This window comes from Mustela erminea, chromosome 1 (assembly GCF_009829155.1).
Source record: "Mustela erminea isolate mMusErm1 chromosome 1, mMusErm1.Pri, whole genome shotgun sequence".
NCBI classification, from domain to species: Eukaryota; Metazoa; Chordata; class Mammalia; order Carnivora; family Mustelidae; genus Mustela; species Mustela erminea.
This window is the reverse complement of record NC_045614.1, coordinates 23125623-24279055: the sequence shown is the minus strand read 5'-3', so window position 1 is coordinate 24279055 and position 1153433 is coordinate 23125623. Positions and strand designations below refer to the sequence as shown.

Here is a 1153433-nt window from a genome sequence, read left to right as displayed (position 1 = left end):
AAGTATGTTTTAGTCAATGAATGAGAAAGCAGAGTTTTACTTACTAGGGTCAAGTTTACATGCATTAAAAAAAAAAAAATCCTCCCCGGAGACCTTAGCGATTTTTATAATTGTAGTATAGACGTTAAATGTTTTAGTTGACGGAAAAAAAAGTGAGTTGAGTTTTCCAGCTGTGTGTCTGCTCTGTTAGTCAGGGACGGTAGGAGAGGGGGTTGAGCGAAGTGCAAATCAGCAGTGTTATCTCTCAGGCCTGGGAAGCGTCTAGCGGCTGGTTGGGTGGTGGCGGTTACGCGTGATCTGTGGATGCAAGCGTCCGAAAAGGGGCAGCAGCATGTCAGTTTCCCTTCCCCCTGTGCCCTGGGAGTGTCTCCTGCGAAAGAAATGAATCTGAGACCAGGACCTGACAACAGGGGTGGGTGGAGAGGGGGATGAGAGGGTTTCATTTCACTATCTCCGAAATTGTCACCAGAAACCCAAACAGATGATCTCGGAGATTATCTTTTGTTTTGTTTTGTTTTCAAGCTGAAGTTCAGAATCGACTCCTGATCATTGGCTAGCTCTTCCTTCATGGGCTTTCAGGTCACTAGTCAGTGCAATCTAACAGCGTGATGGATTGCAAGGGTATCCTATATTATAATAATAAAAGATGTGTGACTGATACCGTAAGAGCTATTTTTATCTTGTTCTTCCCTTATTTTTCATCTGTATCAGTGTGGTTTATGTAAACCTGACACATTTGTGTATGTGAAACAGATGCAGGGTAAAACAGAGTTGTGTCTGTTCGAACCATATTTTTTTAATCATAGACATGATTTATGAAAATGTTCTTTGCATATGAGATTTTTCTTTCTCAAAAAAAAAAAACACAGTAATTATAAATCTCACATTCAATTTTTCTGGTACTTAAGAGAGATAGAAAAAGTTAAGTTTTTAAGTTGCTTTGCCTAATCTGTCTTCATTAGGTGTTGTAAGAGAAACAGTCTGTGACTTTTGGGCAGAGGCAGAGGAGAACTCACCATTCAAATGCATGATGTGGAAATGGCTCTTTCAACCATACTGAGCTGCAGCCCCTAAAACGCTCTCCTCCCCAAGGTCCTGACTCCTGCTTCCTCTGCGGTCTCACAGTGAATGGCAAAAAGAAAATTAGGCTCTTTCCATATAGATGAGCCTCCATCTCCCACGGAGTAACTCACAAAGTGAGTTTCTATGAAAGAAATGACGGAATCTGAGTTTTCTTTACCAGTGCAAATGGCCCCGTTGTCCATCAGATTTCTCAGACCTACAACCTAGTAGTTTTCTTGTTAACCCTCATGTTCAATCCATGACCATACGTTGGATGTGGTTAATCTCCTTAATGTTTTCATAACTGATCTACTTCTCTACACTACACCCTAGACCAAACCATCACCATCTCCCTCCTGGACTAATCTCCCCAAATCTGCTCATCCTTGAGCCCTGTGTCTTCTGTGGCTGGTCTGATCTGAAGGGTCAAGTAGAGGGGGCAGTTACCAGACCCCGGCAAGACCTGCAGGAAGGGACACATAATTCCAGGAGGGGTGGCCTTCAGTAGAATGAATGAATGCACAGTGAATAAATACCGTAACCTCTCTCTCCTTTTTCCATATCCTTCTGGCACCTTCCACTGACTGAACCCAGCTCAAATGTAGACAGCAGAAAGGCCCGGGGACAAATTCTGTAGAGGTCCCTCTCCAGGGGTACAGAACAAGATGGAGAGGAGGAGAGAGTGGTTCTGCAGGGCACACGGCACACAGAATATCCCCACGTGTACCTCCTCTGCTTAAAACCATTCCGATGGCATCCCACTGCACGCAGGCCTGATCCCTGCTATCCTGTCTCAGATAGTGGCAAGTCGAAGTGTTAGAATTAAAGAGAAAATACTTGGAGTTTTCTTGCTTTTTCCAGCTAGAGTAAAAGCTGATGCCAACACCTGCTTTCACGAGAAGATTTTCTGAGATTAGCACATTGTTCAAATGGATGATGTTGAATTAATGCAACTTGAGGAGCTTTTAGGTGGTCTCGGCAGTCTCGTTTATGTAGCTACTCCAACTTTACTTCCCCGCATCTCCTCCATCACGGCCTGTGCGGAATACCGATGTCACACCAGTGTGTCGGACTGATCACCCTTCTGAGTTCCTTCCGGTCAGCAGAGCTGTCCTGTCCCTGGGCTTCATGCAAAGACAGATCAGTGGGTTCACCCAAAAGCATTCGATGGTTTGTTCTAACCTGCCTTCTTACCCCTTCCCAAGGGCTGCGTATGTGTAATACTGCCTCTAAATGAATGTGTGCATTTCCCACACGGAGGCTGACATCACTTTGTTTATTTATTTATTTCATTCTCTCTCTCTTGCCTCTCTCCTCCCTTTCTTTCTTTGTTAGTTTCCTGCTTTCTCCCCGTTTTCTAGAATTTTTCCTCTTTTAATTTTACTTTCCTCTTTTATGATTTTCCTTTTGAAATTAATGTTTTAAAAATACAGAGAAACATAAGAAAAAATGTTATCCCTAGTGCCAGCCCCTGGAATGACACGGAGCATCGTTGCTTTTAGTCATTTTTTCTACAACACGGTGTTTTGAGAAATGTCTGTCTTACTCCGCGAAGAGCCCAGAAGTCTTTAATGCCTGTTGTCCTGGGGCCCCTGCAGACAATGGGCAAAGAGTTGCCTTTTAATATCTTATAATACTTAGGAAAAAAGTCTACCAAGTTGTCCATGTGGGACAGATGGATTGGGCAGGTGAGGATGGGTTTTGCAATCTTTAACCCCTCAGTGGAGGGTATAAAATTGGAGAAGCTGAGAGGGAAATTGGGGGGGAACATTCTTTGGAGAGGGTTTGAGCATGTTGTGATTCTTACCTACTCCCAGTCTCCACCCCTCGGTACGGGCAAGACAGGAGTGAGGTTGAAGACCACCACCCCATGGGTTTTCACAGCTCGTCTGGAGATTTTGGGGTATGGAGCCTGGACACCAGGGACCCGGGGAAGAGTGTGGAGCAGCCAGTGGGGAGACCTTGGCTTGTGTGAAGGAACTGGGGAAGAGAGTTCCAGCAATGGTGGGATCACCCAGCAAATCAGACCACCCAGTGGGGTCTGGCTTCCAACATCTGTCAAGGCCCGAGAAAACCAATGTCATATTGCGCTGATATCGATACAGAAGCGTCTTTCCTGCGTTTTCTCTCTCCTTATCGCCACCCAGGCTTGGAGGAGTCAAAAATCCAGCCACAGGGGGCACCTGGATGGCTCAATCGGTTAAAGCCTCTGCATTTGGCTCAGGTCATGATCCCAGGACCCTGGGATTGAGTCCCACGTTGGGCTCTTTGCTCAGCAGGAAGCCTGCTTCCTCCTCACTCTCTGCCTGCTTCTCTGCCTACTTGTGAACTCTGTCTGTCAAATAAATAAATAAACTCTTAAAAAAAAAAAAAAGAAAAAAGAAATCCAGCCAAGGGGGGACAGGAAGGTCTGAGCAGAACAAGGACATGAAGAATCTGCATGATTCTTCCCCCAGTAGAAGTCCAGCCTGAGGCCGCCTGAGCTCTAAGTGGAATTGTGAATGTACCATGGAACTGTACATTATTTATCTAAATGACACCATTTCTGAAACCGTAAGTGACAAGAGGACATTTTGGGCTCTCCAACCAGAAAACCGATGGGCCCATCTCTAGGCTTTTTCCAAGAGGTGGGAAAGAATTGACTCCACAACGTGGGTTTCAATGGGTAAATGGGGAAGAGAATAGGGTTGTGTGTTGGCATCTGAGCTGGAATTCTATCTGAATATAGGGATTTGTATCTATAGTACAGGTATGCATACCTTTGAAATATACAGAAAATATATATGAATCTGCTACCCCCACACAAAGTTAAAGCATTGTTCTTAAAGCCAAAGTCCCCTTTGATTCCTGCCACTGTCTTCAGCAGCCCAACCTATGCTCTAAGATTATACCTTAGATTCCTATAGGGAATTTACCTGTAAAGATTTTCTTCTTCTTCTTCTTTTTTTTCCCCCCTTTTCTCCTGTCTCCTATTATTTGATCCTTATGACAATTCCTTATAGTTATCAAGAGCAAAGTGTCTACAAATCCCATTTTATAGAGCATAAGGTGGAGGCTTATGGATGTTAAAGTTTTGTCCATGCACCTGCTTAGGGGCATCAAGGGCTCTTGCCTCGGGCCACATTGTCATCAGCATGGACTGGTTAAGCAGCCCATCCCCCCAAAACATCAAGGTTTGTCTTCTCTTTCTTCCACTCCTCCCTGTAATTCACCTTTCCCAAAGGAATCTTTGTTTGCTCCTTGGTATGCTGACTCTCTCTGCTGCCCCTGCATGCCTTCCCTGTTAATGGAAGGGCTGGCATCCATGCACCTTAGTCATACCCAATTCACTTTAGTGGACCAGGTCAGCCAAGCCAACATTTACTCAGGCCCAAAGCCATTGGGCAGAATCTTTTACAACATTAATAGCAGCAGCCAATAAGGAGCCTTATTTAGTTCAAGTTCATTGCCTTTTAGCATTGCTGCCCAAGGTCTTTGGGATGTGTCCATGGCATTCCTTTGTAAGGTACAATGACCAACCCTTGGACAGCTTGGGAATCCCACAGATTCAAACAAGGCCACTTGGTGTCATTTTATTTGGCACTTGAGGCTGGAAGTCCCTCCTGGGATTCTTATAGGATCTTCACCTTGTAGGTGAAGGATTTTGAATCTTCACCTTGTAGTTCAGAGTGGGAAATTCCTCATTAAACAACCAACTCCACCATGCTCTTCAGAGGAGAGAGGCATACAATAAACATTACGAAGATTCAGGAGAAATTTGTTCAGGTTGTTACCTTACCTTTCTTGCCTTTTAAAATTCAACTTAAAATTCTGACCAGTTGAGGAAATGTACTATCCAGAGTTAGAGCCACCATAAAATGTATCATCTAAACCAAACTATCTGGAGGAAAATCAGGGCAGAGCTCACCTCTTTTCTAGTGTACCATCCAGGCTACTCTTTAGCCGAATTCATTCATCTCTTCCATGCACCCAATTTATTAAAAAAAAAAAACAACAACTCAAAATTTGAATTTCCCCCACACTGAGTAACCAAGTTATTTAATTGATGGATTTGTGGTTGGGTATCCTAAGACTGTCAGAATGCTATTACCCTACCACCAAAGTTGTGGAATCAGATTTGAGTCCAAATTCTGGATTTGCCACTTACTCCAAGTGAAACCTTAGCCAAGATACTACTTACTTTTTCAGAAGAGGCAGTTGAGAGTAATGGTGAAGAGAAGGGGTTCTGGAAACAGAAGGGCTGGGTTGGAACCCTGGCTCCCTCACTTACTGGCTGTGTGACTTAGGCAGATTACTTAACCTCTTTGTGGTACAATTCCCCACTTATAAAATGGGGATGAAAATAGCACTTAATTTTAGCATAGTTAACACACAAACATCAATTGCACATCTGTACATTAACAGTGAACAATCTGAAAAGGGAATTAAGGAAACAGTCTATTTCTAATGGCATTGAAAATTACTTAAGGATAAACTTAATCAAGGAGGCCCAAGACAAACTTTATACTGAAAACTATAAAACACTGCTGAAAGAAATTAATACACAAGTAACTGGAAAGACATACTGTAACATGGATTAGGAGACTTACTATGTGTCAGATGTCAGTACTCCCTAAAGTGATCTATAGATTCGATGCGATCCTCATCAAAATCTCAATGATATTTTTTGAAAAATCAAAAAATCCATCCTAAAATTCAAATTGAATCTCAAGGGATTCCAAATAGCCAAAATAGTCTTTAAAAAAGAACAGAGTTAGAGGTCTCAGACTACCTGATTTCAAACCTTCCTACAAAGCTACAGTGATCGAAAGAGTATAGTACAGCATAAAGACATAAAGACTAACAGAATAGAATAGAGAGCCCCCCAATAAGCTCTTAGATATGGGTTTTCACAAGGTGCCAAGATCATTCAGTATGGGAAAGGATAGTTTTTCAACAAAAGATGTTGTGTACACTGGATCTCCATATGCAAAAGAATGGAGTTGGACACTTACTTTACATAAAACTTAAGACAACATGGATCAAAGACCCAAACTTGAAAACTAGAATTATAAAACTCTTTGAAGGGGCGCCTGTGTGGCTCAGTGGATTGGGCCACTGCCTTCAGCTCACTGCCATGATCTCAGGGTCCTGGGATGGAGCCCCGAGTTGGGCTTTCTGCTCAGCGGGGAGCCTGCTTCCCCCCCATCTCTGCCAGCCTCTCTGCCCTCTTGTGATCTCTCTCTCTGTCGAATAAAGAAATGAAATCTTTAAAAAGTCTCTTAACTATTACTAGGAGTACTGGGTAAATCATGGTGGTCATTAAAAAAAAAAAACTCTTTGAAGAAAAGCTTTATGATATTGGATTTGCTATGATTTCTTGGATATGAGACCAAAGCACAGGCAGTAGAAGAAAAAAAAATAGATAAATTGAATTTCATCAGAATAAAAAGCTCCTGTGCATCAAAGGACACAATCAACCAGTGAAAGGACAACTGATGGAATGGGGAAAATATCTGAAAATCAAACATCTGACAAAGAATTTATATCCAGAATATATAAAGAACTCCTACCACTCAACAACAAAAAATCATCAACCCAATTAATAAATGAATAATAGACTTGAACAAATTTTTCTCCAAAAAAGATATGCACATGGCCAATATGCACATGAAAAGATGTTCCTTACTGTGCATTAGGGAAATGTAAATCAGAACCACAATAGGATACCTATTAGGATGGCTATTGCTTTAAGCAAGTAAAAACAAAAAAACAATGAGTATTGTCAAGGCTTCGGAGAAATTGGAACACTTGTGCATCCCTGATGAGAGTGTGAAATGGTACTGCTGCTGTGGAAGACAGCATGGTGGTTCCTCATAAAATTACACATAGCATTATCATATGATCCAGCAATTCCACTTCTGGGTACAAACCCCAAAAAATCAAAAGCAGAGATTCAAACAGTTATTTGTACACCCAGGTTCAGAGCAGCTGTGTGAATGTTGAGAATACACAATAGCCAGAGGTGGAAATGACCCAGTGCCCATCAACAGATGAAGGGGTAAATGAAATGGGGTATACACATGATGGAACATTATTCAGCTGTAAAAAGGAATGAGATTAGGGCATGTACTACAACAGGGATAGATCTCCAAGACATACTAAGTAAAATAAACTAGGAGCAAAAAGATAAATACTGTAAGATTACACTTACAGGAAGCACCTGATATAGTCAAGATCACAGAGACAGAAAGTAGAGTGGTGGTTGCCATGGGCCTGGAGTGTGGGGGTGGAGGAAGTTATTGTTTAATGAGTCCAGAATTTCAATGTGGGAAGATGAAAAATGTTCTGGAGATGAGTGATGGTGATGGCTGCGTGTCAGTATAAATGTACTTAATGCCACTGAAATATACTCTTAAAAAGAGTTAAAATGGGGGATGCCTGGTGGCTCAGGGGGTTAAGTGTCTGACTCTTGGTTTTTGCTCAGGTCATGAGCTCAGGGTCCTGAGATCAAGTCTGGCATTGAGCTGTGTACTGGGTGTGGATCCTGCTTGGGATTCCCTCTCTCCCTCTGCCTCTGCCCCAACCCCCACCACCACTTGTGGATGCTCTCTCTCTCTCTCTTAAAAAGAAAAAAAAAAAGAGTTGAAATGGCAAATTTTATGTTACATGTATTTACCACAATAAAAAACCCAGCATTTATAGATAGTGTTGTCACAAGAATTAAGTAAGTTAATATATCTAGAGCCAGTTTAAACAAACTTCCCCTGTAAAGGGCCAGAGAGTAAATATGTTAGATTTTGTGGGATATGGTATCTGTTACAACTATTCAGTTCTATTTTGGCAGAAAAACACTCACGGACAATACGTAGACCAATGTGCATGGCTGTGTTCCAATAAAACTTTATTTATTAGAACAGATGATAGACCAGATTTGGTCCACAGGCAGCAGTTTGCTGACCCTGATCTAAAGCATTTAGAAGCATTTCCTGGCTTTAAATAGTGTTATTTAAATATTAGATATTACTGTTATTACTAGAGAGTGTTGCTGTGAGTAATTAAATAAAATAATGCATAAAAGTGCCTGCCACAAAGCATGTATGATTTAATTTATAGCTTTTAAATCAGGACATACTGGGAATATTTCCTGCCAAGTTTGAACCTTGAGATACAAACGAGCACCCGGGTATGATTAGCAGAAATGAGGCAGGGCACAAGAGGACCGAATGAAGTGTGAACTTCCTTTAGATGGAGTTGGTACCCCACAGCTTTGAGAGACCCTGCCTTTGAAACTGTGATGTTCTTTACATTGACTTCTGCCCCCTGCCCCCTGCAACACTTAGTGATGGATCACTGGACCCATCACTGGCCGCTGACCCAACCCAGCCTGCTGTCTCTGGAGTGATTCTCAGTGTCTCTTGGACCAGCAGCTTCAGCATTGCTGGGGAATTTGTCAGAAATGCAGCTTTCGGCACCCCCTTCCTCTATCCCTCCTGAAACAAAAATTCTGGGGGTGGGGGCACCAGCAGGTAGGAACAACCTCTGTCCCCTGCCCCTGAGACCTGTGTACCCAAGGGATGGTTTCCTCTTGCCTTGATAGGGTTAGAGTTTTTGGCTTGGCAAGGGGACAAGCTGCTTTTCCCAGCTCTGACCCGACACCTGTCCTTCAGCACCAGGCCCTGGGCAACTAAGATGTTAGAAACACATCCAAGGGTGAGCACTTAAAGGTGAAGGGTGGTTCATCCACATCTTTGATGTTGTTGCCTGGCAGATGCCTATATGAGTGATTGGGAGATAGTCCTTCTGGCTCCCCTGGAGCGTCCAATGGCATAAGGCAGCTGCTAAAACCATGCTGGGTGAGCTAGGCAAGGAGATTGCTGAGGTGGGGCCCCTGGAGGAACCCAGCAAACCTTCCAGTGGCACTGAAGTCTTAAACCACACCTGGCCATGGCATGAATTAGGCCGAAGCCTTTTGGGACCCTCACATGCACTGCTTATCTTGCCAGCATCTGGGGGAGGGCATCTTGCTCTCTGTGTTCTCTTTCTCTCTGAACCTGGACTGGTGGTGATATTGGCAGGGTCTTGTCAGTGTGGAGAATTCTTCAGTGGGCCACACTCCTCAATGAGTGTCAAACACATTGACAGACCCTTCTGTTCGCTGCAGTCCAGGAGCCCCTCAGGTGATGTGTCTAGTTCCTGTGTGCCACAGCCCTTTGCAGTCACGGGGTCGCCCCTACAGCCACCCTGAGCACAGGTCTCTCAGTTCTTTGCCAAGGCTTGTCCCTGCAGGGCCAAGGAGCCTGGAAACATCTGCTGAAATGAAGAGCACTCTGCTTTGAAGGAACTGGAACTGGGGCTCCAGGTGTATTGCAGAGGGAGAGCAAATATACACACATGTTACATACCCATGATAAAGTCAGGGGGTTTTCCTGATTTCTCCTCCTACTGAGTTTCTTGAACTTGGGTCTCACCTTGGTCTCTAATGGGTCTTCTAGATCTTTGCACTGGGATTCAATTGTGATTGTTTTTCATTTCTTATTATTAATAAGTTTGCTCTGGGCAGGGATGAATAATGTTGGTTATCTTTAAAAGAAAACTTACAAAGCAGGTATTGGTTCATTTCTGTCTTGGCTCAGGTCATCTCCAGTTCACTTTGGAGATTCTGGAAGGAAGGAGTGGGAGAGAGGAATGCAAATTTAAAAAAATAGATCCAAATAATTTGAGCCCCAATTTTGTGACATGTGAATGAGAAGGGAGTGGTTGCCGCTCTTAATGTTCCTAAATGCCAGTCACTTGTCCCACCCGCAGTAAGCAAGATGATGGTGATGGGATGGGGAGGGGGAAGTTGCTCAAAATGAATTCCATTAATAAGAGCTACCACTAGTCAAAAGGAGTGAGCACCCAACCCCCACCCGACCTACATTTAAGGACCTTCTGATTCACCAAATTTCCCTGTCTCTTGATGGTTGGTATTCCCAATGTATGGAGTGTGACATGATGCTTTTCATGTCAAAAAATAAATGAGACAAAGCTTTAACTACAAGAGAGACAATGTGACTAATAGCAATTCATACATAATTAACTAACAAAGCATCTTCTCCCCAGTGACTCTGGCTAATGGAGACCATACCAAGTCCTGACCACAAGACGAAGAGCATCAAGATGCTCAGAATTTTATTAGCACACTTTGGGCATTACTGACTTAACACTAGTCTCTGGGACTGATGTTAAATGCTCACCTCTGTGCTGAGTGTTCTCAGGGATTCAGGCTTAAATACACTATGGTCACTCTTTCCTTCTGGTCTTAACTTGCATAAAGTGTAGACTCAGAGGAAGCCTGGTGGATGTACATGCAAAGCACTGTGGGGCATTGGGATAGGAGGAAAAAGCCCTCCAGGAAGGGGCAATGTCTTGAGCAAAGGTTTGCTGTTGGGAGTGAGCTGGAGATGTTTCATGAGGGGAGGTGAGTCCCGTGTGGTTGGAGTGGGGATGTCAGAGGGCATCCTGTGGGGCAACATGGCAGGCTGGGGGCTGGGATTTTATTGCCTTTGAAATGGGGAGCCTTAGAAGTTTCAGAAGATGCTAAGGTGAGATGTGTGTTTTGGGAATGAAAAGCAATGTGACATGTGGAAGGTGGACTGGGAGAGGCTGGCAGCAAGCTGCGTATGCAGAGGAACAAATGTATTGACAGCATTGGAGGTGGGAGCATATTACGCAGGGTCTTTGTGGAGCAGGAGTTCTGGGTGGTGATAGGGAACAAGTGCTCATGGCCACACCATGGGTGAGAGCAGCTGGCTGTCCATCTCAAACCACGGTCTGTGAGGATGGACTCCAGAGGGCCGAGGGCCGTTAGAGCTCTAGAATATTCTCCCCATAACCTGCCCCGAGGGATGCGGACAGCTGAGACATCTGAGGAATGAGGCAGGATTGCACAATTGGGCTTTTCACCTGTGCCCAACCCAAGGTCTGGTACCTTCTGTGGGAGGGTCTAGATTCTCATTCCATCAAGGAGGAGATTTCTGAGCTGTTCTGGTTTATAGCTGGAGTCCTGGGGCCCTCCCAAAGGAGAATAGGCTACTTTGGTGGTATCCTGACCAAGCTGAGTTTTGATCAGGAATTAAAGGAGCTCCCTATCCATTGCTTTATTGAATCCTTGCTATGCTGTTTGCCCTTCATGGACATAATTTCCTTTCCTCTATGCTGTTTCATCACCAATTTACTGATGATGAAATTGGGCCACAGAGAGTTTCTGAAACCACTCAAAGTCACTGGTTTTACTTCCAGTTTTAGTAAAAGTAAATCCACGAGTATTCTATTCTATCAGTATTTGCCATTCGGTTTGCCTCTCTTTGTTAACATGAGCTGTCCATTTTTTTCTCTCTCTCTGACAGCTTTTAGGCCCTTCTCTTTATCTGAGTGTGAATGTTTCTTTCACTCAATGTTTTGGGCACTGGGTGACCCTTTCAATCTGGAAGCTCCTGCCATTCAATTCTGTCGACATCTCTTGTTTGTCTTCTATATCTTGTTCTCATGGTCCTGCAGGTTGGTGGCTGCTTGCATCCTTGATGGCCATTTTAGAAGGGTTCAGCTGGGAAGGAGGCCATGGAAATAAATGTGTGCATTCTCAGGCCCCTGTGTTAAACAGGATCTCCTTTGAGCTATTTTCAATATTTTTCCAAAACTCTATCAGAAATTGTTGGTTGTCCAAGGTAATGCCAACAAAGCTAATTAGAAGGCATCAGGTTTCAAACTGTGTAGTAAACCAACTCAAACTGGTTCAAGCCAAAAAGGGAGGATTTGCTGGCTCATATAACTAAAAAAGTACAGGAGTTTCTAGCTTCAGACTTTCAGGCATAGCTGGGTCCAAATGCTCGAAATATGTCTCTGAGATTCAAACTTTCCCTCAGCTCTGTTTTGCTCCGTGTTGATTTCATTCTCAGACAAGATGGCTGCCAGCAACTTCTGGCTACACCAAACTTTCTCACAGGCCCTGTGGAAACAATGCCTCTTTTCAACAATCCCCGTAGAAGTTTTAGAGTTGAACCTCTCATTGTCTCTGATGATCCCATTCCTAGGGCCTAGGGTTGCCAGTCTGGCCACATTAAATCATGTGAAACTGAAAGAAAAACCAAAGTAGTTTCCCCAAACACAATCAAAGCACTGAATCCGGAAGATGGGGAAGGGGATGCTGAGCAGTCAAAAAAAGAAAAGAAAGGTATCCCCACATGGGGCTCTGGGGAACCCCTTGAAAGGTTCTCAGAGATAGGGTGAAGCAGGATGGCAAGGATGCAGGGGAATCCAGGCACCCAAGTTAACCACTGAATCACACAACTTCCAGGGGGCACTCTTCATGTTGTGGAGTCTGTACAGACAGTCCACTCACCCAAACTCCATTTCAACTAGAGCAACTCAGTCCTTACCTGTTTCATGGGGGCCACCATGGGAAATCTGAATGCAGTCAAGTTTGAAAATCATTGTATTAATCAAAAGGGATTTCACGGGGAAGCATCAGGGATCCTGAGAAGTGGGCAGTGTGAGATCCATAAGCAATGGAAGAGAGCACCCGTCTTATGTCCCAAATGGTGGGTGGAGGGTAGAGGGTTTATACACAAAAGGCGAAGGGGCTGGGAGTGGTAGGGGAGGATCTGTATTGGAAGATAAGACAAAGCCGTGAATTGGACTCACCTGTGGTGCTAATCCTGGGTGTCACTAGCTGCTCGGGTGGGAATTCCTGCACAGGCCATGGGCTTCTTTTGTGGCTGTGTCAACATCAGGGTTTGTAAGGTCTGCATCACATAACGAGAGGCCTGCCATAGGGTCTTAGAGAAGTTATGTCTCCCCTCACCCCCTTGACAAAATAAAGAAAAGTAAAAGGATATCACTTGCCAAAGAAACACTAGGAGTGGTGTGAAGGGACCAGAAAGCATCACAGAAACATTTGGTGTCCTGTCTTGCCTTTACTCTGCCCCTTAATGAGCTCTTGAGCATCCGCTGAGCTCCTGGTCCTGTGGTCAGGGAAGAAAGGGGAAGACCTAAAACTACAGGAACATTTTCACTAGTAATGACCAAGGTAGCCTTTGCAGAACTAGCCCTTGGTCCAGTGCTGTGCTGGGAAATGTTTAACAACCAACTCTCTGGGGGTTAAGGGACGGTGTAGGGAGGGAGACCTGCTTTGTATCATTTGTTAATTTCTATGATATCAGTACCCTGACCACGGCTGATTTCAGGCTACCGGCAAGATATCACTGGACAGAGGGTTGGGAAAAGATGTTCAGTAGAATACTGATACGTGTACTTTCACTGTATAGATACCCCCAAACTGTTAAGAACCTCGAGTACGGATAATGGCAAAATGTAGTAAAATAACTAGGAAGTGATAGATCTTGAGTATTTATTATGTTTGTTTTAAATGTAAGTTGAGTATGTTTATAATTTAATTTTTAATCATTGAATGTGTTGACCCACTGGTTCACAGAATCCCAGAAAAGTTGATAATTGGTCCTTTTGGCCCAGCTCCAGCAAAAGACTGTCTCATTCTGTTAATTCTGGCAGGTCGCCGGGGTTCAGCCCATTTCTCTCTCATCTTGGAGAAGCCTCGCGCCTCGGCAGATGCATTGCCCAGACTAGTAAATGGTCAGTCTCTTGGCTGGGCCTTCCGTAACTAAGGTCGGAAGCTTTAGTTGTTCATCTCTGTCTCTGCAGGGTAATCCAGAAAGGCATATTGGACTTTTGATGAGTGAAGAAGTGAGTAGCAGCTGGATGCAGGGGGGTCGTGAAGGTTATGGAGGTGAGTCCTTGTGCCACACCTTCACTGCTCTGGATGCCTCTGAATCCTGGCAAGCATCACCTGTGTGACCATCTGTTTCATGGCTGTTTGCATGGCCGGACCATCCTTCCATGGGGACAGGGACTACGTGTGGTTTCTCACGGCTGCTCCCGTAATGTCGGGGGCATAACAAATGCCAATCAATACTTGTTCATTTTGGCTGACTCTACAAAGTTAATGATGCTTTTTTAAATTCCAAAAACAATACCCAAATGCGTACTGTTGGGGAAATACTCTAACGTTCCAGAAAAGGCTAAATAGCCATGTGAGCGGCCCTTAATCTAAAATAGGCTCGTTTTGGCAAAGTGACCACAGCAATCAGTATGATATATATCCTTTTAGTTTTTGGAGCATTTTTGTTGGTTTGTTTGTTTTCATTTGCTTCCAGATGTATCTATGGAAATATACGGTATTTTCTTGAGACTTCCCCCAGTTTTCTCCAGTGGGTACATCTGATGTAATTATACTACCATATCAAAACCAAGAAATTATGTTGGTAAAATGAGCGCGTATAGTTCTCTGCCATTTCATCACAGGTAGATGGGTGTAGCCACCACCCTAATCAAGATACAGAATTATTCCATCCATAAATTATTCTAATTGTTCCATCACCTCCCCATTTAAAGTCACACCTCCTCACCCTCTTCTGTTTCCTAATCCCTGCCAACCACTAAGCTTTTCTCCATCGCTATGATTCTGTCATTTGGAGAATGCTATATAAATAGAATCATGTAGTATTTGATCTTTTTAATGTATTTATTTATTTGACAAAGATCACAAGTAGGCAGAGAGAGAGGGAGAAGCAGGCTCCCTGCTGAGTAGAGAGCCTGATGCAGGGCTCGATCCCAGGACCCTGAGATCATGACCTGAGCCGAAGGCAGAGGTTTAACCCACTGGACCACCCAGGCGCCTGGTATTTGATCTTATTGATTTTGTTTTTTTCACTCAGCATATTGCCGTTGAAATTGAGGCTTTATGTTTTTGACATACGTGACACTGTGTTGCATGCGCTTTTCAACTGGGCAGTGTTCCCCTGACCTTCCCCTTTCAGGGTCTTCAGATGTATCCGACTCATGCTCACTCTCATCCCGCATGTCACAGACGAGTTTCCTCACACTGTCATTGTTTCCCTACTGATCGCTACCCCTGAGTTCTCTGGCTTCCCCTCAAGGCGCTGCTGGCGGGGCAAGACCTTTCCCCAGCCCCTTCGCACAGAGACCCTCAACCCTGAGTTGTTCTCAGTCATAGCCTGGAAGGTAGAAAGGAGGGTGTCAGGGAGAGGGTGGCCCACAGACTCTGTGGACGAGTCTCATATCTGTAAGAAAGTTCTCGTGGTTCTCAGGTCTCGCCTGCTTCAATCTTTTGCTAGGAGGTGACTTTTCCTACCATCCAGAAACATAAAGGAGCCAGAAGAGGAGGAGAAAGCTGGATGAGTGGATGAGTGTCTTTCCAATTGTTGCTCTTGTCAGTGGATAATTCCCATGGTGGTGATTTCTGCCTGGAGGGCTCCAGAAAGAAACCCCTTACACACACACACACACACACACACACACACACACGAGAGATGTGTGTCAGAATGCCAATATGCCTTCTTGAGCTGTCCCTGTAGGTAATAAGACCGTTTCCTGTGTGGCAAGTGGGTGGAGGCTTTGCACAAACACAAGGTGACGCGCTGACTTTCAGGGCCTTGGATATAAGGTAACAAGGGGAAAGTGAGACTCAGGGAACCCTCCTGTGAGCCCCACTGAGCCGACATGAGTTACCAGCTCTCAGCTCCGTCCTGAGAGAACCCTATCATGGTTTTCAGGCCAGAAAGCTTTGGCAAGCCTCAAGCCTCAAACTCCAGCACCCAGGCAAGCCTGATCTGTAGACTCCAGGCCTGGGCCTCCCACAAATTCCTTCTCTGCCTCCCCACCCTTCTCTTGCCACGCTCTGAGACTTTTGGACAAAATCTCGGGCCTTGTTATCCGTGTCTGGGAAGCTCAGAACTTTATTTAGAGTTTCCTTATTCTTTGGGAGAATAAAATGGAACTCATTTTAATAGACTAAACCAGGAATCTAAACTGAAAGCAGGGGCCACGTAAACAAAACCCTTTTATGTGGCGGCTCCAAATGAGTTTACTTTAACGAAAACAGGACAAGTAAATAAGTGAGGTTTACAAATATAAACTGCAAAGTTGCTGAAGTGTGAGATAAATTGTCTAAGGCCCTTCTGTTTAAATTCTATGGCCTGGCATTTCTCCTTTAGAGTTTCTATCAGAGGGAATCTGGGGAGGAGAGAATGTTCTGTACAAGAGAAAAGAATTTCCCGTTGTGGTCGGGCCAGCCAGTGCTCTGATCAGAGGACCTCCTGTAGGGGCCTGCCGGGATCAGCCCCTCCCCCTTCCCAGACTGTGGTGGGTGATATCACCTGAACGTCCCCACCCTGTGGAAGGGACTCCTAGAAACAGCCTGTTTGGAGATCCAGGAGAGTGCAGTGGCAGAGGAGGATAAGGAGTCGACCTTTAGAGGAACGATGAGAAAAATTCCATTAGGTATCATGGTTACTTGAGGGAAAATTGCCCTCCATGATCCACCAAGAAGCATAGGGCGTGCCCAGCAGGTGGAATTCATTACGAAGACACACATCCTTGCCAGTGGGATTGGTGACCTGGCACTCAACCACTCTCCAGGGAAAGACTCAAAACATGGCATAAGATTTCATCTGGGCGGTTCTGAGCCACTCAGTTACATCTGGAGGGGCAGGGATCAAACCAGTATAAGCACTGTGGGAGAAGGCGAAGGAAAGAGAAGCCATGGTAAGAGGACCAGCATGCAGTAGTGTGCTAGGAATCAGCCAACAACTGGCTTTTGGGGTCAGAGGGAGAGCCCTAATTTGTGACCTTACTGGATTTCCATGGCATCAGTACTTCCAACATGGGCAATTTTCAATGAGAGGTCACTGAGCTCACAAAATTAAAAAAAAAAAAAAATTAGCAGTGGGCTCTTCCTAGCTGGTATGAGCTGGCTGAACACACCAGTGTCTGTCCTCTAGGAAGGTGATCTTAAAAGATTGGGATGGGAGGCAGTGGGGGAAGAGAAATGTCTGAGTCATTTCCCCAGTAATTTATGGTGCCGCATGTTTCTCTTTTTGCGATACCTAGAATATTTGTCCAGTGTCTGTCTCCCCTTCTAGACTTGCTGGCAGGACAGTATCTCTCTGGGTTATTGATGCATTATAATACCTTCTGCAGTGCCTAGAACATCCAAGGGGCTCCACACATTTTTTGATTGGTTCAGAAGTCTGTTGAATGCTATAACTAATAATAAGAGCACCTACTGTGTGCAAAGCCCTGGACTGAGCCCTTGATAGGAAGCTTCTGATTCTCTCTTCACAGCCAGCTTCTAAAAATATGATAGTGCATCCCATGGAGGCTTGATTAAAGATAAGGTTATCTAGCTGTACCTCAGATCTTGCTCAGAAATCTTCTTTTAAATAAGCTTCCTGACGGGTTTTATACAAACTCAAATTTTAGAACCACTTCCTGATGGGGTAGGTCCTCTTTCTCCTATTTTTAGGTGAGGAAAGAGAGGGGGATATCAGTAATTTCAGTAACTTTCCCAAGGTTCTTCGTTAGATAACTGGCAGGACCAACACACCAAACTGGGTCTATCAGGTGCCAGAACTAACCGGTAGGCTAGATGCACTCCCGCAAAATAAGACTGAGTTACTGAATGGACGATGATGTGAATGAAAGATCTCTCCATCATGGAATTCAAGAGATGAGAGTAGAGGTAGGCAAAGCCAATAGGAGTCAATTATGTTAGGAGGCCAGGCTTAGAATGGAGATAGTAGACGTAGATCTTAGGACACTGTGGTGATAGCTGAATGTTTTACTGTGTGTCTGGTACTGTGTGAGTTTTATATCATAGTCTCATTTAATCAACAGGAGAGATGCCAACATCCATGTTTTACAAAGTGAGACTTGGGAAGAACAACTCACTGAGTTCACCATTAGGAAGCAGAACAGCTGAGGTTGAAACTCTAGTTTTTCTGAGTCTATGCTCCTTGGATCCTGATAAATCGGGATGCAAACCTATGCATTATAACTATAAATGGGAAGGTGAAAGCCATCTGGAGGTGGGGGTGGAGGCAAGTCATAGGTAGCAGGCCTCCTGCTGGTCCCCGTAAGGCGAGCTTTGGCAATGATTAGAAGAAACACATTGGAGGCCCACCAGTTGTCACAACCCTGGAAAACATAAGCCTATGTCTCTCTGGTTCCTGGAAAATGTCACTATGGTTAGGGCGTTCCCAGGGCTTGTGTGGATAGATAACTATCTGCTAGCAAAATCATTTTCTTATGGGTCTTCAGTAGCCCAGTTCCTGCCTATCTTCTCATGGCCATAAACAGGTCAAGTGAAGCTAGGAGCATCTCTTTTTGGAACTGAGACCATTTCGTTGGAGATAAAAGTTGTCAGCAGTGATTAAAACTTCAGAATGCAGAAGGAGGTGGCTTCTAAAGAATGTTGTCATCTTTCCCTCTTCTTCGTGTCATCTTCCCCACTCAGAGCTTTGCACAGAGCTAATGACAAAGCTATGAAAATAAATATCTTGCTGACTAGAAGAGGCAAACATTTGCTTGTTGGGGGGGATAAAGTTGGAGAGTCTGCATCCTGCCAGGAAGAGGGCCCTCCTGGGAATCATTCTTGACCTCAAGACTGGAAGCAACATGACACAATATAATTAGCAGACAGATTGGTGTCTGTGTAGAGGCTTTCTTTAGAGAAACGTCTGGAATTCTTTGGGTGGGAAGAAGGTAGGACATGAGGCTGAGGGTAAGGCATCAACTAAATGCCTTTGCCAAGTACATGCTTTTCATTGACCAGGTTTTTTGCTCTTCCTTTCTAAAGGATAGAAGTGTGGGGGAAATGGGTAGCTTTCCTGAATCACCTTTGGGGTTATAAATTACTATAATCTTTCTCAAGTTCATGTTGGTAAAATGTCACAATCTATGATTATTGACTCTTATAAACCACTAGCTCTTTGGAGTTGTTTGTTACTGCAGCATAATTTATACCCATCCTGACTAAAATGCTGGGTAGTAATTTACGTTGAGGTGAAAGTTACATGCATCCTACAATAAAACCTTATGCACCTCTAAAATGAGGAGATAGTTGCATCTTTCTTGATATACAAGCTCTCCAAAATATCTTCCTAGGTAGAAAAGATATGACACCAAAAAAGTAAGCATAGCACGATCCCAGTTTGGTAAAGCCAGACATGAAGATGTAAGGGGCCGTCTGCACCAAAACACTGGGCTGTGTCTTACTCATCTTTCCCTCTTGTGGTATTTCTAACAGATGCTGTCTCCATGGCAGTCCCAGGTGTCTGATTCTTAGGTGGACTGCATCATGATTTTAGCTTCTCAGCAGCTTCCATTTGTACAACACCATAAACAAGCGGGAAGCCAGCCTATAAAAGCCTGATATTTGCTCTTGTCTCATGACACACATCATCTGTGGATTCCCAGCACCATAAAGATCTCACCGGGTGCTGAGTTGTGTGAAAAGTACTTGTTGCTAACGCTTTTGGGAAGACACCTGCCCCCCACCCTGACCCCAAACCGCCAACTAACTCTCTGTGTGGCTCATTTTCACTCTGCCATTCATCACAATGCATGGTTGGCATGGGTGCATGAAGAGACATTTTCTGTGTTTGACTACTTCATACAACTCTGTTTCACGTTGTACTCTAATACTACCACTGCCAGACAGAAAGTGAAAACTTAACTCAGTCTTTGACAACCTCACTGCTTCCTACTGGTAGGGATTGCTGACATGACCGCCATGTGGTTTTTATGTGGCTTTCCCAGCTCTCAGGCAAAGTGTGGGATGGTTCACATCAGCATTTGCTTGTGCCGCCAAGCATCTGTTGGTAAGGTGGGTCTCCCTACACTTAGGAAGACCTGAATACTGACTTAGTACTAAAATGGTGACTGCTAATAATAGGAGCAGTGGTAGTTATCTGTCTCTTACTGAGTGTTGGCTGAGCCGGAATCCATGCTAAGCATTTCACGTGTGCTATCAAATTTGACCCTCGCCATAAATATCTCTTCGAGGTAGTGTGATGAGAAAATGCCCTTCACAGGTGGAGATGCTGAATTAAGATGGAGTCACTGGGCCAAGTTCACGGAGTTTGCAAGGGGTAACGCTGCCATGATAATCCAGATTTCCTGAACTCCAGAATTTGAGCTGGCATTTCTCACTCGTGGCCCAGGGCTTGGTAATGGTGCAACACGTGTTGAAGATGAACTTGCTCTTCACCATGACCTCCTACTGAGTTTTTAGCATCCCCATGCTGAGCCAGTGAAGGGAATGGGAGGGAAGAGATTGAGCCCATCCATGCACACACGACCCTCAGCATTGCTCCCTGTTGGTACCTTCCAAAGTGAGATCACACAGAGCCTGCCTGGATACTTCCATCACTCCATTGATTAAACCCATCTTCAGCGGTGCCATCCTGGTATGCCACGATATTATTGCACAGGACGGCTTCCACATGGAATGCCTGGGGGCCCATTCTTCCTCTCTAGCATAAGTGCTTTCCTTTTCCCAAGAGGCTGCCAAATGAGATGGGGTGGGGGAAATGCACATGACCTCACAGCCCTGCAGGCTATTAGTCTGGTTCTCTTTGGCTTGAAGTTTCCAGTGTGAAAAAAACAAAAAAAACCCCCATGATTTTAGCTAATTCCATCTTCCCTCTAGCTTTGCTACCTTCTCTAGGGGGCCACTTAGGCAGCCCCGTTGGAACATCTCTGGTCTCTAGCCCACCAGTGAAGTGAGAGAAGTAGTTTCCTTCTCTTAGGACCAGACCCAAACACCTTACAATAGCTGATGGGGTCCTTCGTGACATGGCCTGTGCATTCGTCTCTTATGATTGCTACTGCCTCCTAAGTATCATCCCCTCTGCTGAACCACTGTCCGTTCCATCAATATACCGTCTCCTTCCCAGCCTCTGAGCCTTTGGCTGTGCCATTTCCCTTCCACCCAGAACAGTTCCCTGCTGTGTCAAAACTGCACACAGACCCTCTTTACTGGGTAAACCGAACTTATCCTTTAGGACTAAGATGCAGCACACTTCCCTGGGAACCCTTGGCTGACTACTACCCTCTCCAACACACTTGCCTGGGAGACACACACTTCTATGCCATGTTCCCAGCTCTTCTGTACTTTTTGCTGAAATTAGAGGGCTTATCACACCATCTGACAATCTGACCCTTTTCTGATGCTCCCTGGCCTTTTGATTCTTCCAAGTATATCCATACAAATTTGAGAAAGGCGTCTCTACGTGCTAGGAATTCTCTTCTCTCATGCCTCCCGACTTGTTGACTACCTGACTTTTCTATGAGATCCCTGGATCACCGGCAAGCTCTGGCAGTTTTCCATTGTCTGTGGTATGTGAATGGAGGAATCCTATTAAATTATTTATTTATTTGGTGCAGGCTGATAGTGCAATGGAAGGCCTAACTTGGGATTCTGGACGGCAGTTTCCTTTTTTCTTGTTTTGCATCCCCTGAAATGTATATGGACTTCAGTAAAGCTTCCTCATTGTCGAGAGGGAGAGGGAAGGAGGGAGAGAAAGAAAGAGGAGAGAGAGGACAGATGACATGTCTATGGGATTCTCTGAGTATCGCCAGCACCTTCAGTGAGAAGCAAGTGATGGACAGCACGGTAAAAGGGAGGTGTTCGGGCATACGGGTAACTGAGCCGTCATCAACATTCACAGCCATTTCAGTTCAGCCATCTTATCTCTGCCACTTCCCTCGCCTGCAGGGGAGATTTCTGCCCCTACCAGCCACGGCAAAACCTCACATGCTGGTTATCACTAGGCTTGCATGTTCTGATACTGACTTTTCCTCCCCATTCCTGCTGATGAAAACTGTTTTGCTTTTCTTCTGAGTTTCCAGCCTCCCTACTCCCACACCAGTTCTGTCCACTCCCTGGCCCCCCGCCACTCCCCCATATCCTCTCTCCTGCCTCCGTTCCTGGTTCTATGTGAATGCATCACTTTTGGCAAAAGCAGTGCTCCTTCTGGCCATCCTCACGTTCCCCTCACGCTGAAGCTCCCCTTGCTGGTGTTAGACACAGAGTCATTGTACCCACCGCTGTCCTTGGCCCCCATCTTCCACAAGTCCAGGCCGCTGAGGAACTGGGGGACCACCCCCAAACCTTCTCGGACGGCCTCGCTGGCCCTGCTCTGCTGGGCAGGACGACACAAAGAAGGCATTATCCAGGCTTTGTCTGAGTGTATCGCTCCCGCCATATTGCCGCTGTTGCCATAAAGACCAGCTAAGAAATGTTTATATTAATTCAAATGCTCATTGGGGGTGGGTGTGCAAAACCAAACAACACATGCTGTGGAAAAGTTGCAGGTGTGCTGTGTGCAGAGGATTACCTCTGCTGTGTGCAGCCTTGTTTCTGTCGTGACCACATGCACTGCTCTCCTTGGAAACGCCTGGGTTGGATTTCATTTGCTGTGCTGGGTTTGTCCGAGTGTGGGCCACTTCTGGAAAGGTCAGTGTGGTGGGTGTCCATCCTTCAGTGTGGTTTCTCTGCCTCTGTCTCTCTCCCTCTCATTCTCTCTCTCTCTCTCTCTCTCTCTCTCTCTCACACACACACACACACACACACACACAGAGTTATTTCTAAAGACGGTTTCAGCCTCTTAGATAGACAGGAACTTAGAGCTCCCACAACGATGAAGGGGGCTGCCTCTGAAGAGGCCGGCTAGGCACCCCATGTTGTCCCAGGGGTTAACTGAATCCAAGTGGACACATATTTGAGCTCGATTATGGGCTGAGGCATTTTCACAGAGAAACTTGGAGAACTGGTGGCCTTCTTGTCGGTTGGTGCCTGGCAGCTGGAACGTGGTCACTGGGGAGCTGGGGACACCTCTGGGCAAATCTACTCCCTCGTTAGGTTGTGCTACCAGATGCCCAAACCATGGTGTGGTCTCTGCCGGGTGACCGGGCGCTCGCTCCAGCCCCCCAACAAGCATCCCGTCTCACTTACGAGTCTGCATGTCCCTGTCTTCTTGTCCTGGGTACAGGGGGCCTGGGTCACGAGATGTGCCCCTTGAGGGCAGGGTGCGTGGGTGTGCCTGGGGGTACGTGTCCACGTGTCAGTGAGGAGCTGAAGGGGCTCTGGCTGGACGAGCTCTACCATTTGTGAGTTCTGTCCTAGCCAAGGGTCAATGTTTGCCCTTGGCCAAAGCCACAAAATGTTTCTTCTTTAAACCCGGATGTTCCCTCCTCACTTGGTGAGACTGAGAGAAGGTGGAGGTGAGGGTCTGCGGGTCCTGCTTCTCCCACCACCCCCCAGCCCAGGGAGGGAACTGTCCACCCTTCAACCTCTTGCCTTCAAAGACCTGAGGACCTCATGATGCCTCATGTCTGTTCCCCAGTGTCCGCACACTGGAGCCTAACAGCCGCTGGCTGTGGCCCCTCCCCTGCAAGGACCCACTATTCTATCCAAAGCCCTCAGCAAGGCAAGCAGGAGCAGAGCAAAGACAGCCCTGCTGTAGGAAGATGAAAGCCCACTCCCTTGTCGCCCTGAGTGCACCTCCTGCCTTCACACTACGGGTCACATGGTGGAGGTTCATTCCTTTGATGCAGCCGGTGGCACAAAGAACATTGTATGGGGCTCCCAGAGGCCGATCCGGGGCCAAGACCCTTCTAGCGTGAGAGCCTGGGAACAGGAAAATGCTGGAAACTAGGAGGCCCTGTCAGTAGGTTGCCTCTCTCAAAGGAAGTCTTCAGGACCACAGAAAACATTTGGGCCTCTCCTCCTGAGAAATGGAGTTCTGCTCTTTCTCCCACACCATGATGGTGGCTGCCCTCGACTGTGGCCAGGGAGGATGAGGGGAGCAGGGGTAACCTTCAGAGCCCCTAGCCCTGTCTCCATTCTTCTGTCTCCTGCTCCCTGAAACTGAACTCTGCTGCGTGTATGTGACCTTAGTTCTGAGAAGTCGGTGTCTTTGGCCTTTCTCTCTGTCCACAGATCCTTCCCCACCATCATCCTGCCTTCTAGCTGTGAAGCAGGTCTCTGAGGAGAGTCTTTATCTAACCTTGTCATGCCCAGGTGAACGTCCATTAGCCTGTTGGGTAAATGGGTCCTTCCAGACCTCTCCAGAGGTACTCTTGTCCGTCATCTGATTTTTTTTTTTTAACACAATTCTGGTAACTTCCATCTCTTGGATTCTTAGGAACCACGGATTGTCTCTGTTCTAACCAACCCACCCAGAATCTGTTCCTTCTCAAAACCAGAGTGTCTTTAATGATCATCAACGGGGCTTTTGAAATGCAGGTTTCCAGGCTCCGCACACGGCAGGCCGTGATTCCACATGTCTGGCGGGGGCCTGGGAATCTCCGGTCCGTCAGGCCCTTCAGTGACTCTCTGTACGTGCTCACCAAATCCTGCTGGGGTTGGGGGGCGTGTCTCTTCTGCTGCTCCAAAGCCAGGAGGTCTGGGTTTGGAAATGTCATGCTGCTTATTACATGTGTGATCTCGGGAGAGGTACTCAAATTATCTCCAAGTCTGTTTTCCCTTCTAGAAGCATCTTGAAAATCACAATACCTCTCTTCAAGGATTGTCATCAGCATGACATCATTTGATGTGTATGAAATCTTTAGTGTGGTACCTAGCACCTAGTACCTAGTAAAGGCTAAACAGATGCCACAGGCTGCCATTATGGATATCACAGCGACTGCTTTGATGAGAAAATCCTTGGATTACTTCCTCTCAGCCCTAGATCACCCTAATTTGAAATCCTACTGCCTCTTGCTCTTAACATCTCTCTCTCTCTCTCTTTTTTTTTTCCTGCTTCCATCATGTCTCCTCCTTCCTAACATAGCTTTACGATCTCTTCTTTTCTAGAAAGTTCATTGTCAATCTCTCTGCTTCCTCTCTAACAGGTTTATCTTCATTGAGCCCTTTCTAGAACACAGTTTGGATTTTGCAGTAAAGTTTTCATTAGGGGCACAGATTGTGCCCCTAACACACACACAGAAATACGAGCCCAACACAGAAATATAAGTCTAACAACCCTTCAGCCTCCCTTACCTGAGGCCAGGCCCTTGACTCAAGCCATTTTCACATTTCCCTGTCGTCTACCACTTCACTCCAACCCCACCATGCAGTGTATGACCACCTGCATGGCAAAACCAATTTAGGAAGCAAACTGGAAGAGCTTAAGAGGTTTGAGGACGTCCCCAAATTCCAAAGCTTCCACATGGCAGCACCCTCCTGCTGGGATCTGTCCATCTGTTGGCTTCTAGGGGGAGGTATTGGTTTACCACCTTAGGAAGGTGCCCAATAGCTGCTGTGCCCACTGTCCAGGCCTACAGCTGGGAAGGTTGGGAAGGGCCCCCTCTCACCATCCAGCAGCTTCCACATGGGGGAGGCCAATGATGTAGACATTCACACCCACACACCCTCTCTCATTCAGTTCCTTAGTCCTTTGTTTTTTGGAAACTGAGCTCTTTCTCTCCTTCAACTAAAAAGCCAACATCAGTGCCTGGGTTTTAATCTTTTCCAATAAAATGTTATTTGTCCAACCAGAGCAGCCCTGTTTAGAGAAAGGGTGTTTTCCCCAGAGCTTGGACTAACTCCCTAGGAGTCTTTATTGAGTTTGGGGACCAAAGATTCCAGAAGGTAGGGTTGGTTCTCCTTGCTTTGCTCTCTGGGATTATATGTAACCCCCTCCCAACCCACCCCTGCCCCTCTTCATCCTTCTACCTATGCCTTTCATGTTCAATGCCAGTAATATCTTCATGGGCTTGTTACTTTCCTGTATGATTATAATCATTTATTTGTGTTCTCACTTCGTGTTTCTCTCCCCTCACAAAGCTCTGAGCTCAAGGGGAACTTTATCTCATCCGTTCTTAGTGTTTTGTTTTTTTGCTGCTATTTTGTTATGCGAATGGGGCGTGGCACATGGAAGGCAGTCATTAATTTCGAATAGTAAATGAATGAAGGAAGAAAGTGGGCAGGATTCGATGTCTGTCTTGACTTTCCTGCCCAAAACCATGTTTAATATCCTCACTAAGATCCTAACATCTGTTTCCTAAAGGGATTTTGTGCAAACAGCATCCCAGGATGAACTGAGAAGACCAGAGTCTTCCCAGCTCCATATACTAACTTCATCTTACAGGAAAAACAAACAAACAAAACCCCAAAACGGTATGTCCGGGGGCAGAGCATGTAGAATTGGAGGGACACCAAGAATATCTGCCCCTCCGGGTAGCTGCCTGACCTTTCTGGGGAGGGCAAGACTTTCAAGTCAGACTGAGAGACAACCTCATCGGGAAGAAACATCCACTGGCGTTTCTGCCGAGGGTCAAGACACAGAGAGAGGTTTGAGAGTGGGATGTCCTGGTGAGCCAGATTTTCAGAGCCGTGAATGGAAGAGGAGAGGGCAGTGTGTCACAGGGTGGAGGCTGAAAACGGCATATATGCCCCTGACATTTTCTTGCTGACGAATGTCTGAGTTCATATTCCAAGGCAAGAAAGGGGGCCTACAGCCCGACCCTGGCTTGGGTCCAGAAGCCAGTCGGGCCCAGGCTCTGACTGTGGGAAATGGGACAAAGGGGAATCCTGGACATGTCCCGGGGAACCGAGGGATGGTTCTGGAATAAGTTCCAGGGGTGGGGGAGAGCACAGGAACAACCCAGACCTGGGGGTCAGCTGGGGGGTGTGGGCTCCATCCTGTGAGAGATAGAGCCCGGGGCTTGGGGAAGGCAGGGAGGAGGCATTCCCTGAGGTCCTGGTTGGAAGGGTCAGTTTATGGGGCGCCTGTGGCTTCGCCTGTGGGTGGAGAGGGAGCTGTTAATGGCACTGAGCAGATCTGGACAAATAAAGATTCCTTTCTGAGGCTCCTTGTGTGTTCCTCCCCCTGGGTGAAACTCCTCCTTGCCCCATGGTGAACAAGGCATAATTCCAAGTACAGATAAAATTGGTGTGGAGATGGGCACCCCATGGGCCCTTTTTCAGATCTCTCCTCAGCCCCAGGGTCCACCCCATGACACGGTTCCCGGGCGCAGAGATAAGCCACCTGAAAACATTTAGCTGAGCACAGTGGTTGTGAAGAACTCCAAGGCGGTTTCAACATGGAAAGAGAGAGACACATTCGCTAGTGTGTGCAGCCCCGAGATCCGTGTTTTACAAGATAGCAGGGCAGTGCCGAGAGGGGCCTCCGTGTTTTTCATAGTTTGCCTCTCCCACACTCCTGGCCTGGTGGGCGGCTTTCACTTTAAAGTCAGAAAACATTCCAGCCCTCGCCCGTTAGTGTGACTCCTGATACGGCTCATAAACTATTCATAAAACAAAACGATTCCAGCCCGAGTTGCTTCCCCGTCTTCCTCCTCCTCCAGGTTTATTTTCCCCAGCCTGTTCTGGCCCCCTCCACCTTCCTGGTAAACCCTTGGGGGCCTCCCTAAACGAGGCATCGCGGGCTGATGTGGAGAATGTGGACAGTCCCCCACGCCTTCCCATGAAGCCTCAGACTTCCGCTTCACGTCAGTCACCTTGTCCCCCTGTGGAACAAGGGGGCCCTGCCCTCTGGTTCTTCAGCATCGGGGCCATTCAGAAGGCTTGTGAGCAAGGTGGCCCTCTGCTGTGCCCTCTTGCCTCCAACACACAGGTCCTGGGAGGGCCCGAGGAGGTAGTTGGCTGTGTTTCCATGGCCTGGCCCAGGTTCTTCTGCCCACGGACACGTGGTGTGACTTTTAGAGAAAGGCCGCTGGTGGTGACTCATGGGACTAGAGATGAAGATGGCGGCTGCTGCTTTCTCCCTTTACCCAGCTGTACACTTGGTGAACGGGAGACTTTGCAGCAGACTTCGGTTCCAAGTCTGGTTTTGCCACTTCCTTGCTGCTTGACCTCCCTAAGTTTTAGCTTCCTGTCTGTCTACTTACCCATCCATCCATCCATCCGTCTGGTAATTAATGAGTACCCACTTTATGCCAGGCCCTGTTTTAGACATTGAGGACTTAGAAGTCAAGGAGCTGATGTGTTTCTGTCCTCATGGAACTGACCTTCTCAGGAACCACGGATAGTAAGACAGTCTGGCTCATAGACAGAAGTACAAAATGTCCATTAGCTGGAGCTACAAAAAAATCACCCTTTTGGGGGAGTTCCTTTGTGTGAATTAAGTTGACAGTAAAGCACCTATCACAGAGTAGGTCCTCAAGGAAGGGGCAGGAAAAGAATGTCTCACGCCCACGAGTTTATGGGCTCCTCACTGAGGACAGAACTGTCTCACAAACGTCTAGTTCATTTGATGAAAAATGCAGTTGAAATCATGTATTATTTACAGCTCATGTTTTTTTATTAAGTGTTATGAGCCCATGAAGTCTTGCGAAGCAGCTGACAGGAAGTAGCTTGTTGAGTTTTACCCTGTGTTTTAATGCTCCCGTCCGCCAGACCGTATGACCGATATTTCAAAATATGCTGATCCTTTTCTTGAGTAAATCAGCAGAGCTTAAAACAGACTTTGCATTATTCAAAGCATCCGCAGGGGAAGAGCGGGTGAGGAGGAAGACCCTGTGTTAAACATTTATGTCTCACCGCTGAATCACAAACGCAACCCATCTTTACGAAAACCTCCCCAAATGGTTGAAATAAATTTCATACAATGAGTCTATTTTTCCCCCCTCCAGAAAATATACAAAAGCAGGTGTCTAGACTTCCTGGTGTGTTAAAAAATAAAAAATTTTGAAAAAACCTCAGTTTTTAATGTTTTCTTGTTTTCATGTGCAGTTAGGGTTGTTAAGAAAATATTGATGAAGCTTCCCAGGGATTCCCGTTGCGATGGGGTTTGGCTTTCCAGGACGCTCAGGCAGTCACCAACCCAACTGCTGCTCCCATGACTCAGCGGCTGAGAGCAAGGGTCTTACAACCAGAGGACCTGACTTTACATCTCGACTCTCATACTTTCTAGGAATATGACTGTGGGCAAGGGGTGGGGAAATAAGATTCTGGTTCTTTAGAGAAACTGCAAATTCTCAAGGCAAATACACATATAGGAAGAAGAATAAAATTAGAGATAGTGATAGATGAATCGACTATCTCACTTCAAGCTGGTTTCATCTTAGAAGGTCATTTTTGGCTTTTAGAGTTCATAAGACTAAGAGTAGTCTAACTTCAGTCATGAGTAGATGGGGTGCTCAAAGTGGGTAGTAATCCTTCATAACCCGTTGGTTCTGCTTTCCACTGTGTTGGTTTCTTTCTCAAGCTATGTATCCTCTTTGATGGCAAAGATGATCCCAGAAAGGTCTAGACTCATCCCCTGGCTTCACAACCCAGCATAAATCGTCCTAGGATGGGTCTCATTGGCGTGGCTTGGGCCCTGTGCCCATCTATGAATCAGTCACTGCAGTTTGGGGGCCAGAATGTTCTTACTGGCCAGATGTGTGCAGGTCCATGGAGAATGAGAAGGAAAGGGACAGACGGAGAGACCAGAGAAAATATGGCTTCCTCAAGGAGAAGTGGTGTGCTCTTCCCAGAAAGGGGGTAATAGATGCCAGGAATGGAATGATAGATTTCTGCTGCAGGATGGCTTTGGGAAGAAGTTATGAGTGTGTTCCATGCCAAGATGCTACAAGTGAGGAAACACAGAACTGAGAGCTGGCACGGGACCCGGGAAGCTCTGAATGAAGTTTTCGTCTGCAGTAGACAGTGGTAGATTCATGGTAAGCTAGAGTAAGAAAGGGAGGGAAGGAGTACAATGAAGGGAAAGGAAAACAAAAACAAGGAGAAGGAGAGATGAGAGAATGGGGAAGGGGAAAAATAGTAAAAGGAGAAAGCACACAAGAGACAGAAGAGATGGGGAGAGAGAGAGGGAGAGGGAGAGAGAGAGAGGGAGAGAGCATGAGAACATGGGAGCTGCATCTGAATTGTTTGTCGTGATATTTTGGTTCCCATCTTTTGGTTTCTCCAAGTCAGGACAGTTCCCATACCCTTGCCAGTCTTTCCAGCAGCTTCCACAACTCTCTAATAGGCACTAAAAGACCTGTTCTGTCTGTTACTTAGGGCTGCCATTTCAAATGATCTAAGAGACAGGAATGGCCCTTCAAAAGCATTACATGAGAATGAAGTGCGTGATGATTTGTGGGAGAGAGAACGCATCCAGGTAAGACCCCCGCCCCCAGCACTGTACCTCCAATGCGTGAGTCCTACCCTGCTTATAAAGGGGTTTCCTCGGAAGACATTAAAATTAGGCCTTAAAATAGCATACCTCCTAATTTTCTCCTCCTTTAGTAGTAGATAGGCTCTAGTCATGTGCCTAGAGGCGTAACTCCATGAAATTTTACTGATGTATACATTTTTTACACCTTCATGATGACATACAGAGCAAATACAGGACACTTCCAGCACCCCGGAGTTCCTCTGGGCCCATTCCCAGTCAGTACTATTCCTAGGAATGTGGTACCTCTTTTAGCTCTGTCACCATTGATCAGTTTTGCTTGATCTTGAACATCACACAAATGGAATCATGCAATATGTATTCTTTTGTGCTTAGTTTTTGCCAACACAGTGTCTAAGATTTACTGATGTTGTTGTGTGTACGAGAAGCATTCTTTTTTTTTTTTAATCACTATGGAGCATTCTATTATATGAATATAGGACTATTTATCCATTCTCCTCTTGATAAATATTTAAGCTGTCTCCAGTTTGGGACAATTACAAATAAAGCAGCTGTGAATATTCTTTTATATGTCCTTTGGTGTACATAAGTTTTTATTTCTCTTGCATGTATACCCAGGAGTGGAATTGTCAGGTCCTAGATTAGTTTTAGATTTAGTAGGACTAGCTAAATATTTTTTCTTCTAAAATAGGTTATCAGTTTATATTTTCTCAGCAAGGTATAAATTTTATTTTTCTGTATCATCACTAACACTTGGTATTTTCAGGCTTTTATCTTAAGCCATTCTTGTAGGTTGGTAATAATATCTCCTAGGGGTTTTATTTTGCAATTTCCTAAAGAGTAATGATGGTGAACTCCATAGTATGCTTATTGGCCATTTGGGTGTGCTTTTCTGTGAAGTCCCTGTTCAACTGAAGCCCCCCCCCTTTTTTTCTATTATGTTCATGGACTTCTTCTTATTGATTTGTAGGCATTATTTTTACATTCTAGATATAAGTCCTCTGTTAGGTTTCTCTATTTTGTATATATTTCCCAGGCTCTTCACTGTTTTGATGGTGTCTTTGGATAAACAAAAGTTCTTCATTTCAATGAAATCCAGATTATCAATGTTTTTACTTTATGGCTAGTGCTTTTTGGGACTAGCTTAAGAAATCTTGGCGTATTCTAACAATTCAATTCATAACTCGCTCTCTTGCTGCCTCCCAGCACCATCACAACTGGAATGAAAATAGTTTCCTTAAAATTGGTGGATTCTAAAAGGATTTTATTTATTTATTTGACAGACAGAGATCACAAGTAGGCAGAGGCAGGCAGAGAGAGAGGGGGAAGCAGGCTCCCTGCTGAGCAGAGAGCCTGATTCGGGGCTTGATCCCAGGACCCTGAGATCATGACCTGAGACGAAGGCAGAGGCTTAACCCTTTGAGCCACCCAGGCACCCGAAACTTGGTGGATTCTAATATAGGCCCAGGTACTCTGGGGGCTTCCAGGGGTTAATTACTAGAAAGAATTCCATTGAGAGAAGATGTGAGACAGGCATGCCCACTGGCAGAGTGGAAGAGGAGTCTATTGGTCCAGGCACAGGAGACTCGCTGCGAATGGACGTGAATGGAGCTAGCTGGCCTCAGAGATTCCTGGAGCCAAGGGCACTTGGAACTATGTGATTCCTTTTTTCCCCCACTCTGTGAGTTGACTTCCTCCTTCGGGCAATTTGGAAGAAGGAGGGATGGGAAGATATGGTGCTTATTTTCCTGTGTTAACATCTTAACAGGTCTATGAGCAGGGAGGAAATCCTAGGCAAGGTCTCTAGCCTGACTTGGATCATGTGGCTGGAATGGTGGTATCATATGATTGGCTCAGCCTGAGACATTGGCTCAGTCACGTGGCCAAGGAGGTGGGTTCTGCTACCAGAGGAACAGGTGCTGAAGGGCTGGTGGACCTGCTGAAGGGCTGGTGGACCTGCCAACAAAGGGAAGATCAGCTCAGCGACTGAAATAATGAGTTATCCCACTTTGTTCTCTCTCTCTCTCTCTCTCTCTTTTTTTTTTTTTTTAAGATTTTATTTGACAGAATGAGAAAAACAGAGGGAGTGGCAGGCAGAGAGAGAGGGAGAAGTAGACTCCCCGCTGAGCAGGGAGCCTGATGCTGGACTCCATCCCAGGACTGTGGGATCATGACCTGAACCAAAGGCAGACTTTGTTTTTAATTGATCAACGACTTGGGTTTCTGGGCAAAGTCTCAGGTTTTCCTTAGAATGACCTGTCCATCCCTTCGTCTGTCCTTTTACCCATATAGTTATACTCTGGTTGGTTCTTCAAATTATTTATGGCTTAAGCCATAAACACATACAAGGTGATAATGATAAAATTGAAGAAAAAATAGGGAATCAGGTCCAGGAATAATATAAAGAGACATGAATGGTGATGCTTAAGAGTACAGACAAAGAGTACTTTGTCCTCAAAGACAAAGAAGGTCTGTTTTCATTTCAGTTTTAATGTAGAGCTTGGTACCATGTGGAAACTGAGGCTTTATTTCCAAATGAAAAAAAAAATCAAAATAATAACAATCTAATGTCTCCTTTTCTCCAGGTACCTTGCATGTATTGTTTTTCTTCATATCGTTTCTAATATTTTATTGAGGGAAAGCTTCCAATGGACAGAAATATTGAAGTGAAAGTGTAGGAAAGCGACCATCACATGCTCAGCACCTTGGATCGACAGCGGCTAAGCGTGGCACATTTGATTCGCTGGGTTTCTATTACACACGTCGTTTAAAACCATTCCACTAACTTGTTATGGGGTACAGACTAGTATTCCCATTTTCATATAGAGACATAGAGACTCAGCAAGGAGTTCATGCTGCTGTAAGCAAATCTGGATTCCACCCCTGGCCAGTGGTCCTCTTGCCCTATCTGTCCCGTGGCTCCATCGGTCCCCTCCCTCATATGCCATGCTCGTCTTCTCAGAAGAGAGATCTGGGTCCTGGAATGTTCTAGAGTCCAGAAAAAGGTCACCACTTAAGCTAGCTTAAGCCCGGAGGCCAGTTTCCTGCTTCTCCTGGTGCCTCTCACTCAGAAGGTCCTGTGAAGGTTCATATTCTGGATTGTACAAATCTGGCCAGACTGGAACACTAGGGAGGTGAGGTGGAAGTCCATATTTGAATCCCCACTGCGTGTTTGTTGACCTCCTGCCATGTCTCAGGCTCCATGGTATGCACCCCATGGCCTGAATCTTCATTCAGGACTTGGTTATCTGTCACCTCCTTGAATGGCCCGCACTTCCCTCTCATCAGTCAGTTCTCTCACCTCTCCTTATTTTTGTCACAACTTGAAATATTACACATATATATACGTGCATGCACTGCAGAGTACATGTTGGAGGGGGAGCTTTACCCATCTACCCCAAATGCCTGGAGTAGTATCTAGAAAGAATAGGTGCTCAGTAAGTATTTGTTGAATGAGCAACTGAATTGCTCACACTTTTGTAAACCTGTAACATGGACCCAAGTCTTCTACTAAGCCATTTTATTTGCTAGGTACTAAGCATTTACTGTTTGCAATGTACTAAGTCAATGCAGGTAAATTTGGTCTGCTGCTCTGTATCTCGTGATACTATATGAAAGTAGGGTGAATTGGGGGAAATGAGGCACAGAGAGGATAAGTAATGTGGTTGGTTACACAGCTAGTAAAATAGCAGAGGTAGAGCTTAAAACCAGGCCTGGCTCCACAGGTACAAGCACTCTGGCCCCTGTTTTTGAAAGCCCTTGGTCTTGTGAGCCAGATGTGGTCAGCTGGCTACCAAGGGAGGTATTGCCCGGCTGATGGGTGCCTCCTTTCCAGAGGTCCATGGAGAAGAGGGTGAAAGAGGAACTCCCGCTTGTGATCCTTCTGAGATTTCCCTGCAGGAGGCTCAAACCACCGGGATGGAATGAAGGAGAGCAGAGGCAAGGGTGCTAAGAACTAAAGGAAGGCTTTCGGGGACCTTCCCAGGTAGCCCTTGGAAAAAGATCCTCGGGGGAGCTGGAGAGCTTGGGCTCGATGTTGCCCTTTTCTCCCTGGGACCTTGAAGCAGGATCCCCACCATCCAAGCTTTGGTTTCTCCATCCATAAAATGCAATGTAATAATTCCTGGTGCATACATAATAATCACTCCACATCAGATCTTATTTTCAATGTTAACACCTTGTTTTAGCTATTGCTGCCATGAATATTATAGCTACCCATGCTAGTCATGTGCATTGGGTAGGAGACAAACTTAGATTCCTGATCTTGGTTCCGTGACTCTCTGCTAATACTTACATTCTCTTAAGTTTCAGTGGGTTCTCCTGAACTCTGGGCTTCCTAGCACTTGCTCCTGTATGCTGTTGCAGGGCTCAGTGTTAGAAGGAGCAGATGGGGGTTTAGAGAGGGCAGAGAGGGTGGTACACATGGAAAAGTCTGTCGTTTCACTAAAGTTGGTATGAGAGGGGGAGAAGGCAAGAGAAGGCAGGGCCTGGAAGCCCTGGGCCATAGAAGACGTGCCCTTGGCCACATCAAGACCTACCAAGACCTGTAGCGGTTAGGAAGGTGTAGGTAATGGTCCCGTGCAGGAACATCCACGTGAGGGACGTGGCTTTCATTTTTTGATCATCGTAGAGCCAGCTGGTTCTGAGAGGCTGCCTGCCAGACATAGATTACTTGTGGTGTGGCGGGGCCCGGGCCCAGTTTGATAAGGCAAACGACCAATGAGCCTTTGGACAAATTCCGAAAGAGCTTCTCGTTGGGAAGATGCCATGGAGTACAGCCCACGCCAATGGTGTGGAATTTTTTCTGTAACGTCCAGTGTACCTCATGTTCAAAATAGTAATTGAAATGTATGCTGTTTATTACACTGACATATGTTTGTAATCAAGGTACAACTCTGGTGGATGAGAAGCAAAAAGCTGTAATTTGCTGCTTACCATCATAGCTGTCGTGCATTCATTTATATTGCTTTATTTATCTTCTTCCCCATACAGAACCTTCCATATTGCAAATTTATTGAATGGTTAATGGCCTAAAAGTATGGGGTTCATTACAGAGCGATGTATTTATTGCAGTGTTAATTAAATAAAAGCATTGTAATCTTTCCAAATTGAACAATTATGTTCATTTAAACATCTTAAACAGAAAAAATCTTTTATATACTAATTGAGTTGCATAATGAAAAGCATGTGTAATGGAAATTTAAATCAAAACAAATACTGAAATAATTTGAACAATTTTTTGAAAAAAGAATAGAAAATGCCTACCTCCGTCTTTATTGGAGATCCTCTTAACGGCCAGCTCACTCTCAGAACTCATGACCTCCGAGCGGAGCATATGGCTTCAGAGAACCCATCGGCCAGGCTCCCATACCAGCTGGCCAACCCTTAGACATCAAAGTTCTGGTTGGCTACCAGCCGCAGCCCCTGACACTCTGGCTGTTAGCCTAGATCCTGACAGGCTGGCTTGAGGCCTGTAGGCCGAGCTGACAGCCTTTTCTACAGAGTCTGATGAATGGTTTCTGGCAACGGATGGCTCTGCTCTGACTGCCTGTGAGGGCAGTACCCCGTCTGAAAAATGTACACTGTCTCTCCCAGTTTGCCTGGGGTTGGGGCTTCAGAAGTGCCTGGGGATGCTGATTTTTTACACCCAAGAGGGGTCTTTATTTGCTCTGGGAGTTCCCACTCCCTCCCCATCTCTGTCAGGCTTTGAGAGGCTGGCGACAAAAAGGGGGCCATCGTCAGCATTAAAGAGATTAGCTTTGTTGGGGCACTCCAGTAAAGACTTTTTTTGCTGCCTATATTTTGTGGCTCTAGCCCATGCTTCACTTATTTAGGGCTAAATCTTAAAGTAACATTAAGATGGTAGGAAGGGGTGAGGAGGGAGAAAAACAGGCACATTTTTCAACTAGATGCTCATTTCCTGGTTCCACAGAAGGATTTATGTGGGATCCTTAGTTTGCCCACGTCTTATTCTCCTGTTTTGAAATGGTCTTTAGTCTAGCTAGACCCTATGAAAGCTATGTCTTGGATACAGGGCAAAATGAGGGAGGGTTGCCTTCTGTTTTCTGACACCTAGAGGTTGCTGGGATTATCAAGAGGCTTAAGGATAAACCACCACACTAAAACCTTCAGTTATTAAAAGGTAGCAACAGTAAGTTGCTTTGGAAGCAAATTCCTGCCTGCCTTATCCTTAGGATGAAGACTTAGACACATGAATATCTAATAAAAATCCCCAAATTGACTAAATACATTAATAAAAAGGGCTTATGGTGGCATAAGCCAAAAAAAAAAAACCAAAAAACCAAACATATATACTCTGATTAGTCAGGTGATTCGGGCACAGTTTTCCTCTGTCTCATTCATGAAAACCTGACGAGTGTCACTCAAGCCAAAGGGATTTAAAGGGATCCCAAAAGAATGGAGAAAAACCTCATAAGGTCAACTCACCTTGTCCGAGATTATAGGGGTGAGGTTGGCTGAGGAGAGGTGAACGTACAACATGGAAAGTATATCTTTAGCTCAGTCAGAATTTGGATAAGAGAGTCTCAAGCCTCGTTTCTCTTTCTCAAGAGACTCCGGTCACTGGCCTTTACTTTCCAGAGAAAAAGGAAAAGGCCACTCAAAGGAGAGCCCCTCCAATCCAGATACATTTTCTCCCTTACACACTCAGTGTTTCCGTCTTGAAAATAGGAAGAGTAATTCCTGCTTCGTTTTAGTGTTGTGTGCAGTCTTTGTGTCCAGCAATGTGCCGGGTGTCAGAGATAAGAAGGCAAGAGCCTGCCTACTGGGACTGACAGATGTTGAGAAAATAATAAATAAATAGAGAGAAAATAATTATATGTTAAATCTATGGACAAGGGGTCAACAAACTTCCACCAAGAACTTTTACTGAACTTTTATCAAGAATTTTTACCAAACTTTTACCAAGAACTAGGTAGTAAGTATTTTTGGCTCACAGGCCCTGTGGTCTCTGTCACAGCTGCCCGGCTCTGTCATTGCGGCATGAAACCAGCCACAGACTCTGTGTAAAGGAATGTGTGGCTAGGTACCAAGAAAACTTTAAGAAAAAAGGTGGCCCACTAGATTGGACACTCAGGCCATCCTTGGATGACTGCTCTAGAAGATGACAGGGTTGGAACTACTCAAGAGGGTCTCCACAGAACTGTTCTCCGTGGAGGTTGACTTACCAATGTAGAGCTGAGAGAAGAGTCGGTTATGCAAAACAGCATGCCAGGCGGGGAACAGCAAACACAAAGAGGTCAAGGCGGGTAAAGAGAGTAAGGTCTGGGAAGTGGTAGAAGGCTGAGCGACAGGTATACCAGAGATGTCAGAGGAAGAGGCGTGTGAAGTCGGCTGAGGAGATATGCAAGGACCCAAGGACAAGGAGCCTTGTAGGTTCTACATCAAAGACAGAGGCCACTTGCTTGTCTACTTAAATTGGGATATGGGCTGTGAGCATTTCCTTCTAGAATAGGGCTCCCACTTGACTCAAAGAAGCCAATCTGTCCATGGTTGGAATGGGCATCTTCTCTCTCTCTCTCTCTCTCTCTCTTTTTGCGAGAGTGATGATGGGGAAGAATATGCCCAGGGCCAACTGACTGAAGCTGATTTCACCATTGGGGTTGCAAAACCCCTGTCAGTGTCTTGGCCTCGTTCCCTTTCCACGATGGCTGCTATTTCGAGCTGATAATTGAGCACAGCTATTATTACCCAGGATGGGCAAACCTCAGCAGTTCACAAGTTCAGCTCAGATAAGCAGTTTAAGATTTGGTTGCTTAACCTTCCTTCACGAGCCAACATAATACTCCTACCTTCCCATTTTCCCTACTGGCCAAGTCCTGAGCTGCAAATCCTCCAGCCTTTGGGTATGTATGCGGCCATCTGGTTTTACAGTGTAGCTACAGTATGTTTTCCACCACACTACTTACCTGGAGGATTTCTCTAAGACCCTCTCATGGTTGGGTCCTCCCCCTGCCACCTTCACACACAAGCCTCCCTCTGACCTTGCCCTTCTGCAGATAGCTTTATGCTGGTAGGGAAATATTTCTAATCACTGGATCACTGGGAGGAAGTTATCAGAGCAACACAAAAGGTTTGGGACCCTTTGTGAACTTTATTCTACGTCCCCCACCCCAACCACCACTGCCCCCAGGCACTCCTGGGATCTCACTTTCCTGCTCTTTATGGGATTTCAGGGGATACTGAAAATGTGCCCTGCAAAAATTTTCCAACCTCATGTGTCCCATGTTCGTGACATGTCTTCTGTTGCCTGGGTATATTTTTTCTGGATTGGGTGAAATTTTGAACAAAGACTCCTGCTTTGATTTCCGGAAATTTTGTGCGTCACTGTAAATCATATGTAATTATGTGTATAAGAACCAAAAAAAGAAATATTTGGGTTGGAACTCTGAAGCTTTGATTTGGCTACTTTAACCAGTTAGATCCAATTGAATGGAGTCATTTTCAATATCCCCCTAAAGGTAGTGAAGTAATAGTAATGGGGCTTTCCCAAGGGGATTGAGTGAGAAGGTCAGGTTCATTATGGAAAGAAACTAATTATCTCTAGTGAATAGATTGGCCCATGACAACACGATGTGAAAACCACATCTTTGACAAAACAGAAGTAGCCGGTGTGTGTGTGAGTTGGTGGGGTATTTTCGTTTGAGTCAACCTTTCAACTGTTTGCAAGGAGACACCCCACAAAATAGGCAAGCGATGTCGAGGGACAGCTAGATCCAGGCTGGCCTGTGGGCACGTTTACACGGAAAGTACCTCTCGTCACCTGCAGAAATTGTTTTTTGTGACTCACAAGACTAGTGAACTGCCTGATGTTCTTGCCTGCAGTGGTGGCAGCTGGTGTGTGGAACCAGAGCATGTACAGAACATTACTTCCTGAAGCACCTTCTTGGTTGGAAGTAATGGTTGCTAGCAATGGAAACAGATTTTGGTGCTTTGAAGCCTTGGGGAATTTATTAGGGAGTACTGGGGAGCTCACGGGGAGCGCGATGAGAAGCTGGAAAGGTGGACAGATGCCAAGGACTGGTGGAAGTGCCAGAAAGATAGGAGCAGGAAGGAAAGCAAAACCAGGTCAGCCTGATCAAACAGGGTTCTATTCCACTGTCTGACCTTTTGCCCTTGAGTTCTGAGGCCAAGTTTGAAGGTGTCAGGGGAGAACCTTGCCCTGTCTATGATGGATCTGTGAAAGGTGGGTCTGACTCTGGCTCTTTGACTTCCATTATGGATGGTGGAACCAGAATTACACTCCCTCTATGGCACCACAGTGGGGCCATGGGATGAAGTTATTTCCTGATAAGATAGTAGAATAATTAGGAAATTAGTAAGTTAGGGAGAAACTAGATGGTGAGGAAGTGGGCAGAGAGGAAGACAGAGAAAGTAGGACATTTAGTATAGGCTTTTCTCTTAAGAGAAAAACTCATAGGTAGATGATGTCTTGACTCAACATCTCCCATCTCTCTGTCAAGATAGATCCCTAATTCCAAGTTCCCTAATTCCTTTGTCATTCAGTGGTTTTCTATTCTATCTTTCCTTTCAATAGTGGCAGCTGGGATTAGGAGATTAGAAAGAGAGACTGGGGGACACAGATAAGAGTGGTTTGGTCTCATTAAAGCTTCAGGAGGTCATATGTTTTATGCTAATATAATCGATGTTTTCACACTTAAATTCATTTTTGCCATGGTTCCCTCTGGTCCATATACATAAATGGAACCATTCATTAATATTTTATTGGCTAAGAAAGACTTATTGAACACTGACTTTGTAAAAGGCCACCCTCTAATGGTCTTGGAAAAGGGGTCACTAAGGATCCATGAGCTCATCTAGATGGGATATCAGATCTCTAATTACCTATTATAAAAGATGGAGTGGAAGAAATGGCAAAAGGATAGAAGTAAAAGGAAGGAGAGATAGTGCCCAGTTGGAGAGAAGCAAGGAAGCCTGCCTTAAAGCTAGGGAGTACCAGACATAAGGTCTAGGCCTTAGGGATGGAGATGCAAGGTCATGGAGGTACACGTGAATGTGTGGGGACATATATACTTTAAGAGAGGGTGAGTCAAAACTTCAAACTGGTAGAGCAAGGCACCCTAGGCACTGACCAGTTGGAACTTCCACCGGCCAGGCCAGCACACCAGTGTGTAATGTATAAGCACCAGCCTTGCCTATGAAGCTATCAGAGGAATCTCTCCTATACATGCATCACTTAGTCGAATGAAACCACGCCCACCCAAATCAATTCTGGGGCTTGTCCCCTTCAGTTGGGCTATGCCTTAGGTGGGCATGAGTTAGGAAATAAGAATCTGATGTTTCCTTTTTCTGTCTTGGGTCCATAGTACACCTTTTCATGTAAGCATCAGCCTATGATGAGGGTAATTCTGCTACTTAAAAATCTATATTGTTGGAACAACATGGCCCTTAAATTCAAGCCAGCTACTTTCTGGGGTGCTTCAAGGAAGGGTCACAAACCGCTTTCCTTACTGGTGGATAAACTGGCCACGTTGCCCTCATCGACAGAGCTATCTCTGTGTTCTACTCCATGAACAGTTTGAAGGATGCACAGGGAGAGGTCAACTCTCTGTGAGTTTTGCTTTGCTGACTATAGAAACAAGTCCCCCCTAATGTAAGCTTTACTGTATACAGTATGACACAGGCATGCAGACAGAATAACAATAGGTCATAAGTATGTACACAGGGACAGTCTCCAACTTGTTCCCCAGTGAACTGTAGACATGGGGTGTGAGCTATGCTGGATTTTTGGCTACAGCTCAGTGGAATCACGTGGCATTTCCCTTTCATCTTCTCGCTCTTATCCTTTGGAACTACCCCTTGACTTCCAAGCAGACCCTCCTCCTTATGTGACTCTGCAACTCCTTGCTAGGCTGGTGCTAGACAAAGAAGAGAGGTTGACTTTCCATGGCTTTCCTTCATAGCCGAGTCCATCGCACCTTCTCACTCTCCTCACCCCTACACCTCATAGCTTTCTTCTCAGACTCCATGTCCCATCACCTGAATGGGGTATGCCCAGTCTTCCTGACTACATGTTCACATCAGTAAAAAATAAATAAATAAAACATTGGTCAATAACCCTCATATATGTATGTTTATTTGTAAATGTGCACGTTTTCTTTCCTCATCGCTAAGTAGAGTCAAGTGGTCAGAACTTGGACCAAGAGCTGAGATTTGAGTCCTGGTTCCAACATTTCCTGGCTTTGATCATAAACAGACTAGAAAAGCCCTCTCTGCACCCAGGTTCCCCAGTGGTAAAAGTTGGAGGGTCATAGCACTTACCTAATAGGATTGTTGTAAGGATGAGCTAACTCAATATGTGTCAAGTGCCTGGCACAAAGTCAGTACTAATCGTTAGCTCTTCTTTTTATTATTTTAATTCATGGTGGGGTTCATTGTCAATGACAGGGAAATGGGGGAGTTACTCACTCCAGAGGTGTGGGACAGTGTGTTTCTGGTGTTACCATGGCAAGAAGAGATTCACATCCAAAGGAGTCACGGTGAATTGTCTCATGGAGTTTTTGGGATATGCGGAGGTAAAGGACTAACACTCTTGACCCACTAGGCATTGTGGAGCTATAAACTGGGAACCTAAACAACCCTATTTCCTCTTAGAAAAATAAAAGTATTTTACACTCTGCCCAATGAGCCCCCCAAACAAAACATAGTGCAGCCTTAACTATGGTCTTAGCTGGGAAGGTGAGGCTAGAGACCCAAAGTTAGCAGAGCAAGTAAGACCCTCTGGACTAGTTGGCAATGGTCAGTTCTGGATTCTCAGTCCCCTCCACAGACTCTCTTTGAGGTACACATGACCTGGGCTTGAGGGATAAGATCCTCCAAGGACTGTTATTTGAATCAAGTGAGAGAGACTGTAAATGAAGGTGCAAAGTGCAGAGCTGGGGTGGGACCTGGACTCCATAACTCAGCTCAGTGTCCAGCACTGGCATCAGTGCCTGGTCCATGGATCCCTACTGGGAAAGCAAGTATCAGAAAAAACAGAGCTAGGGTGGTAATTTAACTCCATAGCCTTGTACTGTGTCTAGCACTGGGCTTTAAATAGTCCATAGATGGGGGTGCCTGGGTGGGTCAGTCGGGTAAGCAACCAACTCTTGATTTCAGCTCAGGTCACCATCTCAGGGTCATGGGATTGAGTGTGGAGCCTGCATAAGATTCTCTCTCTCCCTCTCCCTCAGCTCCCCCTCTTGTGCATACGCCTCTCTCTAAAACAAACATATAAAGTGGTCTATAGATGTAAGCAATTATTTGTATGTTTGGGTTGTGGCTCTCAAAAATGGTTAGGATCCATTGTTATGAAGAGCTGTGAAAATTTAAGGTCCGGCTGTCTTTCAAGGCATGCTTTTTTAAAAGACAGGGAATAAAATTGTTAATTTGTTTTTAAGTTGTTAAATAACCTTTGACTCTTCTTACCAAACAGTGGAATTTTAATCAAAACTTTAGCTTCAGGGTGCCTGGGTGGCTCAGTGGGTGAAAGCCTCTGCCTTCGACTCAGGTCATGATCCCAGGGTCCTGGGATGGAGCCCCGCATTGGGCTCTCTGCTCAGCGGGGAGCCTGCTTCCTCCTTTCTTTCTGCCTGCCTCTCTGCCTACTTGTGATTTCTGTCTATCAAATAAATAAATAAAATCTTAAAAAAAAATCCTATAGCTTCAAAGTAAAACAAGAAGAAATGTAATGTTCTAGAAATTAAATAGAGCATCATTCCAATATTGTTCAGGCTTTCATCTACCCCTCTCCAGTGTGTTTTTCTGTCATAAAAAAATGTTATGTGAGTTCCCATGTTGCAATTTCTTCTGGAATTCAGCTTTAAAAGACAAGCATTTATCTTATTGAACTATTAACACCATTTATCTCCAATTTATAAAATGTCTTCCTTTCTCTACCTCCCTTCGGCAGTCATAGCTATCCACCCCCCCACGAACACACACACATCACAGGCTGAACTGCTGAATAAACTTCTACCAAAAATGTCTGGGAGTCATAGAGTATTTTCTCTGAAAGCTTGCCCTGTTGCTTATTGAGCATTTTTTACTATCTGGTTATTATATTTAGCGGTCATTTTAAATGACAGATCACTAGAATTGTAGTAATTGCCTACACAAGAAAAGATCAGAAATCACTAGGAGGATTCAGATTTCATTTGTAGCCATGTAATTGAGTGAAGTCATACAAAAACAGGGACTAACTGTAAGTTCTTGGCCCCTCAGTATGGACACAGCTCTCATCTCCAAATAGAAATCTCTTGCTGCAGAAACCAGTGAACGGTTTGATCGATACTTGGTTCAGAAGCTCAGTTTGGACCTCAAGGGTTGGAGTGCACAGGATCATTTTGATCTATCCCAAAGGCCTCCAGGTCACCCCAGGGACAAGCCATGTCCCCTCCCAGGGACAGGCAGTGTCCTCTCCTGGGAAGCTGACCACCAGGCTTTCCAAGAGCGGCTCTCATTTCCCTTTGTGAAAAAATCTGGCTCGACTGTTTCCCAAATAGTATTCCCTTTCTGAAATGCAAATTCACACTCTCATTTCAAATCCAAGCAAATACTCAGCACGTCGAATCACTTGTTTCAAGGCCAGGCATAGAGTAGCGACCTATCAAGTGATGACATCTTGAGATGTATTGGGTCCTGAAAAGGTGTTTGAAACAAGAATCAAATTAAAAAATGAGTGGTTACATATGTGTAACTGACTCTGTTGCAAGCCATTAAAATGGAATGTGTTGAGGCCGCCATTTGCCTCCGTTCCAGGGACCCTTTTCTCTGCAAGTGCGGAGGGAGGCTGGGCCATTTTCTTGGCTGTTTGGGTAAGGGATTGCCCGTTCTGTTTGAATTGGGGGCAGGACTCAACTTGGGATCCTGGTCCAGGGTTCCCATTTGTGAGAAACATGATCGCAGAGGGAATTATTTTGCTGCTGAAATATTGCTTTTCAAACATGAGCCCTCCCTTTTTTTCTTGTTTGTCTTTCTTCCTTCCTTTTTTTCTTTCTTTCTTTCTTTGTTTCTTTCTTTCTTTCTTTCCTTTTTTCTTTCTTTCTTTCTTCTTCCTCTCCTCTCTCTCTCTCTCTTTCTTTCTCTCCTTCTTTCCTTCTTTCTTTCTTCTTTTTTTTTCTTGAACAAGGTCTGTATCTATTTTATCTAACCCAGCAGTAGTGCTAGCAGCCATCTCTCTTCTAAGGGAGAAACGAGCCATCAGTTTTTCTCAGGCTTGAGCATTCTCCCACCTGTCCTCAATTTAATGCACAAATGAAAGCACATAAATCTTTGTGACATTTTGGCATAAAGCGCCTACTTCAGATGACTCCTTTAGGAAACTCTGAACCCAGGTGTTTGGTTTTTGCATAAACTTTGCAAAATGAGAATTGTAACGCGACTGTGTGTACACACACACACACACACACACACACACACACACACACACACCTCCCCCCAAAAGGTGGTTGCATATGAAATGTGGGGAGCCAAAGGGATGTGGGCGGGTGTAGGGGAATAACATGTGTGCAACCTTAATATATCTTTTCCTCACCTTAGGTTGGACCCAGACAGTTAAATTATAATTACAGCCCCATCTGGAGGGGGAGAAAGTACAGCACTCGAGCACGCCAAGCCTTAGCTATGGGTACTTTGTCAGGTAAAATAAACACACATCCCATTTTCAGCCTGGGGTCAAACTCAACAAAAGCCATGAAAGACGGGACAGTCATCAAGGACCAGATTGTGAAATGGTCAGAATGACAGCAACAACAGGAAGAGAGAATAAAATGGTTGGTTACTTCTCTCAAGCCAGATGGCTCAGGAAGTCTGCTCCCGGCTTACCTGAAGGGGATATAAATCCTCAGCAAGATGCATGGTGGGTCGGTACTGCTGTTGAGTATGGTGGGTGGAATGGGAAGGAGGACTTGGTTCTTTTTTATTTTATTTTATTTTATTTTTTCGATTTTATTCATTTATTTGACAGAGATCACAAGTAGGCAGAGACGCAGGCAGAGAGAGAGGAGGAAGCAGGCTCCCCGCCAAGCAGAGATCCCGATGTGGGGCTCCATCCCAGGACCCTGGGATCATGACCTGAGCCGAAGGCAGAGGCTTTAACCCACTGAGCCACCCAGGTGCCCCAGGACTTGGTTCTGAGAAGGCTAATGACCCAGGCTGGGTCATGGTCATCCCCTTGGAGTGCTTGAGCCCGATCATCTCTGGTCACAAAATGGTGAGGCTAGGAAGCACTTGGTGACAGCGTTCCCTGCCCTGGGAAAGAAGGCGGTGTTGAGAAGGAAGGTGAGACACAGAGAAGCAGAGAGGGGAGGGAGACAGACAGGGTCCTGGCTGAATCGGGGTTCCTGGGTGCAGGCATCCTTGGGGCCAACTCATGCCACAGTTTCCATGATGTTCACAAACCAGTACATTCTCTCTTTTTGCCGAATCTAGCTCTGAGTTTCTATCCCCTGCTGTCCAAAGAGCTCAGTCTGATGCATCAATCAAAATGAGATTTATGCAAGGATCACTTTGGTTTGATCTAATAGTGTCAGCGCTCACCGTGACTACTAGCCTTTACTGAGGACTTGCTTTGTGCTGAGCCCTATCCTAAGATACATAGTTTCTCATTTAATCCTCGCAACCCCATGCGATAGAAACAATTATTATCTGTGTTTTCCAGGTAAGGACATGGAGGCACAAAAAGGCTAAGAGACGTCCCCAAGGTTTCACAACCAATAGGAGGAGGTGAATTTCAGGCCCCAGAGCCCACCCAGTCTTGCAACCACCCTCTGTTCTCCCCGTCTGCAGATCGTCAAGGTGGACCCCGCTGTCCCTCACACCAACTTGCTATTCAGATACGTGCTCTTGAGTGAGAGAGGGATGGAATTAATGCCAGAGAGATCGTGCCTAAATCCATACACAATTTTATCTATGCCATCCCCAAAATGGCACAGTTACTGATCTCCTATCAACAGAGACATCAAGGTACTGTACGCTTTTTTTTCCCCATGAACTTTTCCCTTTTGTTTCTTTGAAAACAGTGTCTTGGGGAAGGTGTTGTGTATGAATAGGAAGATAGGAAGGGACAACTTAAAGAAGTTAATGACTCTGGGGTCCCCAGTGGTTCTCTTAGTGGTCCTCAGACTTAAGGACGTGTCAGAAGCTTGTTAGAGCCCCGATGGCTGTGTTTCTGATTCGGTTTCTGATTTAATGGGTCCGAGCTGAGTTGGAGAATTTGTATTTTAATGAGCTCCCACATGATGCTTGTGTGGCTGATGGGGTACCATTGCCCTGTGGCCACCACAGCTGACGGGTTCATAAGCACGTATGAAACAGCTGGTCAAGTCAATAGACTAAATCTGCCAATTTGGTTATTTAAGGACACCGCTGAGAGTTTAGCCTGACTGGTTCACCCTCCAACATGGCCACATCAAGGGGAGCCTATTTCAGGGGTACCGAAAGTAATAAAATGGCATATGAAGATCTTCGGAATCTTTATAGGCAAGAAAACATTAAGCTATTATCTTTTCATCTACTAGTTTATTATACAGTAATGACTCGAGGTGGTTTGTTGCTCTATGTTGTCTAAGAAAAATCACAGCTCTTCCTCACTATGATTGGTGCCAAGTTTACAAAAGCCTTTCCTATGTGAGTACTTCCCGGTATGTGATTAGGTGCTTGTTTTCAAATGCAACTCATCAGAAACACACATGGGGGAGTGGGGGGGGTGAGCTCACCTTTAGCATCCTTTGCTAGCAGGTATCTGTCATGCAAATGAGTTTGGGTGAGCTGACCTGATGTCATTTTACTCTCTTAATTTGAATTGTTTTCTTTTTAAAAGGACCAAAAGATGGGTTTGATCTAGAAAGAAGAATTAGGATTCATTTTGTCCTAGGGACACAAATATATCTTTGGGGTTATCAGGTAAACTATAGGCACTTACTCTTTTTTTTTTTTTTAATTTATTTATTTGACACAGAGAGAGAGAGAGATCACAAGTAGGCAGAGAGGCAGGCAGAGAGAGAGAGGAGAAGCAGGCTCCCGGCTGAGCAGAGCGCCCCATATGGGGCTCGATCCCTGGACCCTGAGATCATGACCTGAGCCAAAGACAGAAGCTTAACCCACTGAGCCACCCAGGCGCTTTAGGCACCTACTTTTTTAATGCAAAACTCCAGTCTAAAGTGGTTCCTAGAGCCATCAAAGGTGTCTCAAATGTACTTACAAGTTAGTCTAACTGAACAAAAAAAATACATGAAACCAAGGAAGATGTTAAGAAAAATGTGCTTTTTAAAAGAAATTACTATTATTATTTGTTTATGAGAGAAATTGGTCTGTCCCTTTCTTTTGTAATGGCTTTGTCACGTCTTGGTGTCTGGGTTATGCTGACCTCATAAAATGAGTTTAAAAATGCTCCCTTTCTTGTAACTCTGAAAGGGTTTACACGAACTCGATATTATTTCTTCTTACGTGTTTGGAAGACTTCACCCATGCAAACATCTGAGCTGGGAGTTTTCTTCGTAGGACGGTTTTTAGTTAAAGCTTTGATTTCTTTAGCAGATTTCTTATTTCTTCTTGTGTTAGTTTCAATAAGTTGTTACAAGTGATTTATCCATTTCATTGCAGTTGTTTAATTGACTGGCATGATCTTTTAATGTCTGCATAATCTGCAGTAATGTGGCCTTTTAAAATCCTGGTATTGGTAATGTGTGTTTTTTTTCTCTTTTCTTTACTTGAGCAGTTTTGCCAGCGGAGCAAAGGCTTGTTTATCAAATTATCTTTTCAAAGGATACTGTTGGCTTTGTTAGTTTCCGTGTGTCTTTGTCTGTTTCTTTGTGTTCTGCTCTCCCTTGAATTGTTTCCTTTGAGTTTAAATTGTTAATATCTTTATTGAGTGGAAGCTTAGACAATCTATTTTCACTGTTCTTTTCCAATATATATTTCTGAGGCTACAAATTTGCTTCTACACACTTCTTGAGCTCTATCCCATACACTTTTGATATGTCATATTTCATTATTCAGTTCAAAATGTTTTCTAATTTTCATTTTAATTGCTTCCTCAACTCCGAGGTTGTACAGAATTGCATTGTTTAATTTCCAAGCATTTGGAGTTTTTCTAGCTATCTTTCCATTTTTTATTTCTGGTTTAATTTCACCAAGGTGGAAAACATACTCCTTTGAAATTTTTGGTCTGTTTTGGTGAATGTTCTATACATCCTTTAAAAGTATCTGTATTCAGTAGTTACGGACTGTATCATTTCTAGGTATATTCAATTAGTCAAGTCTGTAAGAAACTACTTCTTGAGAAAAAAAAAAATGAAGTTATTTCCCAAAGGTTAAGGGGTGAGAAAGCCATATTTGCTGAGTTTTTATTCCTGGAATTTTAACACTGAACCCGTCAGCAACAAATCATGGAGATTTCTCTCCCCTCTGTATGACTGCTCAGTGTCTCTATCTCGGCGTGTGAAGAGAATTTCAAATTCATATGTGCTAAAAGGAACTCCTGATTTCCTCTTCAGATCTCTCCTTTCCCCGGCTCCCCATCTCCATAAATGTACCCAGGTGCTCAGGCTGGAAACAACAGACATTGTCCCTGATAACTCTCTTTCCCTCACGCCCTTAGGTCTTTACTGGTAGGTTCTGTTCTCTCTGTTTTAAAAGAAATTTCAAAATCCCTAATGGGATTGCTCCTCATGACCCTCTAGTACTTCTCTGCCCTAAGTCCCTGATGTTTCTTTCAAGGGTACCAGAGCAGTAACTTCCTCATGGGTCACTCTGGGTTTTGTCTTTTCTCTTCTCTCGTCTCCCTTCTCCCTTCAGCATTCCTCTAGACCCTGCCACCTTCTGCAACAGGACACACAGAACACAGACTGTGTGTCTCCCGTAGTAAGAGAGGCATTTTCAAAAAGGAATTCTGATCAAATCCCTCCCTTATGAGAAAACAAAGAAACAAACATAGAAAATCCAAAGGTTTCCGCTCCTACTGAGAATCAATTATGAGATCCTTAGCATGACCTATGAGACCCTCAGGGACACGGTCCTGCCTCCCTCTTGAATCTCATTCCCCACCCTTTCCCCTTGCCCAGGGCTCCAGCCTCAACGGCTCTGTTGTACTTGGAAAATGTCTAGTTCGTTCTCTCCTCAGAGCCTTGGCTCTTGCTACTCCCTCTGCCCAGAATGAGCTTCCTCCAGATTTTTTTTTTTAAGATTTTATTTATTTATTTGACACAGAGAGATAGACGGAGAGAGGGAACAAAAGAAGCTGGGGAAGTGGGAGAGGGAGAAGCAGGTTTCCGTCTGAGCACAGAGCCGGATGCAGGTCTTGATCCCAGGATCCTGGGATCATGACCCAAGTCGAAGGCAGATCCTTAACAACTGAGCCACCTAGGTGCCCAGCTTCCTCCAGATCTTCCCTCATTCCCTTATAGCTCCTGGGCCTTGCCTCCCAGGGCAACAGGTCTATCCCAACCTACCTCCACTGGGCTTTCTCTTGTTCTCTCTTCTCCCGGATACGATTTCTTCATAACACTGATGAATACCTCAAATTGCTTGGAAATTTATTTCTTAATTGTGTTTATCTGTCTTCTGTGCTAGAACATTCTAGGCAGTCAGCAACGGAGAGATCTGGTTTATCACCAAAACCCAGCCATGTAAACCAGGGCCTGGCTAATGGCAAAACTTCAGGAAATACTGCTTGGTGGGATGGACATCGAGATGGACACATCGAGGATGAATGTTTTACTGAAAAAAACACTTGTTTTACACCCATTTATATGTGCTGATTAAGTGCATTCTCCTCTAGGTAGCATGAGGTTGGACTTGTTCTAATGATGAGCTTGGTGTATAAAAGGTTAAACTTCTTAAAATAACCTGTGGATGTTGATGTTATTAATTCAAGTTGGAATCAGTCTCCGGTTGGTTTGAGTTGGTTTTCTCTGACAATCCAGAAGCTCGACAGTGTCCAGAGGTTACGTGCACCGACGTTCATTTCTGAAATACAAGTAGAGAGGATATACCTAAAAGCAGCTGTACGATATACACCTAAGCCACAAGTAGACTGCATGGTGGGCGTCGTGTGGATGGATTAGGATTCAGAGGTTGTAATTTGGGGCAGGGTAAAGGAAATGTTCCTCAGGTGCTATTTCTGGGTTTTTAAGGGCAGTATTCTTGCTTTCCGATTTTCTGTATAATTTTGTGGGCATTGCTATCCGTCCACCACTACTAGCAGGATGGGCTAGGCCCTTATAAACAGGGCCACGACCCAACAAACCAAGCGTGGCTGTGCCCATTTTCCAAGTGTGCAGATTGGCTCATGAAATAATGGGGGAAGGCATGACTGGAAATTTACAGGATCACGGCTTTGCCTGTCATCTCTCTGCCCCGCCCAGTGTTGATGCTCTTCTCATTGAGACACCTAGTGTCTCTCTTTTTTATGTTGAGTATGAAAAATAACTCCAAAAATAATACTTAGGAGTTAAGGGTGGTAGAGACTTCCTGCAAATATATACTTGGGTCTCATGGAGTAACTTGTCCATCGCTTTTCATTATGACTAGGCAGGCACAGATCTGAGAATTTTCCTTACTTGTGTGTCCTCACACCCTTCCCTTTTCTGGGTACCTCACTAAATTTCTGCCAGCCTGGTGGAAGAAACAAGATGTTTCCAATTATTTTCAGCACTCAAGCATGGTTGCACAATGGACGGTTCTCATCTGATTGTCATTGTGTGATGCTGTCTCAGACCAAAAAGCCCTCTGGGATCTTGTCAGATGTCCGTGGCCCCTATTATCACATACCACATGCCTTTACTAAGTTCCAGAATTTGTTCAAATGCTCCCTTCCCAGAGAAGCCTTCCCTATCACCGGCACCTTTTCCTCATCTTACTGTGTTTTTCTTCATAGCTCCTGTCGCTTTCTGTTATACTCTTCAAAAAAGACTATCTTTGTCTTCTACAAGAAAGAAATAATTTCCGTGAGGGCAGGGACTTGATCTCATTCCCACTGTCTTCTCAGGGGCCAGGACAGAACCTGGAACACAGAAATGCCCTGAGAGACTATTTGTCAAATGAATGAACGATGCCTCCACCCTCTAAATACAAAGCTATGCCGAGCTCCATATGGAGACGGGGATGGATCATCTCTGGCTTTGGGACATTGCGTAACTATGTGGAATCACTTCATGGGATGCTTTCATTCTGTGTTTGGTCATTGACATGAATCAGTCAAGCTGGGGATCAGGTTTCCTAATCTGACCTGATAGATAAAATAACCCCATTCTTTTTTTTTTTTTTTTTAAATTTTCTAGAAATTTAAAAATTATTTTTTATTTTATTACATGATGTTAGTCATCATACAGTCCATCAGTTTCTGATATAGTGTTCCATGATTCATTCTTTGCATATAATACTCAGTGCTCCATACAGACTGTACCCCCCTTAATATCCATTACTGGGCTCACGCATCCCCTCATACCCCTCCCCTCTAAAACTCTCAGTTTGCTTCCCAGAGTCCATAGTCTCTCATGGTTCATTTCCCCCTCTGATCCCCCCCCTTCACTTCCCACTTCCTTCTCCTAATGTCCTCCATGCTATTCCTTATTTTCCACAAATAAAAATTTCTTTGTTTGACTTATTTCCTTTAGCATAATCTCTTCCAGTTCTATCCATGTTGATGCAAATATTGGGTATTCATCCTTTCTGATGGCTGAGAAATATTCCATTGTATATATGAACCACATCTTTTTTATCCATTCTTCTGTTGAAGGGCATCTTGGCTCCTTCTACAGTTTGATTCTTGTGGACATTGCTGCTATGAACATCAGGGCATATATGGCCCTTCTTTTCACTACATCTGTATCTTTGAGGTAAATACCCAGTAGGCAATTGCTGGATCATGGTAACTCTATTTAAACCACCAAGACTAAAACAGGAGGAAATTGACAACCTGAGGCTGCCTGGGTGGCTCAGTCATTAAGCATCTGTCTTCAGCTCAGGTCATGATCCCAGAGTTCTGGGATTGAGCCCTGCATTGGGCTCCCTGCTCAGCGAGAAGCCTGCTTCTTCCTCTCTAACTCCCCCTACTTGTGTTCCCTCTCTTGCCGTGTCTCTCTCTGTCAAATAAATATAATCTTAAAAAAAGAAAGAAAGAAAGAAAGAAAGAAAGAAAGAAAGAAAGAAAGAAAGAAATTGACAACCTGAATAGACCAAATAACCTCATTCTAAAAACCCATGTTCTTAGCAATGTCAGAGGCTGATGATTCTCAAACTTTGCTTCTACCAGCTGGTGTTCAATACAGGTGGGAATACCTAAGAAATTACCACCCCTAAATATTTTGTTGGTTGTCTTCTCACAATGCAGAGGAGAAGATGCAGAGAAATGATATTGCTAAATAGGCTTTTCTTAATTAGTGAACATTGTCCTCTCCCACAAGTTCCTCTTAAAATCTACGGAGCTATCTATCTCACCTACCAGTTCAATAGTAACAAATAAAATTCCTGAACAAACTCTGAAAGGAGTAGGTACCTACACAAATTTTGACCACATGGTATTTCTGAGGATGGTTGTTCAGGCTCTGGGCAGTCAGAAATAAATGAGATCAGGTCCCTGCCCTCATAGAGATCCTTTCAATCTTCTTGGAGAGAGAGTCAATTTTTTAAAAAAAGTTTAATATTTAGGGTTGAGTTGTTAAATTGCATATCCATAATGTAGCCATAGTTTAAGCTAGAAAGATCGTTCCTAGGTCATGTGCTAGACAAAATGGTATCGGTGTTTCCTGGGGTTCTCTAGAGAGATCATAACTTCCAGATGTTCTTTTCCTGAGCATTTTGTGGGGAGCACTCGTGTTAGAAAAGGGGTCACTTCATCCCTACACCCTCGTGTTCTAAGTCAGTTGGGTGGGATTCATGAGCTTGACCCCACTGTGGGTACTTTCGCTACAAATTCCACGAAGCCCCTGTTGCATATATGTCTTTACTCCGCCTGCAATAAAAAGCTTCATCTACAGAGATTTCATCTGAACACAAACAATCCCAGCCTTTAGAAGGCTCTCCAGCAAAGCTTTGGGAATGCGTGTGTATTTGGAGGTAATCATCTCCAGGCAACCCTGGTCGGTCCTAGAACTTGTCATTGCTGTCATCTTCCTGAGAAATTCTCCATCCTTTTGAATGCTCATAAATGGGCATTTTCATGCAGAGTACATCATTTTGAATTGGATTTCAGTGACTCTTCCAGTGGCCGCCTGCCAACCTGACAACGTCCGTCCTTGTGAAATGAACCTCAGTGAATCTGTTTGGAAGCATGTTGCCTTTGGTTTTAGCAACAGATGAGGCTGAGTCCAGAAAATATTTTGTGATATTTATTTTTGTAACATGAATGAGCAAAACATTCAAGAAAGTGCTGATGGGTCTTTAATTCTCAAAGTCCAGCTTAGAAAATATAAATTCAGATTCTCTATGTTACCTCCAGCCCCACCCCATTCTTCTTCTTCTTTTCTTCTTTTTTCTTTCCAATGGGGGCTGATCCTGCTGGCTTTGGCAGAAGTAGGGATGTGTTGAAATGCTCTAAATTACAGTTAATGTGATATGATTCTGTTTATCCTTGTCCAACACTGTTGAACCTACCAATTTTTCCCTTCTTGGCGTCCCGTGAATTAAGGCAACCAAAGAATAGCCAGTTGGAAGACTGGGCCATTTTCTTTTTCAGTCAGAGCAAAAGACAAGCACAACTGATGAATGCTGGCCCTAAAAAAAAGGATTTTTTGCTTTGACAAGCCGTGCAGAAAAAGCCCTATTTACTTCTGAAGGGAAAGGATTATGTTCTGGGATGTAAGGAACTGAAAGCATGATTTAATTTCCAAGAGGGGATTCACACCAATAAAGTTTAAATGGAAAACGTTGATGGCTTCATGACTGTGAACTGAATACTAAAGAGACAGCTGCTGTTTTTGAATTTCTCACTCAGAACTAGAAGGATCACTCTGAGCAGATAGTCACTGATGGCTTCTCATTGCCTTATGCTTGACTCATTAAGGAGCATTGTACTGTCAAGGACAAGCATCTTGGACATAAGTGACTCAGGCACTGGCTGTCATGGTGCTAAATGGCCAGTGTGACAAACTTGTTCTACTGCCAGCCACTGGGTTTGTTGGTGATACGTGGAGTTTATCAGATTTTTATTAAAAGTCGGAGAATTAATAGAGTTTTGTTTTCACGTACATCGAGGTTTTGAGAAGGGGCTTTACTTAACGCTGTAGAATTCTTTTCAGAGAAGGCAAAAAAAAAAAAAAAATCCACTTACGTGGTTGAAACTAATAATCATAAATAACTGGGAGGAAAAGGTCCAAACAGAGTTTTCAGATGTGATTTGCTTTGATTTGCTTTGAATGTCTCACAGTTCAATTTAGGTTTGATTAAATGAACAGGAGTGAATGGCAATGGCTTTATAGAACAGTAGGAAACCAGGAAAAATTCATTCTATCTCATTCTATCCTAAAATTCATTCTATCTTAAAAATGTGTAAGAGAAAATGTGACGTGAGTTTAAGAAAAGAGGTCAAGGGATGAGCGTTTTAGGGTTTTCTTAAACAGAGACATACACTGTCTTATGTGTAGAGAGAGAAAAGTTCCCTCCTCAAACTCCCCTTTTCTCCACACAACTTTTCTGTGCTGGGTCTGATAACTCAAAATCTTTGCATTTGGCTGGTGCCTTGTGTGTTCACATATATTCCATTAACAAGCAGAGAACTTAAAAATTTGCCAAATATTGTTCAAGTACTTTGCAGATATCAACACAGCAAAATCCTCACGACTAACCCATGAGTTGGGTGCTTGTAGTTTCATCTTTCCCCATGGGAAAATAGAAGCATCTGGAGGTTAAACAACTTCATTCATCTATTTAACCTCTCACAGACTCACCACACACTTAGGAAGCCCTTCCTAAGCATAGATGCTGAACCAGGGGCTGGAGACACAAGAGGACTATGAATCAGTCCCCACCTTTTAGGCATTTTGGAATGGAAGAAAAGAACAGACATTGAAACAGGAATTCGGGCTAGAAAATGATAAGACAACAGCTCTACGCACAGCCAACACTGAGTGTTTTTTGCATATGTGGCTCTGTGTTTCGGCTGTGCCACATGTTATTTCCTTTACATCAACCCAACGGGGTATTCATTCTGTCAACGGATACCCATTGAGTGTCAATCTGAAGCGAGGCACAGTGCCTGTGATTATGAGATTTGATTCTAGTCAGGGAGATGAACATTCATCAAAAAAATACCACAAAATATCAATGAGATGGGATAGCGGTGGTAAGTGCTGTGAAGAACGTGACACAGAGCTAGAAGAGTGCACCCACTGTGCGGGGTGGGGTGAGGTTTGACCTCTTGGAGAAGTCGAAGGAAGCGTCTCTGGTGATGTAACCATCTGAAGGGTGAAGAGAACGAAGCGGGTGAGATGGGGAGAGTATTCCTGCAGAAGGGAGCAGGAGCGAATGCAGAGAGCTGCATGAGATCACTGAAAGCAAGTCAGGAGAAGGTGGAATGCCATGAGCCAAGGGAGGTCCCCCCAGAAGGCCCTTGCGAGCTGTGTGAAGTGATTGGAATGTGTAGCAGCTGGAGGGGCACAGTGCCATTGGCTACATTGTAGAGAATGCATTATCCATTATAATGCATTATCCTAGAATCCATTATAATGCATTATCCTAGAATGCATTATAATGGGAGATTAAATACCAATGTAGATACTATTGAAAAGAAGTACTAGAATGGTGGCTGTGGAAATGTACAGAAGGACAAAGATCTGAGAGATACTTTAAAGGTCAAGCTGACAGGATTGCATATGGTGGATGTGGGAATGGTTCCAGGGTGACCCATTTTACAGATGGGAAAACAATGGACAGAGAGAAGCTGGTTAGCTCTCCTGAGGATATGGAGCTGTCAAAAGAATCCATTCTTCACTAGAGCCCTCTTGCTGCCAAGGGAGCACTTTTCTTCTCTGTTCTATGAGACCAAAGAAGTGGGAATGAGGAATCTTCACTGGGGAAACTGAACAAAATTCTAAGAAGAAAAGACTATTTGATCTGGGTTTTGCAGAAAGGACAAGGGAGAGACAATGGGGCATTTGGGACAGAGGAAATTGTGTAAAAGCACGCAAGACAGGGGACTTTGAGGAATAAAGGAAACTATATCTTGGTTTTGGTGGTAGGTATGAAAGTTCATACATTCATCACAGCTCACCAAACTGCACTTAAAATGGGTCTACTGTAATGAGTGTTCTTGGTACCCTGACCTTGGTCTCTAAGACCTTTGCCCACTCAAAGAAACCAGGGTTGTTCAAAGACATGGCTACTTCTGAGGCTGGAGCAGGTTTGTGCAAGATGAGCCTGGATCATTTTGTAGTGCTGGAAAGTAAAGGAACAACAACAACGAAGAAAAAAGGCAGGCATATTGCAAGGGGATCATTGCCAACTTGAAGGGGTTCCATTGGCCAAATCTGGGAAAATTTGGGCACTAAAATAATTAAGGACAGTAATGAATTATAAACCATTGAGAAAAACAGGAAACTGTGGGTCTGTACTACAAATAAATAAATAAATGGGGGAGGAGAGGAGATCTTATCTACAAAAGAAGGCTGAATGGGGGCTGGTGGGAGTTGGGAAACCATTACTTTGCATCCACTATAATAAAGTTTTGTTCATTCAAGAGCCATCAAAGGACACCACTAAATCTATAGGGATATTTTGATGAGGAGCAGGATATTTGAACGATCTCAAAGAATCTTCCCAAGAATTGCTTATGAGTTAGTCACAAGGGGCAGAGTAGTGACCATGCAGTGAAGACACCAGATTTGGGTGATTGGCACGAACATCCACAGTGAGGCAGATGTAACTGTGGGTCTCCAGATGTAATATTCATATCCCCAGTTCCAGTTGTTGAATTGAAATAGGATTAAAGCAAAGGATATCAAGATGTAAGTCTCAGAGGAAGGGGAAAACAATAGCCAATGAATTTATTAAAAAAAGATGCTCACCCTGACTAATAATAAGGAAAATGCAATCAAAGCAATGTAATACTGATTTTCTCGGACTGCTATTATTTAAACAATCAATGCTTTGTCAAGGGCATGCAGAGAAGTAGAGATGTTCATTCTGTTTGCTAAGTCTTTTTAGAAGCTAATTTAGTGCATTTGTCTGTGCTGGATATCTTTACCCTTGGAGCAACCTCAGGTCTAGGACTTGATCCTAGAATACGCCACTAATTATATACAGAACATTTGTTCTAGTATTGTTTGTGATAGAAGGCAATTAAAAACCGTGCCAATTATCTATCTCCGGATATAAAATTTAGAGGCTCAAAACAGCACACATTCAGTATCTCACTTTCTGTGGATCTGGAGTCCAGGCATCGCTTAGCTGGCCCTCCGCTCAGGGGTCTCTCACAGGCTGCAATTAAGGTATTGGCCGGTACTGGAGACTTATCTGTGACTCCAGTAAGGAAGCATGCGCTTCCAAACTCACATGGTTGTTGGCAGGGTTCTGTTACTTGAGGGCTGGTGGCCAGAGGCTGCCCTTAGTTCCTTGCCATGCAGGCCTCTCTATGAGCCAGCAAAAGAAAGAGTCTGCTAGCAAGAGTCAGCTGACAATCTCTTCTAATCACAGATGGGACATCGCTTCTCCTTTGCTTTATTCTATTGATTAGAAGCAAATCGATAGACCAGCCCACCGTCAAAGCAAGACAATTACAGAGGCATGAATACCAGATCACTGGGAACCACTTCAGAGTGCTTCCACCGTGATGACCCAAATGTCCAACAAGGAAGACAAGGTCTGATAATTCATGGTGGGGCCACACCACGGGAATGATGTTGTTACATGTGTGCACAGACTCGGAGAGATTTCCCCAACCTATTGTTGAGGGAATAAAGCAAACAAAGTTATTTTGCAAACAAATGTAACACCATTTGTATAGAAAGAAAATATTTTTCCAAAATGAAACGTGGTTATGTGCACCTAGACATGCCTCCAAATACAAAGGGAAGAGCTTGGGAGGAGACCAACCAACCCATCCATGGCGGTTACCGCTGAAAAGAGACGTGGGTTCGGAGTGGAGGTAGGGCACAATGAGCAAGTTTCTCATTTTATTCGTCATACTTATTTACTGTTTGAGGTTTTTCTCTTCTTTTACAGTGGCACTGGATTTGGGTATTGTCTATTTGTTTCTGAAAAAGAATTTGCACTGGGGAACCGGGGCTGGTGTCCTAGAGGATTAACTTTTGAAAAAGTCCTGGGCATACCTGTGGCCCAACAGTGCCTTTTAATGGCACACATTCGAAAGGTTTATTCGGTTTTCCATCACAGCTTTTTCTCAGATGTTGGTGACTCTGCTCAGAACAAGGAGGCTAGTAAGGGCTCTGTCGTCCCAGGCCCAGGAGCTGCTCTGGATGCACACAAGTCAGGGTGCGGTGAGCTGGCAGCTGGATCCCATCGAGCTCTCTTCTTTCCCAGACACAAAGGAAGAACCGCAGTAGCCACCCAGAGAGTAGCCTGGTGCTGTGGGGCACTGCTGGGAGGCCACAGGAAGGGATGTGGGACAAAGAGTCCCTTCTGTGGTTTGTCTTTTTGTCAGTTCCTTGACCCACGTTATCATCAGAAGAGGAGCCCAGGCTCCCGTGGTGGAGGCTGGCCGGTGACCTTGGGCCAGCTGCCTCCTTCCTTTGTACCCCGGTGACCTCATCTGTGAAATGCTGGTGGAGATCAGCCTGCCATCCTATATTTGCTGTGGGGGTGAAAGGGGCCGATGCAGCTGAGGCCCTTGGCTTGGTGCCCAGAATATGTTCGGCATCCCAGGAAGGTTGGCAGTTGCCTTTGCTGCCGTTGTTTGTTGTTGTCAACAAAACGTGGCCATTTGGGACGCCTGGGTGGCTCAGTTGGTTGGACGACTGCCTTCGGCTCAGGTCATGATCCTGGAGTCCCGGGATCGAGTCCCACATCGGACTCCCAGCTCCATGGGGAGTCTGCTTCTCTCTCTGACCTTCTCCTCGTTCATGCTCTCTCACTGTCTCTCTCTCAAGTAAATAAATAAAATCTTTAAAAAAAAACAAACAAACGTGGCCATTTACTAAAAACTTACTAGGTTCCTGTTCCAGGCTCAGTGCAAAGTGCTCTCCGTGCCTTATCCTCATGGATCCTCCCCAGCTTTCCAGAACAGAAGCCACTCTAATCTCCCCATTTTATAGACACAAACCTGAGGCTCAGGGAGGTGAAGGTAGCTCCCCATGTTTACAAACTGGGAAGCACTGATGCTAAGATTTGAACTCGGATTCGTGGGTCTTGGAAGCATCCCTTCACAGCGGTCCTCCATTGCTTCCCGAGACCCACGTTATTTCGCTCTCAGCATGTGAGGAAAGTCCAGAGAATGCACCAGAGCACTTAGGAGAGGGCTAGACAGGAATCTCTGCCGTGAAGATACGAGAGATACGTGAGGAGAAATGGATGAGTGAACACTTGGTGTGGGAAACGTTTCACCACGTCTTCAGAAACTAATCAGGGAGATCAAAAAGTGAAAAAGATCAATTGAATTTGATTTGTACATTGAACATGCTTAATGTATGTGTATCTGATATCTTTGTCCTCAACAGAGAACACCCATTCTTGTCATGCAGATGGAATATTTACCAAAATTAATCAAGATGTCTCCTTTCATCTGTTGATGGAGAGGCAAGACCACAAAACCATAAGACTTCAGGGAGAACCATTCAAAATGAACTTTCTCAAGTGCCTCCTGCACCCCATGTGAGCTTCTAGACGTGTTTACACATACATGTTTCTTTTCATTTTAATGAATAATGAAAACACCATCTTCATTTTATTACCATCTATGACCAAGGGTGGGACAATAATCTATCAAAGGCGTACCATTTGTAGATCTCAGTGCTGAGAAGGAAGTCATTGGAGCCATCTTTTTTTCCACGTTCCGTGCCTGCTCAAGAGTCAGCGGTACAGGGAGAGTTTTATGGGAAAAAAATGCCTGGTAATAATGAGTTTTCCAGACACCCTTACTTTCCTCAAACATTTCTGAAATAAAGCTTCAGATGAAGGATGCAAGGCTGCTCATTAAGAAGACAATGGAGACGGGTGCCTGGGTGGCTCAGTGGGTTAAGCCACTGCCTTCGGCTCAGGTCATGATCTCAGGGTCCTGGGATCGAGTCCCGCATCGGGCTCTCTGCTCAGCAGGGAGCCTGCTTCCTCTTCTCTCTCTCTGCCTGCCTCTCTGCCTACTTGTGATCTCTCTCTGTCAAATAAATAAATAAAATCTTTAAAAAAAAAAAAAGAAAAAGACAATGGAGAGTGTTGACAAGGATGTGCAGAGACCGAAGCCTTTTTACATTGCTGGTAGAAATGTAAAAGGTTGCCGCCATTTTGGAAAACAGGTTGGCAGTTCCCAAAAATGTTCAACATGAAGTTAGCCTGTGACCCAGAAATTCCACTCCTAGGTGTCTACACACGTCCATGTAAAAAAGTGTGCACATGAATGTTTCCAGCAGCATTATTCAGACAAGCCATAAAGGAAACAATCCAAATGTCCATCACCTGATGAATGGGTAAAAAAAAGGAGACATATTCATATAAAAGATTAAAAAGAGGTGCTGGTACATGTTACCAAATGGATGAACTTGAGATGAGAAGAAGCCCGTCACAAAAGATCAAGTATTACACAGGGATGCTTACATGGGACGTCCAGAACAGGCAAATCCATGGAGTTGAAAGTAGAGTAACTTGTTGCCGAGGGTTCTGGGGTGAGCAGATGGGCATGACGGCCAATGCATTCTGTCCTTGGGGTTTCTCTGTGGGGAAATGGGAAGCTTCAAAAATCAGCTGATGATAATGTTTGGACAACCGTGTATGCACCAAATCTACTGAATTGTTCTCTTAAAAAAGGCAGCTTTTATGGTATGCAAATTACATGCAATAAAACTGTTAATAACAACATGGAAAAGAACCCTAGCCTGACTTGCCAAGATGCCTTGCCTTCTGAAAACTGAATGAGTAGCATTTACAGTTTCTCGGGTGAAGAGGTGCACACCCCGGGGAGACATCAGCAAAGACCTGAGAATGGGCATTGGAGCCTGAAAGGGTGAGAGCCTCAAATGTGCCTTAAAGTATGAAATAGATGTGGGATATGCAAGAAGGATATTCTAAGTGAAAGGAATGTTGTGAGGGCGCCTGGATGGGTCAGTCAGTGAAGCGTCTTCCTTCTGCTCAGGTCATGATCCCGGGGTCCTGGGATCGAGCCCCGCGTTGGGCTCCCTGCTCAGCGGGGAGCCTGCTTCCCCCTCTCCTTCTGCCCCTCCTCTGCTTGTGCTCTCTCCCTCTCTCAAATAAATAAATAAAAATAAAATCTGTTTTTTAAAAAGGAAAGGAACGGTGTGAGCCAAGTTCCAGACGTGAAAAGGCAAGAACAGAAAACACTGACCTATGTCCTTTGAATTAAACAAAAGAAACACACAACAGTTTTTAACCATACCTACCAAGACAGAAATAACTGGCTGTTGGGTAACTTTTGTATTGGAAGTCAAAGACCAAAAAAAGCAAAAACTTAATTGAAGTTCACAACATAAGGTGTGTTGGTAGGCAACCTTTATTCTCCTAAGCAAAATGGACAGTGTCCTCCGTGAAGAAATTAAATATGGATCTGGAATTGCCACCTGCCAGCAGCTCTCTATGAAGCATTAACACTGAAAACAGTTTAAGCTAGTGGGTCTGTTTCCGGTAATCATCCGGAAGGCTGGATGGCTGGAAGGCTGACGCAGGCTGGTCACAAGCAAGCTGAAATCAGACTGGTGACATGTCTCGGAGCATTTCTTAGAACAGACACTTGCCCTCTCCAAGAGCCTTCACGGGCAGGTAGCCCGAGCAATGACTGTCTTCAAGCTTTCCGTGGAGATGATTCATTCCAAGCTCAGGGCAAACCAGGAACCCTTTCATAGAAAGATCCATTAAATAGCTTCGAGATCCCCTTTCCTCCATGGACAAGTTTCCGCAAGCTTAATATCCTACATGTTCTTCTACTTTTGATTCTCTGCTCAGAAATGCTGTGGTTCTCCATGTTGATCCCCTCAAGGCAGCGGTGAGGAACAGAACAGTCCTAGTTCTCACGAAAGTCCTGGCTTTATGCAAGACTGTAATCAAGCTCCTCATGGAAGGATGAGTCCTGCTGTCTCTCGAGACTGAATCCAGAGAGAGAACACTGGGATGGCCAGCAGTTAAGAGGAGGTCAGTAGGGAACTGAAGAGGTAACGAGTGAGGATGACCTTCTACCCTGCCATCCGTGAGGACTCGTGTATGTCCAAGGGCGCGTGGATGGTCCAGGCGGGCAGGCAAAGGTGGACTGAGGGTGGCGGAAAAGTCGACCAGGGCTGAGCACACGCACTATGGTTTCTTGCGATCAGACTTTGGGGGAGCAGAGGTTTGGCTTCCTCTTCCCAGCAGAGCAAGGCTCAGGATCCACATTCTGAAGGCTGACAGCAGGCGAGTGTTTCAGGAAGACGGTCTGGTGCAGACTAGGGAAGAGAAAGCCAGAGGTCATACCTAGTAGAGCCAGATGACCACCCCTCCCCTCCCCACGCGGCTATGCCCTGCTTTGAGCATCAGCAAAAGGGGGGCCACCCTGTCAGTGCCCCCTCTCCACAGAAGAAGCAGACAGACCACAGAGAGAGAAGGTCCATTTTTATGTTTCTCTAGAATTTTGACATCAGAAAATGATATTGAAATTTTGGCATAATATGGGCTTAGGGACTGAGTTTGTTTTGTATGATGTGTCTGTGTGTATGGGGGGGGTATGTGACCATAAGCGAGAAGAGGGCATGTGTGAGTGATGCACAGGGCTGGCGTGTGTATGCGCGTGTGTGTGCGCATGTGTGGATAGATGGGTGTGGCTATGAGGATGTACATGGGTGCGCGTGCGCACGCGTGCATGTGTGTGTAGGGGTCAACAGAATGCCTCATCTTTTTTAATTGCTTGGGGTTCCTGAAAGTCATTCCTGATCCGGCCTGAGATTCTGCCCCTGGTGCTTATCTGTGGCCAGCATCACGCTGCCGGCCGATCAGTGATAGATTCCACTTCCGAGGGCCCAACCAAGCCAGGCGCTTTTCACACATCGTTTCTGGACATCCTTACAAGCCACCAGATGACATAGGCCATAAAATCCCAATGCATGGCCCAAAGAACATGAGATCCGTGGTCCCGCTCAGCTGTGGGGCTGGAATTCACACCCGTGTTGCCAAACACTATAGCCCGGCTCTATCAAGGGCACCAGGACTGGCTGACAAAAGGGTTTACTGAGTTCTTTGATAGGAGAGAAGTGAGGAGGACTACCGGCGGGGAAGGCCGGATGTGGGGATATTGCACTGGGAGATGGGGGGTGGGGTGGGATGAAACAGCTTTGTTTCATTTCTTCCATCCTTGGGCCATTTGGTCAGGGAGTGAGTTCCTCCACAGTAGCTGAACTGCCCAGGGCACATGATAAGGAAAGTCCTCTTCAGTCTGGCCAATGAGAGAAATAGGGTTTTCTCTGACTCACCCAGACAGGTTCCTCGGGGCTATCTGGGGATGGAGCCTCCAGGCAGGCTGATTTGAAATGCTTCCAAATGGATATCATGCTTCAAAGAGTGGGCCCCTGTGGGGTAGAAGCAGAACCTGAGTGCGGCCAGGGGACAAGGGGGCTGGAATTCAGGCAGCCCTCCCCTCCCCCAGGCCTGGGAGGGTTTGTTTAACCCCTCAGGGGTGCTGTGTGCCTTCCTTGTCGAGGTGGTTTGTGGCTTAGTGGAGCGATATTTATAGAGTGCTCTGTGATTCTTGGGTGAACATTCGTTTTATAAATGAATGATCAAATTTATTAGCAATGAGTAACTAACCCGTCTACATTTATTTTGTTGATAATACAAATTTACAAGGTTTTAATTGCCAGTTTTAAAACCCCAAAAACCCATACATAAATACATGGGTCATAAAATATCTTCTCACTGTGCCCTTGACTTCTGTAGTTACATTAGGGCTCACGAGGAGGGTCTTGAAGGAGGTTTCACACGTGATTGCCAAACTTGTCTAAAAGGACGAAGGGCCAGAAACAGTCTCATTTAAACCTGGCTGGTGGAAGCTTCATGGGTTTTCACCCAACTGCCCCTTCTGATAATAATTCTGAATAATTGTCTTTGTAATGTTCATGAATGTTAATAATGATCTCCCTTTGGGTCTCTGGTTATCTCACCGAATGAGTTATGACATCGCTACCCTGAGTGTGGTCCTGGGACAGCAGCATATGCACGTATCCCCTGGGAGCTTGGTAGAAATACAGGATCTCAGGCGCTGTCCCAGACTCAGTGGGTCTGAACTCACCTCATAGCAAGATCTCCAGGTGACTTACGTGCACATCACAATTTGCTGTCTTGCATTCCGAGTAGTTCTAGCCTCTCCCATTTCACAGTGAAAGACACTGAGCTTCAGAGAAGTTCATTCCCACAGGCAAGCTTTGAATCCAGTCTGTTTTAGTCGACTCAGCCATAAGCCAGATGCTGCAGGTGTAAGGTGTCCGCACGAGAATCCAGCAGTGTGGACTTGTGAGGACAGTGATGACAGTCCTGGGCCCCCAAAGTAGTGACTTCACTGGGATCTGGTCCACGGGTTGTATACTCAGCTGTTTGAACCCTCATCCTTTTAGACCAGGCATGGGGATGCTTGTGATTTCCAATCTCTACACAGTGTGCCTCGGAGGGACCATGGGATATCTTGGGGTTGTGACCGAGGGTGGTCTCAAGCAACATTTCCCTTCAATGGCAGAAAGGAGGGTTATGATGGTTGATGTATTACTTAAAAAAAAAAAAAATCACCTATTTTAGAACAGTGATATGAATCCGAGAAAGTCAGAGGAAGTCCGAGGCCAAAGTGAGGTGGTAAATGGATCACATTCATTAATAGCAATTTAACAAATATTTTTGAGTGTTTACTCTATGTCAGGCAGTGTCCTGAATGCTGAAAATAAAGTAAGGGTACAATGAGGAAGGAAGTTAAACAAGTAAGCTTATTTGTACCTTCCCGATATCTCCCCACCAGACCCAAAGGGAAGTCAAATCAGTTCTCTGCCTTAAATACAGAACAGATCAATGCACTTGTCAATTAGAGGAGAATTCATGAAAATTATCCAAAGTACCTGAACTCACTATTTCCCTCTGTTATGGGGGCCTTCGCTTAATCGCCCCTCACTCTGAAATGCATCTAATTTATCTAAGACAAGAGGTCTCCATTTATTCAGACTGAGCACTTTTGATGTCATATTTTTTTTTCAAGATTTTATTTATTTATGAGAGGGAGAGAGAGCATGAATGCTTGGGGGTGGGGGAGCAGAGGGAGAGAGACAAGCAGACTCCAAGCTCAGGATGGAGACCCATGCAGGGCTTATTCTCAAGACCCCAAGATCATGACCTGAGCTGAAACCAAGAGTCAGACGCTTAACCTACTGAGCCACCAAGGTGCCCCAGTCAAGGTCATATTCTAAGTATGAAGAGATATTGGAGCCCATGGCCTGGGATATTGGGCACACCCCCCCACCAAGGTATTCTTCTAATACAGTGTTCAGCAACCAACAGACTCAGTCTGCCTACCTGTCAAGTGGGTAGGTAAATATCCTCTTTATTGATACAAAAAGAAATGTGACTTGGGGAACTGGAAAACATGTGGATAGTTTAGGAAATAAAATGGCCTCTATTCCTGCACAGACTTCTCCTTTCTGAACCCTCTGGTAGAACAGCTTTAAAACAACCTTTTCCTTCTGTACTTCAGTGAAATCACTCAGGATGCCTTCTGAGACCAGGGCCTTCTAAATTTATGACCTGTCATCTGGAACTTTCCCCTACGGGCAAAGTTCCTCTGCAAGGATCGCCCTCACTGAGTGCCATTTTCAAAGACTTCCATGGAGGCTGTGGGAGGAGAGTCTCACTTTTCCAATGGAACCACAAACAATGGGGCTTATGAGGGCCAAACCTCATCCAAAGCTCTGAAAACTACCCCTGGAGGCTCTCTGAGGAGGGGGTTGGACAGACAAAGACCCTTCACAATTGTTCTTTGTTTCTAATTTTATTAGAAATTATCTTAGGATTATTGAATGAATAGACATTTAGGGATTTAATTTCATCTTTCTGGGTGTCCCCTTATTAGATTCTGGGAGCCTAAACCAAACCCAGGCCACCCAATAAACAAAAGTTGGAGGTCTGGGTCACTACCTGGCTCTGTCCTTTCACAGATTCAAAACATAATTATGGAGCAGCCACTAGTGTCAGTTGCTAGATTTGAAAAGTTTCAAGTTCCAGGATGCTCTTTGCCCTCAAGGTATCTTGGGTAAGGCAGTTAATGGCAGATATCAAGCACAGATGTTGAACATGGACAGTGTCCCATGGTTCAGACTTGGAGATCTGGTCTACTCTTATGTTTGGGATGTCCATTCTGCATGTACGTGGATTTCCTGGGAAAGGTAGATGCCAAAAAGGGTGTCTATGAATATGGTTTAGAATTTATTACCACACAAAGCGAAGGGATATTTGGGGTGTGTGTGTGTGTGTGTGTGTGTGTGTGTGTGTGTGTGTGGTGTCTTGTTTTTCTCTAGCACTGACAAGGCAAACACTGTCCCCACTCTCAGGAGAACTTATTTCACATTAGTTTAGAGAAATGGCATAAAAACAAAAATAAAAGAACATTGTGAAATATGATAATTCCTAGGAAATTACTATAATACTGTTTTCATGGATGTTTCCTTTTTTTACCTAAAGTTGAAACTTCCATGTATATGAAACTCCACAGAAGTCCAAGTCTTCAGAGAAAGAGAAAGTTAGAGAACAGAGCATCAGGTTGACAGAAAAGGGGGTGGAGAGAGTAATACAGGAAGACCTCTCAAAGGAGGTAGCAGTTTGGTTGTGATCTGGAGAATCAGATTGATGGAGAAGTAAGGGAACATTAAAAGCTGTTGAAGTGTTGAGACCAAAAATGGCACAGGTCCATGATGATAGAGCTAACTGAACAGAAGCAATTCAAAATTGGCTTTAGGCATTAGAGTGCGTAGGATTGGTTGATTGAGTAGACACTGGTGGATTTTTAAGGATGCTACCAGGTTTTCAGTTCGGGTCTTGAGTGGATCAGTTCACTAAGATTAGCTAAGATTGTGGGAAGACCTATTTCAGAGACAGGCAAAGTACAAACAGAGGGTACATCATCCTGGACTCATGACTACGCAGAATGCAGAATGGCTGCCATGGTCGAGATGTTACTGTTGTTCTGTTTTGGTTCATCAGGAATAAGCCATTCTGAGTGATTATTGATGTCTGCCATGAACACAGGTGGGGAAGTATGGCACAGTGTTGGATATTTGCCATCCCTTCCTTATCAGATACAAGACAGCGTCCAGCTTGCAGGGCTTGGTCTGTTGGCCAATCTGTCTTGAAGCCTTTCTCTTGTCAGGCACTGTTCTAGACACTGTTGGAGTATATTGACTAGTTAACAAGAATCAAATATAATGTTTTCCTTCAAGTTTTAGTGCAAGAATCATCAGTGAAGCCAAAAAGCATTTTGTTCCTTTGAGAGTGGTAATGTGCACTATTCTTAGATGGTGTACAGTTGCCCGTGGCAGGGAAGGCTAAGACTTAGTCTAGAGTGTGGAGTTTTATACACGTGGCAACTTCTAGCTGAATTGGGCAGACAATGAAAATTTGCAACAACAGGATAAATATCCTATTCACAATTTTTTTTTTACCATTTTAATGCATGATGAAAAGAAATCTTGATTTTTACACTTTGAAAGTCTTAGCTGTGGACTACTAAGGGTAATACTCTTTGGATGGGAATAGGACCTCAATTCCCAGCTCATTTCAAATATCACTGGATCCAATGCCAAGTGCCTTGTGTCATTGGCCGGTCAAACCATACTGAGAATGCCCATTACAAAAAGATCTTTATTGCATTTTATCTTTTCAAAGCAGCAGCCCTTTTTGGCAGCTAGAGTTGCCTTCTCTGGATCCAGTTAGTGCCTATAAAGAAGGCTCAGGTTTCTGACAGCAATCAGAACACAGGTGGAGCTGGTCTGTTCACCCCCTGCCCCCATCCCAACAGCCTCCTGGCCTAGGCTAAATGGAAATTTAGTGGACCTCCTTGGGATTTGTCAGGAAAAAACAAACAACAAACAAACAAAAAACAATGCACATTTCAGGTGGGAAGAAAGTAAATCTGGAATCCAGGAAAGGAGAGGCAGCTTATATAATAATTGTCTTTTACCTCTGTACTGGCCTTTATATTTCACAAAATATATACGTTATTCTATTTGATTTCCCCTCCGAAGCATCCTGTGAGTAATATATTATTTTCCTCATTTTACAGATTTGGAGAGCAAGGCTTACAAAGAGAAAGTGACTTGACCAAATCCTCAGACTAAGAGATTGGACTTAAATTCAGATCTGACTTCATATCTAACCTTCAAGGGCAAACTTTATGGAAAGTAGAAAGGAACTAAAACTGATTGCATGCTACCTTGTGCCAGGAACAGTGACGTTCTGGGGTGGAGAAAATTAAATAGTGTTTACGACTTCATTTGTCATAACTGATACTACTCAAGGCATGATGTTTATTTATTCATTTTTTTAAGATTTTATTTATTTATTTGACAGAGCGAGAGATCACAAGTAGGCAGAAAGGCAGGCAGAGAGAGAGGGGGAAGCAGGCTCCCCACTGAGCAGAGAGCCCGAAGCGGGGCTTGATCCCAGGACCCTGAGATCATGACCTGAGCCGAAGGCAGAAGCTTTATTTAATCCACTGACCTACACAGGTGTCCCAGGGCACGATGTTTAAAATAAACAAATAAATATAAACCAATGACACGGGAATTGGAACCAGTACCGGCATTTACGTGTGGCCTATTTAGTGAAAGTGTAGGAATGATTTAGAGCAGGGGTCAGGAAGCTACAGCCCATGGGCCAAATCTGCATTTTTGTAAATCACAGCCAAGTGAAACATAACTGCTCCCATTCACTGTGTTGGTCTCATTGTGATGGCTTTTGTGCGGCTGAGACACTCCTGTGGAGCTGCAGCGGAGGTGCTTAGAGCCTAAAATCTTCACTACTGGCCCTTTACAGGAAAAAAAAAATTGCTGACCCCTGATTTAGAACACTCTTTTTCGTCTTGACTTCTCATCATGGACTCACTCCTGAAGGCCTTTTAAAAAATGAGAATTGTAGGGAAGGGTAGGTTGCCAACTGGCTAGAAATATCCATTTCTTACTTAGAGTCATTGGATCAGGTCTCACGTTCAGAGATGTCCTCTGGATGTGAGGTTAGGGATGTCTGGAGTGTGGCATAAAGGTTTGAGAATAGTACAAGAGAGGACTTATCCGCAGAGTTTCTTACTGTCACCTTCACGGATGGAACAATGGAGCAGAGGAGTTGTTAAAGACTGGATGTTTGTGCCCCTCCTCAAATTTATATGTTGAAATCCTAATTCCCAATGATGGTTTGGAGGTGGGGCCTTTGGGAGGTTAATAAAGCTTTATGAATGGGGGGGTTAGTGTACTTAAAAAAGAGACTCCCATGAGCTCCCTCATCTCTGTGCCAAGTGAGGGCAAAGCAAGAAGACCACCCGGTGAACCAGAAAGTGTGTTCTCATCAGACAGCAAATCTGCCAGCATCTTGATCTTGGATTCTCAGCCTCCAGAACTGTGAGAAATAAATGTTTGTTTCTTAAGCTACCCAGTCTCTGGTATTTTGTGACAGTAGCCCAGGCAGACTAAGACTGGGATGTATTGTTCAGGGCTGGCTAGGTAGAGGGCGACAACCCTCATATCTTGGTGCCCGACCTTTTTTTCTCACGTCCTAGTCCCACGTGAAGGGTCCCACATGCCTGTGCTCCACGCAGTCATTCAGGGACCCAGGGGCCTTCATGTGTGGCTCTACCACTTTCCAGGGCCTCGGAGACCTCCACTTGAGCCTTGGCCTGTAGCCAGTAGGAGAAAGGGAAGAACATACGAGGAACAGAGCAGGGGACGTTAGGGGCCATTCCTAGCAGTAATGTACGTCCCTTCTGCCCGCATTCTGTGGGGAATTAGCCGTGTGTTTTCATGTGAAATTGGGAAATGCAGTTTAGAAGCACGCCATAGATGAAGGAAATAGAGATGTTGGTGAAAAACCAATCAGATTCTGCCTCAGTGATCTGGAGGGATCAGATGAAGGGTTTTTGGTTTACAAGACTCTTACATGCTAAGGAGTCTCCTTCTTTCTTCCTTCCTTCTTTTTCCCTTGCTTCTTCTTTCCATTTCACTCCCTCCCTTCCTCCTTTCTTTCTTCCTTTCCTCCTTCCCCTTCTGTACCTCCTTCTGTTCCTTGTTCATAGTCTTATATATGTTCATAGTCTTATATAAGTCTGGTCCTTGGTCATGAAGACTATTAAAAAAAAACGCTAAGAACTAGTCCCTGTCCTGTGATCTGAGTTCCTAAGTTCATCTAAATTTATATAGAAAAAAATAGAAACAAATAAATGCAAGGATCCTAACCCCACCACAGCATTAGTGATGGAAAGCAGAGCTCGGACACCAGGCTGGAAGGGCAGAATGGATTGAGAACATTTGGCTTATGCATGTGTGAGTTTAAAGTGGTATTTAATTAAAAAGTTGCAAGCTCATGAAACAAAGGGTTTTGTTTGGCTCTCCCTTGTATAATCCCAGTTTCTAGGAAACAATAACTTGTGATTTATAGGGTTCCTTTTCACAGAAGTATGGAAGTTATATGTAGCTCATGTTTAAATAAGAAAACAAAATTCTCTGATGGTAACTCATTATCTGTCTGGCTAACAAAGGACAAAGGACAAATCCTGGAATATCTTTCTTTGCCATTTTGTATTTATGACACATCCTGTTGGTAAAACATTCTCAAGGCAAGTTCTGGAGTTTATTATTTTTTGTCTTCTCATTCTTCACGACTGCATCATTTTTTAGAAATGCCAGGCCAGATGGAAGCTTTCTTCCTTTTGGGTCAGGGGTGGAAAAGAGCCAGTGTGAAACCATGGGTAATGAATCCTACAGCGTGCGACCCACTTTTAAGAGGAGGATGGCCTCTCCTCTTCATAATTTATGGGCTTTGCATGGCCTTATTGGAGTTTATTCTAAGGAATGTTCTAGTTGGGGGTATAGATTGTTGTAGAGGTCCTCAGAGTTCCTCTGAAAGTCCCTTCTTATCTCTTTGAGGACATTGCACCATTTGAAATTATTTTAGTAACATTGGTCATTGTGTATTGTCTGTCTGTCTCCTATAATGCACTTATGAACCCTGAGAGGGCAGGAACCCGTTAAGGCTTATCCACTGTTGCCTCCCTGGTACCTGAAACAGGGCCTGGCCCACCCTGGGGGTCTGTAATATGAGGGGTGAGGGAGAAGGAGCAAATGAGTTAATGAGCGCATAGTGGCAGGGATAGTTGACAGACACTCTAGGTCCCCACACTGCTGCATCTAGAGGAGATGAGAGATGTACCCCAAGACTTTGTGCCTTTCCTGACCTGAGAGCAGTCATTGATTGGGGTTTATATAAACCCCATTGATTAGAGTTTATGGATTTGTCTTCCTTAATCACTCTGGAAAATTCCCACCGGAATATTAATGACAAAATCGTGTTCCATTGATTGAAACACTAATGAGGGGAAGCATCAGTAAATTCTTAATTTGTCCCTTAGGGAAAAAGTGCAGTGAATGTCTGTTTAGAAGCCTTAGTTACTACAATCCAACCCTAGCCTGAGGACATTTGGTCTGTTTCTTGGAGTGCTGCGGGGAAGGAAATGTTTTTAGGAAAATATTTGTTCTTCCAGATTTCCCTAATGAGAATCTTTTCTTAATGGGAACCAAGTCAATAAGTTGTCTGAGAATGAACAGTTCACTACCCTCCCAGCCACTTCTACGAATATGAGTCCACCCAGGCCCTGATTAAGTCCCTGGGAAGGATTCAGATGAAGAATGAAAAATCTTCCCTGTTCTCCTGAATTGGTAGGGCTCTACTTGGGCTCCCCATGGTCATTCCTAGAGGCAGTGAGATGTGGGTTACCAGTAGAGTAAGAATCATAGACCAAACACATACCAGCCATCAGAACTTGGGCAGGAGGCTTAACCTTTGGTGTCAGTTTTTCTCACCCAGAAAATGAGGATAATGGGAGCGTGAGCCTCATAGGTTGAGAGAGAATGGAGTAAGACAGTGCTCTGTGAAGGGTTTGGCATAGCATCAGGCACAAAGTAGAGGCTCTGCCCATGCTATTTGCTCTCGCTAGGGTTATTGTTATTCTAGCTCCTTGAGGAATGCCAGGGAGGGCTGAATTTTTAATAGCATGTTATAGAAGAAGCTGAAGTATCCCAGTGTAGATTGAGCTAGATGAAGTAGGGTATCTGCAAGTCACGGAGTGTGTCTTCTTGATTATCTCCCCCACTTTAGACAGGACTTCAGTCAAAATTATGCAATTTAAAAATTCCTCTTCCTAGCAAGTCTGAACATTCACGGCCTATTACATCTATTATACCTAATGGCATCACCGTAAATCTCAGCAATTATGGTGTCATCATGGTCTGAGGAGGACAATACTCGGCTGCATGGAAACTCATGCCGCATGTCCAAAGCACAGCGCAGACATTACTAATCGATCAGGGACTCTGTCTGCCAAGCCTAGACCCAGCCATGCATGAGAGCACATCACTCCAGAGTCTCTCTGCTTAATGAGATCATGACACATATTTCCTCCTAACTAAAGGAGGCCGTGCAAAGCTCAGGTTCCTGGTTCTGGTTGAACCACTAACCAGCTGTATGGCATTTAACTTTGTTTTTCTTCATTATAAAGCTTATATTTTATTAAAGCTCAAATAAACATCTCTCCAAGCTCTTCATGTGTATGCTGGGAGATTGACATGAGGGAAGATCTGATGTTAACTCCCATGGAAGTACCCTTTAAGTTCTAGAGAGAATTGGTTCAGAAGGTCGTGTCATGACTTATGGTCCATCTGCTCCTCAGAGCCCCCAAGATGGTTGTGACTACGGGATGGGGGTTGGAGTGGGGGTGGGGGCGGATCTCTTGTTCTCTACCCACATTTGTCTTGAAACTACTGCTTCTGTTTCACGTGATCTTGTGCACACTCTCTTCCATGGGGTACGTTCACTCAGCAGAGGATCCTTGCAAGGCTTTTTTCTAGATTAACAGCCTCCTTCCACAGCACACACCCTCTAGACGGTCTTTGTCAATGGACTAAGTTTGGGCAGAAGAAGGTGGGTTTGCACACTGGCCATCCCGTTTGACAAATCCGTCTAGCTATTTTACCACTGAGGTATTTTTTTTTCTCCCCATATCCTCCCCTTCTTCTTTTTCCTTCTGTTTTCTTTCTTAAAACTCACCACGCTACCTCTCAGAGGTCCCTGATCCCTTCACATAATCTTGGTGACTCCTCCCCCCCACACCTCTTTTTTGGACACAACAGCCAAAGTCAGAATCTTTCCATTGGAAATTCAGCCCGACTTAAGACTTGTCCCAGATCTTGCTTTATGGGTACCTAGAGGCACCGTAGTGGTGACAGACCCTTTCCTCAGAACAATGTCGATAACACTTATTATAATTATGCCTAGCTGGACTGGTACATGCAGGTATGTGCCCACATGTTGCCTCCGAATATTCTACCCATTCTCTCATTCTTCATTAATAGGGGTCCTGATTTTTAGTTGGCTTATTACCACCTGGTTAAAAAAAAACTGCTTCCTCTAGCTTACCTTGTATCTATAGGAGCCAAGTAACTAAGCTGGGATTTAGACAGAAGTACTGTGTGGGATTAGTGGGATGTCTCCGAAAAAGGGAGAGAAGAAGGTGTCCTATTCCTTCCTTTAATCTGCTGTCAGGAATGCTAATGAGATGGTTTGACCTCCAGCAGCCATCTTGTACCATGAAGAGAAGTGCTCATCCCTTATCTTCGGAAAAGCAATAATGTGACAAAGTGTCTGATGACTCTGCCAAGTTGTCTAGATGCTCTAGCTTCCAATTCTTATCTATTTGAAAATAAAACTTCTAGCTTGTTTAAGCTCCTTTTATTCAGGCTAAACTATTACATCAAAATGCAATTCATTATTTTTAAAACTTGCCTCCTCAAACTTCTCTCACGTTTTACTCCAAAGCACCTAAGAGATGTGCCCACCCCCGCCCCGCACACACTCATTTTTAAAACATTTTTTTTTTAATTTGACAGACAGAGATTACAAGTAGGCAAAGAGGCAGGCAGAGAGAGAGAGAGAGAGAGAGGAGGAAGCAAGCTCCCTGTGGAGCAGAGAGCCGGATGCGGGACTTGATCCCAGGACCCTGAGATTATGACCTGAGCCGAAGGCAGAGGCTTAACCCACTGAGTCACCCAGGCGCCCCACACTCATTTTTAATTCGAAAGTTGAATGAGGGAAGCTGTATTCTAACAGATAAGCTGAATGGTAGAACAGAGATGCTCGCGGGACCTAAGAACATGGGGGCCACTGACATCTTCTGTCCTGCTAAACCTCTGACCCAGGCCAAGAAGATTCAAATGGCTCCCGGAAGATAGTAGCATGCGGGACATTCCAACTCTAACATCAACCTTATAAAGAAGACGAATGAATGTGGTACTGAGGAAGGCAGCGAACCCCATTATTCCCACGATGGGCTCCTGGGGAAACCGCAGACAGTTTTGTGGTTCAGATGACAGACGTCACCCAAAAGTTGAGGAGTTCACATCCACTGAAGTGCACATTTAAGAACAATCAAAACATAAAACAGATGTCAATATCAAAATACCGAGTGTGTAGTCCCCAAATTGAAGTCAAACATTAAAAATAAATTGAACTTCAAGCATGCATTTTTTCCTTTTTCAAGTATTTGACTGCTTTTCCAAAGGGACAGAGGTTACAGAAATCGAAGGAAATTGTTCCTTTTTGCAGCGGACTTGCCTCCACCTGGAGCCACACGGGACTTAGCCATGGGCTCCTTCACCTTGCCTGGAGAAAGTCTGATCATGTGAGTCTTCAAAGGTCTTTAGTCAGTTGGTTTTTGCATTCATCTTTGGATGAGAGAGACTGAAAAGACTTCTAGATTTGCTTAATCCAGACACAAAATCTTGTGTGAGAGTCATTGTATGTTCCTAATGGGCAGGCCTAGTGCTCTCATTTTAAATTTGATAAACAGAGATAATATATTGATCATAATGGGAAATGCCCAGCGAAGTCTCAATAAATTCAAATTCTACCCTTATTTTCCAACACTACTCGAATGCCAAGTCCACCGTTACTCTCAACTGCAAGTGATTTCTGTACCTCTCAGAAAATAAATTTTGTTCCTGATTAAAATAATTGGATATGTGCATTTTAGAACTATCAAACAAGGGGCCCCTGGGTGGCTCCATCAGTTGAAATTCTAACTTCTGATTTCGGCTCAGGTCATGATCTCACGGGGCGTGGGATCGAGCTCCGTGTGGGGCTCCAGGCTCAGCATGGACTCTGCTGGATAGTCTCTACGTCTGAACCTCCACCCACCCATGCTCTCTCTCTCTCAAATAAATAAATAAATCTTAAAAACAAACAAATAAAAAACTATCAAACAATACAGAGACATGAAGAAGAAACTAGAAAATTACCCCAAATCCTCCTAGATAACTACTGTTCATATATGGTGACAATATGTGTCCCTCAGACACGTGTTCCATGATAGTGGGGCTTAGGCTTTTATTCCAATGTCTATGAGGGCAGGAACTTTCTCTGTCTTATTTATTGCTGCCCCCCCCCCCCCCCACGATGCCTGGATGGATGTCTGGCACATAGCAGGTATTCAAAGTATTTTTTCCCTGAATTTGTAATTTCACATTTTCATGATTTTTTTTTTTTTGCTTCACATATTGTAGACATCTTTCCAAGTTAATGAATGTCAATCTATGACACAATTTTTAAAAGGCACCTGCTTTAGTGGATACTAAATATTATGTTTTCCTGTTTGTGCTACACGTGGACATGTATGTGTTTGATGATCTTAAAACATATCCCTGTGAGTGAAGGTATTTAGTCAAAGGCCGGGGCATATGACGCCAAACTCTGCTGCATATTACCAAACTTCCCTCCAGAAGATTTGTATGCATTTTCGCCCTCACCAAGTTCAAAAACAGGCTTATTGTCCCCCATCCTATCTGGAGAGCGCCATATCCTTGCCAATCTCATGGCTACAAATGTTACCTTAATATTAGTTTGATTTGCACTGTGATTATTTGTGAGCATGAGTGTCTTTTCATGTCCTTATTGGTTCTTAATAGTTTCTTTGTGTTTCTTTTCTAGTTCCCATTCTTAGCTCTGAGTATTGAGAGGTCTGTCCCTTTTTTGGTTGCTGATTAAACTATCCACTGGTTTATCTGTTTCACTGGACTTTCAAAGGATCACTTCTTGCATTTTTCTACTTTACCAATTCTCTATTTGTACCTTTATGAATCTCTTCTTGTGCTTCCCTAATTATCTCTATTTTTGAGGAAACCCTCATCTTGCTGTTTCTACACTTTTGTTTTCACAAATGTGCACAAGGAGGGATCTTTACCTGATTAGCTTTTGCCGTTTCCTACAGAATTTTGGGTGAAACGTTCCCATTCTGTTTTCCATATGTTTTGCATTCGTGGTTTTGATGTTCTCTTTAACATTAGAGATGCTATGGAGGTTTTTTCTTTTATTTTTCATTTGTTGGGCAGGGGGTTTGTTGTTGGTAGTATTTGTCCTTCCGTGTATTTTGTGTTTCGTTGTGGGTGATTGAAGAGTGCAGCCTGTACTGTTTTTACTTTCTGGAATTTTTTTTTAAAGTAATTTGGAACACTTTTGTACATGCTGCCTGAGTTTCTAATAAATATTCTTGGTTGTGGGACATAAAGCAGATATTTATGTAACAGATCACACCATTGAAATCTACTCCTGCTTGTTAATTTGTTTCCTATTTGCCCTGGTGGGGACTAAAGATGTGTATTAAGTTGCCCAACCTCTTAAATTTCTAGAGGCTTCTCTTTGTATCTCCAGCAACCCTTACTCTGAGTATTCTGATGTACTGGAGTGATTTCTTTGGCTTCTGTATTTTGATAGATGGTCTGTCTCTTCATCACCTCTCTGAATTAAAAAAGTAGGCAGTGGATGATTTTCTTATACATGTGCAAATGAGGAAACCGAGAGCGAGAAATTTTGAGTAACTGGTTCAAGTGCAAGGTAGCACAGCAAATGAAGAGACAAGCCAGGTGTGTCTGCCTCTAAGCTCAGGGCCTTGACCTACCACTATCATTATTTCCTGGTGTCTCATTCTCTGAGACTTCTGCCTGGTCTCTTTTAATTTCTTAAGCGCCTTGCCTATTCTGCACAGATACCTATAGAATTCTCTCGATCACTGTAGTACGAGAATTTTACTGAATTTTTTTCTCAGCATTGTATGATGTGTATCAATTTTGCCAGGATAGGTCAACCCTTTCAGTGCATACAGGCAGTTCTTCCTCAAGTGAATATTTGTTTTATTCTAATAAAAAAATCACCAATTACTCATTTTTTGGATACACAAGTATATATCCTATATTGAATTAGTATAATGTTACTTAATATACAGAATATGTGTGTGTATATATGTTGTCTTTCCCTCTATAGCTGCTATTCTTCCTTTTAACATTTTGCATTTATTTGTCATTATTTGCTACGTTTCATGTGGTTTTTTTTTTTTTACAAGATTTTATTTATTTAACAGACAGAGATCACAAGTAGGCAGAGAGGCAGGCAGAGAGAGGAGGAAGCAGGCTCCCCGCTGAGCAGAGAGCTGGATGCGGGGCTCGATCCCAGGACCCTGGGATCATGACCTGAGCCGAAGGCAGAGGCTTTAACCCACTGAGCCACCCAGGCGCCCCTCATGTGTTTTCTGAGCCCCGTTTTCTGTGGGAGTGATTCTGCCGCTTGCTTTGAATGTGGGTTTATGTCCTATAAAAGCACTTTCCCTTCTTTCTTTCCTAAGTTTTGCTAAGCCCCTATTCATTATATCAGTGTATTTACTTGACCCCTGAAATGGATCAACTCTTCTCCTACAACATGAGATGAGGGCGAGATGTTGATATTCTGTCCATTTCTCGAGCAAGGCAGCCCCCCTGCCATTGTTAACTTTGCCTCAGTCTCATCAACTGCCGGTTTGGTTGAAATGCCGGCACAAGACACCACCTCACTCGAGAGGGCGGGGCTTCCATCCCAAGGACCGGGTATCATTCAGATTTCAGTTGTTGCCATCTGTGGTATGAGCTGGCTGGTTTGGTGTGGTGACAGGCATTTTCCTTCTTTTAATCAGACTGTTGGCTGTTGGGGCTTTGGTGGAAGCATTTGCTGCTGCAGTTTTGTTACTTACTTGCTTCTGCCATGTGACAGGCTAGCAAACTTAGCTAGCTGGTACTAAGTTTATCTGCCCCTCCAAGGCCAGCCCTGTGCAGTGGGGTGAAGAAAGGTGGCGCTTGTAGGCACGTTGAGTAACTTAGTCTCAGGGGGTCTTACCTAGTGCCCAGTCCCTATCCTTTTTCAGGCTGAGACCCTGATGGATATTTTTGAGAATTGCTTGTTTTCAACCAAATCTTTTCATTCCTTCCAGAAGGAAACTCTGATTGATTTCCAGAATCTTCTTTGCATGTGCTGCCAATGGTTTCATACCTAAATGATATTTCTGGATATTTAAACTGTCGCATTGGGACCATTTCTGCTATTAGCGTCAATAATAATTTCTTTGTTATTTTTATTTCTTTAAATTCTTTTTGTTTGGCCTTCAGAGCGAAATTGTGTAATTCCTAGGCTTCTTGCACCTTTGCACCCCTCTTTTCCAGAATTTTCCTCCCCTCCTGTGTACCATTGAACTATTTCAGCTTTTTAGGATATTTATTTTTTATCTGCCTTCTGTTTTAATCATGTATATATTTGACCCGTGTTGGTCAAACTGTCAATGATTAAGGACAGGTTGTTTTTATTGTTGTTGTTGTTATTGTTTTAAAGATTTTATTTATTTATTTGACAGAGATCACAGAGAGGCAGAGAGAGGGGAGGGGCAAGCAGGCTCCCCGTAGAGAGCTCAATGCGGGGGTGGGGGTGGGGGGGGGTGGGGGTGGGGGGGTGGGGGGTGGAGTGGAGGGGGTGCGGGGGGGGGGGGGAGTGTGGGGGGAGAGAGCTTGATTCCAGGACCCTGAGATCATGACCTGAGCTGAAGACAGAGGCTTAACCCACTGAGCCACCCAGGTGTCCCCCAGCTTGTTTTTTAGTTAACAATCCCTGAAGACCCTTACCTTTGTGAAATGCAGCAAATACGGAATTTGTAGCAATGAAAAAAAAAAAGACATAAAGTGAAAATTTGAATTTTTATTAGATTCAACAAACAACATTACCTGCTATACATTTTTCTCAATGCTTGCTCTTCTTTTCCCTTTCTTATGCATCACAAAGGGTCACCAACAACTCACAGGAGCCCTGCTGTGAGGGCCTTCATGGAAAGCCCTTCAGGAGCACGGTCAAGGTCTTGTTAACCCACATGTCCTCGTTAGTGCCCTCCGAGCACGATGCCCCAGTATAGCATCTGTTGAAAAATAACCATTGACTATGTAAGACAATAATACAAGTAGCAAGTGTCTCCCGAGGTCAAAACTCTCAAGTTCATTCCTGACCTTCACAACTTCCTTTTGCATTGGAAAGATGCAGGTGCTCTTCTTCAGATTTATGGCCAAGGCTCAGCAAAGAACGGGTCTACACCCAGGAGGCCTTTATATTCATGCTGTTTTATTCGAGCCACGGTCTTTTCCCTCGGATGCCGTTTCATGTCTCTGCGGGGAGTACAGAGCGTGGTGTGAAAGACGAAGCAGGATATTAGCCGGTCCAGGGCCTGGGCCAGGTGTGAGCATTCGGTCTTCTGTCCGTCACTTTATTTATCATCCTTCTCTTGAGGACTCTGTGAAGAGCCTCCGATTCCCGGTCACACAGACAGACTCTGTGCTTGAAGAGCGTGTTAGAATGAAACGCTTATTGCGCGTAATACTGTCCCCAAACGAAGAAAGAATGATCAAGCCTGTGTACTCCGGAATATACTGGAAGGCGTGGCTGAGGAACTCGCCGCCGTGAGGATGGCAGCTGAGTGGCAAGTCAGCCGTCACTGGTGGGGAAATCACAAGGACTAGGATGAGCAGAAGGATCAGCCGGTGCCCGGCTCTAGAACCTAGGGTCTGTGCAGCACAGAGAACCGAACTACCCCGGAGGCATGCAGGGATCCTCAAGGGCCTGCCCTTGACCGACGGAGAAGATCACCAGGAGAATTCCTGATAAGGTAAGGGCACAGCAGACTTGCACTTAAAGAGCTGGGGTGATGCAGCATGAGACGGTAATCTCCGGGGCAAAGGGCTGTGGTTCTGACACACTGCATCAGCCTAAATTGTAGGTGTGCGCTTGAAGTGTGTTGTCTGTGGACCTCTCTTGACTGGTTAGATCCTTCCTTTGCTGTGCCCCATGGCAATCTCAGTTTGCATGGAGTTTTCTCATTTGTCTCATGATTATAGATTCCTTGTCTGTGAAGCTGTCTAATGCTAACTTTTGGTCTGACGTGTCGCTTGTGTACGTGAAATGCATGGACACGAGCCTCTGACAGACCGTAGGCATTCAATCAATGGTTTGCACTTGCTTCTGGCTTCCTGGACCCGATATCTGGAGAAAGGCTGTCAGCTGTGATAACCTCAAAGCCTCGTGTTGTGTTCCTGTTAACAGAGAGATGAGAAAGGAAAGCCCTGAACAGGCAGACGAGTGACTGAGCCCAAGGATAATAAGTGACCACATTATCCAGAAACAGCACAGAAGAGCTGATTGTTGGCAGCTTAGAAATATTGTTAGTGTTTTTCTTTCCTTTGAGTCAGGAAAGGGACTTGACTTCATAAGCAGCTTCAGACGGATCTTTTCAGAACTTTATAATGTGGCATATTGTTTGATAAAAATCTGTTGGTTTAATGAAGGACTCGGAAGAAGCAATTCTCATGTATGTCAACATGAGAATGTCTTCCCCCAGGAAGACATTGGGTCCATTGAGTTCAATGAGTTGGGATAGTTTAGAATGACTTGGTGAGCAGGCACTGGGCTTAGGGAAAAATACAAGCAACTTGAAGCCTTGAACAAATAGCTAGATAGGGTGTCATCAGGGTCACTCAGACTGTATTTTGAGTGAGGTTTCAGCACTAGGTTTCGTTTTCTAGATGGACACGAGAGTTACCCCTCTCTAGCCCAGTGGTTCTTAGCTGAGCACATTTTTGCTCCGTGTGAAAGATTTGGTGATGTCTGAAGACAAACTTGACTGTCATTGCCGGGAGGAGGAGTGTGCTGCCATTGGCATGTCGTGGGTAGAAGCTGGGGATGTTGCCAAACATCCTACAATGCACAGAACAGCCCCATGACAAAGCTTTATCAAGCAGTTTAAGAAAGCTGGCTCTAGAGAGATTTTCTGATATAAGGGACAACTCTAGGGAAGTTATTCCTAAAGACTTCTCTCTGTAAGAGAACTTGACAATTATCAGCTCCAAGACCCTTTGTACTCAATCCCCTACGTGGTCAGATGACCCCTGGATCTTTGAAATACATCTCTGGGGCTGTGCTCACAGATATGCAGGCCTTAGATCGTAAGCTCCTCCTCCACATACAAAGCAGGTATAGGCCAAGTTCTTTACGCCCTCTGCCCTGGTGCTTCTAACTGTTACGCCGTTGCCAAGCCTTGCTGGCAAGGCTGTGTCTTTCCAACATAAAGCACTTGAGATTGATGCAATCATGGGGACTGTCATTTCATTGGTCCTTACTTTGGGAGCACGGAGGGCTGCAGGTAGGGGTAAGAGGAGCAGGGCACCTTCACTAACTGGTGGTGCCCATAGTCTCCCCCTTTGCTGCCTTTTGACACGTTAGTACCACACAGGGAGGGATTCTAGTGCACGACAGCTCCAGGCCACTCTAGTGCACAACACTTTCCAAGAGAGTTCTTGGCCTAGCAGATCAGGTGGACAAGGGCCCTTGGGGCTAGAAGGAGATTTTCTTAAGGTGACTTTGGTCTCCACAACCGCCTTTACTTCAGTTCTGCCCTGACTAAACCACTTCCCAACATGGCTTGCCAAAGAAGGCTTTTTAACATTCACTTGTGGCCATTCCGAACAACGACAGAGGTGTCACCAAGACAAATTTCATCAGGTCCGCTCGGGTGTCAGCTGCGTAGAACTTGGATGATGCAAGGTTCTCCCCAGGAGGAGTATCCTCTTCCATTTATACCCTGAGTCTGTGAGAGGTGGAGAACCTTCTAGAAGTCCAGTTTGGCAAACATGGATGCGACTTCCTCACAGATTCAACCTAGCAGGCAGAAGAAAGCATGGCAGAATGTGGATTGCACACAAGGGGAGCTCGACTCAGCCTGGGGTGGCAAGGCAGGGTGGAAAGAGTTGCCTGCAAAGAACCTGAGTGTGAGACTTGTGGGAGGAGAAGAGGGAAGACTCCGCTGGTCATAAAGGACAAGAACCATTCAGATGAGGAGGCATTTTGCCATTAACAGTAAAGAGTGAAAAGCCTCCATTTGCTCTTTCTTCCCTTGATCTTGAGTGCTAGTCCTTCCCCCACCCCACTCCTCTTTTGCTTTACTTTCTCATCTTCTTTCCTTTGGTTTCCTCTTCTTGGAATTATAAGAAGTGTCTGCCCTGGGCAGGCCCCATGCCTCCTCCTTCCTAATTCTCAGGCATGCAGTGCTGTGGACTTAAACCCTGGATTTTCGAGGTTATGGCACCTGTAAAACAACGAACTCACAAAGCAGTGAAATAATGGTCAATGAAACAGAACAGCTACTCCATTCGGGACTTTATAATCAAGCAGAGGGGAAGGACACGTCCATTACAATGATTATCAACATTACAGCGCAAAATGCCTACCATGGACCAGGCCCTAGAGGAGACATTGAATGGCCATTATCTCTCATTGTGACACCACTCTTCAAGATGGGCTTATTTCTGTTTTAACAATGAGGGGTAGGAAAAAACCCAAGAGACACGGGCCTGAAGTAATCTGGAATGCAATATTTGATTGGTAATAGAAATCCTTTTTTAAGATAAAAAATTTAATATATGTATTTGAAGCTTTGAGGGATATTGTCATAAAGTAAGAGAAAGTTTTGGTAATAGTTTGATAAAATTTTGGATAAGACATAATTACAGCCCCATAAATCACATATTTTACATGTGAATGCTTGGTATATCTCACCCATCTCATTGCTTCAAAAACTATATTATAGTTCATGAGGGGAAAGGAGATAAGAGATAAGAAAGAGTCATAAAGTGAAAGCTCCAAAAGCTGCAGGAGCTGTCACAGATCAATGAATTTCTAACTGTGGGATTTTCCAGTATAACCTTATTGGGTCTCCTAGCCAGTGTTTGCCCTTGACATTGGACTTGAAGGAGGTGGAAACGTCTTTGTTTTAATCTATATTTCTTTTAAATAAGGAAGCTAGGCTCAGAAAGTTATATAACATCCCCCAAATGACACAGTTAATAATAATTAATAAGAGGAATAATTCATAAAAATAGGAACAGCTGATAGACACTACACAAGATGTTTCCCTAAAGATACAAACGTAGTGATCCGAAGGGGCACGTGCACCCAAATGTTTATAGCAGCAATGTCTACAATAGCCAAACTATGGAAAGAACCTAGATGTCCATCAACAGATGAATGGATCAAGAAGATGTGGTATATATACACAATGGGATACTATGCAGCCATCAAAAGAAATGAAATCTTGCCATTTGCGACGATGTGGATGGAACTAGAGGGTATCATGCTTAGCAAAATAAGTCAAGCGGAGAAAGACAACTATCACATGATCTCCCTGATATGAGGAAGTGGAGATGCAACATGGGGGGTTAAGGGGGTAGGAGAAGAATAAATGAAACAAGATGGGATTGGGAGGGAGACAAACCATAAGTGACTCTTTTTTTTTAAAATTTTTAATTTTTTATAAACATATATTTTTATCCCCAGGGGTACAGGTCTGTGAATCACCAGGTTTACACACTTCACAGCACTCACCAAAGCCCATACCCTCCCCAATGTCCATAATCCCACCCCCTTCTCCCAACCCCCCTCCCCCCAGCAACCCTCAGTTTGTTTTGTGAAATTAAGAGTCACTTATGGTTTGTCTCCCTCCCAATCCCATCTTGTTTCATTGATTCTTCTTCTACCCACTTAAGCCCCCATGTTGCCTCACCACTTCCTCATATCAGGGAGATCATATGATAGTTGTCTTTCTCTGCTTGACTTATTTCGCTAAGTATGATACGCTCTAGTTCCATCCATGTTGTCGCAAATGGCAAGATTTCATTTCTTTTGATGGCTGCATAGTATTCCATTGTGTATATATACCACATCTTCTTGATCCATTCATCTGTTGATGGACATCTAGGTTCTTTCCATAGTTTGGCTACTGTGGACATTGCTGCTATAAACATTCGGGTGCACGTGCCCCTTCGGATCACTACGTTTGTATCTTTAGGGTAAATACCCAGTAGTGCAATTGCTGGGTCATAGGGCAGTACTATTTTCAACATTTTCAGGAACCTCCATGCTGTTTTCCAGAGTGGCTGCACCAGCTTGCATTCCCACCAACAGTGTAGGAGGGTTCCCCTTTCTCCACATCCTCGCCAGCATCTGTCATTTCCTGACTTGTTGATTTTAGCCATTCTGACTGGTGTGAGGTGATATCTCATTGTGGTTTTGATTTGTATTTCCCTGATGCCGAGTGATATGGAGCACTTATTCATGTGTCTGTTGGTCATCTGGATGTCTTCTTTGCAGAAATGTCTGTTCATGTCCTCTGCCCATTTCTTGATTGGATTATTTGTTCTTTGGGTGTTGAGTTTGCTAAGTTCTTTATAGATTCTGGACACTAGTCCTTTATCTGATATGTCGTTTGCAAATATCTTCTCCCATTCTGTCAGTTGTCTTTTGATTTTGTTAACTGTTTCCTTTGCTGTGCAAAAGCTTTTGATCTTGATGAAATCCCAATAGTTCATTTTTGCCCTTGCTTCCCTTGCCTTTGGCGTTGTTCCTAGGAAGATGTTGCTGCGGCTGAGGTCGAAGAGGTTGCTGCCTGTGTTCTCCTCAAGGATTTTGATGGATTCCTTTTGCACATTGAGGTCCTTCATCCATTTTGAGTCTATTTTTGTGTGTGGTGTAAGGAAATGGTCCAATTTCATTTTTCTGCATGTGGCTGTCCAATTTTCCCAGCACCATTTATTGAAGAGGCTATCTTTTTTCCATTGGACAGTCTTTCCTGCCTTGTCGAAGATTAGTTGACTGTAGAGTTGAGGGTCTATTTCTGGGCTCTCTATTCTGTTCCCTTGATCTATGTGTCTGTTTTTGTGCCAGTACCATGCTGTCTTGATGATGACAGCTTTGTAAAAGAGCTTGAAGTCCGGAATTGTGATGCCACCAACGTTGGCTTTCTTTTTCAATATCCCTTTGGCTATTCGAGGTCTTTTCTGGTTCCATATAAATTTTATCATTATTTGTTCCATTTCTTTGAAAAAGATGGATGGTACTTTGATAGGAATTGCATTAAATGTGTAGATTGCTTTAGGTAGCATAGACATTTTCACAATATTTATTCTTCCAATCCAGGAGCATGGAACATTTTTCCATTTCTTTGTGTCTTCCTCAATTTCTTTCATGAGTACTTTATAGTTTTCTGAGTATAGATTCTGTGCCTCTTTGGTTAGGTTTATTCCTAGGTATCTTATGGTTTTGGGTGCAATTGTAAATGGGATTGACTCCTTAATTTCTCTTTCTTCTGTCTTGTTGTTGGTGTAGAGAAATGCAACTGATTTCTGTGCATTGATTTTATATCCTGACACTTTACTGAATTCCTGTATAAGTTCTAGCAGTTTTGGAGTGGAGTCTTTTGGGTTTTCCACATATAGTATCATATCATCTGCAAAGAGTGATAATTTGACTTCTTCTTTGCCGATTTGGATGCCTTTAATTTCCTTTTGTTGTCTGATTGCTGAGGCTAGGACCTCTAGTACTATGTTGAATAGCAGTGGTGATAATGGACATCCCTGCCGTGTTCCTGACCTTAGCGGAAAAGCTTTCAGTTTTTCTCCATTGAGAATGATATTTGCGGTGGGTTTTTCATAGATGGCTTTGATGATATTGAGGTATGTGCCCTCTATCCCTACACTTTGAAGAGTTTTGATCAGGAAGGGATGCTGTACTTTGTCAAATGCTTTTTCAGCATCTATTGAGAGTATCATATGGTTTTTGTTCTTTCTTTTATTGATGTGTTGTATCACATTGACTGATTTGCGGATGTTGAACCAACCTTGCAGCCCTGGAATAAATCCCACTTGGTCGTGGTGAATAATCCTTTTAATGTACTGTTGAATCCTATTGGCTAGTATTTTGTTGAGTATTTTCGCATCTGTGTTCATCAAGGATATTGGTCTATAGCTCTCTTTTTTGATGGGATCCTTGCATAAGTGACTCTTAATGTCACAAAACAAACTAAGGGTTGCTGGGAGGAGGGGGGGGTTGGGAGAAGGGGGGTGGGGTTATGGACACTGGGGAAGGTATGTGCTATGGTGAGTGCTGTGAAGTGTGTAAACCTGGCGATTCACATACCTGTACCCCAGGGGATAAAAATATATTATATGTTTATAAAAAATAAAAAATTAAAAAAAACAAAGATGACCGTTTGCTTTGTCATAAAGACTAGCTATAAATGGACATAAAGATGCTTAGCACAGTGCCTGACATAGAGTCAGTTCTCAATAAGTGTAGGTATTATTATTGAAGTTTGCCTATTTATGGCTTGCCCAAGCCCAGAAAAATGTGTCTTCTCTCCATGCACTGGATTCTTCCATTTTTTTTTTCCCAGAAAGGTAAAAGTCATCCAAAGTTATATTTAGCTGTGGATTTAAGGCTGCCCAAGCAAATTCAAATAAATTCCTATATTTTATAAAAGCAATTATTCCTGTCATTAATACTGATGTCTGGGTGTCTACATCCCTACTTCATGTCCTTCCCACTCCCCCAGGTTTGTGCTGTTTTCTGAATATTAGCTTACAAAAATATTTTATTGCTGTTGTTTGTTTTCATGACGTGGAATCCTTCTTTTTTTTCAAATACAGTCATATGCAGAGGGCTAACATATAGAATAGACCAACGCTAATCTTCTCTCTTTGACATGGTGTGGGTGTTTGCTCTTATGCCCTCCCCATTTTGATATATTTCCTTCTGCATTCCAGGGACACCCTGAGGGGTTTCCAAAGGAACCTTAGGATTTCACTGAATGTGTCTTAAGAACCACCCATACAGTAGAAACCAGGCCTTGAAAAGATCATCTTGAATCTGAAGTGCTAATATTTGAGAAAGTGAAGTATTTGATATAGAAAAAAAAAAACCCAGAACCGTATGAATGTGATAACAGTATTCCTTCTGGGCTTCCCAGGAGGTCTGTGGAGACAGTCCTGGCATAACAGGGAGTGGGAAAGGGTGGGCTCCCTGAGGTCCCCCCAGTACCCATCCAACATGGATGAGATCGAGTTCCCTGCCCTGTATTAGGCTGTCCAGGACTCCAAGCATCTATGTGGAGCTGGAGCATATAATTCAGTCATCCATGCATCTCCAAATATTTTGATATTTTGGTAATGCGTCATCACCCCAGTGGTCCAGCCATCCAACCCACCTTACCAACTACAGAGCACAGTTTCCATCTCTGATATAACTCCCCCCTCCCCCCTGCCAAAGTCCTCTCCACAAGCTTCTCCTCAATTTCTGGGGCCAGAATTCACGTCTTTTGTGTGTTTGTTCATTTCTGCCAGCCCCCCATTCCTCTGTCTCCCTCACATTTGCATCTTGCCCGGGGCAGTGCTTTGCAGAAAACAGACAGGGAGATACTCCCTGAATCCAGCTGAGTGGATGCTGTGTGGATTAAGTCCTTGGTCAGCTACCTGCGTTTTTCATTTGGCATTGCTTAATTAGCACTCCCTACAAAGTCAAACCCAGGATGGATCATTTCCAAAGAAAAGCCAAAGCTTTTCTCTCTCTCTCTCTCTCTCTTTTTTTTTTTTTTTTTGGTTAAGATTTTATTTATTTATTTGGCGCAGAGATATTTATTTATTTGGCACAGAGAGAGTGAGCATGAGCAGGGGGAGCTGCAGAAGGAGAGGGAGAAGAAGATTCCCCGCTGAGCAAGGAGCCCGATGTGGGCCTCGATCTCAGGACCCTGGAATCATGACCTGAGCGGAAGGCGGATGCTTAACCGACTGAGCCACCCAGGCACCCCAAGCTTTTCATTTCTAATTCTCTTCCCTTTGGATGTCCAAAGGAGACGAGGCAAGATATAATCATCCAAGTTACTTCTTCAACATTCCGGTTTCATTCAGCTTGATCCTGAATGTCAGCTAGAAGCTGTGAAATTCCTTTTTTGAGTGAGACCATTTCCATCTTGGTTTTCAGTAAATATAACGAACTTTTGACCATCTGTTTGTTCCTTGAACGTTAAGCCAGCTAGTTGAGGTGACTCTTATCTGTTCATGGTTTGGCAGATCTTCTTAAGCCTGATACTTCCCATACAAAGACTTGCTTTTGGAGATTTCAGCACCTCTTGCCTGAGTGATTGCAGAACAGAGGGAGAACTGTTGTTTGAATCAAAGACAGTGCTCAGAGAAACTATTTCAGTGGGCTAAATTATATACACAGACATTTATTGGGAAATTTATTGCATACAACGCCAAGTATTAAGACAATTGCAAAAATAAATACCATATCCTAATGAGGGAGACAGAACCCCTGTCCTCGAGTAGCTAATCAAGTACAAGGCAAGAAATGCTGGCACGTGATTAACTAGAAACATTCTTTCGTTGTTTATATCCAGTTTTGCGTTAGGAATTTATGGCATCTTACAAAAAAAAAAAAAAAAAAAAAAAAAAAGCATACCAGGCTGGGGGGAGGGGGCAGAAAAAACCCAAAAACTTGAAAAAGAAAGATCAGGAAAGCAGAAAACAAAGTCAGCTAGAGCCAAAATTGAGGCCAGTTCATGAAATATACCCCCAGAAAACTATAGGAAAGCCAGATCCTTCTCTGACATGTCCACAAAGATATCCCCAGTGAATGACATGTAGTAGACATACAGTAAAAAAAGAGATGCAAAAGGCACTCTTCTGTTTTAGGTCTCTGTAGCATCTCTCTTAACGTCAACAGAACCACATTTGGAAGATTCAAAATTTGATGCCACCTTCGCTGGACTGGACTTTACCCAAAAACTGGAAGCCAGAGAACCTACTGCCATATTTTTCAACCTGAGATGAATGTGTTTTGTTGGAAGAAAGTTGTATTGTACTATTCTAGTGGCTATGACCTTTCTAAAGCATTTCTCTTGAATTGCATCATTCTTAACATTTTATCTTGATAGGGTTTTTCGCCCCTTGTTTCTAATTTCCATCTTTCCAACTGAAGGCACATAGAGAACAGGAAATTCTTCACAAAGATGCTTTCTATCTCTGTATATTTTCCTGTTTCCTGAGCATATAGTACAACATGTTGGGTGTAGTGAGTACCTAATAATGACTTCTAAAATTTTTATGTTATTGGACATCAACAAGTGCTAAGTCAGTGTGAGATGGGGCTCTTGTACAAACACAGATGATGTGTGGCAAAACTCGAGTTACATATTAACAGCCAGTAGAGTTTAGAAAGCCAGTGTGTGCATGTGTCTTATCACTCCATCAAAGTTCATTCTTTGGCAACATGATTCTAGACTTTTCTGATACCAAATTTGCAGGAGGGGTAGAAGAAATTAAGACATGAGGGTCAGGAGGGAAGGGGATATGATGTGAGAGGCAAGCCCTAAGGGCTCCAGGATGTGGGATGCAGCTTTTGATGGAGAGTATGGATTGAAGAGAGAAAGAAACTTTCTACTATCCAAAAAATAAGTAAAAAAGAAGAGAAGAAGAGAAGAAGCAGGGTCATTTTTAAAGGAATAGCATGGATTATAAATTAGATCTTTAAAAAATATTCCTGAAGGGAAACAAGCAAAATTAGATGTATGTTTTTGAAATTTTTATTAATTTTGCCTCCTGTAGCATGTTTGTTTGTTTATTTACTTATTTTTAAAATATTTTATTTATTTATTTGACACAGAGAGAGATCACAAATAGGCAGAGAGGTAGACAGAGGGAGAGGGAAGCAGGCTTCCTGCTGAGCAGAGAGCCTGATTCGGGGCTTGATCCTAGGACCCTGAGATCATGACCTGAGCTGAAGGCAGAGGCTTAACCCACTGAGTCATCAAGGCACCCCCTGTAGCATGTTTATTTAAACAAGTAATCAGACTAGAACTACAACCCAGGGGACAACTTGGGTCACAAAAAAGTGACATATTTTTACTTCAATACTTATATTCTTGGTTACACCAATCATAAGTACTCAGAGAATTAGGAAATCATGTGGCCAGGCAGGAGTAGGACAGAGCAAAACTCTTCATGCACTATTCTAATGTTTTTGAAAAAGTAACATGAAAGCCTAAAAGTAATAAATTTCATTAGTCAATTAATTCAAAGAGCAATGAGATAGTATTTTCATCTAGAAAATCAACAAATGCTTTGATAAGTATCTATATGTATGAAATGGATTCTGAGTTTTTAATGCCCAAACCCCAAACATTCAAAACCCATTATGTTTAAAAACCTGGGGAGATTATAAATTGAATCAGAGCTTCTAGAAAATAATATGGCATTAAAAATATTTGTACCTCTTGGTGGAATAATTATTCTAAAGCAGTAATTGAAAATGGAGTCAGAATATGGAATATTATATCCCCAGGTTTTAATGAATATGTAAAGAAAGTAGATACTCATGTATATAAAATTACCTCAATTTCTTAAAAAAAAATCTATGTACTTATACTCCTACATAGACAAAGGGCGGCTGTAAGTAAATTCTCCAAATGTCAGATTTTATTGGACATTTGGAATTATGGGTGAGAGTTTTCGTTTTGTTGTTTTTTGTGCTCTTAAAATCTATATGGATGAGTATGGCTTTAATAATGTGACAAAAATAAACATTTTTGGGGGAAAATAACTATTTCATAACCTAAGCCCGTCTCATTCACTTTGCCTAACAAAGGATTCTGTTAAAATTTCTACCAAAGAAACTTGACATGCAGACCTATCAAATAGATTTGTCACTGTCTCTTCAAAGAAGGAAACTCTGTTTCAAATTCATCTTTAGCCCAAAGCAGCTAATTTGATTTTATCAGTCATCAGCAAAGCCCTTACATTAAATAATTTATGCATTTTTTTTTTTTAGCCCCATCCCTACAGGGCAAGATTCAAAATTTAATGGAAACCATCACACCATTAGCCCGCTACAGCTCATCTAACATCCTGGCTTTGGGGAGCCTGAAGCCTGAAGTATTGAGCAGTCACCTCGAGCATGTTCATATGATCTGACAGCACCAGCGAGGAATGCAGAGGTAGGAGGAAGGAGGCAAGGAAATCACAGCGTGCACGTGTCTGCCCTGGGACAGGAGACCATGAGAAGAGACCCAAGGATGCCGGTGGCAAAAGCAGGTGCAAAGATGATCCTCCAATAGATGCCCGTGGATGGGCTATTTTCACAAAAAGTTAACTAAATTGTCAGCCCCAGAGTACCTCTCCTCGCTGCACGACGTTCCCAGCTCAGCCCCCTTCTCCCGGGCGCCTGCTGTGTATCTGCTTCTTGTTACCAGTCCAGCTCCTCTCCAGCCTTATCTCAAATCATACCTGTGCTCGTTTTCTGCGTCTCCTCACTTCCCTTTCTGGCTGTTGCTGGCGTGAGAACTGAATTTAATTTGTTCATCGTTAACGGTCTTTTCATCGCTCGTTTCCTTGGGAAGTTCTGACACTTGTTTATTCCCCTGACAAGTCCGTCTTGACCGTGGGTCGGACGTGGCTTGTCAGACGCTTTGAAAACAAATCTGCTGGCCGCCAGGGAATCCTGACGAAGGGTGTTCCCGGCTTTTGTTTCCGGACCCAGTTTTGGAGACAGGTAGCGAGAGGAGGAGCCACGTTATTTTTAGAAATATCATCTCTGTTTCACGTGTGCTGGCGAGAGGGATAGGAGGGATGCTTTTAGAAGGACTAAAGTAGTATTCAGGTCTGTGCTCTTTGTTAAGAGAGATTTGTGAGATGCTGGGATAAAATACAGATGCTAGAATAAAACCTTCCTACAGGAAGGGCAGAGAGGAAAGTTCTGTTAGACTCCTTAAGGAACCAGCTCTCTGTTTCCTCTCCAGTCTGCTTTTCCCCCCTTTCACCAAGGCGTATGAAATTAAAGAAGGTGAGGGTGCAAACTTCCATGTGGAAGCTGAGTACATTCTGGGGGTGTAATGCACAGTACTGTGATTATAGTTAGCCATAATGTATTATATACTTGAGACTTGGAAAGAGAGTAGATCTGAAAGGTACTCCACACTGAAAAGAACTGGTAATTATGTGACAGGATCAAGGGCTTAACTAAGAGGTTGGTGGTAATCATTTTGCATTGTTTAAGAGTACCAGCCCAACACACTGTGTATCTTAAGCTTACACAGTGTTATATGTCAAGGATATCTCAATAAAGCTGGAAAAAATTTTAAGCTGGAAAAGGTGAAATCCAATGTTCCATAGCTTTCATCTGGCAAGGAGAAGCAGAGATGGCAGGCGACACTCTCATGATACTAGTCATGCTCTATGCAGAGTAATTCGAATAAAAAAACACGCCCCACTTGCAGAGATTAAAAAAAAAAAACAAAACAAAACCAACAACAACAACAACAAAAAAACCCAAAAAAAACCACAGAACCTTTTTTTGTTATAGAAACTCCCAAATTTCAGGCATCTTTCAGGTGTTTCTCAAATCGACTGTCCATCCAGACTTCGCTTCGGCTTGGCACTGATGAAATAGGGCACGCCCCCAAATCCAGCTGTGGTCCAGCCGTGGAAGTTCAGCAACATGGGGGCTGTGCTTACCACCACTCTCTCCAGCTTCATCCGGGGAGACCGGCCCAGGGGCTTATGTTGTTAGCCTATACCACGTCTCATTCATTCATTTATTCATTTGCTTGTTTGTTTAGGATAGCATGAAGGGATGAGAGAGATCGCTTTATTCATGATCTTTATTTTTTACCATTTTACCCATGCCATAACCATGCCTGGCTTTGAGCCAGGTGAAGCTATGATTCAGGCTTCCCGGGGAACTAACCTTCTTGTCAGTCTTACCTAAGCCTATCCGGGAAGGTGGCTATTACCACCCCGTGAGTAGCACTCCCCTGGTTACATCTTAGCACAGAATCTTTCTCTAGCTTTAGAGTCCCCACCCCCCCACGTCAATGGCAGCTTGTTAATAACAGTTATTCTCAGGGGCTGCCCAGGGAGCTGGACTCCCAACGGCCTTCCCAGGTGATTCTGATGCAGGCATTCTCTTTCATTCACTCCAGTGTCGGCATGGTGGTTGGGAAAGCGGTTTTATTTATTTATTTTTAAAGATTTTATTTATTTGACAGACAGATCACAAGTAAGCAGAGAAGCAGGCAGAAAGAGAGGAGGAAGGAGGCTCCTTGTGGGGGCTTCTTGAGCCCCATGTAGGGCTCGATCCTAGGAGCCTGGGATCATAACCTGAGCCGAAGACAGAGGCTTAACCCACTGAGCCACCCAGGTGCCTCGCGAAAACAGTTTTAAAATGAAAGAACAGGAGGCTGATTTTCCACTCTTCTGGGTTTTATCCTGAGAGTATTTCTCACACTTGTGTCTTTGCTGCCTTTGTTGCCATGGTTCAGCTCCTCTCTCAGGGGCATCGGTCTGCAATCACTGGGCTCCTTATAGCCCCCAGGAAGAACGCATTCTCTCTCCTCCCACCTGACCGTGGGTAATTCTTAACTTCGTGCCCTGCTCTTCCTTCCTCCTATCACTGTAGCACCTGCAAAAACTCAGATGTGAGGACCCTGAGTTCAAAACCCACTTCTACTCTCAAGCTGCTCGAGGTGGGCAAGTTACAGAACCTCCTTCAGCCTCCCTGTCTGTGAAATGGAGAGTAACAACCCTGCTTACCTCGTAGGGATATGGCAAAAGAGAGAAGAGTCAGTGCGTGCCGACATTCGCTACATGGAGAAAACTTCAGCACAATGACAGCACATGTCAATGTCAGCACAATGTCAGCTCAATATGCTTGCGAATCATTCGCAGTGTTCTTGCATTTCATTGTATTTAATTCAGTAGGTGTGTATTCAGCTTATACTAGGCTTATTACTGCTTTTGAATCAACCATTAGGGCAATTTTCCCTTTTCTTCCCAGACAGAAGTGTTTTTAGCCCACATTAGCGTTTCCTCTTTGCCTTAATGTCTCCCTTTCGGATCACTGTGAGTTCTTCCCATCTTCTCTTACAGCTTTTCTTTCAAGCAAGGTTCCTAATATTCAACCCCGCTTTTTTTTTTCCCTTCCCATTCAGCACAGCCCGATTCTTGCCACAGGGGCTGGAAAGAGCGCAGCAACCCTTAGTCATCCAGCAACTGCGACAGGGACAAGGTGCACCCTTTCCTTTTAATTAAAAGGCACTCAGCGAGGGCCTCCTTCTAATAGGGAGGTAAATCAGCCACATTCCTGGGGGAGAAACAGTTTAACTTACATTTTACTTGCATTTTCACTCCCCCCAGGTTCCTATATGTTGCCTACCACTTTATTTGTTGTTATCTTGTGCTTAGGTAATCCCCCCCCCTTCCCCACTTTTACCCTTCCGTATTGATTTAAATTAAGCTTGGTTGGTATTTCTTTGAAAAGAAAACGCCAAGCTTGCTGGGTTGGAAGGTTTTTCCAAGGCCTCTCTGCTCTAGTAAAATCCTATATACGTAGGTCTTGTGAACCAACATTATTTTTGCTGTACAAACACCACGAACATGCGCTAAGCCATGAGTCCTCTGTGTAGGATCCTTTCACACATGCAGAAGCAGCTGACATGTCAGCACCTTCACGGAGCGAACACAAAAGAATCCTGGTTCAGAAAGGTCAGGGCTGCTTTACTGGGGCTGGTGCATGACTTACCCCGACCTGCATCCCCATCGTGAGCGGTATGATGGTGGGTATTCCAATTTTATTATTTCTTCTACATAGTCTGCAAAGACGTGCCTCAAGACTGGAATTCCTTCAACGGTACGAGTGTTCGTTTTCCGTCGATATGTCATGATATTACCACAAACTCAGTGGCTTCAAAGGACACGCATTTGTTATCTCACAGTCTCTCTGTGTTACGAGTTTAGGCGTGGCTTGGCTGGATCCCCTCTTAGAGCCTCGCCAGACTTCAAAGTTTTGGCTGGGGCTATGGTTTCATCTGGGTGAGAACTTGCTTCTAAACTCGCTTACCTTGTTGGCAAAATTCTGTTCCTTGCTATTGTTGGACCGAGGGCTTCTTGCTGGCTGTCAGCCAAGGATGTCATCAGCTCCTAGAAGCTGCCCACGGTTCATTGCCACATGGGCTTCCCCAATATGGCCTCTTAACTGCTCAAAGCGAGGGAGAGGGAAGGTGTGGAGAGGGGGAAGGGGGTGGGGAGAGAGGCAGAGAGGAAGAGAGAGAACAAATGAGCTTGATGGTAACAGAGCAGGAAGGACATCTCAGGGACCCCAAACAGGGTCATTTTCTCAAGTATCAGCCCAAGAGGAATTTCGAGGATTTAACACATACTATCCAATGTGTGTATCTTTACAAATTAAAATACAATAATATCTAGTTTACAGGGCTTTTGTGATAACTAAATTAATCAAGGGGCAGAAAGTCCTCTGTAAATTATGTAGATCATCTTAAGGAGACATGTTATTTCCATGTTTATAGACTCAAGGGAATAAAATGATTCTATTTTTTCAAGACTTCTATATAAAAGAAGGACTATTTTAAATTTCATAAGAATATAGCAATTCGGGACACCTGGGTGGCTCAGTGGGTTAAGCCTCTGCCTTCGGCTCAGGTCATGATCTCAGGGTTCAGGGATCGAGCCCCACATCGGGCTCTCTGCTCAGCGGGGAGTCTGCTTCCCCCCACCCCTCTCTACCTTCCTCTCTGCCTCCTTGTGATCTCTGTCTCTGTTAAATAAATAAATAAAATCTTAAAAAAAAAAAAGAACAATGCAATTCAACTTATCCTTTTTGTGAAATATTTATTCCGGAGAAGTTATAGTTCTCTTGATGACCATCTCCAGTCCTTCCCCTTCTGCAGAGGTAAACATTGTGGTCCATGAGTTGTATGTTTTTATTTACCTTTCAGAATTTTGTGAATTTATTTACAGAATACTGTAAATGTACTTAAAGAAACATTTCTAAAGGTCACATAAAAGAGTAAACTAGGTCGATATTTTTCCATGTTTTTTATTATTGAAGACTGAGTTAATTAAATTAATTAGCTTTTAGATTAAACTTTGTTTAATGCTAGGTCAGCATATTTTATCTACCAATAAAATACCGATTTAAGAATCCCTGTGAACTTCTGGGAGTCTGTCATAAGGAAATAGGTGAAGAGGGTCAAAAGGTATAAACTTTCATTTATAAAATAAATAAGTCCTGGGATATAAGGCACAGCATAGTAACTGATAGTTAATAATACTGTGTTGTGTATTTAGAAGTTGCAATAGACGAATCTTAAAAGTCCTCCACCCAAGGAAAAAAACTTGTTTTTTATAACAATGTGTGGTGATTGATGTTAACTGGAATTATTGTGGTGAACATTTCACAATATATATAAAAATATCAAATTATTCTGTTGTATATCTGAAACTAATATAGTGTTATATGTCAATTACACCTCAATCAAAAAAAAAGGATATTTAGAAAGTTAAAAAAATACCTATTTAAGAATCCCTGTTAATTTTTAGGCATGTATCCTGAGGAAGTAATTTCTAAAACAGCAACGGTATATGTATAAAGCTATCTATCACAACACTGTACATAATGATGAAAGATTGGAATAATGCAAACACCTAACAAAGAAATTAGTTGTTAAATAATCATATATCACATCTGCATACCCATGTTCACAGCAGCATTTTTGACAATACCCAAGATATGGAAATAATGAAACAACCTAAATGTCCTTTAGTTGATGGATGGATAAAGAAATATATGTATATATCATATATATGCTAGCTATTATATGTGTTGTATATAATTATATGTATGATATATCATATATGTAATAGAATATTATTCAGCCATAAAAAGGAGGAGATGCTGTCATTTGTGATAACATGAATGAATCTGGAGGGCATTATGCCAGTGAAATAAGTCAGAAGGAGAAAGGCAAATCCGATAAGGTATTACTTTTATGTAGACCCTTAAAAAAAATCAATTCATAGAAACAGAGAATAGAAGGATAGTTGTCAGGGGTTGGGAAGAGGGGTTTGTGAAGTGATGTTGATCAAAATGCACCAATTTTCAGTTATAAGAAGAATAAGTTCTGAGGATTTAATGTATAGTATGGTGACTACAGTTGATAACTCAAGTATCATATACTGGAAAGTTGATTGTAGAACTTAAGCATTCTCACCAAAAAACAAAGTTACCCACGTTAACTATGTGAGTGGTGGGGTTAACTATATGGTGTATTAATTACCTCGATCTTGGTAATCACTCTACAACATATGTGTATATCAAATTATTACCCGGTACACTTTAACATATACAGTTATATTTGTCAACTGCTCCTTGTTAACTTTTTTTTAAAAATCACATAACAACACAACTGAGGCATGCTGAAGCTCCCTGCACGGGTATTTACAAAATTGGTTTTGTTCTCATTATTGCTTTGAAAGCTGTCTCCTCTCAGTTCTATCATCAACAGGTCTTTAGGATTTTTTGCCTAAAAAATTGCATTTTCTAGGATTGGTTTGATGTGCTTTTGCTCGAACAGAAATACTACAGTGACAGTATTTTCTTTTTAAGGATTTTGTTTATTTATTGAGAGCGCGCATGTGCGTGCACAAGTGGGGGAGGGGCAAAGGAAGAGGGAGAAGCAGACTCCCTGCTGAGCAGGGAGCCGGGTGCGGGGCTCCATTCCAGGACCCTGGGATCATGACCTGAGCTGAAGGCGGAGGCTTAACACACTGAGCCACCCAGATGCCCCTGTACTGACTGTCCTTGGGTGTGCTTTCCCGTGCTCATTGGTAAATTTTTCCATATGGTAAATACTGTATAGTAAATACTGTGATACAAAGTAGAATGTCTACACCATAGGAAATGCATATTTTCAAAGTTCATGCAGAAAGTGTATATCTTCAGTCTGGGAAAAAAAAGAAGTATCCAACATAACTGCGTAATTTTGTTCGGTGCTGAATCACAACACATGCTCACGACTTCATTTTTGACAGCCTCTCCCAGCCCGTTTCTGACTCGCTTCTTTGGAGGAAAAAGCAGGCAGAGCTGGTCCATAATCCTAGCTCCACTGCCCCCAACCTGCAAGACTCTCTGCAAGACCCTGTCCGGGCTCACTTTCCAGGTGTGTAGAATGAGAATAAGACCTACAGCCGAGGGCTACTGGACAATTTGATGAGATATATCTAGCACAGTGCCTGGCACACAAAAGATACTCAAAAATTTAGCTTTCTACCCTTAATTACCAATTCTATGCCTTTGGAGATCGTGGAATTAGCACGTGTGGTCAGAGGTGCAATTTATTTATTTATTTATTTATTTATTTATTTATTTATTTGACAGATGGAGATCACAAGTAGGCAGAGAGAGAGGAGGAAGCAGACCCCTGCTGAGCAGAAAGCCTGATGTGGGGCTCGATCCCAGGACTCTGGGATCATGACCTTAGCCGAAAGCAGAGGCTTTAACCCACTGAGCCACCCAGGCGCCCCCAGAGGTGCAATTTAAATCCAGAGCATAACTGTAACTGGGAACTACGTGATCCCGACCAGACCAGAGTCCACGTGTCAAAATCGGGACATTCCTTTCAGGTCATTTAGGACCTCCTCCAAACTCCAATCTAAGAAATAAAGCCTGGTCAAGTTCCTTTACAGTGAACATGCCACTTTGCATTTCCTAGCATCTTCCTATCCCCTGGGGGTTTGAGACTGTTCCCTTTATACCCTGATGGAGCTCCGTGTATCTTAGATCCAGGGGCCCATGGTAAGGGAGAATGACTTCTATTCCATAATGGCTTTTCCTGTCTCATTATCCAATCTATTCCTATGAAGCTTCATGGCATAAAGTGACAATTAACTATGTGATTTGTGCTTATTTGATTGTATCACAACTCAGGTGACAATTATTTCTTGAGCACATGGTATTTCGCACTTGGCTTTGTACAGGTAAGTTCTTCTTCTTCTTTTTTTTTTTTTAAGATTTTTAATTTTTTATTTGGCAGACAGAGATCACAAGTAGGCAAAGAGGCAGGCGGCGGGGTGGGGTGGGGTGGGTGGGAAGCAGGCTCCCCGCTGAGCAGAGAGCCGGATGCGGGGCTCCATCTCAGGACCCTGGGATCATGACCTGAGCCGAAGGCAGAGGCTTTAACCCACTGAGCCACCGAGGCGCCCCTGTACAGGTAAGTTCTTCTTATGTCCCCTTCCCATCCCTTTCTTCCTGCCTTCCCCTCTTTGTGATATTGAATGGCCTGTAGCCCCTGCTTTGGCTCTAGCTCCCAGGCCCATGGCCCTGGCTGGGAGGTGCAGAGAGTATGGTGGCCGTTTGCCTGTTTACTGCTCATGTCTCTACATCTTTCCCTTGACCTTGTCACTCCCTAATGTTCGTATGGAGTCTGGAAAAGAGACCAGTTCCTTGCGTTACAAGTGCCATGACTGATTCTTCCTTACCCCCACCCTGAGGGGTCCCCTCTGACATACACAGACCAAACTGGGGCGGTTTCTGTAGGAGTTTTAGGCAAGATCGCAGATCAGAGTACATGGTGACGACTAGTGCATAGTGAAGATCTAGAATCCATATTCTGTATTCCAGATTGTCTGCTTGTCTATGTTTCTTGGCATAACAAGCCCAGTGGGATAACCTTACTACTTCTGTCAAGGGTTTTAGAAAGCAGTTGAAAAGGAGAGGAGAAGTGAATTGGGGGAAATTGGAGGGGGAGACGAACCATGAGCGACTGTGGACTCTGAGAAACAAACTGAGGGTTTTGGAGGGGAGGGGGGGAGGGGGATGGGTGAGCCTGGTGGTGGCTGTTATGGAGGGCACGTATTGCATGGAGCACTGGGTGTGGTGCATAAACAATGAATCTTGGAACACTGAAAAAATAAAATTAAATTAAAAAAGAAAAAGAAAAAGAACTCGGTAAATGGAACTGAGTCCCAACTCACCATAAACTGACAGACCTGGTCTATGTGATTTGTCACTTGGGAAAGATTTATTGAGTATCTACTATACATCAGGTAACTTCGTGTGGGGTTGGGAGACCCTCCTTGGTGGGTCATGATTCTGCAGTCATGCCTATTTCTGTTGCAGTGATAAAGATCTGTGTACTAGTTTATAAAATGGTACCAGTCCTCTTTTATTGAACATTGAGATCATCCTGAACACTATGACAAGTACTTTGCCTGTTTAACATACGTTATGTCTTTGGAGCCTCAATTAAACTCCCTGAGGTGGGTGCTTTCGAGGTCTCCAGGCGAAGAACCTGATGCAAAGAGATGGTTTGCAACTGCCCCTGGACACATAGGTAAGAAGTGTTAACACCAGGGCTGAGCTCCCAGGAAATCTGCCTTCAGTCTGTGCCTGGAATGACTGCCTGACTCCCTGCCTCAAATCACTGGCATTCCGGGATCTTCTTTCTCTTCAACACTGAAATGAGAAGGAGCCTACTTAATCTTAGGGCTTGTCATCTTTCTTCAGGTTCTGCCTAGGAGACCCATGTCTCCCACGGTCCCGATTGGGCTGTTTCATGTGACAACCTGCTTTTCCCAATATCTGTCTTGTCCCACCTGCTGCCTGCCAGCCCCCGCATGTGGGTCCAGTGCCATCTTCATTCCAAAGACAGACCATTGATTGAACAAGATTACTAAAGCCTTTGGAAAACAGAAGGGGATTAGATGCCCACAGCAGAATCCCTCTGAGACTTCCCACCGCACCTCCCTTGTTGACCTCCTGCAAGCCACCGTGCTGAAGGGGCCACCTTTCTTCACCTGTTGGGAGACCTCCAGAAGGCACCTCAGCCCTGGGCTCCCATCCTTCTAAAACCTAGGTCACACAAACCAACTGCAAGATCTTCCCCTAAAAGGAAGCGTGATCTATATTTCTGTCTCCATCCCTAAGGAAGGTTTTATTCTATTACGCAGAGCCCTGTGATGTGCAAACATCCATCTCAGTTTCTTTGCAGAACCGAAATGCCCTTTCAACAACCATCCGTGCTCTCTGTTGGCAAGTGCCCCACAAACGAAGATAAATTTGAGACTATCTCTGGACTCACAAGGATCCAGCTGGAAGCTTAAAAAAAAAAAAAAAATCCGCCCCCCCCCATTTCTAGCCATAAAGCTTTGAAAAAATAGGAGAGCTCAGTTTCATTCAGAATGCCCAGTTTTATATTCCTAAGGTATTTCTCAGTTGTGAAAAAACATTTCCCAGCTATTATCTCCTTGTACCTAGGAGATCTGGTTGTCATGCTTGGGGAGAACATTCCCCATCTTCTCATGTCCCCACACTAGATTGATACTAAGTTCATTGGAAGGTGGGAGCCTGACTGTGTTTGCCTGTTTTTCTAGGTTTTTGCTGGGTCCTTTTGCCATCTTGGAGTTATGCCTCCTCCACACTTCCTCTTAGCTAAGGCAGGATGTGTGACTGGATTTTGGTTAACTCATGGGGAATCTCATTCTTAATGAAAACCATGACGGTTCTGTATATAGGATTTCCAGGAACTGACGAACATTCTTCTGCTAATAAACTTCTTGACCACAACTGGTTCTGTGCAGGTGTGCATTTTTAAACAATGAACTGGCAGTTCAAAATGGGCTTAACGCAAATCCCACACAGAGAAGCATAGTTTTACACACCGAGATCATTCTGTTGTTTGTCCTCTCTGCATTGTGTGAAGCCAAAAGGCTTTGAGAACCTCAAGCCTGGGTGTTTCCATAAATCACCTCACACAAAGGGAATGCACTTAAAAATCACTCTGGTTCCTCTTCATCCTTTACCTGGCTTTCAGGGTAAAAGGGGTAGGGGGCAAAAGGAAAAAAAAAAAAAAGAAACCCAAACCATTATTGATTCATTGATATGTTTCAAGGCATCTAGGCAGAAAGGCTTGGCTTGTCTCTTTCTCATGTGTGGGACAGAATTAAATCTGAAGCCTATCTTTAATCTGATAAAACAGCACCTGTGAGGAAAACCGTATTCTATTGAGATAGGCTCCTAGAGGGTGCATAAATTCTCTCAGGTCAAAAGTACTAGAAAATATGTTACAAAGATCCCAGTTTTGCCCCTTTGTCCTTGGGTCTAGCCCAAAAGGAAACAAGAAAACAAACCAACAAACCAACAGCAACAGCAGGAAAAAACCCACAAAGTTCCCTTGCTAGCCTCTGCTCCGTTTATCTGTGGGATGGTTTGGGCAAGTTTTGCCTGGTTATTCACATGCAGGCTACTGTATTTATTATCTTCCTTTTGAATCCAGTTTTCATGCACTTGGCTATCTCCAAGGAGCCTGTTACTCTGTCTATGAGGCTTTGGGAGTCCCAGGTCCCAGGCGGTGTGGTTTCCAATCTTTGCTTCTCTTCCCATGGCATAGGAAGGACAGCTGGTCTTCGGGAACCAGCCTCCTAACAGAAAAATGTCCCAGAGAGAGAGAAAGAGAGAAAATGAATGAAAATGATTCTTTCCATCCAATAGCATAACATCTTGGTTTAATGTTACCCATGTAGGGAAACAGGAAAGAAATTAATGGATGAATTTATTATCACAGTTATTATCAGGTAACCACAAGCCCAGGTCTGGTTTCATGACCAGTGCTAAATCTGTACTTGGCAGGGTTTCATCACCAATGGGAAATCTGACAAGCAGGCAGAGAAACCAATAGGATTTTAAAATGTTTTTTGAATTATCCTTTTGATAGTCAAGAGGATATGTGTCTGTAAAACATAGCAAGTCTTATCTCCTGTGCAAACTTGTGCTCAAGACTTATTTCCCATACACGTGGTAAATTAGCAAAGCATGCTCTAAATTTGCTGACCTTTTATGAAGATAAATTCTCCAGAAGGATAAGAACGAGCCCTCCTTTTAAAATCCATTCCTGGGTTTCTCCTGGCCTGGAATGCAAACGAGGTGCCTCTCACGTGTATGTGTAATTGGACGCGAGGGCCTCTAATCAAGGAAACCCATCAAAGAAGGAAGTCTTATATCTCTATGGAGAGAGCCTTGAATTAGCATACCGCTTTACTATTTCTATACTGTTAGAGAAGGAAAACACATTTTCCCCAATTTTGTTCATTTTCATTATATATGTACATATACGTGCATATACATATACGTATACGTATACATATGTACTTCCCCGTAAAGTCTGGCTGAAAGATCTCCTTACACATTAAGTGAATCCAGTGGGGAATTAGTCTGGCTGGAATGCTTGCTGGGGTTTTGATAATGAAACCACGGCTGGGGCTGCATTTTGTGAGTTTCGTGTTGAGTCTTCAACCTTACGGCAAGCTAAGTCACCTCAAGAAATAAGCCCAGTGCTAGTACAGCTTAAAACCAAAGGGCCCCCCAAAGGACTCAGAACTTGAAATTTGCAGGATAGATGTGCCTTGGTTGTTTGTTTTGAGTTTCCTGTTGATTCTCTGATGTAGATGCCACAGGAATGGTTTTGCATGTTTTCCAAGGGAGGAAACTGTCTGAAAGCGTGCAAATTTCTTGCTCCAGACCAGCTCTGCCCGTGGTGACCGGATCCCAGTTAGACAGTTCAATTCTCGTCACCGATGTTGCAAATACACAGAGGAAGTGGGTGCTGCCACCCAGCAAGAAGGAACAACCATCTGTCTTATTATTTTGCTGTCCACTGCTTTCGGTCCGGAATGGGTGCTCAGGAAACAGTTGCTAGCTAGGCGGGAGCACTAGCAGATTGCAAAGGGGAGAGAAGAGCGGGCGTGACCCAAGCGCCCTGCACCCTGGGTCACCCTCCGTCTGCAACCGTTGGCGTGTGGCCGGCTTCAGGCAAGCACGGCCAGCCTGGTGTGTTGTGGACTTTGTCATAAGACACAGACCACTCCTAGGCTTTCTTCTGCGGCGTCCAACTCACAGGCTTCAGGCGTCTGCTCACTCTTGTACTGAATGTGAACCGACAGCGACATGGCCCAAGCTGGAGGCTGTAATACTCATTAGAAGTACTTCTGATACTGAATGCGTTTGCATCCAGCCAAACAAAAGTGCTAAAACACATTTGCGCCTAAGTGACTGTAGGTCCATCAGTTGAATATCAACAGGAAGTATCAGATGGGGATTAACGAATTATGAGCTCTAAACTCCAGATCAAGATCACTGGATTGCATGAGACTTTGCGATGGGAGAGACAATGGCTATGCCCTATTCTTATTTCTCGCTCAGCAATACATAACATGGGATGCCATTTCTTGAAAGGGATGCAGGTCAGACACTCCAGAAGCGGAACCGTGTGCAGTAGAGATATTATATTTTGCTGGAACTTTCACTATTAATATATTTCATGTGGCAGGATGGAAGTTTGAAGCTCTTTACCGGACACTGGTTCCATTTTCATTAGTAGTATATTGCTAAACCCATTACCTAAGGGTAATGCTATTAGGTAATGAACCATAAGGTAAAGGTGGGTTGTACAAATAAAGAAAGGTATCCTGGGATGAACTATTCTTACATTTAAATATGAGCTGAAACAATCCATTCCTTTTTTTAAACCTCTAGACCATAGTCAATTTTTTTTTTTAAAGTGACAGGTAACAAAGATTATTTTATACAAGCATGTCCTTGCTCAGTAGTCTAAAGCTTTTGCTGTACGACCCATGCACGCTCGTGCCCCAAATTCCAGGCATGAGCTAAGAATATATTATGTTATAACTCACATACGAACCTCTCTCTTGCCCACCATTAGAATTTTAAGTCCCAGGCTAAGACTAGGTCTCTAGCTGAGTACAGATTTCAGTGGGATTTGGAAAAATCCTTTAAATAGATTTTTATTGGTTTTTAAGAACAGGGTTATTTTGTGTTAATAATGGGCATACATTAGGCTTTAGATAATTGCTTTATGTAACTTAGAGTTTTGGCTTTCAGCTAAATAAACACTCTATGTGTTCACAGGTGTATTGTCCTCAAGGGCACTCGGCTTTTAAGGGTGATGGCTGTTGCCAAGGTGTTGCTGATACAGTTCTGTGTATAATTTATTGGAAACAGGTGCTGGCTCATGATGAAGATAGACAGGAAACTAAAGCAGACAACATGTTTAACCACCATTAAAAAAGTTCAGGTTCAGAGAGACAATGTGTCTGAGATGTTTGGGGGATGTTGCCAGCATCCCAGCACGAGTTTAAAAACTCCCGCAGATCAGCATAAGGAAGAAATTGTACATGAATTTCAAGCAGCCCAGCCTAATGAGTGCCTGATGCGATCCTGCCAGATTTAATTGATTACATGAAAATTTTTTAGTTTGTGTAAGGCTAGCAAAAAATTATAAAATACTTTCCTAAGCTAATTGTTAAAAATTGCTTTCAAATGAGGTAATAACTGTTAGTTTTCAATTATCTGGACAGTGGATTAAGCTACGATGTGTTTTCTTTACGCTCCAAAGTATTTGCTTTGGGTTCCGTCTGTGGATTCTTCAGTGCTGGGAAGAGCCCAGGATTAGCGTCGGCAGGGCATGGGTGCTGGTTAGGGCAATGAGGCAAGAGACAGGACCTGGCAAGATGAGGTCTGGATGTTCTCACCCTCTCCCTTTGGATATAACTGTGCTGCGGGGCTGGTTGGCGGGCTTGGGCATGGCTCTCATGTTCTGTGTCTCCTAGCCCCACGGAGGAGCGGAAATGGCCTGGAGTCTCCTCACTCCAGGCATGAGCCTTTAGAACCAGGCTTTGCCTCTGTTCTACCTCTTCCTCCCCAGTAAACAGTGAGGAGACATACCAGCTCCTGCTCTGGGAGACTGTCCCCGCTGTGAAGCGGCGTGTGTATATTTCCGCAACTAATCTCTAGTCTATCGGCATGCCACATAATACACATGTGCAATAAATATGCATTCTAAATACAGCTGAAAAAGAAGTTGTTAAGAGTGCGTGCACAGTGTTTCAACCTCAAAAATCTAAATATCTTAGCCATTTATTTACATGTTTTAAAAAAAAATACCCACAGGCATTAGACCACATTATGGACTAATGGCCTGCCAAATTTCGTTTTGGGGGAAAGAATCTGCATTTGAGTTACAACACACGAGTGTAAGAAAAAAAAAGAAAAAAAAAAGCAACTGAAACAACAAGATTTGGTTAAAAACATTTTTGGACCCCCAGGCTCATCACCTATGTGCCAAAAATGTTGACAAAACTTTATACCAACACCGGCGGGCACGAGCAGTTTAATATCTGCTTTCTGTGAAAAATCATTGACAATTTAATGCTTGCATTAATTTGAAAGAATTTTGTGCAGTAGGTAGAAACTTTTTACATTACCATTCCTAATCTCTACCAGGCTTCTTACTCCCTTCTCAGGGGGAAAGTGAGTGACAGGGCTGGAAAGAGCCAAATCTGCCGAGGGGTCTTGTGCAAATCTGCTTTTATCGCCCTTCCAACAGCCCCATCCCCGCCTGAAATGCAGGAATTTGGTTCGCATGGCACTGGAGCCTTCGACGGAGGTTTAGCCTAGGAAAGCAAATAGCTGATGTAAAAATAAACCTTTTATTAAAAAAAAAAACTTTATAAGGCCCCTTTATTTAGAAGGAGAGTCACTCAAATAAATACACCGTTAACAAACTTATGTAACGAATAATAATATATAGTGTAGCAAGTGACGACAAGGAATCCCACAAAACAAGTGCTGAAATCTGATGATTGATTATCAAACCTATAGGATAAATAAATCTCCTCCAATTAATAGCTAGTCTCGGGGATGGGTTTCTATGGAAATAGTCCACAGGATAAAGCACCCATCACAGAGGTTCAGGGAGAGCCCAGCCCTGAATTTAGCAGGACCGGGCTCCCATTCAGTGCTCTTTCCAGCACATGTCGGAGCCTGGAGGTCATTGTGGGATGAGTCCAAAACACCGAGAGAGAAATATGGTGTTCTCCATCGGAGCAAATGAATTATCTGAGCCGTTCGGGACCCACGTGTCCAAGTATCAGAAGAAGCTATTTTTAATGTATTAAAAGGGAATTGAGAACCAACCTGGTTTCCTTGAATGTGTTTCTTGCCAACAAACCAATGAAAGCACCCATTCAGGGATTTTTATTCTCTACTTTTTGGTTTCCTAGCTTTGCATCCTTATTCTTCTCTTGGAGTCCATGCGGATGGCTCTGTCACAAGCTTCTTATTGATTTTGGAAAGGAGCTGACTTCACGTTTGTAACTGGCAGGGCTCTGAGGTCTCAGTGGCAGACTTATGGGGGATAACGACCAGTGTGGAATCCCAGGTGGCTAGCACACGCCCACAGTTCTCCCTCCACATCATTTAGCAGGGTCCTCGTTTTGAAGCAGGAGAAGAAATGTCTATCCAGGGTCCCATGAATGCAGCTTTGTGTGAGTGTGCTTTACCCCTCATCTTGCAATAGGGAAGTTTCTACGGGAATGACCAAACATGTTGGACTAGTACTATGGTCAGCAGCGAGAATAAATTTTACAGATCTGTTGGTCCATCTGAACAGCTCTCGGTCCATCCATCCATCCTTCCATCTGTCCACCCATTCATCTTATCTGTGTCCTGTCTGCTCAGTTTCTTCCAATGAGAATACCCTTAAGTCTCTTTTCCTCTAGGGTAGGGCATTAATTGTGTCTTTTTATTTTGATGCTTTGATATGTTGGCACTTTGTTGACCCTGGAAGGGACTGCCCCTCCTAGGGTTAGCTAATTTTTAGAGCAAACAACCCACCAGGGCACATGCCTTTCACATGCAAACCAACCCATGGGAAGCCCAAACCTCAACCACCACATTGGGGCCACTCTCTTCCTGCCCTGATCACCCCAGGGAGGTGCCAGATAGCCAGGGAGAGCCCCCGTGCTTCAGAGGCCACCAAAATGAGGCAAATTAGCTAATCCCAAACCTGGTTAGCCTGCTTACCCTGCTTTGCCCATTCCTTCCCTCGAGAACACCAATACAAGTTCTTGGCCACATTCCTCCCTCCACCCTCTCTGCCTCCTAACTGACTGTGGCATGTCCCCTCCTCTCGGGAGCTGTCACAATGATCTTCTCAGTGACAGTTGTCTCCAGATCTGCTGGCCTCATTTTACCTGAATGATAATAAAGCCTGCATTTCAACCAGGTAGGATAAATAAATAAGCCTTCCCGCAGGGCCTCTATGTAGTTCCAGTAGCACACAAGTAGCCTTGACATCGTGGAATGAGAAATGTCTTCCTGGCTACACCATACGCCTAACTGGATGGTTCTGGCCAAGCCATCTGGCCTTACTAAGGTTCTGTTTCCACTTCCATTGACATAGACCATTCCCATTTGGCTGGATTTTTGTCACGGTCACATAGGTTCACATAAATAGGACTCAAGTATGTGATAGGAAGAGTTGAATCCCATACGAATTCCTCAGGTAACTTGTCTTTTCTTGCTTAAGTCTTATAAACCCCACCTAAGGACCCTCTCCCTGTGCATGATCCCCATTGTGCTGCTGGGAGCAGTGAGGAGGCCCATGTTCACCATCTGGGTCATAGAGCAGTAGGTAGTGGTTGAAACCACAGAAAGTGGAGTCCAATTTCTGGCGGGTGATGGCACCAATCATGGGCTGGGTGGTCATAAGAAAGTTAGCATTCTGTGCATTGTGGTTTCCTGATCTGTAAAATGGGTACAATTCCCAACTTCACTGGCCTGTTTGGAGGATAAATTGATCAACACACTTAGAAAACAGTAGGTGTCCTGTGAACATGAGCAGTCGGGATAGGAGAAGGCACGGGGTCATAATGGTACTACAGGTGCAGGTACCGGAGAGCTTTCTCATGACTACAGTCCTTGACGCTCCACCACAGTGCCCTCCTACCATCGCCAAATGCCCTTTCCCTGGCTCACTGCCTTCTAGAGAATGGGAATGCTAGGTTAGCCAGGCTACTTTGGACCTACACATGACACCTAAGCTAAACCTTATGTGAGAATTCAAATATTATGGGTTGATAGAACTCCAAACCCAAACAGTTACACTGTTATGAATGAGATCTTAAAATCCAATACCAAGTTCTGAAAGTTTATGAAACTTGCAGTTTTATAAACTGGAATGACTGAATAGATTGTAAACCTCCCAATGTTTGAGCTGATTTCAACGGAGCCCACTCTGAGGCTGAGCCGAGACTTAGGTATCCTTCGCCTTCGATGAGGTTGGGGCTTCTTCTCTCTTGCCCACTGCTTCTTCTTCTGCCCCTCGAGAAATGTGGTCCTGGTGGATATTTGCAAAGCTTGCTAGGCAATAATGACAAATAGTGTTCATGAATACTGGAATGATAACCAACAGGTAAATGATTAAGATGCTGTTAGAGGGGCGCCTGGGTGGCTCAGTGGGTTAAAGCCTCTCCTTTCAGCTCAGATCATGATCGCAGGGTCCTGGGATCGAGCCCTACGTCGGGTTCTTTGCTCAGCAGGGAGCCTGCTTCCTCCTCTCTCTCTGCCTGACTCTCTGCCTACTTGTGATCTGTCAAGTAAATAAAAAAAATCTTAAAAAAAAAAAAAAAGATACTGTTAGAGCAGGAGAGCATGGACTGCGGAGCCAATAGTAGCCGCCATTGAACGTAAACTCTAGGATTGTGCACGTATGTGCCTTCTCTGAGGTGAGGAATGAGAGTGGCAAATCTACCTTGCAGGGGTATAAACCCTGGTGATGCAGAAACAGCAATGGTGACAGTTAACACTTGTCAAGCATTTAACCACTACCCGGGCACTGTATTAATTCATTTAAATCCAAGCAACAACTCTCCAAAATGGTGGTCATTCTACTATTATCACAGTTCATAGATGAAGGCCTGGAGGCACAGGGAGGTATAAGGATAGTTGGAGAGGATCTGAACCGAGGAGACTGTCCTTAACACTCAGTTACGGGGTCTTTCTAGGAATATCTCTTGGGAGGGGTCAACACACAGTTTTCTTTGGGGTCTCCTGAGCAAGGACTGTCAAGACCCCTCCTATCTTATTCAGCCCTTCTCCACTCATGATCCCACTGAAACGTCTCTCCCCTCACCCTGCCTCACTGCCAAGTCTCTTCTGTTACCAGCTCATATCTCTGAAAATGCAATATTCCCTCAACTCCCAAATCCAGGCTTCAGGAGCTAGGGAAATGGAAGAGTCCAAAAGACCAGGGAGGGGGCCAGGCTGCCTAGAGAATGGGCCCAGGGAAACTTGGAAGCAAAGCTGGAATGAGTCAATCAGTCAGCAAGTATTTATTTAGTGCTAGGCAGCTTGGGGGATATGGAGAAATTATAAGACGCCATCCGGTCCCTGGCTGGATTTCTGGCTGGGTTCCCTGCATAAGAACCGGGCCTGGAGCTGGGGCCTGCCCAGCCCGTGGAAGGCTGCCATGGCTCGTGAGACCGGCTGCCTTGTGGGGCAGTGGATGGTGGGTAAGAGTGGGTTCTGGGGGTAGACGGGCCAAGTCCCTGTCTCAGCAATGTTGCCTGCCACAAAGGTGTCATGTCACTGCTCTGGACCTCAGTTTCCACAGCCATGAAATGGGAGCAACACCAGGACTTGCCCAGTCAGTGTGCAGCAAGGTATTGAGAAGTCGATTCATGGAAAGTGTTTAGCCCAGTGTTAGGCATATAGCCTGCTCAACAAATACGGGTTCTGATTAGGAGGTATTATGTTGCATTAGACAGTAAAAAGTGGTGTGTTCTGGAAGGCTTTTGTGTCCTGCCTCACATCCTTGTGACCCCCTTTTACTCCACTCATTGCTGTGGCAGCCACACAACCCAGGTTTACCTAGGAGCCCCTCTCTTATGTTCTGCCTTGGCGCTCCTCTGACAAGATGGTGGGGGAGTTCCCAGAAACACCCTCTATAGGTCTAGGAGTGGGAGAAACTTAACACCTTTGGGGGTCCTTGACCAGCAAGGGACAGAGCTGGTGGAGAAATACTTCCCCCTTTCATCTTTCAGGCAGACAATTCTGAGGTACCTTCTACATGGCTCCTCCAAAGGTCTGGCTAGATGGGACCAAGACCCAACACGGAGGCCACTCAGCTCACACTCTCATATTTGCTTTCCCTCTGTCCCTGTTACATCCTCCCCAGACCTCCCACCTCTTTTCTGGGACCACTCTCCAAAATGAACCACCTTGTCTCAGACTCTGCTTTGTGTAAGTGGGTGGGGAGCAGGGAGTAGAGGGGAATGGGGTGCAAACAGATAGGATAGCGTAATGGCCAATACTTGGGTCAGGCTTGGGTTGGAACCATGGATCTCCCTACAACTGCCTGCTTGAAGGAAACTAGATGTCTTTGATCCTGTGTATTACCATCAGTAAGATGGGTTCCTATGGTGCTGGCCTACACAGTTGTTGAAGATTGGAGAAAACAGCACATCATAAGGGCTTAGCCTGTGCCTGGTGCACAGAGCCTGGTTCTCCAGAAGCAGCCCCAGAGACCAGGATTCATGGGAACATGGTTTCTGGAGAGGCAATCCCAGGAGAAGATGTGGGAAAGGGGGTGGGGGTGGGGGAAGGAAACTAAGCAAGGATATCAGGCAAAGTTACACCAAGAATAAGATTCGCTGAATTCCCTGGGGAGCCCTGGAGACAACACGGACACATCCTGGGGGGAAGGGGTGGCTGAGTGTGATCAGGCGCATGGACTCCAGTAGGCTGAGGGCAGCTTCCCACAATGAGGCTCAGGTGCAGGCTGCTGGGAATGAGGGAGTCCTAGGAGCTGTGAGCAAGGGAGTGAACAGGCATCCGAGGAATATGGTGGGCTCTGACTGTGTCGGCCAAAGGATACTAGTGGTGCTGGTGTTTCAGTTATTATACTTTGTTTTTTTAATGCCTTCTGGAATTCTAGAAAAGCCAGGCTTTAGAGCATGCAATTTCCCCAAGTCCCTTGGGACTTTCCTACCCGGATCTCATCTTCATTGACGTTCACATGGTGAGAGCCTCTTGGAAGTACCAGCCTATTGCACAGACTAATGCCAGCTGTCAACAGCAGCTCAAGGGTTCCCAGGCCCCCAGGTCATCCGGAGGACTTCCTGGAGATGTCCCGGGGATGGAGGCAGTCATGCTTTCTCTTTCTGAAGCTCCACACCCTCAAGATCCTCTCCAGGTCTTTGGTGGAGACCCCATGGGAAGGGCAGGTGGGTGGCGGGCAGTTGGTACAGCAGGGAGTCTAAGCTGGACTTAGAGGTGGTTAGGTTCTTCCCGATGACAGGTGATGGTGTTATCAACATAGGTGTAGTGGGAGGAAGAGAGATACAGAGTGAATCCAAAAGTTATTAATGGATTGGTTGGCTCTAGGACATGAAGTAGACAGGAGGACTTGAGGAGGGTGCCAGGCGATTTCCACTTAGGCAAATGGGTAGATGGTGGCAACATTCAGTGGGACGGGAAACCAGCAGAGAAACAGGTTTCCTGGTGAAAAGCCATAGCTGTTTGGGTCCCTTTTTCGTTGAAATGTATGAGGGACAGGCAAATAAAACTGTTTCAAGGCAGATGGGTTTGCAGCTCGGGGAAGCCAGCTTGCTGGGGCTACAGACTGGGGGCTGAGCTAGGACCTCCCACCATGGAGGGGCAAGCCTGTGGCCTGGCCCACTGTGCAACATGTGGGGGGTGAGTACAAGACACCAGTGACTTGTATCTCTGCCCGAGTTTCATTCAATTTCAAACATATTGTTGACAGGTGTCCCTTTGGGAGAACATGCTCAGGGCAAGGAGCAGGGGCTACTGCTTGCTGTCTGATTTCCAACTCCCCCACCCCCACCCCCCACCATCCTGGTTTCCGATTGACACTACTGGTGAGAGTGGCTCCTCCTGGCTTTCAGTGGCAGAGATCTCTGATGCTGTCTCCCTACCACACCCTCCTGTAGTGAATTCCTTCCGAGTCTTCAAGCTCTCCCTCACTCCTAAGACCTGGTTAACTTCTTAGATTACGTTATTACCTTTCTCACAATCATCTACCTCAGCTCATAATTCTACTTTCCTTCAACTCATTATTTGGCCATCTTGCCTACTAATTTTTAAACTTTTTACTTTTGTTCACTATCCCATCCCCAGGACCTTGCTTGGAGCTTTCTGACACAGGATAACTTCAATCAATATTTATTGAATGAATGTGTCCCTCCTGGTCCCATCTCTACCTTTGAAAACTTGAGTCCCAAATGGCGAATGAAGATCCTCAACAATACGAGCCATCCTCCTTCCTGAACGCTCTTAATTAAAACCACATCCAAAGCATCTGTTTCTCTCCCAGTTCTCTGTTCTGTTGTATGTGTGTTCTTGGTTTCCAGTAGCTTCTGAAGTTCCCATTGGGCACCATTAAGATCTACCTCTCCTCAGGTAGCCTTGTGAAGCCCGGGGACCTTCTTGGTGACTTTGTATATGGAACCCCAAACCAAAGCACTACTCAGATGTCAGAGCCTGAGGAAACTAATTCCAGAAAGCATGGACATCATGGAAGACATTTCTAAGCTTTTCAAACTGTAGGTTCCATCTGGAAAATCTCAAAAATGTTGGCCACGTGGTGTAGTCCACATTACATAACCCATGCCCGGCTCCCCTGCTTATGTTCCCAGACGCTCTATCAAAAAATAAAATAAAAATAAAAATAAAAATAAATAAAAATAAGTGTTCAGGACATTTTTACCCCAAAGTATCTGGAGTCCTTACGGAAAACCTTCTCCAAGTGTTTGTGTCTATGCCCAAATTCAACATGTGAAACCCTTTCTTTGCTTTCCTCTTTGAACATTCGTGTGGGAATAGGATCTTAGGCTGTCTAAAGATTCCTTTAGTCATTGGCCTGCCCCATGTCAGGTGGTAATCACCACTTTAAAACACTGAGATTAGTGCAGTAAAAAAGATTTATGAATATTAATTCATTTTATAGCAGGTCATAATGTGAGCTGGAGAACAAACAGAGTATGGTTTCATTCCAATGCTTTAGTGCAAACAAGAATGGGGTTGCGTGTTGTGGAAAATATTAGTTGGAGATGCTGGTTTGAAAACCAATTTGTTTAGAAGGCTTTAGCTGTAACTCGCCAGACACCCTGAATTTGTGGGGAGTCTGTTCTGGAAAGTAAGGATCATGAATTTTATAGCTGTCATGTTTTTCATAATCGGCAGCATTATCCAAAAAAATTTTTTTAAAGTCATATTCTTAAAATGCAAACCACAAAACACTAAAGTGTCTGGTATTAAGAAGAGAGATGAGTCCTAAAACTTTCTAGAACTAGCAGTAGTTTAAAAGGTCGAACTGTCTTGCTGGCTAGTCACTACTGCACACGCATAGAAGGGGTCCCCACCTTCACCCTTCCCTGAAACAGTGCTTTCAGGGAGTCACTGGAGTATCAAATTCAATGGCCTCTTACCAACCTTGCAGCACTGGATGATCTTGATCCTTTCTCTTCTCTGACTTGCTTCCCTTGGCACAAAGGAAAAACCTGAAAGACTGTGTAACCACAATTAAAGGAACAGACTGGATTCAGCCAGTTATCAGGGTTCAAAGCCTACCTTTCCCTTTACCAACTGTGTGACTTTATGTAAGTTAATGAACCTCAGTGTTCCTCATCTGTAAAGTAGGGTAACAATAGTACTCAGAAAGAGTGAATAATTCAACGTATGTAAAGCACTTGGGATGGTGCCAGGACACATAGTAATTGCTCAATTAACTGTCATTGTTTAATAACATTGCAAGGTTAAGGGTAAGGTTGGCCTCTGTCTGAGAACTTGGTCTCTGGCATACTTTTGAGGGAAAAATCTTTCATTTTTGATAATGAGCCATTGATTTATCTGTTTAAGCTTCATATTTTAGGGCCTCATTAAGAAATCCTCTCCTATCCCAAGATCATGAAGATATTGTCTACATTGTCTTCATTAAGTCTATACTTTTCATTTTCACATTTTGTTCTTATTCCATATAGGGCTTATTTTTATTTGGTGTGAGATACCAATTTAAGTTTTCCATTGTGAGGCGATTTTCCCCACTCTACTTACCAAACAATCAGTCCTTTTCCCCAGTGATTTGTAATGCTGTCTTTATAATATGCCAAGTTCCCAGAGGTACCAGGAGTCCATGGGGTGCTCTAATTTGCTTCCTTTTTCTCCTGGCCTGCTTCTATTCCATTGCCGCACTGTCTTCATTATCTGCTTTTTAATGTGTCTCAAAACCTGGCAAGAAGAATCTCCCTACCTTTCTCTTTCAAATTGTTCTTTGCCATCCATGAACCATTATTCAGCCATATGTATTTTAGAATTAAAAGAATAAAATTAGTGTTTGAAATTTTTGTTGGAATTGCATGAATTTTCAACTAAATTTGGGGCATGCTGATTGATATCATTTCTATGGCAAATTGCCCCAACCTTGGGCAGAATATGCAAGCCTTCTTTCATGTCCTGGAATAAACCTTAAAATTATTCCATAAACATCCTGTGCAGCCTTTATTAAATTAGCAAACAGGTAATTCATAGTTTTAATTGCCATTATAAATTTTATTTTCTTATCACACTTTTTCTAATAGGAATTTGCTTTAGTAGGTGTGCACTACTTGTTACTATTACTGGCTTTTAGTACTTAATCTGGTTTGTGGCAAGCTTGCTGAACTCCTTTCAAGTTCTAATGTTTTTCTCCTAATTCCCATGGATTTCTCGGCAAAATATTTTATCTTCTCCTTTTCAATCCAATATTTTTGTCATTTATTTTCATTATATTATTCATTTTCCAAATATTTGGAATGACAGTTATTTTAGTGGTAAGTTTTGTCTCGTTCCTGACCTAAAAACAAAAAAAAAAATTATAAGATTTCTTTATGGGAATGATGTTTTCAATGGATTTTGGTAGATAAACTTTATCAGATTATTCCTAAGACTTTTTTTTTTTCCAGAAATGAAAAAAAGTCCTATATTTCTAGTTTCCTAAGAGTTTTGTTTTTCCAGAAATGGGTGTTAAACTTATAATCTGCTTCCTTTATTTCTATTGTGACATTGCAGTCTTTTTGTCTATTAAAAAAAAGGTGAATTATATTATTAGTTTTTCTTATGTTGAGTCATTCTTAAATCATTTTAACATACTTTTGGAAATAAATAGATAAATTTTTTATATTTTAAAGACTAAGTTCAGAAGTTAAATTCACTTACAGTATTATTTTTTTTGTCTTGAACACTTTTTTGGCCAGTTTAACTGTTAAAATTATACTAGCATCATGAAATGAGTTGCCCAGCTTTCCACATTTCCAACTTTCTGGGACAACATGTATACAGATAGTCATTATGTATTCCTTACCTCACCTCTAAAAGCCTTTCTTGTGGGCACCTGGGTGGCTCCGTGGGTTAAGCCTCTGCCTTTGGCTTAGTTCATGATGTCAGGGTCCTGGAATTGAGCCCCACATCAGGCTCTCTGCTCAGCAGGGAGCCTGTTTCCGCCCCCCTCTGCCTGCCTCTCTGCCTACTTGTGATCTCTGTCAAATAAATAAATAAAATCTCTAAAAAACAAAACAAAACAAAACACCTTTGTTTGTATGTTATTTATTTTCAAATTACCATATTTCTTGTTTCTTTGTATTTGCTCTGTTTTTCTTTTTCTACTGTCTTTAGATGACCACTTAGCTCATTTTTCAGTCTTCTTTATTTTCAGAATGTGTTCATAGCTATAAATTGCACTCTAGGAAGAGTGTTGGCCACATCCAGCAGATGTTGATGTGCACTTCTTTCATTATCATTAAGAATATCAATTTTCCCTTTTGCTTTGTATTTTGCTCAAGGTCTATTTGATAGTAGAATTTTTTGTTTTTTCTTGGTTTATAGATATGTGGATTTTTATTCTTGGCTAATTATTAAATTGACATTAGAGAACATTGCGTGATATTGAGCCTTAGAAATATATTGATACTCTTTTCTTGTCTCTAGTCTATAATTTCTTTTTATGACTGATCTATTTATTTTAGAAAAAAAAGGGTATATTCTGTGTTTGGGTGAAAATTATTATATAAATTTATATATTTATATTATATATATTATTTATAAATTCATATAAAATGACATATACATTACATATATATTACATAACTTCTTTATTATTTTATTAAAATCTTCTGCATTCTAGTTTATTTGTCTTGAATTTAGTATTTCAGTTTCTAACATCAGTGATTTTTAAATCTCCAATAGGATTTTACTTCTTTCTTTCTCTTGGTTCTGTCACCTGTTGCTTTATGTATTTGGTTCTAAATACAGAGGTATTATGAGTGCCTCTGGATTTTATGTATTTTTTCATCTGAATGCAACATCTCTTTTTATTCTCTATGATATGTTAAAATCTTACATGTATTAAATTTCCTTTTGATTCTTATTTATTTAGCACATTCTTTTTCTGTCCTTTATTTACTTCAATTCTCTGCTCTTATATCTGAACTTTATCTTTTTCAAACTTGTATAACTGGGTCTTATGTTCTTTTGTCTTTGTTTTAATTCAGTTTAAGAGTCTGTTTTTGGACCAATATGTTTAATTTACTCCATTGATATTTATTGTAATGTTAAATATGTTAAGCATTTTTACTATTTAACCTTATAATTTTTACTTAACATTTTTTAAAGATTTATTTATTTATTTACTTATTTGAGAGAAAGCACATGCATGTGAGAGGGGAGAGGGGTAGAGGAAGACAATCCTCAAACAGACCCCCTGCTGAGTGTGGAGCCCGATGTGGGTCTTGATCCTATGAGATTATGACCTGAACCCAAACCGAGAGTTAGAGTTCAACCAACTGAGCTACCCAGATGCCCCACTAAACATTTTTTGTTTCTACTTTTGAGGTTTTTTTGTACTTTTCAATACATACTTTCTTTTTTTAAAAAAAAGATTTTTTTTTTTTTTTGACAGAGAGTTAGAACTTGAAAGAGGGAACACAAGCAGGGGGAGTGGGAGAGGGAGAAGCAGGCTTCCTGCTGAGCAAGGAGCCCGATGTGGGGCTTGATCCCAAGACCCTGGGATCATTAGCTGAGTTGAAGGCAGACTCTTAATGACTGAGCCACCCAGGCACACTTAGACAGGGTTTTTGTTTTTGTTTTTGTTTTTTAATTACTAATTCTATTTTTATTTTTCTACTGGTTAGAACTAAACTTTTTAAGACTCATACATTTATTTCTTCTTAAAGCAATGCTTGAGGCTTATAAATATTTTTATATTCTCCTTTTATAAGTGGCTAGTCCCCTATCACCTACTTTAGACTTTCCCAAGTTCCATCTTTATATCACCCCTGTAGGGAGATGCAACTGAAGATTTTTTTTTTTTTGCAACTGAAGATTTTTATTAATTTTCAATTTATAAAGGACATGAGATTTCCCTTTAGATTCATCTAAGTCCATAGGAGAACTTTTCTCTTTAATTTTCCTTTATAGTTTAATCATATAATACATTTTATTAATAAAATGTTGTGAAAATAATGTAAGAAAATTTATATAAATTGTTTAAAGTATTCTCACAACTGTTTATCAGTCTTAAACAATATGTAAATGTTTTAAACCATATAATGATAGAACTCAAAGTTTCCTTAAAGAAAAAATAATAGAGGGCACCTGGGTGGCTCAGTGGGTTAAGCCTCTGCTTTCGGCTCAGGTCATGATCTCAGGGTCCTGGGATCAAGTCCTGCATAGGGCTCTCTGCTCAGCAGGGAGCCTGCTTCCCTTCCTCTCTCTCTGCCTGCCTTTCTGCCTACTTGTGATTTCTCTCTGTTAAATAAATAAAGTCTTTAAAAAATAAAAAAGAAGAACAAATAATAGAGATATTCCTAATGATCATCTACTCTGATCTTACAAATTACATGTAAAACTATGTGTATGAGTATGTGCTATAGATTTGGACATGTATGCAAATTTTTTTTGAGAAGCATGGTTTTTTATAATATTTTCCATGGATTTCATAACCCAAAGAAATATTCCAGTTAGCCCACCCTCAAGTTAAAGATCCCAACCTAAGAATAATAGAGGACAAAGTGATGTCTAAGATCTGACAGTGAGTTGTTGGAAGAGCTTAAAAGGGCACACTGCTACACATTGAGGTCCAGGAGAACAGTCCCTCTCTGGCCACTTCAAAGTCGAATCTCAAGAATGTAGCATAGAGCTGGTGCAAAGTAGGTACTCTATACATCCTGGATGAAGGAAGAATGTTTGAATGAAAGAACAGTGCCAGAATCAGGATGTGGCTGAGCCACTTAGATCCTAGGATGCAATTTTTATCTTGACACCGAAAACTGCCTTTTTAAATTGGGTATCAAAAGATGACAATATGGAGATGACAAAGATGTTAACATTCTCTGACAAAGATTTTAAAGCAGCCATGTTAAAAATGCTTTCAAAGAATAAGTACATTCTTTTTTTTTTTAAAGATTTTATTTATTTATTTGATAGAGATCACAAGTAGGCAGAGAGGCAGGTGGGGTTGGGAGGGAGCAGACTCCCCGCTGAGCAGAGAGCCCAATGCGGGGCTCTATCCCAGGATGCTGAGATCATGACCTGAGCTGAAAGCAGAGGCTTAACCCACTGAGCCACCCAGGCACCCCTACAAACACTCTTGAAATAAATTTTAAGAAATAAAATGATAAGTCTCAGGAAAGAAATAGAAAGTCTTGGAAAGTAAATAAAAGATATTTAAAAAAACCTAAATAATACTATACCTGTAATTTTAAAAAGAATTAAATGGATGGCTTCAATAGTTAAATGAAGAGTACAGAGGAAAGAATCAACAAACTTGAGGATAGAATACTAGAAATTATCCATTCTGGGCAACAGAGAAAAGTAGATTTAAGACAAATAAACAGGCCCTTAGAAACCTGTGGGACAATAACAAATGATCTAACATTCCTGACATCAGAGTCCCAGACAGAGAAGAGAGGAGGAAGGATGGACAAAGTACCTGGAGAAATAATGACTGATAACCTCCCAAATTTGGAAGAAGACATGAGCCTACAGATTCAAGAAACTGAAAGAATTCTAAACAGAATAAACTCAAAGGAATTTACAGCAAAACACATCAAACTTCTGAAAACGGAGATAAGAAAAAAATTGTGAAAGCAACAAGAGAGAAACAACACCTTACCCATACAGAGGGAAAACTGCTCAAATGACAGTGAATTTCTCATCAGCAACAACAGGCAAGAGGGCAGGCATCCTGGAAGAACAAATTGGCAGTTTCTGAAAACCAAAACCAAACCAAACCAAACAAAAAAACTAAACTAAACAATCAGCTGCCACGGGCCCAGCATTGCACTGCTGGGTTTTTATCCTAGAAAAATCAACATTTACGTTGATGCAAAAATTATACACAAAGTTTGCTAGCAACTCTATTCATGGTAGCCCCAAACTTGAGATAACCTAGACATCCCAATGGATGAAACGAACTGTGGTATATCCGTACCATGGAATACTGCTGTGCAATACAAAGGAAGGAACCACTACAACTTGAACGCATCTCCAGAAAATGATGCTGAGTGAAAAATGTCACTCTCAAAAGGCTGCAGACTGTGCTATCCCGTTTATATGACAATCTTAAAATGACAAAATTATAGAAATGGAGAAGAGATCAGTGGTTAAGAGAAGCTGAGGAAGGTGGGGGAGAGTGAAAAAGTGATGTGGCTCGAACACGGCAACACCAGTGATCTTCGAGGGACTGTGGTGTCGGCATCATGACTGTATCATTGTCAATCTCCTGGTCATGACACCGTGCCGTTGTTTGGCAACATACTGCCACTGGGGAAACTGAATAAAGGCCACAAGAGATCTCTTTGTATTATTTCTAACAACTACATGTGGGTCTACAATTTTTTTTCAAAGCGAAAAGTTAAGAACAGCAACAAAAACAACAAGAGCCATTTTTCATCAAATAAAATATAACTAAATTTTGCTTTGCTTTGTTTCACCAAATTAGTTTTACTAAATCATTTACCTGAACCAAACTGGTTAGTGCAGACATCTGGTTTGCCTTGACTTGCTCTATTTCCCTCATCTTCCACCCGGAGGACTGCCTGACCCAGTCCTCAGAGCCTTCCTTATTCCTGTTGTCATTTAGCACTGTCGGGCATTCTGGAAGAGACCACCACTCCGTAATGACTCAGTCTCACCCATTTGAATTAACGGCATTAAAAAAACAGACACAATCCAATTTCATTACTTGGAAATGGTGACGCTGTCATACCATCCTTAATAGTGATGAAACACAAGAAGTAGAGAAGAAACACTAGTTTGACCAACCAAGGAAATGAAAGACTCAAAAAATCAAGACAAAATGCCCCAACGGTAATGATCCATTAAAAGAAACCATGGTTTGGTGAAATACTGCTGCCTGGGACTTACCACGAGAGTGGAGAACCTTCAAGAACATTTATATAGAGCAGCCATATGTGACTGAGGAGCTGCACTGCATAAAAAGAGATCTATCTTCCTTGGGTCCCCAGCCTGCCTACCTCCTGAAGTCAGCCTAGTCATAAAGCCAGGGACCTCCTACCACTTCTTGATTATTTCAAACTCATTTTGTTACAAGTGTGAGACTCATTTCATGCAGGGTTTTTATTGAAATCTTGCTCCTAGGCAACTGGCCATTTATGGCATCCCCGAGTTTCCTGCCTTGACATACATGATCACATAGCACCTCTGGCATGAAAACAATTGGCTGTGAGATCTGGTGGGCAGATTTTCTCAACCACAGCATGACATTTTCGGGTGCCTGCAAAGTAAAAGTTGGCTTTGAAGGACTAGAAAGATCGATACAAGAGCTTTGATACATTCATATGTGACTATTTATAGTCAACATTTGGTTTATGAAACTTAAATAGGTTTCCCACAGCACCTACCTTTTTAACCCCACTCCATTAATAGAGGCTTAATTATTTAGGTTTGTCTAAAGTCTGATATTTAATTTCCATTTTCTTATTTAAATTCAATTAGCCAACATATAGTACATCATCAATTTTTGGTGTGTTTTCAATGATTCATTAGTTGCATATAGCACCCAGTGCTGATGTTTAATTTCAAAAAGGAATGTGTGTCTGTGTTTATAAAATAATATATTATATATATGTTATACATTGTATATGTTATATATGTTATAAATAAACACATACATGTAATTTGTTTATAAATTTGTATACTGTATCATACATATACGTAATATCTATTGATGATGATTCAATACATACACACTATTTATTGATCCAATGTCTGTATGTTCTTATAGAGCCAAACTGAGATGTAACTCATAATAAATGCTGTACCCTGACCTTGTTATCATTATAGTTTCTTTATTGTTAGAAAACTCCATATATCAAGGCACGTATGAGAAAAGGAGGGGAGAAGAGGTTGATTTATATTCTCTCCAACAAATCATAATCACATCTTTCCTTAGAGACCCCTTGACCTCTGCAAACCTATATGTTATCTGTCCCCTGTTCTCCAAGCATGTGGTCACTGGCTGTGTGCAGAGTCTACATTGGGGGTTTGTTTTGTTTAATGAAGATTTGGCTCAGATTCCATGTGGGACTTGGTAAGACTGAGCTTTGGGGTCTCTGAAACTATTGAGATGCAGGGAGATGGGTTTGGTGGGGAGAGATGGTGGGAGTGGAGAGAAGCGGTCATGAGTTCCAAGCAGCTTTCTACCTCTTGGTGGGAGCTGCTTATTCACAGTTGGCAAATTGTGTTTTCTGGAGGGTTTGGCTTAATGGAGATGGGATTGTTCCTGAATGCTGTGGATTTTTTGGAGTGCGCTGAATTGTCTTAGGAAAGAAGGAATGAAACAGAGGGGAAGGTGGTTAGGGAGAGTCCTTTTCCCTCACTGTCTCCAGAATCCAGCACCACTGGGAGGGGAGCGAGGACAGAGGGAACATTGGGAATAGCATCTCCTTCCTGGGCCTTGGTGACCTAATAACTAGGGGCATCCATGACACTGATAATAAAGTAGGAGAAAACAGGGCGGACACTGTTGACAGAGGATCACTCCTGGAGACCAACTCAGACCATTTTGTTTATGTATGGGAGACAGCAATTGGGGAGACTTAGAAGGGCAAATCTGGCACCCAGAGGTCACACCACTTGGACTCAAGATCACGGTCATTTGGGAGTAAAACACAAATATGACCATTTTATCATCACTGGCTGATGAGACTTTAAAATGTGGTATATGACTATGTTGACATTTACTAGTTTTTAGTAGCTACAATACTCCCAGTCACTATAATCCTTACAAAAGCCTTGCAGGGCGGATATTGTTCATATTTTACTTACGGGATTATCGCGGTTCAGAGTATTAAGTAGTTGGCATGCGGTCACTCAGCTGGTTAAATTGTAGGTCTATCTGTCTTCAAGGGCTGGGATGCATTTCCTCACTAGCTCTCTACCAGATGTCTAGTTCTGGGCTCGATTCCAAAGGACGTGGAAATCCTGTAGAATGATGGGCATGCAATACCTCGGACCCCACTTAGAAGCTCACTTGAGGGGTGGCTCTTGACTCAGACTAGCCAGTCATCATTCTTTGTCCTGTAGGGATGAGGGGAGAAGCATGTGTATGGAGTAGGGGAGGAGGAGTTTCCTAAAGACAGTGATGTTCTGGACACACAGATCCACACCTGTCCACTCTATCTTCCTATCGGAGAAGTGACATGTAAATTGGTGGTGGGGGGTGCGGGTGCATGTCAATGAGGAGGATTGCACTGTGACCAACGGAAGATTCTGGGGACTTGCCTAGAAGTGATTCATTGCAATTATCTCCAGAGCATGAACCTCTGGGATTGAGGTCATCATCTCCTTGACAAGACAGATAATGAACTTGTTTCTTCCCCGACCTGACACTTCAGACCAATCTCAGATGGACCACCCCTTCCTTCCTGCCCCTGCTCTGGGAAACCGTCCTCATTGATGAGGAATGAGATTGCCAATTCCAAGGACAAGGATTCCAATCTGCCTTGTCAGGTCAACTCAGACCAATTTCTTTGTGAAAGGGCTGCTCAGAAAATTTGATTTCTTCGAACAATTAGATAGCAAGTATTTGCCATTCCCTTCAAAAAATGATACAAGAACAGAAAAGATGTTAGGGGATGGGGATCAACACCATTTTTACTCCCTCCCTTGCAGGCAGTCCAGAGACAGAGATTAGGCTGGGGTGACGTGCAGTGTGTATTGCCCACATAGAAGTGGCAAAATTCATTTAGCTTGAAATAAACGGTTACCATTTATAATTAAACTTTCAAAGGGCTGTCCACTGATTGAAAAACATTATCCCCTGCTCTTGTTTCCAGCTGTATTTGGAGCTGATTGGCTAATTTAGGGGCAATATGCCTTTGATATTTGAGTCGTTGTTCACTTTAACTTGAAACAGACATGCTGGGAAGAGGAAGTTGGGCTGGTGATGTGCTAATTCTTGTTTGTGATTTACCCCCGAGGAACTATAAGAAACCTGCAACTTATTGTACATTAAGAACTGAAACTGGAGACGGCCACATCTGGTTTGTTGGATGCCTCCCCCACCCCTTTTTAAAAATAAAACAGCAACTCAAAATGCTTCAGCTAGATAGTTTGATTATAATGGTTAATTTATCAGGGATAAAAGTTTGGAGGTTAGAGTGCCCTGGAGAGAAGACGAGGAGTTTTGCAAGAGGGACTGGAAGCATCAGTAAGGAAAAGAAAAAATGAACTTAAGTGTATTATGGGATTTCTCAGAAACATAATGCACTGAGATAAAGCTTCTAAAATGTGTTCATGTCTTAAGTTGAAGGGCCAAGGGGCTCCGAACTGCTCTCAGGCACACGGTTTGGTATACTTGTGGTCTCTCGTGGGGCTTCAGGGTCCTGAGGGAAAAGTAGGGTGGGCTGGATGGTGGTAGGAAGTAATCAGTTAATAGTGGCCAAGTTATGATATTCATGGTCCCCTTTCTTCATTAAAAAATAATAAAATGATATTTTTTTACTATGTTGGTATAAAGGCAAATGTGTTAATATTATATATGATAACATTTTAATAAGCTCAGTAATCATAATGTTCTCACACAATATTTTTTAAAGAAAAAATCAAGATGAATTCGAAACATCCATGATGAACAAAATATCAACCTTTTTCATAAAGATCCGCTATACATTGAGGCTTCCAAAGCTTCTAGTTGTACCCTTGGGAATCCAGTGAACACACATAAGGCACGAGAGAGGCCGATGGTGCAAAGGGAAAAGTGTGCAGTGAGAACCCTGAGCTCTGGGTTCTAGTCCTGCCTCTTTCTTCCCCACTCAGAGGTGTTGGGTACGAGTCAACATTCTCTACTTCATGAACAGGGTATCTCTGGGCTGTGATGAAAAACAGTATTTTTACCAAAAGGAAAACACAAAGAAGTTTATTATGGCTGGTCAGAAAATTAATATTTTTATTTTATTTTACCATTTTGTACTTTTTAAAATGTGGTTAGTTTCATGAGGACAAGGGCAAGTAAAAAGAGAAAACAGAAGGTGAAAATAATTAGCTGATCGATATCTATTAACAAAATAGCTGTTAGAAATTCTCCAAGTGTTGTCCTAATGATTTTCAGGTAGGACCACCCAGGATGGGGCAGTGATTAAATCACACCTTTGGCGTCCTCCTCCAGCTCCACTGAGGGACATCATGCATGTTACTCACCTTGAGTAAGCCTCCGTGTCCTCATGAGTAAAAGGAGGTCCCGAGTGATTGTACCTACTTCATGGAGCTGTAAAAATGAAAGGAGATAAGTCCTCGAAGGCATGTGGCCCACACCTGGCACAGTGTAAGAACATAATCCCTGTGAGCTCTGTTGTTATTAACACACACTGGTGTCTGTATGATTAGATTTTGCTGTAGTGAACATGCCTTGCCCTTATAGGGAGAATCAGCAATAAACTTAATTTTTAATCCTTTTCCCCACCACTAAAAATTGAAACGCATACATGGTAAGTCAAGCAATGAGATAGATTAGAGAAATAGATTAGGAAGAACGTGGGCTTTGGAATCAGAAATGGTTGGGTCTTGGCCCCACCATTTGCTGGGGTTATGTCCTTAGAGGAGAAATGTAATATCCAGCTTCTGTGACCCATGGGGAAAGGAAGGGGAGTACCCATGCCTAAAGGAGAGCTGTGAATGTGGCTGATGGAAAATGATTTCACGTCATCAGACTGGGTTTGGCAAATCCAGATTTCCCTCTCTTCCTTGTCCTCCCCTCCCTCACCTTTCCCCTCCCCCACTCCTTCCCGCCCCCTGCCCTTCCTGCCCTCTTCCTCCTCCCCTCTCCCCTCTTCTTTCCCTCCCTTTCCTTGCTTTTAGGTTTTTTTTTTCTCTCCATGATATTCTACACAATTTCTTATTCTAGTCACTTCAGTGTCTTGCCTGCTCTGTTTTTTTCACTTGTCTTTGAGATGTGCCTTTGACTTTAATTAAACTCAGGAGCCTGGAAAATGTATTCAGTCCTATCTTAAAAAAAAAAAAAAAAAAAAAAAAAAAAAGCAAGTATAATTTCCAGGCCATTTTTTCTTTCTTTTTCAGCTTCTATACTCTTTTTAAGCTCTCAAAGACTATAACCTCTTATTTTATACACACTTTTTTTCCCCTGTAGTCAATCCACTTGGCCTCAAGTCAATTAAACATTGATTTTTTTTTTTTTTTTTTAATGCTAGGGATAAAGAGACTGAGCAGAATAAAAAGCATCCAGTGGCAATCAAAATGAATGGCCCCTCATTTTTAGCTTTTCTGAAAATGATTTTTCATTTAAGAGATACTTTTGACTCTCGTCCAGACCAAAACAAAGCAAGGTCAAAATTTCCTGAGAATCACAATGTGGTGAAGCCTGGGACTTATCAGAAAAATCTTTCATGATGAGATTTCCAGTTCCTATTTCCAGGTGTGGAAAGTGTTTTCCCAGAAGTTTAATGACAGAGCCAATGTTGTAGGTGCTCTGCCTGATTCAAACAGGTAAATAGATTTGTGGTTTCCTATCTATAACACATGGGTTTTATTGATTCTACTGTTGTTAGTGACATGGGATTAAAAAGATGTTGAAATGAACTCCCCAAGCATGGGTCCTAGAGAGAAAATCCACGACTCCCATGGATGAGTCGAAATGAGTGTCTCTGGCTGTGGGACTGTGCACCTCCCAGGAACTTTGGAGCTTGGAAAAAAAAGCAGTTCGTAAAGAATGTGGGCAAAACCATACAAAAACTGCAGCCATGATTTAAAAGCATATGAGAAGATGGTGAGGAAAGAATGAGAAACCAAGTGGAAATTGAAAAAAAAATTTTTTTTTTTTTCTGAGCCTCCACTGTGCACTGGGCACAACATCTCAATTCACAGTCACCAGAGGGCCACTAGGAAGACATTCCCTCTGGGCAACCCCCTACGGCAACCAGATGAGAAAATGAAGATAGACACTCTGGAGCGACTTGCCCAGGTTTTTCTCCTTGGTTAGTAGGTGGAGATGGTGGGGTTTGAGGTCAGCTTCTGTAGGTCAATAGATGTAACTTTCTATCAAATCTGCTGGACACATTGAAGAAAAAAGATGTTTTAAATTATTGGAGATTTTATTAAGGCGACAAGAAATAGAAAGAAGAAAAACAGAAGCTTATAATTCTACATATTATAAATGTGTATAAAATTGAAATATTTTTGACTCTAATTTGGGTGGAAATATGTCACAGTGGCCAAAAGAAGATGCTGTAGACTAATGCAGACCTTGGTTCGATCCCTGGCTGTGCTGCTCAGGAGCTCTGTGACTTTGGGTAAGACAGTTGACCTTCTTGCAGCTCAGTTTCCTTAGATATGGAAGGAGGTGCTGGTGACACCAACCTCACAGGCATTATGTGACAATACCTCCCGGAGGTCAAGAATGCGGGGTTTGGGGTGAGGTCTAGATCTAGACCTCCGCTTATACATCATGTGTATTCTGGAGCAGATCATTTCACTTCTCTGGTCTTAAATTTTCCTGGTAAACACAATGCAGATAATAGCACAATGCCTTTATGGCATTTAATCTTTACATCTAAAGATTAAATAAAGTCTGTTAGTGAGCCCAGTTCTTGGCATATAAGTGTGCTTGATAAATGGACACTAATAGCCTGATTTTTTTAAAAGACTTTATTTATTTATTTGAGAGAGAGAGAGACAGAGATAACGACTGAAAGCATAAACAGGGAGGAGAGGGAGAAGCGGGCTTCCTGCAGAGCAGGGAGCCTAGTGCATGGCTTAGTCTCAAGACCCTGGGATCATGACCTGAGCCAAAGGCAGACACTTAACCAACTGAGCCACTCAATATTCTGATACCCCCAATATTCTGATTTTAAATAAAGATTAGAAGAAAGCAAAGTCCTGTGACCCAGCTCTCATCTACACATGTGTACCTGAATTTTCTATGATTCTGGGGAGTGAGGATGCATCTTTGTCTGTAATAGTAGAAAAATCACATTTTCCGAGGGTGATTTTCTTTGGTGATTCTTTTGACCTCAAACAAAGTCATCTTCTACCTCCTCTACTCAATAGACTTAGGAGTAGAAGCCATTTTATATTAGGCCTCCCAGAAAATGAAAGTCAGCCTTTAGAGGAAAAATATTAGCATTTTGTTGGACGCTCCAAGGCTCCTGCGGGGGGTGGAGGGTAGGATGGGGGGTTGGAGAAGGCCATGTCACAGCGAGGAGCCTGCCCTCAGCAGTCCACACTGCACCTCATCCTTGCATCCTTCTGGGCTCAGTGTTACAACAGTCACAGCAAAATTCTTCAAGGTGACTTAATGTCATAAAGTTGAATTCCCTCATACCACTCCGTAAGTGAAAATAAACTGGTGGGGGATTATTAAATATTGCAATAGCACATATGTTGCGTCTAATGTAGAATTCACCGTAGACTAAAATCTCTGTTTACAAAAATACTGTCTGGGTGCCAGGTACTTTCAACAAGATTCCTTACGTGCAAGAAAAACACAATAAGCATGTTTTCTATTTGAATGCCAAACTTGGAGAGGTTGCCTTATTAAAAATCTCAGTTTCCTTGTTTATATAAATGCCAGGTGTTTATAAAATATCATAGTTCATAAATATCATTCCTCCTCAGATCATCTCCCGCTCATTCAATGTCTTCAACATGGTACCAAGAAAAGTGTCAGAACTTGCAAAATACTTTGAATATGAGAATAATGTGTGTTTTGTTTTTTAATCAATGCATGAACTCCCGAGAACAATGGAGACAAGCCAAAAAAATGGACTTGTCTTTTTAGAAGTTTCCAGTGAGGAGAAAAATCCTCCAGAGGGGTTCCCAACTGGGTGAAAAATGGTTGAAAATGAGACCAAAGTTTAATTGCTTCTCCAGGAGCCAAATCAGACCTGGAGGATAAATGGGAAATGGGCTCTGAATCAGAGCATCTATACCAAAGGATCCTCAAGAGGTATGGGCTAGTGGTGTTGGTGGGGTTTGAGGAATATATTTCCGCTCCTGGAATATATTTCCACTTCCTGTGTCTCCTGTCTCCCTAACCCCCACTCTAACACATCTGCAGGGTGGGGAAGGGGGTTTCCTTTCAGAGCCATGTTTTGGCCCCAAGAAGGAATTCACTTAAGACTAAGGTCATTCTGGAAATGTCTCATTATCGACCTGCAAATTAAGCTCCCCCATGGAGGGATATTTTGAACACCAACCTCGTTGAGTGGTTTCCAAAGTATGGTTTCTGGACCAGCATCATGGATATTTTCAGGAAGTTTGTTAGAACTACAAATTCTCAGGCTCCCCCTCAGACTTACTGAATCAGATACTCTTGGGTAAGACTCCATGATCTGTGTCGCAAGCAATAAAGTTTTCTGGTGATACTGATGCACCCAGAACTTCGTGAACCACTGGGCTGGTTCACTGGGCTCTTGTAATCCTCAGGGTCGTTTCTAAAGATCCTATGGTTCCACTTATCAACAGCTTACTACTCGTTACAAGTGGTATTTTGCTTAATCCTTCCTGTAGCTTTTGTGGTCAGTACTCATATTTTTGCCATCTTACAAATGAGGAAACTGACATTCACAGAGGTTGAAGAGCGCTGACTCACGATCACACAGTAAGTGGGAGAGTCAAGATGTAAATCCATATCTACCTCCTAACACTCTTTACATACATGATGATCCTCACCCAGAACCTCCAGTCCCATCAGAAATACCTGCCTTATAAAAGGGAACTGCAAAAATGAATGCCTAAGACAGAACGTCAGATTATAGACTTGGAAGAAAATTCAGAATTCACGCTCAACTGCTCTATAGCAGTTCCCCATGGCGAGTTCCATGCACTGCTGATTCAAAATAAAATTCTGGGGCCAGATAAGTTTGGGAAATGGTTTAAATTTTGCCAAACCAGTTTCTTAAGAGCAGGACTCTTCAGTGCTGTTAATGAATATGATCGGTCCAAGGTAACTCTCCAAGGGTAAGGCGTATATGGTGGATCTCCTCTCATTAACTAGAGAACTAATTTCTCACAGACCATTTCTTGGATCTAAAAGTCCACAGAGCAACATTTTGGAAGCCCTGCTCTAGTCTGTGCTTTGGAAAGCAGCATTCAGGCTACTGCCTGCTTGGATGTTCTTTATGTTGAGTGGAAACCTCTTTCTCAATAGCTTTTGGCCATTGATACTTACTCCTTCTTTGGCAAGACCGAAAGATTTATTCTTTCACATGCAAGCTCGTTGGATATATGAGGGCAAGTACTATTTCTCCTACTTAAGCTTATTCCCCCAGGTTTCAATTCCCAGGTCTTCCTGCCATTCAGTCTTCAGTGACCCCATCCATCTCCTGGATCCATCTCCTGGATCATTGCAGTAGCCTCCCCTCTTCTCATCTTGTGCCTCCTGTAATCCCCACAGCAACCAAAACAGAAAATAAGAAGGTATCCTATCTATCTGCTTAAAACACTTTGATGGTTCTCTGGTGGCTTGGATTGAAATACAACTGCCCCAAATGACCTAAATATCCTCCCTACTGGAAAATCGAACAATCCCTCTCATTCAGCAAGTTCCAACTACACCAGCCTCTCAGTTTCTTAAATGGTTCCTTCCCACCTCCAGACCTTTTCCCTTGCTGTTCCCTCTTCTTGAAATGCTCTTCCATTACTCGTTGAGAGACTGTCTCCCACTAACCTCTTGGGTCTCAGTTGAAGTGTCACTTTCTCAGAGGCCTTTTGAGAGTTGATTTCACTCAAGAATCCTGTTGTACTCTACCCCATCACTTTGTCCTTTCCCCTCATGGCACAGCCCATGCTTCCTAATTCTGTGCTAGTGCATTCATTAATTTAATGTCTATAGACCCCCTTCAAGAAACAAATCATCCTCATATCCAATAAAGACCCTTGGGCCTTGCATATGGTAGGCTTTTCACATTTTGGGGTGGATGCATAGTTGTTGATCTCTAGGACTCCCTCCCCTCCATTCTCCACCGTTATCTTCTCAGTCCTGGTGCACTTTGCCTGAAGTAGGTTAAATGGAATGATCACCTCCCATACCCTGGGTATCATACCTCAATTAATGTAACCAATGTAACCATTACTACAATGTAGTGTAGCTTTTCCAGTGGCTGTCTCCAACCTTGGACTCACATTAGACTTACATCAAGTCCTCAAACACATCCAGCATTCTCCATATGTGTTCTCCTATGGTATGTATGCTGCAAATCCTCAGGCTTCAACACAGACCCTGTCTCAACATCTATCTTCCACTTCTCTTTTGGCAAGGGGGAATTTTGTTTCACACTACCAGAGTCACTAGTAACCTGCACAGAGCTAGGCTGAGGAGTGGAGACCAGACCCTGTGGCTCAGAGCCCGAGAGGCCTCCCACTAGGTCAGCACCACCCTTTGATAGTAGTTCCTGTTTTAGCTGAGGGCTCCCGGTGGTACTTTGGGTGTCATGCCAACTGATGAAAGGAGAGCTATTTGGGCAGACCACCCACAGGGACTGACATGGGTGGGAGCCCAGTATGAGCGAGAAATAATGCGGCTCCATTCTCACTGGCATTTGATTCTACCCATTTTGGGGTTCCCAGCATTTTTTGCTACTTGTCTTGGGGCATATATCTTCGTCTCCATGTTCTGGACATTTCTGAGCTAAGTAGATTTTCTTCTTCTTCCTCACAGCGTTTTTTTTTTTTTGATGTGGTTGTTGTTGTTTGTTTGTTTGTTTGTTTAATTTAAATGCCTCTGCATGAAATTCAGTATTTACTGTAGGGATTGAATTAAACAGAAAGGAGAAATATGATGTCATGGTTATGAAATATGAAATACATGTGATGATTAATGATCAAAATTGTAAGCTTTAGATCCAGACAGAATTAGGTTAGAATTCTTGCTTCATCAACCATGAGGTATAACCTCAAAGAAGTTATTGAACTTCCTATCAGTCTCAGGATCCTCACACACAAAATGGACAGTTTGAAATGGACCATTCTAATGGGCACTGTGCTTGGCAAGAAAACAGGGACTTGAATTCTTGTTGCTTTTTCTTCTTACTACCATTCAGTCTCCACTATGTCTTTCTTCCACAGTTAATTACTGTCTGAGAGCAGTCAACAAACTTTTTCTTTGGAGGTCTAAATACTAAATGTTTTATTTTTTTTTTTATGATTTTTATTTATTTATTTGACAGACAGATCACAAGTAGGCAGAGAGGCAGGCAGAGAGAGAGGAGGAAGAAGGCTCCCCACTGAGAAGAGAGCCAGATATGGGGCTCGATCCCAGGACCCTGGGATCATGACCTGAGCCGAAGGCAGAGGCTTTAACCCACTGAGCTACCCAGGTGCCCCTAAATACTAAATGTTTTAGACTTTACAGGCCATACAGTCTCTGTTGAAACTACCCAATTCTGCCACTTGTAGCACAAAGACATCCAAAGACAGCATACAAACAAATGAGCATGTCTGTGTTTCAATAAAACTTTATTTGAAAAAGCAGGTCACGGGCTGAATTTTGCCTGCAAGTTGTAGTTTGCCATCCTGGTCATAGGACTTCACTTTTAATTGCCCATCTGATTGCTCTGGAAGCTCGACTCCTGGCTTCCAGACTGGGTCTGAAGGAAAGGCAGGGATCATTGTCACCATGACCATGCAGTTTTTAGTCTTATCAGATGAGTCTCTGTGCTATTTGTGGGCAAACATGTAGATAGTCTGAGAAGAATGATCCCAGTCAGAAAATATGCCTTTTTGGGAAACATCATGGAAGTGACACAACCAGTTTGTAGAAGGAGGACGGGAAACTTGTCCAGTTAGTTGGAATGGTAAAATTAAGGTCCTGCGGCAAATGCCAAATTAGAAGAGTTTCAAGGAGCAGTTTGTGAAGAGGAAAGAATAAAAAATAGCTTGCTAAGGGACACCTGGATGGCTTAGTCATCTTAGAGTATGTGACTCTTGATCTTGGGTTCAGGATTCAAGCCCTTGTTGGGGGTAGAGTTTACTTAATAAAATTTTTTTTTTTTTTTAAATCACATGTGTGTATCTTGCTGTGTTTCTCAGCTGGTTATTAATTTTCTCCATTAACTAGGATTGCATTTGGCTGCTTGGAGCTAAATCTGATTAGCATGGCTAAATCAAATAGATTTTATATTGATAACCTAAGGGGAAGTTTGCATACAGCAGCCTGCAAGGGGGGTCAGAGGGATTTGTAGCTGGTCAAGGTTTCAAAGATCTTGGCTCCTTCTAGCTTCCTATCCTGTGATTCTTAGAGTGTGTGGCTCCTGACTTCATGGTCACAAGATGGCTGCTGTGCCTCCAGGCAACAAGCACAAATTTCAGGCTAGAAAAAGTTCCTGTCCCAGGAACCATCTGGATGTGTCAACCCTTAGCTGCAAGGGAACCTGGATGTGTACACTGATGCCTCAGACAAATGTGGGGTTATCTTACTGAAGGGAAAAGAAGAGTGGATTTAGGAGAGACACTAGGAACTGTGTCTGTCATATTCTCCAAAACAGCAAGTCTGTGCTGCACAGGGTCTAAAAGTGGGCTCTACCTTCAGGTTGACTCAACCAGGTTTCCTCTTTCTGAAGGGGAACCATAATATTTCTCTCATAAAATTGTGCTTATGAGTTGACAAAATACTCCATGTCAAGTGTCAAACATTATTATTATTATTATTATTATTATTAAGCTACTGTCCCCCTTCTTCCTCAGAAATTGCATTTTTCTTTGAACCAACTTTGATTCAGTAGCAGCCCACCTGGGAACTTCCCTGAGATAACACTGACACCACCCAACCTCCTCGCTGTCTTTATGTTCAGTAGAGAACGAAGGAGAAGGATTGCAAGCACTGAATGATTCTGTGTGCAAAGGTCCCTAGAAGACACTTGAACCAGGTTCTGAAAATGAGTAAGAATTTGTCAGGCAGGAAACAGAAAACCAAAAAGGGCATTCCAGGAAAAGGGAACAGCATGTGCAAAGGGATGGCATCAAAAAAGAACATATTGCCTCATTCTGTCACCTGGGGGTGACCACTTCCAACTGCAGGGTGTCGGTGGTATTTCTCCAACTATCTCAAAGGCATGATGGGAGGAATATTAAGCAGCTGGGGTGTTGTTGCAAACAAAGATGAGCTCTTTGTGAAAGATGGATGTGGGTCAAGTGGAATTAACCTGAGATTTGGGGCTACCTGCTCAGAAGCATTTAGACTTCAATTTGGTCTTCACATGCTGTCTTGGAGTCAGTGCCTTACTTTCACTACCATGGGGCCTCATTCCAATAACTTCATGAAATCAGTGTTATTATAATCCCCATTTCACGGCCCAGGTTCACCAAAGCAAGAGGGTTTGAACCTCTACCTGTTCTCTCATCTGGGCACCTGCCATCTCTCCAGGCAAGCCACCACCTTCGATCATCATTTTTTGTAAGATTTTATTTATTTGGGAAAGAGAGCATGAATGGGGGAGGGGCAGAGGGCATGGGAGAAGCAGGCTCCCTGCAGAGCAAGGAGTCCAACACGGGGCTCCAATCCCAGGACCCCAGGATTATGGCCTGAGCTGAAGGCAGACACTTACACGACTGACCCACCCAGGTGCCCCCATCATCATTTTTATAACGTCTTTATGTGGGAGATGACAACTAACTTTCTCAAGATTTAGAATTTTAGCAATTTAGAAGAGCCTAGACCTACCCTGTCCAACAAGTTGGGCTCAAAGGGCTATGGAGCCTTTGAAATGTTTGTTTGGCTGGTGCAACTGATGAACCATGAATTTTATTTCATTCTAGAAAAGTTCAGTTTAAAAAAATGTATGCTTAACCCAGGTACTGGAAAACTTTTAAATACGTTTGGAATAACTTGGGTATGGAAATCTGCTTTTTTCCCTGATAAATATTATGGAATCTAAATTCAGATCAAATATGTTTGATGAACGTTCAGCATCTGAATTGAGATGTGCTATAAGATTAAGGCACACCCTGGTTTTTGAAGATGTAGTACAAAAGAAAGAATGGATAATATGACATTAATAAATTTTTATGTTGGTTCCATGTTGAGATGATAACATTTTAGATATATTAGATGAAGTGGAATATATCATCAAAACTAATTTCATCTACTTCTTACTTTTTCAAATGTGACTACTAGAAAATTTAAAATTACTCACATGACTCACGTTGAATTTCTACGAGCAGTCCTCTTACAGAGAACATGTCTCACTTTTCAGATAAGAAAAGTTGACTTTGGTCTGTCTCAAAGAGAACTTGACCACTGGACAGTGACAGATCCAATTCACACCTTCATTTCAGATGGCACAAGCTTGAGCAAGTTGCCACACTTCCACAGATCCACTTCAAAAACTGGGTAGCGTTCTCTTATACCCCAGGTTTCTCCGATCCCACTCAAGTCTTCAGAATTTCAAAGATATTAATCATTATAGGTCTCTATCCAGAGGAAACTTGGAGTTTAAGATATAATATAGAAAACTGTGTGGGAATAAGTTATTCTAGTATAGACTTGTTTCAAAAGCTAAATAAATTAGTTCTTATTGGATAATGTATTACATAATATGCAATTTTATAATTAATTTTATAATTTTAATATATATAAATATAATATCAGTATTATATATATAAATATATAAATATAATATATATAACCACAAACACACATACATGTATATATGTATTATAGGTACATATCTACGGCAGTATTCTTAGTTCCATATTTGGAAGAGGAAAATGGATTAAATAAATCGTCCATAGTCATTTAGCCTTAAGAGGTAGAGAAGGGAACTCAGCGTGTAGTATGCTTGATCCTGAAATCTACAGTCACACAGCCTTCCCTGTGAGGTCGGTGCTCAGAGATCTGATGCACCAAATGCCCCTTCAAAATGCTCTTTCCTTTTGGTAGTCAGCTGTATACACACGGGTAACAATTAAGTCTATGCTAAAACGAGAAAGAATTCAGCGTCTGGAGGCCTCGAAATCTGTACAATAAGGATCAGGAAGCTTTGAGCTGGGCGGTTATGAATTAGCCTCCCAGACCAAAGGGAGTGCCGCCCATCTGTTAATTTGATTTTGTTTAGGTTACCAAACCATGATTCATCCTTAATTGCTTTGTTTCAGATGACTAAATAGTCTAAGTATTAACCAACAGCTAAGTGGTTGCCCAGCCTCAGTTTAACTAGGACATCTTCAGCTTAGGAGTCATTAAAATCAAAACACTGCCGGCCCTCCGCTGGGTATTGGGTGATCCGCCAGCTGAATGATGGTCCTGGTGCCTGGGTTGTTGGGGGAGGGGGCAGCGTTCCAGCAGATGAGGAAGGCACCCCTTCTGTCGCTGCTGCCTGGGGTAGAATCTGGGATTCCCCCTCATCTACTGTTGAAGATTCCTGTGGATGGAATGCCAGAGGACCAATTGGTCTGAATCAGCAGATTGACCTTCCTTCTGACTGTGGACCTTTGCAATGTCCTCCACCAGAAGTATTTTGAAACGTGATAAAGCACAGCTAGACTTTTGGATTAAGGGTATGATTCTCAGAACATAGTCCTCCGAGTCTCAGATTCCTATTTATTGGGAGGTGAATAATAATGACAGATTTACTCTTAACTCCCGTAAGTACTTAAGCAGAGAAAAGGAGATGATCTCTTATAATGAATGTTGGAAAGATTCTTCAAACAGCTTATCAAAATGTAAAAGATTGGGTGCCTGGGTGGCTCAGTGGGTTAAAGCCTCTGCCTTCGGCTCAGGTCATGATTTCAGGGTCCTGGGATCGAGCCCCACGTGGGGCTCTCTGCTCAGTGGGGAGCCTGCTTCCCCCTCTCTCTCTCTGCCTGCCTCTCTGCCTGCTTGTGATCTCTGTCTGTCAAATAAATAAATAATTTTTTTTTACATGTAAAAGATTATTGGTTGAATATTAGTCATTTCTAGCATATTTCTAATCTTTGAACATCAAGCATATCTCTGCTAAGTCCCATGTCACCTTTCTAAACATGTATTTTGAAGTTAATAATTTGAGAATACCCCAACAACTTGTGAGAGACTATCGGGAGGTGAGAAAGGATGTGAACTCGGGCTCCACTGATGGTTAAGTTTCTAGAACACAAGGACTTACAGTGAAAGAGGTTGTCGTGTGAATGACAATGCCGGGGCAACAGGTAGACGTGGTTTTGACTCGGTCAGAAGGTACAGCACACCCCCTGCCCTACACTGGTGTTTCTCACACTTCAACACCCATAAAACCCACCTACAACAAGTGTTAAAACACAGATTCCTGGGCCCGGCTTCCAGGGACTAATTCAGTGGGTCTGGGATGGGGCTGGAAAAAGTCTGCTTATATCCCAGATCTTGTGGCTGCTGATACTGGTGACCCACGCGCGGTACTTTGGACAGGGCTGTCCCAGCTGAACCCTGGATATGGTCCTGGCCCCCACTGACCCTGCTAACCAATCTCAGATCATTCATCTACCTGGACAGCTGGCTCGTGCCCTCAAGGAACTTCCTGATCCTAGAAAGAGCCAGGCCCAAAGTGCCTCCCTTCCCATTCATCTGAGCGAGTGCCATTTCTCCTCAAGTGATCGCCCTGCTTCAGAATGCTCTTACGACCACACATAAATTTACTTAAAAATAAGTACAGGCGCGGACATGCAAGAATCCACTTACCATGAAGACTGACAGATTTCAGAATAATGTCCCTGTACTACAAACACCCCCACCCCAGGATGGATTGCCGAGGGCTTAGAAAGGAAAGCCTCGACGGATATTCACATCTGTGAGCAGGAAAGGAAGAAAGCCTCCGTCATTCTATCCCCCTCACCATCCTCAGCCTGCTTATTGTGACAAGGGGAGGTGGGCGGCGGATCTGGGAAAGGAGCCCTCTTGACCCCTTCCCCGGACTGAGCTCCTGAGTCAGGCTGGTGTGCTGCAGACACCGGAACATTCTGAAAGGCAGGACATCTGGAAGGGGCAAGAAAGAGATCGACCACATGTCCTGGGGGCCCCTGCCCCAGCTGTCTCAAAGGAATCAAGAGACTCCCTTCTGAAGCATCAGAGTAATCTGAGCATGTGGCAAATGGAGTTTTATTTGGAATTTGAATATAGGTAAAGTGTCCTTAATTTTGGGCAATAGCCTGAAGACTGGCCACCAAGGAACTATGACCATAAAAACGGGGGAGGAGGACGGTGACCAAGAGGAGACATTTGCAGTAAATTACAGCGATGTTAGGAATGTCGAGCTCATGGTTGGTGGCACCTTTGGCCATGGGCGGTTTTAATCCAACTAAATACTAATATGCATATCTGAGTTCATTCACTCTCCGGATTAGCACAGTTATCGTGTTAGCCTAATATAGCTTTAGCCTAATTTAATGCGGAAATATTAACTCAGGGAAATTCCTTTCATGACATGGTATTATTTCTATAGCAATTTAATATTTTATTGGTCTGAGACAATGCAGTGCCAATTTGCTTCCCTCCCAAAATAAACCCTAATAAATGTGGGATTCTTTGTTCTAGCTATGATTTTAGGGCAGCCATTGGACAAACAGAGGATAAAGTCTTGGTCCCCAGAGTCAAACATCTGTGTCTGCATCACCATGGCAGACTCCTGGTTCCGTTGATAGTCTGTTTGCATACCTCTCTCTTGCCCAAGGGGGAATCAGATGGGATGGTTAAGGACCTTCCCTACCCCCAGATTCTGGGATTGAAAACAGAGCTATAACGTGCCTGCTCTATCCCAAGATGGGAGATGACCTCACCCTTCCGGGCTCCCTGGAATCCCCATGAAACTGGGCTTCAGCCTCATTTAAGTGGAAAAGTACAAGCATGACTGAGAAGGAAAATGTCGGTTGGGGTCATGTCCATGTCAAGGCCCTAGAAAAATGCTGGAAGTTGCATGGTTTTCCCAGAGCAGAAGCTTGCTGACCCCTCTCCCCAGAGCAAGGCCCTGTCCTCCTGCCCACCCCCGCCCCTACCCCCCTGCAAACACGGTCTGAGTCTGAGACTCAGAGAGAGGCCTTGGCTGGCTTTGCACAGGAGAAATGGCTGTGACTGAAACATGGTTGCCTCCTATTAAATTTTATCTCCCAGAGCCTCCTGCACATGTCCTCCTTCTAGCCCCTGACCCTGACCTTCGTCATGCCCTCATTAACTCTTGCCCAGGCTTTTGAAGTTGCCTTTCATTTAGATGTCTCATCTCTAGTGCTTTTCCTTCCCATCCAGCTTCTGCCCTGCGGCACAATAATCATTTAATAATACAGTATGCGCAAGGCACCCCTCTACTCCAGAGTTTTCCATGGCTGCCCATTACCTATAGAACAAAATCCAAATCTTGATGGTTTTTAAGGTCCTGGCTATGTTTCTAGATCCCTCCTCCACTTCCGCCCTCCTTCCCTTCGAGACTCACACATTTTCTTCTGCTTCGGCAAACCAAGAGATCTCCACATGTACAATGACGTTCCCCATCTCTGGGCATTTGCTCCTCTTGGTTCCTGATGCTGAGACTACTGTCCATTGTGCTTTTTGGACCACTGTTCACTTTAAAGCCACGTTCAAATTCCATGCTCCTCAGAACATCTTCCCCATGCCTCCCATTTAGAATTAGTCAATTTGGGGCACTTATATTTCTCTTCATTTCTGTTTATTTTTGTCCCTGTCTAGCCTCCCCAGTAAACTCTGCAGTGTTAAGGAAAGAACCCTGTCTGGATCGTTTCTCGGTGAACCTGGCACATAAAATGCTCCCAGTAAATCTATGGGGACCCAAAGCCCTGTACCTGCTCCATGGAAATGATCTGTCTACGCCTGTCCATTCTCTACCTGACCAGATTACAATTACTTCCCGTGTTCTTCTGGACTTCAGCCATGTTGAATATTGAAATCGTTAATGTAGTCCCTGGTGGCTGTTTCTAGGTGTTCGACCAACCCCAGGCATAATCTCTGAGCTTGGGAAAAGAAGATTTCTCTATTGTGTAGAGAGAGCCTCTGGATAACTTCTAACTGGCAGGAGAAAGTCTTTGTGGCCAGCCCGTATAATTATTTATCATTAAAATGTGGACCTTTAACTCTGCATGAGACATGAGGGCAGGACGAGAGCAATGGAAAGCCTGCTTAACGCCCTGGCTCAGTTTGAATCACAACTTTGTCAGCACTTTCTAGCTCATAAATTGACCTTGATCAAGGTACTTGACTTCTAATGGCCTATTTTTTTCATTTCAAAAATGGGACCTTACTAGTACACGCCCCAGGGCTTTTCTGAGGAATAAATGATACCGTGTATCTATAAACACAGAAGAGGGTTTGGTACTTATGCTCAATAAAGGCTAGCTGTGGTTGCTGTCTTATTTATTATGACCACCACCAATATACAAGTATTTCCCTCATTCTAACTGTCGATCCATAAACATATGACTCTCTTAGCATGGGTAGCTATGCTACTCACACAGGCCATTTGCTAAATACCATGTCACTTAATTTATTTATAGCCTCTTATACCATGTAATTACCTATAATCTGTAGCCTTTTGAATCTTTATATCTTGGGGAAAAAATTGTTTCCAAATAAAGTTTTTGCCTACATAGACTCATAGTAAGTTTGAACTTGAGGTATGTCAGTGTCTTTCAGTGAAGGCAAGTAATTACATCTGGACACACATCCTTCTGTGTACCCAGGGCAGCACAGATGGTCAGTCATGGTGTCTTTTTCCACTGATCTCAGAGGCGACTTTCCAGTCCTTCTGACCCAGTGCCCTGGCGGGAGCCACCGATCAGTCAGAGTTGACATTCCTTTGTCATCTTCTCCAGTTCTCAGCCTTCCCTTTCCAGCTTCCTTCCCCATCTTCCCTCTGGCTGTCACTACACAGTACTTCTCTGGAAGCCTCTGGGGATGTTGCCCTAACTGAAGTTTTTGCTGTTCTTCGAGAAGCCCTCAGGTACTAGGTCAGTTGGAGTTTGGATAGAAGGTTGACATTCTTCTCTGGGGATGACCCACATGGCTCTCCTTTAACTAAAAAAAAAAAAAAAAAAAAAAATCCATCTCAAAATCTAATTCAGCCAATTTTCTGCATTGACAAGGCTAAAAGGCGATGATCTGCGCTCATTTTCAATTCTGTGAGATTAACTTAAGCCCTTAAATGCCACCCTTACTTAAAATCCTGGAGATGAGTCAGGATACTTTTCTCCTTGGATATGGAACTACCAGGTTTCTAATAAAGAAGGGAACCACATGTAGAAGAATTTTCCAAAATATTCTTTATCTTTTCTGAAAATTCTATCTCCACGTGTGGGAAAAGCCGGCGTTAGGAAGAAGTCACTGATACCTCACAAGTCAAGAGGACTGGACACACTCACTGGCGGGGGCCTCTGTGAGTCCCCCTGAAGCCAAGCTCTTTCACGTAACATGATATGATAACAACCAAAAAGAAGATATTCCGCCAAATAGCGATTTTTAAATACTTCATGTGGTACAGGGGATAGAAGATTCTAGAAATCACTTCACTTTGTTTTGGCGAACCTGACAACAGTGAATCATATTCGGACTGTACCCTATAGATAAACACTAACAGTTACACTATTGAGCCACTCAGAGCCAGACAAGGTTGTGTGTGCTGGAGTAATGGCAGCGATTTGCCCTCAGATAATTCCCCATCCGTGGGGAGCCTACCTCTACTCTGTGAATGCGTGTGTAAGTGACATTCACCTTCAGGATTTCCAGGAAAGGACAAAGAGGTATGAATCCTCATACCTCTGTAGCATTTTAGTTCCCATTAGTCCCCATCAGTTCCCATTGTAGACTTCCTCTACACACCCTGTGCTTGGCTCTAGTCCTTCTTTTCCCCTTGCTAACTCCTGCCATCTTGAAAAGTCGCTGCATTTCTCCCCATCCGCACATCGCCTCCCCTGTTACCTCCTGCCTCCCAGACCTGGAGAGTGAGCCCTCTCCACCTCTACCTCCAATTTCCAGACTCCATAGAAATACTCTGCTCTCCTGTAAAGCAACACGTGCCCTGGGAACTGTGGTTACTCCAGCAAACAGTACGCTTCTGGAGCATTGAAATGGTGTGAGAGATAGTTGTTGGCTGAACAATTTGAATGAAGCTATTTGGGAAAACTTTGAGTCTAGGAAAAAACACTGGCGGAGCCGCAGATCATCACTGGCGGAGAGCAGACCTACCGCTCTTTCCTTCTCCCTGCAGGACAAAGACAAAGAGCACAACACAGAGGGAAAAAATAAAAAAAGCAAAAAAAACCTCAGAAATACTTTATGTGAAGTTCTTCTGAAACTTTACAATATGAATCTGATTTTATCGTGGGTGGTCAGAATTACCCTTTGATTTTACTTCGTTTGTCCAGTCTTGTGTACCAGGTTGGGTGTCAAAGTCAGGGAGTAGGTACCTCATTTTACCCACAGCATCCTCTCAAGTAGAATTATCATGTGTCTTCTTGCTGCAGAGTTCTTACTGTTCTCTTTCCCTCTCCACACAAGGATCTCAGTTAAACAGTAAATAAGGGGCACCTGGGTGGCTCAGTGGATTAAAGCCTCTGCCTTTGGCTCAGGTCAAGATCTTAGGGTCCTGAGATCGAGCCCCGCATCGGGCTCTCTGCTCAGCAGGGAGCCTGCTTCCCTCTCTGTCTCTGCCTGCTGCTCTGCCTACTTGTGATCTCTCTCTCTGTCAATAAATAAAATCTTTAAAAACAATTTAAAAAGTAAATAGAATGTAAGCATTCAATCCTTTGGCTGGATCCATTGACTACGTGGTGCCAGGCAAATGACTTGGTGGTTTTTCAGTTTGGTTTTGTCTTTTGTTCTCTGAATTTAGCATCATGTGAAGACAGAGCATAGCCTAAAGGTGTACTTAAAATGTCGTCCTGTTCCTGAGCTTACTCAGACAGGCAATAGAATATGGCACCCATCGTAATTAATGCCCTGAAAGAAATTCAGCACAGGCAAGCAACTGTAAACAATAAGTTATTAGTCAGGGAACATGCTTTCAACATGAGCATGGAAATTCCCACGTGTCTTCAGAGGGCAAGAAAAGGAAGATGCAAGATTCTCTGGATAGTTTCATTATAATCCTTGCTTGATCATTTCATACAGAAGCAGACAGCCCATCAACATCATTCAGCCCCTCTGTTAGCTTGAATTCCTCTCAATTCATTTATAAAGCAAATTGAAGTGTTGATTACAACCTTAAAAGTAAGTCTGTATCTTTGCGTAAGTATAGACTCTATATAAACTATTTTAGCATTACTGAGGGTATATAGAAAAGAAATAAAAAGATTATTATCCTGTTAAAATGCCAATTAAAAACAGTTGTTTAAGTGTACACTTATATCATGGGAAGAGACTGTTTTTAAAAAGTTCAAACTCACAAAAATGTTTAAGAATGATGCCAGTACACCGCAGAAAGAAAAAGTCAAAACTGGTTGAATATTAGACATGAGTGATTGAAATATGGTTTAATTTTTTCCCTCCTACATCTCCCCCCACTCCCTGCACTTTGGAAACTGATAAAAGATTCTGTATTTTTTTTTAAGCAGTTGACCTCATTTTTAGTTTATTTTCTACAAGTAGAGATGTCTTTACATGTGTTTGAAAGTATGTCTGTCAAACCTTTGGAGGACTTTTCAGAACGAGGAAAACTACAATGCATATCTTACCAAATTGTTTGGGGATTTTCCACTTTTATGTGTTTGGGCATTTTTCCTTCCTAAGCATCAAAACCTAATAATCGTGGCGGAAGGTTAAATATTTTCCATACTTTGTTTCTGAAATTTGTTCCTTACAGAGAGCATATGGGGGAAAGAAATTTACACACCCAATCTATTACCAGTGGTTACCTCTGGGGTCAGGCAGTAGGATCTGAGGTTGGAGGCAGAGCAAGGGGACTCTCCCTTCTTTTTCCATTTAATTTACAATGAAAATATGCTGCTGGGCCACTTGTATAATTTTTGCAGCCACTTAATAAGGAAAAGACATCACATTTAGAGAAAACAATATCTATTTGGATAATTGTAGAATTTATTTAGTATCCCTGATTTGAACATTGTACATAGGGTTCCAACACAGAAGGTAGGGACCAATTACTATCCGCTCTGCTGGTAACGCCTACCCGCTAAAGCATTGCTATACAGAAAGTTTGAATAAAAGAATTTGGGGGCGGAGGAATGGGAGAGGGAGTGGGGGGAGGCAGAATGAAGAATCTGATATCCAGAATGGAAGGTTTCTATTGGAGAAAGCTTCAGGACTTAACACTTTGATAAGCTATATCAAGATCATATTGAATTCATTCTCCCTAATGCCGTTTTGCTTTAACTCAATATCCTTAGTAAAACAAAACAAAACTACACTTCAGGTTATCATCAGCCCATTTGGGGGAGCTTTAAAATAGAAACTTAAATTTACACGTAACTGCTACATTCCAGAGAGCACCTTATTTAAACTCCAAATTTCTTAGGGGCTGGGGCTGACATGTAATGCCAATGTAATTTACTAATGTGTTCTCTTTCCAGCAAAAGGGACTACCCTTGCCTGTGAGACCCTCCTCCACCCCACCCCCTTTCCCTTTTCATCAGGCTGTGACAGATTAAAAACTGATTTGAAGAGCAAAGTCATTTTGCGTCCCAGACCCTTGTCTCCAAACATCCAGGGTCATGAGATGTTTCATGAACACAGCAAGCCCGGCCCCTCCTTTTCCAAACAAGGGACATCGGGTTGAAGGTGGTGGAGCTTTTTTATTCTTCCAGGATTTGAAAACTGTGCATGAATACAGCAAACAGCTGGCACAAATCCTCTGTAAGAGTGCGTGTATGTGCATGTGCATGTGCGTGTGTGTGCGCGTGCCTGTGTGTGTATGTGAATGTTATGAGAAAGAGTTGAATCCAAAGAGTGGTTTCCTGTTCCGAGCAGGACACAGGTTTCATTCCATGAAAGGAAATATAATTGATTCCACTTCCATCAACACATCAAGAGGATGGCTGGTAACTCACTTCCTCCTGGCCCGGCTGGGGGACGATGCAGCCCAGGGGAAGGGACCCCTCACCAGGCCCCGGGATGGGCCCTGGATGGCCTGGGAAAGCACACACCCACACAGCCCCTTGCCCCTGGTGGTCCCCTGGAGTCTGTCAAACGTTTGAGTTCTGTCCTTTTTCCACACTTGAGAGGACACATGATGTCCCTCCAGGTCCTACAGTCTGGGTTTGATTAAATAATTATAAACTCCCAGCAGCAGATCTATCATTTATGTTCCGAAACATGCCAGCGTGTGTCTTTTGTGGCCATGCCAGCCAATCGTCAAGCTGCTCTTGTGATTGTCACTGAGAACACAGTGGTTCAATGTTTGTGCTAGTTCCTGGATTTTGGCGATAGAATGTTACCCAGCAGTACGCGGCCGGTGCCAACATGGCTACAGCATTTCATAATAAATCCTTTCTATATTTATTCAGTCTACCGCTCTGACACTGAAATTGCCTTTTATGAGCTTATGATGGGAGGCTCCCATTTTCCACTCCCAACTCTAGGTGATTATACATTCTAACAGCAAAGACATCAAGGCCTGTTGTCTGTATGGAGCGCGGCAAGGTGGCCGCTGGTGGGGACGGGGCGGACAGGGCAGCTCCGAGACCAGAAGTGTGTGAGAGCCGCCGCTGGTCCCGCACAAAGGAAGCACAGAGGCCATCCCTTTAATCTGTCGGGTTAACGTCCTTAAAATTTTCCACTTCCTTCATAGCTAAAGCCCAAAATAAAGTTGTCAAAATAAAGCAGGAATATTTCAGAGTAACATGTTATCTCCCACGAAAGTGCAACGGGAGGCAGGGGAACACCACCTCTTTGAGTTCTAGGAACATTCAAAGAGATATTTTTAGTTCTTGCCTTAATTGAACCACAGTGATCTCTAAATTGTCCCCATTTGAAGCATATAATATCAGCCATAACTTGGACAATAACCAGAATTCTGGAATGGGCAAGTCCCTACTTTCAGTGTACACAGAAAATTCTGCGAACAACAATGTACATGGCCAGAATTCTCTTCCTATCCCGGTTTTTCACTGATGGTAGCAGAAGAAGAAGCCTCTAAAAATCATGAGGAATGAAAACAACGAAACACAAGCTATGTTTTGTAAAGAGAACTCTGCGTCCTCTTTTGTTGGACATAGTTTTCTACCAAGGCGTTCAGGAAAAATGAGGACCCACAGCTTATGTGTATTTTTAATTTTGGAAAATGATCTAAGTCACTCATCTATTGAAAGAAGCATAATGGGGGTACCTGGGTGGCTCAGTGGGTTAAGCCTCTTCCTTCGGCTCAGGACACGATCCCAGGGTCCTGGGATTGAGCCCCACATCGGGCTCTATGCTCAGCAGGGAGCCTGCTTCCTCCTCTCTCTGCCTGCCTCTCTGCCTACTTGTGATCTCTGTCTGTCAAATAAATAAATAAAATCTTAAAAAAAAAAGAAAGAAGCATAATGAAATGAAATAATAAGGATTAGAGAAAGACATTGCATAAACTGATGGAAGGGTCCCAGGGTCACAAAATAACATTCATCAGTCACTTATTTCACGTCAGCATCTTTCACTTGTGTTTATGTTTACTAGAATGCTCCAGACTTGGATTAAGATGTAGATAAAACGTGAGTCTTGAAAGAATAGTTCCTTTATCCAAAGGTAGGGTCAGCTGAGGGTTGGGTGTTTTCTTTTTAGTGTTTCCTTTACAAGGATGAATGACTACAATATTTTTTTAATTTATTTTTTCAGTGTTCCAAGATTCATTGTTTATGCACCACACCCAGGGCTCCATGCAATACGTGCCCTCCACAATACCCACCACCAGGCTCACCCTTCCCCCTACCCCCCTCTCTGCCAAAACTCTGTTTGATGACTGCAATATTTCCATGTAATGCAGAAAATGCCATACTCCACCAGCTTGAGAATGGCTTCACATATGCCATTTTTTTTTTAAGAGAATGGGTTTTAGGAGAATAAACATTAATGAGAGATATTTTAAATGTGTACGGTTCAACATCATTTTTTCCAAAAAAATTGTAAATTGAGTTATTATTTTAAAGATTTGAGACAGAATTTCTTCCAGCATTACAATTCCTGGTGATACAGCGTTCAGTTGACACTGCTCAAGTGATGTTTTAATAATTTTGAAAACAAAGTCAATCCTCCTTTTAAATGAACTAAACTTCAAATATAAATAATTTCCAAATACATCAACTTAAAACCATGCCACTATTCTACTGAGGCTAACATAAGTTGGAGGAAAAGTGATAAATAAAAGTGATAAATAAAATATATTTGAACTAAACTTCAAATATAAATAATTTCCAAATACATCAACTTAAAACCATGCCACTATTCTACTGAGGCTAACATAAGTTGGAGGAAAAGTGATAAATAAAAGTGGTCCAGTGTGTAATGTGCAGTAATATATATTGGGTGAATGTTTCTGGGAGAAGGTTAGGAAAAAGCAAAATCTTTGACTAGACCAGTAGTCATGCCATAGAGAGAAACACGATTTTGTTCTCCCTTACTTTTATGTAGGATTATGTTTATAAACATAGAAAAGACAAAGAATTCTTTTTTCTTTTTTTAAGATTATTTATTTATTTGACAGAGATCACAAGTAGGCAGGCAGAGAGAGAGAAAGAGGAGGAAGCAGTCTCCCGCTGAGCAGAGAGCCCAATGTGGGGCTCGATCCCAGGACCCTGGGATCATGACCTGAGCCGAAGGCAGAGACTTTAACCCACTGAGCCACCCAGGCACCCCCATTATGCTTCTTTCAATAGATGAGTGACTTAGATCACTTTCCAAAATTAAAAATACACATAAGCTGTGGGTCCTCATATTTTTCCTGAACGCCTTTGTAGAGAACATGATCTGAGCTGAAGGCAGAGGCTTTAACCCACTGAACCACCCAGGCGCCCCAAGACGAAGAATTCTTAAAGGGGATTAATATTTTAAATGTTGAGGGTTTAGCCAGTTGTGAGTAAAGCTGAGTTTTTTTTAAGTGTTTCTGATTAATAGTGCCTACGTGGAAAATCATCCTGGTGTAGGGCTGTTTTTAGGGAAGGATTTGGGATGTGCTGATCAAGGAGAGAAGTCATCAGGAGTTGGCCACTAGGGGGCCTTCCGTCGGTCCTCTTCATAAAACAGGGAAAATAATTAATAGTAAAACCAATGGCAGAGATGTATCCCAATATTTTCTGCAATATGCTAAGAAACAGTTGGTTGAGAAGTGACCAAAATACCATCACCTGATTACTCAGATAATATGAAACTCTTGACTGTTTTTTTCCCTTCATTGAGCAGAACTTTTTTTAAAAAAGTATCAATTTATTTATTTATTTTATTTTTTAGCTCAAATAATGGTTGCTTTCTCTGCTTCGAATGTAATCTTCTTTTGCGGATCTACCCCAGAAGTTGAAGTTAGGAATTTAATATAATCCAACCTGTGCATCAATCCAGTCTGGAGGAAGAACCTGGGTCTGTTTAACGGAATGAGTCTTGCACGGTGGCCCAAGCCCATGTTAGTCTCCACCAGGGTCCACACTGCGTTGGCTCAAACCAGGGAGGCCACGATGTAAGGTTGATCTGGCAGACCTTGGAACACTTACTATATCCTGGGTGCTGTGCTTGGTAAAAAGGGAAAAAAACACCCACATGGGTGACTACCCTTTAGAAATGGGAAATACTGAGAAGTAGAAAAAACTGCTTTGAAAAACAAGAAAATAAGATACAAGGAGATAAGAGCCTGGAGAGAGGTGCTGGGCACTGGATGGTTTTGAGGAGGTTCCTTTTGTACAAGGGAGAAGGCTGTGGGAGGCGAGGGTCCAGCAGGTGGGGCAGAGGGTTTGTAAGTGGGAGCCCTGGAGGGCCGGTCCTGCCTCCCTGACTCAACCAGCCAAGCTTGGAAGGCTCTGGGTGGGTTCAGACTTCTCTGTCCTACTCATAAAATGTGGATTTTAACAGTGCTGGCTCCTACTCCCTCACCAGATTTTGGGAGGATCATATGAAGTGATTTACTTGAGAATGCTTTCTAAAGGGACATTCAAAAGTTACAAGATTGCTCAAAAGAACAATTTTTCTTATGGAGTGAGTTCTTGACCAGAGAGAGTACTTTGATCGACAGCGGCATTTTTGTCCCCAGGTTTAAAGATTAATTAGCATGAAAAACATTTCAGTTTTTGCCAAACTGTATCTTTTCTTTCTTTTTTTTTTTTGTAATATGTATACCTACATGCATAAGAGGGTTGGCAAAGATAGAATCCAAGCATGAGGCTGCTGGTTAAATTATGAGAATTTAAATTGCATTTCCATTTTACTTTCTGTAACTTCCGATTTTCTGCCGTGACCCTGAAATGTTTTATAATAAAAGAAGGTTATATTCATCAAACAAAATAAAATAGTCAAGAAAAAGAGATATTGATAGCCTCAATGGAAAAATTCCATTTTCAACCAAGATGAAATTTTTCCTCGTAAATATTTTGTTAAACACTGAATTGAGGAGACTTTCATCAAAACCCTGAGAAAATTTGTTCATCCTCACAAAACCACTAGTATCAAAATATTTAAAAGACTTCAATTGAATGTTCCTTTATAAATGAAATCTCTTTCACCTGTCTATTCATCCTCAAGGGGAAATTTATTAAAATAATAAGTTATTTTCAGTGTAAAAAGATACCTGTTTGTTGACTTCCATGTTCGAACATGTGCCTTTAAGATTCGTTTTTAAAATGGATAGCTCTTCCCAATGGCACTGCTTCCTAATTTGGTGCATATTAGGGTGACTTCTCATACATCACCCTCCAGGGTCCATCTGAGTAGCACGAGGCAGCTGAAAGTGCCCTCAACATTACCCTTTCCTCATCTCCGCCAACGCTTGATCTTGCTTAGAAGTGGTATTTTGTGAGTTCCCACCTTGCTTTTGTCAGCTGTCCAACTTTGAACTATCTATTTATTCTCTCTGTCTAAATTCCCTTGAAATGTGTTTGCCCTTCAACTTTTTTGGCTTATATTTATGAACACAAGTATTGAATAATAAAGTCTGTTTGTTAAAACACAAGCGTCTCGGTAAGGTCAAGTCCCTTTCCTCTGCTTTATTCTCTTCCTAGAGGTTGACACAGCAATTGGCGTGTTGTCTGGCCTCTCTGGGGCGGTGGTGGTGGCTTTTGTCTGCATTCGCATGTAGAAACAGATGCCTGAGGAAACAGATCATTTGGGGGTTGTTTTCTCTTTTAAACAACACAGGCAGAATCATAATAGTAACTCTTTTCTTTTCCTCAAGATTGTACCTTAAAGATCTTTGTGAGGATACATGCATCTACATCACTTTAAAAATACTCTTCTGACTTAAAGACTAAATTCTTAGCCCTTCTTGGGGATTCTCAGGTTTGTAAGGAACTTAATTATCAAGTGATCAAAATGTGGCCGTTTCAAATCAGTTCAGAATATATGGGAGCCTAGCGAAGTGCAGATCCTGAGAGAAACACGGTGTCCGGCCTGCCCTTGAGGGAAATGAAGGGTATTTCTTCAAAGGGATAAAGAGGTAGGACCATTAATTAATTAATTAATTAATGTCTGCTGTATCATACACTTAATAATAGAGAAAGAAGCAATTTAGTTTAAGGACAAAATAATTGAAAGTCCAGGATCAAAGACACGGAAGCTAAAAGGAACCTTAGAAGGTCACCTGGATTCATCCTCTACCTTTGGACAACTAAGTCAGGGTGGAAAATTAAGTCTCAGGGACCAGGAACACCCAGAAGGCGTCTGCTCTGTTGCCCCAGACTCTTATTCTCTTGCTACCATTTCTTTCCTCTTGAATTTTCTCCATGGTTTTGGTAAAGAAGAGTCTTCTTATGTTTTCAGAAAAAAAAATGCTTGCACCGTTTACCAACCCCTAACAGAGAGGTGGACAGCGAGTTTGTGGAAATACTGAGAAGAGCCGATGCCGTCCTCATTGAGAGGTGAGGCAGATGTGTGTGTGGTTCGGAGACCCGCCTCCCTCCGAGACAGCCCCGCGCCGCCAGTTCTAGGGACTTGACGTGGACCTCCCGCGCACCCCTTCATTTGAGCCGCTCCCTCATTCGGGTGTTCATGCTTCTCAGAACATGGGGCTTGTCTTTCTGAGAACTATCAAAAGCGATTAAACTTGTGGGTGTGTTCGGTGTGCCTCTGAATTGGTTTGGGAGTAACGTCGGGTTCCAGGTGAGGCAGAAATCTGAGTAGGATTCAACACCCGATAAGTAATCGTGATCAGCCTGTGAGCCGTAGGCAGCCCTACTGTGCTCAGTTAGGGCTCCGATGGCCCTGATGGATGGGTCTTTGGGCCACAGGAACAAGGCAAGGTGCAGTGCTCAGAAATCCCCCTCCTGCCTCCAACAAACACTGAGCTTCAGAAGAATTATTTTTGGAATTAAGGAGACTGTTTTCTCCCCGTGACAATGAAGGTGGTGGGTTTTTTTTTTTTTTAAGATTTTATTTATTTATTTGACAGACAGAGATCACAAGTAGGCAGATAGACAGGCAGAGAGAGAGCGGGAAGCAGGCTCCCCGCTGAGCAGAGAGCCCGATGCGGGGCTCGATCCCAAGACCCTGAGATCATGACCTGAGCCAAAGGCAGACGCTCAACGACTGAGCCAACCAGGTGCCCCTGAAGGCAGTTTTTAAAGAGCTCAAACTATCAAAGGCATCAAAGCAATAATATTTTATAAAACAATGGATCCAAAATATCTGAGGTACACGGGCTTAAGAAGGACTTTGTTGTTGTTGTTGTTGTTGTTGTTACTCAAGCTTTTTTTACATACAAGAAAATAAGTTTTTTTTTTTAAAGATACAACAGGAACTGATTATTAACATCACAGAAAGATCTCCCCATGGGTTGCCTCAAAATACAATATCCCATTGATGTCCTTATATTTCATTTAACTTTCTTAAAACCTGTACTTTTTTGTTGTTTTCAGGGAAAAAAAAAATTGCATTTAAGATCTTTGAATCATCAAATATTAGAGCTCCGTGTTCATGTAAGTGGATCTTTGAAGAGACATTACAGAACATCTTAAAAATGCTGGTAATTTAAGATACTTTGTTAAAACACATGTTAACTAATAAAATTGGGTAGAATCCATCTCTGGCTGAGGAAATTGTCTGTTAAATCATTTTTTGTTTTGCTTTAATTTGAACTTTCTATAAGCAAATAATATCTTGAGTCAGTGCAATATGACTTGTGTTCATAGTTCTATTTTCCTCCTACGCCAGAGATGCAGGAAATGCTAATAAAAACCATGCTTTGGAGCTTGCCGAAGCTCTCTTGCTTATTATAATAGGCCCTTCTTTCTTTCGTTCGTTCTTTTTTTAAAAGATTTTATTTATCTATCTGACAGACAGAGATCACAAGTAGGCAGAGAGGCAGTCAGAGAGAAAGGAGGAAGCAGGCAGCCTGCTGAGCAGAGAGCCCTATGTGGGACTTGATCCCAGGACCCTGGGATCATGACCTGAGCTGAAGCCCGAGGCTTTAACCCACTGAGCCACTCAGGCGCCCCAACCCTTATTTTTGAGTGCGAAAGTTCCACAGATTTTCCCAGCTCCCAGATTATTCATATATAATATGTTTTATCAAAATCAATTATTCTGATTTACTAACAATACTAGTTTTTATTTTAATTTATCAGCGGACGGTATTTATAAATTCGTTGTATGCAAATAGAATGTCACTGAAAATTTTTTCCTTTGATGGGAAGACAATTCTTTAAACCAGAAAACTTTGAGCAAAATCATGTCTGATAAATTTGTTGGAAAATAAGGTAATTCGGGCACCTGGGTGGCTCAGTGGCTTAAAGCCTCTGCCTTCGGCTCAGGTCGTGATCCCAGGGTTCTAGGATAGAGCCCCGCATCAGGCTCTCTGCTCAGCAGGGAGCCTGCTTCCCCCCTCTCTTTGCCTGCCTCTCTGCCTACTTGTGATCTCTGTCTGTCAAATAAATAAATAAAATCTTAAAAAAAAAAGAAAAGAAGGTAATTATTTTGACATTAAAAAAGTGAAAGAGGGCGCCTGGGTGGTTCAGTGGGTTAAAGCCTCTGCCTACGGCTCAGGTCGTGATCCCAGGATCCTGGGATCGAGCCCCCCATCGGGCTCTCTGCTCAGCAGGGAGCCTGCTTCCTCCCCTCTCTCTGCCTGCCTCTCTGCCTGCTTGTGATCTCTGTCTGTCAAAAAAAAAAAAAAAAAAAGTGAAAGATATATAAAAATGCCAGATTGATTTTTAGCATCTCTTGCTTACTATGGTATGATGAATTTGTTATTTATAAAACATGTTCTTGAAGTAGCTGAGAGTTTAAGCTTTATCACCTATAGGAGTAGAGAGGGAAAAGTTGGATGAATCTACTCCAAAAAATGCAAAATAGGGCTTCCTATAATTTGGGCTCAAATTACCTCTCTCAAACAGTAACCTGGATATACCTTTGCTCACACCAGCCACTCACTTTACCAACTGCACACACCCCTCCAGGCCTCAGTTTTCCAGACTTGACTTTCAAGGCGTTGGAGATTCCTTCGTTGGAAGAGAATGCCTGAGGGACCCTGTCTGGCAACGGTGGGCTGGAGACCACATGTGTTGAACCACAGGCCGTGCCAAGGCAGCCTTGACAGGGAGGGAGGGGCAACTGTAGGACTTTGAAAGCCAGGTAGAATAAAGAGTCTGGAAAAGGCTTTGGAAAATAGCACAGCAGCCTACAAAGATTTTAGTTCGATATGTTTTTAGGAAAGGCCATATATCAGATAGGATGTAATCTCACACTTAGATTTCATTCTGTTGAGGATCTGCAGATTTGGGAATATGCATCCAGGAGTGTCCAGGGTCCTTGCCAGCCGGCTGTACATAGGAGTGATACTCACTTAGGAAAGGACCGTCAAAACAATTTACTGTACTTCCACACTCTGGATCTCAGTGAAGATGTAGGGCAAGGTTTGCTCGATAAAAGGACACAAGGATGAGAGGCCAACCTAGCTTTACACCTTGTAACTACCTCTGATGAGCTGTGTGACCTTGGACAAGTGACTTAACCTCTCTGGTTCTCTGTTTTCCCATCTACAAAGTGGTGCTAATATTAATAATAACAGCTATATTTATGAAGCGTTTAATATATGCTAGGGATTGATCTAGAAAGACTCATTAGCTCAATTGTCACAGAAAGTTTTGAGGTTAAAATAGCTATTTCCCTCTTTGTCCTGTTGAGGAACTGAAATTGGAATGACTTAAGTGACTCTGAATCAGATAGCTAGAAAATGCACGGTCAGCCCTCAGATCAACCCGCCGGGGCCAGAGAAGGCACTCTGACCCAGAACACCATGAGAAACAGGCAAACAAAGTAAAGGCCTGGGTGGGTGGGCATCGGGTCTCCATCACTTCCAGGCTCTGCCACCTTGCCAAGGCGCTGGGCTTCTCTGTCTCACATTCCTCATGTACAAATTAGGGATAATAATGGGGTCTGCTGCGTGACATTTTGGGGGAGATTTTATGAGTTAAGGAGTGCTAAAAACTCACAACGGTGCTTGGTAAGGACTCTAAGTGTGTATGTGTCATTATTACCAACTGAGGTCTCATACTCTTCAATGATGTGGATTGGAGCCAGGATCAATTAATGTGTGTAAATTACTGCCTGGTAATGTGTGTAAACTACCATAATAACTACTCAATAAATGATTTCATCGGAGAGATTTTTGTGCCACATGATTTACTGCTGGAGAGATGGGGACCACAGGGTTCACACTGGCAGAAGGAGGTGGAGTTTTGCTTTTCCTACCTGTAGGTTTCGATCAGAAAGCTCTGTCTTTAAGCAGCTGACCACACGTGACTTCTCCCCTGCCTGTAATCATGGCTCACGGAATGGGAGAAGTGAACTGGGGGGTGCTCATAAGCCCCTTCTTCCCCAGCCCAGCGGGGAGAATCCCATGGGGAGGGCCTCCATTTCTTCTTCAACTGTGTAAGAGACAGGGTGGTTTAAAGGGTAGGAGAGGCTGGGACCATCTCCATAATAACACAGTCAGCGTACGGGGAAGAGGAGACCAGAGAGCTCCATTCTCGGGACATTGCTGGGCTGTGTGCATGTGCGCATGCTGGATGGATACAGTGTGTCCGTGTGTGTGTGTGTGTGTGTGTGTGTGTGTCTTTTGGAGCTGGGGTGTGTCCAGTGGAGCTGCAGGGTCTGCGGAAGACAGAAGACAAGAAATGGGATTGCAGTAAGGATCGTAAGGACCGGCACCTTCTTCTATCTAGCTTTCAAAATAAAAGAGTAAAGGAGCTCTGATCCTTTTTACTACTTTTGGCTCATTAACTGTGTTTGTGCAAACCAGGCTCCTTGGAGACCCAACAGCCATGTGGTTCTGTGGGGCCAAGAGCACCTGCCACTGGCTGGGAGCTTTAATAGGCCACTAGTTCAGAAGGGGCTGTCAATTCCTGCCTGTCCTTGGTCATACCCTGTAGCAAATGACCTCTCAGGACTGGCCTGAACTTGGAAGGGGGAGGGGGCACAGTCAGCAGCCAGCAAGACCGGCCGGAAAAGGAGACAGAGCCAGGGAGACAAGGGTTCAGAAGCCAGATGAGTTTTCCTCAAAACTTGGGCTTCCTCCCCACTGCCTTATAAAATCCCAGCAGGCTCACTCCCTGCCCATGGTTCTCCACTCACACACGAGCACACGGCCCCTTCTTCTTCTTTTTTTTTTTTATTTAATTTATTTGACAGAGAGAGATCACAAGTAGGCAGAGAGGCAAGCAGAGAGAGAGAGAGAGAGAGGAGGAGGAAGCAGGCTCCCTGCCGAGCAGAGAGCCCGATGCGGGACTTGATCCCAGAACCCTGAGATCATGACCTGAGCTGAAGACAGAGGCTTTAACCCACTGAGCCACCCAGGCGCCCCCACACGACCCCTTCTGATGGAGGTGTCCCTTGGAACTGAAGCAAGCCGGCTCCATGCGTGCAGATGAGCTTGCTAAGGATGGCGTTCTAACAGGGGAGGTAGAGGACTGGCAAGAAAGAGCAAGAGACTCAAGCAGAGACAGGAGCAAGCCTGAATGGGCTGCCTGGTCCAGAGGGAGCAAAGACAAATGGGGGAGGAGGAACGGGGGGCTTTGGCTGCCTCGTGAAGGCTCAGGTGCTTTCTGGTCTCCCCCTGCCCCTACACTGAGTGTGTTATTACAGAGATGGTCTCAGCCTCTCTCACCCTGCCCATACTCAAAGTCATGTACAACAGGAGATAAGCCCCACAGGGGTCCCCTAGAGTCCCCCCGTGATAGTAGTGGTCGCCGACTGACATGTCTGCTCAACCCCAAACAACACTCTTTCTAAGAACTGGGTCAACCTTGGCAGCCATATTTGTGCTCGGGGAGTCAGCCCCCCGATCAGACTTGATAGGGGTGCAGGTAGAGCTTTGGCCCAAAGCAAAGTCATCGGGTCCTTCCAACTATTTGCTGGGTGGCCTTTGTCTAATACGTGCATATGGTACAGGGAGAGTGAAATTGGACCAAGAAGGAGCCTGACGTTGATCTGTAGAATAAAACTCGAGATTATTCTGAAAATTTTCTCTGGGTTTCCAACAGCTATCCAGTGGTTCATTCTCGTTTCTCGTCTCACCCAGTGATTTTTGAGCCTCAGGGATCTACCGATATCCTGTGAGTAAATTCTCTGTTTTGCTGAAGTTCAAGTTGGCTCCTATTGCTTATCAAGCTAAAGACCTATGACTAAGTTGAGATATCAAAGTGGACCTTATTATTCTTCAGTGATAACCTCTCCCTCATCCATCCACCTGTCATCGACTAAAAGATTTTTCTCTGCTCCCTCTGGTGCCCTGTCATCCCTTTCATGCCCCCAGATGCTGGGGTACAAGAGCAAACAAGACTCAGGATTCCCACCCTCACCGCCTCACAAGCCATGGATGTATCAGGCATGAAGCAGAGTTACGGGTGGGATGTGCTGAGGATCGTTGAAAAGGAGCACACACCTGAACCCATGGAAGAGGCCTTCCAGGAAGGTTTCCTGGAGAAGGTGACCAAACCAAGATCCAAGAAGTGAGGAGGGAAGATTGTTCTAGGCACTGGGGTACAGCATGGACAGAGGGGACAGGAGCTTGGCAACTCTGAGAATCAGACAGCCTGATGTGTGTAAAGAGACCTTCCATGGAAACAGTCAGGAAGCTCATATTTTATGTGTCTGTCCCGCCAAAGCATTACCTTCTTGAAACTAGGGGCTGTGTGTTTTTATTGTGATTATGAACATCTAGCTTGGCCCTTAGGGATTTATTAATTAAAAATGGTGTGGGCATTTTATTGGCTTTTTGTTAACATAAATTAAAATGGACTCTTTTCCGTGTCTAGGGCAATGACTTCACAAATGCATACAGCTAGCCATGTAACTACCACCACTACTAAGACACAGAACAGAGTCCTCTCCAAACATGCCCCTCGCGCCGCTGTTCTGTGGTCAGACCCTCCTCTTGCCCTTGCTGGTAGTTATATACCTAGTATTTGGTTTCATCTACACATCACCTACAGAGTATTCTCTCTATTTGACAAATGAGGAAAGCAAAGAGTGATACAGTTTTCTTCTTTCTTTCTCTGGTTTCGTTCTGGAAATTGAGTGACTGGTGTGTCTGAGAAGATAAGGGACCCCATTTTCTCAGATCACCAGGTAAGACACTCAGATTTCTTAGGTCACACATAGGACATGACCAAGTCAAGTTCAGAAAAATCTGTTCCCCAAGCTCTGGGCTCTATGCTGGAAGGATATAAGGACAGAAAACCAGCATATCTCTGAGGCAGGTCTGCCTCTGTTGGCCTTTTGCTGAAGGGCTGAAGGCAGACATTTTCACAGAACCAATAAAATGCACCTTCTTGTTAAGAAATGTTAGGACAGCTGGCTTCCAGATCCTCTGGTTCCTACATCCTTTTCGAGAAGCATCCATTAATTATTCTTAATCATCTCTTGATTTTACCAAGAAGGTCATTACTTGTACGGGCAGTCCACTGATAAGTTGGGGAAAGTTTTCCTGTTGGTTTTTTCCTGTGGCATGGTGTGACTTTCTTTGTCATCCATACATACGTCAAAGCAGGCTAACCAGAGTATTTCCCAAGCCACGACATATGGTTGGGTCATGCAAACAACCATCGTAAATCCTCATTGACAATGGCCCAAAAATCATATCGTGACCTGGTGCCTTGGGAATCCAGATTTATGAAGATCTGAATGCGAGAACTGAGTGTTAGGAACACTTTTATTTATTTTTTTAAATGTGCCATGTGAATACGTCTGTCTCTTGATATGGCTACTTCCCTCCATATGTGGCAAGTGAATGAAAAATATGTGAACTATGTGAAAAATTCCCGAGGTGCCTCAGTAAGCTTGCCTAGGGTTCAGCACAGAGTAAACACCCAATAAATACTCATTGAGCCCGTGGTTGAAGGAAGGGAGGAATGAAGTGGAAGTCAAGTTACAGAGTCATCTCGTTTTTCCAGAAAGCGGCTCATATTAAGAAGGACAGTTGGTTGCTTTTTCAACACCTTCCTCTCTTTTCTATTTGGGAATGCATACCCAATTTTGGTTAAAAAAAAAACCTCTTCATCTTCAGCTCCAGGAGTAAATCTAATTTACTTTAAGCCAATCAGAATGTGGCATTTTTTTCATGGAATTGTGATTGGCCTTGGGATCGACATGTGACCTTCTTTGCAGCGTAGCGGAGATGAATTTACGTTTCTGGCACCAGGAGAAGTTTTCCATTCCTTCCGAAGGGAATGGACCAGGAAGCATGTGACTGTGTTTGCTGCTCCAGAGTTTTCCCTCCCGTGTAAAGAAAACTCTGCCTGGGCATCCCTACTTAACCAATGACTTCAAAAGAAATCCGATGTGGTTTGGGGCTGGTGCCACAAAACACAGTGGGAAGGAATCTCATCCTTGATAAACACTTGAGCTCCTTGAAGACCTTTCTGAAGAACGTCCAGATTCTGAACCACTTGGTATTTGAGAGAGTAATTTCCTCTGATTTCAGGCACCTTGAGCTGGGGTTTCTGTTACTCCCCCAGATAACAAAAATAATAAAAATAAATAAATAAAATAAAAGTGGAGAAGACAATAAGAAAAAAGAATGAGCTTGGTTATTTTGCACGCTTTAAATAAGTAATAACATCACCCTTTTTGCATGTACAGCACACGCAAATGTAAAGATCACTTTTAGGTCTTTATTACAAGTACCACAGGGATAAGTATTGTTAGCTGATTTCACGTGTGTCCTTTAGGTAAGACTTCCCCATCTGGAAGAGAAGTCCTCCTTCTTGGGGTGGCCTGGGTAGCTCCCTTGGTTAGGCATCTGACTCTTGATTTCAGCTCAGGTCATGATCTCAGGGTTGCAGGATCGAACCCCCATGGGGCTCCCCACTTAGCAAAGAGTCTGCTTGAGATATTCACTCTCCCTCTCCCTTTGGCCCTCCCCGCCCTGCATACACACTCTCTCCCTCAAATAAATAAAATCTTAAAAATAAGAAGAAGTCCTCCTCCTTGTCTAATTGGAGTGATTGAGTATTTTTCTTTCCCTTACTGGCTTTGTTCCATTCTTCTGACAACACAGAGAAAGAGATTTCTATCACCCCGGACACCCCAACCACCCCCTATGTTATCAGTCATTCACATAATTGTCCCTCTTTCTGGTCCATGACATTTAGAAAGCCCCTTGGCAAATATTCCTTTTGAAGTTAGTATAATCAGATGCCATCCCAGCTACACAAAGAAATATGAAATAACTCTCGCTGCAGAGGGCTTATCCTCCAGGTAGAGCAACAAGGCACGGCATTTTGGACAGTGCCAGAAGACCTGTGTAAAGAGAAATACAAAACTGCTAGTTGTCAAAAATAGTTTGTCACAAATTCTTGCACCAGAAGAAAAACAGTACTAGCTCTCTAATTTAAAGATGTTTCCGTCTCTTTCCTCATCACCAACCTTTGCCTGGAGGGCACAGTCGTTTCTAGATCTGCCCCCTTCGACCCTACGTGCCACCAGATCGGTTCTCCACACGGAACCCAGAGAGGTTGTGCAGAGAAGCAAAACAGACCCCGTCATTCCTCTGCTCTTCCTGCCTTGCCCTCAAGCCCAGGCTACCTTTGCGGTCCTGCCTCACACCACCACCATCTTATTCTTTTTCAGTGTCTGCCCCTCTGGCGGCTTTTGAGTCCCTCCCAGCAAAGGCCTTTGCCTATGTTGTTCCTTGAGCCTGGAACATACTTCCCTCTCATTTCCACACATCTACTCTCCTCCTTCCAAACTCAGCTCAAGCATCCTGTCCTTAGAAAAGTCTTTCCTGACCTTGGTACGTAGGACGAAGCTGCCACAGGTTCTCATGCACTAGGAAGCTTTCCCTTTGATTTGCTCAGTCGTTCGTATGGTCATTGGAAACATCTCCTGTAGGGTGCACACCCCTCTAGGTGTGCGAGGATTTTATCTGCATTTACTCACCGTTGGATCTCCAGAGGTTGACAAAGTGTCAGCATGTTGATAGATGCTCAATGAATATTTATTCAAAGAAAGAATGAGTATACAAACAAACAATTCCCATTCACTTTGAGCCAAGCACCAGGCTACAAGCTAACCACACGGTCATTTGCTCCTTGAAACCACCCTATGGGAGAAGTGCTGTTGTTGTCCCATTGTATAGCTAAATACACTGAGGCTTAGAGAAATAAAATAATGTGCCCAAGGTCATATGCCAAGTAAGCGACAGAGCTGGGATTCCAACAAGGCACATGGCTTGGCTTGCTTCAGATACTGAACTCATAACCACTGGCCTCCACCAGGTCACTACGGTGTCTCACAGATGAAAGGAAGCTCTGAGAGTTAAGAGGAGAGAAAGTTACTGAGTGCAAGGACTATGGGTTAGTCTCAGAAGATGAGATGGCTTTGTCAGGTGCATAGGAACACTGCTGGCATAAAGATCTCTTTGAGTGGGGCTTCCCTGCTGGGTATGTGAATCAGAAGAAGACAGCCCATCCTCTCTGCAGATGCCGCCCCTCCCAGGACACCCATGATAATGAGCCAAGCACTGGCTCAACATTGGACCCCCCTCAGCTGGGAACTTTTTTTTGCAGTGCACAAACCATACAGCTGTACGCAGCTCCCTGAGAGCATGAAAATTTAGAGACCAGGAAGCAAGAAGTGAAAAAAAAATCCATTTGGCTAGAGTAGAGGCCCTCTGGGGGAAATGCAAACTTCTAAGACTTGCACTGTCTAATATAGGAGCTGTTAGCCACATGTGGCTAGTTAAATTTAAATGAATTAAAATTAAAGGAAATTTAGCATTCTGTTCCTCAGTCACATTCCCGCCTTTACGGCTGCTTGTTAGCTACATGTAGCCAGTAGCTATCATACTGGACAGCAGAGTCAGAGAACAATTCCATTATTGCAGAAAGCCCGGATGCACAGCCCTGGTCTAGAAAGCAAGCTGGAGCCAGATCTTATAAAAGGAGCTTGGCCTTCCGGCCACGGGCCATGGGGAGGCCATGGGGAGGCATAAGGAGTTGCCAGCGGCCAAGTGGTGGGACTGAAGTGGTGGCTGGCCACAGTAGTAATTATCATGTATGGAAGGGGTATGATGGCTGGGCAGCATACAGAGGAGCTCGCAAACACCATCCCATTTCATCTTCGTGAGGGCTCTGTGTGCATGTAGTATTAGCCTCATTGCCTGGGTGGGAAACCAGGCCCAGGGAGGCTCCATAACTCACAGATAGGGGTCTGTCTGGCCCCAACAGGCTTTTCACCATGCCCCTAGCCTGTGCCAGATTAGCCAGAGCATGGGTCTGGATCATTCAACAAGGCAGAGAGGGAGCTCGGGGCAGCTCCGCAAATATTCTCGGCAAGAGATGAGACTGGTTTCAACTGGGGGTCATGAGCTTCCTTTGTAGAAAGTTTCAGATGTTCCCTGTTCTCCATTCCCGGCCTATAGTTTGCTATAATCTTCCTCCCTTCCTCCCTAGCCATTAATCTCAATGGGCTACATTTTCTTTGGAATCATCTTTGCTTATCCTTGTGCTCCTTGTGTTGGTGTTTTCAGAGAAAATTGTGTTTGCATTAGGTTTTAACCTAATAAATTTTTATTCCTGGGAGGATGCCTCCCGCCTCATCCTGCTGTTAGGCCTCCCCCCTGGAGATCCCAGGACACAGCTGGAGAGCTTGTGTGGGCCCCATTATGAGCCAAGCCCAGAAATCCCATCTGGAAATGTACGTGGCAGAAGCCTTCCTTCTATACCCGGTTTCCCCTGTAAATGGAAATGCACCAATAGATCCCACTTCCTGCTGGGACATGGGGTCTTTTTGCCTCTTTGGCCTCCGACATTGAAGGTAAAGTTTCACGTGGAGTGATCCGCTCCTCGTGGCAAGCTACAGCAGGCTTGAATTTGTAAGCGTTTCTGTTTTAGATGAGTTCTATCTGGAAATGGAGATGTGCTGGTCCTCCCTTAGTCTTGTAGAAAGAGCTGGTTCCGGTGTTTGGTTTCACGGATAATAGGCAAGGAGATTCCCATTAACTCCCCCCCTGCCCCACCCACCCCCAGGAAGTATGTGTGAGAAACCATTGCATACTGATCTATTTGTAACAGCTGGGGGAAACTGAGGCGTGAGGGGACGGAGCCAATTGCACATGCATGAGAATTAAAGAACTAGAAAGAAAACCGGGACATCCAGGTTGCCTGGTCAGGCTTAAACCGCAACCCACACTTGCCTATTTAGTTACAACAAACACAAAAGAGATAAACATAGATGTAAGTTAGTCTAAACACCAAATTATAGAAGTTTTTCCTCTGATGTCTAGTCAGCCATCCTGACCCTTATTGGAGGATAAACCAACTCACAACAGCTGTGGACAATTATTTACTGTAAGTCAGAGACTAAAGAACTTGGATAATGAAGTGAATGCAGCATTAGAAGGAGAGCGATGGGCTGGGTACCAGAAAGTTACCTTTTAAGTCGACTCTCGAAATCCAAGGATCAAGATACCGAGTTCACAATGGAGGAGGTGTGAGACAAGCCCAGGATGTGTGCAGCAGTGGGCTTTGCTCACGTGTGAGGGGTGTTACAAAAAGGCACAGCCACACCTGGACCTTCCTCGGCCTGGAATGGTCCGGGAAGACACTCCGAGCAGATGCTACCGAGATGATTCGTCCCTTGCCGTCCATAAAAGTGATCTACGGCCAGCGGTGGAGTTACCCAACCATCTTGGCTCTTCAGTAAGAACCAGATTTGGATTCCCTCACTCGGGCTGTCAGATTTTACAGCTGACTGGTGGTCTCCGGCAGTGTGGCCTCGAAGCAAGACTGCAGGGAAGGGGGGCTCAAAACATTTGGCATTTAAAAAAGGGACAAAAGCTTTGCATAGTTCAGGAGCGAGTTCAAAGCCAATAGCATTTACACTCCATGCCAGGGAAGCATTTCAAAGCCAAGGAGGTGCCTTTAAGCCAATAAGGTGTTATTACCTTTAAGCACATCCCTTTGGCCCTTTGATACTAAGCACTGTTTTCAAGTATTTGGAAAATACCATCCACAATTTAAAACAGGATATGTCACCTCTGTACTTGGAACTTCCAAGAGAAAAAGAAGCCTTGCTTGAAGCTCATGCTCCTTGTTACAGACAGATAATCAGACAGATACACACACACACACACACACACACACACACACACACACTCACTCCCTCACCTGTGCTACAAAATAATGGAATCTGGCCACCGTGCGTGTGGCAAGAGAAACCAGGAAACTCGTGAATTTACTCCCCAGGGGCCTCCCACTTACAGGCCAGCCCCCAGTACAAAGAAAAATGTGCTATAAACACTCTTCATCCTCTGAACAGGGCTCAGCCCCATGATGCCTTCCAAGGCGAGCTCTCGCCCTGAAGGAAGAGAAGCTGGGATTGTATGTTCTAGAATTTTAAACAGACCACAAAACCCACTTGCTCCTAAATCGAATCCTGTGTCTGAATTTGAGAGCTGCGGCCCTTCTAATACAAATGGCAACAAGCAAAGAATGTCATCATTGTCCTAGGCAAGATAGTGAGCACGATAGCATATAGACAGTATAAGGTGTAACAAAACAAAGCAAAACACCCCCAACACCCCCAGAACACCAAAGACTAAGAGCAGAGTCTAGAACTAGACGCTTAGGTTCAAATCCTGTTACTTGCTAATTTGGGCCCATAATTTAAGTGGTTCATGAATCCTTATAACCTGGAATCATGACTAAGAAATGCAAGGGAATTGGAGACTATCTTGCTCTACCATTACACCGGTAGTCTCACCCATGATGGTTCTTGGAGAGACTCCAAAGTAGCCAGTCCTCGGCCCTTTTCTCTGTTTCTGCCAGAAAAAACCATGCTGGTGTCCACGGTGGCAGAGGAAGGAAGAAGAAATGAGGGAAGTCTACTGTATCTCTTGCCAAATACATTGTCCTAAATTGGGAAATATCTGAGAATCACTGATATTTTGGGTGATTTTTTAAATTTCATTTTTTAAAGATTTTATTCATTTATTTGACACAGAGAGAGAGAGAGTTCACAAGCAGGCAGAACAGCAGGCAGAGAGAGAAGGAGAAGCAGGCTCCCTGCTGAGTAGAGAGCTCGATTCGGGGCTCGATCCCAGGACCCTGGGATCATGACCTGGGCTGAAGGCCGAGGCCTAACCCACTGAGCTGCCCAGGTGCCCCGAGCATCACTGATATTTTGAAGGTGGACAACAAAGTTTAAAGTTTAGGAACTTAATTGGTTAATTGGTTAACCAGTTAACCTATTAACCTATCCCTCTCCCTCCTTCCAGGATTCAGACTCCTTGTTTCTGGATTGAGTACTATGGTGCTACATTGCATTGCTTTCTGTATACAGCATGAAGTTTGCAATGGAGTACAAGGTACTTTTCCAACGGTTCTACCCTATTCATCGAGTCGTCAACCCCAACCTACATCTGTTCTCTGTCTGACCACACTGAGCATCTTCCATTGCCTGGCATGCCACACACATCCATGACTCCAGGAATTTCATGCTGTTCCTTCCACCTGCGATGCTCTTCCCCCTTTCCACATAGCAACCCCCTTCTCGTTATTCAAGATCAAGGCCAATTTTTAACTACTCTGTAAGGTTTTCCCAGACATTATCATTAGTTCTAATAATAGAAAAGTTGAGCACCATGCTGCGTGCTTTCCATGATTCTCTCCTCACTACCATTCTATGAAGGACAGACTATTATGATCCTATTTTAAGATGAGGAAACCAGAGTTCGTCTCACCAGAGTTAAAGAACTTGCCCAAGGTCCACGGTCACAGAGTTAGTTAAACGGCAGAGCGAGATTCAAGACCACATTTTTCTGCCTCTATAAAAAGTTCTTCCCTATCCGTCCATACTGATTCTGCCAATCAACTTTATTAGTGTTTTGGTCATATCATTTTCCTGGTTTAACTTTGGATCTTTTTCTCCCGTAGTATATTAAAACTCAGGTTGTGTGTTTATCTGTTTTGTATCTTTAATACTTAACTTGCTGCTTGTCCCACACCAGATGCTTCACATAAATGTGTTTAAATGTACAGAATGGAGAAAAGGACAGATGGATGAATGGAGGGAAAGAATGAATCAAGGAAGAAATATGCGGTTTCCTTAATAGGTACATATTCTGAACAAGCTAACCTCTTCCAAGTACACCAAACATTGTGTTCCATAAACAAGAACATTAATACCACCTGAAAAATGTACCTATATATTCAGTGTATGTTTTACATTGACTTTGGACCTTATTAATGGCAGGGAATTCAAAGGAAAGTCAAGTCTATAACACTTTATACACCTATGGCCATGGAAGAAGATCCTAAAAATGTTGGACAAAGCAGAAAACATCTGGACCAGGTCATAACCTTGAACAATGAAGATATATGCTCTCTGAGCTCAGTCTTTTAAGTTGAAAAAAAAAAATAGCCTTTATGTACATCTCATGACTTGAGTGCCTTGGATTTTGCTATGTCCTCCAAGGAGAAAAAATCTCATGCACAGATTTCAACGAAGTAAGCTTGCAGCTGCTATAGATTCAAGTGTTTAGAATATATCAACTTGCTTTTATTAAGGATTCATAAAAAAAATCTAGAGAGAATGAGAACAGATCTTTGCCTTGGGCGAAAACATATAAGACACCAAACAGACTCATGAGGGGAAGTTGGGAAGTCGGTACCTGTGGCTCAGGGTTCAAGTTGGCCCGGCCAGAATGCAAGCCTTCTCTCAGAGCATCTGAGACAGCGAGGTTTTCATCTGGTGTTTTCAAAACACCAAAACACGAGAGGCATATGTGAGTTTCCAGGTAGGAACAGAGGCAAAAATCAGAATTCTGAGTGATATGGTTAAATAGAAATCTCATGGTCTGCGAGGCCTGAATGCTTTGAAGCAGCATCACATTTAGAACTTCTGTGGGGTGGCCATGTCCGGCTATGAAGTAATTTCAGTTTGGCCTGTGAGAGGAAAGCACTCCAGGGCCTTGCCTTGATCGAGAGACTGACCCCTTGTCTGATTGGAGACAGATGGGAGGTTTGGAAGATGGATCAGGTAGAAGCTTTTTGCCATGTGTTTGGACCCCAAAGGGACAAGCTCAGACCACATTGTGCAAAGAAGTCAATGACTTAAGCTTTGTGACTCAGAAAAGACTTTGCCTCAGTTCTGAGCACACGTCTGTGTTTTGGGGGGATGCCCAAAGCTGCTATCTACCTTGATGTTCTCCAGTTTCATTTTGGAAAAAGAGGCTTTTATCAATTAAGCAAATGCCCTGTACATGCTTCCACATCCTAAATGTGAGAAATAATAATTGCTTCCAGTTACAGGGCTTTCATTAAGTGCAAGAGACTCTGTCAAGGGCGTGATATGATACTGACCCATTTAATCCTCACAAGCCCCTCTGGGAGAGAGGAGCGTGTCTGACTATCCTACGGACGAGGGAGATGAGACCTGCCTCGTCCTTCCACAGAAAACACAAGCCTCACACACGGGCTTGCTTTCACACCAGACTCCTCTTTGGCTCCCACCAGAAGGCAATACAACCCACATTTTCACACATTTATTCAGGTGTCCTCTAGGTTCTTGAGGATCAGGACCGTGCTTCACCCTCTTGTGGGCACCATGCAGGGCCATGACATCTAAGAGCTAAATAAGTTGATGAAACCATTTTGTTTTATTTTCTTATGAAAAAGACAGATATCAAGTTTTTCAGAAAGTGAATGCAACCTAGACACTGAGTCCAACAGGAACGGGTTAAGAGAGGGATTATGTCAACACATAAGTGGAAGACGCTTGGGTAGGACCACGACTGAGGCACCATTTTATATCAAGATATGGGGAACCTCAGAGCCAAACAAAGGGTATTTGTTGCTGGAGGATAAATGTTCTGTTCACTCAGGAACCAAAACCACTTCAAAGACCGTTTGTTGGCTCGGCGAGAAGCTGTTGCCAAGGTGAAGGGTCCCTGTGTCCCAACGGCCCATAAACATGTCTTCAAACAGCAGGAAGGAGCTGTACAAAATGGCTGTAGTAGCCAGAACAGGCAGCGGAGACTCAGGAAATGGATGCGTCTCCCTCGGTAGCACTGACTGAGCCAGGAAGGGTTCCACGTGCCGACTGGCCAAGACAAACACAGTCCAACGCTGACAGAGAGGCAGCCATTGGGGAACAGCTGAACCACCACAGTCATGCAGCCTCTCGAAAGATTGTTGCCGCAAGACTGAAACCAGGGCCTGTGGTTTCCCGCCGTCCTCTCTGGTACACAGCTCGGGCTTCCAATGACTCATGGCCAATGGTGTGCCAAGATTTCACATCCCATCGCTGATGGAGCCCAACCTGCTCGGAGCCACGGCTCTTCCCACTGCTTCCTCCTCCTGAGAAGCGTAATGAGGGGGTTAACGATGAGCAGGATGTGAGTGGATCTCTTCACACGAGCTGTCTGGGTGTAAGGCTGGCCGGGGAGGATGGAGTGGGGGGTCAGTAACCATCTGCTGTGCTGAGCCAAGGCTGCGATGTCTTAACTCTGCTGGTTGTGTGGGGAGGAGAAGAAACTAACGTTTATTAACTGCAGGCCTCTAGAGAGATGGTGCGGTTCATTGGTTAAGAGTGTGGGCGTCAGATGGTATCTGGCTTCACCACATACTCACTGAGTGATCCTGGGAAGTTACTTACCCTCCGAACCTCAATAGTCTCATCGAGGAAAAAAAAAAAAAAAGGAATAGTAGTATCAACCCCACCAGATAGTTCTGAGGATCAAATGGAGATGATGAACGTAAAGTTTGGTAAATGTTAGCTCTTATCACGGTCATTCTATGGCCCTTGATTAATCACGTTTGCTTGGTGCTGGAACTGAAGGACAGAAAGAATGATTTCCAAGGGAATTAATATCTGTTATTGAATAGAATGCTTTATGGAAGTTGAATACTGGACTCCAGTTATAAGTTGGAAGAGATCTTCGACCCCAGGACAGGACAGGGTATGCTCTGTGGACGCAAGAGCCTGCCATTCAATTCTACCACGACATATTGAAGGCTGGTCACATGGCAGGCACTGCACTAGGCACTGGCGTGGGGTGGGGGTAGGAAATATATCACAGAGGGGTAAAGCATAGCTCCTGTTTTTGAGATGTTTGTAGGAGAAATGGATACATATACACTCAACTAACATGAGGCAGGTCCAACAATGTTCCAGTGTTGAGACAAATCCAGCACAGAAAGACCTAAATTCTGTTCTTGGGAATATCAGCTCAGGTACTGGCACTGAAGTGAAGGTCAATCATGGCTCTTCGGGGTGTGCACGGGGTGACCTCCGGGCTCCTCACTGTCAAGTGGGGGTCTCACAGGGCTGTGGAGGTCCACAGGCTACTCAGCACAGTGCCTCAACCTAGTAGACCCTTGTTAAAAGTTGACTCTAGCTAGCTTTCATAGTCAGCAATCAAGAAGCTGTGATGATAGCTCAGGGAGAAATCATAAGGACTTGGACTAGGACAATGGGAAATGAAAGGAAAGGATGTAGGTACCCTTTCAGAGGCATGACAGGGAAATTAACAGCCTATGGGGTGTGAGAATTGAGAAAGGGGGGAGGGTGATCAATACTGTCTCAAGGAATCTAGCCTGGGAAATGAGGAGTTCAGGGTGTTGTTACCAAGGTAGGGTCATGGCAAAGGATCTCAACTTTGGACAGAGTGCATCAAAAGTGGCTGATAAGTCCTTCAGGTTGGTCTTTTCCAGAGGAATTTCAAATGTAAAGGTCTGAATTTCCTTAGAATGTTTAGGACAGATGACTTCGATTGGGAGATGCTTTATATAGACAGAAGGCAGCCTTTAGAATGAGAAGATGGTTGTGTGAGAGTCTTTAAGAGCAAGAAATTTCCCAGAAACTAAAGAAGGAACTGGGCAGTTACTTTGTTCCAGAAACAGAGATTTCTGGTTCAGAAAGAGGTTCCAGGTTCAGAGGCAAAAGGAATGTGGAAGAGGTTAACATCGATCTAGCACAAGGCAGGAGTAAGTTTTAGATGGAAATGATTGGAACGGTTTGTAGGAAATGTCCACTGGAGAGAAGCTGAAGATGCACAAGAGGTAAAAGTCTCTTGATGATTTAAGGAGAAGCAGGAAAGAAATGGTTTTGGGGGGCATGTTAGTTCTGGAGCAAACCAGGACCATGGAAGGAAAGGCTGTGTTTTAAGGCAAAAAAATTTAATTGGGTAGTTGGTAGAGTTCAGTTTGGTGTACCTTTATCTTCTAGTAAACTGCAGACTTATCTTTGATAATTTAATGAACTGTCATAAGTTAAACACACACACACACACACACACACACACACACTCCAACACAGAGTGTGATTTTGTTCCCTTACTTCTCTTGAAAGGCAGAGCAGGGGAGCAGAAATAACCAACCACAGGGGTTGACCTGAAATCAGAAGACCAGGCTAAGTCACCACCTTGTTAAATTTCAGTAAGCTGACCTCCAAAGGAAAAGACCTGCCAAAAGGAAACACTGGGGTTCCAGTGAGATAATATATGTGCCTGGCCTTATAAAATTGATCTGTAATTAACTAGAGTTTGTTACTTTTATTCGTAAGGCTTCTCACATTTTGTTCCTGAAGCTGATTTGAACTTGGCTTGTCACTTGGAGAACAATGTCGGCGACCCGCGCAGAATGGAAACATTGTGCTGTGCTGTGCTACGTTTGTGGCGTCAGCAGATAGTGTGTGGTACAGAGGAAAACGAGGACATCTTGAAGTCTGTCCTTGTCAAATTCTCTGAGAAATGTGCCACTCTAACCCCGGGGGGAGGAGAGGGGACTCCATGGACTTTCCACTAAGGAAAGCTGCTTCTCCCCCAACTTTTTCCAGCGATGTCTCCAACATGGTTTGGAATGACTCAAGCTTTGGGGCTCCTACCACTTCCCTTGTCATGCACGTTTGCCATTTCCCAGATTTCATCATTAGGGCATTTCCTGAAATACAACCCACTGTGTTCCTTTTTTTCTGATTTCAAAGAGGATTCTATTTCAAACCTCAGCTGTCAAATGGGGAACCCAACTGTGAACAGTAGCGAATTTGACTGTGACATCAGAGTTTCCAATGGGAACCCGACTTTCCATGCTGAGATCCAGTTCTCCCCTCGATTCAGGATTTTGAGAATAACGCACAGCCTTCCAGACCTCACCGAGAGGCCACTGGTGGAGCCAACAGCAGCGGGACCCCAAATTTCCTTTGAGGTTGGCAGCCTGCAAGGACTGACTGCCAAGAACCCCCTGCAACCTCATCACCTTTCCAAGACCCTATTTTTAAGCAGATCAAAGTGTTCTCCTCACACTGGTGGAAGCCAGAGGTCCAGGTCAAGGTGAATGAGTGTGGGATTCTGAAGAAAGCTGGAAGAACATCAAAGAAGGAATGGGTGGGCCTGAGTCCTTTCTCTGAAAACTCTTTTGCGTTGTTTCTCAGACTTTTTCAGTCTGACACTTCGTTGAACTTGCCTCTCTGCCCCCATTCTAGTCTTTACAGCCGCTATTCCACTGTCCATCAGATTAGTCACCTGAAGCTTGAATTCCTCAGGTGTTTACATGTTCTAAAACCCAACGAACGTACCTAGGTACTGACCTATACATATATAGAATAAATACTCATGTCCGCCCACACTCACTGTTGGGTCTTAAGCCCTGAACTCATAATTTAACTTTCTTCCCTTTTATTCTGAAAGTGCCATGCCTCGTAGTTGCCATAACACAGATACACAATGTATTTCTCCCCCGCTGGACTGTATATGCCGTGAGGGGTTCTAGATAGTTTCGCTGGAAGCATCTTTGCTTTAAGCATTTTCTGGGCAAACGTTGTCACTGCCTAACTAATTGGCCATAAGGCTCTTCTGTCAGGAGTCAGGGACAGGAAAGAAGGGAGGGAGGTTTCTGTGAGTCTAAAAGGGTAACACTAGGGATCCTTGTGCTGGAACTGTTCTATATCTTGACTGTGATGGAGGCCATACACATGCGATAAATTTTACAGAAAGGAAGAACGCACAATCACACACAAACCCGTGCAGGTAAAACTGGTGACATCTGTTTCCTGGTTAAGGTATTATATTACCATTAAGTAACAGGTCACCACTGGGGAGACTGGAGAGAAGCTATACGGGCTCTCTTTGTGTTATTTCTTACAACGGGGTGTGAATATACAATTACCTCACAATCAGAAATTAAGCAATGACAACAGGGGCTATTTCTCCCTCAGGCCACACATCCTGCTTGGTAAGACTGGGGATTCTAGTCCATGCGGGTGGCAGGGGATATCAGAGCTTCTGCCATCTGGGACATGACAAGTCACCTTGTCAGGGGAAGGGAAAACAGCAAGTCACTCTGTGGCTCTTACAGACTTCTGCCTGGACACAACACACTTCCATTTTATAGGCCAAAGCTGGTGCTTTGGCTCACCTAACCTCTAAGAAGAAGTTCAGTTTTGCCATACATCCGGAAAGAGGAGAATCAGAATATCAGTGACAGTACCAAAGATCCCAGCTGTTGTTCAAGATGACATTTTTTTTCATAAAATATTTTGTGTTTACCTCATCATCACGTGACCAGGGAGTGACTGCCACTCAATGATAAACCAGCTAGAGGGAAACCTGCCTATGAAGACCGCAATGGCCACTGCAGCTCAAATTTCGTATTGGGCCTGAGTTTCATTGTTTAGAGAGAGTAAAAGCTTTCTGGAGAAGACAATGAAAACGTTAACAAATATTTTTAAATGCATCTGTGTAACAAGATCTTTTCTTCCTGGCTTTCACTCTTACTTCCAAATGTATGTGAAAAACCCCCCGCCCTTTAAATGTCCGCACCAGTAGTGCTTGCAAATACCCTTCAGCTTTTCAATCTGAAGGCACAAATGGCCAGTTGAAGAAGGAGCTCAGATACGTGTGAAAGTTTCTACATGTCAACGGAGGCCGTGTGGAGGGGCATCCAGGAGGCGGGACACGGATGGATGGGAATGATAGATTTCAAAGGACGGAAGTGTGGGACATATACCGGCAAGGCCAGGAATTTGCTAAGAGGAGAAACGTGATAGCGTTCATCAACAAATAACCAGATGGCTCTAGCAATGACCAACTGAATGGTGTGGTTTTAACTGATTTAGGTTAAATCAGGTATTTTGCTATTTGTAGGTGTAGCTAAGCTATGGCCTTTCTCTAGTACTTTGACAGCAGATAATTATATCGATGAGAGTTGCTTAGGAATGGAGACAAAGGGAAACCTACCTAATGGGGCGCCCGTTCTGTGCTGGGCACTGTCTATGCCGACTACTTTTACCCTGCACCATGCCATTATCAGCACCTCACTTTACAAATACACAAAGAGAAAAGTGGACTTATGTGTCTCCAGCTGCCAGTGGCACCCAAGGCTGCCTGACCCATCCCTTACCCGTTCCCCGGGGGCAGGCCTAGGAGCAAGAGCACCAGGACCGTGTTCAGGCTCCTTTTCCAGACTTGGTTCAGTTGCTTCCTTCCCTGACCCCTAAGCTTCAACCACAGAACTCCTCTCCCAACTTCTCAAAGTTAACCTTGGAAGTGTGACCTCCGTGCCCTTGAGAATGCTCTTCCTTCTGTCTAGTCCTCATTCTGTACACCAAATCTTATTTATTCTGAGTCCTTGCTCGTGTGCTTCTCCTCCAAGTCTTCCTACATCATTGCCTTAAAATCTTATAAACACAAGGCAAGGAAGGAAGGAATGAGCAAGTGAATGAATGAATAACAGATGGAAGAATATTATCTTCCCATAAAATCAACGCCCCATCCATTCTTTCCACAGCAATATCTCTCCACCGGAGGAGAGTAGCTATTCCCGTTCCATTCAGAAAATACGGATCGAGTTCTTCCTATCGCAAAGCTCAGTGCCCAGCGGGTGGAGAACACAACAGTGGGTAAGACCTAGCCCAGCCTGAGTCCTCTAGGTGTTCACAATCACACAAACAGCAGAAAATTTTTGCAAAATGAGCTTGGATGCACTTGGGGGCTCCTGCCTGACTTTCCGCTCCTTGAAGGAGGAAGTACGTTTTGAGAGTGGGAGACTCAACTTCATGCCTTTTCTAAGAGAAGTCTGACTCACATCCACCCCCTTCATGAAGTGCAAAGCCCAGTGCAGAATGACCCCATTCCTAGCCAAGTAGGGACCCGCCAGGCTCTGGAACAGATGGCCTCATGGCCCAGGATCGCAAATAGCCTATTGCGGCTTCGGCTGGTCCAAAATGATAAGGTTAGAAAACCAGACAATATCGTTCTGAGTGTTCATAAATATAAGCAGAAATTACAGAACCCTTCACATTCTTAAGAGTTATCACTTATTATTATAACCTTGCTCGTTTCAAGAGTGATCCCAGAACATTTAAACAAATTATAATAAAATAAGATGGCAACATAATACTACTATTTAAAATAAAATCATAGATTAATACCAGAAAACTCCAGACTATTGCACTTAATTTCATGTAGGGGAGTCTTTGAAATTAGGTTAAGTGACTCCAGGCTTTTTATTTATAGAAGTAACTTGGACGTTGGTCTGAGAAGTGATATATCTAAGTTTTCAAATAAACGCAAGTCCCAGAGAATTGTAAATAATGAAGAGCCATGTGGATGAAAAACATATCTTATAAATACTCTATCTAATTGATAGGAAAAGCCCTTCACATTAGATAAATACCTAATAAAAAGAGTTAAAGACAGGATGCAAAAATTATATATACACACACACACACAAAACCTGTAGCACTGTTCTGTATATGGAGGGAGAAAAGAAGGTAAAAAGCAAACAGGAAAGAAAGTTGCACTGCTGTAATAATGTAAAAAAAAGAAAAAGCAAATCCCCTTTCCAAGAGGAAAGCAGCGCAGGGCACAGCCTGGCTCAGCGCCCACCCAGCTAGCCAGTCGTGTCCCTTTGTTTGGATTAGCAAAAGGCGCCCCCTCTGGGTGGATACAGCTCTTGGAACACATGACTTGGCATCTGAAGAGCGTTTATGCCCAGAAAAGGTATCTTGGCCTCTGGGGACTGCATTCTTATCCACGTGCTGAACATCAGCTCCCAGCCAGCCCCCCTGAAGTTCGGAGTAAATTTCACAACAGACCCCACCTGCCCAGCAGCGTTCTGCGTAAGGTGTCTGTAGAAAGGGGTGCCTGGTGGCTCAATGGGTTGGGGCCTCTGCCTTCGGCTCAGGTCATGATCCCAGGGTCCTGGGATCGAGCCCTGCATCGGGCTCTCTGCTCTGTGGGGAGCCTGCTTCCCGCCCACCCCCACCTGCCTCTCTGCCTACTTATGATCTCTGTCAAATGAATAAATAAAATCTTAAAAAAAAAAAAGATGTCTGGAGAAAGGCCTTGGGTTAGAGTTCTTACCCTGGATTTGGGGCTAACCTTCACCACTCTGAGCTCAGTTTCTTCCGCACAGCGAGGTGACGCCCACTGGGACCTGCTCCTAGGCGGGAGTCAAATGAGCTCACTGCTGCCTTTCGTGATGCACGAATATGCCTACATGCCTCATTAAGTAAGCCGTATCCCATTTACTTTCCAGGGAATAAAATGTTTTCCCTTTTCACCTCCTCATGCATTCTTATTTGACATTTTAAAGTGTATTCATTCTCATGTTTGTCTTCATTTTTGCTTCTTTCTTCAAGTAATTAATAATAATAATAATCATAACCCCAAACCCAAGAATGACTACCAGCGGCAGAGCACATTCCCATGCACCAGGCATTGGGCCAAGCACTTCCTACAGTGTTATGGTCTCATGAATCTTCCCAAGGTAGGAATGCCATTTCCTCCAATGCGCAGATACAAATACTGAGACCCAAAGGTTAAGTAACAAAAAATTAGCACAACGAGGGTTTCAATCTGCAACTTTGTGATTCAGAGCTTCTGCTAGATACACTCTAGATGTGTTCATTGTAGCAAATAAGGCAGGAGGGAAACAAAGAAGGAGACAACAACCATCTTTGCTCCGCTGTTTTCCAGTTACCGGCTTGGTGACATTGCTGTAACATTGCTGGAGGATTCCTTTGACTTAGGGCATCAATAAAATAGAAGAGGGGATTTTTTAACCAGTTGAGGGGGTAACTATTAATAGCTGGCTTCCACCACCCGTTTAGGAAGACGGAAGAAAGACTAATACCGTCTGCATGGTAATTGTTTTCCCTTAGCCTCCGCAAGTGCCATTATTGTAATTCCTAACATCATTCCCAGAATCATTTATTCTTGTTAATAGCTGCAGCAATAACCATTTAGAATCTCCTCCGCTTTGTCAAAGGCAGTCAAGGAAATATACATTGTATTTAATTAAGTCTCTATTAAGAGTAAGTGAAAGGTGCTTCATCATGTTCGTAAGCCTGAAACTGCTCTCCCTTATCAGAGACTCCCCTTGGGAGGCCTGTAGCTTCTTTAGCTGACAGGCTACAAATCATACCCTGGATGGCCCTGCTGCTGGCTTCGAGAACTATCACTGGTAACTTGTGCACACCATACCTTCCAATGTTGGGTTCTATGTATGGAACCCACCAAATACAGTTCATTCTGATTTTTTTTTAAATTTTCTTATTTTTATTATTATTGTTTTTTTAGATTTTATTTGTTTGTTTATTTGTCAGAGAAAGAGAGCACGCACAAGCAGGCAGAGTGGCAGGCAGAGGCAGAGAGAGAATCAGGCTCACTGCTGAGCAAGGAGCCCGATGTGGCACTCAATCCCAGGACCCTGGGATCATGACCTGAGCCAAAGGCAGTGGCTTAACCCACTGAGCCACCCGGCATCCCCAGTTCATCCTGATTTTAAAAAAACAAAACAAACAAACAAACAAAAAACAAAAGAAAATAAAACCTTCCCTGTAGCAGAACACAGACATCCTTCTTTGGTTCAAAATACCTGATTCCTTAGGTGTGAATCATGTCAAGAGTCACTTATTCAAAGCCCCAGTTGTTCCTCTATTGTTTTGGTTTGGGGATGACCAAGAAAATTTTTGAGAGATTACTATATATGCCAGGGAGTGGACTGCACATTTAAAGATCACCTCCTTTAATGCTCAGACCAATCCTTTGAAATAGTTAACACCCTTATAAACAGGAAAACAATCTTAGAGTGATTAAGGGTTCTATTTTTCCCAAGTACCCAAAAATTCTAGTCGACTTGGCACTAGCACTTTTTAAATATTAAATGACACCACTTCCCAGGTTGGTCATTAGCTCTGAAGAGAATAGGATGGCAGAGTCCTTCCTCTTCTTCTTCTTCTTTTTTTTTTTTTTAAAGATTTTATTTATTTATCTGACAGACAGAGATCACAAGTAGGCAGAGAGGCAGGCAGAGAGAGAGGAGGAAGCAGGCTCCCTGCTGAGCAGAGAGCCCCATGTGGGGCTTGATCCCAGGACCCTGAGATCATGACCTGAGCCAAAGGTAGAGGCTTAACCCACTGAGCCACCCCAGCACCCCGCAGAGTCCTTCTTCTACCACCCCTTCTCTCTTCAGTGGCCTTCCGGATCCAGTGAGTAAAAAAATAAAAGAGCACTCTCCAATCATGTTTTTTCACAGAACTAGAACAAACGATTCTAAAATCTGTATGGAACCACCAAAGACCTTGCATAGCCAAAGCAATCTTGAGGAAGCGGAAGGAAGCTGGAGGCATCACTCTTCCTGACTTCACACTATATTACAAGTTATCAGTAATCAAAACAGTATGGTACTGGCATAAAAACAGACACATAGATCAAAGGAACAGAATAGAAAGCCCAGAAATAAACCTATACATACATGAGCAATGAATTTATGATAATGGAGCCGAGAGTAATGGGGAAATAGTTTCTTCAATAAATGCTATTGAGAAAACTGGACAGCCAAATTCAAAAGAATAAAACTGGGCCCCTATGTTACACCATAGATAAAAATCAACTCAAAATGGAGTTAGACTTGAACGCAAGGTCTAAAGCCTTAAAACTCCTAGAAGAAAACATAAGAGGTAAGCTCTTTGGCATAAGTCTTGGTGGTGATTTTTTTTTTTTTTTTTGGATTTGACACCAAAAGCAAAGGCAACAAACCCCAAAATATACAAATGGGACTAAATAAAACCAAAAAGGCCTCTGTATAGCAAGGGAAACCATCCCCAAAATGAAAGGATAACCTACAGAATGGGAGAAAATATTTGATAATTGTATCTCTAAGAAGTTAATACCCAAAATATATAAAGAACTTATACAACCCAATAGGAAAAAAAAAAAAAAGACTTACAAATGGGCAGAGAAGCTGAATAGACATTTTTACAAAGAAGACCTAGAAATGGCCAACAGGTGCATGAAAAGATTCTAAACATCATTAGCCATCAGGGAAATGCAAATCAAAACCACAATGAGATATCATCTCACACCTGTCAGAATGGATATTAACAGAAAGATAAGAAATAACGAGTGTTGGTGAAGATGTGGAGAAAAGGGAACCCTTGTGCTCTGTTGGTGGGGACGCAAACTGGTGCTGCTGCTATGGAATCCAGGATGGAGGTGCCTCAGAAAATTAAAGATAGAACTACCATAGGAGTCAGCAATTCCACTTCTGGGCATTTATCTAAAGGAAGGGAAATTATTATCCCCAAAAGATCAGCAGCCTATGTTCATTACAGCATTATTTACAATAAGGAAGACATGGAAACAACTTAAGAGTTGATGGATAAATGGATAAAGAAAATATGATCATGGATATATCCTATACGTGTTATAGTTATACATATACAACACTTCATATATCACACATCGTGTGTGTGTGTGTGTGTGTGTAGGGAGAGAGAGAGATAAATATTATTCAATGAGATAAAAGAAGGAAATCCTGTTTTTTATGGCTGGAACTTGAGGGCACTATGCTAAGTGAAATAAGCCAACAGAGAAAGACAGATATTGTATGATATCACTTATATGTGGATTTTTTAAAAAACAACTAAATCTACAGATAGGTACAGAGAACAGATTGGTAGTTCTCAGAGGCAGGGTGAGGGGGGGAGACAAAATGGGGGAAGGTGACCAGAAGATACATGCTTCTAGTTATCAAATAAATAAGTTCTGGGATATAATATATACCCCTGGTGACTTCAGTTAAAAATACTATATTGTCTATTTGAAAACTGCTAAGAGAACTTAAAATTCTCATCACAAGACAAAAAGTGTGTATATGTAGTGATGGATGTTAACCACACTTATTTTGAAAATCGTTTCATAATATACATATCTATCAGATCATTATATTTCTATCAATAATATAATGCTATATGTCAATCATATTTTATCTAAAAGAGAGAGAAAGCACAAGACAGATCATTCTCTCTAATAGAATGGGAATTAGTCTATTGGTCAAGTCCATTATCTTCACACTTTACCATTCCAGATCTGAGCCATGATCCACTTCTCTATGCCACGACTGGGAAGTGTTCAGGAAGTAAGGGAAGATTCACATAGCAATTTCAATCGACCCAACATTGCTGTTGAACAATTAAAAGACCAGAAAGTTACAGTGTATTTACTCCCCTCTTCTGGAGTTAATATGTGGTTGAGGAACACCACCAGAGATTAGGTATGACTCTATCAGGGAAAAGTGGCCCTTGGCCCCATGTTCCAGCCAGATATATCAGGGTAAGCTTTCATTGCATCCGCCCTTGAGCTAGTCTCAACAACGGGGAGGGGGTGGGGGGGTGAGGGTTGATCACACCTGCCTGGGGTCGCAGCACTCCCAGAGGCCGGCAACACTTCGGTCCTTGTGGGAAATTCCAGAGCTCACTCTTCCAGCTGCGCAACCGACGTCATTCTTGCTGTGTCTCTGCTGGTGCGGGATGACTGAGAAAATGATGCACTTGTCATCTTTACTTTCAAGAGGGGGACAAAGTCTCTATTGCAGGGCTATCTATAGTTTTCCAATGTTTTCTTAAGAAGGAAAAAAAGGATGTGTTGAAAGACACGGCTGCCTGTGGAACTGCTGAATAAATTCTGGCCAGTTTAGCATAGTCATGAAGCTCCAAAAATATATGTTTTCCTGGTCCAAGGTTGAAGGAAGCAGCTCCACTACTCCACTAGAAATGTGTTGGGCTTGACAGACCAAGAGGAAACCTAGTTTTGCTGCTTTGCTCTAAAGTGTTTCCATAAGCCCAAATTTCTGGATGGTTACGAGTAATTTGCCTCAACTTAATTTCTCTCATTCAAAGGTATGGAAAAATGCCTGTCGTAGGCAATGGAAAATAATTAAGACATTAGCCTCGTGTTGGACGTCCAGAAGGCAAAGACCCATTAGCTTACACGTCAATGCTGAATTACAATATCCTCCAACTTACAGGAGTGACGGAGATCCTGGGAATGAGAGGACCACATGGGCCCCTGTGCTATTCCACTCTGTAAGCCCCTTGCTTTTCTGTGCTGGCCTTCCTCTTCTCCGGGATTCTGCTGCTATCTCTTGAGTGAGCTGACTTTGCCAACTCTGAGAATCCTCCTTAGTAATCTATTCAATATGTGCACTCCCTTTGGAAGAAATACAGTAGTCTGTGTGCATTTCCTATCTGCTCCTAATTTCCTATACTGTGAATTATGTCATCTAGTTTCTGTGCCGTTGCCAGTGGGAAAAGGCTGTCTAGATCAATCTGGTCAGACCGCCTCAAAGCCCAAGAAACACCAATTAGACCACCGCAAAGTTGACTCACGCCCAAGAAGACCAACCCCAATTTCCTCTAGTGCTCCTTGTTGTTTGAACACTGAACCCTATGGAAGCCTCTTGGATAAGTCATTTGACCCACGATGTTTCTTTCAAGATCTACCGCTAGGATGGGTCAGATTTGAACACATCTTGCAAAAGCAATGGAAATACGCCGAGATAGTAAATCTGGGAAGAGATTGATTCAGATTATGGAGGGTGGATTTTGATCCAGGAGGTAAAGGTTTTTGTTTTCAGGTTTTTGTTTTTGTTTGTTTGTTTATATGATTGATCAATTTCAAGTATAATTAACATACACTGTTATATTAGTTTCAAGCGTATAATATAATGATTCAGCAGGCCGTAGAGGTTTTGGATTCTCACACTTCTGAATTTAATCAGAGCAGCTGTAGAAGTGGAAAGCCCTGCGGCTCATAGACTTAAAGGTTAGAAGGTATGGGGCAATGTAATGTCCACATCCACACAATCAGTGAAGAGTAAAAGGACCTTTGGATCAAATTACCTGGATAATTGTTTCCATCATTTGATGCCCATGGGCAAAGCACAGAATTTGAAGTTTTTGAGAAGTATTTTAATCCAATCTCGTCCCCTGCAGAATCCAGTTAAGGGAACAGAAGATTAATCTCCAAGGGTCCCTCTGATCCTAAGATCCCAAGAAGTCACACCCACCGTTTGTCACCCCATCCAGGAAGTGAGAGCTTTTTTCCTACACCTCCCCAAATGCTTATTCCCAAATACAACCACATTTTTTCAATTTCTTGTGATTCCATTCAGAAGCATAAAAATACTCTATGTGTATCTGCTTTACAAAGATATGTTATTTATTATTTTTTGACTAACAAGAATGTACTCAACACAATATTTTTTTTACTTTTCTTTATTTATCTAATAACATATCTTAGAAATCTTTTTGAAAAAGTATATTCACCTTTTCATTGTTCTTTCAAAAATGGTCTGACATTCTATAATGTGACTATACTGATTTTCATTAAATAGTTATGAAAAATCAAATAATTTTCAAAGTATTACAGGCACATGGCTAAAGTTCATAGAATCACAGAAGGACACATAAGGACAATTTATACATTTCCCCACTTCTCCATTGCCCCTGAATTCCAATCCTCAGATCAAATACTTACCACCCTGATAGCAATTTCTTCTCTCTAGTTCTTAATTATATAATAACATAACTATACCTTGATGCTTCGACCTTGGATGTTTTCTCTTGAATTCCTGGGAACACAAAAACTTGGCTTTGGAGCACTAATCTTACGGCACAGAGCAACTTATCCCTTTCTCCGATGAGCTCCAATAAACTTTTCCAGGCTATCATCTAAACTTCATTTATGGCTGAGTATGAGATAGAATGAGATTGGATGTTAATAAAATGAGATCTGACCAAACAAACAAACAAAAAAAACAAAACACTGAGCTTGATTTGCAATTGCTGGATCATAATAAGAGCAGCACAGAATAAAAATAATCACCATCATGTTAAAAACATTTAATATCATGGAAAGAAAACCTTGGCCTCTGCTTGTGGCAGGTGAAATATCGGTCCCCTGAACAGTGGCCACACCCTCATCCATGGAACCTGCAGCTGTGTTACCTTGTATGGCCAAAAGGACTCTGAAGATACAAGTAACGTGATGGACCTGGAGAGAGGAAAATTATCCTGGATTCTCCAGGGGGACTCAGTCTAATCAAACTAGTCCTTAAAAGCAGGGAACCATTCCCAGCTTCAGGCAGAGAGCTGAAAAAAGGAGTTGTCCTGTTGCTGCTGGTGTTGACGTGGAGGAAGGAGACCACGAGTCAACACATTTGGAAGTCTCTAGAAGACAAGAATGGCTCTCAACTTACACCTAGCAGTAGTTCATACAACCTCAAGGTACTGAATTCCATCAACAACCCAAATAAGCAAGGAACGGATTCTTCCCGAGAGCTTCCAGAAAATAAGGTCACCTTGCTGACGTTAGCCCAGAGAGACCCATGCCAGACTTCTGACATACAGACTTGTAAGATAATAAGATCTGTATTGTTTTAAATTAGTAAGTGTGTAGCAATTTATTGAAACAGCAATGGAAAACGAATATACCAGTCTTTGTTGCTTACAGTCCAGAGAGGCGACAAGAAGGGCACCTTACACGGTACACATGATTTGGCCCTGGTTTCACACTCAAAGAGAGCCTCAAATCTAAATTTGACTTTGTTGCTAAATGACAATCCACATGCATATTCATTGTTTTGTGAGGACATCTGCCTGGTTTAAATAAACCAAGTTTTAAGTGTGAACAGTTATATAATGCCATTGTGTTAAACTTTTTGAAGCATTTTTTCACGTTTTGATTTATTGCAGATCTCAAAGACCTGATCCGAGCCTGTGTTCTGGCCTCCTGGTGTCCAGGGGGAAGGTGTGTCTCCTGCCTACCCTGAAGTGAGTGGGGAAACAGCAAGCAAGAAGACATCGGGAGGAGGAGGGCTGGCTGGAAGCAGGCTGGTGTGTTCCACTAGGTCTACTAGAAAGAAAGAACATGTGCAAAGGTCAGTGGTGAACACAGATGTCATGGGCGTACAGGGTCCCAGAGGAGGCCCCTGTCTCTGGGTCAGTGATGGGGCAGGGTGCACAGGTGATGCTGCAGAGGCAGGCAGGGACCACTGGTGTAGATCCTTAGGGGCTGTGCTTGCACTTTGGACATTCCCCCCCCCACCCCCCGCACCCGATCCCCTGCTAAGGGCAGTGGGGAGCCATGAAAGGCTTAAGCAGGGAGGGGAGGGCATGCGACAGAAGCCACACCCTTGTTTCCTCTGGGCATTACTCCCAGGTTGTAAATGGATCCTCCCCCTGGCTACTCCTACCTTCTCTACATCTTTCCCTCCTTCTGGGACGTGTTCTTATGTTTTTTCCTACTTTTGATGATATTTTATTTTTTAAAATGTCAAACAGAAAGGTAGAGCATGAGACAAGGAACACCCACAAACCCAAGCATTTAGCAATGCTAACATTTTGTCATTTGGAGTCCTTTTTTTTTTTTTTCTGATACTGAAGTAAATTACAGACACGGAGACATCTTGTCCAACAATAGCTCCGCATGCACCCGGAAGGATACTGCCACCCCATGCGCCCGAAGAAGGATGCTGTTTTACACAGCCCCTTATCACTATCTTGCCTAACATAACTGACAATGGCTTATTAGCTTTGGAGCCCAGTCTATGTTCCCGTTTCCCTCCTCTCTCCCAAATAGCTCTTCTAACTGTTTTGTTGTCCAAGATTCAATCAAAGTCAAGTATCTATTTAGGTTATTATTTCTCTTGAGTCCCTTCTAATCAGAACAGGTCCTCATCGGCACCCTTATCTTGTGTCTCCCAAGGCATTTAAACTCATTAAAGAGGTTTGGCCACTTGTCCCGTAGAATGTCCCACCTTCTAGATCTGTTTCATGGGTTCTTTGTCGTACTGATAAACCCGTAGCTCAGTCCCTTCTTCCTCATTTCATGTAACGTGGCTTTAGAACCCTTTAGCACGTTCGCCATGGATAGTTTGTTAGTGATGTTAGTACTTCCCACTGCCTTCCTTTAGGAACGCATTATGTCTGGCACCCCTGGCCATAACAAATGCTCAAGTCCATTTCTACTTAAGGCCACACGAGCGATCATTTTTCCACTCGTGAGCCGCAAGCTGGCATTGTGTGAATGTCTAGTTCTCCACCAGTGGCTCACCTAAAGAATTTTGCATCCATTCTTGATTTTTATTTGAATAGGGTTATTTGAATAGGGGTTGCAAAACAATTCTATGCTTTTCCATCTAGTGGCAGGCTACACCATGGGAGTAATCTAATTCTTTTGTTTGGAGGACCAGCTAATGTGGAGAATCTCTAGTGTTCCCCGCTTTCCTTTCTTATGGTTCTGCCTCTCAGACAGTTGTCTGGAAGAGGCACATTCAAGGTTGTTAGGTCTCATGTCCCTCCCTGCAGCCCATGCGTGCGTGCGAGCACACACACACACACACACACTCCTAAGCAACAACTGAGGTTGCCTTTCAATTATTGACAGAATTGCAGCCAGACAGCCAACTTCCAAGAGCAGAAGGTGTAAGAGGGGGCAGGAAGCCTGGGGTTCCCACAGGGGTTCACGCCTGGCCCTGTCACGAGATTGGTCAATTGCCCATCTCCTGTTTGTTTTATGGGGATCACCCAGCCGAGGAAGAATGGGGGAGTAAGAGATTCTTTCAGCTCTAAGTTTACAGCAAGGAAGGAGGTTCTAATTTGAGACCCCAGAGATTTCTCATGACAACTAGAAATATTTCCAGTGAAATGCAAAGGCAGCTGAGCTGACAGATGGTTCTTCTTCTTAATGGACTCCTCTCCCAGTCAATGTCTCTGCCTTCTCCTCCAAGACACAGGCACTTGGCAGAGAGCGTCCCGACACTTTTCTTGTGAATGGGGATTCTGTTCATTAAATACCACGGTGCTTCCGGAAGACATTTTCTAGGCAATTACTGATTCCAGTTCAACCCGGTGAAACCTTCTCTGTATTCTTGGGAGATCTCCCTGACATGGTAATCTTTCCCCCAGTCTTTTTTTTTTTTTCTTTCGTTACTATCTTTGAACATTCTTTGTACACTGAGAAATTATACAATCCTCTAATAAAACAAAAATGAAAATAATTGGGTTCCTCCATGGATTCAAATATTTGTTCATTTCCAAAAGTGGAGACATTTTATCATTTTAGCTGCTTTTATCCCCTCTGCAAATTTAGATTGTATACCTATTGGCTGTTATTTTCTTCAGTTCTCCAACCACTAAACAGTTAAAATACAGGGATGCCACTCAGGGGGCTTTCATGTGGCTCTTTTCTCTGGAAAACCACTGCCTTGGCATCCACTGGTTCAGCTTGTTGGTCTATTACTCTGTCTGCTAAGGTAACATTGTGGTTTAGCAAAGAGAAGGGGGGAAAAGCACAGGGGAAGTGGAATGCCACACTGGGGTGTAAAAGACTTGTTTTGAAAATCATTAAAGATGCCTCAAGGTTCAGGAGGTCTTTGATTTCAGAACCAAGAAAGGGGTGGGGGGGTCTGACAGCTCACAAATCCCTGGACTCATAAAGGCTATTTCGTGGGTCTTTGAACTTGTGCATTTTCCTGGGAAGTAGGGGCATGACTTTCTGCAGATCCTAAGAGGGGTTCACGATTCAACAGATGAATGCGATTTTCATTGCTCAAGAAGACACAGCAAAACACACTAAATGGGAAGGAACTAAAGAACAGAGCAAACCTGACCATATGACCTCCTGGGACAACAGCCCTGGTTTAGCTTGCTCTCTAAGTGTAATGAATAACACCTCCTTTCACTCTCAAAGAGTCCTCCTCTGGATGGCCTCCCTATTTATAACCCTACTCCCTACTCTATTGGTGTAAAATTCCCACCCCCCTCTACCAACACCATCCTTTTCCCAGTACATCTGTTTAATGGGACTTTCTACTAAACACAGATTATGTCTTTTCAGCTAAAACTATCCTAGAAATGGTGATAATGGTCCAGATTATCAGATCATAAAATCCTGCAGGGTAAGTCGTGCCAGTATGTAGGACACAGACCCCAGGCTATGGGAAGACTGTTCTATAACGTGGTTCTGCTCAGAAAGCACCTCGGGTGGAGTGCAAGTCAGGCCTATCATGGGGCAGGTGAGGGGCAGAGGAGGGGCAGAGAGAAATGAAACCTGCTTTTTACAAAGGATAGCACATCTAAGCCTTTTCCGCCATACCTGATACAACCTTGAGGCAGAAGGGGATGTAAGAGACCGGGAAAAATGTTTTTAGGTACCAAGACACATTGCCTTCATGTTGTTTTTTTAACATATAAGGATCTGAAAGCATGAAACCATCTTAGTCACTCTCAACCTCTAGAAAGGCCAAGACTCAAGATAACTATTCATTATTGTCTTATTATAATAATCATAAATATAATATAAATTATATATTTTATTATAAATGAAGTATAATTATAAATATAAATATATAAATATGAATATAAATAGAAAATATAAATATAGTTATAATCTTATCATCTTATTAATTATTCATTCATCCATTTAGATATTGAGCACCTACGATACGCCAGACACTGGGAATACATGGTGAGCAAAGCAGATGTGGATCCCTGCCCTCTCAGAACTCACAAATGGTACTTGTGTGGGGCACACAGAGCTGTTTTAGAGATGCCTCAGGTTGTCAAGCCCTTAGCACAGTGGAGGCATTCAGTAAAATGGTCTTTATTAATGCTACCTGTTTCTGGAATTCGTACAGGCTGGCTCTTTACTTTGAACAAACAGGTCAACATTATTTCTTTCATTTTTTATGACTAGTAAATAATTGCTATTTAATTGCTGATGTCCACTTGTAAAATGAGAATCATCAGAGAGCTATAAAGAATTGTCTTTGATGGGGCACCTGGGTGGCTCAGTGAATTAAGCCTCTGCCTTCGGCTCGGGTCATGATCTCAGGGTCTTGGGATTGAGCCCCACATCAGGATCTCTGCTCAGCGGGGAGCCTGCTTACCCCTTCCCCTCTGCCCCTCTCTGCCTACTTGTGATCTCTCTGTCAAATAAATAAAATCTTAAAAACAAAAAGAATTATCTTTGCGGTTGTTGTAGTAATACATTTAAGAGGGTTATTTCCATCCTATGAATGCTTAGACAGATAGATTAATAGATAGATTCTCCAAAAAGTCAACTACACACACACACACACACACACACATACACACTCACACAAATAAAACGATAGAAAAGAAGGAAGTAGATGCCCACACATCTTTTTCATAAAGGTTATTAAACAATGGAGGCTAGGTTATTTTTGTGTGCTTGTTTGCTGTTCTGTTTTGTTTTGTATTTTTAGAAAACATTCCAATTACTTAAAGAACTTGACTAATTACTCAGATCAGATAATTCAAGGATTCTCATTAGATGTTATTAGCAGTAACTGGGGCTTCATTAAGCCCTACCTTCAAAATCAGAGTGTCATTTTGAAGAATGTATGGACAAAGATTTTAAGAGGCCAACTCCCAGCAATTTCTCTCTCTCTCTTTGGAAATAGCCACTTCAAGAACAAGCCCGATCTGAAATGTGTTGTCTGCACTTGGTGAAAGCACTCTGGGGGGCACAGATTTCACAACTCTCTAATCTCCGGGAGCTGCAAGATGTTTCCCAGCCCAGGGCGATAAATCAAATTAATGTCTGCAATTACAGCCCAGGAAAACGGGAGACAATTGGTTCAGAATGAGCTGGCCCCTTTGCAAATCACGACCCTTTTATTTATTGTATATATCATGCTTGCCTCTTAGGCGTTTTTATTTGAGGTGTCTGTAATTAATGATATGGTTCATTAGTTGGAGAACAGTTCATGCATCTCAGCAACACAGTAGTTCAGGCGTCGTGGGATTTAACTGATTCCACATGGCCCCAAATATTTCCCTAATAATGCCCTAGTGGGAATATGTTCATGTGTACGCAGCAAATGACATATTTCCAACCAAGGGTACACGGTGGAGGTGGGGTATGCCCAACGGTGTTATTTTTGGCTGATACGTAATTAATATCACAAACTGCTTTCTTTTTCCCCTGTGACTTCTATCAACCTCGGGTGATAGCATTTTGGGCTACTGATTAGAATGCTCTAGTGCTTGAGTTATTGATAGTAAATGGAACACCTGCATCAGTGAGACGGGTTTAAGTGCATCGTGTCCCTTTGTACTAAATGCAGCCCAAACAGCAGGGAAAAAAGCCTAGCCCTGCCCCATGCTGCTAGAGGTCCACTTTGCTAAATGGATCCCAGCTCGGGGTTTCACAGGAGAATCACCTGCGGGGCATTCCAAAAACACACCATCTTGGAGAAGGTACGTCCCAGCATCAGCAATTTTTTTTTTTTTTTTTTAAAGTCTCACCCTGTGTCAAGAGCCTGTGATATATCTTAACACTGAAGCCGTCTTTTCAAAATGTGAGGTGAGTAAAGCCTTTCTTGGTGGCGTCCCACTACATTCACATGGCACGCGAGCCTCCAATGTCCTTGAGACCCTAAACAGGCCAGTCCCTGACCTCGTCTTCTACCCCATCCCTCTGCCCTGACTGTATATTTTTTTAAAGATTTTTTTTTTTTAAGATTTTATTTATTTGACAGAGAGGTGACAAGCAGGCAGAGAGGCAGATGGGGGTGGGGGGAGCAGGCTCCCTGCTGAGCAGAGAGCCCGATGCGGGTCTCGATCCCAGGACCCTGAGATCATAACCCCAGCCGAAGGCAGAGACTTAACCCACTGAGCTACCCAGGCCCCCCCTGACTGTACTTTTTATGTCACTACTTCAACTCACAGAATTCTAGTCCACCTTAGGCATCCCTTCATGCTATCCCTTCTGTTCCCTGTGCCTTCTGCTCTCCCCTTGTCAGACCCATGCACTGCTGGGGTCCCAGCCTGAATACCACCCAGAAGGTGCAACTTTGTGTCCCAATTTAAAGTATGCCCCCGTGATCTTCCTGGCAGCCAAGCCTCTCCTCGCCCTCAGGACCTGTCTGGGAGGCCTTCTGTAACATGCTGTCTCTTCCCAGAGCGCAGCCTCTGCAGAGCCAGGGACCTGCCCACGCACCAATCAGTGCTTCATGCGTGCAACAAGAGGAGATGCTCACAAGCACTGATGTGCGGACCGTCCCCGTGGACGCCTGGATGATGGCTACGTGACGTCCCCAAGCAATACAGAACCAGAGAGACGGAACCCACGCTGCAGAAAACCATACAGACTGCGTGTGAACAGTGATGACATGGTTTACATCATGACTCCTTTATAAACATCCTGCTTTTCTCCAATATCTACCCTCAGAGGGATGCTGGGGGGCTCTGTTGCTTAAGCATCCAACTCTTGATTTTGGCTCAGGTCGTGATCTGGGGGTGGTGAGATGGAGCCACCTGTGTTGAGCTCTGTGCTGGGCACGGAGCCTGCTGAAGGTCTTCCGTCTCTCTTTCTCTATTTCTGCCCTTCCCCCTCCATAAAAAAGAAAAAAAAGCTTCACATTCAGAAAGCCAAAAGGAAGGAAAGCTCTAACAGTTTAGAAAATCAATAGAATTTCAACCTCTTTGAGTTGGAAGAAATTTTAATACAGAGGTTAGCATGTCAGCATTTCAAGTCGGAGACACAGAAAAACAAAGGTCTGTGAGAATGTGTTTTGACTGTAGTTCTCTCTTGGAACTTGCTCCCAAGTCATAAAACATGAAAAATTAATTCAGAGCATTTAGGTGAGTAGTTATTTGTACCTCTCAGTCAGTGATATTTATAAGCATCTTAATTTCGTCCTTCATGGTCCTCTCTCCTCCAAAGGGAGTATAATAATACAGAGAACTGACTGGAGAATCAGAGGGTTAACTTAATATAACAATAAATTATCTTGGGCTCTGAAGTTCTGGTACTTCAACTGGGAATATGTGTGTGTTTGTCTTTGGTGATGAATGCCTGCAATGGTTGTAGGGCCCTTCACTGGAATTCTGGAGAAGACTGCCTAATTAGGGGGGACAAGGAGCGGAGGAACCTGCATTCTAATCTCAGATCTTCCCGTGAACAACTGTGCGACCCTTGACCAGGGCTGTTTGTCCCACGGCAGAGTCAAGACAGTGACTGTCAAACCCACTCCTGCATCAAACTTGGTATTATTCTTTGAGATAATTGGTCTCTCATGAGAAAAAAAAATGAAATTTCCGCTCTTCTGTTTCGAGTGAACATCAAGAATGGACCAGGATTAGAGTGAGGAGAGAGAGGCAGTTGCCCTAGAACCTGGAACCCTCCAAGAGTTAGGTTTAGCCCTTGGTTGGGAATAAACCTTCAAGGAAAAGTTGTCCAACGTCAGTAGGCGGCAAATGTTTTCAAGAGAGAGGCCCAGATTTCTTGTGTGTCCCAGTAAATCCAAAGGAAACTCTGGGATTATTTTGCTGAAGTCCAAACAGAACATTTCTCACACCGCAGGTCGTGCCTTTGAATGCCGTGCTTTCCCCACATACCTTCCCTGGACCAAATGTAACATACCTTTGAAATTTGGGGAAAATAAAATGATGAACCCCAGGTGATTTCAAATTTGATCCCTTATTATGACAGTTATTCAGATAACTGTCTTGATCTTCACACAGAGTATGAAAAGCCAGAGATGTACTCTTCTAATTTGTATTTGGGGAAAGCGAGATCGCAACTTCACAGTCACATTCACAGGAAGGCCAACCTCTCCAAGTACTACTCTTCATCCTCCCCAATGATTTTCCCTTTCAGACTGTGATTTTTCCTAAGTGGCATGTATTTGTTGTATACATTTCCTTACTTTTTCATCCATATCCCCTCTAGACCTGAGTCGTCCAACATGGTAGCCACCAGCCACATGTGGCTATTGAGCACTTGAGATGTGGATGTGGCTGGTCCAAATTGGGATATGCAATTAATGTTAAACGCTCTGCAGATTTCAAAGACTTAGGAGCAAAATACACCTAATGAAAATGTTCGTCCTTTGATTACATGTTGAAGTGGCATTATTTTGAAAATGTGGTATAAATAAAAGATAGTGTTGAAGTTAATTTCACCTAGTTCTTTTTATGCTTCACGTTACTATTAGAAAGTTCCAAGTTGCATATGGGGTTAGCCTCTGTGGCCTGCCAATTTAGAAAGCATGTTCTTTGGGCTCGGGGACCAAGTCTTACTGACACCGATCCTTGAACATCTGCTCTACACACTGTCCACTAGTTCTAAGCTCAGGACCGGATATACGTTTGATGCCCCTATGCACGCACCCCCCCCAACCCCCCACCAAATGCAGACACTGCTGGTTAAATAATGAAGCAGTAGCCACATCCAGTAGCTTTGTAGAAATTCCATATGGATTCAAATCTGCAAGATGTAAGCTGTTAATTAAAAATAGTTCATTAAAAAGCTTTTAACTGTTTATTTTGGAGTTTGCTTGGGGCTGCCTCTATCAGAGCACCACCTGCGTGATACTGACATGGTAGCTTGGATCACCCACGGTGATGCTTGGAGAACACAGACAGAAAACGGGTACCCTGTGCACTTCTCTGCATGTGTCCAAGAGTAGCCAGAAGAGACAGAGCAATTAAGGCTCTTGCTGTCCACTGCGACTCTGGCTTCAGAATCTTGGTGGGTTATTACTCTGTCAATTTCAGGAACCGTCAGCCAGGAAATCTAAAGTCTTTTACTAATTGTTGTTCCCTCTGGCTTGAGACTTTGGCCAACCATTGATCCTTGATGTTCCTGGTTTCCTCTTCCAGAAAGGACACATAACAATATTTGAGCTGGGTCCTATATTGGGTTGCGGTCAAGCTCCCTAGTGAAATGATGACAGGTATAAGAATGTTTAGAAATAAGCAGCATTTGGAATACATCAAGGAAAAGGCCCAGAAAATTAAGGTGCCTCATTTTGTCGATAGTAGCACAAATGCCTTTTGGCATTTGCAGAGGATATTCAGATGAAAGCAAAAGTGATTTCTTGAGGGGACTCACACTCACAGGCAGAGAGGTGGAGCCTAGACTAGGAAGGGCAGCAGGTGTCCCGAAAGGGGACGCCAGACTCCCGGGCCCATATGCGCATCAGGATAGCTCTGAAGCTTCAGCCAGTGGTCCCAGGCGGTGCTCTGTCCTGGTTTGTCCTGGATCAGCTGTGTATTTGGAAGCTGTTTTTGCAGCAGGCGACCCTCAGTTTGTGTGGATATTTGGAAATTTCTTTTCCTATGTCTCTGAGAAAATGTCTTCGATGTTAATAAACAAAACATTGAGGGTACTCCCAGGTAACTCTGACAGACACTAGCTGGGAAGTGAGTTAGCTAGTACTGATGTAGTCTCATCTGCCTGGAAAAACTATTCTTTCCAGCCTCATCACGCAACCATGACCCTGCTGGGGAAGCCACTTCAGTGATTTGACCCGTGGGTTCTTTACCTTCAGTCCATGATCTATATTTTAAATGTAATCCAGCACATTATAACAAATAAGACTGTTACTGCCTTGATGTTTGTTCTTTACAACTCACTTTAGACACACTGACAATGTAAGGAGGTGAGGAAATATTGGATATAGTTTTAAGCACCCAGATTTTTCAAATAAAATTGCAAACATGAAGACTGGTATGCTTTGCCTATGTGCACCTGTTAAATACGGCAATAGATCTTGTTTCCAAGATCTTCAGCATGTGTGGTAATTTTTCTAGTCCCAAAGTCAAATAAAAAATCAGGAAGAGGGGATAAATATGTATAAATTCTTCCCAATCATACACATATTTTTCGGCTTAAATTACTATTTGTTAATGAGGATCTAATACCTAGGTTCTTCCATGAAAGAAAATGCTTAATTTATATCCCTATAACTTTGAAGAAATATTTGTCCCTTACCCCCAGGTCTCTGTATATAGTCCCTAGTCCTACCTGAATATTCCAGCAAGAGTAGGAATTATTTTTCCCAAGAATCTGTGGCTTGCTTAGAAAGGTAATCCAAACATTTGTCCTTCCTGGATTTCAGATGTTCTGGCTGATAGGTTTGCTTTGGTGCAATTTCACCTGAAGTCCTTGAGGAACTCACAAAGTTATTGTGGTCAACCGATGATGTTAGAGAAACACTGATATTGTGTTCAATACCAACTGATACTGATTGATATCCCAGCCTTCATCTGGGGCAGCTAAAACATTAGACCATAATTCTTCTTAGGGTTTAAGATTTTGCCTGGACCCACGACTTCAGCAAACGTCTTCAAGACAACCAAAATGATTCTAATATACTTGATATAATTCAAAGGGTCCATTTCTAATCAGATGAGCAGTTATTGGATGAAACTGGGGGGTTCTCCACGTCTCGGTGGCAAAGAGATGGTGAATGAATATTTTATAATCCAAACACTGTTGCTTACCAAGTGGGTTGCTGGTAATGTGCACTAGACAAATACAACTGGAACGAACGTTTGGGGTAATAAGAAGCTCAAACAAAACTGACTTCTGCTTTTTGGTCCTTCATTTCTATAGCTGCCTTGTTCTTTATATAAATGAAAGACATGGTTTAATAAATATTTGTTCCATGGATGAAGATGGATAATGCATGACCCTTCCTCAGAGCTGGTACCCAGACCCCAGCACAACACTGATCTTCCACTAGATGTGTCCTGTTTTCTAGACACGTTTTGAAAAATTGTCGAGTAGGCCTTGGTCCTCTCTAGCTGGGAAGAGATGAGCATCCTTAATTTGTTGTTTTTTTGTTTTTCTTCTTCTTCTTCTTCTAAGCAGATGACTCAACCATTAGTTCTCATGTTATGTTTATTTTCCAGATTTGAAATCGAGATCACCCCTGACTCTTAGACTTTGCACAGTAAATAGGGTCATTTTCTTACACCTCCCCAGGATTTGTGATGTCCCCAGACCCGAATCTGAGTAGTGCTCTCTGTTTCAGGTTCCCCCTCAGCTCGTTTCCTGATCATTCCAGGGCTGTTTCTTCAGGCATTGTTCATGGCGATTAACCGCCATGGTCCCCTATGTCATTTTTGACCCATTGGCCCTCGCTGAGTCTCTCATTAATTCTGGACCCTCTCTTTTCAGAGAACAGTGTGGCCTCCATTGTCCCTTTGGGCATGGCTTTATAAACCTGTGAGAAAACTACTTTTCTCTTAACCTTTATTTTGGAGGCTTTCTCTTTGGGTGACGGTAATCCTATGATGAATCTCTTCCTTTTGCTGAAGGAAGCTGGCTTCTGGGCATGTGCCATTTGTCTCTGTTTCAAGGCCTCACACCCCTTTGCAGTAATCTTTTCCAACTGAATTGGCAGTGTTCTTATTGTCAATGAAAACAATAAAGATTAATCGTGGTTCCCTTCATGGCCTTTGGTAGATCATTAATCAACTGAGCTTCTGCATTGTGTAGCATCACTGGACCCAACCTACCTATTTCCATGGGACAAATCAATCATTACTGCTTAGTGAGTACACTCACTCTTCCCCAACGACATGACTCACATGGCACCATCTGCTCTGGGCCTGACTCTTATCTGAACGATTTATTTCATATGCACTTTTCCTTGCTACCTGATATGGGAAGAACATGGTCTAGGAATTAATCAATGAGACACCCTCTGTAGTGTCCAGCACCTGCTGATCCAATCTGGATTTGAATCTGGGTCTGTGTCATCTATGCTAAGGCCTTAAGTCTTCCTCACTTTTAGAACAATTCTATTATTTGCAATCATAAGAATAAAGAGAGCTTCTATTGAAGGAGGACTTGCGACTGGCCCGTTCTATATGTACACGGGCTACGCTCCCCTTTTGCTCATGCTTCACAACACCGCGAGGCGTGTACATTAATATTGTGCCATTTTGCAGATAAAGAAGTGAAAGTAAGGAAGAGGTAAGGTGATTTTCTCAAGATCAGAGTATTATTGGTGTTATCTTTGGGTGTTGTTTGCATAAGAGCAATTCAGAAGGCATTAACAGCTGAATCTGGGCCTTCCGTAGATTAACCTATGTGATTAAGGCCGCCATATTGTCCTCATACGTTCCTGACCTCCTGCCTTTCTCTCTTGCTGAAACTCAAAGAAATGGCTCTTTATTCTGCCCTTGTCTTGATGGCTATGACCTTTCTCAGCTAAAGATACTAAGCCAGCTGCCTTGGAGCCACATGCTCACAGAATTTTGTCTATTGCGTGGGCCAGAGAACTTAGACACAACCGTTTCTCAGGACTTCGGGTTTCATAAGATGTAATGATCTTCAAGGCCCATTCAGATCCAATCGTTCATGTACAAATCAACATTTGAAATGGGCCCTAGCCCGCGACTGCCAAAAAAGTCAAGAAGATGCTTGTGTGGGCTCCTTTAACCTTCTTCCAATAATAAAAGTTTTCATCTGTGATCAGTTGAATATTTTAAGGTTTTTCTTCCTTTTTTCAAAGTAAAACTGGTAATAAAAAGCAGAAATGTCATCCGGACAATAAACTCTGCCTGGTCTTCAGAATCACCCAGTAAGTTAAGGAAACAGTTAATGTACTAAACAGAATGTAGGAAGTGGACATAAATTAAGCTTCTGTGTTTTGTTTTAACTCGAAACGATATTATGAAAGCTGTGAGCACCCCGGAAAGAAAACAACCTGGCAGGGTAGGTTCCCCAGCCCCAGCCCCCAGACACCCTGCATTCCAGGAGAACTTAATTAAAGTCTCTTGTATTACTCTCACACTTGCCACCTCCACCCTGACTCTGTTGAAAGAAGTTCTGCCCCAATGATGGGTCAAGGCATGAGCAGGCATATATTAAATAGTAAGCCAGAAGCTCCGAGTCAGAATAGGGGACCTTGGCCCAGGCATGCCTTTCAAACCCCTGGGGATCCCGAGGTGGCCCCCGTGCCTCTCTTGCCCCTGGGGGCAGGGACAGGAGTCCCAGCGTGAGGAAAAGAAGAGCACGAGAAGTGATGTACAAATTTGGAGCCCATGGCACATGGCCTCTTCATGGGGGTGCCCGAGGGGATGGGTGTAAGAGGAGAGAGACGTCCTTTCTGATGATGTCTCTTGAAAGTTGGGGGCATTAATGAGTGGAAAGACAAAAGTACCCTCCCTCGTACAAGAGTCTCAGACATCCTGAAGCTCCCTTAGGAAACTGGCTGCACCCTACTCCAAAGGCTTGGTTTTGTTTTGTTTTGATTTAATACTTACTTTATTTCACAAATGATACACATTCATTGTTGAAACATTAGAAAACGCAAGTGAGCGAAAATTAAGTACATGAATACTGCCTGATGTCCTGCCCACCTTCCCATTCCATCCAAATGACTTCAGTCAGTGTTTTGCTGATGGCCTGTCACGTCTATTTACTTTTAGATGTGGGGGCGGGGAATACATCTCATACTCCTCTTCCCACACCAATAGGATCAAACGTTTAGACCCCTTTCCTCCTCTGAATATTGCTTAAAACATCTTTTCATGTCAATTGTTATGATATGCTCCTAATATCTGTTAAAATGAAATCGGGATAAGCAAGCTTTCCCTTAACATTTGTGGGTCTGCTGATGGTTCATCCAAGAGAGCAATTGAAGCCTCACGTATCTAAATATATTAACACTTATATGAAAGTTGTCTTGTTCTCCAATCTTAATAAGCTTGACTTTATAAAAGCCTGGAGTTCCATGTTCAAATTTAGACTCGTCCGGCCCTTTGAGTTCCATGCTGGAACACAGTGATGCCGGGTGAGCTGGCCCTGGTCCTGGCCCCCCACTTCCCAGCCCGAGGTCATCCTCTACAGTAAGTGGACTCTCACACCCCTATGGTCAAATTCTGTCTGCACTGCCTGTGGAGAGCCAACCATGAGGCTCAGAGATGGGCATATTAGTGGCCCAGGGTGCCCTCAGGCAATGGACCTGGGAGCTCAGAGTCCTTTTTGGGCCCTGTGCATCTGGCATGTGGTGTACGGGGGGGGAGCACAGGGTAGACCACCCTGTTGGTTTGGAGCTTTCTCCCCATGAAAGAAAGGTCAAGGCTGGCTGGAAGAGGGCCAGAAGAGGCCCCTACAGTAAAGGGCCTGTGACAGGAGGGAACTACTAGTCCACATCCTGGGGCGCTATTTGTACGCTTGTCCAATTATTCCCACAGGTGAAGACAGCATGAATCCTATCAAAATTATGACCATTTTAAGACTTTAAAGTGAAGTTTTCGAGACAGGTTTTCAACTATTTTAGGTAGAAAAAGATTTCTGGAAGGCTACCCCTGTAGTTAGCAATCTTGAGAAATTCATTCTAATAGTTTGTAGATTCTTTTGCATTCTATATATGTCTATTTATATTATCTGGGAATTATATTAGCATTTTCTTTCTTTCACTCATTGTACATTTTAATTATTTATCTTGCCTCTTTGCACAGACCATGACATGCAGGACAAGCAGAACAGAGTGGTACTAACTGGTATCACTGTCTATTTCCCCATCTCAGAAAAAAAGCTGTGAACACCTTGTCATCGAGGACAATATATCTTTTATGCCTTTTACAGAGACTGGGCTGTAATTTTTCTTTCTATAATTTCACCGTGTTAGGTGTTGATATCAAGTTATTCTGGCTTCATAAAAATGAGTTAGGGAACACCCCCTCTCTATTCTCTGGAGCAGTTTGCATTCCATTTTTCTGTCTCTCTGGGCATTATTCTGGTGATCTCACTGGGCTTATCTTCCACTTCACTTTTCATTTGTGTCTCATGTGCTGTGAACTATTCATTTCAGTTAACCTTCCATTTTAGTGCCCATTGGTTTTATTTCGTCATTTCCTGTTTGCCTGATGAAACTTCCAGTATTACTTTTTGAACAGATGCTTATCCTTGAGAATCCCATTATCTAAGGCTCTCTGGATTCATTTCATTTTTCTTTCTTTCTTTCTTTCCTTTTTTCTTTCTTTTTTTTTTTTTTTTTTTTTTTTGCTTGTTTGTTTTAATTCTATCGTCCTGGGAAAGAGAATCAGGTTAAGTCTTTTTTTTTTTTTTTAAGATTTTATTTATTTGACAGACAGAGATCACAAGTGGGCAGAGAGGCAGGCAGAGAGAGAGAGGGAAGCAGGCTCCCTGCCGAGCAGAGAACCCGATGTGGGGCTCGATTCCAAGGCCCTGGGATCATGACCTGAGCTGAAGGCAGAGGGTTTACCTCACTGAGCCACCCAGGTGCCCTCAGATTAAGTCTTAAGACCAGCCCAGATTCATGATGTGGAAAAAACAGAATCCTCTCCATGATGGGAAGGGCTACAGTCACATTGCACGAAGGACAAGGATCAGCAAAGGTGGAGTCCCTCTGCATTTTGAAGGATTAATTCATGATTCCTAGAATGAGTGGGGATTGATCTCCCTGGTTAATTCCCACTCACCTCTGAGTCCTATTGCCCTGTCACCCACACTCATGTGACCAGTTAACCCCTCCTTAGCCGCACTTACCGCTGTCATCAGTTGCAGGCTTATGTGGGAGTATCATGAATTAAGAGGCATCTTCAGCACCACCTTGCACATGTCTAATAAGCCACAAGGTGTAAGAAGGCAGCACCTGGACCGTGCTGCCCATTCTGTATCCCCTTCTAAGTCAGTGCGTGACATGTGCTAGGTGCACAAGAAACACCAAATGGAGTGAAAAATAAAAATGAGTCTGGAGCTTACCATGGGAGAAAGGTACCACTACACATTCCCATTTTTCAGATGATAAAACTGAGGCCTGGGGAGATTACAGAGTCCGTCTGATTAGAAAATCAGTGCTGTTGGCCACTGTACACACTGCTGCCACGACAGACCTCATGGGGGATCTGGTAACAAGAAAACTCCATTGTCTAGAGCAGTCATTAGCATATTAGGCTCGTTTGTGGACTGGAATCGAATCTTTATGAAAGATAAGAGATTTGAACCACTACTGGCCTGCCAATCATCACACCAACCATTTAAATGCTTCGTTTTGTTTTTAGGAGGTAATAGCAGCTGAGAGATACACTGAATTTATTACCTTTGTGGCACAGGGGGAAGAAAATGGCCAGTTTGTCATCTCTCTCTCTCTTTGACTCACAAATGATTGCATGTGGCAGAAGGCAGTTTACATTCAGAAATTTCCCTTTCACACCTGTCGGGTCAGTTTCTCAGGGTCATTAATCCCTGCTAAACCACAGCAGCACAAAGTTGGTTGCTCATTCAATCTGTTCTCAGGATAAAGTCAGTGGGGACGAGGTGAAGATGGTCACATTGTGGTCCAGATGGCCGGTCAGAAGTCTACAGAACAGCCGCCTGGCCCAGGCTTGATCCTTAATACTTTGACCTTGACCGAAATATTCTTTCACTGAGGTTTGGCACTGGAGTTAAAAGACCAAGTGTGAGTTGTGACCATGCCTTTTACCAGCTGGGAGAATTTCCAGAAAGTGACTGAACCTCTCTGAACCTCCTTTTCATCATCTGTAATAGGGGGATGGTTGATACCTCATCCATCAACCTGTGAGGGCTAATTTACAGAATCATAAAATATTAAGGTTCTTGGTCAAAATGGGTGTTATTTTAACCTGACCAGCATCACTTTCCTCTTCTCTAAGGAACAGTGCCCCATGTCTCCTTTGGAGGAACATTGTTCCTTAACAGTTGGGCCGTGGGGTTGGGGTTGATCTGCACACACGGCTCCAGGGATAGGACATGAAATTTGGGCCCAGCCAGTAAGGAAATTTTATCCCCCTGACCACCGTCCCAAGTGATGGCTTCAGAGACAGGCAAGTGACCAAACCCAATGAAAGGGAACCCTGACCTTGAGCCCAGAAGTAGACAGGTGGTGAGCTACTGTCTGACCTTGTCCATCCCATGGAGCCTGGACATGAAGCCAGCAGAGAAGACAGAGACTCTGAAATTGGCTCACAGCAGGTCCTGCTGATGTCATTTTGGTTCCCACATTAAGCCATACCTGAGGGCTGGACCTGGACTTGTCTATTAGTGAAGCCAAGCAAGGCCCATTCTCCATTAAGAGCTCACTGAACTCTTTTGAAGAAAAGAAGTGAGAGGGCCCTTCTTAGCATGGTCCCACTTCACAGAGGAAGAGAGAGGGGTTCAGAGATGAGCGGCAGCAACCTGTGTATCTAAGCACCTGGTAAAATGTGAACTGTCTATTCAATGACTTCCTATGTCACCACCAGGCCCTTCTCTCTTTTCGGCACCTGCCAGCATCTGGCCCCCTTCCTTGCTTTGCTTCCCTTCCCTCTAAATCAGTCCACCTGCCTTTCCAAGTGCATCTCAAGTCCTTTTCTCTCGGGACGTCCTCGCTGACCTTGCCTTGTGATGCGTCTCGTGCAGGCCAGCCCAGTCCACAAATGCAGAGCTTTCTCTCTGACCTGTTCCCCTATCTGAAATCTGGGCATCCTGAGAAGGTTGGCCAAGTTGCTCAGACACATTAAAGGGATCGGGACACTATAATTCATGGCTCCTATGTTCAGATTGGGCAACTTTTCCAGCTGATGGGTTGAAATGTATCGGTCACCAATGTTAAAGTGCTTTTTAGCAAAAAGAATTGATTACAACTTAACTCACGAAGAACACACAATCTTCGTGCAATAGGGAAGCTGTGTTCAGTCGGGTCTCTTCTCCATTACCTTCACGGTATTTTCTCTTCCTGCTGCCAGACAAAGAGAAGGTTAGACTTCCTCTTGCCTTTCTGGATGAGCAATTCTTTTTTTTTTTTTTTTTTTTTAAGATTTTATTTAGTTATTTGACACAGATCACAAGTAGGCAGACAGGCAGGCAGAGAGAGAGAAAGGGAAGCAGGCTCCCTGGTGAGCAGAGAGCCCAATGTGGGGCTCGATCCCAGGACCTGGAATCATGACCTGAGCAGAAAGCAGAGGCTTTAACCCACTGAGCCACCCAGGCGCCCCTTTGGATGAGCAATTCTATAGAATTTCAAAGTGTCCTGTTGTTCCTGCCCTTGAAAAAAATATGAGTGGCAAAAATAAGATCAAGGCAAACTGAAATATAAAAAGTAACTACAAAACAACAGGAATAAATAAAGGTAACCCTCTGACTTTGGGATGGAGAGGGCTTTCCTCAGCACAGAAATAAATATAGAAACCACGAAGAAGCATAAAGTTAAAAAGAGATTTGTATATACACTTGGTACCTAAGTAAAACCACTATAAGCAGAAGTAAATGACCATGACGACCATATGTGTCAGGTGAAGAGGACAACTTTTCAAGCAAGAAGTTCATTAACCAATAGAGAGGGAATAAAGGACTTTAAAAGGAAACTGATGCGGGGGTGCTATTGATGGCCAATCAACATAGTCAAAACACGTTCATCTTCATGTGGGCTCAGATAAGCCTTTCTATAATTGGCTGTAGTCATTTTTCTGTCTCTAAAATTGAGATAAATATGTTAAGAGGATACTTGTATGGGTCAGAATACAAAGGAACAAACTGGGAAGGGTGTTTGAACAGTAAATGTCAAGGTCGGAAATGGGCAGGCATTCCCTGTGATCCTGTAATCCTGTAGGAATTTATCCTACAGAAGAATCTGAAGAATCTGAAAACATGCCTGCACAAAAAGTTTATTTTTTAATCTCAACCCTTTATAATACTGAAAAATTGAAGATGACTTAAATGTCCACCAGTTATGGGGCACCTGGGTGGGTTGGTCAGTTAAGTGTCTGCCTTCAGCTCAGGTCATGATCCTGGGGTCCTGGGATCAAGCCCTGTGTGTCGGGCTCCCTGTTCAGTGCGGAGTCTGCTTCTCCCACCCCTCGGCCCTTTCTTCCCACGCATGCATGCTGGCTTGCTCGCTCTCAAATAAATGAATAAAATCTTTTTAAAGAAGTCCACCAGTTGCACGTTGCTTAATTATGATAAATGGTCCATCCACCTGGTAGATATGATTAATAAGGGTGAAGAAATAAATCTATAGTCACTGATGTAGACAGTTACGCCAAATATATTGACACATGAAAAAAGGAAAGCCACAAAATCTATAGGATCTCAAATTTTTTTTAAAAAAAGTGATTCTGTTAGATACTTAGAGCATCGTAGACACCAATATAACAAGGAGATAGTAGTGTTGATCTCTAGATTGCAAGATTATGGGTGATTTTTGCTTTGGTTTTTTTGCATTTTCCAAATTTCTGTAATAAACATGTTATTTTTAAAGATCAGAAATATTTTTTCAACGTCATGCCTTGACACTAATTTTCACCAGTGCATCTGGTGTGGTGTCTGCTAGCTAACATCTAATAAGGATTTATACGCGATTGAACTTGCATCACATGCCAGCATATGGACCCCTTGGACCTCCGCTTTTCACCAGGACTGGTATTGAGGGGCACAGAGCGAGATTTGTCCTACTCCATCCATGCACCAACTGGGCACAGACACCATAAACATTGTCATTTCCCAAATGGAAGAAGGTATGGCTTTGAAGATCGGAGCCTTTAATCAGACAAAACATCTCACTTTGCCCCCGTCATTAAACTGACTTCAGAGACAAAGGCCCAAGGCCTTCCATCTGTTCCGTTTGTATAAAGACAGTCAAGTGATGCTGAACGCTAGGGATACCGAGTGTTTATATTAGAAGTAATGAACTGAAAGCGTAGCATCTAATCCTTTCCCTAGCCAGGAGGTACTTCCAACATTTTAAAAGTCTTTTTTAAAGAGTAATAGAACTTTATAAGCATATTGGTCCTTTCATCTCCCAGAAAGTATACTCAAGGCATAATTCAGACCTTTACATTAGATCATATTAAGCCTAATTTGGTTCTTCAGCTCAACAAAGAGCCTGGGGGTCTTTAGGAAGTTGTAAGAGTCATAGAAGTTAAAGAACCTGACTTTTTAAACAAACATGCATCTTTCCCATATGATAATGAATGTGTTGAATGTACTGCCTGGGGGGTCTTGCCAACAGATTGAAGGGTGTGGGCAATTCCAGCAACAGAGGAAGGGGGGGGGTGGGGAGCATACCCAGCTGGTTTCTCCCACTGGATTTCCATTTTAGTAGGAGACCTCATTTCCCTCCTTTTAATTTGCTAGGCAGTGGTCATGCTGAGGCTGTTTTTGGCCAGCCAAGAGTATATGGCATCTTATGGGCCCCAAATTCCCAAGTGGCTTGCTCCAGGGACCTGACATTTTACTCTCAAACCAGGATGACTTTCATAATCTTGTTTTCCAGCCACATCTGAGATCTCAGAGGACAGTCATGGTCTGATTTTTTTTAAAAGAAGAATTTGAGGGCATAAACCTTGCTAACAGGTACATTTGCCACTCGTGGCATGGGCTCTGGTAATAGGTCCTGTGTTCAAATCCTAGCACTCCCCTTACCTAGCTGTGTGTTCTGGGACAAGCCGCTCAGCCTCTCTGAGCATCAATTTCCTAATTTCTGTGGGGAGAGGCATGGTGAAACTTGCCCCGGCCACCTCACAGAGTAGGAACAAATGAGCTCCTGAATGTGGAAATCTCTGTGAATTGTAAGAAGCTACGTATCACGACTATAATGCCAGTCTTGCTGTTTTGCCAACTTCTCATGTGATCCAGTGGTAAGTCTTGGGGACCGGAAGGACAGTCACCATCGAGCCACAGAGATATTCTGAGCTGAGCCCGGGAGCCCACAAGAAATGTCCGTAGGTATCCCACAAGCCCAAGTGCACCTGTTGCTGGGACAGCGGTCACTTTCCAAAGCAGCAAACCCCTAGGAGCCGTGCCTGCTTAATGACCTAGAGTTTTGTTGTAGTGACTCTTGCTCAAGTCCATGCAAGTTGGCCGCTCCTCTGAGACAGGGAAATCCTTCCAGAGAGGTTCTGTTAGCTAATGGGATCTTCTGAAGGGGACTTGGCCAGCAGCCACCCTCATCTGCCTCCCCTCCCCAGGCTAACTCTGCATCTGTTAGCATGAAAAATGGGGAAGCGATTGCACTTATATCATCCATAAGTTAGCTTAGCAGAACCGAGATCATTTGTCTAGTGCACACATTCCCGAGTCCGAGGGAGGGTTGCCATTCTCTTTCCCAGTGAGGTCATCCTTCCTGTCTGCAGCTTTGACATCCAGCTAACCAGGGCTCTCACCACAGGCTGTGTGTTAGCAGAGAGAACCCCCTTTCATCCCAGAGTGGCAGGCCAGCTTCGGGTGTCCTTCCCTTTTCCCTGTTCTGTCCCCCGGTGGTATATGATCTCTGCTCAGGCTGGGTCGATAAGACTCTAAAGCCGCAGACAGAGGCACCTCTCTTGGCCCTGAAACATTCTTCCCCAGGCAGGCTGGGGAACACATTTTCCTTTAGAACTCATTTTGAAGATTTGTTTTTCATGTGGTGTGGCTCGCCTAACATTTCCTTTCATGACGGGGCTGTTCGTGACTCTCAAAAACACAAGATTGGATCAAAAGGGGTGGTCAGCCATATAGCGTCTGGTGGCACTATATTCAGAAACCCAAATGTGCCCCAGCTAGACCCGTAAAGCTCATTCTACTGGGAACCTGAAAAGCTCCATGCTGATCTCACTGTTCCAGGTCCCAATATGGAGGGCAGACTTCTATTCTCTTCTTGTGTGCCAAGCCATGCCAATGTGCACCAGAACCTTCACAATAACCTTCTCCAATGAGTCCTCTCAGTCCTCTTCTGAGAGGCCCAGAGCCCAGAGAAGCAAACTAGTTTGCTTAAGGACACGCAGCTAGAAAGTCAAAACAAGATGGGTAGTGCCTTTGCTTTTTGCACTGTTCTCAAATGTTGTCTGGTCATTTATCCACTAAGCACACTTCTACATCCTGAGGGTAGAGCAGGGAACAAGAGACTGGGTTCCTGCTAAATGAGCAGACCAAGGACACACACAGACAATTTCCAATGTTGGTAGGGACGTCAAAGCCCCAGCAAGGAGGTGATTTGAAAGAAAAGAATATGGAGGTTGGAGAAGTACCTTCAGCCCCAGCGGTCAACACTGCTGTTAGCAGGGACAACACAGACCCCAGACGAAAGAGAAGTAAGCCGTGCCACCTTCTGGAGAAAAAGCCCAGCCATGCAGAGGCTCTGAGGATGGTAAAGGAGCAGAAAGAAGGTCTGAGAGCTGCCAGGCCATAGAGAGCAGGGCTGAATGGAGAGAGATATGTTTGGAAAGGAAAGGGGGGACCCAACAGTGGGCTAGCGGTCTGCGATCGGGCGTTTGTATTTTATTCTGGGTGCGAAAGGACACCAACTCAAGGGCTTTGGTAGAGGACTTATCTCATGTTCTAAAGAGATCACTGTAATCTCTGTAGGGATAATGGCTCTAGGCACACAAGAGGGGAATAAGGAGACCAGTGGGGATATGGAAAACCCGAGTGGCTGAAGATTTTATACCTCGTTGAATTAATTTCACATCTGTGAACAGCTTTTCCTGCAAACACATAGCTACCGAGTCTCTACTCTGGTGTAGTGTTTGAAGTCAGTATCCGCTACTTCGCTGAACACACAACGTATTGGAAAATGCAAACATCCCCCTTGGTGAAATCAACTGGGATCTGAGGGTTACATTAAAATGTCGTGATTTTGAGGGTTTTATCACAGATATGAAGAGAACATGCTTCACTGGGGGAAAAGCACTGCAGAGTGATGGTACATCAGGCAGGCAGCTTACTCTCAAATGACTCGGGGAGATAGTTCTTTGTACCCTACTCACAACTCTTTTGTTACTTGTGATTGTTACGACTTTTTTTTTTTTTTAATTTACATTTCCTCAGATCCAAAATCAAGCTGAATCTTAAATTCTGACAGACTGCAGTTTTAATTGTCTATTTTTCTTATTTGGAGGCTGTAGTTGTTTGATGGAAGAATCGTCCCTTTTGGAGTAACTGTCTGCTTTCTTTGATTTTTTGCTTTGTCCCATAAATGGAGTTCACTTTCCCTCCAAAATCAGCTAAGACTTTAAAAGAAATTCCATGTGAAGTTGGGATGAGGATTACATGGCAGGAATGAAGGCTAAGGAGTATATTATTAAATCTTAACATCACCAAATCTTCACACCTGGACAACTATCTCATGGAAATGAAAAGATATTGGCAACTCTTGGAGCTGATCATAGCTTCCTTCACGACTGTAGAATGAAGCCCCAGGAGAAATAGATCCTGATTTGGGGGCCATGTAGAGATTTCCTCTGTAAAGAAAAATACTCCTTTATTGTCTCAGGAAAATGCTACAGAAGTGAGAAGAATTAAATTGTCAATCTTTGGATAAGAATTTGAATAGTTACAAAGGGAAAACTTTTGACAGCATTTATGGGTTGGTTATACCTAATTGAAAATAAAACAAGCATAATTAACTTCTTTACAACTTAAATGAAAAAAACCAAAACAAAACATTTAGAAGTGTGTGTTTCTCTGACACTTTCATCGTTGGCATCCTGATAACTATTGTTAATTTTAACCACTTTACAAAGACTTTTAAAATTGTATTGAATCATGCTAAATGATTTACATTTATTGAATGCATATTCCTATAAAATGGGAGATTTATTGGATACATACAGTTGAATGTTCCCTTAAAAGGATTATTTGGTGCAGAGATCTTCAGAATTGGGGCTTTCGTGGGTGAGAAGCAATTCAATAATCTGAATTGGAGAGAAGCGCAGAAAGTTCATGATTTTTAATTTTGCCAACCGAGGACATAAAATGCAAATAAAAGAAACTACTCTCTTTACAGTTTTATCATCTCGCAGCAAAAGGTAGTCCTTTAAATGAAATACATTTAATTTTATAAAAACTTACAACAGTTTCCTTATTTTTCATTCAAAACTGGGTAACTGGTAGACGCATTTTCATTAGCAGCCTTGATTACCCAGACTCCTGGTCTGCGTCAGCTACTTGATTCTGCAGATGCTGGGTTCCGGGTGGGGCTGGGTTTGCCTGAAGTGAGGCTGCCACGTAAGGGAAGATCAGGATCTTGCACTCAGGTCCCCTGAGTCCTGAGCCAGCATGCTTGTCACTATGCCCAGGAGCTGGCTTTGCATAGGTCTATGAGTTAGATTTCCCTAGGCTACAATCAACAGAAACTAACCTAAATTGGATTAAACAATAATAAAGGAAATGTGTTGGCTCAGGTAATGGAAAAATCCAAAGGATAGTTTCAGGCAAGGCTTAATCCAGGATTTCACTTGCTTTATATTATCATTAGCCTTCCTAGCTGTTCCAGAGAGTTCACATGTGGCGACAGAAAATCCTGTTCTTATACCATCAAGTCCAGAGGAATGGAAACTGTCTCTTTGTGTAGTTCCCCCACATCCTGGAAGTCACTTTCTTAGATGGAACCACATGCTTCTCTTTAAGTCCATCATTGGTGCTACATGAGTGGGAGAGATGGATGGTTTAAGCCAATCAAGGCTTGTTCCTGGAATTTAGCATTGAGTCAACTCCCCATAAACTACCCAAATGACCATGGAAAAAGTGGCTCCAAAGGAGGAATCAGGATATTGTTTTATTTTTTTTAAAGTGAATGAACCCTAGAGAAGAAGATAAACACAGATGTCTGTTACATTGGGTTAGATGAAGACACTATTCTCAAGGAGTTTCTTGCATTAAAAAAATGCTTTTAGGTAAAAGGACATGGATCATATCCAGCTTGAGAATGGCTGTATCTCCAGCACCCAGAATGGTACCAGCACATGGACAGACTTCAATAAAAATGATGGGGAAAAAAAAAGAAACAGAAAAACTAGAAAAATACAAAAAAATTTTAATATAACAAAATGTGTTCATAATCCTACAATCCAAAGATAATGATAGTTAAAATGATGAGATAATGCCTTCTTTTTTTTCTTCCTTTGTAAATATATATAGAGTTACTCATACTTGGCAATTAACGTTTAATCACATTTTTATTTTTCTACTTAGGATTGTATCATATACATATCCCAAGTCATGAAAATCACTTGAAAATGCAACTTTTAACAAATATATAACATTCAATCATAAGGATTTACTGTGCCTTCTTCAAATAATTCTTGATCAAGAGATATGTAGTTTCTTATTTTTCACCATTGTAAATAATGCTGCAAAGAACGTACCTGTATATCTACTAAATCTTTGTGTGTCTTTTAAAAATTGTGAGTAATACTCATACTTTTTCATAGACACAGGATTTTTTCTGATCTTGCATTCTAAGCTTTTTGCTGTTTGACTTAATGTGCTGATGAGGATAAGGAATAAGTAGCTAGAAGAAGAAAAATGAGCTAAAATAATTTTTTAATTTAATAAGTTTAAATTTAATTTGCAAAAATTAATTCTTTAAAAAAAAGATGAGTGGGTCCTCAAGAGAGAAAATAAGGAAACATTGAGAGTTGCTGACCAGAAAATGGAAATACTGGTTTTTGGAGGGGTGATGCTTGAGACTCTAGAAGATCATTTCAGAGTTTTGCTGCATGTTGCATAGTACATTTCCCCCCCTTGCCATCTCTTCCAGGGGCTTCAAAAAAGCAACACATTATAATTCAGTGTTTTTAAAGTTGGACCTATTTTTCTTTTGAAAATCTGAATTTGATAGGAGATGAGAAAAAGGTGAGAATGGCACCCTCTGCCACCCCGGGTTTTTTTTTTTTTAATTATATATTTTTAAAATATCTTTTTAAATTAGATATTCAGAGGGAAATCAGCAGGAAGAGTGTAGAAATGTGTACTTCTGTTAGCAGAGAAGGCAAGTGTGTTGTGTGCTCTTTGGATAGAAGCTCTTAACTTTTGGGAAAAGCAAATGTTCATGTGAATTTCCTTCTGGGGATTTTTGTGTGGAGGATGAATTTTATTGACAGATGGCAAATTCTAAAGTGGGGCATCATATGTTTCTTGTAGGTCTTGCCCATCCTGGTTTGGGCCAAGATCAAGAAGGGATGCTGAGAACTTATGGCTTCCATAGTTGGGCTGAGCCTGGACTGCATCACCTTATACACTGGGATTCAACTATTTTTATTTCCTAGGGAAATTTTTCTTGGTTTTCCTGAGAAACACCACATCAAAGCAGCACTGGGGAGAGTTTTCCAAGAATATGGTGTGGATATGTTCTACCAACTGTTCCCACAGGAACATGGAGGAAGAAAGGGTCCACCTGTTCTTCCAAGAGGGCAGGAGCTTAAGCTCAGTGTGCTGGTGCTAAAAAATACGGCACATTCTCTGACACTAAAGGGAGCCCCAGAAGCACACTGATGGAGTTCACCTTGACCTGTTTTTCTGTCATTTCTATTGCCTGGTATCTAGGAAATCCCAACACATCCCAATAGGTCAATGAGACCCACATATTCTTCTATTTTTGGAAAAGGCCAAGCAAGACAATGTATTCCATTTTACTGCCTAGGACATTGAAGTCATTACATCTTTTCCCAAAGTAAAATCTTAGCTAATGTATATCCCCTTGAAATCTGAAACAACTTTGCCTCAAGGCTTCCATATTGAGACAAAATGCGTGGGTGTTCATGGATTCTTAACCAGGACTAGTCTTTCAGAGACTGTTTCTGAGCCTTGCTTGCCACTAAGTGCTTCTTGTAAGGTATAGTAAATATGGGGCTTGAAATGCTTTCTTTGGGGGAGGGAAGAAGAGAACGTTGTGCAAGATAGACAGCTGAGCCCACATAATGATTGCCATATGTCAAAGGATTTTGAGCCTTTAAAATGGACTTGGGCAGTACTTTGCTAAGTGTTCCCATAAAACAACTGCTTTTATAGGTTCCTGAGGTCTTAACAATGGAAAACATGGAGTCTTGATCTTTCTGTATCTTGTTTAGTTTTACCATTCCTTTGTTCCAAGGACTTGGGACTGTCTCCCTTCGGCACCAACCAGAGTCTCTGACCTGGATCACCCAATTGTGGCCCATGAATTACAATGAAACATTTTTCTCATGATATTCTCAATTTTTTTTTAGCTTTTAAAAGATCAGGAAAATTGCCTTTTAAGTAAACTCTAGAGCCCTTGGAGCAGAACTGATAAAGATCATGACCCAATGAACAGTTTATCTGGCTTTTTGTGCCCCTTTTTCCTTCTCAGTGGGAAAGTGAGGTGATTCATTTTATAATGAGGCAAAAAAATCCTTAGGTAGGAGAAATATACATAAATAACTTCTTTTGTATCTAATCCTCAATCCTGGAAAATTCCCTGCAAAGCACTCTACACAATCTAAAATGTCTAAGTTGGCTTCTGTATTTTAGAAGGAAGCAAAGATTCTTTTGATGTCCCAAGAAAGAGTTTTGATTAAATTCTTCAAGTCAGTGAAATTGAGTGCTCTGCCCCCAAGCTCTCTTCATTTACCTCTTTGCAATTTGTAAACCACAGCTTTCCACCTCACAAAGACTAAGAAAGGTTTTTTGTGTGTAAAGGAAAATTCAACAAAGTCCTTGTTCTCCTGAAACTTATGTCCTGGCCTCAGAGACAGAAATAAGAGAGTGAACACATAAGATCTCTATGTAGCCTATTAAGTGCTATGTAGCCAATAAGTGAGAGGGTGTGCAAAGGGAGATTACAAGGAAAGTTGCCTCTTGAGGTGGGGTGGTCCACAGAAGGCGCTCCAAGAAGCTGATATTTTACTGACACTTGAAGCATGTGAGCCATGGGAAAGGCATTTGAGATAGAAGGAACAAACAGGAAGACAGAAGTCCAGTGGCCAGAAAGGGTTTGGCAAGGAATAAAGAACACCAGTGTGGCTAGAGCCTTGTAAACAAGGCAGGAAAGCATGAGATAGGGATGAAGATGCAGAATGGAGGGGCTCTGTTTAGACCCTGCTGAGCCTTGTTGGCCATGGACATGAGTTTAAGCTCCAGAAAGCTCTAGGTAGCATTACAGCCTTCAAGAGAACCTGAGTCCAGACTGAATCTCTGTGCCTGGGACTTGGAAAGCCAAGTGCCAACAAAGGAAATCTGTACCACAAGAGGTACAAACATGACAAGTTGCACGGAGAAGCAAAGGCATAGCACCAAAACACCATTTACAATAGTCTAGTCACCTCACACAGTCCTGTGGGGTTTCACCAGCAGCTGCCCCAACCAACCTGGTCAATATCCCACTGGTCTGTCTTCTGTTGATTGTACAGTGTAGACACCAGAAAACACAAAGCACCTACAAGGCAAACTGAGCACTACATGAAATGGTAAGCTTTGCAAAGGATGAAAAATGTCTTGCATTCCTTGAAAGTTGAAGAATCAAGTTAGCCATATCCAAAGCCATGGACCGAGGAGGATCGGGATAAACCAAGAGAGAAAATCCACCACACTGAGGATTATAACTGGAACTTTAAAAGAGAATGATTTGAATATCAAAGATTAAGAGAGACCCCTCAGGAAAATCTGTGAAATCCTTGAGTAATTTTGAAAAAAAAGAGGAAGAGACTTTGTAAAAATGTTGCAAAATTTCAAGGCTGAGTTGACTTTTGCTATTCTACCACTTTGTCAGAACAACAGGAAAAATCCCCACCCAATTCATATTGTGTATTTTCTAAGAGGCCGGAGTTTTCATCTGGTCCTGTTTTGATCCATTTTGTTAAATAGTAGATAAAGTAAGCTTGTTTCCATAATTGCTAGCTTTGTTTTTCAAGTTGAAGTCCCATGTAAGGTTTTTTTACAGTTTATTTTGAAAATTCAGTCCTTATTTTTGATGGATGCATGTTAAGTAACATTTTCCCAACATCAACTCTCTCTGGGTAATGAAGACCTCCTGTGCACACAGTGAAGAATGCGCTGTCTCCACAGACTAAGATGGCTGCCCTGAGTCACTCACCCATGCCCAAGTGTTCATCCTCTCCCTGGTCCTTCACCATGTGTGAGACACTGTCTGGGAAAGGAAGAAACCTGGCTCTGAGACTCACTGGCTTCAGCCAAGTGTATCAATTGGTCAGAGTCCAGCCAGCAAAGGAAGACACTTACTCTGAAGGAGACATATTTTTGCTTAGCAAGAGCTTTCAGAAACTACATTAAAAATTTCCTTGTCTCAGGTATTTTCAGATTTGTGGAGAACAATGCAAAGACTTCCCACAAGGAAGATCTATTCAGGAATTACAAATATGAAGTAAGTTCTTGAAATTCCTTCCCACACTGCTTTTGAGAACATCTTTCAGAGGACACCTCTTCTGAAGGTTCTGAGGCAGGGCCAAGGACAGCTTAGGACATTGTGTCCGAAAGATTCAGAATCGTATCCAGGTTTCTCTAATTCTTAATTGGATAATAGATGTGCCTTCTCATTTATCATAACTCTGAAGCTGGACATTGCAATACTAACGCTTTTACAAGGCAGTTAGGGAAAGGCAAATCAAAACCAGTGAGATACTACTTCACACCCACTAGGATGGCTCTAAAGAAAAGGACAGAGAACAGCAAGTATTGACAAGGATATGGTGAAAATGGAATATTCATAAAAGGCAGGTGGGAATGTGAAATAGTACAGTCACTTTGGAAAAATTTCACAGTTTCTCATAATACTAAATATGGTGTTACCATATGACCCAGCAATTCCGCTCCTAAGCATCTATCCAAGAGAAATGAAAATATGTATCCACACAAAACTGATACATGAACGTTCATAGCAGTATTGTTCATAATAGCCAAAATAGAAACAACACAAGAGTCCACAAACTTATGAGTAAATAGATAAGGCGTGGCATATTCATATAATGAAATATTATTCATGAATAAAAAGGAAAGAAGTACTGGCACGTGCGACAGCCTGGATAAACCTTGGAAGGATTCTGGCACGTGAGAGGAGCCAGTCAGAAAGGACCACATGTTTTATGCTTCCATCTATATGAAATGTTCAGACAGAACAAATAGAAATAGAAAGACAGAAAACAGATTTGTGGGTCCTAGATATGGGGGCAAGAGAGATGGGGAAGAGGGAGTGACTGCTCATGGGGATGGGGTTTCTTTTTAGGCTAGTGGAATTATTCTAAAATTATATTTTAGTGATGGCTGCACAACTGGGTGAATACACAAAAAACTATTTAACTATATACTTTAAATGGGTGAACTTATGGTGTGTGAATTGTATCTCAATAAAGCATTTTATAAAAATCAATCAGGTACAACAATACAACTAATTCAGCAAGTCTACATCTATAACTGGATCACGGTGTTTAGACTTAGAACTTGAATTGACACATCAAAGGCAAATCTTACTTCATCTTTTTTTTTCTTTCTCTATTATTACTTACCATCATTGCTTTCATGATGGATACACTGAATTCTACCTTGTATATCTCCCAAAGGAATTCTTTAAAAGACTCATGAATGATATATATGATTATAGAATAAGTCCCACCTTTCAGACATTTTTGGCAACTCAGCAAGCAATGAGTCAAATTAATTTTAAACTAGCCATCTCAAGTATTTACAAAGTCTGTCCTTTAATGTCCATCGTGTTTGAAAGTGGTGTTCTGAAGGACTTACTGAGTCATGCTTGCATAATGGATCCAAGTTACTGGTAACTGGAAAGAACTCAATGCTAGTTAATTCTAAACCCATAGTCTTATGAGTTTACAAACAAAGGTTGCACTTGAATTCTGTCAAGGTTAGAAATTTTCTTCCCAAAGACTTATCCTTTCAAGAACAGCGGCACCTCTCACCTTCCTCACACCAGCTGCTTATTTATCATAAGATCTTAGAATAATTTCATTCTTTCAAAAACCACAGAACAGTCCTCGTTCCAAACTGCAATTCATTAGGAGAGGTCCCGTGGCATTTGTTAGACCTCGTGCTGCACGCTTTCACAAAAATGGGGCAATGGTCTGCATTCACTTAAGATGACTACCATGTGGTTGAGATTTTACTCATTTGAGATTTGGACAGGGAGTAATGTGACATTCGGACACGGACCTCTGCTCAGACTTGTGTCCATGGAGGTGCAGAAAGGAAGCACAAGACCTGGTTATGATACGAATCCTGGGGGAGTAAGGAGAGTCAGAGCGTGATTCCAAGTTAACGTCTTGGAGCTTTACTTCAGGAAGCCCTCTGAGGTTTTTGAACAGAAAAGTGGAATCAACCAAGATGGTTGTTAGCAAAAATTATTTCAATGGTATAAGATCTATATCATGGTTTTGAATAATGGATGTTCATCAGTGTCTTCCTGTGTGCCGGGCACCGTCTTTACACATCACTCCCTGTACCTGTCCTGTGCGGGGACCTTTTATTATCTCTGTTTACAGGTGAGGAGAATCCATGTCAGACAGGTTAAGAAATTGAATCAAGCTACTCAGTTTACTCTAAACTGCAAAGCCAGGATTCAAATTCTCATCCAACAAATTCAGTGGTTTACTTTATACAGCCTTCCTGCCCCAGGGAATGGTACTGAGGCAACAGGGCCAGGAGGTTGTCCTTTCAGGGAGACATGATAAAGGCTTGAAGAAGACAGAGGTAGAGTGGGCAGTAAAGGAGATGCCAGGTGTGGGAGACAGGGTGGAAAAGGGATGGATGGGGCTGGGTGATTGGCCAAAGGGATCTTAAGATCTTTCTCTTTGTTCCAGCCACTGGGTCAGCAACAGGAATGCAGAACCAAATTCCTCCCCTCCCCTCAAGCAGCTTCCTTTCTAGTTCTGGGATATTCAGAGAATATCAGGGCTGGGTTCAGTGTATGGTAAACTGACATGGCTGGCAGAGAGGTAAAGCTGGAAGGGTTGGTAAGAGTTCCTCCTGGTATAGGAGGTGGGTAAGATGTCTCTTGTCGATAGAAGGTCTTAGGGACTGAATGTGTGTGCTCCCCCTGCCCCAAATTCATATGTTAGAGCCATGCCCCACCCCCATTATGATGGCATTGGAGACCGGGCCTTTAAGGAGAGGACTGCTAAATTAGACCATAGGATGGGCAGGCACTGATGTGATAGAGCTGTGGTCCTTATAAAGAAGAAGAGATACTAGAGATTGCCTTTTCTCCACCATGTGAGGACAAAGTGGGAAGGTGGCCATCAGTAAGCAAGCAAGAGAGGTCTCACAGGAAAGTGGACCTTGACCTGGGACTTCCAGCTTCCAGAGCCCTATGGGATTTTGTTATCATGGCATGAGCAGACCAGTGCAGAAGTTTCCCTTGATGCCTGTCCCAGGAATGCTCCATCTTCATGGGATGGACCATCAAATAAGGAAACAGAGGCATGTGGCTAGGCTGTGTACATGATACACTGGCACTGCATGAAAATATTTTCTGAGTAGTCTTTAATATATGTTAATTAGGTCTGCATTATTGTGTTCATCAGAACCTATCTACTCTTACTTAAGTTTTATCCACTCTGCAGTCATATTCTCAGAGAGGTCAGTTAAAGTCATTCTGCTATAATCTTTATTGCCCATTTACTCCCTGCAGTTCTGCTTTAGATATTTTTATGGTTTCATTTGCTAAAGAACTTTGTCCATTTTTAACTTGATGCTTTTGCCTTGAATTCAACCTTGTGTATTTTAACATGATATCAGCCTTCTTCTTTTTTAAAAAAAAAGATCTTTTAAGCTATTTTTTCCTATCTGTGAATGAGTGGAATATGTGCTTTTTGTCATAGCTACTTTCAGTTGAGGGTTATCATCATGTAATCTCAAGCATGTCCTTTATGCCCTATGGAACATACGTGGCTCAAGGAGGCATCTTCACTCACCAGTTGTGCAGTCTTCTCAAATTATTAAACCCTTTGAATCCTGCTTCTTCTTCTTCTTTTTTTTTTTTTTTTTTTTTTGTTCTGTATCTGTGAAATGGAGTGATTTCAGTATCACAAGTCCATTGTGTGACCTCATGTAACCACAGATACAGAACGTAAGTTTGGTGATCGGTGGTTGGTATTAAGTGGTCTTGAGAAAAGATCTGTCCATATGGCAAGCACAGTATCCCTTCCATTTCTATAAATAGTGCTTTAATTAATTCATTCACCCATATGTATCAGTTTGATCTTTTTGTCCATCATCAACGAAAACAAGAAAATATGGAAAAGTTGAAATCGTATGTCAAATTTGGGGTACTTAGGATAAAGAAGAAACTGTATTTTAAGAATTCTGCATTTATTAAAGGAAAACAGGAAAGAGAGTCTGTCGAGCTTCTATTTTGTCATGAATTAACTGAGGGCTTTGTAAGTCAAGTTACTTTCTTCCTCATGCCCCACCAGCCTTCTGTATTCTACCTTCCACCTCCTACCCCCACAATTCTTATTCCACTGGACCATTACTAAACCCAAGGACAGGTTTCACTGCTTGCATTTCTGATCTGATGACCCAATTGACCCTTCTTTTTTTCTTAAATTAATATATAATGTATTATTTGCTTCAAGGGTATGGGTCTGTGAATCATCAGTCTTACACAATTGACAGCACTCACCATAGCACATACCCTCCCCAATGTCCATCACCCAGCCACCCTATCCCTACCTCCCCCACCTCCCAGCAACCCTCAGTTTGTTTCCTGAGATTAAGAGTCTCTTAGGATTTGTCTCCCACCCAATCCCATCTAGAACAAATAATCCAATCAAGAAATGGGCAGAAGACATTTCTGCAAAGAAGACATCCAAATGGCCAACAGACATATGAAAAAGTGCTCAACATCACTTGACATCATGGAAATATAAATCAAAAACCACAGTGAGAATGACACCAGTCAGAATGGCTAAAATTAACAAGTCAGGAAATGACAGATGTTGGCGAGGATTCAGAGAAAGGGTAACCCCCCTATGCTTTTGGTAGAAATGCAAGCTGGTGCAGTCACTCTGGAAAACAGTATGGAGTTTCCTCAAAAAGCTGGAAATAGAGATATTCTATTTACCCTAAAGATACAAATGTAGTGATCTGAAGGGGCACGTGCACCCCAATGTCTATGGCAGCCATGTTCACAATAGCCAAACTATGGAAAGAACCTAGATGTCTGTCAAGAGATGAATGGATAAAGAAGATGTGGTATATACATACAATGGAATACTATGCAACTATCAAAAGAAATGAAATCCTGCCATTTGCAATGATGTGGATGGAACTGGAGGGTATCATGCTTAGCGAAATAAGTCAATCAGAGAAAGACAATGATCATATGATCTCCCTGATATGAGGAATTTGAGAGGCAAAGTGGGGGGTTGGGTTGTAGGGAAGGAAAAAATGAAGCAAGATGGGATCGGGAGGGAGACAAACCATAAAAGACTCTTCATCTCACTAAACAAACTGAGGGTTGCTGAGGGTAGGGGATAGGGAGATGGTGGTGGGGTTATGGATATTGGGGAGGTTATGTGCTATGGTGAGTGCTCTGAAGTGTATAAGCCTGATGATTCAAAGACCTTACCCCTGGGGCAAATAATACATTATATGTTAATAATAAATAAATAAATAAATCTTTAAAAAAAAAAGTCTTCCCCTAACTACATTTTAGATGTGTCCATTTATATCTGTGCCCACTGCTGGGTTATTGCAATACCTAATAACTGTTTATTTTTCTTTTATTCTTTGCCCCTCTGATCCTTTTACAATATCTTCCACAATGTCCTCATATCTAACGAAGTCACTTCCAGAACTGTCTTGAAACACTGACCATTGACCCATTTGGTCAAAATCTGAACTTTGTTTTCCTCGTACATATACCTCCTTCAGGCTCTGTAAAAGTTTGTTTCCCTTCTTAAAACTAAAGTCAGATCTGTACACAGGCTTCAGTGATATGAACGTGGGATCAGAATTGAGAAGTACTCTGAGTGTACACTTCCCAATAAGAGGTCAGTTTGGTAAAGACTGGTATCACGTTAACATGATCCAGCTCAAGTACGTAACTAAACTTTGACATCTTAGCTTGGAATCCAGCAACATAGGGACCGCATGGGCAATTCTGGAGACTCACTAAATTATCAGATGTTTAAATGGTGAGGATTAAGTGTGGAAGACCATTAAGTGCTTAAGACAGCCGTTTGACAAAACTAAAATGAACTGAGCTCCATTGGGACTTGAGAGAACTAAGATATTTCAAGATATGTAAGGCCATCTCATCATTACGTGGCAGAGTAAAGAATAGCATTGAACTTTTTTTTTGTTACAAAATTAGCAATACAAAGAAATACTATTACTGAATTATACACAGAACAGCAACTATCCCCAACTGGTATGACTGCTAACAGGCGGCTAGCCTACCAATAGTGCCGTTGCGCAATATTGGCTGGCAATGACTTGCCACTACTGAGTTAATTTAGCTATAGGTAGAAGGTATAGAATGTCACAGCATGAAAGTTAACAGAATGGAATGTTATGTCACCGAATGGGCAGTATAGTGGCTTACAGTATAGCCTCTTTATTACTATCACAAGGGAGATCAGGACAGTCCTCTCTGGTGATGTTGTGCTATTATCGCTATTGTAATTCTAGGTAGCACAGCATGGAACAAGTATGGTGTAACACATCCAAGAGTAGATCTCAGTGTGAGGCTGTTCTGATTAAATGTATACATTGTATGTTGTAGACATTGCGTGAGCAGTAGTAGGAGATACAATTATCATAGCTATTCTGTTAGAGGTAACTTATGTTATGGACTGCCAATGTGCAGGATGGAATATTGTTACTGTCACCAGGCCCATGTGGGATACAGCATGGGTTAGAATAGGATGTGGCATAGTAGAGGTATGTCAGTGCTACTATTCAGCACTAAATTTAAATTAAAATAAAACAGGCTATAGGATATGCTGTATAAATACTATTTTTTTTTTTGCCAGTTTAACAGCCAACATTAAATGTCCAAGTCACAAACAACCCAGGAAGAGCAGTAATGTCTGCATACAGGCATCATTGGAGGTTTGGTCCAATTTCAGATGGAATAGCTTAAAGCATGGGCAAAAGAAAAGAGCTAAAAGTACCATTAACTGCATCAAAGCAGAAGAAAGTAGAGGTCAACACAGCCAAGAACAATATGCTGCTTCGCTTTTACAAAACGGGTTCAAGAAATCCATAGCATATTATCACTGGTAGGAATATCATTGCTAAGTAGCCTAGCAGTATTAAAATTACCAGAATGAGTATAAGGTATTACTAGCTAAGACAATTAATACAGTAGCGGCTTCTAATTTTGGAAATCGCCATGTCCTAGGCAATCGGAAAAATTCCTCCTTTAGATAGAGAGTCTCATTTAAAGTACAGGAAATAAATAAATAAATAAAGCAAGCACAGAAGAACACTGGGACATTGGTCCTGTAATTAGGGCATCACACAGATTGCAAATTTTGGGCTAAAACTATCAGTTTTTGAGTGAAATCATCACACAAGAAGCAGAAAGGGAAGCTGTCGCTTGAGCCTAAGTTTGACTACATCCAACTTCAAAGACCTTGTGTTATATAATATTCACTCTATTCCCTTTGGTGGTGTAAGAGTGGGATGTAAAATGTGGCATAGCGTAGTGATAGCAACACTCGGGCTGAAAGTAATACTAATAAAAACTGAAATGATACTCAATTTATGGTAGGCTGGTACTCAACTGTTACTGTTACAAGTTAAGACATGGTGTCTGTTATATTTTGGTACATGTTATCCAGTAACAAACTGATGGCCACGAATTGTACAATTGCCCCATTGACTGTAAGTATGGCTCCCCATTTTGGGAGTAGCGATTTATTATGGTATCAGTTGTTTCTGGATTTATAGAAATAAAAGAAAACGTGGTATAGACAACTATTCACCCTGATATTATAGGAAGGACCTGTTACTAGAACTTTATGATATCCCTGAGTGATGACGTAAAACAATGTGATCTCTCATCAGGACACACTGTTCATATCTTGCTGAACTGTATTTCTATGCACTATATCTGATTGCACTGTGTCTATTACATGCAGTGTATCTATTAGAGGATAATATCATGACTGTAAATACAGTCAGCATAGTATATGTACCCATATAAAACCATAAAGGACTAACATGGGGACACTCATAATATGTGTGGTCAATCAGAAGCCTGTCTTATCACCGTACTAAACCAAAATGCATCCTGGTACATCAATTTCGGAGATAATTTGAATAGTGGGTCTTATCAGGGAATACTTGCTATTAAGCGTTAAGAAAGTTGTATTAGTATTTTTGCTAAAATTATAGCTATCACACACTAGTTATTATTGAGACAGAATTGCTTCCAGCTTGGAAGGATGACATGGCTCGGCAGAAATATCTTCACAAATTATAAGACCACTGGATACAGATGTGCAGCAAAGGTATTGCTTTCAGCATCTGAGATGCCATGGAACCCAAGTGAGGGCTGAGAATGTCAGGTACTTTGCAAGGGAGTAGTGATGCAAAGACAAGGCTGTCACACCCCCCAGTCCTGCTTTGAGACAGAGCAATGCATGGTTAACTAGTTCACTGCAAACTTGAAACTAAACTGTTGGGTTTCCAGACACGGGGTACAGGAGAGTGTAGACCCTGAGGCTCCGTGAACGCAATTTTGTTGTTGTTGCTAAAACTAGAGGCCACATTAGTATAGTAGTTGTATGGTTCCATATGGAGAAGGAAGGAAGGAAGGATTTTGTACGGGGGAGGGGCAGTGTTATTGTTATGAGAAGTATAAAGAATGTCACTGTGCTGTTCCTACTGAAATTGAGGACAGTGGCATTGACTCACCCTATTGTGGAATCATGATACATCAATCTTTCTGTTAAAAGAGTATAACAGAATGACACAGGATTCATGCTGGGTCAGCATTACAGACAACACAATGCCGCGGGGCTTTGGAATTGTTCCTTACTGAGCCTCGATGGCACGTGGCATGAAAAAGAGCCATGTGATGAAAGTTCGCTTGGTGGCAAAGTGAGCAGAACACATGCTCTCGGGTCCAGGAAGCTGCCTTCAAATTCTGGCTTTGTCCAGAGCTGCCCATGTGACTCAGTCAAGTTGTGTAATCCCTGAACTTCAGATCTTTGGTCTTTGAGGTGCATCTGTTTGTGGCGTGCAGCCACTCATAGTGTAAGGGACGGTTTGAGCAGTGCTCACCAGGGAGCACTGTCTATGGAGAGCACGCCATGCCTGCCCCATCCCTACCCAGAGCTCATTGCTCTCATGTGAAGGTTATAAGGAAGCATAACTGAAAAGCACAGTCAAGGACAATGAGAGGTATTAATAAATACAAGGGCAGTGTAACTGCAATGAGTCCTTGTCTTGATGCTACAGTCAGCAATGGCTTGTCACGCCATAGGGACAGTATCTTATTACAAAGCTACACTCAAGTATTTCTCTCTCACAACTCACTACTGTTAACCATTTGGAGCTGGGATGATTACAACTTGGTGTTGTTTGGCGTCGGGTTCTGTGGTAGGTTTTTCGTTAACAAGATTCTTGGTGGCCTACCACACAGGCTGTCCTGGCACAGAACACACAATCTTAGAGATTAGGGCTGCACGACTCAGCCTGGCTGAGGGGAGGTACCCCCCTGCTGACAGCCCCGACGGCAGGGCGATGTTGATTTTACGCTTCACTTTACTACACGTAATTGTGGGGACAGAGACAAGAATACGCTGTGGTGAGCTGCATTATGTCGGCCCCTAACCTTCGCCTTAAATTCAGGTCGCAGGTTTGCCCGTACACTGTGGTGAGCTGTGCCCTTTATATTTGCGGTTACGGGAGTATGAAGACATTGGATTATACTCAGATTCTTACGGGGCTTGAAACAGGGCTAGTTTGCATGATGTTAAAGTAAAAATCATGCGGCCATCTGTGTCCCATCGTTGACTCCAATATATTTTTAAAGATTTTATTTGTTTGAGAAAGAAAGAGAGCAAGCAGGGGGAGTGGTAGGGGCAGAGGGTCAAGCAGGTTCTCCACTGAGCAGGGAGAGGAACACGGGGCTCGATCCCAGGACCCTGCGATCATGACCTGAGCTGAAGGCAGACACTTAATGGATTGAGCCACCCAGAGGCCCGGTAGTTCCAATACCGATAGCCCCCACGTCTCTCTACACAGAGGTCTGCGAGTTGCAAGGGCAGTTCTAATTCATCGTACTGTGATAGTTTGGGAGAAGGGGGTGGGATTATGGACACTGGGGAGGGTATGTGCTTTGGTGAGTGCTGTGAAGTGTGTAAAAACCTGGTGATTCACAGACCTGTACCCCTGGGGATAAAAATATATGTTTATAAAAAATAAAAAATTAAAAAAAATTAAAAAAAAAAGAAAAAAAAATCGACATCAGCAGCACTGTCAGTTGGGGTTGGCAAACCATGGCCCACGTGTTAAATCTGGCCTTGCCCCTGTTTTGCACAGCTTGTGGGCTAGGAGCGGTGGTTATACTTCCCAATGTTTGGAAAAAAACTCAAAAAAAGACTAATATTTTGTGGCACGTGAAAATTTATGAAATTCAAATATCAGTGTCCTTAAAGAAGGTTCTGTTGAAATTTCAGTGCCCATTGGCTCCTGTGGCAGAGGTAAAGGGCGGAGCCAGAGTCCACATGGCGTGCAAAGCCTCCGGTATTTACTTGGGCCCTCTGCAGGAAAAGCTTGCAGGCCCCTGGTTTAAAGCATCCTGCATTACCCGAAGTATGCGTGGGAGTAGAAAGTACTGTACTTTGAGTGTAGAAAAAGGGGAGCCATGGTGTCTTATTACAATATGCTGTTTGTAATCGTAGTTAACAAAGGACCCTTCTAATCTGCAATTGCACATAGCCTCTATGGGTCCAAACGTTGCTGAATTATAGTCTCCCAAAGTAGAAAACATTGCCGTCTTGACTAAATACCTCCCTGCGTTGCCTGGGGTTTGCTGCAGGGGAGACCTATGGTACATGGTATTGGTGTCTATGTATATGGTGCACGGTATGGCAAAGGTGAAAGGTCAAAGGTGCGGAGTAAGAAGACCCTGCCTCCTCCTTTAAATAACTCACTTATGGAGCCTTGGCCTCCTCATCGGGAGATGGGGATAATAGCAGGTGCATGAAACGGTGATGTCAAGGGCTCCGCATGGTACCTTGTAAATAGAAGGCTTTGGTAGATATGGGGTGGCTCGTGTATGCATCCAGCAGATACTTCTGGGGATCACTGAGGTTGAGGAGTAACTCCAAGTATTGGGAATACTGCTGGGAACAGGACAGGCCTCGTTCCCGGCGTGTGGGAGGCAGGGAACTGACAGCAAGAATGTGTCTGCTCTCACGAGCACCAATGAACGAGCTGGTGAGTGGACAGAGAGACGTTGCTGGGTGGTCAGTGGAAGGCTGCTGGGGTCTGGACGGCAAAGAGGAGGCTGCACCTGAACATTTCAGGAGGTGACCTAGCTGGCCGTCTGCTGAACTGAATCCACAGCACAGGATCTCCCACTGTGTAAGGATTCCTGACATGGGTGGGGCCAACATCCATATTGATGCCACGCAGGGATCCAGAAGGGCAATGACATCTTCTAATCTGTAAAAACAAAACCTCATAACTGCTACAAGATCAGAGTGGGACTTCTCAACTTGAGCACTACCGAAATCCTTGGTCAAACAATTCTTTGTCATGGAAGCTCTCCTGGGCTGGGTGGAATCTTTAAAAGCCTCCTTAGCTCTCTCCACATGACGCCAGCAACACCTCCTCTCGCCCTAAACCATGACGACCAAGAAATGTCTCCAAACACTGACAAATGTCCCCAGGGCCGAGGGGGTGGGGCAAAGTTGCCCAAGGTTCATCACCACTGGCTTAGGGAAAATGATGCTTGCCATGCCCCCAGCAGAAGGATGGTCGCCACAAGCCAGATGTATGTGGTCGCCATTCATGGGAAATGTCCTCTTCTGTATCTCCCGCACATACACACCGATCAGGAGCTCCCAAACTACAGACAGTCATACACCCCTCGAGTGTTAGTTAAATTATTACCACCTCCAATATTGATAGTAATAAAATTGTGCTCTTCTGCCCATAATTTTAATATTTTATTGTAATCTCTTATGACAGAAATAATATTCTCCTCCGTAGTGCCATACTGTTCATAATGGAAATAATAATACCACATTTCCTGAGCTTAAACGATTTTACGTATTAAGCCATAGTTTTTACCACCACCATAACTATCTTATTTCAGGGGACCTGATTGTCCTAATACTGTGTTTTTATCTGTGTTGTGTTTCATTTTTTTTTATTTTTTAAGGAACATTTTATTTATTTATTTGACAAAGAGTGGGAGAGTGAGAAAGAGCACAGCATGGGGAGCAGCAGGCAGAGGAAGGAGAAGCAGGCGTCCCGCTGAGCAGGGAGCCCGAAACCTGATGTGGGGCCTCGAACCCAATACCCGAAATCATGACCTGAGCCAAAGGCAGATGCCTAACTGACTGAGCCACCCACGCACCCCAAGTTTTATTACTATTCTACCCTCAATATTGTAATACTTCTATATTTTTATTAATTTTACCTATTCTATATATTCTATACATACATACATATATAATTATATATGGATATCCATGTATATATATGTGAAACTTTCTATCTCTTTAGAAGAATATTGCTGCAATGTTACCCTGTAATGAGTCATGGGCACCTCTGGGTTGTTACCAATTACAGGGGACCCCTGAACAACATGGGATTGAACCCCAAGGTCCCTTTACACACTGATTTTTTTTTTAATATATATACAACATGTAACTGTGAATGTATTTTCTTTTCTTCATGATTTTCTAATAACATTTTCTTTTCTCAAGTTTACTTTATTGTAAGAATACAGTTTATGATACATAAAACACACAAAATATGTGTTAGTTGACTGTTTATGTTTCCTGTAAGGCTTCCGGTCAATAGTAGGCTATCATTGGTAGTTAAGGTTTTGGCAAGTCAAGAGCTGTACACAGAATTTCAACTGCGCAGGTGGTGGGGACACCCCCAAGCCCCATGCTGTTTGAGGGTCAAGTGTATACTGAATGTCCCTGCCAAAATTTCAGTAACTAGGTGAGCTTTGCACTGTATTTGGAATAGCTTTATTATTTTTTTTATTTCTCCTACTCTCTTGTAGCTCTTGAGGGCAAGGACTTCTCTGCTATCATCTGTGGCTTTGTGTCCAGCTCCTAGAACAGTGTTTGGCATATAATAGAAACAAAAGCACCAAGAACTATCACAAACCTAGAGGACCCAGTGGTGAATGTTTCCTGAGATCTCACTCTCTGCCTGGGGCTCTTTAAATCTTTTTTTTTTTTTTAAAGATTTTATTTATTTGACAGAGATCACAAGTAGGCAGAGAGGCCGACTCGGGACTCGATCCCAGGACCCTGAGATCATGACCTGAGTGGAAGGCAAAGGCTTAACCCACTGAGCCACCCAGGCACACCCTGGGGCTCTTTAAAAATACCTTCCCTGTTTACTGAACCGATGTGACCCTCACATCCAACCCAGGGAGTAAATGGGATTACCCTCTCTTTTATGGAAGAAGAAACAAAGACATGAGGAGGACCATCTCTTTACCCAAGGCCCTAATACCACATAGCCCCATTATTGTTGAAACGAGAGTCTCTGAGTGACGGGCTGAGAAGGAAGGAGCAGACAAGACGGTGTCCAAGGAGTTTGATCTGAGAAGCTGAGTCGGGTAGAAGGAAAGAGTTTGGTGGAGGGGGAATCAATTTCTCCTCCGGACACATTAGGTTGGAGAAAACGATTAGATATCCAAACAGATAAATGGAATGGCCAGTTGTTTGGAGTCCCTGAGGGAACAGAGACTCTGAGGTGCTGCGTGGGTGGGTGGGGGGTCATTCACCTGAAGGTGATGCCTGAGGACATCACAAAGCAACAGGGTGACTCAGTTATGCCGTCTTCATGACACAAGGTACTGAAAATGATGCCACACCTCTGCTTAGAGCAGGGAGTCCATTTATAGGTAATGAAGAGTGACTAGAGAGACAGCAAAATTGTAAATATGTATCAGACACATAGTTTGTATCATTAGTATTCAGTTATGGGTGTTATTATATATTTGACCTATTCTTGCCAGTTCTCCAGAAATATAAAGGAGAATCATAGGTCACATAATGTTATTTTTTATTAAAAAATTATGGCTATTTAGTGTTAATATAATGCATTTTTGGTACTTGTGTAGGCTACAAATGATTTCATTCATTTCCTTAGTGCAGAGAAGAGAATAATACCAATGACCACCGTGGTTTCAATACTATATAGCCCCAACCTTGTTGGAATTTTGACGACTTGACATGTTACAGTATTGCTATATTGTTAACATCACTGGAGGCATTAGAATTTTAAGAAAGAGAGCAATGCAGTATTGTTATTCTTATAAATACTGGCATCACTTTAGGATACGGCAGTATGATTCCATCGGTTTTTCTAAAATATCAACAGCATAATGTATTTGTTTTTGTTTTGTTTTGTTTTCAATTTCAGTGGCATTCTCCCCATGACTTTCAGATGTCTGTCTTATAAAATAAGACATTCTCGATTCTACTGAGGCATGGAAATTATTCCACTTTATTTGGTAACTATGATCCAGTGGAATCTGTTTTCTTTGGGTCAGGATCCAGTGTTTCAGGAATGCTTACATGTCTGGGTAGTTTCACATCTTGTAATATTTGAGATCTGATTTCATCCCTTGTTTATGGGGAAGCCAGAAGCCAAATGCTCAAGCAATAAGCTTGAGGGTCATTTGTAGTCATTGTTCTTTTCCTCTGTCAAGTCTTTTCAGAATGAATTCCTAGGATTTACTGCTTTATTTTCTACTCCCAAACAGTTCGACACTTGAGTGTTACTGGAGCTTGTGTTCTCATCCAAATTATGATTTCTATTGAAGCTTAGTTCAAAAATATTCAGGGTTCTTTGTCATAAACTCTTCCCATACAGATGATATTTTGATTTGCTTCTGTAAATATTTTTATAACAGAGAGTGTAGCACCTAAACAATTGTGAAATATTTGTCTAGAATCTGCTTTAGAACAAAGTCTCTGCCAACAACCATCCCTTCCCGGAATCTGGAGCGGGCGACTTTTCCATGCAATATTCAGTCTGTAGTCTGAGCAATAAAGCAAAAATCAAAAGGTGATGATTTTAACATACTTTATTTAAAAAGTACACAGTTTTAAATTGGTTTCAATGGGTTTCAAGCAGAAGGGACACTGCCCACTCACAGTCCCATTTCTGATGAAGGGTGATTATGTAGCAAACTCACATTTGCATGACTGGCAAAGTAAAAAGATAACTTTTTTGTCAACATATCTTTAAGAGTTTATATCACGCACAGTTTAGAATCATGAGATGCTGATGGTTGGACTATATTTCATGTCCCCTATGTCGCACCATATTTTGGTTCACAGTTTATCCATAATTTAGCATGCCAAGAGAACATCTCAGTCAATGTCACCTTGAGAAGAGCATCAAGAGCAGAGGGAAGAGGACAAGGACCATCTTGGCCTGCAGACTTGGCGCCCCTCCACACTCCCTTGCATTCTCCTACAGGGAAACACAGGAGCCATTAGAGCCAGATTCCAAGACGCCTTCAATTTTCCGAGCTGTGTTGCATCCCCAGACCCTTCCCTCCTCCCTCCAACGTAGGAATCAAGTCTTTTGGAACCTAGATAGTGCAAGGAAATGGACTTGTCTAAATTTCTTCGAGTTCATGATGAGAATCTCTGATTTTAGTTGTCAGCGCATAAAATGTTCCGAATTACTCTGTACACAGAACGCTCAAGAGGTAAAGGCTGTTGGTAGAGATGTCTGCTGCGATCAAATGAGAACAGCAGAATATTGGCCGTCTAATGTTCTCCTGTCAGAATGTAAGTAAAAGTTGACATCTAAGGGGCCTGATCATTGCAGAAACAGTTATAGAAGGTTTTGGGTGTGTCTTCCTTCTTTTTATCTGGGGTAAGAGGGCTGTTTTATTAAAATGAGACCATATTATGTAATCCTTTCTGCAGCATGCTTTTTATCCACTGGTTGGTGGAAATTCTTCCAACTCCATATTTCTAGCTCTATTGTATTAGCTATGGGAAAGATTTTCTTCTCTGTTCTTTGCTGCTATGGAGAGTGCTGAGGGCAAGTCATTTACCAGTCCACGATACTCGCCTGTGCACCTGACTGTGGTGGGGATGCCCAGGAGTGGGAGTGTAGGGTGTTTTGGCTTTTGATGGTTATAGCTGGAGATATCCTCATTACCTGTAGGTCCTGCTCACCCAGGGACTTATATGGTCCCTGCCCTTGGTTTACCAATTGTAAAAAGCTCTTCATGATTTGGTTTATCAATAATTTTTCGAATTTGTATAAATCGGTTATTGACTTTAAGTAATCTTTTTCCATAAAAAATTGTAATTTTTTATAAAGAAATTCTGGTTTTCTTTCATAGCTATCTGATCTTGGATAGGAAGATTTCTCCAATCCCTAACATTTCTTGTGAGACTATTATTTCACCATTTAAATCTAATCCGTATTTTCTCCTTTGAACTGAACCTTTGTCGTATCTAAGAATTTAGATTGGAAGCAATGGAAGGCCAACAGGGCTCATCTTTAGCCCCTTAGCACCTTCGTGTGCAGAATAAGACCATGACCTCATCTTACTAAATCTAGAAACTTACAGAAAAAAGTTTCTTACAGAAAAAAAATCCTAATTTTTGAATGTTGATCTTCTATTTACCTAAGTAAATTATTTTATTAACTTCAGAAGATTCTTCCTCTAGTGACTTTAGTTGTCTACATAGGTATTCTGGTTTTAACTGAAGTGATTTTTGTGTTTGGGACTATTATTTGTATTTGAATTTTACACAAAGAATTTTTTATTTGAATTTTATCACTGAATTTGATCAAAGACCTTTCCAGCATATATTTGCATAATATGTTGTTACTGAACACTTCTTTGAACATGGAAGCAAACATTCTCAATAAATTCCAAGTTTTTACTGGTACTCTGTTGACTTTAACATCTTCTCTAGGACTTGGAGAGTTTCACATTAAAGTTATTTGTTATTTAAAGGTGGGATTTAAAGTCAGTCAGTTGGAGTTGGTGGCATTTTTAAAAAATAGAGACCTTCCCAGGCTCCCCATAATAATAATTGGTCTAGATAAGCTTTGTGTTTTTCAAAGTGAGGGAGAGTTAATTTTTACATTTCCATTCTTTTTGCTGGAATAAAAAGGCTTTTTTACCTATGGTACTTTGGGGGTATTCATCTTTCTCAGTGCTAAGTTTAATTTTTTTTTTTTTTTTTGGATCCTCACTTCTGGTGTGAATGGAGTGCCTTTATAGTTGTGGCTTCAGGTGGTGACGGGAGGCTTATCATTCCACTTATATAAACTATCACTCCTTTTATTTTTAATATTTTAAAATATTTAAGGTCTGGGGACAGAGATCACAAGTAGGCAGAGAGGCAGGAAGGGAGGCAGGCACCCCGTTGAGCAGAGAGCCCAATGCAGGGCTCCATCACAGGACCCTGGGATCATGACCTGAGCCGAAGGCAGAGGCTTAACCCACTGAGCCACCCAGGAGCCCCTAAACTGTCACTCTTGATCTGATACCAATATTACCCACTTCTACTTTGCATGGACTTCTTGTAAATAAAAGGCTGTCGAAAAGTCAGCTGGGAACCATCATCTGAACTACAATTTGAAATAAGGAAATCAAGACAGCCAGAGCCACAGTGTATGTAATAAGGTAAAGTAATAAAACTACAGCACAACATAAGAGGGAAGGAAGATAGGAAAGAAGCTTTAACCACAGACACAGATAGAATAAGACCATGAAGCACAGACTGAACACGAAGGCGCTGAGGGGCTAAAGGCGAGCCCTGTTGGCCTTCCATTGGCTTCCAATGATCTGCCGGCAAGGAATTGTTTTCTCACTAGTAAACTTCTGAGCTACAGTTCTTTGACCATTATGAGACTCTCAGGGTGAATCTGATGGAAAAAGAGAACAGGAAGGGTTCGCAGACTTACCTCAGGATGGAAGCCATGACAAGACTCCGGACGCCTTCTGATCTTCTGGGCCTTTAAACGTTCACACTTAAGGGATTCGTTATGTTGACTGTAGTTAAGGCACATTTTGCCCAGATGTCACTTTCCCTTACTCCGCATGTTGGAGCTCAAACCTTGGTCCTGAACTCCCTTAATGACTCTTCTCTCTCCAGTTGTGGAAAGGCTGTCATTGCCCCCTCTCTAGTCTCTCTCCCCTAGGTTTCCTTACTGTCCATTCCCCTCACCGGCTTCAGCAGCAGTGCTGGACCTACGCACAAAAGGATATACCTGATTTCGATGGGTGCCATGGTGATGGGGGTCATGGACTCACAGAGGCAGCTGCTGTCCACCACCACCATGAACAGATTGCTGCTTGGAATTTGCTGGATGACAAAGGACCTGTTGGAATATGAAGGACAGAGACAGTGAGTGGTCATTTACCATCTGTCAAGTCAAGAATCCTGAGGAAAACTTCTCCCCTGGGGAGTGAACTCCTTTGGTATTTTGGGAAACAGCTTTTAAAGACTGCCTTACTACGAAAGGTACCTCCTCCGTGAGGCTTTTCATTTTTAAATACCAAGTTTCACTGAAAAGAAAACAGTCTATAACCTATGGCTGCGGCTACACATAGCTCATAAAACTCACCTTGGGGAGACTGGAATGTTATGCGTACAAACCAGGAGAGTCAGATTGGCTAAATGAGCCCAATTTCCAAGGATACAGGGTCAGCTTTCCCAAGCCTCACTTCCTCTTCCTAGTTTACATTCAAAGTTCTTTGTTTCTCTCCTCCCAAAATGATGACGTTTCTAGACACTTCCCTCTACTACTCTGCACAATGTCTGGCCAAAAGAGAGGTTCAATGTTTGCATGAGATTAATGCATGAGACAGTGTTGGGGCTGCGTGTGCCAGGGCTCAGGCTGTGCGGCTGTGCTGACAGCCAGGTCCATCAGGACAGTCCAACAGAGGTAAACCTAATGGGCACCTGCTCTCTCGTCACCCGAAGCAGTGAAATGACAAAGTCAAAACACTCCTGGAGCAAGAAATACTACTGATTCTTTGGAGGAACAAATTACAAAACAAAATCCCATATTCTTCCAGAGCAAACAGATCAGCCCCATGTTTAGCCCCAAACCTGGAATCCCTGTCATATAATTTTTCAGGACATTTCACTAAATTCTGTTCAGTCGGATGAGGTAGACTGTGACAGAACAAAGAGGTCCATTTCTCCATAAGTGGAACCTTCATTCATCCTTCTCTCCACAAATTTGTTTTTATTCTCTGAAGTGTATCACCACAGCTTGCCAAGATGCCATGAAGAAGGACCCTTCTGTGTAGTGGGAAATTATAAAGAGAAGAAAGGACTTCCTTTTTATTTTTATTAATTAACACCTCTTATGTTGAGCTATCCAAAATGGCTCAGAGATTATAACACAACTGGTTTCTTGTCTACAAATGCCTGATGCCAGTCATCTAATATCCTACAATTATCTCCTTCTCCTTCTCCTTCTTCTTCTTTTTTAAGCCCTCGCAGGGGACAAGGAAGGCATGCCTTTGCTCAGAGATGCTTCTTCAATGCTCCACCACCATCCATACTCTGGAACATGGACTCTGCCCTCCCATCCTTCTCCACAACTCTACTTGGCTTGAGAAAAAATTTCAAACTTGCTGTCTCACTAAGACTTTAACATTGTTGGCTCTACCTCCCCCTTTCTGCACGTGTAACCTCTCTCCTCTGCAATGACACTGCTCTAGCGGGTGGCTTTTTTGGAATGGATTATGCCTATCGGAATGAAAATAAGATGGCGCTCATCAGAGATCCAATGGTTTCCATGGTGAAGCCACGTTCGCAGAGTCTCAAAGACAAATGCGAAACCAAGATCATACAACTCTTTAAAGAACAAGTGACTGCAAATATCTTCTCCCATTCTGTCAGTTGTCTTTTGGTTTTGCTAACTGTTTCCTTTGCTATGCAAAAGCTTTTGATCTTGATGAAGTCCCAATAGTTCATTTGCGATGACGTGGATGGAACTAGAGGGTATTATCCTTAGCGAAATAAGTCAATCGGAGAAAGACAACTATCCTATGATCTCCCTGATTGAGGAAGTGGAGATGCAATGTTGGGGGGGTTTGGGGGTAGGAGAAGAATAAATGAAACAAGATGGGATCGGGAGGGAGGGAAACCATAAGAGACTCTTAATGTCACAAAATAAACTGAGGGTTGCTGGGGGGAGGGGAGTAGGGAGAGGGTGGGTTATGGACATTGGGGAGGGTATGTGCTATGGTAAGTGCTGTGAAGTGTGTAAACCTGGTGATTCATAGACCTGTACCCATGGGGCTAATAATACATTATATGTTTATTTAAAAATTTAAAAATTAAAAAAAAGAACAAGTGATTGATTAGAATATTATGCCAAATGAATCTACCAGATGGCCAATAAAGGAATAAGAGATGTAAATATAAAATAGAAGCTCCAAAGGGAAAGAATATTTTCCAATTGAAGAAAAATTTGACTTTTTTTTTTTTTTTCACTAAAAGGGCCCATTCATGCACGAGTGAAACTTCAGATCATCAAAGATACATACCAATCCTAAAAGCTTCTCTAGAAACAAATTACGTTAAGAAGAATGAGAATGACACAAACTTCTCAATGGGGGACTTAAGATGAAGAAAACGGAGCAACATCTTTAAAGTTTTGAGGGAATGGAAAAAAGGAAATAAACGGTATGACAGAATCCAGAGGAAAATAGATTCTAACTAGCTGGAGATATAGGTAGAAATTTTGCTTTAAAATTTAGGGGTAGTTATTGAAAATAAACTGAAGGATGAAAATCTGATTAATCCAAGAGAGCATGGTAAATTACACACATGTGCATGCGCGTACGCACACAACTACCAGAATAAGATAAAATTATTACCAATCACAATTAATGTCTGTTGGTTAGATTCACATATAAAAGGCAGAAATTCAAAAAAGGAATTAATTCAAATAAAAGGCAGAGATTCTTAAATTGGGTTGATAAAAACATTGCCATAATGTCATTTGCAAAGAGATACCTCTAAAAAAGAATGACAGGAGAGGACGAAAAGACATCAGAAAATGCTAAAGACAAAAAAAGAAGGACAGGTTTAGTGGTATTCTTCTACAAATATTCACAGGGAAAATCATTAAAATGTAATAAAGAAAACAGTTCGTACTGAAAAATGGTATAGTAGTAAACAAGCTATGATACGAACATTTACGATCAGAGTGTAAAACTGATAGAAATGCCACAAGTGATTGATGAACACACGATCTATTTTAAAACAGAGTGGAAATTCTTCATATCTAAACAACAGAATATGAGCTATTTTCAAACCCAGGGACCTGCAACACATTCCAAAGAGCCGAAAGCATCAGTGATATGTTCTTTTAGGGTAGGGTATAATTAGAAATTAATAGCAAAAGATATATAAACAGTGGAAATTAAAAAATTAAAAAAAAAAACACATATTCAAGTAATCCTTGACAATTTAAGAACAGCCCAGACTCCAATCTGTGCGGTATGGCCTTAAACGTGTTTATTGGGGAAAAACAGTTTGCCAATAAATGAACTAAGTTTTTGGATGGAGAAGTTGGAAAAAATAAGAACACAGGCCTGCACCTGTGCCCCTATCCTTGGTCTTCCCTCTGGTACTCTGGGTTGGGTATTGATGGCTCTCTCCACCAGCTCTCAGGCTTCTCCAACAACGGGGCTGATGGAAGGGACGGGAAGTGACCATCGCAGAGCTGCCCTCAGTTCACAAACAAACAAAACTCTCCCTTGACCTCGCTTCCAGCTAGTGCCTTACTTCTCGGTCCTCTCTCATAGCACGAATCCTAAAAGAATTCTCCACAATCTGCCCACTTCCCCACGCTCCCCCTTTCTTCACAAGTCCACTGCAATTCTTCTGTAGTCCTTTCCATGTCACTGAATCAGTCCTGTCAAGGACCCAGGGACCCGACTACCTTTCCTCTTGGCCTCCGCTCCCTCCTTAATTGCTTCCGGCCCACCCTTGTCCACAGACTGCGCTTTCTGTGGAAGGAAGGCTACGTCTGTCCGGCCCCAGCAATCTGCTATCCCCAGCACCTAAAGGTGTGCCTCGGACTGAGCAGGTTCTCAGCAAATATTTGTTGACTCAGTGACGAATGGAATTTATAAAGATAAAAGCAAAAGAATAAATGCAAATAAAACTGTGAAGGTAATTGAAAGAACCCAACTCTGGTTTAAAAAAACATTGACATAAATCAGCCTTCGGCACAGAAGAAAGAAATCACAAAATCACATTAAAACCCAAAAGATCCAGAGGCATTTAAGCATTTTAAGTGATTATGAATACCATGGCAAACAATTTGAAAAGCTAGAGCAAACACACCTTTGGGGATAAAGTATAAATTATCAACACTTGACCAAGCTGTAAAAACACAAGCAGACCAATTGCTGTGGGGGGAAAAAAAAAAAAAACCCTGAAATGCTCATTGATAATCTACCCACAAGTGAATACGACCGAGTCACCCGAAGAACAGATCTTAGTGTGTTCATTGAAAACCCGTGTGAACCCACTGACCAACTACTAGAATAAAAGAAGTCAGCAAGATGACCAGTTACATAATCAGCATCTGAAACCACAGCCTCTCCCTGGACACAGGCAATAACCAATGAAAAAAAATATTTATGAGATAAAGAACCATTGAGAGCATCAATGATGACTATGAAATGCCTAAGAATAAATCTAGTAAAAGACTTCTTTATGAGGAAAATGACCAAATTTTACTGAATATAAAAGACAAACTAAGAATTGGGGGGAAGTACAATTGGATGGAAGGGAGCACTTCTTTTTTTTTTTTCTTTTTTAAGATTATTTATTTATTTATTTGACAGAGATCACAGGTAGGCAGAGAGGCAGGCAGAGAGAGAGGGGGTAGCAGGCTCCCCGCCGAGCAGAGAACCTGATGCGGAGCTCGATCCCAGGACCCGGAGATCATGACCTGAGCCGAAGGCAGAGGCTTAACCCACTGAGCCACCCAGGCGCCCCAAAGGGAGCACTTCTTTGCAAAAGATGTCATTCCTCTTTGAATGGACCTTTTAATTCAAGCAAAGGAATTCAAAGGGATTCTTTTTTTTTTTTTTAAAGATTATTTATTTATTTATTTATTTGACAGAGAGAGAGAGAGAACAAGTAGGCAGAGAGGCAGGCAGAGAGAATGAGAGGAGGAAGCAGACTCCCCACCGAGCAGAGAGCCCGATGTGGAACTCGATCCCAGGACCCTGAGATCATGACCTGAGCCAAAGGCAGCGACTTAAACCATGAGCCACCTAGGTGTCCCCAAAGGGATTCTTATTGGGATTTTTGATGGAATTTGAGGTAATGGTCCTAAGATTCATTCAGAAGAGTAGGAAAGGGAAGCAAAGTGAAGGTGAGTGCCTCATCAGTATCAAAATCCATAAGAGGGAAAAAAAAAAAAATCCACAAGAGGACTTACAGAAGAGGAAACACAGATGGACACCTGATACAGTAAAAGGGGTTCAATCCCACTAAAGGTTAGAGAAAAGATACATTAAAATGAGACTAAAGTAATGAAATGCACTTTTTACTAGCAGATTGGCCAAAATTTAATCTATGGTAACGTCCAATGATGGCATCCAATGATGGAAAAATCGAACATTATTCTGCACTGCTGGTGGGAAAGTGAATATGACCACAATGAGAACAATCTGTCATTACTCCAGAGGAAATCATTAGTGATCCTATTTTTTTCAGCAGTCTTACTTCTCAATAAGATATACTCCTGTTCAGGAACCTAAGAAGTCATGTGTAAAGATGCTCCTGGTAACACTGTTCATTTAGGGGAGAAAAAAAAAAGGAAACCCATCTCAAAGTCCATCAAAAAAAGAAGGATTAAGTAAGCAACAGTGTGTCCATTCTGTGGTCTCCTTGGCACCAGATGTATGGGGAAAGGGAATTGTTTATTGCTGTCAAAGCATACCCCCAAACACAGTAAGTGGGAAAACAATGTTGCAAAACCATAATAAAGTATGAATATTTAAGAATATGTAGAAATATTCATCTAAGGGTATTTAATTCTGCTACAGAGAACAAGAAGAATAAGTGGGATGGATGAGGTGTATCAGATGTGTTCGGGATGGCAAATCAGTAAGCCACACATGCATCATGACTCCTGTTAGTCACAGCAAGAATGAATGGACTAAACAACAGCAGGACCACATGTGAGCTGAACACAAAAGGCAGAACATAGGAAGGGTCTTCTTAGCAATAAGAAGAAATGAAAGTACTACATGAAATGAAATATTTATAAGGCAGAGACTATGTCATCTCCAAATTGAGAGCTCTCACTTACGTCATCCTTAAATCAACCACTGGCAACTCCTATTCTCTGCCTGAGACACATGGAAAAAGTCACGGCTGCCCAGCAGGTGGACACTTGCTCTCTCGCCCATGAAGCAGGCAGGTATTGGCCCAAGGAACTCTCTGCCTGCTGAGCCCCCAACCTTACCCTCAAGTCTGCTCCTTCTACCATGTCATCGGGGGAAAGAGAGCCAGGGAGCAGATCAGCGGAGGGGAGGAAGGGAGGAAACTGACCAGGAGGGTAATTGTCAAAACAAATGAGCTGAATCTGTAACATTGAAGTTCTTTAGAAGAAGGTGTTCCAGTATTCCTCAAATATTTATAAAATGGGGTGTTATGCTAAGGGGCAAGTACTGACTTCCTCCTTCTGCAAAAGAGAAAACTGGGACTCAGAGTGGGTAAGTAAACTCTTACGGAAGCTACACGAATAAGACACGCTTGTGCCCATTTCAGAGACCGGGAAACAAGAGGCTGGGTGACTTCCTGGAGCGACAGGGGCAGAAGACAAGCCTGTGGGGTCCAGCCCATTGTGGGTCCATGACCACAGCAGGCAGCAGAGGTGCTGTCTTGCATGGCACTTATTAGTGCTCAAGTTCCTTGAGGGCGGACCCAGAGTGATTCCTCACTTAAGGAGAAGGGCAACATATTATTGCTTTCCATTTTATTATTATTAATTATTTATTAATATTTCAATTTCTTCTCTTAGTAGAGGCTCTCCAAGTGAAGCCCCACAGCAATCTTCTCTCCCCCACCCCCCAAATCCTAGGAGATGAAAAGCCTTGCATGTAGCTATCCTGAAGCATAGGAAAACACCCCCTACAAAGGATTTGCCAGCGGAAAGATTAACTACTTTTCCATATTTTAAAGACTTACTGTCTGCTTATTAACATGGTGCTTCGGAGGGGTCTGGGCAATGTTAGCTGTACATTTATGTGCACAACGTGTATTTATGGCCCGGGGTGCAGGGTTGAACTTCATAAAACACACCTCCATCCAGCTGGGCCCAGCAGCCAGACTGACATCATTGTGCAGGGGAACTGTGGCCTGGGTTTGCCTGGGGGCCAAAAAAGGCAGCAGGGAAATGCCTCAACACAGAATCACAGCGGCGGTTTCTAAGCAGGGATAGGTCAAAATGCGTGAAATAAATTAGGTCCTCCAGGGAAAGAGGAGGGAAGAGGGAGGCAATTTTGATGTGTCCGTTGCCGGAACTGAAATAACCCAGTCCTCCCTTTTCCACTGGATCTAGACTGAGAAAGACTAGCAGGGGGGGAGGAAATGATGTGATTTCAAGACGGCCTCCCCTGACAAGAGAGACTATTAGCTGCATGCTATCCACTAAGAGGGGCTTTACCGGCCACATGAGGGAAGAGATCATGCCGCTCCCTGGACAAACACACGTGAGGCGGAGGACTCAGGGATAAGATACCCAGAGGCCCGGTGACGCACGTATGGAGAAGTTGGTTGGCTTGTCTTTTATGAACTGCGTACAAAACGGTGGCTTAACAAATAATCAGGGCAGGATGGACTAAAAAACACTTTGAAGTCTTTGCCTCTTTACAGATTTTCACCATTTATAAAATTTCCAGATTTCCCTAACATCATCTAAAAGACAATGAGTAAGTCACAGGGGATTTGAATTCAGCACCGAGCCTGTCCTTTGCAGTACTGTTCTCCAGAGGGGCTGGGTATGTAACCATGGCTCTCCAATGGGATCTTACTGTCTTTAGGAAGAAGGCTGTCCTCCCCCACCATGCCCCCGAAGGCCTACAGTGACCCAGGCCCATAATTTGGGGGGAGCAAACATGTGGGGACTATTTAAATTCAAGCTAGGAATGAACTATTGATGGTGTGTTCTAGCGTAATTCCACAGCCATGCTGTCAGACAGCGTGGGGAAGGTGCCTGGCCCTACTCATGCTCAGCCCAAAGAAAGTCAAAGAATAAATACTGGGGCCTTACCTGCTCACCCCCAAAACATGTCAGGGCTTAGTAGAAGCATGAAACAATTCCTTCCCTTCTTCCTTTCTTGACTCTGTCCTCAGCCCACTATGCAGAGCTCCTGCTTCCACATCTCTACATGGTACCTTGTATGGGTTCCCTAACTTTCTGACAACTTTAGGTTAGTACCCTTAGGCTAGGCTAGCTGGAGACTCTGATTTTGCATCTAGTTCAAAGCTCTACATGATTTTACCTTCAAGCTTCTAGGTTGTAGCCTCTTCAAGCAGTTATCAGGCTGCCCTTCTCACTGTGCTTTGTCTACTTACAACACAGCTTGGCCTCTGGTGCCTTTGGTGCTGCCCAGCACCTGCATGGGGCTCTCTTGTGAGGTTCTAATGGAGTCTTCAGAGGAGCCACGGCTCTTCAACACGCCCCAACTGGTCCACCCACATAGCAACTGCCATCAGCTGCTACGGCAAGCTTCTTGCCCTCGTGTGGACCTCATCCAAGAGCAGCCATCTTGTTGGGTTTAAGCGAGATGACCGCTCTCTTCCACACTGCTCACCTGACTCTTGGGAAACACAGATCTTTGCTGGTTTGACATAGGCCACTTCAGTGTTATCCCTTCTCCAACCTTCGCTCTTTCCCACCAGGTCTCTTTGTCCTTTTCAGATAGGTACGCGGACATATTAGTATGTCTGCTGTTTACAGACATTTGACCAGTGCTGGACTCACCCTTCTTCAGGCACCCCCATTCCCCACCCAAATATAGAAGAGTCTCCTGGAGCATTGTTGCTCATCAAGCGCCCAGCAGGAAACAGTGCCCCCTGGAGGCAAGAACCTTGTTTCACAAACTCCAGTCTCTCTTCTGTTGGGCCCCTCATCAAGGCTCACAGGGCAAAGGAAAAATGGGCCAATTGTCTATCCTCAAGTGGGTTTGGGGGTGGGGAGTGGAGGAAGGATTTTCACCTCTAGTGACGCTCAAAGACTGTTCTTCTTAGAACTAGTGCCACTCTGTCCTCACCTCAACCCCAGACTACAAGGAAACCCCCACCTGACATCCTGCTCAAATTGTCCCATGAGTGTATTCATGTGAGGCATCCTGTATGGAGTTGGAAGAGAACTAGTGCTGGGGGTGTGTTCTGTAGGTGCCTAGAAGACATTTAATGAATGTCTTACTCCTGAAAACAATCTTTAAGAGAACAGAAATAGGCACTTGATTGCGAAACAAATTTAGCATCGGCTTCAGGACAACTGGCTCAGAGTTGTCTAATGAGACTCAGAAGATGGCATAGGGGCTCACTGTCCCCTCCGCTATTCATTCTTGTTCTGACAGTGCCAGCCCACAAAATTAAACCAGAGACAAGAGGGATGATTAAATGTCGGAACAAGGAAAGTATTCACAGGTACCTAAAAGTCGCCCCTGCCCCCAATCCCAATAATCAATGCCTCTGTTTCCCCGGATCTCTTAACAGTACCAGTGTGTATAGATCCCACAAGCCAGAGGTCTTTCCGTGATTCTCAGTGTGGTCCTCTTTGAGGGTCACTACACATTGATTTGGCCATCTGCTTGATACCTCTCGAGCCCACCCGCCCATTGGCCACGACTCAGGGCCAGCCTTATGGGCAAGCCCCAGTGTAGTCACAGGGGCCTATGCTCAGAAGCTCTTGTCACTGAGGGTGTACTATTCTGCATGTCTGTCTTGAAATGTTTAAAGTTATCATTAAATTTGCTTTCTTCAGCTATTTCTCCAAGTAGGACATGGCACATCCGTCCAGCGATTCGTGGAAGGGAGCGCCCAGCGGCCAGCGGGCTGCACAGCCTGGAGTCATGGGGGGAGAACCTGGGAATGCCTCTGAGGGTCTGTACTCACCCAGTCCGAGTCCCTGTGTCTGAGGGAGCCCAAGATTAAAAAGCACCTAAAAAGTAGCATGACAGGTCAAGAGAGCCCACAGAAAGAAGGAAAATTTTTACTGTTTAGGGACCTCGAATGACACTTTCCTTCCACTTTTCAAAGACACAGCCCATATTTTCATTTTGTACCGGGCCCTGTACATTACGTGGCTGACCCTCCCAGCCTGTCTCACTTCTAGCACACCTTTCAGCTGGCTTGCCTGCCTGAAGCCCTTCTCCACTCCCAAGGTGGCCTAATACCTCCCAAATGCAAGGCTGACGGCTCCATCCCCCTCTTTATGCCCTTCCCTGGGTCCCTTCGCATCTGCGCAATGGTGTGCCCATGAGGGAAGCAAAAAGAGCCTGGGTGATCCCGCTGGCTGTCCCTCCATCCTGATGTGTTCACCTGCCCCAACCCCGGGCCACCTTCCTTCCCACCACGCAGCCATGCTCACTGCCGTGGGCTCCTGAGTGCATCCTGCTTCTTCTCCCTCAGTGCTGAGACCCAGACGGAGCTCATTAGAATTGCCCACGGAGCTTCCTGTTTTGTTGGTTTTCAATGGATGCCTAGGCCACACCAAAAACAAATTATATTAGAATCCTGGAGGTTGGGCCAAGGCAGTTGTATTTTTTTTTTTTTAAGCTACTCTAGTGATTCCACTGCGCTGCCCAGGCTGAGACCCTACTGATCTGAAGGAGCGCGCCTCAAACCTAGCATCTTGTTAAAATGGATGGTGGACTCCTGCGTCTGGAGTGGGGTCAATGATTCTGCCTCTCTCACCTGCTCCCAGGTAGTGCACATGCTACTGGCTCAGGAACCAGCAAGGCTCTGACGCTTGCAGCCACCTCGTCCCCACCCTTGAAGAACCCCGTCGCAGTTCTAGAGAGCTCTCTCTCTCTCTCTCAGGGAAGCGTGTTCTCCATTCTCCCATGACATATCATAGGCACCAGCATCATCCACATAAGACACACACACTTCTATGTACACATGGAACCATGTTACTACCCTTGTACCACCAACCAGAAAAGGATGGAAGCGTAAGATACTTTCCTCTAGGCAGTATTTGGAATGGCCTGAAAACTGTAAGCTATGGAACCTGTAGAAAGTTTTCTTTTGGGGGGCGCCAGGGTGGCTCAGTGGGTTAAGCCTCTGCCTTCGGCTCAGGTCATGATCTCACAGTCCTGGGATCGAGCCCTGCATCGGGCTTTCTGCTCAGCAGGGGGCCTGCTTCCTCCCCACCCCCTGCCTGCCGCTCTGCCTACTTGTGATTTTTCTCTCTGCCAAATAAACAAATAAAATTAAAAAAAAAAAAAAAAAAGAAAGAAAGTTCTCTTTTGGGAACCCAGGGAAATACATGGACGTTAGCCTCTAGAGCAACTAAAAACTGAGTTTCAAGAGGCTCCTGTTGGTGTCTGATAGGGCGCAGAGGACACACACATTAAGAAGCTATGAATAAACAAAGTAAAAGTATTTGCCAAAAGGAGCTAAAATCAAAAGTCACAAAGGCAGATGTTTCAAATTTTAGGACTTGACTGGCCACCTAGCTATTACCCCCTCATGGGTCCCTTAATGTAGCTTATTCTAGGGCTGGTGGCAGGAGGGACAGATTTACTCAATGATACAGGACTACAAGTAAGCCAGCAAGTGTCTCTTCTTCCTTTCTTCCTTTTCTTCCTATTCCCTTCCCCTCTAGCTCCTTCCCTTTCTCATCCCCTTCCTCTGTCCCTCTAGATAACCAGACAATTACATTATTTTTTAATTCAGGTGGTTTTGTCTCCTGTTAGACCTCCGAGAACAAGACACAGACCTTTATTTTGTTTTCTATGCATTGGCTAAGCACTAAAGCTCACTGAAGGATGATGAAAAAAATAGTCAAAGGTTAAAAAAAAAAAAAAAACTCAGAGCAACACAAGTTCCTTGGCAAATGAGTTTTCATACTATACAGAGTATAGTACAAGGTTTCAGCAGCCCAGAGTGGGTAATTCCAAGGACTCTGCAAGATCCACGCCTCCTTGCTCCTGGTGGATTTCAGGGGAAAAAAAAAAAAAAAAAAAAAAAAAAGGGCCCTGCCCAAGTGCTCTAAAGCAGTTTTCTTTGATATCTAATCTCCCTCCTTTTGATACCAGTATCCTACTCTGCTCAAGAATCCACCCTTCCTCCAGGCAGCCCAGGTGCTTCTGTAGAGCTAGTCCTGCCCAGGCATATTACCTGAGCCTAAGCTGATTGGTACAATTCCTTCTGAAGAAAGCGACTGGTTCAGAGATGGGCATTGGACCTAAGTTATTCCAATCAGACTCTATCTCTACTCCCAAACCCAGAACTCTATCTCTACTCCCAACACTGGGGAGCAAGGAAGCTTTTAGCCTTAGGAGTCACTGGCAGCTCTCCTGTGCTCATGAATGGAAGTGTTTGCTGGAAAATGCAAAGAGAAAACCTAAGTCTTGGTGACAAGACTGCGAAACCAGAGCAAGCCATTCCTGAAGCCTGCATCTCAACTTTTCACTTTATTCTTTAAGCTTGCTTGAGAGGAGCTGGAGCCTCTTTTATTTGTAAGGAAAGAATACTAGAGTTCTTATGATAGTCAACATGTTGCCTACTTGAATCGTTGTTGGAAAATTTGGGCTTTAAGGAGCTGAGCCCAGAAGCCATCAGCTTTGTTCCCACGAAGTGTATCTTGGATGGCCCACCAGGAACCAGACTGGTGTAGGCGTCTCCTGCTCTATTTCACTAGTGTAAGAAATATGCTATGTTTTCAAAGTTAGGAGCTGAGATTAGATTAACCATCATATTATCTTTGTTATACTGATTTATTCAAAAATATATACAATGGGCACATTATGGCATTCCATTTGGGACTTGCTGATGAGAAAGCACACAAAAAGCTCAAGGCATGCTTTGTGCAAGGGACAGTGTCCTGTGGTGCCAGTATTTACCATATTGCTGATGGAATGAGTCAGAAAGAGCCACAGCAATGCCTTCCACTCCTCAGTCCCATCAGTGATTTTTTGAGATTTTTGGTGTCAACCCAGAGCCAAAAAACAACTTCGGCAGGAAGTCCTTTAGCATTAACAGCACAAAGCAGATAGCAAGGAATGGTATTCTGGTTTGAAATATAGGTGGGGGAGCCCCATGGAGTCAAAAGCAAGAGGCACCCAGTTTGCTTTTCTCATTCTAGAAGAAAAGAATCTCAAAAAAGCTAACAACAAGAGCTCTTTTCCAATCTTGTTTGTTTGTTTGTTTGTTTGTTTTTGTGTGTGTGTGTGTGTTTGTGGGGTTTTTTTGTTTTTTGTTTTGTTTTGTTTTTTGGTACTAGGGTCTTCAGAAAATCCTCTTAATTATGACAGGAACCAATTTCTTCCAATCCCCTAAGAAGAGTAAGGAATTTATTAAATATTTTCACTGGAACTAGCAGTGTCTTTTGTTATAAATAATGAGAGTAAGAGCTAACCTGTTTACAAGGTTTGCCTTGTGCCAAGTACTCTCTCAATGCAGTCCCCTTCAATCCTAACACCAGCTCAGAGAGTTACCTTCCTCACTGATGCAAGCTCTGAGATGTTAAACAATGTTTCCAAGTACTAAAAGCCATCAAGTATCAAAGCCTCAAAGCTTTATGTCCACTATCACACTGTAACTGATCACCAGCACCATCATCCTTAACTGCCCTCCCAGTCATCAGCATCTGCCCCTTACTGAGCACTTACGCTATGCAGGGAGTGAAGGTCTTTTACTGAAATTGGCACAACTCCCATGAGCTAGTTAACGCTATTCCTAAATTATCAAAGAGGCACTTGAGGCTTAAGGAATTTAAGTAATCTGGACCCATCTTGGTCTAAGATAGAACACGTAATAGGTGTCAGAGCCACAGTCTGGATTTAAGCTGCCAGATTTTATAGACTGCCATCTTATCCATCGAATAACAAAATCTCCTGCATAGAAGTGTTGAGACAGTAGGCATGCCACAACTCACTGATAAACCGAGAGCAGAGACTCTGTCCCATTTCTTCAGGGGTCATATGAACATTACCTTGGGCTTACAGTTATAATTTCCCACTCCCTAAGCCTTACACTGTCTTCCACTATCCCCATGTGAATCATCTCATTCATTTAGCAAAACAGACCAGCATCATAATGAACCGCCAGGAGACCTATATAGACTCAAAAGTATAAGGAATTCACTGGGGGGTTAAATATCTGATTCTAAGTGATCTGGCAAAGTCAGACTCTGACCATCAATATTTGCTTTCTAAAAGATTGGACGTCTTGCATTAATTGAAAAAGGCATTTTGTCCAGCATACAAAGTTAAGGGCAAGAAAAAAATTAAGCTAAGTATGGGGCTAATTTTGCAGAGAAAAAGAGAGAGGGAGAGAGAGAGACTGGAAGGAAATATAGCACAATTTAAATATTTCTCCTTACTCCCAGTTTACAGATGAGGAAACCAGGTAACTTCCCAGAGGTTATTAGGCTAATCAGACATGGAGCTGATTCAAATCCAGGCCATCTGGCTTTAGAGTTTAAGCATGTTACTTCTCTGCCTCAGTTCTGAATGGTAAGACTGAACGGTTTTACTTTTTTCTTCCTATGTTTCCCTCTTGTTCAGTTCTCTACAATGAGTAGGAATTACATTTTCAAAAAAAATTTTTTGCGTATTTGAGAAAGAGGAAGGGAACAGAAGGAGAGTGAAAAGGGGAAGCAGACCCCCTGCTGAGAAGAGAGCTCGACACGGGACTTGATCCCAGGACCCCAAGATCACCACTTGAGCCAAAGGCAGATGCCTAACTGACTGAGCCACCCAGGCACCCCAGGAACTGCATTTTAATAAGAACCAATAACTGCAGAATAATAACTTTCTATGTTTTAGACTACAGACACACCTATTTAGAAAACTAAATCTCAGTGACCAGCATTTTGCTCTATAATCTCACTTGCTAACTACTAGAAATGATAAAATCAGAGCAGTATTTCTCCAAAACCCTTAATTGAAAGAACATGGAAATACCTCCTTAGTTTAGTAGCCTCGCTGTTCTCTTCCACATGCCCAATGTGACTGTATATCCTTAGGGATAGTGACATTAAGGAAGCCTTTCTGAATCCTTCTATCATATCAGCTTTAAAACTGCTTGGGCTACAGGTGAAGATCAATACATTTTCACTGATTGAAATAGAGGCCGAATCCATATCTTCCTATTCTGACTCTAAGCTTTCCAAATTCTGTATCTTGTAGCTTTGAATCAGTGTCCCAGGGAGAGAGTCAGACAAATTATGTACTGTGCTGTATTTTCTGATCTAACTTCTGAAGCCAATGCTTCTAATAATTCCCAGGCCTATTCAACACTCTCTTATCACAACACAGCGAGATTTTTCATTTTGAAGAGAACAAGTACTGAGGTGGAGACCTACAGCCATGGGGAAATTTCAAGAGAGACAGATGTATTCCAGAAACACGGTATGAAAGGCAATGTTCTCAATTTTAAACATTGGTGTTCACACAAATTTTTGTGATGATTGGTGATATACTCCAACACAGAGGGGGAGAAAAAAGTCTCCCAGAACAAAAATCAGAACTAATCTCCCATATCCACACAGAGAATAGCAAGATGAAATACAGGGGAGGAATAAAATGGAGGAGATGGGGGATAATGGGAAGCTGGCTGGCTCAAAAGTCAGTAGGAATTGAATCAAGTTCCCCACGTGAAACTAGTAGGCAAACCATGTATTTGTCACCTATTGTGCCCTTCCTTCTCTCAGCCTTAGTTTTTTTTTTTTTTTTTTAAGATTTTATTATTTTTTGACAGACAGATCACAAGTAGGCCGAGAGGCAGGCAGAGAGAGAGAGGGGGGGGGAAGCAGGCTCCCCGCTGAGCAGAGAGCCCGATGTGGGGCTCGATCCCAGCACCCTGGGATCATGACCTAAGCCGAAGGCAGAGGCTTAGCCCACTGAGCCACCCAGGCGCCTCAGCCTTAGTTTTCTTATCTCAGAAGTGATCTCCCTTCCCAAACTAACATTCTAAAATCGCATCATTGTTTCCACCTTGTATGAAACTCTTTAATTTCTCCAGCCTGAGATAACAGACTTGGGTCATTTGTAACGACCATCTTCTTTCTCCTTTAGCTTCTTCCACTGCCAACTCTACAGGGAAGAGGATATTTCTTGTAAAAGGAAAAAGAGTTGTTTAGACTCAAGAAGTTAACACTTAAAAATTCTTTTTAAAAAGATTTTATTTATAAGACATAGAGAGAGGAAGAGAGATGAGCAGACCCAACACTGAGTGTGGAGCCTGATGTGGGGCCCTATCCCAGGACCCCAAGATCATAACCTGAGCCAAAACCAAGAGCCAGATGCTTAACTGACTGAGCCACCCAGGCACCCCAGAATTTTAAAATTCTGAATGTTAGGTTAACCTAGGGTGACACCTGTATACCGTTTTTTAACTAGCATGGTCAAACTCTATAGATAACCAAGGCAAGGAGTGTTAAAGCAGTAAACACTATATACCAGGGCTAGGGGCAAAAATGAAATAGAGTCACCCAAGAAAGTCTAAAACCAAAGCATCAAAAGAGCAAGGTGATCCACTGCTAATGTAAGCACACAGTACAGTAAAATAACATTTCCTGGAAAAAGATAACGAAACCCAGGGCACCCATAATGCATTCCACACAATAGCCAGTGTGCAAATTTGCTATACATGTGAAGAAGCAGTAAAATATAACAAAAAGGTAAAAAAAAAATCAGTCACTAAATACAAACCAACATATGACACATGTATTAGACACTACAAACATGTATAAGTATATGTAACAGGTACTTATATGTTAATAAGCCTTCCATGGATATATTGAGCAAAGAGATGGAGGAATTTCAGTAGAAACATAGAAACTACGTGAATGAACCAGATACAAATCCTAAAATCGAAAGAATAAAATATCTGAAATGAATGGAACCTAAATAAGTGATGACATAGTATCAAGAAGTCTAACAAACATGTATTTGGAATCCTGGAGTCAAATAAAGAGGGAATGGGTCAGAAAATATACGAAGAAATAGTGACTGGCTTACAATAGGAGAGGGGAATTGGGAGTAGATTATTATAATGCATGGACACTATACATGAAATCATTTAATATTATTTGAAGGCAGTCCCTGAGAAACTGAAGAAGAAAGTTGTAAAGTTTACTACAACTATTAGAAATCCAAAAAAGGTGTAAATAATAAGGTAGTAGTAGGAAAAAATTGGACTCATAAAATAATATAAAAGAAGGTAGAATAGAAAAGAGGAAGAAAAAACAAAGAGGAACAAACAGAAAACAACCAGGAAGATGGCCTATTTTAAGCAAAACTATCAATAGCTCCATTAAAAATAAATAACCTAAATAAAAAGCTTCTGTGTAGTGAAGGAAACAATCAACAAAACTAAAAGACAACCTATGGAGTAGGAGAAGATACTTGTAAATGACAGATATGATAAAGGGTTAATATCTAAAATATATAAAGAATTTATAAAATGTAACACCCAAAAAATGAATTATTCCATTAAGAAATGGGCAGCAGACATGAACAGACCTTTGAAGGTTTGAAGAAGACATACAGACACATGAAAAGATGCTGTGGCCATCAGACATGTGAAAAGATGTTCAACATCACTCGTTATTAGGAAAATGCAAATCAAAACCATAGGAGATATCACCTCACCCCTGGTAGAATGGCTAAAATAACACAAGAAACAACAAGTGTTGGCAAGGATCTGGAGAAAAAGGAACCCTCATGCACTGTTGGTGGGAATGCAAACTGGTGCGTACTTTGGGGAAACAGTATGGAGTTTCCTCAAAAAGATTAAAAAAAAAGAAGAAGAAAGAAAAAACTACCTTATGATCTAGCAATTGCACTACTGGGTATTTACCCAAAGAATACAAGGATACTAATTCAAAGGAATACATGTACCCCTATGTTTATAGTAGCATTATTTACAATGGCCAAGATATGGAAGCAGCCCAAGTGTCCATGAGTTGATGAATGGATAAGGAAGGTATAGTAGTTACATACAATGGAGTATTACTCAGCCATAAAAAATAATGAAATCTTGCCATTTGCAATGACATGGATGGAGCTAGAGAGTAAAATGCTAAGTGAAATCAGTCAGAGAAAGACAAATATTATATGATTTCACTCAGGTGGAATTTAAGAAATAAAACCACCAATCTTGGGGGGGAAAAGAGGCAAAACAAGAAATAGACTTTCAACTATAGAGAACAAACTGATGGTTACTGGGGGGGGGGTGTGCCTTAAGGAGGGCACTTGTCATGATGAGCCCAAGGTGATATGTGTAACTGTTGAACCACTATATTGTACACCTGAAACTAAGAAAACACTCTGTTAACTAACTGGAATGAAAATTAAAAATGTTAAATAAATAAATAAATAAATAAATCACCGAAACACACCAGTTAAAAAATAGAGACTGACATACTGGATAAAAATGTAGGATCCAACTATACCCCATCTACAAGAAACTCATTTTAATTGTAAACACGCAGATAAGCTCAAAGTGAAGAAATTTAAAAAGATAGACTGCGAAACTACCGAGGAAAAGGAAGATGGGATAGTTATATTAACATCAGACAAAGTATACTTCAGTGCAAGGAATATTCCAGGCTTAAAGAGGGATATCATAAAATGATAGAAGTCAATTCACCAGAAGTCACTGCAATCCTATATGTGTATGTACCTAACAACCAAATATGTCAAAATAAATGAAGCAAAATCTAATGTACATTGAAAAGAAAAAAATGCTAGTCTTAATTATAGTTGGAGACTGCAATATTCTTCTCTTCACAGCAATAGAGTAAGAGGACAGAAATCCAATAAGGGTAGAGAAAATAGCTTTACCTAACTGACATATATAGGACACTCCAATCAACAACATCCATATATATATATATATATTTATTTTCAAATGCATATGGAACATACACCAAATTAGATCATGTTATGGGTCAAAAAGCAAATCTCAGCAAATTTAAAAGAATCCAAATTATACAAAGAATGTTCCCAAACCATAATGAAATTAAATCCAAAATCAATGACAGAAACATTTCTGGAAAATCCCCACATATTCTGAAATTGAATAACACACTTCTAAATAACTCTAAGTTCAGAAGGGAAGCTGCAGGGAAAATAAGAAAATATTTTGAATTTAATGAAAAATAAAATAACAACACATAAATATTTATCACAAGTAAATATCTGTGGGATCCAGTTACACAAGTGCTTCAAGGAAGATTTCTAGTAGTAAATGCCTATTTTATAAAAGAAAAATGTTCTTACATCAATAATCTAATTTTTTTGTCATAAGAAACTGTCTAGGAAAAGAAGAGAAATTTCAAAACAAGGAGGACAAAGTAAGTAAGAAAACTAGAAGAACAATAAAACTGAAAACCAAACCAAAAGAGAAACAATAAAACTGAAACTTGGTTCTTTAAAATGGTCTACAAAACTAATCAATCTCTAGTCTTTTTTTCCTAGTATCAAGTGAAAAAGAGAGAAGACACAAACTAAAACTATTAGCTATGAAAAAGGAGATCTTATACATGTTAAAAGGGTAATAAGAGAATACCAAAAATAATAGCATGGCCCTAAATGCGACAATGTAGATGAACCAGACAAAATCCTTGATTAAGATGCAAATTACCAAAGTTCATGTGAAAAGAAGTAGATAATTCCAGGAATGCTACATTGATTAAATAAATTGAATTTGCAGTTAAAATTTTCCTACAAAGAAATCTCCATGCCTAGGAGTCTTCACTGGGAAGTTCTACCGAACATTTAAAGAAAAAATAATCAGACTCTACCAAGATCTTCTAAAACATGAAAGAGAGAATATCTCACACATCATTTTCTAAGGCCAGAATTATTCTGATACCAAAGCCAGACAACAATATTATGAGAAAAGGACGTGACAAGACAGTAGACCATATTCACATAGAGAAAAAAAATGCCTCTACATAATATTAGCAAATTGAATCCAGCAATATATGAAAAGAATAATACACTTTGAGTAAGTACAGTTTACCCCAGGAATGCAAGGCTGGTTGAAGATTCAAAAATTAATGTAATATACTATACTAAAAGACTAAACTAGAAACACTGTATGACTGATTAGATAAAAGGATGACAAATTTTTTATATAAATCTTTGCATCCTTTCATAATAATAAATTAGGAATAAAATGGAACTTCTTTAACCTAACAAAGGGTAACTAATGAAGCTAATAACTAACACCAGACCTAATAATAAAATTCTAAACGCTTTTCTTCTGTGATATGACATGACAAGTTGGTCTGCTCATACTTTCCTTTTCAACATCGCTCTGGAAGACCTGATCAGGACAACAGGGCAAGAAAAGAAATAAAAAGTATACACATACAATTGTCTCTGTGCACTTATGACGTCCTTGTTTGCACAGAAAATTCTAAAGAAGGGGCATCTGGGTGGCTCAGTCATTAAGCGTCTGCCTTTGGCTCAGGTCATGATCCCAGAGTCTTGGGATCGAGCCCCACATCGGGCTCCCTGTTCGGCGGGAAGCCTGCTTCTTCCTCTCCCACCCCCCCGCTTGTGTTCCCTCTCTCTCTTGCTGTGTCTCTCTCAAATAAATAAATAAAAACCTTAAAAAAAAAATTCTAAAGAAGCCACAGAAAGAGTAAGTAGAGGTTAACAAATTAGTTTACCAATGGGACAGGATGTAAGCTCAATCTGAAAAACCAATCATATTTCTATATACTAACAATGAAGAGTTAGGAATTGAAATGAAAAAAAGTCTCACCTAACACTGCAGCAAAATGGGAAATATTTTGATATTATTATCACAAAATATTTAAAAGATCTGTAAGCTAAAAACTATAAACCACTGATGAAAGAAATCAAAGAAGACCTAAATAATTGGGAAGATACACAATGTCTATGGTTTAGAAGCATAAATAGGGTAATGATGTTAATTCTTCTCAAACTGGGTTATATAGTCAATCCAATTTCAAACAAAATCCCAGCAGGATTTTCTAGTAGAAACTGACAAGTTTACTTCAAAATTTACATGGGATGTAAATGTACTAGAATGTACAGAATGGACATAGATATTTTGAAAAAGTTTAAAAAAAAAGGTGAAAGATTCTTGTTACCTGATTTCAAGATTTAATATACTGTCAAAATAATCAAAACAGCTGTAGATTATAGAAAAGACAGACACATACATCAATGAAATAACACAGAGTCCAAGCATAGACACACAAAGAGTCATTTCATTTCTAAAAATGTACAAAGGCAATTCGAGGGAGTGAGGATTCTTCTCAACAAGTGAGAATGAAATAATTGGATATGCAAAAAAAAAAAAAAAAAAAAGAAGAAGAACTTTACTCTGTACCTCTCATCATGTAATCATGTGTGAAATAATTCAGAATGGATTACAGACCTAAATGTTAAGCTGAAGATCATAACAAGTTTAGAGGAAAGTTTAGGAGAAAAATCTTTGTAATCCTGGGTTAGGCAAAGATTTCTTAGGGGGGGGGGAAGCACAGTCCATTTTTAAAAATCAACTAGTGGGATTTCAACAAAATCAAGTGGTTTCTCTTGTGTGAAAGACATCGCTAAGAAAATGAAAAGACAAACCACAGGCTAGAAGAAAATACTTTCAAATCACATATTTCTACAAAAGACTTGTAGCTAGACTATGCAAAAAATTCTTAGCATTTGAAACACTCCGTTAAAAAAGAAAACAACCCCATTTTGTTAAATGGGCAAAATACTGGAACACACATTTCCTTGCACATGTGGATAGCAGGTCAGCACATGTCAGAGAACCTAAAGTCATTATTCATTAGGGAAATGTTAAACCACAATGAGATGCAACCATGCTCTTCTTAGAATGGCTAAAATAAAGATAAATCAATATTAATGACAAAATCAAGAGCTTGCAGGGACGGGGAGCGACTGGAACACCCACACACCATACACTGCTGGCAAGAGGGCAACGTGGCATGGCCACCTCACAAAACAGTTCGGTTATTTATAATAAAATTAAACATATGCTTACCATCCAATCCAGCAACCCGACTGCTGGGTATTCATTCAAATGAAATGACAACTATGTCCGTAGAAACACCTATATGTGAATGTTTATAGTGGTTTTATTTATAATCTCTAAAAATCCCAAGCTGCCCAAATGTTCCTGGACTGGAAAATGGATAAACAAATATGGTACACCCTGATCTACCATGGCATCTTGTTCAGTGATAAAGAGGTGCTCCCGACACAAGCAATAACCTGAACAGGTCTCAATTACTTTAAGCTAAGTGAAAGAAATCAGACTGAAGAAGCTATAATGATTTCACTTATATGACATTCTGGAAAAGGCCAAATTATAGGGATAGACAACACATCCCTGTTAGCCAGGAGCTATGCATGGGGGATGGGTTGACCACAAAGGGGCACCTCAGAAGAATCTTCTGTAATGATGAACTGTTATATATTTGACTGTGATGGTAGATATACAACTGCAGTTATTAGTAAAAACTCAAATTTTATCATATGTAAATTAAAAATGTGAATAAAAAATACAATAAAACATACTATAGACATCAACAACAAAAGAACTAAAAAGCAAGACCAAAATGTATGTAGTTTCCAAGTGATGCATTTAAATAAAAAGTCACTTGAAAGTAAGAAGATGGTCAAAGATACAATGGGCAAATACTAAGTAGAAGAAAGCTGGTTTGGATATATTAACAGCAGACAAAGACAGGGAATATCACGAGCAATAAAGATGGCCATTTCCAATTAGTGAAAATAACAAAGTTCATCAAAAAGGCACAAAAAGGGGCACCAGAGTGGCTCAGTGGGTTAAGCCTCTGCCTTTGGCTCAGGTTATGATCCCAGGGTCCTGGGATCGAGCCTCTTTCTCTCTGTCTGCCTCTCTGCCTACTTGTGGTCTCTGTCAAAAAAAAAAAAAAAAAAAAGAGAGAGAGAGAGAGAGAAAGAAAAAAAGAAAAGCACAAAATATCTTAAGTGCATACAGCTGATAATAGAATCTCAAAATAACAAAAAAACAATTTGCAGAATGAAGGGAGAATACTGCAGACCCAAATTGCCAAACACACATTCTTTTTAAGTACTTGCAAACTAGTCACCAACATGGCAATACACCAGGCCATAAAATAAGTCTTCATAAGCTTAAAAGGGGTGAAATCATACAATATATTATCTTTAACTGCAACAGAACTTAAGTAGGAATCAAATATTAAGAAATCTAAAAACTCTCCATATATCTGCAAAATTAAGGAGGCTATTTCTAGATAACCTACAAGGCAAAAAAAAAAAAATTATAACATGGACTAGAAGATATTTTTAACTAGAAGGCAGTAAAAAGGCAACATTTCAAAATCTGTCTACTATTATCATTCTTAGAGGGAAATTTATAGACTTAAATATTTATATTAGAAAAGAAAACAGAGATAACGATCTAGGCTTTTACCTTGAGAAATCACACACCAAAGAGCAAATAAAACCAGAGAAAATAAAAGTAAATATAAAGATGAAAATAATAATTGATGAAATAGAAAATGAACAATAAAAATCTCCAAGAAATTAAAAAAAAATGGTTCCTTAAAAAAGGCAAAAGACAAACCTTGGAACATTATTTGCAACATATTTTACTACAAATAATAGTTCCTTATTATTATTATTTTTTAAAGATTTTATCTATTTATTTGACGGAGATCACAGGTAGGCAGAGAGGCAGGCAGAGAGAGAGGAGGAAGTAGGCTCCCTGCTGAGCAGACAGCCCGATTCGGGGCTTGATCCCAGGATCCTGGGATCACGACCTGAGCCAAAGGCAGAGGCTTTCACCCACTGAGCCACCCAGGCACCCCAAAATTTCTTTTTTTAAATATTGTATTTATTTTAGAGAGAGAGAAACAGCATGAGTAGGGACAGGGGCAGAGAGAGGCAGAAAGAATCTTAAGCAGACTCCACACTGAGCTTGGAGTTCCATCACATTGACCTCAATGTCAGGACCCGGAACTATTAATCGGAGCCGAGATCACCGTAGCTGTGCCACCCAGGCACCCCTACAAATAATATTTCTAATACATGTAAAAATCTGCAAATCTCACATCTAGTAAGAGAAATTAAAATTAAGACTCTAATAAAAACACTTCTCACGCGGATTGAGAAGCATATCTAAGAGTGTGACAGTACTCTCACGGGCAAGGCTAAAAAGTAAGAGGTAATCACTCTCAGATTTTGCTGGAAGAAATGGACAAAGGTCCCACCTCTGTGAGAATTTGGCCATATCTAAGGAAAATTACAGCTGCATTTATACTTTCACCCACCAATGCCACTTCTATGAGTTCAATCCCAAGTATTCTGCAAAAAAAAAGTTAAGTTATATAAGGGTTCTGCTACTTACTGCAAGATTACGCATAATTAGAAAAGACTGGAAACCACCCAGATGTCAATCAACAGAAGATTGAATAAACTTGTGTATTTCTGTATCCACACAACGGGGTCTTCCTAAGCAGCTGTGTGAAAGAATGAGGAAGATCTCACTCCCCAAACTGATGAAGAAGTGACATAAAATATAAACAATTAGGGGCCGAAGAGCATATACACTATGTTGTTCTTTTGTGAAAGAAAGAAGAAAACCTGACGTTTCTTTCTTTTCTTTTTTTTTTTTCCTTATCTTAAAAAATGAAAAACAACAGTGGAAAGCTCAACCAAGAGCTAATGAAAATGATTCCCAATCAGGACAGGGAGAAAATAGAGAATCAGGGATGGAAGGGATGTGCCTCTGAATTACATCATCTCATGGCTGTGACCTTGACCTTCTGAGCACATTTTGCATAACTAAAATAAAAAAATACATAAATAAAAACAAAAGCAATCTTCTTCAAATGAAAAACAAAATCCCTTACTGTGTATGAAACTGTTGGCATTGCTGCAGAAAGAAAAGAAGTATTTCCACTGACTTTAAAACACAGAATTTTCATACTAATTCCATCTTGGGATCTAGCCTAAAAACAAACAAACAAAAAGACCGCAAAGAATTCTTAAACAACACACAGTCATGCTATTGTTAGCAATAATATCGGTATTGCTATTTCAAAGTAATTTTATGTATATTGTAGCTTAAGCAAATGATTAATATGTTAATGTGGCTAGGGACGGAGATTTTCAATGTAAGAGTAAGTCAAAGTAGCTAATTAAAAATCACGCAATTTTGAATTGGAATCAGAATAATTGGTAGGAGCCCTGGATTTATTTCCTCTTTCAAAACAGATAGATATTTCCTGGCTCTTACTCCTGAAAAGACTTAGAAGACTTGGGCAAAGCCACGGGAATGAATGGTTGCGCCTAGACTGTGGTCTCTACATAATATCACCCAATAAACAGAACCAAGCCTCCCTGGAAAAGCTGATTCCAGATCTGAGGCATAAAATGTACAAAATAAGCCCAGAATATCTTGTTATGCAGAATCCGAGGAAACTATCAAAGACAGAGGAGGTCTTGTCACAAACAACACTGGGATCAAACCGAAGGGGCTCCCATGGGCTACAGGTGAAAAAGCTGCCTATTGAAATGACTTTAAGTCCCCAAAGGATTATAACACATAAAGACGTCTACGTCCTTAAGTTTGTCATATGTTACTTTAAAAGCCAAGTTGTTCGTCACTGAAAGTTGCTAAGGCACCACGTCATTATTCTAGAAAATTGATACTGAGAAAGGGTCAAGCATGATCTGTTAAGGCAACCAAATCATTAACCATTCAGAGAAGATGGCGGAATCACCATTTTCTAGTTATTTTCCAGTTTTCTGGAGCAATAAGATCCAGGAATGGATCATCACTGGGTATAAAAGCACCTGGTGGAGACTGAGGGCAACTTGACAGGGCCAGGCTGCCAGGAGTCAAGGATCAGCCTCCCTCAGCATCACTAGTGTGAGGGCGCCGTGGCCCGGTGTGCCTCCCGATACCATGTAATAGGAAGTACACGGCACTGTCTATAAAATATTCTCACTGAAAAAACTTGATCAGAGTCTAATCAGTGTCAACATCTAACCACCAGTTTATAGAAACTACCAGGAAAAGAGAACCTGGTTAACACCCCAGGAAGCAACTGGTCAAGTCCAAAATATAGGGCATCCTATAAGGCAAATGACCTCACAACCCAATGTGTGCAATTCATTTGGTCTTGCTTCAAACAAAGAAAAAAAAAAGCTTTTATACTTTTTTAACTTTTATACTTACATGAAAATAACATATTACACTTTGAAACAACTGGTGAATCTTGAATACAGACGGGATAGAGATAGTATGTAAGAATTACTCTTAATTTTATAGGGTGTGATAATGGCATTGTGGTTACAAAGTCTTTTCAAAGTCCTTTTATATAAGAGATGTACTCTTAACACTCTGAAGTATTTACAGATGAAAAAATGTGGTATCAGGGATTCTCTTTGAAACACTCTAGCAAAATACGAAATAATCATAATATTAATGATTTAATAATCATAATATTAAATTATGATTTAATAATCATAACCATTTAACCTGTAGGTTGGGTTAAATGGACCAAGATTGGTAAAACATTGGTAATTGTTGAGGCTGCGTCCTAGGTACATAGAGTTCATTATATCATAATTCCTCATTTTGCATGTCTATGACATTGCCATTGAAAAGGCTTAAAAATTGGGGCACCTGGGTGGCTCAGTGGGTTAAAGCCTCTGCCTTTGGCTCGGGTCATGGTCCCAGGGTCCTGGAATCAAGCCCCGCATCGAGCTCTCTGCTCAGCAGGGAACCTGCTTTCTCCTCTCTGCCTGCCTCTCTGCTTACTTGTGATCCCTGTCTGTCAAATAAATAAATAAAATCTTAAAAAAAAAATAAGGAAAAAAAAAAAAAAGAAAAGGCTTAAAAATTAGTCTTTACCAGTGAGCATTAATAGGCCAAAAAAAGGGCACCTGGGTGGCTCAGTTGGTTAAGCAATTGGCTTAGGCTCAGGTCATGGTCCTGGAGTCCCTGCTGAGTAGGGAGCCTGCTTGTCCCTTTGACCCTCCCTCTACTCATGCTCTCTCTCTCATTCTCTCTCAAATAAAATAAAACCTTAAAAAAAAAAGAGTTCAAAATAATTTATGTATCAACTTTTTTCTGAGCTCTGGCACTTTTTACATGTTTTCCCTTTAGTCAATCTGCAAACTATCACTTACGAAGAATAAAAAGAAAGTCACGGTGGTCTGCACTGGGGCATTTTCTTAAGACGAACATGGTCGAGAAAGCGCTGGGCCTGGCCCTCACTGTTCTTTGAATTCTAAGGGTGGAGTGATGAATGCTTATGCCTCTTTTAAGTTTTCCTATGGTCCTACTTTCAAGAAATGTATTTTGGGAAGGTGCTAGAAGAATCTTTCAGTGTAGCCAACATGTCCCTCTTCTCTGTTCTTTTTAACTAAACAGCCAAGAATAGCACTTCTACTTTACAAACCCGGTCGGACAGCAGCCGACTCCCTCCTCTTTGACACATGGCTCTAGGCTAGTTCATCCCACAAAACCTCCTGGCTTCATAACTGCACCCATATATTAATATTTACATATTCGATGTATATATGCGGCACCCCAACTATTTCTTATCTTACCGTTATGTCCACGTCATCATCTTATAAATATCTCAAGCGTCATGACAGACTTCTAGCTCACCCGGTCTGTAATGGAAATTAGCCTAACAGAGTGGCTCTCAAGATGGGTTTTATGAGATCGTTTTGCCAAATACTGAAGAATGTTTGGTAGATTCCTGGTTAAAAGGAGCTAACAGCTTTGTTCACTGTAGGATTTCTCAGAGCATTTATTTTGCTTTATTTTTTAAAAGATTTTATTTATTTATTTATTTGTTTATTTATTTATTTATTTATTTGACACGCAGAGAGAGAGAGAGAGAGCCCAAGTAGACAGAGAGGCAGGCAGAGAGAGAGAGGGAAGCAGGCTCCCTGCTGAGCAGAGAGTCCGATGCAGGGCTCGATCCCAGGACCCTGAGATCTTGACCTGAGCTGAAGAGAGAGGCTTTAACCCACTGAGCCACCCAGGTGCCTCTCTCAGAGCATTTAAAAGGCTATAATGAATTCTAACTTAAAAAAAAAAAAAACAGAATATTTTATTTATTTATGAGAGACAGAGAGAGAGTGGCAGAGACAGAGGGGGAAACAGGATCCCTGAAGAACAGGGAGCCCGTGGGAGACTTGATTCTAGGCCCCTGGGATCATGACCTGAGCTGAAGGCAGATGCTTAACAACTGAGCAACTCAGGCACCTGAATTCTAACTATCTAAGAGGAATAAGGGGGCACCTGGGTGGCTCAGGTTAAGGATCTGACTTGATTTCAGCTCAGGTCATGATCTCTGGGTTGTGAGATCAAGCCCCGCATCAGGCTCCATATTGGGCATGGAGCCTGCTTAAGATTCTCTCTCTCCTTCTCTCTAAAAAATGAAAAAAAAAAAAAAAGAGGAATAAGGAATAATGGTATTTCATACTTGTGAGTGCATATTAATATATGCATATGCTACATTTCATATCTCTAAATACTCCTATATGCATACACATCACTTAATTTCATGCTTGTAGGTATGTATTCATATGTCCATATGTCCATACATATTTTTATTTTATTGGATGCCTGTAGATTAATTTTATTGAATGCCTGTAGATGAATACTTACATGTGTATATGCAGCACTTCATATCATACATGTGAATACATACTCATACATGGATATATAGTACTTCTCAAACTCATTGGACAAACATGGCCTCAAGAAGCCCAAGCATGAAAAAAACTGTAGGTTCAAAAATGGCAACTGGCATGATTCCCTTAATAACTTAAGGTATGGGGCATAGGGATAAAAGGTTTAAAAGGAAATGGACACATTCATAGACTTTAGTATGGATTTTATTCTGATTCTTCTAAGTACCATGACCAAATTGTTCAACTGTACCAGAGTTTGATTGCTTGAGGTTTCCATGTCTATTTGGACAAAAGAGCCCAACTTTTAGAAGCAACTACTTTGTTACAGATGTTGGTGAGAGGGAAAGTCTTCAAAATTACGCAAAATGAACTCTTACATGGATGCAAAAACTTCTTGGGAGGGTCACTCAACTAGATTACAAGTTCAAGGGCAAAGAGCCCAATTGACCTGATTTTTTTTTGTTTAGATTTTTTTTTTTTTATTTGACACACAGATCACAAGTAGGCAGAGAGGGAGGCAGAGAGAGAGGAGGAAGCAGGCTCCCTGCTGAGCAGAGAGCCTGATGTGTGCCTCCATCCCAGGACCCTGAGATCATGACCTGAGCCGAAGGCAGAAGCTTTAACACACTGAGCCACCCAGGCGCCCCGCAACTGACCTGATTTTAAATCCCGGGCCCTCACCACAGTGTCCATCACCACGTATGTGCACAGGGAACAAATTATTACATAAACGAATGCATTTAATAAAATATATTTACTTTAATCTAAAAGCAGCAGGGCTGTACTTCTTTTGCTTTAAAAAAATATGTAAGTTTAATACTAGAGGGGAAAAAAGATGACTTCAGAGGAGGAAAGTGACATCATGGAAGAAAATTTAGGAAAAGAAATAAAACATACACTAAAACAAGAGGGGAAACGTCTGCCATGAGACACTAAGCAGTTAATTTTCTCATCCTTTAAAAATCACTGTGGCGGTAATCTGGAGAAATCCATTCCTGTTTACTTTCTTCTCTTTCTAAATTGATGGCAATGACTGACTTCCTGCATCCTGGCTTCTGTTTATAGTTGGACACACCCTCTTGCAGGGAGGTATTACCTGCAAGTTCTAAAATTCCTCCTCCCGAGGATGCCAGTGATGTCTGGGTGGATTCTTTCTCGGAGCCCAGTTGGGGGAGAACACCTCTGAGATGCTGGTTGGGCATCCCTGCAAACCACCTCTGAATCTTCTGGGAGGGTGAAATGCAAATGAAACTTTTGGTGTTACTCCACCCCTGGTTTCATCCTCTTTTTCTCTTAGTTATGTCTGGCCCCTTCTTAGTGTATGCCAAGAAGAAAAAGAGAGAGCGAGCCAAGCTTTTGGCAATGAAGTCCTATTGTATTTATCCTAGGAGATGCTCAGGAAGCCTCCCAGCCTGACTGCGCGTCAGCCTCGTCTGGAGAACCTAGCCAAACTACAGATTCTCTGACCCACCTCCTGGAGACTGGGAATCATTGGGTCAGGGGGAGCCCCAAGAACATATGTTCCCACAAGTTACCCCCCAGATGATTTGACAAGCCTTGTCCTCTGTTTGTATTCCAAAAGGAGAAAAAAAAAAAAAAAAAAGCGGGGGATGCTTGGGTGGCTCAGTTGGTTAAGCATCTGCCTTCAAATCAGGTCATGATCTCAGGGTCCTGGGATCGAGCCCCGCATTGGGCTCTCTGCTCAGCAGGGAGACTGCTTCCCTCTCTCTGTCTGCCTCTCTGCCTACTTGTGATCTCTGTGTGTCAAGTAAATAAAATCTTAAAAATAAAAACAAAAACAAAAAACAAACTATTGCTAAGTATTCCAAAGGAGAAAAAAAAGGGGGGTGGTGCTTGGGTGGCTCAGTTTGTTAAGCATCTGCCTTTGAGTCAGGTCATGATCCCAGAGTCCTGGGATTGAGTCCCACATCGGGCTCCTTGCTCAGCAAGGAGTCTGCTTCTCCCTCTGCCTGCTGCTCCCCCTGCTTGTGTGCTCTCTCTCTCTCTCTGGCAAATAAATAAATAAGATCTTCCAAAAATAATCATATGGTACATTCTAATAATATAAAATGGAGATAATCACAATAAGGCTTTCTGCTTGTTATGCGGTTATTAGCCTAAGTTAAAGGCTTAATGACAGTGCTCACGAGTCCTAGTGCCCCTTGAAGAACAGCCATCATTACCTTGTCCAATTTTACTTTAAAACCAACGTCACACCACTGTTTGGAAAGCCCCTGATGAAACTGATGTTACATCTTCACAATGAAGTTAGTGGAGAATTCGAGCTCATATGCCTTGATGATCTCTATCCCTGGTCTGCTCCATCACTGGGGCAAACATGGTTTGACTTCTCTCCTAGCCCATGAACTACAAGACAGTCACCTGCACTCACTGCCTCCCATAATATGTAGAGACGTCACTGAGAGCATTTTCAGATTGATCCTAGATACCCTGACCATTCCACTCTTCCTTTCCTGGCAAGCAGCTTTCAATGATAAGAAACAAGGTTATATGCTATTTGTTTGGTCTCCTTTCTTAAAAGCCAAATTAAATTTCCCAAGCTTGATAGGCACGCATTGAGGCTATGTGAAGACACAAGAAGAGATGAAAAGCCCAGTCAGGACGTGGTTAGGATCAATAGCATTAGCATAATTTATTGGAGACATAGACTATAGGCTGAAATCAGCATTCTGGAGCACACTGCCCTGCTCCGAGAACTCTGTGACTTTCAACACCCTGAGCGCTTTATCCTGTTTTCATCAGGGCTCATTAATCTCAACAATTTTTCATGTTGCTTTAATGTTCCCAATTAGTTGGACTTACAGCCATGCTCACACATTCGGAAAGTGTTTCTGAGGCTCATTTCTCTGTGACCCCCTCCACGAGGCTGTGTAATGTCATTTCAGTGTTGCTTATTATTAAGTTGAAATAATTAACTTGGCACCCCACTAGAAGTTGATACCTTTGTGAAATGACTTTAAAAAATCATCTAAGGAGGTTTATAAATGATTACTAACAAAAGCATTAAATGTATAAACCTGTCTATCACTACTGTACTTTCTGTTTTTCTTATGTCTTAGGCTAAATTGCAAACAGGCTTCTCCTCTATCACCTTATTATGAGAAATAAAAGCTTACAACAAACTGCGTTTCCACTGTCAGCAGGCACCATGTCTTCCTGGAGAAGGTTTTTTCGAAAATAACTTGTACCTATTATCTGTTCTTTGTAAAAGTTACATTGTTTCCCCGGAAACAAGCAACAGAAAAGGGAAGCAAAAGAAAAACAAACATGTATATCTGTATTATGTAACTAACTGTTATCAAGACATCTTAACAAAGAATGGTTCCCGACTCTTTTACTTCTAGAAATTGATACTAAACGTATCATTACATGGGTACATAGAGTTTTAAGAGGAAAGACATTGACTTACGATGTCATTGTTTATATAGCAAATATTAGAAATAGTGTAAATGGGATTGGTTAAGGAAATTAGTAAACCTACACACTGTGTGGTTATTTTTAAAAAGTTATGCTGCACAATTACTAAGGGCAAGGAACTATGCTCATGGCATTTCAAGTAAAAAAAAGCATGTCATAAAATAATATTTATAATATTGTGCCATTTTTGGAAAGCAAAACAAACAGAATAATTTACAGAGAACTCCAATGAAAGCAAATACACCAAAATTCTATCAGTTGTTTTACTCCGGAGGGGTAAGCCTATAGATACTTCTCTACCATTTCCGTAAGGCCATGTATTACTTTTGTAATGAGAAAATAATTATAATAAGCTCTGTTTTTCACAAAATGCATGGGATAAATAGTTGATTTTGTTACTATGTAAGTTTAATATAAAAGTCTAACACTTTTGGGGCCTGGGTGGCTCAGCAGGTTAAGCTTCTGCCTTGGGCTCGGGTCATGGTCTCAGGGTCCTGGGATCGAGCCCTGCATCAGGCTCTCTGCTCGGCAGGGAGCCTGCTTCCCCCTCTCTCTCTGCCCACTTCTCTGCCTACTTGTGATCTCTCTTTCTATCAAATAAATAAATAAAATCTTTTAAAAAATAGTCTAACACTTTAAAAGAAGAGAACAACAATAAGAGGAAAACAACTAGAAAGGACCTAGTTAGAGAACACATGGAAAGAAAAATAAAAATGGCTTGAAGATGTAGAAAATATGTTCAGCCTCAGTCATGCATAGAAGAGTTAAGACAACAGTAATACTTTACTTTTCATCTGCCAGACTGGCAAAGGACACAGCATTTTGATAACACACTGCATTGGTAAGAGTATAACTAAGGTAAAGCCTCAGAAATTAATAGAAATGCAAAGTGGTTTAACTTTTCCAGGGTGTGTTTCTGCAGGAGATATCAAAATTATTAATATGCACACCCTTTGACCCATCAATTCTTCTAATCACTTATCATACAAATAAATAAATTACATATTCTACGAGAATATTCCTCTCTACTCTGCTTCAAGTAGCCAATGTTTTGGGTCCAGTTTGGGTTAAATGAAAATATTCCCCGAAATGGAATCTCATGTGATTATTTTTAATAAAAAGACAAATCTAGGTAATGATGTGAAGACAGTTTCAGCAAGCAGAAAAGAAAAGGTGAAGTTCAGTCCGCACAGGCCATTCTCATTCCTGTAATAAATGAGCAGTGCAGTGCTGAACACGCCTGTGTGTTTGTATTTGCAGAAGGCATCCTTGGAGGGATGCACAAGGACCCAGAAGCACCGGTTATCCTTTAGACAGGTTACAGGGGGTCACACAGGTGGTAGGAGATTTCATTCTCATTGCATATCCTTATGCTGTTTGAATTATTTACTGTATTTGTGTATCATAATTTGTACCATCACTTATTTATGTGTTCAGTTAATAGTTATTACAAAAATTATCAGCTATGGGGGTGGGGAAGATTTCATTCTCATTGCATATCCTCATGTACTATTTGAATTATTTACTATATTCATGTAGCATATTTTGTATAACCGTTTATTTATGCATTCAGTTAGTGAGATAATAGTTATTTTAAAAATTATCAGCAGGCACCTGGGTGGCTCAGTGGGTTAAGCCTCTGCCTTCAGCTTGGGTCATGGTCTCAGGGTCCTGGGATTGAGCCCTGCATCGGGCTCTCTGTTCGGCTGCTTCCCCCTCTCTGCCTGCCTCTCTGCCTACTTGTGATCTCTGTCTGTCAAATAAATAAATAAAATCTTAAAAAAAAAATTATCAGCTATGGGGAAGGAACAATGTGACAGAGAAAGATACTTTTTTTTTTTTTTAAAGATTTTATTTATTTATTTGACAGAGATCACAAGTAGACAGAGAGGCAGGCGGGGGTGGGCGGGGGGAGAAGACTCCCTGCCGAGCAGAGAGCCCAATGCGGGGCTCGATCCCAGGACCCTGGGAGCATGACCTGAGCCAAAGGCAGAGGCCTTAACCCACCATGCCACCCAGGAGCCCCCAGAGAAAGATTCCTAAACAAGGTGCCCACTGGGGTTTGTATGGGAATCAGCTGCTCTCCCTGCGGACCTTAGACGAGCCCTTTCTCTCGACCATCTTCCCTCTTCCTGAGGAAAGTCAAAAAATTCTCTTTCCACTCTAGGGAATCTGACCTTCTAGTTGTTTTCAAAACACATACATACTTGTTTTCAAACATCACACAAAATAACAGGTGTCTCAGCTACTAGAATTACACATACTCTCTCCCCTGTTGCTCACTTACACATTTATTCTCTTGGGAAAGTTTGCCTCAATCAGCAGTTTTCTGAGCACCACTTTATATGCAAAGCTGTAAGAATACGGGATTGAACAGGATGTTGCATCTATAGTGAATTCAGTAGAAGACTTCCCAGACATTGAACACCAACTAAATGCCAGGTGTTGGATGAAGCTCTTTTTCCTTTTAACTGCACCTTGTAATGTTACATCAAGCCAAACCCCTGCAGGCTCTATTAGCATCGTCCTTTTTAGAAATGAACAAGTGGCAACTGAGATGGGTAATTAATTCATTGGCTGGCAAAGATCACCCTATTAGGAAGGAATGGCCTTGAGAATTCAAACCCAGGTTTGCATGATATCAAGCCTGAACTACTTTTTACCATGGTTCCAGCCTATTTCACCTGATTTGGTGGGGGAAGAGAGACAAATAAACAGATGCTTAAACAGCTATGCCCTAGATGCTGTGAGAAAACCTCCAAGAAGATCCAATGGAGATTTGCATGAAACTGGCATGCAGGAAGTGCACGGCTCTTGTCAAATTGGATGTTTCTAATTTCTTCACATAAGTCAAATGAAGAGTGCAGTTGTCAGTTTCCAAAGCAAACGTTCATGGTGAGATGAACTCATTCTGACATAGTGACTTGGTACCATGACAGTGAGGCATTCACCCAGATGCCACTGGAATTTACTATCAGGCTTCAGGGTCAGGGTCAGGCAGATGCCGACCTAATTGAAATTAAGAACTTAGCAGCTCTGTAGCACTGGTCAGGGTCTACCCACCTCTGAGCCTCAAGTTCCTCCTTGGAACTTGAATGAAAAAATGGCGAGAATGATACACATGGAAATAGATATGAAGCTCTCAGCAAAAAGCAGACATTCAGCAAACAGCAATCGTATATAAATTCTCAGATAGGCTTGGATGTACAGAAATAATGCAAGACAGCAGGGGCAATCTACTTCAACAGAAATGGAATCATTTGTGAAATGTGCACAGTGTTTTCCAAAAGTCAGTGTAGCAGTGCATTGTTTGTGAAACATCTGATACAATGATCCTAGCTGAGAATTTCTCCCACTTCCTTTTGACTGATCAGTTACTCCTCCAGTTACAGGGATCACGGGTGATTCTGACTGTCATCTTGTAACCTCTCCACCCATCATGAAGAACCTTGGTTATGAGCCAGTGGCTGGGGTGTTTGTTAAGGATCTTGGGCTCTATCTTCCTAGGCATGAAGATGGTACTGAGATTATTGCCTGCCTCCCCTAGGTTGCCAACGGGTTTTCCTGTCAAAATCATGAGCAATCCTAAAAAGGCGGAACTGGAGTTCACCTGAAAAAAAGAGGGAGAGAGAGAGAGAAATGCCAATCCTGAAGAAAAGCTGATCATTATAAAATGAATTCCCTTAAGTATACAAAATGTCCCGTGAAAAACTGGTTTGTGTCTAGAAATTTTATGTCTATATTCAATATGCTGCATTTCAAGCAGCATTTCTACTTTGATCCTTTGAGCTCCTTTAATACATCAGATGGGTTTTTAATACCCATAGGAATATATAAACTCTTTCCAAGCTAAACAAATGGAGGGCAAGCTGGAGAGTTAATAAACACACATCTATAGGGTTTTGGCAACTTGCTAAGCCACTTCAGGTGCAGCACCGGGCAGCCCAAGGGAGGAACACAGACTACTCTTTGAGGCAGAGATGGTGGGCGTCACAGCACAAACAGCCATCGGGATGGAGACAATGCACCGCAGAAATGCAGCGCGAAAACGTCAATAGTGTGGATACAGCTCTGCGCTCCTCCGTTCCCCATGCAAATAAACATTCTAAAAATATTCCTTGGCTATGCTGGTCTCCTACCCTCCGGCATGGAAGAGGAAAGCCTCCCTGTGTTGTGAGCCCAGCCAAACTTACATGTGCTCCCACCCTGCTTTCCCACACATTAAGAAACGCACAAATGGGAAATTGTGAGACTAATTCATGTCAGGTAAAGACCTGCCCAGTCATTATAGACATGCGCCCCTCTCATTTTGCATCACGGACTCACGAGGGAAAACAGTAATTTACAACATTTCCTGTACTAAAACCTCTCCAAACACTGATTATCAAAGGGCAAGTAAAGATAGCAACACCTACACAACCCCCGTTCTATCTGAAACCTCAAAATCGTAATCATCCTTGCACTTGGAATAGGGTGCCTTCTTCCTGGGAGTATCTGAGGAAGAGAATCAGCAAACTCCTGTCTCTGGTAAAACACCTCATTGAACTGAGATCCAAAGAACTGGTAGGAAAATCAACCAGAGGTTTTAATCCCCATTATTCTAATGCCTCTGGGACATGTTTTCATCTTCTGGCACGATTTCAACAATTCAAAAGACAGCTCCCAAGATAAAGCACTGACCTCCCCTTCCCTCTTCTTTAAAGTTTCAAGCCAAGATGTTTTTAGCAACCACACACATACAGCACTAACTAGGTTGTTGATTGTCAGAGCTAGTACTGAATTATTCAAACCTGGCACCATACCCATAGTATGAAAAGAAGGTAGCCGTTTGGGGAGGGACGAGCCGCACGTTCTCAACAGGAAGTGACCAAGTGTTGGGAAACTTTCGGATGGGATCATCATGTTTTAAGTTTTCCCTGATGGAAAGAAATCACTTTTGGGATCCAGAAGTTATTTCTAGCACCTTTCTGAGAGGCGGAATAGGAAGCAAGAACTTAGCGAGGAGGAGGAGCCTGGCTTTCCTCCGCGGCAGTGTGGGTGTGACACTGTAAAATTCAAAAGGACAGGAACTGTGTGGATTTGGGTGATGTACAGCCCTGCACATTGGCAGCCAACATGGCGAGGTATAAGTGAGTAAATGACACCAAGGGAAAACGTGGAGGAAAGTGAGTTGTGCAGCCCTGGATCTCCAAAGGGAAGAATTTGACCTTTGGTGTTCATCTCATTGTAGAGTAGAAAGTTGTCTTGTTTAGAAGTGAACTAAGCCCACTGGAAAGGGCCAATGACTATTTCATGGGAAATTGAATCACATTTATTTACACATTTTAAACAAGATTGAGTACAGTAGTTTGGCAAGAATCTATAGAGCAGGAGATACAAAAATATTTCAACAAATTAGTGCACGCTTGCAAATTAAGTGGTTGAAACTGCTACATTTTAACGCCTACAAATTACATTATTCATGACATTAATGTACTCCCACTGGCAAAGTCTGTGTCCAATTTGTGTAATGAAGTATCTGATCACTATAGAGTATGTGCAGTTCCTAATTCATATTTCCAATTTTTTAAATTTTTTTTTTTTTTTAATGAACCAAGCACTCAAGGGGATCCAGGAAGTGGCAAAACTCCAAGGTCTACTTTATCTAGGACAGTCTTGTTGGAGCAAAAACCTCACCAACTACTTTTCACGATTGAAACCAGTAGTTTTACCTTCCAGTCTAAGAAGAAATCTGGAAGAGGAGGCTGATTGGAGTTCTGTGGTTTTCCTACATCTCTGTCAACACAGATGGGTTTGTGGATTGTGCTCTATAAAAACATCACCCATCCACACAGCATTTACTCTGTGCTGGGTACTGGGCTAAGTATGTGTGTTATACTTTTTGTTTTGTTTTGTTTTGTTTTTTAACCCACGTACAGAGCCTATAAGGCAGGTATTATGCCCTTTGGGCAGGTAAGCAGAGCAGAACCCAGACGTTTAAATAAACCGGTCAGACTCTTTACATGATTAAGGGTGGTAGCGCAGACTCTAGTCCAGCTGCCCTAGTCCAGCTTCTCAGCCTTGACTCAGGAAGACGCCATGTCCCTGATGTGCCATGGATCCATTTTACAGGTCGTTTCCGGAAGGCCCACTGGTAAGAACACCTGCAGGGCATTCGCTGGGAACAGTCTGAAGACTTGTGGTAAAACGCCCACCCAGTGTGAGACCTCAACAGGAAATTGGAGTAGTTTGTAGGAAAATGGAATCCCTGAACTATGGTTCTCTGAACCGTAGCCCACGAAACATGTCAACACAGCTTCGAGACCAATTACTTTCTTTCAGCTTAGCGGACAAATGAAAGGCGCATGGGGAGAAGTGATGAGAGAAGCAAAGTGTAGCCACAGCTTTTGGGGGCTTCCAAGAAGATGAGCAAAGCTTGTGTTCTGATCCCAAAGTGAAACTGATGGCAACATAATTTTTATGAAAAGTGATGAGTGATACTAACCCCCCCAAAATGATATCTGCACACATTTACACGCGCACACACACAACCAACAAAAAAGTCTAATTTGCCTTACAAATGAATATCTTGCCAGCATTGAAATGTGACAAGATTTTTAAAGCTCTGGCATCGACCATGGTACACATGTTTCCCTTTATTCTTGATTAATTATTTTTCTTAATGGGCTCAAAGTAGTTAACATCGGGATTGGTTTTCCTTCCGAGTGGATCCCTGTCTCAGCAAAGGTTGAGAGGGTATCAGGAAGGAAAAAAAAACGTATTGGAAAATCATAAAACACTGCATTCTTTTTAGATATCCAATTTTGTTAAACTTGTTGACAGTCACAAATGCCCAGAAAATATGGGCTGAGTTTTTTTCGATTGCTGTTTGAATAACAGATTAATTTAATAATCAGTGGGATATTGAATGACGAAAATTATTGGTTAAAGCAGCCAAACCACCAACCCTAATGACATTCTTATGTAAATTCTTATTTTCTTTTAGGCTCCTGCATTCTTAATAAACCCTATATTTTTGAAAATCCTTTTTTAAACACTGCATACTGTCCCTCGGCTATATTATATCTGTCGATGATATATAAATGTCCACTTTTAGAATTGCCAATTTGAAGGTTTCTACTTAGAGCAACTGAGTCACCTCTTGATGTCTTTTCCATATAAAACCATCAAGCGATGCTGGAAACAGGACATAAAAAGGAAGTGAGGAGCAGCCAGTTTTCAAAGATCACTGGAGACCAGAAAGACTTTACTATGTGGCCAGAACAACCTGACTTGGTTTCCTGAGTTCTAGCAAAATGGTTAGGCACCGAGGACATCCGCTTTCGTCTAAGAGATGGGCAGATCGTTAATGACAGTCCCCAGCAAACTACAGCATGAAGCATGTTCCCGTGGGAAGCGCACATTTGCTCTATGGTTTGCAGTTGCTTGTGGAGGAAAGTAATCGCTGCCTTCAGAATGGTTTGTAACGGACACAGCTTTGTATGTTCCATTGCGGGAGGCGAGATGTTTTTCTTTGAAAAAGATCTTAGTGCGTAATTTCTGAAATGCTATAATTTCCACCAAACTCAGTTTCCAACTCGCTCCTGGCCAAACGCTGTAGGATTGTGTTATTTTTGAATGTCACTGCCCCTGACCTGAAGTTACCTACAAAGCGGGTTGAAAATTACTAATTGTCTTAGAGAACCAGTCCTGCAAAATCTCACTCTTTCCAAGCAAAGGTTGACAAATTCCTACACAAATTAGATAAGAAGCAGACGTGTGAATTCGGCTTCCTGGTTGCCACCAAACGTGTTGGGAATAGTACTGCAAAATCTACCAGTCGGCAACAAGGAAAGAGGACGAAAGTCAAACAGCATTATTTTTCTCCTTAACATACTTTGTTCCAAGAATCCAAAGATCGTATGAAATTCTAATTGTTATCATAATAAATACTTCAAAAAATACCCAGATGTATCTTCTAATAAACTTCATTTCATAAAATGGCTTAAGAAAAGAGAGAAAGGGATATGAAAGAGATACCAAAAGGTTCAGGCCTTCACACAGCATCTGAGACTAAGGTCATGAGCCTATTTTGTTATGATACGAGCATGGTACAATGATTTTATAACAAAGCCTCAGAAGGATTTTCAGATTAGGAAAAAAAAAAAGTCATGAATTGATTTCTCATTCAACTAGTTACCCTAGCTGATCTGTCAATATCTAGCCCTTAAAAAGAGGAGGAGATGGCGGAGGAGAAACAAATGGGTTTTTCGCTCTATTAGGACCTGGGATCGAGCCCCGCATTGGGCTCTCTGCTTAGCAGGGAGCCTGCTTCCCTTCCTCTCTCTCTGCCTGCCTCTCTGCCTACTTGTGATCTCTGTCAAATAAATAAAATCTTTAAAAAAAAAGATTTTATTTATTTGACAGACAGAGATCACAGTAGGCAGAGAGGCAGGCAGAGAGATGGGGGGAAGCAGGCTTCCCACTGAGCAGAGAGCCCGATATGGGGCTTGATCCTGCAACCCTGGGATCATGACCTGAGCGGAAGGCAGAAACAGAAAGAAACTTTCTGTTTTAAGAGACCATTACCATCACTCTGATTGCTCTGTTCATTTCTCCCATCATCTGGAATCTGATCATTTTTTTCTCCCTTCTTTACAAGTTTTCTGTTGTGCCATCCTGGAGCTGGGGTAGGCAGCAGGACTAGTTCTCTTTGATAGGGGAATCGGAGGAGAAGCGGGATTCAGCCTTACTCATTTGTTGCCCGTTCTCCCATCCCTCCCTCCCCCCAGCTCTGGGTTCCAGCTTCCCTGAACTTCAAAAAATCTGTTGAACAAACCACAATTCCTCTTGCCTACATGGGGCTCTTCCCTCTGCCTGGATACTCTTACCTGTTAAGTCCTTCATATCCTGGTGGTCGGACATTAAATGTCACTTCTTCCAGGAAGCTTTTCTTGAATACCTCAAACCTCTCTTCTGGGCTTCTATGTGGCGTTTACTCTATAATCCTGACCCTACACATGGAGTGTTGACAAGATCCAGGTATCTCTCTGTAAACTCCATGAAGACAGGAACCATGTGTGCCTTCTGGTCCCCAATAGTGTGGCCCAGTGTCTAGGCCACTTGATAGGACAGATAATCAAGAAATGTACACCGAAGCCCTGAGCTGTTTTTTTAATGTTTTTTCTCTAAGGCCTTTTTGTTGTTGTTGTTGTTGTTCTCTAAGCTGATTCCTTAGAAACTTCCCTCAAGGTCATTAACACATCAGCCCTCATATCTTATGAGCTAATTGCCATCTCACAAGTTAGACATTAGAAACAAGAAAAACCAATTACTGATGTTAGAACTCGAGAGGGTTGTCCTATGGTTAGTGGGGCCAGGAAGGAGGCTTCCAAGGGGCTAGCAATGGTCATTCATTCACTTCTCAACCTGAGTCCTGTGTATACGGATATGCCCACTTCCTGAAAATTAATCACACTGCACACATATGGTTCGTACATTTTCTTGTACGTGCTACACCTCCCTAAAACCTTTACTGAAAAAGAAAGAAAAAGCACAAGTCTCCATTCCTCTCCCTACTCACACCCTTGGGCCTTTATTATTTTGCTTCTGTTGCATATGACTGTTACCAGGTGGTGGTTTTGAAGCTTTGAAATAAAAATCCTCCAAAGCCTGCACTGTCTTTTCAGTGTTGCCGGCAAATGGGATAAGGCCCACTGAACTTCCCAGCCTCCTGTGAGTCTGGAACCCAGTGTGGAAGTCAAGGCCCAAAGCAGACTCGTCAGAGAGGACACAAGGACCTTGAGTGTCAACTTCATGTCTCATCCAGCCTTGGATTTCCCAATGCACCTGAAATTCCTGGGCCATAACAGGAATGTGGTTACCCTCCATGGAATGAAAAGTAGTCTCTCTTTAGCTCGAAATCATAGTTTACTTATTTTAATCAAACTGCATTCATATTTTTGGCTTCAGATTGCAAGTCAACAAGGAAAAATATTGCTGGCCTTAGCAATCATCTGTCTTGGTTCTGTTTGTTTTCTCATTCAGAATGAAATAAGAAACCTAATTTACTCCACTAAATCTGATTACCTATTATGCAGTAAGAGATAGTGACTACCTTAGGAAATCTGTAGTTATGATACTGAGGATATGATATCCCTCTGCTCAAAAAGGTTCGCAGTCTTTATAAAATCAATGAGTCCACTTCACATAGCCACAGAGCCATGAACTGTCAACGATCCTCCTGTTACATGAACTTCAGCCATCAAAAATACATAGATGTTGCACCTTTTCCTTCAGGAATTCTACAGTAGCAAAGGGATGTGAAACTATCAAAAGGAAAATGCACATTTTAACAGAATGGTTAATGAGGGCTATCATCTTTACATATGAAGTTGGTAGGGCATTATGCTAGTATGACATGGGGCCATTTATTGGGAACTTACTCTGTTCCAGGCATCGTGCTAAATCCACAACATAAATTTTCTCACTTAATTCGTACAACCAGCCTATGATGTACTCAGTATTATTATTCCCCCAAAATTACCCGGAAAGAGCTGAGTTTCAGAGAGTTTAGGTTTTTGCTCAAAGTCACACAGCTAGCAGTTACTGGAGTTGGGGCTTACACACTCTGAACTCCCTGATGCCACAGCTCCTGAGCTAAGCCACTCTGCTCCAGTGCTTTCTTGTGGGGAGTCTAGAAAGTCCTTAGTCTGAAGTGCAAATACAGCATGGCGGATTAAGCCAATATGGAAGCCATTCTGCTCTAAACACTTAGACATGCTGGATGAAACAGTAGAACAGTTTGAAAACAAAAGAACTTACAGGACAAGACACTAAAAGCCAATGTGTACATTTATAGCTAAGTGTAAGAAGCAGATAATCTGGTGCTGTCTGGGGTCTGAACGGGCAAAACAATATTAGCATGAAAAATCAGACTTTAAGACGAAACTACATGCCACTTAGGAAAAATATTTACTGTAATTTATATGATGCAGAAACTCCTAAATATAAAAACTTACATAACAAGAGTTCCCCGGCAGTCAATACAAACAGGATACATGATTGAAACCCAACTGTAAATCTACTGTGAAGAAAAACTCAAGCTCTGTTCTGTTCCCACAGAAATAATAATTAACAGTAAAAATCAGTTTATGGCAAAAAATGACAGAACACATGAGCCAATTATCTCCCAGGAAAGAAACCAGGCAAAAGAGATGAGGAAATTGGTACCCATCCCCCCAAAATTTAAACTACTGAAACAGCCTTAAAAGGCTTTATAATTAAGTATAGAAAATTTAAGAATAAGAATCTATACAAAGGAGGGCACCTGCGTGGCTCAGTGGGTTAAAGCTTCTGTCTTCGGCTCAGGTCATGATCTCAGGGTCCTGGGATCGAGCCCTGCATCGGGCTCTCTGCTCAGCGGGGAGCCTGCTTCCTCCTCTCTCTCTGCCTGCCTCTCTGCCTACTTGTGATCTCTCTGTCTGTCAAATCAATAAATAAAATCTTAAAAAAAAAAAAGAATCTCTACAAAGGAGACACAGATTTTTTTTTAAATCTACTTTCTTAGCAACTTTAAAGTATCCAAGAATGCACGGATTTTAAAAGAAGACAATAATACACCTAAAAATAAATAGAAAGACAGCTACATTAAAAATTCAATGGGCTCCAAGCATCAGACTAGACACAACCAGAAGGAAATTAATGAACTTGAGTTTAGGGAAATTACCCAGAAGAAAGCATATAAACACAGAGAAGTAAATTCATATCTAGACACGTGTCATTGAAACCAGAATATCAAAAAAAAGCCATTTAAAGGACCCTAGAGAAGGGGCGGGGGGGGTTGGGCAGGGGGGGGCAGACCCACCTACAGAGGTGCAAACCTAAAATTCAGAGACATGGAACAGTATCTTCACAATACTTCAATTTAGGTAGCGTGGAGCTAAATGATCACTGCAGAGTACATAGTAAATAAAACATTTCAGACAAAGAATGAGATCATTTACCACTCCTAGATCATTCCTGAAAAAAAACCAAACCAAAACAAACTTCTAAAATATGGTAAAAAAAAGAAGCAATGGTTTAAAAAAAAAAACTGTGTAAACAAACTGGTAAACACCTCATTTACTACAGGCAGCAACAGCAATAATAACATATTTGGTGGGTTAAAAACACAGCAGAGCTAAAATGTCAGGAAATATCACATGAAAGAGATGGGAGGTAACCCAAGTCAGAGGTTGTAAGGGTTTGCTCTGGAGGAGGGAAGAGATCCTGAAACATGTACAAGGTTAAGGGTAAATATTTCAAGAAAAGAGTGCATACCTTACGTACTAGGAAGGGAGAAAACAGGAACAGAGAAAACTCAGTAGATCCAACTGGAGGAAAAGACAGGAAGGAAGTGAGGTAGGGAGGGAAGGAAGGAAGGAAGAGCACGGGGACAGACAGCCCAGAAAATGATGGTAAAAATAATTCTAAGCACAGTAAATTATAAAAGATTAAATCTCCAATAATGGAGATAATAAAAATGCCAAAGCCAGCTGCATTCTATTTATAAGATAAAATCCTTTATTTATAAGATAAAAAAAGAAAGTTGAAAATGGAGGGAAGGGGGAAAACAGGCCTAGGATATGTCACCAAAGAAATGCTGCATCTGTGCTGTTAGCAAACAAAATAGACATTAAAGCATAAAGCGCTTTCCCAGGGAGGGCTATCCAGTTGATCAGAGGAGTGATTTATCAGGATGCTCTACCAATCTTGAATGGGGATATCTATGGTAGCATAGCTTCCAAATATAAAAAGCAAAGTAAAATGAATGACATGAAGGAGTGGAAAGATCTATAAGTCTGGTGAATGCCTGATATCTAAAACAGAACAATAGCGACAAAAGTTTAGAACACAATGGACACACTTGATCCAATGGATACACATTAAAATCCCAGTACTCAGCTATTAGAGAATGAAACCTGCTTTCAAAAAGATGTGGGCAGGGGCGCCTGGGTGGCTCAGTGGGTTAAGCCGCTGCCTTCGGCTCAGGTCATGATCTCAGATTCATGGGATCGAGTCCCACATCGGGCTCTCTGCTCAGCAGGGAGCCTGCTTCCCTCTCTCTCTCTGCCTGCCTCTCTGTCTACTTGTGATTTCTGTCAAATAAATAAATAAAATCTTTAAAAAAAAAAAAAAAAGATGTGGGCAGGTACCAGAATACAGAACAAGTCTCTGCACAGACCATGTGGTATGCAGACTGCAATGTCATTTAACCAGCAGTCAATAAGGGAAAAAAAAATAGTCTCAAAGCCCACATATTTTAGATAATCTTAAAACAGTATTTAAAAAGTTACCAGTTAAAAATACGGTGAAAATTAGAAGATTATCACAGCTGAATAATAATGAAAATGCTATATAAACTGAAATGCAGAGAAAAATTACACATATATATAAAATATATTTATATATATATATATGAATGAAGTTACAAAAGCTAAGCATCAAACATGAAATGTTAGACCATAATAAAGAGTAAAGCCTGAAAACACAGAAGAAAGGTAATAATACCGATAAGAAGCAAAATAAATGAAATAGAACATCAAAGAAACCGCAGAGAAAATCTAACCAACTCAATGATGGTTCTCTGAAAAGGAAAAGAAAACCACATCTCTGTTAGTACTGAGAGGGGGGGAAGGAAGGAGGAAACAATGGAAGGAGGGAGTCAGGGAAGGAGAGAGAGAGGGAGGAGGAGGAGGGAACAGGGAGCGGGAAGGAGAAGTGGGGAGCAAGGGGGGACGGAAGAGGTAGGGAGAGAAAGAAGGAGGGAGAGTGAGAGGGTGGCGGAGGGGGAGGGGGAGGGAGAGAGCGAGCAGGAAGGGGCGGGAACACGGGAAAGAAAGAGGGAGCGAGTGCGAGAGAGGGACAGGAAGAGAAAGGGAGCCGAGGGAAAGAGGGGGAGAGGGAGGGTGGGGGAGGGGAGAGAGGGTGAGAAGAGAAGCTACGTAGCGGGGGGAAATGCGAGGGGAAGGCAGAGAAAATCGCACATACGGCAGCATTTTTAATCCAAAGAGAACACTATTGGAGCGCCTGGGTGGCTCAGTGGGTTAAGCCGCTGCCTTCGGCTCAGATCATGATCTCAGGGTCCTGGAATCCAGTCCCGCATCGGGCTCCCTGCTCAGCAGGGAGCCTGCTTCCTCCTCTCTCTCTCTCTGCTTGCCTCTCTGCCTACTTGTGATCTCTCTGTGTCAAATAAATAAATAAAATCTTTAAAAAAAAAAAAAAAAAAAGAGAACACTATTAACAAATGCCCGCAATAAACATGGAAAGCGGGATGAAAGAGGCAGTTTTCTAAGAAATATAATTACCAAAATCATTTCAAAAAGAAATAGACACACCAAAGATATCTAACCATTGAAGGAATTAATTTAGTAGTTGAAAATTTACTCGCACAGGAATAAATAAATAAATAAATAAATAAATAACGTATCGCTTGTTTATTGTTTTAGGGGTAAGTTTTCCCAAACCTAAAAGAAGCAGATAATTTAATCTCATACAAAATGTATAAGACCCAGGAAATTTAATGGCAATAAAATGACCTTAATAACAAAGCCAAATGACAGTCCATGAAAGGAAAAGCAAAGCCCACTCTTCCTTTTTTTAAACATCCATTTATTGATTTATGAAGGGGAGAGGGCAGAAGGAGAGGGAGAGAGAACCTTTGGCAGACTCTCCGCGGAGTGCAGAGCCAGATGCAGGGTTTGATCCCAGGACCCTGAGATTATGAGCTGAGCTGAGATCAAGAATCATGCTTAGCCAATTGAGCACCAAAGATGCCCCTAACCCACTCTTCTTTTTGAGAACAGATAGCAACTTCGATATAACACGAACAAATGGACCTAGAAAGATGGTTTTCATTTTTGTCTTTTGTAATCATGGCAATGAAGGACCATCCTGAGAAAAAAAAAGCATGTTTTCACATTAGAGAATCCATCTATCATTAAAGATAAAGTATATATGATATATTTCATGATTTAAGTTTTTAAAAAAAATTTACCAATGTAACTCAACATAATAACAAATTAAAATTATTTTCATAATTAATGTACAAAAGATGTTTTGATAAAATTCAACATCCATTCAAATTCCAAACAATAGCAACAAGAGCAACAAATACTCCTGTAGAGGTTTTCTTTAGCCTAATAAATAGTTAACTATCAAAAATCTAAGGCAACTCGGGAAATGGATACCAGTTGCGGTTATGCAACATTGCTAATCTACTTAATGCTCCTGAACTGTACACTTAAAAATAGTCACAATGGGGGTGGTCTGGCTGGCTCAGTTAGGAAAGCAAGTAACTCTTGATCTTGGAGTGGTGAGTTCCAGCCCCACTTAGAGAGTATATAAACAAACAAATAAACTTAAAAAGAAAATCACTGTCAAAATGTCCTTAAAAATAGTAACAAAGGTAAATTTCACATAATTAATATTTTACTATAATTTAGAAAACAGATGAATGAAACTCGACCATTCTCTTACACCATACATAAAGATAAACTCTAAATGTATGAAACATTTCAACATGAGACAAGAATTCATCAAAATCCTAGAGGAGAACATAGGCAGTAACCTCTTCAATATCCGCCACAGCAACTTCTTTCAAGACTCATCTCCAAAGACAAAGGAAACAAAAGCAAAAATGAACCTTTGGGACTTCAGCAAGATAAAAAGCTTCCGCACAGCAAAGGAAACAGTTAACAAAGCTAAGAGGTAACCCACAGAATGGGAGAAGATATTTGCAAATGACACTATGGATAAAGGGCTGGTACCCAAGATCTATAAAGAACTTCTCAAACTCAACACCCAAAAAACAAATAATCGAGTCAAAAAACAAGCAGAAAACATGAACCTACACTTCTCCACAGAAGACCTATGAATGACTAACAGACACATGAAAAAATGTTCAACTACATTAGCCATCAGAGAAATTAAAATCAAAACCACATTGAGATACCACCTTACACCAGTAAGAATGGCAAAAATTAACAAGGCAGAAATAGCAAATGTTGGAAAGAGTATGAAGAAAGGGGAACCCTCTTACACTGGTAGTTAAGAATGCCAGTTGATGCAGCCACTTAGGAAAATAATATGGAGATTCCTCAGAAAGTGAAAAATAGAGCTACTCTGTGACTCAGTAACTGTGCTACTGGGTATTTACCCCAAAGATATAGTGAAAAGAAGGGCCACATGCACCCCAATGTTCATAACAGGAATGTCCACAATAGCCGAACTGTGGAAGAGGTGAGATGCCCTTCAACAGATGAATGGATAAAGAAAATGTGCTCTGTACATACAATGGAATATTACTCAGTCATCAGAAAGGATGAATACCCACCATTTTCACCAACGTGGTTGAAACTGGAGGGGATTATATTGAGTGAAATAAGTCAAGGAGAGAAAGACAGTTATCATATGGTTTCATTTGTATGTGGAACATAAGGAATAGCATTAGGAGAAGGACATTAGGAGAAGGAAGGGAAAAATGAAGAGGAGGGAATCAGAAGATGACATGAACCATGAGAGACTATGGACCCAGGGAAACAAACTAAAGGTTTCAGAGGGAATGGAAGTTGGGGGGATGGGTTAGCCCAATTATGGGTATTAAGGAGGGCATGGATTACATGGAGCACTGGGTGTTATATGCAAACAATGAATCATGGAACACTACATCAAAAACTAATGATGTACTGTATGGTGACTAACGTAACATAATACAATGCAATACAATACAATATAAGATAATACTACAGAAAACCCAATAGCATACCACATGATTTTACGTACATGGAGAAACTAAAAAATAAATCAACAAAACAAAACAAAACTCACATTTATAGATGGAGAGAAAAAAAAAGTTGGTGGTTGCCTGAGGGGAGGGGAAGGGTGGATGAAATGGATGCAGGGGATCAAGAATTATAAACTTTCAGCAATAAAATAAATAAATCATGGGGATTTAATAAATCATAGAGTCACTGACATTGTATTAACTTCATAAGTTGACAGATGGGAGTTAGATTGATTGTGGTGACCATTTCATAATGTCTACATATGTCGAATCGCTATGCTGTATAACAGAAACTAATATGATATTGTATGTGAATTATACTTCAATAAAAAAAAATCCTATAGCAAACATCATAGTTAACATGGAATTATTAGAAGAAATTCCTTTAAATTAGGAACAAGATACGGTTGTCTACTCTCACTGCTTCTAGTCAACAATCCAGGTTACTTTTATGCAACAAAGTAAGTACGGAGGATATAAAGGAAAATTTTCACAAATGGTGTTACAGTGTGTGAAAAAAGTCTGAGAGAAGAGGAGAGTCAAGATGGCGGAGGAGTAGCAGACTGAGAGGACATCAGGTTACAGGAGTTCAGCTAGATAGTTACCAAACCATTCTGAACACCTACAAACCCAACAGGAGATTGAAGAGAAGAAAAGCAGCAATTCTAGGAACAGAAAATCGACTACTTTCTGAAAGGTAGGACATGAAAAAGAAGAGAATCCGAAGCAACAGGTAGATAGACTGTGGGGCGGGAGGGGCCAGCTCCCGGCCAGTGGCAGAGCAACGGAGCACAAAATCCGAACATTAGAAGTCTTCTCCACTGAGGGACATCACTCCAGAAGCTAAGTGGGGGTGGAGCCCTTGAGGGGACAGTGTGGTCTCAGGTCCCACAGGGTCACGGAAGGATCAGGAGTGGCTGAGTGTAGCTGAGTTTGCAGGTATCAGAACGGGGAAGCCAGCTACAGAGATGGAGCTGAGGAGGGGCTCTCAGCTTGGGATTACCTTAAACTGTGATCTGCAGCACAGTCGGGCCACTGCTCTTTGAGCAGGGACTGCAAAAGTGGCAGATCTGAGGAGATCCCCTCCTTCCTCCTCTGGGAAGAGCAGTGTGGGAGCACAGTGCAGGAATCTGCTGGGTTTGGAGACTCCAAACAGGGCCGTGCAACACAGACAGAAATGCTCGGTCACAGGCCGGGTGAGCTTAGAGCACGGCCGGAGACCAGGGACACGGGGGGGATTCACTGCTTTTCTCTGAGGGTGCACTGAGAAGTGGGGGCCCAAAGCTTTCTGCTCCTCCAGCCAGAGAGTGGGAGGCCGCTATTTTCATTCCCGTCCTCCAGAGCTCTATGGAAAGCGTTCAGGGAACAAAAACTCCCAGAGGGAACCTGAACAGATACTTAGCCTGGCCCCTGGCAAGGGCAGGGCAATTCTGCTTTGGGCAAAGACAGTTGAGAATCATTGCAATAGGCCCCTCCCCCAGAAGATCAGCAGGAATATCCAGCCAAGACCAAACTCACTGATCAAGGAGAACAGCAGAATTTCAGAGGAGGGAAAAGCAAAGCATGGAATACATGGCTTTCTCCCCATGATTCCTTAGTGTTGCAAAGTTAATTAATTTTTTTTAATTTTATTTTTTTCTTATTCTAATTTTTTAACCTTTCCTCTTTCCTCTTTTAACGTTTTTTAACTAGTGTATATTAACAATACCTTTCTAAAAAAAAATCTTTTTAAATCTTCATTATTATAGTCATATTTTATCATTCATTGTATCTAACTTTATTTTGTGTATACATATAGGGTTTTTTCTTCTAAAAAATTTCGGGATACAAAAGTAGATTGAAAGATACCCTATCTAGCCCAGGGCTTTGTTCTATCTCTAGCTAAGCAAATTCTCTCCACTTTCTTTTTCTTTCTTTTTCCAACCAACATATCTTATCAATTCCTTTTTTAGAATTTTTTTTTTAATTTTCATCTTTACATTCATATTCCATCCCTTTATCATGTTTACCCTTATTTTATATATATATAAGTTTTTCTTTCTTTAAAATGTTGGGAGGTAGTTTCTTCTAAGAGACCAAAATCAAGTGGGTGGTTCTATTCTATATAGAATATAGACTATATTGAATATATATGAATATATATATATATATATGACTGGTGAATAGATATCTGATATCTGGGTCACAAAGCAGGTCTCAACCAGTACCAAAAATTTAGGATCATTCCCTGCATATTTTCAGACCATAATGCTCTGAAACTAGAACTCAATCACAAGAGGAAAGTTGGAAAGAATCCAAATACATGGAGGCTAAAGAGCATCGTACTAAAGAATGAATGGGTCAGCCAGGAAATTAAAGAATTGAAAAAATTCATGGAAACAAATGATAATGAAAACACAACTGTCCAAAATCTATGGGACATAGCAAAGGCAGTCCTGAGAGGAAAGTATATAGCGATACAAGCCTTTCTCAAGAAACAAGAAAGGTCTCAAATACACAACCTAACCCTTTACCAAAAGGAGCTGGAGAAAGAACAGCAAATAAAGCCTAAACCCAGTAGAAGAGAAATCACAAAGATCAGAGTAGAAATCAATGAAATAGAAACCAAAACAATAATAGAACAAATCAATGAAACTAGGAGCTGTTTCTTTGAAAGAATTTATAAGATTGATAAACCCTGGCCAGGTCCTTTCTAGAGAAAGGACCCAAATAAATAAAATCATGAATGAAAGAGGAGAGATCACAACCAACACCAAAGAAATACAAACAATTATAAGAACATATTATGAGCAAATATACACCAGGAAATTTGACTATCTGGAAGAAATGGATGCATTCCTAGAGCCATATAAACTACCAAAACTGAACCAGGAAGAAATAGGAAACCTGAACAGACCCAAAACCAATAAGGAGATTGAAGCAGTCATCAAAAATCTCCCAACAAACAAGAGCCCAGGGCCAGACAGCTTCCCAGGGGAATTCTACCAAACACTTAAAGAAGAATTAATACCTATTATCCTGAAACTGTTTCAAAAAATAGAAATGGAAGGAAAACTTCCAAACTCATTTTATGAGGCCAGCATTACCTTGATGCCAAAACCAGACAAAGACCCCCTTAAAAAAGAGAATTACAGACCAATATTCTTGATGAACACAGATGCGAAAATTCTCACCAAAATACTAGCCAACAAGATCCAGCAGTACATTAAAAGATTATTCACCACAACCAAGTGGGATTTATTCCAGGGCTGCAAGGTTGGTTCAACATCTGCAAATCAATCAATGTGATACAATACATTAATAAAAGAAAGGACAAGAACCATATGATACTCTCAATAGATGCTAAAAAAGCATTTCACAAAGTACAGCATCCTTTCTTGATTGAAACTCTTTAAAGTGTAGGAATAGAGGGTACATACCTCAATATCATCAAAGCCGTCTATTAAAAACCCACAGCGAATATCATTCTCAATGGAGAAAAAGTGAGAGCTTTTCTGCTAAGGTCAGGAACACAGCAGGGATGTCCATTATCACCACTGCTATTCAACATAGTACTAGAAGTCCTAGCATCAGCAATCAAACAACAAAAAAAAAATTAAAGGCATCTGAATTGGCAAAGAAGAAGTCAAACTATCACTCTTTGCAGATGATATGATACTTTATGTGGAAAACCCAAAGGACTCCATTCCAAAACTGTAAGAACTCACACAGGAATTCAGGTAAGTGTCAGGATATAAAATCAATGCACAAAAATCAGTTGCATTTCTATACACCAACATTAACATAGAAGAAAGAAAAATTAAGGAGTTGATCCTATTTACAATTGCAACCAAAACCATAAGACATCTAGGAATAAACCTAATCAAAGAGGCAAAGAATCTATACTCAGAAAACTATAAAGTACTCATGAAAGAAATTGAGGAAGACACAAAGAAATGGAAAAACGTTCCATGCTCATGGATTGGAAGGACAAATATTGTGAAAATGTCTATGTTACCTAAAGCAATCTACATGTTTAATGCAATCCCTATCAAAATACCATCAATTTTTTTCCCAAGAAATGAACAAATAACCCTAAAATTTATATGGAACCAGAAAAGGCCTCAAACAGCCAGAAAAATGTTGAAAAAGAAAGCCAAAGTTGGTGGCATCACAATTCCAGACTTCGAGCTTTTTTACAAAGCTGTCGTTGTCAAGACAGTATGGTACTGGCACAAAAACAGACACCCAGATCAATGGAACAGAATAGAGAGCCCAGAAATAGACCCTCAACTCTATGGTCAACTAATCTTTGACAAAGCAGGAAGGAATGTCCAATGGAAAAAAGACAGTCTCTTCAACAAACGGTGTTGGGAAAATTGGACAGCTACATGCAGAAGAATGAAACTGGACCATTTCCTTATACCACACACGAAAATAGACTCAAAATGAATGAAAGATTGCAATGTGAGAAAGGAATCCATCAAAATCCTTGAGGAGAACACAGACAGCGACCTCTTCGACCTCAGCCGCAGCAATTTCTTCCTAAAACATCATCAAAAGCAAGGGAAACAAAGGAAAAAATGAACTATTGGGCCTTCATCAAGATCAAAAGTTTTTGCACAGCAGAGGAAAGAGTCAGCAAAACCAAAAGACAACTGACAAAATGGGAGAGGATATTTGCAAACGACATATCAGATAAAGGGCTAGCATCTAAGGAACTTAACAAACTCAACACCCAAAGAACAAATAATCCAATCAAGGAATAGGCAGAGGACATGAATAGACATTTCTGCAAAGAAGACATCCAGATGGCCAACAGACACATGAAAAAGTGTTCCACATCACTCGGGATCAGGGAAATACAAATCAAAACTACAATGAGATACCACCTCACACCAGTCAGAATGGCTCAAATTAACAAGTCAGGAAACAACAGATGCTGGCAAGGATGTGGAGAAAGAGGAACCCTCCTACACTGTTGGTGGGAATGCAGGTTGGTGTAGCCACTCTGGAAAAGAGCATGGAGGTTCCTCAGAAAGTTGAAAATAGAGCTACCTTATGACCTAACAAGCACCCTACTGAGTATTTACCCTAAAGATACAAATGTAGTGATCTGAAGAGGCACATGCACCAATGTCTATAGCAGCAATGTCCACAACAGCCAAACTATGGAAAGAACCTAGATGTCCATCAACAGATGAATGGACAAAGAAGATGTGGTATATACATACAATGGAATACTATGCAGCCATCAAAAGAAATGAAATCTTGCTATTTGCAACGATGTGGATGGAACTAGAGGGTATTATGCTGAGTGAAGTAAGTGAACCATAAAGATAATTATCATATGATCTCCCTGATATGAGGAATCTGAGAGGCAGGGTAGAAGGTTTGGGGGGTAGGGAAGGAAAAACTGAAACAAGATGGGATTGGGAGGGAGACAAACCATAAGAGACTCTTAATCTCACAAAACAAAGTGAGGGTTGCCAGGGGGAGGAGGGTAGGGAGAGGGTGGCTGGGTTATGGATATTGGGGAGGGTATGTGATATGGTGAGTGCTGTGAATTGTGTAAGACTGACAATTCACAGACCTGTACCCCTGGGGCAAATAATACATTATATATTAATTTTAAAAAATTCGAGAGAAGCGATACACAAACTATTAAATCTAAAAGAATATTTAGCAACTGGATACAAGATATTCAATATACAGAGTTGTTCTCATATTCTAACAATTATCAAATAGAAAATGCAGTTTTAAATGTATGCCATTTCTGATAGCAGGAAAAACTATATGTTTTCAAGGTATTAATCTAACATAAAATTATAAAACTCTATGAAAAGACATGTAAATAAAGAGACATACTAAGTTTATAAATGTAAAGTTCCAGTATTATACAAGATAGCAATTATCTTCAAATTAATCTATAACTTACAGCAATTTTAATCAAAACTGTGCCATAATTCTTGGAAATTAACAAGCTGATTATAGAATTAATATCAAAGAGGAGAGAAAAAATAGCCATGGCAACTTAGAAGAATATGGAAAAGATATTTGTTCTCCTAAATATAAAATCATATTATAAAGCTCTAATAACTAAAGAGCTATGGTATTGACATCAGTACTGACAAACCATAAAACCTGGAAACAGACCTGCATACAGATGGGAACTCACCCTATATGACACAGGTGCCACAATAAATCAACTGGAACAACAAAAAAAAGACCATTGAATAAGCAGTGCTGGTTGACAGGGAACTATATTGAAAAAGATGAAATTAGATGCTACCTTATGGCACACACAAATAAATTCAAGAGAGATTCAAGTCTTGAAGGTGAAAGTCAACACTGGAAGTATTTGGAATAAAACGATTTGAGAATACCATTATGACAAGAGGGCACAAACTAATTTCTTAAAGCACAAATGCACAAATCATAGAACAGACGAAAAAATTAGACTACATTAAAATAAAGGCAAAGGAAAATTTATGCATCTACATACATTACAAAAGATGAGGAGTCAGATGAAGGTCTAGGAAGACATATATGTAAAGCATACAACTGGAAAGAAATTGCACCCCAAAACTAGAACACCAAACCAGTAAGAGTGGATTCATCACCCAACAGGCAACTGCCAACAGAAATGAAGGGTAAAGAAACCCAAATGATCAATAAAACCATTTTAAAAAAAGCCCAATGTCATTAGGAATCAGGGAAATGCCTAGTAAGTGACCAAGACTCATTCCCCAGATGTCAGACTCCAGTGTCTCCTAAAGATTTGATGCCTCCAAGAAAGATACAGAAGGATTTTTCCCAACAGATGGTTGAAATGGCCAACCACCAACTGGGAAAACACGAATTAGGACTTTTTCCAACCAGCAATAAACTCAGCTAAAAACCTTGTCTATTCTAGGATGCATTCTCAAGCATTTTGAACCTTTCCCAAGTTCTAAATGATCTAACAAATCCAAGTGATGTTTCTTCCAAGCCAGTAGAAACACCTCCTCATACAAGAAGGCCACCATGTTTCCATCTCTCACTGTGATCGTGAGCACGCGGACACATTGGGAGTTCTACAATGAGCAGAAAGGAGCGGGGAGGCTTACTTGGAGCAGTCTTCACAAGCAATGTTCCCTGAAGTCTCCTTGATGGTGCGTTCAGAGACAAATGCTGGATATTCAGTATCACAAGGCTCCAGGGTCTGTTTCAATTTCTGGGCTGTAGGGATAGGAAAAAAAAAAAAAAAAAAGTAAAAAAGATAAAGAACAAAGGCACAGGCTTTCTTGTGACTGGCAGCCCACAGAAACTCAGAACACAGTTCTCCTCCCGCCGTGCTGTGATTTTTCTAGGCATAGCATAATGCATTATTTTCTAATTAGTCAAGTGATTTCATCTGCCAAGCAACTCTATAAGCTATAATTCCTCAAGCCGTTGTGTTGGCTTCATCCACTATCATTTATGCATCACAAGAATACTTTCTGGGACAACATCAGTCAACGGGTCTCTGACTTCAGACTTACTTGAACTCAGCAATAACACATATGTGTATTGGAATAAATGTATAAAATAGAAGTTACACCATATTATTTAGGGTGAGACAAAGGTCATGATACAATTGCATGGTTTTATGACAGAAACAAAATTGAAGTATGGAATAGTAAAATACGTAATGTCTTTGAACCACAGCCATATAACTGATCTTACTCTTATGAAGTTCCTTGTCCACGAATGCAGCTAGATAACCCCTGTACATGGTTGGGTACCTAGTAGGCACTTGGTAATGTTTCGGCGGTTGATAAAATAATGTAAACGAGTTATGTCCAGTGGTCAAGTTCCGAAACTCTTTAAGTTTCCATTTTTTTCAATGTCTAAATTGGGGCTAATCCAGTCCCTCTAACAGAGGGTGATTTGAGAAGTAAATGAAACATTATATGTTGAGTACTTAGTAGAGTACTTGGAACATAATGAGTGCTGCATGAATGTCAGTTTATAATAATAATAAATGGTAACAACAGTAACCAATAACAATAAGAACATTAGCATTCTAATGACGCCATTTTAATACTGAAATGATGATGATGGTAGATACTGTAACACAGTGGCTAAGGGTGAAGACTAAAAGAGAAGTTTGGAGTATAAATCCCCTCCCCTGCTCCATTGCTTCTGGCTAATCCTCAGTATTCTCATCTGCAAAATGGAAATGGCAAGAGTATGGGTCCTTGTCACAGGACTGGTCACTCATTAATCTCTTACCAGTAGGGGGCGCCTGGGTGGCTTAGTTGGTTAAGGATCCGACTCTTGATTTCCGCTCAGGTCATGAACTCAGTCCACTGTTTTGAGACGGAGCCCTGCGTTGGGCTCCACACTGGATGGGAGCCCGTTCACGATCCTCTCTCACCCTCCCCTTCTGTCCCTCCCACTCCTCTAAAAAAAAGAGAGATCTTACCAGTAGAATGTTCATAGGTTTCCAACACCCAAACTTTGTACAAAGTTTTTGGCTGATATTTTATATGGAAATATAAACACCTACTTATAAATATAGAATATATAATTTACATTTTCAACTCCAAAACTTGGTAGGATTTTAACAAAATGCTGTTTTGACAAAATCTCAAGTTCTATTCCCAATGCAGTTGGTTGGATGTCAGAAGCTCGGCGACATTTCATTTCATTAATTCATCAGAAGCCCGACAAAACATGTCACGTTTTGTGAAATGGCCGTGGGGAGGCTGCCGGCACTAAGTGGGCCAGCACAGGATTGCTAAGTGCAAAAGGAGCCCCTGGCAACCACCAGATATTTGTTGGCTGATTAGGAAGCCATGTTCCAAGCATGTATATTCTAACATGACTTTTTTATTTTTAAATAGAATTTTCCCTAAGCGTTAATTATTTTGAGGAAATTGATTGGGGGTTTGTTTGGGGTTAAAGCATAATGCATTGTCATTTTTCTCCTCTCAAAGGAGAAGAAGGAAGTGGATTCAATCAGCTTTTTTTTTTAAATGTATGACCTGTGCTTTTTCAGAAATTGGTCACTGACATGAAAGGCACGATGCCCACACCAAGGCACGGACTTGTTCTGAGTAATGAACCGACCAAGGCAGGCACGGCTCTTCACCAAGGGCCGCGTGTACTCACTTCCACATACATGCAGGTGCAGACATGCAAAACAGCCTTCACCAGACGCTAGCTCTGGAGCATGTCACCACCCATGCGCCAGGAGCTGGACTAATCACTTAGCAGCGAAGGGCACAAACTAAGGGGCACAAATCTTGGCACCGCTGTGGGACAGCCGGTGAGTTCAATCTCGTGACGCCTCCGTGTTCTCCTCGGTAAAATGGGAATAAGACGGAATAACCTCATGTGGTTGTGTGAGAATCAGACGAATTCATGCCTGGCAAGAGGTGGGTGCGCTGTGAGGGGCTCTTCCTGCCACATGAATGCGTGTTATTACGCCGAATCGTCAGAAACGGCGGGCCTTTCTGAAGCATCACTTTTTGGTTAGAAAAGACCAGTGACTACCTCCCAGAGTCCTCAGAGTCCTGGCTTCACTGCAGGAACAGCATGGGCGAGCCTCATGCTCCCAACAGCCAGGGTCCCCCACCCTGCCTGCCCCCCCCCGCCTCCCCCATGCCCTGAGGTGCTGGTTTTAGGAAGCCCAGGGCTAAACAGCCCCAGCACAGAGCGGGGGCACCTAGTGGAAACATCTTTCCCTTCCACTTTTCTCCACTGCCTCTGATTTTGTCAGGAGGACAGCTTTGTCGGATGCTAGGGAGTTTTTCCCACCTTTCTTTCTTTTTCATTATTCTTTCATTGGCTCTCCCCCACCCCACCCCCGCCTTTTTTTTTTTTTTTTTTCATTTGGGGAGGCCACCCATAAAGCTCAGAGCATCTGGCTACAATTTGGTCACACTTTTTATTTTCATGGTTCTTGTGTTCGCAATTGACTCCTTTGAGTAGCAAGTGAGAGCGACTTTCCACTGGGGAAACTTCCTTTTAATATTTAAATTATTTGAATTTCAAAAAAAGTGAGTCCCTTAAAATGAAATAAAGATCAAGTAAAAAAACAAAACCAAACCCAAACAATGCGGATTATAAGTGGATACGACTCTCGTATGCAGATGGCACATATAAGCTCATGTTGGTAACGGCCTCGTTTATTAAGAAATCGCTACGTGCCAGATGCTGTTCTGCTTTACATGTATTAATTTATTTAACAGTAAAACATGACAAAATGAAAAAGAAGAATAAACTATAAGGTGGGAATCTTTTTTTTTTTTTTTTTTTTTTTTTGCAGGTTAGTGAATGGAGGAGACCACTGAATGAATTGCCCAAATTCATCCAGTGAGTATGTGGCAGAGCCAAAATTTGCACTTGGGCCTTCTGGCTCCAGCACACATATATTTAACTTCTCTGTGAAGTTCGGCCAATGAAAGGAAGGAAGGAAGGTCTTTGGGCCGGGCTGAGATAGGCAGTGTGCACGATTTAAACGGGCCCGATAATTGCACCATCTCTAATTGTAATTGTCTGGGCCCAGTTACTACGGAACGAGTCCAGTGCTCTCAATGGTGAGGCTCATTTGGCTCGGATCCTTCCCGGAGATGAAATTTGTGTTCCCTTCGCAAGGCACCCATACTGATGGGGCGATAAACCCTCGTCAACTCTGTCCGCAACACGACGATAGACTGGCTGCCAGTCGTCCGCTGGGCTTTTGGGCCACATACGAATTATCGTATAAAACCATGGCCACATTTAATCGAAATAACATGGTTTACGATGACGACCTTTCTTTGTCTGGAGCGCTATGGATACCGCATATATTTGCGGGTCGGTCCTTACTGCTCATCTATGCCATTCTGAACTGCTCTGGCTGCCAGGGATCTCCTGAGCGCTGTTTTAGCCACTGGGCATTTACATCACATTATCTTATAAAGGTGGAGGTACTAGAGGTCATGAAGTTCAGCTGGGCTGATTCCTTGTTGTAGGGAAAATGGGGTTCAGAAAGCAGACATGGCCTGCCAGAAGTCCCCCAGAGAGAGACTCACCATGACCATCATCTACTTAAACACCAAAACCACCTTCACAGCCCGTCCCCGCGAAGCCCTCACCCCACGCCAAACACGCCGCTAGGCCCTTTGCCTGGAAGGAGTCCTCCCAGTCCTCACCGCCAGGCAGTGAGGAAGGCCTGCCGCTCTTCTGTCTTCACAGATGGACAAACTGCAGCCCAGAGAAATTAAGTGACACTGCCCGCCCCAAGTCACGTTGCCGTGAGCTCGGGAGCCCAGACCCGCTTGTGCACGGTCACATCGTGGGGCCGCCGTTCTGCACTGTTCCACCGCTCTACCTCCCGTCCCCATGAGGCCGGCGGCCCCAGGCCGAAGCCGTGACCTACCACTCACTCACAATGAAGCACCCAATGGAGCAGCCACACAATTGAATTTCTTTAATTTTCCCTTAGCAACAAATGTCCCTGATGAGAATAACGGACTGGGGTTCACAGTAATTATGGGCAGACAACCGGGAATGAATAGAGTTGCCGTTTGAAAAGCTTTCCTCTTCTTTTGTCTCTGTGAACGCACCCCCCATTCATACTCCGTGCCAGCAAGCTCCGTTCTTTGTGCAACTTTGCCAAAATGATACCTTTGTGATAATCAAGCAGAAATGGGCTTCCACAGTCCCCTTCATTAAGGAAATGAAGCAGATAAACAGTGTAATTATGGATTCCATTTTTAGCTAAACAAAGATGTATGTCTCAGCCCAGGGTCTTTATCTAGCGAGGGAATGGTAAAATTAGAATGAAGAAACCTTGCAAGTCAATAGCGCTGTGAAACTTTTCTCTCCTTATGCTCTGGGTCTGAGAATTTACATTTTCCTTTAACAAAGATCCCCAGCTGATAGCAGCCCCAGCCCCGCCAGCCCAAGGACAGCTCCCCCATTCCATTCTTTTCTCCATCTGTGAAATGGAAAAAGGCAGCTCTGGCCAGCCGAGGCCTACAGGGCGGAATGAAACAATCCGCATACAGCAGCCAGAACCACACAGGGTCCAAGAAGGCAGGCTGTCTTGCTCATTGGCATCTAGCTGAGCTCTTGGCTCACATCTGAGCCCCTCATCTAGTAGCTGTCTGACTCATGCAGCTCAGAAGGGGTTAGTGACAAATTCCAGCAGTCCCTACCTCTCAGGGATGATGAAGGGATCTGAAGATGGTCAAGGGCCCGCACTCCGGAAATGGGAAAGCACTCACTGTATGTTAGCACTTGGTGTGGTGACGACACAATCGTCTGACAAGGTCTGTCTCCAGTCTGGGAGCAGGCCTCACATTGTGGCAAAAAGGCAACACGACTTGGAATTATCTATTAAGGAACTTTTAAGAAAGCTTCTAAAACATAACACAGAGAGCTTACGGATCACACGATTGCTCTTAGCTGAAACTCTGCCTGCTGTTGGTCCTGGTACAGGGGCTTGGGGGGTTGGGATGTGAAACTTCAGAATAGGGACCTTCATACATTTCTGTAAGCATCATGAATGCAAAGACCATATCCTTCTTCTTCTTCTTCTTTTTAAGGTTATTTATTTGTTTCAGAGTGAGAGGAAAAGCACAAGAAGAGGGGAGGGTCAGAGGGAGAAGCAGGCTCCCCACAGAGCAGGAAGTGCAACTGTCTGTGGGACTCAATCCTGGGACTCCGGGGTCATGACCTGAGCTGAAAGCACACGCTTAACAGACTGAGCCACCCAGGTGCCCCTATATCCTTCTTCTTTATTCTGCATCCCCTACCCCATCCTCTTTGGTCTTATACCAGGGTTTCCCAAGAGTGGCACTACTGACAGTTTGAGTAGGCTCATTCTTTGTGATGTGGGGCTCTGTGTCCTAGGATGTTTAGCTGCACCCCTGGCTTCCACCCACTGGTTGTCAGTAGCACCACCCCCCACCCCGTCCCCCCCAAGTTGTGACGACCAAAAATGTCTCCAAACATGGCAATGACTCCTGGGAGAAAAAAAAATCCGCCCCGCCTCCTCCAATCCCCCTGTTGAAAACCACGGATCTGAGCAAAGATCACAGGGACTGCAAAGTCACATCAACAAAAACTTTTAAACTGACTGTCATGGGCAGATGCCTGCGGCAACAGGTTATGGGGAAAGGAAGCAGGGCAGGAGGAGAATGGGGGGGAATGGAGATGCGGGCTGGCATGAGAAGATGGGCCATCCTCACGCTTACCACAGAAGCTCCACAGCCAAAGGAGGGCAGGCATTCGGTTCGGAAGAGGAATGCCAAAATGATCAGCCTGCTGCCCTCCGCGCTGAATACACTCCTTCCACAGAGCCAGGATCTCAGCCACAAAAGCCACCGAGGCCCAAAGGTAAGCACCGCCCACCGCGTGGGGTGCGCTGCCTCCGGGCCTCGTCTGCGCATGTGCTGTGTGTGCACCGCCTAACCCATCTCTCACACCGGTTGGGTTCGTGGTAACCTCTGTGGACTAACTGGGAAACCAGAGCCCAGGGAGATCAAGAGACTTGCCCAGGAGGGCGCAGCTAGCAAGCAGCAGAAGAAGGCTGCCTGGAGAGCGCAAAGCTAGTTTGGAAGTCGAGGGGACTTGTCCCCAGACACTTCGGGCTGCGGTGAGAGCAGCCCTATGACCAGCTTGTAGTTCATTCTCTTGTCCTCTATTGATCTTCCTTCTTCCATCCCTCCCTTTTCATCTCATCTAAACATTTTCATCCCTAATAGTAAAACTGTGCAGAAGCCTGTGGAATAAGAAAAGCAAACAGAAGAAGGAAGCAAGCACTCATTTGGTAGAACCCTTCTCAGCTCTCACTTTCAAATCATGTGCAGTTTTCAAACAAAGTAGGTTTGTGTTATAGGTAGAATTTTCTTGGGGGACATAATAGTCTTCCCTTCCTAATTCATACTTTGTTCTCTGCTTATTGACTCCCCGCTGGCCATACTGATTGCTGACCCTAATTAAATCCATAACCCCTACTCCCCCATCACTGGATGCTTTTCTGGGGGTATATACAGTTCTGTATATTGTTTATCTTGCTCTATTACTTAATTTCATGAACATTTTTGATCCCGTTGAAAAGATCTATTTTCAGAAACAGAATCTTGTTAAAAGGTTTTCTCTGCCTCTCTGTGGATTGGTTGTCATTTATTTTGAATTGTCTCTATTATTCAGCATTTAAAGAGTTACCAGTATTTGCAGTCATCTGTTCCTTAGTGACAATAATCCTGTCCTAGACCCCTTGGCTCTGACCCCAGTTTATTTTCCTAGGCTAGATTTTCTCGAAGTGGGGTTGTGGACCTTCAAAGCAGGTCCTAACCCAACAGGAAGGGGCAAGCATGGAGCTCACACACTGAGGGTCACCAGGACTGTGTGTGTGTGTGTGTGATTGAGAGAGAACAGGACACAGAGATGCTGTTCCGCTGGGTTCTCAGCTTTTCAGGGTTGGGCCAACCCCAAACACTCTTGGATTCGGTTCACTGTAATCAGAGTCCATCCGGTGCAGCTGTGTGCCTGAGAACACCTCTCTGTAGGTGTCCCTCCGTGTCATCCTCTAACAAGAAATGAGGGAGTTCCTGAATTTAGGCAACAGAGGCCTATTTGTAAGTTATAAAGCCTTGATGACAGTGGCAATACTGGTCATACCCGACGTAAGAACAGTTAAGTTATTCAGTAAGCAAACACTGTGCACCTGCTATGTGCTGAGCAACATTAGGTACTAAGGGATAACAGTGGCTATAAAGCATAGCTCCGGCCATCAAGAAACTCTCATGTGAAGCCAACAAAGTGAGACAATGGTGGCGCAGAAGAGCTAGAGACATAAATAGGTGAGCTGATTGGAATAGGAGTAAGAAGGACATGCTTGCTAACTCTTCCTGGGAGAATCGAGGGAATCCTCCCCAACCAGGATCTTAAGGGATGGGAGAGGAAATGTCAGATTGAAATATATCCAGCACCTGGGGAAGGCTGAGACAATTTTCATCTACCTCTTTGAAAAAGATAATTTAAAAATAATCGTAATAAAAATGGTAGCCGTCTGGTCTACTGCCGGTTCCCGTCATCCCAGGTACGCAAATGAGCATGCATGCACACATGCAGAAAAGAAAGAGCAGAGCGTTCTCTGAGAAACAGCGTGGGATGGAGCAGGTGGGGCAGACGGCCGTGAGACGGCCCTCATTAAAGAGCCCCGGTTTTGTAGGGCATGGGGACTTGACTCGTCGGTCAATGCTGTCAGTGCTGGTATCCTAAGTTAATTACAGCTGTCATTTGTTGAGGGCTAATTATGTTCCAGTCACCATGCTCAGCATAGAGTATGATTTATCGTTAAACACACACATGACAGGAGGTAAATATTATGTGCTGTGCCTCCCATTTTGCTTACTATGGGGAAACTGAGTCTTGAAGAGATAAGCTAACTTGCCAAAGGCAAACCTGGGAACCAGCACTGAAATCCCTACTGATCCACCTCTGCAACTCATACCTCTAAGAGTTTCTACTAATTACTGCTCAAATCACTGAAGGCTTTTGAGCAGGGAGAGTAATAGGATTGGATTTCTATTTTACGAGGATAATCATGCAAAATGATCAAACAAACAAAAAACCAGAGTGGTTATCCATTCACTCCTCCTGAAACAGGCCACGTATCTCCCTTCTATTTTAAGCACTGCCCAAGAGCTTTTTGAAGAATTCACCTGTGCAATATTATGACCTCAAAGTCTTAGTTAAGGAAACAGGTCAAAGCGTAAGTTCCACGCGGGCAGAATGAAAGTTGGAATTTTTGTGAGACTGGACGGTGCTGCCGAATCGGCGCAGAGGATGCCTTTCACTGACAGAGCAGAAAAATCATCACTTTGTCCTGCGTAGTTGTATGTGAGCTCAGCCTGGATGAACAGGAGCCAGGGAACTCGAGCTTTATCACTCTGAGCTGAGAAAGAGGAATTGGTGGCTGCTTACCTTTGGCCGTCATATCTGAGTGCCACCAACTGCAGAGGTTAAATTCCACCAGGAACCTAAACAGGGGATGCAAAAGCCCAGGGTTATTTGGTCATCTGCCCTCCTGGACGGAACAGCGACATTCTGTTCTTCTCAGCATTGCTCACTGCTTTTGGAACAATAACACCCTGATCAGAAGGTACCCAGTAGGGTTGGTTCTGGGACCACTGAATTTTCGCTGGGCTTTATCTTACTTGTGAAAGGTTATTTGATCATCAATGCCAGCCAAACCCTGAAACTAGGTTTCTTCTAGACTCAAGGACTCTGTTGAGAAATACCCTGTTTGTCAGCAGAAATGGTTTTCCAGCTATAGTCTGAGTCTATTTCCAAAGTCAATTTCCAAAGTGTTTCTTCTGCCTGGATGCTAAGATACAAATAGCATATTCTTTACCTGGACTATGATCTGCAGTAATAAAGGATGCTTCCCAGATTTATACTGCAATGCAACAGCCCTGTGTGTGTGTGTGGGGGGGGGCACAGATGGAACAAATTTCTCTTGATGAACTTTAGCCACAATGCAATTTCAAAAAAAAAAAAAAATCAGGATTTCTCCATTGCTGGTAAAAAATGCAAAAGTAATATAAATCATCCTCCAAATGAATAGTGATAGATCAAAATCCCATCATTTCTCTTTTAGGCTACTACCTCAAGCAGCTCACTGTCAATCAAAATCTCACCATTGTCTGTTACTGTATTTTCTGCCTCTTATGTATATAAGAGAAATGAATTTCAATTTATAATGTTGTGAAATTAATATAGGTTACATGAAAGCAATAAAGAAGACAATGGCTCTTCGTCAAATGGGAAGAGATCTGCCTCTAGCCCTCAGAATTGGAGCCGCAGTGGGCAAAATCAGAACCTGAGAATTTGGCGTAGGTTAAACAATTTGGTTTTCATGCTCGTCTATGGAATTCCTCTCTTTCACAGAATACAGTGTTTCTGTCGTGTGTCCAGTATCTTTTCTGGGAGTCAAGCCTTTTATCTTTGTCCCATTTCAATCTGACCTAAGTCACACACATGCATCCAGCACCCTTCAAATAGGACCATAGCTTGACAAGGTAAACAGTTAATTCACACCTGAGAAAAGTCCCCAGTCCCTGACCCATGAAATACACAAGCTCCCGGCTCCTGCACAAGGCCTCCCCTCCCCCCACCCCTTGCACATGCCAACACATCCGAAGGAACACACTGGGCAGCACTGGCAATTTGTTCTTCTGACCACAGCCCACCCAGGCTGCATTAAAAACAGCCAGACATCTATGTTAAATTTAACACTAACCACAATAAATAAATTTGGTTTGTATATTGCATGCTCTTATTCTGCTAAGCAATGACATAAGGGCATACGCAGTGACCATGAATAACTGAAAGATAATTTTCTGGTCTCAGCTTTCAATATTTCGAGATGTTCAGTGAGGTTATCTCAGAGCAGTCTGAATCTAATGGTTGTTCAAAACATGAAACACAGTCTTCCGATTCACTGTATAATACAAAAGAAAAGCAATATTTAAAAATGTGGCCAATTGTACTTACAAGACAAGTTCTGTCATTATCCATTTTACTGCAGCGAGGAAGGCATTATATGGCTGAAGAGAAGAATTCAGTTCATTGAAAACAATGCATCACACATGAAATTTGTAGTTTAACTTAAGGCTTTACATAAAGACAATGTTATTCTTCAAGAGAGATTGATATCACGTTAAAAAACATTGAAGCTCTAGCTAAAAGAAGACATGGTTGGATACTGTATCCTAAAACTAACACTTTAAAACTTTGAACTCCCCTGTAGTGAGATGTGATTTACAAGTAAAATAAACATGATCTAATACAGGGGTTATCTCTGGGAGGAAAAAGGAAGTTCAGCAAACGATGTTTAAACCTTTACCCTCCAGGGGCTAATATTTTGCAGCCTAATGCTGAGGGGCTAAAATCATATAACTAATTTCAAATGGTAATTCACAGATCCGCCTCTCAGAAAGGTGATTCCCTGTTCTCCATCACTGCATGTCTTTCACTGAAATAAGCACAAGTTGCATATACTTGATTTTAATGTTGCCCATGAGTTATGGAGGATTTAAGCTGCCTTTTCTCCCGCAGACATATTTAGATTTGGGGGGGATGGGTTGGGGAAAGAAAGACAACCATAAAAACATGTGATTTTATCCTTGCAGAAAATCCCCTTCAACTCTATAAAAGAAGGCATTGACAGCCTAATCTTTATTTTAGAATATTTTAATTTAAAAAAGCAGCTGGATTGTTTATTCTATGATCCTTTCTATGTGGATAATTCAATTTCCTGAATTCTGGGAAAATAGCAGGTCTCCCCCTCCGTTGGTTCTTTGAATCTACATATGCCAGATACTCTAGTAGAAGGTGCACTTGAGAGAGGCACTGACTTTGGCAAAGCCCTCCCCCAGATGGCAGGTCCAGAAAAATCTCAGAACCTCTTGTGGTTGCCTTTAGGTTATCAGAGAACTGAAATGCCAAAGCCTGGTCTCCAAAGTTATGGGTATTTAATCCTACCTTCTGAGCATTTTGATGATAAAGATGAGAACCAGGAATGGGGGGATGATCCCGTTTTAAATAAAACAAAACTAATTTATATACCTCTAACTATTCTCGACATTTCCCTTTTCAAGTCAGTAACTCCATGAACAAAACAACAGTAATAACAGTCTACTGGGGTTATTCTCCGCCCACACAGATTTCAGACTGGTTCTCTGGCTCTGATTTAATTGAGTGTGTCAACATCATGGCCTGAATCACAGAGCCCTCGGGATTAGATTCAGATAAGGATGTGAATTATTAACTATTTCCTAAAACCTAACCCGACCCGCCGTCCTGGGGTTCTGCCATTCTATTTCTTATTGCTTGGAAAAGAACTATCTTTCTTTCAAAAAGACCCTGGTGGTCAGATCCTGGGACTGTTCTGTGCCTTTGTACCTGCCAGGATGGGTGTAGTGACATTTCAGGAGTCCTGGGTAGTGTGGGTCCCTGGGAGGAGGGAATGAATAGAGAGATTAGGGCAGCTCTGGAGGTGGGGAGGGGCAGGCACCCGGGCAGCTCCCTTGGGGCCAAGGGGGTAGGTGGGGGTGGGAGGGAAGGGCACTCAAGCATTCTGTGCCAGACACTGACTCAATGTATGGGTATACAAAGGGATTATGTAAATACAGGATTAAAAATTTAAATGCACATTATCATTCAGAAGAGTAAAGCCATTGAGCTCTTAAGCCTGATGATGAAAACATATCTTGGGAACATTTTAAGTCTAGAAATATTCACGCTAAGTCTAGGGAAGTTGGATTTGGGAAGGCATGTTGATTCTCACTAAAAAGCGGTATTTTTCAAAAACATACAACTTTCACTTCCTAGCTGCCTTTCAGAGATTTTCCAGCTCCAAATCATTTCTTGCCCCCTCAGTGGAGGAGAACCACGTTAAATATTTGGATTTTAAATAATCTCCCCTAAAGATCTTACATCTGCAAATGAGAAGGTGTGTGTTTATATTTTAAAAGCCAAAATAGCTCATAAATTTTGTGTTTCAAACCAGATTTCAGGTTAATTTTTGGAATTTCCAAAACGATAACACGCAAAGATTTTATTTATTATACACACATGCAGGGTTACGTCGAAGTATACTGTAACTGTTTTTCCTGGGTTTTCAGGTGACGGATGGCCACACTTACATTGCTTATACATTGTAAATTATATTTTTTTAACTGGCGGTAAATTATAACAGTTAATTTCCGGCAGTCTGAAAGCCTGTTTCTAATGATATGATATCTATGTTGATATGACATCATCGTGACATCACTGATAGAACCAGCTCCAGCGAAAATGACCCACCAAAGCTCAGCAGAACCCTGAATAGGATAGAGAATCTAGGATCCACATGTGAATTTGTTCTCAGACTAATCAGTTTCTTACAAACCAAAGGGAAGACTTCTGATGAGCCAACCCAAATTCTCTTTTATATGAGAATCAGAGAATCGCCAAAACATGTCCCCTTTTCTGTCCATCAGAAGGGGGCACATCTGTCCATCAAAGATATAAGTAAGACCCACTTACCATTCATATAATCAGTGGATTTGGGTTTGAATGGAAGTGGTTTTTGTTAACCAGTAAAATCAGGAGCACTTTAAAACATTAATGGTTTAAACATTGGGTTAAACATTGGTTAAAACATTCATGGTTTTGAGAAAGATACACTTGATTACTCCAAAGGTAAAAAGCATGCTCATACTGAGAGGCAGATAGAAACGTGTCCCTGTCTTTTTGGGTGACTGCACCATACTTACATCCAGTAGCCTGCTGGCGCCATCACTGCTGTCCTTGTTGGCCCTGCACATGGCTTGATAGTCATAAAGGGTAATTCTATAGGAAAGAATAGAAAGGAGGATCACTCAATGGGAAGCTACGGGTGAACCAGCATGGTGAACGGTCACCACACCACCACCAAGTACAGCAGTGACAAACACAAACAAACGCAGGTCTAACAAAGATGACAAATGAGGAACATGCAAAGTCTAGGACTGGAGACACGGCCACGTCACACTTGGAACCTGCAGAGCCAAGGGAGTAAAGTTATTGGGATTAGGTAAGGAGAGAGGGATGGAAGCCCACCAGCTTGATGAAACAATCATTTTGGCTTAAACAAGGTTGATGTGCATTGATGAGTATACTCCAGAGGGATGTTGCTGTTCTGAACTGGATTCTGGGCCCTGGAGGGAGTTTGCTTGGGCCATGTCTCCAGGATGTAGGAGAGCTGGGAAGGGCCATTTTGAGTTTGGAATTGGCAGGATCCACTCTCTCTCAAGCACGAGGAAACAATCCTACACCAAGATCAGCCCGGCACTTTGACAATTTTTTGGAAATCAGTTGGCTTATCGGTTGTAATCCCCACTCCCAGCTACCACCACCATCACGGTGACTATATTTCGCTTTTGAAAAGAGTGCCACTTATGAAACAAGAAAATGGATATTTTTTTTTTTCTCCACCAAGGATGAAAGTAGAGCTCTCATTTCCAATTACAACCTTTACTCAATGGCCAAGACATTTCACTTTATAATTGTTGCAGATATTTTAATACTCATCACCAGTTTTACAGAGAATGGAGAATGGTAGCCAGTTGAAGGTTCTAGAAGGAGCAAACACCTTATCCCAGAGGCAGCATGCCTTCCATCCTCCCACCAGCTCCCCTTCCCATTACTCTGGCACCCCAAAGAAGAGGCACTTGAAGTCTGGTCTGAATTACGTAACTACCAGATGACGTGTTAATACTGAGATACATGAACTCCTAAATGATTGCAAGGAATTCTCTCTGAAGGAGTTCCTTTCTAGAATAATACAGTGCTTAGCAAAGTTCAATGGAGCAGGACTGGTGTTGGACCCTGCGCATTAGCCCAACACCCAGCATGAAGAAAGCATTCGGCTGCCAAAAGTTGAAAGCATGAATAATTGCCTGATTGCCTGAGTCTTGACAGGAAGATGTCACAACTAGACAGAAGAGGTTAAATTCAAATAAGGGGTGAAGACCTCCTCTGGACAATAAGCTAGAGGCATCACACAAATGGATTGAACAAAGAACCATCTACGGACCAAGTAGAAAACTAACCATGCTTGACCAGGTCAAGATGGAAACCAGCTCCTAACCAGAACCATATAGGTGACTTCGGCAGCAGAGCCCAGGAGGGCTCCAGTGGTCACACGATCTCCCAGCAAATCCCCAAAGCCTCTCCCTCATCAGAACATTTCTTCTGGTCTCATTCCCTGTCCTCTGGCTTTTTCCTTCCTGGCAGATGCCAGGAGAATCTGAGTTTATTGAGACAGAAACGTAGCCCATAAACCAGCCAAGCATCTGGCTCAGGGAAGTCCCCAAACAAATTTCCACTGAAATGCTCATCACTGGCACAGCCCTGCTGCTACCCCAGCCATGGAACCAACTGCAGACCGCACAGGACAACTCTCTTTGGTCCTTGATTGCCCCACCACACCAGTCTCCACCTCATCCAGGGGATATCTGTTTGTGCCCCTGGAAGGGCTTTCTAGGACTTGACAAGAATTGTGATTGGCTCCGTCCTTTTCATACTGCTCAACTCTGTCTCCACAGTGGAAATGTGGGCCAGAGCGTGGTGAGAGGCGGCATGGGCTGAGTGGAACGTGCCTGTGCTTAGAGTCGTGCAGACGTGGATATGGCCTTGGTTTGGATGGTTATTATCTAGGGTGCATTTTTTTTTTTTTTTAAGATTTTACTTACTTACTTATTTATTTATTTGGGAGAGAGAACATGCGCAAGCAGGGGGAGGGCAGAAGCAGAGGAAGAAGGAGTCCGGTGCCCGACTCGGGATCGATCCCAGGTCCCTGAGATCGTGACCTGAGATGAAATAGAATGCTTAACCGACTGAACCACCCAGGCATCCCTCTAGGGTACAATCTTGAGCAAGATGCTAACCCTCTTCTGAAATTTCATTTTCTCCCTTGTAAAATGACTCACAAAGATGTCCTAAGATTTAAATAATCAGACGTGGAAATACACTGAAATACACTACTTAGCATGCTGGCTAAATATGATTCTTATAACAGAAAGCCTCATTTTGTTCTTTGTTGGAGTTTGGAATCTCCAAGCTACCCCATTCCCAAGGCCTCAACTGACTGGTCCTGTGGCCTCGACAGCAGCAGCTTCGAGGCCAGTTAGAAGCCAGTTAGAAGCTCCATCCTAACCCGTCCACTTAATACCGTTGTTTTGTTTGTTTTGTTTTACTCTTTGGACACCCCAATTTCCTCTGTCATATGGTGAGAAAAATGGCTACGTTATGGGTTGGTTGTGGGATTACCAGAGGTTACATACGTATCGCATTTAGCACAGGATCTGGTCCAGAGGAAGCTTTCAACAGAAGGCAGGGCTGCCGTGGCTGTTAGAATTTATTAGTCTGGTTTTCATTGTCATTATTAATTAATGGGGGTCGTGTTTAATGCAATGGAACTGACTCAGCTTTCCCCAGCTGGCTGGAGGATGGACAGGCCTCCTGATTTTCTTAGCTCATTGGCACAAAGGATGCAGCGTAAAATTCACGTCTGTTACTGCGGTACAAGACACCTTCAGGAGTCGCACTGGGGTTACGGAGACGTGACATGGGAACTTCTATCCGTGGGTTTCAGAGCTGAGGACCGTGATAACAAGGGCTCATGTCTTCTGAGCGCTCTTTAGCAACCGTGAGCAAGGGACTCCAGGAAGCCAAGCCCTACAAGATAGAATTCTAATCATCCCCATTTCACAGAGGGCTAAACTGAGTCTTAGCCAGCTTCAGCAGTGCGTCTGAGTTCACACTCCTCACCAACGGCAGAGCCAGAATTCCAGGAATCCCCCTCACTCTGCCTTCTGCCCACGAGCCGGCTCTGACAGATTCTGGGACGTGCTTAGAATCCCGCCCCGTGCCCCCTGCCAGTCTCACTGGAATGTCACAGAAAAGGCTGCCTAACATAAGGTCTCATAGCCCAAGTCCTGAATCAGCTTTCAAGTCTGTGGTCAGTGGGCCAGGAGGGACCAGCTGGCTGGGCCAGCGAGAGCCCCTCAACAGCTACCCTCCCAGGAAAGTGCAGGGTTCTCCTGGGACCATCTTCAAAGGCTGGAGTTTACACAGTGAGGCCAGACTCAAGGGCTGTGGGGCAGCCTCCGGGCCAGGGATCCCGCCTTTCCTTTCCCAATGAAGCTTTCCTATCCCATTGCCATCGAGGAGGTTAGAGAACAAGCCTTCCCTGTCTTCTCCACGCTTAGACAGCTTTAACTAGATGTTGCAGAAAGAGAGACTTCCAGATTATTACCCTTTTTGAAGTGATTTTGTTACTGTTTTAAATAACTCCATTTTGTGGCTACCTGTATCCTGTTTGGCTGATTATAGTTAAAGAACATGATAATTGCCTGCTTTCATTCGGCTCTAAAATAAGCCCTGAGCCACATGCCCGGCCCAAGACTGGTGCAGCACGGCTGCCCTCAGCAGTGGGAGTTTATCCTTATTACAGATAACATGGCTTAATCCCCATGACATCCCCACCAGGCCACTCCAGCCGCAGGCTGCCGCTGAGACCTTATCATTAACATCTCCGCGCTCCCCAGACGGGTCTCTTTGAAACTGACGGAAGGCAGATACAGTGAGGAGAAACTCAAAAAGTGCTGAAAAGAAAACCTAGACAGCCCTGTGTGCCCCGCGGACGACAGGCCCAGGGCACTGGGACTTGCGGAAAGCGATTTTACTGCGCTTTTCCAACGAGACAAAAATCATGACCAAGAAAAATATTTCTGCTAAGAATTAGAAGGTTCAATTTCAAAGGCATGAGCTCAGCTTGTTTCGACTTGTGAGTAACGGCGGGGACCAGCATTTATTAAACACCTACTGTGTGCCCGCAAGGCCAGGTCCTTTCCCTACAATGACTCACTGGATGAGGGCTGCTTAAGCAATTTGCCCCAAACCCAATCTTGAAACCGCGTAATGTTTGTAAATACAGTCCTAAAAACGGGACAGGGAGGCATCTGACGCAGAAACTCACCATGGGACCTATTTAAGCGTTTTTGAATCTGCAAGTACGAGAAGTAAAGTGACTCCCTAGGGTAGCAGGTAAAAATACGTATTCTTTGGTCGAGCCATAAAATGTACTCTCTGGGGCAGCTTTCAACTTGCAAGGGATAGGACAGGGCCCGGGAACACAGAAAATTCTTAACAAAGCCACTGTCACGATGGGAAGCCTTACTCGTTCTTACATCTCAGAAAACCAAGAGAGGGGAGAAGCTCCATCTGTTGATCTGAGTGTTAACAGGAAGTCCAATAGGTGCTATCCGTTTTCTCCCATTTCTCCTTCTCACACTGGTGGCCGTGTCATCCCAGAGCAACTTCTCACAGAGACGGTACCGCTTTTCAGGGTCAGCCCAGCACAAGGAATACAGCAGAGATGCGGAATTTACATGATCCTGGCCCTGCCCCCTTTGAGGCCCTGCCTGGGAATCCCTGGCACAAATATAGTGAATGAGCATCCTTCCTTAGCAGAGAAGAAGCTGTGCCATGTGGCCACACACAAGGTCCTGGGGCTACCGGGGGTCTAGCGAAGAACCCTGAGGAGCGAGCCATGGGAAAACGCCTCCCTCACCGTATACTTGGAGCAGCAAATGCTCTTCATCAGCAGGTGCTGATAATATAAAACAAAGCAAAGCTTCAGAGAGTGGTCATGTCAGCATCGCACCCTGGTAATAAAAGCAATAACAATAATAACCAATTACTTTCTGCCAGCATGCAGGCATTAGCTCTTGTGTCCGGGGCACGGTGACATGTTATAGGAAAAGAAACAGGCTCAGAAGGTGAAATCACTGCTCCAAGGTTATTACAGCCCTGAGTGGACCGGCTGCTTGGATCCAAAGGCTAAGGATAATATGCATGCATGGGGGTAAGAGCACCTAGTCGGCAGTCTGTCTGTCCGTTCACCTGCCCCTTCCGCAAAAATGAGCTTAACTGAAAGGGAAAATGGAATCTTGATTAATGCCACATAGAAAAGATTAAATTTCTTTTGCCTCTTTGTTTGAGTAAGAAATAGAAGGAAACGGTGGAATTCTGCTTGGAGAATGAGTTCATGTAAAACCAACTTGAGGCAAGAAACCTGGATGCTGGGGGAGCTTCCTTGGGCTCTGCCAAGTTCATGTCTACATTTCACAGCACTGCACCACCACGATGCCTGTGCAGGGCTCAACACAGTGCACGGCATGTAACTGAGGCTCAGCGTGCCAGTACTTAGGGACGCTGGTGTTGCTGGTGCCATTATTGCTATTGGTCACCGCCACGGGTGTTACTGAGTGTTCCTGCTTGTGCTGCTTAGGGTCCAGCATCGTGGACAGATGAGTTAGTCAGTGCCCATGATCATTTGTGTTCAGGACTGCAATGGGTAGGTGGGGTGTGGGGGTAACTGGGTGTTGTGAACACAGCCCCATCTCTAGAAGTTTTTCCAAGTGCATATCACAGGAAATCAGATTCAGTATTTAGAGGACAAGTGTGTTCCGAAGCCAGCAGGCAGGATGCATGTGGCAGAGATTATTATAGTCTCCCAAAGTCCATTTTCCTCTTCTGCCAAGCAAAACCCTGACTTTTTGGTATGCACATTTCCCAGGTTCCTTTGTAGCTAGGAGAGGCTGTGTGATGAAACAGAAATATTGTATGGGACTAAACACTTGAATAAATAAACCTTAATTTACTTTAATAAATCAATAAAATTACTTGTTAAAATAAATTACAATCAAGAAATTTTAATTGGACTTTTTTGGACCTCCCTGGATCCTCCTCCTTCTGCCAGCCTAGACAGCAGATGTGATGGCTGGAACTAAGCAGCTATCTTGGACCATGAAGTAACCTTGAGTTTAAATGCCGACAGAAGAAGGTAGAGGGAAAAAAAGATGTGGTTGTGAGTCCATGACAACAACAAATTGGTATTTTTAGACTTCCTTCATATAAAAGAGAAAAAAAAAAACTGCTATGTTCTTTAGCCCCTTGTTATTCTGGAATTTCCTATTATTTTTAGAAAAACTAACTGGTATATTGGACTCAATGTTGGATTGAGAAACTTTCTTTCTCTATCTCCTAAAGCCAAATGAGCATAAATGTGAACAAATTTCTCTAAAAGAAATACTTCAATCTACTCCGACTAGGGGAAAAGATGAGGGAGGATTGGATCAATATGGTCTGCAATTCAGAATCTGAGAGACATCAGTGCAAATTCCATCTCCCCCACTCACTGCTGTGGGTGAACTCAGACAAGGCCCTCAGATGCTCAGAGCCTCCACGTCAAAGGTCCTCCTTTGTCAAATGGAAATAATGGTGGTAGTTATGTCTCGGAATTGTTATGGGGATGCGTGAAGGTTATACACGTAAACTACCTGGAATGATGTCAGGCCTCGGTACCTGGTATTTAGTAAATGAGGCATGCTGCTACTTCGATGAAGAGGAGGGCCGCGATTCTTACTGCTGTCATGGGGGATGCTCAAGCAGCAGCTTTAGGATTTTAAAGTGCAGGGCCCTGGAATCTTCACGTCTCCACATTCCAGAAAGTTTGGCTCAGAAACACACTTGTTCAAGCCGATCTGTCTTCTTGTTCCTTTCAGTGCCACCTCTGACGAAGCATACTTCTGTGGAAACGGTCGGGTCAACAGGAAGCCGAGAAGCCATTACACTCACGACATGAGTGTTGAGTACTAGACACTGGGGGAGCAGTCGGCAGGAGAGAGCAGCCCTCAGACGTAACCGACTTCTCCTTTGACACTCTCGAGACTCCAAGGCCAAGGCATTGGCCGAAATGTGATGTGATGACCAAGGACAGGGAGAGCTCCCCTCACTGGCCATGGAACCTAAATAGAGCCTTGTATAGTTCCATCCCGCAGAGATAGGAGAAGAAATGGTCCAAGCCCCGAATTCTGCCTGATGTGTCACCTTTCTAGAAAGGCAATTTCAAGGGCAGAAGGAGCCACTGCAGGGAATTCTACACAAGTCAGCTATGTTAATGAATGTGTGGGGCGAGGTGCGGAAGACATTCACCAGGCCCCATGGGGAAAACACGGTCGTGAAGGGGTGAGAGCTCAGGCATGTGGCACCAAGTGCATAAAATAAACAAAACCGAAAAAAGCAAAAAACACATAGTCCAGACAGAGAGGAACTATCAGTAGCTCCCAAAGCAAAAACAGATTATTAGCAGGCAGACCGTTTCTCCGCAAGCCAAAGGCCAGGTGTGCCCAGTTGGTCTTTGCTCCTCAAGCTTAATCAGATCCACAAAGAACAAGGGAAGACCTTTTGGCAGAATCCACCAGGACGTTTGGTATAAGCATGCGTTATTCCATTTAACCCCCACCAGCAGGTATGTGAATAATCCTTTCAGGTCTGTTTTGCTGCTGAGAAAACTGCAATTTAGTGAGTTAACGTGGCCCAACATCAGACTGCTCCAAAGTGGACCGCATCTAGACCGGTACCCTGGTGCTCTTGACTTAATATTCCTCGACTCTGACTGTGCACGAGAAGCACGTGGATGCTCTCAACAAAGCATAAAAACCCCAGCCGGATTTCCCATGAATCTCCTGGGGTTGCCGCCTGAGCACAGGCATGTTTTAAAAGCTCTCCAGGGATGCTGGTTGAGCCCAGGCCCCCGGGCCCACCCCCAAGGCTGTGCTGTGGAGGTAACTGTTGCTAAGGAACCACTTTCGGGGGACCTTAGGGATTAAAATAAAGAGAAGAAGAAAATGAAAAAAAAAAAAAAAGATCTCCGACATTTGGAGCTCTTATCCAAGAGCTAATCTCACCTTCTAATTGCACTAACTTTGCCATGTGCAGAGCAGTTCCCTATACTTTGTTTTAGCTAATTCTCACAAAATCCTGCGGTCCATATTTGGGTGAGGAAGAAAAGGAGGCTGGGAGAGATGGGAAGTCTGGGCAAAGCCACATAGTACGATTCTGGTGCCCAACCCGGAGTGCCCATAGCTTAAGCCCAGTGTATCAAGGAGACCCTCTCAGGAACCGTGGATACTCTCCTGTGACTGGCTACACACACACACACGTTTTTCACTTTATATATATTAAAACATACATACATAGATTTTCACTTTTCCTGGATATTTGACATTGAATTTGAATCACTAGGGACAAGCAAGGGAGGGGGGAGATAAATGAATTCTAAGAAATTGCTCTTACAAGAACTCTAAGAAAAATATTTTGAAACTCGATGTTCTCTTAGTAATCATGAGAGGGGTGATGTCACTGCCAATGACAGCAGAGAGAACCCGTGAGTGTGGATTTTGAGAAATATGAAAACAAGACTCTTCCGGGATGTGAATGCGAGTGAGAAAGAAAAATAGCTAAACTGAAAAACCCTAAATGAGTCACCACCCAGGGAGTCCACTTAACTCTCGTTGTAAGAATGAAGAAGCACTTGGAGCTCTCGGTTTGAGAAACCCAGAAAGCTGACCGGGCGGACGGAATCTCATGAGAAATCACAGGGAGCCTGGGAACGCGGCTTGGTTCAAAGAGGTATCAGCTTCAGCTGGAGGAAATCTGGGCGATGTTATCGCATGGTTGGCCTCCCCTCCCGCAAGTTCTGCTCGCCCAGATAAGACCCTGCTGAGCCATCATCTTCCTCAGCTACCTTTCCCTTCTCAAACAGAACTGGAAGAAGCCCCAAGCACAGCACAGTGCTATCGTGCACTGAACCAGGTGAAGGGCAGAGCTAGACATTCTCTCTGTGCTCAGAGTACAGCTCTCTTACACAGAGACTTAGGGCAAGTTCTTAACCTTTCCAAGCCTCATCACTACCATCTATAAAATGGGTATATTTACACCCAGGGCCAGGGTCACGGGTATACAGCCTGTGTAATTTCACAGAACCTCATACTTGGTGGAAGGCTCTGCTGTCACTGTCTTGAAATTCTTAAAACGTTCTGAACAAGGGACCCTAGATTTTCAGTTTGCACTGGGCCTTGCAAGTTATGCAGCAGGTCCTGTTTATACCTGTCCCACGGAGTTGCTGGAAAGTACGGCAAGAGGTTAAGATGTGTCAGGGGCAGCCCAGGCCTGGTGTGGGGTAGGTGGCTCAGGGAAGGAGCCATTGGGATCATTGCTTTCACACTGCTGAAGCTATTGGTATGTTATTTGGACCCTGGATACTAATGTCACAGGTAAGCAGGGTAAACACAGTCAAGTCGAAGACTGAGCTAAAGTCACCAAGAGAGACCATCTTGTCTCTTAGATTGTTTGCACACACTGCAGCAGAACTTTCTCAAAGGTCCCTCAAGTTGGTGATTGGCACAAGGCTTTGGCTTCCCTCTCTTCCCCATGGCACTATAGACCTAGAAGTGGCTATTCTGTCCCTCCCTCCCTTGCTAAGTAAAATGACCATCAGGTCACTAAGTAAGTGACCAGCCAATCCAGGAAAGGGTCCACTGCCATGTAAACAAGCACCATCTTGCTTTAGAGAGAGAGGCAGCAAATCTGGACCACCGGAGAGGGAGAAAGGAAAAAGGACAAACAGAGATGCTGTTCTCTGTGAGCTCTTTCTGGAGAAGATGGTTTGGAGGGTTCTTATCTCCAAAAACTCATTCTTGAAGACTGGATATAAGCAGATCAAATTAAGAAACCTGGTGCCATTCCAGCAGTGTCCAAGACAGTGGGAGGAGAGATGAGGGCACTGCAGGGAACCAGTCCTGAGCTTTCCCTGGGCTCACCCATGTCCCGAGAGCAACTCGGCCTCCAGGCATCCTGTGTTCTGGGGATGGCTTCCATCCCAGTGCACCGCCAGGTACTTTTGGCTACCTCCTGTCAGTGCTTCTGAAATACAGGTCTTCTCTGAATGAAAGGACTGTCACCCTTGGGCTCTGAGGCTGCACCGCAGGGTCCCAACACTGGAGGCCCCCTGGCCAGATGTCCCTCCTGGGAAGCCTGCTGGGAGGTATGGGAATGCAGAAGGAGCACCACCTGGTGCTAGGCAGACAGCAAAGCCAAGCCCGAGTGAAGACCTCCAACAATGTGAATCACAGCAAGCAGCTAGCAATCATTGAGTCCTTAATATAAGCCAGGCACTGTGTACGAACTTTCTGCTCATTATTATCTCATTAACTCCGACGGCAGCCCGTGGAAGCAACTGTAATTATCACCTTCATTTTCCACGTAAGGAAACCGAAGCTCGGAGAGGTCACTTGACTCATTCTCAGGCACGAAGCTAGCAATTGTCGGAGTCTGAATTTGAATCCAAACCATCTGACTCCAAAACGTAAACCCTCATTGTTCTCGTGGCCCCAGCGATGGCCCCCTTCGAAGAGGCCCATGAGCGTTGTCGGCCAATTCCCACAACGACAACAGATGTTTTTAAACTTGAGTCAAGTCCCCGGTCCTTCCCTTTCCTCAAATATGTTACCTATTCTCAGAGTCAAAGAAAGTTCTAGAAAGTTCTAGATTCATGCCAGCCACACTTCGCTCACATCAAGGAGAAGACTGGCAATCTAAAATCCCACTACAACCTTCCTCCTTCTCCCACCAAGCTGTTTGAAAGGACTGTCCGAGAGGGAAAAGAAAAGAAAAAAAAACACAAAACCCCCGGCTGATTTTGTTAAAGAAGTTGGAAAATACGCTTTCGAATGAGAAACACGTGTGTGATTCTTCTCGTCTTTTGTCTCCCCCCACCACTGAGTCGAAAACAAGCGAACGAGGTACAAAGGCACACAACCATGTATAGATAGGAACGGCCAGGGGAGCCCCGGACGGCAGACAATCCAGAAGCTGCCCTGGGAAGCCTAAAGAGGTCGTGGAAAACTCCATAGCAACCCCATCCCAGCTCCAAGCTGAGTTTTCAAGCACGTGTCCAATGACTCCTGGCGGAAAAAAAAAAAAAAAGACAAAACTGCACTTGAATTTTAAAAAGGGAATTGCACACACTGCTGCAGGCGGGCTGGGGGGTAGGCGAGTGTGTCAGAGATTGCAGAACGGCTGGAGTGAGGCCAAGTTTTTTTAATATCATTTCTTTTTTTTTCCCCCCTCCTTCTGGCACAAACAAGCTATGGAATCTCAAAAATTGGGTCATCATTTTTGAATTCCCTGCTTTCAGCACGGCCCTCAGTGGGTCTTGTTCACTGGCTTAAAAGTCCGATTTCCTGAGCTAACACTTCCTGGCCATTGAGCCGTGAGGGGCCTGCCATTCCCACCAGCAGCAGCGGTTCTCACAGGCGAGCCCGGTCCATAGTCGTGCCTGCTATTATGTACGGAACAGCATCAAATATGTCCACTGAAGCAGCACTTCAAAGGCTGCTGTTTCCTGGGAGGCTAGGGAAGGGGAGACATGTTGACTCCTGGGGGGGACATAACTGACATCCCGATCTCATGGGGAGACGGCTTCCCCCACAGGCTTTGGTGTCCCCAGGCGCACGGCTGGCCTACCTGGGAGAGGCGTGGGGCCACGAAGAAGCAATCACACATAAGCCTCCATCTCCTGGCCCAGGTGTGGAGTATCTACTTCCAGTGGCATCTGGCACCATCTGGGTTTTCTTCTAGCGGCAATTTAAACTCCATCTGGGAGCAGGCTTGGGGACCTTTCACTTGATTTTCTAAAATTATTTCGCCAGGTCTCTACATGTCACTTTTCGTCCTCGATTTGCAGATTCCTAGCAAGCTTCCCCCAGTTTGCCAATATGAGACAAAATACACTCCTCGTTTTTAGCCAGGGGAAAACATTTCCTACTTCTTTGCAATCACTTGCTCAAGACTGTTATAGTCGCGTCCCAGGGCAGGCTCTGACTTCAATATTGGCCTCCAATAAACCCTGTGCTGGGCGAACAGGAAACTCATTGTGAGCTGAGTTTCTGTGACTCTTAACACTCCTGCAAGAGGCATCGAATTTCAGCAAGATCTTCTGGAGCAGGGACCCAAGTACAAACCAGCCACGGGGTCAAGTCTGGGCTTGCTTTATTTGACCTTGGTTTGTTTTATTTTATTTAGGCAAATGTTTTCAGGGGGCGCGGGGGACCATAAAATCCTTACCTTTTAAAGGAGCCCATTGTTAACAGTTTGTTCATCACCGCTCCCTCGACCTCACCAAAAAAGTCTCCAGTCTGCGGGGAAGAAAAGAAGAACCCAGGAGGAAGCAGAGATCAACAATGCGCTCAAATACCAGAGGAAAATCAGAAACGGACGCCGTCTGTATTCTGGAGCTGACGGAGGCAAAGGGCCGGTGTTCAGGCTACATAAAAAGTGGAAAATGTCTTGATAGTCAGGAGAGGTTATGGGATTACAGAGCAGACTAATAAGCAGATGAGAATGTTCCACAGGACATGGCAGGGGCAGAGGGGCAGAGGGGCATTGAGTAACAGAGGCCGAGCGTTGGAATTGGACACCCGTGCATGCGTGTGCACAGACACACACACACACAGACACACACACAGACGCTTCCGTGGAGTAAGCATTAATCCTCACTCAATCCCCTGTGATTAAAACACTACTTCATAGACAGGAACGGGCGGAGAAAGGGCTTCCTAAGCAGTAATAAAGAGGATTGTTTATAATTCCTGGGTGACCTGTTTAGGGAAATACAGCAGTCCTCTTCATCGGCCCTATAAATCTCCTGCTGTTGAGGATATAGATCCTTTCTCCCAATCGCTTTCTGAGGATCATTCGCAATTTTGTCCCTGGCAGTGTCTATGTTGACAAACAAGGCAGTCCAGAGTCTGGCCCTGGAGGAGACAGCACAGCCAGGCCAGGCAGAGTGCTAGTGGCTCACCCTCACGGTGGGGCCGTCTGCAGGGCATCTGGGACTGAGCAGTCCCTTCCCCACAACCTGGCTGATGTTTGGGCCTTAGACTAGGTCTTGATGCCTCTGAGATTTGCAGACTCTGAATAGTGGGAGGAAGGATTAACATCCTGGTCGATCCCTCTAGTCTCTTGGAACCGCTAGCATCTGGGTCTCATGGGGGAGGGTGTAGCCCTGCAGTAGCACGGAACTTGGGGCAACGGCCTTCCTCAGCCAATATCCCGGACTAAGCCAGTGTAGACTAGGAGGAAGCCCCCCATGACTGCTGTGGGTGCACTAAGGATTTATAGCTCACGTGTGGTTGGGTGGAGGACATCCTTCTAAGAGGCTGAATTAGTAAATTCCGTAGGCTTTGTGTTCGCTAAATCCTGATTCAGATTACCACGGAGTGACCTCGACCACGCTCCTGGGAATTTTCAAGCAGAAGGGCATATAAAGACTTTGCCAAAAAGTCAAGAAAGTGAGGAGGAAGAAGGAGATGACATTTCACTGACTGAACGTGGAGCACTGCCGGTCTCATTCCGGGGGCCATTTGAGTCTTTCGCAAACCCCGTGGGTGTGTGCTGGTGCTAGGAGCTAGGACGTTTGTATCTCGTGTGTGTAAATATGCCAGGGTCAATGGAACTGGTTGTTAGACGAAGGAGAATTATCCTAATTGGGGTGCAGGAAACCAGACAACATCAAACAAGCTGGGGCAGAGCTGGCGGACAGGCTCCCTGGGCCAGGCTGTGGGGTCTGCACCCTGGAGAGACACAGCCGGGAGCAGAGCCTGCATGCATGTCCCTCCGGGTCCGAGCACTTTACACTGTTGGCTAGATGAGGACTGACCGTGGAAGATACCCATCATGCCCTTCCCCACCCCGGCATGGGACCAGGTTCCCATCTCCCTGCTCCACCTTCATGGCGGGAGGTCAGGGCTCCTCCTCACAGGTGGTTAATTTGGGTTCCCCCTCCATGGACTCCTGGATGTCTGGGGGTGTCTTCTCCCAGCCGAACAGACACATTACCATGGACCTCTGGGCTCACTGCTGTCTCATCTTTACCAACGGTCTCGTGTCCAGTGATGGTCAGCATCCGAGGAGACAGGGTGGGGCAAGTGTGATTTCTGACCCTGTATGTTTTCCACCCACCGCAAGTGCATTTAAAAATTCCACAAGCTCTTCCTGGGTAAGAAGGAAAACTGAAGCATGATTCCACACGTGACCCGGAGCCAGCATCGATCAATTAACAAGGCATTAAGCTCAGACTCCTTAGGGACTTAAGGACAATTAACTAATTTATTTGGCATTAATAGGGCCTATCATACTGTTGACTGCTAAAGAATTTCAAATGATTTATTTTTTTTAAGACTTTATTTATTTATTTGAGAGAGAGCGAGCGAGAGAGCGAGAGAGAGAGAGAGAGTGCGTGTGCACAAGCAGGGGGAGCAGCAGGCAGAGGGAGAAGCAGGCTCCCCGCCGAGCAGGGAACCCGACATGGGGCTCGATCTCAGGACTCCAGGATCAAGACCTGAGCTGAAGGCAGACGCTTATCTGACTGAGCCCCTGAGGTGCCCCTCAAATGATTTAAATGGGACTTCATTATAAAATGGTCCTCCACCCCTACTTTTACAGAGCCCGCCAGGAGGCTTGGGCAGGTCACGTGATATGCACCCCCTCCCCAAACTAGGCAAGTAAGAGAATGACCACCAGAGACCACGTGCTCCTTCTCTAGTGCTAGTTCATCACGTCATACTACTAAGCACGCCTGTATTTTACCTTCTTTGAATATGCTCATTTTAATTTGTAATTCCAGACAAGGTTTCTATGCACAAAGTTTTACAGGAGAAACCTGTTTTCTCTAGGACAATGCTATTGGTTTGAACTCCTATTTTGGTTTCCAAACACAGTAGAGATTTCTGTGCTTGGCCCCGTGGCTTGGTTTCCTCCCATTTCTTTCCCTCCTGCCCCACACTGTGCACACAGCTCAAAGGAAGGAAGGACATTCTTTGCCTATTTCTGGATCCTTGTCCCTCAGTGTGAGAGCCCAAGTTAATCCCTGAACTCAGATAACTGATTTTTAAAAGGCAAAAACCAGAAAGAAGCCATAAAGAATAATTATGTTGTAATACATATGTATGTGTGTGTCTGTGACTGTGTGTTTGTATACGTGTGTGTGTGTGAGATATATGGAAAAATATCTAAATATCAAAAGAAGGAAACCTCCTTAAAACTGCCCAAACTCTTTGAGGCACCTCTACCCTTGAGGCAAAGAGTTCCTATAAATTGAACATTTTATGAGTGAGAAAGCAGACCCTGGGCTCTGCCCCCACCTCCCCACCCCCCAACTGGGAGGTAAAAACTCTTTGGGGCCTGCTGAGAAGTAGGCTATGACATTTTTAGAGGGATAGAAATCAGGTTTTATAATCTCCTACTATTACCTCTTAAATATAGATCATTGACTCAAAGTTTTAACACTGTCCTTTGCCCACCCCCACTCTTTACTCAGAGCCGGTAGAAATTTCTCACTCACCTGTGTATAGTCTTCAGACACCAGAATAAACCCATTATTGTCTATGAGGTAACAGTTCACAGTCTAGAAAATAAAAAAAGACCACAGTTTCAACTTCGGATCCTCAGACCACTTTTACGCAAGATGACGTACTTCCAACCTGAGAGAAACCTCTTTGAGGTTGTTTTGGGGGGAACTGGAAATGCTTGTTGGCTCTAGGAGTTCGGGCCATGGCTAAGCTAACCCCAGTGTCTACTTTGTTAAAATAACAAACAAAAATCAAACACGAAGCAAGCCTTGAACATCCCAGATTAGGATAAAGAGAACACACATTAAAACATTAATTACATTTAGTCTTCCTTGTTTCTTTTTTTGGTTTGTTTGTTTGTTTTGTTTTCCCCTTTCTAGGACCAGAAGACTATTTCCCAGGAACAAAGTGTTCACAGGCCCCGAGCCTGTATTCCTGGTCATTGAAGTACAGGCTGTTTTGAAAGCAAAACGCCAGCACAATATCATTACCCTAATGATGTATTAATGAAAACACTGTGTCAGCTCAGAAGACCATCAGGGGACCAGGTAATATTTTTTAATTTGTTCATAGACTTAGGCAGGGGGGAAGGGGCAGACTTCTGTTAAAAGGGCCCCTCAGGTCCCCTAAAGGTTTTCAAACTGTGTTTTTAATTGGGAGCTGGATTTGGAGGCAGGGCTGTTAGCTTTTGGTAGCTCAGACTTATAAATTGTAGAAAGCAAGGTAAACCCAAACCTCTGCTTCCCCACACTACTTTAATCTCAAGTGAATGATTTGCTACAGGCTAAGTTTTAATTATAGTGCTGTGGAGTTTAAACTTCAGGTTTAATTCTATCCTTGATGTAACTCAGTTTCTATTTATTGCAGCTTTACATACTGACTGCAACATTTAATGTGTACCATATCTTTACCCAGAGCTACGTTCCCCCTAGGTCCGGGCCACCGCAGCACTGTTTGCTACCTATCCAAGGAGTTTGTTTTAGTTGGGGACGAAAGTCCAGCAGTGAGTTGGTCCAAAAGATTCACCCTTTATTACTAGATTGTAGTGAAGAATCATCAGAAGAGTAAAAAGTCCCACTGTCACCTTTTATAAAGGAATTGGCTGCTCTGGTGAGCCACAGGGTTTTTCTCGGTTATCCGGAGGAGCCGGAGTGAATAACTTAAGTAAACTGGTTCCACCCCTGCTATCTGAAGAAGCTCTTAGCTGTATGGACACTACTCAGGTCCTACTGGGTGGGAACCTTGACACACCCTCCCCATTTTTAGGAGACAGCATGATGAACGTGATCCCCCAGCGCTGGGCAGTCCAACGTGGCAGCCGCCAGCCACGTGCAGATTTAAATTCAATTTTATGTGAATTAAAACTCAATAGCATTAAAAATCTAGTTCTTTGGGTGCACAGTCACATTTCAAGTGCTCTGCTCTACCTTGGCTGGTGATTATCTTTGTGGACATTTCCATTGCTCTAGAAAGTTCTCTTGGACGGGACAGCAATCTTTTAGGTTATACTAGTATTCCTGCACGTTTTAATCCAGCCCACACTGGGTCGTGTTAGACAAATCCGTATCTTTGCTTATTTGAAGGTCATGATCCTCGTTTTGCAGGTACAGACTCTGAAGCAAAAGGAGGTTAACCTCCACTCAGTCAATAAATGCACAAGGACAGGAGTGACCTCCACATTTGCATATTGACTAAATCCTCCCAGTTGTTTAGAGAATCAAAGTCATCATACCACCTCCTTCCCAAATTATAAAATTAGTCCCTAAACAAACATGCCTGGTCAGTTAGTACTCTGGCTAGACCTCTACATATTTGGTCACTATCTCTCCATCTAATGTTGTAAATACTGGATAATACAAAGCAGGTACAAGGCAAATCGATTAAAAAGTCAACTGAAAATCTTGAGAAAGAGGGAAGATGCCATGAAGTCCATGAGAATTATGTTGGAGATCAGCTCTGATCACAGGGGGAAGACACAGGCACATCGTGTGTGCACATGGGACCTCCGTCTCGTGGAGCTCTGCTGGGCTGTAGTTTAAACATATACTAGCGATCCACTCGTGTGGGTCAGATTAGGCTACATCGTACCAGAAATGATGGGAAGAGGAAGCAAAGGGCCAGCCAAGGCTCCATTATATGCCTAGGCTTCCACTTTCTCCAAAAATGCTTCAGATTTTGCTCTATAAACCGGCATGGTCTCCTGGGTAAGGACTAAGGAATCTAGCTTTGGTTTCTTCTATACTGAGTACCGGTTGACATTTACTTTTTGGGCTACGCTTCCACTTAACTTTTTTTAAATTCACTTCTCCGTCCCCTACTCCCCCTTAAATTAGGATTCCACAACAAAAACCTGGTGGCAGAGAAGAGGCACAGTGCTGTACCAGGCTTATTTATGGGTAGCTTGGAATTTCAAGTTTACACTGATCATAAAGCGACATGGTTGCCTATTAAGCAAGAAGTAGATGACTGCTGATATCATGATTTACACATCACTGTGAAAACCAAGGTCAAATTCAGGATGCTGTGTCATTGATGGACACCTGGATCACTGAATCTGAAATGTGTCATTTGGTTTTCATGACAGGCCATGCTGTTGTGTTAGGTCAATTTAGAGACCATGATGATTTCCTGAATGGACCTCCCTGCCAACAAGTGCTTCAATTAAATGATTACTGGCAAGAGCAGTGGAGTTGAGAAAGCCCGTGGCAAGAGGTGAGCACAGTTCCAGGTTATCGAATGGTCAGGACAGAATTGCCAGATTCCAGGCTGACCAGCTGTTTCCTCTGTGTCTCTTTACAATAAATTACATTCAGTGTGGTCTTTTCCATATTCTACCCCACCCACCCCCAATAAAAGAAAATAGAGGAGATTTTTCAGTTCCCTTCCTATGCTATCTACCCCGACCCCCGCCCAATGAAACCAAGCATCTTGGAAGGGGCCCACTTCCCGCCCTGTCCCAGGGGAGGGCAGATAGGCAGAGGGGCTTGGAGGAGCTCTCAAACTGATAGGTATTGCAAGTGTCTAGTCCACAGCCACCTTTGATAAAACATGTAGGGGTGAGGTTGCTTGGGGAAAAAGAAATGCAAAGACAGAGGAAAAAAGAGACAGAGAGAACTTGATTTTTTTTTAAAAAAAGAAGTCTTTCTTCAACTACTGGATAGCTCAAGACTGCTCCGAGAAGTCTGATTCTTGCCCCAAAGGCAGATCAGGTAGAGACCTGGGTTAGAGCCTATAGTTAGGCCATGGGAACCGGGCAGCCCCGGGTGGTAATGAAAGCCACTGAGGAAGGGCACTTGGGAGCAAGAAACACAGCACCACACTTATGTTACCTGGAAGGTGGTTTTAGCCCTGAAGCTGCTGACATTCCTGGCTTGGAATCAGAGACTCTGACAATTGCTATCAGTGTGACCTTGAGCGAAGTCTTTTAGTACTGTCTCAGTTTTCTTAACTGAAAGATGGAGGTAGGAACAACTCTTTCATGGGGTTGTTGGGAGGATTAAACGGAATGATAAGTGTAGAGGACTGAGCACGGTGTAAGATGCACAGGGCATAGTAAGCTGAGAACCTGTGGTCATTGATCGGCTACTACGTGCCATCTTTGTAAGTATCCTCCTGCTACAGATTCAGAGTTTCTCAGAAAGGGAAGCTGTTCCACAGTTCATTGCAAGAGGTTGTACAGGCAAGGCTGGCTGAACTCTGTTGCTTTCTGTTTTGCCTTTTCTTTTGGGGGGATGCCTTCTGCTGGCTTTGACTGGTGCAGGCTGAGCAATGATTTGAAACAGCTCCCTTAGAAGCTCAGTATCATTCTTTTGTGAGGAGTGAGGGAAAGACAGAGATAGAGCAGGGGAGGGCTCATTCTTCCACCTGAGCGTGGGGTCTGGGTCTCTGCCTTATAGAGGCCCACGAACGTGCCACTCCTTCTGACTTTTCTCCAGGTCTCACACTTTCAGCCCTGATATTTGACTGTGGAACAGACTGACCCTAACTTCATACCACATGATGGTCCTATTCATCGTCGGTCAACTAGGCTATCAAGATACTGTCTTTAAAAAACTTTGTTGCAAATCTGTTATTTTGGAAAGAAGTACTTGGTAGGATCTTTTGTGCCTTTGCCCTCAAGAGCTACTGCACTGATACTCAAACCCCCTCCACACTGGGCTGAATGGTTCCAGAGCTAGAGGCACCTGGTTGCTAGGATTTAGCCCTTCTCCAGCCTATCCTCCTTCGAGGAGGTCCTTCAGATTCCAGAGGAAATGCCTGTGAGGCCTTACGAAGTCAAGGCATGATTATTACACTCGATTCCTTTGGGACAAGCACGGGTGGAAGCTACATTTGAATATGAAGTTTTAGATCCACTCGCTGCCCTCAACAGCTCCTCCAAACGTCCCAGTAGAAGAGAACTTTCTCATCTTCCAGTCTCCCTGCAAAATTCTGGTGCTCTCCTCAGAAGATGGTGCCTGTTGGAAAGGTGAGTGGGAGAAGGAAAGGAGAGGCAGAGACAGTAGTACCCCAGGTCAGACTGAGATGAGAGGTGGGCACCGCTTTCTTTCTCCGCTTCCATCCGAATGCCAACCACGTGTCCATAGACGGCAGTAACCTTGGCTGCCTCTGTGCCTTATACGTGGTGTTCTCTGCCCGTGAAGCTCTTCTCATGCTTGAGGCACTGTTTTCAATGCCATCTTCTCCTTCTCCCTCTTCAGTTGACTTACAAGTTATCTCTTCAGGGAAGTCTTCCCCCACTGCCCCATGTTTGTTTCATGGATTAATTCACAGTAGATAATCACCTACACTTATCTCCCCTGCTAACCAGTTCCGGTAGGAAAGGAGCCACTTCTGACTCTACTTTGACTGAATCCCCAGGGGTCCGCCGGCTAGCAGGCCCAGGCGGGCTCAGTAAACATGCTTTGAGGGAATGAGTGAGTCTCTGAAGTTGACATTCGCCCTGGATGGAACGGAGCTCCTTCAAAGCCTTCAGTCAGGCCCACTGCCAAGCTCTCCAAGGCACATGGCTCAGGTCCTGCCTGGATCAACCCAAGATGTATACTCTTCAAGATGGGAAGCCATCTGGCCACAGTGACTCCACCCAGCAGCCTACGGCACTCCAGTCAAGGGCCAGGGAGTCCACTGATGGGGGAGACAGAGGGGCTGGGATGGGTCCAATGCAGAGCATGTCTGATAAGTCCAAGGGAGTTGGGCTAGCTCTTCAGCATAGTGGAGAATCCAGAGCATGTGAACTTAATGAGCCCCCACAGCTGTTTTTAATGGGGCCCTGATCACTTGAGGGAAGTTGGGAGAGAAGGAGGGACACGGTCTCAAAGGCTTAATTAAAAGTCCTGAAAGTGGAATGACACATGAAAAGAGTCTGCTGAAAGGGTGGGAAGGGGCTTCGGTGGGAAGGCAGGACTGGCATTCCCATTTTGAACTATGTCCAACTGGTTGCCTGAAGCCAAACTTAAGAGCCAAAATGGGAGATGGATGAGTTTTGCAAGTGCAAAATGAGGACATTTGAGCATCAGATCAAGTTCAGAAATCAGAGCAAACTCAATGCTTCATTTCCCAAGTGTGTGAACATTTCCAGGACCATTTGTATGTGGGCTTATCCCAACACCTACTGACGAAGATCATTAGTAGTGGGGAAGGTGTGCGTCTTGTGCTCACTATGCCTGGTGGAGACTACAAAATGCCTAGTGCGTATATGCCATTGCTGTCTGAGTTTCAGACTCAGGGGAACCACTAACTGTCAGGGAAGAAAGAGTCTGCAGACATGTTTGGTTACAGCTGACCCTTACTGAGTGCTTACCATTTGCTAGGAACTATGCCATGCATTTTTTTTTTTTTAATTTGACAGGCAGAGATCACAAGTAGGCAGAGAGGCAGGCAGGGGTGCGGGGAGGGAAGCAGGTTCCCAGCCGAGCAGAGAGCCCGATGGAGGGCTCGATCCCAGGACCCTGAGATCATGACCTGAGCTGAAGGCAGAGGCTTTAACCCACTGAGCCACCTAGGTGCCCCCATGAATTTTTAAAATATATTATTTCATTCATTCCTCACCATTGCCCTGTGAGATGGATATTCCTTTCTCCACAGAGAGGTTCAGATGCTTGCCCAGGGTCTCAAGGCTGTCAGATTCACACTTTGAAGCTAGTTACTCTAACTCCATCGCCTGCCCCTTTGAACCTCCATGCTGTATCATCTGCGAAATCAGCCACTGAACAACAAATATATACTGGGTGTTTCTAACTCTAAGTGGCACCCGTTCCCATTTACTTTTATATGTGTGTATGGATATAGGAAAATTACCCTCTCTGGTTTTATTCATCAACTTGTTTAACCTAGTCTTCAGTTTTCATCTCTCTATCCATATCCATATCCACTATCCAACCACCTAGTCACCGATCAACCAATCAGCTCTCCAAAACACTGTCCATCCCATCAGCCAACCAACCATCCACACAGTCACCAACTAACCAATAAACTATCCTTCCTTCTCTTGCCGTGAACTGGGATCAGTCACCGTGCCTCCTGTACAAGGGCAGGGCTTAACGCAGGGCCTTGTGACATTGATTAATGAATACTACCACTGAGCTGTGTTGTCTTGAGCTGAGTGCTCCAGTAGGATAATAAATGTCTTGAAAGGGGGAGGAGAGGTTTGAGGCTGCCTGACTGTCGTAGGAATGGCATTCTCGAACTTAATGAAAGGGTATTGATCACAAAATAGCACAGGATCCTCTTTCCCAAGGGAACATTATATTTGATCTGATGGCCAGAGAAAATTGGGCTTCTGTTGAAAAGCGAGTTGGCTTTTCCTCTTTGGATAATGATTCATACAATTATGATCTGTGGGGACCGAGCATTTCATGTTTTAACTCCATTCTGGACTCCCTTTTATATTTCTCTCCTTTTTTTTTCCTACTTTTTTGAAATAGATTTCTCATTTATGCCTTCTTTTTAAAAAAGATTTATTTATTTATTTTAGAGAGAGAGAGAGAGAGAGAAAGAGAAAGAGAGCACATGCACACAAGTGAGGGGAGGGGCACAAGCAGAGGGACAGAATCTCGAGCAGACTCTGTGCTGAGTGAGGAGTTTGATGTGGGGCTCGATCTCAGGACCCTGAGATCATGACTGACCTGAGCCAATATCAAGAGTCGACCACTTAACCAACTGAGCCATCCAGATGCCCCTCTAATTTATGATTTCTATGTTGAAATGAAATTTGGTTAGGATTTCTTGAATCCCTACGGTAACCAGAAGAGATACAAATACAATTATTTGTAAGTTCCAGTTTATGTACTAATGTTTTAGCTGATGTAGAGAAAGAAAGACTACCTGAGCCACGATGAAAGGCCACGACCCACCTGCTTGCTCTAAATCTCAGGGCAGAGGGCATATGAGATTGAATGCTGTAAAAACATAAATCGGATGGGTAGACCTATGACAAGGGTACATTTTTTTCTTCTATTTCTCAAGTGTGGGATTTGAATTCATCTTCCCAAAGAGTGTCAGAGAGGGAGAGAGATTAAAAAAAAGAAAGGGAGGGAAGGAAAGAGTTGTGGGAGGGAACATTATGCTAGAATACAAAATGCTGAGTTTTCAACTCCTTAGATTTTCAGCCCATTTGTTACATGAAATTAAGCAAGTCATTTCATTTCTCTCATCTTCCATTTCCCCCTCTGCCAAATGGGATGATCATTCCTCCCCATTTCCTTGGGTTGTTATCAGGATGAGAAGAGATAACATACGGGCAAAAAGCTTTGAGAACGAATGTGAGCTTCAAATGGCAATGAGTTCTATTATTTCTTTAAAAGTGCCCAAATTCCAATAGTGCTGTCCATGGGACATTTATGATTTATTTACGTATTTATTTTTAATTTTTTGACAGAGAGAGAGTGTGGGTGGATAGGGAGTGCATAAGAGAAGGGGGAACAGCAGAGAGAGAGAGAGAGAGAGAAGCTCCAGCAGGCTCCCTGCTGAGCGTGGAGCCTGATGCAGGGCTCAATCCTAGGACCCTGAGATCATGACCTGAGCCCAAATCACGAATCAGATGCTTAACCAACGGAGCCACCCAAGCACCCCTCAGAGGGACATTTAAAGCACGTTTTCTCAGCTCTCATAAACCAGCTGGGGAAGGGAAGGGAAGAGAAGGGAGGGGGAGGGAGAGAGAGGAAAAAAGGAAGGAAGGAAGGGGGGAAGGAAGGAATGAAAGAAAGAAGAGGAAGAGAGAAAGAAAATGCCCTTATGTGTTCTGGAGCTTGGAGCTTGATCAAAGACAGTCTGTCAGACCTGGCTGCATTTATAGCAGCATACCCTCTGTAAGAGGGTGCCCTGTGTCACCTCCCCTTGACCAGGTCAGAAACAGGGCCAAGGGGCTATCTTACCTCATCATCACAGCTGATGGAGCATTTGCCATCCAAAGCAGCACACTGTGGGGTGGGGAGGAAGCAAGGGGAAACGTGTTACTTGGACATTCCAGCGTCTGCTATGGCTGCCACTTAATTATTGAAGGACAAGTTATAAGCAGTTCTTGCCCTTTATGCAAATACCAATTTTCATCCAAAGGGAATGCTCCAAGATGTGTCTCGTCTACCTTCCCCCGGATCAACACCAACTCCAAAGAGTAATAAAGAAGACAATTTTGGGGGTAACTGGCTCTTTTTCATTTTAATTTATGTTGTCTACTTTAATTTACATGGACATGCCATATTGATATCTTCTTAAGATCTCAAATCTTTAAATAATAAGAAGTATAATTGTGACATTATTTAATTTTAAATTAATCCCAATGGCTTAAAAAAAACAAAAGTCCTGTGTTCTTAGTCTATAGTTTCTTAAAGTGTTTAAGAAATAATATATCATTCCAACAACTAGAATCAGGCAAAATTGCCATCTCTGCTGAATTACTAAGCAGAGAATACAGTGCAAGGAAAGAAGGTTCCCAGATTCTCCAAAGCAGAGAAGCCCTCTGGTCAAAGAGGGCGGATGCATGCTTAGTCAGATCCAGTTATGCAAAGGCCTTCCAAAGTGCAATAAAGAAATCACAAATAAATTACCAGGCGTCACAAGATTAGAAAAAAAGTCGCTATGGAAATTCACAAAAGTCCCCAATAGATAAAGGGGAAACTTCTCCTTTCGAAGGTCACTATCTCGATGTCACAATCAAAACTGTTTGTAGGAGCAAACTGCCTGCTTTCCCGGCATGGGGTGTCTAATGTGCTGACAGCCTTTTATTTCGCAGTGAAATGAAAGGTAATCTGAGCAGCCAGCGGTTCATCTGACAAACATTCATCGGAAATTGGGCACTTTCAGGCTCTGGGTACCCAAACGCGAACACCTGTGTAATAACAGTCCCACTAATGCTTCAATACGCTGATTATACCTTACCTGTCTGCTGGCGGTCCAGAACTTCCTCTGGAAAAATTCAAGTTTCATCTGAATGCCTACAGCTGGGACACATTATAAATAAAACAAGGCATTAGAGATTCCTTCACACAATTATTTAAGATTATCATGGAAAGTTATCTGTCCTGGCAAGAAACTAATGCGAGCCTATCAGATAAGAACACTTAAAAACTAAATTTACAGTGAAGCCTACAAACGAAGACATTTCATGTTTCAGGTAAGGAATTCTCAAGGTTAATTACACTCGCAGAGCTTTTGACACAGAACGAACTGAACACAGTGCCGATGACTCTTTGGAGACACGTTATCTGTGTGTTTCTCAAATCCATACACTTGGGATCACTCCCCTCCCCAACCCAGGCTAGAGACAGGAACAACAACAACAACAAAGCGTATTTAGAAAACCACTGCTTCTTCGGAGTTCCTGTTCTAGTTATTAATCTATGAACCCGCATGTCTAAAATGTATATTATGCATGTGTTTTTGAGATAGAACGTTTGGAAAGCACTTGTCATGAGGCTGGTGTTTGGAAGTGAGTCACTTTGCTACGATGTGACTTTTAGTTAGTTAAACTGGCCCCCAGTATCCACATCTCGATGAAGATGATTTTCCCTCCCCAGGAACTTTGGGGGAATTTTGCAATTCTGTTTGACCATGAAGGGCTCCCTCGAGCAACCGTGCATGTTAGTTCCAGTGAGAAAAATGTACAGAAAGAAGAAGTTGAGAAAGTGACTTGAAACTTTGGGAAGAGGCATTTGGTGGAGCCTTAGAGCTGGGACATGGACAAGCTCACAGTGCTTCTCTCGACGAAGCCAAAATGAGGTAACTCTTGAAACCATTTCGGAAAGTGCTCAAGGCAGAGCACAAAGCTCATCAGATGGTGAGAAGATGTTAGAGGAGTCTGGAAAGACAGAGTGAGACTCTGGGCTGGAAACACTGGACCTCACACGGGACACCACTTATCCCAGAGCCATTTTGCAAACTTCAGTCCGTTGCACACAACCTCTCCAGTCCTTGTCACATCTGCACACCACCAGTATTGTTATTTATCTTTGCAACACTTTTTTCTTTTACTAAAATACCTAAAGTAGCTTCAACATAAATAATAGTTCCTACTGAAGGAAATACACAATTATGAAAGGAAAAAGTTCACTCAAGATGCTTAAAATCTTACATGCTGCCATGTTTGATCCCCCCACCCCCACCCACTTAGGTAACCATTGTCATGCCGACGTCAGGAAGCTGCAGATTCATAAAGTGTTGGGCTTCAGTTTTTTAACTATCAAGTGCATTTCTACTTCTTGGAATTGTTGAAGCAAGCCCTGAGACTTAAGGTTGACTGGAGTATGCACATTTGGAAGGACTCATCTTCTACCTTTGTACTTTGCATATCAAACTCTAGGATAAGGTTAGAGCCAACCATGGCTGCCATATGCAGAATGGGAAGTCTCTAAAATGCACAATTTCAGCACTCTGGATTCATCCCGCTTTGCTCAAAGTGTCCTCCACCCTCTGGACCATAAGCTCTCCAAGGGCAGCCCCTGTTCTTGCTCCCCACTGGATCCCTGCTTTCAGCAGGATGCTGAGAATACAGATGTCCATTTGGAGGGACTCATCTTCTGCCTTTGGACTTAGCATGTCAAACTCTGGGATAAGGCCTTAGTCAACTGGCTGTCGAGGACCTGCCACAACGTGGCCCACTTTGTCAGATGACGACACAAGTTGCTCTTTCTAGCCCTGAAGAAAATCTCAGAGAATAACCTGAAGGAACCTGATTCTGGAGGCTGACGGCTGCTTACTGTGGTTTCAAATAAATCGTGTCTTCCAAAACTCCTGATAGGCCGTATCCTTGTTGGGGATGAGCCAACAGAGGAAGCTGTGGACCAGGCTACAGGCTGGGTTTTGCTCAGATCCCCCAGTGGGCAGAGGTGAGAGCCTGCCCTTAAGAAGGGCTTGCAAGGAGTATCTCTGGTTCCTCCAAAGGCAGGGAAGGATGGCAGAAAGCTGACTTCAGGACGGATGGCCTCCAATTATTGTGACATCCACTCCCTGGTATCAAGGAGGAGGGTGGAGATGAGCTTCTCTCTCAATGTTCGCGTGTTTTCTCCGTGCAGCTTACCCCCTGCAGGGCTCCCCAGCCAACTCTTCCCAGCCCGGCAGTCAGAGTAATTCTCAGGTCACTTCTGAGGGTTATGGTCAACAGCCATAGCAGGCTTTCAGACACTAAAGCAGAAAGCAGAGGGTTTCTTAAAAGCGTCATCCTACAGTGGCCTTTCCATGGTGTTTCTTGTTCCAGCAGCCCGGAGGTGCCCCTGGCCCACCCATCATCAGTGGAGTTCCCCATCAGCAGCCCATGCCCTTTCTGAGAACCCCTTCCATTCTTGGATGGAGCCTTCTGCATCCCCCGCCCCCCAATTTTCACCTCCCTAATGAAGCTCGCTGCTCCCTCCTGGGTGTTTATCCATCTCACATTCCTGAAGCCTGCTATCATCTGTCCCTTCCAGCCTGTACCCCAGCTCCTCAGAGCGCTTTAATCTTTCCTTTCCTCCTGAGTCAGCCCCTCCGTCCCATTAATCATGCAGGCTGCTTCTCTCTGATCCCCCTCCAGCGGGCTGCGTCCCCTCCCTGCGCCCGATGCCCTAAACGAGACACGGCTTTCCTCGCTCCTCGCTCACCCCCATCTGGGCGGGGAGGTCGATGCCACAAGGGCTTCCTCACAGTCCCGACGGCCTCTTCTGCTTGGCTTTACCCCGGCTGTGTTTTTGCTGGCTGACCCCGCTGCCCCTCCCAGCCACTCTGGCCCCTGGCTCCCTGTGGCACATCTGGATGTGTAGCCTTTCCACCTCCAAGCTGACATGCTTCTCCATGATGGAGAGAGAATCACGAGCCCAGGGGCAAGTCAGCTTCATGGCCGTTTGCTCAGCGGCCTTCCCGGTGCGGGACTCTCAGCTGGGTGCTAAGGGGAATGAGAGCCCATGCTCGCGTGGTGTCTAGCTGGGGAGTAGCCACGTGCTAAATGCAATGTCAGAGGCTCCCCCCCCCCCCAGAGGAATCTGGGGCACAGAGGGTGGAGGGGGTGAGCTGGCAGGCGCTTCAGGTAAGGTTACACCTGGAGACCCCGCTGGCAGGAAAAGGAAGAACAGAGGAAAGATGGTACTCCAAGTCCAGACACAGCACAGACAAAAGGATGCAGCTTTTAAAAGACCCTAGTGCCGGGGCGCTTGGGTGGCTCAGTGGGTTAGGGCCTCTGCCTTCAGCTCAGGTCATGGTCCCAGGGTCCTGGGATTGAGCCTTGCATTGGGCTCTCTGCTCAGCAGGGAGCCTGCTTCCTCCTCTCTCTCTCTCTCTCTCTCTCTCTCGATGCCTGCCTCTCCCCCTACTTGAGATCTCTGTCTGTCAAATAAATAAATAAAATTTTAAAAAAGTAAAATAAAAAAAAAATGAAAGACCATAGTGCCTTCTGAAGGAATGGGGCCAGGGGACATCATGGTACAGACTGAGGTCAAACGGCTAAAGGACTTGAATGTCGGGCCAACACGTCTTAAGAGTATCCCATAGGCCCTTGGGCCAGATCCAGCTTCCTTTTAAAATAAAGTTTTATTTGAACACAGCCACACTCATTTGTTTCTATACTGTCTATGGCATAACAGCAGAGTTGAGTTTTTGCAACAGCACCTGAAAGGCCCACAAAGCCTAAAAATACTATTTGCCCCTTTTCAGAAAAAGTGTGTTGAGACTGCTACAGGATCTAAAGAGCCACTTAGGGTTGACCCTAAGTGGACATTTCAGAAGGTCCACGATGGAAGCCTTGAAGAGGAAGTACGAGGGAAATGGCCCAGATGGGGGGAGACCAGAACCTGAGGGGTTAAGCAGCCACAGCCCCTTGTTGCATTTGGCTAATGCATTTGGCTAATAATCTCTTAAGCATGAAAATGATTTAAAGTGAGAAAAACACACCAAAAAAAAAAAAAATGGAATTAAAATCCTCCCACCACCACCACCGCCAAACAAACAAAAAATGCCTAAGAGCATCCTCTGGACAGTTCTATTCAAGAAAACAAACATGAGCTTCCACAAACAGAAATTTAGATTCCTTTCATTATTTTCCTCTTTTCAAGTTTTATCAGAAGAAAACTCATCTATTCCTTCAGTCCGACTCTCTTCCCGACCCCCACATATCCCAAATGGAACCTGAGATATTTGTCATGCCTGTCTATTTTGTTCTTTCAACAACATTTTAAGCCATAACAGTGTATTCTGATTCAAGTCAATCTTGCTAATTTAATAAGGAAAACAAGGATAGAAAATGCTTTAGTGAAACCCAAGTCCCAAAGAGAATGCAGAAAATAAAAACACCATTCCTGGGGTTTGAAATTTTTTAGACAGTCCAGAAAATCATCAACATTTTTCTCCTGGAGTTCACAGTGCTTCTTACTTCCATTTGATTACAAATGCTCTCAGAGTCCCTGCTAAGGGCTTTTACTTTGAGGATGGAGCAAGAGCTCCATTTCCAACCCAGCATCTTACTCACCTTCCAGGAGTGGAGTAGACCCAGAAAAATACAACCCTCTCAATGGGCCGGTACCGTGTGAGCCTCTAGGACCGTGACCCTGAGATACTAGGGTGGTCTTTGGAAACCAGCAAAACAACAAACTGATTGTTATGAGAATTCCCATCCCAAAGAGTCCCATAGAGACTACTCAGGCTCCTGGAGCACTGACATCACTTTTGGTTTGAATTGTTCAGGTTACTGTTCCTGGAATTCTCCTCAATACTCAAGGAGGGCCTCAGTACAGATTTTTAGCTCAGCAATGCAGACCACGTAACTTCAATGAAGTATGTGCCTGGTTTTTTCTTTCCTCAACTCTCTAACTTCCTTATAATCTCCCCCCCACCATCTTCCTCCTCCATGTTTAGCAGAAACCTGGTATGTGCGAGGTAGTGGGTATACTGAGATGACGACGTGACAGCCAGGCATGGGGACCTGCAGAGGGCAGTCGGATCACTGAAAACAGATCCGACAGCTCTTCAGGATTCCCAGAGCAGACAGCGATAAGCACAGAGCCTCACCCACCTAACCACGTAGTCATCTCATGCACAGAATGTCCATGACTATTGTTGCTTGGATAGAAACAGACAGCCGACCTCAAATGTTCCAGTCCCATGCCTTCCAAGTTAGTGACTATTTAAATTCAAATAGAATGAAATTAATAATTTAGTTCCACAGTTGTACTAGTCACATTTTCAATGCTCAGTAGCCACATGGGGCTACTGGCTACTGTACTGGATCATGAAGATCTAGAACATTCTCATCATCACAGAGAGTTCTATTGGACAGGGAGCAGTGGTAACAGGAGCAACCACAGAGAGAAACTGGGTATTGGCACTCCTTAAGGATCAACAGTAAAGTTCTCCACAGACCTGTCCATGCTACCTACTCCCCAGAAGTGCAAAAAAATGAGGATGACTTAGGTACAGAGGATTTAGATCAGATAGAACTGCCAGTGTGAGAAGACCTGGATTTGCAAGGGGAAGTTGGTAATTAGTTTGAGAGAGACCCAAAGAAATCAATGCAATATGCTCAATGTGGCTACCACCCTCAAGATTTATTTATTTTGCTTTATAAAATTTGAGAATACAAATTACATTTCCAGTGCTATTATATTCAAATACATTCAAGATGAAATCATGCATGCATCTCATATCAGGTTAATAGACATGCATTCAAGTGTAATCCGAGACTCGCCAAAGAACAATGTTACATGTAAAATTAGAAATAAAATAACTTTTTCATATTGTATTCATTTAGAAATAATTTTCTGTGGGCTTGGCCTCAACTTGCAACATACCCCTAGGAGCACAAATCCGGTTTGTAAAATAGTGCGCACCATGCCTGGCACGCAAGCTTGCACAAACACCCCTGCTTCCATTTGCCCACTCCTCTAGCCGTACACTATATTCCCATACACCCTAAGAGCTCATCCAGGAGACAGAATAACAATCCAGCCACCATCAGAGAATCATAACCAGGAACATTCTTACCAAGAGAACAGGATTTGAACCCTGTTTCTAAGATGGCTAAGGATGTGTGCGAAGGATACATCACTTCCCCTCCCTGTCCCTGCAAAGAGAGTCATACTAGCTTTAGATTCTGAACAGAACTGTTGTGGGCTGGGGACACATGACACAAAATAAAATGGTGGGCCTTAGGGCACTCTAAAGGCTTGATAGTGTTGTCAACATTCCCGCTATGATGATTTCTTCCTAGAGTTTTTAGCCTTTATTCTTGGATTTCACCACCACATACAATCTTTTGTGCCAAGATACTGAGGCTGAACAAAAAATGTATCCATGATGAATCCATACTCTTCACTGCTAGTGATGTATATGGTACAATATTGGTGGATCAATGCCCAACTAAATGATGGCACCAAAGGGGGATGGAGGCCATACAAGCACTAGCAAGATGAAGCAGAGAATAGAAGGTGATGATTCTCTTTCACTTGAGCCAAATTTCAGAATGGATTTTTTTCCCCCTTAGAATTAAGGAAAGTGGCGCCCTACCATTCAAACACCATCACGTGCCCCTTCTGAAACCGTGATCAGTTACCCACCCTCGGGACAAGGTTAGATAAGCACACATACAGAATCCAAGAAGGTTATTGTCCCCAGTACTGACATCCCCAGTTCCATGCCCTCACCAGCCAACGTCCCTATCAAAGCTTCTCAGCGGACTAGTCACTGTGGGCTGCATGTGACCATTATTTCAGCCCAGTGGTTGGGCCCAGAAAGGTTCCAGAGTGACCCTGAACCAGGGTGGCCCACAAACAGCGTTTTCTAATAGATTCCAATCCATGGGATGTGGTAGAAAACGGCATCTTTATTAGAGAAAATGAAACTCTAATTAAAGTTAATACATAAAATATCTGCTAAGAATATCCCATGTAATTCATCACTTAAGAGGGGGACAAGTTTTCTTAAAACCTAAATTCTACAAATAAATGCTGGCCATACGTGAGTTATCTCACCCAGAAAATGAGCTCCTACGGGTCATATTTCTCAAGCTGAGTAGTGGCTCTTTTTACTGAGCTTTATTGGCTTAATATCTCCCATCCTGTCCTCAGCCCCCCTTTGACAGAGCCCCTGAATTTTCGTTCCTTTGTGTACAATGGCAATGATTCTCAGCGGTGATAGTAACAAGGCCTGGCACATTTGAATTCCAACTTGGCCTAATTAACGGTCAACTGTAAAAGCTGTGAGCCAGGCCACATTTGTTTAAATGTTTTCCTCTGTTTGTTTTCAACAGAGTTAATTGCAAGTTGAACTAACAATGGGTCTGAATGTCACTTTTCGGGGAATATTTCATGATCAACCGGGGGTTTGGAGTCAGGCCACTGTTCTGGGGTGTTGAGGAAAAGAATCCTAACCTTCCTCACATCAAATAGAAGCCCATTCCAGAGGTCTGCTAATGTCCAGGATAAATGACTTACCACATGAATAACAACTGAAAACCGTAATGTGAATTATGACATAACTCATCTGTTAAATATTTCATGTGAAGATTTTAATGAATTGCATGATGGAATGTTGGACAAAAAAGACAACTGAAATCCTGGGACTAATTTGGGTGAAACCGAGAACAGAGCTATCCTCACGATGAGGGGAAGGAAAGGCAGCTGCACTCATGTCCCCCTGGGTGTCAGACTGGCAAGTCCAAAGGCTTTCTTAAAAGATTACAGGGGAGAGAGAGCGATCAGCAACCACCGTTCGAAAAATATTCAGATCAAAGCAAAATTCGTTTATTGTAATCTTGGTAAAGCCTGAACATTAATCTCTGAGGTATGATATTATTTCAGAAATGGCAGGGGGGGGACATCTTCACAACAGCAGACACACCTTGTATTTTTGTCTACACCAAGTGAAGAAATACAACAATAAAAGGGGAGTAGGTGTTTTAAATACCTCCCCCCCACAACTGGGGCATATTTCACTTGTGAAGTATTCCCTGTGGTACATGGTGGGGGAGGGGCGGATAGTGTGGACTGTCTTATACAGGCTTTCAAGTGACAAAGGCCACACCACGGATGTCTGTGGTGAGAGAGGGAGGGGAAACAGGACTCATTATCTCTCGACTGACACCACAAGAGCGAAAGATGTTCTTTGAAGACTCCTAGCTGTGGGGGGGTCTTCTAATCCACAATTATCCCCACCCAGCCTGTGACTGGCTTCTAGAAATGTGTGAGGAAGGCCCCATAGTCGGCCTGCGTTGAGTTTTCTCTAGTAATCGCTTTGTTTTTGTCCTGCTGGAGCTTCTCGGGAGCAGTCACCTCTGGTAGAGTGTAATAAGTGACAATTATGAATGTTTCCTCCATTTGGATTCTAATTACTTGACAGAATCAACGCTGAAGAGAATTAGCGAGGCCGTGGGATGGAATAATAATTTTCTTTCCACTCCTGAGGTAATCTGGAAGCGTTTTTCCAGTCTTCATCTGAAGAAACCTATATTCCCTCAGCTTCCCGAGGCCATGGGAGCTGGCATCGAATAGTTTTTGTCACATCGTTTTAGGCTCACAAAACTCTTCAAATAATATTATTTCAATAAAGTTTTTGAGCCAATACATTTCTAGAGTCCACTCCCATCTTTTCAGCCTTTCAGAATAAAACATTTAAGCCTCAGGCCTCATTGTATTTTAATCAGGGTTACACAAATCAATGTCCATTAAGAAAATTATAAGCTTCCAAATTATAGCTCCCCAGTTAATAATTTCTTATTAGGTCACCACCTAATAACAGTTACCGAAGAGATTATAACAAAATCAGGGGTCGGATTTCCAAACATTTCAAAACCCATAATCGAATGGTCACATTTATTTGCCAAACACCTCTGAGCTGGAAGTTTGTGAGTGTACTTAATGCAAAGCAGCACTGTAACATCCGAGTGGGTGGCTCACAGGGCTTGGCTGGGGGTGGGTGTGGGGAACCGGCCGGGATGCACCCAGTTCCTCTTATTCTTTAGCTCATGTTCCAAGGCAGAGAGAGGGAAGGGGACTCATGCAAGCACACCCAGCTCATTCAAGGGAGCCCAAGTCCATTCCAGAGTCCGCCATCTCAGATCTTTCCAGGACTGGGTGGGAACCACAGGGAATAAGAAACCGCCCTGCATGGGCATCAGGGTTGCTGCTAGGCTCAGTGGACGCCTTGTGGGAATGGGGTCTGGAGGCTGCCCATCATTCTGATGCACGCAGGAGAAGCTGAAAAAATCTAGATTTCATATGCAGACGATTCACTGAAAAATTCACAGCACTCCCGTAGGGTTGCCAGATAAAATACTTCTGATTTGTTAAATCTGGCAACCCTCTCCCAAGGGTCACATGGCAGCACAGTCCAGGCAAGGACCTGGGGTGACCTCTGTGGCACGAGGAGCTCTGAGAACCCTGAGGTAGCTTGGGTCTTGCAGCAAAATATCAGGACTGGGAACCAAGGCTGCCTCCATCAACATGACTTTTGTGACTTTGCTATTTATTCCAGAAAATTCTTGCCCAGAAATACAAGGCTGTCAACGAGTAAAAGTACCTCATGATTTACTTGGGAAACTTCTCCCAAAGCCATTTATCTGAACAGCAGGCTGCTTAGGACAATAGGGGAAAATGCTCATTTATCAAACCAAGATTTGAGAGGTCCACCATTCTTAAAGAAGCCCAATCCCAGTCAGATCCCCATGCTGAGAGATCCACTAGACCCCAGAACCCCACCAGTATCTGCTGACCTTCCCCTGCGGGGACATACTAGGACCCTGGCAGGGTGGTGTTCCCCTTCACTCCAAGAAGAAACAATCATGACCTTGCTTGGTCTAATGGTTTTCTTAACAACAGTCACACCTGCTTTATTTTTCTTCAAAGCGTTTATCAATAGTTGGCATTGCATGATATTACGTATTATTGATGGTGTTTCATTCCCATCAGACTGGGGGTCAGCCTGCTGAGGGCAGAGGATGTTAACATCTATATTCCCTTGTAACTAGAACAAGTGCCCAGCTTGGGCAGGCACGTGAATGAAAGATGGACAGCTTGACGTGGGGCTGATGGTGATGTCAGCTGTTCCCAGATCATTTCTCTCTGGGGACCCGCCCTGGCTTTCGGGTGGTTGCCCACCATCCTCAGGGAAACGGAGAGCCGCAGAAAAGTTTCTCAGCAAGGTACAGGTGTGACACATGAACAAATCTGGCAAATATGTGGAGGAGAAGGTGGGGGACTGCATGGTTTGTGTGAGAAGGTGAGGGATGATGCACTTTCACTGCGTAAGGGGCACCGGGGAGGGAGAGGAGAGGAGAGGTGTAGTCTTGGTCTCGCTGCTCTGACCGAGTGAAGCCTAGAACCCAAGTTCTGCCATCAGTACATTTATTCTCAGCAACACGTTGCCAGATACCACCACCCCTGCACCTCGAGGCTCTGTCCTTTTTGCTTAGTAAATTTCAGCATGCTCTGACTTGGTTTCCATGTGAATTATTTCATGAACCACGTCTCCCTGCTCACCAGACATGTCTTGGAATCATATACAACATATTCCACGATGGGAACTATTTTATAAATTGGATCACAGGAATCATATCACATAGTCATAGTAACATTAATATCAGTAATTAATACTGTTTATTAAGACTCCTACTATGTGCCAGGTACACCTTGGAAGCTTTAGATACTATCCAGACATTCCTCCCAACACTGTGCGAGGTGGGCAGTATTCCTAGCCACCCTCTATGTGTAAGAAGACCAAGGACCAGAGACATAAGTTATAAGCCTAAGGTCTCCCTGTCAGGAACCAATCTTCACCCTTGTTTTCATCTCCGAGAGCAAAGGCGAAGAGGTTTCCACCATCATGAGTTCTAGCATACTCTCTGTGGGTTTTCTGGCAGATAAAATGCAGACTGGAGGTTTTAAGATAAGCTAGACATCATTCTCTGTTTAAATAATCCAGACTGTCGGCACCAGTTATCGGCATACGCCAGTTGGTTCTGTCTTTTCCAGAAATGGATGACTGGTTTGTTGAGGTGATTGGCCCATCACCTTAAATGACAGCTCTGAGAACACATTGTCTGCTCTGCAGGTAGTTGGTGAAGGATGCAGGAAAGAGGCCGGCCCCGAGGATGGGCAGAAATTGATGAGGACCTCACGATCAGGTGAAGACGGAGCATGGAGAGAGCACTTTAGGCCACCTGCAAGATCCCCGGCGGAGTCCGAGAGCTCCAAGAGACCACCTGCATGGCCAGCGCAAGCCAAGAAGCTGAACATCCCTAGCCTTTACGAGACAACCACCAGGACTCAAAGAGGAAGTCCAAACCAAGGCTGTGATTATTCTGGGAATAGCTCCTCACAAGCACAACTGCCCTCTTTGTGGTCGGCCAACAAGACCATCCTTCTCAGCCTGTATCCAGTGTCTCCACCTCATCTGACACGAGAAGGACATTAACGGAAGCAGTCAAAGGAAGACCACGTGCTAATGGGGGCGCTCCTGCCGCAAGGCAGCCTGGGAAAGCGAGTCCAGCAGGCGGCTGGGCCCGAGTCCCTCCGACCGTGTAGGTGCTGATGCCACAGTCAGACACCTGGGCAGCAGCTGTGCCTGGAGCTATCAGACTTGGCCCAAGGCAGACATGCTTGCGGAACAGCTGCATGCAAGGTGGTGATACAGGGAAGGAGAAGAGAACCAGGACTCGGGCGGTACTCTGGAGTAACGAAGCCCTTCTGGCTCTCCAGCCTCTTGGAATGTCAGGATCTTGGAATGTTTGGAAATCAGTCTTGCCCTGAAGGAGACCCGTTATCTTCCACCAGTTAATCAGGTGGAGGCTGAGGATGGAAAAGCTATCTTCCGTCATGAAGTGATTGCCTCCAAATGTGTGGCCTGGCTACACCTTGAGTCTCCTCCCTGGGCTCCCGGACAGGCTTTCACAACAGGCTGCGCTGGTCCGATCCCTGTACATGGCACGGGTGAGCTGGAGAGGCTGGGGGTGAGGGTAGGTACCCCCTTTTCTGACTTGGGAGAGAAGTGCAAATCCTTCTCCGCAGGGCCCACACCCCGAAGCCTTCTGTGTAGACGGAGGCCTCTGTGGCACGCCCGGCCTGTCTGGCCCACCGTCCCCTCAACACAGACCTTATCCACGCTGCAAAGGTTCTGTGGGGCCTTGTAAGCTTTCGGTCGGGAAGCGGAATGATCAATGAATGAGTGAGCGAGCAAATACATGGTATCTCCGGGCACTAGGCAGTTAATCAGTTGCCTTTCATGCTTTCTTGGAGGGCTAACAGTTTGAAACACAGTTGTTACCAACATTCTTCCCAGTTTCCTGGCACCCCCTGGCTCTTCTTGTTCCCTCAGCTAAAGCATTCCATGCGTAGGGCCTCAGGGAAGGGAGGGCACGGATGAACTCAGAGAACAAAGGAGTAAATTCTGGATTTGGAGTTTCAAAAATGGAGGCCTCAGGGAATCCCAGGGCGGGAGGGACGACTAGGAACTGCCTGGGCTGGTGCTTCTCCTTTCCACCCTGCCTCCAGCCCCCTAAACAGAACTCTCCGGAAAGATGCCTCGACTGGAAAGGGAGGAGAATCCAAGGTCCTGGCGGCCTGAGGGAAAGGCTGGCACCATCGTGTCCCTGCAGGTGTCTGCCTTCCCTTCCCCCGCCCTGGTCCTAAAGCCAAGGGGGCTCCCCGCGACGAGGTGGGTACTCCCCAGCACATGCTCCTGAATTGAGCATGGGAAGTGGCAGGACATAGGAGCCTGGCCTGCTCCATCCCTGCTGCTGCTGGGAACCGGAGGTCCTGACAGAGGCCTTGGACAGCCCAGCCCGAGGCTCCCTGGAGGTCCCCGCAGGGCTCAGGGAGCTGCCGGACTCCAGGGTGACCCTCGAGATAAACAAGGCGGGGCCGTGGCACTAACCCGTGCACAAGCCCGTGACAGAGGACCCAAGAGGAAACGCCTGCAGGATTCAAGGAGTACGTGTGTCCCCCAGATTTCCGCCTCGGGTGAGCCCTGGCGGAGAGCGGTGAGAGACCACATCCTGTGGGGTATCTGAGGCTTCTGTCCAGATAAAGCTGCCCCGCTGGCCCACCTGGAATGCACTGGCTGACTTTCCCATCCCTTCCTTGTTCACCACTCAAGAGCCCAGACAACATAACAAAAGCAGGGTGTCCTCAGGAGTGCAATCAGATGCGGGTGGGAGGTCTTTCCCCCACGCCTGTGCAGGGCAGGGCCTGGCCCCCTCTCACACACCCCTGCACCTGCGATGCTGGCAGGGGCAGGTGTCCGCGCTACCCTGAACTTCCCAGCAGCTTTTTCCACAGGCAAGGGGAGCGAGGGACACAGCCCTGTCATCCCTGCCTCTGCCCTGCTCAGTGGAAACTGGACCTTCTGATACAGATGAAAAGTCTTCCCCTGAAAGGATTACGGATGTGCCGCTCACAACAAGTGACATTGGGAGAAGGCGGCCCTCTGGGGGCCCCCGCTGTAATGACCAGCTCCTTTTCTCTCCCCGCACTGTGGGCCCCCAGCCTACCTTGGGCTGTGGACTCAGCACCGCCCGGTGGTCCGGGCCCCCTCCCATCGGTATTAGGGTTGAGGTAGCTCATGAATCCCACCTCTGTAGGAGAGAAGCCTCTGTCTTGGGAATAGGCCCCACAGTTCTGGTGTTTTCTTAGTTGCCATCTGTGTCTGTTTCCTTATACTTGCTTCCAGATTGGGAAATGTCAGAAGAACTTGGGTCTGAGTCCTGCCTGTCTCCTGTTCAAGCAGGATGCCCTCCCAGTCCGGTTCCTTGTCTGCACAATGGGACTGGAGTCGTGCACGCTTCATAGGATGGAAGTAAGACTTAAATGGGCTCACGCAGGTCATGAGCCTGGTACAGTGCCAGGCACACAGTAACTATTCAGTAAAAGTCACAGACAGACACACATACAGTAACAGCGATCCACAGACGCACTGTTTCATATGGTATGTATCCCGTTTTCCTCCCCTAGAGCTCCGTCTCCACACAGTTTTTCCAGGACCGACACACTGCCGTCATTCAGCACTGTCTGTCAAGGAGCCCAGATCCCTCCAGCAGAGGCCCCGGATTCATCCCATTTGCTGGCCTAGGCCTGCAAATTCCTTGTTGCCTACAGCAACACTGAGTTTCAAACCACCATGTAATGTTTTGTCTCTCTTGCTAAGACTGAGCAAGTTGGACCCGGTATGATCACAACTACCCAGAATATTCTCAGCTCTGCTGTGAGTTTATAACATCTGTGGATCTGATTATAATCCTCCTGGGTAGATACTGTCCTTATCATCACCTCCGGTTTATAGCTGAGGGCGTGGTGGTTTCTGAGTAACCACGCTGGAGAACTCATGATAGAAATTTCCGATTTGGAAGCTGGGAGGGATTCGGGGGAACTAGGATTTGAACTCGGATCTTTGTGATTTCAACGTAGGAAACAAATATCTAAAATAAACGAACCAGGGCGCCTGGGTGGCTCAGTGGGTTAAGCCTCTGCCTTCCGCTCAGGTCATGATCCCAGGATCCTGGGATTGAGTCCCACATCGGGCTCTCTGCTCAGCAGGGAGCCTGCTTCTTCCTCTCTCTCTCTCAGCCTGCCTCTCTGCCTACTTGTGATCTCTGTCTGTCAAATAAATAAATAAAATCTTTAAACAATAAAATAAAATAAATGAACCAGGGAGAATGGCCTGAAATGACTTAAAACTCCATTAACATCATCCTCCTTAACTTTCCCAGCAATCTCATAAGGGAGGGGATGTTCTGTCCCTTTTAAAGACAAGATGCTAGCAGGGAAGTGATTTAAGCAGGCCCACACAGCTGCTGGGAGGACTTGGTGGACCCAAGATGGGAGCTCACACACCTGACCCAGAAACCTGCAGTCCTTTCCTCTTGGTTCTCAACAGGATTGCATCACCCCCTAGGGGGCTGTTTTGGAAGTTTGCAGTTTGTCACCAATAATGGAAGGCCCACAGTTCATGGCTCAGTCCCCCAGTGCTTTCAAGTGCTCTGCTGTGATTGATGTGCTCAGAAAGCATGATCCATATCTGGGCCTTGAACTGGATTCTGTTATACATCTAAATACAAGCTATGTCTTCCGCATGGAATTTTCTAGAAATGTAGCTACAGACCTGTGAAAGAGAGAGATGAATGTACTTTGCTTTGCCAGCTGCTTCACTAGAGACCCCAGCCAGGTTTGGTTTGGGGCTGAGGTGTCCATACGGCAGAGATGCCACGCCAGCTTCTGGCTAGTTCATTCCGTCTCCTCTTGGCATTGTGCCCAAACATTCACATCCCAAGATATATATTATCCTTCTATAAACGACCCTTCTTTCTTTGCTGGATATGGGAGTTGGGGCATTCTTTTCATTTTTGTTTGTTTGACACCATAGAGGGAAACAGGTTCTATTTTCTAGGGATCTACTTTTGGGATAGTATAGAGAATATTACAAATTATTATTAAAAGAGGGCCTTGGATAGACCAAAGAGGCCAGAAATGAGAGCTGGTTTTAGTTTCCCTTCTGCCACCGGGTCTGGTGAGCATTCCCCCTTTTCTCTCCCTCACCCCAGGCCCCTGTGACCATTTTGTCTTATAGCTCCCCTCTGCTCCCCTTGCCTTGAAAGCATAGATTTGGCTGGTCCAAACCTCACTTGTAGCCATGGTTTCCTCTGCGTCTCCCTTCCTGTTTATTTTGGCCTCCATCAAGGTGCAAGACATTGGTATCTGAGGTTTAACTCAAGGGATGGATTTCCCATCGCCGAGGTGAGCGGCGAAGGGACAGCTCCTCTCCGTGCTTCGAGCATCCGGGTCCTAGATAAGGCAAAGCTTGTCTTGGGGCTGCTTATGCTTGAGTGGGGAGCTAGGCAAGTCAGTTCTGTCGCTGGTGCCTTCTCTTACTATCAAGCAGCATTGTCTCTGCATCCCAGGGGCCGGCTATGAAAAGCACCAGAGCCTTGCAGGCTACTTTTTCTTAATTACCATGATTGTCAGCACTTTAGTCACTGTCTTAGGAGATGAAGTGGGGGCAGGGGGATCCTTTGCAATTTCACAGCGTACACCAGGACCCTAGCATGGGGTGGGGAGAGCAGAGGGAAAAAGCAAGGAAAAGAACCCCCAGTAGATTAAAAGGGGCCTTTGTAGTGGCTACAACTGTACATTAAAATAAATCTCTCTTAGCACTAAAATAACATCTACATTCATTTGGGCCGGTGCCACGCTCAGCATTTAAGAAATTTGACAAAACATTGCTTCAGCATGTTGAAGTTCGCCAGCTCACAACAAAACAAGAAAGCTACTAGCCTTGGCTGCGTGGAAATGCGTCTGCTGGTTCCCTACTTTCACTTATGACTCCCATTTTCCGGCCGCACTTAAAAGAAAAAGACGGCCCTTTTGTCGGGTGCCAACCACTTAACATGGCCCTGAAATGGGCAGCAAATTGCCGCGGGAGGTGGTAAACTTCAAGAGGGATCTTTTTCTTCTTCCCTGAAGGAAACTGCTAGAGACTCTGCGTGCCTGATAAAGCCTTTAATAGCTAGAGAAGCATTATTTGGGGTGGCCCTCAGGTAGACGAGACGTGAATAATGCCTCGTAAACATAATTACTTCTACCCAGAGCACAGCACAGCAGATGGGTTTGGCGGAGGCCCCGTTGCCAAGAGAACTGCGGGCAGAAGGAATCTTCCATGGAGGATCCAACAAGGTGTTCTTGCTGCGGTGGAGACCATGGTCCCTTCTGGGGAGCGTGCCTCTCCGGAATCAGTTCTTCATTTTTCCGAGACCCTGATGGACAGGGCTGGGTGGTTCTTCAGGCTGCTTTTTGTTGCCTTCCAGCACAATTAGTCTTGAGATAAGTAACTGACCCACTTGCTGAGCCTGTCGCTGAGGGACCCCAGTGCGGTCCATCTGTTTGCGGATGATGGGTAGATCTGTGCAAGTTGAGAGCTGGCGTGGTGGCATGAACCATTGAACCCAACCTGCTTATTACGCAGATGAGTAACCAGAGGTCCAAAGGAGTTAGCAACTTGCCTCAGATGATTCAGAGATGGCTCAGACTGATACTAACTCCAGTTGCGCTCGAATAACAGCTGTTGCTTTTGTCAGCTGGGCATGCGTGTCCCCTTTTTCGGCTGGCAGAGACCTCCCCTTCCCCCCCAATCACACCATTTTCTGGAGGCAGCTGTCCTGCCCCCAATTTCCGACCATGTGCTTTTTGTAGGTTTGCCCCCTACCCCACAGGCATAGGAACGCATCCGCCCTTCATCTTCCATAGCGATGGGCACCGATCCCAGCTTTGGGAATGAGAGCCAGCCTCTAGGACTTTGGAGACCTTCAGGAAAAAGGAGGCTTCTTTCCATGGAGTTTGCCAAGCTGGGGCACTATCTGATGAGCGTCTGCTTGAGAACAGGGCAGACGCAAAGACAAAATAAGAGACTGGGAATCCCGGTGAGTTCAGCTGAGCCCTAGATCCAACTGTACCTGAAACCAGAAAGAGCTCTTAGACATTTGAGTTATGAGACAATGAATTTCCACCGATCCAAACCAACCAAATCATTAACTTCCTTTAATTAGCCTCTTTTGCGTAAGCCTCTTGGAGTTTGGTATCTGTCGCTTGCCGTGGATGGCATCCTGACAAATTTAGCTACTATCCAGGTTGGCGGCTCCTTCTGAGAGGAGATGGGCAGCTCATCTTCCTGTGTGGAGATCGATCCCAGAAGCCGCTCCACGCAGACGACAGCAGCAGATGGCATCCCGGGGGAGGAGGGCAAATCTGCATCATGCCGGCTGCCCTTCCTGACTTCATGTCAGGCATCCGTCGTGAAGCCTGGTCCTCCTTCCTAGGGATGCTCACAGTCCAGCCCGGACAGCTCCCGAGGCAACTGTGGCCACCATTCGGCATGACCAACACTGCTGCTTGTGACAGAAGCTTGTGGGAAACGTGGTCAGGCAGACACACCTAAGCCCTTTATCTGCTCTTAGTAAACATTCCGTGGACCACCAAGAAGGCAGACGGATGTGTCTCCATGAAGGCCCTGGTGGCTAACTTTTGCAGAGTATTTTCATTTCTTCCCAATGACAAGTATCAAGAATCCTGCAGTTTTTCCCAAGGCACCGTGGTAAAACGAGCAAGCCGCTTAGCGCGATGGGCTTTCAGGAAGTCACCTGGAAGGGACCTCAGCCTCGCACCACACCGAAACTCTCCCATGTAAAAAGGTTTCCTCTCTCACCCCCCGACTGAGACGGCGAGGGAAAGGGGGGAGCAGGGGGTGGCAAAGAGGTTGACAGCGTAACAACGGCCTAGGAAATTCCAGGGCACGGACGGTTGATTCTCAACCGGACATTACCAACTCCTCCTCAGCGGACCCATCCTGTATCGAAGAAGAGAAGCTAGAAGTGCCTTTGCTGAACCTCCCCCAGGCGCGGTGCCGGCTGAGAGTTTGCCCATAAGAGCTGCGGAGCTGGATGCGGGAGGGAGCAACGAGACAGCAACCGGGGGGTTCTGGAGGCAGGTGCAGGCAGAGGTACCATCTGAAGCAGCTCCCAAAGGGGCTCTTAAATGGCCAGGATCAGTGCTTCATGACCCCCGCTCCCCGCCCTTCGGTGACGGTGAAGTCTTCTGCTTCCCTGTATTCAAGCCCTTAATAGTTGGGATACGTAGAGTAGCCCGCGTTCCCAGGACCGCGTCCGGACTGATAGAGTCAGGACGACCTACTTTCACGGGACATAGCCAGTGCTCACTCTGCTACGTGTCTGCTGCCTCCATGCTGTCGGTAGGGCCCTTCCCCAGTGTACGGGGAGCCACCCAACACTCAGGACACTTTGGATCCATGCGACCTTCCCACAGACTCAATGGTCTCCTGCAGGTCTTTGGGGGAAACCCTCTAGTGACTCCTGTCAGATTCCATCCCGCCCTGGAATCCCAGCCTGACTCTGGGAATCCTTTCTTTCCTCTCTGTCCAGCGAGTCCTAGCTAGAGTCTCTCATGCCCATTGTCTTCTGAATCTCCTAGGTCTGCTTTAGCAATGCTTGGGAGATGACTCCACCCATTTGCTGTTTCTTAGTCTACTGGAAAGTCGAGAGGCTGCAGGGAGTAATGGTAGACTCAGGATTAGAACCCAGCACCCAGGCTCTCTGGGCTGGCCCGTGAACGCTGTGCTGTCACGTTAGATCTAGCACAGCACCTGTGCACAGTGAGAATGCAGTAATTGCTACCTCGGGTATTATAACATTTCCCTAGAATAGAAGACCATTTTCCTTAAGGGGTTCCAGGAAGGATTAATTATGACCCTTCTGTCACCCAGAGTCAGCAATTTACTGTCCCCTCCTGAGCAACAGGCTCTCAGACCCACAGACTCCCCTTGGAGATGACTCACTATCTCACCTCTCTCTCACCAGCGGCTCCTGGAACAGAAAAGTGAAATCCTCCTTGAATTGGTGCTGCTTAGAGCCAGCAACAGCAGAGAGCAGCCGACTCTCTGCCTGAGGCTCCCTGGGTAACTCTAATCATCGTAAAAGCACTATGGTCACAGGCAGATTAATTTCTCACAATGCTTAACTATTTTTATCAACAGAGTATTACAATTACAGCTCAAGATCATGCACGCTAGAGCTCTGTGCCTTAACAGTAATCTCAGCTGGGGACCCAATGGTCCCAGGGATTGTTTTTACAAACAGCGTCTGCTTCCAAAGTTGCATTTCTAACCTTTTATCTCTTTGTTTCACGTGTTTCAGAAACAACTGGGCTCTTTTCAGTCGGTGGAGAAGAGGCAGAGCAAAGTGTTTTTTTCCAGTGCTGGGCAGAATGCTTGCTCCCCTCTAAGTCTGGAGCGGGTTCTCATGAAGGTCCGTGGCCCCTGTCATTATTTGGGATTCTGGAACAAGGCATCTGTGCAGGTGAACCTGCTTTGAAGGCTTCATCTTCCCCGCTCTTAATAGTTGCTCACATCGGCTCTACCTTACACTTTCTTCCCCTCCTCTGTTTCTTTTCGTTTGATAGATACTCACAGAGCATCACCTGTGCTGGGGGATGAAATGAAGGGCGGGACTTGTACAGCCCTTGTGTTCTCAGGGCTGAACATGTCGAACACTGTATAGATAATACACACTTAGCGACCATTGTGAGTGATTCCAAAGACATTTACAGGGTGACTCAGGAGGGTCCAAGGGGGCACCCAAGTGAGTCCCTGGGGGTTCCCAGGAGAGAAGAGTTTCAGTCTGCTGCCTGCAGCCTGGGTGGGAGGTAAAGCATTCACACGCAAAGGGAAATGAAGGGGAGCATTTGAGGCAAAGATCCCGGGGGGAGGCTTGAAGAAGCACGAGGCTTTCCGCACATACTCATCCATGTGTGTTGCTTTTTACGTGTTGGGAAGTTCCCCCTTCTATTCATGGCAACTAGAATCAAGGAAGTGCGATCATGGGGGCAGGGTACAAATCTTCCTGCTACTTGGAAAGAGCTGGTGAATGGCCGTGGGGAAGGACTTCTGTGGGGAGGATGAGCTGGAGCAGGGAGTCTGGCCCCTGCTTCATGCCAGTAAGGAGGACCACCCACCAAGGACAGCCCAGCCTTGCTGCAGTGCCCACTGGCTGCTGAGGGGTAACTTCTGTCCATGCCGCAAACCCCACCTGGTCCCCGTCGGATTCCTGACATCCTCGTAATGCTCCAGGACACCTATTATCTTAAGAGAAGGGAAGAGTGGCTCTAGACCCCTAATGAAGCAGTGATAAGGAAGCATTTGACACCTATCCTGGCAGGGGAGGCAGTGGTCAACCTGGATACACTTGACTGAGAACCCTGGGCTGGGGGACGAGTTAGGGACACCAGAGATTGCAGCGGATAAATAAACGGCCCCAGGTTGTGGTACTGATGAACAGGAGAACACAGAGTGGGACTCTGTTCTCTGTCACTGTATACCCATAAGTCATTGTCTATGTTCTATAGACGTTCACAGGCTCCTAGGAGAAAGAGATAGACGTCCTAACTGTATACAGACAGAGGGGTCCGAAAAAGTGGTGGCGTCTGAGCATGGGTAACTGGTCCCAATCGGTCACTTTCAAGGCCAAGACTGTGGAATAATACTCAGAGAACCAGATCTCCTAGCAATTTTTCTTTTCTTCTTTTTTTCTTTCTTTCTTTCCTTCTTTCTTTCTTTCTTTCTTTCTTTCTTTCTTTCTTTTTTTTTTAAAGAGAGAGAGAGAGCCTTCAGGCAGGGGTAGAGAGGCAGAGGGAGAGAGAGGATCTCGAGCAAACTCCCCATAGAGCACAGCCCGATGTGGGGCTCTATCTCACGACCCTGAGAACATGACCTGAGCCAAGGTCAAGAGTTGGACACTTACCCGACTGAGCCACTGAGTGGCTTCAACCCCCTAGCAATGTTCATCACTGCCATGGATAGGCTGGAGGGCCCAGAACGAGCCGTTACCACCAGAACTATTCTGCTCACATATCACAAGCATTGTCTTACAGTCCCTGAAAAATGCAAATGTCCAGATGAGGTCGGGGTGAGGAGCTGAACCAGAAGAATGAAAATGCACCTGCTGTCAATGAGACTCTCCCCCTGTGCTGCTCTTAGCTGCCAACAACCAGGCCTTAGAGTTACTAACATTTCCACAAAACCTCCACCCCCCAGCTGGCTGGGCTCCCACTGATTCACCCAACAGTAAAGCCCATTTGTGGGGAAATTTCCAAACAACATTTTAGACTTAGATTTTAAGAGCCTTACTTTTAAATAAGAATTAAGACACACAACAGCCTGAGGGGACTTCGGCACAAAAAAGAAAGACAAAAGCTGACCAAAAAAAATAAATAAATAATAATAATAATAAATAAATAAATGACTTGGGATTAGCAGCTGGCACAGCAAGGAAAAGAAAGTATGATAACTTTTAACATCAGTCAACATATTCACAGAGACCAAAGACCAAAGCCCACCTTATATCCTTAGAATAAGAACAGGCTGCTGTAGAAAGGAACTGTTGGAAATTGAAGATAAAAGCATCAAAATCAACACATACGCTGAAGAACAGAGATAACTTAGAAAAAGAAAATCTTCTGGAAAACAAAATAAAAACACTTGGGAAAACAACTGGGGAACATTTCCTAGAGCTGAGGTTTACGCATTTCTAATTCAAGAGTCAGTAAAATGCCCAGCATAATTAATGAGGAAGATTCACAGCATCAAGGAATCTCAGGACCCTAGAGACAGAACATACATTCTGAAAGCTTCTGGGATGGAGGCTGGGCAAACCTGATCATAACAAAGGGTCTGGAATTAGGCATCAGACTTTTTAACAAGTTCACACAGGAAGGCGGGAGACCAGGGAGCCATGCTTTCCCAATTCTGAGAGGAAATGATCTCCAGCCCCGAATGAATTCTCTATCCAGCCCAGGAATCGTTACGTGTAAGGGCAGAGTTAAGGCATTTCCAGAGCTATGAGGACTGAAAACATTTTTACCTCCCCTTTCCGGAAAATGAGCTGCGAAGATAAGCAAAATGCGGACCGAAGTCAGGGAAAAGGAAGGCATGGGTCTGGCAGAAAGAAAGAGGACGATGAATAGAGGAACGTGGAGAGGAGACCTTGGAGCCCAGCGGCAGCGGGACCAACCGTCCGGCTGGGCACAGGACGGCCACGGGTGCCGGGAGTGAGGTCTTTGCAAATACCAGAGACCTCTACAGCAAGGTCTCTGCTTCCTAGCAGTCATAACAGGCATCTGAGATGGTTGGTGAAATACCTGGGAAAAGAAAAAAAATCCCTAGAGAGAAGGAAAACAAAGCAAATAAAAAGAGGCAGGGAATTTTCGGTCCAGGGAAAAGAAACCATGAAAAAGAAAAACTCACAGTAACATCCTATTTAACACAGTGGCGGATATACACAGATAGTCCTAATGACGTCATTGCTGTCTAATTAACACGAAGCCATGGGATAGGTGTGCAGCTGTAGAACATGGACAAGGCAAGATGGGCTGATATAAAAAGTCCAAAGGGCCACGTATTCAAGGAAGTAAGCAAGTGACGTCTGAAATTCAACAAAACCCAGCAAACTCCACTTGCTAACGAAAAATACAGCTACCAAGAGAGGCGGAAGTTTTTGCCCCTGGGAAGTGGGATGAGAGCAGGGGGTGGTGGTGGGTCAGGGGCCTCCTTTTATCTTTGTAAACTTTTTTAAAAATACTATTTAATTTTTAAAATCTGTATTCGTAGATGACTTTGCTATAAAACCAAGTTAATTAGAAAGTGAGGCCTTAAGGGGAATAAATAATCAGCAGATTCAAGCTCCTGGAGCCAGACTCAGGCTTCAGCCCATGTCTCTCGTGTGCATTCTTCTCTGTGCCCAGATAAAAATGGAACACCCAGATGCTCTGGAAGGTGGTTGGAAGAATGCAGGGAGAAGTCCACTCTTGCTCCCTGAATTAGGTTCTGAATCTTTGAGCTTTGTCTGACTCTCTGTAGCACAGCTGGGTCCAGACAGTGAGTCTCAGACACACTGTGACCTTAGGACCCATAGGCCCCCCACTCTGGGGAACCAGGCTGGCAGAAGATGTGTGGAGGCACCTGTGCAGGGTCCATTCGCAGAAGTCCTTCTGCAAATGCTCTGGGATGCCATGGCTAAGATGCAAGGAATTGCCAGACTCTTGCTAACTAACAATCACGCGGCAAATCCTATCTGATCTTCGTACGTGACTGAAGACATATTTTTGCAAGAGGGAAACTGATTCCACGAACAGCACCTGTGATCTTCTCTGGATGGAAGGGTTTCCAAAGAAATCAAGTAAGATTGCTGAAAGACAGCTGCCTTCGCCATTCCACCAGGCTGAAGTGTATCCTACGGTGAGCGGTTTCCATTTTTGCTACAGCCCAGGCAGGTGCAAGGGTAAGCCACAGGGCTGTGTGGTGGGGAAGCCAGTGCACGGCCTTGAAGCTTCTGCCCCGGGTCCCAGGGGCACTCAAACCAGCCTCGGCATTGTGCCCTTTCCTCTAGAGGTCAAGGACATCCATTGGAAACCGCATAGTTAGAATTCTACCAAGATCCTATTAGCAGGGAGAAATTATTACCTTAATAAAACTTAATCTTGTAACGTCCCACAAACCATTAAATATTACGGGTTACCTTCTCTTGTCACAAAAGACAATGAAAACAATATGGGGTGTTGTGTGGGGAGCAGTGATCTATATTGAAAAATCCAAATGTCATCAAGACTTTATTTACTGCTCACCCACATAATCCCGGCATTATAAAAACGACGAACAATGAATGGAGTGGGGGGAAACAGACGGACAAAACCCAAGTCTTAAAGCTCCATCCCTGTGCCAATAAGTAGTTTGAAAACGGTGTCCGTCAGGATCCATATGTTTTCTGCATGTATAAGAATACTCTCACACAGGGGGCTTACTTCATAACTGAGATTCTTTTTCATTTAATTCAGTCATATTAGATTATGGGGCTGATTATGATCATATCCACAAATCAGTATTTTAACAGAGTTTCCATGGAAACACTATATGCCCCTGTTTTTTAACTTTTTGGACAAGGCTTTGCCTGTTTAACAACTTGAACAAGTTTGACGAGGGCAACATGTTTTGTTTAAGTTTCATTAACTGGGGCCAATATTTCCTAATTGCATTACCAGGAGAAACATTCACGGCATTACTCGTACCATGGAGAACCTCCCCTCATCCAGCGTTTGAATTGCTTTAATCACGGGAGAACAGGAAACATACCAGGATTGCCTTGTCTTATCAAGTTTTAAATGTGTTAACTGGTTTTAAATCTATGAAATAATCTCCCTTATTAAATGACAAAGTTAGTCTTGCTAAGGGGATCGTCATTTACGGCTATATCCATTTGTTTCTCAAAATGCAAACCTACAGGTACCTTTGGCTCCCTGCTAGAGAGGTGAACTCATGGGGTGTAAACGCAGACCCTTTTCTGCATATGGATTTTGGGAAATATTCCACACGCCCCCACAAATCCTCCCTCTCCCCCACCCCCACAATGGTGGGAAAAAAAATAATCAAGCTTAGAATAAATGCAAAAATGATGTCCAGGAAATAAGAACTTCTCATAAAACAACTCATTTCCTTTCTTTTTATTTATTTTTGTTGTTGTTGTTGTCTTTTTAAGCATTAACACCCACACGACCAGAGATATTTACTCGCAACAGTCCACAGTTTGGAAATGGCCTGCATGAATGTTTTTGAAAATCCTGCACTATACAGACATGGGGGGAAGGGGACTCCGCGGGCTGAAGTCAGAGTTCACCATGACAGCATATAAAACATATGGCCCGAAGCTCCGTGAGATGTCTGAGTCTGAAATGCTGGTGAGGCTTAATAAAATATCAGCAAGGAATAGTTTAATTTTACAGCATTAGGCACCGAGGCAGTAATTTGAGTGGGGCGAGCTGTATTTCAATACATCAAAGTATACTAGACTACAGGGAAGCCGAATATATTTTTAAGAGACATACATTCTCTACTCAGAATTACTTGACTCAAAAACTTTGCTTTCTGAAGGAGGGTAAGTAGAAAACAGTTATGTTCTCCCCAGAGCTACCTGTCTTACTTTTTTCAACTCCTTAGATCTCAAAAGCTAGCTGATCTGTCTCCAGGCTGATGCCTTTTGCTCCCGGAGTGTGGTTTCAGATGGAATAGAAACCCGCACGGTGAGTGTGGGGTTTCTTCCTGACCACGGGCGTCCGGCCATCCTGCGGGAGTGCCGTTGGGCTGGTCCCATCCTCCCTGTCTTCTGCCCTCTTGCTGGGCTGCTTATCCCAGTCCGAGCATCCTCTCCTGGGCACCAGGACCTAGAATTTCTCAGTGTGAAGCGGGCTGCCGTTCCCGGGCAGTTCCAGGGCAGATGTTCTGTCCTGAGTCTGGCTGTTCTCAAAGCGAGCATGGCCAAGGGGCTTTGTTCGCGTGGCTGTCCACACACTCAGTCGGGTAGAGGGGAAGGAGCAGGTCTGCCAACGGCCATGCTTCTCCGGCTACCGGTCTCCAGATCAAAGGGAGCTCTCCCCTTCCTGCACAGCCACGAAGGGAGGGTGGGCTTGCGGGGGCAGCTTCTGGGCAGGGGAACAGCCATGACAAATATGTCCGAGATCTGACCGATAGCAGCGTGCTGGGGATGGACCAGATTAGTGCTAACTCCATGCACCAAGTGCCCCGCTTTCTTCACTGCTGGCCCAGAGATGTCTTTCCTGCCCGCAGCCCTGGCAGACAGGCGGCAGGCTCTCCCCTTCTCTTGGTGGCCCTCAGCCTTGAGAAGTAGCAGGCACTGGGGACCTCCAGGGGAGTAAATCTTCCCAGGCGGGGTGGATGCATTCTTTCCACCCAGCCTGTTTTGTGGGGGCTATCTCTTTTGGGGGTCCTTCTTTGGCTTCTCCCCTGATGAAGGGAGGGGTAAAGGACACAGGACTTGAAAGGCTTTGAAATCAGGCAGCCGGGGGTTCAAGTCCCAGCTCAGCTCCTTAGAAACTGATTTCTGGAAAGTGACCTGCTCTTCCCAAGACTCGAGTTTTTCCAAAATCAGACGTAGAAAATAACATTGCCACTCCATCATTGCCACTGCTGGTGGAAGAACCTGTGATCATCTCCAGGTAAGCACCCTGAGTCTGGGGCTTGCCGTGTGTTCTGTGGGCTTGGAGGTTTCCTTTCAGCCCTGGGAATTTAGGGACTTCTGCTGTCAAGTTAGGGCACTCAGACTTCCAGACAGAGAAAGAACTAAACAAAGAAATCAGCTGCTCACTCACAGTGCCTGTCACTGCAAACGGGATGGAAGCAGGAGAACAAAATGGGGAACCAGAGTCAGTCTCCCCTGCAGACGGACTTCCTCTGGACCCGGCGTCACTGTCTTAAGCCAGCGGACAGGCTCTAGAAGAGTATCTCGTAGCACAACAGGCACAAGGCTCCATACTGGCCTGCTGCTCCCAGCAAACCCTCGACAATCACAGAGAGGTCCACCCGGGGGTCGCCCACGTGTCCAAATGTGGGAACACGAAATGTCCCTGCCATTAACCCCACCCCCTCACCCCGCCATCTTTTCTGAAATCCTATTTCTAGTGCAAGCCATCGTTTGTCTGTGCAAATGTACAGGCCACAGCTTAGCCCCTGCCCACTATGTCCTAAAATCGTGTTTCTCTTTTTAGAAAGGCATTATTAGGAAATAAAGAACTTATTTTTATCAATGGAGAAAAAGTACCATTCTTCCGAGGACAAGGAGAAAACAGAAAGTTTACATCAAGACTTAGAAGTCCGGGTGGGGGCAGAGGGATGGGGTGCAGCAGTGGGTGGTAGGGGGCTCAGTCAGTAACTCCCCAGGTCATGATTCCAACTCTCCCTTCAGCAAAATGGTGCTTGGCTTTGAATGCCAGACATGGTCAAATTTGCAAACAGCAAGCATCTACTTCGGGAGCAGCAACTAGGATTGTTCAGCACGATGCCACCCACTGTCTGTGGTTGTCTGCCTTGAACCCTGGGCTGAAAAGGATTCTGAGGCCGTGAGGCCAGGATGGGCCCCATGGGGTTGCTGGTGGGGCCACTTGGCCCTACAAAGCACTTATGGACCACTCCTGGTGTGCCGCGTATTACGTCCCACATACCCTCGAACGCTCAGGAGGGAAAGTTCTGTTGCACCGATGTAGCCTATGAGTGTCAGCAGGGCTGGCTCGCCCCCAACCACACCGGACCCAGCACCTGGGGGGTGGGAGATGGCCATTCCATTCTGCTGCCTCTCAGGCACGTGTGGAATGGGTTTGCCACAACCCCACACTGGAAGTAACAGCTCAGCATGTGAGGAACACGTACTATTTCGTAACATTTGCAAACTCACAGTCCTTCCACCTCCTCCAGGAAGCATTCTGAGGATGGCAAGATGCATCTCTCTAGTTATGTGGGGAGCTGGCACAGGACCTGCCTGTGAGGTGACAGCACCTCCCAAAGGACTTTACACGGCAGTTCTCTGATCCCGCCCCCAACGCCAGGCAGCAGCATTCTTGCAGAGGGCTGTGTGTCCGAGACACAGCTTTTCAATAGTAACAAAACACTCACAGTGGAAGATGGGGGTATGGCAGCTCCACAACGGGCTCCTTCACCTGTCTTCCAGCATCTGCTTGCCGGAGTCCCCCTCCCCGCCTCTGTGCTGTAGCCACACTGGCTCCCGGTAGCTCCGCAGGCACCATGCCATCTCTCTGGTCTCTCAGCCTCTCCCTGGATTGTCTTTCCCAGGAATGGCCCTTGTGCCTTCCCTTCTCTGCAGTAAACTCTGGTCCATTCTTCACACTGCAGCTTAGTTACAACAACCCTAGGGTGACTGCCAATGGTTCCCCATCAGATTCCCTGACTGTCATCTAGGACAGCACCATGCACTTCCTATTCTTAGCACTTTGCTGGGCTGTGTTTTTGCCGAGGGTTGTGTGGCTGTATCATGTGTGTCTATCTCCTCATGAGATGAAAGGGGCCATGTGGATTACAGGTCCACTGAGTTTTCTATGTATTATTTCCATGCTCATAACATCCCCCAATGCAGAGCTGAAAAGGTAAGGAGCACTCAACAGATGGCTCCTTAAGAAAGAAAGAATACACAACGGAATCTACAGCAGACTTTCAGAGACGCAATGAGACGGCAATCAAGAATGAGAGTCCCTCCAATACACCCTGTTCTTCTCTAAGAGTGTTTTCACCTTTAGGAGACATTTAAAGCATCAAATAAGAGCAGAAATTCTAGTCTCTAAGGGGTAAGCCTTACCCATTCTCAAGACTGCCTTGGTCGATTCAATCATCTGACCTCTGGGTCACACCCAGCAGTGACACACTGCTGCATTTCCAAATGCCTTTCTGGTAGGAGCACATTGAGGCCACGGATAGAAACTTACAGACATCAGCGGTAGTAGCGGAGAGCAGTATGCTGAGTTTATTTTCTTCTTGGCCCTCATTACAATCACAAATGAAATGTTGACAACACATGAAGGAGCCTGCTTGTCGAACACAAATGTTTCCACTCCTATCAACCTCGAAACCCCATGAGTCGTACTTCCTGATGAAAGCGGACCAGCTCTGGGGAGCTGATGACATGCTTTCTCTAATTATGCAAGGTTGAGGAAAGGGGCCTCCTACCAGGGATGTGCAGGCTAGAGGAAAGAGTCGTGGGGAAACCTTGAAGAAGCAACAGCACAAGCACATAGTAGGTGGCCCAATGGGCTTCTCAGATGAAGCGAAAGGAACAGAACATGACTCTTGCACCAGAATGGGCAGCTGCCATTATGGATGAGGATGGAAGCTGTGTCCATGCCAACACAGGACCTTTATCTTGCAAACGAATGTCCCATGTGAAGGTGGGGTTACATGACACCAACAGCCAACTTTCTTTTGTCTGGGCAACTATTTGGATGACAATCAGATGGGTTGAGCATGAATTCACTTAGATAGAACTGATTCTGCCAGATCACACCTACATGCACCTGCTTTATAGTCCCAAAAGATGGTGAACTCTGTCACATGGGCAAAATGCTCCCTTGCTTTAACTTGCTCATTTTTGTTCCTGGTTAGTATTAAGTACATGCAGCCTAGGTGCTTAGCTGACACAAGCCGTATGGATAGAATGATGGAGAAGATCCTAGCTCATGCATATTGCCATGTGCAAAGACAGGTTTTTGTTTTGTTTTCTGCTCAGACTCTAGATAAAAATATTATTTAACCCACCCTGCAAACCTACCCATTGGGTTCCTTTGTACAGATGACAAAACTGAAGATCAGAAAGGTTAAATAATGTCTTTAAGTTCTCAGAGCCAGTAAATGTTGGAGGCAGCCTTTGAACTTAGATGGGTTCAGCCCATTTTCCATGCTTTTAACAGGGACACTGTTCTAGAATGAAATGGTGGGACAGAGGAAGTCTGGAATAATGAAAAGGAATTCTCAGCTGTCTTGGATCTGTAACTGGTGGGTTAAAATGTAAGTCCTGCCCGAGACAGTTGTGTTTTCTACGACATTTCCAAGCTACATGTATCAAACAGCTCACATAGAGCAAATTTGAAGGAGGAAAAGGCAAAACATAGATTCACTAGTGCATCACAAGGCACACATACTAAACTGTAACTTGAAAATATGAAAACACATCGTCATCTATTACAGAAACCGGACCATCATGTTATCATAAAAGCACAAACGCAAATATATATTCACCACGAAGAGCTGCACAAAACACTCAATTTATGTGTAACATGAGTCAACAATCAACCATGAATGTAAATTTGATTCCAGTTTCTATTCCTGGGGCAAAGACCAAAGCAGCCAATCAAAAGATCTAAGTAAAACAGTGTGTCAGTGTGAGGCCTTGGCCAAGCTTCCTAAGCTGCCATGTTTCTCAATCTTTTTGTTTCATTGTTAGCTTTATATCAACCAACATCTGTCTATGTTTATTCCAGCAGGCACATGAGCTCACTGATTACCTCTAATCATACTTATCTCCAACGCATCTTTATCTTTACATACATCTTCTATGCAGGGAAACCAAGTGCTGGAAGGCTGAGGTTGGGAAGATACTGGGATATGAAGTCTGTACTTCCTCTAACCTTGACAATGCAGAGTGGGTGGATTAAACAAACAAACCAACCAACAAACAAAAAATAAACCCCATAAAAACAAATAAAAGACAAACAAACAGAAAAACAAATAAAAAACCAAAAACCAATCTAGATCTGTCTCCTCTACTAGCCAAAGGATTTCTGAGACTTGGCTCCTGGAGAGCCGGGCAGTGTTAGTGTCCAACAAAGTCATGTGCAATCTTCTCATGGGTAGCAGATTCAAGGTGATGAGATGATCCGCATTGACTCTGATATAATAAATAAAGATTGCTAAGTAGCACCCGGCAGACATATACGTTCTTGGAAGGCCAAGGGCCAGTGTTCTATGTCTTTTCTAGTTCCCACAGCACCTAGTTCAGACTTGGGCTCCATAGACAAGTGGGGACTGGGAAGCAGTCACATACACTTAGGCCATTGAATTTCTTAGTTTCAGAGAGGTTGAAGGCACACATTTCCTATCCACTACTCCACTAATTTTATCAGATATCTTGAGGCCATGTCAAGGGAGTTCAAATTCTCTAGATAGTCATATAAACTGAATGACCCTAGGTAGCCCTAGGTAGGAATTTTTACTTTACCAAAAAGGCAAGACAGAATGAGGAGAGGTACATCTCCTTCCCACCTTCTCATTACAGAAATCCTATGACAGCCTTGATTTTCCACTGAGTGGCTCAAAAGGAAACTGTGTTTCTATCTTCTGAGTTAGGGAGAGCAACCAGATAATTAAATTTGTAGCTTCCTGTCAGAATGGACTGTATGAAAAAATAACTTAAGACATGAAATACATAGAACTATAAGTTCCCTGAATATTGTCCTTAATGTGGGGACTCACGATGCACATATTTGCAATAAATAGGCTGGACACCTTAGGCAAGTTACTTTAACTTTTCTGGGCTTCAGATCTGTCATTCATGTATTCCTTCAACATTCAACATTTATTCAATGGCTGTTCTACATGGTATTATGGAAACCATGAGAAGAAATAAAAGAAACCATCTTAAGCTTATAGGCCAGAGAGCTGTTGTCAGCTTTAAGTGAGATAATGTAAATAAAGGGTAGAGGCAGAGATTGCTAATATTCTAGAACTCCATTCTTCCAAGGCACACAGTCAGACTACATTTCCCAGCTTCCCTTGCTGTTAGATATGGTCATGTGATTTCATCTTGGCCAATGGAATGTAAGCCCAGTGATAAGTACCATTTCCATCTTTTTCCATCTACAGCTGATGGAGAGGATACTATGAACTAGGAGGAAAGGACAGGGGCAAGATGGAGGGACCCTGAACAACTGGATGAAGACTGGCCCCCTGTCAACCTCAACTAGACTGTGATAAGAGCAAAAAATTGGAAATTTACTCATTATAGTAGCGACATTAAGGATTTGTATCTAACCAATACAAATCCTCAGCAACATCTGGCCCATTGTAAGCACTAAATACATAATACTATGGCCACTGGAAAATATATTCCTAGCTCACTCACTGTATGTTTTATAAGACCAAAGAGAAAAAGAAAAAAAAAAAACAAAAGAAACAAGGAAGGAAGGAAAAATATTGAGGACTTTTAAATAGCTCTGTATAAACTTTATGCTCGAGTGCCATTTGGTCATCTACAACCCTGGGGAAATATTTCCAAATGCCAAATTTCCTCCACCACCAAATGAAATTTCTGCATGGATTTACGATGCCAAGGTCTTTCTCTGAGCTATACTGGGCAGCAGCTGTCACTTGGCCTGGCGTCCCCCGCGTCCGATCACTACAGCACCTGCTTTGGATGGGGGCCCGCTGGTAGGGATGGGGGAGTCATTTACCACGATTTTACCAACGCAGTTATTAAAACTGGGAGAAATATTCCACGCGGTATGAGGTCTGTTCACATGTGGCGATCACTTGGCAGAGAAAGACGTGTGTCACTTTGGGGACTAATCCTCATGGAGTGAGACAACGGCAACTCCAGGACACCATACGGACACATAAAACTCAGCTAGTTACTCAGAAGCCGTCATCTCCAATATTCCAGGAAAGGAAATGCCCCTCTTTCTACTTAACAGAAGTTAACTCTTCTCCTCCTTTGTATTTTTGAAATTACAGCTATAACGTTTGTTGTAGTAGGTCGAATATGCAGAGATGTAAACAAAAGAAGTTACTTTCGGGGCACCTGGGTGGCTCAGTGGGTTAAGCCGCTGCCTTACAGCTTAGGTCATGATCTCAGGGTCCTGGGATCGAGCCCTGCCTTGGGCTCTCTGCTCAGCAGGGAGCCTGCTTCCCTCTCTCTCTCTCTCTCTCTGTCTGCCTGTCTGCCTACTTGTGATCTCTCTCAAATAAATAAATAAAATCTTAAAGAAAAGAAAAAAAGAAGTTACTTTTCCTCTCTTCTTAAATTAACCCTGTCTTCTGGGCAATCAGTATTTTTGGTGTCTGCCCTTCCCCACTTCTTCCATCTTCAGACCAACCAACACACATTTTTAGAGTTAACCCTTCCAGCTCTGCACCTCTGACTTTTTAATTTTTCTTTTCTTTTTTTTTTTTGGCAGTATAAATAAGATTACACAATGTATATTTCTATTCAAATTGCTTTATCTAACCTAACAATTTATTATGAATGCCCTCCCAGGTCAGTGTATTTAACTTTTTTTTTTTTTTTTAAATAGTTGCATTTACCTGTGTATTACCTGCTAACACACATTTGCTGGATTTCAAAACATCGTCACTTTTAAATGTTAATAGTTGTTGACGATTTTTTTGAGGAAGGTGAAATGTTAAAGAGACCCATTTATATTAGGAAACGTTTTGACTTAAGCAAGCTCCTGCATGAGACACTGGGCTCTTGACCAGGTCTCAGTGCTAGGAGCCTTCACAGCAGAGCCTTCTCTCCTCTACAGCGCCTTGGCCTGACCTGACATTTGGCATCTCTGTTTCCCTCCTGCATGCACAGTTGTCTTACCACTTCTCAGATCTGGCTCACCAAGGGAAGGAGAGAGAGAAGGCACCGCAGGCATTAGCAAACTGCCTTTGTTCTCTGGGCTGAGGTCAGATGGAATAAATCAATTAGCCTCCACAACCAAGTCCTTCCACATCCAGGAGGTGTCTCCCCCAGGCGTGCACTGCCCATCTTTTCATCGCCTGTTAGAGTCAGCAGGAGCAAAACAGAACCAAAAAGCCCCTTTGGGTAGTAAGGCTCGTCTCCTAGGAAACCCTCAGCTGTGTGGGTTCTCTGCGTGTTCCCAGGTTATCCATGTTTTAGGTGAGAAAAGCCAGTCCAGACTCTTTGGGGCTAATAGGAGATGTCAGTTGTGATCATTTGCTCAGTCAAAACTGGGCTGTGCACTTAACATACAGCCCTTGATCCTTCTTGGGTCGTATGAGGTAGCTACTATCTGCATTCTACGGAGGAGGAAGCTGAGGCTTAGAGAGAGCCTGTGGTTTGCCCAAGGTCACCCAGCTTCCGAGTATATGTGGCAGGAAAGTGGGCTTCCTCAGTTAGCCTCACGACCTGGCTCTACCTGCAGGTGTCATAACTGTCTACACTTTCTCTGTCCTGGCCTCCTGCACTCAGCCATGCTGTCAATGGATTCATCTTTCCCAGACCTCTGGAGTCCATGATACTGGGACCTTGGGTGGATCCTGTAACATCTGCTCTGAGGCAACCCAAAGAGACAGTCTTTGCCTAAGGTCCCATAAAGTCTATAAGACTCTTTCAAGTCCACTCAAGCATTCTAATGAGAATGACAAGGCTTTAAGAATACCCTCCTTTCCAGCCCTCTCAGTTTGTAGATAAGGAGATAGGCTGGTGGGTATGTCTAGCTGATGGGGTGACCAGTGGTGGTGGAGGAGAATGACCGCATGGCTAGGGAATGGGATGGAGAAAGCTATGGCCAGCTATGGCCTGTGGACTGACCCAGTCCTCCATCTGTTTTTATAAATAAAGTTTTATTGGTGCACAGGCCCATCCATTGTTTATGGATTGACTATGGCTGGCTCTGCACTACAACATCAGGGTTGAGCAGTTGTGACAGAAAGCATATGGCCCTCAGAGTCTAAAATATGCACGATCTGGCCCTTTACACAAAAACGTTTGCCAACCCCATGGAAAGACAGAGACTCACAGGTTGGTATACATTGTTGATAACTTTCTAGTTCTTAGAGCGAGGGTCAGGTTCATAGGTGTTTGCTATATATGATGCATGAATGACCGAAGGCTATGAATGGGTTATCACTGGTCACGTATCACCAAGGAATGATTTCGATTAAGTTCTGTGCACTGGCAGATGGAGAGAAAGGAGGGGAGGGAGGAAGGAGTCATTTAGCCGCTATAAAGACTTAAATGGCCTTCTGTCACCTGTACCAGCCTTTTCTCCACGGTATCACCAATACTCAAAGAATGCTGGAGAAGAGGACAAAATGTAGAAGACTGGGTAAAGCAGACTTTTCAGAAAGGGGGCAGGATGGGTTCCATGAGGTTGGAAGGGGCATGGCCAAAGGACATAAGGGATTCCAAAGAGCAGGCTCTGAAGGAGAGTCACCATCCAGTTCTTCAGCTTCATTCATAAGGGTCTGGTACCACCCGAGTGGCATGAGGGGCCGGGTGTCCCAGGCTTTTGCCAGGATCTTGCTCCTACCTGTCGAGTCAAGGCTGCCCTTCAAATGCTAGCAGCTCGGGAGTCATGGGCGGCATTCTCATGGGTAACTGTGAACATTTATGAAGACAATCCTGGACCGTGGCATGTATGGCTTGCTTTAATTTAATCCTGGTTAACAATCCCGTGAAGCAAAAATATACCACCATCTACGTGTTAGACACGGGCTATGAGGATCCTAGGGAGTGAGCTGCTCACCCGGAGACATCAAGCTGGTGACTGGGGAAACTGAATTCAAATCCAGGCCCATCTGACTCCAAATCCCACACTCCCCTGCTCCACTGCACTGCCTGGGGCCAGGGATGCCCCTTCCCAAGCTGCCTCAATAAAATCCAGGTTTTTGCCTTCCTTGAGGTGGCCCTGGGTCCAGGAGCATAGGGACATTTCAAGGCGCAGCTTGGGGCACTGACAACCCACCACAGCAGACGACGGGGGATTTGCACATTCAAAGAAATGTTCCAGTCCCTGCTAGAAACGTCCCCAGCAGCTTTAATTAGGCAACAGTTGCAGTCCATCGATGCCTGATGCTCACTGGGCAGGCTTACTGTTTTATATGTGGAAAACGAGGAAAGGGTCGGAACTTCCGCATCAGGGAAACGATGAAAGACTGAGAGCATTTCCAAAGTCACGTGAACCCAAAGGTCAATGCGGGGCGTGGGGGGGGGCAGGTGGGAAGGCGGGGGGTAAGCAAAGAAGCAGCTGAGAAGTATTTGTGGCATTGGCGAGAAGAGCCTGCAATGTCCACTGAAGGAAACCATGACTATGAATTTCAGGGCATCAAGACCCTGTCAACACAGCTAATCCCTACGGATGCTGACTGAATGCGCCTTCGATGACCAAACAAGTGCCCTGTGCAAACCGTGTCAGCCTCCAGCAGGCCAATTTGTCCTCACATTACACACTCTGCTGGCCCTGTTGCTAGACACCCTGATTGAGAATCTACGGCAAGTGTCCCCCAACCCGGCGAGGGCTAACACAGCATGGTTAATAAGTCAACAGAATTCAGAAACCACCACCGGATTAGGAAGGCAGGTTTTTTTTTTTTTTTTGGTGCCCTGGACTCCAAGCAGATTAAATAATCAGAAAGGCCGAGCCATCGGGGTCACGTTTGAATGCTACAGCTGTTCACGGAGGTTTGACAAACATTCTTTCTGGGGCTCGTCGTCTGAATGGGAAAGGCCAGGATGATCCTGGGGAGGCTGACACTTTAAGAAAGAAGAGGGGACACTGTCAAAAGGCCCTCTTATGGAAAACAATCCCAGCCAGATGGAGACAGGGGCGGGATTGCTTAAATACGTGGTCCCTGAAAGCGACAACAGCGTTCAGCGTGACAGCAAAGCTTGTGCTGGAATGACAAGCTGGGCTCTGAGCTCGCCATGCCCTCCGCGTGTGGATCTGCAGATTAAGAGAGGTGGGCTACGCCTTCCATGAGAAAGCCTGTGGAGACTCAGCCATGAAAGGTGAGCCATGATTAGTCCCCTCACGCCTTAGAAAAGTTCTCTGTCCCTGAGAGGAATTGGGGGGGTGCAGAATGGGGTGCCCTCAACAAGGTATCTGTGGGAAACTTAACCGTGAGGTTTTCTTTCTCTAAAACCCAAACATATTAAAAATGTCTCTAGTGGGGGTATTTATGTTTGTGCCATGTTGGGTCAGAAGAAGGGTGTGGGGACAAATATCCCCAGCCACGATGGGATACGCAGTTGGCATGTCATGGGCCATTTCATAGAAAATCCAGAGCTTCAAGTTGGAGTTCATATATCATCCCGTTGGTCAGGCCGGGGGAGTGGAACTAAAGGAAGAATGAGCAAACTAGCCCCAGGTTACAAAGACAAAACCTGTCATTAATAGATTAGTGAATTCTGTGGAAAACTAGTTCTCTGGTTAAGATTTGATTTCGTGCAGATAACTGATGCTTGAGACCCACAGCCAGGAAGGTGCACTGGCTCTGAAAGCCGTTTAGGTTATTTGCAAAATTATAGAAAGGAAAACAAGGACTTTGCTCCTTTGTATTTTGGAACGGGGAAGGGGACTATGATGTTCCGCATCCCTTGAGCTAAACTAAACAGAGCAGAATCTTCAGAAGGCTCTCCAGGTATCTTCTCTGTTGCCTTCAGTGCCATTTCCCACCCGTAGAGAATTAAACGGTCTAGGGCATTGGATGGCCACCTTATCTATTTCCCTCATTAAGACCAAAACCGCACAAACAACCTCTTCCGAGCGCTTTCTTCATGAGTAGATAACTATCTTGAGTTTTAATTATTATTGCATGGCCTTGTGAATTCTTCTACTAATTTCACAAAATGTTCTTGACAGATATTTGCCACATTTTGAAATTCAAATCCCAGGAAAAAAAGCAGGAGGTCATGTAGCTACTCCGGAGAATGATCTAGAAGTATCTAAAAAAAAAAAAAAAAAAGGTCAACTCAGCGTCCTCTCTGAGCCCTGCCAGGAGGCTCCTGTTGACGCTGGAGACCCTCTTTGTAATTTCTGCATGGACAAGTTGTCCTGGGCGAGGATGTCCTCTGCAGCATCGCTTGTAGTGAAGGAAAATGGCAGCAACTCAAACGTCCATCAGTAAGGGGGCTAAATATTAAATCTGGCATGGTGTGACCAGGGAGTGGCCTCTAGTATTTAAAAGGAATAAATGAATTCTCTCTGGATCTAGGTGGATAGATCAGTTTGAGTGAACAGAATACATGGCAAAATGAGACATGCTAGTGACTATATGTGTGTCGAGTTTTAAAAGCCACTACATGAAACATTATGTACTCTGCTTGTGTGTGTAAAAGTTTGATGGGTAGTAAAGCACAGCCTGAAAGGATCCTGACAGACTCTGGAAGCTGAATGGGTTCAAATCAGGATTCTACTATTCACCACCTATACGACCTTGGGCAAGTGGTTTAGCTTCTCTGTGCCTCAGTTCCCTCACCTTTATAATGCAGACATAATGGAACCAGATTTACAAGGTTATGAGGATTAAATTAATATACATAATATAACATTATATATAATTATAATAAATGTATTAACTGCTATTATAATATATAATAAATAGTGGTATATAATTATATATTTTAAATATATATTACAATATATAATACAGTAATATTATATCATTATAAATAATATATAATTATATATAATATTAATTAGTTACATATATATAAGTAATATAACATTATAATGCCCTTATAATGGTGCCTGGTTCAAAACCCTTGCTACATGACTATCTGCTATTGCTGTTATTATTATTAATTTTTAAGATTTTATTTATTTATTTGACAGAGAGAGAGCACGAGTAGGCAGAGAGGCAGGCAGAGAGAGGGGGGAAGCAGGCTCCCTGCTGAGCAGAGAGCTGGAGGTGGGGCTCAATCCCAGGACCCTGAGATCATAACCTGAGCTGAAGGCTGAGGCTTAACCCACTGAACCACCCAGGCGTCCCTATTGCTGTTATTAAGCATTGTTGCTTTTTTCTAATAGGCCTAGAGGGATAGGTCAGTAATGGTGGGGGGAGGGGACTTCGTATTGGAAAACATAACTTGGGAGCTAATCAAAGGGATTGCAACTGTATCAGGAATGCTTCGTTTCTTTGAGTTAAAAGAAAAAAAGATGAAAAATATGCCAACCTATGAATGACTGACAGAACTGTGTTATGGGAATACGGGTGTTTATTACATGCTTTTCTGCGCTTTAAAAATTTTTTTTTCTTTTTTTGCCTTTTTAAAATCTCTTGAATAAAAAGGGAGACGGTCACTATTCACAGAATTATCAAACCTGCGAAGACGCAGGTCAACTCGCCCAATCCGTTCTCTGCTCGGCAGGGAGCCTGTTTCCCGCTTCCCCCTGCCCCTGCCTGCCTCTCTGCCTACTTGTGATCTCTGTCAAATAAATTAAAAAAAAAAAAAAATCTTCAAACCTGCCCAATGCAAGATGGCAACCATTAGCACCATGTAGCGAATTTAAATTTAAAATTAATTAAAATTAAATGCAAATACAAATTCAGTTCTTTGATTGCAGTAGTCACATTTCAAGAGCTCGGTCGCCACACGTAGCTAACGACCGCCATCCTGGACAGCAGATGAAGTCATTTCCATCCCCACAGCAGGTTCTACTGGACAGCACTGATCTGGAGCTTCCTTTTCCAGAAATGTGACTCTCCGATGGGCCTATCATTTTTCCAAACCCCTGGCCTCAAATAACTCTGCCGCACCCTACAACAGGCAAGGCCCCCCCCCACCAAGATATTTTTCATCTTTCTCTGTGTTATTGACCCCATGGGGATGTACCCTGGACAGCCCGACTTTTTTAAGGATGGGAATGAAAGAAGCTCTCCTACAGGTTGTAGAAGGTGTTCGCCGTCCCAGAGTCACCTTACTTGTGATTTTAAAGGGGAACACACATGCAGACACCGCTTACAAACTGGCTTCACATCTCCGTTCCTTTTTGTCGGTCGTAGGTGAACTGCTTCTGCTTTGGGGCACGTTGGCCCTGCTCCGGCTGGCAGGCAGCTGCCCAGAGAAGTGCCGCTGCCGCTCCTCCTCACGATCCGTAGACTGCAGCCGGCAGGGGCTGGCTGAGGTCCCTCAGGATTTGCCTCCGCAGACTCAAACGCTGCTCTTGCAAGACAACCAGATAGGCCAGCTTCCTGCATTTGCGTTTAGGTCAGTGCCACAGCTCACGACCCTGAACTTGGGCAACAATTCTCTTTCGCATCTGGCCGCCGGGGTTTTCCATGGACTCCAGCACTTGCAAGTCTTGAACCTGACCCAGAACTCCCTGCATTTTCTGGAAAGCAGGCTTTTCCACTCCCTCCCACAGCTGAGGGAGCTTGATTTGTCATCAAACGACATCAGGCACCTTCCCACATCCCCCGGGAAGCCTTGGCAGAACCTGACCGTATTTGCAGTTCAACAAAACCAGCTTCAGCACCTTGATCGAGCGCTCCTGGAATCCATGCCCAGAGTGAGGCTTTTACTTCTCAAGGACAACCTCTGGAAATGCAATTGCCACTTGCTCAGTCTTAAACTCTGGCTGGAGAAATTTATCTATAAAGGTCAGTCACGTCCATTTGGAACCCTCCATCTGTGTGTTACCAGCCTAGGATGAACCTCATCTCTTGTCAGCATTAGAAGGGATGTTGAGGAGTGTGCGAGGGGCCCATGTAAGCTTTTCCACACTGAGGTCATTTCAGGGGATGGCAAGAGAGGCAGTGAGTCATTAGAGGGTGTTTAAATTCATAATTCATCTACAAATACGGTTCACGGAGACAACTTTCCACTTAGTGATTAACCACATTATTTATCTGAGAGTCACAGGCCCTTAAGAAGGAGGGAAATTCACTCCTTGAATAATTGCTTGGCTCCAAAGGGACACAAAATTCTAACGTTCAGGTGTGATCCAGCATGGTCTCTCTCCTTGGGATTTCTCCCCCTGTGTATGCTTCTACCAATTTGATAGCTACAAATCTTCCCTGAGATTATCCCTTCTGCTTTAGCCTATACCACTGTTACTGAAATTGGCTGCCCTCTCTAAAGTCGCTTACTATTTTTTAATCAGATGATAAAAATCAAAGCAAAAGAATCTAGAGTATTAAAGATGAGGGTTCTGGAAATCACACAGGAGTCACCAAACTACAACCCAAGAACCCAATCCAGCCCATTTCCTGTTTTTGCAAATATTTATCAGAACACATCTACGCTGACTTATATCATGTATTGTCACCAGGGCAAAGCTGAATGGTTGTGTATGGTAAAGCTTAAAATATTAACTACTTGGCTCTTTATAGAAAAGTCTTCCAACCCCTTCTAACTCAATGCTAGTCTATAACCAATGGGAAATGGAAGCCCAGAGATGATCAGTGACTTCCTCAGGATGGCAGAATAGAAGCACAGACAAGAACAGAATGACTGTTGGATCTGGGCCCCACATTCTTCCCTGTACATCAAAGTGCTTCTTTCCTCTTAATTTTCAAGCATCATTCATTCATTCCTGTGCTTGAATGCTGCTTATGAGCCAGGTGCTTTTCTAGACAACGAGAAAAGGTGAACAAGAAAATCTCTACCAACATGAAGGTGACGCCTGGTAGCAGAAAAAGGCATTAAATAAGATAGCCAATTGATACCCAAGTTCGGACAGCGCTTGGTGCTAAGGGTACGAGGAGGCAGAGTGAGGGGAGAGACAGCGGCGGGACGGGAGTTTGGTTTCAGATAGGAAGGGAAGGGAAGACTTCTCCGAGGAGATAACATGGGTGAGCAGCCCCTGAACAATGCGGAGAAATGAGCCGTGAGATAATGGGGGGAAAGGACAGAAATTGCAAAGGGCCTGACCGGCGACTAAGCTTGGCTTGACTGAGGGACAGAAAGAGGCACGCGAAGGGGTGAGAAGAAAAGGGACAGAACGAGCGGGCAGAGAGGAGGCAGCACAGGTCCACGTAGGCATGTGCAGAGCAGGGGGAGTCATTCGGGTCTTATCTTAGATGAAATGGAAATCTCTTGAAGAATTTTAGTCCAGGGAGCACGATCTAATTACATTTCAGAAGGTGACTCTGGCGACTCGAGGGAGAGCAGACGACAGGCTGCAGGAGAAGCAGCAAGGGGATAAGGGGAGAAACGGATCTCAGTCACCCGGGGAAGACAAAATGGCAGCTCAGATCAGGGTCATGAGAAATGATCATCTTTGTGGATGTATCTGGAATACTGAGCGGATAGCAATTGTGAATGGCTTGGAATGGGAAATGAAGGAAAAAAGAAAAGAGTCTATCATGGGAAACTGGTCCTGCAAGGATTAACCACATAGTGATGTCAGGAGCTGAGCAGCGGCGGACTGGGAGGCGGGGTCTTGGTCCTGCATTCTCTGGCAAGTGGGCAAGTGCATGGGGGAGATGGTAAACCGAGAGTTGAATCTGGGGCAAGTTAAGTTCGGGGTGCCCTTTCCTTTTCCAAGGGGTGCTGCTAAGTTGCTGGCTGTATGTTTGAGCCTGTAACTCGGGAAGATCTCAGAGCTAACGACATGAATTAGGGAGTCATTAGAGACTGGACGGTTGCAGCAGTTACACAGAAGGAAGGGGAAGAGAGCACAATGTGAGCTCAGATATTCAATATATTTTTTAAAGATTTTATTTATTTATTTGACACACAGACAGAGATCACAAGTAGGCAGAGAGGCAGGCAGAGGGGGCGGAGAAGCAGGCTCCCCGCTGAACAGAGAGCCCGATGCAGGACTCAATCCCAGGACCCTGAGATCACGACCTGAGCTGAAGGCAGGGGCTTAACCCACTGAGCCACCCAGGGGCTCCAGATACTCAATATTGAGTTAAGAGTCCCTCTCAACAAAATAATAGCAAATAGCCTATCCCTAGCCAACTAATCTTCAAGCTGACCTACAAAGGGGGTGCATAGACTGTGGCAAAAATCATTCTTGTAGGGCATTGCCAATAAAACTTTTCCCACCTAGAGGTGGAGTGGGTTTAGCTGTTGTGTTCTGACTAAATGCTAAGCATAAGTCAAACCATTGCAGAAAGAGCTTTCACAGAGGAACATTTCTTTACAAAAGACCGTTTCCAGGTCCAGGACACTAGAAGCAACATGAGCTAGAAGATAGGAAATCGTTCCCCTACTCTGCCACAAACTCACTGATGACCTTCAGACAAATTAATGCTTCCTCCTACCACCCAGCTCTCAGCGTCCCAGGTGGAAGGTGACAAGGGGAAGCTAGAGAGATCCGAGGCCCATTCTGGTTCTCAGACTCCCTGAGGAATAATATATTCCGCGTAAGGCAAAAATAGGAATTGGTCAAGACCTTGTTCTTTTAAAGTTTAGATCCATAAATACAAATAGTAACAGCATTAGTCAAGACAGGCTGGCTGATATGACACCCGTATCGGTGTCACAATAAAAATGTCTGTTGCTCACTCGTGTTAGACCCAAGGGAAACCGAGGATTAGGGCTGGGTCCCACGCAGTCGTTCAAGGACATAAGCCCCTTCCAGCTTCTGATGCTGCCCCTTTACCACATGGCCTCTAAGGTCACCACCAAGTGGGCACAGATCACATGGAGGATGAAGCAAGGGGCATTCTGTGGTCTGAAAGTGGCATTCCTCGGTTCCAGGGGCCACGGCTCCGTCTCCAACCTGACTACAGAGAGTGGGGAAATCTTGCCTTCCTGTGGGCCCAACAGCCAAAACACATGCTCTGATGCATACCCACTAAATGACTCCTTTACAAAAGCATGCATAGAGATCTTGTGATAAGTATTGCTCTCTCTCCATTCAAGAGTAAACAAATCCTCTTCATGTCAAAGCCGACGTTGAGCTAGTCCTTGTGCTGAGTACCTGACCTGCTTCACCTAGCTGAACCTCAGGGTGATCTCGTGAGATGATTTTTCATTATCACCCCCCTCTCCCACTTTCCAGATGGGAAGCAGAGGCCAAGGATGGTCAAGTATCTTGCTTAGGGTTACAAAGCTAAGTAAGAGACTCCAGATTTGAATCCAGTTTCTGCCAAGACGCTGGTAAAGAGCTACCAGTGGCCAGATGGGGGATAACGAGGTCTCGACAAGTTGGGACTTCTTTCATTATCAGCTTCCATGGTTCTAGAAGGGAGGGGGACCCACAAGCTGGGGTCATGGTTGAGGAGATGGTGGTGCAAGGCTGAGAGATGAATCCTGAGGTGAATCCACAGGTGGTCATGGAGCTCTTGGTGGCTACAGCCCCTGACTTCCAGCTGTGCCCCAGGCTCTAGTCTGTGTACTTCGTCGGCACTGTGGGTCCCAAGGCCACGTCTCCCACCCTAATACTGATCAGCAGGAGGCTTGAAACTGGAGAAGATAGTGCTTAAGCCCGGAGTGATTGGGTGAACCAGCCCAACTAGGAATGAATCAATGGCAGAAATGCTGGTCCCATAGCACACAGCCTTTCTTCCCCTTGGGGGAGTCTCTGTGTTCTCTGGCCATGTTGAATATTGTCACTTCTTCTCAAAGCCCCACACTCCATTTCAGTTTCTCTGGTCTTCTGCCTTACAACAGGTTCCTGGGCAGACGCATGAAATGGTCCCTGAGGAAGGGATCCTTAGTCTCAGCCTAGCCTGACGACACCTAGGGCCACCCCACATCTCTGGCCTCCTGCATGTCAGCTCAGGAAAGGAGAGAACTCCTCAGTTACGTTTTTGCTTTTGAGTGGGAGCTCCTGCCTTAAGGAAATCATTGAAAAAACTAGAAGGGGCCTAAGTGATTCTAACAGTAGGTGATTCAGTTCCAAGCAGTGGGGACAAAAAGGTGTGGGTTAAATATCGCCAAGCCGCTAATCCTGGAGGGACCTGGACCATGATAATGAAGGTACTACAAAGTGGCCCCATCTAGTCAGAGGACCTCAGCTTAGGAGGCTCAGATGATAGACAGAAGGCATTCCACAAACTGAAGAGCTGTGCAAAGGAAGGTTATAGTAACTGCTGTGACCGTCTCCCCCATGGGCCTTTCTGGTATAATTTCATAATCCACCTGTGGTGTGGACAAAGGCCTCCAATCTGACTTGGCTAAAAGCGGTTCCAGGCTTCACAGTCCTCCTGGAGAAGGAGTTCATGGCCACCAGGGGAGCTGAGCCACAGGTCATGCAGGCTGGGTTCTGCCCAGTCAAAGGGCTACACTGAGGGTCCTTGTGTTAACTCTGCTGACCTCAAGAGGCTCCAGGGGGGAGGGGGAAAGGAGAAGAAGGTAGGAGAGGCAGTGAGCACAGTGGGAAAACTGGGATGGGGTTGGGTTTGAGTGCTGAAAAGGGCATGGGTTGGGTTTGAGTGCTGATCTGCCCACTAATGACCTACCTGGGTGACCCTGGACAATAATTACCCATTAGAGCAGAGCTGTGAGGACTTATCAAACAGCGCTCTGTAAACTCTCAAGTCAGATACAAACATAGTGTTTTTATGGCCAAAAAAAATGTAGTCAGAGAAGTTAATTTGCCTGAGATAGTAAATCAGTGGTCCTATGTGGCCAGAACAAACTCTGTTAGTTCAGTGCTCTTTCTAGAAAACAACTACTAAGCACCCAAATCCACCCTTGAACAGCACAAGTCTACACACCTGAGGAAATCAATCACCTTACAGACAGTGGAAACTACTCCAATAACGTGTTGGAAAGTTCGGAGCTCAAATTACTGAACGTTCCAAGGCCTGAGGAGACATGTTAATTGTACTTAATCCCACAAACTAAACTAATATTACCGTCAAAGATACACACACACTCAAAAGGCCACTGACCTCCCCACCTGGCATCACCCAAGAATATTGGTAGACACACAGGGTCCTCGTGATGAGGGCACAACATCACAACAGAGGACATCTGCCATACTTATTTGCTTTTGTTTTTTAAAGGGGGAGTAACAGACAGTGTCATCTGTGCGTCACCAGACACCTGGAAGGGAGAGGATCTCCTGAAGATCCCTCATGAGCTGTACCAGCCCTGTCCTTTCCCTTCTCCGGACATAGGCTCCTCCAGGGGGCAGCAGCTGGGTTCTGCCCACCGGCCTGTTCCCGCGTCTCCCGAGAGCCACAGTTTGGGGGAGCGAGACCCCTCAGAGTGTGAGCTCAAACCCAAGCCGAAGCCGGCCAGCCTGCGTCACGCGGTGGCCACCGTCATCATCACAGGGGTTGTGTGCGGGATCGTATGTCTCATGATGTTGGCTGCAGCCATCTACGGCTGCACCTATGCGGCCATCACAGCCCAGTACCACGGGGGACGCTTGGCTCAGACCAACGAGCCTGTGAAGACGGAAGGAAAAGAGCTGTATGCCAGCTCACCAGCCTGAGGACCTCCGTCTCAGAAAGAAAGCATCATCTCCTGCCAGAGAATGAGTCTGAGTAGGGCTGATGCTAAGATCTCATCTTGTTTTTCTCAAAAGAAAAAAAGAAAAAAAAAAAAAAAAAAAGACCTGTCCGCATAAATATTCCCCGGGGAAAAAAAATTATATCGTGATTTTTAAAATACCGCATTTGAAATAGAGATGACACTTGTGCTCTGAGTCTGAGAAGTCACTGCAATTACTCTATGTGCGGGAAGGCAGGACGGGGGGAGGGGGGAGGGGAGATCCCCCTCTCCCGTACTCTCCCCTGCATTAAGCTGCTTTAAAAGAACAACAGAAACACAAACACACGTGCTAGTCGGCATTCCTGGGAGCTTTATGGTCTTTTGGAAAAGTGCCCAATTTTGAGTGCCTGGGAAGAAGCTGGCAATCTTACCCGAGGGGCACTGAATGCTTCTATAATTCAAATTCATGTGAGATTGGTGATACTTTTAGATGTTGTGTATGTTATATATTTAATGGGAGAGTCTGTTGGTTGGGAATTGCAAAGCTTGCCACAAGAGTCAGATTATATTTAATTTTCTAAATCAGAAAACCATTTGGGGCTTTCTAGGCCACAGAGGAAGAGGAGGGTCCCATGTCTGGATAATGGGACTCAGGCCCAGGGTCTGGGGAAGTTTTCTGATGCAAGGGTAAATAACATATAAACAAACACAAAGAGGACGGGGAGTTGGAATCCGGGGCACATGTTCTGAAAGGCTGTATCCACCGGGCTATTGGAACCTTCCATTTATAACTCTTACAGCAGGAATGAATTTAGGTTGGGCTGAGAGCAAGATAATGGCTTGTGTGTATCTCTATCTACACACACAGGGCACGGAGTGCACAGACTTGTACAGCCGCACCCACACATAAACATACTGGGAGCAATCAGTTTACCCACTAATGAAATGCAGCCGTGGGCACGGTGGACGCCGGCGCTGTTGACCACCACCCAGACTGTCTACTCAACACTCCGGGAGAGGAAGTAGGAAGGAAGTCTGCAGAGAGTGGAAATTATCAAGAGACTCAGGATAGGTGGCAGCAGGCATCCTGAACATTATTTAGGTTGAGGTTTAAAAAAAAAATCAGGTGTGGCTTGCTTTTCTCCACAGGCGCAGTCCTGAAGAGTTGCATGAGAAGTGAATTTTTGTAAATTAAATCATCATTTTAATGCAGTAGGGGAGCTCGCTATTTAAAGGAGCCTTTCATGGAATCTTTCTGTAATGGCAATAATTGGCTCCAGATTTCTGCATTTTGTAAATGTGCATTTTCTCATGCTAGGTTTTCTTAAAATGTCATCTACCTGCTCTCTTTCATGATGCCCTGTCTCATGCTTAGAGTCACCTGTTAGTATTAAAATCGTTTCACAGAGAGGAGTTAAGGACACGTCAAAAGCAAAGAATGGCAAATATAGGGTCAGCGGTCCCTCCAGAGGCCTTGACAGACATCGCTAATCAATCCCAGCACTCCTCCCAGCTGAGCCCTGATGCAACACAGATGCCTTCTTAAGACAGCACTATAGGCAACCAGAACGAATCAATTGGAATCGGTTCAAAGGATGAAACACATTTGCCATTCAGGGTGCTGGCTCTACATTCACTCCTTCAGGCCATGTAAAAATCAGTTTGGATCCTAAATTAGTAGTCCATTCCCTAACCTGGAATGCAAATGGGAGGTCCCCACAAGCAGCATTTTCTCCCTGTCGGATGAAGCCAGAGCCTCAGCCAATAATATAAAGAGGCTGTGGGAAACACTGAGGAACTCACCATAGCCTACCCCACGGGACACACACAGATGCGCCCCTAAATATCAGACAGGCCATCTACACCTGTCCACAGGGCCTCACATCTAGTGTGGGCACTGCACACTGCAAGCTAAAGATAGCAATTTTGCTACATGGTTTGGGGGGTGGGGGTGGAATGGGCAGTATCAACATTGTTGTTCGTTTTTTTCTGAATGTTAAAATAAACTTCGATACGTTGAGGAGTAGATTGAAAAAATTAGCATGTTTTCAGATCAAGCCCAGACCCCAGAGAATATAGTCCCAAGCACTGGTGCCTCCTTTCTGCTCTGTGTTGGGTGGCTCTTCTGTAAGTATGGCTGAACATCCAGTCTCAGGACAGAATGACTGCTTTCCAGATGGGGGAAAAAAAAAAAATCATTCTTTCCTTTGCCCCGGACTGGAAGTCCTTGGGCAAGAAGGCAACATGACAAAGGAAATTTAGAAGATCTTTTTATATGTCATCCCCATGTCCTCAATTCACCAAATGTTTCTAGATCTCATGCTAGGTTCCAGGCATGGTGAGAGGTGTTCCCGTGAGCGTTTGTCATGTAATCCTGGCAACTAGCACTAAGATCCTTGACCAGGTATTACGTAAACTGGGAGCTACCAAGGCCAATAACACATGTTCCCTTTTGCTACTGAGACTTCAGATGGTGAGTGCATAGGGCTCTGCCAGAGGTCTGTTGATACCGCAGGTCAACCCCCTCCCTCTGCCCACAGTGGGTATATGAGAGACCTTCCAGTACACCGCAGAAAACCTGGAGTGAGACTAGACTCCTTGCTCATGAACACCCATGTCCTGTTAGGTTTCTAAGTACAGATGATAACTCAGGCAAACAGATTCCTGTTTTAGGATGAGTCTTTACGGAAAATGATTTAAAACAATGCCCAAGTATATTCAGATTTCTATCTTTTGCCTACAGTCACCACAAACAGCAGTTGGCAATGAAAATAATTACGTACCCTGAAATGTCAACAGCCTCTCGGCACAGAAAAATAGAAATCAAATTGTTTAGACGAACAAATGCAGAGTTATCACTTGTTAATATGAGAAATGAAATGTTTTAACTATAAAAAACATTGCAGATGAAAGACCCAATTTGCAGGGTATTCTGTGAGAACCGCAAATTATCTTTCACAAGGACTACAGCTCATGAGGGGTAATTTGAAAACGTCTCATGGATTATTTTCAGCTGCTTATCGCTGCTGTCATATTCATAAATTCCCCTCGACAAATGCCCTTCTACTATAGAGCCTTGCTGAGCGATCGCTGTGAACAAAATTCGTGAAGAGTATTGATAGTTTCTGAAAAAACCATCTAAAATACTGTTTGTTTTTTTTTAAATCATATTTAGTAGAACAGCATGACTATAGACTAGTGATTTTTGTTTTGCCAGAGATCACAAACTCACAACAGCCGGACACAACAGATGTTGTAACTGTTTGAAGTGAGGCATATAAAAAGGAAGTATGAAGAACATACCCTGCCACAGAAATTGTAGAGAAAGTGTCAAATCAATACCTGAAAAGTGTTTTTTTTTTTAAGATTTTATTTATTTATTTGACAGAGATCACAAGTAGGCAGAGAGGCAGGCAAAGAGAGAGAGGGAAGCAGGCTCCCCGCTGAGCAGAGCCCAATGCAGGGCTTGATCCCAGGACCCTGGGATCATGACCTGAGCCGAAGGCAGAGGCTTTAACCCACTGAGCCACCCAGGTGCCCCCAAAGCTTTTAAAACTAAGGTGAGTATCCCTGACTTGCAAGAAGAATGCTGTGCTTAAGATGTATAGAACATCAACAGACAACTTGGGTGTTTAATTTTTCCTTGCAAAAATGCAAGACTGAGAAGTGATTCACATGATTTCCTCCTGGAGGTTCATAAAAATCGAATCTCATTACCTGTGTTAACCAAGTTACCCCAGAAATAAGACACTATTGTCTTAGATCCTAAATGTCAAAGGAAGTGGACAAATCAGTTTCTAAAATAATCTGTCTGCAGCACACATTAATATGATCATACAACTGTTAGAAACCTATAACTTTCAATTGGAAATCAGGAAATAACTGTTTCTGGTTTGGTCAAACCCACCAATGCTATATCCATTGCTAAATGTTATTGGACAGAAATCTACCAGCAAATGATATTCCAAACTCTACATGGCATCACTGGGATGTGGTTTATATGCATAACTTTAGGGAACTATTTTGTTTTCTGTTTTGATGAAAATGCTTGCCTTTCTTTCTTTCTTTAATTGCAATGAAGTCTCAAAACCTCATTCCATTTGGAGAACCAGCTTCATGGTCTACTACTCTCCTTTCAGATTCTTTTTTTTTTTTTTTAAGATTATATTTATTTATTTGAGAGAGACAGAGAGAGCACAAGCGGGAGAGGCAGAGGGAGAGGGAATCTCAAGCAGACTTCCCTCTGAGTGTGGAGCCTGTTGTGGGGCTCGATGCCAGGACCCTGGGATCATGACCTGAGCCCAAACCAGAAGTCGGATACTGAACAAACTGTGCCACCCACATGCCCCTTTCAGATTCTTAACTGGAATACCCACACATACTTTTGACTCCACTGATACTAAATATTCATTTAGATGGACAGGACGTCACTGAATTACAAAGGTCCATCAAGAAGACCCAGACGATTGGGCACTGAGAAAATCCCTCAAGAGCATTTAGTCCAGGCTTGGCAAATGTGGGACAATGTGAGAACCAGCCTCCCTACCCATGTTAGACATTGCTAATAGGTTATGGCAAATTGATCTTCTGAGCCCCACTATGGCCTCAAAATCATTTCAGTTCTGTTTTCTGGGTTCCCAGTACCAACCAACTGGAGTTAACAATAAAGATTAAAACTATCTCTTACTCTGATATATTTCTATGTTTATTTTACAAAGAGAAGCATGGAAATGGAACAGGACTTTTCCAAAGTCATACAGGTAATTGGGTATAGGCTTGACAAGTGCAGCTTCAGGATAATACAAGAATAATACAACCCCCTCCACCATTCTTCATGCATTCTGTGTGAACCACAGTCTCAGGATTATGGCATTATTATATTAATTGTAATAACACATTCAATGTTTATTAAACACCCAATTTTGTGTCAGTTTTTCCCCAAGTGTAATATTTTCATTTTTTCTAAGCCTCGTATTAACCAAATCATGTAGGTATTTCATGGCTACATTACAGAAGAAAGACAATCACTGGATTTGGGTTATGTGTTCAAGGCTGTAACACTAGTAAGTAGTGGAGTAGGAATTTGGATGTGGGTCTTTCTAAGGCCAACACCCAATAACAATTTATGGGATGTGACAGGTTTGAAGAAGTCAGAGTTGGGATCCTTTCCTAGCACTGCCAACACCTACCTTAAAATATGGCAGAGAAAAGAAACCCAACCACCAGGCAGTGTGTCACTGTCAGGACTCTGGTCTCACCAAGACCCAGGAAACCAGATGAAAAGCCAAGAAAAATGAAGGTTCTTATATCAACCATGACCCTACTGAGCTGGTGAAGATGTTCTTAGAATGGGAAGAGTAGAAATTCAGCTGTACTCTCCTGCAGCTACTTGAGAAAATGATGAAATTGAGTACTGCCTATTAAGTAGTGTTTCTCATGAGTACAAAGAAGAAGAAAAGTTATGAGGGTCTAGAAATTGGGAATGTTGCTCATGATATCCAAGTCTCCAGGAGGGATGCCCACTAGCCAAAGAAGAGATATGACCATGAGATAGATGAGAGGAATGCAAAGGAAGAAAGTCTACACCACCCAGTCTTACTCTGGAGTCTTTCCTCTGAGACAGGGGACTCACAAACCAGAGGGAAACCATTTCCTCTCATGGAAGAAGTCTGCGGACATTTAACTCGTACAATATCTGCCATGAAGATCTTGCTGTATTCCTCCATGAGAGAGGAAGAATCTCAACAATAATAGCATATAATAGGATGATACAAGCAAGGGAGGACAGTAAGATAAGCATAGTTTAGAGGCTACAGTTTTTATCTACTGTTTCTTACAAGGAATGAAAACAACAGATAACTTTGGTTCACCTGAGTAGTCAGATCACATGGGATCTCTTACCCATCCTGCAATGCCACTCTAGATGGAAGACATTTAGACACTGGATGTTTGTTTAGAGGCTGTGCATATCAAGATAGTTTTCTATCTTAGCCTCCAAAGAGTAATCTGAAGTCAACGATAAGGGACACTTAAGGGGAAGTCATTCATCTTGTTCAGTGGCAACCATCCCACATTGTAATGGTGGTGAAAATTAAGAAAGAAACCTAAATAGACCCTCCTAAAAGATATTAAAAGAGAGAGAGAGAGAGAGAGAGAACAAAGGCAGCACTGCCCACAAGATGCAGAAGAAGCATGAAATATCTATTTTAAAAACATACCCTAGTAAAATTTTTAAGTTTCTGATTAGATTTGGTGTCATTATACCCACTCACATTCCATTGGCAACAACAAGCATCTGACTAAGTTCAGAGTTTAAGGAAGCACAGAAGCATACAGCTCCAAAAGGAAGGCACAGTGATTGACATGGCAATGGGCAAGGATATTAGGTCCCTTTATAAGAAAAAAGGGGTAAATAATTGCAAACAATCATAAAATATTAATGAATAATAAAATACTAATGATGAATAATAGTAAATAATAAATAAAAATAAATACATAACTAAGTAGTAAATGAATAAAATAGACCACGGCCACCATCAGAGGTACAAAGGAAACATTGTAACATATTGAATCAGTGATACAGAATACCTAATAGAGAATATTAACTCCAGGAATATGGGAAGAAAGAAACCGAGCTGAAAGCAGTAGATGATGATAGAAATGAAGGAGCAAATGTGAAGCACTAACATATGGATAATTAGTTTTCCTGATAAATAGATTAGAATTTATCAGAGAAGGAAAGAAAGTCTGAGGAGGTATCTTTTCTGAGCTAAAGAAAAACTCCAATTATATAGATAAAGAAAAGCTTCCTATAAGAGAGATTGATGAAAAAATCTTATAAGTTAATCTAGCTTAGTGCTTGGTACATGAAAGTCTCAATCAGTGTATATTAGAAAAAAAAAACATATAAACAAAATAAATAGATCCTGGTAAAAAATTTTCAAGTTTTAAGGAACAAATTAAAAATTCTGGAATCCAGAAAGCAACCAAACAAATAAAAAATAAATGAAACTTAACAAGGAACAAAACTAAGACTGCAGTTCTCAAATACATAATGGTTCAGGGAGCGTGCCACCTACCCATGGCTTTTGAAGAAAAATGACTCAAGAGCTACTTTAATTGATTGAAGGACAAATTATGAAAAGCAAGAGGAAAGGGGAGAATGAGAAGGAGAGCAAGAAGATCTTAAAAACATGCCATTCAAGTGCCAGTGAGAAGCACTAAAGTCAGTTAAAGTCAGAGTTAAGTCTGAGTGATTTCGCTAATATGATTACAAAACAATGCAAAGTCAATAATTTGACACATTTCTAAGCACCTTCTGCATGCCAGTCAATTTTCTAAGTATCAGAGATGAAGAATATAATAACAAATATAAAGTATATGCTCCATGGAACCTAACATCTCACAGAAGGAGAAGATAAAGACATATAAAATATATATCAGGTGGTGGAAAAGCAGGTGTATGGGGCACAGAGTACTGGAGATAATGGGAGAAGAAGAGTTTCTACTTGATACGTGGTGATCAGGAAATCCCTCTCATTAAACAGTTGAGCAGAAACTTGAAGGAAAAGATAGTCAGTGGTGAAGATATCTAGAGGAAAACTGTCCCAGGGAGAAGGCACATCAGGTGCAAAGGCCCTGACATACAAGTTTAATGCGCTTGAAGAACAAAAAAGGGCAGTGTGGCTGAGTGAGTAAAGGCGGAAGTAGAAAGAGCTGAGGTTACAGGGTAATGAGAAGTCGAATGATGTAGGACCCTGTGCATTGTGAGTTGACCTGTGGAGACAGCCACATGGCAAGGAAGTAAAGGAATCTGCTGACCAACAACCGTGAGGACTGAATGCTGCTCTGCCTCTCAGGAGTGAAAGTGGAAGCATTTCCTCTGTTTGTTGAGCCTTCAGATGAGACCACAGCTCCAACAACATTTTCACTACAGCCCCATGAGAGACCCTGGCACAGTACTTGGATTGTAGCCTTTGTGAGGGACCCTGAATCTGAGGACTTATCTAAACTTGACCCAGATCCCTGACTCACAGAAACTGTGAGATAATGAATATTTGCAGTTTGGATTCCATAATGTAGAAGTTATAGGTAGCATCAAAGAGAAGCACTTCACGGTGGATGAAACCTGTCTGGGGTGGGTTCTGGAGAGAATATGGGGTCGGGGTGGGGGGTGTGGGATGATCCTACAGGACAATAGAGCAAGAAATGCATGAGGCAAATAAAATAATTCAATAACAAAATAATTTTGGCTTTAAATCCTGACTGTATCAGTACAAATCTGGGAGTTGGTAGGAGTAAGTTAGTGGATCAAAAGCATAAAAAAGGACCATAAACTACAGATTCATTCCAAAATTTCTTTTCTTTCTTTTTTTCGTTTTTTTGTTTTTTTTTTTTGTTTAAAGACCATCGTATACTCCCATCTGCCTCAGCCTGTTCACATATAATTTGGTCTCGAAGTAGGAATGACAAGCTGGTCTCATGCAGAACTTTTTATCCAGAATAGAACCCAGGAGCTCAAGGTGGGCACAGACTTTGGGAGGCCATGGGAATTCCAAGTCTTTGACCAGCACTGTCCCTTGCCCACCATCAACTGGCCAAAGCATTTTTCATGAATAGGAGAATTCTCAGACTGACTGTCAGAGTATTTATACTCCCGCTGAGGACTCTGCTGATGCCTGTCCCTCTCTTCCGGGGAGGGGAGTTTCACATCAGCTCATTTATCCTCTGTGGGCACATCACTTAGCATGAGTCACATATATTCTAGTCTTAAACAAGATCAAAATCCCAACAAGGTCACTAGGAGATTTGCCTGGATAAAGGCATCTAAATAAATCCCCAAATCTCTCATGAGCCATGCTGGGAAAAAAACAATCCCATAAACTGTTTTCCACCAAAGCATGTGAGGGCACCTCCAATGCTCTACCAAGCATTATGCTGATTACACTGTTCAGAGGTTTATAAACTAGAGCAAAGATTAAGTAAATCACTATCTTGACTGACAACGAAAGCATATATTTTTAGAAGGCTTGGGATCTTTGATTGGGATTTCTGTGTAACCGCATATCCAAAAACATTAGGCACAACAGATAGGCACCTTCTGATAACATGAATCTCTGTCTTCAACATTTAGTTACATAGCCTCTGATTTAAATATCCACTTCATTTTGATAAGATAAAAAGATGGTGAAATAAGTGAGTCAACAAATTAGTGTTTTATGTTTTGTTTTGTTTTTTAAATAGATTATGGCATATTTTCATCAAAGCAGAAGTTGGCAACCTTTTCCTATAAGGGTCCAGGTAGTCAACATTCCTGGCGTTGTAGTCTGAATGTTTTCTATCCAATTACCGACCTCTGCCATTTTAACAGGAAAGAGTACAAAGACAGTAAGGGCATAATTGTATTTCAATAAAATGTTGTTTACAAAAACAGCTGGTAGATATCAGAAAACTACTTATATCCAGAATATGTAAAGAACTCGTATCTCAACAATAAAAAGACACATAACATAATTGAAATATGGGTAAAGGATCTAAAAAGACATCTTCCAAAGAACAAATCCAAGTAGCACAGGAAAAATGCTCAGCATAACTAGTTATTAGGGAAATGCAAATCACTTCATACCCACTAGGATGGCTAAAATCAAGAAGACAGATAACAGCAAGTACTGCTGAAGGTGTGGAAAAATTGGAACCCTTATACATTGCTGATGGGACTGTAAGATGATGTAGCTACTTTGGAAAACAGCTTGGTAGTTCTAGAAAATATCAAATACAGAGTTACCACATGACATCAAAATGCCACTCTTCGATGTCTACTACCCAAGAGAAATGGAAATAGATAGCAACACATAAACATGCATATGAATGTTCATATCAACATTGGTAATAATAGCTAAAAAATGGGAACCCAAATGTCCATCAGCTGGTGAATGGATAAACAAAATGGCGTATGTACACATGATGGAATACCATTTGGCAGTAAAGAAACAAAGTATTGACATATACTATAATATGGACTGACCTTGAAAGCATTAAGCTAAGTGAAAGAAGCTAATCACATAAGGCCATGGCCTGTGTGTTTCCCTATATCTGCGAAGTCCACAATAGGCAAATCCATAAAGACAGAAAGTAAATTTGTGGTATACTGTGGCTGGGATAGGGAATAGGATATCAAGAATGAGAGTGTGTATGTACAAGGGGTTCTTTCTGGAATGTTGAAATTATTCTAAATTCATTTATTTATTTATTTATTTATTTGAGAGACAGAGACAGCACAGCAGGGGTTGAAGCAGAGGGAGAGGGAGAGAGAGGCAGACTCTGCACTGACCATGGAGCCCAATGCAAGGGTCCATCTCCCAATGGTGAGATCATAACCTGAGCTGAAACCAAGCGTCAGAGGCTTAACCAACTGAGCCCTCCAGGCACCCTGAAATTGTTCTAAAATTAGATTGTGGTGATGGTTGCACAACTCTGTGAATACACTAAAGTCCAATAAACTGTATCCTTTACATGGGTGAATTTTATAGTGGGAAATATATCTCAATAAAACTATAAAAAAACAAAGCAAAATTGGCTGCAGCCCAGATGTGGTCCCATGGGCTATAGTTGGCCATCCTCTGCTCTGAGGCACAGGTACCTGAAAATGCATGTCTCAAAGTTTTGTGAAACATGTCAAGATAACGGAACGGCATTTTCTGTGCAAGTTTTCACAGAGAACAGCACGTGGCTGTAAGCATGGGCGGGTGAGTAGTGGTGGGTGTAGCCAGCAGTACAACAGAAGCAATGATAATTTAGCTGCTACTCATTGTCAAGCCCTGTATCTATATTTATAGCAAATTTATTTCTCTTGACAGGAATCCCCTTGACAGGGTCCCCTAAAACCAGATAGAACCTGGGTGTAAGTTATTCCCCATTATTGGTAAATCTCTTCCCTTGTCTGTGATGATAAAACTAATCTCCCTCTTCAAAAACGAGGTTGCTTTAGAAACCCAACTGAAGCCCCCATAAACCTCATTTTATAAGAGAGGTGAAAAGGCCCTGGGCTCACTTCCAAAGCCTTGGTTCACGTTGGCTTTAATGCCCAACTCACACCCTGACCTCGAAGAGAGGAGTCTCAACTTGCCGATTCAGAATGCACAAGCCGGGCATGAGGACCTGTTATCTGAAAATTCTGCCACTGATTTTTGGGTGGAGGATACGCTGGAGCTTTTGATAAGGTTTATAAAAGGACAGCGACTCCTGGCAGTGAGTATCCTGGGGAGTTAGCACACCGGGATCCGGTTTCTCAAAACTCTGGGCTATTTTTACTCCTGGAACAGGAATCCTTACCGTGCCCCCCCTCCCTGCCTACGGTGGTATGCGGAGCAGCTGTTCTATGTGGCGACTTGAAATACAGCACAATTGGCAGCCCCGCCATTAACCCATTTCTGTGATGTTTGCTATTGTCAGTCATACTGGCTTAGACCTCTTTGTGCCCTTGCATTGTTGCTATTTGTCAGCTTAAAAAAAAAAGAGCAGAAAACCAAATACCAAACACATAAAAAGCCTCACCTCGTAGCTGACATTTAGAACACAGACCTGCCTTGGGTGCCCCACCTCTCCCTGGGTCATCTGCCAACCTGCCTGTTGGTCCTGCTTCAAGATTGCACTAAATACCCCTGACACCTGAGATGCTCGTCTGTGTCTCACAGCACCCACCTGGAACGTGGCTACAACATGCAGGAGAGATCTCACTCAAGATTCTTGAAGTGGTTCCGTCTGCCTGGAATGCCCTTCCCGCGGATCTGGGCATGGTGGCTGCATCTCGCCCCCTGCAACGCGCTGCTCAGGTCAGGCCTTCCCTGACCTGCCCCAACCTTCAGGCTGGAGAGGCACAGCTCCGCCACACAGCCAAACAGACATGGGTGAAGTAGAGCACGCATCTCTGCCTTTGACACAGCCAGCATCACCTCCTCTCTTTACCCTGCTCTGTTTTCTTTTTTAAGATTTTAAAAATTTACTTACTCATTTGCGCGTGCCAGAGAGAGAGAGAGAGAGAGAGAGCGCGCGAGCGAGCGAGCGAGCGCGAGCGCGCATGCGCATGCGTAGGGGGGAGGGGCTGAGGGCGAAGCGGACTCCCCTGCTGAGCAGGGAGCCTGATGGGGGACTCCATCCCATGACTCCGAGATCATGATTGGAGCAGAAGGCAGAAGCTTCACTGGTTGAGCCATTAGGCGCCCTAACACGGTCAATTTTTTAAAGTATTTACCACTCTGGGGCCCTTCTTCTCGCCCCCCTCCTCCCATTTCTCCCATCCCTGCAATACGTGTCTGTTTCTGTGCATCCCACACAAACGGAGCTCTCCATTGGCAGCAGCTGGGTCTTTCTCAGTGTTTTCGGGGAGTGCTGTGGCCTTTGGGTGGAAGGATTCTTCACTGGGCAGCTGTCACCCCAGCCTCCAGGTGCGACGCCATGCCAACAGCGCCCTGCTAGTGTTATCAGCCAACAACCCTCCAGACACTCGGCAATGACCTCGAGGGTGCTTGTTCCCAGTGATGTCCCCAGCACTAGGTCCACAGTACGTGCTAGATTTACATGTATTGAAAGATTTAATTACAGAATGAAGAAATGGAACAAGATTTTTTTTTTTTTAATAAATGGGCCTATAAGGGAAAACATTTTGAATCTGAATTTTTTTTTTTTAAAGATTTTATTTGTTTATTTGACAGACAAAGATCACAAGTAGGCAGAGGCAGACTGGGGGGGCGGGGGGGGGGGTAGGGGGCAGCAGGCTCCCTGCTGAGCAGAGAGCCCAATATGGGGCTCCATCCCAAAACCCTGAGATAATGACCTGAGCTGAATGCAGAGGCTTTAACCCACTGAGCTAACTCCTTGAATTTGAATTTGAATTTGAAAGTGCTAAAAGTTGGAGTTTGCCTGTCGTTTTCTCAATTTCTCCCCTACTGACATTTTGGGCCAGATAATTCTTCATGTTTTCAGGGTCTGTCCTGTGTCTTATAGGATGTTTAACAGAATCCCCGACCTCTAGCCACTAGATGCCAGTAGCATCCCCTCTTACCCAGTTGGAACAAAAATGTTGCCCCGGGCTACCGAATGTCCCCTGGGTGGGATGGAATTGCCCCTGGTGGAGAACTACTGGTTTAATGAGTAAGTATTCATTTCTGCCAAGATGAAATACTCCTATTGCTCAGATCTGACAAACTAGAAGCTTAGCAACGCAGATTAACAAGTATGCAGTAATTCCTGCCATACTAGTTAGCTAGTATGCCCCAAATACGTGAAATGCCACCAAAGGAATATTGTTAATCTGATGACTTGCCTACAACATCTTGCCAACCATTATTCACCCATTTCTAATGAAAGGTTCATATTAAGCAGTAGACTCAGTTTAAATATCACATACCTGATAATAGCTAGTGGCCCACAGTGTTCATCTGTTCCCTAATTAGCTGGTTAAAGTGAGATCTGTCCTAACATCAAGCATTCCCCTTCACTGAACTGCCTAGAATTATGCAAATGAGGCCACATCACCCCATTTTCAAATTCCCCCCAATGAATGGATTTAATGTCTTTCTTTTTATTTTTTTAAATATTTTTTACATTTTTTAATATTTTTATGTTTCTTTTTATTTTTTTAGCATGTTTCTTTTGAAGAAACAGACTGGCATATCACAGCTCCCCCAAATTTACAAAAAATAATTGAATTTTACACTTTAAGTAGGTGAATTTTTGGTGTGTAAATCACATCTCAAAAAAATCTGCTTAAAAAAAATTGCTTCTGTAGGAAAACAATGCCACTAGGGTCTCTCATATGCTTTTTTCTTTTTTTTTTTTCCCGCTGCTGATGAGATTAGCATCCCTTCAACACTCAGACCTCAGAAAAGACATTTACTGATGCAGAGATAACTACTGGGCCAGCACAGCTGCCATTAGGTTAGGGTTCTTCTATTCCTTAAAATATCCATAGTGGTCTGTGTCCGATTACTAGGGCATGGATTGGAGTTGTAGCTGCTGACTGTGCCTCTTAGAGTTTTTGTCAAATACTGTGTTCCCCTTGTCTGGACAGTACAATTTGCACTTACGTACCTATACAGGACAGAAGAAAATGAAGCCCATCTCCTGTGAGTTATTTATTCTGCCACAATCTTTGACAATTTTGTCACATATCAATCTTTGTGCTTAGTACTGGGAATACAAAGATAATCACGACTGCCCTTGCCTTTGGAGAGTTTTTAAATTTTATTTAAGAAATCCACCTGGAACACTTGTAGAAGAGGTTCTAGATTCTGATATGCTAAAATTTACATTGTAAAGCAAATGCAAAAAAAATCGAAATTTATTATCTGTTATTTAAAAAATCCTGAAATCTGAACTTCATTAGGGAAAACCGAGATGCTGTATTGTGTATTTGTCAGAGTGAGTCCAGAAGGAGAACGGGGGGTGGGGGGTGGACAAATGATCCAAGGAGGGGAGAAGTTCCCCGCACAGTTCCACCTTCCCTGGGGACTCAGGTCTTCCCTCTGTGCATCTCTTTTTCTCTCCATGTCATTTCTGTCCTCTCGTGGTAGAAGCAGTCTTTGGTCCATAGGGCCCAGTCTCCCCATTAAGAGCACGGTAGAGAATTAACACATGATCTACGTGACTTATGGAACTCAAGTCAATAATAACTAAGTGAGGGCAGAACAGGTTTCTACAAGTTCAATTCATTTTATAAAATTCTTATTGAAGATCACACCACCGTGCCTCAGGCACTCTATAGGGCTCTGTTTTGAGTGACGGGAGAGGAAAAGAGCGAAGTCTTTGACTTCCGCGACCTCTGGATAATTGTCCAGCTTTTCTATTCACCTGCCCTTTGTGGACATGGCTTTAAAAATAACTGCTATTTTACAGGTCTCTAGGGGAGGAAGGGAATGGCATTGTGGAGCCTGGTTCTTGAACTTGAGTATATCTAGAGCTCCTGGTAAAAGAAGGGGATCAGGAAATAGTGATAAATGAGTCAATGAATATGCTGCCTACTTGAAGATAAAAATAGGTCACTCCAAATCCTAGCATTTTTGTACTTTTTCATATTCTAATTTTTTTTTTCATTTTATCCCCAAATCAAGCCAGAGTAAGGTGAGGGAGGCAATGATCCTGATCTTATTTTAGATAGACCTTCAGAGACCCCAGACCACACATTTAGCTGGTGACAGAGGGAGAGACAAACCTATGTGGACTTTATAGTCTGAAGTTTGTGTTCCTAGTAACAACATAAAAATGAATGAGGGGCCTGACACTCATAGAAAGTTCCAGGGCTCTGGAGAGATTTGGTAGGCCAAAGAGAAAGTCCTACCACCTCTTCCATTGCAGTGGGAAAGCCATTAAGAAAATCCAGCACACTAGTGGCAGCTGGAAAGCTGGCAGGTCCCTCAAGAGAAGGACTGTAAGCAACGTCCTCGGCCAAGAAGATGGATGGGGCCCATTTATGCACCAAAGGCTGACGCACAGATGGCATCCTGCCCAGTTGGACTGCCCTTTCTTCAAAGATGTCATTGACAGATGAGTATCTACATGTTTTTGTTTAAAAAAAGACAACAAGAAAAAACGAGAGAAAGAAAGGAAAAAAAAGAATAAAGCAGAAACAAAACAAAACAAGCAACTCTTTCAGTCCCAAACACACACACACAGAACCAATGAACGCGAGAATGCCAGATCAGGCCTGAGAGAAGCACGGGCCTTTCAAAGTCATCCTTGATACCTGTTTGCAAAGTTGTACACCTTTCCTTCCAGAGACATTTCAATTTAACACAAGGATTTCATTGAAACCCCAAATTACTGCCAGTTGGCTATTTTCCCTCTGCTGTGGGAGGCACACTGGTGGGGGCAAGCCTGCTCACATATTCAGCTTCCCTTGCCAAAACAAGGCTTCTTCCCCAATTAAAATGACCTTTTTTTTTATTTTAGAGGAGTAAACAATGTCTACTTAACTTGAGGAAAATACACAGAAGAAAGTTACTGAACCTAATCACACAGTGACATGATGGGTGAGTCAGAGTCAACAGCATCTGCGGGGAGAGCTGGAGAGGCCACTCTGCTCTTGGAGACGGAAGGGTCCTCCTCAGGTCATTGCCTTCATGGTGCCGCATCCTCAGCGGCCTTCAAGAGCAGACCGATCAAATCTGTTTTACTTACGTCTACCAAACACACTCTTCAAAAGAAGGTTAATCACCACCAGTTTTGAAAGCTAAGTATTAAACACAGTTCCTTGGGTAACCTTGCTTCTTTGTCTTGCTCTATAATTATCTTCTGAAGATGGGGACCGGTTGATGCACACTGAGTAGCAGTAAACAGCAGGATCTCTCTTCCACCCACTCACGGTTGGCCAAAGCATGTCTCAGGACCTGCCTGTGGTCTCTGGGCAGCCATATCACTCCACAGTAGACCAGTTTAGATCAGCAAACCATCTGGAAAACTCATGTTCTCCTCCACACTACATGCACAGTACCAGGCCGAGTTCCCATTTCACCCATACTCAGCCAGACATTTATGAAATAATAGGTGTTTGGAAACATTTGAGCTGGGTTTGCCAGCCTGGACTGGGGTGGCTGGGCTGGGCACGGTGATCTTACGGCCCACACAGAACATTCTTCACGATGACTGAATCAGAAATCTAACGAAAATGTTTTCAGAAAATTCCAAACATACGCATAGTCACTTTGGTCAGACCATGTCTTTGACAGCTGCTGCGGGAGTGGCCCCAATCCAAGGAGATAACGAGCCGCCAGAACTAGCTGGAAGGGTCACCCTAGGGGTAAGCAAGGCTCACCTCCTTTGAGCAAAAGTAAACCCTACTGAGTTAAATGATCCTGTCTCCTACTTTCTTCTTCAAGGAGATGCTAGGTGACAAAATTTGAAGACCGCTGCCATGAATCCCCAGAGTCCTTACCTCCTGGCTGATTAGTTACAGGTCTGTCTAGTTCAAGAGGCTTTACAAGTCAGATACGTAAGACCGTCTTCCTTCCCCTATCCAACAAGCCAGGAATAACCAGGGCACCTGCCCCCAGCTCTTTCAATACCTACTAATACAATTAGGATGCGTAGGCTAAGTCAGAAATAAAGTGGGGAAAGGAGCCCAGTGTTTCCCAGCCAGAGAACAACCACTTCAAACATGTCTGCTCCATTCGTAGTCCTTCCCACAAATATTCACAGTGTGCAAAGACACAATATCTGATGTACAATGTCCCCCTACAGTACAGCTCATTCAGGGAGGCTGCCCAGAAATGGAACAACTCCCTTTGGTAAATTGAACCAGCATCACGATGGTGCTTGGAGGGTCTTGCTCATCCTGCCCACCAACCAATGGCTCCACCAATGTCAGAAATAGACGAGGTGCCGGACAGACTTACAGACTCCATTTTTGTCATCAGCTGTCCTCCAAGGAACACTTGGGGGCAGTTGCAGACCCTAGGTCAGTCAGTCAGACCCTAGGTCCGACTTTTGGTCAGGCCAAAAGGTCAGCAACGAAAGCCCCCAGCCACCACAGACATCTACTGCCACCCTTGAGAGTGAAAGAGATGGCAAAAGCCAGAGACAGGATTTCTTTGACAACTCAAGACTACCTCATGAAACATTTCAGCTTTCTCCTGGTCCCAAACCTGGCCCTTGAATATACATCTAACTCCAATTCCTTAGCAGGAGGAGAGGGGTGAAAATCTCGGGCTCTCCACAGAAGGCACATTTCAGCTCTGGAGCTTACTTTAAACGAGCATGCTGCCTACGTCCAAAAAATTCTCCTCTGTGTGTACCAACAGTTTCTTACTGGCTCAGAGTTTAAGGGGAAGGGTGCTGGGAAAGATCCCCGTGGTTCCATCCAACACAGTCAGCTGTCAGAACCTGGAATTGTAATGATGACACCAAGCTAAGGAAGAAATAATTTTTCATTTTTGTTTCCTTTCAAAACTTACTCTGTGAAGAACGGACACACCGCGTAGAAGCAGTTGATTGGCCAGATTGAATGGAGGCCATGCTTATTATTATATGTGCTGCCGAAGCGAGCACGAGGCCATGCTTATTAAATTAATTGACTAAAATCCATCCTTTACCTGCCACCACAGGGGATTTCCGTTCATCCAGGAGCTGGATGGAGGTACTCGCTGTCACCACGTTGCTTTTGTTGACGATTCCTGAAAGAAGAGAAACCAACACGACAAAACTAGAGAGAGTCGCGTGCACAGGTTAAGAGGATAATCCTATTGGCCTATGGTCACCAACTCAGCAGAGGGTACTGGTGCTTGGTTCCCAGAACCCAGACTAGACCAACTCTGTGAGGCCACAGGTGCTGCGGAGACAGTCTTTTCAGTTAGGGGAATTAGTGTACCGAGTTCTGACCACTGCAGTGGGTGGGGATGTCCAGCCTCTTCACATCAAAATTATTACTCACCCTTGGAGGGAACACATCTTTTTATGATTTGTGGTTCCTAATTACAGTGTTTACTCTTGTCAGTGACATATTTACACTGCCTCTCTGAATACAGCCGCGGAGGGCTACATGAGATAAGGTTTTGAAATGGTTCCACGCGTCGGGAACTTCAGCTCTCATTTGTTGGTTATGACTTTACTGACTTATAAAATTCTAATTTCAAGCTCAGTTTTTCTTAGGAAAACCCATTCCAATCAGAGATAGACTCAGAATGGCATCCCCATTTCAAACTTTTATTAATGTGGTAATAATATGACATTACTACTAAGAGATTTTCATTTACTAACAATGATTCTAATACCCATAAATTAAAAGACACTGAGCAGAAATCTCGAACCCTCTGGGTTAATCATTGCTAGTACAATGCTTGCCTTATAAAAGGTTTTGAGGAATGGGATCCAGTTGAATTGGGAAACAGGGAGAAGGCAGACCTGAATCTGAATATACTTATGACCAAAGCAATTGAGAATTTTCTCCTGGCTCAAGTCTAAGCAGTAATAAAGACTAGTTTCTTTTCCAGTGCATACAGGTAATCAACACACAGTAGAAAATCTCTTTAAAAAATGAGGAGGAGCCCCACCACAACACTTGAACTTAATGTTTAGCATCCTTTCCAAATCCAAAGGAAGAATGAAATCTCCTAAGGTAAGTCATCCTTAACTTTACCATGAACAAGGTAAAGTCCTCTTGATTATAGGATTTCATTGAAAGTTCAATGAAAATCCCACTTGCCGAAAACCAACTCTACACCAGTCCCAATTAACCAGAATTTGTTTTACTCAGATGTAAGTTTCTATAGGGAAAATGGTGAAAAGTAACAAAGCAAATATACACAGGAGCTGATTGCTCATAGCTCTGATTTCCCAAGGCTCCTTCTCCCTGTCCAGCTTGGAGCAAAACCCATCCTGTGAGAAAAAAGGATAACTTGGTGATTCCAACCCAATTCTAGCAAGCCAAGTTCTATTTTTTTCTTAGAAGACCAAGAAAGAGAAAGCATCATGACATTACATGGTAAAAGAAGACCTGGATAGGTCTGCAGCAGAATGAGAAAGTTCACTGTCTCCCAGTTGATATTTTTTACAATAAAGCATCATACAAACAAACACAAAGAAAGAGCTTTAGTCACCTGGACATTTGTCTATGAGAACACACACGTGTGTGGGTGTGGATACAAAGGAGTAGACTCCAAGAATCTCGATCCTGGAAAGAATCCAAGATAATCGCTTCTAAAATTACACCTGCTCAGGGAATTTCTACAGTAACATTTAGCCTTTCCTTGACCAGCTTCATTAATGACCCTCTTCCTAATGAGTCTATTCACCTAATTATTTGAGAACTCTTGTCAACATGTCTTCTGCAAACTTTTTGAAAGTGCTCTTTCTGAAGATGTGTTCATTCATGGAAATGAGCGACATTAAGAATCAGGGAGGGGACTTGGACACGAAGCACTAGAGAACCCCCATTAGGGTTGATTTAGGAATGTTTGCAGAAGACTAAGTTGAGAGGCTCTAAGATAAAACATAAGTATAGTTTGAACAGTCCAAGCAATCCAAGCTTATAGAATTAGGTCTTATCCACCTCCAAAGTTAACTACAAAGCATAGTCAGAGTCTTAAAGAAAATGGGCACCAAAAAGTATCAGCTATGAGAGATAAGAAAAAGCCAAGGGCAATTAAAAACTATTTTCAGTTTGTTTTGCTTCTAAACCTGGTTGAAATAAGATGGTGTTCAGTTCTTTTTTGGAGGGAGGCAACCTTAATTTTTTTTTTAATATTATAAAATCTCAGGACTAGAAAAATCACTGGCTATGTGCTTTTCCTTGGTCGTAACCCTCTGTCAGGAGAGCACAAGGCTACACACACAATCTCTAAGCCTTCCCTTCTGCATGTGGATCCGAATCAATTTATTTTCTGATGGGGGAATTGTGGGCCTCCAAAGTAGTGTGACTCACTGAAGGTTCTGGCAAAGGATGTTATGCCTCCTTGAATCTTCTCTAAGTGGGGCCATGACAACATTAAAAAAAATCTACTGAGATGTCTGTACTCCAATTCCACACAGTAAAAAAATACCCGTCCTACTTCCTGAAACACTCTTTGCACACTCTAGTTAAGCAAAAGCTCCATTTTACTTGGGGTCGTTATACTTATGGGACAGGTCGATGGTTCACTGCTTGGCCAATATTCAGCATTCACTGTCAAGACAGAACTTGCCTCGCTCCAGCATTCAGACAGCTCCCCTACACCCTGCATGCAATGCCTGGGTCAGCAGGACCAGACAGACAGACCCCCCACCTCCAACAAGGACACCCACCTGTGCTGAATGGGATGGAGTAGACGAAACTCCCAGGAATTTGCTCAGCAGCTCTTCGGTACCAGAGAGGGAAATGGTCTGCATTAAAAATATTCTCCTTGTCTCCAGCTTTCAGGAAGTCCCTTGAAATGGAAAGGAATAAGAACACATCAAAAAGCCACAGATAACCCAATTTAAAGATGAGCAATGTACCTGCATAAACAATTTTCCCAAAAAGACATACCAGTGGCCAACAGATACACAAAAAGATGCTCAACACCACTGGTCATTAGGGAAATGTAAATCAAAAGCACAGTGAGATATCACCTCCCACCGGTTTGGACGCTGTCATCAAAAAATAAGGGACAGCAAGTGTTGGCAAAGGCAAGAGAAAAGGGAACCCTTGTGCACTGTTGGTGGGAATGGAAACTGGAGCAGCTACTGTGGAGAATAGTATGGAGGATCCTCAAAAACTTAAAAATAAGACTACCGTCGGACCCAGCCATTCTGCTGCTGGGAATACGTGCAAAGGAAACGAGAACACTTACTCAAAATGATATTTGCTGCTTACTGCAGCATTATTTACAACAGCCAAGATAGGGAAACAGTCTAAGTGTCCATCGATGGATGAATGGAAAGAGAAATGGTGGTACAAATACACTCAATGGAATATTACTCAGCCATAAAAAATGATAGAGTTCTACCATGTGCAACAACACGGATGGAACTTGAAAGTATGACGTGAAATAATCAGACACACAAAGACAAATCCTGTATGAGCTCACTTATACGTGGAAATGGAACACAAAGAAACACAAACAAACAAACAAACAATACCCCCCCCCAACCAAACTCAGAAAAAGAGATCAGAGTTGTGGTCACCAGAGGCAGGGAGTGGGGGCAAGGGGAATTAGAGGATGGTGGTGAGAAGGTCCAAACGTCCAGGGATAATGCAGGTGGGTCCTTAAGGCTGTCATGGCACAAGGAGACTACAGCTAACATGGCAGCAGGACCCACAGTCAAGGTGTGAAGAGACTAAATCCTAAGAGTTCTCATCACAAGGGGGATTTTTCTCCTGTTTGTTAATTTATCTTCATGAGATATGTTAAATCAACCTACTGGGGTAATCATTTTACCATATACATAACCCAAACCATCATGCTGTACATCTGAAGGTTTTACAGTTGTGTTTGCCAATTATTTCTCAATAAAACTGGAAGAGAGGAAAGGGAAGGGGAGGTGGAGGAGGAGGAGGAGGAGGAGGAGTTGGGGTGAGGATCCTGGCATCACTCAACAAGGAAAAGCCAGATGCCAACGCGTCCCAGTCACCTTTTTTGGGTAAAAATGGTGTAGGCTTCCAGAACCCCAGCCTGCTTTCCCAGCGCAGAGGGAACCTAACACCATGCACCCCAAATTACCCAAATACCTTGTAGAACTCCAGCAATCAGACTGCCAGCGGGGGAAATGATTTTTCCTAGTATATCTAGTGAATGGACTATCTTAGCGTCTAAAACAAGCAAACAATCAAAGCCTCCAGAAATCATATCCAAAGATAAAGGAATTCAGAAAGCTCTGTCTTGCCTTAAAATTCACACGTGATCACATATCCTTGGGAAGAGCAACTTCTTAAGTAGATTTTTACTTTTCTTAGAAAAAGTGTAACAGAGGTAGGAGTTGGCCGTGTAGAGATCCTTGCCCTCTTCCTTCCTCCCTGACCTACTCTCCAGACACACATACCGTAGGACTCAGGGGAGGAAGGTCTGCCTGGCTAGCCCACAGTCTGCAGAGGGCTTGCAGGAAGGGAGAACAATCAGGGGACAGTGTGTGTGCAGGGAAGAGACCACTCATGAAATCAGAAATGGCACTACTTTCTATCTAGCATTTCGCAGTGCGGAGTTGGATCCCACAGACAAGGGAGACAAATACTCAACTATTCTACATTGTTACAGCATGGCTGAATTTATATGCTAACTTACAATTATTTGGTTCTTGGAAACTATTTGAATTGGCTTCTAATTCAGGAAAGCTTTCTGTAGTTTTAGGGTATGGCCAACGAGTGGTCCCTTGATCTTTTCCTAAGATGCAAAGCTCACTCCCAGAGGAAACCCATACCATTGGAGGCCACCCTTAAAGTTCTTAGCATGGACGTATGCCTCGTTTTAACTTGCACTACAATGTCCTAATTCCTCTCTAAGGATAGAGACCTTATTTTTCTTGACATTGCCAGGGCCTGGCACTCATCAGACCCTCATAGTATGCTTAATGATCACATGATAAGTCAAATCTCATATTCTTTTTTTTTTTTTAAAGATTTTTTATTTATTTATTTGACAGAGAGAGATCACAAGTAGGCAAAGAGGCAGGCAGAGAGAGGAGAGGAGGAAGCAGGCTCCCTGCTGAGCAGAGAGCCCGACGAGGGATGGGATCATGACCCGAGCTGAAGGCAGCGGCTTAACCCACTGAGCCACCCAGGCGCCCCAAATCTCATATTCTGATACGATCTCCTCAAGTATTCAAAGTGGTCCGCAACATCTTTTCTAAACAGGATTTCTCAATTCTTTCAAATTTCCTCGTCCGTATGGCCATGTTCCCATGTAAAGGTTCTCTGCTGTCATTCAGAAGACCATCTGTGGAGTTGTGAGCAGGGCTGAGATGGTGCACAGACCTGAATTATTCTGACTGTGGGGCATGGGAAGTCCCAGGACTGAGGTTATAGACCAGCTCCCCCTGGCACGGATCCATTCAGTGGTAATGCTTTCTGATCCTAAAAGCCATAAGACTCACAAACCCTGAAATGTAAGCTTTTGCATTTTTTTTTTCTTTACACGTGAGATTCTTCCTAAACCTGACTTGGACAGGTGTGTGAAGGAGGTTCTACTGCCCAGCCCCGGGAAGAAGGGACAGCCGCCTCCCACACCGCACCATGCATTTTCACTTGCGATGGTCCTGTTCAATGACGGGATGCATACAACCGCGGGGAGGAAGACAATCTTCTCATTCAGCAGTTAACGGTGCTACAGGGAGCCCTTTTCCAGGCCCGGAAGGTGGGAAAATAGCTTAGACTGATGGGCACATTTGAGGACAGGAGGTGATAGGCTTAGAACACTGCATAATGAGGGCCCAGTGCTTGCTGCCCACGACCAGCCCCTGCTGGCACCCAGGGAGGCTGGGAGTCTGCACTGCTCCATCTCCATTGGCTTTGGTGTTAACAGCAGAGGGTCTGGTTGCCAGGAAACCTTGCGGGTTCCTGACAAGTACCAAGCAGTGATTCCTCTGGGGAGGAGAAAAGCCTACTTCTGGATACTTGGGGTTCTTGTGGTGGTGTGTGAGACAGGCTGAGTCTCTGAGCCCCATTTCCTCATGTACAAGTTGGGAAGAAAAAATACACTTACCACGATTCTATCAGAGTTACGGAACACAGGCTAGAACTGAAAATGGCTCCCACAAGTATACGGGATTCTCAGAGCTCAGGAGCTTCTTGCATTCTCTGTGGTTCACAAGGAAGGTAGGAAGCAGTCATCTCTTAGACTCAGAACTCTGGGAGGAGCAGAGCCACCCTGCGGAGGCTGACATGGCTGCGTCTACATGTGTCCTACACGTGCTCTAAGAGGCCAGGTTGAAGGCGCAAGATTCACTCCTGACATGGGGCCATGAACTCAAGTCCGGGGGCCATGAGCGAGAATCAATGTGCTTCTAAAAGCAGGTGGTGATGCTGGGAGATGGAACCGCCGTGTAAGGGACGGATGCTAGGACCAATTAGTCCTGGCGCGGGGCTTCAGAGTCTCTAGTCCTCCCCCTGTCACTTTGCACTCTTTTCTGTATGCCTTTTTTGAAAACACAGAACATCTAAAAGCCTTCTAGCCCTGGCTAAGAGTGTATCTGAATGGTTGGGTCTTAACGAATGCCATTTGCCACTGGGGTGGCACAGTTGGTTAAGGGTCCAACTCTTGATTTTGGCTCAGGGTTGTGAGATCAAGCCCCGCGTCGGGCTCTGCGCTCAGTGGGGAATCCCCTTGTGATTCTCTCTCCCTCTCCCACTGCCCCACTCTCCCCTCCCCCATGCTGGCTCTCTCTCTCTCTCTCTCTCTCAAATAAATAAATCTAAATTTTTAAAAAAATGCCATTTACTTGAATGAGGTAGATAGGTACAAGACCCTAAGACAACAGAACTGGATTCCATTGTGCCTCTATATAAATATATATGGACACAGAGAGGCACAATATGCCACAAGATGCCTGCATATGAACCAATGGTATCAGTTCCTTGAAGACGGAAAATGATCTCATCCATCCAGATATCCAATGACTACTCACTCCGGGTCACAGTAGTAATGTCACAGGGAGCAGAGCTAACCTGTACCTGCAGGTATTTTTAGCTTCTCAACATGGCTCTACGTCTATAGTTTTTTTGATGCTCACAAGAACCCAGGGAGATCACTACTGCCATTTCTTAGGGGCAAACCAGTGGGCCGAGCCAGGTGCTCTCCGCCAACAGTCCTGAGTGTGATCTACAGGTCAGACCAGCAAGGTGTTCTATTTTGTTGTGATGGTGGTTCCTCTGGTTTGTCTGTTTTTAATCTCAAGACAAACAACAGCCTTTCTCCTGAGCATGAGAAAGTCAGTTTCTGTGTTTCCTTCTGTCTCTCTAGGTCCCAAAAGGAGAAGGTGATGTGTGTCTCGACACTTCTAGTCCTTCTAAGAACTTGCCCTCTGGAAAAACAATTGGGCGGAGCTAAAGGGCTAGAGAGGGCTTGGAAAAAATCGGGTCACGACTGCAGCCAACCTCCTAAATGACAAATCTGAGATGCTAAGAAAGAGCAGGAATTGAAAGCCAGGTCACAAGCCATCTCCAGATCTACTGATACATTGTTTACCAGACTTGGTTTATAATCTCATGTGGTTGCAATCGGGGTCTCGGCTAAGAGCACTGCTGAACAGGCCTTGCCGGGGCAGGAGCACCTCCTGCTCAGGTGTCCGTGGGGCCAGCCCCTTTAAGATCGGTGGCTGGCCTGTGGCTTCATTATTCACCCCCAGGTATCCCTAGGTCAGGGTGTGTGAGGTCCTATGGCGATGTCTGAACCCTCCCATCCATACTTGGCAAACTTTCTGAATTTTGGACTAGATTTGTCCCTAGCCTAAAACTGCCTCTTATTTCAGAGAAACAAAACAACACAAAGAAACTGAGAAACATTAATAGGTCAGAAAAGACTTCCCAAGCTCCCTCCAGCTCCGCTCCAACACCAGTTTGAAGTGGTAAGACCCTGATGTTCGATGTAGACACAGAGGCTGAGCAGTGGTTTCCAAGGGCATCTGGGTCCTGGACTCGGGGAAGCCCGGCCCGCTGTCCATCTGGGTCTCTTTGGAAGCACAAGGAAACGCTGTCCAACCCAAGTCCCACCAGACTGCCCACTCCCGGGTGTGGGGCTCCTCGGCCCTCAGGCCCACGCAGAGGCTCTGAGGTTTATGAAAGCATATACACAAACAAATAAACAACAGACTTGAAATCCTGATTCTCGGACAGGCAGGAATTCCTCCGCAGAACCGCGGAGCAGCTGAATGCCCTGGAGCCGTTCGTCAGGAGTCCTCCTCCTGGCTGCTGCCCCAGCCGCCCCACCATCGCCAGATCCTGCAATGACTCACCAGTGCGGGAGAGGACTCCAGGACGGTGGACAGAAGCCAGCGAGCGTGTAGAACAAAGGGTTGTGGAAAGGCCAACAGGCAGGTGAACACACACACTGGGGCCCCCGTGGTAGAACAGAGGGGGAACAATGTCAGCAGGCCCGGGGCGGCCTGAATTTTATTTCTACAGTGGAATCCAGAAACACAAGCATCCCTTTGAATTTCCCATTTCAGCGGCTCCCGGGGCCCCTGCGGAGGAGCCTTCCTACTTACTGATTGGTGAGCTGCTCAGCCCCGACGAACAGGTTGATCCTCGAGAGGCCGGTCCGAGTGCCGAGGAAGGCCACCTCCACGCCCTTGTCAGAATTTCTGAAACACAGCAGCAGACAACGGGTTGGGGGAGAGGGGATGCTTCCAGACAGTGCGCAGATAATGGCTTTTGCATTTTAAGACTCATGGAATGTTGGATGAAATAGCAGTTTTGAAACCTGAACTTTTAAAAGAAATTATAGAAACACACCCACACAGATGTGCACATGCACCAAGGACAGAAGGCAAACTCACCCCCCACAGAAGTTCTGTGGTAATTCTTGCACAAAAACTAAGAGCTCCTTTGGGGCATCTGGGTGGCTCAGTGGGTTAAAGCCTCTGCCTTCGGCTCAGGTCATGATCCTGGGGTTCTGGGATCGAGCCCTGCATCGGGCTCTCTGCTCAGCAGGGAGTCTGCTTCTCCCTCTCTCCCTTTGCCTGCCTCTTTGCCTACTTGTGATCTCTATCAAATAAATAAGTAAAATCTTAAACAACAACAACAACAAAAACCCAAGAACACCAAAGCACCGTGAGAGAATGCATGCCCAGACTAAATAAACACACTATCTGAGGGTTCTGGGTGCAACCTCAGGACAGTAGGCTAGAATGGGAAAAACTTAAAGGAGAGGATGAAAATGCTTAGAGGAAGCTTTTTGCATTGACCGAATAAATCGAATCTTATTAGTGGAATCCGTCATTAGTGACCATAGCAACTGAGCCACGGAATCCAGTCTGCAGGTTCTACAGCCTAGAAATGTCTAGGACCTGAATTCTACACCATTTCAGGTCACCACCTTATACCTTCTACCAGCGCATAGACTTAGTCTTACCACCACCCCCAAAGAGATGAGTAAAAAATGGTTTCTTAAATGGCTGTAGGATACAGCCTGTAGGATACCATGCACAGGACCCCTAAGGATGGCCTTCTCAAAGAAAACTTATTTTAAAATTAAAAAAAAAAAAGTGGAAGATATTTTCTTCCACTTTCAAGGCAAAATGTGTATGTTTGAGCAAGTTCAGGATGTTCACAATGCCCGCCACTTCTTTGCTTTTTCGCAAAAAAGCAAATGGTCCTTGTCCACACATACAAAATTTCATTCTACGATGAAAGTATGGAGAGAATACTGTTTCTTGACTTTGCCTCCCTTCCCTAAATGCTAGTAGCAATTTCACTCGAAGCACTATCCATGTCATCTTTAATATAAGATAATTTGGTTTCTTGATCTTTGATGGGAGTCAAAGTGGCCAATACTACCTTTTAGTGTTTAAGGGGTGAATAAAAACCAACACTATGCATTTGTTTCTGTTTGCAGTCTACCCAAATTGGAAAGCCAGGCTGTCCAATCAGTTACAGATGTGGACTACAAAGTAAGCTACCATTTTGGAAATCTTTAGCATGTGTTAGGAGTGAATCAGCAATCTTTGCACAGGATTCTGAGTTTCATGAGCGCTTAAAAGAAACATTTCCACATCCATTGCAGGAAAGATTCTGATTCTTCCCCAACCTACCCAGGGAATAAGAACCACATAGGTAAGCAGTCCAAGGACACCCCCGAGTATAATAAGAATGGTAATCTCTCTTTGGGGTTTCAGACTCCTGGAGTAAACTGCCTGTCTTACATCTCTACTTGGGAGGTTTGAGCTTACAATGTCCAGAAAAGAGCTCTGGACATGCCTGAATATCCCAAACCTAGTCTTCTTTCATTGTCTCCTGTCCTAGGAAATGGAACCACTATCTAGATAGGTGTTCGTGTTGTAAACCCGAGAATGATCCTTGACAGCTCAGCCTTCCTCCCCTCACTCAGCAGACCCATCATCAAATCGGGGTTGGGGGGCTCAGGGTGGGGAGTCTCATTTCTGAAGCATGCCACAAGAAGATCTTTCCTCTCTGTTCCACTGCCTTGGTCCAATTGGAAAATCCCTTGAAATGCTGTAGGAGACTTTATTACTGTTCTTACGCCACTACACTCTATTCTTCGCATAGCAGTAGAGGGATATTCTTTAATGATGCAATAATGATCATATCCTTCTTAAAATCTTAAAACGTCTTTCTTAAAACCATTCAATGACTTTACAAAACTCATAGCATAGAATCCAGAATCCCTCACCTGACTCCCGAGGGCCTGAGACATCTGGCCCTTCTACGACCTCATCTCCCTACATCTTTCAGTTTACCTTCTATATTTTAATTCCGTTGGCCTTCTTTAAATTCCTCAAATGTGTCAAATACTATTGTACCTCAGGACCTTTGCACATGCTGCTCCGTTTTCCTTAGAATGCTCCCCAACCCTTGAACTGGTTTCGGCCCCGAAAAACCTTTTTGTCTTTCATCTCCACTCTAGGCCTTGTCATACTCTACATGTTCCTATACTTCTTTCAAGGTAGTTATCACAATTCTTAACAATCTGGCATACTACACACCACAGACACCACGATGGCAAGGATTATGTTTGATTGCGTTAGCTCCATTTCACCAACATCTAGTCCAGTGCCTGGCTCGCAAACAGACACTCAATCAGTCTCTGATGAGTGAGTGAATGAATGAATGGATGAACATGAATGAATGAATGAGAACAGAATGAATGATAGATACGATAGAAGAGAATAGACAAAAGGGAAAGTAAAGAAAGGAATGGAGCCCAAAGCCTTTGATAACAATGACCATTGCCCAGCCCCCTCTCCCCACATCCTCCGCTTCAACACTAAAACCACAGGGTTATATCTTGACACCCTCATGAATCAGAGCTCCTACTTTCTCATCCTACTTACAACCCAGCCTGGCCCCGATCCCAAGTCCCCTCCAGACTGTGAAGCAGCAGGAGCCACGGCAGGCAAGAAGCTAACTGCTCCTTCTGCCTCCTGCTCCCTGGGAAGCAACCCCCCACCTCAGCACACCAAATTTCATGTAACGCTAAAACTCAAATTATATGTCAAACCCAGGAGCTTGCCACCCAAGCCCGAGCCGCTAATCTGCTCGAGCTCTTGTGGTTTGGAGCTTTGGGGAAAATTAAAGCACTTTAACACCAAGTTCCTAAAACAGTTTAGTTCTTTAAACCATAACCATATTTCGGACGGCTTGTGGGGAAATGACCATGAAAGGGGGACACGTGCAAACACTTACTCAGATTTGTTGAGGGCGAGACTGGTCCAATAGGCTTCAATGGGAGCGCTCACCACAGCATCGAACAGGACCTCTTGTATCAATTCTTTATCACCTGTTGGGAGGGGCAGACTTGAGAAGATGGCTGTGGCTGGGGTCCCCGTGGGGGGCACACGAGGGGCTCGCCTCGCTCACTTCATAGGAACTGCAGGCGGCTTTCTCCCACTTAATGCATTTACCTCCCGCCAGCTGAAAATACGGAACAGTTCTGACACCTGATAGGCCAGCACCACGGGGGCCCCCAAAGCGTTCGAGGGAGATGACGGTAAATGGATAGTCTCATCGATGCAGTAGTTCGCGCCGCAGACCAGCTTGCCTTAGAAATTCGCTCTGTTTGTCCCCATTTCTGTCTGTCATAATCTGCAATTCTTCCAGGGCCCTGCTCCCATCATTTGTAAGAAGAGGAAGGGATGTGATAATGAAACACTCCTATTTTGTGATTCCTTCCATTTAGAAGGTTCTTGTTGGGACACCTGGGTGGCTCACTCAGCAGAGCGTCTGCCTTCAACTCAGGTCACGATCCCAGGGTCCTGGGGTCGAGCCCCGCATCGGGCTCCCTGCTCAGCGGGGAGCCTGCTTCTCCCTCTCCCTCTCTCCCTGGCTTGTGCTCTCTTGCTCCCTCTCTCTCTCTAATAAATAAAACGTTTTGTTTTTGTGGTTTTTCCCCACCCCAATCTAAAGTGGGGAATCTGACCCTATCCAAAAGGACTCTTGCCGGCGATGCTAAGGAGTCTGGGAGATATCAGACCAGGGACCAACTAATTATCACTTCCTCCCCTCGGCTGGTGTCCCAAGGAAGTGGCATTTTGCTGTAAAAGCAAACACTGAAAACAACTCATCATCAGAAAGACAATGGATAGACTGAAATAGTGTTTTGTAGTGGGATACAGGAAAGTAATCCAAATAAATGCATCAGAGGTAAATGAGCAGCACATAAATCTCAAAATGCCATGAGTGAAACACAACTTGTAGAGCAATACATATATACCATAGGTAATACAAATAGTATACCATATATAAATGTTAATATGCAAAATAATGAAAATAATGGTACATCCTGTTTAGAGATAGCTATAGAGAGAAAGTAACAGTATAGATCCGTGGGAGGTAAGAGACCAGTTCGGGGTGGGGGTGATTCTCTTTGGGAGGCAAATGGAACTGTACTCGGGGGCTTTAATATTATCTGTAATGTTTCATTCCTTTAAAAGTACCCAAAGGAAATATGGCAAAATATAAAGATTTCATAAAGCTGAATGGTAAAGGCAAATTTTTAATATTATCTCTATACCTTTGTTTTCTATTTATTTTTTATTTTTTAAACTTTTTTAAAAAGATTTTATTTATTTATCTGACAGAGAAGGAGAGAGAGAGGGCAAGCACTAGCAGGGGGAGCAGCAGAGGGAGAGGGAGAAGCAGGCTTCCCGCTGAGCAGGGAGCCTGACACAGGGCTCGAGCCCAGCACCCTGGGATCATGACCTGAGCTTAAGGCAGATGCTTAACAGACTGAGCCACCCAGACACCCCGTACCTTTGTTTTTTAAATATGCCATTCAGACAGTCCAAGAAAATGAAAAATGAGGCTTATGTGATGTTCATCTGATCTTTTCTCTTCTGGAGCCTGTGCCAAAAAGTCAATCCATTCCACAGAGCTGTAGTTTAGAAGCTAGATGAACCTCCCTGCATCTCTCACAGGGCTGCTGTGGGGATTCTGTGAGGTAATACCCATAAAGAACTGCACCCATCACTAAGGAAGTGGTACCGGCTAGGGGTAAGAGCAGCTGCTGGGCTCACTGGTGGCCAATCTCTCCTTGACCAGATTAGCTGCTGGAAGTCATCTGTCTGTCCAGGGGCTGCTCGCGCACTCGATGAGTGTCAGGATGGCTGCTCTCTCCCTGACCCTTCTGCACCAGCCACGGGCCATTCCTGACTTAGTGAGCGCCCTCAAGGGCCTTTGGTAGGAGCACAGGCAGCAGCCTATATGCCTTGGGAGGCAACACCTCAACGTGGTGATCCCGCTCCAGAGAGAACCAGACCTAGAGTATGGCCCAAGAGGAGTCCTATTTCCTGCCCGCATCTCTCATTTGTAAAATAATGGAGCACATATTCACAGTTCCTTCCCAGTGATAACATTTCCATGCTACTCAGATGCTCGACTAAAATGGCCCAGTAGAGGGACAAATCCAATGCGAAGGGTTGGACTAGGATTGGGGGTTCTGCGTAACTTTCGGGAGCCCTCACTCTTCCTCCTATTCCTATAGGAAGCGGACATTCGGGTGGCTCTGATGGGGCTGATAATCCCAGCCAAAGCAAAGCTTCCCCTGAAAGCTGAGGGAAAGTGTGGTTTTGAGCACCGCCCTCCTACTACGGCTGCATACCCAGACAGGACGTGTTAAAAGCACACTCACATTGGAGCAGAGGTTCTTTGCCTTTGAGGTAGAGCTTAATAGCTTCTAATTGAGACAGATGACGGTGTTCCGGGTGTAGGTCAGTGTTGCAGTAGGACCTAAGGCCGTGACAGGGGCCAAAACAAGAACACAGGAGGATTTGCTGCATCACCTTCCTTTGCCTTGGAGCCAGGAGGGTTTGGAAGGGGGTACAGAGGACTCGAAATCAAAGACGGCAAGCAGCACCCGTGCTGATGAAGGATGGTTTAGTTCTTACCATTCATCTGCCAAGGACACGTCAGGGTGTTCTAAGTCATGCAGGCCTGGAGGTCAAGGAGAAAGGGTTAATGAGTAAGGACCACCTGCATGGGTCACCAACAGCCCTTATCTTCTCTTGTGCTTCAAGTGTTTGAGGGACGGGCCGCCGAGCAGTGACGAGTAGGCATCAACCCCAAAGAGATCCGGCTCTGCAGGCGGGACTCCAAACAAAGGAACGGACGCGGAACTCTCCCCGCTTCTATCTCCCTCGCCCACGACCTGGAGCCTTCCCAGGCGGAGTAACCCAGGAAAGGCTGAACTCCGTGAACGCACAATACACCAGCGAGTCCAGGAGACGAGCTTAGTATGATGGTGCAAACACTGATGCTGGAGCCCCGCCCAGCCCGTGCAGGGAGCTGGGCTGGGCTGCTTAACTCAGGCGTGAGGTCAGCGGGTTACTTTGTTGTTCCGCATGTCAGTTTCTTCATGTGCAAAACAGGAATAATCAAAGTCCCTAACTGCTGGGTGGTTGTGAGGGCAAAACGATAGGTTGAACGATAGGAAATTGCCAAGACTCAACTGGTTTTGACCAGGAAACATTGCTAGTTGTTACAGGATCCTAAGTAAAAATGAGCCATGGGTCCACAAAGGTAGCTGGGACCACTGGGGTTTGCAGGGAATTGGGGAGTTTTTAACAGAACATTCTAGACCACTCTAACTCTGTGGAATCACTATCTTTCATTATAGGTTCACGTGAAATCACTTTGAAGGTTCGGCAGACACACACTTCTGAGTAATGACTGTGGGAACTTGGATGGTGCTTACAGCCTGTTGGAGGGGGTCAGGGTTTCCCAAATGGCCCACGGTATCATACTGGACTCAGGATGCCAATTTCCTCCTCAAATACAAATGTATAACATAAATAGCAAAACACTAGACCTAAGATTGCACACTCCTGCTTGATTTTATAGGAAGTAGGGAGCACATTGGACAGAATATCATCATATGGGAGCCAAGTGTCATTTCCTGGCTCCAACACCCCCTGGCTGAATGATTTTGGGGGTGTCATTTCAACTCTTTCAGTTCGATTAGTCAGAAGTTGTGGATTATAGAGCCTAATCCATGGACTCCGTGAGAGGGTTAAGTGGGACAGTGATGAGTCCCCAGAGTAATCTACGCAGCCATCCTTGCCTGCCTCTGTCCATCCTTTCTTCCCTTTCTTCCTGCCTGCTCCCTTTCCTGCCTTCCCTCCCGGCATCAAATGTATGCTGGATGCTATTCTAGGCCCTGAGACTACAGCCGTGAACACAACAAAATCACCACCCTCATGGTATTTGTCTTCTAGTGGTGGGAAGAGATACACAAATAAGATTAAAATACATAGCGTATCAGTTAGTGATGGGAGCTGTGAAGGAAAAGAGCCAAGCCAGAGATAGGAAATAAAGGAGAAAGAATTTCCCTTTTAAGTAGGGTAGTCAGGGAAGGCTTCAGTGAGAAACGGACTTTTAAGCAAAGACCTGAAGGAGGTGAGAGACAGAGCCATACAGATAACTGGGAGGGAGAGCTCTACAGAAGGAATAACCAGTGCAAAGGCCCTGAGGTCTTACCTTCCTAGAATATTGGGTTAATGATGTCAACTCTATGAATTTCTCTAGTATCTGTTCTCATCCACAAAGCCCTCTCTGGCTCTGTTTCATAGGTCCTACAGATGAATCCCCAGAAGGGAGATCTTTCTGATTGTTTCCTCTCTGAGTTCCCAGGGAACCGAGGAAATGGAATTTTTCTTTAAGCCGCTCACCTCTGATTTTGGTTCTCCGGACACGACATCTACTGAGGACTGATAATGCAGACAATAATGACATAATCTCTAATTCACTGAACTACTATGCTCTCTCTCTCTCTATATATATAATGATATATATATGTATATACATATGTAACAGTGTATATACATATATACACACACATATATATACACAAACACATATCATATATATATACACCATATATATACACCTATGTATACCATTACACATATATACATATATATATGTACATATATATGACACAAAGTGTCAAGGAGATTCGGAAGAGAAACAATTTCAGCAAGTAGACTGCAACCCATACCTTCAGCTTTAGTAGCAACTCCTTACACTGTCAGCAATCTGACTGCTTGTTGACCATCTCTGTAGTACATACGATGGCAAACCATGCTGAGAATGCCCACATTCTGTAGGGTACTGTTCCTTACAGAAGATCCTACAGAAGTGTGGCTGCCATCCCCAGGAAAGCCTAACTTTTCCCAGAACAGAGCAGACCAATGACCGTGCTGTGGCCCTCACGAGAACAAGAGCCTCGACCAGGTAGTCCAAGGGGAAGCTGCTTTCTCAGGTCCAGCTCCTCCAGGTTGTCAGGACTGAGTGAGGAACGACAGAGGAAGATCTGACCTCGCTGGTATGGAAAACCAGATACTCTTGTCCTTGCTGGGATTCAAACCAATTTCTAACATGGTGACTACAGTGAGTTCTGAAATTCTCTCTGTGACCTCTCAGGATAACAGCTATGGAACAATGTAAAAGACAGTGAATGAAGAATGACTCAAACGACAGTATGAAACAATGTGTGTGGCGGTGAGGCGGGGAGAGACAGAGAGAGAGGCAGGCCCATGTATTGAGGATTGGCTAAGGGAATGGATGCATGAGAAGCCAAGAGTCCACTAGTAATCTCCCTTTCTATTGTTTTGACCATGAGCTGTTTCCTCAGCTTGACCTCAGATAGCTCAGACGTGAATTTTCTGGCCACATGGGCAGTGATATCTGCAGAGCTACACATGGCTCACATGAGCTACACACAGCTCGTTCATCCAGAAAATTCTAGAAGTTAAAAAAAAAAAAAAGATTTCTGAGAACACATCTTGTTGAGTATCTTGCCCAGGTAACAAATCTACCTGCTCCCTCTTTCTAGTCTCTGGGAAGAGATACCACGTGATGGATTAGTGGGCACACCAAAACCTTTCAATCTCCTTCCTTGTCCTTAAGACCTTATGATTATTTGGGAGACAAAAACTAACACCTGTAAAACAATGCACACTGGTTGGCAGTACCCCAGAAAGCTGGCTGTGGAACTTGGCATCTCAGGGAGTGCCAATCTCTTCATTCTCCACTACATCATCAGAGTAAGCCCCGAGAGGGTCTAGCTTCTGGAAGTTCACCCCATGCACTTGTAACCAGGTCTAACTAATTAAAACTGGCTCATAACCGACCTTCCTGCTCTTGGCCATACTTTCTGGGGACACTCAGGAAGAGCCCTGGTCTGGTCTTGCTCCTCTTCGTGGAGATATAAAATCTAACACCCACACTGGGTGAGTGACTTACCGGGGCCACTCGGGGAGCAGAGACTTTCAGAGGTCAGCTTCACCCTCCCCGTGAGCCAGTGATACCAGGGAAGGTCCCTTCTCTGAGGCACTGAGTTACTGGCTTGTGGCAAAGGACACTGCGGGCATGACAGTGGTTTTAAAGTTTAAAATACTAGAACAACAGCTACCACTTGTTGGGAGTTTAGATGTGCCTGAGCTTTATGAAGACAAGAGGATTTGGGAATCTCAAAATGTTCTTTATTCCTTCGGACTTGTGTATATCATCCAAATGATCCTATTTCCCCTTGGACTTGAACTGCTTGAAGCAGAAACAAGATTTGTGGCTCAGCCGTGTAGGAGACTAAGGCTTGCATACCTTTGTTTCCATGCTATTCTCCCTGGGCTTGAATTTTTACACTATTTTGTATTTTTCTTGAGAGCGATTTTTATGCCTAGGAAGAATATAGTCGGTGGATAATACCCTGGGTTGGTTCAGCAGTTTTGTGAATTGAAGCAGAAGAGAAAGAAATGAAATCATCAGGAAGGCCACCACGAGTTGGGGGGTTGGGGTGTCCCACCATCTGGAAGGCAAGCTCCCATCAAGCGGACAGTTAGTTGAGTGAAATGGCCAGGACGGAAGGATAAGACAGGTCAAGACGGCATCTTACCTTCTTCAATGGTCACATTCCCTCGGAAGAAGTATTTCCCGTGACCTCTGGAGAGCGCCACACCTAAGCTGTGCAGAGAGACAAAACAGACCTTGAAACCCATGGCATTGACTGGAACAGACTTGCGATTTCACTTTTTATTTTCCATGTTCACATTTCCCTCTCACGTTCTGCCAACAACTGTCCCAACAGTTTACTTTCAAAACCCCACTGGTTATCATTGGTGTTGGTTTTTCTGAGGTTCAATCAGCTGCTTCAAAGCCATGTCTTCCTGGACGCGCCGGCAGCCCTTGGCTGCCCACATGCATTTTCAGAGATGCGACTAACTGCTCGCCCTTCTCTCAGATGCCCTTGGGAGAGCCAAGTGCCCTACTCTTCACCACTACCTTATGCGCTCCTGCCTCCCAGTCAGCCTCACATGGGGCTTTCCAGACCCTAGAGTTTACGACTGGGGAAAATGAATCCCCTCCCTAGGACGAAATGAAAACTTTCCCAACACTAGGGTGTGGCCACATTATCGTGTTCAGGGCTTCTAGTCTAATAGATGCTCCCCTGACCCTTCTCTTGGGCTTGATTTAAGCTCCTTTCTAAAGGAAGAGAATGTATTTTGGAAACATAGTCTCTTCGTGTGACAAACCCACTTAGCGGTCATGGGTTCCCTCGACTACTCTGCTTCCAAATGGAATCAAACTCAGGATCCCTGGCAGTCTACGACAACACAATGCCCTAATTTATTTTTCTGATTCATCGAGAGTCAGGAAATTCTTTCTCTCCTCAGCTCTGTGAGGCATCGGTTCGGGAGTGAAGCAGCCCCACAGAAATAACTTCTTAAATAAGTGTTACAGGACAGGACTAAGGGCATCATAGCAGGAGCCTTTAGGAGGCCACATGCATGTCTGAAAGCAGGCAATGAGGCCAAGCCATCTTTCAGGACAGTCACAGAGCAGTAACAGGATCCAGAGGTAGACAGGCACAGAAGGACAGTTTGGAGAAATTAAAATGGACGCACAACATGGAGGGATGGGTATGCTACCTCCTCGTGCACAGGCTTGCTTGCTTGATCATGGAAATAAAAGGTGAAATGGAGCTCACTGGTCAGCAAGTGAGCCAGATGGTTTAAGGACCTGGCAACCCTCTGAACGCCCCCACTCCGCCCTTAGCTGGAACCCCCAAAGCTGACTTGCTTGATAATGAGATGCAAAAGCCATGACCAATCGAGTGAGTTCTCCTAGGTGAGCCTGAACCGTCTTCCCCCTTCTGGAAAAAGAAACAAAAGCAGCCTGGGAAAAGCCCCTTCCTCACTCTTTCCAGCCTTTCGGCAGGGTGTTTGGTTATCTTCAGATGATGAGCTCTGAGAGCGTCAGCAGGTTTTGTACAAACACAACTGATGGATCTGATGGAATGTCCATGTATTATGGTCAGCTCTACCTGAAAGGAGTACCCTTGATGTCTGTATAATAGTAGTCATTTGTCATCACCAAAACCCGTTTCTAGATTGAAAAAAAAAAAAAAAAAGTCGTAGAGAGAAGAAAATACGGTTAGTCTGCGAGGTGAAGCTTTCAGAAAAAAATAAAAACAAATGGACACACTATGATCAGGTTAACAGTACTACATGAATCTCATTTGAGATAAGTAAAGACAAGAGAAAAATGATCTCAGCGAAAGATATTTATTCCAGATAGAGCTTTCAAAGCTCATTTTTCACAGTGGGTTGTTTTAAATTAAGAGGCAAGAAGGTTTGAGAAAAAAAAAAAATGTACCCCTTTGTCCACTGTCTTCTTCACCTCCATGGAGAACTTCCCAGTCTTCCGGTTTACCATGGCATTTCTTAACTAAAATGATCAAAGAAAGTTCGGTATTAGCTCTTCCCCCGGTTGCATGTTATCTGGACATCTTGTGTCCTCCAGCTCGGGAGACACTTGGTGGTTTGTGCAAAACAGAGCTATGACAGGGCTGGGTTGTGTCTCCACCAAAGGGTGGGCACAATGGCTCCAAGTCAGCGTGCTGGGCTCGGTCCTCTGAAACATGGTTCCTGCAGAATAAACATCCAGCTGCCCTGCCGGGGGAGAGAGGCTAACAACAATAAATGACTGTCAACTTCCATTTGGGGGTGCTCCTGGGAACCTCAGGGCAGCGCCCATGATGTGGATGAAGCCTGAGGGTCCGGGAACCGAGCCCCCCCCCCCCCCACCCCAGCGTGAAAACACTCTAGAAGCAAGAACGTCTCTGGGACAAGTCACATTTTCCAAAAAGGGTATTCATTTGTCATGAAGAAATCATTTTTCAAAACAGTACCAAGTCAAAGGTGTTTTCCTACACAGTAAGTTTTTCTTTTCTCTTCTTTGCTTTCTTAAAGACCAACCCCCTGGAAGACAGGGACTCGCTTTCTATAGCACGAAGCATCTTCAGATGCTCCTGGAGAAACCCGGTGAGGTTAACAGTCTTGCTTGCTTTACAGCCACAGGCAGCCGAGGGGGGCGGGGGACCCGGTAACTGAGTTTTGGAGGTTCCATCTAGGGACACCAAGCCTCGTGCCCTCCCCTCTTCCCTGGCTGACCTCTTCCAATTACATGCGGCCCTTCTGTGGGCTTCAGAGATGGACCGCAGACGCCGTGATGAGAGATGGGCCGTCGTGGGCACCAATGGGAGACGAGGGGGATGCCAGTGAGTGGAGGAGGAGCAAATGCTGACAGGCCACAGCCTGTCGGGAAAGGCTCTTTCCCAGCCCCATGGCTTTCCCTGCCCCCCCCCCAAATCCATTTCCCTCTCCTCTTCTCTCCTCTGAGGAGCTTGACTAAGATCTGGCCGATAGAAAACTGCAAAGCTTGCAAGCAACCTAAATTTGATTCGGGGCCGTCTAGATTTGGGTTCACATTCCCATCTTCTGTGAGAGAGGGAGAGAGAGAGTAAAAAAGCATAATTTTTAGCTGGAGGCATGTATAAAATAAAACATATATTTTACTCTAGATATTTTTTAACAACACATAATGGGCATTTCTGGAAATATTTTCCCATTTTAACTTTTGTGGTTTTGGATGGGGAGAGCTGGTCCTAATTAAGTCTACTTTCTAACTTTTAAGAACGGCTCGATTTATCTTGAACATGGTTTTCATTTTTCCTCTTTCTGGTGCCTGCCTAAAGCCATTTGGGACCTTCCCCTCTCACATTCCCCAGGCGGGTCGGAGATTAGGTAAGCTTCTCGGAGAGTCCGTACCACCCCGCCCCCAACTCCCAGTAGCACCAAACCAGCAGCATGGGGGGAGGTGAGGGCTGGTGGCGGGGGAGGGGGGGTGAGGGCTGGGCGGCTCCAAGGCCAGGGTCACTGACGAGTCCAGTCTTTCTCTTTTGGACTACACTTACTAACCACCTACATGTGGGGCAGGACAGTGCTGTAGTGAAGGACTCTGCAGCCAGAGCTTATGAAAGAATCACTTACTCTCTCTATGCCTCAGTTTCCTTCTCTGCAAAATGGAACTACTGACAGCACGGGTGTCACAAGAGCTGCTGTGAGAAGTAGATGAGCTGATATTTAGAAGAGCGCCTCATCCACCCTAAGCACTCAGTAGATGTTAGCTGTCCCCACCATCGTCCCCACCACCCTCATCGTCACTACCGCCCTCCCCCACTTTAAATGCCAGACCAGGATTCAAGCTCGAGTTTGCTTGACACGGAGGCCCATGCTCTAAACCAACACTCTTCAAACTTCGACTATGAGGCACATGAGAAATAGATCTTCCTCTGTGATGCTCTCCGCTGTCTCCTCTTTCAATAGATTTCATTGCTTGTAAGTGCTGCTCATGGACCAGTCATGGACTTTGTGACTTCCCCCCAACTCCTGCATTAAAACTGCTGCTCTTCACCCTCTGCGGGTGGGCACAGACCAAAAAAGAGGCAGGCCACCAAAGAGAAATAACCCAGGGTGTCAAGACCCAAGTCTTACCCATGACACCCTTGTTCCGTGACCACTCCTGGCTCCATTTCCTCCTTTTCATTCATTCCATCAAAAGTATCCTGAGCAAGGACTCCCAGACCCCAGGGATCGTGTCAGGTGCTATGTAACTGTGTTGATCGGTCTTATAAAGCCCAGATAATATGGACAGATACCATCTTTTGAGCTTTTACAATGTGCCAGACACAGGTTTTAAAACCCTCAAAATAAGGCATCATTTTCCTTATTTTACAAGTGGAGAAACTGAGGCACAGAGTTAAGAAACCTGCCTATAGTCACACAGGCTCTCTGCCCCTGAAGCCCGTGCTGTTAGTTTTGCTTCCCAAATCAGGAGAGAAAGCATTTAGACAAACTTAAAGCATCAATATAATAATGGTACAGCATGAATACAAAAAGAATGTATTGTTATTTCTGGATTTTTTTTTTTTTTTAATGAAAGAAAAGGTTTTAAATTTGACCAGGCAACAGTCTTAGGTTTTAACTTTCCTACAAGTTCTGGGTTTTGCGAACTGGGGCTGAGAGGAATGTGGTTTCTGACCTCGTGATCACGGGAGGAAAGGGGGATTTTGTGCCTTTTCAACAGACTGTGTGGTGAGAATACAGCACCATGAGACCAGAACAATCTAGAAATGTCACTTTTCCATTGGAGGAAACTGAGGTTTGAGAAGGGGAGCAACTTGCCCCAAACACTATGGTCAGTCAGTGGCAACACTGCCCCAGGGGTCAGTTTATAAGACAAGATGGCGGAGGGACCCAGAGCAGAGACCAGAATAGGGAAGGAGTCTTGAAGCTCGCGGTCCCCACCAGGCCAGGAAGGGCAAAGACCGATGGTGCTCTTCAGAACTAGCCAAATGGCCCTCGAATTTCCACGACCTGGATTACAGCAGTGAGTACCTGGAGAAATGAAAATGGCCTGGCGGAGGAATATTCCCAAGCAAGTGTGGGTGTGCCCCAATGTTAGCATATTACATAGTCAGTAAAAAATCACCTGTGCCAATGTTCAACTTCACAGCGCCAAAGGAGAGCAAAGTAAAACATCAACAATACGCCTCTATTTCTCCCCATCTGATGCAAGCGTGATAATGCAGTGAACATTAAAGCAGCTCTCGCCACAGTGGGGTTGATAAAAGAAAGATTTATTTAACCTCTTTGGTTAGAAATAGTTTTCTGGGGATGGTGATCCGCTCCCCGGCCTCTCTGGGAACACCCTCCTTCTCCTGGGTCCTGCGTTATCCAGATCGGACGCGTTTCCGCGGAGCCCCCAATGAGACTGTCTCTCTCTCGCCCACACCCCAGAGCTGCAACAGCCTCGAGGACCATTCAGAGCACCCCCATGACAAGCTGCTGGTCACGCTTCTGGTTCCATTACAGCCTCCGGCTCTTCCTCCTGTGCTCGAGCTCATTAAGGAAGCTCTCCCCCAGAGGTTCACTGGCCGCCTTCGGTTTTACGCATAAGTGTGTAATGATCTCTGGTTCTGCTGACAGTGGTTTGCTCTCCACATCAGAACATGAGCCTCACCTTTCCTGGGGCACAGGTGGCACCCACTTCCAGGCCCCCAAGACCAAGCTATGTGGGTCAAGCCAAGACATGAAAGGGGAAGTGAGAAGCAGGAGATAAACAGGTCTGTCATTTCCAAGCAAGCGTTTAACCAGGATATGAAAACAGACTCGGGCACAGAGTATCCGTACAACAAAATCAAAATCCTCTCTCTCTCTTTCTCTCTCTCTCTCTGTTAGGGGCAGGGGGTGGGGGGGAGCTGCACTTGGTCTGGCCACCCAGGGCTCAAGCATGAGCTGCAGAGACACTGGAGTGGGTGTGAAGAACAGACTACTGGGGCAAGTTCCCATCAATTTTCCCCAGGAGAAGAGGTTTATGGAGCTTTAGAAAGAAAAGACTCGAAGGAAATTTTCCACAGAATCATCACGGGGAAGGCAAAATGTGAGTTGACTGGAGAGCTGCAGAAAAGGCTCACAGGGCAGCAGAAGGGGTTTCAGGGGGCCGAGGCCAACTCTGGCGGGTGTTTACAGCGCCACCCCATGGCGAGCATTTGCTCAGCAGCTGGTTGCAAGGACTCCCCATTTCTGCTGCACCCCTCAGGGGAGGGTGCTGTGGGAATGCTGTGAGGGCACTGACACAGAGTCTTTAAGGACTCCTGGACTCAATGGCATAACAAAGTTGATCAAGAGCTTTGGAGCCAGGCGGCCTGGGTTGGAATCCACACGCCATGCCCGTGGACCAATCCATTCTCTGCCTCAGTTTCCTTACAGCAAGATGAGGACAGCAGTAACACTGACTTTGTAAAACTGCTGTGTAGACTCGGCAAGTTCCTCCACACATAGCACCAGGAACAGTGCTGGAATATAGGAAGGACTCGCTACATCAGTTATGATTATCTACATTTGTGGGGTTTTTCTGTGTTGTTGTTTTTTTTTTTTTTCACAGAAATAATCATGTTCACAGTGGAAAGTTTTAGGAATGACTAAAAGGTAAAAGAAGGAAGAAAGATGCCATCCTTAAGTCCTTCAACCATCTGTAGGAATTTATAACCAAAGGATAAACTCCATTTTAAAAGATTTTTTTCCTTCCCAGAGGTGACCAACACTGGTGATTCAGGTCAGGCTATGGGTGTCTCGGGTTCCCTTCCTGGCTTCTGGGTTTCCAAAGAGCCTCCTTACTCATTGTATTTTGATGTGATGCCTAAGTCGCCTGGAGACTGGCCCAGATGTCCTGTTCATACACCTCTAAACGGCTTCTAATTTTTCTCCCTCTTTTTAAGATTCTAATTTTAGCCAGTCTATTTTGCACATGTTTTAATAGTATTTGTGACCTCACATCTTTTTTGGAAGGACACAGGGTCTATGTTATAAATACCATCATTACATTCAACAAGAGCCGGGCTGCCAAGAGAAGTAGGAAGCTCCTTCCAAGGAGTTCTCTGCAGCTGGGCAGACTCTGCTTCACGGTCTTTCCTAGATCTTGACCCAAAGCCCGCCTTCTGTCACTTATATGCCAACCCCAGTGGTGCACACATGGGCATGTGGGATGACATGTCAATGTTACAAAGCTTCTCTGTGTAGGTTCCAGTATTCTCCAGTCAAGCGAGTGCAAATCTCTAGGAGAGAAATGGCGACCTTCCCCCGATGTGTTGGAGGTGAAGGAGTTCACACGTGGAGTGTACCATGTTCCTCAAGGAAGTAAGACAAGAGACCCAAACCAGAGAGACCACGAGAGACCAGCTGGAGTGGAGCAAGAGCAGTGAACTTGCAGGAGATGTGGGAACTCTGCAGGTGGACGCGGAAAACCCAGTGCTGGGAGTCGGATGGAGGGGAAGAACATGTAAGAGGCTGGGAATCCGATGCTCGCAGCTCCGATGAGAAAAGAGGTTAGAGCAAGGAAGCCACCATTAATAAAAGGAGATACTAGCTCCTCGAAAATGCACTGGCGTGCCGGCAATGGCTAGAGTGAGCCAAGCCATAAATCTCTTCCAGCAACATGATGTGAGGGCTCCGACGTGAGAACGAGCGTAACGCGGTTTTCCTCCCCTATTGATCCAAATGGATGGGATGAAGGGAGGGAGCCATGCTGACGACAAGGTTCCAGCCTTCTGGGAAAGGAAACCGAAAGGTCCAGTGGAGTCAAAATAAAGCAACTGATAAAGTGAAGATGGAAGAGAAAGGAAAACAGTGGAACACCCCCTTCAGACACTCACGAGACAATTTAGCAGCTGCAAAACCATGGGGAGCATTCATTCATGAACGGGTTACCCGAGGATGAACGCTGATGAGAATAGTACAGAGACCGGCCACGGTCACAGACACTCCCCATGTCCACACTGTGGTGGACAGGCATTTTCATCTTTCAGCATGTTAACACATTTAAGAGTCACAACAGGTCCGATGTACGTAGGATCATCATCATCCTCACTTTACTGGGAAAAGAAGGACCAAAACCAAAATTGGGGCCCAGAGAGAATAACTGTGTGCTTGAGACCAACAGGCAGCTGATCGCCATCATGGGATTGGAACCCAGGCAGGCGAATGCCCCGGCAGCGCCCCTCCCAGCTGCGCCAGCCTGCTTCTCGGTCAGAGCAGGGGAAAAGGGGAGAGCATGGACATGGGGCGTGGCACAACCGAAAGACCCTGATGACCCTGTTTAAGGAACAAGATGTAAAAACCCTCCCAGGTCATTGAGCTGACCCGACGTCAGGCCACCAGCAGGTGGGGGAAAGAGGGCAGGTGAGGGAGTTGTTTTTTTACCAAACAGTAGTTATTTTGTCTGAACTTGAGTTCCAAGAGTCCTAGTACAGATGAAGGAAATCAGCTACACTTCTCAGATATGCTTCTTGCCTTTCACAGGGCAGAAAGAAACGCCAAGATTTACGCTAGCTGAGACGTCCAGGGAGCACAGGACCCAAAGAGAAGAGAATGAGAGTAAGAGAACCCAGCTGGGGAGTCTAAATGGTTCCCCTCAACAACTCTTTGGAAAGCAGGACAGACTGAGCGAAAGACCCCCGGCTCTCTCCGCGGTCAAACTGAAGAAAGGACCCCCAGGACAAGTCAGGGAGGATGCGGGCAGAGGGCTGTGGTCCTGGCATGGGCAGACCACAGAGAAAGTCAAGAGCAAGGATCCAGGCAGGAACTCACGGGAAGTGACCATTTAATTAAGGACAGTCTGCCTACATTCACGCAAAGTCAGCCATGTCGAACAAAGCTGATTTATTGAGGAAATAACAAGGAGACAGATGGGGTTAAGTCATGGGCAGGAGGAAGGCTTTTGATACGGTGCCGAAGGCTGAGTCTGGGTGGGGAAGGAGCGAGTGTGCCCTCGCAGTGTGGCCGGAAGGGGGACAGCCCAGGACACAGACCGCCATCCATGCAGAGGGGTCCTGAGTGACTCTCTGAAAGCAAGGGTTGTGCCCATGGCATCCTGGCAAGTTCATCTGGCCCTGACTGGATGGTGGGCACAGCCTTCTGCTGCCCAGCCAGTCTAGGGCCAGGCTCCCCTGAGGTGGCAGATTCCTTAAACTGCACTGAGGAAGGGTCTGGATGAACCCACAGCAGAAGGGACCAGAACCCGGCAGGAATGGTGTCAGCCGACGGCGCAAAGCAGGCAGGTGGCTGGCTGAGCCATAACCGTCCCAGCCAGCAGGAGACTTATAAACTCCCAATGCCATGAGAAGAGCCCATTGTCTTCACATCCCGCTGGGGGCCAGGTGTCCTCTGGGGCGGGGGGCGGGGGGCTCGGCCAGCTGCTCAGGTGGCCGCCAGGTATAGAAGTGGGTCCCCCGGAGCGCTCCCGCCTCACCGGGCTCGGAAATCAAGTCACTTACCACATCGTCCCGGTCTTCCCACTCCACCTCAGAGAGGTCAACGCTACTGTAGTTAGGTTTCCTTCGCTTTTTTCCTTCTTCGTACTGGCAGCAAGAGAAGATAAAGAAAAAGAAAAAAAAGAAAAGAAAAAAAAAATTTCCATGAATCATCGGCCAGGACAGCCTGTACCTCCCCAAGCCCTGGTTCTTAGTTGGGGACTGAGTGGAGGGACACTGGAGAGAACCCAGCGGGGTACAATCCGACGGACTGTAAAAGCAGCAAAGCCCAGGCCAGTTGGCCCGAGCTGGGGAGGATAACGAGCTGATGTTCCTGGATGTGAATTTACCTACTGGACTCGTTGCCTTCGAATCCACCAGAAGCAAAGCGAAGATTTCCCCTGCCTGGATGGCACCTTTGTGGAATAGGGGAGCTCCTCCTCTGCCCCGAAGTTTTACAAGCCATCCCTCTGTGACCCAGGAAAGGGCTTTTCACAGTTCACCAAAAATGTCGTGCTATCCCTTTGCCCCCCCCCCCCCATCCAGTCTCAAACCCATGCCGTACCCTTCGGCAAGGAAACAAAAAGCACTGGTCTCCGCAGTTGGGCTCAACATCCTGGCGACATTTTGTAGACACACGGAGCCTACTACTTGCTATCACACAGGCCGCAGCAGGACTGAACTGAGTACGGCCTCTGTGCCCAGAGTGGATGTGGGTGCTGGGAGTCACTGCCAGATTTAAGGGCCATGAGGGCATTTCTCTAGAAAAGCTCATAAGTGTCTTAAGAACTGGGAGAGTGGTTTTTCTTTTTTCACCCTAAATCACTGGTGTTAGTCACCCCACAAGACTACCATTTTATCTGCGGGACGGGTGTATGTTTGGACGTTCCTGGGTCTCAGGGCCTTTAATGCTGGTGGTTGGGATGTTTATAATGTAGGAAAGTCTGCCCTCTACTGCGGGCTGAAGATAAGCAGCCCCTTTTAAGTTCATAAGCTACGGCCAATGGCATATTGGAAAAAATACCTATGTATGTACAGTTTTTTTTCTTTTTCGGTCCCTAAGTTGGTCATCTTTGGATTGAATTGGTAAGATTTGAGAAGGGACAGTGTCATTGTGTTTTCAAACCCCCAAAGCACAGGTTACTATTTTGGACGCTGCTTGGCTGCTGTGGACACAGGTGCTAAAGGCACATTGTCGTGAAGGAGAAGGTCACTGCCGAGATGCTGAACCACACAGATCTGAATGGGCCCCCAGTAGGACCAAGGGGACAGAGGCCAGACAGGGTAGATCTTGGCCACTGTGGGGCCAAACAGGGTCTAGTGGTTTTCCCGCCCTCTTATTCTTCTTGTCAAGTGCATTTCGGGAGACCTGGGACGCCTCTGGCGTGTGCCCACTCCACCCCGCCCCCACCCAGGAAGGCTGCAGTGTCCCTGAAGGGCAATGGGCTCGGGTCACCTGGGTCAGCCACCTGGCCACTCCCTTCTCTCAGGTTTTCCAACTCACAGATGTTCAAGGTCAGTTTTAGGACATCGGATCCGTCGCAGACAAAGAGGAGGGGAAGTGGCTGCCTGAGAGGCCGCCGTAAATGACAGCAGATTTGCAGTTGGATCCCATTATGGAAACTTTGTGTGTTCATGGAAGCTCCAGCCCTTGCGAGAGCCAGGCGGGGGCTGAGTGGAAGGAACAGAAGGAGGCGAGTGGAGCTGTCACCCATGTCTCACAGGGAGGAGGTGCGATGGGGAAGGGGCCACATGATGCTAAAAGACTTGCCACATCCCTTCAAGAAGGCAGAGTCAGATGCTCTCGGACCTCTGTTAACTGCCTAACAGCCTCCAAGCTCCATTATGGTAAGAGCCTTCCTGAGAGCTGCTAGTTGCCCCCAGAAGCCCACACACCCCAGCTTCTGGGCATTAAAGGCAGAGCTTTCGTGGGTGGCACAATGCAAGGTCTAAAATGGTTTTTGTTGTTGTTCGATTTTTTTTGTTTTGTTTTGTTTTGTTTTTTGGTGAGAAGTACTTCCTTTGGTTATTTCAAAATGCTCCTTTATTAATTTATTCAAATACATTTATCAGATACCTAGAAAGGACCCAGTACTATAAATAAAGCCAATGAAGCAGTCTGTCTTTCTTCTCCAAGGACCTGCTTGCAGGTTATCACCCTTAATTTTGCCTTTTCAAGGTCAGTTTATTGCCCACCATGCATACAGGAAAAGAGGCGGTCACAAGCTAAATAATGGGTAAAAGGACACTTTAGATAAGATCCCACAGCCAGCGTGGGGCAGGACATACCCCACCCATCACCAGCCCCTGACCCAAGTTTCATGGCTGAACCTCACGTTATTTCAAACACTCCTAAAGAAATTTAAAAAGACTCCCGAGGTCCCAAGCACCCAATGTTCCCTTAGCCTCAGAAAATGTCCATTTGCCTTTATGAGAGTAGTTTTGCCACTTAGTGGGCCTGTGATCCTGAGCAGGGCGCCACGTTCCTCCACAGTTCCCTTTTCTCAGTTGCAAAATAGGAAAAGCAAGAGTACCTCCCGGGCAATGGTAGGTTGAGAGATTAACTAGATACTGTATGCAAATGGACAAAGCCATTCCTGGCACAGAATCAAGCCTTAATAGATAGCTAGCATGACTCCTGAGAGCCGTGAGCTTGCTGGCCAAGACACAGGCTCATCCTATACAGTTGGCTAAGAGGTCATTTCCTTAAAATGCAGGTGACCCATTCAGTGATTCAAAGAAGCCACATCTCTTATGCATGAAGACTTGTGGACTATAGTTCAGCTGGGACTCGAGACTGTCCCAGCAGAAAAACTCATACCTGTGCTACAAAGCCCCAAGTCCTTTCAGATGGTACTTGGCAATTCTGTAATCCACAGATCTGTAAGTGAACCCTTGACTTCTGACCACTCTTGGATGTCCTTCTTCATTTCTTTTCTTATAACTATGGAAGGAATTCAGTACTTTGCACTTTTGATATTCAGGAAACCTGGAGATGAAGAGGCATTCACAGTGGGCTGGTCCACAAGCCAGTGAGTCTAAGTAATTTCATTTCACGGAAGGAAACAGGCACGGCTGGGGATACCCGTTCTAGAACGCCATTGTGGGAATGGCCCTCTACAATGTCTGCTTAACCGGGTTTGGGAGACCAGTCTAAAACGCTTCCCATGGGGGTCTTTATTAATGGGTGAGCTCCTTCAGAATGCAAGCAGTAATGTAGCAGAGTGATTATTTTGAATGAGAGAAGGAAAAATCAGTGGCTTGTTGCATAAAATAAGACAGGTTGAGGGTGATGAGTAAACTCCAGCATAATGACCTGAGGTCCATCTTTATCTTCTCTCCCTTTAGGAGAGCGTATGGGAAGGCTAGAGATGAGACCTCCACAAGGAAGACACTTGAGCTGTGCATGGCCTCCAGCCGTGGAGGAGTGCACATCTGCTAGAACCATTAAGGTGGTAGGATGTGAACTTGAGCTCCTCATAACTATCTCTGCTTCTGCTTGGAGAGAGCCTTCCTGAGAATGAAGCCAGCGCAGAGCAAGCAGAGAAAAAAATAGGAGAGAGTCCTGAAAACATGGTGTGTGTGTGCCTGGATCAAGCTGCACCTGAAAGCTTTATGCCCTTGGATGTTTCAGGTACCAAATATATGCTCTCCACATTACCTCTTTTCCTTCTTAAAGATTTTTTTTTTTTTTTTTTAAACTGGCTTGGGTTTTAAGCATAAGGAACTTTAGAGTTCTGACTTGGATATATTTAATGCCTTTAACATTTTCCCTTGTAAATGAACCACTTTTAAAGTACATTTTAAGTGAAGTGTTCCTAACAGTGTTTTAGGAGCATGTGACCTGAAAAATATCTATCTCACTGTCACTGTAGATAGACTACTGTGTTTGAGTACGGCTGATCCTCTCTCTCGACTCTCCCCACGAGAGAAGAGATGTGAGGCCACAGAGTAAGAGTGACAGAAACAGAAGTAAACCTCAGCCTCCTGGGCCAGCTCTCCCCTGTCCCTCCGGATTTAGCCTCTGACACATCCTGGATCCACCAGCTCCACTCCCTCTCTCCCTGCGTGAGGATCTCGTTACTGGGGCTGAGGCATCGGATATGGCATTTGTTAGTGTATCTATAAACTGTAACTTCCTTTGAAAATGTGATTAACGAATTGCGAACGGTTTCCAAAGGTTTATAAACAGATACTTTGAGAGCCACGGGTAGGTTTGTAGTTTTTGGTGCCTGTTTTATGAAAAAAATATGTGGGGGAGAATTTAATAAGGAAAGATATTCTGTGCTATGAAATACTTTGAGGTGGGGTTTCAAATAAAGGCCAGATGTGGTGAACACACAAACCAGCCTGTGGCCCGGGAGGACGGGACAGGATGGGCACCCATCTGAGGGGCCAGCTGGAGCCATCGGGGGGCACGCCTTCCGTGCCTGAACCCGCCAGGTGGTGTTTTCCCGGATTCCGTGAGTGTGCTCGCTGGGGTTACCTACAGACCGACTTCCGGAAGCACAACAGGATGGGCTAAGGTGATGGTCACGTTCATGTTCATTCGAAAAAACCAAAAACGCCTTTGCTTTCCCTGAGCGTTTTTTGGAAGGGCCAGAGAAAATCATCTACATACAGCCATACAGCCTCCGTGAGACGCATATTGTGTATGCTAATAATTGATAAATTGTACGTGCCGCTCCACGCTGCCAACCGGAAGGAAGGAGATGGGGCTGGGAGGCCCACAACTGGAGAGGAAGAGAACTTGCCCAGAGCTAATGCCATCTGGTGCAGGGGTGTGGCCAAGGGCGGGGAGCCAGCCACCGTCTGGGCAGATGTTCTCTCCCAAGGCTGGCAAGGCCCTCGGCTGGTGAACACCTTTGCCACTTCCCCAAGGCCTGAGTCTCCTCTCGTCCCAGGGACTGAAGTGTCCTTTCAGGAGAAGGAAAGGAGGCACATCTTCTCTCCTCTGCGCACAAGACAGCATGGCCTAATGGCTCCTGGGCACCTCATTCCTTCCCTCCTGCCTCCATCCAGTCCCTTATTTTCTCCTATACTCACCTACATCCCCCCCAAATACACTTATCAGGCACTGAGCCAGGCCTGGGGGAGCCTCAGCAAAGCATGGAGAAGCTGTCTGAGCAGGGTCATCTCCTGCACTCAGGGTGTAGGTCATGACCCACTGCTTGCCCATCAGGGCGGTTGGAAGAGCAGGTAGCAGCCTGGATCTCTGAATCACACACGGGCTGCATGTTCCGTGGTGGGCGTGCATTTCTCTGAGCCCCCTGCTGCTCGTCTGCAGGGTGGGGTAAGAGCATTCAGCTCACAGGGCTGGCGTGGGAAGCAAATGGGCACAAATGTGGCACCGCACAGGGTATGTTCTAACAAACAGTCTCGAGAAACACCCACTAGTCCAACACCAGTAAATGCTAACGTCATTACCGATTCAGGGATGTGGCAGCCCCTGCCTCCACCCAGTGCCAAAGCTCATGGGATACAATGTTTCTTTATAGTGTGGCTGTTTAATCATATTTCTAGACTTTGAAAGTGGCAGTTCAACCTGGTGTTGCAGTCCATTCTCAAGGTCAAAGGGAAGGGTCGCAAACAGGATGTGGCCCCAAGGCCATGTGGCCAGGTAGGCCTGAGACAGGGCTATAGCTTTGTCCCCTAGAGCTTGCAAGTCAAGTTCTCTGGCTGTCATGCAAGATCCAGCCTCAGAGGGGGTGGCCCCAGTCAGCGGAGACTCAGTAGAAGCAGAGTATCAGACACTGCTCTCCCAGCGAGAGTCCACGTTTAGTTTAAGCTTTTGCTGTTTTTTAAGTACCCCCTACCCCGATCCCCGATTTTCCATGTAAAAACTGCTCACTGTAGAAAATTTGGAAAATACCAAAAAGGGCAAGAATGGAAAACAAAACATTGCCCTTGCTATCATAAAACGGATAACAAGGGCATCGCCACCCACTATTCGGCTAGCTGGCCCAAAGGTAAGTCCTTGGAAGCAGTTACTGCTTCCAGCTCTCTAAGTTCATTGTTTCTCCCACGAGGAATTTATAAAATGTAGCAACCGATCTGTTCTGCTTTCCAAGTGACTGCCTTTAGCAAAAAAAAAAAAAAAGAGAGAGAGAGAGAGAGAGAGAGACAGTTTTCTGCCAGCCAGCTTCTCCCGCCCCTCCTATCATTGCTCAGGAAGAGTGAATGCTCTCTTTCCAGGCACGGTGCTAAACGCAGCGTGTACCTCCTTGGAGGGTTGATCGCCCCCACATACAGGCAAATGCGGAGTCCAGGGATGCAGACCATGTGGCGGCGGCACAGCTGATTGACGTTAGGACTGAGAGATTCAGCCCCACCTCTGCTCGGTAGCTGAGCCTTGGGTCCTCACCACCGTCCGCACTGCCTCCCTGGAGGGGGTCTCAGCTCCGACGGCGACCACCCACAGCGCCGCACACAGCCGGCATGGTAAGCGGGTGCAGAACCATGGCCGAAGCCCACGCAAGAGTCAGTTTCAGATTGAGAACAAGTAAGGACGCACTGAAGGCATACACAGAGCTGGCATCGGGCCACATATACAGGACAGGTAACGCCAGGCCCATTAGCCAGTATCTGACTCAGAGTCTCAGACAAGCCTGGTAGCATCCGAGGGCACCGTGGTAGCTGGGATCTCCATCAGAATGGTGCTGGCCCTCTAGTGGTGTGCCGCAATGGGGCTCAGACCTTGCTAAGTAAGCTAGATGACAGGATGGCAGGGACAAGCACCGCGATGTCCCGATTAGTCTGTATATGGAGATAAAATCCTTCCTGCGCATGGGAAGATGAGAAGCCCAGATACGCAGGAGGGAAGCCCGGCGGGTGTGTCCTAAAGCAGCCGGAAGGTGGGAGAAACACAACTGGGCATGTCCAGACAACAAGGCTTTTCCTTTTTCCACCAGGTACCGTGCTCTTACTAATTAATGTTTTTAAGCGTCTCAAAGATGAAAAGTTCCCCGTGCTCTCTTAGTGTGATTACCAAATCCTTTTGATAGTTGTAAAACTCAAACAGCTTTGGTATTTTTTTAAAAAACAACAATTAACAGGCTGCTTTGAAAACCCAAATGACCTTTATCTTCATCGGTGTCCTCCAAGTCGCCATGAGTCACCCACATGGTGTGTGGGGAGGAAGCGGCCCAGCTCTGCCAGCGGTTTTGACCTTCAGTGTGGCTTCTCCATGGTGGCTGGGCTGAAATTCCCATTCCCAGGAAGCCGGTCTGTCTTGTCATAGCCGGCGAGTCATAAAAATGAAAATCGGGCTGAGCGGCGGGGGCGGGAGGAGTTTTTGTGCCAGCAACGGGCCTGGGAAGCAGGGATGCTGACCCGGAGAAGGGAGTGCAGGACCTGAGTCAGGGGAAGGGCCCATTTGGGGGGGTGGGGGTATAGCAGCCTGTAGCAGAGAAGGCAGAAACCGAATGCCACTAGCAAAGGAAAGACGCCCGTGGGTGCTTGGAAGGCAGCCCCTCTGATAGGTTGGAACACTTTGGACAAAACCCACACTATGGCTTTCTGGGCAAAGCTTAGATGAGATCAGCCTTCAAAATGAATTTCAGGGGCGTCTGTCTGGCTCTACTTTTCAGTGTCTGACTTGATTTCAGTTCAGGTCATGATCTCAGGGTCGTGAGATGGAGCCCTGAGTGGGGATTGTGCTGGGTGTGGAGTCTGCCTGGGATTCATTCCCTCCCTCTCCCTTTGCCCATCCCACAAGCCCCCACTGCTTGCTCACCCTCCACTGCTCTAAAAACAAAAAGAAGAAAGAAAGAAAGAAAGAGAAGAAAAGAATGAATTTCAAAGTTCCAAACACAGTTGCACCAGGATCTTAAGCACCCAGTGCCATATCCCAAAGCTGATTTCATACAAAGGTTGGAGATACCTGAGTCATTAGGAAATAACATCTAGGATAACAAGAGGACCTCTATAAGTTGAAAGTATATGACATTTGCCAAGGCAAGTTTTCTGCGCACTTACAGAACTTTAGTTGGCATTATTCCCTCGAGCAAGAGACCCTTGGGAATTGAAATGTGTCAGGCTATTTTGAACATGCACTATAATTGGGCACCACAAGGAGACTCCAATTTTGGAACTGCCAAGACAATGAATTTTCTTATTCACTCAGGTGAGATCAGAAAAGCGCATCACCCGACAGTGCGATGAGACACGTTTCCTCTCCAGGGGTGCTGTAGCTGAGCGTCCACACAGACCGAGCTCTCTTCTGGGCGTTTCCTCCTGTGGCCAGCACCTCTCCACGCCTTCCTCACCTGCCACCCCCCCGTTCCCAGTGCCTCTCCTGGCTCAGCTCCCGGGAGAAGTCTCCAGTCTTACTGGTTCCCCTCCGAGGGACGGTGCTCGGAACGGAGAGACTTCTCGCCATGTTCAGGTTTCTGTGCTAACTGGCATGACAGCAAGAAGTGGGCAATGAATTTGCAAGTGAAGGAAAGAAAGAGAGGAAGGAAAGAGGGAAAGGAATCCCTTCTTCCAAGCCAGCTATCACTCCCCCGGACTCTGGTTTATGCCTGTGATGGGATCAACCTATATCAGAAAGCTGAGCCTTCCTCAAACCTATATGAATGTGTGTGTGTGTCTGTGTGTGCGCACACGCATGCACGTGGTTTTATCTAGCGGAATGCTTGGCATGATGTCTTCATTTTGTTTCTCTTTTTCTGCTTAAAGTTTTCAAGATATTTGTGAAGGAAGAGAAGACATAAAGAGATCAATCCTTCTCTATGCCCACATCTTCCAAGGATGTTTCTCGGATCCTTTGCTAGAGTCAATCTCCCGTCTCCCCTGGGGTGGCCCTTGCTCTGCACCTTCCCAAGGACACACAGTATTGTAGCATCAATATACCTACGATCATCTTTCCCACCCACCGGCTCTCTGCCCTGGCCACATCTTGACCACCAAACTGAGTAGACTCTCATCTGTCCCTGCTCTGTCCAGCCCACTGGACTGGTGACCCAGCAAAATATTTAGGTTTGATTCTTTTTTTTTTTTTTTTTAAGGTGATTCTGAAATACACTGATCTATCTTAAAAAAAAAAAATCTGGATGCATGCTGGTCTGAATATGCCCAAAAGACTTCTAATGTCGCCCATGACTCATAGGAAAACCAAAGATCCCCTGCAAGGCTGACTCAGTCCTCTGAGTCTTACGTTTGTCTGTGATCATGAAGATGTTGGGCAGAGGCTGGAGAGGCGACTAGTCAGAGAAAGAGGCCAGTGGGCCAGGCAAGGCAACCAGGGCTTATCAAAACACCATGTCCATTGCTTTTATGTTCAATGTGTATCTTGAAATTGAGTCACATCTCTCCATCCTTCTCGCTACCAACTTGGTTTCAGCTACCACAATATCCTCGCTCCCCTCGACGAGGGTGAGCATCTCCTAAGCCCCCCTGCATGTTCTGTGCCCCTGCCATCCACTGTTCAGGGTCCAGCCAAGGGGGTTCTTCTGCAACCAAAACCACCACTTGGCTTGGAATCCTCACAGCTCCACTCCCCATGCCCTCTAGGATGATGTCCAGTGTTCCAGAATGCCACAGTCCTCATCAGGACTCTGCCTCTGCCTATGGCTCGGACCTCCCTCTCACCACTTCCCAACTCCCTCTGTACTGCTCTCCAGCTAGATCCAGCCAGCTGCTAACAATGTTATCACCATCCTTGCCTTCAGGCCCCGCCTCCCTCCGCCACTCCAGCTGTTCCCAGCACTCTTCACCCCAGCTCAAAGTCCAGTGTCTCCCAGGACCCAGAGGAGGCAGCAGCTCCTCTGGGACATCTGCTGCCCAGTGCGCAGTTGGTTCAGGTCCTTCCTGTGCTCTCCTAAGCCTCCTGCGGTCTCTCCATCTCCACACCCAACACAGCATACTGCAAGTTTGTTGCTTACTTGCCTATGTCCCCCACTAGGTCCCAAGATCTTCCAGAAAGAGGCTGCTTCTCCTTTGGCATCAAACCTGCCAGTGCCAGGAGAGTACCTGGCAGAAGGTTCACCACGAATAGTTGAATAGTCGAATGAGTAAACAGAGTAAGCGAACACATTGGGACCTATATTCATTTCATGAGCACGTGTATAACACACATTACGTGCCTGGCCAGTTCCAGACCTTATGGGAACATGAGCTCATTTTATCCTCAGAACAATCCCCTCCAGAGGCCCTTTTTTGCATTCATTTTTCAGCACAGGAAACTGAGGTCAGGGAGGTTGAGTGACTTGTCCAAGTTCACACAGCTGACCAGGGAGGCTGAAGCAGAGACTGACCCTAACCTCAGAGACTGCTCTGGTTCATGGACTGACATATCCTGGTGGCCCTGAGGCTGCCCTCAGTGGACAGGTGCTTGCCTGTGATGTGTCCTGCGAGGGCACAGGAAGGGATGACCACGAGGTGACCTGGGATCACAGTCAGCCACCTCCCTGCCATTCCACACTGAGCAGAGGTCAACCTCGATGATTACACTCTCAAAGGTCTCTTTCCACTAACTGTACAGGAAGGTACTGTTTATATTTGTACCTGAGCCTGGATGAAGCAGGCTCCATTTCCCGACACGGGCGTTCCAGTCATAGGACCCCCAATCCTGCTGCAATGGTAGGAGTCCGGGAATCCCCTTCACCTGTCCCAGTTCCCCCCAAACCCTCTTCCCGGAATGTAGCTAGAAACTGAGATGCCCCAGGAGAGGCTTTCTGGGAGACGCAAGCAGGCATTTGGGTCCTTGGGCTTTTGATTCAATTTGGGGTGTGTGTGTGTGTGTGTGTGTGTGTGGTGTGTCTTCCTTCTAGATGATGCTCTAGACTTGTCTCTGGCAACGTGCAACCACAGGGCTGCCTAGGGTAAATGGTGTGCTTTTGTCAGACTTTGGTTTTGTAGTCATTGGGTCCAATAGGGAGCAGCCACTGCGGCTATGATAAGGATCTCCCTGACTTGCTCCTCAAGGGGGTCTCTGTCCTTCCGAAGAGAGACACACCCAAAATGTAAGTGTAAATGGGATCCGGGAGCCTCCTGGGTAGAGGCCGGCAGGTCAGCCAGTCATTTGGGATTTCTGACCCTGGCCCTCTGCGTGAGTGCTCCTCCCTGAGAAATTCCCAGCCACAGCCCAGAGAAATGCCAGCTGCTGGGTGGCCTTCTACCAGGCCATCACCTCTAGGAGGGGCTCAGTGGCACAACAGGGGAAGACCCCATCCCGAGGAGAAAGGGGCAGGGAGGCCGAGGAGGACTTGCAGCCAAAGCCCCATCTGGCTGAGTCAAACTACTTTCTTGTCTCCATATTCCGAGCATATCAGGGCTCCCCTCTGCCCTGCAAACACCCACAGAGAATGCAGAAGTGGCACCTGGGGAGCCCGTTCAGAAATACACGTGCCCACCACTTGGTTTTAAAAGTCAACCGAGGATCAGAAAGGTTCAGGCACCCTCTCAGCAAAGTGCAGTGGTCAGCCCGGCAGCGTGGTGGGCATAATTAAATTAAGGTGCCCAAGAGCCCATGGTGTCAACCTTTCTGCTTGCATTCTTTGGGTCTTATCATTTAGGATTATGTAAAAATGACAGCTGCTTATAATTATTTGGAGGTTGGATTGCAATAATTAAAACCATCTGCCTTTATCTTACCGCTACCAAACTTAACCCCGAGAGGTTGGGTCTACTGAACTTCAAAGAGGGAAGCAAGAAATAAAAGAAAAACTCCGCACATTACTAACAAATTTCTCGTGATTCATTTAAATGTATAACCAGTTATTCCAACAGCCTTCAAACCTTTAATTATCTTTTAAATATATATAATTTGGGACTGCTAATTAGATAGCAATTTAATGCCCTCATGGGGATTCAGATGCACTATCTTTCTAAAATGTAAACTCCGAGAGGAATAATCATCGGCATTCAAATGATTGAATTCTTCAGTTATTCAAATGAGTGTGGGCATTTTCACTGTTGGAATCATCTGAATAGTCTGCTGTCAGCCCCAGCTGTAGGGTTTACAGGGCTCCTCAAGCAAGCAGGGGTAAGGCTCGGCTTTCTCCCTGTCCAAGACCAGCCCCTGGAGAGAAACCAGCCGGGCTCCTGGGGAAAGCCTAGCAACACTCGCACAGCTCAGTTAAGTCTCCTCTGAGACACAGATGGTTCTGTTTTCCTATTTTAAGGAGGAGCAAACTTTCCTGGAATTTACAGTTATGAAAGCTTTAAGGCTTGCTTTGCAGGCCTTCTCCATGCTGGTCTGCCCGCTATTGTCGGGGCAGTTAACATTTTAATTAACAACTCTCTCCCTGCGACAGGCTGCTGCAGATGGAGGAGGTGAGGGCTTCCACTTCCTGTGTATTCCTACCCCCGTGGAGATGGTCCTTTAAATCATATAAAGATGTGCATCCCATGCAGAAAAGCAATTGATCAACGGATGACACTGGGCAATGATGGAAGCCAGCTCTCCCATCTCAGACCCTCCATAGGGCCAGGGTTTGCATTCCTGAGCTGGGGCTAGTAGCAAGCAGCTGAGGCTCATTTCCCCCAGGAGGGGAAGGAGGTGCAGACAAATCTATAGGAATTTTTAAGAGATCATTATTCAACACATTGCATGTAATTACATTTTGATGAGCTTTTTATTGCTAATTCATCATCCAAGATGGGACACTCTAGATATGAAATTAATCTAGTAAAACAAAGGTCAGAGTGCGTCCAGTGTAAAGAAAGGCTTTGTCCTCATCACATCTTTTCGCCAAACAATAAAGCAGCAGAGGATGTTATCTCTAAACCAGATTTCCTTAAAATGCCTGCCCTTGATTATTAACGGCACAAAGCCCATGCTCCCTGGTACTTCTGAGCACAAATGAGGATTCTCCAAGTAGGCTGGTGTGATGTGAGTTCACGCGCAGGGGTCTGAAAGGAACGGAAAATGTGGCGGATGGCATCACGTTAATGTCAAGGGTGGAGTGGGGGCACACAAAAGTGTATCTGACGCTCTAGGCTACCGCAAACCAGTTTTTGCAGAGAAACACGGGTCCGCTAGGGTTGCGAATTGAGTTTTCCCTCTGAAGCAGCCCCCAGAGACCAGGATGCAAGAGCAAGGTATTCACTTGGGAGAGATTCCAGGGAAATGCCTGTGGGGACATGGCCAAGGGACTCAGACACCAAGGGAGACAGGCAGCGGACACTAGGGGCATCGTCAAGCCCCCTAGCGCTGTGGGTAGCTGCATCGCAGTCCCACCGCAGGGCTCCAGGGGGCGCTGCCAAAGAGGCACCTGGAGATCGCGGGCTTGGGAGGTGGGAGTGCTCGCCCGTCTTCTAATTCCCTGGCACCTCTGGCCTGCTGTGTGCCTCAGAGGAGCGCGCTCCAGAAGCTGGGGGAAGTCTTCAGCGGGGTGCTGGCAGCTGCAAGTCAGGCTGGTGTGTGTGGAAAATGGCAGGGACTGAAGGGACAAGGGCAGAGTGTCTAGGCTTCCTCCCAAGTAGGACCCTATCAAAAGAACCTCCAGTCACCTCCCCTGGTGCATTAGAAGTCTGTCCTAGATGTACCAACAGGTTCCAGACACAGGACATCTTGAACATCCCAAGCCTCAGTGTCTTTGTTTACACTGTTCCTTCAGCCTCAGTGAGTCTCCGAACAGCTTTGCATGGTGATTATTTTCCCCCCTCCCTCAAGGCTGAGCTAAACATGCCATTCCCAGGAAGGGCTCTCCCTGACCATCCAGCTAAGGGAGGGGCCTCTCCCTACATTTTTGTTTTCTCAGATCCTTGTTTCTTTTGGAGAGTTGATCCAAAATGTGTAGTGCTTTTTTTATTTGTTTGTTTACTTAGGAGCTTTAAAAAAATCTGCAGGAGATTGTAAACAGGAAATGAAGGGGAATTATGTCTGTCTTGTCTTACGGCCAGATCTTCCAGCATCTGATAGAGCACGTGAGATGTGCCCAGTGAATACATGTCAGGTGAGGGAGGGATCGTGGGTGGGTGGGAGGTGGGGAGGGCAGGCTCACGGCATCAGCAGTGGCAGAAGGAGCTGGTTATGCATCTGGCGTCTGAAGGGCCCTTTGCTGCTCCCAGCTGTGCTGGCCTGGATTGCAGACGGTGACCTCAAGCTTCTAGGCTGCACACCAGCTCCCCGAGGCCTCCTCCAGCCACCCCTTCCATAGCAAGACACCAAGTCCTTTTACAAAGTCTACTTCTTATCGGTATTTCCACCCCGGTGCTTAAGAATACAGCCTGTCATCAGTTTCCTAGATGTGAGTCTTGTCTCCCCACCGACTCACCACTCTCTCTCTTCCGCTGGGTGGTACCTCACCAGGCCATGGATATACACGGGGGAGCAGAACACAATCCGATCCGCATTCAGGTGGCTTGCCCTGCCGTCAGGGGCAGATGCGTCAGGATATTTCTATAATGTAGTGCAGAGGCCAAACTCGAAGTCCTATGCAAGAAGCCTGGTTGGATGGGGGAGAAACCTCTCTGGGGAGGGAGGTGGGTGGCGGGTGGAAGGGGCGCAGACTGGGGTCCCTGAGAGCTGGGGTCAGAACCACACCCAGCAGAGGCTCCCAGACTTGGGGATGTCAGGGCTGTATCGGCTAGGCTGCTGGGGTGGTAAGCAACAGGTCTCAGTTTCTTAATCCCTCGAGCAAAGGGGAAATTTCCTGGAAGGGTGTATGGAAGCTCTCTGCTCCCACTGCTCTGAGAGATAACTACCTACATGAATAATCAAGGCACTAATGGGGCGTCTCTTCCTCTTCCTTCCTTTCCTTCTTCTCTCCTCCTTCCCACTGCTTTCCTGCCATCCTTGCATCCTGCCTTCTTGCTTTCTTTTTTGGCAGAGTCAGAGCTTAAGAAAAGCAAACCTTCGGTCTACTCTTACCTTTGTATCAGTCAGGCCCCCAGCAGGAAGCACATGGCGTAGTCACGCTGGCTAATTAAGGAAGGTTTAATAAAGAGGCTATTGTAGCAGGCAGTGTGGGCAGGCTGAGGGAGACGAGAAGAAACGGTGCCCTCTGCTCCCCAGGAGCAGTGGGGCCCTTCCAGCATTCTGCCTGAAGGGACAGAGCCCCCAGAGAAGAGAGAGAGAGAGAGAGCTACAGAGACGGCCAGGCTGATGTGGCTTTAGACTGGGTGCAGCCAGTTCCGGGGGCACAGGGCTGAATGTGTACCCCACCCCACCGGCCTTTCTCTCCCTCTTGTAGGGGGAGGGGCCCACTCGCCAAACCCCACCCAGTGCCCAGCATAGAGGATCCGCTGCTGAGTGCCGTCCGGACCAGTGTGCCGGGGCAGAGAGCAGAGCAGAAGGGGAAAAGTGTCTGCAGGAGCTAAGGGAGGCTCTCCAGCCCAAACTGCACGCTGCCAAAGAACCTTATAACCCTGCTTCCTAATTAAGGACCTCCTTTCAATGGAATGGATTTAACTTTCTGAAAAATGACCAGATGTCATTGTCTATCATCATCCTTTTTTTTTTCCCTTTCCCCAGAAAACGGGCCCAAATTTGCTTTCTGACCGATAGTTTTGGCCAAGGCATGAGCTACTCCCTCTAGGGTGGGCACCAGCCCGCAGGACACTTAAGAAGATAAAACACACACAGATGCTCTCCTGGAGTCTGAGAGTGGACCCGCTAGGTAACCCCATGCCCTTGCTGCCAGTTCCCCCACCTGCTCAACTCCGTCTACGTCTTGAGTGCCCAAGCACACGCCCAGCACAGAACGTGGGGACCCGGCAGCTATTTCCAGGACACAGGGTAGCTTCTGGCCACCAGATCCTGGCACACCATGACCTTGCCTCCTTCCGGGGCTCTCAAGGTGAGAACGCTTCCTGCTCGGGGCTGCTCCTGGCACCCAAGTGTCCAGACCAGGGCCGCGCAAACAGTGCCTTCAGCAATTTCCTCCAGAGGAAGGCATGCAAGGCTCTGTCTTCTCCTTTGCCAAATGATGGATTTAAAAAGGAACAGGCTTGCTACACGGGGGTCCCGCAGCCTTGTTTATTTTTTCTCAGAGAACACACTCCTCTGAGCAGATACACTTACTGGGCATCTCTTAATTCTTTCTCTGAAACGAAACGGAATGGATTCAGACCAGGCCTGAGCTGGCGTCGCCTGGGTTTCGTTCTGAGAATGTGCCCCGGCAGGGACACCATCTGCGCGGGGACATGGCCCACGGCGGTGCCCGGGCGCCACCTACTGGGGAGTCTTCTTCAGTTCCTCAGCAGCCTGAGAGGAGGGCGAGAGGGAATTTTACCTAGACCGTGAGAGAAAGGTTTGGAAGGGACGTGAAACCCCTGACAGGCTCCTGCATGGTTCTGAGACCAGAGCAAGAAGTTGTGTGTGTGTGTGTGTGTTGGGGGGGGGGGTGCTGGGTGGCTCCCTGGGTTAAAGCCTCTGCCTTTGGCTCGGGTCATGATCCCAGGGTCCTGGATGGAGCCCCGCATCGTGCTCTCTGCTCTGCGGGGAGCCTGCTTCCTCCTCCCTCTCTGCCTGCCTCTCTGCCTACTTGTGATCTCTGTCTGTCAAAAAAATAAATAAAATCTTTAAAAAAAGTAAAGAAGTCAGGGCTGAGGACAGCCATCCTGAGGAGAGCGTGGGGACTCTCCTGAGCGGGAGGGGTAGGGAGGGATATCCTCTAGGGGATAGGTGGATGCAGTTGGTGTGCATGCCACCTCCTCTGGGAAGCCCTCCTGCATTTCAAGGCACCTTTCCTCAAGAGAAACATTTAACTTAGCATTTAACTGCCACTGTGAGCCTGTAGCTCCTCTTGGCCTTTCTCTTGCTGTCAGAGAACTCTTGCTTTGGGCAGTGAGCTTCTGTGGGGAGAGACACCCTTCTACCTACTTCTACCTCCCGATGAAGTAGCCCAGTGCTGGACTCTAGGAGCATCTGATGAACCGTTGCAGGCCGGCGGGAGGGCAGAGGGAGAGGCAGAAAGAGGAGGGACTGGCCAATCATGTGTCATTCAGTTTCTGTACCTGATAGGGCAAGCACTCAATACACGGTTGATGAGTGAATGTGGGGCACCTGCACTTCTCATGTATTGTGGGAAATTGGTACCCAGACATGTAGTCATCAACATCATTCAAACATCATCAAAATCATTCAACAAATATCTACTGACTCTCTTCTGTACAGTAGCAAAATCCCAGGAACCCACAAGCGACAGGAGGGGAAAATTTGAACACATCCACATTTCCCAGGGGTGATTAATGATCCAAGGAAACGAGAGCAAGGGATATGATGGGGGGTGAGAGGGAAGGGGGTGGCTCACAGCCAGGAGTTTGGGTTTCACACTAAATGGCAGTCAGGGGCCCTGCCATCTGATTGTCAGATTGCCATCTGACCTGCAGAGTGAATAATGCCAGGGCGGGGGGAGGGGGCGGGGCAAAGCCAGGTGTCCAGAGAGGAGCAGAAAGGGGACTGCAGCCATCTGGGAGACACAGAAGAAGGGTCCCCCTGGCCAGGGTGTAGAGACAGGAGAGGTGGGAGGGCTCTGGGCACATTCTGCAGCCAGATCCAATCGAACGTGGCAGCGGGGGGGATGGGGATGGGCATGGGGATGGGGGTGGCCACGCCCACACCTGCTGACCAAGAAAGAACCCTTGCCATTTGCCCTGAGTGGGTGTGGATGAGGGGAAGAAACGAAGGACCATGAACCGAGGTGTTTCCAGAGCAGGGATGACCAAAGCAATAAAACCATGAAATGTGTGTGGGCGGGGGGGAGTCGGCCCCTGCATAACCCAAAGATCTACCCAGATGTGATGAAGATCGCATCTCAGCCCCACATCAACAGTTCTGGCGATGATACAAAGGCTCTTCACGTGGTCCACTGCCTCAGCTAAGTCAGTCGGATCTGGACAAGGATTCTACCAGTGCCCCCAACTTCTAAGTTCCTATTTAAACGGTGTTTGATATGTACAGTCTCCCTTGCATTTAACATACATTTACATGCGCTGATGGGAATGTCCACTTAATTCCACAGGAGAGGAATCCAGCATAAGAATGTATTTATCAGCACGGCCACGTGTTAACTCACATGTTCTATGATCTTCTGCGACAGCCCATCTAGAACCCATGGGCACTAGCAGAAGGACAAAGACAAATGACCCTCCCAGAGGTCCACAAGAACAAAGTGGCAGAATGAGTGGGACAGTCAAGGAGTACCCCAAGGGAAAGGCTGGTGAGGTCAGACAGAACACAGGCTTGGACAGCCAGGGGCTGGCATGGCAATGCTGCAACCCAGAGGGCCTGGAAAGAGTCTGTCATCGGTGGGAAGACGGCACACGTACTGCACCCCTGGGGCTCCTGCAAGAGTGGACGTGAGTTTGGTAGAGAACTACAGACATGGCTGGGGGGTCTGAGTATTCTGATTTTAGAAAACCCAACAGCTCGGGCTCCCTCTAGGCGGCTAAGGCTTCCCACCTGCTGGCCGGGGCCGTGCAGCTTGGTGGGGGAAGGCTGCGTGGCTTAGGAGTGAACTCACATGGCTGAAACCGCCAGAGCCGCTTGACTAAAGCCAGGAGCCCATCTGCTCCGGCCGTTGACCTTCTGCTCCTGAATTCCGAACAACTCCCAGCTTCCACCCCGCAGCCTGTGAGGGTGGGACGGAGGCCACAAGGGAGGGACTAACTAATCACCCACCACTTGCACAGACTACCAGGATGGAATGGCAACAGGAGCCACTGCTGGTGGTGGAGTTGGTTCCAGCCCACTTTAAGGAAAGGGTCCAAAATGTCTTGATCACACTCTTGACCTGCACTGTCCTATCTGCTAGCATCGAACCACCTGTGGCTCTGGAACACCTGAAATGTGGCTAGGTCTAAATGAGATGTGAAAGCATGAAAGACACCCGATTTCAAAGGTTAGTGAAGAAAATAACGGAAAATAGTGCATGAGTAATTTTTTATCGGTTTTATGTTGAAACTCTGTGATTCTGGATATACGGGGTAGCCAAAATATATTCTTAAATTGCATTCCACCTGTTTCTCTTTTGCTTTTTTTCCGATGTGGCCGCCAGAAAATTCTAAATGACAGAGCAGCTCATGTTTGTGGCTGACGTTATATCTTTACTGGATGGTGCTAGTCTAGACAGATCCTAAATGCCATCGTCCAATGAGGACCCTGTTGTTCATGTGGCTGCAGAGACCGGGCCTCACTCTGCCTCCTACCTCCTGAAGATTACCAGCCAGCAGAGCTGAACTCAGCGCATGGCACTTGCTCTGGGTTAGGGCTCTTGGTTCTGAAACTTCCTAGTCACCTTATCCCTTTATCCCTTTATCACTGGGGGATAGCTGCCTTCCCCACAGAGATCTGTACCTCCTCGGCCTGGCATGCACATCAGTTTACAGTCTGACTGCAGAATGCCTTCTCCACACACCTTCTGCCCAGGCCTGAACGCACAGGTGCCCTTCCTTTGAGCCTCCGGGCCCTTGCACAGCACCGACTGCTAGGTTTCCTATTATATTAGTTAATGATTGAAAGTTTTCACGCATGCAGAACAGCTAGCACCACGCCTGTCATAGCAGTAGTCATCAACGGATGTAAGAGCACGCTAAAAGCAACAACGGGATTAACAAACACATAGAAATGCACCCTCCCTAGTAATGTCTACAGTTCCGTATGCACCCAAAGTGCAAAATCTTATCCATCCTTTTATTTTTTTTATTATTTTTTTAAGATTTTATTTATTTATTCGACAGACAGAGATCATAAGTAGGCAGAGAGGCAGGCAGAGAGAGAGAGGGAAACAGGCTCCCTGCAGAGCAGAAAGCCGGTCACAGGGCTCGATCCCAGGACCCTGGGATCATGACCTGAGCTGACGGCAGAGGCTTAACCCATTGAGCCACCCAGGCACCCCTTATCCATCCTTTTAGATGTTGAGTTCTTTGAGGCCGGGCACATCTCTGCAACCACCTCGAGCACTTTGCTGGGTCTAGAACTCAGTGGGCGCCCTGCAAACACCGAAGGAATGAATGGAGTTTTCTCTCCTTCCTCCCCACCTCCCGTCTCATCCACCCACAGCACCCAGCAGCTGATGCGACTGGCAAATTTTCGTCCAGAATAGAAAACCTCCAGCATCCTTCCCCATCTCCCCCGCTTGCAGACACAGAGCAAGCAGCTTCTGGCAGATGTCAATGCGGTCTCCGTGGAAATGAGTCCTGCCTCAGGCTTCTCGATGGAGCCCTGCCTGTGTTGTGGCTCCCGGGAAGGAGACTGATTTGTGTTCTTTTGGTGGTTTGACCAGGTCCACATTCCGGGCCTCCTTGGGGAAGGAAATCAACTCAGATGACCCTCCCTTCTAAGAAGCAGGGGCAGATGGATCACTACGCTTCCAACAAAAATCAGATCATGCTAACGGGGGCGCCTTCCCAGTTTTATTTCCCTCAATGCCCTGTTGGGCAAGAGAAAAAGAGATACAGTCAGGGCTCCATATTTTAAGAAAAAATAAAATCCATAGATATTTGGAAGACATGGGGGAAAATAAAGTATGAGAAAACGAAATCTAACAGTAACTATACTCTGAAATATTTTTAACCTGAATGCTCGCAAGTGGTATGGGTCTAGAAGAGAACTTCCAGATGTCTAAGAACTACCCGAACAGCATTCCTCAAGGTCTAATTTGAGTCCCTCTTGCTGTGATGTTGCCCTACTCCCCCACTCCCCAACTCCGAGGACTGGCGATGTGTCCCCCAGGCCAGCACGGGACCCAGCATACCTGGACCCAGGTAAAGGTGTGCTGCGTGAACGCCAGTCTTCCAGAAGTCACAAGGTGCTAGCAAGGATAGAGAGGTCGAGAGACACTCGGAGAAAGACTACGGAGAGCCCGGCTATCAACAGAAAAGTATTATTTTAGCAGTTTTGCCAATGAAACCAAAGCAAGTCTGCTGAGTGAGAGTGCCTGTGTCTGAGTTGTTTTTGGAGACGCCTCGTGATTCACACCCAAGTCACCCAAGATTAAAGAAAATACTGGATAAAATCAAGCCAAACATGAAGTTCAAGGGAAAGATTTTATTGGACAAATTAGAAAAATATTGGTATTGTGCTTCAGAGAAACCCACTTCAGAGAAACAGCCCCAGTGGTGGAGAGAGAGGGAATCGGAGTTATCCGACGCGAGCGTGCACCCTTGCCCCATGCTGCCCAGAACCCCACACTCATCCCCGCTGTGCAACTCTGGCACACCTGGCCAGAACCACGGGGAACATCCATTGATCATCAGGACTCGATGATACAGCTGGGTGTGGGAGAGGCGAGTCGGGCTGGAAGGAGGGTCCCCTGCCCCCAGGGAGTCAGGGAGCACGGCTGGCTGTCCCTGGAGGTGCAGGAGGGGCCTGGGCAGGGGAGACTGATGTGCGGAGCAGATACCAGGTTTCCAGGGCAAGCCCACAAGTTACGTTTTCCAGAAGGACCATAAATGAGTGGAAATGAACAGTGGCTTTGGAGGGCCCCTTCTTCGGCTCTACTCCTGAGTCCCTGCTGAGTGCAGAGGGAGCTGGTGCTTAGAGGGAAAGAGAGGGACAAACATCCTGCCCTTGTTGTCGAGGTAAGCAAAACTGAGATGAACTAACACTCGTGCACGTCAGTGCCAGAAGTGGTCCATCCACGTGGACGGACGCGCAGCTACCATTTTTATCACTATTACCTATCACTCTCCTGTTACCACAATTCCTTCTCTCACTTTTACTGATAGTTTAAAAGCAGACAAACAGCAACAACGAACTTCAGTTTCCTCACATGGCACGGCTGCCAGAGAACCTCTTGTAGAGTTGTCATCTACCTGTCTTCCAGACCCCAGTTGGCCTAGAAAACCGACACCTTGTGTGTGTGTGTGTGTGTGTGTGTACAATCCCTCACCAATGTTTATCATGGGAATCAAAGCAACCGAATCATTAAAAAAGATCCTTTGGATCCTCCTAAGCTGCCACCACCACCACATTCTCCAACCTTTATAGAAGCTGAGCAGAGATCGACAGAGCCAACAGAACAGAAACAGGAGGCGGGGATAACCCCCTCGGGCCCCATGACGTCCTGGGGCCTGCTTTGTCACACAAGGCTTTTTGCATGCATGACCCCATTTACTCTGACCACAAAGCTATGGTCTCTGCATGAGGGCCACGGCAGGATGCAAGAGAACATGAAGCTCAGAGAGGCTACCTTACCCCGGGTCTCACAGCTAGGACGTGGCAGGATGAGAGTCAAGGGCCAGTTGTGTGTTGCCGAAACTGAGTTCCTCCCGCTTCGCCACTGTCTTTTGCCCAAGAGGAAAACATCAGACTCAAGGCAGAGTCCACACCACTTACGGACCACACTCAGGTGGATGCGTTCACATAACCCTCAACAGCTGGCATCACGCCAAGTAAGTACGGCACGAAGTCAGGGTCACGGATAGATAAACGGCCCGGTCATTCCTTATGTTTTTTTTTTTTTTTTTTTTAAGATTTATTTTATATTTTAGAGAGAGAGAGAGAGAGAGAGAGAGCATGTGCATGAGAGAGTGAGGGGAGGAGCCGAGGGAGAGGATCCTCAAGCAGAGTCCCCACCGAGCCTGGAGCCTGATGTGGGGTTACATCTCACGACCCAGGAGATCATCCCCTGAGCAGAAACCGAGAGTCGGAGGCTCAACTGACTGAGCCCCCCGGGTGGAACCTGTATGTTCTTACCATAGATCAGCTGCAAAATGATACATCTGGTTTGGATTTGCACAGGTGAGATGCTGGGGCCCTGGCCTGGGCCGTCCCATTTATGGGAACTTGACCGTGGCCATCACTTCTGGTGAAACCATCCATAACTGTATGAAGAACAGAAAGGACTTGTATTCGTGAGCACTTGTGCTATCATGGGATGGTGGGTTCTCGTTGCTTGCCCTGCTTTTCTAGAAGCCTTCCGTCCACCCTCTCAGTCGCCACATCTCTGGAAAGTGCATCGAATGGACTATTTGCAAACAAACCATCTGCTGCATGACCAGGACACGTAACAGACCCGGAAGGCACTGTCAGTCCGCTGTGCAGAGAGGAGCTACTCATGTCCACTGCTGCAGAGAAAAGTTACCTTGGTGACTTCCGATGCCTGGTTCCATTTCATTCCCTTTTAAAAAGCTGATAAATAGGAAGGAAATTCATAGGAAGGATCCAGGCTTGATTGTTTTACTGACTCTGATCCATTCCAACTTGGAATGAATAAGCACTAGGAGCCCATACTCCCCCACAGACACATAACTCCTCCCACCCCCAACAGACAAGCCTCACCAAGTGGCTTGGACATGGGGAACAGGCAGAGCTTTTTAGACTTAAATATATTTTTAGACCTAAACATCCTCCAGAAATTAGTAGCCTTTTCCATTCAAACTTTTCAATAATTCTGAGTTACATTACAGTTCTAGAGTTCGCTGAGCAGTTAACCCAAGCCCTTTCTGATAAAAAGATTGGCAAAATCAAATATTATCCTAAGTCCCATCTGAAAACATGCACGTGGGATCCACATGGTGTGGCCAGGACTCTGATGGCAGCGGGGCAATTAGAGCAAAGTTGGATGATGACGCCCTCTGAGGATGAGCTCTTTCTAGACAACGATCCCAGCGAGAAGCAAACCGGTCCTCGCGACGCCACACCAGCTGACATTTGCCCGGCAGACCCCGAGCCACTATTTTCTGCCCACAAAGAGAGAAACAAGGATGTGTGGGGCAGGAGAGTGCGAGCAAACACGGGTGTGGGTGGCTATAGAAAACCACCGACACTTTCTTAACTCGCAAAAGCAAAGCGTACGATAATTGTTTTTTATGATTTTTTATCTTCTGTAAAATTAGCTAAACACACTCAAACCCAAAGGGGTGTCCTTCTTTCCACACGTTGCCACTCGTGCATAGACAACAGACACGCTCCCTGCCAGTGCCCCTCTGGAGTCCGTAGGGGAGACCATCAGCAGCCCGGTGCCTCCCACACACCGAGCCGTCCTGCCCCTCGGATTCCTCTGAATGCTCCGGGTAGGCTCTCCCCAGGGGGCAGGGTGGACAAGGACACCGTGGCCTGTCCTAGATCCGCCCGACTCACTTCAGAAGGAAAACGGTTTACACATCAGGTCATCAAACAATGCTATTGGATATGGCTTAGGCAGGGAGTGGAGAAAATTGCCACGGTTCAAATTAAACAAAAAAAGGTATTGTTGAATATCTTCGACACAGGAGGCACAGAGCTTAGGCCATGGAATTCAAGGGCAAATCCCACCGTAATGAATTACCAGGGATCCTGGGTCTAATTTGTTGTGTCCAATGTAACTTGTAATAAGTGGGTCTCGTTGGAGGGTGAGGGATCATTTGTTACATAAAGATACCCATTATGATGGGCTTAAACGTCTGCAGTTAAAATATTTTTTGCATGTGTTGGCAGATGTGAAATAAATAAATAAAGGCACATAGATATATATTGATTTCTGTATCAGAGAATGATAGTAAATATATTTATCCTCCATCACTTATGCGTTACGTGTCAAAATAATATAAATTGAACCTTCAAGGCAAACGCTGCTGCAAAGTGTCTTCTCTGTAGAACCGAAGAAAATCTCTTAAAATCATCAAAGGAGAAACATAGAAATAGGCATTTCTCTTACCAGTGGTCTGAGTTCTGGATGCGTCAGGATATATCCATTATTTGTGATTGCAAAGGCATAACCGTGAATCCCTAACTGTAAGAAGAAGTGAGAAAGGAACCTTCATTAGCTGGCTCCCCGGTGAATTCACAAAGCATAAAGCAGCCCGACATTCAGTAATTTACAGCTTAAACTTGGCATTCATAACCCTTATCAGCACAATATTTCATTAAAATGAATGCAAGGCGCTGATCCTTGACATTTGGTAGAAATGAAGACCTGTCCCGGGATAAGCTCAGCAAATAGCACAATTTAAAATGTCACATCCCCGTGTTGGTATCCAAGGGCCTTCCTTTGATTTATTTAAAACAAAAACAATTCTTTTTTTTTTTTTTTTTTAAGAAAGTAGCTGACATTTCTGGTCATACCCTCTGTCGACGCGAACAGAGTCTTATCCATCTCCCTGTGTCTTCCATCTCCCCGTGATAAGGAAAGCAAAGAGGAAGCCTCCTTCGATTCACATCTAGACTTCCTACAAGTCCACACCCGTAGGGACCATCTTGAGTATGCACGAGACAGTCATTTTTCCATAATTCTTCATGGATAAAAGTGTCCCCACCAGCCCAGACAGGAGCCTGCCAACCCCTTTTTATATTCTTTCGTCTTTAACTTTGGAGGCTGCCAAGCTTTTCCATGCCTGCTTCCATCGACACAAAGCCTGGGTCATTTTCTATGCAGAGCCTCACTTAATTTATGTTTTCTGACTAAATGGGACTATGGGAAATAGTTTGAGAGCAATGAAATGTTTTATTAGCTTTAAAAAGTATGTAATCAAATTTAACACTGCACTTATTTAAATAATAATCCCGGCTTTTTGACAATATTTCTATTACACAGTTGACTGCACCCATTGGCTACAATAAATTTACCTACAAATCATTCATGTATTCAAATGGCCCCTGGCATAAAACCCATACTGATCTCTCTCTCACTGAAGAAAGAAAATGTAACCCACTTTGCCAGAGTCGTGACAGGAGGGGGGGGCACTCTATTTTTTCTGACAAGTTATTTCATAGTTCTGAGCCTTCAGAGTTCTTTTTCTTTCAAATTCTTTGCCACTCACATTCTTGCATATGATACTATTAAATGATCCAGACAACAGAGTTTACAAACCAAGAATGACCCTGTCTGCTTGTTAGCTTAACGTCAAGGTGATGTGGAATTAACTTCAGAGAATTTAACACCGACAATTAAAAGTTTCCCTTGCATTACATAAGGCAAATATGCACGTGGTCGTCAAGGGCGACAGACATTTTCTCCTGGAGTTACCTTGCCCAGCAAGTCTTAATAAGATTCTACAAGACTCTAATGATAAAGTGTATTTCATTATGCTGTGAAAGATAAACCAGAGATTTCCTATCCTTTGAGATGTATATCGTCTCTTTCATCTTGTCTCTTGGAAAAATGTCAGACACAGTCAACACTGCATTAATTACCATTATTATGTCCCAGTTTAATACAGACTCGCGGGGTCAAAAAGGACTCCGAGAGACTGACTTTTTTCCATTAAAGGCAAGAGTGGTATTTGATTGGAAATGCAAACTCAAAATTCAACCAAACAAGTAATATTTTATAGTTGCTAATACATGCAGGGCCTTCGAACGCATTTTACTTCAGTTCTTGGTTTGCTTGTAGGAAGTAATACTCAGAAGAAGGTAGAACTCCTTGCATATGCTCTCTTTAAACTCTCTAATTTTCTTGCATGGTACGAATCAAAATGATGACTCTTCTTTGTGAGGTTGATGATAAGGAATCAAGATATCCATCAAGCAAGGCCTTTGCTTATTTCATGCCTGCCCCTCCACCCAAGTAGAAGGTTCCATGATGGCCAAGGTCATACCATGTGGTCAAACTGGCGGTTGGGATGGAAGGACACGGAGCAGGGACGGGACAAAGTGGAAAAGCAGGAAATGGGAAGCAATGAAGGGAATGGACTCAAGCACAGATCCCACACAGCTGACCGAAACCCCGCTTCCTCCCCTGGAATGCAAAGGCTGAGCTGACTTCCCCCCAGTGTCCTCTGCTCACTGTGGAACCACTATCCCCGCCTCCCCGCTGCCCACTGGTGCCCCTTCCGGAATCTGCCTTTGCTGTGCCCCTGCCCCCAACCAAGATGCCACCAGAACAGAACTCCCTTCTCTACTGTGGCCACCTGATGGCTGGCCATGCCCTACAGAAAGCTCTCTTGAATCTTCCCAGTTTTATTGGCCAACTACCCTCCCTCCCTACACTCTCGATTTCCTCAGCTTCCAGGCCCCATACACCCAGGTATCTTCCTTTTCATAGGATCCCCATCCTCTGCCCACCCTCAAGCACTCTTTCTCCCCAAGCTTCTATCCCCAGGACCCATCATCTGCTTTGGCTCTCTCCCCCAGTACACCTCAGCAAGCACCCGGATGCTGTTGATTCCGGGTCAGGGCTCCAGCCATAGCCTCTCCCCTCATTGGCAGGTCCAAGTGTCCAACAGTGTGTTGGGCATCTCTACCTGGACATCCCCCAGGTGCCTCAGACTTACCCAGCCCAACATGGTGGGTGCTGCTCCTTCTGCTCCTCTCTGTGGGAGAACCACCCATCCACCCAGACTCCCAAGTTAGAAGCCAGAGCATCAGCCTCAGACTTCTTCCTTTCTTTCATCCCCAACTTCTTAATCCAAGTAATCGCTACTTTTTCTTGCAGAAATTACTCAGTTTCGTTGCTGCTTCCCAACCCCATCATCCACGTCAATTCAAGGTAATAGATTTCCACAATGGTCCTAAATGCCCTTCATGTCTCAAACAGAGGCCCCAACAAAGCCATCCTCCAGATTGATCAAGGTCAAAAACAACTGTGACCCCGTAGCTCCCCTGTATAAAAGCCACTAAAGATCTCTTTCACATGCAAGATGAAATCCACAGGGCTATCCGTCAGGTGTCCTGGTCCTGGTCCCGACCCAAGTACCCTTCTCTATCTCCTTCCACGCTTTACATCTTAGGGCACACGGCCGTGACAACAACCCCCTTGCAGTTTTCTCTCCCACCGACACCTTTACTCATAAACACCAGCTGTCTAGAGCACCCCTCCTTCCCATCTCCCCCAGCTAATTCTCGCCCACGCTCAGCATCAGGACCATGCCCTATATATATAAAGCCTCTCCTGACTCTTCCCACCGCTCCCTCCTTTCCATACTATGTTTCCATAAAAGCCTGAGCATTTTCCCACTACTATCTTCACCCTAATGCGTGAAAACGGGACACCTACTTCTCTGCCTCTCAGCCCCAGCTGGTTCTTTCTCTCCTCTGCCTTGTTCTCCATGAGGCAGTACCGGCCCCATCGAAACGGGCTCTTTGTAGGCATGGAGCATCTCACTCATCTTTGACTTCTACAGTCCTTCGCCTAACACCTGGCACGTGGCAGGTGCTCCGGGAAGGATCGTGAGTATTTAAGACATTCGTTGCTTTACCCAAATATTGTCTAGTCTATCTTTAAAGCTTGAACTAAAGTAAGTACTACAAATGAGCCGAAAAGGGGAGCCATGGCAGGTGTACAGTGGGCCCTCGGGAAAGGCTGGACCTGACAAAGTCATCCTGACATTCAGAAACTATCTGGCTGAAGTCTTCCCCAGGAGAACAAAACATCACAATGTTGTGTTGCTTGGTTGGTGGCCCATGGACATAACCTAATGGAGACGTAAGAAGAGAAATCCCAAGTAAGCCTCAAAACACGCTCTGGGGATGAACCTTTCGGAAAACCAAAAGCTTACAGTAAGACAATGCCCAACCTTTGTTGTTGGCCACACATCAGTATCACGATGAAATCTCTCATTTTTGTTTCATTTGAACTAGAACCAATCTTCCTGTCCATTCTACTGTGCAATCCCACATAGGAACAAATCAGACACAAGGCCTTCCAGCACTGGGGTTTGCCAAAAGGGCCCTCGTCCTGAAGCATGTTCTCCTGGAGGCCGGGAGCCTCGTGGTCCAACACCCCAGGAAAGGAGGTGCTTCCCTTCCAAGTGCAGAGCCTTTGGCCTAATGAAGTGACTCCAATTATAGAATGGCTCATTATGTTAACAGAGGCTGTGGTGTCTGGAAGTTATTGCTGGGGTGTCTGGAATTCTTAATAAAAATTACAGGAAGTCTGATTGCTTGTGGGAAAATCTATGAAGCTAAGGGAAAAGAAAGAATTCTATCTTCTGGGAAAACCCCAAGAGCCAAGAGCTGACTCATCTTTACAAGGTGTTAATCAAGAGGAAAAGGTGTGATCCACACTCCGCTCCCTGGAGCCCTCTTCTGTTGGATGAGAGAAGCGTGCTCCGCCACGGCTGTCCCTGGCTGACGTGCACCCCCCTTTCCCAAGCCTCTCTGTGGGAACCTAGGAGGGCCGACTCGGGCTCAGGTAGGTCATACCTGCGTCTCCACTTCCCAGCCCGACCCATGGGAAAGCACGCGGCAGAAATGCCTCTAAATCAGGCACTGGCTGGTGAATTTTCTGTGGCCCATTGTCCTCTGCTCTGTGGTTAGACTTTATTCCACTCATCTTGGATCAGCTGAGTTATGTCGAGAAAGTCATTTTTAAGGATCCTCAACTAAGACTAGAGCCGGGTAACACCCACTTCAGGGGAGCGTAGTATGATTCAACGGGAATGGGCCCTTTAAAGCCCTTTTACCATACCAAACACACAGTAAAAAGGTCATTGAATGTTTTATTGCCTTATTTGATTCTAACTCTTGTATTATTTTTAGTATTTTAACTATCATTTCAACTGCTACTATTATTACTGCCCTTTATTGTTCCTAATGGCTTCAGGGTAATAGTGGTTGAAATCCTACATTGCTAGTTGTGAGACTTGGCATGCTATTTAAGCTTTGGGTGCCTCAGTTTCCTTAGCTATACACGGGGGTGATGCCAGCGTTCACCTATGGTTAAGGGAGATGATGCTGTAAAGAGCTTGGCACGTTGACCGGTAGAGGAAACTCTGAGGACAGACAGACGCATGGAGTCATCAGTATCATTTCCCTATCATGTTCCTACTGGCTGGCGTGTCGGGCACGTATCCAGGGGTGGCTCTGTACTTGGGTTTCTACATCTTCTCATAGGAAATAAGAGGCTGAGGAGATGTTTGGAAACATTCTCTAAAGATGGGCTGCCCTTCCTTCAACACTGAGCCAGGAGCCCTGGGCATCTGGGTTCGGGCATTTCAATACAAGTAAGGTCCGCTATCTTGAGATCCCTCGCTCATTCCTGGGGCTTTTCGCCCCCGGGGGAGCTACATAGTTTCCAACACTTGACTATGTGGGTTAGGGTCAGCCAGCTGTCCTATCGTGCCTCTGGAACTTAACTCCCAACTGTAGAAGCCTTGTGGGTAGATGACACGGGTTGTCAGAGGCCCAGGGCAGCAGGAGGACAGAGGGCCTTTGTCATCTCAGTGAACCCAAACAGGAATGTTCTTTTGCTAAAGAGACCACCTTTTGGGAGCCTAGACACCTGATTTTAGCTTAGAGTTCACGTTCTCTTGTTATGAAGTTGGCCTTCTAATCTGATCAGCTACGTGGCATGGGCATATGGGAATAGACAAGACTTGCTTGTTCTAAGATGTTTCTTTTCCTACGGGTGGAGCAGGTGCTAAGGGCCAGACAGAAAGTGCTGGGAAGAATCAGACTCTACGGACTCTGAGATGCCTGGGCCATTATGTAGGGGTGGCCCTGATCTTCTGGATGGTGGCCATGGTGCTGGGAGGAGCCCCAGAAGGCAGAGGCGCCCATCACCCCAGGCTGAACCATCCCATGGTCCTCACTCTAGTAGTCCATCATCTTCTCGTGCACTGTTTAGCTTTCTTAAAAAAAAAATAAAAACAAAAACAAAAAACAAAAACAAAAAAAAACAGACCCAAAACAAAACCAGCAAAGATGATTTTCAGTGGCACGTGGTATTGAATGCATCAGCCAGGATCCCTAGCGAGAGCCAGCTCTTTTTAAATTTCTTCCGTCCTTCCAATTATATAAAAAAGAAAAGTTTCCACTTTGTCTATCTTTCACACTTGCCTTTTATATTACCTTAAAAATGAGAGAACAGACCTCACGTTCAGAACCTTAGATTATAAAACAATGACTTATAAAACTCTTCCCTTATTTTTAAATTTATATATATACTTTTATATACTTTATATACTTATTTTTTAAATTTATATATATATACTTTTACAATTCTTCTAGAGTGGCTGAGGACCCTGGCTTTCCTTTGAAAATGGTGATAGGGCATTTCCCATTAAAATTTAGTTAAGTGGAGAAAGTTTCAAGTTGATTTGCAAATGGACTGTTATGTAAATGACAGTAGGGATGGCACAGAAGCCCGACAACAAATCATGCAGCCTTGTGTGAATGGCTTAGATCGTCCTTAAGCTCGTGGGTCTAGGAGTTACACAGACCTGGCTCGAATCACACTCAGCACTTCCTACTGATGTGGCCCCAAGCTCGGTGGACAGAAGCCACAGGAACCAGAGTTTCCTTAGGAGTAGGATGGATACAACAGCACCGAACTTGCCTAAGGGACACCTGGTACCATGATGTGGGTCACGCACTTTGCACAGCGCCAGGTCCTGGCAAATGCTATCTGCTAATCCTACAGCACAAGACACAGTGTGTGTCTTTTGTAAACAGCCATTTTATGCATCTCTCACTTTGCCTCCAACCAGCTGAGAGGAGACCTGATTTGGCCGCTGCTGTCTGCTCAGCTGAGTTGCTCAGATGAGAGTTTGCTGGGATGCCTGGTGATGGGCTGAGCCATTGGCTTCCTCTTGTCCTGACCCTCTGTCCAAAGGTAAGCCTGTCCTTGTTGTCAACAGCCTACCACATACACCTTGTATTATAAGCCTTTCCTCATGTCTTTCAAAATTCTTGGAAAACCCCAATTTTAAAAGTGGCAGAAGATCCCAGAATGGGGTCAGCTAGTCATTCGATTCACAGATTGGTTGGTTGGGCCTTCTATTTTAGCGAGGGTTCAGCGGACGTGAAGCCCACGGGTGCCCGGGCTTGGCATGGGGAAGATATTATCAGCTCTCTGCTGGCAGCATCCCACACGGAAGAGGGCCCGAGGCTGTGAGTCATACCCATCCCCTTGGCCAGTGTGTCGCCATCATTCCCAGTTAATGATAATGGCAATGGTCAATTCTTCCTGCCTGTCTGTGAGCAGGTTGGACTGTTGTCACCACTGGACGGAAGAACTAAGGATTTGAGAGACTTGTCCACTCAGAGCTTCTCAGGGATGGAGCTGGGATCCCAGTGTTATCTGTTTCCAGAGCACTAACCCTTGTCTTCCTCCTGCCGAGGCCCAAGAAGGTCCCTGACCCCTCCACAACTGTGGCGAATCAGGCTCGGCACGTCAGGGAGGGAGGTGGTAAGGAAGGGGGCCCTGTTAGCCAGTCAGCAATCTCAGATTCCTGGCCCAAAGGAGCTCGCCTGCCTCCAGTTGGGGTCAAAGGAAGTGCTTGTCCATCCGAGAGTGGGCCAAAGAAGACATGAGCAGGCCCGTTTGCCGGGTGCTGGGGGAAGAGGGCACGGGTGTGGTTTCAACCCTTGTGGGTTGGGATGGCCCACAAGAGCCGCCTCTGTCCCCAAATGCAAAACTAAAAGAACTGAAAAAACAGTGCTGGGAACAGAGTACCAGGAATGCAGCGTAGGCTGGATAAAGGGGCAAGTGTGGCCTCCCTCTCTCCCCGATGCAGGGCTGGCCTTGCATGCAGAGCAGGGTTCTGGCATTTCCATTCTGTTTCCGAGTTCCTTCCTTCTGTGCTCTTTCTCCTTGCAACCCTCTTGTGCTGGTCTAGGCTCCCAAAGCAGTGGTCCACTAGAGCTTACTGCGTGCTCCCAAAGCAGTGGTCCACTAGAGCTTACTGCGTCCTCTTTCTTACAAAATTACCTACTCCACCCCCTTGATTTCCCCCAGAGTTAAAAAAAGAAACTTACGATTTTCTTAGTGGATTTTAATTTAGAATTAGGAAAAGTGTATTAATTTGCATGTACATCATTACCTTCCAAGTTAGAGGGAATGTGCAAGCAACAGAGTCAGAGACCATTTCTCTTTGTGCCTCGTTGGGTTCCAACGTTAAGAAGTAACATATTTTAGGGGCTCCTCAGATTGGGGTGAGTTAGGACTGGTATAGAGGACCATCAGAGATATAGGACCTGTGTAGACCCACATAAGCATATAGACACGGACCCATTAAAACTTGGGCACGTGTAGACCTACTCAGATCTGCCTGAACTATTAACTATTCTTTAAAAAAAAAAAAAAAAGCAGCTCCTGCCAGAAAGAGAGTAAAGGGGCCTCTTTAATTCTTGTTTTCATTACCACTGTGTCAGGTTGTGAAAGTATCTTAGACACCTGGCCCTTGACTGTTAGGTGATGCATTACCTTGTATTTGGGAATGGTCTTCAGAAGCTCTTTCACTGGGACATCCGTGCCGACCACACCCAGAAGAATGCCCTTTGATCTCTGTTGAAAAACAAACAGTAAGTAACAATGACAATCATGAGTTACTTTGGGGGAAGGAATAGAATTGAGTGAGAAACCAGCACACCACGGGTCACCCTCTAGTGTCTTTTCGAAGCATCTAGAGATTGAGGTTAACCCAGGTTCCACAAGGAATTCTAGAGATTAACCCAGGTTTCCACGAGGCCTCTCTTCTAGCTCCCAGCGCCGCCCCCCCCCCCCAAATAATGCTAGACAAGAATGGTAGCTTCTCAGGCCAAACATGCACCACAGTACCTTTCCACACACACACACCCTCATACAAAGATGCCCAAACAGACATCTCTTCTCCCTTCTGAAAATTCAAAATTAATGTGAAGAAACACAAAAGTTTTAGCAGCTAAAGGCTATGAGCATTAACCAGTTAATTTTAGGGAAGCTTTCTCCAGGAAAGACCTAGCATAACTGCTCTCTCAACTTAACACTGCCACCTGGTGCCCAGGGGAAAAATGGAATAACCCTCACACCTGTGTTGGAACTAACACCCAAGGAGAAGGAATAGGCCTCCACGGAGGGTCCCAGTTTCCAAAGTCTACATGATGTGCTGAAGCTGTCAGGGTCAGAGAGACCTCCCAGAAGAAGACACAAATTGCTACTGTCCATTGTTTCCCTCCAGTTCAAATCTGCCCTGAACCTTGGAAGGTGACCCTTTTTAGAAACAGCGTGTAATCACTTTGAGGCCAAACCATCTTGGATTAAGGATGGGCCCTGGATCCAACAACTGGCGTCCTTATAAGAGGACAGAGAAACCCACAAGAGGAGAAGGCCACGTGGAGATGGAGGCAGAGCTGCCACAGACCGAGGAACATCTGGGCACTGGGAGGATATTCTAGATCCTTCTGAGGAAGCATGGTCCTGCCAACATCATGATTTGGGGCTTCTAGACTCCAGAATTGTGATAATAAATTTCTACTGTTTTAAGCCACCCCATTTGTGATCCTCTATTGCCACAGCCCAAGGAAACAAACACAAGGCTGGTCACTAAACATCGGCGAGGGGTCATCCCACCATACATGAGGATTCTTTCTGGGTTTTGCCTTCCTCTGGTCACTTCACACCTAATTTTGGGAAAGTGCTTCACACTGTCACGTGACACCTGTCGGAAGTCCTCTCATCTGTTCTTGCTGTCGTCATCCTAACAACAGAATTAAAAGTGAGGACAAGTGATAGAGCCCCTAACCTTACTTAACACAAACACAGAAAGGTCACCAGAGCTTGAGTCAGAGAGTGTCTGAGATGGCAACCCTCCTAACACCACGCAGGAACACAGCTGCTGTACTCACGGTTTCGTTCTGCTTACTAAACACAGGCATGGCAACCGTGGTCATCAGGACGAGGCCCTGATCATCGGCAAGCTGGATGGAGAGAGAAGTCAGTTACCCGGGAATGATCTGGAAACCACAGATGGCTGGTGGCCATGGCCCTTGACCATCTCATCCTTTCCTGACCAGGACCATTGGGAATGGACCGCTGCCCACTCAGGCTAGTAGCCTAGGAAGAGTACAATGTCCCTCTACTCTGACTAGCAGATAAGGGTCCCATCCATGGCTGGGGAAACAAAGTCAGTCACCATCAGTCAGAGAAAGCCTGGTTTGCAGCTTAGTGATTCACTCCATTTTACGATCACAGATTGATTTTATCCTTTTGCTTTGCAGACATTTATGTGCAGTACGAATGCTTCTCCTTAATCTGAAAATTGAGGATCAGAAAATATGAGCCTAAGGGGTTTTACGAGTTGCCCCTGCTGGAAACAATGGAATCTGGAATCATTTATTCTCCCCAAGGTAGCTGAGTCAAGGTCTTCTGGTACCTCTACACATCTCTGTGCGCCAGTCCCAGACAGGAAACAAAAGAAAAACAAAACACAACAAATAACTTTATCATCTGATCCCAAAATCACTGCTAAGAAGCTAAACATTTCTCCTGGAACAACAGCCCTTGAAGGAGGGCAAACGATATCCTTCTGGGACCATCTGAATTGCATACAAATGTATTGAGACCCAGAGTCACATCTGCTTTTCACACAGGGTTCAGAGACAGGCAGGAACTCTACTCTGCCCCAATAACAAAAGGGGAAACAGAGTCCTGCACCACAGTAGGCTTGGGTCCAAAACAATCCTGGTTTTAATTCTCAGCTTTGAACCTTTATTAACTGTATTTGTTAAGCCTCCATATCCTCATAGGAAATAATGCCAATTATTCCCCAGCATTGTTGCCATGAAGATAAAATGTGACACTGCCCAGCACGGTGTCTGGCATGAGGACGTGCTCAAAGGATGTTGGCTTCTTTTCCATGCCTGCAAGGTCATGTGGCTAGTAAGTAACAGAGTCCAGAGTGAGACCAAGGCATGTGACACTTCCCACGGGACCAAAATTACCATGGCAAGTCTGGTGGGGGAGAGAGTCTTTCTAGTTTCGTGGCCCATTCTGGCCTCACTTGAAGCAATCTGTGAATGAGACTTCACTATGTCCGGTGTACAGTATATTCTGATGTCTGAGTACTTCATACCTTTAGACTTCAGGTACTTCATACCATACCTTTAGACTAGAAAAATCAGGTATTGTTCCCTCAATCTTCTTGGGAAGAGACATTTTAAAGAGAAGATTCTAAAACCCAAGGGTCCCCATCAACTTAGATGTCCGTGGACTGGCTGCCCTTTAGAAAAAAGGTCATAGAACTCAAGCCATCTTCCACCCATTTGTTCTTTCAACAAATTCTTCGAGCTGTAGAGTATAATATGGCTCACAGAACAGCGGCATGGCTGCATTAGAAATGAACAATCCTGAGCTCCACTCTAGACCCTCCGATCTGAATGTTTTAATAATTAGTATGCATATTAAAATTCAAGGAGCGTTATTATAGGGCATCAATACTCATGAGAGCTAAAGAGAAGCTTGTAGGTGTAGGGAAGGGCTCCTACCAGAGACAGATGGGGCCATGATTTAGCCATCTCCGTCAAGGTGGGCCTGTATTCCTCCGTGACTAACAAGATGAGGCAAGATTCACATGTTCACCCAAGGGCTGGGAGTTTATGGTGGTGATGGTTAATTTTTATGTATCAACTTGGCCATCATGCCCAATGTTTTGATCAAACACCTGTCTAAATGTTGCCCTGAATGTATCTTTCTAGATGTGACTCACATTTAAATAAGCAACCTTTGATTAAGCAGATGACCCTCTATAACGTGAGTATGCCTCCTCCAATCAGTTCAAGGCTTTAGGAGGAAAAAACAGGTCCCTGAAGGAAGAAGGAATTCCACTTCCTGACTACCTCATCCCCTCCTGCTGGACCTTCCAGTCTGCCAATCCACCCTACAGATTTCTGATGTGCCAGCCCCCACGACTGTGCGAGGCAATTCCTTACAGTCAATCTCTCTCTCTCCCCCATTGCATATATATGATGTATATCCTACAGAGAGAAAAATGTATCTATCCCCTATGCTTCTCTTTCTCTGGAGAGCCCTGACTGATACACATGGTAATCATGTAATCCATTATCTGGGCCAGCTAATTTGGGTCTGAGAATAAGACAACAAACTTACTACTACATCATACTATTAATAACTAAATAAAATTAACCATGAGATGATAATGATAGTTTGTGAAGACATGGTTCCAACATCTTGCTAAAAGTACTTTAAGTATCCTATGGCCACTGTTGGGGGTAAGGAGGGCCATTTTCAAAGGCAGAACCAACCCACAGTAAACACCTCTCTTAGGATCGGAGATCTCCCCATATTCCGACTCCTTGATTAATCCTCAATGCTATACAGAAAACTGATTTGAGCTGATCCAGAATCCTGGGCAACTTCCACTTCGCAATCAAAATTTCAAGCGATGCCAACATGTATCATGGATGAAATCAAAACGTACCACTGACAGTAATGAGAAATGAAGCTTTTTCCTGCAACCAGTAAGAATCAGTTATAACTCACTGGTAATTGTTCTGGCACAGGTTCAAGATCACGGGAAACTGACTTCCAAATATTAAGCCAGCATACAGTATCAGCTTTACTCAGAAGCTAATTCTATAAGTAATTATGGCTCGTCATTACCTTACCAAAAAAAAAAAAAAATCCCCATTATGTTACACATGTACTTAAACCACTCATCTTTTAACCAGGCTCCGGAAAACAAAGGAACTGCCATGAGCTCGGTCTAGCCACTGTGCTGGGAGGACATGTGCTCTCTCCCAGGGCAGTTCTGGCCCCGATCTGGACTGGCTTGGCCAGAACCTGAACCCTGAGCCTTCTCGATGTATACAGCTCACCAGCATGGCCATGAGGGCTGGAGGGGCCTGGGAATATTAGTGTGTGACATTAAGATGTTCTTCTGCACCCACGAGCTCCATCTCTTCCAGTCTCCGCAGATCTGGGTTCTGCGAAGCTTGAACAGTCCATGGAGGAGAAACATGAACTTGGACGTTAATGTGCACTGTGAACACTTTACGATCGAAACGCATTCTGCACTCCTGCCACAGGCAACAGCAGTCAGCGGCCAAGGTGCTGTGTCCAGACCACCAAGCAGGAGTTACAGAGCCAGCCGCAGCCAGACACCCTCTGTCCCCACACGCTAGGGGGTCCCTGCTTTTCTGTGCCCCCCAACCTGTAGTGGCTGCTGAGGCAAGAGCTGCTTATGATTCATGCACGTGGCTTCCAAGAAAAACGCAGACACAGAGTCAACATTCATGTTCCAGAGGGTAGCAATGGGGGAGGGAGGTCACCATGGTCCATCTGGGAAAAATCCTATTAACTTAAGTCCAAGTGGGAATCCTAAAATGAACTGCCATTCAATGGCATTTGCCCAGGCTCTGAGCAGGCCTCCGAAATGCTTGGTGGTGCTGCTCTGTTGGATAATACTGTATGTTCCTCCATATCCTTCATTTCCTCTGCTACATAATGGGGGCCGTTCTGGTATCAAAGGAAATGAGGAATAATAATACCAAACATCTGGTTTATAAAGCACAAACTTGCTCGACAGACTGACTGCTTCCTCTCAGCTTCCCAAGTTAATCATGCATGTGGGCTTGTATGAATATGCATTTGGAGTCATGTGTGAGGTATATGCGGTGGGGCTGGGGCTCCTTCTACTCCTGATGCTCGATTCGTTTCCTGCCGACTGCCCAGGTTGACCGCCCCGACCGCCCTCCAGTGTGGGCCCAGACGGGAGGACCACCAGAGCTGTGGTCCGTCCGTGTTGCCGTACTTCTGGTCATGACCTTTCATGGATTCCCTTGGGAAATGTTCCTTGGGCACCAGCTTCTGTGCCAAGCTCCATGCCACGTTCTGGAAGATACCCAGGCAGGAGACATAGGTCTTACCCACCAGAAACCCCAAGCCCCCCAGAGGAGACCGAAAAGAGAGAGAAATGCTGGCCTGGCGGGGGTGGGGGTGCACTGGCTCTAGTCACGTGACCAGGGGAGCGCTCTTCTTCAGGACTAGCCGGGACTAAAGTAAAAACATCCAGGAGCTACTGACATCTGTTGGGGTTTTTATGACAGATTCAGAATGCTTCCTGGAAACAGGGACAGCAGGGACAAGTTCCCTGTGAGAGAGCTGTTCATCCATTTGATACATAACTTAAGAATATGTATCAATGGAACAATGAAGGGGGAGATATCTATCTATCTATATATTTGGTGTTCATACTGTTTTACTTTTTAAATTTTATTTATTTATTTTTTATTTTTTAAAACTGCCCAGTACTTCCCCCTCCTTTTTTTTTTTTGAAATATTACTCCCTTTCTTTAGAGAAATCCTCTTTATCTCTTTCTTCCACAAGGTTCTCTTGGCAACTAACCTCTCCCATCCTGCATGTTACTGGGCATCACACCCAGGCTGAGCCAGCCAGGGCACTAGACACACACACACACACACACACACACTCACCCTGCCCAGGCCACCCTTTTTTTTTTCTTTTTTCCCATCCAGACTTAACAGGAAAAACTTTCTCCTTCCCTTTGCAGGTAATTAGAAGAAGGTAAGCCTGACAACCAAGTCCTTTCCCCATAGAAAAGGGACTGGGAAATAAAGTCAACCCAGAGACAGGAGGAGAAATGTGTGTGTGTGTGTGTGTGTGTGTGTGTGTGTGTGTGTGTGATGGGAGAGAAGGAGGGGTGAGGAGGGAGGGAGAGGGAGTGAGGTAGGAGGGGCAGGGAGGGAGAGAACCAGTCCCTGGATGCCTTCATCCCTAAGCTCAACTCCACCATGCTGTTTTCCATTATTGGGTTCCTTGTAGCCATGTTTTTTTGTTTTTTGTTTTCCCTTTTTGCCCAAATGAGCACGGATTGAATTTGTAACTCTTATAACAGAAGAATCCTAACTCGCACAAGTGCCCATCTTGACCATAAATGACACAAGTAGCTCTAGATTCCCACTGATCTGGTCCCAGGTACCTTGTACAACCCACACAGGGAGACACTGCTGAAGCCAGAGAGGCCAAAGGGAAGATGGTCCCAACAACCTCAAGATGTGTGGTTGTGTGTCGTTTCCACAACGGAGGAAATTCCTACTGAATAGCAATGGGCAGTATTCTGGGGGAAACGAGGACTCTTTATAACAAGAAAACTATTGTCATTACGTCTTTGTGTAAAACTTTCATAACGAATAGACGTTTGCCTGCTTTGAGTACTTGAGTGAGGAGTTGCAAAGCCCGAGTCTGCTCCAGCAGGGATGCTAGAACCTGCCAGGAAAGAGCACAGGAATGGAGGCAGGTTGCAGCCACTGCTGGGTCCCTGGCAGGGCCCTTTCCATTGGGACCAGCTGTGGCTTCAGGGATGCCCATGAGGGATCTCCACTCACAGGAAGCTTGCCAGGACCAGTGGCAGGACCTGAGTCCCCCGCAGCTGGAGGCCTCTGGGAATGAGGGCCAAGCTCTAGAGAAAGGAGGTGAGCTGGAGCCAGGCCCTCAGAAGGGATTTGAACGAGGTAGGGGCAGCGTGACTGATGGCCCATTTGAGGGCTGAAAGTGGTTTTCAGCAGAGCTTCCTGCCATCACTGCTCAGCCCTGGAGGCTTGGGCTCAAAGAGAAGTTTGTGCAGAAATGGGGAACTCAGCTCAGGAAGAGAATGGCTCCAAGCCAAGGACAAAGGCCAACTCACCAACTCTTCTCAAAGATTATATTTCTTCTCTATGTTACCCCTTTTATATGTTTTTATTTCTTATTAAAGTCAATCAACATATTGACTATGTTAATGGAGTACATCATATAAATGTATACCATAATACTTAAATATTTGATACATGTGTACATAATTTGTGAGTACACAGCTGGGTTTCTGCTGTGTCTTCCTTCCAACACCTGGTATGAACTGCAACCTGCACTCCATGAAAAGACACTGCCGCCATCTAGTGACACTTCCTATGAATTGCAGGCACAAGGTCCTGGAAGATGAGCCTTTTCCAGAGGATAGCCTTAGTTAGCAATAAAAATATACTTAAAAGGCAGGTGATGTCACTTAGTTCCCCACCCAAAGGGAGAAAAGACAGGCTATATAAACTCATGGTTCTGTTAATAACCTGTAGCTTGACAGAGAAAAAAAAAATAGGACCAAGAGGTGAAAAAACACAGCTGCGTACATCTTTAAATAGAAGTTAATTCTTCAAGGTGTGCAGGTTCTGAGAATGTGACAAGGGAGTGCAGGAAGGGGGAGGTTTTCTCTTTGCTCTCTCCATGAGTTTAAGTTCACCAATGATCTGGGAATCCCCGAGACCTTTCTTTCGGTAGCATATGATGAGGGGCAAAGGGAACAAGATGGGAACAGATGGCAGCCAGGTCCTTCAGTTTTCACACTGTGGCAAGGGGAAGGCCAACAGTAGAAAGCAACCAGAATAAAACTTCAGATTAGTGAGAGCACCAGGGAGGGCAATAGGGAAGCAGAGACCTGGAAGAGGGCATATGAGCAGAGTATGTGGCTATGAAAAGACCCTCCACAGGAACAAATCCCTGGACCTTCCCTCCTATTCCCAGACCAAAAAGTGCTTTATACCTATCCTTTTGATGCCCACCTACAGTCCCTCCCACAATTTTCCCACTCCTTCCCTCATCCCAACATCCCTTATCTTCAATATTGAACAGAGACCAGGGAAAGTAATCTAGTAACAGCCATACTCAAAGAAGGGTGTTGATTTTCTGTCCTGGAGACACCTGCTGGAGAAGCAGACATGCTCCAGAGGAAGAACAAGTGAAAGCCACTGAAATGTACAAACTAAACCCTGTTGGTGCACGTTATGCTTGAAAAGTATCTGTGCACTGTATCAGCATTATCTGCTTGGCTGATGTTAACATCATCTGACTCTGAACTTTACTCTCATTTAGATCTCCACAGTTGTTAGCAATAATCATGAAGTTTACTAGCTGTTTCAATAGTGGTCAGTTTTAAGTGACAGGCTTTACACAACTATGCATATTTAAAAATACATTTGCTTAATAACCTAAAAAACCACTTTGAAATGAGAAGAGAAAGAAAGAATAACTTGTTCCAGTGATAAAGCCAAAAGATTTCTAAATCATCTTTGGTAGTCTATCTCTGTATCTTTGATTTTTTTTTTCTTTAATCTCCTTTCTGTATGGTTGAAAATTTTAACAGAAAGAACATCCCCATTAATTTTCATCTACAGACAGCATTTTATAAATAAAATCACCCAACAGCATATGTTTGCAATGAATATTAATGCCTTAGAATAAATAGTAATAGTAATCCTATTCAAACAAAACTTTTTGCATAAAGATCAAAATACTTCTTTAAACAAACTATGTTAATACTTTGACATGAAAATGCTAGGAGGATAAAGTTTTTATATTCTGAGCTATAAACATATTTTTGGTTATCAGCATTTTAGGTGTTCTTTATAGTAAGAGGTTTAAAAAAGCAGGCATTACTATTTTTTAAAAAAGATTTTATGTATTTATTTGACAGAGAGATCACAAGTAGGCAGAAAGGCAGGCAGAGAGTGAGGGAAGCAGGCTCCCCACTGAGCAGAGAGCCTGATGCAGGGCTCGATCCCAGGACACTGAGATCATGACCTGAGCTGAAGGCAGAGGTTAACCCACTGAGCCACCCAGGTGCCCCCAGGCATTACTATTTTTAATTGAAGATCTGGTTCTTTCAATGTAAGCAATGTGGATTATCTTTTATGGTGCCACTCAGATTAACTGTGACCCTTTAAAATCTAGACAATTTGAGAACACCAACCATTGTTTAGATTCTCATTTGCACTGGCATCTTTCAACATTTGTGGAAGACGCCTGGATTCTAAATAATATAAGGCATTACAAAGTAGAAAGTAGAAGAATAAGAAGAAAGTGGAAAATTAGAAGAAACAAGAATACGCGACTCTTCCAAGTAATATTTCCCCCTCACTTTGCATTTGATTGTCTTGGTAAAGGTCAGTCCTCAGTCCTTGAGGATGCTCATAAATGATATTTTGCTTTTAGCCAAGACATATTCGTTTCTTACTGAATCATTATTATTACTCACATCTGAGATTTGGAGACCCTAAATTCTTATGAGATTTACTGTATTTTAAGTTGTCTCAATTCAAAAGCAAACAGATTTCCCTCTTTGAACTTTGTATCCTGTGTGAACTCAATTGTTTGTCCTCTCTTTCTCTTCTTAACAACCTGAAGACAGCTTTGTGAGTGATAGTGTTGGATAATGTTGGAACATCCGTATGAGAATCTCAGAATGAATTTTTTCTAATAAAGTTGTTACTATTCGGGAAAGATTTTATGTTGTTTCCTCTCTTCCCAGCGTTTCTGAGATATGTCATTGAGCAGGGAGTACATTTTATTTAGGAAACATTTAGACAGAGGGGAGATGCGGTCTTTGGCCATGGTCACATTATGTAAGGAAACTCATGGGCAAGATAATATTACAGATCGACATATCTGAAAGTTGTTTTAGGAGACTGCTTTGTTTGGTGATTAGGGTACAACATGCTTATTTCAAGACCGTCCCAGAATAATGACAATACAAATTACTATAGGGCACTGGATTTTGGCTAATATTCATGATGGGCTACGACACATGACTGGCCCCCACCCCTCAGTATAGCAGAGCTTTTATATTTTCACAAATGTGGTTTAGACACCTCCCAAATAGATGCTTGAACATACAGTCAACTCTTGGAGCTCTAAGGCCCCGGAATAAAACCTTCCCCCTGTTTAAAGACCCCCTGAAACGTCGCTTCCTCCATAAAACCTTCCCTAACGAAGTGGAAATGGGAACCAGATGTTCTCAAACTTTACTACAAAGATAATCATATTTACTCTACAACCTAAGATACCATCTAGGACCGAATTTGTGCAAACTGTTAATACAGCAGTCACTGAACACCATCGCTGGAAGAAAAACTGAAAATTCTGGAGGGCTTGTAAACTATAAGGGCAGAAGCGGGATATGATCCTTCTTTTTATCCACAGCATTTAGCATGGATCTGGTACCTAGGAAGCCCCCAGCGAATGATCCTGGAAAGAACGGGTTCCGACCCTGCCCTTTTATTTATTTTATAATTGAGGCCCAAGGAGGAAAAGGAGTCACAGCGATTTGGTACCAGGATTTAGGCAAGCCTGTCCTTTTCTGTCCTGGGGCCTCTGCTCATTCCTCCCTCCCTCGCTCAGTATCTGAGTGTGTGGGGCCTGCCCCTGCATGGTGAGACCGTAAGGAGTCTCTGAGCAGCTGGTGCTTACATGCCACTGCCGCTGGTAGGGACAGAGGCTCATGTAACAGCTTAGTTGAACACTATGACTTCTCTGGAAAACAGCACAGGGAGGAGAATCAGCTATAGAAGCATCTGGAATTAAATCCCAGTGCAGGTTACCCAAACTTATTGAGTCATTTTTATTTATGCATCCTTCTCTCCATCCATCCTTCTGTCTGTCCATCCATCCATCCACCCACCCATCCATCTGTATCTACTCCCAAGCACAACCTGCTAGGACTAAATACCGCTTTAAATGTTTTTATAGTTTTGTAGTCTCAGATTTAACCCTGACATAGACCTTGCAAAGTGTCCATGAGCATCTGGTGGGTGAAGAAATAAAGGCACAAAGGATCTGGCACCCGTTCAGAGAGCATCAGGGTGGGGATTTAGGCCTTGGACCATCTGATGCTAGAGGCCCTGTCCCAATCACTGGGCCCTCAACCTCCTTTCTGTGAAGGACAAAGATGAGCATTTTATCCATAGCATTTAGCATAGGTCTGGTACCTAGGAAGCCCTCAGCGAACGATCCTGGAAAGAATGGATTCTGGTCCTGCCCTTTTATTTATTTTATAATTTTCCAAGGAGGAAAAGGAGTCACATCGATGTGGTACCAGGATTTGGGCAAGCCTGTCCTTTTCTCTCCTGGGGCCTCTTTTTTGCCTTAAGGATCGTGGAGTGCAGTGAACCACGCTAATCATTGCTAAAGTAGGACTATCGTCCACAGTTCTTGGGAGGATTAAGTAGAATTATAGATATAAAGCCTCCACTACAGTTCCTGGCACATCCCACAAGGACAGAGGCTCTCATCAGGACCATTCTAGGGGAGGGGGAGGAGCCGATGAGCTCCTCTGGAAATCACCCCCTACTCTACCAAATTAGAACACTCCATCCATCTCTCCATTTGAACTGCATAAACAAAATAGAAAAATATGATTCCTTTATCCCATGATAGAACATCGTGGCTTTCCTAGGCCAACAAAAGGCCTTAGGAAGCAGCTGGGGTGGGGCGTGGGCTGGTTACTGTAACTGTGAAATGGAAGGAGGTTAGGAAGGAAGCAGAATAGGAAGGGAATTGCGGGGAGGAAGGGGCTGGGAAAGAAGGGACAGAGGCTGCAGACGCACCCAGCCTGCAGATGAGTTACTGCCTCCCAGGCCTGGGCCAACATGGATGGGGCCAATCCAAGCACACAAGGGCTCCTGACTCAGCAAGTGGTTCCGTCCTGTGAGTCATTTCTGGAAAAAGAAAGTCCATACCATGGCATTCGTCCTTCGCCTGACATTTTTCTACCTCATGAAACTAGGCTGGGTTTTCCAAAATCCTTCCAGTTAATTTGAAGGGATAAACATCTAGCTTTCCGTTTTTGAACTTGTTAGTCGTGTGGCTGTGCAGGATTGCACAACTGCTCCGGCTTAACCCCAGAGGGTCATTTTAGTCGAACCCTCCGGCGTGAGTTGTCTGGAAGCTCGAACAGAGCCATCCCTGCAGTTGTCCAGGAACCTGGCTACATTAGGATTTGTAATGACTATAGAGCCATTAATTGGGGGTCTGACCAGTGAATAACATGACTGGGAAAAGGATCGGGCAGCTGAACTATGACCAGCCCAACAAATACAGGACTCGTTTCGAAAAAAAAAACAAAAACAAAAAACTGTAAAGGCAGTTGCTTCATTAACATTAAAATCTCATTGCAATGGAAAGAAATGATAAGGTAGATAAATTCTGCCAGCAAAAACGAGAATAGCGCGTATGAAAATATTATGCTAAAAAAAAAAAAACTTGAGAAAGGCAAGGCTCTGCCTATGAGTATATGGTGCGCGCGCGCGCAAGCGCGTGTGTGTCTGTGTGTTTGTCTGTGTGTGTGTATGTTCTCTTGAGTAATTCATGGCATTTTCATACCACACCTGCCACACAGGAAATCTCTACCAATGAGGACACATAAAGTCAGGTTAATATCATTGATGGTGATTTGGCATTGATTTCATATAGACTTAGCATAGTTTACATTTTGACATAGATTTGGTTTCCGGATGAGTCAATGAACGCACTGAGTTTCATTAGCCCTGTGTCAAAATGAATGGCGTTCTTTATGGTGCATACCTTCTCCCTTCTTCTCTCTTACAGAACTCACAGAAACATAGTAATGCAATCACAAAACAAATGCTTTCCTCATGGAACCCCACACTTTCTGGGTTCTCTGATTCTTTTCTTCATGAATAGATTCCATGCAGGTATCCCTTAAATCATACTCTCTCTTCCAGGGTCTTGACCAATAAGGGGTAGATTCATGGGCTGCTTTGAGGAAACACATCTTAGTGTGTCACATGATAGATACAGTTGTTCTAAATCTATCCATAAATACAGAGGAACTCTCAAAATAGCAATCCTTTGAGCTCATGATCACCCTTGGGTCAATAAGCAAGCCTTGGGGAATGGCATCTAGAAACAAGGAAATCAGAACATCAGGTGTCCTCTGATGTCCTCTTCAACAGTCTCTAAGCTTGACATAAGTCATGCTGACATTAATGCCACCACAGACAAATTCATTGGCTTTGTGAAACAGCTCTCCTCAATCCTCTGCCTTCCTTTCTGTGTAGAAGAAAAAAGGGTGTATATATTTATTGGGGGGAGCTAAGAAAATGGCAATGAAAAACAATTTCTTCAAATTTCATTGTTTTTACTCAGATGTTTCTTCGACTTTCAAAAGAAAAGGCAGTTTCATTTTAGTAATGTTATGAGAAGGGTTTGACTTGTTTTAACACCTCAAGACAGCCATATTTTATAGTTATGTTTGATTTAAAGAAATAGTAGAAAACATTCACATATCTTAAATCCATGAGAATTTTTTAAAGACTTTGAATTCCTAAGACATTAAACATTAAGTCTGGGACAAGAAAGCATTGAGATACAAGGGATCTTTAAGTCAATTCTTGGTTTTTGGCTTTAACAAAAATACCTACTTTTTTTTTTTTTGAGAACATCAGATTACCTCAGTGTTTCAAAACCATTCCTAATTTATTTATGTCAAATTTGTTTCTATTAAACAAAATATACTACTAGTATGATGAGTAGCATTGCTCCTTCCATGACCGGCTTCCCCTCCAGTTGGCCACTCAGTATGGATGGTCCTGGCAAGCACTGTTCATGTGCTTCTCAGGAGAGTTGTGTGAAGGGGATGTTACAACAAGGAGAAAACCAAGGCTCAGGGGGTTGGCGTGCTGTGCCCAAGTCTGCCAGGCAGGGCTGGCAGGGTGGGGCCTCCACTCCACCTCCCGCCAACCTTATAGTTGGTCCTTAGACAACTGGGCTCTCTTCCTTCTGCCCTAAAAGTGGGACAGCCCCATTCTGTTACTCGTGCACACCACAAAGGGCTGGACTGTGTGGGAACAGTACTTTCCAAATAGCAGCCAGGCAAAGGTCACTCGTCTGCTCCCTTCTTCCCATTTGAAAGCCACTGTAGCCTTTCCTTCCGACCAGCCCTGCACTGACCCATGAGTAGGACAGGTGACACCTCCAAATGAGGTGTTTGTAGTAGGGTAGGTAGCCCCCGGGTTCGACCGTGCCCCTGCACTTCTGTGGACCACCCAGGTTAGGTCCATGTTGCTCTAAGGATCTCATGTGGACTGGGACTTTGACTAAAGATCACAGATGATTTCTCTGTTAGAAAATGAAGAGTTTTGATAAACAAAGGTGCTTTTAGATTTGTCACATGTAAGACAGCATATCTTCTGTTCAGAGCTATCTGTACCAAGAATCTATGTAATTGTATGTGTTTTTAAAACTGAGTTTGGATTTTTCCAGTTTTTCATTTGTTTTTTATGTGAGTTAGGCTCAGCAAACAATTATTAGGCTAAGCCTTATTTGTGCATTTATGAGTAATATATTTAATTCACTATGAGAAATAGGCTTAGTTCACTCTTATTATAAAAATAACTAGTTACTTATAAAAATACATGTTCCCCACCCAGGATATGAAAAGTACAGAACTCTCTTAAGAATAAAGCAAAATAGGGATGCCTGGGTGGCTCAGTTGGTTAAGCAACTGCCTTCAGCTCAGATCATGATCCTGGAGCCCTGGGATTGAGTCCTGCATTGGGCTCCCTGTTCAGCAGGGAGTCTGCTTCTCCCTCTGACCCTCCTACTTCTCAGGCTCTCTCTCTCCCTCTCATTCTCTCTCTCTCAAATAAATAAAAAAAACCTTAAAAAATATTAAAAAAAAGAATAAAGCAAAATACTTGTTCTCCTCTCAGAAGGGAATAGCTACTATGAGGCACGCCTATGTATTTCTTTCCACTATTGTTTTATACAACTATATGCATACACACACACACACACGCACAAAGAACATATTGTTCATAAAATGTTATATTCTGATTTTAAAACTATGTTCTTACATTATTCAATTTCATCTTGACCACAATTTTATAATAGCTTCCCATCCTTTGGAACTTGGGTGACTTTTGCCACCACTTTATTATTGCTGGATATGTTGGTTCTTCTTTTCCTCATGATAGGTAAAATTGCAAGTCACTGATCTGTTTAGGTTACATTCTTTCTATGAAGGAAGATTACTGGATTAAAACATGCAAGTATGTAAGTTCTTCATATGTACTAGCAATGTATTCTTGGAAGTTTTTCATTTTGTTTTGGTTTTGTTTTGTGTGTTTTTTTAAACCAATTTTCATGTCTAACAGTGTAAAAACTAAAAACTAAACTAAATATATATATATATATATATATATATATATATATCTCCATCTTTTCATAATTGGATTCTGGTTCTTACCTTGCTTTTATCCTTGTTATAAAATCTTATGAAAGTTTCAATTTATATGAAAATGTGATGAAACTTGAACATTTTTTCCAGATATACAAGTAAACACACATTATGAGTTTAAAATTAACCAATTAACTTTTTCAAACAAGAAAGGTGAATCTGCTTCTGCATGGAACTCCATGGTCCCCCACCAATCCATAAGGGTTTGCAGTCCTTCCGTGCTGTTCTGCCAGCCCTCCTGCCACTGGGAGCCATGCCCTTTGAATCTGAGGGTCTTGCATGCCTATACTAATGGTCTCAAACACAGTGTTGGAGAGGGCCATGGGTGAGGGTTTGGCCAAGACTCACATGGATATGAAACAGGCAAACTACACCTTCTTTGTCAGCTGATCTGGACTGCCACCAATCTTCCCACACAGAACTACAGTGGGGAATAAAGTATGGGGCTCTGTGATCATCATTCTGGTTCAGCAACATGCTGTGACTCTGGTCTCCAGAGTTCTAGCACACAGGTCATGGGAGAGCTGTAGTGGCTAGACTCGTTCTGGTTTCTTCCTCCCTGGCCTTATTCACAGAGAGGATCTCCTAATTTGAGTGTCAGCTACCATCTTACAGACTTGGTGTAGGCAATCACAACAGCCCCAGCTCAGGGATGCCTATAAGAGATGCCTGTACATGTTCCTATAAAACAGTAAATGATAAGGGGGGGAAACGGGGTTATCAAAACAAGATATAATAATTCACACACAGAGCAAGTAAAGGTAAAAGCAAATGAGTCATACACCAGAACCAAATGTAAATAGTTACCACCTCTCAGTTTCACACTTGATTTGCACAGATTTTGCTGGTTATATAACTGTAATGGAACAGGAAAATCACTAGACCTAGAGTCCTATGAAAACAGCAGCTTTGCAAACTTTCAATTTTCTATTTTCAATGACAGTTAATTCAACATTTCAAAGTGCAGAAGTTAAATGAGGCGAAGAATGATAAATGATGCCCCACAATTGCTGAAATCTGATTACCCAGAGATAAGAACGGGCCAGATTCTACTTGCACAAGTTTGGACCTAAGGCATGAGACCAATGAAAGAAAGAAGGGGAGGGGGGAAAAAAAAAAAAAAGCAAAAAGGGAAGAAAAACTTTAGGGAAATGAATGCTTCCATTTATTCCTCCTAAATATAATATAAACAAGGACACAAAGAATATGCAAATGGATTCCGGATCCCATGGACACTCGGGGGGGATATTAATAAGCCAGTTCCATCCTGAAAGAAAACCCCCAAATCAACCTCCATTTAAGAAGCTAATTTATGCACTCCTGGGTCCTCATACAAGTTAAGCAGCCCAGAGTATCACAGCAGGCATAGAACAACAGACCTGAGCCCTGCTGTGTTTGTTCAAGGAGGCAAGTTAGCTATTCCTAACAGGAAACAAAACATGTCGTCGGGCTATTAAACAGGGGTGTTTTGCCATACTGTGCAGCCCTGAATGCATCAATTGCTGTCCCAAACAGGATTAGAGATGTGGTTTTCTTTAACTACGGTTTTGAGAAAAATGCTTATGCTGCTCAGAATTCTCAGACTGATATTAACTAATCTAGTGCCGGGCCAGACAGCGCACTCTCGAAACCTCCACGGAACGGTCTCAGACATACTCCAAAAGTTGTGGGAAGGCAGCACAACAGAAAGGAGAGGGGGTCCCGACGGGGGTGGGAGAGGAAGTTAACGCCTATACACAGCGAAATTTGGAATTCCCCCAAGAGTATTTTTGCCTTTAAGTATTCAAGGTCCCACTCCACAGTGATTAACTGTGTGGTGAAAAACCCAGGTTTCATTCCCATAGACAAAACCCATCTGAATGAATATGCAGTTTGAAAAAATGGATTATTTGTGCCAAGAATGGCAACTGAATGTAGGCTTGTAAATGGCTTTGGGTAATTCTGCTGTGTCATTATCATAAAATGGGATCTCCCAGATATTTCTGTAGAAGCCAAGAAGTTCCATGTGAGGGGAAAAAAAAAAAAGGCAAACCTATCTTACATATGGACCTTTCTTCATGGTTCAATGTATGACAATCAACCCCCTGGAAAAAGTGGGTCAATTTCCACTATAAAGAACAGACTCGTGATGGCTTGAGGGCAACAAGTCTGTATTGCTACGTGGTTTTTTTAACCAAAACTTCAGGACACTTCGCTGCATTTGGTGAAAATATTTAATACCGATGAGGCATATCACCAGTTAGTGTTATCCCAAGGTGATAGCAAGGGTTGAAATTTATAGACTCTAGAAAGGAATCACAGCAAAAACAAAATGGAATTCTTTTTGCAAACCATTGTTCTAGAAAGTAGTCATACGTTAGGAGATAAGTTTTGAAAGACCCTCAAAATATCAGAATTATGAAAGCCATAACTTCTAGCCAACCATCATTAATGACTACCATACACATGAGGGATAACCAAATGGGACATTTTTAGAGATAGATCAGCTAAGAGATTAAAGTAAGCATGTTTACAGAGACATAACTATTTAAAATATTTATGGAGAAAACAGTTGCAGATGATACTAAGAGAGATTCCAACAAAAACACAGCACAAATGCAGACACCATATGGTCCAATGTATGCACCCATGACCTCATGTGAAAAGCAGGCCAAAGACATAACAGCTGGAGGTGCCTCCCTTTTATCCCCGGAACAACAACTCTTGGGTTTGGAAGGGGCTCATCATAATCATGTCCATGGCTGGGTGAAATCTATGAGTAACGTCAAAGGCTTTGGGAAGAAAGTTCTCAAAACAGTTGTCCCTGGAAGCCTTCACTTTGTTGGGGTTTCAAGCCCAATCTGCATTTCCCTTTGACACCACGTAAAAGGTGAAGTCAGGTAACGCAGAGTTTTTTGTGAACCAGAGAAGCATCACGTATCTTCCCAGCACTTTTGTTGTCTCCTGATTATTCATTAGGCCTGAGTCAGGACCACAAATCACTGCAGACCCCCCAGACTACCACATCCCATGGGATCTGCTCATATGTTCCCTTGATTGCTGCTCGAAAGCATCAGAAGCCAAGACACGAAAATAGCCGTGGAAACTCTTAAGTTTTATGAGTGTTTAGCATATGGCCAGTTCTAGTCTCATAACACAACTGGAAAACTAGTCTATTGTTCCTGTTAAATAAAGAGAATCCTGAAGATTCAAGAAGTCCATTAACTTGCCCATGGTCACAAATGGATGGCGCTGGGATGCCACCCGCCATGTTCTTTGCTGGTCAACCAGCAGGACAATGAGTTTGAGGCGGCAGGGGCGGTGGGGGTGGGGGCAGGTGCTGATGCTTGTAGGAACCTATCTTTCCAGAAGAGTGTTCTGCAACTGTCACTGAAGTAACATTGGGGATGGAGAAGGGAAGGGTGTGAGAGGCACATACTCTCATCCACCAGCCACTGAGACTAGCTGTCCTGAGGTGAGGTGCCTTCCACCTGCACTGAGACCCTCCTCAGCTGCCCACCATCTTCCAGCCCAGAGCCCCGAGGTTTATTATATTTAAACTCCTTCTCCAAAGAGCTGAATTGCCCAGAAATGACTCCAGGGAGTTCTGAGACCATTTCATGCAGGGCTCTTAATAATTTTTAAGTTAAGTACCTTTCTCTGTTTTAATAAAAAGACAGTTTGTATCCCTGGTGAGGAATTGCGAGGGGTGGAGAGCAGAGCTACTCCTTGTGACAGAGGGCTGCACAGCAAGTCCTTGAATAGTTCAACGTCTTTTGCAAAGGCACTGGGGCATCCTCCTCAATTGCAAACTTTCTACATGTATGGCATGTGATGTGAGTGACAAGAGGGAAGAGAGCAGGGAACCAGGTGCTACTGAAGAACCGTATGTCCCAGCAACCTTTGTTCTTACCATATTCCTGTGTTGGTTTGTTTTGAACCTTGTTTTAAAAAACCCATGGCTGACAGCACCTCAAATTCATGAGGAATCTTCTACGACAGAGTGCTTCTGTATATGGATCAGTGGAAACTTGATGAATAAATGCCAGTACATTGAGGCCGGTCCAGTTTTAGGCACTGACTTCGTTAAGTCTCTTTACAAAGGAATTTCAAATGTGGGCAATTAAGAAAGCATGACCTATTAAAGATGCCGATCCTTCCAGATAATGCGGAATTCTGACCATATATTTACTCTGGAAGCTGTTGTTCTCCTCAAATCCTTTAACTTTTCATGAAGTGTTCAGTCTTTTTGTGATGCCACTGAAGTGTAATCAAACATTACCACAAGCCAAGTCACACACCAGCATGTCTCGCCTTGTTTAAATATCTCAAATATATTTGAGTAATTGTGTAATGATTTCTAGGCCTCTGGTTGTCCATATGGTCTGAACAGACTGTCTTTTGTAGAGCAGTTGTGCTATCTCTCTCAACGGGAAGGAATCAAATCATCTTTGCTCCAAACTGGAAAGCTTGGGAGGTACTGCTTACATTTCCGGGAGGTGCCTTACCTCAACTCTTGAAACCAAACCAACCCACATCTGGCCCCCAGAAATCACTGTGTCTTCTGGAAATCTTGCTTGTGTTTGTGAAATATCCCAGAACAAGTCAGCAGGCATCATGTGTCATGTTTTCTTCTGTAACTATCCTTAGGATACAATGACATGCCATGGGGACGACACGGCAAAGCCAGCAGGGCAATCACATGGACTCTTACTAGACAGAGAACATTCTACGTGGTGAAACCAGATCATCTCAGACAGACAATGAGGACCAGTGAAAGGGTCTGGCTTTGGCAAGAACTTTGCTCTAATGCTCTCCAGGTGGTACAGGCAATGAGACAAGCAAAGGACCTATTGAGTTTGCAATTAATGAAGCCCACACGAGTCTTCAGAGATTTGACTCAACAGCCCAGCATCTAAACTTAGTCACCGGGTCTCACAAATTATTCACATTAGCTGTATCCCTAGGGAAGAACCTCAGGGAAGACCTGGAATGCTGTGTTTGAAGGAATGTGCTGAACTTACTCTTGACCTATTATTTGAAAATTCTTAGCAAAATGTTTGGGTGCAGAGTTGTCCCCAAACTACTGGCCACGAGAGGGTTCTTTGATGGGACTTGGCACTTGGCAGGGAGACAGTGGACAGATGAGTCTGGTGGCCTTTCTGCTCCTGCCCAACCTCAAGCTTTTGAAATCTTAAGAGGAAAACCATTTCACTGGTCACGAACAGCACTGAATGCACAAAATCATGGAGACATGCACAGTTTGCCAGTTCCGGGGGTGACTGTAATGTGACAGAAAACAGTTTACCTTTTGTGCCTGAGGGAGCTGAAAAACAACAGGAAAACAAGACAAAAAGAAAAGAAAAAGGCAATCATTACATTAAAGTCAAGATTAACTGTAAAACTTCATTTGATCACCATTGGCAAATGGAAAAACCAAAACTGGGAGAAAAACAAGGGAAATAAAACTAAAGCTGGGTCATTTCCCCGAAATTATGCTGTGGGACTGATTATTCAACCTGCTTTCTGTATCCGTAATCTCAACACACAATCCGTGAGCACATGTTTTAGGAATCACCACGCCCAGGCCAGCAGTTGGCAACTTCCCGCCATGCTCGACCTGAGGCTCTTCTGTTCAGGGGCCCCAAACACTCATTTCCAAAACCCAGTTCCTCCTTCTTGCACACCAGTGGTTTCCTAGTGGAGGCGGATGGCCTGGAGACACCTGCAGGTGTCACAACTGGTGAGGGGAGGGAGCGAGAGCTATTGGCTTCTAGTGGGTAAAGACCAGGGTTGCTTCTACACCTTACAACGCAGGGGACAGTCCCCGGGGGAAAGAATTACTCAGTCCACATGCCGATTGTGCCAACGCTGAGAAACCCTTCTGTACATAAAGGTAAGACCATCCAAAGAATGTTCTGTTTTTAAAGTCATTTTTTCTTGCTTTGTCGCACATTAACTGTTCTTTTTATTGGTGCTTAAGAAAGCATGCACAAGGGTTTGTGCATTTGAAATAAAGCCAATATTCGAAGAACAATGAAAAGGCAGTCAGTTAATCCATAAAATAAGACATAATGGCTTTCCCAATGGTAGAGGCAAGAAACTGAAATTATAGGTATGTGGTGTGGGAAAAGATGAACATTTATGAGACATACTTGTCTATTTTTCAACCTTGAGACTATTAGGCTGTGGTTTAATGCCACTGTATTTGTGCCTGCCATGAGAGCATACATTGTTTTGAAAAGCATTTTTCTAATCTGAAATGGAAATTCCATTATCCATGTGTTAAGTACCAAGTCTAGGAGTTGCATCATTTTCAAGACTGACTTCTCATCGTGGAGACTAACATTTATTGTGTGTGAACTCGTCACCAGGCACCGTTTAAAGCCTTTCGTTTGCATTACCCCAGCAAATCCAAGCAACTCGATAGAGGTGCCTTCATTATCTTCATTTTATAGATGAAAAATAAAATGGAACTTAGAGGGTTTAGTGATTATATAATGTTCCACAGATAATAAGTTGTAGAGCTGGGATGCCTTAGAAGGTGCAAATTCGACCAGACTCACATAGTAAAGGCCACGAGCACTAGGAAATTAGCAGACTTTTCTGTCTCTCTGGAGTTTATAACATTGGAAGTGCTGGAAGATGCAAGATAACTAAACCCGATACTTTGGGGGCCCGTTTGAACCTTTTGCCTTTCCCATTCATTTAGCCCTGGGAAGAATGTTCTTTCTTCATATGCACTAAGTAAGCCCAGGGCTTCCTAAGGCCCTGAACCTGTGGACAGAATCCAGCAAAGGGCAGAAGGGATAGACCCAAGCCAACAAAATGCCTTGATTCTCAGAGACAACTCCAGAATAATTTGGAGGATGTCCATGAAGGGCAGACCCAACCTCTCCAACACTCGTTTTTCAAGCAATTTTATCCCAAAAGGTCTCCCAATTTAAGGAAACAGGAATAGTACAAGCATGCTTTTCTGATTCTTTCATTCTAGTCAAGGTTATGGTGACCACTACTCAAAAAGGAAGCCTGTGAGTGCCTCCAGTGCTTCTTTTTTAAAAAGATTTTATTTATTTATTTGACAGAGAGAGATCACAAGTAGGCAGAGAGGCAGGCAGAGAGAGGGGGAAGCAGGCTCCCCGCTGAGCAGAGAGCCCGATGCGGTGCTCGATCCCAGGACCCTGAGATCATGACCTGAGCCGAAGGCAGAGGCTTTAACCCACTGAGCCACCCAGGCGCCCTTCCTCTAGTGCTTATCTTAAGAGTTCAGAAAATATGTATCAAGAGGTGAGAAATCCAGCCTAAAAGGAGGGATCACTTCAAGATCTCTTAAATAGTAAACATTTTTTTCATACGACAGAAAAGAAATGTTAGAGACACGAACATTAAGGGAATGATAAATGCACGTTTCCTTAGGAAAGCATTTGTGTTGAATCACAGCTTGTCATCTGAAATGTGGGGCGGTGGGGGGCTGAGAATTACAAATGTTTGATGAACTGTAAAATAAATACTAAAGGTTCAGTCCTGCACAAACTGCCGGACTTGACAAGCCCCTGAAAGGAAAGCTACCCTTTCTCTCTCTTTCTGGAAGCTTCATCTCCGTCAAGCCGGAAACACCTCTTTTTGACTCACCCATTTAAGCCCATGAGAAGGAAAATGAGAGACTAGGCCTTTGTGGTGATGTCCTTGTCCTCAGACTCTCCACAAAACATATATTTTCCTCAAGAAATAACTCATGAGAACAAAGAATCACTTTCCTATCGGAGCTCTGAAGGAACAGAAATTACAGCTTGCAGTGCCCTCAACAGGTTGGACCTCTGAGAAGGAGCTTCAGAATAGAACACAGCAAATTTAGATCAGATCGCTAGCAGCCACAAGACGCTACTGCTTGGGGGCCGGCTCTCCTGATGACACACCATCCACCCAATGGCCACCAACGGTGTCCACGAGCCTGAGCTGGGAACCTGACCGGCTGGACACTTGGGGGCCTCTGGCTGGAGTCTTGAGCCATGTGCCTTCCAGCCTTTGGCCAGATGCTTGTCTGTAAAAAAGGATGGTAGAGGGAGGGCTGGGAAATGGGCCAAATCTTGAATGGCCAATGGATTTTGTCTTGAGAGCCAAGTCTGACTGATTAGTAATGGCTGTCTGGAGGGCCGTGTTGAGAAGGATTCTGAAGTTATGTCTGAGTTTTGTTGGAAAGAATGTGAGAGCCACATAGCAATGTCCTTTGTGGGCTAAAAACCAAGGAATGGCAGACCCTATCGCTGGACATGATGATCTCTCAAGGTCTTCCTGTACTTTTTCTTTGTAGTTCTGAGCACATCTATGATTTCTATGTCATTTATTTGTTTCATGTCTCTCCCCTGCTAGGTCACAAGTTCCATGAGGGCAGGAGGGTATTTCCGTTGCAAGTCTATGAAGTTCTCTAAGCTGTGCCTGTAACTGGTGTTTGCCTCGCTGAAGAAGGTACCTTGTTACTAGGGCATGCCCATGTTAGGGAAAGAGAATTGGGCGAACCACCTTGAATCCACACACCTCCACAAACATACCATGTCGAGAACCCAAGCTGACAGCTGTCAAGAGAAAAAGAAATGTCTCTGACCGAAGGATGGACGTGAACTCTCAGATTCCCACGTCTGACATGGATGTCTATATATGAGCAGACCATCTCACGGACCCAGGGATGCACATAAAACCAGCCTGGGAACTTCTCTAAGCTGAGGCAATGTCTCTTTCACAAAAGCCACCTTGGCATGGTGAGCCAGGCTTCCTGTCTCTGGACCTGTTTCTTCACACTATAGAAGGGTCTGCATGGGCAGCTTCAGGTTCCTTCCAGGCTGCATAGCCCCAAGTTGCACTATTCTCTATCCAAGTGCACACCCTCCAGTAACTTTTTAAAAGGAAGGGTAAAGGAAGAAAGAAGTAGTGGTAGGCTCTGGACTCCCACATTCCCGAAGAAAAGCTGGGCGCTGGATGCCTCCGTGAGATACCTAACACTTGAATGTGGAAAAACTGAGAAAATGTCAATTGGAAGAGAACGGAGAGGGGAGGTGATGAAGATGAAGACGACATAAAAACAGCACAAGCTGCTCTTCAGTGGACACTCTCAACGGACCAGGGACTTGGCTAAGCACTTTTCATCTTGAGGGATGCTGGTCCTCACAGCAGACCTCCAGGTTAGACAATAGTATCATCCCATTTATAGATGAGGAAAAGATAATAGTTAAAATAGCTAAGTACCTTGCCAAGGTCACTGAGGCAGGAAATGCTTGAGCTGAGGGTCAAAGTCAAGCCTCTCAGCAGCCCCACCTCTCCTCTAACCATCAGGCTCAAGGTGCCGCTCCTCCTGCAGACCAAGGGTACTAGCACCAACCCAAGCTCTTGAAGGACTTGGGGACTTCTCAGGCCTTTCCATCTGGGCATCTCCCATAATGGAAAGGGGAATGAGAAATTCCAGCACCACCCCTCGTGGGAGAGTCTGGATGGAGACAGAAAATCCAGCTTACCACAGTTCTCAGCATGTGGTGCATGATGTAACCATGTAGCATAAATATTTACCATGCCTTCTCCTGTTGCAGACATTTGCACTTACTCTCTCCTCATCCTGGGACTCTCCCTCATACCCCTCCCTGCTTGCCTAGCAAATGCCTACTTCTCTGGTCAGTTATCATTGCCTCAGAAAAGCCTTGTCTGACCTCTTGTATCATATGCCCTCATCACATGCCCTCATAATACCACATGCCTCCCATTCATGGTCTAGTGACTCCTACTTGTGGTAACTGCCATTCTGCCCTTCTTTTTTTGGTAACAGGAACCAAACTTTTAGCCAGGATAGCTATATGACCCTGTTAGAGTTTGGTGTGGCTAAGTGGTTCAGCTGTGGTCAGTGAGATATTCATGGATATGGCTTTTCCAGATAGTGTCCTTAAAAGGATTCCTTCCATCCTGCTGCCAGTAAGGCACCTGTGATGGCTGGTGCTCCAGCAGTCATTCTAGGCTATGAGGTTACCTTGAGGATGAAAACCACACACTAGGATGGTGAGGACAGCAGTAATGACAGGTAATTATAACAGCTACAGCCAGCTATCCACCATTCTAACTGCTTCACCTATGTTAATTTATTGAAAACTCACAGGAACCTTATTAGGTAAGTTCTATCATTACCTCAGTTTTATAGATGATGGAACTACAACATCATATGGCCAGAAAACAGCAAAGATAGGATTTAAAAAGGGAGACCAGTAGGAAGGGCAGTGAATAATCCAGATGAGAAATAATGGAGAACCGAATCAAGGTGCTGGTGGTGGAGGTGATGGGCAGTGGTCTGACCTTAGATCTATTTCAGAGTAGACTCAATAGAGAGTGATATGGTAATACGAAAGGAGAGACATCAAGAGTGCATCCACGGGTTTCTGTCCATGCGAATGCAAAAATGGAACAGCCATTTACTGAAAAGAGGAAGACAAAGCGGGGAGAATATTTGAGGGAAGTTCTCCAGAGTTGGGTTTTGTCTACAACTGACAATTTTGGGATGTCTTTTAGACTTGCAGGCAGAAGCGTAGGGTGGGGAGCATGATCACCATCAGTATTCTGATGAGGTCATTCAGGGAGTGCACACAGATAGAGGAGAGCTTGTGTCAGGGACAGAACAGGAACATCCCACCAGGTAGAGGTCTGGAAGCTGAAGGGAGCCAGTGAAAAAAGCGGTGAGGAGCCATGGGGGAAGTGGGAGATCGGAGAGCCCTGTGTCCCTGACGCTCAATAAAAGTGCTTCTAAGTGAGACAGTGCCTCCACCAAGGGAAGGGCGTGCTTTTGTTTTAACTATCCTTGTTCACTCCATTTCTATCTCAGAGTTCTGCTCAGAGTCATGGGGGCAACGGAGGGGACATCCAGCCATCATTCTCGCTCAATGAAGTTCCAGAGTTGAATGGACTCCTTTTCAAAAATAAAACTCCCATTAAAGAACTATTGATCAAAACAACACATTCCACTGTGAAATATGTAAAGACCAAATGGGAAACAAAGTCTTTTCCTGCCATGTGTAAATAAAAAAAAAAAAAGAAAGAAAGAAAGAAAAGAAAAGAAAAAAAAGGCAAAAAACCCCAAAAGCCTGGTCTACATATGTTTATTCCATTTGTAAAACTGGCCCTTTGCCTCAGGCCTTATGAATGAGCGATAAATCCCGGCTTGCTGCAACGTTTCCTTGTGTTCATTTATTTTTCTTGTGCGTGTTTGCATTTACAATCTTCCATTCTTCTTCATTAAGCAATGTGGGTAAAGATCCCTATTCCTCGTATGTATCAGAGGAAGTTCTGCTAATTGGCTCAAACTCAAAAACCTGCACACCAAGGACGGAAGGGCTCTGATGAGCTGAGGTCTGGCTGGGTGGTTTCTGTCCCACATCTAGCCGCTTCTGCCACCCATGCCAAGCCACTGCCGTGGCTCTCCCGTCCCTTCGCTCCGACTCCTCCCCCCAGCCCCATCTTTATACTACATCCAGAATAATCTAAACATATAAACCTGGTACTCTGTCAGCCCTCGCTTGCCTCAGAGGCTGTGTGTGGCTATTTTCTCTGGTGACCTAATAATGCTCTGTCCCTGGGCCATGCCAATTCCCTGACACCCCCAACAAGCCTGGCCTCACCAATTCTTACCCATCTGTCCGACGGCAGCTCTGGTGGCCGCTCCCCTGACTGAAGGCCCTGTCTCAACCAAGCATCTTTCTATGACTTCATCTTGTTGATTCCTGCCTTAGCATGTATCACCTTCTGGAATCTTCCTGTTGACATTTTAATTACCTCTCCACAGAAGATTTTAAGATTTATCCAGGACCCACATCTACTGTATTCATGGTTTGATCACCGCAGACTACACCTGTAGGGTAACTGGCCCTTGTTAATCACTTAGTCCCTATTTGTTGGAGGGACAGCAGAAGGAGAGAAGGAAGGAAAGAAAGAAAGAAGGAAGGGAGGCTGGAAGGGGGAGAGGAAAAGGGAGAGAAGGAAAGGGAGTGGGAAGGAAGGGGTGAAGCGGGGAGAGCCTTAGAGTCTGGTAGGACAGGTATCAAATCCTCCCTCTACCATTTCCTAGCTGTGAGGACTTGGGCAATAATATATTATCTTAGGGCTCTGGATTTCTCATCTGTGAGACTGTAATGGTAACACTACTACAAGGAATTCATAGGAGGATTACATGAAATAAATACCTGTTGAGAACCTACAACAGCCACTGGCCCATAATGTTACTCTTTTTACCCCTTGACCTTGACCTTGTAACCTCTGTGGTTTTCAGAGTGGGCCCCAATCTTACAGTATATTACACTAATAACCAAGTACCTCATGGTCCATGAACGAGCCCACGGACCTGGAGTCACAGTCTTCCCCCACTGGGCCATCGCTTTTTCACTGGAGGAGGTGTCTTACGCAGTATGTAACTCTTACAATGGATTGCGTCTCTTTGCTCTCAACATAAGCCCCTTCTTTTTGTAGTAGTTCCCACATTTTGGGTAAGGCTCTGTTCCAAGCTCCTTGATGTAGACAGTGCCAAGACCTAAGCCAACCAACTTATTGCTCTCCCCTGGCTACAGCAAATGGCTAAGAGTGGACATATGACATAAACTGATCTAGTGAGGACTTTTATAGGAGTAATCAATAATTATATCCCTCTTCCCATGTCTCTCCTCTTCCCTCTCCTCTCTCAGCTAGAGTCTGAGGGGATGCACCTCTGGGAACAGTGCACCAAATGGGACCAGAGAGTAAGGCCAACAGTATGAAAGGTGGGAGTTACAGAGGCAGAACTCAGGGCCCATGGCATCATTTGAGCCCCATGTCTATCCAGGGGACTTAGCTTCTAGTGGCTTCCAGCTTAGTAGAAGCCATTGGGACAACCTAAGAGACCGGGGTTCCCATTATTCCCATAGATACATGTAGCTGGTCATCTCTAGGATACACCACGGCTGCTCACGACTAGATTTTACTTGCACAAATCAAGGGATTCCTCAGAAAGTTCTGTATTTTTGCTCAACTTCAATAATTCTCAGAAGTAACTGCCTCAAAAGATTTCCAATGGCATATGTGAAAGATCCTCACAAAAACACAGCATCATGTTTTGATCTTTATGACAATGTTAGATGAGTCAGGAGACAAAATGGTGTCTCTTTGTGTCATTGTCCTGCTCCTCAGAGTCTCTTCCACCCCTGGCTTTCAGTTCATCTACTTCCTCTACTTCTTACATTTTTTTATGGTCTTACTTCCTCTACTTCTCTTCCAACTGAAATGTAGGCACCCTTCTGCTCATTCTACAATCCCCTCAGTGAGGCCACCCCTCTCCGGGCTCATGGCTTCAACTCATGGTGGTGCTCCCCTGCTCATGGTGGTGATGAGAGGGGAGAGGGTGGGAAGGATGACAGTGGTAGACGTAGACAACCCTGCAGACTGAAGACAGGAATAAAAAGAGGGTCAATAAGAAAATAAACATAACCGATTTTCCTATTCAAGTTCCCATTGGAATTTTTGCTTCACATCCTGGAAGTCCTTTAAGTCCTGTTAGAACGACTCACAGGGAGAATGATTATCTCCGTAATCCAAATTTTGTTGCTTTTGTCAGTTTGAGTGTTCTTTGATCTGACCACATACAATTTATTAATGATTTCTAAATATCTAGTTTGGGGTACAAATAGAATTTTAACTTGTTTTTCCAGTAGTGCATTTAAAAGCAAAAAAAAAAAAAAAAAAAAAAAAGTATGGATAGAAAGACCTTTCTTTGCAACACACTTGCTTTTCAAAATGTTTCTTTAAAACAAAAATCATATCAGTAATGCATGTTCCCTGGAGAAAATCAGATGTAGAAGGGAGGCAAAAGGAGAATTTAAGGCCACCTCTGACACTAGCATCCATTCGTCCTCCTGACATCCACTGTTGTCCTCAGTTAATATTATGTTAAATGACTACACAGTATTCCAGTATTAGAATATATGATAAATGACTTATGAGCGATGTATGCTGTATTCTCCTTGTCACTAAAGTAAATGATTGCAATAAACATCCTTGTAGTGGACACATGTTTGTAATAAACATCTTTGTAGTAAAACTGTTGCACACACTCTCAACTTTCCAAGAAGCTGAATTATTAGTTAAGAGGCATTGCATATTTCAGTCCATGTGCTTTCTAGAATGCTGTCCTAATTTACACTCTGAGCAGGATTCTCTTTTTCCAATGTTCACTTCGCCACCCCTAAGCCAGAGCTATGAATTATCATCTTAAAAAATCTTCCGGTAATTTTTAAAGGTTAGATTATATGGATGAACTTTTTCCATAATTCAAATGAGTTAGAGAGAGAGAGAGAGAGGATAATCTACTTCAAAATCCCCAAATGGCCAAAGGGTTCACTCTGTTGTGGGCCTCCAAATAGCAGTGCGTTGCTTACTATAGACTCGCACCTCCAGGTTATTTAGTGGAAAAGAAGTAGATTGATAACTAAAGGTCAGATTTTTCAAACTTAATTTTGGATTAAAAAAAAAAAAACAAACCCACCGTGTTTTTGTTCCAGCAGTAGAGCCCTGCCTAGATGAAAAGCAATCCTGCATAAATTATTCACTTGATGGCAGACATTTTTGGGGATGCTGGGAAATGTGGATTATTAATGGGCAGACCAGAACAATTCTCACATTACATATAGCTAAGGACTATCAGCTGGGGGAAAGCCCCAGACATTTTGCTTGTTATAATGTTCTAAAAATTCTCACAATAAGAAGTCATTTCTCATCAGGCTCTAACTCTGCATTGTATCGGAAAAATAAGTTTCCAATTAAAATTGTCATTCTTCAAGCTTTATTTTGTGTGGTCATCTTGCTGAAAAATTATCTGGAGTTCTGGCAATGTGAGGGAGTCCAAAGTCCTGCCGGTTTCCTGTGAGAACATGCATTGGTAGAATCTAAAGTGGATTTGGCGAAGTCCAGATAAAACCACCACCATGATGCATTTGTCTTTGCTGTTTGAAAACCACGTTGATCCACAAGGCAGTCCAGGGATCAGTGCAGATTTAGGAGGATCTGATAGGGAAGGAAGCTCTTTTCTGCAGGATTCATTTTGGAACTATCTGAACAGGATGCAAACCCACTCAGACCTTCTCCTGAACTCCCACCCTACCAGTGTCACTTTTCAACATTGTGACTGCTTCCAGTTGGATGCTCTAAGCTGCTGGTTTTAATTAAAACTTAATTTGCAAAAATGTTTCATAATTTATGCATGTCATATAATTCCTCTGAGACTGTGAACTTGGAGCCAACTCAGGGCCTTATAAGGAGACACTGTACTGAGAAGTTTGGGGGAGAAAGGGATGTAGGAGAAGAAGTACCAACAGGGGTGCAACACAGGAAGGTAATGATGCTTTCTTTCAGCTTTCCATCACCTGGATCTGCAGCCACCTGGGAGAGATATGGGCCTTGATGTTTGGAAGCGGAGAGCCCATATGGCAGGTCACAGACTCAGAGAACCAGAAGGGTCAGTGGTGGCTAGAATGGTCCTCCAAGGAAGGTCTTACCAGAGGAGATGATGAGCCAAAGAACTTGAAACCCTCCAAAAGAAATGAATGGGTTCCCACTCTCCCCACAAAAGGAGACACTGAAAACCCACAGAGGAAAATTAATGAAAACTCAAGAGTTTGCAATGAAACCATTACTTCACTCAACAGATGTCTTCCAAGAGAGAGTTTGCAGGGATTTGCCAAACTGTTGAACCACAAAGAAGTCTGTGTAGCAACTTAACTAGAAATATTAGGCCTCTAAGAAAGATGACCAGTTGAACCCTCCCCTCAATACACATCCTTTGTTAATTATAAAGTGAATGAATCTCCAGTCACCCTCCATGTCTCCAGTGGGAAAAGATCTATACAGACAGAATTTTACACAGAAAAAAATCAAAGAGGCCAGGAGAGAAAGTGCACACATATTCTGCATACTCACAAAGGATGGCCACCGTGTCAATGCCATAGTCTTTAGTGGCCAACCTGGTATGTTATACGTTTACTGACAGATGATCTCTATCTCGGTATCTACAGCTTAAAGGTCCTTCCCTTTCCTGCTGCCTATGAAAACCATTATAACCTATTAAGTAAAAGTCAGAGACTATGTAGTTTATCTGTCAAGCTTGTACCTCACAGAAGTGAACACGTTAAATAAACATTTGCGGGTCAAGGTATGGGCTGTGGGTAACAGATAATCAGTCCTCTGTTGATGTTCTCAGTTAGGAGATCCTTCGGGAAACTTCCCACCCTGTGATTCTTATCTGTAATTCCAGTTCATGAGTTCTTTTCTAGGAAAAAGCTATGAGTATTTCCTTCTATTTGATGTTGTTTTCACCTTGGTCCATCAATGAATATATTTTATGTTCCCCTGGAAAGAGAAAGAACTGGCAAAGCCATGAGTTGAATGATACTAGTTCTCTTGGTGCATCTGAGCCCTTTGCAAGTCAAGAGTGGTTGCTGTTTACTAACAATGAGAACTTGCACATACTGAGGCCTTACTCTAAGCCAGGCCAGGAGTTAAGGCCTCTGAACACATCCTCCCTCATGAGAAATTCTCACATAACTCCAGGGACCAGATACAATCACTTACATCCCAAATATGGGGAAAGTAAGACTGACTCTAGACCATATCTTCTGACCCAAGGGGATAAACAAGTCATACAATCCAATTAGTCTTTTTTCTAAAAACAAAACAAAACAAAACAAAAAAACAGGAACTTAGAATAACCTATGAATGGTTAATGAAGGGAATCCAATATAAAACTAAAATTTAAGTGGTTTACTTGGCAGTAGAATAGAAGAGAGCTCTGTACTTCCCTCAAGCCCGCTGACACACTGACTACCACACTACTTCAGGCTTGTTTTGGTCATACCTAGAAAGAAGGAGACCTATTAATATGCGAGAACTGCTGATCTCTCAAAATACATTTTGCTCCCCACCCCCCAAATCTGGTGGTTGGCAATCTTTAGGCACATTTTGCCAAACACATGTTCCTAAAATTTTGAAGTCCATGTGTATTTACAGTGGAATTTTCTCATGGTCTTGATTAGTTTATAATTAAGTCATAAAACTAGAGTAACTCTTAACAAATATTTTTATTTCCTAGTTCTTTTTTTGTTATTACAGGATTTTCTTTCTCTTAGTTAAAAAAGTCCGATCTTACCAGTGACACTTGGGCCCAAACCTCAAAGAGCTAATGCTTCGGAAGTTCACTTTAAAACATATACTTCAACGGAGTCCAAATGCCAAAACCCGAGCTACAAAATACTGTCATTTATATTGATTTCATAAGTTAGGGAACATGATCAAGGAACAAAAAAAGAAGCATAGGGACGCCTGGGTGGCTCAGTTGGTTGGACGACTGCCTTCGGCTCAGGTCATGATCCTGGAGTCCCAGGATCAAGTCCCTCATCGGGCTCCCAGCTCCATGGGGAGTCTGCTTCTCTCTCTGACCTTTTCCCCTCTCATGCTCTCTCTCACTGTCTCTCTCTCAAGTAAATAAATAAAATCTTTAAAAAAAAAAAGAAGCATAAATAGGGTTATCTTGTAAATAAACTAAGTATAGTATTACATTTAAATAAAAATTGTTTCAGTATCATATCTAGTAAACTGTCACTGTCTCAAAAAGTTAAAAAAAGAGAGATTAGCATTATTCTTTGGTGCAGTAATCTTTAAACCCAATATGTTTGTTAATTTTGAATATGAATAAATAAGTGAAAAATGTAATTAAATAATCTTGAAGATCAAACAAACTAATCAACTAATCATCATCATCTTTTATTTCTAAATTTCTACTGTGGTCACAATAGAATAACTAGTATTGGATTAGCCCTCTTGACAGAAACAAGGAAATAAGTGGACAGAACACACACCAAAAAGTCCTTTCATATTGGTCAACAATCAATACAGACTTCACTTCCTAGAAGGCACAAAAGTGAGGTGAGATTCATGATAGTCTGCCCAGAGGCAGTTACAAGACCCTAGTGTAGGGAGCCTGAGCCCATGCAAAGCCCTAGTAGCTATGTTGAATTGAGGAGGAATTGATCAGAATTTATGGAGGCTAAGGTGACTGAAATTTTTCAAGGAGAGCACTGGAGAGAGAAAGCTCTAGAGAGAAAGGGCTCCAGAAATTCAGAGGGAGGACTTCTTGAGTCTTTGGTGTAATACTAAAATGATTATGCATAGGGTGAGAGTCCACAAGACTGGGAAAAGCACAATTATAGGGACCGGGGTGGGGGGTGGGCAGAGAACTTCAATAAAGCTGTAATCTAAAAAAAATCCATTGGGCTCCAACTATGGCTGGGAATTTACAAGTTCCAACCAGTCAGAAAAGAGTTCTCTGTAAAACACCTGGAGCATTTGGTAGGAACCCCAGGAGGGTTATTCCTAGGACAACCTAGTTAGGAACCTAGTTCCTAGTTACAACTAAACTAGCTGTTAGACTGAAAGATACACCATACCTGCCTAACCAAAGCTTGAAACCAAGCATTTAAAGGGCCAAGCTCATACATAAGTAAATTAACCAGCCACCAGAACAGAACTCAATACTCTTTAAAGGAAGAGAGCAAATTTAGACACTTACCACAATGCCCACAATCATGAAATCATTATGGCCAACACTTAGTAGAAAAAAATTACTAGATGTAGAAACATGAAAACGTGACTCTTAAGAAGGGAGAATAACCAATCAGTAGAAATATACCCAGAAATGATGCAACTGGAAACCATGACTTTAAATTGATTATTAAAGATATAGTCAATAATTTAAAGGAAACGTTAACATTATGAAGACAGGACTAACAACTAAAAACAAATGCCAAAACTGAGTAAAAAATCAAAACCAAATAAAACCCACAGGGTTGAAAATTATTATTTAAAAATTTAAAAAGGGGGGGGGCACAGGATGGATGGGTTTGGCTCAGTTGCAATTTAGACATTCCAGAAGGAAAGATCAGTGAACCTAAAGATATAGTAATGGAAATCATTGAAATCGAAAGAGAGAAAAAAGAGGGGTGGGGGGAGAGAAAGGAGCTTTGAAAGAGAATTTTAGTAACCAGTAGGAAAATATCGAGCAGGTTAATATATGTGCAACTGAAATTCCAGAATCATGTGCAGTAGGGAAGAAACTGAAAAGAAATGAAAACATAGTGGCTACATATCTCAAATTTGATAAAATTTATAAACACGTCAATCTAAGAAGCTTAATAAACCACAAGCAAGAACCACACGCCAAAATCCAATACCAAGGCGCAGTACAATAAAATTGCTGAAAATCAATCAAAACAACAAAATCTTAAAAGCAAGCAATAAAAGTACATATATACAGTACAAAAGTAAGAATTATCAAAGACTTCCCACCAGAAACAATGCAAGCCAGATGATAATAGAACTACTGGTTTAAAGTACTGTAATTAAGAAAAAAAAAAAGGTACATTTAAAATTCTATATCCAGTGAAAATATCCTTCCAAAGAAGGGGAAATAAAACATTTCAGACACACACACACACACACACACACACACACACACACACATCTGAGAGAATTCACTGTCAGCAGAGTTGCACTTTAGAAAAGATTTTTTAAAAAGTTCTTCAAGCTGAAGGAAAATGATTCCAGATGCAAGCTTCATTCTATACAAAAGAATAAATGGGGCCAGAAATGGAAACTATGTGGGTAAACATGAGATTTTTTTTTCCTCACTGTTTAATTAACTATTTTAAGCTAAATAAAAAAACAATGTATTGTGTGGGGTTTATAGTATACGTAGGAGTAAAGAGCATGATAATAGTAGCACAGAGGACGGAAGGAGAGCATGGGAGTCTACTGTTGTAAGTTTCTTCCCTTATGACAGAGGGAGTTGTGAAAAGTTGAAGATGCAAATTGTTACACTATAGCAACCACTGGAAGGATGCAACTAAGAGGTACAAATTTGCTACTAAGTTAATAGTGGAAACACAGTGGTTAGGGGCACCAACTCCCAGGCAATCAGAAATCCATATGTAACTTTTGACTACCAAGAAACCTAAATACAAATTGTCAACTGTTGACTGGAAGCCTTATCAGTCACATAAACAGTTGATTAACACATATTTTGTATGTTGTACGCATTATATTCTGGATTCTTACAATAAGGCAAGCTAGAGAAAAGAAAATGTTATTAAGAAAATCATAAGAAAGGTATTTTCCTTTCCTTACAGTATTATGGTACTGTAATGTATTTATTGGGAAAAAGTCTGCATAGAAGTGGACCTGTGCAGTTCAAACCCATGTTGTTCAAGGGCTAAATACATACATATGTGTGTATATTTATGTGTAAATATATATGCATATATATACACAAATACATATAATGCGTAACTTTTTAATGAACCTATGGTAGAGTTAAATAAAAAGAAAAATAAGAGATTAGATAGCTATTTCTAATAATATAACAAACTTAAACCCAAACAATAGATAATTACTTTTTTTAAAAAAGATTTTTATTTGTTTACTTGACAGAGAGAGAGATTACAAGCGGGGGGGAGGGGTGGCAAGCAGAGGGAGAGAGGGAAGCAGAGTCCCGACTGAGCAAGAAGCCCAAGGTGGGACTCGAACCAGGACCCAGGATCATTACCTGAGCAGGCAGATGCTTAATGGACTGAGCCACTCAGGTGCCCTGAGATAATTACTTTAAATGTAAATGGATAAGGGGCATCTGGGTGGCTCAGTCCATTAAGCATCCAACTCTTGATTTCACCTCAGATCATGATCTCAGGGTCCGGAGATGAAGAGCCATGTTGTTCTCCATGCTCAGTGGGGAATCTGACTGAGATTCTCTCTCTCTCTCTGCCTCTGCCCCTATTCCTGTGTGCTCTCTCTCTAAAGTAAATAAATGGATCTTAAAAAAAAAAGTAAGTGGATTAAATACACCATTTAAAAAGTAGAAACTGTCAGACTGGATAGAAAGAAAAAGAGATCCAAATATTTTGCCTACCAAAATACCTTTTATGTAAAAAGAAATGTAGGTAAAGAAAAAAAGGGAAATATATACCACAATATAAACAAAACAGAACAATATCATATGAAGTTAGGTGGCTATATTAATATCAAACAAAATAGACTTCAAGACAAGAAATGTTATGAGATTAAAAATAGCTCATAATAATAAAATGTCTTATCAAGAAGACATAATGTGTGCTCCTAATAATAAGGCTTCAAAATAAACACTGCAAAACTGGCAGAATCAAAAACTGAAACAGATAAATTTAGAATTTTCACTGGTGGTTTCAACAATCCTTTCAGTAATTGATAAAACAACGAGACAGAAAGTTAGTAAAATTATAAAAGACATGAACAGCATTATCAAATGATTTCACCCAATTGATATTTAGAACAAGGGGCATAATAACTACAGAATGCACATTCTTTTCAAGGACGAATATGAAATAGTCACCATAGTCCATATGCTGGGCTATAAAATAAGTGTCAAGAAGGAAAATTATTGAATAATAGGGTAGATTCTCTGAACACAACAGAATCAAGTTAGAAATCAGTAACAATAATGTATCTAATAAAATCTGGAGGTATTTAGAAAATAACACACTTCTAAATAACCAACGTATCACAAAATCCCCTCATCATCACAAGCAATATTAGAAAATATTTTGAACTGAACAAAAATGAACGTCTAAATATCAAAAGTTGTGATAGGTGGCTCAAATAGTTCTTAGATACACACATCTTTAGATGTAATATGAAAAGTATACTATTAATAGTCAAAGCTTTACCTTAAGAAAGAAAAAGAACAAATTGAACACAATATAATCAGAGGGAAATTTTTTTAAAAATTGAAAAAGAAGAGCAAAATACAATGCAACAGAAAATGAACAAACAGAAGAGTAAAATTGGTGAAACCAAAAGCTGGTTCTTTAAAAATAGCCCCCCAAAGTTGAAAAATGTAGAGCTAGACTGATTACAGATTGCTAATATCGGGAATGAAGAGGGGATAGTACCATAGATCCTAAATCCATTAAAGGGATAAGAGAATATTATGAAAATCCTTATGCTAATAAATTCAGCAACCCAGATGAAGTAGACAGGTTCCTTAAAAAGCAAATGAGCAAAATTAACATAAGAAATATAAAACCTAAAAAGCTATAGTTCTGTAAAAGAAAATGAATTTGGAATGAAAAACTTACTGGAGTGCCTGGGTGGCTCAGTGGGTTAAGCCTCTGCCTTCAGCTCAGGTCATGGTCTCAGGGTCCTGAGATAGAGACCTGCATTGGATTCTCTGCTCACCTGCTCCCCCCCACCCCCGCCCACCTCTTTGCCTGGTTGTGATCTCTCTCTTTGCCAAATAAATAAATAAAATCTTTAAAAAAACTAAATAAATAAACTTCCCCACAAAGAAAGGTCCGGGCCCAAGTGGTTTCATTAGTGAATGCTAACAGTATTCAAGGCCAAATAGAGCAATCTTACACAAACTTTTCCATAAGATAAAGAAGGAAATAGCTCTTAAATCATTTTATTAGGTGGTCATTATTAAAACTTGACAAATTATAAAAATAAAAACCACCACCACCACCACCAAACTATAGACTGATATCCTTTGTGAACACAAAAGCAAAGATCCAGCAACATACAAAAAGGAAAAAAACATCTTGGCCAATAGTGTTTATTACAGGAAGACAAAGTTACTATGATATTCTCACAACTTATATCAATCGGTATAATTTGTCGTATGGAAGACTACATTTTCCAAAGTGTACCATAACTATACTTCCCACACCATACTTATGGTGTAATGTTGACACTCCTCCTATAAAGTCCGCGTCTCCACCCCTTTGTGATTGCCTCAATAGAGAATACGGGGAAAATGGTACCAGTGACTTCCAGGGACAGATTATAAACATAACATTGGCACTTCTGCCTTGCTCTGGAAACCCAGCCTCCATGTGGTGAGGAAGTTCAAAGCAACTCATGCAAGGCAACCACATGGGAAGTCAGTGTAGGTGTGGCCAGTATAGGTATCCTGCAGACAGCACACCCAAAGTCCTAGCCAACAGCCAGTATGAACCACCTGACATGTGAATACAGGTATTTCCGGGTGATCTAGTCCCTAGCCACTGAGCTACCCTTGTGGTTGAGTCTTCATAGTGAGGACCCTTAATTTGTTGTGGAGTATAGCCAATTAAGACTGGTCGTTTTTATAAATAAATCTTAATCGGATGTCAGCCATGCTTGCCTATGACATCTGTTCCAACTGCCACCACATGCCTACGCCAGAGTTGGGAGGCTTCCATAAATTGCTTGGGCTATGAAAGCCGAATAGATTTGCTGGTTGACCACTTACAGAAGAAGTTTTCCGACCCCTGTGCTAGGGTATGTTTTTAGAAAAGGAATTGCCTGATCATAGAGTGCACACATCACATCACATTAACTTTCTATCACAGATAGCCCCAAGTTGCTCTGCAGGGAGCCTTAGGGTCTCGTGCGTGGGATGACCGCACGGGAAAGACTACTCCAAGTCTTCTTCCCACGGCCATGAGCAGCTCCACAGCTCCCTGTTGCACATGGTTGGTCTTCCCAACAAAGACCTCCAAAGTCTAACTGTAATGTCTTGAGATAAGTCTGAATAATTAAAAAACCTAACATTGGCAGAACTCTTAAAAGGTGAGAAATTAGGGTGCCGGGGTGGCTCAGTGGGTTAAGCCTCTGCCTTCGGCTCAGGTCATGATCTCAGGGTCCTGGGATCGAGTCCCGCATCGGGCTCTCTGCTTAGCAGGGAGCCTGCTTCCTCCTCTCTCTCTGCCTGCCTCTCTGCCTACTTGTGATCTCCATCTGTCAAATAAATAAAATCTTTAAAAACAACAAACAAACAAAAAAGACCAGGCTTAATTTGTTGTGGAGTATAGAGGCAAGTCAGCCCTGATGTTCCACGTCCCGATTCCTGCCACAGCACTTGTGAACATAGGAAAGTGGTTTCACACCATTATGTTCGAGGGTGTTCGGTACACAACAGTAGTAACTGCAAGTAAATATCATAATACCTGTTTTACAAAAGTGGAAACCACACCTCATGAGGGGGACCGGGACAAGTTAGTGTGGGTGGTGAGTGGCCAAGCTGGGGTGTCAACCCACCTTTCCCTGCAAAGACGGCACATGCACTGACCTAGACAAAAGGCATCCTGAATGTGGTACCAGGCCATTTACCAGAGTTCTAGCAGTGGGCTGGAATATCTAAGGAGGCTCTGCTGCCATCTTCACAAAATGATGACCTATCCCCAGTGAGTCTGCTTCTCTCGGGAAGACATCTGAGGTGAGGGTTTGGTATGTACAGGTCACACAGCCAAAGCCATCTCACTATGAAATCTTTTGCAAAGATATATCCCCAATGTCTACATTTGCAAAGCTCAAGTAGCTCAATCAGCCATGAATTCTGGGCATTTATACAAGAGTTGGTTGAAACACGAGCTTCAGGAACTCTTGCCAAACAGCTGCAAAGAGTGCAGGAAGTAGAGGACTAAAACCTGTTACAACCTTGGCTCCCACTCCAGTGCAGCTCAGGAGATATGGCGGGGGGCGGAGGGGGGGGACCAGCAAATATTTATGATAACAGAACAAATGTAATTGACTCATTTCCTTCCTAGAAAGATGACTACACTCAGAATGGTTAAGATCGGTTGGTGTTTTCTATTTTCTGTTGTCTTCTCCTCTGTTCCTGCCCAGCCCCACTAGTCCTCTTCCCCTTTGTGCAAGCACTGGTTTATTCTCTGCAGAGCTACAAGTCCTCTATCACCAGGACCTGAACAAAATTTCCATAGATGAAGAAGAAAGGAGCACAGACTCTTAGATCTAGAAGGGAGCTAGATAGACTAGAGGCTTCTTCCCTGAACAAAAGCTCTCCCTTCTTTCAGTAACAGCAATTTGATTTGCCTAGGAGACAAAAACCATCTCCTATGCTCAGGTCTTGTGGAGGGCTGACTCCACCCTCCTGCCCCCCCATCCAATGTGACTCACACCTGGCCAATCAGAACATTCCATCCTGTTGACCACTGTGAATGATTCAGGGAGCGATAAGTACACACCTGAAGCCCTGAGAGTCAGCTCCCAAGCCTTAGCTAGAACCACTGAGAGATTTCTTTCTTCTGGGGACAAGGGACTCCACCAGTAGGATAAAAATCTGGAGCTGTTGTGGACTGTCTTGACATCAGAAGGGAATGTCTCACCTGAGAATAAAGCCCCACAGAGGAAAACAGAGCCCACAGATGGTGAGAGGCAGGTTTCTGACAGCAGCTGGGCACCTAGATCCAGTCATGCCTGAAGACATTACACATCAACACTTCAGTTTTATGATCAAATAGATTCTCCTTAATCATGTAAGTCTGGCTGGGCTGAGACCTGATTCACAGCCAAAGAAACCTGATTCACTAAGTCAGTGTATTATCAACTATCTATACCAGTGGTTTATGAACTCAGGTGTGTGGAGCCCCAAAATTCCAATCGACAGGGGTTTCTCACCCTAAGTCAGAACTGCTCTATATTTTATAGGTAACAGCTGTGTTGGGATTTCATTTAAATGAAAGAGTTTTGCTAATTAAAAAAAAGAAGAAAATAAAAGATAGCTATTCAATTCAACTACCTTACATTAGAGGTCCAGAAGACCCAAAGGACTTTGACAAAGCAAGTCTGTGACAGAAGCTCGCCTGGGCCACCCAGTGCACTCCCCGTGGTCCCCCAATGCCAAGGCGGTTGACACTGTATCAGCTTTACATATTGCTTCTGGGATCCGTCCAGATCTGTGGCTTCTAAGCACTTCATCCCAACATGTAGGAGGGACCTGTGGCATTAACATACACATCCTTGAGTCACCGCTCCATACTTGTCATGCTCTGGGCAGAGAGCACAGGTGGCATGTTTCTCAGAGTGTATCATGGATCACAGACTTTGAGGAAACTAACCAGTCACATCCTGGAATCGTGGTAGGCTTCACGGGATGAGCCCCTTTAACTACAGCAAAGAGTGTCGCCTAAGAAAGCATCAAGCAGGTGCAATGGTTTTGTATTTTTAAAGATCACCATATGGGAGACCTTTGACCTTTGACCTTCTTTGCCTTGGGCCAGGCTTGGGAGGAAGTCATGCCATTGGCCAGGGAACAAACTTATTTCCGTACCCACTGCCTGTCAGAATAAAGGGTAGAACTTCTTTTCAGTGTTCTAAAATAGTGGTTTGGTTTTTGAAAAGGCTTTTGGAATCTATCATCTTGAAAATTAAAAAAAAATAAATAAAAAGCAAAATCTGGTCACTTTTGAGACAAGTTAATTAAGTCCCATCTGTCTCCATGTGGCTGCCCTCTATTTTGAAGTGGGGAAAAAAAAAAAAAAAACAGAGAGAGAGAGAATCCAAACTGGCAATAATGTCCTTTTAATTGAATAAACCAACAGTTTTCTCATTCTAATGAGCATAAACTGCTTACAGAAAAGATTTTATTTAAATTACCCAGAGTGATTACTTTAAATGCACAGTTTGGTTAAAAGCTACAGTCATAAATAATTAATTTTTCTTTTTAAAAGATTTATGCAAATCTAAGCCACGAAGCTAAAAATGGAAAGTGTCTAATCACGTGTGAATTGAACTTGGATTTCTCTTCCTTGCTTCTTCGTCACCATGTTTCTGTCTTCCCACCTGCTCTGAGCAGAAACAGTGCCTGTCGTCCCTCACCATGGTCTCAGTGGTTCTTACATCCTCTGCTAATTCCTCATACTCTTATTAAACACTGAGCGAGACCAAGAAATGGGTGAGAACAGCTTCGTGCCGTGCCCTACTCATGCCACGTCTGGATGAACATTAGCCAATATTTGGTGATGGAGACTGAGCAGAATCAAGAGCCTGGAACATGTTCCCCGAGCATCTACTGTGTGCAGGCACGCTGCTGAGTGAGTAGAGCTGAGAGGAGACAATAAAATCTTCCAGGGCCCAGAGGCAGCGACCAAGGGGAAACACCACAGAAGCTAGGATCCTAGGCTTCAGGCGAGGGTTTTCAGGTGAGACAGCCCGAGATTCCACAATCCCTTTTTACTGTGTCTGACACTGCCCAGAAGCATACACCCCGGAGCATGGCCAAGAGAGGGAAGCCCCTTCTAGATGATGCTCTGTGGCCACAGGACTGCAGGCCACACAGCGCAGTGTCAGCTCTCCACGGCAGTGAGAGATGTAGGGGCAAGCACGGGGGGACACGAAGGGAGAGCCCTCGGTGTAGAGACTGAGATGCTTCTCTAGCTGCTGGAGTCCTTGTGCACAGGAAGCTTCTAAAGCTTCCCAGGGGCTTCTAAAATGTGAAGATCGAAGTGGATTCTGGAGGTCAGGAGAAGGGCCAAGCAAAATTGGAAATGGTGTATCAGGCAAAAGACATTTCTAGCCTCTCACAGATTATTCCTGTAGTTTCCTTTGGCCATTAGCTACTTTTACAGTGTGGAAATGCCAGCCTTTAGGTGGTGCATACATGCTCTAGGTCACTACCATGCCCTGACCCCAACCACTCTTTTTTTTATACCCAGCGTCCTCCACGCTTGCTTCCCCAGCTGAGCCCCTCCACACACTGACATCGCGTCCCTGGATGATAAGCAGCACGTGCATGCTACATCCTTGGCTTGCACTAGGAGCTCTGCTTCGGCGGCCAGGAAACCAGCCGGTGAGTGGAGGAGGCAGGTCCCTAAGGGAGGACGCCCCATCAGCTACCCCTACAATATCCCAGTGGCACAGAATCCTTCTTGATCCCTTTCATACATGATGAAACTAGAAACACAGAAGGAAGGGTTAAGCCAACAGTCCCAGATGACACATCTTACGTGGCCTGGGGTGTTCCAAGCCAGGCCCACTGGCTCCAGGGCTGCGTCCGTAACCAGGAGAAGACACTTACCTCTGTAAGTGGCACAAACACCTTATTAGGAAGGAAAGAGCACCAATTTCTCATTATACAAGAAGTTGGACTCTTTCTCCAGAAACTCCATATTGTAATTTTCTTTTCTTTCTTTCTTTCTTTTTTTTTTTTTTTTTTTGAGAACAAAGTGGGGGGCATCAAAATGCAGAGGAACAGGCGCCGCCTATGCCCAACACAGCCGGCGCGCCTTCGCTTACTCAGCCTCACGGAACTCACAAGCCCGGGCTCCATTCACTTTGAAAGTAACTCAGACTGGCCTCGCCGAACGTGGCCATAATCCGCTTTTGGTTTAGAGGAGCTTTAGGGAAAGCTCTAACAGCTCATATAGCTAGAACTAAACAGCAACTTAATGAGTAATGAGTAAATGAACCAGGGGCACAGATTAAATTTCCATCCAAATAACCATAGGTTTCTCAATTAAGAGGGGAGAAAGCGTGCTTGGCCGAACAGTTTGACTTTGGCCATTGCCATGAGGATTTTCACAGCCTGCTCACTGAATACGGCAGTGCACCCATGTCCAGGAGAACCCTTGGATGGGCTCACAAACTTCCTTCAGGACCAAGCCCAGGGTAACTTCACGGTGTCAGGAGTCTCCACGTGGTGATGATAAAGGAATTCCAATATCACACCGCTCTTCTAGGCAGAGCAACCCAAGGATGTTCGGGCTCAAGGCGAGAGTCTTAATGCTCAAATAACTCACTGGTTTTTATCTTAAAACATTCTCGTTCTACCTGAGAAAGGACAGTAGTTTGTTGGCTTGTGTTAAAGATCTCTAGTGGATATTTGGAAAAGTTATCCTATGTTTTGGTGTCCTGTTCCCCCATCTGCAAACGGAGGTTCACAGTAGCACCTATCTTGTAAGACTGTTCTATATTTAAACCTAATGAAAGATTTAATTTTATATTTAAATACAATATTAATATCACATTATTTAGAGATAGTTTGACACAGAGTTATATGTCCAGCTTTTGAACTGTGCCTGGTCAACAGTTAAGCAGCCAATAAATATAGATGCAATTATTAGCCGTATTTTGTGTTGTTTAATCAGTATTGATGGATCGAGGCAACGGTGGTGTTCTTCTTCACTCCACAAAGCTCATTCCACAGTCTCCTACACAAGAGAAACTGGGAATTGATGGAGAAAGTTTTTAGCACTAAATATCTGGACATACTAGGGGTAAAATCAGTGCACTGCGTCATGACTGCAATGCTATTTTAATGTGAATATTTTCAATATCCATAGCATCACCATGCTAACTTTTATTACATATTATAGTTTATATAGCATCTGGCCCTACCAAGTAGGGAAACTGAGGTCCAGAAGAGGAAAGTGATTTACATTGGGTACATGGCCAAGAAGGGGTCAAGCAGAGACTCGACCTCAGCCTTCAGTGACTCAGTGGTTCCTTCCCCAGTGTCCCTTCCGTTGTCAAAAGCCACAGCAATTCTGAGGGGTCAGTGATAACACAGTGTTGAGAAGGACATAGGTCAGTTTCTCCATATCCCCACACTTCCCATTCCTTCTCATTTGAGGAATTTCAAAAGTGAGTTTTTGAGACACTGCTGACTGGTTCCCCCAACAGATACTAAGAATAAGGCAGTTGGTTGGGGTACCTGGGTGGCTCAGTGGGTTAAAACCCCTGGCCCCAGCTCAGGTCATATCCCAAGGTCCTGGGATTGAGCCCCACATTGGGCTCTCTGCTCTGCAGAGAAGCAGAGAGCCCAATGTGGGGCTCAATCCCAGGACCTTGGGATTCCCCCTCCCCCTCTGCCCGCCTCTCTGCCTACTTGTGATCTCTCTGTCTGTCACATAAATAAATAAATAAAATACTAAAAAAAAAGAAGAAGAAGAATAAGGCAGTTGGTACAGAGACATCTGGGAGTCTTGAGGGCACTCGTGTCTAGGCACCACATCAGTTGTCCCCCCACACTTGGACACTGAGTATTTGAGGAGCGGGGGAGCTTCCTGGACAATCAGGGAAGGAATACCCTGGGTAAAGCCCATATGGAGAACCAGCCAAACACAGTCACCTCAACAGATGGAGAAGCGGTAGACATGATTCACTATGTCAAGTAGCAGACTTCCTCACGATCCTAAAAGTCCAGCCCTAGGACAAAATAAAATAAAAGGATTCTCAAAGCCCTTCTGATCCACAGCTATGTCATGACTGACACGTGAGATCAGATGGTTAAAGGAAGACGGAAAATATGGAGTCAGAGAATATCACAGAGTTCCCGTAATGAGGAAGTTCAGGCGACGGCAATAAGAGTGTTGGGGACAGAGCAGTCTACAGTGGTTGCCACTGGAAGCCCATAGTGAAGAGTAGGGAACGGCTAAGTACAAGGAAGACCATCAACAGCTGCCTTCCAGTTTCATAGACAGAAATCAGTTGTGTTTCTGGCCCGAATTTTTTTTTTTTTTTCTAGAATTGCTGTTCTTTTCGATCTCCCGTTGGATTTGTAGGTGTTTGCAATCTTTAGATAAGCTATCTAGCTGTTCTCCCGCTACCTGAAGTAGTCTCAGCCTGCTACTTCTCCGCCATCTTGACTCCTCCCCTGGCCCGAATTTTTTAAGAGAAAAGGAAAGATTCACGGTGATTTAGATTTCTTAAAAATATCTAATGGTGCCCTCAATTAATTAATAAGAGGGGCTTAAAAGATTTCATGAAGCAATGGATTTGAGCTGATAAGGTAGTTTAACCCAAGAGATTCAGCTCATATTGTTACCTTGATAGTGTGTCAGTCATAACTAATCCCAGTGAGCTATCTCCGAACTCAGCTGCTCTGAAGTGCAAGGCGACTGTCATGAAAGGTGCTGTGAGTTTTGCACACTCATTCAGCTATGTGTGTGCAAGAAACACCCACCATAAGAGAAGGGCTCAGAGACAAGTGGGAATGGTAAGATTTGGGTGTTTTCACCTTTCTTCCCATTAACTGAAATGAATGAATACAACCTATATTTCTCTCAAATAACAATGGCTTCTGCATCTCCATATGTGGAAATCTGAAAATATAATAAAAGGTAGCATGATTAAGTCATATATTGAGGAACTCATCTGCTCAAGCACACAATGAGTATCCACAGGGATACTGGGTATGCAGACCACATGCAAAGATAAATGAGATTCAGGCTCCTTGGGGTATCACCCACCGTATGTGGCCCCAGTGTTAATATTTGCATGTAAAATCAGGTGCATGTGTGCGTGTGTGTGTGTGTGTGTGTTTAACCATGCATGGGTCATATGAATATGAACTTGCAAACAGTTTATCCCCAATGTTAAAACTGAGTCATAAAGTCACCACCTTCACATCTTTTTAGTTTTAAGCCGATGCAGTTCTTTGCTTTTTATTTACTTACTAAATATTCACTAAGCATCAGCCCCTGAGCCAAGGAAGAATACTGGGCATACTTCTTACTCTGTCTTAGGTGGAACAAATCGGGAAGACATGAAGGTAAATCAAAGATAATCGTACTGTGTTAAGTGGGCCATGAAGCCAGAGCAGGGACAGGTCTCCGAGGAGGCAGTGCTTAGAAAGAGATTTGGCAGATGAATGCGTGTTAGGCAAACAGCTTCAACTATAACAAGAATCAAATCGTGTTACCCCAGGTAGAGATTATTTTACCAGAAGGTTATTAGAACATGCCACCCCAAAGTATGCCCCTTTGGTAATTTTTATTTTGGGCTGAAGTCACTTGAGAAAGAGCAGATGCAGGAAGAGCTCCACCTTCCCCCTTTCTGCCTAAACGTAGGGTATAAATTTCCCTCTCCGAAGGTACCCTCCTTTCTTCTCCCATACCAGTAACAGCAGAGTGACTCTTAATCATGGGAGATGCTCTCATCACTCCAGAGACTGCATAAGCTTGAGTCTGCAAAACAAGCTTTACTAAAATAACCCAAACTTCCATTTGTTCCCCAATATATTTACCTTTCCACAATTTACCACCTGTAGCAGCCCAAAGTCATCTTCCTCTGTCTTATCACTTCTCCACAAATGTATCGCTCATTGTTAAGGTAGTGTGTAAGTCCTATCTCCGTCTTCCCACCCCTGGGCCTCACTGCCTCTGAGTCTTCATTTCTTCGGTTTGGAGGCCTCCATATGGGCACAGAATGAACCTTTCTTCCTACTGGTTTATCTTTTGTCAGTTTAATTTGCAGGGTCCATGTCATTAAACCTAAGAGTACAGTGTAGAAAGTAGTTTTCCTCTCCTCTCTACCATTGTGTAGATACCAAATAGTGTATCCCTCCTACTATTTGTATGGTAACATGTTGGATATTGGGAATATAATGGTATTATGTTGGATATTGGGAATATAATTGACAAAAAAAAAATCAGGTCATTACCATGCCTAATTTAAAGTTGTCTTTTTTTTTTTTTAAGATTTTATTTATTTATTTGACAGAGATCACAAGTAGGCAGAGAGGCAGGCAGAGAGAGAGAGAGGAGGAAGCCGGCTCCCCAATGAGCAGTGAGCCCGATGTGGGGCTCGATCCCAGGACCCCGGAATCATGACCTGAGCCAAAGGCAGAGGTTTTAACCCACTGAGCCACTCAGGCGCCCCTACCATGCATAATTTAGAGGAAGCCTGAGAGAGACGTAATTTTAAAAATAGCCCGAGCGATATGTAGTAATAAGCTGTGTGCAATACTATTGAGAACAAGAACAGATTTTATGAGAGACTAGTAGGTGGTCCTTCTCTATTTGGCGGTTGAGTCAGGGAAGGAATCTGTAATTTAAGACCCAAAGATGAAGTGGGAGTCAGCCAGGAAAAAAGTGAGGGCTCTAATGGTGGGAGGTGGTGGGTGCTCACCTCCAAGGAACTGAGACAAAGGCAGGAAGGGAGCCTAGAGGTGTAAGAGTAGAGCCAGAAGACCAGCTGGAACTCAACAGGCATGGTCGACGCAGGAGAGATGCACACTGCAAATGGCAAGAAGAGAAATTCGAGATGTATTTTGGGAGCAGAATCAGTAAGACTTGCATCTCAAACCCAATGACCCAGGTGCTGCCTCATTTGCCAAGAAGAAGATGGCAAGGTTTGCTGGATTTCGGGGTCACTATTCTTTGGCATCAGTCACGGCTGTGTCCAGTGGGCCCATTTCTCTCCTAAACCAATGACGTCTTCGTATATTATGACGTGCAAAGCAGAATCTGTGTTTGGGCTTGTTGGCTTCTGAACGTTCCCACAACAAATGATTAATGTATTTTGCTTGCCATTTAAGTGGAGTGAGGCAGTTTACAACAAAACATAACAAAAACAGGCCCATATAGCTTGACCAGACCTTAGAGATCTATTCTAGTGGTTCTCAACAGTGGTGGGGAACGATGGAAAATTGTTCCTGTTCATGTACACATTTCTATGGGAGGGATCACACACTGCCCGAAATTCACACGCGGCTAGATGTCAGATTTTGAGATCCCTCCGTTTTAGACCCGTCCTCCCATATTTCAATAGGAGAAACTCAGGAGTGAATGTTCTGTAACATTGCAAAAGAGAGCAGCCCAGAAGTGTTATCGCCTGATCCTTTCTCTGAATTTTGTAATCGATGAAGCTTCTGGCAGAAACACACATTTCAGTCAAGATATTCAGACAGCAGGACGTAGAGATACCTGACCCAGACTGATCCCTTTGTAGGGGAAGCCCCCCGGTTCTGTTGGAGGCAGCTGGGATCTTAGGGAAGGATGGGACCTCCAGGTCTCCAGCCACCAGTGGTTCTCATCTTCTGCTCCTGCTGAGCTCATTCCATTGCAGACGACCCCATCACCCTATATGCACACCCCCTCCGTCCCCTTCCAAGAACGTAGACGTGTAAAAAACTGGAACTTTCCCACAGTTTGCCCTCCAACGCTACTCCTCTGAGGCCTTTGAGCATATGTGATGGGCAGCAGAATAGAAAATAACATCAAATGCAGTAAAAGCTAGCCCTGCCATTGCAAAGGTCTTCAGTTGCTTTGTGCCACTGGGGTCAGGCCCCTGACCTCTTACTAATAAGCTTGATGTTCCCTGTCTTCTCTTAGGAAGCAAGTCTGCTTTTTTTTTTTTTTTTTTTTTTTTTTTTTTTTGCATTTGTCCTTTTTTCTTACACAGGACAATTTTGTTCTGTCCCTCCATGCCAGGCACTGACCGGGGGCTGTTCTTTCACATCCTCATGGCCCAACCCTTTCCTGAGGAATTCTGATTTGGAGGTGAACATTTGGCAGTGATTGAGCATGGAGGGAAGAGGTTAAATCTGACTCTCTATTCTTAAAAAAGATAAACACTGAAGTTGGTTATTTGTGGGAAGAAAAAGCAGAGTTCATAAATGAAATGCCTGGGGACGTCACCACTTTCCCTTCGGGCCCTATCCAAAGCAGAATGGGAGCAAATGTTTGGACACAGGCAAGGTCTCTGAATCCCAAGGTTAATTGCACCACCTCTTGGAAGGCCTCCAGCAGGAGCCACAGGTCCTGCTGCTCCCGGCAGTGCAGGGGCTCCCAGATCGCTCAGCTTCCTTGGGATCCACACATAGAGCTCTCTGAGGTGGCTTGCCCTGGGGACGCGTTGGCTTGTTCAATTTCGTGTTTGAGGTTTAGATCTTCTTATTAACCCACTGCTTGACTCACCTGACTACCCATCAAGGTGGCCAGACTTTCCATACAAAGTTATCAAGGAGTTTGATTCAGGACCCTTAATTTCCTTCAGGAGAGAAGCTGTGTGCCAATCAGCAACAGCATATTATGATTTTTGACAGCAGGCAGTTGGAGTGATATAAATTATAGGATGTGATTACAGTGTTTGCTGTGATAACACTATGGAAATCCTTTTGTGATGCGTAACACATTTAAAATGTAAATTCCAGGGTATTTAAAAGCCCATCAAATAGAATTGTTAGGACTCATTTTAAGCCCAGGAATGCTGTTTCTTCTTCTTCTTCTTTTTTTTTTTTTATAAGTAGGATGAGCTGGGTTTTTCCTTCTGTCACTTAATAGAGCACAGAGAAGTGGCCACGTGAGACAGACATGTCGCAAAATTTCAAGTTTCCTATCTCATGCTGCCAGTGCTATGAAACACGATTCAGGACAAGTCAGGCTCTGGTTCTTTGTATCTCAAAGCAAGTACCATGAGCTTTTCAAAATTCAGGCTGACGGCAATGGAAAGGCCATTTCTAATCTCACATCAAGCACTTTAAAGACTCGGGCCCTCTGTAAGACACCCCGGTGGGTGTGCGCCCATCATCAGAGCACATACGTATACGCAAGACACCTGCCCGCACCCCATCGAGAGCACAGGCATCCCGCCCAGGCAGGCACATGAGGGTTGAAGCCCTTTTGTTCCACTGATTATCCCAACTCTTCAGGCAAATTCTTCCCAACCTCCCTAAGCCTTGCCTTCCTCCTTTGGAGAATGAGGCAATAAGACTCGCTGGTCGGGGATGCAAAAGCACTTGGCACAATGTGGGGTGCATGGGGACTGCCCCACACCAGTGGCTCTGGCACCCATTATCCTCACTGTGCTGCAAGGGAGGCCTGGCCTACCGCACAGCAGAGGCACTGAAAAGGATGCTTCCGAAGATCTCCAGGAGCTTTCACGGCTCAGCCATTCCTCCCAGGCTTCTTGGCTCACACCTGCTGGCCACAGCACAAGAACGGGACCGCGGCTGACTCCAGCCCCGGAATTACGCTCACCCTGGTTGCTGCTCTAGGACGCAGCCAGAGACACATCTGCGACAGTGATGGCCAAGGGCATCTGTGGACTTTTTTTTTTTTTCCCCCTTTCTCATTCCCGAGCATGGAATGGAGCTTCCAAACAGGATACGTGGATCTACCACTTAGAGCAGAAAGTGTGGTTGCAAAGAATGGGAGCCACTCGGGGACATCCCTCTGCTGGGAAGGGACAGATGTGCGTGACCTTCTCTATCCCCTTTCTTTGGGAGAGTGTCAGAATTTGGCAAGTCTAACAGAAAAAGGTGGCCGAATTCATTCCACAAGCCCCTGTGTCTGGAAGAATAAATAATGCTCTTCTGAGTGTCTAGATAAGACGGATGAGCGTTTACGTGAAGCACTTGATATGTACCTGACATGATGTTAAGCAGCATCATCTGTTTTGTTTTTTCATCTTCACAGTCTCTGAGATCAGCACCATTATTATTCCCGTTTCACAAGGAAGAAACCTTGATTGAACAGTGGATGCTTGAACAATACGGATTTGTGCTACGTGGGTCCACTGATACATGGAAATTTTTGATAAATACAGTAGAGTACAATAAATGTATCTTTTCTTCCTTTTTTTTTTTTAAAAAAATCGTTTTTTGTCAGAAAGAGAGAGAGAGCACAAGCAGGGTGAGCAGCAGAGGCAGTGAGAGAAGCAGGCTCCCCGCTGAGCAGGGAGCCCGATATGGGACTCGATCCCAGGACCCTGGAATCATGACCTGAACTGGAGGCAGACACCTAACCCACTGAGTCACCTAGGTGTCCTGTATCTTCTCTTTCTCATGATTTTCTTATTAATATTTTCTTTTCTTTAGTTTATTGTATTGTGAGAATATAGTACAAAATACATACAACACAAAAAAATACATGTTAACTAAGTTGTAAGTAGGGCTTCTGGTCAACAGCAGGCCAGTAGTCCTTAGAGTTTTGCGGAGTCAAAAGTTACACGTGGATTCATGGCGGCACAGGGGTCGGTGCCTCTAACCCCACATTGTTCAAGGGTCACCGATATACAACGCTATTAGTGGTAGGCAGTTTACTGTAAACGACTTCAGCATAGACGATAGGATATAAAAGTCTACGCTGATTTTAATCTATGTCTAAGAGGCAGTCAGCTGCCTTAATCAGCAGTGCAGGCTCTGGCTAGTATGAAGCAAAAGGCAATGTGTGCTACACGCATGTATCTCTGAACAACATCAGAGGGTTTGTCAGTTACAGTAACAACAACTGGTTGTTACTGTAACTGACAAACCAGTAACAACTGGTTGTTACTGTAACTGACAAACCAGTAACAACTGGTTGTTACTGTAACTGACAAACCCTCTGGTGTTGCTCAGAGATAGAAAGGATTTTTCAGTGGTGAGTGGGTGTCCACTCTAAGAGGATGGGTTCAGCAGACCGCAGAGCCCCACGGAGGGCTTTGGGAACTCAGCAGCCTCCATCCTGAGAAATCCCGCACCAGGCCTCGCGGCTCAGCAGGCTTCTGAGTCACCTGAGTCCAAAGAGAAGGTTAACTGACCCCTTCAAATAATGTTTGTTCTGATGCAAGATGCCATCGGAACGTCTGAAAGGATAGAGAGCCGCGGTTTCCTTGGGCTTTCAGAATGCTTAGCTGACTTTGGGCAGGCTGCGAATAAACGTTTGCATGGATGGCAGAATTTGTCTAAGACTTGTTTTCACCGTGACCTGCTAATAAGATCCTGAGAAAGGCAGCATACGGCCCTTCCTGCTCAAGGTGGGAAGCTACCGATAGCTATTAAAAAACAAACAAACAAACAAATCCTAATAATTTGAAATGACCTCATTGGCTTGGATTGTTCACATCAGGGACTTAAACCGTATTTCCTGAAAATGATACCCTGTTACCTAGCATAGACACTGACCCTCAGCTTAGGGATTCGGTAAATGAACTAGATAACCGTACATCTGGCTTCAGAAGCTTCCCAAAGCACTGATGGCCAGAGAATAGACTCTCTTACTTACTGACACTACAGAGAAGGAGCCATCCAGCTGGGTCCCAGGGCCACGAAGCCCACACACCCTCAGTGCTCCCAATTCAGCCCTAGGTTGGATTATCCTCGCAAGAGAAATGCGAAATTGACAAACTTGATCTAGATTCCATGAAGTCTGGGGAAATCAGCAGACCTTACAAAAATGTATGGTTCTGCCAATATAGCAAAGGGCCGCTGCGAACCTACTCACTGTGGCCAAGACACAGCTCTCTGTGCGTCTCTGCATTCCCAGCCACCCATTTATTTTCTTTTCCAAGTTTGTCCTTGTTTGCCTTCAGCTGTGCTTGGTTGAAAATCTGTTCCTAATAATATTAATAGTTAAAATTAAGATTATTTTAACCTTTAAATAACTTACGCTTAACAAAACCACATTATTTTCCAAGTAAGAAGACCCACACATGTTAATAACAAAACGAAGAGTCAGAGGATCTCGCTTTAAAAGGTGAGCTTTTTCAACACAATCGGGTTTTGTTATGTATGTATTGTCATGCAGTGATCAATATTTCTTAACTTGAGAATTCCATGCTTTTACATAACAGAAAACTAAATAAGAAGCAGATTGTCAAGTGCTATGATGGTGAACAGCTGCGAAAAATCTACGATTTCCTTCCCCCACTCTCATTCCCTTAGTATTCTGTTGCAAAAGTTATACTGAAAGAGTAATCCATTAAGAATTTCTCAGCATCTTCTTCAGAAAACACACTACCATTCTATCATATCAGACTTTCTGGGAAGTTTCCTTTCCAGTCTGGCCCAGAGTAATTAACTTGGCCTGAAGAAGCACGGTAATTAAAAGCAGACAGCATTTGTATTTTGATGAAGAATTCAATGCTAACGTTAAAGAAGCTCCACGGGCCTCTTTTTCCCAGCCTCTCCCAATATCAAATTTCTCTGGAGTCCACCTAAATTACGATGATGCCCTACCAAAAAAATCACATTCCACTCTTCATCCATAGACCGTATCTTTAGCAAGAAAACCACCGTTAGGAACTTTTCCATCAGACCTAAGTAATGTAGTATAAACAGTGTGCCTTAAGCAATCAACCCTTTTCCCAAACTATTGCTTTTAACAACACGCATAGAAAGGGAACATTGCGGAAATCTGCTTCACTCTCGAAAGTTCCCTGTTCCTCCATCTAAAAATCAGTGACTGTCCCTGAATAAATAAGGCGGGCATTCGTAAAAACCAGCTGATTCAGACCTGAACTTGACAAATATGACAGCTGTATTTGGGGGACAGTATTTTAAACTCTCCTCGGCACCACCATCCACTTTGTAGCTAATATTCTGGACTGTTTCTTCCCTAATTCTTGGTGTCTCATTGTACATTTTTTAGGAGAAATATAGTGTAGAGAGGGAGAAACAAGCTCTAGAGCATAGTCATAAGACTGGTGCGATGAGGAACAAGACACTTCATGTCTCGGAGCTAATACTGAGTGTGTGGAACTATGTGCCAGGCACAGGACTAGGATGTAAGGCTGCAAGACAGACTTTGCGCCAGTCCTTATGCTATTTCTGGGAAGGCAGTCTAAGAAGAATATTTAAAGAGGGGGAAAATCTCAGAGTGCCTAACTGAAATAATTGTAATAGTTACAAACGATCATAATTTCTATGAAGGAAGGCAATAGAGATAAAAGCCAACGTGTACAGGGGAGGTGACATTTTGGCAGAGACACAGAGAGTGGGAAAGAGCCTCTCCCTCAGTAAAGGAGCAGAGAGGAAGGCCAGTTCAGAAGGAGAAGCATGTTCAAGAGACCCAGGGAGGGAGAAAGTTTGGTGATGTTCAAGCAACAAAAGGGTAAGCAGCATGGCTGGTGTGTCGAGACAGAGGGAGAGTGGCCAGCAATGGTGGGGCTCTGTTGCACATGGTAAGATACTTAGAGGCAATATTAGGAAAGCACACTGAAAGCCAGGAAATGAAAAACAAATGTAAAGGATTCCTTTTAAGGATTTCAGGAATGCCCATTACATGCCCAGCAACCAGATAGGATTCTGACAGTGCCAAAGCCTTTTAAAAAACTTCCCTTGATTTTAAGAGTAAGGTGAGTTCTGTGGCAAAGAAATGTATATAGCAAACCTATGATAGATTTTATCTTAACAACACGGTGGCTGATATTAAACCAGCTTTCCATTTCAGAATGTCGTCACCCTAGCTCCCCAAAGCATGGACACACGACTTCAGACCTCTTTGATGTATGTGGTGAATGGTTCCTTGGGTTGGTGGTGTTGAGTACCTGAATGAGAATCCCAGTCATACGGTGAAGGTGAATCCACTTATCATTTATATAACAAACACGGCCTTGAGCAAGTGTGAAGCATACTCAATGAAATGTTGGAGATGATGCCGTTCTTACCTAACATCTAGAAAGCAAAGAATTGTCAGATGCTTTCCAGCTTTGAGAGGTCTGATTCTATGGGACTCATACAGCTGAATCTTTCTTGAGCACCTACTATGTCCCCAGTGCTGTACTGAGGATATCAAAGAACAAATATCATCTATTTCCTCAAGGAGTTTATAGTTCAGTGAGATGAAAAAAATGCAATTTTTTTAAATGGAATTTTTGATATAGCACAAGATTCTAGGATTGTGCTAAATGCTTTAAGAGCATATCACGAGAGCCTGGTTCAAGACTGGGGGATGGATCTAAGGAGATCAGGGGGCGCTTTGCAGAGGAGACAGTCATGGAACTGAAGGCAAAGGATAAGCCCAGAGGCTCCAAGATGCGGTGGGAGGAAGAGGCTGCTTCTTGTGGAGGGAGTATGTGCAGTGGTTAAGTATGATAAAAATCTTTAAGACTATGAATTTGTGGGTCACATGAGTCTGGACTGAATGGAAAAAAGCCAGGTTGAAAGGGAAGACTGAGAGGTGAACAGGGGTCAGGTTATCAAATGGTCCTGTAAGGTGTGAGGCCAGTCCTGTCCCTGGGTCCCTTCTTAGAATGCCACTGGAGGTGAACGGATGAACAAGCAGTTTATTTGACTCCGTCCTCAGAGGAAGGATCTTTCACAACTGGAAACCAATGCCCCATACCAGTGTGCTAAGTGAGAACGAGAGAGATGAACACCTGTGCCTGTTCCCTCTTAGGTCACTGTCAGTCTCATCACCTCACAGGAGAAATCACAAGACTTACAAGAGTGTTTAATCGTTTCCATCAACCAGCAAAAACGTTGATGTTCCAGATTTTTTGAGTAAACATAATGGAAATTGATTTGAAAACATGTTCCTTTTGCCCGAATAAACCATGTCTTTGATTTTCCTTTATTTGTTCAGAACAAGAGAGAATTTCCCTCAAGGCACTGAGCACCCTGCTTGGTCTGGATAGTTAACAGTAGTGCATACCATCAGCAGAATCATGATGAAGGAGCCTCCGGTTGTTATATGACTCACAGCAGGTGTGAAAAACCAGGAAGGAATGATCTTTGAAAGCCAAGCGGAGGCAAAAGAATGGTCCTCTGCCATGTTTCAATGGAAGCAGCTGAAGAGCCCAGTTAGGTGAAACACTCTCATCTATGGTATCTTTGAGCCATGGTCTCACGGACCATCCATTTATAGTTGGCACAGCAATCCTCATGGAATCAGAGTAGGAGAATTACATCTTTTACATGGAGAAAATTCTGTGTACAGCAAGAGAAGAGAAACTGGCAGCTGATATCAAACCACAGGCTGATTTTTTGGGATTATTTTAATTGTTCTTCATGCTGGTAATAAGAGGAATGCATTCATTTTAGTTTAAACCAGGTCAGAGCATGAGAAATCAGCTCTGAGAATCTAAGTTGCCCAAATATCTGGGCCATTAAGGGAGGAAAAAAACCCAGCACAGATTTAGTTGTGGTGGCCAAAATACCTCCCTCCGCTCTCTGAAGGCACAAGGGAGAGGAATTCCTATCTCCTGTGTAGCAGATGGGTGGATGAAGAAAGGGCAATGTCAAGATGTAGGAGGCAGGGAGAGGACTGGGGGATACTTGTTGGAGCAGCTGCAGTGAACAGGAAGCCATGGTCCAAAGAGTTATTATTAGAAGCTAGCTAGGGATGCAATTTATAGAAGCCTTGGATAGAGAGACAGAGGTCTAGAAACGTCACCTCCTCTAGACTCCGGTCATTGCCTCCTGCTCATACCTCTTTCTTACTGAATCTGTGATCCACAGCCCTGGCTAACTTGTCCCCATCACACGACCCTTCCCCAGCCACAGCTGATTGGCTAAGTGGTATACATCTAACCTCAGTGGGATGGTGGGCTAGAGTAAATTATGAACTTTGCTCAGAACTGAACTCAGATTCACAGACACTGAGTTCATCTCTGTTGGCTTTGAATTGGGACACCATGTTAAGCAGGACTTGGAGGAGACCATGTTTCAGGAATGAGGGTTGCCAAGAAAACTGGTCTCCAGAGAATATAAAAAGTACAGATATTGGAGGGTAAAAGCACATGCAATTTGGCTTTCTAATACAATCATGGACACAACCTCCCAATCCCTGTAACCATCTTTCCTAAATGGACCCAACCCATTACCTTGCTATAAATGTAAGGGCATAGCAGATAACCCAGAACCGAAAAACCCATTTTACCATTCTCAGAGGTTAATTCACTGTTTACTGAGAATATTATCTAAGCTCCTCTACAATGCCAAGGGGAAGCAAAAAAGTGCTGCAGAGCTTCCCTATTCATTCTGGAGGTGACCAAGCGACCGGGGCTCCATGCCCCCACTCCCCACATCCATCAGAGTAGCTCTGCTTCTGTATGCTTCATACACCAAGTGTCCATGGAAACATTTCACTAGATAAAGAGCGCTATTGCTTAAAAACATGGTACCATAATGAATACTATACTGATGGAATACATAGTCTTGGGCATGGATTAGTTCTGGGTTCTGTAAACAAGCTCTATGGAGGGCTCTGTGACCTTGCAGCCCTCCCATTATCAATGACCTTTGGAACGGGTTTCTTCCCTGCTCTGTGAGATTCCAGCCATCAATTAGCTCTGCCTCACCTCTCAGTACGGGGCTGCAAGCCTAACAGGACTACTATGGATTTGATACAGGTGCTAGAAGAGAAAGGGAGAAATCAAGGGTCTAAAGCAATAAAAGCGGGTGGGTGGTTGAGGTCATGTTTGCCACGCTACAGAGTGGGAACCCGCCTGCCTGGGAACAGAAGCCAAGAAATCAAGGAACTCATAGGATTAATTGGAAGTTGATAACATGGGAGTGATTCCCGAAGCTAGTCATGCCTCAACCAGAACTACATAGATATTCTGACCTTTACTACTCTGAACTGAGTGCTGTCACTTGTAAACAAAGAATCCTGAATAATCCATTATGCTAAATGATTATTCAGGATTCTTAATGTTCTTATCCATTTCTATAAGGTCTTATCTATTTCTAGAGGCTTTTTTCTTTCATTAGAGACAGTTACAAATGATTACACCATAATAGCAGAAACCACCATAAATCTAAAAATCTAAAACAACAACAACAACAACAACAAAAAACCTGGAATCTAATTTTTTTTTCATTTTCAGCCCTAAGTTTTTCTATTAGCTGACAGTCATCCGTAATGTATTAGAATATCTCTCCTGAAGATACTTTAATACTTTCAATTCATAGTTTTACAACATGAACTCAAAGGAAAAAAAAAAAAGTTGAGCTAAAAAAAAACCCATATTTAATAGAGAATCTAGAATCAAATAGAAAAGGAAAATATTTGGATAAATGTAAGTGGTGCCAGAAATCAGGAATATATTCTCTTTAATGTCAATCTCCTGGCAAAAAAAAAAAAAAATATATATATATATATATATATACACACACATATATATAATTATAATAGTAATCTGTTTCAATGGAAATAAAGTACTATAATATTTATAGTCTGTGCCAGAGTTATAATGACTGTAGGGGCAGAAGTGAAGTGTCACAGCATGCTCCACATGTTTTTAACACGGTTTCTAAAGGCTCTGGAGGCTATTAAATTTAATGAACCCATCTGCTATGAAATAGAGGTCCCAACGTAATCAGTTTCCTCCATGCCATGTAATGCAGATGGCATTCTCTGTTCCACGACCCAGCAGGATGGTTTGTTTCTCTATACGTGTGTCTTTTGTTTTGACGATTTGAACGTCTTTGATATGCAGCGGTGTCTTGGGAAAAATACTGTAAATTCAGCTTCCAAGCCCGGACAACTTCCTTATGATGGCTTCGACCCCCTGAGTAATTGCTTCTAGGCAGTAAGATGTTGTAGCTTAAAGCAATCACCCAAAGGACTCCTAAACGACCTAGGTACCATTCCTAGGTGGGAAACCGAAACAAATGTGCAATTCATCAGATGCAAAGCATTTTCTCCAAGTTGGACTTGGTGGGGGGTGAGGAGGAAGGATACATGTCCAATTTGCAAATGCAACTAAATTGGTTTGAAAGTTCCTGCAAATTGCATTCCGAATTGCATTACCAGCAACAGGGAGGGGCAGGGGGCTTGGTAATGAATTCTCATTATTTTAAATGGTCACATTCCCACTGTTTCTAAAAGACTTCTTTGCTTCCCTTCTGCGTGTCCCCATGGTCTGTGTAAACCCCCCCTGGAGGAGCTGATCAGGGATGCTGATGCTTCCTTGGTTTAATACAGGTTCTACCCTGCACAGCAAGCTGGGTAGCATTCCAGAGATGATTAAATCCCAACTGGAAAGCACAAGCCATTTGCTTACAAAATGGAACAAATTCCATTGTTAATGATTTTTTGCTCTGCACCTAAGAGATAATGACTGTGCACAACTTGTATTCAGATAAGAAGCCCATGAATTTCAGAATTCTGGTGTTTGCTGTTTTGTCAATTAATACATGAGATCTTATTAGATTAAACATAATTAACGTTGTTAACATTAATTCATTTATTTGGGCTTCACCAGGAAAGCAAATTGAATAGAACAGCCAGGCAGGAAGCAGAATATTTAATGAGACTGGTAGTAATAGGCAGGGAGGATGGGCCCTGAAAGGAAAATTTTGTCAGTCCCAAGTCTAGATCAGGCTTAGTGAAATGCAATCTTTGACTCACGTGCCAGACTCTGTATTTGGCCTTTACAAACTTTTATCTTGAGCTTGCCCAGACCCAGAAACGTATGAATCAATATGTAATTCATAAAAAGGGAAAGTACCATACTCAGGGTCATTTCAAGCTATTCATTTAAGTATTAAATCAATTATATAATTGTATTTGTTGCTGCTGGATCTTCAGCCATAATGACTGATGAGTCAAGCAAACAGGAATTCCTTTCGCCTTAACCACCAGATAATTAAAAAGAAAGAAGGCTTCTCAGACCATGTTAAGCCCGCTTGTGGAATCAAGCCTCTACATTTACTAGATAACTGATGAATACCTAATCCCTTAGCAGTTGGTAGAAACGACTTACACCAGCAGGGTCACAAGTCTTCTGATTCCCAGAAATAAAGCCACTTTCAGACTACAATGTCACAAATAGAAGCAGGCTCCTAGAGACACCAGCGGTAAGCAGCAGTGTTATGCTGAACAGGAATGGCTGCCCTGAGACTTGCTCTCAAGGGAGAGTTGGCAAGGAGCAGGAGGTGGTGCTTGTGTTCCCTTCTGGCATTATCTTTCCCTCTCAGACCACAGCGCACGGACAGAAGCTGTGGATTCTAAAAGGGCTCCCAAGATGTCTGCCTCAGTAGGTACATGACCCTTACACTCCCCTCCCCTTGACTATGAGTAGCATGGGATATCACTAGCATGATTAGGTTACTATCACTTAACTGAGTTAATTAAAAGAGAGAATATCTCGGATGGGCCTGACCTAATCAGAAGCTTTCAAAAGCAGGCAAAGCTTTAGAGGGATGCACTCTTGCTGGTCTGGAAGAAAGCAAGCAGTCCTGCATGACTGCCTGTCATTGGCCATGTGGCAGGAACTTTCCGTTCTAGGAGCTGAGAGCAATCCCTAGGTGATAGCACACAAGAAAATGGGGACTTCAGTCCTACAATTACAAGGGACTGAATTCTACCAACAATCTGAAGGAGCCTGGAAAAGGTCCCTGAGCTGCAGAGAACTGCAGTGTGGCCTTGCAAGGCTCTGAGCTGAGGGTCTTTTGGTAAGGTCATTGTCCACAGAGCTCCCAGCTCCCGGAGGCCACCAAGAGGCAATAAGACAAGAAGCAGATACTAAGCCAGCCACCAGAATTCCCCATCAACCTAAGATGGAACAAACAAATCTAGGTAAACCACCCTTACCAAAAAGAAAGGAAGGAAGGAAGGAAGGAAGGCAGGCAGGTAAAATATAAATTTCTTCTGAATGCATGGAAAGCTGTGCTCCCCAGCCTTACAGATGCTTTGCCCATAGTTAAGATACTGGTAAATTTTTAGCAATTTTCTTTAGAGTTTTCCCAATGCATTCATTTACATATCCCCAGAAGTAACAGCTTTCTTTTAACACTCCTAAGTTATTGGTTTCAATAATATTTAATTAATTATACAATTATGATAAAATCACAACGGGCATCAACAGGCTTGGGAAGTCTAAGTATGAAGACAACTAACTTTGAGTAAGTTCACACCTCAACCTGGCACAGTACGTGAACATCAACTCGTGGTACCAGCATGGCCTTCCGGATCCAGCCTCCAGGGTGCTTTGGGCAATCGGCACGAACTGTGTCAAGGCAAAGGGAGGGCACCAAGTCCTTCACATGGCAGGTAGTTAAGAGGGCTCCTACCATGTATGCCTTGCCTTGGGCAGTCTGTGAGGCTACGGGAGCTCTGCCTGGATGGTGCAGCCGTCCTTCTTGGGGACACTAGGTACCAGCCCCAGACTTTAGTGCCCCGCCCACAACAGGTGATTACCGCAAAATGGATTCCAAAGGACTAAAGCGCATCTCTAGACAACTAGTGAGTGCTTCCAAGGTACTCATTATACCTAAGTGCCAGATTCTAGTATCAAAGTGGTATAAGCCATGGTGTAGTCACCGTGCGAAATCCAGCCCAAAAAAGGAGAAGATTCCCAAAACTCCCATAGCCAAGGAGAAAACTTCCCACCGACTTCCTGAGGGTTGGGAAGGGTGACAGGCATTATTTACTGTGCTCTCACCATGCAGACATTTAATCCTTAATGTCAACCCTGGAAGGCAGGTTTTATCTCTGTTTTGTAAATGCAGAAAAGAACACTCAGAGAAGTTAAGTGACTTGCTTATGGTCACATAGCTAGTAGGGCGTAGACATGGAATTCAAACGGAAGCGGCCCTAACTCTAAATTCAATGCTATCAGTTAATAAACTAAGGTAGGTTATAAATGCTTCAATAATAATAATAAAAAAATCCAAAGCTGACATCGCTAAGCCAAGACATTATGAAAATGGGGTCACCAGTCCCAATGTCAAATGCTTCTAAATTTGGTCTCTTTCATTATTTCAAGGTGGAACACATTAGGGCAATGCTGGCTTGGGACTTTCCAGAATGCGTCAAGATGGTCATAAATTTGCAATTGCTGATCCCTTTCCCCATTCATGCTGTGGGGGGCTTCCAATGTTGGTGGGCATACAAATCCTATTTTAAGCCCACAGAAACAACAGAGGGCTTTTGTCCTTGACCTGGCAGAATCCAGGCCCAGGTAAATGCATACATACATACATACATACATACATACATACATTTATTTATTTATAGATAAAGACTTTGGAAAGATTCTTGCTTCCTGGCCAGAGAAGGATCTGTTGGAGCAGCAACTGCCTGTCCTCACTGAACAGACCTAGAAAGAAGATGGAGGGAAACCCCAGAGAAACCAGCAGGTTTCTCAGGACCACCAAGAGGAGAAGGAGCTCTCAGAACATTCTACTAGGGGATTTATTTATCAGGGCTATTTGCAAAGATACAACAGAAGCTGGAAATGAGGTGCTGAGTGATCATTTATTTCAGGAACAGATTCTGGGGGGCTAGTTTTATGTCAAAGGATTTCTATCAAAGGATTCTCAAAGAGGTGGAATAAATGAGCTCTGTTATCTTGGCATACCCTTTTACTCAATTACGAACCACTTAAAAGCATTATTTCATTTTAAAGTAAGGAAAGATGATTATGGAACAGAAGGTAAACTTCATAAAGTATTGAAGATAAAGCACAAGGCTGTTCAAAGACATTTTCCCTAAAACTTCATGTCCAGAGCTGCTCCCAGACCTCTATGTTGCCTCTGCTGCTGAGAATTCTTTAGTGGAAAAGCTGGAGTAGGGATGGGAGCCCCTTAGCTCTAAACGTCCCTCCAAATGTAAACATGCATACGTACATACATGTGCATGTGTGTATGTAATTTAGTAAATCTAAAACAATCGATTCAAGTGATTAACGTTATCTAAGGCAAGACAACCTATTAATACCAAGCTTTATCCTCTTCCATGACCGTCCTTCACCATGACCTTCAGGTGACGCATCCCAGCCAGAACCCTCTGTAAGTCGGCCACGTCCTTCTCCAAAAGCATACCATGCCCATCTGCTTCCCATCCGTGACACTGATTTTGAGGACCCACTCTAGATTTTGTCTGGATTCTTCCACTGGGGAGTCACTACTTTTTCCCCTGAGAACTAGTCAGAGATCTTTGGGGAAGATCTCTGAGACCATGAAAATACCCTGTACCAAATCTCCCTGTTAGTTGAGCATCTACTAATGACCTTTGTCCTAACCAGTCTTTCCCAAACTGCTTAAAAAGTGGTGATTTTTCCATTTCCATGACTCTCCTCACATTGACTCGTCAGCAGCCTGCTGTCCACTGCAACCCTGCCCGCCCATCTCATCATCTCTTTAGTTCATCTCTTTGACATGTGTTGATCTGCTCACTATTGGCAAGAACACATGGATTTCTGTTTTATTCTATAGGCTGTAACCCATTACTGTCCCAGAGTTGACCAGTAAGGGCCCCTTCATACTGAATCCTGTGTCCTTTGGTATGACCTCATTGTTGTTTTTGGCACTTCTTAGTTTCTGGCATAAAATATTCCAGGTTTTTGGGTGCTTGGGTGGCTCAGTGGGTTAAAATATTCCAGGTTTTTGGGTTTTTTTGGGGGGGGCAGAGAAGGGGCACCTTCCCAGCCCAAGCCCTGGAATTAGCAATTTCTCTAAGGAACCCTGGTTTCTGTTGGTGGGGAATGTTTTTAGAAGCTGGGCTCTGGGTTCTAGATGTGCTCATTGTTACTGGGGCACCACTGCTTCTGGGCCCTTTCAAAGGACCTAGTTGGGGTTTCATTCTGACACCTCCGACCTAGTCTGATCCCATGGGTGTCGGCCTTGTCTTCCTCATTTATGCCTTTGCTCAATTCTACCATGCTCGCAAAACTGATTCAGAATGGCTGGACCCATAGAACTCCAAATGACACCAAAAGGAGTTTAAAATTATTTCCCATCCTTTCTCCCACCTAGACTAAGATAGTCAAAGAACTATGTTTGAGCTTTAATATAGTGCATCATGGTTATATTCAAGATATACACTGTTTTTTCTCCCTTTCTTGATAATTTTTATAGTTCATCTGAAATGCCATCAGATTCATTTTGTTCTGTTTGCATTCACTATGGGTTTTGCCCCCTGTTCTTAGTGATTTTAATTTTTGCATGCATAGAACATGAAGCTGCTTTCAAAAAGTCCAAACTATCCAAAAAGGTCTACCCAGAGACGTCCCATGTCCTTCACTATCTCCTCCTCCGTTCTTCCTCCTACTTCTCATAGGTAAGGGATTCTGTTGGTTTCCGGGGTCTCCTGGCTGTGTTCCTTTTCGTAAAAAGAAGCAGGTACGTGCATATCTTGAGTTCCTCTTCTTTCTTACACAAAAAGTGGCATTCTATTAATACTCTTCCATTTTGTTCCCCCTCCTTAGCAATACATCCTGGAAATCACTCTCTATCAACCAGTATAATATGTCATCCTCATTCCTTCTTTTACATTAAGATCCGTGATGGGTGTGTACCACAGTTTTATCATGATCTCTCTGTTATGTTTGTGTATTTAGGTAACTTTCAGTATTTTGAAAGGACATGCGTTTCCGTAATGAGCAGACCTATTGTATTATCTGTATTTTCCAACTGTCGGAGATTCATCTTCAGAGTTCATCCCTATGGGGGTAGCTCAGTGGTAGAGCATTTGACTGCAGAGTTCATCCCTACATGTGGAGTTGCTGGATCAAAGCGTACATGCAAACTGCCCTTCATAGAGATTGTCTCATTCTGTCTTCCCACACGTGTCTATGGGTGTTCTTTTCCCCATAGCCTTACCAACAGAGTATCTAGTGTGTATGGATAGGCTTCTAATTTTTGCCACTCTGATAGGTGTGAAATCGTATTTTACTAGAGTATAATTTTCATTTTTCTTCTCTTTCTACGAGTGAAGCTATACATCTTTCATTTGTCAAAAGCCATTTTTATTATTTTTGTGAATGGTCTGCTCATGTCTTTTGCTTTTTCTACAGGAATTCTAAGGTTTTGCCCTCAATTTTGAAAAGGTCTTTATGTATTAAGATTATTAATGGTTTCTGTGTGCTCTGCATTGCCAATATTTCCTCCCACGTTACCCTGTGCCTTTGACTTTGCTTATCGTGGATTTTGACTGATAAAGTTGGTTTTCATTTTGTTTTGCCTTTACGTAGTCAAACTTATTAGTCTTTTCATTGCATCTGGATTTTAGAGTCGTTGTTGGAAAGGTTTTCTCTGAATCCAGGTCATAGAGGTTTTTGTTCTAGTGCTTCCAAGGTTTCATTTTTTACAGATCCACTCGGATTTCTTTCTTGGTTATGGTCCGATGACTAGAACTAATTTTATTTTTTTCTAAATGGCTACCTAATTTTCTCAAAAGGATCTGTTACGAAGACCACGCTAACCCCACAGACCGGAGAAGCCACCGTTATCTCTACTGAATTTCTCGATGCAGTTGGATCCTTTTTCTTGGACCTCGTAGTTGAGGGACCTGTCTGTCTCTCCAGGTGTGTTTTTATCACAGACGCTCTGTTTTATAGGTTTTAAATTGACGAAACAAATAGAACGCTTGATCAAAGCAGTCGTTTAGGGTTTGCACACAAACCACTGGGTGACAGGCTCGCTTCGTTCTTAGCCCCAGTCCTGCTGCTCCTCTTCCTACCTGCCTTTCCTGCCTTACTTACCCACACACAGGAAGAGGGGAACCCACCCATGCCGAGGCTATGGCTGTGACTGGTAGCTGATGCCCACAGGAATTATGGTTATTTTGTTGTCCTGCTTCTAAACAAGCCCGGGGACAGACTGTGAAAACGACGAGAGCCCCAGGTCTCCCTGGCAACCAGAGAGGGTTTTTCAGCTTAACATCCACCTCTATGCAGGGTGACTGACCAGTTCCTATTTCCGGAGTCCCACCATGTCCTTTATTTAGGCCAAGGTGGGGCAGGCGGCCGCGGTGGCCTCCAAGATGGGCTCCCATATGCTGTTCCTGCCCTGCATTTGCCTGCAGCTGCCAGAACTGCAGCCAGAGTGAGAAAGCCCAGCAAGAGAAAAGCCGGCCCACCGCAGCCATTGAGATCACTCCGGAGGACAGCTGTGTCTGGGTTACAGTGATTAATGTGATGTTAATCCCAACAAAAACGATGGGAGAGAGGCCCCGTGAGAACATTTACAATCAATAAATGAAAAACGCCACTCCCATCAGACTCATTATCACTATGAAAAATCACCCTGAAATCACACAAGAAACCCGGCCATTGAGCCATCGCAGGATGATTGGCAAAGCGACTTCTACGCTAATTCAGCAATAGATTTTTTTGCTTGGAAGTCGGAGTTAGAATGAGCCCATGGCCAGGCTTCCAACAGCAGTGCCGGGCGGATATCACCACTGCGGGAGTACACTCTCGCTTGTCTGTGGGAAGAAAGTGCACCTGCCGGCCTTTACCGTGGCTCCCGCTCGCTGCAGGAGCCGAGCTTTGGTTACCCTCCCAAAAGCGGAGCCCCCAAGATTCACCACCAGGAGCGGGCATCCCAGAGGGTGAGGACGGACTCTAACGTGACCACAATCATGACTTGTGTCCCGGCAGAACCTGGACACAAGGAGGAAAGCAAAGTAACCAGAGAAGACGCGGTAAAAGAGGGACTTTCCTCTGCCCACCGAACTCCTTCCAGAAGTGCCAGCTACATTCTGATACTGTGATTTGTCACCCAACTTGCTTGTCGAGAAGACCAACACAAACGGCACCACAAAGGGAAAATGTCATTGGGCCCTATCATGGAAGAAGAGTGACAGAAATGCCACTGGAAAAATCAGGAAAGGGAAACCTCACTAAAGTGAAGGCCAGAAGGGAGGCCGGTGGGCAGCTCTGTCAAGTACAGACCCAATGCAAGAATGTTCAACGGGAAAGAAGCATCAGTTACAGGCCCCAACAGGAAAAGATGTACATTGCAGCTTCTACAAGAAATCAAGCACCCTTGCAACTCAGCCCACAGGAAACCATCATCATCTTGAACTCTTGAACCGGGTTTTTGTTCAAAACAGCCCCTTCCAACTTTCTCCGTCTTCTCCATAAAATATTCCTCTCTTTCGTTTGTTGGATTTGCCTATGGTTTTGCTGTAGCTTGCCTGTCCTGGATTGCAATTCTCTGCTATTCCTGAATAAACCCATTTTTGCTAAGGAAAAATAACTGACAGTTTTGTTTTTAGGGTTAACACTGTCTTCTGGAATGAACACAGGACAGCCCTCAGGCCACCCCCAGCGACCCCTGAGGACTCACAGTGCTGTCGATGTAAGCTTCAGTCCATACCACGTCGTGCTCCTGGTCGATGACTTTGGGCCGGCTGAGGACGTGTAGGTACTCCATGACATTTTCCTGCACGTCGGCCAAGGTGGAGATCTGAGTGAAAAATCCTGCCAAGGGAGAACCAAGCTTAGTAACAGAAAGACGGGCAACGGCAGAGCGTGCATATGCCACGCCTTCTTGGCCTCTGCTTAACTTCTTTTGTTTCTTTCCCTATCCTTTTTAAACATTGTATCTCCTCTTTACCATCACCCACTGCATGAGTCACCCGTTCACGTTTACGGCACTGAAAATATAATCAGGCAAAAGGAATCATAGTAAGGTCAACCAGAAAGCCACCTCTCCGTGGAATCCCCTTGCTAACCCTTTAGAGAACGTCCTCCCAAATTTGTTTCAATACATACATGTGGACACATACACTTACACATACATCTACACCTTTTCTGGCAGAAACGGCGGGGGGCTCCTCTTTACATGCCATCCTGGAACTTTTTTTTTTTTTTTTTTACTTCAGTGTGTTTATTTCCAATAGGAAAACTATGAACCACAAAATGTAAAGGCCACCTCTCCCTCTCTCTCTTTTTTAATACCTAACAATAGCTATGATTAACTTGAAGGGGCACAAAATCTGCTGAACAGTGGATACGCTTCGTCCCATTTGTTCTTGAGAACACGAGGAAGCAGATACGATGCCCACTTGCACGGTAAGATGCCGGAGGCAGATGAGAGACGGGTTTCGCCCACGTTCTCGCAGGTATCAGGCAGCAAACAGCGAAGGTCACCCACGCGTAGGGGTCTCTTCAACTGCGCCTTTTGCTCCCCCGGAATTTTTTTGCCCTTTGTGTGTTTGAGGTGGAAACTCCAGCTCACACCCCTCATGTGGTTACCAGACCTGCCTTTCCAATATGCTGGGTTGACATGGTTTCTCAGTAACATTAAAAGTCCTAAACATGCTATCATCTCCCGGATGGGGACACCGTTTTGATCTTGAGTTCCTCTTTCGTGCGGGGTCCCGTTGGCTTCGCCCTGGGTTAAGAGCTGTGAGAAGGGAAGGCATGCATTGAGCAAGGTCTGGATCCCTGGTGGGGTAGCGAGGGGCTTTCATTCACTTATGGAAGGGTTTCCTGGGGCCCAGCACTGGAGAAGCAGGGATTAACAAGGTAAGCACTGCGCCTGCCTCCGGGGGCCTGGCAGGTCTGAGTAAACAGACTACTGCAAAGTAGCACAATGAATATGATGCTGAAAATCACAGCAGGGACAGCCTATACAACCCAGCTACCCTGAGGAAGGGTCAGGGCAGTTGACCCCTAAGGGATGAGGGCCAGGTAGCTAGAGGAGCTATGTATCCCACAAAGTGGGAGTAAAGGCCCATGGTGAGAGTCTGGCTTCCTCTAGAAGCTGAAAAGAGCTCGGAATGGCTGGAGGAAGCTGGGGGAGAGGGGCTGGAAATCAGATGCTATAAACCAGAGATGAGCAGCCTGTCCCACAAGACCTTGGGAAGCAGTTTAGACTTTAACCTCCTTTATCAGGCAGGGAGCTTTGGGAGGATTTTAATAAGGGGAACACTGGATGGACAAAATTCATGTTTCCTCCCTATGCCTTCACATAAGGACCCTTATAACTAAGCTCATGGCGTGTCCTACTTGCCAACAAACTAGAGAAGGGTACGTGTGCCCCTGAAGCCAGATACCACACAGCACTTGCTACAGTGTTTGTGAAACCTTCTGTCTAAAAGCATGCTCTGGGTAAGGAAATGCCAGCCCTTCTGTTGTCCAGAAAAGGGGCAGGGCCCTCCCAGGGCATTTCCAAACAAAGGCCAGCTGGTTTGAATTTGCTGTGCCAACCCCAAACCAGGTTGGGACCATGTGGCTTCTGGCTTCCTGATGACAGCTCTGCACAGTGCTAATTAACATGCATTGTCACTCCTGTCCAGGGCCAGGGCCTCACCCATCTCAGGGGAAATGGGGCCCCAAAGGAGCAGGCTCTGAGTGCCTGTTCTAGCTTATAGCCTGGGAGGGGGCCCATCTCCCTGAAGCCAGGCATCCCAGTGAGGGACACCCATCTGGAACAGGGCTCTCCCAAGGCTTCCAGGAGACCCCTTTCTGGGAGGCAAGGGAGGGGAGGCAAGTTGCAAGAGCACTGCTGGGTGATGGGAACCATCCGTAGTTATCATCCTTCCTTCATGGCATCTACAGTCAGTGTGTGAATCAGCAAGAAAACATTCCATTACTTCTCTAGTAGGCAAATCTAGGCTCTGGAGGAAGGGTCTTAGAGCCACAGCCAAGGCATAAAGGACAAGCCAAGACAGGGGCTGCCATGTTGAGCGGAGAAGGAGAGAGCTGAAAGTTCTGGACCATCGGGGTACGTGGGTGAACCATTCACAGTGTAGAGCAACCCCAATGGAGGATCCTGTACCAAAGGGGCACTGAAGACGGTGGGAATTTTCTTGCTTGTCTGCATTTTTATTCTCATGCTCAAAGCCAACAGTAAAAATCCCTGACTTGGGTTTCCTAACACGGGGCCAAGAGAAGAAAGGGAATGAATGTAAGGAGGTTGGGAGAGATGGATCATTACATGGCGGGGGTGGAGGGGAGTAGTAAGGAAACACAATCATGCATTTGGAAGGAGATTGAACTGGGACACTACCCTCACTTGGCCTTGCTTATCATGTTCAGAGCTCTGAAAAGCTGGCTTCTCCCCAGAGCTACAAACCCACAGCCAACTGTATACCGGACACCTCCAATGGGGATGAGTAACGGGATTCTCAGACTCAACTTGTCCAAAGCCAACTCCCAGTTTCCCTGTCCAAACCCATTCCTTCCCCGGTGGGTCTTCCTCATCTTAATAAATGGCGCCCCTGCCTAGTTAGGCCAAAAACTTAAGAATTATCTTTGATAGTCATCATTTCCTCACCCCACCCCATAGCTAATCCAATGGCATGTCCCTCTGGCCCTACCTCTATGATACATTGAAAATCCTCTCTCCCATCTCCATGGCTCCCAGCTAACCCAAGACTCCACCATCTTTTCCCCAGAGCTTCCGTGCCCCTCTCCCTCCTTGTTATCTAGGCTCCTCTGGGCAGTCAGACGGATCATCTGAAAGTAGAAAGCAGATCACCACCTCCCTGCTTAAAACCCTAAAACACCTTCTGTTCAGAGTTAGAATAAAATCCAAACTTCTAACCCTGACCGCCAAGAATCTCCCTCAACCGGCCCCTCCCCACCTGCATGACGGAATCCCCTTCTGTACTCCCACGCCTGCTCACTGCCCCAGCTCCCTGGCCTTTTGTTTCCTCTCACAGGCCATGCTCATCCCCTACCCCCAACCCCAGGCCTTAGCACTTGCTGCCCCCTTGGCCCTGCACACCTTCTATCCAGCGTGGCTGGCTTCTGCTATCGTTCAGAGATCAGCTGTCGGAACTCATTCCCCTCACGGCACCCCACCACCACGTTCTTTGTTTACTCTGCTCTCTTTCCCTGGAGTATTAGCTCCATGACATCTACAAAAAGCTGGTGCCCATCTTGTCCAGAGTGCCATTTTCAGAACCAGGCCCAGAGGTCCGGGGGAGCCTACAGGAATGCAAGAACAGTCATGAGGTCTGACTGTGATTCAACTTGCCTCTCTGAACCGGGGCCACGCAAGAGCCCAACTTGTGTGCTCACTGTATAGACAGGAAAGTAACCACAGTAATTTAACCTGGATCGATTCAAATCTAAGTTCATCAGATTCCAAAGCCTCTGCTCTGAACCACCGGAGACATTTATTGGGAAGGGTCAGGCATGGCTGTTTGGAGGTCCTGTCCCAGGAGGGCACCCCTCATGGGCTGTTTGTGTCTGGGTAACTGAGAAGGTTGAGGATGGGGTTGGGAAATGTGGGGCTCTCTGAGGTTCCTGGGAAATGCTTAGTAATTAGCACCAAAGATCTACTGAAAATCCAGATCGCAGTTCTGAGTTTTATCTCAGAGATGCAGATGTATTAAAAAAAGAAGCTAAAGTTACAAAAATGCCATGAGTACTGTACACTGCAAATTTATCATCTAGCCCCAATCCATTAAAACCTAAAACCTTTTGGAAAGGCTCTTTTTTGTGTTTCAATATTTTCATAGAAGTTTTAGTTAACAAATGTACCTTTTGATGGATAACAGGAAGTCCCTGAGGGCTGGACGCCTTGGCTGCAAGTGTAGGTGTTTCCCTTATTTTCCCTCTGCACTCTCCGGACTGGCCACCTTCCCTCCTCCCGCCCCTCACTTTTATTTCTTTTAAATTCTAGCTCTTGAATGTTTATTCTCTTCTTTAATGTGCCTTTTTGGACTTCATAGATCATGCAAGAAAACAGAATCAGCAATCATTTGGTAATTACCAAGGACTAATTAATGCTGAAATTAGCCATTTATTACAAGTGGTCTGCTCATTTTTCTACCTAACATCGATTTATTTACCTTATTCCCTCGCAGAGCCTTTCTGTGAACTCTGGGTTACCACTCTTCAGTGAGATCAACCACGTGCAGCCTGGTGTTTCGTGTTTCTGAGATTTTACCGCCCTCAGTTCGAGATGTCCTAAGGGCCCTTGTCTAAAAGAGGCCTCAGCAGACGATGACCCCTAGCACATCATTTGATACTCAGCTCTGCAGCGGGGCCGGAGCTGAGGGCCTCTCGAGGCCGCTCCTCGGTGGGAGTCTCTGGCTGGGCGCCTCAACTCACAGGCCAAGGTCCTCTTTCCACCTTGGGTGTGATGGACACTGTTCCTGGTGAGTCTTCCCAAAGGCTTTTGCCCTCTTAAAGAAGACCCGCCGGAAACAAGCAAGCCGGTACCCAGATTTCAGTCTTGCCGGGGCAATGGGGTGGGCCGGGGCGGGGGGGGGCGGATTTGCATTTGCTAAGGGAGCAGCAGTGTGCTTGGAAGACCCTCGCAGTCCTCCCAATTCCTCCTCCCTGTCAACAGCATGCACTACTAAAAAAGCACTTATTTCTGTAGAGAAATGCACAGCTTGCAAACAGGTTTCTGTCTCTACGATTCTTGGTCATTTCACAGAGACTGAGGAAAAGGTCCACGAGCCCTGAGAGCTGAGGGGTGTATGTTTGGTGAGTTGGAAAGAACCCACTGGGGGAGGATGTCCCCCCACCCCAGGGCAGGGCATCCAACTGCCTCTGCGGGCATCTCTCCTGAGCATGAAGCTATCAGAATCAGCCCCAAACCTCCCCCTTAGGGGCAAACCTTTTTCTTGGTGAATAAGAGGACACTTTTAATTTCAAATGGCATGCTAGAAAAAATAATTTGAAGGATCAGGCGGTGGAGCTAGGAATGCTGGCCTGTGTGCAGCTCTGTCGCTGAGCCAAATGCCCCTACCTCGTCTCCTCTCAGAGCCCGAGTGTCCCCATTTGTAAAATGTCAGCAACTGGACCACAGGCCTACACAGGCGGGGGCATGACCACTTGTGGGTCACATCGGCTGGGTGTAAATCCTCGTCCAGCCTTTATTAGCTATGGCATATTAAAATCCTGCCTCAATCTCTAAATTTCATGTTCTAGATTCCCTCCTATTATGGGACGCATGCAAAAGTCTTCCTTGAAACCGGTCTTTCTTCCTCCCAGAGAGAGGTGACCTCAGAGCCTGGTGAGGAGCTAAGCTTAGGCTTCGGATCTGTTGGGCCTGAATCCTGGTTCTGCCATCCGTGGGCTGTTAACCTGGGGCAAGGTGCCAGTTGCTCCAGGTCTGTTCCCTGCTCATGCCCCTCCAAAAGCATTAAGAGGTAAAAAGAGATAATATACAGACGTCCTTGGCACTCTAGCTATCACTGAGCATGCCTAGCTGTGACTAACAACACACCCCCGTCTTCAGCTTCATCACCATCATCTTCTCCACTCCAATCCTCGTGTTATACAGAATGTACCCCCTGGAGTATTACGCAGCCATGAGAAAGAAGGAAGTCCTGCCATTGGGACAACACGGATGGACACTGAGGCCACCATGTTAAATGAGATAAGTCAGACAAAGAAATATTAATACTATATGATATCACTTATATGTGAACTCTACATGGAATCAAAAAAATCCAAATGTGGTGTAGAACCAGAGAGTAGAATGGGGTTACCAGGGGTGAAAGGGAGGGGAGTTTTTGAGGGAATTACGGAGATATTAGTCAAAAGGTACAAAAATTTTTAAAAAGCATTACACAAATATATCGGAATGGCATTTTTGCCTTCTCCCACCTGTTCCAAAATGGCAAAACGTTTTAATCTCCACTTTTCACTCAACCCTACCTACATCCATTCTGGCCTCATAAATTTAGTGAGGCAACAAGACAGCTGGAAAGGTAGAGTATAGTTCATAATTTTTTGATAGAGAAAGAATGTGGGTCTGAACTTCTGAGGAGGGCTCAGTCCACCAGAGCTCTTTCAAATGAGAAAATGACCATTAACCCATCAAGAAGGGACAAGCTGAGCAGACAACCAAGAGAGACTCATGTGGTGTTTCCATTTGACCTAACGATGACGGATTGGTTGAGAACCCAAACACAGAGGCCCTTCTTTATTTGCACAGCTGGAAAACACTCCCTTTACCATGATTTCTGAAGGAGAATCAGGCAGTGCTTATTTAAAATCTTGGCACACTGAACGTTAGAGAAGGTCATCATGGCTTTATGGAATATCTGGGCTAGTCAGCCCCTCTCTTCTGCTTCCCCAGTTCACTTGTTTATCCAATAGTGTGAAAGCAGAGCTTTAAATTCCACGAGCCATTCTACAGTGGCAATGATTGTTTTAATGTATTTAAAATGGCTTGCTGCTTTGCTTCATTAGGGCTGGCTCCCTCATGATAGGACCTAGTTATGCATAAAATGAAACAAACCGATGAGCTCCAGGCCTCTCTGGTTTTTGCTAGGAGATTGGACAAGGCAGAGAACCCCTGCCACGGGTGTGGGAGTCCCCAGGAATCCGTTTCCAGGGGACAGTGTCTGAGGCGCACTGGCTGAGAACTGTGTCCTTGGCTACCAGACTTCCCAGCGAGAGGACCTGTACCGATCGTGGGTTCTCAGCCACCGAACCAGGAAAAAGGTCGGTGCTGGTCCTGTGACTCCTGAGTCACTCTGGCCGGTGAGCCAGCAGGCTTCTCTTTGGGCTCCCCTGGGCTCTCCCTGGGTCTGTTTTGGTCCCCAAATGCTAATGCTTCATTTCACTGAAGAACTTGGCTGACTCAGGGAGAAAATATGTAAGCGGGGGAGCCCCCTCTGGACCTCATGTCACTTGAGATGAAAAATGTTATGCTGCCTCTATACTATAACAATCCGAGACTATAAACAATGATTTAATTAATGACCATAGAAGAATACTTGCTCACCGATGTTACGTGGTCCAAAACCCCATAACTGACGCAACGTGAAGCCAATGTTTATATGGGCACAGATGACTGGAACCTAACATTTTGATGGCAACTGTTAACTTTGAAGAGTGGCAAACAATGACATTTTATTCCCAAGGCCCTTCGGAAAAGAAGCAGAGTGAGGAAGGCGACCTCTTCAGAGAGACTTGCTTTGGCAGGGAAGGCGATGACCGGATTTATACAGGAAGAGAAGGAGGATCACTATGGAATCCAATGGCCTGGCCAGCTAAGCATCTACTATTACCTCCTTGGGTTTTCCAAGCTGCTGCACTCAGACTTTCTAAATCTAAAGGGCTCCGTTCTATAGCCAGGCCCTGGAATACTCAGAGTTGACCAAATTGTCTTCAAAAGGATGCTTCGAAGATTCTTATAAACAATGACTAAAACTAAATTATGGTGTAATATTAGTTGATTAAGACAAGACTTCAATTTGAGTAATTTTCATCAGCTGGACACAGACAGTGGTAAAAACAAGAACCCATGACTAAAGGCGTACTAGCTGGTGGGGAAGGATGGCAAATCTGATGTGGCAGGAATAACAGCAACATTTTTAAAAATTTGAAAATGGAAAGGAACTCCTTCTTTTCAAGACCACAAAATAAAGGAAAAAATGGGGAGAAGTGTATAGCTTGCTCAAGGTTTTTAAATGTCAACAAAGTTCCAAAACTTATTTCAACAATGGACTCTTCACTCAGAGGAAATCTGGGATCCGCACAGCCCCCATATCTTGATGCCTATGTTTCCCCTGTACTTTGGCCTGAAGTGAAGCCAGATGCATTATTCTGAGTCGATCCAAATTGCTGATACCTTTTGGTGAGGCCAGCCAGCCAATAAACTGAAATCATCGTAAAAGGTGTTATGTTAGCCCTTCAAGGAAACGTTAAGACCTCCCATGCAGCTGTCTACTTTTTAGATGGAGGGAACTGACACTAGCCTAAAAGATGGTTCCAAGTAGAAGCAGATAATTCAAAACAATGTCGAGCAAAGGGAAGGGTGAGCAATGTTCATTTGCTTGGCCACGTATGTTTTCACGACTCGCTTCCCATGTCCACCCAACCAGGGTGCTGAGACCCTGTCAGGATGCATCTGTTTTTTTCCATGGGCTTACCTCTGCCCACACCCAGTTCAGCAGTGGGGAGTCCTACCCCAAGCTTGGGGGCAGGGGTCATCATCTTTTCTGGGAGAAGGAAGGGACTTGAAATCGAATTTAAAGTGCTGAACTTTTGGGACTTCATCAAAATCAAAAGCTTCTGCACAGCAAAGAAAACAGTCAAGAAAACAAAGAGGCAACCCACGGAATGGGAGAAGATATTTGCAAATGAGAGTACAGACAAAAGGTTGATATCCAGGATCTATAATGAACTCCTCAAACTCAACACACACAAAACAGGCAATCATATCAAAAAATGGGCAGAAGATATGAACAGAGACTTCTCCAATGAAGACATACAAATGGCTATCAGACACATGAAAAAATGTTCATCATCACTAGCCAACATGTGTTAGAGGGGATGTGGAGAAAGGGGAACCCTCTTACACTGTTGGTGGGAATGCAAGTTGGTGCAGCCTCTTTGGAGAACAGTGTGGAGATTCCTCAAGAAATTAAAAATAGAACTTCCCTATGACCCTGCAATTGCACTCCTGGGTATTTACCCCAAAGATACAGATGTAGTGAAAAGAAGGGCCCTCTGTACCCCAATGTTTATAGCAGCAATGGCCACGGTCGCCAAACTATGGAAAGAACCAAGATGCCCTTCAACGGATGAATGGATAAGGAAAATGTGGTCCATATACACTATGGAGTATTATGCCTCCATCAAAAAAGGATGAATACCCAACTTTTGTAGCAACATGGACGGGACTGGAAGAGATTATGCTGAGTGAAATAAGTCAAGCAGAGAGAGTCAATTATCATATGGTTTCACTTATTTGTGGAGCATAACAAATAGCATGGAGGACATGGGGAGTTAGAGAGGAGAAGGGAGTTGGGGGAAATTGGAAGAGGAGGTGAATCATGAGAGACTATGGACTCTGAAAAACAATCTGAGGGGTTTGAAGTGGTGGGGGGTGGGAGGTTAGGGTACCAGGTGGTGGGTATTATAGAGGGCACAGATTGCATGGAGCACTGGGTGTGGTGAAAAAATAATGAATACTGTTATGCTGAAAATAAATAAATTAATTAAAAAAATAAATTTTAAAAAATTTAAAAAATAAAATTAAAATTAAAAAAATAATAAAGTGCTGATCAGTCTCAAGTGGAGAAGATACAAACTCTTTGTCCTAATACCATGTCCTGCCCACAATGTGTTGTGTGGACAGATGAGTGTGCATGGCATGGGGTGGTCATTTCTAGATTGTACCATGCGGTGGGGGGTCTGTCTACAGAGAGGAAGAATGCCAAAGAGCAATGAAAGAAATCAAAGAGGAAAAGAACTGAAACTCAGCTCCCTGGTTCCTCATGAGATGTGAGCTTCTCTTCCCACTCTGGGCTCTGAGTCACTTCTTTTCCTCTCCAAAAACACTCCTCTTTTTAATTTCAGAGAGCAACTTTGCTTGCTTGCAACTAAAATAACTTTTTCTTAAGAGCTGGGATGTGCAAACTTTTCATGGAATCCTCTTTCCTCCACAGAGGCACAAACTCTGGAACTTTTAAAAATAATGGATGGCTTAGGAGACAATATTAAAAAAAAGACCACCTATGTCCATCACGACCAGTGTACCTTGCGATAGGACATGTCTTCCTTTATTAGTGTTTACAGAAATTTACTCATTTTTCAAACATTAAATGAGCACTCATTCTGAGTCAGACAGGAGGCTGGGCGCTCCTCTGGTGCTCATGATGTAATCAGGGCTAAAGGCTACTCTCATGCAGCATGTAGCCTCTGAAGGAGAAAGAGGACATGCTTGCAGATCAAAATGGCACCAGGAAATAATGCGGCATTCATGTGCCAGGCACTGTGCTCCCAGCTTGACCTGCACAGCCTCATTTCAGGCTAACAACAGCTGGGGCACGTGTCATCGCTACCCCTCTTCTGTAGGTGACACAACTCAGATACAGAGAGGTTTGGTAACTTGTACATGGGTGATGGATGGTGGAGGCTGGATTTGAACTCCAGAAGTCTGGGTCAAGACTCCAGTAGCCTGGACTCTACCACCTATTTGCCGCCTATGCTTTGCCTTCTTGGTCATGTGTAGCAAGAAAGGAAAGAAGCCCTTCATAAACGAGAGAGCCCTATTCTTTCCCTCCCTCTGCCTTCCCCAAACCGTTGTTTCCAACACACAACAGGGGATTCTTAATCAATAGACTCCAGAATATACAAAAGGCAATGGTTACTGAGCACTTACCATGTCCCAGCACTGAACCAGGCACCTAATCTACACTATTTCATTAATCTTGATATTTAGTAGGAATCAAAGGGAGAAGTATTCTCAACATCCTGATTTCAAAGATCAGAACATTGAGGCTGTTTAAAGTTAATTAATTTAATCAGGTTAAGTAGGCTAAGTTACGCTATGGGAACGTATCAAACTGGAAATCTCAGTGGCTTAGCGCAAAGGGTTATTGATTACACATATATATCCGTGTGGGCTGGCAGGAGGAGTAGAAGGGCACCAGTCCCTGGTGGTCACTCAGGGAGCCAAGCTGATGAAGTCATTCCATGACTACTCCATCTGGAACACGGAGTTTTTAGTGTTCACAAGAGCAGGAGAACAGAGTATGGACACTATCACACCAGTTCCGAAAAGCTTTAGCCCGGAAATGACCCAGCTCAGTTTTGCTCACGGCCTACTGGCCAGAACCTGTCTTGAGGCTCCACCTAACTGCAAGGGGACGGAGAATGGGGAGTGAGCACATAGATATATTTTATGGACAGTTAATTGCTGATGGACAGTAATTCTCCCAAGCTCACCCAGCTACTACGCGGCAGAGTGCAGAGGCTTAACCACTCCACTTGACAATGTCCTCAAAATCTGTCAACGTATTTTGGGAGAAGTTGTTCCAAGTCTATCACATACCACTTAGAAATACCCAAATCTTATCTTAGAACTCATAGCCTCGTCTAAGAACTTACTGCTTTCTCTTGACTATCCCATCTTTGGTGCACTCAAGGGGAAGTTCTCGGGAGTCCAGCACATGAGAACCTACCTTTATTGGCACAAGCCATCCACTTGAGATTGTCTGCAAAAGCAGCCTCTCGCCCAATGAGGTAGGTGAAGATGCGGACCTGGGAGGAAGAGGAGCACAGGCATCAGCGATATGCACCTTTCACCGCGCTGCCCAGACCACATGCGGGGCTCCCGCACATGTGCTTTTCCTCTTTAATGCCCCAGGCTTCCCATCTGTAGGAACATATTTAAGACATTTGAAGCACAGTCAGCTAGAAATATATTCAAAACTGGAGGCTTTGATCTTTTCAACCATATGGCACTGGCCGTGGTTGTTTTTCGGTGTGCAACTCACGACAGAGGAGAGCGACTTGAAATAGGAAATGGGCAGCAGCGTGGGCCCGGGGGAGGGGTGGGGTGCACACATATGGACAAGGACCATCTCGGTCTGGACCGAATCCGTAATCATTTTCCTCATCCACACAGGAAACGCGCAGTGTGCTCTTCTTGGGAATACAAACGCCACCAAAAGACCCTCAACGTTCCCCCCCAATGGTGAGGACAAGCTGCAGACACTCTTCCCATCTGTGGTGTCTGGCACGATTTTAGGAGGTAATTAACTGGGTCCAGAGGCACAGCCTGTAGCCAGGAGACCAATGGGGACTCTTTCTAGCCTTCTTAAGCTTTTGGCTCCCGAAGAGCAGAGAGCACGTGTAAAACCTTGGCTCTCTCATTTTCTATTGCTTTCTCAACTCTCTCTCATGAGGCCAGAATCCTTTGAAACAAAGCACCATCCCTCTCCCAAAGTAGTACTTGAGGGTTAGATGGAAGAAAGATAGGGGATTAAAAGGGGTGCAGCCCTTGAATTCAAAGTTAAAACTGTATGTGGGTCAACAGTACCCAGTCCAAGCAAAACTCTGCTGGAGGCCACGCACAGCCCCATGACTACCTCCCTGTGGCCAAATTAAAGGAAGACATGCCATCAGATGAAGATGCTAAGCATGTGACCCCAGCTGATGTCCAGCCCACCGAGACTGGTTCAGGGCCTTTACTATAGTTGTTGTGAAGGAGCCACTGCTCCTTCAGGGCCTTTACTATAGTTGTTGTGAAGTAGTATCTTGTGCAGTTACATCTGTGAGGTTGATCTCCACAGACTGTGCCCCTGACCCAGGGAAGAGTGGGATGTCTCTTTCTCCTGGCTGTGTCCTAATGGAGAACAGTGCTTGGAACGTTAAAACTCAATACATGAATGGGTACAAATACATGAATGCTCCTAGCTGAGTATAAAAAAGGCAGGTTTTGCTTTAGTGAATGAATGAATGAATGAATGAATGAATATTTTTAAAAGTAGGCTCCATGGAGCACCTAGGTGGCTCAGTGGGTTAAAGCCTCTGCCTTCGGCTCAGGTCATGGTCCCAGGGTCCTGGGATTGAGCCCCACATTGGCTTCTCTGCTCATCAGGGAGCCTGTTTCCTCTTCTCTCTCTCTGCCTGCCTCTCTGCCTGCTTGTGATCTCTGTCAAATAAATAAATAAAATCTTAAAAAAAAAAAAGTAGGCTCCACACTCAATGTGGGGCTTGAACTCACAACCCCAAGTTCAAGATCTGTGTGTTCTACTGACTGAGCTGGCCAGGTGCCCCCGATTTTAACTATAAATCTTCTCTTATCTGGGCATCGTAACTTGGGAGCTAGCTTAGAGAGAAATGTTGAAATACACATTGTCATGATGTCACCTTGGCCAGTTCTCATTTGTGTGCACCAAAGCAGCCCTTCCATCCATCACAGCTCCTAGGGGACTTCCTGGGTCGCTGAGCAGGCAAAGAGAACTTTGCTTCTCTTTATTCCCTTCACTCTTTTCCACACTATTCCCAATGGAGTCACACTGACAGAGAAAGGATATGTTATTTATTTATTTTCTATTATTATTATTATTTTTAATTGGGAGATTCTGGTTTCTTTCAGGGAAAAAAAGAGAGAGAGAGAGAGAGAGAGAGAGAGAGAGAAAAGAGGCAGCCTTATTTGGCCAAAGGTAGTTCTCACTGACCTCCCCACCACCCAAAAAAAGTCACTTCCCTACTCACTTTTCCTGCCCTGCCACTGTTGGCATTTAGCTGAAGATGTCTGATTAAGGGTGAAACTGAGGTTCAGTTAAATAAAATGATTTGCTTAATTTCATCAAGTCCCGATTCAATGGGAAAGGTCTTTAGTGACCTCAGGATAACACTGCGGCCTCCTCTCAATCTCCTGAAGATGCTGTGTCTATCCATTTAGAAAACCCCAACCAGCCCCATGCTCTGCCCCATGGTCCAGAGCATGCATGCAAAGTGGTCTGGGTCTTTTGAGTCTCAAAGGTCTCAAAAGACCTTTGGTCTTTTGGTCTCAAAAGACCCAGACCACTGTTTTTTTCATACATCTTCACCTTTCTTTCAAATTTAAGCTATTTAATAAAGGGAAAACACAAAACCTATCAAATCTTGCATCTCCACTGGTTCTTAACAAAGCAGACGGCTTAAAGGACAGCTATTAGCAGATGAAGCCAGGAGTCTACCTTTGTGGGCAAAGAGGAAAAGATCTGGCACAGAGCAGCCCACTGGTTTTCAAGGAAAGCTACCTACACATACCAAATCTCCCCTGCCATCCAGAAGAAGCAGCTCAGGATGAACTGAGTTCTCTCTCAGCAGTATAGTTAAAACTCCAGAACAGTGCTGGGAATCATTGGCCAAACATCTATAATTCCTCACTTAAATAGATGGCAACCCGTTTGGAAAACCAGTAGGATTGTGCCAAACTTCCGACCAGACATGACTACTCAAGAATAATTGTGCTAACACTAACCACAATAACGGAAACCAGCATCCCTGCCCCCACACCCCCACCATGTTCCTACACCACTGCCCTGGCTCCCTACAGCTAGCACCATCCCCCGGGGTCAGGTGCATGCTAAGGGATTTATACGCATCGTATTTATTTTGTTGGTTTGCATTTTACTGTATTGCTTATGAAAGAGAATCAGAATCACGTTCAATATTTCCATTTATGCGGTGCCCTTGGCTCCCAGCGGACTGGCCTCCTTATCTGAGTTGAAACGGCAGGGAAAGGACTTGTCACATCTCTGCCTATAAAATAAACATCATCAAATGATACTCGGTTCACGCCCTGGATTTCTCACAATGATGCCTTTCAACTGGCAACAAAAGAGAAGGCATTTTACTCCAAAATAAATATTTTGGAGAGCAATTTAACAATATCCAAAGCAATTTATATTTGTAATTTTTTCAGGCCCAGTAATTCTACCTCTAGGCATTTATCTTATAACCCAGATACCAAATAAAATGTCTGGAGGGGCCGAGTGGGTATCAAAGATGACAGGAAGTAGTAGGCATATGGAAAAAATAATAGAGTTGCACAGCTTCTTAAAACCCTGTAATTTCATTTTATACATTTTCACAAATACACAGAAAAAGAATGCTCCTCCTCGTGATCTGTAATAGTCGAAAAGTGTTAGAGCTTGAGTGTCTCTTGACAGCTGATTGGCTAAAAAGGTTATAGTGTATTCACGGAGTGGAATACCATGTAGCCATATACTTATGTAGAAAGGCATCCATTATCAATTAGTAAGGGGAGAAAAGAAAGTTGTAGGATATTGGAGAGCATAAAACCCTATTTTTCTTCAAAGGGATTTAGACTTTTTGTGTCACTTTTTACCTCTTCAGTGTTTTTACAAGTGAACAAGTATTAGATGTTACTTTTTTACTTTTTTTATTAAAGATTTTATTTATCTTAAAGAGATAGAGAAAACACAAGTAGGCAGAATGGCAGGCAGAGAGAGAGGGGGAAGCAGGCCCCCTGTTGAGCAGAGAGCCCTATGCAGGGCTTGATCCCAGGACCCTGAGACCATGACCTGAGCCGAAGGCACTGAGTTCTAAGTCAGTAAGCCTAACTTACTGAGCCACCCAGGTGCCCCTAAAATGTTTTTTAAAAAGATTTTATTTATTTGACAGAGAGAGAGAGAGATCACAGGTATGCAGAGAGGCAGGCAGAGAGAGAGGGGGAAGCAGGCTTCCTGATGAGCAGAGAACCTGATGCGGGTCTCGATCCCAGAACCCTGAGATCATGACCTGAGCCAAAGGCAGATGCTCAACCCACTGAGCCACCCAGGCGTCCCTGAAAGATCATTTTAAATGAGGAGAAAGTAGTCACACTGCAACTTCCTCAACTATTCTGTAAGGATCTAGGAAGAATCACCATAATGGTGAAAATGTCACACTGGAAGAGACATTACTACCCAGCCCTGCATCTTCCCTGGTGGGCGGCCATGCTCTACGACTCAATTAACTGAGTGCAAAACCTTCAGGAGTAACATAATCAAATTGCTCCTCACTTCTATCACTAGCAGATTCTGTAACCTGATAGATTTTATTTCCAACAATCAGAGATTTCTTCCCCAAGAAGCACCGCTAAAGACATAGTCACAAGTCCGCCTCGAGCCCAAATACTTCTCAGGTCAGAGGTCATTCCGGAAGCCAAGTTCACAGCACTGAATATCAAGAACAGAATTGTGGCACGGTTCGGACCACAGCAGGAACAGGACACACCAAAGCTCCCCAGAAAGTCAGTCCTTTGTGCCCATTTTCTGTAGGCATGAAGGCACCACTTTTGTTAAAGCAGCACAAAGGCAGGGGGAAAAAAGTCTGCATCAACCTATTAGTTCATTTTGATCTCCCATTTAATTTTGTATGGTCTTTAAATGTTCTGTAAACCCAATTAAGCTTAATAAAATGTTAGAATGTGGACATTTCAAAGTTCAAAGTCACTTAATTTAATCTACTTAGTATAAAATTTCCCAAGTGAAACAAACAAAAAACTCAATCCTGTTTTTCCAAAAAAACAAATTATGCTCTGACTCATGTAGATGCCGTTCTCACCAGAAATGTGAGGGGTACCATTCCTCTCAACTTGGGTGAATATAGGTAGTTTGAGTTTTTAATAATGAACCAAATTTATTCTTTCTATAGTCATTAAAGTAGAGGAAGGAGAGTGCCTGCCAACAGAGCTATCATGGGCACAGCACAACCAGAAAGCAGACTGCCACCCCCCACACACGTTCTTTTTGGTAATGAACGGGGTATCACTGACGACCATGCTTTCGAGACAGTCCAAGAGTAGTAAGTCATCACCCATCTGTCACAAGTAGCTCCTGAGCACCTACTATGAACCAGGGAGCATTCTTGGTTTTATTCTAGAAGCCACTGTGCTCATAATGGGGTTTGGTGTTGGGAATAAAATGGATAAACAAAACAAACTCTCTGTCTTCAGGGAGTTTACATTTTCATGAAGGTGAGACAGATAATTAATGGAAAATTTGTATCTAACATTTATTTGTAAGATTTAATGCTTATGAAGAGAATAAAGCAGGGTAAGGCAATGGAGCGGGATGGAAGCTGCTACTTTAGGAAGAGAGGAAGGAACCCCCTCCCTGATAAGGTGACTTGTGATTAAGGATCTGAACAAAACAGGGGCAGGGGGTGGGGTGGAACAAGACACATGGCTATTGAGGAAGAATGTTCCAGGTGAAGGGAACAGAAGGTCTGAAACCCTTGAGATAGGCATGCTCAAGGGATATTGAAGAAACCAATGGAAATGGAGTGTAGTCAACCAGGACAAGTCGTGGAGAATGAATGTGGACAGGCAATAAGGCCCTTGCAACCACTGTTAGAGAACAGAACCACAGAAGAGACTGCCTAGAAGCCTGACGTGAGTCACACATGATCTTGTAAAAGGATAAGTCTGTCTACAATGTGGAGAACAAGTCATGCTCAACTTGGCTGCCCATTTGATTTTCCTGTGATGTTCTTACAATTCTGAATGCCCAGGTCTCATCCAAGTGTAAATAAATCAGATCCTCGGGAGCAGAGGGTCTCTTAATCTCCCTTGGTTCCAGTGTGCAACCAAGTTTGAAGACCACAGGCAGAGAGAGACAGGGTAGAAGCAGAGACACTGAAGTAGGAGGCCACTGATGTGTTCCAGGTGAGAGATGACAGAGGCTCTGGCCAGGGTCGGGAGAGCTCGTAGACTTCACTGGACATCAAAACTGCCAGGGACCTTGAATCATACATTACTCCAACACCCCCTTCCAGAGACTTAGACTAAGTAGGTCACGGATCTACATTTTTACAAAGCACCCATGGTGGATCTGGCATAGGTAAGACTGATGCCAACATGTTATAAAAAAACACTGAGAAGATGAGGGCTCAGCAAAGGCAAATGGAACCAGGAATTAAGAAACCATTAAAGCCATTTCAAACAAGCATGTTTCTATAGATTGCTAAGGATCGAGGCTAAACTTCCAGGAATTTATAATCCTACATGTGGTTAAAAAAAAAAAAAAAAAAAAAAGAAGTGATGGATCAAAAGGACATTTTTTTCTTTTTTAAAGTTTAGGCACAAACTTTTTTTTTTCCAATTAGGCACGAACATCACACACCAACCAGACTGGGTAAGCAGGGTCTGCCACCTGCCCTTCTTTGTCCCTCTATGGAAGGGCAGATCTGTAACCACATGTCTGCAGCTAGAGCCGAGTCTACATACCCAAAGCTGCTCCCTGAAGTGACAATTACCCCACTCTTGCTCCCACATACCGAGGAAAGGGCTGAGGACAGACCACTTAGAAGCCTCCAAATATATAGTCTTTACATTTATTAAAAAAAAAAAAACCTTTCTTTTAAAAAATAACGTTTAACTATAAATCTAATACTTACACCTTATTAAACATGCAATTTAAATGGATTATACATATAAATGGGACTTGTTAAAATAATGGCCTAGAACCTCTGAGGACCCACACCCATGGGTCCCAAATTTTCATTCAGCCGACAGGCAGCCTCTTTAAATAAGCATGTGACTCACCTACATGTTCTCCCACCTGCTCATGGCCCTTCAGACTCACTGCCCAACTCAATTATTCCCTAAAACACCTCCAGGATTTCTCAAAAACGGTGTGCAACGTCGACTTTAGAAATACGTCCCCTGATGTCTTTATGTCTTAAAGACCAATTTACTATTACTGAGAACTACTATGTTCTTAATCTGTGTCTTCACAAAAGATATTCCTAACCTACTTTTCCTATTTGCTCATTTCAATGAATTCTGGTGCACAGAAGCACCCCTGAATAAAATCGTTAAACTCAAAGTGGAAGACCAGGGCTGGAACTTGATTATTGCCCCAATGCTCCATCAATTACTGCCATTAACGTCTTCACAAAAGCACTGCAAGGGCAGAGGTAGCCCCAAAGAAGGTTGATGCCAATGGAAACAGTTATATTGAGCAGGCCGTTTTAATCTAGAAGCCATCATGCTCAAAATAAAAGAAGAAACAACCTTATCCAAATGATGAGGAGAGGCACATAAGGGAACACTGCCCTGAGCCACAGTAAGATGGGATAAATTGAATTAGATTACAAAAGTAATAAAATCTCAACAAATGAATATCATAGATCATTATGATAAATGGACTGTCATTGGGGGGGGGATGCTCTACGAGTCTGTATAATCTCTTTCCTCTCCAGCACAGTGCCTGATACTTCATGCGTGGTATTGAAAATAGCCCAATTCAGAAAAAAACGCCATGTGTGATCTTCTGAGCAGGAAGACTCAAGTCCAGCGTCATGCCCACGCATTTTGTCAAGGTGAAGGAGAAGGTGTCTCTGAGTTGCTCAGAGACGTGACCTGAGTTCGCGTGGGAGAACACAGGCTATGACACTGTTTCACGGAGCAGCGAGGAGCCAAGTGACAAACATCCTCAAAGGGAGTGACACAATTCACTCAACTGTCTAGCCCCATGGACTTCATCCAAGAAGCAAAGCCAGAATATTAATTATGTCTTTTTAGGTTCTGTATTTTTGAGGCTCTGACACCTGGGACCTTGCTGCCTTGGAGGAAGTACCTCTCCGAAGGTTCGCTAATTCCTATAGGTAACAAATGACTTGCCGGTGAGCGCATCTGTGAATGCAAACAAACCAAAGCCAACTCCTCTTTTTACCAGCTGTTTACATTCTCACCCTTTAGCCGCCTACCCTAATTGCTCCATGGCCTGGTACCAGACAGCAAGGGACAGCCCCAGTGCTCTGATGCCCACCAGTATTATTAACCCTAAGCCTGCTTACCCTGCTTTGCCTCTTTCTTCCCATGGAAATCACGACAAGCCTTCAGCCCTCTAGTTCCCTCTCCCTCTCTCTCTTTGCCCACTCACCTTGCCTTGGTCCTTCCCCTTGGTGCAGTTCCATGGGGTAAGGCATGCCCCTCGCTTCTAGGGGACTACCAGGATAACAAATTTCCTTCACATCAGGCATTTCTACGTCTGTGCGCCTTACCATGTCTGATTCAAATAAATACGGAGTACCCTCAAAACAGCTGGGAATCAGGAACCTGGGCTCCAGGTGTGGCCAGCACCACACTTACTGGCTTGGTGAACTTGAGCAAGTTAGTTAAACCCTCAGGCTGTACTACCCTTGTGTGTGGCTAGCATGTGGATCATTTGCCCACTCCTGGTGGGTGAGAGCAAACCTGGTAATGGTTGCAAGCGCAGGTCAGAAGCAGTGAATTCCAGGCAGAGAGTTGGATCTAAGTGTATTTGAGACAATTTGCTGCAGTAAAACTCAACAAAGTGAGCTGAGGAAAGCCAAATTTCCCATCCACAGACATCTCCCACCCAACCCTGCCCAGAGGTCTGGTTAAAGAGGAAATGCACTATTGTGGGTGAAGAAGAGGATCCCTCCTAGGGGAGGGTGTTAAGGAGTCATCACTGATATCTGCCGTTACCAAGGATAATGGGACTGACAGTCCCTAATAGTAGAATCACAGTGATGACAACTTCTATTAACCTTGGCAGAGTTGTAAGAGCCATTGAGACTTTGGCAAAGGCTGTGGACTTTACCCCTACAAAAAATGCCTAAAGTTGTACATTCACTATTTCAGATAAGAGTCATGAGATATGGGGCATCTCCTCTACCAAAGACCCAGATTCCCGAGGCACCTTTGGATCCCAGGTCAAGAACCTCTGTTTTATATACTTCTTGTATTCTGTACTCACAATTTCTCAAAAGCAAACTGTGTTCTTTGGACAATCAAAATGGGCTGTTCATCTTCAGTGCTTGCCAATTGAGAGAGAAGTTCATTTGTTCATTTATACGCCCCTTCTCCAATGATTGGTGAGCCCCAGATATTGGTCATCCATGACCAGATCCAGAGTTCACATTGGGAATGAGTCCTCAATATGTAAGAACAAGGTGGACATGCCAAGAAGAGGCACCACTACAGACCCCGAGTTTGCACATTACATCATGGGGCCTTTGAATGACCACATCTAAAGGAGGAGGGATATAATAGACAGATAGAACCCCCATCTCATTCATTTTTTAATCCATAGAATCCAGTGCAGTGTTTGGCATGGAGCTAGCACTCAAACATTATGTTGACTGGCCATACCATAAAAATCCTTTTCTGCTGATATGAGGCTCTTAAAACAAATTCATTGCCAAGGTTCAGACTGCTGACCACCTTAGGGCCTACAGATCTGTAGGGCTGGGAGGTCCCTGCCTGCTTCCCTTGCCTTCTCAGACCTAGAGAAATTGAGCAGTGACGGTGATTTGTTCACAGGCATGCCCCTTCTTCCAAGAAAACTTACACATTCAACACCATGAACAAAAATACAAACCGATGTGTGCAAAGCCATTAAATTTAGTGGAACAGATCAGAAGATCTACTTATGTAAAAGGGATACTAATTACACATTGGCATACTGATAGTTACATTCGTGAAACATCTTGGGATCATGTCATTCCCTACCTTGGAACCCTCTGATGTCTTTCCATTGCACTTGGAAAATATTCCCAATCCCTGATCACAGCTAAGATGCCCAGAAGACTCAGAAACATGACAACCTCATTCTGCTTTAAATCTATCAATCATCTATCTGTCCCACTGCCTGGAATGTTCTTCACTCTCTCATTTTCTATAGCTAACTCCCTCTCATCCCATTTGTCTCCTTCATGATACTTGGTACATTTTGTAGTTATCTTAATGACTTGTTTATTTTCTTGAATTACATTGACTTCTCCCTCCCAACAGAAATGAGGATGTTGTGGGGGCAGAATGAGGCAAACTGTACCCAACTCGGCACCTGGGATGTAGCAGATTTTCAGAAAGTATCAGTCACCCACTTTCTCTCCTTCTGTTTTCACAAATTTTACAGGTCAAAATAAGCCAGCATGGGACACACGTTAATTTATCAGGGTTAGAGCTCTTTCCTTCATTGCCAACTTCATTTTAAATGCTTTCCTATTTTCCCAGACTGATCTGCTATCAACCAACTGAAATTTCACCTTCCCCTATGAATTTTTTTTTACACTGAAGCTCACTGATAAATAGTAATAAATGGGGAGGGGGTGATTTGAAAAGCTCTGGTATTTGTTATTACCATCTCATCTTCAGGAGCCAGAAAATGGTGTCTTAGTTGAGGCCTTGCCTGCATAGATCATCAGTTTTATAGTATGGTTTTTTCCCTAGGTGCCGCCCTTTCATTCCAGATGGAAGCCATGCAAAGCCTGAAGTCATTTGTATTTTATTTAAAAAAATTTATTTAATTATTTATTTATTTGACAGAGATCAGAAGCAGGCAGAGAGGCAGTCAGAAAGAGAGAGAGGGAAGCAGGTTCCCTGCTGAGCAGAAAGCCCAATGTAGGGATTGATACCAGGACCCTGGGATCATGACCTGAGCCGAAGGCAGAGGCTTTAACCCACTAAGCCACCCAGGTGCCCCGTCATTTGTATTTTAAATAACTGTTTGGTTAAGGTATTACCTCACAGGGAAAAGATGACATCTCACAATGGTAATGGGAAGTTTGCTATTCAAGCAACTCTCAGTGAAGTTTCTCCTTCCCCTCATGCCTTAGAACAGTTTGAACAGATGGCAGTTTCATGAAAAACAGGAATGGCTAGGTGGACAGGTGAGCAGAACCAGTAGATGTAAGGCAGGGTTGAGAACTGGACACACCCAGTTTTAGAATCTGGGTCTTCCCAAAGGGAACTAGGTAACCTGGGGTGAGTTGCTTGATCTCTCTGAGCCTTATTTTCCTGACCTGCAAGACACTATGGTTAACGTAATCATACCCATATGCTCTTAAATGGAACGAAGATGGTAGGGGTTGGAGCAGGGTTTGTGCTACTAAAGAGTGTATATGTGGGGGGTCCTTTCTAAGAGGAGATCTCCAGTGGGGCATCTTGCCTGGACCCTAAAGAGAAAATGTGCAGGTAAAGGCCCAGAGGTGTGAAGCTTGAAGGCACGACTTGGCCTGCTGGTCTGGACATTAGAGAAAAGCTCCTTTTCCCTTAGTGTTCCCCCCAAATTTGTGTTTGCCTTCCAGATCAGGGTACAGGACCGAGACTCACTTGGTCTTGGGCACAAATGTGGTCCTCATGTGGGATGTGAGCCAAAGCCCCACAGTAAGAAGCAGCATGCGTTTTAATAGAACACTCCCTCTACAGACCACCCTAGTGAATCAGCACCAGGCAGGTTATAGGTCGAGGATTTAGGAGTTTGGAATTCTGCCCAAATCATTCTCAAACTCATTAAAACCAACAGCTGTTGTGAATTCTGAGCTACTACAGTTCTTGTCACTTCTATTTTCCCAACCAATCCTCCCTGTCACTAAGAATTAGTCTAAAATAGCAGTTTCTGCTGTCAAATCACCTGCCACCTTCTGGGGTTTACTGTCAGGAAGAAAAGTCAAGGACTAAGTCAATATCCTCAACAAGGATACTGTTGAGGACAGTGTTCATTCCAGTTTACCTGTGGTTCTCCAAGAGGCAGACGGGTAGGGACAGGACTCTGGGGGTGGGGGAGTGTGTGTGTGGGGTGGGTGGTGGTGAATCAGAATCACCTGTGGGGTTTTGGCAATCAATATATGCTCATTACCTATACCCCGACCTCTGCTCCCTACAGGGATTCCAGTGCTCCCAAGACTCCAAATGCTCACCATGGGATCATGCCCCCAGCTGAAGACCGTACTGTTGAGAGCCACTGTTTTGGGGCAGGAAAGGGAGTTAGACTTTCAGAGGGCAACTAGGGGCACATCGCTTCTTTCTGAAAAACCCCAGAAGAAGATTTATTTCTTTTCTTCAATCAGTAGGAGTTGTATTTATCTTAAGAATTGTTATGTTTTAATCTTACAGACTGTAAGCCTTACAGCTGTCCGGGGTTCCTTCTTGGCATTGGCCGCCCTCAAGCCAGGGGCTCAAACACCTCCAACAGAGAGTAAGTGTTTTTTTGGCTCTGCTTTTATTATTATTGGCTCTATTATGATTAGGTCATAAAGTTTTTCAGTGCTTTTATCATGAAAGGGGGTTAAATTTTGTCAAATGCTTGTAACTATAAAGTCCTTATATTCCTTCTTGTAGCTTTGTGCACTGGTTGGAGGGATATTTGAGCCAAAAGAATCCTTCTTGATTTTCCCCCCAACTCTTTGCTCCTGGAAATGAACCCTTGGGCATTTCCCACATTTTTTTTCCTCCCAAGTTTTACGTGTTAGAGAAAAAGAACTGAAAGTTAGTATTGGTCATGCAAATAAGTTGGTGTAAAAAGTATTGTGACCAAGAAGCACTCAGGAAGGAGAGGTCATGTGGGCTGAGAGACCACCTCTGTCTTGCAGGAGCTTTCTTGTGGTGGGGAGAAGCCAGAAACCCAGAAGAATCACCATGGGATGCATGGGAATGGTGGGAAAAGGTGGCCTGGGAAGCATCGGACAGCTTAGGGAAATGTCAACCAGGAAGAGCGATGGGTTTTAATTCAACAAAATACATAAAGTCACACAAAGTTGGTAGGCCTGAGAGCTAGAACCTGTTTGAGTTCCTCACCATCATGGTTTTATTTTTTGTTGGTTTGTTGTTTTTCTGAGGTGAGGACTTTTCATGGGGGGGATCAAGGGAAGAGAACGACAGACCCTATATCCTAGAGCTGAGTTGTTTGTTTTTCCAAAATATGTGTATCCCACTTGGGATCCTCAAGATTGGTCAAAGCTGCTGGCTCTAATGTCAGCATGGAAATTCTCCAGTCTTCCGTCTTAAACATCACCTTCCGGGAGATTAGGGCTTTTCCTGGAGGATCAAGTTTGAGGACATGAGGCTGCATAAGAGGAAGGGGCCAGAGTATCTGCTGCAGCCTGGAAACCCACTCTTCCAGAGTGCTGGTGACTCCTAGTGACTTCAGTGTTAAAAGATCCTAATGAATGGCATGGGATGGGGAAATAATTTCTTTGGAAGTTTCTTGCTAAATACAATCCTAGTGATTTTCATCTCCTCTGTCAACACTTAGTCCAAGCCACTAATACCTCTCAACTGGATAACCCACCAGCCATCTTATCTGAGCTTTTCCATTGCTCTCTGGTCCCAGGGAAAGCTTCTTGCAGTAAGAATCAGAGCGTGTCCCTCCTTTGCTGGAAGTTCTTCAAGGGCATTCCTTTCATCTAGAATAAGAACGAAAGGCCATCCCCAACCTGTGCTCTGGCCCCTGCCTTGTTCCACAATCCCACTTTAGGTTGACCCTACCATTGCCAAATTCCCACCCACCTACTTCCTCTCAGGATGACTTTTTTCCAATTCATTCAACACCTGAAGTTTTTTCCTGCTACAGGGCCTTTGCACATGCTGCTGTCACAACATTGAAATATTCTAGTATTGCTATCTCCTACCCATCCTTCTGATCTTATCACCAACTTTCCACCTTCCAAAGTCCCTCCCTCATCCTGTTATCTATATCCTTTTATGGCTGGTCTCAGCCTCTATTGTTTTTCTGCATGTAATCAGTGCAAGTTACAGTTGGTTTATTTGTCTGTCACTTGGTGATGTTCTATTTCACACACACACACACAAACACACACACACACACACCCCTGTAATCTTCATGGTGGTAATCAGTTTTGTTCACTATTGTTTAACTCCTAATCCAGAACCTGACCCATGGCCATTGCCCCCAAATATTTGTCAAATAAATGAATAAATGTGGTTATTGCAAGCAATTATAAGGTACAAACAAGCTAAGTAGGGATAGTCCATCATGATGGAGGCAGTCGGAAGATGCTAAGAAAAATAATGGAGTAGGACAGAACTAAAACTATGTTGAGCACTGGTTCATTGCCATTTATCATACATGGCAGGATTGCCATAAGACAGGCATTAGCATTATTCTCATTTAACAGATGAGCAAACTGAGGTTTGGAAAAGGTAGGAATCTGTCTTAGGTCATACAGCTGGTAAGTGACAGCTGTCAAACCCTTTTGAGGCCTATGGGATTCCAAAGCTCTTTTTTTTTTTTTTTAAGATTTTATTTATTTATTTGACAGAGAGAGGGAACACAGCAGGGGAAGTGGGAGAGGGAGAAGCAGGCTTCCCGCAGAGCAGGGAGCCCCATATGGGGCTTGATCCCAGGACCCCAGGATCATGACCAGAGCCAAAGGCAGATGCTTAATGACGGAGCCACCCAGGTGCCCCCAAAGCTCATTTTCTTAATTGCAACACTTTACATGAGAGCAAAATAATGGACCAAAGTTCAGGAACTGCTGGATCATAGAAGAGAAAGAGATACTCATGGCAACACCAACCAACAAACAAACAGAAACTCCAGAGAATGGAATGTTCTTTAAAGGACAATTTCAAATACAAATACAATTAGGAATTTGGGGTATTTATGGTTTTTTTGCTAGGGAATTAAAAATGACTTGTTAATGACAATGAGACTATTGGGAAATAGCCTTTCTACCGTTGGGAATATAAATTGGCATAAGCTTTCTGATAATAACTTGGCCAAATCTTTCAAACATTTAAAATGCATATAACCTTTGAAATGGCAATCTACTTCTAGGAAATCACCCCTAAATACTTTTTTTTTTTAACCAGCAAGTTGAAATTTTTCATTTTGCTAAAATATACAAATCAAATTAATATAATAGTCCACATTCTACAGTTTCTAAACGTTTATCCATTGATGATTTCCATAAGATGCTGTTGCCCCCCATTGTTCAGAGCAAGTTCAGATCTCTGATAGTCTGCCTTTCTTTCTACCCACCAAAGTAATTTGTCTTTTCAAAAGTCTTGATGGATGTTTTCTTTGACTCTCCATGTTGCCCAAGGAAACCAACATTCAGTGAAATGATTTAACACAAAGGATATATGTTTCAATGCCATTTGTATTAGAGAAAAATTACAACCATCTAAATGTACCCACAGAAAGGGGACTAAATTATAGTGCATTCATTCAATTAACTTTCATGAAGCCATTACAAATAATGATAAAGTTGATCACTTAATGATTTGGAAAGATCCTACTAAAAGAACAAAATGGGCTCCAAAACGCCATGTATAGTCTTATCCAATCTAATATATATACATATATATGTATGTATATATACATATATAAAATATACACATACGTAATATATACATAATAATGTATATTATGGCATTAGATACTTTTTGCATATATCTTTCCATTATATGCAGAAAGTACCTAATCTCTGGTGGTTGGCTAGCAGATGATACTTTTTTCTTTCTCGTTATCTGTTTTTTGAAAAATTTTCTCCAATGGACGTGAAACACTTTGGTTGTAGGAAAATATTTTTCAAAAAGAGACCATAAGAAATTTCTATTCAGTTCCACTCAGCTGATATTTACAGAGCATCCATTACACGTCAGGGTCTGTGCAAGGCAGGAAGGATGCAATATTGCTCCAATACCCAGCTCCATGCAGAAAAGATTCAGGTAGGAAAATGCAGGTTAGGACTTCAGGGTTGTGGAAATGACTAAACAAGTCTCATAGGGACATTCCATGGGAAATTAAAATGGGTCCTGTTCTCCAGGTCTTCAAGAATGGACCAGGCCAGGAGCTATGTGAAGGATCACCAAGAATTGTTGAGAACTGGCAAGCCACGCTTTGTCTGTATGTTTGCAGCTGAAATCTTATTTCTACGGGTATTAAATCATCCTTTCATGTCATGCTTCTCCCCTTTGGAAAACATCTGATGTCTTGAGCCCAGTGTGAATCAAGCAAACAGGTGCCTACAGCATGGCCATGCCCTCTAAAAGTCTTCCATCCCCATTTTGTCCAAAGGGAACTAGAGAACAAAATCTTGACTTCCGAAAAGTGGTGGGAGGATCCACCAATTCCATGATGATAGCTTCCTGCCCAAAGAGGTAGGTCTGTCATCAAGAAATCAGGAAATGAAGAAGTCCATTTCAATGCAGATTTGTAGCTCACTATAATCAATACAGCATAATTTGATTTTCTTTGGAGGTAGAAGGCCAGCAGAATGGCTGGTATGATTCTTGTCCATGTCCATGCTAGGAAGGATGGACTAGCAGCTAGTGGCTTCAGAGTTCCAAACAACGACATCTTGCATCCCCAGGCCTGAGGCCAGCCTCCTGCCTCAGCAGATAATGAGTCTGGCAATCTCTGATCGTCTTTTCTGGACACTAATCCCCATCACAGAACTTCTATAATGCGTGATATAATTTAACACACCTGGCAGACTCACCACCAGTTCATTCTTTCGTTATGTAATAGCCCAAAGTGAAGTCGAGGGTGGTTAATGCTTTGACAACCAGCTATTATCCCCAATAACAGGCGATTTTCAAAGGATTATTGCCGTCAGAAACTATTTTATAATAACTGGCAACTGGAAGCCAATGTAGCAAAAAGTAAGATGGTCTTTGGAAAGTGCCATTTATTTTGCACGAATCTGCAAAGATACTTCAAGCAGCCCCTAAATGAGATGAATAGAGTTGTGGTAGGTTTCCTAGGGCAACCCCCTCCCCAGGCCTTACAGTTACTCTTTGAAACCTGTGTATTTTGTAATCCCCTTTGACCTTTTGTAATATTCTGGTGTCCTTAAATGCCTGATTTCGGGAAGGTTACAGAAGTCCTGAGAGCTTTCGTGGGAACTTTCACCCCTGGGTCCGGCCCCGGAGGGTCCTGGAGGGCAGACCAGTCATGGCCTTGATCCTGAGGGGTTTCTTTCTGATCTGCATGCTCTGACTTAACTGAATGCCACGTTAGGAAGGTAATTAGGGTCAGGTTATGACAAGAGAAGAATAACACTGTCGTCTGCCTGCAGGAGTTAGGGTATTAGTCAATGGCCAAGTCAGACGCGACTGCTACCCCTTACCAAGGGGACCCTGCCTCTCGGAGCATTTCCTTTCAGAGAGTAGTTTTGTTACACTGAGTCCCCACTTCAAAGAAACGCTGGTGAATGATACATCTCCCTAGGATAGTTCCCCAAAACGCACTCATATCCAAACTCCAAACCCAAATTCTGAAACATCAAGAAGGTGGGTTTTTTTTTTTTTTTTTTTAATGTCGCTTCTGTGATAAAAATCATGGAGTCCTTTGTACTTGATACAGATTGCATAAATCCCAGCTGTTTGAACTTGGGAAATGTGTTCAGTGATGAAATTAAATCGACATCATCTTCCTTTATCTTGACAGTTCAGACGACGGGAAGCAATTGCTGCGCTGGCTGTTGGGTTAGGATAGTCAGTACGAAAATTATTATACTGCCTTTAAGTTTATCTTTGATTAAAAATTAAATTTAACTTCCCTTTATCATTTTCCATACTCCAAAAACACGCATGTGTTCTCCAAGTTCAATCAGGATGGACTAAATATTTAATACCCTGTACTAATTAGCTACAACTGTTACCTGATTTCTCTCTGTAAATGAATGTGAAAGGGCCCGGGAGGCCTACCGTTAACCTTCATCCGCTCTCGTTCTAGGAGAGAAATTACAGGCTCTAATTAGATGCTTCAAATTGCAAAGAAATAGAATTTTCATAACCAGCTTATTAAAATCCTAGGGCCCCATTGGGATAGGGCAAATTGCTTCTATTCTGATCTGCTTATCCTGGTACAACACCATACAGAAGACTCGTGCTGTCTGCTATACACAGCTCATATTTTTCCCAAATTAATGAGTACTCAAATTATTCCAGCTGCCCTCTTGGCACAAGAAAAAATTGAAAATCTATGGCTGCCAAGTGATGTGGATTACTCAGCTGCTAAATAAAATATGCTTAAGGGGACACAGCTGCTGGGGTGCCTATTTACATTAAATTTACTAAATCCATGAACACAGAACAAATGTCCCAAGACAGCTAAACAGTGTTTGATACTTGGGTTAACCCTTTTATTTGTCCAGGACCCTCAAGGTGCAAGTGTCTTCACATAGTGGGGCAGAAATACAAAGTTTTTTACCATGATTTCTGAGCACCCCCACTACCCCCTACCCCAGGACAGATCCCTAAGTATTTACATGGGGAGAACAGTTTGTCTCCAGTTCGGAAAGTTCTAATCAGTTTTACTTCTTTTGGTGTCTTCCTACAAGCCAGTCAGAGCTTTTATGTGTACCAAAATTAAATGTAAATCTTACATGTGTTAAATGTTGATGTTTTGTAAATCTTCAGCAAGATTCTCTCTTCGGTGCTCTGACCTCTTAATTGTTTAAAAGGCCCAATACACTTCAGATGACTAAAACATGGAGGTCTAAAGAAATGATGTCCCAAGAGTCAGCAGTCAATGGATTGCATCTCAAATGGAAGTTTTCACCATTCGGTGGGGGTTTGCAAAGAGAACCCTGAATAACCAATTCAGACGAAAAGAATGAGACAGTGTGGGACTTCTTCCCTTACTGTCTCAAAATTCCAGATGAGAGAGGATTTAATTCAATTGCCTCCAAAATCTTTGATCATTGATATTATCAGTGACCTAATCCAGATCAAAAAATTTAACCCAGAGTTCAAAGGCTGAACCTCAAGCATTTAGACAACCCCTCAAAGTCAGTCTTGGGCCACCAAAGGATGGATCAGAGGGGACCATCTGTTCCCATGGGATTTGTAGGTGGATTTTTTTTTGTTGTTGTTAAAGAATCACAGGCTATAGCCTGATTCCTCTGGCTAATTATAAAAACATGTCCTGTTTGCCAGCCTGAATATTCTACCCCGTGCACTTTGCATTGTCCAAATCATGTAAAATTATAGAGTGATGTCATCAGATAGATCAGGCTCAGGGGAAACAGATGAAGATTCTATAAACACTTTTCGCCCTTAAACACGTAGCCTAAACAGAATGCTTCCTCTCTCTACAAATGGCAACAAATGAGATTTAAAAAACAGAATGGGGACATGTGAACATCAACTCACAAACATTTGAAGATGATTAAGGAAACACAGACATAAATGAAGATAAGAGGGAAAATGCTGTTCTCGAAAAGAAGAAGAAGAAAAAAAAAGAGGGCCTTGACACTGAAGGAGCCCAATACAAAGTCAGTTTCAATTACATGGTGATGCTTTTGATCCATGCCATTGCCATACACACTTTTGCTTGTACTGAAATGTTTGCCTAAATACCCGAGCGTCTCCAAAGAAGGCACTATCTGCCTTTAAACAGTCCTGCCTCATTTAGAGTCTGAGGACTCAAAACATTTTAACTCATAGTCACAGAGTCCTGGGTCCTGATAAAAATAAAAAATTTTTGAGATGTGGGCTTTGTAGTTATGCTCCTAGGATGAGTGGCATACTCCTCCCCCCAAATACAGAATTCTCCAAAATCCTTCACTACCACGGACCCTTCTGACTCTTCTAGGTCCACTACGGGCCCTGGACATGTTCTGTATCAAAGGCAAAATCAGCACACATAGTTTGACCTTAAAGAAAGAGTAGATGTAAATGACCATGACCTGAAAAAAACACATTTACATGTCATCTTGTCATCTTGCCTTTATCACACTACATTATAAACACAAAAGTGGTCCTCAACAACTTTTGGGTTTATATAGAGTGTCCAAAAATAGCTCTGATGAATAAAGTCCATTGAACCCATTAAGTGAGGACGATAAAATCAAGTTTCAATTATCGACGCTGGTAATAGTTGACACTGCCATGGGTAGTAGTATAAAATGTCATAGGTTCTAAGTGTTCATTTATTTCAGAAGGCAGTATGATTGTGCAGAAAGGCATACCTTTCTTAATTATCTAAGAGAAATATCAGTCCAGGAATATGAAAAAAATGTACAAACAGGTATATGGATATGGCTATGTACACAGTCATTTAAATACATAGCTACATCAAATCACAAGACAGATTTACATGCAATCATTGACTCTCTAGATTTTTCTATTTTTTGCCACGTTGACTCTTTTAGGATAATTGCCAACCAAGTTCTGTATGGTAGATCAAATGGACTGATAGTTTTAAAGCATAGTACTCTATCTTTCAATGCAATGACACTGGTATTTGATCTCTTGACAGTTTCAATTTAGAAAATCAAACCAAATGATGGGTTTGAAGAGAATTTAAATTAATTTTGTTTCAGTAATGCAGCAATAGTTGTTGAAAAGTGTGACAATGCATAGCCAAGAGTCAGACTCACTGTAGTAAGTAAAATATTCTGTTTCAATCTGATATATTCCCAAGAGGAAGCAAAACACTCCAAAATGACCATTTCCATTAGACACTCTTTCATATCTACATGCTCTAGCTAGCCTCTTAAAAATAGAGTCAGTGACCGCTGGGAGCAGAAATAAGGCCCAAGAGTTGTCCATAGAGGCTAATCCAACTCAGTGTTTCACAAATGTGTCTTCTGTACATGGTCCTGGTGTCCCTAGTGTGGATTACACAGGAAATTTCAGTCCCCTCAAAGGATTTTTTCTGTCTTGTTCATTACTATACTCTCAACATTTAGAACAGCAAAACTGAATGCATTAGTATGGAAAATGCTGTCTATGCCTTTAATATGCTAATACTATAGAGTGTATATTTTTTCAAATAAGAAGTAGGTCTTTCTAAGCTTCCTAAGCTGCCCACACATAGTCAGTAAAAAATTTTTAAAAGCTTCTATGAACATTAATTTTTAAAATGTAGAGCACCTTGAAAAATTGGCATTTATAGACTTTTGTATACTAGAATGAACTACCTCTTGGTCATGCTGAGGTAAAGGCAGTACTCCTATCGACAATCCCCAAATGGAAGAAGCTGGCATCTCTGTGCTAAGCATTTCATCAACAGAGCTGCATCTGATACTCAGCACTACTTGGTGACTCTGTACACAATCAAACAGCATCAACAGATTGAGTCCAGCTTCCTGAGAGAACAACTTTCATAACCAAATTAAAAAGCATAACTAGAGAAAAATCTACTGATAGCTACGATAGACTAGATATGGTCAGATGAAACCTAACACCAAGAACATCCATTAAGATTGGGTAAACTGTAACCACAAACACCTGCATGGAGGAATCAGAGAACATCTATGGCAACCAGAACTAGATGGTTCCAGATCCTAGAGGGAAGGGAATTACATGGAGCAAAGTCCTACATTTACTGTCCTTTCCCTCACTGTGTTATTTACCAATTCCTGGACCAGGACAGGAAAGCCAAACAGAAAACAGTAAACTAGAGTTAGTGGAAGGCTCACTGGGATACAAAACTGGTTTCAGTGCCAGAGAGAAAGCCGTAACATGAGGGAAAAGATCCCACATAAAATGGAACCCTATAGAAGTAATTCCATACGATGCAGGCAATATCTCCTTGAGGCATTTGCTAACCCCTAAGTTGGACATGTATGAGACAAGACTTCATGAAACCAAGCAAAGAACAGCTGATTAGAGTTTGAAATATTAAGCAGAGAATTTGGCAGTTGCCAAATGCTAGGAAATCAAAAATTGAAGTTAAGTGTTCACCAAAAAAGAGGGGCACAGGTAGAAAACACAGGCTTTCATGTGAAACCCCTAAAAGGGCTATGCCTTTAAAGTAAGGACAAATCATAAATGAGCTAGTCATAATTGGACCTAGGTACTCTATATTCTGCCTGCCTACCATAGTATTTACTCCTTTTAAGAGGAAGGTAAATATATCTAAACCCTCAACAATGGTCAGGCATGCCAAGAAATAGTCAAATAACTGAAAATCAAGAGAGAAAAAAATGACTTAAAGGTGATACAGATTTTAATCAGGCATGAACTATAAAATATCTATGATTAGAATATCAAAGAAAACAAATGAAAAGATGAAGTGTAAAAAAGAAAAAATGGGATTCTAGAACTGAAAACTGAAATTAAGAATTCCACATATGGGTTTAATAGAAGATTAGACACTCTGCAAGAGAAGATTAATGAACTGAAGAATAACTCAGTAGAAAATATCCAGACTGAATGGCAGAGAGGGAAAAATGATGGAAAATAAAGAGAGAGCAAAAAAGCAAGTATGTGATCTGGTTCAACATTCTGAGATGTAATTGGAATTCCAACGGAAGTAAGAGAAATAATGGGACAAAGGAAATATTTGTAGAAAATGGGCCAAAACTTTACATAACTGATGATAAACATACAGCTATAGATTCAAGAAGATATACACACTCCAAGTAGAATGAGTAAAAATGAAAATATATTTATACATAACATTATTAAAATTCTAAAAACTCGAGATAAAAATCTCCAACCCAGCTAAAGAAAACAGAACTCTCTACAGAGCAATAATAAGACACAATGGGCTTCTCAACAGAAACAAAGAAGGGTAGAGAGAAACAGCACATGTATTTAAAGGACTAAAGAGTCTAAGTCTCAAACAAGAATTATATAGTCAGTAAAAGCATCCTTTAAAATGAAAGCAAAAATTTGAACATCTTCATACAACTTGTTATCAGCAGAATTCAAATGCTTCAAGCAGAAAGAAAAATGATCCCAGTAGTTAGCATGATAATGTAGGAAGCAATTAATAACACAGAAATGTTGGGGGAACTATATGAGTAAATCTAAGTAATTAAAATGACAATAACCATGATTTTGTGGTTAAATAGCATCATGAAGGGCAGGAGGGGTAAAATAGAGTTAAACTACTCTTAGGTAGGTACATTATCTGGAAAATGGTAGCAATAATCATTTAAGTTAGAGTCTAATAAATTAAGAATCAGTGTTACAATATTTAGGATAACAGCAAAATAAATATACAGTAATGCATTACTAGCAAGCTAATAGAGAAGAAAGCAGAAAAATAACACATTTTTGCCTTCTTTCAGATTAATTAACTAAAGAAGAAAAAAGAAGCTAAGCATAGATTGGACAAATAAGCCAGATGGTACATTAAGCTCACATATATCAATAGTTACATTGAATGTTAACTATCTTTTAGTATATCATGCATCATGTTTTTACTTTCAAGCCTTGTAATCCAATGTGATTATAAATAACAATAACTATTTTTTAATAAATGTAATAATAAAAGGATTGATTCAACAGGAAAATACAACAATCCTACATTTATATACTGAGAATAATTGAGACTTAGTAATGTATTAAACAAAAACTGAATGAAAGGGAGAAATAGAGAAAGATGTCAAAATGGGGGACTTTAAAACACTTCTCTGTGACTGACAGAATAAGCAACCAAAGCAATCCATAGAAACACGGAAGATCTGAATATCACCGTTAGCCAATTGGACCCAAATTGACATATAGAGAACAATATATCCAACAACTGCAGATTGCATTTTCTTTTTACAAGTTCTCAAGTTCATTAACCAAAATACATTATATGCTTGTCTCTAAAGCAAGTATAAATGTATTTGAAAGGATGAAAATCATACGGAAGCTATTCCATATTTCAGTGGAATAAGCTAAAAATCATAAAATATTAACTAGAAAATTTGGAATCCAAATAGCTTTAAAATTAAGTAATATGCTTTAAATAGCCCATGGAACTTAAAAAAAGTTCACAATGAAAATTAGAAAATAGTTTTAGTTCAAAGATAATGGAAATGTGGTATCTAAAAACATGCAGGAGATTGCTAAAGCAACTAAAGGATAGCTCTATATGCATATGATAAAAAGACAAAAGGCTGAAAATCAATGATCTAAGATTCCATTTCAACAAGTGTCAAACTGAACCCAAAGAAAGTGGGAAGGAAACAAAAAATAAGAATAGAGTCAATGACACAGGAAACAGATGTACAATACCAAAAGTTGCTTCTTGAAAATCCAATAATTAATGAATCCTTTAAAAGACAGGTTAAGAAAAAATGAGTGAAAACACAAGCTAACCACACTAAGAATGGAAAAAGGAAAGTTCTATAGATCTTTTATATTTTTTTAAAAATGAAGGGACTTTATAAACAACCTTAGGTCAATAAATAAGAGAATTTGAGAGAAATGGACACATTCCTTCAAAAGTACAAGTTACCAAAACCGATTAAAGAAGAAATTTAAAAATTGGAATAGCCTTACATCTATTAAAGTGATTGAATCTATAATGAAAAATCTTCCCTCAAAGTAAACTACAGCCCCTTGTGGTCTCAACATTGAATTCTTCCATACAATTAAGGAAGAAAGAATAATCTTATACAAATCCTTCCAGAGAACAGAAAAAGAAGAAACACTGCCCAGCTCAATTTGAGGCCAGGATACTCTAATCAAAAATCTAAAAAAGCTTTACAAAAAAGAAAATTTCAGACCAGTATCTTTCCTGAAGATAGATACAAAGTTCTTAAAATGACAGCAAATCTAATTCAGTGAAAGATAAAAGCTTAATATGACCAACTTGGTTTTATGCCACAAATGCAAGGTTAGTTTAACATTTGAAAACAATGTAATCCAAGGCATTAAAAGATTAAGGAGAAAAAAATAATATGGTAATTTCAATAGATGCCAAAGAAGTACTAGATAAAATTCAACAGCTATAAAACTGAATTCTTACCAAGTTAGGAATAGAATAATACTTCCAACCTCAAAAAGATGTACAAAAATAAACAGCAATATACTATTTAATGATGAAAACATGACCATTAATGTTCACCCCACTCATCTGCTAATCCCTGTCCTGGCAGCATTGTGCTGGTGCTCCTAGCCAGGCAAAAAGGCAAGGCAACGAAATAAAGGTATATTAATTGAAAAGGAGGACATAAAACAGACATTGTTCAAAATAAAATGGCTATGCACCCAGAAAATCAAAAAGGATACAGAGATCATAACAATTAGAGTTAGTAAATGAACTTAATGAAGTCCTGGGACACAAAGTCAATAGAAAATATCTTTAAACTATATTGTTTATAGTTACAGCAATATTCCTCAAATACTTGGTAATAAACCTAAAAAAAGAAAAAAGAAAAGATGTGTAAGAACTGTTAACACAAGAAACTACAAAATATCGCAGAAATAAAATAGTAAAGGGATGGACCCAATCCACAGATTAGAAGACTCAATACTGTAAAAATGTGTCAGTTTTTAAGTTGATTTTCACACTCAACTCGATCTCAAAGTCCCAGCAGGATATTTTATACAAATCAATAGATTGATTCCAAAATTTGTATAGGAATGCATTCTATCCATCTGGAGAAAAATTAACCTTAACTAATTCCAGATGACTCCTACTAGCAAACTTTGATAATAAGCTTAATAATAAAGCTTCTAGAAGATAGTATGGGGAAAATCATCCACCTTTGGGGTGGGGAAATATCTTAAATTGCACATAAAAAAGTTCATTTCCGTAGGTATCCATAAAGGGAAAGAATGGTACATTGAACTTCATCAAAATTTAAAACTTTGTTTATCAAAAGATAGCATTATAATAGAGAAGAAGCCACAGAGTGGGAGAAGATATCTGCAGTATGCATATGTAATAAATAACCAATGTCTATAGCATATAAAGAAGCCATTATAAAACAACAAAAAGTAAAAAAATAAATTTTTAAGTGGGCAAGAAACCTGAACAGAAACTTCACAAAAGCTTTCAAATAGCTAATGAACATATGTAAAGCTGATAAATATGAGTCATCACAGAAAAGCGAAACAAAATGACCCTTAGTTACTAAAACACAGACACACCAGAATGCCTAAAATTAAAAACACTGGGGATATTAGGTGTTGGCAGAGAAGAACTAGAACCCTCATTGTTGCAATCACTCTTGAAAACTCTTTGGCAGTATCTACTAATGCCTAACATATGCCTACCTGATGAGCCAGCAATTCCACTCTTAGGGACATCCCCAACATAAACATGTGCCCAAGTGTGCAATAAAGGCGAGTGGAATAATTTTTATAGGAGCATCACTGGAAATAGCCAAAATTGGAAATAATCTGTATATCCATCTACACTAGAAGATATAAGTAAATCATGGTCTATCCATACAACAGAGTACAACACCATGATGTTAAGAACCAACTAGTGGGGGCGCCTGAGTGGCTCAGTGGGTTAAGTAAGCCTCTGCCTTCAGCTAGGTCATGATCTCAGGGTCCTGGGATCGAGCCTCGCATAGGGCTTTCTGCTCAGCAGGGAGCCTGCTCCCCCCGCCCCGCCCCACCTGCCTCTCTGCCTGCTTATGATCCCTCTCTCTCTCTCTCTCTGTCAAAAAAAGAAAAAAAAAAAGAACCAACCATAGCAACCTGGATGAAACTCACAGCAAAATACTGATCAAAAGAAGCCAAACACATAAGAGTATATATGGGAGTAGATACCAGCTAAACACAGAAGAGTATATTTACACCAGTATATATCAGTAATAGGTAAAACATCCAGGGTGACAGACTTCAGAAAAGTAATTATGTTCAGGGCACAGAATGACTGCAAGGATGTGTGATGAGGGAAGATTTAGAGGTGCCGGTAGGTTATCTTGATGTCTGTGATGTTTACATGAGAGTGGTCACTTGGTTTAAAAAAAGAAGTCAGGGGCACCTGGGTGACTCAGTGGGTTAAAGCCTCTGCTTTCAGCTCAGGTCATGATCCCAGGGTCCTGGGATCCAGCCCCGCATCCAGCTCTCTGCTCAGCGGGGAGCCTGCTTCAACCTCTCTCTCTCTCTCTGCCTGCCTCTCTGCCTACTTGTAATCTCTGCCTGTCAAATAAATAAATAAAATCTTAAAAATAAATAAATAAAAATAAATTTAAAAAAGAAAAAAAGAAATCATAAGAGTTGTACACTTAAGCTTTTCATGTCTTATCACACGTATTTTTGAAACTTTGAGTACATAAGGTCATTCAAAAGTTAATTAACTGTGCTTATGTAAGATTATATCACTGGAGGAAGTTAGGGGAAGGGTACATGGGAGCACTTTGAACTACTCCTAGTAAAAAGTTTTCCTAAGTTCAGGTGTTGTGGTTTTTCGTTTTGTTTTTTTTACTCTTAATTGTCTGTGTGATAACACAGCACTGCCGTCATCCACGTGATGATAAGTGTTAAGTGCTCTAGAGCTAAGACACTGGCCTAGTGGCCTATGGTTGCAGTATTTTTGCCAAGAGTGTGGACATCTGGGACCTGGACAATTGGGGCTGAATCACAGTAGTTCTAGGTGAGACTCATTGACCTTCCTGGTTTCCACTTTCTAAGCATAGTCATTGCTCTTGCTGTTCAAGATCTAAAGAATCTTGGGGTCCATCAAGCCTGACAGAAGCTAAGAGGCAGGCAAGGGTGGCTTCTACAGTTTGTCCTCTGGGCAAGCCATCCAGTGAAGACAGCTCACTTGGAAGGATCCTTGGCCACGGTGTACTCAGCCACCCCCCCTCCACTCCAGAGCCAGAGCCAGTACAATGTGCTCCTTAAATGAAAGAGCTCTACCTTTGTTAACTCTCCTTTTGAACAACAACCTTGAACAAATTAATGCCATCGCTAATCTCACACCGATGAATAAAGACTGTGTGCAAACAACAGCACTCTTGTTTCCTGGCCTGGTGATATTAAATATCATCTTCTCTTTCATCATCTTTGTTTTTATCTTCACTCACTCCTGCCATGGGATGAAAACAGCCCAAGATATTACTCCTGCTGAGTCCAGGTCCTACAACGTTATTTCTTTCCAGCCAAGAAATTGGGGCTCTCTGCTCTCTGTCCCTTTGGCCCATTTGTCATAATCCACCGTAACCAACAAATCCATCCACCTCCCCACAAAGAAGATTCAAAAACTATCATCACCTGCAAAAAAAAAAAAAAAAAAAAAAACTTGAACAATGGTTACTTTCATTCTCCAGACAACATTTTCATCTCATAATTACATATGATGCAATCTGGGGAGGAACGTTTAATGGAATAAACATTCACTCTGAGATTTAACTACATGGGAATAGGATTTTGAAAATGATGCTCAGAATCCTGCTAGCTTGGCCCCAGACTAGCAGAACAGCTCTTTCAATTCTAATTATTTTCAACAAGGTCCGGAGTACTTACAAAACATCCCAGATCTATCCCTGATTTAGCACTTACTGCCAGGCCCTCCTTGGGCCAAATACTTCAGCTGTGTTAGTCTTCATCTCATGTTAAGGTAGGTATTATTTTTATTCACATAAAATAAATGGGGAAACTAAGGCTTGAGGTCACTCAACTAGTGAGAAGAGAAGGGATTCCAACTCAAGAGTCCATTATCTTAACCACACCCTGGACTCCGGCTCCCACATGGGCTAATAACATCCTGGAGTGCATGGCTCCTTGCCTTTCCACTGGCTATTTTTCTTTGAGGATCATGCTATCTACTTGGACCTAACCCCATTTGTTTCATTTTTGTTATTCATAAAATTCCCTTTCCCCAAACCATACGTTTTCTTTGGAGAATCATACAATTTCAAAGGGATTTCAGGCTTTAAGTTTTGGCTTTGGAAAGCAGAGCACAGGCCTTAAGGAGGAACTGACTCTTTTTCCTATCTATACCCTTTTATCATCACTTCTACCAGTAAGAGGGAGGAAGCATGGGATTCTTCCTCAAGACCCAACTGCCAGAAGCTTGCCCCTCTGCAAAACAACTTCATGAAAAGGTACCACATAATGGGGTTATGTCTGGCATTTATGGAGCATGTACTTACATGACTGGCTCTGTTCTAAGCCATTACAGAAGCAATCTTATTTAACTGTCACAACATTCCCATGATACTGTGATAGGCAGAGTAATGCCACTCCTTCCCCTACCCCCAATAAGGTGTCTATATCCTAACCCCTGGAATTTATGATTATTGTTATGTTACATGATAAAGGGGAATTAAAGGGGTATGTGAAATTAAAATTGTTAATCCGATGGTCTTAAAATAAAGAAATCATTCTGAATTATCCTGCTGAATCAATGGAACCCCAGCGGTCCCTTGAAGCGGAAGAGGGCATCAAAGTCAGTGCTATCACGTGAGGAAGACTGAACTGGCCACTCTGGCTTTTCAGATGGAAGAAGGTCATGAGTTAAGAAAGAAAGCAACTTCTAGAAACTGGGAAAGACAAGAGAACAAATTATGTTTTAGAGCCTCCAGAAAGGAATACAGCCATGCTAATCCTTTGAATTTAGCCCAATGAGACCCATGTCAGATTTCTGACCTATAGAAATGTGAGTTGTTTAAGCCACTGCATTTGTGGTAATCTATTACAACAGAAGTGTAAAACTAATACAGGTAGGTTTATTATGATCATAATCTCTATTTTACAGATGAAGAAACTGAGGCACTGACCATTTTAGAGTACTGCCCACAGCCATCCAACTGGCAAGTAACAGAGTCAGAATTTGAACCATGCTGATGAGAGCCCACACACTTACTACATTTTACCTTCCTGCCAAAGCCACCCCCTCCTATTATCAAAATCATCCCCATTATTTCTTTCATTAAAACAGAGGTTTTATTTAACAAGTTTAATACTTATTGTGTGGAAGGAGGAAGAAAGAAACAATCTTTATCCACTTTTCAGCATGCAAGTCTTCCATCACCTCAGTTAAGTTTATTCCTAAGTACTTTATTCGCTTTTATGTTATTATAAATGGGGTTGCTTATTTCTCTTTCACAAAGTTTGTTTTCAACGTATAAAAACATAACTTATTTTTGTATTTTGATTCTGTCTCCTGCAACCTTGTTGAACTCACTTATTAGTTCTAAGAGGATTTGGAGGGGGGGAAGGGGTAGAGAGTCTTAAGAAGGGTTTTCTGCATAAGGCTATGTCTTCTACACACAGATAATTTTACTTCTTCCATTCTAATTTGAATGCCTTTCATTTCTTTTTCCTGCGTAGTTTCTCTGGCTAGGGCTTCTAGCAGAGAATACAACGGCTGAGAATTCACATTCTTTCTTTGTTCCTGATTCCTGAAAAAAAATGACATTAATTTTTCTTTAAATGTTTGATAGAATTTGCTAGTGAAGTTCTCTGACCTTGGGTGTTTCTTTGCAGGGAAGCTTTGGATGACTGATTCAATCTCTTTACCAATTATTGGTTTATTCAGACTTTTTAGTCATGATTCAGTCTTGGTAGTTGTATGCTTTTCAGAATGCATTAATTTCATCTCAGCTATACACTTTGATAAAGGATCACTGTTCATAGGAACATCTTAGAGCCCTTCTCCCCCCCCACCCCGCCCATGACATCAATTACGTCTCCTTTTTTCATTTCTGATCTTAATTCTCTCTTTTCTCTCTCTTAATTCTTTTTTCTTTTTAAATCTTTTTTTTTCTTTTTAAATATCTCTTAATTCTCTTTTTTTCCTTAGTCATTTCAATTTTATCTTTTCCAAAAATCAACTCCTAGTCTCATTGGTTTTTTCCATTATCTCTCATTTCTGCTTGAATCTTTATTATTTCTTTCCTTTTGCTAACTTTTAGCTTAGTTCTTTTTTTTTTCTAGTTGCTTGAGGTGTCGTTAGGTAATTTGAAATCTTCTTTTTTGATGTAAATATCTATCGCCGTAAAATTCCTGCTTAATACTGCTTTTGCTATATCCCATAGGTTTTGGTGGGTTGTATTTTCATTTTCATTTGTCTCAAGATATTTTTTTTTAAGATTTTATTTGTTTATTTGACAGACAGAGATCACAAGTAGACAGAGAGAGAGGGAAGCAGGCTCCCTGCTGAGCAGAGAGCCCGATGCGGGCCTCGATACCAGGACCCTGAGATCATGACCTGAGCCGAAGGCAGTGGCTTAACCCACTGAGCCACCCAGGCACCCTAAAGATATTTTCTAATTTATTTTTTGATTTCTTCTTTGACCCACTATTCAAAGTATAGTTTAGTTGTTCAAAGTATGTTTAGTTTCCACACATTTGTGAATTTTCTAGTTTTCCTTCAGCTGTTGATTCCTACTATCATTCCATTATGGTTGGAAAGATCCTTGTTATGATTTCAGTCAAATGCTCCTTGTTATGATTTCAATCTTCTTAAATTTGTTAAGACTTATTCTGTGACCTGTCATGTGATTTATCCTGGAGAATGTTCCATGTGCACTTGAGAAAAATGTACATTCTGCTAATGTGGCTATATTTAATATTCTAATTACTGGTGAAAAATTATTTGCATACAGATCTTCCGGAGCTTCTAGTCTGAATGAAGTCTTCCATTTGAATAAAGATGCTCACCATTTCCATTTCTTCTTTCTGGGCACTCAGGAGGACTGTGATTTCCAGTCTCACTCAAAGGTAAGTTGGGTCCATGTGGTTAGGTTCTGGCCAATGTAATACAAGCAGAAATGATATACTCTCTTCCTAGCTGGCCAAAACCATGCCTATTTAATACTCCTCAATCTTTTTCTCTCGACACAATTATGGAAACCACATGTTGAAGTCAATGGTATCAATAATGGAAGATGGAGAGACACTTCCTCCCAAAAGAACTAACCAATCTTATCACTTGGGATGTGGGAAGAAATAAAACTGGTTGTGTGTGTGTGTTTTAAGCCATTTGAATGTAGTACACATAGCTATTGCAACACAGTCCAGCCTAACTTTATTAACACAAATCTTTCATCAAGACATTTGTTTTTTCTTCTTCACGCTTACCACATTTGTTATGAAATATATCACTTGGAGCTTGCTTATTTCTTGACTCCTTGGTAACCACTGGTCACCTGTGTTATAATTAGCCAGGTGGTAATTCGGTGTCTGATACACAATAGATACTCGACAAGTATTTGTTCAATGCATGAATAAATGGATGTTTAGCAAATGAATAAACCTACTCTATGATTTTTGTCTCTCACAAAAGAGAGACAGATTTTGCCCTTTTTCTTAGTAAAAAAGCAAAGGCATATTGGAAGATAGCACCTGTACCAGGTGCTAAGCATTGGATTTTTTTTTTTTTTCCTCGATAAAATTTTAAGCAGTCTGTAACTGGAGCTTAAAAATGAGGATGGGGCAGGATGAGATTTTAGGTTTTGATGCATAGATGTAAACAATAGTTAAGATTGGTCTAATTTCATCATACTAGACATAGTGAGAAAAAAAAAAAAACATGTTTTTTCAACTGATGAAGTTACACAGAAGGGGAAATATTAAGATCCAAGATTTTAGTCAAAACCAAATTGGGTTAGGAGAAAGAAAATCTGTTAACTAAACTCAAGGTAAGCTTGTCAGGATCTCACTCCTCCACCAAGAACTGAGGAGTTGGAGGAAATTGTTGGGCCTCTTGGGATGTGGGCTCTTAAATTATGGCTTAATTTACATGTTTGCATTTAAAAGCATTCTTTAAAAGAGATAGCTACCTGTCTCTTTCCCAAATAGTCCCTGCTCTCTGCCTTTGGCATATTTGGGCCAAGGGTATGGGTATCCAAGTTAGGATCCCATATTTCATGCATCTTGCTCAGTTAACATGTACCTATTATAAACAACCCAAAGTCCAATTTGGCAGTAATCCCAAGGTCTCCAATCAAAAGGATCTTATTCAATTCCATCCTTTGGAAGAAGTGTTCATTTGGGTTATTTTTCTGTCACTTTGTCTTGGGTAGCCCTACAGAGTAAGCCAAATGACTAATAACCTAAACCTTAAAACTAACCTCATCGCATTGAAATTTCTACTTTTTATTAGAATATGCACGTTGAACCGTGGTAGCCTGCTATCAAATTAGATAACACCTTTGTATATAAAATATGATACTATCCGTCCACTTCTTATTCTCAGAGATAATAGATCAGTGAGTTGAAACAAATTACTCAGTTGCAAGCCCAGAAAAGTTTCACTTGATGGTTTTATAGGTCCTTCAACTGAATCAAGACAAAGAATATAAGGCCCCTGGGCTCCTTAAATTGACTCCCACATCCCTGACTTTTGGCTTCATATAAATAATTACCTTTTCAGACCTTAATCCTTCTCCATTTTTCAACATGAGTAGTATTTCAAAGCTTTAAACAATGCATACCCAAAGCTTCTGTGTGGATACAGGTGGACTGAAGTCACACACCCAACCTTTGATTATTATAGCTGGGATCTGATTCCAATTGGAAAAAGGTAATGAAAACAGGATTTAAGGTGCCTTTCCATCAGATGAATGTCTCCCCTGATAGACAAATAGAACACACTACTCAGTATTCTCACCTCACCTCCCTGCTGAAGTCAGATAAGCAAACAAAAACTCGGGCTACAGTATGCCCCAGAACTCCCCCCCACACACACACATTCTGTCTACCTCACACAGTGAAATTCTGGCCAAGGAAATTCAACAGTTTTGCAAGAATCCTAGGGAAAGCTGCCCTCACTCACAGGCTTTTTCATAATACAGCTTCCAGGTAAGCTTTGGAAACACTAGCCATACCTACTATTGAGACTGCAAAGAAAATTCCACAGATGAAAGACAGAGTCAGGGTTCTTTTCCAGCCACAAACCCAATGTCAATCTTAAGTCATAACGTAGGGTCTCTTTCCTAAACTCTAGGTTGCTCTATGAAGGCTTTTCATATATTGGCACAAAGGTGTAGGTATCTTTTGCATTGAGGTATTAGACTGATGGCATAAAAGCCAGGGTTGACCAATTTATATTAACTTTGCCCAGAAATTAAGAGGCAACGGGCACACCCAATAAACGTAATGAATAAACTTAAATATAGCATGTGGGAAACACACATGACAAGTTTCAAATCAAATCTCCCCTCTAACCTCCAAAATGCCAAGAATGTCCCCCTTAGAACCGGACTGGACCATGGCCAATTAGGTCTGAATTCACTACATATGTTTTGGGGGGTGGGGCTTTTGTCTGGGCTCACTCTAATGAATCGTTGGGCCTTCATGGAAATGCTCTAACGACAACAATTTTCAGGAAGTTGCTGGTTCTTGCCTTCTTTCACTTGTTACCCCTTCCTACACCTTCTATGCATTACTTAGATTAAGGACTTTGTAAAGGAGGTCTTTGTAAGAGAAATAACCCAGGCAACAGTGCAGCAGAGCATGAAATCCCAATCTGGATGGTTGGCTGCTTCGTAAAATGTGACCAGGAATGGAGAAGCCAAAAACGGAGGTAGGGAACAGAGTGATGGAGCTCACAGTAGCTGATGGAAAGCTTCCCAACCATATCATGACAGTTGGCCTGTGCAGGGTTCTGAATGAAATCCATTATGTTGCCCACAGAGCATGGGATTCTGGCACAGTCCGCACAAAAATGCTTCCCTGTGTGTGCTGTAAAAGTTATCAAAGCCTCCCACTGCTCTTCACCCTGAGAATGAAGGTCTAAAGCTGGAGAACTTCAGTTCTCACAGTGCCCCCAACGAACAGTTACAAGATCATTTTTAAAGGCAAACAGTCGCACAGCAGTTCAGGTAAAGGTACAGTCTCCAGAGGCATTGCCCCTCAAGGGCGGTTATTCTCAGCGTCAACCTGCTGTGGGTCAGGGGTGATCAGTAGCTAATGGAAGTCCAAGAACCTAAGTCTGAGAATGGATAATATTTTAAATAAGTACAGATTCTAGTCCTACTATGAATAATGTCACTATACTCACTTGTATTCTAAAGGATGTTCCTGAGTGGGAGGGAAAGAAGGGACTGCCTCACGCCAGGCAGGCACTGGTACGTGTCAAACATGGAAACATCACGCACTATTTATTTCCTGATGAACAAGGTTGTTGAGCCCTGCCAATACTTTGAGAAGAAAATGTAGCTTTAGGGGGTGAGGCACCCTATGCCAACCATCTGTTGAAATGTCAGTGTCAGGAACAGAACCAGTGCGTGGCGTGACTCAAACTCCAGTCCGGCTAAAAACAATGGAGGATGCTATCTCCTTGTGTCAAAAGTTAGCTTTACTGGATATAATGAAACAAGGCCTTGCTGGATCTTCCTGGGCATGCTACTAGTCAAGGAGATGCTGGATCGTGAAAGAACTGGACTTAAAGGAGGAATAAGGATCTAGGTCACTTGACTTTAGAGTATGGGAACAGGAGGTTGCCTTGCTTGTGGGACTGAGCTACAGGTGCTCAAGAGAGGCAGAGTACAGAGCAGATCAGTCTATTCTTGCATGAGGATTACGGACTGGGAAAAGAGGCCATGGTCCATCATTGAAAATGAACGCCCAGTACCACTCAAGCGCTTGTTCAGGACACTGTCCATTTTCGGGTATGAACAAAGCTATGGCCTTCAGGCAAAGTTCGTCACACCAGATCACAAACACATTAAGTAAGGGCCCGCTCGTCATTTGGAGCAACCTATATTCTTCTAACCAGGAAGATGCCTTCTTATTTTACAAATTGTATCAGATCATCCAAAAAGGGTTAATGCAAAGGTTTTAGTTACAGAGACATCTTTGGGGGAGACTCAAACTGTGCTAAAACACCCAGTATGGATACTGGTCATCTGTGAGAAGAGAGGCTGTCCATGTGTTCTCTGAAACTCTTGAGATCATCAATTTTTTTTTTTTTAAAATTCTGCAGCCATCCACTCCCTCAGAACACACACACACAAAGAAACAATGGCAACAAAAACCTTGTGAGAACTCCCTGCAGCGCTAACCGTCATCAGAGGGAGAAAAAGATGAAGTGATTGTGCTCGGGTAACTTGGGATCTCGAGGGACCTTCCAGAGAAGCTACCTTGTAAGTCTGATTCAACAGCAGAATTCCTAAGACACCGATCAGACAGTAACATTTGGCCCCACGAAGAGCTAACCCTGCCTAGGGGAAAGGAAACGACTTGACTCCTGGAGAAGGAGAAAGGAAGGGCTTAAAATAAGGCCAAAGGGTTGAAATAAAAAATGGTCGTGTGAATATTTGCTAGTTTCAGTGACTATTCAGTATATTTGAAATACTAAGTTCAATTAAAACCACAAGCTCAATCTTTCGGAGACAGAGCCACCTTTAGAAATGGGAAGAGGTCCCCATGAGGGTGGCCGATCAGGAGCTGTGCCTGAGACACTCAAAGGGTCCGTGGTAGCCCTGAGCCCAGCAGGGGGCGGGACTCAGGGGGCCTCCCCTCCCCCTCAGGAATGTCCCATGCTTTGACTCCAACTCATCCTCCACACTCCACAGAGATCTTTCCCCTGGAAATGGTCTTCCAGTGGTTCAAAGAAATAAAAGTTGCTGGGGTGGGGCTGGTGGGGAGGACTGCCATGCACTTCAACAACAAGTGGGTTTGGATCATCTCTTTCCAGGTTTTAAACAATGGGAAGGGAGTCCCACATTTGGGTCCCTGCCTTACATTAGGTGAGTTATGTTTGTGTCTCTTGGCCTAAACGCCTCTCTCGTTAAAAGGATTCCACCCCAGTACGACTATGTGCTATTTCTGATCACCAACATCTGGGCAATCAGAAAGACTGTTTCTACTAAGTCAAAAAAGGAAACGACTAGCTCAACAAATTTTTATCAAGACACACAGCCCACAGAGATCACCGAGCCTGCAGGAAGCAACAGGGGGGGAAAGGCGAAAACCCATTTGCCAGGTATCAAAAATTAGGCAACACTAAAGAAATGGAAACCATTTACAGACAGGGGATCCGGCCTCTCCGCACCCTTCCCCCACCCCCATTAGAAGATTTTAGCTGTCCTTACAAGTCAGTTAAAAATGTTGAAGGAACGTACTTGGACTGCAATATTTCTAATGCGGCTGTCACACTACATTTAATGCAGAAAAGATGTATTTTTAAATGATCCGGTTACTCCGAGGGCTTTGGCTTATAAAAAGCCCTTTTTATTGAGATTCTAAATTCCAGTCTGAATAACCTTTCAATTTGTTCCAGTAATTTTTTCCCCTCCTGCATTTGCATTGGCAATACAGCTGGAGTCATTTCAAAGCCCAGGCCCTGAGCACTGAGCCTTTTGTACCCAGGCTCCCCCCTTCAGCACAGACTGTGGGTGCCAGATTTGACATTTCTATGAAGCTGTTTGCACAAGAAAAACCATTTACTTTTCAAAGATCAAGATTAAAGCGAGCTTAGGAAAAAGAGAGAGAGAATGTAGTATTTTTCATTGCTCTGGTGATTACCTGGGGGCTGAGGTAGGGATTTGGATAACGAATTAAGTCACTTCAAGATTCCTGAAGTAGTTAAAAATGCTGCAAACACACGTGGCCCTCGGTTAATAACTTTGTCTATACCCCAAAGCCTCTGTTTCTTTATCTCTAGCCATCGCTTCCCTTTGGGCTCTGTTTTGAGTCTCCGACTGGCACGTTTTCCAACCTGGAGCATGAGGGACACTCGGGATGAAACTTTGGTGTGAAGATAGGTACACACTGTGAACCCGACCACCTTTTACATGACATCTCCTTCCTAAATATCAAGGAGAAAAAGAGACCCTTGCAGAAATGGGAACATGGTACAGGGATTCAGTTTTGTCCCAGTTTTTCTTTTTTTTTTTTTTTTTTAAATCTAAACAAGAAGCCACCATTCCAATTGTAGGGACACTAGGTATTTTGAAGAAAACATAATAGTACTCATGAATCTGGAAACTACTTGTACATGTATTTTCCTGGAACTGAGTTGGTACTATAAGATTCTTTTTTTTTTTTTTTTAAAGATTTTATTTATTTATTTGACAGACAGAGATCGCAAGTGGGCAGAGAAGCAGGCAGAGAAAGAAGAAGGGATGCAGGCTCCCTGCTGAGCAGAGAGCCTGATATAGGGCTCGATCCCAGGACCCCGGGATCATGACCTGAGCTGAAGGCAGAGGCTTTAACCCACTGAGCCACCCAGGCACCCCCGGTCCTATAAGATTCTTAAAGGTAAATTCTAGCCCCCAAAGGCTAAAATGAATTCTGTGTAGGTGGCTTTGAATAAGGCAAACTCCATGGTACTTGTCCAACCTAAAACTTTTAAATGACCTTTTACACAGAGTGAACCTCTGCAAGATGTATTCACATCTTTTAAGCACATGCTCTGAACAGGAGCTAGTTGTGCTGGGTACAGAGAGAATGGGGAACGAAGCCCAGGAGAATTCCCATACTTTTTTGCAAACAACTCTCAGCTTCTTGCAGTCAGGGGGGCTCATTTTCTTGTCCTTAAGATCACTAGTTTTTAAAACCTTGATGACATACCAGTTTCTCATATAATTTGTTTCTGACCCATTCTTTTTAGTGGTCACTAACACTTACAGAATATTCTTATGTGTGATTGGTATGAATTATTTTATTAAATACACCCAATGATCTATAAGGTACATAGTATAGCTATTCCCATTCTACAGATGAAGGTTAGAGCAGCTAATTCATGCAAGGTCATAGAAGTAGCTAAGGGGTGCAGTCAATATTTAAAGACTGATTCTCAAAATGTGTTCTTACTCAATTTGTCTCTCTGCCCATCTATACACTGAATGCTTTCTTTCTTTCTTTTTTTTTTTTTTTTTTAGCTTTTAGCACTGTTGCACTACTTTTGCATTTTTTGATTTAAAAAAGTTACTATTGAAACATAATTGTCATACAGTGATATATTAGTTTCAGGTATACAACATACCGATTTGACAATTCTGCACATGAGTCAGTGATCACCATGATAAGTGTAATCACCATACAACATTATTACAATATTACTGCCTATATTTCCTACATTGTCCTTTTCATCTCCGTGATTTATTTATAATGGAGCTTTGTACCTCTTCATTCTCTTTATCTCTGATCCACTTTTGACTATCAGATGATCTTTTTCTGATGGACTGTTGGTAGAAATAAAGCCAATGTATAGGACCAGAGATGACTTTTTTAAAGGCCTAGAGAAAAACTTCAGTTCAGTGGCCAAAAGGGCCCTATGAAAAGATTCTGACTTCTTTGCCCCATCGTGGCCCAGTTCTGCTTAAATTCAGAACAGAGAATCCTGCTGCCTCCACCTTTAGAATTGAGAGCTCATACTTTCGAGAACTTGTGGTGACTTTGTGGGAGGCAATGCAGCAGCTAAAGGCAAGTGCCCTATTGTCCCCTGGGTTGGTGTTAGGCTCATAGGCTTCCACTGACCAGTTCTGAGACCTCAGAACAGTTACTTTCCAACCCTATTTTATTTTTTAAAATTTTTTAATTTTTAAAAAAAATTTTTTAAATTTATTTTCAGCATAACAGTATTCATTGTTTTTGCACTACACCCAGTGCTCCATGCAATCCGTGCCCTCTCCAATACCCACCACCAAAAATTTTATTTATTTATTTGACAGAGAGAGAGAGAGAGTGAGAGAGGGAACACAAGCAGGGGAAATGGGAGAGGGAAGAGCAGACTTCCCGCTGAGCAGGGAGCCTGATGTGGGGCTCGATCCCAGGACCCAGAGATCATGAGAGCTGAAGGCAGATGCTTAACGACTGAGCCACCCAGGCGCCCCTCCAATGCTATATTAAAGAGGTTGTTGACAGTGCCTACCTCACTGGGCTGCTACAAGAATTAAGTAAGACAACTCACAGAAAGCACTCTTCACAAAACCCAAAAAGCACTATAAAGTCCATTAAACCAAAATGTAATCTTATAACTACTGCCGTTCTTCTACACGCTGGTTAGTCAATGTCTTACACGTTACAAAACACTAAGGCTAAAACCATGTGTATCAGAAAAAAAAATTAAAAATAAAAAAAATAAAACTCTGCATCTTGACTGGTATTTATTTGAGGCGTTCTGTGGAGCAGTGCTGGCCAAGAGACCTTTCTGTAGTGAGGAAAACATTATATATCTGGGATGACATGATGGCCATGAACTCAATGGAACTGCTAAACATTTGAAATGTGGCCACTGTGACTGAGGAACTAAACTTTGAATTTTATTTAATTCTCATTAACTTAAGTGTCAATTTGAGTAGGTGTACATGGCTCCCAGCCACCCAACTGGACAGCACAGTCAGCCCTGGAGTGAGAGAAAACAGGCTGAAGACCACAAATCAACAAAGAAATAAGCATCAGTGGGAAAAGCCATGTTTAGATGAGAATGATTACTTAGCACTCACCTGACAAATATTTGAGGGGTCACATGGGGTTAGGCAGCGGGTGGGCGGGTGTGTGTCCAAACACTGGATCCGCTACTTATAGGCTGTGTGAGTCAGGGTGAATCTATGAGCTTCCTTGATTGCCCCTTTCCTTGGTTGCCCCTGGCTGTGTGATTAGATGGTGAGGAACATCATAAAGACTAGGGATGGGTTCTCTCCTTAAGGACCATACCTGTCTGTGCACACAGGCATCCCCGTAAACACCCAATTTAACATCATGGCTAATGTGATGGTTTGGGTTGGCGTATTTCTGATCATTCATTCAACTAGGGCATGAGAGGTCTCATTAAGCAGAATTCTGTGGGGTGGGGGGACTTACGGGGATAGAGGAATAGCTAAATTATCATGACTTAACACAAGCTAAGTACAGTTCATACATCTCCTCCTTTAATCTCCTGGCGACCCGGGAGGAAAGCTGTATGGCAATAAACTGACTATAAACTGAGGCCCAGAGTGGATGGTTAGAGAGCTCACCCAAAGGCACAGGACAGGCAGGGGCTCAAATCCAGCCTGGTAGAAAGTCTCCCTTCCAAAGAAGCGCTGCTGAGAACCACACCTATAAGGAGTATGACTTAGAACAGGATGCTTCTCGCCTAACCGGGAAGGTACGCTGGACCTAAGACAAGGTCAAAAGTTGTACAAATGATGTCATGGGGAGAAGAGAAGAGACCACAAGGAAATGTTGGCTTCTGGACAGTGTGGATGCGGAGCGAGTGGCTAAGTGAGTAAGCGAGTCATTTTCCAGAGGAGGGGAAGGCTTTGATTCATCATGACAAGACGAGGACACTCTCTATCCCATGGACCTTCATGTCTCAGCCGCTCTCCCCCTCACTCCTCCAGCATCTGGACCGGTCCTCCCCCTGCTTCTGGTCCTCTCCTGCCTGCTGCTTCTCCCCGGCACCCCATCCACTGTCTGGCGCTCTCAGAGACCGGCTGGTCTGGGGTCCATAAGAAGGTACAAAACTTTAAAAACTGGAAACCAAATACCATCAACTACTTAGGACTTGTTCCAGTTCCTTTTTTACATCCTTGGGTTTTGTGCTTCCTTGATGCCTTTGTCTTACTTTTATCTTAAGTCTTTTGAGGAAGTTCGAGGTCTTCTGTTGTTGCTAGGAAGCGTGCTGTCAGTATTCAGTAACTGTTAAATAATAACAGTAAGTACACCCTTCTTACCCAAATGCTTCCTATGGTTTCAATAATCTTCGCTATCAGTCTGCAGCCCTGGCTGAGCTGTCTGCATTTACGTGGATGTTAGTGATTTGCGCAAGCTCTCACCGCCCCCCACCCCACCCCGTACATCCTCGCTCTGGTCTAAACGGCTCTATTTTGGTGGTGGTGGGGGGGAACCACAGGGTTGGGGAAGAATATATGCAGGCCACTGGCTGTGTTTCAACGTATAAAATGCATCCTAAGAGATGAAAAGTCTTAGGCAAATGTATTTAGCATCTCTCCGCCGTGAACATTTTCCCCAGTCACATTGCATCTCCCTCCCCAAGTGTTCTAATCATGTTTTATTCTGACTGTAGGAATTCTGCTCACTTGAATGTTTTCATGTCTTCAAAGACAAAGGCAAGCAGGGAGCAGAGATTCCGTTTTAATCCTTTGCTTGCCCTCCCGCATGTCAAGTATCTGTGTTCAGCATTTTCAAAATCAATGGGGACCGAAAACGTATCAGAATGAGTATCAGATCGTTCGGAGCGGAATATTAAACATGTCTTAATGTTTTTCTACGGCAACTTTTAAGCACAGGACGGGCCACAAAGCAAGCTGAAAGTTTATGAAAACAGACAGTGCTCGCCGTCTTCTATTTCCCTTTGTCTGGAAGCCAGTTCTTTTGAAGGAGTTCAAAGAAAAACCGGACCGTGATTCATCTTCTAAACAAACAACATCATCTCTGTCTGTCAATAAGTTAACCTTTCCCCCAGCTCCTGGTGTCCAAACCTCTGCCCCCCAACCCCTCATTTGCCACTTGCATTCCTGAGCCTGCTCCTTGGTTACAAATCCGCTATTGTTGGCATTTAATTCTACATCCCTGGGGCAGTTTCCCGGGAAGCACTGCAAGGAATCAATTGTCGCTATGCTCCTAACAATAGCTTGAAAATATTGTTATTTGGATTGTCTGCAGTTGGTTGTTTTCAATGGAGGGAAGGAGCGAGCAGCGGCAGCGACAGCAGAGTTAAAAAGGGGCAATGCACATTATTTTCTGTTTGTGGAAAGGGTTGCTAAGATAACATGTTGGGCGTAATTTAGAAAATAAGAATGAACAGGCCAACAACACAGATCCCCATGCCCATCAGTGAAATGAGACTCTGGAAGGAAAAAACTACGTCTGGCTAAGGGAAAAAGGAATTAGCTGTTCCATCTTAAAGATATTTAGCAAACACCCTTCCCGCTCCCCTCCCCCACTCCCTTCTCAGCCGTGGCTCTGGCATCCCTTAAAACGGTGATTTGAATTCATGGAAGGTAGTTAGGAAAGGACCAAAAGTATCTTGCCTACAGCACTCTTGCTCTGACTCCCTCTCTCTGGAATGCATGAAAAATAAGTTAAGTGTGCGCACTGCTCCACTCCCTTCCAGGCCATAGGAGGGAGTTGGGGATGGGGGGCACCTCGCAGCCAGGGAGGGAAGGAGCAGGAGAGAGGAGAGGCCAGCAAGGGTAGCAGACACGCGGGACTGCGAGCTGGGTTTCCATGCAAACGGGTCAGAGAGGGACTTTTCTCCACATACTCGGACTCCTTCCTTGCCCCTCAACCGGGAGAGATTAGGAATTGCTGCCGCTGCTGTTACCAAGAGCCCGCCTTTGAACGCCAGGCTGTTCGAAGGTCTACTTCGAGGAAATTCGGCAGAGCTTAAGAATCTTCTGGAGGCACACAGATTCTTATTCCTCTTCTGAGTCTCAGCGGGGATTCACGGAGGAGGTCATGGGATTAGGCTCTCACAGGAGGCCCCTCCGTCCTCCAAAATCAGACAAGATCAGAGGCTCTCTCTCCTGTGAGGCTGTCTATCCCCCCAAGTCCATGGCCTACGCCCCGTCCTGAGGAATGTGTGAGAAAGGGATTGCACTGGCCAATACGGCTGAACCACTTCGTCACCGTGCCCAAGAGGTGGTCCCCTGACCTTCTTCTAGGGTTCCACGTACTTGTAAATGCAGAAAGGAAGCATGAGAAGAGCCACATGACCTGAGAAGCGTTGTGCCACCCAGCTGCCCTCCCAGAGTGCGCTCTGACCCTCTGCAAGTCCTCATGCCCTGCCTGCCTTCCCCGAGACAGCAGGGACACAGACGGGGGTTTGAGGGGACTTCTCTGAAGCAGAGGGTCTCATGCTTCATTGTGGATAATTATCACCATGGGTACCTGTTCAAGTGCAGAGAGCTGGGACTGAGGAGGGAGAAGCTTAGGGGATGGGACCTGGAATCTGACTTCTGTCAAGAGACTCGGGGAAACCCCACGGTCAGGAGGCCTCAAGTCACACGGGCAGGAATGCTGCTTCTCCTCAGCTTCTCCCAAGCAGAAGAACTCTGCATACACTCTTGGGCCTGTAGGAAACAGGCCGAGAGACAACGGAAGTAAGAAAGGATGACTTTTTTTTTTTTTGAAGATTTTATTTATTTATTTGACAGAGAGAGATCACAAGTAGGCAGAGAGGCAGGCAGAGAGAGAGAGAGAGGAAGCAGGCTCCCTGCTGAGCAGAGAGCCTGATGCGGGACTCGATCCCAGGACCCTGAGATCATGACCTGAGCCGAAGGCAGCGGCTTAACCCACTGAGCCACCCAGGCGCCCAGAAGGGATGACTTTAAACATAATACTGCCAGCTTATTGAAGAGACCACACTCATTTTAGCATCCTTTGAAATGTCCTCTGGAAGGACACCTGGGTGGCTCCAGTCGGTTCAGAGACCGCGTTCGGCTCAGATCATGATCCCAGGGTCCTGGGCTCCCTGTTCAGGAGGGAGACTGCTTCTCCTTCTGCCGGCCGCTCCTCCTGTTTCTGCGGTCTCTTTCTCTCTCTCAAATAAATCAATAAGATCTTTAAAAAATGTCATCTGGAGTCTAGTCATGGGCAGAGAACTGGGGTCTTCCGTGAGACGGAAGAACAGGAAGACACGGTCTGCCCAGTGACGTGATGACAGTAAGTGCTCGTCGTGCCACAGGCAGGATGAATCCCACCAGAGAAACAAAACCCTTCTCCCAAGGAAACAACCTACAACAAGAAAAAGCAAACAACGTGAATTACAAAATCAACTGATGAAAGAAGACAAATGCATTTCTATGCTTTGCTGATAGCATCGAGCCTCGGAGCCTTTGGGAAAGAGTTTCCTCATGTCTGTGCAGCCAAAACGGACTCTTCCCTGACCACAAGGGACATCACTGCTTCCAGGACGGGGACCCTCTCACCAACCACCTCAGTAGTAGCCGTCTGTTGACATGGGGAGGGACTAGCCCAGAATGACTCCAGTCATTATTAACTTCCAGCTGTCAACAGCTGTCATTGATGCTACTAAGAAATCTTCATCCGATGATGATGATGGAGTTACTAGAAGCCAGACCACAAGATTTGAGAAGAAGCAAATCCCAAAATAGTATAGGAGTCAAACCAGACAGAAAAATAAGAAGCAGGAACCCCCCTGCCACGCCAACATTGACCATGGCTCCCACTTCTCTCCCCAGCCCCTCGAACCACTTAGGAACACAAGTGAAGAGGGAGAAGAGAAGACGGGGCAATAAGAAGAGGAAAGAGGAAAGCAAAGTTGTCCTTTTCAGGAGCATTAGCCAAAGCAGAAGCCGTAAAGGAAATTAATCGATCACCTGACTTAACACAAGTTTTAAACATGGACATAGCAGAAGCAACCATGAAGATCAGAGGCAAATCAAGAAGCGAGAAGAATATTTGTGGATGATGGCAAAATTTAATAAACTTATATAAAAAGATCTCTTACAAACCAATAAGGAGAACGCTGAATTCCTTGATTTGAAATAAAAGAAAGCCCGGGCCCTGGTAAGTCGTTCACAGAGAAGGGAATACAAATGACTATATGAAATCTTATTATTAATAAAAGAATTACAACATAAGAGGCAGTTCCACTTACTCTGCAATGGATTGGCTAAGGCATTTTATTTTTTATTTTTAAAAAAGATTTTATTTATTTATGTGAGAGAGAGAGCAGAAGAGCAAGCTCAGGAGATGGGGGGTGGGGGAGGCAGAGGATAGAAGCCGACTTCCCGCTGACCAGGGAGCCCATCGTCAGGCTCCATTCCAGGACCCTGAGATCATGACCTGAGTCGAAGGCAGATGTTTAACCCACTGAGCCCCGCAGGCGCACTAAGGTGTTTTATTTTTAATAGCTTTCCTGAGGTATTGCTGATATTCAGAGAGCTGCCTATATTTCACACGTACAATTTGGTGAGTTTGGACCTTTGCAAACACCCAAGATACTATCAGCATCATCAAGGTAACCGACAAGTCCGACGGCTCATCTCTAGCCACGGCTGGCGGGCGGTGGGAGAGCGACACCAGCATTGAGCAAGTGGACACGTGCACTGCTTGGACTCCCTTTGAGGGCCAGCTAGAAGCAGGGAATCACAGCTTGAAAGGGCTCTGAACCCTGGATCCACTCGCGGCACTACGATGTATCCTAAAAACAACTTGGTTGGCACCAAGATTACAGTTTTTGCTTTGGGAAAAAAAAAAAAAAAAGCAAAGAGAAAAAGGAAAAATCTGAACTTGAATCCTCCTCCTTCATTGAAATTACATTTTTATAAACCACTGCATCACATGACAAAGTGGTAATGATGCAAGAGAAAGGAAAGGGGTCCAAATGCAAAATGACTGGAAAGATGGCAGGCTCTTCGTTCTGTGTGAAAACTACATCAGAAATTTGGCCATGTTTTCTCTAGGGGGTATACTTGCCCCCTAGGAAAAAAAATTTGTTTTTCTCTTATTATTTTTCTGTTTTTCTTTGAACAAAAATAATATGGCAAAGGTATGAAGCTACAGCAAGAAATAGAAGGAAGTGGCATCAGCACGCAGAGGCCGAGTAGCGGGTGGGCAGAATGGATCCTCAAAGGGAAGGGACCCCAACTCAGCTAACAGAGTCTCGGATTCTTTCTCACAGTAGCTGGTTGAGGCTGTGAATTGTGGCATTTTGAGTGTGTGGACCACAAAGCATCCCCCAGCTGTCCTGTCACAGGACCTGAGCTGTGGACCCACTGAATCCTTTCATTAACAGGTCCTGGTGTCACCAGATGCTGGTAGGTAGAGGAGCCCCTCTCCGAGAACCCATTACTACCAGGTTCCAGCAAAATAGTAAGTGTGCACACTTTTCCATAAAGTTAAATGCATTCTGTTCAGAGGATGATCTTTCATTCTGAGATAATGTCCTGCCTATCATTTAGTATTAAAATGTCCATTCTTGGGCACCTGGGTGGCTCAGTCTTGAAGCATTCACCTTTGGCTCAGGTCATGATTCCAGGGTCCTGGGATTGAACTCTGTGTCCAGCTTCCTGCTCAGCAGAAGTCTGCTTCTCCTTCTCCCTCTGCTGCTCCCCCTGCTTGTGCTTGCGCGCTCTCTCTCTCTCTCAGATAAATAAATAAAATCTTAAAAAAATAAAAATGTCCATTCTTCTATGAGATGATAAACACTAGAAAATAGTTGTCCCATGTTGTTTTTCTTCACATCCTGACCAAGCACAACATCCACGTGCCAACAACCTCGTGCTACCGCATATTTTTGCCTTCTGCCATTTTATTGGTCCATGAAATCCAGATATCCAGCAGCCAACTTCCCAACTTATAAGCCCTAATTAAAAAGATTTGCCAATTTCATTCATGGGAACAAAACCCACATGGCTTTTTTCTTCAGGCCCTTGCTGGATACAGTCTCAGCCGAGGATGGGAGATAGCCATGTCAGAGTATCACGGTTTGGCTGGGCAGAGACACAGGTAAAATAAGAGTGACTCTTTCCAGAAAAGGCTTCTAGAGGCACGCAAAGCTGCCTGCAGAATGACAGGAAGGGTTGACTGGACTGCAGCCCATCCTGGCCATTGGCAAGTTGAAACTGTTCACTGGGCTGGAGTACATCCTGCGTGTCTGTGGGTTGTACTCAGAGAGCTGACGGCTAGGAGTTTCTAAGAAATTTTGGGAGGTTCCATTGTGAAGATGGAAGTTTACTTCTTCTTCTTCATTTTTTTTTTTTTTTTTAGAGACTTTATTTGTGACAGAGAGAGAGAGATCTAGCATAAAGTGGGGAGGGGCGGAGGGCAGAGGGAGAAGCAGACTCCCCACTGAGAAGGGAGCCCTGCCTGATACCCGACAGACACAGGGCTCCATCCCACCACCCAGGGATCACGACCTGAGATGAAGACAGACACTTCACCAACTGAGCACCCCCACCCCCACCCCACCGGCTTCCTGATGGAAGCTTACTTCCTTGCAATTACTGTCCATAAGAGTCACCTGACTGAGCAGGGAAGCAAGAAAGCAGGGAGCCTGGGAGTCTTGGCGCCCAGATCTGCCCCTGGGACCCTGCTCACTCTGCAGGCAGGGGGCCTGGCACTGCTTGGGGACCTGGGACAGGGAATGTGTGAGCTGGCCTTCTCCCAGAATGTGCTTCTCAGGAGACAGCATGGCTGGAAAAGGATTCTTAGTGGGGGGGTGCGGGGGGAGTGGGGAGAACAAGTTTGTGTACAGCCTCCACAGAAATGAGTCTTACTAACCTAACTAGCTATCAGCTGTGCGTGATGAATGACGTCATGGTAGCTTGTGGGATGTTCACAGAGTCAAAAGTAAAAGATACAGAGAGATTGCTGGAGGCCTCCACTGCATTCTTACTTTAAAGTTAGCTCCTGAAGCTTAACCAAAAAAAACAAAACAAAACCAAAAACCAAAACAAAACAAAAAACAAGAACAAAACCCAAAAATTATTGCCAATGTGAACACCTTACTAAGCACATTGTAAATAAATTAAAACTATGTCCTTCAGGCAAAGGCAGCCACACCCCCACTCGCACAGAGCCTGGGGCTGGCTCTTCTCCATACCACTGAAGTCTGAAGGAATTCAGCATTTGCTCATTTTCATGTTAATAAACTAAGGACTTCGAGCTAGAGATTACTATAATTACTTTTCTTTCTGAGCTGTCTGCTGGGAATACGCATCCAGCACCTTCTTCTGGCGTTCTGATAACTTCTTCCCAGCAAGGCGATCTAATGTGGCCAGGCCTCCCTCCCACAGCAGCCCCCTGGCCCCGCTTCTTGCTGAACACCACCACCATTTTGTGACTGGAAGGTAAGCAACTGAATCTTCCACAGTATGTTCCTGATTATACACACTGGGCTATTTATATGGCCTGCAGGAGCCTATGGGAAGTCCCCTGGTAGCCAAGTGACCAGCTGCTGTGGAAATCTGGACAGGATACCCAAGCGAGAGGGCAGGAGAGTCAGTCCAGAGAGGGACCCCACTTTGAGCTGACAGGGAGACTATTTCTGTGGCCTGCAATGGCTATTTCAAACACATGTACAACTCTGTCAGGGGACAGCTTCACTTTCCTTCATGTAGGGGTCAGCCACACAGGGCTGGAGAGGGCTCTGGATGGCTGGCACCCAGGTCTCTCTTCTCCAAGAATGACAGAGCCCAGCCCAGTAGAGTCGAGGGCTACGATATGTATAGAGTCATCTTCAAACACACCAAGCAAACAAAATAGAGAAAAGCTTCATCGACAAACTTCATACTTTCTCGCCATTTGTAGGCCATACAATACCATCAAATATCATCAGTCATTGGGGAGCAGGAAGGGCGACCTCTCACCTGAGTGAGACTTTGCTGCCTTACCCCTAGAAGGTAACCTTCTCCAGGAGACTAGCCCAAATCCTTCCAGAGCCAGTTTCAGTTTTCCCCCTTAATCTAGACACAACGGAAATGAAAAAGCAAGACAAAGAAATCAAACAATACAAAATCTATTCATCACGCCCTAACAAATGGTACCTATGAAGTCATGTTTTCCTAATTTTCCATACAATTTCTCATCATTCACGTTTGTTCCTCAATCAGCTCTAATTTTGCTATCAAATCACAAGCTGCCTGAAGGAAACATATACCAGGTCTAATTAGCTGTTCATAAAACAATGACTATTCAGTCCTAATACCACTGGGCAGGGCACCCGCTCCACGGAATGTGTGGCCCAAGTGAGCTGTCGGCACAGATGCAATGATAAGAGGGATGGTGGTGACGGGGATTGCTTCAGCAAGTCTGTATCCAATGTTTACTATGTGCTGGGCCCTGGCGGGAGCGCATGCATTCTGAATGATTAAGCTACAAAGTCCTTCATTCCTATGATGCTAACATTCTAATGGGACAGGAATAAACAATAAACCCTACAAATAGTAAATAAATGGTGTAGTATGTGAGACGGTAATATGTCAAATGCTAGAGAGAAAAAAAAAACAAAACAAAACCCTAAAGCAAACTAAGAAGTACTGAAGCAGAGTTAGTGGGGAGATGCAATTTTAAACAGGCTTTCTGGAGGTAGGGACATCTGAGCCAAGACTTCAAGGAGGTGAAATAGTTCGCTGGGCACATATCCGAAGGAAATGTGTCCCAGCAGAGAGAGCAGCCGGTGTAAAGTTTCTGAGGCAGGAAAGAGTATCTGCCTTGTCTCATAGTAGTACTAAGGAGGCCAGCTGGGCTGGAAGCACAGGAATTAAGAGGCGAATGGGAGAAGACAGAGAGCTACCAGCTGGGCAGGTAGAGCGGGGCAAGTAGAGATGGGTTTTTTTGTTTTGTTTTGTTTTTTAATAAGTAATTGGTTTTCTCTCCTAGAGAATGGGAACCACCAGAGGATTGGAAAGGAGAAGAAATGTGAGCTAACATACATTTTCAAAGACTCGCTTTGGCTGCTGTGTTGAGAATACATGATGGTGCCAAGGAAGCCGGGAGGCAGGCATGGAGGTGGGATGTGTGTGCGTGTGTGTGTCGGAGTCTGGGTATAATGGAAGCAGAGCCAATAGGATGTAGGGATTAGCTGGATAAGAGGTGTGAGAGAAAGGGGGGCATCAGTGGTGACTCCGAGCTTCTGGTCTGTGCAACCAGAAGGACAGCATTACTGTCTGACATGAGGGCGGTGCCTGAGAGAGGGCAGCAGGCTGGTGAGGAGTGGAGCTGTGGGCAGGCAGGATCCAAGATGCCCAGGAGACATCTAAGTGGGGAGGCGGGGCAATGGCTGGACAAATAGGTCTGAGTCTCAGAAGAGGTGTACCCCTGGGCACAAAGGTTTGGGAGCTGTTAACATGTATGCAGAATCGAACAAAACACACAGCGGGGGAGATCCCCACCCCGGGAAGTGCATGTAGACAGAGGAGAAACCAGCATCAAGCATGCACCTGGAACATTCAGGGTCAAAGGATATGGATATGGATATGATATAGAACCAGAAAGGACATCAAGAAGGAAAGGCTTGGGGGAGAAGCTTGGTGGAAACCAAGATACCTGAGCTTCCCGGCAGCCCAGTGAAGAAAACATCCAAGGGGGCGAGATCAACTGTCTCAAATGCTGCCACTAAGGAAGCAAGGGAAAGGCTACAAACGACAAGATTTAACAAGGATCACCAAATTACTAGCACTGCCAAGAGCAGCTATGACTGTGCAGCTCCTTCTCTTTGTCAGGGTGTAGGTCAAGTGCTTTGTGGATATTACCTCCGTTAGTCCTTACAACCATCCACAGAGCCCACCTTACTGACATCATGACACAGGCTGAAAACTGAGGTCTGGAGGAGGGAAGCGTGTGCAGCCAAGGCAGAGAGAGCAGATGTCAGGGCACACCTCGTGCCATCTACCATGGGTGTTCTTAGCAGCTGTGAAGCCTCCATCCTCCCTCTCCTCCCTGTCCTTCCAATGTTCACAGGAAAGGAGACAGGAGGAAAGAAGAAAAAGAAAAGTTAAAAAGGTAGCAAATAAAAAATGAGTATGGAGAAGAGGGAGAAAAGAAGGAAATAAATGAAAGTCTCTTTATGGATACAAATGGTGTCTATTTGGATTAACATCAGCAGGTAATTTGGAAGACACAGAATATTTATAATGAGTAGTTGGCCAGTTAATAGAAAGTAAGGAATAAGAGTTCCATGCTCTTAGAGACAAAGACCCATTTTTGCCATTAATTAAAGATTTATCGGCTAATCCTTTTCTTCGGTTTTTAAAGGCCAGCGTGTTTCTAGTAAACAATAAGAAAATATGAAACATAAGAAGTTGCCTATATGACACGGAAGATAATAAAACTGAGAAGGAACTCAATGTGTATCACGGAGGGAGAACATTCTGGTTAATGGCTGTGCAAAACAAAAATCCACAGTGTTTCTCATGGGTTACAAAGTATCTGTTGGGCAAGGTGTTGAGACAAAGGGTATCTGTGGAGGTCTGTTTATAGAAGAATCATTCTCAATAATGAAGGTCTTCTAGCAATTGCATGAACCTAACACCAGTGTGATTTCTCTTGCGAAAGCACTGCACTCAACGTTCCCTTTGAAAATCCAATGCAGCTGAATGGGGAACAGACTCACAACATTTAGAAGCCAAATTGCTTTGTCAAAATGATTCCTACAAAGACTCCTGCAAGCACCTGCCTTTCTGTTTGCCTGGGTGGCTCAGTGGGTTAAGCCACTGCCTTCGGCTCAGGTCATGATCTCAGGATCCTGGGATCGAGTCCTGCATCGGCTCTCTGCTCAGCAGGGAGCCTGCTTCCTCCTCTCTCTCTCTCTGCCTGCCTCTCTGCCTACTTGTGATCTCTCTCTGTCAAATAAATAAATAAAATCTTTTAAGAGTACCCATTAAAGTATTATTTATTAAAGAAGCTGAACCCAAGTGATTCCTTTCGGTTTAGATACTTCGGGATACATTATACTTCGGGATATATTAACCAGTAAGTTTTAAGATGATCAATTTCCTGTTTTCCCTTCTCCCAGCGTGTTTTATAGCCTTCGTTTTCCCAAGAAAAAGAAAAAGTCCCACTTGAATATCAAAATATATTGAGTGCTTCTTCTTGATACTCAGATACCTACTTGTAAAGAACACAGATCAGAGTGCCAAAACTTCCTTGATTTACAATAACTCCAGGCCAAAATATCTAATAGTCCTGTTCAGAACCTCTGTCCTAGTAACTCAACTGCCATTTGAAAGAAGAGTATTTTATATCATTCCTAAACAAGGATATTTATGCCTGATAGACCAGGCACACATTCTCAAGCCCTGAAGCCATCACCCTGGATAGTAACACACTCATTTCCTGTTCCATCCTGATTTTCACATGGTACTTGCTTTTTTAATCACAGCAACTGCCAAATCCCATCCTCACAAAGATGTGACATCACCAAGAGGGAGCTGCATGATCTACTGAAGCTAGTGGTTCACGCAACATGTCCGTGTTGAAGGTTACTGGGCTTACCCTGGAAATTTGAAATCTCCTGTAGGTCTCCTGGGATTTTGCTGCCATGCCCTGGGGTGCCTGGGACATAATTTGGGAACCGCAGCCATGTACTATGCTTAAATTTTAGCATATCTGAAACCCGATATGATGTAAATTGGGAAGACATCTAAACTTAATCCTGTAATTGAAACTTCCTTCTGTTGGTTTGTAGATTCAATCTTAATATTACTTGAACACTTGACCACGAGTCTTAAAATAGGCAAACAACACTCTATCTCTGCACACACAGTCTGAAGTTGTAGATCAAAACCACCTGCAGTTTAAAGACAAATGTTAGGGTACTGATGAAGAGTAAGCCGGGAGTCAACAAGCTTTTTTGTTCTCTGTTGCAACAACTCAACTCAGTAGCATGGTGAAAAAAGCAGCCATAGATAATATGTGAATGAATGAGCATCGCTGTGTTCCAAAAAGACTTTACTTACAAAGAACATGTGGGGGGCCAGATTTGGCCCATCAGTTGTATTCAGGTCAACCCCGGTCTAGCTAGATGAGGAGATGGCACTTTCCTGATTTGAATTAATACAGTGGTGCTTATGAGAAATAGGACAATTGAAAATGTCACAATAAAAAGCATTTCTGTACTCAACAGGTACTCCACAAGCATTTGCTTATCACTATTTGAGGCAGGTACTGGAGTGGGATACAGAGACATGAGGGCACTCCTTGCCCTCCCTAATCTCACAGACTACTATGTTGCACAAGTACTAAAAGCACATAAGGGTGTGATGATTTTGGCCTGCTGAGGCACTGGAAGGAATCATGTGACAGCAACTGAAAAAACAAAAACAAAACAACTCACAAAACACAAAATGACCATCCAGGGTGGATTTTATGTCCAAGAAGTCTTTCTAGGCTTATTTGTAGTAATAGCTTAACACAAACTATTACTGAGTAGTTATTATGGGCCAGCAACCATACTAAGCACTTTCTATGTATTATATCATTTTCCCAGAGGAAAAAACAAAAGGTCATGGTTACTTTGCAAGTCAATGGCAACAGCAGGATATGAACCCAGGTGTTGTTCCTCTAGAATCTGACTCTTCATCACTGCCCTACATAGCTTCAAGAGAAAGGAAGGAAATGAGCTCCTAAAATATTGAATATAGGAAAGAGCTTCTAGAAATCAGAAGCAAAATAATCAGACTGAGTCATTCCAGGATTTGGCAATCTAGGGCTGATGTGCCAAATCTGGCCCCCTCCCTGTTTTTGCAAATAAAGTTTTATTGGAACACTACCATGTCCCTTTATTTACATATGGTCTGTGGCTGCTCTCCTGGGACAGTAGTAGAGTTGATAAGCACAACAGAAACTGTCGTGGCCTATGAAGCCTAAAACATCTATTCTCTGGTACTTTGCATAAAAATACTCAAGACCCCTGATTCATTCACTCAATTAAAGGTTTCTGTTTGCTTCCTTGTTTTGTTCTGTTTGCTTGTTTGCTTTAGTTGTTTCTGTTCTTTCGCATATTTCAGAGCCAGTCCATACGTTCTCGGCTTCCCGGGGTCTGTCCCTCTGCACTTCCAGCTGTGGAGCCGTTCTCTGAGATCCACTCCACCTGCCTCTGTTCCCCGGGAATGCTGTCATTCTCCACATTTGGCCCAGCTGCCATGATGCACATGCAGAAGCTGATAGATGGTGAGGTGACATTGAATCAAAGTCAGGGCTTTCCAGTCTTGCTAAATTTGAAGTAAACAGATGTCTCTGCTGATTCCTATGCTCCAAGCAGGTGGGAAGCATGCGTCAAGCGAACAGAAGGGCTTGAAGGGTGAGGCAACTTTGTAGACCCTTCTCTTATATGGCTGAGTTTCCTACCATTCCTCCAATACCCACCCTTATCAGACAGGACCCACGGGGCTGCTTGCACGGTTCTGTGATCCGCTAAGAGCTTTTCAATGCAGAGATTTTTTTTCTGAACATGACAAACATTTAATAATGGTTTTCAATTTTGTATGCTGTGTCCTGGGCCTCACAGGAAATGAGGAAGGTAAGAGTATCTCCTGCCATTTTATTAAACATCTACAATATCTACTCAAGCCAGGAAATGCATCAGGGGAACACAAGACACAACAAGTCCCATGAAGCAGTTGCTGAACAAATGTTAGTGCCAATAGCAAGGCCCACTCGTGGGTGAAGAAAAGATACCACAGCTGGCAAAGCAGGTGACTTTACAGATGTACCTGATCTAGGACAAAGTCAGGGCTTCCTTAGTTCTAAAATAAAGATAGTATTTGTTGTGGGCTGAATTCTATATCCCAAAAAGGTATGTCAAAGTCCTAAGCCCTGGTATCTGCGGCTGTGGCCTTTGTTGGAAACAGTATCTTTGCAATGCAATCAAGCTAAGGTGAGGTCATACTGGATAAGGTGGGCTAATCCCGTCATCTTCTAAGAAGAGAGGAATTTGGGCCCGAAGAAAAGACAGCCTTGTAAAGACAGAGGTAGAGATTGGAATTATGCTGGCCCAGGCCCATTAGCACCAAGGACTGACAGCAACCACCCGAAGCTAGTGTGGAGGCATGGAAGAGATTCCTCTCCAGAGCCTCCAGAAACAGCAGACCCTGCCAACACCTTGATTTCAGACTCATAGCCTCCAGAACCATGAGAGAATACATTTTTGGTGTCTTAGACCATCTAGTCTGTGGAATTTTGTGACAGCAGCCCAAGCAACTACACATGGTAATGTGTATGGAGGAGAGGGAGAAAGGCAGTGAACATACAGAGACAGATTTCCACGCCCCAAGTACCACGCTAGCTAGGTTGTGTACATGATCATAAACCTTACCAGTTTTGAGATAAGCATTGGTCATTTCCATGTTACAGTTGAAGAAACTCCTGGAGAGCTTGTCCACAGTCTCAGGGCTAGAGAGTAGCAAGGTCTGGATTCGAACATCGGTCGCTGGACACCAAAACCACTACTTCATACTGCTGCCCATGCCCACATGGAAGGTTTTTGTGTGTCTGTCTTTGTGTTTTCATTTGGGGACCTAGCAAGCTGGTGCACATGGTGAAGCTGGCTCCAGGAGCCCGCTCCCAGGAGGACACAAGACTCAGAACTCTTAAGCAATGGAAGACTCTACCTCACATGCAAACTCCCAGGAATGAAGCCGGAGAAGGCGGGGGGGGGGGGGGGGGGCACCTGTGAAACTCGTGTCGAAATCGAATGCGCAGTGTTTCATCTCAGAAATGAACTTCCGGTTCTATTTCCTTTTCATTCCTGTCAGTGAGAAACTTTGGGAAGAGAGTGCAAATGGAGAAGATACCATCTCTATTGGTTTGTTTATAGGGACCTTTATCTAGTTGCCTTTGCAAGATAACCAGGATTCAATTTTCATTTTTCATACTTTCACGGCACTGTGTTGTCACACAATTTAATCAGCTCAGAAGTTAAAATTAATAACTCCGCTTCAGAGATGCCGTCAGGCCCGGCCCCGCGGTGAGGCAGGCAGCACATCTTGGGGTGGTAAGAACACAGTTAGTTCCCAGTCAGTGTCCCCAGGCAGTGGGAGCCCAGCCCAGCCCAACACCTCTGGCTGCTCCTGGTGTCCACTGCTTTGGCATCAGTATTGATGACCTTGTGAGAAAATAAATATGCATTTTCAGGTTTCCAGGCATGTTTATGAAAAGGGGTATATTTTAAGACCATTCTCTGAGCATGAACATTCGCCTTCCGAACTTAAAATTCTTTAATTCTGGGGTGCCTGGGTGGCTTAGGGGGTTAAAGCCTCTGCCTTTGGCTCAGGTCATGATCCCAGGGTCCTGGGATCGAGCCCCCATCAGGCTCTCTGCTCAGCAGGGAGCCTGCTACCACTTCTCTCTCTCTGCCTACTTGTGATCTCTGTCTGTCAAATAAATAATAAAATCTTTAAAAAAATTCTTTAATTCTACTCCTTGCTGATTTCATTCCCCATGCACTAGCAGTATAAAATAGAAGAGATTTGGGTCCACACACATAATTATGCTCCTCCATTATCTTCTCATCTCTCTATGGAAATACTTTTCTTTGTTATCTTACATTACTAGGGTTTTGGGAAGCGGGTATGTGTGTATAGTGTTTTTCTGTTGTTTTGTGTAAACGAGACCGACAAGGAAGCAGCACAGCACAGTGGCCACATAACACTTCATAATTACACCCACATGGATTCAAATTCTGAGCCCCTGCATATTATCTGCAGCCTTGGGCAAATTACTTATTTTCTCTGCCCCTAAATTGTTCATGAGTTAGAAACTTGGATCATACAAGCATTTAAATGTTAACTCACCTTCTCCTGCCCATTCAACCTGCCTCCTTCTTCTCTATTTGCTCCTGTTTCATATCATAACCATCCTTTTCTTTTTTTTTTTTTTTTAAGATTTTATTTATTTATTTGACAGAGACAGATCACAAGTAGATGGAGAGGCAGGCAGAGAGAGAGAGAGAGGGAAGCAGGCTCCCTGCTGAGCAGAGAGCCTGATGCGGGACTCAATCCCAGGACCCTGAGATCATGACCTGAGCCGAAGGCAGTGGCTTAACCCACTGAGCCACCCAGGCACCCCGTAACCATCCTTTTCTATCTGTATACATGATCACATAGTGTCATAGACATAACAGATATGGTCAGGAGTAATCGGGGCTCTTGTCTTTATTTTCCCTCTCACCCTCTTATATACTAGAATAGAAAGGGAGATGTCCAAAAATAAGGACTTGATACAGCTATAGGGTTTGAGGGGGCAAAAAGCCATTAGCTAATAACCAAACAAATAACCCAAATATGTTCTCTCTTGACAGCAGAGCTCTCTCACTTAGAAGTAACATTCCATAAACCAAGGCATCTACAATTCCCCTGAGCTGTTGCCCCATGCCCCCCGTGGCCACATAGGGAGTGAGTGCTCACCACATGCTTGGGAGTTAACAGACTCCCAGGACGGGCTCTCTTACCTCTACCCCCTGTTGAACATAACCCCACTTAAAAAATGTAACAACAAAGCTATCATTTCCCAAACCTCCCAAACATTCAAAGGTCTTGGCTGCACTCTGAAAATCAATGCTCTTCTCTGTGGATAATGTGTTAGTGGATACTCACTAAGGACCACCTTGGCTGGGTCAGTTTTTGCCATGCGAGGGGAAAACCATCACAAGTGAATCCACCATCTTGTGGTCCTGACACTAAGCTTACGGGCGCCATTTTTCCTTTTTCACGTATTTTAATTACAGTAGCCTGTGGAGGCAAAGATCAGGGAAACCCTGGGGAACCCCGAGGATACTAAGACAGTAGAATGAGTTTCTTCAGACAAGACCCAAACTGGGGGGTACAGAGCAAGCTGAAGAAGCTTACGCTTATTTTTACTATCTGAAAGCAGCTATATATAAATTCAATAAAAACTCCATTCATCAGCACAGCCTCAGAAACTTGCAAACATATAAACACACCCGGAAAAATTAAAAACATCTGTGTAGCCAACAGAACAAAACCTTAAAATAAAAAGGAAATGTGGTTGAGCTGGGTAAGATTATCAGCTTCTCCTTCTCCACAATTATGTGAGGCATATCTTTAGAAGTATCGATACATTTGATCCTGGGGCATAGTGGGAGACTCCCCCCACCTCCCAACCCCCTACCCCACCCCCCCCACCCCTGTAAACAATTTTTTTTTTTAGCCACTAAGTGAATTGGGAGGCTATTTTACAATCCCAGCCTTCCCTAGCCATGCCCTACACCCACCCTTACAAAGGTGATTTGCATGAGAAAATTATCTTTTGTCCTTACGTGAAAGATGAATTAAAGTATCTCTTTCTACTGCTATCAATGTTCATGGAGTATAGGTTTTAGAATTTAGATTCACAGCAAGAAAAAGCTTCTCTCGGATCTATCATACCGGTTCGGGGTCAGAGAGGCAATAAAAGATTGGATTCTGCATCTTAGAAGTTTCAAAATTTGAATGGATTTAAAAATTTGGCAATTCCCAAAAAGGTACTTTTATTCACTAGAGGAAATATTTAGCTGTGATTTGCCATTTTATTTCAAAATAAGAAATGGGTTCTCTTTTGAATCTAATTCACCTTCTTGATGCTCTGGGTCTCATTTTGTTGACCTTAAACCCACCATGAATGGTGGGTCTGCAGGGACTCCTGGATACATTTAAGTCAGCAACGACCAGCAATGAGGGCAATTCTGAACAGGGTCTTTTTTTTTTTTTTTAAAGATTTTTATTTACTTATTTGACAGACAGAGATCACGAGTAGGCAGAGAGAGAGGAGGAAGCAGGCTGAGCAGAGAGCCCGATGTGGCGCTCGATCCCAGGACCCTGGGATCATGACCTGAACCGAAGGCAGAGGCTTTAACCCACTGAGCCACCCAGGCGCCCCTGAACAGGGTCTTGAAAGATGAGGCGGAATGTGACAGACAGATAAGGAGCCATCCTCCGCGAGGGTTCAGCATTGATCAAACGTATGGAGGTATACCACATTTTGGGAAACCACAAAGCACTTGGGCAAGCCTTGGCTCTCTTGCTGCTCCAACTCCTTGGGGGGTTGATGCATCTTGAGAAGCTCCTAGCTCTGGGTTTGGAGTTGCTGGTCTCTGTCTCGATGGTCAGAGGTAGATAGGACCATTGGATGGTCCTATCCCTTCAACCTCTTTCCTTGGCATTTGTCTAAGGCAGGGTAAGAAAAGTGTAATTTGAGAAGACCTAGGAAGAGCCAAGCCTCTTTGAATATAATAATACCCAAAAATACGAGCCTTGAAGGTCTTATTATTTTGTAGTTGTCACAACCTTGGGATTCAAAGGGCCCCAAGATCCCTTCCCTTCTGGTGTGGAGCCCAAGGGAGTCTTAGGAAGGCCAAGGAAAAGGACTGATGGGCTCTAATGGAAAGGGACCCAGAGAAAGAGGGATTTGGTTCCTCTGTGAGCCTGAAGGTATTCTCTACAGATTATGGTCAACAGGTAAGTCTTGAGCCTTTTTTATCCATCTTCTGGACTCTGTGTACTGGGCTAGCCAAATATAAGGGTCTTTAATCATCATTTGTACCATCCTGCAATGGATTCTTAACACCTGTGTATGAAAGAACCAGTTTCCTTGGGATTCCCATGCAGCCCCTTACTGAGCTGCCACTGTGTATTTTTCCCATCTGATCATAAAGCCAGTGTTTTTGCCAGCAGTTCTCTGACAACTGCAGGAAATGTCATCATTTATATTTTTAAATTTAAGAAAAAAGCAAATTTTCCTGAACAAAGATATATTTACACAATTAATAGACTTGTTGATCTATTTTTTTTTTAATTTGCTCTTTGCCCTCATGTGTGATTGGTTTTCTGGGATTTCCTATATGTCCCTCCTTTCCTACTAAAATCTCTCTTGAATTCTTTTACTGGAAGTCTCCCTTCTTGCTTCATTATTCTACATGGGCAGCAAATTTGAAATCATACAGACACCAAAAGATTTCAACTCTTGCCATGGGCAGAGCATGTCACTATTGGAGACCTCTAGCCAAGTTAGAAAGACCCACCTAAAATAGGAAGCAAGGCTACTGTCCTAGGATTCTCTCAGATCCCACCACCGCCACAGATCTAAGCCCCTCAAACTTTTCTTAAATTCCTCAGATTTAGATTATTATATGCAATGGCAGTCTTCAAAAACAAGGTCCATCTAGAGCTACCTTCTCTATCCCTTGAGTCTTTTTTAGAATTCTGTGAATTTCTAGGAACATAACTTTCCCTTTTAAATACTGTGGACTATTGCCCTCCCCTTGTCTCTGATGAGATCTATTTTTTTAGACTAAAATTCCTTCTCCCTGGCATCCCCGTAGCTTAAACAACTAAACTCGACCTCTATGGCCACGACGACATGATTCCAATATTCTCTTTGGTTCAGAGATTTGACTTTTTTCCCACCCAAATAAGGAATCAACTGGGGTAGAAATGTTAATATTTCACAATAATAAAACATAGTTTATAACATATCCCTGGGACAGAAGAGTAAAAGAGAAAGTACTTTGGCTACATAAGGCAATTCTTCAAATACCACTAAGTTGTCTCAAACTGTTCATTGAATTTTCATCCAGTCACTCTATACAGTTCATAATTAATGCCTGGCTTTTGAAGGTATGTTAAACCATGATGTGTATTTGAAGAGAATTTAAATCTATGTGTCTTGAAATAGGCCAATGAGGCCAATTCTTTTTACTAAAGATTACCATTTGTTAGCTCAGGTGATGAGAGCTAATTTTTTCCTTAGTTCAAATATCATATCAATCTTGCCATTTACAGCTCTTGGCCATGAAATAAGAGAAACTTGGAAGATACTGCATACAATGAGGTCTGCCTTTTCTTTTCATTTTTTACCCCCTGTAGAACTACCAAAATTAGGCTTCTTTGTATCAAAAAAGCCAGATGAATTTCTAACAACTGCCTAGAAGGCTCATGGTACCAATGCTTCTACAATTTCCCATTCAAGAATAACGAACATTACAATGGTTTTAAGTTTAGTACATAAAGTTATTTTGGGGTACTACAAAAGAAAACCCAAGCTTCTAAAGTAGATTGGATAAGTTTCATCCAGGGACAATATCTATTTATGTGGTTGGGGGCTATGCTCAAGGGCCAAAATATAACGGCTCCTTTCTGGTTCTCAAATACCACACATTTGAGTTTAAAAAGAAAAAAAAAAAAGGCTGTAACTACCACCTCCTTGAATGTGCTGAGCCGGAACTAAGAGGGTGTGGATGTCAGATCACCTACCTGTGCCAAAAACAATTCCTCTTCTTTAGTCATTTTAGGGGGGTCAAAGTTAAATGCAAAGGAGACAGTCTCAAAATTCTTAGTTCTGGACAATCCATCTTCCCTCCACCTACAAGCGTAATTCCAGTCAAGGTTTATTTTTAGTTTTAATTAATCCACTCTGCCCTCTCTTTGGCAGACAGCTGGCAACACTCCTCTGACCTTCTCCAGTTAACAGAACATCAGGAAGACTCCTTGGAAAAAGTGGGTTGGGTCTCTGCTCATTGGAATTCTTGCCAGCTCCGTAGGAAGGACAGTCTAATGATTGAGATATCAGGATAAAACAAAAGGTCATTTCCTCAGATTCCATCCACCTGGCTCATTTATCTGAACCCTTCTGTCCCACAAACAGTTCAACATGTAGGACCCAACATGCACCTGTGTTCTCTGCCTCACAGAATACACTCTGCTGCAGGAGGGATGGGGCAGCCCAGCAACGCCCAGGGCAGAGTCAGCGTCCACCAAGGTCCTAGCAAGACACCGGGATGATGAAATCAATGTGCCTATTCCAAGCCCCCATTTACCAACCCCTCAATCATTGTTGTTATGTGTGAAAAGCATGACTTCTTTAATAGACAGAATTTGTGGCTCAAGTTCCAATATCAAGATCACCCAGAAGCTGCTGGTGTGGGGGGTAGTAAGGAAGGGGATGCTCATTTACTGAGGACGGGCTATATGCCAAGCCTTGAGTCAAGGCTTTTACATGTGTTCACTCACAATTGCCCCAACCACTCTGCACATGGTCCATGTTACCAAAGGTGAGACACTAGAGGCTCAAGAAAATAAGTGATGGGCGGCTTGTGGTTGTACTGGGATTCAAAGCCGGCACCTTCAGAAGCATGACCCAGAGAAGGCTACCTCTCCAGATTATCAATGAGCGTTCTGTGGAAGAAAGAAAACCTGATCCAAAAATCTAGGCAACAACCACAGAAGCAGGTGGTTGAAGTGGGTAGAAGACACCACCTTTGGGAGGGACGGTGTTAAGCAATTCAGAAACCGGGATGTCAGATGACCCATCTGTTTGGATGTTCATGCCACCAAGAATGACAACAGGAAGATGGTGAGGACAGAGGCAGTGAGCCCACTGCTGAAGTATTCATGAGTGATCAGGAGATCATGGGAGCAACAAGAGGGCGCCTGGATGGTCTAGGCTGATGGAAAGTCATTATCACTGTCCATACTTTATTACTGCCAATACTGTGTTACCTCCAAAATCTCCATTTTTCCTCTACTCAGTTATCAGGCCACCAGCTCACTTCCCTCCATGGGGACCTCAGCGTAGTAGACCCATTCTCCATCACCTGCCTCTTAGTGTCGCTTCCTTCCTGACCCACTTTGGATTCCAGGCTCATTTCATTCCCGTTGAGTGAAATCTCAATTCCATTAAACTCTCCCTCCATCCAGCTCGCACCCCATCCCTGATTATATCCGACTTTTCACCTCCTCTGGCCCGAACCAAAGCAGCTAAATACAGCTGGAGAAAAACACACCAAAGTGTTGACCAGTCCCACTTTAAACTGATAATTAAAGGGGTGCCTGGGTGGCTCAGTCGGTTAGGCGTCCAAATCTTGGTTTCAGCTCAGGTCATGATCTCAGGGTTCTGAGACAGAGTCCAGCATAGGGCTCCATGCTCAGCAGAGAGTCTGTTTGTTCCTCTCCTTCCCCTTCCGCCCCTCCCCCCACTCATGCCTGGCACACATGCTCTCTCTCTCTCTCTAAAATGAAGAAATAAAGTCTTTAAAAATAAATAAATAAATTGATAATTAAAAATCTCAAGTGGGTCCTCCTTCTAGTTTACCACTGGTCTAGTCTCTGCCCAAGTCTCCTGAAACAACTATTTCCCCTCTTCCCTGCCCCACTCTCCATCCTCCTCCCCCTTTTCACTCTTGACCTCCAACACTCCCCACCAGCAGCCACCCGCCCCGCCTCTCTCACTCATGAATGAGTAAGTGAATGAATGCACTGCAGGAACCCTTCAGGGAAATAATGCTCTGTGCTGCCCAGCAGAAGAAAAGAACACTGGGGACCATATCTACAGTCTAACGTTCTCAGGTTTTGCTTGCTGATTACGCAAAATTACAGCACAGCATTATTGATACCAAGAAAATAATTTCAACCACCTTTGGAGATGATACAAAAGAGAACGTTATTTATTGATGACAAATAAGAAATCAACACAAACCCTTAAATTTCTGGTGCCTTCAGGGCACATCCTTGTTATTCCTCCCCTGCAGTGGAAAACACACTGACCAAAGCAAGAGTAAAAGACAGACTGGGGCTTTCCTTTGCCTCTTAGATAGCGCAGACAGGATGACGAGATGACAGGGGTCTAAGGTGGAGAGAGGAGAGGGTGCCGTGTCTCACCCCACAGGTCCTCAGTATAGACCAGCCCAAAGAAGAAAGTCAAGGGGCACCTGGGTGGCTCAGTGGGTTAAGCCTCTGCCTTTGGCTCGGGTCATGATCTCAGGGTCCTGGGATCAAGTCCCACATTGGGTTCTCTGCTCAGCAGGGAGGCTGCTTCCCCCCATCTCTGCCTGCCCCTCTGCCTACTTGTGATCTCTCTCTTTCTGTCAAATAACTAAATAAAATCTTTAAAAAAAAAAAAAAGAGGAAAGTCAAATACTGAGAAAGAAGTCAAAGAGTGAACCAAACCCTTCAGAATGACCTCTACCTGAAGTGGAGATTCAGAACGAAGTGTTTGTAAATGTTAAGGCTTAGTGTTTTCCTAAGTATCACCTTTGGTATTTTTCAAAGGTGTTCCAAGACAATGGAGAATCATCATTTAAATGTGGCTTTTAAGAAAGAGTTGCATATTTTATAAGATATGAAAAACTCATGGTGGGGAGAGGCAGTCAGTAAATTATCTGAGATTTTGAGACTTAACAGCTTTCCTGACTTTGTAGAGCAAGAATGGACCTCAGGGATTATCTCATTTGGCTTATGTGTGCACACAAGCCTCACCACTTGCTACTGTTATGAAAACAAATGTGTTCATGAGCAGGTAAGTTTGGGAAGCATGTACCCTCTTGGAATTTTTGGCACATTAAAGGTTCTGAGAAGTCCTGCAATAAGGAGACCTACCTTGACTTATTAAATTATCCATAGCATTTCTAAAACCTACCCAAAGAAGATTTTCTACACCTGCTCCCACCCTCTTCTAACATCCAGCTGAACACTTCCAGGAAAACCGATCTGGCCCAGCCTCCCCATTCTATGTATGGGTTAAAAAAATGATTCCAAGAGAGGTAGATGTACCCTGGATCACACAGCTATTGAGGGCTGTAATGAAACATTAAAGAGACAGTAAATTCACAGAGTGTGTCACCCACCTTGGTTCCACCTCTAAAGGCAAACATCCCTAACTGATTTCTCACTGAGCCCAGAAGCAGGCTCAGCATCTTGCTCAACACAGTCATCCCCCCAGTAGACACTGGCATGTGGAATGAAATCCATTGTTCATCTCTAAACTAGCTGCCAGGTCTTCAGGCTGTGGGTGTCCAAGGTAACAACATCACCATCCTTGTTGTTGCCCCATCATCGTCACCACAACTGTCACCTCTTGAGTACTGACTTTGTGCTAGCACCATGCTATGGCTTTACACAGCTGTCTGCTTCAATCCTTACAACAACCTTGAAAGAGTTCACATGACAATCTCTATTCACACATCTGAGCTGAGGCAAGGATACCTTTCGCATCTCGCACAAGGTCACCCAGTTTGGAAGTGGCTTATCTGGCATCTTAGCTACACCCCCAGGGTACTGCCTCAGTCCTGTCTAAGTCATAAATGTGATACTGACTTAAACAACCAAGATGTTCGGCTCTGGGACAGCAGACTATTCCCAACAAACACTTTTTCTCTATAATTTTTATTCTGGAAACAACCACCTCATAGTCTCCATCAGCAGATTTTAGAGAAGAGAAATGCGATATATGAACAAGTTCTGGGGTCTGCCCAGATCTCAGGGGAAGGAAAAGGCCTAAGTGGGGTTAGAACATGGCCCTAGGGGCAGGGTGTTGAATCAAGACTCTTTGGCTATTTTCTCATCTTGGTTTCATCCCTTGGGACATGCCAGCATGCCCAGCCCACTCTGGCATGCTCTCTCTCTCTCTCTCTCTCTCCTTCTCTCTTGACTCTCTTACCAAGAACTCCATTAGGAAACCCCAACCAACACCAGTACCATTTGCTCCAACAGCAAAGGTGCTGGTCACCTGCTAGAGCTCAGCCAGTTTCAAATAGAAACCTTAAACAAAAGCAGCTGTGTGGGTTCAACATCCTGCAGATGAAGTCTCCTGACACATGCTCAGTCCTAGAGTGAAGTCCCAAAGTCCTTCACTTGGTGCTGGGAGCTTGATGAAGCAGGACAATGAGGACGCTTTCATTCCAACTGGAGAATCCCTTTGGAGGGTCGACCACTCTTCCCCTCGGCCAGAGCGTGATCATCTTGGTCAAAACATTAACGTCCCTCTGTGACCCCATCAAGTCTTGCTAACCTTCCCATTACAGCAGAGCAGATGGGCAGACCCACTGACAGTCAATTGCTTTCTCTCCCAGGATTTGGCTTTTTCCCTGAGTCCTGGGGGACCAGGCCTCAGCCACCTCCTAATTTGCAAAGCGGCACTTGGCTTTGACTATCTATTTCCAGGGCTTCTTCAACTAGGGAGTGACTTTGTCTCCTCCCTCCCTCCATGGACCGTTGCATAATTCTGCTGAGCGAGAGCTCGAAATATCCCCTGTGCGTGCTCCGGGGCAGCTGTATTTCCGTGCAGAGTCTGTGAACCTTACCTGGCCATCTGCTGGGGAAAACACTGGAAGGAAGGTGTTATGTAAATATGAGGGTAGCTGAGGCTGATGGAGGAGCTCTGTTCTCCTTGTCACTTTTGATAAATCGTGCACTCCCTCACTTGCTACTCCTCTGCCTTCCCAGATGCACCAGGCGAGCCTTTATGGAATAGAATAGGTGTTGCTGGATACAGTCTGCTCTCTGACGGCCCCCAGAAGCCTCTCTACAAACACAGACAAGAAGCCCAGGCACCTTTAGAGCTCCTCCACAGCCCGGCGAAGGGCAGGAGCATGGAGCACATGAAAATGCAGGAAAAACAAAATGGTCGCCTTGATGTAACTAGATGTAACTTTTTCCTCCCATGAATGAGACCTCAGCTACTAGGTTCGAAGGAAATGATTGATCTTTGTTTACTTCCCAAATGGGTGACGGATTCCTATGTGAAAATGCCTAAGTATCAAAAAACAAATTTCTCACTTATTTCTAGGCACTGCTGTTAGTATGATTCATACATATGTACATACATAGATTTAGTTCTTTATTCATCTATTCATTATTCATTCATCTATTTATTTATTGTACATCTGGTAAACCTCCACCAGAGATAAGTTGATCTCCCAGCCAGAATAACGTATTTCTGTCCATCACTACATAATTAGCAATAATTTCCACAGTTACTTGGCTCTCCACAAACATCTCTTTGCACTGGTGAGGGAAGGCACAGAGAGAGAAGATGACCCCCACCGCCACCCCCCAGCTCGGCAACCATTCCCGGTTAGCGGAGAGCACACCTTATTAAGATAATGGAACGTAAATCAAAATGAGTTGGCCCACATGTCATGCTGAGGGTGTGTGTTGTCTTGCACTGCTTGTAAGACAGCAAACAGGTCTGGAAATTAAATGTGAAAAATCAGGGAAGACCCGAGGCCCATCACAGGAAGGGAGAACAGGGCTCTGACAGTTCAGCTAATGCCTATAATCGCAGTGATAAAGGCTTGTAAACGGCTTCATTCCACCCTGTCAGTCCCAGCCTAGGCTGCCGCCCCCCCGCTCCTGCTACCTGCAATGACCTTTGTCATGCTTGAGAAAACTGCTCCCACTGTGAGTTCTCTCTTACAGAGTGGCCAGATGGGGCGGTTTTGCTCCATTATTTGCGCCTGTAAAGGGAAAATGCCAGCAGAAAGATTCATTACCGTCCAGCCCATCTCTGGAAAGCGTCTCTGATTTATTAGGGCATAAACTGCTGTACGGGCTGTAATGAGACATAAATGTTCTGGAAGGCCTATGAACTCCGGGAGGAAACGCCTTGCCATCACACTTCTGTGCACCTAATTTATTAACAGCGTGTGCCGGCACAGCCTGGAAAATCCTGCCAACTCCACAGTCTGTGGCAGTCACCTTTGGGGTAGGCAAGGGGGAAACCGGGAAATGCGTCCGGCCCAGACAATTGACAGAGAATGTGTGGACACGCTGCTTAACACGGGGAAGGCTTGCATTTTTTTCCCCGACTCCTCGGCCGACTTTTGGCCAAGCTTACCTACCGTGCACGAGAGCAAAGTTTCCCAGCTGGGTGATGGGAAGATCAAACTGGACATTTTGTTATTTCAGTGTTTCCTTGGCCCTCCATGAGCACCGGGGAAAGTGCTTGTATCTGCTTCCGAGGAGCCCCAGCCACTGTCTCAACGTCCTCTGTCATGTGAAGGATACGGTCTCCAATGTAGTGCTGGCCCCAGCTTACCACAGCACCCTTTGGAAGACAATTAGCATTTCTGCTCTCTGAACAGCACCCTTTCCGTTCTAAATTTAGAACAAAAACGAACAACACATCAGCCCAGTTTTAATACTTCCTATGGTTGACAACCCGTTTTTGTTCTTAGATTATAATATGCGTGTCTCTTTAATTCAGTTTTGGTTGTGTGCGCCAGACTTTATGAAAAGAATAAGAGTAGGTAGTGAGCTGCCAGGAAAATATATAACATCCTGACTTGAAATTAGGTATCAGGCCTTGTCTACTTCATGCGCTAATGAGTAGAGATCATCTTTTGTCAATGAAACATTCATTTACAAAATACTTCTTGAATGAATGGGGCACCTGGGTGGCTCAGTGGGTTAAGCCTCTGCCTTCGGCTCAGGTCATGATCTCAGGGTCCTGGGATCAAGCCCCGCATCAGGCTCTCTGCTCAGCGGGGAGCCTGCTTACCCCCCTCTCTCTCTCTGCCTGCCTCTCTGCCTACTTGTGATCTCTCTGTCAAATAAATAAAGAAAATCTTTAAAAAAAAAATACTTCTTGAATGTACACCATGGGTTGGAGATCCGAGAGAAATAGATACAGCCCAACCCAGGACTGACAACATGATTCGTGGGGCCTAATGCAAAATGAAATTATAGGTCCCTGGTTCGAAATGTGTGAAGGAGTTCAGGACAGCAAGAGCAGAGCATCAGGACGAGCCCAGGGCCCTTCTAAACATGGAGTTCTGAGCGATGATGCTGTAGCACGCCCAGGCAGACGGCCCTGACTCTACCGTGCAGAGTATAGCTTAATGAGGAAGGGAAACAGTAAGACAACACCTCTGATGAGGGGAAAAGAGGCAGACACTGGTGCTCAGAGGGAAAGGAATGCCGTGTCCCACGTGAAGGCTTGACGACCGGAGGTGTGCGGGCTATTGAGTCAGGAAACAGGAAGGGCAGCACGGCAAGGAATGGGGCGGCATATGCAAATGCACTCTGGGGGAGGGTGCAGAAAAAGCCCAGGTTTGGGGTCAAGCCCAAAGCTGAGCAGATGCCTGCCCTCTGCAGGTCCCTGCAGGCCAGTCTTGAAGGCACGCTGGCGGTGAGCCCACAGTCGACTGGTTCTCTCTCATTCACATGGCCCAGGGTCCTGTCCCCCACTTCAGGTGACTGGAATGATTTACCCCTAGAGCAATCTGGGTGTGCTCGATGATGGTATTTGTTTTCACAACCCCAGAAGGAACGAGTGATTCTGTTTCTAATTCAAAAGACGAGCAGGGGAGCCTGCGTGGCTCAGCCGGTTAAGCATCCAACTCGGTGATATTTTGTTTGTTCGTTTGTTTGAAGATTTTATTTAATTATTTGAGAGAGAACGGATGAGAGAGCACAAGCAAGGGGGAAGGGGCAGAGGGACAAGCAGACTCCCTGCTGAGCAGGGAGCCCCGCCTAGAGTCTCAATCCTAGGACCCCGGGATCATGACCTGAGCTGAAGGGAGAGGCTTCACTGACTGAACCACCCAGGCGCTCAAGCGTCTGATTCTTGATTTCAGTCCAAATCCTGGCTTCCTGGACTCTGCCAGGCTTGATTAAATGTTAGTAGGAGAAGGGAGAACAAAGGCTAGGGTCTTCTGCCTCTCAGCCACATAGTAGTCACTCAACTTGGAAAAAGAGTAGGCACTAAAGGGGTATATGTTGGATTGACCCACTTTTTTTCATATAGGACCTAATTTATTACTAATATATAAAGCATCTCCTCCCACACTCAGAGGGTTTGCTGTTTTTGAGACCTACTAATGATATTTGTTCTTAAAATAAAGTTGTGTTTAAATATGGTGTAATAGTTATAAGAAATCAACAGCCCTTTGAATGTTTGAATAAGAAATGCTTTTTTCATGCCAAATCTGCATTTTTTCTTTGCCCTCTGAAGTCGGTTAGAAAAGTCAAAATGAATAATGCCCATTTTGACTCTTAATACAGGGTCCAAATATTTAGCACAATTGTTCAAAAACCTAGACTGTATCTCTCCCTAGAACTCAGCACAAAGTGGTCTGTTGGTAACAGGCAGTGCATCAATTATCGGGGCTCAACACCTTGGCTTGGTTGAGAGTGTGGCTGCTGTCTCTGAAGGAACAGAGATTAAATGGAAATCTGTTCATGGAATCAATGCACACACATGCATCCAGGACAAATGCCGCCTGACCTATTACTGCTTCTTTCAGCCTCTGCCTTCGTGATGATGCTCAATCGTGGTTACTGATTATATGTCCAACTGGCACAAAACAAAACTGTAAATGTCATGTTTTAGTCTTCAGGACCAATTCCTATCTTTCATTACATCAAATGAGGTCCTAGCGTTCCTGAGGTTCTAGGATCCCAATGTTATATCTGAAAGAATAGTTCAAGGAAAGGTCCTTTCGTGTGACTATCTCATGAAAGGACCCCATGCAGGGTTTTGGGGTTTTTTTTTGTTTTTAAAGATTTTTATTTATTTATTTGAGAGAGAGAGATCACAAGTAGGCAGAGAGAGAAGGGGAAGCAGGTTTCCCGCTGAGGAGAGAGCCCGATGCGGGGCTGAATCCCAGGACCATGGGATCATGATCTGAGCCAAAGGCAGAGGCTTAACCCACTGAGCCACCCAGGCACCCCCCCCCCCACACACACACACAACCCATGCAGGGTTTTTAAAACAATGTTCATGGAGCTACAGTGTTGTGCCAGTTGGAACACAGATGAGTGAGTAACACAATGGGACTTGATCTTTGGGAATTTAAGACAAGGTGAGTTGCTTCTGCTGAAAACATGAAAGAACAAATGCTTTGGGCAGCGGAGAGTTCATGGATGGTGCATTGGATGGGAAGAGAATCCAACCCTAGAGCAGAAGAAGAGCCCACAAGTGCTCCACAGGCATTCAGCCACCAAGCACGCAGACAGGGTCTGGGAGGGATTCCTCTCTCTTGCCCCAGGTGCTAGGCTGGATGGAAGGCATTTGATGGCACAAAGTATTTCCCAGTGTACCACAGAGAACGTAAGCCTAGGTTGTCCTCTCACTGCTAGGTAATTCCCTAGTGACCCTGAATCACATGTCATAACCCAAGACATCTTTTGTCTTAGGAAAACCTGGTCTAACACCTTTCCAGTGCTTTCTTGCTACATGTTTTTTGTTTTGTTTTGTTTTTAAGGCATATTTGGAAAGGGGGTGACTTCACAGCAAATAGCAAAAATGCCTTTGGTGCTTATGTCCATCAGAAGAGATTCATGACTGCTTAAATTGGGGGAGGAAAACCAGTGGGCATCCCTGCACTTTCTCTAGGGCTGGGTCAACAATAGCATTGGACAGGGCATCCTCATTATTAAATGTAAAAATTGAGGCAGAAACACTCCATAAATGTCACTCTGAATGGCTCCTTCTTGGCTTGGGTTTCATTCACTAATGTGATTTGGAACAGTCTACTTTCCAGTGAAATTTAAGCAGAGCTTTGTTCTAATTTTGGCTATGAATGACTTATTTATAGAGAATAAATTTGTATCTGATATTTTCTGCTCTTGGAACGTAATACTCTCTCTCACCTGGTTTGTTTCAGAGACGTTTCTTTTACGTCCCTCCCAAGCCAACTTTCCCTACATCGTTGCTGTCACCTTTCAGAGCTGTCTGCTGCACAATTAAAAGAATTCTGAGCTCTCCTTTTACCGATAAGAAATTATTAGAAAAAAAAATGCCCTCTCCCTCTTCATAATTTTCTCTAACAATCAAGTTCGCAATAACATATGCAAAGGTGGATTTTTGTGCACTAGCTCTGTCCCATCTACATCCCTTCCTGATTAAAAATTCATCCATCTGTTCGAATAGACATCTGCCCTCCCGTTTCACCATCCACTTGCTTCTTCACCCGCCCACCCACCCACCCATGTATTTAACTCTTTTCCCAAGGACTAATGTTACAGATAATACAATTCAGAGTCAAAGCAGTCATTCCCTTTGGCCCTGTCATTATTCTCTTCCTATCTCTGGCAGTTTTTCTGGTATTACGAATCTTAGCGATGCATTTCGGGCTGTGTGTGGGGGAATCTTTATGTTTGGGGATTAGTACCGCTATTTTACACAAGGCCATTTATGTAGTCTATGGAGCTAAGGAAAACTGATTTCCTAAGAAGGAATAAAGAAAGAAGTACATAACCAAATAACTTTGTATTTCATTTCCAAGTTCTGTGGCTGTAAATAAAGCTTTGCTCTCAGAGCGAGAAGGCGAGCCCCAGAGGACTGACTCGGAGCTCAGTGCTAAGCAACAGACAGCTTGCCAGAGAGATGAATGCATTTCATTATCTGGAGCTGATTCCATAGGCATAATTAGAACTCCTTTGAGAAGTCAACTCATTATGTAATATCCAACAAAATATGTGAGGATTTCATTTTGGCCTTAAGCAGAATCTATCAAACTCTGTTTTAATTTATGATTTCCTATTAGAAGGGAACCGAACAGGACAAGTCGTTTCCACGGCAATGGTTTCTGATTAGTACCAGTGGATAACATAAAGGTAGAGTATCTATCTTCCCCTTGGGTCATTGCTGGAGAAAAGGCAGCTTAGATCAGCCCGATATATTATTAGATGTCCCCGTTGTCCTACAGAAACACGGCTGCAGGTATATTATTTCTGGCTGGGACAATGGTAATGTGAAGTATCAGCAGAGACATCAAATGAACAACCTTTACTAGCTGGCTCGTTTCTCCTTTCTATACTTAGTCTGTACGGAGCAGGGAGATCTGGCCCAGAGGCCAAGGTTCCATCTGGAGTCCCATGTCCCCGCCCACAGCCGGCGTCTCTCCATCTTCAGCCATTGGCTGTGACGAGGGCCTTCAGCCATCTCGCTGACCTCTGGACTGTCCTGTTCTGCCTTTTCATCTCCAGGGGACTCTCACCCCCTAGTCTAGGCCCAGGAAATGGCTTGGGCACTTTTTTTTTTCCCCCCCAGAAAGCAAGTTGAGGACAATAATGTTGCAGAACTCTTTAAACTGCATTCCTGAGAGTTTCTCAAGTTCGTGTAATAAAAGGCAAAAATGGAGTAACAAAGACATTTTTCAACAAGAGGAAAATGAGAGGCAAAACCAGGCAGTTTCATTTGCAGGTAACTTATAAAACGAATGTGATTTTTCCCCCCCAAAGCCCAAGTTACTCCTGGATAAATTAGCTTCAGATGATGCTTAAAAAAAAAAAAAAAAAAAAAAAAAAATGGTGGAGAAGTAAGTAATCCAGCTGCTATGTGACTGCCAAGCAGCCAAAAAGAGATTTTTGAAAATTTCTAGTGACAGAATTTTTTGGAACATGTAGATTTAGCTTCCCAGGTTCAGAAAGGCAAGGCTTGGCCTTCAGGAGGCAGAGAGACCATGGAGTTGAGGAAGGGCAGATGCATGGTCCCAGGGCTTCCACCGGCCTTCTCGTGGGCAGACACTGCCCTCTGGCCATGGCCCTGTCCCCTCCCAGCCAGATGGGCCCCTGCACCCCTTCCCAAGCCAGCGCTCCAGGGAGCCCCTCCCCAGGCCTGGGGCTGACCCTCCAGAAGAAAGCTCTCTGCTGTCTCCCAATGGGTGCAAAACAGCTGGAGTTGATGAAAGAGTTAATGTAATTTTCCACTCTCCCTGCTTGCTTTGAGGGACTCTGGTGAGAACTGGCCTGATCGAATCACCTTTAGGGAATGGAAAAATCTAACTCCCCACACATGAAGGCAAGCACAGAAAGGAATGCTGGAGATGAGACAAGGCCAGCCAGCATGGAACTGCATGGGCAGGCCGCAAGGGAGGCGCACAGGGACCGGAGGGAGAGGGAAAGGTGGCAGGCGAGACAGCCATCTTCCTGACTGCATAGAGCCGGCCCCGCTCCCATGCCCCAGTTCCACCCGTAGGGTACGGGTTGCAGGCCTGGTGTGCACATGGCATGGGGCAGGCTCGGCCCCCAACCCCTTCTGCATCTCACAGATGCGGCAGCTGGTGTGAGTTAGCCGGGCAGTGACCACATTTTGGGGAGAAATCACCCATTGATTTATCACAGGGGCATAAATCATAAATGCATTTAGTTGTCTTCATTGCCTTTCCTGTTATCCTGCCCCTCTGAAGTGAAATGAAGAGGCAGATGTATTATCTGGGATCAATTCCAGATCCCCTGTCTGTTAAAAAAAAAAAAAAAGAAGAAGAAGAAGAAGAAGAAGAAAGAAAGAAAGAAAGAAAACCAGGAAGGGTTTCACACAAACCTTCTGCCACAGGTTGATCAAAGTCTGTGTGTCCTAAAGACCAAGTCATCACACCGATAGCTCAGAGAGAAGCCCAGGCTTCACGTGAGGCGTGGACATGTTAACCCACACTCGCTCCTTGTACTGAGATGGGGAAAAGGATGACAGGGGACCCGCAATGTCCCTAATCGCAAGCCAACACCCTCTCGAGCTCATAGACGTCGAGGCCCGCAGAGCCCCATGCCCGCGATAAAGTAGGCAAGGTTGCAGAGGTAACAGAGCAGATAGTGGTCACTCCCAGCCTCAAAGCCTAGAATTCAGTCAGTGAAAACAGGGGCCACAGCAAGGGCAGAGAGCAATCCTCCCAGAAAGGTCTAGAGGACTCCTCTTAAGCGTTGTTGCATTCTCAAGATCTCAGGTTCTGTCTAGGTCTCTTCAAGGATCCTGTCTCATTCACTTTGTTCCCCTTCTTCAAGAATTCTGTCCCATGTCCCTCACTGGGTCTGTGAACCAGAAGCTACTGCCAGGTGCTTTTTCTCATGGTGTTTGCAAGAAAACTGGAAAGGAGCTACTACTGGTAAGGCCATTTTACAAATTAGAAGCTCGCAGCATTTCACACCTTTCCTCCGATGGCGGGGGACCAGCTGTCCATCCCTAACCCAAGACAACTCTTCACTGGATGTTGTCTTTTAAAGCAGGCTCCGATTGTTTTTAATAAGACGAGCTCATAACGGATCATTTCCTAAGTCCAGAGGAAGAGAAAGGATCCGGATTTTTAGCAGGGTTCAGATAATTATTCTGTGCGAAGAAAATACATTTCAGTAAGTATCTTTCTTTCGCTTACACAGAGATCCTTTCATTTGGAGTCTGAGCACTCTTCTTTGAAATTCTAAAACCATAATTTTTCTGTCCCATGGAGGCACAGAAACAAAACAGGTGAAAGCAAAATGAAAATGATCCAAATACTGAAAGTCTTAACGTTTCTACAAGTTTGAAGCATCTAGTTCATGGACCCAAGGATTGGGAAATGCCAAAAAATCAGGCTCCTGATCCAAAAGGCACCAGAATCTTGGCCCCAACTAGATTCACCCTCTCCACATCAGAGGGTACCGTGGAAATCTGTTGCAGGGCCTGAGATGGCCCCAGGAGCCTGCGGGGCTGGTTAGCTAAACCTCCCTGTACACCACACCTTCCTAGACTGGGCTTCTTGCTTTATAATAAGGCAGCAGGCTTCCCACTGGGCAGTGAGCATGCAGTCCATACCAGTCTACCCTGGAGAGGCCCCACTGGTCACCCCCATGTGGGTAAGAGTCCTTGGGGGGTGAAAAGTATCCCTCAGAACTATGATTAGATTATGGACCAGTGAACAATGAAGCAAGGCCAACTTCGCTACAATGTGAAAAGGGAGGGAAGAGGCCTCTTGGGAGGCTGGGAGCTGAGAGCAGGGATGGAACATGTTCAGTAAGCTCTATCCATCTCCTCCCTTCATATTTTTTATGGGAATGATTAACATAAGGCTGGCCAGGCGGATACCAGGTCGACAGCCAGAACCGTTTGGCACTGGGAGCCTCAGGTTTTATCCCCAGATGTTCGAAGAGGGCATACAAGGGTCAGCCTACAAAGAATACTGGATTTCCTGAAATCTACTGGAAAAAGGAATTTCATTTATGAGGAATAAAGGTGATTTCAGGGGTTTCTCTACCAGTAAAGTTAGCTAAAAAAGCGAAGTGCTCATCTATGAGGAAGATCCCACAACGTGAAAACAAGCAAGAGATACCAAGGGGTGCAAGGCTCAGGGTCAGGTTGGAGCTGGGGAGCCTTTCTGTTGGGCTGTTGGGATCAAGTTCAAAGGGCAAGTCAGACCTCTGTGGGCACGACATTCGAAACTCAAAGCAGGTGAGGATTCACAAGGGGATGCAGAAATCCCATCTTGACCTAAATCTAGTTGTTCTTCCCTCCCCTCCCCAGCTGTTTAATGAGCACCTAGTACATATCCATCATGGCGTCAAGTACTAAGCTGCAGGAGAGAATGAAACAGGAGCCAGTCTGGCCTCTACTGGAAAGATGACCATTGCAGAGATAATGACACCATCATCATCGACCAGCTCAGGACGAAATGCTGCCCAAATGTTCAAGGCGCTAGAAACTGCATTACCTGGAGGAGGCTTTTCACCAGGTCCCAGAGACCCTCCCCTGGAAGTACTCAGGAGGCTTCTATGCTCTGCTACCCCATGGCCTCAGACCAGAAGGGGGTGCTGGCGAGCAGGTTAAAGCTAGGACCTTGCAGCCCAGTTACTTAACCTGCTGTCAAGTCCGTTTCCCCACCTATAAAAGGGATGTTCTATAAATATCCATACATAAAGGTGCTGCCAGGGTCAAATGAGATGATTCTTGGAAAGTGCTCAGCAAAGTGCCTCGCTTGCACAGGATCGTTCCTGCTGGGAAGGTTCCCTGAGCACACACGGTGTGCTGGCCACTGCTCCGGTCACTGGGGGCACACTGACGGCCAAACCAGACATAGCACCCGCTCTGTTTCATATGTACGGTCATGTTTCTAATGGAAATTAGAAAAATTCCACAATTTGGGGGGATTTGGGGGGCACAATTCCTTGGGGGTGGTTACCTAGTTATGTTATAGACCAGACCCCAAATGCTGCCGTTAAGAGGGAAGCAGTACCTAAGATGGCTGGGGGTCAGGGCCGGGGATAACTTTAAATCAGAGAGTCAGAGTAGGTCTCATTGAAAAGCTGATGTCTGGACAAGGACATGAAGAAAGTGAGGGCTGAGCCACCTAGAAATCTGGAGGCAGAGTGCCCCAGTCAGAGAAAACAGCCTGTGCTCATGCCCTAAGGTGACGGTGCACCAGGCATAGTTGAGAGCCACGGGCTGTATGGAGGGCAGGAGGTCACAGCAGTGGAGAGGAGTCTGGGATGACTGGGCACCCATCGGGCCAGGCCCTGTGGACCTCTCTTGGGACTTCAGCTGAGACAGCACAGCGCAGGGAGTCGGTCACGTTTGCGGGGAGTTCACGGGCACAACCAGCCTCTGGTTTGCAATGTGCTTGACTGCCTGTGGAGGGCGCCCCGAGGAAGCCGATCGATCTGAAGCCCGGGATGAAATGTGCTTTGATTGAAATTTACGTGCAGGTGTGAGAACAACCGAGGCTGGGGGAGTACAGGTGGTTTCTAGACCTGGAGGCTCCTGACCCCCGCCCCCCGGGGCACATTGCTAGATAGTAGACGTGTGCTCTGCCCTCCTCTCAGTCCTGCTAAGCACCCCTTCCAGCCCATCCGAGGACAGACGTGCAGCGAAGTGGGCAAGAGCTCACCTGACGAAGTGGCGAACCTGCAAGACGGGCTGAGTGTGAGCAGGGCTCTCCCAGACGGCCTCCGGACAGCTTCCGTTAGCAGAGCCCCGGAGCCTCTGCTGGGGGCTCCTCTGTTGACTTGGTCTGACCAGCTCGCAAGCCAAGGTCCCCCACAAGCACCTGCTTGTGAGGCTTCCCACCAAACCGTCTATGGGGGGAGTTTTTTGGAGGGAGCCAATGACGAAAGGAGATGATCCAAGGCCGCTTACGAGAACCAGGCACTTGCAAACCCACATGCGTTCCCAAACCTGCCACCTTCACAAACCCGCCGTGCCAAGCCTGCATCCTCTTCTGCTTCCTGGCAGAGCTGGCCGTCCGAGGACGCGCCCGTGGGACCTGGCCCGGAATCCTGCAGACGGCTGTCTCTTCTCCAGTGCTGACGTTTGCCAAGAATTTGCTGCCCCCTCCCCACCGCCCAGGACCTGAGACACCTGCCCTGCACCCCATGACAGCCCTGCCCAAAGAGCGTACTGCCCCCTCCTATCCCCTAGATGAGGATACTAAGCACGAGAGCGTCAATCACTTGCCCAAAATTCACCCCACTGAGACAGTGAAGCCTGGAGCCTTAACCACCACTCAAGAGAAGAGAGAACTCATATAAAAGCAGCACTACTTTGCAAATCTCCTTTTCATGTTTCACTAATACAGATAAGCTGCTTGTCTGAATTGAGGTATATTAGCTGTGATGTAGACTAATTAATCAATGATAGTGAATGACCAAACAGATCTCAGTGTATTTTACAGAGTGTCAGAAGTTTACTTCTCTGTGTATGTTTATTCATGAGACAGGTAAAAGGAAAGGCTTAAAAATGCTTTTAAAATGCCTCTGAATACTTTAATCTTCTTATAAGTCAACCAAGACACTGCATAAGATTAATCCATATTCAGGGATAAAAATGTACTTTCTATTTTCCACATCTGAAAAACTATTGCTTCCCCATCTTGAATTCAGCCAGTACCACTGCATTCTAACTATAACAAGATTTTAACAATACCGGTGCTTGTCAGTCACGGTGACAATGATGAGAATATAGCATCACGTTCCCCGCCTCCTCTGTGCCCAGCACTGATCTTGCCAGCACATCATCTCATTTCATTCTGAACAACGCTGCAAGGTGTGTATAATTAACCCCGATAGACACATGTGGGGGACAGAATTGTCAGCGTCCAGACACCACCCTCTTTCCATTAGACAATGCTACTTCCCTACCTTGCCCACCTACCAAGAGTCCTACTCAGTAGACCAAGAGGCGGGCGCCTGGGTGGCTCAGTGGGTTAAAGCCTCTACCTTCAGCTCAGGTCATGATCTCAGGGTCCTGGGATGGAGTCCCGCCTTAGGTTCTCTGCTCAGCGGGGAGCCTGCTTCCCTCTCTCTCTGCCTGCCTTTCTGCCTACTTGTAATCTGTCAAATAAATAAATAAAATCTTTAAAAAAAAATAGACCAAGAGGAATAAACCCAGGAAATAAGACCTTGATGTGTCCTTACCCTGAAAACAAGGCTGAACTCATTCAAGAAGCTTCTAGCTCTTCCTGGGGGTGACGGTTAACAAGCTAGAGTTGCCCCAGCCCCAAATCCACCTGGCTTTATGAGGCCGAGGCTTGGGCTCTGCAAACCACCTTTCCACTTTGCCAGCTGTTTCTGGCAAGGTTCCGCCCCAGAAGGGTCACTGGAGGGTGGGGAGGTGTACAAGGATGGAGGAGGGACATGGCACTCGCTCCCTCCTGTTCAGCTCCTGCGGGCTTCTGGTTCCCAGTGTCATCTCTCCATCAAGTCTCCTTGCCCCGGCCAGGGACAGTTCATCCCCACAGCAGCAAATAAAGTTAGTTTATAGTTTTTCCAACACTCATGGAATCACGTCTATTCCCTCCAAAGACCGCAGCATCCCTCCCCAAAAGCCTGCCCGCCTTCCCAACCAGTGTGCCCTTCTCAGAGGTCTGGGTCCCAGCTCCCGAGGCCTCTCCCCCCAGCTTCAGGTTTTACTAATGACCCCTCCTCCTCCCTTCCTCTCTCCTGCCTGCCCCCACCAGCCAAGGGGTAGTAAAGCTGCTACTTCCATGACACCTTATACCTCTCCTTTTGCCCTCTCTGGTCAACAGCTCTTAACATTAAATTCCCTCTGATAAATAACTTTAGGGTTTCTGCCCCTGAGCGGACCCTGCCTGATCCATTGGGAACACTACTGTGCCGTGTGACATCCCTCAGCAGGCTCCAGCGTGGATGGTCTTCACCCTGCCGGGCCACGGAGGGGGCACAAAGACCCTCCTAACTCACAACATGTGGTCCCTGAGCCACTGACCGAAATGTCAATCCCAGGGCTGCACCTGCAGAGAACAGGACTTAGGAAACATTTTTTTTTTTTTTTTTTTTTTTGCAAGTGCCCCCAACCACCAACCCCTTCGTTTGGATGCACAGGTATAGAGACAGTCTGATGTGAGTCAGGATCAAGGACCCCCAGTTTCATAGCTGTGCGCTCTGGACAAGTAAGTAGATCTCCCTGAGCCTGAGCTCCCTCCCCTGTGCGGTAAGGATGGCACTAGGAGAGTCTACCCACAACGCGGAGCTAAGAATGAAAGGCACAGAGAAAGCATTTGACTCTGGGCCTAGCATGGAGACGGTGGGGGTAGAGCAGGACAGGAAGAAACGCACACTGTCGCCCACCTGTCTCCTGAGGACAGTGGCACCCAGGTGGAGGCCAAAGCCCCAAGGCAGAGCTTGCGAAGAGAAGCAGCACTTGCTGCCGCAGGAAAAGTCTGAGTCGCTGACGTGGAGTGATTTTCAATGGGCGGCAGCAGGCATGCATCAGTGGGTCTCCTTCCTGACTTGTCTCCTCATGTTCTTCTTGCTGGAGTCTCAAGATGTCTAACACCAGCAGAAGTAATTAAAAATAAACCGGGAGACCGTGAACCATTTCAACCCCCCCTTTTACAGCAAGGAGGGCCTGCGTGAGCTCTCCCCACAGTGACGGAAAATGCCTTTCCCTGTCCTACCGTTGACTGACCACGAGAAATGAATGTTCCTGCTATTTTCCTGAGACAGCTGTAGGATTGATCACCCTTGAAAAAAATACAGCAACGACACCCACCGACCTGAATCTTTCGGACCGAAATATGACTGCTGTCAGGGAAGGGGCAAGAAAGGGAGGGAGGTAGGAGGTCGGGGGGAAGACAGAGAGATGTAACCACCCTACTGAGCCCTGAAACCAAACAGCCGAGGGACACGGGGGCGTCTCGGAGCATTCGAAGGAAGCTTAAAAGAAAAAAAAAAAAAAAGGAAAAGAAAAAAAAAAAAACAAGAACAAGAAAAAGAAAACTCTACTTCCTACCTATTACCTACTCCGGAGTCTTACTGCCATTTGGTTTGCTTTTCCCTTCAGCTTGTCCGGACCCTGGTTCAGGGGACAGCCTCCTTGTTTGATGCTGGCCTGCCAGTTCAGCTCCAAACGCTAGTCGCAAAAGCCCTGACTCAATTACGTGGCTTCAGTCTCCTCCTTTGTATAAAGGGGATAGAGAAGAGCTCACCTCCTGGGGTTCCGTGCAAATTAAATGTATGTGTACCATTGACCATGGCACCTTGGCATTTGATAAGGATGAGCTCTCCTGAGTTCTGTATATAGATTTCTGCACAAGAAAGCAGTTGGAGGCATTCTCTCGATGAGGGAGACTCAGGCTCAGGGAAGTGTAGGGAGCATCTTGGTGCTGCCTGTGCTGCTTATCACAGATCCATGTGAAGGACAGATTGTGCAGGGACGTCTAATGGGCACAGAAGGGTCGCTATCCACGCTGCACGCTCAAGCAAGTTTCCACCGCTTTACCGGCGGCAGAAGCAAGTGGAGATTCCTCCGTGTGTTGTGCGGCGGCTGCAGCCCTGTCTCACTCCCCGGGGTATCAACACAGCAGAGGGAGTGATGAGCCCCTGGGCAGGTGGATTCTGACAGGCATCCTGGGGATCCTGTTGTCCTTGGATTCAAGGAGTCTCTGGCTTCCTGGGTCTCAGCAAAGAGGGAATGTGATTCTCTCTGGGGTGTTCCCTTTGTTACTCAGGTGATACGAAAACTGTGACACTGCCACATGCTCCCATCACCACCAAAATAGGATTCAAGGGGCAGTCAAGCCTGATGGTTAGGGAGACTCTCTGTGCTGGGCACTGGGTCCAGCCCCAGGCTGGGGCCCCGCAGCACAGCCCCTTCCTGAACTGCCCCAGGATCAGTCCTGTATCTTGGCCCTGGTGGCAGCGCTGATGGTAAAGGAGGAAAAAAACAAAACTACTCAGGCCAGGAGAGCAGAAAGCACTGCTCCAAACGTGGGAGAGACCCCAAGGCACAGAGAAAGGGATTTCCCATCAAGATTCCCACCCCTTGGGGCACCTGGGTGGCTCAGTGGGTTAAGCCGCTGCCTTTGGCTCAGGTCATGATCCCAGGGTCCTGGGATCGAGTCCCGCATCGGGCTCTCTGCTCAGCAGGGAGCCTGCTTCCCTCTCTCTCTCTGCCTGCCTCTCCATCTACTTGTGATTTCTCTCTGTCAAATAAATACATAAAATCTTTAAAATGCAAACTATTAAAAAAAGAAAAAAAGATTCCCACCCCTCAGCCACTGGTTATATGGCTAGTATAGTTCATTCAAGTGGAAAAAAGGAGTGGAAAGGAGGTGGAAAAACCACCAAGAATTCTGTTGAATTCAGCAAATGCATGGATTTCCAAGGGCATCTCAATAACTTTTAACAACCCACTGATTGATTCCTTTAAATCAGGGGTTGACAAACTTGCTAAAAGGCTAGATTCCTTAAATCACTTTCCCACCATTTCCTTACCTATCCACTCTCCCCTCCGTCTTATGCAACAGGGAAGGTAATGATAAATCATTCCATGACCTTCTTCTTCTTCTTCTTCCTTTTTTTTTTTTTTTTTTTTTTTTTTTTTTTTTAGTTCACTTGGAAGAGCAACTATATAGGTGGCAGGAATGACCATTTTTCTAACTTAAATGCAGGCAGTTTTATTTCTTGAGCAGATCGTGGAATGAGTCCCTTCCATGGAGAGAAGTTCATATTTTATTCCAAGTATGTAAGAGCGGCTGTTAAGCCGCTAACCAATGGATATTAAGCAAAAGTAAATGGCATCCAATAAATGAATAAATAGCTCCTCATTTCTGCCCTCAGAAAGAAAATGCTGGCAAGGGACACATTGCATGGCAATCATGATGCCGTCTTTGGACTCACAGTTAAATCATCAATAATGGATTCCTTCTTCCAACTCGTTCTAAAATGTTTTATTAAGCAGGTGCCTTGAATGAGGCCCTGGTTAGGTGAGAGGCAGCTTTAAAAAAATGACACCCACAAGTGCCCTTCTGGCCTGCTCCCCACTTCCTTCTGCTTTCCCCCTTTGGCACCCCACTGCCATACTGCAGGCAAGTCCAGGCTACTGCACTGAGGGGAGAGGCCTCCCAGTGTGGCTCCGGAGGGTGAGACATCACATAGGCAGGTCTTCGGGAGGAGAACCCAGACAGCCCAGCCAAGCTCCCAACCTCATGCTGCTTCATCAGGGACTTGACCTGACACCACATGGAGCACAATCACCACCCAGTTAACCCACAGATTTGCAAGAGACGATAAAGTGTTCTCTTAAGCCATTCAGTTTGGGGATGTTTGACTGGATTGTTATGATGAATGATTTCCTCTTTCTCCCCTTCTCCTCGTCTCTCCTATTAGTTTCCTATTGTTGCTTCACAAGTTATCACAAATGTCGTGGCTTAAATAAGCACACATTTGCAACTCCCCAGTTTCCCTGGGTCAGGAGTCTGGGCACAGCTTAGCTTAGCCTTCTGTCTGGGATCTCACGAAGCTGCCATCAAGGTAGGGACTGGGCTGCACTTTCTTCTGGGGGCTCATCTGGGGAAGAACCTGCCTCCCAGACCATTCAAATCGTTGGCAGGATTCCTTTCCTTGTGGCTGCAAGACTGAGGGCTCAGCTTTTTGCTGGCTATTAGCTGGAGGATGTCCTCGGTCCCAAAAGATGCCCCCAGTTCCTTGCCCATGGGCTTCTCCAAAAGCTGCTTACTTCATCTAACTGGAAAGGAGAACCTCTCTGCCTTCAGGAAGGGTGCAGGCCCCTTTTTTAAAGATCTTCTAAGTAAGACTCCCCCAGGATATCCTTTTTGATGAACACAAACCAACTAACTTGAGACCTTAATGATATCTACAAAATCCCCTGACCTTATATTCTATTGGTTAGAATCAAGTCACAAGGTCCACTCATACTCAAAGTGAGGAGATTATACAGGGGGTAAATACCTAGAGGCAGGTGTCTCTATGCCACATTTCTCAGCAGCGCTGGGATATGCTGCGTGGTAGAGATACTGTTCAGAGATACAGAATCTGTCCCCAAGAACTCACCAAACCAGTGAAGATGAAAGACAGGCCTAGAAGTATTTACAGTGCTGAGCAGAACACAGGGCCTGGCTGGGGTTCTGGGCATGGCTGAGTATAAGGTGCCGGGGGGCTGTGAACTTCAAACCCAGACTAGGGAACTAGGCTGGTGGGGTTGGTGTGGCAGTAGGCAGTAGGGCAGTGGGAGGGAGGAGGAGAGGAGAGAAGAGGGGGAAGACAGAATGGTGAGGTCATGGTCAAAAGCAGCATACACTTGCCATCTCAGGGGGCAGCCATATCTCAGCTCCAGGCTTTTTTTTTTTTTTTTTCCCAATATAAGAATGTTAGCTCCCAAGTGCCAAGTATACCCATTTATGAGAGAAACTAAAACAAAAATTTTATATACTCTCTCCAGATTTTTAAATGACAATCAGTAACTAGAAATTTTTAAAACAAAGTATGAGCCAGGAAACACAAAGTTGTGTGCTGCATTTGACTAAGGGAATAGGTTCTTACAAAGTAAACAGAGGGAACAAAAGTAGCCAAACCCACAGAGGAACCAAACGCTGTTCCTTGGGTTGCTTCTTACTTACAGGAGTCGTTCCCCAAGTGTGTGGCACCCACATCACCTGGGAACTTGTGAGAAATGCACATTCTCAGGCCCCAGCCCTACTGGATCAGAAACTCCTAGTGTGGGGTAAGCAGTTGGTGTTGGAACAAGTCCTCCAGATGATTCTGATGCTTGCTCAAGCTTGAGAACCATGGTCTTAATGGGAATCACTTTTCAGCCTTAAGACCATTTTCCTTTCTTCTGAGTCTACTTCCTGTTTCTATAATCTTGAAGATTGCCAGATATAGCATGACATAACCCTCTACCAAATACCTAATGTGTAGAATCAACACATGGGGATCCATGCAGACTCACGACCTGCATTTCCACAGAGAAGTCATCAAGAAGAATGTGTATGTGTATGTATATGAACACCATAGAACTCTCCAGAATGGAGCAGGAGGGACGGGATCCTGCTATGAATTTCCAATCATAGAAGATTTTCTTGCTACAAAAAGCAAATATGCTTTGACTTGATACTACTTTGTAAGTAGATGAAGCTCCTTGATGTAATGTTGAAATCTCCAAGATCTGGTTCCAATTAATCCAAGAAAGCACCAGGCCTAAAATCAATATTGTACTTTTGGCAAGATATGTTTAAATTTGTCTTTTATCGACAGTCTTTTCAATAAATGGTGCTGGGAAAACTGGACAGCTATACGTAGAAGAATGAAACTAGACCATTCTCTTACACCATACATAAAGATAAACTTGAAATGGATAAAAGACCTCAACGTGAGACAGGAATCCATCAGAATCCTAGAGGAGAACATAGGTAGTAACCTCTTTGATATCAGTCACAGCAAATTCTTTCAAGATATGTCTCCAAAGGGAAAGGAAACAAAAGCGAAAATGAACTTTTGGGACTTCATCAAGATCAAAAGCTTCTGCACAGCAAAGGAAACAGTCAACAAAACAAAGAGGCAACCCACGGAATGGGAGAAGATATTTGCAAATGACAGTACAGACAAAAGGCTGATATCCAGGATCTATAAAGAACTTCTCAAACTCAACACACACAAAACAGACAATCATATCAAAAAATAGGCAGAAGATATGAACAGACACTTCTCCAATGAAGACATACAAATGGCTATCAGACACATGAAAAAATGTTCATCATCACTAGCCATAGGAGATTCAAATTAAAACCACTTTGAGATGTCACCTTACACCAGTTAGAATGGCCAAAATTAGCAAGACAGGAAACAACGTGTGTTGAAGAGGATGTGGAGAAAGGGGAACCCTCTTACACTGTTGGTGGGAATGCAAGTTGGTGCAGCCACTTTGGAGAACAGTGTGGCGATTCCTCAAAAAATTAAAAATAGCTTCCCTATGACCCTGCAATTGCACTCTTGGGTATTTACCCCAAAGATACAGATGTCGTGTTTATAGCAGCAATGTCCACAGTCACCAAACTGTGGAAAGAACCAAGATGCCCTTCAACGGACGAATGGATAAGAAAGATGTGGTCCATATACACTATGGAGTATTATGCCTCCATCAGAAAAGATGAATACCCAACTTTTGCAGCAACATGGACGAGACTGGAAGAGATTATGCTGAGTGAAAGAAGTCAAGCAGAGAGAGTCAATTATCATATGGTTTCACTTATTTGTGGAGCATAACAAATAGCATGGAGGATATGGGGAGTTAGAGAGGAGAAGGGAGTTGGGGTAAATTGGAAGGGGAGGTGAACCATGAGAGACTAAGGACTCTGAAAAACAACCTGAGGGTTTTGAAGGGGCAGGGGGTGGGAGGTTGGGGGAGCCAGGTGGTGGGTATTAAGGAGGGCACGTATTGCATGGAGCACTGGGTGTGGTGCAAAAACAATAAATACTGTAAAACCGAAAAGAAATTTTTTTTAAAATTTGTCTTTTATTTGAAGCCCTTGTCCTCTGCCTCTTCCCGCAGGTAAGGACTGGATGTTTAAATACCAGTATTACTGGGCAACTGCTCTCCACCAAGTATCACCATGTGGGAAGAAGTCATAGAGTTCAGTATGGGAGGACTTGTCTGATAATTTATTTGGCCTTAATGGAGCTGTTTATAAAAAGCCCCCTTCACTTTCTTCTTTTTATGTCAGATGGTCCTAAATAATTCAAAATACCCTCCCACATGCTATGCAATGTCATGGCATCTGCAAACATTCTACATGACCACAAAATGTCAATGGCCCTACCCATGCTTACTAGTGCTGTGGCCTCCCACCCCACCGGGCCTCTCCGTCATTCAGCCACACCTTAGGATTGTGCCTTAGGCACTGGTCATGAGCCTAGCACTGTGACATATGATCCACAGGGTCCACACATATCCAGCATGTTCCTCCCTCCACATTGTTGGGGTCGATTCCACGTTAAAACATGTTAACCCCCTGGGCCTGCCTGGGCCTACTTAGCCATAGTGACTCCATGTTGCCTAGGTAGATATTTTGTTGTCTAGAAAAGTTACTGCTCTCGGTTCCAGGTAACTGTTACTAAAACACAACACCTAAAACAAGGTAACTGTTACTAAAACACACACCTAAAACAAGGCCAGTTCCAGGTAACTATTACTAAAACACATACCTAAAACAAGGCCATTGTTGACGGTTACTAAAACACACAGGTAGGAGACATCCAATCAGCCAAAGCCACAAATGGTCAACAAATGCAGATGTCTGCGATTGTGCCCTATAAAAACTAGCCTGTAAGACCAAGGGGCGTCACTCTCTTCGGAGGCGGCCCTGGCCGGTCAGTCTGACTTCTAATGCTTGGCATAGAATAAAGCTTTACATAACTTTCACTTTGTCTCAGCCTCATTTCCCTGGCCGGTCAGCCTAACTTCTAATGCTTGGCATAGAATAAGGCTTTGCGTAACTTTGTCTCAGTCTTGTTCTTTTGATAACAGACCCAACAGCATGACATATGTCCATCCAAGAATTAAGTCCCCGGAAATCATCACCTGAAATCCCACATCTAAAATACCTTGTCTAACAGTGAATTCCCATCTTATTCAAGGGTTGGGTTCTAAAAGCAGTGCTTATCGTGGGAGCCGCCATCAGCCAGATTTATTTCTGGACATCACTTAGGCAGGTGCCATGGCAGAGTCCCACATTGTCTTAGGAAGCCTGGCATGACTAACTTTTTCTCTAGCTTCAGCAGTGATGGCTGGGCACCAGAGCAAGAATTAGGCATCCCTTTAGGGACCATGTTGTACAAAACGGATGTGTCTTTAAAAAGCAGACGTACACTTGATGAGGTGAGATGTCAGTGTTAGCGGAGAAAATGCAGGGACCACGAATGACTAAGGGAACTTGGAATGACATATCAGGTTCCCTCAAGGGTATGTACTCTTTGGATACAGCTGAGGACACAGCTGTCATTTGTCTTCTCTTTCTTTTTGCCAAGTATGTATGGTTAGTTCAGTTCCGAAAAATTAAATACACAAAGTAGGAAAAGTAGGACAGACTTGGTTTGAAGGGTCTTACAGACACAGAATAATGCCCTGGCTCATGGGACATGAGAGAGCCTTTGTGATGTCCCTGAGATAGTACCCTCTCTGACTGACCTTTTTCCTGTGAAAATTCCACCATTCAGGGGATGATGGTGGATTCATTCAGGGGATGAGAAGGGGATGATGGACTGCTAATCTACTAATTGGTGCCCACCAGAGGAATTTATTAAAAACATGGATTACTACCCCACATCCTTAGACATTTTGATTCTGTAGGTATGGGATAGAGTACAAGTATCCATAATCTAAAAATCTCCCCAGAGAATCCAAACTAGCTAACAGCTTGAGGAACATCTGGGTTTAGGCAGTCAGATACACCAAAAATGTTAATATTCATCACTGATATCCTAACATATGGATTCATCAGGTAAATAAATGTCAACCTGGAGATCAAAGAAGGAATTAGAATAGAGAACAAGCTTTGACAGGGTGGGGAACAGTCCTGGGGGACAGAGAGAAGCTTCCGGGTGATCATGAGGGTACAGAAGGAGGAACCACAGAAGTCAAGAAGCATCCAGGAGATGACTGTGTGGCCACCATGGCTGACTTCACCATCTACAGATGCTGGACTCACCGAGCAGCTCTTGCTCCATGGAAAACCAACGTGCTGCCCAATATGGACAAAGCACTTTTCTCAATGAAACATTCCACTGAACACATTTACCATGTCTTTATGGGTTTCTTCTCTACCTCCAAAAGATTTCATTTTGAAACAAAGAAAGTCGTCAGATTCGGTTTGGTCAACCAGAAGACACAAGACTGAAAAACCATAGGTCATTGTGAGATGGAGTCTAGATGGGGCACCTAACCCTGGACAACTTGGGGATCACAGCACAACACAGGTTCTCTGTCAACGGTGCTTCACGGCAGCACAGGTACCTTACCTTGCGATCCGGCCAGTTGTATTTGGCAAAGATGGTATCATAGGTGTCTACTGCCCCGTCGGTGATGAGCATGATGGCCTGGCTGCAGATGCTTCCTTGTCCTGTGTGGTTGAACTGGGAGAAGAAACAAGTTCAAATTAAAAAACACACCAGAGACGTCTGTACTTCCACAAGACTTCAGAGACATGGGACTCAGGAAGCCTCCCCAAACAAGAGCTCGTTCTGCAAAACAGAACCTATACCTTATATAAGCTCTTCCCTATGCATTCACCCAATTTGCTTTGACAAACTGGAACTAAACACTGGCCATGGAGGGGATTTCTGAAAAACACACGCAAGATGGGAAGTAAGACTCTAGGACAAATAACCTCTCTTTCCTTCAGGCACAGATAGTGCCTCAGAATGTAAGCCCCTAAAGCATTGGCACAGTCACCCTTTAGGGACACATGAGCCGCAGAATAAGAGGCAGGCAACGTCTCTTTCAAAATCTAAAGGAGTCTGGTTTGATGTGATATAGGATACAATCAGTGAGGTATTGGACACATGGAGAATAGAGTCAGGAAAGTGTCAATTCAGACTAGAAGCCTAAGCACTCTTTTTGTGGGGTTTGTTTTAAATATATATTTGTTAGCATGTAACATTACATATTAGTTTATATGGCTTATAAGGGATAGCAGACTGAAATTCTAAGACTGTGCCCACGGGTGTGCAAGACCCTAAATATCTTCAACTTTCAGTTTTATGTGGCATTGTAAAAGTTCCCAGGCTTTGTGAGTGGTAGACCAGGTTAGACTGGTCACCAGAAGTCGGTGTCCATCCCTTGAATCAGGGGTGAAGAATTCGCTTAATGAATACTATCAATGCTACAATTCAAAGCAACACGAGGTCCTTTAAAAACCCTACAATTGGAGCACATGGTGGTTCAGTCAGTAAAGTGTCTGCTTTTAGCTCAGAGTCCTGGGATAGAGTCCCACATCGGGCTCCCTGCTCAGTGGGGAGTCTGCTTCTCCTACTCCCTCTTCTCTCCCCTCTACTCATACTCTCTCTCTTTTTCAAATAAATAAAATCTTAAATAAATTGAATAAATAAATAATCAAAATCGAACCCCCCACAATTAACATGACAATGCCAAGGCATGAAAGCATACAAGAAGTCTTTAACGTTCAGCAGTGAAAACTCCCACCATTTTAAGTGGTGACATTTCTTTATTAATTCTAACATTATTTACTAAATGCCCACACAGAGCTGGAGCTGAAACATGCAAAAATCCCTTCCCTCCTGTAGTTTATAATTCTATGTGAGGAGATATACAGAACAAAGAAAATAAGTCAATTTTGTTGCATGTGTGGTAACAGTGATGGTAAGGAACCAAAAAAAAGAAGAAGAAGAAGAAGAAGAAGCAAGAAAAAAGAGCAGGGGGATAAGAAACGGGAGAGAGCAACTTTAGAAAAAACCAGAGAAGACCTCCCTGAGAAGGTGACGTATGAGTGACACCTGCAGGAGTTGAGGGTCTGGGGGAGGGACGTCCCAGACAGGGCCAAGAGCACACGCAAAGGCAGTGAGTGGGCACATTCGATCTGTTGACCAAGACCCTGGGGAAGGATGGAGACCATTCTTGGATTTGCTGCTGATGCTGCTGAAGCGGAGAGGTAGTAAAGCATTCAAGTTGAGATTTAATGCCTCGTCTCTGCGTACTTAGAATTCGGATGTTAGAGATTGATTTCAACTCAAGAGAGAAAACTGCAACTAACCACATGAATGGATGGAGAGAAGGATGGATGTTAGGGAGGGAAGCTTTGCTCTGCCCCCATATGGCCCTGAGCAATTCCTTCCTCCCTTCCTCCCTGTTTTCCTTTCTTCCTTCCTTCCCCTCCCCTCTGAAAGACCCACCTTCACTAAGCTTCATAGTCTCAATAAATGGCATTGTCCCTTCCACTCTGAGACGCTGCTAAGATTCTATCGTCATAGTGTATTTTCTTCCTTGCTGCGGTAGAAAGAAACATACCCCGTGGTCCTGTCCTATCAACAAGTTGTTCTGGCAATGTTTTGGGGGGAGCCTACGTTCAACACATCTTCAGATCATTGACTAAACCCAGCAGTGCACCACTGAATAAAGGTGATCTCTGCTTCAGTTTGCAAAGGCTAAAGAAAGCGGGGCGGGGGGGGGGGTGGATCAAGACACCTTGCAACTGTTGTGCATGCAACTTATTGGAAAGCATGCTGGCAACATTCTTCCAAATGAAAGGCAAGAAAGAAAGGGAAATGAAGATATCTGAATAATGCAGAGTGGAAGAAGGGGCTGCCCTGAGCTGTTTATTTAAAAACATCACTTTCCTCTCTGGCTGAGTCCCTGGTATTCTCTGCGGCAATCTGCAGTTGGAGAATTTTGAAGAATGCAATTAAATTCAAATGCTTTGATGAGTAATATCTCTTCTCTTCATATTTGTCTAGAACTTTTTTTTTTGAATAGCGGGAGTGATGAAAGTGTTTTCCATAATAATAACAATGACAAGGGCCTGATGATGAACTACAATTAGCTCAGTGATTCATCAGTTAGCAGCGAAAATTTCAATGCATCCTGACATTTAGAGCATTTGGTTGTGATTAACAGTCTTTGAAATGTCACCGAATTTTATTTAATTGGCTAAGAAAAATTTTTAAAAGGTAATCACCGCAAAGATCATATTCATCGCCAAAAAAGATAATTGCGGCTGTCACATGACAAGGTAGATGCTAACTACTGTAGCAGACTGGCTCTGTGTTCTTACAGAAACTAATGAATGCAGCAGAGATCAAGAGCTAGAAGGGTCTTAGAAGTTTATTCGAATGCTCCTTTCAAAGCCGTTTGTACAACAACTGTAAGCCTTTAAGTCATTGGAGCAAATACTGACACTGAAATGCAGGTAATTGCAAAATCAAATTTGCTTGATTCAGTTAGAGTAACCTCTGAACCATTCTGAGCCCCAGCCACAATCACACTTGCGATTATGTGTGTGTGTGTGTGTGTGTGTGTGTGTGAGAAAGAGAGAGAGAAAGACACACACACACACACACACACACACGGAGAAGGTATGCTTGTGTGGTTGGGAAGTAACTATTCATATTGGCTTCCAAGGGCAGGCTTAATACACAGAAGAGAATTATACCACTTAAAGGTCATATTGATGAAGTGGAAAATAGCTAAAGCTTCATTTTCATGGGAGATTAACCATCTCTGTGTTTGTCAGAATGTTTGGCTATTTAAAAGCCCAGTGGCAAGTGATGAGATGGAAATGTTTCTCTCTATGAAATAAACGAGCACTGAAAATAGGGTGCCACCCACCAACCAACCTCCATCAAAGATATTCTGTAACATTTGTGCTCCTTCCATTTCTTGCTATCTGGAATTTACATTGGATCCACTGGGTTTTCTGATTGGCCAGACCCCAGAGGGATTTTATAGGCAAAGGCAGAGCAGGGAGGCATATGGAAGGTTTCCCTGGTTCAAAACTATTTTTGTCACCAGGATTTAAGGAAAGACATCTGCCACGTGTTGGTGATTTCTCTGGATCTGAGAGGTGCTGGGAGGTTAGTATCTTGGAGCCTACAAACATATTATGCCTGAAGGTGGACTTGGTGAGCTGTGACTTCTACAAGAGTCTAACTGTGAGGTTCTGATATGATATAAAGAGTTCTTGAGCCAATGTGTTTGGGTACCGGCATAAATACATCTTGAACAGGTCTGTTATGCACAGACGCACTGTGAGTCTCCGGGAGAGGAGGATGGCATCTCGCCACCGTGACAACACTTATGCTGGACTACCTCGGCAGACCAGCATGAGCTGGGCATGGGATGGGAAACACTGGCTTGGAAGGGTCTGGGAACAAAACCAATAAGTGGACAGGATGGGCAGAGAGAAGGTCAGAGGGCAAGGAAAAAGAGAGAGGGGACAATGAAGGCAAGCAGATGATCCTGAGGACGGGGCAGGAAGTAAGACCAAAGCATCAGGAGCTCGAGTTGCTTCTAGAAGCCAAAGGCAGCCTGGCTAGAGTGGAGGTTGCCCAGTGTCTCCATGGTCACAGAGATGGCTCTCCCCACCCACACCAGCCCTGCTGAAAGGGACGCAGGTATGGCTTCATTGTGTTGAATCCTCAACCCTGGTCTACCAGGGCCAGGTTCATGGGCATGTGATGCTGTACGGGACCCCTCACTCCATTTAACGCTTTGCTGCCTTTCTCTTAAGAGGCTTAATGACTTTTGGACAAGGGACCTGCATCTTCATTTTGCCCTGGACTTCACCAATTATGTGGCCAATGCTCTGTCTATTCCTGTTCCCATTTTACAGAAGAGGAAAATAAAGGTGAGGCTAAGCAGAGTTTTCTCAAGGTCACGCAGCAAGCTCTGACCAAGTCAGGCTTCTCAGCCCAACCTGCCTAACTCCAGAGTCCACAGACTTCACATGACAAGCATCCCCCAAACTTGCTCCTTCCCTGCTTCTGCCAAAAAGCCAGGAAACAGAAATTTGCTGCAGGGCAGCTCTCCACACAAGAGACTCACCAGCTCAGAGTAGCCTCCCCCTGCTGTAGACAAGAGGCTCTTGAGGTGAAAAAACAGAATCAATTTTATCATTGTGACAAGTCCTTCCAATACGACCCTCTGGAAAGAGACTGTGAAGATGCAGAGCTTGGTATCTCCAAGCCCGGAGAAGGTTCCAAGCCCTATCCAGAGTTCAACTCAGAATTTAAAAGTGCAGCTTGGTCCCTTGCCCTATTCAGCTATGTTGATACATTATTCATAAGCTGTTAACAGGGATGGGCTGTCCCAAACACTGAACCTCACCTACGTGTGAATTCTCTGCAGCCAGCAGCCCCGGGGCAGCAAAGTAGGAGGCAAGAGCTATGGGTTTAACTTGAGTTTAATTCAAGATGCTGATGTGGCACCTTACCTCCTGATTTTTCCCTCCCCTACCCTCTGGACACTGGCTCAGGACCGAAACCTAAACGGCCTTCTGTGTGCCCATAGATATTAATGGTAAAAGGGAGTCGAGAATCAGGGCTTACCCTCGGCTGGAGAGGCCAGCGTCGCTGAGTAACTAAGGCTCGAGATTTGGAGTTGGACACAATTGACCGCCGGGATGAGCCATGTGACGGTGGGTGGGAGTTCTCCCGCACACTAACATGTGGGGCCCCCCACAGCAGCCTGGAGACTGAGTGCCGTGAGGCCGCTGAGCCTCTAGGGGCTCTCCCAAGTCCCACAACACCTCAACGGGACTGTGGCTCCGTTTAGTGCCTGTTTGCACTCAGTTCTACCCCATGCCTCTCCCCAGGATGCCACAGTCTCCAGCCTCCCCAGGAGTTTTGACCAGGTTCACCCAAAGGAGAATACTAGCGGGTAAAAGGGAGAAGCCAAGGCTTTCCTCAGCTAAGTCTCTCTTTTTCGGATCGGGGGCGTGGGTGCTTTCTGGCAATGGCTGCATCTTTTCCAAGACACCAGCTTCCACAGGGCAGGCCTTCCCCCTATGACCCAGCTCTCGCTAGGCAGCCCCTCCACGGTTCGATTCCATCTGGATGGTCATGGGGCAGAGGCTCCAACGGAGTTCCTCCCTCCTGTTGGTGCTAATTCCAAGATGGTTTCATTCTCTGTTTGGTTTCTGACCTTTTCCATTCCTTATGCAGACAAAGCCCTGAAATAAACCCATGCTGTTGGATACACCTAGAGCAATTTCTATTTCTTTTTTTTTTTTTTTAACTTCTTAATATGCTAACCTTCCTCCCCAGTCCAAGACATCAGTACGTGTCACCCAGATAATGTCAAGGCCTCCCTGTGGTTGTCTTTGTTTCTCAGTATAACAGTCAGAGAAATCCTGCTAAAACTCAAGTTGGTCACATCATTCCCTGCTCAGACTCCAGGGACTGTCCATCCCACACAGAGCAAGAGCCCAAGTCCCCACAGGAGTCATGAGGTCTGGTCCCTGCTCCCTCCCTGATCTCATTCCCTAGCCTTCTCTCCCCAACTTGGCTCCTAACACTGCTTTCCTCGCTGTATGGCACATATGCCAAACAGCTCTGCTTCAGGGCCTTTGTACCTGTTCCTCTTGCTGGAAACTTCTTCCCCAAAATGAAATCGCTGCTCCCTCACTTCTTTAAGGTCTCTACTCCAGCCAAGGGCACCTAGGAGAGCTCTTTTGTGACTGCGCTGTATAAAGCAGCAAGTTCTTATTAAGCTAGAACAATGGGGCTGTTGTTCTCCAGAAGACGACACACTTCATCTGCCTCTTCCCATTAGATCTGAGGTCAGTAAACTTCCTCTGTAAAGGGCCACACGGTAACTATTTTAGGTTTTACAGACCATATGGTCTCTGTCGGAACTAATCAACTCCGCCCTTGTAATGCAAAAGCAGCCAAAGAGGATAGGTAACCAGGTGGACATGCATGCAGTCCCATAAAACAATTTTTACAAAAACAAGATGCAGGCTGGATTTGGCTCATGGGCCATACTTTTCAAGCCTTTGCCCTGGAACATGAGATCCATTAAGGCAAACACTTTGTCTAGTCTGTTCTCTGATGTGTTCTCAGTGTTTGGCATTAAATGATACAGAACCTGCATTAATAAAGAGAGTCATTGTGTTCCTAATACTCTGCCAGACTAAAAAGAACACAAAAGTCACACATGCACATTCTTTTAGCTTAACACATTTGGATTCAAAGGGCAGAGTCCCCAGCCCAGGACCCCCAGAGGTTTTCATGGAACGTTAACAGGTGCTACTTGAAAAACAGATTCTTGTTCTAAGAGGTGTAAGGAATAGTCGGTTGAGCAGCATTCCTTCCTGTTGTGCTTCCTGGAAATTTGATTATGTTACTGCGTATTGTGAATCTGCCAGGGGCTAGAAGAGAGAGAAGGATGGGTAGGGTGCTCCCTAAGCCTACGGCACAGAGAAAGCCCTTCTGCTAAACATTGCCACAGGCAGGGATCCGGTGTGAAACACAAGGAGAATGAGTCCACACTATGAAGAAGCTGAAAGTTTCTGAGATGAGATCTGCATTGGAAGGTATTCAAGTGGGGGTGGTCCCAGAGTCCACAAGCATGTCGGGGGAAAGCCCCAGTCAGAGGGCATGACTGGCTCTGTGTGGGGTGGGGGGGTTGGTTTGGCCTCACTGGCTGGATCTGGTTCCCCCGATGACTTAAATGGCCAGCCTCGCCCTCCCATCTGGTGCCTAGAGATAGATATCACTCAGTGACAGCCAGGGTCAATAGTAGTGCTGGTCCACAATAAATAAATAATAAATAAATAAATAATTAAAATAAACTTAATAAAATAAAATAAAATTCCATCTCTTCTCCCAGACGTAAGAAAAGCAAATTAAAGAGGAGCTTACATCACTGAGAATGTTGAAGGCCTCGTTCAGAGCTATATCCAGCATTCCAATTCCTTTGGCAAAAAGTTTGTCCAGATGCTCCCGGAAATGCTGGAACAACAGAGTGGAGAATACATTAGCATCCAAATTGTTACATGAAATGCCATTCTCTAACGAACAGGTGCACACTAAGACCAACGAGTCTTGCACCAAAATGGTCATAATATGTTTTTATCCTTCATCATTCAAAACATAACCTAGTCAATATAAAATTTACCTTCCATATGCATTTTTAGCTTTGATTACATTCTAGAAAATTCTGGTAGAAAGTACTATATTTATCTGAAGTTCCTACTTTTCTTTCTAGTTTCAGCTTTCATGACCCACACTATCCCCTTTGACCCTCGAGTTTCCTGCTCCTGATCACACCTGGGACTCTACACATGCTCTCCTCTACTGGGAACCCCCTCTCCATACATTTCCTAGCTCTCCTGCCACATTTTCCTCCCACCTACCTTTGGGACCTCAGTTTGGACATCACCCCCTTCTGGCCTAGGGGAACCTCCCAGACCCCTATCTCTGAGACCACCTCAGAATGCTTCCTTAGAACCCCATGATGCATCCCATGCACTTAGTACTTTGCATACAGAACTGCCAGTTAGATTCTGCCCCCATCCAAGACTATGACATTCCAGAGACTAGGCATGTCCAGTGGCCTACTCTCCCTTGATGACCACACATCTGATACACAAAAGTTTTCCAAAGAGCAAGAATAAAGACTGAATCACAAGGGAGCAAGATGGCAGAGAAGTAGACCTAAATTTCATCCAGTCCCAGGAATTCAGCTAGATAGTTATCAAACCATTCTGAACACCTACAAACTCAACAGGAGATTGAAGAGAAGAGCAGCAATTCCAGGAACAGAAAAGCAACCACATTCTGGAAGGTAGGATGTGCAGAGAAGTAAATCCAAGGCAATATTTGGAAAGATAGACCACAGGGGGAGGGAGCCTCTGCCAGCTGGCTCCCAGCAAGTGAGAGGGCAATGGAGCACAAAATCGGAACTTTTATAAGTCTGCTCCACTGAGGGACATCACTCCAGTGGCTAAATGGGGGGTGGAACCCTTGCTGGGACAGTGTGGTCTCAGGTCCCGCGGTGGGGGGGGGGACTTTTTTTTTTTTTTTTTACTATTTTTCTTTGTTTTCTCAACTTATCAATTTGTTTTTTAAAAATATTTTCTACTTTTCATCTTTACAGCAAGACTGGGGGTGTCTGTGGCAGAGCTACCAGGTATCAGAGCAGGGAAGCCTGCAGCAGAGACTGAGCCGAGCAGTGGGCTCTTAGCTTGGTGTTACCTTAAACTATGATCCAAGGCACAGTTGGACCATTGCTCTTTGAGCAGGGACCCCACAAGTGGCAGGTCCAGGGAGACCTCTCCTTCCTCCTCTGGAAGGAGTGGTGCAGGAGCATGCAGCAGGAATCAGCTGGAGACTCCAAACAGGGCTGTGCACCAGAGATGGGAAAGCCCAGTCACAGGCCAAGTGAGCTCGGAGTGCGGCCGGAGACCAGGGAGACAGGAGGGATTGACTGCTTTTCTCCAAGGGTGCTCTGAGGAGTGGGGCCCCGAGCTCTGGCTCCTCCGGGTGGGAGATTAGGAGGCCGCCATTTTCATTCCTGTCCTCCAGAGCTAGAGTTCAGGGAATAAAAACTCCTGAGAACAAACCTGAGCAGATTACTTAGCCCAGCCTCCAGCAAGGGCGGCACAATTCTATCTCGGGCAAAGACATTTGAGAATCACGGCAATAGGCCCCTCCCACAGAAGATCAGCAAGAACATCCAGCCAAGACCAAGTTTACTGATCAACGAGAACTGCAAAACTGCAGAGCTACAGGAATATAGCACATAGAATATATGGCTTTTTTCCTCATGATTCTATAGCCTTTCAAAGTTAAAATTTTTTAATTTTATTTTTTCTTATTCTAGTTTAAAAAATTTTTCCCTCTTTCCTATTTTAACCATCTTATCAATATCATTTTAAAAATATTTTCTAATTTTTTATAGTCATATTCTATCCCTTCATTTTATTTAAACTTATTATTTATATACATATAAGTTTTTCTTTCTTTAAAATTTTGGGATACAGGTTCTTCTATCAGACCAAAATACACCCTAAATCTAGTATATGGCTTGGTTCTGGTCTCCTGGTCTCCTGCCTGATCACATTCTCTCCTTTTTTTCTTTTCTTTTCTTTTCTTTCTTCTTCTTCTTCTTTTTTTTTTCCTATTTTTCTTTGTTTTTTTTCAACTTATCAATTTGTTTTTTAAAAATCTTTTCTACTTTTCATCTTTATAATCATGTTCTATCCTTTCATCATATTTACCCATTTTTTTGGTGTATATGTATTTTTTTGGTATATATGTGTGTGTGTGTGTGTGTGTGCATGCACACGTGCATGCATTTTTCTTTCTTGAAACTTTTGAGAAGCAGTTACTTCTAACAGACCAAAATACACCCAAAATCAAGTGTTTGTCTCTGTTCTGTTCAATAGCCTGATCATATATTTTTTTTCTTTTTCTACTCTTTTTTCCCCAGTTTAGGGTCTCTTCTGATTTGTTTAGTGTATATTTTTCTGGGGTTGTTGTTACCCTTTTAGCATTTTGTTCTCTCATTCATCTATTCTTCTCTGGACAAAATGACAAGGCATAAAAACTCACCTCAAAAAAAAAAGAAAGAAAGAAAGAAAGAAAGAACGAACGAACGTACAAGAGGTAGTACCCTAGGGACATAATCTGTATGGACATTAGTAAGATGTTGGAAGTAGAGTTCAGAATGACGATTATAAAGATACTAGCTGGGCTTGAAAAAAGCATAGAAAATGCTAAAGGATCCTTTCTGGGGAAATAAAAGAACTAAAATCTAACCAAGTTGAAATTTTAAAAAGCTACTAATGAGGTGCAATAAAAAGTGGAGGCTCTTACTGCTAGGATAAATGAGGCAAAAGACAGAATTAGTGATACAGATCACTAAGTGATGGAGAATAAAGAAGCTGAGAAAATGAAATAAACAACTACTGAATCAAGAGGGGAGAATTCAAGAAATAAGTAATAGCATAAGACAAAACAATATTAGAATGATTGGGATCCCAGAAGAAGATGAAAGAGAGAGAGAGGGGCGATGGTATATTGGGGCAAGTTATAAATAAGAACTTCCCTAATTCGGGGAAGGAAACAGTTATCAAAATCCAGCAGGCACAGAGAATCTCCCTCAAAATCAATAAAAATAGGTCAACACCCTGTCATCTAATAGTAAAACTTACAAGTCTCAGAGACAAAGTGAAAATCCTGGAGGCAGCTCAGGACAAGAAGTCTGTAACCTACAATGGTAGAAATATTAGATTGGCAGCAGATCTATCCACAGAGACCTGGAAGGCCAGAAAGGACTGCATGATATATTCAGAGCACTAAATGAGAAAAATATGCAGCCAAGAATATTATATCCAGATAGGCTGTCATTGAAAATAGAAGGAGAAATAAAAAGCTACCAGGAAAAACAAAGACTAAAAGAATTTGCAAACATCCCATAGGAAATATTGAAAGGGGTTCTCTAAGCAAAAAGAGAGCTTAAAAGTAACATAGACCGGAAATGAACAGAGAAAATATACAGTAACAGTCACCATACAGGCACTACAATGGCACTAATTTCATATCTTTCAATAGTTACCCTGAATGTAAATGGGCTGAATGCCCCAATCAAAAGACACAGGATATCAGAATGGATAAAAAATCAAGACCCATCGATATGCTGTCTGCAAGAAACTCATTTTACACCTAAAGACACCTCCAGATTTAAGGCGAGGGGTGGAAAACAATTTACCATGCTAATGGACATCAAAAGAAAGCTGGGGTGGCAATCCTTATATCAGACAAACTAGATTTTAAGCCAAAGACTACAATAAGAGATGAGGAAAGACACTATCATACTCAAAGGCTCTGTCCAACAAGAAGATCTAACAATTTTAAATATCTATGCCCCTAACATGGGAGCAGCCAACTATATAAACCAATTAATAACAGAATCAAAAAAACACAATGACAATAATACAATAATTGTAGGGGACGTTAACACCCCCTTTACTGAAATGGGACAGATCATCTAAGAAAAATATCAACAAGGAAATAAAGGCTTTAAATGACACACTGGACCAGATGGACATCACAGATATATTCAGAACATTCCATCCCAAAGCAACAGAATACACATTCTTCTCTAGAGCACATGGAACATTCTCCAGAATTGATCACATCCTGGGTCACAAGTCAGATCTCAACTGGTACCAAAAGATTGGGATCATTCCATGCATGTTTTCAGACCACAATGCTTTGAAACTAGAACTCAACCACAAGAGGAAAGTTGGAAAGAATACATGGAAGCTAAAGAGCATCCTACTAAAGAATGAGTGGGTCAACCAGGAAATTAAATAAGAATTTTAAAAAATTCATGAAGACAAATGAAAATGAAAACACAACTGTTCAAAATCTTTGGGATGCAGCAAAGGTGGTCCTAAAGCAAAGTATATAGCAATATGAGACTTTCTCAAGAAACAAGAAAGTTCTCAAATATACAACCTAACCCTACGCCTAAAGGAACTGGAGAAAATACAGCAAACAAAGCCTAAACCTATAAGAAGAAGAGAAATAATAAAGATCAGAGCACAAATCAATGAAATAGAAACCAAAAGAGCATAACATATCAAGGAAACTAGGAGCTGGTTCTTTGAAAGAATAAGATTGATAAACCCCTGGCCAGACTTATCAAAAAGAAAAGAGAAAGGACTCAAAGCAATAAACTCAGGAATGAAAGAGGAGAGATCACAACCCACACCAAAGAAATACAAACAATTATAATGACATATTATGAGCAACTATATGCCAGCAAATTAGACAATCTGGAAGAAATAGATGCATTCCTCAAAACATATAAACAACCAAAACTGAACCAGGAAGAAATAGGAAACCTGAACAGACCCATAACCAGTAAGGAGATTGAAGCAGTCATAAAAAATCTCTCAACAAAAAAGAGCCCAGGGCCAGATAGCTTCTACCAAACATTTAAAAAAGAATTCATATCTATTTTCTTGAAACTGTTCCAAAAAATAGAAATGGAAGGAAAACTTCCAAACTCATTTTATGAGGCCAGCATTACCTTGATCCCAAAGCCAGACAAAGACCCCATCAAAAAGGAGAACTACAGACTAATATCCCTGATGAACATGGATGCAAAAATGCTCAACAAAATACTAGCCAATAGGATCCAACAGTATATTAAAGGATTATTCACCATGACCAAGTGGGATTTATTCCTGGACTGCAAGGTTGGTTCGACATCCGCAAATCAATTAATGTGATACAATATATTATTAAAGGAAGAACAAACGTGTATGATATTCTCAATAGATGCTGAAAAAGCATTTGACAAAGTACAGCATCTTTTCTTGATCAAAACTCTTCACAGTATTGAGATAGAGGGTACATACCTCAATATGATCAAAGCCATCTGTGTAAAACCTGCAGCGAATATCATTCTCAATGGAGAAAAGTTGAAAGCTTCTCCCCTAAGGTCAGGAACACCGCAGGGATGTCCATTATCACCACTGCTATTCAATGTAGTACTAGACACTCTAGCCTTAGCAATCAGGCAACAAAAAGAAATAAAATGTGTCCAAAGCAAAGAAGAAGTCAAACTCTTACTCTTTATAGATTATATGAAACTTTATGTGGAAAACCCAAAAGACTGCACCCCAAAACTGCAAGAACTCATACAGGAATTCAGTAAAGTACCAGGATATAAAATCAACGCACACAAATCAGTTGCATTTCTACACACCAACAATAAGACAGAAGAAAGAAAAATTAATGAGTTGATCCCATTTACAATTTCACCCAAATCCATAAGATACCTAGGAATAAATCTAACCAAAGAGGCAAAGAACCTATACTCAGAAAACTATAAAATACTCATGAAAGAAACTGAGGAAGACACAATGAAATGGAAAAATGTTCCATGCTCATGGATTAAAAGAACAAATATTGTGAAAATGTCCATGCTACCTAGAGCAATCTACACATGTAATGCAATCCTTATCAAAACACCATCAACTTTTTTCAAAGAAATGGAACAAATAATCCTAAAACTTATATGGAACCAGAAAATACCCTGAATAGCCAGAGGAGTGTTGAAAAGGAAAACCAAAGCTGGGATCATCACAATTCCAGACTTCAAGCTCTATTACAAAGCTGTAATCAAGACAGTATGGTACTGGCACAAAAACAGACACATAGATCAATGGAACAGAACAGACAGCCCAGAAATGGCCCCTCAACTCTATGGTCAACTAATCTTCAACAAAGCAGGAAAGAATGTCCAATGGAAGAAAGACAGTCTCTTCAACAAGTGGTGTGGGAAAATTGGACAGCCAGAAGAATGCAGAAGAATGAAGCTGGACCATTTCCTTATACCACAAAAATAGACTCAAAATGGAAGAAAGACCTCAGTGTGAGAAAGGAATCCATCAAAATCCTTGAGTAGAATATAGGCAGTAACCTCTTTGACCTCAGCTGCAGCAACTTCTCCCTAGAAACATCACCAGAGGCAAGGGAAGCAAGGGCAAAAATGAACTATTGGGACTTCATCAAGATCAAAAGCTTTTGCACAGCAAAGGAAACACTCAACAGAACCAAAAGACAACCCACAGAATGGGAGAAGATATTTGCAAATGACATATCAGATAAAGGTATCCAAAATCTATAAAGAATTTACCAAACTCAACACCCAAAGAACAAAGAATCCAATCAAGAAATGGGCAGAAGAGGTGAACAGATATTTCTGCAAAGAAGACATCCAAATGGCCAAAAGACACATGAAAAAGTGTTCCACATCACTTGGCATCAGGGAAATACAAATCAAAACCACAGTGAGATATCACTTCACACCACTCAGAATGTCTAAAATTAACAAGTAAGGAAACGACAGGTGTTGGAGAGGATGTGGAGAAAGGAAATCCTCCTACACTGTTGGTGAGAATGCCATCTGGTGCAGCCACTCAGAAAACAGTACAGAGGTTCCTCAAAAGGTTGAAAATAGAGCTACCCTATGACCCAGCAATTGTGCTACTGGGTATTTGCCCTAAAGATATAAATGTAGTGATCTGAAGGGGCACGTGCACCCAAATGTCTATGGCAGCAATGTCCGCAATAGCCAAACTACAGAAAGAACCTAAATGTCCATCAACAGATGAATGAATGAAGAAGATGTGGTGTAAGGGGGTGGGGTTATGGACATTGGGGAGGGTATGTGCTTTGGTGAGTGCTGTTAAGTGTGCAAACCTGGAGATTCACAGACCTGTACCCCTGGGGATAAAAATATATGTTTATAAAAAATAAAAAATTAAAAATTAAAAAAAAGATGTGGGGTGTGTGTGTGTGTGTGTGTGTGTGTGTGTGTGTGTATACATACATACAGTGGAATATTATGCAGCCATCAAAGAAACCCCAAATCTTGCCTTTTGTAATGAGGTGGATGGAACTAGAGGGTATTATGCTAAGTGAAAGAAGTCAATCAGAGAAAGACAATTATCACACGATCTCACTGATAAGAGAAATTGAGAAACAAGACAGAGGATCATAGGGGAAAGGAAGGAAAAATGAAACAAGATGAAACCAGAGAGGGAGACAAACCATAAGAGACTCTTAATCTCAGGAAACAAACTGAGGACTGCTGGAGGGGAGGGGAATGGGAGGGATGGGGTGGCTGGGTGATGGACTTGGGGAGGGTATGTGCTATGGTAAGTGCTGTGAATTGTGTGAGACTGATGAGTCACAGACCTGTACCCCAGAAACAAATAATGCATTATATGTTAATTTAAAAAATTGGATCACAAGGTAAGACTTGTGATTATGGCAAGGGGGACACAGGCTAGAACTCAGAAGAGCTTCATGTGATCTGCAAAATGGAAACAAGTCTCTTCAGAGACATCTCCCAGGGCCATCTGCCTAGTTGGTTCCACAGAAGCCCGGCATGAGTTGGAGAGTAAAGGCAGCAAAGGGAAGTAGCTGTGGAGCCCATTACATTTCTGCTTCTCAGCAAAGAGGCAAGAGTGGTCTAGGCATGTGCCCAGGGACATATGAGCCAGTGGGATGTCCACTGACCCAAAGCTCATGTCCACAGTGGCACAGCTGCTTGGCATTACTTTCCAACTGCCCTATTCCGAAACCACTTCTCTTCTGCGGAAATGAATTTCTCTCTCCTCAAAGGCATCCACGCCCTTGTCTGCTGGAGAAACTGGACAGAGGAGTCACGAGGAAGGAGAGGGGCAGGAAGGGTGTGCTCATGGAAAATGTTGGCTGGTGATTTCCTGGCTGTGGAATGGCTTTCTCTCTCTTCCATGCCCTGGGGCCCATCAACACCCCAAACAGTCTATCAACATGGTGACATCCACTTATGATGTGTCTGCCTTAGAACCCCAAAACGGACTGTGCAGTAAGAATAGAGAGATCAATCCTTGGACATGGCCAATGGTTCTAAGATGCTTCTCTCCCAGGCTCTCCTTAGGGAGCAGCAGGAACCACACCGGTCATGGGGGTGGGTGGGCTGCAGGTTTGCTGGCAAACTGGACTGGAAAGTTTTGGTGGGCTCCTCACAGTGATTCAGCTTTAATGACAACCAGACCTAACATGAATCAAGACGGGATTTGAAGTTGGCTGCTCACACTGGGAATATTCATGTCACCCACAAGACCCCTTCCTGGGCCCACCCATCCCTCATAGCGATCATGCCCTCATGCTCACCAGAGCAGCCATGGTTATGGAAACCTGCTTCAAGTTAGGTCCCTAGCAAATATCATGCAATTGTGTCCTCACAACAACCTTGTAAGGTTCCATCAACCCACTTTGCAGATGGGAAGAGTGAGGCTCAGCCCTGCACCTCAGTTCACACATCTCCTAGCTGCCTGGCCCAGGTTCCACCCCAGGTCTGCTTCACCCATTCTAATGCCTCCTTCTTTCTCCTATACGCCTGCTATTTTTTTGTTTGTTTGTTTGTTTGTTTTTTAGTACTTTGTAAGCCAGGCACTGGCCAGAAGCTCTTCATCTCTACACCTGGACCACAGCAGAGTCTACAGGTGACTATCTGAGTCAGTAGGCTTGAACCATGGGGGAGAAAAATATCAATGGCCAGGGACCCAGGCAAACCACACAGCTGGGAACCAAGCCTTACACTCCTCTGCTCTTCCTACTGGATGTCCAAGCCCCAACAGGATGCTGAGCACATGGCATGTCCTTCATGAGCACTTGGTGAACAAATCCAGACATTAATTAACTCTGAGGATGCCCAGGTGTCCTGGCTGCAGGTGGGTGGGAGAGGATCAAACCAGATCAGTCTGCCTGCTCCACGAATCTCCACCTTCGGAGACCTGACTAATGGGCGAGTAACCACCACCAGGAAGGCTCTGCAGGCACCTCGGGGCCAATCCCACACACCCCACAGGACATTGTGACATGCCCATCACACAGACTGCGGGAAGGCTGGACTTTAAAGGGCCCCAGGTTCACATTGCTATGGCCAGACCCTGCCTTGACAAAGTTCATTCTATTCATCTGATGTCATTTCTGTCAACTGCATTTAATTGTGATCAGCCACACAAGTTTACACAGTATTGTTTTTTATTAATAACATAGCAACCCCATTTAATTTGTCTTTTAATCCATGTGTCATGTGCAGAAAGAAGGCTTCGGGCAATGGTTGCTTTTATTGCCGGACACTTAGAGGAAAACGCAATAACGTGCCATGGAGTTCCCCTCGACTCAGTTTTATAACAAAGTCAGTTCTGATTTTATTTCTTCCTGGGACAAATCTGGTCTCTAGAGTACATGGGAAAAATATGTCCCCAGGTTAAGGGGTTCCAAATGCCATCACAGATGAAGGACACACACTCTCTCTTTCTTTCCCTTTCCTCTCCCTCATGTCCAGACTCCGTTTTCTCCTCCACCACACCTGGACCAAATCTGCTCCATCACCTTGGTCTTCCAGGCTGTGTTTAACCTTTGGCCCACCTCTTGTCTTACACAAAACCAGGGTCTTGGCTTCGGGGAACTATCTCCAGAGATGTGGTTCCACCAAGAGCTGCCCTGTCCCCTATGGCAGCCATGAGCTAAACGTAGCCATCCACATTTTACATATAATGTAAAAAGTTGCTTCATCCCTCAGCCACATTTCAAGTGCTCAGTAGCCCCATGTCTGGTGGCTACTGCACTGGAGAGTGAAGATCAGAGATGTTCTCCATCATCAAATCAAGTTCTAATGGACAGAACTCACCTGCAGAGACTCAGGCTAGAGGCGTCCTTCCTTCTCCCCAAGCCACTGACCAAGGATGAGTCGGAGGAAACTCTAAGGCTTGTACACAGTGGCTATGTGTGATTTTTGTCTGTTTAACACCCATTTCCCTTTTTCTGATTTTCCTTCTCCTCCAGCACCTCATCATTCCTACGGTTTGGGTGAGGCTAACAACTCTCTTCCTCCTTCCCAGATCAAGGGGCGAGCCCATTTATCAGGCTTGACCAATTTGTGAATTCCATCCCAACTTCTACAAGGCACCATCAGGTATGGGCATATGAATCAGTCTCTCTACCAAAATGTGGAGAAGAAAACTCTCTCTCCCCTGAGATTCTCTATGAGAGGTGGGGAAGAAGTCTGGGGCTGCCAACAGCCATCAAGCCACTCGGCAGGAAGAGCTCCCCTGAATAAAGGTAATGGCCAAGGTAACAGAGAACATAATGGAGGGGGCAAGACAGTATCACGACAGCATGGTTGGAGCTCCTAGAACCAAGCATGCCCAGCTTTTTCAGGTAAGTGAGCCAATATATTTGCTCCTTTGCCTGCCCAGATCTAGCTGGATTTGGGCCACTTAACTGAAAGGAAAGGACCTTGATGACTACAACCATCCCAAGGACCCTGGCCAGGACAATGCCTCCAAAGCCCCCGCCCTGGATTACAAGGATCCTCGACATCCCCATCCCCCCATCCCTTTCTAATCACTGCACCACATCAAGTGGTTTACTGTCCTGTGCTCCTGCCAACAGAGTAAAGCATTTCGCCGCATGCATTGAACACCCCCTGCATTCACTGTTCATGACACGGAGTTATCTGCCAAGGAGGAACCCTAAGGATGTGCACTCCAAGGGTAGAGTCTGGAAGAGAAGGAAGGGGCCTGGCCCACCGCTCTGCAGCCTCTCCATCAATACATTCTTCTGCTTCTCTGCTCTCAGTTGTGGTGGCTCTGAGGTTCAAAATGTGTCCTATCTGATGCCAGCACATTGTAATTGTTGTACGTAAGCTATTGCTACTATACTCCATGGACTCTGGAAGGAAAAAAAAAAAAAAAATTGAAGTAGGAGACTGAGACTGAGTCCTAGTTTCTGGTTATGCTATTTACCAGCTATGAGAACCTGAGGCAAGTAGCTTTGGCTCTCCGGCCTCAGTTTCTCTCCCGGTGACATGGCGGGAGAGAATAGTGACATGGTGACATCGGAACGTGGCTGCACAGTGGTGGGAGAGTGAGGACGTCGCAGACCGCGGAGCAGCAGACAGAAGCCAACAAGCCTGAGTTCCAGGGCTGCCTCCCACCCTCTCTCAACACCTGAGTAAGACGCTGCCTTCACGTGGGGCCTTGATCTCTCTTCTAACGCAAGGCATATTGGGCTGACCTCTTGCTGAGAGGACGGGAAAGAACAGGGATGCAGAGAAATGGGAGACTGCGTCAATTTCATATTCACTAAAATAAATATGTGGGAAAAAACCCTACAAAACTTTATACCTCCAATACATTCTAAGCCAAATTCCTGCTTTGCAGCTTTACAGTCTAACACAGGCCTTGGAAAATGACTTCTATTGCCCTGTGAGGGCCAGATTTTATTATACGGAGGAAGACGCGTGGTTGATTTCATGACACCGAGACCCGAGTGCCTTCCAGAGCCTGCTCCAGAGAACCGAAGGTTCAAAACAGCTCGAGCCAGGAAGACGTACCCCAACCATGTGCCAGAAGGTGGCCCGTTTCCATTATTTTTTCCTAAATTAAAATAAACAATTTATTGGAAATGGGGACAGTTCCATTTTATTATTAAACCTCAGTAAAGGAGGAGGAGGGTGGCTTTTTATCTCTGCTTCATGCACTCAGGCAGCGTATGCTGCTGCCCAGGAAGAGGCCTGGCTTCCAAAGCAATTAGCACGGCTTAATGTCTGGGGAGATAACGGGGAGCGCCCGAGTGCCAGCAGCCCCAGTGCGGCTGCTTATCTCCGCGCAACAGTCACAACGTCCAGGCCAGCAGAAGGGCCTGGAGAAATAACCCTCTCCCTCCACCAGCATTTGATTTGGTTGAGTCCACTCTGATAGCGCTCTCTGTGATAACAGCAATCATGTTTTCTCCTGTCGACATAATTATAACGAATGCTTGAGTCCTCCCAATAAGAAGCAGGGGACTGAAGGGAAAAGTGGACATCAGGAGACAAAACCATCCCCCATCCGCAGAGCTGGCGGTCCTGGCTTGGAGGCTGTCGGGGGGTGGGGGGGGTGGCCAGGCTAACGTCCCCCGCCCCCGTCCACGATCCTCAACCTGGTCACTGGCATTCAGCAGACCTGAATTTTACACCCACTAGGTGTGGAGGACGGTCACAGCAGCATCTCAGCTATGGGAAGGCTTTCAGAAATTCTCACCCAAGTCCTCCAACGGTGGCCAACACTGGCCAAAGGACAACTGCATGCCGGGCGCTGTGGGCCTTTCGTGCATCACCTCGCCTGGTCCTCCTAACATCCTTAAAAAGTACTATTGGGATCCTGTTTGATGTAAGGGCCAATGGAGTCTCCGAAAGGTGTTATGTTTGCCCAAGGTGGGTGAGGAAGTATGAGGAGAGGGAGTCTCCAAATGCTGAACCTCATCCCTGGACCCCTGTGCCACACAGTCCTTCTGAACACTCAGAGCACAGCTCTCCACATCCCGGACACAGTCCAGCCTGCGGGGGTGCATCTAGAGTCTGGGGGGCAAAGTTGCAATCCCATTCAGGGCTGTCTGCCTGGGCGTGTGGCCTGTACGGTCGCCCAGGGCCCCGCGCTCAGGAGGGCCCCGGGCTTGGCTTCATGCTTCACTATCCCTGGCTTGAGATTTGTAGTAATTTTACTTTTGAATGTGTAACTAGCAAACGCAGTCCCCTGGAACAAGGTCATGCATGTGAGCGGAGCAGGTACAGGGGGCTCTACATGCCCCCCGTGTGTCTCCCTGCGTGTTCACACCCAGCACCCCTCTACCCCCTGGGGCCGGGAGCCCAGAATCCTGGGCAAGAGCGACAGTGCAGGCCTTCATCAGACATGCTTGACTTTATAGCTACTTAGCACCGTGCTGTCCAGTGGCTTAAGGGACATGTTTACTAACAAACTAAACTTGAGAAGAAATGGAACTACTTAGCACCGTGCTGTCCAATGGCTTAAGGGACATGTTTACTGACAAACTAGGGTCACGTGTACCTGGCTCAACCTGCCCAGGGGCTAGAGCCAAGGCTGCCAGATAAAAACTAAACAAACTAAACAAGCCCTGTAGAGGCCCTCCCACTGCCAGCTCTATTAGTAATAGACACGCTCCCACTTGCCTTCTCAAATAGGGAAATGGCCTGTGTCAATGAAGTGAGCCCAAACAGACAAGTGTCTGTCTCATTCTGATGGCAGAGAGCCCTGTGGTCCCCTTTGCAAACACAAAGTGCAAAGGCCCGTTGGCCAGAGACCCAGAGGGCGTCCATACCTTCTTCTGACCCAACTAGGGTAGAAACTAGGGCACGTGATGATTAGTGTAAACACGGATGTCATTCCTCCTGACCACACCCCGGCAACGCCAACCCTGGGATTCTCCTCCCAGGCTCCCCCGGCTGAACCTGACTGTGTCCTTGGGGGTTAGACACACACACACACACACACACACACACACCAGTGACCTAGGGCAGTGCCCAGTCAACACAGTTTACAGGAAGGGCACACGCTTCATGGTCCAGGGTCTGGGGCTTCAGTCTGGCATTTGATTCCAGTGGGGGAAGGAGACAGTGACGTGGTCTTTCTCAAACATGACAACAGAATGGCCCAAGAGGCTGGTGGTATTAACGAGCAGGCCCAGATGTTTGCAGTTTGGGGGAGAAAGTACAGACAGGGAGAGAACTTTGTCTGGGCCAGGCCCGCTTTCTCCTCCGTGCCGTCTGTAACACACTGAAGTGTCTGAAGGCAGCAGCTGTTTCATGCTGACGCCAAATTGGAGACCGGGATGATCTCCTGGATGTGAACAACCAACACTGTTTCACACCAGGTGGTTACGTTCATAACGACGTCGTTTTGATGGCAAAGGCGCTACTTACACCAGGTGAGACAGCGGCAATGAGCCAGAGCTGGCGGGTCTCTAGGATGGGAAAGTACCTCCAGTGGGACAGGTGCCTCCACCAAAGCCGTCCATGGTGGGGGGGGCCAAGGCTGTATCCCAGAAGACTCACAGCTAGAGCCTGTGAGATCACTGTCCTCTCTGTCGGGTGTTGGAGGGAACATGCTCTGGGCCCCTCTGAGAGACAGAGAGAAGCCACAGCCCAAATGCTACCAGGACAGATATGTCCACTTTGTGTCTCAACTCTGCAACAGTATGTGTCTCAACAGTAGGCCCTACCCTTCATTCCCATCTTTTTTGGACATTTCTGAAGGTCCAAGTTCATCCTCTATAAACTATAGGAAGACCTTGGTTTGATTCAAATCTGCTTCTTGGAGGAAGAATGCTTTCATCAGTTCAGTGACAAGAGCAGACAGAAGTCACCGTTTCGGTTCATGCCGAGCCCCGTGCCAAGCTCTGTGGAAGCTTTGACTCTGAAGACATGTGTATATAGAGCCTGCATCCAGGGGGAACGGAATGCAGAGGCAGCCCTGGGGAGGCGGAGGGCTCTTCTCCATCAAGCCATCCCCTCACAGTCCGGGTCAGGAGGACACAGATGCAAAGCTACAGCCCGGACTGGAAGGTGGTAGATGCCAGGAACACACATCTGGAGTCATGGTCCGGGGGGTGGGGGAAGAGGTGAAGAATGTTCCCTGACCCAACCCCTGCTCGTCCACTCAGTGACAGCAACACTCATTTCTGGGACAGCCTGGCAAAGATGCGGGACCCCAGGGACGACTAAATGAGAACTTTCTTGGCATAATCACTTGGAAGATTTTCATAGTTTTATAAAACTTGTACTCAATTAAAACATATCTGTTTCAGTGACCTCTATTTTGCCAAATTAATTACATATGGATATCAAATTTAATTGTCTGAATGGAAGAATCCATTCTCATTCGAGTCAGCGAATAAACAAATACTCTGCATGGCCCTGTGATTTTTTTTTTTTAAGGGATGTATCAACATTTGACCAGTCCCCTACTGATGAAAGTTTAATTTTTTACTGTCTTATTGTTTCAGACATTACTACGGTCAAAATATTTGTACATTTGTACACACATTATAGCGTCACAATGCATATGCTTATAGTAATACCAGCATAGCGACTTCACAGAAAGTTCCTAGGTCAATAATTTCTGCATTTATACCATGCAGGGTTACAATGAGAATTTAATGAGATAATGTAGACCAAGGGCTTAGAACAGCCCAGCACACATATCAAGCAGTCAATAAAGGCTAGGTGTTAACCACTAGGACACTGACGGCACTGTTATTTTTGAGGCTATTCAAGTACCCAAACTGAAATTCTGAGAACAAAAACAGAAAACCACTAAAAGTCTATATGACTTATTTCACTCAGCATAATCTCCTCCAGTCCCGTCCATGTTGCTACAAAAGTTGGGTATTCATCCTTTCTGATGGAGGCATAATACTCCATAGTGTATATGGACCACATCTTCCTTACCCATTCGTCTGTTAAAGGGCATCTTGGTTCTTTCCACAGTTTGGCAACCATGGCCATTGCTGCTATAAACATTGGGTACAGATGGCCCTTCTTTTCACTACATCTGTATCTTTGGGGTAAATACCCAGTAGTGCATATGGTTTCATTTATTTGTGGAGCATAACAAATAGCATGGAGGACATGGGGAGTTAGAGAGGAGAAGGGAGTTCGAGGAAATTGGAAGGGGAGGTGAACCATGAGAGACTATAGACTCTGAAAAACAATCTGAGGGTTTTGAAGGGGCGGGGGGGTGGGAGTTTGGGGGAACCAGGTGGTGGGTATTAGAGAGGGCACGGATTGCATGGAGCACTGGGTGTGGTGCAAAAATAATGAATACTGTTATGCTGAAAATAAATAAAAAATAAATTTAAAAAAAAAGTCTATCTGTAGGGAAAGCAAAGTCATTGGCTCCTATTAGGGGACAACTGGGAACAATGGCTCAGTGACGCATTCCAGGCTGGATCTCTGTGTGTCTCTCGCCTGGAATCACTTGGCTTTATTCTGCCAGTGGGCTCTTGACCACACAGCTGCCTACATCAGTAGTGGCACGTGTACCTGGCTCAGCCTGCCCAGTGGCCAGAGCCAAGGCTGCCAGATAAAATCAGAATGCCCAATCAACTTTGAATTTCAGATAAGCCATCATGTTGGAAATGTATCCAATGTTTATCTGAGATTCGAAGTTAAGTGGGTGCCCTGTTTGTTATTTGTTTTGCTAAATCTGGCACCTCTACACCAGACCAATTTCCACAATATTTCTATCAGAAGAGCCTCCAGAAACACTCTGATTAGCCCAGCCTCGGTATGTGGTTGGGCCTGTGCTCATCGGGTGACCAGAGAATGGGACCGTTGGCATACCCAGGTCTGGATCATGTGCCCATGTGCCCGTTTTCTGAACTTGAGGTTGTAGTGGCTATATCTGGGGAAAGTCCCACCCGAACTCTACCAAAGAGTTTTGGTACAGACAGAGGAATTTCGCTGAGAGGAGGAAGGAGGGGGATTCAGGACAGAGAAGAACTGATGTATAAGCAGCTTGTGGGCGAGGTGTAGCCCTTCACTGGCTTAGTTCACAATTCTCAATGTGGTGACACAGCGGGGGAAGCAAAGATGTGTCCAAATACACACACACACACACACACACACACACACTCTTCCACAGTGAGCAAGGGCTTTACTCTGCAGCATACTGACAGGCAAACACATGTAGAGAGGAGATAAGAAACAAATGGCAGCTTTCCCCAGAGAAAATCACAATGGGTCTCTAAAAAGTGAGAGTAAAGGATTTCTAGAAAATAGGTGGTCCTGTGAATGGTTTGAGGTCTAGTGGAAAGAATGCCTGCGACAGAAGAAAAGATAACACTGCCGATAACTAGTATTTATTGGGCGCTTTCTGTGTACCAGCCTTGGCTTGAGCACTCACAAGTGGTGTGTCCTTCAAGCCTTACAACAAGCCCCAAAGACAGAGCATTTTCATTACCCTCCTTTCATAAATGGAGAAACAGTTTCAGATGGTTCACATCACTTGACAAGATCTCCCAGCTAATGAATGGCAGGGCTGAGATTTAAATCCAAGCATCCTGTCTTTAAAATATATATTGTCACCAACCCCCTCCCCCCAAAAATCTTTTCGTTATAGAAAACTTCAGTTACCAACTCATGGTGAATCTTATTTTATCAATATCCCACTGCTACTCTCTTCCATCTCCCTTATGGGAGCCAGCCTCCAAGATGGCCTCCAACGGTCCTCCCCTCCTGATATTTACACCCTTGTGTGGGGCCCACCCAGGGTTGTGGCTCTGTGATCCAGAGTTAGTCTCTATGACCAAGAGAATACAGCAGTGATCATAAGCCACTTGTAAGGTGAGGTTGCAAATGACACTATGGATTCTGTTATGGTTGACTTCCCAATCCCTATTGGATAATTCACTCTAGGGAGAGCAACGGCTTTGATGGGAACAGCCCGATGGAGTTGCCCACATGGTAAGACACGGAATCTTCCAACCATATAGCTATCAAGGAACTGAGATCTCTTCCCAACAGCCACATAAATGAGTTTACAAGTAGATCTTCCATCCTGGTCAAGCCTTCAGATGACTGCGGCCCTTAGCCAGGATCCTGCATGCAACCTTATGAGAGACTCTGACCCAGGACCATCCAGCTGGGCCACTCTCAGGTTCCTGACCCTCAGAAAATGTGTGAAATAACAAACATTTCTTGTCTTAAGCTGTTACATTTTGGGGTAATTCATTTTACAACAACAGATAACTAACACACTTTCATCCAGATTATTTTGAAGCCTATCCCAGACATCACATTATTTCATCTGTGATCATGTCAATACAATACGTGTCTCTGAAAGAAAAAGACTTTTAAAACCAAAAGCATAATAGTCATCCTACATTATGTCAGTCATGGTCACAGTCACAGTTTGAATCAGGATTCAAATAAAGTCCCCATGTTGTGCTTTGTTGAAAGGGGGCGTCTTAAATCTCTCATTCCAGAGTTTTCTTTTCACTATTCTTCTCACAATTTTTTATTGAAGAAACCAAGTTGCTTCATGAAGAGTGTCTCAGAATCCAAATTTTACTGAGTGCTATTCTGAGGTGTCACTTAACATGTTCCTCTGTCCCCTACATATTAGTAAACTGATAGTTAGATTTAGGGCTTGATCAGCTTCAGGGATGACTACTAATGGATGGACAGATATATTTACTTCCTTTATGCTATTGTCACTTCCCTCAGACAAATGTCTGGTAGTTGTCTTGTGATGCTGACAGCCATTGATGCTCAATGCTTAGCTTCACTAATTTATTAGGGCATCATACTTTAATTCTATCAGTACTCACCATTTATTAAATTAAAAGTTTCTAGAAATTTCTAGAAAGAGAAGCTTCCCTTCTTGCACTACTGAGCTGCCTGAGGAACCATTTGTAGAGAAGATTTGGATAAATGCTTGCTGTTCTTCATTCGCTTACTGGTTTTCAAAATAAAGATTTGTCTAAAGGTGACTTATAAGGAGTTCCCTCCCTCTTTTTTGAGTAGCATTATGAACTTGTGGTTTTACTGCCTCATATTTTTATCATCAGCATGGATTGTAACATACATCACGCATTTCAATCTGTTGATAACTTTTTAGGGAGAGATGCTCAATTTGCCTCATCTTTGGCCAGTAGGAGCTTCTTCCCTTTAGGGTTACAACCAAGTCCTTTTATAGGAGTTGGTATTTTCAGGCTCATCCTGTTCATTTCCTATCCTGACCTAGAATGGGCCATTTTTCCAAGGAGCCCAATAAAAACCCCGTTCTTAACCACTCACACTCTACAGCCTTTGTTTTTCTTGGGTAACACCTGGAAAATGAGAGGGAAGGAGAAACAGTTGAAAAAGCCAAAATGGTCTGACTGAAGACTCTGAGAAAAGTCACCGGAGAAGCCCATGAAGGGCATAAAATGTGGTGGGCAAAGGACAAGGAAATAAGGTGGGGAAGTACTTCCTAGACACAGGTCAGGAATTTACTCCAGGTATAGAAGGTGAGAAAATTTTTATAAAAAGTGGAGCCAGAAGACAAATTTTATGAAAGAGGTAGGATCTGCATGCTTAACTAGAGTGGGCTCTGTGCTTGGCCAGGACCACAGTGAGACCCCAAATTCCACTACCTCAGGATGGAAGTGGCCTCCACGGGCATCCATTTGATATAACCCCCATCTGTACTGCGTAAGTGAAGTCTGACTATATTGACCTCACATCTTTCTTATTACAGACTCTTCTTCCCTTTGCCTATGATACACATTTTATCTCAATTATTCTTAGCCTTCTTCTGGCTCATATCCATTCAATAAGTCACCAAATACTGATGAAGAATCCATGAAATATCACATACTCTACCTGATCGATTAAGAAAGAGTGGATCTGGAGTATAGACTGTAATCAATGAGTATCCAGGTATCTGCAAGACTTATAAGAGCCATCAAGGAAATGCTCATGGTGGTTTGATAGTACAGCATCAGAGGACTGAGGGAGTGTGCAAGTAGATCAAGCAGGGAGATCAAGTGGGCAAAGACAAGGAGAGTAGGACATGAGAGCTGTAGGTAGAGAAACAGCGTGTGCCAAGGTCCTGTGGGAGGAAGAAACAGCACACATAAATGACTGTAATAAGGTCACTGAGCATAGAGAGAGGAAGGAAACACAGGCCTGGAGAGATAGGAAGGAAAGAGATGTGGTAGGAACTTGCAGGCAACATTCAGGACTATTTTCAATGTTATTAATTGTAGGTTGTTAAGGCTCAAGAGGCTTTAAGACTCAGAGCTAACACAGAATGACATAATACTCAACAAGAAGCCTTTTGCAGGGACTCCTAGATCAGCAGCAGGAGGGCCATGAGAGTCAACCAGAGCACAGACTTCACCAAACTGGGGACAGAGGCCCAGAGCCATCCACACCCTGCAAAGCAAACCTGCAGTAATCGACAGGGATGGACGCACGGATCCTCAATCACAGGACATGAAGTCAACAGAAAGCTTCACAGACCACAGGCATGCTCTCATTCCAGACAATTTAAGATTCAGTCACTAGCAAGGTACACAACATAGCAGAAGAAATCTCTCCAACAAAGAATTGTCCGACAGGGGAATAAAGGAATTATTTTTGATTCACTGTCATTGTTAAGATTAAAGATATAACCCCTATAAATATCCCAGTTGTTTTTCCGAAGGAAAATGCCTCTTTGCAAATGCGCAGTCTACCTGACAAGTACAAGTGCACATCCATAAGCATGTACATTATAAGAAACCCCATGTCTCCAAGTCATAGATCAACCGAACATCAACTGTGCTAAGTCCTGCTGGTTTGACCTACTGACAGGGGACAGTCTCATAAGGTTCCTTATTTGTATCCACCTGTGCAGGTCACCGGCGCTGCTCATCTTCACGTCCAGCCACCAAGGCAGTGTACGTTCACAGCAATTCACTTCGACACCCACCCCCCCACAACCGCCCCCGGCGTCTGCCAGCCCCAGGGAGGATGCAGGGGCCCTGCTTCAGCACGGAGACTGCCGGTCTGAGGAAGGCAAGGGTTGCTCCCACGTCCTGGCCACTGCTAGGGTGCCAGTCATTTCAGCTGGCCCCCAAACCAGGTTTTTTCATGCTGATCAGCCACTCGGCGTCCTCCAATGGGTTAGCTGACCTGATCCTTTCCCGCAGTCAGTTGGCCTCCCCAGTTGTCAGGGCATCTTCCAGTGCCCTGGAGGCTATCTGCTCCTTCGCCTGGTAGGCAGTAGGTGGATGCATTTAGATTCATCTCTGCTCACCTCTCACTGAAATTAAAGGGACTTTAGGAAGAACATCATTATTTCCTTCAGGTGGAGAAAAACAGCCAAATAGTCATCTGACTTCTGGATAATGCTCTTCACAAATCTAATAAAGGCAGGAGCAGGGTAGGTCCGTTATTTGGGGTTCAAGCCCTCTCTGGGCCGCCCCTGACTTCACCCACACAAAGTCGATCTGTCCTCTTCCTCTGTTGGTGCCAGGTCTCTGGGCTGCTTCTGTTTCCAGGTGAGCTACAGTGACACATCACCAGGACGGTGATTAAAGTGTTGGCAGTCCAGGGGAGGGTCTCTGGGATCCATCTGGAGAAGCGCCCTGCAGTCCGCCTGTGTAACGGGTGTCCCAGTCAGGACAGGTTCAGGCATTAAAGAAAAACAGAGACTCTCCCCCAACAGGGAGCAGTGCTTTGTGAAGTTACTCTAGGAGCTCCACAGGTGGTCAGGCTCTGAGCCTGCCTCCCTCCCTGAAGAGAGCAGAGGAAGGAGAAGGCAGCCCGCTGGGAGAGGGAGCAGGCTGCTGGAGTGATCTCAACAACAGGGCAAGACCGTGAGGACACCAGCACGCTTTCTTTAAGCCTGTCCTTTTAATGTGCTCCTCCCGGGAATATGTTACAGCACTAGGAGTAAGTTAATACAATGCCTGATCTTCTAAAAAGAGATAAAACACAAACACTCCTCTAACATTCTGTGTGCTGAAATTCATTTATTTCAAAAAGAAAATGCCACACGACTCGCATATGGAATTCTGCAATAGGCACTGATTTTTTTTTTTTTTTTTTTTTGGACTCTTCTCCTTCCTCTCCCTGCCAGAATCTGAATGTCATTTTCAGGGTAGCACCATGTATTAAATACAACCTTCCCTAAGACGGTGATTCTGGTCCAAGTCTGCAAAGATTCTTGAGGATTCCATCCCTTGTCTGGTACCAAGTTAGAGAAAAGAATGATGGCCGTGTGTCCCAGTCTTCATCTTCCACATTCCTCGTTTCGTGGAAACCTCTCCTTGGAGCACAGGAGCAGGCATACCAACTGAGTAAAATAACCTCTTCTGGTCAGCACGTTAGATGGAAACTAACTTCACTGCTGAATGTTTGGGGGTCAAAGTAGCATCCTGAGGATCTTGAGGACAAAGACAGAAGACCACCCCGCTAAGTGTCGAGAATTTAGAGAGAGTCATTTCAAAGCTGCTTAACAATGAGCTTTCAAATCACTTCCTAAAGCAGAAATAGAGTCTGAGAAACGGTCAACAGTTAGAAATGTCACAAGACTCAAAACCCCAGCTCAGCTCCATGTAACTCCCACACAAGAAACACCACGCACAGAGCACAATTTTAACATGTTTTTCGGTCCAGCCTGGTTGCGTCCATACTTTGCCCAGGCCCAGGAGACTTGGAGGGAAAGCTCTCCAAGGTTATTGCTGCAAGAGGCTTGGCCAAGACGTGGGATCAGTCCCCCAGATGCAACCCTCCCTACACGTCCCTCCTTGGGTTCGAGGATGAGACTGGGACATCTCATGTGTCACGACCACATACTTGCAAAGAGGGCACCATGACTTTTTGGTCAAGGGGAAACTACGAAACTGAGGTATTAGAGGTATTTAAAAAGAAGATCTAAATGTGGGCCCTGGAAAAGTCTAGAACACAGAAGCCAGACAGTCACATCTAGTCTCTCAAACGCAGCAGCTTTCAAACGAGCCTGTGTTAAAGTCTTTCGGCCACCTGCACTGGATCGGAATCTTGAGGTGGGCAGGGAGTGGAAAGAGACTTTCTAAGTGTACGTGTGATTATTCTATGCACAGCTGATTAAAATCTTCTGTTTTAGGGATGCCTGGGTGGCTCAGGAGGTTGAGTCTCCGACTCCTGATTTTGACTCAGGTCATGATCTAGGGGGTTGTGAGATCGAGCCCCCCACGGCTCCATGCTCAGCAGGAGAGTCTGCTTGAGACTGTCTCCCTCCTTCTCCCTCTAACACCCCACCCTGCCCCACACTCACTCATTCTCTCTCTAAAGTAAATGAATCTTTAAAGATCCCTGGGCAGTCCTACAGCAATATATTTATTTAAATATATTGAATCTGCCATTACTAAGCTTTATTTGATCACAAAACCTCTTCCCCCTGTTAGCCATCAGCACATCTATTCATGTCTCATCCTGAAACTACTGTTTCTTCAAATATATTTTTAAGAAACACTGGTTTGGACAATTAAAAAAGGCTGGGGGGGGGGGGTGGTGTGGCAGTGTGGTCCAGACTTGCTACAAACAACAACCAGATATAGATTTCCAGGCCACCTGCCTGCCTGATAGGCAATCAGCACTTAAGACTTTCCTAACACTTTCAGATCCTATCTGAGTTATCCTCTGTATTTGTTTGCTAGGGCTGTGTGATATTGTGACTTATAGTAAGAAATACATATTTGATCTTCATTCATCACCTTTTTTGGCATAGATCTCCTAAAGCCCTTGGGATTTCCTAAGTGATAAGAGCTACAAAGTAAAAGGAGCATCCTTTTATTCTCCATGGCAAGCCCCTTTCAACCACACCTGAGAGTCTACGTTAACATGGTATCTTTTGGAAAGCCCCAAAAGATGGGGGCTGGTTGTCAGAGAAACCAGATGGTTGGCACTTCAGCCCTCCACCCCCAAGACCTCCAGTTCAATCACCCAACAGCCAGTGATTTAATCTAGTGTACCTAATAATGAATCCTCCATAAAAGCACAAAAGGACAAGACTTGGAGAGCTTTTGAGTTGGTGATCTCGTTGGTGTCCCCAGAGAGAGGGGGAGCATGGAAGTTCTGTGCCCCTTTCCACATACTTGGCCCTGTGGATCTCTTCCATCTGGCTATTCCTGAGTGGTATCCTTTCTCAGAACCAGTAACACCATAAAGAAGCTGTTTCTCTGAGTTCTGTGAACCGCTCTAAAAATTAAATGAATCCAAGGTAGATGTCTTGGGAAACTTGTCTTTCTGGCCAGTCGGTCAGAAGCACAGGTCCAGCCTGGACGTGCAAATGGGTGTCTGAACAGGATGGCGTGGGGGCGGGGTGGGCGGTCTTATGGGACTGAGCTTTAACCTAGCGGATCTGAGGCTATCTCTGGATAGACAATGTGATAACAGAGTGAAATCTGTGGGTCACCCAGTCAGTGTCCACTGAGAACTGGAGCGCCGCTTGGTGCTGATGGGAAAATACAGGTCAGGGGTGGCTGTGACAAAGGAGCACAGATTGGGCGGTTTCAGTAACAAAAATGTATTTTTGCACAATTGTAGGTGTGCAGTTTGGAAGTCCTAGATCAATGTGTGAGCGAGGCTGGATTCTCCTGGGGACCACTCTCACTGACTTGCGGCTGGTGCCTTCTTGCTGTGTCCTCACATGGCCTTTTCCCTGTGCAGCGTCCCTGTGTCTTTTCCTCCTTATACAAAAACAGCCCTCGCAGCAGATTATGGCCCCACTCGCCTGACTTCATTTAAATACTTTAATTACCTCTTTAAAAGCCCCATCTGAAAATACAGTTAGACTGGGGGTTAGGGCTTCATACATATGGAGTTTGGGGAAACACAATTCAGTCTGTTCCCCTCTTCCAGCTGCTCAGTCAGGGGGCATAGATCTCTGTTTTGCAGGTAAGAAAACAGAGCAGAGAGGTTAAGTAAGTTGCTCATGGTCACCAGCAAGTATCAGAGCCTAGATTGCAACTCAACAGCCTCAAACTCAAGGTCTCCTTTCCCTTCTCTCCACCGCTTAGCCCCCTACTCCCAGCAAGCTACTTCCAGACACACATGGAAATTGCAAAAATTAGGAACAAAGAATTTCCACAGCCTCCCCCAATGATAATATCTGTCCCATATGATTATCAAAACCAGAAAATGGACAAGAGGGATAATACTATTAAACAAAACCACAGACTATTTGGGGTTCATCACTTTTTACGCCCATTATTTTAATTGTGTGTATAGCTTTAAGGAACTTTATCACACGAGCAAACTCCTGTCACCACCCCTCTAATCAGAGTACAGAGCTGTCCCAGCCCCGCAAACAAACTCCCTTTAACTTCACATCCTTTCCGCTCTCCTAACCTCTGGCAGCCACTGATGGTTTTCTATCACTGTAATTTTATTTTGAGAATGTCATACAAAGGAAATCATGCAGTATGTAACCTTTTAAGACTGCTTCTTTTCAGCAACATCATCACCTTACTATTCATCTATCCAAGTGGTCAGATGTATCTACAGGTCTTCCTTTTCACCCCACTGCATGGCTGGACGAGGCCTTGTTTATTCCTTTGTCTGCTGAAGGACATTTGGGTTGTTCCCAATTATAACAACCCAGTTTGGGTTGTTGGCAATTATAATGAAAACTCTTATGAACATTCACGAGCAGGTTTTTCTGGACATACGTTTTCACTTCCCTGGGCCGCATTCCCATAAGTGGGCTTGCTGGGTCCTACGGTAAAGGGTCTGTTCGAACTGGTACGAACGGCAGAGGCTGGCACTAAATGAGATTAGAAGGCGCGTCCACACGGGGACAAGGTACGTGGTGAAGAGGTTGAACGTTCCAGTCACTGTCAGGAGCTTCAGCCAGTGACAGCGGTTGAATGGTGGCCCTCAAAAGATATATGTTGAAGTCCTAACCCCACTACCTCAGAACCTTAAGCACAAGGGTCATTGCAGATGTAATTAGTTAGGATATGGTCATAGTGGAGTCGGGTGGCCCCCAATCTGATATGACTGGTATCTTTATGCTATAGACGGAATGCCTGTATCTCCCCTAAATCCGCATATTGGAACAATCCCCAATGGGAGATATGTGGAGGCAGGACCTTGGGGAGGTGTTTAAAAGCCTTGTGAAGGAGGCCACCGAGAGCTCCCTTAGCCCTTCCACCATCTGTGAACCGGGAAGAGGGCTCTCAACCAGACTCAGTCTGCCCACACTTTGACCTTGGACTCCTGGCCTCCAGAGCTGTGAGTAATACACGTTGGTTCCTGAAGTCACTCAGTCTATGGTATTCATTAGAGCAGCCCAGAGGAAGACCCCTCACGTGAACACGGAAACATCGCGAGAGCATCCCGTAAGGACAGGAAGGAAGGGATGTTGCTGTAGAGACTGCTGGTGAGGCAGTGGCCATGAGGACAGAGTCCCCTCCAGATGTCAGGGGAAGCATGGCCCTATAGATGCTCTGGGTTTTGTTTTGTTTTTGTTTTTGTTTTTTCCTTCCTAGACTTCTAGCCTCGGCCGCTGTGACACCATCCATCCCCACTGTCACAAGCCACCCAGTCTGTGGTGCTTCGTCAAGTGGCCCTAGCAGACCACCATGCAGCGTGGCTCAGGCTGCATGATTTTCAAGGTCTCCAAGAAATTCAAATTCCATGAACTCTGCCGACAAACGCCACTAGCTTATATTTCTCCGATGCCTTGAAAGTCACACAGCTTGAGACATCTAGTTATATTCTGTATGTGTCAGCAGTCATCTTATAGGTTTTACCTGGGAGAAGCCCAAGTCACACATCTTCATGAGCCACACTCGTGCCCATGCTAAGGCACACACGCAGGGACCTGGAGCCCACCCCACTCCCGTCTACATGACACTTGTGATAACAGTACATACACTCAAACATACTAACACACTTACTTGCTGATGCACCAGCATTCTATGGTTGCAAGCAACAGAAATGAACTCGGTCCAGCTTGTGTCAGATAGCTTTTGGAATCTCCGGGAAGAGTCAGGGTATTGGCCATGGTCAGCTGCTTCCAACGGCTCTTCCCTGTCCTGACTTCTCAGAGTCCTGAACAGAAATCTCATCAACCGCTATGAGGGGGAGCACACCTGGATTTATCAATTTATCCTGCCAAGGTTTTAAACTCAGTGTGCTACAAAGAAGGATCACGCATGCAGAACAGCCCAACACCCCCAGAGGAGCAGAACGTAGTTTGTAAAGGAGCACGGGCCAGGGCTTGCAGGGTCCTCTGGCTGGCTCCCTACTCAACAGACCTTAGGAATGCTCATTCCTCAAGTCAAAAACTCAACGAAGTATAAAGCATCCCTAAAATTTTCCTCTCGTGAGCAACCACCATAGCTCCATTACACATCTGTTACATCACATGTCTTCTATTCTTCTGCATGAATGTTACAGGGCATTCTTTTTGGGGATTCCCCTTATTTTTAAAAAATAGTCCTCTGAATCTCTTTTCAAGCGTGTAACTCCTTGAAGCCTGCTTCCCAGTGGATGTAAGGACCTTCCTTCCCTGCATATTTTAACGGATTCCTGGGAGCAGCTGGGCAGCTCAGCTCATCTACATGTATTAAGGAGAACCTGGAGATTGTATGTCAAGGTCAGAGGTAGGGTGGTCCTAGCCACTTGCCAGTGAGCCTCTCGTTTCTTCCCACATAAGGATCTGTAATGAATGGGAACATTTTTTTTTCAAATCTTCAAGTCAGTGAACTTTTTTCCACAACACTGGTGATCACTTTTCTAGAAACCTACAGAGATTTTCAGAAGTCATTGCTAGCTTGTTACAAATGAGCATGGTTGTTCTAATTAATAGTACTGCAGTTCACACATACAACAAATTGAGAGATTTTTTCAACTGTTTTCGTCAATAAAAATGAATCTTATTCTGACTTAGCAGGGTAAAATTTAAATGTTTGATGTATCATAGCTGTTTCTGAAATCCCTTCTACAAACCCAAATTGAGTTGCAATCATGGCAATAGATATTTCAGTGCTGGAAGCTGTCTCTCATGGAGAAGCACAAGTAGTGAAATCACCACCATTGATTACTTCCAACAAGGTATGTCCCGCCCCCAAAATTGCAAAAGCAGTGATTTGCGTTGAGTATAGTTCTTTATGATTTAGAATATCCTTTCACACATCTGGTCCTTTCAAGATCCCTCTGTGACACTTTGTGTCCCTCAAAGAACCAGATATTATTATTATTATTATTATCTTATTAACTCGTTACTCCTTTCCTTCAATATTTTCCTCCTTCTTTCATTTTCTATTTACATAGAAAAAGAGTTATATTACTTGCTAAACCCATATTACTTGCTAAACCCTTTTCTCTTCACAGAAAACTTTGGGAGTGCTGCAATCTATCTGGATGGGTCCTCTTCTCCCTGGAATGATGCTAACATGAACTCCTCAGAACAATTCAAACCCCTCTGGGGAAGAAACAGGAGAATCTCACTCAGTCCATCCAACTTTATAACCGGGCTAATCTAGTTTGACATTCCTTTGTATGTCGTCACATAGTGCACTGTAGATACAGTATTTCATAAAGAATATGGATACTGTGCAATATATGTTCATATAATATACATGAATAGTCAACCTCACTCGGTCCTGGGCACCCCTACTGTATGACCACCGAAATTAGTACTGTCCCCTTGAAGAGTATCTAATTTCTTTCCATCATTGACCTCATTCAATCCAATTCTATTTCCAGAATATGCTTCAAACCCATTCACTTTTTGCTCCCTCCAAGGCACCCCTCTCCTGCACTGACACTTGGAGAAAAACCCTCTGCTTTTCTATACGATATGACCATTCTCCTCAGCACTCAGAGTTGTTTTTCTGTTTGTTTGTTTGTTTGTTGGTTTGTTTTAATGTACATCACATCATGCCATTCCCCTATGTAATGCATTCCATTGGCTTCCAGAAGCTTTGTATGCAGAACGTGACCTCCTCAGAACTGCCACGACATGGCTTCAGCCAGCCTCTGACAAGGCAGCGGGATGCAGCCTTCTCTCGTGCTGATCCCCTTCCAACGGGCAGCTCCTCCGAGAGGCCCTCCCTGACTGCCAACCCATCCCCACCCAGTTGCTCTCCACCACCTTATTCCGCTAACTTCTTTTACAACACTCAGCTCTTTATTTCTGTGCTTGTTTGATCACTTCAACAGACATATATTAGTACCTGTTATGAGCCAGGCCATCATGGAATTTGTACTCGAATATATGAGGTAGACACTCAGTGACCCAGTGTAAGACAGAATTCCTAGGGTAAGGGCCCTAGATGATGGTGACATGGGGAAAGAGGATGACAAAAAGGCAGGGAAGGTGGCTCTGGGGAGACAGCTCTTGACCAGAGACAGGCAATGAGGGAGCTTGTCACATGACTATATGGGCACGTCCCTTCAAGCACAAGGAACATAAGTGCCAAGACCCCCAGGATGGCAGCACGTTCTGTGGGTCCAAGGAACAGCATGGAGGCCAGGGTGGCTGGAGCTGGGTGAGCGGAAGGTAACGAAGAGATGAAGTCTCAGACAGATGGGTGACCAGTAACGGAGGTCCTCATAGCTGTTAGTCTAAGACCCTGAGCCACTTCAGGATGTTACCTACACAAGAGGCATGACTTAACCTTTGTTTTCGAAAGATAAAGCACCACTCTGCTGGTTGAGGAAGAATGGACTATACATGAGGAGTTGCAGGGGGGTGGAGAACAGTGTCGGCAGGGAGACCAGTCAGGAGACCGCTGCCACACTTCAGGGAACAGCATGGTGGCTCGGCCAGGGCGCCATGAAGGAAGACATGAGATAAAGCAGATTCTGGTTCTGAGGAAGACAGAGGTGACAGAACTTGCTGGAGGCGGGAGGAAGGAGAAAACACAAGGAGGATGGCAGGTTTGGAGGCCTGACTCTTGAGAATCCGGGGCTGTCATATGCTGAGATTAGGAAGATGCGGCAAGGAAGGTGGGTTTGGATGCCAGAAACCTGAGACTCCTGGCAGATGTTCCAAAGGCGGGGCTGAGATCACTGCTAGCGGTGTGAATGCTGCTATTACTGGGGTCTACAGCTCTGGTTTAATAATCACTTTAGTTATTATCAGTCTCCTCACACCAGAACGTAACATCTCCACAGAAGGGACTTCATGAGTCTTGCCCACGGTACACCCCAATGCCCTAATGGGGCCCAGCCCAAGGCAGACACTCAAATATTTGTTGAACAAACTCATTTATATAAAAAGCCTTACATGTATGCGGAAGTTAAATATTATTTGACCCAATTTCAATTCTATAAATTTATTCTAAGGAATTAATTAAGCAAATACTCCAATGTTCATATATAGATTTAAATATAAATATCTATATCATAGCACTGTTTAAAATAGCAAAAAAAAAAAAAAAGAAAGAAAGGAAAAAGAAAGCAAGCTATATTTTTCAACAATGGGGGAGGCTGGGATGCTGCGTGGCCATCTACAATTTTGAGGAAGCCCATTTCTGGGTCTGAAGGGTTATCACAACTTACTGTTAATTTTTTTAAAGATTTTGTTTATTATTTATTTGACAGACAGAGATCACAAGTAGGCAGAGAGGCAGGCAGGGAGAGAGGGGGAAGCAGGCTCCCTGCTGAGCAGAGAGCCCGATGCGGGGCTGGATCCCAGGACCCTGGGATCATGATCTGAGCCAAAAGCAGAGGCTTTAACCCACTGAGCCATCCAGGTGCCCCGCTTACTGTTAATTTTAAAAGGCACTCAAAGAACCAAGAATCTACCTTTTTATTTTAAGCACATACACTTGATAGGATGACCTTCAGGATAAACACAAAAATATTACAGGTTTGGGGCGCCTGGGTGGCTCAGTGGGTTAAGCCGCTGCCTTGGGCTCAGGTCATGATCTCAGGGTCCTGGGATAGAGTCCCGCATTGGGCTCTCTGCTCAGCAGGGAGCCTGCTTCCCTCTCACTCTGTCTGTCTGTCTCTCTGCCTACTTGTGATCTCTGTCAAATAAATAAATAAAATCTTTTTAAAAAAAATTACAAGTTTGTTTTGTTTTGTTTTTATAACAGGACTATAATGTGACTTTGAAATTTTTTTCTTTTGCTTATCCATGTTCTTGATTATTTTGTATACTGATCAGTGATAAAAATAATTAACAAATACTGTGAAGGCATCATTATACAGCAAAGTCTCATGGCTGTGGGTGACCCTCTCTTCTCAGCCTGTCTGTATTTGCGGAACAATGCCGTATTTTGGAATCTTGGGCTCAAAGCCTCCTTCCAAGTGGCCAGCGACACCAGCTTGCCCCTTGGGATGATAAGCATGCTATCAATGGCCCGCTTGGTGTCCATATGACCCTGGGCCTGGAGCAGTGGGGACAGTGAAAGAAAAGACTGTGCCTGCCTCTGAGGGAGCCAGGAAGACCTCCAGGGCTAACCTGGGAGGGGCAGGCCCTTGAGTGAAAGGGAGACTGGACAGAGGAATGGGAGGAATTCTCAGATAATAAAAGAAAACCAGCAGCCTTGGAGCCTTGTTTAGGAGGGAGCAGAGACAACACCTCTTTCTTGGGGGAGGAGCCACCGGCGGGAGCTCTGTGGGCCTGGCAGGCTGCGGGGCCAGCTCCTTAATTCATTCTGCCTGTGCTGCAAATGGGGCTGACTCGCCCATTAAGGCAGAGCTGACTGAAGCTTGCCCGCATCCCCTGGTGATTTCTTCCCTGCACACGTCTGTCGCTAGTGACAGGGAACAGAGGGGGACCACCCACCAACACTTTCAACTTCAGACAACAGCAATATGTAAACAACCCCAGACACTGCACTGCTTCAACTCCCCAATTATGGGGCTGGTGCTATAAAGGGTCCCAATCCAGAACCCCTCCTGGGCGGGGGTAGGAGAGTTGTCTCCTCTGGTGGCCTGATGAACTTTCACAGCACGGCAAGCGAAGTGGAAACAAATATTACACTGCCTAAAATCATAATACAGACACAACCCTAAAACTCAGTCTACCTACTTCAGAAATCTCCAGGGTAACTCAAGACTCTTCTCTTATTTTTGACATAAATGCTCTTTCAAAGGCGTCTTAGGAACAGGTAGGGAAAAGGAACTGTTGATTTTCAGAGCGAATACATTTGAGATGAATCCCAGGGTTGGTCTTAACAGATGAACCCATCTGCAGAGGAATCCCATTCTTGGTTTAATGCTCTGTTGTCACCATCCTGAAATTTTTAATGTTTGAACAAGGGGCCCTGCATTTTCTTTTTACCAGGGCTGCAAATTATGTAGCCAGTCCTGATGACAGCTGTGGCTTGGGCAGACAGAGGGACAGAAGCCTGACATTATGTTAGAAGACTGTCTCCATTCAAGGAATTTCTGTCCTGTATAAAGGCCACCCATGTGCACCAACGCCTGGGTTTATTTTGCAATGTCCTGAGAGGCTAAAATAAGAGTACAGCATTTTTTCCTTAACTGGGAACTGCTCACAGAGTCCTTCATGACTGTAAGTTTGATGTGCTGACCATTAACGTTAACTGATGTTGAACACCAGTAAAAAAGGAAGATATTTAGAAAGCAAGTCATAGCCATGGAATTTCACATTTAACATTTTAACTCCAAAACTAGTCATACATTTAAATAAGGCTCCAAAACTTGGATCGGCAATGGCAGTGAGAGATCAGAAGGTGTGTGTGTGCTCATGAGGTTCTTATACTCAAACAGATCCAAGTAGACTTGCTGATTTCTGTAGAGTGACCCAAGCAAGCAATTTGGGCTCATACCAGATTGCAACTATATCTAATGGTAGGCTTGTGGACTGACTATAACAGAATTCCCTGGAAACTTGTTTTTTTTTTTTCCCCCCAGTTTTTATTTATTACTATTAATTTGAGAGAGAGAGAGAGAAAACGAGTTGGGGGAGGGACTAGGGGAGAGGGAGAAGCAGGCTCCCTACTGAGCAAGGAGCCCGATGAAGGACTCGATCCCAGGACTCCAGGATCATGACCTGAGCCGAAGGCAGATGCTTAACCAACTGAGTTACCCAGGTGACCCTGGATCCTCTTTTTAGAAACATCCTGGGACTCCAGGCTGAAAGGCTCTACTCTAGAAGATTCAGGGTGCCTCAGAAATCCATGCATGAGATTCTTAGGCCCAGCTGCCAAGTTCTGATCATCCACTACCTCCAAGACCAGAATGGGAATTTAGAAAATATCTAAGTCAACGTGCTTTTAGCCAAATGTAACCAATCTCATGCGGCAGGACGTGTTTAGGATGCACATACGGTGAGTGTGTGGAGTTGATTAGCCACTCTGGATCACACAATTCTAAGTGCCAGACTTTGGGCATGTGACCTGAAAGTCACCAAAAACAAAGAGACACCCTTTGGATTATCAATGGCATCAGAAGTTGGAAAACCCAGGGGCAGGAAGATCATGTGCAGCACCCCAGAGTGTGATGACAGGGAAGGCTCCCGATGGCGGGTCTGGGCTGGACTAAGTGAGCTACTCGTTCTAAGACCTGCAGCCTCCAAGCCTGGCTCATCAGATGGACGCACAGTGAAGCCTTCATGGGGAGGCTCCGAGAGCTGGTGAGCAAGGAAAGCCGGAAACAAGTGCAGCGGGAGGTTCCGTTTACGAGGTGTCCCCCTGGACGGTTCACAGCACACTCCTTGGGTGCCTGGCCATCTGCACTTTCACAAACCTGGCCTTGAGGAAAAGCCAGGCACGTGGCTTCTGACCCCACCCCGTGGAAGGATCATGAAAACTCAGCTCCCACCGGGGCCCGCTGATCTGTGCTGGATGCACCCCTGGGGGGACCCAGCTAGCTGCTAGATGAGGTCAGTCCAGCGCAACCCAGCAAGAGCTCACAGCAAACACCCAAGGAAGCTGCTGGACTGAAGGCAGGCCTTGTAAGTTACATCTTCTCTCCGTAAAGATAAGGAAGAGGCAGTGGCCCAGGGGGACATACCTCCTGCTTGGTGCAGCGAGTGTGTTTCATGGGGAAGAGACAGCGGCTGGAGTAGCCACAGGACCCAAGGAGGGAAGCTCAGCGGGCTCAGGCCAGAGGGAGCTAGGCGGGAGGAGGTTCCTTCCCTTCTCTGTAGGCCCTCTATCCAAGCGTGCCATTTGATTGCATCACTCCTCCTCTCCCGGGAGATGACAGGCTGCATCCCCCAAAGGCTTGGAAATGCAGAGCTGGCAAGGTTCAGGTGAGACAGCAGCTTCTGCTCTGGGAAATGTATTCAGCTCCACCTGACCCTCAACTGTTTGGGGCGACTAAAAACCACAAAGCCTGGGGCTGTGCAGAGCCCATGCCCGCTGACCAACACCTCCTCCAGGGCCCTCGGAGGATGGAGCAGAGGGTCTGGGCCTGGCATCGGGGTCTTCCCCAGGCTCAGTGGTTGTGCTCTTGGCTCAGCCAAGGACCCTGACAGCCAGTCCCTCCCCAGGCTGGTTAGCGGGCAGTATAGTTAATGCTCACACTGCATCCAGACCCAGACCTCAGGAACAAGCACAGGGTACAGTCCTGTGGCATCAAAACCCTCAGTGATTTCTCATAGCTCACTTTAACGAGGTTTGGCAAAAACAACAGTTTGATCCCCACCCCAGAAAGCACTGACGATAGAGGGCAGACCTCTCGATCTTCCCCATACCAATGGGGCAATCTTCCCATGAAAGCCCTTCATTTTGCCTGCCAGGTTGGCTTTTCAAATTATTAATGAATTTTTTTATGTCCTTGTAGACTCCTGCACAGTTCATTAATACAACTAATAGTGATATTAATGGAATCGGCAATACAACCAAATTGGGAGCACACGGGCTAATGGGTGACATCTGAGGTCACCTCCAATTAACAAGGACGGGCCACAGTCATATGTAAGAGAAACACTGAACTATTGACTGCACTCCCAGGAAATGTCTAACATTTGAACATGTTTTGATTTACAAAAAGAGCAATGTAAGATGGTTCCTCCTACTGGCTTTTTATTCTGAGCAAGGCTCCCAGGATTCATTTCATACAATTAAAAAAAAAATGAGGGGGACGCCTGGGTGGCTCAGGTGGTTGGGCAGCTGCCTTCGGCTCGGGTCATGATCCCAGCATCCTGGGATCGAGTCCCACATCGGGCTCTTGCTCGGTGGGGAGCCTGCTTCTCCCTCTGCCTCTGCCTGCCCTGCCATACTGTCTGCCTGTGCTCGCTCTCTCTCCCTCTCTCTCTCTGACAAATAAATTAAAAAAAAAAAAAATGAGGGTGCCTGGGTGGCTCAGTGGGTTAAAGCCTCTGCCTTTGGCTCAGGTCATGATCCCAGGGTCCTGGGATCCAGCCCCAAGTTGGGCTCTCCACTCAGCGGGGAGCCTGCTTCCTCCCCTCTCTCTCTGCCTTCCTCTCTGCCTACTTGTGATCTCTGTCTGTCAAATAAATAAATAAAATCTTAAAAAAAAAAAAAACGAGATCGCAGGGCATGATCTCCTCTTCCACAGAGTCAGCGATGTCCAAATAAAAGAAGAGATAAGACAAGGCTTTTGTGAGTCAGGAGTCATAACCCAAGCATGAAGGAGGCGTGCCTGCCTTCCCATTATCTTGACCACACTCGCAATGTTCTAGCCAGTTAGCAAGACAGGAGCCAAGCTGGCTGTACCATTGAGCCACTCGGTAGGGCAGGGTTTTAAAATGCACAGTGGGACCTCTTGCCTGTCGCACTTTTCTTCCTATCTTCCTGTCCACCTGTCATAAAAAAATCACATGGATGCTCATGTAAGACAGGAGTTTCTCAGACATTTGATGCTGATCAAAACTCCAGCCTCTTGACCACAGTCCCCCATGATTATTATTTGAACACATCTCAGGAGGGGTCTACGGTGTGGGCTAGATGCCCTGGGACATTCGATCACATTTTACTCAAAGATGGTTACATTTACTGAAGACCAAAAGCTTGTGTGCCTCCAAGGGTCAGCCTATTTCTGTGTCACATTCTAAGGCAAAATTCCCATCGTGATTAACTGAATATTTGTGAAATCATGGACAGCACACTCTAGCTTAGTGGATGCTCCCATTAGAGATGTGAAAGGGTGGGTGGCTTGGAGGTCACTTATGCATGTGAGAACCTGATGCAGAAGGCTGGTTCCTCTAGGAGTGATGCTCCAGAAAGTGGCTTATTGTGGAAAGTTCAGTTTATCCTTCATAGACTCCGTCTTTCTGTATGTCAACCATTTGGGGTGACAGGTGTAAGAAGGGAGGATACCACTGATGCTGTGACTGGGAAAGAGTGACTTTCAGAGGTGACACCCTGTCCCACAGCGGGCCCCGTGGCCAGGACCCACAGCCACGTTTGCCTAGTTCTTACCCACCATGCATTAAAGCTACCTCCTCTCTCTGAAACAGAGACGACTGAGGATAATTTGAATTCATCCCAGTGACTCAAATTGCCAGGCCACCCAGTAACACTACTGGATATATATACATTGCTGTCAATTTCCCCCAAATTCCAGACACCCCAAGTTTCTGCCTATGTGCTCCTGCCATTATACCTGAGTGGCTTTTTGTTCCCGCCCCTCCGCCCTGCCCACAAATATCAGGCTGTCAGCTCCCATTTTCGAACGTCGGTTTGCCTACTTTTAGCTTTTCCTTTTACTAAAGACTGAAGGCTTTTATAAATTTTATTTTATTTTACTTTTTTATTTTTAAAGATGTAATTATTTCAGAAGGAGAGGGAGGGGCCAAGGGAGAGAAAGTCCCAAGCAGACTCCATGCAGAGTGTGGAGCCCGATATGGGGCTCATTCCCAGGACCCCAAGATCATGACCTGAGCCAAAACCAAGAGTCAGACACTTTACCAAATGCACCACCCAGGTGCCCCTTGAGGCTCCATTTTAAACTACAGCAGATAAGAAAACCTGTATTCCTTTATCCCTTTACTCACATCCTTGGGACCGAGATCCTCCTAAGAGATGCAGCTCTTAAGTAAAATGCAGAGCGTCAGAGGCTACAGAGTAGACTCTCAGGTTGTGGTAGAGGCAGGTAAGAGACAGGCATATGAACAAGTAAAGAAAAGAGAAAGAAACACCTCTCACGAGAGCTGCCAAGAGTGGGAGCAGAGAAGCACGAATGAGGGGGTCAGGGAAGGTGGCCTTTGCATGGAGATCTAGCAGAAATGAAGGAGCACATCTCCTTCTTCCAGGCAGAAGAGCTGCTGGGAAGGGGGCCGAGATGGAGGGCAGGCAAAGAAAGGGACAGGAGGCCCTGTGTGTCCAGAGGACACGGGAGCACAGACCAGCAGGGCGGGATCCCCCAAGGCTGCACCATGAAAGGGTTCTGACTCAGAGACTGACTTGATCTGGTCTGCTCCTTCCTTCCTTCAGTGCCCTTTCAGGGCTGGCCTGTTGCTGCACTGGACGAGCTGGGAACAGGGACAACAGGACATCATCGAGGAGGCCCCAGCCAGTGGGGAGGGCAGAGAGAAGCCAGGTCACCACACAGCCTCGTGGGGAAACCACAGGGGCACCGAGCCCTCCTGTGGGTGGAAAGGAAGGGGTTCTAGAGGCAATGGTATTTTATCTGGGATCAGAGGATGAAAACCAGTTCACTGGGCAAAGGCGGTATGTGAGGGGGAGAGAAGCAGTATGTCTCAGTGGGGGAAACAGAACCTGTGTAAAGGCCTGGTTCTAAGAGGGTGCACAATGGCCTCACGATGAGAGGGATTTCAGCATGGCTGGATCAGGAAAGAAAGGGAAAGAAGGAGGGAGAGAAAGGGACACAACCGAGGATAGGGATTGGGGGGAAAATGCCGTAACAGCAAGAGAGGAGAACACATAGACAGACAGACAGATAAATCTCATAATGCAATCATCCAAGTTGGGATATTTCTTACCAATTAAACCTTGAGAGTAAGCACACAAGGGGATGGCCCCAGTGGGGCAGATATTACTATCTGGCCCTTAATACTAAGGGGAAGTATGCCTCCCAGGTATTAACAGGGAGTTTACACTTATTCCATGAGCAACAGGGAGGCAATGAAGCAAGATATGCAGGGAAGGCACAGAGCAGCTTCGCCAGGACCCTCTGCCTCCAGCGCAGAAGCAGATGGGCTGTGGGGCAGGACCTCAGGCAGGGAATTCTGTAGGGAGGCCTTTGGTGGGAGGCAGGGGAAGTTGGCACCAATGGGGCGCAGGACCAGGAGAGGGGAACCTGGAGCAGAGGTGTGAGAGAGCCTGGAGACTTTGAAGAGGAAGAATCAGTGGGGTTTGGAGACTGAGGAAGGGACCCAGTGAGACTTGGAGGTTTACATTTTGGGCATCTGGATAAACATGGGAACCATGCCCAGGATGGAGAATGCTGAGAGGAAAAAAGTATCTCCAGATAGTTCTGCCTGCCCTGTCCTCCTTACCCAGTTTCTTTCCCTTCAGTGTCAGCTAATACACAATTTGCTTAAAACTGTGTGTCAGGTAAGAGTCAACAGTCTCTGAGAGTTGAAGGGGCCCCACAGAGGTTAAGTAGCTTTTCTCCCCCACTGGAGTCTAAGTAGTGATTGGATCTGTGTTCTCTGGGTGAATGACGTGTGAACATTTATGATAAGATATCTGAGTGCATCTGGGAAACTACCTCCTGTGGTCTCTGGGTTTGATCATTGTTTATCTCTGTCACCTCAAAGCCCCATGGAACCTGAGACATCAAGACAGGGCACTAGAGAGGAAGCTCTAGTCTCAGGAGGAGGGTCATCTGAGTGTTCGATGGGATGCTGAGATGAAACACAGGCAAGGCTACCAGGCCTGAACAGCTGTCACCCGGCAAATCAAGGCACGGGCTCTAGAGGACAGAGTTTATAAAAGGGAGTCTCCATAGTGTTTCCTGGCTAGGCACTGGGGAAAATGGCAGGAGCACAACCATCATCTGCCCACCACCAAGCAACCACAGGACAGCATTCTGCTTTGATAGTCATCTTGTTAGCTGAATGGTAGAACCAAGACGACCACACACACACACACACACACACACGGCTTGCAGCAGACCTTCCATGTGCAGCCACAGCAAAGTTCAAGATAAAGAACTCAATGAACTCCCACGCAGAGAGAGAAAAATGGACAAATGTCTGGGTTATCGTTCACAGGCACGTGGTTCAGCCCTTTCTATTAGGGAGGACACTGCTGCTGAGTAAGGGTATCTCATCACATAGACATCCCCAACACATCGTACTCAATGGCTTTCTCTTAACATCCTATATCTGAATGAGGCTTTCTCTCTACGGTAAGACTGTAGTAGAAGGAAGTAGGGATGAGCCGTGTGAGGAAGTGACCTTACTTGCTCAGAGAGTGAGGGGAATGGGAGGATAGCATCTGGAACCCAAGATGGGTACTAGTGATGGGATTCTGCATACACCGATTGCGTCCACCTGCCCAAATCCTTCACGCTACTCTGCATCTCCGTCCCTCAGTCCTCTACCCACTCAGCTGACTGTAAGCATCTGGGCCCAGGACTCCAGATGTGCAAGTTGGGAATAACAATGGAAATAACCAGGAGAATCAAATGAGAAGTAGTTTCTGAATTTTAAAATGCTGTATTATGGATGGTACTATTTTTTTACCCACCACGATTCACAACATACAGCCACACCTTCTTGCCCTTAAGTAGTTCTCCGCTCACACAGAATTAGAAAATCAGTAATCAGTAAACTGGCTAGTCTATTCAAAGTAAAAAAAATCAGTCTAAGGTTCAGATCTGCCCAAACCTTCACCGGCCATAAAAGTTAAATGAGAAGAGTAAAGGAATATGACACACTCTACTCTAGCTCTCAAATACAAATTTCAGTGTGGCCACTCCAGAAAAATTTTAACCTGACTATAATGTATGTTCTTTATTTAATAATGGATTTCTCCTTCTAGTCTTGGCCACAGTCTAGACCCGTGATCAGCAAACTATAGCCCATTGTCCGTATGAACCTGTGCCAATTTTTGTAAATAAAGCTTTATTGGAACAGAGCCTTGCCCTCTTTATTGATGTATTGCCTATGGCTACTTTTGCTTCACAGTGTCAAAGCTGAGTAGTTACAGCAGGTCCCCCATGACCCACAATGCCTAAAATATTTACTATCTGGCCCCGAACAAAAAATGTTTGCTGACCCCTGATCTAGACTCATATAAGGAACTCACCATCAGCACACTATACTACAGTGGAGATTAACAAAAATATGTTTGTACTATATTAATGGTTTTAGCCCAAACTATGTAGTAGTAGTTTGACTATTTTCAAACAAGTGAATTTTACCAAATAACATAAATGTGTAATAAGATATAAAGGGGGAAATAGTTGAGCACTATTTCTAGGACACATTTCCTCTAGAAACAGTCCCTAGATCCTCATTTTGATAACTTTAACTCTACAAGGCTACTACATAAGGAAAATGGAAAATTAGTGACAGTATTCTAATTCATGTAAACCCACAAGGTGATATGGAATTAAAATATGGCTGTATCTCTTCCCCTTGATAAGCAGAAATCAGTTCATTTTCTTCTTCTTCTTCTTCTTTTTTTTTTTTTTTTTGGCAGAAAAACCTATCTGGAAATTAGCAGGAGACATTCTTACAACCACAGGGAAACAATTGGGTTAGTATTCAGAAACCTACAGAAATATTTTTTTTTTGTAAAACATCTGCATTAATTTCAAGAATAAGAAAGTAATTATTAAAAAATTTTATTTCTGATTGCATAAGGGGCTCAGTGTAGACATTTGCTATTCAATGGGTATAAAGTTTCAGTTACACAAGATGAATAAGGTCTAGAAATCCGCTGTAGAACGGCACGTTTATAACTAATCTAATTACATACCCCTATTACTCTTTCATGGTAACATACATAAACATACCTTATTCTTGTTTAACGTTGCAAGCAGTGAAGTTTTATTGGATCTAGAAGAATTTATTTACATTAAGTTGTTCCAAATTTTTCTCTATGTGAGTTATTTCTAAAGTACTCATGACATCTTAAAAGCAATGCAATTCTCACTACCTTTTGTTAGTATTGAGTTGAATAAAAGTGGGTTGGTGTCTGTTCTCTCTTGGCGCGTGGGCAGCCAACACTCAGTGATGGGCGGAGGGCTACTTCCTGCTTCAGTTCATCACATATCTCTTACCTCTGTATCAATGGCATGTACACTAGATGCCCGTAAAGCCATGGGTGGCAAGTCTTAGAATGTAGGGTGCCTCTTTTGACAGAACTCAGGGTAGAAAAAAGCAGGACTGTGAAAAACCCATAAACTTGGATGTGTACTTTTGTCAATCCACAGAGGTTCAATGTCTCTTGATTCCACAGGAAAAGATCAAAACTGCCAAGGAAGTTGAGAGTTACGTGGATTGCTAAGATTGGTTGATTTTGCAACAAATATTCACACAAGAATCTTAAACAGAGCCATGAAATTCAGTGAATTTCAGAACAGCTTCATTATAAAACCGGGGAAAAACCATAGCACCCTCCTTTAAAACCATAGCACTCTCTCCTCCGCCCCCCACAGAGAGACCACAGAAGTTCATTTTTAGGTCTGATGAATGGTTCAGAAGGTCTGAAGTAGATTAGGATGAGAGTTTACTCATTTGAATTCTATATTTGAGTTCCAGGCTCACTCAATTTGTCTCGGTTCTTTTCTTCTTAAAGAAAAAAAAAAAAAAGTCGGTTATCTGGTACATAAAGCAACAAAGTAAAATTCTCTCCCGACAGTAAACAATACCCTTAAAAGACAAAAACAAAAATTTAGAACCTGGAGATCACTTGTTCAGGGATGATGTGTCATAGGCTATTTCAAGCAAAATCACAGGAAATCTTTGAACCAGGACCATTTAGTCTGACAGAGGCCAGCATCTTTACCCTAACCTTTTCTTCTAGTTCACAACACAATGAGCTGCCCCTACTCCTGTTTTCAAGTTTTTAAAATGAATTTTAACAAATACTGTTTTACCTAAAATTACCTAGCTCTGATTTTTCAGGGGGTCTCCAGAATATTATAAAACCAGAGCACGATACCATTGAACTAAAGGTACATGACATCATAATCCCCTGTGTCACTTTCCAGAAGCCCTTTCATTAACTGGAAGTAACATTATGGCAGCCACCAGGGAAACCGTCACAAGATGAACAGGGACAGGTAGGAAAGGATCTTGGTTATTTGGCTGTCAGGAGAGCTTGTCAGGATACACACGGACAATTCTGAGCGAAGGATGAAGGCTCCCACAGGATCGGGCATACTGCAGTCAGAATTACTGAGCACAGAGGAAGGAAGGCTAGCGTCACCGCGCACTCCGCCAGTTCCGGACAGGCTTATACAGAAGGCTACAATTCCCCGTCCCCCATTTCACAGACAACACAAGAAAATGGCTTCCAAGCTGCCATTCCGGGGATGTGACCTTCACTCACGAGGACAACCAAGGCCAGAATCCGATCATTTCACCCACAGACTAATTCAGAGTGTGCTAGTTATATTGAAACGTATTGAATGGAGCCCTGGGTGTGATGCATAAGCAATGAATTTTGGAACACTGAAAATAAAATAAAATAAAATCTAAAAAAAAAAAAAAGGAATGAGCTTCATGCTTTGTTTTTAATGTTTTGTGGATCTTCTGTTGAAACAAACGAAATGGAAAAATTTGATTTGCAACCAGAAGCCTCCCCCAGGTGGCCCATAGACTCCTTCCTTCATGCATGAATGCTTCCCCAGAGCATCTCCCTCCTAGGTCCTGGCCTGGGTACGCAGAGTTCTTTCCTTCGGGAATACCAAGCAGCTCTTCCAACACAGGCCTGCCTTCTGGCCACAGTTACAGACACCTGGCCCAGGCTGCTAGCTGGGCTGCTCTACACTCTGGAGACGCGGTTATGGGTCCAGAATGGGCATCTGGCCTCGCAGAACCCATCAGAGTCCGCAGAAGGCACATAGGGGAGGCAGCTGGGGAGAGGGGGGTGACCCTCGACATCATGTGTAAGGTGTGACGGATACAGTCTTTCCACCCAAGGACTTTGCAGTTAGGTGAGTTGATGTAAATTCTCATTTTGTTTTATATGAACACACTAGTCTTTGTTACATGACACTGAGTCCTAAATATACATTGCCTTAACATCAATTTGATGATGACCTGGAAATTGGTTCAAAATAGCCAGAGGAGGGGCACCTGGGTAGCTCAGTTGGTTAAACATCTCCCTTCAGCTCAGGTCATGATCCCAGCGTCCTGGGATCGAGTCCCACATTGGACCACCTGCTGAGCAGGGAGCTTGCCCCTCTCTCTCTCTCTACCTACCCCCCATTCTCCCCCACCTGGCTTATGCAAACTCTTTCTCTCTCTCAAATAAATAAATAAAATCTTAAAAAAATAATAGCCAAAGGAGCACACCTTGGTTTTTAAAATGTCCCAATGGAAAATAAATGTTTGTCTTCTGAGATTTCTTCCAAATTAAAAGGCCCATAAGGGGCACCTGGATGGCTTAGTTGGTAAAGTGTCCAACACTTGGTTTAGACCCAGGTTATGATCTTGGGGTCCTGAGATCAGACTCTATGTGGTCTCAGTGCTCAGCATGGAGTCTGCTTGTCCCTCTCCCTCTGCAACTCCCCCTGCTTTCTTTCTCTCTCTCCAGTAAGTAAATAAAATCTTAAAAAAAAAAAAGGGGGGCCCACAAGGTAAGACATGAAACTCTCTTGCTATCAGAAACTGCACTACAGTTAGTACTTTTTAAGAGATAACCAAAGCAACCTAAATTGATTCACACTGATTTGATAAAGTCCCTTTTAAATATTTCCACATAGATTTCAGATTATTTTTAATTCAACTCTCATTTTAAGGTAATCAGAGATCCATAGCCATTGTCAGAATAACAGAGAGACACCACAAACCCTTCACCCAGCATTCTCCAATTACATCTTGCAAAACAACAGCACGACGGGGATGTGGGCACTGACACAGTCAAGTGACAGAATGCTTCTCCCACCGGAAGGATCCCTCCAGCTGCCCTTCTATTAGCCTCTCACCCCTTCCCGTTCCCACGCCTCACCCCTGACCACAACTAATCTACTCTCCATTTCTACAATTTTGTCATTTCAAGAACAGTATATGAATGAAATCATGCAGTATATATTATTTGGGAATTGGCTTTTTTTTTTTTTTTTTCTCAAGATAATTCCCCAAAGATTCAAAGACTCATTCTGCGGGAGGGAAATACCACTTTGTTTAACCAATCACCTCCTGAAGGATATCGGGGTGGTTTCCAGTCGGGGGCTACAATGAATCAAAGCTGCTATGAACATGTGCATACAGGTTTTTGTGTGAACATTAAGTTTTCATTTCTCTGAGATAAATGCCCCAGAGTGTGATTGCTGAAAACACAAAATAACTACATGTATGGTTTTCTGAGAAACTACCAAATGTTTTCTAGAATGGCCATACCGTTTTGCTTTCCTATCAGCCTGGTTTCTCCATGTCCTTATCAACATTTGGTGTTCTTTTATTCTTTTATTCCTTTTTTTGTCCTAGCCTTTCTGATATCTCATTGGGGTTTTAACTGGCATTTTCCTAGCTGAGGAGGTTGAATATCTTTTCATGTACCTACCTGCCATCTGTTTACCCTATCCAGTAAAGTGTATCTTCATGTCTTTGGACCATTTTCTAATCAGGTTATTTGTCTTTGCTGTTGAGTTTGAGTTATTTATATTCCCTATATGCTCATTCTTTTTTAGATATGTAGCTTGCAAATGTAACTTGGGAGAAGATATTTGCAAGCCACATATCTATTCATTCTTCCATCAGGGTCTTTCACACGGCAGAAGGTTTTTGGTTTTATCTTTTTTTCCCTGATATTAATGAGATTTATTTTATCACATTTCCCTTTTATGGATTGTGCTTTCACTATCAAGCCTAAGAACTCTATTTAGGCCCAGATTCTAAAGATTTTTTCCTATGTTTTTTAAAGAGTGTCGAAGTTGTCCACTTCTGTTTAAATCTTTGACCCATCTCAGGTAAATTTTGTTGAAGTGGGGAGGTTTGGGTCAAGGTAGTTTTTTGTTTGTTTTTTGTTTATGGATGTTCAATTGCTCCAGCACCATTTTTTAGAAAATGGTATTTTTTCCTCCAATGAATTGCTTTTGCACCTGTGTCAAAAATCAGTTGGGCATATTTGTGTGGGTATATTTCTACATTCTTTTCTTCTATTCCACTGATCTATATGCTTACTCCTCCATCAACAGCACACTGTCTTGATTACTCTAACTATATAATGGGCCTTAACATAGGGTAAATTGATTCCTCCTACTTTTATTCTTTGTTTTCATGTAGTTTTTCTATTCTAGGTCCTGTGCCTATATAAATTTTAGTCTGCCCTTATCTATGTCTACAAAAACCTTGCTGGAATGATAGGAATTGCATTACAGTTATAGATCAATTAGACAAGAATGAACCTCTTGACTATACTGAGTCTTTCTATCCATGAACATGGTAAGTCCTTCCATTTAATTAGGCCTCCTTTGCTTTCATCACATAGAAGCTACATGTTTCATTAAGTTTATTTCTTTGGCGCAATTGTAAATGGTATTGGTTTTTATAAATTTCTATTTCCATGTGTTCATTGTTAGTATATAGGAATGTGGCTGGTTTTTGTGTGTTGATCTTGTATATGTGATTTTGCCTAACTCAGTTATTAGTTCAGGTTTTGCTTTCGGTAGAGTCTTGGGAATTTTCTACACATATAATCATATCATCTGAAAATAGGGAGAGTTTAATTTCTTCTTTCCAGAACTGTATGCTATGTATTTCTTTTTCTAACTTTATTGTACTGACTAGAAATTATAATGCTATGTTGAAGAAGAGTGGTGAGTGTGGACAGGCTTACAGGTTCCCGACCATAATACAAAAGTTTTTTAAACCTTTACTGTTAAGTTGGATATTAGCTGTAGGTTTTTGTAGATGGTCTTTACCAATTTGAGGAAGTTACCTCTGTTCCTATTTTGCTGAGTTGTTTTTTTGTTTTTTTTTTTAAACCATGACTGTGTGTTGGATTTTATCAAATTTTTTCTGAGTTAATTGCTATGATCATATGATTTTTCATCTTTAGCCTGTTGATATGGTGAATTACATGAATTGATTTGACACCAGGGTCAAGCCAGTCTTGCATATTTGGAATAAATCCTACTTTGTGGTGTTGTATTATTCTGTAGAAATAGATAAATATTGTTAGATTTGATGTGCTAAAATCTTGTTGAGGACTCTTGCTGTAAGGTTCCTCATGAGGACCTTCATGAGGGTTATAGCTGAGAGGTATCTTTTTCTCATCATGGTTATCTCCCCTGCCAGGAAAGTATAGGTTTCTTCTTTTGTACTATTTTTGTATGGTTTATTGGGGAACCACTAGCCTCATAAAATTAGTTGGAGGGATTTCCCTCCTCTTCTATTTTTCTGGAAGAGATTCTGTAAAATTCATATTAATTCTTCTTTAAATGTTCAGTAGAGTTGTCCAGTGAAACCATCTGGAACTTGAGTATATTTTTGGAACTTTTAAATTATGAATTCAATGTCTTTAATATTTATAGGACTATTCAGGTTATCTATTTCATCTTGGTTGGATTTTGGTAGCTTATAGTTTTTAAGAATTTGGTTCATTTCTTCTAAGTTATCAAATTTATGAGTGTAAAGTTATTTGTAATATTCCCTTATTATCCTTTTAATGACCTCAGTTTTATAGTAATAATCTGTTTCATGCCTATTGTTGATGACTTGTGATTTCTCTCCTTTTATGTCAGTCTCTCTGGAGATTTATTAGTTTTATTAATAAATTTTTTGGAAGGACCAAGTTTTGGTGCTATTGATTTTTCTCTGTGGTTTTCCTGCTTCAATTTAACTGATTTCTGCTCTTTATTATTTCCTTCCTTCTGCTTGCTATGGGTTTTCCTCTCCTTTTTCTAATGTCTTGTGGTAGGAAGTTAGATTATGAATTTGAGGGTTTCCTCTTTTTAATATAAGCATTTAGTGCTATAACTTTCCACCTCAACACTGTGATGGCTTTGTCCCACATATTTTGATATATTAGGTTTTCATTTTCATTCAGTTTTATATTTTTAAAATTTCCTTCAAGACTTCCTCTTAGCCCATGCGTTATTTAGTATTATACTTAATTTCTAAGTGTTTGGAGATTGTTCTGTTGTCTTTCTGTTATTGATTTCTCATTTGATTCCGTTATCAACAGAAAACATGCTCTGTATGATTTCACAACTCTGGGTAATTTATTAAGGTTTGTATTTTGACCCCAAATATTTTTTTTAAATATTTTATTTATTTACTTGACAGAGAGAAATCACAAGTAGACGGAGAGGCAGGCAGAGAGAGAGAGAGGGAAGCAGGCTCCCCGCCGAGCAGAGAGCCCAATGCAGGACTCGATCCCAGGACCCTGAGATCATGACCTGAGCCAAAGGCAGCGGCTTAACCCACTGAGCCACCCAGGTGCCCCGACCCCAAATATTCTTTATCCTGGTTAATGTTCCACAAGTGCTTGAAAAGAATGTGTATTCTGTTGTTGTTGGGTAGAGTGTCCTATAAATGTTATTTAGATCTTATCGGTTGATGATGTGGTTCAGTTCTTCTATAACCTTGCTGACTTTCTTTTTAGTTACTGTCTGTGAAGCATCCAAGTCCCCAACTATAATAGTAGGTTTATCTATTTCGGCTCTCAGTTCTATTAGTTTTTGTTTCATGTATTTTGAAGCTCTGTAGTTTGGTCCAAACACATTTAGCTTTGTTATGTCTTCCTGATGGATGGGTTCTTTTATTCTTATGTAGTGTCCTTCTTTGTCTCTAGTGATAGTAATTTTCTTTGCTCTGAAGTTGACTTTATCTGATATTGATATAGCCAATCCTGATTTAAAAAAAAAAAAAAAAGTTTGCATAGTATTTCTTTTCCCATCCTTTTACTTTTGACATACCTGTGTCATTGTATTTTAAGTGAAATTCTAGTAGTCAGCATATGGTTAGACTTCTTTTTTTAAATCCACTTGCCAATCTCTGTCTTTTAATTGCTGTGCTCAGACCATTTACATTTAAGATAATTAGTCACATATTAGGGCTTAAGACTGCCAATTTATCTTTTTTTTCCTATTCATTTTCTCTGTGTCTTATTTCTTACATTCTCATGAATTACTTGTTAAGTACATTTCCCCCGCTATCTGAAAGTAGAACATTCCTATGGAACTTATCATAAACTGAAATGGCATAAAGCAAAGAAGCAATTACCAGTAATTCATATGGAAAAATGGTTGTGCATTCCTGGACCCAAAAATAATCTCTCTTAGGCTTTTCTGATACCTTAGGACACATCTTGCTAAGTGACGCAGAAAATAAATGGAGATAAAGCACAGATGCTCACAGACATAGTTCAAAGCTATGGAGGCTTCATTCTATGTTGCAGAGTGTGGTTCCTGGGGAAGGAGCTTGGCAGGGACACTGTCACTGCTCAGGGTGCATCCTGCCTCGATAATGGCTCACTGCAAAAAAAATGCTGGATGCTATTTTTGCTTTTTGCCTTTTTTCCATAAAAGTGAAAATCCTATTCAGCTATCTTTCAGTTAGCAAAAACAGGTGCTAATGTATGTCTTTTGTAAAAGCAAGGTGGTATAAAGTGAACTTTCAAAAACTGAGAGATACCCATATGCATCCTCTCACTATTTCCTTAATGGTTGCTCTGGGTGTCATACTGTAAATATGGAATTTATCACAGTCTACTGGTATCAGCATTTACCACTTCCAGTAAGAGGTGGAAATATTATTTCTAATTAGGTCTTTTTACCCTCCATACTTTTAAAATATAATTGGCTTGTTTCCTCAGCAACCGTGGGCTCTACATCAAACAATGCTACAATTTTTGCTTCAAATATCCAATAGGACTTAATAATGTGATAATTAGGATACTCTATTATACTTACTCCTATTTTTACCCAGTCTGATATTCTTTCCTTTTTGAAGTTTCAAGCCTTTTTCTGTTTTTTCCTTTCTATTTAGGGAACTCCTCTAGCCATTTTTTACAAGTAGATTTGCTGGTAAGAAATTTGTATAGTTTTTCTTCATCTGAATATGTCTTTATATCCCCTTTATTTATTAAGGACGTTTACACTGAATATACAGTTGTTTTCTTTCAATACTTAAAAAAAAAAATGCTCTGCCACTTCCTTCTGGCCACCATGATTTCATAGGAGAAGTCTGCTGTCATTCAAATATGTAGTCTAAGCAATGTGCCCTTCTTTCTCTGTTGCTATCAAGTTACTTTTCCCCCTTGCCTAATTATGTTTGTGATGTGCCCTGCCATGGAGTGACTCACGTTTACCTATTTGAAATTTGTTCAGCTCTTGAATATATATGTTTATGACTTTCACCAATTTTAGGAAGTAGGAAGTTTCGGCTAATACATCTTCAAATATATATCTAGTCCTGATCTTCCTCTCCTCTCCCAGGACTTTTGTGATATGAATGTTAGCTCTTCTGTTATCATCCCACATGTGCCTGAGACCCTGTTCATTTTGTTTCAGTCTATTTTCTCTCTGCTGTTCAATTGGGTAATTTCTATTGATCTGTCTTGGAGTTCACTGATTTTATCTTCTGTCATCTCCACTCTACTATTGAGCTGGTCCAGTGAGCTTTCTATTTTGGTGACTGTATTTTCCAGTTCTATAATTTCCACTTGTCTCTGTTTAACAACTTCTATTTCTTTTTTGAGATTTTCTATTTTTTTTTTCATTTGTTTCAAGAGAATTCCTAATTGCTTGTTGAAGCAATTTTGTAATTTCAACATCTGATTCATGTCAATATTGGCTTCTGTTGATTGTCTTTTCTCATTCATGTTGTGATTTTTCTGGTTTGGGGGAATGACAAGGGGTTTTCTATTGCATTCTGGGCATTTTGGGTTTTACATTGTCAGACTCCAGATCCTAAACAATCTTGTTCTTAGCCATTGGTCTCTGTGTTGAGCTGAGGGTCAAGTGGGTGGGGTGGGCTGGAAGGTCAATTTATCATTCAGCCCTGCTGAAACTGTGGAGGACTGCTCTATATTTGTTCCACTGGTATCCGTCTGGAGTAGGAAAGGTACTGTCACAAAGGTTTTCTGTTATGAGGTTACCCCTTCCCTGGTTGTTTGGCTAGAATGGACAGGCTTTTATTCAATTTTTTTTTAATTATTATTTTTGGTCTCTGCCTATTGTAGGTACAGGAAGGAGGCTTCTGGAGTGCTCCATTCGGACATATGGTGGGAATCAACAAGAGACCCAAGGAACCCAGCTCTATGACTTTAGGTCAAGACAGCTCACCTTGCAGCCTTCCTATAATTGGTTGTAGGCTTCAATCCAGGGTGTTTTAGTTGTAAGGGGGAGAATCAGATTGGAATGTGGCTACTCCCCATTGGCAGAATCAGATGGCCAGGTAAATTTTTATATTCAAAAGCCCTCCAGTCTTTAATAGCCATACATTTTCAAAGACAATTTTAAATAAATGTTCATTTCACTTTCCCTAACACTTTTTTTTCCCTTCATAAGACCTCAGATATCTAATTGTCACACTGCTCCCTGTTTATCTGGGATGCAACCTAAAGGGAGGTTTTGATCATTTAAAGCATCTTTTCTATCTCATGTTGCAGACACTATCACTAAACACCTATCTGAGGCTTTGGAGGATATTTCAAGGCTACACTATGGGGAAGGGGGTGGAATACATACCCAGGCAATGATCAAACAAGGGGGAGGTCCCTAGAAAAATTCGGTGATAAATTTTAAACAATTTAAATTATTTAAAAAGATAAATGGAGGTCTAAGTCATTCTTTTCTACCTTACCCCACAAAATGACCATGAATAAACATTCTCTAGATACACTTGTTCTTTGAACTACCATGTACTTCTTTCTCCCTCCAAACATAAAGCTTATTATGGTATTTCTATGGTATTTTCCCCTTGAACTGAAGCTTGGATATTAACTCTGGTATAATTTTTCTTTCTCACTTTGTATTCTAGCTGGAAGAAATTTCTCTCAATCCTCTGCTGGTCACTCCCTCAGAGATGCCCAACCCAAGCAAATGCTCCTACCATTTGCACCTAAGATAGTACCAATGCCACTCCCTGCCCCTTTGAGCCAACAGGATCTCCTCAGCACAGGCACAGTGCCTCACAAGAATCTGCCTTGCCATTGCCCTCAGCCACCTCATGGGAGCATGCTCTTCAGGGGGAGGAGCAGCCCTGCATGGCAAATATAACAAAGCAAAATGATACAGAGTGGCAGCTCTGTGTCTCAGGAGGTGTGATATTGTTGCTGCCACAGCCACACCTTCGACCTAAATCGTTACCCAGCCCTGTAAGGGGTGGTATGGTGGTAGCTGAGGTGTTTTGCACTGATAAGTTTAAAGATGGCTAAGGGGAGGGGGCACCCAGGTGGCTCAGTCAGTTAAGTGTCTGACTTTTGATCTCAGCTCAGGTCATGATCTCAGGGTTGTGACATTGAGCCCCACATCAGGCTCTGCCCTGAGCAAGGAGTCTGCTTAAGGTTCTCTCTCTCTCTCTCCCTCTGCCCTTCCCCTCATACTTGTGTGCTCTCTCTCTCTCTCTCTCTTGCTTTCTCTCTCTAAAAAAAGATAAATAAAAATAAACAATGAATATGGCTAAGGGGAAACAGATTTTATTTGTTTTATCTGTTCAGTGAATTTTCCTAGAATGCTCCAACTAGAAGGACAATTTCTACCCCGCTTCCTAAGGTCCTCCTTTAATACATCTTCATTTTGTTTCAAAATATTTATATAGCAGGCAATGCTTCAGAGCCTTGGATATACAGCAGGGAGCAGATATAATCCTTATCCTCATAAAGCTTACCTTCCAACCAGGAGACAAGTTACCTCAATAGCTACCTTAAAGATTATTTAATCAATTATAGTAAGAGCAACAAGAGATTTAGCAAGTAGGTTCAATTTTCTTTGAAATCTCAGCAAAAGCCATACTCTTTCAATGGTGTCAACACAGGTATCAGGTGTAACACAGGATGTGCACAGAGCAAAGAAAAAAGTAAACAATACAAGTATTTCAGAACTATGGAGCTTCTGCCCTCAATGTCATTATTTTATTGCAAGGATTTTATTTATGCCTCTTCATAACTGTCCTATGCACTAGGGTTCCAAGGCCCTCAACAAAAGGCCAATACTTTGATGAGTTTCTAAAAACTAGAGTGGAATTACTGTCAGCCAGCACTGTGAGGGGGACGAGACCATGCCCCCACCCCTGATTCACCTGCCTGGTGGCAGGCCCTACCTCCTTGTTTGTCCTGTCAGCTTGTACCAACGTCCCATTCAGGCAAGGTTCCACGTAGTGAAGCTCCTCATTATACTGCAAAGAGATGAAACAGCCAAGAGGACACACATAATTAATCACTTGAGGTCTACTAGGCAATTGAAGGACACATGCAAACAAACAGAAAAGCAACAGAACTATGGGCTCAGTTCATTCTCTTAGATGGCTTTCTCATTGGTGCCCTTATATAAGATTGTGCTGAAGCACCCGATAGTCTTCTCTTGTTTGAGGGAGAAAGTTCTAGAGCGTGTGCTGGTAGATAGCAGTGTTAAGGGCAAACACAGTTAACTAACAATCCTTTAGGTGTGACTCCAAACTCTGGGGCTCTGTGGCCATGCTGGACAGTGCGTGACCCAGGTGGAACCTACAGAGCATCCCAGACTTGGGCGAACACAGTTGCAGCCTCTGTCTTTGGTTTTCTGGAGCACAAGGACCTGTGCGTGGGTTGCACATGAGTGACCAAAGAACGGAGGAAAGGAGAAGCCTTGGTGTTCCCCCATCATTCTGGGAGGCTCTGTGGCTTTTGGTGAGAGCACTACCCACGAGCCACCTTCCACACAGGCCAGTGCCAGCCTTCCCATTACTTTTTATCCAAGAATACCCAGAATATGACCATTTGTTTTTGTCCAAAGCTAACAACAAGGAAGTGAAAATTTAAGTATGATTCTCTGCACTGGAGCTAGGCTAGGTCCTTCTAAAATGCCAATCAGGTCATGCCGCTTCCTGCCAACCCATCACACTTTCCACTGTTCTGCAGATAAACCTTCTCAGGGTGTGGCAGGGTTCTGAACACTTGACCCTATTGACCTTTCCAAATTCACTCACTCATTAGTTCTCCCCAGAAACTTAGCACCAGCCAGCCCTGATTCCCTTCCTGTCCTCTGGGCTATCCCATCTTCTCCTCCCACACAGGACCCTCTGTCTGGAGTCTTGCTCTGGCATTTTCAAGCTGACTCTTACCATCCTCCAGGCAAGCTCATTCCTGCCTCTTGTCAGAAGATGCCTCTAGTGTAGCTGAGGCTCCTTTCCTGTAAACTCCCAAATTCTGACAGCCTGGTGCCTGGATCCCTTACCATAGGTGGGCCCACACTGTCAGGGTCCATACTTGGTTCCTCCATGTGCTGCCTGTGACAAGCACAGGGCTGGGCCTGCAGTCAGTGCCCAAGAACAATGTGTTCAAAGCATGTCATCACATGTCATCCACTCCAGCTATCAAAAGCCCAGCCCAGAGCTCCAGAGAAAAGGAACCAGAACCAACTCTCAAAGCTCCAGCTCTCCAGCGAAGTCTGGCTAAGAAGTTCAGACTTAAAAGTGTGTGTACCAGGAGGACCACAGAGGGCTGTGCACAGGGAAGTGAGTGACTAACGGGATGAGCGTAGGCCCACTGCTCTGGGCACACTGCAGGGACAGACTGAAGGGGGCCAGACACGCAGCTGCTTGAAGAGTGACAGAGACACAGCCTGTTTCGGTGCTAAGGCGCTGGCTAAGCAGGCCGGAGCAGGGATAATCATGACCTCAGCTCACTGTTACTGAGCACTCACTTCATCTAGGCACAGGCTATATTTCATTCACGGCATACCTTAACCTCACGTAGCAAGCCCTTCCAACCACACCCCCTTTACAGAGGCGCAAACCAAAGCAGAGCAAGGATGATCACCTTGCCCCACACCACTGGGGAGTCCACAAGGGGTGGAGTCCAGATACAAACCCAGGCAGTCTGACCTCACAGCCAATGACCTCAGGACCTCAAAGCCCCCAATTTGTCCTCTCTGGCCCCCAAAGCCTCTGTGCTGCTCATCAGTCTGACTTTGGCTCCCTCATTAGTCTTTGTTCTTGGTCACACAGAGCATTTGAAAAAATTACAACTCCATGATCATATAGCTTGGATCTCCTCTGAAGAGGCATGGAGGAAAAACACGTTTATGTGATTCTGGAAATTAGCAATTGACAAACGAGAGCATGACTTCCAGTCAACAAATGGGACACCATCTGAGGGTTCAGGAAGCACGTCACAGTCCAATCTGAAGAAGAACTTCTCCAGGGTTCTCGGTCCGTATGGGGCTGACGCTGGAAGTTGCTGGAGAAAAAGACATCCATTCCCCTGTGCTCCACCTCCCTTGCTGACTGAGCTGGTCAAAGGTGACAAGATGCCCATTCCTAAAGCCGGAAGCAGAAGCGGACTGAGCCAATCACAGCCACTCCCTCCTCTGCTGGCTGCATGCTTACACCCTGCCTTGAAGCTAGGGGTGGTCATGCGACCCATTCCCAGCCAACAAAAGATAAGGGGTGGTTTTCTGGGCAGTTTCAGGGAATTTTTTTTTCTTGCCATTAGAGGAAAACTCTTCTCTACCCACTGCCTTCCTCTCCCATTTGGGACACATCTCACAGTTCAGCAGCCATTTTGCAACCATGAGGTGACAAGGTTAAGCATGGAGAGCAACACACAGAAAGACCGAGCTGCTGAAGCATCAAACCAAACCTGCAGCGGCCCTGCTCCCATTCATGACATCATGGAACACCTGGTCGCTCTATACCCTGCCCTCCCAAACTTCCCAATTCCATTTGCCAGGAATATTTTAAATTTTATCTACATTCTGCCTAATATACACTATCAATATTGATTCCTGGGGTTGCGGAATCTGAGTTGAGAGTCAGGACCCTCAGGTCCACATTCTGCCTCTGCCACGTACTCTCTGTGTGGCCTTGGGAAAGCCACTGTACCTCAAGTCCTGCTTTCTTCTCCAACAGAAGGTGCTAAATGATCTTCTGTTTACCCTCCAGGGACTCCTGCGAGGGTCCCACGAGGCAACAGACTAGAAATTGCTTTGCTAGTACGAAGGCCTGTACACGTGGGGGGACTGCCGCGGGGGCTGGAAAGGAAAGAGGACCAAGATGTTCTTGCCCTCATCAGGGAGGAACATGTGCAGTAATCAAAACCATGCTCCCCATCACTGTGTGAGCCGTGGCCACAGTGGAGGAATCTGCTCTTCTGAACCCCCGCCAGCTTGTTAGTGGCATCATCCAAGCTTGCAGTTGACTAATTTCCCTTGACTGCATCAGGATAAAGCTATGCTGAGCAATCTGGTCTGGATCACCGGAGGGAGTTGGGCTCAGCCGTCCCTGCGAGGGAGCGGTGCACACAGGGAGGCTGTGCCAAGAAGGCCCATCAGCTGTGCGTGCTCACCACGCTACCCTGTGCTCCTCCCTAGGGGAGCACCAAAGGCACCCTGGACATGAAACTGTTTCCAAGCTCCCAGAAGCTCTCCATTTGGAAACCTTCCAGTCTCTACATTTTAATGGATGTTCTCTAGATTTCTACTTTGTGAAACAATGATGCGGGATGGCCATATCAATTCAGAGCTGACGATCTGATCTCCTCCAGCCCTAAGATACAGTAGCCCGATAATCAGCTCTCCTTCATCCCTAGGTCAACAATCAGATATCAGTTGTCTAAAAAAGGAAAGGATGCAGTGCACACCATCCTCACTGTCCAGGTGGGATTTTCTTCCACCATCTGCTTTTGCTCCATCTCACTACCAAGAATGAACCCTAGAGAGGGACTCAGTCATCTCCGTCTCCACCCTGAAGTGGGTGGTCCTTCCTACAAATTTCTGGGAAATGGGAAGAGTCTCCTCCCAGGACAGGAGAGGGCTCAGGCATCCCCAGAGATGGTCCAGCCAGCCCACCAACCACTTGGTAAGAAGATGGGCAAAGAACTTTCACCCCTTCAAGAGCTAGAACTGCCACGTGGTCAAGGTCTGTCTCCTTCTCCCTTTCTTCTTTCTGGGCTGGCTCTCCTCTTCTAATCCACACAAAGGTAGAGCAGTGAACCTAAAGCAATGGAGGCAGAAAGGCCTGGGTTCAAATCCTGGCTCTGTCATACACCACCTGCGTGACCTTGGCCAAGGCCTCTCTCCTGAGTCTCAGGCTTCATGTTGAGGACTGCTGGACTTTGTGTTGAAACTGTAACTGAGCTTCTATTGTGAAGTCACCATGAGAATGAAACAAGGTAATTTGGTGAAGTGTCAACACAGAGCTCGGCATGTAAGAAAGAGAAAGAAGGCATCTGGATGCATATGCACAAGGAAGAAAGAAAATATATATGCGAATGTCATGTGTGCTAGCTAGAGAGAAAGACCAGCAAACACGCCCTCCACCTGGAGCTGGCATTTACTAAGTAGGAAGGGGCTGGTGAGGACAGGGGTCATCTGCCCCTGACCACCTCTGGAGAGTACAGACTCTGTCTTCACTGGATGGAAGTGATACACCACGGGGGAATGGAAGTGATACACCACGGGATGGAAGTGATAAGCACGGGGGACTGTCTAAATATCCAAGACAGAAACCACCCGTGTACGTGGCTGTCCACTGTCCCACTCTATGCCACACTCTGAACCCTCTCAGTGATCAGGTCTTCAGCAGACCTAGAGTCAAGACAGTGCATCCCGCTCAATACCAAATCCCTCCCAGGAAGGATCCGCCATGGAGCTCTTTGGTCCTTAGTTTGTCTACTGAGTATCAACGAAGCACCACTATGTTCAGGGACATAAAACACTGGCTAAACTGGCACATGACTTTCACTGGGGAATGACCATGAACCACTGTCTCCTACATTTCTCCATAGAAGAATAGGCTCATTACATCTAAAGATAATGACTGTTTTTTCCTTTTCATGATAAAAAGTGCTCATCTAGGAGGCTACCATGGTCCATCTGAAAAACAAAAGCAGAATTGAGGTAAACTCACGATCTTCAGGGATTAGATTACGTCCCACCCGTCTCCTCTCTCAGGAATTATCCCTCTCTCTCTCCCACGCCAACCACACAACTCTGCACTCTGACAGCAAGGACACGTCATCATCTGCCTTTTCCTTCCTTCTGTGAAATCCTTGTAACCATTCCCTACATCTACCGTTTTAAGGACACGCCAAAATCCTCAATAGGAATTTTAATGATAATCTAAAATAGGAAAGCCAAGCTTCAAGTTTCATTCAATGAATGGCCAGAGCATGTTGGAGAAGGCTCTACACACAAAGAATAAATGGGCTGGGCTCACCCATCAAGGCTCTCACAAGCCTTGGCATTGGTGTAGTATTGTGTCACATGCTGGTTCACGTAAATCAAAGTCTAAAGGCCAAGAGTGAAAACCAGCTGACTCTGGGCTCTGGGTGATGGTGAGAACTCAGCCCCACTTCAGGTTGGAAGCAGTGGAGTTTTCAGACCCAACAAGAAGACCATTAGTTGCCTAAGAAAGAGAATGAGGGGAGACCTAATAAGGGAGAAACTTTAGGGGGACATCCCCACAGATCACCCTGCAACTGACCCCTCCATGTCTCCCCCTGTCTGTAGATGAAGTCCCAATTGTTCCATGTGGCTGACCAGACTTGCTGGGTCTAGCCCGCCTCCCTCAGTCTAACCCTTCCTTTTATCATCAACCACCTCCACATCTACTCCATCTCCCCCATTCACCCCTAACTCCAGACAATGAACACCTTTCAGTCAATCCAACCAGGCTTGTACTTCCGGGGGTGGGTGGAGAGGAGTGACTACCACCGGCACATAGCCCCTTCCTTCTGTAGATGCCCCCAGCCTCCCAGCTGGTTACTTGCCCTCCCTGCCCCCTCCAAGACAGCATGGCCCCACTCTGCGGTGAGCACCAGCTTCTCACTTGTTCCCACACCCAACACTCACACACACAAAACCTCAAGTTCCACGAAGGGAGAGGGGGGACAACCTGTCTTCCTTATTTACAGAGGCAGCCCTAGTATAATACGCAATTCTTGGCATTGAACAGAATTTGTTAATGAATAATCAGAACAAAGAAATGAAAAGAAAAGTTATAGAGAAGATTTCAGATGGAAAAGAAGAGAAACAAAGCCTAGACACACAAACACACACACACACACACACACACACACACACACACACACAAATTGACACAGAGGAAAAAAGAAAAAAGAGAGACTCTCCACCCCCTTCAAAAAACAGATAAACAAAAAGTAAATGAAGTAAGTGGGGATGTTATAGAGAATCCTAAGTTCAAAAAAAAAAAAAAACCCAAAAAAACAAAACAAAACAAAAAGCGCCTAGAATTAAAGTGCTGGCATGCTCATGCAATGCTGGAAAGTGATGTAGAATTACTGGAACCCCATTAAATATTTATATGGTTTTATCGGTGCGCTTTTGATTAAACAACCTTTAGAATGAAAATGTGTAGGGCTTATGTAACGAAGCAGATGAACCCACAATATTTTCACCAACACAGGCATCCCAGGGATCTTCTGCATTACAAAAGCTTCTTGTGTAATTTGAAACACGACTGGACATAATTAGTAGTACAGAACAAATGAGCACTGCAAGAAAATACCATCCTCATACTTTTAATACGGAATCGATTACTTTAAAAAGCAAATCCATAGCAGACAAAGCACTGTAGAAACGGTTCTAAAGAAAATCCTGCAAATTAAAACCAGGGCACCAGAAAGTTCTGGGTTGAACTAACAAATGATGCTCTTCTCTATTCAGCTCTGCACAAACACAGGCTGTAGGAGGCATTTAAATTGATTTAACAATATCGGTCCAGTTAATACTGTGTTCATTTAATGCATGGCTTAGGCTTCCGTAAAATCATTTTTCAAATTTCAGCATCGGACAGAATTAGCACCCTCATTTTTATGATAATATTGTTAATTTAATGCATGGCTTGTAGTTAGACTTCAAAGCAAATCAGAAAAATATGCCTTTTCTCTTGTCAGTGACATCTCTCTTCATGCACCAGTGGTTTGACCTTAAATTTTAACTTCGGCTGCACAAAATCACTCTCATATTTCTTCTATTCTTCTATAATTCGATCATTTAGTTCATCAGTCTTAGACTTTGCAATACCCTGCCCATGAAAGCTAAAACAGTTTTTAACATTATCGTTTCATGTTTATTCTCTGGAAAGACCTGAATTGGAAGCTTTTCAGTATAATATATATAAGATGCATTTAGTCAATGAGCTTCACACAAACATGCAAACATGCAAAAATGACTGAAATGGCCAAGGAAAGGCTTTTTTACTATTTACCCCCCTCTTCCCTTCTCTATTATGGCCCTGAAAACCAAGAGGCAATGATGAAGTACGTTTGTATAAACAAATACCTACAACGCACAAGGGGCTTCTGCCATGGAAAAACAAGAATGTATTCTTTACTTTCTTCCTAAAACTCTGAAATGTCTCCTCACACATCTACCCAGCCAGCAGGAGAAAGCTGACGGTGTAATGAAGGGTGAAATGATAATGTCCTCTCCCGTAAATGGAATCCAGCCGACAAGAACAATGCCCCTCAAACAGATTTCCAGGGCATTCTGGACGGAGCTTCAGACCGCCCATCCCCCTGCCCTTATAAGAGACTCCAGTGGGGTATCCCTCTAGACGGAGGCAAGTAACCATTTAAATAGGCAGAAAAACCTACATACACCATATTACCAGAGCAATGTTGCCAGTGTAGAAATATAAAGTAGTGGCAAAAACAAACCAACCAACCAACCACCATGATGTGGCAAGGTATCACTGGTGAAACATACTTAGCTTTGAGAAGAGACAATTCCAGGGAATACACATGGAGATCTCCCAATTATCAACCCACTATCTAGAATCGTCAATTGATGTAATGGACTGCTTGTGTCCACCCCTCCCCCCAACTTCATGTTGAAGCCTTATCCCATGGTGTGGTGATATTTGGAGATGGGGCCTTTTGCAGGTGATTAGGGCTAGCTGCGGTCACGAAGGTCCAGGCCTCATGATGGGATTAGCACTCGTAGGAGAGACATTACCAAGCTTACTCCCTCTCTCTGTGAGAAGGGGGCTGTCTACAAGTCAGGAAGGGAATCCTCACAGGAAACAAACCCTACTGGACCTTGATCTTGGACCTTCCAGCCTCTACAACTGTAAGAAAATACATTTCTGTGTGTCAGCCACCCAGTTTATGATATTTTGTTACAGCAGGTGGAGCTGATTAATACAGGGATACATTGTTTCATTGTGCTTCCGATACTGTGATTTTTTACAAGGTTACTTTTTTAAAGGTTGTGGCAACTTTCTGCAGAGCAAGGCTATTGGCAACATTTTTTCAACAGTGATTACTGACTTTGTGTCTCTCTGTCACATTTTGGTAATTCTCAAATATTTCAACGTTTTCATTATTATATTTGTGATGGTGCTCTGGGATCAGCACTGAAAGCTCAGATCATGGTTAGCATTTTTAAGCAATAAAGTATTTTAAAATTCAGGTGCATACATTGTTTTTAGGCATAATGCTACTGCACACATACAGATTACAGAATAGTGTAAACATAACTTTTATACGCACTGGAAACAAAAAACTTCATTTGTCTTACTTTATCAGAATACCCACTAAATTTTGGTGGGCTGGTTCCAAAGCTGCCATATCTCCAAGGTATGCCTGTATGCTTTCTGAGTGTGTAAGCATTACACCAGCCTATTTAAGGGACATCCTCGTAATACCTAAGTATGTGCATACCCTTTGGGGCAGCAATGCCACTTCTGGATTTTATTCAGTAGAAGCATACCCAACACTACAAAAACACATGCCCAAGTTCATTCTCTGTAGCACTCTCAAGTGGAAAACAGACCCATAACAGCAGGATACCCAGCAAAGGAGGACTGGTTAAATAACAAACATCAACTAGAGGTGATGAAATGCCCTGTTCTCGGGGCACCTGGGTGGCTCAGAGGGTTATGCTTCTGTCTTCAGCTCAGGTCATGGTCTCAGGGTCCTGGGATCAAGCTCCACATCAGGCTCTCTGCTCAGCAGGAAGCCTGCTTCCTTCTCCCTCTCTGCCTGCCTCTCTGCCTAGTTGTGATCTCTCTCTCTGTGTCAAATAAATAAATAAAATCTTAAAAAAAAAAAAAAAGAAATGCTCTGTTCTTCAAATATACTTGCTTATGATATGAGTATAGAAGCAAGTTGCTGAATATCCCAGAAAATAGGATTCTATTGCTGTGGAAAAATTACGTATGTTCTTATACATGTTAGAACTTGGAACAATGGCAAACAGCAAAGGAAGGGAAACTTTTCAGAGTTGTTTAAAATTTTTGCATACGTTGCCTATAATAAAACAATCAATGTGTAAACGTTACTGTTAATTAGTGGTGCTTTTTACCACCTAGGCCTTTAAATACAAATTCATGAACAAACTTGATCCATTCTTTTACCCATTAGGGGGACAGAGTTCATGGATTTTACTCTAGAGGCTTAAAATTTAAAAAGTTCAGAGTATCTTCCTATTCATCAAAATAATTATGTAAATAGTCGCGAAGCTGATCATTTATGTTGAAAACTAACAAGCAGATGTACGGTGAGGGTTAATGGGACCTCTAATGGGTTTCTTTATATAAGGGGACAATTTGGAGCAAAAAAAAAAAAAAATACTTTTTTTTCCCTTAACTATTCTAAAATAACTAGCATGTCTACTTTCAATTATCTTAATCACTCTGTCTTCATTATGGAGTTGACACTGTTTGTATATCTTAATGAACTTACAGAGATTATTTCAATCGATTGGTTTTGTTAACAGAACAATAAATCCTGACTGATAAAGGACCCACGATGTAATTAGTTAGCACTTCTTACTATGCTAATTTCTGATACTTCTGTAATGAGTAATTAAAGATTAATAAGAAAGATAGTCCCAAATTAGCTGCTGCTTATCTGGAAATGCTTCAGGATATGTGGGGGATCAAGCTACATTTGCATATTCACAAGGAGACTGGTAACTAGAGCAACTTGGCTTGATTTAGAAACCTGAAGTTCTGTCTGAACAGTCCCGTTTCCCACCCCCCCCCCCCCAAGGAATGGTGCCCTGGGGTCATCCAGGTTCAGGGCGAGCCCGCGTCTTCACTTCTGCTCATGAAGCAGAATAAGGGAAAGCCAGGCAGGTTCTGAGTTCTTCCTGGGCCACTTCTAGCTGTGTGACCTCAAGCTGGTGGCTTCTGCCTCGTGGTGTCTCCGCCTCCACTCCACGGGGCACGGAGCTGAGGGGAAGCCCCCACGAGATCATCCACATCGGATGCTAAGGAGGAGTAGGCAAGGCGGCTGTAGAGATGATTCTTTTAACACATATTTGAACCCTCACTCATGGCCAGGCACTGGCCCAGGCACTGGGTCTAGCTGAATAAATAAACAATAAATAAACTAACCCCTGCTCCCACGGAATTTCTTCTTCTGTCTCTCCTCCTTTTCTTCTTTAGGGTGTTTTTTTTTTTTAATTGAGAGTTATAAATCATGGGCAGTCTGCAGCTGTGCCTTCTTGCTCAGTCTGATCAGAAGCACGCAGGCGGGACACTAAATCAAGCAATCTCAATGCAATAGAAATCCAATGTCCTTTAAACCCCTGTGCCCTTCCCTTTGCAAACTCTGCCCCGCAAGTAAAAGCAGCTATTGTGCCCATGCAGAGACCTTGCAGAGAGAGGGTATCGTGATGATGCACTCTGCTCAGGAGCCTGGGGAAGCCACACGGACCACATGCTTGGAGCCCGTCTGCCTGGCTCTTCAAATAACACCCCTTCCTTCATATCCTGCTCTCAGTGTGGGGCCTCCTGTGCCCGGGCTCAGGTAATCTGGCAGCAACTGTGTGGGCAAGGGGAGTACTCAAACTTCAGGGGGTGGGCTGATGGCTCAGATGCATGTGGTTTGCCCCAAGATGTGCTGCTAGCTATATGTGGCAGAACTAGGGTTCAAACTAAGTCCTGACCCCAAAGCCCAAGTGCCGTCCCCTTGTGCGCTGCCTCGGCTACCTGCTGCAGCCCATCAGCGTCCTTGGTAGAGGTGATGGGCAAAGTGCAGCTGACCACCAGACACGAGAACCTGGTGAAGCACCCAGGGAAAAGAAGCAGGCTCATTGTGACTCTAATCTTTGGGAAAAGAGTGGGAAAGACTTCATACCACAGAACTGGGGAGAAGAGGAAAAAGAACCGGAGATGAAAACCAGAAATCGATTCTCCTTTTCAGGAAGCAAACTGCTGCCCTGCTTGGCTCTGGGTCTCCCACATCCCTGCTCTAGGACTTCAGGCAAGACACTGACCCTCTCAACCCCAGCAGCTGCATCTGAGAAAATGCCAAAAACCACCTCCTGCCTCTGAGAGCTGCTGTGAGGAGCAAAGAAATGCAAATAGCATTCAGTAGGTGCTTAATAAATGACCCTTCTGTTTCCAAAGCTGAGATCAAGTGTTCGGGGAGCCTTAGACAACTCAGTTTACTTGCTTCAGCCTCATGATTATTATTACTATCACTGTCATCAGACTCATCTAGCTAAAAGTTAATTTCCACTAGCCATTTAAGGACCATCTTGCAAGGTCTAATTCCCCAAGGTTCCAAAAAGGTTGGCCCCCAAGGAAAACCAAATCTGGTGCTACTCTTCCAGACGGCAGTGCCTGAGTGCCAGGTACAGAGAGGAAATGGTGCTCCACTGCTCTCCTAGGCTCTGAAAGCCATTCCAACTTCCTGATTCAGTGAACCCCCACGGGACTAACCGGCCCTCATCTTGGGTGGGACATCCAATGCTGTGCGTACAAAAGCAGTAAGAATGGGAACCGGTTTCTGCTAAAAGAGTGGATGAACCCAGAGTACAGAAAAGCACAAAACAGCTGCACTCACAGCAATTATGTTGAAAAAGTCATCATCTCCCAGCGTATCCAGAATAGATGAGACGGTCTGCTTTGCAATAGTGAGACGGAGGCCTTTCATGCTGCCACTGACGTCCACTAAAATGACCACATCTTTCGGCGAAGTCGCCGCCTGGATGTACCTAGGTCAGGGGAAAATTAAGTGTAAATGACGTAAAAATAAGCCTCTCCATGAGCTCTCTCTTTAAAATGTTAACTAATAAGAGTGACCATTCCCTACCATTTTCGGTTCCTGCAGTCAAAGGCAATGACTCCATTCTCATCTGGTTCCCATTTAATCCCTAGAAGAAAAATGGAGTTATGAGAAACCCAGAAACTTCAAATATTTATTCATAGCATTTCAAGGCTGCTCTGCTTTGCTGATTGAACAGACAGGGTGAAAAATCACAAGCAACAACCAGCGTTAGAGCTCATCGCATACTCCATCGCCAGCTCTGGGAAGGTGTTTTCGGGCGGAACAGTACTGCAAACATGGCCTTAGCCCATTTGCTCCAAGACCTGAAGGAGAGTGGGCACATCTTCAGTAACGTGCTGTCTGTCAACAAAGGACGTGACTCCAGCCTCTTCCTGTGGCCAGTGGTCTTTCTCACTGTCCAGTAAATTGCTAGACCTGGCAGCATCGTTCATAGACTTCTGGGTAGAATCAGGCCACGTCCCTGTGTCTGGACAAAGCAATGTGTGCCGCATGGTGGGTAGAAAGCCTCGCTACATTTCCATCCCAGAATTTACGTAGGTCTGTTCTCCCCTCGCTCCTGTATTTATAATCAGGAATACTGGCCTGGCTTTCCAGACTGAGACGGAGAAAAAAATGACCCTAATTATGCTGCAGAAGCTTGAATTTCAGGCTTTGAATCCTGGGGAGTTTTCCCCTTGTGTAAGATGGGATCCCATATCCTTCGTCTTGTGGTTTGCAGATTGGTCAGGATAGGTCCAAGGTTGACATTCTCTATTTACAACCCGGCTGTTAAGAATAAAATTTCATTTAAAAAGAAAAGGAGCTGCTGCCTGGAAAATAAGATAGCGAATCATTGTTTTCAACCGTCGGTGCTGCCAGGGATGGAGGATCTAAAATACAGACTTTAGAGTGAAGAAAAGAAAAACAGAAAAATGATTTTCACAGGAGGAAATCCTGACTCAGATGGTAACACTGGGAGTCTTCCATCCAATTACTGATGACCAACTTTTGGACCATGTTGAAATAATATGTGCTTGAGATGTCACCCCCAAATTAGTATTCAGAAAACTATGAGATGGCAGTTTGCTACCCAGAGAATTATTTTATTCTGTCCTCCTTGTACCTACATGCCTCACCTACAAATGGGCCTAATTTACAGAGTTTCCTATAGCAAATCAGAAACCAGAAGTAAGAGAATTGAGAGTCATTTGGCAATGAAGACAAAATAAACCTGACATGATTTTGTATACTAAGGGACAAGAATACAGTTTATTTAAAAATAACAAATACACTGCTTTGTATAAAAGCCAAGTATAGTTAGGGTAGCAAGGTCTTAACACATAATAAAATTATACCCATGGTGAGGCTAGGTAATGTTCCAATTTCACAAAGCACTGGTTTGAACCCCAATAAAGGGAATTCTTTTTTAATGTGTTGACCCATGGTGAACCTTCAGTGGATGTTCGTTTCTTGAATTGTGGTAAGTGTTCTTAGACCAGGACTGTACCCGATCCTGCTCCACCCTCCCCACTGGGCCATCCTTCCTCCCCATCACAGCCCCATCCCTGTGTGCTGCACTGGGACAAGAAAAGGTGCAGTTCTGGGGCGCCTGGGTGGCTCAGTGGGTTAAGCCTCTGCCTTTGGCTCAGGTCGTGGTCTCAGGGTCCTGGGATCAAGCGCGGCATTGGAGGGGGGTGGTCTCTGCTCAGCAGGGAGCCTGCTTCCCCCTCTCTCTCTGCCTGCCTCTCTGCCTACTTGTGATCTCTCTCTTTCTGTCTAATAAATAAATAAAATCTTAAAAAAATAAAAATAAAACGAAGGAAAGGTGCAATTCTTTCTTATAGCCCCAGCATTTAGCCTAGGGCCTGGAGGGAAGGGATTAATGACATTCAACACTCTTCTTCTGGACTGAGATCATTCCCCTGCAACTGGGCTTGCAACTCCTCCCAGGCACTGCTGTACTTGGCGCTTTTTGAAAAGCCGACGGGAAATTTGTCTGTTGGGAAAACTGGGAAAGGATGCAATTCCAGAGGAAAGTGGAGCAGATGGGACAACCCCAGAGCCTTTCGCCTAGTCATCACAATGTTCATCAAACTCCAGTACTCTGCCAGGCGATGGACTGAGAAACACAGGCCTGGCCCCTGCCTGCCCTCAGGAGGCCTCATGCCAAGCAGGCCAGCTGGCATATGAAGAGAAATCACATGCACCAGAGATGTCACAAAGGAGAAGTGCCTGAGGCTACGGTAGGATGCAAAAGGTGATCCCAATCTCTAACGGGAAGAAGGATCTTCTTTCAAATGAGAGCAGAAGGAAGGTGTATCAGTTTTCTAGAGCCGATATAACAAAAGTCCTACAAATTGGGTGGCTTACCAGGAAAGAACTCTTTCATAGTTCTGGAGAAAAGAAGTCTAAAATCAAGGTCTTGGCAGGGCCACACTCCCTCTAAAGCTCTAGAGAAGAACACTTCCTCACTTCTTCTCAGCTTCTGCTGGTTCCTAGCAATCCTTGGTGCTTCTTGACTTGTAGCTGCCTCACCTCAGTCTCTGTCTTCCTTCTGTGTCTCTCCTCTCCTCTTATAAGGACACCATTCATACTGTATTGAGGGCCCACCCTAATTCACTGTGATCTCATCCCAACGTACCACCCCTATTTCCAAGTTAGGTCATATTCTGAGGCTCCAGGTGGACATAAATTTGGGGGGAGACACTTCTCAACCTACTGCAGATAGGTAGTGCTTATAAAACAAAAATAAATGGTGGCCACAGGGTGAATAAGAATACCCCAGGCATAGAGAATGACATGTGCAAAGGTCCTGAGGTTGAGAGATCATATCAAGTTCAAGGAATAGAGTAATTCTGGTATGGCTGTGCATAGAGAATGTCTATGCCAGAGGAAAGGCTGCAGGGTGGGTGCAGGAACCATGAGACCCAGGCCCTTCCTGGTGAGGATTTGAGGTATACATTGAGTGAGGATGAAGACAGCACCTTGAGACATTTTTAGGCATAGCTGCCTAAGGTGGCAAAGGTCACACACCTTGACTGAAGTCAGGACTGGATGGGCCCTGAAAGGCCATCTTGCCCAAACCTGACTCTTGGGTCAAAATCTTCAACACACAGCAGGGATTCTAGGCTCTCAGAGTTCAAAAGATTTTCCTGAGATTCCCAGTTGTGACTAGGACTTGTCTCCCAAGTCCCCACCCACCGTGCTTTTCCTTATATAGGCATTTCCATGAAGTGGTCCCATGAGAAGTTCTCTGGGTGTTAGCGTGAGTTACATGAATAAAAAAACTGGTTTCTATGCCCTGCATGGGAAGATACCTAAGGGCCTTTAATCTGTTGACATCACCTTGAATCTCTGCAACTGGCTCCACAGAGGCAGCACTGAACAAGCTAAGTGGCCACTGAGCCCTTCCTTTTCCAATCTCATAACAAAATGTTTCAGGAGACAGACTTCAGGAAACCCTGTCCCAGGTGGTACTATCTCCCCTAGGGTATATCAACTTTCCAGTATATAACTTTTTGTAAACACAGATATTTTGAATGTGTCCAAGTAACTTCAAATCCCAGAGAAATAATAGTTGGCTCATCCCAAATCTTTCAGAACCAGGAAATCAATACTTAACCAGGAAGCACCTGCATGAGCTATATAATTTCTAGAATTGACAATATGCCTTTTTGGGATGCCACCAAGTTGGCTGGGGCATGAATCTCAAAATAAAAGGCATGATGCAGCCATTGGCTTGGAAGACATGGAGAAAAGGGAGCAGTAGAGAAAAGAAAGGAACCACAGCTCTATACTGTGTTTACGCCAGTTCCCCCCTTGGTCACTGAGTCCCACCAGACAGTAGCCAGTGATCAGCTTCCCAGAGGAGCAGTGGCTCTACCATATCTGCGAAGGCTGGGCTGCTGTACCAGTGACAGGTCAATAGATCTGGTAAACTTTGATCTACTGAGTGATTCATTCATTCAACAAATACATACAAATATGTGGGCTTGAAGATGGTAACAGAGTGATAGCCGTATAACACTCTCCTGGGGCAGATATTCTAGCAAAGGACATGGGATTGAAAGCCTGATGGCTCAGGATTACCGGGAAGAGTTCCTATTTTATAGAGTAAGAACTGCCATGAGAACAAAGCATGGAAGAAGTGGTGAAAATATTAACACCATCACCAACTCCCTCCCATCCCGCTGGTATGACTTGGTCGGTCAGTTAACCTCTTGGTCTGTTTCTTCATTGGTAAAATGCAGATTATAATAACTCTAGCTCACAGGATCATCGTGAGGATTAAACCAGACAATGCTTGTGTAAGCACCCAGCACAGGGCTTAATAAATGGGGGCCACTATCAACTATTATCAGCACAAGTATTAATATGACATTAATACTGTCAGCACCAGCAAAGACTCCCAAGGATGACACGCAAATAAACAGAGCTTTGATAAGGACTGCGTAACCAATCCTGTAGAGCTCACAGGCCCTTTACTAGTATTTTGTTGCTGTGGTGGTTGCTGGTGTTCAGAAGAGCCTCCCCGAAGTTTCCTCTCTGGTGAGACCTTTCAGTAACATAGGTACTGAAAGGTAGACCAGTACCTCAGAAACTGGGTATCAGACCCACAATAGTCTCTTCCCATAAGTTACACTGTTCAATGGGATAGCTACAAGCCACATGTGGTAATTTAATTTTAGATTTAAATTAATTCAAGTTCAATAAAATTCTCACTTTAGTTTCTCAGTCTCATCAGGCACATCTCACATGCTCATGACTATATCAGGTATTGTAGACATAGAACACGACATCATCCAAAAGGCAGCACATGGAGGTGTTGCCACATGCCCCTAGAACCTACGGTGAGTTTGTGGAGGCCTAGGTAAATCTATACAGAAAGACAAATCATCATGACAGGTATGCCACTAGGCTGATGTTTACTAGAATTCCCCTTCCAGGAACTCCATCTTCCTACCTCCAGAAACTGAGACTGTGCTGCTCCTTAATGATCACCTAGCATCTTCTATTTCCCCAATCTTAGCATGAAACACACTGTATCATCATGACCTGCTCACCTATCTCTGTCTCCCTGGTGGTCCTTGTTCCTTCCTTTAGGATCCCCTCCAGGCAAGGCCATAGTAATCCCGACCATTCCCCATGGTTTCAGATGGCTAAGCTTCCCACTGCCCAGGCTCCCTCACTTGAGGAGGTGGGGGCATGGGACCCAGACCAGACTAATCCCAGGACTTTCATCTGAGACACTGGGTCAGATACTCTCTCTTCCTCTGCGACCATAATTGAAAACTATTCCTGCAAACACACACAGCCATGTTCGCCATCACTAGGAGATCACCTGCCAGTGAAACATGGTCAGAATAGAGAATGATGGAGATGAAAGGGGGAAGGAAATATTCACAATCCAAATGACAATGCTGAATACTGGGACCCAGCTGTGTCTCAAAACAACACATTTCCTAGATTTCAAGTTACATGGGCCAATAAATGCATTCCTTGCCAGAGCTAGCTGGAATGGGAAGGAATGCATTTCCCCACGAGCGGGAGCTACATGAGGGCAGAGATCTTAGCTGTTCAGTTTCACCATTTTCTCCTCTGGACCTCACATAGTGTTTGGAACAAAATAAGAACTCGGGACATTCTTATGTAAGAATGAAGAACTATCCCTTCTGTTTAAGGACATGCACCCTTACCATTGATTCACAATATTATACCACTCTAAACATGGAAAGAAGTATCCTGAAAATAAGAAATCCAAGCAAAAAATGTCCATGGATCAAGCCTGGGAGGCTCGGTTGGTTGAGCAGCTGCCTTCGGCTCAGGTCATGGTCCTGGCGTCCTGGGATCGAGTCCCACATCGGGCTCCTTGCTCAGTGGGGAGCCTGCTTCTCCCTCTGCCTCTGCCTGCCATTCTGTCTGCCTGTGCTCGCTCTCTCCCCTATTCTCTCTCTGATAAATGAATAAAATCTTTTAAAAAAAATGTCCATGGATCACTTTTCTAATGATCATTTTATGTCCAAGAGACACGAGGTCTGTTCTCTGTTCAGAATCAAGCACCCGGATGAGTACAAGGCATTATTAGGGTAGTGAAATCCCTTAGGAGGGCAGTGACTCATGTCCTTATTAACATAGAAAAGATGCAAGAATTTTATAAAGTGAAAATTCTGCTACAAATATCATAAAAATGGGAAGCATTTCTCAGTCTACTGTTCCGACTGATAAAAACCTTCTATATAAATTAAATTAGTCTCCCCTGTTACATACAACCTTCATGAGGATTCCTTTTGGTTATGGAGAGAAGTTTGTCACACACACCCCCACCCCACCTCACCCCAAAATTCATAGGTTGAAGACTAACATTACCCTGTTTGGTGGTGTGAAGAGGTGGGGCCTTTTGGGAGATAATTAGGTTTAGATGAGCTTATGAAGATGGAGCCCCCATGGTAGGATTAGAGCCCTCCTACAAAGAGTAAGAAATACCCGAGCTTCTACTCTCTACCATGTGGGGAGACGGGGAGAAGGTGGTCATCTGCAAGCCAGAAAGAGGGCTCTCACCAAGAACCAAATCTGCCAGCACCTTGATCTTAGACTTAGCAGCCCCCGGAACTATGACAGATGAATGTCTATTGTTTAAACCATCCAGTCTCTGGTATTTTATTATGGCAGTCTGAGATGACTAATGCACCTCCTTATTTTCATTTTTTTTTTTTTTTCAAATTTCCTCATGACCATAGTTTGAGGACTTCCTGCTAATGGAGACAACGGATGATCTGTGGTTTCTTCTTATCAGTTCCTCCTCGATCCAAACGCCCCATGGTAGGATAGTAAGAGTTCCCTGTGGCTTCCTCAATGGGTCAGCCCCCTACCACACTTGATTTTCAGCAACATCAGCATTGAATTTACTCTCTTGAGGGTATCAAAGCAGACTGCAATTTGGTGACACTGAAACTTTAATAGAGCACTGTTTATTATAACATTATCTTTACTAGGATGCTTATCGTTTAAATTTCCGTGAGCTCCAGGAGGAACCACGCATGCCCTGCTGAACAAGGCTCTTGGGAAATGTTGAGTAATCTGGCAAAGCAGACACTTGGCAGGCAAGTCTTGGGGGACAGATGCTGTGTGCAGGGCAAACAGCTCCTCGAGGCGGAGGCTGACGGTCTCTGTGCCTCAAAGTGGGAAGACATCAGGTGCCTAGTCTTACTTAATGAAAACATAAAAGACTCCACTTAATTGCTCCAAGATTATGCAGGGCGTCTTTTCCTTCTTTTAGGTTGAGCTTGTTAATTTCTGCAGCTGTGATGCTGGCACGATTGTAGCCTCGAGTCCTGTTTTCACAACTTGTGAGCAAAATTAAAACTTCCTCTCTTAATTAAAATTCAAACCAAGCCAGAATTAAATTCTTATTGCAAAGCAGAGGCCTGGGGAGGCCTCCGAAGGAACACCTGCTCCAAAGGTATGAGGGACAAACTGACAGACAAACCCATCTGAAGGTGCGACTGGTGGTCCCAAGGATGAGTCGCTGACCCCAGCGGTGCTTTGGTCATCACAAGGTCTTCCTCCGAGGGCGGTCAGCTCTGGAGTGGGGAAACCCAAGTTCAAATTTTCCATTTCTTACACCTTGGGTTAGAATTTAATTCAGCCCAATGATGACTTGTTCTTTTCCACAAGAACGACGATGACGATAAGAGGAATTTGTAGTAGTTTCATAGTAATAAAAGCAAACTCTCGTCCAGAAAGATCAAATATGGTGCGTTTCACGCTCTAATGCCTCATTTTTAGTGGCAGCTCTATAAACGGCTCTATTGAGAAAGATGTGAAAACCATATGCAGAGCTAAATGCCTGTGTGTGTGCGCGTGCGCGGGGCATGGCGCGTGTGCGCGTGCGCACTCTCCTGTGCATGTACACGCATGCGCGTGCAGATGCCATGTTCCCATGCATATCTGCACCCTAACAAGAGATTTAATTGATTAGAATTTAATCTTTCATTTTCTCTTAACGGGAGGGAAAGACATTTAACCCTGAGCACGAAAAAAAACTATCACAACATCATTAATCTCCATCATAAGTCTCAAGGCAGGGATACTCACCTGGATACTGCCTGAAGAAGCCCTTTGCACTTCCAAAGTACTGCCATATGAGGGATGGGTCACGATCAAAGTTATCCACGAAAACTTTGTTTAGGGATTCCGACCAATAAACCCCGTTGACGATTGCTGGGTCTGAAAAAGAAAGGGAAGACAAATGTTACAAACCAGAGCGAAGGAGAACCCGGCCAGCATCTGTCAGAGCTGGCCTATACCAGCGTAAGGTTCATCTCACAGAAATCTGTGAAGAAGGATGTAGCTTCCCCAATGTTCAGCTCCTGGGAATTCCATACATTGGCACTTCCTTATCCTGCCCAAGCCCCCACCGCCACCCGGAGCCTTTAGTCGTGACTCCTTACTTGGAACACCCGTCCCTACCGTTTGTAACTTTCAACCTTGCAGGGCACAGAGTTCTTGAGAAAGCAAAGAGAGGCCTTCTCAGCATTATTTTCCACCTTTTCTTCTCCTGAGTCAGAACCCAGCATTAAAAACTGGAAAAATGTGTCTTCTCTCACTGCGATGACCTCAGCCAATACTGTCCCGGTTCCAATTCTCTCCACCTCTGACTTAAACGTTTTCTTTTAAAAAAATTAAATAAGTAAGTAAATTGGAATTACATAACTACATCTCTCTACTTCTTTTGTTCAACAGATGGTGAGCTCCAGGAGGGCAGGAACCAGTTCCCTCGGTCTTCTCCTGTACCCCTTTGACCAGTACGTGGCAGAGATTGCAAACATTGATGGATGCATGAAGAGATGGATGGATGGATGGATGGATGGATGGATGGATGGATGAAAACAAAGGTTGTTCTCCAGATTCCAGACAAATGTCTATTCTTCTACTCTTGTGATCCCCTGAACAAATCTTTCCTCACCCTTGGTAGCTGAAAGAGAACCCCTTGCCTTCTGCCCATTGATAAGAACAAAGGGCAAAGACAAAGAAGGAAAATAAGCCTGTACTGTACTGTTTGCATACTGGTTGAATGGATCACTAAGGACGCTTTATGATCATCCACATTTTTTTTTTTTCAAACTACTGGAGATCCTATTTGAAAATGATGCCACATAAAGCAACATTCCTTTAAGAGGGGAGATCATTACCCAGTCCCAGCATGATGAGGGTAAAAATGACAAGGTGAGCATGTTAATGATGAGGAAGAGGAGCAGAAACTTTTACTGAGTCCTTCCTGTGGTGCAAGCACTGTGTTTAGCTCGCCTCCTGTCACCCCTACCACAGCCCTCCAAGACAGGTTCCACTGCTGTCCTCCATACGTCACAGGTGGAAACAGAGTGTCAGGAGGTTAGTTTCTTTCCTAAAAGCACCCACTGATCAATGACAAAGCTTCTGATCTGTGATTTGTAAAATAGGATAATAATACCCATCTTAAAGGGCTGTTTGGAAGGTTAAGCACATCTACAGAAGAGGACAAATGGCAAAAGGCCTTCACAGAGTCATCTGTGTAGCAATTCCATTCACCTGGATTCCAGTGCCCTCACCAGAATTCCCTGTGGGTTTCCACATCATAGCAATCCCACCACAGCATCTTTATTCCAAAGATTCCCCTATTCTACACGGGGGTGGGAGAGGAGGAGATGAAGACAGATTTGGTCACTCTCCTCCTCAAGTGACATAGTAAATCAATGAGCAAAATAATGCTGGAAATGTTCAAGTGCATTGAGTATAGTAACAGGAAAACTCACTGTTGGCCAGTGTACCCCATCCCTCTTCCACAGTGGCCTGCCCATTGCCAGCCTACTGCCCCACGATGCTCATCAGAAGTTGTATGAGACAGAGTCCACAAAATGGTGCCTGACCCAGTGGAGAGACATGATGTCTTGTATTGTATTACCTCTAACCTGACTATTCTTTTAGATCACTTACCCGGATTCCATAGACAAGTGGGATTCTGACTCTTATCTCAAAGGTAAGTGCTCAAACTCTTATAAACTATAATAAACCACATCTTTGGCTGGGAGAGTGAAAATAACCAATTCAACCCTTGACCACAAAGTAATTTTGAGAAAGATTTTATCCTCACAATCCTGGAAAATGGAACCCTTTATTGTTCCTGTGCAAGCTTGACAATAATTATTATGACTCACTCGTTGCTTCAAAATCCACTTAAATTAATCCACAAAGAGGTAAATACAGTAATGACACTGAAAACTCCATGGTTCTTGCCTCCTCCATCAATGGCCTCAATTATGTTGCCATCATATAAAAACTTTCCACAATTAGAAGCAAAAATTCCATTTCACTCACTCACTGTCTCGACATGTTAAGGAGTCAAACAGTTTCTAGTTAAAGCATTTATTTTCTTGACTGTGGTTTCTTTGGGGGGTAGTAGAAGGCTACCCATGCCCTCAGATGGTCCTAGAAACCTAAGACTGCCCCTTGGGGGACTGTGAGCTCCTTCAGAAATGCAAAAGGAATGGTAATGGTCAGAGGATTGTTTCACCAATCATTTGGACGCTAAATCTCCCTCTGAAATTATGCCTTTTAAGGAAAAGGGGGCTTTGATCTTCCCAGGGCATGGTGAACAAAGGAAGTAGAACACTAAAAATATACGGTCTAGTTAAAATGAGGGCTGTGTGACACACACCTATTTGATCAGTTATTTGAGATAACATGTCCTCTGGCTCGTGAGGTAATCACAGTGTGTTCATTTCACAATTTTGCTTAGCAAGCCATTTTAATAAAATGGAAAATCCTGAATTCCTATTGATTATTAGTCCTCTAAGAGATGAAAAAAAGAGGAGCACCGAGGTGGCTCACTCAGTGGAGTGGCTGACTCCTCAGTTCGGCTCAGATCATGATCCCAGGGTCCTGAGACAGAGTCCCTCTGGAAGGCTCTGTGCTCAGCCAGGAGTCTGCTTGAGATTCTCTCTCCCTCTCCCTCTGCTCCTCTCCCTGCTCACTTATTCTCGCTCTTGCTCTAAAATAAATAAACCTTTTTTTTTTTAAAGATTTTATTTATCCATTTGACACAGAGAGATCACAAGTAGGCAGAGAGGCAGACAGAGAGAGAGAGAGAGAGGAGGAATCAGGCTCCCCGCTGAGCAGAGAGCGACGCGGGACTCGATCCCAGGACCCTGAGATCATGACCTGAGCCGAAGGCAGCGGCTTAATCCACTGAGCCACCCAGGCGCCCCAAAAATAAATAAACCTTTTAAAAAGAGAGAGAGAGAGAGATGAAAAAGAGAAACAGGAAAATGCTAATGCCATAAAATGAGGACTTCACCTAAATATCTGGGTTTTTAAAGAAGTTAAAAATCATTTTCCCAACATGGTTGAGAGAAAGCAAAAATGACATAGTCCAAAGGCTCAGTGCCTCATATCACACCACATGTGGCCAGGTCCCCAGTTCCTTCCACTCTCTACTGTGGGGAAGGTGAACATGACATTGGACCAGCACCCTGGCTGCACGATCCCTCTACGGCTGCTGAGCAGATGTGCTTTCTTAAGGTCACTTGCAAAAACATCAGCATCCTCCTAAACAGCAAGTTTGCCTTTTTCCTTGGTTGTATTTTGTGTCAAACTTTGTTTAAAATGCCCTGCTCCCCGCTGCCTCATTTAGGGTTTTTCAGGAGTCTTAGACTAATCCGAGCTTGGGTCCACTTCCACTGCTAATCTGCTTAGGGGGTCAATGTACTGTATGAGCTTCCTATGGCTGCTGTAACAAATTACCACATGCTTGGTGACTCAAAACAACAGAAATTTATTTGGAGACCAGAAGTTCAAAATCAAGGTATTGGCAGGATAGGTTCCTTTTGCAGCTCTGAAGGAGATTCTGTTCCAAGCCTCTCTCCTGGCCTCTGGTGGTCACCAGCAGCCATTAGTTTTTCTTGCTTTGGAGAAATCACTCCAGTTTCTTCCTCCATCTACACGTGGCCTTCCCTCTGTGTACCTCTGTGTCATATCTTCTTTTCTTTAAAGAAATCGGTCACTGGATTTAGGGTTCACCCTAAATCCAAGATGATCTCATCTCAAAATCTTTAACTTCGTTATATCTGCGAGACACCATGTCCAAATAAAGTCACATCTGCAGGATGAACTGGAGGTTAGGGGTTGGGCATATCTTCTGGGGCCACCATTAGACCCACTCCATGGTCCATACTCCCTTAATTATGCTACATAACTATATACCCATATTTTGTAGTTTGTATGTATTCTTTTTAAAATCTGAGTTTAATAGACTGTATGCCTTTTTCTTAGTGAAGGATGTTTAAAAGCCTTTTAATGGAAACAATTTGGATTCTCATGTCTGCATTATAATTCTATGAGCTTACCATTCTCCCCAGTCTCTGTCAATGGCTCCTACCTTCAATGCTCTCACGTGGGTTAAAATCATTTCCCTGAATGGCCAGTGTATGTCAATGCCCAGTGTTCTCTGCTCAGTAAAGTGAACTCCAAGTCAGTTGGCCATTTCCTCCAACGTCTCTGTCCCTTCAGTACCAACTTATTATTCATGGTGGTCAAATGAGGTTCAGGAATAGCACTTCTGCTTTCTGCTTCCTCTACCTTCTGAGACATTAAATTACCTCTGACGCCAGTCAGAGATTTATCAGATGTTCAGCTTTTAGTAGAACAGACGACTAGCAGATGTTTAGAGACCAAAGTCCCACACCACCTTTGTGATCAATTTGTAATTTGTATCTGAAAAGTAGCTCACATGTGCCTGCTTTGTCTTTACGATGTATCCTACAACCCACCCCCAAATCACACTTATATTTCCCTTCTTTTATTTCCACCCGAAGAACTGCTCTCACCTGTGCTTCCCCATCCCCCAACAAGTTTGCATTTGCTACATGGGGGTTGCCTGATGTTACAGAAGGCTGATGTTCTCTCTGCACACTCCCCTGCACACTCACATACCTTTCCATTTCAGTTCTGTATTTTCGGATGAGCAGCCCCTTTTGTCATCCGAAGGTCCACCCTCCTGAGTCAATCAGCTCTTTGGGTTGAAGCAAATTAATGGATGTAAAGCACTTAGCACTGCAATTGACACATCCAAAAATTGTCCATAAACATGGCCATTACTTATGCCATGCACAAGGAAATAAATAAATAAAGTCCCAAGAAGAGCTCCCCACTTCTTCCATCCCTGTTCTCTGCAGCAAGAATCCCTGGGCAGCACCCTGGTCGTGCAGAACACCAGTCTGAAATGCAGGCTTTGGAGTTGGGAGTCTGGGATATGAGACCTCGCTTGGCACGTGTTAGTCAGTCGCCCTGAGCTTGTGACTTACCTTCCACAAGCCCCAGTGTCTTTATTGGCAGAAGGGGAATCGGAGAAGCTCTTGCTCAAAGGCTTCTGAGACAAGGCACAGAGGGTACTCAGCTGCGGGAGGACTCCATTACCGTCAGCAGGAACACCAGCTCTGGGGTGAGTCTCCAACTCCCCACCCAAGGCAGTTCAGCTGCCCCAGGGCTATCCAGGTGAGACTTAAACCTATGCCACTTTGTCCCTTTCTCCAATTATCATGTTCATTCAACGACCATACACTGAGCACCTCCTACATCAGGCATCCAGCAGTGAGCCAGACAGAGCATGACGCTGACATTTCCATCTGAGGAGGGTGACAGTGGACAAATAACTGAGGACTCCAGATAGAAATGAGTATGGATGAAGAAAATGAAAAGATACAGGAGGCTGAAAGTCACTACGTGTGGGAAGGAGAAGAGGAATTACTCTAATCGGGTGGTCCAAGATGACCACTTTGAGAACAGACCCAAATGCTGAGAAGGTGTCAGTTCCAAAACACATGCAAGTGCACTGAACGTGCAGTTCAAAAAGCAAGTGCAAAGGCCCTGAGGCAGGAAGAAACCTGGGTCCTGGGGACCAGCAAGGCAGTGAGTGCCCCTGGAGTCCCATAAGCAAGGGGACAACATTCCAGGTGGAGCTGGCAAGGTGAGCAGGCCATGGTGAAAGTCAGCAGATAGTTTCCGGTCAGGCATATGTTTTCCAGCCATAATCTGTGCTCTGCCAATGTCAAGGCCCACCACATTTTTATTCATGGTTCAAAAATCAAATTTCTTATCTTCTGAAATCTACAGCCATCATAGCCTACTTCCTTCAAGCAGTCAGGATCTTTATGGATGCCTTGGCACTTGAGTTTCTCCTCCAGACCTTAGTCCCCAGATACGCATGCCATCTTTATTCTCGGTATCATTTATTCTCCAGGAATGAGCAGCACTGCATTAATTTATACTTGACATTTTCTATCACAAAATACAGATCCTTTCTAGTGAATTTGAGTGTCCGTGAATAATTACAGGCAAATATAGAATTATAAACTACCGTTCACCCCAAAACCATTGTTTGAAGGGTCTGAATTCACGTTCAACGAGGTTTCTAAAGTTGGCCCTTGTAAAAAGGGTTATTTCCTGCCTAGAGCAAGCTTGGAGGAAGGGTCTGAGGCTTTCCTAAAGGTCTTTAAAGATGTGTGTCTCCTGGATGTGACATCACAACAGGCACAGGGAGGGCTGGGTGTACGGAGCCCACACAGGAGCCTTGCTCAGTGCTGCACATCGGACCCCGTACAAGAGGAGAATGTCTGCAGAGTCTTCATGTCTCCCATTTCAGCAAGTAAGTGACATCTCTCTCATTCATTCTAAATAGATCATAGATTAAATAATGACTATTTTTGATGCTAATTATCAAGCACTTATATGTATTGGAAAATAGCCATTAAAGTGTGTTGAATTATAAAATAGATTTATTTGCCAAACATTTCCCCTTCCTCTAAACTTAGTGATGTGCTAGATATTAAATGCAGGGTGCCCTTCACAAAGCTGGAGCCAACTGCTGGCAATTCCAAAACCAAAGGGATGAGAGGGATTGATGGTCCAATGCTGAGCCACTCTGCATGGATCTGGAAAGCTAAAGGAAAGGAAAACACACCTACCACTTTGGCAAAAGCCAGAAGGTGCTCTAGACTCCCTCAGACTGTCGTCTCCATGTGCTAGATATCAGTATTAATTCTCCACAGGGATTTCACATCAGTGACTCCACTTGTTTTTTTTATTTTGCTTGTTTTGCCTTAAATCTATCCACTTTAGCCTTTCTCTTCTAACATATTTTAGTTTTTTAAAATTATATCTTTTGTGAGCTACTGGAGGAAGGTGGTACTGGAGAAGACATATTTTTAATAGTAAATGACTGCCTTAATAACATTGCTATGTGAAATAATTGTCTAAAGATTTTGTTTATTTGACGGAGAGAGAGATCACAAGGAGGCAGAGAGGCAGGCAGAGAGAGAGGGGGGGAAGCAGGCTCCCCGCTGAGCAGAGAGCCCAATGTGGGGCTCCATCCCAGGACCTGGGATCATGACCTGAGCTGAAGGCAGAGGCTTAACCCTCTGAGCCACCCAAGTGCTCCTTAACATATTTTAAATTTTGTAGCAAAACTCGCCTTTCTTCCTCCTTGTTACTTCTTATCCTTCTGGAATAAACCATTCCCATGTCTTTGTTGGAGATGGTAAGAAGAGGAAAATTATATGATAGAAATCCAAGTATCACGATGATGACAACAGCAGCAGAGGTTGCCATTTCCGGAACATTTGCAATGTGCCGTGTCCCAGGCAGGACAGCCACAAATTACTCTTCCTACCCCATTTTCTACCTGTGGAAACCGACTGACCCTCAGAGCACCAGATTTCATTTCCCCAGTACATCGTCTTTTCCAAGGGAGAGATTAGCTAAGTTCCTTGTCTAAACTGTTAAGTGAAGGTTGACTTGCACAGAGGCCTTGAACTTCATTTACTGCCTCCCAGACAGTGGTAGAGGGTGGGAGAAAGGGGAAGCATGGAACTCCTGCTCTAGACACCAGGTAATATGTGGCTTGCCAGGTATTACCTGTCCCCAGAGGTCAGCAAATGAATGCAGTGGGTGGTCTCTGGAGAAAGTGGCTGGGATCAGGGTGTCTTCCTGCCCAGACTTAGCGTCTTTGCACCTCATGCTCAGGACCTGTGCGTGAGCTGAAGAGGACATGGTGAATGTAAGAAGGTGGTGCTGGGGGCCAATTTGGAGCCCTCTACAAGAGCCCCCTAACCATCCACCTTGGGTTCTCTGTTGCCCAGCCACCAGGTAAGGTCTTTGGACCATCAACATTTGGATTTGGGGTCTGCTCACAGAGGAGGCACTTACAAGACATAAAATCTTGGATAAGACACTGTAGAGTGAAGATAAGCACATCTCAAGGGACTTCTGATTTTAAAGCAGCATTTTCTTATAGATCGCAGTTAAGCTGGTGTTGACTAATTCAAAACCCCTACTTTGATGGGAGTGTCAGAGATTATTTTCCCACCAACCGAGTCTCCCGTCAGGTCTCTAACAAAAAGCTGAAGAACCAGAGCCTGGTTCCTTCCTGACGATTTGCTCTGGTTGGAAAGGGAACAAGCTCATGGCTGACAGGTTCAGAGATGGGGTCAGCACAGAGTTACCCTTTTTCCATCAGAACGTACTAGAACAACACCAGCCTTGCAAGACCCTCACAGCAGCTCTCCGGAACTCAGCATCTCGCTCAAAAATCTGTGCCGCAGAACACGGCCCGACCACTCAGCCTGCTTTAGAAGCATCGGCAGTTACTGCTATTCCATCACACAGAGACTGCACCCCACTGCCTGGTGCCCCACGACGCTCTGTTCTGGCCCAGGATCCCTTTTCAAATCCACTTCCTGTCCAGCCTCCAGCATCCACCAACATCCACATCCTGGTCAAGCTCACTGAGGCTTCTCCTTTCTTCTCTTTTAATTATTCCACTTGTAGTAGCTAGTTCTACTACCACTGGACAAGCTGGCTAAAGGGCAGAAATCATGCACTAAGTATAGCATGGCTGCATTCATTCATTCAGAAAATATTTGCTGACTGCCGAGGCATTATGCTAGGATTTGGGGATATAGCAGTGGGCAAAACCAGTCATGGCCTTTAACCCAATGAAGCATACAGACCAGTGTGGGAAGCAGAGAACCCAATAATTATCTCATTATGGATGAAATTATAGTCATGATTAGTATAGGAAGGGGCAAAGCACCATGTTAGGAAACGTGCTCTTAGGGAAGGTCCTGGTAGCACCAAGCTGGCAAAGCTGGAATCTTCAGAATGAATAGGCATTCAGAGGGGGAGAGACAAGGTGATGCTGGGATTGTCAGCTGCAAGTTTAAATACCCACAATGGGTGGGAGGAGTCAGGGCTAGGGGACCCAGCAGGGTCTTGAAGACCCCCGTCTGCAGTCTGCTGTGGATCTCAAGAACAGTGATGATCCCTGGAGGGTTTGAAGAGAGGGTGGTAACACCTCGCCTTCTGGAGACCGACCAAGCAGGGGCAAGTGAGCAAGGGTGGAATGGGTGTGTCGAGGCTCCTGCTGTCCTTCAAGGGGGCCATAATGGGGCCTGCACTAGGATGGCCGTGAGAGAAACCCAGTGGTATGGACCGAGAACAGGCTCAGCAAACATGGGAGGGCCAGGTTTTGAGCCCGGACAGCCAAGCCAGGAACCCTCTTCTTCCCTGTCCCAGGGACCCCTGCGGGGCGTGGCCAACAGCAGAGCACCCCGACAACAGTTCTCCTGAGCTCCACGGCAGGAGGGAGCGCCCCCCCCCCCCCCTGAGGAGCTGGCATGCTCCTCAGATCGCGCACAAACGGGAGACTCTATTGACGGCAACAGAGAAAAGTGTGTCCCCAAATAACCAGCCTGCCACAGATTTGCTAACACTGAAGAGTCCTCAGCACGTACATCCCTGCCAGCCATCCTTGCAGGACGCCTCTCACTGATAGAAGTTATTCATAAGCGGCATGAAAGAATAGCAACCGTCAGAACAGGAAATCCTCGCCCCCACCTCTGGGTATGACACACCCTCGGCAAGGCTTTCCCTCTGGGTGCCGCTAAGCGTCCACAGGGGCCAGCTGCCCTACGGCCTCATCCTCCAGCACATTCACAGCTCCTGGGACTGCCTGTGCTCCTTCCAAAAGATGAGCCGACACGTCTAGTGATGGGAGGCCACACAACCCTGAGGGACTAACATGTTCGTAGGGGAGGGCAGGGCAAGGGATGTGGGACTCAGAGCCACCCAGCCCTGGACCTCCGCCCCAAACACACTCCTCTTCAAAGCAAAGCCAAATGAAATCTCACCCGTTTTGTCAATAAGCCCTTAACGATATTTAGGGTATGTGACGCCTTGTCCTATGTTCCAGGGAGGGCAAGGGGGACAGAAAGAATTAATTCTGGAGAAAACTGATATTATGGCAGGTCACACGCAATAAAGGACAAGACCCAGGTAGCGATGAGAGAGCCATCATCATTCAGTAAGAACCGGTCCCTGATAGCCACTCAGAAAGTCTCTCATTTTAACCTTTTAGAAGAGAGAACAAAATTTAAACATTCCTTCCTTCCATCTTCTGGACAGGCCTGGCTCCCAGGAAAATATGATTTTGTGAGCCTGCCATCTACACTGATGCTATCTGCTTTTTATTGATATTTAATATAAACAGAAGCCCGAGGCCAGCAGGTACCCTGACAGGGTCTGAAATATAATTGCCAGGGAACCACACAAATGCGTGTAGCAATTAAGGAGCTGTCAGGGATACTGCTGGGGCAGACACAGAGCTGCAGGCCGGAGAAAGTGGGGGGTGCGTGTGAGCAGGGAAGCAGAGGGAACAGAGGCTGCGGGAAGGCAGTGGGGCGGCAGGCTCGCACACCCCTCCTGCAGAGAGCCCAGAAATCCCACACAGGGAGATAAGGGGATTATGGACATTTACAAGCAGAAATGCAGCTGAGCTGCACTTGGGTGTTTGTTTTCAACACGTGGAGACCAAGCAAGAGTAGGCTCTTCCGTCTCTGCTGTGAGCTATATATTAAAGACACAGCACGTGGCCTTGAGTCTGGCTTGGGTCCTAGGGGGGCACCAGGGCAGGGCATGGGAAGGAATCTGTATTCTGCTCTGCACTGCTTTTAAGGGCTGCCACAGTGGTAGGAGCCTGAAAAACTGGCTGTGGTTAAGAAAGATGGGGTGCATAGGGATGAAAGGTGAGTTGTGAGTGAGGAAGAAGGAAAGACGGGTCAGCTGGAGGGCTGGGGTCAGCAGAAGGGGGATCCGAGGTGAGCCTTGAGAAGGACCAAGGAAGGACTGTGTGTTAGTTCCCGTTGCTGTTACTGATTTCACAGGCAACCCCCCGTGGTGGGATGGGGGTGGTCATGGGGAAGGAGGTACAGACACAATCTCTAGTCATCTTTTGAGATGCCCTGGGGGTCTTGGTTTGTAACCAGAAGACCTGGGGTGAGGAAGGGGGTGGTGTCTAATGAATGGCCTGGGTTTGGGGATCCGAAGGCCCAGGTTTAGTAATAGAATCATTTGTGTCATCATTTGCTTTTAAATTCTGATGAGAGAACACCTTTTCAAATGGAACGCTCCTGCCAGAGATCTGGGTGTGCTCTCTTCTTTCCGGAACCACGGTTGAAAAGGGGTTCATGCCTTGCCCACACTCCCTCCCAACACAAACGTGTACACACACACACACACACACACACACACATACCCCACAACCCATTCTAGGCAAGGGCTTTCAGGTAGAACACGAAGAAACTTATAAAGACTTTAGCAGTTCTATATTTCATGATATTAGAGAATTCCAATCAACACATGGAACAATGGGTTACTCAGATCATTGCTCAGAAGGAGGCTATTTTCATTTAGGTAGAAATAAGAGTCGTTTTAAAGGAAAGCATGAAGGCAACATACAGGTGTTGGGCAGAATCAGGTGACATCACGAGTGTGGCCTGTGAGCTACAGAGGCTGGGAAAATGCATCCCAGTGGCTCGTATAGCAATGTCCGCGCCATCCCCCCCCCCCACACACACACACACACAGCTTCCCATGCAGGAAACTCACCTCCAAGTCTTGACAGTGTGTGGGACGACAGGGAACAAACACATCCATTCCTTATACAAAGAAAATTGTGTTTTTTCTTCAATAAAATATACATACATCCTCTATGTATCCCTGCTCTGAAACTGACCAATTCCTGAAGCTACTCAGACCCAAGAACATAAAAAGGTAAATGTGGTCACATCACAAAGGGCATTTCTAGGTCTGCGCCCTGAGAGCACCTAAGCCGCACTTAGAAGTCACCTGAGAAAGTGCAAGAAGAAGTCCCAAGAAGCAGATCATGTTCTCCGCTAGTCAAGGGCAGGAAGATCTGCGAGCCCCTAGGAAGAAGCCAATGTCATGCCAAGGTGGTTGTGACAGATATGACACCGGGGGGCTGGGTTCACAGGACCAGAACATTATAGGAATTTGCTTCTGATGCCCAATTCCATGTGAAGATCTGTAGGTCGTAACCTCCCCTGGACTCTACTACTGGAAGTTCACGCTACTTCTGAAAAGCATGACGCACCCTGAGAAGGATGCCAGATGCCAGTCACGCTGACCAAGCACTATTAGCAATAAGCTTCCAGCTGTCTTTCCACGAGGTCACGCTCATCCTGCAAATACTTCCATCAACTATTTTTTGCTGAACAACAGCACTGAGACCCAATTAATTGAGACCAAATGATTGAGTGTACGGACCTTCAGTAGCCAGTGCTCACTGACACCCAAGCACCATGCCCTCCTCTTGCCATGAAAAATCACAGGGTGTAGGTTTAATTCCATTATGTGACTTTTAATGAGGACGACCATATAACTCATCATCCAAACCAGGTCACTTTGAGAAGGGGGTCCTTTTTAATTAATCTATAGAGATAAGCAGTATAGAGATTAGCAAACCAAAATAGATAAGCACCCCATTTATAACTCAGCCCATTCCACACGGAATGCAGCTCAATGATTGTGTGTGTATATGCTTGTGTGTGCACGCTTTAGTCTCTGACATGATCATGACGTGCAGTTGGCTGGTTCAGCAAAAAGGGTTAGACACAAGAAATCATTTCTAAAATAATATATCGAACACCTACTTTTAACACTTGGCCAGTCATCGCGTGTACGATCATGGCCTTTTGAGCACTGGGGCAGTTTGCTAGCTGTGGGCATTCAGCACACTCTCGACACCAGCCAAAGTGTTTAACCGACAGGAGCAGAAATGAAGAATATTAATTAACCCACTACATTGCTTAACTGGAGATTAGTTAAGCGTGTTCACTACAATTGATTCAAAGCAGCCTCTACTACTTCAAGTTGGAAATCTTTTCAATTTGAAGAACCAAACATCCTACTCAAAATACCTGAAAAGTTAAGGGTCTATAGAACTAAAAAGATGAGGGGTAGGGATGGTTAAGGAGAAGCTTGATCCCAAGATTGCCAATGGTTGCACCAAGGACTGGGGTACTAGCTTTCTTTCTATCTGGCAACCTGCTAAGTTAGCTGTATCCTCAGACCCTCTCTTTCACACACCTGGCCTTTCCCCCAACAGCCTCTGTGCCAGCATCTCTAGCTGTTCCTCTTACAGGGTCACAAGACTGCTGCAGCATTTGGAGCCACGAATCTTTTCCCCACTCTACTCAGGGGTAGGATGTGCGATATCCAAATGTTTCCATGCTTTTATTGACTTTGACCGTTGTAAACCCATCTCTGAGCTAGTCAGCAAAGGATGGGGATGGGGCAGGCTGACCAACCCGTGTAAACCTACTGAGCCCTGGGTCCGATTTCAAGCCTAGCATCCATAAAGAATGGGTCCCTACGGACGCCTGGGTGGCTCAGTTGGTTAAGCAGCTGCCTTCGGCTCAGGTCATGATTCCAGCGTCCTGGGATCGAGTCCCACATCGGGCTCCTTGCTCGGCAGGGAGCCTGCTTCTCCCTCTGCCTCTGCCTGCCATTCTGTCTGCCTGTGCTTGCTCTCTGCCCCCGCCCCCGATAAATAAATAAAATCTTAAAAAAAAAAAAAAAAAAGAATGGGTCCCTAAAAGAAATCCAGGGTGCCACTGGCAAGAAGAAGAAGGTAAACGTGCCAAACCATAAACACGTCCTCCAAGTTTCCAATATGGTCACAAACACCCAAAATATCATCTCAGAGGCCACAAAACCCATATGACTATTTCCCCAAGCACTAATTCACTTAAAGAATTTGGATTTGGCAGGACCATTCCCCAAGTGAAGCATTTCCACACCACACCTATGCACAAGAGGTCTGGTGAGCATTCTATAACTGCATGGCAGACTGAAGGAACTTTATCAAGGGAAGTTTAGTGCAAAAAGGATAGATCTCTTGGGATGCAAAGAAAAAAAAAAAACAAAGAAGAGAGAAAGAAGTATTTCATGGGAAAAAATGCTACAAATCTAGCAGATTACACGCTACAAATAACAATGAAAAAGAAGAAAATATTGCTACTAAGATAAGACCAAAAAGACCAGACATATTTAACAGTAACTGCACCAAAAGAGGAAGAAGTCAGTGGCTACAAAAATGATGTATGACAAGGACAAACCTTCAGAAATGGAGGTTGAGCTCTAAAACCTTCAAGGACAGAGCTACTTACAGATGTTTAGCTGGAATTGTTTTCATAAAAGCATACTTTTAAGTCAAAGTCTGAAAAATCTTTTAGAATTTTTAGTAGTCCAGGGGCTCCTGGGTGGCTCAGTGGGTTGAGCCTCTGCCTTTGGCTCAGGTCATGATCTCAGGGTCCTGGGATGGAGCCCAGCATAGGGCTCTCTGCTCAGCAGGAAGCCTGCTTGTCCCCCACCCCCTCTGCCTGCCTCTCTGCCTGCTTGTGATCTCTGTTTGTCAAATAAATAAATAAAATCTTTAAAAGTTTTAGTAGTCCAAACTTCATTATTTTCCTATTTGTAGAAATACTTGTTTGGAAGAATCTTCTAGTAGTAAAGATGTAACTGGTTTGATTAAACAGTTTGGAACATCGTTTAGACTGCCAGAAGTACAGAGCAAATCGAAACTCCAATAACATTTCGGAGTCCTAACACATTTGATGACTGATTTTATTACAGAAGTTCCCTAGAAATAAGACAAGCCATCTCTGCAGCTAGAATCCAATTCCACTTTCTTATTTTATCCACCATGATTTTCACCCTTTGGTCTGTTTGATTCTCTTTAAATAGCTTGGTTCTATTTTGTATGTGAGCTAGAGGACATGTAAATTTAAAGGTGTTGCTATTCCAATATGTTCCCATGATTAACATATAGCAAAGTGTTGGTCAGAACAAAAAGCTGTGTCACTCATAGAGTGTCCCAAAGCAAGTAAGGATATCCATGATGTCAGGTCAGAGTTTACCAGGTCAAAATAAAGAAGGCCAGCTTGGTCACTGTGTGGCCCCGGGATGGGTAAAATCATTACCAACAACAACAAGAGATGTGAAGAGAGGATGGTAAAGCTTGTTCCACAATAACAGCCCATCATAAAAGATAGAAATATTTAAGAAAAAAACACTTTACTTAAAACATATTCAATTTTTAAATTGTTCAACATTTGTTCTTTAAGATATATTACATAACTTACCACATATATGTGGAGATCTTATCTCTCACAATTGAGTTAGGGATAAGACATAGTTAATTAGCATATGGGATCAGTACAGATTCATACCAGAGGGCCAATCCAATCCTTTTGAAGAACACAAAGTCTATTTAAGGAGCCAGGGAGGAATGGCAAGGAAAAATGGGCCCTTTCGTCTTGAAAGTAGCTGACTACAGTGCACTGAGGAGTACAAAAAAATTAATAACTTTCTGGGCCCTTAACTTTCTCCAGACATTGTCTTTAAAGCAAGGGGGGGGGGGGAGAGGTTCAAATGTTTAAAATCTCTCCAAAACTATTAGCAAAAACAATATGGAAATATAGAACAGATGCACAAAGGCATCTTGGGATGAATATATTAAGGACCCACAACTGCAAATTCTAAAGTCTATTTAATTGTGCCAAAAAGAAAGACCTTTTGATAAACAAAATGCAGACAGTGTTTCAAAAAGAAAAAATGAGAAGAAAAGTCTTGAGGTCTTGAGCCAAGCCTATTCCTCAGCTGGATATTTCAGACTCTAACAGACCACCAAAACAGACTGTGCTGTCGTGTGGGCCACCTCTGAGAACAGCGACAGAGCCCCAGCCTCAGTCTTACGTGGGGAGAGAGTGGAATAATAAATGTATTCCGCAAGAAGTATCCACTTAGGGCTTTTTATCTTAGACCAAACATAGAATTCTTTTTTAGGGGGAAGAGACTAAAAATAGTCTTATTTTTTTCCTGAAAAAAAAAAAATAGCTTCATACTTAATGAACCAAAAAACCCCCACATGACCAAAAGAAAATGAAATTCACCCCAGTTCTGTTGATATCCTGACAGGAGGCCACGTACTGCCCCGTCCCTATGTTCTAGCTATATAACACAGGATTGTGCGGTATGCACCCCTTTCCACCCGAAACCCTCCCTCTCTGTTACACATATGGGTTTCCTGGGCCACACACATTACACTCTTCTGGAATAGCAGCATAGCATCCCATTTCAAGTGAGGAGACAGACCCAAAGGGGTCTGTTTTCATGGGTGACATTCTTCGCACCCAGAGTATTTTGAGGGACTTGCTTTAAAATGAATAAATAGGCCTTCCTCACAAGGGTAACAAGAAAAGTGTGAGCGTACTGAGAAACAATGGCTGCGTCTTCCCGACAGAAATGCGCACGGGAGCCAGCTCACAGTCCTGCCTGTGTCCCAAATCATCCCTGCTCCTATACATGGTACCCCTGTTAGAAATTTTCATTATGAAATACTTTGACTTTAAAGCCGTTGCAAAAATGAAAAACAAACAAAAAAACCCAACCATATACCCTTCACCCAGCTTCCCCAAATGTTAAGCTCTTACTTAACCGTAGTCCAATAGCCAAAACCACAACAGGCACGCCGACAATACCAGCACTCAACCACAGATCTGAGTTAAACTGTATCAACAGCCCCACCGCTGTCCTTTGTCTGGGCCTGGAACCGATCCAGGATCACACACGACGTTCGCTGTGTGGTCCCTTCAGTCTCTAATTCAGCAGGGTTCCTCAGCCTTCCTTTCTCTTTCCTGACCCTGATGCCTTCCACTTCCCCAGGCAGCCTCACTTCCACCCCTGGGGTCCAGAAGGGCCCTGGCTGGTGAGCTACTTTCCTAGTCCTGCCTCTCACACTTCTGGAGGCCGGAGGTCTAAAATTAGGCATCAGAGGGCTGGTTCCTTCTGAATTCTCTAAGGAAGAAACTGACTCATGGTCTTGTCCTACCTTCATGGCATCCATTGTTGTGTCTACACAAGCGTCCAATCTCAACTTCTCTCTCTATGTGGCTTTCCTCTCTGTGTGCTTCTGTGTGCCTTCCTCTTCTTATAGGGACACCTGCCACTGGATTTAGGGTCTACCCTAAACTCCAATATGACCTCCAGATCCTTAACAAATTGCATCTGCCAAGACCCCATTTCCAAATAAGGTCACAGGCTAAGGTTCCAAGTGGATATGAATTTTTGAGAGGAGTCCTATTCAGCCTCTCCAGGCTCTTCAAATCAGTTGTTTTAAAATATTTTTGGACAATAAGTAGGCTTAGTCCTGTTCAACAATTTCTCATATCACCTAAATATAAGACAGCAGGAGCTGGTGAGAGGATTATTTTATTTCTTAGACTAGTTTCATACAAAGTCAAAACACCCACAGTATCTCGGGGAGGATAATGGCAAATTATATTTAGTTTTGCATTTGGCATTTCAATTACCGCTACAACTCAGCAGCGGGCTCCCAGTTCACTACTGTTTCTTATTCTAGCTGAAAATGGACCAGCAATCAGTCTGTTGATGAGAGGAGAAACGTAAACACTTTTGTCTACGGAGGCAACAGGAGTTTGAAGCTGCTTCTGAATTGGGTGTTCTTGTAGGAGGTCATTATTTCCAAGAACTGCCAAGACTCTACCTCTGCCTCACGGGCCAAGCAAAAAGGACAATTGGGACAATCATCATGCTCAATAGCCCGGTTGCCACTTGATTAGGGAAGGGGATGAGGCTGGCTTGGCAGGGTCTGTTCCCTGCAGAAATTCATGAAGGGAGAGACAGCAGCTTGTCCTTTCCAAGATGACTGCAAATTGAGTTGGCGGTAATTTCGCTACTACGTGTAGGCTTTCAAGGCTCACCTCTTTTTCTCTGTCTGAGTAAAATGGACCATGGTTCCTCTTCTCCAGCAAGGCAGCAGAGCCTGCTCCTTGCCAGGTCTGCACACCTGGTCCTGAGGTGCCCGGCCACAAGCTGGCTGACCTTACAGATGCTCTCCGGCACATCTCGCTAGTCTCACAGTTGAACATATTTCTTCCTTGGCAATTTCCTTATTCAAGAAGAGGAGAACCCTCAGGCTCCCATTGTGCAAGCCACAGCCTCAGGCTCAAGTATCCCAATTTCAAAAAGAGAAAGCTTTGGAGAGAGAGAAGAATATTCATAGCATACACGCACACACTAAACCCGCACAAGCACCGTTGTCCACGTGGCCCCAGGGAGGTGAATTCCGGTTGGGATGTCCTTGGTCGGGCAAGGCAAAGAGACACGAACCTTACCATGGGAACTGGGTGCACAACCACACACAAAGCCATGCAGAAGAAAAGCCAGGAAGACACACCTACGTCACACACGCACACGCACAAAATACAAGGGAATATGAGCGGTACTGGTGGTCCTGGAAAGGGTACTAATAACTGTTCACTAGGCTTTGTTTGAATAAGAATGAACACAGGAAAAGGGAAAAGTGGGTTTAATTTCAAAAACAGATCACACTAAAAGTAATGACGGACGACGGCCATGTATGTACACCTTGCATGTGTCTAAGCACTTTTCAGGCTTCGGTCTACTTCATTCTGTCTATTCTAGGCCCTGTGTGCACATTCGCAAACAAGGAGGCTGGGGCAATAGAGAACTGAAGTCATTTAACCCCCAGAGGCACCTTTAAAAGGTGGTGGAAAATCCACACAGTCGACAACTCCTAACCTTCAGGATGAGCCAGGAATTATCCGAAGACATTTAACATTTAATTCTCCAAACGACAGTTAGGTAGGTACCCCTGTAATTCCCACTTGACCTATGGGGAAACTGAGCATAAGCTGCTGAATACCACACCCAAGGCTGCACAGCTCGGAGCAAAGCCCTGTAGGTAGGTCTCCTGGACCACGTTTTATCGGCAGACACCAATGCAAAGAGAATAAGAAAATTCCAGAGGTCACATTTCCACGAGCTCAAAACAACCTACGCACACAGAACGGGGGTCCCTCTGGTCCTGCTGCACAGATAAAGCGCCAGCCTCAGCAGAGGTGGGCCTGGGGTCTCCCACGCACCTGGGGGTGCCTCGAGCAGAAGCAGATGGAGGACCCTGAGACTTCCGTGCATCTCTGTACCACGGCCAGGGGGAATGAGAACAAAGCCACATGGGATGACAGCAAATTCCCCAGAACACGCGTGCTCCGATCGAGCCGATCTTCCCTGGAGGGAGCAGTGATGAACGCCCAGAAACTTGCCTGCTCCCCTGAATGCACAAATCCCCTACTCATTGTCAGAAGGGGATCGGAGCCATGACAGGGTGTCCTGATGACAGAGGACTCCTCCCGGGGAGCTAAAAGGAAGCAGAGGGAAGAGGGACAGAGGAACTAAAGGAAAAGGAAGACTGCGGTGTGCCTTGGAATGTGTACGCAGCACGTCCATGCTCAGTGCATCAGGGGATGAGCTGAGATCCGTGTCCACGTTATTTAACTTTCCTGTTGTCGCTCCAAGTCAAGCCTCTTGGAGCGCCACAGGGTAGACCCAGGGGAGGACAGAGAGAGAGGGCTGGCAGGTCCTGAATTATCTGAAAGGCCCGGGAGGTGATGGACCTGTCCAGAGCCAGTTCTCAGCAACTCGGAGACCAGAGTCCAGACCTCCTCCTGGGTTCAAGTCCACAAGAGATGGACAGAGACTGGATGGGACATGTGTGGGTGTGAAGGATGTATGCAAGAAGAGCACGGCCACGGTCACGGGCGTGGGTCACAGAAAGGAACTAGGGCCACCCACTGCACACCTCTGCACCAGAGGACCAGAGCAGGGGGTCGCCACACTGCTTCTCAGCAAAGGGAGGCCACAGCGGCTCTAGACCCAGCCACAGCACAAGGCAGAGGCCCTGCTTTCCTAGGGACACAGACCAGAGCTCAACTCTGCCACCAGCACAGTCCCCATGAGCTCTGTCTCTGTCTGCCTAGTCCCTAACCACAAGAAGCAGGGACCTCACGTATCTGAGAAGAAATCTCCACTTGATTCTGGTGTGAGCCTCTGAATCCCTGCCCAACAGAGCACCTCGTGTCTTCCTCCCACCATGACCACGAGCATCAGGGACGCCGCGGGAAAGGGCTCAGCTCAGAACCCAGCCCAGAGCAGGCACTCAGAACGTCGTCTGCTATTAATCTCTGGCTTCTGAGGTGGGGCCCAAGGGGCTGTCTACCCTCCCTGTGGGAATAATTGCCACATGCTGAGCTTCCCGGTGGGAGGCGCAAGGAGAGGGCAGAGCTGTCTGCTCAGGGCCAAGGTTGCAGAGCAGACCCGAGGGAAGACAGAAGATGCTGACTGGGATGGAGGATGCTTGGCTGTGTGGCACCGGCTGTAACCTTCCCCAGAGCAAATCAGGAAAGGCTCCCTCCCAAGGAGCTCTTGTTCAGGCCGAGCGGAAGGCCCGACACTGGCCTTCAGGCACACAAACCCACCTGCTGGAACCTGGTGCCGTCTGCTCACAGTCTTAGGGCCATCGGGAAAGCGAGACAGCCCAGATGCCAGGCCGCACGGCGTCAGGCATCTCTGGTCCACACGCTCGGGACACAGTGCAAAGCCCAAAGGAGCCCCTTTGGAAAAAACCCTTCACATGAAGGGTGCTCTAGACCATGTTTTGAAATTCCAGAACCAGGGCTGGCAAAAGGGCTAGGGGAGCAGGTGAGGGGAGTCGAAGGATCCCTCTGCTGAGTGCCTGCACACAACGGGACTTGCTTTCCACACACCACCTCGCCAAGCACCTGCCTCATTTGGGACTTAGGCACTTCTGTGTGTGTTTACTTGTTTGTCTTCCATCCTCCCTGTGAGGCTGGAAATGCCCGGAAAGCAGAGAAGCATGGCCACTATATTTGCCAGCACAGTCCAGCTCCACACACAGACACAACAGGTCAAAGCCAGGGCCTGCTGGACCCCAAAGGAGGAGATATGAAGAGACACTTTCAGATCTGGGCGATGTGTGGATTCCCTAGACAGAGAAAGGAAGGAAGCCACCGCGCCAGCTGGGTGCCTGTGCTTCTTGTCCCCCGCAATGACAGGGACCCCATGAAATAAAAGGGCTGGAGAACTGCAGTGTGAGTGATGGGACAGCCCATTGCCGGGGAGCCCAAGGGAGGCCGTAGCCCAGGGGCTTTGTATCTTGCAGCTCTGTTCTGGGCGGGCAGGGCCGAGAGCCCTTATCTTCACTGGAACCCAGGGGGAGGGGCAACTCTCACAGGACAGCCTTCCGGGGAAGAATGCAGCCCTCTTAAGCCCTCCCAGGCCTCTCGGGTTCCAGCAGGATCCCCAAGGCATCCGCCAAGCTTCAGACTCAGAGTGGTTCAAGGATCCGCTAATGTGGTCTGTTCAGATAACAAATGAAGTCACCAGGACTCTCCGGTGGGGCTTTTCCCCTGAATGTGCAGGGCACATAGTAAGGGTTCGATAAACAGTGTTAACTAGGTGAATCCTCTGAAATGGTATTATTAACACCCCATTTGTCAGGGGGCAGGTGAGGGACAGCGCCCGGGACGTCATCTCCCAAGGTCAGACGACATGGGAATGAGAGAGTGAGAATGACCCAGTTTCTTCCCTACCACGCGTGGGCGTGCCCAGACAAGGTCCCCCTCACCACCCGTGTGGCCAATCCAGGAACTCCCCACACGTGCTGAGCCACACGCGGGCATCCCTGTCTCTCCATCGCTCTCTGCCCATCTGTCCCTTCCTCCTCCCATCTCTCTCTCTGCCTCAAGTTCCTCATCTGTAAAACCAGGAGAACAATGCATAGCTGGTAGGATTGGAGAGAGAGGACCGTTGTTAACAAGAGCCCTATCCGTCTGTTGAACCTCTGCTAACGCACACCAGCGTCTTCGGTGCCAGCGCTCTGTCTCCGTGGCCGACAGCCCCATTTCACAGGTGAGTGACCGTACGTGCTTCTCCAGAGTCAGCTCCTGCACAGTCACCCGCAAACACTCCATGTGTCACAGTTGCTCTTATAATATTAATAAATAAAATAAAATAATAATAATCATGGCAGAATAGACTTTAACTATTCTACCACGTGAGAGAAAGGGAAACAGGAAGATCCTTCTCAGAAATGCCCAGGGTCCTCATCTTATGGTCTGTTCTTGGCCAGGATCTCCGCCTCCAGGACGCGGCCTCTGCCCCGGCCACCTACCCTAAGCCGGTCACGGAGCCGCAGCAACGTGCGCCCTGGAAACACACGATATCAGGACAAACGGCCACCCTGTGCAAAACACACTTGCTTACTGCTGGTCTGCAGACACAGACGGTTTCTGGAGTGGTTTCATTCAGGGGATCTCGGATGATCCCTGGTGGGGAGGGTCCAAACGGTCCTTATGATTACCCAGCTCGCTCTTTGAATATCTCGGTTTATGTACCAATGGGAAGTGGCCCAGCCTACCCAACTAATTTTCCAAAAAACACTCACAAGATCTTTAAATGAGGCTCACTGTATGATTTCACTCATATGAGAAATTTAAGAATCAAAACAAACAAGCAAAGGAGACGGGGGGAGGGGGAGAGAGAGAGAGAGAGAGAGACCGAGATATAATTGCCTCTTAACTATAGAAAACAAACTGATCAGAGGGGAGGGGGGAAGGGTGATGGGAAAAAATAGATGATAGGGATTAAGGAATGCACCTGTCATGATGTATGGAAGGGCTGAAACACTATATTATACACCTGGAAGTAATGCAACACTGTATGTTAACTAACTGGAATTAAAATTTTTATAAATGTTCACTGTAGAAAATCCAGAAAGACACAGAGAACAGAAAAAAAAACAACCAAAAAAGGCAACCCACAATCTGGTGACCCACAATGATTGTTGGTAACACTGGGAAATGCCCATCTATCCCACCGCCCACCCTGTCCCACACATAGAACAGTACCAGCAACAGCCTGGCAATTCTTCATTAGCTCTCTACCATAGGCTAGAGATGGAGGCTGAAAATTAGATGCCTTAATAACTCTTTTCTGCTCTGGGGTAGTTCAAGTGGAAAGTCCACATTTTTAGATGGATTACTTAAGTGTGATCGTGAATACTTGTGTATAAATAGCTCTTAGCAGTAAAATCTCTCAGAGATTCTCTTAAGGTTGAAACTTCCCATTTTTCAACAAATCACCTTTTAGTCCCTTTTCTTTGGGCTGTTCTACTTGGTGGCCACCTCATCTATTCTCTAGACAAGAAAGAATTCAGAGCTGACAATGACAAATTGACTGGCAGAGGTTCTGGTCATACCAGACATTACTCAGCATCCCGACAGGTGACCTGTCCACCTCGAAACTTCGACTTTGAGCTGAGCGATGAGGCCTGATAGGAATCCTGACTTGGGCCATTCACTGGCTCAGGACACAGTCTGTCATCCTATATCCTTTCAACAAACATTTGGTAGCACAAACTGCTATTCCTATATTTATTGTATAATTTGGAGCTCTCTGTATTGTTTCCCCCAATAGCAACCATTATCAGAAATGTAAATCAAGAAATAAATTAACAGCTTAGCATCAACATAATACAAAGGAGGCAAAAAGAGGGACAGAGAGAATAAATACAGAAGTCCTATTTTAACCTTGAGTCCTCACAAAGCCAAAGTTGAAACATTAACATTTTTATGATGAAAAACTTAGGCTTTTCATTAGACTAGCATTTTAAGGTTCCAAATCAAGAAGGTAACAGGAAGCGGACATTGTGACACATACAGGCCCCAAATGCTTGTCTATTCATTTGAATATTTGGGGGACTCCTGGGTGGCTCAATCGGTTAAGTAAACAACTCCTGGTTTGGGTTCAGATCATAATCTCGGGGTCATGGGATCAAGACCCACATCGGGCTCCGCATTCGGCACGGAGTCTGCTTGAGATTCTCTCTCCCTCTGCCCCTCCCCTACTCGTGTAGGCACGTGCCCCTGTACGCACACGTGTGTCCATGCTTTCTCTCAAATAAAATCTTTTAAAAAAATGAATGCTTCTAGAATGTAACTTGTGTGAGGTATCATTTGAAAGCAGTGAACCTCGTAATTTAAAATGTATCAGAATCAACTGAGGGACTTCTAGAACACAGACTGCTACTCTCCCCTCCCGACTGGAGCACCCAATTCAATAGATCTGGGAGGGAGCCAGGAATTTTCACGTCTAACAAGGCCCCAAGAGGATCCTGAGGCTGCTGTTCTGGGACCGCAGGGTGAAGAACAATGGGCCAAGCTATGCACATACAGCAGAGAACAAATATTTCAAAGTCCTTCTCCCCAAAGCTTCCATTCTACCGGCCATGAGAACAATTAGGCATAACATAATTTCTTTGCTAGCAAACTTATCTCTACCCTGAAAGATAAAGTCAGAAAAGAACCGAGGATGAGGGAGGAGGTAGCGATGGTTTTTTTTTTTTTTTTTAAAGAAGATGGGTCGAGAAGGCATCATTCAAACAAACGAAGCGAATGAAGAGAGAGGAGGCCAGGCAAAACCAGAGGGGAACGTGCCTCTGACAAAGGGAGCATTTCACGGGAAGAACCCTGTGTGGTAGTGAGCGCCAGACATTCCAGAACAGCAAGACCCGTCTAGACAGAGACACGCAGGAGAGGCGTTCTAAGCGGGCAGAGGGTGGCGTAGAATGACAAGCCGAGTATTGGAAGGGGATGGGTGCAAAAGTGATGTGATGTGATGTGATTGCTGATAATAATAATAATAATAATAACAGCAGCAGCAGCAGCAACAGCAGCAGCCTGGACTATTTTGAGGTGGGGAGAGAGGACTGACCGGAGACAAAGATGGAAAAGAGAAGTCCAGGTGGGAGGCACCTAGAGATGATGAATGCTTGGATGCAGGTGGTCACCACCAGTTCAGGCCAGTTCAGGAAGGTAGAAGACGTCCTGCAGGGGGCGCTGACCCACTTCTTGTGGGATGTGAGGTGAGGTGGGGTTGGGGGGTGGGGGGAAGCAAGGATGACCACAGTGCTTTGTCTTGTTTTTACTGGGGCTGGGGGAGGGCGGGTGGAAATAAAACATTTATTTGGAAACATTCTCAAGCCTACAGAAAAGTTGCAAGAATAAAATTAACACGGAGTACACCTATCTGTCCTTTGAGATGCTCCTACCCTTAACACTATCCCATTTGCTTTAACGCTTGCACACCCTCCCCACAGATACACACACACACACACACACACAGACACACACACACACACACACACATGCTTTTCCTTTCCAAACCACTTGAGAACAAGCCACACACATTTGTGGCCTTTCCTCCCTAAATACCTCAGAACCACAGCGTTCCCAGCCTGGTCTGTGCGGTGGTATGTGTGTGGCTAGTTGGAGTGGTCACGACACTGGGTTCAACAGAAGACACAATATCAGCTCATGACCCAGCCCAGCGAGGGACCGGCACAATGGGAACAATGCAAAAAAGCCACTAAGCCCTGGATTGTGGGAGTCCACTAAGTTGTACAAGAGCTCTGAGATCAACAGAATACAGGAGGTTTTGAGAGACGTAGCGCAGTCGGAGATGAGGCTATGTGGGGACAGGATTTCGACAGACAGAGGAGAGAAAGGAAAGAATGCAGGGCAGCGGGGAAGGCAGCCTGCACAGATCCTGAGGAGAAAATAGGTATGGCACAGCGGAGTGATAGACACAAGGCCGCCTCCTGCTGGCAGGAACTTGACGGCAGGGGTACGAAATGAGGTCAGGGAGGGAGGATGGACACATCAGAGAGAAAAGACACTGAGAGGCAGCCCAGGGATGAACTCAGAAAGGTGGCAGCGCGGGGTCTGCTAGTTCCTGGCACTCTGATCACCAGTGGAAGGACCCTACATGTTGAAGAGGAAAATAAGCATGACAAGGACAGTGGCCAGAAGGCAAACAAATTGGCCACAATTCCCTTCGTTACATTTTCCCATGTTGCAAATTTCTAATATTATCTCCTCTGCCTCAAAGTGCTCTTGGTCCGTGTCCCACCCAGCAATTCAAGTTTCTCAGCGGCTGGCCGATCCCTCGGCCTTTGAAGAGTGACATCTGACGCTCCCGATGTGGACTTCACAGACACACATTTAACTCTGCTCTCCTTGAACTCTGCAGCACAGACAGCAATGCCTTCAGCCCCCGAATGCATTTCCAGAACCTGGCTCTTGCTGTCGTGCTCAAAGACAAGCTAATTTGCTCCAACTTGACGAGCCTGGGCAGTAATCAAAAGTTCTACTGGCACGGAGAGGAGGAAAGTCTTCTGAGGGTATAGAGGCAGCTCAAAATGAGACTGAAATGTGGTGAACCACTGCCATTTTATTTTGAATAAGTAGGGTTTTTCAATTTGCCACTTAAAGGGAGTTGTGAATATCCTTCCATCTCTATCAACTTGGTCCAAAAGGCAGCTGGGCCAAGGATATCTGTAATTCTGAAGCACTAGAACTCCCAGCCCAAGTTTATCCCCAACAGGTGTGGGGAGATGAGAATCGACAAAGAGCAGATGGGTAAAGCTCCTCTTCTGAAAGGTACAGAACGCAGAAATGAGAATCAAACCAACAGCTAGAGCATGTCCTCTGCTCCCACAGCCTCTCATAACCCATCTGCAACCAGAACACAAAGTGAATAATTGACTTTCTCTGCTTGACTTGTTTCAGTCAGCATAATCTCCTCCAGTCCCATCCATGTTGATACAAAAGTTGGGTATTCATCCTTTCGGATGGAGGCATAATACTCTATAGTATATATGGATCACATCTTCCTTATCCATTCGTCTGTTGAAGGGCATATTGGCTCTTTCCAGAGTTTGGTGATTGTGGCCATTGCTGCTATGAACATGGGCATGGTGCCTAAACAATGAATCTTGGAACACTGAAAAAAATAAAATTAAATTAAAAAAAAAAAAAAAGAACACAAGGCAGAGCAATGACATCTTGAAAGCCATGGAGGTTGCCAGCCTATGTTTCTAGGCTCTTCTAGGCTCTTCAAGGGCTTTAATTCTGGTGTCCTGAACTCTGTTAAGTCAAAAGAGGATCCATCTCTCCAGGACTACAGCACAGAAGGAAAGTATTCTCTGGCCTGCTCAGCCCATTTTGCAAATCCAGGTGATGCTGGAGCGTTTGGGGCAGGGGCCACCACAGGGCATAACTATTCCTTTTTCAGCTTGGACAACACAACAGAATTTTCCAGATGTCCACATCCTACAAAAGATTTCACATGCAGGCAATATTACATATGGCTGAGTATATTAATGGGCTGTGTGACCCCAGGCAAGTTGCTGGACATCTCTGAGCACCATTCTTCACCTATAAACAGAGCTGATCTTCATAGGATTTCTGTGAAGATTAAAGGAGATGTTCATTTAAAACATTTAACTTTAGGAAACAAACTGAGGCTTGCCAGAGGGGAGATGGGTAGGGGATGAAGTAACTGGGTATTGGGCATTAAAGAGGGTACGTGATGTGATGAGCACTGGGTGTCATATACAACTGATGAATTACTAAACCCTACATTGGAAACTAATTACTGTATGTTGGCTAATTAAATTTAATATTTTTAAATATAAAATAAAATAAAACACTTAGCCCCAGTGCCTGGTGCATAGTCAGTACTTCAAAAATGTTAGTATTATATACGTCGAGCCTGGATTTCCTATCTCCCTTTGAAGACACAACAAGGCATGGTCCAAGCTGTTCTTGTGAGATGCTCAAGAAAGGAAGGAAGAATTTCCCTGGGGTTGCTTCTGTTTTGCGCTATACATAGCTGTATCCAATGCCTTTCAGAGGAGAGACAAACATTCCTTTCTTATTCCCTTCGTACTGAATCACATGTATGGAACAGCCCCCATTTCCAGCTTCGAGGGGCTTGTGGAATCTACCTGCTTCCTTCAGCCGACAACTACGGACCACCCAGCCAGTGCCTGGCTGGAGAGGAGGGTGGCTGAGCAGCCCCAGAGGTGGTAACACAAAGCATAGTGCCTGCAAGACCGGGGCCCTGGAGGTGGCACCAGAGGGACCCCTGGTCTCATCTGTGCAATTAGGAGGGTCTTTCTGAAGGAGCTGACCGACAAACTGAACTGTGCTGAGACACTCCCAGAAGTGAAGCCTCCCAAAAGAAGATCCTCTCATTCTCGGGCACCTGGGTGGCTCAGTGGGTTAAAGCCTCTGCCTTCGGCTCAGGTCATGATCCCAGGGTCCTGGGATGGAGCCCCGCATCGGGCTCTCTGCTCAGCAGGGAGCCTGCTTCCCCTTCTCTCTCTGCCTGTCTCTCTACTTGCTTGTGATCTCTCTCCCGATGTCAAATAAATAAATAAAATCTTTAAAAAAAAAAAAAAAAGAAAGATCCTCTCGTTCTCAATGAGGTCTTTGCCTGGGCACTGCCAGCCCTTCCCTGAAAGCTGCTACGAATCCAGGACCTCACCCAAGGCCAAGGGACTGCATCTACAGGCAGCACCGAAGAGGCCTGGCAGTCAGTGAGGCCATCCCTGCCCTGTCCCCCCCACCCCCCATGCCCAAACGCACACCCTGTATTCCTGATGACAGCCTGTGAAATCTAAAACATCTGAAGTAAAGCAATTAAAAAAAAAAATCACATCAGTGAATATCCCAAACTGGGTAAGAAAAAACAAAAATAAGAGTTACAAATAAGGTAAGATAACCAACTCTAAGAATATGACCTTTTCTTTAAGCTCGAAAGCTACCACTTTGGAGAAATAATCATAGTTGAGCTATTACTATATGATATATGATTATATTTTTATTTTTCTATTTCCATGTTTTACTGCATTACTTATCTCGTGCTACAAGCTTCTGAGCTGGGAGCCATTCTCATCCCTATTTCACAGATCAAGAAACTGATCTATAGGGCGCCTGGGTGGCTCAGTGGGTTAGGCCGCTGCCTTCGGCTCAGGTCATGGCCTCAGGGTCCTGGGATCGAGTCCCGCATCGGGCTCTCTGCTCAGCAGGGAGCCTGCTTCCTCCTCTCTCTCTCTCTGCCTGCCTCTCTGCCTACTTGTGATCTCTCTCTGTCAAATAAATAAATAAAATCTTAAAAAAAAAAAAAGAAACTGATCTATAAGTGATATGTTGCCTAAGATTGCTAACTGCTGAATGTCGGGGCTGTGACTCCTCTCCAAGGCCCACGCTCCCATTCACCTGACACTGGGAATCCTAAATCTGGATGCGCACCCAGATCTCCTGGGGTTTTTCCAGGCCCTATCCACATCTCAGACTTTCTGATCTTCCAGAGGGGGACTGGGCATCTGAGTGTTTAAGAAGTACCCTGAGAGGTCTCACTGTTGGCACAACACCATATGGAGCCTCTCAGCCCTGCTCCCCAGGGAAATTGGTATAAACTATGTTTAAAAATAATCATTTGGGGCACCTGGTTGGCTCAGCGGGTTAAGCCTCTGCCTTCGGCTCAGGTTATGATCTCAGGGTCCTGGGATCAAGTTCCACATCAGGCTCTCTGCTCAGCAGGAAGACTGCTTCCCCCACTCTCTCTGCCTTCCTGTCTGCCTACTTGTGATCTCTGTCTGTCAAATTAAAAAAAAAAAAATTTAAAGGGTCTAGAAATTGTCCTAGTGGAATACAGGAAATTAAGAAACAGCTGTTAAAGAAAATCAACTAAAACTCGGGAAGAACAGCAGGTATCTACTATGTTTGAACCAAGATGTGCTTCCTCTCTCTCCTGTCCCAGCTCAGGAAGACACAACAAACTCCACTGCAGACTGGGACAGCCAAGATACAGGGTGTTGTCTTCTCTCTCTCTCTCTCTCTCATTCTCTCTCTCTCTCCCAAACTGGCAGTTGCAAGGCATTCAGCCTTGAAGGGGCAGAGTATCAGCTCACCTGTTTCGAAGGCAAGTGCTGAGCATGTACGGTCGGTAAGGGTTCCTTTCTTCCACACTGCCTACAGCACCCACCGGATGAAGGCTTACCTTGAACTCAGCACGCAGAGAAAACTGGGGCTCTGACTGTCCCTGACCGGACTTGGAAGGTGAAGGTTCCATGCTAGGAGAGGCAAGCTGAAAACCCTTGAGGATACTGCTTCCCTTTCCAGTGAGCATTTAGCTCCTGAAGCCTAGGTGTCACTCAAGAGAGAACCATGCTCTTGTCCCCACCACCAGCCCCAAAGCCGTGACTCAGAGATCATGCCCAGGGGAGAAAAGCTACAGCAAAGCAGGTCACAAAACAGAGAGCTAGAAATCTCTTCCCAAAGGAACTGACTTCATTTGCAACCAAGGGTGGAGAAGTTCAAGCCTAAGGGAGGTCTCAAAACCCCTAGAGGTTATAGTTGGGAGGAGACAGGAGGAGACGGACAGACTCACTGGAGATACGAACTAAAGGGCAGGCTGACAAGTTTGCCAGAGAAAATCTGAGGAAGGGGCCACTGGGGGGAAACGGTCTCAAATACTGACTTGCTGTCCACAGGAGATACACTTTACATTTAACGATGCAGTGGGGCACCTGGGGGGCTCAATCGGTTAATTGTCTAGCTCTTGGTTCCAGCTTAGCTCATGATCTCAGGGTCGTGAGATCAAGCCCTGCATTGGGCTCTGCGCTCAGCAGGGAGTTTGCCTGAGATTCTCTCTCTCTCCCTCTGCTCCTCCCCTGCCCTCTTTCTCTCATAAATAAATAAATCTTGAAAAAAATTTAAAAATGCCAACAGATTCAAAGTAAAATGATGAAAAAGCTACCTCATGCGAACAGCAACCACAAAAAGCCGGAATCGTCACACTCTTATCAGACAAATTAATAGACTCTGGAGCAAAAAAATGTTACTCGAGATAAAGAGGAACATTCCATGATGATAAAAGAATAAATCCATTAGGAAGATGTAAAAAATGTACACATACACACGTTGAAAACAGAGCGCCAAATTTCATGAAGTAAAAACTGATAGAGGGCGCCTGGGTGGCTCGGTGGGTTAAGCCGCTGCCTTCGGCTCAGGTCATGGTCTCAGGGTCCTGGGATTGAGTCCCGCATCGGGCTCTCTGCTCCGTGGGGAGCCTGCTTCCTCCTCTCTCTCTCTGCGTGCCTCTCTGCCTATTTGTGATCTCTGTCTGTCAAATAAATAAATAAAATCTTAAAAAAAAAATTTTTAAAAACCTGATAGAAATGAAAGGGAAAATAGATAACGGTAATAGCTGGAGACTTCAGTGTCACTTTGAATAAAGCATAGGGCAACTAGGTAGAAGACTGAAAGGTAAATAAGAGTGAAACACCTGGATAAAATAATTAAATCTAACAGAAATCTGTAGAACACTCCAACCAACACCAACCGGGTACATATTCTTCCCAAGTGCCCATGGAACATTCTCCAGAATAAACCATAGGCTAGGCAGGAAAGCAAACATCATAAATTTAAAAGGGCATAAATAATAAAGAATATATTTTATTACCATAATGAAATGAAATTACAAATTAGTAACAAGAAGAAATTCAGAATATTCACATATATGTGGAAAACAAATAATAGACTTTGAAATGACCAAAGGATCAAAACAATGTTTTGAGATGAAGGAAAGTGAATACACAACAGACCAACACTCATGGGGTGCAGCTAAATCAGCACTAGAGGGAAATTTATATGTGCAAATGCATATATTAAGAAAGAGAGAGACAGAGAGAGGGAGGGAGGGACAGCCAAGATACAGGGAGGAAGGAAGGGAGGAAAGAATCTTAAATCTAAATTCCTACCCTAACACAATGCGAAAAGAAAAGCAAACTAAACCTAAAGCAAGTAGAGGGAAGGAAATAATCAAAGTTAGATGAGGAATTCTTAGAACAGAGAATAGAAAAATGATTGAGAAAATCAGTAAGACTAAAATAATATTCTTTAAAGTGATCAATAAAGCTGAAAATTTTTAGCTAGACTGAACAAGAAAAAGAGAAAGAGTAAGTCAAATTATTAGAAACATAAATGAAAGAGGGGACAGTACTACCAACCTTATAGAAACAAAAAGAATAAGAAAAAAATACGATGAGTAATTATATACCAATAAAATGGATAACTTTGATGAAAGGGACAAATACCTAAAAGGTCATATACTACTGAAACCACTCAAAAAAATAAACAAACAAACCAAACCAGACAGCCTGAACAGATTTGTACCTAGTAAAGAGATTGAATTATTAATCAAAAATATACTTCATAAGGAAAAGCCATGGCCAAGATGGCTTCACTGGTGAAACATCTGAAAAAGAATACCAATTCTTCACAGACTCTTCCAAAATAATGGAAGAGGGGGGAACACGTCCCAACACATCCCGTGAGACCAGTAGTAACCAAAGACATCACAAGAAAAGAATATTATAGACTGTTATCTCTTATTAATATGGATTTAAAACCCCATACAAATCCAGACATACACAGAAAGAATGACACATCATGACTGAGGGACATCTATCCCAGAAATGCCAGATTGGCTTAATACCTGAAAATCAATTAATGTAATATACCATCTCAGCAGAATAGAAAACAAAAGCCACACGATCATCTCAACACACGAGGGGAAAGCATTTGACAAAACCAAACACCGTTTTGTGATTTTAAAAAAGGAAAGAAACGAATCACCTAGAAATAAAAAAGCACTTCCTCAACTGGATAAAGACCCTCAACAAAATCTACAGCTAATATCACACTTAACGGTGAAACAGGGGATGCTTTCTCTTAAGACCAGGAACAAGATAAGAATGTCTTTTTTTTTTTTTTTTCAGTATTGTACTGAAAGCTCTACTCGGAGTGATTAGGCAAGTAAATAGGAAAAAGAGAGAGAGAGAGGGAGGGAAGAAGGGAAGAAGAAAGAGAGGGAGAGAATCCTGATGGGAAAGGATGAAGTAAAAGTATCTCTCTGCTGATGGCATAAGCCATTGAAAACCCTAAAAAAACAGTTAAAAAAAACTATTAGAAAATAAGTTGAGCAAGTTTCAGAATATAAGATCAAATATATAAAAATGAATTGAATTTCTATATACTTGTGGTTTTTTTTTTTCTTTTTCCTTTCAGGGAAGGTATTTAATTATGGATTCAATTTACTTAATGGTTAATTAAATTTCTATTAGCTTATAATAAACAACCCAAAAATGAACTAAGAAAGCAATTTCATTTACAATAGCATCAAAAAAGTAAATACTTTGAAATGCATTTTACAAATAAATGCAAAACTTGTACTCTGAAAACTACAAAACTGTGCTGAAAGAAATGACAAATCCACATAAATGGAAAAATATCAATTTGCCTGGATTGGAAAACTTAATATTGTTAAGATGGTAATGTGCTCCAAAGCAATCTACAAGTTCGGCAAACTCTATCAGAATCCCAGCTGATTTTTTTGTAGAAATGGACAAGCTAATTCTGTAATTCAGATAGAGTTGTGAGAAATCCGGAATAGCCAAAACAATCTTGAGAAAGAAGGCAATGTTGGTGGATTCACACTTGCTTATTTCAAAGCTTATTAGGAAGCAACAGTAATTAAGACTGGCATATGGACAGACATATAGAGAAATTAAACAAAAGTGAAGATCCAGAATTAAGCCTGTGTGTCCATGTGAATTATTTTTTACAGGGAGCCATGACCATTCAATGCAAGAAAGATAATCTTTTCAACAAATAGTCTAAGACAACTGGATAGCAACATGCAAAAAAAGGAAGTTGGACCCTCACCTTACACCATATTAAAAAATGAACTAAAAAAAAAAAGAACTAAAAGTAGATCAAAGATCTAAGAGGAAGGGCTAAAACTATATGACTCTTAGGAGAAAACACAGTGCTAACTCTTCATAACCTAAGTTGAGCAACAGAATTTTTGAAAATACACAAATTGGACTTCATCAAAATTAGAAGCTTTTGTGTTTCAAAGAACGCCATCAAAAGAGTGAAAAGGTAACCCACAGAATGGGAGAAAATATTTGCTAATCATATATCTGATGTATGATAAGCAAACCATATGTTGTATCTAGATTAAATGAACATCTCTTAGAACTCCATAATAAAAAGACAATCCAATTAAAAACAAAGGATCTGGGGCGCCTGGGTGGCTCAGTGGGTTAAGCCTCTGCCTTCGGCTCAGGTCATGATCTCAGGGTCCTGGGATCCAGCCCCGCATCAGGCTCTCTGCTCAGCAGGGAGCCTGCTTCCTCCTCTCTCTCTGCCTGTCTCTCTGCCTACTTGTGATATCTCTCCCTCTCTCTCTGTCAAATAAATAAATAAAATCTTTTTAAAAATAGGATCTAAACAAACATCTGTCTAAAGAAGATATACAAATGGTCAATAAGGAAATTAAAGGAAAATTAAGGAAAAGATGCTTAAAATCATTAGTCATCAGGGAAATGTACATCAAAACCACAATGAGACAGTTCTCACACACCACGTGGTTTTAAATGACAACATGGAAAGTGATAATGACAAATGTTAGCCAGAACATAGAGTAATCAGAGCCCTCATATACCACGGGTGGGAACATGGTGCAGCTACTGTGGAAAACAGTCTGGCCGTTCCTCACATTATTAAGCATAGAGTTACCATATGACCCAGCAATTCCACTCCTAGGCATATGCTTGAGGGAAATCAAAACATACCCACACAAAAACTTGCACTTGAATATTTGTGGCATTATTATTCATAATAGTCCAAAGATAAGAGCAACCTAAATATCTATCAACTGATGAATGGATAAATAATCTGTAGTCTATCCTACAGAGGAGTATTATTCAGCCCTGAAAAGGAACAGATACTGACGCTTGCTACAACATGGAAGGATCCTGAAAAAAAATGCCAGGTGAAATAAACCAGTCACTAAAGAGCACATATTATAGAATTACATTTATATGAAATGCTCCAAAAAGGCAAATCTATAGAGACAAGGACATAGACTAGCAGTGGCTTCCAGCTGGGAAGAATAGGGAAGGAAACAGGTGGGTGATGTCTAAAGGGTCCAGGGCTTCTTTTTTTCCCTTTTTAAAAAAATTTTATTTTATTCTTCCAGTGTTCCAAAATTCATTGTTTCTGCACCACATCCAGTGCTCCATGCAATATGTGCCTTCTTTAATATCCACCACCAGGCTCCCCCAACCCCCCAGCCCCTCCACTCCAAAACCCTCAGTTTGTTTCTGAGTCCTCAGTCTCTCATAGTTCTGAGGTGAGGAAAACATTCTAACATTGGCTGAGATGCCGGCTGCACAACTCTGTGAAGATATTTAAAACAGAGAAGTGTACAGTTTGAGTCAGCAAACTGTATCTCAGTAAAGCTGTTGTTGGTTGTTGTTTTAAGGAAGCTCTCTGAGTGGTCATGATCAGTAAATGGTCTGAGATGAGAAACACTGCCCCACCGTCTGCTGTCCCGCGTCCCCAGGCTTTCTGTATAGCATAGAAAGTCACTTCTGGTTCCTTTATACCTTCATGATGCTGGCTCTGGATTAAGTGCCTCTGGGCTTTGTGAACAGCTCATGGGTCTGGGCCAACAACATGGACAGAGTAGCTATGTGAAGTCCCAGCCTCCTCTGCTTCTCAGATTCCACACGAAGGCCAGACCCCAGCCTCTGGGCCCAGACACTGACCCCTCGGCTCTCAGGCTGGGACAAGTGTTAGCCCAGCACCTCGCATGGAAGAAATTTAGCTCTTCGTGGTCACTGAGTATGCCGCCATCTGAGAAAGGCGGGGGCGCTGCATGAACACTCCTGAGCCACCAGCAGCTGCACAGGGAAATGGCAATGCAGAGGGTTACTGAGGCGCTTGGGAATTTCACGCGTACTTTCGTGGACCGGCCTCCTAGCTGTTAGCTGTTGCAACTTCCGTAGTATTGAGACCCTTCATCCTGGCATGTTTCTCTTTAACTACGACACACCGACACATAAGAGATGCGTTCAAACTCCTTGCTTCACTTCCCGACGGGCATCGTCCTGACCCCAGGACTCTTCCCTCCACCATCTGAGGCTGGACAAGCCCCCGGTGGCCTTTGCATGAAGCAACTCAGCGCCAACATACAGTTGTACTTTGCAGCAAATAATAATCACCACCCGTTTAAAATCAGTCCTTGATCTCCATCCTTTGTCAACAGAACGTCTGACTTAGATTTCTACCAGTTGAGCTAATATAAACCACATCCCTCCAGAGACGGAGAATCTCCGAAACACTTCCTCCTAACTTGGCCATCCGTTATCCAGAAATATATGCCATCGGCCTGGAAATGGAAGATAAAGCTCTTTCTGGCACAACCTGAAAGTGTGTTACATATCTCCTATGACTAAGCTATTTATTAAGGAAAGAGACTGCTTAAAATGGGAAAAGCACATCATCTCTGTTAACGCATTATCTGCAAAGGGGACAAAGCTCAGCGTAGACTCCACACCAGACCATTGGAAGGTCTGACTTGATCTTCAGACTCACTCTGCTGTGGAGCTGCTAGTCTCTAGACTTTGATTCCATGGAAAGGGTCATCCCTGCCTTTCAAACGCTAGTACGTATGACCAAGGACATATGGAGATCCTGGAGGGTGGGTGGACGTGTTCCCTCAATCGCATCCAGGCTGATGGCAGTCCAGGTCCAGCCCTGTCTGCGAAGCCCCTTTCTTACCAAGCATGTCCACGGCTAACACCTGGAGATGAACCTCTAATCATAAATGGCCCTTAAGGAGCACCCCTCTTGCATGGTAAGCTGGCAAGTGGGAAACAACTGACCTTCATAACGCCCACGCTGAGAACGCATGTGGGCATTTCACTCCTCGCACCAGCCACCTGATGGAAGCTGGCAGGTGCCGTCCCTCCCCGCAGACACGCTGGTTCAGAGCCAGGTCAAAGGGTCTTCCCTGCTCAGCCAGCACATCGGCGCCCGCACCCAGGCCGACTCCTTAGATTTCCGCCCGCATCCTCCATGTCCTTCTTTTGCTCAAGTGACAATGTACTTGTTAATTCCTAATATGAGCTAATAAATGTCATTTCCAAGTGCTTTATGCAACTCTGAATTTGAAGGAAGAAGGTGGCTTTTCCTGTCTAAGTAAAAAATAACCACCAAACCCCCGCTCCTGTCTCCTTTTTTTTTTTTTTTTTTTTTTTTTTTTTTTTTTTTTTAACTAACTTGAGTGAGACTTGGGAGCGGAACAACGGGTGAAAAAGTGTCAAAAGACATTTCATCTCTTGACAGCTGAAACCACTTCTCATCATATCTTCTTCTCCAAACTCTGTAGAATGAGCTACAGGGGGAAAGAAATCTCACCTCTAGAAGGAAGTGTGTCAGGATAAACGGAGAACATTTCTGGAGTCAGGCTATCCTAATACCAGCCACTAAAATGACTAGCCAGGGCGCCTGGGTGGCTCAGTGGGTTAAGCCGCTGCCTTCAGCTCAGGTCATGATCTCGGGGTCCTGGGATCGAGTCTCGCATCGGGCTCTCTGTTCTGCGGGGAGCCTGCTTCCTCCTCTCTCTCTCTCTGCCTGCCTCTCTGCCTACTTGTGATCTCTGTCAAATAAATAAATAAAAAATCTTTAAAAAAATAAATAAATAAAATAAAATGACTAGCCAGGGGATGCCTGGGTGGTCCCGTCCGTTAAGTGTCCGCCTTCAGCTCAGGTCATGATCTGAGGGTCCTGGGCTGGAGCCACACCTCCTTGGCTTCCCTGCTCAGTGCGGAGCCTGCTTCTCCCTCCCCCTCTGCCTCTCCCCCATTCCCACTTAAGCATACTCTCTCATAAAATCTTTTTAAAAATAAAAAAAAAAATAAAATAATTAGCCAGGTGGCTGAGGCCAAGGGGCGCTGGCCCCGAGTCTCCTCCCTCCTTCCCCCTCCCCCTCCCTTCCCCATCTCTCTCCTTCCTCAGCCCCTCCCTCTTCCACTCCTTTCTTCCCTCCACCCTCTCTGGGGGGTAAGCTTCTGGCCACCACACTGTGGGGATCGTGGGCCCTACAGTAGCTGACTTGCTCTCACAGAGGGCAACAACTGGTCCAGTCTGGCAGCCGGCAAGCGGAGAGGCAGGGACAGGACCCCAAGCCTCCCCTCATAACCACCCAAATATACGACAGCTGCGGGCCTGGCTCGACCCCTGCTGCTGAACGATTCCACCCCTCCCTACCTACCCCTGTCAGAAAACCAGGAAGTCTCCGCAGCCCCTGCAAAGACTGTAGCAAGGACACTTATGGGAGCCACTGTGTTTCATTAGAAGGACCCCAGGAAGAGCCGCAGGAGAATGAGAACCCAGGGATTCCGAGGGCTGCAGGCTGGGGGGGAGGCTGCCATCCTCATCCTCTCTGCTAGGACGCCCAGGGAAACCCTAGGCTGGCTCCTCAGCTGAGTGGGGTCCTGGTCCCCTGGCTGCGGGAAAGCCCCAGAGGTCCTTCGCCAGCTCCAAGAGTGTGTTGTGTGTCCCTCGCAGGGAGGCAGAGTCGCTAGAACCCGGGACCACGGCCAGGCGGTCCAGGGCTACCTCAGGAGAAATGACACACAGAGGTCTGGACCCCAAAGAGGACAGTAAGAACCCCCAGGGCTCCAAGAAGACACACATTTGCCCACCGCTGAGGTCACTCAATGAACCATGTTAAACTGCAGCCAACGGAATGCAGAGCCGCTGCACCTGGGCGACACTCTGTGTCTGCAACCTGGCAGGTGCCAACCAAGGAGGATGGGCAGAAGCCTCGGCTCTCGGGGATAGGCACCAACTCCACACATCACTCCGGCATTTAAACCACCAACTCAGCCACACTGAGGCTCGTCAGCCGGAGGACAGCCCAGCTACAGAAACTGGGATGGAGGGGACGAGCCACGGAGCCATCCAATCCACTTGTGTCCAGGCTCGTGGTCCGTGAGGGGCAGCCTGGGTGCTGGCCTTCCCCGGGGCCTCTCTGCTGGGAGACTCCCAGTGCTCGTGAAAGCACGGCAGATAAGACAACGGACTGGAGTCTGGCAGAGCTGGATCTGAACTCAGACTTGAACAAGGCTTCCCCTCCTTGAGCCCCAGGCTCGTCATCTGCAACATGGGTGAGCCGTGGTCATCAGGGTGGCTAACACTTTCTGAGCCTTCTGATAGGCCAGAGTGTATCTATCTGTCTCTGTCCCATCAGTCCTCCCAAAAACTTCAACTTGTAATGAGCTGGATATTGTTAGTCTCCCCGGAGACCTAGGTGGTTAGACATGCTGTCTGAAATCCCACAGCAGCTGAACAGTGCAGCCTTGATTCTAACGTGGCTGTCTGGCCTCACGGTTCATCCACGGACCCTCCGCTTGATGATCTCCTGCCCATGGGGGGTGGCTGAGCCATCCACGGAGACAGTGTAGACAGAGCGCTTCAGGCAGCACGGGCTCCCAGCGTGCAGACAAGGATACTGCGGTCCTCCTTATCTGTCACTATCCCTTGGGAAACAGGAGCGACTTGATGGAGATTATGTTGATGCTTGTTGGGTCTTTCCCTCGAACAGAATGACGAGAATGAACCTTCCCTGTGAGTTCCGCGGCCCCTGCGCACAAAGCTGACGGTCCTGCTCTGTAGCATCCTTCTTCTCACTCACCACCTTTGCCCCCGAGAGTGCTTATTTAACGAGAGCTTTCGGCAGCACGCGAAGGTCACTCAGCCATTTGCTAGACTCAGTTCACAGAAGAGAGGGTGCGGCGAGAAGGGCAAGGAAGAAAGACCATCTGGGCTCAGGGGGAGAAGGATGATTTGGCCACTTTTTTACCGAAGATCTTTGGAAGGAGAATAAACTGGCCATTAAAAGCAAGAATAAAGCCTTCTAAGTTGATCTATTGGGTCCCTCAGATATCCTGTGAAGGGAGATAGTCCGTGGCTCCTGAGTGAAGGACGGGGAGGAGATATTCATGAGTGAAGGGTGGGGAAGGATCCTGAAGAAGGTGCTGCCAAGGGATGGCGGCGGGGGGCGGGGGGCGGGGGACGGGGTGGAGGAAAGAGATGAGAACAGAGAGTGTGACAACGTGTTCTTGAAATCCAAGAGATTATTCCAGGAACACTGTCAAACCTTACTGAGCAAACAGTTTCTAGACATTCTTTAAAGTCTGGTTTGTGAAAAAGCAAACCAGCTGCCCATTCTGTGTGTATCTGAGGAGGGCACAACCTTTTCTCAGGGCTCCTGCTCCAGCCAAGGAAACCCACCCACCATCTCCCTAATGCTGGCCCCTCGTGCGCATCTGACTGGTCTCGAACCTGCCCCCCAACAGTGAGCCCCTCCTCTCTGCTTCCTCTGGGGTCCTGAAGCACTTTGCCCTGCTATTTCCCATCCCCCATTCTGCCTTTGATGGCAGTGAATGGAGGACAGGAAAACCCACCCGAGAAAAGTCTCTGAAGGAGGAGAATGATCCAGCTTCCTTGAACCCAGCACTGTGCCTTGAATAAAATGGACCAAGTGAAGACGTGTCCATACAGATTCAATAACAGAGGCTCTGCTTCAAGTTCTAGCGAAAACAATTCACATTGTGAGCTGGAAGAATTCCTTCTTTCTTTCTTTCTTTATTTTTTTAAAGATTTTTATTTACTTATTCATGAGAGACACAGAGAGAGAGAAGCAGAGGGAGAAGCAGGTTCCCCACTGAGCAAGAGCCTGATGCGGGACTCCATCCCAGGACCCCAGAATCATGACTTGAGCCGAAGGCAGACCCTTAACCATCTGAGCCACCCGGGTGCCCAAGAATCCTTTTTTAAAATAGTTTCCATGTTGGAAGCCCAACTCAGGGCTTGAACTCATGACTCTGAGATCAAGACCCTTGAGATCAAGACTAGAGCTGAAATCAAGAGCTGGATGCTTAACCAACAGGGCACCCAGATGCCCCGTAAGCTGGAAGATGTTATAACTCTAGTCCAGGTTCTACCATGTTGAATTGTGTGGCTTCAGTCTCTCTAAGATGTGGGTTAATCCATCTGCCAAAAGGTATAGCCAGAGTGTACTGCGCCCATCTGCATATGGACATACGCAAACATCTACATGAAACAGGGCGGTGGCAGTTGAGGGGGCACGGAACACCAAGGGGCTGTACCATCCCAAAATAAGAGGGGGAAAAGAGGAAGATCAGGAAAGTAGCTCTCCCGCTTCAGACTGCAAGAATACAAGATGGTGGCCCTTGGAGATTAGAAAATGGAACTGCCCCCCACTGCCCAGAGTCTGATGTGTTGAAAAATAAGTAAGGTAACCAAGGTTGTTTTTACTTGAAATTCACCCCAAATATCTGAGGCACAAATTTTTGGACATCACAGCTTTCACTAGCAAGTGTTTTGAGGACCTAGTGGCCCTGAGCAGAAAACAGACCTGGGAGTCCTGTCCCCAAGACCTCCCTGTGCTGTCAGGCATCTTTCAGGTAGTGAAAATGTCACCTCTGGCTCCAGTACCCCATGATACATGTCACTGATGCAGGCCAGGCTTGTCGAGGGGGCCTGACACAGAGGGTAAAGCAACAGGGGCTGGCTGGGACATGTTCTTATGCATCTTAGCCATTGGCCTCTACCAGGTACTTCCTCACGTCTGAAGGGACCACTGAAGCCCAGAGACAGATGATCTCCATGGCCCTTCTGCAAGTTCTCTGAGATAATGCCAAAGAGAGAGCACAGAGCGAGATTGCACACTGCCTGCCTTTGGCTGGAAACCAGAAACCCTAACTTCTAATCCCGGTTTTCTATCTAACCCTTGGAAGCACTGACACATTTCTTTTCCAAGGGCAGAATGTTCTTCATATTTGAGGCAGGGTCTTCCCATGTCTGTAACACCCATCAGCGAGTGACGGGAACATTATGGAACCACTTTAGAGGGAACCCATTTCTCTTTTCCTAGGCCAACATCATTTGTATGACAATAACCACTACCATCAGGACACAACATGACACTAACTACAACCTCCAGCGAAGGCAGCGTCTGTGCAAGGCGTACTCAACAGTCCTCCCGCCTTGAACAAAACCATCATCAACCATGGCCACTAGGAAGCCAGAAGAACCATCAGCAGGAAAGCCAGTAACCTTTGACACACAGGTGTTCTCCTCTGCACCTGAAAATTACTTGAAGATCAGTAGCTTTTGTAAATCAAGTTCTTTTGTTCTTTGGCTTTTCATGCCCTCCAAAAAAACAGATGTTCATGATAAAACATTCAAACTGAACAGAAAGGTGGAAAGTGGAAAGTATGTACTTTAATTTCTTCTACATGCCTCCAGAAATGTTCTGTGTATACAGTCATTTATGTATATCCTTCATACACACACGCACATGCACACCTATTCACACACACACACACACATTGTACTATGCATTTTCTTCTATATCTTTTCCTCATCTTGATCATTTGTGGATTTACCTCTGGACCCAGCTACCTGAGCCCAGAGACCTCCAGTGTCCCAGCCGTCCTAATCTTGGGGAATCCTGTGCCTTCTGAGATAGTGGTATTGGAGAATAGGTAATAGGTAATAGAAGAATAGAATCAGGGGCGCCTGGGTGGCTCAGTGGGTTAAAGCCTCTGCCTTCGGCTCAGGTCATGATCCCAGGGTCCTGGGATAGAGCCCCGCATCAGGCTCTCTGCTCAGCAGGGAGTCTGCTTCCTCCTATCTCTCTGCCTGCTTGTGAGCTCTGTCAAATAAATAAATAAAATCTTAAAAAAAAAAATAGAATCAAGTAAGTCTGGAGAGAGCAGACTCATACAACTAAAAGGCCTTCTCTATGGTAGAAACACATGTTCCTGGAGTATTTCATGCACACAGTTGACCCCCAAGCATCACACAGCATCGGCATCTCCTTCCCTTGTTTCATCCCAGGACATTTTTTTAAGGGCCCCTTAACAATGTATTGTGCACCCCCTCCCACCCCAGCCCTAGACCAAATCATTTCCTACCCATCGTTCCTCAGGAAAATGCCCTCTGATCATGGCCATCCCCCAACCCTAGATCGCCCTGAGCCCAGCGCGTCCCCCACCTCGGGCCATGTTGCCACCAGGCCACAACCCTCTCCTGCACACCAGCCCGCTGGTCTCATCAAACGTTCCCTGGTGTGCTTCCTTCCCATCTGCCTCCCTGCCAGCCTCTAAGCAATACGAGAGCATGGAGAGCTTCTGTTCATTCATCACCACACCTCCTCATGCTAACATAGTAGGTCCGCACCCAAGAGGGGCTCTGTGGATGTCTATTAAATCAATATACGGTAGCGGGGTCTCTGGAGTACAGCTCTGCAAATGTCACTCCGGCCGCCACAGTGGAGGAAGTATTTCTCCTGAACACACTGCAGGGAATCTTCTAGTGAGGCGAAGAGCCTTTCTGCACCGTGAGTCATCACCCCCTTACTCCCTGGTGTGCGTTCTGGTATGGCAGGTTTGCAGGATTAAATGTGGAATCGTCTCATCTCCCGACAGAAATATCCCCAACGTGTGAGCAGTTGGTACCCACTGACATTCTGATGTAGAATTTGCTTTACATTTTAAAAAAGGCTTTCTGCCGCAACATTTATCTTGATCCGGGGAAGAGCTTGGGAGTGTTTATGTAAAATAAGACTAGTTTTCATTTATGATGGATTTTTGCATGCTGAGAAGAAAATAGCACAGTCTGACAAACCCGGGACCTTCCACTGCCACACGTGTGAAGTGTGCCCGTGAACAGGCGTGACGCAGCTAACGGAGTACTCGGGCATGGCAGGTGGGGAACATTGGCCATGCACAGGACACGGAATAAAGAGGCAAAGATCCCAGGGGTTGCAAAGTCAGTGTCAGGGCTGCCTGCTGATTTGCCCATCTTACTAGCTGAGGTGTCCTCAACGGGTCCCAAATCTTCAGTATTCTCATCTGTGAAATGGGAACAATGAGGGCTCCTGCTTCGCCGGGTTGTGGGTAGGACTGGATTGTATTAGACCATGCTTGTGCCTGCACATAGCATGTTATCTAGAGGGTGAAAACCGATAGAGGGAGACATTGTGGACTAATGAGCAGGTGAGTGTCTCCAAGGACAATGGGTAGTACATCCTGGACAGAAGTTTCCATTAGTTTGGAGCTACAAAGAGGGGAAGCAGTGCGAAAAGTGAAAAGGAAGAAGGTGTCCTTCATGTCCCTGCCAAGGACAGTGCCCTCCTGAGAGTCCCCATCCCAGACAAAAGGAAAGCAAAGAGCATTATTTGGAGCCCTATCGTTGACATCAACAACTGACATGGACACCAAGGTTCCCAGCAGCCATGTGGCCTGAGCAGCAGGACCTGAACGGACAGAGGCTGCCCGAGTGTCTGAACACGATGAGGGAGAGGAGGGCAGGTGTGTGGACTGGGGATCCCGCTGCTTACAGAAGGTGCTCGTTGGCTTCCAACGCCTACAAGCAACTCTGGCTGCACACACTCTGCTATTCACTGAATTTCTTGGTATAAACTTCAGTAATAACGGGGTTCGCAAGGTGCAGGAGGAAAGAGAATGTTACCTTATTCAGTGTCAGAGACATTCCCAGGAAGAAGCCACACCACTGGGGACTTTTCAGTATCACTCTTTGCGGGGGGGTGGGGGGGCTATATTAATTTAAATTCAATTAGCCAAGATACAGTACATCCCTGGTTTTTTATATACTGTTCAATAATTCATCAGTTCAGTATAAAACCCAGTGCTCATCACATCACATGCCCTCCTGAACGCCCATCACCCACTGACCCCAGCCCCCCACCCACCTCCCCTCCAGCAACCCTCATTTTGTCAAGAGTCTCTTATAATTTGTCTCCCTCTCTGTTTTCTTCCCATTCAGTTTTCCCTCCCCATCCCTAGGATCCTCTGCACTATTCCTTATGTTCCATGTATATGTCACAAAAGGGACACTTACTAAGCTTTTACGACATACTAGCTGCAATGCTGATGGTAGAGCAGTACTGCATTTAACCCCCCCAATCCCGCAGGAGAGAGGTGCTGCCATAATGACCACTTTATGGATGGTGGCCTGGGTCAGCCCCGGGGGCAACAAGCATCTGTCACACTCAGATCACATGGCCCCGAACAAGCCATACCATGACCCAGGGCCTCCCAGGGAGGGCTGCTGAGGACACTGGCAGCAACCATAGGACTGTCCACATATCCACATGTCTCCCCGTTCTTCCCAAATCCTGGAAGGCCTGGCATGCATTTCCAGCAAAGTGGTCCCTTTCTCACTCTTGGGGACCTGTGGCATATTGAGGTTGGCTGCGTCAGACCAGGGACAGAGTTTCCTACCCTGTTTCCCTTTCTGGAACACACCTGACCGCCAGCCCAGGCTGCACTACCCCTGCTATCATTTCCAGAGTGCTCAAGGTGGTCCCCGCTCTCCCTCCCAATCCAAGATCAGAAAGCAAGTTCCTACGAGTGATGTTATCACAGGAATGACTTTGAATTCCCCATAAGTCATTAATTTTTTTTTTAAGCAAATCAGCTACCAACTCTGGCTCTCTACTATTACTGTGACAATTCACAAATGTGGAGACACCAGGTGAAAACAAAACAAAACAAAACAAAACAAAAGAACACTATTAGCAATCATTCCTGTTCTAACATTGTCCTTAACTGCCTGGGCACTGTCTTTTAAATTCCTCTTAGCCCAGATTCAGTTCCTATCCCACTGTAAGCCTCCATCTCAATTTCTATTATCTCAATTTTTATTATTCTATGTATTACAAAATGCAAACAAATTAAAAGACCATGGAATTATTATTTTATTAAGCATACTTCTAAAAATGACTGTCTTCAAAAGCAACACTCCCTCCCAAATATCAAATTCAAATAGAAGTAGAATGGACAGACCAATTAAAAAAAAAACAACCACCACCATACACCAATCCATTTGTGATGACCTGTAGTAATGTAGGATTCAGGTGGCAATGGAGAAAAGTAGGATTTAGGATATAGGATTCAGAGAGTAATGTAGTAATATAGGATCCAGGGAGTAATGTAGAAATGTAGCTTTTGGGGAGTAATGTAGTAATGTAGGATTTAGGGAATAATGTAGTAAAGTAAGATTCAGGTAGTCATATAATCTTCATATAGTAATGCAGTAACGTAGGATCCAGGTAGTAATGCAGAAGAGTAGGATTCAGGAAGTAATATAATGGTAATGCAGGATTCGGGTAGTAATATAGTAATCCAGGACTCAGCTCCGTTCAATGGGTAATCTTTCCTATTCCATCCCCTCTGCTGGGTTCCCAAGGGGATGCAAAAACAAAAAAATTGAACAGCCCCTATCTTCAAGTTCCAGGGGAGAGAGACAAATGTAAAAGAAACCACTATACTGTGAGACATAAAGATAGGTGGCTGTTCTGGAGAGGAGGACTGAGAATAGAAGGAAAGGCAAGGCACCGGTGAAGCTCTCCGGAAAGGACAAGCCTGGCCAGGGGGTACACGGAGAGCAGACTGGGGTCAAGGGCAAAGCCTAAGGGAAGGCTGCCAGGAGTCCTAAGACTACAAGCAGGAGGAGAGGGTGGGTAACAGGTGTCTGTGGGTGTGTTTGCATTTCATCCAGAAACAGAGCTGAAGAGAAGGGCCAGGCTGTGCCTGGGTTTGGGGGCCACACTGGGAACCCACCACAGAACGGGGAGCTGGAAAGGGCTCTGGTGTGAGGAGACAGAGTGCATCCCAACAAGTGTCTCTGTGTGCCAAGTGTTGTGCTGGGCGCTGCACCTCTATCTCCTGTAATGCTCTTAGGGACGCTCCACGCTCCACACCTTACAGATGGGGAAACTGAGGCTCACAGAGTTCAGTGCTCTTCCACCAAGCTGGTATTCCTAGATGCCTGAGGGCTCTGGAAAGAGCCTGGGAATGGACAAGCATGGAGACAGTGGCTTCCGCCTGGGTCACTGCCCAGGGTGCAGGAAACGCGGGGAACACACAGTGTTTCGGAGATCCTCAGGCAGGGGCCATAAACTCCTTTCTCACTCGCTTCTTAGGAAATTGCTCACTCGCACCTAAAGTCGTGCACTGAGTTTTACCCTGTTCAGTGTGCCAGACAGGACTCGGGCGTGGAGACCATGGACGGTGTGCCTCCGATTTCCTTCCTAGCAGGCTGTGAGGGACGGCGGAACCCCACTGCTTACAGCACTCGGGGTAGTGGCAGATGACCTCATCTAAAGTGCTCAGTAGCACATAAGCTAAGCTTTACAAAATGCTCAGGACAGAGGAACTGACTCACCCATTCATTCATTCATTCATTCACTCCTTCATTCAACCAGCCCTGCTTCTGGCCTAAGCATAAGCCTAAGCATTAAGGGTCCACTGTGGGCATGGGACAGCCTCCTTCCACTAACACCACTTCTGAGAAAATACAGACACAAACCCATCATACACACGTGGATACCTATGCAGACCTAGGTTCGTGTCACACACACACACACACACACACACACACACACACATACAGGCCTGCTGAGTGGGCTCCGGAGCTCCCCCCCATGCTCTGGAACATCCCCGGTCAAACAGGCTGGCCCCGGTCAAACAGGCTGGAGACTGGAACCCACAAGGGCCACAGCTACAAAAAAGGTTCCCTACCGGAATGCAGTGGGAAAAGTGTCTCTAAACCCAGCAAAGCACTTTGTCATCGCAACTCAAGCCTGTGGTACCCCCAGCTCTGGGCTGCACAGGGCTCTGGGCTGCACAGGGCCCCCGGCTTCACTCCGTCTGCTCATCTCTCGGCTCGAGGGCCACTAGGCCTCACAGCTTCCAGGAGTCATGGCCAGCCACCTGGTCACATGGGGTCTCCATAGGGGTGCGGCTAGGACTCAGCCCCTGGCCCGGCTCAGGGGTGGCAGGGAGCAATGCAGGCTACTCTCAGTCTCCCAAACAGGCTCTGGGGATAGGAGGGGCCGGGAACTACTTCAGCCTTGGCTCTGAATCACCTTCTCGCTTGTGCAGAGCCTGGGAAGTCTGAACGCCCAGTCCTGGCTTCGCTCTGGGGGAGCAGCTCTGCCATCCTGCCCCTTGAACACAGCTTCCAGGAGCCGGAGCCAGCCCCTCTACTCAGAGGGGGCCAGGATGCACTCTCCAAGCAGGTGGGACTGTGACTCAGCACTTGTCTGAGTGCGGACAAACTGGTCTCCAGAGCAGAGCTGCACCCCCCACCCCAAGTTCTCTGATCAGAGTATACCCTGACTTGGTTGTGTAGGGGAGCAAAGCTGCTGGTTGGGGGGCCCAGTCGGATGCTGCAGGTGTGAACTCAGTCTGCCAAGACCCAGTGCTGGTTGTGGCAAGCCCCTTCCCCTTCTTCTTGACAGTCAGATTGCCAGGGGCTGGGCCCCAAGAGTCCCCTGCAGCCCCCGTGGTGTGGCGTGAGATCAGAGGAGGGGCTCCCACAGAGCGGCTCCCAGTGCTGGGGAAGGTTGGCGGTCACCCCAGGCTCCCTTTTCTGGCTGGAAGAAGTGGATGTTCAGGGGGACCTCTTGGCTGGGTGCTGCACTGGCCTGGGGAAGGGGAAATGGGGTGGCTGTGTCGCTGCATCTCTTCCCCCCAGTGCTGTCTCCCTGGGTCTCTGGGCTGCAGAGGGTGCTTCTGCCTCACCTCCGCTTCTAGGTTTCTCTCAGTGGCGTCCTGTCCTTGAATGCACACTAGTTGTTCTCATGACGGGGAGAAAGTCAGGAACCGCCTATGTCACCGTCTTGGTGATGGCACTTTTAAACAGCTCCTTAAAAGGCTCATGAGCCTTCTTACCCATCAAATGGCTCTTAGACAAGACCAGTTTAAAGATTTCCGTGTCAACAAATCAGAAACATATGCTTGGCAAAGCGTGTTTTACGATTTATCAAACCCAACGTTCGAAAAATAGGTTGGGACATCTAACAAAGCCTAATCCAGCCATGCCGCCCAGGCCCCACGTAGGGGACCCTTATCCGCCGCCCCACACACACACACCTCTGCCCTTCCCTGGGCTTTTTAGAAGAACCCATTAGATTGTAGCAGACAGACTGAATCCTTGGGCTGACCTGAGTGGTGGTTATGGTTCTCCCCTTCCTCAGGCCTGTTTCAGTTTCGGGGGCTGTGTGCCACCACCCCACGCCCACCTAACCCTGCATGCAGGAGAGCTTGGCCGCCCAGTCGGCCTGCCTGGGCTCTCTGCTGGGTGAAGTCAGGAAGGGGAAGGGGTGGCCTCGGTCATGTCCAGCAGTTCAACCTCCTCTCTCTTCTGCCAGGCAGTCCACCTCTCCCTGCTCTCTCCCTGTTTCTGTCCTAAGCCAACATTTGGAGCCTTTGTATTTCTTGGGTCCAAAAGCATTTGCAGGGCTCATAGGCAGAAGCTCCATGAGTCAGCAGCACTGCCCCCTCTCCCCCAGCCCATGCAGGAACCTCAGGTCATTGAAATTATTAGGCTGAGTGTCATGGAGGAAAGGGAAAGGAGGGCCGGCCAGAAAGTGGCCAGAGACTAGACTCTGGAGCAGGCTCTGGGATCTCGCGACAGTGGGGCTTTGTGCCCTGGCAGTGCCCAGGGAGAGTCAGAGCTTCAGAGGAAGGCTGGCGATGGGCCTCGGGCTGAGGTTCTCAGCCTGAGCAAAATATCCCAAGGTGGCCAGGAAGTAACCAAGCCCCAGACGCAGGGGATCTGAGGGACCAGGGTCTTCTCCCAGTACTCCTGCCCAGAGAGGCAGCAGAGTAAGCTAGAATGCTCATCAGAGAATCAAGGCCGACCCTGGCACGAGCCTTCCTACCTGTGTGAGCTGGAGTAAGTCATTGTGCTAATATGACCTTTGTTTTCTTGTTTTTTTTTTTTTTTTTAAGATTTTATTTATTTATTTGATAGCATGAGAGCGAGAGAGAGAGAACATGAGTAGGGGGAGAGGGAGGGTCAGGAGAAGAGGGATAAGGGGACTCCCCACGGAGCAGGGAGCCCGAAACAGGGCTCGGTCCTAGGGCCCTGAGATCACGAGCTGAGCTGAAGGCCGATGCTTCACCGAATGCGCCACCCAGATGCCCCTCTTCTCGGACCTTTAGTGAAGTCATCTGAAAAACAGAGGCAAGAACACTGCCTAACCACTCTCGTGGGGCTGACGAGGGAAGAAAACAAGGCCAAAGTGGTAAAATGATGCAGAAGTTTAAACGGATCATGTCTAAAATCCATGTTTTTTTTTTTTTTTTTCCAGCCTAAAACTGCTGCCTCTTTTTTTTTCTAGGGTCTAAAAATATTCAGAAGCTACAGGCTTCTTTCCCTCCCCACTAACCCCCCCCCCCCCCAGCCAAATTACAGGCGTTTGTGTTTACTCCGGGCATATTTGTAACCCATCACCTCTTCTAGCCCACTATTATCACCGGGCGGCCTTCTGTCTTCCCAGCAGAGCCCTGGCATCGTGGCGATGGGCAGGAGGAAAGCAGGGGAACAAAGTGGGACAAGGAAGTAAGGGGAAAACCCTCAGATTAGCAGCCAAAAACCCTAAAAGCACAGAATCACAGAACACCCGTTGCTGTTCTGCACCAGCTCTGAGAGAAGAGAGAAGCAGACGCTTTCCATCCAAAGTCTGGTCTATTTCCAGTTCGTGGGTTTCAAGCACTTGAGAGAAGTGGCTCCCCATCCACCAGCTGCAGCACAGAGGTGGCATGTGGTCCAGAGAGGACATGATGAAAACACCGGCTTCTAATCCTGCCTCCTCTGGAAGTCCCTCCTGCCTTCACCATAACTGCCCCTGAGAACTGAACAAAGCCATAGGGTCATCACAAGAGCAGGGTGCCTCGGCCCATGGCAAGGACCAGGCTCCCTGACGGGCCACATGCTTTCCCTGGGCTATCGGACCCCAACCTCAGACATGGGTTTTATTTTTCCCTCCAGCAGGGGACAGGAGCCAACATCAGTGGGTTAGCCATGGCTCCCCAGCCCGCACGGGCATTATTCTTACAGCGCTGACCACAAATCCCAGAAGGTCAACATTGATATTATACCCATTTTATAGCTAAGGATACCGAGGGTGAGAGGGGAAGAGAAACTTGCTCAAGCTCGGGTACCGGGCGGTCACCATGCACCAGGCATCCTTCTACATGCTTAATCCACACGGCAACCCGCTGAGGCAGGCCACTGGCATGACCATTTCCGAAGTCTGTTTGAGGAAAAGGGGGCACAGACATTTTTCACAGTCACAGAGGCATTGGTGAAGCAAAGCCGTGGTGCGGGAGCCTTGCCAGGCTGGCTCTGGGTGTGGCTCTGGCCCCTGGCCGCCCTCCTTCCCCACCATTTTCCAAGCCTTATTCTCCAGCTTTCTTGGAGAGTCTGTGAGCCAACCAAAGTCCTTTCAAAAAGTTTCTTTTCCATTTAAATCAGCCAGGATATGTTTTCGTTGCTTGCAACACCATGAGAACACTACAGGCAGGCTTGACTTCTCACAGCCCAGGAGGCAGGGGCACTGCTCTCTCCCAGCTCACCCCCCATCTCTGGAAAACCCAGTAAGTAAAGAGCATGGTGTTGGAAGAAAGTGGGGCACCGGGGTTGAAGCAGCAGAGTCCCCTGCCCTCGGAAAACTCCAAGTGGAAAAGGAAAAAAAAACAAAAAAACAAACAACAACAATAACAACAACAAGACATGCAATGCACTTCTGGAACAAAGCAATCCTAGAACAAAGCTGAAGTCACTTAAGGAAAGAGTGAATGATAGAGGCTTCCTGGGTTGGCTTTTGAGAGGAGCATTTGGATAAGCAGGAAAGGGGAGGCAAGGATAAGAGAAATGGAGAGAAACGGGGTGCCAGGGAGGAAAGAGAAGGGTATACTGTGAAAAAGAGGGGCTCTCTTCTGGGTGCAGAGGCACATGCGGGAATAAAGGGGTAGGTTTCATGACACATATACAAACACACATGTGTAGATACAGACACACAAACAGGTGCACCTATGTAGGTATGTGTCCATGTCCAGAGGGGTGTGTGTGTGTGTGTGTGTGTGTGTGTGTGTGTGTGTGTGGATTTTACACCACTTTAGCCCAGGGAGGACATAAAACCGACTTTGGTATTATCTGAACCCACGGGCAGACCATCAATGGTCCACACACAAGAACATACTCCATGCTTTCCTCATTGAGTCAGTGCCTCTCTCTGGGCTTCAGCTAGTCTTCCCAGGAGTGTCACAGATGACACGGTGCCCCAGCTAGGTGCCAAGGCAGCCACTCGGCAAACATCTACAGAAGAGGTTTCGTGAAGAAGCTAGCAGGACCCTAAGACACATTTCTCAGGACTCTGGGGTAGGGCTCTTTGAATTCTCCTGGTCAGTGGGCCCGCTTGCCCCCAGGCCATGACCTCTGAAGCTCCAGTCTCCTGTAGCGCCCACGAGAAAGGCACCAGGAGCAGAGGCAGATGTTGACCTGGCCAAGGAGACGAAGAGCAGATCGCAGAAAACAGATTTTACTGGCTACATTCTGCTGCCTCCAGCCATTATGCCCCAAAGCACAGGGCACTGCAGCTCCCAGGCAAGTATCAGACCCTTCTCCTATGTACCCACTCTCCTAAGTACCTGCTCTCCCATGTACCTGCTCTGCTCTGTCCAAACGGCCCAGAAAGCATATCCTGTACTGGTTTCCTCTGTTGGGGCAAGATTTCTAACACGGGAACGGCACAGCCAGCCAGCGACCAAGCCTGGAGCATGTGTTCCGAGTACATGTCATCAGTAACCAGATCTGGGCTGGCGGGTCCTCTTAACATGAAATACATTTCTGCAGCTTGAAAAGAAAAAAGACTAAGGCTGGTTTGAATTAGGTGGAATGGAGACAGGAATTTTCCTGAAGTCCCTTCCTCTCTCCCTTGTGCGGCTACTCACTGCTTGGCAGAAACAGGACACAGCGCCTGGCTGACCTTGGTCCATGACCCCACAGCCTCGCTGAGGGAGCACTGAGTCTGGGTAGGGGCGGTAGGCAGGTCCCACAAGGGCTGTGGAGGTTGGCTTTATTTTTTTATTTTTTTTTTTTTAAGATTTTATTCATTCACCTGAGAGAGTGAGAGAGATCACGAGTAGGCAGAGTGGCAGGAAGACAGAGAGGGGGAAGCAGACTCCACACTGAGCAGGGAGCCCGATGTGAGGCTCAATCCCAGGACCCTGAGACCATGACCTGAGCTGAAGGCAGAGGCTTAACCCACTGAGCCATCCAGGAACCCCTGGAGGTTGGCTTTAAATATTATTACCTACTTCCATGGCTCAAGCGATCTGTTAGGATTCTGTGAGCCTCAGAGCCCTGACTCTGCAGCCCATGTGATCAATTGCAGGGCTGGTCCCTTAACGTGCTGCCACCGTTGAAAGGTACAATTATGCCTTTAAAGCTCAAGGTGCAATTAAATCTCGTTAACGGTACTAATGGCTCGAGCAACCTTGAAGCAGCTGCCACATTTTAAAAGATCAGTCTCAATTGTTTTATGTCTGAAATTGCTCTGTAAAATCTTGTGAATTTTTCATCTTCACTTGAGAATGCATTTAATGCTGTGAGGATGGCTTTCTTCCAGCCACACTGCACAGAAGGGGGTTTCCTTCCTCAGCTGACAAGCTCACCCTCAGGGACTAGAGCAAACTGTACTCGACCAGGTGGGGCTGAGCCCTCTGGGTCCTCAGGGATCTGCCCTCAGGAAGAGTCCAAAGTGAGGATTCAGCCACAGGACATGGTCCAGTCCAGAGCCCACCAGAGACGGTTCATATCGGCATTACTCTCTCAGACAGAGAGAAGGGAAGAGAGATAGATAAATACATGGCTGTCCACGTGAGTCTATGGTCAGACTCCCTCCTTGGAGCTCCCACTGCCCGCCACTGTCTGTAACTGTGGCCAGCAGGTGACACACAGGGTGTTCTACTGATCTCTTTACCTACCTGTTCCCCCAAATAAACTGTGGCCCTCTTGAGGGAGGGGCTGTGCCTAGTTCACCACAGGGTCCCCAATAACCATCAGAGATGTTCATGGATAGGATACTGTCTCCTCTAAATTTTAAGCATAGGTAATGGGTAACCCGGGAAGGGAGACATTAGGTATCCAGACACAACAGAGAAGCACAAGAGTGTTTCAGGCCATGAGCTGGGAACTCTTTAATCATTGACCAAGCTCTTGAAATGGTGACCTAGGATAATTTAGAAATGCAATGTGTATTCACAGTATTTACAGTAATAACCATGGCAGCTCAAATGCACTGAGCGCTTTCTGGGAGCAAATCTTATTGCTAAAGCTGTGCACACTTCACTCCGTAGCCTTGCAATAACCCCAGAAGGAGGTGGTATCCTTATCCCTCTCTTATAGGATGGGAAACTGAGGCTTGTAGAGACGAAGTTTCCTGGTCAGGATCCCAGAGCCAGCAAGGGGAAGAGTGGGACTCATACCCAGAGCTCTTCTCCTGACTGCTGCACTCTGGATATGACACTGAAACTAGGGGTGAAACTAAGCTCCCCATGATGTCTTTGAAACCTTGAGAGACAACAGGGTGGCATTTTGCGTTGAAGATGCCATGGCTTTCTGATTTATTTTGGGGAGGATGGGTCTTTGCTGGCCAGGTCTGACAAAGCAGAGCAAAGTCCTACTCTTTGACGGTGGGGATAATGAGGGCAACATCCTTCACTTGAACGCAACATTCCCAACAACTCGTGAGGTGTGGCCCTCACAATCACCCCATGCAGTGGACACAATTATTATCCACATCCTAGGTATGTGGAAACAGAGTTCTAAAGAGACAAGGGGGTGCACGAAAGGCACAGCCAGTGAGAGATGAAATACGGGACCAACCAGAGACAGTCTGAGGCCAGAGCCCCCATCACCAGCCATTATAATCCCAGCTCGCACAGGCAGATGAGAATTTGGGGGAAAGAACTGAGGGTCTATGAGAAGGCTGGATTTGAGTGGGTTCTCCATTCAAGTCTGAAACAGGGGGCCCCACGGAGGTCCATCCTGCTTTGTACTCCAAGAAAAGACCACAGCTGATTCTGTTGCAACCCTGGGAGCTCCCAAACCCATAAAAGCATGATAAGGAATGGAAGAGAAGAGAACAAGACTATGGCAGGGGTCATAAACTACACAGCCTGTGGGTCAAATCCAGCCATCTGTTTTGGTAGATAAAAAAGTGGCCTGGCACACAGCCGAAGCCACTGATTGATGCAGTGTCTAAGGCTGCCTTTGTGCCAGAAGAGCAGAGCTGAGAAGCTACAACAGAGACACTGTGGCCCGCATAGCCTAAGTTAGTTAGTAGCTGGCCCTTCACAGAAAAGGCTTGCCAGCCCCTGGATTACATGTTAGATGGCTTGATGCGAACACCAGCTGCCACAACAGCAAGCCGTCTCCAGGCAGAACAGGCGCACCTCACCAATCCCGCTGATGCTGACACACCCAGCTCGCAACGGTATTTTTCAAAAAACACACTACCCCAAACCAGCCGGAGCCATCCCTCGCACCCCCTGCTCGCCACCCTCTACAAGGAGCGCCAGCAGTGAGTCTTACCTTTGTTGTACATGTTCGTGGGCACTTGGACGTCACTCAGACTGATGTTCACAGGCAAATTATTAAAATGGTCATTTGGGGCTAAGATGAATTCCTTCCCCAGCTCCAAAAAATTCCCATCTTTGTCCCTTTCGTTTATCAGCACAGCATTGAAGTATTCATACTGAAAGAGAAAGTCAAAAAGCATTACTTGTGGCTTAGGGCCGGAGGCTGCGAACTCAGACAGACCTGGGCACAGGCTGCGGGGCGTCCCCTACAGGCGTGGACCCTGCCTTAGTCGCACCATCTCCTTTAGTCTTCCCTGTCATCTGTGGCTGCTCCTGCACAGGCGTGATAGCACCAGATAAATATTTCTCCATGTCATTAAATATTCTTCAAAACCTTATTGTAAGGAGCCGCACAGGACTTCTTTTTATAACTAGAGACAACTGCCCTAAGGATATTTTAATTCTTTCAATTTTGAAGACAAACCCTGCCCTTAAGTTGAAGGAGACTATGAAGTCAACAAAAAAATAACAAGTAAATCTGTAATATGTCTTATAACCATACTCGTTAGGGAATAGCAAAGCCGGGGCAGGCAGGGAGAACAGCAGCGGAAGGGCTGTGTTTACATACGGTGCTCAGCAAAGGTCTCAGTGCTGTGGGGACACTCGGGCAGAGACTGAAGGACAGAACGAACAAGCTACGTGGGCATCTGGGGAGCAGCACCCCAGGCAGAGGAGACAACACAGGCCATGGGCCTCGCACGGGAGTGTGCCGGCACATGGCACAAATGGTTGTTTCATCATCAACCTCATCACGGTCATGATCATCATCTAACATACACAGAAGGCTGACTTTGTGACAGACATTATTCTAAGTGTTTTGTTTATTTATCTGGGTGGGGAGGAGCTGAGGATGAGAGAGGTCCCTAAGCAGGTTCCAGGCTCAGCACAGAGCCCAACGCAGCGCTTGATCCCATAACCCTGAGATCATGACCTGAGTGGAAATCAAGAGTCAGAGGCTTAGTTGACTGAGTCACTCAGGCTCCCCCAAAGTGCTTTTCATGTGCTTCATTTCTCCTAACAATTCTATGAGGTAGGTTTTATGAGGAGTCCCACTTCAGCAATGAAGAAACGGAGGTAGAAAGAACAGAGGGACATTGTGAAAGACTACACAGATGATGAGCAGAGCCAGAATTCAAACACAGGCCGTCTACTTCCAGAGTCTGTGTGCTTATCTACTGAGCAGTATTCCAAGATGGCAAGTGTATTGGATTTAGCAGACTGAGAATTTAAAAGAACTATGACTAATATGCTAAGGGCATGAATAGAAAAAGTACAAAACAGGTAAGAACAGATGGGTAAGAAACAGAGAGATGGATAGTCTAAGAAAGAATCAAAAGGAAATGCAAGAAATCAAAAACACTATAACAGAAATGAGGAATGCCTTTGATGGCTCATCAGCAGACTGGACATGGCCAAGAACATAATGAGTGAGCTTGGAGATATGTCAAAAGACACTTTCTAATTTGAAAAGCAAGGAAAAAAAAAAAAGAGGGAACAGAACATTCAAGAACTGTGGTACGATTACAAAAAGTGTAACAGATATGTAATGGGATTACCAGAAGGAGAAGAAAGAGAGAAAGGAAGAGAAGAAATATCTGAAGTGATAATGGCTAAGAATTTTCCAAAATTAATGACGCACGCCAAATCACAGATCCAAAAAGCTCAAAGACCACAAAGTACATGAATATAAAGGAATGTACACCTCGGCATATAATACCAAACTGAAAAAACAACAACAACAACAAAGAACAAAAAAAAAATCTTTAAAAAGTCAGAAATGGGGGGGTCTTAGAAGAACAAGGATAAGGATTATATCGGCTTTCTCTTCAGAAACTAGGCAAGCAAGGAGACAGTGGAGTAATACTTAGTGTTCAGAGAAAAGGCCCACCAACCTAGAACTCTGTATCCAGCAAAATTGTCTTTCAAAATTGAAAGAGACTAAATGCCTTTTCATATAAACAAAATTTGAAGAAATTTTTTGGGACTAGACTTGCCTTGCAAAAAATATTAAAAGTCCTTTAAGAAAATGAAAATGTTATGGGTCAGAAACTCTGATCTACATAAAGAAGACTGTTACAGCAGGAATAAATGAAAGTAAAATAAAATAATCATTTTCTTATTCTTTTTTTTTATTAGTTTCAGAAGTAGAATTTAATGATTCATCCACTGCATACAACAAAAAGACCGAGATTATACCATGCATATTTTCAGACCACAGTGCTTTACAACACAAACTCAATCACAAGAGGAAAGTTGGAAAGAACTCAAATACAGGAAGCTAGGGAGCATCCTACTAAAGAATGAATGGGTCAACCAGGAAATTAAAGAAGAATTGAAAAAAATTCATGGAAAAAAATGAAAATGAAAATACAAGTGTTCAAAACCTTTGGGATGAAGCAAAGGCAGATCTATGAGGGAAGTATATAGCAATACAGGCCTTTCTCAAGAAACTACAAGTCTTAGGGGTACCTGGATGGCTCAGTGGGTTAAGCCTCTGCCTTTGGCTCAGGTCATGGTCTCAGGGTCCTGGGATCAATACCTACATCAGGCTCTCTGCTCGGCAGGACGCCTGCTTCCCCCTCTCTCTCTGCCTGCCTCTGCCTGCTTGTGATCTCTGTCTCTCTGTCAAATAAATGAATAAAATCTTCTAAAAAAAATAAAAAATAAAAAGAAACTACAAGTCTTAAATATACAATCTAACCTTACACCTAAAGAAGCTGGAAAAAGAATAGCACATAAACTTAAATTCAGCAGAAGAGAAATAATAAAGATAAGAGCAGAAATCAATGATTTAGAAATCATTTTATTCCTAACTGACCTAACAGATAAGTTCATTCAAAATAACAATACAAATTTCTGGGTAATTATACTTTATGAATAAGTGAAAGGAATTACAGCAGTGTTGGAACAAGAGTAGGGAACTGGGAATACTGTTAAAAGCTACCTACAGTACCCATGAAGTGGTACAAGACTATTTGAAATTGGACTTGAATTAGTTGTAAAGGTATATTGCAAACTATGAGGTAACCACTAAAATAATATTCAAAGGAAGTATAATTCACATGCTTTAAGCAAGAAGAAAAAAATAAATCCAGAAAAGGCAAAAAATATTTAATTAATATTAACTAATAATAATCTATAATAAAACGTAATTTTATATAGTATTAATTAATAATAATTAATAATAATAAAATCCAGAAAAGACATATATAAAAATATATGTTATATATAATAATATATGATTAATATTAATTAATAATAATTAATTAAATCCAGAAAAGGCAAAGAAAGAGTAGAAGACAGGCAGGAAGGAAGGAGGGAGGAAGAGAGACAAGATCAACAAATAAAAAACATGTTCAAATATGGTAATATTAATCCAGCTATATTGATAATCACTTTAAATGTGAATGGTCTAAATACACTAATTAAAAAGCAAAAACTAAAAGTAGATGAAAAAACAAGACCCTACTGTAGGTTTTCTATAAAAAACCTCACTGTATATATATAAAGAACAGATAGATTAGAAGTAAAGAGACAGAGAAAGATATACCATTGCAACACTAATCAAAAGAAAGAGTAGACATTTAGGGGCACCTGGGTGGCTCAGCAGGTTAAAGCCTCTGCCTTCGGCCCAGGTCGTGATCCCAGGGTCCTGGGATCGAGCTCCGCATTGGGATCTCTGCTCAGTGCAGAGCCTGCTTCTCTCTCTCTCTCTCTCTGCCTACTTATGTTCTCTGTCAAATAAATAAATAAAATCTTAAAAAAAAAAAGAGTAGACATTTAATTTCAGACCAAGCAGACTTCAAAGTAAGGCAATTTATTAGGGAAAAAGATGACAGGCATTACATAATGATAAAAGGGTCAATTCTCCAGGAAGACATAATAATTCGTAACATGTATACACTAACAACAGAGTCTTAAAATATGTGAGGTAAAAACTGATAGAACTACAAGGAGAAATAAATGAATTCAATATTATATTTGAATACTTCAATAGCCCTCTATCACTAACTGACAAATCCAGCAAGCAGAAAATTAGTAAAAATATAGTTAAACTGAATAACCCCATCAATGAGATCTAATTGACATATATAGAATACTTCATCCAACAATAGGAATATACATTCTTCTTAAGCTCTTATGGAACAATCACCAAGACAGATCACATTCTGGGCCATAAAGCACACCTTAACAAATTAAAAAGAATAGGAATCATACAGTTTCTGCTTCTATATTATACTGGAATTAAACCAGGCATCAATAACAAAAGGATAGCTGGACAAATCCCAAAATATTTAGAGAGCAAAGAACATACTTCTAAATAACACATAGGTCAAAAAAGAAGTCTTGAGAAATTATAAACTAAAAGTTAAAATATAAGTTACTAAATTTGTGAGACATAGCAAAAGCAGAACTTAGAAGAAAATTTATACATTGAACAAATGTTCCTAATAAAGGAAAATAATTAATCATCTAAGTTTATACTTTAGGAAGCTAAAAAAAGAAGAGCAAATTAAATCCAAAATAACCAGAAGAAAAAATCAAACTGTTTTATTTGCAGAGCAGAAGTCAACGAAATTGAAAACAGGAAATCAATAGAGAAAAATGAATGAAACCAAAGTTGGTTGTTTGAAAAGATTCCTTACAGTGAAAATAGTTAAGCAAATCAGCCAAGAGACCACATGGGATAAAGTCCCCAGGAATCCAGATTCAGATTTCCAAGAGTTATCTTCTGGGGCAATCACATAAGATGCCCTAATTCTTCCAGCAATTAACTGTGACAACACATTTGCAATGCTGCCCACCAGGAGGCTTGATAAAGACACAGTGCTAAGGACATTTACTCGGGGGTGGTCATGGGACAACACTATCTACCAACATGACCTCATTGAATTTATAGAATTCTACACCTAACAACTGAAGAGCACACATTCTTTTCCAGATTACACACTAGGCCACCAAACAAGTCTCAGTTTAAAATAGCTAAAACCCACATAGTATGTTCTCTGATAACAATGGGCTCATTTTAGAGGTCATTATATGATAATGACATGAAAAATACCAATGATATCTAAGAAAAGATGATATCTAGAAAAACCCCAAAGATTTGGAAATTAAATAGCACACTGCTTCATAATACATGAGTCAAGGAAGAAAATGACATGAGAAATTGGAAAATATTGTGAAATGAATGGTAATGAAAAAAAAAAAAACCAATATTTGCCAGATGTAGCAGTTTAGAGAAATGCAGAGTTTAGAGAAAAATTTACAAATTTAAAGTCTTATAATAGAAAAGTAGAAAGCTTTAAGATGAATAGTCTAAGTTATTCCTGTAAAAAGACAGAAAAAGAGGAAATGAAACTCAATGTTAAAAGAATGAAATAATAGAGATAAAAGCAGAAATGATAAAAATAGAAAAAAAATGGGAAAAAAATCAAAGATATCAAAATTTGGTTCATTAAAAGGATTAATGAAATTTTAAAACCCTAGCTAGATTGATGAAGAAAAATGTCATAAAGTACAAAATACTAGTACCAGGAATAAAAGAAGAAACAACATTACAGATCCTAGAGATAATGAAAGGATAAGGAAATATTACAAACAACTTAATGCTAATATTTGATAACTTAAATGCTAATTCCTTGAAACATATAAACTACCAAAATGGACACAAGAAGAAATATAAAATATGGCTGGATTTATATAAACAGACAAAATTGAGTTCACAATTACTAGCCATGCTAAAATAAACAGCTCTAGGCTCAGATGCCTTACATGATGAATTCTATCAAATGTATAAGGAAAAGAAAAAAGAACTATCTATAGCAACTATTTCTCAACTTATTTAATGAGGGTAGCATAACTCTGAATCCAAATCAGACATGAACATTTAAAAAGAATATATTACAGGGGCAAGTGGGTGGCTCAGTCAGTTAAGTGTCTACCTTCAACTCAGGTCATGATCCCAGGGTCCTGGGATCGAGCCCCACATTGGGCTCTCTGCTCAGCAGGAAGCCCGTTTCTCCCTTTCTTTCTGCCCTTGCCCTTCACTTGTGCTCTCTCTCACTCTCTCTCTCTCTCTCTTCCTCATATTAATAAATTAAATCTTTAAAAATACAGATGTTATACACCAATATCTTACATTAACCTAGAGGGAAAAATGCTAATACAATTCTGAATCAAATCCAACTATAATTAAAAGGATAATACATCATGACTAAGCAATACTTATACTAGGAATTCAAGGTTGGTTTATCTGAAAAAATCAATCAACACAGTTCACCACATTAAAAGAATGAAGAAGAAAAAAATCACATTACCAAATCAATGCAGAAAAAACTTTTGAAAGAATTCAATTTCTGCTCATCATAAAAATTTATAGGAAATTTGACATAGCATAAAATGTCCTCAGTCTAAAAAGAACACCTTACCAAAAAAACCTATAACTGATATTATATTTCTTAGGAAACACTGAAAATTTTCCCCCTGGATCAAGAACAAGGCAAGGATGGGTTACCATTTCTATGCAACATTGTACTGGTGGTCCCAGTAATTAGAGTAAGACGAATGAATAAATGAATGGATGGATGGATGGATGGATAGGAAAAAGCTGTCTTTATTTGCAGATAACACGACTATCTATGTTAGAAAACCCTAAGGAAACCACATAATCTATTACAACTAGTGAGTTGGGGCGCCTGGGTGGCTCAGTGGGTTAAGCCTCTGCCTTCGGCTGGGCTCATGATCCTGGGGTCCTGAGATTGAGCCCCACATTGGGCTCTCTGCTTGGCGGGGAGCCTGATTCTCCTTCTCTCTCTGCCTGCTGCTCTGTCTACTTGTGATCTCTCTCTGTTTCTCTCTCTCTCTCTGTCAAATAAATAAAATCTTAAAAAAAAAAAAACCAACAACAACTAGTGAGTTTACTTTGCAAGATCACATGATATAAGATCAATATACAAAAATCAACTGTATTTTAACAGACTAACAAAGAACAATTGGAATTCTAAATTGAAAAAACAGATAACAATAGTATAAAAAACATGAAATCCTTAAGTATAAATTTTTAAAATTATGTGTAATACCCATATACTAAAACCTACAAAGTATTGCTATGAGAAATTTAAACAGGTTTATACAGATGGTAAGAGATGCCTTATTTAAGGATTAGAGAACTTGGTATTAAAATGTTAATTCTTCCCAAATTGATCTAAAAATTCAATGAAATCCCAATCAAAATCTCAGTGGGCTTTTTCTAGGAGGTGCCAGGTTAATTATAAATTTTATACAGAAATGAAAGAGATCTAGAATATGAAAAACAATTTTGAAAAAGGAAAAAATCATCCAAGGAGTCACATTTCCTGATTTTAAGTCTTACTATACATGTAATTCATCAAAAACAGTGTGGTATTGGCATTAGAATAGACATATTCTATTGTATATTGCATATTCTATGCAGCATAGAGAATCCAGAAATTAAGCCATACACACAGACTTAACTGAGTTTCAATGAAGGTACCTACATAATTGAATGGGGAAAATATTTTCAACGAATTGTGCTGGGACAAATGACTAAGCATATAAAAACAACATCCTCACACCTAATTCACAACACATACATAGTAATTCAAGATGGATGACAGAGTTTGATGTAATACTTCTCAAAAAAAAAAAAAAAACCTGTAATACTTCTCAAAAAAAAAAAGATAAATTTCTTTGTAGTCTTCAGGTAGGAAATGACTTCTTAGGACATACAAAGCACTTAAACAATTTTAAAAATCGATAATTTAGACTTTAAATTTTTCAAAAATCTTAATCATTAAATTCACTATTATTAAAAGAAATAGAAAAACCATTATTGAGGAAAAACAATTCATAATACACATCTGACCAATGACTTATGCCCAGAATATGTAAAGAATTCCTTTAACTCCAAAACATCAGTGAAAATATAAGGCAGCTGGGGCACCTAGGTGGCTCAATTAGTTAAGTGTCCAACTCTTGATTTGTGTGCAGGCTGTGATCTCAGGGTTGTGAGATCAAGCCTTGTGTCGGGCTCCGTGGGGAGCATGGAGCCTGCTTAAGATTCTCTCTCTCCCCACCTCCAGCTGCCCCTCCACTCCTCTCTCTCTCCCCCTCTCTAAAAAAAAGAAAAAGAAAATATAAGGCAAAAGATTTGAACACCTTCCAAAGAAAGTGTATGAATGACTAATATGCAAGCCAAAGAGGGTTCAACGAGATTAGTCATCAGGGAAACTCAAACTAAAAGTCCAACCAGATGCAATTTTACATTCACTAGCATAGCTAACATTAAAATTTCTGAAAATACTAAATGTTGGCAAGAATGCAGAGTAAGCAGAAATCCTATACATTATTCATGGAAATATAAAAAACTTTGGAAAACCATTTTACCAGTTCTTTTATCTACCCTATGATTCAATAATTCCACCCCTAGGTATCTATCCAATGGAAATATAGCCACAAAAATGTCGTGTGAATGTTCACGGAAGCCCCATTTACAATAGCCAAAAACTAGAAGTCCACTGTCCATCGACAGATGAAAGGATAAATAAATCTGTGATATATTCATATAGTGGATTATTACTAGGGAACAAACTATAGATACACTCAAAATATGGTTGGTTTTAACAAACATCTTGAGTGAAACAAGCCAGAAACAAAAAATGAACATATGTGCAATCCCATTTATATGAAGTTCTAAACAGGCAAAATTATTATTCAATAGTGAGAGCCATCATGGTTTGCTTCTCTAAGGGGAGGGAGTTTCCACTTCAAAGAGACATGATAGAACATTCTGGGTTGCTGGAAATGTTCTATATCTTGATGAGGTATGAATTACTCAGGTATATTCATTTGTCAGTGCTCACTGAATTATTTGCTAAAGAGCTCTGAATTTTACTACATAGAAATTTATGTTTCAATAAAAAAATTAAGTCATAAAAGATTTTTTAAATTTTTATTTATTTTTTTAAATTTCTTTTCAGTGCTCCAGAATTCATTGTTTAGGCACCACACCCAGTGCTCCATGCAATATGTGCCCTCCATAATACCCACCACCAGCCTCACCCAACCTCCCACCTCCCTTCCCTCCAAAACCCTCAGTTTATTTCTCAGAGTCTACAGCCTCTCATGCTTCATCTCCCCCTCCAATTTCCCCCAACTCCCTTCTCTTCTCCATCTCCCCATGTCCTCTGTGTTATTCCTTATGCTCCACAAATAAGCAAAGCCATATGATAACTGACTCTCTCTGCTTGACTTATTTCACTCAGCATCTCTTCTAGTCCCATCCATGTTGCTACAAAAGTTAGGTATTCATCCTTTCTGATGGAAGCATAATACTCCATTGTATATATATGGACCATATCTTCTTTATCCATTTGTCCGTTAAAGAGCATCTTGGTTCTTTCCACAGTTTGGCGACTGTGGCCACTGCTGCTATGAACATTGGGATACATACGGCCCTTCTTTTCATTACAACTGTATCTTTAGGGTAAATACCCAATAGTGCAATTGCAGGGTCATAGGGAAGCTCTATTTTTAATTTCTTAAGGAATCTCCACACTGTTTTCCAAAGTGGCTGCACCAATTTGCATTCCCACCAACAGTGTAAGAGGGCTCCCCTTTCTCCACATCCTCTCCAACACATATTGTTTACTGTCTTGTTAAATTTGGCCATTCTAACTGGTGTAAGGCTATGTGTAGAATGAAACTCGGCCATTCTCTTACACCATACACAAAGATAAACTCGAAATGGATAAAAGACCTCAACATGAGGCAGGAATCCATCAGAATCCTATAGAACATAGGCAGTAACCTCTTCGACATCGGTCACAGCAACTTCTTTCAAGATATGTCTCCAAAGGGAAAGGAAACAAAAGCGAAAATGAACTTTTGGGACTTCATCAAGATCAAAAGCTTCTGCATAGCCAAGGAAACAGTCAACAAAGCAAAGAGGCAACCCATGGAATGGGAGAAGATATTTGCAAATGACAGCACAGACTAAGGGCTGATCTCCAAGATCTATAAAGAACTCCTCAAACTCAACACACAGAAAACAGATAATCACGTCACAAAAGATTTTAAGTTTTTTAAATTATTAAATCAAAAACTTGAGAGAAACAAAACTCGGTTTAATATATTCCACCCACAACTATTTTTTGAAAAATTATTTACTACGATATGACACCCCAAAACAAAAGAAATCAGCCCTTTCTGCTGAAGCATGAACCAAAACAACACCCGACTAGGCAGAAACACCTTGACCAGCCCATGAACCGGCCAAGTAGGGGAAGGCCCCTTCTTCTCAAGGGCTCTGCTTTGTAGGAAACATGTCATTGGGGAACCCTCGCACAGCTCCATGTTAACTGAAGTCTCAACTTTCCACAGACCCAAGTGCTTCACATAATATTACGATGCTTATAAAAATGCAAGCCTCTAATGCCATTCTTTCATTATAACTGAATGCTAAATTAACACACAAAGCCTCAGCCAGCTTGGTGAAGGCCAATACAATCACGGTTCACCTACGGGCTCTCTGGAGGCAGCTTCTAAACTGCCATTTAATGGAATAATCCTCACAGACCAGAATGCAAATGAAGGAAGGATGAAATACAGGCAGGATTCTGCTTATCATTCACCACGGATGACTGGGAGTTCTGTGCCTCCTCCCCAAATCCATTTGTCCATTCTGTATTGATTGTGAAAAGGCTGACTCAGTGCAAACAAGAAGAATCGTTTCTTGGTCCTTGGAATTCATTGCTATAATTACGGGGCTCAGTGGCTTTGTCTATATGATCAAGGAAAAGATATATTACTCCATCTCAGTATTTCTGAATCCCTGTCACCCAAGGGGTCAGAGTAAATTAATTCTTTTGTGAGTAAATCCAATAACGTACTAAGTGTGATGGGGCACACAGGACACTAAACCAGGGGACAAAATGTGGCAAATATATACCAGAGGCAAAATGGCGGGTGCACTGTTGCCCAGCACCTAGCATGCACCAGCTCAGAATGCAGTGGTCCACTGAGTAAGTGTCTAAAAGTGAGTCAGTAAGACAGGGATAGGCGTAGGCATACGTTTCTCTGTAAAGGGTCAGAGAGTAAATATTTTAGGCTTTGGGACCTCTGGAGTCTTTACTGCATCTCCTCAACCCTGCTGTTGTAACTGGACAGCTGCCACAGACAATACATAAAAGAATGAGTCTGGCTGTGCTTCATTCAAACTCTATTTCCCAAAACTTTACACAACGACAAAAAAGATCTGGTCTGCGGGCAATAGTTTGCCAACCCCTGCAGTAGGGTATTATGAGATTAAAAAAATAATAATGATAAGATTTTCCATAGTAAATAAAAATAAGATTTTCTGGCTGGAATAAAGCAATCATTTCTCTCACTAAAATTTAGGAGCACAATATTGAACAAAGTCGGAGGACTGACACTACCCAACCTCAAGGCTTTCCCTAAAACAACAGTAATCAAGACAGCGCATTATTGGAGAAAGAATAGACAAACAGATCAGTAGAAGAGAGCCCAGAAATAGATCCACATAAATATAGTGGATCTGATACAAAAACTGATCTTTGATAAAAAAACAAATACAGTCTCTTCCACAAATGGTGTTGGAACCACTGGATATCCATGTGCAAAAAAAAAAAAAAAAATCTATATACAGATCTTATACCCTTCACAAAAATTACCTCCAAATGGATAAGAGACCTAAATATAAAATGCAAAATTACAAAACTCCTGAAGGTAACACAGGAGAAAACTAGATGACCCTGGATTCAGTGATGCTCTTTTAGGTACAAAGTCAAAGACACAATCCATGAAAAAAATACTTGATACACTGGACCTCCTTAAAATTAAAAACTTCTGCTCCATGAAAGACAACATCAACAGAATGAGAAGATAAGCCACATACTGGGAAGAAACATTCGCAAAAGACACATTAATAAAGGACTGTTATCCAAAATAGACCAAAAACTCTTGAAACTCAACAATAAGAAAACTAACAACTGGATTAAAATATGGGCTAAAGACCTCAATAGACACTTCCACATAGGATATATACAGATGGCAAGAAAGCATGTGGAAAGATACTCTCCATCGTGTGTCATCAGAGAAATGCAAAAGAAAACAACAACGAGACACCACTATGTGCCTAGTAGAGTGGCCCAAATCCAGAATTCGGACAACACCAAAAGCTGCAAACGGTGTGGAGCAGCAGACACCCTCAAAAGTTACTGGTGGGCATGCAAAAGGCAACAGCCAGTGTGCAAAACAGTTTGGTGGGGTTTTGTTTTGTTTTGTTTTTAAACAAAACTAAACATACCTGGGATGCCTGGGTGGCTTAGTCATTAAGTGTCTGCCTTTGGCTCAGGTCATGATCCCGGGATCCTGGGATCAAGCCCTGCATCAGACTCCCTGCTCAGTAGGAAGCCCTGCTTCTCCCTCTCCCACTCCCCCTGCTTGTGTTCCCTCTCTTGCTGTCTCCCTCTCCGTCAAATCAATAAATAAAATCTTTTAAAAATTAAAAAACCAAAAACAAAAAACTAAACATACCCTTACCATATGATCCAGCAACCCTGCTCCTTGGCATTTACCCTAAAGAAAAGAAAACTGATGTCCACGTTAAAACCTGCACATGAATGTTCATATAGCCGGTTCGTTCATAATTGCCAAAACTTGGGAACAACCAAGACGTCCTTCAGTAGGTGAACAATTAAACTGTGATACATCCAAACACTGGAATATTATTCAGCACTAAAAAAGAAATGAGCTCGCAAGCCACAAAAAGACCAGGAGGAACGATAATGCATATCACAAAGTGAAAGAACACAGTCTGAGAAGGCTAAGTACCACATAATTCCAACCATATTACATTCTGGAAAAGGCAAAACTCTGGAGGCGATAATGAGGTAAATGGCTGCCAAGAATAGAGGCGAGAAGGGTGAAAAAGCAGAGCATGGAGGTTTTTAAAGACACTGAAAATGGTCTCGATGCTATTATAATGATAAATACATATCATTACACATGGGTCCAAACCCAGAGAATGAGAGGCACCACAAGTGAACCCCAAGATAAACTATGGGTTCTGGGTGATGAGGTGCCCATGCAGGTTCATTGTTGGTAAAATGCACCATCCTGATGGGGGATACTGCTAACACAGGAGGCCGGGCACATATAGGGGTGTGTGCAAAATCTCTGTACTTTCCCCTTAATTTTGTCACAAACCCAAAACTGCTCTAAAAAAAATTCTTTTTCAAAAAAGTGTTTGAGTACCATCTCCCTCTATATTTATAACTCACGGGTACTACCTACCAACTATTATAAATACTGGCATGTGCACACTATCGGACAAACTACAAAAATAATCATAAAAGCAAATAGGAATAATGTGACATATACCCCCTGGGCATCCCAGGGGCTCACTCTGTGTACCCCCTGGGGGGCAGCACTTCTCAGCAGGGCTCCACAGCAGCATTTCCAAATGACGACCTGAGCAACAGAAAGCCACCCCATGGTAAGGGATGGGGTAAGGGATTTTCTTTTTTTTAAATGTGGGTCAGGGTGAGCCAAGTTTGGGAAATGCAGGAAGAGCTGGGGTTTAAGGAAGAGTCAAGAGATGTCTTCATTTCAGGACTTCTCAGGGCCTTTATCTCATTCTGAGAGTATACTACGTGCACTTGGAATATCTGGGGTGAGAGGCGTTATATGCACCAGTCCTCAAAGGATCTTTTGATCAGGTAGGTGTCCTTCTCAGCATTTACTGGGGGGTGGGGGTTGGTTGGGGGGAGGGGCTGGCTTTACAAGCCCTCGTTAATGCGTTGTTAATGGAGCTCCCCACCCCACGGGACTAGTTCTGCAGCCACAGGAACCTGTGTTTGCTCACTGTTGTATGCCCAGCACCTAGCACCTGTAGGCTGAATAACAGTTCAAATGACTGTCAGAATCCATGTGGTCACCAGGTATCCCACTGGAGGTATCCTAAGACTCATCTTTGCAGTTAGGGCTCCCAGGGAATGTTCTCAGCAGGTGAGGATGATCGTGCTGTAACCAATGTCTCCCATGGTGGGGGGTGGGGGTGTTGAAGCTAGAGGAGGCCAAGGGGAAAACACTTCATCACTCTACCCCTCTGTAAAAAGCTGTAGAATCCAACAGCTCAGGCCATCTCATTGACTCAACCAGATTCCAGTCACCATGTAGAGTGAAGTTTCAACAGGAATGATCACTAGGTGGCAAAACGCCTTCAGTCTGTGTGAGCTCTTTGACTGGTTGGTGGTGACTGCCTATATGTGCAGAGAGCGCTGTAACTCAACCCAAGGACATATGCTCTCTCCGTAATGGTGGCCCAGCCTCCCCCCTGAAACCACCCACATCCTCGAAAACTCATCATTTCCTAGTTTAGGGATTGGCAAACTGTTTATGTAATGAGCCAGATAGTAAATATTTTAGGTTTTGCAGGCCAGGCAGTCTCTGTCACAATACTCATTTCTGCTGCTTTAGCAAAAGTAACCAACTATAATACATAAACAAATGGGTGTGGCTGTGTTCCAGTAAAACTTTATTTATAAAAACAGGCAGCTGGTCGGCCATGCAGTGTTCTGAACCTGGGGCCCTGGTTCCCCCTTTACTCTTTCCAGGTGAGGGGCACCTCATTTCCCAGTCAAGATGTCCTAAGGCAATGCCTTTCAAGTCCAGCTGGGGAGCCTGGCGACATCCAGATGTCTAAGCCAAACCTCAGAGCAGTTACATCCGAATCCCAAGGCGGTATTTTTTTTTTTTTTTTTTTTTTTTAGCCTCTCCCAAGTGATCGCAATGTGGGGCCCAGGCCGAGACACACTCTTTCCAAGGGTGACTTCCGTTTCCCCTTCCGGCAGGATAAGTTGCATAACAGAACTACAAGGCCTCACCCCAGAGGGCCTCCTTCATGGGCGGGAAGTATCTGTTCCACACATTTGGGCTCTAATTAAATCCTGCCTCTATGGTTCTACAGTTGTTTCCTATGTGTGTGTCCTGTCCAACCAACCAGCACTGAACTCCCTGGGAGCTGGGCCTCTGCCTCTCTCACTTCTGGCCCCTGATCCTGAGGACGACTCCAACTGGTAAAATCCAGCCTAAGGGTTGGGCCCAGAACCCATGGTCAAGCAAAGCAAGAACCCACACAAGAAATGTCTGGATTATCCTGGGTTCTCCAGGAGAACTCCAAAAAAAGAGAGGGAGATACTGATTTATTGAAGGAATCGGCTTGTTTGGCTGTGGGGACTCACAAGTCCCAAATCTGTAGAATAAGCTACTGCAGTCTTGAGTCTAGGTTCCAGGGGGCGGGTCAGGCAGGCTGGAAACTCGGGCAGGGCTTTCATGTTGCCATCTTGAGGCAGAATTGCTTCTTCCTCATAGAATCTGTCTTTGCTTCTTAAGGTTTTCAGCTGATTGGACAAGGTGCCCCTCGTTAGGGAGGGTCATCTGTTTTACTCCAAGTCTACTGACTGTAAATGTTAATCACATCTGAAAAATACCTTCATGGCAACACTACAACTGGAGTTCGACCAAACAAACAGCTGGGCACCGTGGCCTAGCCAAGCTGACACAGAAAATTAACCATCACAGTGACTGTCTCCTCATGGTGGGCTGTGGCAGCTGCGACCGGTTGGGCTTCCGGCCGACTCCCTGTCCCCTGCCATCCATCCAGGTGGCAGCCGGCGACTATTGAGAAATGAGAATCAGACGGCACTCTGCAGCAGTTTTCTGTGTTCCCCACCCCCCCAAAAAAAGCCCTTCCCCAGGTCTGAAAGTCTCTGTGGTCCGGCCGCTGCCCACCTTGCCCACCTGGTCTCCTGCATGGAACAGCTCTCACCCCACTCTTGCCACACAGCCCTCTTGTTACTGTTGGAACAACAGGCTTGTCTCCACAGAAGGCTTTTGCCCTAATTCCCACCCTTCCAGGCAGACAGAAGCAATGCCCTGGGACTCCCTGAGGCGGTTCCCACTCTCAGTCTCTGTAGTAGACTCCACGGAGCTCCCTCGGCTGGGTTTCTGTTACTGGCAAGCATTGAGTCCTAACTGGTACACTCATCACATCTTGATGATGAAGAATCCCGAGAACCTATCAGGAGACTCGCCTCATCACCCAGGCCCCACAGGGATGCTCGCCTCCAGCCTGGGCCGGTCCCTGTCCTGTGTGCATTTCCCCACCCCCCTCGCCATCGGCCCCATGACTGACTTCAGTCTCTACCCAGCCCCTGTCCTGTCCACCCAATCATCCCTCTCTCCCTACCTGATCTTTATGTGCCTCAACGCCCTCCCCTATAAAGTGAGGAGACTATGAACTCCCTCACAGCGGCCCATCGAGGTCCTCTCACACGTGACGCCTCAGTCAAAGGCAGTCGAGGTTAAGGTCCAGGCCTCTCCCACTACCCTGTCGTCTTTCTCTTCCCAGACATCCCACCTGCTCTGATCTGCTCTCCCCACTCAGGAAATCAGTGGGGGTTTTGGCTCTTTCCTTCACAGCATTTGCTCTTATTCTTCCTCTGGAGGCCCTTAGAAGGCTTGTTTGTGGGGAGGTAAACCCCCTAAGGGCACAGAGGCTCTCATGCATCCCAGGATTTCAGGAGCTTCTGTCCTTCCCAGAGACCCGGCACCTTCCTCATCCCCACGTCCCCAGCACCAAGCACAGCGCCTAGACATCTTCAGTCAGGCGTTGGGATGAATGAATGGACACAATACTCCTTGTCTGCACCACTTACGTTTTCATGTGTCACTAATCCATTGGGAAGACCCTTCCCACCTCCCACCTGGAACTTCATTCCCAGCCAGGGGAGTGATCTGGGCAGGCCTCCTGATTCCCATCCCAGAGACCGCTCCGCCTCGATTCTACCCTATGCTCCACTTGCGAAGCAGGAAACCAGCCGGGTGTGGGAAGGAGAGGAGGGGCTTCAGCGCCTAATGCTGAAGGTTGAAACCATGTTGGTTTCCAAAGGGCACTCTACCAGCTCTGTGACTCAGTTTCCTTCTCTATGAAAGGGCAATGGTGCCACCCGCCTCTTTAGGTCTTTCTGCCGATTGAAAGAGATGAAACGTACAAAGGCAATGGGCACGGCGCCCAGCGCAGGCTCTTCATGTGTTTTGGTTCTTTCCTCTTTTCCTCACTTTCCCCCCCTTCCCTGCTCTGGGATGATGGCCAGCTTTTTACAACTTAGATTAAAAAATAAAAATTACTAGGAATATTAGTTCCAAATGAGCCAAGCAAATACCAAACTCCCAGTGCATGCAGGTCCTGTGGGGGAGCGACCTACATGGCTACTGATCCGTGCCCCTCTCCCAAGGTCTAGTGCTGTCTGATTACTACTTAATAATCTCATCTTCTCCACATGTGTGAAAATTGATTTTTTTAATGATCTGTTCCAGAATATTTCTAGGTACTAATGTTACATTAACTCACTTATAATTCCCCAAGTGTCACAGTTCTTTAAAAAAAAAAACAAAACAAAACAGATAATGAATATCCCACTCCCAGCCATCTGGAATCTCCAGCCACTTGAGAATACTCTAGTACAAGTATTAACGGCCTACTTCACAAGCTACTTACGCAGGCCTTGGACTGCGGCTTCCTGCAAGCTCACTGGCCACATGGCATTTAGTTTTAAGAGCCCTAGAGTGGGAGCATTTAACTCCCGCATGCTGGGTTCAAATCCCAGCTCTGCTGCTTTGCCACAGTCTCTCCATTAGGTCATCCATAAAATGGAATTACAACCACACACATGAGAGAGGAGTCACTGTGAGGAATAAAGAAAGAAAGAAAGGGTCAAGAACAAAAAGCACTTAGTTTAGTGCTTGACTCAGAGTATTGGGTTGTCTTGCAGAAGGCTGCCTTTTTTGTGGGTCTTGATTGGTAATTTCATAGAGTTCTAGCTAACAGGGTTTTGGTAGATGGTAGAAGCTGCTATCATGATGGAGATGACTGGTAGACAAAGGAGAGAGGGAAGCACAATAGATCAATGAAGAAATATGAAGGGATGAATATCCCATAGCAACAATGCCCTGAAGTGGTCCCCAAGAACATGGTGGGAGCTCAGAAGAGCTGAGGGAAGCCAGCAGTGAGCCAAGCCGTGGCCTTGAAAGACAGAGCATGCTGTAGGGGGAACTTGCATGATCTAGGGCTCAGGATGCTCTAGGGTCTATTTGGTGGACCTCTCGATCTGACATCATGATAGGAGACCTTTCAAGGCAGCTGGACAGCTGTGAGCTCTGAGGGTTCTGTGAGCTCTATCATGGCCCAAGCTCTAGCAAAGGGATGTCAGACTAATGGACACCCTAGCTTGGCTAGGCCCTTTCATCAGGTTTTTCATTCATCAAATGATTTCTGAAGGCTTTCTGTGTGCTGCTTCTAACCTTGCCACTCCCCTTCCCCACCAGCAGCCAGAACATTATTTGTTCATTCTTCAGAAATTAAACAAAGCTGTCACTACTTTGTTTAAGCAATGGTTTCTATTAGTGCAGGATAAAACCCAAGATCATACTTGATCAAACTCTCCCCCATCCCCCAGCTCAATCAAACACATTGGCCATGAACTGGATCTTGAAATAGGCCAAGTTTACTTCCATCCCAGGGTCTGTCCATTTACTCTCTGGTCTGCCTGGAATGCTATTTCCCGAGACCTTGGCATGGGTCACTTTAGGTTTGAACATAAATTCCAGCTTTGCAGCAAGCCTTCCTAAGCACCCCTGGCTATATCTTTGTAGTCACTGTCAAAACCAATGCCACAGAACTTTAAGCAATGATGGACATACTCTATATCTGCACTATCTATACAACAGCCATGAGCTACTTGTGGTTATTAAGCACACGAAATGTCACTGGTGTGACTGAAGAACTTATTTTTTTAACTTGATTTCATTTTAATAAACTTTAATCTGACTTTAAATAGCTGTACATGCCTAGTGACTACCATACTGGACAACAACAGGTCCAATACCCTGTTTTATTTTCTTTATTGCACTCAGTAGCTCAAGTTCTTTTTATTTGTTCATAAGTTTATGTCCATCTCCCCTCATTAAAAACTCGAGTTCCATACGAATATAGTAATTTTTTCTTTCTTGTTCATAGCTTGAAGCCCAGAGTCCACAACAGGGTCTGGCTGTTGGGATGCACTCAAATGTGCTTTTAATATGTAGGCTTGTGTCAAAAAAGATACTGACATAATTATCCTCACCATCAATCTCAGATGGATCTAGATAATATTCATCTGAAAGTAGAGCTTTCCACCCCAGTATCTGTACCCCATGCAAGTGAGAGATGTGTCAGACTTGTTACAACAAATGGTGGAAATATTCACATTTGCAAAGGACTGCCTTTTTCCAATTAGTTAGAGTAGATTTAAGGTTATCTGAATAATAAGCTGTAATCATCTGTATCCAGATTGATTTTCTTGAGTGAGATGGAGTGGAGGTGACTAGCAGCTTGGAGGAGAAAAAGTACATATGGGAGTCTATCACACCGATAAGCATCAGCTGTCTCTTCTACTCAGGTAGGAAGAAACAGCAAGTGACAAATAAGATTGCTTTGGTCTGTTCAGCATCTCTTCTCCCTTATTTCAGTAAAGGAATCCCAAACTTCTGATATAGGGGGAGATATCAATCAAGGGGACCCTCACACTCCAGCATGTAACCCAGGCTGACCAATCAGAGTCCTTTTTCAGGCAATGCAATGGATGCCGGGAGACTGACTCTGACATACTTTTTTATTTTTTTTTTAAAGGTTTTATTTATTTATCAGAGAGAGAGGGAGAGAGAGCGAGCACAGGCAGACAGAATGGCAGGCAGAGGCTGAGGGAGAAGCAGGCTCCCTGCTGAGCAAGGAACCCGATGTGGGACTCGATCCCAGGATGCTGGGATCATGATCTGAGCCGAAGGCAGCTGCTTAACCAACTGAGCCACCCAGGCGTCCCTCTGACATACTTTTTAACATGGGTCACAAGTTGCAGTGCCACTGCTCGGGGCTGCCAACGGCCATCTTGCCCCACACTCAGAGATCGCTCTCCTGAGAACAAAGCCACACAGAAACAAACAGAACAAGAGCTGGCAAGGAAAGAAATTTGATCAAATGATTTGGGTCGAATCTTGACTCCAGTCATGCTTAAAGGCAGAGTTACACCCTAGAATACCCAGATAAGTGAGCCAAAGATCGCCTTTCAGTTTTTGATTCTCATTTTGCTTGGGTTGCTGGACCCTGACCGAGAGCTGAGAAACACTGCCATCAACGCCTGCCATAAGATTAACTTCCCTGAGCCTCAGCCTTTTCCACAAGTGAAAGAGAAACAGAAACAACTACTTATGTTATTTATTTTTTTTTTTTAGAAGTAACAAAATTTATCCCAAGATACAGAAGTGCTTAATGGAATTCAAGGGACTGCAAGCAGCCCGGCCTTAGGAAAGGCTTGGAACTGGGATCAAGGAAGCCACCAGCCTCCTGGGCCAAGTTCTCTCACTTCTCCTTTCTGTCCCTTTCCAGTCTCCTCTCTAAAGGCTGGTTTTCTTGGCCCATGGGTTCACAGAGCAAAGAGAAAGACCTATTTGCACCTTTTTACTCAGAGATTAGCCCAGAATAAACTGAAATTTTGGACCCAATTCCCAAATCCAAGGTGAGGAAATGTGACTGGTCCACCATGTGTCAAGTAGTCCTGGGTGAGTGGAACGGTAATAAGATCAAGCTACATAAACCTGGTTCTTGGAGCCCATCCTCATAAACGAAGGGGCTACTATGGCAGGGAGGGTCATTTTGAGCCTGGCAGAGACCTCAAAATGTGTCTACTATACTATACTACAGAAGATTTTACAAGGACTTACTGACCTAACATACTGTATATGAAATCATCGGTGAGAAATCATTGATTGTTTCATGGCTCACATTTAAGAACTGTAGGTTGAATCAGAATATGTGACTTCAAGGTCCAAACCAACACAACAGCTTACAAGTCTAACAAATCATCCTATAACAAGCTCCTTAAGTGTCTAATAAATAGATGTTCTGGTTCAAGTAAAAAAAAAAAAAAAATTCCCTAATGGAATAGCAAAATGTGGAAGAGCAAAACTCAACCAGGGTGCTTGGGTTTTAGAGCATGATGCCTTTATGCAAGACAACATCCTCTGCCTCTAAGGTAAATCCATATTCGCAGGGCTGCCTATTAGAATATTAAACTGTCTTTAAATTATATACCTAAATTGTTCTTCTTCAATTCCCAACAGACTTAAAAAAAACTTCTTCATAAAGCCCAATTTAAGTAAGAAATAAATCACCCTCTAGTCTCTACATAATGATAAGTTTGCCATGCTTGCTGAGAAGAGTGAAGAAGCAATTAAAAGGGAGACACAGAATATGTGGCCTTATTATCATGGTGAATACTGCAATTTAGAATGTTCTAGTACTTACTATCACAGTAGTCCAGTTGCTCTGATGATTTACTTCTGCATTTCTCACAGGATGTTAATTAGAGGGAGAGACATTCAAGGCCACAGCATACATACCACAAAAGGAGGGGACAGCCACTGCCAGTTACCAAGGTAACAAAGTATAATGTCTTTTCCATCACTACTTGATATTTTATGAACAGCTTCTCAGATGAAGAAAAAATAAGTGATCATTAGTGCAGTGACCACTAGGGTGCCTAATGTGCAGGGCTAGGTTTCCAAAGACTGACCTAGTATACACTTGGGGTGGGGATATTGTTGGGGGTCAGGGTAAAGAATGGAATGAAGAGCAACCATAAGCTCTTCTAGACACATCGAGAATATACAGAATTTTGTAAAATCTAGAAAAATGTTATTATATTTTCAACACAAAATTCAATGTCATTTCATAAAATACCAGTATTATCTGAAGCTACAGCAAGGGTGATATGTCCAGATACTATACTGTGTCCTTGCTTAGGATCTCTTAAGTTCTCCCACATACTCTCCTGCACCCGTATGATCCCATGAAGAAACTGCAGCTGGGCATGACTATGTAATTGTCTGAGGGTTCTACAGCTAGGAGGTAGCAAAATCTACATTGGAAACCTGATGTGATCCAGTCCAACACCTATGCCATTTTTGGCTGCCCTGGGCTGCTTTCCAGAATTGCAACTTAACAAGGTATCATGGAAAAGCATGCTTCCATTGCGACATACCTATATTTTACATCGTCTTGCATTTCGTGGGTATTCAGAATACGTTTGAGTGAGCTGACCTGTTTGAATTACAATAAGTTGAGGAAATGAGATGTCATGAGTCAAGAAAAGGAAAACTAGAAATTAAACACCAGGACATTCCTTAAGGATTCTGCGACAATTACTCAAGAATAAGGTGGAAGATTGTAAGGTTGTGATCTTTTTCTTGCTTGGCCTCCCCTGTTTATTTCTGTTATGGCTTTAACTTCATATGACAATAAATAAATGGTATTTTAAAAAATGAACATCAAAATAACAAATAAGAGAAGCCGGTAAATCCATTTAGTGCCCTGACACTTCATTTGAGATAATGTTTTGGAGAAAATGGATAAACTCTCCCGTGCTGACAATACAGATCGGGAACTGCTCTGTGGCGACAGAAAACGGCTTCAATTTCATCTTGTCAATGGAGGTTAACCTTCTCTGTAACCTTAACAAGGTCCATTCTACCAAGCACACTGCAAAGGCTCTGAAACACTTCCACCTAATAAACCGCAAGATGCTGTTTGCTTTAGAGGCCTTTCGGATCAAAAAATGGAATGTTTTCAGGCTGCTGTGTCGGGACCTTGAAAAAAAAAAAATCATTGTGGGGCAGAGCCAAGATACCTAGACTTAAAACCAGCAACCAAATCTTCAAGTTGTTGACGATGCAAATACACACAAAAACCTATTTAAGGTTAATATTTCTCCAGTGCTTTTCAATAGCAATAGCTTTCTCTGGCTGCCAGGCAGTTTAACAGGATTCATGATTCATTCATTCGCTCTCTCAATTAACACTTGCCAGGCAACCTGTGATGTGTTGGGGTGGCTAAAACGGCAGTGCAGAGGATCCCATGTAGTCTCCTCCATGCCCTAATATCCTTCGCAGTTCCTGTGGGCCATGTAACTAGTTTGGCCAATAGGCAAAGACTGTATGTGACAGGTGTCACTCAACATCTAAAGAACTTGAGAGAGGGCTCAGTATTACACACTGTCTTTCCCTCTTGTGGCAATTCCAGTAGCTTCATTTTCCAGATAATGGAAGGTGCCTGGGCCCTGGAGTTGTCCACTGGAATCATATTTCAGATAATGTAACAGAAGCTTCATGTTCCAGATAACGGAAGGTGCCTGGGTCCCCGAGTCTCCCACTGGAATCATAATCCAGATAATATAACGGAAGCTTCATATTCCAGATAATGGAAGGTGCCTGGGTCCCTGAGTTTCCCACTGGAAGAGAAATGCCCTGGATCACTCACCGACACACAGCGGCATTTACATAAGCAAAAAATAAACTTCCGTGTGTTAATCCACTGACATTTCGGGTTTGTTTGTTATACCGACTAATGCAGTTGGGCCCCAGGCTAGGCACGTCTTTGAAAAGATGAGAAATAATATAAATCCCTGCCCTCGTTTATTCAAATCAAAGAAAACTGAAAATAAACATAAATTATGGGTATCAGTCTTTTATAAAAATGTTAGATTAGTTTAAACCACCTCAATTCACATTCAGATCTCCCTGCTCACTAGTAATGAAGGCATTCTATTTGGTTGAAAGCCTTCCATTAGTTTAAAAGCTCCAATTGTTGAACCATCAACATCTATAAGAGTGTAATAAAGGACGGAATAACTAAGTGTTATGAAAGCGGAAGCTATAGCCAGATTAACATTCATGAGTTTACCCATCACTGTCCTATTCACAGTCATTTAGAAATACAAATACAATAATAAAAAATTTCAACTTACAAAGAAGCCAAACGCTTCTGAATTCCCCACCCCCTCCAACAAATGACAGCAAAGTCTGGAGTTTCTTTTATGGCATCTCAATTCTGCTCTAATTATTATGGAAAGAAACAGTATTAGAGAGTTACCAAATACAGCAAATGCAGTTTGTTGGGAATTGGAGTTATAACTTACATACTTATTGATGCATATTTCTCCCCAGTGTTAGCTTTAAAAGGAAAAATATATTTAATCCGCCAACGCAACCCAAAGAAACATAAATATATGGCTGTTCAAAGGGAAAAACTCATTTTCGAAAATCCCCTTGTGTATATTTTAGCATCACTTAATGAAAATTTTGTATAAACCAATAGACCTGATATGGTAACGTGGTGTGAGGATGTTTGTTCTCGTAAAGACCCATTTATATAAACTAACACAGACATTGCTTCACCCCTCAAAGCATCACTTCCCTCTCCTCGGAAAGCTACAAATGAATTCAAATGTATTCATTTCAGAAGGTCTAAGCAAATGGAATTCAGATAAACTCATCTAGCAATAGATTTGCCTGTAGTCGGGGGTGGAATAAAATGAGAATGTCTATTAGCTTTTCAGCTGCTTTGGAGAATGAATGCCGTGTACAGTTTTTGGAAAAAGATGTAAAGGCTAGGCTTTCGAGAACAAATAGCTGTGGAAGAACCGAGAACAGTTAGCCATCATTTCACATGCTCGAGCTGTTCTGAAGTCTTTGATCTACCCCCAGAGAAGCCACGGAAGCCAGGTCACTGAGAAGCTAAGCTACCCCAGATTCCAGGGCCATTTTGAAATATTAGCCAAAGGTTTTCCAGAGGGTGGTAATGGAGATCACACAGCTTATCCAACTGCTTGAGGTTTCTGAGAAATCCTGCAGGCAACCCAGAACACATTGAAAACACAACTCTACTTTGGCTTGCAAAGGAGACACCAAAGGCAAGTGAAGTTTTGGGGAGAAGCTGGTGAATGTCCCAAAGCCTTGGAAGACAAAATACATGTGTGGCTTCTCATCAGATGGTCCTTCCTGTTTCATTACCCAAGGGTGGCCCAGCCAGAGGCCACTCTTTCATGTTTGACCTCTACATTCTCCTTTCCAGAAGCAACAGTGTTAGAGCTGGATATCTCCAGGGATCTTGGATTTCGGGAGGCCGCAGGGAAACGAGCACCTCCAGGCCTCGCTGGTTCTCCTGACGGAGGCGAAGCCACACACAGGATCAGAGAGTGTCCCGGGACCCAGGGACGCCTGTGATCATGACAGAGAGGGATGATCTCAGGCCTGAGTCAGAAGGCCTGGATCTCCTGCTCGGGATTGCATTTACACCTGCATGAGTCTTCAACTTTTGGAGCCTCGTCTCCCACATCTGTCAGCAAGGCATTTCCACCAGATGGCCCCAGGGTTCACCTCCCTGCTTCCAAACATTTCAGATTCTGGAGTTTGTTCCCATGATTTTCAGGCTTTGAACACCACCCATTACAGTGGTATATGGAAGCAGAAGTCCATGTTTCCCATCAAAAGTTCCCCAAATGGAGAAGGAATTAAAGTAATTTTGGAAATCAGGAGGCAGCCCAAGGTGACCAGTCACAATCATTAAATTCCTGAAAGTTCCATATGGAAGCTTAAAATTTGCATGCCCATTTTTTCTCTAACTTGTTTGCAACCCTGCTTTTATGCTTTTTCTTATTATAAGACCCCTATTTTGGCAACTGAAATGTGTACTGACCCCTACCCAGGGACTGAAAGCAACACTGGTAGTGGGGCAAGGCAGCAAAATGGGATAAGAAAGCATAATGAGGTGACCCAAGATGTAGGAAAACGTTTTTGATTGCGGGATGCAGGCTCAGTGGCTGCAAAGTCACACGGCTCTGTAGCAAGCAATGATCTCAGCAAAAGGATTCTATCTTCAAAATTCCACAAAGAGGCATCAGGGAAATACAAATCAACACCACAATGAGATACCACCTCACACCAGTTAGAATGGCTAAAATTAACGTCAGGAAACGCCAGATGTTGGAGAGGTTGTGGAGAAAGGGGAACCCTCCCACACTGCTGGTTGGAATGCAAGCTGGTGCAGCCACTCTGGAAAACAGCATGGAGGTTCCTCAAAAAGTTGAAAATAGAGCTACCCTACGACCCAGCAATCGCACTACTGGGTATTTACCTTAAAGATACAAATGTAGTGATCTGAAGGGGCACGTGTACCCGGATGTTTATAGGAGCAATGTCCACAATAGCCAACCATGGAAAGAGCCTAGATGTCCATCAGCAGATGAATGGATAAAGAAGATGTGGTATAGATACACAATGGAATATTATGCAGCCATCAACCCCACCCCCCAAAAATCTTGCCATTTGCAAGACGTGGATGGAACTAGGGGGTATTATGCTGAGAGAAATAAGTCAGTCAGAGAAAGACAATTTTCATATGATCGCTCTGATATGAGGAATTTGAGAGGCAGGGCAGGGGTGGGGGGAAGGGAAGGAAAAATGAAACGAGATGGGACCGGGGAGGGAGACAAACTGTAAGAGACTCTTCATCTCAGGAAACAAACCAAGGGTTGCTGGAGGGAGGGGGGTGGGAGGGATGGGGTGGCTGAGTGATGGACACTGGGGAGGGCACGTGCTATGGTGAGCGCTGTGTATTGTGGAAGACTGATGAATCACAGACCTGTACCCCTGAAATAAATAATATATTATATGTTAATAATAATAATAATAATAACTCCAAGAAGAGGTATGATGCAAGAGCAAAGAAATGCTTTCTCAGGGTCAGCAAACTCCGCATGATCTCTGCAGAAGGAGTGTTCAGGGTATAAGCTGAGAGTGCGGAGGAAGTGTGAAGCCCATTACAGATGTGACGTGTCTAAACCCGCGCAGTGGGTGAGATTTAGGGCAAGTAGTCTCCTGGGAGTCTCGTGTTCTGATGAACAATTAAGGGGAGAAGAGATACTCCCGGCAGTTTACAGAATTCACCCTGGAAGAGATAAGACAGCCTGCCCAGGCAGAGCCGGATCTCCCCGCTTCTGGAGATAGGATGTGCCACTGGATAATGACCCGTAAAGAGCTTGACTAACAGCCGCTCACTGGGCCTCCTAGAGCATTTATTCCTCTAAGATATGAAAATACAGTGTTCAATCAGTTGCTCTCAACATGGCCTCATGTTTAAAAAACATGGCTTACACCACTTCTTCCTGTAATGAAATGTTTTAGTAAAATGATGTCTGTCAATGACGGCATTGTGGCTGCAGGACATGGGGACTGATATGGGACCCTCTCTTCTACTGAGCTCTGGTGGCTCTGAGAAGGCAAGGCGAGGAAGTAGGAAGGCACACGGGACTCCATCTTCAAGAAACAATCCAAACATGGGAGAGTTGAATCCTGCAACACAGGCAGGGAGAAGGCTCCAGAAAGTGCTATAATTAAGGTTCCCCAGACTCCAGGCTTTCTTCCGCCAGGATCAGCTTCCACTGTCCTCTACCACCTGTTGTGTTCATTAATTAATCATTTTGATCACACTGTTATATTAAAACTTAGGTATATTCTTTTGAAAAGATCACTTTGTATCACAACTCTAACTGGAAAAACTTGCATCCTACGCCATGAAGTAGAAAGAAACCTTAAAAATACAATAAAAAGAAGCAGTGGTATTAAATTCTAACTAACTACAGCTGCTTGCTCTCTCTTGGTTAAAAATGGAAGATAATCAAGAATTTGAAAGATCTTTAAGATATATTAATGTTAAATTGAGACTTTCTTCCTGTCGTCAGAGGCATTAACTGAAGAGAATAAGTCTATCGATGCCAGTCCAAGTTCCCTGCCTGTGAACGTCCCTGAAAACTCCTCTCCAGGGGCATCAAGAGGACACACCCATGTGGGGAAGACGGCTCTATGTCACGCGATAAGGGAGCTGAGGGCTTTCAACCTCAGGAAGGGTCTGATATGAAGTCCAGGAATCTCTAGGAACTATGGAGATTAGACTAGAGAAGGGACAACCAAAGCTAGCCGACTGAGACAGAAACCCAGGCAGGGGACCAGGACACCTTAGACCAGGATAGTGGTGGAGAGAAAGGATCCGGAGTCTGACAAAATGTGGGGACTGGCTGACATGGACGCATGGTAGGCAACAAGCCAAGGATGCTCCTTAGACGGATGGCCGGTGTCAGTGAGTGGATAGTGGGACTATTCTCAGAGAGAGGAATCGCAACAAGAGAAGCAGGCGGAGGTGAGTGGGGGGCAAGATGGCTGTTCGGTTTTAAATCAGCGGTAATGGGAGACAGACAGCCTGGCAAGGTGGATAACCAGGCAGGCTCTGGAGTTGAGCTGAATGGTGTGGAATCCCTGTTCCACCACTTACTAGGCATTACTGTAATGACCTTGGTCAAGCTGCTAATTCATCTTGTGCCTCAGTTTCCCCATCTCAAAAAAACTAAGGGTAGCTCTTTCCTCACAGGGTGAGGAACTCCATGCCAGCTAATCACTTTGCCTATGGGGCAGGTCACTCTGAGCTCTAAGAATTAGCTATCAGTATCATTCCTAGAAGCCCAATTTATCCACATATCTGTTGATCAACGAACATCCTTAGAGTGACCAATATGAGCCAGGCTCTGGGCTAGTCTCTGCTGACAGTCCCCAAAAGGACCCAGCGTCCCCTGTACTGCCCCTGATGGGACAACCAGCCACTAAATTGCAGTCTTAGGTACTGCTTCTATTTTTTTTTTCAAATTTTATTTATTTATTTGAGAGAGAAAGGGAGCAGTGGGGAGAGAGAGTGGGAGAGAATCTCAAGCAGACATGGAGCATGGAGCCCGACGCGGGGCTCAATCCCAAGACCCTGAGATCACAACCAGAGCTGAAACCAAACGTCGGACCCTCAACTGACGGAGCCACCAGGCGGCCCCATCTATGGCTTCCTCTGAGGCCGACTTGAGAGACACGCTTATGTTCCTATGTATACCCACCAACATCTTCAACAGCCAAGGGAAGGGGCTATTGGAGCCTTAGGAAACTATAAAGCTGCCTTCCGATTTAGGCAAAGCATTAGTTGCAAACTAAAAAGCCCGCTTTTTATTTGGCTTGACTCTCAAAATAGGGTTGAATGGGAGACAAAACTAGAGGTAGAGAATAGCAGTTGAACTTGTGGCTCCCCCAAGACCCCAGGAAGAGCCCAAGGAAACCGACAGGACCTCCCAAGCATGTTGGCTAACTCTCTTAAAAGGAGAGTTCTTCATTTATCCTAAATGAATGGATTTCAGTACCAACATGTCAAAGCAAAACAAAGCAAACAGCCCTCCAGCCCTGTCTCTTCCCTTGCTTCAACTGAGACTTTCCGTGCCCTTTGCCATTTTGCCAAAGGAAGTGATTCAATTATGTTATTCTCCAAAAAGCCGAATCACTGGCAGACCTTGGAGATCCTCTGTTCCAGATTAAATCAGGACCCTGCTGCTCATGTAAAGTGTGCTCTTTCCTTTACAACTCACAAAAGGACAGCGGCAGTGGAAGTGGACCCCAGGAACAAAGCTAAGCACTGGGAGAGAAGCACAGGCCACTGCTTCAGTCTCAAGCTCCACAGGGACCATCTCTCCCCCGAGCTCCTTCACTCATTCCCAACCTGCCCCACTATTCAGGGTAATATTTTACTTAGATCACAGTTCTCCTAAGATTCCGTGCTCAGAGTCACAGAGAAAAGTTTGATGCCAACATTTTTGGTATAGATTAAGTTTACAAATAAAGACTGGTGGTTACAAAATATTTCCTGAGCTCCACTAATATCACCACTGGATTATAGAGGCGTCCTGTGGGCTATGTTGGCCAGTCCCTTAAAGCTACAATCAAAGACTAGAGAAACTCAGCATCTCCAAAGGATGTATGCAGTAAACAGCGTTCATCCCTGGAACTCAGCCTCATGAGGGCAATGAAATATTTAATTTAAACATATTCTTCTAAGTGCATCAAATACTGGTGACCCAGACCACCCTCCTCCTTCTGTCTGCCCCCAACAGTCTCATTTTTTCATATTCCCTTTCTTCCTTCTCTTATTTCTCTCTTTCTCTCAATCTTTCCTGCTTCCTTCTTTCATGAATCTCCTTCAGTTACAGCCAACATTCGCTAAGCAGTTGCAAGCCAGGTCCTGGGTTAAATGCTTTCATGCATCACTTACCTTATACAAAGATAAGAGGTGTGGTCTTAGTTCCTTTGGACCACTATAGCAAAATACCTTTCATAAGACCAGCTGGCTTATAAGCAACAGAAATTTATTTCTTAGAGTCCTGGAGACTGGGAATTCCAAGAAGGTCAAAGTGCCAGCAGATGCAGTGTCTGGTGAGAACTTGCTTCCTAGGCAGACTACCTTTTTGCTTTAACTTTGCATGGCAGAAGAGGTAAGGAAGTTCTCTGGGGTCTCTTATAAGGGCACTAATCACATTCATTAGGTTCCCACCTCATGACCTGATTACCTCCCAAAGACCCCACCTCCAAACACCATCACACTGGGAGTTAGGATTTCAAACTATGAATTTGGAGGGGAAGGGCACAAATATTCAGCCCACATCAGGATTTTATCACCATCATCATCATCTCTATTTCACAGATGAAGACCCCAGAGTTCGAAAGATGAGGCAACTTTCCCAGAGTCTCACAATAACTCTCCCAACTCTCCAAACTACAACTTGGCGGGGCACCTGGGTGGCTCAGTGGGTTAAACCTCTGCCTTCGGCTCAGGTCATGATCTCAGAGTCCTGGGATCGAGCCCCACATCGGGCTCTCTGCTCAGTGGGGAGCTTGCTTCCTCCTCTCTCTCTCTCTCTGCCTGCCTCTCCACCTACTTAAGATTGCTATAAATAATATCTTTAAAAAAAAATACGACTTGGCTCCTTCAAACTACCCCATCTGGCTGACTCCATAACGGTTCCCCCTAAACCACCAAGCTTCTTTCTCTTCTACCTCCTCCCTTCTCCTTTTCCATTAAGCCCAAGTGGGTTCACGCAGTACTGATGTATTTCCAAAACTCTTCCTAGGTTTACAGTTCAAGCACAGAAGGGAGCCCACAGGGGCTGTCACGGGTAGCCCACAGAGCTACACCCCCATTCAGATGCCATTTGGGGCTTTATTTTGAACTTATTTTCCTGGAGACAGATCAACTGAGGTAGTGATCTGTACCTTTTTGCCAGCTAGGACTCCTCTTATTTATTCAGTATGGGGAAAATGCAGCCCTGGACCTCTCACTTTATTACAATAACAACAACAACAACAACACACACACACACACACACACACACCAGCTGCTTTTCCATTAGAAAGTTAATTAAAGTTGATTTTTAGTGCTGAGGACTTGATGGTGCTTCCAGTGAACAGGCTACAAGCCACAGTATGGCAAAATCCACCAGGAATCTCTGAACTTTTCTTTTTATATGATCCTTGTTTCTCAACCCAAAGATAACACCACAAAATGATGAAGCAAACCTTTCGACACTGGATTGCCTACAAAATCCCAATCAACTGTCCCAAACTTTTGAAGGGCACCTACTTTCCTAGCTCTACTTGTAATTATAGTGTTGGGCAACTATTGAAACTCAACGCAGCTCAAAAATCACAACATTATAATGAAGCAGGTCCCTTTTTACAACTATTTTATATTGATTGTACTAACCTTCTTCTTCTAAACTTTTCCACATGTTTAAATCCATTTTTATTTAAAAAAATAAGTAATTTTTTTCCCAAGACCCCAAAATAAATAAACACAATATATGAATAAGATTTGGAATGTTACTGAGCAGTGCCAGCCATTGCGGGGAAAATGTTGGCCCAGATCAGCAAATTCTCTTCCTTCCAAAAATAAAAAGGCAACAACATCAGCATAATTACTGGTTTGTTTGGGGTTTGTTTGTTTTTTTTTTTTTTTTTCCTGTTAGGTTGTGGTTTTCTTGGTTACAACAATGAGCAGAATAGCCAGAGTAACACTAATATCATATTAAAGGAATCCTGAAATTAACAGAGGTACAACTCAATTAATTTGATACTTTAACAATTTTTTCTGTCCTCTCCTTGATCCAATACCAAAATAATAATAATAATAATAATAATAATTTTATACAACACTACTATGGTCATCAGAGTTCTAAAGATGCCCCCTACCCAAAATTCCTGTACCTTAATTACTCAGTTACACATTAATCTGGAGCTATTGGCTGATGGAAATGAAGTCTCAAGTCAGTTGACCTAAAAATATGAGATCTGGGTCTGATCAAGCTTTAAAAGCAGAAAGTTATTTTTCTGTTTGGGGTTTTTTTCCCTGCTGTTGACCAAAGAGGAAATAAGACATATTTGAAGCACCAGAAGGATTCAGTGTGTCCTTGATGGCTCTGAGGATGGTAGGGCCACATATTAGGGCCAGAAGGCAGTTTCTAGGGACCGAGAGCAGCCCCCAGCCAACAACCAGCTAAGCAGTGGGGACCACAGTCCGACAGCCACATGGAACTGAATTCTGCCAACAACATGAAGAACTGGAAAGCAGATTCTTCCCAGAGCCTCTAGATGAGAACCTAGCCCAGCCTACACCTTGGTTTCAGACTTGTGAGACCCAGAAACCAAGTCAAGCCTATCCAAATATCTGACTACAGGAATGTGAGATAATAAATTGGTATTATTGTAAGCAGCTAGATATGTGGCAATTTGTTAAGCAGCTCAAAAATAGCAACACGCACACACACAAAATAAATAAATAAAATAAAATAAATAGCAACACACCTACCATGTGCACGGCTCTCTGCTAGAAGATTCCAAAACGAAGTATACTCACTTATGTGGTCAGTTACTGAGCAGTCTTTCTCCCAGAACATAAGCTAAGAGCATCTCTTCCTTTTATAAGTCCACCAAGCTATGTGGCATCAAGTTCTTTTGTGAAAAGTCAGGCACAAATGAACAACAGGGAGAGGTACAATCAGATGACAAATAACAGATTGAAAGCCCTCTAGGACTGAGCAGATTGGAGGATGGAAGAACATCCTGGGAAAGTGTGCACTGAACAACCAGGTTCCTTACAGGGCTATTTAAGGATCAAATAAAAATAAAATAGGGGCGCCTAGGTGGCTATGTTGGTTAAGCAACTGCCTTTGAGTCAGGTCATGATCCTGGAGTCCTGGGATCAAGTCCCACATCAAGCTCCCTGCTCAGCAGGGAGTCTACTTCTCCCTCTGACCCTCCCCCTTCTCATGTTCTCTCTCTCATTCTCTCTCTCTCAAATAAGGAAATAAAATATTTAAAAATAAATAAATAAAATAAATAAAGCTGCATCAGTAATTAGATTCTAACTGATTTAAACAACAGGAAACTGTATTATGGGACACAACAGGAAGTCCTATGGTAGGGAAGGGCATGACTGGTTTGATTGACAATGACTTGAAAGACCCAGATTCTTTCCACCTCTTTGCTCTGTCAATCTGTGATGATTTTGTATTCTACTTGTGGAAGATAGCTGTAGCTGTTTTGGTCTTTGCATTCAAAAACAAGGCTGTCCAGGAGCAGATTAGGATAGAGGGAACATTTTCCCCAGAGGCCCCCTAATAGGATTCCCCTCCAGTTTCACTGTGCAGAGTTTGGTCACATGCCCAAACCTGAAACAATCATGTGCAAAGGAAATAGAGGAAGATAAGCTTCCCCCAAAGGGAAAAGACCCCTGGAAAAACAGAGCTCTCCAGAGAAGGTGTATGCTCGTAAACCAAATCAGGGTTCTATTAGGATGGAAGTGAGGGGCAAGGAGGCTGGGTGGACTAGCAGTAGCATCCAGTGTAGAAGCTCTTAGCACAGGATTGGGATAAAGGATGTGCTCGAATGTTGGCTGTAATGTTCATTATTTGTGCCTTATCTCACTTAATCCTCATAGTGATCCTAAAGGAGAGTCTTTAAGGAAAGACTCCTAATATGTAGCAGAACCAGGATTCAGACCAGGGTCCAGTTGACGCTAACTGATTTGGAAGTTATTGGCTCTGCTGGAAAACTGTAACCCCAAGTTTCTAGTGTAAATCTGTCTAGTCTCTTTTAACCAGACTGGGTGATGGTGACACAAATCTGGTTGAGAATTAGGACTAGTAAGTGGGAACAGGACACTGGTAAGGACCCTGCCACACACCCAGCCTCCTCAAAAGAAGAGCGCACTAGAACAGACTGAAAGGGGAAAATACAATCTTCGTGGGCACAAATCACTCCCAGGTGGAACCTGGGGCTTCTGGAGACTGCTTCCTTGATCCTATCTTGCCCTTGTAAAATAGGAGATAAAGTCCATAGCACCAGATGTTTTTCTTCTGCTACTGATGTTCCAATGTTTCTCCAAATTATTATTATAGCTTAACAAGACATTGAAACCAAAAGGTATTTTTTTCTTTAAATGTTTGTGTCTCAGAAACGAGAGAGACAGAAAAAGGACAGAAAGTGCTAGATTTTCTCTTCATTATGAGGTTCAACCAAGATAAAAGATTTCCCTTTTTTTGTTTGTTTGGATTAAAAGGGATCTATTCTTAAAAACAGTTTTGGTTTTGATGTCCATTGAGTACACATTTTAAATAGTTTCCAGAGACATGGATCATGCACTCTTCTCTTTGGGATGGCATGCTGTCACAGACAGGAATTTTCAGTCGCAAGGGACAGAAAAAAGCAAGTCCAACTGCTTAAAGCAGAGTACAGTACCGGCTTCTGGAAGTGAGATATCTGGAAGCAGGAGTCTAAGGCACAGCTGGATATGACAGAGCCTCAAATAATGTCATCTGGATCCTGTCTCACTCTGTCTCTCAGGCTCTGCTTTCTTCTCTGTAAGTTCTATTCTCAGTTGGGCTCTCTCCACCATGTGGCAGGAGGGCTTTCATAGCCCAGGGCTGAAACCTCTGCAGGAGAAAAGAGTCAGTCTTCTTCTGCAGCTCCAGCAAAGCCCCAGGCTTGGGCTCTGATTGGCTCTGGGAGGGCCATGGGTTCATCCTTGAGCCAATCACTGTGACCAGGAAGATACCACTCTTTGACAAGGCATGGGGCAGGGCGTAAACCCGGAGGGCTGATGGATCCCCAACAAAAATCAGGGGATATTACTAAAAGAGGAAGAATAGAGATGGGGTGGGCAAATCCCCTTCAGAAGACAGCATATCTTCTTACAGTGATAACCCATTCTTAATCCTATCATGTCAGCACATCAGCAAGTAGAAAGCCACATGTATCAAACAGGGAAAAGGCAAGGGACAGAGCTGGTGGACGCCGAATTCCCTATACAGCAACCAGGAGGAATAGGAATAGTTTGAATGCCTTCTTTATCCTAATCTTATCAGACCGAACCTCACAAAATTCCCATTTTTCATACGTTAAAAACCCTCAAATATCAGCATTGGCATCCAATTCCTCCTAAAATGATGAGCGGATTCTAATTTCAGCAGACCTGTTCATATGAATAAATGCTGGTATTGATGTAGAACTTGAACCAGGGCTTTAATTCTAGCCCTAAAAATTAAATACCAAGTATGTTAATGGATTAACCTTAAAAGAAAAAACAACATGCAAAACTGTAATATCGGAAAGTGGACCAGAGTTTATCGGGGATGAGGGACAGCGTAAGGAGACTGGTGATAAAGGGTATAAGAGGACATCTGGGGGTGAAGGAAATGTTCTCTACAGTGATTGTGGTGGTGGTTACACAACTAAACACAGCATTTGTCTAAACTCATCAGACTGAATGGTTATCATTTAGATTCTCTTGTATGTAAATTATACTTCATCATAGCTGACTCTCCAAACAATTAAATTAAAAAAATAAACCACCAGATGAAGTGGTGTTTTATTGACAAAGAAGCTAAAGCTTCCATGTACAACTACTTGGCCAAGAATCAGGGGAAGACATGCAGCAAGATTCACAGCAAAGTTAGAGCTGAGGGGCCCCTGGAGGGCTATTGGTTCAGCTCCTTCACGTACTGACAGCCATCTCCCCTGACGGCCATCTTCCTGGATGGTCATCTTCCTGTGTCAGCCTGGCCTGGCAGGCTCTCCGTCCCCCTCACCTTTGGGTAATGGCATCCTGATTTCCGTGATCTCGGCCCAAGGTGCTGACCACAGCGCTGGATCCAGGAGAGAACTCAGACACACGCCATGCAGCAAAGCACCCCCACGGGCAGGGCACCCCCATGAGCAGGGCAGGTACTGGGCCCAGGTGGAGAGAGCAAGAGTACCCCAGCCTTCTATGGGAACTACCCATGAATAGATGAGCTATGAGAGTCAGACAGGCTCTTCTGGCCTAAGCCAGTTGGCTTTGTGTGTTCTGTCAATGTGCAACCAAAAAGGTCCTGTTCGTGTGAACGGGGGATGTGAAAACCCTCGGAAGGAGAGGGTTCTGAGTCAAATTATGTCCCTCCAAAAGATACATTGAAGTTCTAATCCCAGCTACCTGCGAATATGTCCTTATTTGGAAAGAGAGTCTTTGCAGGTGTAGTAAGTTAAGATAAGGCCGAGAGGGCCCTACACGCAATATGACTTGTGTCCGTGTCAGAAGAAATGCAGAGACATGGACTCCTATGGGGGAAATGGACTCACACAGAGGCAGAGATGGAAATGTTGCAGCTACAAGCCCAACAATGCCAAGGATTGCCCGTAAACCCCCAGAAGCTAGAAAAGGCAAGGAAGGACTCGTCCCCAGAGCCTGTAGAGGGTGGTTAGCCCTGCCAACACCTGGATTTCAGACTTTAGCCTCCAGAACCGTGGGATAGGAAGTTCCTATGTTTTAAGCCACCTGTGTGTGGTACTTTGCTACGGCAGCCCTAGGACACTAACACCGATCCTGGTACCAGGAAATAGAGGGTTGCTGTAACAAACACTTAAAAACGTGGACGTGGCTTTGGAATGGGGTCATGGGTTGAGGTTGGAAGAATTTCAAGGCACGTGAGAAAGAGCCTGGATTGCTCTGAGGAGGCTGTCAGTAGAAGTAAGGACATTACAAGCAATTTCAGGAAGGGCTCACAAAGGAGAGGAGGGCTACAGGAAATCTCCGTTCATCTTCGAGAATACAGGTGCTAGTAGGAATGGAAGGTCGCTGGAAATGGGAATAGTAGAGGTTCTTCTGGTGAGGCCTTAAAAGGCAATTATGCATGTGTTATGGACAGTGGAGGAAAGGTGATTCTTATTTATAAAGTGGCAGAAAACTTGGCTGAAGTTCTGTCCGGCTGTGGGGTGGAAAGTAGAGCTTGTGAATGATGAACCCGGATTCTTTCGCTGAAGAGAATTCAAAGCCAAGTATGGAAGTGGTGGCCTGGTTTCTGCTTGCTGCTTACAGTCTAATTCCAGAGGAAAGAGATAAATTGAGAGCACGGTGAAGCAAAAAAAGAACGCGCACTTGGCGATCAGGAACATTTGTTGCCCACCCAGATACCAAAAAAATGAGAAAGTGGGCTCTGGAGAGAACAGTAAGAATCTGGGTGAGCCCACTTCAGGTAGAGAGATGAGCAGTGTGACTCCCGCCGGATCCAATCAGCCATTTCTGCAGGAGCAAGGGATAGGAATGGGATCATCCAGGAAGAATCCGTGGAGAACCCTCCAGTTTGTTGCCACGGATGCCCCTGACATTCGTGGAAAACTGTTACGTCAGCAGAAACACAGTCAGCCTGGCCTGAAAGAGACAGAGAAGAGCCAAAGGGAAGGAAGAAAGAGTCTGAGGGCAGAGCCACAAATTCCGAGGCCAGAGGTGGGACCCCAAGGGTAGGGGCTGCCACCTGGGGCCCAGAAGGTGGACCTGGAGCCCCAGATGATTATTCTCAAGCCCTGAAACTTAATGGAACGTGCCCTGCTGGGTTGCAAACCTGCTTGAGACTTCGATTTTCTCCTATTTAGAATGGGACTATCCACCTTATGCCGGCCCCACCATTCTATTTTTGGAGGCAGGTGACTTGTTGCACAGGTCTGCAGATGGAGAGGAATTTTGTTCCAGGATGGGTTGACCTGGAGTCTCACCCATACCTGATGTAGATGATTTAGAAGATGAGGTTTCGGGCCTATTTGGATTGATGATGTTTAGGTGAGATTTCTGACTTACAGTTGATGCTGGAATGGGTTAAGATTTGGTGGAGCTGGGATGGAGTTGAAAATCTTTTGTACGTGGGAAGGATGTGAATTTTGGGGGCTCAGAGGGTAGGCTGTTATGGATTGCATTGTGTCCCCTCAAGAGATATGTTGAAGTCCTAACCACAGGTAGCTGATAATGTGACTTCTGTCCTCCAGAATCATGGGATAACAAATCCCTGCTTTGTTAATCCAGTGTGTGGTCCTTTGCTATGGTATCCCTAAGAAACGAATGCGGATGAAGACTAACCCAGCTCCCCAGAGCCAATCGACGGCAAATCTGTGAACTGTGACCCTGATTTTTAGATTGATTCGGCTTACAAAGAAAAAAAAAAAGAATTAAATAAGTATACTTTAACAACCATTTCTTCCAAAAACAACTAGTTGTTACAATTACTGCATTTATAGATAGGATTCTCAAAGAGGAAAAAATTGTAGTAGAGCCTATGGGTGTGTATTTATTTATATTTATCTATTTAGATACGGAGTGACATAAAATCAACAGTGAGTTTATTACTTTCCTTAATATAAAGAAACACAAACTTGAAACAAAACTTAAAAGGGTGAATTAGCAAATCTTTTCCGACAAAACCACGAAGACACTATGTTCATTCAATGGAGTGAATCTGACTTGCCCTATATATTCAGCTACATGGATAGACAAATTCCTATATTTATTTAGCCAAATCTTCAGTATCAACCAACGAGAGCAATTCTTTTCCTTTCTGCTGTGTATATCAGAAGAAGCCAGAGCTCTGTCTCTCCTGTGTTTTGTATCATCCACTCTCTAAGAAGCAGGTACCAAGTGTGATTAATACAGAACACATACTGATTTTGGATCCAGCCTCTCTGCTCTCTGTTATTCCAACATAGCACACAGGACTGAGGGATTCAAAAATACAGTTCAACTATCACATTAGAAGTAGTTTGCCTTTTCTTGTTTTTCACTGAAAGGCTGATTGAGTGATCCTGACCACTCTAAAATAAATAAGTACGAGATAAAGTCTCCTGTGGTTCCCAAGTACCCATGATTAAGTTCATCTTGAGTCAAAGTGAGACATGAAGAGCTGCGAAATAACTACAGAGGAATGAGTCTCTGCAGAGATGATGTATGGCCCCCCTGACAAACAGAGGAACACAGCTCGCCTTGCACTTGGAAAGTTAAGATGCCGTGATGATGAAAGAATGCAGAAGCCAAGCACCTGTCGCAGAGTCCTGCGTTCTGGACAACAGAGACAGCTGAATCCGTCTGCTCCGCAAGCACTCTGGAAGTCTGGGGTGGTTTGATACACGGTTCAGTGGTGACCAATGAGGTGCAGACAGACCGCACTGCTGAGAACATGAGGTCCGCTCACTCGTTTTTCTTCTTCTGAGCTCGCTGGCACTTTCCTGCAAGGTGTGGGCCTTTCAGCAGCCCTGCTTGACCTCTTGCTCCGTCCCCCAGTGTTTGAGTGGAAGCAGACCTCTCCTCTACTTTTGACCTAAGGAGGACATAACTTACTGGGAGTGAAGACAACCCACACGGAGAAGAACCTGAGAGACAGTTCCTGGTGACATTGTTCAAATGTGCCCAGGTCCTGATGACGTTGTTTGAATCACTGGATGGAGCATGGTCTGGACTCTGGGTCTAGAGAAGATGGTTCCTCCTGCTCCAGGGGAGAAGCTCCTGACTCCGGCCTCAGCAACCAGTGCTCAGTGGCCAACTCAGAGTGGGACATGTGACCTGGGCTAAATTTGTCAGGCCAAGTAGAGGCAACGAGCTTCAGTTGAGGTTCTTATGTTGAGGTTCTAGGGAAGCAATTCTTCTTTTCCACTTGGCTTTGGGAATGGACTATAGCCCAGGAATATGGGACTCAACCATGAAAACTGATTCAACTGTTCTTATGACCTATTCTGAGACCCTCTACTCACCCTCCCTGGAGACACATCTCCCCTGGAACATTTTTGTAAGTTTTTTGGTTGCTGTGTTCCTTTGGGTTGAGTTTTCTGTTTTACATAGTCAATAAACAAGGCCTTTTCTACTGTTAAATTCAGTATGAGCTGGTCATTTCTGGAACCTTCTCTCAGAGGAATTATTGACGGACCTGAATCCATTACCTTCGATTCAGGTAATGGACTCATTACCGAGGGCCAAGGACTCATTACCAAGGGACCCATTACCAAGGACTCCAAGGCCAAGATCAGAATCCTCCTTTTTAGAATGCTCCAAAGTATCTTATAAAATAGCTCAAAGGCGAGGCACCAGAGCGGCTTAGCTGGTTAAGTGTCTGATTCTTGATTTCAGCTCAGGTCATGATCTCAGGGTTATGAGATCAAGCCCCATGTTGGGCTCAGCCCTGGACTTGGAGCCTGCTTAGGATTCTTGCTCTCCTCTCCCTCAGCCCACCCTGCCTCCCTTTCTAAAAAAAACAAAAAAACAAACAAACAAAAAACCTCAAAAGGTGAGTTCTCAATAATATATGCCATTCATTACAAAAAAGATGAACCCTCATGGCTTTCTTCCATGATTGCCTAGGCATCACCGTCAAAAGAATAGGGAAGCTGAACTCTCCAGTCCATATTTTCTCTGATGTATAACTGTGACTTCGTAAGAGCTAAGCAGTGTCTTGCCTGAGTGTCAGCAGAAGCAACAGATGGATGCTCTCCTGTCGTCGTTCAAGGCCAAAGACCATCTAAACAAACAAAAGCACCGTGGGGCTCCCAGGCTCCCAGGCCCCGCCACACCACACGAGATGCCGAGTCTTCGCTTCTGTGGTCTGGCTCACCAGCCTTGTGTATTCTATATTTGACTGCCATGAACACAAAGCACTGGAAATAGTTCATTTTCTGGAAACTTCCTCTCAAAGCCACTTGAGGTTCTTAGACTTGAACCAGTCCCCCTCCTGAAATAACATCTGAAACGCCTGATGTTCTCCCCAGAGTTGCTTTTCCAGGATTCCTCTTCTGTTCTCCTTCCATACTTCCCTCCTGTTAATCGTCTTGGCAAGGAAGGCATCATTAATACGTTCACCCAGCATAATGGAATTTCTCAGATATGCCCCCCACACACCTCAGATAGATGATTTTTTAAGAAAAACAGAAACCAAGCAGTTGCCACTCCTGAGGCAGTTGTAATCTATTTTGCATTGGAACAGAGTAGCGCTGAGAGAAATTGTGCAACACGGATCCAAGGGAAAATGAGCTCGGGTCATCTGGTTCACAACATTTGCAAACAAGGACCCTCGTGTTGGCTGAATAAAAAGCCCCTATTGTGTCATTAGCTGAGATGTCAGCATTTGGTTTGAAAAATGTTCCTCCTGAGGGGTCCTTTTCCCAGATCCCACCTTGAAGAATCTGGAATGTGGAAGAAACCTCATCTCTGGAGCATAGGGTTCAGAGACATGCCGTTCCAGAGGAGTCCAAGGTGCAGAGAATGCTGGAAGGGGCTGGCATGGGCAAGCTCGGGCAGTCACGCCAGACCCCACACACCGCAGGCGCCCCAGTGCTGCGGGCAGGAGGGATGAGAGCGTCGTCCTCGGCCTGCAGTCAGGCACGGCTTGGACCCACCATCGAGATGCCTCCTACGATATCATCAGTTAGGAATCCAGTCATTTGGACAATGCCACAAATATGATCTGACTGAGAAGATACCATCCTCCTCAAGGAAAAGAGACAGAAGAGTATCCAAAAAAGGAAACATGACAAAAGGTGAATGAATACCCATTAATTCTGGGTGGTAATCAGTGATGGCTACATTACTCACTGTCTTTTTCTGAAAGTTTTTAAAGAAAAGGCGACAGCACATGCGGAAGAGGCCTGACTGGTGGGCCTGGAACCCCGGCCTCTGGCCTCTTCCCTCCCTCTTACCACCCGTGAGGCCTCACCTGAATCAGCTCCTCCTGGAGGCCTCCTTGTTCCCATCTGGGTCTTTCTCCTCTCTACGCTCCACACATGTTCCCCTGTGACAGTTCTTGACCAAACTGGCCAGTTTGGGAACAGAGAGCCTGAATGGGTAAAGGCATTGATTCTGACAAGGATATCAAAGGAAGACGGACAGTAGGTCAGCTGGGAGACACGGAAGGTGTCAAACTCAAAGCGTCTTGCAAAACCACAGGTTGGCAAAGACATCTTGAGCAAGACATGAAAATGTCTCCCCTTCTATGAACACAAGTGGATGGAACCCAGCATCGAGGCAGCCCAAACTTGCCCCTGACCTTCTTTGTCATTACCAGAGCTGCTCCTAGAAACCCATTGCATCTGCCCATTCGGTCCACTCAGAGCACACCGATGGTCAGTCACATGCCCAGACGGCTTCGGTGATGGGCACTGGAGACAACATGGATAAGGCAATTCCTGCCTTCAGGGAGCTCCAGGACAAGCAGGCCAGAGGCCCTGTAGACACACACTCTATGGAGCAAGGGCGTGGCTATGGAAACCACAAGAATATAGCACCGTTGGGCCCCTCCTTCTTCTCCTCCCATTTTAGCTGTATCATTTTTGGTTCTTCCAACTATCCAAGTTGTTTGTACACATAACAGAAATGAGACCTGAAAGCTCTGCGTGTCCCAACACTCCCCACCTCCTCCCTCTAAGAGATAATCATCACTGGTCATGACAATCACTGATGTGGATTCTCTACTTTCTCCCCATTCGTATACAAATGTATATGTGTGTGTGCATGTATATTTATATACATGTACACGTTTATAGTTATCTATACCTATATCTACAGATACTTCTACACATGCATATCTATATATACATATGCATATACATATACATACAGCTTATATGTACTCTTCTGTGTTTTACTTAGAAAGATGGGTTTTTTTTTCCTATGAATTAACAAAGTTCAGGCCTTGTTACCCAAGAGTTTTAATTAATTTGACAGACAGAAATCACAAGTAGGCAGAAAGAGAGAGAGAGAAACAGGTTCCCCACTGAGCAGACAGCCCGATGCGGGGCTCCATCCCAGGACCCTGGGATCATGACCTGAGCCGAAGGCAGAGGCTTTAACCCACTGAGCCATCCAGGTGCCCCCAGACTGTTATTTTTTAATATGGAAATCCTAGAAGCAGTTCTGAGCAATAAGCCAAGTTCTGAGTAAGGAATCGTTAGCCCCTACAGCCATGTTATACACAAATATACAGCTCTAAGGATCTCAAAATTCAGGCCACTCACCTCAAGTCAACAAAAGTGAGAGCTGCATGCGGCTGGCAGCTGAGTGCCCCCTGGGGAGGAGAGGGTCAGCTCTAAGAGCCTCAACTCATGTTACTTGGTCCCCTTAATTTGTTTCCCACTTCAGGGGGTAGTTGTCTGTGGACCAAAGGAGCTGGAAATGTGCAAGCGAAGAAATAGGCTAATTTATGAAAAGGCACCAGACAGGGTTCTCTGGTTGCAAGCAATGAGTGATTTAAACCAAGAGGGAATGTTTTAAAGCATACAAGACCTCAGAGAATCAACAGGAAGACTGTAGAATAAGATTTGAGAAAGAAGGAATGAGGGCCACCATGGATTTCCAAATGGCAAAAATTATACACATTATGGTCAGGGGAACAGCAGAGGAAGAGAGTCAGGGACATTCTGCAGAAACTGAAATCCTGGGAGAGTCCGACAGCCAGGTGTGGCCCGGGGGCTTCCCTCTGGTTTGGAGAAAGCTGGGAAGCTGGTTAACAACATTCAACCAAGGGCATTCATTGAGGAAGCATCCAGAAGAAGATGAGAACAGATGATAAGGGGGAAACAGCGTGTCATACTCAGCGTCTTTGCTACACTACATGTGGATAGGTCTCTCCTCCTTCCTGGCTGGCAGAGACTGGGCATCACCTAGTGGTTTCGTGTCCACCTTCAACACGGGGCAGCACAAGGAGGAAGCCCAGAAGTGAAGGGAATTGCCGTACATAAAAACAGGATCTTCAGCGTGCTCTCCTCACCAAAATAAAACGACAGCATGTTTTAGAACGCTATAAAGTGAAGATGACTTTGTGGCCACTTTGATCTGTGACCCGTGGCTCAGATCAAAGGAAGAGACTATGAAAGTCATTTTCCTTCCCAATCTCTTCTATCTGCCTGTATTAAAGACAAGACCCGGCAAGAAACAAACAGGAAGGCTGAATACAACGTGACCAACCCTTCGAGGAAAAGGTCCCAAATCCCCGCCGGCCGGCTGCAGATGGACAGCAGGGTCCGGAGTCTGGTGCCACGTGGACTGCGGAAGCTCGGTCTCTCTCTTCCCGGTAAACACAGAGCAGACACGTCAGACGAGGGCAAGAGAGCATCCCAGAGCAAAGGCTCCTTCCTCTTCCCAGCCACCTAATTTCTCTGAGCAAAGAAGCCTTAAGCAATTAACAGTCACAGACAGGGATAGCTTCTATGGTGAGCCAATATACAGAAACTGGAGCCTGCCCGTTAGGAGTTTTGCAACAAATTCGCCACAAGCTGACACTGCCTAAAATGAACTATGCCTCATCACCATGCCCGCCTGCCCACCTGCCCATCACACACAGACACACATATGCTCAGAGGACAAAACTAAACAACCCGGAAAAAGGCAGACAGCTGGTGGTATGTAAGAATTCCTGGTCTAGCCTGGATTCCCCAGAGACTGGTTCTGGCGTATGAAGCTATCCCTTTTCTCCCTGTCCGGAGGTAGTCTCTTTTGCCAATAAAATAAAAGACGTGGATTCAAGGCACTTCTTCCTCATCAACCGTTTCCCTTTGCCTTCTTCCTTACTTTTGTTCAGCACCTGCATGGCGTGAGCGGACGCACGTTATGTCTTTAAATGTTCCACACAGACCTTCCCTATGGGCATTGTCCACTGAGAGCCATTTCTACAGACAAGGCAGGCTCGGGGAGATGGTAGATCATGTTCCCAGGCAGCAAGCAAATCCTGGGATGGCTCCAAAATTCACCAAAGCCCAAGCTCTTTCTCCACGAGGTCTCTGACCTTCACTTGTGACGGGCCATAAGGAAGTCCAGAACCCAGTTTCTCAGAGGGCTGGCCCAATGCTGCACAGACAGATGCTTGATTGGATTAATGGATGAATAAATGATTATTGAGGGAGCAACTAAATTAAGCCAGATCAACCAAGCAGTATGATTCTTCTTTAAAAAAATATTTTATTTATTTATTTGAAAGAGAGAACATGAGAGAGAGAGAGAGAGAGAGAGCACTCGCACCTGCAGGGGGAAGGGGCAGAAGGAAAGGGAGAGGCAATCTCCTTGCTGAGCAGAGAGCCCAATGTGGGACTCGATCCCAGGACTCTGGGATCACTACCTGCGCCAAAGGCAGATGCTTCACCATATGAGCCACCCAGGCACCCAAGCCGTATGATTTCTATCACTTTTCAGCTTAAGATTTGACGATGCTGTGTGGATTTTAATCCATTGACAGTGCATTCAATTGAAAAAAAAAAAAAAAACAGAAAAACCACCCAACAATGATTTAAATAAGTAAGAGCTTTGCTTTTTTTCATGCGTAACAATGTCCAGAAGTGGGCAGTTAAGGACAGATAGAGCCACTCAAGAATGCCACTTAAGTACCAGCTTCTCCCGTCTTCCTAGGCTACCATGCTTAGCCAATGGCTTTCATCTTCATGGTGGCAGAATGGCTGCTACATCTCTAAGTGAAGTATCTGTGTTTCAGGCCGGAAGAAGAGAGAATAGGAAAAGCCTTCTCTTTGCAAATCTTTATGCTGTTAAGTGGTAGGAGAAACTGTCTCTAGGAGTATCTGTTAATTTGCCATTGGTCAGAACTAGGTCATGTAGCCATTCACAAGTGCACAACTGAGAAATCACGGAGAAGACAAGGGAGACAGGGGTTGACATAGGCTCTGTGAGTCCTCCTACAGAGCCGACTGTGACGGGTCCATTACTTAAGTCCCTATCAATAATTTAATCAAATTCAAGCAAAGGGAATAGTTTGGTTTTCTTAGTTCAAGAGCCAATATAAAACCATGCATAATTAGAGACTTGAAAGTAAAAGTTTTTGTGCTATTACCATGCCAATCAAATATATCATCCTTCATAACTCATTCACCCCACGAGCCCTTGTTGGGTCAAGGATAATTTTTTTTTGATGAATGATATCTGGCACATAAAAGGCACTTAGAAAGGAGTATTAAATTGAAATAGATCATATTTGTCTAATAATGAAGAAGAAAATGTTTCCTTAGTGCTGGATGCAACAATTCAAAAGAAACAGAAGATGAAATTCCCACCCTTAAAGAGTCTGTAATCCAGCAAGAGAGCTCTGGAACACAAGCACGGACTGTAGGAGAGTCACTTCCGAAGCTATGGTAATGAGACAGGCAGCTTGAAGGTAGGAAAGGGAAGCATGCTTAGGGTGGCGTTTGATCTGGACCTGTCAGAAAAACAACTACCATGGCTGATGTCACTGTTAACACCACCATCGGCCCCCAGGAGGAAGGCTCAGTGCTGGCTGCTTTTCATACTAACCCTCAAGTCTGTATGATAACACCCCCCATCCCGTGACCATACACACACTCCAGATGCTTAAACCCAGGTCTGAGCTGCATCTCTGGAAATGGAGAGACGAGAGATTGGGAGCACCCCAGAGAAGGAGCAAAGAAGGAACACAGGTCCAGGGTGTGAGTAAGGAAAGGGTGGGTCACAAGCCTGCTGGGTGCTGGAAAGGGCCACAGGGGAGTGAAGCACAGTCTGGCCAGACAAGGTCAGAGAGCCATCTGAATCTGAGAGGAGGTCTGGACTTGTGGGTATCAGAGTAACAGAAAGACCCTAGTGATTCAGTGTGATAATAGGATATCACTGTCACACTGGAAAATCCTATCAGACAGCTGTGTGGCAGGGAAGAGAGGAGAGGCAGATGGGAGGGGAAGAAAATTCAAGAGAGTGAGAACATGATCTCACCACACAAGGAAAGGGTACTCCCAGGGGTCAAGGGCAGACTTACTTGGGTGGTTTGCCAGCCACCCACCTTCTTTGCATGTTTTGTGAAAGAACCTGTCCCCTGGCCACAGCCTATGAACCAGGGCTGTGAACCACAGCATGATGAAAATACAGCCAGTTTCTCCCTCCCAGGAATCTGGGGTCGGGATTCAAACCAGCACTGGCCTCACAAAGGCACGAGTTCAGGGCTGGGACTTGTGTTATTGGCAAATCCCAGAAACCAGTGCTACAAAGAAGTTGAAAGGAGAAGCAGCAGACACTAGTGGGTGGGAGAGAAAGCACCTAACGAAGTTACTAGGAACTCCCCTTGACCTTCCCCAGCCCTTCAGCAGACCTTGCTATTTTGTTGCCCTTGGTTCCATAAGCTTATTCTCTATCTTGGTTTTAAAAAAAAAAAAAATAATCTCTTCTTTGGAGGCTAGCTTGAGTTTTTTCCTTCATTTGCAATCACAGTGTCCCCCAATGGAGACAATGACATTCCAAAATAAGACATGAGAAGGGCTGGACAAAGGTGACTTTAGACTGTTAGCTGTGACGTCCAGAAGATGGGAGGGAGGCACCTCCAACTGCCGCAAGACCAGCATGATGGGGGGCAGTGAGGAGAGTGATGCTGTTGATCTTTGGACAATGGCAAGGTTTCTCATCTGTGGCAGGTGGAAATATGGAGGCAGTCAACCAGTGCCATCAACCCATACCTGGTCAAAAATCGGCCACTGATATTCCAATGTATCTTGTGTGAAGTTATAGCACAGGCACCAAATTTATGTTTGCTCTTTCATTCCAATATTCAATACTTAACAGAAGCTACCAGAAAATGGAAACAAAATGTATGTTTTACCAAAGTAAATATGGCAGATTAATCTTTGTGCTATTATATAAAGCTTAGATCAAGTACATCATTTATAAAAGTGATTACCAATCTACTAGTGCCTCCCTTAATGATTGTTAAATTACCCCTTTAATAGATAATTAATGCATTTAATGCCTCTTACCATAATGATTCCTTTTATGCAAATTTGACTGATAATAGCTGGCAAACACGATGTCCCCTTTGTCATGATTTAGCCATCTAAATGCCCTTACTACAAAAGACGGGTCACCTTAAATGCTTTTAATAATAATCCAATAATCCAGTGCAGTTTTTTCTCTGAACAAAGAAATATGCATCAATTTTATACATTGATTTCTCGAAGAGTTTTTCGATCTTCCAGAGAGCTGCTCTGAAGATCTGCAATAAGAGGTCATCCTTATTTCCCAAAGCAACTTTTTTTTTAGAAAAATTTTCAGAACTTAAAATTATTTATAAAAGTCTTCATACTCCTTCTATGGGAGCTAATAATGATAAGTCACCCATCCTAAGGCATATCATGAAACACAAATTAGGAACTAAAATCTCCTACACGTCAGCCTGCAAAATTATTTTATTATCACACTTAAGAAGTAACCCACAAGGAAGTTAAAAAAAAAAAATCACTTATGGGACGCCTGGGTGGCTCAGTTGGTTAAGTGGCTGCCTTTGGCTCAGATCATGATCCCAGCATCCTGGGATCGAGTCCCACATCCAGTTTCTTGCTCAGCAAGGAGCCTGCTTCTCCCTTTGCCTCTGCCTGCCACTCTGTCTGCCTGTGCTCACTCTCTATGACAAATAAATAATTAAAATCTTTTTTTAAAAAATCATTTAGAAACCAATAGATTTTCCTCATGCAAAGGGCATTATGATCATAAAGGAGAGACTGCCTCACTTTCTATCCCCTTCCCAGAGAGTTAACAAAGCCTTCTTATCCTCAGAAAAATTTTAGTTAGGCATTCAATCATCACTAATTCATTATAATTCTTTTTGTCTCTGATACTTTCATGAATACAACCACCACAAAACTGATATATACACAATGTGTACAATTTACATCTATGTGTCCTCTCCCCACCCTACCAATGAGCTGCAGGGCAGCCATACTGTTTGTCCACTTGTGGCCAGTGAGTGGTGGTATATCAACCCGCAAACGCTCTTAGCCACAGACTGTTTCCCTTGCTACCTGTATGCAGTGTTGGCATCTCTGGTTGCCATTCACTTGGCTTACTGACTAGCTAGTTTAACTATCTCGGCTGCCCAGAGAGGTACAAGGGGTCATGTCCACCCATGCTGTAAGAAATCAAGAAAAGAAGAGAACACGGTTTCTAGTGCACCTAGGAATCTTCCAGAAAATGGACCTATAGGCAATCAGGGATCCTTGGACATACTGAAAAGATTTCTTGAACATCTTTGTGATCTGTGAGGAGCAACCAGCAAGTTCTAAACCTGTTGGCTAAGGCCTACTATGATTCATAGTAGGCACCCATCTTCTGATTATCTTCTGTTTCCTTGCATTTCTAGGAAAGCAACTCTATGTAAAATAAGATCTGCAAGAATCTAACTTGGCAAGAATCTAACTAGGATCTGCAGGAGTCTAAGAATCTAATATGGGCCAGAGTGAACCAAGGAAACAACACACAAGAAATACCCAAGGTATTGGGTTGGAGAGCCTCCAACAAGCATGCCCATTTTGCATTGCCCATAATGGCTAAACTGAAAAAAATGCCTTGAAAATTATCTCAGTAAAAGAACAGAAAAATAAAGTGGTGCATTCATAGCTAGCACAGTAGTTACGAGGAGTCACTGTAAAAAACAAACAAAAAAACAAACAAAAAATCCACAAGGACTAAAAAAATAGAGAAGCAAATTGCAGAATACCATGTAGAATATGGAACCAATTATGTAAAATCATCCTAAGCCAATGCTGTGCCTTTTGTAAGGTACATACACAGGTGTGTAATCATGATTTGAAAAATGTCAGGAAAGAGAATACCCAATTTGAAATAATAGTTGTTCTGGGTATTACAATATGGATACACCATTTGTCAGAGTCCACTTGTAGAGATATTTCCCATGATGTGTGGGAAACTTACTTGCATGTAGCATTTATGGCTCTCTACCCTCCCCACCTTTTAAGTTGAACTGTCTTCAATGTGCCTCCATCTACACTGAGCACCACAGTAAGCTTAATAATTTTTTGCTTCAACTCAAAAAACATCATTTTAGAAAGGACAGCCTCATATATTCACACCTGTTTTTACCCACTCCAACATTTCTTTTTTCCTTTCTCAATTCAAGCCCTTCTTCTCTACCATTTCCTTTCATTTAGAGAACTTCCTTCAGCCATTTTTTAAAAGTAGACCTGATGGCAACAAATTCTTTGAGAATTCCTTAGTCTGAGAATCCCTGTACTTTGCTCCATTCATATCCAAGAAGGATATTCTTGCTATAATTGACAGTCTCATTCTTCTGATACATAGAAAGTATTAGACCACTTATTCTGGCCTCTCTGGTTTCAGATGAGAAACCTACAGTAATTCAAATAGGTAATTCCCCTATAAGTAATGAATCCATTTTGTTTTTGCCTTTAGTGATCAGAAGTTCAATTTTGATGAGTCTCCATTTGAATTTCTTTGGATTTAGCCTATCTGGGATTTCCCATCTTCAGCTGCTAGGATCTGTAGGTTTATGTCTTTCAACAAATTTAAGAGGTTTTCGGCCATTATTTCTTTGAATACTTTTTCAGTGTCAGTCTCTCTTTTCCTTCTCAGTCTCTGCTGATATGAATGTTATTATACATGCTGTATTATATTATGTTCTTCTGTTTTTGTCCCACAGATACTCCCCACCCCCAGGCTCTAGTCTTCCTCTTTTCCCCAATCTATTTCTGCTTTTCTGGCTGTGTAAATTCCTGGATGAATTCTACTGATTTGTTCTTAAGTTCACTCATTCTATCCTCTGTCATTTCCACTGGACTACTGTGTCCATCCAGCAAGTTTGTGTGTGTGTGAGAGAGACAGAGAAAGACATTGTATTTTTCTGTTCCACTATTTTCATTTAGTTCTTTTATGAGAACTTCTGCTTCTTGGAAAATTTTCTAATTTTCCTTTAAGAGAATTTGCAATTGCTTTTTTTTAAATGATGACTTCTTTAACATCCTTGTTAAAGAATTCCAACATCCATTTCCATTCTTAATTCATTAACTGCCTTTTCTCATTCAAGTTGTAATTTTTCCTGGTTCTTCATAAAATGAGTGATCTCCACTATGTCCTGGACATCCTGGACACTAGCTCCTATTTACTCTTCTTATTTAGTGGTCATCCCTGTTGAGCTGTAGCAGGAGGCTGGCTGAGTGTGTGTTAGCTTCCCACTGGGCCCTGTCAACACTATCTTGGCAAAAGCAATACACTGAGTTATTTTATTACGTTCACATGGGGTGGCAGTTCAGATCTCCTCTCAGCCCTGCTGACATCTCTCTGGCCAAAGTGATACTCAGCTCACATCACCCTGTTGCCTCTGAGTAGGCATGTCAGCACAATTCCCTGTTGGACTCCAACTGCCACTGGAGGAGTGAAAGACTGGAGAGAGAAATGGCACAATGCTTTTCTGCTACAGAATGGACATGGACACTCAGCTTCCCACCGGGGCCTACTTACACTGGGCCTGGAGACACTGAACTGCTCACAGCCCCACCTCATACCATCTTGACCTGTCTCACTGGTGCCATATGTGTGGGGGATGGAGGTTGGCCAGAAAAGAATGCCAAGTAGCTCTGCTTCACACCATCTCATCCGGTCTCATTGGGGCTGCATGGGTGTGGAGGGTAGAGATTCAGCTTCACATTGGAGTAGCAGAAAGAAGAATGCTAACAACCCTCTGTTTGTATTGCCTCATTAGGTCTTGTTGATGCCAGGCAAGGGTGGAGGCTCAGCTCACTCTGAGGCTTAGCTCATTCTGCTGCACCAGGTGGGAGATGGGAGACAAGATCCCTGCTCAGCTACCCAAATATCAACCAGTGAGGGAAACTGACACTGCCTTCTTTAGTCAGGCAGGGAATGAGAGATTAGCTCCTTGCCTAGTTCTTCTGACACCATCAGAAGGGGGACTGAAACACTGCTGATTGATTCTGCTGGTGGGGAGCATGGGGGTCAGGTATGAGGGGGGATTAGCTCTCTGTTTGGCCCTATTAAAACTATAGGAAGGTGGAGGATTATTTTTGCCATTGGTATCTGGCTGATGTAGGGTGAATATTGCCAAAAAGGTTTTCTGCTATCAGGCCATCCTTTTCCTGGTCCTCTGCCTAGGGGAAACTGACTTTTCTTATAGTCTGTGCTTACTGGAGGTCCAGGTGGGAAGCTTCTGGAGTGCTCTGTATGTGATGTATGACAAGTAATAAGGAAACTCAGGGGACTCACAACCATGTGGTTCCTCATGTGTGAGGCCATCTGTCTTCTTCTTTTGACCCTTCAAAGTCTTCCTATATTCATTTTTTATATGATTTCTAGAGTCTTTTAGTGGTAAGAGGGAGGGCCTGGGTGTAATGAGGCTATTCCATCTTTGCTGGAAACGGAAGGATCAGTAATATTCTAAAATTTCTTAAGGAGGATGGATTCAGGTATTACTTTGCACAGTTCAAAGTTTAAGTCTTCAAAGGCTGAAGAATATTTTATCAAAGGAAACCTAACCACTGGCAAAAATATCTGAAGATGACAACTCCACCAGTTCCAGAATATTTTCTTTCAGTATTTAATTATTACACATCTACTAAGCTACAGACACTAGCTAGTTCTCAGAGTTACAACAATAAAGAACATAACAGACACTGTCTCCATTCTCACAGAGCTTAGGTACCCGGAAAGGGAGCTAGACACCGACCAAGTATGTGAGTACTTGACTACTCACAACAGTGGTAACCATCCCACTGAGCTATATTCCTTCCTCCCTCAGCCCAATCTCCAATGTCAAATTAAGCTCAACACAGAGTCATCTTATTATCGATTTCATAAGTGGATTTGTGTGTATTTCTTTTTTGCTTTGAATCAAAACATCGTCTCCATAATATTCTGATTAAAATGCATTAGCCTATCCAAATTAAAACCTTTTGATTTTTTTTTTAAGAATTCCTCTGCTTAATTATTTTAGCCCAAGCAAAAGGCATAGTGAAAAGGCTATGACATCAAGCAAGACCCAGTAATCCTTGGTCTCCATTTATAATTGGAATGCAGAAGATACAATGCAGACAGTCTGTTCAGAGAACTTCCCAAAGTGTCAACCTTTACTTCTTTCTCATTTTATATTTTAATTAAAATAAATTGAATCCAGGCAGGCTTTCTTAAAATTAATGCCTGAAGTGATTTAGGAAAAAAAAAAAAAACATAATAAACAGCAACAGCAGTGCACATATGCCAAAAGTCTTACATTCCTAATAAATCTGTAATGTTTCGATAAAACCTTAACAGAATCCAAGCCTGGATGGAAAGAGACACATGAAATGGGTCTACTAGCACCAAACACTTAGAGAAAGTGATCTCAATGCTGTTGTTCTCAAGTAAAAACTCACAGATCATTAGGAAAAGAAAATGCCCTTCTTTGAAATGAATTACATTATTTTGGAGAATGACACTGTATTCTAGAATTCAGTTTATTACTGAAATGCATCTGCATATTTTTTGCCTTAGTTATACATTTTGGTATCTGTATCTGAAAACACACAATTAAAAGATCTAAAACGATATGACCTTTGTTTATCCCCAACAGAAAAGAGTTTCATACTGATTTTCTGATAATAAAAGTAATATAATTTCACCATAAAAATAAGATGGCATAAGAGGATCCAAAATATTTAAGTAGCTATATTTCTACTAGTCTGGTGACATACAGTCTTTTAGATATGTATCTATGAATACACACATTCATAAAAATGGGACCACAAAAATACAGGGTACTTTGCAGTTTTTATTTTATTTTGTTTTGCCCGAGCATGTGGCATGGCCATCTTCCCACATTAACAAACATGGACCTTCATAACAGTTTTTACGTCTGTAATTTATTCTGAGTCCCTTATGGATGGACATTCAGTTTGAACAACCGACCTTATTAACCCATTTTATAAGCACATATTTTGATAAAACTACAAGGTTAGTTTTATTTCAAGGACATAAATTTAAATTATAATATTTTATTTATTTTTTTAAGATTTTATTTATTTATTTGACAGAGAGAGAGATCATAAGCAGGCAGAGTAGCAGGCAGAGAGAGAGAGAGAGAGGGAAGCAGGCTCCCTGCTGAGCAGAGAGCCCGATGCGGGGCTGGATTCCAGGACCCTGAGATCATGACCTGAGCTGAAGGCAGAGGCTTTAACCCACTGAGCCACCCAGGTGCCCCTAAATTATATTTTAGAGAATGACACTGTATTCGGTATACAGAAATGCATCTGCATTTATACATGTATATGCTATTGTATAAAAGAATTTGTTCTCAAATTTCACACTACTTAAATAAATGCAGAGAAATCCCCCACTGACAAAGTCTTCATGACTCAAGGTGTTCACTCTGATCTGAAAGTGCTGGTGTTGCCAAAGTTATTACAGATCTGGAGAACAATCAAGGGTCTGGCTGATTTGGGAACTTTTGTAGCATGGACCCTAGGCACATCTAAGGGACCCAGAATACCCAAGACCTGTCAAGAAACCAAACCATATTCAGGACTAGGTCAACTCCTGAGTTCGTTTACTAGGAAGAGGAGCTTTAATCAAAGACATTAAAAAAAAAAAAAAAAAAAGGTTACTTGCTCGTTTAAATTCCAAATGTTGCCTCTGGGGACAAAGTTATAATTTACCAAAGTCAAACGATTCACTGGGGATCTTTGTAATAGATGCACAAATAATTCTAAATGAGCCCAACAACTCCATCAAAGCTGTATTGTTGACCCAACCCCAATACTTTTAACACTTTGATTGAAGGGGAGGTAAAATATCAGGAATTTTTCTGAAAGTGAAAAATAACGACACTGCATCTTGGTAAATCCGCAGAGAACAATTTGTATCGAAAGGGACATGTAACAAATAACTAATTCACATGTACAAGCTCATTTTAAAACTTGCTTGGGGCTTGGAAATGTTTTCACATTTTCCCACAATTTACGCAGGAAGTTGTTGTGTAGCAAGGACATAATTAGTATTAAATATGATTAATTCATACTGTGGGGAAACTCAGGAAGTGTTTTGTGTTTTGATACTGTATTGCGGCTTCTTTTCCCCCAATCTCCATCCACAGCGCAGTTAAGGAGACATTTATAGAGCATTCATTCCCTGAAATTCTACACAGAATCTCAGATTATAATCAGGGAACTTGGGCCTTTCTCTTCCAGTGACTGGGAAATCTAACCCTCTTACGATTACATTATTCTTATTTCATGGATGTTAAATTTCCTGCAATACAATGAAATCCATAGAAAATTATGTAAAAATCAACTCAAGCAAATATTTCATTCCACCATCCAAGTAAAGGTCATGGCAAAAGACAACTACTTCCCACTTTAGGGGACTTCATACTGCTGAGTACCAAGGTAGGCAGGGGAGATGGGGAGCAGAGGGTTAGCCAAGTGCCATTCACTATATAGTTATCTGTGAAGGACCATCAGTATAACCCCCAGGAGATGTCCTAGTCCCTTTAAACTACGAAATCCCAGCTACAGCTGAGAAGCATCAGACGCCTCTTACAAAAGGTATTACAATATCAGGGCTCTCTTGTAAAGACAGGATCTAGACCAATTCCCAATCTAATATAGGGTTCTAACATCCCCCTCCAAGCAGATGGTTTGCTGTTTAAAAGAGAGGAGCCTTCTCTTTAACAAAACAAAACAAAACAAACGAAAAATTTAAAAAGGAAAAAAACGGCTTGCCATTATGATAGTTACAAAAGAACTTTCCATGGGCCTCAAGCTTTTCTGAAAATTAGTTTTATGATTTTTTTTTTTTTTTGGTTGATTAAAGCTAACCTTACTCACTTTTAACATTCCTTTTTTAAATTTGAGGATCCCATGCCATATTAGCCATGCTCTGGGGGAAAAATGTAGCTCATTAGGAGTGGAAATCTATAGCAGCTGCCAATCTTTCTGCCTTTGTTGTTGCCCAGCCTAGAACTTACTCTGTGTACTAGAGGGACTGGCTTTATAACCCCTACAACCAATCATCTCATCTGCCTCCAGGAGCATCCATCCCTCCAGCCCGAGTCTTTAAGCCAGAATGGCTGACCAAAGAGTCACCTCTTTGGACTGCAAGAGGCATCGAATCCCCCCTATTATCAGAGGCAAATCCCCAATGGAAAAGACATATTTTTCCTTTCTCAAAGTAAATCAAGCGTAGATCTGTGAAAGGAAACTCAACTTCCCTGGATGTGGGACCTCTGCATTAATGAGATGTGTTATGTGAATACAAACTAAACAAACTGAGGAACTTCACAAAAGTTTGAAAGAAAGCAATACACACCAAGAGCAAGATGGCTTCAGTAAAACAGCCTTTGGTATCCTCAACTTGCTGTTTGGTAAATTAAGAAAGGTAGAAAGAGATAACTGACAGGTCAAAGAAGACTCGTTTGGATGAACACAAAGACGATATAAAAAAGTCAAAGGTAAAAAGAAAAAAAAAAGAAATACTTGGGAGTTCCATATTTTTAACTGTGGCTGGCCATTTTTAAGGACTTTTTTTAACATCCATAAATGGGCTCACACTGGCACTGGTGTGAATCATCAGCGACATCTAGTGGATCGTAGCGTTATGGTGTCTAGCCGCAGTTGGAATTCACACCAGATCTCGGACCTCAGTGCTTCACCCCTATCTTAATATTTTCTATATGCAGAAAAAAAAAAAAAAAATAGGTGACGTTGATTTGCTTTAATTCAGTAAGTCTGTCTGAGTTTAGTCTAAAGATATGAACATGGAAGAAACTGTTAAGTTGCTTAGCCAACCTGGCGAGGAGCATGGTTGGGAAGGAACTAAGAAAAATCTAACCGTTGTTCATGAGGAGGCCTGGGTTTTATAAAGCTACATTGTTACTCTGATTGATTTAAATAATTCAAGTGCAAGAAGAAAGGGTTGCACCGTAAACAAACACGGAGGTAGTAATTATGTGACTATGGCCAATGCTATTTCACCCCTGTCAAGCATATTATGCTTCAGACATTTTTCAAAATGACTTGACATTTTTTCTGCATGACATGTTTTGGGTTTGATACAGTGAAAACAGCTGGTTGCCTCCTGCTGCCTAAAAATGCAGCAGCAGAGAAGTAATGTTGAAGGCTCCTCACTTTCCTGCAGGATCTCTTTAAAACCCTGCAAAAGGAGCTCGCTGCTGTCACATGCTGGTCAGAAGGCAGGAGGGTATGGTAGGAAGGGCAAAGCCTTGGCAGGTTCTGAGCTCCTGGTTCCCATTCCCTACCTCGCCTGCCCAGGTCCTAATGTCTGAACTTGGAGATGGCACCGACCTGCCAATCCCCCCACCATGGCCAAGTTGGAAAGCACCACCCACCTCCCAGCATTGTCAGGACAGGTGAAGTAATCAGCATGGTGCCCGAGGTCAAGTCTGGAGTTAGGATCACTAGACTGTAAACTCGGGGCTGGCAACAAGCATGTCTTGTGTGTTTCGGAGTACAAAGAGGGTTGCCAGGATAACAAATAAAAACAAAGGACGTCCGGTTGAATTTAAATTTCAAATTTAACCGGGTATTCTGTATTTTACCTGGCAGTCCTTCCATTTTCCCAGAGTAGTCCAACAGTAATTATCAAGAGCTCCTCTTTCACTTTCAAAAGTCTCTTGATGTGGAGATAACTAGTTGTGGATCCCTGACTCCAAGCCCACACCAAGCACTTGCCAATAACGGAAGAGACTCTCCACCATGCATCTTTTTTTTTTTTTTTTCAAAAGATTTTATTTATTTATTTGACAGAGAGAGATCACAGTAGACAGAGAAGCAAGCAGAGAGAGAGAGAGGAGGAAGCAGGCTCCTTGCTGAGCAGAGAGCCCGATGCAGGACTCGATCCCAGGACCCTGAGATCATGACCTGAGCCGAAGGCAGTGGCTTAACCCACTGAGCCACCCAGGCGCCCCTCCACCATGCATCTTATTTGACCCAAGGAAAGTCTCTTTTCTGGACGGAAACCCAAGGGAAGCACACGTGTCTGAGACGGGTTGTTAATTTGAAAAACCACCCTCTGTTACATACTCAGAAAAATCTGTTTTATGAGAAAGGTTACTTGCTGATCGATCCGTATGGATGACCCACTTGTGGGGACTTTCCCGCACGCTACACTGCCACGTGACAAGGCAGGAAGCATTTCCAGCTCACTCTTAGCTGAGCCCAGTCCACACATAAAAGCAACAGTCGCAGGGCTGACTTCCGGTAACACATTCCAAAACAAATACAGAGGACAAGAGAACATAAAGAAAGGAAGGGAAGAGGGAGGGAGGGAAGAAGGAAGGAAGGAAGGACCGGAGGTTCAGAAGCAGAGAGCAAACAATAAAGGACTGAGGAGGGAAGAGAGAGAATAGAAAAGGAAAAACAAAATGGCAGAGTAAAGGAAGACACAGAGGTAGCCAGTACCAGCAGACGTAATATCTTCGGCGTAATATCTTTGAATCAAAGAGAGGATTTTCTGACTTCATGAAATGGAAAGAAATCAAAGTGTAAGATTTTGCAAACAGACACCGCCGCCAATGGTGGTTACAGATTATTTTGTAAAATGAAAAAAAAAAATCAAAGAATGCATTTCTTCACAAAGAGAACCATTAAGCATGCAGATCTGACAGTTGACAAATGCAGTTGTTCCGCGGGGACACGGCACCTCCTCTCTATGTGTGGCACATACGTTTCACTCCTCGACTGATCTCACTTCTGCACGCTAATTGGGGCTGGTATTTATGATGGGCTAATGACAGAGTCGGTCAGGAATGCCAAAACACCATCACTAATATCACCGGGGAAGAACGGCTCAGCAGGGATGTGCATCATAATTAATGTCACCTAAGAAATTATTTTCAACATTCAAAATATTTAAGGGGAGAGTTGGTGGTTATTTAACGTGAGAAACAAAAGCACCGTGTAATTGATTCCAAAATATCCCAACCCATGAAAAGGAGTGGAAAAGGCAAATATTATGACAGACCCGTAAAGTACTGTTTACGACAAAGATGGAAGGCTGAAAAAGATCAAAATAATTTGGAGCTATAAAAATTATTGCTGTTTTATGGCATTCTTGAAAAATAAGTATATTTTAAATAAGGCTTTGGGGCCTGATGTACAGTTTGCAGACATCCTGTATCTTTAGAATATAAATAAAAATGTGTGTCCCAGCTCTCTCCAGCCAGCAAACTGACAACACAGGCATCTTCTTGCCTTCTCTTGACCGAGATAAGCAAGAGATCGACAGCCGCCTGGAAAGTCACCCAGAGTACACGTTCAGGTTGTAGTTAGTAATCCAACTGTCTGACCCAGAGGACTAACTCAACTCTCATGGAAACCAACCAACCTCCAGTGTGCCCGGAAGTGGCTCGTGTCTCCAAGGCTCAGAGTATGCCGATTTTAATTCCTTGGTTGCAAAGAGATGACATGTCCATCGCCCATCTAGGTCTCTAGAAAAGCAGCAAGACCACTCATTGAATCATGTCTCCCAAAGGCTGTACTCTGTGCTGGTTAACAAAGCAGAACTATGAGATGCTCAAGGGCTGGGGACTAGCTTCTCCCCACATCCCCAGTGCCTGACCCTGGGCTTGGGGTCTCAGAGTCGCTTGCAGCTCAGGGCTTGCTCAAGGAAACCACAGGGAATCCTGGGGCTTCCCTGTGCCTGATAATGGAGGAGAGGTAAGCACATTGATTTTTCTACATTTTAGAGGAAAAGCCAGATTTGCTCTGCCTTGGCCATTTCTAGTATCCCCAGAGCAGTTCAGATGGGATAGAGCTGAGATGGGAGAGGGGATGAAAGTGATACCAGTGGCAAATTCCTGAGAAGGAAAAGAGCAGCAGAATGGGAAGGTGCTTGAACAACTCTTGAGCCTGGTTTCTTTCTCATGTAATCCTTAATCTGTGGCTCAGAGGAATTAAAGAACTTGCCCAAGAACTTGCCCAGCTATTAAATTGCGCTGGGCTTTGAAATTAGATCAGCCTGACTCCTAGATTTACAATCCTTGAAGGTTCCTTCAAGGAGGAGGAGCAACTCTGGGTACTTCTCATCTCTTCCTCCTGCATCTCCTCGTTCAGCTCTGTGAACAAGGCAGATGGGATGCAGAGAGGCAGGAATGTGGGAAGAAGATGGAAGTGGGAAGCAAAGGCAGGGTGGAGGAACCCAGTGCCATGGACCACAGCAGTCCAGAAGCTATGGGCATGTGGCAGAGGCTGCCTCCCGGCTGCGTGCCCTATCACCCAGGGTGCAGAGCCCACCAGAGGTCCTGGCTCCATCTGCAGCTCGGGACCTGACTGAAATGCAAAACAGAGCCCTCCCGCGCTGGGATGAAAGCTTCACCATGCTGATCAGTCACGTAGTAAAGGCTGGCTTCAGAGAGGTGCTGCTCCATCAGGAACAGGGATCATCTAATATGCTTCTGGGCACAAAGGGAGAAAGTGGTTGTTGCCCTCAGGGTAAAAACACAAACAGATTCATGGTCTCCTCTGAGAAACATGAAAGTCTGTCATAAAGAGCTCCTTTTGTTGCTTCAACATCAGACCTGTCTGCTTTCCTGGGGCCATAAGCCAGAAGCTTCTCTTCTCTTCCAACCAGGGTCCCAGGTTCCCATCATCTGTACTCACTGCCTGGCCACAGGTAAGAACCATAAGTCACTCTAACCATGACTGGCTACATCATTTGTAGGGCCCAGGGCAAAATGAAAGTGCAAATCCCCTTGTTCAAAAATTATTAAGATATTCAAGGGTAGTGATGTCACCAAGACGGTGACATAGGCGGTTCCTGACTTTCTCCCCCTCATGAGAACAACTAGTGTGCATTCAAGGACAGGACACCACTGAGAGAAACCTAGAAGCGGAGGTGAAGCAGAAGCACCCCCTGCAGCCCAGAGACCCAGGCAGACAGCACTGGGGGAAGGAGAAGCAGCTACACTCCCCTCCCCCAAGCCAGTGCAGCACCCAGCCAAGAGGTCCCCCTGAACATCCACTTCTTCCAGCCAGAAAAGGAAGCCTGGGGTGACCGCCAACCTTCCCCAGCACTGGGAGCCGCTCTGTGGGAGCCCCTCCTCTGATCTCACGCCACACCACGGGGGCTGCAGGGGACTCTTGGGGCCCAGCCCCTGGCAATCTGTCATGAAGGAGGGGGAGGGGCTTGCCACAACCAGCACTGGATCTTGGCAGACTGAGTTCACACCTGCAGCGTCCGACTGGGCCCCCCAACCAGCGGCTTTGCTCCCCTGCACAACCAAGTCAGGGTATACTCTGATCAGAGAACTTGGGGTGGGGGGGGGGGTGCAGCTCTGCTCTGGAGACCAGTTGGTCCGCACTCAGACAAGTGCTGAGTCACAGTCCCACCTGCTTGGAGAGTGCGTCCTGGCCCCCTCTGAGTAGAGGGGCTGGCTCCGGCTCCTGGAAGCTGTGTTCAAGGGGCAAGATGGCAGAGCTGCTCCCCCAGAGCGAAGCCAGGACTGGGCGTGCAGACTTCCCAGGCTCTGCGCAAGCGAGAAGGTGATTCACAACCAAGGCTGAAGTAGCTCCCGGCCCCTCCTATCCCCAGAGCCTGTTTGGGAGACTGAGAGTAGCCTGCGTTGCCCCCTGCTACCCCAGCCCCGGCCTAGGGGGTTGAGCACCAGCTGCACCCCTATGGAGACCCCATGTGACCAGGTAGCTGGCCATGACTCCTGGAAGCTGTGAGGCCTAGTGGCCCTCGAGCCGAGAGATGAGCAGACGGAGTGAAGCCGGGGGCCCTGTGCAGCCCGGAGCTGGGGGTACCACAGGCTTGAGTCGAGACAACAAATTGCTTCACTGGGTTTAGAGCCGCTTCTCCCACTGCATTCGGGCAGGGAACCTACTTTGTATCTGCGACCCTTGCGGGTTCCAGTCTCCAAGCTATCTGATGGGGGACGTCTGAAAGCACAGAGGGAGCTCCAGAGCCCACTCAGCAGCCCTATACACAGTGGCACTTGGAACAGAGAGCGCAGCCCGTGGCCTCTCCCCTGTCTACAGAGCAGCCCTGGTGGCCTCCCCTAACCAGGGACTTCAGTGCACACTCGGCCCAATCTGGGCCCCCAAACAATGAGCCATACATGCTCTGGGCTGCAGCCTGGTACCCGGCCAGGGCATGGGCAGCTAATTCATGGCCTCACCTCACACTGAATACAGCGCCCAGTCCGGACCATGCTGACAGCCCGGCAGAGAATCCAGGCCACTGCGGAGCCCATCCTACAGCCTCACTTAGGGTGGGGGTAGGGTGGGGGTAGGGTGGGGGGAACCGAGACAACGGTCTTGTCCAGCTGTTCCCAGCCAGGCACACCTGTGTCCCTGTCCTCAGAGTTGTCATGCCTACAAATGGACCATAATAGCAGGTCCCACCTGCCCAAACACGTTACCAGCAGACACACACAGACACCCATACTGGGCTGACTAGCGAAGAGCTGTTTCTGCTGAGACAAACCTACAAACTCTCAAAGATGAGCCCCACTACTCAAACACGCAGATACCAATGAAAGGAATCGAGGACCGTGAAAAATCAAATGGATGTTAGCTGAAGCGATTGTGCTAATCATGTTACAATATGGGTAAGTCAAATCATCATGCTATAGCCCTCAAACGTATACAGTGAAGTATGTAAATTATCAGTAAAGCTGAAAAAAATGCAAATTGTAACATATTTGCCAAAGTACAGAACCGAAGTTAGTATTTTCAGTATACTTTCACACAAGTCTCCATATCCTATTTTTCCTTCCTCTTTTATGTAAGTTGATGTATTAACTTTTATACAATAAAGCAAAGCAGTGTCAAATGTACTGTTAAGAAAAAGAAAGTGCTATGGCCTCAAAAATTAATTAATTTTAAAAAATAATTTCAATATGGCAACAGCCCAGAGTGTTAAACCAAGCTTGGGGCCCTGCATCCCCATATAGGACGCAGGCCCAAGAATTCAGCCCTGGCTCTAATATTCCCAGGCGGGTCAGAGAGAAGCCTCAGGCCGGGGGACTGAAAGTCTCTCTGTGACACAGACTAAGGGACTTTCTGCTCAGGAAAGCGAGTACATATCAGGAGATGTAAACCCTGGGCCTGGGCACAGAGCACACGTTCCAGAATCAGAAACCAGGACATTTCTGGCAGTCAGGCACTGGACAACAGTCTGTCACCAGTGACATGCCAGTAGTCACAGTCGACAGAGGCTGACCACACCAGATCTCCGCATTTGATGCCAACCCAATACCTAATTATTCAGTGCCAGCCTTATGCCAGGTAACATGCTCAGGGCCCAGCACAAGATGCATACAAGACCCACTTGATCTTCCCCAGAACCCCTCTGGGCAGTGTGATCCTGAGGCCTAATAAGAGAATGAAAAGGCATGGGTGCAAGCAGTCCGCCGCCGCGGGCTCTGGTCTCTGGCTTCCTGGGGAGGCTACCATAAGGCAAGCGGCAGACAGAATGGATATTTACCCACCAAACCACCTCTTCTTTCTCTCTTCAAAGAAAACTTAGAAAAGTTAAATTTTGATGATCCCACATATTTCTTTGGTAACTCTCTAAGAAGCATCCCAGATGAGACTCACATCTCCTTTGCCTCCACTGTGAATACTAGCCCCCTCCCCAGATGCTACTGACAGACCTTGTCCTCTGTAATGATAGACATACATAAGCACTCACTCTCTCTCTGTGTGATCTTTTTTTTTTTTTAAAGATTTTATTTATTTATTTGACAGAGATCACAAGTAGGCAGAGAGGCAGGCAGAGAGGGAGAGAGGAGGAAGCAGGCTCGCCGCTGAGCAGAGAGCCCGATGCGGGGCTCGATCCCAGGACTCTGGGATCATGACCCGAGCTGAAGGCAGAGGCTTTAACCCACTGAGCCACCCAGGTGCCCCTCTGCGTGATCTTTTTCATCTAAATTAGATCACACTGTCCACGTAATTCTTAACCCTGCCTTTGATTTTTAAAGTTAATATACATTCTGGGCAACATCCTTGCAATTACCTGCATATGTGCTTTCTCACTTTTAGCGACTCCCTAGTATCCCATTCCATGCCTCTGCCCCGGTCTCCTCAGCCTCTCCCACACTAGTTGACATGAGAGTGTTTCCGTAGGCGGATGCAGGATGGGGGGTGATGGTTCGTAGGGTCTGTGCATTTTCAGTTTCATAAACTTCTGTAAACCTGACCCCCAGGGTGGCTGTACCGACAGAGGGCCACTTCCCCCGGCCTCACCAACATCTGATATCATCACCACCACTATCACCATCAGCCATCGTCATCACCATTATTTTGCCAGCCGATCAGTAAAAATATTTCACTGCTTTAATTTGTTTTCCCTTGATTCTTAGTTGAAACTGAGCAGCTTTTCTTTGTCCGTGTAATTCTACTCCTGTCAACTGACTGTTCATGTCCTTTGCCCATCTTTCTACTGCTTCTTTGTGGTGGATTGATAGGAAGGAGTTTTGAATTATAGGATCTTTGTTATTGGTATGAGGGGCTCTGTTTCTATCCCAGGTACTACTCCTTTGTCTGTTGCAAACATTTCTTGAAACATTTCAACATTGGAAGCATTCTCTTCAGAAGTCCCTAGCCCCAGAGTCCGTAGAGACGGGTACAAACCCAGAAAAAGGCGCTAACGTTACAGCCCTTGGGGGCTTCGGTGCACAAACTCCAATTTGCTATTTCCTTTGCAAAAAAAAATCCTCGGCGTCCCAGCAGACAAGATGCTGGAAATCACCATGAGGGTTGCTGCACGGTGACCGGCACAACCCCAGGGGATTTCTGACAGTAATCGTTACGAGGTTCAATTATCTGCTTTACAAAAGCAGGGCTCATTCTCTCTCTAGCCAGTGAACCCTGACAGGCAGACACTACAATTAGAAGCAAAGAATAAATTAAAAGCACATCTTCTCTGCCATGTGGAATAATGAGCACGGGGGCAGACTTATTCATATGCTTTAAAGCTATAAGTGAATTATAAAAAAAAAAAAAAAAGACAATGGACAAAATCAAGAGGTGGTTCACAAGGTTCTCAGTGATGTGGACCACTTATCTGCTGTTGAAAACACGGATGAGAATGCACCTCTCATCCCAAGGCCCCTCGAATATTTTTTTCTTCCGTGATCGTCTGAAATTTACTCCCCTAAATATCTTATCATCCTGAAATGAGAAGTGGCCTGGGGCACTGTTCTGCTCAGTGGCCTGAGTCTCTTCTTCTCATATGTATTCATTAAATCCTTATCGCCAGTGGGCCCTGATTCCCAACCCTCAACATGATAACCGTGCAGCAGGAAATAAGTTACCTCTCCCAGAAAAGCAAATACGACAACAGCTCTCCCCCCACAGAGGCCAGGTGAACTTTCCAAATCAGAGCTGGATCCTGCCACATGGGAAGAACATACATCAGTAACTTGAATCCCACCAGCAGACACTCCCAAGGGCCCCCCCCCCCCCACCCAGGACCTCCTTGCTCAAGTGCAGGAGTCACCTGCTCGCCTTTTTCCCATTTTTAATCTTTTCGACTTAAAGGTAAGAGGAGAAAGGCAAGGGAAAGAAACAAAGAGAGAGCCCTGGGTGCTTGACTCATGGTGCCGGGCACCTCCAATTGCTGCTGGCTTCCTGCATGCCCCCACAAGCTCGGGGAAATATTCTGGAATCTTTTCCTTTATAGGTAAATCCAAGAAAAGAATGAATGAATGAATGAATGAATGAATGAATGAAGAAATGAATGAATATTCAGGGTATACCCTTGGTATGCAAATGCTGCAGATGACAGCTCTCCCCACACACCACTCACAAGCTCGCTGCAGGATCGTATCTCACAAGGTGCCTCTGGCTTCCTCTGAGAGCAGAGCCCCCATGGGAAGAGCATCCTATGGCCTGTAAAGGGGGACTTGGGACAATGTAGAAGCAGTAGCATTAAACATGCCAGGAGGCAATGCTGTGGCCCAGTGGAGTAGGAGAATGAAAATAAGACCTACTCAACTCTACTGCGCGCAACCCATACCTCTGACAGTCTCTTTCCAAGTTCGTTACAACCTCCAATCGCTCATCAACACCAGCTCTGAGAAAGGCCAGGGAAATAAGCATGCATAAACAGAGGAGGCTTTCTAGAAAGCGTTAAGACGTAAGCCTCATTCATGGAATCGAAACCAGTTCATTTCCGACCCTAGGCCTATCACTGGGTCCCGTGGAACTTTGGGGAACTTAGCTACCTTTTCTAAGTGTCAGTTTTATCATTCGTGAAGTGGAAGCAATAATAATACCCACCTCACCAGACTGGTGTGAGGGTTAAATGTGACGGTGAGGATCCCACCAACCGCAACCTCGCCCGACAGTCTAAAGTATAAGACACACCTTGGGATTCTGAGTCAAGATCCCACAACTTCTCTCAAATGATACCCTGAGGCAGGAGAGGGACCTGGCAGGAGGTATGATTAAGATTCAAGGTTAGGGGCGCCTGGGTGGCTCAGTGGGTTAAGCCGCTGCCTTCGGCTGGGGTCATGGTCTCGGGGTCCTGGGATCGAGTGCCGCATTGGGCTCTCTGCTCAGCAGGGAGCCTGCTTCCTCCTCTCTCTCTGCCTGCCTCGCTGCCTACTTGTGATCTCTCTCTGTCAAATAAATAAATAAAATCTTTAAAAAAAAAAAAAGATTCAAGGTTAAAACCTGCAGCTGGGGGGTGCCTGGGTGGCTCAGTGGGTTAAGCTTCTGCCTTTGGCTCAGGTCATGATCCCAAGGTCTTGGGATAGAGCCCCTCATCAGGCTCTCTGCTCAGCAGGGAGCCTGCTTCCCCCTCTCTCTCTGCCTGCCTCGCTGCCTACTTGTGATCTCTGTCAAATAAATAAATAAATAAAATCCTAAAAAAATAAAAAATAAAAAAATATTAAACCTGCAGTTGGGGTTATGGCATAAGAGACCCATAAAGTCTATCTAGGTGTCTCCACACCAAAGGGAATTTTGCTGAGTTTAACCTGATAGTTAATGTTGTCTCTGGTGTGGAATACATAAAGCCAGAGACAGTTAAGTTCCAGACATCTGTCCCTGCTAAGACGTTTCTAAGAGCGCGGTGGTGCTCCTGGAAATTTAAATGGGAAGGCATGCTCCCAGAACCACCTGCTCTGCAGTTCAATGTCATTATTTATTCAGAAGGTCACAGAAAAATTTGGCACAGAGAGTCAAAAAGAAGTGTAGAATATAATAAATGCCTGGTATTAAATAATAAAGACAGAATACTTCAGGCAATTACAAGAGAGATTGCCCTTAGAGCCATTCCTGAAACTGGAACAGGAAGAGAAAATACGTCCTAGCAGGAGTCTCCTGTTTGTGCGCCTTGTCTGACACAGAAAGAAACCTGTTTAAACAAGGAAACCAGACTGAGCAACTAGCTAGTCTCGTGTTCCAACGCTGGCTGATGATGATGCGGGGAAATCGTTCCAGGTCTTTTGCTCTCTCTGCTTACTTTGAGGAGAGGCTTCTGATTGAGTATCTCCCACGCACTCCTAGGAGGGTACAGGCATGGCCAAAGGTGGTTTGAGTTCAGCCCACCTTTGGACATGAAACAACCATTTGTGTGGCCCACCACGTTCCCAAAGAAGCATGAAATGGCTCACATGCTAAGCCTGGGCAGCCCTCCTGCTGCAGAAGTGACTACCAATTCCAGAAGCATCACCTATCTTCTCTTTGGCAAATGATGCTTTTTAACCTCCTTCCTCATGGGTATCTAACTCTTGAGATGATCCTTCATTTTTCTCCCCCAGTCGTTCAGTCTTTCTTAAGATATTCATTAAGTCCCAGTCATGTGCCTAAGCCCCAATTGCAATGCCAAAAACCAGATGTGGAGTCTGCCTCATGGAGCTTGCAGTCCGCAAAGGAGGCAGAGACTAAATATCCAATTATAAGTGTAATCAACGTCTCTGCATATCGAGAGTATTGGTTAAAATAATCATCACATGGGGCGCCTGGGTGGCTCAGTGGGTTAAGCCGCTGCCTTCGGCTCAGGTCATGATCTCAGGGTCCTGGGATCAAGCCCCGCATCGGGCTCTCTGCTCAGCAGGGAGCCTGCTTCCTCCTCTCTCTCTCTGCCTGCCTCTCTGCCTGCTTGTGATCTCTGTCTGTCAAATAAATAAATAAAATCTTTAAAAAAAAAAATAATCATCATCACAATGGTGACGATGGTTACGTCAAACTGGGATCATCTTCTGTACTAGACAGTGTGCCAAATACTCCATATGGTCAAAAACCCCACGGGAGCTTGACACCCATATGGGAGAGTATCACCCACCTAATTACACAGAAGAAACGGGGACTCCGACAGGCGAAGAAATTTGCCCTGGGTCTCGCCACGAGCCAGGAAAAAAGCCAAGGGTCAACCCAGCACCTTTCAACCTTTAGAAGACATTCTCTGAATAGCTAATACCTCCTCATCCAGATTGTTAATCAACAGATATAATGAATCCTCTTTCATTGCCTCATAATTTTAAAAAAAGCATTTTGAACAGACTAAAGCTGGCCTTGGTCCTCTGTGCTCTTGACCTGAGTTTCAGAAAATGTTATACGAAGCTGTAAAACCTGCTCCTCTCCATTCTTGCTTCTTTTCATCAGAACCACCTCTACATTTCAGCCCGTCTCATGGAGTGAAATGACAAAAGGCTTTAAACCTAGAAAAAAATGTTTCCTCGTGGTGGTTGTATGTTCTCGGTCACCCGAAACCTTTTAGGAGGAAGCCTATATTATGAACACATTCATATGCACAACATAATCACTTCCAAATAAGTCAAAGCAAAGGTTTGATTCGGTTCTGAATTTAACTATACAGCAAACAAAGGTTTGGAGCAAAGCAAGTCATTTCATTTCCACAGTTAAGTTCTTAAAATCACACACACACTGCACACAAACGGACACATGCATACACACACACACACACACATATATACATAAAACACATGGGCACACGTGTGCACTCACATACACACATATACACATACATATACACACGTGTACACTCACTCAAACACATGCACACACACACATGAACACAAAGGTCCTTCTATATTACTCATAAGAATCTCTTTAAACCTAAAATAATAAAGTTGTTGATGAGGGTGTCTGAAAATAATACAATCACGGAATCTTTTCTTGAAATCTCCCTTTTTCAAGTTTAAAATAGGAAGTATATTATCTACTTAGAAGGAGAGGGGGAAAAGAAAGAGAATTTTTTTCTCAGAGATGTTTCCCTCAGGACAATGCTATGCAGTAGAAGTTGCTGGATTTCCTGCAAGAATGAGCATGCAACCTATGGAAAAATGATTGCTATCCTTCCCATGCGAAATGCCACAACCTCACAGACTTAGGTAGCTCTAGATCAGGGAGGAAAATCAAACCAGCTCTCCTCCCACACTCCAACTCCCCAGTGGCCTGAAGTAACATGAAGTCTGACAGATCACATGACTTTCCCAAGGTCACACAGCTGATTAGCAAAACTTCAGGCCCCAGGCTACCTAATGAAATACTTCAAGGAAGAAAATTATCTTTCCCCCTTTAATGACTACCAGCATGAGAAAGGCTGTTTTGTTTTCAATGTTATTTGCTTCTTTTGTCTGTTGTTTGATTTTGCTATGGACAAGTGCAATGTAATATCTAGGATTTTCCATGAGGGACTGGCAGATTCTTAAAGATTTTAACGGTATTCTAAGGGGATGACACTGTTGGAAATTCCCTTCTTAGTAGATAAAAAGATTCAGATGACTTCCAGTCACAACCATTTTGCTGCTGAACAGTCACTCTTAGAAACTGATTATGTCTCCCCCGGAACTCCTGCTTGTAATGTGAGAGGCTACCTCTAATACAGACACACTACATCTGTAGCTCTGATTATGCCAAATAGGAAGGTAGGTGGGCACCTGCCCAAAAGAGGAAACCCAAGTTGTAAGAGCATGTTTCCCTTCTAATTTTTCTCCTTTCCAATTTTAAACATGTTCTCTATAGGTATATATCTGTTAAATAAAACAACTTGATAAATATTCATTTAATATAATATTCATTAAACATAATTAATTGGTTTATAATTGGTTTATAATTAATTAGTATATTCATATATTTGTAACTACATACTGAGTGGCAGAAAAATATTTTGGGGTGAGGAAAATTAGCAAATTCATGAATTTATTACAAGTGACAACAAAAGCCAACTCTTTCAATAAAAGGCTGCCATTAATATATGAAAATGTCTTTGACTATTACAGCAATAATTGAATCACTTCTGGTCAAGCCATTTGTATTTATTCGAAGAAAGGATCAGATGTTTTCCCAATTAAAATAAACAGATGACAACTTCATAAATTACTCACAATGCACTGAGGTGCTCATCAGTCAACTGTGGATTTTAGTATAATAATATCACCATTGTGAATTTCAATTAATTCTAATAAGTACTTGTGGACGTCCACCACATGTCAGGTGCCTGCCCTCAAGGAGCTTATGTTTTGCCGATGGAGACAGAAAATAAACAAGCAAACCCTACTGGTGTGCTCAATGAACAGAAGAAAGTGAGTCAGGAGCAGAGGAGACACAAAGAGTTGGAGGCAGCTGTTAATCCACATTTTGAGCAGGCTGTGTAGTACTCTGTAGGTACATGGGGAGTTCATTTTTTGTTCTCAGAATGAGTGAAGTATGAGTGTAAGCAAATATGTAACCCAACCCTGTTTACATTTTGAAAGGTCACACTTGTTACTATAGAGAAGACGGATCTAATTTCCAACTGAGGAAGGGTCTCCCTTATGTTTATGATTCTAATAATATCAGTAAAGCTATGTGTAATCACTTTTACGAAGTCTTTGTATTTTATTAAGAGATTTTTTTTTTTTCAGGGCACCTGGCTGGCGCAGTCAGTAGAGCATGCAACTCTTCTTGATCACTGGGTTGTGGGTTCAAGCCCCATGTTGACTGTAGAGATTACTTGAAAATAAAATCTTTTTTTTTTTTTAAAGAGTTTTTGGGGATGCCTGGATGGCTCAGTCAGTAAACCACTGCCTTTGGCTCAGGTCATGATCTGAGAGTCCTGGGATCAAGTGCCACCTTAGGCTCCTTGTCCAGGGGGAAGCCTGCTTCTCTCTCTGCCTCTGCCTGCCTCTCTGCCTACTTGTGCCCTCTCTCTCTGACAAATATATAAATAAAATCTTTTTTAAGAAGAGTTTTTCATTTCATGGGTTTCTGGGTCAGAATTTACCACTTTAAAGAATTTCTTCTTGAAGAATTTGATAGACCTTTTCAATAACCCATGATAACTATCATCTTAAATTTCTTGCCTTACAAGATTTTGTCCAGTGTAAATTAGGTTCATATTACAACTTGTGGCTCCATGACCCAACATAAGTTATTGGTCTTTGAAGCCATCAGACTTGGGTATGAATTCTGACTCATCCACCCACTGCTGTAAAACCTTGGGCACAGGGTCTCTCAATCTTGTTTCTCCATGTGTCAAACAGAGATAATAACAGTATCTATTTCATAGGATCATGAAGAGGAAATAAATGAAATAATGTCTGTTAAGTGTTTAAGCCACTGCCTGCACTTAATACATTTTTTATTTTATTTTATTTTATTTTTTTATTTTTTATAAACATAAACATATAATGTATTTTTATCCCCAGGGGTACATGTCTGTGAATCGACAGGTTTACACACTTCACAGCACTCACCATAGCACATACCCTCCCCAAAATCCATAACCCCACCCCCCTCTCCCAACCCCCCTCCTCCCAGCAACCCTCAGTTTGTTTTGTGAGATTAAGAGTCACTTATGGTTTGTCTCCCTCCCAATCCTATCTTGTTTCATTTATTCTTCTCCTACCCCCTTAACCCCCCATGTTGCACCTCCACTTCCTCATATCAGGGAGATCATATGATCGTTGTCTTTCACCGATTGACTTATTTCGCTAAGCATAAAACCCTCTAGTTCCATCCACATCGTTGCACTTAATACATTTTTTATAAGGGTGCCTATTATTCTTATCATCGTTACTCTAGTCTATTCTTATTAATTAATCAACAAAGAGAAATATCCTAAAACTGTTAGTCACGAAAGAAGTTCTAATGTGAAGAATTAGGATTACCATACCAAAGACATGTTGTAGGCATTATAAACATCTACATCACAAACTAACCTGAAACTATGAAAGATGAGGATTAATTCAGCTGAGTACATATTAGGTGCTTTTTGAATAGGCTTAAGTGAGAACAGAAAATTTCTGTTGAGTTGTCTACTTTGTGGATTGCCAGCAAGTTCAAGTTTTACTCAAAAAAAAGAAAAAAAATCAATAGCAGTTGCCAAATCCCTGGACCACAAAGATACTTGGTGAAAAATCAGCAACTTAAGGACACTGCCACTGCTGCCAAACAATTTTCTAGAGAAAGATTCAAGGTTAATTTCAGGGGTCTGCCAATGACCTCTGCAGTTAGCTCTCTTCACAAAAGACATTACGGTTTCTAAAATGTACTGTGGGAACTCTGAATATTACAATTAAAGAGCCACTAAGGGTTTACCTAACATTACTGTAGATATTCCACGGTGGTCCTGGTGTCCCAAAATGCCCCTGTTAGCCAAAATGGCTGATGTCCAAAACACCACAAGCACACTGTGTATATGAAAACAATAAAACTAAATTTTAAAAGTATTTGTAAATTGGAACATTCAATAAAGTTTAAACTGGTAATGTTTCATTGTGTTTAAAATATATTATTTAAAACAAATGTGTTTTAAACAAATATTTATTTTAAATAAGTATTCCCAGCTTTGAGAAAGCCTGATTGGGAAAACCCAGAAGTTAAAAGAATCACAAAAGAACCAATAAGTTTGTTAAGAAAGAAAATGCTCTCAAAAGCAATAACTCAGACTTCTAGAACCACTATTAGCTACAAATTGAAATATACATGGTCATGATAAAAAAAAAAAATATATATATATATATATATATATATATATATATATATATTAGAAAGAAAACTAGGACAGTGAGGAAAACACATAGGCATTTTACCAAATTGCATTTCTTAATGAAATTAGATACAAGATCCAGAGTTTCTAAACACAAAAGTAGCATAGAAAAAAGGTCATTAATATGTAAATGTTGTACAGACACATAAAAAATAACTTTGAAAGGAGCAAATAATATAATTTTCCCCCTCTGATCTATAAAGTAAGATGACTGGTCAAATAAAACCAAACCAATTATTCTCGCTATTAAGTTGCATTTTTTGTCCAAATTTGTTAATATTAATCCCTTTATTGGGATTTAGAATACATGATTGTACTAATATAACTAAGCTGTAGAAATGATAACTTTTTAAGAAACAGTGTTTGCATTTTAACAAAAATGCACTTTTCTTTTTCTTTCAGCCAGAAAATGGCCCTGTTTGGTACTTTTGGAACAAAGAAGTCAATATTTATGTAATGTTAGAATGCAGAATATCAAAACACTGGAGGATATCCTGCTATATATGATGTATCATTTCTGTCTCTTCATGCCATAAGTAAGTGTTTCCTACTACCAATTAATCAAATTCAATAAACTTGGTATTTTTAGAACACCTAGCACACGGATGGAACAATATTAAAATATAATGAAATTTATAAAAATCAGTCAAAGCTATGATTATGATGCCCATCATACAAGAAAAAATTACTAGACACATGAATAAGGGAAAGAAAAGTCACTTCAAAATAAAAAAGGAGTCAACAGACACAGAAATGACCCAGGTGCTGGAATTATCAGAGAAGAAATTTTAAAATTTTGTAGCTGTGTTCAAGGACTTAAATAAAACAACCATATGACTATAATCAGTTCACAGACAAGGAATTTCAGCCAGAAATAGAAACTATAAAAAAGATTTAATGAAAATCCTCAAACTAAAAGTGCAATATATAAAATAAAACATTCACTGAATGAATTTAACAGAAGAAGAACAGGTCAGTAAACCTGGAGACTAATTAACAGGATGTAGGTTGGAAACAAACAAAACAGAGCCACAAGGACCTGTGGGACAAGGTGAAGCTGTCTAACATAGGTGTGACTTAAATTTCTAGAAGGAATTTTTAAAAGAATGGGGCAATAAAATTCTTAAGAAATCATTGTTAAATTTTTTTATTTATTCATTTATTTAATTTATTTTATTTTATTTTACTTTTTCAGTGTTCCAAGATTCATTGTTTATGCACCACACCTAGTGCTCCATGCAATACGTGCCCTCCTTAATATCCACCACTAGGCCATCCCAACCCCCTACCCCCCTCCCCTCCAAAGCCCTCTGTTTGTTACTCAGAGTCCACCATCTCTCATGGTTCATCTCCCCCTCTGATTTCCTCCAACTCCCTTCTCCTCTCCTTCTCCTTCAATAACATGTCCTCCATGTTATTCCTTATGTTCCACAAGTAAGTAAAACCATATGATTCATTTATTTTAGAGACAGAGAGCATGCATGTGAGCAGGAGATGGGTAGAGGGAGAGAGCAAACCCTCCAGTGGACTCCACCTTGAGTGTGGGACCCAACACTTAACCAACTGAGCCACCCAGGCTCCCCACTGTCAAAACATTTCCAAATATGTTAAGAATATTCAACAGTCTCAGCAACCTCCAAGTAGAATATAAAGAAAATCACATCTAGAAATACCCTTTACTTATCACACTATACAGTATACTGAAAATCAGAGATAAGGAGAAAAGCCATAAAAGTAGCAAAGAAAAATGACTTACTGTATACAGAGGAATAAAGATAAAAATGATGGCTGACATCTCATCAGAAACATTAAAGATCAGTAGAGAATGGGATTATATCTTCCAAGTGCTAAAAAAAAATCATAAGCTGTCAAGTAAAAATTCTATAACCAGCAAAATTACCCTTCAAAATTGAAGGTGAAATAAAGATATTTTTAGGTAAACAAAAGCTGAGGGAAGTTGTGGTTCCCAGACGTGCAATGTAAAAATATAATAGTAAAATAAATAAAAATGCTAAGAGAGGTTCTTCAGGCTGAAGAGAAATGGTAACAGATGGAAACTTAAATCCATAGGAAGGGATGAAAAGCGCCAGAAATGGCAAATGTGTGGGTAAATATATTGCTATCTTTTTTTCCTATTTAATTTCTTAGAAAACTGCTGATTAAACCAAACATAAAGCTGAATAAAAATAACGCTTTTGTGTTATTTATAACATGTACGGAAGTACAATATACCATAATACCACAAAGGATGGTGGTAGGTAGAATTACACTGTTGAAAAGTTTTTGTTCCACATGAAGTGGTACTTCATACACTAAATTAAGTCTAGATACACTGTACACTTAAGTTAAGGATGCTCACTGTAATCCTTAAAGCAACAACTTAAAAAATATACTTAAAAAGGCAGATTAGAACTTTCCTGGGGGCTGGGGTCACATCTCAGTTTGTGGAAGTCCCACAACCTAGAACAGTGCTTAATATATACTGAGAACATTCTAGAACAGAGCCTAACATGTACTGAGTCCTGGATAAATGTTAAATTAAGCAATACATAGACATATGTGAATAAAATTAACAGCATAGAAAATGGCGAGCATCAGAAAAGAAGCAGAAAGAAAATGTCATTAGAGTTTAGAGGTGAGAAAAATTATTATATGGAAAGAAGATAAAAGTTTTGCACTTATGGGAAATAAAGATATTATGGGTTCTCTGTGTCTGGGGTCATTTCTTCTAACTGTGGTGGCGGTGAACTCTAGACTCTCTACTCTGCCAAGGCTCACTACTGGGGGCTTTGCTCCAAGGTGCCTTGAACTCCCAGGTTCTGCTAGTTGTGCATCGTGATAATGCCCTGTCCCTCTCGGTCATGTCGTTGATCATGATTGAAATGTAATAATTATTTACTTCACTGTGGCTTTAATATCCATCACTACTGTTAGATGGTGCATATTGTGAGAAAAGACAGCATCCGCTGAGCTCACGGTCATACCCACAACAGACACTGGACACAGAGGAGGTTAAGCACAACTACGTGTTGCATGGCCGCTGCACTTGGGAAATGGATGAAATCTTAGAAACTGTCTAGATGCTACAAGTGCATCATTTCATGGAGGAGCAAAGAGACCACAGTAGCAGATCTCTGAAACACATAAATGGTCCAGGTAGATGGGATCTACTGGAACCCAGACCTCTAGACCAAGGCTCTCTGGGTTGGGTCAAGTAGAGGTTCCATCTGCCACCCCTTCTTAAACTTTCACATGACCAACAGTCAGGGTCCCGTGTCTCACAGGGGACCAACAGACAACTCATTAACACAAAGCCCAGTCCTGCATGGACCTTATGAAAAGCTGTTAACATTCTAACCAAATGAACAAAAATAATAGTGTGTGTACACAGAGAGTGTGTATGTGGCAACTGAGAAATGGCTTTCATTTTTAAATGTGCATGCACAGAGATTCTGCGGGAACATTTACATGTCAGTCTTGTGCATATATGACCTGTGGCGCCTAACTAAGAAATATCCAAATGTAATATCTTAAAATTCAGAGGACTAACGTGACTACCCCCCCATCACCACGCTGATAAAAAGGGAAAAAATGGGCATGGTCTCATAAGTTAGATCAGAAAGGGGGGGGTGTTACTTTAATAGAAAAAGTGCAAACCTCCTTCTCTTGTCATTTAATTTCTTGTAGATGTGACCCCTGTGTTTCTTGATAATGCACAAAAAGCAGATTCACTACCTCTAGGAAAAGCATCATTTCTAATTCTGGGGACGGGGTCTTCTGTGCTCTGCTTCCTCCCTCCAAGGAGCTCGATGCCTCACCGAGGCAGAGAGGACAAGGATGGATTGGGGCTTGACATAAGGACATGAAAAATTTTGTGAGGATCGTGATTTCCTCTGCTCAGAAAGAACTTCTACTAAACCCATCCTATGGCTATACCCAGAACATGCGGGTTTCCCCAGGGCAAAGCCTCACTGACCGGCCGGAAGGTGCTGTCAGGGAGAAGGACAGCTCTGCTCTCCTGCTCTCCGCTCCGCTGCCGTTTCTCAGCCTTTCTGGGAAAGACTTTCTTCTCCCCGTGAATGCTGATACAGGCTCCTACAGTGGCGGACCCTGGAGCTCCTGAGCCAGCCCCTCCCTTCACCAGGGACCCCCTGAGCAAGGACCTTCCCACTCTAACAGGTCTGGCCAGGAGACAGCAGTGGGAGGCTGCCCCCGGGAAGGTGGTGTATCACCACGTGGAGATTCCCCATCATGGTGCTGGACTCCTTCCCTCCAAACGCCCGACCCCAACATTGCAGTTAGGCCACTGCATTTGCAAGGTAGGTCTGTGACTTGGGGATGACCAGGAGGGGACGTTCAAGACACTCCATTCCCCAGTTCCTTCCCACTCACACTTTTGTTATCCCTCTGCATGTCCCCAGGCTTTTTATTTTCCTATTACTTACAAAATAACAAAGAAAAATTATTATAGAAAACTTTGCAATTGCAAAGGCTTCTGTAGGCTACACAATTCAAAACCACGTTTGTTTTTTTTGTGTGTTTTTTTTTTTTTTTTCTGCTGTGCACCAGCTCTGTGCAATTGGCACTTACTGGAGACAGCTTTCAAAGAAAATATGTTTGCGGTTCAAAGATAAGCAGGTTTTTAGTAAACTGTCAAAAGGACTTTTTTTTCATCTTCTTCACTGCCAATGGAAAAACCCAAAAAGAAGGAGTATGTAAGAGGGGGAAAGCATTCTCTCCAAGTTATGCTACACGTGTAGACCTAGTTTTCTGGAAATTCATCAATGGATAGGATAATCGGGGCCAGCATCTGCTCCCACCACTCCAGCCTTACCTCTCGTTGGGTTGAATGAGGGCAAAACACCAAAGTAATCGTACGTTATAATCAAGACACAGTTTTTTTTTTCAATTGTTATTATTATAATTATCCATCTCATATGAGCTTTACATTAAAAAAAAAACCCTATGTTAATTCAAAGCACAGAATAAAAAACGAAAGACGCCCTTTAATAAGGGCTGTTCTGTTCAGTTATAACTATAAATTGCCCAAATGGAGAGATATCAGAGGGTAAAGAACAAAACCAAGAGAAGACCCATCTTGGGACCCTCAGGCCACCTGTGGAGAGGGACAAGTCAGAGAGAAGGCTGAACTGACCCTCGTGCTAACAATAAAGTTTTCCGGCCAACAAAGAGGACCAGGCAGTTCCGGTTTCCATGGAGGGTGCTGTATGGTGGGCTGATTACGTGGGTTACCCTTCCAAGCCTGGATTCTGCTTGTGGCCCCCATATAGTATTTATTCAGAATAAGCTAATACCGTGTCAGAGGATCTTACAAAGGGGAATGCTGATATCAAGGCCGGAAGCCCATGAGAAAAACATCAACCTCTAAAGAGACCGTAAGACAACATTTAAATGAAAAATAAAATCCTGCCCATCAAGGAGGCGTAACTTTCTTCCCACAACTCTTGATGATTCTACCAATGAGAAGCAAATCCTTCATTTTCAAAGCACTGATGCAGACTCCAATCTAAATGGAAAGAGGCAGACCCATCATTTCTTTTCTATTTTGGGGATAGGGGTCTAAGACTCGAAGCTAAAAAGTTCAGGAAATTTTATAAAAGCACCATTTTGTTTTGTTTGTTTGTTTGTTTGTTTCTTACGGAAACAGACTCCCAGCTCTCTCAGAGCTAATAGCACAGGGACACCCTCTGCATTAGCTCCCTACGAGCAGATGGTAGTCTGAAATTTTTTTGATAAAAACAATCCACTGGCAGGGGTTGTCAAGAGGTCAGTGGAACCCAGATTAACAATTGATCAGCTCTAATGGACTGTTGTAGCAATAAACCCAGAGCCCGTGCGCAGACCTACTATCCCAGTGACAGCGATGGGGCCGACATCCAAGCTGTTAAGACTTGCATTTAATAGCATTGAAGCTTTGCGGCTTCAAAACCTTCATCGAAGAAGACCTGCCGTTCTTCCATGCACATTCATTTTCTCAAAGCCTTCTCTTTCACAGGTTCTCACAAAAACACACATGGTTTACTCTGATCCAAAGAAGACTTTGCCAAGGTCTGAGGTCCAGGTAGTAAATGACACTCTGTAATATTGACAGATTATCTCAACCTCTACTCTCATGCAGACCATAGCTATAGCCCCTGATATAAACTGGGCTCCCCTTCTTTGTGCCCAAGAGAACAAAACCTGCAGCTCATTTTCTCGGTCTCTCTCTCTGTTGGTCTCTGTCTGTCTCTCTCCTCTGGAGAGAGATGCTAATGCTGCATTTACGCCTATAACACCACATTTGACAAGGGAATCAGCTGCACTACACCAGAATTCCACTGAAAGCTTCAATAATAGGAAATCAGAACACTCTTGAAAGTAACACTCACTTCTTAGGGACAAAAAAGGATGGTTCTAGGTTAGCTGAGTTAAACCACAGAACATTTGTCCTCTGCTGAAGAATAAATAATCCCCTCGGGTCATTACATCATTACCTCCCTTGCCCATTCATGTTTTGTAGACAACTGATCTCAGAATAAAATTGACTAGATGAGCTCTAAACACCACCAGATTTTTCCAATAATCTTTTTCATTCTCCTATAAACTCACTGCTTCCTGTTGGACCAGTGGATGCAAATACTTGGTCCAGAAAAATCCAAGAACAAGGACAGTCTCTCCCATATAAGTATAATATAAGGAAATCAGGAAATTCAACATTAATCCATCATTATTATCTAAAGCAGAGTCCATTTTCAAATCTTAGCTTCTGGTTCTGGATCGGTCACATTTCATTGTTACACATCTCTTGCATTCTGTAGTCTAGAACAGGTCCTCAATGTTTCTTTCTCTTTCTTGACCTTGGAAGGTTTGAAGAGGAGTCCAGCCAGTTACTCTGTAGAAAATTCCTCAATCCAGATTTGTCTGATTTCTTTTTAAGATTTTATTTATTTATTTGACAGACAGAGATCACAAGTAGGCAGAGAGCCAGGCAGAGAGAGGGAGAAGGAGGCTCCCCACTGAGCAGAGAGCCCGATGCGGGACTCGATCCCCAGATCCTGAGATCATGACCTGAGCTGAAGGCTGAGGCTTAACCCACTGAGCCACCCAGGTGCCCCTTGTCTGATGTTTTATCATGATTAAATTCAGGCTACACATTCTGGGCAAGAATTCTACATCAGGATGCTGTCCTAAAGCTCAACACACATCCGGAGGCATTTGATGTCCCTTTGTCTCATCACCGGTGACACTAACTTTGATTACCTTTTCAAGTGGCATCTGCCAGGTTTCTCCCATGATAAAGTTGCTACATTCCCCTTTGTAATTAATAAGTAACTTGTGGGCAGATACTTTGAAACTATCAATGTTCTGTTCTTCAACGAATTCTTTCCTACTAGTTTTAGTATCCACTGAAGATTCTTGCCTGAATTATTACCCTAATCTTCTATCTCCACCATCTCTCCTGTATTTATTAATTGACATTCTACTGTAAGAGCTTTCCCTATTCTTTGTCATTTTTTAAAAAATAGGCTCCATGCCCAGCTTGGAACCCAATGTGGAGTTTGAATTCCAACCTTGAGACCAAGACCTGAGGTGAGAGATCGAGAGTAGGACACTTAACTGACTGAGCCACCAAGGTGCCCTGAGCTTTCCCTTCTTATTTATGTATATACTTATTTATCATCTATGTCTATTTATTTGTATCTTATTTGAGTGGACCCTTAGAACTAGAGGGATTCTTATTTTACTCAACATTATAATCTCATTTGAGTTTCTCTGAGTTGGGTTTTGGTAACTTATAACAAGAATATTCCACCAGGAGAAGGAGAAGGTTTCTCTTGGCAACACATTCAAGAGGTCCTTACAACCCTCATAGTCACAAAGTTGCTTCCTGATGCTTCCATTCAAAATCTCTGTCCCACTCTAAGAACTCCAAACTCTCTGAAGAGGAGGCACACTCAAAATAAGGCCAGCACAGGGCCCCTGGATCTTCCTACAGTCACTATGTAGACCTGGCTGGAGGCAGCAAGGTGCTTCTTCAGCTGACTCCTCTGCCCCTTCTCCTGTGCTTTTGTTCAAAGAGCTGGGCTGGCCTCCCTGCCCCTCTCCTGATGTTACCAATAGTCCCTGGCACTTCTCCACCCACCCGTACCCCCAGAGAACCTCTTGTGCTTGGCTACAGTCCTGGTTCTCTTTGCTTCGTATGTTGGTGTTTATGCCTAAAAAGGACCACCAAATGGTGGGTTTGACAGTTTCTCTTCCCTCTCCAGACCCATTCTGCATCCTTCTGCACATAGCTCAATTTCAGAAGACTGAACTACATCAACCCCACCAGTAGTTGGCTTCAGCCAATGGTGGGTACCAGCAAGATATCAGAAGGCTAGACACCATTATCAGGATATTATCCCCCTAAATTTCATCTTTCTAGTTCACCAGGATTGGCTGTGCATCTCTATCAAATACCCTTTCCAGATAGCAACTCTACCTTGGTTCTGGAAACCACTCCTTCCTCTTGATCCTCAGGCCAGGAGTGTGGTTTGCCCTGGGTTAACACCATCAGTTGTTGGTTTCTGGGTGTTTCCTCTAACCATACCTTCGTAAATACTCCTTTTATTAAACTTGCTTCAATTACCCCCATTTTGGGTGAGCATTCTTTTACCCATAAGGCAAAAAATATAGATGGGGAGGGATGAGAAGAGATTCATCCATGGAATGAAGACACCAAAGGCTATTTTTGTAACACCACCTTCTTTGTGCTTGCATATTTATGTCTGCCTTTATCATTTCCAATAAATGAAAACACAGCAAAATAAACACTACTTCCTAACTGTGACCACATGCCAGTAGAAGAGATACATTCTAGCAAAGCACAGACTTAAAGATTAAGATTCGCTCCTTCTGTTTACCTAGCAGTGAGGAAACACCACAGAACTCAAAATGAGAATACAGATAAGATTTCCTTCAAGAGGAAGAGGAACTCAAAAGAACCTCCAAGTATTATTCGATTCATTTGTTACCTTTTAAAATGTTTTCTATGCACATGGCAACATCAAAATCCTTCTCAGCCGAACACAGGTATGCCATAGTCGGATAAAAGATCTACTGCAGAAGTTTATTAAGTAGATGTTCTAACCCCATTTCAGTGAATGCTTTAATTTTTAGACACAATTAACAGTCAATTCAAGATTACATCCATCACAATTTTGCTTTCAGTCAGGGAAGCGGGATTTACACATATTCTGCTGTCTATCTTATCAATATGCCATTAGGAGTCCTGATGACTATTGTTAGTTGACTGGTTACGTCCTCCAGAACTGGGGAGGAGTTTATCCAGATCTGGTTCTAAGCTTGTGCATGAGTGGGTGTCGTTACCAAATATAATTGTCATGGTGGAAACGGTTGGGGATCACCACCCTGCCTCACCAAGAAATAGGCACATTTATTCCAACTCTGTTCCACCCTCCTGAAAGCCTCTCCCTCCCAGGTAGTGAAAGCAGGTGTTTCCAGCACACTTTATGTTTCTCGTTCGGCAGCCAACACATGAAAAATTTAACTCAACCAGCATCGGTTACCTGCAAGTCTGCGTCAAATTCATGTTTCAGGTGTGCCTCTTCTGCAGCCTCCACAAGACGCTGAAAAGAGAGAAGGCAACACGGAAGATCAGAACTGTGGCCCGGACCCCCTGCCAACAATGTGAAAAGACGGATTATTTCTCCATTGCCCCAAGATGACAGACTGAGTCACGGCACGCGCACTGTGACTTGGAGCCTTTGTGCCCACGAAACTGAGAAGAGCAACATCAGTGTCCAAATCTGGTTTTTGCTTTCATCATTCAACCAGCGTTTTTCCATGCTGGACACAAATTCCATACTTGCACACAAATTCTGCATCCAGTTTCATAGCAATTTGTAACAATTCAAAGACACTGGCCCTCGAGGCCCCATATGTGGATGCTGAAATCAACCTAGAAGAGTGTCTTCCCTAGGTACAGAAGGCTCTCGGTCAGGATTCATTAAATTAAGCCCAACACTAAGTGGGCTAACTTTCTTCCCCTTTGGTTTGGGAAACACTGCTTGTGTGAATTCCCTCAATCATTCAAAGCAGTTCTTTCTGCATCCAGTTCTAGGGTGTCATTATCAGCCGACAATTATTTGAATTTATGGCACCTCAATGCCATTTGACAATCTGCATTCCAATAAGAAAATTGCTGAAATTAAATCAATAAGCAGTACCCATAAATACACAACTCTTGTTATTCTTCTTAGCCAAATAAATTCAACCAATCCATATTCTTATGAAAGCACTTTCATAAAATTCCATTTAAAGGCCATTAGTCACCTGTCGAAATCATTTTTACTTTGATTTGAATTTGCCAACATTAAGTTGAAAACATAGGCTAGAGGATACGGAAGAAAACTCATTGAGTGAGATAATAGCTTACTGAAATTTCATTGAACTAAAAGCAAAACCTTCAGATCCAGGTAAAAATTCAGCCGTTTCTATTTTTCTCCTGGTTACTCTTGTAGCCTAGGCTATCTTTAACTTGTTTTTAATTGACATAATACAGACCTGAGTTTAATCTAAGGCCATGTTTGAAACATGATGACATGGGTACTTATCATCTCTAAATGATTACAAATCAACAGACAAATGTTCCATGAATAATTACTAAATTGGAGATGGGAATAAAGAGGTTGGAATATATGTGGGTAACATTAATACACCAATACAGACCATTAAATTTTCTCTCTCCATAGAACATACAGAGAAAGAGAGAGGCCAGCCAGGACAGTGCTGTCCACAGACAGGAATCAGGGAGAGGTAGCAAATCCGGGTTTCCCACACTTCCTTCAGGTGGTCTAGAAGAGATTTTCCCTTCTCTGGTCAATCAAAGAACAGACCCCAGGAGAACATTACAGGTTCAGAGCCAGAAGACCCAGTTCTAATTCTAGCCTAGATGCAACCCACTACATCTTAGGCAAGCCCCTTCCCCTCTCAGGCCTCAGTTTCTTCATCTGAAACCCCTGAAACAGTGACCCTAGAGTAGTGCTTCTCTGAGGGCTGTCCCCTTCCAGAAGCAGAGGTTTCATCTGTGAACATGTTGCAAATGAGTGTTCTCAAGGCCCATCCCATCTTACAGAATCAGAAGCCCTTGCAGTGGGCCCAGCAATCTGCTTTAACAAGCCCTCCAGGGAATTCAGAAGCCACTAAAGTTTGAGAACCAGTGACAAAAAACAGCAGCCCTCATCCTAGAGCTGAACTCATCCCTGCTGCTTTGATTAATGATATCCCCCAGCCCTCCAAGGCTTTTCAACTTTCATTCGTCTTTTTAAAATCTGTGTGGATTATGGACATTGGGGAGGGTATGTGCTTTGGTGAGTGCTGTGAAGTGTGTAAACCTGGTGATTCACAGACCTGTACCCCTGGGGATAAAAATATATGTTTATAAAAAAAATAAAAAATTAAAACTCAAAAAAAAAATCTGTGTATATAAGTATCTTCACTAGAAGACATTACATGCTTTCTAGAAGAGAAGCATACCATGGAGAGGATGAGCAACAGGGAAAAGGAAAAATAAGGAGACACACTCTATGTAGATTGGACCCGCTGGCTCCAAGCTTTCATTGGGTCACAGTCTTCCTAGAGTCATCCTCAACAATGGCGTCTGCAGCCACCTGGGATCACATGATCCAATCTGCAAATGGATCCAGGTGGACCTTGACAGATGAGCGACGGACAGTGGTGCAAGGAACCTACGTATTTCAGAGAGCTTATTCTCTTCATCTTTGTAACAGATTTAGAATGTTGATGTATGTGTCGTGAAATCAGTTACATACTGAGGTTTACAGAATGGTTATAAATATTATACACATCTGGACACTTACATGATCAAAAAAAGTCATGTCAGATATATTTAAAAGTCATATATATTTTAGATAGTTACCTAAACACACAGAGGTTACTGTTCCGTGGTGTCTGAGTACTCTGAGCACCCAGAGGAGAAATGGGGATGACATGTGCAAACAATTGAGAGATAAGAAGAGGATAAAAGTACAGGATGACCAAGACAGATAGTATTGGAAGAAGTGAACAGTTGGAAATGAGGGAAACAATGAAGCAGCATAACATCAAGAAATAAGAGAACAAGATGGAAATAATAGGTAGTTGAAATTATCATGAAATAGCACAGCACGAAATGTATCTCGTGTATCTAGAAAAATGCATTTCATTTGCCTTTGTGTGTATATATGTATATGCACATCATATACACCATACAAAATTCATATATAACATAACATGAAATGTATTTCAACCACTGTAATACGCATCATGGTGTTAGGAGTTAGTTAGACAGTTAGGTGGTTAGATAGTCAGGGCCAGCATCCCCGACAAGAAAATATGAGATCACCACAGCTAAGAGAAAACAGCACTGACATCCTGTTCTGCAGCTTAGACATGACCACAACTGACATTCTGCTTTGCAGTCTTTATAGAAATGACTTCTACAAAACCTCCTAAAATAAGACAATTAACTACAAAAGCATTTGTCAATATCAATGCAAGGGGCAGTTAAGACCTAAGCCCCCAGATGTCAGCCAAAAAAGACCATCAGCACGTGGACATGAACCTAATAGGTAGACAGATACATGACCAAAGCCCTGATCGGCACAACTCAGCACACCCTGATTGCTTAAGAAAGTTCTGCAAAAGAGCTGGTATAAACCCTAAGCTTAGAAACTCTGACGCAACCCACTCAGGTCTCCCTCCCCCTCCAGGATCTTTGTACTCGGCTCAATAAACCCACTCAGGGCTCCCTCCTTTGTACTCTTTTGTACTCTTGCTCAATAAACTTTGCTTTGCTGCCCACCACTCTTCATCTGGTCTACATCTTCGTTCTTCAAAGCAGTGTGACCAAGAACCTGGGCACCAAGGGGACACAAATCCTATAACAACGGGGTACAAGAAGGTAATATATTGGAAACAATTCAATACCATTGCACTAACTACTAAGATCAGCCAGAACCCTGTTTTCTGGGTGGAGCAGGGAGTACCCTGCTAGTCAGCTAGCCAGCTTTTATGTTCATTCTCAAGTTAAATTTGCCACATGCTTTTTTTTTATTTTAACTTGATTTAATTCATACGTGGGTTTTTTTGTTTCCATGAAGATATTTTCCCATCAAGCTTACTACAAAGCCTTAAGAAATAAGATTCAAAAAAAGATGGTCTGCTGGCAGCAATACGTACTAGTTATCTCATGTAAAGGAAGGAATTACTCTGGAATAGGGCTCTTTGAAAGGATTCACACTTGCTGCAATGGACCACGGGGCTATCCCAATCTGCCCTGTGATGCTACCAGAAGACAGGTCCACATTTTATGGGAAAATTCAGGGGCAAATCCCCCAAAACAAGTGCATCTCTGGTGCACAACAGTAACGACAAACAGCACATCAAGATCTGTACCCCTTTGGGAAAGAATGAAGGACAGATGCTCTTCTGAAATATTCTTAAAAAGATACACGAGTAAAAAGAAATGTTTTTTTTTTTAAAGATTTTATTTATTTATTTGACAGACAGAGATCACAAGTAGGCAGAGAAGCAGGCAGAGAGAGAGGAGGAAGCAGGCTCCCTGCTGAGCAGAGAGCCTGATGTGGGGCTTGATCCCAGGACCCTGGGTTCATGACCTAAACCGAAGGCAGAGGCTTTAACCCACTGAGCCACCCAGGTGCCCCAAAAGAAATGCGATTTAAGAAGGATATCATGTGCTATCAATTTATCTAAAACAGAGTCCTGAGGACAGAAATTCCTACTGTTGATAAAATAAAAATAAATTGAATCACCATTTAAAAGTCAAGACCACTCAACTTCCACCTCTGACGTTTGCCAGCAGAAAAGAACAGCCTCTCATCTCTCCTTCCTGAGCAAATACCCTTATCATCTAAGTCAAATTAAGTACGTTTTAAAAATAAGTTTGATTACCACTTGCAAGTAAGGAAAATCAATTAAAACTTGCTAATATTTTAGTTATTATATAAGGAACCACTGAGCCCGAGGGAAACTGTTCCTCGATTATACCTATTGGAAAGGCAGTGTGCTTTTAATAATAATAAGTTAATTTTCTTTTGTATGAATTCTCCTTTCGGATCTGCAGATGGGATTATAGAATTGTGAATGTGGTTTTTAATTAAAACTGAACACTGGAAATAAAAATGGTTTTGAAGACTAGCATTCAAAACTGAGCTCTAAGGCAAGGAAACAGCAGTGTTGTCCACAGATCCTCCCCACTCTGATGCCAGAGCTATCCGTCACTCAACAAAAATGATAACAGTGTACTAGAATACACATCCTGGCTTTGGAACAAAGCATCTATGAGCCAAAAAGTTGCAGTTCATGAGTTGATGTATGTTTCAGCGACTTTTAATATTTCCAAATAACTCTTCCCTTTTAGTGAAATAAACACAAACAAAACTATCTTTATAAATAAGAAATGCTAGAAGCCATGGACCATGGACACTATTTATAGCCATGGTGAAGGCAAAACTGCCAAGGGGAATAGTGGGATATTAAAGCATTTCATTTAAGGATCACATCTTATTTCTTGTTAAAATGACCCACGTATAATCAGCATGATGCTACAGAATGCAGTCTCCCGTCTCCTCCCCCCAAAACACTTAAATCAAGACTACAGCTAAAGACATCGTCGAGGTCAAGCTGTCTGTCATGGTTCAGGAGGGGGGAAATGGGACACCAAGTCACAGTATAAATTAGATCAGAAAAAGAAAACGATTTTGTTTGTTCTACTTTTATTTTATTTTATTTTATTTTATTTTATTTTATTTTATTTATTATTATTATTATTTCTTTATTCCTGATCATGTCGGCTTAACAGGAGAAAAGAAAGAAAGGATGGTACCGTGAGGGGATGGGTGAAAGTAACAGAAAATGTGATATGCAACAAAATAACCTACTACTAGACTCCTACTAATTCTATCAGAATGAACAAATTATGTACAAGTGAAAAAAAGTTTCTTAATAAGAAAGGGGAAAAGGCGGGGGAGGGAGCAATTATAAACGAAAATCCTTAAAGCAAAACAGAAATATAAAAACCATATGGAGCAGGAAAGAAAAACGTTATTTTTATTTCTCATGTTAAAACTAAAAAGCTTTGGCTTGTAATTGCTGTTATAATGGGATATTGGAATTTAACAAAGATTTCAAAGTACTTAATATATTTTGTGGTTTTCATTTAACGTTTTGCAACAACACATTTAATAATCAGGTCAGCATTTTTACTGCCATTTTTTTTCTGGAATGAATACATAATTCTTTCTCCCCCCCCCAAAAAAAAAAAAAAAGCGGGGGCGTTAAGCTCAACTGAGGTGATTCTAAGGAAAATCCATAACCATTAACATGGCTTTGGGTTGCACCAATGGTTCACTCGGAGCTAATGATTGAATTGTCAAAAATAGCAGAGAGATCACATGAGTCTTTTTTCAAATCTAGCAAGCACTAAAGAGTGTAGAAGAACAACCAAACAGATCAATCAAGAGTGATAATTGAGGTCACAACCATACCCGGTGTGGCACGGTTCAACTTTTTTTTTTTTTTTAAGATTTTATTTATTTATTTGACAGAGAGAGATCACAAGTAGACGGAGAGGCAGGCAGAGAGAGAGAGGGAAGCAGGCTCCCTGCCGAACAGAGAGCCCGATGCGGGACTCGATCCCAGGACCCCGAGATCATGACCTGAGCCGAAGGCAGTGGCTTAACCCACTGAGTCAGCCAGACGCCCCCGGTTCATCTTTTCCTTACACTAAATTCACCAGCCTTTGCTTAAAGGGCTGCAGTTTGATGGAGGACGAGTTACACCTTCTGCCCAGCAGTGTGTGCCTGGGGTTAATGCTGTCCTAGTACCCTATAATGTGTCAGAGTTTGAACGCAACATGTTGACCATCTACAGGAGTGAGGGCAGAGGAGACCCTGGTCGTCTCTGCATCCCAGATTTCAAACTCAATTGATCCCAGAAATAAAATGAAAAATCTCTATCCTCATTAAAATGCTGTCAGCACATAAAAAGATGTCTCTGGGAATCTGGACAAAATGAGATTGATTTGTTCCCAGGGCTAATTTCAAACACTCCTTTCTTATATGAAGGGTCAGAAACCAACAGTTTGTGAACCATTAAGGTGGGGGGGGGTGGACGGGAAGAGGAGGATGTTCAAATTTACATTTCCATTCCTTCTGCATGGAAATCCCTTCCCGTTTGTTCTCAAGAGGTTATTTTTATTACTCTGTGTAGATTCATCTTTGCTGCTTTTGTAGCTGGAACACTCAGATCACTATTTCCCAAAGCGTGAGACTTGTACCACCAGGGAGCCATGAGGCAACATGAAGCTTTTGCAGAAGGGTAAGAGTCACACACAAGGGAAAGAGTGATTTCATCATAAAGGGGCAAGTGACAAAGAATGCTGGCCGTAGGCTAGGACGCTTCCCAAAAGGAAGTGACATCAAAGTTGTGCTGCTAAGGAGAACAGAAGGCTCTTGCAGAACAAGGAAAGGTACTGAGCCAGTGTCCCAGCCCATGGGAACATTGCAAACAAACTTCTGGAGGCAAGAAAATGTTCCAGAAACAACCAGATCTCAGAGACCTAGATAGAGGGCCCCATCAACCAAGGACCAGCAGGCAAGAAGCCAGGGCAAAATCAAGAACCTGGGAAGATGGACACAATTAAAGAGGGAGCTCTTCTCCATCCCACTGTGGAACCCTGAAACCCACAGAGTCCTATCTGAGAGCTTCCTAATATTCAGTAATCCTTATTGATACAAATGTTTTTACTTTTCAGTTCCAATAGAAATGACACATACAAATCACCAACTATCAAGACGATCATTTCTTTAGAGAAAACCAGCTTTTAAGGAGCCTTCATTATTTCTTTGTTCCTGTAGAAGAAATAAGCTTTGTTGCACACCAATGAACATTTTGTATAAAATGACCTTCTGCCTGAAAGCTGCAAAGATTGCTTCTGCTTTCAAAACGGCAAACATTTCAAAGTGGATTATAAAAGCTAATCTATAAAGTTTCCAGAGAAAGCAGGTAACGGAACAAAAGAGCAAACACATCCAGCCGGTACCTGGGGCTCTCTCCCCTGCCTTCACTCCTCCCCCTTCCCCGCTCCTTCAGGTTACCGAAGCCCACATCAGACTTGTACAAGACAAAATAAGCCTAGAGCTTACATCAGAAGACAGGATCAGAATGAATAACAAACTATCTTTGTTTCCACAAGAGATAGCTGTTATCAATTTGAGGCTGATTCAATCCGTGCCTGTTATCAACAGGAATGGTCAATTTCCAAACCAAAGCCGCCTCATTCTACAGCTAAGGCTACATTGGCCCAAGTGCAACCCGTGCAAAGCTACTGCAGATGGAAAGAACCAAAGTTTGCTCCAGGGGCTGCCCGAGGACCACGGCGTCGGGCGGGGAGTGAGGAAGAGAAGACAAGTACTTTTTCCAAAAGATCCCGCAGTTGATGGCATGGGCTCCCGCTCTGTAGCCTTCTTGGGAATGGCTTCATTGAATAACAGAATCAAGTCTACTGAACCATAAAGCTTAAAAAGTCCTCTCAGGATGCTTCAGCTGGGGGAGAATAACTGGGCAATTTCCTTCCTGGGCCATGGAACTGTCATGAATGTCTTGAAAGGATAGTCCAGGAGGAATGGGACTATGTCAGCTTGAAGAGAGACATTTGTTTTCCACAAAAGAAATCACCTATCAATGAAGGCTCTGACGGTGGTGAATAAAATTCTGTTCCAGCCCTTAATTACATCTTTTCCAGGACTTACTCAGAAGTGTGGACTAAAACCCCCACTGGCAGAGCACAGAAGGTACCACCCAGCTAGCTGAGGGAGATGGGAACATCTATATAAGATAAGGCACAGCCAAGGTAACAAGGTCTTGGGGTCAGTGCGAAAATCTGTCCTACAGAGTTTCTATTCCGAGTTGTCGTCCGCCTCTGTTCAACTTAGTTTAATAAGTATTTGATAATAACCCATTAAGTAATCAGAATGGCACCAAGAACTGAGTGGGACACCAAGCAATAACTTAGTCCTGACCCCGCAGAAAGCTTTTGGTCCAGTAGAATGAAAATGGGTCTCAGAGCCTAAGAACAAGAGTTTGAATCTAGATCATCCTACTCCCTAGCTGCTTGATCTGGGGAAAACCACTTCTCTAAGCCTCAGCTTTCTTATCTGAGGCACCAAAATAATACCCTCTTTGTTCTCGACTTCAAGATGAGGATGTAGACACAAATTATTTCCTAAAGGATTCTGCACAGGTGCAAGAAATTATTATGATGGGGCAGGGGAAGACACAAGATGTTCAGGCATAACATGGCTCGATTGTAACAAGGACAGCTCACAAAGCCTATGCCTCCCACGGTTGGTGCTCACACGGGGGGAACTTGGAACAGCTCCCCAAGATCACAGTTACAGGGAGGTTATATGAACGCTAATTCTGCTGCCAAGGAAAGGACTCCAAAATCTCATGTTCACAAACACAAGGCTGTGTGTGCACCTGCTCCATGACTGGTTTTCAGAATCCACCAGCCTTTTCCAGCTTCAGCACCAGAATCTGTGATCAGTGAGACTGAAAATGGAAGCCAGGTTCTTCAGCGAAAGGTTGGACTGATGTCCTCAGAATGCAACAAACACAGAAATTAAGCTGTTTGCCAAAGCAGCCTCCTTTGAAGGATGGCACCTGAGAGATGGAATAGACCAGTGAGTACGGCAGGCAACTCCCAACCCCTGTACCCCAACCATGGCCAGAGGAAGGAAATCCTCTCTCTCCTTCAAAGTGGAAGAACACAGAGCAATTTCCAAGTCCATTCAGACTTTACCTTCTCCAGACGGATTCCTACATACATCTGATGCATGAAAACGCTATTCTAATTCTTTTTTTATTCTTTCTTTCTAACCATCCACCCAAGTGGTTAAAGGCAACTCCAGCTGGGGGTCGGGAGGCAACATATTTTGGTCCGGAGAACAGGATCTGGAGTCAGACAAGTCCTACCACCTACATGGCTGCCAGAAGGAGCATTTAAGAATAATTTTGATGGTGTCCTTCCTCTGTTGAAACCCTCGGATGACTGATCACTCGTGACCATGACTCACAGGCTCTTCACGATTTGGTCCTGCGTGCTCAGAGGCCCCCTCCTGCCCAGGCCCCAGACTTCCAGCCATCTTTCTAACTCCAAACCACCAGACTCATCTCTGCCTGTACCTTTCCTGTATTCTTGGCCAGTGATGGTCTCCCAGGTCCCCGAATATTTGCCTCCTCTTCCTTGTCATTCTTGCAGGTCCAATGACCCCTCCTCGGGGTCACCATCACCATCCCACCTCCCACAGAACGGTGACATGCTTTGGTCTTTAAAACAGCACCGAGCACATGGCCAGTGCTCAAGATACAGGCATGGCACAAATGAAAGACGATCTTTTATTCACCCTACTATGTGCCAGTCACAGTGTTTGGCTGGGAATATAAAATTTACAAGATGCATCTCCTTCCTTCGAGGACATTATAGTCTAGCAAAAGAGACAAAGGAATAGGCAACCACACTCGATGTGATAAAGGCTCCAAGAGGAGGAAACCCACTGAGGGGATCAACTGGACTAGGTTTAAGGGGTACAAGGAGGCTTCTCATCTATGTTGAGACCTAAAGGATAAGAACCAGCCCAGACAACAGGAAGGTCCTTCCAGGATGAAGACACCGCATGTACATAGACCCTAGAGCAAAAGAGAACATGACATTCAGGCAACCACAAGGAATTCAGTATAGGGACACACGCAGAGGCGGGACTACATGGAGGGCGGTAGCACAAAAGGAAGCTGGAGAGTTTTTTGTTGTTGTTGTTGTTGTTTTTAAGATTTTATTTATTTATTTGACAGATAGAGATCACAAGTAGGCAGAGAAGCAGGCAGAGAGAGAGAGAGGAGGAAGCAGGCTCCCCGCTGAGCAGAGAGCCGATATGGGGCTCCATCCCAGGACCCTGGGATCATGACCTGTGCTGAAGGCAGAGGCTTTAACCCACTGAGCCACCCAGGCGCCCCCTGGAGAGTTTTAATATTATTGAAGTTATCCAGATTTTTTAAAAACTTTTCCAGAGGGTGATCCAAAGCAATAAAGAGAAAGATGATACAAAAGGCATGTTAAAGCTATTTAGGAAAGAAATCTGTGAGACTCAGAGGCCAACAGGACAGAGAGAATGAGATGGACGGAGTCATGGTAACTAGCTTAGGGCTGTGAACCACTACCTAGTACCACCAGGATACCAAGGAATGGTCAGAAAGGGATTCGGAGTTCAGGAGGAACATTCAGGGAAAAGAGGGTGGCAGGTGTTGCAAAAGCTCACAGTAACACAAAGGAATGTAAAGACGGAAAATCTGCTGGGTAAGGATATGCGTTGGACGACACCTCTAAGCGACCCCTTCTATGGCAGGGCCCAGAAGCCTGAAAACTACATGTTTGAAAATCCCTTGCCCGCAGGGCTTCAGATTAGATCCTGGAGAGACCAGTGAGGCAAAGAGGGAGATGCCAATATTCTCCAACTGAAGCTATGGCCAGGTGTGTGGGCATTGGTACATGACACTTGTCTTTGGCTGGACTCATCCAACGCCCTCCTGAGGACCACCCACGGAGTCTACAGTGGCTAAGGCTGGGGTGGTTCTCCCTGAGACCACGGCACTTCCTGACTCCACGCACTTGGACAGCAGCTTCCCCGGCCTCACGCCCACGGTTCTTCCAACTATCCGGTGAGCTTTTCATTCCCTATATTAGTCCTTGCCTACTTGAATACCTAAAAGTGTTTTGACTTTTCTGACCAAACCTGAATGAGCGAACTAGAGGAAGACTGCGTAAGAACCATTTCAGAGCAGAGGTAGGGGCAGGGGACAACGTGCAGAGAGCAGAAAAGTGGGAAGGACGGGAGTTTGGGAGAAAACGCCAGACTCTTTGTATCAAAATGCTAAGAAGGAAGGAAGAAAGGACGGGAAGAAGGAGAGAAAAGAAGGAAAGAGGGAGAGAGGAGAGATTTGGGCAGAGCACGAAGGGAATGCTGGGGGAAGGAAGGCTTTAGGACAAAAACATGCTTATTGCAAAAAAAAAAAAAAAAAAAGTAATAATAACTGTCCTGGGAATCTCCCTGAAGGCCCGCTCAGCTCTGGGACCTCTAGGATCCTTTCCAGGGACCAGCCATTGGGCCCAGGCCTCCAATTCAAAGGTCCTTAAACTTAAGACTTTCTAGTTTATCTCCTAAGGAGATTACAGGTCCCAGAAAAACCACTGGCCTGGAGGGCAAAGGCTCTCTCTTGCCATCCCCTTCCTGGACCACACAGCCTATGGGGCATTACAACTTTTTTTTTTTTTTTTTTTTTTGGTGTATCCTTTATTTTCTTGGGAAGAGCTCAACTATACTGTATAGGTACTCTTTGTTAAAAAGCCATAATTTGTTCAAAGTAAATATTTAAAACATACCACAGCTTGAACTACGCTTTGTCATTTCTTCACTTCCTAACGTACTGGGCGCCTTGAGGTTAAAAAGAATCCAAATGGCCTGGGTCATCCTTGACTTTTGGAGGACCTTGGGAAACAGGGCCAAGCTGGCTTTTACTCCTCTCGGCTAAAGTAAACCACAGGTACTTATGTGGGAAGCTTATTCCAAATGAAATCAAGAGTGATGTGAAAAATAAAACCAATCCCATGAGCCTAGGCCCCGAACATTTTACACAAGCCCCCTGCCTTCCATCAACGTCTTCAGGAGAGGCCGTCCTCCCACAACGCAGAAATACCTGATAAATATTCTGAACCTTGCCCAATACTTGCAAGAAGATGACAGCTCCAACTCAAAATGTGGGGTGGCAGGGGACCCGTCCTGTGGCACGACACTGTGTGTGTGAGCATTTGAGTCTACGGGGAGCTGAACAACCAAGGGACTGGGTTCGGAACAGAATGTGTGTACCTTAAGCTCATTTTCTGTTATTTTCCCCTTCTAACTCTCCTTATGTTCCTTTGTGTTCAAGAAATGACATTTTCGCCCTCCAGAACCGAACTTCACATTTTTTAAATTTCTAAGGATGAGATGCTAGCTTAAAAGATAAGCTGGCTCTCCCCCTTTTTAATGCCCAGGTAATGAACTGAAATTACATACAAAGTTTGAATTTTTATGGGAAGTTATTCTTATCCTTTATTCTCTCTCAGTTTCAACTCTCTGCTCCGTCAACCCATAATTATAACTTTATTTCAAAATGGCCAAGAATGAAGCAGATATAGAAACACGTGGTAGTGGTACAAGATTTGAAGATTTATTATTATTATTATTATTATCATTGATGAAGAAAAGACAGAACCCCTGAAGGACTAAGTCCATTTTACATAAAAGTACACCAGGACCAAAACCTTAAGTTCTCTCAATGTTTATTGTTCATGCAACACCTCATTTGTAAACCAAGTTTGCACTTGACATTCATCATGTTTTGCTCACACGTACACCCCTCCTCATCCCCAGTTCACACTCTTGTAACTTTCCAGTGCTTTCAAAGGACCAAACAGAATGGAGTCTTAGGTTGGGCACAATGCACTGACCACGCCCCCCCCCCCCCCAATGTTCACCGTTCGTCGGTCTACTCCCCTTCTTTTACTGTGAAGGAGAGAAGGAGTAGGGTCAACCTTACCAAATTTCCACTTTGTGAATCAAAAGGACATCAGCCATTCTAGAAAGCTGAAGCAAATTCAAAAAATATATTTAAGCTTCACTGGTTTTTAATTTCCCATTAATATTCCAGAGGATGTAATGAGGTCAAGCAGATCAAGCAATCCTAGGAGATGCTAAGGAAGGGAATGGGCGGGATCAAGGCCCACCTCTGAGCCAAACGTTACAGGTGTTGGTCCATTTCAGCTTTATCATAAGCCCTTGGGTCCTATCACTTCCCCACTGCACCCACTGGGTACAGTCTCAGAGGCATGACGAGACCACCCCATATAGTGACCCAGCAGATGAGGTATAAGGTTAGGAATGGAACTCACGTGGTTGTATTTTACGAAGACTCAAACCATTGATGCCAACATGAATGCCCTCTGGAGTAACCTCCAAATGCCCTTGGAACCATGGCCAGGAGCAGCTGTCTCAACATCTTTCAGCAAAGACACAGCTAACAATCAAATAAACTGAGGCCAAGATGCCCTTCAACGGACGAATGGATAAGGAAGGTGTGGTCCATATACACTATGGAGTATTATGCCTCCATCAGAAAGGATGAATACCCAACTTTTGTAGCAACATGGACGGGACTGGAAGAGATTATGCTGAGTGAAGTAAGTCAAGCAGAGAGAGTCAATTATCATATGGTTTCACTTATTTGTGGAGCATAACAAATATCATGGAGGACAAGGGGTGTTAGAGAGGAGAAGGGAGTTGGGGGAAATTGGAAGGGGAGGTGAACCATGAGAGACTAAGGACTCTGAAAAACAATCTGAGGGGTTTGGAGTGGCGGGGGTTTGGGAGGTTGGGGTACCAGGTGGTGGGTATTATAGAGGGCACGGATTGCATGGAGCACTGGGTGTGGTGAAAAAATAATGACTACTGCTTTTCCGAAAATAAATAAATTTAATAATAAAAAAAAAAAAAAAACTGAGGCCAGGATGTCTTGTTTGGACCTTGACTTTCAAGAGTATTTTGCTTTAAAACCAGGTGTAAACAGAGGGCAAAGAGCTAGAAGAGAGGAAATGGCATGTTCTCTTATCTTGAGCATCCTTATCAGAAAGCACTCTGGTCAGCTAGTTATCTGATAAGAGAAGAACAAACCGATTTTGGTTTCAACGTCCTCCTGTCCCAAAAACATGGATGAAAATCAACTTTGAGGGAAAAAAGATCATTGGCAGGCTGGTTGTGATGGTTGTGTACTATCTCTCACTGCTGAGTGGTCCCCCCTTTTGGGCCTAGAAACCACTCAGAGAACTTCCTGTCTCCATCTCCATGGTGACAGGAGGTTGGCACTAGAGTGAGGACCGAACGTTTAGTTTTCGATGTGCTGGGAGAAGCAGAAAGCTTGGGTAGCAGCCACTCAGTGGTGCCCGTTAGGTGAAGACCAGTTCGCTCCCCAGGGGTGAGCTGCATGGAATTGGCTCTGTAGCAGGAGACCTGTCCACGGGGACACACTGCCGCAGCCAGGAGGCATGGTCCCCACACCGCAGCACTCAATGCCTTGTCAGCAGCATCTCAGTGAATCAATAGCCAGGATCTCTGCTTTCATGGGGCTTATGTTGGAGAGACATAGGCAGCAAGCAAGGAAACAAATGTATTAGATCACATCAGGTGAGAATAAGTATCCTAAAGATTATAAAAACAAGGCAACGCAGTCAGGGGAGACAGCCGTACAGATGTGTGGAGTGGTCAGGAAAGGAATCCCTGCAAAGTTGACACCTGAAAAATAAGGAGGAAGCTAGAGGCCGTCTGAAAGAAGAACGTTCCAGGAAGAAGAGCAGCAGAACAGCAAGTGCAAAGGCCCTGAGGTGCTGGTTGCTAAAACCAAAAATAGGGCCATGAAACCATATCTAAAATTGCTGGGGCCAGGTATCCTATGCTAGTTCAGTTTACTTAGGTTTTTGAAAGAAAATGATGCATACTTGGGGTGCCTGGGTGGCTCAGTTGTTAAACATCTGCCTGCAGCTCTGGTCATGATCCCAGGGTCTTGGGATCAAGCCCCCCATTACAGTCCCGGCTCAGGGGAGACGTCTGCTTCTCCCTCTCCCACTCCCCCTGCTTGTGTTTCCACTCTCTCTGTGTCTCTCTTTGTTAAATAAATAAATAAAATCTTTAAAAAAAATGATGCATGCTTATTATCCATATTTATTATAAATCTTCAGTGAAAGCTGGAGCAGCACCCCATAATCAAAGATAAATATTTCTATAGTAAGATATGATTATTTACATTAAATAGAACAAAAATTTATTATACCTACCTATATGTCAGTTCAGATCAAGCTTTTCCACCAAATGAATAATGATAAATTCTCAATTTTTGAAATGTTCTAGATTTCAAAATTGCAGTGTGAGATTGTGAACCTACTCAGGCTTGAAAAAAAAATAATTAAGTTGATAAAAGGGTCTCGGTTTTATGTTGTTAGCCATGAAGTTTTTCTTAGCCCTTGGCTCAACTATCACCTGGGCCAGCAAACCACAACATTAGAGTAAGGACAGATCAAATAAATGGGAATGGGAAGAGAGGTCTTATCGCCATGATGAAAATGCCCAGACAATGTGATGTGTGCATCAATCATCATGTGATGGCGATACATACACAGAACTTGGCAAATTTACTAAAATCACTGAGTTGTACACTGAAAACGGGTGAATTGTACTGGATGCCAATTAAACATCAATTAAGTTGTTAAGAAAAATATATCAATGGGAGAAACTGAAATGTGAACTAATGGTCTATTTTGCAAATGTAGAAACCCTCTTACATATCACACAATCCTATTTTCTCACATTAAACACGTGCCTAGTAATGTAAAATAATACAGTCACTTCGGAAGACAATCTGGCAGTTCTCTTGAAAGGCTAAACATAGACTTGCCATATGGTTCAGTTAATCCACTCCTATGTAGGCACACAAGAAAAAGAACTAAGTCCACGCAAAAGTTTATACACTAAACATTCTTAGCCATGCTACTCATTAATAGCCAAAAATGTGGAAATAACCCAAATGTCCATCAGGCAATGAATGGATAAAAAAAGGTGGTGTAGCCACAAAATGGAATATTATTTGGCAATAAAAAGAGATGAAGTACTACTTCGTGCCACTACACAGAACAACCTTGGAAACATGCTAAATAAAGAAAATCAGTCACAAAAGACTGCATATTGTATAACTAAAGGTATTGGGTTTCTTTATGGGCTGATAAAAATGTTCTAAAATTGATAGTGGAGATGATTGAACAACTATAAATAAACTAAAATCTAAGGAATTATGCACTTTATAAATGGGCAAATTGTATGGCATGTGAATTATATTTCAACAAAACTGTTGCCCCCCCCCAAAAAAAGTTTTTTTAGTATACTAGGGTGGAATTAAATATGTATTGTTGTCTGATCTTTTTCAAAGCGTACAACGGCTCCTTGGCACCTGTCACGTTAAGCGAGAACAACCTGTCAATCACCATCAACAGAGGGAAAGTTCTCATCCTGGGCAAGTCTGCAGAGAGATGTCAATCTCCTTTAAAGACTTACGTATTTACTTGGTTCTTAATTAGGATCTTTTATAAGTCTTTAGCACAACAACCCATTTCCGATTAACTAGCTAAATTACTACCACTTGCAATAAGCATGACAAGAAACACTAAATAAATATTATTCAGATAAAAAGTAAGTTAAATATATTGAAACGATCCTTAGACATGCACTGTTTGGAACATTCAACCCCTGGTGTCTACGAATTACAGCTTTGATGTCATCTAGCAGAATTCTAAGGTCGATCCAGAGCTAACCCACAAATAGCACTAATTAAAAATTTTCTCACTTCTTGGGAAAGAAAACACCAAATGGAGGAAAAGATCATAGGTTAGCAATAATGTTTTGGAAGGCTTATAATAATTTTTTACTGTTTGTTTATATCCCACCTCATTCCAAAAAGATTTTCTTGTTTTTACACTCAACATTAAGAAAAAAAAAAAGAAAGGCCTCTCTTATTAAATTAATTAAGAACAGACCATCTTAAGAGAAATGAAATTAATAAGTCAAGACATTTATTTCATTATTTTCTTGGTCAACAAATATTTATTAAGCATCTGCTGTATACAAAGAATCAGACAGTGGCCAGGCACTGGAGGGAACTAAAAAAAAAAAAAAAAAAATACTTGTGACAGTCTCTGTCCCATGGGAACTTAGAGTCCTATCTGGCAATCATAAATAATTACCCTGATGCTATTTGCAGATTTCAAATTCGAGAGGTGGAGGAAGTTGAGGGCAGGAGAGCTGACTCCCCCTCCTGAGGCCAGGAAGACAGAGCAGATGGATTCTGATCTAAGGCTAAAAGGTGTTTAGGACGTACACAGGTTCCGAGGAGAGAGGAGGGATATGCTTCGGGAACAGAGCGCACAACAGTCTGGGCAGAGAGCTAAGTAAGGCCAAACAGCACAGCGGGTCCAGTGCGGGGCCATGTCCGGACCATCGGTGTATGGGCTGAACTTCATCCTACATCAGTTCAAAGAGGTGCTAGAGGAAAAGTGACCCAGGGTCGTGAGAGGCCAGGGTCCCCTGGACAAGGCTTTGTCTTGTCCCACGGCCCCCCGGGGTGGTGTGTGCAGCTCTGAACACCACGCAGAGGGCTCCCCAGCTTAGCTCTCCGCTGTCATGGCAGAGGCTGGCCACACCCACCAACAGAAGGAACCTGTTCCCATTCTAAGCTGCTATTAAAAAAAAAAAAATTGGGGCACCTGGGTGGCTCAGTGGGTTAAGCCTCTGCCTTCAGCTCAGGTCATGATCTCAGGGTCCTGGGATCGAGCCCTGCATCGGGCTCTCTGCTCAGCGAGGAGCCTGCTTCCTCCTGACTCTCTGCCTGCCTCTCTGCCTACTTGTGATCTCTCCCTCTGTCAAATAAATAAATAAAATCTTTAAATAAAAAATGTGTCATTAAATTATATTAACAGTGGCGTTTTGTTGTTGTTTGTTTGTTTGTTTGTTTTGTTTTTTTTAAAGAACAGTGTTCCTTAGTCGTCTCAGGCCTGGGGGGCAAAAAAAGAAAGATAACACTTTCAGTGACCTATCACAGCCCTGAGTATATTGATGTTACGGGTATATGTATCTGTGATTATTTCTATGCTGTGAATTTAGTGCCACTAGATGGAGAGAATGTAAACAGGGTAAATAACATAAGCAAGAAAGGTTACAAGGGAACCACACATCCAAATATTAGCTTGCCTCAGCACACAGACACTGATTAGTAAGCTGATTATATCATATAAGCTGGTTCTGTGCTGAGAATTAAGGTTTATATACACCAGAAGAGACCAGTGACCTTCCTGGGTTCTGTCTTTCTCTCTCTCTCCCTCTCTCTCCTACCCCCCGACTCTCAAAAGAAATTAAGTTCAGCCATTATTTATTAAGCTAAAACTAGTAAGACACGTTTCCTCTTCTTGAAGAACACCATTGCACAAAACTGTTAAGGAAACAAATATCTAGTCAAGTACCTACTATGGGATATGATGAATGTTACAAATAATTCACATGTGGCAACTTTAAATAAACATTTAAATAAGAACAAATGCCAGTCAAGTTAAGTCAAAACAAGAACACCAGCATGTGCCTACATATTCTAATGAAATCTTGTTCTTCATATAACTTCCCTCATTTGCCAATACTTCCTGAAGGCGAACCACTTAATTTATTGTTTAGTAAGTCATGGCTTTTAACATGCTAATTCAACACATACTATGGACAGAGCTAGTAACTAACATGTAACAACATCCAGCAATGGATGGTGAGTCACCAGGGGAGAGACCAGTATTGGAGGTCGGTGAGGACATCCATCTAGACCATGCAAGTGGCAGGTAATGTTTTACTAGGTCAGGGACAAGGAAAGAGCAAAACAGTATTCTGAAGCCCCAAAGGGCCAGTGGGGACATAACTGCAGTTTGGGAAGACATGATGCCGAGGCCAGATCCCGGCCCACTCAAGGTGGGTTCAGACAGAAAGGCAAGCTGGCATGGTTTATAAAGGGACTAAAAGAAGCTCCTCTAGTACCAAGTTAGGGGGCAAGGGTTGCGGTCAGTGCTCTTTCCAGACCCTCTAAGCCTGTACATCTCTTGCAATACTCCCCTGGGATGATGATTTTAAGCAGCATTTCCCATGAGATCTGCACTGGGACTTGGATGGCTACTTCTTGTGATCAGATTGGAGGTGGTCAGAACTAGACATGGCAGCCTCCCTCTCTCTAGATGCTGGCCCTCAGGGAGGCCACTCGGGGCTGGACACAATTAGGTGGGAACAAAGATACGGATACATGAGTGCCAATGGGCAGAAAATCCCCCCACCCCAGTACCCACAGCAGGTTGGGGGCAGAACTCATACTCAACTGGAGTGCTCTGCTCTCCGGTGATTTTATTGATTTTAAAGAGATATCTTCCTTACCGAAGGGTCAAGGGAGTGAGTTCACTGAAGACAATTTATTGTGCAGAAATATTGGTTTAGTCTGCAGTTTAAAAAAAAAAAAAAACTCTTAGCAATACGACTGTATAGCTATAGGAGGACGAAATTATTGGAAAAGGTGCGCTGGTTGTCAGAGAATTGGACTTGGCGGTTTATCAAGTGTGAACAGGGGAGGATGCATGAATTCTAAGTCAACAGCCGCTTCAATCACTCCCGAGGACTTCCACCTGGCAGGTGCCTGGATTCCTGCCACAACATTTGCTCATGAAATGCACTTGCTTTGTCTCCCCGTTTTCTCTGCCCTCTGCTTCGGATCTATAGCACCCTTCCATTGGGAGGTTACTCTTCTCTTTCTAAGCACAGCAGCCTCTTCTAAGAACCTTACCCATAATTGTGAGATCCTTCTGGATACGGCAAATGTGTATTCAGTGAAATGGCTGCCTTTTTGTCATCAGGAGACAACCCGGAAAAAAAGAAGGAAAAAGAAGGAAAGTCAAGGGAAGCTAATTCTAAAGTCCGGGGTCCGTGTCTACTGGATGTTTCAACTAGTGGTTTCCAGACTGGAGTCCCTCCGTCTTCCTCCGAGTTTCCTCTCTTGGTTTTGCAGTTGTATTAAGAAGCCTCTCTACTTTAGGGGCAAAAAGCCTGTATCATTTAAAAAAAATAATAATAATCTAACACATATGTGGAGCTGGCATATCTCCTGCGAATCCAATGTAAGCCCCTTATCTTGCATCCTAATGGGTTTAAACATTTTCTGATGAGGGGAAAAATGTGTTTAGATCTGCTTTCCAGGTTTCGGAGCTAGGCGTTTTCTAGCCCTAGGGTTACTGATTCTCGAAAGGAAAGCCTAACTCCTCTTTCACTTTGACAGGTTTCCTAAATAAGTGCAGAGTAGTGGAAAAAGTAAGTCCTGTGTCAAAATCATTGAACTCTGGGTGTTATCCAAGCCAGTAACAAGCAGGTGTGTGTTCTCCATAGATGGTGCCTCTGGCTAGCCTCATCTCATCCCTACCCAGCAAGCTCTTATTTCTCCTTCAACACTCTTCACTGAATACCCCTGTCCCAAGAAACTTTTGTTAAACACTCCAAAGAAGAATGACTAGCTCCTTACTCTTTGGTCCTGGAACACTTTCCATGGAGTATTTGACAAATCTACATTGAACTGAGAGGCATGCTTCATCCGTATTGTACTGTAAACATCAGCTACAGAGCTGACCCATCCCTCCTCCCCTTCCTGGATACCCTGGGCTTGTCCACAGGTGGGTGCTCAGGCTTAGCAGGGGTACCCCCTGCCTGGTGATGCCCCAGAAACGTCAGCATTGAACAGCAACTGTTCAGCAATGAATGGTTTCTCTCATCTTTCTCTAGCCCATCCCTCTCCTATTAGGCTGATCTCTGGGACGTAGGTTTTGCCAACCTCTAGCACACAGTGATTACTCAGTTAGCCTGGGATGACTGCATCAGCGAGGGAAGGAGTCAAAAAATGTAAAAGCCTACAGTGCCCAGTCTCCGACGACCATTCAACACGCATGTTAAATTAATGGTTCCCTTCTCAGAACCTCTTTATCTGCCTATCCCTCCTGTCACTCCATGTTTTCGATCTTGTGTTTTAGAGACTTATGGACATCTCTTATCTCCTGGAATAGAGGCCCCCTGAGGTCTAGAACTTGCTTGATGACTCAGTGCATATAGTGCAGCATCCGGAACTCAGAAACCACTCCCATGCCTATTGACTATTCAGCGAATAGTACATGGGGTTGTAGGATATTTGGGATAGCCCCCCTTCCCTCAAAGAAGGTCCAACCACGTAAGTTGGTGAGTTGAGGTTTGTGAAACACACGTGTCACTATCTAATGACATATCACAACATGCAGCGAGTGCTGCCAGGTCCCTCAGCGCTCCATTCCTCCCCTCTCAGACAGAAATAACATAAAATTTATCTTCCATCTACTATAGAAAAATAAAGGGGATGGTGCATGAGATGATACACACTAAGAAATTCAAGTTTCTCTGACAAGGGGAGTTCAATATGTTATTAGTCAAACATAATGCTCAGAAAAGCTAAATATGATTATTTACTCCATGGTTATTCATTGATGTCAAAAATGCTACTTTTCATTCACCGCCTTCCTTATTCCACTTCCTTGCACTTATTTTTAGTTTAGAACAAATGCAGTCTGTGAATTATGATCTATATTGTAATAAAGAGCCAAGGAGAGTCACTGTAATCAAGCGAAAAAAAAAATCAATATTGGGAAATGCAATGGTCTTACTTCAAACATCTAAAATTGTTGTATAATTGGCTTTCTTCCATCTGCCATGCTTTTTTATTCACAATTTTTTTATACTGAAGGAGTAACTTGACCTACATGTGTTAAGAGGAAAAGAAATCACTTAAGTAGCAGCAAATGAGATACTATTATCACAGTTCAATATAAAATTGCCGTCCATCATTTAAACAATTTGATCTGTGGCAGGGACAGGAAATTTCCATAGACATTCTTAAAGACTACAAACATTTTTCAAGCTATCAAATTAACAGGCACAGGAATAATTAGAAGTCGCCCAAGGTCTTTCTATTCTGAAGGGAGAGATTTTTCAGGAAGATAAAATTGTGTGTCCCTGTTGTTTTGATATTTGGTCTTAATGAAAACAGGACCATGTTTCAGACAATGATTGAGCTACAGAGTGTCAAAAAGGTCTTCACTAATTATTTTTTTTAGGAAGCTAATCAACATACTCTACATAGAGAGAATGTTAATGTGTCCTCTTGATGGCTACACATGGGCCGGTTTAAAAGGCTTCGGCAGGGTCTGCCTAGCTCGTGCTTCTCCTCTGAGAGCCACTCGGGCACCCTGCTGAGGGGGCCCAGATGCCATACTGTCCTGACCGATCTTGTCTCAAGAGCGGACATCTGACCGAACTGGGCTCTTCAGATGCTCCCCTCTGAGAATTTGGAATTGGAGACTGGAGACCCTCAACCACCCCTATGGGACATTAAATGGAAGGCATGTGAATTGGGAAGGGGTCGTGGCTGTCATCGTGCACAGTGTCCAGAGACCCGAAGACAGCCAGGCTTCGAAGAGGACAGTGCCACCCGAGGCAGCGCAGCAGAGGTAAGAGGAGAAGGGCAGCTAGTTCCTGGTCACCTCCCGGCCCCAACCTCTCTCTCTGCAGGCTGCACCACACCCCGCTGTTGTTTTGCCATGACATCCTCATTTCCACCAGCACTGTTTCCCATGAGTTCTACTGATCTGTCACCAAAAGAACCTTGACACAATCTTGTCAGCCAACCCTGGCCATTGGGGCAGGCCAGCAAGAGAGTTTTTCTATAGCCTCTTAAAAACAATGACACAGTAACGACTATGGGAGCCTTCTGAATGTTCTGACTCAGAAGGCATCCAAAAATGTTGGCAATTCGGCTGGAGTATTTTTAGGTGTGGCTTAGCTAGAATCAATGGACAAGAGCACTGGCCAGAAAAGTTTCAAAGATCTCAGCTACTACTTTAACCCAGGAGGCCGAGGTGGTCCTATTGCCCAGGTGCGTTCTAAAGTGAATGGCATCGGGCCCCATCGGATCACAACATGGCCTACAAGCTGTGCCCTGATGCCAAGATTCCTCCCACTATCAGTGGTTAAAGGTCAGCTTTGGGCTATTTTTGGTTTTGTCTTTATTCTGGGGTGTGTGTGTGTGTGTGTGTGTGTGTGTGTTTTCTAGTCTGTTGAAGTCCAGTACTCCTATAAAGCACAAAAAAGACACTATGCTTGATGTCCCAGCAATGTCATATTGTTATAAATATTTCTAAACACTTGCTCTCAATTTCTTAACTCACTGCGGTGATAAACAGCTCCTGATACAACAACCAGCCCATGATCCACAAGGCGAGGAGTTCTGGTCTACCCTGTAAGTGTCTTGGGCAGCCTTACTCAGTGCTCTCCTGAAGACACTGTGACAGCCCACCTGGTAGAATATGCAGGTGCACCCTGCCTCAAAGGCTATTAGTAATCAAGTACCTGCATTTTCATTGGCAGCTTGGTGACTCTGGGCTAGGAACGTAACCTCTCTGAGAATTTCTCCCCATCTGCAAAATGGGAATGTATGATAGGCAGAATTCTAAGACACTCCTTGAAGATGCCCATTCTCTGGTCAACACATCCTGTCTCACCCCCTCCCCTTGAGCGTGAGCGACATTGGTAAATGTGCAGGAGAGTCACTGGCTTAAGGAGGTGACATTATATAAGATGTTTTGTCAGCAAAACGGGAGAGATGGATTCACTGCCACCTTTGAAGAAGTAAGCTGTCACAGTGTGAGCAGGGCAGGTGGCTAGGACCTGAGGGTGGCCTCCAGGAGCCAAGATCAACCCTGGCTAACAGCCAGAAAGAAATGCGGACTTCGGTCCTGTCACCTCAAGGGACTGGGTTCAGTCCACAACCTGAATGCGCTTGGAAGAGGACCCTGAATCCCCAGTGACACTGACGTCCCTGCCAACGTTTTGATTTCAGCCTGGTGAGATGCTGTGCCCAGAAGCCAGCCATGCTGTGCCCAGACCTCTGACCTACAGATAATAATAACAACAAAGGTGATGCTTTGTTATGCAGCAATAGAAAACTAATACAGAGGGTCATACCTACTAATCACAGGGTTGTTGCGAGGGTTAGAAATCATCTCTGCTTGGTGGCGAGCATGTCCTCATTGTTCAGGTCACAGAGGCAGACATATCATATTGATGATTGGTTTTCATAAGCCATAGTAAGCCTACTTACACAGTAATTAAATTATATGCATGTACAAGCACCCACATTCCCATACATTAAATTCCAACAGACGTCATAAGCCTTCCCACAGAGAACAATCTGCCTAACATTTTCAAAAACTAGCTTACAACCCTTAGGTCCCCCCTTGTGTCTGTCCTTCCTTATACTTGTGATAATCCTGGGATGTTGGTAAGGCAAATACTACAATTTGCATTAGACCAGCAAAATATCTGAGGCTCCACTCCACCCAACCCCTCACATAGCCAGTTGGCTGATGAAAGAACCAGATCACAAGCCTCATCTTTTAAAAATAATCTACAGCAGCTTTATTTTCAAATGCAAAGATTTCTTTAGCTACAATAAGCTGCCTCCTACAGTTTTTTAAAAATAAATTTTACAAACATCACGGATGCCATTGATTATAATGTAGATCTCTGCCCATCCTGAAATCACAGAGTAAACTGTATTTTCTGGTTCTCGAATGAAAATAAATAAATAAATAAAGGGGATATTCCCATAAGCAAAATCCCAGAAGTTGAATTGGGCATTCTTAGAGTCTGCCTTTTGCAGGGCGAGTTAAAAACCAGCCCAACAGTGTTGGGGATATGAAGACACGGGGTTCGCAGACCAAAGCTGCTCTATGTCTGACCTGTGAGTGATTTCAGACCTTCTCGCCAGGTATGCAACGTTTTCCATTCACACCACCGGTTCTGCGTCAACTTTTGCATTTCATTTATGACCACCTGTTTTACAAGCTGTGTAATTCTTTGCCGGTACTTAACTTGCCGTAAAAACAAATATTCAAATCATGATTGGATGGTGACCATTTTCACTGGCATGTTTCACAGCTGAGAAATATTAGATATTTTATGGTTTGTGTGCAGCTCCCTGAGAATATGGGATTTTTTAAAGTACCTGCGGCCACAAATAAAGTGACAAATATTAGCAATTCTTATAGATCATCATCTCCTTCCTCTTCTTTTGTTAACTTTCATAGACTCTCAAGCACTCACTGAAAACAAAACATTTTCAAGTTTCTGGATAGCTCTGTGGATAAGGCAAAAATGAAATAAAATACATACAGGGCGTTGGGCAGCCCCGGCCTTGAATGGACCACATCAATCTGCCTTGTGGGAATGATGGAGCTGAATGGCACTTACCTCTACTGAACACTCTACCTTTTGGAACAACACATACTCTATCATCATGAGACTTTACCTTATAAATGGTCTATAAATATAAGTGCCCCAAGAAATATGGGTAGAAAGTTTCTCTCCAAGGGAGAGCAGGCAAAATCTGCCAGTATCTACATTAGGTAGAGGCAACTGGGCTTGGAGGAACCAGAGACAGGAGTTAGATCCTTTCAGGTTGCAACCTGGATTGAGATAGTGCCAAGGGTAATGACTGAGAGTTTACGGGCTCAACCTGTGGCCTCCTGATGCCCTTGTGGCCTGGGTCCCACCAGGCGAGGGATAACAGAGCCTACCATAGATGAAGGCAGATCTAGGGTTCTCTAGGACCTTCGCAGAGCAGAGGTTTTTTATGCAACATTCAAGTTAGGGCTGACTCCCAGAATGTGATATTAGGGATTCTGTTGGTATATATTTTTTTTCATCCATCCGTCTGAAGAAAATGGAACTGAAAAACCCAAGTGGTTCTCTTACCCTTGCCAAAACAAAACCACCAAAATCCAATCAACCACCCAGATTAGGAGTCAACAAATGTTTCTACAAAGGGCCAGATGGTCAATACTTTCGGCTTTGCAGGCCACGTGGTCTCTGCCACAATTATTCAATATTGTTGTTATAATGCAAAGGCCACATGTAAAGGAACAGGTGTGGTTGTGTTCCAATAAAACTTTATTTACAAAAATAGGTGGCAGATCAACCAGACTTGGCCCACCGGCCATCATTAGCTGACTCCTGACCTAGGTCTCTGAAAACGTGCCCAGGACACTCATAATTTTTCCGTTGGCCTATTCTTTGGTTCACATACTGGTGTTCCAATGCTTGCCATTCCTCCCACTCCAACCTCCACCCACCGCTAGAGATGTCTACAGCACAGATCTGAGCACATCCCTCTGCTGTCAACATTTATGTGCCCCGCCATGGTCTGGAGTAGCACTCCAGATCTACACCAGGGATACCGTGATATGAGTCCAGACATCATGGCGGAGTTATCCACACAAGGGTACTATCATCAATACCATGTGTTTGAGAAGTGCCAGCTTCTCTAGCAAAGTTAAAGATACCTTTATTGCGGGACATCTAAGGACTACGCATGAATGGCATCCTGCAGTTATACAGGAGCTACAGTCTTTCCTCAAACATACTTGACTACGGAACTCTTTGTTCCAAGAGTATCACCAGGAACTTGCATTCCAGGAGGTACACCTTGGCACACACTCCCACATGACACAGTCCTTAGCATGACATGAGTGTCTTTTTATAATCTGGCTCGAAGCTGCACAGAGTTCCTGTTCTGCACCTGCCAGGACCCACCCAACATATCCTCTACCCTTGTCACAGGAGCTGTGCCCCACATCCCCAACACGCTGGGAGTTTTTCACATCTCTACACTGCACCACATGCCGAAACGCAATCTGCCAACCCAATCCTGTACTATAGGGACCAATGCCATGTTTAAGAAGCCTCTCCCAGGCTACTATCTATCTATCATCTATCTATCTATCTATCTATCTATTTAATTTCCCAGGTCTTCATGCCCAGAGAATATTGGAAATAATAACTCAATTATTCTGTACAGTGTGATTTACTCCTAACCTGATGGTGAGCAACGTAATCCTAGAGGAAGTGATATGTCTCCTTGGAACTTATGACCTTGAATGACTAATTTGAGGAAAGACCTCAAGTCTTTGTCTACTAAGTTCCTCTAATTTGGGGCAATGCATTCAGTTTAATAAGAGGTGATTTTTCCCATAAGGTATGTTATGATTATGCTAAATACACTCCCCCCTCTTTCTCTCTGCCCCATATTATTTACTGGGGACTCGCCAGACAACACAAAGGGATGACTGAGTAGGAGGATATGGGGAATATTTATGGGAGGAAGCAGAGGAGGGCAGGAAAGAAAGAAATTATCCTAAAACACATCCAAGAAATACCAAATATAAACTATTAAAATTAGTTTTCTCATTTGACTCCCCAACTTTTCCCTCTACCCTTTGACTTTTAATAATGGGAATATTGGTCTTCTAGCTCGTTTCTGGTTGAATCCCAATTTGCCGTGTTGTTGATTCACAGGCAATTTCACACACTAGGTACCGGGATAGGAATGACTGAATGGCCGGGCTAGAGAGAACAGCACAATCATTTTTCAAGGAAAAAAGCCACGGGCCAGCAGGGAGGCGCCTCGCCCCAGCAGCTCTCCCACGGATGCCTCACATTTCAGGAGATTGTTCAAGGGCCATGAGGCACCCCTCCTATCCTTCCCCAGGCCTCTGATTTTAAGTATTCTCAGGCATTACCATCCTAATTTTACAGCCGATGAAACTAGAGCCAGGAGAAATTGAGTGGCCTGCCCAAGCGGCTCCCTTGAACACCGAATGTTAATGCCGAGATGCCACAAATCGGTGCTTCCTCCTGTCATGGCTTCAGAGAGACAACATAAATGAAACCACATATTCCTTTCACAAAGAAACAATTTTATGAATTCTGGATTCCAATATAAGTAATACTTATATTGATAAACAGCAATGACAAAAAGACATGATCAACCCTCTCCTTTCAATCCCTTGTTTGTACAGTGTATTATTTTTTTAAAAAATAGACTTTATTGGAAGGGGCAGAGGGAGAGGGACAGAAAGAGAACCTCAAGCAGGTTCCATGCTGAGCATGGGGCTCAGATCCCACAACCCTGAGCCCATGCAGGGCTCAATCCCACAGCCCTGAGATCATGACCTGAGCCAGAGCCAGATGCTTAACCAACTGAGCCACTCAGGTGCCCCAAGACTTTATGTTTTAGAGCAGTTTTAAGTTTACAGAGAAATTGAGGGTAAAGTAAGGAAGACTCCCACATACCACCTCAACCCCCACCACACATAGACACACACACCTCACATCCAGTAATACTATATCTGCATTACAGTGCTACATATGTTGCAATCGACAAGACAATATACCATTAACTAAAGTACACAGGTTTACATTAGGGTTCATCCTTTTTTTGTGCATTTTATGAATATAATGACATGCGCCCACCATTAGAGTATCATACAGAGAAGTCTCCCTGCTCTAAAAATGTCCTGTACTCCCCTGTTCACCCACACTTCTCCAAACCCCTAGCCACCAATGATCACCTTCCTGTCTCCATAGTTTGGGTTTTTCTAAAATGTCATATAGCTGGAATCATGCAGTATAGAGTTCTTCCATACTGGCTTCTTCTTATGCATTGGAAGTTCCTCTGTGCCTGTGCACAGCTTGACAGCTCATTTTTTTAAACACTAAATAATATTCCATTGTCTGAATATATCACCGTTTATCCATTCACTGTTGAACAACATCTTGGTTGCTTCCAAGTTTTAGCAATTATGAATAAAGCCGTTATAAATATTCATGGGCAGCCTTTTGTGTACCCGTAAGTTTTTAACTCACTTGACTAAATACTAAGGAACACAATTCCTAGATTGTACAGAAAGAGTATTTTTCCTTTTATAAAAAGCCACCAAACTATCTTCCGAAATGACTACACCATTATTCATTCCCACTAGCAATGAATGAGCGTTCCTGTTGCTCCATACCCTCTCCAACATTTGATGTTAAGCATATTACATTTTTATAAAAGATGTAAGTGTGACCGCCTCAATTTACAACAACTTTTATGGAACATAGCTGTTGTGTCCTAAGGGACATGACTGGCTATTTCAGATACCTAAATCCATCATCCCAGGTTGCTATAGGGCTAATTGTATTCATTGACCACACTGTACTCACTTAATAAATGATTAATAATTATTAATAAAACCTGGGGCTCCTGGGTGGCTCAGTAGGTTAAAGCCTCTGCCTTCGGCTCAGGTCATGATCCCAAGGTTCTGGGTTTGAGCCCCACATCGGGCTCTCTGCTCAGCAGGGAGCCTGCTTCCCTTCCTCTCGCTCTGCCTGCCTCTCTGTCTACTCGTAATCTGTCTGTTAAAAAAATAAATAAAATTTAAAAAAAGTAATTATTAATAAAACAATAAATAAATGGGGGTCTCCTACACCCTGAGTAATGCAAAAGCACTAAGGACAGAGTGATTAACAAGACATATGGTTCCTGCACTCACAGCTTGCACAGCATGGCACACACCAGGGAGGTGCCACTCATGGTCACCTCCCATCAAGATAAACCAAAGGTACGTGAGGCAAACGTGAGCCTCATGGTAAGTCCTCAGTCACAACAGCCCACAAGGAAGGGGTCCTACAGTCATACCCAGGATGACAAAACAAAGGGCCTAAACTTCCTGCAACTGTGTTTTTGCGAAGTTGCCAGGAAGAATGTGCTCTGCCAGAAAAATCAGGGAGAAAGGTAACACAAAATCTAAAATAAGGAAGTGCTTCTGGGAGTTTCTGAATCAAGAGTGTCTATCATTGTATATATGGTCCACATCTTCTTTATCCATTCGTCCATTGAAGGGCATCTGTGTTCTTTCCGCAGTTTGGCGACCATGGCCATTGCTGCTATGAACACTGGGGTAGAGGTGGCCCTTCTTTTCACTGCATCTGTATCTTTGGGGTAAATACCCAGTACTGCAATTTCTAGGTCCTAGGGTAGCTCTATTTTTCACTTTTTGAGGAACCTCCACACTGTTTTTCAGAGTGGCTGTACCAACTTGCATTCTCACCAACAGTGTAAGACGGTTCCCCTTTCTCCACAACCTCTCTAACATTTGCTGTTTCTTGCCTTGTCAATTTTTGCCATTCTAGCTGGTGTAAGGTGGTATTTCGGTGTGGTTTTGATTTGAATCTCCCTGATGGTAAAGATGATGAACATTTTTTCATGGGTCTGTTAGCCATCTGTAAGTCTTCTATTGAGAAGTGTCTGTTCATGTCTTCTGCCCACTTTTTGATTTGATTATTTGTTTTTTGGGGGTTGCGTTTGAGACGTTCTTTATAGATCTTGGACATCAGCCCTTTATCTGTAGTGTCACTAGCAAATATCTTCTCCTCTTCTGTGGTCCATATATACAAATGGAATATTACTCAGCCATCAGAAAGAATGAATACCCAGCTTTTACATCAACATGGATGGGACTGGAGGAGATAATGCTGAGTGAAGTAAGTCAAGCAGAGAAAGTCAATCACCATATGGTTTCACTTACTTGTGTAACATAAGGAACAGCATGGAGGACATCAGGAGAAGGAAGGGGAAAATGAATGGGGGGTAAATCAGAGGCAGAGATGAATCATGAGAGTCTATGGACTCCAGGAAACAAACGGAGGGTTTTAGAAGGGAGAATGTTGGGGGGATGGGTGAGCCTGGTGATGGGTATTAGGGAGGGCACAGACTGCATGGAACACTGGTGTTATACACAAACAATGAATTATGGAACACTACATCAAAAACTAATGATGTACTGTGTGGTGACTAACATAACATAAAAAGAGAGAGAAAGAGAGTGAGAGTATGTGTATCATCTCTGAAAGTGGTTCTGATAACACTAATGTCAGAAATGTAATTTTTTTAAAATTAATACCACTCTGAACAGACTTTTTAGACCCGTTTGGTCTATTTTCAATGAATAGCACTAACAAAATTGATCAGTATTTTTTGGGGGGGGGGTACCTGTTAACATTTAATACTGAGCACTCCTTATATTTTAAGGCTACCACTTTATCCATCCTCTATTCTTTAAGACTACTCATAGACTCTGCTGTGCTGGGAGCACCTCCAAGCCAGCCCACATTATTTACAAGGGTTTCACAGAGACGGGAACACAGGGCCTGACAGTGGTGGCCAAGGCATAACTCACCGCACTGTGTCAAGGTTAGACCTTGATGCCAATAAAGATTCATTAGGTTCAAAAAACTGAATCAGCAGTGTCTTTGCAGTGACCTGAACACACAGGTTGGCAGAGAGCTCTGGAAGTTCTTGGCAAAAAGTAAGATGAAAAGACAGTTTTTAATTCATATACCCCATGACAAAGATAGGGAAGAGCAGACCACACAAACATGGAAAACCAAAAAATAAGATTAAAATGATTAAGGAAACACCACCCCATTAGCTCAGCTCAGGTTCCTTAAATGAGTGCGCTCTCTCTCTCTCTCTCTCTCTGGAGAATGGCGACTAACCTACATTGACCCTCATCTTGTAAAGACTTTCCGGGGGGGGGGGGGCGGGGGTGGTCATCCCAGAACACATCAGGAGCGACCTCTGCTGTCTGTAAGGAAATCAGGCCAGGATGATCCAGCCAGCCCTGCGGATCTCCAAACGACCTACTGACAAAGAACGGAGCAATTCCACAGTCACTGGCCCCAGCTTCCAGAGCAGTCAGTGAGAGCAGAGCAGTAAACAGGGTGGCTATGCATGTACTTGTACAATGGACTTCCCCAGTCTAACCAGAGTGAGCAAAGTAAAAAGCGTCTGCAGTCCAACTGGGCTCCCTCCCCTGAGGGAGGGAGTCCCCAGAGTCTTCCTGGTGACATGACTATGTTACTATGACAGACCATCTCTATGACAATCCTCCCAAACCTTCCTCTCCAACTTGGACTCCAGCCTTGGGCTTAACGCTCATGGAGCCAACGGCATCTTATATATCTCCACTTGCACGTCTAACAGACTTCTCAAACTTGGGGTGCGGGGGGACAGAAGGGAACTAAAGGCTGTAAGGCAAAATCTAGGAGTTAATCATTCCTTTCTCTCCTTCCCTCAACCTTCCCACACACAATCACTCCCCCACGGCCAATCTATGTGCAACTCCAGAAGACTCTAATGTCAAATGTACCCTGACCATACCTCTCCCCATCTCTCCTGATAAACCCTGTTCCCTGATCTCTTCACTGATGAGTGTCGATGTTAGTTTTCAACTCCTTGGAAACTGACAAACATAAAAGCCCCCTTGCTGGCTTCATTCCCTCTTTCACTGGTTGCAGGCTAGTCTCCCTGCACCAGGGGGAGCAACCAGGGCATAAATCAGATTACATCTCTTCCTGCTTGAAATCCCTCGACGGCCTCCAGTTGCACTTTAAGGAAAGTCTCTACTCCCAGCCCTTGCCTGCCAAGCTGTGTATAACCTGACCCCACCCCTTTCCTCAACCTCATCCTTTGTACAGATCCCGGCATCACACCGTTGCTTTGGCAGAGACTGTCCCTGACTCCCCCTCTAAAGAGAACACCCTCCCATAGCCTGTCACTTCCATTCTCTGCCACGGACCTACCATTCTTCCGATACGCACCCGCACACACAATTGCAGGGTCTGTTGACAACAGTATCTCCACTGCCCAGGATGGAGAATGTCCCCAGCAAATATTCTGTGGAAGGAATGGAAACTGAAAAGCCGTCATTCAATAATTCCCATATAATCATTTTCCTCTCAGCTGTTGTAGATGATTTTTTGTTTTTGTTACTGCTGTTGAGGAAAAGATGAAGTAACTGGCTTAGATTTGCAGACCAGGTTGTACAAAAAAGATCCGCATCATTAAATGCTGGAATCCTACTCAAGCCTGAGGAGAGACACGTGGGAACCAAGGAGCCTGAGGGGTCCGGCAGACACAGGTCTTCGAGCTCACATTCCAGCCACTGGACAGAATGACAAGTGGAATTAAATTTAATATTGAAATAGTTTTGCCCTTCTTTTTGTGGGTGTTGTTCCTTTTGGCTGATTTTGCATGATTTAAATTGGTTCTGCTGAGAAGGAAAAGCATTGACAGAAAACTCTGAATGCACCATAAAGAGACTCAAAGACACTCAGGAGGGGCCCATGGATGGAAACCACTGGAACCCCATTAAACTTGCAGCTCACCACGGCACTGCTTGTCAGTTTTTATTATACGTGCTTTTTTTTCTTTTTTGGTTTTAGGCCTTTAAAAAGAAAAACCCTTCATACTGTATAAGCTTTAAAGTAATGGAAACACTAGTCATTGTTGACTTTTGCCCATGCCTCAAATTCAGTTTAAGGAGATACCATCGGGGGTGCTAAAGGGCCCTGTGCCGTACTTAAAACAACAGTAAACTGGATCGTGTCCCCTTAATTCCCCGTGTGAGGGTGTCTGCGGCGGACTTAGAAAGTGCACACCAAAGCCAATAATTCTAAGGAGAGAAATGCCTCCACTTCCGAGATCTAATCCAAAGCAAACACTGCACAGCACGTACGGGTAGGTGTTGAGGGGCTGGAAGGCTGAGATTTATGTGCAAAAATGAGAAAGCTCTGAATGTGTATAGTTTGGCGAAGGAGACATGATAACTGCCCTTAAATTTTTGACAGAGCACCAGCGCTAGACAGAGGAGGTAATTAGAGGTAACAGGAATCTCAGGCAAAGTGGATAAAAAGCGTCCTGGTGGGAAGACCTTCTAGATGGGAAAATAGTTCTGCTGAGTCCGGGACACAGCCTTGCCCCACAGGGGCCTCTCCTGGGGCTCCCTGGCCTCGCCCAGAGCAGGGCTGGTTGGCCTGACTTTCCAATCAGGCCAGGGTGGCAAGAAGCCTGTGTCTGCGGGGAGGTTGCCTTGGAAATGCCACTGGCCTCCCTAAAATCTGCTGGGGGAGAGGAGGGTATTTCCAAGGGGTCCCTTCAGGTCCCTGAGTGGAGGCTGGCATTTTGGTACATCACTCTAGTGTCCTCCATTGCTGAGGGAGAGGGGATGCTGACTGACCCATCAGATTACCCAGCCCCCCCATGCCACGTTTGTGGACAGCGGTGGTTCCCAGGCTCAGCTGAAGCGGGAGCAGGATGTTGGTTTGATAAAAATACCATTCCTGGACTTCTTTACACCCACACCTGCTGAACCAAGTCTACACGGCATACACTGGTATGGAGCAGAAGTGGGATTCAAACTTGCCACATTCAAACCTTGAGACCCTGCCCTTAGCTGCTGGTCGCGGACCATGAGGCGATGGCTCTGTGTCCCCCAATAATTTCAAATGTCAATCTCTGGGTTTGGTTTTGTTTCATTTTTTAAGAGCTACCGAGAAATTCTGCTGCCCTAATTGTCCTGCTGTTTCTGACTCTGAGGAAGCTGCTGTATCAGTTAAGTTGGTCACAGGACTTAAAGGAAGTGACTAGAAAACCACCAGATAAACTGGCCAGAATTTATCAGGATTTACAACCACAGCTGTATCCCCAAAGTCCTAGAAGTGACTATTTCTAACATTTGCAGATATGTCCCTGAAATAAAGTACCATTGCCTTCCGACCTACACATTACCTCAGATCGCTGGAGCTGTGTGTCACCCAGGATGAGCTGGCTCTCCTGTCGCCCCAGGAACCATCAGGTGTCTGATCTGGTTGGGAATAGCTTTTTTTTTTTTTTTAGATTGATTTATTTATTTATTTGACAGACAGATCACAAGTAGGCAGAGAGGCAGGCAGAGAGAGAGGGGGAAGCAGGCTCCCCGCTGAGCAGAGAGCCCGATGCGGGGCTCGATCCCAGGACCCTGGGATCATGACCTGAGCCGAAGGCAGAGGCTTAACCCGCTGAGCCACCCAGGTGCCCCGGGAATAGCTTTTAAAAACCTTAGCAGATGCTGCTTTTTTGTTTGCAACCTTTCCACACATGCATTATGTGCCAGTGAACCCATGAGTTATAATCGACTTTCCCCCAAGTTTATGCCTATGATTTGCACAGATCAATTTGTTCACGTTGAAGTACCTTTAACAAGTGTTTATCAAATATCTTGTATGAGTACCAGTGAAAGTACCCCTAGGAGGAGTAACAATAACACAACCACCAACACCACACCACTGTCTTTCAATTGTACTGAACCCTGGGACACTCCCTTGACAATAATCCTATGAGGTAGGTGTTAACTCTCACTTCTGTTTTTGCAAATGGCTCAGTAGTTCATGGAAATGTTAAGGAGCTTGGATGGTGGGGGCAAAGAGGCAGAGCCAAAACCAGAAATCAGGTACATCCTCTGTGCTCTGACTTCGGTGCTGTATGACCTTCCATTATGCCAAGTGCAAGGGGATTGCCAGAACAAAGAAGAATGCTTTGGCTCATCTAGGGCATGTCATCCGGACTGGGGAAGTTAGACCAGCATCTGCACCCTGTGTCAATGCAGTATAGGTCATCAACAGCAAAGCATCAAGAGCCATGAGAACCGGGAGGAAGGAGACATAGCTGCAGAATCTGACAGTGTAGCAAAGGCAGAATCAGACTGACTCTGAAAAGGAGGGATTCAGTACAAGTGAAGGTGAATCAGAAGAGTAGCTTGGGACCAGTCTGTGGGACGCCAAGAGGGAGCTGAGCAACGGGTGTAAAACTGGAATGTGCTTTGGAAAAGTCATCTGGTGGCAGGGCTGAGCCTTGAATATGGGGCAGTAGGCAGGGGGCCAGTGCTCACTTTCCAAGAACTGTCTCCACAAAATGTAATGTGTGTGGGGATGACAGCGAGTCTAAAAAGGAGGCTACCCATGGTCATGTTGAAAGAGCTTCTCCCCCTGTTACACAAGGTGGAACCACAGGAACCTGCAGAGATCAATCACTCTTTAAAGGCATCACATCCCAACTCCCCTTGGTTACCTAGAACGTTCAAACATGGAGAAACAGCTCAGAAATAAAGAGTTGTACAAAGCAGGGGACATAAATGTCTGAAGGCTTTTTGACTCGTAGCTTAAACACCACTGTAACAAAATAGAAAATGGCAGTGAGCCTCAGCAGTAAGCCACCAAGGGCCATCAGATGAGAAAAAGGAGACAGAAAATGGTTAAAAATCAAACTCTTAGAATGGCCAAAATTAGCAAGAGGAGAAACAACGTGTGTTGGAGAGGATGTGGAGAAAGGGGAACCCTCTTACACTGTTGGTGGGAATGCAAGTTGGTGCAGCCTCTTTGGAGAACAGTGTGGAGATTCCTCAAGAAATTAAAAATAGAGCTTCTCTATGACCCTGCAATTGCACTACTGGGTATTTATCCCAAAGATACAGATGTAGTGAAAAGAAGGGCCATCTTACCTCAATGTTTATAGCAGCAATGTCCACAGTCACCAAACTGTGGAAAGAACCAAGATGCCCTTCAACGGACGAATGGATAAGAAAGATGTGGTCCATATACACTATGGAGTATTATGCCTCCATCAGAAAAGATGAATACCCAACTTTTGCAGCAACATGGACGAGACTGGAAGAGATTATGCTGAGTGAAATAAGTCAAGTAGAGAGAGTCAATTATCATATGGTTTCACTTATTTGTGGAGAATAACAAATAGCATGGAGGACATGGGGAGTTAGAGAGGAGAAGGGAGTTGAGGTAAATTGGAAGGGGAGGTGAACCATGAGAGACTATGGACTCTGAAAAACAATCTGAGGGGTCTGAAGGGGCAGGGGGTGGGAGGTTGGGGGAACCAGGTGGTGGGTATTAGAGAGGGCACGGATTGCATGGGGCACTGGGTGTGGTGCAAAAACAATGAATACTGTTATGCTGAAAAGAAATTTTAAAAAAAAGATTAAAAATCTAAAAAAAAAAAAATCAAACTCAAAAACTCAAAATCCATAGCAGCCTAGAAACATTTGTTCTGGAAGCAAACAAGCTCTGAATGCTTTACTAAATAACTATGCCATGACTAATGGACGTTAAATGTCATTGAGGAGACCACAAAGGAAATATTAAATTATGATGCCATTCAGATAGGCAGTCAGGTAGAGAACACACTCAAAACACAGGTCCCGTGAAACTCACCCTACTTTACAAGGCTTGATGCTTCAGGTATCTGGAAAGTTCTCTCCCGCACAGTGATCACCTGGGATGTGAGCAGGAGGGCACCAGGTGGCTAGCTAAAAGCTGAAGTGTTCAACCGGTCATCCTGAAACTTCTAGATGCTTCTGACTGCACTTAAGTGAAGCACGCACAAAATATGAGAGTGAATTATTTTAGAAGAACCTAAAATAGTCCACAACTTTGGGGTAAAGTCTCTATCTAATCTATTAATATCTATTCCTAATCCTAATAAAGTCATGAACTCTCCCAACACACCCGACCTCAAACTCAGTGGGAGAAAGACCGCATCTGTCTTGCTCACTTCTCCATCTCGCGACCTGGCGCTGCACCTGAAGTGTAACAGATGCTTAATAAATGCTGCATTAATGAAAAAAATAAATAAATAGAAAAGTGATTAGCCTCAATCAGGAAAATACTACACTTCTCTGAAATGTCCATTTAAATAAAATGAGCACTAAAGTTAAACTATACAGCTAGTAACCCATTTGGAATATCTAGCAAGAGTGTAGTTATTTGAACATCTTTAATAAGGGGGGGGCACCTGGGCGGCTCAGTCAGCTAAGCATTTGCCTTCCCCTCAGGTCATGATCTTGGGGTCCTGGGATAGAGTCCCACCACGGGCTTCCTGCTCTGTGGGGAGTCTGCTTCTCCCTCTCCCTCTGCCCTTTCCCAACTCTTATGTGTGCTCGCTCTTTCTCAAAAAAGAAATTTTTTTAAAAATCTTAAAAAAATGGGCAGGAAGTCAGTCCATTTCCCCTTCAAAGGCTAGTCTCTCTATCCCCTCACTATACAAGCTGTGGAAGGACAGACACTGAGCAGCAAGCGGGAAAGAGGCACTGCCCAGCGGGCGGCCAAGTCGACTCTTAGGAAGGTATAACTGAATTCAGCTACTTTGGTTGCAAAGTGTCAAATACTGCACCAATAGACGAAATACAAGACAAAGGTCCAGGCGACATCTGAACCGAAGAGCTCCGTGTCCAAGGAATGTGTTAGAGAGAATTTACATCATGGCAACCAGCATTCACAGACACATCACAGAAGGCAAGCACCACTCTGGACACCGGGGTAAAGAACAGAGGTTCCTGATGCTCAGATGCAGAAAGGAGACTGGGAAATGAGATGAGAATTTAAAGAAGTCGGGATCAGACAGAGCAGGACATGTGTCCTAACAAAGGAGAGATGCTGAACGGGAGGACCGTCCCCTAACAAAGCCAAGCTGTGGGCTGTCCTTGGTGGACGGCTTGCCCAGGCGGTATGATTTTTCAGGAAGGTTTGAGGACAAAAGAGGCTTAAACCTAATTAAAAAGGGAGGAAAAAAAAAAAGGAGCTTATTGGTGATTTTAAAGATAAGGAAGCAAATAATGAAAAGTTAGACAGACAAAAATTAAAGGAGCAGAGTGAAATAAAGATAAACACAGCAATGCTCTGGAAAGATAAGGAGGAAACAGCTTGGCGCAGAGTCAGGGGAGCCATTAAGGGCTGTGGCGAGGAGGAGTGACAGATGGGGCTGGTAGTGTTGATGGGCTCCATGAAGTCTTTGCTTTGAAATTCCTAAAAGGAGCTGCCTCTTAGGAATGTCTCCTAATGAGAGATTCCAAATGAGAAAGTGCAATGTTCAGAACGAATGGCTGCAGAAAGCCAGGCCGGGACAGATTCAATGCATCGGCTCCGTGTGCTCAGGATGGGTGGGCGCCCCCCCAACTCTGCTTGCTGCCATCGTCCTGTCTCTCTCCTTGAGCCCCACAGTGTGACTGCAGAGTTGGGAGCTACAACTGAGAGAGCGACTCAGAAACTCAGCACCGCACTCTCTGAGATGCCTGTCTTTTTTGGCCACCCTACCCCCATCCCACCGCCCCACCTCCATCCCCAGACCCGTGTTGCTCCTCCCTCTCTGAGACAGATCCATGAGCTTCTCACTAGGCCTGCAGGATGCTAATCAAAAAAGCCACAGTCGCAATTAGGTGTTTCTGAAGTGAGCATCTCTCTTCTTAACAGAAAAGAAAGATGAGCCAGTAATTTTAGGGCCATTTGCAATAATCCACAGAAGGAGGCAAAGTTGAGTTATGGGTAAAGAAATAGCAGCGCTTCTTGGAGAACAAGAGGCTCCTGATAACGTGCCTTGAATTTCCATTTCAACGGAAATAGATGTCTCTGTTGAGTTCATTGTATCGAGCATTTTCTAACTGAAACATAATATTGTAGATATCAGAGCATTGGCAATAAAATTACCAGAAAATTATCCATTTTGACTTGACTATGGAGATCCTGTCAATTAAAATCTATTTTATCTTGCCGTTAAAATGTTTCAATGAGTGATGGGTCACGGTTCTTTTAGCAGCAATGCCAGCCAATAAGATAAAGAAGAAACCCTTCAAAATGCTTGCTCGGGCTGAGAAAGATGGCCACACTTCAGAAAGAACAATAATTGGTGATGTTGAACCCATTCACAAGGCAGCAAAGGGGTCTACGGTTCGAGAACTGGATTCCAGTCGAGATGCCGTTTCATCCCTGGCTGCTACATTGTTTTCGATCAAGCCATGGGTTGCTGTCAATTCATCAGTCCAACAAACCTGAAAGCAGAAGAGTCCAGGAATTTTCTATCAAGAAACATTAACTTCTTCACTTTCATACATGAGTCAAATAAATGCTATGATGTGATTTTCTGTACATGGGCTTGCTTTGAAAAGCATAGAGCCCCACACAATTGCATTTACTAAATAAGCATTTGCAAGCCCCTCTAGGGTACAAGTCCCCTTGCGATTTCCTGTCTTCCAGAGGCTTCCCATCTGTGATGGGAAGGTGGGCCCAGACCACTTGGCACATGCATGGGCCCTAAGGTTATTTGTGAATGCACAGTGGACCCCCAGGCAAGGAGGTGTCTCCCTGTTCTACCTGGGATAGGGCAGAGCAGAGTCCTGAGTCATCTTACCAGACCCATGGGATCACCTGGCAAAAACCCCAAAAGAGCTTTTATGAAGAAGGTGCAGAGACTAAAGGGAAAAAAAAAAAAAAATCAGCCCAAACAAGTTATTTCTGATCCTGACCCAGAATAATCTCATTCTTCATTTGGTGCCCTCCCAAACCTCTGATGTTAAATACAGAAATAAGCAGGTTCTGTGTTAAGGGTATTTATTACAAGGCATCTGTCAAATCTAATAGAAAAACAAGCAGAAGAAAGACAAGTATCATCTTAAATTATCATCTACCAGACTTATTAGTAAGGTAGAATGAAGATCTCCATTCCAGCTGGTCTCCAACAAAGGGAGGGAGTATCACAATCCTAAAAGAGCATCTAAATGGTCTCTTCCTCAAGTCCCCGTGCCAGCAGGAAAGTGCACTCATGAAGAGAAGGAGCCCTCGAGTTGGGCAGATGGAAATTTAATCCCAGTTTTGCCATTTACCGGCTCAGCTACTGGCCTCCCAGCCTCTTCCTCCTTATTGGTAAATGTGAGACAGAGTAATAACTATTAGGATTAGTGCCCTTATAAGAAGAGACCAGAGAGCTAGCTTGCTCTCTTTCTGCCACATGAGGATACAGCGAGAAGTCGGCAGTCCGCAACCCGGAAGAGGGTCCTCACAAGAACCTGACCTTGCTGGCACCCTGATCTGGGATCTCCATCCTCCAGCTCCATGGGGAATAGACTCCATTGTTTTTTTTATTATTATTATTAAAGATTTTATTTATTTATTTGAGAGAGAATGAGTGAGAGAGAGCATCAGAGAGGAGAAGGTCACAGGGAGAAGCAGGCTCCCCAAGGAGTTGGGAGCCCGATGCGGGACTCGAACCCGGAAGTCCAGGGTCATGACCTGAGCTGAAGGCAGTCGCTCAACCCACTGAGCCACCCAGGCGCCCCTAGACTCCATTGTTTATAAGCCTCTTAGTCTATGGCTCTTTGTTACAGCGGCCTGAACTAAGACACTGTGTAACACAGAGTGACCTCTAACAGAAACTATTGACTGTAGTTAATAACAATGTATCCATCTTCATCAATTTTAACAAATGTATTGCACTAACACAAGACGTTAATAAAAGAAAAAACTGCAAAATCGTGCGGGGTAACAGAGGAGAAAATAGGTATAGGGGAACACTCTGTACTTCCTGCTCCATTTTTCTGTAACCCTAAAACTTTTCTAAAACAGAGTGTTTATGAATTTAAGAAGATGCTTGAGAAGAACAGCAATTATGCTATCTCAACAAATTCAAGTGTAATTAACCTCTACATATTACAAACAGAATACAGAAAACTCTGGAGAAGCTCTTTGGTATTCGAAAGCAGAAAGAGATCCCATGCCATTCTCCCGGATGCAGTCTGTTCTGAAAGCCCAGAAGGATCTCTTCAGACAGCTGTCCTCCCTGGCATTGAGCTGGACCAGACAGTGGAGGTGCATGTCACTGAGGAGGAGACTTCTGGGTCGCACCATCTTTCCCCACTGCCATGCATTTTGTGGTCATCTCAGAAAGTGACACTTATGAAGGGGTTGCTATAAATCAAGCCTGAACTAATGGAGACAGAGTCATCCAACCTCTTAAGCCAGTATTTGGCTTCCCCCTCTTTAAGGATGGGAATCTCTTTCTTTGCTTTTTTCTTCTTCTTCCCCCCACCCCATTGCTTATTCCCAGCCCCCAGTAGGGGTCTAAGGCAGGAGGTTAGCTCAGCCTATAAATACGGGGCAGCGCCCTTTGAGTCCCGGCATGAGTGGACAGATTCATGATGCCAGTGGGATCTTCCCAGTCCCTTATATTTATTTAAAGTGAAAACAGTTGTAAGAGACACCTGGTTTCCCAGGAAGCTGTGATTCGAACACTGCACTTGCAGTTCTATGAAATAAATTTAAAAGGGCAGTAAGAGAGACCAAGTAACTAACTTGGAATCTTCCACGGCCAGAGGTAGAGGTCAGTGGGGACCCATATGATACAGAGGCTCCGGGTGAAGGACAGTGGGTAGCCACTAGCCACCCTATTAAGGACACTGAACTTCACAGGAAAGTTATTTCTTTTCCAGCTCTCCTGCAAGCCTTGGGATTGGGACAAGGGGAAGGAAGATGTCTGCTGGCCATTCTGGGACTCAGATGCCTCTCCAATCTGGACTCATGCCCCCTCACACCACGGGCCTTGGGCTCAAAGCCCCACAGGCCCCGGTGAAGAGCTAAGCAAGGCTGTTTGGGGTTCACGCTACTCCTCAACCACCTTCCTGTAGGGCCAGCTGGTTTTCTTTCAATGGTTGGGATCTAAACTCTACTTTTTTAAATAAAATTAAGGAAAAAGAAAGTCAATGTGAAGAAAAACACCTTATTAAACATTCCTGTAGGTTCTACTCAAATAAGGCAAAAATTCATAAAGGCAAAGTAGGAAAAGCCAGAGTGTGGGTGGCTCCAGCTCCCACTTTTCACTATTAGGGACACCGAGACTCCCCAAAGGAGGGAAAATTTATATAGAGGCCACAGAGATAATCAGCAAGCCAAGCTGGAACCCAAACCAGATCCTCTACATATCCAGCCAAAGAGATGTTATCTAAGGAACAGGCATCTTCTGGTCAGATGGCATATTAAGGCAGAAAGGAGTTGGATAGAGATAAATGATTCGTCATTGCCAAAATGCAGTTTGCTCTTGTTAATGGTTCCCAGCCTACCCGGTACAGTGAATAGAGACCTCGCCACCCCTCTCCCATCTTCCCTGCCTTTCCCCCTCCGCCCCTCACACCACCCCCCCACCCCCGCCACCCCAAACATTTGGGAAGCCAGGCACCATGGTGGGGGCAGAGACACAAAGTAGGAAAAAAAACACATTGGCTCTGCCCCGGAGAAATTCCTAATCTCATCAGGGGTCCCCGCTGTCAGATAATGAAGCCCTGGAGGCCTCACTACATGGAGAGGGCCTGGGGAGCTCCTGGAAACCTCAGTGAGAAAGAGGTCTCAGGAGCCTACTTAGTAGTGCACCTTAATAGAACACGGATTGTTCACTCACTATAAGTGAGATGTAATACTTCATTACTACTTCTTCTAATTATCCTGGACACAGTATGCCTGGTCTATTTCAGCAAGATAAATCCTAAGACCTTCCTTCCAATTATCTGCATTTGTTTTAAAAAAATGCATTTTCTTATTGGCGTAAAAGGTGATCCTATGCCTGCTAACAGATACATTTATATACATATTATATAAACATCACTACTGGGTACATCACCTTAATGGACTATTCTACTATGGAGTACTGCTTAGTACTATTACTTAATATAAGGCTCGACTATGCACATTATAAAAGATGCACAAAAATAGGTATTTTATAAGAGACAATCTAATAGTTTCGAGGAACATTTTATACACTCTCCTTTAGAAATTACTGCCTTGGCTCTGGGTCTCGTCAAAATGAGATCCTGTGACCTCCAGGCTGGAACGTGCCTGGGGGTTGGGTGTGGGATCAGCAGTGGGATCAGGAGCCTCCCAGTTGTCCTCCCGGCGCTCAGAGTCAATCCTGGGAGTGTAGTCCGTGAACCTGTATTCAGCAGGCTTCTCAGGTGACTTAGATTCACTTAAATACATTTTCCCAAGAAGAAAAAAAAAATGTTGAAAGAAGTTCTTTAATGCAATAAACCTACTTTCAAGCGCTCACTATCCAGGAACCACGATGCAAAGAGCAGAGACAATAAATTGTTTTGATGTGTGGCAGCATCTGTCAGCGGGCAGCCACACAGGAAGCTGCTCCAGCCCCCCACCCCCACCCCCAGGCTCCTCTGGCTGGAGAAGGCTGCCTGCCAAGCCCCAGACAGCAGAGAGGCTCCCCTTCGAGGTGGCCCCAGCCCAGATCAGGCTTCAGGGAGCACCTCTCCACCTTCGCCAGAAGCCAATTATCCACCTTGTCAACCTCAAGCCCGTCCTGGTCGGACACCAGACACTCTTTCCTGATGTCAGTTTTCTTTCCTGGGACCCAAGAGCATTTTCAAAGCTTAAAACGGTCGGTCATTTGTTCAATGCTGTTCTTATCACTGATTCGTCATCTAAGCTTCTGGTCCTGGAGGAAACACAAGCTCCAGGTTCCGAAGCATCAGAGCTTCACACAGGAAGACATCCTGCTCCCAGATCACTGACTACGCTTCTGCCTCCTCCTACCCGACTATTCCTACCTCCTGCAGTTCCCCCAACCAGCCCACCCACACCTCTTCTCAGATCCTCTCCTGCTGCATAGACCAGCACCTACCACCATCGCCTGTGTATTTCAACAGAATGTGATGTCTTTATCACAAGACTCAGTCCCATCACCTCCCAGGACAGCTTTGTGCAGAGCTGTCTATCACTTACTCAAGACTATATAAGCTTCCAAGATCCCCAAACTGCCTTACTCATCTTTCAATCTCTCTAATGCTGACCATTGACATAAAAGCATGGTTCAGTAGGTGGTCCGTGGTTATGCAGCCTGTGATACTCCACTACAAGCATTCTCATCCATGTGTAGGTAACACAGGAACATTGTAGACTACGAGATTATGATGATATATTTCTGCAGATTATAAAAATAAATATTCTCTGTATATGGATGAATATTATATGGATATTGGCTCAAGTCCAAGCTCAACCACTTGCCTGCTGTGTGATCTTTGGTAAGTCACATAACACCTCTGTGAGCCAGTTTCCTCATCGATAGGATAGGGAAATAGGACTAGCTACCTGCTTAATATTGCTGCAACATTAAATAAGGTTATATATGCAATATGATTAGAATGATGCCTGAGCATCATAAGCAATAAATGTTTATTATTCTATTTATTTGGCCATTATTGAGGATTATTGTTGACTAAGGCACTATGCTATGGACTAAGACTACAAAAAAAAAAAAAAAAAAAACAGAAGCAAAACAGAACAAAAAAGACCCCACTCTAGCTTGGAAGACAGAGGGAATCTGGTTAATGATGTCCACTATGCAGATGCCAGACACAGGCATTTTGAATCTATAGGACCAGCAGGTGGATGAATGAGAGAAGTTCTCAGTATCTAGTGGCTATTAATTGCTGGAGACAGTCCAGCCCCTTCAGCTTCTCAGCGCTTTGAGCTCCTAGAGAAGGGGATGCCAGTGGCAATGACACGAGGCTCCTTCCCCTGTTTCCCCTATGTACTGTTATCCCGTGTGTGTGTGTGTAGCAGATAAGAGGGTGAACCAACCTTCCTGGTCCACACCATCCTACTCTAGTTTGGCCACACCACACCTCTGGGTCTCATCTCTCTGCACAACCTCCCACCAGATCTCCACTGAGTGACCTTGCTGGGAGCAATCAGGCCCTATGGCTCTGATTCGGGCACAAGCTCAGGGATCTGCACGGGGCTCCTCGATGAGGTTGTGGGATCTGCCCCGGGTGGGCTCTGAGCCCCAGGAATCTCGGAGGATGGTGAGAACACATGCTGAAGGAGCCTGAGCAAAGGCAGCATTCTCACCCGGAACCTCTTCAGGAGGAAGCAACCAAAGCCTGACTCAAAGGTGCTTACACAACACAGGGGGCGTATTAGCTCAGTGATGAAAAGGATCGGCGATGCTCTTCCTGTGGATGAGCAGGAAAAGTGTCTCTGAGAAGTGACATTTGAACAGAGACCAGAATGAAGTGCGGGGTAAGCCAGCTGGCTCTGTGTGGGGGGGAACAGTCTGGGCCGGGGGCAGCAGGCACAGAGGCTCAGCGGCAGGAGACGGAGCTCAGGGAGGGAAGGAGAAAATGGCTGGCAGTGCGATCAGGGGGTCATGTGGCCAGAGCAACACGGGATTTGAGGGTCTTGGAGTCATTGCACTAACCGAAAGCTCTCTCTCTGTAACCCAAATCTGAATGAACCAGCTCCACTGCCCTAAATGGAAAACACACACACACACACACACAGTCTGACAAAAATAACTTGGTGAAAGACATTAATAAAACCACACAGTGATTCTTGCATGCCTGTAATGACATTGCAACCCCTTTATAGAGGACTGGAAACAACATATATTTATGTCTGTTTCAATTTGGGCACTGCTTAGGAGATGATCTGATCATGGAGAGGTTCTACACTAGAGATTCGAAATGAAACTCTGTGTGTGTGTGTGTGTGTGTGTGTGTGTGTGTGTGTGTGTGCGCGCGCGCATGCGCGTCTTTGTGTGTCTGTGTGTGAGAGAGAGAGAGAGAAAGAGAAAGAGAGATCTAAGCCAGAGGCATCAAACAGCTAAAGGTTGACCAAATGTCCCGTTAGCCTGGTGTTCACGATGAAACCAGGAGGTCGACACACCTTACACACACTCTAAGGCTGAGGCGGCAGCAGACCCTCATGCAGGTGAGGGTCAGGCAGAGGGACCGCTAACCTTTACTGAGCTTTACGTACTCACATCCCAGCGATGAATCCTCAAAGCAAGGAGGAGTAGAAAGGAGGCAAAGGATCATTCATGCATTTAAAGCAGTTTCAATTCCTGCCCTGTGGCGCTGACGGTTTTATCAGGTATTGAAGAGAAAAGGGCCAAGCCTGTTCTCCCGGGGATTCCAGTCCAAGTGGACACCCGAGTGGGAGGTAGCTGAGTCTCGACACAGGAACATCAGAGCAAGTCCCTAAGAGGTGCCCCAGTGTAAAATCATAGAATGGTCTCAGGTGGTGGTGGTGATTGTTTTCAGTGCGGGGTGCATAGGACATACTGAATCACCAGTAACAGATACAGCAAACTGGTCAGTGATGTCCACTAAGCTGGTGTCAGATCAGGAACTAAGACGACACAGGCAGCTGGTGTCAGATCAGGAACTAAGACGACACAGGCGTTTTGAATCTACAGGACCAGCAGGTGGATGAATGAGAGAAGTTCTCAGTATCTAGTGGCTATTAATTGCTGGAGACGGTCCAGCCCCTTCAGCCTGTCAGTGTTTTGAGCTCCTAGAGAAGGGGATACCGGCGCTAATGACACGAGGCTCCCTTCCCCTGTTTCCCCTATGTACCGTCATCCTGTGTGTGTGTAGCAGATAAGAGGGTGAACCAACCTTCCTGGTCCACACCACACCTCCAGGTCTCATCTCCTCTCTGCACAACCTCCCACCAGATCTCCACTGAATGACCTTGCTGGGAGCAATCAGGCCCTATGGCTCTGACTCAGGCACGAGCTCAGGGATCTGCACGAGGCTCCACGATGAGGATGAGATGACATGAGAGCACAATGTCCAGGCAAACATGAGTTGCAGGCATAGCTGGATTCAGAACGTCATGCCGTATCACCGTGCACCCTCACATGAGCACATGTGAGACTACACACACACGCACACACACACACGGTCTGGATTGGTGGTGCGATTTGTTATGGGGCAGTCCCCATCAGGGAACAGAACAGTGGCTCAGCCCCCCGGGTGAAAAGAATGCCTTTGTCCTCGTCTTTCCAAGACAAGTTCCTGCAGGGGGTTTCCTGGGACTGACCCAGGTCAAGCGCCCATCCTGAGACAAATGACCAAGTCAGAGAAAGTATACAGACTGCCCCGACCGGGTATGTGGGTCACACATCATCTCCATCCCTGCCCCCACCCACAGTCTAGAAGGAGGATAGAGAGTCAGGGTGTGGACAGCTGAGTAAGGGAGATACCCACTGGGAAGGCAGAATATAGCTGACGTCCATGCCAGAAGGGTCAAGTGTCCTTTGAGCTCCAATCCGTTCAAAACATGCATTAACCTGAGTGTGCGGCTCTAACACAGAATCCTGGGGAACTCTTGGGGATAGTGGTGGGGGACTGCAGTCCAAAGCCACATAAATGATTACACAGGGCTCCAAGCCCAGACACTCCCCCCGACACCCCCCAGGAAACACAACCTCATGTTGTCACTACATCATTTCCACTTCATTCCTTTGCATGTTGGAAGGATCCCCGCCCCTGGCCCCTTGAGGGACCACTTGAAAATACACAGACTTTGGAGAGGCAGCGTTACACGAGGTCTTCTTACACCAGTCACTCCTCCATCTGTCCAAACACATTTGCTTTCGGTCAGGGTGAATTTATTAAAGTTCAAAATGACAGAAGACAAGTGGGTGAATTTTAATTCCAAACATTTGTAAAAACAAAATACTATTATCTGGGTCTCCAAACTAGAAGATCGTACAGAATACGTTTAAAAAAAATACATAAATATATAAAGTACCGCACATAGATATTCTAGAGAGAGTTGTAGGTATACAAGTTCTATGTTTCTGATCAAAGATCCAGTAAACATGCTGGTGCAGATTGGTGGGTAATTTGCTTACCCCTGGATCGTGGAGGCCGGAGGTCCAGGAATGACATTTCCTTTAGGCGGGTCCGGATTACGTTCAGCCAGTGAGAGGCCCTCGGGGAGAGAAGGGAGAGCTGGAGAAGCAGAGCAGGCACATGGCTCCTGGTGAGGAGCAGAAACGTGCGCTTCAGCTGAGAAATGTGCGCTCAAGGAGTCTCTGCCAGCAGCTTCGGACGGACTCCAGCCAACTGCCCACTTCCGCCTCGCAGACAGCTCAAATCACAGCCAGAGAGTCCCCTGGGATTCCCCCACTTCCTGGTTTCCTAAAAGCTAGAGCAAGCTTTCCTTGGTGTTGGTTCCCTCAGTCCTTCCTCTGAGAGCCGTGAATTCTCCATGGAGAAGCCCTTCCTGTTTGAAATACCTGCGTGGATTTTTGCACCCTTCTTCATACTACAAAAACTTCAAAATCTGTCAACAGTGTCTTTGTCTAAAAGAGTATACAGAAAATTACAAGTCACACCCAACCTAAGGTTAGGGCCCGGGAAGACTCTCAGGGTTCTGCCTAAGTGGGCTGAATATTTTACTAAGTCCACTTCAAGCTTTTTGCATTAGCTGTATTCGACTTGGGTATCAGCCCAGCTTCTACAAATCATGTTTCTTTTTCAATGACAAATGGAGTACTGAAAATGCTGTCAACAAGTCTGCGGCGCGCCTCGGAATGCATCAAAAATCACACGTGTTGGTGGATGGCTAGAGGGATAGGGAGATGAGCAGAGACGGGATGAAGTGAATGTACTTAATGTCAGTGGTAGGAAATGAGTGGTGGGTATACGGATGCTCACGGTTAGACTATTCGAGTTCGTCCTACGTTTGAACATTTTCATAATGAAGTGCCAGGGGTAGGGAGGGGAACACTATCAACCCACACCCAAAGAAGAACATTGGTGGCAATAGGATTTTCTTAAGTGTTTTTTTTAAAAAATTAGTAGGATGAGCCTGCCTATTACCTAAGTTTTCTAAAATCGTTTCTCTCTTGATACTGCCCCTTCTCTGTGTCCTCCTCCGTCACTCTCAAGAGGGAGATCCCCATGTGACTCAACACCTCCGGGGAAATCTTTCCTCCAAAAAATAACCCTACAGCATCATCCAATAAACCCATGTAAAATTCATAATGAGCTACTCAATAAATATTTACAGGTTGTCGCAAATTATACTGTTTAAAGCCACGAGAAAATTAGGGTTTGACGATTAAATCTTAGATTCCTCTCCACCCTGTAATTACCATGAGCTGGAATCCACCCACTCGGGTACAACCTGCAACCCACTCCCAGAGAACGGTTTTGTTGCGTAATACGCTCAAAGGCTATTAATTAATGGCCATTTGTTTCACCTGCCTGGGTTTCCAATATTCTCAGAGGCAAAATATTAGGATCTGATCGCCTGTACATCAGGAAAACATCTGTTCACTTCCTCCTTCGAAGAAGACTTTTTGCCAAGGGAGGCGCTCTGCTGGGTGAACTCCTCCTCTTGGGGCTTCTGGGGGAACAAGTCGGTCAGATACACAAAAAGGTGACGGGCGCCTTCCATCAGAAAGGCATGCTGCAGCCTGGGACGGGGAGAAAGAGAATGAGGGTGGTTTGTGAGGGGAGGGTTCTGTCTTGGATGAGGCAGCCAAGGAAGGGCTGCCTTAAGAAAGGGAGTCTCTGGGGAGATAAGGGAGAACCTGGGAGATAAGCTGAACCCTGCAGGACAAGGAGGAGCCAGCTCTTGGCAAAGACGATTGCACACAAGGGCAATGAGAATAGAAGAGGCTAGGCATGGTTGAGGAGCAGAGGGAGGTCCGAGTGCGAGCTCTGGGCTCTGGGAATATGTATGGGAATTTTAAGGACCTATTTAGCAAGAGCTTTCATGAAAGTTAAACTGTCCCTGCTTCCCTTGCCCCAGGGGACTCACTTAAAAACAAGTCCCAGCTTCGGGTAACACAGCCCAGACACAAGGGTGGGTCAGGCCAGGTGGAGACATCTGATCAGTAGGGGGCTGCATACTGTCTCCCTAGCTACCAAGGAGTAGGGGCCCCCACCCTTTGGAAACACTTTTTGGCGTGTAATCAAGGTGTAATAGGCTGGGTCAAATGTCTACTAGGGTAAATTGTAACTCAATTGGTCACCTAGCATCAGTATGGAGTTTCCTGTGTGTGTTACAATCTCATTGGTCACTGTGCGTGGCCAGGCCCGACTGCATGGCCTTTGCCCTTAAAAGCTAGAGTGTGAAACAGAGGGACGGTTGCCGTCTCTTGTAAGAGGTGCGGCCCTGAATGTGTGATTAGATTCTTGATGCTTGGCGCGAAATAAAGCTTTGCTTGACCTTCGCTTTGTATCAGTCTTGCTCCTTTAATCAAGCACCCATTATTGGGGCATAACAAGAATATGGGAGGGAGCAATCATTGAGCACCTACTGTGTGTCCAGAATGGAGACGTGTGTTTCACAGGCCCCCGTGAGGGAGGGAAATCACCACTCTCGTTTTACAGTTGGCTATCCTGAGGCTCAGACAGAGAAATGATGGTCCCTGTGTCACACAGCTGTCAGGAGCCAGAATCGGGATTGGAACCTGCATTCGGGGAGCTCTAAAGCCCATCTCCTTCACCACGGAACCTAGTGGCCCAGAATACACACAGTCCCTGCAGGATGGCGAGATGGGGAGCTTCAGAAGAACAGAATCTATAAACTGGGGACCAGTGGGGCAGGCATTGGTCTCCCATTAGGTTTATCTTAGCCCATCTGAGCCTGAGTAGACAGACAGACATACAGACACACACACACACACACACACACACACACAGGGAGAAGATAAGGAAAGAAGTCCAACAAAGCTGGAAGTCATCTTCCAGTCCAATTGATCTTTTCCTGGGGAAACTGCCATGCGCTCACAACCTGCTTGGTTCACAAAAGAAAAAGAGAGCGTCCACCTTGCGGTGGGCTCCTGCTCCTATTTTTCCCTCCTGGCCTTACGGTAATCAAGTGATGGTGTTTTATTCCTGTGTACCCATCACCCAAGCCAAGGGAGGAACACATTGTTCCCAAATGTTTTCTTACTGCAGCGCCTTTGTGCAATGATGATTGCTGTAATTTAACCTCCATAATAAAACACAATCATCCCTGGACGACGATTTACAGCACAGTTTCAGAGCTGTTTACCTCTTCCATTGTGCTCCATGGTGATTACGATGTATGGGCGTTGTCTGCCCCTGGGAGCACTCAGAGCCCAGCCAACAGCCATCAGCCAGACGGGCTGCTCTCTGAAGGTACCCAAACGCTTTGGATGCACAAGCCAGAAGACATCCTCAGGACCAGGAAGGGCTCCACAGCTTGATCTACTTGTGTGGACAGTGAAATGAACCATAAAGCATTCCAGGTGATTCTGCTGTCTGCCGTAGAAGTCATGCATCTTCCTGGTAAATCATTCTGCAGGTACACAGGTGGAAACCCAATGTTACACACCTGCCTGCTAGCAGCAGTAAGCATGAAGATGCCATTTGGAACAAGGCCATTTGCCTGGCTGGCTCACGGCTGGGGAGGGAGGGGGGGCGACAGCATTATTGTTGCCAAAATGCAAATGACAAAAAAGAAAGGAAGAAATGAGGTGGTAAGACATTGGACTTCAGAGGCACAAAACTAAGTATCAGGAGTCATGAAAGGGCTGCATCAACAAATATTCCTCCACACAAGAAGGTCGAACCCAGGGATGCCCTAGGTGGCTTGGTCAGTTAAACATCTGCCTTAGGCTCAAGTCATGATCCCGGACCCTGGGATTGAGTCCAGCATCAGGCTTCCTGCTCACGGGGAGCCTGCTTCTCCTTTTCCCTCTGCTGCTCCCTGTGCTTGTGTGCTCTCTCTCTGTCTGTCTCTGTCTCTCTCTCTCTGACAAACAAATAAAAAAAAGAAAAAAGACTGAACCTAATATTGCTAACACGGCCCTCAACTACTATGGGATGACCATATTCAACTAATGTAGAACCAACAGAACTCAAGCAATTCACGAATTAAGGGGATGGTGCGGGAGGTAAAAGTGTGCCCATTTTAAAGGAATCTTTATGCTAATGTTGTTTGTGCACAACGTGAATGGTAGCCATGGGCTTTGGGGTCCGACAGACTGGGTCAGTGCCTGCTCTACCATGCTTTCCCTCCAGGACCTTGGGCTTGCCTCACAAGGTTGTTGAGAAAAAGGAGTGCAATCCTGTGTGTAAAGTACACATGGAAGAGGGGGCAGTGGGAAGAAAGGTTAAGAGAAACTCACTGTCATGGTTAGCATTCTACCTTTGCACCACGGCTCCCACTTCACACATCTGCATCCCACCATCGTGATCTGCCTGTTCAGCCAACCATCCTGTGTGCAGATGGACAAGGGTATGTCCCTCTGCGGTTCACACCGCGTGTGCATGGGCAGCTACCACTCAAACGGAAGGCTGAGCTGTTCACACTCAGCATATAACCATCCCTGGTCCATGAAAGGCCCCCTCTCCATTTACATTTTCCCCTGCAGTCCTGACCTACACTCTCACCCCCCACCCCCGCTGGCACCCAATCTACTCTATTTGATAGACAGCCTTAACTGTGCACATGGCCTTACATGCTTTTAATTTACATAGGTGTTACGATGCTATAAATCTGATTCTATTTCTTATACATTGTTTCATTCAAGCTCAACCTTGCTGCCTTGTATTCATCCAGTTCACTTCCCATGGCCACAACCACACATCTGACCTGTCCCCTTCTGTAATGGTGGGGCCCAGGGGATCTCCAACTGCCCCCCAAAAACATTCTGCAACTGGCTTCATCTCATCCTTCCTTATTTCATTGCTTTAAATCAACTGACATAGCTTATGTAATTTTGCTTTAAAAGGTAATTATATTTTACCTAATATGGATTAAAATATATGTACAACTATTAAAATTGTCTGCATGGCCCCTAGGCTCCCCTATTCGCATCAGCCCACTAGAGGCTGGCCTAATGTTGTCCACACTGGACAACCACCCTACCCTTAGCTGAAAGGCAGGGACTGATGAGCTCAGGTTATCAATCTAGTTCTCTTATTTAAACTGTTCTGTTTCATCTGCAGCTTTGCCTCCTCCCAGACACCGGGCTTATGCTGCACATGTGTTTCTCATTGGACCTTCACATCAGTTCTGAGATCGGCTACCTCGGTGTCTCCATTTCAAGGAGGGAGAAATCTGGGCCCAGAGTCTGATGGAACCCACAGTAAAGCCAGCCTTGCCCCTATCCTAAGAGTGCGATGTCAGACATGTCATCGTGTCCATTTCAAAGATGACAAAACTGAGGCTTAGAAGGGAAAGGCATCACACTCAGTAAATGATGGCCAGCCCCAGGACTCCAAGCCTCCAAAGCCCAGGCAGACATGCTAGAAGAAGAGAGGAACCAGTTTCCTGAGGGCCAACTGAATATCTAGTGCCTCTCAACTCTGTGGCAAAGCAAATGGTGGGGGCAAAGGCCCCGCGCTCCCACTTCTACAAGAGAGGATAATTCCCAAGGCCAGCCTTCTTCAGTCTCTGGGGTCACTGAGACAAGGGGGACATGCTTCCAGAAGCCACTGACGAAGGAAGGTAATTACACACTTGACTCCATAAAACTGCCTTCAGAGAGCTGAGCCTCCCTGGGAGACAAGATTGAAGAATTAATGGGTGAGCGCCCCTACAAGGTACCCCCACCCACTTACTGCCTGAGTGGTGGGTCAGACTCACCAAAACAGGACAATCCAGAACAGATCCATCTGCTAAATGTAGTTGAAATTTTTCAGAAGTGGGGCTCTTCGCCTCCACTGAACACAGACCGGATGGTTTCTCCCAGCACAACAGAGGCTGTAGGGACTTCTCGGCCCCCTCCTCCTGAGTGCTCTGGGGGCTTCCAGGCTCCTGCGGTGGTACAAAGGACCTGTTCTCTCTACCCCTCCAAGTGCACTCAGCCAGGGGAGAGGGGCAGCTGAGCCTCCCGCTGAGATCTGGAGGAGCTGCTTCCGATAACTGAGAGGACAAAAACATTTCTGAGGGGAGGGGTGGGTGGATATCAATCAGAGGCACCGAGAAAAGCGGGGAACATGGCAGCATTGCCCTGGGGACACGGGGAAAGAGAGACAATGAAAAAGAGAAATGCAAACGCTCCCTTGACTTCCCCCATCCTTGGTGTGACTCCCAGACCCTGCCGTGAACACCTCTGGCCACAGAGCCCAGGGCGAAAGGTGCTAGGGCCAAGCAACGCAGGGAGCACCCTGGTGTAGGGAGCACCCTGCTGCGTGGACCCCAGAAATGCACCAGGCCCTGAGGCCTTGACCTCTCACCTCACATAGGTCAGAGGCCCTTGTCTTGCTCTCCCCGCTCCAACCCCTCCCAGCTCTGTCCTCTTTTCAACCCTGTCAACTTGTCCCGCTCTCCCTGCCCCCCCCCTCCAGCTGCTCCTTCTGCCGGGCCCCATCTCTGGGCCATCTCTGGGCCCCAGACTCTGCTCCCCACCAGGGCTCAGTCCCCCCACCTCCGTGGGCCCCACCTGGGTGGCCGGGACTGCCAGCTTCTAGGCCTGTCCCACTCCCCTAACTTTGGATTCAGCATCTGACTCCCCCCAAGAAGCAGGAAAGGCCACAGGGGGAGGGTACTGGCTCCCTTCTCGTGGCTACAACGTGGTTCCCACAGCAGCCCACGCGGAGGCCCAGGCTGTCCGTTTTAGGAAACACAGCTCACAGTCCACAGCACGGACAGGATGGTCAAAGCCAGTGTGGTGAACGCCCACAGCCACTCAGCCTTACAGGAATGAAAGCAGCTTAGGACAGGAAGAGCCAACAAACAGACTGCACCACTACTCTCAACTTCTATTTTCTCCTTAAAATGGCAAGAATTATAAAAAAAAAAAAAAAATGAGCACTTTCCCTCACTTCTAACAGTTATTAGTTCAAAGCATTGCTCACCCTGTCGGATTCCCTGAGGAAGGAACCAGAGACATGAGAGAACCTGAACTTGAGTTATAGGGACTGGGACCCCACCTCCGGGTGTTTCAGAGCAGCAGGAAGCGAACGATGCATGCAAGTCCCACTGGCACCCTATGAGAGAACAGAGCTCCCTGTGTCGGAAGACGGAGAAGGGGCCCAGCAGCAGGGAGCGGGGGTCGGACCACCTTCTCCGAGGGCTGGCTCAGGCCAGGGGAAGTCACCCACTTCACTCCTCTACAAATGGACTGCAACAGGGGGGCCACCATGGAGCACAAGGAGAGAGCTCGGAGCTGCCCCTGCAATCAGGCCTGAACTGGACTGCCAGCTCTTCTGCCCCGTAGTTGTGTGACTGTAGGCCAATTAGCTAGCCCCAGAAAGCTAGACGCCTCACCTCCCTCCCAGAGCACACTGAAGTGCCTCCTGGTGGGGCTCCCTGCGGGGTGGGACAAGGTAACTCAGTGCTGCTCACTCTCAGCTGAACATTAGACAGCCTGAGGAGTTTTTGGAAACCCCCACACCAAGTCCACACCCCAGATGGAGACAACTAGAATCCCAGGAAGAGAGGCTGGGCATCCGTATTTTTTTTAAGCCTCTAGGTGATTCCAATGTACCTCCTCACCTCCCAAGCTTGAAAGCCAGCGAACGAATCTTTCTGCTTGGAATGTGATTTCCCTGAGCAGTGGTGTCTGCTTCTGTGAGTTCTTTGGAAATGCAGACTCTCAACCCACTAAAATGGACTCTTCATCCTAACAATACTCCTGAGCTATTCCGATGAACCGTACACTCTGAAAAGTGCGCAAATGTTTCACCTTGAGTGCTTAGCTGGGTCCTTGATCTCTGACAGCGACTGTCTACAGGATCTTAATAAAAACCCCAGGAAGGACAGTACAACATGTGGGTAGAGGGGGAAGACGGTCTGGGCTGGAGTCTCAGCTACCTACAGTGAGAAAGTGGGCCTCAGCTGCTTCTCCAGTTCCTAACCAGGAATAACGCTACCCAACTCAAAAGAGGCTTGTAAGCATTAAATCAGATAAGACACGAAGAATGCTTAATACCTGCTTGCCAGAGTCAGCGCAACAGTGCCATTCTGATCACAGCTAGAGTGATCAGCTCTTCCGATGATAACATTTGGTTAATTACATGTCAGAGCTGAAAGGAACTCACTCTGAGTGGCAAGGGTACTTTTCAGCAGATGGTCCTGAGACAAGTTATTTCCACATGCAAAGAATGAAATCAGACCCCCACCTCACACCATGTACAAAAACTAACTCAACCTGGGTCAAAGACCTACATGTAAAAGCTAAAACTGTAAGACTCTTAGAAAACAACATAGGCACAAATCTCTGTGACCCTGACTTAGGTAGTGACATCTTAGATATGCACCCAAAGTACAGGCATCAGAAAGGAAAAAATAGATTGGTTGGACGTTGTCAAAATTAAAACTTTGGGCTACAAAGGACACCACCAAGAGAGTGAAAAGACAACATATGGAACAGGAGAAAATATGTTCAAATCATGTATTTGATAAGGGACTAGTATCTAGAACATATAAAGAACATTTACAACTTAGTAACAGATAGACAAATGACAGTTTTTAACTTGGCAAAGGATTTGAACTGGCACTTCTCCAAGGAAGATATACAAACAGCCAATAAGTAGCTAGAAAGATGCTCAACATTATTAGTCATCAGGGAACTGCAAGTCAAGCTGCTACCACTTCTCAATCACTAATGTGTGTGACAGGTAACAAGTGTCGGTGAGAATATGGAGAACTCAGACCTCTCCAACACTGCTGATGGGAACACAAAATGGCATAGCCATGTGCGAAAGCAGCCTGGCAGTACCTCAAAAGGTTAATCATAGAGTTACCATATGACTAGCAACTCCATTCCTACATGTTCCCAAGAGAAATAAAAATATACTTCCATGCAAAAACATGGATACAAATATTCACAGCAGCATAGTCAATACAGGCAAAAAGTGGAAAGAGCGCAAGTGACCACCAGCTGGTGAACGGATACGCAGAGCGTGGTCACATACCGTAGAACGTTACTGGACCATAACAAAGAATGAACTATTGACACATGTTAAAATATGGATAAGCCCGGAAAATATTACGTTCAGTGAAGGCAGTCACAAAAGACCATAAACTGGATGCTTCCATTTAAGTGGAATCTCCAGAATACGTAAATCTATAGAAACAGAAAGTAGAAGAGCATTTCCCTGTTCTCAGTGGAGGAAAGAGGTTTGGGGGGGCAATGGAGGGTGACTGCCAGTGGGTTTGGGATTTTTCCCTTGGGTGCTGAAAAGCTTCTGTAGGTGACTGAGGGGATGGTTCTACAATCCTGTGGATACACTAAAAAACTGTACACTTTAAATGAGTGAATAGTATTGTATGGGAATTGTATCTTAGTAAAGCTGTCAAAAATTTGCAGAGGTAACTCAGTGTGATATGTTCAGGGTTGGGCCAAAGATGAGCTGCTTTTTAAATGCCAACAACTCAGTTATTAAGACGAGTTACACACATGACAAACATCAGAGAGGCGATGTGAGACTCTAATTTAAAATCATTGACTATGCAAATGTGAAATTTCAGAATATGCAAATGCACCACACCATGATAAAAAGGAAGGCTACATGGGGCTAATTTCTTACTGTTAATTCTGCTAAAATAACTCCTTTATTGTCCCGTTCCTACCACGGTGAGCTCTTGATGTTGTTGTTGATGAAGATGTAATGTTCTTTTCTTCTTGAAGGAAGTTTGATGAATTATTTTTCTATAAGGTGTCTGCACAGAGAGATAAGTGCCACACATTCAAATGTAACCACTTTCGGCATTTTTCATTCCCTTCTCCCCGTGAGAGATATTGTCTCAGTCATCATTCTAGTAGAAAAGTGTGTGCTGTGGGGAGGGACAGTGGGGGGGGGAGGGTGCCCTCTGATTTTTGTTTCCTAATTCTGTGAATGAGACCAGATGGGGAGTTATTTACATAGATCAGGTCTTCTTTGAGATGAGAGAAAATACACAAGAGAAATAAGACTTCTTGTTTATAAAAGCCTAACACAAGAGCTGAAATTTTGAAATGTTAAAGGTGAAGAAAATCTCAGAAAGAGCCTTCCAGTGTTTCATAGACTTAAAGAGACACGCACACACGCGCATGCGCACACACACACACACACAGCTTGAGGAGAACACCCAAGGACTTCTCCCCCATATTCCTTTTTGCCAAGTGAAGAAGGCTCAACACACTTCCTTGGAGTAAAATCATGTCTATCATGTCTGGCCTCAAAAGGCCACCTCTGATTTCCAAATGGGGACTTCACTGTCCCCAGATGATGACCATAGGGACTGCAATGACAGACATCTGGCACAGCAAGGGAGGAAGTCCCCCAAGCCTTTGGGGGACATCCTCCTGGAGACAAGCTGCCTGGCCCCACAAGGCTCCTCTACCAGAGGCTACCATCGAGCCATCCAAACAGTGGCCGGCCGGCCCTGCCCCCCCCCCCCCCCCGGGTCTGGCCTTGCTCCTGCCTTGGGCTCCTTCCACCGCCCCTCTGCAGCTGGTAACTGTCAGCACACGTCTCAGTAACAGTGTGGAGGGCCGGTACCACTGCCTGGCCTGAAGTTCTTCCAGAGAATCCTGCTGGAGGAGAGGAGACACCCCCTCGCTGGCTGGTGTTGGGGTGCGAATGAACGGCTCCCCAACAAGACCAAGATGACGGTCTGCTTTCTGACCACCACCACAGCCTTCCAGGGCCCCCAAGACGTTGCTCTCATTGAAGCGCATCAAACAACCCGATGAGATGCTCCAGAATCACTGGGTGCACAGTGAGAAAGGCTAAGTGCATCCCCAGGATATGATTCTCCTCCCCCACTGACACATAAAATCAATTAAAAAGCACACCAGAAAAAAAAAAAAAAAGTCCCATTTGCCCCCCGATCATACAAAAGCATTATCTGTTGTGTGTTCAAGCAGCCAGTACAGCTCGGGACATGCAGTCAATGATATCCCAGCTGATTCTCAACAAAGACTCTGATTACTCAAGAGGGCTGGCATCCCTCTGCTGAATGCAATGTAAATGAAACGCCAATGAATTCCCAGCCACCTTTTCATTTTCCCCTCATAACCTAATTTACAAAACGTAAATAGTCTCGCTGTGTCTGTGGGCCCAGCCGCTCCTTACCTCCACGTAGGAAACTGAGCAAAGACCAAAACCAGACAACCCATGCCACCGACACCTCCCTCCCATAACTACGCATTCAAAATATTGCTGAAAACCCCTAATTTGTTGCCATTTATACAATTATAGCCAGTGGTCTTTATTATTATTATTATTATTATTATTATTATTATTATTATGGCTTTATTCTGTCATTTTGATCTATTGATGGTGACACTTCAGTGATTCACCATCATTTTCTCCCACCCACAAACCTTTTAAGATTTCTTTTGCCTCGCCTGAGTATAAACTAAGTGGCATTATTTTTCTACCTGATCTGGTATGGAAACACCAGTCTTTGGAGAAATCAGCGGAGCAAGCAGTCGGTTGGTGTAACACTGCTGTGCTGCGTGGTCCCCACCCACCCACTCTGGCTCGGACAAGTGTCCTGCATGTCTTCCACCTGCAGAGGACACCTCGTTCTCGTTCCGTTCTAGTGGGTGATGCAGGCAGAGAAGGCAGCAAGGCGAGCTCAGAGCTTCCGAGTGGGTGCCCTGATGGGCGTAATTGCTATGGGTTAAAGGCAGGGATCAGCACTATAATTTCACACGAGTCTCCATGGCCACGGGCCTCTCTTCTCCGGGCTGTTTGGTCCACTTGGTCTTGACCAAAGCGACAGGAAATCTTTCAAAACGGGGCTTTATAGATGGAGAATAAAAATAGGCAGTGAAAATGGGAAAGACGATTTTAAATGATATTCCTCTTCAGATGGGAAAGAAATTTTTCTTTTTCTTTTTCTTTATCATCGCACAACAGAAATCAAATCTGAACTTCTGAGACAGAGGAGAAATGGATCATTTGGTGGGGAACAGGGGCCAGGGCAAGAATGAGCACACAGAAAACACCCAGGAAACCCTACCCAGCACCACGTCCTGGCGACCAGATGGTCTGCCCATGACAGCGTCATTACCAGGGTGGTGAGTCCATTCATTCAGCGATACTTGCCAAATGCCCAGGCTGGGTCCCAGGGCTGTAAGGGGAAGCAAGATCACCATGGTCCCTGCCCTCATGATACCAGGGTCCTAGTGGGGAGACAGCCACCATCAAGTCAACACTGAGCTAAACAGAAGTTAAGTACAACACCCAAAAGTTAATAAAGGAAGTAAGCAAGATGGTATTACAGACCATGGTGGCAGGGTAGGGTGGGGCTCTGGACAGGTGCCTTGACCCAGCCATGCTATAACTGGGACAATACCAAGCCCAGAAGTGGGGAGCTTCGCAACTACTCTCAGCACCACTCCAAAATTCTCCTTCATGGCATCTTGCTCAAATTTATGAAGAATCCCCTTGAAACTGCTCAGACATCAGTGTGTTCCATTTCTAGGGGGTAGGGAGATGCCTGTGTTCACCACGTGCCCCATGAAGAGAAACGTCTGCCAAACCTGGAGGCACACACCCCAGCTCTAGCCTCCAGCCTATACTACGACCAGAAGATCTCTCAGCCAGGCTCCGAGAACACCAGGGAAACCCATGGCCGTTCTGCTAAGTCACAGCCTCAGAACACAGACTTCCTCCTCCCTCCCCTATCCCCAGTCAAGTTTTCCTTCATCAGTTCCAACCAAATAGGAAAGAGGGAAGAAAAAAAGGAAAGAAGGAGTGGGGGGGGGGGGGGAGAGGGAGGGAAGACGTTCTTTGATTCCCTCTATAGAAATCACTAACTTTTATTTCCACCCCGAGCAGCTGGCCTGATTTCTGCCCATTTCAAGTACCTTGTTCTGGGAGGAGAGCCATGTAGGGAGGGAGTGGGCTGAGGCTGAAGCGTGGAGTCTAAGAAGGCAGTAGTCTGACTTGAGATGGCATGCAAAGGACCCATTTACTTGGAAGAGATGGTCAAGGGTTCTGAAAGGATCATGAGCTATGTGGCTTCTCTGCAGTTAAGATCAAAACCTTTTCTCTCCCCATCATCATTCAGGAGTTTTCTGAACGAAGAGGTGTAACCTATTATCAGTCTGACTTTAAGTTATCCTGACTTCAAGATAAAAACCTGTGAGTTGGGCGCCTGGGTGGCTCAGTGGGTTAAGCCGCTGCCTTCGGCTCAGGTCATGATCTCAGGGTCCTGGGACCGAGTCCCGCATCGGGCTCTCTGCTCAGCAGGGAGCCTGCTTCCTCCTCTCTCTCTCTCTGCCTGCCTCTCTGCCTACTTGTGATGTCTCTCTGTCAAATAAATAAATAAAATCTTTAAAAAAAAAAAAACAAAACCTGTGAGTCAATCACCAAATGTCTAATGAGCACTTAACTAAAGACTCAGACACGGTGATAGGTACTGGGGCTGGAGTGGGGACCAGCTGGGACAAAGAAACACTATAGTATGGACAATGGGAAAGGGCATTAATAGGCGACTTATAAGAAAAAAGGAAGAAGAAATGATCGATGAACAGACAGAAAAACCGCACCATAAGAGGAAGAGACCCAAAGTGACCCTGGTCCTTAGTCTAGGTGTCTAACAATGAGCGGGCTGGAAATGGAGTCCTTTTTCAGTGAGAAGGGATATACTGCACTCAACTTCTCTTGGGACCAGTGACTTTCTCCTGTAGTAGGAGGGTCTAAAACACCCAGACACCATATTCTTCAGGTGCTGAGTCACTGGTATTCCCAGAAAACTCTTCCAAACCAGCACCCCAAAGCCAGGCAGCTTGGTGTCTGTCAGTGTCCCACATCCCTCCCCCCACAACTAGGCTGTTCTTATGATACCGTCCAGGAAGGAAGACAGAAGGGGTAGGGAGGGCCCTCCGAGTGTGTCCAAGTGAGCTCCTGAGCCCACACCTGTCTTTGAGGTGTGCTGGGGGCCCCGCACCTAGACCTTCTCTGGGTTGTGACAATAATGCTCTAAGACATGGTATAATTTGCCACAAACCTCGTTACAGTGTAGGTGGGAAGCCAAAAAAGATCCACCATGCTAAACAGTAAGCAATTGAAGAAAACAAATAAAATGAGATACTACTCTGTGCCTGTAAGACTGACAGAAATCAAAAGTAATGGCCAAATGTCAGAGAGGACAGTGAAGAAAGAGAGCCTCTCCAGCCTCACAGGGGGATGCTGTCTGGAGGACAAGCTGGCAAGGATGCCAAAAGCCTTCTTTTAATTCCTAGGAATACGTCCTAATACATGCATCACATAAAAGGCCAAATTTCTCTACAAGAGTTTTGCACATCATTGCTTTTCATAGCGAAACACTGTTAAATAATATCAGTGGTCACCAAAAGAGAATTTCTTGATTGGAACAACCAGAATGCAGACTATACTATAGTCATGAAAAATAACAGAACTATATATATTCACTGATGTGGAATGATGTCCACAACATATAAAATTAGTTTTGTAAAAATCAGTTGGCTAGTTACAAGAATAATCCAATGTTTTAGAAGTTTATATGTGTGTATGTGTGTGTGTATACATATATGTACAATAGAAAAGATATCTGGAAAAATAGAAACTTTGATGTTTAAAAAGAAACAGCACTTAAAAATGTCAAGTGCTGGGGCGTCTGGATGGCTCAGTGGGTTAAAGCCTCTGCTTTCGGCTCAGGTCATGATCTCAGGGTCCTGGGATCCAGCCCTGCATTGAGCTCTCTGCTCAGCAGGGAGCCTGCCTCCCCCTCTCTGCCTGCCTCTCTGCCTGCTTGTGATCTCTGTCAAATAAATAAATAAAATCTTAAAAAAAAATTTTAAAAAAATGTCAAGTGCCTTTTAATACCTCTCGATGCTGTGATCTTTACTCTCTCCTTTATCATTTTCTGCAAGTTCTTCTTTCTTTTGCAATGAATATGGATCAGGGTCTGCCTTTATAACAAATAATTGTTATAGGACTTAAGGTTTAAAAAAAAAAAAACAATGAATATGTATAATCCGGGAAAACAAAAACTAAAACAAAGCAAATACGGGTGAAGTGAGTTACACAGAAAATCCAAAACTAAGTCTTCTACAAAGCTTTAAAAACGGAGAGATTTTAGCCAGTTAAAAATGGGACAAAAAACCACGAAGCAGGCACGCCTTTGGTACAGTGGCTCGACCCACAAAGAAGAACTCCCTCTACAGGCCAACAGGCGCAGAGTAAGCAGGAAAACCCGACTATGGTTCTCAAAGCCAACCCAACTTCAGCACAAGGCTGACGGGACAGGCTTGAGGAGACAGGAGATAAAACGTCCCCTAAGAAATGTCCAGAAGTTCTCCCCTCTCTCAGCAGCTCATTCCCCCAGGAGGCAGGCGAGTAGCTCACTCTGAGTGTAGGTGGGAGAACAACCCTGTGGGCCTCTCTGAGATGAGGCTCCGGGGGATACCATCTAACCTTCGTTAGAGGAAACCCACCTGCTTCTGGAGGGAAACCCAAGAAGACCACCCACAGGGTTCCTGGAGGTTGTGATCTCACCCATTAACCAAGAATGGTTCCCGGACCTCATAAAACTGGTGAATCCAGATCGGTGCTATTTCTTAAGTTTCTTCTGGTTTGAGGTTTCTGCTGTAAATTTTCTTACACATATGTATGGGGTTTTGCAACCTAGTTTGCAGAAAGAAGGAAGCGGGGTGGGAAGAGGTGGGGGAGGAGAGGGGAGGGAAGGGGAGGGGAGGGGAGGGGAGGGTGGGGGGAAAGGGAGGGGAGGAAGAAACAAAGGGGAGGAACAGAGGACAGAGGGAAGGGCGAAAAAGCAAACAGGCCAGAAGATACAGCAACATAATAAAATAAAAGTCTTTTCATTTGTGACTTAAAACACTGTGTTTACTGTCTCAAACAAACTGACTTCTCTTTCAGGGACCATGTTAGGAAACTCTGAGTGAGATGAGAAATGAACAAAGGCAGAAACGTCTTCTGGATGCGTCAGTCGCCTCAACCAGCTGCGCGCAGAAGGTCCTCCTAGGAACGCTAGGAACACTGGCTTCCGAGACCTCCGCAGCTCCTTCTGGACGGAGTATCCGAAGAGTCCTCAGGCTCCAAGAGTCCGTGTATACAGGAAGAACCAGCTGTCTTAAGAACCTTCCCTTACTTTAGAAATTTACCAACAAAATGGTTGACTTCATTTCTAATTTCATGGGTATCCTTTTGAAAATATTCCTCACCAACAATTTCCACCACGCCTGCGGGTACAGATGAGTTTTGAAGCCGGAAGTCTTCATAGAATCTCCGTCACCCTTAATCCCTTCTATCACATATATGTTTGGTACCAATCATGCTTTCCTGGAGTGCCTCCTGCTCTCCATGCTTCATTGGGTATATTTACATAAAGACGTAGACGTGTTTTATAGTCATACATATGTAGACACACACCAGTCAAAAAACAGCCAGAGAAAGTTACTTTAATAGTACCCTCTAGCTTTCTGGAAGATTGGCGTAAATCTCTTCGGCAGGGGGAAGACATCCATTTTTCTGAGAAGGTAAATGTTTATTAAATGCAAATACTGATATTCGTTACCTAGGAAAAACGTCTTGCGGCATGTGGAATTTCTCGATAAAAAGCTTTCAAGTCCCGGGTTTGTCCAGATAAACCCCTATCGGTGAACCGATGCGTGAATGCACCGAAATTGAATTACTGTACAACAGCAATTACTTCCCACAGTACAGCTATAATGGGAATCGGCTCGGCAGCCAACAGCAGGTAGCTATAGGAGAGGAGAGAAACTTAATATATAATCTGGTCTCTCTCAGCTTTTCCCAAGAAGCAAGGATGTTTATTTTTGAGCAAAACACTCTTTTTTCAAGTACCTGATTTATCATTTTATCAATGTAAATTGGAAAGTAAGTAAAACCAGATTATTTACAGGACTGAGCGTGAGAGCATGATCAAAATGCACCCCATACTCTTATCCAAGGTTGGAAAACAACAGACTCTTGGCTTACAAAGTTTAGGGCCAAGTTGTGTTTGGTGTCTTCATAGTCCCCAAGAAAATCTGTTCTTTTGGACATTTCTCATTAACTGTTGGGGAGAGAAGAGGAACTTGAATGGCAAATGAAATACTTCATGTTTTACCTGATCGACTACCCAAATAGATAGCATCCTATAATCCTCTCTCTGTGCCTGAGAAGTGTTTAAGTTTGTGGAGGCCTGAACTCTGTCCAGCACAGCAGTGAAAGCCCTGCGGATGGGCTCCTGGCCCCGAAAGTGGGAACAAACTTTGAAGCTGGAAGGAGGCTACAATTCTGGCCAAGGTCAGTGCAAGGAAGGCAGGGCCTGCCCCCAACCTGTTCCACAAGATCGAAGGCAATCACCATTCTGGAGAACTCATTCTTAGAAAGCCACTCCAGAGAGTACTAGGATACATTTATAAACTCTCCAAAGTCCTTCTGTTTGTTATTTCCAGGTTTATCTACTTCTTTCCCGTCGGGCTGCTCATCTCGATTTTACGGACGATTCCACAATCACAGGATCACAACATCCCCCTGCTGTGTTGGAATCCGTCCTAAAAGTATAGGCCTGGAATCAGAGATGCCCGCAGTTATGCAGAATGCCTTCCTACAGATTCTTCTCCACCTGCAGGTTTGTCTGTGCTCATTCAGAGCTCCCGGGGCTGATGATCCTGTCAGCTGTGTAATGGTGTGTGCTCCTCCCAGTGGAGGACTGGATTTTAAAGACAAAGGAAATGCTAGGGCAGCCTGTCCATATAACGGCACCACGGAAGGCACGTCTTTTGGCTTCTCACTCCCCTCAAATCATCAGCAACTCAGGAGGAAGGGGAGCTGGGTCAAATGTGCCTCCCCTCAATATTTCAGATGAGCTCTGACTGGTCACCAAGTTGAGCATTTCCAGGTGTCACTTAGGAATGAGGGTGTCGCGCCCCCCCCACCGCCGCAGGGGTCCACTGCTGGAAGAGAACAATGGGCATCACGTCCTCCTAGTCCAGCATGTGGACTGTCTTCCTTGAAATGTTAATGAACTAAAAAGCAAACTGAATCCATTTCTTGTCCACTTGTGGGGACTTCAAACTTGATAAACTGCTCGGCAACATCAATGGAGGGCTGGGTAAGCATGAATATTTTCCAACAAAGAAGGTGGGAGAGAATGCTTTGGGCACAAATATTCTGCACACAAGCAAATGACAGCATGGCTGTGTCACCACCCCCCCCCAGATCTGGCTTTTAAGTTAAAATAACCTGCACATCAACCCTCTGAGTGGGTGTGAAAAAATTATTTAAACCACCAATGGCGTTAAAAAGTGCTAAAAAATATTAGTTAAGACATGCTACCATAATGATGGCACCATTATGTTAATGGCAATTATGGAAGCTAAGGTTATTTGTAATTTGCTAGGCTAGAAAAAAAAAAAAAGTTACATATAGTCCATTACCAACCAGATGACAGAGGTTATGTAATGGGCAGGCCACTTTGGGTTTCACATTTACTCCAGACATCTGACAGGGAGAAAATAGGACTTTCTGTGATAGGATAATTGCATAGTGAAGAGTAATTCAAACAGGGGACGAGTATGATAAAAATCACTCTGATTCAACTAATCACTGGGAAAAGTGATGGGGGAAAATGATGAAATCAAGCCAGAAGAGACAGAGAAAAGATCAACATTGTTTCACAGCCAAGAGATGACAGGCTTGGATGGCCGGATCACTAGTCCTGCTCCCTTTCCCAGCAGTGATGGGCTAACTGTACCGACCTTCACAGACCGGAGCAGTTAGAGTCGCTTTCTAAATTGCAACTGCCAGTCTCATAAATATTTTATAGACATCCATGGAAATTTTAACCATCTATGTTGTTTGTCAGCCAGTTCTTTCTCATGTGTGTTCCTGAGTCCTCCCACGCACCCACCGCCGGTGAGCCCTTGGCACTGGATCAGGGATGGCCAGGACTTGGGCTGCTGGGATGGAGGCTGCAGTACAAGATTTCTGGGGCATCAGAATGATGGTGCAAATTCTAAATTCCATTCTTTTCTTGGGCCATTTGAGAAAGGGGCACCTACTCAGTGGGTGGCATGGGGTGGGACAGGAAAGGCCCCGGTGCACTGTGGTCCACTCTAGTGCCATGCAGCAAATCAGGACTCCACTGAAAACCCAAATGGCAAATGTTCACTTGAAGTGTTTGCTCTTCAAAAGCTCACCAATCCCAGAGGCAAAGACCAACCTTTCCTAGTTGAGGTCTCATTATCATATGAAAAACAGTCACACCTACTGTTCCTTGGCCTCCACATAAAGCAACATCCAGGGGGTCTCTCCGTGGCCACCTCCTCTCAGTCCCAGTGCCACAAGGCACATGACTGTTGCCAGTAGCATTCCTGGCCCACAATGGGACCAGGTCCATCTCAACAGCAAAACTGCCTCCAAACCAAACCCAACTTGACATACAAGCCCTCTTTCCCACTTAAAGACTGGGAGCAGGGAGTGCCACAAACCCCTGGACCAGTTAACCCAGATTTTATGGCATCAACTGTGTTTCCAAAAGCCCTCATACATCTACTTTAAAATACACAGTTCAGAGAACCTGGATGCCTTCAGTCTAAGTACATTTCAATCCAAATACAGCACCTTTTTTTTCCTTCTCAAGGAACTGCACCAACCATATCTTTTTTTTTTTTTTAAACATCATGCACTTAAAACAAAAGGATTCAAAATTAAGTTCCTTCCTGTCATCATCCTTGAAGCTTTTTAAAGCTTTAAGACTCTCTCATTATGAAATACTTAACAAACTCTAAGTTCCCTTCACCAGCAATGTAAGAGCAAACACTTATGAAAGCTTACCATTCGCCAGTCCCTGTGCAAAACACTTGGCACAGATACACCCAGAGGCACCGTAATCCTACCTGTGGGGAGCAAAAGGAACTCCCCTGAGCCTGCCCATGTGACTTGGGCCAGTGACTCCCCCCTGCCAAGCCTGCATGCTCATCTCTAAGCCCATGATATAGGAACAGCATCTCCCTGCCAGGGAGGATGCCAGAGTGCTTACTTAGCACAGGACCTGGTGCATCGAGACGCACTAAGCACAGGGTAGTTAATCTCCTGCTCCTCCTAGCATGTCCACGGAGGTAAGTGAGGAAAAGAGGTCCACTGGTCCCTTAGCTCTTCTCAACAACCTTTCAGCTGCCACGTGGGCCCCTGGCCTCTGAGCGCCAAGTCCACGTTCTGGAGCTGGCTGGACCTCTGTGTCATCCTGCTGTGTTGTATAAGTCCCACCCCCACCCCACCCTGGAATGCCAGGTCTGGAGGCTTCCTCATCTGTCAATTGCAGAGGCAGAAACTAAGGAAATTTGTGTCCTTTTCTGCTCTAAAGTTCTTTGATTCACAAGGAAACCTGAGTTGAAACAAAAATAGCATTTCCTTCCCTCAATTTGACAACATTGTTATGAGTATTGAAAACAAAATAAAACATTTCAATTTTGGGGGGAGGATTCAGGCAAATTGAGCCCTCACGTGCCCCTGCTGCTGGAGGAACTGGGAAGCGGCAGGACCTGATCTAGGGAGAAATGTCCTCGCATGCAGAAAGAGCTGGGAAGATGAGATTAGCAAGTCTCTGAACTGGCTTCTGCACTCAGGGATTACCCTGCAGGATGCTGAGGGCAGGTAGGTGATGAAATGTGGACTTGGGTCCCTGTGCCTGGAGCTTGTCCCTCATTCCCCATGTGACCCTGGAGAAGCGACTTAACTTATGCCTCTCTCACCTTTTTTTGTAAAAGTGGAATAATATAATCCCTCCCTCTGGGGGCTGTTCTAAGGACAAGAGAGTGCATGGAAAATCCTTAGAGGAACACCAAAGGTAGTGGTGCTGAGTCATTTGATCTATTATTAATACACAAGAAGATTCACCACAGCATTATATATATATTAAGACTTGCAAACAACTTAAACATCCATATTTGGAGGAACAGTAAAATCCTTCATGACACACCCATAGACTGGAATAGGATGCAGCCATTTAAGAAAATCATTCACTAGAGTGATGCCAAGAGCAGCTCCCACTGCAATGGTGTAGAGAAGTGGAAAGAAGCTGGACACAAAAGCAAACAGGCAATGCACCTGCAAATTTGAAAAAGAAAAACACCCAAGGACACACATAGACTTGCAAATTTAAAAAACTAGAAGGAAAGAAACACAAGAACACAAGCCTGCCTTTCAGGTGCTATTTTTCTGTTTGACATTTTTCAGTATATTCCTAAAGTTCCACCAAAGGGGCGTTCATTGTATAAACAGAAAATAGTAATTATGGTGGGTTTCGGTGGGGGGGGCAGCTGTTGCATTTTAATTTCAGGTTCTGAGGGGTAGATATGAATGGCGACCGTGTCTGTAAAGAATATCACTCGCTTTGGGGCCCCTGAGTGGCAGAGTGAGTTAAGCACCTGACTCTTGGTTTTGACTCATGTCCTGATCTCGGGCCCCTGATCTTGGGATCATGGGTTCGAGCCCTGCTTGGGGCTCTATGGTCAAAGGGGAGTCTGCTTGAGATTCTCTCTCCCTCTCCCTCTGTCCTTTCCACTCTCTCTCTCTCTAAAAAATAAAATAAATGATTCCTTACCAAAAAAAAAAAAGTTTTATCACTTGCTTTAAGGTAGAGACATAGGGACACCACACAGGAATCACCATGAAGTGACCAGGGCTGGCTGTCAGAGCAGTATTTCTGTAGCAAAAAAGTTTTTTTTTCTTCTAAGATACTTCAGAGTTCCCCCTAAAATGTCTCAACTTATTTGGTTAATAGTCATAGCGGCAGTACGAAGCTGTCATTTACTGAGCACTGTGTAGGTGCCAGGATCTATACTAAGTAGCTCGAAATCCTGACTATTTGATCGTCACACAGCCTGTGTGTTCTTCCATTTACACATGAGGAAACTGAAGCACGCAGGGCAGTTTTACTGAAGGTCAAAGCTCAGTAAGTGACCAAGGCAGGTACGGAACCCAAGCCAGTTTCACACTCTTAACTACTAAACTACAGCCCTCCTCCCCTGAATCAAAGTAGCACAAAAATATTTTGGAGACAAGCAGATATGTGGCACTGTCAGGCCCAAAGCAGAAATAACATGTGAAAATTTTGATGGGCCAATGAATTGTGAGAGAAGCTCATGTAGGAAGTGGCCATTTACGGCAAAGTGTCAACTACTGAAACCAAAAGGTAAGCAGACCAAAGGTTAGAAATCAAGAACTCTTCAGATTCCAATTCTTTCCCATACTCCTGTGCCAGTGTGGCATGTTCTAAAGCAAGAACCTAAGACGCACCATTTAGCGGACAAGAAGGAACAGAGTTGGATGCCATCTTGTAAATCCAAAAAGATACATTTGGATTCATCCTGCTGACAATATGAAATTTCAGGGAGCTCCTGGTGGAGAAGACATTCATCACAATTATAATAATATTCCAACAGAGGTGAGGAGAACCTCCAGCTTCATCTGGACTCATTCATTCCATTGAATTCTCATCTCCACATTTTGGCAATCATGGCTTACATTTTTTATAGTTGCTTAGTCAAACCACAATGTACCTTTGAATGACTTTTGGCAATGAGTGAACATATCACACAGTCACAAGCCATCCTCTGAGGCTGTATACTTGGTGGCACTTCCACTGAAGGCATAAGATTATAAGATGAAAACTGGCACCTGAACCCAATCCAGAAAGGGCATTTGTGCCCCTAGTAATGCTCTTGCTGGCTAACTAAAGAAATAAAGTGTTACCAGAAGAGCTGAGGCAACTCTGATCTTTGAGAGCTGGAATCATCAGTGCCAGTTGTCTGGGGGGTACCTCCTTGTCTTTGGGCAACACAGAGTAGAAACCAGAGACACTTACCCGCACGGCTTCTGACTTTTTGTGAAACATCTCTTCCATGTTCTTTGCCAGCTTTTTCACCAGTTGGAGGCCATCAATTTCTTCTATGGCAACGTCTTTCTCATACTCTTTGTATTTCTGTACAGAGGGAGGGCAACAGGAAAGGCATGAGACACCATACCCATGATTTCAAAGCACTTCTAGTTACTGCCTCTGTTGGATTTGGAGATATGGGACTGTACTTCAAAATTATTAAACCAGCTAGGGAGAAATGTGAAAATTGGCTCTGGATCTCTTAGAAACTTAATAAGCACCCAGGAAAGGAAAAAAAGAAAGAAAAACCCTATAGCAATCAAACTGTTCATCATCTGTCCTCTTCAGCTCTTGAAATCAACACTCTACACTTCCAACCTGACCACCCTCAGCCTTTCTTTTGGAGGACAGCCCCAGATTCATTAGTTATCCCACAGCCAGTGCCACTAGAAACTGACTATTCCAAATGTGTCATAAAATAAAAATGAAGAAATTTAACTTGTGTGTGTGTGGGGGGGGGGGGTTCTCCTTGAACATCACTAACTTAATTTTTTCATGGCCAATCACTGGGGACTTAGGGAAAATTAGTTTAAATGCTATGACTACAATGTAAAATTATAGCAGGAGTAGGCAATCTATAATCGTTGGGCCAAATCCAATCCATCACCTATTTTTATAAATAAAGTTTTATTGGGACAAAACCACACCCATTTGTTTATATATTCAATAAGTTTAGTAGTCACAACAGAGACTGGATAACCCACAAAGACTAAAATATTTACTTTCTTTTATAGAAAAAGTTTGCCAACTCATACGGTGGAATGGATACTAAAGAAAGTCATATGGCAGAGCATCTCATAAACATTTTATAATGAGAGAGTCCTTGCTATGGATTTTAATGTTTCACTTCAAACCACTAAATGCTCTTTGAGGACCTCCTATGTACCCTCAATGAGCTCACAGAAAAGAGAATGTACAGTAAGTACAAAAACCGTAAAAACAAATACTTTGTATATACCATAACAGGTTCATCTGTTCATAAGAGACTGATCTGACCCATAATTTACTCAAATTCTCCAAGCCAATCTTTCATTTAAAACCCACCACACCCTAGTGACTTATCTAGCTAGTGACGTATCTCGTTTCACCAGCAGTTCGCAAAGTGCCCCATGATCCGCTGAGAGTTCCCTGAGACCCTTTCAGGGGCCCACCAAGTCCTCCTTTTCCCCAACAGCATATCTACATGAAACCAGATTTTCTTCCTAGATTTCAAAAAATCACAACAGACAGCACAGAAGCAGATACGAGGATCCACCTGTCTTCTCTTTAACCATGAAAAAGACTGCTCCCCCCACCCAAAAAAAGTGTCACTCCACTTTTTCTGTTTGTTTGTCAGGAAAATACAGTTATTTTTCACAAAGCACCTATTTATGATAACCGTGTTTTTATGCCTGAAATAATTTTTAAACATTTGCATTTTAATTTCTAACACGGCAAATGTCAATAGATGCAACCCCCATGAGCAGAAGCCCTTGCGGGGTCCTCAGTATTTTGTAAGAGTGTGAAGGAATCCTGAGACCCAAAAGTGTGGGTTAACTAAGGATTTAGTTGTGTTCCCATGGGAAAGAAATATTGTTTATTAGTAAATACCTTCCAAGTGGAGTTTGAATACTTTCAAACAGAAATCCCTTACATTTGTGTGGCTAATGAAAGGCTGAGGAACTGAAACTACTGGGGTCTTGATATTAACCCTTATTTGTTGGGAGAACCCGAACCTCTTACTAACCCCTCACCGCCACCTCCTACTCAGAAAAAAATGAGGGGCTCTACATCTTATCTTGGCTCTAAAGACCTTGAGAGTCAGTTTTGAAGTGGAAAATGTAATGGCTTTTTAATGGAAAGATCATTGTCACAGTAAAAATTTGTGTTTTCTCCCCATTTCCCCTTCTTTACTTTAAAAAATGTAAACTCAGAGGAGACTGTTTTTCCTTGCCCAGAGGAAGGGTGTGTGTGTGTGTGTGTGTGTGTGTGTGTGTGTGTGTGTGTCACACAAAGCACTTCCCTTCCGAGCTCAGATGTCCAAGGCCACTGAGGCAGTAATACTGGGTGTCTTAGAGAGAGAAGAGGAGGGTTTGAGGACAGAGAGAAGGACCTTCCGGGAATGAACAGAAGAGAGAATCCTTCCGAACCCTGAGACTCCAGTGAAATCCCTGGTATCTGAGGGCATTCTGCCTAGAGCTCTCAGAGCCCGGCACTGACAGAGCAGATGTGAGAAGGGCAGGAAGGGACTCCCAGACTGGGCATCGGGGCCTCCGGCTGAAACGTCGGGCCTGAGGATTTGGTATTTCTAAGAATTAAGGTGAGCCTAAAAAAATATACAAAATATTATTCTAGGCTGCCTGCGTCTGGACCAAGACAGACATCTGCTACATTATTTGTAGGACAGTCCGAGCTGCTCCACATTGTCAATGGACTATGGGTTGTAAATGACACCCCAGGACACCCTGTGCTCCTCTCTCCTGGCCCTGTAGCTTGTGTGGCCTGGAGACAAGGACATGTCCTTGTGCTCACCCAGCAGCCCACAGCACAGTCACAGGACTTCTCTGAATGAGGCTCACTGCAAAACCATTTCAATGCTACAGTATTAGGAGGGTGCAAGTAGGGACACAGCTACATTATTTTGGGACCCATAATGGTGACCTATCTACCCCTTGAGAGGTTGACTGGGTGGGCTTGAGTTGTGGAGCTCTAGCCAGACCAACCATGGCTCAAGCTAACAGCGTCCTCTGGCGTGTGAATAAAACTTCAAGGACAATCACTGGAAATGTTCCCTAAGTTCGAATGCAAGCCAATGTCTTTGGAGCCAAAAATCCTGGGGGTTCTCTGCTGCCTGCCAGATGTGTTCCAAAAGCCAGCAGCTGAGGCCAGCCTATACCCAAGGCAGATTCACTACCCAAACTACCAAGTTCAAGAAGTGAGTAAAACAAAACAAATTGCCAGTCTAATATTTACAGAGTCGATATAATAAGTCTCTGTCTTAAGTAATTCTGTAATGAAAGGTGATCTAGAGGCATAAGATAAAGAAAAATAAAATGCATTTCACAATTAGCCTTTACCTGAATCTTCTGGTTTCTAGATAGGGCCCCATTATTCTGGTCATATCCGTTCTTGCCTGTATTTTTCCTCTAGAAAGGAATCCATTTATTTCACTATAACCATCCCCCAAGGTTTCAGTGAAATCTCCCTGCAGCCTGTCTTCCTATGAGTCTCCTCTGTGAAAATGAGCCAGTGACTTGACAGAGGGCTCGTCTCCCAGGCCTCCTTGTGCCTGGTGACCTAGCTAATCAGAATCTCAATATAAACCTCCTTGCCAAGCTAGGAGTCCCAGATCTGGGACAAATGTAACCATTCACCAGTTCTAGTCCTCTGCCAGCCGAAATCCTCTCCCCCCAGGACGTGCGGCAATGGGTCCTCCTTTGCCAATGAGCCAAGCCTGTACTACTTTCTCCCCACCCAGGGGAAGTTATCCCATAAGCAAAAATCATCCTGCTTTTCAAAATGTGTTAATGCCTCTAGGAATGGGGTCGAACAGCTTAATGCCTTACTCTTCCCAGGAAATGTTAAACTTTGCTGGAATCAAGAAATTGAGGAACAGAGAGAGTAACACAGTGATAGCCATTGGTCAAATGCAAGCCCTTCATTGCTTGGGATGGTCATAGCCACCCAGAACCTTTAAAAATGTGCCTAGTGTACAAAACCAAGCAATTTGGGGCGCCTGGGTGGCTCAGTGGGTTAAGCCTCTGCCTTCGGCTCAGGTCATGATCTCAGGGTGCTGGGATTGAGCCCTGCATTGGGCTCCCTGCTCAGCGGGGAGCCTGCTTCCCTTCCTCTCTCTCTCTCTGCCTGCCTCTCTGCCTACTTGTGATCTCTGTCTGTCAAATAAATTCAAAAAAATAAAATAAAAAATCTAAAAGAAAAAAAAAAAACCCAAGCATTTTTTTTTTTTAACCTCCAGCAACCAGATAAAGGAAGCTACAACGGTACAACAGAATTCCACAAAGCCATCCCAAATTGTGTAAAAGAACCTAAGAAGTGTGCACACACAGTATGTTACAATATGTTACAGATAGTAGTCCGTAACTTTTTGTTTTAAATTACTCATCTGCCGTATACACCCATACCCAGGAACACCAAGCTAGAAGGAACATATGCCAAATGTTCACAGCTGGCCATATGATCGCCAAGGATTTTTCTCTTTCTTTCTGTGTTTACCTGTATTTCCTAATTTTTACAATGAACATACTATTTTGGAAATTAGAAAATATAAAAGTTGTATGTGCGAATAGCATATGGGCACCTAATAAACAGATTTCTTTAGGGAAATGCGGTCCCAATTAGAATCTGTGTAATTAAGCAGCATGTCTTCATTAGCAGAGCCTGAGGAAGTCAGTAAAACGAGTCCTCCGTGTACCACGGGCTCAGCACGGTGCCGGAAGCTTTTCACATATTAATTTGTCTAATCCTTACAGCCACAGCCACCTCGAGAGTTAGGTATTATCCCCAAATTGCAGACGGGAAACTGAGGCATAGAGAGGTTTTAGACAGTAGTTGGAAGTCAAATGGTTAGAGTGAGCTTTAAAACCATTAAGGTCTGACTTCTAATCGCTACGTTTTTTGAACTCAGGGGCAGGGGGTAAGGGACCAACAGTCCAAACATTTGCAAATTTGTTTCAGAGGACCCATTTCACTGCCTTCATGACCCGTCTTCTTGTTCTTGTCACCAACGGTGGCTTGGACTCACCAAGAGAGTCAATTACCAAAAGCCAGAGACAGCACCTGTTCAAGGAGTGCGGCAGCTGCACCCACAGCTGGGGCACATCGGACATCGCAGCAGGGGACTCTGTCCCTCCGAGGGCCACTGAGGGGCTGGGCTTGGAGCCTGGCCTCAGAGGAGCAAACATAGCTCCTGAGAATAAAAACATCCAGAGAGAAAAGAGCAAGCCCGCTCTGAAAGGAGATGTGGAGCCTTAATTATAAATCACTCCCTGGCTGTGTTTGAGCTACGAAATGTCTTTTGTTCTCCAAGGTACCAAGAAAGACCTGGAGGCAAATCACCCCACACACTTCTTCCCTCAGGATTTGCCTCCCCCCACTGCTGGGTAGGCAGTGGCGCTTTCTTTCCTAAGGCTTCCAGGACTGTACTAGCAATTTTCTCTGCTTCATAAAACAGCAGCAGCCCTTCAACCAGGAAAAGAAGTCAGGAAGGAATCAGCAGGCCCCCGTAAACACAGAAAGGAAGGCAGAAGAAAGGACATGCAGGCGATACCGCAGCACCTCATGAAAGAGTCAGGCCAGGCGGGATTTGAATCCTGTCCCCAGCACGTGCCACTTCTACACTGTGTCTCCTCTCTACCAGGCAAGTACTAGGCACAAGCAAAGTTAAAGAAAGCTGGTGGTCTGTTGGTCAGGAGTGTTCTTATAAGTGAACGAGCTGAGAAGATACAGCATCATGGTAAGTGCCCTGATGGGGTGGTCAAGACAGTGCCTCCCTGCTTCCTGGACCCTTAAATGGATGACAGGGTTGGGAAGGGGAGAAACAAAACAGGGAACATGCCAGGCAGAGGGAAAGCAGGGACAGAGGTTCAGGGATAAGAGGCTGTCTGGGGCTCAAGGAACTACCCCCTTGTCGGGGACTGTCTCCGGCCGGGGAAGTCCCCGCCATTACAAGAAGGTGCTTGGCTCACTGCTAGCAAAGTACGCTGCAAGTATACAATGAACTTTCTGGTGAAGCCCGCCTAAAGGAGGACACAGTTATTGGCTGTATCAAATTTACCAGCATAGTAACAGGACTCTCATTGGCTCTCCCCATTGCTTGACCCCTTATTGGTCACCCTGCTGTATATAAGCTAAGGAAGTTGATTAAATAAACGGAAATGAAGCATTAACACCATACCAGGCTCATTGTCGTCCTTGCGGACCAAGGGCGACAAATGGTGCTGAGACCCGGGAAATATTAAGAAAAATAGAAAAACCTTGCAAGGGACAAACTGCGGGCCGAGGGCGACACCCCCTGTTCCACTTCACTGGTGTGCAGATGCCCAAGGTAGGGACCCTGCTGAGAGCCGAGGCCAAAGAAGTTAGCGGGCCAGGCCATCAGGGAGTGGGTTAGGAGTAAGATTTTGGGACCTTCTCCTGATTTGGGTAGGTGGGTGGGGTATGGAGCTAGGCAACAGTGAGAGCCATGGAAGGGTTCAGGGGTGGGAGGGACTCGGTAATCCCACGTGTGCTTTTAGAGAAACCTCAGTGTGCAGAAAGGGTAGGAGGGAAGAATACTGGAAAAAGAAATGTTGCTGAGGGGCCTGAGTGGTCAGGATTCGGGAGATGACACAGTGGGGAGGCCACAAGGGTCAGAGCCCTTCTGGGGCTCCCTGGAAGACATCGAGAGGGCTGACAGGAGGACACCACAGCAGTCTGGGCTGGCCAGCTGGCTGGCCATGTCACTGAACCTCCGGGGCCTCAGTTTTGTGAGTCAGAGCACCAGGGATCACGAGGCCCTCTTCCAGGGCCTGGGGAGTGGGGGTGGGAGAAGGACCATCTGTGAAAGCCCCAGCACAGAGCCTGCACGGAATGCCCGCTCCAAATCCTCAAGCTCTGGTGTTTCCCTCTTGGCCCTTCTGCCACGGAGGATTCTAGAGAGTGCTGTATGTTCGTGCTAACCCTTCCCGAACTGAAGCTCTTAATGTAAGAGACTAATTCCAACAGGTTGGCTGAGGACACCGGTACACTTCAGTTGGCTGTGCCCAGCCTCTGGGCTGCCCCTGGGCTCAAAGGAGTGGCCAGAGAGAGACCGGAGCCCCACAGCCCAGACCAGGGTGGAGGCAGAGCACGGCCCTTCCCAAGAACACCTCCCTGCGTTCATAACACAGAAGGAGGGCAAGCTGGGGACTTTTTCTTCCCTCTGTCACAAGAGAACATCTGAAGCTTCCATCCCTTCTGTTAGCAGAATCAGCATTTGGCAAGAAATCTTATGATGAGCCAAGAACATTCATCATTTGAGAAGGGAGACACAGAAATGCATTATTTCTGCAGCGTCTCTTTTGCCAGATCATTTCACACAAACACCAGGAAGAGAAGAGCACTACTTCACTGTCAGAACACTTAATGCTGTTCATACATTTGGGTCATTTTTTTTTCCTACGTGATGACTATGTATCTAGAAGTGAGTCACCTGGAGCAGATCCTAAAGAGGGGACTCCGGTCCGGAGACTTCTGGCCAATCGCAGTTAATTGGGATAAAAGCCAAACATGGGAGAGAGGCTCCGAGGACCTCTGCCTCCCGCTGAAGATGGATGCAGGCATTACCCTTAGCCAAAGAGCTGCTGCATCTGAACATGGTCTCGTAGCCAAATTTTCTCAGCAAAACCTGAAATTACATCTCTAGATTCAGCATCATTAAATCACTAGATGAAGACCGACAGAAGGTCCAGGGGAGGAGATGGCAAAGCAAAGACCTGCCCATCCCCAAGTAGAATCTGGGGAGCCTGCCTCAATGCCCATGACGTGAGAGAAATGGTGAGAAATCAGCCTGCTTCCCCATCCCTCTCCTAAGCCTCCAGCACTTCCCTAGAAACCCCCTGACCCCGATCCCTGCAATAAACCCTGTCCCTGGGAAACTCTGGAGACAGGTGCAGCTCAGAACCTGAAAGGTGGTTCGTTCACATAAGAGCTTAAGATACTTCATGTTCCTACTTTAAGGTTCAATTTTCAATCTTATTCTCATTCCTTCTAGCTCTGAAGGAGCCACAATACAGAAGCTGAACTCATTAAACCCATCATTTAAATAAGGATCTCACACACACACACACACACACACACACACACACACACACGGAAACTAAATTGAACTCACTGCTATTTTCATTCATCCAACAAATATTTGGAAATAGCCTATATGTGCCAGGCGGGTGGAGGGAACAGAGAACTATTGGCAAACACGTGTATTCCCTGGGGGTAGAAAGAAGCCAATTTGTGGTCCATTTTGTTAAAAATAGGTAATAAGCAAGTTGGAACAGAGATGCCTGGATCATCTCTATCTAAACTTGAGCCCTGATATCCCACCTGGCCATTCTGCATAGTTCTCCTTCCAAGGTCACACCTGTGTGCCGTGCAGGTTGATGACATCTGCCATCCGTGGGAAGGCATTGTGTGTCTTCTACTGAGTGCGTAACAGTCTATAAAGCACAGACATATATTTCTCCTTGAGTAGGGAGGGTTGAGGACTAGGAGTTATGGGCAAATCAACAGTCCTATAAACAGTGAAAACTTGGCCAGGAACAGGAAGGACATCACAGTCACCAGGGAGGTAAAAGGTTCCAGGGAAGGATATAAAACAATGAATTTGCCAAGGGGCGAAGAAAAGGGGATGACTGTACACCACGTATAATTCCCTACCTCCTGGGAGATGAAGTCTATGAAATATGCTATTAATCTCCCAAGACAGTCATGAACCATCACAAGGTGGCTGATAAACAGAGGCAGGGCATCTGTGATCAAGGCTTGGTGGACAGTGGGAACAAGGGTAGGATGGGGAGAAGGGATAGAAGAGGAGGGGAAAGTCTCTTTAGACATGTGTAAACTCATGAGATACCCCTCCAACGGGGAGAAGGTAATGCAGTTCCTGCCCCGTCTCATTCCTAGCAGAGGTGGTTGACCACGATGGGATGGGTGGGAAAGAATCCCCATGGATTTTGCTGGAATACTACTGATTTGGAACCTGGTAGCAGCATCCTGCTTGGGTTAGAATCACTGGCTGGGGTTCAAGATACAGGAAGATCAAAAACAGGCATCCCATTTGCTAGGCAGCTTGGGAATGTGCTAAGAGCAGGGACTTCTCAGCTAGGCACACTAAGTTCAAGCGTCACCACTCACAAGCTATGTGACAAGCTGCTCAGCTTCCTTCAGCCTCCTTTCCTTCATCAGTAAACGGGATGACATCAGACCTCACAGTGTGCTTAGGATGATCCAAGGGGGTCAAGTGTGTAAAGTACCCAGCAGAATGCTGGATATGGCGTAGTGCCCTCCCAAATGGTGATGGTGTTGGCGGAGGTGGTCATAAATTCTGACATTTGTTCTATAACATCTGAGAATGGTCATTCTCTTGCCTCAACCAGAAGATACTCTGAACCAACGTTCACAGTCTAACTGATGAACTAGCCCTGAACGGTGCTCTGGGCAATGGTATTTTTCAAATACATTCCCAAGGCGCTGAGGGGTCTTCAACAGTAACTCTTTGGGGAATGGCTCTCTGCTGGCAGGGACCGGATGCTAGAAGTCTCTATTTACACAGTAGAAATGACAGTTTTTAGATATGGCACTAAAGGTGTTGCAGTAAAAACTAATCATCTACAATTTTTGGATTCTCTTCTTATAGGCAGTGTCATTTTCTTATTATGACATAAATGCACTTAGTATTCCTCTCGACTCAATTATTGCATACAGAAGTGTCACTTCAAAATACAACACTCCAAAGCAATTATGTTTCTAAGTAAATATACTTCCAAATCCTTTAAGCTGATGTTAGGAACGCTTCTTCTTAACCATAACAATGAACCTAACTGAATGCACAGCACTGTAGGTCACAGAGGAATACTTTTCTATTTGAAAATGAAAAGTGCCATTTTGTACAAATAATTCTGCTTCACATAGGTAATTCCAATCAAGGGTCTCCAAGGTCCAAAAACCACCCACAATTCATCCGGTGCTCTTCCAGATCTAGGTAGGTGGGGAAAAACTTTATGGAATGCAGTTCTTCTCTGTCAAAGCCATCAGAATAAGAGACAATTTGCAGGAGAAGTAGAGACCCTAGGGAGGAAGGAACAAAGGAGAAAAGATGGGGTACCACGTTACAACCCAAAGAACAAACAGACGGTGGGGAGGAAGCAGCTGGGCTCCAACCTCTGCAGGGCTGCGGCACGTGGACACCACCTGTGGGACCTGGACAACCACCTGTAAGCAGTTCTTGCTCCATGGGGAGAAAAGCATGGATACGGGCCACCACTGAAGGGAGCAGAGTTTGCTCAAAATGTTACTAAGATCCTCCAGCTGGGAGATGGAGGTCGTGGTCTGGTCTAAATGACTTTTCCAGGTGCCTTGTGGTCCTCACCTCGAAGGAGCACTACAATGGGAGTTACCGGGGCCCCCTGGCCCTTATGGCCCTAGCATCCTTATTCCCCACTTGCTTTCTGGAGTGCCCTCCTAAATCACAGGGTTCCAGGGACCTACCCTTCAGGGCAGCTGGCTTGGCGGTGGGTGGTCTCTCACAGATTTCCAGTACTCTTGTATTGTCAGGTCCTGAATTGAAAGATAGATATCTCTCCTCTCCCTGTTTTACTGTCTATCTGCCTTTTTTTTTTTTTCTAACCTTGATAAGTCTCATAAGCTTTTACTGTTCAACACAGTGAACTGGACAAATGTTACTGATACATTTTAGCTCTGAGTGTGGGTTGCATTCGATTTCCTGTTTTACACGAGGGGAGTTCAGACAGAGGCAAGCTACAAAACCAGCTGTTGATACAACCATCCTTGCCCAAACGTGGTGACATTCTATACTGCTTTAAAACAGGGAGTCATCTTCCTACTGAACAAAACCAAATGATTTTGAGGCTTCTTATAAAAAAAAAAAAATCCAACTCTTGGGTATTTTCTGGATTACTGCATGGGATCTGAGGCTCTGAAATGCACATTTTTATGCTGTACCTACATCCTCACAACACTAAAAGCCAAAATAATGACTACAGGTCCACATGTGTTGGAGAGGAATAATTTCATTGTATGCATTTACGAGTGCATTTTATATACACCAGCAAATTTAAACACAGCCAAACTGCAAATAATAAAACATTACTTTACAAAGCCCGGATGACTTGAAATAGATTATTTTCTCCAGCCTACTCTTTCCAAACACATTTTTCTGGTGTTCCAATGTAAAATAATTCACCCGTCTTGCTCCCCAAGGATCCAAGGGAATAGCAACAATGACAATAATAATAATTTTATTATTATTATTATTATTTATTTTTAATAATAACCAGACTTAACTTTGGGTCAGAGAGATACTGTTCCCTCCCATTCTACAGGTTAGGGACTGAGGCACAGAGAGATTAGCCAAGTTACCCAGGGTTACACTACCAGTACTTGGTACTGATTATTTTATTAATTACGGGAGCAGTAGCCACTATAACAAAAATATCCCCACGTCTCAGTGGTCTCACACAATAGACCTTTATTCCTCATTCCTACAGCAACCCCATCCTTGCCTGCAGCCTTCCACATGGTGATTCAGGGACCCAGGATCGTCCCATCACGTCACTCTGCTCTCCCTCGGGCCTTGGAGGCTTCTGCATTCAGCAAGCTGGTGGGGAGTGAGGACGAGGAGAAGACACACCTGCTTCCTCAGCCTGGAAGCAACATGCTGCCACTCTGCCCACATTCCAGGAACCCGCGTGAGCTGCTGGGCCCAACCCAACACACCAGGGCACAGGAAAGGGAACAGGAGGCTGAGAAGCCATGTCCAGGCTCTAAGGCCACACCATGCCAATGGAGACCGAAATCATCCAGGACCTGCGAGCTGTCTGTGCTGCTGTCCCAGAGCTGGGACTCGAACCCAGACAGCATGGACTTGGAGTCTATACTCTTAACCGCCACACTTCAGTTGAAAAGCTTGATAAGCTGTAGGTAGAGGAAAACCTTGGATTAAAATTTTGGCCGGGAAGCATCTGCAAGATGGATAATTTAGAGCTAGGACAATCAAGTCACCAGCTACAGAAAGGATAATACGATCCAATCACTTGTGTGTGTAATTACGGTCAGGCTCGGATGTTAAAGGCCAAGATATGCAACCCAGAAAGGAACACATGATAAACAATTCTTAGACCTTCTGTCCGATTTCCTTAATCCCCACTCAAATAAAACTGCTATTTGAGTAACATCAGTGACCTTCTCCAGCATGCGTATGAGTTGCCCAGGCGCCACAAAAGTTAATTGGCTTAACTAAAGTCTCTTTAATTCCATATCCAAGATGTCCTGGAAATCGAAGGCAATCGATGAATGAGTCTGCGAGATCCGTAACAAGCTTAGAGCTAATACTATTTGCAGCTACTCAAGTGGTTTCTGTACCTACAGAGCCAGAAGCTGGAATGAAGGTTAGGTAACCCTGCAGCTGAATAGAACTTTAACTCCATCCATCCCAAGCTGAACAGAGAGGTCCTGGTTTACGGCGCAGCTGGACCCTAGCTTTTCCTGGGGGAATCGTGGAGAACTGCGGTGGGACCATGGCCAATAGTATGAACCTGCTTTCCGTCCTACTCAAAGGAAGAGCTGAAAACTCAGTCTCCCCTGTACAAAGGGAGGGGGGGAGATTCTGTTACCGGATGCCGACCTCAGAAGCTACGAGAAAACAGTCCACAGCACCAGCACCCTCCCTGCAAACATCCCCTTGCCTCATGTGTGCCCAGAGGAGCTGCAGGAGGTTGCAGGAGGGGACACCCCATTTTATCCACCATAAACAGTGTCCAAAAATGAAGGTGTTAGAGCAGAGCCGCCCCGATGCTGAGATGCAAAGCAGAATCGGAGCCTTCAGGGGTTCAGCGGCCCCTCACTGCAGAATCCAGAGATTTCCTGACATAATTCCCCAAGCCCAGCATAGAGCACTCCTCCCCAGAATCTTTCAGCTCATGCTGTTAGAATCCGATGGGAACTTAGAAATGTTCTAACTCAAACGCTTCCCAAGGCTAGGTGGGTTGTCCCCAGTAAGGGAATGAAGCTGGGCTGGAGCCTTTGGCAAAGAGCAGAGCTTCTGTCCCATCCTTCAATGGTGGCTACTTTTCCACTGCTGCTGATCTTTGTGGGGTGAGGGGCAGCCAGTGAGCCCCCAACCTTCCATGTGTTAAGAGGTGCCAGCAATCTATGTTTCATATGAAATCTGTCGCTGAGCCTGCCTCTTTGAACACTCTGGGACCCAGATACCAACCATGTCTCAACATCTTCCTCATACACCTTCACATGAGAAGCCCAAGACAGAAGAACAGGGCTGCCCTCTCCCGCAGGCAGAGATGTGCTGGAGGGTGTGGACGGTTTCCTGGCATCTGCCACTAACTCCTTAAGCAGGCGCTGCTACGATCTTTACTATAATATGAGTGGGAGGCACCAAGAGGACGGCCGCTAGCCTGGGCCAATAAGGGACAGATGTTCACCTCCTATCTTCCCAGCATCCCAGCCAGTGCGGACAGAGCCAGGGTCCTCCTCACCGTTTGGGTCCCCTGATGCCGGCTTCCCCGACAGACAGCCCCCCCCCCCCACTGATGTACAGGCAGAAGCACTGGATTCCTTGGGCATTCGGGGTTGCTAGGCATGGAGATAAAGCCCTAAAACTGAGGAATCTAGACAGGCGGAGAGAAGCCCACACATTATTCCCGAAATAGGGTTTTTTCTGTGGTGGTTTGAAGAATTCTAGTGTCCTAGGGAATGTTAACTAAGGTTTCCGTTTCTCTCTCTCTCTCTCTCTCTCTCTCCTCTCACACACACACACAAACACACACACACCCTCCTTCTTTCTCTTTCTTTCCCTCTTGCTCTCTCTCATACACACAAAATCACTATGCTACCAGTATTTTTCCTCCTAATATGTACATAGGAAAATATAAGGAAATTAACCAATACATCCATTTTATTCTTATCAACATGCTATGAAGCGCCTTTAAGATGGGGATTTGGGGTGGTTGGGGGCACTACTCTGGCATCTGGTGAATCCCACTGACCCCTTCTCAGAATGATACTTTTTTTAAAAAATATTTTTATTTATTTATTTACTTGAGACAGAGAGAGAGAGAAAAGGGGAAGGGAAGGAAGGAGCAGAGGGAGAGGGAAAGGGAGTTCCCCACTGAGCAGGGAGCCCAACATGGGACTCAATCCCAGGACCCCGGCATCATGACCTGAGCCAAAGACAGACACTTAACCAACTGAGCCACCCAGGTGCCCTGGAAGGAGACCTTTCAAAGAGAAAAGAAAACACACAGGAAAAGAAACCAGTTATACTGAAATTCAGTTTTGAAAATGTCTACAACATAAATTTGTGATGCGGTAACGTCGGTCTTTCTTCACGGGCTCACGGAAGGGCAAGATCTCGTAGTGAGTCTGTAGCCGCCACATGCCCAGTGCCAAGGCCTGAGTGCCCGCGGCCAGGAGCTGCCTGTATCAGCTCTGGTACGATATGAAGATATCTGTGCTTTCTGGCAGTGACAAAGTCACAGCCGCCATTGTGGCTTGTTACCTACATTTCTAAGATAAAGTCATACGTTACGGTTAGAGGTTAGTAAGAATAAAAGATGTCTCTTCTGCCCACCTCGGTTCAGAGCCCCCTGTGCTCTTCCCAAGGCATGGACACAGGTTCAGCGTTCCTACACACTCCCCAAGAATAGCAAGAGGTCCCAGAAAAATGTTAGCCGATGTATGGAGGGTGAAGGGCATCTGCCTTTGACTGCTAGTCTCTGTCCCATGGACCGTCCGGTCACTAACACACATTCACAATCCAATGTAAGATTTCTCTATATTAAACATATACATCACATTGCGGACATTTCCTGCAATAATTAATTCTCCCAGATGGCCCTGCTGTCTGTGTAAGTGAAGCTCGTAGTTGATGAGTTTCTCTGGGTGCTCTGTCAATAAACGATGATTTCTCAAATGTTTCAGGGAATGGTAAACACTAAACTGGAAAAAATATTTATCTCAGGCCATGGTGTTAGAGCAGAATTGCTCTAACATGGAATTTTCTCCACTTTATACCACTGGGTTATTAGAATTCTTCACAAAGACCATACATTCATGTATTATTTGTGTGATTAAAAATATATAAAGTGTCGAGTTCAAAGAAATTTAGTAATCACTGACATAAAAGTATAATAAATGCCTCATAACATGCAAAGAGAAATAGGACTAACTCAGAAGGCTACACTTGAGACATAAATTAAACAACCCACTGAACAAGTCCAGACTTTCCTCACAGCTACTAGATGTCCATATCAAAAAATGGTTCACCCATGATCTGCCATCAGAGAAATCTGCTCATCAAATAATGCTAAGTGGGGGCGCCTGGGTGGCTCAGTGGGTTAAAGCTTCTGCCTTCGGCTCGGGTCATGGTCTCAGGGTCCTGGGATCGCGCCTCTCATCAGGCTCTCTGCTCAGCAGGGAGCCTGCTTCCCCCTCTCTCTCTTTCTCTGCCTGCCTCTCTGCCTACTTGTGATCTCTCTCTGTCAAATAAATAAATAAAATCTTAAAAAAAATAATGCTAAGTGAAGTGCGTTAAGTTTATAACTAAAGCTATGTCAAAACCCAAAGCAAAAGACAGTGGGTGGGGTCACCACCAAAAAATTCTTAAGACCATAGCTGGGGTATGGTAGCAGAATTTGGGTTCAATTTTTCCAGTTTTCTAAATTTGTTATGCGATGCTGCTTTTAAAACAGGAGGAAGCAAGGTCTGAGATGGTGAAAAAGAGTGAAAAAGAGAAAGTAGGTAAGGATGGATTCAAGTCTAGGAAGGCTGGCTCCAGAACCCAAGTTCTGGTAAAATGAGAATTTTTCTTATTATGAAAGCAAAATGTTCTCACTGTCGGAAGAACTATCAGAACATAGATAGAAGCAAACAGAAAATAACAACAAAAAGAAAACCCTTAATCCCACTTCCCCCAAATACCATGATTTACCTTGTGGATTATATCCGCACAGCTTTTTTTTTAAATGTAAAATTATAACTGTTTCTTTCTAATCACAGTGAGATCATTCTATAGATGACAACGGGATATATCTTCTCATTATTCCTTCAGGAGGCTTAAGCACAAAACAGTTCATCCTTTGGACCACCAAAATAAAGAAGGGGAGTGTTCAAGGGTCTGATAACCCCAGGGCCCTCACCAGGTTACCCTGCAGCCCTTGGGGTGGATGTGGTCAAAATAACACAATACAGGCCTGCCACAAAAGAGGAGAGGTACACATTTAGAGCAGTGGTTCTCAATGTCTCCCCAGGAACATCTAGTAGTGTCTGGAGACATTTTGGGTTTTCACAAAATAAAAGCAGGTTGGAGGAGGAGGCTGCTCCTAGTATCCAGTGGTACAACTAGGATGCTGCTAAACATCCTACAAAGTACAGAATCATCCCTACGACAAAGGATTATCCAGACAAATACGTCCATGTGCAGATGTTGCTAAGGCCTGGGTTAGAGAATTGTTTTCAATACTGAATGCATACAACACAAATCCTAATGACCATCAAGCCCAATCTCCCTTCAAAAGGGGAACTTCTGCCCATCTGGACAAGGGGTCCCTAGACCCTTCCAGGGGGGCTCCTGCAGCCTCATGGCTGGGTAGGGCCAAGCAACAGAAAACACACTCAACTTGAACTCTCTCGGCCCCTCTGTACACGGCTGCCCTTGGAACCCAGTTGTGCCGTACAAACCAAGTCTCATCCTGGCTTGACGTATGATAAGAGAGATGGGGAAGCCATATAGCATAGGGGTAAGACCACGGACTGCCTGGATGGGAATCCCAAGTCCACCACTTCCTCTCCACCTCCTCTCCAGGGGGCCTTGGAGAAGATGTCACAGCTATCCCCTGCTTCAGTCTCTTCATCTGAGAAATGCGGGGTTGATAATACCAATGACCTCATGAGGTTGCTATGACCATGGTAGGGGCTTCTTTCTGTATAGTCTTTAAAGCAGGGCTTGGCATCACCTGCTGCCTGGGTCACACCTGTTTTTTCAGGGTAAATATACTCCCTGTGATCTCTCAGGGAACAATGACTCCTCTTAACCCCCTGTTTGTCCCTGTTCCTCCTCAAAGTTGCAGTCTGCACCTTCTGACTGTACCCCTCGGGTCTGGTCTGACTGCTGCAGGGCCCAGTACAACACTGTCTTCTCTGCTCTACCCCATCAGTGCCCTCACGGCCCCTGGGACAGCACTAGCTCTAGGGAAGCCACTGGCCTCACCACGTTATGGCCCCGTGTGGGCACAGGACTGACCCACCAGAAAACAGGTGAGCTGCATGCAACCTCCAGAGACAGGTAAGCTATTAGGCCAAGGCTTCTTGAAGGGAACTGCCCTTAGATAGGCTCTTATGGTGAGGACCATGAATGGTGGAAACAGGACCAGGAGTGCCTGGATTCCTGGGGTGGAGAACCTGAAGTCACCGCTGAGGTTGACAGCAGAAGAGCTGACTTTTCAGCCCAGGCCAACCGCCTACTTAATCATGTTAGCAGCTAACAACAGCTGAGCATGTCCTCTGTGCTAGGCTTCCTGAGGGTCCAGAAGCCAAGACGCTGGGTGTGAACATCCCAATGTGAAACTTCAGAAGGGCCACCAAACTGCACAGACTCAGCAACACATTCCATAGCACAGTTGCATATACGTGAACACACTCTGCCACGAAAACCAGGGTTTTGAAGATGGTGCCCAATGAGAGATTTCACACAAGTAAGTCTTCAGTAGAATAAGGAATTTGGAATCCATTTCTTTTCAGGAAACAAGCCAACGAAGCAGCATCCATTAGGAAATCCAGTATCACTAGAAGAAAAACAATGCTTTCAACCAGATTGTGACATTGCCAGGAAAAGACTATGAAGCCACTGAACAATAACTACAGATTGTCTCAAATATTTAGGAAATACTATGTGCCAGGTACTGTGCTAAATGGTGGGAGCATTCTAAAGAGCAGAAGCGACATCCTCTCCCTCCCCCACAGAGCTAAGAGTCTATCGGGGAGATACTCATCAGATAGAAGTATAGAGCACATGTGTCATTATACACCTCAACAACTAGCATCCAACAAGGGAGACCAAAATGAGCCTGAGAGAAAATACTTCTCTGAGGAACCGCTGTGAGAATGGGGGGGGGGGGGCGGGTAAGGAATGATCATGTTAAGAGGGGAGGGGGAACTGAAGAGGAGAAACCAGCAGGCAAAGAGAATGGCATGTCCCCACACCCTAAGCTAGGGGAACCATGAAAAAAGACAGCGCGGGAATGAATGCGTTCACTCACAGGAACGACAGGCAGGACAAAGGAGAGGAGAGAAACCCAAACCCAGGACCAAGCCCAAGCAAATGCCTCTATGTACAACTGGATGAAGAGGAAGACAAGGGAAATGGGTGAAGGGAGGGAGGACAGGCAAGATAGGATGAGGTCATGGAGATGAGCCACGGGAGGCCATCCACCCGGATAGCCACTGGTATGTGGACATAGTTTCCTCATAGCTCATTAGACTTTGTGAACACCAGTCTCGTTTTAAGCATTTGCAATTATTAGACGGTCCTGGTGAGTGGGAGAATACGTATGTGGGTGAAGAGTGCATGCTCAGCCTGAGCAATGCTCTTGGCAAACAGCCCGGAAAAACGAAACTCAACATGGAGAATTAGAAGATCCACCAAGTGCTGTCTCCTTTCCGTACTCAACGCTCTTCAGAACTTTCTCCATAGAAGAGTTTAGTGACGTTCCAGGAAGCATGTTCTGCTGAAAACGCCACCTTCCTGACATCAGAGAGATGTGGTGGAGAATCCTCTCCACAAGCAAAAGTTGTTCTTAAAACAGACTCCTAGAACCGTGCCAACCATGTCCGTATCTCCATTCCCTGGCTCTCGTATAGAGATTTCACTTTCTGGGGGCCGTTCATCAATTTTACTGCACCTGGGAGCTGCTGGAACTGTTCTCAGCAGAGAAATTATAAGGCTAGAAGCCTTGACTGAAAGAGTTTACCGGTTCTGCTGTTCAAGTAAAGAGGTTTGGTATAAAACTGACTGGAACACTAAGGGCTTTCGGGAAATCTGAGCTTGTGCAGTCAGATGTCAATGCTAACCTTACATGATAGACCAGGTATCAAAACAGTGACAAAGTACAACACGAACTACTCTAGTTGTGTGTAGATTTGTTCCACAGGCTTCTCAAGTTCAACTTTAGGAAAGTATTTTCTTCTCTTAAATTACGTACTCTGTAATGTATGTCAGATCTACAAAAGGAATCTTAAACAACGGTCAGGTGGGAGACATATGTCTGCTTGAGTCCTATGACTCATCTTTTCCAAACAAGGTTTGATCCAACAGATATGGTTCCATGGGAATCACTCTTCTCTGCTCTTCTCCCCAAGACCTGGAATGTCTGTGTCTGTGTGTGTCTGTCTGTGTCCATATGCACACTGTGTTTCATGGTACGGTAAAGAGGGATCCATTTTGGGAGCAAAGAAAACTAGAACAAGTAAAGGAAATTAGGATTGTTTCAATTGGTCCAATGACCAAGTTTTGTTTGAAAATCCCAAGCTAACATATGAAGTATCTTTGCAACTTCAATACAACGGTCACCCCTTATCCACAGGGGGTGTCTGAAACCAAACCACAGATAGCGTCAAATCCTACGAATACTATATACTATGTTTTTTTCTTCCTACACATACCTACCTATGATAAACCTTAGAAGTTAAGCACAGTAAGAAATTAACAAAATAATAACAAAATAGAACAATCGTAATAACATACTGTAACAAGTTATGTGGGTGTGGTCTCTCTCAAAATATCCCTCTTGGGCTGCACTTGGCTTTCATGATATGAGATAAAATGCCTACATGATGAGATGAAGTGAGGTGAGTGATACAGGCATAGTGACGGAGCGTTAGGTTACTGACCTTCCAACAAAATGTCAGGCAGAGGAGTGTCTACTCCCAAACTATGGTTGAGCACAGATAACTGAAACCACAGAAGGCAAAGCTGTGTATGGAGGGGAGCGGGGGAGGGAGGGCACTGCTGTCATATGCAGCAATTTCCTATAAAAATTACTATATCTGTATAATATCTGCATTGATTATTAGGTCTACAATTATAATCCATCTTTTTAAAATATGTCTTATTTTCCCTTTTCCTGTCTCTGACCACCAATAACTGCAACTTACTTTAAAGAGACCAATTCACCCAATGGGCCATCAAAAATAAGAACTGGTGGGTGCTTGGATGTCTCAGTGGGTTAAGCCTCTGCCTTCAGCTCAGGTCATGGTCTCAGGGTCCTGGGATGGAGCCCTGCATCGGGTTCTCTGCTCAACGGGGAGCCTGCTTCCCCCCTTCTCTCTGCCTGCCTCTCTGCCTAATTGTGATCTCTCTCTCTGTCAAATAAATAAAATCTTTTTAAAAAATTAAAAAATTTAAAAAATAAGAACTGGTAACAATAACAGGATTGGTAGTACGGGTACCCTGTAAGCAGCATAGTCGAAAGCCAAATATGCAATCAGAGATCCATTCCTTCCATTAGCAGAACGAGGGGGGAAAGGAGCATGAATCAAGGATAATGGTAGGGGACTGGAATGAAGTCAGGGGCTGGTGCACACAGTCACTTTTGTCTTCTAACAACCTCCAAACAACCTCCGCCCCCTCTCTGTACCCTGAAGGCGAAGAAGCGATAGATCATCAGAAAATCAATAATCCTTTGTGAATTAATGAGTCAAGCAATCCAACCCAACATTCTGTGCAAGGGTCAGAGATGGGGAGGCACGCAAGGGCCGTTTCAGAGAACGGGCCACGTGGCAGAGATTGCCGGTGGCATCTCCTATATCAAGTCCATCACCGGGCGACAGGGCATCACATTCTATAAAACCTCCATCAGGTAAACTGCCATGTTCTGCTGTCAACAGGCAAGATGGGTCTCGGGACGCTTCTCTGCAACCCACAGAAACGCTTTCATGGAATTCAGGGGAAGTGCACGGAGAAATGAACAAAAATCTAATACAAAGCCCTTCGTCAAAGAACGACCTCTGTTAAAAATATGATTTAAGTTTCTGGTTCTGGATTATTCTCAGTAAGTTTTAAACTAACTCCTTTGATTAGAAGAGAAATCCTCTGAATCACTAAAGGAGGGGGAAAAAGTGTATCTGAAACGTAGAGACAAATAATGAGAGCAAGAGAGTCCAGGATCCTTTTTACAGTCTCTACCCCACTCTGTGCTCATCGGCCATGAGATTTTCACCGCAGGGAAAGCTTCCCTGGGTAAAAACCAGCAACAAAATAACTTGCCGGCTTCAATTACCAAATATTTATCTTCCAAATAAATCTTGTGTCTTCTAACCCTTAACAAAAAAATCGATTTGTTAATTCACTTCTATTTCATTGTATAATGTCTCCTTTGTTAATCCTCTTTCCCTGGGGGAATCTTTTTAAATCTTGTCACTTATCCTTTACTGAAAAAGTTCTCTTTTCTGAATTCAAGGTGAATTGTACTTAATAAACGAGCCCTGAATTTATCTGCCTTTCCCTGCATTCGTTTTGCATTCTGCGGCCTCACTCCTTAACTGAATGCTTGTTGAGCTCTTCCATTGTCTGGTCATCACCGAGCCTCCTTTAACCTATTCATCTTTTATTAAATATGGTGGTGGGCTACCTAAAATTAACCACAAAAACGAAAGCAAAAGGAAAAAAACTGGACTATCAACCAAAAACAAGAAGTGAAAATGAGCTCTGAAAACAGGATATACCCATGTAGAGTGTACCCATCGTAAAGTACTTACTTGGGCAAAAACTCTCCTTGCAAATGAATGAATGAAGAGTAGCTCTCCATGGCCCCAGACCAGGAAAGCCAGTGCATGTCCCCCTCCCCACCTTTATTAAGTTTCAGATATAAAGCACTAACTTAAAAAATAAATAAATAAATAAAAGGAAACCACATACCTGAAGGTCAAGAATCATGAGTTTCATGATTCTTATTACAAACCAAGTTTTCCCAACAAACCAGGCAGTATCCAAAGCTACATGTCACAAATGAAGACTCAAAGACTTGCAGAGGCTATTATTTGGCCCAAGTTTCTTCCCACAAGAGGCAGAGTCTGGATCCGGACCTAGATGCAGGACTCCAAAGCCCACCCATACTCTTTCTTTCTCATTCCCAGGGAATCAAAGCACTTCTGCATTCTTCAAAAATTATTTCCCATGACCCAGACATATGCCCTGTGTGAGCACTGAAAAAGGATCCGGGGAATGATAAATACCAAATTGAGAAAAGGGTTGTCAGGTGCTATGATCTCGCCATCACCGGCTTTGTACACCCCATTTTTTTCTTTTAGAGGCCCCTCCCTCCTTTATTTGCCCTCCTCCCACCCTCTCCCACGCAACTCCTATTCCTCAGTCAACACCCTCATCAGGGTCACTACAGATAGCAAGTGCCCTTGTCCCCCAGGACCAGACTTTAGTCTTCCTCACTGGTACTTATATTTTGATTTACTGGTCCATCTTCCCAATGAAAGCAAAATATCACAGCACTTGACGCATTTTAATATGCACATGAACCTCCCAGGGGGTTTGGTTAACATGGGGGTTCTGATTCAGATCAAGGGTGGGGCTAGAGACTCTGCATTTCTAACAAGTCCCCAGGCAAGGCAGACGCTATCAGTCCACGGACCCCAATCTGAGTTCTAAAGGAAAGAGACCGCGGATTGCATCTCCCTATTCCCCAGGCATGGAACCGCGGGAAAGGGGGCGAGAGGGGAGCCTCGCTGAGGGAATAAAGAGGAACTCCTGCCTACATTGATCAGGAACACTGTTTAATGGTGCTAACTTCAACGTTACATCCTAGCATATTCAACGGATTCAAACTATGACAGCATTTTCGGCATCTCCAGGAGCTCGGAACAACAGGTGAGAAAACACAACACTCGGGGGAGGGGGAATAAATGAGGCTGTCCGTGTTCTCTGTAATTTGCGGCTCCGACGTGTGGACTCCTTTCCCCGCACTGCCCATGGGGTGATGAAATAGCAATCTGCATCTGTCCTCAAGCCTTGGCTAGGACTCTTGCAGAGGCTAATAATAATAGCAATAATAACGAAGCAGGAGCACCAGCCCTTAGCTTAACTGCCCCAGGCACCTTCTAAGCGCTTTCCTTAAGAAGCCTGTAGTTTCGGGCGCCTGGTTGGCCCAGTGGGTTAAAGCTTCTGCCTTTGGCTCAGTTCATGATCACAGGGTCCTGGGATCGAGCTCTCTGCTCAGCAGGGAGCCCATTTCCTCCTCTCTCTCTGCCTGCCTCTCTGCCTACTTGTGATCTTTGTCTGTCAAATAAATAAAATCTTAAAAAAAAAAAAAAAGCCAGCAATTTCATCCCAGAACAACCCTATGAAGTGGTGACTATCATTACCACATTTTACCTGGGGCTATGAGGAATACCCCGGTCACAGAGCTGGGTCACAGTAGGGCATCATTTGAACGCAGGCTGTTCAATTCCTAAAGCGATCATCTGTGAGATATTCTCTCAAGGTCATTTCAAGGCAGAATGAAGGAAAAAAGGTGACGCTCGGGAAAAATTCTCAGACTTGGATCCCAAACTCTAGATAGGAAGCAGGGGAGGTATTCCCCGGCATGGGCACAAAGGTCCACCAACCTCAAAAAAATGCTGAATCAAACCCAGATAGGAGCCCCGGTCTGCCAGGGACAGCCTGACCGCCGGAGTGTCCACTGAGCTCCCGGTTTACTCCTTTGCCCCTCGCTGTGCGTGAAACGCACTCCTGTCCCTTTCCCCCACAATGCAATTTGTCTCTCCCTCACTTGGCTTTTTAGTTAAAAACAAGAGAGATGAAGCTTGAAACCTAATTAAGGAAATGGCCCATGTACAAAGAAAACAGCCAGGGATCATTATTCAAACGGCAGCCTCTCTTTTTATTTTTGAGGGAAAGCTAATGACTGCTCTGCAGCCCAGTGGCCTCTACATCATATCATGTACACATCCTGCTATTAGAGAATAATGCCAGCAATTGGAAAACACGGTGAATAAAAGCATGCACAGATCCCTGTTCTCCCTTAAATGCTGTTTTGATGATTTAAAATAAAGACAAATGTTATCCTGGGAAATGCAGAACGCCCTGTGGCCAAACCCATCCATCTTCTGTTAGTAAGACTCCCTCTCCAACAGACCTGAGTCGGTGTGTTGGTGGGGGGGGGGGGGTGCTGAGGGGAAGAAAAGAGAAAGCAACCAGACGGACTGTACCTTCCTGAAAAACTGCCAAGAAAGAAGGGGAGGGGAAGGGAGAAAGCCAAAGCAATCTTCTGGAAAAGGTCTGGTTGACCTTCCTCTTGGATTTTGCTGAGATGTGTTCCCTTTAAACCATTCCAAGCAAGCCAAGTCCCATTCACACCCATGTCACTGCCTTGGTGCCTTAGGGACCTCCCCAGGGTCCTTCCAGCTTTGCTGTGTCCAGGCCTTCTGCCTTTGGGCCCCTGGAATGTGCACCTGAGAACACATGCCCCTCCAAGGTTGCACAGAGACAGCCCAGGAGACGTCCTCCACCTGAACCCCACCAATGTCCCCCTCATCCATCATCACACCATCTTGTACAGGGCTCCGGCCACACTCAACCCTTTCCTCTTGTTCCAAAGCCTAGGAATTCCTTGAACCTCAGGGCGGGGCAGGGAAGGGGGGTGATGGCACGGAGCCCTATCCAGCTGACTACAGCTGGAATGTTCATGCACCACACTCCCCCATCACCTAGCTGTCTCCTACAAGTCTGGTCTACCCTGGAGCACCACTCCCTCCACACAAGGCTCCTTGCACCCAAACTCGATGAAGCCCGCTGCGTGACCACGCGCCCCTGGGGACCCTGACTCTTCTGGCTCATCACAGTCCTTGCCACCTTGTGGAGTCTGGGGCTATTATGAGTAGTAAATAATAATAAAGCTGCTATGACCACTCAGGTACAGATATTTATGTGAATGTAAGTTTCTGTTTCTCTTGAGTACCTGCCTAGGCGTAGAATGGCTAGGTCATAAGGCAGGCGTATGTATGCCTAACTTAGAAGAAACTGCTCCACTGTCTTCCAATGTGATCACACCATTTCACAGTCCCACCAGCCAAGTATGTTAGTCCCATTCGGTCTTCATCATCTCCAACATTTGTGTTATCAGGATTTGCTATTTTTTTAAAAGATTTTATTTATTTATTTGAGAGAGAGAAAATGAGCAATGGGGAGGGGCAGAGGCAGGAAGGGGTGGGGGGAACAGGCTCCCCACTGAGAGCCCGATGTGGGGCTCGATCCCCAAACCCTGAGATCACGACCTCAGCTGAAGGCAGACTCTTAACTGACTGAGCCACCCAGCTGCCCCAAGGGTTGCTGTTTTGGCTTTGGAGGGGAGGGAGAGGATATCAGCCCTTCTCACAGGTGTAGAGTAATATCTCTCTGGGTTATTAACTTGCATTTCTCCCAGGACTTTGATGTTAAGCTCCTTTTTATATGCTTATCTGCCTTCTATATAGCTTCTCTGGTGAAATGTCTGTTCAAATCTTGCCTAATTTTACTGGTTCTTTTTTTTTCTCATTCTTGAGTTTTGAGAGTTCTTTATATATTCTAGATACAAGTCTTCTGTCATACACATGAATTGCAAATATTTTTCCCAATCTGTGGTTTGTCTTTTCACTCTCTTAATGGTGACTTTCAACGAGAAAAAACTTTGAATTTTAATGAATTTCAATTTCTTTTTTTTCTTATGGCTGTTTTGATGTCACGTGTAACACCTTTGTTCCAAATCCACAGTTACAAAGATTTCCTCCTCTGTTTTCTTCTGAAAGTATTATCATTTTACACTTTACACTTAGATGTACCAACCATTTTTACTTAATTTTTACAAAAGATGTGAAGGTTGAGGTTCATTCATTTTATATATGGATATCTGATTATTCAAGCCTCATTTTTACAAACTAATGCATTGAGTGCATTACAAAATTTAATGTTAGCACATTAATAACAACAGTTCACTTTTGTTAGAAAAATAAAATTAACAACAAAAATTCTTATAATTACTAACAAATTAACTGTGTTAAGTAAAGTGAGAGAATTTGGGACAAAAATTTGTCTTGGAAAACTCAAAATTCCTCTCATACCTTAAGATGAGATTTTACAAGTTATTCTTTGTGTGTGTGTAGTGAAATAAACATAATATAAAATTTAACACTGTAGCCACTTTTTCTTTTTTAGAGAGGGAGCAGGGTGGGGGTGTGGCTGGGCAGAGAGAGAGAGAGCACATCTCAGGCAGGCTCCACACTCAGTGTGGTGCCCAACTCAGGGCCCAATCTCACATCCCTGAGATCATGACCTGAGCCAAAACCAAGAGGCTGATGCCCAACCAACTGAGCCACCCAGGAGCCCCTCGTTTTAGCCATTTTTAAGGGTACCATTCAGGGGCAGTGAGTACATTCATAATGTTGTGCGACCATCATCCAGAAGTATCCATCTCCAGCATATTTTATAATCCCAAACTGAAACTCTACACCCATTAAACAATAAAGCCCCATTCCCACCTCCCCCATTCCCCGAGAAACTCTACTCCACTTTCAATCTCTATGAATTTGCTTTTACCAGGTACTTCACATAAGTGAAATCATGCAGGGCGCCTGGGTGGCTCAGTGGGTTAAGCCGCTGCCTTCGGCTCATGTCATGATCTCAGGGTCCTGGGATCGAGTCCCGCATCGGGCTCTCTGCTCAGCAGGGGGCCTGCTTCCTCCTCTCTCCCTCTCTCTCTCTGCCTGCCTCTCTGCCTACTTGTGATCTCTCTCTGTCAAATAAATTAAAAAAAAAAAATCTTAAAAAAAAAAAATAAGTGAAATCATGCAGTATTTGTCCTTCTATACCTGGCTTATTTGACCCAGCAGAATGTTTTCAAGCTTCACCCACATTGTAGCAGGTGTCAAAACGTCATTCCTTTTTAAGGTGAAATACTATTCCATTGTATGTATTTGCCACATTTTATCCACTCATCTGTTGATGAATATTTGGGTTGTTTCTACATTTTGGCAATTGTGAGTAATCCTTTTATGAACATTGGTGTACAAATATCTATTTGAGTCCCTTCTTTCATTTCTTTTGGGTATTTACGAAGGAGTGGAATCAATGGGTCATATGGTTAATGCTATGCTTAACTTTTGGAGGATACACCACACCGTTTCCCACAGCAGCGGCACCATTTTACATTCCCACCAGCAATGTAGGAACATTCTTACATCTTATACCCTAACCAACACTTATTATCTGACATTTTGGTTCTAGCCATCCTCAAAGGTGTGAAGTTGTATCTCCCTGTGCTTTTGATTTATGCTTTCCTAATGACTCAAGATTTTGAGCATCATTTCGTGTAACATTTTCATGTATGTATTTTCCATTTTGTGTATCTTCTTTGAGAAACATCTATTCAGATCCTTTGTCCATTTTAATTGGGTTATTTGTCTTCATATTATTGAGCTTTAAGGCTTCTTTATATATTCTAGATATAAGCTCTTTATAAGATACATGATTTGCAAATATATACCCCCATTCTATGGGTTGTCTTTTCACTTTCTTGATGATGTTCTTTGATGTACAAAAGGTTTTAATTACAATGAAGTCCAATTTATCTATTTTTTATTTTGTTGTTCTTTTGGGTATCATACCTAAGAAGCCATTGAAGAATCCGAGGTTATGAATATTTAGCCCTACATTTTCTTTTAAGAGTATTATAGTTTTAGCACTTCCATTTAGGTCTTTGATCCATTTTGAGTCAGGTTTTTATATTTGGTGTGAGGCAAGGTTCTAACTCCATTCTTCCAAATATGAGTATCCAGTGGTCCCGGCACTGTTTGTTGAAAAGACTGTTTTTCCTCCATTGAAAAAAATCATGGCAGCCTTGTTGAAAGTCAATTGCCCACCTATATGAGGGTTGTTTCTCTGGCCTCTGTATTAAACTAATTTTTTAATAATTTTTGGTCAATAATCACTCTCCTTTACAAATTATCCGCATGCTATCTCCCTTCCTGGATTGTGTTTTATTCTATAATTTCTAGTCCAGCATCCTGCACATACCATGGATTCATTCAGTAGTTGAGCAAACAAATTAATTAATAATCAATGCTCTTTTCCTAGGCATTATGATGAATCTGTCCAACAAACTGCTTGGAGTTAACCATTTCCACCAAACATCCTCTGCTCCAGGGACATATCATAATTTAGGTTCTGGTCAATGTCAGAAACCTACCAACAAGTCAGAAACCTACCAACAAGCCTAATCACATAGATAGGATACATTGTGAATAAAAGTAACAGAAAGCCACCTGCTCCATCATGATTTCATTGTGTGCTATGTTTACTCTTTAAAAAAAAAAAATTACGGATTCATTGAAGCATTCTTGACATACAATGTTGTATTAGTTTCAGGTGTACAACTGAGTGATTTGACAAGTCTATACATTAAAAAAGATTACAGATTCAGCTCATTTAGTGACATAAAACGTCACTGGCTAAAAGGACAGGAGGTTTTGATGAACTGTGGTTTGAGTTTTCAGGGATAAGAAAAGGAGCCAAAAGAAAAAAGATGTGTTTCAAGCAAAAGGCACCTTAACGGTTATATTTAAGGGACAAAATTCTGACAGTGTTTACATATGGGCATGTCACTTTCACCATTTGAGGTAGAGGATATTAATCATACCTACAGCTGCTTTTTAAAAATGTGTGTACTGATGGTAGGGGCGATTAATTTTTTTGTCTTTATTAAATAACTAATAAGTGTTCACAGCAGGTAAAGCAGGAAATTAACATAAGCAAAAATATTAATAAGAATCATTCATATCCCACATGCTAGTTATAAACAACATTTGTATTTGTACATAGCGTGTCAGAACATTTTCTATTCTCATTTGTATGTAGTTACATATTTTATTCACATACTCCTTTATGACCTACCTTTTCCCCATATCAAGAACATTATTAATGTCAACCATATTCCACACCATCATCGTTTTTGCTGCATAGGATTCCAGGATATTGAAAAGCCATTGTTTATTTAACGAATCCTTTATCTGGAAAGGGTGTGGTATTTCCTCCAAAAGTTAAACATAGAATTAACCATATGACCCATTGATTCCACTCCTTACCCAAAAGAAATGAAAGAAGGGACTCAAATATCTGGAAACATGTTTTACTCTAGTAAACAGTACCGCAATGAGCATCCTCTTCTGATTTTGATTTTGGAAAAATTACTGAGGCAATTGGATGACTGTTTTCATTAAGATGCTCTAGTGCTGAAGGAGCTTTCTTCCGACCAAATTTTTTTAAAAATATTTTATTTATTTATTTATTTGACAGACAGAGATCACAAGTAGGTAGAGAGGCAGGCAGAGAGAGAGAGATGGAAGCAGGCTCCCTGCTGAGCAGAGAGTCTGACTCGAGGCTTGATCCCAGGACCCTGAGATCATGATCTGAGCTGAAGACACAGGCTTTAACCCACTGAGCCACCCAGGTGCCCCCGGACCAAATTTAATTTTTATGCTTTAGGTTCACACTGAAGTTGTTCATCAAGACAGGGATGTTTACTGCTCAGAGTATGTTAGATATCATTCTTACAACTAAAAGACATTTTAATAAAATGCATTCCTTAAAACAGACTAATTCTGAAAAAATTTCTAGATTTACAGAGAAGTTATCTAGGAAGCAGAGTCCCCTCTACCCTTTAACCAACTTCCTCTAATGTAACATTCTATCAACCTGTGTCACATTGGTTAAAATTAAAAAATTAACATTGATATAAAACTTAATCAAACTTTTTATGATTTAAAAGAAAAAACAAGAAAAGTTTTCATACAGCCGATATCTATGGGCATTCCCATTTCAAAGCAGGAGTGAAGAAATCAGTAGTGTATCCGTCTGGAGATATATCTCCACACAGAAACCCATCTGGTGTTGGAAGATCAGGAATGACACCGTCATGATCCACAATGCACAAAGGAAGTTTGTTCACCAGTGAGTCAGCCAGTTCGTGGAACTGGGCACATACACAACACTTGTAACACTGATTAAATCCTGTCTTCAAAACATCGCTCTGGACAGTGAAAGCCAGGGACATACAGTAAGCCACTAGAGCAATTTCTTTCCCTTGCCATGAACGCTTCCTCAAAACACTTTGCCTTCCCCTGTAGTTAATAAGTATCTAAACCCAAGACACCCATGAAGAATCTTGTTCTCATGTTTAATATTTTAGATACACTTACTTTAAAACCCAACCTTCACATGATATTCTGTGACCATAAACACCTCACATTGTGAGTTACCTGAAAGTCTACCTTGAACTCATCAGAGGAAGGATTCCAGCCCAGGGCAAGCGAAGGATTTACTCCAAAGCAGCCGACAGCTGGGATGCCTGCCCGGATGAACACCCAGAACCTGGGACAGCTGGGCTGGCATCTTTGCCACTACCTGACTCCGCCTTTCCTATTAATTCCCTTTGGACAAGATTTCTTCTCACAGAAATGTTGCAGCCTGTATCCTGTAATTATAATCACATTTCTAAGTCCTGCTTGCTCACAGGGCAAATCAATCCCTTTCTTTTCTTAAGGCAGAAATGACTCGAGGGTCCTGTAAAACTACATCCTTCAGCACACAACTGTTTCATTGCAAGGTAAAACTGCCTTCAGAAATAAGGACCTATTTCTCGCATACATGGCTCCCAGTCTGATAACAGACTTTAATCTACAGGCACCAACAAGGCTAAGGCATCCTGATATGGCTTGTGATTCAGCTAATAATGACTGCATTCAATTGCAAAGAAGCCAAAACTGAAAAGTCTGCGCTCATCTTAGTGGGCTAATTCCCAGGGAAAGAGATAGCTCTCATCCCCTCAGCTTGCAACCTTGCGGTTTGTGCTAGGTTCACATATTTATTTGTTTAGTGTATCGTGTATTTTCATTCGTTACACTGTTGTTCAGAAAGGTATCAATGACCCCTGCCTCCCCAGAGCCCAGCACACAGATCGGTGGCTTCAGAATTGGGAGGAGAGTATGTCCCTCAGCACAGTCACTTCCTTCCCCAGATCCCATGTGAGGTCTAGAAATGCACATGATATTGACAGGAAGACCCATAAACTCCCATTCCTCAGCTCCACACGCGCATATGACCACTCTCCGTGAGGGTGCGCGTGCCCCAGCAGCATGCACGCAGCACCCCTTTGCCTCCACACTGACACATCTGTTCTTCATACCTAATGGTCTCTTACTTCACTAATGACTACTATCCACAAGGGCTATAAGCATGTCAACCTTGTCTTACAAGGCAGGATGAAGACCTTATATTTACTCAGTTCCACGGTCCCATTCTCCATATCTGATATTACTTGTTTATTAAAAACTTAATAAACAACCACTGAAAAAAAGTTACAGATAATCAAAATAGGAAATCCAGTGATAATTCCACCAACCCTTCCCCCCACCCCGTCCCACCACCAACAAAATAATATTTGGATGGGTCCTTCATTTTTTCCCTCTGTGTTGAATATATAATCAGTTGGAAATACACCACTTTATGAAGTATTTTTACATATTATGTGATGAAACGTTTTGTATGTCAAAAAATACATGTCTTGTTACTACAGCTTTTATTAGTCTTACTCCAGTTTACTGAGACCACCTACGGTATAAGCCCTTTCTGTTTAATATTGTAAATGCTGAGAGAGAGACACCGAGAGCAATGAATGGTTCCTTTTCTTTTCTTTTCTTTTCTTTTTTTTAAGATTTATTTGTTTGGGGGGGAGGGGCAGAGGGAAAGGGAGAGAGAGTCTTAAACAGACTCTGATCTGAGCACGGAGCCTGATGTAGGACTTGCTCACAACCCTGAGATCATGGCCTGAGCCGAAACCAAGAGTTGGACACTCACCTAACTGTACCACCCAGGCGCCCCATGGATGGATTTCTTTAACACATGGAAGCAGGCTTCCACCCTGTGAAATTTGGTGAGCAATGCTGGGTCCAGACAACATGGCAGAAACCGCCTGTCAGATGTTCACATAAGATGCACCGGGACTGCACATCCTTCAGAGGCAAATATCTATTCCTAACTGCCAGGAAATTCTACTGATTCAGACCCGCCTCACCTCCTGATCTGTTGCACTAACACAGGGCTTAAGCTCCTCATCTAAGGCTTTAATTCCATACAATAAATTCATCAATTCCCAGCAAGAATCTGCAGAGGAAGGAAGACACCAGTAACACATAACCACACCAAGTGGACGTTCCGTGGGTTCTCTGAGGTGTGCGAGTTTCCCCGTGACTGCCAGGAGCACACTGCATGCCCGGTAGTTTAAGGAGTGAAGAATTACCTCGTTACAGAATTGCCATGTGTGAGTAAGCTCTGGGGTCTGGAGTCTGGGGTCCACCTCCTCTCCTTTGGAGCCTGGCCATTCTCTCCCCTTATGGTCCATCACGACACAGGGAGGGACAGGAGTAGGTCTACAAGAACTCCCTACACACCAGCCACCCAGTTTATCTAACACAGTAAGTAGCCATGTGCTTTTTGGCGACTTGGATGGACAATGGAAGAAATTAAGAGTCACAAAATATGGGGCACCTGGGTGGCTCAGTGGGTTAAAGCTTCTGCCTTTGGCTCAGGTCATGATCTCAGGGTCCTGGATCGAGCCCCGCATCGGGCTCTCTGCTCAGCAGGGAGTCTGCTTCCCCTCCTCTCTCTCTGCCTGCCTCTCTGCCAACTTGTGATCTCTGTTTGTCAAATAAATAAACTCTTAAAAAAAAAAAAAGAGTCACAGAATATATGAAGAAAGTACACACAGACAAAGATGCCTTCCTGTTTCAGAGATCATGAAACACTCCCACTGGCTCAAAGCCAGAGACAGAGGCATGGACATTGACGCTGCTTTATTCTACCTTGCTCTTCCCATGCCTGACTGAGATTGGTGAGTTATTGGCATGTGCGTCCTGCTTCCCACCATCCCCCGTGTGCTCCTTTCTCCTCTCAACTTCAAGACCTCCAGGAGCCATAGCCTCGTCTAGCACCCATTCCCATGCGTGTCTGTGTGCTGGCCACCAGGGAGGGGGCCGGAGACGGAGGACCACACCAGACAGCCATGGTCTGTGCCTTCTGGGAGTTCACAGCCTCATAAGGGAGGAAATCAAGACTTTGGTGTGTTCAACGGCATGATAAGGGAAGCTCGGGATGTGCAGACAATGTCCGGGAGTGGTACCCATTCTGGGCTTGAGAGTCATGAAAGGCTGTCCAGGGGAAGGATGCCTATGCCGACACTCGAAGGATGACGAGCACTTGGGGAAGAGGATCGGATGAGGGGATCATGCGCAAGGTTCGGCAATGCAAAGGCAAACCAAACAGGCAAGAGACTGAGGGGCACATGAGAGAAAGCAGGCTGCGAGGGCTATTCTCTCTGAGCTTGGGGGGACCCTGTCAGCAAGAGGCTTTGAGGCAGGCAAGGCCCAGCCTCTCAGAAGCCTGCCATGACTCCTTCCCTCTTCGCTCTCTTAGTACGGTTGCTTACGGGTTGCAAAGCACTGCATGCATCGTATTTCCCCATTCACTCGTGTCCCCTCCACTAGCTCAGAACTTTCACAAGCAAGCAAGAGTTATTTGTGTGTTTCTCCCCACTGCACACCAGCACCACGCCGGAGTTCCAAGAGGCACCGGGGTGCAACGGATATGTATTAGATGAACAAACAAGTCATCTTTGCTAGTTTCTCATATTCCTACTTGTTATATTAAAGAAATCACTGTTGAAACGCTCTACAGGTGAGGCTAGCCTCACATGGCTTCTACTACTGAAAACTCGGTATGAAATGTAATTTCGGGTACCTCTGCTTCAGGCTGCACCAAAACGGATCACTAAACAGAGGGACCCTAATCCTGTCTCCTACTGCATTGAGTAGTTGAGACAGCTGCATACAACACCAGGCCCCGAGCCGGGGTCCTCAGACCTCTGTTTGAAGGCAGAGACAGCTGCCTACTCAAGATTCTATGGCTCAAAAGAGTTTCAATTATTAGGACTAACCCAGAGCTCTGCTCACTCCTGTGGCTGTAGCGTTGCTCACGCTACCTGGTGCTCTCCAGTACCAAAGACAGCAAGAAGGAGAAGAAAAGTTCTAGAAAATCAAATCTCCTCTTGCTACATGCAGACAAGGCTTCTCTGTGAAAGCTGCACTTGCAAGGTGCAAGTTTTGCATAGTCTCAACACAGTCAAGGTCATCTCTGGGCAGGGCACATCACCAGAGAGATGGAGAGCAACAGAGCTTGTCAGGATTCCAATATTTAATAAATCCACTGTCCCTGGGGAAATTACTTAGCTCTACTTGGGGATGCATAATCGCAGGGCCCTCCTGTTTGCCCCTTCCCTCCCCCCGCCCCGTGCACATTCAGAGAAAGTGAGGTCTGCCTGCCCGCAGCCAGGTCTGAGAGGTGCCCGGGAAGTTACTTGTGATGTTTCAATTCCTTCGTCAGAATCCACACCTCACCCTGGCCTTGGACTTGAGCATTCCACTCATGTAGCTAGAAATTAAATGAGTCATCAAAGTGACACAGCCAATCTCTTCATCGCCAGAGCCTCACAGGGGAGGGGCAAAGCTTTGGGGAAGGAGGAAACAAGTCCATTTATAGCACTGAATTAGATATCTTCACAGAATCCGTGTACATTAACGAATGCTAATTTGATTCTGTCGGCTCCGTGGCTGGGCTGTCAATACCAGCGTGTTTCAAAGAGGTAAGAAAAGTGCCCAGGCTTTTGTAAATGGCAGTGGCACAGTCCTGCAAAGTGGCCCTGTGCTGGGGCATGATCAGAAGGGGAGGGCAGTGCAGGAAGTTTCCCAGGGGGTCTCCGTCTTCAAGCCACACTTCCAAGCCACGGAGCAGCCCCCAAGTGATATACCCTCCGGGAAAGAACCATGCCCCAAATTTGAGAACTGGAGCTGGCCAGAAACGGGCGGCTGGCCAGATTTGGTACGTCAACCCTGGTCCCCATAAATAATCAAGGTACAGGGTCGCCAGTGAGCAAATCCAGTCCAAGCATGCCCCGGGATGGTCGTACTGTAGCGTCGAGATGAGTTTGCAGACACAACAGTTGGGTAGCCAGAAAACACACAATTTGAATCTTTACCTCAATGTGACAGAAATAACTTAGTCAATGCCTTCCACATCGCCTCAAACGCTGTCTCTCACACACAAGCCCTGCCACTCTGGTTCCAGCCCACCCCAGGCTCTGCTTTCCTGGCTGCAGAACACCAGACTCCCCGCTCCATGATCAGGAAGGACTCCCTTACTCACTGTGTCCCCTTTCATCTTCTCGTCAAACCTCAGGTCAGCCTCATGTTGCCAGTGGGAACCCCACTGGGCATTCCACTTTGCAGCAAGGGGTCAAGCAAGGACCCCTTAATCTGGGACGGTAGGCGGGGTGCACATGGGAGGAAAAGAGACTGAGGGGTACACAGGGGCAGCTGACCCATTTTTTCAGGTGGGAGTTCTTATTCAGGGGTTCAGGATGTTCAAAAAAGAATCGTAACTTGATTTTTAATTATGTGTCGCTGAAATTTACCATTGCCTTGAATTTTGAACATAAAAAAAAAGTCATATTGAAGAACCTGAGACTTCATCACCAATAGAAATCAGATGCTTTCCTACCACATTTCAGTTGTCGCTGCTTTATCCAAACTGCATTCACTCTCGTCACCATGTTGAAATTAAGCCTGCCGCTGGATCTTGCTATCTAGGATGTTCTTTAAAAAGCACATAAATTACTATATCATATATCCAGGAGATTATATTTTGATAACTGCATTTCATTATGATTGGGCTTTCTTATAATTCTATTCGTTTTATTTTATGAACTTGAAAATGTACTCTTCTAAGAAAGAATAAGTGTCAGACTGTCCAAGTACTCAATGGCATGAAAGAAGTCAGAACCTCCCACCTGGGAGAGGGGTACATGAGCTGAGACCCGAGAGCCTGAGAAGCATTTCCCAGCGAGGTACAGAGGTAGGATGGGGCAGAGACTGCAAAGAAGAAGGCCTATGTTCTGAGTCCAAAGGGTCAGGATTCCAAGTGCCTGTATCACGTGTAAGACGCAATATCTGACTACCCTGGGGAGGGCAGAGGTTTGAACATGATCAGGCAGGGCTCTGCCCAAGATGCCACAGAGTCCAGTGTGGGAGAGACAGCAGCTCATAAATTAGCTTGTCTGCAGTGGGCCGCTTGGGGGGTGGGGGGCGCCCAATCCTGCTTCCTGGTATTAATGCCTTTGTGGAGTTCCTCTCCCAGGAATGTGGCTAGATTGGGTGAGTTCTTTCTAATGAACAAGGTATGACAAAAATAATGAAATGCCGCTTCCAGAATTAGATTATAAAAGGGCTCCAGATCCTCTCTTGCTTGCCTGTCTTGCTCTCTCCCATGCTCTCTCTGATGGAAGCCAGCCACCACGTTGTAAGGTGCTCTACAGAGAGGCTTACAGGACAAACACCTGAGGGAAGCCTCCAGCTGACATCCAGCAAGGAACTGAGGCTTTTGGTCCAAGAACCACGCAAGTAAACTCAGGGGCAGACCCTCCCCCAGTCGAGCCCTCAGAGCAGACTACAGCCAACTGATAATTTGATTGTAGCCTGTAAGAGATCCAGAAGACCCAGGCTCTGCTCTGACTCCTGACTTACAGATACTGCAGGATAATGATTTTTTTGTTGTCTTAAGCTACTATATCTTAGGGTCATCTGCTTACAGTGAGCCAGAGTACATGGTGATGAGCAGGGACACACGCCAACCTTCTAGTGATGCTGAGGAAGACATCATCACTCTTAGCTGGGAGTGACTATACACAAAGGAATCTGGAAAGACCTGCACCTGAGGTAGACTTCAAAATCAAGGATATCCCTCAGGAAGTTTTAAAAACGGAGGAAGGAAGGAAAGAAGGAAGGCAGGCAGGCAGGCAGGGAGGAAGGAAAAGAAAAGAAAAATCAAAATGCTTATAACTAGATGATAAAGTTAATGGGGTTTTGCTTTCAACCTGATACGTCTCTGTATTTCTTAAATGTTTCTATATAGATAGAAATAATTCTATAAATACAGAAATATATATTTATATAATTTTTCAGATGTTCTACACTTCATACATATTGCTTCATACAAAATGTTTTTTAAAAATGGGGAAAGACTTACACTTTAGAGGTCATAAGACCTTCTCATAAGAGGTCATTTCCAATAGACTGAGTAACACAAAGAGGAACGAAGCAAGCACAGAAAGTGATTTAATCTATCCGGATGATTGCTAAGTTAAAGAAAGCAGTGGGAAATAAATTAGGGAAGCTAGAAGGGATCAGGGTGGGGTGGAGGGCTTGTGTGTGAGAGAAAGACAGACAGAGACAGAGAGACAAAGAAATGGAGATAAACAGAGACAGAGAGAGAAAAATGAAGACAAAATCTCTTTCAACTTATGAACAGTTGAGAAAGGAAGAACCCAGCAGCCAAGAGTAATGAGACAAATCCAAACCCTCTTCCCAGCCAAGAAGCCCAGCTGGATGAGAGGAAAGAACAAAGCTGAGACCTTCACAAATTCCACAGCAAGTCTCCTCACCAAAAGAGATCCTTGTGTTGGGCATGTGGAACCACAAAAATCTGCTTTCTCTTCTCAAGTGACATGTTTACAGCAAGCAAGACACAGTAAGAATATGATGACTCAGAGTAATATTTTAATGGATTAACCAGGAGGAGAAACTGGTTCTCCTCCTAGTCCACACCAGGACCCAGAACAATGGACTATAAGGTTTGGTTTTGAACTTTCTCTAACGTAGAGCTTGGGATAAACTAAGTGTGGGAAGAATGGGGTCAGAGACAGCTGGAAGCGCTTCTGCCCACTCACTCTGCTCACCCACACTCACCGGTGCGCAGGGCGAGAGCCTGTCTTCGCAGGTTGAAAATGTTGGCGAGTTCTCAGGAGAAACCAAGGAGTGTCCCTAGGAAGGCTCTGTGGGGAGGAGCCTTGAGGGCTCATCACCCCACATGGGCAGAGATAGAGGACAGGAAGAGAAGAAGCCCCGGAACCTGAAAACATCCACACTTTCTGTTCTCACTGCACTGCAGAAAGCCAGCAGGGTCCCACAGCGACCCCATACCAGCATTTTTTTTTTTAATAGAATAAGATGTTTACCATTCTGGCTCAGTAGTTTCTAGGGGCTTTGATGTTAACTCATACATAATTCTTCAAGAAATAGCAGACATCTTCTTAATCTCAGTGACCATCTTTGACACGGCCTCTGCAGAGGTCTCAGTCCCCGGTATGGCAGGTAAACCCCTCAGGAAGCCCTCGAAACAAAGGCCGGAATAACTACAAATCTCTAGTATGAAGAAGGCTGCTTCTGAGGTGGGTCTCTATCAAAATGCAGTGGTATCAAAATCACTAGCATCTCCCTGATTTTCCCAGCCTGCTCCGGGGAAGGTGATGGGCCTCAAAATCAGCTCGACATAAAGTACTAAGCATCCTTATTGTCAAGAAAGAGGGCAAAAGACATACCTATAGGTATGGTGCAGGTGGGCGGAAGAGCAGAACAACCCCAGCACTTCCCCAAGCCCAGAGGCACAGGAGGGATAGAAAAGTTCCCTCACTGGCCAAAAGCAGCTTGAGCATAGCACAGAGAGCTAGCATCCTGCTCAAGACTGGCAGGCAGGATGAGAACATGCAGAAACAACCCAAAATGAATGGACAACGGTGGTACACTACAGCAATGCTTGCTTGATATCTACGTACCGCCCCCATGCACACATTTTCCAGCCCCCTGGGGATGGGTAAGGCCATCTATCCAGCCCTAGACAATGGATATGGGAAGGCATGTGTCACATTGAGACCAACACAGTTAAGAGCCACCCAGCAACCTCCCAGCTCTGTCTTGTCTGCCTGACGGACAGAGGCTTCATGCTAAAATAAGACAGACAAATAATTCGTTGATCACCATGGAGATGAAAGATGTCCTGTATAATTGCCTAAGACATGAAGGACTTGGTCTGAATAAGAAAATAACTTATGTTTCACTGAGTTTGGGGGGTTAATCTGTTGGCCTGTTCTCTCCCAAACAAGATCAAAGACAACTGGGAGCAAGGGTGTCCCCAGAAGCAGGTGACAGCAACGTACCAGCAGCCCCTCCACCTCCATGCCTGGGACCTATGTGGGTCCATGGAACTTAGAACAAAAGAAGTATGGCGAGTTGACTGGGATTCATTGCAACAACTTGGCAGGACAAGGGGCTCACTCTAGAAATGAAGTTCAATTAGAAAGAGAAAAAGTGACTTTTTCTGCACACCTCAATTTGTGGCTTGAAAACTGAACCCACTCCCCAGATGTCTGTATGACAAGCCAAGCCAAGGCCAACTGGCTCTTCTCTGGCTGTCTGCAATTTGGCCAAGGGAGTTGATAATTTCTCTTTTCAGACAATCATCGCATTTCAGATGAAACGGGACCTCCAAGTGCGAGGATGACACACAGGTTTCATCTGCAGTGCCAACTCCAGTAGATTGCTGGTGACTCCCTGGAGGGCCACGTCAAAAGGATTCTAGGACAGCGTCCAAGCTCAGCAGGGAAAAGTAAGATGGCTGATTAATGAGGTCTGCCAGGGGAAGGCAGAAGGAGAACAGAGGGGAAAAAAGGAAAAAGAAGAAAAAACAATCTGACCCTAAGAACCCAGCTCTCTCATTTTACAGATGGTGAAACCAAGTCCCAGATAACATGCCCAAAGCTCTCCAGATTCACGGTCCCAGAACCAAGACTTGAACTCCCATGTCTCTATTCCTATGTATTATAGTTCTATAATCACAAGCTGCAGCTTAGAAATAATTACTTCTAAAAAATGCAAATGCTTTTCTCCAGTGTCTCTTGGTAGCCCACTGTTCCTGATTTTATAGTAAAATCATACATAAAACTGAATAATCTCTTAAAAGAAGACAACTTCCTCTGACTGGTGGCAAAGCTAGAGAGACTCAAACTTGGCAAGTCCTTTGGACACGACTGCTATCTCTGATGATGGAGGGACCACAGAAGAAGTATTGAGGGTGGCCTTAGGGAGCTGAGACACATCCTCAACTGATAGCCAGCCAAGAAGTAGAGACCTCAGCATTATGGCGTAAGGCACTGTGTCCAGCCAGCAACCTGACTGGACATGGAAAAGCGTTCTTCCCCAGAACCTCCAGATCGTGACCTAACCTAGGAGGCACCTTGATTTCAGCCCATGGTGAGATGAACGTGGACCTCCCAGAACTCACCTGGACTGCTGGCCTGCAGAACTATGAGATCATAAATGGGAGCTGTTTTAAGCCTCTTGGTTTCTGGTAAATGGCTAAGCAAGAAGAGAAAGCCAACAGAGTTGGCAGCTGAAATGGGCCTCTTGTGGATGGCTGGCGAAGCCACGATTGAGAAATGAGGACTGTCAAACGTCTTGTTGAGTAGTGGCAATGGTGAAAAGCAACTCGTGTGGTAAGCTCAAGAGAAGTGTTGAGGTCATGGCTGGACCAGGCCAGTTAATTCCTGGGACACCCAACACACAGTATTTCTAGACTCTCTATGGAAAGAAACCAAGGTCTGTATGACCACAGCAATCATCAATCCTAAAGAATCTCCAAAGGGGAGGCTAAACAGGACCCCCCCCCCCAAAAAAAAAAAGAAAAAAGAAGAAGAAAACTCTTTTTCTCATTCATATTTGCAAATTCAGCACATAAGTTTGCTAAAGGCTGCTTTAACAATTAAATCTGCAGTCCATGGGAGGAGGCTGCTAAATGTAAGGAGAATAAGGCAATTTCGAGAACACTTTCAAGCTTAGGATCACGAGGTCTGAATTAAATGGTATCCACATAGGGCCTTCCTCAACCTCAAACTCAGACTAGCTGTGTCCACTTCTGGTATATCAAGCCAAGAAAAGCTTTTATGTGTCTGTTCTCGAGGACTGATATTTGATCAATACTAATATTATTAGCTGTAAACAATGACAACACAATAGATACCATATATTGAGGTCTTTCCACTTGTGCCAGGCACTTTACAAAATATCTGACATTGTTTTAAGCGTCCTTCTTCAATCAAATTCACACAAAAAACAAATGGTTCCAGAACCACTCCTTCCAAGGTTACCATCCCCAAATACTCTGCTTCCTTTATCTTATTCCATAGTTGTCAGAATACAAAGACAGGCCTGGCTTCCAGTTCCAGCTTTGCCAAGCTCAGAGACCATGGACAAGTTCTTTTTCCCTTCTCCAAACCTCGGTTTTTTCATCTCCTGATGGCCACTCCATGAGGGCTGTCCCACCCAGAACAGATGAGCAGTACTTCTTATACATGAGCAACAACATCCTTCCTATTAAAAATTTGTCATATGAGCTTTTTCTTCAAACCTCTTTTCCAAGTTCCCATGCCACAGTTCAGAATATTAATATTTCCCAAATGCCAAAGCCAGTGCACTGTTCTGATTCTGAATATAAACACATACCAGTCCTATGTTTCAGACCATTAACTTCTTTCCTTTTCCTCTTCATTTTATCATTTCTAACTTGGAGCAACCGAGGAGATTTATATTTTAAACATAAAAAACACCCTTAAAACATCCCTTGCTCCCAGGCTGAAACCTTTTTTGTGCCATTACCTTAAGCCCCCAAATCAGTATAGGAATGAATTTGCAAACCCCTAGTGTTTATGATGGAAAAAATAACTCGAGAGCAGTGGGCTCTGGAATAATCACTTAAAATACTCTCTCCGATAGACACCAAAATATTATAGGTACTCATCTCTTATATTTCATCGAGGATAGACTTTCTAAAGCTTAGGAAAAAGCTTAGAACAGTCGGATTAGGAGTTCTTTGCCCTCAACATCAGCCTTCAGTATAAAAAGCACCAAATGAGCTCAGACTCACATCCGGCTTTTGACTCTTGAGAAACAGTGACTAAATACTTTCTGATTCAGAAAGGAGAATTTTAATTCAGTTTTTTAAAAACCAAGCATTGAGTACTATACCCTAACCACATTTCCGGAACTTGACGGACCCCCTCCCTGTGACTGTGGGAGGGGGTCCTCCCTGCACCTCCAGTGGACCCCTATGGGAAGTCCCTAAAACCATCTACTCATGGATGAGCAACCCAGGACAGGAGGTTCCAGTTTGCCAGAGCGTCCTCTGCAACCCCAACAACAACCCCAACCCCATTGCAATTAGAGTATGCACGGAGGGCCGTTTGAGGAGGCTGAATACATATTCCCCATTGAAAATATCACTTCAGAAGACTCTAGCTATACGAGATAGAAACACACCATCGAGTATGAGTCCGTATGCAAAGATACTGTTTCCAAACTATCAGAGTTGTACCATGACCATGATTGTGTCCAAACACCACCTGCAATATTTCTTAATAAACTCATGGTTTCTTCTTACTGCCTATATTACCCTCATCCTCCAGCCCAAATGACACTGATGTCATGGTTGTGCTGTTGATGTGCCCTCACTTCATGCTGATAAACCACCGAAACACAAGCTATCCGTGGTTCATGCTCAAGGCAACGTGAAGAGGAAGTGTGTCAAGGATCACGCAGTGTTGCTAAAAAAAGAAGCCCGTGGATGCTCTCCGTGCTCTCTGTGCAAGGGCCTGCCCTGCCTGCTCTCCTAAACCATCTAAATGTGTCTGAGTTTCTGCTGATGGGATCCCTTGGTGCCAAGGGCCACTGAAATGGCAGTGGGGTAAGCCGGTCACAGACCGCCAGGACCAGGGGGTGAGCAAGAGGCCGGGTCAGGCTGGGTGTCATCACCCTGCCCTGTTGTCCACGGTGCCCTTCCCAAACTGGAACCCAAAGAGCACAGACTGAGCCTACCAATGTCACTCCCCACAGCCTCTCATCCTGTTCCTTCAGCATGGACCAGGCCGCTGTCACAACCCTCCGACAGCCGGGCACTCACTCAATACAGCAGGGATCATTGCCCCATGAAAAGCCCCCACGCCCTGCAATGTGGGAGAGGAAGCTGTTCCACGCCCCCACCCCCACCCCCATCCCCGGGCTTCCATTCCCGAAGAGACAGCCCGCTTTGAGCTGATCATGCAACAGCAGAGGCCTCTGTTCTCTGCAGCCATAATCCACCTCCTTTAGCCAGAAGGCAGAGAAACTTCAGGCAACATTAAACTCCCAAATCCAAAACATGGGAATTCAGGAAACAGGCACTCTGAGGAAAGTTGAGAGGACTCCTGGATGCCCCTTCTCACCTCTCTCGACCTTATTTTGCCTTTCAGTTATCTGGCATAATAGCCAAAAAAGACATCGTACATCTATAACTGACAGCGGCTAGCCGGCGATCCAATTCTAGCTCCAAGAAGTATTAACCGCAACCCCATGTTCCAACATCTCTTGGGTTCATTTCATACATCACAGAGACAGCTAACGGACTTTTCAATTCTACGAGGCTCAGGCCAAACCGGACCATTTTCTGGGTTTGGCAACAACCAAAATTTTCCAAGAGTCACTGATTTAAGCCCCAGTTCTCAAAGACCTAAGAACTTTTTCCACTGCTTTTAAATATGATTATATGTCAAGAAAAAAATAGCCCACATTTTTTTTTCTAATTCCTACAACCTCCATCCATCAGATGCTTCCTCTGAGAGCTATTTGATACCTAAGAAGGCATTGGAGTATCTTGTAAGTCTTTGAAATTCCCTCCTCTTTGAGCTAGGAAGCGCCTTTTTTGCTAAGAGCAAACTAAATTTGACCCTCAAAACATTTTAGGTCGGTCTGAAATTTGAACCTCCTTAAAGTACAAGTGGGTTCTAACCCAAGATAAAAACTGTGCTTTCTTCTCCTATATATGTTTTTTTCTCATTCTTCCCTTCAGACGCATACCAAAATAAGAAGTCTGTCACTTAAGAAGATGATGTCTCTCTAAAAAAAACTGTTGTCTTTAAGTGATGAAAGAAAACTTGATAGTTTTTCGTTCAACAGACTAAAAAGTAGACGACTATAATTTTATGTAGCCAAGTAGACCCAAATAAATAAGTAAATCAACAAGTATGACCAGATACATAAGAGTCAGTGGGTATAAACCCACCAGCACAACGAGTCCATCATAAACTAAAATGCTAGATAAAAAGTCTGGCCAACATCACCTTTAGGCTCCCCTTCCACTTCATTTTTAGGGAAAAAAAAAAAAAAGTCAAGAAAAGGAAAAGAGTGAGGACTTGAAACCTTTTCTACTCCTAAACTGAAAGATTATCATAGATCGAAATGAAGAGAAAAAGAGAAGCATGCCTCCTTCATCTGAGCCTCCGGGACAATTAATGCATCTCCGAGTTCAAAGTCAAGTGGCTTACACTTCCTTCTATCCATAATTGTTCTGATTTTCAAAGAAAAAAAAATCCTAGGCACTGTGATTATCTTTCATCATTATACAAGACACATTAAATATAAGAGAACCTTTCCCTTACTGCATTTCTCAACACAAGAGCAGAAAAATCAACCCCCAGAAGTGATACGAGGACAGGAAGGAAGAGCGGTTTCCTGAAATGCCTGGGCTACAATCTTTGTAATCAGCTGAGGACACCGCCCACCGCATCTGGGTGGGCACCAGAGCCCATTATGCTAACTATGATTGAGCTGGATGAATAGCAAATCTGTCATATTGTGGCTGGGCAGCAAGTGGGGATAAAACACCAGCATCCAGGATGTACTGCGGCATAACACAGAAGGCAACAATGTCACTACAGAAAGGCGAGTCTCCTGCCCAATCCATCAACGGACCCACCGTCATATTGCAGTTTAACAAATGCCATCTAATGTGCAAGAAAATGAAACAGAACACAGCACAGCGCCCAGATCCTATAAGCCCAGAGGTTGACAAGAGTCCCACTCTACCAGGGACAGACCATGCTTGCCCTTACACAGCTGGTCTCAACATCATCCTGGATCTCTGGGAGCTTCGTGAGACAGGACTGTGTGCTGTCCTTGCACTGACTCTCTTACACGGGACACATAAAGAACCTGGCAAGCCAAAGGTGCACAACAGGTGTTTGCTGAATCAATGAACAGACAAATGTGCAAACCAGTCACTGCCCCTGCCCCCTGCCGTGAGTCCTCAGTGAGCACCTTCCCATCCTGCCACATACTGTTTCAACAGTTGCAGCTGGCAGCAAAATTCCCGGAAACCAGGAGTCCTCAAGAGAACGGCTCCCTGTGTTGTGCTGCCTGGCTGCTAATCTCAGCATCCCTTTTTAGCTGTATGCAAATTACCTGCTCTCTCCTTACTTCAAACACCCTCTCCTGCGAAAGCACAGTGCAGGGTGGTGCTCTGGTGATTAAATGAGATAATGCACGTAAGGGACTTAGAACAGTCTGGCAAACATTAAGCACTCAATAAATGCCAACTATTTCAATTACTTGCACCCTTGTAGGTCAGCAGTCACCAACATATAAGCTTCCAAGGAGGAATGTAAATAAACACAATTCTCAGTAATTAAAATTAATGAGTTGTTTTTCCAGGAATGAATGTGAACTAATGTAAAAATGTACTACAGAATAGAAGAAGCAAACATCATATCCATATGCACATCATGTGTTGGCATTTGTGTTCGAACAATGGGAGTAGCTTTCAAGCGGGTAAACACGCACACACACACACGTGTGGAAATAGAACATAAATATATATATAAATAAATATACATAAATAAATAAATGTAACAAAAATTCTCTGCAGAGCTCCATCTATCATAGTGCTTACCCGGGGTTGGGGAAAGTTGAACGGAGCTTAACGTTTTATTTGCAATGTTCCAATGCTAAAGCAAGTGGATTCCTGAATTATTTTCTTAAGCTATCATGAAACATTGGAAAACAAACATGTAAAATGTACACCAAAAATAAACACAAAAATGAAACAAAAAAAAGAAGAAGAAAAAGAAGAAGAAGTAGTAGACTTGTCTCCCTTGGCCGCACTAGGAGGGAGCTCCCCATGTGGTTGCTGGAGGAGGGAACTGTAATTACTTAAGTAATACCTTCTTCTTGGCTGGATGGCAGGCTGTCTGGCAAGAAACCCATTTGCCTTGTCATTACACGTGTGTCCCCAGCACTGATCAAAGCACTTGGCACACAGTGGGTGCTCAGCGTGTATCCACAGACGGAAAGGATGCATTTAAGAGAAAAAGTCCAAAATCCTTTAAGCAACTGGAGAAGGTCTTTTCATTTTTCAGGATCTGTTTTGAAAGTCTAAGTCCGCTTATTTACCTTGCAAAGAACGAGAAAACACTTCTGGTCCGTCAGAGGTTTAACGAGCATGTTTAAATCACAGATATGTGGGGAACTCTCCCTGTCAAAATGGTGCTCTTTTTATTATGCTCTCCTGGTCTCCCCTCACCCTCTCCCCAACCCAATCACACGTCATAACCTCAGAGGCACAACAAAGAGCTTTCGTTGTGGATCCCACAAGGCCGGAGGTTGTGATACGCTCTGCCGACATGGTCTACCAAATCTTGCAGCCCGAAGCAAATGCGTCAGCAAAATCTACCCATCGTTGCTACAGATTTATGTCGGTCCAGCAATTACATAGGCTGTCACAGGTTTGGGGAACAGGCTACAGTGAAATATAGAACTCCTCAGAGAGTAGCAGCAAAAAATAGAAACTCCTGCCCCCTCCACTCCAACCCCCTCTCTTCCTAGACTGAGGTCATCCCTCCCACCCCCTAAAAAAAAAAAAAAACCCTGTGGATCTGCAGAGAACCTCCCTCCCCATATCTGTCTGATGGGGGGGGGGTCATTATTAAAGCAGCATGGAGGGCGCTGTATAATTCTTAGGGGAGGGCAGGGCCTTTCAAACACTTGCCCCTGTGAACCTACAAGGCGGGTAGGGGGGCGTGGCTGGTGGCAGGCAGGGCAGGTAGACTCTGAGATCTGGTATCACTAAACCCACAAGACCAGGGACCTTTCTGAACTTGGCCTGCCTGGGCCCGTGAGAAACATTTTATATTTCCTTCAACATCTGCAAAGAATGGGTGAACAAGGAATTATTTTTTTTAATGTCCTTCTAACCATGAGGGATCACAAATTTGTTTAGAAGAAGTTCCGTGGTCGCGAAATGCTGTGTCCCCAGACCCGGCAGAGTAAGGAGTTCAGCCAGGAATTTCCTTCCACCCTCGTCATTAGCCCCAAGGCCCGGAACGCCCACTTCGGTGCCAAGCCCTTAGCAAGGATCAGAGGGTTCAAGAGTGGACATAGCAGTCTTAAGGACAACACTTAAGGGTTCAGCAGGTAAAGAAGACAAAACACATAATCACAAATTCAGTTAATACACACAGTAGCAAGTGCCAGGATAGAACTCCAGGGGCCAAAAAGTGAAACAAGACCCCGGATACAGAGGGAAGACGGGCTTCAGTACTGCAGGTTCCTAAGGCTCTCACAGGGATTAAATGAGATCATTACAGAATCCAGCTTACTGTGGGAATCTCAAACCCCATTCCACCTCCCTCTCTAGATCAGAGAAGCTGGAGAGAGATGCGAAACTAAAGCGCTTGACTTCCCTGAATGAGCTCACTGCTCAGAGGAATGAGTAGACTACTCAGCCATTTATTCTTTCTGGAAATATAACTGAGCATCTACTACGTGCCAGGACATAGGTGCCAAAAAATACAACAGGGAAAGGGACGGGCTATGCCCTCGCTCTCATGATGCTTATATTCTAGTGGACAGAAAGACAGAACAAGCAAGCACTGAGTTCGGGTCTCCGAGAAAGCTATTAAGGAGAAAAGGAAACAGGGTTCGACATCACAGAGTTAGTAACTAACAGAGTTAGTTACTGGGCAAAGGTAACGGTTAGGTCCCCCGCTCCAGTGCCAGCTCCTCCATAGACATATGAGCTGAGACCTGAGTGATAAGCCAGGTATGCCTAGAAAAGTGAGGGAACAGTGTTCAAGACAGAGGGAACAGGAGAGTCAAAGTCCGAGCGGAAAAGAGGTTGGCCTGGCTAAGAGAGGACAAAGAAGGTGGGTGTGGCGAAGCCTTGTTGGACACTGGGAGGATGGGTGTGGGGGAAACACATCCTGGAGACTTTGTAAGCCAAGGTGGGAATGTGAGGCACTCGATTCTACGGGTCTGCTCCCCAGAGGGGGAGGGGAAAAAAAAAACAAAACAGCAATATGAGCAGTTCCAGGGAGTGACAGCTCAGCGTGGATGCAATAAATACAGTTTCCACTAGAAAGCAGACAAATGGGTCATGTGCGGGCTCCATACAAGGAATGGCTCAGATAACTAAGGGAATAGGTGACTCATTCACAAACATCAAACATTACCAGGTTCATGTCTTAGAAGGAGTGAGGGCTAAAGACCCTGGATTCCCAAGGAGGAGAAGGAGGAAACACATTAACTCGAGAACTTTCTGCCCATCCGTTACTGAATCTCAGGCAGAACAGCTGGTCCATAGACACCACGGAAAAATCCCTGAGCACCGCAAAAGCCGAGCAGTTAGACCCCCGCGCTTGGCGTAAGCAGCTGCAAATTTTGTCTCTTCTCAGAAGCCCCTATTTTGCAGCTACATAAATGTATGGGCAGACTTCAGTTTTAATGAAATGGACTTTTTAAATTGTAGATATGTCCTTCAAAGAAAGCCTTTACAATATGTATTTATGATACAGTCATCATAAAAGTTACTTAGGAGGGTTAAGTGCTTCCAGGGGTGATGACCAGCGAGTCCTGGGAACCGGAGGCCAGGGGTTGACTCAGCCCTTCCCTCCTGGAGAAGGTCTTTCGGTCCTGTTGTACAGGAAAAACACTTCTGCCAGGCTCTCCATACAACAGAAATGAAATCTCACCTGTGTGGCTCAATGAAGTGAAAGCATATTTCCATTTTTTTGTTTTTGGAGGATTTTTTTTTCCTATTAAAAATGCATATCGGGGGGCGCCTGGGTGGCTCGGTGGGTTAAAGCCTCTGCCTTCGGCTCAGGTCTTGATCCCGGGGTCCTGGGATCGAGCCCCATATTGGGCTCTCTGCCCAGCAGGGAGTCTGCTTTTCCCCCCTCTCTGCCTCTGCCTGCCTCTCTGCCTATTTGTGATCTCAGTCTGTCAAATAAATAAATAAAATTAAAAAAAAAAAAAGAAAATGCATATTGGTCTAAGCAAGGCAGTCTAAAGAATCAAGAACTCACGAGTGTGGATGAAATCCACATCTGCTCTGTTTCTCCCTCCACTCTAGGCTGCTCTCAGCCCGGCCTCACTTGCTTCCACAGAACCACTCCCCAAGAGGTCTGTTAGGTTCATGTCCCCACGTCAGACTCATTCCATCAGTTTAGCCACCCTTGTGGAAAGAATGTCTTTCTCATTGGCTCCCAAAAAGAAGTCCAAGGTCAGCTCGGATTGGCCGAGTGTAGGTCACAAGCCCTCTTCTGAGGCAACTCCCGTTTCCAGGGGGACCTAGGACCCTGGTGAGCCAAGCCTGGGCATATTGGAGCTGGAGCTTATAGGGCTCCGGTATCAAGAGGAAGAAGGGGATGATCCCCAAAGACACCCAACACTAAGTAGGAAAGCATGATGGCCTTCAGACACCTCAGTCAACCTCTGGCAGAGATGTGAGTTACTGAGGTTCTGTGCTGCATCTGAGCGCGTCCAACAGGAATGTGGGGTCCTCCTCCCGGGCCAGCATCATCCGGAGCTTGCTTTAGAATTCTCAGCATTCAGCTTTCCAAGGTTATTTATTATTAATCACTCCTGGTCCCTTCAGGTGTTGTGAAAGTGTTCAATCAATACTTTCAAACACTTACAGGACTGAGCAGAAATAGAATCACTTACCTCTGGAACCATCCCCAACATCCTCAACTGGGCACTTTAAAGCGGCTCTTTCCCCCGCCCTGACCTCCGACGGCATTGACTCTCCCGCTCCCCAGCTGTGAAAGGTAAGCTCTGCCACTAGAACGTGTCAAAGACACACCGGGTTTGATGGTGAAGGTGGCTTCAAGCTCTTGAACCGGACTGGAATCAAACCTGCGTTACTTCCTCTTTCTTGGCCTTTGTTCTCCAACACCCGGCAGAGTTGCCACCATCCATCATCCGTCATCCCAGACGCCATCTGCCAGCACCTGCCATGGCTGGGCATATAGTTATTGCCTGTCCCACACGAATGTATGCCTCAGGGATCCAGGCTCTTAGGTACTGGGGTAGCTCCAGGGCCTACATAGTGCACGCACATCGCCGGCACTCAAAATGACTGGTTAGCTCGAGGACTGGTTGTCACAGAATCCCCTCTTGTGCCATCAATCCCTTCAGCATCCAACTTGGAGATGCTATAATAAACAACTTTTAAAATTAAAAAGCATTGCCATGTCCAGAAGAACTGGCTACTGACTTACCCCTAGCATCCAAGCGATACTCATCATCTTCAGTAGGATACCCTGGTTAGGAAATCCCCTAACCAGGGTTTCAGAAAGCCCTTGAGGCCATGAAGGCGACTGTTCCTTGATGCCTCTCTGTTTCTACAGCTCTTTAACCCTTCCTGGGACCAACTATGAACTTGCATACTTGATGTTCTTTTTCTCTTGCTTTCTGGCACGGAGAAGGTCAGAGAGAGAGGGAGGGAGGGAGAAACGCAAGCAGGTCCCACCCCCAGGGCGGAGCCTGACACAGGGCTCGATCCCAGGACCCTGAGATCATGACCTGAGCTGAAACCAAGAGTCACATGCTTAACCGACCGACATGCCATGCATACTTGATTTTCTTATAAAAAATATTTTACGACACTTCTCTCAGGTTGTATTGAGAATTATGTTGAATTTCTCCAACACAGCCTGGTTGGTTGATGAGGACTGGATGACCAGCCACTGCTGGGACGATCCCTACTCCAGTTTTCTCAGTTGTCCTTGACTTGCCATCTGCAATGCCTTCATCCTTTCACCAGCTACAGGACTCTGACGGCAACCATCTTCAGAAGATGCTCAGCAAAATGAGCACAGCTGTTGCATTCACCTATTGCAACCATGACAGAACACCTGACCCACTGCCATTTGCCTATTTTTATATTTTATTTTTATAATGCACATATAGATATATAATATATAATGTATCTATTTTATATCTTCAATAATATATATTTATATATTTAGTAATAATAAAATATTTTATCTTTATATCTTCACCGAAACGCTTTGAGGTTTCCTTGCTTTTGTGACGGCCAACAAACCCTCTCTTTTTATAAACAAGCTTTTCAGATAAGAAATTTACTCCAGGGGCAATCAACCTTTCTAGAAGGAAACCATTCTCTCTGACATGACAAGAGCCACTAAAAAACAACCACGGCAGGAACAGCAGCTTGTACGATACCGCTGACACCTCAAAGAGTCAGGGAAAAAAATAGCTGGTGGGGGAAAAAAAAAAAAACGAGTCCATAAACATTGCAGAGAGGCAAGACTCCCCCAGCTCTCGTGCTACATGCGGCAACCAATTACTCTCTGAAAAGAAGAATGCAGGTCTTACATGAAGTGGAACAATTAATTTCACGCTTGTCATCCTGGCCTCAATAGTAAGTTGATTTGAATCAAATATTTGCGGTACATTACGGCTTGCAGGGGACAGTTCTGGTGCCTCCCGAGCTGACCGACTACCTTGATGGCTACCATTGTAAAACAATCCATCAATAAGAGTAATTATGGTATTGATCAAAGTGGTTGGCTGCCTCAGATTGGAATCAATTCTCAGGAGTTGCTGGGAACAGAAATGTCTAATGGACTATTCCATCACTAGTCACTGCAGCAACTGAAACAGCTAATATTCTGGAAAGTTCTTAATAATTACTCATTGAATCTGCATTTCTGCTTCAGTGCTCATAACTAGACCCTGCTTACTGTAGCCTGAAAGTCGGTCCAAGTGGATGAAGGAAAGGCCAGCATTGACCCAAAAAAGCAGAACAAATAATGTGGAAAACTACCTTCAATAATTTTATCATGTCCTGCTAATCGGAGAAGATCATTATTTCTTTTTACACAGATTCTGGGTGAGACAGAAACCAGTGTTCTTTATGGTTGCTGCTCTTACAGAGGTCCCCAACAGCAGGACGTTCTACACTTCGATATGGATGGCATTGGTCACGGGGTAACACAATATCATTAATGTGAAATTCTCGTGCATGTACCCTTTGTCATTTCCTAGCTCATGTGGGAAAATCTGGAGCCTCTAGACAGCCACATAAACTTGCGGCTACTCACAGTACCACATGAGCCTAATAAACCTCCTTCCTTTTTCTCTCACTCAAATGCCTTTTGATTTATAATCAGGCCATCCCTGGGGCAGCCCTACATGGACTAGGAAGATCCCCATTGACCAGCACAGTTGGAAAGAGGGTAGCGGCTCAATCTTGAGGACTTCCTTTCCCGGTCCTAGCAAGACCTGGCTCAGCACTCCCTCCCCCCCTTCCACAGCACAGATCGTACATGTCCCTCCAGACAAGATCAAAGACCCACCAGGAAAGGTGTGGCTACCTCACCTTTAGAGGTGGTCCTTTCCAGTCCCCTTTCTAGGACTCAACCTGTGCAATCTTCTTTCTGGGTGCAGTCCAATGATTTGTCCTCACAAAGCCTTACGTCTTGTCCCTACATTTGACATTGACATTCTCTTTCCCAGTATGCTTTTGCATATTCCTTTTTTCATTAAGTATTTCATTGTCCATCCAGCTCTGACACTTAACCTCTCTGTGCCTCCTAACACCCATTTACACTCCAATAAAGGGGGAGGAAACGATTAAGGGCTGAGGGGAGACTGTTTAGAAAAGGCACACTGAAAGACATTCAAGATGACTTGAGGGATTTCCAAAGTACCAGAGTACCTGGCAGGGGAGGTAGGGGAGGAGTTTTCCGGCAGCATAAACATCAGCAAAGGCCAGCCAGGCAACCAGGGGGTTGCCAGTGTCATCTACAGCACAATAGGGTTGAGGCAGAGACGGCCCATGTAGGCTGGGAAGCATGCCAAGACGGGCCTGCCATACAGAGCTGCTTTAAGAATTACACTTCGTTAGAGGCAGCGGGGGGCCAGCTGATGGGAACACTGTTGCTCAAAAGGTAAGCCAGAATCCTTGTGCAAGAGGAACTGAAAAGGGAAAAGGAGCCCGAAGGCCAGTGAGGAAGACAGATGATGATCAAACACCAAACTCTTCCGAAACAAATCTTCTGTAATTGGGACACTATTTTCCATAGCAAGTTGACAAATGTTCACGTGGACGTCCGCCCGTGGGCTTCGTCGCCCTGCTTTCTGTTCTGTCATTTGCACACTGCGAGAGTGGCCACGACGCTGCTAGGAATTGACAGGATCATTAGCTGTTCTCCCCTTATTTATCGAAGCTCTACGAGATGCCGGAGTGAATTCTGAGTTCAGTTTGGAGAGTTTCAAGATAACAATCTATTTATATAAGGCTTACAAGGTTTTAACCCCAGAATGACTCTTAACTCTCCTTAGCACTATAAACATTACTGTTGACTCAAACAGGATTCCATCTTAAAAGGGCGAAATCGGGTTTCGACAATTTTTAACCTGAGAGGAAAAAACACATGTGCAGTAGAAACCGAACAGCCATTCCACCAGGAAAAAGTTTCAGATGTCTGTCTTCCCTCAGCAACCAAATATTCATTTCACTGATGGTGAGATTAAGGAGGCAGACAATAGTCAACGGAGATTATTCCAGTTCTTTTATCTGCAATTGGCGGCACCTTACCTGGGGCTGGAGGATGGGAAATTGCCCTATTGATGCTCTGCACGGTAGAGAGGTTGATAAAGCTTCTACGTTGCAGATCAGGGCTGTGTTCCTGCTAGAAATCCACTGACTCCCTTTGGGCACGCAAGCCACTATGGATAGGATTCTCCCATATCCTCCTTGTTGATTTCTATAAATTCCTGACACGGAAGAGTTTTACTTCAGTTCAAGTTTGTAACAATTAGTAACGACAAGAATACTAATAACAACTGACACTGACAGAGCACTTATTACGAGCTAGGCTGTATTCTTAACATTTAGGATGGAATCTATACAACAACCCTGTGCATTAGGGGCTATTACGACCTCCACTTTCATGCAGGGGAACTGAAACTCAGTGAAGTTCAGTCATCTGCCCAAATCCTTGTCTTTCCCATTCACACTCACAGGCATACACACGCGAAACTACCTGGTAGCTATCAGAAGTTTGCATTTGACGGATACATCATTGCACTCGCACAGAGTGAATATGCTGTATTGTTCCCAAAAGCAACAGTGGTTTATTCCAAGCTAAAGGTTTCAATTGCCCCCCCCCCACTTCAGCCCCCGGAAGGGGAAATGAAAGGCTAGAGAGGAAGCCAGTTGTGAGATAAAGAACCACCACTTAATTCATCCCCTATCTGGAAATGGAAAATGACCTTAAGAGATCCCACACGTCCCTGACAAACCCAAACCTGTCATTTGGTGGGAGAGCATCCCTCCTCAGAGAAGTGCTTCTCAAGTGGTCTCCAACTGCATCGACATCGTCTGGGAAAGTGGAAAAAAAAAAAAAAATCTGTATTTCGGAGCCCAGTCCCAGCCCAGGGACTCTCTGCGACCAAAAACAAGGAACTGCGTCTTAAACAAGATCCCTGCATGATTTTAGGGAGATTCCTGGATTAGAAACTGAAGTCATCCCGATCTCGCTACCGTGGACTCCTCCAACACACACGCACACAAACACAAACGTGCACATACCTCCCTCCCAATCAAACATGTGTAACAGGAATAAAGAGACCCACCCCCAACCTCTTATTCGCAGAAGAATTAATACCATAAAGCTCCTTGGACTAAACAAAGAAATACCTCAAAGCCACACTGTGGTTCTAGTGTTTTGGAATAACATCACACCGACACAAAGAGGCTCTGGGCAACACTGCCTGAAACAGCTGGTCAAACTTAGTGCAGTTCTGAAACTTCACTATTAAAGGTTTAAGTTCAGTGCACCTCGGTGGCTCGGTGGATCAAAGGTCTCATTTCAGAGCCACATGTAAAAAGAGAAGGGCAAAGAAGGATTCAGTGAGAATCAAATCCTGACCTTAAAAGACCAGCCAGAACCACAGGGTCACAGAAAAGGCAAACGTTGTTTGACTCTAGGATGGCCAGCAAAGTGTTGGAGAGCACAGATACCTTGCCGAAGCCAGGAAGCGAGGGCACGTAAGAACCGTGATGCCTGCGTAGCTACGATCCACTGTGTTTTCTTGGAGCCTGCTCTCCCTGCTGGCTCTGCTCCTCTAGCCACCCCAAGACCTCTCCACCCTCTCACCGAACCCTCGGTCACAGCGGGTGCTGGAATAAGAGAGGCATGGGAAGGGTCACTCAGATGCCTGGCACAAACGAGCGGGGCCACCCCAGACAGACAACGGGGCACAGATACCAAACCCCTGGTGCTGGGTGACAGTGGAACAGAAGGCAGAGAAATCTGGTTCTGTGGCCCAGGGTGGGCAGCCTATACGAGGACACCAGAGACAGGAGTGGGACAACAGAAGCACTGGCAGGGGAGTCAGGAGAGGAGAAACTCTGGAAGACAAAAAAAGGTCTACTTTTAAAGAATTGCAGCCAAGTCCTAGTTACAAAGCCACAGTCCAGGGAAGTCTTTCAGAAGGCCCTAAAAGACTTCTACAACAAAGAAAAAGTAAAAATAAATCCTAGTGGATAGGAGAGAGCCAAGACGGCAGCCCACTGCCCTGGACCCCAGAGATGAGACCACTGCCTGTTCATTCCTGATCCCATAAGAAAGACATTTCCCTAACAGGTAGCTTATGTTATCTACTAGCAAATCCATATAGACCCACAGTATAATGAAGGTATTCTCACATAATATTTGGTGTGAAATCCAGTACAAGGAGCTCAAACCCAAACTAGTGCTAATTTTCTGACGGTTGCATCATCCAGACCATCCTCTGAGAAAGCAGAGGTTTCTCCTGTAAGGACCTGCTTGTCCTTTAGCAGAACTGTATAAAGCAATTTTTTTTTTAAATGAGATTATTGTATTAAAAAGGCAGCTCTGCAAAAACCAAAATTAGAAACACTGGGATCCAGGGCACTTTACATACATTTATCTCGAGGTCCCAATTAAGGAGGATTTCTAGAGATATTACTGCATGAATAAAATATTTCAAAAGCTGCTAATAGATAGTACATAAATACAAGCAGCAAGCAGAGTTCAATAGGAGAGCTGGAACAGTAAAACACCAGGGCCTCGCTATAACCCAGCAGGTCCTCAAATTTCACGCTATTGTTCTGCCTTATCAGTGGCATCATTTTATGACAATATCATTTTGATAGTTATCTAACTAGCCCCTTGGAGCCAGGACACCTAACAGTGTTTCTGCTTCTTATCGGTGCCACACTCATGTTCCAAAGGAACAATATTTATTTAGATTCAAGAGAAGATAGAGATTCCAAGGGCCAGGGCAGATGCAAGGCAAACATCGCTTAGGGAGGCAATAAAGCTACTCCATTTCTGAAATTGCTCTAAGAGCTAGATGGGATGAGATCAGTGGCTGGGGGGCGGGGGTAGGCTCCAAGAGCCCTTTTTGACCAAAATCGGTTGACATTTGAATTTTCCACTCGTTTGCACTCACTACAATGCCACGGTCTGCAGACTCTAAATAAATAGTGGCAGATGGCAGTAATGATGCTTCCACAAAGAATCCTACAACTGTCACCTTATTCCATCCTAAATAATGTAGGGTTTCAAATTAAGTTGGTTATGCAGATATTCTTGTCATCTCTTACCATCCAAATCCGGAGCTACTGACCATCACAGCAGAGCTGGAGATGTCTGCAATTGTGCATCAGGGGCTGACGCTATTTCCCCGACCTCTTCCAGTGACCGGAGTCTATCCTTCAGAGGAATCCTCTTCACTGTACTCCGTGCTTTCCTCCTGTGCCCCAAGGGCACCCCACACCACTTTTCAAAATGCTGCAGCAGGATCTGTACCATGCAGGAGCCAAACCTGGCTTGATTTCCCTCCCAGGTTCCTATGTCCCAGCCTCTGTACTTCATCTGGCTCTGCCTACACCTACCTTACGGCTCCCCACTGTCCCCTCTACATTCTTTGGCTCACACTGTCCGCACCTCACAATCTGCAAGCTGTGTTGCCTCGGAACATTTGCACCTGCTGCTGCTTCTAGCTAGAGTGCTCTTTGCTCCCATCTCCACTTCCTCTCATCATCAGGTCACAGAGTGAATGTTACCCTCATTGCAGAGTAAATGATACTTTCCCTGAACATCAGTCACTACCTAGCTGCTGTACAGCAGACGGCCTGTTGTTCTGCCCCGTTCTGGCCTGCGTCTGATACTTTCTTGCTCACTTGTCTCTTGCCCACCCCCTACAAGACTGTAAGCTTCCTAGAAGCAGCACTTTGATAACCTTCATAAATAAAATGGGGTTATAGTTCTATGAAACCACATGTTCACCACGGACCACAAAAAGGAAGTCTGCCGATCCCAGTGTATGTATCAGAATAAAGTAACTGGTCATGAAAATCAAATAAGAAAAGTAGTAGAAACAGCCACTGGGCTCGTAAGCTCTTGCTGACCTTGGCTGCTTTCTTTCAAACTTCAGACATCACAAAGATTGTGTTCTAAGAGTACATGACAATTTAGAGAAAAGCAGGGTTCTCTGAGGGCCCCTACCAGATGCACATGCTCACTGCATTTCAGAGAAGTCCTGAACATTCCACCACTAACTGAGACTCAGGGCACTGGCTCCACAGTGTCAAAAGCATCATAATATGATATTTTCAAACACCAAAAAGGTGATGAAAAAGTCATCTGTAGTTATTTGGAGTCACTCTCGACCACCTTTATATTAGTAAGAGACAAGAAAAAGAATGGTCCTACTCAACCCCCCAAAATCCAGTGTTTTGGTACACAATGTTGAATATGTGTATATTCATCAGGGTTCTCCAGAGGTACAAAATCAATAGGGATGTATAGATGTAGAAAGTGAAAAATCTACTGTAATGAATCAGCTCACACAATTACAGAGAATACCAAGTCTAAATCCGCAGTAGACCCAGGAAAGCCAAGGGCACAGTTTCAGTTCCAAAGCCAGCAGGTGGAGACCCAAGGAGAGCCAATGGTATAGATGAAGTGTAAAGGCAGTCTCCTGAAAAGTTCCCTCTTGCTCCATGAGGCCAGTCTTTTTATTATATTTGGGCCTTCAACTGATAGGATGAGACCCACCCCATCAATGAAGACAATCTACCTACTCAAGTGTTACTCCCTCCAAAAAAAGTCTCCAAGGTGAATAGAAAATTAACCACCACAAGTCCACCCCTGGTCAACGTGGTGCCCAGATGCATCTCCTTAAATCATACCTAGTCTCCAAATAAAGGCAATAACAAGGTCATACTTCCACCGCACATGATACAAATGATAAAAACTACTCCAACCAAAATGTACTAATAAACATACAACCAAAATGTACTAATAAACCTTTCCCCAGGAGAGGGTGTGAAATCCTTGGATGATGTTGACTCTTCTCTTTAATATCCAGTAATTTAAATACCATGATGTGAAGTCAACAATACTTTATATTAAATACTATGATATAAAGTCAACACACCTTAGGTTACATTATAGGAGAAGAACACAGGGAAGAAAACAAAGACATCTGCTACACACATACACACATTCATAACCAAGTAAGGAGGACATACTCATGACTAGTATAGTCCTTACTTCTGTAACCAGTCAGGTGGTCATAGTTGGTATTTATACCCACCCTTTTCCAATACTCATTCTCTGTTCCCTTTGCCTTTAGCAAATACCTCATGCTGTGGTTCTTTTCCAGACAGAGTGACCCAAACCTTAAAATCTCAAAACTAGGGCAGTCCTAACAAAATGCCACAGACCGGGCAGCTTACACATCAGGAGCGTATTTTCCAATAGTTCTAGAGGCTGGAAGTCCAAGATGAAGGTACAGGCAGGGCTCTTTTTCCAGCCGGCAGGTGGCTGCTTCTTGTTCTGTCCTCACACAGCCTCTTCTCTGTGTCTGCACACTCCTGGTGTCTCTTCTTCTTTTTATAAAGACACCAGTCCTATTGCCCTCATTTAACTTTGATTATCTCCTTAAAGGCCCTATCTCCAAATAGAATCATTGGTTATGGCTTCAACCCATGAATTGGGGTGAGGAGAAAAACAATTCAATACATAAAAGCTTGTAATACTATCCCTAGTCTCATCCAGGGTCATATGAAATAAGTAATAGTTAAGGGAAATAAAATTATGACATGTTCTAGGCATTTTAAAAATTATATTATGTATTTACTCAACATCAATACATTTGGTCAATCATTTGAGCACTTATTGTGTCCCAGGCACTGTTCTAGGCATGGCAGCAGATATAAGCAGTGATCAAATGAGACACCAGCACATGTCCTGGCTGTTGGTCACTGTAGGCCACTGTTCTCAGACATGAGGTCCCAGGATGGAACTTCAAATCCTTTTCATTTCAGGTAATTTTTCTTGAATTATAGATTCAGTGTTAGTTCTGTTCCTTGCTTTACTTTTCTTTTTCAGGGGCTCCACTTAGATATATGTTAGACCTCCTTTGCCTGCCTTCAATGTTTGTCCCTGTCTCTTGAATTCTTTTTCTAGTTTTTTTCTGTTAAAATGTTCCTAATTTTCACCTTCTCTCATTCTTTTAAGGCATCACCTGTTGTGTTTACTTGCTCTTGTGTTCCTTCTTATTTAATCTTCATTTCTAAGAAGATTTTCCTTCATTTCCAATGCTTTTCCTTACTTGTCACCTCATTTTTCATCTCTTTTATCACCTTCTTAATGAATTTTAGTTCATTTTGACAAGAGAAAATTATAGATTAAACCTGTTGAATGGGCTCATCTATTTAGTGTGTTATATGTAAAGACATTACTCTGCTCTTTATTCTTTTTATCTTACTTTGTCTTCATATGAGATTTTACCTCCGTCCTTTTCTATGGCTTATATTTATGTGAAATTAATTCTCCTAAACTTTTAGGAAGCATGGTTCAACAGTAGCTTTTCTCACTGCAGAGCTCCCTCTTCTGTTGTTTTCACATTGTGTTAAGAAAAACAATATATGCTGGGTGCTTTCGGAGATATATCCTGGCTCTACTTCTACCTTCATGTTCACTTTTGTTACTTTTAAAGAAAAGGAAAAAATTCTCTGAGCATCTGGGCAAAAGAACAAGTGATTTACAAGAGAAAAAAATGTTATAATCAGGCTTTGAAAGTAATATTTTCAAAGCTCAAGGAAATAAAATATAAGCCATATAAGCCAAGGATTTTATATTCAGCAAAACTATTTTCAAGTGTAAGGGACAGAGTTACATATAAAACTTCAGGGAATATGGTCCCCTTGAGCCATTTCTGAGGAATATGCTAGAAAACAAGATTCAACCAAAATGGCTAAAGAGAAGAGATAGGACTGGTGGGGAAGATTAAATATATAAATGCTTTAAAAAATTAAGACTGAATGAGGGTTACAAGGGAAAGTATAGTATGAAATGGAAACATGCTGGGGCACCTGGGTGGCTCAGTTCGTTAACTGAGTTGGTTTCGGCTCAGGTCAAAATCTCAGCAGTCATAATCTCAAGGTTGTGAGATCAAGCCCTGTGTCAGGCTCTGCATTCAGCAGGGAGTCTGTTTGGGATTCTCTCTCTCTCCTTCTCCCTCCCCCCACTCAAGTGCTCTCTCTCTCTCTCTCTAAAATAATAATAAAATCTTAAAAAAGAAATGGATGCATGCTCTCAAAATGTAGTAGAATTATTGTTTTTAAATAAAGAGATAGGAAAAACAAATTTTTAAAATGTTTTAAGTATTTTGAGAAACCATATTTGTGAAATAATATTATTCTTGAGATGTTTTATATATGAGATCCAAGTACGAGTTATTAAAAGTTATGAGATATTCTAATTTTATCATCCCTTTGTCCTTAGAACCAAGTTTCTTCATGTGAAAGATACAGATGTATCAATATATTCAAATATATAAAATACATATATATTATGTATATATATATATACACACACACACACACTATACATATATGGTATTTGAATTAAAAGTATCAATATGAAATTATAAGGCATTTTTTAGACACACACACACACACACACAGAGCTATATTTATACATCTGTATCCTAGCCAGCTTCTAGCTTTTCTTCTAAACAGCTAGAAACAAAGTCTAACCAAGTAACATTGAGCATTTCTAGCACCCAGAGTGTGGCCTTGATATACTAATTTCTCACTGAAAGAAATCAGAATATCTTGGAGAAATGGCTGCTTCCTGGTTTGGGGCAGGAAATGTTTAAGAAAAGCCTAGACGATCTTGTCATTCCATGTAGCAGGGAAGCTGTCAAAGACTCTTAGGGTCATGTCAAATAGAGCCAACTTGAAGAGGCTCTCCCAAGGCAAAGATCTGCACTTCAATAAAGATGATAAGTTCAGGGGCGCCTGGGTGGCTCAATGGATTAAAGCCTCTGCCTTCAGCTCAGGTCATGATCCCAGGGTCCTCCCCCCTGCCCCACCACCCCGCCTGCTTCTCTGCCTATCTGTGATCTCTATATGTCAAATAAATAAATAAAATCTTAAAAAAAAAAAAAGGTGATAACTGCAATTGACTGAAACCCATAAAATATATTTAAATCCATTTGTTCGCAATAATACCAAAAAACAAGAAAAGAAAAAAAAAAAAGCACACAACTCACCGGTTGCTGTCAAAGGATGGTAGGGGAAAGATTCCCTACTATGAACCTGATGAATAAAGGCAAACAATCAAGGATTTATCCTCCTTATGTTTTATGAATTATGCTGGGTGAGAAACCAAAGGAGATGAGGAAACACTTCATTATAGAAATATTCCAGCTAACAAATGAAAAATCAATGATATGCACTGCTTTGCAATCCTAGAGGACTGATGACTCTAGGCAAAGAGCACCAACAGCAGAGAGAGCCACAGGTGCCATGTGCCTCCCAAAGGAAGAACGCTCTGCCACTACCCAGAGTCCTGCCAAGAAATCAGACCTGAGGCCGGTCAAACCTGGAGACTGCAGCTCCCAAGTAATTTACAGGAAATTCCAAGGACAGAAGAACAGGGTGAATGCCATTACGACTGAGCAATAAGCAAAATGGAAACTGTGGGAAACTCTACAAGTTAGATGACCTCATTTTAACTGATAAATTGTAAGGGACAGGGGAAGAGGGATGGGGGAGGAGCCCGCAGGTTAAAAAAAGGTGTAAAAGATATCAAAGTGAAGAAAATGACCAAAACGGGGCGCCTGGGTGGCTCAGTGGGTTAAAGCCTCTGCCTTCGGCTCAGGTCATGATCCCAGAGTCCTGGGATCAAGCCCCGCATCGGGCTCTCTGCTCAGCAGGGAGCCTGCTTCCCTTCCTCTCTCTCTCTGCCTGCCCCTCTGCCTCCTTGTAATCTCTTGTTCTCTCTCTCTCTGTCAAATAAATAAATAAAATCTTAAAAAAAAAAAAAAGAAAGAAAATGACTGAAACCATCGGAAAGGATGAATACCCAACTTTTGTATCAATATGGACGGGACTGGAAGAGATTATGCTGAGTGAAATAAGTCAAGCAGAGAGAATCACTTATCATATGGTCTCACTTACTTGTGGAGCATAAGGAATAACTCAGAAGACATGGGGAGAGGGAAAGGAAAAGTGAATTGGGGGAAATGGGAGGGGGAGACGAAGCATGAGAGACTTTGGACTCTGAGAAACAAACTGAGGGTTTTGGAGGGGAAGGGGCTGGGAGGTTGGGTGAGCCTGGTGGTGGGTATTCCCTTATGGTAACAGCAGTGAGGGTCTGAGAGAGAACAGCATCAACCTCCAAAAGGAGGCTTTTGAATAGAAGCTGTTTCTCAGTCTCTGCATTATGCTAATTAACAACTGCATTACACAGAGGATCAAAAGTTGGCTGTTGGAACCCACATCTCGGGCCAACTGCCACATCACTGGAGTGGGAAGCAATCCTAACCACCAGTCTCTCCATGAAGGATGGAAGGGGAAGCCCACCTTAAGGTCAAAGGCCCTAGTCCTCAAACAGAAGCCAACCTTGGAACCAGGAGTCTAGACCTTTCTCTCCGTTCAGTACAAGCTACCTTTTGAGTCCCCAGGGGAATGATTATTCCTACTCCCTCATTCACACTCTCACTCACTGACAACTATTAAAACAAACCAACACAAACCAACCAACAAAAACCTGTGTTCTTTGACAACCCAGCCACTTACAAGCTATGACCAAAGCATTTATGCTCAAATGAAGACACTGCTGAGCTTGATAAGGAGTGACATGAATAGGGACGCCTGGGTGGCTCAGTCAGTTAAGCATCTGCCTTCAGCTCGGGTCATGATGCCAGGGTGCTGGGATCGAGTCCCGCATCAGGCTCCTCGCTCAGCAGGGAGTCTGCTTCTCCCTCTGCCTGCTGCTCCCCCTGCTTGTGCACTCTCTCTGACAAATAAATAAAATATTAAAAAAAAAGGAGTGACATTAATAATTATGCCAGACAACTGGTATAAATGGCACTGTCCTGGCCAAAAACAGGACAAAAGGTTACCCCAGGTAATAACCACCCAACAGATATTAAACTGCTCATAGGTCACCTAAATCCTTCCAGAATTCTTGTCCCAGCCTCCACACAAACAATATGCACCATATGATTACCAGACTATCAAAGCATCCCCAAGGGTAGGAAGAAGATGATTTTAAGAGGTATATGGACATTTTTGTGTTTATTAGTCAACTATTTCAATGTGAATTGAATAATGTGTAGGTAGCATCTTAAACACATGATTTCACATATTTTATTGTTTACAATGAAACTAAAGTCTTCCAAAATGTCCACTGATTTAAATTAAAAACGGGTCAATCCCTCCACAACTTCAATGCATGCTTCTTTTTTCCCTTCAGCCCATCGGTCAAGAAACCTTTGCTGAAACCTTACTACGAGCAGGGCATTATCTCGGATCCTGAGGCCACGGCAGTGACTTTGGTCTCTCCACAGGGAACTTGCTAGCCAGTGAGTCTTTGGCACAAATGATGCTATTTTTAAAGATAATGAGGCATTTGATCATTTGATTTAATAACGAGGAAGACTGTGTTTTATAGTTAACAACTTTAACATAGTCTCATTCAACTAAATAGTTATCAGTTTAAAGTCCAAGAGGAAATGTTCGTTTTCAAGATCACCTCTAATGCCATCTACGTCTGGGTCACTGGCTGCTCTCCCCAGGGTCAAAATTTAGGCATTTTCCATTCCCTTGCCCAAATTAGTTTTGTTCATCTATTGCCGTTGGGGCCATTTTTCTCAGCAGCTAAGTGTTTACTCGAAGGACACACCGGAGCTTGGACTCTGTGGTTTTTCTGTTTGTCCCCACTGCATCCTAGGTTGAAAAGGACTAAGGAGCCCTGGGAGGCTCTAGGGAGAATGTGCTGTAGAATTTGTCAGGTTGCTCTCCAGCAGAGGCTGGGGTGGGTACTGGCCCCTGACCCTCTATGCCCAACAGAAGGGAAGCAGAAGCTCAAAGGTCTTCCCACGTGGTGTATCTAAGACATAGGCATCGATCATGACCAGTATCTTTTCCACGCACTATGACTGGCTGACTCTATGTCACCTGTGCCACCCAGATGCACATCATGATTGCACTAAGCTCTGTGACCTTGGGGGGAAAAAAAAAAAAAAGAAACCCAAACTAGTATTGTACGATTTGGAAAGGGCCTCCAGAAACATTGCAATTTCAGTATCTATGAATCTAATGAGGAAGGCAGGGCAGGTGTCACCACCCATACTCACAACTAAGGATAATGAGGTTGAGAGGGATTAGTGACTTGTCCAAAGTCATGCTGCTGAGCCCACCTGCCTCAGAGCTCAAGAACGTTCTGCCTGGTTGTCTTAAGTCTGGAGTCTAGGGGCACCTGGGTGGTGCAGTCAGTTAAGCATCTAGCCTTCGGGTCAGGTCATGATCTCAGGATCCTGGGATCGAGTCCCGCATCGGCTCCCTGCTCAGGGGGGGAGTCTCCTCCTCCCTCTCCTCCCTGTGCCTGCTCTCTGTCACTATCTCTTGTCTCTCTCTCTCTTTCAAATAAATAAATAAAATCTTTAAAAAAAAATTAAAAAAAGGTCTGAATTCTGGAGCCCGGCAATAGGTAGTTAACTTTGAGCCCCACCCCCTACCCCAAGGGGTGTTTTATGTGTGTACAGGAAAGGATGCTTTGTTTGGTTGGTTCTTTCTCCCTTTGGATTCTAGTTAATCTTTTTTTAGTCATAAGTATCAAATGCTTCACTGACCTTAAGAATAAGTATAATGAAAAAAAACCCTCTATCGTTCGCACAGCAAGTTTGTGGAGACGGGGCGCACAGCTCCCCGTGTCATGGGAACAGCCACCAGCCCTCAAGTGTGGGAGTGCTGAGAAGAAGAAAACCACGTGAGCTCATCACACAAGATAAAACCCCGAATATAATCAAGAGGACCCACTCCCTTTTTGGCCAGATTTATCCAGCTTCAACTGGCATTTGTCAAGCCTTGAACCGCTCCCGGGGTCTCAAGGCTTCCCACACCACATTCTTGTCTTCCTGGGTGGTGAACCCAAAGTCTCCACAGGCTTGGGTTTCCCCGATTCCACGAGGACATGGGATAAAGGGGCAATCACGGCCAAGCGATGGAATAAATAAACCAGAGGCGGAAGGCACGGTCTCGTGCCTTAGAATCAGACAGCACCTGGTTTATGACCTGACACGGGGCTCAGGCTAACTGAGGAAGCTGAGGGCAATTCTCTCGAGCCCCGACCTCCTCCAGCATCTCTGTCGGCAGAGAACACTTCTGTATTTTGGCAACTGGAGGGAGATGCCTTCCTGCCCATGATCTTTAAAACATCCTCCTTGCCCTAGGAGCAACCAAACAACGCCAGCCACCACAGATGACACACTTACCATGCATTAAAGCTTTTACACGTTTTCTCTCACTTCATCTTTGCAGCAACCCTATTTCATAGGTAGTCTTATCATCATAGTTTGGATGGAGAGACTGAGGGTTAGGAAGTCAACGTAACTTGCCCAAGATCACCCTGGAAGCAAGTCTTGGAACTGCCAGCCAGTGACCACCACTGACACCCTCCACATTTGGAGCTGGGTGTATGCGTCTCCAGAAACCAAGCTCTTAATCACCGCCCCTCATTGGGACCTTCAACCACAGGAGCACCCTAGAAATTGCCAACCTGTCATGCAGTGTGTCCACCTCGCACCTCCGAAGCAGCCATGTGACCGGCATGAGGTTCATACACCAGCCCATGGTCCTGAGTGATGTCTGAATAGGACATGCCCAGCTTGACCTCTGTAAGGCCCAGTCTGCTCAGACTCTCTTCTGCAGACCATGTCTTCACCTCAGAGTTGTCCAAAAGCCCCTTTGTGATTCATATACTTTCTCAGACCGTGGACTCTGGAGTCAGATGGCCAGAGTTTAAATCCCTGGCTCCCCAATTTAGGAGCTGTGTGGCCTTGGGCAACACACTTAGCCTCAGGGTGCTTTTTCTCATCTCTAACACAGGTACTCATGATAGTACAGGACCCGCCACTCAATATGCTATGAGGATTATATTAATTCTCTTTGTGAAGCACTCACCGTAGTGCCTAGCAAAAAGGAAGCCCTCAGCCACGGTTGCCGAGACCACAGCCAGGTGCGAATCAGCACTGGGAGCTTCTGGATAAATGTTTAGATTTTTCTTACAAACTAAATGCTTGGCAGCAAATAAAAGCAAAGATAGAGAGTGACCCAAGGGGATGTTTTTCAGAGATTGGACCCACTTGCCACTACATTCAAGTTCTACTTTAAGGTCACCCAAGAGAAAGCAGAACTGAATAAAAGAGTAAAGACTCCAAACTTCATTTTTAGATAGTTTTTTTCCCGGAACTTGGATGATAACAACTGGCACCGAGTCCTTTATTTTATTTTATTTTATTTTTTGCTTTGTACCAAGATCTTTCCAAGCATAACAGCACCTCCAAAGTTTCCAAGGGAGAAGCCAGCCTACTCTCGGGTGTGCGTCCTCCAAGCATCTCTTCACAAAGCAGCAGATAAGAAGAATTAAGAGTCAGAAATCAATGTACAGAATCACATCATGAACCATAAATCAGGTAAGTCAAATTCTTCCGCAGCCCGCTTCCCGTCTTGTCTCCATGGACTGGAGGGAAATGCATCGCTCAGCTGCTGATCCATATTCCTTGTACTTGCCTTAATTAGCATTCTGAGTGGATGCCTCTCACAAGGAAAATCATCCTGCAACTTCTGTCGTTCTGATTATGCTGAAGCAGCAGAGGGTTTTCAGGAACCGCCTCTGACAAGCATTATTATATCTGGTAATTACTGTTCTCTTGGGTTGGTTGGAACAAAACAGACGAGCTTATCGTGGCCGATCTCTTAACCTAAGCCGCGGAGCTTCTGACCCACAGCAACCAACCTACAGGATTGGCTAGCCTCCTTTCTGGCCCCTGTCTAGGTTTGTTTTCATTTAACAGGAAAAAAAAATCCACCTAATATGATCACTACTACTTAATTCTTTTCTCCTATCTTGATGGGTTGAACACCCCAAGCTCCCTCTTACACAGAGAGCCCCCTTTAACATGTTGCACTGCTCCAGATAGTCCTGGCATGAATGCCAAAGGGATGTTTGATAATTAAAAATTAGAAGTTCAGTTCTTTAGCCATATATTCTACTATCTGTCCTATAAACTTTGTTCCTGGCCCCAAAGAAGAGTCCGCAGGCATTGTTTACAGAGATTCGTACAGCAGCTAATGTGGGACCTTTCAAGTGTCCAGCATCATGTAAAATTGTTTTCTTGTAAAAGTGTTATCTGGGGCGCCTGGGTGGCTCAGTGGGTTAAAGCCTCTGCCTTCGGCTCAGGTCATGATCTCAGGGTCCTGGAATTGAGCCCCACATCGGGCTCTCTGCTCAGCGGGGAGCCTGCTTCCCCTCTCTCTCTGCCTGCCGCTCTGCCTACTTGTGATCGCTATTTCTCTGTCAAATAAATAAATAATTTTTAAAAATAAAAATAGAAGTGTTATTTTATTTCATAGAAACTATGTTGGCAGTTAATACAGTGATATTATATTTTCACTCTCCCTATTCTAATGCTGAATAAAAGGAGGATCGGAGACTCAGAGGACCTGCCTCAAATGCCATGTAAGTTTGCCCTGAAGCCCTCGTGTTTACTCACTCGACTCTATTACCACCTATGCCACTCTTTTGAGCAAGGCTCAGATTTTCTGCTTTTAGACAGATTTTCTGCATTCTGAACCACGGCAGCCAGTCAAGCCACACCTGTCCTTCCCAAACTTCTTCAGCTTACCGTGACGCAGCCCTTTTGACCCTGACTCCACATTCGGCAACTGGAACCACAACATGCACCATAATGCTTTTCCAGTGCAGTTACTAAAAACCTGGGGCTGCTTCACTGTTCTCTGAGAATCTTCCATTGGCACTGAACTTCATCAATGAGTTTCTATCTTATCTGTCGGTCTGAATTACAAAATCTCTAAAGGCTAGAGCCACTAGGTTTATCGCTCTATATCCTTCCTTTGGCACGGGGGCTACCCTATAAATACCCACTAACTGATTGATTTCCACATTTAACTCATGCAATAACTGCATTCTTGCTTCTAGGGCTGAATGCAAAGCACGGAAAAAATTCAATCCCTTCTTTTTCTCCTGTTCTTCAAGAATCTTTGACAGGTCTTGACCACACTCCCAGCCAAGCCCTACCCCAGAACAGCACTCAGCTGACTCGATAATTATTGTCCAATACTGCCTTGTGTCCTATATTCTAGCCACAGGGCCAGACACCCACTCCTTTTTACATATCAAATAATAATATTTTGACAAGGATAAGGAAGAATGACTGATAATGAGTTTATGAACATTACTTCCCCAATATGTGTATGGTTTACAATAATAAACACATCTGTTGGCTTATAAGTTGCTAATAAAATATTCACGACGATTTAAAGACCTCAAATGAGTTTATGAGTGCTGTGGCTTATGTTTTTGGCAAACAACACTTGGGAGGCATAAGAAAGTTAATTTTCTTGGACCACAGAAAGAAAGAGAGTTGATGTGAATCACTATCCCATGTCCTGGCTGGCCCATCCTGAACAGTACAGACTGCATTGGGGAGGAAAGTGCCTCCTGTTTGCGAGTCAGTCTTCTTCTCAGCAGCTCTTGCAAACTTTTTTTTTTTTTTTTAAACTTAAATGAGGAATAAGAAGGAAAGGCAGGATATATTTGCTTCATTGTATGCACTTCTCCACCAGGTACTGCCTCATGAAAACTGACACCATAAAAACTAGATGTCTTGAGATTTACTGTTTTCTCCCTACTAATAAGAAGCTCTCTGATGACAAATGAAAATATCTTAGCAATTGCAACAATGTTTCAAGGTTTTTTTCTACTAAAATAAGTCCACAATGAGGGACTGCCATACGAAAACAATTATAAGACGCAAATTGGATTTTTTGCATAATCATTTGAGGTGATTTGCTCTAACTCTGGGTTCAGCAGCAATTTGCTTCTACCTCCTTAATATGCACCAATGACTGACAACTCACTAATGCCAATGTCGGCAATTATGTCACTAAAATAAAACCCAAAGTTCTACAGAGTCTCAACTATGCTATTTAAAAAATTACAAATATGATATTATATGGGGCAGAGGGATGATACAGAGAAAAATTAATAAGTGTGTAAATTTTGCTACAGATGACTTATAGCCATTAAAAAGACAAACCTGATGAGTGCAAATAAATTGAAAAATAGTGTGGAATGGGAATGGTGTTTTTTGAATATGTACCTCCAACCTCTTATCTCTCAGCATCAGGCTCGAGAGACACTGCAAAAAGGTAGGTTTCGTGAAAGTTTAAAGATAATCTATACCACACACATTCTCAGAGACTCCCAAGATGCATCAGGAAAATCTAGGCTCTGAAAAGGTCTGCAAGTAAGGTAACTTGCTTAACTTGGTTTAACTCTGTATTTCCTAACCTTAGTTACTCATGAAGCCATTTTTATTTTTCTACTGAACATCTACAAAAACGTATTAAACTTCTGTGGCTTTGCAGAAATCCTGCAGTCGAAAGGGGAAAACACTGGGAAATGTAGCCAAGGGGGAAGTAAGCCAAAGCCAGCATGCTTTTGCTGTGGTACATGCCAAGAGCAGACACATTCGGGTTTTCAATCAGGGTAAAAGATGTTGATGTAATAATTCCTGAGAGGCAGAAAAAAGGCAATTAGAAAGTTGAATCCACTAAATGAAGTCTTGGTGGGTCAGCTGGTGCTCCTCTTCATGACAGTCAAGTTCCAGAGATCCAGCTGCTTGAGTGAAGATTAATCTTTACCATGAAAATCTATAAAAATGTTTTTGACCTACATTTCATTTGTACAACTTAGACAAATCCAAACTGCATGGATACCTAGATTAGCAGGAAATGGAAAATACTGACTTGTAGATAAACAGCAATAGGACTATCCCTGGGTATATATGTAGGTGGGTTTCGTAGGCCAGTGGGGTGCCTTTGCTCTCTTTTCTGAGCACTTTCTCCTCTTGTTCCAAGGTCCCAGTGCACTTGGTTTCTCCCACACGGCAAATCTTGTAAGCCCTTTCATGCCAGATGTGTTATCCCTTCTAGGGACATGAGCAGCTTGAAAGAGGTATGATAATGTTTAATACAAGTTATTTAACATAATTAATTCTTCCAGGGGGGGATAGAGGCATTGATAACAGATATTTTGCAAGGAAAGAATTTCCTCCTACCCTTGAAATCAGATCAAAGTAGCCACTGCATCATCTCTGCCATTAAGCAGAATTACGCAGACTGCGTTAATGGAATATATTTTTCCCATTAAAAAAAAAAGAAGAAGAAGAAAAGGAGAGAGAGAGAGACAGAGAGAGAAGTTATCAGCGACAACAGAAGCTGCCAATTACAGCACAGCTAATGAGTACCAAATACTGTGCTAAGTGCTTTATACGCATCAGCCCCCTCACTTTATTGTTGATTTGGTGTTGCCATGATATTCATTCTATTGAGGAGGAAACCAAGGTTCAGAGCATAAAACCACTTCTGCAAAAATCCCATGGCTGGTATACTTCAAGGCTGGATTTGAATCCAAGGCAGTGTGACTCAGCTGCTATGTTGGATAGCCCTCTTGGTCTGGGCCACTTGCAACAATGGTATTTCATATGACATTTGCATTACTCTACGTGCCACCCAACTGGTTCTGGCAAGACGTTTCCACATCCCTAACAACTTCTGTGCAGAGTCTATTTGGCGGGCTAGGTCTTCAAAACCACCCCTCAACCTTCATCTGTAGAACATATTGGCATGCTGAAATGGCATCCTGCTCTTCAATCAAAAGTGACGATACTCCAGGGTTTAGCTCAATAGGTAATTTTCAATAAACTTTTTGTCTTAGAATGGTTTTAGATTACAGAACGAATGCTACAATGGTACAGAGTTCCTATATACCCCCTGACTGGCTTCTCCTATTCCTATTCTCTTAAACTATCATGGTATATGTGTCCCAACTAATCAACAAATATGGATATATTATTATTATTATTATTAACTAAAATCCACACTTGATCCAGATTTCCTGAGTTCTCACCTAATGTCCTCTTTCTGTTCCGGGATCTTACTCACTCATCGTGTTTCCATGGGTTCCCCTTGGCTGTGACAGCTTCTCTGAGACTCTCCTTGTTATGAGGACGTTGGCAGTTGTGCAGAGTCCCGGTTTGGTATCTCCTGGAATGTACTTCAAATGGGATTTTTCTGATGTTTTTTTCTCATGGTTAGGCTGGGATGATGGGTGTTTTAAAGAGGAAGTGCCATTCCTATTATTTCGCATGACTTATCCCTGTTGATGCTAACATTGATCCTCTGGCTGAGGTGGTGATCAAGCTTCTCCACTGAATAGCTATTCCGTGTTCCCTCCCCTTCTGTACTGTACTCTTGGAAGGAAGTCACTGTGTATAGACCACATTTGAAGAGTGGGAGTTATAGTCCACCTCCTTGAAGGGAGAGTAGCTACAGACATTATGTTGAATTCTTCTACATGGGAGATCTATCTCTGCCCCCACCCATTTGTACATATCACTTATTTCTTTGCCTTTTACTTTATGTTATCCTTTAGATTGCAATCCAGTACTGCTGTATTTTGTTATTCAAATGATTCCAGTGTGGCCATTGGGAGCTCTTGCTCTGTGTTTTTGGCAGAATCCCACCATTGTGTTTTTGTTGTTTGTGCCTTCAGCACTTGCCGATTACTTTCTGACAATACAAATTCTCCAGACTCTTATGAATTCCCTGCCCCAGTCCAAGAATCTGCCATTTCTCCAAGGAGCCCTAGTTCCTTTTACTGGGAAACAGTATTAGAAACCAAGATCCGGGAAAGAATTTTTATTAATGTTCATGAAAACCTTTTACCTTTTACCAATAGCCCATCTTCAATCTTCTAAACAGAATCAATCCCTGTCTATGCAACCATACAAAACAACTGAAAACAAACTGTCTGATAAACAGAGAACTCCATGCCGAATGACTCCCAGCATCCTTTTGAGTTGAGAAGGGATCCACAACTCCTCCTTAGATCAGATTGTCAAGTAGCCCGCCAGGTTCAAATTTTTCATTTTCTCAATACTATGAGAATTTTGTCCCAAAGAACGAACATTCCCAAACATCTTCAGAAAATGGAGCACAAAGAGCCTGTCCTTCTTCACCAGTGCCATATCATTTCATGTGTTTCTAAGGGTGCAGGAGGCCACAGGGGCCAAAAAAGCAAGGCAGCCTCCTTAAAAACATGTGGTCAGGACATGTGCACCTATGGTGTCTCCAGGCTCTGTAGGATAAGCTGACCCCGTGTCCTCTACTGCCTTTTCCTACCCTCTGTGTGGGGCTCATCCTTGTCTAACGGGTAACCTCTCACAGACTGTCCACAGCCTATAAATGATTGCTCTGTGGTTCCCAGCTAATGGCTCCATCTATCATTCATCCATTCCACACTGCGCCAGGCTGGCCCAGGCCCTGGGATCTGAGATATATAAGAGTGAACGCTAATAGACTAACGCCCTATACTCCGAGCTGATACTCCACAGGGACGCAGGGCAGCAGAAAAATGGCAGGTGGTCATAAGTGCTAAGAAGAACACTGGAGCCAATGAGGAAGGATGCCCAGTCTCTGGACAAAGGTTTCATCAGAGAACCCTCCTGAACGTATCCCCACCACTCTCCCTCACCTTAGCCTGCTATATGTGTGTTCCTAGCACTACCTGTCATTTACTAGGTTGAGTGTAACTGTTTGTCTGTCTTCCCCCGTGGACTGACGACTCCTTGGGAGCAGAGATGATGAGGGTTATCTCACTGGTGCAGCGCTGTGTGGAAAGCCAAGCCCCCAGAAAGCTTCAGACAAACTCCAAGGCAATTGATTGGCATGAGATTCTGCAAACAATGAAGGCATGGACTGCAACACAGCTTTGTCCCCTAATTAAATAATTTGAAGGCTGCATCTTATGCTATCGCAAATCAAAAATCCCTGTGTGTTCTACATCTGCATCTCAAAGAATAAAACATTCAGTATTAGTCAAAGATTTATGAAGAGCGACACATGGAAAAATCCAAAACAATGATGTGAAAGGAACAGACCTTGAACACAGGGCAGGATTGGGGAAATTTGTTCAGTGCGGGGGTGAGGGTCAGAGATTGTCTGAATATGATGTGTCTAGAAAGGAAGCCATTTTGGCCAAAACCAAGAACAAAAATCCTCATTCAAGGGGTGCCTGGGTGGCTCAGTGGGTTACACCTCTGCTTTTAGCTCAAGTCATGATCCCAGGGTCCTGGGATCGAGCCCCACATCCGGCTCTCTGCTCAGCGGGGAGCCTGCTTCCCCTTCTCTCTCTGCCTGCCTCTCTGCCTACTTGGGATCTCTCTCTCTCTCTCTGTCAAATAAATAAATAAAATCTTAAAAAAAAAATCCTCATTCAATTCACCACTTGTGACATGTTTCCTCCTGGGCTTAAAAAACTCTCCTCATAGTATTGCTAAGAAAATGTAAAAAGATTGCATGCATGATTCTATGCCCACAACCCGGCCACTAGTAATTCTACGGTAAATGGTACTGACATAAGAACAGTGACAACTAACACACTCTTTTTTTTTTTTTTTTTAAGATTTTACCTATTTATTTGACAGAGATCACAAGTAGGCAGAGAAGCAGGCAGAGAGAGAGGAGGAAGCAGGCTCCCTGCTGAGCAGAGAGCCCGATGTGGGGCTCAATCCCAGGACCCTGAGATCATGACCTGAGCCGAAGGCAGAGGCTTTAACCCACTGAGCCACCCAGGCACCCCTAACACACTCTTATATAGACTACCACCCAGTTTGCTAAACCCTTTTCTGCACGAACTCATTTCATGCTCACAGTAACCCTAGGAGTGAGGTACAACCACCATCTCCTTGTAGCCAAAAACCCCAAGCTCCAAGAGGCTCAATAACTGTCCCAAGAGCATAAAACCAGCAAATGACTTATCTAGAATTGGAATCCCTGAATTGACTGACTCTGTAGCTCAGCTCTTCATGTCAGATACACACACACAGTACACCTGCATGGTGTACACACACACACACACACACCCCATGCATATGTTGTATATATACACACATGCATGTATTTACAAAACTGATACCCCACAGCACAGAGGAGGCCACTCCTGGGAAACACACTTGTGCTATACTTGGATGACAAGGCACTGGACCCAAGGCTTGGGGTTGTCATGCCATGCCACGTGGGAAAAAGCAACCCCAGGTGTGCCAAAGGCCAAGGGTCACATCTAGAGCCACAGCTTTGGTCCTGCTACCTGAGTTCGTGTGATCTCTCCTCCCACCCCAGCCCAGGACTACCCCTTCCATTCATCAGACAGCTCTGTGATATTAGGCAGCTACCTATCTCCATGGAATGAAATAAAACAAATACATCTTTATAGCCATGAAACTTGTAGCCTTGCCCTTGATAAAACCATGTACTATTAACTCTAATGCCTGTGAAAACCATTCATTCATTCATTCATTCATTCATTCATTCAACACAATTTATGGACCCACCAGTATAGGCCAGATACTTTATTATACACTGGAAATACACAAGTGAACAAACTGGACAAAAATCCCTTTCAGCTCCAAGACAGCATTCTAACAGCATCTAGAAGAATTCTTACAACAGAGCCACATATTAATTACATATGTATGCAACAAGGCTAGCCCAGTACAAGGCCTGCTTCTCTAGCAGACACTAACATATTAATAAATATATTGCTTTAGATTTTTCAAGGAGCTCTGACAACCATCACTTCGGAGGGCTCCTTACCCTTATCCAGAAAGGTAGAAACAAGTCACAGGGCCCCTACCTTACAGATGGTAGCTCTATGGTTTCATTTGGTTAGCTATCAGATCAAGGATCAGAAGTAGGCTTTTTAATTCTGATTTAAGAACCTCTTCCACTCAACCGAGGTACTGTGTTTCAACAAACAGAAACCCTTATCAACACCCAGATATTTGGCAGCTGAAACACTGAAGCCACACATTTCCCAAAGACCCAAGCCCCCAACCAGTGAGCATTCTCCATTATCATTTCAACGTGGTGACACCCTAAAGACATCATATGAAACCACTGACCACGGAGGCCTGGCTTCTCCATTATTGGAGTGGATATTTTCTTGTAAACTGCAGCCTGTGGACAATATCCTCAGGCAGAATCCAGAAATGAAGTCTATGCAAGTCACCACATGTCTCCATCACCATCCATCATGTTTACCAGAGCTGGATATCTTTTGGCAACAGACTCAATTTATGCAATTAAAAAGAAGCTTGGAAATTCCAGATCATTTAATTAATCTTTATGTATTTTGTCCTATTAAGCAGCAGAGAAAATGTTTACAGCTCAATTGAATGAATTAGCATATATAATTCTTCCTTTTGCAGAGAGATTTGTGTACATCTATCTGTATAAAATACTGTTGAAATAAAAATGTCAAATCAAGATTCTTTGGCAAGATAGAAGGTATTTTATAAGACTGTGGAGGTGACATGCAGCCTGAATAATCTCTCATACAAATTTACTGCATTTCTTGAGCTGTAAGTATAACATGCTTAATGAAGCTCTACATTGGCAACCTGTCTCCCACAGAGTCCGGCAGAGCTTGCCTTTAGAATCTCCTGTGTCTAGCTGTGTCTCAGAAACGATTTACATGCTAAGATGAGTTTTTCTTTCATAGATGATAAGATATACACTTCAAAAATTATTATGCCTTTTCAGAAATTAATGACCCTCACAACTTACCAATTTAAACATGTATTGGCTTAGTTAATTCTTGTGAGAACTGGGAAACATTTTCTTGAACATAAGTAAGGTTCGTCAGTGTCTCAGTCAGTTTGGAATGCTATTGCAAAAACCACCATAAACTGGGTGACTTAAACCACAGATACTGATTTCTCACAGTCCTGGAGCCTAAAGAGTCCAAGATCAAAATTCCAGCACATTCAGTGCCTGGCAAGCTTCTCCATTTTTCCATTTCTTTGTGTCTTCCTCAATTTCTTTCAGGAGTACTCTATAGTTTTCTGAGTCCAGATTCTTTGCCTCTTTGGTTAGAATTATTCCTAGGTTATCTTACAGTTTGGGGTGAAATTGTAAGTGGAATCGACTCCTTAATTTCTCTTTCTTCTGTCTTGTTGGTGTACAGAAATGCACCTGATTTCTGTGCATTGATTTTATATCCTGACACTTTACTGAATTCCTGTATGAGTTTTTACAGTTTTGGAGCAGAGAATTTTGGATTTTTCACATGAAGTATCATATCATCTGCAAAGATGAGAGTTTGACTTCTTTGCCAATTTGGATGCCTTTTATTTCTTTTTGCATCTTTGCTGAGTCTAGGACTTCTAGCACTATGTTGAATAACAGTGGTGATAGTGGACAGCCCTGTTGTGTTCCTGACCTTAGGGGAAAAGCTTTCAGTTTTTTGCCATTTGAGAATGATATTTGCTGTGGGTTTTTCATAGATGGCATTTATGATATTGGGGTGTATATCTTCTATCCCTATACTGTGAAGAGTTTTGATCAAGAAAGGATGTTGTACTTTGTCAAATGCTTTTTCAGCATCCATTGAGAGTATCATATAGCTCTTGTTCTTTCTCTTATTAATTATTGTATCACATTGTTTGATTGCTGTGGATGTTAAACCCACTTTGCAGCCCAGGAAAAAATCCCACTTGGTTGTGGTAAATAGTCCTTTTAATGTACTGTTGGATCCTATTGGCTAGTATTTTGGTGAGAATTTTTGCACCATGTTCATCAGGGATATTGGTCTGTAGTTCTCTGTTTTGATGGGGTCTTTGTCTCGTTTTGGGATCAAGGTAATGCTTGCCTCATAGAATGTGTTTGGAGATTTTCCTTCCATTTCTATTTTTTGGAACAATTTTGGGAATATAGGTATTAATTATTCTTGAAATGTTTGGTAGAATTCCACTGGGAAGTTGTCTAGCCTGGACTCTTTTGTTGGGAGATTTTTTTGATTACTCTCTCAATTTCCATACTTGTTATGGATCTGTTCAGGTTTCCTATTTCTTCCTGGTTCAGTTTTGGTTGTTTATACATCTCTAGGAATGCATCCATTTCTTCCAGATTGTCTAATTTGCTGGCGTATAGTTGCTCATAATATGTTCTTATAATTGTTTATATTTTTTGGTGTTGGTTGTGATCTCCCATCTTTCATTCATGATTTTATTTATTTGGGTCCTTTCTCTTTTCTTTTTGATAAGTCTGCCCAGGGGTTTATCAATCTTATTAATTCTTTCAAAGAATAAGCTCCTAGTTTCACTGATCTGTTCTACTGTTCTTTTGGTTTCTATTTCATTGATTTCTACTCTGATCTTTATTATTTCTCTTCTCCTGCTGGATTTAGGCTTTCTTTGCTGTTCTTTCTCCAGCTCTTTTAGGTGTAGGGTTAGGTTGTGTATTTAAGAAGTTTCTTGTTTCTTAAGAAAGGCTTGTATTGCTATATACTTCCTCTCAGGACCACCACTGCTGCTTCCCAAAGGTTTTGAACAGTTGTGTTATCATTTTCACTTGTTTCCATGAATTTCTGAAATTATTCTTTAATTTCCTGGTTGACCCCTTCATTCTTTGGTAGGATGCTCTTTAGTTTCCATGTATTTGAGTTCTTTCCAACTTTCCCCTTGTGGTTGAGCTCTAGTTGCAAAGCACTGTGGTCTGAAAATATGCAGGGAATGATCCCAATCTTTTGGTACCAGTTGAGACCTGATTTGTGACCCAGGATGTGATCTATTCTGGAGAATGTTCCATGTGCACTAGAGAAGAATGTGTATTTTGTTGCTTTGGGGTGGAATGTTCTGAATATATCTGTGATATCCATCTGGTCCAGGGTGTCATTTATTTCCTTGTTGATCTTTTGCTTAGGTGATCTTCTGTTTCAGTGAGGGTGGTGTTAAAGTCCCCTACTATTATTGTGTTATTGTCAATATGTTTCTTTGTTTTTGTTATTAATTGGTTTATATAATTGGCTACTCCCATGTTAGGGGCATAGACATTTAAAATTGTTCAATCTTTTGTTGTACAGACCCTTTAAGATGGTACAGTGTCCTTCCTCATCTCTTATTATAGTCTTTGGCTTAAAGTATAATTTGTCTGATATAAGGATTGCCACCCCAGCTTTCTTTTGATGTTCATTAGCATGGTAAATTATTTTCCAACCCCCACTTTAAATCTGGTAGTGTCTTTGGGTGTAAAATGAGTTTCTTGCAAACAGCATATCGATGAGTCTTGGTTGTTTTTTTTTGTTTTGTTTTTTGTTTTTTTTCCCATCCATTCTGACCCTGTGTCTTTTTATTGGGGCATTTAGCCCATTTACAGTTAGGGTAACTATTGAAAGATATGAATTTAGTGCCATTGTATTGTCTGTAAGGTGACTGTTATTGCACATTGTCTCTGTTCATTTCTGGTCTGTATTACTTTTAGGCTCTCTCTTTGCTTAGAGGACCCCTTTCAATATTTCCTGTAGGGCAGGTTTGGTGTTTGCAAATTCTTTTAGTTTTTGTTTGTCCTGGAAGCTTTTTATTTCTCCTTCTATTTTCAATGAGAGCCTATCTGGATGTAGTATTCTTGGCTGCATATTTTTCTTGTTAATGCTCTAAATATTTCATGCCAGGCCTTTCTGGCCTGCCACGTCTCTGTGAATAGGTCTGCTATTAGAATTCTAATATTTCTACCGTTGTAGGTTACTGACCTCTTGTCCCAAGCTACTTTCAGGATTTTCTCTTTGTCTCTGAGACTTGCAAGTTTTCCTAGTAGGTGACAGGGTGTGGACCTATTTTTATTGATTTGTGGGGGGGTTCTCTATGTCTCCTTGATATTGATGCCAATTTCCTCCCCCAGATTAAGGGAAGTTTTCCACTATAATTTGCTTCAATATACCTTCTGCCCCTTCTGTCCTTCTTCTTCTTGGGCCCCAATATTTTAATATTGTTTTGTCTTACGGTATCACTTATCTCTTGAATTCTCCCCTCATGATCCAGTAGTTGTTTACCTTTCTTTTTCTCAGCTTCTTTATTCTCCATCATTTGATCTTCTATATCACTAATTCTCTCTTCTGCCTCATTTAGCTGAGCAGTAAGAGTCTCCATTTTTGGTTGCTCCTCATTAATAGCTTTTTTTATTTCAACTTCGTTAGATTTTAGTTCTTCTTTTCTCCAGAAAGGGATTCTCTAGTATCTTCTATGCTTTTTTGAAGCCCAGCTAATATCTTTATAATCACCATTCTGAACTCTAGTTCCAATATCTTACTAATGTCCATATTGTTTAGGTCCCTAGGAGTTGGTACTACCTCTTGTTTTTTTTTTTTTGTTTTTTTTTTTTTTTTTTTTTGGTAAGTTTTTCTGGATTGTCATTTTGTCCAGAGAAGAATAAATCAATGAAAGAACAAAATGCTAAAAGGGTATCCACAACCCCAGAAAAATATAATTAAACAAATCAGAAGGGACCAGAAACCAGGGGGGGAAAGAAGGGGAAAAAACTGAATAGGCTGGTGAATAGAACAGAGCTACACACTTGATTTTGGGTATATTTAGGTCTATTAGAAGAAATTGCCTCTCAAAATTTTAAAGAAAGAAAAACATACACAAACACACACACACACACACACAAATAAGGGTAAATATGATGAAGTGATGGCATATGACTGTAGAAATGAAAATTTAAAAAAGATTCTTAAAAAGGTATTTATAAGGTAAGATGTTGGTTAAAATAGGAAAGAGGAAAAATTAGAAAAAAAGAAAAAGAAATAAAGAAAATGCTAAGATTTCAACTTTGAAAAACTAAAGGGGGGGAAAGCTATGAATTCTATGTGCTGTATTCCCCTAGAGCTTTAGTTCTGCAGTTCTCTTTGAATGGTAAACTTGATCTTGCCTGGATGTTCTTGCTGATCTTCTGTGAGAGGGGCCTGTTGCTGTGATTCTCAAATGTCTTTACCCGAGGCAGAACTGCACCACCCTTGCTGGGGCCAGGCTAAGTAATCTGCTTAGGTTTGCTCTCAGTAGCTTTTGTTCCCTGAAAGCTTTGTGGAATGAGAACCCACAAATGTTATAGAACAGAAGGCCCAAACAAGAAAGAGAATCAATTCTGCCCAGACTGGACACAGCCGTATAGTCAGTTCAAGAAATGTCTGATCCATTTCTGATGTTTCAACATAGCACAAAGATAGGTCTGGCACAGTGGAAGAAACAAATTTGGCCCCCAGAGGTGCCCAAGACACACAAATCTTTAGGGGCCAGTGGCCTCTAGAAAGATGTCAAGTTCTTCCGTAAAAACAAAGAAACAAAAAAGCAAGCTCCTAGTGGCATATCTGAAACCCATATGTGAAAGCCCAAACTGAAAACCTAAACTCCTCTCAAGACAATACAGGCAGTAATGCTTCGTCTTTGTCCCCCATCTGTGAAACAGTGATTCTGCCATCTCTCAACTCAGACTATGAGGATATTGTCTGGTCACCACAGTGAACACCTTAGTACAAATCAGGAGGGACCTGCTGAGAGCAATAATGGGGATAGAATAAAATTGCAGGTAAAATAGGTCACAGGTTCTTGTTCTTAGGGTTCTGATCAAGGTCTGAATTCCAAGTGTGAAATAAAAAGACTTGAAATAGACTCAAATCCTTATGAAATTAATAAAGAGATCACTGCTACACTGTGGCTACCTCCTCAAACACAGAGCCCATGTTCCCACCAAAGAATCTGGTCAGAGTCCATAAATATGTGTTCAGTCACTCTAACATCATTTAGTGGTGCACTGGGCCAGGTGACTGATGTACATTATGTCTAATTCTCAGTGGAAGGCAAGTATTATCCCCATTGCGCACGTGATGCATACAAACCCAAAGATGTCAGATCTCTCCATAAAATCACACCCAGTTAAGTGGAAGAGCGAAGTTTTGAACCCAGGCTTCTGTTCCCCCATCCTGCTAAGGAAACCAAATGGCAGATCTGTTAAGGCTCAAAATGTAGACCTCTAAACAGGTCTCCACTTTTGAACTATAAAATCAGGAGAAGGAACCAAATCTCTTTACGCCCTCGAAGTTCTGAAAGGGCATTATTCTATTGTCCCTGGTGTCTGAGCTCCAGGTAGAAATTCAGTTCTGGCAAAGGTCACATGGTATATTCCAAATCACATACATTTTATTTTTTATTTTTCATTTTTTATTTTTTTTAAAGATTTTATTTATTTGACAGAGAGAGATCACAAATAGGCAGAGAGGCAAGCAGAGAGAGAGAGAAAGGAGGAAGCAGGCTCCCCGCCGAGCAGAGAGCCCGATGAGGGACTCGATCCCAGAATCCTGAGATCATGACCTGAGTTGAAGGCAGAGGCTTAACCCACTGAGCCACCAAGGTGCACCTAAATCACATACATTTTAAACCAAAATAAAAGAGAAGGCACAAAGAGTTCCTGGAACAAACTGTATGGTGACTAACATAACTAATAAAAATATAAAAGTAAAATAAAATAAAACAAATGTTTCTGCCATTAAAAAAAGGTAAAAAAAAAAAGAAAGAAAGAAACTTTATCTACAAAGGGAATATTATACAATAATCACACACCTAATTAATAGGCTTTCCCGAGAACCTAACTGATAAGAGCAATTGTGTCCCAAACATGCTAGCCATGTGTATAACGAAGATACTGGTCCTATCAGAGCCCTGACCAAAAACAAAGATGGAAGAAATTTTCATAGCAGTCACCAAGAAACAATTAGCCAAATACTGACATAATAGGAGAAAACTGTAATTTTGTAATATTTCAGATAGACCACTGTATGAAAGTTCTTGATAAAAAACTTTCTTGAAATCCCATTAGAAAAGAAAATAGCAAAAACAATTTTAGAGACTCAAAAGGCATAGTTAGCATGGTAAAATGCCAGGTGCAAAACAAGATTGAGGTTTTGTTAGAATATTTACAAGAATCTTTCAGGAAGGAGAGAGAGTTTTAATAAGAAGAATCCTTAATTAATTCCCCCAACTTGTCAGCATGCTTCAAGATGTGCCCTATTCTACCAGGCTCTGTGGATGACTAAGGAGCACAATCACCAAATTTTCAGCAGGACTGCATTCATCTATCAAAGTCAAAACACTAGTAGGGATACTGACAGTCCCTTAATATTAGGACACACAGGAAATAGGTCCAAAATGCTTATGAAGGAGGAGGTCATTTATTCAAAGACAGCAAATATTTAATATTTCCTTTCTGTGACGAATGGAGGGTTTTAATGCCTGCTAGGAATGAGCATAAATCCTCCAGATTCCTTTGAAGGAAGGAAAACCCAAAGGGCCCATGGTTTATTACCCAAACTTACAGAGTTCCAACAGGTGTCAATAATGGTTTTCATACCGAGATCCCTGTAAAGCTTCCGAGGCATCCTCATCCATCTCTCCAAACGTATCCCTGGAAAAATGGGAAGGGTGTCCCAGAAAACAGGAATCTTAGACCAAATGGAGGATGTGGAAGTCACTGGGGGAATGATAAATGTTAAACATCCAGCTCCCCAGGACAAAGAATGGAAGGAGGCTGGGTGGAGAGCCCTGAATTATAACATTTGCCAATTTCCATGGTGTAAATACTCTACCCCAGTCAACTGCAAGCTTCCAACATGAAGTCACTAAACATGAAACTGGGAACCGACAAGCACAATGGGCCCTTAAGACCTGGTATCAGCCAGCTTCAGCACAAACTGGAATGGGTAAGAGGAGACAAGACAGTCACAGAGGTCTTTCATATGCAGATCTACAGGTAAGTACTGGTTACTTACCTATCTGGAAGGCATTATAATGGCCCTCAAAGATGTCCACATCCTAATCCCAGAACCTATAAATATGTCACCTCACATGGCAAAAGAGACTCCCCAGATATGATTAAGTTAAGGATCTTGAGATGGGGAGATTATCCTGGATTAAGGAGTCACAAGGGTCCTTAAGGGGAGAAAACGAGATGACAGAGGTCAGAGTGTGCCATGGAAAGGAACCATGAGTCAAGGATGACCTCTGGGAGCTGGAAAAGGCAAGGATCAGATTTTCCCCAGAGCCATCAGCAGGAGCATAGCTCTGCAAACACCTTGATTTGAGCCCTATAACAACTATTTTTGACTTCTGACCTCTAGAACTATAAAATACAAACTCTGTACTGTTTTAAGCAAGTAGTTTTGTGGTTGTTACAACAGCAGTAAGAAACTAATACGCTGACTAAAACCCCAGACTCATAAAAATACAGGTAGAAATCCATATGCTAATACTGGGGACAAATACAAACTGGAAGACAGAATTCACAAAAATAGAGCCTTTCACCTCACCCCAGAGTCAACTCAGACCTGCAAGTAAGAAAAACAGCTTTCCACAGCAGGAAATTTCATGTTTTTTTTTTTTTTTAAAAAAAAAGCAGATTTTTTTTTCAGGCTTGTCTGAGAAAACCAGGACATCTAAACCCACTGACCCCACAACTCCTAGGGCAACACATCAGCAGAGGGGAGATGTAGTTCCCCTACCTGCTACCCTCATCAACAAGGAATGGCCTGTCTGGTCCCTGGTGTATGAAAGTAGGAGACCCCTGCTCTACACTGAACTTGGCTGGCACATAAAGAAGGCAGAGATGAGAGGAAAGTCCCACAAAGTGGGAAGGTGGTCTCCCATCGCCCCCAACCCTTCCTCCCCTTCCAGCCCCACATGGGTGTTGAGAGTTCCAAAGCAGAGAGGAGGGGACGCACACCTCCACCCCCCCCCCATCTCTCCCAGGAGCCTGTGTTAGTTTGCTGGGTCTGCCGTAACAAGCTGCCCCAACCTGTGGCTCAAAACAAGACACTTACTCTCTCGCCATTCTGGAGACCAGAAGCCTGAAATCCAGATGTCAGTAGGGCCACGTTCCCTCCAAAGGCTCTCGAGGAGAATCCAGTCCTTGCCTCCTCCAACTTCTGGTGGCTATCGGCATTTCTTGGCTCTGTCTTCACCTCCTCCCCTCCTTGGATGTCGGTATCTCCCTTTGCCTCCTTCTCATAAGGACACTTGTGATGGCATTTAGGGCCCATTTGAATAATCCAGGGCCATCTCCTCATCTCAAAACCCTTCACTACACCTACAAAGACCCTTTTTCCAAATAAGGTGACATTTACAAATGCCAGGGATTAAGACTTGTTATCCTTGGTGTCCATTATTCAACCTACTTCAGTGTCCATTAACTCCCTAGCCCAGGGAAGAGCCAGGGGAAGGAACCCCATCACAGATGGAGGCTGCCAATATGAGGGGGTAGGAGAGACTTAGGAGCCAGGCTCCCCATGCCCAGAGACCCCTCTTGCCCTCTCAGTCATTGCCCTGTTGGAAAATCCTCTGGCTGCTTCCCCATCACACCAGAAATACAACCCTGCATGCCCTCTCCCCTCCCCTCACCCACCCACTGCCTCCTTTTACTCCCCTACAGGATGGGCTCTCAGCCCAGAAAGGACATCTTTGAAAAAGCCTTCCCCAACCTGCTACCTAACATCAGAGCTATCTTATCTTCCCTCCCTTTTGGTCCTTGTCACTACCTGGAATTACTCCTCTTGTTCTACTTTGTCCCTCTTTGTCCCCCTCCACCAAATAGAAGCTCCAGGAAACCAGGGGACCTTGTCCAGCTTAATCTTGCTGCGGCCTCCAGGCCCACAGGGCTGGTGCTCCAAATAATCAAAGGCAAATGAATGGTTTCCCCATTTCACACCACGACGATGATTTCAAGTCCTGCCTGGGTACTGCTGTCTTCCACCTGGGCTCATTTTTGACAAAAATAAAATAGTTAATACATTATTCCTGGGTTTCCTTCAAATGTGCTCTGTTAAAGCACGAATGTTAAAAAGCTTTTCTAACCAGACAATTATATGGTGCTGCCTTCCAGCTGGAGTGCAAAAGCCATTATGTTTTCTTTGAAACGCTTTTTCCTTACCTAATTAGTTTCAAATGTTGATATTAATCCAGAAGCTCGATTGCAGGTGTGGCCCTGGGGTACTCACAGCCAACCCCCGTCCCTCTGGGGGGATGGCAACCTATCCGTGCAAACTTCAAAGGAAAACGGGACATTTCAACAATTCAACAAATATTAGCTTTTGTCTAGATTATATGAAATACATCTGTACTTGGACTCCTCAAACATCACGAAAACATGAATTTTTAAAAATCATTAAAATGTGAAACAATGTTTTATTGCAAGAAGATCGATACTAAGAAGTTGTTAAGTTTGGAATACAAAGAGTCCCATCTTTCAAGGCCTCTGCTTCCTCAGCTCTAAAATATCTTCTGCAAAGGGTAGGTGTCAGGCTTCTTAAATTGTATGCCCCTCCCAACCTCCTGGAAATTAAAAGTGGGAAAGGGAATATAAAACAGAGAGGAACAGAGGCACAGATATCAAAAGAGTCCACAACCCAAAAAGGTGAAGATCACCTTATTTAGTGGCCCAGCACAGGACTACTGAGATTTTATTTAACAAAGTAAGGAAATTAAACAGGGAATGCACACACACACACACACACACACACACACACACCCCTACTGCCTATTATTATGATCATTTCTCTAATTTTTTTTTTTTTTTTTTAGGATTTTATTTATTTAATGGACAGTGAGAGAGAGATCACACGTAAGCAGAGCAGCAGGCAGAGTGAGGAGGGGGAAGCAGGCTCCCCTTCTGAGCAGAGAGCCCATGTGGGGCTCAATCCCAGGACACTGGGATCATGACCTGAGCCGAAGGCAGAGGCTTTAACCCACTGAGCCACCGAGGCGCCCTTTGATTTTTTTTTTTTTTAATCAAAAAGAAGAGCAAGCTCAAAATAAATAAGCTTAGCTCTCCAACGGGATATGTTTACATGTATGTACACACCCCTCAGCCCCCGCACTATTCTTTTTTCTTTTTGGTTCATTGAGACCAGCGGAAATATTTTTCATACCAGCAGGAGCTGGCCTATGGACCTGAGTTTGGAAATTACTTGTGAAAACCCGAGTGACAGTAAAGTAAAGAATGTGGCAGTCTGAGCTCCCACCCCCACCAGCTTTACTCACTTTGAAAAGAGGGACGTCTACCCCCAGGAAGGCAAGGTAAACCCAGCAAACAAAGACAAGATACATCTTGCCTTCTAAAATCAAAAGGTCAAGTCTACATGTACACAAGAGTATTTGAAGGGAGACGAAGCGGGGCAGAACCTTTCACTCCCACATCAACCCAGGGCCTTGGGAAGACTGTGGCTACTCTGGAGAGCTGACGTGGGTGGAGAGAGAGGGTAGGGAGGATGCAGCGTACACGGCAGGGGACATGACTGGGTGGGATGACGCCTCAGCCACAAGCCCACTGATGGATGCCTGGCAGATGTCACCTCTGAGGATCCCTCCTCCAGGGCACTATGCTTTCTGCAGACTGCCTGCTCCCATCAGGCTTGTGAAAAGACTCCAGCCAAAGGACAGAGGGTCTGGGTCCGGCACCCCAGCCCTTGTTGGGGTCACCATCTGAACCCCAAAACCATGGGGACCGATTCTCACCATTCTGACCATTATTGGGTCATTATTACTAGCAGTTAGGGATTACGAGACATAAAAACACTAGTGTTGCCATTTTGATCTGGAATTGTCATCTCTAGACACTGGCATGGGACACAGATCAGAGCCGCTTCTTTTTGATTGTGCTGGGATGGCCTTCTCGTGCCCCAGGACGTTACAGGGTTCTGTAACTGTGAACTGTCTAGAACAGGAGAACCAACCCCCTCCTCTCAAAGCTCTAATACAGGCACCTTGTGTACATCCCCCTAAGACCTACAGCAGAACGCACTGGTCATCAGTGACAAGGGCCACAGCAGATTACACCCACTCGCTTCTCCAATTTGCCTTTAGTGACCGCCCACTAGGTACTAACCAGGCCCTGCCTTTTCCTCCAGATTGTGCGGCTTAGAGACCAGAGAGGCTGGACCTCCCACTTGTCTCTCTGGATGGCTGTGACTTCAAGATGAATTTCAGAGCTCCTCTGTGTGTTTACTAATCAAAAGAAAGGTATAGAAAATATTAATATTGTGGCACTTGGAAATACTTGTGAGAGACAAAATGTTAATGCTGGATCCTTGAGGCACGATAAACGACCGTTCTAACGAATTGATTAACTCAGCCGGAGTCTCCTGGAATATAAGAATTTCCCCCATGAGAATTACTTAAATGCCAGTTTTCTCCCTGCCAGAGGCCTCTCAAGTCTTTATGAGACATCACTAGAGGCTCCAAGGCACCATTCCAACAGGCTTATACTCCAGGACCCAAAGGATCTCAGCAAACACCTTTATCTCAGTATTCCCATTTAAAATGCCAAGACTCAGAGCACTCCCAGCAAGGAAGGGTTGAGCCAGTGGGTGGACCAGCCACTCATCTGATTCTTGGGGCCTCTCTTCTTCTGGCACTCTGCTACTGAACGGGCTCTGTCAACAGCAGGGACCGAGCGGAAATCCAGGCCAGAGGCATCAAAGGTTTAAGGTTCCTCCCCAACCCTCTCCCACCTGATCCAAGCAGGACACCGAGGAAAATAAATATCCACATGGATTCCACTTTTACTTCTATCCTAATGTCTTTTGCCATTAACATATGCCCTCATGCCTAGCCTTCCCCCTTATTAGAGGAAAACCTGACAACTGTATGCTGATTCTGTCGAGGACCGTGTTCCGCATCCAGTCCCTGCATTTGTCCATGCAACAGTAGCAAGCCAGCCCGCCGATTTAGCATCCTGTCTCCAGAAATCCCTTAATTCAGCCTATGAAGTCTGAGCAGCACAAGGACAGGGACCATCCTTAAGGCGAGGGCCACAGAGGACAGAAGAATGCTATTATCTTCCACAAGCAGACTCTGACTGAGACATCCATTAAAGGAACAATAAGCTGTGACCCATGAAAAAGACCAAGGGAGCAACTGTTCCTGTATTATTGATGTTCCCGGGGTGGGGGGTGGGGGTGGGGCTTTAATGGCCCAAACCCAGGTAAATAGCTACATTAACATTATAGAAATATACTAATTAATACAGCCAGAGAGGGCCTGAAGAAAAGAGGTTTTCTCATTTCTATTCAAACAATCCCATTAACAACCTTTCAAAAGGGTGAAAAATCAGGTTTTCGGGAAGCAAATGGCCTGAGCATTTTCCTAAAGGAAGGAAATGTGACCCAGTTTCAGCCACCAAGAGCCATGTGTGGATGCATTTGTGAGCTCTGGGCCCTCTTCCCAGCCCCTGAAGCAGGTCCCCTGCAGACTTCACAAGAACAGGGGACAGTGGACACTCTGACCTTAGATCAACAACATCTACATTGTATGCACAGGTTAGAGACTCTTTGTGAGAAATCATGGAGATCCGAGTGGCCAGTTTACAAGGGGGAGTACTAAGGAGGCCTGGAAGTATCTCCTGATCCCAGGCCCTGCTCTGAGGGCATCACATGTCACCTCATTTATCCAAGGAGAACAGCCCCTGAGGAAGTTACTATCATCATCCCCATTTCACAGATGAGGCCACTGAGGCCTGGAGCCAGAGGCTGAGACCTCCCTTACCCCCAAACCTATCTGAGCACAGAACACACACTCTGGGCTCTAAGCTGGCTTATCTTGGCACTGTTGGTGAGAGGGTTTTCCCATTCCCTGAGCCTTAGAAGTGTAGGATTCCTCAAAGTGTCTGGAGGATACCTTGGCAAGACAGAAGTGAGTAGAGCCAAGATCTCTGCAGTGTTTGCTGTGGTGTTCCTAGTTGAATAAACTCATCTGACTTCCATGGTGCCTTTGCCTCATTGGGCACCTCACCTCCATTTTGTAACAAATACAATGCCTAAGGGCCTATGATGTAAAAGAAAGAAAGAAAGAAAGAAAGAAAGAAAGAAAGAAAGAAAGAAAGAAAGAAAGAAAGAAAGGGAAAGAAAGAAAGAAAAGAAGAGAAAAGATAAAAGAAAAAAAGGAAAGAAAAAGAGCAAAATAATCTATATCTTATATATTTTCATGAAACAATTTGTAAGTAATTTTAAATAACAGGTTCCCTTTCATTAATTAGTCATTAATTCATAGATGACTATCAACTGCAGCGAAGAGACTAATGGCAGAGAAAATGAAAGAATTCAGTCATTGTCAACTAAGACAGCAATTAAGAACACCTCGTCAGGAGGAGGAAAGTAAGCAGCATGTAAAAAATAAATGGGTCTGAGTTTTGCATACAAATTCAAGGAATACATGTATCACAGAGCAGATTATGGGGTTCGGGGGTAGGGTTCCGAGGCGCTGGTAACCTGCCCTTCCTGGCGGGGATGCAGAACAAAGAGAAGCTGGCAGTTCAGAGGGCAGGAGGGATTCAGGAAGCCCCTCCTTCTAAAAACTGCTTCCCTTTTTATAAAGCAGGAGGCCAAAAGTCCAAAAGCTCGCTAGCATTCAATCCTGGCAGGACGGTGGGGAAACATATGATAGCCTTCATGGCCGGTGGGGTATAAATTGGCTAATTTAGCAAAATCTATCAACACTACCAATGCATTCAGCTTTCCTTCCTACACATCCACTTCTACTTAAACTAGAGGTGCCACATGTGAGATGATGTCTGTGCAAGGTATTCACAGTAGTATGTGTGGATGACAGCAGAAGGTAGGTCTCTCAGAGGGACCTGGTTAAAATGATAATGACCCGTTCGTACAATGCCCTACTGTATAGCTATAAAAAGAACCGAGGAAGTATTTGTGCTCTAATATGGGAAAGCTTCCAAAACACATTCTTTTTTTTTTTTTTAATTCAATTTAGTTTAACATGTACTGTATTATTCATTTCAGGGGTAGATTACTGGGACTTGTCAGTTACATATGACACCCAGTGCTCATCCCATCATGTGCCCTCCTTAATGCCCGTCACCCAGTTACCCCACCCCCCACCCATCTCCCCTCCAGCAACCCTCAGTTTGTTTCCTGTGATTAAGTCTCTTGTGGTTGTTCTCCCTGTCTTTTGTCTTAGTCTCCCTTCCCCTCCCCTGTGTTCATCAGTTTTGTCTCTTAAATTCCACATGAGTAAAATCATATGATACTTGTCTTTGACTTATTTCTTTTTTTTAATATATATTTTTTAGATTTTATTTATTTATTTGACAGAGATCACAAGTAGGCAGAGAGAGAGAGATGGGGAAGCAGGCTCCCTGTTGAGCAGAGAGCCCGATGTGGGGCTCTATCCCAGGACCCTGGGATCATGACCTAAGCCAAAGGCAGAGGCTTACCCCACTGAGCCACCCAGGTGCCCCATGACTGACTTATTTCACTTAGCATAATACCCTCTAGTTCCACCCACAATGTTGCAAATGGCAAGACTTCATTCTTTTTGAAGGCTGAGCAATACAAAATGCATTCTTAAATGGAAAAAAGTAGGGCAGATAGCAACATGTATACTGTGCTGTTGTTTATGTAAAAAAGAGGGAAATTGAGAATAGATATTTGTGGTGACTTGTATATATGCACGAGCATATATCTAGAAGGACAAATTAACAGCAGTTATTACCTATACGGCTGGTAGGTAGAAACTGGGCAAATGGAAAACACAGGTAAGAAATAAACTTTTTCTGTGTGCCATTTTATGCTTTTTTGATGTTTTCGTCAAGCGCATTGCCTATTTCAAACACTGAATGTAGTCTAGAATCCCCCATCATTATATATACGTTTCTATTAACAAATCCCTTTTTTAAACTATCAGTACTTAGTCCCCCTTCTCAGGGTACAGTCTATCAGTCATTTACACACTATCAAGAACTACTGGAATTCACTACCTCTCTCTTTTTTTTTTTTTTAAAGATTTTATTTATTTATTTGACAGAGAGAGATCACAAGGAGATGGAGAGGCAGGCAGAGAGAGAGAGAGAGAGAAGCAGGCCCCCTGCTGAGCAGAGAGCCCGATGCGGGACTCGATCCCAGGACCCTGAGATCATGACCTGAGCCGAAGGCAGCGGCTTAACCCACTGAGCCACCCAGCCGCCCACACTACCTCTCTCTTCTGCCTGACTCAGGGCCTCAGCAAAGGTTGGAAGGTGGGAAGGTAAACCTGGATGGGAAGCTTCAGGGGGCTGGCAGGCCTGCGGGGAGGGCACACAGGCACACAGGGGAATCTGGCAATGGACACCAGGCCCTGAGCAGAGAAACCTGATAAGTTTACTCCATCCTCCCCCAGAGGCTTTCATGAATGGCTGTGAATCCCCACACAGCTTCACTCCAGGACCCGATGAGCTGTATTTCACAGTCTTTTCATGTCCTTTACCTCATGTACTCTTCCAAAACCTGAGTCATACCCGACATATGAGGAAACTGGGTCTACAGAAGTCCAGTGTGCTTCTCACGTTGACACATAAACCCATATTTTAAAAAAACACAGACTTTATTCTTCGGCCAATTTCAGCTATCTTACACCATGGGCTACATATTTTTGCATGGTAGATGAATAGATTTTTAAACTCTATTTGTTGATTTTCCTACAAAGAAATACACTAGGTCCTTTTACCTAGGTGTCTAGTTAACCTTACAGGACAATTTGTTTTTAGAAGCTACCTCGTTGTTAAAGTAAATTTTGAAGTCATGTCTCAACATTCTAATTTTACATGATGGAAAGTTAAGGGCTGACCACAGGGGCTGCCTCTGGCCTTGTGCGTTCCTATGCCCACCACCATTCTACCCCCAAGGACTTCAATTCTTCCTTACGTCTCTACTTTTGTGTTACCACACCACCTACCCCCTGCTAACAAACTTTGTGTTTTTCTTACTTATTATGCTTATCTTTATTGTCAGGCATCCCCTCACTAGACTGTAAGCCCTACCAGGGCATGGATCTTCTTTCCAGTCCACTGGTGAATCCTAAGGGTCTCAAACAGGACATGGAACATAGCAGAGGCTCAAGAAATAACTTGCTAAATGCATTTCAAACTCAAAGATCAAAAATCTCCACTGGGTAAAAGATAACTCACATGCACCATTCATCTCTAAAGGGACTCTGACTTTTCAAACACACTTAGACATTTGATAAAGTAATAAAGGCAAGAAGAGCACAGAAAACTTCTGCAACAAAATAATAGAAAGTTTAAGATCAGAGGTGTTTAGAGAAAGCGAACTCAGACTTCAGATTATCCCCTGGAGGGATCTATTAAGGTATGTTCCATTAATATAATCCGCGGGACGGCCTGGGACCAGGTTTTAAAAAGATCTTTGTTCTCAGAACAGACGATGCGATGAGAGATTCTACCATTACTGACTAAGGCTCCTGTCTTTCTTCCATCAGAGTTAAAAGCCTTTCACATTACGCTTTCTTTAAATAAAGTTGTAAAGGAGCATACATTGGAATAGAGCACTGGAAATGTAATTTAATGGGTGAACTCCCTCCAGCTTCACTCAGTACAGAATGGATACAGGAATAATTACTTCTGACCTCTATTTTCATTAGTTAAAAGTTCCATGCAAAGTTTTCATATCCCCTGAGATGCGGCCCCAGTCAGATCTCTAGTTTGCCGCAAGATCACCAGGTATAAACAAAGGGACAGGCGGGTGAGGCATGATGGACAACTGACCTTATTAAAGGGCTTGTAAGGGGCCAAAATTATCTCCAATCTTCTCTTGCTGCATCTTCAGGGGTTACCAATTATTTCAATGTGTATCTTGAAATTCTCGAAAAAGTGTATGAGCCCTCGGTTCAAGATGGTGAACCCAATAGGCACTGAAACTTTCCTCCCGACCTCATTCTCTACACTAAATATATTGGTATAATTGGAGGGGAAATTATACTACCACCCATACAGTGATGCTCTTACACAAGGAAGGAAAACCTGTATAGACCAGAACTGGATATGCCACTCCAAAAGGAAAGACGCATAGAGGAGCCCACTGGAGGGGCCCCAGATGCCACTTACCACCAAAAGCAGAGACACTCGTGGAGTGAGAGGGGATGGACACCAGCAAGCCCAGTCTAGAACCACGACCAGATAGCCCCTACCTGGAGGAAGGGGAAGGTGCCACCCAAGTCCCCGGTCAGCACTGCAGGCTATCCAGGGCCAATGTGGGGGATATTCAGGGACCAACCCATGCCACCAAGCTGGAACCTTCCTAAACCATTTAACTGGGCTTGCTGGAGAGCCAGCTCCTCCTAGAAGATCCTCAAGGCAGACCAACATCTTGAAAGGCAGTTGGTAGACAAGAACAACCTACTACAGAAGTTCCAGAACACACTCACCACTCAGACTTTTTCAGGAAAAAAAGGAGAGGGAAGGCATCACCAAAACAAGCCAATGACACTGAACTACCCCAGTGTCAAAAGGGGGAGTGAATCACTGGGCCGGATTGACCGAGGAGGACATGAGAAGCAGAACTCACACCTAGGCAGCCATTCAGCCAGTTGGGCTATAGATCACGTTTCTGGATAATGGATAAGTGTCATGGGTACATTCGCACCCAGGGAAGTTAATCCAAAGTAATCTTGTGGAAATGCTTTCTGTCAAGGGGCTCCATCTCACCGCCCCCGTGATGAAGTTACAGAGAGAAGAGATTTGTCACTTTCCCTTCACGCCACCAGCACTGTTCCTCACTCTCTAGTGACCACGCTCCAAGGCCCACTCCCCATTTGGTGCAACGTGCAGAGCCTGGTACCTGACATTCCCGAGGGAACTTAGACAGATGCAAGTTTCTCCTCTCTGCTGGCCAGGAAGACTATCACCAGGAATCTTACAACAATATCCATTCATCCAGAAAAGTTGGCAGTGGGTTGGTTGCAAGGAGAGAGATGCATTGTTCCAAGCTTCAGACACGGTATGGAAAAGAGCAAAAGAATTCAACCAAGAGAGATTTTTTAACATGTCCTAAATTCACGCTCGGTGCACTTTCTTTTTAAATAAATGATTAAAATGCAAATAGATGAAGTCCCTAGCAAGTCCCACTTGCTAGGGTGCAACTGTGGCAAATGGCAACATTTCTGAACTTCACTTTCCTGGTGAGGAAGAGAGACCTTAAAACAGATCTCCCAGGATCAGTGAGATGGTGTATATAAATGATTTAATATATAGTTCATATGTTACAGTGAGAGCTCAGCACACAATAGCTCTTATGCAGACAGTGCCTACAAGCTTGGTTAAACCTATTCTTCTTCCTAGGAACTCAAGAGGACCATATTTCCCAGCCTCCTCTGCAATGAAGTCGGGGCTATATGGCCACATTCTGGCCATTGAATGGGAGCAGACACGATGTACATCACATTCTGTCCTGGCCCCTGAAACATCTCTTCTACCCTGTGTCTAGGTCTCTTTGTCCACAGCTGGTCCATAGAGTGGGTCCTGCTGAAGTAAGGGCTCTGGTAGTCCTTTGGGAGGAAGAGAGCTTCCAGAAGAGAACAGTGGAGGTCCCAACTCACTCCTTGTAAACACTGACCATGAACACACTACTCACTGCTAAGTCAAAGAAGGATTCTATTGCTCCTATCACACCCTATGATTTACCAGCCCCATTTCCTTTTTCTCCTGAAGACTTCACTCTGGTTCCCTCCTTCTTCCTGCTCCAGCCAAAACGGCATCTCCAGCCCATCATGACGGAGCTTCCTGGGCCTACATTAGACTGGATGTCCACTAGATGAGATATCCTCCACTTGACAAAGAAGAAAAAGGGTGAGTTTTTGCTCTAGTCACTTCTGACTATTACTACTCTACCCCTGCTCTTGACTGAGAGTTTATTAGAGCACAGACATGAAATTGGAAATTACATTCCGAGTAGATTATCTATTAGCTGCCACTGTTACTACTGAAAACTTTGATGCCAAACATGAGAATGGTCTTTCTATCTCCAGTGTTTCAAATCTCACTCTCAGGTGCCTAGGTATGGGCTCCTCACTTATCACTGTCCCCCATTATGCTAGGTGAGATTTTCCCATCTTGAGACTCTGTCTTCAGTTCTAAAAAACTGTCTTTTATAGCTGTAATAATTTCCACCCTTCTGTTTTGTGGGCCTATGATGTTATACCACCTAGATCAATCTCCTGGTTTTCTATCCCTTTCTCTTTTTTTAAGATTTATTATTTATTTATTTATTTATTTGAGCGGTTGGGGGAGAGAGGGACTGAGAGAGAGGGAGAGAAAGTCTTAAGCAGACGCCCAGCCAATCATGGAGCCCAACATAGGACCAGATCCCATAACCCCAAGATCATGACCAAGGGTCAGATGTTCAACCAACTAAGCCACTCAGGCACCCCTCCTTCTTTTTTTTTAAGTAGGTATCACACCCAGTGTGTGGTCTGAACTCATAACCCTGAGATCAAGAGTCTCATGCCCTACCAACTAAGCCAGCCAGGCGTCCCTAGGACAATGTTCCAAGATGCATCCATGTTATTCATCCACAACCCTGAGATCATGACCCTGAGGTCACAACCTGAGCCAAAACCAAGAGTTGGATGCTTCACGGACTGTGCCACCCAGGTGTCCCCTTTCTATTCTTTTCCTATCTGTTTCTAGGTCTTTGACATTTTATTCTACTTATAAGTAATGTTCTTAATATTGTCTTCCAAACCATCTATTGAATTTTTTATCTTGGCTATCCCTTTTCAATTCCAAGGACTTTTTCCTTTTTCTTCATATTCTTTTATAGTTTTCTAATCTTGCTTTTTATCCTCAATATGGCTTTTTTTAAATTTTTATGGTAAGTTTTTTAAAATGTTTTTTTGTCTTCTGTTTCTGCATTTCTCTGGGATTTCCCCTTCTCCGTTGTTTGTCCTGTCTCCTTCAGGTTAGTGGTTTTAACTGGTTATCCTTGAATGTCTATTCATAAAGGACTGGACCCCTAAAGCCAAATGGAAGCTCTCTAGGTGTATGTGAGCTACTGGGTTTCCTCAGAGCCAGTCTTTTCACCAGAAAGCAACCTTTGCACCTTCTACCTGGTGAGCACATTCTCTGTACTTCACATGCACTCTCTCCTAGGACTAACTTGAAGGTATAATTTCCTATCCAAACAGAGACCCGTTAGAGAATAAAGTTCAGGGAAGAAAAGTGACACTATTAATGCCTACAATTAATAACCATTCATAACCATAGGGACATCAGGCATAGACCAGGACTGTCCCAGGACTTATCTAGATCTCTTTTCCTATTTCCTGATTGCCTGCCAGGAACTGGGGAATCAACAGAACTCTCACTTTGTACGTATTATTTTTCTTTCAACAAAAGTGAATCCATGTGTTAACTGGATAATTAAAATAGGTGTTCTGATTAAGGCTGCCTTTCTATTAACCACAGTAAATAGACCACATGCCCTTTTCTCCTCTTTCTCAAACCACATTAGAAGATAATAAAGGAATAAAGTGAGTCTATAAACTTAAGGGTATGGGATGGGGAAGGGCTAGAGCAACAAGATTCATGTATTTTAGAAGATGCCATGGTAACCGGGCCTTAGGGCTGGATCCCTCCACTCTCTTAACTGCCTGCAGAAGTTGCACCCAGCTGATCATGCAGAACCCTGGGCAGGTTTAAAACACAGAGGGATGCCTGGGTGGCTCAGGCAGTTTAGCATCTGCCTTCAGCTCCGGTCATGATCCCTGGGTCCTGGGATGGAGTCCTGCGTCGGGCTCCTTGCTCAGCGGCGAGCCTGCATCCCCCCTGCCTTAAAACAAAAAACACAAAGGTGTCCTGTTTTCCTGGAGCCAGAGATGAAATGCAGAGCTCAAAAAGGCAATCCACTGAAAGCCTAGTTGCAGAGCCCCGGGACCCCAGGTCCTTTCTTCCCCCATGTCCAGCCATGTTCTGACCTTCCCTCCTCCTTCTCTATACTGGGGGTTGAAACCCTCCAACCTAGGATTGCCAAATAAAACAGAGGATGCCTAGTTAAATTTGAATTTCAGATAAATAACAAATTTTTTTTAGTAAAACTATGTCCCAAATACTGTGTGAGACATGCTTATACAATAAAAATTGTTCGTTGTTCATCTGAAATTTGAATTTAATGGAGACTGCCATATTTTTATTTGTTAAATCTGATCACCTGATGAATGAACAGAGGACTGGGGGGGAAAATAGTTGAAATTCATAGCATCCTGATGTCCACTAAGGGTGGTCAGGAGAAGCTGAGATGAGTCCCCTGTTTTTACACCTGACTTGTTCAACTTTTTTTTTTTTTTTTTTTTTTTTTTACAGAGATCACAAGTAGGCAGAGAGGCAGGCAGAGAGAGAGGAGGAAACAGACTCCCCGCAAAGCAGAGAGCCCGATGCGGGGCTCGATCCCAGGACCCTGGGATCATGACCTGAGCCGAAGGCAGAGGCTTTAACCCACTGAGCCACCCAGGCACCCCTGTTCAACTTTTTAATTCTATTTGATTTCTTCTAAAGAATGGAACCCAATTTCTCTGTTGTCAAGTCAGTTTTTTCCTTTACAACTTCATCTACTGTTTTAATTCTGAAATCAAAAACACATCTGACTAGATGATGTTCTGGCTCTATTTAATAGTTCCATTTCTTACATTTACTTCCTTAATCTATCTAGAATTTATTTTGGATTAAATTAACAGGAGGTTGAAACTCAAATCTTTTAACCAATAGTTAACCAGTTGTGCACTGTTTATTAATAATCTTACACTTTCCTAGTGATCTCAGACCACATTTACCTTTACTGAACACAAATGCAAGAGTTGGTTTCTAAGCTAGATGCTTTATTCCATCAATCTATGATTCCTGAGCCAATGCTATAACATTTTTGTTACTGTAGTTTCAAACACTATGGCAATAGTCTTCAGTATCCAATAACTCAAGCTTCCTCATCATTGCCTGAATTGTTCAAAATGTACTTATTCTCACCTTAATTCTCAGCATGTTCCAAGATAAATATCTGATAATTACATGTGTAATTTTTAATTTTCTAGTAGCCACATTTAAAAGTTAAGAAAAAAAAAGTGAAATCAATTTCAATAACACACCTGGTTTAATCCAATACATCCAAAATGTTATCATTTCAACATGTAATCAATATCTTTAAATTATGAGATATTTCACGTTCTTTTAGTGGTACTATGTTTTCAAAATCTATGGTTTATTTCACATTTAAGCAATAGCTCCACGGACACCAGTCATATTTCAAGTACTCTGTAGTGAGCAGTGGCCCCATGGCTATCAAATCAGACTGTGCAGTTCTAAGTAAACCACAGACTCATTTTAGCAAATTGTGTCTCCCACGAAATACAATAATAATAATTTTGAACTATCAATAAGGAAAATACTGACATCTCAGCAAGAAAATATTCCTATTTTCCTAAACACTTGCCTAAAATGGGGGGAAAAAATAGGAAAACATCAGAAAAATCTATGGGTCAATAAAATCTCACAGCTATTGGACCCTAAGTCACAGAATAATATGAACTATAGCACCCAAGAACAGCTCTCCCTATAGCATTGCACCTGCTCTAACAATTAAGGCAGGAGTGGATACTGAAATGAGAAAAATCACAAGTACATACTAGAGATCTTTTACATTTTATTTTACCTGGTGCTTTCCTCCCAGCTGGATATCCTCCACGAAAGCTAGGAAATGAAATTGATATCACAGAGAACATCAGCTCAGCATTCTATGTTCAGAACCCCTCGGTGTATTTTATTTGGTGGCAAATTATTCAACTTCACAAACACCCTTCTTACATCTTTGAAATTATTTTTCTCCTAGTCAGTACAATAATTTGAGGGGCTACAGCAACATAGACTTACTACAAAGCATTTTATACTAAATTACTGAAAACGAGAAATTATGTCTGCTCTGAAACAAACAACTGCCCAACAAGAAGCCAATGCAAAATGCTTAGAGGTATTAGCACAAAGCCTGGGGCAGGATCTTAGGGTGGGAAAAGGCCAGGGATGGGAGGGGAGAGTGTGGGTGGTAGAGTGAATGTCCCCACCCGGCTCCCAATTGTGTGACTCACAGCAAACCCCTGCCTGCATCTCAGCGGCATCAGACACAAAGCAAGCGGGCAGTTGGGTCTGACGGGCATTTCCCACACTTCACTATTTATGGGCCCAGGCTGTGATGGAAGCTGCATCCACCTACTTCCTATACCATGGGTCAGCAAACATCTTCCTGTGAAGAGCCAGTAGTAAATGTTTTCAACTCTGTAGGATAATCTCTGTCACAGCTACTCAACTCAGTCAAACAGACGAGAGAAACTTTGTTCCAATAAAACTTTATTTACAAAGCACAAGCACCAGGCTGGATTTAATCCTCAGATCATAGATTCTGACCCCCTGTCCTCTGCTACTATGTACTTAGTATTTTTACTTTCAAATTGATTGACTTTATTAATGTTAATATCACAAAGGAAATAGCAGTATCACTTTCTATACACAGAATATATTCAGGAACACAAATATTGATACTTTTTAAACGATCACACACCACCTCAGTGGTCTTGTACACTGCACTTGGAGAAATGCTGCTTTTAATGACAGTTAACAGCCTCGGAAGAATCAAGTTTCTCTGGTGTCCTCCTTTAAGATTCTTTTGTCATAAAAAAGAGAGGGAGCAAGAGTCTCTTAGACATGCCCACTGAAATACTGAGAGATAAAATGATGTGATATGTGAAAACTGCCTCAAAATAATGCAGGAGGCAGAGGAGGGGAACAGCAGGGGTACAGATGAAACCAGACTTGGCCAAGAGTTGAACCGCTGAACTTGGAAGATTTTATTATTCTGTTTTGTACGTGTTGCAAGATGTCCACAATAAAAAGAAATCCATAAATAAAACCAAAACAGGGAATATGATCGTTAGGCTGAGGAGGGGAGTCAAGAAGAAGGTAAAGAAGGAACGTAAGGGGTTAAAAGGAAGGAGAGAGGCGAAAACAAAGGGGAACAGGAATAAGAAAAATGCAATAAATCTCAGAAAGCCAATGGCCTTCTAGTCCACAACAAATGTAAGGAGCCAGGTACTTAGGAGCTCTTAGCCATTACTTAGTACAGGAAAATCAGCCAAAGAAGAGAGGTTTTGATGGATGGTGCCCGCCAGACCCATGCACTCGGGGTCTAGCGCAGGGAGGCCTCTCTAAGCCTGGGCGGCGGACGATGCCACCAGGCAGACCCAGAGAGCCCGTCACCACCCGGGGTCTGAGGGACAAAACCACAGCCTTGAACGGACAGATAGGAAACCTTGAATTCCACGGAGCTCCCAAGCAGAGTGTCTTCCTTTTTTGTACAATTCCACATGAGGCTCAGTGCCAAAGCGGGAGAACAAAGCCTTTTAATGCGCAAGAAATGGGCCGGTTTAATTTCATTGTCCAGACATACTGGAACTGAAGCATAAAAAGTGAGCAAATGGTATAAATGAGCAAAGAGAGCCCCGCAGAGCCGCTGGCCCATCAACATTGTATTGAGGGAGCCTGGCCAGACGCTGCCAGCTGGTTTACAGAAATACCCTGGGCCACAGGAAGCCAGAGGCTCTCTGGCCTCACACCAGGCTGCTGGCCCTCATTGGTTCGCAAGAAGGGGGTTCAATGCACGTTAAAATGCTCTTGGAGAGGCTCTACCAGGCAAACAGAAGTCAGGCCTTTCTGGCAACAGTGGGTTCACTGCAGGAGACCTCTCTTGGTCAGACGGGTGGGGCCACAAGGAGCCTATTAGGATGGAGGCTCTTTTAGGTATTACAAAGACAAAGACACACAAAGAATCACAAAAGGCAGTGATTCACCCTCTTCTTTGTTATGCACAGGTACAGAACAGAACCGGCTTTTTAGATCTTTTAGGTTAAAAAAAGAAAAGTCTGATAAGGAAGAGTCACCAATTTAGCCTCTGGTCCCTCTCCTTCCTTGGAACTTCCTACACGCTGTTCTGACTTTCATCCTGAAGGTGTCCAAAGATACACACAATATCACTTCCCTAATCAAAGCCCAAACCCGAAGATTCTCACCTCTTTAGAGAAAGTGGTTCTCAAGTGGGTCTCTGACACCTCAAAGGCTAGACACATTGAACTCCAGGTTGGAGACAGTGAGGAAATGGGAAAGGAGGGGTTTCAGACATGGCCCACCAAAGAATGTTCAGGAAACCAGGAAATGGAGGAATGAATACAGAAAGGATGGGCTCAGTGACCGTCCCTGTTCAGCCAGTCCCTCAATGGTCCACTTCCGCTCATGGGACAGCTCCTCTCAACGCCCTGTGCATCTGAGACGTTCACACACAGAAGTTCTGAAGCTGTGAGATCCGAAACAAGCAGAAGACGTCAGGTGATGACTTCCACTGTGATGACACACAGCTCAAGACATCTGTGTTGATGTCTCCCCTAAGACATCAGTGTAAGACCAGACAGGGAGGGCGAGGGGAGAGTGGTACCACAATGAATGATGAGTGCACGAAGGAATGAAAAGAGCTTCTGATAAGTTTTGAAATGGAAAAAGTGCTGAAGGTGGTTCCACACTGGGTTCTGGCATACCATGTTTTCTGGGCACTGAGGAGGGACAGGACACGCGGCAGATGCCATCACCATCCTGCAGACGCTCAAGTGCCCGCGGCCGGGGCTGGCGGACTTGGGTCCGCAATGAACTTATTTCCCACCATACACATGTTTAGCTTCTCCAGGACCTGACGAACACTGTTAACAGATACTCTATTCTGCCTTAACAGCTCATGAACGGAGATGAGGAAAACCTGAGCTAGAACAGCCTTTCAGACTTGGCCCTTTGTATAGTAAATTTTAAAATTGTTTACTAATAAGTCCCACAACAGGTTTTATATAAACATTAATGGGGAAAAGTGAAACACGTTTTACTGTGGATCTCATAAATAATGCAAAAGGTCTAATTTACCATAATCACGCCTGGCATTTCTCTCCCGTCGATAATGTATCGGGCACTTGCATTATTCCACGGACGCAACTGCAAGGCAGCAGCCCCTCATCCGGGTTTGGAATTCAGTAAATCCCGATACCCCCTTGATCCCACGTGCAAAAACGGCCATCTCTGAAGACATTCGCCTGGGCAGAGGCTGGAAATGTCATTATTTTCTGTGGCAAATTAAGTGGGAAATTACCAAAAATGCAATTTAAATGAGGAATTTTTTCCGAGACATAAATATTCATAACTCGCCAACTGACAAAGCCCTGCAGACGCCATAGGAACCGCTTTATAAGAAGAGCTGATTCTTCCAGATTCGGTTTGTCAGTGACAAGATAATTTTCAGAGCAACAAATTAACATCTCAAAAAGAACAGGGAGGGCAATGATGTGTAGGCAGGAGGCAAGCTGAGGTCTAGCAAAGGCGTTCTAGACTGGAGTTGTATTTGAACAACTCTCCTGTGAGAGTCTACCCCGGAAGTGTCCAGGCGTCTGTCCTGGGAACTCATTGCCCACGCATCCCTTCAGAGGCCAGATTATGCATTCTTAATCTGATAAAACGAAAGCCCCCCTTTTTAAATCACCACTTGGGAATCACCACCTCCTTTACTATCCTGAAATGAAATTCAGTTAATATCAACATATTTTTTTTAATTGGTAATATTCCTGACCTCTCTCATAAAAGAGAATCAAAGGCAAGTGGTTTATGGTAAAGCACTATGTATTAAGGTAGTTAAACACTTAGGCACAGCCACACTAAAAAACGGAAACAATCAAATGCTTGTATCTCTACTCGGAATCACCAAAAATGCGACTGCTCCCCATGCAGGTGGACGCGGATGTGTCTTTATGGCTATTAATATTGCCCTCGGAGATGTGACTGCCCCAAAACACAAAGAGCTACTGATGACTCATGGCGCTCATGCTCCAAGATAACTCCGTGTGTAGGAAAGCCAGAAAACTTCTTTAAAAAGTGTGTTTAGGGGCACCTGGATGGCTCAGTGGGTTAAGCCTCTGCCTTTGACTCGGGTCATGATCTCAGGGTCCTGGGACTGAGCCCTGAGTCAGGCTCTCTGCTCAGCAGGGAACCTGCTTTCCCCTCTCTCTCTGCCTGCCTCTCTGCCTACCTGTGATCTCCCTCCCTGTCAAATAAACAAATAAAATCTTAAAAAAAAAAAAGTGTGTTTAGATTAGATTCGAGGCTCAAATTCGATTATGATCAGGTTTTTCACCTGCATGAACATCCAGCAGACTATCTGCTAGTCATGAGGGACAGGGGACAATGTCTACAGAAACAGGGCTGACATGCTGAGCCAGGGCTACAGAGTTGGCCAACAAAAGGTGCCTCCACCACCCACCTGGCTAAGAGCTGGACCGCCTGGGCTCCTCCCTTCCTCATTACCCAAACTTTGGACACATCACTTTTGACATCTGTGGAAGTGGGGACAAGAACTGCGTGGACCTCAGAGGGCTGTGAGGCCCAAATGGCTTACTACTTGTAAAAGCTTCCACCAGCACACAATGAGGCTTCCATAAATACTAGGCACCATGATTATCTCTGTCATTGCATCTTTGTGTCAGTCTCTCTCAGAGCTAAATCTAAAGCCAGATGGAAGGGGAAGCAGAGGCAGGGAACAGAGTAGATGGCCTACCAAAGGCATGTGGACAGAAATAAGCCAGGCTGAGGAAGTGTGTTTAGGACCTTGGACTTGATCCTCATGGGTTGGTGTTTCAGCCCAAATCTCATGCATCAGAACCACCTGGGACAGCAGGTGGACAGCCTAACCCAGATGTGCTGAACTAGAAGTCTGCAGTAGGGGAGGCCCCAGAACGTGGGGATTAGGTGACTTCCCCAATGGATTCTGAAGTCCTGTGAGGTTCCACAACAGCTGGCTGTAAGTGACCAGGTCAGGTGTGCTTTGCTGGCAGAGCAACCTGGTGGTCATATAGTAAATGGGTCAGAGGAGGCACAAGCAGAGACGGGGAGGCAGGGTAGGAAGCAGTTCGACTTAACTGGTAAGGGCCCCCCCCCCATATGGTAAACAGCCAGGAGAAGTATTCCAGACAAAACGTTAGAAAGATAAAGTAGAAGAGATGCAGGAAAGAAAACAGGGTTTGGGTTTCTAGCTGAGGCAACTGGAAGATATACCCACCATCAGGTCTCTGCTTCTCAGTTGTGAATTTAGTGATAGTTCCTACATATTGTTAGCTGACTGTGGGTCAGACCCCAAGGGCTGAACATCCCAGTGAGGTAGATACCCTTCTCCCATCTTAGATAAGAGGGCACAGAAAGGCAGTAACTTCCCCATGGCCCCATAACCAAAGACCCCACAGTGGAGGCAGTGCCAGGACCTGAGACGCCGACATTCTGAAGCATGTGTTCACAGTGGGCTCCTGCACACTCCTTTAGGTCTCAGGAGTCTGTTTGGGCATTGCTGTGGTTTCCATGACTTTGCCAGAGATGTGTGTACAGATCACACTCCCCCTGCCTCAGTCAGAACTTGTCACCCACAGGTTGCATGGGGAAACAAGTGTCAAGTCCTCTTTGCAGAAGAAAAAATAACCACTGTTTGGAACAGCAAGCATTTCCCATTTAGCATAAACTCACCACGGGGATATATTTTTGTCAAAACACATCATTTATGTTAAAAAGAGAAGTCTTCCCCTCCACCCCCAAGCAATCTCTAAAAGAACTTTCTGGAAGTGGGAGGATGAAGGGCCACCCACTCTTGAATCACTTGGCACTCCTGACTGACAGGGAATTAAAAAAAAAAAAAAAGAAAGAAAGAAAAAACACAGCATACCAGGTTTTATCATCATCGATGGCGTACAACTTTCTAAAGACAAGTCGCAGGGAGAACATGAATGCACTCAAAGGCGGCTGTCACATCCCCAATAAACCCAAATCTCGTCCAAACAAAGTCCCTCAATGTCAATGTATCCCAGAACCTTCCCCTTTCAAATTCAGGGTAGAAACAGCAGAGGAGGTATCCATGTACAAGAATACTGGCAAGAGCAGCAGTTCATGTTTACAGAGAACTTCCTTGCCCGCCGGCTCTGCGTTCTACCTACATTCTCTCTTCCTTTCCGCCACAGCCCTGTGGAGGCCAGTGTCATTATCCATCATTATCCCCAAATATCAGAAAACAGAATCCCAGAGAAATTATATAACTTTTCCCAAGCCTAGCTCTTTAAAATCAAACTGTCCAGAGTAGGACTAAACACACACACGCACACGCGCACATACACACACACACACACACACACACGGGCAGAGACCATGTCACCCAGTTCCACGTACTCGGTCAGTTCAATGTGAAAACACAGACAAAAAAACAGCCCATCTCTTTCCAAGGAGCTCCCTGGATACCAGATTAGAAGTCCATTTAACGGTTTGGATGGTTCAGCATGATTATAAAACCAAAAATACTAAGCGAAGTAATATTATGATAATATCATTGCTGATGATGTTTTAAAAAAATAAATAAAATAAAAAGGCGTTAGAACATTAAATATGGCCAGAAGGCAGAACAATCCTCATTTTAAAATCATTAATCTGATGTGATCTCTCATTACAAAAAGACATTGATGATTACATGTTTGTCCCCTAACCCAGCTTGTTGAAGCCGCTTGAAATCTGTTTGTCATTCAGGGGACGGGAATGGCTGCTGTGTCTAAGCTTTGGGGCTATCCTCCATTTCCCCAAAGCAGGATGTGAACTCCACGGGAGTTCTCCACAACTGCCTCTGAGTTGGTTCACTGTAACTGAGGCAAATCCCACTCAACAAAGGGAACCTTTCCTTCAGCTTCCACCAACCTTGGTCAAGCAGCACACACCACACCAGGTTCTGATATTATTTGCCTCAGTCCCAGGGACAGTCCTTGAAGGGCTTTCTGTTATTTTAGATAGTGGTCCCCATTTTACAGATGAGAAAAACTGAGGCTCAAAGAGGTTCAATGTTTTGTTCAAGATCGTAGGACTACCAAAGGGCAGCGTCGGAATTCAAATGCAGCTCTACAGATTCTAACCCTGTGTCCTGCCTGCTGGACCGTAACACCCCTGATGTCATAAGAGATGCTGGGAAAATGTTGCTAGAACATTTTACTTAGAATCCTATATGATCTTACAGGGAGAGTAGGAAGAAAGAAATTTGCTTTCCCTGGAAGCACAGTGGCTTTTACTGTCAGCGGCGTCATTGTGAAAAAGATGAGAAAACACACCAGGAGGATCACTTTGAGGTCCACATTCAAAGCTTTCTACAGACGGGATCTCTGAGAGTGACAGGCTTGAGATTTAAGCTGGAGCGAAAATCAAAGTTATAAGGATTTGAGGTTTTAAATCCCTAGATTTCAGGAAGGAGGAAAGTGGCACGGGGGCCAGTGGCAGGGCTAAGAGAGGCGTCACTCACCTAGAACATAACCTTCGAAGCACTGGCAGGAGGTCCTAAATCTTGTATCCGCCGCCCTTACCTCTCTGCCTTCTCTACAGGGAAGAGGATTTTCAGAAACACTTGTCCTTTACCTGCCGCTAATGCTTTGTAATAACCTACCTCCAGATTTTAGGAGGATGGATTGCTGTACGTAAAGACTGAAAAGTAGAAGATTATCTGTGTGCATTAGCCTTCATGACCACAAGAATAAAAAGTTCCCTTTGCAAAGCTTCTAAGGTGAAGGTGTAGAGGGCTTGAATTCAGCTAATAGGGAAGACAGGCCTGCCAGCTGCTGAGATTGGGCGTCTGGCTTTCCTGCCTTTGTTTCACACTCAGTGGGGTGGGAAGAGCTTTCAGCAGGCCTCCTCAAACTCTCACAGCCCCACACAACTTCCTCCTAAAGCTGGGTAAGAAGCAGCCCTCATCCCACCTCACATGGCACATTGGTCTAGTGCGTGCCCCCTGGGAGAGCGAGGACTCCTCCTCCTTGTTGCCTCCTGGGCTCTAGATCTCAAAAGATGGTTGGAGGTATGGGGGAGTGAGGAATAAGGCCAGTTGGAGATCCACAGACCACTAACTGCCTTTGTGTTCAAATTTGGTTCTACCCTTCCCTGGTCTTACACTAAAGCTATCTATCAAGGTGAACAGTTATGTAATCTTTATTATGGATAGAACATCTATTAAAATCCCTTGTACCTCTACGGACTCAGAACTCATCAAGTCTCTACAAGGTCCTGGTATTCTAGTTGTTATTCTCTTTCCTCACCAGACTATGCCCAGGACTGACTTCATAATTTATGGAACTGCATGTGAAATGAAAATGGAGAGCCCCTTATTCAAAAGTGATGAAGAATTTCAAGAAGGTGGCAGTAGAGTATTAAAGCAAAGGTGGGTCCCTCTCAGTGTGGGGCTCTCTGTGACTGCACAGGACACACGTTCGTGAAGCTGTCCTGATTACACCAAACTGTAAAGGTCCATGACTACAATTCAGTCTTGTTTGTTTTGAAATATTCATATGAAATTGTGTATTAAAGACACAAACCCTTTTGGACTAGAGATACCACATATGGGATCAGCAGGCTGGTTTCAAGGAAAGCCTCTTTTTAATCCTTTTAGCTATGATTATACAAATATAACTTTCCACTGAGTCTCTTCAGGGAACCCAGTCCTTATCCAAAGGCTTCCCAGTTGACAACCTGGCCAGGTGGAATGGAAAAATCAAAGTTTCTGATCATAAAATCTAAGGATTCTTTCAACAAGTTTGAGTCCTCATTTCCAAAGTAAAATGTAAAGGGGTTCCATTAGCTATGGTTTCCAATAAAATATGCAGAGGAATGCCAAAGGCTCAGACACCTTGGTTTCACTTCTGGCTGAGGCTAGACGTATTGAGGGAAGGGTGGAGAAAATTCTATTGACCTATCAAAGTCAGTAAAAGGCCAAATCCATTATCTTAAGTTGTTGGGGGGACAAACACCACAAATGACATCAGAGTGGCCTGCCAAGAACTAAATGAGTGGCACTCCACACATTTTGGTGGTTAATATCTCTACTAATGTCACTCAACTGATAAACAGAGAAACTAGCCATTTTGGAAATTTGGGATCTGTCCATTATCTATGACCTGGAAAAGGAATAGAGAGTAAAAGTATTATCTTGGGACTACTGTCTGGCAGAAAACAGCAAGTATGACCTTTCATTTGTTTCAGGAGCAGGAGAACACTTATGGTCTTATTCTAACTCCAAGCAGCCTTACCAAAGGAATGTAGACTCTGATACTTGGCCTCCATCAGAGGGTGATCACATCCTAACCTATGACAGATGGTCAAAGGTGGCTTGAGTACAGTCCTGAGTGCATGGTAAACACAGACTCTTTGCAAAGAATGCCATTCTTGTATTCAACACCTATGGTATCATCAACAGAGGCTTTGCTAGATTCAGCTGGGTTGTGTGTCGCTGTCCTCGGTGCTGAACCATCACCTGGCAGCCTTGTTCCTTCAGGGTAATTCCTGCACGTCCTCAGCAGCTACTTCCAGTTTTTCTTAGTTCATCTTTTACACTTGATAAAAGTGGATGTAACAATGGGGAAAAAAATGGAACAAGCATAACCATGACCTATGTTTAGCAATCTACATAATGAGTTCTCAGGACATATGCTCCATACCTATAAATGTTCTTCTAAGTGCTGATTGGGAAAGCACGAGCCCCCCGCCCCGTTATTACCCTGGTGCTGTATCAGTGGACCTTACAGTTATTTGGGAGTTCTACTTTCTTTGTGAGGAATGTCTGGTACCCTGCCCCTCTATATAGTGAACATCAGGTCATCCTTAAACATCTAAGTCAATCGTGACCTCACCTGGGAAGCCTTTCCTGACTGCCTAGTTGCCATTTCCAGACAGACACACAGTGATGCCTTCCTCCACACCCCCACAGTGATTTATATGTTGTTATCCCCTAGCCCTGAAGTTCTGAGTTTGTGTGTCTACTTCCTTGATTCCAATATTAGCTCCTTGAAGAAAGGACTTATAAGAACACAAAATGGTATCCAATTATTTCAATCGTCAAGGCTTTAAAATCTCTGTAGTTTCCTTCTACCTAGTTCCTATAAGATCAAAGTGAGACCCAGACATGATGGTATTTAATATTCAACTGGGTACATGGAGTTTTATTTGTTAACATCAAAAACAACCAAGAAGGGCAATCAATCACTGTAGACACAGATGGAGTCATCTGGAGGCTGAAGGCCAAGATGTCAGATGACTCTCCCAAGGTCACCCTATTCATCAGCAGTGGCATCAAGATAGGACCCGCCCAGCTCACCAGGACATGGAAAGTCACTACACCCCGCAGTGTTCCTAGAGACAGCAGCAAAAGGGGGTCAAACTGCTGAGAGATTATTGGATTCCCACCAGTGGACTCTGGGACAGCCATGATGTCTTTTCTAGATGAAGGCACTTTAGACTCTAGGGACTGTCCTTCCCCCCTCCTCACCAGGCTAGCTCAGGATCACAACCATGCCTAGAAGTCAGCAGAGCTTCTCATCAAGGAGGCAGGTGAGAGTGAGGCTATCATGATTTCAGAGATGGAGAGGACAGTCATTAAATGAGCACTTGGGCTGGATCTGAGATTTTTAAAGGCTCATTCCCTTTTAATTCACCTACTTTATTTTAATATTAACTCAGTTAAATTTTTTTCCAGAAGGTGTAAGGAAGGAGAGATCTCATAAATCCAGATACAGCAGAGAGCACATTAAAAATGCAGTTCTATTATCTTAAAACTAGAGATGTAATTAGAGCAGTCATGTAATATGAAGAGAAATTACCAGAAAAAAAATATTTTAAAGGCCTGGGTGAAAAGAGAAAAAGGTCTATATCACTTAATCTCTAATACATGAAGAAAGAAGGAGAAAAATACGCCTTCAGATCTTTCAAATACTTCCCCACTGCCCCCTAAATTATCATTTTCACTCAGCTTTTCTGTTCCACATGCATAATTTACCACAGTGCACAGGAGCCTCATTTCTTCCTTTCTTTGCTTGAGAAGCTTATATCCTGGGAGGATGTGAAATTCATCCCCAGCTTCATTCAAATGATCCATGTCTTTGAGGAAACTTGAAATTTTTGTTTGGAAAGAGCATTTCCTCCTGCTGTACTTACAATGAACTCTAAGAGTTCCCCCAAACAAAACGTCGTATCAAGCTATCACAACACCATATTTATCCAATAAGCTCCCAGGGAGGTCCTGCAGTGTGCCTGATACACTGTCCTCATTGTCTGAGCTGAAGATACACACGAGGAAAAAGGTCTTTGCCCCAAGAGCTGGAAGTTGGACCAGAGACGGGAGGGAAGGAAATGAGTGATGACAGCACATTCCTTCGGGCTCTGATAGAGGAGGCCATGGAGGACAGGTCTCAAGCTGTCCTGGGACTCCAAGAAGGCTTCTAGGAGGGAGACTGAGTAGGAGCTATTAAATCAAGGCATGCTTTATAGCCAGAGGGACAGCACAGAATGTGCAATAAAGTAATTGGAGATCAGGGATCTACTATGGACGGGCAAACTATGACCAACAGGCCAAATCCAGGCTGCCACCTGTGTTTTTATAAATAAAGTTCTATTGGAATACAACGATGTCCATTCATTTATTTACTGTCTCTGTGTGCTTTCACACTATAATGGCAGAATTGCAACAGAGGCCTCACAGCCTACAAAGTCCAAGATACTTAAAATTTGGACCTTTAAAGAAAAAGTTTGTTGATCCCAATTGTAAAGGATCTGGCTTTGAATCCATAGACTAAAAGGCTTGCAAATAAATATAATTTAACCTTTAGATGTTGTGTGACTGACTTCTGAGTAATTAAAACCCCATTTCTAGAAGTGTGCTTCAGACAAATTAAAATTTGGGGTGGTAAATAAGATTGGAAAATTCCAGGAGACAAAATTAAACAGGTTTCTTTCCTCAGGACTTTTCAGAGACTTTAATATGCAAATGCACAATTGCCAAGAAAAAAACTGAGAAAGTAGAATTTCCCAAAGTTATCTTTCAAAAAACTCCTTTTGTGAAGATCCTTTCTTTTGCAAGAAAGCCATTTAATTTTTTATTTAAGATTTTATTTATTTATTTGACAGAGAGAGATCACAAGTACGCAGAGAGGCAGGCAGAGAGAGAGGAAGGGAAGCAGGCTCCCTGCTGAGCAGAGAGCCTGATGTGGGGCTCAATGTGGGGCTCGATCCCAGGACCCTGGGAACATGACCCAGCTGAAGGCAGAGGCCTCAACCCACTGAGCCACCCAGGAGCCCCAAGAAAGCCATTTAATTCTAACATATGTATTTCTTTTTGTATCCAAAAGAGCCTATGTTCAGGACAAAACATAGCTTGGAAACCTCTGGACTCAGTGAGCCATTTGGAAAAACTAACCTAAAAAGTACAAGAATCACAACTTTGTAGTACTGAAACAGGTTTTTCCATTACTTCACCTCTCAAACCAATGGGCTCATTACTGCCCTGTGAACAGAATTCCAACATTTATGAATAGAACCTACCAGAAATAAAAATTAAAACAAACAGAAAACAAACAAAACCCTCCCACATCCAAGGCGTGGGGCCCTCTGGCTCAGGCCCTCGGTGTATTAATAATACAATACCCAGTGAACAGATGAATGGTCTCCACCCCACGCTTCTCCACCTAAGTAGCGGCACTCGGGAAAGTCATTTTCCTCATTGAATGGAACCGGTGGTAATGGCTGGGATTCTCACCTCGCACAGAATCTTGCCGACAGAAAAAACACTGCAGCACGCCGCTATTAGCTCTGGAAAACTCCGGAATCCCAGTTCCAGAAAACCTCTCTCCGTTCTCGCCCACATTCACTACTCTCAATCAAAGGAAAAATAGAAATGCAAGCCAAGAAGGGATGAGAACATGAAACACGGTTAGGAGAGGCGCTCATCTCCCAAAATGGATTCAATTCCATCTGGTGTAATAATAACCTGTATAAACCATAAAGAGCTTCCACAGGGGATGGCTCATTTCACAGAGGAATCGACTATGAAGGCAAGGGGGGAAATAAGGCTGGGAGGGGAGAGAACTGTGCTGGGGGCACAAATGCCCTGTTCTCCTATTCCTGTTGCGGGGCACAATGCAAGTTGGAATCCAGATATACAGACTTGGGGCTGGTGACGCAGACTCTTAGACCTTGTGTCTATGCCTCTGAAATTGGAGAAGGGGAGGGGGACCATAAGGCTTTAGCACAGAGCCTGGTACACGGTAAGTAATCACAGGGGTGGATGGTATCCACTCAGATGAGGAATGAACGCCTAGCACACTCTGGGGATGGGGCAAACACCAAGGCCCTAGCATCTGCCCTCAAGGGTCTGTTGTGTGTGAAAAATGTTCAGACCGACTCTTTTTGGGCTCTGGCTTTTCCCAACTAGCCAGAACCTCTGGTCACTCTGATCCCCTAGCTCTGTAAGCATACTTGCGTCCTGCACTCAAAGAGACTGACAACTACATGTTCTTGTGCTCACAACAACTATGCCCCCCTTTGAACTTGACCTCTGACAGAGGAGTCTCATCTACAACCATCACAAATGCACAGGGACAGATGACCTGAGAAAAGCAGGTGACTCTACAGTCAAGGCATTTCCACATTCCCTGAACTGAAAGGAAGTCAGTCCAAGACAAGAGAAGTGCTTCCATCAGTCACTGCTGGAAGTCTTTGCTGAAGAGTTTCTTATTTTGTGGCTCCTGTTAAACTCAGGTAAATGTGAACCTAGAAACAGAGAACACAATGCACCAAGGTATAAAAAAACAAACAAACAAACAACAACAACAACAACAACAACAAAGCTCTACAGCCTTCCTCAAAGGAAAAGCTCTAGCAAGGCAAAGGGTATCTTAGCAAAGAGCCTTGAGTACCGGAACCAGTGTGCAGATCCAGCCCTGCTCCCAGAGCAGCCATGTGACCCTTAGCAGCTGCCTCTCCTTCCTGGGATCCAGGGTCCCCGGAGCTGAGCCAGGAGGGAGACCACCAAAAGCTCCAGGACTACCCATCACCCTCAATGTACACCGCGCTATGACCCAGAAATGGGTATGAACTACTATGGAAAGGTGGAGTTTCCTTGCTTTTCTTTCGGTATATTTATTTTCTGAACGGCAAAAAATAATTCATTTTTTAATCTCCGATTCTCCAAAACCCAATTTCACTTTCTTGCTCCCTGGTAACTGTGGTGGTTTTTATTCCAATTTCGTTGAGTATAAGTAAATTACATTTCGCAGTGCAAAAATGTTCTTTGGGAGGACAAGGTCATCTTTGGGGGGGGGAAAGAATAGGGAAGCTTCATCTCTGATTATTTCCCATAAAGACATGTAGATTATTTTTCTTTAATGGAGATGAATTGTGATTTAAAGAACTATTGTCATAATGGGCTGTGAAATAAACTCAGAAATAGGCTTTCCTACCAATGCCCGACAGATTAGCTCCTCTGTTAACTGAATTTGTGTCTCAGCCTCTATTCAGTGCTCTGATTGTTATTTTCGAATTGTCACTTGAGCTCTACGGGGCTTCCAGGATTTATTTTCTGTCCTGGGCTACGATAAGCAGTCTCTGCCATCCCAAAGGAAACCTACAGCGAGGAAGGGATCGCCAAGGGCCCACTTCCCGGGTAAGCGCCGCCAGCCTACGAAGAGCACTCAGCCAGAGTAACCAGAAACCCAAGCAGAATTAATTGTGAAAGTTATCTAATTTAGCCACTCTAAATCAAATAAGGTAGGAGCATTCACTGCAGACTTCAGCCTCTGGATTTTCCAAGGCAGCATCAAATTTCTCCCGAGTTACACTAGCACGCTCTTCCCCTCTGTCCATTAAGAAAGAATGTATTTACTTACGCTGGGGACAAGCGGATTCCCAGCATCTGATTTTATTTATCACCCAGTCTCATTGCAGAAAGCTGTTTGTTACCTCTCCTTTACACTTATAATAAAGGGTGACAATATTTATCAAAAAACTCATTATTATGTGAGAAAAAAAGCTAAAATTGGATTTTCAAAATAAAAATAGCAATCAAGCAAAATCTCATTTAAAGCAAATAGACTCTTCCAGTCTGACGGGGTTATTGAATGCTGATGAGCTCTCCTCCGTGACGGCTGAAGAAAGTTGTACTGCTAAGTGGCTTACACGAAACACCCTCATTTTTCATCAGTTCCTGGCATAGAAAGTATTTGCACTAAAATTACTTTATAACTTCAGTTTTGGGGGCAAAATAAAGCCTACATTTGATAAATATTGTTGCCTCTAAACACATTTCCAGAAGGGTTTATTTATCGACCATTTCAAGCCCACTGGATTATTTGAGGTATCAAAACTAGCTTCTAAATTTAGATATTTGCTTCAAACCACTAAAAACATCATTTAAAAAAAGCAGCTCACATGTTCTGACGGTTTACTATGTGCCAGACTCTGTGCCCAGGACATCCACGGTTTCCCCTCCCCTCATGCCCCGAGGGGCACCTAACACCAGAACACAAGGACAGAAGAATCAACTCCAGCCCCCGTGTCCACAGACAAGCCGCTTCCTCCTCAATAAAACGCATGTGAAACTCGGGCCAGCTCCCAAGAATTGCTTACAAAGTAAATATGGCAAAGCACTTGAAAAACATTATTAATTAAAGGTGATGGGTTCCAATCCTGACCCTGCCCATCGGCTGTGACACTGAGGCAAGTCACGTGACTTTCTAGGACAGATTTTCACAGGAGCGTACATTTTAAATCCAATAATTTATTTATAATTAACTGAAAGTAATTAGCAATGTCTCCTTCTGTCGGTATGCCCAACCATAACTATTGTTTAAATGCAGAGTTATTACTTTTTTAAAAGTCTCATTGTAAACAGCCAGTGTCCTTAATAGAATGTTAATCATTAAATGGTATAATTCATCCTTGGGGAAGTTTATTTACTTTTACAACCCCTCACGGTAGCTGTTACTGCTAAATATGAATATCTTGATTAATAGCAGCAACATAATTGGTGTCCAATACCTATTCATCACTACAGCTCAATTTCTTTATAAAGTACCCCCTTATAGAATAAATAAGACCTTCATGTTCTACCTGACAGCGTGATTAATGACCCTACAATCAAACCCTTTTACACAGTAAGTGAAGGGTGAATATTGTAAGTGTCAGCTGTTCTGCTGTTTCCACTCAGGCTAGAACCATCCACTGGTCACAGAGAAGCGGGACCACTCCAGCTATATGTGGAAGGGGCAGGGGCTGTAGGAAACCGCCATTGTGTATCACTATGGGATCAACCAGATGGCTTGCCGGCTCACAGAATCTACTCAGAGTTAACACCTACAGGGTCCCTTCCTTCCACAAACATTTCCTGAGCACCTGCTGGATGTGGGGGTGGAAGATGCCGCCCTGGCCCTCAAGGACCTCCCTGGCTAGGAGGCTGGACAGACAAGTACGGGCTTAGTGCAGGGCATACCCCCTGCTCTAGGCTCATTGACTGCAGAGATCCCAAGACATCAGCAGGGGAGCCGACTGGCCTTCTGATGCAGGAGGCAAACATGGTTCTTGGAAGACACCCGAGAGGAAGCAACACATGACCTGGGTCTTGAAGAAAGACAGGGCAATAGCTTCACAGGGAGCTGCTAATGAGGCTGGGGGGTGGGAGCAGCAGCTGTGGACACAAGGAGCTGGGGCCTTCTTGGACTGAAGGAGCCCTGGGTGGGCCCCTCGATTCAGAAGTGAGTTCACATATTTCAGGGACTGCGTGGTTTGGGGGTTTATAGAGCTGGTCTCACGCCAGTGAGGAGCGTTAGTCGCTCTGTCTGTGAAATGCAGATGCTAACATTCATTCCCCCACAGGACACGTCTTTGTCGCATGCTCACTCAAGGTCCTGGGCATTAAGTGAGGTCACACTCTGTATCCCACCTGGCAGAGAGCAAGTGTGCAACATACACACCTAGGCATGGCCCCATCTGTTAACCTGAGAGCCTCCACACTCTCCCCAGCTCCCAGCACTGTCGGCCAAGCCTCAGAAACATAGTCCCTCTGCCAAGCTCAGGCTGTCTTCATGTTCCATCCATATTTAGGAATGATTTTCCTTCTCCTCTCCTAATCAAGTCTTAACAAAAAGCCAAAAAAAAAAAAAAAAAGTTAAAACATAGAATAGGAAGAAAAGGAAAAGAAAGAACCTCCCAGAAACAAAAGTGAAGAAAATCCATGGCACAGATAAAGATGGGCCTGGTCTGAAAGGGGCCCCAACCAGACCCAGATGAAGAGCTTCGGAGAACCTCAGCAGAACTCCACCGAGGTGAGGTTCCTCCGCCATCAGAGAAGTGGAGGTCCAGACCGTTCGGACAAGCAACCTGGAGAGTCAAGATCAACCTGGGTCCAAGTTGAAGAACGGGGAACATGTACCCCAAGAGCAGCAGCAGTGTTCCTACAGAAAGAGCTTCCCTGGGGAGCAAGAAGAGAGCTAGGCTGCCTGAAGGCCTGGCTTTCTCAGTTTCTCTGCTCATCAGTCCTGTGCACACAGCTACCAAGTTGCTGACAGAAGACGCACGTTAGCATTCCTGCTTTGGGTCAAGCAGTTTAATCCTCACTAGACTCAATGGCTGTTTGTCACTGCCTTCCCAGGGATGACCTGTGTACAGCCTCCCAGGGGAGCACTTCAAGCCATTGCTCTCTCTCCTCCTCTCCCAAAAAGGGGTGACCGGGCAGGGGGACACAGTGCAGGTACCATCAGCCAGCAACTCAAACCAATCTCCACGCGGAAGTTTAAGAAACAAGCTTGCTGTGCAAACACTTCCAGACCAGGACCTAAAGTGCCTTCCCAACAGAAGAACCAAGAGATCCTGGAAACCAAAGCCTCACCAAGTAGCCTCATGGGTTAAGGTCCCAGACCCTGCCCCTCTGTAGCCCAGAGCCGAAAGCCCAAGATCCAGAAGAGGAGAAGCCCATTCAAACATCCCATTTTATCCTTACTTATTTTTAAACTGTTTTCTTCAAAGACATCATTTTTTTTTTTGACAGATAATTTCTGCTAATGGTATCAATTAGTGGGCTCCTGATCAAGTGTTCTGGTCAAAGTGTAGATCAACTGGATTTAAGTAAAAGCATAACAGTAATTTCATCGTTTCCAGGTAAACAACCGAAACAGAACAGCCCCCAGAAATAGCAATAGGCAGTTTGTGACAGTGCTACTCGACCTCGCCTTTTTGTTCCTGCGTCTGCTTCACTAAAGCAGACGGAAAATCTGAAAGCTTCTGCCCAGGTGTGGACCCAAGGAGGCTGAACTCCTGGCAGACAAAAGCTGGTTTCTCTCCTTCTGTCTGCCTTGGGAGACCAGAGATACCAAGACTGCCAGGCAAGTAATACCCGATTATGTCAACTGCTTTAGAGACGAGTCTAAAAAGAAGGCAATCATATCATAAACAATGGAATTCTGGAGCACTGAAAAGAAATTTTAAAAATAAATAAATAATTTTAAAAAAAATAAAGAAGAAGAAGAAGACAATAGTAAGTATCCAGGAAAGGCAAAGCTGTCTCTAAAGCTTCTAGAAGACAAAGGAAATGTGGAAAACATCAGAGCCTCTCCTGCTAGGGTGAAGGCTATTTTCTGGGTATTTCCTGAGCTTGCAGCAAATATCAGCATCACAGAGAGTTCATGACCCAACTGAGCACACAGGAACCTCCAGAGGAAGGTCCGGGCCACAGTTCCACGGCAGCTCCTCACTTGATAGAATCTTTTCTACCTTGTCTTCACCCTTTTGCTTCCATCTCTATGGAAACTGGAGTGGGAATGAGAAGCCAGCCCCGAAAGCGGTCGTCAGAAACTATCTCCTAATTCTATTTCCATGGAAACAGATGACAGATCAGCGGAAATAAGGTAATATTTTTAAATAAGGTAATCCTCTAAAAAAAAATTCTTCTCACCTAATTTTCCACCACTTTCACAGAGCTGAAACTTGAGAGCGTACGTGGCCCGTAAGTTACACAAGCAACAACATACTCTTGAGGTTCAAGATAAATGTTGGGACCAAGAAGCAAGAAGCCAGCCCCACAGGAAACTGGTGAAATTAAGAAAAGGCCACCTCAGCAGCGATCACAAGAGCCTGAAGTAGGATCGGCAGCGCCATGGTTTGGTCTTGGGTCCTTCATCAACTTCGTAAAGGCATTGTTACATGTTGCACAGTTTGCACAACAAAAATTAAAGATGTTTCCTAAAAACTTCAGAAGCTTTACAATGGGAAGAATGAAGTGCAGCAATAGGATTATCTTCCGAAGGCAGGAAATTTCAAAGCTGACTATCCCATAAAAGGGCCCAAGGAGCCTCCATCGCTGACGTGATGGAACCTGTCCCCAACCCCCACTCCCTACCCCACACCCCCTGCCCAGCCTCGCCCTAGACTGACCTGGCCATGAAATGTGACTATTGCACCTACCGTTTCTGTTACAAGGAGTGAAACTGAGGAAACTGAACACATCCTGCCAAATCCTTCTTGGGAAATAACTGTGGGTCCAATACCCAAAATAGCGAGCCACAGAGAAAGATCCTGAATTTGCAAGCTGAAAATGTAACGAATCACAGCATCCCGGTTGAGAACAGGCAGGGCTCATAGGAACTGGCATATTCAGAGAGATGGCATTTCTTCCTCGGGAGATGGGAAGGGAGTTGGTTGTGGAGCAGAGAGAAAGGATTCATCCACCTCTCCTTGTTATCATGGTAACAGCTCCCGCTTCTAGGGCACTGACTCCCTGGCAGGCGTAAGCTAACATTTTACAGGCATGAAGTGTGATGCCCTCCGAGAAATGTATTATCACCATTGCCATTACAGACAAGGGGCCTGAGGCTCCAGGTCACCTGGCCAGGGAATCAGGGTTGCACTGAAAACCCAGACCCTTCCCACTGCTGACTAGAAGCCTCCTAAGCCCTCACCAGGTTGTAGAAATGCTCACCCCAAAGGCCACCAACCAAAGGAGAAGGCACAACCTCTAGGAAAACATCTGTGTCAATGACTTGAGGAACATTTGTTGCCCATAGAAAGCACTGTGTAAATGTTTTCTGGATGGAAAGTAAAAATCTATTGGAAAGAAGACATTTTTCTAAAAAATCAAGAGAGAAAATGACATACAACAGATGCAAAGCATAAATTTTCATATTTAAAGAATATATAAAAGCCAAGGCTTTTGAAAAAATAAACAACAATGAACTAGAGAAGTCTTCAAATCGCTTTGTGATATGTGAATGCAAAGTTGTTTTGGAAGTGGGTACAAGTATACTGAAAGAAAATGTTCTTGTATTTGATAACACACGATGACAATGACATCCCAAAGCGACACGAGCTAATGACACCATAATATACAGACTGGAATCACGTGGGCCACAGATTTTAAGGCTGAATCAAAGAGAACAACTCAGGTGTGTGTGCCATTATGTTTCCAGCTGCAGTGTGAGCGTAACTGAATTAAAATCATAAAATGCACAAATTGGCCACCATCATTACCCCTTCAAAAGAAATCAGAAAATAAGATAATAGCAAGGGATTGCAGCAGCACAAAGAAGCGAGGCTTCGGGGATGTGAACAGACACACGCTCTGAAAGCCGTATTAGCCCATGCGCTCGTGGCTATGGTCCAGAGGAGCAATTTCTTCCTTAAACACATAAAAAGAAAACTTGAAACAAAGCAAACTCTTCGGGGAAAACAGAATCCTGGAAAAAGGGAAGCAGGAGAGCTCAGAATCTGGTTGGATGGACGCAGCTGGGACAGTGAAACCCCCGGCCCCACACAACACAAGGAAGTGTGCAAGGTGAGTCCATTCCCTGGTGCTCAGGACTGGACACTGACCCAACAGAGCCCCCTTCCACACTGAAAGCCTTTTAAGTTCTTAAACTTAGCTGCAAAAATGTAACACAGAGCAGGCCAAGGTGGCACTTGAAAGGGATAAGGGAAACGCGGGTCGCTGGCCTTAGGTGTACTCTCAAAGAAGAGTTCAATGTTACCTGAAGTCCAGCATCGCTCTGAGGATGAGGGCAGCTTTGCCTTGGCTCCAAAGGCCAGGTCCAAGAGACACAGCAGGAATTCCCACAGAAGGGACCGAAGCAGTGAGCGGGGCCGAGAACAAGAAGTTGAAACCGTCCCTCTCAAACCAGCCTCCACCAACACCAAACCTCCGTCTCCTCCCTCAGGAGAAACCCGAAGCTCTGCTTCAAAACAGACCCAAGTTCACCTGCTCCCTTCTATGCTAGCCCCCCAACCAGAAAATCACCTTATCCACAATCCAGTTGGGTGCGAAGGAGAGTCCTATCCCACCTCAAAACTCGTGGCAGCAAAGGTGGTTATCAGAACCCAACGGACCAGCAAATCGTTTCGATTCCCTCCCTGCCACTCCCCATCAAACGCATATTCTCCTTCTGCCTGTCTTCAAGCCAGAAAGGAAGGGGGGTATCTGGACGAGTGGCTGACTTCTAGCACAAACACCCTTGAAAGCAGGAGTCCCATTAAGTGCATAGCACTTGGAAGATTCTGGAGCAACGGTCCATAAATGACAGCCGAGGTCCACATCCGCCACTGCCTGACGCAGGCGGTAGTGAAACTCGGCCATGCCGGTTTCCTTACGTATCGTTTACGGCTGATTTCAAGCTACAAGGATAGAGCTGCAAAGCCTAAGCTACTCTCTCTCTACTTTATAGAGAAAGTTTGCCCGATCCTAAAGCAAACCTAACTTTCACAAGCAAGCATCAAATTCTACTAGAGGGCTCGTTACAGAATCAAATTCTGGGACTGAGTAGGTCTCGAGAGTTGTGGTCTGCATTTTCACGAGCTGGAAGAAGGTGACAGAACCTTCTGAAAAACTCTACAGGCTTAAGAGACGCCTTTAAAGTGTTTAATATTAAAAGCCAATTACCATAATATTAAAGAGTGGCTTTCCTTTTGGAAGGAAGGAAAAACTCAAAGGCTGGACTTGCTGGGCTATTTCCAAATTAAAATTTTCTAGGGCTGTAAAGTGCAAAGGCCAAAAAACACCTGTTCAATCTTTTAGGCTTACCTGTGCTTTGCAAAGATTAATCATTTCCACTAAAGTTTGCTCAGCCATGCTCTCTAATTATTAGCAAGGCACCATTCTCAGGCAGGGGAGACAGTTTCTGTTTCCATAACAACTTGGTTCAGCCTTCGGTGCAAAAAACCCACTTGCAGAAAGAGGTGAGCAGCCAGCCAGGCTCTGTGCGTGTCAGCCAGAAAAAAATAGCCTCGCGGTACCTCACGACCCGCCACAGCACATTAGCAACCCTTCTGAAAAACCTTTTAATCCCAAGATTGCATTATTATTACATTTCCTCGTGATGGGCTATTTAAATACTAATTGTTGCCCGAATCATGGATAAGACTAATAATATAAGGCAATAATGTGCACTTTAGGAAGGAGAATGATGCAATTTTTCCCCCAAAGGACAAAGAGGAGAGAACCCAAAGAGGTTCACAGGATGTTAAATACAAAAAAGAGTTCCAAAGTCAAATAAGTTGGAGAAATCCTGATTAAATAAATTAAACAGTTCTCTCAGCTGAGACTTCACAGAGCCTTTATTTTGCTAATACGCTTCTTGACTCTCTCTGGAGGGGTGGGCTTCATTTCCAGTCCTAAACACGGAACCATAACTGCCATTCCACACCCCCGCCCTCATGACCTACAGTAATCTGATCCATTTCTCGGGGACTTTCACTTAAAACCAGGACAGTCTGCGGCAAACCCAGACAGTCACCCTACTGTGCCCTCAGACACGAAGAGACTTTCCTCAGAACCCCTGACACCTGGAGGAGAGTTAGTTGAGTGTGGCTTTCTTGGACAGAGGGCAGGGGACAGATCAAGTTCTTTTTGTAACCTTAACACCTACCAAAATGCTTAGAATGAGAAATGTGCTACACGGGCGTGTCTTGAATAAACCCATTAATGAAACAGAAATCAGAGAATCCTTTAAACAGGCACATTTTCCCTATTCATTCAATACTACTAGGTTGAGCCATAGGAAATCACCATTTTTATAGGTCAGAGAGAGTCCTATATTGGGAATTTCAAGTTTCAACCTAATGTACACGGTTTTACTCTAGAAGTGAGGTTTTCATGTGCAAAATATTTACAGTTTGTAGCCACTTCCTCCACCCACATACTCACCATTAGGTACTAAGCCCACAATTACATGTCAAAAGCTTTGCCCCACTGGGTCTACATCCCCTTAACCAACATTTAAAGGGCCATACCCACAGTGAGACCACCCTTTATTATGCCAAGTATGGAGAGGAGGCCAACATTCACAGGCTAGAGAGGAAAATCCCATGCTATTGCCATACCCAAATGTTGCTGTGTGTAGGACCAGGGCTTGTCAAAGACGACATGTCAAAGGCTCAATAGAAAATAAGTATAAGGACCCTATATGAGTTAACACATCCTCTGCCAAATCAAATGAACACCTTTCTTTCTTTTTTTTTTTTTATTAACATATAATGTATTATTTGTCCCAGGGGTACAGGTCTGTGAATCATTAGGCTTACACACTTCACAACACTCAACCATAGCACATACCCTCCCCAATGTCCATAACCCAGCCACCCTCTCCCTCCCATTCCCTTCCCCTCCAGCCACCCTCAGTTTGTTTCCCCGAGATTAAGAGTCTCTTATGGTTTGTTTCCCTCCTGATCCCATCTTGTTCAAATGAACATCTTTCAATATGGATTTATGTGCATTACTGCATCCGGAAGGAAGAGTGGAAGCAGAGAATGCCTAAAGAGAGGCACGGGGGCAGAACAGCTAGGTCACTTTGCTGTGCAAAGGCATGGGGGCAGTGGGAATGTCTGATGGACTGGTGGTGCTTTCTCCAAAGACTGGTCAGTTGTGGAGGCAAGAGGGAGCTTTCTCATTGACTGACAACTTAGAGGATACGGGAGAGGGGGGAAGGAGGCTCTCTGGACTCTGGTTGAGGAAGGAAGAACACCCAACAACAGACAGAAATGAGGGCTAGACATGCAAACAGACAAGAAGAGAAGAGAGAGGGAGACGGACAGAAAGAGAGAAGGAAGACTAGACAGATACATAGGGAGAGACAGAAGCAAGGATTTCAGCCTAGAATCATTCAGATTTTAACAGAAAGACTTAGGGAAATAACATGCCTTTTCTTCAACAGCCAACAGTCCTTGACCAGGCTGGCTAAACATTCTGAAGTGTAGAGAAGGAGCTGCCCTCCTCAAACTCTGGTGGCCTACAAGTGCTGCCTTCAAGCCTTCAAGCTGCTGGGGAGTTCACCTTACCTAATCATTTGTGTTTCTAAGTGCCAAGGGACATCTGAGTTTCTTTAATTAACTTTCATTTTATTTTTTTTAAGGTTTTATTTATTTATTTGACAGAGAGAGAGAGAGAGACAGCGAGAGAGGGAGCACAAGCAGGGGCAGTGCAAGAAGAAGAAGCAGGCTTCCGGCTGAGCAGGGAGCCCGATGCGGGGCTCCATCCCAGGACCCCGAGATCATGACCTGAGCTAAAGGCAGACACTTAACAACTGAGCCACCCAGGTGACCCTAACCTTCATTTTAGGTGGTCATTTCTTCGATCAGTTTGGACAGAAAATATTTCACATCTAGAATGTGGGTATTGGGAAGCAAATTCTGACCCCCCAAAATATGCTTGGCGTATTAATTATTTTAGGTTCATTATTTTTAAGAAACCACAGACACAAGAGAAGGTCAGACAACTGAGTAGAAGTTACCCTTTTGTAAAAGACAATTAGAGAGTTCAGAAAAGCCCTCAACCAGTAAGTTCACTCAACATTTAGCTACTCCTAAGAAATGGCTATCATCTTAGAAAGTAAACACAAGGTTCCTTAAACAGTTCCACAAGCATGCCCAAAATAGAGAATCCTCAAAGCTCCAGACTATAAGGTCCTTTAAGAGTTTCTGGGGTGCCTGGGTGGCTTAGTTGGTTAAGCAGTTGCTTTCCGCTCAGGCCATGATCCTGGAGTCCCAGGATTGAGTCTCACATCGGGCTCTCTGCTCACTGGGGAGTCTGCTTCTCCCTCTGGCCATCTCCCCTCTCATACTCTCTCTCTCTCTCACTCTCTCTCTCAAATAAATAAATAAAATGAAATAAAATAAAAGAGTTTCTGGTCCATACACCTTCTCTCTCCGCCCCCCGCCAGCTACACTGTCAGATCAGCTGTCCACAGTCTTTCCATCAGTATGTAGAGTCTCTGATTACTTTGTCTAAGGTTTTCATAAAATGGCTCCTTCTAACCTTTTTTTAAATTTAATTTTAAATTAAAGCCTACGGCAAGACTGAAATCTACTGGTATAGCAAAAATTATAAAATCTACTCATCTTTCCAGCTGAGTTCAAATCTGACAAAAATTTGGTTTCTTAAGTAGAACAGAAGCTTTAAAATGTACACTTGCCAGACTTCATATAAAAAGCTTTTACTGAACAAAATTGATTCCGATATGAGAAAGGTTTTCTCACTGATCCACCCTTGGGCCATATCGGTGAACAGCAACAAGGAGGGACATTTCTTGACTCTCTCAGAGCAAAAATGTCAATACGGAAGAAGTCCACACCAGCAATATTCTGAAATTCCAAACTGTGCCTCAGAGCGCCCCCAAATTTGATCATTAAGACTTACGTGAATAAGGAGTATGTTTACCATGTTGTTCATCATATTGTTTAATTTTTCATCGTGATTTGAATTTTATTCATGATCTATTTTGTATTAGGAATCAGAAAACTTCTGCTTCTAATGGGTACAATGTGAAAACCTCTATGTGAAGGCAGATGGCCCAGGTCCCTTTCCCTCTGGGTCTCTAGCAAAACCTGTGGCTCTACCCAGACCACCTTCTCTCCCTACTTTCTACCTGGATAGCTCATTCTCATCCTTCTAGTCTTGGCCGAGATTTTGCTCCTCAGAGAGAGGTCTTCCTTCACTACCTAATATAAGAAAACGCATCTTCCTTTAACACACCATCATCACACACACACACACACACACACACACACACACACATTCTCTATCACTATTCCTTATTACCTTTATTGCTTTTGTCACAGTTTAATTTCAAATTTTTATTTACTTATTTTCTGTTTCTGCCAAATGACTGCAAACTCCTTGCGGGCATGTGTCTACTCCATGGTAAAAATACAATAATAAACTGCAAAATAAATGCATGAAAAACAACCAGAAATGAGAGACCACGGTCCACTGAGCAAAATGTAACTTGGTTCCTGATTCCTTTTCACAGACCATGAGGCACAATTTTCAGTCTTTAGAGTCTAGAAAAAAGCTCTATATCCTAAAAATAAATCTGCTTTATTTGAGCTGGGCACATTCAGGACTCTGCCCCTCCCCCCAGAGAACACTCCCACCCCCTCACACAGGCTACCGTTCTGTTTACGGGCCCTGATACTTCCGCTGAAATCTGAAGAACCGTGTTTTTGTTTGTTTGTTAGCTTTTCAGTTTTGTGTTTTTAAGACCAGTGACTCTTAAGGACTCTTTTCCCACAGCACACCAACTGCTTATGACCAGTCTCCTATAACAGGCAACTTCCCCTCTGCAGGTTTTGAAGCACTTTCCTGATCAGATTCCTGATGGTCCTGAAATGTCCGTTTCAATCTGTGTCTCGGACATGACACAACATAAACCAAAACTGAGAGGGAATTTCAGGCCAATGCACAGACGCACATCCTGGCAAGGCAGCGACTGTTGAGCTTCAAGTCCTGGAGAAGCAGCTCTCAGAACATCAGACTTCCTGACACTGAACAGTAAAGTAGGTAAGGCTCCCCGCAGTCTGGTCTGCTGAGCCTCTGGACTCTGGACAGAGTGCTGGCCCAGGCTGCCAGACAGGGCCTTTCCTTCCTTTCTCATTTGCATCAATTCATGAATTCATTTGCATCAGCAAACTCCAGAGAGTCGACAATCATGCTCTAGAAGCCTGGCCTCGGCCGGGTGCTCCTGGGCCGGCCGCAGTAACATGGGCAGGAATACGGAGAGGGCCGCGGACCTTGGCGAATGCGTCTGGAAGCTCATTTTGATTGTGAACAGAATTCGGCCAGCCTTCATCGAATGGCTTCTCAGCACCCACAGCCCTGAGGGAGGTGAGCTTCCTTGCATTCCAAATCCGGGCTCTCCACTTAAGGCTCCGAACAACTTCTACCCCAAAACACCCCAACCTGTTCCATATTACCTCCAGATTATTCACTGATCTTCTCATTTCATAAGTACCCTGATCAGAAAGAGAAGTCAAGGGGCGCCTGGGTGGCTCAGTGGGTTAAGCGGCTGCCTTCGGCTCAGGTCATGATCCCAGCGTCCTGGGATCAAGTCCCACACCGGGCTCCTTGCTCTGCAGGGAGCCTGCTTCTCCCTCTGCCTCCGCCTGCCATTCTGTCTGCCTGTGCTCGCTCTCCCTCTCTCTCTCTCTCTGACAAATAAATAAATAAAATCTTTTTTAAAAAATTAATAAATAAAAAATCAAAAAAATAAAAATAAAAAAAGAAAGAGAAGTCAAAGGGTATTTTTGCATGAATCGACAAAACAAAATACACTCCCCATGATGCAAATGTGAAATAATGTCAGCGGAAGTGAATAAAAGTTACAAACTCATTCACTCCCCAAGCCTTTATGGAGAACCTACATGTCCCAGATTCGGTGCCCGAGGCTCCCACTGACCTCGTTTTCACCACCACTTGCTCCGATTCTTCCCCTTCCCCTGGTGATTCTGTGAATCACCAGGAGCCACAGAGAACAGTCTCGCTTTGCTCGGTGGAAGGGCTCACGAACAAGCCAAATATAGGAAAGGAGAGAAAGAAATGTACATTAAAAAAAAAAAAATTAAAAAGAAGTGACTGAAAGGGATGAGAGTCAAATGAGAAGAGGGTGGACTGGAGAAGAGAGTCCTGGTTTAAAAAAAATAAATAAAAAATAAAAATAAAATAAAATTAATAAAAAATTAAAAAAATAAATAAAAAATAAAAATAAAAAATAAGAAAAAGACGACGACGACGACAAAGACAAGACTGCCAGACAGAGGAAGAAAGTAAAAGCTGAAAAGAATCTAGAAACCCAGTACTCATCCTCTAATTAGGAAAAACGTGAGCAAACTGTTCAGAATCTAAAGGGAATCCTTTAAGGTCCTCTGCTCCAACACCCTCCCCAGACTGCCTCACCCCAACACCTGAAGCTTCTCATAACAGACACAACCAAACGGGCTTCCATTCCAGTTGCTGCCTGAGCCTCTCCAGTGAGAGACTCTCACTCCCCCACCAGGTCGCTCTGTCCAACTTACCGGTACTGGACATCCATTCCCCACCCCCGATGAAAGAGATGAACAAGGTGAACGCAAGAGCCCATCCCTTGCCTCCCACACTCTCTGATTCTAAAGGTTGGCTCTGCACGTAATCAAACCTCTACGGAAAACATTCGACCATGGGCCAACTGTGTGCCTGGTCTGGGAACGTCTCCACACGATCAGAGAGCTTACCCTCTAGTGGAGGAAACAGCTGTCTCCATAACGAAAGGGATGAGGAAATAACTCAACATAACAGAAGTACGGGTAAGACAGGAACCAGCACGTACTGTGTAAGTAGAAATGCTCGTTCTATATAGGGAATGAGAGAAAATTCCCCCTAAACCAAAGACCAAATCACAACTTTTTTCCCCCACACCTTTCTTACCAGGTAAGTAGTAATCCAGGTAATAACTCATAAAATCTTCCACCAAATGTTAACTTTCGTCAGGATATCTTTGATAGAAGAAATGACCTAAAATCTATCACCGGTCAAATGTAAATAAAAATGTCAGAACTTTTCAGGCCATTAAGTCAGCAATCTTCATCTCTCTGCACTAAAGAGATGTTCAGAATAGTGTCAAAGAAAGTCTCATAAAGACTCATTAAAAATGTTCCAAAAGGTTCATAAAATGATCTGATAAATACAACAAACTCTTCAAAATTCATCGTCTATAAAATAAGCAGAGGCAGAAACATCGCTGGAGACGTTTGTGATAAAGGTACCAGGGAAGAAAGGAAAACCTTCCTCCAAATTACCAAATTTAAATAATTTAATTAGATGAACATCCAGGGACAAAATAAAAATAAAAAGGGACAACAAACTCCCATATCTTGAAATTAATGGCACTCTCTGTAGTCTTCTGCCGTACATTCAATTAATAAAGGGCTCTGGACAGTAGGGTAATTTTCTTCTCTATTCACAGGATTTCAAGGTGAGCAGCTAATAACTTGCAGTAAGTTGCTTGCTTAAGATTAATGGCACACAGCACGGAGCATTATAATTTAGGACTGTCAACCTCAGGAGAATAATTGGGCAAAGGGACATGAGGGACTCAAGCTGCCAGTGGTCCGCAAGACCACAAAACACCGGCTGGAAAAGGAAAGTCCACCACGGTCAAATTTCCAGCCTCGGACATCCTGATGAAATATGGAAACATTCTGAACAGAAACACGGCCAGCGCCACTGGGATCCACACTGCCCATCTCGATGATTCTTGGCAAACAGGCAAGCAGGAATTCAGGAACTAGGCTGTGGTCCACATGCCTGGGCTCCCCTCTTAACAGAGCACGCCAGACTCCCCACCAAACCCCGTCCTGCCGTGGTTCCTTTTCCTGAGCTGCATACTCCAAGTTACACCGTTGGAGGTCAAATGTATTTTTGGTGATCACACAGTCACCTCCCCACTGTCCCAGGAGGACCTCATTTATCAATTGCCAAGAATGTGACTAGGGGACAAAGAGGCATTCTTAGAACAAAATCTGGTTTGTGTTTTCACTTCTTGGAGACCCCTTCTTTCCTCTATATATGGGGGTCCAGGAGCTTTTGAGTCAGAGGAAATGAAACCATCTCAGAATCATCAGAGCAGAGGGCACCTGTGGACTACTTCTCATCTAACCACCCTAGAAGATCCTCACTTTGCCACCCACACGGGATGCCAGAACTGAGGCTCAGGACGAGCTTGTTTCCTTAGCACTTCTTAAGGGCCAGTACCATCACCCCCTCCAGGGGACACAGCACTTCTTAAGGGCCAGTACCATCACCCCCTCCAGGGGACACTCAGAAATATTTGGTGGGGGGTGCTATTTGGGATTGTAACAATGCAGGGAGGCCACCGGCATTTAGCGTGAACACAGAACCAACTACTGTCCCTCCTCAAATGCCATTAAAGTTTCCATTAAAAAAGACTGATCTTCATTCATCTTGTTTGATACAAAAGAAAGAGATGATTCAGAGAAGTGGAGACCCTTGCCCTAGTTCAGCCAGCTGGTTAAGAAAGCCAGTTGGGACCAGACCTCGGGTTTTCTGGCTGTTTCTCCCTATTCTGCCACTAGGAAAGCTAGACACGGCTGTAACAGAGGTGGTAGGCATTGTTTACTGAGAGTCTTTACCATGGTCCTAGGTTAAGTGCTTTGCATACTTTACTTCGCTGAACCTGCACAAGGTTCCTGAGAAATCACAGAGAGGGTAACTAACTTGTCAGAGGCCACAGAGCCTGGAAGTGGCAAACTGGGCACCACAGTCCACACCACACAGAGGACTTTTGAGGAGAGGCTGAGGATACACCCAGCCATCCCTCCCCTCACTGCAAATCACCTACCTCCTAAGGCCTTTGGGAAAAAAGCAAGGACTAGAAGATTACCAAGTCTTCCCTTCCCTTCAAAGGGTTTGAAAATTTAATCCAGAGGAGGAAAAAGCTCTTTCAGAGGCTCAGGAGCTGCATGGACAAAGGTCAGGTACACAAATCTGAATGGAACCTGCAGAGCCAAGAAAACAAAATGACAAAATTCCAATTGCACCTCCAGGAGGAGGAGAATATGGTAGAAAGCCCAGTCTTGGGATGAGCTCTCACCGCTTGCTCAGTGTGTTAATCCCAGCCATGGGCGGAGAGCTATTTGTTCACACATCGTTAGTGTGGAGGTACTCCTAAGGTTGAGGCTTACAGCTTTAATACCCGTGGAACCAGGATACCTACCAGACAGACATGTTGTGGGGCTCCGCTCAGATCTTAGCTAATTCCCCTAATATAGAGAGCAGGCGACACAAAGCCATCCTTCTCACCTAGGAAACTTTGCTGATGCTGGTCCCTCTGTCTATCCCCTGTTCCTGTCTCCTCACTTGGCCAACTCCTACTTAATGTTGAGTCTCAGTCAAGGAGTCATCTCCTGCCCTGACATCCTGATTGGATTAGACACCCTCCTGGATGCTGCCATAGCCCCCTGGCCTGACCTTTTAGCCAGGAACCGACCACGCTATACTGAAATTGACTGTTCACTAGTCTTTTCCCCAGCTAGACCATGTGGTCCGTGTGGGAAGGGGCTGAGCACCCCTTGCAGCATCTGACATCGTGCCCACCATGCGGGCTATATAGATCCATTGACACTTCCTCTTCCTGCAGATCTCTGCTCAGCTGTCACTCCAGGATTTACAGCACCGCACTCTATCCTATCCGGCTCTCATTTCAACAGCAGTGTTACATTTGTTTCTCCAGGGAATCTTCTGAAACAGCAAGATGTCATTGCTCGCTCAAAGCCTCTAATGGCTTAGGTAAAGCATATTATTTGTTCATAACTGATTTCTACCCCTTCCTCTGGGAGGATTGTCACCCCCATCCCACTGACATCAGGCTTGACTATATGACTTCCTTTGGCCAATGAAATGTCAATGGAAGTGACAGGCCTACTTCAAAGCAATAGCTCTATGAGCCGTCACAGATTCCACTACTGCTTTCTCCTTCTACCACCAGGATAGCACTCTCCCAGAGAAGGATGACTCAGCCTGGATCCTGGGATGAAGAGGACGTGGAGCAGAGCCATGGCTGACCAGTGAAGTTAACCACAACAGTCTTGGTTAAATGTTTGAAAGGTGAACTATAGCCAATCCCAGAACTTATCACAATTAGTTGTCGTAGGTCACCGAGATTTGGTTGTTACTGCAGCATAACCCAGCAAAAGCTAACTGTTACAAGCTCCCATTGCACTCCATGACAAACCCACAGTCAGCACCACAGCTGGGCCCCATAACATCTGACCCTTGACTATTTCTCCAACTTCATTTTCAGCCACTCTTCTCCTTACTCATTCTGCTCCAACTGTGCCAGCCTTCTGAATATTTTTCAAACATGTCAATGGTATTTCTGCCTCTGGACCGTGCACTTCATCTTCCCTCAAGGAAACGCCTAATCAATAAGTCTTCTCTACTTCTCTAATTGCCCTAACACAGCACCTCCCATTGTCTCCTATCCCCTTACCCAACTTACATTTTATTTCATTTAATCGTTACATGACATTACATTATATATTAATTTTAACTATTTCTTAACAGTTTCTACCATCAGCAGTTAGACTCCATTGTCAGAGAGTACATCCATCTTATTTATCTCTGAATCCCCATCACTCAGGACAGAACCTGGCAGATTTCAAGTACTCAATAAATATTTGTTGAATAATGCAATGACTGGCTGCCTTACCCACCAAGTTACAAGCTCCATGAAGCCAGCACCTGGGCCCCTCTGAGACAGACTGCATTTTCCAAAGATGGCCCCCAACAATATTTCCCATCCCACATGTTTTTTTAAAAAATCTTACCACTCCTTCATCTTGAATGTGGACAGACCTTTACTGAGTCAACCAATGTGGCAGAAGTGAAGCCAAGTGAGGCCAATCAAGACTTTTCAAATGAGGTCCTAAGGTACCATTCACTTCTTGTTCTTTTGGAACTCAACTGTCACATTCTAAGGGAGTCCAATCCATTCCATGCAGAGAGACCCCATGGATGGGCCACATGTAGGGCTCCCAGAGGCCAGCTGAGGTCCTGGGATACACACAAGAGTGAAGCTGACTCCAGAAAACTCCAACCCTCAGCCACCAAGTCATCCCCAGTCTTCAAGTCTTCCCAGATGAGGTCCCAGCAAAAAACAAGTGACCCTGCTATGTTCAAATTCCTTACTCCAGAATCCATGAGTAGGACAAAATGTTGTTTTGCATCATGAAGTTCTGGGGTACTGTTGTCACTCAGCAATAGTAACCAAATTATCTCCATGCCGAGCATATGACCCAAAACCAGCATACAGTGGGCACATAATCAATAACCCTGTGTGGAAGACAGCTCTGGCTCAGTGTCCTTGCTTTCAGATTAGGCTAACTTCCATCCTTTGCCTGTCTCCAACAAGAGCTGGGGAAGAGTGCTGTCTGTGATCTGAGCCCCTCCAGGACTCCTGGGGCTCCATACATCCCAGAAACGGCCATGACCATGGATGTGAGCCCAGATTATAAGCCAATGAACCTCTGCACCTGTGGCTAGTAGGGTACGAAACCACACAGTGGCTACTCCCCAAGGAGTGATCATCCCTGTCTTAATGTCAGGGAATAACAACACTCAGAACCCCTAACCAGCCTGGCTTTGGTTCAGCCTTTGCTCTACTTCCTAAAGGAGCCTCTAGTCAAGGTCCACAATGGAAACAGGATGGCAGCCTAAGAGTGATGATTTTCATATCATAATATCTACAGACTGTGTGAGGCTGTTGCCTCAAAAAGCAACAATCATTTCTCCTATAATGAAAATGGAAGGACAGACACAAAAGTCTGAATGGTTCTTTAAGGTCCTAGGGCTGAAACTTGGTCATCAGGTGCTCTGTCATTCCCTCATAAACCCTCCCACATGACATTCAGTCACTAATTCATATGCTAAAGGACGGGTGGGTACACTAGGAAGCTACGACTCAACCTCCAGGAGCCCTCCCTGGCAGGGGTGCCCTCCAGAAAACTCGGGACTGTGTTCACATTCATATGTGTTTGCCAAGTTAACAAAAAAGAGGTTTTAACCTCAACTGGTTAAGACCACTGTCTTCTTTCCACCAACTTACCCTCGGGAACACCACTCCTCCTGGCACAGGGCACTGGTGTGGCCAAGGGCTTGCAGGGGTGCAGTGAAGGGCAAGTGGTGTTGGGAGATCCCGTGAAGGGGACTATACATATGTCTAGTTTCCGTGGATAATCATTAGTGTTTAGTAATTAGTAATATTGTGGCATTCACACAAAGCTTTGCAATGTCTCTGAAGGGAATAATATTAGCCCTCCAAGGGACTATCTTCCATATGCTTATTGCTCCCTTCACTAAAAAGCAGAGGGTCCATCCTCCAGCACTTGCCAGCAAGTGGCACTTTCCCACCTGTGCCTGGGCTCCCTGGCCTAGTTGCAGGGCCCCCAGCTGCCCCACCGACCCACTGCCCTCTATCTACACTGCACTCGCCAGCTGGACTTGGCCTTTGCGCACATTCTTCCTTCAGCTGCGACGCTCTCATCCAATCACACGGCTTCAGGCCATTTGATTTCTTATTCCTTTGACACGAAATACCGACCTCATTGAAAAATAGCATACATCTCGCTAAATGCCTGGATGAAATGAGGACACCGATGACAAACCGGTGAATGAGTGTCTTCAATTCAAAGAACATTTAAGATTAGCCACTGCACGGAAAATCTGAAATGCCCTACGGCGGCCTCACAGCGCGCGGATGAGAGAGATGTGATGGGGGTTTTCCCACGTTGGACAACAGGCCTAAAAATATACGTGACAATACCAGTAACAAGCAGTGAAGTTGAAAGAAGGTTTGCTAAGCCGTCAATAATAAAAGTCGAATTTCGGGGTGCCTGGGTGGCTCAGTGGGTTAAGCCTCTGCCTTCGGCTCAGGTCATGGTCTCAAGAGTCCTGGGATCGAGCCCTGCACCAGGCTCTCTGCTCAACGGGGAGCCTGCTTCCCCCTCTCTCTCCCTGCCTCTCTGCCTATGAATAAATAAAATCTTTTTAAAAATAAATAAATAAATAAATAAATAAATAAATAAATGTCGAATTTCCACCATCTGTCCAGAGCTGCGGTTCTCACCCATGGTTTTACCGAAGACTAATGCCCGTGTCCCAGCAATTCTGACTCCATTGGTCTAGGGAGCAACGTGGGCTTCAGGAGTCTTAATAGTTCCCAAAATTATTCTATGGGGCATCCCGTGTAAAGAACCCCTGCCAACAAGAATGAATCATCTTCCCATTCTCTCCATAGAAAACGGTATTACAAAGTCATCATCATATGAAGAGCCCGTTGATCAACGAGCATTCAGCCAAAAACCGTAAGGAGATTACGGAGCCCGTCAGGCAGTTAATTAAAATGACAAGAATAATAAGAATAATTTTGTGTCATTTTCCGGGTTTTGTTACGTTTGTGGTATGTTTGTTACACAAACGACACTTTCAACTTTTCAAGTAAACAAACTGCGGTGATTTCTTTTCTATTTGCCACTTTGTGCTCTTTTTCATAAAGTGTACTCCCCAAACCGTATATTCTAGGGTCCTCCCCCTGGAAAGAGGCAATTTCTGTGCGTGTTGTTTTTCAAAACAGGTAGATTCCATTAGCCAAGGAAGACAAAGAACTCACTGGGTAATGAATCCAAACTAGTCAAAAAAAAGAAAAGGATTAGAAATAGATTGGGGCGCCTGGGTGGCTCAGTGGTTTAAAGCCTCTGCTTTTGGCTCAGGTCATGATCCCAGGGTCGATCCAGGGTCCTGGGATCGAGCAGGGAGCCTGCTTCCCCCTCTCCATCTGCCTGCCTCTCTGCCTAGTTGTGATCTCTGTCTGTCAAATAAACAAATTTAAAAAAAAAGAAAGAAAGAAAGAAATATAATCAACGTTTATCAGCATCAGGCCTGTAGGAATGTGAGTATTCTGCCATGTTGGCCTCCATACCCAGCATAGTCCTGGTCCACAAGAGGCATGTGTGAGAAATGCGTTAAATCTATTTTATTTGTTTTTTTATTTTTCACTTGCCTCCTCCTCTACAACTGGATATGTGACGATTATGCAAAATGTAATTTTATGACTTTGAAATTTAAAAAGTCTTTTTTATTTAAACTATATCCCTTATTCCCTGTCATTAAGAAGGACTCTTTTTATTTTTTTGAAGATTTTATTTATTTATTTGACAGAGATCACAAGTAGACAGAGAGGCAGGCAGAGAGAGAGGGGGAAGCAGGCTCCCCGCTGAGCAGAGAGCCCGATGATGGACTCGATCCCCGGACCCTAAGATCATGACCTGCACCAAAGGCAGAGGCTTTAACCCACTGAGCCACCCAGGCGCCCAAGAAGGACTCTTAAGAAAAGTGTATAAAAACACTGAGGATGGGGGTGCCCAGATGACTCATTTGGTTAAGGTCTGACTCTTGATTTTGGCTCAGGTCATGATCTCAGGGTTGTGGGATCAAGCCCTATGTTAGGGCTCCGCACTCCCAAGCAGGGAAGGGGCAGGGGGGAGGGAGAGAATCTCAAGCAGACTCTCTGCTAAGTCCCCTCTTTCTCTCTCTCTAAAATAAACAAGTTTTAACAATTACTTCTCTCTCTCGAAAATAAATAAGTACATCTTAAAAATAACTCTGAGAATGAGAAAGGAGACAAGATTGTAGATACAAATGACTGTATCTGAGTTTAAATAAAAATCTGCAATGGGCAAGGAACAAAGTATACATGGGGGACAAAAAAGACATGTTAATAATAGTGATGTTTGGGTATAAAATTATGGGTTTTTTTTTTCTCTGTTTCCCTATTTTTCAGATTTTCATGAACGATCACATGCTAGTTTGATGGAGTCTGAACCGGCCAGGACTCTGTCCAGGCAGAGGGGATAGTCTGAAGAGGACTCAGGTCAGAGGGATGATTTGAAAGGGACAGATTGACAGAGCCTCTAAGACTGTCTGAAACCCTACAGTTGCTGTGCTGGCTCATCAGACGTGTGATTCCTATAGGCTTCTCCCTGGAAGTAGCACACATCATCTCCACTCCTATTCCACTGGCCAAAAGCCAGTGACATGGCCACACTTCCCATCAACAGCACGGGAAGAGCGATTCATCGTGCCACCTGAGGAAGGACACATGAACCATCTGCAAACATCACTGGGGACCATCACAGGGGGAGGATCCAGAGGGCTGATTTCTTTCACATTTATGCACATGAGTGAGTCTGCCCAAAGCTTCGAGTGGCACAAATTCCAGAAGTTTTTGCTGGGTTAACACATAAGAAATATTTCCACAAAAGGAAGCACCCTCTCTCCACTCCCTCAAAGAACACAGAAGCAAGCACAGCAGGTGGGACCTCCATCAAACCTTCAGGAAAAAAAAAAAAAAGAAAGAAGAAAGAAAGAAAACTGAGAGAAAAACTACCACTAACTTTGGGAAAACAGCAAGGCCATCTGATTCCAAGAAGCCAATACAGCTGCCACACTCTTGTCATTCAAGAGATTAGGTTTTATGCAAAAAGGAAGAGTCAGTTTATCCTGGAAAGAAGTTCTACCCCTTGATTCTGCCTGGGCAGGGCTGGATGCAGAGAGAACCCCACCACTGTTCTGAATACAGTGTCATACCCGCTCCCTCTTTCCTGGCAAGTGCTGGACTCCATATATTGTTCAAAGACAGAATGGATACTGAAAACCTGTTCAAGTTGGTCTGGAACAAAGTTTCCACAGGAGACATCTGAAATAAAACAGCTCACAGAGGGAGCTAAATTAACAACTAGGGGATCTTCCTCCCTCGCCCAGGCTGACCTCAGAGCTGTCACTGGAAAACACACCCCCTAGAGAGACCCAATAAAAGCCCACAGAAATTGCCAGCTAGGGGGCTCCTACTCCCATCCTAACCCCTGCAAGAGAATCACAGAGCTCTAGCAGCCCCACCGGGGAAACTGGAAATTTGCAGCCCAGATTACTGACAACAACAGCACAAGAGACAAACTCTGGGGCTTCCAGCATCCTAGAGCTGCTCTGTTCCCCACCCTGGTGGTAATGTCCTTCTGCAGCTCCTTTTAAAATTATTTGTTGCTTCTCCCTTTTCCCCAGAAAATTTTTGAATGCAACGATTACTAGCAAGTTGCTAACTGGCAAGAGCCTCTGCACAGAGAATTTCTCCTTTCTTCTGTCTGTTCCCTCCTAAATCACCAGCTTTATTCAACACGTGTCATTCCTCAGTGAAAGAAGAAATCACCCCAGCACCCGGGGCTTGCAAAGCACTCAGAGACTTTGGTGAGCACAGACATTATCTCTGGCTGTTCAACAAGTCACCCTAAAGCCTACTGGACTGAAACAGTAATGATAATTTCTTGCGTCTCGCAATTTCGGTGGGTTGGGAACAGGGAAGGGTTCAGCTGAGCAGGTCTCATGTGGGGTCTCCCAAGTGGGCGCCATCCATTCTCAGCGGGGGTGCCCTCGCTCAAAGACTATGCAAGAGGCTGCACTTTCAGTGGGGCTCATGACTGGGCTCATGGGCCCTGGCTACCAAGGCTGTGTCAGCTGTCGGCCAGGGGCTTTAGCTCCCCTCTACTCCAGCCCTGCATGGCAGGGGCCTAGCTCTCCCAGGGCAAGACATCCAGGACACCGCAGTAGAGACCAAGCCTCGGAGGTCACACATCACCACGTCCTCCAGGAAAGGCCCACCCTGATTCAGGGTGGGAGAAGATTGTTTAAGAGCCTGAAGGTCGAGGCGCCTGGGTGGCTCAGTGGGTTAAGCCGCTGCCTTCGGCTCAGGTCATGATCTCAGGGTCCTGGGATCGAGGCCCGCATCGGGCTCTCTGCTCAGCAGGGAGCCTGCTTCCCTCTCTCTCTGCCTGCCTCTCCATCTACTTGTGATTTCTGTCTGTCAAATAAATAAATAAAATCTTAAAGAAAAAAAAGAGCCTGAAGGTCAGGAAGCAAGGGGGACCTTTTGGAGTCTGACTCCCGGGGAGTCAAAGAGACTGACCGTTAGGCACTACGAGTATGGCAGATATAACTGGTCCCTCACCCACAATCCCCCCCAAATCCCAAATGGCAGGAAGTTCTGAGGACTGACTGCCTCCTGGGAGCAGCCCTCAAAAGGCTGGTAGGCACTGGGACACAAAGGCCTCTGTTCCGTCGCCCTCTGAGATGGAAAATTCCACAGCTGGGTGCGCTGCACTGACTGCCAGAGTCCCCCCCGCCAACCACGTTCCCGTGGTGACGGGCTTGAGAAAGCCCCCTTTCCTGCCTGCTTTCACATCTCTTCCTCACTCTGTACCCCACACATGGTGTCTCCTAGGTGCCTCTTACAAAGAAGCTATTTGCTCTCCTATCATTAACCCAGGGTCTGCCGCTGGAACCCAACCTAAGGCAACGAGGGGACTAAAAAGTTTCCTGTATCCTTGGAGCTTTCTTTTAGCTGGGGAGACATCACATAGGCACCTAAATCGGGCTGCACAGCCTCGAAAAACAAGCTATAGACTTACATTAGCAATTGTGTTCCAAAAGAGAATACACTGGACACGATAACATGAAAAGCAGAGGATTTTCAGTAGAGTAACAATAAAAATGACATTGTGCGTATTTTTAAGCTACAATAAATAAAAGTTCTGAAATGTATCTATTTCTCAAACAAACCATTTGAATAAAAATGTGTTCGTGTTGAATCTCTGCTCCAGGAAACAGCCCTCCACCTGAATGACCTTCCTTCAATGGCCCCACAGCCCCATCTCTGGCGCTGGGATCTGCGAACAGCATCTTCCGGCACATTGGGCAGGAGTGATGAGCCGACATGAAATGTCATTCATCCACACCATGAGGCAGTTTCCTCGCAACTTGCTTTGAATTCTTTTGCTCACATTAAGAAAAAGAAACAAACAAACAAACAAACAACAATGCTGTATCCAAGGTTAGCTTTAACAACATATCCACATCCCTTGTCACTAGGCTGAGGCCACATAATTGGTTCTGGACAATGGAGTTGAGAAGAAGTTCTGTGTATCCCATCCAAGCCCAGGCGGATAGAGCCAGGGAGCATCCTTTCCCTCTCTCTCCTCCTTCCACAGCAACCAGACAGGCCACGAGGTGTGCAGGTAGAGCCAGGACGGAAGTGGCCCAGAGGCCTGAGTGGAGATTCAGGATGGACACTGCCTGGAGGCTCATCGGCTCTCAGCAGGCTGTGTGTGCATCACACAGGCAAAGCTGTGTTAGAGTATGCCGTGAGATTCCAAGGCATATTTATTATTGCAACCGAGTGTAGCATAGCCTGACCCATAAAACCACCCCTCTAAAGGCCCTTCCTAAAAGACAGAACAGGCCTCCAGCACAGGGCCTTCAGCGGGCAAAAACAGAATTTAATACAATTGTTTTGTTTTCATAGCAGCTACTCGCACTGTGGCAGGTGATAATAGTTTGCTATGTATTTATAGCACTGATGCAAGATCTCTATTTGACTAATTTTATTAAAGTTAAAAAAAGGAAGTCAATTTATGGAAAAACAGCAACTATCAGGAAAAGGCAAGAAACCAAATAACTGAAATGTAGGGAACATGGCTTTTTTTTTTTTAATTGAAGATTTTATTTATTTATTTGACAGAGATCACAAGTAGGCAGAGAGGCAGGCGGGGTGGGGGGGGAAGCAGGCTCCCTGCTGAGCAGAGAGCCCGATGTGGGGCTCGATCCCAGGACCCTAGATCATGACCTGACCTGAAGGCAGAGGCTTAACCCACTGAGCCACCCAGGCGCCCCGGGAACATGGCTTTGACCTTGCAGAGGGAGAGGGAATCACAGAAGCATGTTCTTTTTTTGGCAGGTCTGAACTATATATCAGCAAAAAGATCATGGGTATTTTAATGTGGCCGTAGGGCATCATGTCACATGAGCTCAGAATCAGGTGGGGCAAAACCTCGTTTGGCCAGGCACTACGGGGTAAACTGAGTAAATAAGGCCAGAGTGCAGAATTCAAGAAGAGTGGCTGTCCTTGGGACAGGCAACCTGTAAGAGAAAAAAAATTAAACAGGCATATTCAAATTATAATTGAGGAAATAATAATAATTTGGAGGGAAAAAAATAGTAAGCGGCATTCAAGGCATAGAATGTACATGTACTGCTTTAACAAACACACTAGCAAACAACACAGGGTTAAAAACACAATCCTGGGCCCAAGAGCTCTGGACTCAAATGTAACTGTATCACGTGATGTTAGGCCCTTTGTTTTACCTCCCTGAGCTCAGTTCTCACCTGTAAAATGGGGGTAACAAGAGTATCTCCCTAATCAGGTTATCCAGAGCATCAAATGAGTAATTACATAAAAGTGCTTACTTTAGTGCCTTGCACATAACAAATGCTAGGAAATATAAACTTCACATTTTTCCTTTAAAAAAAAAAAACAAGGGGCGTCTGGGTGGCTCAGAGGGTTAAAGCCCCTGCCTTCAGCTCAGGTCATGATCCCAGGGTCCTGGGATTGAGCCCTGCATCAGGCTCTCTGCTCAGCAGGGAGTCCGCTTCTCTCTCTCTCTCTCTCTCTCTCTCTCTGCCTGCCTCTCTGCCTGCTTGTGATCTCTGTCTGTCAAATAAATAAATAAATAAATAAATCTTTTAATAAACAAATAGATAAAACCCTGATACATGGTAGAACCTTAGTAAAATTTGAATTTGAATGAAAGAAAATAAGGATTGAAATGGAAACAGCATTCAAATTAGCTCCTTGGGTTAAAAGAGACATTTGGGGGGTGCATCTGGGTGGCTCAGTCAGCCGAGGGTCTGACTCTTGATTTGGGTTCAGGTCATGATCTCAGGATGGTGAGATCAAGACTGGCCTCAGGCTCCGTGCTCAGTGGGGTGTCTGCTGAAGATTCTCCCTCCCCTTCTCCCTCTGTCCCTCCCCACCATGCATGTGCTCTCTCGTGTGCTCCCTCAAATAAATAAATTACTTTATTTTTAAAAAGAGCCATTTGGGGCATCCGTTCCAGCGATCTAACACACACACACACACACACACACACCTGCTAACATCTTAGGCTGATACAAATCCCCATATTTTGCAGCTAAAAAGCTGGAAACTAGGTCTAAAACTCAGGATTTGATTATAATCTACCCCATTACTTAGCCTCTGATTCTTCACTGGCTAAAGGCCCACGCGATGCAATACAGAGGATCCGAAAGGATTTTAGGTTGCATTTCATTTTACGGTGAGGGACGCATACACCAGAGCCAAGTGCCGGCAAAAAACATTAAGGCTTTTTCTACACAAGTTTTTCAGGCTGCAAGTGGCAATCCAACAACGGGTAATAAAATTAATTTAGTGGGTTGGAACGACCAGTTTCTAAATAAGTAGAATGAAAACATCGATGTAATGTATATAATGAAAAACAATTACTGAGCACACACACACATCTGCCATGTAAATATATTTCTTACTGTGGGTCATGTTAAAAAGTTCTAAAGAAAGACTCCAGCCCCTTTTTTCTCTTCATCGTGATGTTGTTATATGTGTATTCCTTGACTTAGCACCTGTCCAGCCTGGCACCCGCACACAACCCAATGTCTTGAGGTCACCTCTGCCTTGTTCGCCATTTATAAACTACAGCACAAGCATAGTGCTGACACACAGCCCGTACTCAGTAATGTTGATTCAATAAAGGAGATTTAACTTATTTCACAAGTCCCACAAGAATGAGACCCAGGGGTGCCTGGGTGGCTTAGTGGGTTAAGCCTCTGCCTTTGGCCCAGGTCATGATCCCTGGGTCCTGGGATCAAGTCCCACATCAGGCTCTCTGCTCGGTGGGGAGCCTGCTTCCTCCTCTCTCTGCCTACTTGTGATCTCTGTCAAATTAAAAAAGAAAGAAAGAAAAATCTTAAAAAAAAAAAAAAAAAAAAAAGAACGAGGGGTGCCTGGGTGGCTCAGTGGGTTAAAGCCTCTGCCTTCAGCTCGAGTCATGATCCCAGGGTCCTGGAATCGAGCCCCCCATCGGGCTCTCTGCTCAGCAGGGAGCCTGTTTCCTCCTCTCTGCCTGCCTCTCTGCCTACTTGTGATCTCTGTCAAATAAATAAAATCTTTAAAAAAAAAAAAAAAAAGAGAGACCCCACCCATTTTTCAGTTAGCATATTTATTCTGACTCCAAAGTAAATTATACACACTTCTCCTTTGCAGTTTCCTTTCAGTGTTTTCAACTACGGGATTCAGGTGGGCTGCAGACATTGACCTGTGGCTCTATCAAGTACAGAACCAGCACTTACATCTGTAATCCTAACCTTCCCCCAATGATCAATGTCCTCTTTCACAGATGTGATCCTTGAGGCCCGGAGTAGTGACTTAACCTGCTTGAGGTCATAGAGCTACCACATGTCCCTTTACATGTACAGTACACTACACCCTGCATTGTCTATGGTCTATGGATATTCAACCCAGAGGAAACTCCCTATCTTCTCCTCCAAAGGGACACTGGGGTCTCAGCGAGCCTGTGGCCCATTTATATAACACAATGAACTCGTGAGCAGACTGAGTGTTATGAGGCTTTCCCAAGACCCTGGATTCCTGACCCCATCCCTAGTGTCACCCGTATGAACTGAACGTCAATAAAAGCTCCTTCCCATGGGATATCTTTGCTTCACCGGCAGTTCAGGGAACAGAAGCTGCCTCAACAGTCTACTTACGATAAATAAGCGCCAAGTCACACAACCACACTTGGTTGTCCTCATACTTAGATAAAAATTCTTCAAGTATTAAAAAGATCAATCATAGGTTACAGTTAAAAATGTCTACAAATGTCTCTTTAAAAATACCTTCCCATGGGTTTCTTCTAGAAACACTATTAAAAATTAAGAAGGGCAGATGGGACAATGACCTTCTGAGGTTTCATTTTGCCTTCATCTCTCCTCTCTCTTGGGCCTTGAGGGATTCATATCTCCCTCGGTTTATCCACCTCCCAACCCATGGTTCCCTGGCCCACAGAGTAGACAAATAATCAACTTCTGAGAAATATCTGAGGTACCTACTAGGTGCTAGACGGTGTGAGAATTGAGTTTGTATGCATTTAATCGATGAGGGTTTTGAAAGGAAGTCGAACTCTCTAATGGATTTTTTTTATGTGAGCATCACTTAAAAGTTCCACCAAATAAGAGGGATCCATCAATAGAAATATATTTATTTTTTAAAACGATTTTATTTATTGATTTATTTGACAAACAGAGATCACAAGTAGGCAGAGAGGCAGGCAGAGAGAGAGAGAGGGAGGGGGAAGCAGGCTCCCCACTGAGCAGAGAACCCAATGTGGGACTTGATCCCAGGACCCTCTGCTGAAGGCAGAGGCTTTAACCCACTGAACCACCCAGGCACCCAACAGAAATACTTTTAAAGAAACAGACATGAGCTCAATAGCCAAAACATCCCAGGTGTGGCATTTGATATAAACTCAGCCTCAGCACAGCAGCCCCTCTCCTGAGATGACAATGTTTCTTTGAATGTCATTTGCTTCAAGGATGGAATATTAACCACTACAGGTTGGTGCCAGGCCCTTTGAGAGACAGGAGTGAACCAGAGGGGTCCTGCCCTCCAGATCTCAGTGTCTTGAAAGAGATGCCAAGGACCGAAATAGCCAAACATCAGGCAACCTTGAATCAATGCTCTTAAGTGTCTCTGACAGTGGTGTAGATGGGTCCTGCAGAAGCACGGTGGTATAAACACACTTCTAATTCTAACCCCTTCCAGGAGCCTACCAAAGGTTTCATAGAAAAGGTAATATTGGAGGAGAGCCTACAAAGATGCCAGGAATATTAATAACTCTGAGCGGGTTTGCCAGGGAACTCGATGGATGACAACGAGAAGAGGGAAAAGTATATAACCTTTTAAGGGAAACGATTTTCTTCTTGGGGATAGGAGTGGGGGTAAGGAAGTAAGAAAAGAAAGTTGTGGGGAGTGTTGTGTGTGGCACCCTGACGACGCAGAAACAAGGAAGCACATCGCAGACCACACCACAGCTTTATGCCAGGGGCTGAAGCCAAGCATGTTCCTGGTCCCTGGACTGGTCATTTTCTCAGCACGGACTCAACAAAACACCCCTTTTCATGGGTGTCACCCTGCCCCCATGGACCAGCACTGGCCAAGTAGGTGGAAATATCAACTTGGAGGGGGGCACAGAACAACTGCCCAGGAGAAGGGCCAAGAATCCCAAGGCCCCTGGGAATAGAAGAACTACTTGTGTTCAAAACCTCATTTGGGCTGCATCCCTCTCTCCCTCCTCCCATCCGTCCGTCCATCCACCCTCCCTCCCTTCCTCTCCGCTCCAACCATCCACTTCTCCACCCATGTACCGCTTCCTCCATCCATCCCTTCCCCCCTCGGTCCATCCACCCATTCACTCATTCCTCTGTCTCCCCTTCCCCCCCTCCCCCCATCCACTTACCCATCATATCTTAAGCCCCCATGATGCAGCTACCTCAAGAGCTATCTCGTTGTAGCATACTCTCCAAGTCTGGCTGAATTTTAATTATCCCTTGATTTGCTCCTCTGCAATAGTTTTGTTTTCCTACAGGACGCATGTGTCTCCCAGAGGAATGTGACAATAAACTCTACCATATAAGGGAACTAAGTTAGAGGAATTACAATAGTAGAAATACTAATGATGCTACCATTTGCAGAGAACTGACCTTATCCCAGATGATCTGGTGAAGCTTCCTAAGGGTTCCCAGAGACACCAGACTCATCCCCAGCTTAGATGCCACGGGCACACTGTGTTGAAGAAGCAAGGCCAGAATGGAGGGGCCAGGCTTGCCCAGCCCCTACCCACGGTCTCAGGAGAGGGGAGGGAGCTGGGCAGGAATGCCTGGCTCTCTTCATTCCTACTCTCCTCCTGCCCAGGGAATAAAGCTATCCCATATGCCTTCTATTTTCACTCTATTTTTCCTTTAAAATTATCAAAGCACTTCCCGGAAAGCTTAGGCCATGCACACTTAAAACTGAAAGGAGGAAACTAGACACTAGAAAATGATAAATTCAGTTGCCAACAGGAAAGCTGCATCTTAGTTCATCAGAGTTTTAGGGATTTTCCAGGGTTTTTGGTTTTGGGTTTTTTTTTTTTTTTTCTCCCCAAGAACCATCAGAAATCTTTTCTATTCCTATGGAGGGAAGGAGACCCTCAAACCTGAAGTTCCACAGAGAAGGGCAAATCTGCTTCTATTCTCTGCGTGTGTTGTTAGGTATCTGCCTAGGAGACACCCACGACCGCTGTGAGGAGGGGAGAGGGAGGGAGGGAATTACCTTTAGGAAATCTTACTGCATGTTAATAAAATAATAAGAAGTGCAACACCCATTTAAGAGCCAGACACCAAACCCACCTTCCCCGTAACCAGACTTCTGACAAACCCAGAGCACCAGCAAGCATCCGAGAACGTCCGATGGGCAACCCAGACGCATCGTGTCAGAGCCAAGCTTGTCCTCCTCACTCTACAATCTGCTCTCCTCCTATGATCCTTGGTTGGCTCCTGAGACCATGCAACAGTGAAGGCCCTGCACTGGGCCCCAAGCATCAGAGGGTCTCTCTCTAGCCTTCCCGAAGCTGTGTCCTTCCAAAGCAGAGAAGGTTCTAAAGACCCAAGGGAGGGGCGCCTGGGTGGCTCAGTCGTTAAATGCCTGCCTTCCGCTCACGTCATGATCCCAGGGTCCTGGGACTGAGCCCCACATCAGGTTCCCTGCTCAGCGGGAAGCCTGCTTCTCCCACTCCAGCTCCCCCTGCTTGTGTTCCCTCTCTCTCTGTCTCTGTTAAATAAATAAATCTTAGGGACGCCTGGGTGGCTCAGTTGGTTAAGCAGCTGCCTTTGGCTCAGGTCATGATCCCAGCATCCTGGGATCGAGTCCCACATCGGGCTCCTTGCTCGGCAGGGAGCCTGCTTCTCCCTCTCCCTCTGCCTGCCATTCCGTCTGCCTGTGCTCACTCCCTCTCCCTCTCTCTCTCTGACAAATAAATAAAATCTTTAATAAATAAATAAATAAATAAATCTTTAAAAATTAAAAAATAAAAATTTAAAAAAACAAGGGAATGTGCCCACCCAAAACCAACATTCTTCCTTTTATACTCAGTTCCACGTACCTGGGATCCTGAAATTGCCTGCCCCAAATGTCTTCCCTGAGCCTTCTTCCAGGATCTGTGTGGGTCCCTTCCCCAAGTGGTCCTTCTGAGGGCAGCCACTAGCCTAGTGTGCAGCCCTAGCCCCAGGGTAGCCAAGAGGTGCTGGCTGCAGAAAGGGAGGGTGGGGGGAGCACAGATGTTCCCGCTGGGGTGTCCCCACATGTTGGTGTGAGACCCCCCACACACAGCCAATGAGAGCCAGGAGGGGGTAGGGGAAGAAAAGAGGCCGCAGACCCTCCATTTCTGCTCCATCCCTGAGTCCACAAATGCTAAGGACCGATGTGGATTCTGCCTCTGACACATCTCACTGGTGCCCATTCTCCCAATCCTTGTTGCCCTGGTATAAAGCCTTCATCACCAGACCTCCTGGCTCTCCCCAGGTCTCCCCATGTCTTCTTATGACCTGTTCTAGTACCAACTAGAGAGGGTTTGATCCCAGGACCCTGAGATCACGACCTGAGCCAAAGGCAGACACTTAACCAACGAAGCCACCCAGGCGTCCCAATCAAACACTAGTTCTTCAAGAATCAGAGAAGTTAATGATTCCTCTACGCCAAGCCCTATGGCGATTGCCTTAAATTCATGTACTCCTCACCATGACCTCATGATGCCTAGGTAGCACCCCATTTTACAGATGGAGACCCCAAGACCCTGAAGAGCAAAGCCACATGCCCAAGTGACGAGCCAGCCAACAATGCAGGGGATACGCGCAGCTGTTCCCTCTTACCCTCTCACCCTGCCAGCTCCATCTCTTTTTGTCTGGACCCAGATGCAGGGCTGGGACCACGGCAGACTCCCTATCCCCCTCCCACCCCACCTCCTGCAAACATAGCAGTGCCCCACGCTGCCCCCACCCCCAGCCCAGATGCAACTTCCATTTGGCAAGCCCATTCCAGCTGCCAAGACCTTGTTGGCTCAATCGTCACTCCCTTTTTGAGTCTCCTACACCCCAAGGCCTCTCAGGAAAATTTACCCCACCCCACCTCTCAGGTGGCTTTTCTCTCTGGGGCTGCCATCTGTACTGGGAGGCATTTCTGACTATTCCAAAGTCAGATTCTGTATCCACCTGTCCCACTGCCCTATAAGCCCCAGCCTGGTCTCTGCCTCCCAGCCCCATGTGCAGAATGGAGGAGATATTTGAGGCCGAGAGTCCCTGGACACTTCAAGGATCATACTCCGTAGAAGCTAGGGGTATAAGAGCATTCTAATCATAACTGTTCCTGAAACCTTCAGAAAAGCTTGCCTTGACCCTCAAGCAGACACCAAGCAGGACAATGGAAGCAAACAGCAACACAGTGTTCACCACGTGCCAGATGCACCTGCATTAACACTGTAATCCTCACAGAAGTCTTACAGCTATGCCCATTTCACAGATGAGGAAAACAGGGGCACCAAGTGATTGTGTAACTTGCACAAGATCACACAGAGGCTGGAAGAGTCAGGATCTAATCCAAGTCGTTTGGCTCCAAAGCCTGTTGCATTTTCTTCTATACAAAACCACTGACAGTAGTGGAGAAGAACAGGGAAGGATCTGTTTTGGTCCTTTCTTTACCAGACCTTACTGGGAAATGCTCCAAGCATGGGCTCCCGTGATGTCATTCACATGCTAATGCTATATTCACCAAAGATGAGGTGTCTTTTTGTTTGTTTGTTTGTTTGTTTTTAAGATTTTACTTATTTACCTGAGAGAGAGGGAGAGAGAGCATGAGCAGGGGGAGAAGCAGACTTCCCACTGAGTGCAGACCCTGACACAGGGTTTGATCCCAGGACCCTGAGATCATGACCTGAGCCAAAGGCAGACACTTAACCAACTAAGCACCCAGGCGTCCCAATCAAACACTAGTTCTTCAAGAATCAGAGAAGTTAGTTAATGATTCTTCTATACCAAGCACAATGGCGATTGCCTTAAATTCATGTACTCCTCACCATGATCTCATGATGCTGAAGCTACTTCCCCATTTTACAGATGGAGACCCCAAGGCCCTGAAGAGCAAAACCACATGTCCAAGGGAGGAGCCAGCCAACAATGCAGGGGATACCCGCAGCTGTTCCCTCTTACCCTGACATTCGCTTTCCGCCTTTTCTGGTAGCTATGCAGTGGCTTTCCCAGAAAAGGACGGGTTTGGGAGGCAGAAAGGACTAATTAGAAATCAAATCTATTATTAGCATCATTCACTAAAAAGGGTATATTTTCATTCTTCCCTGAACCTGAGATGCAGGCAAGAAAAGGCCACAAGAAGAGGCTGGGCCTAGGACAGTGGGTCCCCAGAGCGAGGAGGAGCCCGAGTTCTGTCCAGGGCTACCCAGAGCCCAGCTGCAGCCTCGGCATCTGACTCTTGCTGCCACCCTGTGACCAACTGCGGCAATCACAGGCAGGGAGCACGGAGGACCAGATGGGTCAGGGACAGATGGGGTGGTCCCTCACAAGGACTCCCCTGCAGGAGCCCTTAGCGTCTCCCCCTGCAGATCCCAGCTGTGGGCGGGAAAGCCACATGGCCAAGCAGGGTATGGGGACCAAGGAAGACAAGAGAGCCATGGGCCCCAAGGAAGACCTAGCCTCCTCTGTGGGGGCACGTCGACTCAAGTCCTCCAAGGAGTGATGTCCCAAGGTTCCAGGGCCAGTTTCTGGGTGCCCCGCCAGACGCCATCACCAAGACCTTGGAGACTCACTGACCCTGCTCCCACCATCCTATGGGGGAGGGAAAAGACCCCCATGATCCCCACAGGACATGATGGCCACAGAGAATGCACCGCCGACTGGGCCCATACCTTTCTGGAAGCCAAACTCTCCGGCCACACTCTCTCGTAAATGCTCTCTGTGGTGCAGACTTATTTTTCACAGGAAGACTTTGGAGTCATAGGGGAAAACCCAGAGGCCTCATCTTGGGTATAGACAGAGCATAGAACAATTGGACAGATGCGCGTATAAAACCCCCCTGTGGCTCCTTCTGTGGGGGACCCAGACCGGCCAACTGTCCTTCCGAAGCACAGCTCCTGGTCTCTTTGCTGGGAGTCACCACACCTGCTCCCCGGGTCTTCAGGAGGACTCAGTGAGAAGAATGTGGATCCCGCCTGCGCAGTGGTGAACAATTACAGGCTGGCCATCGCTGTCTAGTTACCCTGAGCACGGTACCTCCCTCAGACTCCACACGCTCCAGGTTTGAGCTAATCAAGCTCCCCTCTTGCCTCTGCTTCTCCAGAGTCACTTACTGACTGCGGGACATTGAGCAAGTTACTTGGAGGCTCCTGCCTCAGTTTCCCATCTGTAAGGAAGGTCGGATAGGAGTACATCTCTCTCAGGGGGATGTGGTGAGGGTTCTATTCAACAATGCGAGTGGAGGGCTAAGCACACCGTCCTGCTCAGAGAAGACTTAGCGGATAAATGCTCACTGACGGAGAATGCTGCCCCCTCCGAAAGGCAGGCTGCTGGAGAGGGATGCAGCTGTGACTCCTGCCCATGGTGGAGGAGAGCCTCAGGCCAGGCCTCCCCAAACGTGCCTCACCAGAACTCCACAGCAGGGGAAGCGGGGCTCCAGCTTCATGTCTCCTCCAAAGGGGCTCCCACCGAGCTAACCACGGGATCCTGGATTTGTCCTCAGCGGAAGAACAGAGAACCATCTCCCGGCATCTCCCACCAGGCTACAAACCATCTCACCGGATGTCTCCTTTGAGAAAAGAGATTTCCACAACAGAACAGCGAAACATCGATGGGAACAGAGAACAGTCAAAGGCTGATCCAAGCAGCAAAAGGCATCGGTCACCTGGAGGGGACCAAGGGGTGGCAATCAAAACCATCGGTCTCCTACTCCCAGGACTTCTGCTAATTGATCCACGGCAATGGTTTGAGAAGCAGCCAAGCACTTTGAACAACAGGAAAGGTGAAGGCTTTGACATGTTCTGGGTGTCCAGTGGCCGCCTCCAAGCCTTTCCACGGGACAAAGCAGCCACATGAGTCCCCAAGGGCTACAGATGTGTACGACTGCCACCGAGATCTTAGCCTCCAAGGGCAGCTCACAAAACACCACTGAGTCACTTCATCCTCCTAACAACCCCCTTCCGGGCAGGTGCAACCTGTCCCTTATTTCTAGAGATAAGAGAGAAACAGGGCTCGAGATTCAATGTCATCTGAAGACAGACACCACCTTCCGCGGTGGCTCCCTTGGGCCCGGCTGGGTGTTTGAGGTGCTGGGGGTGAACGGAGCTCACGCGTGGAAAGGGACTATCATCACCTGACCGCAGCAGCACCCCCCCCCCACCAGCCACAGCCACACAAAGATCAAAGATCAGGAACAGGCACCAACCCCACACCGTCCTGCAGCCTCACCCTCTCCGCCGCATGGCGACGTCTCTCTTCCCACCAGTGTTGGGGTGCTCTGCTATGTCACATGCTTCCCTGGAGAGGACCCCAGAGTACAGGGATATTCAGCGGCAGAACTAGGCTCTGCTATTCAGGACCACTCGCATTCAGAAAGTGTTTGGATTGTCTCTCTTCTTTCTTATACATTTTCGTGATACTAAATGAATAAATGAATAAAGCGGACAGTTCCCTAAAAGAAAAAAAAAAAATGTAACTCTTTACAACAGTGGAGTCCCAGTTTTGCAAGTGAGGAGTGAACAGTTTCTGGTGTGGCACCCGGTTTCCAGAAGTCTGTGCTTTCATTACCCAAAGGCAACCCCTCCGTCTCCTGACACCGTGCAGTGCAAGCTCGCATCTGCAAATACCTCCATTTCCTCTGGGGTTTAGATACCGCTCCATAATTGGCAATATAACTCATTTTATAATTAGTCATTGTTAATTCCTATTATTACTGCTACCCTTAATTTATTTGACTTCTAAAACAACTGCGTTTGGGAGATTAAGGAGGCAGTTTTCTCTCCCCCAGCCAACACTTAGATCCTGGTCTATTTTTTTAAAGCCAGTCTTTTAGGGTAGGAGCCAATCCAAAATCTCAAATTATTTGGGGGATCCCAAATGATGATATTTAAAATGACACTGAATATCCCCACACCTCCCTCTAACCCACACACAGGATAGCTAAAATACACATGCAACTGATCTCTCGGATGTTTCAAAGCTGTAGCTGTATGAATGCTTTTTACACTGAATCAAATTCCTATAGTCCTAAAGTCTGACTGTTAGAATAAATAGTAAAAATAATCATAATGACATTTGCCATTACTGAGTCCTTTCTACATGCTACACCTGACACATTATTTTACATAATCCTCCTAATACAACTAATAAGGGGATATTATTTTTCTCTTAGTAAACGGAGACTCAGGGAGGCTGAATCTCTTACTCAAGCCCGCACATCCAAGAAGCAGCACAGACTTGAGCCCAGGTACGTCTGACCGCAGAGCCTTGCTTTGAGCCCCAAGTCATTTGTCCCGCACATGTAGGGAAAAACAAAGGTCACTTAGTCCAACCGATGCCATCTGGTCTCCCAGGGAAGCCTGGGCATGGAACAGAGCTGAACGCTACAGGAGAAACAAAGAAGGCAAATGAACACACGCACACACGTACGTGCAAAGACACACTTGTACGGCAGCAAGAAAGGAGATCGCTGACAAAGCTCACGTGCTCTGGCACAGTGACTCCCCTTGAAATGACAGCTCCAAGGGCATAATCAGAACTGGGACGGGAAGAAAGACAGGGATGTTCATGCAAGTACTGTTCACACTGGGAGGGAAACCTGTGCTAGAAAACCTTCGTGCTGGAATTGGGGGAAGGGGACATGTCACCCCACATTCGCATGATGAAAGGTTTTGTAGCCAGAAGACAAATCACTCTAAAGAAGGCTAAATGATAAGAGGACAAGTTCCTGCTATAAAGTTAGGAGGGAAAAAAAATTTCGTATCTACAGTTTAATTCCAACTTCAAGCAGCCCAAAAGAAATGTTAAAAAATTTTAATGTGGTTATTCATACAGCATGAGATTAGGAAGAATTCTTTGCTTCTTATGTCATTTGGTACTTTCCAAGTTTTCAAAGAAGAGAAGGAATTTTATTTTTCTTGGGAAAAGAATCATTTCAAGTGGCCCCTACCCTGCCTGAATCCACTTGAAAACGTCTTGTCATTATGAAACAGTTGGTACACTACGATCCCATTTATGTAAAGTAAATACACAGGTACGCATACACACACATATTCAAAGGAAAAAAGACTAGAAGAAATGCATCCAAAACTTAACATTGATCAGGCGGGAATCGCAGTTGTTTATATTGGCTCTTTATTTATCTGTATTTCAAAAAAATTTCCATATTAAACAAATAATTCTTTGTAATGTAAAAGGCAATCGTTTGTCCTAAGTTATACTTTCTTCCTCCGTGGTCATCCAGCATAAAGTCTGGGACACTGCAGGGGAAGGAAATGCTTGTCTCTGGCCCCTTTTGAAGGTCATGTGGTTGCACCAAGCATCTGCACCTGTGAGTGTGACCTGGGCATTTCTGTTGAGAAGTCACCTACCCGACAACTTGGTCTGGTCTAGGGATTTCTTCGATCCTGGGAAGAAAAGCAACTAGGGAGAAAGAATCTGGCCAGATCCCAGCAGGGCTCCTGGGATGACTGATGCGCACATCAGCTCCCTACTTCCTGTGATGGGAGCAAATTCTGGGGCAAGGAATCTAGTCACCACTGTCTTCTCGTGATACTCGGAGGACCAGTGGTAACTGGTTGCTCCTTTAGCACTCAGGGCCGCTGTCCTGGTGCACACTCTTGGAGAAGGGCACCTCACACCTGTCACTAACTAGCACAGTCAGTTCCCGAGGGTCCCCCGACAGGTGCACACCATGCCAGGAAGGAAGGATGGTGCAAGGCTTGCCTGGAATCCTGGCTCTATCACTTCTTAGCCAAGTGACTTTGAGAAGGTTAATTAATAGTCTCTGTGCCTCAGTTTCTTCATTGGTTCAGGATCATAATGGAGCAGCCTGTCCGCAGGGTTGTGGGAGGATTAAACATATTGATACGTATTAGGTGTTTCGAATGCTGTCTGGCTTGTGGTGGACGTTCAAGAGTATCAGTGTGTTGTCATCATCACATCACCACCATCACAAGGCTTTGCCCTTGGAAGCCATAAGTAATTAGAAACCAAGTCAGCTGTGAGGTACAAAGGGCCAGCGAGGACAGAGATTGGAAAAGGCTGCCCGAAGACAGTAGCAACTGTCACAGAGCTCCTGGTCCAGGACAAGCTCAAAAGCTGATTGCTGAATTCAGGAACCAGGCTACGAAGACTGAGAATTCAACAAGCAGCTCTAGGGACAATGATGCAAGTTTGGGGCAGTAGGAGCGGGGAAAGCAAAGACCAAGAGAAAAGTAGGGGATGAGTTTTGGGGACCTAGAACTCAAGTAGGAGGTGAAGCATGGGTGCACTCAGGGTGGTGAGGGTAAGGCTGGGCCAGGATGGGTGAGGAGGCAGCACCAAGGACCCAGGGTCCCTTCATCTACTTCTTTGTCATATTAATTCCCGCCAGCCTTCTGGTCTCAGCTAAAGTTGGTCCCTTTCACCAAGCCTCCTCTGACCCCAGGCCAGAGCAGGTCTTCAGGCCCCATGCTGTCACCGCAGGGAGACTTGCATGTGGTCCTCTAACTCTAACTCTAATTCTTTGAGAAATGCCTGATTTCTGCACAAGACTGTCATCTCCATGAAGGTGCAGACTTTCTGATTCTTCTTGTCCTATCTCCCCAAAGCCAGCACAATACCTGAGATGGAGTCACAAGACACCAAAACACCTGTTCTGTTGAATGATGAATGAATGATTGAAATCATCAAGTTCAGACTGTTTTCTTGTGCTCCTGCCAGGGACCAGTCATGGTCCAAGGCAGCCATGTGCTCCCTGGAGATGCTCTCCACTTCCTCCCTCCACATGAAACGGAGAAATGGAGAAAAAATGTGTTATTGATGTATTTTGACATCCTGGCCTAAAAGCTGCTGCACAAGAAGCAAAGTATTAATAGCCATCATCTCTCAAATTTATACTGCACTATCCAAGGGCTGAATTCAAGGACTTTTCAAAAGAGAACAGAAAGGGACTCTCTCTACTCTTGAGCCCCTCTGTTGCTCTCTCTCCTGCTCTCTCAACCCAGAAGCTTGCCCACAAACCAGATCTAAGAAAGAGAGGGCACCGTGAAGCTTCCTAGCCCACTGCAGTGGGAGTGTTCATGGCTTCGGGGCTGAGCTGAGAGGCTTAATCCCCTCAGCAACACACCAGAGAAAGAGGACACACACACACACACACACACACACGGGCAGATCAGCATAGATCAGCTGGGAAAGCTTTCTCTCAGATAAAGCACTTTGAATGGGGCTTGATGGGTCTAGGCTCTTTCAACATCGTAGTGGGTCTTCGCAGCTAATTCAGAATATAAGCACTTTTAAGGAGCTTTCTTCCTAAGGAGATAAAGGTTTAGCAGTCTGTCATTTTGCCCCAGAATGAACACTAACCAAATCATTAGTTTCTACACAGCCATGAGGCTACCTCTAATACGACCTAACTTCTTGGGATGCCATCCTGGAAAGTTTACGGGCACACACACACACACACGTGAGCATATCCCCACATGCCTCACCTTCAGAGAGCAGGGGAACAAGTGGTGTTTCTCCTGCAAATTCCGGTAACTCTTTACTGGGGAGACGACAGCCCCTATTCAATGAGGGTCGTAGCTGAGGACAGAGGAGAGCTGGTGTGCGCCTCTGATCCGTTTTAGGATCTGGCTGGCCTCTCGGGGCCTCCGTTTTCTCAGCCTACCAAGTTCACTCGTTGCCGGCACTCACTCGTGTACTCCACAAATGTTTACTGATAGAGACTAGCATGGGAGCCAGAAAGAGAAGAACGAACAAGCCACAGGTCTTGCCCTGGAGAGTGAATGTCCTCCGGGGGAGGTAGCACCACCGACCCAAGGGGGTGAGTATATGACTCCAAGAAAGTAAGATTTACCATAATGGTTGCTGCCTTCCATTGAACTCCTACGACTGCCAGATACAGAGTTCAATTTTGCAGTCGTGAGCTAATGTAAATATCTTTACAACAGGGGGCATCTGGGTGGCCCAGTTGGCTGAGCAACTGCCTTCGGCTCAGGTCATGATCCCACAGTCCCAGGATCGAGTCCCCGCATCAGGCTCCCAGCTCCATGGGGAGTCTGCTTCTCCCTCTAACCTTCTCGCCTCTCATGCTCTCTCACTCTCTCTCTCAAATAAATAAATAAAATCCTGTTTAAAAAAAAAAAATTCTTTACAACAGTCCAGTGAGATAGGGATCACTTAAAGAAGAGGAAACCCTGAAATGAAGTGGCCGCTCAAGGCCATCAACCATCCACAGGTAGCTTCAGTGCCAGGACCCGAACTCTCAGCTCCACCACTTATGTGGCGCCCATGTGCTCGGGGTTTCTAGAACATACAAGCCCACTTTCCCCATGTTGCTCAGGTTCCATCTCAGCCTTCCCTCCCCCCAAGAGACCCCAGCTCCTCTCCTGGCTGCAGCCTGAAAAGAACACAGCACACTTGTTGAATGAATGCTGGCTTTTTTTTTTTTTAATTTGGCAGTTTAAAGCAATTAACGTCATTTAGTCGGGCGTGTTATTAAGTCACCATTCAAGGGAGGGTGGATAGGGGGAAATGAATATACCAGGTTACATAAATGTCAATTTACTCACTTTCTAAAATATCACAGAACTTCATCATATGTCAAATATTTTAGTCCCTTTTATTTTTGCTTTTTATATCCAAGGATGACTCCCTTCCCTGACACGACTCTCAGAATGAGTCTGTGGTACAAGAACACTTGGGAAATACTGGCAAAAATGGAGAGGAGGATTTTACCAGGATGTGATGTCATTTTGGTCTCCTCTGACCTCAACACCACTGTCTTCCCTTGACTATTCAGCTAAGTCTGTCTTATCACCTACAAGAGTCTGCGCTGGTGTGCATCGCTGACCCTGCTAGACTCCAAGTACCCTGGTGTGGCCGGGAGATCACTGTACGCCCTCCCCCCACAGGCACCTGCTGGGGACAGAGGCAGGGCAGCCCACTTGGGCAGGATGTACAGATGCTGGCACAACATGGACAGAGCACCCACGAATCTCATGGTGGAGCATACTGGGAAATGAGGTGGGCTCTGCCCTTCTCCTGAAGCATGCTGAGTCTCAGCATGAAGGGACCTTTGAGCTCTATCACACACAGGCCCAGGGAGATGCAGCACGCTGTTCCCAGTCTGCAAACTCAGCAGCATCACAGCCCAGGCTGGAACCTGGACCTCCCACTTCCAAGCAGGGTCCTGCCCTCTCTAGCCCTGTGACCCTCTGCTCCAACCACATCCCAGCCAAATAACCAAAAGGGGCGGGGCGGGGGGGGGGGTGCAAAAACAGAACTGGAACCAAGCTCAGAAAAGCCAAATCCAAATGGTAGGAAGATAAATTCTTGGGAGGAGGTGGAATCACCAAATCAATCTTCAACAGACAAATATGAACATAACAGTCACAGCTGCGTGGGGCAGGGGGTGTCCTCCACCTGGCTCCTCCATCATTAGCTTCATGATCTTGGGCTCCGTTTTCTCAAATACAACATGAGGATGAGGTACTACTCATGGGCTAGTTGTGAGGATGAAGTCACAGGGTCTCTTTATGCACTGGCTCATTCCCCACTCATGGAGCATCTCCCCAGGCCAGGTCCTGGCTGTGCCAAGAAGGAAAAGGCATCATTCCCAGCCTCAGAGAGACAATCAACACCTGGTCAGAGAAGATGATGAGAAAACAAGTAAATGCCTGGCAGGTACACTAACAAACACCAGATGCAGGGATGCTCTAAGAGCAGGAGGCCAATATAACATAAATGGGCAAACTCCGAGGCCAATATAACATAAATGGGCAAACTCCGAGGCCAATATAACATAGATGGGCAAACTCCTTGTAAATTCCACTAAGTGCCAAGCAAAATATCAGGTGTCTTGAAGCCCAGTGCTCACCCTGTGCTTCCCAAACCTGCCTTTTCTACTCTCCTCCCAGTCTCTCACATTTCCTCCCCATTGCTCCCCATCATACCATCCACATATTACCTCTAGCTGGGCTGCCCATAGTGTAACATCTGTGACCAACTAAGTTGGCTGCTGGCAAGAGGGAAGGCAAGTGCAAACCGGTAAGAACAGGGTCACGGTCAGACAGCCCTGAATTCAGGAACCAATGCCACCACTCGTGAACTATGTGACATTGGTCAATTCACTTCACCTCCTTGAACCTCAGTGTCCTTATCTAGGAAATGGTGCTGTCAAAGTTCCTGTGTCATGGGATAGATGAGAAGCTTAGCATTGCAACTGGCTTACCAATGTAAGCCACTATCATTATTATTAAGGAAAATATAGCTTTAATCTCCAAATCAATGCCGCACCTCCCAGAATGAAAATGAATTAGCCTATAATTTACTCTGGTAACACTGAGGGCACGGTTCCTCTCTTAACATATTTATGACATTGTAAAAACAAGGTACTGGCCACAGCCAGACTTCCAAAATGAATAGAAGGAGCAGAGTAGGTTAGAAATGAGTAAAAGAGAGTGGAATAGAATAGAACAGAATAGAAAAAATCTAATAAGAGTCCAGTCCAGTCGAACAAATAGACCAGATTGCACTGCAGAGAAGAAAGCTAAGTAATGCTGCATGAAATTTGCATTGCACATGTGAAGGTGTAGGCAATCGGTTGCACTGAACCGTGTATTTCTTACTTTGGGTCATGGTCAAAAAAGTATGAAAGCCGCTGACTTAGGAAAAATGCAGTCTTGTGCCCAACAGGCCCCTGGGGGAGCAATTCTTGTACCAGGGAGATTAGGAGCAGCCCTTTTATGGGAAGCAGATGGCATCTTTCATACTGATGTTCACCAAACAATTTTTTGTTAAAGGTCCCACTAACCTATTTGGTAGGAAGAAAAGCCATTGATGACAGATCAACAAATTTCTCTCCGTCTTACAAACTGGAGAATGGCCTCTTCAACTCTGCTTAGTGATTTCTAAATAAACTGCTTCAACAATCAGACATGCTCCTGGGTACCTTCTCACTTAAAAGATAAAATTCCTGACTTGTTCCAAAGCCCCCAGTCCTACTGCAGAGAAAATCTCCATTCATGCCATCCACACCGAGGAAGCTGGGTTTGGGAACTGAGCAGCCACAGCCTCTGGCCCAGGCCAGCACAGACTTTATGCACGCGGATACTTAAGCAAACTACGGCGAGAAGACCTGCACCTTTCCTCTCAGTGGGAAAGAGAGGGAATAATTCGGTCTCTTTAGGGGAATCCAGAAGCCTTCCCAGAGCTGGGATACAAGCAGTGTTTCTCCAAGCATGATCCCTGGACCACTGGCATCAGAATGACCTAAGATGTTTGTTAGGAAGCAGGTGCACGGGCCCTGCGCCAGACTTACAGGGTCTGAATCACCTGGGGAGCGACCCTGAAAGAACGCATTGCAGAAGGCCCCCAGGTGATACTTCAGCAGGCAACAGTCTGACATCCATGAGAGGCAGGGCTCAGCAGTCAGCCAAGGGCAACGGGGTCAGCAGTGTGGACAGCGGGACTGGCATGGCCCGAGGCACAGAGGCATGACACCGCCTGACGTGCTTGGGGAGTGTGAGCGTGTGCTGTCACCGAAGCATTCAGGGTGATGTCACTGAAGGTGGTCACACCAGCAAGGGGATTTGGGCACCTGACACAGACCACATGCGGCCTTGCGTGTTCCATGGGTGTTTGTTGAGGCAGGAAGAGAGTGAGGGAAGGAAGAAAACATTTCCAACATTTGGTCAAAAGCAAATGTGTTCTCGTGGGTCTGTTAAGACAGCTGCAGATTTTCCCAAACCATAGTGTTCTACCCAAAATGAAGCAGTCGGTCATGTGCACCTCTGTTGTGGAAAAAGGAGAAGGATGAGGCCTCAGGTTTCCAGACAGGCTTCTCAATGTTGAATAAACTAGTCAACAACTTGTTGACTAATTGTTCTGTCTCCTGCTCCCTGCAACTCAACGTAGATCATGCTAATAAGGGGACTATTCCCCAAGACGCACTGGGACAAAATATTCTGGCTGTTAAAAACAGACACATTGGGGCGCCTGGATGGTACAGTGGGTTAAGTGTCTGACTCTTGATTTCGGCTCAGGTCATGATCTCGGGGTCCTGAGATTGAGCCTCCTGTGGACTCCTCTCTCTCTCTCTCTCTGCCCCTCCCGCAACTCATGCACGTGCACTGTGCATAGTCTCTTGCTCAAAATAAATTAAAAAATAAAATCGTTTAACACAGACATGTTGGGGAACATTTTCACCAGGTGAAACTCAGGCTTCAGTGTGGCTGGACTGGAGGACAGGCTGCACAAAGCAAGGTTCCTGTGGGATCCAGCAGGGGAGCTCCGACAGGTCCGGGGCAGCCTGGGGCTAGCAGCTCTCTCTCCCCCTCCTCTAAGAAGCCCACTATGGGATGCAGAGCTTTCCTTCCCTCTGCGGTCTCAATGCCCTCATGAATGCAGGAGCTGGCAGTCAAAACGGCCCATGCTCCCGGCCTGGCCTGTTCCTGATCCACTGTGCCACGGGACATTCCTCCAGGCCCCAGCACCCAGAGCTAGAGGGCCTGAGTTCCCAAGATCTGCCCCAGGTGGAGGCCCTCTCCCTCCCCTCTGAGTGGTCAGGCTCAGCAGGAAGGGAGAAAGCGGGCATCAGATTATGGTCACTGTGGGGCTACGTGGAGCAAAGCCCATCCGAGGAAGCCTCGCAGCCTCCGCAGAGGGACATTCGAGCAGGAGCTGGACAGAGACTCCTCCGTGAGCCTCCCAATGCAATACTCTTGGGCCTGATACTAGGGCTAGTGGGGCTGGAGCTGAACGTCTTCCGGCAAAACTGCCCCCCATTAAAGCCACATCATTTAATTCCCACTTCCCAACCAGCTGCTCCCCTCATCTCAGAGGAGCTGTGCTTGGTGCGAGCTTTCCGCATATCCACGGGCCAGGCCTGGGGAAGAAGGCAGACAACTGCACCTACAGGACAAAAAAGCAAATGCAGAGAGCCCCCCTCCCCCACTGGCTGTATGGCCTCCTGCACAGTTTCCTGCTCCGTGGAGGTGGGGGAACCAGCCTTGCTAGCTGCAGCCAGGAGCGGGAACAGTGCCCCGTGGATGCTGCAGTTTGGCACGGAGGCCCGCAGCGGACAGCCCTCAGTGCACACGCACAGACCCATCCCGGGAACATAAAGAATAAACAGACAAATATAAAATACAACAAGCTGCACAGAGAAGGTGAAATCAAGCCCAGCAAACGCTATGTGGCATCCCCACGCCAGCGGGGCCTCGGAGGTGGTGAAAGGGATAGAAATTAAAATTCTCATCTCTCCCTGATGTCACTGGGAATGTGGCATCCGAGCACTTCATGGAATTAGCTGTAGCAGCTCCCTAATTGCCTCTGCCGAGTTGCCTCCCCCAGGTTGATGGTGGCGGCTGCGGCGGAGGCCCCATCAGTCTCGCTTGGTGCTCCTCGTGCACCCGCGCGGCACTGCGGTGCTCCCGCGCGGCACTGCGGTGCTCCCGCTGCAGCAGCTGCACTCCGCGCCGCGGAGGTGCCGGGACCCCTCCGCCCGGCTGGGAGGCTTCTGGGAGAGACTCGGTCGTGTGTTGGGGATGCTGCCGGGATGCTCCCTGGGGGAGAGGGGGGTTGGCTGGCTAGAAGGGTAAGGACCAGCTGGCTCGGATGTTTGGCTGTCCCTGTGGGCACCAAGAGGGTTGTGGGCGAGGGACCCACCCGCAGGGCTTCAGAGCCGGATTGCTGCAGCCAGCAGGCACCGGCGCCTGATTCCAGGGATTCATAAAACCCAGTGCTAGAGAGTAAGTGCAGAAAGAGATGTGAAGGACCTAGTTCTTGGCCTGTACGCCACACTGTTCTTACTCTGATCACCAGCACAGGAGCACCAGGAAAAAAGATACAGCAAGGTTCCTCCTTTGTTTTAATCTGTACATCCCACAAAGGACCACTGAAGCCCACCCAAAGGTGGCTCTGTTCCAAGTGTCAAGGGAGGAACTTCTCCAGTCAGAAAGAGCAAGTCTGCCCTTGGAGAATTTAAGGTCTATTTGCCTGTCTCCTTCCTGACACCCCACACAGAAAGAGATAAGGGGTCCTCAGGATATCACGGATCCCCAGGACTGCCAGGGGCATGAAGAGATCTGCCAGACTCATTGCATGCAAAATAAAACTGACCCTAGTGGGTCCAAGGGCTGTGGCCTTCAAGCTGGCTGTCAATCAAGCAGAAAAACAGAACTGTGTTTCTTCCTTGAAAAAAAAAAGATAAAAAATAAGCACCAACAAACACCCAGGGAAGAGAAACAAAGAATGAGCATATCAACAACCAAGGAGCCGAAATTTACGGGGCATGAAGACCGTCACAGGCTGACACAGCTAATCCTCCCCATGACCCCATTTTACAGGTAAGGAACCTGAGGCCCAGAAGGAAAGCTAAGGAAGACAACTGGGTCTCCAGCCAGATCCATCTTGTACCAGGGTCCTCCCCATAACCCCCCGTTACCATCATGGGGAATACAAAAAGGGAAACCGAACCAAATTCAATGAGGGTCTCAGAAAGGCTTCTTAAGATTCAGGGCTGATGTGGAGAGGGCTGGCTGACCCTCAAAGGAACCAAAGACCAGCAGCGTCGTGTTATTATAATAAAAGAGAAAACTGTAGAAAGCTAAAAGGGTTACTGGGCCCACCCCTCATCATTGCCCCCCCTTTTAATTCTGTATTATAAAAAGAATTTTTTTATTTGACAGACAGAGATCACAAGTAGGCAGAGAGGCAGGCAGAGAGAGAGGAGGAAGCAGGCTCCCTGCTGAGCAGAGAGCCCAATGTGGGGCTCAATCCCAGGACCCTGAGCTTATGACTTGAGCTGAAGGCAGAGGCTTTAACCCACTGAGCCATCCAGGTGCCCCTAATTCTGTATTATAAAAGTAAATGACAATGATTCCAAATAAGACAAAGAATTCCAGAGGGGAAAGGATTAAGGATGAAGAAGAAGTTTCTATCACCAGTCCTGCCCAAAACATGCTGGTTCTGGAAATACCAGGAGCCCCAGCCCAGGCACCTGAACAGGACGCTCAAGACCCAGGCTCCAAGCCTGCCTTTGCCACTTGGAGCTGGGTAACCTTGGGCAAATCTGTATCCTCTGTTTTGGTTTCAGTCTGTCTAAAATGGAGGGGATGACAGAACTGACCTCAGGAGTGATTATGAGGACTTAAAGAATACAAATAAAACACAGCACAACACACCAAGCACCTGCATCGTTACAATGACTGTCCAAGACGCCTTTGTGGAGCTCAGTGCTGGGCAGCTTTAATGGAGGTCTCCAGAGAAGGCCTCCACGTGGCCTGATGTTAGCTCTCCCCACAGCAGACGGACGGCTCTCTGCAGCAGCCAACAAGACCAGGATGCGGGAACAGCTCCTGAGGAATGACGGCTGGAGCCTACCTTTTTTTTTTTTTTTTTTTAAGATTTTATTTATTTATTTGACAGAGAGAGAGAGAGACAGTGAGAGAGAGAACACAAGCAGAGGGAGTGGGAGAGGGAGAAGCATGCCTCTCGCTGAGCAGAGAGCCCGACGCGGGGCTCGATCCCAGGACTCTGGGATCATGACCAGAGCCGAAGGCAGTTGCTTAACCAACTGAGCCACCCAGGCGCCCCAAGCCCACCTTTTCTAAACACTTCCCGTGAGCCACTGATTGCTAAGTATCCTACGTCCATCTCTTCATTTGGACTTCTCAGCTCCAGCCTAGAAGGTATTATCGTCGTGTCCATTTGGCAGATAGAAACTGTGAGGTTTCACAACTGACTTCTCAGGGTAGCCCTGGATTCAAATGTGAATTAGCCTGAGTCAAATCCTGACCTTCCCCTACACATTTCTGCCTTCCCGAGACCAACCGCCTGCCTTAAAAGTAAACTTTTGAAGATCAATAATCCCCTGATTTCTAAGTCTATATATTTTTCCTAACATTCCTAGGACATTTGTTTCATGCAAAAACAAAAACCAAAAAACAGAAACAAAAAAAACAACATGAAAATCTTGCTATTATCCAGCTATGGCTCCATAATTCTAAAATGCCTGTCCTGGGAAAGGTATACTGTTGGCTTTTTTCAAAAGATTAGTGAGCTGTGAGCCCTTTCCCTGAGAGGATTACACAGGGAAGAAGTTTCAGGGTGACCATCAGATGATCCTGATGCTCTGAAAATCTCAAACTTGGCCACAGACCTTGGGATTTTAAAGCAGACCTCAGTTTTTATTTACAAAAGGAAACAGCCCATGTATATTAAAACACACACACACACACACACTCTTTTACTGGTTGTCTGACGGCGATTCCCTTAAACAGGGTCCTCTGTGCTGATTTGCAAATGAACAGCCTTCTGAGGGGCACAGGCCAAAACCAAGAAGAACACTCAGCCTTCAGCATTAGCATCTGAGAAGCCAAAGGACTGTCAGTGGGGCAAAACCCTTGCCCATTGAGCTGCTGATACGCGACGTGATCATGTTGTGTTCATAGAAATTTCACAGATAATGGAAAGTGGTAGGAAGCAAAGAGTAAAGCTGTATGTTATGACTTGTGGCCAAAGATTACCTACTTCTCATGGATTTATCGCCTCCCACACCCATTGTTCTTTTTACAACATTTTTCCGCCTCTGCCTCAACAAAGCACAATAGGAAAGGCATTACTGGTGGTGCAGGTACAAAGACCCAAAACCCCACCCGGTGTTTCCGACTCTCCCCTTGCTTTGCAAATTACCGCACAATATTATAGCAAGAACGAACTTGAATCCCCAAACTGCCCACCTTTACCGTACAAGGGACCAGATTAGAAGAATTTGGGAAAGAAAGCAAGAGAAACCCACCTCCTTGGGGAAAACATGAATGCTTTTGTTTGCCATCGTGCCTTTGTCAACGTTAAATGAGTGTGCCATTCATCGTCTCTATTTTATGAACCCATCATGTGGTCTAAGTGACTAAAATTCCAAGAGTCTCTTTTGCTCTTCATTAAAAATGAAGTTGGACACCATAAATGAGAGGGTAGCCAGAGAAGTAAGGCTTCCCATGTGCCACATATTGTTCTAAACTACTTCATATGGGTTATATCACTTAACGCTCCCCGATGCCCTATAACACAGGTGCTTTTATTAGTAGTTCTAGTTTGCCGATGAGCAAACCAAGCCCTAGGGAGGTAGAAACAGTGACTGGCAGAGCAGACTTCACCTCCAAGGCCCGTGCTCTTTTGAAAAATCTCTCTTCAGCTGTGCACATTCCCTGTCATAGAAATCTATATTTTGGGGGGTGCCTGGGAGGCTCAGTGGGTTAAAAACCTGCCTTTAGCTCAGGTCATGGCCTCAGGGTCCTGGGATTAAGCCCCACATCGGGCTCCCTGCTCAGTGGGGAGCCTGCTTCCCCCTCTCTCTCTCTCTGCCTGCCTCTCTACTTGTGATCTCTGTCAAATAAATAAATAAAATGTTAAAAAAAAAAAAAAAAAGAAAAGAAATCTAGATTTTTCTAAAACCAGACACTTCATTCCCTCCTGGGAGCCAAGAGTTAGCCTCTATCAAGAAAGAAATGCAGGGTCAAGTTTACATCACGGGAAGGTCTAGACTCGGGGGAATTCCAACAGGCCAGATTACACCTTTCATTCTATTTTCATGCAAAATGTGAAAGTCTTGGGAAAAGATGTCAAATCGTTAAGTGTATGACACCGTATTTGCCACAGTAAGAGACCTGAGCAAACAGAGGAAGAGCAGGTTTGACTTTTCAGGGAAAACATGAAGGGAAATGCTTCCCATTTTTTCATGGACGGCTGAATCCTCTCATCCTAGCTGAGACAGCATCCTGCCTGGGGATCCCACCAGACTGTTCTCTCCCTGGCAGCTCCGCCCTCCAGGCTGAGAAGAGGGGTGAAGGTGCCCGCCCCATACTGCCCCCTCACCCCCACCAGCCGGGGCCAGACCAGCCAACGCTGCCCGCTCTCCTCTAGGGACCATTTTTTGTCCCCACTCAGGCACAAGCCCGCACCGGAGTTTAGAGTCCTTCCTAGCCTCGCTGCCCATAAAGTACACATCCCGATACCCCACCTGAGGAAACATGTCTGGGGGAAAGGAAGAGGCGAGGGTTCTGGGAACCCCAGACTACCCAGCCCTTCCCTGCCTGCTGCAGTCCTGCAGACCCCACTGAAGACCGAGCTCAGGTGGGATCAGACCACACAGGTGGTCTGTCCTATTAAAGGATAATCCCAGGCTCTGGGGGGTCGAAACAAGCCAGTGTGAGTCCCAGCCCCACGACGTGGCCAGCTGCCCCATCTCCCTGAGCCGAAAGAGCTCCCTGTGAGAGGTAGGTAATGGGGGCCACCCCCAGAGAGAACCAAGGACCACATCAGGTGCCTAACGTGATCTACTTTCCTACGAAGAATGCTTGGCTCATACTGAACACCGAAAGAAAAAAGTCCATTTCCTTCCTATCCAGCCCCCATCAACCATCTGTTTACCTAAGCTGGTTATGACCTTGGTGGATTTTAAGAAGCTGCCAGTACAGTCAGACTCTGATGTTCTGTAACATTCCTGGGCACAGACGGTTCTTGGGCACTTTTCTAAACTACCCGGCCCAAGTGGTACCAGCACAGATTTACATGTCTCCTTTCATTCCTGACTTCTTACTGACTTTCACCGCTGATTATAACGGCTTCATACATAAACAATGTTCCTAATGTGTGCAGCTACACTAGCACTCCACCCCTAGCATGATTTCCAAGTACGGGTGCCTATGTTTGCCACCAACAAGGGTAGCCCGTGTCACTCCTTCAACATCTTCAAGGAGATTGGCAGAGAACTGCAGATGCTCCCAAGCCAAACACAACAGAATGTGCCAAGCAAGCCTTGAAGCAGAGGCAGGCAGGGCCAGTGAGAAGGGCCAAGGGACACAGGATGCCCTTCAGTGCCTCCTGAGACTTGGGGGCAGATGGCAGTCCCCATGCACCACTGCACCTCCCTATCCGTGCTGGAGGAAAGAACTCCCTCTCCCCACCCAGTGAGATGCCCTGTCTCCTGCTGGTCTCCAGGACCACCCCGAAGACACCCCCCCTCCCCGGGAAGTCAGTGGGAGAAATCCAGCAGATGGGATATTCATGGGAGGAAATGCCTGGAATGCTGTCCAAGGGGGCACCTGGATTCATGAGTGCCCAGGGCTGGCTCCTGGATGCACCCCCACAGCAGGGGGCTCGCTGGATGCCTGTGCTCTCCCGCGGCTCCTGCCGCACTGGGAACCTGGCGGCACACCCAGCCACTCTGCAGCCTGACCCACCGCCCCCACGGCAGGACAGAGTCAGGCAGGAGGGAACAGGGATACCCGGACGTAGTTTTTCCAGCCTGATTCCTCGTGGGAGGGGTTCTTCTCCTGACCCTCAGGGACCAGAGAGCTGACCTCAAGGAGGAGAGGGGAATGTCTGAGCAGAGGTTGTGTCCATACTGCCTCCTCCCGCTTGGGTCCACAAGCTCCCTCCTGTCAGGTGCCTGGTGGGACCAGCTGCCAACGCACCCACCCATCCGTGCCTTTGCTCATTCGCGCGGTCACACAGTTCTGTGCAGCCGGTGCCCACAGGTGCTCAGCGAAGGTTAACTAAAAACCTTCTAGTTGTATCATGCAGCCAGTAATGACCTCGGCAACTCCCTGGCAGGAGGCTTTCAGGTGCCAGGCACCATGCTAAGTGCTTTTTGTACATTATTTCATTTCATCTTCATCACAGCCTCCAAGGTAGAAGGTATTGGTCTCCTTTCACAGGCGAGGTTCAGAAATGTCAAACAAAACAAGACAACCCGGGTAGGGAATGGCAGATCTGGGACTCTAATCCAAGTCCCTCCGACTCCACACCTGTCTTCTCTGCTGTTAGCTCAGGCTTTCAGCTTCTGAAGGAACCTCTCAGCTGCTGCCTCATTGAATCCTCCCAAATGCCCGTGAGCTAGAGAAACACAGGTATTAACCACACTTTTCTCAAACAGGAACGGAGGCCAGAAAAGATCACACAGAGAGGAGGGGACACTGAAACACGGTGGCCGCGTAAACAGACTCAGTCCCCTTGGAACGGCTGCTTAACTTCTGGGAGTCTCAACTTCCAAATCTGTAAAAGGGGCGGGGGGGGGTTGTGGGTGGTCGTCCCTGACTAATTAGGTTGTTGGGAGAATATAATGGGATGGCACACATAAAATCCTTATCACGGTACCTGGAATGTAGGAACCAGAGTGAATGAGTGAAGGCCACCTATTTTTACTAAGAGATTAAGCAATTTTCCCAAAGCCACTCAGGAAACACCTACAGAAAAGATAAAAACGTAGATGCCACAGCTCCTAGGCCAATGACCTCTCCTTTAACAATGCCACATCTCCAAAGATATGCGTCTCTGAAAATGCTCCAAGCTCTCCACCTACTATGACGATGAACAAAGAGGAGCAAAGGATGCCTCATAGACTGAGTGTGGCCTGAATGTTCCATCAGGCCGAGAGGACAAACCCCCACCCTCGGCAGGGGAAAGCCAAAATGAGGATGGGCAGCCCCATAGGGGACTTTCCCCGGGGCCGACAGGCCCTGTGCTTTAATGCTCTGCTGTCGTCATCTTCACATTCTTCATCGTTTTTGAACAGAGTCCCATACTCTCCTCACTCACAGGGCCCTGCCAATTACAGAGCTGGTCCTGGTCCCAGCAGATCCTCAGCTTCCAACCGTCTGTAGGATCTCAGGTGCCCGGTGGACCGGTCCTGTCCCAGCAGACCTGGTTGGGTCCCTCAAGCCACGCTCTCCAGAAGCCCAAGAGGACAAGCACCGTCTTCTCCATCAGCAGGCGGCATCTGGCAGATTCTGTGATGAGCAGCATCTGTTTCTACGGGCATATGCACCCGTGCACGCAGTTAATAAGTACAATGGTAATAACACGTGCGAGCTCTGATATCAGGGGGCGGTCACTTCTCCTAAAATGCATAACCAGAGGTCTGCTCTGTGAACCCACAGCCACTCGTGGCCCTGCCCAGCTTCCCTGTCCCCATGATTTACATGGATAACAGCTCTTTTAACCTTGGGAGGGTACTGTTTTCCAATATCAAGTGCCAAGATAAACACTCTGAAGCACGCAAAGTGAAGAAATAGCCATCTATTTCTTGTCAAGAGATAATGCTCTCCTTTCCAATATGGCCTTGAAATGCCCATTACTAGTTTGGCTTCGGAGTTATTTTCATAATCTTGATTTGAGGTCACCAGGAAGCTATGTAACATACAAATTTAATACACCTTATAAATTTAATGCCTTATTTAAACAGCCTTGGAATGAACACCCAATGAGTGTTGTTCAAAGCAAATGGAAATTGAAATGTTTACCATTTATTGAAAACGCACTGGACTCTTTTCAAAGCTGTGTCGGTAAAATAACTTTCTTCTGAAAAGCAGACATGCTGGCTATGCACACGCAAATCTCCTGAAAATACAGCAGCTATGCAGACGCCTACTCTGTCGAGCGGGGGCCATGGCCAGGCAGAGGACTGTGTCACGGAAGGGTCTTTGAGCCTGGCTTGACATTTCAGGAACAACCACCTCAATCTTCTGGTCACTAAATACTCAGGAAAATCGAAGGAGATCAAGCAACCCTCCTCTCCCTCTATATCCTTTCCCTCCCTTGAAGGAGAGGCTAACTTTTGTTTCATGGACCAAAGAGGGCTGATAAAGATCCTATCAATGTTTCCAGAAGCCTGACATGAGGAACTTTTTCACTTTTTGAATGATACACAATAGCAGGACTGCACTCACTTGACAGAAAACACAGAGACATTATGTCTCTTGTATAAAAACTTCATTAAAAGGATCTCATAGGTTAATCCAGAGGCTACATTGACAACACCTGTTTCATTTTTTTTTTTTCTCAGTCTCAGCCACAGCAAACCTCCCAGTCAGATCCCAGTGTCCCGGGGAACACAATCTGCTCAAAGCCTCTGTCTAGAAGATGCTCTGGGTCTCAGCAAACGAGGCAATTTCAGTAAAACACTGTGACTGCAGAAGATGGGGGACCCTTGACAGACGTGAACGTGGACAAAGAAAAAGCCTATTTGTTGGCATCTACAATGGTAAATCTGGATGAGTGACACACCGGACAAAAAAAGATCCTGGAGAGAATGTACCCTTCTTTAAGGAAGCTCAACACACCAAGTCATGTATTGATGGGCACAAGGGTGAGTACCACCCCCCGCCCCAAACTGAGGAGCCATCCAAGACTGGAAAAGGGCTCAAACCTCAAACGTGCACTTCTGTGAATATGTCCTTAGCCTGCAGGACAGTTCAACCCCCCGGCGGGACCACAGGTGCTTGGGGTAAGGATTCCACCCTTCTTTTACTTTGGTTCATCCCCGTACACGGCTAGGTCCTCAACACGAAATGGAAACATTAATTGCGCTTGCACACGCGCGACAGATTTCATAATTATTAGGTGATTGGGTACTCGTGTGTGTGCCTCAAAGCACACTGGTATTAGAATAAGATAAAACACAAAATGAAATAAAAAGCCAGCATGAGATTCCCCATAGTAATTGATCAAAATTATAACCACATTGAAATAAACATCTGAGTTTGCCTCCGACAGGAAAACAATGTCTCTATTTTCATTCCCCTTAATTTTGACTAGCATCTGTAAATCGAGCAACAGAGGCTGCAGCAGCTCCCAATGAGAGAAAAAAGCAAAGCAGAAATATATCCGGCAGCAAAGAAATTTTGGGAAAAGGAAAAAGACATGAACAAAAGGAGCTCAGACAAAAATTTAGTGAAGCCACACAAAAAGGACTTCATCGGGTCCGAGAGGCGCTGGGTGTGAGTTTACAAATGCAGTTAGATACGTATAAGGGTAAGATGCATCACTGAATTCCAGCTGGTTCGCCCTGTCCTGCTAATGTGCTGCTGACTGTGATAATGAGACCAATAAACTGTCCCGAAACACTGAAAACTGTCATTTCTGAGATTTCAATACTTTTAAAAAATAAGCTGCCAGAGAAAAGTCCAGTAATTGAAGTGGTGCTGTGAAGTAAAGCCTCGGTCATTGGCGGTGTGGGCTGAATGCATTAATCTTGCAGAATGACAAAAAACCGTGTTTACTCAACAAAAATGTTCGGCGAAGGAGCACCTCCCCTAGAAAAGCGATCTGTAGACTATCAGGCTTCCTAGGGCAGCACAGCACTGTTCCTGATAAGTGAATACTCCTATTTAATTATTTAAAAGTCCATCGATTTCCACATTGATGAAAAGTCATAATTATCAAAATGGGTTAAAGAACCAACCTTTTACTTTGCTGACTCTGTCTTGTGGAAAGAGACAGCACGTTTATGTATGAAACCTGCCCTCTCAATAAATAGTTGATAACGCAAAAACCTGGCTGTGCATTCCAAGAAATGCATGTTTGGTAAATGTTGCATGAGGCATCCAAGGTAAAGGTCCATTATTTTCCTCGCATTAATGGCAGAGACACACAGGACCACAGAACCTGTATTTCCACTGCGTATTTATCATCCCGATGCTGGAAAATGTCATTGGAACCCTTTGTCCCCCCAAAACACAGCAATCTCTGAATGCGGTACTAAACTGAATGAAAAAAACCAGCTTCTGCCAGAGTCTTCCTAAGGAGGATGGAAATGAGAATCACCACACTTTTATACCTTTTACTGTGAGCGTTTGGGGTGTGGAGCCCATGAGTTTAACAGCTTAGGCCACGGGACCTACCGGAACGCTGGACACTGAATCCCAAAATAGAGAGGTAGTAAAACTATGCCTCTGCAAAAGAACCCAAACAATGTGCATTCTCTGAGGAAAATGAAGCAAGATAGAGGCAGCTGGATACTGGCATGGATATGTCAAATAGGAAAGTTAATTAAAAGTTGAACTCAATTTAAAGCTCTGCAGTATCTGCCGGCCGAGGAAGGCGGGAGACAGACACACAGCAGCTCACCAGAGCGTCCCTTTCGGGGCCGTTGTTCTGGAACAACCTTTCAAGATTAACTCTGAGTCCAACGTACAAGTCTCAGGTTCTTCCACACCATCCCAAAAACATACCACTTTGCTAATGCACGACAATGGCATTCTACAAATTCAAATATCCTTTTTTAAAGAAACGAATAGGTTCCTATTCCTGTGCTCAGCAAAGACAAAAAGGAGGGGAAAAAAGGGGGTGGGGGAGTCTGGCAGAGAATACCTAACATATTGTCATAAGGTAAAGTAGCAAAAGCCATGGTATGAAACATAGAAACAATTGGGGCAATACTCTCCTTTTTGAAGCCGTGACAGTGAGGTACATTGTTAAGCACTTGTATTTATGTTGATGAAGTTGGCGATAATTCTACCACTCAAATTATGTGAGCTAATAAAAAAACCTTACCAAAATGGCAGTTTTCCCAGTCTCCAAACACCTTAAAATAAATGGCCAATTGTTATTTAACTCATAGTCACAATAGCTGTTTTGTAAAGTTTTTGCCTTAGTGCAGAAATTACTAAACCCCCATTCTAAAAATGGACATACTACATTAATTCACAACACAATGAAGTGTTAACTAGAGAAACTACATAGAATATGTAAAATTATACAGTGGTATACAGTATGCCTACTTCACTGAAAATCAAATTTAAATGTCCGTGCCTTAAAAGTGTAATTACAGTCTGTTATGCAACATGGTATCGTCACCTTTGAGTCCCCTCAATACAGTGTTAACTTCGTTTTTCAGCCAAGTGTTTTCTTTTTAACTCACTTTCAAAGTCTCTGGATTGTTAAGGATGCAGCGATGTGATGGGAAGATGCACAGAGTTTTGACTTAGAGGAGTATCTCTTCAGGCAAATGGTCAGAAACTTGAAAATAAGCGAGGGAAAGGCAACAGTCTCCTTGCTTTTCCAAATGATGTTAAGCTTCCCACACTCTGAGCACCTTAGATCATTTCTTATACTTTCTTCTACTCTGAACTATCTAAATCAATGTTTTTTGCTAATTAAAAAAAAATCCATCATATTTGGAGTCAATGGACCAAGATGGCCAAAAGGTACCTGCAAAACTACTCCCCAAGTTGCCTGACATGTCCTGCCCATCAGTCATGGAAGTCCTTGCCTATCAAGCCAAAGCCATAGGTGCCTCAGGACTCCTGGGCAGAAGACTGCTTTGGAAATGCAAGAAGAGCAGGTATCCACCCCAGAACCAAATGCAGAGCAACACCCCACCTTCCCCTAGCATCAGATTACGAAATGCCAGGCAACAGCAAGGAACGACAACAAAGCCATAAACAGCTGGAAATAATTACACAATTGTCAAGCTGCAAACAGGGCAAAAGCAAAGCTAGGCTTGTGAATTCAATATCAGAAAGGATGCTGATGAGAAGGTAAGAGGAGCATTTTAGCTGTTTCCAATTTGCTATTATAGCATAGCCAATAATATGACTGATGGGGCTTTGTGCACTGTGTGTGTGTGTGTGTGTGTGTGTATGTGTGTGCTAACTTCGGAGAGCCCATCTCCTGCGCTCCTACAAAATGTGAGATAAGAGCTATGTAAGCACAACAGAAAAAAACATTCACAGGCTCTGAAAGGATAGTTTCAGAGTTGCTACAACTAAACGACAACATGCAGATGAAAAATATTCCTTTAAAGTTATACAAAAATGTTCTCTTCTTTAAAAGCATAAGGAAAATACACAAGCAATGCAATGCAGACAGCAGCGACAGTCCAAAACTCTTCACAGGAAACATCTGACACGCAGGCAAGATGCCAAAGCAGGATACAGACTGGTCCAGATTCAAATACTAGCAGAAGAGGCAAGTCCTATAAACTGACAGGTGGGTCTCAGGTATGTAAATCATTTTCCATAAAGGCACATCGCAGCCTCAAGTTTTTATCAGCTGCCCTGAATTCAATGAACTCCTTCCCCAAATAACAGAGTGGAGCAAACAGTCCTTCCACAGTTTCAGAGAATATGGCTATTGGCAATTTTTAAGAATAACTTCCCTCATTCCATGGTGGGCTGATGCCTTATTACGATATTTGGATTTCATGTGACAAACTGTTTCATATAATGTCCCCAAAAACGCGACTCTCTGAAGCTGAATGCCATAAATAAAATACGTACTTGGTTACCAGGCAGCATACATAACACATATGTTACATTGGCCCAAAAAGCACATTTAAAAATGCTGAAAAGTTAACTTGACAATTTAATCTGTTTGTACCCATTTTCAGAGAATTATCCCCTAAAGGCCAATTTTATTTTCTATCTTTGAGAGAATACTTGGATTGATCCTGTTGATTTGTTAACTTGAAATTCCTTGAGCCCTTGTACTTTTTCCTTCCCAGCCTATTTTTTTTCTTTCTTTCTTTTTTTTTCTTGAAGGGGAGGGCAAAGGACCATATATCTCACAAGGTAATTTTAAGCATAATGCTGCCTGTCTAAATTAAAATTGATGCAGTTTCTGATAAAAGCCTAATAATCAATTCTCCATTCTCATTACTCTCCAGAATTATATGGACGCAGACCAATTTCTTAAGTTTGTGGACTACTCTCATAGGTTATTACCCGGCAGTGCAGCTGAGTGGAAAGATAACCACATTCATTCTCCTTATCTGTAATGATGTAATGCATCCCAGCCCTGGGTCTAGATGATTGGGGAATAATGGGATTGTACAACCGCAGGGATGACAAACAATAGTGCAGCGTCTTTCTCAGATACGCTGAACCCCAGTCTCCAAGCCAGGCAAGGTGAAAGATATCATAAAACAGGCACCGAGGCTGCCCCTTGGATGAAGTTAGCGTTTTTTTGGCCAGAGAAGCATCTGCTCTCACACAGGAACAGCAATACCGACACTGGAAGGAGAGCCGTGCAAACACACTCAGTTTCCGAGCCTCAGCCAGGACAGTGCCAGTGAGGATCCTGCTTTTCTTTGTGTTTAGAATCAAGTGTCATCTAAAAATAACCGGTTGGTAGGGAGAAATCATTGCACGGTACACTACCAAGACACCAGGGGATCAGAGACACCTCTGATAACTGATGCTGCTCGGGGTTCACGTTTGTTTGGAAAACTCAATCTGCCTCCATTTTCTGTGCTGGAAAAAATCATCGCTTCCTGCCACCACAGAAACCTTACCTTTTGCAGAAGCTGGGAGCCGGAGTACTTAGCAGCAATGGATTTTATCTCCCCACCAAAAGCGGAGGCCCAGAGCTTCACCCTACAGGGAGAAAGGGCACAGGAACAAATGTAACACCCCTGTCACAGTCAACACGCACGCACACACGGGGCTGTGGCTGAAGGAGCCGGGCGATGCAACATTGGAGGGGAAAAAAAAAAAAAAAAAGATGGAAAAAGCGGCTGGGTAGAAACTGCCAGCACCAAACTGCAGAGCGCAACGCGGGAGGGGGCTCGAGGGGGGTCACACAGTTCAAAATGCGCAAAGTCTCCCAAGCCCTCTGAAAAGATCACCGGGTTTTATGTGAATAATTGTCTGAGAACTTGATCACCCAAACCGGGCATCACCTGGCAAACACTAGTCGGAAGAAACCCACCCATCACCCCCCCCCCCAAAAAGAAGTGAGATGGCAAGACAGCGAAGCGGGAATAAATAAACGGCCCGTGGAAGTTGGATTCGGTAAACACGCTTCAAAGTTGGAGCTGTCACTTGAGGTGAACCTCTCCAGGTCTCCCTCGCCGACCCGAGCGAGGAGGCTCGAGCATCCCACCCCAGCCTCGCCGCCCCACGCCCGTCCTGGAAGACAGGTTCGAGAGGCGAGGCCGACGCCCGCGGCAGGTCCTGCCGGGCCGCACCTGCAGGCGCCCAAACTTGGGCACGGCGGGTCGCGGGCGGCGGGGTCCCCTCCCCGGGCGGCGCAGGAGCCGGCACTTACACGGAGAGCGGGATCTGCTGCTCCGAGCGCACCACGGCCCCCAGCGCTGCGTAGAGAAGCGCGGCGGCGAGGAGCGCCGAGGCCCCCCGGGACGCGCGCCGCTGCGAGCCCGGCCCGGCCATGCTGGGCTCCCTCCGACGCGCCGGCGGCGGCGACAAGAGCGGCCGCGGCGAGCTGCGCCGAGCGGGCGGTGGGCGAGCGCGCTGGGCTGCCTGCTCCGCGCCGCCCCGCCTGCCTCTCGCGCGCCCGGCTCACTTGGGGAGCAGAAAAAGGAGCGGGGGGTGGGGGAGGGCGGGGAGGAGGAGGAGGGAGCGAAGGGAGGGGAGAGGGAGGCAGGCGGGGGAGGGGGGAGGGAGCCGCGCCTCTCGCACGGCGGCCGCCCGGCCCCGCCTCGGCGGCCCGGGGGAGTCCGGCTGGCCCCGGCGGGAGGGCGGGAGGCGCCGCGCGGGCGGGGACTCGCAAACTCCAGTGTCCTTGGCGGCGGCGGAGCGCGCCCTGCCCCGCCCGGCCACTGCGGCCGCCGAGTTCTTTACAACTCCGCAGTCCGCCGCCGCGGGAGCGACTCTCGGACTGGCCCCGGGCGGTGCCCCGACCCCGGCGGCCGGGGCTGCTTGTGGGGGGACGGGGGGCGGGAGGAGGGGGTGCGCACGCGAGCGACTGAGGCGGGGGCGGCGGGGGCGGGTGCCGCCGAGCCTCCGAGGATTCTCGGGAGGGAAGGGGCCGGCGGGGAGGCAAAAGTCTGCGGAAGGGGCAGGGGCCGGGGCGGGGACGGGACTGGGGGCTCCGCGGGTCCCGGCTAGGGCGCTGCTGCGTGGCCGCCCGCGGCTGCTCCCCCGGCCGCGGCGCCTGACAGGGGAGGGCGCGAAGGGCGGCGCTGGCGCGCGAGCGCTGGGCTCCAGCTCCGGCCGCAGCGGGGCCGCCCCTGAAGCGCCCGGAGCCCGGCCCGGGCTTCCGAGCCGCTGGCGCCCGAGCGCGCCGCAGCCCGGGGTCCGCGCGACTGCGGCGGCGACCGGGCTGTCAGGGCCGGGAAGGGAAGCCACTGCGGCGCCCGGTCTCTCCTGACCGGCGGACCCCCTAGATTTCGGGAAGGCGAGATTCCTCGGAGGCCCGGAGGCCACCCGCTCCCCCACGCCGACCCCCACCCCCTTGGGCCGCCGGCGCTTTCCGGCCGCACGCTGAAGAACTGGCGAGACCGGAGGAAGTCGGGGAAGCCCTGGGCGCCCAGAGGACCCGGCTTGCCCCCCGGCCTTTTCGGCCGCCCTCCCCCCAGGACCTGGCTGTAGGAGCCCCCGGCCCGCGCGCGATGTCAGGGGTGTGACTGGGAACTTTACGGGGCGCTCGCGCCGACCGGCAGTGAAGACCGACCCGAGGGAGGCTGAGTCATCCTCGACCTGCCGAGCGCACCTCGAGTGGCCCCTGGCGAGTCGCGCGCTCCCGACGCCGCGGGGTCTCTCGTGCGTCCACCGCCCGGGCCGGGCTGGTTCGCGTGCCACCGCAACCCTGGCGTGCGCTCCTGCGCGCGGGCCGCCTGCAGCGTCGGCGACCTCGGGCGGCGGGGGAGCGAGTGACAGTGGGCTGCCGCTGCCGCCCGGGGGTGGTCGGGCGAGAACCCAAGCCGGCCATCCTGGCCAGTGGCCCCTCGAAACAATTACGCCAGCCGATGCTGGGCTTGATCGGACTTGGCTTGATCAGACCCCGGGCCCCGGTGGGCAGGTCGCGCTCCCACCTGGGGCTCCACGCCCGAAACAGGCCCCACCGGGGAAACGCCAGGTGCGTCCCGCCCACGGGCAGCGTCCACGATCTCTACGGATGACTAACCGGTTATAATGAATTCTCCGCTTCTGTGCACACCTCCCGTCATTGGAAGCGTGCTAGCAGTTCCAAATCGAGCCAAGCGTGGCCTGACCTCGGGGCAAGTGGTCCGGATGGCTTTGCTGCTCAGACTGGGGGCTGGGAGAAAATTATTTCTCCTGTCAGCCCAGGTCCCTTCTTTCTAAATGAAGGAATGAGTGAGGAAAGGAGGGGACCATACTAGCCCTTAGCTGTCCTTAGCTATATGGAAGCACCATATAGCACCAGTCGTTAGCTATATGGAATCTGTATGATAATAGCTCTTCACGCATTCACTCAGTCATCCAGGGAATTGTCAACATCTGTGTGATGGGTATGCTGGAGACCCAGCGGCCAACACATGAGACCTGCCTCATAGGCTACCTAGCAAGGGATGCAGGCTTTATTCAAAAAGCCAGAAATGGTGAATGCATGATAATCAACTTTGATAAGAGATCAATTACAGTACATATGGAAAAAAAAGTACCTGTAGCATCCATAGTATTGTTTTCCCTATTAACTGATGGGAGAACTGAGGCACAGCTTAGGCATATATGAGCAACCCCTGGACATCTGGGCTATATTGAGGGCCACTTGAACACCAAAGTCGAGATGACATTTCATAAAGTTATTATGCTCTGTCACCCTGAATTTCACAGGCAACTGGAGTGTAGCCAGGAGAGGAGCCCTGGCACATGGAATCACAGTCCCAAGAGGTGGCATCTTAGCATTTATAACCTTGAACTATCTTATTTATTATAACCAGTGTAAACAGCATGATGCACAATATGTTTAAGATGAATCCCACTGAACATTTCTTACTGTCAAAAATAAAAATATTTCATGTATCAAACTCTAATACCAATAAATTCAGAGCTCAAAGTGTCAGAGGATTTGGGATTTGTGAGCTATGCCAGGGTAAGGAACCAGAGGCACCTTGCAACATACCAATTGCAGCGTTAGGCACTGGGTCCTACTTGCCATTCTCACCCAAAAGCCTGTATTTCAACACCCGGCTCTCAGTTGAAGCATTGAATCCAGCCAGATGAACCCTCCACTGGCTGACTTGCATGCTCTGTCCCCATCGGCAGAGGATGCTGTATTAGTCCTACAATGAGGAGCGGCTGTAGGGCTTTGAACAGAAATGAAACATGGTGAAATGTTTCAGAAATGTTCACCGGGTCCTGGTCCATGGAATGGACTCCAGAGGAGACCCCAAAGCAGTTCTCAGGGCAGGAGAGGACAATGCCCCCAGCAGCAAATTGAACATTTGGGGCTTTTTTCTCTTTGTCACAATGACTTGGAATCCTACTGGCATTTAGTAAATGGAGGGAGGACAGTCCCACGCAGGGAAGAACTGTCCTGTGTCCCCATAGGACTTTCAAATAGGAGGAATGTCAAATACCTAGACATTCGGGTAGGAGAAAAACCTGGTTATCATTATCTGAATCTAGATCCTAAACCCATTTTATATAAAAATACAAAGGTGCTTATGCATGGCTTTCGCAATCTCTGAATTTTCCAGAAAGGCAACTCCTGTGTAAATAAAGGGAGGCTTGTCATCCCTATCATATAGAAGATTAGCCAGAGGTGTGTGTTTGTTTGTTTGTTGTACCATTTTGGAAAATCAGTCCTGCAGTGGCAGCTCTGCTCCCAGGTCCTGAGTCCCCAGGGGAGCCCAGGTGTATTGGTCAGCATTCGAGTGTGGCAGTCACAGTTGGTCTGCATACAGGTGCAAGCTTCTAATGAATTCATAACATCTTGCAGTGTAATCTTGCATGAGTGCTTCACATAGTGAAATATCTCTTGTTTTATTATAAATTACTTGTATTTCTCTTGGATATTACCAGATAAATCATCATATTGATTTTTTTTTTTTTAAGAAAAAATTCTGACTGAGTAGGTTACAGTGTCTCAGAATTTCAAATCGAGATGGCAAAGAGGGTGTTGGGTCTACCTGGGTAAAGATCTGCTCCACATCAGAAAGGGAGATGGGCTAAAAGGCTGTGCTGTTGTTCAGAGGGATACAAAATGCTTCACCCTGCTTTAAACTTTGACCCACTGATCCCTTTTATAGGAATTTATCTTGCAGTTAGTAATTGCATACATAAACAGTTATTCATTTCTGCATTATCTCTAAAAGCAGAAGACTGGGGGTACCTGGGTGGCTCAGTTAAGCCTCTGCCTTCGGCTCAGGTCATGATCCCAGGGTCCTCAGCGGGGAGCCTGCTTCCCTTCCCCTCTCTCTGCCTACTTGTGATCTCTGTCTGTCAAATAAATAAATAAAATCTTTTAAAAAAATAATAAAAATAAAATAAAACAAAAGCAGAAGACTGGAAACCACCCAGGTGGCCATTAGTTAAGTATGCATCCACACAATAGAGTTATTATGCAACTATTTAAAAAACAAGGATGCTTTCTATATATGGTTGTGAAAAGATCTCGAGGATATATACATATATTTTTTTTCTAAGAAAGGTAGAAAATGGTATGTATTTTTATTTGCTTAAAACATGGGAAAATACACAAGAAACTACAAACAGGTAGGACTTGTTAGGGGGTTAGGAGGAACAGGCAAATGGGGACAGGATTGAAAGTGACGTTTCACAATGTTTATCGCTTTAAATCATTTTGATTTTTGAGCCTTGTGAATGTATTACTTATTCAAAACAGTAAGAATGTAAATATTCAATAGCTCTTATAACAGTTTAGATACTGGGGCCTAAACTGGGGTAGAGGGAAAGGTCTTTGGGAGGAAATGTGGAGCAGAGTTCAAGCCCTTGATCCCCTACAGAAGTGGATCTCACACCCTCAGTGGTTCTGATTCAGTAAGTTCAAGTTGGGGCAGGAGGTGGAAGGGGATGTTTCTTTCTGCTGCAGGTGGCCATGGACCACTTTTTGCAAGCATAAGGCATTTCTTTTTCTTTTTTAAAAAGATTTTATTTATTTGACAGAGATCGCAAATAGGTAGAGAGGCAGGCAGAGAGAGAGAGAGAGAGAGAGAGAGGAGGAAGCAGGCTCCCCGCCGAGCAGAGAGAGAGCCTGATGCAGGGCTCATTCCGAGGACTCTGGGATCACGACCTAAGCCAAAGGCAGAAGCTTTAACCCACTGAGCCACTCAGGTACCCTGAGCACAAGGCATTTCCTACATGACGTGTCATGGCAAGCCTGGTCATATTATAAACTTCAGGGTCAACCAAACCGAGGTTCGGGCCATCAGCTCACCCTCATGCCCTCTGTGAGAATTGAGCAGGTTGTCTGTCCTCTTGGAGCCAGCCTTTTCCCAACTGCAAAAGATGGAAAACTGAGCCTTGAAGAAGGTGGAGTGGGGAGTACAGCTCAGTCTTCAACCAGCGTTGGCTACGACTTCCGTTCTGCAGACCCAGCAAGTGTTCCCACACCTGGGCTGTTGCTCTGCTCTCACTATGCCTCAGAGTGTCAAAGCCACAGAGTCCTCAGCTGAAACCCAGCTTCCTGCTCACCATTACCCTCACCCCCACCCCCACCCACCCTCTCTCTCCATCCCACCACACTTGGCCTAGCCCAACCTCTGTCATCTCCTCCCTACACTCCTATGACCAACTCCTAATAAGACATCCCTTCTCCTCTTGCCCCTTTCAAACACATTCCTTCTTCTTCCAGTAACCAGAGCTCTCTTTTTAAAAACAAAAATCAGACCATAAGCATTCCCCTGCCCAAAAATCCTCTAGTGGTTTCTGTTTTAAATTAAAATGCAGACTCTCCACCAAGGCACACAAGGCCCTTGATTCCCACCCCCAGAAGCCTCATTTCCCCTCCCTCTCCCCACTGCTCACTGTGCTCCCACCTGTCTCCTTGGAATTACTGGAAAATGCTGAGCTTGTTTCCACCTTGGGCTTCCGTGTGTGCTGTGCCCTCTGCCTGGATCACTCTTCCCCCAGATGGCCCCAGGGCTGTTTTGTACTGTGCTCAGGCTTCTGTTCAAATATCCCCTCTACGGGGAGAACTGCCCTGACCACACCAGGTAAAAGAGAAACACATACACGCACTCTCACACACACCCCCATATAGCCCTATGCTTTTACCTTTCTCCATTTCTCTTCCTAGCAGTTATCACTAACCGATAGAGTGATTTATTTGTTTCCATTGTGCCTCCCCCATTGGATGGGTCGTGTCCCACTTTTCATCATTGTGACTGTAATGGCTTCAGCAAGGCCTTTGATATTACGAGGGCTCCATAAACATCAATGGAACGGCCAGAATGGATGTCAGCCTGAAATTCCTTTCTCCTAGGATCCCGCCTGTTTCCTTCTTTCTCGGCCTCCGGCGTTCACCTCACCCAAGACAGAGTCTTTTAATAAGCACTAGATTTGCTAAGGAGAGAATCAAGGAAACCGTTTTTCTGCGAATTTCTCGGTCACAACTCTGTAGGAAGATGCTGGTTGGAGAAAGAAGAGAAACAAGGAAGATGTCTCCAGGTTTTAAAGACACTGGGAAAACACCATACGGAATGCTGTATTTTAAACAATTAGCAGAAAGAAACTTAGTTGTCTTCAACATTCTATTGACCGTGTAACAGTAACATAATTTCTAGCCCCACAGTGCTGCTCAGGACACAGATGCAAGAGAGACCACCAGGAGCACTGAAGAATGTTCTGCTTTTTGGAACGGTTTGAATATGTCTGAAATGCAGTCGTTGGGAAAGATAGTGTCCATTTGCTCTGCCAAAGCTCCCTGCAGGGAGTGGATGTGAAGCCCGCTTCACCTGACTTCAACCAAACTGGATGACCTTTCAAACATTTCTAAATCTTCCACTGAAAAAGGAGGGCTCTTGAGTCCTCGACACAGGAAAAGGCAACGGATGGGGAAGTACTTTGCATTAGATGTCCCCCCACCATCCAAGAGCCGATCCCAAATCTGAGAAGGGAAGGGCCTGAAGGGATCAGCAGACCACAGAGCAGCTCACCCAAGCCTAGCGATCTTTTGGCCCACAGATATTGGAGGCAGCTTGTCCCTCCTACTATCCTACTCGGGCAGGAACTGAGCTTTGGAGGCTGTGTGCTCCTCCAGCTCTCTCCTCCCCTCCCTGTCCCCAACCCACCCCCTAGCACACTGTGAACCCTCATAGCTTTTTATTGAATAAAGTGTTTTTGTATGTGTGTGTGTTTGTGTGTACATATCCTGTGTGTATATAATATGGTATATATTACATGCAATGTATATACACACAGAATGTATATATTGAATGTACATATATACACCTTTGTATATAATATATATCCATTATAAATCATGTATATACATTTGTATATAATATATACACGTTATATATAATGCAAATACACACCTCCATGAGAATATGTCTCTATGGGTTGGTATGAGTATATAAGGTATGAGTGTGTATGTGAGGATCTGTGTATGTGACCGTGTGAGTGCCTGTATGTGTATGTGAATGTGTGAGTATATAATTGTGATTTTTTTTGCACATATATGTGCGCTGCATGCATAAGTGTGCGTGCGAATGCGGTTACCCTAGCCTTGCAGTTGTCTTGTTTGCAAAAAGTAGTCTGTTCTAGGGTAAGGCAGCTCTAGCATTCAATTGAGGGGAGCCCTTTAAAGTAACCTCTACCCTCATCCCTGGAGAACGGTGGCTTCATACTCACACAACCACCCCTGCACATACAGTGACACAGACTTTCAGCAGCCATTCTCTGGGCAAAAGAAGAATGTGTGGCAAGAGGAGCCCTTAAATGAACAGTTGCGACATATGTCATGGCTACTGTATGCCATGGCTACTCTTCTGGTTTTGTTTTACATCCAAAACATTGAGCAAAATGGGGAAGAAGAGGAAAGTGTTCCCACATAACACACTCCTACCTCTCTGAATCCGAAGTTGCCTGTTTTCAGAGAGGGCAGGCTGCCTTCTAGAGTTGAGGGCAAGAAGAAAAGGTCCTTCCAGGATTGGATCCATTTCTTTGAGAATACCATTAAGAAATTACAAGGTTTCCAAGTGCCCATCAAATGGGAACTGGTTAAATTAATCAGTTTATCATATAATGGAATTTCATAAAGCCTTTAAAAAGGACAAGGTGACTTCTATGAACTGACATGCCCACATGGCAAGGTGTCCATGATAAGCGAAAGCGTTAAATGGAAAAAAACAACAGGTTGTAGAGCAGAATGTGTAGTATAAACCCATTTTTGTTTTTTAGAAACATAAATATAGGTATAGATCTAAGTAAAGGTGTAGATATATCACTCTATGCCTTCTGAGTGTGGAAGCTTGGAACAGATTGGAAGGTCACACACTCAACTGTTAATGCTGGTTTCCTCTAGACAACAGGTTCGGGAAAATTGTGAAACGTTTGGGAAAGGAAACATTTCACTTTCTAATTTCAACATTTCGTTATTGTTTGAAACTTTACAAAAGCACGGAGAGTAGAAGATAGTATGACTGTAGATGTTATTACAGGAAACTTCCAAACAACAGATATTCCAAGATGCCTTGTGTGTGATCACCTGTTTTCAGAATCATGATGAGGCAGGAAGGAAGACCCGTCATTGTTAATGAATGAGCAGGAGGAGAAGAGGTCGATCCTCAGAGCCAAGTCCTCTCTGGAGGAAATGATACATGTCTTCTCAACTGAGAAACATGACCCCGTCAGCAGGCACAGATGGTAGAGTGGCAAGGCCCCCCACCCTCCAAGGCAGTGTATGCATTTGTGGCTTTCACTGCTAACAACTGTTCTTGAAATGCTGACTTGCGATTATGCAAGTATCTGTTACACGTGAAAACAATTGTTTCACCAACTGTGTTTTGGGGAGGGCCATAAGGTATTTAGATTCCAGGAATTTCAATAATCAAAGCGAGACATTGTTTTCTGCTATTTTACTATTTTATAGTAAAGATAAATATAGTATTTGAAAGTTGGCATGAAATAATCAGGTCTCAAGTATATATGTTCTAAACCTTCTGTTTGAAGCTAATTTTTGGATGATTTACCCCAACTTCACATCCCAGGTTAGCTTCCCGAGGGCTAGCAACTTCCCCCCATGATTCAGTAAGGCTACCCTTTGGAAAATTTTTAAATAGGATCAGTAAAATTTAATTTAAAATTTAATTTTTAAATAGGACCAGTAAAATTCCTTTAGGTTGGTAAATGATCTATTTAAACACACATATGTTCTGAAAGCAAATATCAAGTATGGGTTTGAGTTTTTGAGTGCTCGTTGTCTATAGCTCTTTTTCTCATGGACTAGAGCTGGCAGTAACTTCCTGTTGCAGGCACAGGAACTCTAATTCTTCAGCTCACTTAGAGAGCATAAAGTCCCTTCATTGGATGAGCATTTCATTCTGTCATGACTTTACTTCAAAGCATTTCCTATTACATGGTTTGGGGAGGGGTTGATCCCTCATCACATGAAAATAAGCCAATTATTCAAATATTCTGTGGTCAGATAAACAGAGTCATTTCTGAGGCAGATCGTAGGAATCATATATTTAAGGAGAAATGTTTAAAGTTAAGGACCATGGGGCCTAATCTCACACTAACTTGAGTAATTAAATTTCATTTGACAAAATTGCTTGTTAGGATGTAAATTAAAGTGACAATATCAATTAATCAAAATTTTGTAAACGCTTTGCACATCTGAATCTTAAGAATTTATCTTAGAGAAATAATTCATGAGCATAAAAATATTTAGCTATGAGAATATGTGCCGCTATATTATCTAAGAGAAAAAATAAGAAACCACTGAAATGCCTAAATACAGGGTATTAGTTAAATAAATCACAGTTGATTCATGTAATATTATGCAGCTGATTTTAAAAATGATGTTGACACCTTAATTATGAAAAAATAACTTAAAAAATCTTATAAACATGTGTGTAACAATCCAGTGCTTCAGAATAGTTACTACCAATGAAAGCATAAACAATAAAAAGCTCTTGAAAGTAATTATTGTTGGTGAAAACTCCTTTGGCTTTTCTCTCTTTTTTATGCAATCATTTCTTTTAAATTATAGAAGCGATGGGTGAACATTTTTTAAAAGACTTCAACCAGTACAGAAAAGTAATGATATGCAAAGTCTCCCTTCTCTTGAAATAAAAAACCAAAAACAAAAAGACGCAAAGAAATCATTGTTCACAATTTCTATTTTTAGTGATTTTTGTGATTCTCATTGGAACTTTAAAGAGTATATCTGTATTTCAGCATTTTTATTTATGTAGTCATCAGCTTAGCCATTTTTTGCAGCATCCTTAACATGTGCTGCTGTGACTCCAAATGCCATGGATGTGAGGGCGTATGAGGCAGCCTGTGCCTGGCAGACTTTAGTGTCCAAGGGATGCTGCTCTACCCAGTATCCTTGGACACACCACAGTGAAAGAGGGCTTTCAAGTTCATGCACTTACCCTCCCTTTTGCACTCTCTCCTCTTCAAATAGGAATATTTGCAAATATATATATATATATATATATATATATATATATATATATATATATAACAATTTTTACCTTGTCAAGGTTTATAATGTTTGCATCTCAGAAGTCATTCTTCCAGGCTTTATTTACAGATTCATTATAAAAACTGAGACCCAAAAGTCACATTTACAATAACAGATGGCTATGTACTTTATTATAATCAGTCTCTGTGAAACCAGGCAGGGTGTCTGGACTCACAGAGAAAACAGACTTTAGGTAGGAACATGGCTATATCAATTCACCCTTTTTTTTTTTTCTTTCACAGAGGAATCATAAAAAAGCAACAAGGATTTTTTTAAATCCACAAACTTATTTTCATCAAAACTTTAGTGCAGACTATAAAATACAAGTAAAGGCCAAAGGAGCAGAAACATTAGGAGCATTTATAGGGCCTGATATGGGCATGTGTAAATGGGCACGATAAAGATTCTCTAGGAAAAACTATGGATAAGGGTGGTGGGTGGGGCATGGGTTAAATGGGGGATGGGTTACATAGACAATGGGTATTAAGGAGTGCACTTGTTGTGACAAGCACTGGTGTTATATGTGAGTGATGAACCACTAAATTCTACTGGTGAAGCTAAAGTACACTATATGTTAGCTAACTATAATCTAAATAAAAACTTGATAAATTAAAAAAAATTTTCTTTTAAACAACTACAGATAACAGATTAATGGTGAAATATCAAACACTTTCCCCTTCCAACTGGGAATGGGCAAGGATGTCCATTCTCACCATTTCTACTTAACACTGTACTGGCATTCTCAACCAATGCAATAAGGCAAGAAAAATACTGGAAAGAAAGAAGTAAAATTTTCATGATTTGCATATATAGGTTATATACATATAAAATCTAAAAATATGCATATAGATGTATAATAAAAAGTACCAAAACTAATAAGTGAACTTATCAAGGTGACAGACACAAAGTCAACATATAAAAATCAACTGCATTTCTTTCTTTTTTTTTTTTTTAATTTATTTGACAGAGAGAGAGATCACAAGTAGACAGAGAGACAGGTGGAGAGAAAGGGGGAAGCAGGCTCCCCACTGAGCAGAAAGCCCCATGCGGGGCTCCATCCCAGGACCCTGGGATCACAACCTGGGCCAAAGGCAGAGGCTTATCCCACTGAACCACCCAGGCACCCTGGCATTTCTATATATTACTAGTAAACAATTAAAAATGAAATTTAAAAAGTAACAAAAATAGTTAATAATAAATCTAAGAAAAGATGTGTAAAGCCTCTGTACTGAAAACGACAAAACGTTCTTGCAAGAAATCCTAGGCCCAATCAAAATCCCAGAAGACATTTTAACTGAAGTTGAAAAGCTGATTCTAAAAATACAAACATAAAAAACTATAATAGATTTTGAAAGAGAACAAAGTTAGAAAACTTAAATAGTCCAATTTTAAAACTTATTCTAGGGGATCCTGGGTGGCTCAGTCATTAAGCCGCTACCTTTGGCTCAGGTCATGATCTCAGGGTCCTGGGATCCAGCCCCCGCATGGGGCTCCCTGCTTGGTGGGAAACCTGCTTCTCCCTCTCCCACTCCCCCTGCTTGTGTTCCCTCTCTCACTGTGAGTATCTCTGTTAAATAAATAAATAAAATATTAAAAAAAAAAAAAAACTTATTCTAAAGGTTCAGTATCAAGACAATGTTGTACTGGTACAGGTGTAGACACAAATAGAATAAACAGAGAACCTGGAAATAGACCCATACTTACAAGGTCAATTGATTTTCAAAAAAGATTCCAAGGTAATTCAATGGGAGAAAGAAGAGTTCCTTGCACCCCTAGAATCCATATGGAAAAAAATGAACCACAGCCCTTGCATCCCACTATACATAAGAATTAACTCGAGTCAATCATACATAGAAGTCTAAAAGCTAAAACTAAAATTTCTAGAATATAAGAAAAAGCTTTATTACCCTGGCTTAGGCAAACCTCACTTTATGCACCCAACAAGCACTAACCAAAAAAAGAAAAATACAATGGTTTTGACTTCATCAAAATTAAAAACACCCACTGCTTGAAAGACAAGAAAATGAGATGACAGTATATAACAGAAGTATCTAGAATATATTTAGAATTTCTACATCTCAATATTAAGAAGATACATAGCTTATGAATGGACAAAAGATTTGAGCAGACACTTCACAAATGAAGATTTATGGATGGCAAAGAAAACATCTGAACATTAACTCACTGCCATTATCAACAGGGAAATATAAATTTGAAAGCACGATAAGAACACCACACATCACTGGAAGAGTTAGAATTGAAAAGCCAGACAGTACTAACTGTTGGTGAGGGTGTAGAGAAAATGGAAGTCTCCTGAGTACAATCATTTTGAAAAATACTTAAACAATTCCTTATAAACATAAGCCCTCCCTATAGCCTAGAAATTCCTAAGTATTTACTTGACAAAAATAAAAACAAACACCTACAAATTATACACAAATGCTCCTAGCCCCTAACTGAAAACAGCCCAAGTGTCGGTTAATAGGTCATTCAATACACAAACAGTAGTATATTAGTACACTGAAATACTACTCGGCACTGAACGTCAATTACAAAGACAAGTGCAAACGACATGAATGAACCTCAAAAACATAATGCTTGGGTGAGAAAAGCTGGGTACAAAAGAGTATATATACTCTTTGCGAAGTCCAGAAGCAAATAAAAATTAGTCAGTGGTGACAAATAGAACGCTTGCCCAGTTGGGAGACATTGGGTAATTTTCTGGAAAGGGCACAAAGATACTTTGAGGGGTGATGAAAATACGCCACATTTTGTTTTGGGTGGTGAATACTATTGCCAAAACTCATGAAATGGAGCAGTTAAAACCCGTGCATTTTATTGCATGTCAATTATGCCTCAACAGAAAAAAAAATGATTAATAGATTTCTTTGTGCAATATTGTTACTCAGCAATAATACCCTTGTTTTTAAGAGATGCTGCTGGGGGGTACGTGGGTGGCTCAGTCAGTTAAACAGATGCCTTTGGCTCATGATCTGGGGGTCTTGGCATTGAGCCCCCGCATCAGGCTTTCTGCTCAGTGGCAAGTCTGTTTCTACCTCTCCCTTTGTCACCTCTCTTGCTCTCACTCTCTCAAATAAATAAATAAATAAATATCTTTAAAAAAAAAAAAAAAGATGCTGATGGACTCCCTTGCATTATGGTAACTGGTTTTTGTGGTTTTTTATATTATAATTGCTTGTAACTTTATGAAATCTTCATAAATGTGATCAATTCCAATAATAAAGTTGTGAAACATTTAAAAATGACAACCAGCAGACTGGGGAAATATTTGTAACTCATCTTTCTGACAAAGGGCTGATCACCCTTATACATAAGAATTCTTAAAAACGGTGCGCCTGGGTGGCTCAGTGGGTTAAGCCTCTGCTTTCGGCTCAGGTCATGATCTCAGGGTCCTGGGATTGAGCCCCAATTCGGGCTCTCTGCTCAGCAGGGAGCCTGCCTCCCTCCTCTCTCTGCCTGCCTCTCTGCCTACTTGTGATCTCTCTCTCCTTGTCAAATAAATAAATAAAAAATCTTTAAAAAAAAAATTCTTAAAAACTTTTTTTTTTAAATGCCCTAAATCAGCAAAGTGAAGACAGCCTTTACTCTAGGAGTGGAATGCTCTTGTCATAAGTGGACTCAACACTCGGGTGTAGCCACTTTTCCTGTTTCTGGTCTTATTGCCATGTCTGAGGGTAGTCTGGAAAAATAGAGGGACAGAAGGGAAAAGATCAGTAAGAAACGGAGGGAAGAAAGTAAAGAAAGAAGATCGATACATACCTATGCTCCAAAAAATACTGGATAAAAGCATGTCAACATATTTGTAACAGGGGGTGAAAGTATGGGAGATTTTTTCCTTTTCATGGATTATCTGTTTTTTTTTTTTTTTTACAATGACTGTATATTACTTTCTGCTCATTTATAGGAAATGCTATCATGCAAATGAGAACTATTTCTGGTGAACCTATTATACTTACAAGTACTTTAAATAATTTTCATGGAGTTCAATTTATGAGTTGAAATGTTATTCCTTCAACAGGCAGTGCTCTTATTATTCATTTATCCCCACCCACCCACAGAACATGGATGAATTAAGAGAGCTTCATGAACTTTTACTTATAAATGCTGCATAATTTTATATTCCAAAAGCAGAGAATGTCTTTAAAGTCGTTTCAATCCAACTAACTCACATTTGGAGATTTATTCTATTCAATCCAACTAACTTACATTTGGAGATTTATTCTATAGTTTCCATCAGAGATGGTGTTTATATTGGTTTCTTAAAATACATGTAGAAGAGGAATCCGTGGAAAATTTATTTGTCCTTTAAAAGAAGCCTTTGTATTATATTTCAAGCACATATAAAAATAGAGAATTCTTTAGTGGACTTTGTGTAACCGTAACCTAGATTTAACAAACATTTTGCCATATTTGCTTCAGCTCTTAAAAAAAATCAATTAAAGGTTATGAGGGATGCTCAGTCCATTAAGCATCTGCCTTCTACTTAGGTCACCATCCCAGAGTTTTGGGATCAAGCCCTGCATGAGCTCCCGGCGCAGGGAGGAGTCTGCTTCTCCCTTTGCCCCTCCGGCTCACACTCATGCTCCTTCTCTGCCTCTCAAATAAATAAATAAAATCTTGCGGGGGGGGGGGGGGGGGCAGGGTGGCTTAGTGGGTTAAGCTTCTGCCTCTGGCTCAGGTCATGATCCTAGGGTCCTGGGATCAAGCCCCACATGCGGCTCTCTGCTCAGCAGGGACCCTGCTTCCCTCTTCCCCTCTGCCTGCCTCTCTGCCTACTTGTGATCTTTCTCTCTCTCTCTCTGTCAAATAAATAAATAAATAAATAAAATCTTAAATTAAAAAAAAAGTAAATAAACATTATGCGATTTCATCCCCAAATACTTCAGCATGCATTTCTTTAAAAAAAGGACATCTTCTTACATAACCACAAAACTATTTTTGCACTTTAGGATATTAAATATAATTTCTTAATATCATCAAATACTTAGACCACATTCACATTTACCTTATGTATCCTCAAAATGTATTTTGCAGTTATTTGTTTAAACTGGGATCCACATAAGGTTCAACTGACCTTAAATTAAATGAATTTCTAAAATCTAATCATTTAAAAATCTAGAACAGTTCCCATCATCACCATCACTATTTTCTTTAAATTGTTTTTCATAATGTATTGACTCAAAGACATTTGGTCAGCTGTTCTGGAAGTGTGTTCTGACAATTTAAACAACGGTTTGAGAAAACCACCAAGGAACTCACAGCAAAAAAATCATCATCCCCAAACACAACGTCAGATTCATCTTGAAACACCAAAATTTTGCAAATCTTGATTTTGGACATCAAGAAGGTAATGGGGGTGGGGGTTTAAGGTGGGGTGGGGGGAATAGTAGAAAAATGTCTTGAAACTATAATACAGGTAGATGGACCCCGATCGGCTCACTTTTGTTATCTAAGACCTGAGATGGGGAAGAAAGCTGCCCGGCTGCTGCAACCTCCAAACCCAGAAGAGACATCATGATTTCCCTTCTGGCCTGGAGGAGGAACACAAGTTTAATGTAGCTTGCAGGAAGCCTGATTTCAGCTAGCTTTAACACCCCCAGAAGGAGTTAAAATGTGAAAGAACAGCACTTTTCCTTTTAAGAGGCCTATCTTATCACAGGCACCAGGGGTAGGAGAGAACATTTTAAGCTAATGATGTTTACAGCTAACCAGATCTGGTTGAAGCAATCTGCTGGCCTTGAGTTTGCAAGTCTCATTTCTTACAAGGTCCATTTATCTTAGAATGCTCCACCACCAAAAGTACCCCATCTTCACATTTTCTGAATATTAAGCTAGACAATGAATTCTTCTCCCAGCTGGTTAACTATCTTTAACCCCCGCCCCCAGGCTGCTAAGTATTGTGTGTGTTAACTCAACTGCATTACAAATTCTCTAATATTGAACAACAAGAACAACAACCAAAGAGACAAATATTAAGCATAATGAAAGGAATGTTGCTAGGGAGATTTTTACATGATACAACCAAGAAAGTCCTCCATATATAGAATTCTGGCAGAATTTTTAAGTCATCCAATGTATAATAATTGAACATCTGCTGATGGGGTCAGACATGCATCTCTATATTGGTCGGGGAGAGAGTGTGGCCCTCCTTGCTAGACCTGGATCACAGGCCTACCCCAGAGGTCAGAGGTGAAGTCAACTTCATCCAAACCTAAATCTAAGAGTGCTGAACAGAGCCTTCCCCAAGGAAAATCAGAGCAACCACCAGCAGAAGGAGGAACCGATATTGGGGCAGGTAGAACCAACAGATGGGCATCTGTAGGGCTGGGGTAAATGAGAATAGGACTCTACAGTCATGGAGAAGGGGTGGTCATTGGTGGTGTGTGGTGCTCTCTCCATTCAAATGCCTTGGTTCCTAATATCTCATAAATAACTAATCTTGGCCCTTCTCCCAGTGGCATCCCATTCTCTTAGGAATCCATCAGGTTTGTTGACCTGTTGGGAAACAAATGCATCTCCTCTCCTAGGGAGACATTATCTCCAGCTGAGAGCATTTCCTAAAGTTCTTAATGGAATGCTGTACTAGAATGTTTGGGTTCCAATCCCTGGAAACACATCACGGTTCAGCTATCTAGGCTGTTGGGTCCAGCAGTAGTGGGTAAAACCATTCACTCTGGATCTGGTTTTTCTAGACAATGGGAGGCAATCTAAGGAGCAGTCATTTAATGTTTCAATGACAAAGGGAAAGAAGGCAGGGAGGTGTTTTTAAAGACTTTATTCTGGGGCGCCTGGGTGGCTCAGTGGGTTAAGCCTCTGCCTTTGGCTCAGGTCATGATCCCAGGGTCCTAGGATTGAGCCCTGTGTCGGGTTCTCTGCTCGGTGGGGAGCCTGCTTTTCCTCCCTATCTGCCTGCTTCTCTGCCTACTTGTGATCTCTCTCTCTCTCTTGTCAAAGAAATAAATAAAATCTTTAAAAAAAAAAAAAAGACTTTATTCTGAGGGAAGAGAGGGGCAGGGTGGGCAGAATGGTAAAGGTGGTCAAAAAGTCCAAAATTCCTGTTATAAAATAAATAAATCATACAGATATCTGATCAGCATGGTGACTATAGTTAATAATACAATATTACATATTTATAAGTTACTAAGAGAGTAAATATTTGTGTGTTTGGTTTTTTTTTTTTTTTTACAGTTCTATTTATTTATTTGAGAGAGAAAATGAGTTGGGAAGGGGCAGAGGAAGAGAGAGAATCTTTAAGCAGGCTCCACGCCCAGTATGGAGCCTGATGCAGACCTTCATCCCAGAATCCTGAGATCATGATAGGAGCAAAAGACAGACACTTAACCAACTGAGCCACCCAAGGGCCCCACTAAAAGAGTAAATCTTACAAGTTCTTATCACAGGGTAAAAAATGTTATGTACAGTGATATTAACGAGGTTTACTGGAGTGATCATTTTGCAATACATACACACATTGAATCATGATGTCATATACTTGAAACTAATGTCTATTATATCTCCATAAAAAAGGTAAAATAAAATTTTTTCAAAAACATTTCATTTTTTAAAAGATTTTATTTGACAGAAAGAGAGAAAGAGAACGTATGCACACAGGAGAGGGGAGTGGCAGGCAGAGGAAGACGGAGAAGCGGGACTTGATCCCAGGACCCCAGAATCATGACCTGAGCCGAAGGCAGATGCTTAACTGACTGAAACACCCAGGCATTCCCCAAATACTTTGTTTTTAAGATGAGTTTCAGGCTTACAACAAAATTGAGAGGAAGTACCCCCTGCCCATCTATGCACCTAGCCATCTCTGTGAAATGTATCCTCCACCAGAATGGTACATTTTTTTGCCAAGAAAGAACCTACATTGACACACATGAATCACCCAAAGTCCATCATTTATCTTAGAGTTCACTCTTTTTCTTTTCTTTCTTTTTTTTTTTTTTTAAGATTTTATTTATTTGTCAGAGAAAAAGAGAGCGAGAGTACACACAAGCAGGCAGAGAGGCAGGCAAAGGCGGAGAGAGAAGCAGGCTCCCCGCCGAGCAAGGAACCCGATGTGGGACTCGATCCCTGGACCCTGGGATCATGACCTGAGCCGAAGGCTCTGAGCCACCCAGGCATCCCTTCTTTTCTTTCTATTTCAACTCTTTTTAAAGCTGAAGTATAGTAAACACATAATGTATATTAGTTTCAAGTATACAACAAAATGATTTAACAATTCCATACATTACACAATACTCACCATGGTCGGTGTTGTTCCCATCTTCCTGGTGTTGCACATTCTATGGATTTGGACAAGAGGGTAGTGACATAAATCCATTATTATATCACAGACAGCATTTGCATTGCCCTAAAAACTCTCTGTGGTCTGCCTGTTCGTCTCCAGCATCTCCCCTCCCCTGAACACTCCACGGCAGGGAGTTTTCAAGTCACTAAACAGACTTGTCTTTCTAGTAAAAAAAGAACTACCCCCTGCTCGGGCATCCTCGCCCCAGTGAGGATGTTTGGTTCTCCCTTGAGGATTTTTCCCCTTCTCCTCCCCTTCTGCAGGAGTTTAGAAGCAGAGGGATAACTCTAGAAACAGGGGTGGGTGGGCACAGAGACAACCCCAAGCTTCCTCTGGCTTCCCCAAGGAATCACTGATCAGAGCCCTCCAGGCAGGGCCCCACATGCGCCGAAAGATGCATGGCAAACAGTACAGGACAACAAATAAAAAACACGAAGGAAAATGAGTCACATTTGCAAGCAAATTCCTGTTTATGCAAAATATTTGTGGAAACACACCTTTGCACGTTCAAGATTCCGCCAGTCCATCACCATGGCACTCGTGTTGGGAGAAGCAGATCCGTCAGGAGGCAGTGACGCTGCCTGTTAATTGACCCCTCCGTTTTCAGCCATCGTGATGAACCCAATGAGGACACAGCCCAGTCTGCTCACAGGAGAGGCAAACTGGAAAACGCTTCGCAAATGTTCTCCTACACGCCCAGGGGGTTTGTGTACCAGGCAGTCTAGACAAAGAACAGGAGGGCAGTGTCAAGAGAGCATCCCACCTGTAGATTCGTCCAGAGCCTGGCAAACATCTGGCGTGCGGCCTGAGCACCCAGGGCCAAGTGTGCCTTTGTTTGTGATGAAGCTGTTCTCATTTTGTCCAGCAAGGCTCTGCTCAAGGCCCGAGTGTGTGGCCTTCACTTTCCAATGATACAAGATGCTAAAGCACACGACCTGGATCACAGGGGCCAGAGAGCGATGGTAAAACTGCTTACCAGCAGATGCTGAGAGAGTCCTGGGTGGTCGTTTTTAACATTCTCACGTATTTATGACGACAGCAGGGTGCTCGGCCTGATGGATCATGGGTAGTCGTAAACCATGGTCCCTGCTCTCATGTGAGAGGGAAAGGTACAGTTGGCCAAGCTAAACATCACAACTACTGGAGTGTGCAGCCAGAAGTCCAAGTGAGGAGTTACAGGAGCCTGAAAAGGTGAGCCTCGTATGGATCCTGAAAATTCAGGGAGGAAGGAAGTCTTTGAGAGGGAGCAAGAAAGATCGCAAGCAGGGGGAGCAGCAGAGAGCCTGACTCGGGACTCCATCCTAGGACGTTGGGATCATGACCTGAGCCAAATGCAGATGCTTATTTGACTGAGTCACCCAGGCGCCCCAGGGAGGAGTTTTTGGTTTTTGTTTTTTGGGGTTTTTTGGACCATGACTTTGAAGGATAACTAGGAGTTATTCCTCTATTATCATTATTTTCTTTTATTGCCTTATTTCAAAGGAAATATGTTTGTATTATAGAAAATATACATAAGGAAACTTCCCATAATTCTATAACTCAGATATAACTATCAAGGGTAGTACCATTTTTTTCCTAGGAATATGGGTTTTTCACACAAACACACACACACACACACACACCCCATACAAAAAACATGAAGGGATCATACTTCATGATTTGAGTTGCAACCTGCTTACCCCACTGGGTGTGTGTGTGTGTGTGTGTGTGTGTGCATGTACACACCTAATATTATAACAGAGAGTCTCTTATCTGACATAATCAGAAATACTAGCTAGTCCATCAATAACAAATGAGAAAGAAAGAAAGAAGGTGAGAAAGAAAGAAAGAAAGAAAAGAAGAAAAGTCAGGGATGCCTGGATGGCTCAGTCAGTTAAACGTCTGAGTCTTGATCTCAGCTCCAGTCTTGATCTGGGTCATGAGTTCAAGCCCTGTGTTGGGCTCCCCTACTTTAAAAAAAAAAAAGAAAATCAGTCAAAGGGAGGAATCATCAAATATAATAAAAACCAATGCCTAAAATCCTCATTTTAATTTAAAAGTCATGTTCCTTCATTTGCCACTCTTCTGGTGTAGGGCCAAGGCCTTTCCTTCAGGTGTGACATTGCCGAGAGAGTGCCACACCAGTATTCTTGCATAAACCATCCTCTGAAAGCATTAGGGACAACTCCTAGTTTCAAAACTCTTTACCCAGGACAAAGAATTTGGAGAAACCTTCTAGAACCTTACTATTCTTTTCTGGTCTTCTAATTACCTCGTGCACCTAATTCCATAGCATTTTTTAGGGACTCTCCCATGTATCCAGTCACTACAAAACATTGAATTTTATCTTGGTAGAAAGTTGGACACTTTTCACGTTCACTCTTACATCCCAGTTGACATAATACTTAAACACATATAAACATGTAACTACAATAACCAGTACAACTACCTGTCGAGAGTATGGGGAGCCGAGGACTCACCCAGCAGCTGTAGAGAGGACAGGAGTATCTTCTGGTGGCCAGCAGTGGAAGTGTTCAGGCTGCCTGCTGAGGGCTTCGGAAGCAATTCTTACACATGGAATCTATTAAGCCCAACAAGTTGGTTAAAAGTAATACCCACTGTGCTCAACAACCTTCTTCCTATGTCATTGGATTCATTTTCTATTGTTGCTATAGCAAATTACCACAACTCAGCAGCTTAAAGTAGCCCCCACGATTTATCTCACAGATTGGAAGATCAGAAGTCCTAGGTGGGCTCAACTGGGTCCTCCCTTTAGGGTCTCACAAAGATCTCACCAAAATCAAGGTGTGGGCAAGCTGGTCTCTTATCCAGAAGTTCTAGGGAAGACTCTGCTTCCATCCTCCTTCAAGTTGTTGGTCAACTGCTGTTCCTTGCAGTAGTAGGTCTGAAGTCCCCATTTCCTTGCTAGATGTCAGCTGGGATTACTCCCAAAAGCTGTCCATCTTCCTTGGCATGCAGTCTTCTCCATTTCACACCAGCAATGATGTGTCAAATTCCCCTCATGCTTCAAATCCATGACCTCCTCTTCTGCTACCAGAAAAGTCTGCTTTTAAAAGAGCTCGTGTGATTAGCTCAGATTCACCCAGAGAAACCTACGAAAGTTAACTGTGCCATCTGACATTCAAATACATTCAAATGCTGCACAGTCATGGGAGTGATAATTCATCATATCCATAGGTTCTAGGGATTAGAGAACTGGAGTCTTGGGAGCCATTTTTAGCATTCCCCCTGCCACAGTCATTAAAATGGAGATGGAGGGAAAGAACTTTCCAGGCAAATGGAGAAAGTAAGCAAAGATACGGGGAAATGACAGAGCAATGAGTGAACACCTTGGGGAAGATCAACACTGTCTCCCCCTTCAGTCCCAGCTGTGGCCTCTTTCTACTTCTAATGTTCCAACTAACAACAGACAAAAGAAAGTGAGGGAATATGAGAAATTAAATTATGCTAATACATCTAAATAGTATTTCCCTGGGTTGTGTTCTAATTATTAGTTTAAGAAATGTTGAGTTAAGAATTGAGGAAACCATCATCATATTCTTTCCCCAGAGAGCAAGAGTGAAGACTTGGAAATAATATCCTTTGTCTACCAACAAAGAATGATACAATGACATCAAAAGGTGCCCACTTTCCAGCCATTCAAGAAGAAAAAAAAATTTTAATGAGAATTCCCAATGCTAACTAGTAAAACTGATATGGTCAAAAATTGCAGTGTAAATGAATACAACTCATTAAGGACACAAATTTGCAATATTCTAAAAAGGATAAAAATATTCATATCCTTTGACTTTGGGGACTTTACACCAAGGAGATAATCCAAAAGAACTTTTTTAAATTATGCAATAAAAATACACTTTGTAGCAATATTTATATACTACAATATATTTCATCTAAATATTCATAATTGAAAAATGATTAGTACAATTATGGCTCCACCATTCAAAGGAATATTATTCAGATATTAGCATTTTAATTGTGAAGAACAAAATGAAATACTGAAAAATGTGTATGCTACTTTCCATTTAAAAGTAAAATGCAAAACCTTACCTACCTTTCTATTGCAACTGTGTGAAAAATACTGTACATAACCAAAATTTGGGAGGGAACTTGAAAAATGGAAAAAATTTTAGTAGGATGATGAATTAACTTTTTTCATTTTGATTTATATTAACAGTACTATAAGATTGTTCAATAAATAATAATAGTAAGCGTTTTTTAAAAATCATATATGAATTCTAAAAAACTCTGACTACCATGAATGTCATTGCACCCTCACTGGTTTTAAAAAGACCAGAGAAAATTAATCAAACAAACAAAACACAGACTACAAAGTCAAGGCCATTGCAAAAAGAACCCTCACCTCTAAGCTCAATGCCTCAACCCCCGCCGCCCCCCCGCAATAAAACAGAATCACAATTACATTTACCTTCTATGCCTTTGTCCATTTTACTTAAAGGAAACAAGCACGTGAGGTATTATTGAAAATCTTACCCTCTACCCTGTGACCCAATGAGGACTTGGAGGAGGTAAAGAGAATCCACACAACTCACAATTTCTGGAGACGGAAAAAAAAAAAAATGGTTATCTGCAAGATTGTATTTCAGTGAAGGAGGGAGTCAATCCTCCTTGATGGGACCCATCATCTAGAGAGCTATTAAGAGAAGCTTTGGGGCGCCTGGGTGGCTCAGTGGGTTAAGCTGCTGCCTTTGACCCGGGTCGTGATCCCGGGGTCCTCGGATCGTTGTAGTCCCACATTGCTCTCTCTGCTTCGGTGGGGAGCCTGCTCCCCCCACCCCCATCCCCACCCTCTGCCTGCCTCTCTGCCTACTAGTGCTCTGTCTGTCAAATAAATTTAAAAATCTTAAAAAAAAAAAAAAAAAAGAGAGAGAGAGAGAGAGAGAAGGTTCCTTTTTCATTGACCACTTGGTAATTCTGCTTAAAAACATCTTACAAAAACTCACATTCCTAACCTGAAGTGGGTAGATGATACATTCAAATGCTGAGATGTGATTTAAAGAGCAAACAAAGGAAAAATCAGGCCCCGTATCCAAAAGTTGAAACAAACTAACCTGTCTCTCCTCTGTGTAGATTTCAGTGTTTGCAAATGCACAGTAATGCCTGTCTCTCCCATTCTAAGTTGAAAATTGTTTTCACTGTGTTTTGCTGGGAATTGGCTCTTTTTCATCCTGGGACTGGCATGGTAGTCCCTGAGTCTATAAGGAGAAAGCCTTCTGGATGGGAGATGGGAGTTCCCATTAAGGTCAGCCATTGATCGGGGAGCATTGCCCTGCCTTACCCCTGCTGGTTTCTATTCCCTTTGGTTTCATTTCCATCAAAGAAGCAAACATTGGGTGGAAGCAGTTCTATTACCGTATTTAAAATTCCTCCACTAGTTAGCAGCTCAGGAAAAATTCATGTCTCTTCCAGCTCAAGGGGATCTATTGCAAATCCTTTAAATTGTCATATTATCCTCTCATTTGCTTCTATTTTAGCAAAGCAAATGATTAAAAATTAAACTTTCATTTAGAAGCGTAATTATTTTAAAGGATGTCAAGGCTTCATGTTAAACAAATTTACCTCAGCAAATAGAATGGGGACTTGGAATTCAATTGAAGAGTTAATGAAATAACCATAATTTAGTTAAGTGAATCAACCTACATCATCTTATTTATTTAAACAGATTTCTCTCCTTATTCAGTTTTCATGTATGGAATTGTGTTTTTTATTCCTTCAGTAAATGTCTTAGCTTCACAGAGTGAATCAGAGAAACATTTTTTTTTTAAGTCAGGAAAAGTATTTTTTATATACATGAAAAGAAAAATTAATTCATGTGATTTTTCCTCAAACAGGGTGAGAAATTATAAAATAGGAAAATGGCAATAGTTCTAATCCAAATTTCTAATCCTTAAAAAATTCCCATGGAACATGAAGCTTAGATCTAAGTGGCCGAGATAAACTAGTTTAGCTTTATGCGTTGAAAAAGGTGAATGTCCAGTGCCCGGAGAGCTCTAGATTGAATAAATGAACTAAATGTGATAGACAGCCTTCTTCTGTTGGCTTCAGTGATCTCTGCCCTGGTATTCATACTCGTCTTTGATCCCCGCCCCTTGGATATGGGCTGGACATGGGGACTCACTTCTTGGGCAAAGAATGTGGCAAGAGTGATGGAATGTCACTTCTCAAACTCACAAAAGACCATAACTTTGGTCTGTTGATACTTCTCTTGTCTTCTCTCTCACTTATTCTGATAAAGCAAGCTGTTCTGAGCTACACTATGGAAAGGCCCTTATGGAAAGGCCAGGAACTAAAGGTGTTCTCTACCCAACAGCCAGTAAAGAACTGGCCCATAGCCCACAGCCCACAGGAAACTGAGTCCTCCCACCCACTAAGTCAGTGAGATTGGGAAGTGGATTCTTCTACTGTAGAGCCCTGAGATGACCACAGCCTCAGCCAACCCCTTGACTGCAGCGTGGGCAGGACCTGAGCTGTGCCCAGATTTCTGATTCGCAGAAACTTCGACGTGATAAATGTTGTTTTTTTAAGCCCCTAATTTTGGGATAATTTGTTACACAGCAATATATGACTACTACACTAACCAATAAATTCATTCATGACAGAGCATGTCTCCCATGGACGCATTCCTATTGAAATGCCTCAGCTCTATCTAGCAGATAACTCAGAATTATTTCAGACGATATGGCCTTCATGCTAAAATATATGCTAACCAGTCAACGGTTAAAGCAGTCAGTACCAGGAACTGGTGCGGAAGGAGGCCATGGTGGAGGTCATGAGAGATACATGAAGAAAGTGCCACCTCTTTGTCTCTTCTACCTTAAAATTGTATCCACCGCCCCCTCCACCAGTCCAGTAGGCTCACTAGATTTTACTAGTGGGTGTCCCCACTAGTAAATTAGAGGGTTGTGGTAGCCTGTGTCTAGCACAGGCTACTAGTCTATTATTAATAATATACAGAAAAAGAATCTATGACTAAGGGGCTAAATTACTTACTTAGAAAAAAAAAACATTAAACATAGGGCTATAGTTCTGCTTTGCATCTAGGCATTCAATATACAATGAATTTTTTAAAAAATTTTTTTTTAATTTTATAAGCTGTAGGGTATGATCTTGGGTGGCCATTTCAAATGGCCAGAGGTAGGAGAATTCTATCTGCAATAGATCCTTCATAAAATGATCTTTCTAGAACCTTCCATGTTTAATGTGTTTCATTCTTTCTTTAAGATTCTATGTATTTATTTATTTGAGAGAGACAGAGAATGACCAGGGAGAAGGGCAAAGGGAGAAGCAGCAGCAGGCTCCCCACTGCACAGGGAGCCCCACACGAGGCTCAATCCCAGGATCCCGGGATCATGACAAGAGCTGAAGGTACATGCCGAACCAACTGAGCCACCCAGGTGCCCCTGATGTGTTTCTTAATGTATATCATCTCTACTAAGTACAGATACTTTGCCTCTGGTGTGGGACACCTACCAAGGGAGACCTGTGAGAAGATTTTGGTGGAAGGTGAACATGTCACGAAATGGATTCTCTTTTAATCCTTCATGTTACTCCAGGAACAAGCCTCATTTGGAGATAGTCTTTGACATCTCTCTAATAACTTGTAGAATCTAATCTTCAGAAAGAGAGAACGGGGCACCTGGGTGGCTCAGTCAGTTAAGCCACCAAGCCACTGACTCTTGATTTCATCTGAGGTCATAATCTCAGGGTCATGATTAAGCCCCAAGTCGAGCTCTGTGCTCAGGAGGGAGTCTGCTTGTCCCTCTCTCCCTCTGCTACTCTCCCTGCTAGCTCTCTCTCTCTCTCTCAAATAAAGAAATAATATCAGATGAAAGAAAGAAAAGAAAGAAAGAGAGGGAGGGAGGGAAAATGAGCCTTAGGTTCAACTGTAGTTAGCAGCAGGATCAAATAAGAATTTAAGGATATGGTTTTATTTTCAATATAGTCATGTATGACAAGCCATTCTGTTTTGTTTTGTTTTGTTTTGTTTTTATGATGAGGATATAAAATTTCCTTCCTTTAAAAAGCTGGGAAGCTTTAAATAAATTAAGTCCGGAGTCTATCACCCTGCGCTGGCTTTCTCCTCACCTCCCTCCGCCTCCAAACACAGCATCTCATCCCCTGTCCCAGCTGAGTCAAAGAAAATGACTCTCCTCCAACAGAAGGGCCATTGCTTGGTTAGCGCTCCACAGTCCCTGCCAGTGACACTCCTGCCCTGCCCCAGTCCCCATGGCCGGGGTTGGATGTATGGATGGACTTGGGTCAATGGAGCCCCTTACCCATCTGATCCTCATGGGAATGAGCTCGCCCCCATGCAAACCTGCTGGGAGTAAGGGAAGAAAATTCCCCCAGAGAAAAGTTAGAGGAATGGCCCTGGGAAAACCAGGTATTAGTTTCTGAGCCCCTCCCTGTTCATTGTGACGCCGGCGTGGCGGGGCGGGGTGGGGGGGGCGGCGTGATGCACCCACCTGCGAGCTGTACCAGGAGGGCTGCATGAGACACATGCAAGTCACACCCCAGGGTCTGGCGCCAGGAAGGTGCTCGGGAAGACTGGGTTCAACCAGAGAACGCACGAATTCTCCCAGGCTGGCTGCAGTCACCTTGCTGCTGTCTGCGCTTTACGCGATGCAAAGCTTCCTTCATTTAACAAACGCTGGGGTGGTAGCTCCAAATCGCCTAGAACTGCCGGCAGACTGCACACACACGTCGGCTGCTAGAAACCAGGGACGCGGGATTGGGCGGGGCGGGGCGGGGGGCCGGGGCTGGGAGGCGGGGTAGGGGATGGGCTTGGGGGACTCACTGCTGCCCTCAAGAGCGCTCAATGCCTCGCATCTCCGGACCTGCCGGGGGCCTATCGCAGGCTTGCTGGGTGGCCGCTTGGCCACATATTGGAACGCTTTGGTTTTTCGCTGGATGGGACGTCGGGGTTCAGAAACCGGGTCTCGGGACCCAGGCGGGAGCAGCGGAGAGAGCCGGGCGGTGCCCTGTCGCAGGGGGCGCGGGGAAGAAAAGCCATCAGCAAGGAAATAAAACGGCTAGTCAGCTAGTGGCAGGCTGGCGATTCCAGAGAGCAAGCTCAGCGCCCAGGCTCCAGGGGCCACCCAAGGGGGCATCTGGAGGTCGTGTAGGGTCACCCCTGAGCTCGCACACCCAGGTCCTGGGTCCCCCGCGCACCCTGTGGACTCACAGCCGCGGATGTGGACGCCCTGGCTGTCCACAGAAACATGCTTCCCCTCTGAGCTGCTAGGCGAATAAAGCCGCTGGTGATCTAACTGATTTAAAGAGAAAAAAAAATTTTTTTAAGTAATCTCTGGTCAGCCTGGTTCACAACCTTCCCCCGCTTTTCCTTTCAATGTTTTTCTCATTGTAGTCTCCTTGCCCGCCCCATGCTCTCTTAAGTGCATTTAGTTGGAGGAAAAATTGACACACACAAGTCTTTGCATTGTTCTCAAGACAGTATTTGAACTTCCTAATGGCCCTAGGAATCCTCTGAGGGTCCTGCTCCTAATAAACCAAACCTGGAAAGTGGAAGAAAACAGTTTTCTAACTCTGCTGACTGTCTTTAAAATTGAGACTCAACTGGAGAGCCCAGCTTGGACTTTCTCCTGACTCCCTCACCACATGCCTCCGGGTTAGGGACCTGTGGCCTTCCAGGACAGAGAGCTGAGGGAACAGAGGGGCATACCCATTTCCCCTGCTGAGCATTTACTAGAGCCAGGTCCCCCTGGGTGTTCTACGGAGCAACCCTGTGCCTGGAGGTATTATTAAACCCATTTTGCAGAGAGGAAAGTGAAGCCTGCAGATGAGGGACCTGCCCAAGGTCCCCTCTGTTGTAGGCTGTACAGTTAGGTCTGAAATCCTGGCCTGTGGGTCTTCAAATGCTCTTGAACCTCTTCTCCTGCCCCATTAGATCCTCACGTGGTTACCAGCAATTTTAGCCACTGCTCAGTTTAATGAAATCACCTGCAAACACGGTGGCCGCCATTTTCGCTCAGTGCCTATGTTAACCATCAGCAGGGAGCTGTAGTTTCTGGAAGGCCATGTTAAAGAAGATTGCATTTCATTCTGTTGACTCTCTGTGGTAGACTGTGGCACTGGTTAATTTTCCTTCAGGCTAGTAAATCTAGGTGCCGCCTGGCACTCAGGTGTGTGCCCTTTACATAGAAATCACCTCCCCTCACTGATACCAGCCTCACACAACAGCATCATGAAAGCATATTTTCTTGCTTACATTCTTCTAGCGAAGATTTTGTTGCATTGTAATCTAAAGTCACAATAACAATGGGTATTTCCCTTTCAAATGTGAGAAATGAGAAAAGTCATAATCATAGATTAATACTACAAGGTTTAAAATGAAGTGTCCAAAAGTCATAATCATAGATTAATACTACAAGGTTTAAAATGAAGTGTCCAAGTCTCGGATTTAGAGCAACATCTTTACCAATTCTCCAGTTTTCCCCTTGAAGAAAATTTTCCATCCTCTTAAGACCTGCTTATTATGTCAGAAGAAAATTTGCTTATTTCTTTGGCTGCATTTCTCCTTTGTTTTGCCTGAGTGATGTGGGTAAAAACTAGATGTACTAATAAAGAAATAGCTAGATGTCCTAGAAGCAGGAAAAAAGAAAAATGACTGATAATCAAAGATTAAAAATGAAATTCAATTAAGACTTGTATCTTCTAGGCTATAAGGAATAAACCTTTTGCTTTCCCATGTTTATCAAGTCTCTAATATGAACCAGACCCAGGCCGAGGAGCTAAAGAAGGAAATAGACTCTCTGCCAGCCTTCATGGACCCACAGAGCAGTAGGGAAGACAGATCTGAGGCCAATAGTTACTAATTATGAATTAAACAATACAGGAGAATATGGGAACATCTAGCAGGAGGATCAAACCCAGTCTGGGATTAGGGAAGCTTCCCCAGCGAAGAGAGAGTTTCCCCAGCGAAGCTTCCCCAGCAAAGGGAGTTGAAATGGAGAGAGCCACGCAATGAACATCTCGGCCATGGAGAGTAGGAATGAAGACCAGCAGGGATGAGGACAACCTGGCAGGATGGAAGAACTGAGATGATTCCAGAATGACTGAAGGGGAAAGATAGGCAAGAGAGCCATGCCAGGTGAAGTCGAGGATGTCCCAGCCTGGCAGGGGACATGACCTTTGCCACAGCTACCTACCTCAATGAAGTAGAGCCAAGAGGGGCAGCTCCAGCAGGACAGGGAACAATCATGCTCTACATGGCCGACTTTGCTAGCCCAGTGCTAGAAATAGTAGGTTCTAGTAAAACAGCAGCTATTTACACATTATTGTTACAAATCTTTATGCTTAATTATCCCACTTCTTCTCTTCTTCCCTGCTTGAAACTAAGTGTTGCTCCCGTTTTTCCCCACGTTTCTCTTTCTGACTTGTAGGTCGTGGATTCGTGAGGTTTCTCTCAATTCCCATATTCTTCCCTCCTCCTCCTCCCCATTTTGCCATGTGATATATTTAACAATCCCTTGCAGTGCCAAGCGGAAGGAGGAAATCATCCAGCTAGATTACTAAGGGGAAAAAATCCAGGACACTTTTGCCTCTTCAACAAATATCCATTCACTCCAGCCTGGCTCAAATCTGGAGAAGGCTGGTGGCTTTTACACAACCAAATGGCAAAATGAGGACTTTCTAGTTTGTGTTTTAAATGACAGGTAATTTATCCCCAAAGGGAATGTTCTAATTCATCATTGAGCTCCTCTTCATTAATTATGATGCCAAAGCTTGGGGTAGCACACAGAAAATGTGTGTCCCGGGTGCCAAATTGGTCCCTCTGTGAGTAGAAAAGCATTTTGGAAACCATGTTTGAGGCTGATGTACACACATTTTTGAGTCCTCAAAACTCATCTCTCTATTATGGCATAAATCGCCAATAGCTTTGGCTTCTCAAAAAAAATTGGCGCCTGGTACTCTCCAGACACTTGTGCATATGTTGCATGTTATTTTGTTTTGTTTTCAAGTACTTTGGATTCCAGGAGGCCTTCCTAAAAACCTACTTAATAAAATAACTTGTCCTGAAGGTTTATTTGAATGTATTCGAATTTCCTCAACCTTCTGGGATAGTCACCCTTTATTTTAACAGCCAACTATGATGACCTACAGTGTCCTCCCCCTGTTGGTGACAGGTCCAAAGCTTTCCCAACAGTTCAAGGACACAGGTTCTTGTCTCCACTTGCTCTGAGTTCCTGCTCGGAACTCACACATCCAGCCCCTTCTTCTCAAGCATGAGCAAAGCTACCTCGCTTTCATTTCCCAGGTGCCATCAATCCAGACTCTGTGTATACTAGACCTGCCTCGAATCTGGAGTCAACAGAAGGTAACCACAGCACTAAACAGAGGTGGGAGAGGTCGGAGAGGGACACCAGCAGAATGCGGGGCAGGGATGGCTACTGAGAATCCATCAGCTGGCCCCTGACTAAGACTCTCGTACTAGTTGTCATCTGTTTGAGGCCTTGGGTCACTGGTCCTTTTTCTCTCATCTCCAAAAGACTTCCTCTTTTTCGCCACATGAATTCCACTGTTACTCTATCATTCAAAAAGCAACTACAGATATTTCATGTTCTCAAATAGCAGTTATTTCCTCCCAGTTGCACATTTACTGGAAACTCTTCAAGAAGAGGAGCCTACCTTTAAAGGTAACATCTACAACTTCTGTTTCAAAAATTCAACTGCTCCCTTAGACCTGCGTCTTCCTGTCCCTCTACATTCCTCACCTCTTGAGGGTGATATTTCTAACACAGAGAATTAACCCAAAAAGGCCATTTCATGAGAACTTTCTAGGTTCCACATGCTTAACAAGCTTTGTTTCCTTTCATCTTTAAAATCACTCTCTATGATTAGCATCATTTTCTCCATTTTACAGATGATAATCCCCTGTACAGAGCTAAGATTTACTGAGTGCCGACTATGCATGAAGGTCTATGCTAAGCACTTCGCACAGGTCACCTTGCTCAGTCCTCACATCTCTACAAAGTTGAGATCATTACCATCCCCATTTCACAGATGAGGAGGCTGTGTTTCCAAGAGGAGAAATGATGAATGTCAGCAACTCCACCCAAACAAGAATGAAGTCCAGGTCCACATAACTCCAAGGACTGGGATTTTCCCCTATACCGTAGAGCTTCGGTATGATGGCGCTCCAGAAATTTGGAGAACATTCTTTTAAAAGAACATGGGTTGGGTGCCTAGCTGCCTTAGTGGACTGAGCGTCTGACTTTGGCTCAGGTCATGATCTCAGGTCCTGGAATGGGCGGGCATCAGGCTCCACCACTCAGCACGGAGTCTGCTTCCCCCCTCTCCCTTCCCCTTCCTCTGACCACCCCTCCCAGCTCATTCTATCTCTTTTTCCCTCTCAAATAAATAAATTGAATCTTTTAAAAATAAAGAAGAGAACATGGACAACGATGATCTTCCTGAACTAACTCTGTGCCAGCTCATGGTATGACTCAACACAGGCCTTCAGTCATTAGTTGTCAGATGATCAAGGGATACTGGTTCCAGATTTGGCCTTCAGACTTCCAGGAGAACACCTCTTGGTTAAGGGGCTTGTTCACACTGGGTCTGTTCGTGGCTATCATCTGGCACCCCCTGAGATGGCTCACTTAACAGAGTGCCCATCAATTAAGAAAAAGCCTCCTTGCTGAGAGTATAGCATTAAATTTTCATGGTGAGAAAGAGGGAAAAATAGTAATTAGGGCAAGAATAAACTAGGCTTTGTTCTAACAAAACTCATGCTGTAATCATGCCTGATCTGCTTGCATCTCTTGAAAGCAGGTGGGACTGTGGCTTGATGAAAGACTTTGCTGTCACCGTGTCACTTGAAAACTCCCAGTTCTTCCCCGTCAGCTACTGGGTCCTCACGTTTACCCTTCTCTAGTATCCACACTGTGTCAGGAACTTGGCACCCTGAGCTCTCAGAAGAATAGTGTCCTGGTACTAATGGAAGAAGGAGGTAATTTTCCTGGAAACTGAAACTAGGAAACTGAGGCTCCTCGCCTCTCTAAACCTAAGGGCTGGGCTCCTACAGGGGGCGCCTGCTGTTCTCATCAGACCCATGTCTAGGAGAAAGGTCTCCTTGTCAGGGAGCTGTATAGGAAGGGACAGGACGGACCATCATGACCCTCTGCCCAACACTGTTGGCAAGGTTACACCTTCTTGCCCTTCAGAACACAAAAGAGAAAGAAAAATGGTAACAACCAGTATTGGCGAGAGTAGAGGAGTAGGCCCTTTTGAGAGTAAAATACAGAAGTCAGACTGGCAGAGTGTGCCACAGAGTTTTAAAAGCATTCATTTCATTTGACCTAGCAATTCCACTTCTAGGAATTTATCCAAAAGAAATGATTTAAAATGTACACTATTTAAGCTATGAGGATGTTCATTCACTCAGTGTTTTTATAATAGCGTACAACTAGAATCAACCTAGATGTCCAACAGCAGAAAATTGGTTCAATTAATTTTGGTTCGTCCCTATAATGGAATACTCAGTGGCCATTAAAACAATAATGTACAGCTCTGTTTGTTGACAAGGAAAGATATGACATAAGGGGAAAGTGGATTAAATCAGTACAGTTCCATCTCTGTGTGTGCATGCGTTAGCAGTGGTTATCTCTTAGTGGCAGAATTATGACTTTGTTTCTTCTTTATACTTGTACGTACTCAGTGAAAATTTTGTAAGCACAGAAAAATGATAATCAAGAAAAGAATCAATCATGACAATTCTCTTTCTTAAAAAAAGCGGGGGGGAGGGTATATTTATCAAGAAACCCAAGGACAAAGATTAATCCTGGCAAGTTCCCATACAACCTGAAGATAGAAATCAGTTGGCTGCTGAACACGCAGTTGGAAGTGTGTTAGCTCCTCTGCCCTTTGATTAGTAAAGCTTCCCCTCTTCCACCGGAGCACTGAGTCAACAGGAACCACGGGCAGGGTCTGTGACTTCCCACCTTTCCGCCTTGTTGCCTGGATCAAGGGTTCAGCTGTCCTCTTGCTTAGTGTTACACCCTCCACAAAGCCATTCATCCTTTGAGGATTCACTGAGCGCTCATCCTGTGCCAAGTGCTGAGCTAAGCATCTGGATTCAGAGGACATAAGAAATGGTCCCGTGCTTGGAAGAGAAGCCCTCCCTTGGTGTGGGTGCTCCCCCACTGGATCCCTCTAGCATATGATCTACAACTCTTGGGACATCTTCCCTTCCCACCTTGTTTTACCCTTGTCTTCTGCTTGAAATCCTCTTTCAATCAGGCCATCTGTCCCTTGAGAGCTGCTCCTGAATCTCCCACAGCACGTAGGAGAGTGAATGGCACATAGCAGAAGCTCAATAAATATTTATGGAATGAATGAGTAGATGTAATTGCTACTAGAAAAGTGTATTTCCTTTATTTAGATTTATGTGAGTCTGATGTCTGATATCCTGGGTCAGTTGCAATTCTTTTCAGATGTAAGTGACAAAAAAAAAAAAAAAAAAAAAAAAGGCAAAGCAAACTGTCTGAGCACAAAGGGAGATTGCTGTCTCCCATAACTATGAAGTTTATAAGCAGAGTTTCAACTGGTCCAAAGCTCAAACAATGCAGGAGTTGGTCTCCCTCTATCTCTCAGCTCTCTCTCATATCTGTGTTGACTCCATTGTTAGACACACTCTTCCCTTATGAAACCAAGATGCTTCCCGACAGCTCCACACTCTTACAGATCCAAGTCTCCGGGGAAAAAAGAAAAGAGTACATCTCTTTGGAAATCCAACGAAAGTATTCAGTTGGGCTGATGAGACCTGGCTGGTTGACTTGGGTCCTGTGTCCATCCTGAACAAATCACTGAGCTGGGGGATACCATGTCCTGACCGGCCAGGCCTGGGTCACATGACTTTGTCTTCCACAGAGTGAGGGAGAGGGTTTGGCTCCCCCCTAAACACGATCAGAGTGCCCTTACCAAAAGGATGGGTGGATTTGGGGAATAACACAAATCATGTCTATTAACTTTCCCTTCCTGGCAGGAAGCACATCTTGCTGATTTCTCGAGCCCAAACTTAATCACCCCCTTTTAACCATCAACACCTTTGTTTTCTCTCCCTCCCTGAGCAGCACAACTGTAGCCCAGTCCATGTGCGGAAGATATAACGTTTCAAACTAAACCTCCAAGCTCCAGCCAAGTTCTGCCTCTGGAGCTGGGTTTACTTCTCTCAGAGCCATCATTCCCCAACAACCCCAACTGCACAAGGGGATCATGTGGGATGAGGAGGGCTTTTTTTTTTTAAGATTTATTTATTTATTTTGAGAGAGAGAGAGAGAGCAGGGAGAAGGGGCAGAGGGCGAGGGAGAGGAAGATTGAACATTCAGGCAGTGCTGAGAGCAGGACGCTGCCCTGCTACTTACTAACCCAAGGACAATAGACCAGTTAACCCATCTCTCTGAGCCTCACTTTCCTCATCTGGAAAATGGGAACCTTAACCCTTAATATCCAGGGATGCTGTGAGGAAGAAACAAAATAAGGCAGACAAAATTCTTGCACTCGTAGATGCTTAGAAATGCTTAGATGTCGGTTCCAAACAAGATTGCCAAAAGCAGTCTATTGCCTATTACTCATCCATGCAGAAGAGAACCTTGCTTTCTTTGTTCTGGACTGACTTGTTTTTCAAATACCAGCCATCCCTCCCATGCTTCACCAAGGAAGTCAGGATGCTTAATTTAAGAAATCCCTCTTAATGCTATCATGTGAGAGGATAGTTATTTAAAAAAGAAAAGTGAGTTTGAGCCATGCTTGGATAGCATGAAGTACAAAAGAGACATACATAGGCAAATTAACCTTGTTAAAAAAAAAAAAAAGGTACTCCAAAGACACTTACTGAATAATGAACGTGGATAATGGCAAGAAACACTGGTTACCCAAGCGCCCAGACCTGTCTTGGCAACTTCAAACATTTGTTTTATATATTGTTGACATTATATGAAAGGAAAGGTCACAGGTAAAATGTAAAGAGATTTTACTATTTGAGACTATGTTGCAAGAACAGCCTCCCTCTAGCCTCGGAATATCTAGAAGGGTTTAAATGTCACTAACGAGCTCAAAGTTATTGCAGTGGATTTGCAGAAAAAGGGATGTAAAGGGTTCTTTTTCATTAAAAATGTTCTTTGATTTTCACTTGTAGCTTTGGTGGTTTATTGGCAAGAGAGCCATTCATTGCAGGGGACTGATTCTTAGATGCGGGGGAGGGGGGTACAAAGTTGGGAAGGCATTGGGGGGCAGTTTCCACATGAAAGGACTTTCTGCTCAGAGAGAAAAGTGTGGAGCAGCTGGCCAAGCTCAGATGGAGCCATTTCATTAATTTCTACAAAGAAAGGACATTGAGAAGAATACTCTGGAGCTCTCGTCCCTGTAAGCAAACCAGCCTCGAAACTCCGCTGGCCCCACATCTGGGCTACAAACCGCTCCTGCTTGCTGGTCACAAACACTAGGAATATTTATGTGGATCTCAGAGTTAACAGCAAGTGGGGGAAGGCAGGGCCCCACAAGGAACTCAAGGCCTAGAGGGATCTCCAGGGTTGTGAAGATAAGCCTGCTGCCAGCCTCCAGTCAATGTGACCAGCATACCAACGCAGGCCCGTGCCAGGGAGACCCTGGGGACTCCCTGGATGGCCTACTCTGTCCAGAGGACTCTGCTACAACACGGAGGTCTAAAAGGGGGCCACTCCACACTCCTTCCCTCTTTTTTCTCCTCCTCTCTGGGCCAGACTGGCTCATGGTCTGAGGGCTCCCCAGGCACCCTAGCTCCCTTCCCAACTTCTCTCACAAATGTTTACCATAATAAAATCCCTGCATGTTTAATCCCATCTTGGCATCTGTTTCTGGAAGAATCCAGACTAACACAGGGCCCCACAGTCAAGACATACTAGAGAACCTGGAGAAGAAAACACAGGCATTAGGAAGGCTCTGTGTGCCAAGTGCTGTGGAGTGCTGTACATGGTTACACAGAGTCAGTGTTCCCCATATCCTCCAAACAGGGGAATGCTCTCATTTTTGTTTAAGGCCAAGGAACTCCCCCAGCTGGTAATTGATGGCACTGAGGCTGGCACCCAGGCCACCTGCTTTCCGGGGCCCACATGCTTAGCCAAACAACCATCACGAAGCACTTTGGTGGGACACGTGCTGGTTTTCCCTGGCCAGCAAATCATGCCCCTTCACTGGGGAACAGAACTTCTTTTCCAGAGAGAACACACTCAATATGGAGCTAAGCGGAAATGTCCCATCATGGGCACCTGGCCTAAGCTGGGCCAATCAACTGCTCTCCCCTGGATTCTCCTGCCAGCATTTTCCACTGTCATTACCAAGCTCATAGGAGGCAAGGCTCAGGCTGCCAGCAGCCATCATGGAAAAAGCCTGCCCAAGGGATGTAAAGAGAGACGGCTGGAATATTAACACTTGACCCAACCACACCTGAAGTTGGGACACCCTGGGAGGAATCAGCTTTTCAATGACAGGCATCACTCGATTCCCTTATGCGTATGCCAATTTGAGTTAGGTTTCATCTCTTACAACCAACAGAGATCAGAATAAGAAAGGTGCTCTTTGGGGGCGCCTGGGTGGCTCAGAGGGCTAAGCCTCTGCCTTCAGCTCAGGTCATGATCTCGGGGGTTCCTGGGATCGAGCCCTGCATCAGGCTCTCTGCTCAGCAGGGAGCCTGCTTCCCCCCTCTCTCTGCCTGTCTGCTTGTGATCTCCCACTCTCTCTCTCTCTCTCTCTCTGTCAAATAAATAAATAAATAAAATCTTAAAAAAAAAAAAGAAAAAGAAAGGTGCTCTTCGAGTAAAGATTTTCAAGGACACTGAAATCTCTGTCAGTGTGCTAGCACTGCCATAACAAAGTTTTACAAACATCATGTGTAGTACCACACACCAAAGTGCTATAAAGTACTTAAACAATAAACATTCATGATCTCACAATTATGGAGTCTAGAAGTTCAAGACCAAGGCATTGACAGGGTTGGTCTCTTCTGAGGGCTGTGAAGGAAGAGTAGGTCACCTTCACCCATTTCTCTTCACATGGTGTTCCCTGTGTGCCTGCGTGACTGTCTTTGTAGCCAAATTCCCCTTCTTATAAAGACATTGGTCATATTGGATTAGGATCCTAACGACCCTCATCTTGACTCGTTCCCTCTGTAAAGACCCTATCTCCAAATAAGGCCACTTTCTGAGATACTGGGGATGAGGACTACTATGTATCTTTTTTTCAGTGGGAGGGTGTGATGTGAGGAATGCAGTTCAACCCATAACAAGATCCTGCTTCTACAGCCTAGGAGAGGGACAGGAGAATTTAAACAGGATGCCTGAAAGTAAAGAATTGATCTCCATCCCCAGTGAGGACAGGCTAAGAGCAAAGGGGAAGATTTCACAAAGCACCTCAGGATAACTCCCTTTTTAGGAAGGCTGAGAAACAAAGGGAAATAGTCACAAAAGAGAAGTCCTCCCCATCTCCAAAGACCCTTCAACAGGATCCTTTATGTAAAAGCTGATCTAGCCTTGTAGTGAAGGATGAGCTCTGTAAATACTGGTCAGGTAGGTTTGATTTTCATTCCACTCAAATGCTCTGAAGTAACCATCACATGATTTTGTTTTGCTCAATCTAATGAAATCTAACTCCAACTTCCCAATCACCAAGATGGTGAGAAATATGGCAAATTCAATCCCAGCCATCCTGAAGGCTTGTTCTCAGGAACCCCCTCCCTCTACTGGAGCCATTTGAAGGTTCTGGTCATGTCTGGTCTGGAACATTTGGTGAGGGCCTTCCTGCCTTTGTCCACCATTGATCACTGCTGATCTTCAGAGCCAAGCCAGCATGCTGCATGGGAGCTAGAGGCTCTTCTGCTTCTCTGGGTCTAGGGATCTTAGCTGAGGAGAAGAGTCACAGTGCCTGGGTGGGACCACAATGCAGTCCTTCCCGTCTATGGCTCTGTCATTTCCATGTGTCCTTCTGGGAACTGGACATAAGCCCCCACTGATACATTAGGGGGAATAGTGAGGCTATTCTTAAGAGCCTAATGGGAGGTGAGGTTCCTAGTTGCCTCCACAGGGTGGAGGAGGGTAGTGCTTTTATGGCCTGGAAACAACCCTGAAGCCAGAAGCCAATCCAAAACCACTGGTCAAAGAGCCCCACAGACAGAAAGCCCAGGAGGCTCTGGGACTTGTTACTGAACCACCACCATTAACTTCTCACTTTTGGGGCTTCCCTGTGCAGTGGACATTGCTGCGTTTCCACCTCTTTATCCACTTTGCTGATGGTGCCTCAATTTCCCTCTGGTGAATGCTGCTCTCTCCCACTGCACCCCATGGGTTTTGGGTTGAGTTCAGTTACCTCTGATTAAATTCTCCTGACAGCATGATTGGTTCAAGAATGGGCTTGGGACCTGATTAAGTCAAAGAGTTGTGTTGGGATTTCCATGGTGGCTGGCAGACAAATGGCCTTTCACTCTTCACTGGGCTTGAACCTGCCAGGGTACACACGTAGAGCCCCGGGCAGTCACCTTCTCTGGGAAGGAGGCCAATAAGGAGAATGGAACTGAGAAATGGTAACATTGTTTGAATCCCTGGATCCAGCTGAGCCTGAAACCCAATGCCCCTGGATTTCTCAGTTACCTCAAGGACGTTGCAGTGGAATTGCAATGGAAAGCTTCTCAACTACTTAAGCCTTCCCTCCCACATTTAGCCCATGCCTCCTAACTTCCCTGCCAGACCTTTCATTCCTGCCCAACAAAAAGATCCCAGAGCCCCCTTTGTCTTCCTAAATCCTGCACCCTTGCCTACAGGTTACCAGAGTCGGGACAAGCCAGAAGCACCTCTGGAACCTTCGAGAAACTGGTGACCCTAGGGACTTCAGCCATCCCATCTAGGAGGCTCAGACTCAGCACTGAGCCCTGAGGTTCCTGCCAAGACCAGTTGCAGGGGTTCTCCTGCTAAGAACTGGCTCCCCACTCTGTAGAGATTTCCCTAATTCTGGCTCTGAGGAAGGCAGACATAAGGCTAGAAGAGCAGGCTGTATGCAGGACCTCGGGTCATGGGCTTTTCACTAATAAGGGCAAGCAAACCACATGTCAGGCACTGGGCTGAACCTTCTTCACAAACACCCAGTGACACTGGTGCTATTCTTTTACAGGTCAGGTAAAATGACTCTTAGGAGGGAGATCTGTGGAACTTTCTCATCCTTTTTCCAATCCATGACAACTTTTCTTGTGTAGCATTATCTTTTTCACCTTAAAAAATAGGTACTATAAACATATAATCTTCAAAAAAAAATGCAACCAATATGAAAGAATTTACTGTGAAATGTTCTTCTCCCATCCCTGTCCCTTGGCCCCACTATTTATTGAGCACTGACAAGGGGCCAGGCTTTTTACATTCTGTATTTAATCCACAGAACAACCCTATGTGGCCAGGATTATTATTCTCCTCCCTGGATGAGATGAGGAAGCTGAACCTGACTGAGATGGCGAGGACGGAGTTGGGATATGAACCTAAATGCTGGCCTCCAAGCCCGTCCCCTTGACCTTGTCTGCATACTGAGGCCCCTCACACTTGGGCCAGGATCTTTCCCCACCTGGGATCCTGTTTACAAAAAGTACTCTTAAGCCTCGGGGTCACTTGGATTCTGTGGGTTTATTTCAGAAACAAAAGCAAAGTGCTTCCCACTGCCCCTGAAAGTTTCCCAGCCCGCCTCTTGCCGTTCTCCACTCCTCACTCCAAGCCAGGTCTGTGCCCTTCCTTGGCCCACACCGACCAGCTCAGTGGCGAGCGGACACACCGCAGCACTGTGAGGCTCCCCTGTCCGTTGCTCGGGGGACATATTGTTCTGCAGTGATAACCAGGATCTTATTTAAAGGCGGCCGGTCACTTCGCTACCTCCACCCAGGCCAGCAGCCCGGGTGTGGATATGGGCGATTACAATCGACCAGTTAACTAATATTCTCTGTGACATCACAAGCAATCCCATCTTACACCTCGGGGGAGAAGGGGCCAGCCCGTGGACTGCCTGGCATCTGGTGCACAGCTGGCAAGGCATGGGGGGGTGGGTCTCAGCACTCTCTTCTCCCTGGAGCTGGGTGGGGGGCGGTGTGGAATTGTTTCCCCATGAAGTCCGCTTGGGTCCACACGCCGTCCTGCCCTTAGCAGCAAGTGGCCCAGGCACTGAGCGCTTCTCTAGTTTCTGCTCAGACAGTGCTTCAGGGGAGCAAGGAGATAGCGAGAAGAGGTATCCTGGCTGCTCTGCGTTCATTAAATTGTAAAAAGCCAAACAGCCATGCCGTGCAGATAACAGTCCCACGGGCGAATCAAGTGTATCTGCCTCTTAGAAACGGGCGGGGAAAACTTGGCTGTGGGCAAATTGTATTAATACGTGGGTGACAAATACAGAACAGCTTCCTGCCTGCGGGCCCTGCTGACTCGCCGGGGGCATTGAGCACGGCTTCCGTGTTTTCTGATAATGCACCTTCGGGAAGCCCATTTTCCTCCAGTGCCTGCGGGCCGCGGTGTGCTGGTAAAGGTCTAACAACCAGCTCGCAAGGGGGAAAGCCGTGATTTGTAACATTTGCTAATTTCTGAGGGGTCCATACTCCCACCATGCCTGATTGCAAGCTACCGACATGAAGTCACTGAACGTGAACTTGGGAAGAGACCTGTGCCATAGCACACCGTTATATAGATAACATATAGATAGGAATACATATAAATAACCTCAAAGGCATAGATAAGAGCAAAATGTATAAAATAACTGGGTAGAAATGAATTTTGAGTATGTATTACTTTTGTTTTAATATAATTTAGTTACACACACACACACACCCCCATACATACACACATATATAATTCAATGTTTAATAATGACTGTGTGTAATAACTACCTTATCGGAGTCCTCAAAACCTAACTATCAGCTCTTACAAGCCAGTATAAGCCAGGCCAACACCCCATTAAGTCAGGTCAGGAAAAGCAGTTGTAACTGAGTCATTTGGATTTCAAGCAAGAATCAGACATGGATCATCCCAGGGGTGGGGATTCAGTGTAACGACGGGCTAGGAAGTGGGGTAGCCCCGCATCAGTCAGAGGCTTACTTTTTAGGGAAAGAATGGATATTGAGTCCTTTGAAGAACTGGAATGAGCTTCTTGGTTGTGGAGACAGCCTGACCCTGTTGTGACCCAGCTCCGAACACCTAGCATCGTGGAACGTGGAAGTTTTGCACCAAGACAAGCTGGGCCTGAGCTGGCCTCCCTTGGGACCAGCCCACATCTGACGGTCACAGCTCAGGCTATACTCCCTGGTCCAGCTGGTTGTGCCTGAAATTGCAGAGTTCCCAGAGACATACATAGCCGGAGTCTAACAACCCGAAGGAGAGGGAGCCTCTTGGAATGTCCTTCCTTGGAACATGATGTGGGCATGGCAGGCCTTTGGAGGGCCACAAATCCTGTCTTGCACGGAAGCTCCTTCATCTCGCCGTGCTAGGGAAGAGCTATGGCGCTCTTTGAAGCATTGTGGCTTATTTGATTTTGAACTAGGTTCTTCTCTAGTGCTGAGTAAGTAGAGAGCCAGCTGCTGCCAGATTCCCTATAACCTGAAACTCAGACCCGTGCAGATAAAATGCATCATTGCCCGTCACTACTGCACTGTATGCGGCAAAGAAATGCACCAACTTTCGAGTACGAAGCGAAAGCTACTGGAAGGTTGCCGCCCCCTTCTCCCCCTTTCCCTGCTGCCTTCAGACCAACTCCTGTTCATTTTCAGGGCATTTTGCTAAAACCTGAAAAACAAGCGACAACACACTATGCAAATTTTAATCTCCATTTGGTTATGTCCCCCCTCATGTCACACATAGGACTGGAAGAACACACGTGCGCCAAAACGGGGTTTTTTTTTTTCTCCGTGTGTTTTTCTACTTGTTCTATATTTTTTCCCACCAAACAGCAAAGGGGCTCTTTCTCATTTTCTCTGTGAAGCCCTTTCCCACCCCTGCAGCAAGCAAATCTATCGATCTTCCACACTCCGTCTCTGTCTTGTGCCACGGCCATTACTGCCTGCACCACCGTGGGTAGAAATTAGCCTTGTATTTCTTCCTATTTCTTCCACTAGACACGAGCACCTCAAGGGCAGCAACTTGAGATCAACCTCTCCACTCCTACCCTCAGCATCTGACCCCATGCCTGGCACAAGGGAAGCCGGGCGGCATGACTGGTGGAATTGCACCGGTTCGGTGCAGAGCCCCAGAAGACTGCCTCCACCTTCGCGGAAGGTAGGCATTAACTCTGACTTTCCAAGGGTGTCTCTTCAGAATATAAATTACAAAACCCTGCCAAGGACAGACCTCATTCATTTCAACTTTTTCATCTGTGCTCTTTCAGAGATAAGAAAATTGAGGCCAAAAGAGGTCTGGAGACTTTCCCAAATCATATAGCAAGTAAGTGGTAGAAACAAGTAGGAATCCAGATTCTTTCATCTTAATATTTTCTAGCTTGCCAGCTAAGAGTATAGAGAGAAAGTATAGGGCACTAAATAATGATAACAAAAGTTAGCGTTGATTGAGAACTTCCTGGGTACCAAGCCCTTTGATGGGCCTTTCTCATGTATTATCTCATTGAAAATGGGGTGCCTGCGTGGCTCAGTCAGTTAAGCATCTGCCTTGGACTCAGGTCATGACCCCAGGGTCCTGGGATAGCCTCCCACATTGGAGAGGGGAAGTCCTTGCTCAGCGGGGAGCCTCTCTTCCTCTACCTGCCGCTCCCCCTGCTTGTGCTCTTTCTCTCACACTCTCTCTCTCTGATAAATAAATAAAATCTTTAAATAAAATAAAATAAGCTATACCATGAGTATGATTATATTTCTCATTTTCCTGATGGGAAACAGGTTCAGAGAAGTTAGGAAACTCTCCCAAAGTTGCACGGCTGGCCCAGCCCCACACACCCTGGGTCCAAGCCTCTGTGTCATTAGCAGCGAAAGAAACAGAAAATCACGAGCTGGGTGACAGGGGAGTGCTGCCTTGAAGGAAGGCGTGCGGCCTCCGGAGGACCGTGTCAAGATTAAGGTCATGACAATCAGGTCCAGGGATGGCTGAACCAGACGGGTCAGTCGAGAAAAATGCTGAGAAGGGCCAATTAAAGCTTCACCACACCGCAAGGGCCTTTGTTCTTGGTCACTTTCTCCTCCGCTTCCTGATTTTGCTTTCCTTTCCTGTCAGCTCTTCTAAGTAGGTTCCTCTCCTCCCCTCCCCCCCCCGCCCCCCCCGCCCCGAAACTGCAGCCGCAGGACTCTCCTCACTCCGGAGCTGGGATGGTGACCTTGTGCGGAACACCTTCTGAGAGGTGGTGCTGGCGCTTCTCCCTACCATCTTCCATTTCTTCGCTGAGCCCATGACTTCTTCTACTTCTGCCTCAGACTTCAAGCTTAACTGAACATCTGTCACATCACCCCTATGTACAGCCGAGCTCAGCACCTTTTCTTTCCTTTACTAAAATAGCCCTCTCTTTCCTCTCCGTTCTTGGGAGCCGAGGATTCCCACATCCCTTCTCATCTCATCTTCAAATCCTTACCATCTAGGAATCGTTGTGAGTTAGTAAGTTGGCCAAAAGGAAGCAGGTCTAGCCTTTCACATAATAAAGTTACTCCAATTTACTGAAGTTTTTTAGAGGTAAGAATGTACCCCCAGAGATATTTCTTAGCACAAAACAAAACAAAACAAAACAAAAAACCACCTTTCTGTACTTAGGAACTTTTTCAGGTACTTGTTTCTGAGATAGAGCTGTCCCTACCCAATGGGACAGCATAGTATAATGACAATTTATCAGACCTGGTTTTGCTATCTCCCTGCTGTGTGACCTTAAAAAGAAGCAGCTTCTTTGTGCTGTAATTTCCTCATTTACACAATGCAATGACCACGTCTGCACCATACAGCTATGTGAGACATCAAAATGATGCTGGGCACACTAAGAAGACCTGCTCTTGGGAAATTCCTATTCCCTAGGGATCCAGTGGTTTATATTGATGGCATGACTTTATGTTTGTGGGGCATCTTTGTTTCCACTATTTAACTTGGTTCCATGTTCCCATCAGTTCAGTGGTAGAATAGTGAACATACTCTGGCAATCCTTAAGTAGAAGCAATTTATTTCAGGGTATGGAATGGCTTACAGAATCACTGGAGACTTGAAGAAAATAGCTTAAGTTTTCTCGAATGGCAGAACTGGACCATCCCAACGACTGCTGCCTCTTCCATGACAAGGAAATCCTGCTTAATCCAGAAACCTCCATTCTAACTGTTGGGCCCATAGCCATGGAACCACTACCATGATCAGAGAACCACTGTAGTCACGAAGTTTCCACTGCTGCTGCCAACTCTACAACCTCACTGCCCACTACAACCTGCAGTGCTAAAACGAGTGCCCTATGCAATGCCTCTTAATATACTCAAAGCCCATGGTAACCTAACGCCTCCCTCGCCATCCTCCACAGCTTCATCACCGGTGCTGTCAGCAGACACTATGGAAACATGGCCTCTGCCTCATTTCTACCTCCTGGATTCTACTTAAGCTTGTGTGCTTAGCTGAAGTTGGAGCACATCTGGAAACCTAGCTGCAAGGGAGTCTGGGAAATTCCTTCTTCACCTTTCCAGCCTCCCCAGTACAGGAAGACATACTGTAAGGAGGTCAGAATTGATGCAGAGAGCCAGTCTTCCATTTCCACGACAGCCTGGCAAGTGATCTTCCGGTAGAAATTCTCCAACATGGCGCCCTGATCAACTGCTCTTTCCTTCCTAAGAGCACTAAGTGGGAGCTAAGGGAATCTATGAGCACTGTCTGCTTCTGAAAGCACACCTTTCCAGCAAGTCTCTCAAGGTGAGATCTGCTTTATTTCCCAAATATGGGACTGGTATCCTCTTTGCTCCTCATTGCCACATCCAGAACATTTCCCCTCCTTTCTCTCTCAAAATTCCCAACTCCTCTGAAGCCTAGACCATCCTCTCTCTCCATTTTTAGACAGCTTTTTTTTTTTTTCCAGAATCTTTTGACTTTTTTAGACAATTATGACTTCATTAGAGATTATAATCCCCTTGCTCACTGTCTTCCTCCCCACATCTCCTCTCCTCATCATCCTCAGTGACTTCAACACTTGCACAAATGACCGTCTAGCACCTTAGCATTGTTCCTTGACCTGTACATCTGTTCCTCTACCCCATCTCAGCCACCATCTCTCAGCATGCCCTAGACCTTGACGTTTCCAATATTAGCACCCCCTCAATGCCTCAGCAGCATCCAATCTACTTGCTGAACACCACTTCCAGAGTCTCCAGCTCACTTACTCAATGATACCACATTCTTTGAATCTACCAGGAGCTGAAGTCCATTAACCTTTTAGCTTTTGATTATTCTTCAGGTCCTTTTTGCTTTCATTTCTCTGCTTAGATACCACAGCCCATCACTTCACTAATTCCTTCACTCTGTTCTCAACTTCCTACCTCTCTAGCCTGCTTATCAAATCACTTCAGCAAAAGCCAATCCTAGTTAAGCCCAAACAACCCAACTCTGCATGTGAGCTACTGAATTTGGCTACAGGGGAATATACCATACTAACAGGTCTCACTTTACTACATAGCTCTGTATCTTTGAGGTGCCTAGAAATTTCCCTAGGAAATCTGCTTCCAAGCCCTCAAGACTATTATCAGAACTTCTCCTTTCTCTTTATTTATTTGTTTTAAAAGTAGGCTCTACGCCCAGCATGGAGTCAAATGTGGGGTTTGAACTCATGACCCTGAGATCAAGACCTGAACTGAGATCAAGAGTTGGACACTTAATCAACTGAGCCACCTAGGTGCCCCTATTTTAATTTTTTTGTAGTAGATTTTAAGAGGGAAATGATGAGTTCAATTTTGGAGATTTTGAGTGAGGTTTGCCTAGAGGATATGGAGGGATATAATGGGCACTTGAATATACAACTCCGGGCTTAAAAGTTGTCTTTGGATTACAGGTAGACTGGGAAGCATCAGCATATAAGTAATGACTGAACTGTTTTCCTTACAAGTTCCAGTTATGGCTCCCCTGTGCACACCCAGATACCCCACAGGAGTCCATATACCTCTCAACCTCAGAACCCCAACTGGACATTTGAGGCCACAACTAGGAAAATTTTGTTAGGTCCTTTCTCCTTAAATCACTCCACTTTCTGCCTTTTCTCACCCCCAATTTATGCCTGTTTAGAAGAGCAATTAGAAGATGGGACTCTGTCATTACTCCAAGGAGTCCACCAATCGTGTTAGCTAGACCACGTATACTGCTTTCCTCCTTCCTTGGATGGCCTGTCTCTCTGCTATCGGACCTACTCCACTTCTTCACCTCCTCTTCTCTATTTAATTCACTCCACTGAATCTACTCTTGTCAAAGACACCAGTGACCTCCATCACCAACAATCCACCCACTGTGCTCACCTTACCCATTCCAGACATGGAATGCTTGACCCTGCACCCACCCGAGTCAGTAACTTTCCTGCCCTGGGGAATGCTGATCTTGTTGCCTGACCTTAGGAATACCATTTCTTCCTAAAGACATTTCAGGTTTTACAGAATATTCCAGCATTTAGGGTCACACACACAAAGACCTAGTGGGCTAGTGGGTTACACTCTCTTCAGGGGTCTCCTGCAGTAGGGATGGAAAAAGGTGGAGAAAAGCAAGCTCACACTCCCTGGGAGTCATCCCACCAGGGGCAAACTGCCAAACCAACTGTCCCTTTTTGGACACAGTCATAAAGCTACCTACAAACAAATGGATTTTTAGAAGGTGGAAATGTCAGTGGCTCTCAGGACCAGAAGAGGCTCTGGGGACACTCCAGTCTATTCTGCTCATCTTATAGAGAATGGATGTGAGGCCCTGTAATGCCAGGGACTCACACAAGGTCATCTAGAAAAGGCATGGTGATACTGCTTCCTTGGGAAAAATTCCTTCAGCAAATCAGTACACTTAGCATAGTGTGCTGTCCTTGGTTAGGTTCCCTAGAAGCAAAACCCAAGAGAGGGTTTGTTTAAAAGGCTTTTATTAAGGGAATGATGTCAGGAGATGCTGTATGGTGGGGAGGGAAATAGGATAAGAAGGAAGAGAAATTAAGCAAGAATGGAGTTCAGCTGATGGTAGAGTCTGGCCATGATCTGATTCTGGAGAGAGCTCTAGAGTAGAACACATCTGTATCACAGGTCTTGAGTCCCCTTAGGACAAGGTTGCTGGGCTTTCAAGCTTTTGCTGCACCTAGTTATTAGCTACAGGCTGGTCCAGGACAGGTGTCATTACTCCCAGGTACTTCCAAGCCAAGCGGGTCTAGTCTCTGAAAAGCCATACTCTCCAAAGGGTTTCAGGGGCGAGCTGTTAACAGCAACACTCTAGCATTGCAGGATGGCTGCACTGAATGGTCAAAGGGGTCCCAAGAGATCTAGGAGGGGCACCAAGATGTCTGCTATGGTGGTTAAGAGAAAGTTCTCTAGATCCTAGCATAACAACTGGGATTTTTTTTTAAGATTTATTTACGTATTTATTTATTTATTTATTTATTTATTTATTTATTTGAGAGAGAGCAGCAGACTCCTGGCTGAGCAGGGAGCCCAACACGGGGCTCTAGCTCAGGACCCCAGAGTCATGACCTGAGCCAAAGTCAGATGCTTAACCGACTGAGCCACCCAGGGGCCCCAACAGCTGGGATTTAATGTCAGTTGTGTGACCTTGAGCAAGTCCCTCAACCTCTCAAAGCCTTAGTTCCCAAGTCTGAACCTTAAGAGAATAATCCTCCCTCATAGGGATGTTGGGAACATTCAGTAAACTCATGCCTGTGAAGTAGATAGCCCAGCAACTAGTTTGGTAAGGATTATTGTAATTATTAGGACTTATTATTAATAACCATATTACTAAAATGATTAAAAGTAATTACAATGATGATAAGAATTGATGGCCCAAAAAGGAGAGCATATAAAGTCACTCTCTGTCTCTCACCATCCAAGGGAAACGGGTATGCATTGTCCATATCTCAACGACAAAATCAGAATTATCCAAGGAGTGGCATTATTTTTATCCACAATGTGGATGTAAATGTGTGCCTTTGGTGCTCCCAGCTCACCACTGAGATAATTAACCAGAAGCAATTACAGTGCACTTGGCAAATTGCAGCTTTGCCCTCTTTGCGAGGGACATGTTTTATTTATACTTCCTCCCTCGTGGCTTGCTGATTGATCACATCCCAAGTCCAATACTCAAAGGTGGGCTGCTGACACAGACTCCACCTGGGTTTCCCTCAGGGCTCTCACACCCTTGAGTCTGAGCGAGAAATTTCCCCACCTTTCTGAATGACAATCCACGTTATCTGGCTGGGTCCCAATGCCCCTGCCTCTGGCACATTTGCAGAGTCCCCGGTTGCTGAGTATCGCCAGTGAATCGGTGCCATGCCCTGAGCTAGACACCTCATCACCTCTGTTTTCTCTTCTCCAATTTCAGAACTGTGGTAAGCCAGCACACTTTTAGAATATTGAATTCACAGAAGGCTTTCAAAGTGGAGGTTAAAAGTGGAGATCCCAGTAACACTATTTCTGGGAATCTGGAGGACATAACCTGGAATGTGGATTTTCCTTGAGATTTAGGTGCGACAAGGTTATCTGAGCATTTCTTATTATAGCAAGAGATGGGGAGGGGAATGAAATATCCTAACAAGTAAAGCTTGATAGGGCATGTCCAGACACGAGATAGTAAGCAAACATTAAAATAATATAAACAAGAGTGTTTAGGTATATAGGAAAACTATCGATGAATGGCTTTTCTGTGCAGAATTAACTTCTTTTATCTATTACACCCATGACCATTTGTATTAGTATTTTTACTGATAGAAGTTTGTTACTAATTCTTTGAAACCTAGTGAGTTACTAGTATTTTCATAAATACTCTTCACATATATTAAAGGTTCAAAGCACATAAACTCTTTAATTTTTTTAAAAATATTTTTTATTTATTTGAGAGAGAGCGCATGTGTACTGTACAACTGAGCGGGGGAAGGGGCAGTGAGAGAGGGAGAGGGTGAATCTTAGCAGACTCCCACAGCTGAGTGCAGACCCTGAGCAGGGCTCGATCTCATAACCGTGAGATCATGACCTGAGCCAAAATCAAGAGTCAGATGCTTAACCGACTGAGCCACCCAAACACCCCTGTCTAATTTCTGAACACAGCATCTACATTTCTGCACTGAATAAAACAAAAATACTACACCCAAGAAATCCCCTATCTTGACTATATTCTCATTTCTCATCAAAATCTATATCCCTGACTTTCTCTTTCTTCACAGGAATAAAAAAGAGATCTACCTTCATCAGGTGACAAAGTAAGAAAGAGAAAGGGGGAGTGGGGTTATCTTCTGCCCCCGTGAGAGCTGCCAGGATAGTGTGGTGAGTGTCATTTAACCACGTGGTATCGCTAGCAATTACTACATCCTCTCCTTTCCCTGCCTCCATGTTCTGAGTCCCTCCAGTGCTGTCAACTGTGAAATATCATTTCTATTACTCTATAAGAAAATACTTGAAGGGAACAGGATAAACACTTTATACTTTGAACGTTGTATTTCATCCTGATACACTGACATCTAACCTCTGTTTAAAACGAGCTTCAGTCTCTCATTTTTAATTTAGAAAAATTATTTATACTGTACGCATTTCAAGCACTGTATTAGGGCCAGAAAATAAAAATGATGTTGAGGTAATCTCTGCCCAGAGGGGAGCCCAGAGTTAGTGGTGGGGTGGGGCAGGGAGGGAAACACATTATTTTAAAAAAAAAAAAATACTATTGGGACACCTGGGTGGTTCAGTTGGTTAAGCATCTGTCTTTAGCTCAGGTCATGATCCCAGGGTCCTGGGACTGAGTTGCACATTAGTCTCCTTGATCAGCGGGGAACCCGCTTCTCCCTCTGTCTGCCACTCCCCCTGCTTGTATTCTCTCTCTCTCTCTCTCTCTGACAAGTAAATGAATAAAATCTTGTTTAAAAAGACTCTATTCACTAAAGACTGAGGCTAACACATGCTAGAAAGAAAAGCAGGGATTTCGCCTAGTTGAAGTAAATGGAAACTAAGCTGACATTTGAAAGATGAGTAGGATTTTAAGAAAAAAGAGGAGAGGAGGGAAGAGCAGCCCAAGAAGGGAGACAGTTTGTCCAAAGGCCCTGAGGTGGAGAAAATGACCACAAGAGTAGAAACTGAAGTCAAGAGAGAATGGGGAAAACAGTACGAAGTGAAACTAGAAGGTCTGGGTAGACAGGAGTAATACTGTAAGGGACTTTTTTGCTAGACAACGTTGGATGCCTATCCAGCATCTAACCCAACTTTCTCAATAGAATTCTAATTTTGTTTCAGTATTCAACCTCCTCCATACAGCTTATGTAATGCAGGAAAAGAGGACACCACCCTCAGCTCCAGGGGTAGGTTCCAATAGGTCTACCTCAATCCTTCCAGATCCCTGGTTTAAGTACTGCAGAGGGACCAGACTAGGAATGCAACTTAAACTAGACCAGTCAGACCCCTAAAGGATGGGAGGAAGCTCACCCTACAATGGGGAGAGGTCTTTCTCTCCCTCTAGGCATAAAAAAGGAAGCCTGTTGACCTAATTGCTGCTGTCAGCCATGGGATGAAGCCAGTTGGGTGGACAGCAAAGAGACCAGATGGGAAAACACTTGGTCCTTGACCATATATGTTATGTCACTAGATCAAGCAACCCGGAATTACCTCTGGACTTCTTATAAAGCGAGATCATAAATTTCCTTTTTGTTCAAGCCATTTTGAGCCAGGTTTTCTGACACCCGCTTCCAAAAGCAATACGCTGGATACTTCCTTGTGCCTAAGGATTGTTGCCTTTATCCCAGGTAGAACATTATTCTGGAATTTGGGTGATGAATACTTAATTCTGAGAAAAACTTTAGGAACAGGGGCTGATACATTCCTTACCATAACTGCCCTCCAAATACTCTAATGTCAGTTGAAAAATGCAGAAAATAAAATTCCTTATACATGATGCCAACTGAGTGAAGCATCCATATATGCACGTGCGTGCACACACGCACACACACATTTAAGGAAAGACTGGCAAGAAAAGTACAAAGTTAAAAGCTTGCTTCTAGGTGGGGGTTATTACTAGAGTTTCAATTCTGTTCAGTTTGGTTGGATTTGGTGTTTTATGTTCTTCAGTACTTCCTGACTTTCCTACAATGAATATACTTTACTTGTTATGATTAGACATCAAAGGCAATAGATGTGTTTTCCATTTATACACATTTCCATCTTTACACTTCCTGTCACAAAAGAGGCTTTTTAATTTGTTTAATATAATGGTCCAAAGAAAACTAGAAGTAGCATATCTAACATAATCTATTGGAAAAGATGAACATTTCTAGTCTTTATGTACTATATCCCTGTAGTTATGGATTTTTCATCGGTCATGTAATAGAACAGAATATCTTGAGAGCACGAGTATGTCCAATGTTTGTTCTAAATCCTCAGTTTATGAAATAGTTATTCTTGCTCATTTTCAAGTCCCATTATATAAAATAGAAACACTTGCAAATTGTGAGACCCTCAGGAGATATCATTTAGCATCTTTAGAAAACATAATACTTAATTATCATAGCATGAGGTACTTTTAATGGCACATTCCAACATCGAGATTGAAAACTGATTTCTGAGAGGAAAATTAAGTGATATTTCCACTCACATGCTTTATTTAAATACAAACTACATGCATAATTACCCTTGATCTCCACTGCCACTTAAAAATAAAATTAAAAAGTGAAAATATGAAATACTCACAAAGTTTTTCTTTCTCCATAACTACAGTTACCAAAAAAGTAATAATTAACAAGTAACCCCTAAATGGTTCATGTACCCCTTACATATTGGAGGGTCCTCTTTCCTCTACTAGAGTATCTACAATAGGATTAAAATTCCAAAGATAACCTTCCTGCAATCAGACCCATATGAGAGAAGTTTTATGGCAGGAAGGAAGATGGTATCATTTATATTAATTACATTTAAACATAAAATTTACAATTTTTGTTCATGCTTTGCTCACCTATATACTTCTTCCTTTTTTTCCCCCCCAAAAGTAATAAATTGATCTTATTTCACATCACTCATTTACTCTTTAAAATGGCAAGGGCACTTGTAGATTAACAAAGCCAGACAACCTAATAGATACATCAGAGGTGATATCTCCCCCTGCAGGTCCTGCCTCTGTGATAAGTGAGAGATGCTAAAGGAAGAGGTAGCAGGCCCTAGGATGGGACACAAATGTTCTGGTTCTCCTCTGTGAGCATGTGGGAGGACTGCACTTTTTTGAAATAGGATGGTTATATGACTGCCCGTGGCCTATGCTTCGTATATACAAGTGACATATCACCTCCAAGTAGAAGTTTAGAGAGCTACATCCAGGTCATTACACCCCCTTCTGCAGCCAAGGAGGTGGTGGAAGCACATGTCAAGGTCAAAGCTCCATCACTGTGAGTCCTTAAGTGAACACCATGAGCAGAGGTCTACTCCTAACCAGCACTGGAGAGATGCCCTTTGGTAAGTCAAGCCACTGTGATTTGGGGTTGTTTGTTACTGCAGCATAACCAGCCTATACTGACTATACAGAAGGGGGGGGAAAAAAAGGGAAGAGACTTTGAATTCATTCAAAGGCCTTTTGTGCTCCTGTTGAGACACTCATTCCGCATTTGGTAAAGTGTAAGTAAACTCAATGAACCCCACATAAAAGTACAAAATCACCCCAGAAATGCTTAAAGGTCATGGTGTGATAATCAAAACCTTTTCATTATAAACCTGGGTTAAGTAGTTGAACTCTAACCCCATATTTACTGGGTTACTGGGATGAATTTATGGGTAGCTGTGAAGTTTCTAAAGGGGAGTTTTTAATTTGGGGTTTTCATGTTGATGATAAAAAAAATCAATCAATATTAGCATAGTCTGTATAACTTGGACGGCCAGCGTATGGGAGGCAATGCCAAAGACCACGTTTACATCAGTATTTCCATTTCTCTTGGCACCCAATGGTAGTGCTTTGTCAAGGGCTAGGGAGTAAAGAACTGAATTGGTTGAAACACTGGAGTGTTGCTTGTGTGCCAAAGGAGCTCTCAAGAAGCCAGGGTGGTCAGCATCTTGTTCCGAGCAAGGATTTAGTTCCAGAAAAACCCCATCCTCTTTAACATTAAGGTTGTCAATTTGAATTTTACTGATTTTATTGTTTGGTTTTAATGTGACCTATAAATTCATTTTCTTTTTCTTTTACAGTTTTATAAGAACTACAAACATATAAAGTGTCTACCTACTTTTCTGCAATATATGTTTAAGTAATCTTACAATACAAAGAGTAAAACTCCACACTTGGGTGGGGGTAGGGGTGTGGTTCTAGGATCATTCTTCCTTTAAAAGGCCCATAAATAAAAAAATAAAAGCAATTAGTTTAATTTAAAAATTTTTAAAGATTTTATTTATTTGACACAGAGAAAGCACAAACAGAGGGAGAGGGAGAAGCAGGCTCCCCACTGAGCAGGGAGCCTGTTGCAGGACTTGATCTCAAGACCCTGGGATCATGACCTGAGCCAAAGACAGGCGCTTACTGACTGAGCCACCCAGGTGCCCCAATTTAATTAAATTTTGTAAAGGGTCCCAAATATTGTTCATTTTAGACCAGGCTCAAAGCAGTTCTCCCTCTTGGGGTAAGAGGTTGAGTTACTTGAATTTCTTCCCCCCAAATTTACCCACAGAATTTACCCAAAAGCAAAAGAATTTGCTCTAAGTTTCCACGAATCTCCACTTCGTGCTTTTGACAGAAGTAACCAGAGAGAAAAAGAAAAAAGACGGGAGCTCCGAAAACCAGAAAAGAATCCAAAAGGATGAAATGAAGGCATTTGTGGCACTTTTCAAAGGCAAGATCCATTGCAGCAAAAGGTATCTTTCCTTACACTGACGTCAGTGGGACTGGAAGGTTGCTCTCACCATCTTTACAGGCATCGTTCTTTGTTACCTTGTTAAGAGCAAGAGGGATTAATGTGATATTTAAGAATTGGGGCATTCTCCACTGAAAGCGCTGGCCACAAGAGGGTCAAAGCAGAACAGTCCGACCAGACACAAATCAGCTCTAGTCCCATTTTTATTAGAGACTGTTTGAATCATTTATTTTTGTAAACCATTTAACTAATGAACATTAGCTTTTGTTTCCCGAGATAGGTTTCCTCACTATACCTAAGCTACTTGTGCCTAAAGATGTGCCTAGAGCACCAGTGGAACCAGTGGCCGATGCTGGAAAAGAGGGGCCAGTGCAGACCAGTCCCTAAATGCCAACCACATCGGACCAGAGTGCGAATATGTCCCAACAGCAGGACCATGCATATGCAAGGACTTAGAAATCAGCACAACGCTGTCTCAACGCAAAATGAAATCAGAGAAAGAGAAGAAAAAGATGATTGTGCAGGTGATGAAGGGGACGACAGGCTGGATTCTTCCCTGGGTTCACAGTTACGTGGTGTCACGTGTCCTGCACCACTCTGGGGAGTAGAAAACCCTGGTGAGACAAGCAGGGAGCTTCCAGGCCAGGAGGGAGGCAAAACAAGAAAATACCCCATTCCAGGAGAAGACTGTAGAAAAGACAGGGCTTAGGCCTGCTCAAAACGGAGGTTCTTAGCCTTTTGCTTTTCTGGCCTAGTTTGAGAGCAGGCCTCTCAACAGAGCCTTGTCTCCTGGCGACTGGGATGGTTAATTTTGGTTCCACTTGACGGGGCCTGCGTGGTTACTATGCTAACCCCGTGCTAGGCAGTGGACACTCAGTTCTACAGGAAACCTTGAGCTTCAGTCAGCCTTCATGGAATTTACAGCAAAGCTGTTTTCATAGAATTGTTTCTTGCTCTGACCACACTATTTTATATGCTCATGAAGCCCAAACCTCATACCTTGCCCATATTACACCATCTTTCTTTGGTGCCATTTACGATTAAATTGTACCTTTTACCACCTCATAGCAGACAGTAGACCTGTACTCAGCTTTGCACTCCATCCGCCCAGTTGCTATGCTGAGAATTTCCTGTTAGAACAAATTGACTTCATGCATTCATCAAAATCCGACGGTTCACCTGTAAAGGACCGAGGCCATGCACACCATCTAAGAAATAACGTCCCAGAAGAGTAGGAAGGCAAATTTCTGCCCATACTCTGAAATCGACTACCACTCAGTATTCTGGATGTGAAGAGTACTTTTGCAAAAACACTTCCCCACCACCTTAAATCTGTTCAACTCTGTATTTTAAAGGGAAAATGCAATTCATCTGATCCTGATTTGTTTGCACTTAACTCATCACAATGTTGTTTTGAAGAAGCTGATGTGCAAAAAGCCTTTTCATCAGCTTTGTGAAGAGCTTTTCTCTTCAAGGGGAAAAAAGAATCAGACAGTGTTTACCAAAAGTAAACAAACCAAAGCCTTAAAAAAAAAAAAAAATTAAGTTTATTTCTAAAGCCTGAACTCGCTAAAGGTCAAGGGGGGTTGAGACTTACAGTCCCTGCTCCCTCACTTGAAAAAATAATGTGGCCCAGAATCAACTGGCTGGCCTTCCAGGCAGAAGCTGGCAAAGCCCTACGGAATGTTCCAGAGCTGTGATGTGTGTTTGCTGCAGCCAATAAACACTCCTAATGATACTCTCAACAAAAGCCCATATTTTGAGCCTTGTTTTCTCTTTTCTTTTCATGTTGTTTCTCCCAGTGAAAGGATCAAAGCAATGAGGCTACTTTTTCTCCGCTCAATCAGACAGGAGTTCTTTGAAGTAAATGTGGTTTTTGCTTTTGGTTTTTTTTTTTTCCTTTTCTCCTTAAGGAAGAATCTTTATAATCAGAGGCTGACTTTGTAAGTTTCCTAACACTAGTCCCTTAGCAGGTGCATGTATGTCCCAGAAAGCAGAGCCTGCGCTTTTTCTTGGATTTCTCCTTCTTGTCTTTCATTTGATGAGAGCCATTGGGTGATTTTAATATGCCCACCAGGATGGTTGAGAACATCTAAAGACAGCATCATCCATTCATCAAAAACATACGAAGACAAAGACATAAGAGTTCAGCTGAACAGAAAAATAAATCAGGGAGAGTTTTGTTTTTTTTTTTTTTAATAAATCAGGGAGTTTTTAAAGGCATTTGTAGTTAAGCTTAAAGCTGTCTTGTAAAAAAAAAAAAAGTATCAAAATAACTCCTTTAATGATCATCTCAGAAGCAAAATGAAGCTGAAAGCTTGTTACTATGGTTCTTGCTTCCAGGGGGAATTCAGAATATCTGATAAAAAATAATGGGGTGGTGAATAAAAAATGATGCAGAAAGTCAAGTTGAACATGATTTCTTTGGGAGCCTTCGAGTGGCATGTAATGTATAAAATCAGAGGTTCTGCAGGAGTGGGTATCTTCTCATGGGTGATAAATAATTAATAATAGCAGCTAATGCAAATTGAGCACTTACTGTTTTCCAGCCATATACCAAATGCTTTCATGCTTTATTTCTTTTAAGCTTCAAACCAACCTTACAAAGTAAGTGACAGTTTAAGTTCTATTTCACGGAAGAAAAACCTGAGGTTTAAAATACCCAAGATCAACACAGGTTGAAAGTGCCTGAGCCAGAACCCAATCCCAGGTCATCTAAAGCCAAAGGCCAGGCTCTGTGGTTCATCATCTGTGGCCCACGTGCTTACGAGGAACCTGTTATTTACATGCATATTCTTGCTATCAAAGGCTGAAGTCACATCTGTCCTGGTTAAACAAATCAAAGCGATAAACTCATTGTTTTGGAAAAATTCCTTTTTCACTATTAATTAACTCAAAGAAACAAATTGTTTTGTTTCCAGACATTCCCTACATACTGCCTTTGCAGAGTGGTAGTATGGGCCTCCTTCCCTCTCCATTTTCCACATCAAAGATGCAATAATTGAAACCCATCAAACTCTACATCAAAGATGCCAGCATCTTATCATATGTAAATTATATCTCAGAACAAGTTGTTTCAAAAATAAAATACCATGCGGCACCTGGGTGGCTCAGAGGGTTAAGCCTCTGTCTTCAGCTCAGGTCATGATCTCAGGGTCCTGGGATTGAGCCCCACATTGGGCTCTCTGCTCAGCGGGGAGCCTGCTTCCCTCTCTCTGCGCCTGCCTCTCTGCCTACTTGTGATCTATCTCTCTCTCTGTCAAATGAACAAATAAAATCTTAAAAAAATAAAATATCATGACATTCAATGCTCCCAATATGTTTTTGGCTTCACCATGTCCTAGATTTCAAGTTGAATTATTCTTAGTTGAACTCTGAGACATTGCCTCTTGTCCGTGTCAGCTCCCTAGAGGTCAACTTTTAAAAGTTTTAAAATAGCATTAACATGCTTACGCCATATAATCTACAACAATCTTCACCTTCTGTTCTAGGATTTTTAACTGAGGTGGAAGATTTTCTGTACCAGTAAATGCACTAGGTAAATGGGATTGCTTTCAATGCCTTGCTTCTTTCCCTTTCTTCTAGGTTGGGCCCCCATCGCCAACACCCAGCTGGACTACATCTCCCGGTCTCCCCTGCTGGCAGGACACAGCCTCGTGACTGAGTTCTGCCCAACAGAATGTGAGCAGAAGTGATGTACGTCAAAACCTCAAGACTCTTCCACTCTTTTTCCCATCTACATGTGGAACTGAAGAGTTCTGAGGTCTTTGATGAGGCACAAGGCAGAAAAACCTGGGTCTCTGAATCAGAGCATGAGCACCTTTAGAGGAAAAGGGACTCACTCATGGTGTTAAGCCACTGAAACATGGGGATTTGATGCTACAACTAGTGCTATTTTATCAATAGTCTGTCTTTCTTTACCTTTTTGTCTTTTAGCAATACCTGTTGCAGATTGTCTACATCCCTTACAGACCAGCTCAACTTGCCAAAATTAAACAAAGGACTCTTGAGAGAAATGCCACTCTTAAGAAATGGGGATATTCGGAAAATAAACTGCCCATTTATAGAGGCCATCTGTGACCCATCGTTCATTCACCCACTTCCTTGGAATAATCTTCCCACATTTCCTTTGGGAAACCACCCTCCTCTGAGCCCAGCTATGTGATTTTTTAAAATTATTTTATTATTTCTTTAATTTTATTTAAATTTAATCAACATATAGTGTATTTTTAGAGGTAGAGCTCTGTGGTTCATCAGTTGCGTATAACGCCCAGCGCTCAACACATCACATGTCCTCCTTAATGACCATCACCCAGTTACCCCTTCCCCACCCACCTCCCCTCCAGCAACCCTTAATGCATGGTTAGGAACTTAGATTCTAGAGCCAGCCATGTGATGTAGTGGAGACAGAAAGCCCATCAGTGTGGGAGCCCAGATTAACTTAGGCCGATCAATACTCCTGACCCTCTGGCTCCAGTGACTGGCCACTGGCACACAGGAGGAGGCAGTGCTTCTAGCAAACAAAGGATTCCTCAAGAGACCCTCTCACTCAGCCTGGAGATCACAGCTTTTTTTTTTTTTTTTTTTTAAAGAACAGTTTTAGGTTCTCTGCAAAATTGAGAAGAGACAGAGATTTCCCCCGTACTCCTGGCCCCATACATACTCAGCCTCACCCGTTATCAACATTCCACACCAGAGCAGTACATTTTCTGTGAACAATGAACCTACACTGACAATGTCAATTACCAAAGTTCATAGCTGACATTACAGGTTACTCTTGGTATTGTCCACCACATGGGTTTGGACACATGTATAATGACAGGTATCTACTATTACATCATTCAGAGTAATATATCATACAGAACAGTTTCGCCACCCTAAAAATCCTCCATATCTCTCCTATCACCTCTCCCTCCCCACCGACCCCCAGCAACCACTGATCGTGTTATTGCCATTATAGTTTTGGCTTTTCCAGAATGTTCTATAGTTAGAATCATAGAGTTTTCACATTGGCTTCTTTCACTTAGGAAGATGCCTTCAAGTTTTTCATGGCTTTTCATGGCTTGACAGTGCTGCTTTTTAGAGCCAAATAATATTCCCACTGTCTGAATGCACCACAGGGTATCCATTCACCTACTGATAGACATCTTGGTCGTTTTCAAGTTCTGGCAATTATAAATAAAGCTCCTATAAACATCCATGTGCAGGTTTTCATGTGAACACCAGTTTTCAACATCTTTGAGTAGATACCAAGAAATGTCATTGCTGGATTGTGTAATAAGAGTGTTTAGGTTTGTAAGACATTGTCAAACTATATTCCAAAGTGGTTTGGACCATTTTGGATTCTTACCAACAATGAATTAGAGTTCCTGTTGCTCCATATCCTCTCCAGGATTCGGTGTTGTCAGTGTTCCAAACTTTGGCCATTCTAATAGGTGTGTAGTGGGATCTCATTGCTGTTCTAATTCACATTTCCGTGATGATTTGTAACACCAAGCGATACATAGATCGTCTTGCCATATGCTTATTGGCCACCTATGTATTTTCTTTGGTGAAGTGTTCTGTGGCTATTTTGCTCTCCCCAAGAGAAACTGGGTGGCCGGTTCTGCTGTGTGAAGTCTATGGTTGGAGATACTGCTCCATGGGGAAAACTGGGGGGAAATGGGTCATTTCATGATGGGGAACATCATGAAGGACTTCATCTTACTATCTAGATCAACACTGACTGCACATCTGGTCTTCCGGACTTCTCAGTTTTTTAGAGCGATTACTCTCTGATAGTTCAACCATTTTGAGTTGAGTTTTCAGTCCTAAATTATGTAAATTTTCTATTCATTCATTCTTTCTGAATTCGCGTTGAGTAAGGGAGTATAATAATTACTATGAATTTGAAAATGAAGCAAAGAAAACTCAATACTGAAAATACTTATTGAAATGTTCATGTTATTGTCTGTCTTATGAAATGTGTTTCTTTTTTTCTTCTTCACGACTAGTGTAAAGCTTCCAAACCAAGCCTAGCAATAATGGTACAATCACTCCTGCAATGATAATTGAGCCTCGGCATTTGGGAAGAATTCAAGCTGGACCACAGCTGAATGAAAAATAATTTACAGGTAATGCGTTTATTTGTAAAACTTGCATTGTGATATATACTCATTATGTAAGTTATGGTTATAATCATTTGTTCTAATGTATCACGTTCTCAAACATTATATGGAAAACAACGTGTAGCTCTAGCTCAGGTGGTGTTGTAACCCTAAGACCTCTCACCAGTTGTTCTTGTATTTTGGCTGAATCTTGGTTCACTCTCCCCATGTCTCTGGCCCCCACGACTGCTTATTTATTCGTTCATTCTAAAATTGAGTGGGTAAAGATTGATGACGTAGAAAATTGACTGCCACAGGACATGTGATAGCAAGCATGTAGTTGCTTTCATTTTGTTTTCATTCAGTCCTTCTTCATTCTGATTGCTTATATGAGTCAGTATTCTTTTGGTGACAAGTGAAAAACTGTACCCCACCCATGACATAATCAAAAGAGGGAGATAATAGAACGGCTGAGGAACTGATCCATCCTGGAAAGGTCAAGTGTGATTGGACCCAGGGCTTGGGCAGTGCCAGCAGATCACCCAGCCTCAAGCTCCCTGTGTCATGGTTCTAATCTCTATGACCGCTCTCTTCTTATGTGATCGCCCTCAGCAGTTTGTGTGCTAATCACAGCTTCAAATCTAGCAGAAAAGAGCCTTCCCTGGGGCACCTGGGTGGCTCAGTGTGTTAAACCTCTGCCTACAGCTCAGGTGGTGATCTCAGAGCCCTGGGATCGAGCCCCACATCCGGTCTCTCTGCTCAGCAGGGAGCTTGCTCCCACTCTCTCTCTGCCTGCCTCTCTGCCTACTTTTATTTAAATAAAATCTTTAAAAAAAAAAAAAAGAAAGAAAGAAAGAGAGAGAGAGCTTTCCCCAAGGGCACTGCTTGGCTCAAATGCCCATTTCCAAACCAATGGCTGTAGTTGGGAAGAATGCAATGCTCTGATAGGTCAGGACCAAATTGCTTATAAATCCTCTGGCATATCTTCCTGTCCTGCCCCCACCATAGCTACCAGCTCCCTGCTATTTGCTCTTATCAAACACAGGATAGTGAAAATGGGGTTGGTTTTATAGCAGATGGATCTGAGTTCAAACCCTAGTTGCATTGGTTTCTGGATTGAATGAACAGTTAAACTCTCTGAATCACGGTTTACTTATCCATTCAGAGTAAACATTCAACAAGCATTAGACTCCTGTGCTCTTCTCATTATTTCTTATTGCAACACCAGTAATACCTTGAGTTTTCTAGGCATGACTGATAGTCATCCAGGGGTCCTAGGGGTATAATATGGTTTCCCAGCATTTTGTGGCTGGAGCACTACAACTCAACTGTACAAGCTCTGAGACTAAGAGAAACCATCCCTTTTTAGAGGTGAATTCGCCTTCGTGTAGTAAACATTTTACTCCCAGAATGTATTTTGCTGACACAGTCATCACTGTTCTACAACTCAGCGAACTAAGCTAAAAATGGAGAAGTGGAGATTGACTAGCTTCTCTCCAGCACCCGAATGAGGATAGCAATCTTTTCCCGGGAGGAAGTGGCCCCGTTTGGGGAGGTGACTTAATACGAGGTGCTCCGCCAGCTCATGCCTGGTAGACTGCCACCCAGCAGGAGACATGCCTGTTGCCATTCGAGCATGTTAGACCCTAACCCACACTCTTGGAATGGTAAACACCATGCCTGAAGCTTTAAGCAAACCGTCTAACGCCAAGCTTCCGTGTCCTTTCAAAAGGAACTAAGCTGTCGGCAAAGACAATGCTTTGACCAGTCCCAACAGGGCTAGACCAGGAGACTGGCTTGATTTCCAGTTATAGCAATAGCCTCTCCAGAGCTCCTCCCCGCAGAAGCTCTCCAACCCAAGTAGCCCTCCAACCTCGGGGTTTTTCTTCCCTTCCTTAATGTATCAAAGCGTATCTGTTGTATGGCCCATTCCCTCAGATCTTTGCCAACCACCCAATCAAGTAACTAACCTGATAATGTCACTCATGCTTGTCCATCACAGCATTTCCCAAATAAATTTTTTTTTTTTTTAAAGCAGAGGCCTCTTTGAGACAAACTATCTGCCTCAACACAAAAGAAGTACATCTAAAAATTCTGGTGGAGTAAGTTTGGTTGAGAAGTTATGTCTTTGTCCTAGAAATCCTATCAGTTTCAGTTTGGCTAAAAGTATGCCATACCATAAACATTGGCCTTGGGTCTTGAGACAGCTAGGATTCCACAAGAAATGTGGCTGTAGATACATCTGAATTCCTGCCATGTTGCATTAAGCTTCTGGGTAGGGGGAATTTTAATAGCAATGCTTTCATCATGTTGTGCATTTTCTCACCAGGCTGCATAAAAACATCATTATAAAGTTCTTTTTTTTTTTTTCTGGGAAATTTCTGGAAGTCCCTATTTTATCAATCTACACTTTTAGAAACATTATGGCTCCAAGCTTTTTAAAGGAACTTCTTTTTTCTCTTCTGTTTTCTTTAGCTGACCTTCAGAGACTGACCCATAACAGTGTGCCTGACGTATGCAAAGCCCAGATGGAAAAAAAAAAACCAAAAAACAAAACGGGTATTCATTTCACCTTGGGTTACTCCCAACACTCTACCTCCTGCTTTTGAAAGGTGCAGAGCAATATTACCACCATGGAAGGTTTTGTTCAAGATCCTGTCTGATGGACTATAATACAGGGCTTACTGAAAAACCACTGAGGAATCATGTCCCAGAGGAGCTTACCCTCCCCCGACCCAGGGTCCCAAACCTCGGTGACCTGCACCCCGAAATAGATCAGCACACATACCTCACTGCTGCTCAGTTTCAGTCCCAGTCATACCTGGATCTTTTGCATTTTATAGACACTGAATATTGAGGACATTTCCTAGAAACTGACCTGTTTTACTAGGTTGGCCAAAGAGAGGGCACTGACACAACTGGGGCTGAGGCCACTAATTCCGAGAACAGACTCCTAATAATAGCAAGGACTGTCGGTTTTGTTCAGGTTAGGAGGGACGGAATTGTTTGTTCAAATCTCTACTTCCCTGTGCCATGAGACAGCTCAAACGGTAGAGAGTGTCCTGGCTGAGGAGTCAGGAGACCCGAGACTCCACCAAGAGCTAGATGGGATATGAAGTCTGCAAACTAGTCTCAAAGGCTCGGTTTCCCTGCTTGCAAAATGAGATGGAGTGTGGACAGCTTGGCCTAGATCAGACTCAACCTTCTCACTGTTGGGACGTGGGGAATGGGAGGCTTTTCCCTTTAAGAAACAGAGGGGAGGTGTAGACCCTCTCCCTAGAAAGTATACTGAGATGCAAAATACTACCTAGAATTGATGGTCCAGGAATATGAGCTTAAAACTGCCAAGCAAGGTACCTCAAATCCTCCTTCTCCCAGTAAAATGACAGCAAAATAAATAGCTGATTCTTCTTTCCAAAGCTCTCATGGCCATTCTTGAGTCTTCTCTTCCTCTCATCTCTACCCCAACCCCACACCTCATCCGCCATGATTACCTGTCATTTGAACACAAGAGAGAGAGATGCAAAGGTCCATTTCTTTCCACCTGACCCACCTCCCACCTACTCCAAACCACATGGCAGCCCTCACCAAAGGGTGAGAAGGGAAACCAGTAGGAAGCGGCAAGGAGAGCTAAGCAGACCTACCCCCCACTGCCCATGGGATTTCCCAGCCCATCGCTCACCACTCTCCACTGCCAGACTTACCCTCTTGTTTTTTATCCCTTGTATCTGCTAAACTCGTTCCCGCCCCAAGGTCCCCTCTGTCCAGACCACTCCATCCCCATAGGCTCACAAACAGCCTCAGCTCAAATGCCAATCCCTCACCCCACGCGGAGAAGCACACCTCTGACATTTGCTGCCCATCGTCTTGCCTTGATGTCTTCACTGCATTTATCATTGACTAGCACGATCCTCTCTCTGTATGGTTTCCTAGGTTTATAGCCCATCCCTCTTCCCTCCCTCCCTCCCCACCCCTGCCACCAAACTCTAAGTCTTACCAGAGGAGGGTCCTTGCCTGTCTTGCCGACTGTGCATTGAAGCCATGGGGACTGCTTACTATAGATTTGTTGAATTCATTAAATAAAATAATAGTTAAATCATTCCTCTGACATTGTATAATAAAGCCAGCAGACTGGCTTCTGTTTTAAAATATTTTTAATTGATTCTCATGAAGACATCAGTGGACTGCCATTAATTAGGCCCTGGAATTTATTTCTCCAGATTAAATTACTCTTATTCCTCTGAGCCTTCTCACCAGTGCTATTCTTGTCCTCTTAATCACTTTCCAAGACCTTCCCTGGAGGCTCTCCAATTTCTCCTTGTCCTCCTGAGAAGCTGAATAACCTTGTTCTTAGTGGGACCAACTGTGAACCCGCAGAGGAGTCAGGGCCATAATTCTGAATGGCAGAGGGCTTCAGAGTTTGGTTTTCTAAGTGGTGTAGCTCCATCCAGCCACTTTCTAGCAAGCTGTCTTTGAAGGAGACAGCGTCACCACCGTGGTCTCCTCCTCTGTAACCCAGGGATGACAACATCATCTCAGAGGGCTGTCTGTGGTGAGACTCCAAGCTTTCTCCTACACAGCATTTAGCACATGGCCCCGTGCACGCTAAAACCTCAGTAAATAACAACCAACTATTGCGACTAATGAAGGCAACACTCCAGCTACTTGAAATAAACAAGAGGAGAGCAGTGAACGGGAGCTGAGTGGTATGCAGAAGTCACATTAGATGATTCTGGATTTTGTAGGGAAGAAAAGATAAGTGAGGGAACAGGTTATTGATGAGAACTCTGAACAAAGCCAAGGGGAGATGAGAGCCTGTCTGCAGCTTGTTACTGGAGTGGCACTCATGAAACAGACATCGCTAATTGCACCAAGCCCAGGGAAAGAGTGTGCCAAGCATGGAATGGAAGCAAGTGTAGGGGGGGCTAAAGGTAAAGCTGCTTGAAAGGAAATAACACCTCCTTTCACTTGGTGCAAGATGAGCTAATACAGGGATGTCAACCTTGGTTTCACATGCCAGCCTTTTCAGATGCAGAGTTCCTCAGCCCTCCGAAAGGGGTGAGGGCTTGGCTGTGTTTCCTTCAATGGCCCCAGGGCCTCTACAGAGACACTCCTGCAGCCTGCCTGTTAATGGAATGCCTCAGCTGCCCCATTTGGCTGTGAAAGCCCGTGGAGGACACACGCACACCAAACTCAGAAAGACTAATTTGGAGGGGGCTTCTGCTTGGAGCACACAATGCAACAATGACAGAGCACCCTGAGCCCCTCCCCCCAGGAACGACAGTCTTCAAATGGAGTTGGGTGAGCGTCCAAAGCTCTAGAGATCAGGTTCCACCAGGCCACCCACACAGTGGAATACTGAGCAGCCACAAAAAGGCATGAATCAGATCTGCATGTTTTGACACAGAAAGACACCCAAATGTATGGCTTATTGAGAAAAGCAAGGTGCAAGCTTCTCTGCGGGACCCAGGTCAGGGATCCTCTCCTCCTCCTCTTCACTCTACATGCAGGGAGGAGTCCTGCAGCAAATACCTCCCGGTTCTGTCTCCATCCCTGACTTGCTCCTGGCTCGTGCCTCTCCAAGACAGCTGGCCATGCCCTGCGCCATGTTTCTTAAAGAGCAGGGAAGTGAGGAAAAGAACCCAAGTCCTCCCAGATCTTGAGCCACCTGCTCTCAGGTGTGGCAGGTGGTCACCCCTTCTCAGGTTACCTCTCGGACCTCTCGGGCCCTTCCCTAGACTTCCTATCCCAAGGTGGGAAACCACTAGGATGGGGCAAGGAGAGGCAAGCAGACCTACCCTTCTCTCTCTTTCTCTCTCTCTCTCTTTGTCCAGCTCCACCTCCTCCTGCATCAAGGAGTGGGGATCAGGCCAGCCTTGCCCTGTTATGAATCTCATTACTCCAAGTTGCCATTTTGGCCTCAACCTGAACCAACTGCTCCAATCCAACCATTACTAGAAAGCTGTGAAAAATATAAAAGTTAAAGGTATTAATAATTGATATTTGTATAACTTTAACCAAATACAAATACCAATTCAATTGTGTGATTGAATATAGGCTAGTCCCCTTGAATGCAGTCTCGCCTGGGGACTTGCTTACAACCAGTAGAATAAGGCAAGAGTAATGGGATGTCCCTTTGTGATTAGGTGACATCAGATAGTAACGTCCAGACTGGCAGGCTCTCTCTCTCTTGCTGGCTCTGATGAAGCCAGTCGCCAGGGAGAAGCCCACACAGCAAGGAACTGCGAGCAGCCTCTGCCAATAGCCAGTGAGGGTCTGAGGCCATCCTCAGTCCAGGGGTTCACAGGGACCGCCAACAACCATGTGCACTTGGAAGTGGGTCCATCCCCAGCCCCGTCTCAGGGGATTCCCACACAACACCTTCGTTATGGGCTGGCAAGACCCTGAGGGAAGGGTCCAGCAGGCTACACATGGGCTCCCGACCTGCAGAACATGTGAGATGATAAATGCGTGTTTCCTTAAGTCCTGAAGTTTATGGTAATTTGTTACACAGCAACAGAAAACAAAAGTAAGCAGCAACAGTAATAAAACAAGAGGCTATACTGTCTGGTGGCTAAGGGCCCAGGCTCTGGAGTCCAACTGCCTGGGCTCGAATTCTGCTCCCCAGCTCTCTACCTGACCTCTCTAATACTACAGTTCTTCAGCTTTAACACAAGGGTAGGACTAGACCCCAACCCCCACCCCTGCCTCATAATAAGGACCCTACGAGCTAATGCAAACAAAGGGCTTGAACCAATGTGTGTCTCCTCAGGGCCCAACAAAGATGGGTGCTTGCTGGTTTGTGCCTGGTCATGCTCCTTGCTCTTGCCTCCAAAATACTGGGAGCAATCACCTTTTGGGAGTGTTGTGGGAATTTCCACATTCAAAGATAAAACTTTTCTATTTTTTTACAATAAGCATTTATAATTTTATATTTGCAAAAAGGAGCAAAGTTCTTTTTAAAGTTCATATTAACTTTCTATTAAGCCCTTCTGAGGTTAGGATCCTCTCAGGTTGCTATAAACGACAAATATCTGTGCAAACCAGCTTAAACAAAACGGGGAAGGGGTTATAGAATGGACTCTGAGTGCAGCACAGAATAGGAGGCTAGTAAATGTCCAGGGCCCTTGGCCCTTGGGGGAAGCTGGGCTAGAGCCAGCTAGTATGGCAGATGCAGCAGGGAAGGCCTCAGACTCTCTTTGGCCACCAGATCTCTCCCTGAACCTTTCCTTTTGGCTTCTCTCAGTTCAGAGTAGGAGGTGGTGACCCATGTTGTTTCTATGACCAGACATCCAACATAACTGATTAACTACTTCTTGTTCCGTTTCCAAATTCCCTGAGAAGAAAATCTGATTGGTCAGATGAACACCCATGGTCCCACCAGCAATGATCATGAGAAGGGAGCAGCTCCCTCAATACAGAATGAATAGTTAAGACTACATCAGGCAGTAGAAGGATTAGTTTCCAGGAGGATGGGGAAAGAGCATGCCCAAAGGGTGTCTAAATCAAGTTCATCCCTTCTTCTTACTAAGGAACAGCAAGGGAATTGAGAACAATGCTCAAGAAGCTTCCAGAAGCTTCAGACAAGAGATAGGGTTTGCCATGAATACTGGAAACCACTAGAAATATATCATTTGGAAATGGATTTAACAAGTCCTTTTAAAGGGTTGGATTCAACCTTTTCTCCTTGACACCCTAATCCATATGAGGTTGTTTCTATCCTATTGGACAGAGGATAGTGAAAGTGAAAGAAGGCGGTCCTGCCCAGTTGATACTCAGCCTCAGTGTGGCAAGTCCAACAACGTTTGTGGGGCCATGGGTATTGGTACTTAGGGTGCCAGTCTGTGGGCCAGTGTGCACATTATCTATAACCTTACTCAAAAATGTGTCCCTCTTGCTTTGTCCTCATAAAAGTAACAATTTCAAACAAAGTAGGGGTCCAGGTCCAAGGCAAACTCTGCACCTCATGCAGTGATGCTAAAGATAAAAAATACTTTCAACTTGAAACTGTACTTCACTTAGTAGAAACATTATCTGCAATTAGCATAATGAACATTCAAAGGGAAAAAACTAATTACTAGGATCCCAGGTTCTCTGGGTTGCAAGGAAACTCACAGGTCAGTGTAAATGCCCACCCTCTCCCCTTGTCCTCCCCAACCCCCAACTTGGTAGGCACACAGGAATCCCCTTTACTGTGTGCCTACCAAGTAGATGCTGATTCTGCATCCCACCTCCATCAAAGCAGCGCCTACCATTTCTGGATAACTATAGCCATCAAGAAATCTTGACCTGGGGCGCTTGGGTGGCTCAGTGGTTTGGGCCTCTGCCTTCGGCTTGGGTCATGATCTCAGGGTCCTGGGATCGAGCCCCACATCGGGCTCTCTGCTCAGTGGGGAGCCTGCTTCCCCCTGCCTCTCTGCCTACTTGTGATCTCTCTCTGTCTATCAAATAGATGAATAAAAATCTTTAAAAAAAAAAAAAAAAGAAAGAAATCTTGACCCAAGTAGGACTAAAAATTGGCTTCATTTTTAGGAACCACTTAACACAACACCTACCCAGAGTTTGTGTCTGTAACCTTAGAAACCCTTTTCTGCATATCAAGGAGAAGTATCTTTTCATATTTGCAAAGTAAGCTATACCCAGTGACAGAGACCCTCGGTTGCCCACCTGACTGCCATTTCTCACACCTTCTCTTTCTGAGCTAAGAGAACACCAGTTTCATTTCCTTATGATATGGCAGAAATACACCCATGCAAAAAGACATCCCTTTTCCAGCCCCACAGATGAGGTTTAGTCTGTCTTTGAAACTGAAGGACCAAGGGGATAGGCATCTGAAACAACCTAGCTAGAGATAGAAGGGAAGCCTGTTAAAAAAATTCTGAGAATGTTTTGGGTCCCTGATGATTTGAAAGAGCCCACTGGCTCTGCCTCTTCCCATTCCTCCCTTGAATGCTGTTGCGTGAAGTATGATGCTTGGGTCTCTGGCAATCATCTTGGTTCCATGAAGTGACAAACTTAGGGTCAAGAAGCCAACATGTCAAGAATGCAAAATGTAAGTCTAGAAGGAGCCTAGGCTTTAGAAGATACCAGTAAGCCACTGCTGCTCACCCTGGAGTGGCCTCCCTCCCGACACCTTATTCTATTAGATGATCTAACCACTGGGAGCTGAGCTTTCTGTAAGATGTAATGGAACACATCTTAACACATCTCACCAGAGCTGTAGGTTCCATCTTCCTAGATTGGTATGACATTTTGAGCCCCGACCTCAGCCTCACCATCCTAACCCGTCTCCTCAACACAATCCCTGTTAGTCAGGTGCAGTGAAGAAAACCCCACATGCCGCCCCGTGCACCCTTTGAAAGCTGCTCAAAACAGAGCTGTGTCCTCTCCATTGTCACACCCCCAACTTCACTTTCTTGGCACCCACCTTACTTCGAGGTTGCCGTTGGCTACCATGCATGATTCCTTCCCAGATGCCTAGGCTGCATCCCATACCTGCCATTCGGACCCAAGTGCTACACTTTGTGTTGGTCCCTGCCATGGATCAGATTGCTTCCCAGCCTAAAAACATTTCTTTGGATCATTATTCTTTCATCCAGTCTATTAGCTCTACTCACAGCCCCATGGCAGCCTGGAAATCTGATCAGCATGCCATCAATGTACTCACCCACTCAGCTCCCAAAAAAAAAGAAAGAAAGAAAAGAAAACAACACTGAATAAGACAGCAACTAGAGACTAAATGCAAACACAATACTAGCAGTTGGTCTGACAATGATAACAGACATACCAGTGTCTCCAAAAATATACCAACTTGATAGCCATTTGGTTTGAACCTTTCCTGGTATTAACGCCAGCGAGAGAAGAAGGGCAGATTCATCCCACAAGTGTTAACACTGATGCAGAGGGAATAGTAAAGGGTGTCTGACATACCCTGTGGGTCATTATTATGGCAGCCATCAGCCTCCCCATTTGAGCGCCCTCCAACTGCAGCTTGTTAGGTTATGTACAACAAAACACAAGTTGAAAGGAAGTCCTGGAGATTTAAGAGCTTTGTCCTGAAAAGACTGCATTTTATAGAATGCAGCCATTTGTTCCGGAACAATAGAACACTGTTATGATTTATAAAGCAAAGCGAAGATATATGGTCCACCATCCTAATAACGTATATTTTTATTCTAGGCATAATAAGCAAATCTCAAGTAAAGAGAACTCCTAGATGAAATCAGATACCTGTGATACCAAGAATGTGGGAGATAAGGAGAGAAAGAAAAAACAGGAAAAGCAAAGAAAGTTCTGGAAAAGCAGCAAGAATACCTGTTTTTGCATTTCCTAAACTTACCTTTCTATCTTATTGATCTCATTCAGGTTCATCTCCAATGCCCATCATTATTCTGCCATATTACCCTACAGCATCACCACCACCGATCCCATCACTGCCACGACCAGCACCACCAACCTCATCACTCCACAGTTACCAACACCACTAACACTATTGTTGCCACTACCATCATCAACACCATCACTTTACCTACTACCATCCGCATGAACAACACCCACGATCTTCCATGAACATTGTCCCATGTTCTCTAGAGGACAAGAAGACCTGAGCTATAGTCCTGCTTCTGCTTAGTAATTGAACTGGTGACCTTGGGCAAGTCAATGTACTCCTTTGACCTCAGACCAATAAATACATATTGAATGAATAAAAGAATTAATTAATATGATATGGACCTATTTTGTGTCTATCCTTCTTAAGGTCAACAGAAATACAATACAAATTATTCTAAAGAAGCTCATACTTTTCTAAGGCTTAGGGTTTGCAAATCAAATTCCTAATACATGACATCATTAAACACTGCCCAGAAAAAAAAAAAAAAACAAAAAAAAACTGTGAGCTTTTCTTTCCCTCAGTGTCTTTTATGTCAGGGTTGGCTTTTATTTTTTGTTTTTGTTTTGATCCAGGACCCAATCAATAAGGCAGT

General features: G+C 44.3%; 2 protein-coding genes and 2 long non-coding RNA genes across 10 annotated transcripts; 1 reads left to right on the top strand and 3 right to left on the bottom strand.

Moving 5' to 3' along the window:
• Window positions 1-227448: 227448 nt before the first annotated feature.
• On the bottom strand, window positions 227449-1082005 carry CACNA2D3 (calcium voltage-gated channel auxiliary subunit alpha2delta 3). Of its 3 annotated transcripts, XM_032322603.1 has the most exons (38): window positions 1081738-1082004; window positions 1080983-1081064; window positions 906707-906823; window positions 835358-835417; window positions 752814-752976; window positions 697345-697476; window positions 689296-689356; window positions 689047-689197; window positions 677349-677423; window positions 625081-625170; window positions 617725-617838; window positions 528948-529026; window positions 517400-517533; window positions 470357-470374; window positions 450874-450945; window positions 449474-449554; window positions 441047-441121; window positions 416541-416624; window positions 409022-409093; window positions 408690-408751; window positions 407262-407329; window positions 403258-403303; window positions 403002-403099; window positions 400559-400652; window positions 397402-397497; window positions 391531-391652; window positions 388845-388925; window positions 324729-324790; window positions 323726-323770; window positions 315347-315409; window positions 312070-312140; window positions 299829-299904; window positions 297064-297116; window positions 295492-295547; window positions 286650-286761; window positions 230625-230737; window positions 230321-230403; window positions 227449-227851 (listed from the first exon to the last, which is right to left on the bottom strand). In XM_032322603.1, the coding sequence occupies exons 1-38, from the start codon at window positions 1081857-1081859 to the stop codon at window positions 227759-227761; spliced, it is 3276 nt and encodes a 1091-aa protein (XP_032178494.1). In that variant the 5' UTR covers window positions 1081860-1082004; the 3' UTR covers window positions 227449-227758. The 3 variants fall into 3 exon arrangements, with proteins under 3 accessions (XP_032178494.1, XP_032178504.1, XP_032178511.1); XM_032322613.1 differs by lacking the exon at window positions 470357-470374 and having other exon boundaries at window positions 1081738-1082005; XM_032322620.1 differs by lacking the exon at window positions 227449-227851 and having other exon boundaries at window positions 230321-230398.
• On the top strand, window positions 360900-370868 carry LRTM1 (leucine rich repeats and transmembrane domains 1). Of its 2 annotated transcripts, none has more exons than XM_032322641.1 (3): window positions 360900-361428; window positions 364425-365021; window positions 370329-370868. In XM_032322641.1, the coding sequence occupies exons 1-3, from the start codon at window positions 361422-361424 to the stop codon at window positions 370760-370762; spliced, it is 1038 nt and encodes a 345-aa protein (XP_032178532.1). In that variant the 5' UTR covers window positions 360900-361421; the 3' UTR covers window positions 370763-370868. The 2 variants fall into 2 exon arrangements, with proteins under 2 accessions (XP_032178532.1, XP_032178522.1); XM_032322631.1 differs by lacking the exon at window positions 360900-361428 and adding an exon at window positions 364267-364316.
• Window positions 1082006-1092166: 10161 nt separating the features above from the next.
• Window positions 1092167-1101601, bottom strand: LOC116578358. 2 transcript variants are annotated; one of them, XR_004280843.1, is made up of 5 exons: window positions 1101342-1101601; window positions 1100863-1101086; window positions 1100321-1100360; window positions 1093756-1093823; window positions 1092167-1092822 (listed from the first exon to the last, which is right to left on the bottom strand). It is a non-coding gene; the product is annotated as an uncharacterized LOC116578358 (long non-coding RNA). The 2 variants fall into 2 exon arrangements; XR_004280840.1 differs by lacking the exon at window positions 1092167-1092822 and having other exon boundaries at window positions 1093640-1093823.
• A 673-nt stretch (window positions 1101602-1102274) lies between these two features.
• LOC116578353 lies at window positions 1102275-1109358 on the bottom strand. 3 transcript variants are annotated; one of them, XR_004280837.1, is made up of 5 exons: window positions 1109181-1109358; window positions 1108849-1109073; window positions 1104857-1104920; window positions 1102825-1103764; window positions 1102275-1102314 (listed from the first exon to the last, which is right to left on the bottom strand). It is a non-coding gene; the product is annotated as an uncharacterized LOC116578353 (long non-coding RNA). The 3 variants fall into 3 exon arrangements; XR_004280836.1 differs by lacking the exon at window positions 1109181-1109358 and having other exon boundaries at window positions 1108849-1109096; XR_004280838.1 differs by lacking the exons at window positions 1108849-1109073; window positions 1109181-1109358 and adding an exon at window positions 1108660-1108709.
• Between the last annotated feature and the right edge of the window lie 44075 nt (window positions 1109359-1153433).

What these genes read in the sequence shown, in the direction of transcription:
- LRTM1 (XM_032322631.1), top strand. Translation starts at nt 364,280, where the DNA reads ATGGGAATGAAAGAAGCTCTCCTACAGGTTGTAGAAG. An exon ending in TCTCCTACAGGTTGTAGAAG is followed by an intron (nt 364,317 to 364,424) that starts GTGTTCGCCGTC and finishes TGTCGGTCGTAG; the next exon opens with GTGAACTGCTTCTGCTTTGG. An exon ending in GGAGAAATTTATCTATAAAG is followed by an intron (nt 365,022 to 370,328) that starts GTCAGTCACGTC and finishes TGTTTTTTAAAG; the next exon opens with GGGGAGTAACAGACAGTGTC.
- CACNA2D3 (XM_032322603.1), bottom strand. Translation starts at nt 1,081,859, where the DNA reads ATGGCCGGGCCGGGCTCGCAGCGGCGCGCGTCCCGGGGGGCCTCGGCG. An exon ending in CACGAACATGTACAACAAAG is followed by an intron (nt 697,477 to 752,813) that starts GTAAGACTCACT and finishes TTTCTTTTTCAG; the next exon opens with ACCCAGCAATCGTCAACGGG. An exon ending in CCTTCAACATTCTCAGTGAT is followed by an intron (nt 617,839 to 625,080) that starts GTAAGCTCCTCT and finishes TTCTTCTCCCAG; the next exon opens with TTCAACCACACAGGACAAGG.